The 1,054,898-nt window shown below is 47.1% G+C and overlaps 49 protein-coding genes and 2 long non-coding RNA genes across 99 annotated transcripts; 33 read left to right on the top strand and 18 right to left on the bottom strand.

Annotated features, from left to right (window-relative positions):
* Positions 1–180,850: 180,850 nt before the first annotated feature.
* On the top strand, positions 180,851–193,806 carry CCDC174 (coiled-coil domain containing 174). 3 transcript variants are annotated; one of them, XM_059480324.1, is made up of 12 exons: positions 180,869–180,936; positions 182,364–182,468; positions 183,362–183,462; positions 184,347–184,405; positions 185,329–185,509; positions 187,034–187,129; positions 187,968–188,104; positions 188,483–188,577; positions 188,823–188,970; positions 189,765–189,899; positions 190,941–191,772; positions 191,815–193,806. In XM_059480324.1, exons 1-12 carry the CDS (start codon positions 180,895–180,897, stop codon positions 192,020–192,022), a joined length of 2,139 nt encoding a protein of 712 aa, XP_059336307.1. In that variant the 5' UTR covers positions 180,869–180,894; the 3' UTR covers positions 192,023–193,806. The 3 variants fall into 3 exon arrangements, with proteins under 3 accessions (XP_059336306.1, XP_059336307.1, XP_059336308.1); XM_059480323.1 differs by having other exon boundaries at positions 180,851–180,936; positions 190,941–193,806; XM_059480325.1 differs by lacking the exon at positions 180,869–180,936 and adding an exon at positions 181,454–181,512 and having other exon boundaries at positions 190,941–193,806.
* Positions 193,807–195,944: 2,138 nt separating this feature from the next.
* On the bottom strand, positions 195,945–198,614 carry LOC132078262 (uncharacterized). The gene is made up of 4 exons (XR_009419238.1): positions 198,548–198,614; positions 198,416–198,471; positions 196,622–196,709; positions 195,945–196,119 (listed from the first exon to the last, which is right to left on the bottom strand). It is a non-coding gene; the product is annotated as an uncharacterized LOC132078262 (long non-coding RNA).
* A 1,397-nt stretch (positions 198,615–200,011) lies between these two features.
* On the top strand, positions 200,012–202,800 carry CCDC51 (coiled-coil domain containing 51). Its single transcript, XM_059480314.1, has 4 exons — positions 200,012–200,252; positions 200,376–200,722; positions 201,030–201,194; positions 201,943–202,800. The coding sequence occupies exons 2-4, from the start codon at positions 200,405–200,407 to the stop codon at positions 202,717–202,719; spliced, it is 1,260 nt and encodes a 419-aa protein (XP_059336297.1). The 5' UTR covers positions 200,012–200,252; positions 200,376–200,404; the 3' UTR covers positions 202,720–202,800.
* A 7,759-nt stretch (positions 202,801–210,559) lies between these two features.
* On the top strand, positions 210,560–287,250 carry PLXNB1 (plexin B1). Its single transcript, XM_059480245.1, has 38 exons — positions 210,560–210,600; positions 232,066–232,337; positions 248,341–249,484; positions 254,016–254,198; positions 254,611–254,739; positions 256,478–256,578; positions 257,246–257,378; positions 258,075–258,231; positions 261,073–261,181; positions 261,280–261,388; positions 261,967–262,827; positions 262,960–263,085; positions 264,180–264,302; positions 265,214–265,307; positions 265,559–265,725; positions 266,748–266,899; positions 268,732–268,837; positions 270,155–270,291; positions 270,912–271,088; positions 271,270–271,438; positions 272,547–272,789; positions 274,036–274,212; positions 274,543–274,691; positions 275,054–275,154; positions 275,912–276,129; positions 276,317–276,495; positions 276,987–277,053; positions 277,611–277,757; positions 278,225–278,402; positions 279,208–279,311; positions 279,970–280,054; positions 280,764–280,930; positions 281,284–281,444; positions 281,686–281,833; positions 282,535–282,599; positions 282,681–282,756; positions 283,076–283,150; positions 283,693–287,250. The coding sequence occupies exons 3-38, from the start codon at positions 248,351–248,353 to the stop codon at positions 283,795–283,797; spliced, it is 6,612 nt and encodes a 2,203-aa protein (XP_059336228.1). The 5' UTR covers positions 210,560–210,600; positions 232,066–232,337; positions 248,341–248,350; the 3' UTR covers positions 283,798–287,250.
* A 755-nt stretch (positions 287,251–288,005) lies between these two features.
* On the top strand, positions 288,006–300,339 carry LOC132078286 (SRSF protein kinase 3-like). Its single transcript, XM_059480345.1, has 13 exons — positions 288,006–288,036; positions 288,293–288,397; positions 291,640–291,741; positions 291,878–291,986; positions 292,465–292,552; positions 293,966–294,053; positions 294,302–294,408; positions 296,260–296,422; positions 297,623–297,708; positions 298,143–298,250; positions 298,659–298,728; positions 298,812–298,904; positions 300,152–300,339. Exons 1-13 carry the CDS (start codon positions 288,006–288,008, stop codon positions 300,337–300,339), a joined length of 1,338 nt encoding a protein of 445 aa, XP_059336328.1.
* Positions 300,340–301,435: 1,096 nt separating this feature from the next.
* Positions 301,436–365,188, top strand: SETD5 (SET domain containing 5). The gene is made up of 24 exons (XM_059480334.1): positions 301,436–301,573; positions 327,279–327,453; positions 331,227–331,332; positions 332,209–332,420; positions 332,741–332,799; positions 333,205–333,392; positions 334,428–334,466; positions 335,980–336,222; positions 341,152–341,300; positions 341,618–341,735; positions 342,158–342,267; positions 342,553–342,799; positions 342,994–343,074; positions 345,378–345,683; positions 346,513–346,830; positions 347,455–347,697; positions 350,889–351,018; positions 352,219–352,481; positions 353,829–353,885; positions 355,282–355,749; positions 357,521–357,804; positions 360,472–360,605; positions 364,041–364,114; positions 364,292–365,188. The coding sequence occupies exons 2-24, from the start codon at positions 327,383–327,385 to the stop codon at positions 364,886–364,888; spliced, it is 4,497 nt and encodes a 1,498-aa protein (XP_059336317.1). The 5' UTR covers positions 301,436–301,573; positions 327,279–327,382; the 3' UTR covers positions 364,889–365,188.
* Positions 365,189–369,298: 4,110 nt separating this feature from the next.
* On the bottom strand, positions 369,299–379,731 carry LHFPL4 (LHFPL tetraspan subfamily member 4). The gene is made up of 4 exons (XM_059480276.1): positions 379,314–379,731; positions 370,006–370,242; positions 369,821–369,837; positions 369,299–369,519 (listed from the first exon to the last, which is right to left on the bottom strand). The coding sequence occupies exons 1-4, from the start codon at positions 379,717–379,719 to the stop codon at positions 369,511–369,513; spliced, it is 669 nt and encodes a 222-aa protein (XP_059336259.1). The 5' UTR covers positions 379,720–379,731; the 3' UTR covers positions 369,299–369,510.
* Positions 379,732–381,217: 1,486 nt separating this feature from the next.
* Positions 381,218–412,002, top strand: MTMR14 (myotubularin related protein 14). 3 transcript variants are annotated; one of them, XM_059479873.1, is made up of 19 exons: positions 381,218–381,395; positions 381,470–381,615; positions 385,936–386,044; positions 387,075–387,150; positions 387,873–387,933; positions 388,450–388,572; positions 389,098–389,171; positions 391,913–391,983; positions 392,590–392,664; positions 394,974–395,040; positions 396,013–396,098; positions 396,324–396,400; positions 396,638–396,674; positions 398,142–398,212; positions 398,837–398,886; positions 399,094–399,232; positions 401,934–402,110; positions 408,330–408,485; positions 411,646–412,002. In XM_059479873.1, exons 1-19 carry the CDS (start codon positions 381,267–381,269, stop codon positions 411,821–411,823), a joined length of 1,902 nt encoding a protein of 633 aa, XP_059335856.1. In that variant the 5' UTR covers positions 381,218–381,266; the 3' UTR covers positions 411,824–412,002. The 3 variants fall into 3 exon arrangements, with proteins under 3 accessions (XP_059335856.1, XP_059335857.1, XP_059335859.1); XM_059479874.1 differs by lacking the exon at positions 408,330–408,485; XM_059479876.1 differs by lacking the exons at positions 408,330–408,485; positions 411,646–412,002 and adding an exon at positions 402,562–402,945.
* Positions 412,003–412,300: 298 nt separating this feature from the next.
* Positions 412,301–419,198, top strand: CPNE9 (copine family member 9). Of its 2 annotated transcripts, XM_059479878.1 has the most exons (21): positions 412,301–412,483; positions 413,958–413,998; positions 414,078–414,124; positions 414,329–414,432; positions 414,616–414,655; positions 414,785–414,787; positions 415,228–415,304; positions 415,527–415,590; positions 415,703–415,806; positions 415,887–415,991; positions 416,361–416,402; positions 416,526–416,601; positions 416,672–416,725; positions 416,839–416,900; positions 417,181–417,227; positions 417,308–417,489; positions 417,686–417,813; positions 417,929–418,031; positions 418,108–418,165; positions 418,310–418,383; positions 418,497–419,198. In XM_059479878.1, the coding sequence occupies exons 1-21, from the start codon at positions 412,407–412,409 to the stop codon at positions 418,647–418,649; spliced, it is 1,641 nt and encodes a 546-aa protein (XP_059335861.1). In that variant the 5' UTR covers positions 412,301–412,406; the 3' UTR covers positions 418,650–419,198. The 2 variants fall into 2 exon arrangements, with proteins under 2 accessions (XP_059335861.1, XP_059335860.1); XM_059479877.1 differs by lacking the exons at positions 412,301–412,483; positions 414,616–414,655; positions 414,785–414,787 and having other exon boundaries at positions 413,731–413,998.
* Positions 419,199–419,907: 709 nt separating this feature from the next.
* BRPF1 (bromodomain and PHD finger containing 1) lies at positions 419,908–431,678 on the top strand. Of its 3 annotated transcripts, XM_059479859.1 has the most exons (14): positions 419,908–420,503; positions 421,383–422,342; positions 424,574–424,730; positions 425,799–425,930; positions 426,268–426,396; positions 427,341–427,653; positions 428,150–428,464; positions 429,440–429,727; positions 429,817–429,964; positions 430,222–430,287; positions 430,484–430,620; positions 430,727–430,845; positions 430,952–431,106; positions 431,192–431,678. In XM_059479859.1, exons 1-14 carry the CDS (start codon positions 419,908–419,910, stop codon positions 431,373–431,375), a joined length of 3,699 nt encoding a protein of 1,232 aa, XP_059335842.1. In that variant the 3' UTR covers positions 431,376–431,678. The 3 variants fall into 3 exon arrangements, with proteins under 3 accessions (XP_059335842.1, XP_059335845.1, XP_059335844.1); XM_059479862.1 differs by lacking the exon at positions 430,222–430,287 and having other exon boundaries at positions 428,153–428,464; XM_059479861.1 differs by lacking the exon at positions 430,222–430,287.
* Positions 431,679–431,896: 218 nt separating this feature from the next.
* Positions 431,897–433,809, top strand: OGG1 (8-oxoguanine DNA glycosylase). The gene is made up of 7 exons (XM_059479890.1): positions 431,897–432,153; positions 432,236–432,519; positions 432,596–432,775; positions 432,862–433,040; positions 433,115–433,256; positions 433,349–433,398; positions 433,474–433,809. The coding sequence occupies exons 1-7, from the start codon at positions 432,044–432,046 to the stop codon at positions 433,534–433,536; spliced, it is 1,008 nt and encodes a 335-aa protein (XP_059335873.1). The 5' UTR covers positions 431,897–432,043; the 3' UTR covers positions 433,537–433,809.
* On the bottom strand, positions 433,765–437,349 carry CAMK1 (calcium/calmodulin dependent protein kinase I). 2 transcript variants are annotated; one of them, XM_059479885.1, is made up of 12 exons: positions 437,296–437,349; positions 436,756–436,869; positions 435,930–436,061; positions 435,632–435,706; positions 435,422–435,560; positions 435,201–435,327; positions 435,031–435,106; positions 434,825–434,937; positions 434,643–434,721; positions 434,458–434,545; positions 434,250–434,376; positions 433,765–434,172 (listed from the first exon to the last, which is right to left on the bottom strand). In XM_059479885.1, the coding sequence occupies exons 2-12, from the start codon at positions 436,839–436,841 to the stop codon at positions 434,117–434,119; spliced, it is 1,098 nt and encodes a 365-aa protein (XP_059335868.1). In that variant the 5' UTR covers positions 436,842–436,869; positions 437,296–437,349; the 3' UTR covers positions 433,765–434,116. The 2 variants fall into 2 exon arrangements, with proteins under 2 accessions (XP_059335868.1, XP_059335867.1); XM_059479884.1 differs by lacking the exon at positions 437,296–437,349 and having other exon boundaries at positions 436,756–437,264.
* Positions 437,350–437,784: 435 nt separating this feature from the next.
* TADA3 (transcriptional adaptor 3) lies at positions 437,785–440,716 on the bottom strand. Its single transcript, XM_059479879.1, has 8 exons — positions 440,164–440,716; positions 439,789–440,039; positions 439,514–439,619; positions 439,220–439,361; positions 438,965–439,068; positions 438,755–438,864; positions 438,438–438,623; positions 437,785–438,357 (listed from the first exon to the last, which is right to left on the bottom strand). The coding sequence occupies exons 1-8, from the start codon at positions 440,368–440,370 to the stop codon at positions 438,165–438,167; spliced, it is 1,299 nt and encodes a 432-aa protein (XP_059335862.1). The 5' UTR covers positions 440,371–440,716; the 3' UTR covers positions 437,785–438,164.
* Positions 440,717–440,955: 239 nt separating this feature from the next.
* Positions 440,956–442,891, top strand: ARPC4 (actin related protein 2/3 complex subunit 4). Its single transcript, XM_059479893.1, has 6 exons — positions 440,956–441,042; positions 441,226–441,344; positions 441,665–441,776; positions 441,848–441,943; positions 442,083–442,253; positions 442,679–442,891. The coding sequence occupies exons 1-6, from the start codon at positions 441,040–441,042 to the stop codon at positions 442,682–442,684; spliced, it is 507 nt and encodes a 168-aa protein (XP_059335876.1). The 5' UTR covers positions 440,956–441,039; the 3' UTR covers positions 442,685–442,891.
* A 617-nt stretch (positions 442,892–443,508) lies between these two features.
* Positions 443,509–447,037, top strand: TTLL3 (tubulin tyrosine ligase like 3). The gene is made up of 12 exons (XM_059480342.1): positions 443,509–443,533; positions 443,728–443,831; positions 443,956–444,267; positions 444,387–444,515; positions 444,583–444,697; positions 444,795–444,877; positions 445,132–445,325; positions 445,414–445,562; positions 445,639–445,885; positions 445,962–446,397; positions 446,472–446,716; positions 446,866–447,037. The coding sequence occupies exons 1-12, from the start codon at positions 443,509–443,511 to the stop codon at positions 447,035–447,037; spliced, it is 2,211 nt and encodes a 736-aa protein (XP_059336325.1).
* A 734-nt stretch (positions 447,038–447,771) lies between these two features.
* RPUSD3 (RNA pseudouridine synthase D3) lies at positions 447,772–449,671 on the bottom strand. The gene is made up of 9 exons (XM_059479891.1): positions 449,589–449,671; positions 449,163–449,230; positions 449,042–449,086; positions 448,857–448,953; positions 448,661–448,768; positions 448,508–448,592; positions 448,312–448,438; positions 448,092–448,231; positions 447,772–448,011 (listed from the first exon to the last, which is right to left on the bottom strand). The coding sequence occupies exons 1-9, from the start codon at positions 449,663–449,665 to the stop codon at positions 447,841–447,843; spliced, it is 918 nt and encodes a 305-aa protein (XP_059335874.1). The 5' UTR covers positions 449,666–449,671; the 3' UTR covers positions 447,772–447,840.
* A 33-nt stretch (positions 449,672–449,704) lies between these two features.
* JAGN1 (jagunal homolog 1) lies at positions 449,705–450,849 on the top strand. The gene is made up of 3 exons (XM_059479892.1): positions 449,705–449,767; positions 449,967–450,064; positions 450,143–450,849. Exons 2-3 carry the CDS (start codon positions 449,976–449,978, stop codon positions 450,603–450,605), a joined length of 552 nt encoding a protein of 183 aa, XP_059335875.1. The 5' UTR covers positions 449,705–449,767; positions 449,967–449,975; the 3' UTR covers positions 450,606–450,849.
* IL17RE (interleukin 17 receptor E) lies at positions 450,745–454,975 on the top strand. Its single transcript, XM_059480340.1, has 17 exons — positions 450,745–450,810; positions 450,870–451,082; positions 451,162–451,177; positions 451,656–451,823; positions 451,897–452,003; positions 452,075–452,198; positions 452,270–452,409; positions 452,490–452,558; positions 452,661–452,727; positions 452,816–453,003; positions 453,157–453,204; positions 453,306–453,351; positions 453,469–453,617; positions 453,688–453,756; positions 453,834–453,885; positions 453,960–454,061; positions 454,240–454,975. The coding sequence occupies exons 1-17, from the start codon at positions 450,745–450,747 to the stop codon at positions 454,842–454,844; spliced, it is 2,229 nt and encodes a 742-aa protein (XP_059336323.1). The 3' UTR covers positions 454,845–454,975.
* On the top strand, positions 454,737–460,147 carry IL17RC (interleukin 17 receptor C). Its single transcript, XM_059479863.1, is given in 22 exon segments — positions 454,737–455,263; positions 455,265–455,427; positions 455,430–455,593; positions 455,595–455,646; positions 455,649–455,753; positions 455,756–455,895; positions 455,969–455,990; positions 456,073–456,440; positions 456,640–456,751; positions 456,818–456,862; positions 457,022–457,161; positions 457,354–457,416; positions 457,571–457,625; positions 457,723–457,907; positions 457,987–458,037; positions 458,120–458,165; positions 458,275–458,387; positions 458,497–458,565; positions 458,645–458,702; positions 458,852–458,944; positions 459,020–459,058; positions 459,518–460,147. Coding segments are annotated over 22 exon segments (3,003 nt in total). The 5' UTR covers positions 454,737–454,951; the 3' UTR covers positions 460,126–460,147.
* A 662-nt stretch (positions 460,148–460,809) lies between these two features.
* CRELD1 (cysteine rich with EGF like domains 1) lies at positions 460,810–463,967 on the top strand. The gene is made up of 10 exons (XM_059479880.1): positions 460,810–460,995; positions 461,459–461,541; positions 461,620–461,730; positions 461,815–461,906; positions 462,004–462,180; positions 462,267–462,362; positions 462,452–462,535; positions 462,647–462,742; positions 462,825–462,968; positions 463,073–463,967. The coding sequence occupies exons 1-10, from the start codon at positions 460,810–460,812 to the stop codon at positions 463,291–463,293; spliced, it is 1,290 nt and encodes a 429-aa protein (XP_059335863.1). The 3' UTR covers positions 463,294–463,967.
* A 235-nt stretch (positions 463,968–464,202) lies between these two features.
* PRRT3 (proline rich transmembrane protein 3) lies at positions 464,203–467,706 on the bottom strand. The gene is made up of 4 exons (XM_059480339.1): positions 467,171–467,706; positions 466,614–466,873; positions 466,383–466,523; positions 464,203–465,944 (listed from the first exon to the last, which is right to left on the bottom strand). Exons 1-4 carry the CDS (start codon positions 467,704–467,706, stop codon positions 464,203–464,205), a joined length of 2,679 nt encoding a protein of 892 aa, XP_059336322.1.
* Positions 467,707–468,140: 434 nt separating this feature from the next.
* IHO1 (interactor of HORMAD1 1) lies at positions 468,141–493,254 on the bottom strand. Its single transcript, XM_059480338.1, has 11 exons — positions 493,199–493,254; positions 485,903–486,062; positions 484,399–484,556; positions 482,547–482,595; positions 481,809–481,896; positions 474,492–474,595; positions 473,496–473,733; positions 472,436–473,411; positions 472,268–472,342; positions 470,462–470,513; positions 468,141–468,974 (listed from the first exon to the last, which is right to left on the bottom strand). The coding sequence occupies exons 1-11, from the start codon at positions 493,252–493,254 to the stop codon at positions 468,141–468,143; spliced, it is 2,790 nt and encodes a 929-aa protein (XP_059336321.1).
* A 4,734-nt stretch (positions 493,255–497,988) lies between these two features.
* On the bottom strand, positions 497,989–502,048 carry KLHDC8B (kelch domain containing 8B). Of its 3 annotated transcripts, none has more exons than XM_059479883.1 (6): positions 502,030–502,048; positions 500,873–501,337; positions 500,169–500,333; positions 499,743–499,967; positions 499,409–499,510; positions 497,989–498,609 (listed from the first exon to the last, which is right to left on the bottom strand). In XM_059479883.1, the coding sequence occupies exons 2-6, from the start codon at positions 501,243–501,245 to the stop codon at positions 498,413–498,415; spliced, it is 1,062 nt and encodes a 353-aa protein (XP_059335866.1). In that variant the 5' UTR covers positions 501,246–501,337; positions 502,030–502,048; the 3' UTR covers positions 497,989–498,412. The 3 variants fall into 3 exon arrangements, with proteins under 3 accessions (XP_059335866.1, XP_059335864.1, XP_059335865.1); XM_059479881.1 differs by lacking the exon at positions 502,030–502,048 and adding an exon at positions 501,556–501,741; XM_059479882.1 differs by lacking the exon at positions 502,030–502,048 and adding an exon at positions 501,556–501,741 and having other exon boundaries at positions 499,743–499,955.
* A 386-nt stretch (positions 502,049–502,434) lies between these two features.
* On the bottom strand, positions 502,435–506,711 carry LOC132078026 (uncharacterized). The gene is made up of 5 exons (XM_059479889.1): positions 506,530–506,711; positions 506,073–506,458; positions 505,283–505,443; positions 504,748–504,880; positions 502,435–503,266 (listed from the first exon to the last, which is right to left on the bottom strand). The coding sequence occupies exons 1-5, from the start codon at positions 506,681–506,683 to the stop codon at positions 503,060–503,062; spliced, it is 1,041 nt and encodes a 346-aa protein (XP_059335872.1). The 5' UTR covers positions 506,684–506,711; the 3' UTR covers positions 502,435–503,059.
* A 218-nt stretch (positions 506,712–506,929) lies between these two features.
* On the top strand, positions 506,930–517,148 carry CCDC71 (coiled-coil domain containing 71). Its single transcript, XM_059479886.1, has 2 exons — positions 506,930–506,984; positions 509,371–517,148. The coding sequence occupies exon 2, from the start codon at positions 509,432–509,434 to the stop codon at positions 510,602–510,604; it is 1,173 nt and encodes a 390-aa protein (XP_059335869.1). The 5' UTR covers positions 506,930–506,984; positions 509,371–509,431; the 3' UTR covers positions 510,605–517,148.
* A 1,563-nt stretch (positions 517,149–518,711) lies between these two features.
* Positions 518,712–533,033, top strand: LOC132078008 (laminin subunit beta-2-like). Of its 5 annotated transcripts, XM_059479847.1 has the most exons (36): positions 518,779–518,809; positions 519,138–519,302; positions 520,941–520,990; positions 521,491–521,666; positions 521,770–521,893; positions 522,003–522,076; positions 522,178–522,366; positions 522,445–522,508; positions 522,578–522,783; positions 522,863–522,983; positions 523,176–523,364; positions 523,489–523,668; positions 524,077–524,189; positions 524,280–524,359; positions 524,523–524,679; positions 524,877–525,029; positions 525,122–525,280; positions 525,357–525,478; positions 525,603–525,723; positions 526,267–526,453; positions 526,631–526,774; positions 527,224–527,455; positions 527,796–527,959; positions 528,045–528,269; positions 528,910–529,124; positions 529,210–529,306; positions 529,755–530,133; positions 530,217–530,401; positions 530,473–530,702; positions 530,788–530,991; positions 531,333–531,477; positions 531,563–531,774; positions 531,863–532,000; positions 532,216–532,392; positions 532,483–532,639; positions 532,782–533,033. In XM_059479847.1, the coding sequence occupies exons 3-36, from the start codon at positions 520,960–520,962 to the stop codon at positions 532,913–532,915; spliced, it is 5,484 nt and encodes a 1,827-aa protein (XP_059335830.1). In that variant the 5' UTR covers positions 518,779–518,809; positions 519,138–519,302; positions 520,941–520,959; the 3' UTR covers positions 532,916–533,033. The 5 variants fall into 5 exon arrangements, with proteins under 5 accessions (XP_059335831.1, XP_059335827.1, XP_059335832.1 ...); XM_059479848.1 differs by lacking the exon at positions 519,138–519,302 and having other exon boundaries at positions 518,712–518,809; positions 531,563–531,770; positions 531,859–532,000; XM_059479844.1 differs by lacking the exon at positions 519,138–519,302 and having other exon boundaries at positions 518,712–518,809.
* Positions 533,034–533,209: 176 nt separating this feature from the next.
* Positions 533,210–543,490, top strand: LAMB2 (laminin subunit beta 2). Of its 2 annotated transcripts, none has more exons than XM_059479851.1 (33): positions 533,210–533,411; positions 533,580–533,743; positions 533,835–533,970; positions 534,162–534,235; positions 534,337–534,525; positions 534,600–534,663; positions 535,549–535,751; positions 535,839–535,959; positions 536,258–536,446; positions 536,517–536,696; positions 536,773–536,885; positions 536,975–537,054; positions 537,132–537,267; positions 537,442–537,597; positions 537,709–537,836; positions 537,919–538,036; positions 538,152–538,344; positions 538,418–538,561; positions 538,668–538,899; positions 538,975–539,138; positions 539,218–539,439; positions 540,009–540,223; positions 540,314–540,410; positions 540,506–540,851; positions 540,922–541,106; positions 541,181–541,422; positions 541,489–541,692; positions 541,785–541,929; positions 542,226–542,433; positions 542,514–542,655; positions 542,733–542,909; positions 542,984–543,143; positions 543,227–543,490. In XM_059479851.1, exons 1-33 carry the CDS (start codon positions 533,354–533,356, stop codon positions 543,361–543,363), a joined length of 5,322 nt encoding a protein of 1,773 aa, XP_059335834.1. In that variant the 5' UTR covers positions 533,210–533,353; the 3' UTR covers positions 543,364–543,490. The 2 variants fall into 2 exon arrangements, with proteins under 2 accessions (XP_059335834.1, XP_059335833.1); XM_059479850.1 differs by having other exon boundaries at positions 540,479–540,851.
* A 357-nt stretch (positions 543,491–543,847) lies between these two features.
* On the top strand, positions 543,848–564,806 carry USP19 (ubiquitin specific peptidase 19). 7 transcript variants are annotated; one of them, XM_059479853.1, is made up of 26 exons: positions 543,848–543,926; positions 547,822–548,066; positions 550,991–551,119; positions 551,669–551,802; positions 552,114–552,521; positions 552,846–553,113; positions 553,243–553,399; positions 553,501–553,572; positions 554,091–554,206; positions 554,521–554,735; positions 555,017–555,218; positions 555,301–555,434; positions 555,614–555,772; positions 555,854–555,964; positions 556,113–556,223; positions 556,378–556,479; positions 556,697–556,837; positions 557,000–557,118; positions 557,365–557,502; positions 557,591–557,955; positions 558,615–558,725; positions 559,232–559,448; positions 559,768–559,920; positions 560,028–560,191; positions 560,272–560,450; positions 562,263–563,361. In XM_059479853.1, exons 2-26 carry the CDS (start codon positions 547,958–547,960, stop codon positions 562,494–562,496), a joined length of 4,248 nt encoding a protein of 1,415 aa, XP_059335836.1. In that variant the 5' UTR covers positions 543,848–543,926; positions 547,822–547,957; the 3' UTR covers positions 562,497–563,361. The 7 variants fall into 7 exon arrangements, with proteins under 7 accessions (XP_059335836.1, XP_059335837.1, XP_059335838.1 ...); XM_059479852.1 differs by lacking the exon at positions 543,848–543,926 and adding an exon at positions 547,548–547,666; XM_059479854.1 differs by lacking the exon at positions 543,848–543,926 and having other exon boundaries at positions 547,480–548,066; positions 554,527–554,735.
* An 835-nt stretch (positions 564,807–565,641) lies between these two features.
* SLC6A8 (solute carrier family 6 member 8) lies at positions 565,642–571,410 on the top strand. 2 transcript variants are annotated; one of them, XM_059479871.1, is made up of 14 exons: positions 565,642–565,848; positions 566,119–566,337; positions 566,688–566,819; positions 567,406–567,679; positions 567,757–567,889; positions 568,139–568,273; positions 568,365–568,468; positions 568,595–568,719; positions 568,799–568,911; positions 568,991–569,128; positions 569,439–569,541; positions 569,630–569,730; positions 569,915–570,085; positions 570,898–571,410. In XM_059479871.1, the coding sequence occupies exons 1-14, from the start codon at positions 565,743–565,745 to the stop codon at positions 571,027–571,029; spliced, it is 1,986 nt and encodes a 661-aa protein (XP_059335854.1). In that variant the 5' UTR covers positions 565,642–565,742; the 3' UTR covers positions 571,030–571,410. The 2 variants fall into 2 exon arrangements, with proteins under 2 accessions (XP_059335854.1, XP_059335855.1); XM_059479872.1 differs by having other exon boundaries at positions 565,709–565,848; positions 566,215–566,337.
* A 168-nt stretch (positions 571,411–571,578) lies between these two features.
* On the top strand, positions 571,579–574,081 carry LOC132078025 (epidermal differentiation-specific protein-like). The gene has a single exon (XM_059479887.1). It carries the CDS (start codon positions 572,839–572,841, stop codon positions 573,895–573,897), a length of 1,059 nt encoding a protein of 352 aa, XP_059335870.1. The 5' UTR covers positions 571,579–572,838; the 3' UTR covers positions 573,898–574,081.
* An 868-nt stretch (positions 574,082–574,949) lies between these two features.
* Positions 574,950–581,080, top strand: QARS1 (glutaminyl-tRNA synthetase 1). The gene is made up of 24 exons (XM_059479864.1): positions 574,950–575,098; positions 575,415–575,562; positions 575,642–575,751; positions 575,858–575,933; positions 576,211–576,275; positions 576,483–576,536; positions 576,734–576,791; positions 576,896–576,967; positions 577,130–577,215; positions 577,432–577,518; positions 577,614–577,713; positions 577,834–577,912; positions 578,035–578,143; positions 578,225–578,355; positions 578,482–578,574; positions 578,703–578,840; positions 578,914–579,001; positions 579,079–579,222; positions 579,294–579,398; positions 579,764–579,856; positions 580,075–580,202; positions 580,394–580,460; positions 580,667–580,792; positions 580,895–581,080. Exons 1-24 carry the CDS (start codon positions 574,952–574,954, stop codon positions 580,943–580,945), a joined length of 2,355 nt encoding a protein of 784 aa, XP_059335847.1. The 5' UTR covers positions 574,950–574,951; the 3' UTR covers positions 580,946–581,080.
* A 1,089-nt stretch (positions 581,081–582,169) lies between these two features.
* On the top strand, positions 582,170–607,813 carry QRICH1 (glutamine rich 1). 4 transcript variants are annotated; one of them, XM_059479865.1, is made up of 11 exons: positions 582,180–582,251; positions 583,228–583,288; positions 586,768–587,097; positions 594,330–595,346; positions 597,607–597,784; positions 598,374–598,528; positions 599,294–599,408; positions 600,726–600,834; positions 601,181–601,332; positions 602,022–602,112; positions 602,882–607,813. In XM_059479865.1, the coding sequence occupies exons 3-11, from the start codon at positions 586,789–586,791 to the stop codon at positions 603,072–603,074; spliced, it is 2,319 nt and encodes a 772-aa protein (XP_059335848.1). In that variant the 5' UTR covers positions 582,180–582,251; positions 583,228–583,288; positions 586,768–586,788; the 3' UTR covers positions 603,075–607,813. The 4 variants fall into 4 exon arrangements, with proteins under 4 accessions (XP_059335849.1, XP_059335848.1, XP_059335851.1 ...); XM_059479867.1 differs by lacking the exon at positions 582,180–582,251 and adding an exon at positions 582,702–582,826; XM_059479866.1 differs by lacking the exon at positions 583,228–583,288 and having other exon boundaries at positions 582,170–582,251.
* A 1,543-nt stretch (positions 607,814–609,356) lies between these two features.
* IMPDH2 (inosine monophosphate dehydrogenase 2) lies at positions 609,357–621,908 on the top strand. 2 transcript variants are annotated; one of them, XM_059479948.1, is made up of 15 exons: positions 609,357–609,510; positions 609,605–609,653; positions 609,748–609,849; positions 610,070–610,144; positions 610,601–610,807; positions 613,935–614,022; positions 614,572–614,771; positions 615,841–615,931; positions 616,589–616,684; positions 618,016–618,087; positions 620,232–620,375; positions 620,555–620,699; positions 620,785–620,928; positions 621,302–621,385; positions 621,654–621,908. In XM_059479948.1, the coding sequence occupies exons 1-15, from the start codon at positions 609,413–609,415 to the stop codon at positions 621,673–621,675; spliced, it is 1,617 nt and encodes a 538-aa protein (XP_059335931.1). In that variant the 5' UTR covers positions 609,357–609,412; the 3' UTR covers positions 621,676–621,908. The 2 variants fall into 2 exon arrangements, with proteins under 2 accessions (XP_059335931.1, XP_059335932.1); XM_059479949.1 differs by lacking the exon at positions 618,016–618,087.
* Positions 621,909–622,736: 828 nt separating this feature from the next.
* Positions 622,737–636,212, bottom strand: NDUFAF3 (NADH:ubiquinone oxidoreductase complex assembly factor 3). Of its 5 annotated transcripts, none has more exons than XM_059479955.1 (5): positions 636,149–636,212; positions 623,738–623,930; positions 623,586–623,652; positions 623,335–623,435; positions 622,737–623,200 (listed from the first exon to the last, which is right to left on the bottom strand). In XM_059479955.1, the coding sequence occupies exons 2-5, from the start codon at positions 623,885–623,887 to the stop codon at positions 623,117–623,119; spliced, it is 402 nt and encodes a 133-aa protein (XP_059335938.1). In that variant the 5' UTR covers positions 623,888–623,930; positions 636,149–636,212; the 3' UTR covers positions 622,737–623,116. The 5 variants fall into 5 exon arrangements, with proteins under 5 accessions (XP_059335938.1, XP_059335935.1, XP_059335933.1 ...); XM_059479952.1 differs by lacking the exon at positions 636,149–636,212 and adding an exon at positions 636,081–636,116; XM_059479950.1 differs by lacking the exon at positions 636,149–636,212 and adding an exon at positions 624,702–624,898.
* On the top strand, positions 627,397–631,422 carry DALRD3 (DALR anticodon binding domain containing 3). The gene is given in 16 exon segments (XM_059480434.1): positions 627,397–627,514; positions 627,517–627,534; positions 627,537–627,584; positions 627,587–627,756; positions 627,883–628,175; positions 628,256–628,554; positions 628,749–628,807; positions 628,905–629,027; positions 629,141–629,211; positions 629,312–629,370; positions 629,670–629,752; positions 629,849–629,972; positions 630,060–630,118; positions 630,224–630,337; positions 630,560–630,628; positions 630,840–631,422. Coding segments are annotated over 16 exon segments (1,827 nt in total). The 3' UTR covers positions 630,960–631,422.
* Positions 631,544–636,215, bottom strand: WDR6 (WD repeat domain 6). The gene is made up of 6 exons (XM_059480335.1): positions 636,149–636,215; positions 633,665–636,074; positions 633,289–633,384; positions 632,977–633,093; positions 632,692–632,785; positions 631,544–632,599 (listed from the first exon to the last, which is right to left on the bottom strand). The coding sequence occupies exons 1-6, from the start codon at positions 636,213–636,215 to the stop codon at positions 632,096–632,098; spliced, it is 3,288 nt and encodes a 1,095-aa protein (XP_059336318.1). The 3' UTR covers positions 631,544–632,095.
* Positions 636,216–636,313: 98 nt separating this feature from the next.
* Positions 636,314–654,671, bottom strand: P4HTM (prolyl 4-hydroxylase, transmembrane). The gene is made up of 9 exons (XM_059480103.1): positions 654,423–654,671; positions 654,270–654,351; positions 644,048–644,238; positions 642,920–643,016; positions 640,790–640,952; positions 639,001–639,186; positions 638,501–638,591; positions 637,932–638,055; positions 636,314–636,652 (listed from the first exon to the last, which is right to left on the bottom strand). The coding sequence occupies exons 1-9, from the start codon at positions 654,669–654,671 to the stop codon at positions 636,423–636,425; spliced, it is 1,413 nt and encodes a 470-aa protein (XP_059336086.1). The 3' UTR covers positions 636,314–636,422.
* On the top strand, positions 646,151–650,176 carry LOC132078150 (secreted frizzled-related protein 5-like). Its single transcript, XM_059480104.1, has 4 exons — positions 646,151–646,693; positions 647,479–647,651; positions 648,595–648,684; positions 649,842–650,176. Exons 1-4 carry the CDS (start codon positions 646,368–646,370, stop codon positions 650,174–650,176), a joined length of 924 nt encoding a protein of 307 aa, XP_059336087.1. The 5' UTR covers positions 646,151–646,367.
* Positions 654,672–654,801: 130 nt separating the features above from the next.
* Positions 654,802–689,750, bottom strand: ARIH2 (ariadne RBR E3 ubiquitin protein ligase 2). Of its 9 annotated transcripts, XR_009419216.1 has the most exons (17): positions 689,619–689,750; positions 685,576–685,923; positions 672,946–673,013; positions 671,222–671,285; positions 667,490–667,637; positions 666,870–666,991; positions 665,867–665,976; positions 664,950–665,067; positions 663,404–663,454; positions 663,281–663,302; positions 661,670–661,821; positions 660,429–660,572; positions 660,007–660,075; positions 658,997–659,080; positions 658,451–658,547; positions 656,799–657,094; positions 655,257–655,293 (listed from the first exon to the last, which is right to left on the bottom strand). XR_009419216.1 is itself a non-coding variant. In XM_059479794.1 (16 exons), the coding sequence occupies exons 2-15, from the start codon at positions 685,822–685,824 to the stop codon at positions 658,476–658,478; spliced, it is 1,473 nt and encodes a 490-aa protein (XP_059335777.1). In that variant the 5' UTR covers positions 685,825–685,923; positions 689,619–689,750; the 3' UTR covers positions 654,802–655,293; positions 658,451–658,475. The 9 variants fall into 9 exon arrangements, 8 of the variants coding, with proteins under 8 accessions (XP_059335777.1, XP_059335774.1, XP_059335781.1 ...); XM_059479794.1 differs by lacking the exon at positions 656,799–657,094 and having other exon boundaries at positions 654,802–655,293; XM_059479791.1 differs by lacking the exons at positions 656,799–657,094; positions 658,451–658,547 and having other exon boundaries at positions 654,802–655,293.
* Positions 689,751–689,757: 7 nt separating this feature from the next.
* SLC25A20 (solute carrier family 25 member 20) lies at positions 689,758–700,140 on the top strand. The gene is made up of 9 exons (XM_059479800.1): positions 689,758–690,120; positions 690,777–690,869; positions 692,780–692,907; positions 695,018–695,108; positions 696,027–696,144; positions 697,314–697,386; positions 697,962–698,071; positions 699,367–699,491; positions 699,983–700,140. Exons 1-9 carry the CDS (start codon positions 690,016–690,018, stop codon positions 700,043–700,045), a joined length of 906 nt encoding a protein of 301 aa, XP_059335783.1. The 5' UTR covers positions 689,758–690,015; the 3' UTR covers positions 700,046–700,140.
* Positions 700,141–724,056: 23,916 nt separating this feature from the next.
* PRKAR2A (protein kinase cAMP-dependent type II regulatory subunit alpha) lies at positions 724,057–781,883 on the top strand. Its single transcript, XM_059479801.1, has 11 exons — positions 724,057–724,349; positions 748,042–748,077; positions 764,288–764,340; positions 765,919–766,002; positions 767,179–767,285; positions 770,651–770,804; positions 773,989–774,090; positions 775,822–775,896; positions 778,295–778,360; positions 779,113–779,251; positions 779,749–781,883. Exons 1-11 carry the CDS (start codon positions 724,100–724,102, stop codon positions 779,880–779,882), a joined length of 1,200 nt encoding a protein of 399 aa, XP_059335784.1. The 5' UTR covers positions 724,057–724,099; the 3' UTR covers positions 779,883–781,883.
* A 3,366-nt stretch (positions 781,884–785,249) lies between these two features.
* On the top strand, positions 785,250–787,811 carry RPP14 (ribonuclease P/MRP subunit p14). Its single transcript, XM_059480048.1, has 5 exons — positions 785,250–785,336; positions 785,452–785,536; positions 786,212–786,288; positions 786,877–786,955; positions 787,581–787,811. Exons 1-5 carry the CDS (start codon positions 785,266–785,268, stop codon positions 787,635–787,637), a joined length of 369 nt encoding a protein of 122 aa, XP_059336031.1. The 5' UTR covers positions 785,250–785,265; the 3' UTR covers positions 787,638–787,811.
* HTD2 (hydroxyacyl-thioester dehydratase type 2) lies at positions 787,660–788,344 on the top strand. The gene has a single exon (XM_059480047.1). The coding sequence runs from the start codon at positions 787,660–787,662 to the stop codon at positions 788,185–788,187; it is 528 nt and encodes a 175-aa protein (XP_059336030.1). The 3' UTR covers positions 788,188–788,344.
* A 2,593-nt stretch (positions 788,345–790,937) lies between these two features.
* Positions 790,938–823,975, top strand: PXK (PX domain containing serine/threonine kinase like). 6 transcript variants are annotated; one of them, XR_009419223.1, is made up of 20 exons: positions 790,938–791,149; positions 799,276–799,326; positions 799,991–800,038; positions 804,169–804,355; positions 806,221–806,298; positions 806,464–806,537; positions 807,373–807,447; positions 808,266–808,370; positions 808,529–808,630; positions 809,281–809,442; positions 810,735–810,852; positions 811,292–811,370; positions 813,431–813,479; positions 814,229–814,306; positions 814,719–814,805; positions 815,421–815,490; positions 816,362–816,424; positions 819,654–819,688; positions 819,959–820,040; positions 822,960–823,159. XR_009419223.1 is itself a non-coding variant. In XM_059479914.1 (19 exons), the coding sequence occupies exons 1-18, from the start codon at positions 791,048–791,050 to the stop codon at positions 820,012–820,014; spliced, it is 1,581 nt and encodes a 526-aa protein (XP_059335897.1). In that variant the 5' UTR covers positions 790,938–791,047; the 3' UTR covers positions 820,015–820,040; positions 822,960–823,159. The 6 variants fall into 6 exon arrangements, 5 of the variants coding, with proteins under 5 accessions (XP_059335897.1, XP_059335896.1, XP_059335895.1 ...); XM_059479914.1 differs by lacking the exon at positions 819,654–819,688 and having other exon boundaries at positions 816,365–816,424; XM_059479913.1 differs by lacking the exon at positions 819,654–819,688.
* Positions 823,784–828,862, bottom strand: PDHB (pyruvate dehydrogenase E1 subunit beta). The gene is made up of 9 exons (XM_059479916.1): positions 828,716–828,862; positions 828,478–828,585; positions 828,344–828,406; positions 828,225–828,260; positions 827,854–828,139; positions 826,845–826,955; positions 826,142–826,233; positions 825,526–825,667; positions 823,784–825,227 (listed from the first exon to the last, which is right to left on the bottom strand). The coding sequence occupies exons 1-9, from the start codon at positions 828,851–828,853 to the stop codon at positions 825,082–825,084; spliced, it is 1,122 nt and encodes a 373-aa protein (XP_059335899.1). The 5' UTR covers positions 828,854–828,862; the 3' UTR covers positions 823,784–825,081.
* On the top strand, positions 827,063–837,176 carry KCTD6 (potassium channel tetramerization domain containing 6). Of its 3 annotated transcripts, XM_059479918.1 has the most exons (4): positions 829,278–829,297; positions 831,305–831,450; positions 834,459–834,567; positions 835,774–837,176. In XM_059479918.1, the coding sequence occupies exons 3-4, from the start codon at positions 834,541–834,543 to the stop codon at positions 836,458–836,460; spliced, it is 714 nt and encodes a 237-aa protein (XP_059335901.1). In that variant the 5' UTR covers positions 829,278–829,297; positions 831,305–831,450; positions 834,459–834,540; the 3' UTR covers positions 836,461–837,176. The 3 variants fall into 3 exon arrangements, with proteins under 3 accessions (XP_059335902.1, XP_059335900.1, XP_059335901.1); XM_059479919.1 differs by lacking the exons at positions 829,278–829,297; positions 831,305–831,450 and adding an exon at positions 827,063–827,165; XM_059479917.1 differs by lacking the exon at positions 831,305–831,450 and having other exon boundaries at positions 829,135–829,297.
* Positions 837,177–838,143: 967 nt separating this feature from the next.
* Positions 838,144–855,557, bottom strand: ACOX2 (acyl-CoA oxidase 2). The gene is made up of 15 exons (XM_059479910.1): positions 855,282–855,557; positions 854,339–854,622; positions 852,999–853,161; positions 850,282–850,433; positions 849,913–850,020; positions 849,126–849,245; positions 848,529–848,644; positions 847,959–848,131; positions 846,738–846,900; positions 845,899–846,089; positions 844,599–844,760; positions 843,547–843,652; positions 841,399–841,616; positions 839,568–839,697; positions 838,144–838,857 (listed from the first exon to the last, which is right to left on the bottom strand). Exons 2-15 carry the CDS (start codon positions 854,496–854,498, stop codon positions 838,795–838,797), a joined length of 2,025 nt encoding a protein of 674 aa, XP_059335893.1. The 5' UTR covers positions 854,499–854,622; positions 855,282–855,557; the 3' UTR covers positions 838,144–838,794.
* Positions 855,558–858,250: 2,693 nt separating this feature from the next.
* FAM107A (family with sequence similarity 107 member A) lies at positions 858,251–885,717 on the bottom strand. 4 transcript variants are annotated; one of them, XM_059480415.1, is made up of 5 exons: positions 885,570–885,717; positions 874,655–874,718; positions 865,131–865,305; positions 861,949–862,105; positions 858,251–861,561 (listed from the first exon to the last, which is right to left on the bottom strand). In XM_059480415.1, exons 1-5 carry the CDS (start codon positions 885,591–885,593, stop codon positions 861,439–861,441), a joined length of 543 nt encoding a protein of 180 aa, XP_059336398.1. In that variant the 5' UTR covers positions 885,594–885,717; the 3' UTR covers positions 858,251–861,438. The 4 variants fall into 4 exon arrangements, with proteins under 4 accessions (XP_059336398.1, XP_059336399.1, XP_059336400.1 ...); XM_059480416.1 differs by having other exon boundaries at positions 858,251–861,546; XM_059480417.1 differs by lacking the exons at positions 874,655–874,718; positions 885,570–885,717 and adding an exon at positions 873,337–873,532.
* A 3,521-nt stretch (positions 885,718–889,238) lies between these two features.
* Positions 889,239–893,570, bottom strand: FAM3D (FAM3 metabolism regulating signaling molecule D). The gene is made up of 9 exons (XM_059480256.1): positions 893,552–893,570; positions 892,704–892,811; positions 892,356–892,376; positions 891,756–891,879; positions 891,455–891,513; positions 891,050–891,100; positions 890,018–890,102; positions 889,749–889,875; positions 889,239–889,551 (listed from the first exon to the last, which is right to left on the bottom strand). The coding sequence occupies exons 1-9, from the start codon at positions 893,562–893,564 to the stop codon at positions 889,462–889,464; spliced, it is 678 nt and encodes a 225-aa protein (XP_059336239.1). The 5' UTR covers positions 893,565–893,570; the 3' UTR covers positions 889,239–889,461.
* A 23,577-nt stretch (positions 893,571–917,147) lies between these two features.
* CFAP20DC (CFAP20 domain containing) lies at positions 917,148–983,130 on the bottom strand. Its single transcript, XM_059480296.1, has 18 exons — positions 983,041–983,130; positions 981,928–982,143; positions 979,607–979,693; positions 977,307–977,396; positions 976,745–976,838; positions 974,750–974,822; positions 965,721–965,835; positions 963,752–963,908; positions 960,034–960,192; positions 956,249–956,385; positions 954,934–955,108; positions 954,260–954,406; positions 948,762–949,093; positions 946,623–947,036; positions 941,491–941,697; positions 935,158–935,219; positions 922,517–922,608; positions 917,148–917,260 (listed from the first exon to the last, which is right to left on the bottom strand). Exons 3-18 carry the CDS (start codon positions 979,640–979,642, stop codon positions 917,148–917,150), a joined length of 2,403 nt encoding a protein of 800 aa, XP_059336279.1. The 5' UTR covers positions 979,643–979,693; positions 981,928–982,143; positions 983,041–983,130.
* A 23,257-nt stretch (positions 983,131–1,006,387) lies between these two features.
* Positions 1,006,388–1,016,815, top strand: LOC132077976 (uncharacterized). The gene is made up of 2 exons (XR_009419215.1): positions 1,006,388–1,006,513; positions 1,016,484–1,016,815. It is a non-coding gene; the product is annotated as an uncharacterized LOC132077976 (long non-coding RNA).
* The last annotated feature ends 38,083 nt before the right edge of the window (positions 1,016,816–1,054,898 follow it).

Genomic DNA, 1,054,898 nt, shown 5'->3' with positions numbered 1-1,054,898 from the left:
GATGTTAAATTAAGATTTTCTGTTGCCATCTCCTTCTTTTCATCCTACTTCTTCCATTTAATAATACACCTGCACATCAGGGACCCCTGGGACTGGGGACTCATCTTCCTGCTCATCCACCCTCTCAAGGCTTGTTTCTGGCACAGCAGACCCAGTGCTTCCAGTTGTCTTACTGGGAAAGACAGTTTTTACTGCGAATTATAAGTATTTCTGCTCAAAATCAAGAAGTTTGGAGAGCCTATACCCTTCTTTGATTGATTTTTGGTTCCAACAGACAGGGAGGAGGAGGAGGGACAAAAGGAAGACCCATCACTCTCTTAGTGGAAGAGGCTTCACAGCTGATTAGCCAGCTACCCACTGGCTGCACATTTGCTCCATTTCATCTGCTCCAATTTTACATAGTTGTGCTTATTTAGAAACCCCAGACAACTGCATATCAGCCTCAGGCCTCAGCTCTGGTCTAAGCAGATGCCCTGATTTTTACATACAACCCCAAAATGCAATGCACTGTTTCATCAATATATTTTTATGGCAAATGGAGAAGGGACTTGAAAAGAAAAAATCTTTAAGGGTATTTAAACAGCTTAATAATGGAGCCAGAGGAAGAAGTCCTTGATAGTTCTTCTCTTCAAGTGCAAATTCCACCAGCCAGTCCTAAACATTAATTTATTACGGGTAATGAACACTGAAAGATAAATTGACCCATCCAGTAAGCAATTAGAAGCCATGCTGCACGCACACACGCAGAGCACTGAGACAGAGTACCTCCTTTACAGAGCAAAGGGACTTCCCAGACCCCATCCATTCCCTCCACCATCAGAGCACAATGAAATGGTTCCTGCACATTTTTCTGGGTAATCAGAGTAGGACACACTAGGGTTGGAGACCCCAGTGCTGATAAGAGAAACAGTGGAAGACAAATAGGCTGCAGGAAAGTACAAGGTCCTTTATTCCCCAGCCATCTCTAATGACACAAAAGAGCTCGTTCAGGGACCTTGTTAGCAAAGGTCATCCCAACAAAAGTGAATCTTGGCTTTACAATGATTTTTTAAGCCAAATGGAGATGAGCTTGACAAGACACAACAATAAGAAATGCAGCAGGAGGTTAAAGATACAACAACAACCACCAGCCATGCCAGGGCAAGGTTGGAGTTTATGACCTGGTCCAAAAGGAGCTCTGGAAGTTGCATGCACAGCATCTGAAAGAAGATTCAACACTTTCAGGTAGACAGAGCATATTTCTCCCATTTATCTCTACTTCTGTGGCTTTATGTATAGAACAAGTACTTCTTCTAGGCAAAATACACAACCCTCCCTCTCCTTCAGAGACTCTCCTAATTGATTTTACTTTTTAGCCCCCTCAAATCTTTCATGGCAATATAGCTGGCCGGTATCCCACAGCCTTATGACATGAGTGTACTCTTCAAGCATGTGTGTGTTTGGAGGAACCATGCAGACACAGAAAGCAAGAGCAGCACCATACCACTAGAGGAAACAAAATGCCTACTTCCCAGCTTTTAGTGATCCGTGCACTGGAATGACAGAAATTTGTTGACAGGAAAATTTTTTAAAAAGAAAAAAAAAAAAAAAAGGAAAAAAAAAAAAGAAGGGTAAGTAAGCATCTAAACTTTTCAGTGATGGGACTGATTTCCAGTTTTAAGGTCATTAAACCATTCCAATCCACAGCAAGTGCATGGCAGCTGCACTAGGCACTTCAATATCTGCACCAGTGGCTGCCCAGAAAGGGCCTGTTGGTGATCTCTCCTTCAGCAAAAATGCTGTTTCTTCTTTATATTTTATTCATATCACCAAGAATGAAAAGAGTGATGGATCTTTTAGCAGCTGGCCTGCATCTACCTTCCTTCCACACTATGGGTGAGCAATTTAGGTGAAACAAGCTCCAACACAATCAAAGTACAGATGAGAGAAAACATATTCTGCTACAGACCTTTGGATATAGAGAGAAAATGGGAAACAGGCACTGCAGCCCTACAAGAATAGGACACAAACTCAGAGCTCAATCAGCCCAAAGGATGGCAGGGAGCAGAGGTGTGAGCATGTAGATGGGGATGCAAAGCACATCAGCATCCCTAAACCCCTTACTATGTTACATGCTACAAGAGCTCAGGCCTTTGCAGTAGTAGGGACTGAAGACTTCCTCGTCTTGATCTAAAAGGATGCAGTGCTTAAGCCCAAACAGAGGACCCTTCCAGTAGCAGGGATGTGGCCATGCCATAGAAATGAGAAAAAGACAGAGAAAGAGGCAATGCTACAACCTGTAGGAGGTCTTAGTCAGCATCTAACTCTACTCCTGCCTGTGGGAAGAAAAACCTCTGCATCTTCCCCTTAAAGGATTCATTTTGGCACTGGTCTCTGCAGAGGCAATGCTGCCAATACAGATGGAAAAATAAGCAAGTGGGTCATCAGTTTTACCCGTTGTCACACAGTTTCTTTTCAATGAGTAGCAGTGTAACAATGCATTAACAATAAATGAAATGCCATGTTAACACTAATTTGCATAGTACAGAGCCACATTGCTCTGCTGCCTCTATTCTCTTTCCTAACTCTCCTGACCTGCATATGAAACAAGATGAAATTTAATTGCTGGGGCATTCAGTAGAATCACTGAATTCCTGCTTAATGAGCCTTCATTTGTACTCTGTTGCATCAGACACCTTCTCTCCAAGGTGCTGTATTAACTAGCTCAGATATGAAATATTTTCCAAGGCACATTTTCATATGTGTTTCAACAAAGAAATAGCAGGAAAAGCGCTGACTGCAAAAGACAATATTAGTATCAGCAGCATGATAAGGCCAGTGAAATCCCAAGAGCACCAAGATGTATTCCTCCACCAAAAAAATGCTTTAATGGCTTTTATATATGCTCTAGCATGCTACTATGCAGCATCTATGCTGTGCAACTCTTCTAGAAGAGACAAGGCAAAGCTAGGTGGGACCTGGCCAAGGTCTATATGGGAGACAGCCAAGAGCTAGAAGCAATACCAATAATTTTGGTGACTCAGAAAAAGCACAGCCCACGTTGCACCCAGGAGTCAGAGCTCTGGATGGTTTTGCATTCAGATATCTCAGTGAGCTCACCTCATTCAGAAGTCCTTGGCAGAGGAGGTGCCCCATGTGAGGCACCTCAGGCTGCATGGCCAGGCTGTTCCCTGAAAGGCCAGGCTTCCTCCTCGGCTTTTGCTCAGCCATAGCACAGCCACTTCCAGCAGCACACGGCTGTGCTTCAGAGTCACATGTGGGGACCAAAGCCACCAAAGCAGGTGACATTACCTCGTGGTAGCATGAGCTACAAGGCAGCACAGAAGGGGTGCCCAGCTGAGCGGGCACACAGCGCTGGACAAGGCCGCGGGCCTGAGTCAGCTGCAGCCCCTGGCAGTGCCCACGGCGTGTCAGGAGCACAGCCCACGGCAGGTCAGCAGCAGTGCCCACACTGGGCAGCAGCACAGCCCATGCCAGGCAGCAGCAGTGGCACCCACAACTCCATGGTGGCAGCAGGAGTCTGGAGAGACTGATCGCAGAAAGCAGACAGCCATAACCCCAAAGGCACTGCCAGGCCACAGGCAGCAGCTCCCCAGCGCGGGGTGGAACCAGGTCAGGCTGCCCCGCTGCCTCAGGAGGGCTCCTGGCTCTCCCCAGCCGCCCGGGGGATGCGGCACTCAGAGGTGCTGGAGCTCGCTCAGAGGCGATGGAGCTCGCTCAGGGGTGATGGAGCTCACTAGAGGTGATGGAGCTCACTCAGAGGCAATGGAGCTCACTCGGGGGCACGATGGAGCTCGCTTAGGGGTGCTGGAGCTCACCCAGGGTTGCTGGAGCTCACCCAGGGGCACTGGAGCTCGCAGCCACCCTCGGACCAAGCTAGGGCAGCCGCGTGTGCCAGGCGAGGTTTCCCCAGCTGCTGCTCCAGCTTGTCAAATTTTACCTCCCAAGCTGGGGCAAGGCAGAGCCACACACAGCTCAGGGTAACCCCCAAGAGCTGAAACGGTGATTTATGAAGTATTTTGGCTTCAGAACATGCTGAGCTCCCTGAGGGACTGCAAATTGCTTGTTAGCGCAGGTTTGCAGGATGGGAGCAGCCTCCCTGCTCCCACCCAGTCTCCCTGGGAGCAGTTCCAGCACGCTCCCAGCAGCCTGTAAAGGTTTATCCTTTCACTCTGTGTTCCACCTATAAAACACTGCTTAGGATCATCCCCAGCATGGGTGCGGACAACACCAGCGGATCCATGACAGCTGCAGAGGGCCAATAGACCAACCACAAAGTCAGCTTCCCATTTGCGTTGTAAGGGGAGAGAGTGGGGATCAGGGTATGGTGTGAGGCACTACTAATTATCCCAGGGTAGCTAATTATAAAGGACGCAAATTGGCAGAAATAAAGCCACATGGTCAATAAAAGTATTTTTTTAAAGCTGGAAATTTTAGCCCATTATCTTTCCAGCTGAAAAGCTTTAATTGAAAATGGCTAATCTTCCAGTGGGTTCAGGAAGGGTTTACAAGCTAATTGCTCTCTTTTCTTTAGGATTAACACTTTGTTCTGTGAATAGGGGTGGAGGGCAGCAGATGTGCAGCCTTTACTCTCTTTAATCCAAATACCCCACTGCCACAGATGCTCCCAATGCTGTGTGGTGGCATAATGGAACCTCTTTCGTGCACATAAAGTACTTGTTCTGAAATGAAATTACAGCTATCTATTAGGAAGGGAACAATAAATTTCCTTCACCACACATCCCCATCACGAAAGACACAGCATTGGGCTGTAAAAATCCCTGATGGAAGTAAATCTTGCAGGAGAGAGAGCAGCTAACAGATTAATTTACCATGTTCCTTTTGTAACTGGTAGTCAGTGTCATCTGGACACAGGCAGAAAAGTCATTATGCCACAAAAGTCAGAACATGATCCCACAAAATTCAAGGTGGCTGGGACCTGGCTGCTAAGCTCTAGGCTAGGGGAAGATTTAAAGGAGCCAGCTGGGAGAACAACTGCCTTCCATTTAAAAAGGGAGAAATTAATTCTGCTAACCACAGTGACAGCTACGACCTATTGCTCTCAGAGGCTGCCCATAAAGCTAGCTGGGAATCTTGACTGCCTAGGCTAGATGGGATTTGTATTACATGAGAAAAAGGGGCTGGCTTGATCCTGTGAACTCTCTGGGAGAAATGTACTTAAAGGAGAGAAGGATCTCTAATAGCAAAGGCAGAGTGAAGCCTATTTCTCAGAAAAAGGGGAGGGGGAGAAAAGGTACATTCAAAGACATCCTAAATGAACAAAATGAGGCTGTGGCCATTCAGCTCTTGCTGCCGCAGGGCAAGGAAGACCAAGTCCTTCTTCACCTGAAATCTGCACTCCTGCTGCTCAGAAAACCAGTGTCTGGCACCTCCTTGCAGGATCCTGATTACCAGTCCCAAAGGGTAACACCTGTTAGCAAAGCAACTTTTCCTATTCCCATGATCAGATCAGGGAAGGCCACACCATTAGGAGTAACAGTGCCAGCCCACCCTGCTCAGACTGGAGATCACAAAAGCAGCAGAGCACTTGGGCCCAGAAGGTAAAGGGAGAAGGAGGAAGCATTTAATGTTGGAATCAACAAGTCAAGCTAATGTTTTGTGTCATAATGTCTCAGCAGTGCTGTTCAGGAAGGCTGAAGGGATCCAGCCCCATCTGTATGAGCTGTCTAATAGCATCACCAGGGTTTCCCCTTGAATGGCCAAGGAGAAGGACATGTTTGCCTAGAGAACAGGTCATCTCAAGGCCCTTGAATCAATTTCCTAACTTGAGCAATCTGTAAACTAAAGAGAAGGTTCATCTCTTTTGACAGAACAGCAAATACAGCTCAGTAACTGCTTCCCCTATTCCTCCTCTCCCTAAAACCTAGAATTTTCTGCTGAATCACTATCAGAAAGAACATACTCAAACCCAGGAAGGAAGCAGTGCAAACACTACCCATACAAGAGTGTCTCAGTCAAACCCATGGAAGCAGAAGACACAAGAGTCTAGGGAATGGGTACCATACTCAGAAATTTCAAAAGCTCAGCTAGTTTTTAAAAACTGAATTTGTGTGAAGTACAGCTCAATATTGCCTTTTCAAAGCCTTCCTGGAACAGTCACGATGTTGCTATCCTAATTCAAGCCTTTCATTAGCTGGTGAATTGGAATATTTAGTGTTCAAATGAAGATGAAATGTTGCCAGTCACAGCATCATCCTGCATTCAGCAGTGATTTCGATCTTGCAAAGTATTTCCTCAACTAAGGGAGAAAATCCTCAGAGCAAGCAGATGACAGACACACATATCATGAGCATATAACCATATTAAAATCTAGATGGATGCTGAGATACTAGAGGCATGGGTTAGAAGGGGATATTTTCAAAACTCTCTTAACCCAGTGACCCAGTTTATGGGAAAGATGCTTTATCATTTGTACCTTTAGATTACACATGAGAAGTGGCAGCAAGTGCACATTCTCTGCTACCCCAGCAGCTGTTCACATGCTGAAATGTGATAGTTACTTGTGCAAGAAGGCATTAAAAGTTAGAGATTTGTTCATTATTGCTTTCCTGGGTGTTGTTTCTGGTACTCAGAGGCACAAAAATCCTGCAGAAGCTGACTCTCTAGAGCTAGACCTCCTACTCCAAGAGTGCATTTCTGTGCAAGAGCCACTGGGAGCAATACTGAAAACCTTATTACTCCACAAATACACAGAATCCAAGCCAGAATCAACACTGGATAAATTATGACCAAGAAAACCAAGTTTTAAAGCTGAATATTTAGCAAACAGATGCTTTGACTGTCTTCTTCTTTTCAAAGGAAAACAAAAAAGCACAGAGAAAATTATTTTCTGAAACCTGCAAGAAGCACTGTGAAGACCTAGTTTTGTAGTTTTGTGATCACCCACTTTCACATTATCTGACATCCCTGACATGCAGTTCCAGACCTACTGCAGAACTGAACTAGCATTACAGAAGAGCTTCTTTTCTGGTAAAAGAAATATTCTGTCCAATTATTTACAGAGTGATCACTTAAGAATATTTATTCTCCAAAATATACTGTACTATAAACCCCATTTACTCAATTATTAATTCCTTTCTGAGAAGCAGCACAAGGCTTAGTAGGATGTGGAGATTTGAGTGAAAATTATGGGATTGCTTTCTTTATAGCTGAGAATTGATGCACATATGTCAGGGGACAGACAACAGGATCAAACAGGTCTTGATCAAAACAATCAGACAGAGCAGTGAAGCCTACAGAGGCTCTGAACCAACAAGGAAGACCTGAGAGGCAGGTCACAATGGGGACATTAAAGCTTCCTTGGAAGATTTCAGGTGCACCCCTGCAGTAACCACACACTCCTGGAGACCACTGCATGTAGATGGTGCCCAGGCATGGCTGACTAACAATTACTTACATTTCATGTGGTGTTCCAAAGTAATTAAAAACTGTATTCCTTTAGAAATAGCATTGCCTCAAACCCATCAGGATGTTTTTTGGGCAGTAGTCGCACCATTACAAAGGGTATTTGTGATCTGAATTGCAGCTACATTAAATACATTATTAAATATACAAAGCATCATGCAGCTGTAGTTATCCCCAGAATGACTCACTCCTGGTGTACAGTGATTTAGCCAGAGGAGAAGGGTATTGGAGGAGGAATGTGCAAATGTTCTTCACAGGTCATTACTGTAGCTGCCACATCAATCCTCTCTCCAAGCCACTCTCTCCTTTCCCTTCTTCATGGAGTCACTTGGGTTAGAAGGAACCTTTCTGGAAGCACTGCCATGAAGGAACTCCACAAATAAAAACACTCTCCTTACTTGGGAAGCTTCCAACACCATAAATGTTTACCCTGGGACCAGATGGGTGAGGGAAGGTGGGTGTACCTGCTGTCCCCTGTGGAAAGGGACATTGGCAGCCATTCCAGCAGCACCCACACCTGCTGATCCTGCCCAGGGCTGGGAGCTGTGGCCTCGTGGCCGGGATTCTCCTCTCTGCAGAGAGCAGCCCAAGTGCACCAGCCTCCCTCCCTCCCTCTAAGAAGGAATTTGGCAGGATTTGACGGTCGAGCATAATTCCAGATGAAACATGCCAGATTGAAGGATTTCTGTATAATTAGGGATATAATACTGGATTTAAGAATCTCCCAAATACCCACAGTTAACAGAGGGCAGCGTGCTCGGCGGAAACCCATCTCCTGTCACCAGGGAATAAAAAAGCTGGCACTAAGTGGATGCAGATCTTCACTTTCTTTAATACCTCAGCAGCCAAAAAAGTCCTTTCCAGAATGGGCCTAAGCCCTCAGGAAATCTCCAGGACTGGATGCCCCCAGCTTAGGGGCATCCAGTGTTCCCAAAACAGCAAAGTGGCTGTGCTGGCACCCAGGCTTTGGGAAAGTTTCTATAGCAACAGGACACAAAGAAAATTTAGGTGTTTACATGGTGCAGCTGATTTACGCCATCACAGCTGTGTTTAAGTCATTGAGGCTGAGGAAAAAGCCTGAAAAAGTAAGATGTAATTCCCCAACAGAGGAATTTTTCCCTTTGTTTCATCCCCCTGACAGTTTTTAAGTCTCAGATCTTGTGTAGATGGGTCACTTTTCTGTTACCTCTTCCAAGGCCCATCCCTGGACAGATGCTTTCTCTATACTCCAGCTGTTGAAAGGCCATAGAATCCCAAATTTTCCAGCTTTCAGAAAGACCTAGTCCAGACAGCACTGCAAGATACACTCTTCTCAAAGCAGCAGGTGCAAATATATTGGTTGGTTACTGGGCAGTGTCATTTCATTTGGAGAAGAACAGGACAGCTACACATGCACATTTTCTAAGTATACATCCAGATTTTCTGCAAATCTGCCAGGCAGCATTAGACAGCACCATCATCAGCTCTTCCTCTGTGGGCCACTGTGGTACATGGGGAGCTGCAGGGTGGGCAAACCTCTGCACTGAGGCCAGGAACACACTGAACAGCAGCTCTGTGCCATGAGATCACAGATTTAAGGCTGGTGGGGACCTTCCTGTGTGTTTTCTCACCAGCCCACAGAGACGTCTCTGCAATGAGCTCATCCTCACACCGCTGCAGAGGACACAGCTGCCGTGCCTAGCAGAAACCCCAGGACAGAAGTGTCACCTCAACAGGCTGATCTCAATGTTCAGAATAAATGCAAAACCTTCCTGCTACTCCAGTCCCACACTGCAGCAGCCACTCCTCAGCATGTTATTGCTCCCTCTGCCCCTGGATTGCAGCCTCTGCTTTTCCAGAGGGAGGAGTGCACAGGAGTGTGCTGCCCTCACACAATATACCACCACTATGGAAACCCTGTCTGGGGTGAAATCTGAGGCTCTGCCATCACTGATGTTTGCAGCCCTGCAGGTTTCTGCCCCAGCACATTGCCTGTCCCCTGTCCTCAAGCCCTGGGGTGACAGAGCAGATTTATGGTCTCAGAAATGTGATGCTCATCTGTGTCACAGGATGGAGAAAATGGGAGCTGCAAAGTTCAGTGTGCTATTAGGATAGCTATGGCTTTTCCCAAGACAATATTGCTGCCCAGCTGCTGTCACAGCTTCTCTCCCTATGCTTTTACCTTCCTTGGACTTCTACAAGTTAGGAGTTTCACTCCAGTTTTGAACTAGCAAAAGTTTCAAAGCAATTGAGAGTGACCATTCAGTGTTTTCTCTCACCTTTCTTACAGGTGAAGAGCTCCTGAAGGACAGTGCCACAAAACCTTCTTCCCACTGCAATCTCACACCCTCTCCCTGAAAACGCTTGCTGGAAGGCAGTTAAAACTTAAAAAAAATTAAATGGTGAAAAGGACAGGCAAGGAAGGGGAAGCATGGGGATTGAGCAGACAGCAGATTAATAGCCTGGCATTTATGGCATTTTAATAGTAGAGCTGTCACAATAGGAGAGATTTACTAATTGCAGAGTCATTTGCCATGGATTCCCATCAAGCTGCCATTTAAATCGCTGTGCAGTTTTTAAGATGGTTTTTGAAACTGAGGAAGAGGGGAGAAGAGACAACATCCACAGTCTTTGTGAAGCTAAATTTAGGGAAGTATTGTGTTTTCACAGAGACGACCAAGTCAATAAGGAAGCGAGAAAGGAGCCAGCAGTGCTATGAGCCCCAAGGAGCTGGGGAGGAAGGGGGCAGGTATTTGTTCTGAGCCCTGCCATGCAATAACAGGTCTTACATCTGGGGACAGGGCTCTGACCTCAAACTAAGCCCTGGAGAGTTTTACATAGGTTTAACCAGTGACCTACTAATACCTCCAACATCTTCCCAGCTATAACTCCAACATGTCTTTTTTCAGAATTAGTCAGCACTGGCTTTAGGGACAAAAGAAGAGTAGTAATCTCTTGGGTCTGTCAGCAGGGAGGATCAAGTTGGTCCTTCTCCTACTGACTTCAAAGTGAGCAGTAAGCTCCAAATTCGTACGTTCTCATCACACAGAGCCTCAACCTGAGGTATGCACAGCTATTTTTGTCAGGGCAACCTGGTGACAGCATGCTGCAGTGCTCCACATGCCACCTCCACAATCTGGCTCTTCTCCGTCAGGTCTCTGAGGCCACCAGTGCCAGGCCAGGGAGTGATTCACAGAGCTGTGAGTCCCACTAGACTCACGACACCAGGTTTGTAGGAAAAGTAATTAAACAGGTTGAGAATTTTTTCCAGTTGTTACCTGGTGAAAATACCTCATTCCAGTCAAACCTGATGTTCCTCAGCCTTGACCAGGAAGCTTCCAGCACAGCCTGGAGAGAATTAAAACCAACCCAAGTGCAAGCAAGAGACCTGATGAATAAGGGAACCACAGAATGGAAGCTGGTTCTCAATCAGGAAAGAGAGCCTGGTGCTTTATATACTAGAAGGGCACTCTTACCTTTTGGGAAAGGAAAAACTTTCTCCGCACCATCAGGAGCAGTTCTGCATCCAGCAGTCCTTTGCCCCACACTCCCACCCTCCCCAGCATCACTCTCTGGACTCAATTTCCCCCAGAATAAAAGGTGGCAGCTGCCCTCTGCACCTTAGTCCTTTCACCAGCAGAGGCACAGGACATTACCACATCATCAAGATGCCAAGAAAACTTCAGGCCACTCAGGTAGGGTCCACTTGGAGCCACAGGAAAGGTGGGGAAAAAGCTTTTTGGGGGCCCAGGGCAGTGATGCCATCCCATCTCAACCAGCAGCACAAGGGAGGCCATGCCTTCTCTGTCATACATGTTCTCATAGCTCAGCTGAGACACTACAAAAAAAGGCTGGTTTATTCCTCTTTCCTTTAGGGAAATAGAGCACTTTTAGAAGTTCAGCCAGGACTTTGCAGATCATCAACAATTAGCAGCCTACAAGGGTTCATGGTTGAGGCTTCTGTGGCATTTCAATTCTTCTGTCCTTTAATAACCACCCATGACTCAGGCTTTCCTCCCACATGCTGTGGCCCAGCACTCCTGATCTTCTTCATCCATTTGGATCCACTGGTACAGAAGATAAAAATGTGTTAAACAAGACTGCTTTGCCATTGCACCTGCAACTAATCTGACACCCCAAGAGCATGATTTGATCAGGTATTACATTTTGCCCTGGTCTCCAGGCTGTTGTCCAAATACATTTGCAAAAAGGATGCTGTATTAAGGCAGCATAGAGCTCTTCCTATACTTTCTCTGAGGACAGGACAAGGCAGCACCAGCCCCCATCCAGCCCCAGCATCCAACTCTCACTGCAGCTGTTTCTAAATGGTTTTGGCCTACCAGGAACACATTTAGACACATTTAGATGAGAAGTGTTACAAGGAGTTTTCTTCTCAGAGGCACAATCAATTCCCATTTTACATTTAGCAGAGATAAGATGGCTGAAGCATAATTGATTTTATTTTATGAGATGCTATACAATGAGCATCCTTAAACAGAATTCAGTTATAATGAACATACAGTACAAGATGAGTCTTCACTGAGGCAAATGTCATTGCCTAGGGACAAGTTCAGATCTAAGTAACATCAGATTCATTACTCTGCATCTTAGATGAGGCTCTTCAGTCATGTTAAGTCAAACGTACCAACGTTTATGTTCCACATGCATTCCCTTCAAGATGAGGACAATGTTTACTACCAGCTCCCTTGCTAAATCAATGTCTCCCACTGTGCCTGTTTCACTTTGGAAAGTCCTTTTCCTTCTGTGTCTTCCTGTCAACTCATCTGTGGTACTTGGGAGGTCTCTCCTCAGGCTTTGCAGTGATTCCATTGGATCAATGGGAGAAGTCAGGGCCACTTCTCTTTGTTTCTGCACAGCACCCTGAAGAGCCAGCCCAGTGCCCAGGTTTTGGGATCCCTCTCACACTGCTCCAGTTTGGAGGCCACAGCTGCCAGCCCCACCACTGGTGCCTCCTATATCACCATAGACACCCACCTGCTCTAGAGGGGAGCTTTTCTTGTTCAGGCAGGTGCACCCCATCACTCTTGGCCCCAGGATTTGGCTCTGCTCCAGGAGCTATGGGGACACATCCTCCCACCCCCACTAGTCCAGCCCACCCCAAGCATTCTTTGTCTGCCCCCAGACACCACCTCTCTATGCACTACATGCCCAAGGAGTTAAGTCACCCAGCCAGCAAGCTGGAGAGCAAACACAATCAACCACTGACAGAAGCCTTTCTTTTTCCCCCTGTGAAAATGATGGGCTCAGGTAGGGACAAAAGAGGATTAAAGAAATGTTTGAACAAAATAAGTGAGTGGTGGGGATGCAAATTTGGGAAGACCCATTGGAAGCAACTTCCAGGACTGATGAGGCAAAAGTTAAGAAGAAAATAAGAAAAATATAGAAAATTTCTAAGTGAAATCACACACAAAAACTGAGAGGTTTTTGCAGTGTACTGTTTCTTTATTGTTAGTTTTAGTTTTCTGTCCCTATTCTCTCCCCAGCCCTTCTTCCAAGCCTGAGCTTCAAGCTTACTTTCCTTGTGCATGGAGCAGGGGAATGAGGGAAGCAAAAAGAGGAGGCTGCTCTGGAGTCTGTAGAGCCTAAGATGCTCCAGCAACACTCCACTGAGTTCAGCCATCACATATTAATACAAGCTGTGTCTGATCAGAAACTGAGTAATTAGAACAGCCTGGAAGGTTAATGGCATGCACCACCTACCATCACCTCATTAGAGGAGAATCTGTAATCCAGACACCACTATTGCACCTGCTTAGTGCAGACTCACAGAGGGAGAGATGGCAGAGCTAACTCTGAACCCTGACAAAGCTGCACATGGGAGCTGCTCCCCAGTCACAGAAGAGATTGCCAGCGTGGTTTGGGTGATGGCATGGCTCTGCCTTCAGTTTTACAACTCCATTTTTTCTTTCCAGGAAAGAATTGGAGGAGAGGGCCAAAAATGCCACACTATTCCCATACCCCAGGAGAAATTCCTGAGAATGTAGAGTTGTCCATTCATCATAACTTTACTGCTGGACTTCACGGCATCAATGAAACTCAGGAAACTCGAGTGAAGATTGTGTGGAGTCTTACCTAAAAATTGCACAGCTCACAGTTGTATTGATTGCCACACTTCAAATTGTTCAGTAGAGTTGTGCGATGGATTTCTATTTTGATGCAAACCAGCCTAAATAACAGCCATTAAAGATTTGCTCCTCATAACTCCTTATTCAGAACGTCAAGCACAGCACAAAGCAAAAACCCTCCCCAGTGCAGCAAGTACCTGTGCAGTAAGTACACTACAGTTCAGCTACATTTCAGAAGGATAACACTGCTTCCAAACCAGTGCCAGCCTACCTTAGTCCACTGCTGAAATGAGGAACTGAGAAACCTGTGTTTCCTTGGCAGGGAGACTAAAACAGCCAAGAGGAAAAGCTGTTGACAAGGAAATGGTTTTGGATTGCACCTTGCAGCTGGGAGAAAAGTGTGAGGAAAGCTGAAGTAAAGCAATCCAGCCATGCCAGTAGTTTCTCTGCCAGGAAGCTCCAAAAATCCTCCAAGTTTAAAGACAAATTAAAAATCCCTTGAGGAAGAGAAGTTCCCAAGCTACAGAAGGGCAAAGGCAGCATGACTCAGCCACTCATCTCCCAAGGCCAAGATGTTTCTGCTGTGCCTTTTAGAACTTTGATCTAATTGGACTCTCAGTGTGGGAAGCAGGGACTACCTTGCACCACGGTGCTGCACAGCCCTGGGGCTCTGGCTGACCACATCTTTCCCTGTGGCAGGGTGAAAACCAGCTGAAGCGAGCAGCACTCTCCCCTTTGTCCTGGGGACAGTCTACAAATCCCCTCATCCTGAGGCTGAGGGGAGCAGACAGCTTGGGTGGCATCTCTTACCTCCACAGACCCTTCTTAAGCACTTGGGAGCCTGGATGCCAATCCATGTGACAGAGAGTGTAGCCATGGACTGAGAGTGATGGCAGTGCAGGTGGGGAAGGATAACCTGTGGCCTTTCTTCAGATAGACAACATGCTCAGAGACATGACAGAGTCTTGGGCTATTTCAAATTTTCAGTTTCAAATTACTTCATGGCTTTGATGAACTTGCTTCAGCATCCAGGTTGTGTTTGCAGCCCAGATATTCAACACAGAATTTGTCTCCAGTTTAGGATCAGGGACCTCAGTGTCTTCTGTGTGGGCACTCATGTTTTAGATCTGCTCTCGATGAGATGAAGTTAGAACAAAAGTCTCTCCCTTCCCAGAATACTCTACAGGGAGCCAGAGCAGCTCAGAAGGAGACAAGAGGCTCAATCTCAGCAAGAAGGACTTCCAAAAAGTACCTGCACTGTGTTACACTTCAGTCTCTAGGCAGGATCCCAGAGGGAGTGGCTGAACTTATCCAAGCCATTATTTTCTACTGGAACTGAAAGAGATGCTACAAGATTTTCTCCTCCCATCATTCTAAATCTAGATTTTCTTTAAAAGCCTTAAACTCTGCATTTCTGCATTACCTGAAGGTGCAAAGAGCAACGACCAACAGGTGACCAGGAGGCAGTCACCCACCATGATCATTCCAGCTCCTTCCAGGCAATGTCACAAAAAATAGGCTCAAAATGTGCCAGTATTATTGGCATGCTAAGTGCCTGCACAGAAAATGTGTTCATTAGCAATGGCACCTCTACTATTTTAACTGCAAACAGGACCTGTGATCTTCATTTATGCTATTTGCAGAGTTCAGAGCTGACAATGCTACTGAAGCTGTCTCCATGCATTATACCAGCACTGCTCGAGCCACAGTGCAGCTGCTAATTAGCAATCAATTTATGTTTTCAATTCTAACATCAATATTAATATGAAGCTTTTATTAACAACATAGAGAGACCACCCACAAGTGTAGCACAGGTACTGCTGACCTTCCAAAGCAAGAGTCACAAGAGATATTCCTGTCCAATCTATATATTCCCCAGGTGACACTGAAGGGCACATTCAGTGGGATGGAGTCACATCTGTGTCGGCAGCCCGGGCTGCTCTGGCTGCCACCAGTGCCAAGGGCAAGGCCAGCCCCGCTGTCCCTGCTGGGCCATGAGCTGGAGCAGCTCTCAAGCCATGAGCCAGCTCTGCCCTCTTGCGATCACAGCCCGCCCCAACATCAGCGGGGGAGAGGGCTCTTCTCCAGAAAATCACCTCATTCGGGCACACACGTTAAATTTATCATTTTTTATCGATTTTTCCAAGAGATAGAAGCTGCTAGATGATGGTAGGATTTATCAGAGGCCTCAGCAGAGCAGGAGGCACACAGGTCAATTCCTGTTCCTCTGTGGCACCATCCCAGCCCTCAGGGGTGCTCCATGCTTTGCCAGAGGGATTTAGCCCCGTGTTTGGCAGTGCCCAGTGCTCTGCCTCTGCCTGCAGCACTGCAGACACAGGACTGCCTGTGGGAGCATGCTGGACATGGACACAAGCCTCTAAAACCCTGGGTATGTATACAGGCTCTTCAGCTCGACTAATCCCTAAAAAAGGCTGGAAAAATCAGTCCCTACCATCGTATCCTCATCCTTCCTTACCGCCCACCAAAGCCAAGCCAGCTCCACAATGTATTCCTGCATGTTCCATCCCAAGGCAGGGGCTGGCTGGAAAATAAAGACAGGAAAGCCATTCATCTCATCACCTGTAAAATCTCCTTTTCTCTTCCAAAAAAGAAGCATCAGTCGTTTCAGAGGCTGAGCCTAAGGCTGCAAGGAAGAGCAGTGCTGTGCTCCAGCCTCGCCTGCAATGCGTGGAGCTCCACGAGAGAGCAGCATGTCCCTGCACTTGGGCTCACAGCTCCTTTTAAAATGGCTAACAGGGAGCTGCAGGAGGACAACGGGGACAGAGGGGGATGCAGGTTAATATTTTTGTTCTTACATGCACGTATATACAGGGTCCCTTTTCTTCCTGTAAGAAAGAAGGCAATGCACAGTTGATTTATTTTCTTGCTTTGTTGCCTGTATAAGCCAACCTACCATAGTAAATAACTGCTAGACAGTTCAAAAATACATTATTAAAAAAGCCTAAACAACAAAAACAAACACCACCCCAAAACCAAACTAAAACACCAGATGTCAGGCGGAATTAGGCTTCAGAACACATTTCAACCCTTTTACACCAGGCTTTTTGGGATTCTGAAGCCAGGAGGGCTGGACTTGGCCATCATAGTAACTTGCTGATAATACAGTCAAGTGCATGAGAAGCACAGGATACCATTTATCTTCTCCTTTCCCAGCATTTTGACAGAAATGAGATCCTCTTTTGACATTTGCCTTTGCTGCTCCCCTCATGTAAACTTAGCAAGACATAAAATTCATGTGCTAACTTGAATTAAGTCTCACAAAGAGTAAAGAAAGAAAAAAAAAATTATATATGTCAGCCCCTAAAGCCAGGAGTTTTTGAAGGCACAGAGCAGCCAACTAGAAGGTGATGGGGAGTGTGTTAAGACAGCTCACATGAGCTTTTTGCACTATGGTATTGATAATGTAAGGAGTAAGATTACACACTGTTATTTCCACTGAGTTATGCACCCAGGACAGCTCAATCAGATCCCTACAAGGTCAGCACCCATTAATTTTGTGGTCATGGACATACAAAAGGCCCTCATGCAGCCACAGCAGCAAAGCTTTACAGACTTCAGTAGGAGACAGTGGAGTAGGAACTGCACTGTGCCACAGAGGGAGAGAGAATAACACAGCACAAAGCAGGAGCAGCACAGGTTATTTATTGTCAAAATAATACTATCAAGAATATTTACTTGGGATTTGTTGGAAAATGAACAGTGGTCCTTTATAAAAGACCTTTCAGCTCTGGTTGAGCACGAAAGTGGAATATAGCAGAAAGCTGCAGTGTGTCTGCCTGGGAGCTTGGGGATAACACACAAAATCCCCACCAACAGTTCTGCACCAGCAAAGGGATGTGGGAGAAACTGGTAATACATTTAAGTGCTACCAAAATATTTATACACATATATATATATTCCTACATGTGTCTCTCCACAGAAGCTTGTTACATATGTCCCTGTCACATTATGTCACCACTGCATGTCAGACAAAATGAAAAGGAAGGATTTGAGCAAGGGATGAGGATAATGAGGTATGCCCTCATGAGTGCTATAAGGGAAAAGAAAAGAAATAGCAATACCTCAAGGAGAAAGGGAAAAAAAATCCTATCAGCACTTGCCCTTCACAATGTTGTTTCAGAAAGTGAGAAAAAAGGAAATCATCTGCTACAGGAATTACACTTTCGAGCAGAAAATTATTTCCAGCTAGGATGTTTCCCAGGGCTAACTTGTAGAAAAACCACTGTAAGTCTGCACAGTCCCACACTGTTGGGGCTTGGCCCAGAGTCCTGCTAGGGGTGGCCATAGAGAAGTGTGGGTATTCTCTGAGAAGAGCATTTTGGTCATTGCTCAGATATCCTTTGTCAGCTCCTGTGGTCTGATGGCTAACACACAGATGTTTACTTTTCTTTGTTGATTTTTTTTGTGATATTCACTAATCACAGCCAGTTGTGTAAGGGCTCCCCCCTACATTTTCCCCCTCCCAGATATACCAGGCATATATGGAGCAAGAACTCAGAGTGACAGATGATGACTTGCTGGCTGCCCCAGCCCCTAAAGATACACACACACACTGAGCAGAGCTACTCCGTGAATTAGCACTGAATATCAGATCTGTCAAACTCAATGAATGCTGATTGATATAACCTTTTAATTAATGGAATTTTTTTTCAGGAAGATAAAGGAAAATTATAACACTGCCCAAAATACTGCAATGGTTGATGTGGACTGGGGTATCAGCTTTCCCTGTCCCCTCACTCCCAAAGCCTTTCATCTACATTTTCTGATTTCAACCACAGGAGATTAAAAAAAATTCAGTAACCCCAACTGTGCCATTTCATTCCATCAACACTTCTCTCCTACAGCAACCAGTTGAAAGGCTGGTTGATGCTTACAGGAGAGTCTTACAGATCAAAGCACAACAAGCCTGCTGTCTGAAAGGTTTGTCTGGGTTGCTCCTGAGTAGCTCCAAGCCCAGCACAGGTCAACAACAGATGAAAGGCAGGCATTTAGCAAGCACCAGACTGCTACAAGACTGCAGTCCTCTGCTTCTTACCCAGCCCTGTACTTGCAGCTGCCTTGCTCCAAGCCTCCTTACTTGCATCCCAGAGATCTGGATGTCAGCAGGTCAAGGGCAGCAGTGTTGTCTCCAGTTGGGACTTGCCCATGTTGGACATCCTACATCTTTCTTCCTATGACACACAAGCTCAGACAGTTCCACATCATTAAGGATCTAATTTTTAATTTATTATTATTATTAATAACAATAATAATAAAAGAGTGGTTAACATTCCCAGGATTCCTGTTGTTCACCCTGCAGCCACTGAACACACACACACACCAGCACTAGCTCCCTACACTGAGCAGACAAGTTGCTCTTGGTAGCAATGTCACTTCCCTTCCTGGGGACAGAAATCAAAAACACAGCAGTGCAGTAGCTTAATCCCAGTCAGTCCAGAGCCAGCAGAGACATCATGATCACAGCATCTTACAGGATTTTTGTTTGCCTGCTAACAACAGCCTAATGGAAAATTCCAGTAATATTTAAGGATTCCCCTTACCTACATACTCTAACTCTGATATCAAAGTAGGAATAGGGGACACAAAAATCCATCAAGGAATCCCTTTATGACTTGAAAAATAAAAGAACTGTAAGCAAATTCTGTTTCTGCAGAGGCCCACAATCAGAGACCTCAATGAGAGCCCCACACACACTGTGGCCATGTGTAGGTGCTCCATGGAGGGATGTGTTTCCCTCATTAGGGAGATCACAGTCTCCCAAGGGCTTTGGTATTCTCCAGACCACATTCCTCTGGAGCATCCCTCTCCTGGATGGCAGGGCATGGGAGGTTTGCTATGAAAGCACACAAAGGTACATTGATCTTCTACAGCAGTGTTATTTAGGAGGTGTTTGGGAAATCTAAGGTCCATAGGAAAGGGTAAGTTGTAATTAGCTGGATAACAGAAAGCAGTATGTAGTAATTAGCTTGATAACATGCTCATACACACAGCTTGGGAACAAAAAGCAAAGGATGAAGTTATAATTGAAGAAAATATAGGGAGAATAAAAAATTTTTGAATATATCACCGCACTTTGGCCAGACGCCTCATGAATTAAAAAGACTCTTAATTCCTACAGATTTTCAAAGTAAAAAGTTGCTGTCTTTAGGGGGTCCAGATTTGGAGGAAATGGGTTATTAAATGCAATTTCTATTGTATATCACTGCTCTATATTTGGATTCTGTGGCTTCTTGAAGGTGAACAGTTTTCTCAATAAGCAACATGCAAAAGGCTTAGAAAACTACAAATAACCCTTCAGCTGAGGCTCAGCAACACAGTATCTGTTACAACAGTGACCCAAGCCTCTGATCTCTTTGTCAATCCAAACTTCTCTGATACAAGGAAATGTCTCCCTATCCCTATCCCTGCCTCCCACCCCAGAATGGGGATGACTGCAGTCCCTGCTGCAGCAGTGCTCTGTCCCCAGCCAATTCTGTCAGGAAGAGGATGGGAACACGGAAAGTCTGCAAAATTTAAGTAAGTACTAAAACATCCAGATGAAAAGCTTATTCAGTACATTAAAACATAATTATGGCCAGTTAGGAAGTTAAAGCATATGAATCATAATTTTAGATCTCTAGAAAGCAGAGCAGTGGGTTTGGCTTTCAGCACAGCACATGGCTGCTGTCCATAAGGAGGACAGCACAGACACCTTTATAGAAGGATAGAGGAGCATCCTAAGGTATTTGGCAGGGGCAAGTGCTTCCAGTTATTTTGTTAAAACCTGCATCATTTATGTCACCTAAAAATGCAATTCTTAAGGTTTTCCTCAGCCTTAAGAACAGCAGGAATCAAAGACTTGAAAGAAAACAGAAAGAGCAACAGAAAACAGCCCACTGCCACAGCAGACTGCTCACCACTGCACTGACTCATGCAGAGATGAGCTACCAGGAGCAGTCTGCAACCCTAGTCAAGCAGAACACAAAGTCCTGCTGTTCCAGGAAAAAATAAAGCCAAATAAAATAATTACTTCTCAGGGATGACTCAAGTTCTCCCAACAAGCACCCACCTCACCAACCATTTGGTCGCTTCAGAAGAGGCCAGCGTGCCGCCATACCCACAGCACACCAGCATCGCCAAACTGCTCAGGTGTGCCCAAGGAGACAGCTTCCCACTCTGTTTTCCCACAAAGTCCCAGCTTCTGCAGCATGCTAAATTTTACTCTTCTGATGCCTCCAAAGCATCTAATCAAGACCATCTCATTTCTGATACCCTTAGTCACCAACAAATAAGGGTTAAACCCACTGCTTTTAACAAGCAAGCCCCAGATCTGGTTACTCCAAAGGCAATCAACTTTGTAATTAAAAGCCCATAACTGGGGAAGGGGACAGACATGCCATCTCTTTTTCCCCATCCCATCTGAAACCCAGGAATGCAGAGGCAGTCAGGGGATTGTGGAAGTTGCGTTCAGTTATTGAAATATCAGCTGCAAGATCTGCAGACAAGCTTAATCACAGACCTCAGACATGCATCTCACAACCCACCCTGAGATTTTAAACAAAACAAAACAAAACAAATGATGAAAGGTTAATTAAGTCACAAAACAAATGAAGAGTCCAGTTAGCAGTGCAATTACCTCGGAGTGCCCTCCACCAGAGGAAGGTCTGCAAGAAGTGCATGCTCTTTTTCCTCAGTCCCGGAGGAGGTGGCAGCATGAGCAGGATCGGGGCTGTTCCACAGCTCGCTCACAACCACTCCAGCATCCCCAACCTCCCTCCAGCCCCAGCACCACCTCGGACCAGCCTGCGCAAAGTGCACCTGGTCTGCTCTGCTAATCACTGAGGGGGAGTCTGGGGCTTCTTTCTCTCATGCTCTCTCCCTCTCCAAATAAGCAATTAGCATGAATAATTACAGCTCTGATAATAATACCCAGCCACCTTTGAGCAAGAGGGAAAAGACTGTAATTAACTCTTTCTCAGGGATCAGTGGAAGTTGAAATAGCACCAGCCTAATTATCTTCTTCTGGGACGCCTCCTGGGAAGCTCTGGAATGTGTGGGAGGCAGGGGTCAGGCAGCATCCTTTTGGAAATCTTTCCATCCAACCCAATTTTACATGTCTGCTTCCCAAGTGATCATTAGATGTGCAAATGTACACAAGGAGGAAGAGAACCCACAGTTTCCCTACACTGTGCTAATCAGCAAGGGGCTGTCCATTCAGAGACTGCCTGCAGTGTTATCCCATGATGAATCTTTGGCACTGAGGACTTTGGAGCAGTTCCCCTCCTGGGGGATACACTGTGGTAATGTGTGGCTCCTTCCATGCACAAAGCAGAGCCACACCAGGAGAGCTGACCCCAGGCTGGAGCAGGCACCAATGGCCAGACAGGCTCTCACCATAAACTCAGCACAAAGGAACCCCCAATCCAGGGTTTTCCATCTGCCCCATCCCTCAGGTCACAGAGCTAGGGGGAAAACACATAAATGATGCAGGTAAGGGCTCCAGGTCAGCTCAGGAGGGAAACTGGGCTGGGCATGTTTAAAATGTCCTTGCATAGAACTGGCTTTGCCCCCTTCCCAAAGGCCCTCCTGGCAGACAGGTGGGACAGGCACACATGCATGTGCTGCTCCCAAAACACTACCTGCACTACCCCCAAAGGGTTCTGGTGAGTTCAGAGACCAAAACAACAAATGGTGGCCCTCTGCAGTAACCATCCCAAATTGCCCAAGGCTCTGAAAGGATGCATGGGTTAGATGGCTGCTGTAACATACCCTCTTCATGTTACTAAAAATGTGATAAATTATTATACAATCCTGTCATGCTTTGTTGCTATTGCAGTATCTGGAGATGCTATTAGAGTGCTGCAGAAGAGCAGCTGCCCTCCAAACACTCCAGTCTCTTATGAAAAGAGCACAGGTTTTGTTAACATCTCTTGTTCTTCATTGACCTGAAATATTTAGGAGTGGAAAAATTAATGTGTTTATGAACCCTTATCACTAGCCTTAGAAAAACTGCTGGAATATTTATGTCTCTGAGTATTTAAGCATTAATTTTCATATTATGAAGATTCCACATAATTGTTTTATTTATGAAGTCAAGGTGCTCAGGGCACTGCAGAATATAATCAAGCGTACTATAAAAACAACATAACATAAATAAAATAATTTCAGTTATTTAATAATTTTGTGAGACTTCACCAAGACGTTGTATATAATATGCATTTTAACTTTCTTTACTTCATCTACTTTTTTACTACAGAACTACCTTCTATTTTGCTAATTTCTTGAAAACTGAGAAAGTAAACATATTCCTATAGACTGCCTGAATCCCAGAAGTTATTATGTATATTAGTTTCCCTGTAACATGAATTGTTCCATAGACACTAAGTATACTAAGCAGTGGAATTAATTGAAGCCTATATATTAAGACCCAGACCCTGAAGTGGTAATTATTAATAAATAACATTATCAATATGGCTCAATGGTTATGACATTGGGGTCTTAAAATGCTGATTTGTTGTGAAAAAATCTATACCTGGTGTACCCACACTTACAGTGGGACCCAATGTAATTTCAAGAGCTGCTTAAGTTTGAAAAAGAAATGCAAATTTAGAGCTTGACTTTTAATTTTACTATGACCTAATTGCCAGGGCAGCCACTCCAGCCTCAGCTCTGGATTCTTTCCAGCTTATGTGTTACCCTCAGAATCTCTGACCCAGCAGGCTGTTAATGTGCTATTAATGGACACTAGAGGGGGAGGCACACACAAGGATTCTCCCATTGGAAATGTCTTTCCCAGAAGCTGGATGTGCCCCCAGGGAACAGGGAGGGCCTCGGTGACACTGCCCAATGCAGTGACAGTCCCCATCATGCTGTGGTGGGAGCCAGGGCACACAGGGATCCACTGCTGCAGGATCTCACCCTGACACAGCACTGGGAGCTGTCTGAGGTCTTGGATCTGTGTGAGAAAGTGCTGTGATGAGAGCATGTGGGCAGTGGATAGGAGCACCACAGTTCTGCACAGGCAGCCACAGGAGGGATCTGCACAGATCTACAGCAAAGTACAGACTTGGGAGGTCTAGTGAAATATGCCCAATGGACCTGTAAGGGATGACAAATTCCAAAATTATAACCTATGGGGAAGCTGCAGCACTGACACTTAGAGAGTGCAGAGACAGTAAATTGGTCTGAGAGCAGGAGCCACAGCTTTTAAAACAGAGACATGGGGACGTCAGAGGTCTGGGGCTTTGTGGGTCCATCATCTGGCTCCAAGTCTTAAAGATGCTCTTTGATCCACAACTTTTGGTTACTACTGGTCTCCCTAAACAGGAGTGAGTGATGCAGCCTGTTGTAGTCTGCTCTACACACTCATGTACCAGCTGCCTTCAGGTGTTACATTGCTAAAATTTCCAATGCTTTCAATTAACACGTAGCAAAGCCATTAGTCATGTTGTCTTTCCAACAAATAATTGCTCTCTCTGGCTCTCTTCCACATTATTGTGAGTCTCCATTTAATTTATGGGCCCTAATAAAACATAAAGAAACCAAGACTAATGCTTTATTAGTTTCCTAGGCTTTTCTAACATCTTTGGTGGGGAGGGGAGAAGGCACTTCACTGTTTTATGGCTCTGAGGGAAGAGTGCTCATCTAGCAGCAGACAGGGAGTTTGCATCAGGGCAAAGGACAGGCTCACACCCTCTGAGTTACATCTGGCACATCTGCAGGGTGGGGACAGGATCCAGCCCCTGCTGCACTGGGATGTGCCTGCCTGCCCCTGGGCTGAGCCTCCCACACATCCCATGGCTGTGCAAGGCACTTGCCACAGAGGCACGAGATGAAAGGAAAAGGATGCAAACATCAGAGGAAGGGGAGAGACTGTGGCATAAAGAAAACACAGCTAATTCCTTGGTAATTATTCAGACCCCAGGCTTTGCCTTATCCAGCAGCTTCATACAGGAAGCACAGCCAAGGACAGTGGGGAAGGGAGAAGGCGCTTTCCAGCACTGGGGGTTCTTGCTAGCCCTGCACTGGCCACCAGTTGCACATGATCCATGGCCTTGATGCCCTAGAGAACAGGTTCAGGAGCTGCATTTGGAAACACAACCCCAGTAACACCCACAGCACCCACTGGACCCAAATTCACCCTATGCCTGTCCACACACATCCAATGTGTGATCACAGAGCAGCACACTCAGGGTCACCCCACACCTGCCCCACAATTGGCACAAGCCCCTGCCATGCACAGAGACCTGACAAATTTCTTTGCACAAACGACCAGAGACAGCAAATCAAGGCAATGAGCAACACCCCCCAAAAAAAAAGGCTGAAGAAGCAACGCTTGGGTGATTACAAAAACTTGAACTGAAAGCTGTTCAAAAGGCATCCAAAAGAGAAAGGGAAGAAAGCTGCAGAGGCTGACTCCCCAAATAAAATCTCCTTGCTGACAAGTTCACCTCCAATTTGCAATTCTTGTGTCTGGCTGCACACAGATTTGATGCCAGCCCTGTCTGATGTTTCCGCACACACAAGTACCCACTGGAGTGAGAGGCCTTCTTGGAGGGACAGAGCACTCAGGGGCAGCTGTCCCACTGCTCCCCACTGACTTGGGCAGTGCAGGAGCTGGGACTGATGGGCACCCATGGGCTGAGCCCCTGTCCTTTCCACAGAGCCACAGGACCAGCAGCAGCTCGGGAGCTGCCGGGCTCTTTAAGTGCTGCAGCCTGGACAGCTTTGCTCTGAGCTTCGAGGGGGTGTGAGAGGCTTGAAGGGAAAAGCGAAGAACTGTGAATCTCAGCAGAAAGGGGGGTTGTGCTATTATACCCCAGTACCAAGGGAGAAGACTAAATAATTAATCACAAAAGCAACTGAGTGTTAACGAGCCGCACAGGATCAAACCGCATGGAAGATGCAAAGGCCCCCCAACCCTCTTCAGTGTGCTGACAAGCCTCATTTTAATAACTTCACTACCAAAGCTGAGAGGATATGCCACAATAAATAAATAAATGTATCCCAACATCCCCCTTGGCCTTCTGCTGGGGATCATCTTGACACCTTTGCCACCAAAGGATCCCGTTTGGAGCATGTTTTACAGGGGGAGTCCTGAGAGAGAAGTGTTCCTGGCTTTGGGTGGTCATTGCAGAGGCCTCCTGCACGTGCCCCCCATTCTCTGTATAGCTTCATGGAAAGGGAGGATATGCATTTTGAACAGGAAAAGCAGACATAATGCTGCTTCAGTGCCATTCCTAAATAGCAGAGTCTGACAGTGCAGAACTGAGCAACAGCATCCAGGAGCTGTCAGGGATAACACAAGACAGGAAGGGAAATACATGGACATGCCTCTCTTGGATGCTCTGTCTGCCATAGTCAGCCATACTGAGAATAGAATCATTCTCATAGAAACATTGAAATTATGTATTACCTTGCACACAGAATATCCCTATGCAGTCTACAGGGCTATCATATACTACTAATACTAGGACACAACTAGTAAAACACAGTTTAGATAGTACCAGCATTAAATCACTTTCCTTCCCAGCCCATCACACCGGACCCAGCACACGTCTCTGTTACTGCAGCTCGTAATGGAGATCTTAATTACTAACATTTGCATCACAGTCCCTTGCATCAGGTTTTCTCCATCCTACAATGAGAAAGAGTTGTACCAAGTAGGGTGAAAGACCATATGGATTCCATTGTCCCAACAGCTACAGCAAAACAAACTCCAAATAATTATATATTCTGCTTAAACAGCACCATGGCTTCCAAAAGGGCTTTGAGAAGTTAAACTGATAGGCAGGCAATAGGCAGGGTTCTGCAATCCATCACTCAGATGCTACAATCTGACAGGAAATAAGGATCCTGCTTAATGGCCCAGAAGGAATATATAGAATTTAGGGGTATTCACACCTTCAGTGCAGCACACATGCACACACCACCTTCAGGGATCCTCTACAGGGGCTTGTTCTGGTTCTAATATCTTCATCTGTAAAATCTGAATAGGCTGATTCCTAGGCAGCTAAGAGTGGGAGGACAATTCAAATAAGACAGTGTGGTGGACTTTTCTACAGCTTCTGTGTGATTGCAGGACACCCAGCCTCATGAAAAGACCCATGTGCTGATGTGAGAATGATGCTTCTGAAAATTCTCTGTAATAAAACACAAAGCCTTCTCTCCTCCAACATGATATCAACATCACAACTCTGATTACATTAAAGAAAGTCATAATCTAAAACAGTATGCACACTTGGTTTATTTCCAATATCTAAATGTAAACCTATGGGCACCAAAAGAACTGTAATCCTCTGTATTTTATCTGAAAAACACAATACACTATGGAATCACTTCCTCTGCCTGCATCTCTTCCTAGGACTGGAAGAGAACAGAGTGGATTTTGTAGGCTTGCCCATCAAGGAATGCCCACAAGACACCAGCAGGGTCAAGAGCCCCACAAACATCAGGATGCTGCAGGACACATTTGCAATTATAAAGGCCGATCTCAGAGCACAGGTGGGGACAGAGAACTGAGATTTGGTCAGAAATTCAGAATTTACTGAGGCACTCATTGGCTTGGGGAGGCTTTCCTACAACACTAATGATACATGGTCTGAATATTTTGCATTTCTGTGCATAAAAACTCACTCAGCTGGAATGAGGTTGTGTCCCTTGCGGGACATCATTTACATCAAAATCTCCCCCGCTTCTCAGCAGGACTTTCATGTCCCCCCAGCATTTCGAAGGCAGAGGCATATATGTGTGTGGGGATAGAAATATCAGTTTTAAACATTCATTGAGCTGGAAGTGTGGAAGATGCCAGCATACGAAGGGTTCAACTGATGTGTAAATGCAGCTCTTTGAAAAGGAGGAATTGAACACCACAACTGGTTCAGTGCAGCTAAATTGGTCCCCTAAGGGCCAGTGGTAACAGAAACCTTCAGCCCAAATAAGAACAAGTGAAATATTCAGCAAACAGCATTTGATGCTTATGTGCAGGAGGGAAAAAAAAAAGCAGTACAACTGTTGGGAAAAGAAAATATCATGTTACCCCAAGCTGCATTAAAAGTAGCAGATAAAGGGTTTGGGGGAAAATACTCTGGGTGTGGCAGAGCTCTGGCAAGCCAGTGCTGGAAAACCCAACCATGGGTGGCTGAGAAAAAGACCATGGGTGAAGTGAGAAATGGAAGTTGTGCCACTGGTCCCAGCACAACAACCCACTGCTCCCTCCAGCTCTAAATCCCATTCCCTGTGGCAGTGGTGGGGAGGCAGCACAGGCCTGAAATGTGTCCCCAAGGAATGAACACAGAGGATATCCAGGCTCTGACCCATGTATGAGTAGGACATGCATAAACAAACTTCCTTCTGTGACACAAGGCTGTCTCTGGAGACCTTCAGCTTGATGGCATTTACAGGCTGGTGATACCCTCCTGTCCTTGGGTTGAACTTCACCTGATGCCTAGGAGCAGGAACAGAACCCAGCTCTTGTTTGCTCATTGGGTGTGCCCCCGTGGACTGGGAGCATGAGCCCAACACGCAGTTAATTTATTTGTATCAACCAATATCCAAGTAATTATCCAAGTAATATGGATATGCTGAAGGGTCAGGGCTTGTGCAGGGTTTGCTTCACCCCCTGATGTTCCCAAAATCAGGGTGCATCTGCCAGTGAGGCTTTAACCATCAGCCTATCTCCTGTGCTGCTGGCAACCTGAAATCAGCCTGCTCCACTGTGCCAAATGATAGCACCTTAGCCAGACAGACAGACAGACAAAGCCTGAACTTGCTCAACAAGAGCTCAGTTCTTGACCATTTTTCAATAAAACTATACCAGAAACACCACAATCATTTTAATTTCCCTGTGAGAGATGCTAGGATTGCTTTTTGTTGTTCAAATCAGTCTGTTTTATCCCCTCCCTATATTTCTTCCTGTTTTCTTCCCAGAAAGGAATGTATAAATGTGGGTGCTCTAGCACTTTAATTTCTTGAGTCATTTTAATTATCTATTATTATGCTCATTGCTTGAAGACAAAACTGGAAGCAATAGCTCTTTCCAGGGCAGGAAGGGTGTTCATCAGAAAACATGACAATAGATTCAAAGAAAGAAAATGCATAAGAAATGAACTGCTCAGGGAAGCAATGCTTGCTTTACAGGTGCAACACAGCCTATTATTACTACTTAAATTCCTTGCTTTCTGAAAACGTCTCATCTTTATGACCATTCAGCTACACATCATAGAAACAAAAAGGAGTTATTTCTTCCTGCTTTACCAATCAAGGATGATTTTGTCAAAGAAAGACCTTGTAAATACCTCTGGGATGTAAGACCACAGGTATTGTTAATATATGGCAAGAGCAGCTGGTAAAGTAAACTAACTGGACATTATTTTATTTTCCAGCAGGATTACTGAACAGATATTGGAAAAAACAATGCCTACCCCTGGAGCCCTCACTTAAAGGCAGAGGAAGAATTATTTCAGGAAGAGAGACCTGTGTTATTGAATTCATATGTCTGTGCTTTTATTGTTGCACTGGCAGTGAATCCAAGTGGGGAAGTATTTTTTTGTCTTGCAAAACCAGAGCTTTGTTCATTGTTTCTACGATGAAGCTGTACATGCCATAGTTGACAACCTAAAATAACCTGAGATGTCAATTCCAACTGCAGATTTATATCAGGCACATGAGGGATGTGACCTGGGATCTCTCTGCTCACATGAATATCCTGACCACCCAGTCATTACCTATTTCTCACTTTCTTTTTATTTGGACTCTGGTTACAAAGTTCATCCTGGACTCTTGAAGGAGTTTCTAATGGCAGATACACAAAACTCTGCAGATCTCATGCATCTATGGCTCTGACTCTCCATTTTGATTTAAAAACTCTTAATTACCTTCATTTCTTAGACCACTTATGTGGTTGCAATAGACTGGAAAGGAATTAGGTGGAAAGACTCTGCCCTCCTCACTGCCAGAGGTATCAGTTAAATTCATAATTTCCCAAAACTTTTAAAGATATGCAAATGTATTTTAAGCAAAACAAAATATAAGCAAGTAGATAGGGGAGGGAGGAAAACCCCAAGAGTAATGTGCAAAGCCTTGAAGTGAAAAAGGCTGATATTTCTCCTTGGTTACATGCCAGCTGAGAAAAGGCTATATCTTCTCACAGACAGCACTGAGCCTCTGCAAACTTCCTATTTCGTCTGAGGTACCTTGGTGAAAATTATGTTCACACAAAAATACCTCAGCAGCTGTTAGTTTGTAATCACTTTTATTCTCTAATTGGCATTTGGCCCCAGTGCAATGCATGCTGATCACTCCAAGCAGCACAGACACAGCAACAGCATGAACAACCCACTGCAGGATTCTGGACAAATGCCCAAAGCATTCATTTTCTCTTCAGGTCTGTTTTCTCAGTGGAAAAAAGAGCGTATGAGGAGAAAACATTATCTCATGACTGTTCTGCTACACTCCAATGCCCTCAGATGAGAAGGGGCGTACAGGTTGCAAAGACAGACCATTTATTTTAAAAGGCACTTAGTTTCCTTTTGGTCTGTATTTCCTGAAATATATTGTGGAAAAGGAAACATAGACATAAGTCTTGAGGATTGATATATCATGTGGCAATTTTGTAAAGAGCACAACCCTTCCTTTGTGCCCTCCCCACAGTCAGTTACCAAGCCCTGAATTACACACTGCTGATTTCCATGGCTTTGTATGATTAATCTGGCTGTACTCTGTAAAGCAAAAAGAGCAATTGGAACAGAGAGGAAAGGAAATGGCTCACCAAAAAAAACAGGTTACAATAACCCTCAGGAGCTGAGTGAAACCCAGAAGAGGAGAAGAGTTCAGCACTAGGCTGCCAGCCTGGGCAAGGACACAACCCCAACTCCAGCATGTCAGACCCAGTGAGCCTCAAATGCACAACACAGCACATTTAGAGAAAAGCTTTTATAGACCATACTAAAAGAAAGCAATGGAATTTTTTCCAAGGACTTACACTCTAGGAAGAGGCACACAGTGCTATTTTCTTTACCCTGAGTACAGTGAGGTGTAAGTAGCTCATGCAACAGAGCAAAAACTGAATAGAGGAATCCTGTTCAGACCCCCTCCCAACACATTCTGCAATGAGACAAATCACTCCTTTTAACTGAGCTAAATGAGCCAGCACAGCATATCCAGGAGGGAATAGAAAGCTGGGGAAGCACTTCTTGTTATTAGCTAACGGTTGCATTAGGAGAACAGCTGGTGGCCACCAGATTTGTTGAAAGTAATTGAAAAATTACTGTAATTTCAGCCTACAGCAAAAGTCAGTGTTGTTTAGTTTCCTTTTGTATCTGTAACTCATAGAAACATCTTCTTTGAACAGACTACAAATATACAAAATTAAAATACAGATCTTTTACCTTGCCAATATGTGGCCTTGTTATCATCTCAGGACTCCACCAGATCCAGAATGTTGAAACTTCACATCACATTACTTTTGTCCTCTTACTCTTCTCGAATGCATTGTTCGAATATTTTGCTAGTTAATAAATTAATTTCATTTTGTCCATTACCATTCAAATTAATTCCTTCAAAGTATGAAATAAAAACCTACTTCCTTACCAGGCGTTTACATTGAGACAGGATAGAAAACTGTCCTGGGGTGACTTTATGATGCTGAATTGTATCTCCATTCATCTGTTTAGCCCAGAAATAACTTTTGCACTTTGAAACCAGATCTGAGAGTGAAGGGGGGAGAAGGTAAATCAGTGGAATGCTTGAGGGAGCTGTATTCAAAAACAGAGAGAAAAGAGCTTCAGCTTTCTCTCTCTGTGTTTTTCAGACTGTGTTGTCTGCAGCACAGACAGCAGGACAGAGCTCTCCTTTGCTTTTTAGTTAGTTTTTAGCTATCTGAGGCAGAGAAGTCCCCTGGACTGTGGCTTTTCTTTTTCTTGCAACTGTTCAAAAGTGCTCTGGACTGAAAACCCAGAAGAAGATTGGGGGCTCACACCCATGGCCCACCAGGGCCTGGGATGCAGCATCTCCAGAGCAGGAGGGACTGAGAAGAGACTGAGCAAGCCAAGCTACTCCCCACAAAAAGGACTTTCTGAATTTTCCATCTCTTCAGAACAGCAAGAGGTTTTATTGTTTACTATTAATTTTTTTATGCTCGTGAATACTTGTTAAATAAGAATACTGTTTGTTAAATAAGCACTTATCCACTTTTCTGCAAGAAAATCTTTTCCCAAACTAGTTGGGGGAGAAGCTACCTGAATCTCCATTCTACTGGAACCCTTTTGGAAGTTCCTTCCCAAATTTGCCATAAACCAGGAGAAAAGCTTAGATCTGCCAGCAAGTATATAAAATATCCCATATTAGCAACATCAGTCTGTACATAACTTCAGTTCCTGCCTTTCTAGCACTTTTAAAGAATATATTTTTGTAGGTGATTATAGAAGAAAGAGGTTAAGGAAAAATATTCATTTTACTGATATGGAATTATAATTTTGGCTTGTTCCCAATGTCACACTGGAGGCACAGATCAGCCTGGTAGGAGCTTGAATTTTAAGACTTTGAGGAGGAGGAGGGAAAACACTACACAGAATTTACTGAGCGTGCCCATTGGGTGATTTTAGACTTTCAATTTTGTCAAATTTAGGTGGATTTTTACAATTAAAAGGAAAGTATTGCCACACTGAGAGAACAGAGAAGCTAATACAATCTCCTTGACATGGCCCTGAGGCACGGGGGCAGATTGGCCTCCAGACAGACCCACAGTGGATTCCCTGTCAGCTCCAAAACAAATGAAGAATTGTGATTTGGCACACCCCCATGAGTATGCAAAGTCAGACCTGTACATGAGGGAAGAAATGCTGTGGATAAAAACTTGTTCAGGTGCAGGGGAATAGGAAATCAAGGCATTTCCTCACCTGTTTTAAATGCTGCCTGCCAAGCTGCTTTGTATTATTCACTGACTTAGAAGGCTGGGACAAAAATGTCCCACAGGTGTATGTAAGGAATGGAGTCAAGAGGAAAAAAGCTCAGTAACAACCAGGGAAAACAACTTCCTTTAGATCCATGGTTTTAACAACCAAACCCTCTCTGGTGACACATACACAATGCAAAAATAGAAACTTCAGACACACCTTATAAGTGGCAAGATAATAATTCTGAAATAATATTTTTAAATCTTGTTTCTATTGACTCTGAACTCACTACATCTTACAATTTCAGTGAACTGAGTTTTGTTTACAAAACAGTTCAATGGCAAATATCAAATCACAGTACCATGTTCATTTGCATTTCCTTCACTCACACACTGCAGATAGGCCAGTGGTGACCTTGTGGACCTTCTACAGGTTTCCAAGTTCAAGGCCTGGTTTTCCTCTCTATGCAAAAGCAGATTAAATATCATCTGGGTTAAGGAAATTATTCTTTGTTCTCTAAAAATGCCTGTCTGATCTTGCAAGGCAGAGATGCAGATCAGCAGCACTTCCCAGCCTCAGGGGCTGCCCTGTGTCACTGTGGCATGTCCTTGTGCCAGGGGATACCTGGGACAGAGGGTGATGGGTGATGCCCTGCAGCCAGTGGGCAAATCCACCCACAAAAACAAGACACCTGCTCTTGCCATCCTGGACTATTCTCAAGGGAGACAGCTAGAGTGGTTGTCACAGAGAAAACAAATGCCCAGAAAACAACCTGCACAACAAATTGTTAATCACAGAAACAGAAAGGGAAGGTATGGGACAGAGTCCTTAGCCTCTGTGTTTAGCTTTAATAACACCCCCAAAACCCCCACACAGTTTTACATGCAAAACAGAAAGAATGCATGGATACACACAAGGAGCATCAGGATTTCTCCCCTTATGACTTTTGCAGGGTGAAAATCAAGGCCCAGATTTTCCAAACCACTCCAGAAAGAGCCCAGGTCTCCCCATGCAGCACAGCAAAGGGCCAGTGCAACGGCTGTTGTGTAATATACCCGCAGCAAGGAAGGGTGGGTGATCTTTCATTCCTGTTCCAACAGGTGGGATCTGGGCAGGATTTGCACCCAGGATGCCAATACATGCTGTACCTTTCCAGCAGGAAGGGATAATGCCCCCTCAGACACACTGCTTTGCACACTGGCTTCCCTGCAAGGATTTATCATCTGCCTCTGGGCTGCTGGGGGCTTTTTTCATTCAATTACCCCCCTAAGAGATCAATATCCTCTTGTTTCATGGAGCCTGGAGGAAGATGAGGGATGAGCTGGGGCTGAAGGAACCACACAGTGCTCAGAGCTGGTGACAGTCACCTGGGATGCTGGAGCATCAGGCTGAAAAATGGGCTTCATTTGGGGATATAAATAAAACATGCCCAATCATGAGTTATTGATGAGGCAGGGAAAGGGCTGAACGTAGCCACGCTGACAGGAAAGGAATCTCAGCCACTGCCAGCTCAGTGGTTTGGGTGAGGGAGATCCCTGCATTTACCACTGCCTGGTTTTCATGGCTGCAGCAGGAACAGCCCCATAAATATTCACAGCAGCACCTCCAAGATGCCTTCTGCTTTGACAGGCAGATGAGGATAAATCCTAGCAGGCAGTGATCATCCTAAGGAAAAGCTGGCCAAGCAAGGGCCAAAACAGTGCACTTGGCCTCACCACAGGCTCAACCTCTGCACCACAGCTTCATTCTGGGGATGAGTCTGGTTTCTCTGTGTGCTGGTTGAGCATCTGCTTTGTTTTACTGGCTCCTCTGGGCCTGGAGGATAAATACAGAAATAACAATGGCTTCTCTCCTCCAGGAGTAGAAGCTCCACTGGACTTTTCACTCTCTCGTATTGGTGTGTGGTGCTCTGGACTTGGCACCACACCACAGGATGGAAGCAGCTTACCTATTTGCACTTTTTTTTCTTTTTTTCCCTTGCCAAGCAGAGACCCAAAACTTTTCTTGCCCTCCTGCAGTGAGCAAATCTTTTTGTGACAGGAACACAATTGCAGCAACAGTCCCTGCTATGAAACACAGCCAGGATCCTTTACAATGTGATACTGCTGTACAGCAAACAAGGTGAAGTGGCACAAGAGCATGTTCCCAGCTCTTGGGATTGATTTCCATGACACTGTTCTCAATAAAAACATGGAAATAAAACCAAACATCTTCCTACACCAAACAGGATGCAGTAACTTCCATCTAAGGGACAAGAATGCCTACATGCCCAAATGTGTTATTATTGAAAATCTGTGTCTCACGGTAAAAGCTGCTGTTCTAAAACTTTTTTTTAATTGAACATTTCACTCTATATGACAGGTTTTCTGAACATATCCTTTTATTTAATTCCTGGGGGCTTCAGAGTGTTTTTTCTTTGCTTATTTATTTTCTCAGTTCCCAGACAACACAAGAGAGGAAGAACAAAATGCAAGAGAAAGCATCTAGTCCAGAAAAGAACATAGGAAACGCGACTTAAGGAAGCCTAAAAGGCTGAAAAACACTGAGGTATGTAAATGGAAAGCAGAATATGTATTTTCTTTTACAGGATGTGATACCTGGCACATTCCAGATGACAGCTTTTGACAAAGGAACAGCAAAATTGCTTTCATTACATCATTCACACCACACAATAGGAGAAACTAGACTGGACAAAAAAAAACAGGTTTTAAGCTTGAATGTCTCAAACCAAGTAACCAAAATTTTCTTCTGCCATGGCAGTGGGGTCCAGACCCTTTGATGTGTGCTACTGTTTACTGAGGCAGCTGCTGGTCTCACCTGCTCTCACAGAGCACCCCCCTCCCCTTGGGCTGCAGCCTTTGGAAAGCAGGGGAAGCAGTGAGGACGCCTTCAAACTGCCTCATTTGCTACTTTTCACTCCAACACATGTATCTGGTTAATTATTTAGGCTCCTCACTGCTTCTGTTTACTTATTTATAAAATACAGTTGATTTGCTGCAGCAACTGGGGGCTAGCAGGGCAGGCAACCACCAACCAACCCTCCCCAAACAGTCCCTTTTGAGCTCAGCTCAATGACAAGCATGACCAGACAGAAATAATTTAGCTTTTCCAATTGAAAAACACACTAATACTGAGGAAAGTTTAATTATTGTATTGGACAGGTGGCTGTGTGTTCCTTGGGGTCTTCAGGAGCACCTTCTGCAGAGGATCAGGGGTCCTTGAAGAGAACTGAGGAGCCCTGAACTGTAGGAGCTGATGTTGGCCAAAGACAGCTGAGAGCTGTGGGCAGGGAAGTGCTGCCAGCCCCAGCCAACCCAATAAATGCCTGGGGGATTAACTGTGAATGTTCCTCATGCCAGGAAAAGCTCAAGGGCTCAGCAAGAGAAGGAAAGCAGGAATCCAAGAGGACTGACAGCAAGAATTTCTCCCCGAAGTGAGGGGATTAGCTGGCGAGGAGCAGGCAAAGTTTGAGGGATGGAAAAGAATATATAGAAGGCAGAAAGTTGGGGGAAGGGGTCTGTTTGGCAGCAGAGAGTAGCAATTAGTACAGGGAGATCAATCCTTATTTCTATGAGGATGTTTAAAGCTAAGACTACACAAAACTAACTGCAGCCACCATAGCTGAGATTTGAACACCTAACCTTATAATTAATTAAAATCAGCTTCAGCAGAGGAGCATCCCCTCAGCAAGCATCCACCTGCAAAGCCAGGCAGAGCATGGTTTTGGGACACTGGGTCACATAAATGCCTGGACCAGAGGACAGACAGATACCTGGCCCGGGGCATTTGCCACTCTTTCACACATCCCCTTTGCCATTTCTTCCTGTTTCTCTTCAAAAGCTGGTGGGAATTTTTAGTGCCAATAACGGCCTGACCACCTCCTAGGATGCAACATGTGAAATGTAGCAGAGTTTCATTACTCACTAACATCATTCATAGCAGCTCCTGTCCTTGGTTGCTGCCCAGTCATGATAGGCTCATTCCAGTACCAAAGTGCCCAGGCAATATTTATTTTTGATCATTCTTTTGGGCACATTCCTTAAACATCATCTGTTCCAAAATGCTGAAGATGAGTAACAACATCTCTCTCTGGTTGTTCATTTCAAAGCTCAAGTCCCAAAAGCCACTTCCAGCTCAATTTAATCCTTGATCAAAGCAGTACAATTTAGCATTGGATTAGCAATTCTCTCATTTAAATCTGTCACTGAGAAAAGCAGGTGATCTAAGTATATTCTAAATATTTCAACTAAAGCCACCAAAACTTTATCAGGTAGTACAGGGATAACTCTTTTTTTAACTTTCATTACAATCTCAAGCTATATATTCAGTGATTTGCAGGCACAAATGCACTTATTCTGCTCTGTGTTCCTTACTTTCCTGGAAAATTGTAGAAGAAAAATCCATTGTGTTCCAACACTACTGCCAATTCCTTAAGGATATGTAGCAAAAAAGCAAGCTAGGGAAAAAGAGCTGTAAAAACTAATAAGGCACCACCAGACCTTCTCCTGGCATCTGCCAATTAAAAAGGGACCCCAGGGCTGTGTTTGATTCGAGCACTTCCAGGCATTGGTCTGGAAGGTGGAAATTCTGCCTGTGCCAACATGTTTTATTGCAAACATGAAACTCCTTCCAGTGCAGAGAAGCCCACGAAGCCTCCAAACTATGGAGGCAAAGAAACAAAGGAGCATGAAGATAAAATGTCAAAGGCAAGTGATGCCAAATATAAATTTATACATCTGAAGTAAGTTCAGTTCTGAGGCTGCCACAGCAGGACTGTAACCCCAGGGTGAACGTGCCCCTGTGTGCAGCAAAGAGTGCAGGAGAGCATCTCCCAGCCTGTGCACACACAGGAGGAAGGGAGCACAGTGGGGCAATCACAACCCACCTGCTCTCTTAGCACCCCAGTAACCCATGGCAAGTGAGGCAGCCCTCAGGCTCCTGCTCCCTATTCACATCCATCCCATAGAATTGCAACCTGGATCTGAGTAAATACTTTTTTACTTACTAGGCAAGTCACACACAGGAATTGCACCCTAGACTTAAGATCCAGTCCACACCAGAAACTTGTGCAGGCCTTTCTCTGTGCTACTAAAGTTTTCTACCTGCCGGTCCTGACAGAGTTTCTGTGTGTCAGCACAGAAACCCTTGCATCAGCATGTATGTGTCTCTCCCCTTAAGTGAGACTAAAAGCTGAGTTTATGCATTTATTTGGAATCGATAGCATCCAAGTTACACTGAGCCCCTAAAAGCTGTTTTGCTTTAGAGGTGCCCATAAAAATGCAGGTCGTCTTCCTTAGCAGCAAAGGGCTTTGATCTGCTGCGGCGGTGCCGCTGGCTGGATGGGCTTGCACAGGGGAGTCAAGCTCCAAGCAGTGGGATCTGCTTCAGGCTCCATTAAAATGCAAACCTCCCAAAATCAAAGGCAACAGCAGTGAGAGTCAGCCCCGGCCGCAGTGCACCCGTGAGCCAGGAGAGCAGAGACCTCCAAACACCCACACAGCTCAACTGGGGACAAGGGACTGGGGATCACAGTCCAGCACCACAAAACTTCTTCACTTCTCATCGCATGCAGCACTGCAGGATGGTGAGTACAGAAACTGCCCCGTCTCAGATTAACTTGCTCTGAAATAAAATATTACTGTTCCTCAAACCTTTTCAAAGTTGATTTTTCTCCCCATTTTCCTGCCAGGTTTTTCATCCTTTCAACCCACTCCCTTTCTGGAAGGAATGTAGGGAGGGACAGGCACCATGACTTCCTAACAGTCTGGTGGAATCCAACACTCAAGTGCTTCTCCCTGCAAAGTAACAGCTCCCACACGGGAGGAGGGAAACCTTGTGAGACTCTGAGGCACACCTAAATCTACTTTACTGCGGTAATAACCGTGGTAGATGAATAGAGAAAAAATCCAGCGAGTCAACGGAAAAAAAAATCCCACATCTGAAAAATATAGGACATGCAAGAAATTAAAATAATCCTACTCCCGCCTGCCAATGCACAGAGGGTGAAAATCAATCACAGACCAAGTAGCTTTTTTTCCTCTAGCCCAGCTAAGGAAAAACAAATGCTCAAGTGGGTGCCCTCCAAGTCGCTCTCGGGCAGCAGCGAGCTGCTCTGCTCTGACCATACCTTTGCTCCTCCGTCTCACCACCCCGAGCCGGCACTTGAGCGAGACAGCGAACATCTTCTGCAGCCGCCAGCGCTGCGCTCACATGGCTCTGAGCCGCTGCTCCCTCCGCACCCCTGCCTGCCTCTGCCAGGGGCTGCCGGCTCCAAATTAATGTCTGAGCACTGGGAAATAGAGCCGGGCTCCAGGCAGTGGCACAGAGAGTGAGAGGGAAGGGGTTTGTGGGGAGAACGGCAGGGACTGAGCTACAGGGGGCACAGACCCTTTTGGAGCTTTCAGAGCAGGGCTGTTTTGTTATCTCGTGCAGATGAATAAAATCACACATTGATGTTTTAAACCTATCACGGGTCTCCCACTGTTAAAGGCTGGGAATCTGGCACTACATTAACATATTAATTTGCAAAGTAAGATTATTCCTTAGCACACACGAGTGCCTGCTTGCACTTCACCAGAAAGCTAATCCAGAGATTACCAGGGCAATGGAGATAAAAGCCTTCAATTTTATGGGAGCAGTTCACCAGAAACCCAGCACCAGCACAAATACAATGGGACTGTTCTGGTAACAGCCCCAGCAGGGCAAGTCCTGCTAACGAAACTTGTCTGCAGAAGAGCTTTTTGTGTCTGTAGAAACCACTGACAATATCACACAGCCCTACGAGAAAAGCCACCATCCCACAAACTACATGTTGAACATCAATTTCCCAAACAAACTTCACATTATTTTTTTGTGGAAGGACTTTAGAGAGGGTTCATGATGGCACAACAGTCTCACTCCCTTCCTTGCCCAGCCCTGCTCACCCCCACACTCTTCTGGGAGAGAAACACCTGCTGAGGACACTGCCCAACCAATATGTTACTACTCCCTTTCATCTGAGTTTACACCAGATCACACTGGGACTAGCACTTTAGTTGACCTTTCCTGCTGAGTTGAGCCTCTCCCAGCAGCTGAATAAGCAAAATATTCTTCCCTCTCTCTATGGGAACACACACTACAGCAGCAGTGGCTCTCAACTGTTTCTTACCATGGTCCCAGGGGAGCTCAGAGGTGCCTTCCAGGAACCCATAGGAAAACTCTGGATCTGTACAAAAAAGCCTCATTACTAAATCAATACCTGAGGGGTAAAGGCTGCCCTCAATAGATGGACATTTGGGAGTTTATCTCTAGCCAACATTTCTGCTGATCCCACAGATGACTTTGGAGATTGCAATTTGCTGCCTGCAGCCATTGGTCTGTGGAAACAATACACAGTGGCTTTCCAGGAGTCTCCTTAGAGACATGACACAGAATAATTCACCTCCAGTGCCTGATCTCAGCAATGCTCTGCCACTGAGTTTTTGCACTTAGTCACCAGGGTTACCTTCCCCCTTTTCAGGCTAGAAGGACACATGAACAGTTTTGCAAATTCAGACTCAGAGGTCTAAGTTTGGAACCAAAGGAAAACAACCCAGACTGACCCAGAAAGCTTTCCAGCAGGGAAGGGGCTATGGAGAGCTGTTCTGGCTGTGTAGAAGTGTCAGTAGCACACACAAATGACAATCCCAGAGAGCTAACACCAAACTCCAAATCCAGGAATTCCCATTACCGACCCTCAAAACTCATTGAACCCTCAGTACCTTCGAGGTCAATCTTGATGAAACAACACAATAGATTTTCTTCTTGTCTCCATCTTGTTTTCTTTAAAATTATATAGAGTTGAAAGCACTGGCGAGTGTGTATGTGTGTATTAACTACAGCTTAATTTAGATGTAAATTATGTATTTAAAGCCTTGTACAGAAGATGAAAAGCCTGAGCACTTGGGGGCTGATTAGACCTCAAATGTTCAATTTCTGAGACAGCCTAAGAGCTGACTCCCAGCTCCCCCCGCACAGTTTCATGCTCTGTTCATGCTTTTTCTTCTCTCCCCTCTACTGAGCACAGGCATCTCCAATTAATTTCACTGGAGCTGTAGCAGAGGGTCTTACACTCTTTCTCCAATCGAAATATCATTTTGCACCACAGCTTTCTTGCTTTCATGATGCTGAAGTCCAGTCTACAAATAAGACTAGAGGAACTATGCCATTTCGTTCTCTCTCTAGGTTCATCACTAGAATTTAAGCATATTCTGATTTAAACCTGAATATTAAGATCCAATTTACCCTCCTCCAAGAGTCCCAGAGAACTTCTTTAGCCAAGGGGAATTGCCTGAATGTCCCAAGACAATTGGTTTTAACTTAGAGGAAATTCCAGTTGAAAACAAAGCACAGCTGTTTCTCTTCGATACTGAAACAAATGTGTTTTCTGCTCTCCCATATATAAATCTAATCCTCATTTCAGCTCAGGAAATGACTGTGGGGACACTGGTCATCAAGGGTGCACAACAGAAGTAGTGAGAAATGCAGCAATTAAACTAAGAGGATAAAAAGGCATTTGTATAATGGGAAATCTATTACCATTTATCATGTCTAGTATTTGAGGTGGCTCTGCCAAGCCACAGAATCCATTGTAAATAATGCAAGAGGATAATGAAAATATACACAGTTTCAGAAAAAAATAAAGCAAAACGCAGTGTGATTAATGAATATACAGTATTCAGAATATATATATGTACTGCTATGTTTATCTGTCTGACAATGAACACACTTTTTCTATAACAGAAATTGGTGGAGAAGTGGCAAGGAAAAGAAACAGTCTTCTTTCAAGTATGCATTTAAAAATATGTATCATCACAAAATTAAAGGAGCAGAAACTATTCCAAGTAGAGCTCACATTAAATTAATTCATTTTTCCCTTGAAGTTGCTATATAGTTTGTTTTCTTCCTTGGGAATAATAAAGCAAAATCCTGTGTGTCTAATACATATCCTGAAAATTACACACTGTACTAAAATGCATTTTAGAAGGCAGTATTTCCTTACTAACAGGTGCAGTTAGGGCTGAATGTATTAATGTTACTAATACTGATAATACTGCCTTTGTGAATTTGTTCTGATTATTTTCATCTTCTCTTCACTAGTTTAAAGGATGTTCCCACATTACTTTTTATGTGCTTCAATGACTATCAGTACAGTCAGTGGGCAGACCCATAAACAGGCTCTGGGGAGAAAAATGCAGATTTATAAGGAAAGGAAGCCTTTTTTTCTTTTCTTTTGGTATTTGCACATTGTCTGCAAAAAATAAAACCAGGTATTTCCACATACTGGACTAACAGTGTTTTTGTCATCTCTATAGATCAGACTACATTAAAGTGGCCAACCAGTGTACAGCTTCCATTCAGAAAGAAAGCAAAATAAACAAAATTCACCACAGATAGTTTTTCTCTGTAAATAGTGTATGAGTATACATGGGCATATAGATTATGTGGGATTACTGTCCCGCAAAAATATGTCAAACAGATGGGCCAACAGCAATCTGAAGGTATCTCTCAAAAACATTCATGCCATAATGAATATTATGATAATCTATTGCAATTAACAGACAACAGATCCTCCCTTCAAGAGCCTGAGAGCTCTTTGAGAGCCACAGAAGAAAATAACATTGACCAACTGTGGCATTAAAGCATTTGGAGACAAAAAGTCTGCCTTAGATAAGCAAGTAGGATCAATGCTGAAACAACAAATCCAATACAGTAAGCCTTGAACCAAAGGCAGGATGAGCTGATCTATAAAATTCAGGTATCCCACAGACTCATTGGCTGCTCTCTGTTGGCAATGAAGCCCCCCTTCCTGGCACATGAATTCCCACAAACACCCATATCCGCTGTGGAAAGCAGAGCAGCACCAGAGCGGCCAGAAGGGGCTCTCTCCTCCCCCAGGCTCCAAGTTTTTTGCCTCTTGGAGTGTGTTAAATCAAATATGCTGCTAAGAAATGCTGTTCGTTCAGGCTGGGGGGTCAAACTGGCAGCTCAACAAAGCCAAATTGAAGTGGTTTCTCCTCATATATTGACATTGTCAATAACAGACCTTTGGAAGAAGATGTTCTACCCACATTGACACCTGTGCTGCTTTAACTGATTACCCTTAATAAACATTCCTGTGACAGTGTGAACAATGAATCATTTCATTGGAACCACACTCATTAGTAGACAATTCCCAAAAGGAAATGGTCTAAATTATGCTTTACAAGTACCTTGCCTGATCCTAATTAGCATGGCTACAGCTTTCCCTGTGCAATGCCACAGCCTCCAACAGAGTAAAATGTGGGTTGGGATGTGTCATGTGGCACTATAACGTTTAATTACCCTGGAAATAACGTATGCAGGTGACAGTCTGCCACAAGCTGTGTTCAGCAAAAAGGCAAACATGCTTCAGTCATTAACCCTCAACCTTGATACTTTGAAAGTTCTTATTTTCTGCATCCAGGGGCACCTTTTCTGACACATACTCTTAACATCCTGTGCAATTTCTTACAAACTCGCCAAAAGAATACTTCATAAGAAATATCATGTTTAGTTTACAGCTACATGCAATTATTTCTCCTGAATTAAAACTCCTCCCAGACCCTCTGTAGCACCAGCTGCAAGAAACCAGCAGAGGCTCTTTGGAGAAATTCCTAGTTCTCACCATTGCATTTGCTGAGACCAGGAATGCAGCCATGTGTAACCACCATATGTGCTGACAATGTCTTCCCATTTTTCTCCTCCATAAGTCACACCCCATAAGAGCAGAAAGGCTGAACACATTTGATTTTTTTGGACACTTTTCTGCAATTCAGATGGGGGAATAGCATTTGAATTATGTCCCAGAGCTAAGATGACTACTTTAAGCATGCACCTCTATGTTCCTTTCTTGAGATTCCAGCTTAAGGCATATCAGTATTACTTGTAGATATGTCTTGCTACAATGACTATTTGGAATATGGGATATTTGGAAATGGGTCTAGCAGAGCTGTATTATCCCAAAGAGTAGTGACCAAAGTGGTACTGCCTATTGCCCACACTAAGAGGAGTGGTCCTACAGGTGAAGCACTTTTGCCAGGATTCAGCCTAAGACCACAGTTTATTTTGCTAGGAAATGCTGGAGCTATCCTTTAATAATTAAATGGCACAGTATGTTTGCTCAGTCTGTGAATCCACGGACAAGGCATCAGTCTTTCCGAGGAGGCAGCTGAGTCTCCTGAAGCAAGAAATTAAAATAGTCTTATCTGCGTGTGCTGTGCCGCCGCTCGCTCCGACTGCCAATTGACTTGGGAGAATGAAAGGCTCCTGCAAATGCTGGCTGCAGATGCCTGCCTAGACAGGGGTCATGCTTTGCCTTCATGGATGTGCTCCCAACAGTCTTCTCACTCTATTTTACATTGTTGCTGTGCTAATGAAGCAATTAGCCAGGAACAGCCCAGACGAGTTAGAAAGCTGAAAGCCAAAAGACATCTCCCTTTTAAGCAGGTTCTTGTGCCCTAGTTTAAGTGCCAGCTGCAGTCCTCTGCTGTGAGCACAGTTAAAGATAACACACAAATCTGTCACTTAGAGAGCACCATCAGCCCCAGAAAGGATGGTAGGAAAGCTGCAGTCACTGCAACCTGCAGCTTAGCTTTGAAATTAAAACAGCCTCATTTTAGACATTTTAACAGGGAAAATTTAAATAACCACACAGAATCAGTACTGCTCATGCTAGGATGTATATGTGTCTTTTAAAATAGCATGTTTGTGCTGGTAGACTTGCTGTTACTAATATTTAGTACCCAGTAAAAAAACTACTTTGTTTTTTAAGCAAAATATTGGAAGCTTCAAGTTAAACAATTATTAATCAATAGCAGAATGGTCAAGAGGTCTTAAGGACTCATGAAATTTAATTTTATCATTCTCATTAAACACACTGCACCAATACTATGTTTGCTTATAGAAACCTCATCTGAGGGCTCATGTTAACTACAGCGTACAGATATGCCCATATCACACTGAGTAGGGTCTAAGTAGAAGAAGTAAAAAATGGGCCAAGAGAAGTACAATTACCTCTATTTTAAACCATTATATACAGATGCCTTTTCCAAAATAATACCAATAAAGATATTTTAGTCACAAGAATAAATTAATGAAGGCAACAGCACATTATCTGTATTCTGGTTTCCTTAAATGAAAACCAGATGTCTGCCTACCAGTAAAGCAACCAGGTTTGCCTTGGTCTTGTCCAAGTTGCCAGGGATACATGGCTGAAGAATTTGGCCTGTGTTTTCACAGGACATCAAGCTGAATTATCCTTGTCCACCATCAAATCTCATTACCAAATCCACTGCCACACATAACTGGCATTATTACTTCATCTGCAAAACAGCTGTACCCCTTTACTCTGGCAGAAAATTTGCCCATCAGTGGCCTAGCCACTAGACTAGAAGCCAACAGCAGAGTAGGCAACTGAGCCCAGCCCTGAGTAAATCCATATACCCATCTGAAAATTCATCATTAATTTTTCCTCATTTAAGTATTTTTCTGTCCACACCAGGCTTGAATTTCTCTCCCCATTTGATAGTAGGTGTAGATTTACCAGCCCCGTTGTTATCAGACCCAGAGCTGCACCATCACAGAGGTGACCCAATGCTCACTTTGCCAAGAACTGACTGCACTGTTAATTAACCAGAGATTTGTTTGGGAAGTGTCTAAATTGAAACAATTATCACCATGATAGCATAATTAATAATGGATTGAATCTGGCTAACAGCTGATATTTTGAAATGCACTTACCAGCAATTTCATACTTCCTACTAAGTGAAATATTTATTTTTGACATCCAAGAGAGATTTTAGGAACTCCATCTCCCACATCTACTGTCTTCAGACTTAATTTATTATCCCCATTTCTGAAGTATTTCCCTACTCCAATAGCCTACATTTCCCTCATCCCAGAATTGCCAAACTGATTTCACTAATCAGCAATGCCAAACTCAGCCCTTCACAGGGCTGTGATTCAGTCTATGCTTTTAGACAGCAATATAAAATATAAGGCAATGTCAAACCTGCATTTTATAGTCAGGGAGACTGAAACTCTCACTCTCTATTTGCATTTCCTTATTAATGGGTTGGTCCCATCATCAGGTGAATGAGGTGAAAACACTTTGCTCCAAAGTCAGTGTTGACACATGCTACAGGTGGGATTTCAGATGAATCAGAGGAAAGATGGTGTCTGGATTTTTCTAAAACTCTTTTGCTGCCTGGTTTTGCCTATTTATTTTTCAACTGCAGAAAACCTGCCAAAGCAAGTGCTGCAGAGTATTTTGAGAAGTTAATTCAGTATGTGTCTCTGCTTCCCTAGAAATTCCAGCTGTTGGCCTCCAGGCTCACCTGTGCTTGTCTCAACCACAGACAAATTCAAGATCTGGCTGCAAAAAAGACTGAACTACACAGCTTCTGCAACTACTTTATAAGCAAGCAAGGTGTGGATGCCACCTCTAATCATTTCAGCATTCATGTACTTATTTTTGAAGAAGAAAAGGTCTGTCTCATCAAACATTTTCACTCACTTCCTCGGTGTTTATTACAGTTGATCCCAAGATGGAAGGACTGGATTGAATCTGATCATCCAATCCTCTGAAAGTTGAAACCTGCAGCTCATATTTACCCCCTCTGTAGTGCCTGCCATTATATGAAATGTGACAAAGAGGCACAGAGAAATTCAAAGAACATTTAACAGTAAGAAAGTATATTTATCAGAAAAAGATTAAAGAGATTTAAGGAACTCATATACTTTTCTTTTTCTTTTTGCAAATATTAGCCTTCAGCAAAGACATAAAAACATTTGTCTTCATTCTAAAAAGAATATTATCAACTAATTAATTTCTAGCAGCAAACAGTCCGAATGTAGAAGGGCTTAATTGCTGAAAATGTTGAAACAGAATATTTTCTCAGTAAAATTTATGTTTGGCTACAATGGACTGAATCTGTTTGATCAAAAGCTTTCTCTGTACAATTGTCTTTGCTGGAAGTTAAGAGAGGCCATAACCATTTGTGAACTTTTAGTCCCCTCTGAATCTCCAGTGAATGCCAGCAATTCCCTTTCCATGGGCACTGCAGTGGGGTGCCCAGGAGGAACCATAAATAATACAGCTCCACAAGGCCCTCAGCAAAGAGGAGATCAGGGCTGCTGGGGCTTTGAAAGGGCACCTGACTCTGGTCAGGAAGCACAGCTTTCTCCTTCTGCTGCTCCCCACAAGGGAAATCACTTTGAAAGGTTAAAAAAGGGCAACTCTTTCTTGCTCAACAGACCAGTTTATATCTTGTGATATGAGCAGAGCTGCTAATAACTCCTTCATTTACAGTTCACTCACCACTGCAGGGCACTGGAGGAGGGAGGATTATCAGGGTCTTCAGCCTGTGGCTTCCTTGGGATCCTTTCCCTTTATCTACGAATATCCCAGCCTCGATGCTATTAACCCTGGCTTCTTCAGAGCCACACATCAATTCCCACTCCAGGTTTTCTCCATTCTACCAGTAACAATGCTGCCCTCATTAGCAGGGCACTTGGTGTCAGCTCTCAGTGCTGTGCCAGGGCCTCCAGAGGTTTACCCTCAGCTGCTTGACTGCTGCTTCCAGTGCTCCAGAACCATCCCCAGACCACAACCTTGACCAAATAGTGCAGCACACACAGACCCAGCCTTGTGCCAATGCTCTGCCAAAAGGATCTCTTTCCCTTTCCTGTTTCTCTACCTTCCCTGGAGTAGAGTCTTGTCCAAATCACTTCACCTCTTGCAAACCTATATAAAAATTTATTTAGAGGTTACTCACACTATTTAAGTTATCACTGCTTTTACCAAATATTCTCATATCTAGGGGCATACAGAGCTCTATGAACAGCCACATTCAAAGAACAGAGGCATAGGAATACACAAATCTCTTTACCAGCATTTGAATTTATGGCTGGAAACTAAACTATCAGCTTTGCAATGATTTATTGCTGTACAATAAGACCCACCAGATATAAACAGAGAAGACAGCCCTGCAGGACAATAAATTGCCTCAAACCAAGCTGTCATCACAAAATTCATAAAAGCCTTGTGAAAACCACCCTGCTGATGGGACAGAATTTTATGGTACAGGGTCTCTTCCAAAGTAGGAGATATCCATTCCTGGACTCCACCACCACCTGCAGCTCTTCCCATCTCCTCCCCTGCTGAGGGTATGGGATACCCTTCCCATGAGTTTTGCCCCTTGATTTCCCAAAGCACACAAACCCTTTGGACAGCCTGACCATGCAGTTTTGGACTCTCTTGTTGGTGCAGCCCCCTCTGAAGAGGAACCACTCTGAAATGCACCTCTCTGAAGATGTTTGTCTTCCCAGGGATCAGGCAGGACAAGACCAGCTCTGAGAGCAGCCCATCAGAGATCACTGCAATTTCTGATCTTTCCCTGCCAGGGCTGCCCCTCTGTGGGTCTTCATGTCCCTCCAAGCCCCAGTACTTTTGAACTTCAAAGCCACAAGAAATACACCAGCAATTCTGGCAAGCTCGGCCAGTGAGTTTACAAGGATGGCTTGGTTTTAATCATGTGCCTGGGGGATTTCTTGTGGGAGGATGAAGCAACTAGGTCTGGCATCACTTAGGAATGAAAGGGTAGGAGTATAGCAGAGATGATGTGAAAGGCTGAGCAACATCCCTCTGAATTAATTTATATAACCCAGAAGTTCAGCAGCTCTGTATTTTTAAGGTAGCCAATACTGGGTGAAAACTCATAAGAATAAATGTAGCTTAGCTTTCAGAGGGACCAGAGAGGAAAAAAATATTAGTTCCCCTTAACATTATATATGATTGGGATGTAGGTTTATATTCAGAGCCTTAGAACAGTGCAAAAAGAGCTGTGATAGATGGCACACATGTTTAGGTTACTGACAATCACCCCTCCCTTATCAAATTTCTCTCTTGAGAATAACACGAGGCTTTCCCAAACAGCTCCTTTGCTGAATCTGTTTTTCTGCTCAGACACCACAAAGCCAGGCAACTCAGTGCTGCTTCGCAGTGGGAAAGGGGGAACACAAAACAAAGAAATCCAGAGAGACTGTCCGCAGGGAAATCCAAGGAGCTACGAGAAGATAAAACAAGAGGCAAAGAAAAATCCTTATGAAAATGCATGAGATGTGAAAAACTGACAAGCCAATTAAATATGCCTAAATAGGATCAGAGATTATCCCAATGCCACTGTCATGTCCTATTGTTCTCCACCCTGCCTCTGTTCCCCCTCCTCAATCTCAGAGAAGCAGCTCACTGGAGACTCCCAGTCCCTGCTGCCGGTCCCTCTGACCAGTGACAGCCACACAGGTTACACACCCATCACTCCCTGCCTGGTGCCTCTGCTGTTCCCAGTCCTCAGCCAGCTGCTGGCATCCCCACTGCTGTGCACTGCTCCTGCACAAGGAACACAAATGCTGAGAGCCTGCAGGGAGTGGGGGCTGGCTGGCGCTTCTGTAAACACCATTCTAATCCGTTTCAGATATTAGACTCCCTATATGTGTTTTTAATAATAAAGGCAACATTTAGATGCTGCCAAGGTATCAGAGAGCCAGTAGCAGGCACAGAGCCACCCCCACCAAATAAACAATGGGAAATGCTCGCTTATCTTTTCATACCACTAGGCCTCCAGGCTCCAAAAGAAATGATTGCATTCATTTACATTTTATTGTGGAGATATAACCGGCTGGAATAACTGCCAGCACAGAACCCAACTGCAGGAATGCAGTATTTTTCTCCCCATTTGCCTTAACTGATGCTTTTCTCTTTTTTTCTGTCAATCCATCTCTATCACTGTAGCCTAGATGGCAGAAGTGCATTAACCCACTACTCATCTTGCATTTAGGAAAAAAAAAAAAGCCATCAGTTGAGCTTTTTAAAAGCCTCAGGCTTACAAATTGTTGCAGAGTAGCAGAGACTGTGAAAGAGGGGACTCTTCACCTAAAGCATTTCCAGGCAATAAAGCCAAAAGGTTCTTAGACAGTCACACATTCATGTCCCAAAACCCCTACAAGCCATATATAAGTCAGCCCACAAGTGAAATCTTAGCCTTCAATTTTACTTCCCTTGCAGTCAACAGAGAGGAACAGACTCTCCAGAGAATTCATCACGTGAGTTTGTGATGTTTTGAGTCAAGAAGCCCCAGTTCTTCTCCTTTCCCTGCTAAGTAGCCTGAATCCATGGCTTAGAGAGTCCACAGTACACCCAGCTGAGATGGACTCAGGCTATCTAACGACTATTGCCCACACAGCTTGGCATTAACTACAGGTTCGAAAGGTGTGTGTAATTCTTTTTATCAAAAGACATACCAAATAAATAAAACATAGCCAAAGCATTCCATCTCTCAGGTCAACACCTTGGAGCTCACTAGATGAGATAGTAAGAAGGAAGTGGACTGAATATAAAACTCAGCCATGATGGGACCACATTCCCAGCATAAGAAGCTGAGGGCTGGGGGTGAACCTTCTCCATGACCACTTCCTATTAAAAAGATGAAGTAAAATCCACACAGAGTCACCAATAGATATAGACTGTCAAACTGTCAAAACTGGTTAATGTTTTCTGCTGCCTCCTCACATTCTGATACCTGAATACGTTCAGGTTTTAATTTCCTTTCTTATCTGTTGAACCGTTTCTTACTAAAGATAAGGTAAGAAACATAACAAAAATTTTAAGCAAAATTATTTGACTATATTCACTGGAAAAAATGGTGGCAGAAACAATCAGACTCTTCAACTACCAAAGAAGGTAAGAGAAGCAAAACTCTGGGCAATTGGAAGCTGAAGCCAAGAGCAGGACAGTCAGCAGTGCTGCTCACCATGACACTCTCTCATGTCTCGAGTTCAGAGGGCAGTGCCCACCCCTGCCCCAGTCTGTGTAACCCTGGGCAAGTCCAGTAACCTCTCTGTGCCCCAGGTCTCCAGCTGTAAATGAAGCCACCCAAGGTCCTGCAAGAACGGGGCCATTGGGTGCTCCAGGACCGTTGGGTGCTCCAGGACAGGGTCACAAAAGCAGCTCAACAGATTTAGGAGAAAGAAAAAGAGTGAGTCTGTAAAATGTACAAAAGGCACAACAATACTACTGCAGACAAACTACCAACTGTGACAGCAGCAAGAGCACTGACCTACTTTGAACCTGAGTGTGGCTTCCTACTAAGTGGGGTTTCATAAGGGCTTCATATCCCTTGGACACTGGCAATGCAAAGGGAAGCTGAGTCTGATGGCCAAGTGCACAGACCTATACATTTTCCTCTGCTGGGTCACAGCCCCCAGCAGAAAGTTCAAACGTGCTGGGGACGTGCCAGTGAATGCCCTAAATGACCCTTTTTCAGGTTCTTGGCATCTTTTGTTTTGTTGTTTTATAGACAGACTAAACACAGAATCAATTTCAATGATATTACAACCACAGCATTGTTTGCTTGGAAGGCAAGGGTGGATACAATAAACCTGGGTCCAGACCAACTTTGGTGGACAAAAACATCCCTTAGAAAAACAGCAACCTAAACTCATCCATTTCCCCATTGCTTTTCAGTTGCATAAATATACAGAATAAACATTCTGCCTTAAAAATCTCAAAATGCAACCACATATATCAAACAAAATTCTGAATGAGCTACACATTCTCCCTTCATTTCCAAGAGCACCATTCTTCCAGAAAGAACATATTCCCTTCCCTCTCCCCTTCACAAATGTGCAAAATGCCACCCACACAAGGAAGGGAAGGTTTATAAAAGGAAACTCAGGAGTTCCAGTTCTCTGCCTTTACCACTTCTCCCACCAATATTTTTCACAAAGAGCAGAACAGCAGTGTCTGGCTGTAGGAAGCTCTCCTGTCACACACAAGCAATGGATCTCAAACAGGCACATTGTCCCAAGGTGAGCAGGAATGTTCCTGTTTCCTTACCAGCAGTACAGAGGTGCAGGTGGCACAAACCACCTGGGTCACAGAGTTCCTGGCTCTCCCCTTCCTCCTCCACCCTCAGCTCCTCTCTCCATCTCTTCCTTCTCCTTGATGACTTCTTAAGGATCTTCAAAACCTTGTTCACTTTATTCATTTGGTCTCAAGGCTGCTAGAGGGGACGGGATCTCCCCAGCTCTGGTGTCTCAGCAGCTCCAGCTCCCAAGGAAGGAGGGACAGCTAGAAGCAGGCAGGTCACTGGGAAAGCGCTTGTGTGTATGTGTGTGTGTGTTTCAAAAGCTTCTTTCCACCCAAGGAGAGAGTTTTGGGTGGTGATGGGAGAGGGGGGAGGAGGGAGAGGGATTTCTTTTGCCTCTGTCCATCCTCAGCTCGTACAGACAACAAGAGCAGGCATTTCTTCTCCCTGATGACTTGGGAAAGCACATAACTCACAAGGGCAGCAGATCCTGTATAGGGTTTTCAATTTCTGTTTTTGACAATACATGCATTCTGGCAGATTTCAAATACTCCTTAGGCAAAAGAGCCAGCATCAGCTCAGAAAAAGCAGTGACTCTTAAAGAATTCTGGCTTCTTTTCAAAGACTAGAAATAGCTAACTCAGACAGCAAATAATATCTGCATCTATGAGAAATGCTAAATAACTCTGCAAGCTTGGAGGAAAAAACCTTGACTTTCCTGTGCTCACACAATTGCTCACCTTTCAGCACCTACTTTCTCACCAGCATCTTTGGACAAAGACAGGTAATTTTTCCAGTTTCTTGCAGACACTGAGGCAATGCAAGGTGAAGTAGCTAGTCAAGACATTTTTAGCAGAACCAAAGAATGCATCCCTGAAAATAGCTTCTCTTCCAGTTTCAAAAGCTTAGACTCTCTAAAGTTTTCAAATAATTTAAAGTCCTTAAACATTTTTACATGACCCTTGTACTTTTGGGAAGACTTTGATAGACAACAACATGCAGCCTATAGTGTCCACCCAGGACCATAGCTGCTCTCAGACACCATCAAACCACTGAGAAGAAGGCAAGAGCCCTGTGTGGGAAACTCTGACATGATCTCATGTCCATGGCAATCTCCAAGGAGAGAGAGTTAAGCGTCCCTTGCACTGCAAACCAAGGCATAGATGAGCAGTAAGAGCATTCCCTTTGAAAGACTCATTTTGTTTGTAAATGACAGTTTTGAGAGTCAGGAGGCCAAGTGGAAAACAACCCTGTGTGCTTGGGAATGACAGCCTGGGAGTCAGGTGGGTGACAGGATGAGTGAGGCCCTAAATAACCCAATAGAGCAGGTGGCATCCCTGCCCATTCCAGGGTGGGTCGGGACCAGATGATCTTTCAGGTCCCTTCCAACCCAAACCGTTGTATGATTCTGTGACAAACACACACCTTTACTGCTGGCTTCTCAGATTTAAACATGCCCATGAGACATGACCTAAGACAGATGTTTATTAATCCATTTATACCCAAAAGAATCAATAGCAGAAGCAGATGATCCGTTCCCTATAGTCAGATCAATCCTCAGCCAACCTACAAAGTTATTTGGCTGAAGGAAGAGCTTACCTTGGAAAATTTTGGGAACCAAGGCAGTTCCTGGCCCAAAATTTCCCCTTTGACTCTGCCCTGCAGAGAGTCAATACCATCCTATCTCCCACAATGATGCCAAAGAAATATCATGATTGCCTCCTGGCCATTTCAGGGAGGAATGATGATTTTTGGACAGTGACTGTCAGCCTGGAAGAACCCTGCCCAACCAGGCCAGTGGGGCTAGGGGAATGGAACAGACCTCCAAGCAACCATGTGTAGGGATTGGACATGGCTGTGCCTGGCAGCAGGACTGAGAGCCTGTTAATGTACCTAAAACTCCATTTAGTGTGATATAATTAAGTACAAACCCTGCAGTAGATAGTATTAATGGATGTACAAATTAAATTACCATGTACTTCATTTAAGGCATTATAAATAGAGTCATCACTCTCACCACTGAGCAAGATGCAGCCCTCACCCTGCAAAGGCCAGCACAGAGCAGAGCATGGTCACCAGCCACAGCCACTGTGCCAGGCTTGGGTAACCCTTGGAGGCCTGAACTCTTAGCACCCAGACATGGCCACATCAGCAGTGCCACAAGCAGACCTCAAGTGCAGATCTGGTGGATGCTTTCAGCTCATTAAAGCCCATATTTTAATGAGTCATGTCTCCAGAAAAGCAGCACCATGCAAATTGCACCACCCCAGGAAATTGTGCTGTTCCCATGCAACACTCTGAGGCATAATTCTCCTCCTGCCACCTTTCTCCAGGGCAGGAGGTAATTTGCACTGTCTCCTCTCAGCACCTTACTACTCTCAGGCTTGGCTCACTATGCAGGAGCAAAGGCAGCTCTTCTGCTGAGCAGGGATCTTCCTGCCTCCCCTCCAGGGCTGCAGGGATGTTCCTGCTTTCCTTTCCTCCTGTCCACAGGCAGCATCCAAATCAGAGCCTGCTCCTGGCAAGAGCTTGTCCCAGTTTGCACCAGTCTCCACCATTTGAGATCTGCCTGCTCTTCCCAGGCATTAAGGCTCCCACAAACTTCCTGGGTCCAGGATGGGCCCAGCCTCACACAGTGGAGAAACCCTTTGCAGTGGATTCCAGATTGGATGCCAAGCCAGCAGCAGAGTCCCAAAGGGAAGTGGGAAGCACTAGACAGGTAGCCAGGCTTGAGGGCAATGGTGTCCGTATTTCCTGCTAAAATGTAGGAAAATCCAACCTTGTCCACCCAGGCAGCTGCAGACTTTAGCCCTAGTCCCCTTTGCTGAGGCTCCTTCTTTGAACTATCTTCAGCATATTGCTATCCCTCCCTAAATTTTTTTCCACCTCCATCTCACTCCTACTCCTGACTCACACCTTTTCCTCTCTTTTCCTTTGGAGAATGGCTGTAATCCTTCATGTACTCCTAATCAGTGAGATTTATGAGTACAGTTCTGTTTTATTTTGATGGTTAATACTAGCACTAATGCCGCTGTCATGTCTCCATAATTAATAACGAGACTAATAATACAAAACCAATCTAAGATTCACTTCATTGGTCTTCGGTGTCATTAGTTAAAACTGACATAACCAATTCTAGTTGTCATCCATACTGAGTCACCACTACCACTTCTATAAAAACAAAACACGTGGATTGGGACTGTACTGTAGCCCAGACTCTCAGTCCAGCAGGCAATGCTATGGAGGGTCATCTGAGGGCAAAATCCTTCTCATCTCATTAATATTTTACAGAGCTCCAGCAATACAGTGAGCAGCAGGAAAGCAAGACAGCATGGAGCATGCAAAAGATTTTGCTGAGATGGGCTCTCAGGGACCAGAGATACAACCTGCATGGCCCCTCTGACTGCAGGGGGAATGCACTCAGCCCATTCTGCATTTTCCCACCTGCCAGTATAAAAGGCAGCAAGCCACCATGAACCACCCAGGTCTTGTAAGGCTACTTTTTCATGATTAAGTAATCACAAGATCTCTCTGTTTTGTAAAGATTTCTGCTTTATGGCCTGGCTGTTAATCCTGTAGATTGCACTCACACTGCTTTCAAAATTTATTCCACTGTCAGGGCAGCAATTTGCTGTAGTCATTTGAAGGCCAAAATCACTGCCTCAAAGCACTGAGGATTTAAGAGGTGAAAAAACCTTCAAAGCATCTCACTAACTACTGTGAGTACTGGGAACACTTTTGGTTTCCATTCAGGTAATCACACACTCCTTTCATGTCCTACTCCCGTGTAGTTTCACCTATTGCTTCTCACAAATTATCTGAAGCTGTTTGATTTGAGCCACGATTTGGGTAGAATTTAGGAAGGTTCAACAATAACAATAATATTGCTAAGCTAATGTAAACTATTTACTTGTCCCTCCTTTTCCAGTCAGAGTCCTACAGTTAAAGTATAGCTGCTATTAAATGCCTTCCAAAGCAAACCACGCATGTTTCAGATCAGTCTCAATTTAGCAGTTTTATTTTTGTGTTAAATGATAGGGAACAGCATTAGCACAAGGGTCATTATGTGAGTCAGCAGCTCACGGCAGCTGCCTCTTCCCAACATGACTGAGAGCAGCCTCCTGCTGCCCTCTATCCTGGGCCATCCTCCTCCTCCTCTGTTCCTGTCTAATCCCGCCCTGACTGCAGAGCCATTTTGTGCCCTGTGGAAGAGGGAAGAGCCTGCTCCCTAACCAGCAGCACTATTCAGCATTTCTCAGCACTGGGCCATGCTAAGTGACTTCAAACAGGAGGAAGCCAATGCTATTGCCTGGAATTTTTATAAAGCATGCATAATGTGCATCTGCCACAAAAACTAAAGGGAGAGAGGTTTTCAGCAGGAAGACCCCAAGGAGCAAGGGATGCAAAAGCACAGCCCTATTTGCCTATGCCAGGCCACCCAAGCCATAGCTGACAGATCTGAGAGATTTAAGCAGATCCAACCTGTGCCTGCTTTGGTAGGCAGCCCTCAGGCAAAACTGAGGGCACTGGCTCTCCAGAGCTGGTGCTTGGCACTGGCTCTCAAAGCCATCCCCACCTGCTGCAACATGGTTCCAGGGAATCACAGGAGCACAGGGGTCTGCTGCAGCACAGAGGCACCACAGACACTCCACATCCTTGTTCCACCCTTAGCAAATGCCTCCAAACAAGGAGCTGCATCCTGCCTCAACTACAATTTCACAGGTGAGCCCTTACCTGATCCTTCCCTACCGCATTCTGCTTCACTTGCTGCATAACTCTGAGTTTCTGTGAGGCTGGAGACAGCCCAGCATGCTGCAGTTATTAATCACACCATGCAGCACTGCTGGTAGGCTTTATGTCGGGAAGTCTTCACCTGCTTTAACACCAATCAGTGGCACTGACCCCCTCTGCAAGTTTCTCCTGATGCCCTGATATTTCATTCCCTTCCCTTCACTATTTTCCAGCTGTTTCAAAGACCACGAGAAGCTTTTGAGAAGACAACAGCTTAGTGTCTTGCAACTGCTGCATCTCAAGTGAATTAGTTTGGGCTTTTGGCTTTACTACAAAATAATAAACATGACAATAAATAAGGCAAAAGAGAAAGAGGATAGTGTTGGAGTTTTGCCACCTGAGTGCAGCATCTTACCAGCTTAACTGCAGCTACAGAAGTTAAAGTTGGGGATTTCAAAATCTTGAAAAAAATGAAAGAGCACAGGCCTGGCAGAGCAATTAAGGATTTACTCAGCTACTTCCAACCACCCATACTAAGCTAATGCTTATTTCAAGGAAATGTGGTCTCAGAATTAAAACTGTCAGAGAAAAAGGGCTCAGATGGTTTTTAAAATCTTCCCAATTTTAAAAGCATCAGGTGCATATTTGGCTTTTTGTTTATTTTTTTCTAGGGCTGGAAAACACTAGCTGTCCAAAAATACCTGTGAAATTATAAAGAGCTGAAATTGTTGTAGAGACAACAAAACCCACACCAACCACACAAATAAATTTCAGTGCTTGACAGTGGCCATGGTATTTTCACTGTAACAACAACAATACTGGGAACAAGTAACAGACTGTGGCCATTAATCATAAGAAATTATTTAAAATGCCTGAGTAAAATACGAATTTAGCTGACTCACACATTTTCTTTTCCAGGTCCTTTTCTGCAATTGCCTTAATTTCTCTCACTTGTTTGATAGCAGTTCACAAGATATTCCAGCACCTGCAGTGGCCTTCTGGTTTCCAAAGGTTACTGTGTAATCATAATAGCACGGATTAAATAGTAAGCCTCACTAGGTAGGGTGAAAGCCACAGCCCTGGAAAAGTGGGGTGGCAGATTTGGTGACATTTGGTGACTGACATGTAATCCCTGGCACTCACAGACACCCAAACATTGACTGCAGCCAAGCCCAGGAATGTGGAGTAGACACTTTTCTACTGGAAGGGAAAGTGGAGAGACCAACACAGAACTGTTATAGCAAAACTCTGTTTTGTGGAAGTTTGAATGGTTCCTTCAGCACTCCCATGTTATAGCTCCTCTGAAATTTTATTTTGGTTTAGCAAAGAAATCTGGAAAGGTGACAACTTTGATCCTGTGCCAAATGCAGGCTGGCAGACAACTGACAAAGAAAGTAAGCTCAGAGAAAAGTGGAGTTTTTCAGGAGAATAAAGTATCACTGGTGGCTCAGTAGCATCTGAGTCTAAAGGGACTGACCCTGTAACCATGGTTTCTAAGTGGAGGATGATGTCACAGAGGCAGAAAAACCCACATTGGTCCAAAATTCTACTTTTACATGAAACCCTGAGGCTCATAAGTAAAGGACTAGAAAGGAAAAACAGCACTGAGAGAGATAACTTAGAAAGAGCAAGCAGAGACAAGTTACACACATGGCTTTTAAGACAGGATGGCTGGAGAAACTTTGGTGGAATGAAACTGGAAGCTGTCCTGCTAGCCCAAGGCTGACATGCAGAAAGAGGCATTAACTGGCAAGGAGCTTGATTATGAGATGTGGGACTTGGTCCAAACCCTGGTGAAATACGGCCTGTCTTCAGTGGGTAGTTCCAATGGAGGAGGAGGATTCAGCAGCTCAGAAGAACTAGGAAGATATTTACTCTGCAGCAGCCCAAAGATGTACTGACAGTGCAAGATGTTTCAGCAGCATGAGGTGGGCACAGTTTGCTCTCTTACCTCCAAAAATGTACCTGTTCTGCAGGCAAACAGACACCACCACACCTCACTGAGGGGCTCTGAGCTCAGTGCCTCACAAGGGATTCACACTGACAAATGTTGGTATTATTTCCCAGATCAGAAAGCAGAGTCAGGTATGACTGTGAATAATCAGCTTCCCAAAGCTTACTTGCAATCATTGCAGTTGAAATAGCCCTGGCTGTCTTGCTGCAATCAAGAAAAGGAGGCACAGGCAGCCTGCTGCAAACAGACAATAGCTGAGGCTGCAAGGACCTCTGGCCAGATCATGGAGAGAACTCAGACCTGCCAACTGGGCCCAAAACACCCTTCCTTTTCTTGGTAGGGGATCCATGATTTACCACCAGGAGAAGTGAATGGCATTGCTTCAGGACTGTACAAGATGATGGACGACACCACATGGTGCCAAGCCAACCCCTTGAAATCAGCAGGACTTTGGCCTCAAGCACCCAGCTAAAAACAGGGATACAAGCACATGCAGCATCAAGTTGCTCTGAAAACTCAAATACATTCAAGCAATCAGATGACACAGTTATCAGGGCTATAATACAAGGATCTGAGCTTATTTAGGAGGAAAAACAATGTCATTCTCTTTCAAATGAAGGGGTCCTATGGCCAGGGGTCAGCCTTGAGGAGAGCTGCAAGAAAAATGCCATTCCCAAGTTTCTCACTGCCTTCTTCCCCTTCCCTTATCTTCCATCCAGGATCTCAGCTCAAGTGCCAGAGCATCCTGGCTGGCTCATTGCTCCCTGTAAATTGCAGGGTCTGCTGACCCTTGAAGCTGCCATAGCCAGTGAGAAGCAGCCAGCTCACTGCTCCTCACCACCTTCTTAATGTCCTCAGGAGATGCCATTTGGAAGTGAAGTCATGGGCTCATTACAGCTGTTCAGAGACTCTGTTCTCCCACTGAGGTTCTGAGGGAATTGAAACAAAATGCTCTGAAAAGATGGCACTGCCAAGCAAAGCAATTCATAGTGGTGCTTCTGGCACAAGGTGCTGAGTTCCCTCACCAGCGCCTTAGACAAATAATAAGTTAATAAACAAAAGCAATGACTTCAGGACCCAAGTTCCCTCTTCCATTTATTTCTTTCTCCAGTGCTTAACCCAGATCAAGCCTAAACATCAGTGTGATTTCCACTTGCTCTATACCATCAATCTTGCTTTGTTTCCACACTGAAGTCATGCAGCAAAATAGTTAAGGAGGGACATTTCCATACCACATTCTGTCAGTACAGATTATTTAAGTCCCCTAAGCTCCTTGTAATTTGCAGGGGTGTCATTTTCAGGAAGCCCAAATGAGGCAGACTAAAGCCACAGGCTTGTGGAAGCAGGTATTACTAAAGCCTGTCACCAGCAGCAAAGTTTAGCATATTCTCCCCAGACATTTAGGTTCAGTTCTGTAATCACTAAGATACACTCAGGTGAATTTGAAGCTCTCATTGAAAAATAATCACTGCACAGCAGCTCCAAACAAACAAGAGCTCTCACTAAAGAACTTCATGACAGTAAAAACTCCCTGGATTCTACCAGGACTAGCCTTCAGCTCTGTGGTTTCCTCTGTTGCCCACGAGAAGTTGCTTGCATTTTTCCAAAACATGCTAAATCTGGCTGCTTGCAAGGGACTGGCAGCCCAAAAATAGAACTTGATACCAGAATTCAGGTTGGAAGTAAAGGAAAAGACAAAGACAAGTTTGGGAATGGGAATGAGGAAATGGATGAGTAGAGAGAGAGGAACAGAAATAAAGGAGATTTCTGATTAAATGAGTGCTTTTCCAAAGGACTGACAGGCTTTAAGAGAACTCTGATAGAAGCAGCTCCATTTTCATGAACATGCAGGGAGCCTTGCTACCTGCTGGCTCTGCTGTGTTTCTCCAAGGTTTTCATGTCCCCAGGAGCCACAACATAGATAATGTTCAGAAACCAGATAGTTTAGGGGTCTGTCAGGAAAAGTTCAACAAGGAAAAGAGAGGAGGGATGGATGAATATCAGGCTGTGCAAAGTGTCTGGACCAAATGGCTGGAGGCCAAACAAAAAGGGCATGCAGTCTTCAGGTGCTACAAACACACACCACAATGGCCAAGAGGCTGCTCAGCCCTGTCTGACACTTGCAACTTCATTCCTGGCTGGAAGAACAGGGATCCATGGAGCTGCAGAGGCTGCAAACTCCAGTAACTGCAAATTTGACTTGATGTGAGTTCTCTCACTCTCCTACCACCTCCCCCTGTGGAACTCAAATGAAGCTGACAAGAATAATGCCAAGTTCAGTTCCCTTAGAAATGCCAGACAGCAATCTACTCTCCCGGAAATATATTTCAGTGTTTTCATAAGAAATACACTAAAATTTCAACTTCCTAGGAAAACTTTTAAGTTCAGATGTATTCTGATTTAGAATTCATTTTTGTCCCACAAACCTCAAGAATTGTTATGGAAATCAGTTTTTCAGTGAACTTTAATGTAAATAAGCAAATAAATTTAGTATCTCAAAAAAAAAACCCAAATCTCACTTATTTCCATCAAAACTACCCATAGTAACGACCACTGCAGGAAACAGGAGGTGCTTCATCTGAAGAATGCCCTTGCCCTAATGAAGGAGAAAGCTCTAAACTTCTGGATAAAAAGAATAGAAGTCCATGGCAGTTGAGACTCATTATCACCAACCAACAATCCCAAATGGTGTATTTCAAGGTTTCTGGCTGACTCAGCTGTCAAAACCTGCCATCCCAATCAATGCTTTTAAGAGCACTTACACACAGTGGGGCTTCATCCAAGTCAACAGTCCAGCTCCTGGCAATTAAATAGAACCATCCAGGATGTAAAAAAAGTCAGTGTTATGTAAAGAAAGATGTGCTGGGTGAATAAGACCTACGCATGGAAACACTATTTCCAAAAAATTCATCCACTGGAAATTATTCTGGAAGAGAATGGGGGAGTAGAGACAGATAAGTGAAGAGGGACAAAGAAATATTCATAAGTTTGGGGTGAATCCAAAAACTAATTTAACAGATGAGAGATTCCAAGGGAGAAATTGAAATTGCAAAAGGAATAGCATTCAAAATGCCTTTTTCATATTATTATTAGAGGGTTCAGAAAACAAATGCAGCATAATGATTTACCTGAGAGTGGGAGTTGTTTCTTCTACTTTTTTGGTGGCTAAAACTCTTATGTAAACAGTTTGAAACAGACAAACCTCATCTATCATGGGAGGAGGAGGATGTTCTTGTACCTCTCTGTTACACAAGCCACCAACACAGGCCAGGAAATGAGAGAGCTCCTGTTCCCTCATGGAGGGAGCAAAGCCAGCTCCTGCTGCCAAGCCACCTTTCTTTGCCTTGGACACAACACCTCCGTTTGCTGTGCCCTTCTCCAAAACAGATGTGCAACACAGAGGGGCCTCCTCAAGCCATGTTTATTAAACACCAGCCAAATAATTTAAAATAGCTCAGCTGAAAATTGCTCTGTGAGTTGCTGGGAATGGCTGTGCTGTCCCTGGCTGCAAGCCCTGGTCACAGCTGATGGACAGAGCCCTGGGAGGCACCATGAGGAATCTGTGAGCCCAACACCCTCCCCATTGCAGCCCAGCATGACAGCCCCACGCCTCCTTCCTGTGCTACCAGCAAGGCATTAATTCCTGTGGAACAACAAGCTTATCAAGTAATCATGACAAAAAGCATTAATGACCTTGCCTTTACTCATGCCAAGACATTCTTGATGTATATAACCACTGCGAGCAATCAACGCGGGGAAAAACACAAGCAAGAAAACCCCAGTCAAGTGAATATCACTCTGTTATTCCAGAACTTCTGACAGCATCCCATTATGTCAGACTGCATTGGATAAGGTCATATAATCCATCATAACCTGACTTAATGAGGCAATTAAAAACAAATGCATTTCATGGGCAAACTGCTTGCTATGCAGCCTTTTTCTTATTCCACTTGGCTTCACAATTTCTTAGGGGTGAAGAGTCCAAGACAAACTAAAAGGAGTAAAGGAGCTATTTATTTGACTTCCTTTCAAGTACATAAAGCATAAAAGTGATACTCCCCTTCAAACCACAGCTAGGTAGCTATATACCTGAGGTGGGTGATACCAGGAAGGTTTCCTCAGAGCTGAACAGATCAAAACCACACAACAAAGGCATTTTGGTTTTGTTGGTTTTGGGGTTTTTTTTTAACATAACATAAGGGCAGGATGACAGCTAGGCTCTGCAGAAGGAATGAAACAGGACAGCAAATTCCAGAAACATCACCACAGATTGGTACTGCAAACCCACACAATTCTCTGTCCACATCAGGAGTACCCCAGCCTGAAGCCATGGCATGTCTGGAAATGCAGGGGTTTGTTATTTTTTTCTTCAGTAAGAGTAGCACAGGAGGCTCCTCACTTCTACAAAGGTTTCTTCTTCACTTACCTGTTACAGAGGACAGAGCTCCAGTTAGAAGCAGTTTGGCTGCTTGGATCCAGAGAACATCTTCCCTTCATTTACCACTCTTGTGTGTTCATCAGCAGGTAATCCATTTTTCTTGTAATGGTTTATTAGTCAGCGCAGGAGAAAACACAGCAAACTGTTTGGGTTGACCACCTGGGGTTCATTGTACTTTTCCTCTTTTCTTTTTCCTTAAAAAAGCCCACACATGTTGGATCCTGCTCCTCTGCCTCACACTGGACTCAAGCAGAGAACCCCTCACTGCTTGTGACTTTTGGATAAACACAAACAGCAGCACAACTGCTCAGCTTATGCAGCTTACCAAAAGTCGTGTTTCAGGCAATTGCAAGGGGAAGATTTAGCTGGCCACTGAGGAAGGTGCAGCCCCTGGATTTATCCATCACTTCAGTGGGGCACACCAACAGAAAAGCCCCTGAGGCACAGATACCCCTTTCTGCTATCAGAGGTGACACTAATGCACTGCTCAAAACTCATTGGAGAGATCCCCACCTTCTTCCTCTTCCTAAGCAGCCTGAGAGGAGCAAACCTGGCACTTCCAGCAGCCAATGCAACACAGATATAGACTCCAAAGGGACCCCAGGGCATGCACAGCATTCATACATGTACATATGGACACCACAGGTCACACAAACAGGGGCTACACAGCCACAAAAAAGTGCCACTCCCCAAAAGGTGACTTGGACAACTCTGCTGATACAGCAAGGAACAAACTGTTTTGCTTTTTAAAAGTTGAGGCATCTTCTAACATCTGCTACTAGCCCTGATCAATTTTTCTTTCAAAATCTGAGGCCTCCCAGGCAGTTGGCTGGCCAGACCCAGGTTCAACAAAAGGAGCTGCTTTGGCATCCACTGCTTCAAAACACATGAAGGACACTTTTGGTGGGAGAAGTGATGGATTTGCTCATCCTGCAAAAAAGTCAAGCAGCTTGTAACAATTTGAAAAAATGAAGTTAAGTTCACCATGATCAGGGAGACAGAGGAGATGAAATGGAAGCCTCACTCCCCTCCTGCAGCCAAACCAAGGCACAGTTGTACATGCAGTACACTGGGACTATTAGCAGAACAAACTGTAGAATAAATGTATTCCTTTTCCTAGCAAAGTAGTTACTGCATTTATTTTGCCACAAGAAAAGAAAAGAGAAAAGAGAAAAGAGAAAAGAGAAGAGAAGAGAAGAGAAGAGAAGAGAAGAGAAGAGAAGAGAAGAGAAGAGAAGAGAAGAGAAGAGAAGAGAAGAGAAGAGAAGAGAAGAAAAGAAAAAGGAAAAGAAAAAGGAAAAGAAAAAGGAAAAGAAAAAAAAGAAAAGAAAAAAAAAGAAAAGAAAGAAAAGAAAAGAAAAGAAAAGAAAAGAAAAGAAAAGAAAAGAAAAGAAAAGAAAAGAAAAGAAAAGAAAAGAAAAGAAAAGAAAAGAAAAGAAAAGAAAAGAAAAGAAAAGAAAAGAAAAGAAAAGAAAAGAAAAGAAAAGAAAAGAAAAGAAAAAAGAAAAACTACAGAACTTCAAATAAGCAAGAATTCCTGAGTCCTCAAATATGCTCATAGTTATTGAATTGGGTGACCTGAAAACCACCTCTCACTCAATGGAGAAATGGGATTTTTATAAATACATGTATCAGCAAATGAATATTTAATGTTTTCCGTGTATATCAATGTTCAGGGTCTGCAATATTTAAGCTATCAGACTTGTCAGAAAATGTAGCAACCATGAGATAATTACATCTCTGGGGTATTTTGATGCATAAAGGGCAGTCAAGTGCTTGTATTATCTCAAGATTGTGATTATGTCACAATTGCAACAAAATACAGAAATAAGTTATAGCTAGTAAAAAAAAAACCTACAGGATGACCACTTTACAGCCTTCTTGGTTCAAAATAATATGTTCCTTCATTATCAAAAATAATTATACCACTGTTGTCATGGAAACTGGCACAATATTTGCATTAGAAGCTGCTTTCTACAGTAAATATATAACTTAACAAACAAGAAATTCTCAGCCTAAAACATGTTTTCTCCTGCTTATCCCCAAATTTAGAGCCAATTATACTTCTAGTCAGAAGGAAACCATTTCTAAAGTGTTCCTCTTTGTCCTTTCTGATATTTCTGAATAAAAATAAACGTCCCCTGTCAGCAAAATGCTAACATATGGGCTTTAGGAAGAATTGAGCCCTACTAAAGTCCTTTGAAGAATCAGGACCTAAGACTTTTTTAGATATCATAAGCCTAATTCTGCCCTCTCCTTTTATGCCAGTGTCAGTCTGGACTAACCTCATTCCCTTTAAGACAGCTAAATCCAGACTGACATCAGCACAGTCAGACCCAGCCTCCTGCTCTTTAAAGGCTTTCTCACTGCAAAACCTAAATAATTTTTTTTTTAAATGGCAAATATCTCCCTTTAAACTTCTTGTCCAGCAAAGTCCTACCTTGCAGGTCCACCCCGCATGTGGGAATACCTGACAAGACATCACCCACAGGCAGGTTTGCCAGTGCTGTGGACTATTGGAAAATATTTCACAATTTAGGATTGCCACTAAGCCGAGCTCTGCAGGAGCCTTATTTTTATGCAAGGGGGAAGGAGTAGTGCCGGCACTGATGTCAAAGCTTTGCCAAGCTTTTTTTCCATGGAGGATCTGGAGGGAAGGGCTCTGCACACAGGGTGGCAATGAATGTACCCCCTGCTCCTCCCTTTGTAGGGACACAGTCAGACATCCCATGCCAGGGGAGATCAATGCAATCCACACCACAGGCAAGGAGGGCACTCCTCAAGAGGCCCAAAGCTGTGATTTCCACAAGTGTTTCTCCCAGCCTTTATAAATAAACGACTTACAGCAAATTGATACTTCCCATCCCTTTCAGGCTGATTTTCACTAACCTCCTAGGAGTCATAACTCACACCCTGAGAAAGGGAGAAAAGATTTACAGGAGTTGCGTAGGAAAACAAGCAAACAAACAAACCATTTACAGCTTCCTATAGCAACAGGACAGATTGCAAGTAGCAAAAAAAGAACAGCCAGAGTGTCACCCTGAGATGGTTTGGAGACCATTTTTCAAAGCCAGGAGACTAGGACAAATCATCCTGGAAACTGAGATTGTAATCTCAGTGAGTTTCTACCCAGATAAATTAAGCTAATAAAAAGGACCAAGCAGAGCCCAGGAAATTTTGCAGATGAACAAAACTTGCTGCTAACTGCTTCTCAGTTATGCCCTGTTCCTTCATCTTTGATTCAGGATCAATTATCAAGAGCATCTTGTGAGAAGAAGAATAATTTTTTTTAAAATCCCCTGCCAGAACAACGAGTAGGATCTACAACACCACATTATTGCTGTGATCAAGCACCACAGAAAAATAATCAATGTTACTGCAGAAAAATGCTCACTCTCTGAGAGCAATTTTGTATGGGGAAGGCATAAGATCCCATTTGCAGTTGGGAGTTCATCCTGCAAGATGCTGAGCAGCTACTGGGACACAGCAGGCATCATGTTAAGACCTCAGAGCATAATTTAGCAAGGCAGCACCGTGCCAGGGCACAGGGAAGCTGATCTGCTGGCAGACAGGCTGGCCCCAGGCTGCCAGCTCCCACCTCCCTGTGCTCAGAAGGCCATGTGCAAACACTGCCACTGCCTGCCCTCGCCACTCCAGACAGATTGCTCATAAAAACCACATGAAACAGAACCAGGTGCAAGAATATTAAAACTATAAACTGCATGATGAAAGCCTTATGAAATGCACATTTAAGGGGTTTTATTACTTTAATTCAGCCTCTGTGTACATAAATATGAAAGTGCATGTTTTTAATTATAGGATGTACTATTTTTAACCCAGAGTCTCATCTTCTTTCTATTCAGTGGTTTTATGGTGATGACCAAAATGCAACAGTTCTTCCACACACCAATGAATCTACAGATCCAGGGGCCTCTCAGAGCCCAATTCACTTCCCCCCAATCAAATCAAGGGTCCCATGGTCATGCTTCCTCTATAGCAGTAAATCACTGCAGCATCCAAGTGCTTCACAACTATTGTTAAATTGATCTTCCACCTTAGAAGTGAGGAGGTTTCTGGTGGCCAACAAGGTCCTGCCACAAACAGCCAGAAAGATGGGGTTTTTTTCTTCAAAGTTCAATTTCAATTTTCAAGAAAAGAAATAAAAGAAAGTTTCACTATGTCCTTGTGTTGGCTCACAGCTCTACAGAGTCTGCAAGAAATGGCTGCATGGGAAATGGAACAGGTTTGGAGAACCTGCACTTGACCAACACAGAGACCATACAGTCTAAAATATCTTAGTTCTGTGCATACAGCTAAACAAGTTTTTCCCTCTGATGAAATATAGGCCAACACATTCCCCTTGCTCTCTTCCCCAAGAGGCACAAAACATTAATTCAGTCCTTTCATTAATTCAGACTTCACACATCAAAGTGAGTTGCTCTGGGTTTGCTTCTGGATGAAACTGAAGATGTTCCAAACACCAGAGCTCGATGGGAGAGAGAATTTAAGACCCAGTGTGAGTCCAGACACCAGTATGGACAAGGACTGCTTGAAGATGGCAAAGGCTGCTCAGGTGCAGGAGACAACATGGGAGGCATTAAGGAAACTACCCTTCAAAGAGAACACGTGTAAGTTCACATCAATTTCTTCTTTTCACAATTCACTTTTTGTGATAATGTCATGCTAGAGGCTGCTTGAGCCCTGTCATGCAGCTCTCAGGTCCTGTAGATGCTGTCTAGTTTCCCACCTCTGTGCAAATACTACAACAGTAAATGCACACACCAGTATCCCTGCCCCTCCTCCCAGATCATGGCTCCCACTGTGCTGGGAGATCAGGGTGAGGAAGAGCTCTGCTGCTGCTGGGCTGCCCCAGTGGGACAGGGGAGACTCACCAAATGGAAGGGTCAGGGGAAGACACACAGGCAGATCTGGAAAGCAGGAAAATCCAAACACAGGGAACTCATTTATCGCAGAAAATATGTCAAGTATGAAAAAACACAACACATCTCACTTCTGTACTCTCAACAGGCTCCATGTACATCCTGGGCTGTGCTCTGCAGCAACTGCACTGCTCAGTGCCTAAGATTCTATATTCAAATCTAGACTCTGTATTAAAATCCTCACTGCTGTCCATCTGAATGGTTACACACACACCCAGCTGCTGTGTCTTTTCAGGGTGGGATTTTTTTATCCTTTAAGAGTAACAATGATTTCATAAACCTACATTTGTCCCACCTAGGGACAAAACTCATCTGAATTCATCACTAAACCAACAGCAAAATATAGCAATGAGACAATAGAGGTCTTCCCAGAATAGCATTATGGACAATGCACTCACCTTAGCTGTGGGAAGAGAGTTTTAAGCTTGTACCCTGGCCAGCTTTACTACAGGGAGTAGAACCTGAATTTCACACACATCATACACAGTTCCTGTGAGAAGTTTTTGCACATTTCAGCAGACTCCCATCATCTCAGTTTGACCTGTAACTTCACTTAGAAGCACAGACTCACTCCCAAGCACATCTAGTCTCAAGTTTCATCACATCACCACCATGCTCTCTGCAACTCACTCTCATGGAATAAAATAAGTGGTAAAGATACAGCCAAAGAGAGAAGGTGTAAAAATCCACTCAAGACATGAGGGACAGAAAGCAGAAATAAAATTTCAAGCCCCCAAAACAATTCTATAGAAGGAAGGTGACCATGAAACTGAGAACAAAAGCTGCAAAGACTATGTTGAAATGACCACATTCTTCCAAGCTCTCTCATCTGAGTTTCCCAGTTTCTTGTAAGAACAAAAATCTCCATTCTGGAGAGCTGAACCAAGGGCTGAATCAGGGAAGACATTTCACACTACAAAAGAGGAATTTTCAGAAAACATGGGAGGAGGAAAAAACAAGCTGTCTTGGGAGAAGTAATTAAGCATTTTCCATCAAATTTGACATTTGGCATCTGCTCAGGTGTCTGCTGAGACTTGCTTTGTTTCCAGTTAATATGTATGACATAATGTGATTTAGCCTTTGGCTAAGTAACTCTCGAGAGCCCACATTCAGGGGGAGACAGGCAGGCTCAGGGCTGGGAGGGAGGAGATGGGCACTGCCTTATTTACTTTGCTTTTAACAATGATGCAGGGTATCTGGCTGCATATCACCACATGCCACAGAAGCAGTACAGCCTCATCTGAGCTGGATTAGGCCCTGACTAAACAGCATGGCTGCAAGTGAGGGCAGCACTGAAGAGATTATTCTGCATCCAAGGCTCCAAAAGCCTTGCTGTTGGTGGGGATGTTTCTGTGCTATGAGATGGTTAAAAGGATAGAATTGGTCCTACAAGTGATTACATACATCTTGAAGAGTGCAGTCCTCTTTGCCATGTAAAGCCCAACATTTTCCAGATTCTAGCACTGAGCTTTGCAAACCCAAGGAAACACAAACTAAACCCCCAGCTTAGTGTGGAAAGGAAGCATGCTGGTCACTTCCAAAGCACCTAGGAAAACAAGTTCTGCCCCTTGACCCATAGCTCATGACTCTACTTTCTCAGTTTGGCAGGTTGATCCAACCCTGCCACATCAGCAGCAATCAGTGCCTCCCAGCCACAGCCCAGCAGGTACTTGCAGAGATCAGGGCTTCCCACAGGAGGATGAACAGGTGTTTTGTTCTGCAAAAACAGTGATACAGTCATGTTATGACCTCACAAGGCACCCAGGTGAAGAAGAACTACAGCCAAGAAGATTGCAATTCAGGCTGTTCATGAGGAAAAAAGGTGAGTCTTTGGAAGTCTCCCTCCTCAGCATTCACAGAAAACACATCTGGAGCAGAGCCTTGTGGTCCAGGCTCACTTTGCCAAGGTGTGAATTGGGTGCCAGTCCCTGCACTCCCAGTTTGTGGGATGGACATGCAGGACTCTACAGCCATTCAAGCCCCCGCTGTGCTCACAGCCCTGTTCTCTTCACTGCACCTCCTGCCCCTGCTGTTGGCTTTGCAGGTGGCTGTTCCTCATCCCTGCTCACAGCAGGGAGGTAATAAAGCATCCCACATCCTCTCTCACTGCTGACACATGGGATGCCTGCCCCCCAACACAGAGACAGCTAATTAAAGCAGTTTTCCTTAATCTTTATCCCCCTCCTTGCTCATGCCAACAAATTGTGCCATCCATATTTATGACTCCAATTTTTCAAACACAAGAGCTTCTGGAACAGCACTAAAGTATTTTTCTCAGGCCCACAACTATGTAAAAGGGGCCAGGCACAGACTCAAGGTAGACTTGAGGCGCAAGTGCCCAAAACAAATATGCATCTTGGAACAACAGCATTCACCAGTAGCTGAGATGTGAAGGAGAAAGGAATAAATCATGATAAAAAGGAGAGACATAGGATTTGCTCTGAGGTGCTTACTGCAGGCTAAACTGACAGCATCTGCCCCAAGCCCTCCTGAAAGTGTCTTTCATCTGGGTTTCTGTTAAATGCGAGATTCTATTTAAATACATCCAACTAATTCAATCAAAACTGAACTCTAAATTGGTCCTCAAGGGAATCCTTGAAAACACTTTTTATCTTCATGCAAAAACGAAGATTAGAAGGAAAACTGGGTTGAAGAACTGTCTTCCCAAACAGCTCAGAAATACTGTAAAACTTGCTAGCAGCAGAACCCACCTTGGCTTTAGGGTCACAGCTCAGGGCACAAACACTGAGCACCACCAAAGGAAGGACAAGGGCTTTGACACTCGAGGGCTGAGGTGACAAGTGACAATGGCCATCTCCATACCAATGAGGTCCTGCTGCAGAGGGGCCCAGACAGGACACCTCTCCTGGCTTTCAAGCTGCCATTCTGTCTCTCACCTGACAAAGAATTTGAAAAGCCACAGTACTGAAAAAGGAGATCAACCACTGAGTTAAATCCCACCTCTTATCCTTTGTGAAGCTTCGTTCTTCCTAAGTAGTGCTGAGCTTCCCCAGCCCTTCTCAAAGTGCAGAGCATATTTTCCTTTCATCCAGAGCATCCTAAGTTACACAAAGAGCCACCTTGACTGCTCTTTTTAAACACTGAACTACACTTCAGCATGCAGCAGCTCTGCTGGGCTGGCAATGTGGAGAGATAAACTTTATACTGTGACACACGTGGCAGTGGCAGCAGCCAGACAAACCCTTGGTGCCTCACCTGCCATAGCCAAGGCTGATCTTCAGCACCAAAATTCCACTTGCTATCAGTCCTTTGCCTCTGTCCAGTATGTCCAGTTATCACATATAAATTTGTCCATACAGGAACAAATGGAGACTACCACAACACTTCAACAGCCACATTATTGTGAGGACCTTTTCCTGTGAATAAGTTGGTAACCTAGACTGAAAAGGCAGTAATTCAGCTACAAATCTCTTGAAACTATGATTATGGCATTCAGTTAAATTTATGTGTTACAACATCACCAATTTTTCATGCAGATTTGCCATCCTTGTACAGATATATCCTCAGCAATTCAGTGTGCCTTTGTGAAAGACAACCTCTGGATCATATGATAATTTTTGAGCAATTTTGTATAGCAACAACACAATTTCCAGTGAAAGAAACACAGGGGTATTAATGCTAGAAAAACCTCAGTTTAAAAGAGGTTGCTATGCTAAGCAGTGTGGTATTTGGGCCAGCTGGAAAACAACAGGAATAAAACTTTGTAACAGAAAGACAATATTGGATGAAAATAGCTCATACAGGGAAAAATACATCTGGGTTTTTTTTCTGACTGGCTTAGTGTAGGGTTTTCTGTGTAAGATGCTGATGAAAACTGCTATTGACTGACACAAATTCTGCCTTTTTCACATTTCCTCCAAAGAACAACAATGAACTAAAAAGGACTTGACATCCAAACAACAGCTTAATCCTCTGTTGAATAAATCAGCGAATGTCCAACACCGAGATTAACTGAACTTTGCTGCCTTCAGCAGTGGGCACTAGTGGATATCAGGTGAAGACCAGGGAGAGAGCAGGTGTACATGACTCCTGCAAGAAATCTCCCAAGTTTTAAACTATGTTCTTGTCTGTGTTCTTCTCAGCCTGAATTTGACCAACACATCACTCCACAAGGCACTTCTCCCAGCTAAAAGGAAAGGTCTATGGAGGTCTATACAAACCTCCTGCATTTACAGTAGTCTCTGGAAAGGAATTCTACAAGCTCACTGTAAACCACTTCCATTGGTAAAATTTGGCCCACTACCACCATAAAGCATGTATGGGTTGAGATGCAATTTTTTGTAATGGCCTTAAGCAAGAATGGTTATGAAACAGAAGTGAGAGTCAAATAAAATTTGCAGTGCTGAAATTCTTAAGGAAAAGACAAATGCATTTAATGAAGAATCCCCATTGCCATTAAATTTTATTGCATTTCTTTGAAAGTTAGGCTGACACAAAGCTTTAAAAGTGTCAGCATTAGGCTGACACTTCTGCATTAAAAAAGTATCATATGATGAAATTTTGGGACTGAAACCTTATAATGCACAATTTCTGGTTATTAGCTAAGTAAAAGCATATTGAATTCCTTAATCACTAAGAAGAAGTGCAATAAAGACAAGAAATTGTTACAGATCTTGTCTGTTGGATTCAAAAAAACTACAATAAACCAAACACACCACATCTGCAGTGGCAGCTCCTCTGGGAGCTAAAAAACTCCTATGTTACCTCCTTGGGATTCAAAGGGAAAATAAAATTTGGTAGGATCCCAGCAAGAGTAAAGCACTTCACTGCTGTGTGGCCAAGGCTAAAATGTCCCATCCCTGGAAGGGTTCAGGGCCAGGCTGGGTGGGGCTTTGAGCAGCCCAGCCTAGTGAATGGCACCCCTGCCCATGGTAGAGCTTGGAACTGGATGCTCTTTAATGTCCCTTCCAACCCAAACTATCTTATGAATAAGATGCTCTTATCACTGACTAAGAGAACCCCTTACCTGTTCTCTGTTAGCTCTTGCAACAGACTTGTCCCTAGGTCCTCCTCATTTCTGACCTGTTTAGGACTGTGATTAGACCCAAGCAGAACTTCCAACCAATACAAGCACTTCATGCTGCTCCAGAAATCTTGGTTTCAACCAACATAAGTAGTGATTATGGGGACCTGACTGACATTGCTGCTCATGTCTGATACCATCTGCTAAATCTATCCACTGGTGTTGTTAAATCATCTGGGAGATTACACAGCACACTCACCATGGTGATATCTGAATGCAGAACAGAATGCGAGTCCTGAAGCTGGCCTAAAGGAACTAGTGAATAATGCAGCTGACATCTCCCCATGCTCAGCATCACTTCCCTCCCTCTCCCCCTTCTTGCTGACCCATCCTTCTGCCTGTAGGGCTTCTTGCTGCCCATACCCAACCCACCACCATCGCTGCCCCATCGCTTTCCAGACACTTCAAATCAGGAAAAACTCCCAGGTTGAGCTTTAAAGAGGGGAATATGCATTGCTAATGATACACTCTCCCTGAGAAGTTTCCTGCAGGGCATAGTGCATGTTCTTAGTCCCATAAGTGGGAAGCTGCAGGCAGAAAATCTTATTTCTTATCTCATTTGGAGTTTGTACTTTGTGCCTGTATCCCTGCACCCTGTAGGAATTTAATATTGAGCCCAAGGGTTTACTGATCATCTTACCTGCAGAGTGAAGGATATCCTTGGCACATTAAGGTAAAGCAGTCAGACACATCAGCTTACCTCTAAAATGGAGGTAACTCAGATTTCCAGTGAGTCATTCCTAAGATACAATGCTCCCTTTGACAACCACCTGTCTGTTCCAAGCACCAATTCCTACAGGACTGTCATAGCATTCAGACAGCTGTCATTGCACCAAGGACAAAGGAAAACCAAGCTAATCATTACATATTTATACCACATTTTCTAAGAGAGATCATATTTTGCTCCGTGTTTCTAAAAATCAGAAGTGATCAGAGAAACTTCTCAGAAATCTACCAGGTGACACCATGCCCTGGACTTGGTGGTGTTCCAGTGCTCACTCTCAACACAGTCTCACAAGTATTTAATTTCTAGTTTTGACAATCAACATCTTCCCTAAAACTAATGAAAAAATTAACTCAAAAAAACCCACTCCAAAACCCAGTTTGTTGACTTAACACAATAAACTTAACTGATCAGTACTGTGTGGAAGCCTTAAATTGATTCTATTCTAAAACTAAGGCATTCAATTTCTGCTGTCAAACATACATCTTAAATATATAAAACCCATGTGAAGGTCTGGAGGAGACAGCAATCATTTTATTTTACTCAATCCAATTTCTATCTAAACACAGCTCAGAGACCACAGTCTCAATCTAATGTGGCAGGCAGTGGGAAAGTGGATTGCTACTGCTGTGTCTTCAGTCAAGTTTGTTGCTGAATAGTTGTGTACAAACAGAGAATAATAAGCAATTATTTTTATTTCACTTTTTATTTTCTTATAAGAGAGACAAATAGAAAAATCATCTCTGTTTAGAAGGTCAATTAGATCAGGCTGCAAAAAAAAAGAAAATATATCAAACTGAGACATTACTTTAACAGTTTCTCTTTATGTTTGCTGTTTGTCTCTGCACAAATTGCTGCTTTAGAATCTCTGTTCTCCTGTTCCCTGTTTCCAGCACATGTTCCTTTACTAATTCTGTACACAGCACACACAACATGATGCTGCTGCTCTGCAGCTGTATGGGCCAATCACTATTTCATATGTTTGGAAACCTTTTCTCTTTCAGAACACCTGGTTTCAGCTTAAAACCACATTCTGAAATACACTGAATTGAATTGCTGGGGAAGTGAACAGAAGCCAAATCCACTGCCCTCCTCCATCCATCATCATCCTGGGCTAGAACACAACGCCCCCCTCCCAGTGTTCCACTTCCCAGGAACAGACCCTCTCCACAGTTAATCACCCACACTTAAAGTTCCAGTTTGAAACCTGCTCTGGCCCCATGCAGATGACCTCCTGATACTGGGAGTTAGATATCACAGCTATAACTCTCCAAGCTCCCCTCTCCCATCACTGCATGGACTGCAGCTGTTATTCACTCAGTTATTTTCCTCTCCTCTGAGTAAAGTTACCCAACTGCTATTACATCAATATTGAGACCCTCTGACTTTTAAATTACACTTACATTGTGGCTGTTATTCGCATGTTTATGCTTTCCTGTGGGTATAGTTACCTGCTACTATTATCTGTGTAGTTAGTTATATCTTCCTAAGGGTGTACTTACTTCACCAGCTGTATTTAAATCGTCTTCCACAGCTGTAGTTACATTGTCAGATTTATATAAATAGTGTGGTTACAGTCAAGCAGGCAATGCTTGCAGTGCTGCAGTTATTTATAAGCACAAGGATCCCATGGTATAAATACCTCACTCAGAGGCCGCTGTACTGCTCTGTGTATAAGTAATTGGTGGGAAGGTGGCTCTTGATCACCATGGCTCCTACTTCAGAGTGAAGAACAGCACAGAGAAGGGACACAGCAAGGTATTGGTATTGGTCCCTGTGCCTGCACACCCACAAGGGATGTGCAGGCTTCACAACCCCACATTTCTCAACTTTTCTCAGACAGAAAATTTCTCGTGCTCTTCAGTATAATCATTTTCCAGGTGAACTGCTAAACCTGCCTAAAGGACTTGTACTATTTCCATCACTGCAGTATCCCAGTGCCAAGTCTCATAAGGAAAAATCCACTAATATACAGGCTTAACTAGCAGCAGCAAGGTAAAGTGTGACAGCCAGGCAACACCACACACACTGGGAACAGAAAACTGATTATTTGCTCCTAAAGGATGAGGATATTCAGTGCTACTGTGCCACCAAGTAATCAACAGAAATTATTATGGTTAATATATGGCAGATCAGATCCAAGGTCCACCTAAGCTCATCATTCCTTCTTATGGAGGACCCACACATTGCACCATGAGAAAAAAAGATGAAAACTGAACAAAACAAGATGGAAACTAGTTCTCTCCATCTCTGCCTTCAGTTGCAGTCACTCTTCCCCAGCCCATATTCATGTATTCACCTCAATTAACATCTGCCCTGCAGTGTTGTAAGAGAGCTCTATTTGCATAGATGTCTGACATAGGAATCCACCAGCAAATCTCTCCTTACTTTCTTCAGGCACCAATCTCTCTTTGGCTTCCATGGGGAAGATTACACTGAGCAACACCTGCTGCTCTGTCAGAAGCATTTTGCACTGATGTGAATCACTGTCCTTGCTGACAGTGTTCAGATCCACACACGTCCTAAGAATTGGCAGAAGGGATTGCTGCAGCAAGCAAAGCCAGGAGCTCTGCAGAGGTTTGATAGTTTGACCGGCAATCTCCTCAAGGAAGCATCTCAGTGAAAAACATACAGGAGGTCAATGTGATGGGTCTCAGAAGAGAGACACTTAAATGGTCCACTTTAAAATTGCATATGAAACAGTTTGGAAGTGGCATCCTTGGGACAGAAGTGGCAAGAGACTCTCAAGCAAACTTCAAAAGGATTCACCTCCACTGGTGATGTTACACTGGAGCTCCTGCACAAGGAAGGAATATCTGCAGCTCTCATCCTGTGCAATGGTGAAATACAAGCCCTTTTCTAAATAGTGATGGCAGAGGAAAAAAACAACATTTTTTCTGGGCACGTATAAAATTCAACCAGTAGTGAAACATCCAATATTCTCTTGTTTCTCCTTTCATGCAGCTTTCAAGTGAAACATCCCCAGGGACACATACTACATGTGTCATACATCATACTACATGATCCCCAGGGTCGTATGTTGTGACAGGTGAGATGGGGTTGTTTTTAACTTATAGGATCTCTCTTTTGTGACACCTTCCACCTATAGAGGATTTTCCAATTAGAGGATTTCCTAGTAAAGCAACAAACTATTAAAATACATTTTTTAAATTGTAAAATTAAGTCTTTATAAAATAAGTGATCTCAAAAAATGTCCTCCAATTACAAAGTAGTCATAAATTATGATATCATTTATATTTGAAGTGAGACATCAGCATAAATGTTTAGTCCAGGCTCAGATTGATGGAGTTTCTTTAATGTGATAAAAATTACTCACTCTTCAGTGTTATCTCTGGACTTTCAGTCCATACAGAAGTCCTGGAAAATTTAAAGAAAATACACCACTTACCAAGTCATCAACTGCTTCAATTTATAACATCTGAAGCCAGGAGACACCATTTGATAACCAGTGACATCTCTTTTCTAACACAGGCCATTATCTTTGGCCCAGTATTCTTTATACTGAGCTCAGCAGTGCATAATTTCCTGAAAAATATCTTCCAGAAAGGCATTCAATCATGATCTGAAGGTATCGAGAAATGTTAACTCTCCTCTGTTCCTTACCTCCTTAATCTCAATGATTATCTAAAATTACTCCTTAAAACATTTATCACTCTACTGGTGTAGATTCATCTGGCTCCATCTTTCAGCCATTAATTCCTGCCATGCATCTCCTTGCTAGATTCAAGAGCTTTTCAATAGCCAATATTTTACCATAGTAGGAATATTTATATTATATAACCTGTAACTAAGCCATGGCAAAACTGTGTTGATAAGCAAACCAAACAGACTCAGATAATACTTTGAGGTGTACCAAGAATCTAGAAGCTTTTCTGCCTTTGGTAAAACAAAGTTTGAAGCTCAGCCATCACTAGGGATGAAAAAAGGACTTTTCTTGCACATCTGTTGCAGGCTAAGATACTGGCTAATAAAACCCATCTAAAATCTAAATCAGAAAATCTCTCTCAATCTCAACCTCTCTCTTACACACTCATGACAAATGCCCTGATTTTTCCAACCATGAATAACAGACATGTTCAACAGCCAGGCTGGGCATGGCTGGTAGAGGACAAGAGAGCAGGGAGTGTTTTGACTGCCAGCTTTTTGGTCAGTTTGGGTGAACAGGTGACTGAATCATCCACAAAAAAGTCAGTATTGCAAACTGAGTACAAAACTTCAGGTCAGCCACAGGTTCCTCCCCCTCCCACTCATACCTGCTCTTTGCATTCCTCAGCAGCAGCAAACTGCTGAGGACAAATGACAAAAACAATTACACTCAGCCAACCACCCACCGTTCTCCACCAAATACCAAAACCCTGCAGCTTTCCAGGCCATAAAAATACAGCTGCAGCCTCCTCAGTTGACCAGTTAAATATTCTTATCTGCCAAGAGCAAATTGAACCTTTCTGGCCACGCAGCAAGGGCTGCTCCACAGGCCCAGTGCAGCAGAGTAATGCAGGACTGGCCAGGCTCTCACAGGAGCCCTGGGGTTGCCTCTTCCAGTGTCAATCACCATGCTGTCCACATACTGCTAAAATCAGCAGGACTGCCCTCAGCACGACTAAGCAGCTGATTTTGCACAAATTAAATTTGGCAAAGATGTTAAATGTCATGGAGTGAGAAAATGAGATGGCAGCATTAGCAAAATAGGGGGAAAAGCTCTTTCCATCCCACTGGGAAGAGGTAGGCTTTGAGGAGATTTGCATGCAATTTGAAGCAGCAGATGATAATACAACCTGATTCTGATTGTAATAGCTTGCTATAAGTGTTAAATGTGCCCCATTAGAAAGAAAAAATTGGCTTGCTATGGGTCATTTTCCCCCTCTTTGTAATCAATCTGGGCACTTGTGCTGATACCCAAGCCTGGCCAGGTGTGCAGCTCTAACAGAGTCTGACCTGCACAGGTTTCTCAGGTTTGCAACATTGTCTGCCAGATTCAGCTCAAATTCACAAGTCTCTCCTGTTCAGGCAGCCCATGCAGGAAACCTTAGATTGTAGCACATGTGCTACATTATGCTTTAGAGAAATTTTCTTTGTGTCTTTATCTCCTCAACATTTCAATAACAGTTTTCTAATTTCTTCCTCCACTCCTCAGCTGAATTTAAACCACACATTTGGAAAACAAAACAAAATCCTACCCCAACTTATGATAATTTTTAGAGCAATTCCATCCTATCATCCATGACCTATCAGTTTGGGTTTTCTCTCCTATGCCATGTCTCCTACTCTGATGATAAAAAGAAGTAATTATCACTGATAATTTTTCTCTTTGTTAAATACTAGAGATTTGAGGAAATTGGCCTTTTGATTCAGAGTTTCTTTGGAGAACTGAAGAGATTGCACTTTCAAATTTCCAGATCCCATCTCTCCCATACAGTTCAGGTTTCTGGTCACTTTGAATTTCAACAAGATTGAAGAAAGAAAAATACTTCCAATTCCATTATTTTCCATACCCACAAAAATCTGGAGGGCAGTAGCTCTGACTTCCCCAGTTCTGATACACACACAGGCATATTTGTAGCACAGTTCAGGGTGTGTTCATCAGCATCTCACTTAACTCTTCCTGGATGTCTCACTGCAGTAAATAAGTTTTTCTTTCACTGCATCCAAAACCTAGAAAAGGTCTCCATCTCTGCCCACCTGCAAAGAGATTTCTCATAGAAATTAGGAAAAGCCTGAGGGGCAATTTTATGCTTCCATGTCTTTAGGAATGATCCAACAGGCTGGTGCGCATCATGGTTCAGCACTTGGGGCAGTGGAGTTAATGTTCAGGAGCACAGCAAAATGAGATTTGTTTTCTCTAGACCAACTTTCATAGAAGAGAGAGGACTGCTCTGAGGATTAAGAACAACAGTTTCATAAAAGCTTCTCAAGCCAAGAACTAACAAAATTATGACTTATCCAAAATGAAGCTCCCATTCTGGAGGTCCAAAGGCCCAGCCATGAGATCAGGACCACTGCAGGCCATGTTCTGCAGCGCAGAACCTTCTTGGTGGATGGGACAGATCCCAAAAACACACAAATCTCCCAGAGTTGATGAAGAGCTCCTTGCTTAAACCACAACAGTTTGATCACACACTGAATCCCCAGTTCAAACAGACCAGGGCTGCTGGCCTGTCCTTAGCACAGCCATTGCCACCTCTGGTAGCCCATGACAGGGTGACAAACATGAGGGAACATGTGCTGAAGGCAGCAGATGTTGATAAACCACCTAATATCAGCCAACTGAAAATAAACAAGCAGAGGGGAAGCAATCAACAGAGCCTCTGCATTTAGGTCCTCCTCATTGACCTCTTGTGGTTGAAACTAGTTATGTAGGGGGAAAAAACCCAAACTAATTTTACAAAGCCTCTGACAATGGGTGTGATTCTGTCTTTGTTCAATGCCAAGGAAAGCAGCTCCTGGCTGCAGAGCTTCCACACTCTTACATAAGAAATCCAGAGGCAGCAGACAAGGTCTGACATCTGTGCTCCAGTGATGCCCAAAGGGATTCTGTCAGTGACTAAGACGGAACAACAGTCGCCCCCAGAAGTAAAAATTATTGCCAGGAACAACTTCTTAATATTCAGAGTGTGCAGACCAACTCTGAGTGAATTCACAGGTTGCTTCCCAGCTTGGATTTCTCTCTCTGCTGCTGACTGGACACACTTTTCCCATGTGAGAGCTTATATTCTGCAAGCCTGAGTGTTCAGTTTTGGGAAAAAACTCACCAGAAGCCTCCTAAAATTAATTCCTGTTGGATGAAATGCACCGCTCAGAAGACTGTTGGCATTTAACCTGTCAAATTAAAAATCTGAGGGTATTCCCAGAGCAGCCAAGCCTTATGATTTTACTGTGAGTCTCAACACTTAGAATTTCTTTTAAATCTGCAATTCCTGAAGGCAAATATGGGAATCTCAGTTTTCATTTTTGAAAAAGTCACACTTGTAAACTTCACAATTACCAATAAAAAGGCTCTGAAAACAAACTCACTGTGGCTTAAAGGCTAAGGAATCGTAACTCATATCAAGGACACTAAATGTACTTTAAAAGAAAAAAATAATTTAACATCTAAACTCATATTTTGAGGCATTAGGGACAGCAAATATAGATAAAGAAAATTAATTTTGTACTAGATAATGAAAGGTGGAAGAAGAGTCACAAACAACTCAATTTTGCACAGCTGAATAGGCCCAAAAAACATAATACAGAATATTTTTCAAAGTTTTAAAGGTAACAATAAACAAAAAATATCAGAGAGACAAGGCAGTGCAGAACATCAGCAAGGGCAGAGGAAAGACGCTGAGGCACACCACGTGCCTCAAATTCAGGACCACATAACCCAAAAGGATTGTTGTTCCAGGCAAGGGTGAACACACAAAGATGGGTTTAAAGCATTTCTGCATCCACACTACCATTACCTGAGCCAGGAAAAGCTACTGAGGGATTTCAGTAACTGCCTCTCCAGAATATTGATAGGATCCAATTCCTGTTTTATTACTTTGCTGTTCTTGCACACAAGGGGCTGATTGGCTCTGGCTGAAGCTGAAACAATATCTCACTTTTGAGCACACTACAACATCACTGCCTGTAAAACAGTTCCACAGCTTGGAGCAGCACCCCATACTTGCACAGACAGTTCTGTCCTGCTTGCAGGTCTGCAGGGCAGGAGAGCCCTCAGAGCCACCACTGGTTTCTGGATCCTCAGTTCAATGGGCCAAAGACCAGTCCCTGCAACACAGCACTTTTCACAAAGCATCTGCTAACCAACATGCTCAAAAGTAGTTTCCCCTTCTATAATTACTGGTGAGATCCTCGAGTACATTTGCATTTACAGCCAGAGAATGAAACATGCCAAAAGCTGTAAAATAACTTTGGTCCCCACAGCCACTCCATGCCATATAGGTTTGTAAATCACTTCTGCAAATATTGCCTTTAAATCAGGATTTGAGGTGAGGTTGCAAACACAGCAATAACCCTTCAAACCATCCGTTTTGTTTCCACATCCTGCAGTAATTTGCAGGAGAGCCACTGAGGTGCTCATCCCATGGACACTTAGAGCACAACTTCAGCAACAACAAGCTCTTCAAGTGTCCAACCTCTTCTGAGCACACCAAGGAGGGTGCTTTCCATTTTAAAATATGCTATTGGGAAAGCAGGCTACCACCTTGTCAGCCTGAAAGGAGCTCTTGAAGTAATGAATGACTCCTGTTGTTCCTACCAAAACAGGGTATCACTCATCCTGACAGCATAATGTATGGGTTCCCCACAGCTATGCAATGCGTGGAGCCACCCGTGCAATTCAGAGCCATTTTACAGTAGGGCACTACAGGGTTCATACCTTTATGTAGCTAAACAAATTCTCCATTTCTTTATTGTTCATTCAACACACAAAGATTCAGCCATTACCCAGTCCCACTTGCTTGCCACAAAAAAAAAAATTAGATTTAGCCTCCTGGGCTCCTTTGCCTCCTAAACAATTTTAAATGTGCACAGACCAACAGAGCAGCAGAAGGAAAGCTGCTTCATTAGTTACTTTTCAAGGTGAAAAGTTAAGGGCAAAATTAAGGAGTTGTCTCACCCAGATCTAAGGCCCCTCCACACTTGATCCAAATATAATAATCAGCAGGTTTCTACCTCTAAGCCCCCATATCACACTGTGAGCTTACAGGAACCTAGAGGTGGCAACATAAAGACCTACAACACCCAAGTGCACTTAGCTTTCCTGGGACCCCAAATCCCAGGAGTTTCCATAACCTCAAGGGTCAGCTTTCCCAAACAATGGTTTGACTATTACAGGGTTGGTTGCCAGAAGTAAAGCAAATAAAGAATAATTAAGTTTCTCTACAACGGGCTAAAAGCAGCAGCTGAGAACAGACACCATCTCCAAGCTGCAAAAACTTGCCCAGAGGGATGGGAATTAGGTCAAGCCTCGTTCATTCCTTGGCCAGCCATTGACCATGTTGTCTGGAATAATGGCAGGAATAAGGGAGCATGGAAGGCATAAAAAACCCCACTGAAACCCAGCTGATTTGGTTTCTTTATCTTCTTTTTCACCTCTTCTGTTGCTCCTGATTGCCCTTCAGCAAACGCTGTGACTGACAGGTACACTTCAGTTTTCCTACTACCCTATCTGGGACCGTGAAATTGTGAAAAAGTTGCAAAGAGAATTCTGAAATAAATACTCCTCTATCTGATCTGCTACAGCTCTCACATGACAGCTGCTGCTTCCCAGGCTCCTCTTTATCCTTCTGGCAATGAACATTAAAGAAGCATCCTGGAAATTAAAGGCAGCTGAGAGAGACTTTGCACAGCTGGAAAGAAGCCCATGGCAAACACAATCCCAAGGAAGCCAGAGAGCAATGGTAGCACAAAAATCTGGCTGGTACATGAGCTGCACAGCCAGCTAAACCCTTCCAATCCCACTGCTTTGGTCCTTCAGCATCCTCACTACTACCACTGCAGAAAGGAACAAGAGTGCCACCATGTCCCTTCGGTGAGCTAAACCAACTCCCTGAGCACATTTGTTTATCAAAGAAATTAAAAACTGTGTCATTTGCCATTACTGCTCCATTTACACCACATTCAGAACATTAGGCCCTTTTGTTTGTTCAGCACCATATGATTATATGATTGCTCTGACGTGAGGGGGGTGGAGAGAGCCAGAGCATGGGGAGGAGAGCAAGGAAGCAGAATTGCATTTATTTGCACAATTCCTCTTGGACGGAAACTCATTAAAGTTTAACTCACATCCTTCCAAGCAACCATATCACACAGACAGAATGTAATTTATAGTGCAAAGGAAGGTCTTTGGGGGGAAAGTAGCCCAGACTTAGTACAAATTGAGTGGCACCATGCCCATTCCCTTTGGTTCTGTGTGGAGCTGCTCCATATTTCCCTCTTTCCAGAAGGCATGAGGCCAGAGCCTCATCTCCCATAAAACAGTTTGGCCTTATCCTTGATCATTTTATATTGTCTAAGTAGATGTTTCCCTCCATGTTTCACAGAACAAAGTCTTTGCTGATAAAAGCCAGACTCTCGCTACAGTCAGGGTAGGAGGATGGGGTGTCCCAGGCAAACCTGAACACAGGTAACACTGCACTGCACCTTGAAACTGCCCTAGTTTCCATGTAAAACCAGATGCAATGCAAGTTTGCCCCAGGCTCAGCAAGACTTTTGAAATATGATGGCAGAAGGGGAATTCACACCTGAGTGTTTTTAGTTTTTTTAGTTATTGCACAGGGAAAGAATGAAAGGGCAGGAAAGGCGAGCAGTCACAGGGAACTTCGCCTGCCACAGGAAAATTTGGGCATCTCAATCAAAACCAAAAACCCCCAGAAGCACTACTTTACTTTCTTCTGACTTCAGAAAAGTTGGGGTTCATCTTCATTTTTGACTCTAAGAACAGGAGCAGAACAAGGGTACTTCTGGGTCAAAGTATTTTCTTATATTCTTACTGCTGAAAGAAGGCAAGGGAAGTCAAGGCAAAACCTCAGTAAAACAGACTCCCAGACCTGGGTTTGGACCATCTAAACTGTGCACAAGTAACTGTGAAAAGAGAATGGAAATGAGAGTGTTTGGGCTCCCAGTGCTGCTGATGGTATTTTGAATGTATCTTTACTAGAATTGCTGCCAGAGAGGCTAAAGTAGTGGGAAAAAGCCCAGCCTCATCCCAGAACTCTGCTCCTCCATTTAAGGCAGGAACAGCCAGGAGAAATGCTCAAAGGCACCTCCACATGTCAGCCCAGAAGAATGGGATCCTAATTCTTGCCATTACGACCTGCATGCATGTTAAAACTATTGGAAAATTGATTCAATTGTCCTCCTAATCAAGTTGTTAGGATTTTTAAATTTGTTTATCACTCCCTGTCATTAGACAGTTCATTAAACCCAAGTCTTGGAGGGCACAATTTTAATTAGCCCTTTGCAGTCTCTAGGTGAAAAGGGACCCCTCAGAAGTCGGTAGGGACAGCTGCTTGGCCTTGTGCATGCTGAGTCATAGAATAATTAATGTTGAAATCTCTGGCACAATTATCCTCCTCCCTTTCTAACCTCAGGCTGTGTGGGGCACTTTTAGGAGTGAATCTGCTGTGGATATGGGAACACTAACTCAGTGAGGAACACAGAAACGAGGATCTGTCCTTTGCCTCCCTTGCTGGACACAGCCTACCTTGGCTGCCACAGGGGTAAAGGAAACCAGCTACGTCTAATGATAAAGTTTCGTGGTTTTCCTCACCCTAAATCTCTCTCCCAACCTCCCCATCCGCTATTTTAAGCAACTTCCTTCTTGGCCTGTTCACTATGGACATGGGGGATTGGCCACAGCCACTCATTTGTCTTCTCCAAACCACACCTGATGTGTCTGAAAGATTATGCAGCCATGAACAGGAGGCAACTTCAAATTTTAACTGGAAAATTTCAGTTTGTATATGCTTACAGCAGCTCTGTTCCACTGTAAAAAATGCATACTAAGACAGACATCATCATCATCTAGTTAGTAAAGACATCCTATCCATTACTAAGAAAAAACATCAAAGAGTATATAGAGAAAAGCTCCCTTCAAACTGCAATGATCACCCTTTCGTGGCTGGAGAGTGCCTGCCATGACCATACCAAACAAATCTCACCAGAGAACATTTATAAAACTGCACCTTTATAAATGAAATCTTGCTCAGTAAACGCAGAACAGAATAAAACAATAGAAGCTTTCATTTAATCCTCACTCATTATGGATGTAAAATCTGGATCTTGTAATATTCAGATCCTTCATCCCCAAAGGTATTTCCCAAGCAGGCAGCTGAGGTCCAGCAGCCCTGGAGAAGAAACAGCCTTAACTGCTCATTGCTCTGCTGAGCTTCACATACTGTTTGCTCTTAAATCTCCTTCAATTTCTGCCTGGTGACACTTACATGTTTCCTCAGCACTGTCTTTAAAGCATTTCAGCTTGTTGGACAGCAAAAAGAACTGTAAAAGCAATTACCTTCACGTTTTAAAGGAAAAAAAGAGAATTCAACTACCACAATGCAAAAGCATTCATTAGGCTTGGTGTAAATTTTGCTGCCAGTTCAGCTCAGATTTTCTCCTTTGTTTTCCAGATCTTTCATTTCAGACTGCTGAACCTGAATGCCTTGGCCTCAAATTCCTTGCAGCAGCATACTGACCTCCTCACACAGCTAATAATCTCTTTTCTCCTGTTCCATCTCACCTTGAAGTATAAGCATCAGTCATTATCCAGAAATCAGCCGCATTGAAAAAATAAGCAGCCTTTCAAGTCAGGCAGTCGGCTGCTCCTCCTGTCCTTCCATGAACTCAACCTACTTTCACCTCTTTAATTGCCTGCAAAGATTGAAACGCGTTCACTGCGTGCTGACTTTGCAAACCACACTCTGAAAAGGGAACACTTTGGAATAAATTACACTGAGAGCTTACAGGTAGACAAAGAACTCGGAGAGCAACCTACAAACACGTGAACAAACAGATTTGCTGTGCCAGGATGCAATGGCTCATGAGTTAAAGAGGCACAATGCCCCTTGAGCATCCCAGTGCTGGGCTCTGCCTCTTTGTAATTTGCAAGGCAGGAGTTGCTGTTCCCCTGACAAATGCCACATACAACAGCCACAGATAGAAAGCTGTGTTGCTGTTATACCCAGGAGACAAATGCCACCAGAGGATAGAAGCAAAACTGCTGTAATCAGTCTGCTGGCAATAAGAAAACAAAAATCAATGTTGTCCTATTCCCTTCAACACTGAAATGTATTATTTGCAATTCTCCTAGTCAATGTTCTATGATTTTTGCCTTGTTGCCTGCAAGCAACAACTACCAAAACCTCAGCCTATATACTGAAATTTTCTAAAACTCAAAGGCCAAGCAGGGAGCACAGGACCCAGAACTATGGACTTATTGCACTTACCACTGAACTAACAAAACAAAATGACACAACATAAAGATGCCAAATCAGGTCCCCAAACCCAGCTAGTTACCGGGGTTCTTTTAAACAAAGATAACAAACACACAAAAAAAAAAAAAAAAAAAAAAAAAAAACAGCAGCTCTGTGCCACTGTAACTCTGTTAGTGAAACAGTTGTCCTTGAGGTGATTTGTGGTTAGCTTCTGAACAGGGTCCATTTTTCCAGGCCTCTAGTCCAACTTTGAGTTGCTTGGACAGAAGGAAAAATCTGGTCCCACAAACACTTAACAGATGGCTTTTGATTTTTCCCAGGTGGTAAGCACACACATCTCTCTGTAAAATCTCCTCAAAGCATAGCAGTGCAGAGCTAGACCATAAATTCTGCCTCCCAGGTTCCTCCATATCTAGCTTAGTTATGCTGCAGTTTATTTTGTTGCAATATTGACCTTAAACAATAATTGCAAAAATAAATCACTAGGGCTGAGCCATGCATTCAATCTTGTTCCTGCTCTGTGCTCAGACCAACTTTGATGCTACTGAGCTTTGCTTCTCAGGTACCCTTAAGCTACACTGTTTTATTAGAGCATCTTGAAAAAGAGCTAGCAATAGAAGTTTCCTCAAACATCCTCTTTTACTACCTCAGCAGGTTTGCTCTTTGCTCTGCAAAGGTGTGCTGCTTTTCCCTTTAACTACAGGAGAAACTTCAATCAATAAAGTTAACCCAGGCTTGGAGGAAGTCTGGAGATGGTCTAAGGAAACCAAGAGCAAAGGGGCTGGGGCAGATGCAGGAAGGAGGAACCAGGTAGGGTAAATATGGCTTGTAAGGAGTCTCCTCTTCCTGAAAGAAAAATATAAAGCAAATGAGAAGACACTTGATTGTTAGTGATTGACCCAAGAGAAGTAGATGGATAATTTAACAGAGAAACAAAATGGTATAAGACAAACAATAGTCTACAATCACATTTCACTTGCACATAAACACAGCTACAGGAATTTTTTTGTCAAATGCCTGATAATTGCCGTTTCCAAAACCCAGCTAGTGTCTCCTGTGGGATCTGGAACACATCATTAGTCCCTGCTGCAGAAAGCACCATGCTGACACCCTCCATCCACTCAGCTATCCTACTGTCTGGCCTGACTCCCCATGATTATCCCAAAAGCCAGCCAACAAAGGAAGAAGGGGGAAAAAACTAATTCAAATTCATAATTGGTGAGAATACATAATTTACCACCATCAAAACCTACCAGAGTGGAGTGATATGATGCCAACACTTGGCTAGGGAGAAGTAAGAAATTTGCTGAAAGTGGGAGCACTCAGATATAGCTTCACTCACATCCCCTTTTCCTCATTACCCACTAAAATGAAAGCTTCAGGAGTTTGTGCTTCCTCTGACATGGACTGAAACCACTAATAGTCCCCAAGGCTTTCACAATTTTCTACCAAATTAATGGGGTGGATGTGGAATATTTTTTTGAAATACATAATTTCCATTTTAATTTTCAAAAAGCATTATTAAACACAATGACTTTCTAAAAACTAAGGATTCCCTCTCTAAAAAAAAATCCTGATATACTCTTTCCCAAAAAGCTAATAGCTACCAGAACAGTGCACTTCTTGTTGTACTAGTTGTTTTTATCAAATCAGTGCCTAAGGCATAAAAGTCAGTCATTTCCCAAGCAATATTTCTCTGTATATGGCTCCAAGCAGAAAGCTACTGACTTCATGGCAATAGTCAAAAAGTCTTTAAGACTTGTCCATATCAGGACCACTGGCATGAAAGAGCACACACCTCCATCTCCAGTTTTAGTGCCTCCAACAGTTTCATGCATCTAGGTAGTTCCTGGATTATTAATCTTTGGCATCTCCTCTGGGATTTAACCCAATCTGCTGCTGCCTGCCTTATACACAGAATGCTTGGACCAGAACAGATGAGAATGTGTGTCCTTCAAGGCACTGCTGGAATTTTGGTCTGCAGAGATAATGAGTCTCTGGGCCCCCTAACAGCCCTCCAGGATGTGCTCCTGTATCACACAGACAAACCCCAGCTGGGCCATGCTTGCCACTGCCTGACCCTTGACAACCATTCTCAGGGTGCACAGAGCCAGTCTGAGTCCATAAACATCTCCCCTCTGCAACCTGAAACCAAGACTGGTTTTCCAAAGGTTGATTGAATCAAACCAGGTTAGTTTTCAAAACAGTGTGTGGCAGAGGGAAGCAATCACATTTTTTATTTCCAGCAGGGAGAAAAGGTCATTCCCAACCCACAACTCCTGTGCCATCACTGTTACCTGTGAGCACTCTGCCAAATACAAACTGAGAGCAGCTACTCAGATACACTGAGAGGTTGCTTTGCTGTTTCCCAGTGCTCCTGGGAGATTTCTCAAAAGCTGTCAACTCGCCAAGGAACCCAGGCTGCAAAAATACTCCATAGGACTTGCTGTCTAACCCACATCAAGATTCTAAAAGTCATCCAAAACATGTCATATTAGATCTCAGCAAGCAATTAAAGGGATGTCCTCTAATAGCAGCCCGCACAAAGAAGTGAAACAACAACCAAGAGCAGACTTTGGAGCTAAACACAGCACCTCCATGAGCTGCTAAAGCATCCCAGCACAGGACTTATTTTAAAATGTCAGTACAGTCTTTCAAATCATCCTGTCACTCCTGCTAGAGTGCAAGTCAGACAGGGAGTTGTTTGGAATGCGTCCTCTCATGTTGCTATGCTGAAACAAGAAACTGAGGCAGGGAGAATTTAGAGATTTGTTCATCACGATCTACAATGAGTAGGACAAATGATCACTCAGATGTCTCATCTGCTGTTCCTTGATTGCTGCTGGACGACAGCAGTGTCCCACCACACACCTCAGGGTGTTCAAAGGGGTCATTTCCACCAGGTCTTTTTTAACTGTGTATATCTCTGTTGATCCTGACTTCTGCTGCTACAGGCTTTTGCAAGACCTGACAAGAGATACAGAAATGTACAGACCTTAATGAAATATTTGCCTGTCACCTGCCAGCCTGCTCTCCCCTGTTCTGCATCTTCCCAACACACCCCAGCCTGACTTGCACAGAAAGCAGGAAGCACACAGAGGTGCCAGGTCACTTCACCTGTTCCCAAGTACCTGAAGCATGAGAGCAGACCTCAAACAAGATCAAGCTTTCCTTAATATCAGTTATTCCTGACAATTTGCTAGAAAGACATATGTGCATGACTTTTCTGGCTTCAATCAGACATTAGCAAAGATCCACAGGTACCTACAGTTCTGTTGCTTTCCAAGCCCTGACTGGCAATCCCAGAGCAAAATTTACACTAATTCAGTAATCATTCTGTATTTATTGAAAGGCTTATAATCTCCTGAGCAGAAACATTCAAAAGGCTTAAGGAAGGGAAAAGCTGCTGACAGTAGGGCATGCAAAGAGTCACTCATAATGGCATCTTAAGAGGGTCTGTAATCAACAAGATACACATGGCACAGGGAGTCAGATTAAGCACAGCAGTCTTGCTAAAATGATTTGAACTGTGATGTGGGCATGAAAATGAGGCAGGCAAATAAAAGCATGTAAAAAAGTGGGATAAAGATGGAGACAGGTCTGCATTATGATATTATACCAGGTCACCAATGAACATTTCGAGGCTGAGAGTCAAGCTGTCGGTTTCCCGGAGGTTCTTCGGATGTTTCAGCTAAATGGGAATTTTCTTGTCATCTGTCAACATTTGGATCTGACTCACTCTTCTTTCTCTTCTCCTCATATGCACTGTGCACCCTTTCATGTGTATATGCCTGCACACAGGCTCATTTACATTCACACAAATGTACCCCTGTATTCTTGCCATACTCTGGTTATTCCAAGCCAAGAAAAGAACATTTTAGTCACAAAGTAGCTGCAGACTGTGCCCTGGCAATGCAGTCTTTTCCCTGTCCTATCAAGGTGCCTTATATTTGATATGCTGAAATCACAAGACATCATTGCCTCTAGAACTGACAGGAGAGCAGTCTTCACAGTCCATTTAACCTCTCTATTCAAATGGCAAATCGATTTTTCGTGACGCAGACATCTGTCCCAGTAGGGACTAAACCAACACTCACCAAATTATTCTTCCCAGATTACAGAGGAGCTATCAGATAGTAAAGACTTCTCTGACAGTGACTCAAGCTTTATTTGAATCACTGCTGGAAAGATGAAAGCCTTCCCAATTCGTGAGACAAATGTGAGAGAAATTATCCCCTTGTGAAGAGCAGAGCACACAAAATGTCTTGTTCCCAGGGCACAGGGAACATCTGTGAACCTTCTGGGAACTGAAGTGCTGCTCAGGCACACTTAGATCACTCCTGAAGTTTACTCTCAGTATCCAAAAATCTGGGACCATCAGGGTGTTGAAATCATGTGGGAGGTTCACTCAGGCTCACAGAACTCAGCACAGAAGAGAATTTTATCCTTGCTGCACCTGGAGAATGACAACTAAAGCAAGATTTCCTCTGGAGTATATATTTTACCAGCCCTACATTACAAACATCACTGTTCAGAAAGGACAAATAGCCTCATGCCCATTGGCTGAACAAGCATGGTTCTCACATTGCAATACTCTGTGGTAGCCAACACAATCAAGTCTCCCACAGAGAAGCTTGCCCAGGACTTTTCACTACTCAGAGCTCCCCAGTTGCCAAAAGCCTCAGAACAACCTTCTCCAAGCACTTCCAGCACCAACAGCAAGGCATACACATGGGCATCAAGCACACATTAAATGCACTGAGCAGTTTCTGGACTCTTTATCCAATGTGGGACATAGTCAGGATGACCAGAAAAAGTCACACCAAGCTGCAACCTCCTCCAGCACCTTAAAAATCTCACTGCTGCCTAAGGTAGGCACAGTGCCTTTTAGTCACACACTGTTTGAAGGAAAAGCCTCTTACCCTGACAAGCATCTCAGCTAGACTTTTTAACTGCTTGCCCTCTGTAAAAAGTCCAGATTTATCTAAATTATTGTCCTTACATAGAACAAAGCAAAACAAACTAAAAGAGCACCTGCACTTTGAAAGGACTACAAAAAATTTGCCCAGATTCAATACTTTTAACAATAGGAAGAACTTCATGGCACCTTAACTACTTAAACCACCAATCACCCACCAAAAAGAAGCACCTTCAGTCTCATTTTAGACAGAAGGCTGAGGCATAACTTCATGCCACAGCACAGGAGAGAGTGTCAGTCCTTTAGCAGGCAGTGCCAAGAGCAGAAAACTACCACGATCCTTCAGAATGTCCTCTGTGCAAAGGGCACCCACTAAAATGGAGGAGCTGTGCATGGCCTAGGTGGGAAGGGAGGGCTATTTAAACAGAGATTGGCTGCATTTATGTCCTTCTTGCTTTTGATTAGGATTTTAAAATGATGAAAGGGAAGGCATGAAAAATAAATGGTTGCAGGAGCTTGAACACAAGATGAGATGAGAGCTCAGACCTATTTGGGCAGCCAGTGCTCCCAGCCCCACTCACCCCACCTGCCCTGCACACTGCTGCTGCTCACCCAGGGCTAAAAGTGTCTCTAGTTCTTTCCTACAGTCACTTTCCTACCTCAGAATCAGAAATTACCACTGAGTCACTCATGTGCAGTGACTAGAGGAGATAATTCTGCAGTTTGAGGAAAAGCAGGCTGCTCTGTCTGCTCACAGTGGAGAGAAGAAATAATCTACAAGCAAATGTCTGCATTAATATGTGTCCATATTTTTAACTTCTGCCTTAACTATAAAACTGGTTTTCTGTCATTCTTCTAGTTCTTCCCTATTAATTCTTTATTCTCTGCAGCAGCACCTTTCTCTACTCTATCTTGAATTTATCCTCACAGCATTCCCAAGGGAATGCTGTTAGCTGTCATCCTTATGTCAAAAAAAAGGTAACGAAGCACAGATGCTAAGATCTGGTTTCAGACCTACAAGTTCACACATCTTGCTTTCATATGGGCTGCACGTCCCCAGAGATGCAGCCCCAGCCAGGAACCAACTCTGGGAACAAAATCTCAGATGGGGCTAATGCTTCTCTTGGTGATTTGTCCAGGGTCTGAGGGAACTTGGGATGAAGGACAGAATTAAACCAAAATCTCTCAAATACCAAGCAAGAAATGCCTCTAACAGACCCATCTTTTTATTATATTGCATACAGTTGCTGCTTATTTAGTGGTAACAGTGACCACTAGTGTCCTCTTGGCTCCTGGTACTGCAGGTTGCACTAACAGAGCCAGGACCCAGATTGATCTTGCACTACCCCTCAGAAATCAAACACCTCCTGGTGGAAAATTTCATGTTTCACCACTGCACACAGCTGTGCTGGCACTGGAGCCTCCTGGATATGTTTTTATAGTGTCAGGTGATGTTAATTTTGCTCAGAGCACAGTCCTGCCTGCAAAGGGAAGGTAGAGCAGAATTCATCAAGTCCCACTTACCTGAGAGAACTTGTGTGGTTTCATTTCTGACAGGGTTCAGCCAAAATCAGTCAGCAGCATCATGATTGTTGAGCCACACTGTCATCTATCACCCAGCAGATACAAAATTTAATGGGCTACTTTTTCCTTTCTCCTCTCCTTCTTCTAATTTAAGCTTTTAAATAACAGAAATATTAGTATCAGCTAAATATTTGGTAACAGGACTTCACTGATAGGCAGAGAGACATCACAAATATGAACCAAAATTGTCCCTTACCATTGTTTTCACTATTGTTAGAAGAAAATGTCAGACAGTCAAATGTCAAAGGTCTGCATCAAGAGAGATAATGACAGTAATTCAGTAATATCTGAAAAGCAACACATCCCAAAAGCTGTTATTTTGACATTATTTTCCCTCCCCTGGAAGCTTAAATATCTCAGACAGAGGAGGTCTTAGAAGACTGCAGCACCTATTTTGAACTGAAAGCAGGCGCACAGGATTTGCAGAAATAGTCTACAGACAAGGGTATTGCTTGCTTTTTTGCTGTTGTTTCCCATCATATGCTCTTGAAGGACAAAAATAGAACTAGATTTAAGGACAAAAATTACACTGATACTTCTGACACTGAGGCAAACACTTCCCTCCAGTGGAGCAATACAGGATTGCTCCTTTTTTGTCATAAACCCTTCTCTGGCTATTTTAGCTCAAACCATGCATGCTGGCTTTTCTGGAGAAGGTGGAATCTCACTTGGGCTGGAAGAAGGAGCTACAAAAGAATTTGGGGTGTCCAATTACTGAAAGGGGAAAGCAGTCACAGGTTTATTTCACAAATTAAAACACAAAAATAAAAAGTCAGCTAACTAATCCAAGAACTTTATTGAAACTTCACTGTAATAAATGCAGTAACTTCAACCAGTGTCCTTCAGTTTGTGCTGGATGACATTTGCCCACTTTCAGGCTGAAAACAGAGCATGTCTAGCCAAAATATTCAGAAACAGTTCTTCATCTTTCAGTTTTGCTTTTCTGTCTTCTAAGTGCTCTACTTCAGAAATTGAGGTGCAGGTACCAAAAGTCCAGTAGAGACAGCTGCACTGCAGTGTTTTATATCCAATGAAAAGGAATGCACCCTCCTTAAGAAGTCTCCTTTCACATTCACTCCCAAGGAAACAGCCAGTTCAGAAACCACAACCTAGTCCTAACACAGAGTGTGCAGTCCTCAAGTGAGCTCAAAACAGCTGGAATGTTAAAACAGGGAAAAGATTAAATGAGAGGTAATCTCACTTTTTCCTGAAATTATTTCTACTTTCAAGCAAAATTACAAGAAGACAAAAGTGTCAACAGCACTGACTGTTGGTAAAAATGGGTCAGACCTTTGGTGGAGATTTGATTCTGGCTTATGTTAAATGCTTTGGCTCCTGTGGAGTTCAAGCACCATGAATAAATGTATAAATCCTCAGTGTAGGAAACATAGATCTAAACGTACACATAGGTGTTTATCTAACATTTCCAGAGAAACCATATTCCCCCACCAAGTTTTGAACTTCAGATGTCACCAAGGACCCCTACACATTGCCATACCCATTCCCTGATGCATCAGCTCGACTGCTTCACCTATAGGTTAGTCCTTAGGAGTTCCTAAGTAAATTCTGTAATGTCACAATTACAGAAGCAGTCCAGGCCCATCCCCTACTGCTTATTCTTCTTGATCATTCCCCTGGCTGTCAGCAGCATCCTATTATTGTCAGAACAACTGCGACATAAACAAGGGATTCATTGTGGCTTCAGGTGGGAAAGAGAAGATGAACTATTACGTGAGACACGCTTTATATACAGTCTGACTAAACTCAGTCTGGCAACACATAAAGGCAAGGCTTTGCATCTCATTACTAGTGCCTCACAAGGCCCACTGCTCCTCAATAAAATAATGAGCTTTTTTCATTTACTTTAAGTCATTATTAGGCATATTTTAAAGTTTAGGAAGTTTTGTAGTCTCCTTTTATGGTGGCTAGATTTGGTTACAGCTAGTCTAGGATTACAGAAAGAAAAACAAGGTTAAATGTGGAAACTCAAAAGAGCTTCCAAAATCTCAAGACAATGACCATCACTGACTTTAGAGGAAAGTGGGAAAATGCAGGGCTGTCCTTGAGCCAGACATCACTACAAAACTAGATGATAATCATTTCCATTTCCACTAGAAACATGGTCGATTCCCAGCTGCTGTCCTCCACACAGAGGCCCCTGGGGAAAAGGGATGATTTCCCAATGGACCATGCTATGCTGGCAGCCCATGTCTCTGTGTCACCTGTCCCAGAAATTGCATGTAGGGTCAGGTGCGCCATGGTGATGCAAAGTCATTATCACAAGAGGCTGGAAGTCCAGACACTCTTAGAAACCTGCTCTGCAAAGGAAATGCCAGCTGAAGCAGCAGCCCTGAACTTGTCTCCCAGGGCAGGTTATGCCACAGCCTCGCTGTTACATCATTATGGATTTTGCAGCCAGTGTAGCCTCTAAGCAAAGGTGCCCTTTGCTGAGCACATGTGTGTTTGACATTTCACATGGCATTACCACCCTATTCCCCATTCCCAGTGATGGTGTGAAAGGGCAATCAATGCAGGCAAGGAGTGGGAAGTGCTGTATCCAATAGGTTAGGCCTTTCAGCTGCCAAAATGTGCTTTGCCATATCAAGTGATAGTGAGCTAAACCAAGTTAACAAGCTGTTATAAGAATGAACTGATATCTCTGCTGCCTATGTCCTTTTAAATAAAAAAAGCTTCCTAAGTATGAAAACACAAAATTATGACATTCCAGGTATGACCTCCATGAAACACCAAGTAAAGAAGCTTTGAATACCTCTCAGGAAATTTAATGGCCACACCTTGTAAAAAGTGTCTGGGAGAGAAGCTGTGTTCATTTTAGTGACTGATGATCTAATAACAAACAAAAATTTGACTTGCTTGAGGTTCTCATATCTGACACCACACTATGCTCCTGAGAGCACCATTGGTTTGGTCAAGGACCAGCAGCATGAAGGCTGTGGTAAGACTACAAAGCATTGCAAGTCGTGATGTCTCCTATATCAAGCATTAAACTGATATTCCAAGCACTGCTTCTAGGCCCCCAGTCTCTAGACATGTCGGTCTGAGTGAGCTTTGCCAGCTTCTTGCCTGATCAGAGGATGTGGATTTGAGCTTTGAACCATTCTGAGCTTGGATCCTTGCTGCTCAGGAGCTGCTTTTCTCCTGAAAAATAACAGAGCTCTTGAGACCGGTTTGAGAGCTCAGCACCCCCTTCACCAGTTCAGGAAGCACTGGGAGATAAAGCAGTGCCAGCAAGTGGACTGTAGACTGTGGGTGTCTCCCTCAGATTTTCAGAGCAGAAAAGCCCTTACTCTTGCATTGAACAACTCAGTCTCCACCTTGTTGAGACTGGAACTCACACTGCATCACTACAGTTGCCACCTCCAGTTCCTGCAGTGCTTCCCATCCAATACTGACCACATCTGATAGGCCATCACATCCCTGTTCAACTCTAAAACAAAACTCCAACAGCTACAGCATTTCTTGCCTTTTTCCCTTTCTAATGATTCTCTCATCCTATTTGCTCCATTTAAAGTCTCAGCATGATTTTTCCTGAACTGACAGCATGCAAAACAGCTAAGGCTGGTCATTGGGGTGGAGGGGGAAAGGGAAATCAAATAACTTCCTTTCTGCTTCATGCAACATTACCAAACATCATGTTTAAAAAAAAAAAATCAGAACGATGCTGGCTTTGGCTTTAATATACAGAGTAAAAAGAAGCCAATCTACCCACCCACAGCTCCCAAGACACCAGTGAGCTTGGATAACAAGGCCTGTAATTTTGCTTTAAACTAGCTGGATGCTTCTTTGAAGTTCAAAACGAGCTTAAGACTATTGGTTTTCTTGTTGATGTTTGTGCTTTGTCAGTCTCTGTGTTTCCTGTGGCTATCTAGGAAAGGAAATGCAAATTTACAGAGTACAATCTCCCTAGCTAATCCTCCGCTGCTCATCAGGATCGGTTTTCCACTCCCCTTTTCCTCCCTAGCTGCCGAGTCTCAAACCCAATCATCCATGTAAGGACAGCTCCGCCATGTGGCACTGCAGGGCTGTTCAGAGAGGTCAGCAGCCAGAGATGTTCCACAGCTGTAGGCTGAATGTCACACACACAAAAAAAATCAGTAATAGTGAACTGAAATGACCAAATCATCCTGGCAGAGCTAAAAATACCAACAGATTAGAGCTCACATACTTTACCTATCTTCAAAGAACACACTGGCTGTTGGAGCAAAGCCATCTTTTGCTCCTCTGTGAGGAGGATGGGACACCCACGGAGGGGACAAAGAGATGCGAAGGTCCTCGCCACTGGGGCTGGTTACTCCACTGTTAAAATCCAACACCATCAATGAGTGACCAGGCTGCTACACAGCGTGTGTGATAGGGCTCAGAGAACACATCACCTCAGCTTCTCAAGAGCATGACATCTCTGTGTCATGGAAACTGTTGTCACATTCATGTCCTTTCCTCAACTCACCTCCTCCTTGCAAAAAGAGGATGATAGTAATATTCTGCTTTTGCTACTTTTAAAAATATGGACTTGGAAGGACAGACAAGAGAAGCTGAATTCTGTGCTGCTGGGTTACTCCAGAGGCTGCACAACCAAGTGAGCAGGAAGGACAGCCCTTAGTTGGGGAGAGAAAGGGGAAAATTCATAAAGCACAACACTGACACCAGCCTGCAGCAATGTAAGCACAGTGGCAAAGCTCTTAGCAAGCTCTTTCTTCTGTCATGGAGGCAAATGCAGCCCCTCTTGGAGAAAAGGGTATAAAATTATCTAGAATTTGAGAAACAAATAGACAAAACACTCCTTCCTTTCTTTGCAAACTCTGTGAGGGCAGCTGCAGGCTATGGAAATACAAACTGTCTGTTAAAGGAAAAGCCAGAAATGGCGAGATGACAATTTGCCACAGTTTCCAAAGCCTGCAGGGATGATGTTTTGTGTTAGGTGATGCACAGGAACAAGGAGACAATGACAGAGGCAGAAAACAATCTAATCCAGCTATCCTAAATCTCCAGTGCAAGAGTCAAAGCAATTACTTCCACAGCTTCACAAACCTTTGCACCTTTATGTTAATGCATTAGACTTTGTCATATTAATTGTACCTTTTTTTCCCTGAGAAAAAATATACATATAAATATATATATATATATACATGTACATACACAAAATGATTTGTTTAGAGAGAGGGAAATGAAACTGCATTCTTATTTACTTTTCATCTTTTTGTTCTACTACTCCTTGTATCTTTTTCTTTGACCAAAAATGCTCCTGCATTGACATTTCCTACTCCATATACCCTCTTCCCTCCAGAGGCCCATAGGGACACAACTGTTTCTATTATTTTCACAAGTGTCCTGTAGATTTATGGTAGATGATTCCAAAACACATCCTGAAAGCAGAATCAACACTTGTATCCATCATGGGGAAAATGAGGCATGGGAGAAGACCTGTCCAAGGATGCTCAAGATACCAGTGACAGTCTCTGCTTTCACTACACAGTAGCACAAACATCCCAGTTAGTTTGAAAGCATCCTTATAAATAGGATAGAAATCATCACCAATGAGTGGATATAAGTGCCAGAGATCCAATTCAACAGCTTTATAAATTTTAAAATGTTATCAGTCCTTGAGGCCTTTCCAGCCTTTTCCTTCCATCATCTGCTTTCCAGCTCTGTGCTACTGGAGCAGATAAAACCAAGCTGCTCCCACAGCACTCATCTGCCTCAGAACGCAGTTGTGTACTCCACCAAAATATGATGCACATGACTAAAAGCAATGCAGTCACCACAGTTAAGATTTGCCACAACTTCCCATGGTTTTACTGATCTCATGCACTCTTCTCACCACCACAGACAGGAGCAAAGACACCCCCAGTGTGAGCAGGGAGTGAAATCTCAGTCAGCCAGAGGAGTGCAGGAGCTCCACACCTCCCCATCATACCCAGATCCTCTGCTCTGCAGGCTCAGCCACTTCCTTCTGCCAGATCAGCCCTCAGCAACTGCTGATCAGCCTCAAGTCCATTTTCCTCTTCCTACACACTCTTATTTCCTCAACAAAATTCTCACCCTTTCCCTCTCTTGTCCTCAAGTACAGCAATGCTCTCAGCACTGGATTTTCCCAGTTCCTTATCTGAACCATCTCCCTCTTCGTCCCTGTCCTTTCTTCAACTTTGTTTTTTCCCACAGTACCAGCTCTGATGCTTGAGTTTTACAGGTGTGAACACTGAGGCAAAAGCAAATTTTATACTCAGACACTCAAATATTTGCAGGCTACACATTTCCAGCCATCCAGCCATCCATCTGCAAACAATATGTGCAAATACACTGCTCCAAATTCACGCTGCTGTGGTCACATATGGGGAAAGTGCAGCATCGCCAGCTGATGTACACAGTGAGTTGCCACAACATGAATTGCAAACAGCTTGAAGGAATTGTTCAATTAACAGCTTCAGGCCAAGAACTACAGACTGAAAAAAAGGTTGCTATTAAATGTAACCACTGAATAAATATGTGAATGTTGCTATTTCTTTGAAGAGGAAAAAACAGAAGGAAAAGCTTGGAATAAATTCTGCACTATAATTATTTCCTCCCTTTCTCCTCCCACATCTTCTCTCCTGTCCCTTGCTGAGATACACAATTTGTGGTTTTGATCCCTTCACTCCTCCAGAGTTCTCCCAAACTCCTAAAATTAATTTCTTGCTGAACATCTACGACACAATTTCATTTAGGGAACGTCACAGAAGTTGAACTGAGCCATCTGCTTCCTAAGAGCAAAAGAAAATTATTTCTTTTATGCTTCTGCCTATGGTTTGTGGGTCACCAAACTGAGATTATTCAGGCACAAAAGCATGTAAGGATTTGTTATTTTTAGAAGAACACACAGATCTCTTTTTTAGGATAATTAACAAGCTAATATTAAAACAAACAAACAGAAGGAACAACCAAAGTCCAGCTGCCAGCTTCTGTGCTGATGGAGATACTCCTCCAAGAGGACTGTCCTTGCTCAGAAATTCTGATAGCACTCCTGTTTATCACTGTGGGTGCTGTGCAGCCAGTGGGGCTTGGAGCATCACTGGACATGGTGTAACCTGCACCACCTGCAGCTGCATTCTCCTGTGTCTCTGCTGAAGGGGAGGAGCATAAGTGGAACACAATCACATGAAATGTTGATAATGTGTCCAGGGGTCCCAGTCCTTGAAAGGATCACTCATGCAACCAATTATCCAAAACACTGAAAAACAGTCCAGTCAGTGTCCAGGCTACAGTCTGTGCAACACCTATACCATATCAGACGTGGTCAGGGAGAAGTATGGGCCTGTCCATCAAAAAACCCGTCAGGGACTAAAGCAGGATGTAAAACAGAAGAGCTCATGCATTTGGGGTTTTCTCCTTTGACAGAGCCAGGTTTTTCATCCAATTCCTTATGCCTCCATTAGGAAAATGAGAGCAAGTCCCCAGGATCTGCCTCTGTTGCTCTGCAGTAAGTGCCACCTTTGGGTTCTCCAGCAACAGCACTGAGTGTCCCCATACTCAGCTACAAATCCAGGTCCTTAAAAGCCAGGACCACTGAGCAAAACCAGGACAAGTAGCCACAAGCCTTCAGCTCAAAGGGAGCAAGGAGACAGTCTGTGAAGTTGCTGCATGACCAGCACAAATAGCTGAAAAACATCTGTTAATCATTTCCCACAACACTCAAGCTTTGATAAAGGCACCCACAAGCCTTGTGCTGAGAGCAGCTGTGGGGCAAAGGCTCACCCAAGGCTTGGCCCCTACAACCAGACACACAGCTGAGAGATGGCGCTTTCTGTTCCCGTTTCCCAAAAGGATATTTAATGTGCTGGAAAGCTTTATTTTTCACAACAGAGCCAGAAATAAAAGCACAGGAGCGAGACAGGCTCCTGCTCAGACTTCCCCTCCTGGATGCAGCTGTCAGGAAGCATCACAGCAGTTGGGCATCGAGGCCGGCGGCGCCTCCCCGTGTGTCCCTGCACGTGGGGAGGGACCCCGAGAGCCACTGCCACAGAGCTGGGCCTGAAAAGTCACCCTCACAGGCAAGGAGAAGTCCCCAATTCAGCATCCAAATAGCAGAAAGGAGGAAAGAAAAAAAAATACACAGAAGAGGAAAAAAGCAAAGAACAAAGCAGAGCAGCGTTCAGTGTTTCTGTGCAATTGTCTCAAACAGAACAAGGATGGGTAACACACTGTAAATAAGCAACAAAACATGACCTCTACATCAATGGTTCATAAAGGAGGGAGACTTTTGCACACAAGTGTGTGCACACACGTGAATGTGGCCACACACAGAGATCCTTGGGGACAGAACCCAACCTCAGCTCTGTCAGTAAATATAAGGTATGTTTGCAAATATGGAGAGCTGGCAGTGAAAGCAGAATGTGGCCCAGAAAGACCACAAGACTCAGCTGAACAGTTGTCCTTTTACTATGTGTGCACAGGCATGTACTAGCTAGTGAAAAGAAATACAAACCAAAGCAATTCTTCAAACATAAGGATGAGTCCCTAATAATTTTCTAGAGCTAGAAGTTCTGCTGAAAATTACTATCAGATATCATCATGCAATAGCACAGCTTGAAAACCTTCAGCAAAGACCAGGGGCACAAAACACATATAATAGAATTCAAAATGCTCTTACAGTGTTTTGAAAAGCAGAGATTCTCTTACAGTCATCTGAAAACATTCATGGCTAGTCAAGCTCAAATACTTCAATTAACATTTTGTTCACTCCTTAATGACTAATAAATAGTAATTAATGAGTTCCACTCCATGTATTACCATTTTTCGCCCTCCTTATTATTATTTATATGTTTGCCCATATAAGCCAGCTAACTAAGCACTAGTAAAGGACATGACTCCTTCAGCTGATAGGTGGAAAGCAGTAAAATATTAATATGTATTAGCACCCTAATCAAAAGAGAGGTGGTAAAGCGCTCATATCCAGGAATTAGCTGTTTCACAGGGGTTATCCAGCAGCTGTACAAAACAGGAGATCCCATATTTTGTGTGCACCTCCAATGTACTGTACAAAGGAACTATGTTATCCTGCACCTCTTCCTTGTATACTTTGCCTGGAGCAGCCTGCAGTGGGGCACAGCAGTGGGCTTGTGCTTGATACCTCCAGGATCCTGTCCCATGAGCTGACCCAGTGGCTGTCCATCCACATCTCTCTATGTACTTCAGTGAATCCATCCCTGATCTCCTTTCAAGCTGAATTGCATACTGCAGAAATATTTAATGACAGGAGAAGGAGGGAAAGAGAATCCAATGATATAAGTTCAGTGGCTCAAACTTTGAGAAGATCCTCATCAATAATGATCTCACAACTCACCGTCTTTAACATCATCCTGACAGCAACACATTCTGGACACTGAAACACCTTGGTGTGTACCTTTGTTCCCTTTATCATCCCTGGCCAAAGGCTGCAGGACAGACAAAACATTAGACAAAGGACAGCCTAGAGTACAACCCTGCTCTGCTTGGGCAGAGCCAGAGAAGCAAGCCAAGAGGACGTCTTCAGCCCTGCAAAGCTGAAAAAGCCATGTTTGGGTAGGAGTGCTACTGCCTCCAGGCAAGGTGGGCTCAAGGCTCCCAGGATCACATAAAAACAAACACATTGAGGCAGGGCATGCTACAAATATAATTGAACAGTTGACCAAGGACTCAAAACCTCCAAAAGCCTCCTTGAGAAAGGCTGTAATAGGTCGTGTATGTCCAACACTAAAATCTCCCTGGCTACTTTCACATTTTTCACTCCTCCAGCTTGCCTTCCATTTGATCCTCAAAGTCAGCCCTGACATAAAACACATATATTCAGATTTTATACTATTACAGTGTCAGTGTGAAAGCTGTCAAGCCATTAAATCTGCCCTGCTGATCTCTATCATTTTATATACTATACCATGCTAATGACTGGATAGCAATGTCACGTTAGCTGGGCAATTTGCATTTTTCTTTCCCAGCACATACACATCATACAGACCCCACAAGCCTGCAGAAGGAAGGTGGTGGGATGCTCTGCCACAAAAATAACCCCATGCAATGGATTGTTGCATCTGCAACAAGAAAGACTGAAACCAAAGACAAGAAAATCAGAAGAAAAGCAGTCAAGGAATGCAACAGATTATGTGACTTTTCTGTGATGCTATGTTTGAAGAGTCTTCATTCTTGGAAGACATGCAGATTCTTGATTTTGCTTTTTGACTTGTCCTCACATTTGAAGTGTGTCCAAGGTTCAAGTACCATCTTCTCCATTAAGCAAGCTAATCTGCACCATCATCTCTGTGCCCAGCTCCCTGCCTTGCAAGAAGGCATCTGGAAGCAAGACAGGCAGGACATGTCCTGCAAGAGGGTCATTTCCCTGCCCCCTATTAATGATAAGCAAGGCCCTGGTGCACAGAGTAAGGCTGTCATCTAGTGGCAAGCAAGCAGCCCACAATTAAATCTCATTAAGAGACCAGCAAACCCAGAGCTGTGCAATGTTATCAAAGTCCACGAGCTCTTTGCCATCCTCACCTCTCTCCTCTCCCTGGAGACCTGTGCATGGCCAAGACAGTAAGTCTCTGTAGCATCACTTCTGCAAAGAGAATTAATCTTTTAGTACTGTCTGATAGTGAAAATTTATACTCATCTCCAAATTTGTCAATGCCCTTGAAAACCACCAGCTCCCACACAAAGATTTGTTTTGTACTTAAAGCTACTTTGCCCCCTCTGTGGAGAGGCAAGCTGCCAATCCAGCCAGGAGCATCTTAGGTCAGTTATTTGCAAAATAACCAAAAAAAAAAAAAAAAAAACCAAAAAAAAGGAAAGAGGTAATTTTTCCTCATCCCAGCTCCTGCTCACCCCACAGGCAATACTCCAGTCATTAAATCAGTGTCTGGAGCTGTATCTTAGTAAAGTAATAACTCCTCACTTGGAGCAACAGCCAGCACTCACTTGGCAAACCCCAGTGCTTCCAAATTGACACCAACTGTGTTAGACACTGCTGCTGCTCCTCAGGTCAACTTCTTAGAGAGGATGTTTTCCTAGCAGCAATTCTTTGTCACTGTTTCCTGTCCCTGGCACAGGCAAATTATCACTGCCTTAAGTATGGGAAGGACATTCAACATCCTCTCCTATTTTATGCAGTCAGATAGGTCTAGAAGCACTCCAAAATCATCTGATTACCCTTGCAGGTCATACAGTGGTTATAAAATCATTTCAGCATTTCACACAGCTGGTGTGGATTTTTGCACAGCCTTTTTCTTAACATCCAATTCAAAAAACTGATTATGTGCAAGCCTAAAGTTTTTTTGCTTTGCTGAAGAGTACTGAGTGCAGTCTCCCTGCATGTTCCCCACTCAGACATCCAGCCAACATTTTTAAGGCGGGACAAAAATTTCCAAGCAGAACCAATTCCCCCCCCCCCCCCCCCCCCAAATAAAGAGATTTGCATCCCTCCTCCAAAAAAATATCTTCGACCCACAAGCAAAAAAACTTTGCATTCAGGCTCATGAAAGCAGTGCAAAAAAAGAAGTGGACCAGTTCTGTGTAAAATACCAACCAATCCATATCTCCCTGATCTACCACTGTCATTCTCTTTTGGAAGAGAATTACAGTCCAGCTCCAGTCATTTTGTCCCTGTCAGGTCAAATTGGATCAGCTCAATGAGTGCTGCTTTTATTTGCAGTCATGTTTGAAACAGATAAATCAAGCCAGACATCAATGGAAAAATCCCAATAAAGTGAGTGTCTCAGAAGAAAAGTGTGTGTTATTACAGGGCAGAAACATTTGAACAGATTAGCAGGTTTATTGCTCCTTCCACAGAACAGTGGATGTGTGTTCACTGAAGTGGGAGAAGTGTGGTGTCCTCTTAGCCTCAGGAGGGAGGGATCTTCAGCTCTCCACCAGGAATCCTGAGCAGCAATGACTGCAGGAAGAGTTTGCCAGTCCCACTGCAGGGCACAAGTCAGCAAGCCATCAGATCTTCACAAGGCAGCAAATAACATTTAACTCTATTCTTGAACCACCTGGACCTTACAGGACACATTAGAGTCCATAACACATAATCAGAGCAAGGGCCAGTGTAGGTCCCTGCCCTCCTGGCGAAGCTCAGCTCCTACCAATTACTGGATGCTTCTCTTCAGAGCCAGGAACCATCCCAACAGATAATGTGGAAGCATGCCCAAACAGAGACTCCAACTATCTTCAACAATCAGCAGGGCATTACATGACCTCAAGCTACCCCCCACAAGAAGACTAACTCTGCTTTCACACTTGCCCAACTGGATCTTAAGGGACTGCACCTCTGTGGAAAGCACACTGGACATTAAGAAACAAGGTCCCTGTAGCTCTGCGTGGGAATAAGAACTGCTTCCACTTGATGATTGCAGTTTGCTTATCAAATATCTTCTTTTCCCTAGGCATTCTGACCTCAAAAAAATTAGGAGAAAAAAAATCATACAGTTAAAAGAGCATTTTTCTGGAGAACATAATTTTCCTGGTGACTCAATCTGCGAAGCTCAATAGTGTCCAACACCACAGACTGAAATGTTTTGTAGATTCTTTCGCCTCAGTGTTTCAAGTGACAGATTTATCTGCTTTGTCTCCTGGGACAGGAAAGTCACATCAGGCTCTCAGTGCTCTGACTACAGAGCTGTTGGTAGTCACTCACTGGAGGCTGACCTTCCCTCTACAATAGGCAAAACCATTTACAAGGTGATTCTAAAGACCTCTGCAGCTCCATAAAGAAACAGTTTTCAAGCTCCTCCAGACATCACCTGATCAGCTAAACCATGAGTCCAGAGAGCTCTGGTAGATCACCTCCTGTGTGCAATTCTAGCATTAAAAACAAAAACATATTTCCTAACCCAATGTGACTGGAGCAGGCCAAGCTACACGCTATTTCTGGAAACATGCCTTGAGCAACACTTTCATTAATCTACAGCTGTTTGAGCAAATTATTAAGGCTACAAAGCTACAGATCTTTTCCCTTTAAATCAAACATAATTGTAACTGAATATTTCTTATGGGCTTTGAAAGTCTGCTCCTGGAGCAGGAAATGTGTAACAGCCATTGAAAGTAAAATTTATGGTTGGATTTTGAACATAAGTAAACAATGCAGGCATCCTACGTGCAAATATAACTGAAGCATCAGCCTTAGACACTCAGCAGATGGTCTTCTCCATACCTTTGCACTTAAACACCTGCAGCACAGCATTCCAGCCAGCTCTAAATCTTGCCTTGTACCAAACATGCTGATGTTGATATCCATGAGAGGATGCACCAAGCAACCCAACAATACCTATTTCTGGGGGTTGCTTCATACCATACATTGTTTTGTCTTTTCCAGGCACAGTAGAAAAAGACTCCTCAGGGCAAAAAATGTCCCTTATTACATTTTAATGTAGCACTTGGCACCATGAAGACTTAGTCTGAAACTTCTGGGCACTTCAGCTATGAGGAGACTAGAGATTCCTTTACAGTGACAGGAGGCTTTCCAGGGAGCTGATAGCCAGTGGCACTTGGGGAACCCAGAAACCCACCCAAAAGCAGAAAGCCTCTAACAACCAGTTCCTGAAGAGTAAGAAAGCCCTACAATTCTCCCTGGCTCTGAAGCATCCTGCACCACTCCAATCTTTGGGGCTGACCACTGTTCTGGTAAGCCTCACACCACTTGCTTCCAAGAGCTGGAATGGTTGGAATCTCCAGGTTTGGGAGTGACCCCAGGTCCATGCTGCAGATCCTTCAGCCCTTGTACCTCTTCCACAATGCACCTACTATCCACACCATGCAAGTCCTGTCATCCTACACTACCCGTGTTTCACTCAGAGGAAGACTCCTCCTTCCTCCTGTATCACACACCCCTTCCAACATAACCCCCCTTTCTTCTCCTGCTTCACACCCATTTTTTGCTTGCCTAGGGTGCCTTTAATCTCTCCCACACAATGTCACAGACAGGCAGCAATCCTTCTCTTCCGCATCAAACACTGTGGGCGTAATCCACATCCTGTGTTCCATATTTCTGCAGAGCTGCTGTCTTCCTCCTGCACCCATCCTGTCCCTCTCCTCCCACAGTCACACAGTCAGAGATGCTCCTGCTGAAGGCTTGGACAGACTGGCACACCACTTGGACAGGCACGTGGGATATCTCCCCTTTCCTGCACACTTACTACAGATCACTGCAAGCCCCAAGTACACGCTTAGCTTATGCTAAATTCACTGACAGCCCCTCCCAAAGAAAGCTGGGGCTTCCTGGGAGCTGCATTAGCAAAAATAAAATAAAATTAACAAAACTTCATTTTCAAAAGCACCATGAACATTTCCTTGAGGTCCCATACTGGCTGCTCATTGCTGTGGCTGCTGCTCCACAGAAGCCCTCAAAGCTGCTCCCTCTTTCCCACCAGCAATGCCTGGGAGCAACATGGCATCAATAGGATTTCTGTGGGGGTGAATATGCTTTCTCATCTCTTTTTATCTTTTATTCCCTTAGTGCTTGCTCCATCAGAAGTTTTTCCTCTTATGGCATTTCAGTTCAGCTGAAAAGCTGCACATCATCCCAGCCAGTGATCAATAGAGCTGCACCCCAGCCCTCCCACAGCACTGCTCACACAGAGGCTGGAGACACACAGTGAGACACCCACCAAGGGCTGACAGGACTTTGATGGTGTGGGTATAATTCTCTCCCTGCTCTTTTGCAAACCCAGATGACTAATGGAGTATATTACATTCTCAGCAAGTGCTTTGTGCTTTCTGTGTCCTATCTCATCCAATTGCTTGCTGCTGAATGAACTGGATGAAAAATATGTCATTGGAGACCTTGATCCAAGCTTCACTAAATTTGGTGAAGTCATATCAGCAGAGGTTTTGGCCAAAAGCTAGTAAATATCCTAATAGTCCAGAAAAACAAGGTATTTATTCTGATTCCAGGCATGGTGTTTTAAATCCAGATTGTTTCCAATTCATTAAATCTGTAAAGTGGAGGAGAAAAAGCTCTTAGTGTTTCCTACAGTCAGTCTTAGGCAGGGGACAACTTTTGTCCCTTTCTAAAGGAAGAGTATTCTCTACCTTACTAACCCTTTGAGCTCCCCAGTGTCCCTGGTTATGGTGTGGACAAACACACCCAAGTTCTCAAGCCTTGTGCATTCCCAGCAGGAGGACAGTCCATCACTCTGATCACCTGGTCACTGCTGAAAAGAAAGTCTGAACCTGAGACACCTGGAGACACCTGACACCACTAGAACTATTCCCTTGATATCCCAGTTCAAAAATCTCTCTCACATTTGACCCTTTGTGACTAAAACAAGATGCATGAGGCCAAGGGGAACACACATAACTTCTGTTTTCATTATCACCCCACCCAGCTGGGCTCAAACTTCTGCATTTCCCCAGCCAGGTCTTCCAGTTCTACAGAGCAAAGGATTTAGGGCTTGCAGTAATGTCTCACAGTCCCTCAGCCTCCTGACTGAGTAGCCTACTTGTCCCCAGAGGCGCTCAGCAAGGCCAAAACTGGCATCATACCATTAAATTAGTTCCAGTTCAGTTGAGGCTTTCACTGGTATGCCACTGTGAGCTGTGATCATGGAGACAAGGTTGATAGGATCAAGTGAATATCCTCCGTCAGGTTCCAGACTCTTGTCACCTGTTCTTCCCCTAGACAGGCACAGACAAGGCCAAACCTTTTCTGAAACACCTTGCTGGAGGAGCAGGAACTTGCTTGACAAATGGTTATTCCACACATGATTAATAACATTGTTGGGCATCTGGATGCTCTGAATGAGGAAAACAAGCAGCAATTAGATGCTAATGAAACCCTTTAAGATGAGGAAGAATGAAGATGTGAACAGAACCTCCTCTCAGGTAGGTACCACACAGGAAATCATTAATACAACCTACTTAGATACAAAGGCTCTTTCCACTGCTCCTCCCTCCCCATTGCTGGCTGCGGCTGGTGAGAAGATTGGCTAAAACATTCCTCTATAGCCCAGGCAGAGCTGAGAGAACTTCTCATTATCCTGAACTTCTACTCTCAAGTCCTTCAGCATTGCAAATTAGAGACACAACCCTTAAAGAATCATTCATTGCTTTGCTTTCTTAAAAAAATAAAAATAAATTACTAGAAAGTTTATTAGTGAATTTATACCACCAGGGCCTGAATGGACACATGAGTAATCAAAAACCAACTCCAGGACTTTGACCTTCACCTCAGTTGTCCTCCTTTTCCTCTTCCATCTCCCTCCTACTTCCTCCCACTCCACTGATAGCTACACTAAACATCAAGCGAGAAGAAAAATTAAAATTCTAAGTAGCTTGCCAGTCTCAGCAGTAGTTTCTTCACTGTAAGATTCAGAGTATAAAACTGCAGCTTACTCCTTCTCTCCATGATTCTACATGCTGCCTCCAACACACTTCCTATCCTCCTCCACCAGTGACTCCACCATCCCTCCTTCCTGGGAACCCCCTCACAGCTCCCCAGCTACTGCTTAAAAGCAACACTTCATGGGTGGTACCAGACATGACTTGCAGACTCTCCTCAAGCTGCACTTGAGGCTGTGTGGGCTCCAAACACATCTCCTTGCTGCAATGTGGCCCATGAATAAACCAAACAGGACTGACAGTGCTGCTGGGTGAACCCTGAGTACCCCTCAGGAGGGCTCTGCTCCAACCCTTCATCACTCCTGCCTGGGTACTCTTCCCTTCCTGCTGGGGGAGTGAAGGGTTAAGGCAGCATCTTCTCCAGTGAAGCAAAAGACACCTTTTTTTTTTTTTTTTTCTGATAGGATCACCATCTGCTAATGAGGTACCATTGTTTCAGACAAATTCTGCCAGCTTCTTGAAAATGCTATTTTCATCCTTCCTGAACCTGTACATGCAGCTTTAAAATTGCATGCATGGCTAAACAGAACCCACTTTCATGCACGTTGGAAGAAAAAGGAGATGCCTGCCTTCCTCAGTGCACTGCCTTTTTCAAACTTAATTTCTCTTTCTAGCACATTTCTTGAAAACCTGACACATCCTCTACATGTTCCTAATAGACAGTCACTTTATATGTCCCAGGGACATGTTCTTCCAATTTCTAAAGTATAATCATCAGCAGAGATGTTCTCTAAAACACATCAGACAGGCACAACATACTGTCCACTCTGCTTTTATGAATTACACTCTCACTGGGGAATGGTACTTAATCTATTTCATTTCACTAGGACAGTAGGATCACAACTAAGCTGCCCCAGATATATTACCAATATTATTAGTGAAAAAGTATTAATACTTAACATGGCTATTTGTCTCACCTGCTTTATTGCAGCTTCTAAACCTGGCTGCATTTGAAGAACACATCAGAACCCAACTGTCACAATTCAGAAGAAGTCATCAAAAGCTTGCCAGAAAAAAGAGCAGAGAGGTTTTGTTTGCTTAATTAAAATTGGCTTCATAATGAAAATTATCATGGTTCATCTCAAATAGCAATTAAGAAAGCAGGATGTGACTGCTGGCTTTGCTCAAAACAAGAGCTAAGCCTTTTCTGGACTCCAGCAAATCCAAATAATGATGACTTAGCCCAGTATGGAGGAACAACAGCCCAGCACTGTCAGTCTAATTTTATCCCAAGTCACACCACATTTACATTTCTTCTTTGGTCCAAATTTTGTGCATACACATGGATAGTGCCTTTGCAAAGGAGAAGACAGAAAAATTTTGAAAATGTGATCCAATGCAGAGGAGAGTTTCAAAACCACTGGTAAACAAAAAGAGAAACACTTTTTTCCTTTTAATTACTTGACTTTTGATCCTGGGTCTTGAGTTTTTAACAGCCCAGGGAATTATGTCAGACAGAAGGACTGAGGGCAGGAGTCTGGCACTCCACATTCCTTCACTAGCAAGAGCATTGGCCTGAGCCGAGGTAATCACCAAAGCCACTCTGGCTCCTGAGCTAAGCTGATTTATACCAGGTAAAATCCAGCCATGGACACTTACACACATGTCCATACAATTACACTTCCCTCTGCTTAGCCTCTGAGGGGACCAACTGGGAATGCTCATCTCCTGGAAACAGTGCCCTCAGTGATCCTTTCAGCACAGCTTAATCCATGATATGTTCAATAGGTGATCCACTCAATGAGGCTCAAGAGGCATTTTCCTCAGTTTACTGGACTCTAAGTTGTGCTGAGAGCATTCTATCTTCCATTACAAGACTCTGTATTTTGCTGCTTAAATGTCCACCAAATTTGAATGGATTGGGGTGACATTCTCTATGTCAGGTGTTTGTCAGGCTACACTGGCACTTACATATCTGTGCATAGATACAATGTGGGAAGAAGGGTGAGATTTCATGTGAAGCACTTCAGCTGTTTCCCAGACCAGTGATGGAAGGGCTGACCTCAACCACATCCAAAATCCCCTTGTCAACACAAACAGCTCCATTCTCCTAACATACCCCCAAACTTCAATTTTGCACACGGTCATTTGGGTCACTTTGCTCTCTGACTGTCACGTGTTGTAGTGCAACATTTTGCACACTGTATATACAGAGCATTCTCCCTGTCCCAAGAACAAATTTGGCTAGCTGTAATTTTTAGGGTACAACTGAGATCTTTGTTTCCATCAGCAATGGAAAGCAAGAACAATTCCATGAATCTACATATCATTCCCCATGACCCCGCTGAAACATGAAAGTGTTACATTTGTGGCACAAGCTTGGTGAGAGATCACAGGTCTTTGTTGAGGATGGGAGGGAAGGACAGCATAGAATCATAAAACACTTTGATAAAGCCTGATGTTAATACAATTGCTCTGTAAACTTTTAACAAGGACTTAAAATCTTTTCCAAGGCATCATAACACCCTTTCTCATCTTCCTTTCATGCAGCCACCAGGACACGTGGCAGCACCTCCCAGACTCTGGTTATTACTTTCATTACTTCAAAGTGCAGTCCTAATAAGAAAGTGTTTGCTCCCACCTCGCTTATCTTTGCTCCATTCTGTGTGTTTATGCATGGGAACAGGGCAGCAGTAGATTTCAGACACGGATATTGAGAAGAGATAAGATAAATTTCTTAAAGAAATAGAAAAAAAGCAGGCTATAGCTTTTGACGTAATTAGATTGGAAATCAAAATCTTGAGCTTTGAAATGCCCTGGGTACAGAAGCAGTTGCTCACATGGGTCTGGAGGTTCAGGAGCTGAATCTGATGCAGGGATGTAGCCAATGGTAAATGGAGGTGGACAGAGCTCATCCCTCTCCCATTCCAGGCCAGGTAAACCTTGTCTCTGCAGAGCACAGCAGAGGTGGGCACATTTGCCCTGCCAGTGCTGCATCAATGGCCACAGGGTGCCTGGTGTCACCACCCCATGTTCCTGGCAGGGCTGGCCTGTCCCCCACCCTCCTCCTGAGCACAGCACCCTCAGCACAGTACATAGACAGTGCCAAGGTGATTCATGAGGTTCATTATTGAATCTTAGTGTCTTGATTTCAGAAGCTGCACTAACAGACAAAAGCAGCCATAAAACACACCAAATGTGACCATACACTACATTAGGAAAAAATATCCAACAGTCAGAAAATGACCAATATAAAATATCCAAAAACCAAGATGCGAACAGCAAATAGAAAGAATAGCTTAATGCAAACTGAAGTAGACTCCCCATAGACTACAGAAGGCAATGAAAGAAATGCAAAGGAGACTCAGTCTGGCATTGAATAATATTTTCTCCTTTTGAGCTACTGCTGACATTTTCCCCCCTCAAATTTCAATCAAATATTCAGGGGCACTGCCTTCAGTGCAAATAACCAACAGGCAACTTAAGAAGTGTGGCATAGTTCTGTTTCATTGCTTATATAAAATCTCGCTATTTCAAAAATCTGTAACTTACTGGACATGTTAGAACTTGCCAGTCTTATGATACAGTGTCATAGGAAAGTACATCCCAGTTAGTAGAAGAGAAACAAAATGCACATTCTTTCTGCAGTCTCTGAAAGGCTGGTGAAAAGAATTTTCTGAGAGAATTAAATAATTTCTACACAACAGGGAACAGAAAAGACTTTCAGCTCTATTATGCTTTTACTCTGTTTGCCTCTCTCAGTAGCACTGCACACAGCCAGATGAAAAAAGCACTTTTCTTAAGGACCCTTTACCTCCCAATGCTTTCAATCAAGAACTGTGAGGTTGCCATCAGATTAAACTGAAATAGCTTATAAGTGCTCAGGTTAAGTCAAAGAAGGTCAGATGTACTGGACTAATTCTCAGGTCAATGAAAACACAGTAAAATGAAAGGAAAATATGAAAATAATTAATTGATCTCTCTCTTGATTTAACAAAGGGGGGAAAGAGCATCTGCACACATGCTCTGACTTTAGGAAAGCTCATAACTTGTCTCAGCTTCAGAGTGCCTGCACCAAGGGATCACCCTAGCCTGTCATTCCATGTAAGCCTTCCTACCTTCCCATTGTGGGATATCAGCAGTACCAGCTGCAAATCTCCCTCCCTGATGTTGTCTATACAACACCCCTTTCCTGGGGCAGTGCTTCCAGGTCTTTATTCTATTTCCGTCAAAAATACCCAATATTAACCACATCAGGCAGAAGTCTCACAAATTTAAAGGAAAGCACCTCATGTTCTTCATCTTCCCTTCCTATGTCAAAAATATAATGTGACAAATGGAAGTCATTGGATAACATTTTTCAGACCCTTCAAAATCCTCATGAGAAATTCATCCATCACTCACTTGAAACGACCAAAACAAAAGAGTCTGAAACTAAGCAGCAGCACAGGGGAATCCTGTCGGCTCTCTCCCAAACACCACAGGCTGGCAGCTCAAGGATGGCACCCCAGGTGATGCCAGACACCAGCTATGTGTCTGAGGTCCCTCTCACCCCTGCAGGTCTGCCCCTGACACTCAGCAGGGCAGCAAGGGTCCAGAGCAGGGCAGGGGCTCACCAGCTCAGCAATCACATGTGGGCATTAGGAAAGGTCACACATTTCATTAAGGGACTGTCAAAATCTGTGACAAGCCTCTCCTCCACTCCCTGCAGATCTGTTAGAGAGGGTCACACTTTGCAGTTAATTGTGCTGAGCCTGAGGCGATGCTTGCGAGGCTCTGCCTCCCTCTCACGCCATCCCAAGAGGTCTGAGCTCAGAGCCCTTTGAGCAGAACTGAGCCGGAACTGCAGCTGTGCTTCCATGGGAGATCCTCTTCACATCCATCACCAGGCTCTATTCAGAACACATTGATAAATCAGTGACAGAGCAGGATTTAGCTCATGGTCTGGACATTGACCAGGAGCTAAATGGTTCCAACAGTTTATCTGAGATCTGTTTAATCTTTGCTCTACCCAGTGTAAGGTTAAACCAGTGACCTGCCTCTTAAGACCTTGGGAATCTTATAGATATAACCCTTTGTCTGGCATCCTATTCCCACTGCTTAGCCTCTCCCCATGAAAAGACCAGGAGAGACTGAACAGAGGTAACCAATAAAAAGAACCACAGTCACTGAGCAGGGGCATTGAGCAGCTCATGTCTCAGCTGCCCATTGAATTATATCTGGAAATAAATGTGAGGGACTCTAAGCACAACAGTCCTCAAACAGGTGGAAGGTTGCCCTACCCCTGTTCCACTCCTTCAGCCACAAAAAAAATTTGCAACTGGGTTGCTCCAGTAAAGGGTAAAAGAGATTGAAACCCACTGGCAAGACATCCCAATACTCTCTTTGACTACAGCTAAATATAAAAGTCTATTTCCATAAATTTTATGGACACACAAAATCAAAACTCTAAATAGTACAAGGAGATCAAGGATTCAGCAGCATCTTGCACATACAGCCACCCTATCCCTCCACCTCAGTAACAAAACTCTGCAGATCCAATGAAAAACACTGTTTAAGGAGAATATGGTCTTTGTTGTTGATATATTTTGAATATTCTCTTCATTAAAAATAAAACATAGTAAGCTTCCATATTAAGAGCAGCAGTAAAAGAATCTCCCACCACTAATCCCCAAAGTAATTTTGCAATACATATTTTTAATTGGTTTTTTAAATCATTCTTGTTTTTCTTTTTGCAAGGATTAAATCTTCAATTAAGTGCTGTTTTTTATGGGTAAAATAATTGCATCATTATTATTTCCACCTACATATGTTCTTGCAGTGCTTCAGGGCAGCTCTAGTTTTCTTCTATCTTCTTTCAGGGACAGAGCAACCTCACAGGTAGGACCTGCACTGTTGAATGTTGCACCAAGGCAGGGCTTTGCTTCCTTCCTCTGGTTTTGCTTTACTTTTCAGCAGAATTGCCTAATAAAAAAAACTCATCTTTCTTATTATTTTTGCCTGTTCGCATAAAGAGTGAGTTTCTCTAGACACTGATAAGGAACAACTAGAAAAAGGATAGTCATATTCTACTATAAAATCAAAGCCTGGAATGTTTAATATTTTCCACAGATTTCCTAAAAACAGGAATAAGCAACAAAAATGTCTTCTAGCAAAATATGAAAACTGAAATAGCAAGTATTTTCAGTAATGTTTTGCTTCCTTTGAAAAACCATTTCTCCTAGAAAACAAATTTTGATGAAAATGCTTTAACGAGACACATGGCCTTTCTATGAGATAGAAGCCATGCAGTACATGAAAGACTGATTCCTGGCTTTGTCACTGGGGCTTTCTACAATTTTCTTTTGCTTTCATTTCAAACAAAGGTCAACATAAAGAGAAAAATATTGGAGCTGCTCTCTGCATGTGGGAAAATGAAAAAGGAAAAAGCACAACTGTCAAGATTCTGGCAGAACAATCAATGAATTAAACACTGTTTCTGTGTCTGACAAGCGCCTACCAGTCTTGGTCTACAATCTGGTCTACTGTGGGATACACACAAAAATTAAACAAGTAATAAAATCCCTGCTGTAACAGCCCAAATCTTTTACTTCTGAGTCTCTCTTGCAGATGAGTGGTCACCAGTGCAGTGTCAGCTGCTGTCAACAAAATCCCCATGCCTGCCACTGGGTTGTCCCATCCTGGACATGCTCAAGTTGCCAGCATCAGGAAAGCCAAAGTGTGGGCAGTACTGGCCAAGGGAGCTGCTTTCCTTGGCTGCCAGCCAGGGGCAGAGGCAACCCCACAACTCTGGAGGAATTGGGAGATCTCAGTTCAACATCATCCTCACCCTCATTCTGCCAAGGCATCCCTGTTCAAGGCAACAACCCACCACCAGCACGTGGAGGGCTTGCAGGGATTTGCATTTTGAGCGACAAGCAGACAGATTTGATTCACCCCCAGTCAACTAAAATTTCTGTCTAACACTGAAAAATCTCTAAATGAAAACAGCAGCAGCAGCCTTAGCAAGCCAGCCCCACTGAGATGGCTTGAACTGTCACATGTGACTCTTTAATGAGCAGAGAAGCAAAGTGTTGAGGTGGCAAAGTTTGGAAGACAGACATGCCTGTTACATAAGCTCTGCTTTAGACAAAATCCAATAATTAATTTCCACCCAGCAAACAGAACTCTTTGCAATTCCATCCCACATAAGGTCAATACCACTTTCCATTTAATTTCCTCTGTGTCCAGGATGTCCCTCACTTTCTTCAGGCCATAGTTAATTACTGTAATACATTCCCTAGTTCTGCAGTTTTGATTTTTTTTTCCAGCCACAACAAATCACAGCAAGTGCAATGCAAGCAGATCCCTCAGGTCCAGTTCTCAAACACCAGCTTTTAAGATGTGTCAAAACTGTCTGGGAAAGTTTCCAAGCACTGTACTGGGGCCTTTACCTGCTCTTTAACCAAGGAGATGCAGCTCCTCCATCACTAGTTTTCCCAGAGCCATAAATTCCCTGCCAGATAAAGCACAGGCAACAGGCACAGCTGGGAACTTGGGAGGCATGTCCAGCAAATTAGGTGAGGAGCCCACTGATTTCTTTCCAGCAGCACAGTAAGGCCAGGATGAATCTTCCTCCTTTTGGCACCCAATAACACTTGAGCACAAGGGACATGAGTGGTCCAGCTGGGTCTGCAGCACCTTTGGCACCACCTGCACTGCTCAAGCTCCTGAGTTCCACAGAGGCTCTCTGCAGTCATTATCCCCTCAGGCAGGGTGCTGAGGTACCACAGCTTTGCCACAACTACAGCATTTTATCTCCTCCAGCTCAGCTTAGTGCTGGTTTCCCAGGTCCCCAAGAACTGGCAATGTAGCTCTGGCTGCAGCAGCTCCAGGGAGGATTAACCCTTCCAAGATTGACTCCTGCTGTCCCCTGTGGTACCCTTACAGCACCTCAGCCCTGCAAGAAGTAATGGCTCACACTCATCCATTCAGGTCGTTTTTGCAACTTTACAGATCCTGCTTTGCTCAGTAGATTTTATGTTCTTACAAACGCGAAGAGGAAACTGCCTTGCCCAACCTCTTCTCTCTAACATCCCCCCTTATGTGACACACTAGGGAATGGTGATTTTGAGGAGGATTTCAGCTCAGCCCTGACCAGGTGAGACAGTTCCTGCCTGCCTTTTCCCAGCTCTTTCTTCCTCATCTCCACTTCTTGGGCTACCTCTCCACCTCCCCAAATTGCCTTACTTGGGCCTCTTCAACAGCCTGAAGCTGAATAGAAAAAAAGGAAATTAAGCCCAGCTCTTCACTGAGAGGATGCTCTCTGCATCTCTGGACAAGACCACACTTCTTCCTGGACTGAGGGTGGCAGGGGATCCCCACACTCTGCTCTAGCCCCAGAACAGAGTTAGACTTCTTGCCATGTTGGATGCATGTTAGGAAATGCAGAGTTCAGCTCAGTACACCCATTAGTTACACAAGAAAACACAGAAAACAACTCCATCCTTTTCTCAAACTAAAGCAAACCTGGGGTAACTCAGCCAATGATAAAAGGCTGAGGGTTTTTTTTCACCAGTCTCATATTGACTTGGCATGCACACAAGTTACACTAGCACAGAGAAAACCAGAAGGAAAGAGGATCCAACCTCAAATTCCATATTTAAACAGGAGAAATACACCAGTATGTATATGTGGGTCCAATCTTAAATCTGATCCAAACCACTCACATCTCAGCTTTCTGGCCACAGATTTGTGGCACCTTTGGCACTTCTGCACTGAATCAAGGTGAACCCCTAGAAGTCAGATAGCGAGAAAAGGGCTCTGCCCAATGGCTCCAGAGCATTTCATCACTTTCTTCACTATACCTCTAGCTAGCAGGTAGTTTTAAATATAATTCATCAACTCTAAGTATTAGATGTCCAGAATTTAATTAAACTCAGTACAAAGCAGCAAGGAATAATACCCAGAGAACAAAGAGATAGTATCTGTCTCTTCTGTTATGCTGGCAAAAGGGGAACACGTCATTATTTGTGTCCCAAAATTCCTGAAAAGACATGCACATATATATATAAAAATATGAAAATAACTGACACCTTTGCAGGAAAACAGTACTTATGCTGCAGTTGAGATGATATTCATTAAGCAATTCTTTTGTGTTTCTTGTATGGCATTGGCAAAGGCAATTTTTCTGTATTTTTGTGTCAATGTAGCACAGACAGGCCAGTGTGTTAAAATGCCTTATGGATGGGGAAATGAGCAGTTGTCAAAAAAAGACAGCATGTTTCCCTCTGGGCAAGTGGAGCAGGGAGCCAGGAGGCAGAGCTGTCTGAGCAGAGAGCAGCCATGCCCACAGAAGCAGGTGATGCTCCCATACAGGACACACAGCTGCAGCCCAGCAGTGCAGAGACCAAAATTCCCAGTCACCTTTGTCTCTTCCAGGTGAGATATTTCTGCCTAGCTCAGCTGCCAGTCTCAGCTTCAGCATGGCATTAATAACTGCTAGCTGTGTCAGGGAACTCCTGGGAATCTCCATGGCACAGTGCTCCCATTGTACCTGGCATTTCCTTTTACAGTGGTGCTTGTGGAGGAGGGAACAGCACGTTCCCAGGCACGGCCCCAGCCAGCATCTCTGGCCACAGATCTGTCAGCTGCAGCCCAGCAGTGCAGCAAAGACTCAAACCTTCTGATGGGGATTTGAATTGCTACAGACTCACTCAGTAGCTGTGAGTCAGAGGACAAGTGATCAGAGGAATGGGTTTACTCAGCTGCAGAGAGAGGCAAATCTGCACAGCAAGAACAGGCAGCAAATACATCACACCAACAGGGTACAAACTCCTCACCTTTTCCATCCAAGGCAGTCTCCAATACATAATTCTGCTATATCTAGATGCAAAATCAGGCAAAACAGATGGTTAAACTGTGAAATGAACCAGCAGAGGGAGTTACAGCAATACAACAAAACAACACTTAATTGAAAATGCAAAAATAAAATTAAGTGCTGTAGATATTAAGATATCAATTCAAGTGAGGTGTCTTCCTTTTTCCTCTGCACCAATCCTTCGAAACTCACAGATAACAACAGGACAGCCGTCCTGCTGCAGTACAGGTGCACAGAGATAAGCACCCACATAACCTCAGAGGTTGTGCACACTGCCATGAACACATTTGTCAGCAAATAAAGCCCTACAAGTGCAAGCCTAGGTAATTAGAATGCATCATCAGATTAAACTCTGTGACTGTCTCTTCAGTGATCCATTTAGGAAAAGATCTTTATCACAAACATGACAAAAAAGAAGCTGATGCCACCAGAATCATGCTGTGTTGAGCAGCTCCTAACTCTGGCATCATGTACCTCATCTTTCTGACCCTTCAGCCACAGCCACCCTCTTCTTCCTCATACTCCTGATTTATCATCCCAAAGGAATTCTCTGAGCCATGCTTAGCACAGTGGAAACCTGATCAGAGGCCTCCAGACATATTTGTGATAGTGCTGATAAATAATTAGTGAAGGGGATAGAGGACAAGACAGAGGTAACATGAGTTTCCCACCACTCTATCTATGAAACAACACTCAATAGTCCATGTACAGGGCTGGTCTATAATATCTATCCCCATGATCTAGCCCAGAATAGCTGCTAGTTTGGAGTATAAAGAGAAGGGTAGTCATTGCCCTCAGGGAGAAAAGGGGGCAGAAATCCCATTAGATGCAACTGGAAAAAGTTGGACTGAGCTTGAAGGGGGAGTGGTCTGCAGGACTATTCTAGGTCTCACAGTGAAATGCATGGAAAAAATTATAGATGACATTTTGCTTGCTTATTTCTGTTCCTAAGGGAAAAACAAATATATTCTGATAGCAATTAAAGTAACACATTTTTCATGTATTTATTTATTTCAGTTTGAATAATAAAAAGGACAGAGATACCAGGCTGGAAGCAACCCATTGGGAATCCTTCTAAGGAAACACCAGCTCTGCTGAGTAACTAAACCCACAGCAATCCTGCTTGAGACAGGGTGTCGGGGGACACACACAGACACCCCCATGGAAGGTATAATCAGCAGGAAATGAGAGGAAAGGATGGACAAGTGGCTCCTTGGAGGACATGAGCAGCCTCAGGGAAATCTTATCCCTCCAAGGATGGTGGGGGACAGGCTGAGCCAGGTTTTGGGACTGCGTGGCTAGTGAGCTCAGCCCTGGGGGCTCCTGTCAACTGCAAGAAATGCTCCTCTCATTCAGGGCTACTCATTAAAATCACCATCCACGACCTCGTACGGCAAAGCACGGCTGCAAAATAACACCCAGCGATCTCTGCCAGAGCTGCTGATTCACATCAGGCTGATGGGCTCTGATCCGTCTGCAGAACGCTCTCCCAGGTCAAAAGGCAATTGCTCATCAAAATAATTGAGCACCTCTACGACTCAATGGGTCGGACGCTTGCTGGAGATGGGGCACGAGCAGGGTCAGGTCCTCCCTGTGCCTGGCTTGGAGCTGGCAGGAGAGAATCACAAGGGGCACCCCAACCCAGCTCTGTGCTCTCTTCCCAGAGGGGACTGCATCTCCTGCCTTGGCACTTCAACTCCCAACATGCTGTGAAAGCTCCCAATTTCAGTTTGCACTGGAATGAACAGTCCTAAACCTATTCCTCCCACCAATGAAAATTCTGTTTTCAAGACAGAGGGAGGGGAAAAAAATAATTCCAACATTCCTGATATAAAATATCAGTTTAGGGATTTAAACCACAAAGATTATATATAGCCACAGCTATAGTAACTGTGTCTTCAAGTCTTTTTCCACCTAAAATTCTGGGACAAAAAAAGCCCCAAGTGTTTCTTTCAGGTTTTTCCCTGGAAGAAGATCATTTGGAGCCTCCCGGGTTTAGCAGCTGCCCACTCAGCTGTATAAATTCATTTTGCATGTACAATAATGAAGAGAGAGAAAGGGTGATGTAGAATGGCAAGAAGGGAAGAAGGAAATGTAATCATTGTGTGGTTGTACCACAACAAACCTGGCAAGAAATTTTGCAATTACTTAGCATAACAAATTAAAACACGTAACAAAATACCTTCCAGGTAAAATCTAGAACACATTCACCTCCAGGTATCATCAGATGAAAGAGTATTTGCATCTATAGCATGTATCTTTATCAGCAAAAGGACATTAAATCATGTTTAAAAGACCTTTTACCCTACCACCATAGCAATGCAGGGGTTTGAAAATGCAGTTCTGCTTTCATGTGCCCCCTGATGTTTTTTGATGCACTCATTAGTGACAAGGCATTCTAATTTCAGAAGAGGCTTTGTCAGGAAAAAAATTTCTCCCATATGGGATTGTGCTCCTGGAAAAGCATAAGTGTGCCCTCCATTGTTAAGAAAGCAGCAGGATTCAGTGCCTCTCACTGACAGGAGACTGTTTCCACAGGCTTTGTCCCCAAAGCATAGAGGGAGGATCCTTTACCCTTTTCTTTCATCCCTACCTGGAGCAAGGAGGCTTGAGCTCTCCAGCTCCTTGTCCCCACAGTGACAGTGGAAAGACCTCAGCTCTTTGCTGTCAGTGCAGACACACAACTTTGGACAAGACAGATTCCAGTCAGTGTCAACAAAAGCTGAAGCCTTGCACTGGAGTATCTCCATGGTCCAGCAGCATGTCCCAGAACAGCACATCTCGGAGGAAGGAAGCAGTCTGTCCTGCCTGCAGCCCTGGCCATGCTGCCAATCCCTCAGTACACATTCCTCCCCTCCAGCATCCTCCTACCACACCACCCCAGCCCGTTTTCCACCGATCCCATATATCTGACAGAGCTTCCCTTGCAATCCTCACGCCTCCTCCAAAGAGACAATGCAAAGGCACTTAAATCATCCTCAAACCCCGGCGGCAGGGGAGCGATGCGGCATTAACGAGGCAGCGCCAGCGGCAATGAGAACGCTTCTATCCAGCAGTGCCATCAAACACAGCACGAGGCTTTCCCTGAACGCTGAAAGCAATCCATTTACTTGAAGGACCCAGCCTGTCCCTGTGGATTTGTGGAGGAGAAGTTTCTGCCTACCTTGTGATTCCAGAGTCTGGCACAGAGGTGGGGCTGTTCATTGCTAAGCCCCTGGGGACACATCAAACTCTTGACACCGCAGGATTGCAACACATTTAAAGCAATCTGGTATCTTACACTCTGCCATCTGAATTACAACACTGCCTTCCAGGCTGTGATACAGCAAACATCGCTTCCACACCTTCTGCTGTTCCTCCTGTACTTCTCTTGCTAACCAAGATGATTTACCATTAGCTTGGGACCAACCTTACTTTCCTGCAATAAGAAAATAATCTCTTGCTTGCAATTTGCTACTAACCTTCAAAATCCCTTGACATAAGCCACAGAATGTCTGATAGCAGTAACTGTTTTTAGTAAATCAAGCACAAGACTTTTCCAGGCAACATCATTTTTAGCAGCCACCTGTGTTTTGGATTTTTTGGAAGGCTGGAGTTGCTTCACATGACTACTCAACCATGCCATCTTTGAGCCATTTGGAGATATTTGTGTTCAAAGCAGCAAAGTACAAAATAAGCTCTGATTAATACAGTGATTGTTGGATGTGAGGAGCGGGGAGTTGGACTTGATGATCCTTATAGGTCCCTTCCAATTTGAGATATTCTATGATCCTGGTGCCTTGAGTACTCCAGCTGCAAAGTGACAGAGAGAAATGGGAATGTATTTCCATCTGTGGGGGAGGAAGCGCTTCAAGAGAGGAACCCATGCATTTACAAAACTGTCCATGGAGCAATTCAGCTCAGAGATGAAGGATAGCCCAAAAGGTCAGAGAATTTGGGTTCCAATCTCACCCCAGCACTTAGCATGACAGGAAATAAAGTCACCACCAGCATTACCTGCAACAGCGAAACAACTTTTTCTGTCCATGAGAGGTGTACATGGCAGGACACTGCACGGTTTTAAAGGTCAGATTGAAAGACCACCAGGTAGGTGGACAGACAGGTCAAGGTTTTCATTGTCCTGAGGGAAAAGCATCAGGCACCACCCTCATCTGTAAGAATGGCTTTGCCACAGTGAGCACCTGGATGCATTACATTACCCAGATGCACACCAGACAGAGCACATGTGCATGGCAAATGTTAAGTACTTTTCCAGGAAAATTCAGTTTGCAAAATGTATCCTAGAGAGGCTGGCAACTTCACCTGAAAACTTTCCACAAGTCCTGGCTTACATGTTCCTTGGGTTTAGCTGTAACCAGACTTTCATTTCATTTTCAAATCTTTCCTAAAACTCTTCTTGTAGACAAACAGCACAAGTATGTTCACCTGAGAAAAATGCTGAAGAGTCCAGAACACCTCTGTTTTCAGTTTAATCTCCAAAAGAATCCACACCCCAAATCTGAGTTGACCACAGCACAGAAAAAAACAAAATACTATGCCACCCATGCCGCCATTCACAGTTTGGATATGCAGACTAAAGAAGCTGTAGAGAAAAGAAGACTGCAATTAACTAATGGGATTAATTCTGAGACAGTGTATTCTGTTTAGCAGAAATAGGCAGAGGGAACAACCAAGGGATTACTGGCTAAAAGCTAGCAAAGCCCATTTGCAACAGACAATTCCACCCATCAGAGGCATATATAAATCAATGAATTGTTGATCCATCACCTCAGTTTTCCTGATTACTTCTTACAATGCTTCAAAGAGCCCTTGGAACTATAACTCCCACTCTGAGCTCCCCAGAGATCATCTGCTGTTCAAAGCAATCAGATCCACAGCGGACTTGGAGTTTGCCTGCTTTGTTTTTAATGATGTACATCACTGTTTATATAAATTATAAACCAGTTTCACCATTATCAATCATAACAGTGACTTATTCAGTCCAGCAAAGAAACATCAGGCTCTTCTGTTTGGTTTTGCTACACTTGAAGGAAAAAGCCACTGAAGTGTTCTCAAGAAGCACTTGGCAGAGAGAGAGAGATAAATTAAACTGTAAATAGAAATGGAAATGCAAAAGCAGAGTCATCAGTCACTGTAGCTTGTACAGAAGTTTATCAGTCAGTCCCAAGTTGGGAGAAGCCAGGAACTGAATTTGGCAGCTTTTTCAGCCAATGGCAAAGGCATCAAGCAAAATCACAGGGGGACAGAGCACCTCATGAGCCATCTCACTCCTTCCTGTTACCAGAGCACTTCTGCAGGCAAAATTTTGAACTTAAAAAAAGAATACATACACAAGAAGGAGAAACCAAACCAGCAAAAAAAGCAGACATATCAGCTTGAATTGCACTACCCAAGACTCCCAGATTGACTGGTTGCCATGCCTTTCTGGAAAGGTAGGGGAGGATTATTTGACTCCTGAGCTCAAATCCTGCCTGTGAGATTGAGGCCCCTGTGAACACCAGTGCTTCCCTCACCACCACAACAGGACTGGAATTATTTCAAGAGAGTAATAAAAACCCTCAGGTCTTTCACGCTGCCTTGATACTCAACCACTGTGGGACTCAGAAACCTTCTCAAAACATCATGCAGAGGTCAAGCCCACAGACCTTTACCAGTAACATGCAAAATACACCTGCTAACCATCCATTGCTTACATCAGTTCAGCAAGTGATGGCTCTGTGTCCCACCTTTGCCCAGGCCATGCCATCAATCCCTGATTGCCTGGGATCTGTCTGCATGACTCAAGCACCAGCGTCATACATACAAACTGACACACGTGACTTTGGCTTCCTCTGCAGAAGCACAAACAATTCCCTAAAGCTCTCCCTGGACTCTGTCTTTCCAGGAGCTGCAGTTATACCTAGCAATCATCTTTAATTCATGTTCTGCAACTAAACCCAGCACCAGTCCTTTCAACTCACCAGCTGCCAAACCCCCTCCTGCACCAGCTGCATGTGGAATTCCCTGCAGAGCAGCTTTTGCACCCATCCTGCATTTTACAGAAGGTGCCAAGTATTTGAGAACAGCCAACTATGAATCATATTGTATTCATGATAATATTTCAAAGCTTGAAAGAGTATCACTGTGTTGCATTCTTGATTTACAGAATCAGGTTGGTTTCTAAACATCAACCAAGACCTGAGCTCGTTCCTCAGATTTATTGAGCATTCACTGAAAGGCCAAAGAACTGGTAACCATGAGGTGCAGTACAGGGCAAAAATAAAGAGAGAAGAAGCCATGAAATACAGCCCCCTGGAGCTCAATTACTTCTGACTCATCCTCTCAAATGAGTTCTTTGCCTCCATAAATCAGAGGGAACAGAAACAGTCACACTGCTGAGAGAGGATAATTATTCTTGCACTGTGTGAGGGGAAAACACACATGCTAATAGTGCCAGCTCATGAGTCTGTGCTGCTGTTGATAGGGAGGAAAACCTGCTTTCAAACACAGAGGGGCCCAGTGCAGCCTATGTGACAGCAGAGTCCCATCCTCATGCTCTGAGCTCAGGAGAGCCATGGCAGCCCCTCCAGTCTGCAATCCAAGAGCCTCAGGATGACACAGAGCATGGAGACCCCCACAAGAGCAAGGTGGCTCAAAGTTCATTTAAATTCATCAGGGTTCATCCTGCTCACTTTCACCTGCCTGCACCAGGAGGGACTTCACTCTGGCTGTTCATAAGGGAACTAGTGGAGCATCCTTGAAAAACTGCACCATTTCAAATGTCATGCATTTTTCCAGAGCTTTTCTTTCAAAGTACAGAACTCAGCAAAATCCAGTACATTTGTGACCTTTTCTAACATGTGTAGGTTTTCGTTTAGGAGACACTGCTGGTCCACAAGCAGCAGCACACAAGAGAGAACATGATTTTGCTGGTGCAAATGCCCCATCAAGCATGTAAGAGCTCACTGTTAAATATCTTCCTTTGCAGTATCCCATTCACATCACCCGGCCAGTGGGTTATTATAAGATATTGCAAATCTTATTTTCCTCTACTCTTTTTTCCTTGATTTATTAATTCTTAGATTTAGAGACAATTTATTCAGCCTATAATTATCAGCTTATTTTCCCTATTACATTTTTTCACTACAACAATTCAGAAAAAGCCAATAGCAGGCAAACCTTTGAACAAATAAAAAAAAGTTGTTCTAGTTTACAATTTGGCCTGACAAAGAATTATATTGTGGTTTTTCTCAAAGAACAGAAGTCAACGTAGTTTGGGAGTATTATGGCTACAGTTCTCCCCACCAGCTTCCCCAGCTACTCCATTCAGTCTAATGTTTAGGTGAGCAGACAAACTGCTCATTAAAATACTCATTCTCAGGGCAGCCATACGTCCTTAGCACATATAAAAACCAATGCTGATGTCTCTACCATGCCCAAATGCCAACAAAACACCAGATATGATGTTCTAAATAATACCTGGCATCTATCTGGTGAGTTTTGACCCAACTCATCTCTACTTGATCCTCACTGCCAAGAAATCCCTCCATGGTAGAGAGAGCAGACCTGTACCTGGGCGAGCAGCAGCCAAAGCAGCATGCACAGGGTGTAGCCCTGTAACACAAAGCTACAGCAGCAACCTCAGAGATAATTTGTAAAATGCAGATAATTATATTAGAAATAAAAGAGACTTCAAAAAAAAAAAAAAGCCTGACATGGTCCACAGCTCTGTTACTGGCAGGCACTCAGATCCCAGAAACATCTCATTCTGACAAGGTAACACTCACCTTGATGCAACAACCACTGAGATATTCAAGATATCTGTCCAGATTGAAAATTAAATTAATTTGAAGGCTGTTGCCCCTTCCAGAGCTTCCTTTTAACTTTTTTTTTCTTTTTATTAACAGAGATTAAACCCAGATACTGTGCTTGGAAGCACATCTCATCTGCTTTGCTTCTTCAGTGTAAGCATGCCATAGCACGGGTGGTGACAAGAAGCAAAGCCAGTGAAGTGCACTGCTTCCCAGCCCCACTCTGAACACATTCCAACATGGCTGATGGAGCTAATTATCTACACAACAAGCTGGGTCTGCAAGACACCCAGGTCTCCCAGGGAATGCTTCTCCCAAGACCTACATGCTCCCTTGGGCTGAAGTTGCAGACTCAAACCAAGCCACAAGAATGTCACACGTTGCCAAATGGCACCTATGCCATGACAGCCAGACAGCCAAGGGCTGAATAGCAGCATTGCAATCTCAGGACACACCAGCCAGGGAACAGCATGAATTACCACCCTACTGTGATACACAGAAATCAAATCAATTCGTCTCCAGTCATGCACTCACCATTTTCTCTCCCAGGATACTTCTCCGCCAATCCAACACTCAACCTTTCATTAAAGGCTTCCTAGACATTTACAAAAAGGCCACAGCACCCATGATTAGAACTTGATTTCACATGCTTTGCTACAATTGCATTCACCCTCCCTTGCCAGCAAAACTTGCAATCTTGCCCTTCACCTGCTAGAGATGAACCATAATAGAAATCACTCCCTATTTACCTTTACCAGCTCTGATGGTTTTTACAGACTGCTGCTGTATTTCACCTTAGCCAGTCTCTTTCATAGTCTAGGGAACCCTGGTTTCCTTAAAAATTCCTGGTAGAAACACAACCCAATACCTCTGATTTAACCCTGTTCTGAGCCTCTTTGCAGTTCTCTTAGTTTGTTCCAGAGCCAGGAGATAAAGAGGAGGCAGTGCAAACAGAAGCTTACACAGCTGCAGCGCGTTTTCTTCCCACTGCCTTTGCTAATAACTTCTAATGTTCAATTTGGTTTTCATCACTGCTGAGCACTGAGCCAATACTACCACTGAGCTCTACATTATAACCCAGAACCTCAAGCCCCCAGAGCCTGCTGGCATCTCACAGCTCATTGCCTTATGTACATGCAGAATTACTTTTATGTGCATCACTACACATATTCCCACCCTGAAATTCATCTGTCATTTTACCATCCCGTCATTCTGTTTTAGAATATCCTTCTGCACATCCTTGCACTTTGCCTGTCTTTATCACCTCAAATAGTTTGCTGGGTTGCCAAAACTTAATTCTTTTCTTTTTTATTCCTTGTTCAATTCTCTGAATCCTACTTGAAAGACACAAGGTCTCGGCATGAGACCTTGCAGTATTCTGCTGGTAACTTTTCTCCACCAGGAAAATACATTATTTACTTGCACTGTCTGTTCATCTTCTTTTAACCAACTATTCTTCTAAAACTCTCCCTCTCTTTTCTACTGGTGCTTCATTTCCTTAAACATCTTCTGCAGGAACTTTGATTAATGTCTTTAAAAAATCCAAGCAGGTTTTACCAACCAAGCACTCTGCTCCACATTCTTCTCCTTCAAAGCGGCATTTTCCCCTCTCCTTCTCCATGTGTGTTCACATCTGTTTTCACTTGAAAGCAAATTCTGAGTTTCATGGGACACTATTGAGGGAAAAGCTTTTCTAGCTTCAGGTGTTTTGAAAATTCATGTAAAAGGAAAAATTATGTCCCAAGTGCCTCTTTTGTCATCTCACAGACACCTCCTGGACTACTTTTCCCTTTAAGTAAGGCAAAAAAAAAAAACCTTGCCCAAACATAGCTACCGATACTAATGCAAACCTTTTATTTTGAGCTTCTTTCCTTCACTGTCTCAGACAGTACAGGGTGGCCTCAGTCTAGGTTTAATAAAGGCTTATGAATATCTTATTGAAAATATTTTTGGGCACTGACCCCTGAAACAAATCCAATTCATCCAGTTGCTGATTCAGACAGCATTTCAGCTCCTAAACAGCACAGATCCCTTTCTGCAGAGGCCTCCCATCCCTCAGTGAGCTTTTCAAACCCCTTTATCACACTTCTCTTCACAAAGCTGCAAGCGATTCGCATTTGCAGGGTAGGGCTTTCCAAGTATCCCCGGAGGGAACTAAATGCCACCATTTACAGTGATTTAAGTATGTCATTTCCACGGAGCCCACTGGAAATCCCGGATTTCATGTTAACATTCACTTCTTCAGCACAGCCAGTAAAAGTCCTGCTTTCAGGCACCTCCAGCTAGTTGATGTCGATGGACAAAAATAAATGCATCAAGCTGATACCACTCACAGTACTCAGCACCACAGACTCGGTGCCTTCCAGTCTGGGTACTGAAGTTTAGACTCCACAGCACTCTGTGTTTCCCAGTTTTGCCTGTTTCACCCTAATACAAGAGCATTCGGGCTCAGGTCTTGGAGAAGCACTGCCAGTTCTGCAAATGTCCCGGGCTGAGCCCCAGCATTCAGCAGGACAAACACTTTGGGATTATTCCTGTGCCACCAAACACTCATCACACAAACTATAAAAAAGGAGCACAGCAGTGGGGCTGGAGAGAGAGGGGATGTAGGTGAGGAGCAAGGAAATCACAAGAATCTAGTGCTGATAAAACAGCTCCAAGACAGAGTCCTGCAGGGAGAGGAAGAAAATCACCAGAAATTCAGCATAGCTAAGGGAGCCGTGGGAGCTCACCAGGGTGGCCACACACTGATCTGATGTTTCTGCAGCTCCTGAGCACAGAGCTCAGGAGCATAGAAGGGGCAGATGGATGAGGAAAGGTACTTGAAGGTCTGTGCATGCTCCAAATCCCACCTTAAATGCAAATAATTTGAACAAGTTGTTTTTAACTTGAGAAAATATCTGTTGATACAAAATGCTGGCCAGGTAATTTCTGTTTGTTTTTCCTTACAATTATTGTACAGTCAAATCCTTCTGTAGAAATTGCCATTTTTCCCTAGAGTCACATAAAGCCATGAACCCAGAGCTCCATCCCACAACCACTTGCAAGAAAACATTTTACTAGGGGATACACAGTAGGGACAAAATCTTTTCAAAAATGCTTACGGTGTAGGGCAGGAACCTTTGTGGGAGAAACACATCTAAAGCTGACAAAATAGAAACACACTTCTATAGCACAAACACAGAACAGCTGGGAGCAACAGCTGGTGTCAAATCTGGGAGTTGGTGTCAAATCTGGGAGCACAGCAGCAATCTATGCAAAGACTTTTCACACACATTCTCCAACAGGCTGACGATGATCCAGGGTTCAGAGCTGAACATAGGTTGTTAAGTAGTATCACCCTTTATTGACTCTCTTGGGGACAATAACGCAGAGGAGGAAACAACATTTTCAGTATTTACAGATTTCTTTAGCAAACTTCTATCTTTGACAGTTTCACACTTGGTGTGCTGCTACATGTGCAGTATTGAGTAATCTGCTTCTCTCCTCCTTCTTTAAGCTAATTGAATAAACCCTAAAAGCAAGCATAAAATCTGCAATTTTAACAAAGTTGTCCTAAATGTGCCCTTCGGACTTTGCTCACTGAAGTATTTTTATGGTAATTTGCATGTCCACATGTCCATCTTCAGCCCACAGCCACACATGATCTTCTGTGCCAGATGCCTCACCACCAGCATGGCAGAAAACTCTGTGTGTGTGTCTCAACTTGAGCTTGAAACTTCACCCCCACACACATTAGAAAGGAGAAGAAAAGCATCTCATCACAGACTCTCATCTGAATAAATTCCTTGAAATTCACTTTTGGTGTAAAACTTTTAGCACTTCATAGACACCTTCCCTGCTATTTTTAATACCATCACTTTCAGAAAGTTGACGTATTTCACAGAAGTTCAAGACTGGAAGAGACCTATTTCACATGCTTTCATCAACAATTGTGTATATATATATATATATATATATATATATATATATATATATATATATAAATGTAGCATAAAGTTGATATTTGATGCTGGTATTTAGCCATAACGTCAACTTTACTAACTTCATAATTTGTCAAAAATGATCCCACACAGGAATCTTTCTACATTAGGAAGCAAATACCACGTTTCAAAGAGGTTTCAAGAATATGCAAGTACATGTAGCTCTCAGACTGAGAGAAGGAGGCCTTTACCTTGTACCAGCATGTGCCAAGTGCTGGGATCAGGATGGATAAAAAGCATCCAGAGTATGGGAATTTAGTCGCAGATCAGAGCTTTACAGACCTTATTATACAGCTTCAGTAACCAATACTACATCTCTCAGACATACAAAAAGCCCATTAGATCTGCATCAAGAGTAAAAATACACCTAAACTCTCTTCCCCAAAAAAGTGACAATTCCAGGACTTCCCACAAGAAGAGATTTTCCCCAGGTTTCAAATGCAGATTACAATCAACAAAGATGATGGCAATTGAAGGAAAGAAGGGCAGCTCATCTCCCAGCCCATGAAATTGCAGACTGCCATCAGAAGCTATTTCCTTCAATTCAGAATATTCCCTCCCTTTTTCCCATTTAACAATGGGTTCAGAAAAAGCCAGCGACATCTGTCAAACCCAGATGGCTTCCTTGGAGAGTGGCTGTGTGCCTGTTTATAGGCAAAGTGGTAGAATCAACAGAGAAGGAGTGGATATTTATGTATGTTGGAAGCTGCTCATCTCTGCAATGACAACTTGAACTTGCTGCCAGCTCCACTGCAAGCAAGACTAGAGAGATGTTGTTCCACTAAGGAACCTTATTTGTAACGGGCCACATTTAAGAAAGATGAGATACTGTTGTTGAACTGCTTCACCCTGCATTGCCAAGGTCTCACAACCTTCTAACCAGGAAATTCCCCTTGGGAAAAGAATATCTAGAGGATTATTCTCTAACTCTGCATGCAGAAGCAGCAAACTACAGGTCCTGGGCCCAATTGTAAATGAAATGTAATTCTGCCTTTTAAAAGAAAGTGGGGAGAAATAAAAAGGAAATATAACTCTGTACTGAAAGAGTAATTTCCAGGGGATTAAACTATTGTGCTATTTGCTTGTGTCTTTTATTTGGTGCTCAAGATGTTAACCTCTCTAGTCCCAGTGAAGCAATGAAAACAACTGTTATGCTGGCAATGGAATTTGCAGCTGAGGAGACGTGTGTGTTAAGGAAGGAGAGGAGAGTCCTGCTGGGAATAACTTCCTCCAGTCCCAGCAGCATCCCATAACCAGCAGAAGTTTCTGGTGCCTTGAACACAGTGCATCAGCCTGAGTGAGCAGATAGACACTCACAGGGACAATATATCCACCAAACCAACCCCACAGAGGGCACAGCAGAGATGTCACAGCAAGGAGAGACTCTTAAAAGAAAATTGGATTGAGGACATCTCAGAGCCATTCACTTTTACCAGGAGATGCTACCAAATTAATAACACCCACAGAAGAGCTTAAAGCCCTTAGGAGTGTCACTGTATGGCCAGAAGTTACTACTTTTCTAATCAAAACTTGTTCAGTTTCCTGGAAGCTGGGGAAGAGAATCAAAAGCTGCATGTGTTTATTGTGGGACTCTGATCATGACAGTGGGATACAAACACTTATATGCTGGCTGCAGGCACCACACAGTCAGAAAAAGTGGGGGTCTGAGTTGAAAACAGCCCCAACAGCTCCTCAAAAGCCTTCATGCTGCCAGACAGTGACACCAAGTCAGAAAATGTCATTGCACATTAAGTGAATTTAGTTCTTGCAAAAGGTGCCACACTGACAGAGGTCAAGAAGTGAAGCAATTTCTGTAAAGACAGAAAAATACAACAAATACAATTTCTTTCCCACTCTGTTCAACTGTTGTGTGCCTCCCTGGCTCTCTGCTGGTAAGAGGATACCAGGACAAATCCTTTCCTAACTCACTATTTGCTCTTTAAGTTAAACAGAGGCAGCTTTTGCCACTTTCACAAAGATCCAGTGATCCTCCACCAAGATCCAGCGTCACTCCAGGATCAGCAGCAGCCACACAATACCAGGGATCCTCAGTGAGCACAGCCAGCCCCCAGCAGGCACTGGGACCCTGCCATCCCCATCAGATCTTCAGACTCTGCATCTTCCACCAGCACAGGCTGTCACACCGAGCCAGCGACAGACAGCCAGGGACCTTTCCTTACATCTTGCCTGTTTCCTTGCTGATTACAAAAAAGGGGTCACAGCAAAGACACTTCAGCAGCTTTGCTGAGTTCTGCACAATTTTGCAGCTCCCCATCAAGATTTGAAGGCTTCTCTAACTCACTTTGGCACTGCTATTTTTGCTGCCAGAGCTGGGGATTGCTAAGGGACAGTGCAAGATATTGCCTCTATAGAAAAAATGAATATTTCACAATATCCTCACCCCCTAAGTTTTTCAAAGAAACAAGTACTACTGTATTTCCAAAAATGTGTCTACTTTGAAGAGCATCAACCCATTGGAGTTAGCTATCAGGTGCCTGCTCCATCCTTCCTCTTTCTCAGTACCAGGACAAAGGATTGAGCTGCTGATAGCACAAATCAAACACTTCAAAGTGTGCTGCAACAGAGGCTATTTCTTCTGTCCCCTCTGTTTCTGCACCGAGGTACAGGAGCTGTGGCAGAGGCAGTTGCTGTGTACTTCTATCCCAGCTACAGTCACTGAGGACAGGAGAGATCCACCAGGCAAGTCCCTTGGGCCACCCCACAAACACCAACAAAGAGCACAGCAGAGCTTCCTCTCCCAGCACCAAGTTACTTCCAGGTCCCCTAGCACAAGGTCCCCAAAAGCCACCAACCAACCCCACAGGGTTCAGATCCTGAACATCAACTTCTCAGAGGTCCAAAGGCCTGCAGGGTCAGGTCAAATCCAACTCAAAGAAATATTTATTTTCTAAGTAAACTAAAAAGTCACTGTTCAGAATTACATTAAACTGAGAAGATGAGAATTCCATTAGCTAATCTAATTTAACCTGATCTGTTTGAATTTCATTATATGTGGCTGCACTAGAGACTCAGTAATGAGACTCCAGTATATTGGGACCTTGACAGCTTCTAACTCAATCTCCCAACCCAATGCAGACAGCTGTAATCGTGTTAATTAGCTGAAGAACCTGTGATGTACTTCAGCTGAGCTTGGGGTGAAGAGAGAAAGATTCAAATGAAGCCAGATGAATGGGAAAGCACCCCTTCACTTGCATGCAGGGTACAGGAGTAACACCCTTTGTGTGCACAGATGTCTTCCCTTGACTCTGATGGGGGAGGGCATTGCATAGGAACAAAGTGTCCCTGGGTAAGACTAGTTAATTAGCTTGATAAATTAAAGGATGAGACTGAAGGTAAAAAAGAATTTTCTTATTTAAATAACCCCCCCACCCACAAAGCCCTGTCAGCCACTGGAAGCTACACACCAAAGGTATTTTGGAAAACAATCAGATCATTGTTAATTCTAAAATTAGCTTTTTTAGGGTATTTTTCATATAAAGAAACCATTGCTCTTACATTTGCAGCACTCCCACAGAGATCAAGAGGATGCCAGTTTGAATAAGCAGTGAGACAGACTGGATGGCAGCTTTTGGTCCCAGTCCCTGCTCGGGGGAGAAGGGCCCATGCTGTTCTCTGCCTACACTGCAGGCTCACGCTCTTGATCACAGCATGTGTCATTGCAGACTTTTCTGTCAAAAAGAACCTTTGAACTTCAGGACCCCCAGAGGTAGTCTGCAAAACAAGTGATATTTGTTGCAGTGCCAATAAATGCAGTTGTATTGGAAAAGGGGAAGCACAGGCACACAGAATATCCAAGCTGCCAACTCTCACACCCTGGCGCCTGAGGAGGGCTGGCTCAGAAACCACCATGTATCTGAGCTGCTTCAGGTGATAAGGATGAAGGTCCTCCAGCCAACAAGACAGAAAACAAGACTACATACACCAGTGGCTATTAGTAAGACTCTTCTTTGTGTTCAATGCTTTTGAGTTTTTTGGGGGGATCACAAGCTTGAGTAGTTTGGAAAGAGGTGGGATGTTACAGAACTGCCTGGACTCTCCCAGAAGAGAAGTTTTAAGGCCAGAGTCAGTCCAATTTCCTGATGAAATACATATTTGCAAGACACACATAACAACCCCTTCCATTCTCCACACCATGTTTGCCTTTCCAGCCCTCTCCCCTCTCCCACAGGGCAACCTGTGGAACAGAGAGAAAACCTGAGAGCAGCAACTGAAGCCTTTAAGAAATACAATATCAAACAATTTACAAACATTAAATGCACCCAAATGGCGTAGGGGAGATCTTATTTATAGCTGGGGGAAAAATGGATAGAATTAATCCTGATGTCTCATGAAACAGTGGGTCCCACTTAAATACTTAACTGTTTGTGGTTGAACCTACTCCAGGCTTTCTCATTCTGTGCAAAAAAAAGTCATATTGATTTCAGAATTGCTTTCAAATTACAAGTGCTAGCAATAAAATTAACTGCATTAATTTCAAGCATTACCTTTCTCTTGCAATTTCAATTATCGATTAAGTACCATGGCTGAAGCATTAAGCCTTGAAATGTTAACAGTGATTATTACTTTGTTGCTATGGGTTTAGGGGTCTCTTTTTATTGGTGTTTCCTTGGTTTTTGGTGTTTTTCTGAATTTTTAGAGTACTGCTTACGTTGGATACTCTGAAAGCTGTAGTTCAAATGGCATCATAGTCAATGTAAGCTGAGAGAAAAACTGTTATCAATTCATGCAAATACAGAGAGTTTTGAAAGCAAAGAGTAGATAAAACATCATCTTTTAATGGCCTGGCAGAAATAGCTTTGTAATTAGCAATGGATGGCCTTTCTGCTTTTAGCATCCTTGATCAGCCAGTATTTATAGGAAGAAGCTGCATGCCACTCTGGGGGTTTCAGCAAATGAGGTGTCAGGGGTTTATTCACAGAGAAGCAAAGAGATTTTCCAGTCAGCCTGCCATGCCAAGTATGTTGCTGGCATAACTCCACTGGATACCCTGGATTTTTTCTAGAGAAAAGTGTCCCTGGATTGTTAACCATGAAAAAAGCAGCTTGAATGTCATCTTTTCTACCTGCAGAACACCCACATAATTCACAATCTGCACTGACAGAGTGAGAGCAACAGCAAAGAAAACAGACACGTTCCATAGGAAGAATGCAGCCCCATGACCTGAGGGCTGATCAAGCTGGGCACAACACTCCCTTTTGCAGGGTGCTGCAGCTGCTTGCACTCCTGACACTGCCATCACAAATGCCCAGCAGCTTTCAGCTTGGACACCTGCATCTCCCTAACTAACCCAGCAGAAACTAATCCCCGATGGGGAGCATCACAGCACTGCTTTATCCACCTTGCTGTTTATCTTTCTGGAGCAGGTTTGGAGCTAGCTCAGGTGGGAAAGCTGAGATGTGGATGTGCTTACCAAGAGGGTGTGGGTATGTGCCTGCCAACACACACCTGTGGGAGAGGATGGACACAGCCAGCAGAGGATTGTGCTTTTTGTCTGCAGCAAGTTACTGCAAGCTGGAGCCAATAAGGATTTCCACAGTCTTGCTCCACTGCATGCAAGTCACATAAAGCTCTGCTTGGCAGCTGCCTTCTCTGACAAAGCTGGTCTCTGAAGGTTGGCCTCCATCACTCTCTAATTTCTAGTTCTTCCTAAACTAAGCTGATAAGCTGTGCTGAATGGTACTTCTGAAATTGCTCAGCAAAATCTCACAGTGGGGCAGACAGTTTCAAAATTATCTCAGTAACTTAGATTCTCCTCTTCCCTTCCCTAGTGCTGCACTGAAAACATAATTTCCACAAAAATCAAGAGTCCATTTCCTCACATCCATTCACAGTGTGAGTCCAACAAATGCCAGCTTGCTCACTGACTGCAAGAGCTGCCCCACATATGCTCTGCAGGCAATAGAACCCACACAGCCAGAGCTTTATCCCTAAGGGCATACAAGCAGCTGCAGCCCCAGCATAGCAAACCTGTGCTTTTCCCAAGAGTTTAACAATACCCTTTCTACTTTGTTTGTAGGGTAAGAGACCCCAGATGCACATCAGGGCTCTAATGGGTTTTTATGCATTATAAAGATACACAGGGAAACTGGAGCAGCTTACAAGAGCATCCCATCTGAAGACAGGATGCTTTTGGACATGCAACCCCCATGGCATGACTCCAGCCAGTCAACCCTCGCAGCAGGGAGCCAGGATGTTTCATCAGCTAGACCTGAAGTCAGCACACCAGGAGATGGTGCCACTCCTAACAAGACCAGAAAGATTTACAACTTCCTCACAGTGATAAAGTGAGATATGACATACCAGAAGAAGGCCACTTACAGGCAATGACTTGAGTGGCAACATTGCAGCATGGATAAAAGGCAGAGCCCAGTCTCAGGTTCAGGAGAGAACCTGGGCTCACTCCTGGTTTATGCATCCGACTTACTTCAGCAGGGAAGAATTGCAGACCATGCCAGCACCCCCTCCTCCTCTCAGGGTGGATGATTTGAGTCTAATCCATGAAACTTCGTCTGTTTCTTAGTGATAAATCCAGTTTGGAAAACTAGCACTTTAGAAATTAGCAGTGTCAGATCTCGAGGGTAAGCTGTGAATCTCCAAAGGGCAGCAGCACACAGAGCATCCCTGCACAGGCACATGGCAAGTGTGACAAGCAGGAAGCATTCCTTCCAAGGCTGAGGGGTTAGATCACGAGTCAGGTCTGAACCCACATTCCCCTCTCACCTCCTTGGGCTTCATATTTTGCTTACTCCACAACCTGATCATTCATGCCCCACAATATTTCCCTCCTCCCCAAGCATTTGGCCTTGTAGCTGGAGACATGAGTACCCTGGTGATGGAGGGCACACACAAGGACAAACCATTTAAACCAAATGAAGCAGGGCTGTTCTTGCATAGTTTTCAGCTGCACTGTGGAACTCACAGCTGAAGGATGGGGAGGAGGCTAAAAAAAACAGATGAGATTCAACAGAGCATCACCAATTTGCAGCCAGTTCTCAAGGAGCAGGACAGACAGGCAGGACTATGAGGAAGGAGCAGAGGACAGACTGCACACAAGGAATGAGCACCCAGCGTACACATGGACACTGTCCCCTTTTCTCTGGCCATCCTTTAGTACTAACAGGGATCAGATAACTGAGCTAGATGGTCTGACACTATCATTTCTTAAGAGTGAGACCATAATTCAAGCACATTTGAGTTCCCTGAAGACAGCAACTGACCATTTGAACACAGGTCTGGCTGGTAAGTGAGCAACCAACTCAAAACTGAAAAACCAACTGAAATACTCCCAATGAACATTATAACTAATATTAAAGTCTACCCTATACCTAAGCACAGCAGGGAATTTCAATTTGATTTATCTCAGGAACATTAATGCACCAATTAGCTCTGTTTCTCTGGGGAGAAATCACCTCATCATTTCCACACTTTGTTTGTATAGTAGGAAGGGGGAAATTATGAAAACATGTGAAACATTTGCATGTGCCCAACTACCAAAGATTTCATAATGAACACATCAGATTTGTGTTACTTGATGCAAAGAGGATTTTGTTTTAACTAGAAGCGTAACAAGGAATTATAGCAGCTGTGCCTGTCATTATTCTGCTTAGCCTGTTAATGGAATTAGTTTGCTACAACCAAATTGGTTCAACAGATTAATTAAAACCAGGTGTTTCTGTGGAGCAACTTCTCCACACCACATTGAATACTTCTTGTGGCTAAACCACCTCCACTCTTCCTTGTGACCTGCAGAAATTCCCTTTGCTCTTCTCTGGGACCAATAAAACAGTAATAAAATTAAATTCAGAACACTGCCTGTGTGACAGAGCATGTTGCAAGGACCACCTTCAGAGAAAAGCAATGTCCAATGAGTTAGGGAGGATGGTGCTCCCTTGGGAATGTCCTCCATGTCACACTGTGCACCTCAAGAGCTGTAGTCTTTGCATAAAACATCTCCAATGGGATCTACAGATCCATGTGCTAGTCAACAAGGGCTGAAGTTCATTAACCTCAGAAAAGGAGAAGGTGGCTTGAAGAAGCTTTCCAACAGCAAGCACAGAAGCTTTCTATTTAGAGGCTTTGTCACCATCTCTGCTGGTCACATGCAACCCAGAGCCAAGATTCCAACCTGTGTCAGAACCATGCTGGCTAAACTTCTGCAGGCAAGGACTTGAAATGCTGCTCACACAACAAAACCCAGTCATGCCAAAAAGGTTTGTCTGTTAACTGAGAAAAACAAAAAATTTTGGGCCCAAGGATGGACTAGGAAGTACAGAGTCTTGCTAAAAATACACAAAATTTCACAGAAGACCAGTTGAGAATCACACAGCCACAGATGTTTCATTCACACATGAATCTCTTTAAAGAGCAAATCAAAAATCCCTGGCCTGTGATCCTTCAAACCCTGCTCAATCACAAGCAGTTTGGATTACAGCAGGGCCAGACTCAGCAAAGAAAGCAGACTCCAGCTCAGTATTTTGTCATATCCTCTTTCATTTCAACTCCTAAAGGAGCAGTGGAAAGTAGCAAGAAAAGGCATTTGAAGAGTTGTTTTTATTTTATTTCTACTTTGGGTCACAAGTGAGTTTCTCTTCTATCAATAATTATTAGGTTATTATAGCTAATTCCTATGCTTATTCCTGCCTCACTCAACCTCTTTGTGGACTGATATAAAATCCTGAGCAACAGCAATGTTTGCAGGAGATAGAGAAGCGAACAACAACTGCACATTCCTTAAACAGTTGCTAAACCCAAGTGCTATCATGTGCCTAAAGACCATCCCACAAGCCAAATGCAACAGTTCCAGAAGTGACTCAGTGTTTGAGTTTTCTCCATGGGTCAGCATGACAGGACCTGCTATCAGAGAGAGAAAACCTAAGGGACAGCAGTGCCCTGGGTTCACTTCCTTCCTATTACCAGCATGGAAATATAATATTGATAGTACTACAAAATCATTTTTCTCTTCTAAGAGGTAAATCTAAAACCACAAAAGTGTGCTACAGTTTTACTTTACACCAGCAGCTGGGAATCAACAGCTATTGACTTTGCAGAATAAGCCAAACAACATGAAGTACCTGTGGACTGGAAGATCCCACTAAACTCCTTTCCCCAGTGTTACCTGGGCCCCAGGTGTGAGCTGAGCAAGGCTGCCCAGCACCAAGCTGGAGTGGTGGGAGCAATACAACCCTGGCAGCCCCCACCTCTGCACCTCCACCTGCTGCTTCCATGTGTCTCATGTCCTGCAGGGTCACCTCTCCCCAAAGCAATTACATCCCCCAATATAAATCTCACCAGATCCACAACTCCTGTGGGATGCAAAATTAACCCTCCCTTTGGCAGCAGTCCCAGCTGGGGGCTTTCATGGCCTTTCATGGCCAAGCTTCAGGCCTGAAGCAGCAGCTGCAGCAGCTGCTGGTGATTCTCATTTCAACAGGGAGGTGAGAAATGCTGCCACAGTCACCCACCTGCCACCCTGGGGCCAGGGAAGCAGGAGACCCTGGCTAAGGCAGGCAGCAGGATGCTCACAACTCCTGATGACAGACACACACCCCCATGGCCAGGCTGCATCCCAGCTCCAGTGCTGACAGCCTGCAAGATGTTCAAACCAATCAGTCCTCTTGGATTTGCTAATGTGTTGTCATTAAATTTGACTGCAAGGCCATGGGAATACCTTTTTCCCACAAGAGCCTTCATGGGAAAAATGAGGCATAAAGTAACTACTGCTGGTGCAGTATTTAATTGTTTTTTATCCTTCTGTATTTTCCAGCCGGGATTCTCTGGTACAATGGTTTTGAGGAGAGCAAAAGGATGTGAGCTTTCTATACTCATTTAAGTGGGTTTTTGACTTGCATATAGATGGCTACACACACCTCACACAGGTACACACTGCACATGGCACAAGCTCCTCTCATGCCACTCCATCTCTGCTCTGCTTCCTCTGCCCTGATGGTGGCTGGCAACACAGTTGTGATCCTGCTGTACAAAACACTCCCTGGTGCTAGAGGGAGGGCTGAGAACATTATAAATAGCCCCTTTTGTTCTCTCCTTCATTAACTTCTCTACAAGTACTTCTCTTTCAACAGCATCAAAATAATCAAAATCACTTTCCAAATTTTTTCACTCATTAAAAATCTAAGTGCATTTTAAGGGTGAGCAGAGCACACCAAATTGGATTTTTAACAAATGAACAAGATTCAGTGTTTTGAATTCACTCATTCTTTGCTATAGCATTTCCAGAAGCAAAATCTATTTTTAGGTGCAGATTGTTTTATCTGCTCCACCTAACATTCAGACAAACATCTGGGCTGTCCCTTAAGGCTTCTTTTTCCCTGCTCAACTCCCACAGATTGAGGAAGATTGTATCATAGTCACTCTTACCTTCAGTGTCTTTCAGGGTACCTTCTCTCCCTCACCCCCAAAGGCTTTCAGTAGCCTCATTCCTGCTGGTTCATTGGTTCAACTCTTCCTTGCTCAGCTCTCCTCAGCTATTCTGCAAGATGTCAGCTTCACTTCAGCCATCCAGCCTGGCCCAGTTCCAACACTTTGTTGAAATATATCACCCAAATGCTGCCCTGTCTCATCTGCCACACTGCTCAGAGATGTGGAACTTACCAGTCTTCAGACAGTTGGGTTTTACAATCAGCTGTTTTAAGATGACCTCAATTTCCACCAGTAACTCCATCCTACAAAAGGTGGTTTGGGCATGTCCACCACATCCCTCTACAAATAATCACACAAAGAAGTTTTTGTGTTTTCTTTCTAAGCCAGTCACTTCACAAATGACATCCACAAACCCACTCCCATTGATGCTCTTGAAGTTCTGCTAGCTCCCACCCCACCACCTGACTCGAGTTCCTATTCCTCAGCCATGGATGCACCCCAGAACTCCCAGCACATGGGGTTTCTCCTTGGCCTCTTTCCTCTTTGGCCAATGACTTTGCTCAGCTCACTAAGCCCTAGTGCCACTCTCCCACTGCTTTTGCAGGCGTGACACAGCCGCCAAGAGAGATAATAGGGCACAATAAAGATAATGGGCTCCAGGCTAAAAAAAAAGATAGATGACAGAGGGAAAAAAAAGAGCCTAGAATCCCTTGGCAAGGTGGACACCATGAAGGTTTGATGCCCTCTGAAAAAGAAACTCCATCACAAATGTATCTGGCAGCAAAGGCAGTGCAAGAGCCCAATCTGGGTCCTCAGAGACCAAGAATTACTTCTGAAGTCCCTTAAAGACAAGGAACAGAAGCAGAGATAGTAAACTATGAGTAACTTCCTTTTAGGGGCTCATGGGATCAGCCTTCAGTACCAGGGCATGGACAGCCCCACAAGTTCCTGCAGTCTTCTCCCTTTGTTTGTGGGCTTGTCACTGAGTGGCACATCTGCACGTGGTACCTCAGCTCATTGAGAGAGGTCTCCCACTGGGAATGTTGGAAACAGAGCATGAAACTGTCATCAGAGGCTATTAATGTTTTCTTAATGAGGGAACTGAGCTAGAAACAGAGCAGGAAAATTAAAAACTTGCATGGTCATAAATGGTGCCTCCCTTACTCATCCTCTGCTACCCAGACTTTTGGGGACATTAGTAGAATGGGGTGGAAGGAGAGGGATACTCCTTGTCTCTGCTGCTGTCACTGCAGTTAGCCCATGCAGTGCCAGCAGGGTTGGGGGAAAGGATGCTACACAGCCTGCTCTAGCTGCTCTCCCATCTGGTCCTGTCTTCTACCACTCAAAACCACAGAAATTCACGTTAGCACAGGATCTTTGCTCACTTAAATGGCAAGACTCCTTGCTGGAGATCAACAAGAAGAAGCAGCCCTTGGGCAATGGGACCTGGATGTTTTTTGGAAGATTGCATCATTAAGGACCACTGCCTCTAGTTTGACACCTAGAACAAGAAAAAGCAACATATTTCCAGGCAAAAGTCAGTATTTAGAATTACTGAATTCATAATGACCAACTTCATAATGACCACCTGAGGAAGTTATTATTCATCTAGGGCAGCAAGCAAGCCAGTGACATTCTCCACCAGGCTGTGGGCACATGGTCAGCCAAGGAAGGGATGGCAGCAGTGAGGCGGAGCCATGAAGCTGAGCCATCAGAGATGGAGTTTATTGCAAATACAGGGCACAGCAAAGTTCTGCTCTGGGACAAGGATCAGAGGCAGAGATGGTAAACTGTGAGCAAACTCTTTGTAGGGGCTAACGGGAACATGAGATGGGATTTCCTGAACCCCCTCAGGGCTTGTCTTTATATAAAAGCTGCTTGCATTTAATTACAATCAGTTACATTAGCTACATCAGTCAATTTAATTAAATTGCAAGGACACTCATAAGTTGATTTAACTCTGCCTCAAATGGATTTAGCAAAAGTTGGCAAGAAACTAAATCAACATAAACCAAGATTAAATCGACTGAAGAGCATCCACACAGGATTTTGCAGCAATTTAGCAAAAACCGATTTGAAGCCCCATTTTAAATGAAGCAGAGTATCTCAGGCACAGAGAAAGATGAACTGGGATGAAAGCAAAGTGTCTAGCACTCCAGCAGCCCTGTCTAATAGACTTGAGCCATGAGGAAAAAAACCAAAACCCTCCTTTTCCTCCACATCCTGGAGCTGGCAGGTTATTTTAATCCACATAGGATTTACTTAATTCATGATCTTCAGACAGGTTTGCCCAACAGAACTCAGCAAGCAGCTGCCATTTCTGGGCCAGGCACATGGGATGGAGGTCACAAACCATCCCCTACACTGCAGAATGGAGAGAACACTGCTATTTGTTAAGACAATTTTAAAAGGCTGTGAATTTGTGAGCATAAAATCATCTTCTTCAAATCAATTGCCAGCTCTGAAAACACCATTTGTCTAATTGGTAGCTTTTAGCACTGAAATTTTCAGTACTAAAGGGGTCACACAGAGATGACAGATAAGACAGCCATGTGGCAGGCAAGTTGCACAGCACTGCTCAGTCCTGCAGCAGTGGCTCCAGGAGATGTGGTGAACTCTGCACAGCTTCAGCATGCACTTGAAACATCTTATTTTGTACCAAGAGTAGAGTGACAGGAGGGTAGAAATGCAGTTTTGTACATGGAAAAATCAAGTGGCCACTGAAGCACGCTGCTCCATGCAGGCAGCACCAGGTGAGTTACCCCATTCCTGGCAGAAGTCATCCCAGAGACACCCAGAAAGAGCAAAGCACAGCAAAGATTCATAAACACATCCACTTTGATTAAATTGCTTCTTTTCAGCTCCAGGTTTGCCAGGACTGACCCCTCCCAGCCAACACCAATATCTTGCTTGCACTGCACTGGGTTATTTTTTTTTCACAGCTGCATTATAACTTGTCATCACAAACCAAGCACCTCTTCTGTGGGACCAGAATGGTCCTAACAGCTTTCCCAGCAACCAAGTGATTTATGATCAGCTTAATGACACTTTTTATACTGCTGTAAAACTAGGATTACAGTTCAGTGACTAGTAGGAGTTGAGTAAAGTAAAGCTGCCACAGTTTCCTTAGTGCTTTGATGACTATTATAGCAGTCATACGCTGAGAAATGATGAGCCTGCCATAAAGTTTCAAGATCACTTTTTATTTCAGTGAGGAGACATTTCCAAACCCAAGCTCTGTAGAAGGAAAGAAAAAGAAAACTCACAGCCTGAGAGCAGCAGATCAGAAAAGAATGAGTTTCCACACCACCTCAAACTACTCCAGCCAAAACCTGTCCCTAGATCATAAAAAGAGCAAAACCTCCTTGCACAAAAATCCCAGAAGCTGCAAATCTTCTGGCTGTAAAGGGGGTCTCTCACCCCTGCAAGGAAGACCATATGGTCTACTAAACCATCAGAAATCTGGTCCTGTTACAGCTTTGCAACTGGACAAATCTCTCCAGCTCCCCACATCCTACCTCTAAGATGCATCCCACTGCTTTGAAAAGTGTGTTGGTAATAGGACACAGCAAAAATACTGGGAAGCAAGCAATGTTAGAAATTGGACTCAGCATGCGGGGCAGACTCAATTCAGTTTAAACATAATGAATGCCTGAATTCCAGTATTTACACACATATTTATAGTAGAAATCATGCTTTCATATTTACTTTTCTATGAGGGTTTTTTTATTATTTATGGTAAAACTAGTACCTGGAAATTCTGAAATTAATTTACCACTAAAATGTTATTTTGTTATTCCCCAGAGTGGCCATTTTGGTACACATTTACTGATACCTTTTCTTATTTATCTCTTTTTTGGGCTAGGTTCCCTGTCTGTTCTTTCTTTCACATCAGAAAAGCTTAATCATGTCATTAATTCTTCTTCCATCCTCTGAATACTCACTAATGCTGAAATACATTTTCTGGTATGGAGTGACCATCACCCACTGATCCAAATAAGAGGTTCAACAGATGAACACAATATGTATCTTGACATACCTAGATTAGCTATTTCAGATACCACCTACCAAGGGTTGTTGTGCTTAACCCCCCAGAAGCCTGATCTAGTAAAGCAAATCTCTCAGGAAATCCTGGCAAGGCACAGCCAGGGATCAGACTGCTGCAATTAACAGCAATTCCATTCCTGCAGTGTCACCCAGGGGTCACACTCACAGTCACTGCAAAGGCACCCAACACAGTGATGGGGCAGCCAGCACATGGTCCAGGCATCTCCAGCATCCTTTTCTGTGTGGGCCTCGTGCCTGGCACCTTCCCAAGGGGCTTGATTTTTCATGCCCTCCTTGTGCAATCAAGCCTTAAATATCAAACAGCAGCCTTCCTACCTCTTTCCCCAGGGGCTTATTTCATTGTTTAAGCGTTCCTCCAGCACAAAATGCAAGGAGCTGTCAGCAGCACAGCTAATACAGTCATCACCCAAAAACCAGCAGCCCTGTTCTGTGCAGATACTTGTATGTCATTAAATAATCTTCGGTGGGATGTGAAGGTGGCAAGGGACTGAGATTTGTGCAAAAAAAAAAAAACTCTGCCATACACCCCAAAAAAACTGAAAAGAGGGGAATTAATAATTAACAGTCATGAAAGCCCCAAGAGATTCTCAAGCAAGGATTATTCTGCTGCAGCCGGTACCAGACAGCAATGAAAAACTGCTTCCATGCCGTACTAAGGATGGCACCAGCACCGACTCTCCCTTCAAGGCTGCTGCCCCTTCAGAAGAGCAACAGGAAAGGATGACAAGGACTGGAGCCACCTGTAGAGACACTGCTTTTCCCAGTCAGCCAATATAGACTTTCATCAATATATTTATCACAGACCAACTAAACAGGATATAGGAGTGAGCTAAAGAAAAGCTCCTTGGTGCAGTGTCATCCTGCCTGCAGCCATTACAGTGGGAATTATGTCTGGGGGATGCACTGTGCTTCCCCTAAGCAAATACAGAACATTGACATGTGCTAGATCTGTTCAGCCACAGTGTCATTTTACAGCTTCCATCAGGTGCTAAACACTGGGGACTCCCATAACCCAAACCCATAAGCATGACTGTAGGGAAAGTTGTTTGAAAGAAGATGTTAAGATACAAGATGGGATAAAGAATAAGTTTTCTTGTCCCAGAAAGTGAGCTGCTTTCCCAGCCTCCTCAAGAAGTGCCATCCCTGTGCCCTTGGACAGGGCTGGCTCCTCTTCTGTCCAGGAAGCTCAGATCAATACCCAGGAATAGCACTGATCAATTTTTAAGAGGAATAACAGCCCTCTCACCCCTTCACTAAACAGCTTCACACACATTATTTGCAGTTGCTGCCAAACCCCCGAAAGATTCACTAGGGACCACACTAATCAATTTTTATTTCTATTAAACTAATGCCTGCAGCATGCTGGAGGAAATAGGGGCAGAAGGGACTACCCTAAATGAAGATCTTTAAGAATCAGCACAGCAGGGATTTCCACCAGCTAGCTGGTCTTTTGAGTAGGCCAACAAAGATGAAAGAGGCAATCTGCCAGCCAGCCCAGACACTGCTCCAACGTGGGACACCAAATGTTTCCATCATTCCTTTCTCTCTGCCCTTAGCCACCAGCACAGGCCTTCTGCTTTGGAAGTGAGATCTCTGAGGACTTGATAAGTAAGGTTAAGATTTAATGGACTGACTGGCATATCTGAATCACTAATCACAACCTCCACTGAAGAACAACTCAAATTTCACTTTTATCCAAATCTCTAGTTCCATTCTCTCCTGTCTCAAAGCCAGCAAAGGGGACTCCTGCACATTCTTTCTGCTTGCCTCTGACCCGAGCTGTAACTGTATTTCTCAACAGTTTAAGAGTTTTACAATTCTTATTTGGGTAAGGAGGCAGGGCAGGGTAGTGCATTTTGGAGGCCAGAACAACTAAATCATCACATTTACAAAGTCAAATTATCAAGCTGTAACACTATTCCTAAAAGGTATTCCTGCATCTTTTCATCATAAGATAAAGCCAGAAGTTTGCATTTATCTTCTTGTATTCTATCCAGATTTGGTCTTTTATTGCCTCATTTCTGCAAGTCACAGTTTTGAAGCTCTAGAGAAAGTTATACAGCCTCTTCTTTCAGGTCACAATGTCCATCAGAGGTTTGGGACACCAATAAAGATAGCATAAGGTCTTAGCAGACAAGAAGCCATAAAAATGAAAAAACTCACCAGAAGAGGTCTGTTGACATCTTATTGCAGGAGTTCCATGCTGTTGTCTCCTTATCACAAAAGTTTCATTCCTTCTTGGTGTTTCTTGTGGGCAGCTCCTAAGAGCATTGACTTTTTCTTCTCCACAAAGCAGCCAACTGACTCCAGTTCCCTTCTCACCCAGCCACCCCACTCTTTTACAGCACTGTCCTTCTCATTGGTTACACCTGTGGCCTGGTAAAGTCAGGCCTGTTCCCAATCTTTGCTAATTGACCCAGCTGCAACTCCTTAGGGGTAAGATTACTCTCTACACTATCTTTATTTTCTTATATTCTATCCCCCTACAGAGGTCCATATCAACCTTGATAATAATATGAAGTGATTCACATTAGGTACTCCAGCATCACCATGCCAAGAGCAGAAGATAGGTGAGCTCTCAAGTCCACTGTGACCTGCCAGATACCCAGAGTAAGTGCACAGGCAGATCAGTGAGAATCTGGCCAGCACCTCTCTTGAGTCACAGCGGCTCTGGACAAACAAAGGCTTGATTCCTGCAGTGTGGGCTGCTGTGCTCTTCTACTGACCTCAGAGATGACAAATGCTCCTGTGATGGGTTAGATGAGACTGTGGACAGGGAGGACTGAAACATTCACTGGAAGATGAGACCAAGGAGGTACCAGGGCACAAAAGGGACAAATGCCTGAGAACTCCTTGCAACTCCACATCAAGAGAGATTCATTGCACTGCTCAGTCTCCCAGCCAATTCAAACAGCCTAAAACTGTTATTCCCTCTTTTTACACCAAAATCTTCCTAGCATACTTTAGTAGTTTGCTGCAAAAGAACCCTCATAACAGGGAAAGTCTACTTCAAGGCTTTTAATGCTTAAATCTTGTTTCATTCCTTTCCCAAAACAAAAAAAAAAAAAAAAAAAAAAAAAAAAAAAAAAAAAAAAACCAAAACCCAAGCAGCACCAACCTGAGAATTAAATGAGCTGTTGCTGAGCTACTTGCAAGGATTTATTTTGCATTTCAGAGCTCATTTTAGTACTCAGGTGCTCCCCTGTTTGGTTTGCTCTTTGCAATGCAGTGATTTGTGTTGCTGGAAAATGTATCCACTGCAGAGGCAGCACTTGGAGCAGTTCAAAGGTGCTTTACTATTCCCTTTTCTCTTGTTTTTTTGGTTTGTTGGATTTTTTGGGTTTGGTTTGGTTTTTGATTTGTTTGTTTGTTGGTTTTTTTTTCTGGATGGATTGCTGGTGCTTTTCCTGAAACAGCCTACACGTATAGATAATGTAACTTCCAGAGGCTCACTGCTGCATGTGTTCAGGATGGAGGTAAGGGGAGTTAGGGATTCACAGAACAAAGGTGCCTAACTGACCTCACATCTCTCCACCAGATTCAGCTTCTGAATTTCTCTCTGCTCAGGAGCTCTTACAAGTGCTTTGCCCTTAAGTCCATCTGTCAGTCTTTCTCCTCCAGAAGCACTTCAGCATTCCTCCTCCAGATGTCTTGGGATTTCCCTCATTACTCACTGACTATGGCATTTTGCCTAGTGCAGCTTCTGGTCCTGACCAAAAAGATCAGCACCAGCATTTCTGCTCATCTCATTGGTCTCTCCTCCTTCTCCAGCACTGATATTTGTCCCTCTCACACAAATATTTGCAGGTAAGCACTGTCATTCTGCAATTCCATTGTGAGTTTTTCAGTGGTTACTCCTTCTGCAGGCTAGAGAAACTCAGGACATCTCAGCCCACAACCATGCTGCCATTTGAGCAGCAGGTGGATGCAGAGAGATCTGTAGCAGCAATGGCATTCCAGGGTGTAGGTGGTTAAAACAGAGATACATTTATGCTTGTTGTGTCCCTTGGTATAAAGATTGTGATGGCAGCCATCACTGTTGGCAGAGAGAGAGGATTTCATGATTTCAGCTGAAATCTGGCAGCACTCACACAGGTAATGCAGTGCCCACACCAGCACTGCACCACTGGGAGAAGCTGGCAGGTAACAATTACACTGCTCACAGAAGTGCTTAAATGTGGCTATTATATATAGTTTTATATATACCCCACTATCAAATATTGAGAGAGGGAAAAGCAGCAGCCTCCCAGAAGACTCAGGAGGCTGGGAAGAAGGAACAGATCTGTTCAGCTCCACATGTAAAAATGCAAGACTAGACCCTGAATAATGCAATCCTTTAGGCTCTAAGAGACTTACACCAGAAGACCCGGATAAAAATTCCTTGTTCCATACCAGATTTGTATTCCAGGGGGTTTAGAGATGTGGAAACTATGTCCACAGTGGAGCCCTGGGCAAGCCCTCATCCTCTCCTCCAGAAGCATTGCTTCCCCTTCCCTGCTTCAGCTCCACACCTACCACAAGCTCTCTAAACTAATTTGAGAGCCTGTAACAACCAGACAGTGAAAATTAAAGAGAAAAGGAGTTTTACTAACATTGGAAAGAGCTGATAAAGCAGATACTCCTAGCTTGTTATATGAGCTTCTTGTAGCAGCTGGAAAAATCCTGGAAAATGGGAATTCAAAGCAAGATGGGGGAGAAGCTAGAGAGGCATTGCAGAAACACCTGGCAGACCCACACCAGCACCCTCTGTTCACAGGGATGACCACACAAAAGAGAGCAAGGTGCCCTGCACTGCTTGCACCTCCACTGGCCTCCATCTAATCACACTGCTGCCAATAATTTTGGCACTGGGACTGTAAGATTACGCCTACATCAGGCACAGCAGACAAGGAGACAGTCCTTCATTCAAGTGACAGCTGCTTCTGCAAACACAGATGTCTGCAGGCAAGATTTTAAAACACAAATCCACATAGAGAGAAAAACTCAACCATACAAATAACCACAAACACATAACATCAATTCCTCCTTCAAGCCACGCAACACTTGGATGCCTCAGAAATCTGTCCTCACATAGTTCAGTTACTATCAGGGCAGGTATTCCTTGGGTACTTCTGATTTTGTACCAACCACATACAGAAATTACTCCTGGAAAAACCATGTTGGCACTTTTATAAGGAAGGTATTTTTGTAAAGAAAGATTTTTTTCCCCCCCACCAAGGAAAAAGAAAAGCACACTAAATCTTCGATTTCTATTTAGTAACAAAAAACCCTGAAATTTCTCACATCAAAATTAATTTTACACGGACAGCTTCATATCCATATGCAGCAGAATAGTACACACAAGTTGGGCAAGCAACAGTTCGGATTAAATGTTTTCCTGACAAGACAGATAGATGGGGCAAGAGGGGAAGTGGCTCAATTATATTTATATCATCATAGGTAGCATTATGGAAATAGTAGAATTTTATATGATACTTTGTTTCATTTTGAAAAACAACAGTAAGAAAAATGACCATCAAACAAAGAGGAAAAATGGCAAGTTGCTCTCACAACTGGATTTGGGGATATGTCCTATTTTAAAATATGTTAAACTTCTGGGGGGGAAAAAGATAAACCAAAACACACAAAAAATAACCAAACAAAAGAGCCACCAAAAACCAACATCAACCTAAAAAAAACCCCCACACATACCAAAGCCAAGTGTTTAAATTCCAGCTTCAGATGAGTACTTGGTCCCTGTGGAACTGTAAACATGGAAAATAATCACAGAACATCCCAAAAAAGGGTGGCAAAGAAGGCACAGATAGCTCAGGTCTAAATTTAAACCTTTAAAGGATAAGTACAGTTTCAAAACAAATTGCTAGGTAAATCCAGTTTCAATAACTTTCTTGTCTTGATGGGTGCATTGCCAAGCAGCACAGAAGTGCTTTCTCCCTCCATCCCCCTTTTTCCTAAATAAAAAAAGTTCTAATTTATACAAGGAACAAATACAGTCTTCATGTATCCTCCATACCTTGCTTTTGCTATAAAGTCATGGAAATCAGAATTTTCCTGAGGATGTCTCAAGAGATGAAGCCCATGCTCTCCTCACCAGTGTTTTTGCAACATCTTTCAACTTGCTGCCATCTTAAAAATTTAATGAGCATATTCTCTTTCTCTTCAGGAGGTTATTAAAAGAAGGGTTGGCTTTTACCAGACCCTCAAAAGATGCCAGGGGAATCTCACTCAATCTGTTTGTGAATAGTGACAATTCATCACTGCCCAAGTAACACAAGAACATTTTTCCAGCCACCACATCACAGCTTCATCCAGTCTGTCTTTCTACAGCTCCTCTTCCCTAATTCTTCAAAGGAAGTTAAAGACATTAACACAAGAACCAGCTCATGCTGACTGAGGCTGTTTCTGGTAATTTATAATCCCAGTTCTGCTCCTAGCAAATTGGCCAATATTTAATATACAACCTTATCTGAGCACCTCCACAGCAGAGCTTCATAAAAACACTGAGAGATAACAATCATTGAATTTTGAAAACATAAATTACAGACCTATAATGGAAGGTTTAAGACTCCAATTCCCTTGGAGAAGAAGAGAAGCTATAAATTCAATGAAATAAAATCTGCAGAAGAATACCTCTGTGCAAGACTTGACTTCATATACCCAGAATAAATTTCCGTTTAAGACAGGGGGAGATCTGTTTACTTTCCTGAAAAATGGATGCTACAGAATAAATCTATCTAGAGCCTGATGTATTATTTCTTCATATATCTTACTGGATGGAAGAAGACTATAATTAGAATTAGCTGTAAGGCCAAGATATAAAACACAAACACACTAGAAGTTGCCCCACAGACTTTTTGCTAAGAGCATAGGTAACAACTCCACAAGACATCTTGGCAAACAAATACAAAGCTCCAGATTCCTTGGAACTATTTATCTAAATTCTATTAAAAGTCTATTTCTCCATTTCTACCTGGGCCTCCAAAGCCAAAGGCTGCAAAGCCAAATCTCCATGGCCCATGTAGAAATTCATTGCCTTGAAATGCATCTAGTTTTAAAGCCACTAAATAGTTCAAACTGCCAGCATTTGAAAAGAAAAAGTCATTATTTTATAGTGATCAGAGGTGTCCGAGGTGCTTCAGAGAATACAAAGAAAGGCACAATCCCTGTGGACCTTACAATCCAATTAACTTAATTAACCATGTTATTCCCCTAGTTCCTGGTACTCCATAAATCAATGAAGACTTAATAGCAAAGTACATCACGAGCAGCTTTATTGATCATATCTGCACACAACACTGACTGAACTCCCAAAGTCAAGGCTAGGCACAAAACAGAGAAGATATTTCAGCACCAGACTTACACTTCATTAAACCAAAGCCCTGTGCAGGTACCAGAGACAGGAAAGAAGTGGGGACTGACATTTAAATAGTAAGAGAGCAAGTAACCATGGGCTCTCTGTTGGTCTACAATGCAAGAAGCAAAAAAAAACCCCATTACAGTATTATTAAATTTTAAAATTAAAATTTTACATTTTGTCCATCACCTCTCGAAGATGAATCCCAGAGTATTTTACAAAGGAGGCTAGACCTCAGATCTCCACATCTCCTGTGGCAGCCTAAAGCCCAGAACTAGCAAGCAGCTCCTCAGCCTGGGCAGGCACAAGTTTGCCAAGAAGAAATTTTGCAGGTAAATTCCCTGCTGTTCAATTCAGATATCCCCAGGTAAGGGCATCTCTAATGGGAGAGGTGCTTTATAGCAGCTCCATCTATCCAGCACTGCCACATCTCAGCAACAGCATAGCACCCTTTCCTTCTCTGTAACAATTACAGCAGGGCTAATAAGGATTAGACTTAAATTTCAAGTACACTCACAAGAAGTTGTTGGCTTTCTATATACAAGGTGTGCTGCTTCTTCATCCATTAAAAAAAACGAGCCAAACAGCAGCCACACAGAGTGTAGAGCAACAGCAGGCACAAGGAGACCCTTTAATCCCCTTTTACCAGCTCTGGTCCAGGATGATCTACTCCCAGCTCCTAATGGCACTGAGGAGGTCGTTCATTTTCAAATAGGTCAGTGACTCATCATTTTAACTCACTTCCCTCTGCTAAAAATCAATGAGCTCCTGAAACAGGATTATCCTGGATGATCGGTGCTTTAACATCTCACTTGCAGGGAAAGTAGACCCAGAGGTCCCTCCCAGTGCTGGGTTACCACAGCCAGCCAGGAAGATGGAATTGTTCTTTTGGTTGGAAACAAACACCTCCTGGGAAAAGAACATCTTTCCACAAGGATTTTTTTGTGGAGGATGGGTAGATTTGTGTCTGTCTTCTCATGCAGTGAAGTGTGAATATTATACACTGGAGGAGAGCTGCACTTCCCAATACCTCCATCCAATCATGGCACCAGTGTACCTCCATCTTCTTGCTTACTCAGCTGCATAAATACTGTTGTATTTATGGGGTTTTTTACTGTTTTTCTACTCCCCCTATCCATCCCCAAATTGCTGTTTTTCATTCAAATTCAAATTTTTATGAATAAGAAAGAGGGAAATACATTTAAAAAATTTCTTCATGGACCTCTACTCCTTTACTCACAAAATGCTCCCCAAAACACCATCAGCAATACTTCCACAGCACAAATCAAAGTTTGAGTGTTGTCTGATAAGGTCTATTTCAACTCTGACTTGTGAGCCTGACTAACTCATTGTGTCAAAATGAGTTAAATAGGTCGCCAGTGGCTAACCCACCCAGCTGGTTAGTGGCAGGCTGAGGAGGTGACAGGTAGATGGGAGTCACACACCGACTGTCATATTGGCTCAGAGCAGTGACTCATCCCAGGAAATCTGCTGGGCTTCAGCAGGAAACTAAATGAGAAAAGTGTAGTTGGGGAAGAGTTTGCAGTGGGGTACAGTGCCCTGACATGAGTTTGAAAAGCTGTCACAACTTTAGGGGTGTCTTCCTGGCCGTCACTTACTTGGTGTTCAAGTTCAACAGGTCAAATGCTGGACCAGCCCACTGTACAGGGCCACAGTTAATAAAAATATTACATTATCCTACCATGCTGAGGGACTGTGAAAAGCCTCTAGAGCCAATTCACTCTAGAGTTAGAGTCACATTAAAAAACTTGCACATGGTCATATACACAGGGAATTCCTCAGCTGCTTTGAAACTGCAGAGGCTGCCATCGTCACCTGCTCCTCCAGTGCAGGGCTGCTCTGTCTGTGGTTTTGCTTTACACGGTGCTGAACAGGCCTCCCCCTTCTCCATGGGGGCTTTGCCAGCATGTCCATCACACCTGAGCATGGGGGATCTGCTTGCAGAGCAATTCAGTGCTACTCTTCCTGCACACTGCTGGGCAGCACCTCCAGCCTACAGCCAGCTGTGCTGGAGCTGCATTTCTATGAGAAGCTCACACATGCAGAGGGAGATAACAGTGAAACAAGCCCCTTCCTCACTCTGCACTCCTCCAGTCCCTGCCCCTCACTCCACCTCTGTGCCCTCCACCACAGCATTGAAACCAAGAATTACCATCGCAGCTTGCAATTAAAAACCATGGTGTGAATTTGCACAAAAGAGAAGCACAGAAAAACAGCACCCCAAGGAGTAAAAGCTCACTAAGTGTGTCAGTGGCAAGACAACAAAGGGTAGGCAGGAATCTGCCCCCCCTGCCCTGCCCAGAAGCCCCTGGAGACAAGCAGCTGCTCCAAGCAACAGCAGGGAAGCAGATGGGTGGCAGAGGACAGCGCTCCCTGGCCAATCTCCCTGTTAATTATTCAGAGACAGAAACTGGATGGCATTCACTGCAGTATTGCCTGTCACTGAACCTCCCCAGGCAGTAGTGACCCTTGGCAGGGGCAGCCCCAAGGAGCAGGGCAGGCCCAGCTGCCACAGCAGCACAGGGCTCACCAGAGAGCAAGCCTGGCTCTGGGAGCCAAAGGCACACGGGGCTGTACAGCTCATCCCCAGGCAAGAGCACCCTACAGCCAGCAAGCCCTGGAGAAACCAGCACCCCAGCCTGGTCTGCACGTTTTGCTTTCTGATCCCCTCACCCACTCACTAACAAGTCCCTGTATAAGCACAGTAACAGTGAAGGAATTATATTAAAGTAGGACAGGATACACCAAAAAGCCAATTACAATGGATATTCCAAGAAAACAACCTGAGAGCCTTCTCTAGACATGGCCAAATAGCCTTGGCCGGTGGTGGGTGGAGGAAAAGCAGAATAAATACAATTACAGAAGCAAGACAGTTCAGCTTTCTGTTACATGTGAAATGCAGCCTCCAGAGGCTGAGGAAGCAGCATGACTGACTAGAACAAATTTTGAAATTCCTCAAAGGCAGGTTGCCTAGATGTGCAGCCAGAGCCAGGCTGACAGATATGCTCCTAACAGCATCAAATTTGCTAGAGGATTATCACTTGGTGTAACGGACGGAAACTAGATTAGATAGCTGGTAAACTCACAGCACAGTTCATTACTGTACAGGGAAATTTTTATCCACATAAACAGAACTTCTTGTTCTGTCCAGCTCTATGCTGCAACAGATTTGCAACCCTGTGCCAGAAAGATGTTTTCTACCTCATTTTTGTTCAAATATTTGGCACAATTGGTATCATTATGAATATGAAAACACTAAGCAGAGGAAGACAGCCATGAAGTTACACTTAATAACTGCACTTCCATATTTGTTTTGATCTGAGCATCAAAACCTTTTAAAGTGTAGTCACTACCCATGTTCTGCAGACACAAAGACTGGGGCATGCAGAGGTTTTCAGAGTGACACAGAACCCCTCAGTCCCACTAATCTCAAATGAGAAAAATACCCCATCACTCTGAGAAACTAAATGATAAAATTATTTTGCTGCAAGCCCTGTGCTCAGTCAGGAACACAGGCACAGGACCAATAGGTCTGTGGCTCAATCCCCAATACCAACCAACTCATCACTAAGTGCCAGCCACACTGGAATTGCTGCAGTTACCACTGGGCTGCAGCCTGATCTGTAGGGGAGCAAGGCAGCTATTTCATGCAGCCAGCTGCTGTTGCACAAGGTGTTTGGGTAGAATGCAAATCTTTCACAAAGTCTGTGAAAGATTCTGGAGTAGCAAAGCATGGCCAGTGAGCTGGAGCATGCTCACAGCATCAATATCTCATCTAAATGCCTGCCGTGGGATTTGCAGCATGCCTGAACTTCGCTTTTGTTTGAAACAACCTGGAGGCAGCACACCAGGCTCAGCTGTCTGTGGGGACAGGGCCCAAGAATTTTACCTGCAGCCACCTTCCAGCTGAGAAGGAACCTCCACAACTTTAAGGGGAGAACCAGAGGTGGAGGAAGGCTGAAAAGATGATGAAGGCTCCCAAGAGGAAGAAGACTGAGACAGCACCACCCCACCTCACACAGACCTACCTGCCCTCTAACCTCAAAGGGGAAGTTTGTGAGGGTTATTTGACAGACATGACTGCATGTACAGTATTGAGACTGACTGCCTCCTATTTCAAGATGAAAGAACACAAAAGAACATTTAATCTAGAAACAAAATATTCATTCCCAACTGTACCCTCTGCTCAGGATTAACACATAGCCCTGAGACAAGCTGCTATGAATACTAACATATCCTCCCAGCTCTTCACTAAATTCATCCCACTCTGACAGCCCCAGGGAATTTCCCCTGACTTCCAATAATCAGAAGCTATGCATCTGGGCAAGATAGTTTTAATGAGGAAGCCCCCACTCCTGGAATCATCATCATTTCCTGAACACACATAGAAAAACTGAACCAGAAAAGCACATTGGCACCAAGTAAGAAGAGAGCAACTTAGCATCACTAATTTCTGCAAAACTGTCACACTACCTGACAGTTTGCCTTATTATCTTATTTTTCTCCTTGTTTCTTTGTATCTCATTTGTTGCTAAATCTTCAAGGCCTCTGCTGCAAGGGGATGCAAATGAGGACAAGCCCTCCACTCCCAACCCTACAATCTATACTGTGCTTCCATGGTTACAGCTGTCATCAAAATGGGACCAAGGATAAGACTGGAGTCTTCTGTGCACAGACTCTGTACATTCAGCTCAACTTTGCATTGAGAACAAAGAAGGAATTTTGAAATTTTTATAAATAAAAGACAGAAAGAAAAAAAATCCAGGGGCTAATCTCAGCCTCATCCCATGGGACCCAAGTGAGATCTCTCAGGCTTTATGTAAGTAGCAGCTCCCCTCTTGGGCTGTATGAGGCAATACTCAAATGTGAGCTGGGACTTTTATTTCTTTGTACAGATTAATGAAATGTCACCAGGATGACTAACAGTATCAGGTGTACAAGAAAAGGCAACAACACCTGTAATCCAAATAAATACCTTGAAAAGCCTCTGACTGGCAACAAAGCAGCAGCCAATGTTAATATAATTCCCAAAACAAAAGCTCTCTAGTGCTTTGTTCACTGTGGAAATGAAGTCATTAAGCAAAAAATTCTTACTTTACAGACAACTTGAAGAATGTAGCATTGAATTTATTTTGTGGCCTCAGCAAGAGGTTTCTACTCATCAAGACACAGCAGCTTAGCTGGCAGGGTCACTGACACCTCCACTTAATGCAGATAAGACATGGATCTAACCCCATCCTAATGCACTGCATTTCCTTGAGCTTAAATACCATGATAACCCTTCTCCTTAAATGCTGAGTGGTCTTGATGCCATATACCTGGAGCTGTCAGAGGAAAAGGTTTGAACTAATTTCCCAGTGGAAAGCAGCTCTCCCAACACTCTCAGTGAAATCAGCAAATTTTGCTGAAGCCAGAAAATAGTTTTGGCTGAAAAGTGAAAGCCAGTAATTACTAGATGCCAAGTTCATCTAACATTAATGAGGGGGAGAGTCAGTAACAGGGAAATCACCATAATTGCTAAAACAAATAAATTTTACAAACTTATTTAAATTCCTTTATTTTCCAAAGACAGAGGAGGAGGAAAATTGGAGAAAACAAAAGGTAATTCATTCTTTTGACAAAACAAGCAGACAAAAATTCAATTCCAATTTTAAATGAAAAGTTTCACTACATTTTTCTCTCAATGGACAGAGCATAGAACAAGACCAAGAATAACTGGACAAAGCGCAGACCTTTCCAAGAGGGAATGTTCCATTCCACTGCGTGGTTCACCCACACCAAGCACTGCAAAAGAGACGCTCCCATTTCCAACAGAGACCACCAGCATGGGATTTATTTTCTCAATCAAATGTTGCCCATGTTCCACTCCCAGTTACACCAGTGTCAATACACAGTAGCTATACTCCTTTCAGGAACACAAACAGACATTTAGATGGTATGACTGCCTTTGGCACAAGACATGAATGCAGGAGCAGTTCCCATACACATGGGATCATCACTAACATTCACTCGTGATCTTTAAAGAGACCATCATGGGGAAAATGTTTTCCCCTTCCTCTAGAAAAGAGACTTTTTTCGAGAAGATCTAAGCATTCTGCACATAGATCACTGCTCTGAATGTCAAGGGTTAGGTCTGACTTTTAAAAGAAATGGCTCCATTTATGTGACACAGAGCTCTAGAAATGCCTGGTTCACTGTCTTGGGGCTCGTCTACAAAGAGGCAAATTCAATAGAGCTCTACCCCTATAATTATTCTACTATATTTACACCTTTAAGTTAATTTCATTTTCAAAAAAAAAAACTTTTATTCTGTCATAATGAGGTCTATAATTAACAAAACAGTCAGTAAAATGGGACACTTGTAGGAAGACCTACACAGTCTTAACCATAGAAAGAGAACCTGGTACAGAGCTCATGCCCTGGTAGACAGCCTTCTTTTGCCTACCCACCAAGCAGCTCTGCCACTTGTGCCCACTTAGAAGAGACAAACAAATGAAAAAAAGGCACAACAAATAGTTCACCTCAGACTGGTCACACACCCTTATTTAACCTGAGCAATCTTCCTCTCAGTGCAGACCCGAGCATCAGAGGATCTCTGGGTCAGTCGCTGCAATCACAGCTCTGGAACAGTTTCAAACATCACATTCATTTCTTGGGAATTTCCCATGTGTTTTTCCACTACACTTGGAATGAGTCCATAGAAACACCAACAGGTTTGGAGAACATCAAGCATGGCCTGATTCCAGACAGATCTGGCAATTCTTCTCACGCTGAAATTTTCCTGGCTACCACAATTCATAGTTTCCATCAAGGTCTTCAGCATCCTGAAAGGTTTCCCCCCACACTTTCCAATCTTGGCAGCTCTAATGGAAAAGCATGCCAAACCACTGCAGCTGATGCTTTTGTCAGCACCAAGCATCATCACTCAATATTGCTAATAAAACTTCTTCACAAGAATCCCCACAGAGTACTAACATAAACAAGAGAGCAGAAGCCACAGTGTCCATTCAGTTTCATAGAGCCAAAGCCTGCAGATATAAGAGCACATTCAGGTTGTAAAATCTGGTACATCACTTCAAAAAGCAAAATAATGATTAATCTGTCTTTAATCAAATCTCAATGAAGCTTTGGAGTCATTCCATAAAACCTTTGTGGCTTCATCCCCAGGTTGTGCAGGACTTCTCAATCAGAGTTACATGTTCAGACTGCTGAAGTATGGGATCAAAAGCAGCAGCCCAAAGTCAGAGCAGTGTGACAGCAGCAAGGAGGGGAGCAGTGAGCACAGTGCTCGGGTGCACTGAGTGAGTTATTACTCACTCAATGGGTGCCAAATCCCCATCAGCATATTAATGAGTGAAAAAAGACCCCATCAAAGTCTAGCAGGATTTGCTCAGCTGTTCCATCAGGTTGATAAGTGAGCATTATCCCTTAAGCATTACCACCACAGCCTTCATGCAATCCTAATTCCTCACCACACTTCATTGGAGGGTCAGAACCTCTATTTTTACATTTTGTTTCAAAGCAGTGGCCTGTATAATGAGTATTGCCAACAAACAGCAGCCCATAGATCCCTGAGCTCCGTGTGAGCAAGTCCTCATCTCTGACAAAGCCTGGACACACTGTAAAGCAGAAGTGTCACATGCAGAAATACATTAAATACACCACATACAGTGCACAGATGTAACAGCCCTTCAGCCACACCATTTCAACTGCACACTACTTAAGTGACAGCTACACAGCCAAATTTCTTTACTGATCATTAAGTGCCACTATAATGGATCATGTCATTGTAGGTTTGGACAAAAGGACTCTGTAAAGCAATGTATTAAAATGGAATAGACTTAACATGGCACTGAAAGATGGTCCTAAGACAACCTGATAACAACAAAAAAACCTTTCCACATGACTGAATTATTTCTGATATGGTAAGCACAAGAAAAACCACGATATTTTAAATAGCAGAATAGTTCAACTGATTTAAAGTTATGCACACTATACCATTTGCAAGATCAAAATGTTTATGGGTACATGAACAAAAGAAAATTCATATTATTTTTAGCAGTTATTCTATTTTAGTTATTCTACACATCACATGCATATCACAAAAACATGGAACCCATTGAAAGATCTAATTTTCTGCTAATCATGCAAACCCAGCAAATTTCCATCTTAGTGGGATGTTTCACCCTGATGCATGTGAATAAGTAAAGAAGAATCCCATTTCTAGTCATGGACATAGTTTCAGAGCTATTGAGGAAAACATCCCAGTACATTGTTCTGAGGAACTGAATAAAAACCTGATGTCCATAGCCCAGCTGTTATAAGCCTCCTCAAAACAGACTGTTGAGATATTTTTACCTTCCTATTACAAAAATTTAAATAGCTCTGCCAAAACCATGAAAATCCACCCCCCTGCTAAATTTTCCCCAGGGTCCCACTCCTGCCAAACTGTACCTGCAGCAAGACAGGGCAGCCAAGAAAGGGAGATCTTCCAATGGGTTTTTACTTTGTTGCCCTCATCCTGCAAATCAACCTGCACCATGAAAGATTTTCCTTTCCATGCACCACAGGACACCTCTGCCCACGGCTGCACAGCAGCAAAATGCCCCTATATGCTCCTGCAGCTGTTTCCAAGGTAACGAGCACAGAGCTGTATACAAGGGAAGGAAGCAAATAGCAGCAACATAACCCTGCTATATTGTCACTTTTTGAAGCAGGTCTGACTTGTCTCTTTCCCCTTCCCCTTCTTGCTACCTGCCTCATGACTCAAGCAAGGGTTAGATAACTCACTTCACATTTTATAATCTCATTACCTCAGTCTTTCATAAGGTTCAGTTTTGATTTCTTTATTTTTATAAGTCATCATACTGGGGTTCTAAGGGTGAGAGTCAAATTTTTTGCTTTTACTCAAGATAAACCATCTGGGAGAGGAAGGGCAATTGTATCAAAAACCTAAATTCACACTGAAACTCCATGTTTCCTCCCCCTAAAAGCAGAAAAACATCTCAGGTTAAGCAAAGGGTGTCTGCCCACAACCGTGACCCGCCCATCTTACACAAGTCTCATCCATCTAGCTAACACTGTGTTTCACCAGTTTGGATAAAAGTATCTCCACTTCTCAGTCTGCAGATACAGTTTATCCTTTCTAGACACACAGTTTCCACATCCACTCAGATGTGCCAAAAACAGAGACTTTCCCACCTGCCCACGTACATTCTTGCTACCGAAGCAGAAATTAGCCTATACTGCTTCTGCTACTGAAAACCTTGGAGCAGCAAGAATGCAATTCAAATCCTGCAGTCCTCACAAAAAGGACAGCAACAGGATGGGTGGAAACTGGGATGGAAAAGGTTCTGGCTTGGCCAGCTAGTTCTCATCATTGCCTCAAAAGAGGATGAGTTATCAGGGAGAGAAATCAGCAGAAGATCTGGCCACAAAGCTCTGCACACACAGTGACAGACAGAAAGCCAGACCATATGCTTTAACCTCTTCTTTCAGGCCTGAGACTACACCACAGTAAGGCAGAGAGGAGCTGATGAACCCCATGATTTTGGAGTAACAGGTCTGTTATTAATGCAGGCTGGAGCAAACACATTTTCCACCAAATATTTCTAAGTCATTGACATCAATTTTTTTTCCTTGCACAAAACACAATAAGCAGTAGAATATCCCATCCCTACAAGTCTTTTAATAGTGGAGAAAACCAACACATTATATAATGAAGCATTCTGCTTAATGGCCACAAGTCACTTCCATCTTCCAGGAGACAGAAATTTTAAGGCAAAACGTGCATGAAGAGACTCGCTGTGCATGGTATTTGAAATGGCAATCATACTTCAGCACAGTTTGCATATACCTTGCATTTCCCTATATGACTTACCATGGCTGACCTTTTCTACGAACTGTGATTAATGAAGCTTTCAATTCATCATCTCTGAATGGCTGCAAATTGCAAGAGGTGCTCATCACTTTTATATTCAGAAACCAAAATATACCACTCTTCTAATTACAATTGTGCTCCTGCTGAACACCAGGACATTTCCTTTGGAAGCTGAAGTACTCAGAGGAAGTGAACAAATTGATGGGCCAGAGTACACATGCCTGGGAGAAAAGCTGCCCAGCTTGGGCATCAAAAACACTCCAAAACTATCACAACTACACAGACATAGAGATGCCAACAAGGCAGACATAACTTGCTCTGAATAAAGAAAAAGAGAAGTCAATATTTCTTCATATACTGGCTGGAGGTTGGTTTGCAAAATCAAAATGTGAACAGTGCAGATGTTTCTTGCGGTGTTGTCACAGAATGGTTTGGGTTGGAAGGAACCTTAAAGATCATCTAATTCCAATCCTCCTGTCACAGACAGGGACACATCATGATGCAAAACCTTCTCTAACATACCTGTTAACAATGCAGTGCTACAAAAACATTACCAAGTACTTCCTCTGCTGCCCCTGCAGAGGTATATGCTATAACACAACCATCAAACCGGATGCCTTGTAGAAAAAGGAAAGAAGTCCTTCCAAGCTCAGCTAATCTTTCTCTACACAGCGTATCAGCTCAAGCCTGCAAGATTTATCCAACCAGATAAGCCATTCTGTGATTAAATGGCACCTTCCTAAGACTGACTACTCTGTGAACCACCCACGGAAATAAATGCAATGTACTCAAAGGGACACACACCAGCCACAGACTCACTGCAGTGCTGGGACTGAAATCAGAGGGAAGGGGGATGAGAAGGAAAGGCATTACACAGAGCCAGACACAAGAGCCAGTACATACACGTATGAAGTCACAGATAAAGTAACCCAGCACAGCTGTAGATCAAAGAGGTCCCTACTGTGAATGTTTAATAAGGCTCCCAAAGTCACCCTGATCCAATGGTGCAAAAGCATCCATGCCAGCTGCAGCAAGGCAGCGTTACAAAGCACTGCACCATAACAGGGCTGAATTCATGCCAACAGGTCTCGGTGTGCTGAGCAGGGGATTGATTCACTCTTCTGCAGGACAAGAGACTGTTAACAGCTCTATCTCAGGTGGATGGAGGCACCAAGGGAAAGCCATGGTCCTAGAGCAATCCAGGAGCAGAAATAGATGGTGCTCTCTAAAAGCAGTGGGAGCCAGGAATCAGCATCAGAAAGGCACAGCAGCTTAATGACTCTGTCCTAACACCTTGCAGGGGATCTAACAGCACAATTTCTCTCTGTGCTTATTAACCAGCAGGTTCAGAGAATTCCACAATTCTTACATTACTCACATGAAATGCTGCAGCAGTGCCACTTCATATATTTGTTAAGTCTGTTTACAGATTAGAACAGTCTAGAGAGGTAGTCTGGGAAGGGGTCCAAAGGAAAAGCCTGCCATTAGCTACTTTGCACAAAAGCAGCAGTTTTATAAAACACGCATTCCTGCTTGTTTCTGCCTATCCCGGATCAACTCCTGCACCTGAGTCTCACGAGAGTACAGGAGAAACGCACTTGATTTCAGAGACAAACTTTCCCCACCACTCTCATCCCTGTTCATCTACAAAGGCAGGAGCCGGAGTGCAACGTTTAAACCTCCCTTACGCTGTGCCACCTTGTGGATGTCTTCTCACTGCTTTTATGAGCCGCAGGTCCAGCATTTATTTAACATCACACTCTTGAACATGTAAACAAAAAAATTCACAGTCACTGTGAGCAACAGTAAGCGGCACAATAGGAATCAGATTACCGTGACACGTTCTCCGTGCAATTTACAAATCCTTTATTCCCCAGGTGGAGTTGGCGCTGGAGAAAATTACCAGCTGAAAACAGCATCACCAGCACCTTCAGAAAGTTGGGGCTCAGGTACTACAAGCCCCTCGAAATAGACAAAAAGGACCGCGCAGCCACCTCGCGCTGAGGTTTGCCCCCATCGTTTTAACAAGAAAAATAAACAAAAGCAGAAACCAAGCAAGCCCAGGGATGGAAAGGAAGATTGGCTGCGGCAAAGTTTATCGGCACGAAGAGCATCCCCCCTCCAGTCCTTTCATCCGCCGAGCTCCATGCCAGCAGAGAATGATCACCCTCCCAGAGGGACACCCATCACCACCACCACCCCAAAGGAAAAGGGGAGGCGGAGGGTAACTGGGTAATTCCGAGCACCTCCAGCTCTCCTTTCCCCCCGCCGCGCTCACCGTCCTCTTGCATCCGCTGCAGGCACAGGGCGAGGCTCTTCCTCCAGCCCGGCATCGCGGCAGCGCTGCCGCCCCCCGGGGCAGCGGCGTGGCTGGAGGGGCCCGGGGGGCCCGGCGGGAGCGGCGGGCGCTACCGAGCGCGGCCGGGCTCCCCGGCGCTTTATGGCCGGGCGGTGCATGCGGCGGCGGGGCCGGGGCCGGGCGGGGAGCGCTGCCCGCCCCCGCCTGCGCACAGCCCCGGGCCGCCCGCCGCGCAGGTGCGCTCCCCCCGCCGCCGAGGGCGGGCAACGGCAAACTCGGGGGAGCGGGGCAGAGAAATCGTGTCAATATGTGGATATTGTATATTTTTCCTCCGAGGGGGCTGCGTAGACAGGATGGGCCCCGCCTACAAACAGGCGCCGGGCTCCGACCCACACCGGCCCCCTGCGGGTCCCAAATCTCCGGCGACGTTGGACAGATACATGCCCATGGAGGATATGGAGAGTGCACTGCTCCCATTCACATTTCGTTACAGCTCCAGCCTGGCGCCTCTTCCCCTCACCGAGCGGCAGCTGCCTGGCAGCCCCGCACAGGTGCGCGCATTGACGCCTGTGTTCAGCCTGAAGTTGGCTTCTCTGGTAAATAAAGTTGCACAGCAGCCAGGCTGATCTATTTCATTTTCTTTGCGACCACTTTCAAGGAGCTGAAGTGTATGGGGAAAACTTACAAGCATCTTTTCAATTACTTAATAGTCCAGAGGTTTCAGCACTTTTACATGGACACAAAGGAGATACTTTATTGGATATGCCAGGGCATTCCTGTTTTTAATTTCCTGGGGGCAACGTATCTCTGCAATCACTAGCAGCTTTTTTTTGTTCTTCATGAGGTCTTTTATTAGCTATCTGGTAGGTCTCATTCTGCATCTCTGCCTCCCTTTGTGAGAGTTATTACATTATGTGCAACATCTGCTATAATCTAAAATATTAGGGACCAAGCTCTCCTTGTGATAGCATGAGCTAATGCCAGTTTCAGAGGCTGGTGTGTCACAGCACTCAGGTGGAACAGGGCAGCTATTGTAGCAAGAGAATGCATCCACATGGACCTTGGCTTTTCAGTTCAGCCTTTCTGTCCCTACCTGCATGAAAAGCAGCTGTTGTAGGACAGCCTAGCACCCTGCCGAGGGGCAGCAGCTTCATCCTCTGTGCTCTGCTCACATCTGAGAAGCATTTGCCATTTAGGGAGCTGCCAGCCAAGCGTGGCATGGCACATGCCAAGATGGGCAGCAGGAGTCTGGAAACTTTTTCAGTGCCTGGTGGAAATGGAAGTGGCTCAACACAAGGGTACTTGGGAATCTTCTTGAAACAACCTCCTAAAGCTCTGAGCACACCAAGGGAGAAAATCTGTTTCTGTAGGAAGGGGCAAAAGCAGAAATACATAACTTTAGGGCAGTCTGGGGGATGAGAATCTTAACTGAGGTACTTGAGTTAAAGGCCTATGGTTAAATTAGCTTCTCCCCATGCCCCCAAGTTCTTGAAGAGCAATGTGGAAGCTGGGCTGCAGAGGGTCTTCTGAAGTTACTATTGAAGCATGCTTTTGCAGGGAGTTAAGCTGGGAAACTCAGGAGAGCAGACAGCCCTCTTCACTTGAGCATAAGAGTTTGCAGCACTGCAGAGGCAGACAGCAGCATGCAGTGCCCTAGGACTGCAGGGGAGGTTCCTACCACAGCAGAGAGCAGCACTGTACAGCTGATTCCCTTCCATATTTCTAACCAGAGTTACCCATCAGTTTAAAGGACAGTGATGGGAGTGATGGCACCTGAAGGCTTATTCCAGCCAGCTGGAGCAATCACTTCTAAGAGAGATTTCCTGAGGACTGTTGGCAGCAGGAGCACAGATATAGCTCAGACCTGCTATACCCCACTAGCAGCACAGAAAAATTCACTGACATAAAAATATATTTTTGCCCACATTTACCTTCAAACTAGAAACATAAGAAGGGATTGACTCCTCACCCAGCTAAACTTCCTAAAGAGCTCCTTTCCTTGTGCTAAATACAGCACATTTGCACAGCTTGTTCCCTGGAGGAAAAAAACACCCCCTCCACCACCACCCCTTCCCTGCAATTCTTCTGTACTTTTGGGACTCACAACAAATCACAACTCCACAGCTGGATTGGATCAGGGCACATCATGCTAATTTATAGAAAGTTTGTGATATGCCCCAAATATTCTGATAGCACAACTCAGAAGCTTTTTTGAGAAGGACTAATCTGAGCCAGGATGAATCCTGGGGAAAGGAAATGCTGCTTCTTCAATAGTTAAAATGCAGCACACAGAGGCAAGTGCTGCTGAGTTATATGACTAACTCAACCACCCACACAGGCAAATCACCTGCATTTCTGTGCCTTGATTTCCTCAGCTGTATTTTATAATTGCATGGTGATGACCAGATTCTGGGCATTAGAAAATTATTTCCAGGAAAGCAATTGTTATTGATCCAATATTGTTCTCAGGAAAAGTAATGAGAATCTGAAACAAACATGATAGAGGAAGGGGCTCTTAAAAGTAAGGTTAAATTGACACTTTTTGTACCTAAAAGCTCATCCATTTTTGCCATTTACACTGGTTGTTCTCACAAAAGACTCTTTCTCTGAAGTTTCTTTAGACTGTCATGGCTACAGCAGTACTGCTTTCTAATGGACACTACTATCACTACTATCAGAAATTATTAAACGTGAAAATAGCAAGCATCATTACTAGATGAAAAAGCAGCTCAGAGGTCTTAAGAATAAAATTTGACGTATCCATTAGTGTAGAAAGAGCCAACGCTAGTGTGGTGAGATTTTCTTGAGCACTAAATTCAGTACTCACACAGGAAACTGGTTTAGAGAAAATGAAACATACCTAGAAGTACCAGTAGGGAATTCATAAGCACAATCAATATAAGACAGCTCCACGGTACTTCTTTGGACGGAATCTGTGGAGGGACATTTCAAGCAGCAGAAAGCCCAAAGAAAACTCCAGAAGTGACTAGCCATGTCACTGAGCAATGGCTAACCTGTTGGTATAACTGAAATGTCCAGATGCAGGATTTTAGGCATTTTAGTTGTGACATGGATGCCACAACTTTAGAAGGCACTGCTGTCCTCCTCCATCCTGCAGAAATGGCTGTCAAACAAAATTTGTGAGGCAGAGATTGTTCTTTGGCCACATGCCCCAAAGGATGACCTGGTTTGATCAACTGAGGACTTTTCTGTGCCCTGTGCATTGCCTGCTTCAGCAACTGGCGGTCCTTGCCCCACTGAGGAACACAGAATACAGCAAGGCTAAAGTCCCAGCTGCTCCTAAGCTGGGCAAAAGGAAAAGTCTCTGCCGTGCAGTGTGTGCAGCCTAAATAGGCAGCATGGCTCAGTACAGAAACCAAGTTTTCTTTGCATGTGTATTGGGGAATTGTTGCCATCTTATTGCAGGGGTTCCATACCATTGGATCCTTATTACAAGTTTCACACCTTCTTGCTGTTTCTCATGGGCTTCTCCTCCAAGCATTGACTCTTTCTTCTTCACAAAGCAGCCAACTGACTTTAAATCCGCTCTTAACTAGCACACCCACTCTTTTATAGCACTCTTCTTCTCATTGGTTACAGCTGTGGCCTGTTAAAGTCAGGCCTGTTCCCAATCTTTGATAATTGGCCCAGCTACAACTCCTTAAGGGTAAGATTACTTTCTACACTATCTTTATTTTCTTATATTCTATCCCCCTACAGGGTATCTCTCTAGGGCTGGAGGAACAATGGAAGGTCTTGAATTAGAGGTTTCTCTTAATGGGTTATAGAGAGCATGGTCTCTATGGTCCTGGGTAGCTTCAAACCCTACCTCTCCCTCCCAGCAGTTTTCAGTGGCATACAAGAGGGGACAGTTGGCTCCACTGTGCTTTAAATACCACTATAGCTGTAAGAAAAATCATATTAAAATACTACATTTTTCAATCTCAGGAGCTGGCAACTGAGCAATGGTCAGGCCCGTCAAAGCCTTCAAACCAGGATTTGCAAATGGGATGGATCTCACCTGCCCTGCACGCTGCATGCACATGGTGGATGATAGACAGTCATGCCACTTGTGTGGCAAGAGGAGGCTCCCATGTAAAAGTCCCATTTTCCTGCAGGGGTTAAGGGAGAATGTCCAGGCTTTTTAGCTTCCATTTTGTCCTTGAGCTCTTTGCCTCCAGACAGCTACAGCTCAAACTCTCCTGTCATGTGTTCCCTCACTCTGAGGGTCACTCATTTAATCATCTCACAGTGATAGTAATCTGGTTCCCTGCAACAAGGAAAGTTGGTGAAATGAGCCAATCTCCACTATCAGCCCCAAACCAAGTGACTTAAGAGTTCCTCTCTTGGCAGGTCTGAATCCATGAGGATCTGGCACTGGGGAGACCCTTAGGAGTGGTGTTCTGTCCACCCACCATTCCCAGAAGCTTGAGTGAAGATGTGTCACTGGTGAGGTGGCATTGCTTCAACAGTCATCTGGAGGTGAAACCCTCTGGGGAAACAGAGAGGACTGTGGGCTCCCTCCCCTCCATATTGGCCTGATGCTACTGCCAGGCAGCACTCAATCGTTAAGATCAAACTAGAAATTACTTTGACCTATGTAATCCTACACAAAGGAAATCTATTTAGGTGTCTAGAATAATCTTTTCCTTTCTCACTCCCACTCTTAGACTTAATTAAGTAAAAGATAAATTTTCTTTCTCTACCAAAGCTGGGCTACTTTGCTGAGTATTGAAGCAGTGCACCCTGTGTCCTTACAGCTGCACATGGAGAAGGAAGGGATTATAAGAAATTTATTTCCATCCCACTGTGATATGTAAATAGCACATGACTGCATTAATGCAGAATCAGTCTCTGCTTTCACCTCTCAGGCACATGGAAGGGCAGTGGGGATATTGAGCATCAATCTCTGTCACAGCACAGCATCACAATGGGTTTGTCTCACTGGCTGCTACACTCACTTTTATACCCATACACAGCAGTGAGATCATGGAATTTAATAATGATCCCGTCATGGTAGAAGGTGAAAGGCAATTTTTAAATGGATTATCTTCACTTTGCTACCACCAGAGGTTGATTAATAGCAACTTTACTTACTAATCCAACTTGGTTCTGTTTTTGCCTTAAATTCAGGCAGTGCAAAGAGTTTACTTCTTTTGTTGCCTGCTTTTTGTCAGGCACTTCATACTATGGATTTCTGCAGAAGTGTTCGTGTCCAACTTGGTTCTGAAGGCTGGAAGCAATCTGTCATTTTGCCACTTCTGGGTGATGCTCCTCTCTCTGAATGGCTTAATACCTTTTAGACAGATGTCTTTGGATTTCACTGACACAAGAATACACCCTATTTATGAGCTCCATGAGGATATGGTCACCTCTGCACTCTGTTTGTGCTGGAAGGGAGCTGAAGTGTTCCTTGTTTCTGTCCCAAAGGCACACTTGGACTCAGCTCAGGAGCTGGTTCTTCACCTTTTCCCTTGGAAATCACAGCATAAGCATGAAGGGGCTCAGACCCACCCCTCGCCTCCTTCCAAAGTCATCTTCCTTGTACAGGACCCCTACAAAGTACATGTACAACAAGCTCTGAGTGCTGAAGCAGTGAGGCTGCCTGTGACCAACCAGCCCAGGGATTTCCCTGCTTAATTCTCTACTTTTGCAACACCACTGTCAGCAGATTTCTTCTCCTGGGCACAAGGCCTGTCTTTGCTGAGATGACTGCTGGGCTGATGCTAGTGCTGAAGCTTTGCTTTTGCTTCCCTTGAGGGTTCTTAACTTATAGATGCTGTTTAGAGCAAGTCACAGACACCAGTCACTTTTTCTGCCAACAAAACAACATTGGCTGTCCACCTTGTTCCCAAACCTAATCTTGTCACCTACTGCCAATGCCCCACCACAGACACCATCTCCATTTACCTGCCAGTGACCAGCACACAATATGGTGCTGGGAGAACCACAGTGCAGCAAGACAGAGAAGCTTTGCATCTTTCTCACTTCATGCCCCAAACCATCAGTGTTGAAACAAGACTCCAAGGTCTGACAGCAGGATTTAGGGCCCTGCAGTGCCCCCAGCTCCATTGCAGCTGCTGCCTATTGATTTCCAGGCTACTGAAACATGTCAGAAATTCAATATCCAAGGTGGCCATGCAATGTTACTCTGTGTACTACCCTCCACATGGAAGCAGACAGCAGAGTCTGAAGCGTTGGCAGTTGATACAACTGCTTAATACCGTTAATATTTGTTTACAACCATGCAACATAAGAGACAATACTTTTGGTCCCATCCTGTGTGAAAATCTCTGCAATTCAGCCAGCAGACGGCTTTCTCTGGGTCATTGTGAAGCTGTTGCGTGATCCGGAGTGTTACTTTGGAAGACAGGAGAATTTAAAAACAAGATTGAACTCGGTCACAGTAATGAAGAGCCATTTTCTAACTTTTGATTGAAGATGGAGTTGCTGGAAACATGTTCTTTCTCTTTCAAACTGCTTTCAGAACACCCTCCTTTCCTTTATCATATTAGTTTTTCCCCTGCACACACCACCATGCTTTGCCCTAGACACACACACACAGCACCACTAATAAAATGTCACCATTTGCACCATGTCCAAGTGTTCGCCTTCATAAAGCCACATAACCCTCTCAAGCAAGAACTGCGTGACCACCATTTACCCACAGCAGAAATCTCCAAACTATCCCACTGCTACATGGAGGTTTTCATTCCAGGCATCCACTTAGCAGCAAGATTTGCCTCTGGCTATGTAAGGTTTCATCTCTGCTCCTCATTGCAGAGGTGCCCCAGGGAAATTTTACAGATCACTTAAGTGAAAGAGCTATCAGGTATTGGATAGTTGGCTCTGCACCTCCCAGAATGCCAGGTACCAGACAGCCTGGGAACATTTCCCATTAGGACATGCTCTACATTTTGCTTTGTTTTCCTGATTGACAAATTGTTCTTTATGTGAAAGGATCTTTAAGCTGTACCTGCACTCCCAAACTGCATTTTTCTTGGTTGCCAGCTGTGCAAGTAAAAAAGGTTGATCACCAGGGATTTGTCATTTCTTCCAGGAATAGCTCAGTGTCTTTTAACAACCATGAAAGAAATACACAATGGAACTACTTCTGTGCCTTCTATTAACATGACTACAGTATCTGCCATGCTCAGAAGCCCATTCAGAACTACAGTGGAAGGGAAGTCAAATCCAATCCCAGCTGCTCTGGACAGTCAGACTCAGGGTAGCAGCTGGCAGGTTTGACTCCCAAAAGTTTGGCCCTGCTGATCCAACAGTATCCAGAATCTTATGAACCAGAAGCTGTGGAAAACGAATTTATGAGGTGAGTTACTGTTGTGCATCACTGGCAGATGACTCAGGACGTGAAGACAGGCTTGGACCCAGCCTTCAGTCATGCCACAGTCTCAGGCTCCCTCCTTAACCAGAGTTGACATTAAGCACTCATCTACTCCACCAAAACCCACTGCACTTGATAGTAAGCAGAGAAACACCATCCATCCATCTCTCAGTAAAGCACATGACTGTTTGAATCTCATGGAAACTAACTTCAATATTGCCATTAGAAAAAATTAAGTGGTTTTCTTTTTTCTGGTTGATGAACAGAAGCAGTTCAAGCAAAGAGCAGGGTGCAGAAAGCGACACTACATCTCTGTCAACATATGTTAAAAGTCATTACTGTGACTGTCTTGCCTCCTGGTCCCTCTCATTGTGACCCAGCTCCAGCTGTCAGTAGCACATTAATGACTGCAGTCTATTTCAGATCAGAGAAGGAGGCAAGACAGTTGCAAATCATTGATATTGACTGTTGGTTTTAATGGAAACACTCTGTAATTTTGCATGTACATTCAAAAGGGATAGAAAAATACAATAATTGCCATTTCAGTGTTCTGATGTCTCCCAAATCAGCTGGAAAGGAAATGAGGGCTGTGGGCAAGAGCTAAAAAATGTAAAGCCCCCTTCACTTCTTTGCAGAGTGGGCTCCCTCCTCCAGTGTTTCATAAAATACAGGAATTCACATTTTGTATGGCTCCTTGGTATAGCTGAGGGGTTGCTTGGCACTCATTAAGGCTTTAATAAAGAAATCATTGGACTTTTGCCTGATGTAGTTATTCATTTTGAAGTATTATTCTAGTTCTCATTCCACTTGTCTATATTTGACTAATAGCAGCAATGCCACACACACTTTCAAGCTCTCTCTATGCACAGAGACTCAATATTTCTTTTCTCGATTATTGCTAAAATAACATCTACAATCAGTCTAAGCTTTCATGATACATATAGCAACACTTTGGTGCCTTCTGGGGTTCTATTTTAAGTAACATTTGTATGGGAAGGCCTGTATGGGGAGTAGCCTTCATATTAGGGGCTGAAGGCCCATTCAACAACAGGACAGGGATCACTCAAGCAAAAGGAACATGGATTTCCTTAGGATGTGTGTTTTGGTGTCTCTAGAAAGCTAACAACCATTTTGGATAACTCCTTACCTATTTAATCTTCAATCTCAGCCCTTGCAAAGCCATTGTCATCTGGGAGATTGAAAGAGATTTCAGTCTCTTAACATAAAAGCACTTGTCCAGCCTTTATTGTAAAGAGCTGGACAAAGCAGAACCCAAAACTCAAGTCCCACTGACTCTCACCAAACTTAGACTGGCAGCTGGAAATCTGGGGCCAGCTCTTTTGTAAGTTCTGCACTTGTCTTATTTCTCACCTGACTTTACATGAGACCGGAGGAGTGGGGAGAGGAAACCAATTTACCCCTCCAGTGCTGGCGAGATGACAGGGAGGTGAAGGGGAGACGTTCATTCATGCGAGGTCCCCTCTGCCAAGGGCTCACGGTCCCGCTGAGGCGGGAATTGCACAGCTCAATGACAGTCTCGCAGTGCCATCTACCGCCCTGATGTCCCTCTGCCAGCGCGAGTGACAGCTCCGGGACATCGCTGCACAGGGGAGCCGGGGGAGAGCCATCCACCGCTATTCCTTTCTTCCATCCACCGCTATTCCTTTCTTCCTAAGACACTGCTCTCTCTTTTCCTGGGAAAATTACCTTAAGCAGCCTTTGAGCCTCTCCTCAAACAAGCCTCTCCTCAGATAATTTGTCCAGAAAGACAACGTATGTCTTTCACATTCATTTTTGGAATAAATGACAGGATGATGGATAGTGAAAGAATATTTTATTGCAGATAAATCTCACTGTAGAAAATAAAGAGAAATTCAAACTAGAGTGGACCAAGGCTTGAGCTACAGTGAGGGGGGGAAATTCCCTTAATTCTAAAACACCTAACACCAGCTTTTCACTTAGAGTAACTAAGAAGCATTATATAGACAAGATAGTTTTGTTCTCTTAATAAATTAATCACAGCTGCCACTTAGCCATCTATGCAGGCAGATGGTGGATGACTGCAAGGTAATCAATGCCCATATGGTAGAGAAACCCCATCCCCAATTATGCTGATTTAAAGCTCTTTGGTGCATCAAGGTAAAAATGACCCCATGCCAGAGATGTGTCCTGCCTAAGTACACAGATCTGATTTTTTCCAATGCATCAGGAAATCACACATACAGCAATAATTTGTTCTATTGTGCCAGCCCATTTTCTGCTCAGTGTCAAGAACCAGACCCTCCATAAATAGTAAGTGTGTAGAAGCGATGTCTTCATGTTTGCATCTCAAAAATTCAAAGATCATTCATAACCACAGAACAAAGATTCGTATATAAATACTTTTTTAAAATCCTTATTTATTAATTTATTCTTAAAAGAGTCACATCTTTACATTTCTAGCCTGGGAAGACAAATGAAAGACCTCAGGCCAGAGATTCCTGTTGGTCTAAGGGAAAAAACCATGCTGCTTTGTACTGAACAGAAATCCCACCCAGTTCAGGTTGCAATGGCACCATCCAATACACATTTAAAAAGCATCAACTGCAATTCAACATTATTGTGCAAAGACTAGCAATATAAATTATTCCCCTTCTCCAAAGTAGCCTAGTAATGTGCTATAGGACCCAGATTTTTGCCAACATGTCACAAAACCTGAATCTGCTGCCATGAGCCTGCTGTTTTAAAATAATTCAGCTCAAGTAGCAGGATATAAACAGAAGCATTTTACAAGAAGTTATATAAATATGACTTACATCATCATTGTGACACTAAATGAACATAAATAACAGGGTTTAAACTCACAGCTAGAGAGTAGCCTCTTTGGAAAGTTACAGCTACAACGAGCATGTGTCTCTTTACCTGACACAATCAATAGCTCAGTGTTTTCTTTAAAAGAAAAACAGACCATAAAGTAGGTACAGGAGTTTTAGAGCTCCCAAATGTTATGCTCTGGTAGATGCTTTTGATAGACAACTTTATCACCATAAAAGCTCTGTTAGGCCAGGTTCAGATTAAAGACAGAGCTGTAAGTAAAGCAGGTATGCATTCACTAGGAGCATCTAGACCAGCACTTTGGAAGGGGAACAGATTTCAAGCTGAAAATGTGCTTTCTTATGGGAAGGCTACACTGTGGATTCTTTTCTTTTAAATAAAAGTCATAAGTTTTAACACTGTCTATGAGCAGAAAAAGAAGCATTGAAGTCAACCCCTTCCTGAGGGCATCCCCTCGAATATAATCTCCCCCTTGCTGTCACACTCCCCTCTTGCCTTACCTCTGCCCTGCATTCTTCGCAGACAAAACACAAGGCACTTCCTCCAGCCTGGCATCCCAGACCTAGAGACAAAGAAATACAAGTCTGTAGTGTCTCAAAGGAGTTTGCAGATGTGCAGCTGGAATACAAAACCCAGCTTCCTTATAGGGCTACACCTTGACAAAAAGAGACAATTCCATCCGTGCTTGCAAGGACAGGAAAACTGCTGCCTGCAAAGCCTGACTGTGAAGCACCCAGGCTGCTCTTTGCTGCAGGCATGGAGCAACCTCGCATGTCCACAGCAGGAGAAGCAGATGGTGAAAGAAGGGTGGACAGATGAATGGGTAAATCACAAGGAGCTGAGCAATTCCTTAAAGGGTATGTTTGTCTTTTATGCCAATCAGACAGAAACCACAGAAAACACACGTAGTCAAATAAATTAGAATTCCTGTTAAGGGGACCAAATAGCCACACACCAATGAAATTGATCAGCCAATTTCCTTCGGAAGTTTCCTTTTTACATCTTCAGTGTAGAAAATTTATCTATTGGTATCTCTTAGTACAGGAAAACAGAAAAAACCTATTATTCTTTTGAACTCATGCTCATTTTTTTTTCTTATGTTCACCAGACTTAAGAACATGCACACATTCCCCAAAGGAGGAAGGGTCACTATGACCATTTGCAGCAAAGCTCGCTAAAATGCATACTAAAAAAATCATGGCTGTCAATAACAATTTTCTAAGCTAATTCTGGTTGCAGAAACTATGTCACTCCTACAGATTTTGTTGCAAGATGACATTAAGCCTATTTCTGATTGAAGCTGTTGGATGCTCCTAGGAAATCCCTACTTTCAAACTGTATTTGAGAGGAATTACAATTTCTATACAACTAGCACATATCAGCATTCCCTCTCTCATAACATGTATGAAGACAGAAGAGAGAACAACACTGTAGACATAAGCCATGATTTAAAGCATCATAAAACTGAACATAAAATCCAGGTTCCCATAGAACAGGACAAGGCTCCTTTAGATTGCCATTCAATTTAGCATTAAGTCATCATCAGATTTTTTTCCTTTTTTTTTTTTTTTTTTGACTAATTTTTAGTTTGCAAGCAAAACTAAGCACAAAAGCAATCTGGCATTGCAGCTTGTGACCCAACAGGCAAAAAACCTGAGCCACACACATGCCAGTTAAACACTTACTGGGTACCTATTCCAGTTTTGACTTTCTGCCTAGGATCATGCAAAAGAGCTCAAACATTTATCAAACCCTTGGGATTTTTTTCTCCTAGTCTGCACACCTGCCAATTACCTACCCAAATGATTCTAACTTTTAGCCTTCCTGAAAAAAAAAAATCCACAGTGTCCATCTAGACTTTCTACCAAAGGGCTTTTGGTTTCTTCATTTATTTGTTTGTTTTGCTGCAGCAATTGCCCATTTCTGAAAATACAGTACAAAAATATAAAAGTCTAGACTATGCTTCGGGTCCCCTTAGGAAAATATAGAGAAGTAAGTAAAACAGATACGCTGGGACTTGATTTTGGGAAGAGATGTCATCTTTTCTAGGAAGGAAAGAAACACTTTTGGACCTCTGATGCTGCAAGGATTAGTTTGCAAACAGTTTTTCTTGATCCACAGTCACTTTTGGCCTCACACACACTAAGACACACAAATTCCACAAATACTCCTGTTAACCAAGAGCCTGCAAACTATGGAAAGCAAAGAAAATCTTTCTCTATTTTAAAAAATATTTTTGTTGACATAACACAAATTCTTTCTTACAATAACTTCTGAGATTAAGAGACTGAAAAAAAATATATAAAAGAAAGCCAGAAGGAATTTCTGCATCCCTCAGAAAAACTGGATGGGTTGTCTTATGTTGAGTGGCTCTGAAAATGTATGAGGACTAAATGCCCTAGCACCAGGACTTATCTCACAAAATGTTCAGCTGTTATTTACTCACAGTTTTATTTCATCTTAAAGCCAAGATGTAGAAAATAAGATAGAATATCAAGGCCTTAGGGTAGGATGAAACCTTAGTGTCTGAGATAAGAGAATCAGTCTCAGAAAAACAAAACCTCCAAGCATCAATATCATTTGGTCTGGAGCTCCTACAAGTTTTGGTTGGGGGATGTAGGAGAAATCCACACCAAAGCTTTGAAACAGATTCATTTCAAGTTTGTGCAGCACCTCTCATCAATTTCATGAGACAGTGAAACATCACTGTTTTATAAAAAATCCCCTTAGAACAATCCACTGTGATCCTCAATCTTCCTCAAAAATAATAAACAAGCTTTTTGTGTTGATGCAGCTCTGTGGAAACAAACACAATTAGACCTCATTCTAAAATGAGCAGCATACTAATTGGAAGTGATGAATCAATTATTCCCCAGGAATTCAGGGCTATCAGAAGCCTGAGATCAGACATGGTAGTCTATACAGTTCTCAGAAAATCCTAATAAAAATAAGCACAGAAAATCCACACTGAGCTTCTACTGTACACTGAAACAGATTCCTCCCCTTCCCCACCTCATTTATTTATGTTGAGCTGTTTTACATCACAATTTGAAGTGTTCTTATTTCTCCTTCACTGGAATTTTATTAATTCCTGTGGGCTGGATTAAAAGCATGCACAGAATAGCCCTTCACAGGTTAGAGTCAACATGGAGCCTTTCTGGGGGAGCCATAAATGTGAAAGTTTGTCAACTCTTGGGCTGTAAATCCCAGACCACTGAAGCGACACACGGTGCTCCCAAAGCCATCTGTGGTGTGTGCTCAGTGAATGCCCCAGCAGCAGAGCAACCCCACAGCTGGGCAGGAGCAGGGTCCCCTCTGTCCTGGAGCCTGGCAGCAGAGCAACCCCACAGCTGCGGAGGAGCAGTGTCCCCTCTGTCCTGGAGCCTGGCAGCAGAGCAACCCCACAGCTGGGGAGGAGCAGTGTCCCCTCTGTCCTGGAGCCTGGCAGCAGAGCAACCCCAAGGCTCCAGCAGGGCTCCCCTCTGTCCTGCTCTGTGGCTTTCCCTGCCTGCTGATGCTCCATGAGAGAGAACCTGAGCTGAAGGTTATCTCATCATATAGTAGAGGTGGCCTTTGAGTCCTAGTAAAATAGCTGTATTGTACTTGAATATCTGTATAACTGTTAACTCTAAGCAGGATATGTAAATATCTCTATGTAAAACCTGGTTCTGGAAGTTAAAGAAAAGGGGCAAATATAGTAGAGGTGGCCTTTGAGCCCTAGTAAAATATCTGTGTTGTACTTTAATATTTGTATATAGGCCTTGCCCAGTAAGTCCCAGTTGTTCTTGATGGGCTGCAGCTGTGGCTAGTGAAGATAACTGGGATAAAAGGGGGTGGGTTGGCCAGTTAGGGAGAGCCTTGGAGGAGCCCTGGCTAAGAAGTAACAACATGCAGAAGAAGGAGTTTGTGCTGTGAAGGTCTGCAGCCATAAGAAAACACTGAGGAGGTATGGGACTTTAGAAATATGATAACAACAGTATGGGACTCTAGAAATATAATTACAACATCATCACACGTGTTCTGTACAGCATCACTGACACTGCCTCATTCCCAATCCAGGCATGCCTAGCCAGACCTGTGCTACCCACAGAACAATCCACTGCTTCTTGCAAGAACACAAGAGCCAGCTCTGCAATCCTCACAGCAGCATGAGCCAGGAATTTCTAGGATTAATTCCTTTTTCCACATCCTGTCGTGCAACCCAGCAGCACAGATTTTTCTTACAGACTTGGTGATGAATCTCACCCTCAACCAGAAAGGAACATTTTATAAACTAACCCGGGCCTGGCTTTGGGCTGTTTTTCCTTCTCAGTGTTGTCACTAGATGAGGTTTGAACAGGCAACAATAAATGATTTGTTGAAGTGTGATTTAATTAGAACAGCACAGATGTTTTCATTCATTTGTCCTATTTTCCAGTAATGTGCATTTCTCCTCTTCCATTGCAGATTAAAATACTTCATGGCACTAATATGACCTGCACTTCCCTGTACCTGATGTCTCTCACCAATTCCCCTTTTAAACAGCTAAAAACAAGACAGCTTCATTGTCAGAAATTGCTTCATGAAGACCAGAAATTGTTCTTTCTCAATTGCACACTTCACACCCCTGGAATACAGGTGCAGCTTTCTTAGCAACTGATTATCCCAGTCAGCTTTGCAATTCTGTGTCCATAAAGTATTAAACACAGGCCTGACCGAGCTTGCCAAATACAAAAGCAATAACTTCCCAAACTCAGAACTGTATCTGGTGCTTCTATCAGCTGTCACACTGCCAAGCAACAACATCAGAGCACCTTGTATTTTTCCACTTTATTAAAGACAAGTAAGAGGCAGCTTCTTCTTGCAACCACAGGTAACTGTGATCTTCATTATTTCAATTAAAACCTATCAGAGAGTCCTTTATCTCCATGGGGATGAAAAATGATATAAAGCGTTAGCCAGAATAATTAAAACCCTGGATCTCATTCCCCAAGAGCTCCTGTGCTCCTCTCTGAGGTTACAGAGCTGGATCCATCACATGTAGGTGGGTTTGTACTTGGCTGTTATGTTCAGGTCTCATCTCTGTGCACTCACTCACCAACTAAGGCAGGAAAGAGAGTTTTAGTTTGGGTTGGTTGGTTTGGGTTGGGTTTTTTCCTGGTTGTTTGGGGTTTTTTTTGTATGGTTTGTTTTTGGTTTGTTGTTGTTTTTTATTTTTTTTTTCCTCGTGATGATACCAAACCCCTCAAGTTCTGAGGCTCTCAAGGTTTTGATAGAGGGTTGAATCAAACTTTGCTTTTTCTTTAGGTGTTAATCAGTAGCTATAGCTGGATGGCTATGATTAGGCAATTGCATTGTGAGCATCATATGTTTGGCTAATCTGCTGTTTTAAGGAAAAGAGAAGGGAATCCCCAAATGAAAGGGTTGTCTGGATGAGAGGCACCAGGAGTGAAGTCAGCACTGAGCAGTACCTGGGGAAGAGTGGTTCTGGCAGTAGGAGATTGTGGCAACTCCTTGACCACCTACTCAAAATGGGCCCCAGACCCAAATGGAGGGAAGAACTGTGCCTGCAGACTGAGGAGCAGGAGAAGAAAGAGATGGAACTAGCAAATAGGGGAGTAATCTGTAACCAAAGAATGTTGATGCCTTTGTTTATTAAGTTGTATAAAGAGTGTGAAGTTTGGATGATTGGTGAATTAACTTTCCATGGGTCACCACCCAGCTCCCCACTCTGCACAAATGAGAACAAAAAACAGGAACATGGCCTCAGCATGTGACTTGGCTCTGGCACCAGGGAATGAACCCATGTTGATGCCAAGCTTGAACCATCTTCTTCACCTAGCCCATCCCAGCTCCGGGCCAGCCCGCAATCCTGTCAATTTCTGGCCACAGCCCCCCAGCCCAGGGCAGCCGCAGCTCCGTCACAACAGCAGCAGCTCCAGCCCCGCGGCCCACAAGGGCATTTCCAGCGGGACGCCGGAAGGATTTGTCCCGCACCGGGGAACAAATTTTCCCTCATTTTCCCCCTCAGTTTGAGCGCAGGGATTACCCAAAGGCAGAGAAGCCCCGGACGGGAGCGCTCCGCCCCGGCCAACCCACCCCGGGCCGAGCCCCCGGGACCGCCCCTGACCTTCCCAACATGGCGGCAGCGCCCGCCCTCAGCAGCACTGTCGCGATAGCGCCGCGCCTCCGCCGCGCTTTACGGCAAGGCCGCCCGGCGGGGTGGGAGGCGGTGGCGGGGCCGGTCCCGCCATGGACCGCAGGAAGAAGCCGCTGGACGTGGCCGCGTCCTCGGTGAGTGACTGAGCGGGGAGAAGCAAAACGAACCCCTCCGCCCGCCCAGGAGGCCTCACAGTAGGGCTGTGAGGTGTGCTCAGCCGCGGGGCTCCCGCGGGCGGGGTGGGCCTGGCCGGCGCAGGCCCTGAGGCTCCACCGGGGATCCGCTGGCGCCGCCGCTTGCGGGGAGAGCGGCGCAGGGGAAGGGCCGGTGCTCTGTGTGCTCCCCTAACCCGCTGCCGTGGGCAGTCGCTGCGGCACATGCTGGGTTAAAGGGCTGTGTAAGGCCGTGTGCTGCATGTTCGGTCTGTGAGTGTCAGGACTGGGAGTTTGTCCCCTCACCTTCCTCACCAGCCACACGCCCTGCGCTCCGAACCCGAGTCTGCCCGGCTGGGTTTGCTCGCATTCCTGGTGCAATTACATTAAATTAGCCCATAACAGGGAAAATATTTTTTCCTAAGGAGTAGAAGATCTATGCTGTGGAAGATTAACTTTCCACCCTTAGGAATGGTGAGGTGCTGACCTTCGCTGTTCTCCAGGACGTTCACGAGAGCTGCCAAACACTTCAGATGAAGAGCTATGTAACTAGTCAATGTATGCTAATAAATGTTAATATTTCACAGTTAACTATGAAATATTTTACATTGAATTTTTGGATTATCACCTCTAAGCAGAAGGGAGAACAAGTGATTTTTAAGACACTGCACTTCGTTGTCCCAGCGACTTGAAAAGCAAATGCTTGGGACAAATATTAATACCAAAGTTCTGCACTTTACTGTTTTAATATGCAGCTCTGAATTTTGTCATCTGTAGGACTTCCAGGAAAAGTAGCATAATATCCTCTTCCAAACTAGTTTTGTGATCCCAAGATAATACCCCTGCCAATGATGTTCCTTAATAAAACCTGAGATGGACCTTGGTCACAGATGGCAATGCTACTCGTATATTTATTTAAAAAGGAGAAAGAAAATGTAAAACTAATAAACAGTACATAAAGTGGTGGGGAAAATATGTATTTTATGATAGCAAACTTTTATCAATTATTTTCTGAGACAGGATTTTATTTTTTATCTAATGGTTAAAAGTTCCCTTTTCATATTCAGTAGTGTTTTTCATTGCTCCTTCTCTATTTGTTTGCCATTAGGAGGTTGGTAAAATCTAGACAGAGCTATACCTCTTATCCTTGTTATGTAGCAAAGGATCAAGGATATCTTTGGAGGTTGTTTAATCCCTAATCATAATTTGAATTCTGTGATTTTTTTATTTTGTTTGCTCTAAGAGGTGATCTTGGTGATTAGATCACTGCTTCTAAGTTCCACATAAAAATGCAATCAAATGCTCCTATAAGTGTAACTAACAGGTTGTTTTCCTAAAGTTGCAGTTATTTATTGCAGTAACTGATGTCTGTGATCTGTTATTCATGTGCTGTTTTGCTGCTGGTGTAGCTAGTGGATCTCAAAGCTGAACTCTTCCGAAAGCAAGAGGAGTTCAAGAAAGAAAAGCTGTTGAAAGATGCTGGTGTCTTTGCAAAGCCCAGAACCTCTAATAAGGTAAAAACAATTTTCATTGTTGTTTTTGTCATTCTGTCTCCTGAAAGTAAGGAAGTTAATATTCAATTTTAAATAATAGTAAATACTCAGCTGTGTTTCTAGTCAAATATAAAATTATGAGAATTCTTTAAAGTTCATTTCTAGGTGAAATTCCTGTGCACAGCAGAAAGCTTAGTCTTGTGCTTCTACCCATCTAAATCCCCACTTAATCTTTATTCCCCAAGGATCCACACCCTTTAACTATAGGAAGAGATGTTTATTTTTTTATTAGAGGATTTTGTAGGATGCTGCAGGATGGAGGAATCTAGAGATTCTTCTAGAGTCACTGAACTCCCCAGATAAATGCTGTGCTGTGGTTTGTGGTGTACAATAATGAATACACAATTATCTCTCTAGTTTTGCTCTGTACTGTACTTTGGGTTTTGTTCATTCTGTAGCTTTCTAGAAGCAGAATGTGCTGTTCTTGCCATATTTGAAGCACATGCAGCATTTACAGTGTTATGCTGCAAACAGGCCACCTGATTGAATTTCTATCTAAAATCGAGGCAATGGAGAATAGAAACTTTTTTTAGCTTTGTTAGTATGTATTTAATCAGCAAGATTGCATGATTGGGTTTTTTTAACCTTAACATCTTTGCCAGAATAGATTTTGTCTGATTTCTGAGTGCCTTCAGGATTTTTAAGGCCTTCTCAGCCTGCCCTTAACTATGATACCATCCTGCAGCCTGTACAGCACAGGAATGATCTCAAATCAAACACGTATAAGATGTTATTTACAAAGCCTTCCATGATTCAGGTGCATCATTTGCATTATAGAGTTGAAATATTTTTTAATTGTTACCATTTCAATATTTTCATCTATTTATTTGTTGTTACAAAATTGTCCTCTGCAGAAACCAAGTATCTGGACCAAGCAGAACACGGGAGTTGTAAATCGAGCTGCGAAAGATGTTGAGCAGAAGGCAGAAGAGCAGGATATATTGGATAAATCAAGGTAGCTCTTAGGCTCTGTAAGAAAGGAATGCTTTGCAGAATTTGTTCTTTGGTATTCAGAAAGCACAGAAAGAAGTTTTTTAGACCAGCAGTTCTCATTATACCAGCCAGTAATTCCAGTATCATCCATACTTTTTACCAGTAGTGTACAAATTTCATCCCAGCAGTCTCATGCTCCCATGACCTCACACTGTCTAAATTATCACAGTTGTCAGGGTACTGTTTGTTTTTTTTTAATCATCTTTAGAATTACCAGCCAGTGCAGTGCAGTGTTAGAATTCTGTAGCAAAGTGTTTCTTTGGCTTGACAGAAAATAGCTTACATTTTCAAGAATTAGCTCATTTTCTAAATGGGTTGGTTGAACAAAAAGATATATGTGAAAAATGCCATTTATAAATAATTTGCCGTGGTTCTGTAAGCAGTTTTTTGCTCTTTGAAATTCCAAAAATTAGCTAAGGTTTTCTCTTCAGTTTCTAAGATTAGGTGTAAATTTGTGTTATCTCTTTTTTTTTTCCTGTAAAACTGTCTTTCAGTGTCTGCAAATAATGGTTTCATTTCCATTATTTATCTGACAGACCACAGTACTTAGATAAAGGTGGAATTCTTGTAACAGCATGTTTCTGCCTACTTGACAAATTACATTTGAGAATAAATTTGTAACTTCACTAAAATTATTTTCAGTATAAATTCTGGAACTGGAAAATATTGTATCTTTAGAAATGGTAGTGAAGGTTCAAAACAAAAGCCAGGCATAAGTCAGCTTCTAATGAACACCTCAGGCAGTCCCAGGATTTTCCTATTCCATTTATCTAAACCTAAATAGGTCACTTTAAAATGTGCTTGGAATTGGTGGGATTGCAAGGTTCATTTTTTTTTCTTTTTCAGGAAGAAGCTTGAAGAGAAAGCAAAGCTGTATGAGAAAATGACAAAAGGGGACTTCCCAGGTGAACAATACTATTGCAAAATAAGCATTTAGATATGTATAAATTCTTGGAATTATTATAGAAACTGATTGACATGGTTTATTCCACTTTGAAAAGGAAAAAAATATACATTTACTAGAGAAAATAAAATTACTTTTGAAGGGCAGCCTGACCAGGTAAAGCACTTGAGGCTTGTTTCACTCATTCATTAAGTGGGTGAACTATGTTCTGGTTTTTCAATACAGTATCTTAGAAAGACAAAAAAAAAATTGTTCTCCATTGAGCAATCTTTGGATTGCATTGCTGATGCTCTGTCCTGCATTCTAATTGTTGGGCCTTTATGAGGAGGAGAGCATCAGGAGAGGAGTCTGGCTGGTCCATATCTGAATGCCAGTCATGCAGCTAATAGGGATAGAGAATGCTAATCTGTTCCTTTCTTCTTTCACACATTCAGTCCCTTTCAAAAAGTAATTATTAAAATAGAATACAAATCTCCTTGCAGTTAATCTGTTCTCTTTATCAGTGTCCATCTTCATCCACATGACCCCACCACTTTCCTCTACTTTCCTAAAAAGTACCCTCATGAATGCTTGGCTCCTGCCAACATACCAAATGTTAAACATCAAAAAAGTATTTGAGCCTTGACAAATCCTTTGCTTATGAAACAGTTAACAAGCAGAGAATGTTTTGCTGCAGAGAATGCAGCCTTTTCTGTACTGCACACAATGCCCTGAAACTTTGATTCAGAAATAGACGTTATCACTGTGGAGCCACTTGATAGCTCTGGGTTTGTTTGGCACTGAATGGGATTTAAGTATTCCCCAATACTGTAGTCAAGGGCATTGCTGGCAGCTGAAAAGCTGATTGTAGCTATTTGGTATTGATTTTGTGCTCAGTTCTGTTCTTTTCATGGCTGTTCGCTAAGAATCGATTTTCTGCCTTAGATGAAGAAACTGAGGATTTGTACCTGGTGGATTTCACTCAGAAGATCATAGACAAACAGCACGAAGTACAGGAGCTACAGCAGAGTGAAGCTGCTGGGAGGACTTCAGAAAGAGACACAGATGAGGAGGAAACTCAGCCTGAAGCAGACATTCCACCACCAGAGGACCCGGATGAGGAATGGTTGGTGCTACTGATAAGGCTCATCTGCCCTGGCCACTCTTATTCTTGAGAATTTCTTGAGAAAATACTTTTCTTTTTTAAAATGTGTGAAGTGACACCTTTGTTTTTCATGTTTGTTTCATACTACACATTGGCAAGGAGGTGTTAACATTGTTTCATTTCTCCTATAGACAGTCCTCCATGACACTTTAATTTCCACCCACATAGGTAACACTGCAATAGAATCTGCATCTAGGATTTTGAGAAATTGCAGTGAAGGCAATGTACTATAGGGGGGACAACATCATCTCCTTTGTTATTTTCTTGCATAGTTTATCTGAGTAGTCATCACAGTATTTGGTACCATTTTATGCTTTGATGTGCTGAATTGAAATGTATTTTAGCAAAACTTGAGGATTTTATGGTATTCATCTTCCTTTCTTTAATTGTGAGTGACTTAAAAATGAGCAGTCATTTAACTGTACAACCTTCTCTTAAAGGAGAGAAACTCTGGTTGGAATAAGAACACGATTTTCAGCATTTCTTCCAATTTGCTGCAGCACAGCAAATAGTCTCTGACAGTTTTCTGGGTCATTCCAAGTTACCACTATTTTTTCATCTGAGACATTAGGAATAATTATGAAATCAGTCCTGACTAAACATTTTCGTTGCCCATTTGTTTAAAATGCTTGTGGAACAAGAGATTTTACTTCTGGTAATCAGTTTAAATCTGCAGTAACCAATACAAAACAGCACTCCCATTCTTCAAATACTAAAGTGTAGATATCCTTAGAAACTAAGTAAAGGACTTACTAAAAGCACAGATCTTTAAAAGTTTGGGGGTTGGGAGCTAGATTGCCAGTCATACTTTTTCAGATGTAATATTCTTTAGAATGGGATAATTGAGGCAGCTTGATGCTGAAGAGCTTTCCACATTACAGGACAGTAAGTGTAGCTCTTAACAGCTTTTTCAACAACTGTAAATCAGATGTTCAGTACTATAAAGAGTTGAATAAGAAGCACAATAGCTTCAGAGGAACATTTTGCTTGTGTTTTAGTCAGCCTTTGTTATGCCAATTGAATGCACACTATCAGTCTGTTCTGAATGGCCTTTAGACCAATAATTGAAATGTATTGTAGCAATTTCATATCCACAAGAAGCCAATGCTGCATCATTATCTTCACCATGGGAAGCAAACAGTAGGCTGAGTTCTATTTTGTTGTGAAAACTACGTGACATGGTTACTTCTGAACATTTTGTACACCATTTCATTGCCCAAGTGAACAGGGGTCTCAAAGGGAGATTGAATAAATGTCTGGTAGAACTGTCATATGCCCCATTCAGAACTGTCCTCTTAATCTGGGGGTGTGTTAAGTGAAAAGCAGGAGCAACTGTCACACACACACTGGGAGGTGACAGATGGTCTTTGGAAATCTCCTTTGGAGTACTCCTTGGAAAGGGTTAATGCTTCTGTCTTCTGGGTAAGATTTCTGTTAACCTGCAAATAGAAGTTTTGCATAACTTTTCTTTTTCTTTCATTACAGGGTTGATTATGTTGATTTCTTGGGCCGATCTAGACGCTGCATGAAGAAGGATTTACCAAGTTTACTTAAAATGGATCAGGAACTTCAAGGGAAAAGGTGTGGTTTCTCTAATGGAGCTGCTTGTTCCTCTCAGTATTTAACATTTTTTTTTTAATGAGAAGGAAGAGAGGCTGAGCTTTGTCACTCCATTCTCAGTTCAGAATTGATGTTACTGCTTTCTCTAGATTTACATAATTTGTAGAGAAAGGTATTAAGCAATCTCAGGTATTTGTTGCATCTTTTAAAAACTGGGGTCCTTGTATTTCATTATACCTTCCATAAAATGCCAGGAAGGTGATTCCAGTTCTGTTTAACATGGAAATTGATGATAGTCTTTTAGCAATTCCAAATTCTTCATGATGTTCAAAGTGAATTTGTTAGACCTCCATTTGTTTAGTTTTGTTCTTCTGTTAAACAGCTGTTTAACAACTCTTTTGTTAAAATTACTTCCATACTAATATTTGGGTATTGATATTTGAATATTAATATTTTGAGTCAATCTTTTGGGTAAAGCATTGTTTTGTTACTTTAAATATCTTTCATTTTCTTACATTAAATCTGAAATGGTCCTATATGTGAGTGCTAGAATTCCCACAGATGCCAATAACTGATTATTTCTTCTCCCATTTTGTGATTTGATAATTATTTCATAAATCTTCTGAGAAATAACATTATTTTGTCTTTTAATAACATGTTCTACTTGTTTTAGAGGCAGCTTTGTATTTCTATCTTGACCACATACCATAGTCATCAGCATTGTATCACTAACTAGTGTCTACAGTGATCTGTCTTTTGTGGAAACTGCAATAGTGGATCAGACTAAGTCATACTTGCACTGTTTGGTACTGACAAACTGGTAAATTCTGCTCTGTAATCCTTAATTTGTTTTAATTAGACAAGAACCTGATGGGAATACTCTGTTATCTGAAGACATGAGAAGAGAACTTCAGAGGCAGCAGTGGGAAAAGGAAGAGGAAGAAGCCCTCAGAAAACCCATGGGACCCATACATTATGAGGACATTCGAGAAAATGGTACAGTGCCATACTTTAAATCACTTACCTTTGTATCACCAAAGAAATCAGTTGTAGAGGGAGCAAGGGAAAGTTACTTCCTGTGCCTCTGTGGCAAAGTGTAGGTGTGTGTTAAGCCACATGTGTAATAATGTTGAAAGTTACCAGTACATAAGTCTAGATTTATTTTTTCTTCAAATTGTATTTTTCTCAAATGTTTCTCTACCTCCTCCTGTGTTCTCCTTCAAGAAGCTTCACTTTATGTATTATCTAAAGCAATCTAAAACCAGTCCAGTGTTGGTAATAATTCCACACCTGAAAGCAGGGTGCCTGGAGGCTGTAGTTACTGCCAACTATAAACTGAATTTAACTGAAATCTGTTGTTTTTCTCCTTGTCAGAGGCCAGGCAGCTCGGTGTTGGTTACTTTGCCTTTTCTCGGGACCAAGAGCTCAGGCATAAACAACGGGCAACCCTGGATATGCTGAGGGAGCAGGTATGAGAGTGAAGAGCAGACTGGGCTGCCAGGGCAGGGTGGTTTCAGTGGTTACTGTCTTTGATTTGTTGTGTAAGTGATTAGGTGATGCAAATGACTCCAAAGAAGCCATAGAAATTTGGCTTCTTTTTTCCTGTTGAAACCTGGTACTTGATAGGATTCCTTTTAGTTGTTTTGTGAAGGAAGATATGTACTTGTTTATAATAACAAAGGAAGAATAATTCGTGTTTTCTTTTGCTGTTAAGACACTTGATCAGAGAAATAAACGTGAGCAGCTGAAAGAGAAGAGGAAAGCAGCTCTAGATGCAAGGCTGTCCAAACTCCGAGCACGGAAGATTAAAAAGTTAAGGGAAGCTGGATTAGAGGAAGAGGCAGAAAAACTGGAGAATGGAGGTATGATCTGTTGCCTTTTTAACCTAAATACTTGCTGTTTCACCTTGATCTGTGGGCAGACAGATTCTAATTTATATTCATTTAGACAGTCAGTGTATTGGTATTGTGTATTCTGTATATACAATTAACATAACTGTTACGATAATGAGAGCTGATGTAATTGTGTGTAGATATAAAATCATGCCAGAAATAGCTTAATAATGCAGGTAGAAATACAGTATGTAGATTGTAGCCTTTTTCTGATTCACACCTGACAGCAGGAATTACATGGGTTGATTATGCAAGTTGAGGCTAGAGCTGCTGACATGGTACTGCCTTTCTCTTCTATGAAGATGAGGTAGAATAAGTAGTAACAAGGTATTTTGATATCATTCAATAATACACTGTGACAGTGTCAGTGCAGTGTGTGAGTTGGAGATACAGCTGACTCTAGGATTTAGGCTAATGAATTTGAATTCTAATCCTGTGTCTGTGCTGTCTCTCTTACAACACTGATAGTCAACTTGTACTGTCTGTCTCCCACTGAAAAATGTAGCTGATATTTTACTGTCTCAGAATTCCTTGCAAGTGATTAACTGTGAGGTGTTCTGGAAATGAAGAACAGCATCACGCCACTGCATACTATTATAGTTGTTCAGAAGAATAAGAATGCAAATTGTTTTCTCCAGTAAATGAAATAGAGATACTGTTCTTATTGGAGATATATGGAAATAAATGTTCTTATTTTTACCTGTGAGAGTCATACAGATTTTTATTCTGTAACTGACAATCTCTGCTGTCTCTTCCTGTGACAGAGGTGAAAGGTGCTGCTGAGGAACCAGAACCTCCAAGAGTTACTGCAGCAAGTAGGAAGGTGGAGGTCATCATCCAGGAGAGGAGAGACACAAAGCCTGGAGTGCCTTATGTCCGAGAGTGGGATAAAGGCAAAGGTAAGGGAATGTGGATTCAGGAGCATTGTTGGGAAGGAGCATGTACACTGCCACTTCCATTTCTGTTTTGTGACCAAAGTATGGTGAGACTGAGAAGCACTGAAATCTTTTCTGCCTCGTACTGATGACCTCCAGTGTCCAGGGCACTGACAAGGATGCCTTAGTGCCAGCAGCTGCTGTAATGTCCCCAAAAGTTTTCTTCTATATGAGTTACTGCATTTCTGAATGATCTTGACAGGTTGACAGAATGACAAATTCTGTAGTTCAGAAGATGTACAGTGTGATCTTTTCTTGATATATTCCTGTGGTTTCTGCTACCTGATAGGATGTATCACACAAACAAGTACAGCACAATACTAAAACATGATTCAAGCAGAGACCACTTCAGTGCCTTTTATCCCATTTTGAAGCATCTTCCTTGCCACAAAGTGATGGCTGTCTTGTAGGTCCTTCCCAAACCTATTAACTCATTTTGCACTATTAATCTAAGCTCATGCACATTCTTCTAATCTGATGCATGACTTCTAAGTAAAAGCAAACAAGGAATAGACAAAGCACATAAATGCCCACCTTCTTTAGTACCATAACAGCACTATTCCTCTTCCATGCAATACTGGTATTTCCAGAATCTTTATACTTTTCAATCTTTATGTTCCATTAATGAACATCACTATGAGGAGAAACTTCATGATTCCATTAAACCCTCAAACTTTCAGATCCCATCTCATAAATCTTTATTCTCTCTGACATTAATTTTTTTCCTTCCTCTGATGAAGCCTGATATCTCACCAACACCTAGGCAGCACTGCAGCAAATACTGCACTCAGAAAGCAAAGGACAGCTTACTTTAAAATGCAAAGTGAACTAACTGTGGTTCACTGAAGGAATCTGCACTAGATTCTTGTATTTCCATATAGTATGAAGTGGGAAAGGAACTTCAGGTGGCTTTACAAAGTTGCATCTTCTTTGTTTGCCAATTTGTTTTCCTTCCTGTCTGACCTTCAGACCTTGCTAAATCTGCCATTTTCCCGTTTCTAACAGAGCTGATGTTTGGACAATGGGAAAAGAAACAGGAAGAACTTAGAGATGAGCGAGACCCAGAATTTGCACCACCTTCTGATTACTTTTTGGGACAAAAGAAAGATGATTATCTCCGAAGTCGGAATTTGAACAGTTCTGAAACCTCCTCTGAAAAACTGGAAACAGAGAGAGCACAAAACCCACAGAGGCCATCGGTGCCAGGGGGCAGTGGCAGCAGCACTGGAGATGTGCCACTGTCACCACAGCCTTCCAACAGCAGCATTCCAGTTGAGCCAGGCTCAGCAGAGCCCAGTGGCCGTGACACTCAGGGCGTGTCATCAGCAGAGGATGACAGCAGCGATGACGAGGACGTGCCACCACCAGCACAGGCTTTTGGCTTCGGTGCCCGAGGTGTGCCACCCCCACTGCGGGGTTACGGCTACAGTGCCCGGGCTGTGCCCCCACCCATGCCAGCCTACAGCTATGGCACTGCCCAGGTGCCCTTCCCAGTGCAGGCCTATGGCTATGGGGCACCAGCAATGGTGCCACCAATGCATGGGTACGGCTATGGCACTCCTGACGTGCCCTTTGCAATGCAGGCCTATGGCTACGGCACCCAGGGTGTGCCCCCAGGAATGCAGACCTGCAGCTGCAGTGCCCAGGGTGTGCCACCAGGAATGCAGACCTGTGGATGCAGTGCCCAGGATGTGCCACCAGGAATGCACACCTGCAGCTGCAGTGCCCAGGATGTGCCACCAGGAACACAGGTCTGTGACCTCAGCAGCCAAGATGTGCCACCAGGAATACACACTTGTGGATGCAGCAGCCAAGAGGTGCCACCAGGAACACACACCTGTGGATGCAGCAGCCAAGAGGTGCCACCAGGAACACACACCTGTGACTGCAGCAGCCAAGAGATGCCACCAGGAACAGACACCTGTGACAGCAGCACCCAGGATGTGCCACCAGGAACGGAGGACAGTGGCTGCAGCACTCAGGATATGGCACCTCCAGCTCAGACTGACAGCAGTGACACTCCAAATCAGGAACCACTTTACCAAAGTTTAGATGATATGCTCTCTTATTACAGACAAGTGACTTGAGCAAAAAGATAAACAAGAACCATGATCTAAAGAACTGGAATATAATTAATTATGTGCTCAGCAGAAACTTATTTTCCCACATATGGGAAAAATAAGTTTCTGTAAGTACATCAGAATAAATCTCCTGGATACCTAAGCTGTTTCACATCACAGCTGTATTTTGCCCTGTTGGTTTTTTTATTCTTCCCTCTTTACTAAAATTCATCTCTTTGACACTTAGACCTGAACTTAAGGGTATATTAATTACATGTTAGCAAGAGATAAACTCGTTTAGTTGGTTGCTCCCAGCTGCCTTCTGGTTTGGAGGTACTACAAGTTCAGTGACATCATAGAAACAGTATGGAAATGGTAGGTCCTCTGCTGTCAAACACAGAATGATTTTGTTCCTCACTTAATCTCCTCTCTTTTAGCAAGTGCAGAATATTATCTAGTGAACAGTGGTGGTTCACATGGTCTCTGCATTCCTGAGGTCCATATGTAGCTCATGATTCTATGCAGCATTTTAGAGTGGAGACATTGCAGAAACCAGTAAGTAATGATGGGTAGGCTGAAAATAAACAAAACACTGAAGCAGAAGCTTTGACACCTGAAATTCTTATTGGTTTAGAAAATCCTCTCATAATTCTCCAAGTGTGTTTTTCTTGCATAAGGAGTTACATATATGGCTTTGTTTAATACTTTTTTTTCCAAAAACTGTGATACTGGAGTCATTAAATATAAAAGCAGACCAATCTCTACCAAACTAATTTTTATTTCAGAATCTTAGTAAATGAGAATACTTACTTGCCATGTAGAAGATTTTTATTTCTGAAGGTAATTTAGATCACTCCACTTGTATTTTAAAAGCCTGATACAAGGATAAGACCTAGCAAAATAGGTTAGAATGGGCAATTGCATAGATTGTTAAATGGCAGAGATAAAATAGTGAACATTTAAATGCAACAGTGAAATGGCCAAAGAGACAAAACTGATTTGCTCCTCTTGTGTGCTTCAGTCCGATTTCAGGCTGCTCTGCAAGCCTGGTGAACAGCAAGATGTTCAATGTGACTGAAGGACATGCAGAACTTATTCTGTCCTCAAATTCTGCTTTAGCCTCAGCTCCTACATCACTGGCTTTTGCACTGGAATTTGCAGAGCAGGAACAGTACATTACAATTATATATTAATTTAACCTCAATACTTTTCTGAAGTAATATAATACCACTATCCCAATTTTGAAGAAAATGAGGATGGAAAATGTCTTAGAGAAGGTCACACCCAGTTTTCCAGGCTGGCTGATTTACACTAAGGAAGTTTCCTCTTCTAAGACCTCACAGAATCAGTATCTGGAAGCCATTCAGAGCAGGGTATAATTTCCTTGGAGCTCCACTAACTAAAGTGCAGGCAAAGTCTTTTCAAACACTAGAGCTTGACTTGAACTGATTATGGCAATTGTATCTTTCAATAGATTTTCCTACAAAGAATATTTGTGTCTATTTGCTGCTATTTTAATTGACATCCATTTCCAGCTGCCTTTTGGACTTTGTTTTTTCTGTGCCCTTCAGACTGTGATAATTTTATGTGTATCTATGGTTTAGGAGTTATATTGTCTTTGCATTAGTTTAACATTGAGCTGGAGCTGCAGTAAGGAATGAAATGCCATTTATTACATAGTGTTATGTAAAAAGATACAATCAAAGTGTTCCTTTGTTTAGCTTCATTTCCACAGCCTAATATTAAGCAGGAGGGCTCTTGGCCAGGAGGGTGGTTCAGAGCTTACATTAAAGTTAAGCCTGTTGAGAACAGCTCTCACTGCAGTGATCTGTCACTTTGCCATTTGGTCTCCTTCCCTCCTTTCTTTTTGGCTGAAATGCTTTTTGCATATTGTCTCATGCTGTGGAGCACACATTTCTGTTCACTGTCCTCCCCTCAGACCACCTCAAGCTAGCTTGGCTGGGATCAGCAACCTCATTCATTTCATTCAGTAATTCCTGGGGCAAACAATTCCTTATTGATTCACTGTCAAAGTTTTATTTCTCCCATGTTTTGGAGCGTGCTGTCTCCCTTCCTCGTTTAAACCACCCCCCAAGTTACACACCAGGGGGAATGGGGGTGAGGAGGGCAGTGTGGGCAGGGATCTGCCACCACCAGTGTGTGACTGATGAGGGTGAAGTAAAGCCAGCTTGTGCTCTCACTGAGTGTGCACAACTGTGAGCACACTGTCTCTGCTTGTGTTTCATGGGTTGGAGCTCAGCCCCAGGAGGTACCAGTGGTGCCTTGTGTTGCCGTCAGTGTTCTGCACAGAGCCAGGAGCAGTCCCTGCTCTATGTCTAAGGCAGCTTTGTCCTACATTTTTGTGTGAATAGCTTTCTGTTACCAAAGGTACTCTTACCCAAAATGCAAGAATGATGCAATCTTGAATTTCAGCCTTCACATGCTCTGTCTGGCTGGCAGGACTCAATCTGATGTCCAGAAAAGTACTTTCAGAAATTACAATTTCCTCATTATCACCAAGGGTTGATTTATCCCCTTTTGGAGGACAGCAGAGCTCTGATGTTCCTATGAACCACCGGCACGTGAGATGAGGCTCATACCCGGGGTACAAACTACGTGCCTGCAGCTGTGTGAGCTCAGGACCGATGCCGCAGGGCTCGCCGGCTCCCGGGCCTCGGGCGGCGGGGGAGCACAAGGCGAGGCCTCACGGCCGGAGCCTCCCGTGCCGGGCGGGAGCGCTCGGGGGCCGCGCTGAGGGAGCGCCCGCCGCGGGAAGCGCTGCGCATGCGCACAGCGGCGGGCACGGCCCGCGCCCCGCCGTTCCCGCGGCCGCCGCGCGAGGGCGGCAGAGCCCAAGGAAGGGCGGGAGCCTCGCGCGCGGCCCCGCCCGGTCCCGGTCCCGGTCCCGGTCCCGGTCCCACCCCGTGGCAGGGGCGCTGCCGGCCGCCCTCGGCACGGCTGATGGCACGGTAAGGCCTGCGCCTCACGCTCCCAGGTGAACAGGGCACCCCCCCTTCCCACCCTGCTGAAACGGAGCCTCGCGTTTCAGAAGGAAAGAGGAAACGCCTCTAGTCCTTTAAAAATGTCTTTTTAACAAGGAAACCCTCTTAGTAGCACGCTGTGCAGTGAACACCCAACACCTGCGCTCTCTTCCCTAGGAGCCCAGACTGTGCAGGCCCAGATTTCCCGTGTAACTCCCCCGTGCCACTGCAGCCCAAGAGTCTCGCTGTTCTCAGAAGCCATTCCCCCTCTGCAGCCATCAGCTGCCTTGCCTGACAGCAGGAACACTCTCTGTATCACCATTTCTCTTCAGTAATAAGGCCTTTGAATTGATTCTTTCCTCTGTTAGTCCCACCTTGGGAACAGCACATTCCTTCCTTCAAGTCTCCATAACCAATGTTCAGTCAGTGCCATTCATTTCGTGAATTCAGTTCCTGCTCCCCTCCCCTCTCCACCCCAAAGGCATCCCACGAGTGTGACAGAGCTGTGATGTCAAGATGTGGCTCAGGAAAACGGTGCAGTGACAATTTGTAGGACAAAGGCAAGTGTATGTTCAGCAGGCAGTGGGACTACAGGGCACTGCAGTGCTCCAAAGTAGGAACACAGGAAGGAGTTGTTTTGCAGTGGCTGCCCCAAGGTGCTGGTGATGGAAGTACAACCCAACTTTTGTTTAAAGAAAACTTAGAGCTCTTGGGAGAGCACACCCTGCTATAGCCACATCTCAGACAACTGCAGCTAAATATAAGCCTGCAGAATAAAACTCTGCAGATTTTAACACTCAGGCCCTGACTCCACAGTCAAAAGAGAGGAGAAGTTGAAATTTATTCTAACAAATGACCAGAGACACTCAGGCTGCACAAGGACACACATGGTCTTCAGTAAAAGTTTCATTTCTGGTATAAAACAGTAACGCCATTTTTAAACAAAACCTACAAGTAAAGAGAAAGTATCACATCTTAACAAAAAGGGTTTATTGTGACTAAACAAAATGTACAATGTTTCCCAAATGACAGACTGTTTTCAAGACTCTCTGAAGTCTGCAGGTCCATTGAGTAACTTGATCACTTCATACCCTGCAGTTTGATCAAGCTACTTTTTGCCAGACTTCTTTATTCCACCACTGGCTGCCAAAAGAAACAACACAGCTGGTTAGGTGACTGTGACAGAGCTTAGCTCCAAATGCAGTTCCTCATGAAGCTGAATCCCCCCATCAGACAGCCTGCACAGCCCTGGTTCCCACTGGTGAATTGTTTTTTATAATTAAGAAATTCATCCTCTCAGAGGACTAGCACTGGATCTTTTAAACTTGGAGGACTGTGGAAAAAGCCTACAGGTAATACATCTGAAAAGAAAAGACTGGTGTGCTAAAAAAAAGGAGCAATGTCCCTGCACATACCAGGGTGCCAGACACAGTGATCTGCCTGCTGAACCAGAACCTGCATCATGTGGGGATGAAAATGCATAGAAAAAAAATAGCCTCTGTTTGTTTCATATCTGCCATCAACTTATTTATCTATGTCAAGTAACCCAGAGGCACCTCCCTTTTTATGTCTGTCAAGCAAAACCATTACATTTTTGAAGCCAGCAAGACCCCCATTTCTCCTGCCAGGATGGCACCTCACTTACCCAGGGGCCCTTTTCCAGCTGCTTTTGCTTTCATCTCCTCAAGTTTCTTTTGCTCCTCCTTCTGTTTTTGTTTGAATGCCAGATCCGTCTGAAGGAAAGAACAGCAGCATTTTTTAACATCTCTTCCACAGAAATACTCAAAAACAACTGAGAAGCAATGAAAAACAAATGTACTATCCCAGCAGCAACAAACACCTGACTGGACCGAGGCAGGATGGCTGAATAATGCTAAATATGCAGAATATTGCAAAACTATCACAAAGACCACAAACTGAACTTTAACTCTGTATGTTTGGTCTTTCTGGAATTATTTTTCATTCTGAGATTATGATTCCTCTGACTGATAGATGTTTGCACTAACACCATTCATGAACATACCCTCAGTGACACCTGAAGCCCAGCAAACAGGCACTAGCAAAAACATTTGGGCTATAAAGAATGTAAATAAAGTAAGGCTAAAGTAAAAACATATTTTTTTTAAAAAAACCCTCTCTCATATATATCATTTTTGCTGGGTTTAATAAATTTGTATTAATTCCAAGCAATCTAATGAGACTGCTGGCCAATAGTGCAGGCAAGGCAGCTATTGAGCCTCCTTGCTGGATGGGCCTCCAAATCCAGGAGAAGTCAGACATACTCTGTCCCTTAAATACACATTCTTCACAGACACCAAGGCTGAAAAGGACCCAGATTTTTAACTTGGCACTCAGGACTTTGGGGAAACTGAACTGAGGACCTTGACAACTGAGATTCCACAGATTCTTCACCAATCCAGTCTGTGGCTCATCTTTACAACTGCAAAGCTTTCCTCTTCTTTCATTAAAGCCTCCCTTGCTGCAATGTAACCATATTACTTCCCCTACCTACCCCTCACAGAACAGAATATTCTGTTTCTCTCTCCAGGTTTTCCTGTCTCCAGTTGGCTAATGTGTCTTTCCTAGTAAATCAATCCCTCACATTTATCCACTTCTGTGGGGTTTTTCTTGCAATGTGTTGTTCCCAAGTGCTCACAGTATTGCAGAGCTGAGACAAAAATAAATATTACATCATTTGCCACACAAATGTTTCTAACTTGCATCCTTGTAAACACTCTATCAGTTCTACCATTTCTTTAACAATAAAGCTTATTTAGAAAGCTATGATTTTTTTCTTTTTCAAAGAGGTATTGTATTTGCCTTTTTCCAAACAGTGGCACCTCATCCATCATGCACTATTCACAGAAATAGCAGCTGACATCCATACTTAAATGTAAGAGTTCGGAGTATCTCTAACACGCAATTCACTAGTACATAATTTAATACATTCACTAGTACTTAATTCATCCAAGCTACACAATAATCCCAGGGGCCGCAGTGATTGACCGAGCTCAGCTCTCAGTCTGACGCTTCTGCATCTGCTGCATCCACCAGCATGGTGGAACACGGGCGGGATGTCATCATGGCATCAGAGAAACACAGAATGGCTTGGGTTGGAAGGGACCTTAAAGATCATCTCGTTCCAAAGCCCCGTCATGGGCAGAGACACCTTCCACAAGCCCAGGTCACTCCAAGTTTCGTCCAAGCGAAGACTTGCAGGGATGGGGCAGCCACAGCTTCTCTGGGCTGTGCCAAGGACCCACCACCCTCACACGCAAGAATATCTTCCTAATATCTAATCCAAACCGCTTCTCTTCCACTTTGATCCCGTTCCCGCTCGTCCTGTCACTGCCTGCTCCTGTAAATGTCAGCAGGAACCCCGGGCAGCCAGGCCCGCCGGCTCCCTCCCGCCGCCGCCGGGGCTCTCCCGCCGCCCTACCTCATCTAGGTCCTTCGTCTGCTTCTTCGGCTGCTTCAGCGGCTTCTTCTTGCCGCCTGCAAAAACAGAGGGGACAGTGAGGGCCGAGCGGGGCCGGGCAGGCGGCACCGGCGGCCCCGGGCCCGGCCTTACCCTCCCGGCCCGACATGGCTCCGCTCGCTCCGCCCGCTGCCGCCGCTCCCGCCGCTTCCGCCGCCGCTTCCGCCGCCGCCGCTTCCGCCGCCGGGCCGGGGCAGGTACGGGGCGCGGCGGGGCCGGGCCGGGCCGGGGCCGGCCGGGAGGGGAGCGGCGGCTCGGCCGGTTCGGTGGAAGGGCCCCCGGGCAGGGACGGGGTCGGTGGTGCGGAGGAAGCCGGCGGCGGGATGCGGGGGCGCCTCGGCAGCGCCGGGCTGCGCTCGGCCCGGCGCGGGAGCGCTGCGGGAGGCGGGAGCGCAGTCCCGCTGGGCACCGGCTCTGTGCGCGGCAGCTTTTGGGAGTGTGTTTGTCAGAGACGGCAGGCAGAGAAAATGCTTCTTGCGAGGGAGGCGAGAGAAGAACCAGGCACGTAATGTCAGGTTAAGCTGTCGCAACTTTCTTGTGTCCTCTAAGCTCAGGCTGAGATCACGTTCGTCAGAGTCTGTGACTGCATGCATAGAAGTTCTTCAAATCTCAACTTTCTTCCTCTCTTTTTTTTTCTATTCTCCAGTACCCTGAATATTAGGTTAAACTCTTCAAGAAGTAATGCAATTAAGAGAGGGTTATTTTGCACTCTGGAACAGACAAAATTGAATTGATGTTTGTTGTGGCCTGCAATGCAGAGTAGGTGTTCAACACTGCTGTTGACAGGAGATGTGTGAGTGATGCTGGCAGGAGAGACAATTTCTTTCATTTCCATGTTCTTGTGGGTTTGATCTTACATGTTATGCATGTAAAACAACTGGTAGGATTTTCATAATGCCACTTGGTGTTATTATTTGTTGTTAGAACTAGTCAGCAGGGGAATGAACCTGTGGTGGTCAGAATTTTTCCAGCTGTTTCAGTACTTTTTTGTGGAGATGCCTGGATTAACCACCTAAAATTAATAAGGAAATGTGTTTTAAATAATTTTTTAAAATATGCAGCAGCTATCAAGTGTTCTCAGTAATTTATGTTTTCATATTATATTAGTCAAAATCTAATATAGTCATACTCAAATTTCATATAAAACCCAACTGAAAAGTTCTCCAGTTTCTAGTTTTTAGAATAACGTGCCTCAGTTAAATTCTAAGATCATATTTAAAATCAGTAGAAGCAGCCTGCTTTTGCAGAGTAAGCAAGAATTTTAAGCTCATTTTAAGATGCAGCCCTGTGTGTTAGAATGCTGTGTTCATTCCCTGAGATTTTTCTATCCTTGTGGCTGGTCCTGGTTTATTATTTTGTAGGCAGTCTCATGGGAATACTTGTATTCGGTTCAGAACTTCTGGGTTTTCCCTATGTCCTTTGTGTTTTTGTCTTTGCATCCTTCACCACTTCCTGTGTCTGTGCAATGTAGATAAAGAGAATGATCCAGCCACACTTCTTTTTTTATCAAGATTTTGTCCCCTCTCTGCCTTTTTTCCTTTTCTGCTCTTTTGCAGAATTGTGAGTACCTACCTGAGGCACAAACCACGTTGTGCAGCCACTGCTCTGCTGAAGCACTGAATTTCTGAATTTCTCTGAAGTTACTCCTGCTATTCCTGGATCTGCACATGATCGCTGCTCACGCCGTGGGTGAATTAGTAGTCAAGAAGCATGAAGCATGGTGGGAGTACTTCCTAACAGAAAATCAGGAATCTGTGGCACAATTGCACTTCGTTGAAAATTTTGGAAAATTCTCTAGGTGAGCAGTGATGTAAAAGTAGCAGTGGTTTATCCATTCTTGAATTGATTTGTTTTGGCACACTTGTAGTTGAAGAGCTACGAATCAGCCATGCTTCAATAACTTCTCTTCTTCTCCTTATAGCACTTTTATTTAGTAATTAAATTGAAGACATGGGGCCTATGAAATACAAATCAAGTGTATCCTCAGTGTCCTGTGGTCTGCAGTATCACCATTCATTGCTGAAATGGAGTCCCAAAGTGAATTTACATGTGGTGAGGACTTACTGCCCATCGGCGCCCAAGAGGCCCGAAGCCAAGTCTGCAGTGGAAATGGCCTTGGGTCTCCTTCATCGCATCACAGAATCTGGGACTGCTATGGGGAAAAACTCCCTCCAGAAAGTGTCTGCAACGTGCAGGAATTGGTGGGACAGATACGAAGAATTTGTTGGAATCAATGAAGTTCGAGAGGCTCAGGGAAAAGTGACAGAGGTAAAGATGGAGATAATGTGGAATTTTTAAAATAGAGCTGTATGAAGCATAAACACTGTCTGAGGCAGAAAAGGTTATCCAAGGAGAATTCTATCCTTTTTTTGCTTTGGCTGTCTGTGCAGGTACTGTGAATGTGTTCTAGGCTATGCATGTAGTAAATAGAGCTTATCCTCTGAATTGAAAATGGAGTGTGTTTTATTTTGTTGGTGGTTTTTTTCCTCCCCCCACAAGAAAAAGAATTATATATAATTAGCAATTTAGGTCTGTATGGTAGTAAGTCTCTAAAATAAATGCTCTTTCTTCTCAGGCAGAAAATGTCTTTATGATAGCTCGAGGGATAGTTCGAGAGGCTCGTGAAAATGTAGAAGCCCAACAGATTAAACTGAAGGAAATTCGGGATCGCTTAGACAGGGTCTCTCGGGATGACACCCAGTATTTAGAACTGGCTACTCTGGAACACAGGTTGCTGCAGGTAATTTGTTGGTACTTAAGCATTGGTGAATTGTTGGTACTTAAGCATTGAAAATTTGTTTGCTTTGTTTCCTCCACTAGTGATTGATTGTTTTTGTAGATGCAGTTCAGTCCTGAAGTGATCACAGTTAATTTCTTAGGGTAGTTGTTTTACTTAGTTGTTATCAATGGTTTGATCCCCTGTGCAAATTTTATATATTAATGGCAAAGTAGAGTAGTAAATTTGGAGAATCAAACTGAAGATAATGAGCCTAGATAATTAATTGTTGTAGTGGTGACCTGTACATGAGTAGTTAAGAAAAAGCTGCCGTTCGATTAATTAACTCTCCATGCAATGAGAGAAACTCTTTTTTGGCTAACCCATGGAAGTTCTCTCAGCTGCTTTCTGCTGGTGTCTGGAGAAGTCAGCAGGGCTGAAACAGTGAACATTATGGAGAGTGAAAGACCTTGCTCACTCATATCCTTTTGCTATCATCACGTGGCAGATTCTCATGTACAAGATCTTCAGCTGTGATTCCTGATAACCTTTTCCATTTCTCAGACTTAGAATGATGCCTCATTGACTTAAGTAGGATTAATAAAGAAAATCCCAGAGTCAAGGGAAAATTTCTGAAACTACTAATAGATGTTCCCAATTTCCATTCCTTCACCTGCACTGGAGTTTGGGAGTTGGTTTGGATTTTTTCCTTTAGTATAGACTTTATAGCTTCATATTATACCTTCTCTTTTCATCACTCTATTTCTTGCAGGAAGAGAAGAGGTACCGAGCTGCATATTTAAATGCAGAAGAATCTGAGAGAGAAAAGTTCTCTCTCTTCTCTGCAGCTGTCAGGGAAAGCCACGAGAAGGAACGCACAAGAGCTGAAAAAACAAAGAACTGGTCTATTATTGGCTCTGTGCTGGGAGCTGTTATAGGTGTTCTTGGTTCCACCTATGTCAATCGTGTAAGGCTGCAAGAATTGAAGGTCTTGGTGCTTGAAGCACAGAAGGGCCCAGTAAATTTACAAGAAGCCATCAAAGAACAGGCCTCCAGCCATTACTTGCAGCAGAAAGATCTCAGTGATGTCATAGAAGACCTAAAAAAGGTGCTGCAAACAACAGCATCGAAGGGAGGGAAAGAAGGGGCTTTGTTAACTAGGGAAACCAGGAATGACTCCATAAAAATAGATTCTCTTTTAATGCCTTTAAATGAGCAGCTAAACTACATTAAACAAGTCAGTTCATGTCTGGGGAGTTTACAGCAGCAGTTTAACAGTCTGCAGGAAAGCATCACACGGGTGCTGTCGGAGCTGCAGAGTGTCAGAGTGGCCATCCAGTCCCGACCTACAGAAAGAGTGATGCCAAGGCCTGCAGGGGAGGGCAAGGGCCAGGCTGCTGCTGTGAGAGATGTGATTCTGGAGCTGTGTGATACCGAGCGGAGACTGGAAACACAAATCAAGAGAAGTTCTATTTACAGCACTGCACTGACATGTGCTATGTTTGCCATTACTCTGCCTGTACTCTATATCATCCTGAAAGGGAACTGATCCCTAATTAATTGCCACAACTTAGTAGATTAATAAAGGTAAACTTGCACTCTGAGTACCTGGAGTACAAGTCCAAATAAAGCTGCTGTAGTGTTTCTCATTATGCCTTCTCCTGTATATTTGAAATACTTGAAAAACTTTAGTTCATTACTGCTGCAGGCTCCATGTCAAGTCTCTGTCACACTGTGCTTTTTAACAAGCAAAGGAAATGCCACAGCTTGATCTGTTCATTTCATTCACTGTGTCACTCTTCCTGTCTAGTCTTGTGTGTCAAAACAGCACCCAAAATGCCCCTTTCAGCCCCAAATTGCATCTGTGAGGCCCAGAACGGCCCCTTCAGACCCTGAGTTGTATCCCTGCTTGCTCCCAGTGTCCTACATCACCCCACAGTGGTTCCAGTTGTTCCCATCAGGCTCTAACTCACCCCAATGGTCCCCAGTTTGCATCCCCAGTGTCCCCAGTAGCCCAGGACAAGCCCTGCAGTGTAATCAGGTACAAATCCTGGGTACCCTGACCCACAGATCCCTGTGCCCAGCCCCAAGCCACCCTGCAGCCCCCAGCCACCTCCCAGACCCCTTGAGATTCTGGGGTTCAGACACATTTTTTGCTGGGACAGACAGGTTTTGGGGCCTGGCCCATGAACTGGTGTCCCTCCATGCCCACTGTGCCCCTCTCCTCCAGGTGTGGGCACAAGGAGGAGTCTTCCTCCATTGCACAGTGCCAGAACTGAGCTGAGGTGAGCCCCCCAAGTCCTGCATCCCCTCAGAGCCATCACTGTTCCCCTGTCACCTCCTTCTCCTCCAGGACACCATGAACTCCTACTACGTCTTCACCACTGTGGCCTCCACTGGACCAAGTGACAGAACCTCAAGATGGACGTGATACAACTGATTAAATATACAGTGATTTTCACTCTAGAGCTGCATTTGTGATTTCCTGTTCCAATTACACCTTTGCTCTGTTGATTTAAATGCCTCATGTATAATTCTCTGTATTTTGCTCTTTATTTCTGCATAGTTTTGCCATTTGTTCATTCAAAATCATTAGGAGTTATCTTAACAAACTGCTGGATGATGAATTTAAAATACATTGAAGCTACACAAGGTAACCTTTTCTGAGGATGGTTTGTCATGAAGTATCCAAAACATTTCTAAAGCTTCAGCTCTGTTATTGATATCTCCATGTCCCTTCAGGCAGGGAAAGAGGGAAAAGGTTCAGATCCAGAGCTGTATTAAGTATGATGGTGTTTATTCTGACAATATAAGCCAGTTATGTTTTCTCTGCAGCCTCCTCAACCTGTCATTCCCAAGGTATGTTGTGGTTTTAGCAATCTACTATGAAGCAATCACTTTCTTATCCTGCTCGTATCTCATTGGAACTTTCTCCAGGTTTGTTGTTTTGGGGTTTTTTCCTAATCTTGTCCTACCTGGCAATTGAAATGTTACTCTACAGCAGGTGCTTTTAAGCCAGTACATTAGCAGCAGTAGACACAAACTACAAAATAATATTTGGAAAGAAGTGAAAGATCCAGCTGCCTGTTTTTCCTGGAAGGATGAAAATTGGCTGATTGAGGCTAAACACTTGCCTGAGCAGTTAAACATCAGTATCTGTGTGTGGCCTCACACAAGGTTTCTGCTATGGCTCAGATAAGAGATCGTTTTCTCCCTGTGATGGCAGCAGATAGGCAAATCCAGCACGGAACTCCTGCTTCACGGGCACTTCTGTGGGACCTCTGCAGACAAAGGAGCAGCGTGCTCACTCCATGTTGTAATCTTTGTGTGAGCAACTCCCCTGTCTGGTGTGGTGGGACTTTCTCCTGGTCTCAGAGAGTTTGAAGTTTTGGTTGTAAGCTCCTGAGACTGCAACATCTTTGGGACAGGATCTTGTGGCACCACCTTCATTTGGTATGGCTGGGTGCTAATGACAGAACAAAGAAACAATGTGAGGAATGATCTTTGATGATTCACTACCTGTAAGAGAAATGAAAGTGCAAAAGGTGTTTTTGGGAAGTGCCACTGCTGATTTATACATTGATTATTTAGAATGTGAAGTGAGTAACAAGTATTTATCAGGGAAGCAGTTTGATCTGCTGGCTTCAGAACTGGGATAAAAATTCCCTTACACTTATCTCTATCAAGAAGTGTGCATACAGATCAATAGAATTTTTCAAATCTATAATATTTCATTTATCTGTATCAAGAAGTGTGCATACAGATCAATAGAATTTTTCAAATCTATAATATTTCATCATTTCATAAATATTTTTACAGGTTATATTTCTTGCAGGAGCTTGATGAAAATCAGACAACTGTAGTTAAGGGAAGGACTAGTACAACAGTTCTATTTGTAATTTGCCACACTAGTCACTGAAAATTTTGTTCTGGCTTGGGGTTTGGGGTATTTTTTGAGTTTAACTACATAAACTTGGCCCCCCTTACTATAACTGGCTGAATTTTTTATTTGACATCACTGAACACGTAGATTGTGTATATCAGCATGTTTTTTAAATGCTGAAGGGTAGGCAGCTAAACTTGAAAGCCAGGGAGCACTCACTGAATTGTACTCAGTGGCATCAAAAACGAGCAGAGGTCTGAGGCTAAACTTGTGTACAACAAATGAGAATACAAAACTGAGAGCTGTTTATTGTTCTAAAGAAATCTGCTTTTTACCCATTTAAAGAGAGTATTATGATAGTTTGTAGCTTTAACTCTATGTGTAGTTACAGGAAGAAAAAGTCAGTCAAGGACTGTATGAACAGTCAATGAACAGTAGCAAAAAATCTGTAATAAATGATTGTTTGAAATAACACCTGAAATTTGAGAAGAGCTGCCAGGTGTATATATCAAGATGAAAATAACTGGTCATTTGTAGGAAGTTGTGAAGACTCAGGAGCAGATCCTGTGTGCAGCTGGCAGAGCTCTGTGTTACAATAATTACCATGGCTCACTTAGTTCTGCTCTTCCTCGCTAAATCCTCCTATGTGAAGTGACAGCAGAATAATTTCAATTAGGGAAAAACCCTTGTAATTAACTGTGACTATATAATAATTAGGAGAGAAGATTTATGTATTCCCTCAATCCTGGATTAATCATCACTTCATTGTGGCAATGATCTAAATGTGTAGCTTGGCACTGCACTGTAGGTGCACCCCAAAGCCAGAAGGTGTGGCTGCAGCAGTGGCAGCTCTGCCTGGGCTGGCTGAAGGCAATATCCAGGAGGATGCTAAAACATGGACTGTATGTATAATCTGTTTTGTGCTTTGTGCTTAAACCTTTGTCATGGTAACACAGGCAGCAAATACAGGAGTTTGAACAAAACCAGCACAGCTGCACAGGGGGTGTTTACCTGGGCACTCAGTTCAGGTACATTTGCAGCAGTGATTTATACAAGCACATGACATCTCAGTGCATGTTTCCTGATGATTCAGCCAGGACTAAGTGAATACTTTTTGCCTGTGCTCTTCAGGTCTATTCTAGTAAAAAAAAAAAACAAAAAAAACAACAACAACAACAACAACAACAAAAAAAACAAACAAAAAACCCCCAAACAAACAACAACAAAAAAACCCACCAAAAAATCCCCCCCTCAAAAAAAACCCAACCAAGGAAAGCACACACACCAACCTGTATTCTGTTGTTCTGCTGCATACCTTTGGGTTATTAAAAAGGTTTATAATAGATAGCTGAGTTTCCATTTTGGAATGAGGTCTCTCAGCAGATCCTTTCTTCAACGAGTAATTTCTGCTTGCTAAGGTCTTTTGAGACTTGAATTCTTACTCTGTGAGCAAAGACCTCTCTAGGCAGGATGGTTCAGCCCTGGGCCCCAGTGCTCATCTGAGGGGGATGGTGGCTGCAAAATCCTACCCAGGACTGAGCTGGGTGCTGTGTGCAGGTCAGAGGAAGGCAGTACTCATTCAGATTAGTTCCCCTGTCTGGCAGGACACAGAAGCTGAGTTAGGAGAACCTGGTAAGAGCAACAGGAAGCCCTTTGATAGATATTAACTATAGAAAAATGGGTGGCAGTGGCCTGAGCTTGGCCCTTGCTAAGCTATTTTGGGTTCTTACTGCTCCTTGAGAAACCACCAGTAACTCAAAAGCAAACAGCTTGTGGCTATGGAAATAACTGTGAATGAGGTCACTGCAGACTTCTAACAGTAGGTGCATTCTGAAGAGAAAAGTTGCCCTTCCTTCAACTCATGAAAGAACCAGAAAATGTTGCTCAAGAAGCAGGACAAAAGCTGTTAGATGTAGTGTAACAATCAGGATATACATATATTTATTTATTTATTTATTTATTACTATTTGGGTTTTGAATGTTCCAATATTTTAGGATCCTGATCGGAAGTTGCAGGTGCTCCTGTTGATTTCTTTGTATGTGTTTGTTTGGAAAAGACAGTTCCTTTCACAACATGCCTTCTAAAAACAAATACTTCCCTCTTTGGGGAGCATAGGAGTGGTAGAGATGTCCTGTTTACCTCAGAAAAGGGTTTGAGATTTGCTGTAGGAATGAGGTTTGTGAGCTAGGAAAAGGCAGACAATGCTGGATTTGTCCATATTATATTTAGAACTGTATTTTATTGCCAGATTTTTGCCAGGAAGTTACATTCATGACCTCCCTCCTAAAGCAAAGAGAAGTGAGATTTCTGGTGCTTGGCAGCTGGATGATCTGAGAAGGTTTGGGCTTAAACACAGCAGCAGAGCTCCAAGATAAAGGGATTGCCACGAGCATCCCAAGCTTGTTTTGCTGTGTTCTGCAGGGAGGAAGGCAAACCTATGCAAATAGGTGTGTGCTCAGTCTCTTGCTCTTCCCCTGCAGGTTCTGGGGTGTTGGCTATTTTTTACTCAAAATCAGATCGTTAATCATCAACAGATTGCTGCCAGCAGATCTGTAGGTGCCCAAATGGCCATAACAAATACCTTAATGCTGTTTCTGAATGTTCTGACAACGAAAAGCTTGAAAGGAATGGAGTCAGATATGAAGTAGGGCAGATGTAGTTAACCTTCAGCTGGTCCCTGAGTTACTGCTCTAAATACACTTTATTCCCAGAAGCTATAGACAGCATTCACATATCCCTTGTGACTTCCTTAACTTGTCTCATCCCCTGCTTGGAGGGGAGGAAGAGCGAGAAGGAAATCAAAAGGAGCATAAGCAGCTGCTTGCCTTGTGATTATCATAATAGTTACGTAAGAAACTTAGCCAACCTGCTTAGAACCAGACATTAACAAGAGTTTTTACAGAAAAGGATCCTTTAGGGATTTAAATATACCAAAAACAACACAACAAAGCAAACCTTCTGAACAAATGGAAATCAAAAATTGTTTTTATTTGTTCTTCAAAATGTTTATTCTTTTGTGACACCATTTTCAGCTGTATAATGTTTGAGAATTAGCTTTTTCTCTAGGGTTTGATTTATTTGTTTGGGTTTATTTAAGAACTGCTAAATTTTTGTGCAGACTGATAAAAACTCTTCCCAGGAGGGGGAATGGTTAATCCCACAGTGGTTTTACACCACCCTTGTCTCTCAGAAGGGCTGTAAGAGGGGTGGGAGGGGGGCACTGTAACATCCCTAAAGTGCACAGAAGCTCTTCTTGCCCTGCTCCCAAGGCAGGCCCTGTCTCCAGCTCCCTGCACCAACCCTGCCATGGGACAGAAGCAAAAGCCTCTCCTTTCAAATGTGCTCTCACAGGGGTTTTTGCTGCTTTTTAAGTGAAGCTTGCAGATGTTTTTTACCAGACAGAAGGGGCTGCAGGTTGGGACTGGCTCTGGAGGAAAGGCACAAAGGGGATTAGTGTTTTGAGTCAGGAATGGGCTGGAGCAAAGAAAAGTTAGAGTTGTTTTTTAATGCTCTTAGTCACCAAAACTGGATTTCGGCAGATGCAATTTGAGTGCAGTTAAAATGTGTCTGATTAGTGAGATGATAATTCTGTGAGCCCGAAGCTAAAGAGGGATTCAGTGAGTGGGGTGTGGTAATAGGATGGCTTTTTCTGTGCTGGGAGAAGAACAAGTAAGGGATCATTTCCTCATGGGAGCCCTCACAGGTTCTGCACACAGCATAACCAAGGAGCAAAGGTCCAGAGAGGCAGCCAGCAGTTGCCACTGAAATAATCCTTCCTTTGGGAGAGCATGGTCATGCTGCCAGATCCTGGGGACTGTTCAGCATCTCTAAACTTTCAGATATATTTTTTCCTTCATAAAATTTGGGGGCTGGGAGTCAGAGAGACTGTTGTATTGTAACAAAGACAGTAGATGTTTAATGACACTTCTGAACGTGGGATTTGTACCAACTATGTCCCTCTGAAATGTCAGAAATGAATGTGGGAGGAAAGCCCGATTCAGACTTTCAGAGCAGCATTATGCCTTCAATGGAGATGTGTAGCTTCATCTGTAGCCAAAAAGGAGAAGTGATGGGCACCCCAGCATAAGGCAAATTCTGTACTTTGCACAAACCAGGCCAGTACACTCTTCCTCAGTTTGCTTTTACCTGCAGCTCCTGAATCATTTCTTCACATCCTCAGAGATGTTTTCTTTCCTCCACACAGAGTTTGTGGCTGGGTGCTTAAGGCATAACTCCATCTTTTGTCTGGGGTTGCCAAACATCTGGCAGTCAGCTCAGCAGGCAAATGACCCGTACTTACAGCCAGTCACTGCATGTATAGCGAGTCAGTTGTTAGACTAACTGTATATTCACTGATCAACAACACAGCAGAGCACAGCACATCTGGGGAACACAGAAGTTACAGTGTGAGAGAGAAAAATGGGGGCTTTAATTCTGTCCCTCTGTAGAACTGTCACTGACAGAACTTACCCCTAATTCAGAGAGAGGATTTTATGCAGTCAGTTCTCAGTGGCAAGAAATGCCTTTGTCTCTTTCACAGAGCACCAGCCTCTGCTCTGCCCATAACTGGAGCTTCCAGCTTCACAGGAATAAAAATCACAAAACCAGCAGTCAGTTTATATTACACATATCACTTCAGGCGCTTCTGCTTTATGGTGCTTTTGTCTCCACCGACTTCCAGCCAGAATGGTATGTCCTTCGCTGTTTTGCAACTAGAGATAACTCTGCTTTTGTCACATTCTTTAACCTCGCTCGTGTGCTGGTTCCCACATGCGCTGCAAGCTGGAGCTGGGCAGTGCCTAAGCCTGCCGGTGCTGTGTGTAGGGGACAAGCTGGGTTTGCTGTCGGGTTCGCTGTCAGGTTCTGCTCCCGGTGCCCGCTGCCCTCCCCACTCACCCGCACCTCTCACCAGCGGGAGAGCCGAGCACAAAGGCTTCTCGAGCCTGACCGCAAAGTTACATTGCTGCAAACGCAGAGGAGAGATAAACGCTGCGATTTCTCCCAAAATACACAGCTTTAAGCCCAGCTCTCATCAGCGGCGCCGCGGACCCCGGTGCGCGCTCGGACCGGCCGGCACCGCCGCTCGTTTTGGCGGCAACGTGCAGAACACTCCCGCTGCCCGGGCCTCGTTCGGTGCAGGCGGAGCTCGCCGTGCCCAGCGCAGGAGCCCTCGGCCGGCCGTGCCCACCGGCAGGAGCGCTTGGCTGGCCGTGCTCACCGGCAGGAGCCCTCGGCCGCCGCCGGCCCCCGGGATGGGGATCCCGGGCACGGCCCGGGGCGCGGAGGGGCCGCTGGCCACGCCCCCTCCCCGCGCCAGCCAATGGGGTCTCGCCGCCGGCCTCGTGCCGGAGGGGGGCAGCCGGATCCTACGGGGCGGGGCCGCTCTGGGGGCGGGGCCTCGAGGGGAGCGGACGGCTGCTATTGGAGGAGCGCGGCCGGGGGGCGGAGCGGCCGGCGGGGAGAGGGGCGGGGCGGGCGCTCCGCGGCTCGGTGCGGGCAGCGCTCGGCGGCGGCGGCGGGAGCGGAGCGGGGCGGCCGCCCGGCAGGTGAGGGGCGGCGGGCACCGGGGCCGCGGGGAGGGGATGCGCGGGCTGCTGCTGCCGCCGCCGCGCCCGGCCCAGGGCGGGGAAGCGCTGCCGGGGGTCAGCGGCCGGCGGCAGGTGCCGCCCGGGGGCCGCGCTTTGTCTCCGCGTGGGGGGATGGGCGCGGCCCCTCCGGAGCGGCGGCGCCTCCCGGGCGGGGCGAGGGGCTCCGGTGGGCCGGGAAAGCCCCGCTCCGAGCCGCCCCCGCGGCTGGCTCTACGGGCAGCAGGGCGGGGGTCCCCGCGGCTCCGCGCCCGGAGCAGCAGCAGGAGCGGGCGCGGGGCTGGCGAGCCCCTCCGGCGGCGGTAGCGCTGCCGGGAGCGGTGGGACCGGGGGAGCCCCCGGCAGCTGGGCACGGCTCGGTGCGAGGCGGCTCCGCGCCCAGGGTCCGGCTGCCCGGGCGGGGGGAGCTGCCCGGCCCTGGCCCCGCTCCTCGGAGCGCCCTGACCGGGCAGTTCCCGCTGTCTGCAGATCTCGTTCTCCACCTTGAGCACATTCCGTTTGAAAGAGTTTGCAGCAAGTGTTTGGGCCCCTCCGAGCAGGTGTGTTTTGTGTTCCAGGAGTTGCAATTTGAGATCTTTATTTTCTTAAATCTAAACTTTCTGTGGCTGCTGCTTTATCTCAGGGCAGCAGTCTGGAGCAGGAGTAGTCCTGGGAGAGTATCTGGAGCGCTGCTCTGGTTACAAAGAGGAAGGGGCTTACAACCCTGAGTGTTGTAAAACAGCGGGGTCAGTATTTTACTTAAACAAGTGCTCTATTCTGTGTGAGGCTGAATGGGATCTGCTCAGTTGTGACCTCACTTTTTGAGCAGGGATCACAGAAGCGTTCTGCCTTGTGTATGAAATGCAGAAATCGATGACTTTTATTAATAATGTGTCTGTGTGACGTCAGGGGGCTAAGCCAGTGATGGAAGCATTCACTCTGATTCAGGGGGAGGCTGATGCACTGAGGTGTTTTGCTAGGTGGTTTTGCATTGTAATGGGAAAATTGGTGTTTTCCCCTTGCTACAAATGGGGCATGGAATTTCACAGGTTTTAACAGGGTCACTTTGAGAGGCCAGCAAAGCCTAACAGAATCACAGGAGAAGAGAGCAAACAAGTTATGGATTGAGAAGAATCTGGCAGGGAAGGTGACTTGTAGGCAGGTTGGTGCTGAGCAGACTATTTCTATGCACATCCACACCTTGTGTGCAGCTGAACTGGACTCTGCAAGCCAGGGACTTGCCCTGAACTGAGATTTGGCCAGAAAGCATTTACTATAGCACGGTCATATATGGAATTTTCTCTTTAAATTTCTTCCTAACATGTGAAAAGAGTTAGGTTAGTAATACGATTAACAATATTTAATAAGATTAAAATCACCAGCATAACTCTTGAGAAAGGTGGGTGCAGACTGTCAGCAGTTGACACTTTTAATCTCTGCTTTCTCCCATGTGAGTGCAGTAAAGAGTTCAGGCTCCAAGACTCTGCTTGCTTTTCAGAACAGAAAAATTCTGCCCTCGCCTGCTGACAGCTCAGGTATTGCCTTACCTTTCATGTCCACCAACAGCATCATATTCCCAGCGGGGCCACGGGATGTTCCCATATAAGGGCAGAGGGAATAGCTGCCAGAGGCTGTAATGAGTGTGCAGAGCTGTTCCCTTCAGTGCCAGTCTTTGTGTGCAGCGGGGCTGTTGCTGGAGTGTTGCTGCTGCTGGCACGCTTGGGCTTTCCTGGCAATGCCAGCAGAGCCTGCAAGGACTAAACCAGCCTGAAAAGTATCTGTTGCTGCCCAAGGTGGCCCCGTGAGCCTGGAGAGAGGCTGCCTGCCAAATTAAGCAGTGCCAGCTGTATGTTGGGTGTGCTCTGAAGGAAAAAGCACCCACCCAGGTTGCCTGTGTGGGGTGTGTGCTATCCAGCACTGTCCAACAGAAGACAAAAGTAATGGCACTTTCTGTCCTGCACTGTTGCTGTTTGCTTTCTGGAGTGTTCCTGTAGCCAGCAGTGATGGGTACAGGGAAGCATGGTGTCTTTTTCAGTGTAAATTTCAGTGTCAGCTGGAGAGGGAGAGCAACAGACGAGGACAACTTCAGAAGAAGATGAAGCAGCCACTCCCCAGAAATGCTTGAGATTTTTTTCTGGTAAAAGCTTTACTGCTGAATTGGGTAGTGTACATTATTTCTCTTCTGTCATCTTCTCTGTCTCAGTCCTTCCTGCTGCCTGTCAAAGCAAACTCACAAGGACATCAGTTTCTTCTCCTCACTGACAGCCTCACCGTCTGTTCTGTTTTCGTTTGTAGCTGTTGTTTTTTTTTTCCTCCTGAAACTTCAAATTGTTTGTTGTAGCCAAGCTCTGAGCTGCACCCTCCCAATCTTGCATAAGGGCATCTTGGAGGAAGATGATAGGACTTTGATTCATCCCAGCTTGGAGGCTGTGCAGGGTGGCAGCAGTCAGAGGAGGCATGAGCCTGCCTGCTTCCCTGTAAGAATTAGCCCTCTAGATACAAGCTGGTTTCAGGAAGCAGGGCTTGGACTGGCGCCCTTTTTGCTCACCTGGATCTTCAGAGAAATGTCTTTGTGCTCTGTGTGCTGGGATCTGGTGCGTTCTACTGACTCTCCTTTGCATTCCCTATAATCTGTTAAAGCCCTGGATTTGATTTGCATTTATTTGTGGTTCTTGTGAGTATCTGATTGCAGGATTACTGTATCTGAAAGGATTCATCTTCTGCTGTTCATGAAAACCACAGGAGGGCTGCTTTTGCCTTTATGGGAATGTGCCAGCTGCTCTTTCGTTGTGCTGGTATCATTTTCCCTGTCCTGTTACTGGAGGCGTCTTTGATGACCTGATGGTTGTGATGATGTCTTTAGAGAAGATCCATATTGATCATTATTTGAGCTTTGTCTGGTGTTGTCTCAGTGCTGGAAGACAATTCCTATAAATTCTTGCATGTGTTTTTTCAGAAACAAGTGATTGAGGCAGTGGGAGCACGTGCACAGTCTCGTGACTGTGATGATACCGCTGTTCTGGGAGGCAGAGTAGATGCTTAATTTAATTGGGAAACAGTAAACTCATGTGTTGCACTGTTCGTTACTCCAGCACAGTGGTGAAAGCCAAAGGACCTCTCCTGGCGGCACACTGAACCTGGGAGGCTCTCTAAAATCAGCATGGAGGGGGTTTTGCTACCTGCATTTTTCTCTGGCACCGTGAAGAATCAGCCTGCGTGCTGTGGTTTGCCACAGTGATAACTGAGATGCTCCCCTGCTTAATAAACTGGCCAGGGTTGGAGTTGCTGGAGCTCAGACTTGCAGAGCTGCAAAGGTGCAAAAACACGAAGGAGGATGTTCCAACCTGTACCAACATGCAGCCCTGACTAATGGGAGAACCACAGTGCTTTGGTATGAGCTCTCTGAGGCTCTGCCTCCTCTCCCCAACTGCTGAAGTAATAAATGCTGAGGGCTTGTTTTCACTGCTAATAATTTTTTTTCAGCCAAGTAGTAACTAAGATATCTGAGCTATTCTGAGGTTCCAGGAAACAATTTAGGTATTCTTTTCATTAACTAGAAGTAAGTGCTGCCTCCCAATGCTTGTGAGGGAAAGAAAAAAGAAACAAATGGTTTCAGTTTAGGTAAATTTTTTTGTTGTTGCTTTGTTTTGTTTTGGATTTTTTACCTTTTTTTTTGTTTGGTTCTTCAGTTTTGTTTTATTATTGAATCAATTTTTAAATAGTTTCTAATACCCTGAATTTAATTTTAGACCTTCACTTTCAAGTCCTGCCTCCCAATCTCAAGAAAGAAAGAGGGGAAAAGGAAGCAGAAAACAAATTTTTGTCAGTATGATCTCATTTTAGATGTTGATCAAAATGTGAAATGAATCTTCTAATGAAACAGATCCTAATGAAATTTCCAGATGCCAGACTTTAATTGCACAGGAACTTTTGTGATGTGCTTGCAGTATAAAAACTGCAAGTACTGTTAGGATCACTTCTGTGCCTGGTAAATGTGTGAGATTTTGCTTTGCTTTTGGCTCTGAAGTTCAACTGTGGAACAGCCTGGAACTGTTGAGTTTGCCCTGGCTCTGCTCTGCACCAGCGCTGCTGCTCTCAAAATTCTTGCAACTTCATGGCTACTCCCTTTTAGAAAATTATAATTCATTTCCCTTCTTGAAGTATCTGAACGCTGTAATTTTATCTTGCTACTTGTATCTATTCCTGGTCTATCTCGTGTGGGAAGTCTCTTGTCCCTGTGTCACAGGCTGTAAGGGGATTGATCTTTGCTTCTGGCGGTGGTTTAGCTAGGCTGGTTCTGTACTGGGGACTGGAGTTCAGGAATTGTGTCACCACTTGCTCCAGATACCCACACAGAGTGTGGTGAGCCTTTGGGATCCACAGCTGTAAGGTATTGACTGAATGGTTTGCTGCTGCTTTGTATCTGCAGGTGCAGACAATTTCAAATCATCACCATTCTCCCTCTCTTTGCACTTTTCCTTGATTCTGAAATTAAAGGCAGTGCTTCTGGGTTTCAGTGAAAAAAAACGTGTGTGTCAGCTTATCTCAGCATAATGTGGCATTGAGGCTCAGTGATGGGGCTCATCCTGCTGCTGAAGTTACTCCAGGGAGAATGCAGGCCTTGTGTCCCACCCTCCCCTGCAGGGTGGCTGTGCCTGGAACCGTGCAGGTGGAGGAAGCTGATTGTGTTCAAGCATTTATGTTGATGAAACTTGTTTTCTGACTAAATTGCATGTCATTCTATAAATAGAATGGGTATGTTTGACATCTTACCCTGTTATAATAATTCTCAAAATTACTACATAGAAGTAGTGTTTTCAGCTGAGGGTTTCTGCCCATGTATGTAATTTCAAAATAATTTTTGTTTCAATCTCTGCTTTTTTAGCTTTCCTGCACTGCACCATTTCCCAGTTTGGTTAAGTGGCTTCCCTGCGCTTTGTGTGGAGTTACATTAAGAACTGGAGTGCCACCTGTCTCCCCCCCTCTGATCCTGACTCCAGGAGGTTGTGTGCTCTTGAAATCTCTCTGTGCTTACAAGTGCCCATGCCCTCATCCTGCTGTGTGAGACACTGCAGAATTTTTGGGTTCTCTAGTTTCCATAAAGAAATGCCAACCTCTGTGGACAGCTGGCCAAGCAAATGCTTGAGAAAATGCTCCTGGCATTGCCTGCTGAGTGTTCTGCTCAGCTGGAAGTCCTTCAGACAAAAAATATTTGAAGCAGAGGAACCATGGCTTCAGAGATGGTCCTGCCAGACCAGGCTTTGTGAGAAATAATATCCTCACTGAAGCTGTTGTAGGGTTTTGGACAGCTTGAGTTAGTTAATGGTCCTGAAACAACTCTCTCATTAGTACTTTCAGCCTTGATCTCAAGACTTTTTTGCATTGAACCTTCTTAAAATGCTGGAAAGATCCATTGTGTTAGTGAATTATGAAATTACCATATGTGAGAGCATTTTGGTAACACGTGTGATGAGAATTTTGATCATCTGTTTGCTGTCTTCCACACACCAGTCATAAACTCTTCTCACCTGCCTTCTATTGTCTCCTACTTCTAGTGTAGCCAAGGGTTGTGTGCTGGAGATCTCAAGTGCAGAAGCAGTTCCTGGACCTTTGAATTGCACTGACATCAATATTTTGATCTTTATTCGCTTCCTGCTTGACTTTTTGAATACAGATTGCATTCTACTACTGAATGATTCTACCCCAGAGAATGGTAAAGCTGATCTGCAACTGAATTAATTGCATGAAATCTCTGTGTGCCACTGTGGGAAATGCAAAAGTACTAACCAGGGGCTTGCTTTATTTGCCAGATCATTTCAGCATTTTGATAGAAATTGATGAAATGAGGCTGCAGAAGGGCTGAAGTACCTGGAGAGACTACAGCCTTTGTGAATTTATGTTCTGATCCTTAGCTGAAACGTATTTTGAATTGCATTTTACGTCAACCTGATACTTGAGAGATTTAAGACAAAGATTGCAAGGGCTTTTTGCTGTTTGTCCTGCGTGGCAGTGCAGCTTTCTCATGACTGTGATGGAGAGGTGTGGTTCCCTTGTGTGGCTGTGCCTTCTGAGGCTCTAACGGGTAACACTGACTCGTACTGTTTATTTCCTCCTTTGATCTAAATTTTTTCCTCTCTTATGGGGATTTGTAACCAGAAACTGTTCTCCAGATGTGTGACAGCCAGCAGAGGTGCATGTGCAATTTCAGAATGGCCCTGGATGATTGCTACCAGCTTGTTCTCTTGGCAGCACAGGCAGGGTTGGAATTGGCAGGAAGGCAGAGCAGCCCCTGAGGCTCTGCCATCCCCGAGTGCCTCGATGTGCTGAGCTCCTTGGCCTCAGTCACAGGCAGCTGCAGCCCCAGAGCTGGAGTGTCTGCTTGTGCTTTGTGCCCAGCACTGCTGGGATGATGCAGAGCTAAAGGAAAAGGAGTGGTGGGGTAGAGCAGCTGCCATACAAATGCTGCTCTTGCTCTCTGTGCTGCCCAGAGGGCAGGTACCTGCAGGATGACCTCCCACAGATGGGCAGTAGGGACTGTGCTGCTGGCATTGTGGACGTATAAGCAGCTGCACAGGACCAGATGAAAGAGCCATTTAGCCTGTTTTGCTTTCTCTGGGCTTGGGACAGTCAAGTCTCTGTCCTCAAAGTGCCCAAGTCACCATGGCCCCTTCCTTCTCCTCTGAACTGGTCTGCAGGGGAGGTGAAAGCCTGTGTCAGTAGCCTCAGTAACAAGCTCAGCAGAGTGCCACAAACATAAAGGCTTCTGACAACCATGCTTTCTTGCTACTTATATTTTTTAGTTATTCCTGTATGTTGTAGTAGCAGTTCTGTTGTAGATACTTGAGCTTTTAAAATGCATTTTCTGGGCATAGAACACAGACAGCTCCCTGCCATTGATGGTCTTGCAGGGAATTGTTCTGTTTCATTGTGGGTCTGATGCCTGTCTGTACAGGGTGGTGGCATCATGAGGCTTTCCTTAATGACCTATACTGATAATGGCCACTGTTCACAGTGCTTAACTAGGCTCCACCACTGTGGAGAGCTGTCTCTCTTGAACTCTGTGAATAAGGATTGTGAAGAGTGGAAAGACTGGGCAAGCTGATGGACATATCACATAACAGTGTTATTTTGGACCCAGCCATCCAAATATATCTAGAGCATCCCACCATCACAGACCTGCTGTAGCAGAGCTCTTGCCATGGACCTTTGAATGCCAAACTCATTAGCTACAGACAAATAACATTGAATAGTGTTTACCCTCCAGTGGGTGACAGGGATGGGAGGAATTTGTGTGCTGGTGCTGCTCACGCAGTCCCAAGAACATTTCTGTTTAAGTACTTTTGCATTTTGGCATTCTGTTGCTGAGCAAAGGTTTGTGTCTGTGCCTGGTGCAGGTGTTTAGCATCCACATGCAAGTCCCAGGATGCTGCTGGGATGCTGCTCTGCACTGAGCAAAACTGTTACAGGAGAATGACCTGCACTCCCAGTTCTGTGGTTTCATCCTTTTCCTGAATGCTGGAAAGCCACTGGGTTGCGCATCTGTTTCCCTTCCTCCACAGTGAGATCCTAACGGGTGCTCCAGTGACAACTACAGACACTGTGTGTTCTGCAGGCTGCCACAGCCTGTCTGATCATCAAAACACAAATGACACCTGGCTGTTCAGCTCTGGGATTGTAATCTGCATCCCCAAGTGCACCATGTAGAAAGTACTAGAAGGCACCAGGTCCTAATGAAGGAAATTTGCCCAAAACACAACGTGTTTATTTTAAGCAGGTAGAAATTTTATGTATGCAGTGATTCACAAGGGAAATGGTCTCAAACAGCATAAACACATGGACCTTGTTATTCCATTCAGTAATGAAAAATACATCTCAAAAACCTCTTTTCTGTATAGAGAAAAAACAAAACTTTTTGTGCTTGTGAAACTCTTATCTCTACTGGGAACTGTCCTCTATATTGCTGCTTCACAGACTGAAATAGAACTGTTAGCTGACAAAGTAGTACTAATGTCTTGGTGACCTATAGGAAGATTTGTGTTTATCTTCAAGCTGCTTTTCTGTGTATGCTCTGAGAAGTCTTGTGCCTTTGGCCTGTTTTGGACAGAAAGGTGAAAAGCTCAAGTGGAGGAAGGGGAATTGATCTTTTGAGAGCTGCAATAAAAAATAAAGTATTGCAGGACTTTCCCTCTAAGGGAGCAAAACAGTCCCTTTTAAATGAAGACTCTGTTTACATGTGTTAATTCCCTTTGGGTTTTTGTGGGATGGAAAGGTCACTTTGTATCTATCTAAGCTATGAAAAAATCAATTGTTTAATCAATTTCTAAAGTAGGTTTAGTGAAAATGACTACTGTGGTGTGGCTGGGGCTTTGATATGTGGAGGTGTCCCAAAAAGCTGCTAGAAAAGTCAATGCAGGGCATTGCTGGAAATAAGCTCACAGAAATTGTAGGGGAATTTTCTGTCCCATTCAGTATGTCCACGGGGTGGTTTTTTTTTTCCCTTGCCCAGTCCCAGCGTGGCTTCCTCCTGGTGTTCCTACTGAAAGAATGGATTGCTGTGAGCAGATCAACAAAGGCAGTCATGCAGTTCACTTGAGCAGTCATGCATAAATATGAGCAGACTTTCTGCTGTTCAAACTGATGGGTAGCCATCCCTGAAACCAGTTTTCCATAGGGTGCTTGTTCCTGCTGCTTGGAGCTGTCTTGGTGATCTCGTCCCTGACAGACAGGCAGGTATTGGTGTTCCCAGGTAGCTGGGCCAGGGGGTTCACAATGGGAAATAAATTTCTTGCTTTGAAAATGCCAAGGTAAGGACTGGTAAAAGGCACATGTTTCATTCTACTGTTGCTTTGCAATTATTTTCTTCCTAGTGGTGTGACAGACAGAGCCCTTCCAGCAGTCACACTGACCCACACTCAAAGCTGTACCTGCCTATACACAGAGCATAAGCTCTCTGCCTTGTGCTCTTTGCAAACTTAGGTGTGGGTTTATTGTACAACACCAAATGAGAAGTAACACAAAAATGAGAAGTGCCACACAATGGAAATCTGGTTAGAGGTGGAAGTTCAAGGGGCCTGCTGCTAGAACAGAAGTAGAGGAAGGTACCAGTCCTTGTGATATGGAGTGCCTGGTTAACACCTACAAGGGATTAATGCTTTTCATGCAGTCATCCTGAATAAGTCAGGTCTTTGGGGAGGTTTGAGTTAGAATTTTGGTGTATACTTCAGAGGTGTATATCCCTCTGAAGGCATGGATTGTGTTAATAGTAAGGAAGTGCTGCTGGAAAGGAACACAGCAGCAGGTGCCTGTTCATGTGTTTCTTGGATGTTTGACTTGGAGTCATAGAATGGTATGAATAATTGATCCGTGCCAACACCAACAGCATACCTCATAATTATTTAATTAAAATAAAAGGCTGATGCTTTTGAAATCATGGGTTACTGGGTGCATTTCAGAAAGTGGTATTCCTAGCAGGTGGCTTCAGCAAGCATCAGTAGTGTACTCTGCTGTTCAGTAGTTTATCAGTAGTCTGAAAATAAGTCTAAAACCACTGCTAATGTTGATTCAGCAGAGAAGCAGGCCATGCTGAGGACAAATTCAAAACCATGGCTAGAAATGACAGGAATGTTGGGATTTTCTTGCTTGAATATTCTGAATAGTATGTAAGTCTTTGGCAGAAGGGGGAGGTAATGAAGTTTACCTTAGAGGTTTTGGAGAAATGATTAAATGGTGATTAAGAAAGATACAAGCTTCTTACCCTCAGTACAGTCAGATAATTGACTGATAGTGAATTGATACCATCTTTGCAGCCTGATTTCCGTAGCTCCTGCGTTATGAAGTAAAATGAGTCCAGTGAAATTGCATCCATATGATACAGGCAAGTTTGGACTTCTGTGTGCCAGAGATGCTGATTTTTCACTGGTTGTGCCTCACCAAAGCAGTGACCCTGAAGAAGGGGAGAGAGATGGGGGGAGGACTATCAAATTGATATTAAAAAACAAACAAACAAAAGAAAGTAAAAAGCTGTTCAAGGACTGAAGAAAAGATGCCTTGTACTGAGACACTGACAGGACCAATCTGTTGATTGCCAAAAAAGCTATTGAGAGGTGAGTTGGTTAAAACATGTGCATAATTGACTCTGAGGAGCTCCTCTTTAATCCAGCAGGGAAGGAATTAATGGCTCAAGGCAGAAGGCAAACAAATAAGAAATTAGTCTGGCCTCGCTGCCAGAAAGAATGATGGAGCCATTGTAGCAAACTGCTAGCAGAGTAGTGAACTTAGGTTTTGACCTCCAAAGGCCTTTAGTCTGGATGCCATAAACCACTACATTTCACAGAACCACTTAATGGGCTTTATGGAGGTGTGAGTGGATAAAATGGAACAGTGCCTGTGTGTTAGGCAGGAAATCAGAGCGGCTGTACCTTAAATTATGTGACTCTGACTAGTCCTGGTGCAATTGGTTTCTGTTTTTCTGTGCTTTAGAAAAAACCCCAAGACCAATTCAGTCATGTTCTTCATCCCTGTTTGTTCTTTTCTTTCCAAACTTTGTTTATGTCTAGATGTTTTATGCACCATTAGTGGTACATCCTGGATGTAAAGAATATTGTTCATGACAGGAGTGTCAACTTCAGGTTTGTACTTCAAATATCTCATGAAAATGAAATCTTTATATTTTTTATGTTTCTTAGAAATACCAATGTAATGGTGAAATAGTGTATCTCACCTGTCTTGCAGTATTTATTTTATTGATTAAACTTTCTAGGAGAGTAGAGGTTTATTAAGCATTTAATGTGTAAACCCATGTACCCTAAGGAATTATGTTAAATTCCAGTGGCATTTAAGTAATTCAGTTTCATAATCTTCTCTTGCATTCAATATGAAAATCCTATACAAGAAGTAAATCTGATGAATGTTGTAATTTAGCCTCCGATTGTTTCAGAATAACTTGTGATTGTTTACAGGCTGAAAATGAAAGAACTTTACAAGGCTGGGAAATCACTGTGCTCATTTAGTTTGATGCTGTGTAAAGCAAGGCAGTGGCCTTTCTTGAATTTAAGCTAAACATTCAAGTTGAGACTGAATGTTAACAAAGAGAAGAGTTGCAAGTGATGGAGAGCTTGCCCTACTAAATACATTTCAAAATACCTTTGATAAAAGAAGCTTGAAAAACAGACCTTGGTCTGCTCAGGCCAGAAATATGCAATTAGCAAATTATTAACCTTGTTGTGAATAGTTTAAGTAACGTGGTACTTGTTCTGTTTCACTTCTGATTGACTATATAATAGCCACCATCAGCAGTCTCTGCTGTGTGCTGGATTGCAAAATCTGCTAATTAACACATTCGTTTCATATTGCTGCTGCCAATGTTTGCATTGAAGAACGTGGCTTTTTTTGGCCATATGGATGGGTGGGAATATCAAGATCGTGTTATGGCTCTGTGCTCATTCATGTGTGATGCTTTGTGCTCTGTTTTTCCCAAGACATCTAATCAGGCTTGGGGCTGAGCTGTGCCTTTTTGGAGAATCTTTAACTGAAAGGTCAAAATAAGCACAAGGCTCGGAGACAAGTCTTGCTGTCACTCTTCCCAGCCACCCCCCGCCCACCTTTGTGTGTGTCTCTCCACTATACATATGTAGCAGTCCTTCACCCTGCACATTCAGCTGTTCTTTCTTTCCTGAGACTCAGGGTTTTAAGTGCCACTCAGGGTCTTCCCAAACAGAGCCAAACTCTGCCAGCTGGATCTCCCTCAGGCTGGGGGTGAGTGATTTGTGCTGTGGGAGCTCCTGGCATTCACCTGCTGATGGGGCTGCTGCCTTTGCACCATTGCTGTGCACTGTCAGCTGCCTGGCATCTGTGTGTCTCAATTAACCTCGTGTAGGTAGACCAGGATTTACCCCAAAGGCAGTATTTGCCTGTGGACTGGTATCTGGTGCTTCTTCAAGGGAGTGGGAAGGAAAGTGTGCCTTACAGTGGTCTCAGTGAGGGCTCCAGATGATGCCGTGGAAGCTGAAGACTTGGATTTGCAGTCCAGATCGGGTCTGACATGAGTAAATTTGTTCATACTTACCCTCTGCTACCTCCCATCCATGCACTGAAAGAGTTACCAGGAAACTCCCTGTGGGAGAGCAAAACCATCACGAGGGGGAGATGGTAAAATCTGGCTATTTGTTCCAGCTCTCAGGGTGCATCTGAGGAAGATGCCTTTGTTTTATTGAATGAGAGATATTTTATGGTATTTTGGGGCTTGTGCCTGTTGTAAGAGCATTTGAGGCAGGCAGCTCTTTTGCTGTCACTATTTCAGCCCTGCTTGGTTTCTCCTTTCCCTTACCAAGTGCAACTGCAAACGAGGTACTGAGGCAGCCCATCTAGTTTTTTGTATGCAATCTAGCAAATATTAGCGCTGGAAACTGGGCTCTGGCTGCTGTTTGTCTGGTAACATTACCCTCTGTTGTTTCCTTGTGCTGCTTTTGAAAAATACTGGTTTGGTTTCTCTTTGGGAGGTGGTTGGCCCATAAATGTATTCCAGCCCACCTAATAATTCTTCTCTCAAATCTTTCATCAGTTTTTTTCTGTTATATAGTTTAAAAAGAAAAAAAAACCCAAATGCCTTCCTTTACCCCTGGAAATAGGAGTCGTCTTGTTCTGCTGAGCTGAGTGCTGCTCACACTGATCACTGCTGTTCCCTTTGTCTCCGTTTATTTTAGAGTTAAGTTATAAGCTGTTTAAGACTAGGCTATTTTTGTTCTGTATTTTTGCAGGATCTTTTACATGGGTCTTCTAAACATTAAAATAAATGCTCTTAAAGGCAAAAGTACCATCTGTATCAGGGCAAGATGGTCATTGCTCTGAAAATGAAGCTTTGTGGGTTTATTCTGATAAACCATTTTGGCAAGCACATGCCTGCACAGAGGAATGCCTGTGTCAGGGCTGGGCTTGTGACCATCTCCTGTCCATGCTGGGTTGCCCTTTGTCAGTCAGATGCCTTAGGAAATCACCTTCTCCATGTCCCTCTTTGACAGTAGCTGTGGTGCTCAGCAGGGGCTCCCTGGCTGTGTTTGCTTTAGCTGGAGAGGTGTTTGCCTTCACTGCAGAATTCCAGTTTCCAGCTGCCAGGAAACCTGGAGCGCTTTTGTTGATTTGTTAGGGCACAGTGCACCTCAGGAATGCCTTGGCTAAGGAGCTGGGAGTGATGGAGGGGATCCTGCCCGTTGCAGTGTGAAGCCTTCTTGTTCCTCTCTACAGAAACACCAAGCAGGAATCCCCCAAAGCAAGGCAGGGCAATGGCTCACTCAGCTGACTACTTTGGAGGGTGTCAAAGTGAGACTCACTTAGGTTTCCCTGGCACAGAAGTAAGGCAATGAATGATAGCTGCAACTTTAAGTGAGTTTTTGTGGGAGATGATACTGTGAGTTGCCCTACCAGAGGGTTTGTATGCATTTGGTCAGTGTTAAAAGCTGGTATTCCTGAGCCACTGACTAGGGCTTTTTTCTGGGACTTGGCTTTGGGCCAGCTAAATTTTTTGCACTTGGAAGAAGCAAGTTTCAACCTCTTTGGATTTGGAAACTTCTAAACATTTTACAATATGGATACAACAATGGATTTGGCTTTTTACTTGTCTTTGGAAACAGCAAAAGTCTATGCACTACAAGTTTAAAAACCACTGACGTGAGCATGTCTTCCTGTAGTGAGTTCAGCAGAACACCTTCACCTCTCTAATGGGTTGCAGCCATCTGATGTGCACCCCTTTTCTTTGCTTGTATTGTATGCACACACAAATGCACATTTCTGGACTGTCTTTCACTTGAGATTTTGGAGGCTGTTGCCCTAGGTGATCTGAAAATGTTTGGTGTTTGTACAGGGTAGGGTGGTCAGCTGGTCACTTTGTTTTGATCAAGTATTTGGTAGCTGCAGAGTAGGTTGTGTTTATGGGGCATTGGTGCTGAGAAGGAATTTCCTTTCCTGGCTGAGGTAGAAAGGCCGTCCACGTACAGCTTTATTCCTTTGCTTTAGCATTCCTTGAGGTTGTTTCCCTATTTTACAAATGCATCTTTTGAGAACTGCCAGGAAAATGTCTCTCTCAAATGGAAATGGAAATTTCTGAGCTCAGAGGAATGAAAACCTTTGGGTCTGTGCTCACTGAGTGAAAAGAGGATTACCACCAGCCATTCTCCAGTGTGCAAAGCAGTGGAGCAAAGTCTGCAGAGACCCTCTGAAAGTTATTGGCTTTCCCAGGGAAGGGTGCTTGTGAATAGAATTGAATGAGGTTGCTTGCGTCCCTCTTGGCTTCCCTGCTGCAAGTACAGAAAGCAGTGAAACTTGGAACTCAGTAGGTGCCTGAATAAAATGGGAAATGGGTTTTTTAAAGTAGATTCTTTGTGAACAGGTCTAGAGCCAGTGTTTCTGCATTACTGTAAGAGAATTAATGGGTTTGTGACTACATTTAGGCCTGAAAAAAGCAGGGAGGCAATGCTGATTTTTTCCAGAATTGCTTGAAGGGTTCAGAAATGAGGATGGTGTGCTGGAGCAGATGCAGATGGCTTATTTTCACTGGGGACTGTTAAACCTGCCAAAGTGTAAACTGCATCTTAACAGGAAGATGTGAGACAAGGTCTGCACATCTCTCCCTCCTAATTACTACAGCTCAGCTGCTGCTGTCTCTTATACTTACACATCTGAAAGGTGACAATGACAATGTCTTGAATGGCAAAGCAATAGCAAGAAGGGTCTGGTTTTTTTTTTTTTTTAGTCTGCAACAAAGAAGTTATTCAACCAATAGTCAAAAATATCCTTATGAAAAATCTTTCTCCCAGAAACTGCATCTATTATTGCAGAAAATAATCATAATTTCTGTAGATCTTGATGGCTTGTCTCCTGAGTGACTACAGGTAATGCAGCAATCAACTCTCTCCTCTTGCCCCTACCAACAGCCTCAGGAATGTTCACAACAGCAGTAGGACTTCCATTTTTGCTGTGCCTGCAGTTCTGCACTGGGTTACCTTTGCACACATTATCTCTTTCAAGAAGTTGGAAAGCTCTTCTCACCTGTTCTGGCAAAAATCTCCTGTAGCATTTTCACAGTAGTTACTTTAGATGCCACAACCCAGACTTTCAGATCCTCATCATGGCATGCAGAAGATGAGGTAGTTTTTATGACCTCCTCTCAAAGGAACAGGTACTTCAGAGGGAAAGGTGATGCTGTGGTTGTGATGGCATTGCAGTGGTACAGCCAGAGTGGAGGCAGTGGCAGCTCCCAGCAGGGCTGCAAGTGACTGTTGGATTTGGTGTTTCTCCCTGAAAATCTGTTTTAGGTCAGGATCTCTGCTGGCAGTCTTGTTGTTAGCTACAAATGTGTTCAGTCTTCCCTGACCCTTCCTCTGTTTCACTGTACCCCTGCAAATCTGGTTCAAGAAACAGCTTTGTGGAAGTTTGTCTTCCTGCCTCCCCACCTGTTCTGTTTAGCTCAGGAGAACATGCTGCCCGGGCAGGATGGGCTCTGATCAGACACTGCATGGGCTGATGGGGCTCCTCTTCTCTGGGGACAAAAACACACCAGAAAAAGGGCAAAGCTGTGCTAAGACCACAGATATTTTAGGTGAGAGGAGAACGTCCTTCGTAGGCAGTTCACAAACAGGGAATAAAAGTTGAAGCAAGGGGATGCCTGTCCATTTATATCAGCCTGGGAAATGGTGGATTTCTCTCTTGAGGCCTTTGCCTCAGGCATCTTGCCAAAAGGCATCTAGTCTCTATTCACTTCAAACACATACAGTTCCTAAGCCCAAAATGTGCAGAAGGCTCATGAACTGTGATCAGCTGAAGGCCAGAAAGCATGACCTGGTGCTTCATAAAAATCAATGAATTGAAGAGCTGTGACTTTTGGATGCTTTGGAAGTATGAGCAGCACCTGCTGTGCAATGTGAACCCAAAGAGCATCAAAGGGTAATCAGCTCAAACATGGATCTAACCTGTGTTTATGGTAGGAAAGTATCCTGGAATCTGTGCTGAAAATTAGAATTTGCATAAGTGAAATTATTTGGCAAACACATGCAGTTGCTTTCTTTGTGGATCCTGTGTATGGGATTTCTTTCTTCAGAGCACAAAGAATTCAAGACAAATTTTACTTTGGAGCTAAAAGGCGTGTTTTTAGCAAAGGCAGTGCAAGCAGTGTTGGGGCAGACTCCAGGTCTTTGGTGTTCCTGAAGAAACACAAACAACTGCAGAGAAGGGTATAGCTCAGATCCTTTTGCCAGCATGCTTAGCAGGCAGCCCTCTACCAGATCTGGTTCAGGCTTCGACAAGTGACCTCTGTCACTGAGCAGGAACATAAAGAGCCTCAGTGAGCTTTGGCTGAACTAGGCTTTTGCCTGTCTGCTCTGGAGAGAGAGAGTAACCTCAGTGTTCCCTTCCCTCCCTCCCTCAGTGTGTCTGTGAAAATACTAACTTGATTTAGCTGCCAAAAAAAGACATTTGAAAAGTGTACATTGCTCTCCTGTGTCCCAGCTTCTGTAAAATATGGGTTATGGTTGGTTCCTGGATGTGGCGCTCAGTAATTTTACAGAAGAGAAAACGGCACCACTGCAACTATCCACACAACACTTAATACAGTGAGGTCTTAGTCTGTGCTAGGGCTCCAGAGTGCTATTCTGGGCATTATGAACCTGATTATATTACACACAGAGCTCAGATGGCTCAGAGCCACACTCAGGATATTAACTGTTTCTATTAAGCTTTGCATTTAGAGATCCTTCTGTCAGAGCAGGGGGGCAATGCTCACGAGCTGGCATTCCCACAGCAGAGCAGCGTGTGTGAGCATGGTTAGGGAGTGTTTTGTGTTTCATTTGCACAAGGGATAACCCGAGTTGCAGAGCTTGCTAACTTATGGGTGCTCAGTGTAATAATCTTTTCAATGTACTTGTTTTTGTAGCTGCAGGTGTTGTGGAGGAGACACTCACTGATGTAGATGTGCAGGAGAAACTTTACAAAGTGCTATAAATGTGTCATAAGGGGAAATACATACATAGTGTGTCACCTGTCAGAGAATGTGATTACTTGTGATTCTTGACAGCCTGTGCCCCTGAAAGAGTGTTTTTAAGACTTGTTTTAGTTTGTGATGAAGGTGGCTTTAGGAATAGTTAAGGTCCTTCCGTTTCTCTTTAAAAAAAAGTTTCTTTTCATGATTTTGTTTTGTGCTGTTTGAGTTTGTAAAAACAAACACCCTGAAAGCCCAAACAACAACAATAATAAAAGAAACCCTTTGTGGATCACCTCTGTGAGCCAAACAAAGTTGATGAGTTTCTCACTGTTTGAATACACATTGTCTGCCAGGTGGGAACTGTGCAGCTCTTCCTTCCCTCATCACCCTGCAAGTGCAGGAAGAGATAAGAGGAATTTATTTAATCCTGCCCTCACACTGGCTGAATTTGAAGCACACTACCAGACAGGTATGCTGAATTGGGAGCCTAAAAGGCTGCCTTGAGTAGGAAAGGAAGGCAGAGTATAGGTATGGATATGAGTAACATATCCTGTTGGGGGATATGAGGCACTGGGATAATGCTAGTGGGAGAAGAGGGATGCTAGATATGGTAGCACATGCTTTTGGGAGAGTAACCACTCATCTTGCCCTGGAGGTGATGAGAATTTGCCTTTGCAAGGCTTCAGGTTAAACCCTCTTCCCAATAAAACTGCAGTTTGCAGCTCTTTTCTCTGTACTGGGAGATGCAGCTGTTGAGCAGGGACTGGCTTCTGTGCAGCAAAGTTATTCTTTGCAGGAGACAGAAACAAGTGGATGGAGGTACCCATGTGCCATGTGGATCCATTCATGCTTTGGCTGATGGAGAGGGGTTGAGTTTGCATGTGTTTTTCTGAAGAATATCCCCTTTCTCAGAAAGCAAACAGCTGACATCTTGACCTTGCAACGGCTTGGACATCTTTACCTTTTGAAAGAACTGCTCTCCAAATGTGGGTCTATAGTGCAAGAAATGCACGTGATGACCTTGGTCTTCCTGTGCCTTCTTGGCTACAGTTTTTGTCTGGGATGCCAGTGACCCTGAGATCAGATTTCCCTCTGCTGTTTTGTGTTAAAAATGAAGAACAAACTGTAATGTGCGGAAACAGTTTGTGTGATGGAACCCATCAAAATAAACTAGAGGGGATGGTGGTGGTTGAGAGAGCTTGGCTGAATCTGGTAATTGGGCTGGTGTGAGAAATTGCTCATCTGTCACACTGGGGATAGCAGGAAGGAAAAGGGCAGCCAGGAAGAGACTGAATGGAAATCAGTCCCTGAAATAAATATTGCATGAGTGGGGCATAAAGAGTCTCCTTCAAATCAGATTCTGTGCCTGAGCCTTCCTCCAGAATTTCCTGCAATTTAGACAAATGACCAGCTTCACATTTTTTTAAGTGGTGTTTGTGCTGAACACTTGCAGCCGTGCGTTCCCATCCAGCTGCTGAGCAGAAATCCTTGTTCTTCAGTCTTGCTGGGCGCTGCTCTGTGCTTTTTTGTGGCAGCAGCTTTTTGCAATAGGAGCCCCCCCCGGCCCAGGATGGCTTTTTCTGTGAAAGCAGGCAGCGAGGCCAGGCAGACATTATCCCTTGCCGGAAGGAGGGACCCGGGCTCCCTGGGGAGGAGGGACGGGAGCGAGTGATTCATTGCAGCTGGCTGCAGTTTGGCCTCCCCTCTCTCTTTGCCCTGGGTGCCAGGGAGTGACAGCTTGTGGGCAGCAGGCCAAGCTGTGAAAAGAGGAGTGTGTGAGGCCTTTAGCTTTCTCATGCTTTATCAAGCTGCAAAGAATAGCTCGATATTCAGCCAGCGTTGGTGCAGGTCAGGAGAATGGAAATGCGGACTTAACTCCTGACATGCTGGCTGATGGCTGACCGCAGGCTCCGCGCCCGTGAGGGCGGCTTTGTACCGCAGCGTGTGGGGTAAAAGGGAGGAGAAATGCCTTGGTGACATGATAAAGATAACTTTTTTGTTAAGTGGGCAGCCTCTGGGACCTGTTGGGAGAGTGGAAAGATGAAAAAAGGGCTTTGCTCTTGCGGCTTGCTGGCTGTGTGCTGGTGGAGGATGGAAACACTGAAAAGTAGAGCTGCAGCAATGACGAGCGTCCTGGGAAAGTGAGAGGGACTGTGATGGACGAGTGGCAGGGCTGTCCCTTCCCTGCTGGCACAGCACTGGGGGCTGCGGTGTCCGTGCCGAGGGCAGGACGGGGCCATGCCGGGATGTCCCCGTGGGCCGAGGTCCTGCCAGCCTGTGCGAGGGCTGCCCGCCGGCGCGCAGGGAGTTAAGCTCCTCATCGCCCGGGGGTGAGCCTACTTCGGGGTGTTGAGCTCCATTCCCACGGCTTTTCCTTTCTGAGGGCTGGGGGAGGGATCGCCTGGAACAAGTAAAATGCCTGGAGGCTGGAAAACAGCACCCCGGCCCCTCTGGCCTTGTGTTGGTCTGGGAGGGATCTGCGCTTCACGGCAGGCTGGGCAGCGGCTGCCAGCCAAGGCCGGGGTCTGTCCCTGCTGGGCAAGAGCCGGGGTTATTTCTCTCCTTTACCAAAGAGAGATAGCTTTGCAGGCAGTAGAGTGCCTGCATAGGGACTGAATAACAGAATTATCAGCTGAAAGGATGTAAAGTAGAAATGAAGCCCGAGCAGTCCTGTGGGCAGATCACAGTACAGGGTTAACACACAGGTGTTGTGGCTGAGGGAGAGCAGCGACGCTTCGTTCCCTACTGCACATGCACGTTTCTCAAAGGCATAAAGGAACGGAGTCCTTTCTTCCCGATGCTGACTCTACCTTCTTCTGCATCACTTTGAGCTGCTGAGTTGAGGTGTTTGAAGTCCTGAGGAGCAGGAAAAGGGCGGGTGAAAGTCTGAGAGGCTGGGTGAGGGAGATAGCAAGTGCTCAGAGCTACCTGTGAGCCTAAATCCCACTCTTTCTCCATCGGCAGTGCAGGGGTGTGGGAGAGCAAGAGAGCCTTGCCTCATCCCAGTTTGCTGTGGAGCTGAGTGTGTCTGTGTGAGGTACTAAACCCAGCCAGCACCTATCTCCCACCAGAGGGAGAAGGGAGTTTGTGTACCTGTTCAGCCCCTAGAAAGACTCTGAAGTCCCCTTTGAGGTGTAAGGTGTGCAGTCCCTATTCTCAACAGCTTTTGAATTCAAGGCAGGGTGAACTGATGTGAGCAAATGAGACCCAGAAGCAGCATAAAGGAGAGATGAGTTGTGGGTTTAGAGTTTGATTCTACTGGGCTGTGTTTGTGCTGTACAGACCAGCTTTGTTTGTGTTTATGCCAAAAGCCTGGCAAAACTGTGGTTAGAGGCTGGATTTTTGCTTGTGCATTGGGTGTCTGGCCTTGCACCTGCCCCAGATCTTCTTTGCAAAGAGTGAAGTACTGTGATCCTCCCACTTGCTGTGCTGGCTCCTGTGGCAGGAGGATCTGAAGGGGAGAGGGTTTGGGAGGCAGTATTGCCCGTGTGGGCAGAGGCTTTGGGTAGCTTGGGTTAGCACCCAGATACAGACCTTAGTGTTAAAACAGCAGGGTGCAAATATTCTGCAAATACCAGACTCATAGTGGATCTTGTTGATTATTAATGCCAGAATCCTAAGACTGGTAGGCTGGAGCCCTTGTTGTCTTTCCTGCACCCAGGCACCTAATAATGGTCGCCGAGCTTTGCTGTGAGTTCTGCAGCTCTTTGCTCTGTCCATTTATTCACCCAGCACTGGGAAATGTGGCTGGAGTGGGAGCTGGGGTCCCAGGCGGATCTGAGCCCTGTGCAAGGCAGACCTGCAGTGGATGCACAAGGAGAAACTCTCCCTGGCTGCGAGGTAGCTTGGACCCAGGTGCAGGGAAGGCACCAGCGAGAGCAGGCTCCCCTGCAGGGACAGGGGGTGTGTTCCCATTGTGCCTGTTCCGGTTTGCTCCTGTCTGGCCTCTTCTCATTATTCTCGCCTTGAGCTGTCTCAGGCCCAAAGGCAAAGTGCTGCAGAAAGCTCTGCGGGCTTTCCCTGGAGAGATGCGGGGTCCTTGGAGAGTGGCTGTTCAAGGGAAGCACTGCAGTGGGCTGAATTGAGGCTGTTTCAGGCTGCACAGCTCTGAGCTAATCTCCCAGAGGCAGAGACATTACTCACCAATCAGGAATGTGTCTGTATTTTTCCTAATGAGAACAAAACATTTTATCCCTGTTCATTAGCAGAGAGTTAGCGTGTGCAGTTGCTATGCCAACAGACTCCTCTCCTCCGCAGACACACACTGGGGGTGTCCTCCAAGCCATGGTTAGAAGGGTGAGCAGGAAGGCTGGTTCTGGCAAGAAAAAGATCCCATTGTTTTCCCAGGGCTGCCTGGACTTTGTGCAGCTGGCCAGACCATGCCTTCTTGGAGGAAGGGAACCACAGCAGGAGTCAAGTGCAACAGATTTAATTTATTGGAAAAATAGTCTTTGCATTTCATGCTCTGTTGTTTTTTCCAGCTTGAGGCACACTCCTCAATAAGAGAAATGAAGGTGTCTCAACGTTCCCAAGTGCCCAGATGGTAAGCAAAATGTGCCGGGAGTCAGCCCTGGGATGCCCATGGACAGCTGCAGCCCGCTGGGCTCCTCCGTGTTCCTGATCCTCTCCGTGTGTGTGGCCCCTGTCATGCTGGGCAGCCTCTGGATGCTGCTGCGTGACGAACCCACCTGACCAACTGCACCACCTGTGATTAGTTGGACGAGTTCTCCAGGCACGTGGTCTGCTGGAAAGAGTGAGTGGCTGTATGTGGGAGTGTTCACTTGTTCCCTTTGCAAAGGGAACATTCTCTTTATGCAGGGAAATCCTGCCTAAATCCCGTGAAGGATAAAGGACATCTCTTGAACACAAGCTCTGTTCTGTAGAGTTCTGCTGTAAGCACATGTATTTACTCCAGAGGTTGCCTATTTGCTTGTCATTTTTTTCCTTTTTCACCCCAACTTTCTTGAGAGAGTGATTGGGAATTATGGGTTGCAATGCTACCAAAGTCAGGCCACTGCAACTGCACACCTTTTGCAAGTCTTGGCACCTCTGGTGCTGCACTTGAAATATAAAAACTAACTTTTATACTTTAAATTTTCTGTAGAAGGGAGTTAATTTAACCTACTAAAGAAACAAACCAAAAAAACCAAAGCAAAACCATGAGTTTCTGATGGTGATCCATAAGTAGAAATGGGCCAGTGAGTGTTGCCAAATCTGAAGACAGACTCCTGGAGCAGGAGTAATGTTCATCTCTGTCTGTCAATCACCATGGAGTGTGATGAGCTGCTCTTTGCTGGCTGAGCTTTGTGGTGTTGACAGCTATAGACCCTTGAAGAAATGTCTCCCTGAAACTGAATTCTTTCAGGCTGCTTCCTATTAAACAGGATGGTTACAACTCTGCTGTCAGTTTGCCTGGTGAAGCACTTTGTAGGTGAATACATGCAATTTGAATATGGGAATTTGAATATCAAATGTAGCGTGGTACACCAGAGATCCCAGACTGAATGAGATGCTGGAGATCTGCAAATCTGCATGAACCTCTGTCTGGGAAGTGAAACCCTGGCACCTGGATACTAGGAGCTGATGCAGATGAGTCACCACCGACTTTTGCACTGGAGAGATGAGTATCATGTTAGAGCACTGGGAGTACAGGAGCCCTTCATCTGAAGGATTTCTGCTTGTTGGATTTGCAGGTCTAACATCAGGAGAAATGAAATCAGCAGAAATAAAAGCAATGAACAAAATGAGACAGCAACCCCCAGCCCAGACCTCTCTGGAGTGCAACCTGAAAGTTTGGTAGTAGACCTGGATGGAACTCTTAGGTAATAAAGAGCAAGTTTGCAGAAAATCTCTTTTAATCCATGCATCCAAGAATAAATGCTGAATACGTATAGTAAATGTACACAGATTGGAGAGTCTGGTTGCCTCAGCTTTGCATTGCTCTGGGTGGTTCCAGTAAAACCATTAACTCAAAGCAGTATGAAATAGGGAATGAGTAAGTACTTGAGATGACTTGAATTCAGGCCAGTCTCTTCTGGATCCATGCTTTCAGGGTACATAAAAAAATACAAGATTGTAAGGAGGCCAGAGGACTGTGTGTTGTTGTATTCTTTGAGATTACTGAGGTGATTCTGTCCAGATCCTATTGAAAAAGTGCTCCAGCAGAAGTGCACTAGAGGACATGCTTTTTAGTACCTTGAAGTGTGAAAAATCATGTCTGAACAAACTAACTTCTGAAATGTGAGTTACGGTTATTATCTGAGTCGCGCTCAGCTTCATTCCTGTGCAGCCGGAGTAGCGACTTGGTGTTACCTAGGAGAGTGTTACTTGTTCCCTCCTCTTCCCTCCCCTCCCTTTTAAGCAGTTCAGGGACTGCTTTTCTGCCCTATTTTCTGTGCACCACCAGTTTTTAAGAATAAACACAACTGCAGTGCTGTGTGCAAGGCAAGAGTTCTTCAGGAGAAACATTCACCTTTGCCTCTGAAAACACCTCAGGTGCTCATAGAACCTTGGGAGAAAGGTTCTTTGTTTTTATCAGGCTCAGCTATGGGCCATTTGTGGGGTGAGGTGTTCCTTCCAAACCCTTAGAGTGTGGTTCAAAACCCTAAATTGTGGGATAGGTTTATATTTTTGAGAAGCTGTTAGCACTGAGTATTGCAACGCTAGGTAATATATTGTTCTGTTGGGTTTTAATGGCCCTCTTTATCGTTTTTTAATTCCAGTTATACTTCTACATATCTGCATCTTTGAAAAACACTTATTTGACTCTTAATAGTAAAACTGGCAAAGGAAAGAGTGGAGTCAGGAAAGTTATTTCAGCCTGACAGGAAAGTTTAGGTTGCTTAGTCAGCTAAGCGTGTATTATTAACAAACTTCTAGATCTCATAAACAATGTGGGAAGCAATTCGTGCATTTGTGAAAGAAATCACTCAGGATTTTTGGAAGTCACAATACACACAGTCTCCAAACCCAGATATTCTTATATGACTTTGCAGGAGAACAAGGTCTGGTAAGAATACTGTTCTGTGTAGCATCAGGAAATCTATAAACACTGTGCCCATACTTGAGGAAAAACTGCTTGGTTTAAATGTTCATGAAGAATGCATGACAGAATAAAGCTCTGGCACATGATCTTGTGAGGGATCCACCCTTCATCAGGGCAGGCTGATTCAACCATAAGATAATTTGTATTTTCAAAGAAGTAACAGGGAGAGAAAGTTTTTTAAAAATATTCCATGTTCTGGTGGAAGAAGGATGCAGCTGAATTCTGTGGCTTGAAAGTAAACTTACTTTTGAACAAACTCAGTTTAAGGAGTTAGGCTGAATATTTTAACAGAGAGCTACCAGGTGGGCAATTCACTACAGAAATGGGGAATCCCTACTGTATTTGATAACCATCACACTAGTTCCTCCAGCTCTTATGGAAGCTGAGTTTTCTACAGCTTTAGGAAAACCATTGCCATCTTAATAGAGTTATCTTCGGTTTTTAGAAATGGAACAGCAGCAATAGTGAACAGAGGTGAGTGTTACCTTCCATACAAAGCATGACAGAATAAGTCAGGATTCTTCCACCTGAAAAACAATAAATGACAATTATCTTCAATTCCTGAATCACCTGGAAAGTTTAGAGGGGGAGGAGCCTTTTTTTTTTTTTTCCTTTTCCATTAGAAGTATGAACAGGTTGCATGGAGTAAGCTTAAAACCAAGTGACAACTTAGTCCTTGATGTGTGCAGTTAATCTGGGAAGCTTCTTGCCACAGGATGTTGTGAATGCCAAATATCTGTGTGTATGTGAGGACATGGGGCAGGTCTGTAGAAGAGGGAGCTATTGAAGGTTACTTAATGCATAGAAACCACCTTAATCCCAGGAAGTCCCTGAGCTGCTCATTGTTGAAGCTTGGGAGAGTATTCAGGGAGGTGAAGTGCTTCTATGGGTTTGCTTCAGTCTGATGTTTCAGGCCAGAGCCAGACAAGTGCAGCCTGGTTTGTCAGCATGGGTGGGAGGGGGGATGCTAATAAAACTTGTAAAAAAAAGGGAGTGGCACAGCTTGTGTTCTGGGTTGGTTCTGTGCTGCTGGTGATGTACCGCATGCACCTCTTGCTTGCTGAAGGCACTGCCTTGGGCTGCTGGAGTCTGCAGGCTGTTGACTTGAATTTGAAGAGAGGCAGAGAGTATGTCTAGGAATTACACAGGTAGAAAAGTGGTGTGAAGATGAATATTGTAAGCAGAGAAGCTGACTTTCCCCTTTTCTCTGTGGCGAATGCTCTTCCTGCTATTATGGGATAGTAGGTTTTATTGAGATACAGAGGCTGCCTTTCTGCTGATAGCCTACATCTTATTTGTGTTAACTTCCCTCCTTTGAAAGGGTGTTTCTTGCTTTGTAATGAACTCTAACTTCATTTGAGCTAAAATGGGTGATAAGCTGATGCATGAACAGTAAAACCTCTGTTCCAAAGCCTTTTCAAACTAGAAATGTCATGGCCTACGTGAGGTTCATACTCTTCAGAAGTACTCAAAACACTGGTCCTATTTTAAGTCCTGTCTAAACATTTAAAAATAACTCAGAAACAGGGCTCACTTCTAGATGCTTCACCCTTGAAAGCCGGCTCTTGCAGTTGGTTTTAGATGCTTACCCAAATGTTCAGAGGGCACAGTACAGAACAGCCCTGCTTGTTCCTTTGAACTTTTAATTCAGACGGAAGAGAACAACATCAGGCTATCTGTTATTTTGTCTCTAGAGACATGGTCTCTGCTGTTTTGAGTTTTGGGAGTGGGGGGTTTAAAACTCTTTGTTGACTGATTTTGCTGCTGTGATCCCTGGGGAACAGCTCTGCAGAGCTGACCGGTAGCGGAACTACGGTGCTGTGTATTCTTGGAGACAGCTCTTGTGACTGAAAACTGAGTTGGTGTGTTTTGGGAAGCTACAGCTCCTCTCCAAGGACAGAGAAACAATCTTGTGTGCATATCGTGTTCTCTAGTGAACATTACTCCATGGGGTGGCTGAGGAGTTGGGTGCTGAGATTACAGACAGACCTGGGGCTGAGGGAGAATGCAGGTGGAGGGGACTGAAGTTCCTTTCCTGTTGATTGCTCCCCCTTTATCTTGATTTAGTCAACTCTGATGTGGGAAGAAGTTTCTATCCCAAACCCTAAGTCTCATCATTGCAGAGTAGCAATGTGCTCAGTTGTTACCCCATTTATGGAGTATTTTTCCTGGTTTGTTCTCAGTTTCTCAATTATTGTTTTCATCAGTAGCTTGGCTCAAGCAGTGGTTCTCTCTCAGCTTGCTCCTGTGTGTGCTGGACCTGTCTGCCCTTCTCCAGTTAGTCTCTCCAGATTAGTTTTAGTTTGAACCCATCTTTAGCCAGTATGATCTTTTCTATTCCTAGCTGATCCATGATTTTAACTAGTGTATTTCCCACTAAGCCCTGAGAAGATTTAAACTAAAACTTTTTCATGAGGCTAAATTTGTGTCAGCCCCACCATGGACTCCAGGGTTGACATTCAGTGGCTGATTATTCAGTTTAGTCCATGTATAAGTCTGAAAAGTGCTGTCTGAGCCACACTTTTGTGGGGTTTTGATTAGTTATCTGTGCATGGCAGAGTAAACTGTTTCCTTTCCCAGAGGAAGGCATAGTCACTGCCATGTGTGTGGAGTACACAGCTTAAAATGACAGAGGAGGGCTGCCTGGAACTGGGACAGTCTGCAAACAGAACTGTGATGACCACAGGCTATGGTTTATCCTTCTAGCACAGATGTGCATACTTCTCCCTTGTTTCCTTCCTCTCTGTTCTGTCTAGCTGTTCCTTCTAGCAGAGGAGCAGCCACTCAGCTGTAGAACTCAGTGCTGTTCCTGACAAACTACTGTAAATCTGGTTTTCCTGTCTCCTGGGCACTTTTTTGCCCAGGGGTGACCCTGGCAGGCACCATGGTCTTGAAATGCCAACAGTCAGCCAGTTATACTGGCTGAAGTTCCTGCTCATAGCAGTTTGCATTTCAGATTGGCACTGCAGACCTGTTTAGTGCTTCTCTGCAGCCCTAGGGTGAAGGTCTGGGCTTCTCTGAAAGGGGAAAGGATGAGCCAGTCAGTCCTGCTCAGCCAGTGGCTGTCAGACTGAGCAGGTGGGAGGGTAACAAACCAGATGAAGAACAGTCTCAACCAAAAGTCTTTAAAATTCATGGCTCTCATGAGCAGGTAGCTGGTTCTGAACCTTTGTGACTCTAGGACAGCACAAAAGAAGTTTTCTCAGCCCTGAGCCGGGAGCTCAAATATTTTGCCAGTAAAAATTAGAATCTCCTTAATCTGAGTGAACAGAAACTTGTGTTTGTAAAGCCACTTGAAGGTATAAAATTTCTTATTGGGAATTTTTTCTTGTTATACAGTTCCTTGTCCTGGATAAGATGTGGCTAAAATAACTGGAGAACTCTTGTTCTGCATGGTTTATTTCTCCAAGTACCAAATCTTGCAGGGTCCCAGCTTCTGCTTCCTTTGCCACTTAATTTTACTGTTGCTTATTTTCACTCCTCAGGCTGTGGACCCACTGTGGTATGAAGGAAGAGCATTGCCTGATGGTTTGTGCCCAGCAATAGTTCTCTCATCCCTTTCTATATGCAGTCTGGTGCTCTGAATTTTGTCTTTGAAACAAGAACTTCCAAGTGTGAGCCATGTGTGGCATGGAGGGCTGTGGCTGTGCAGTAGAAGAATAAGGCTGCATGGCTGCTGCCAGCCTGTGACTCCTCAACCATGTGCACCTTGAATGCCCTTCATGGATGGTCCCTGGGCCACCATTCCATGTTGGACTCCATCTGAAAGCACTGAATATCCAGCCTGCATGGGACAGTCTTTGTTCAGAGCTGTTGTGACTGGGGTGAAGTTGATCCTGGCCCTCAGGTCTGCTCCCAACCTGTTCAGGCTTCTGCACTTGTGTGGTGAGAGCTGTTGTTCCTTAGATGTGTTATGTAGGTGTGAAGCTTCCCAAGCTTGGGAAGGTCCCCAGGCTTTTTGAACAGCATGGTGTGTTGTTATCTGTTACTGGCTTTATGAAAGCCTTGGCATTGGCTTCCCGAGGTGGAAGAAAATGTCTGGTCACCTCAGTTTGGATCATTATCTAACAGACCTATGTAACCTAATTGCCAGACTATTGAGCCTGGTAGTTCACAGCTGATGACTGAGAACCTTGCAGGCTGAGGCACTAATTCATGGCAGATAATTGATCAAAGCGTCATTTCTGATAATGCTTTAACATAACTTGAGTAATACAAAGTAGAATATACCTCATCTTGGTCTGAAGGCAAACCACAAGCAGATTGTGGTAGTGATGTGGAGTTCTGTTTATTCTGCTGTCTCTTCTGGGTGGGAGGGGATAGGTACTACTCATGTGGCTGCATTGCATTAAATGTATTTGCATGTTGCTGCCTGTATTCATGGCTACAGCCAGAACTGCTGACACTCTTGGAGTGAGAGGGGAAGACTGTCAAATTGCTGTCAGGATGTATGGTTCTCCAGAAGATGAGGAGAGGGCAGAAAAATGAATTTTATTTTAAATTAAGGAAAACACCAAGAAGAATTCTTCCTGCCCACCCAGGGCACATTAGTTTTTTATAGATTGACTGTGGTACTAAATCTGAGACTTAAGGGTGTCAAGAAAATGTTTTTAACAGAGCACCTTGCTCTGCTCAATGTCTTCAGAGCAAATGATTTATTCAAGACAGGCTATAGTGCTTAACATTTCTTATTTGCATCTTGACACCTGGATGGTGGAGCTCGGTGGACCACCTGGATGTGGTCCTTGCGTGTCTGCCTGTCGTCTGTACCACTGCTGGCATGAACTCCTTCTGTGGTGAGCCTGTTCTCCCTTCCACTGTGCAAACCTGCAGGGCTGATGCTGGCGTGGAGACCATGGATTTTCCTCTTGGAGTGAAAGTGTAGGACTGGTGCTTTTTCACAGGCATTTCAGAGGATGTTTGAGGCTTCTCTCCTCTCTTGCTGGGTTACTCCAAGGCCAGGCTTGCCTTGGGGGTGTGGCCTTTGCCTCTGTGAGAGCTTGGTTAGGGGTCACGGTCCTGTCCTCTGGGAAGCATGTGCTGGTTGCAGAGATCTCTCTCCCTTCTGCAGGGCATCCTGCCGAGGAAAACAGACTCTAAGGCAGAAGGGATTATGTGGAGATCGTGTGCTGTCCTGGATGTTTGTGGATGAAGCAGCTGGACATTGCTGCTTTATAGAAATTGGCACAAACAGCTCTGGCAGAGCAGGATTCTGGCTTTTGTAGCTGGTGGAGCCAAAGCTGAGAACAGGAGGATCCTGGCTGAGGCTGGGAGAGGTGCCCCTAATGACAGGGAGGGCAGTGTGGTTGGGAAGGTGTGCCTTGTTTGAGGTGGAGGTTGGTAAAATATGAATCACATGTGTTTGAAGTAGTGATGAAATCCCAGATGAAGGTTTTCTGTAATACCTGGCCAAACAGTCTGGTGTGCTCCAGCTTTCCTTTCTCCCTGCTTAGAACGGATGGTCCTGACCTACTTTTAGCAGCCGTGGTTCTGCCCAAGGCTCGGCTGTTCCGACGGCACACACGGATCCGCTGTGTTCCCTCTGATGAGGAGTTTCCATCAAATGCTGGCAGACAGGGAAGAGCTGTTCCTGAAAGAGGGACTGTGGGTGCACTCAACTTGGATCTGCCACTTCTGTGCTCTGTGGCTCTGGCCCTGGGTTTGCTTTCCCATGGTGTGCATTAACTTTTGTGTTGCACTGTCAGGATTCAGTTAGATGGTATCTGAATGTTAACATGAGAGATACTGCCTTCAGAAACAGCCAGGGAGGTTAGGCTTCCAGCCTTCTAAATATGTGATTAGGCAGGGCTGGAGTACATTCTTAATATTTAAAAATAAATAAAGTCTATAAATGTACCATAAAATAGAAGTTTAAATAGAATATCATCCTGGGGCAAATTGCAAAGCTCTGTGTAGCTCAGTGTTCTGCCTTTGACAAGATCCAGAGGCAGATGCTTAATGAGGATTGTAAAAAACAGGGCATGTATAATGTGGTGGGTTTGTTGTAGGGTTTGTTTTTTTTTTTAATTTTTCCCCACCTCCATTTGCCTCCCAGCTTATGACCATCATCAGTTTAGGGCCCTGCTTGGCATGAGGAGTTCTATCTCATCATCTGATCTCAACTATATCTATTCTCCATGAATTTATATAATCTCTTTTCTCTCTTGTTTATGTTTCTGGTCTCCATGACATCCTACAGCAGTGAGCTCTACAACTTAAATGTTATTTGAAATATTCTACATCCAGTGACAATGTCCCTGAGCTGAATTAGGAAAGTTGTCTGTAACTTTGGTGAGTGCTCTCTTGTTTCTGTGTTGTAAAATATGGCAATATAACCATGTAATTCCATCAATAACCCCATGTTTTCCATCTTGACACTGTCATGTTTCAGACCTCTTGACTTTTCCTTATCTTCCCCCTGGTTGTTTCTTTGTCTGTCCAAAGTCCTGCTCTGCTCAGTCACTCCTTATATGGAAGCTGCTCCATGCTTTTGGTCATCTTTGTTGTCCCTTTTGTTATTGTCTCCTTTTTCAGATGTGGGAATCAGAACTGCCTGCAGCATTTGACAGTATAATGGGGATATGTGTTTTCTTTCCTCATTACCCTACAGGCCATATTTGCCTTTTTGCTTGATACTCAATACTGGACTGACCTATTAAGTTTTCAAAGTTTTTCTGAGTGATAACAGCTAGTTTTGATCCTGTTGTGTTTATGTACTTAGAATATTTTTTGTTGGTTTTGGTATTGACATTCTAAGATATTGTGTAGTTACTTTTAAGTGCATGAGTTTTATTTTTTACAGTCTTTGAATTTGATTGTGATTACTTTTTTTTAATAATAAAATTGCCACTTCTAGACATATTCCTCTTCTCAGATCTTACGTGAACATACTGAACAGTGCAGATTGCAGAGTAAGTTCTTGGCAGATCTCACTGATAATTCACATCTGACAGGGAAACACCTGTCTTTTAATTACTTACTAAATCATGATAGGGACAGTGACTTTATTTCCACAATAGGTTAACTTTTTTTTTTCAAGAGTCTTAGCTGACAGTTCTTTTAAGATCAGTTTAGTTAATATTAACCAGATTAAAAATTGTCTCTTGGGTCTCAGTTAAACAGAAATGAGAAATCTGCACTTGGAATTTCCTGAGTACTGAAGAGGTTTCTCTGTGCTCCACATATTCATCTATATTTTGGGCAACAACTGGCTAACTGGCTTCCTGAACTCATGCAAGCAAATTTGTTTTTATATGGAGTGATGGGCTTAGATTTATGTAGATTATCATAGAAACAGAGAATTTGCTCAGCAGAGCCAATTGGATGGCTAACTTCAGTGAGCCCTGCTTTCCTTACAGGGTTTTATTAATGCTGTAAACCTGTCTAGGCTCTTTGGATATACTCTAATAGAATGGGATATATTTTTCCTAACTAGGTTTCTTTTTCCTCTAATTGAAAGTTAAGTCACTGATGCAAATGTAACATGTGATGTGGCAGCTAGAAGATCAAGGGGATCTTTTGTGGGTAAATGGAGAACTGGTGGGTTCAAACTGGGTAAAATAACATTTGAGTGCAGTGTCAGCCAAAGGAGTGGCCTGTCCAGGTCAGGTCCTGTCAAAAGAAAATGCTTATCCAGGTCAGGTAGCTAAAAAAGTAGGGTGTTGACAAATTGGGATGAGATCAGAGAGCTACTAGGGAAATTAAGTCTTTCTGACTGAAGAAGCTCAGACCACTTAATGTATCCATCCAAAGGATTACACGTGGCTCAATCTGTGATTTGGGAAAGCTCAAAGCTGGCAGGATGTGGAAGGGAAGGATTGCATTATGCTTGTCTGCCCTTCGTCTACTTCTTAGGCATCTATTATTGTCTGCTGCTGCAGCTAGGGTTTCTGTGTAGGTGGACCTCTGTCAGACTTAGAATAGCTGTCTTTATCTTCTTGCCCAAGGAGGATTAAGAAGGAGGATTAGTTTTCAAACCGTTCATACAAAAAGTGACTAGAAGCTTCTTTGAGTTGGAAGATTTTGTGACAAGTTAGACAATATGAGAAGGCATTTTACTTGGGGTAGAGAGCCCTCAGGCATCAGCTTGCTGGGTTAAGGTGGTAGCTTCTATAACTTAGGAGCCCTAAGAAAAAATCCTGGTATCATGAGGAGACTTTAGTCAGGAGCTCATGGGCTAGAAGGGATGTTCACTGGTTTTCTTTTGATTGCACAGAAAGTTGGAGCAGATCCTAAAGGACTTTAATCTTCAAATGTGTAACACCAGCAGAACATTATCTTTTGGTTGTGTTAAGATGCTGTGAAACCACCAGCTGGCTTGATTTTCCCTTTTAAAAATGCACATGCAACATGGTCTTGAGTTCAAATTGAGTTAGTGTTTGAGAGGATGGTGAAGTGGAAAAGTCAATCCTTGATTTGCAATGATAGTGTATATGTGAAGAAAGCTTCTTCAACAGTAAGCATCTTGAGGTTACTTTATATTCCTTGTAAATGTTTATGTAGTTGGTCTTGGTTTGTAAAAATTTCACTATTTAACATTGTATTAATCATTAACACTTCATGAGCTAGTTGTACTGGAAGCTTAGTGTTTATAACACATTTTCATCAGTGAAAGGATGAAGTTTGGTTGTGCTAGAGCTGTTTAGAGGAAAGACCTATTCACTATCATCAGTTAATTCCAGTACAGCTGAAATTAATATTTAAGTAGTCCCAGAGAGGTAGAAGCACTTTCTGCAGTTTTTCCAAAGAGCAATGCAGGAGCATTATTGAAGTTATCACATAGTTGACAATATTTTGTGAAATATTCCTTCAGTATGATTTCAGTCACCATCCGGAAAGATTACCTTGTAATGTTCAGCAATAACTATCAAGGATTTAGAAAACATAATTTTCCCAAGTATTTATCCAAGAATGCTATTAATTCTGTAGTACAGAATTTCTACTACCTTGCCCTTTTATATTTGATGCTGTCTTTAAGGGTTTGAGGTTTTTTAATAAGTTATTTTGACCTCATCTTTGGTGTTATTCACATCTGGTATAACAGAGCTCCCTTGTCTGTGCCAGTCCTGCTCTGACAGGATTGCTTGAACTTGGGATTCTCCTTGGGGTCAATTTTACTTGGAAAATAGTGGTTTGTGTTCATCTCTGCTGAAGCTTTTTGCTGCAAGTCTTCTTAAACAACAGAGCAGGGAACTGCCCTGGTAGTAGTAAATAAGACTCAAAGAAGATTTATTTATTTAATGGGAATGCCATCTTTCACAGCAGAAAACAGCAAGTCTCTGTTGAGCATATGAAGCTTAGAAGGGGGCTGTAATTCAGGGCTTTTGTGCAGAAAACATAGTGGTGGAGTTCCTGCTGCTGGGCCATTTGAATGTGCTGGAGCACAAGGGTCATCGTGCAGCTGGAAAATGGTGCTTTTAATTTTTAAATCTTTTAGTGCTCACACTGTGGGTTGGCTCTGAAAAAGATAAGGTGGAAATTGCAGGTGCAGATTTCAGAGACCTATTTTTTTCCCAAGGCTGATTTTGCTGGGTTTGGTGGTGAGTATAAAATCTAGCCTAGAAGTTGGAACATAACTGACCTCTCTATGTTTGGAGGACAGAATGTGGTATTAGGGAAATTATCTGGGAGGATTGGAATAATCTCTGTGTTGATACGCTGTTAAAATGTGCCCAAATGAGTTCTGGGTTTGTTTCTTTATTAAATAAGCAAAGTTTCTCAGAGGGATACGTGAGGTCAGAGAGGTAAAAATAGTGCTACAGAAAACACAGTCTTACTTCAAATTTTAAGTAACACAATAGTGCCTTTGCTTTAATGTTACTAGTTGTTGTTACGTGGTTGTGATATAAATATTCTGTGGCAGAATTGACTAATCCTCCAGCCCTTCTGTTGTGATCCAGATTAAATAAATAAAACTCAGCAGTATTATTTGGATATTAATATTTTACGGTGAGTTAGAGGCAATTTTCAGAGTATTGTCTGGAACATTTTCCTGTTTAACGGGAATTCATCAAAAAAATGGAATATTTAAAATGAATCTTTAAACCTTGGCAATTGCATTCAGAATTAATTAAAGGCTACACACTTTTAGTGCAATCTGTCTACAGCAGCTGTGTTATACACTAGCAGTGAGCACAGGAAGCAGAACGGTTCAGTAAATCCATAAAGAGCTCTGTAGTGTAGCCTGTCATGAAACCATCAGATTTAAATGTAGGTTATCCTCCTCCTTCCTGTCCTCCCAGAGAGGTTGTCATGGGCTTAATTGAAAGGCAAGCATAAAAAAGACAGTGATGGCTGTGCTTGAGAAACAACTTGGAAAATGGAATCAAAACACACTGCTGGCTTTTTCTCCCTCTCTATTCTCATGTAGGGTGCAAATGCTTCTCGCTACTGATAGCTAGACAGCCATGCTCATTGCTAATGTATGTTTGCTCACCTAGCAATAAATACAAGTTCATTTGCTAATGGGTCTTTGTAGCAAAGAGCAACAAAGAGCACTATATTCAGTGTTTATCCATTGTGCAGGGTGATTAGAACCAGCCTGCAGAACATGCTGTACTACCATTCTGTTTTGTTTTCTCTGTTCTCACAGAGTCATGAGGACCAGACAGTAGTTTCTTATCTCAAACACTTTTAAGGACTAGCTCTTCACAAAGTGACTTCCAGGGGAGTATTGGTGACTGAAAGAAGAGTAGCTATATGTTAGAGCCTTGACCACAGCAAGATCTGATTATGGTCTGCTGGAATGAAGGACTAGTTGATTTTCCAACGTCTTTCCAGTACAGGTGCTCCAATAGGTAAAATGCTTTCAGTGAAACATTTGGAGTAGGTTCAAATACAGATCAATGAGCTTGTAACAAGATCCATGTTGCTGGCGTTGTGTCATGTGAGCTGAAGTAATGGTTAGTTCTGCCCTGGCAGTTGCCAACCGGGCTCTGTGGGACACAGGGCAGAGTCGTGCAGCTTGTAGGCATAACCTCTAGCCAGAAAGCCACTCTTTCAGAATCCATAAATCCTGGAGACACATGCCCATTTTACTTTGTAAGTGCTGGCAGAGGAAGGTTGCATTAGCTAAAAGAAGATTACAGATTCCTCAGAGTGGTGTAGCTATAATGATGTCTTGTGATTCTCAGCTGCTTCCAGATCAAAGATTCTCTTCTCCTTGTCATTGTTGCTGTTCACAACATAGTCAAGCTCCTGCTGTTGGGTGGCCATCAGCCTATTGCTTTGTTTGCAGGCATTTTCAGCTTTGAAACTGAGGAGACTCCAGACAGTCATACAAGCCATCATGACATCTGCATGATGGCAGTGCAGAGGTATAGAGACAGTTGTGTGGTTAGGGGGTTTCTTAAATCAAGTTCTCTCCAACAGAAATGATGAAAAAACGTTAAGAATAACTGTCATGTTGGAGTTGGAGCAAGATCTTTTCTGCTGATCTAAACCTGAGGGGATAGAATCAAATTAGATCTCCTTCCTTCAGTCTGTGTGTATCTTCTTGCTGGGTTTTCCCACATAGTGTCTCCCACACGGTGAGGGTTTCTCTCAGGTGCTACAATGCACTCGCTTACCACTCTGGAAAAGAGACTCCTAGGGTAGTTCAGGGCTGTTTGCCAGTCTGGGTGAAGCAGAGTGTGTTCATAGCTCTGAAGCAGAAAGCACTAAGTGTCCATTATCAGGGCAAACAAAAGCCCCAGTGTGCACGTAGCCTAAACACAACGCTGGTGCGGTGTGAATCAGTGGCTGTGTGCTCTGGGGGAAAGCTGCCAGCCCAGAGCCAGCATTCCTGTGCCTGGCCATATCCTGACAGTGCTGCCTACTTACCTACAAGAACCGTGTGAAGTGGAGCTTTTCCAGAGCTTCACAAAGCCTATATTTAATAAAGTGTTGTTTTTGTAATACCTTCCATCCGCTGGATTTCACAAGTAAACTAATCCTCTCAACTGGTCTTTAGATAGAGCAAAGATGCCAGTTTTACTGACAAAGGAGCTGGAAAGCAGACTTCTGGGGTTTTTTCTGCAATAGCAGGGGAGTAGAAGATGGATCCAGAGTCCTACAGCTGTTGTTCTCAGCATTGCTACTGTGTTTTCTGCACATTGTGTGCTGGACATTGTATAGAATGAGTGTAAGACACAGTTTATGGGTTGAGAAGTTTGTGGCCTAAATTGGTTAAGTCCTGCAGTAAATGCTGGAGTAGTTTACTCTTGAAATGCTGCAGATCTTTTTCTGCCTCTGTGATTTAAGCACTTCTGAGCCAAAATCACTTTGAGCTTATGAGGAAGACCCAAGAGGTCTGATGCCCTAGGAGGGGAGTGATGATAGTTTTCTGAACTTTAACTACAAAATTAATATCACCCCTGAGGAGCTGAGTTGCCAAAATGAGCCCATCAGATTACAGGGCAGTTCTGGAGGAGATACTGTACTCATCAGCTCCACGGAGCCTCTGACCCAGCTTGGCAGCTGTGCAGCTTTGATACCCTGCCTGCAAGAGGGAGGGAGGGCTGCAAGGAAATAGATTCACAGCTGCATCACCACCTACTTCTCAATTTAAATGAGGTGGCACTCATAGTAAATTATTGAGTACTTGCAGCTGTTTCCCTTTCTCCATGGGGAAAGTGTTAATCTAAATGCTGCAGGTACTTATTACCACATTTCCACCAGGCTGTGGGGATCCCCATCTTGTCCAGAGCAATTGTTCCCATCCATGGCATGGCTTGAGTGGATCACAGTAGGTTTCAAAAGGAGTTGGTCTAAATATTCTCTGGAGAGGAGCTGAACAGGTCTGGTGATTCCCTGGGTCTGTCCAACATCTACCCTGGACTTGCTTGCAGTTTGAGACATGGGAAGGAATGGAGCCTTGTCCACAAAGCAGGCATGTTTAAATCACCTTTCACAGTACTGGGAGAAGTGCTGTGGAGAAATGAGTGTCAGTATGAGACTTCTACCCCAGATAGAGCAGGAACAGGTACAGCTGATCTCCCCTCACCTGGATGTGCTGTGTAAGTTCCCAGGAAGATGGGATCCCACAGGGTCTAGCTTGGCAGAACTGAGGGCAGACTGGTAGCCCCAGAGGGGAGGCTTGGAGCTGATGTGACTGATATTCCAGAGGCTTAATCCTGGCACCCAGGCTCTGCTTGGCTGGGTGATGCTCAGTGGCAGAGATGGCATGGGAAGGTTTCTTCTGAAGCATGGGTGGAACAGCCTTAGACCCACAAGAGGCTGTTGATAGCCATAAGTGATAACAAAGAGAGGGTTTAATTATGATATCTAGATCAAATACAGAGTGAAGAGCTTGTAAGTTTGCTCCAAATTGGATCTCAGGTACAGTTTATTTAAGTAATGGTCCTGCAGGTTGTGTTTGTCTTAGACAGTGGTTTGTTTTAGTGGGGTGTTGCTCATATGCAACATGCTGGCTCCTATGGAAATTTGGTCCTGTCCTGGAGAACTTCCAATACATCACCATAGCTCAGCTGTGCAGGAGTCAAGTTAAATGTGGATTTTTCTGATGTTACAAGAGTAGTGATCAGCTTCAATGTTGCATTTACTTGCAGTATTGCAGCTTCTCCTGAGGATGCTGTCTGTGCCTGTCACCTTGGTGTGGATCTGACTGAATTAAATCTCTGAAGGCCTCTTGCTGTGGGTGCTATTGAAGGATTTTGAGTATAAATCTTACTTCTGGCTCCAAGGAGTTATAACAGCCTTTCCTCTCTTGCAGAGTGTTTACCATGCCTCTGGGAACGTTCCTCCTTCCTGTTCTCTGTTTCTTGGGAGCATCAATTCCACAGGGACTGCAGTATGTCACATTCTCACGCAATGCTACAAAATTCCTCCACCTGTCCATGGACTTGGAATCTGGAACCATTTACTTGGGGGCCACCAATTTTCTTTTCCAGCTGACATCTGACCTGCTGTTGGAGAACATGGTTCAGACTGGGCCAGTTCTGGACAGTAAGGATTGCCTCCCACCAGTCTCAAAGCTGGAGTGCCCTCAGGCACACCACACTGACAATCACAACAAGCTACTGCTGGTGAACACTGTGCAGAAGGAGCTCATCGTGTGTGGAAGTGTCCACCAGGGGATCTGTGAGAAGAGGAGCCTGGAGTCCATCGACCACGTCCTCTTCCGGCCAGAGAGCCCTGGTGACACTCAGTACGTGGCTGCCAATGATCCCAACATCACCACTGTGGGACTCATCGCCTACTCGAAGGATGAGGTGCCCTTGCTGTTTGTGGGACGAGGGTACACCAGCCGAGGAGTGGGAGGAGGAATTCCTCCCATCACGACCCGGAATCTCAGGGCCCACGGAGGGGATGTTCAAGCCACAGACTCTCACTCCATTTTCTCCTATGAAGAAACAGCAAAACTGGCTGTGGGCCGGCTGTCAGAGTACAACCACCATTTCATTAAATCCTTCACTTACCACTCCAGTGTCTATTTCCTCTTCTACCGGCGGGACCTCAAATCGCAGTCGCGCGAGTACAAGACCTACATCTCGCGCATCTGCCTGGATGACTCCCACTATTACTCGTACGTGGAGTTACCTCTGCTGTGCCAGAGCAAAGGCAATACATACAGCCTGCTGCAGGCAGCCTATGTCACTCGGCCGGGAAAGGAGCTGGCCCAGGGACAGCTGGACACCGAGGGCGAGGTGCTGTTCGCAGCTTTCTCTGCCTGGCAGGCTTCCTCTGGGAAACTGAGCGAGGAGTCTGCGCTCTGCGTCTACACAATGGAGGAGGTGGATCGCCTGACCAACTGGACTAGGGATGTTTGCTACATGAGAGATGGGAAGTCAGAAGAAGGGACAGAAGTGGCGTATATTGAGTATGATGTCAGTTCCAACTGTGTCCAGCTGCCAGCGGTAAGTGGCTTCGTGCTTTTGAGCAGTCTGCAGCTTGTTCCTTTGTTGCTCTGTGTTCCTGAAGTTGTCTTGCTTACACAGATGGATGTTGAAATCTGGGTTAAAAGCCTTTGGGCTCAGTCTGTTGTGCCCCACATGGGCAGGATTCCTTGCAAAGGGAGAGGAACTGTATGTGGCAGTGGGAAGAGCATCTGGTGTGACCTGGCCCTGAGGCCTGTCTTGTGGCAATACCAGGCCAAGGGCACTGAAGCTGCTGTTCAGGTCGTTCTTTATCTGTGTCATCTCCTGGCCTGCACTGCAGGGAGGGAGAGGAGCATGTGTATGTGCTCCTGTGTGTTGGGAAGGGAATTTTAGAGGTGTGCTGGGTCCCTGTTGCTTATGGTGAAGTGCACCTCACAACAGCTTCCTGCAAGGGCACTCAGGAACAAAAAGGAACATTAGCAAAACCAAGTGTCAACAAAGAGACGTTCAAAACCCTCGGGGATGTGCTCCTGTGTAGCAGGTTTTAAGTCACCCTGCTTTGGCAGAGGGGTTGGACTAGATGGTCTCTAGAGGTCCCTTCCAACCTTAATAATTCTGTGATTCTGTGCAAGTACGAGTTTCCTATAGACTGCTTTAGTCCTGCAGACTTTTGGGCTCAGCTTCTCCTGAGCTGGATCTTTTTCTTCAGAGCTGTAAGAGGTGACAATCCTTTAAGTTGAGTCACAAAAGCATGATGGGATGTTGCAGGATAAAAATGTGACCTAAAGTGGCTGTGACTCTGAATTCTCACCATCTGGCAGCCACACTGGCTGCAAAATCAGGGACAGTGATTCAAACAGTGCAGCAGTGCTCTCCTGGATGCAGTGTCCTGGCAAGAGGCTCTGTGACCATGAGCAGCCTGTTTGCACCAAGGGTATTTCAGGTCCTTAGCAAGTACTGTGTTATCTTGTGTCTTCCCTCCACAGAACAGGCTGTCCAGAGAATTCCCTCTTCCCAGCCTGGTGCTGCAAAGAGCAAAGTGTTACCACAGAGCTTTAGAAGTTTCTGGGGTTGGGTGTGTGGTTCAAAACCAGTCTTAAAATTATGGTTTTCCTTTCACTAGCTAAAGTTGACTGTACAGTACTTGTGGGAAGGGTAAAGAGCAGACTTGGAGCAGGATGAGTGTGAGGGTAGGAATATGTAAGAGTTGGGAAGAAGGAGACTGCCCAGCTTGATGTCCTGATTTCACTGTATTTCTTAGGCATACCCTGTAAGTCCTTTGAAAGGCCACATGGAATGACAAGTGATTTTTAGGGGAGCTTAAGGGGGTTAAATATTGAACAGGTATGAGCAGATGAATCCTCTTTCAAAATGATGTAGAGTACCTTTATACCAATTGATCCAATGGAGCAGTGGATGCACAGGGTGGGAGGAAAAGGCAGTCTGTCTGTGATTCCTGGTGCACAATCCCAGGGTCCCAGCTGCATGGTTTGGCTTGAGTGGGCTGACCATAATGTGATGTCTTATTAACAAGTGTGTCCAATGAAATGTAAATGTCCCAACAAACCTGATCCTGCACCATTCAGCGCACGGTAGCGCTTGTCCTTCACATTGTATCCAACACCGTGGAAAGGTCTGTGCCAGCCCCAGCCTGCTCCAGTCAGGGCTGAGTGCAAGCGGCTGTCAACGGACATTTTATGCAGGAACAGTTTTAACTTCTTTTCAGTGGTGGCAGCTTGTGCTGTATGTAAGGATAATGCTAATTAATTTCACATTTTTCTGCCTCCCAACCAACTAATGCATAAGGTATGCCCTTTTCCTTAGTTAGATCTGCCTCTGGGTTTCAGTTCAAAAAGGGATGCTAAAATTGAGTTTTACAGTTCAATACAATCTCTTGAACTGGGGAAAAAAACCCCCAGCTTGTTTTTATAAGAATTTCAGACCCAGTTCATTTGTTCAGTTTGCTGGAGATTCGTTAGTTATGAGATGCAGGAGGCTCTGTAGATGCTGTTTAGTGACTTGATAAATTGGAAGTGTGAAACATTTCTACGAGGCTTGGGAAGGCTGCATGTCTTCTGTGGGTGTAGCTTTCAAGGCATGTATCTTGTCCTTTTGTTTTTAGTCCTCTTCATGCATAGATATAGCTTGTCCTATTGTTGTTTCCTACCTGTGCAGATAGGATACCCACAGCAGAATTCACAGCAGCAGCTGCTGCATTTCATTAAGACACTGGATGATTCCTCAAGTGCATTTTCTGCAACGTTGCCAAGATGTTATTCATTGCAAGCAATTCAAAGAGCTTCTATGTAAATTTATATAAGTACTTCATACAGACAGCCCCTGAGAGGCCACGGCTGGGCTGTGCCAGTGCTGGGAGAGCTTGCTCAGGTCATGTTGGTTTATGGTAGATAAATGTTGTGTGTGAGGTGACTTACCCTTGGCATTGCATAAAGGCAACAGCAGTGCTGAGCACGACTGGCTTACAAATATTTCTGACTTATATGTGGACATTTTTTAAGCAGTCTTTGAAACATCAGCCAGTAGTGGGGTCATTAGGCTCCAGAATTTGTACAAAGGTTGCAAAAGATATCTAGAATCCCATTCAAAATAAGCAGTTAATGCTTTGGAGCATGAAATTTTGGCAGTGTCCTGCTTCCTAATAAATCTTAAAGGAATTGGATAGCTGAAGAAATAGAAGTCTTTAAGTTACAAGATGGTTGGAAGAAGTTTAAAAATCAAATGGCGGGTGGTAAGAAAAATGTATACTACTAAAAATGAATGCTAGTTTAGAGAATGGTAAGAACTAGCAATCATTAAAAGCTATAACCACCTCAGACTTTGTCAGAACCTCACACCAAGTGTGCAGAAAAATAATTGAAGTAGTATTTGAAAGGAAAACAATAAAGCACTGGACTGAAAGCAGTGCTAGTCTAACTGGCATGGTTTGTTAATAGGACAGCTGTGTCAAGCCTTGCTTCCCTGCTAAGATAACAATGCATTTGAGAAGGGAACAGGGCAGAGCAGGTTAAATGTATTTTAATGTGGGATTTCCATAGACCTTACCAAAAGCTGCTGATTGCTTCTAGTTTCTCCAGGAAGTAGTCAAGTATTTAAAAAGCAAACAAAGCTGACAACACCACAAACCACACACAAAAAAAAAAAAAGGATTTAAAAAATTTTTAAAAAAGAGAAATGGGAGGAAAGGATAGAGAGGGCCAGGTTTTCCATGGGATCAGTGAGTGGAGATGAGCAGACAGCTCAGGAATGCCATGAGGTGCTGTTATCATGGGTCTGACGGGGGCAGCTCCATTGCCTGGTGCCGGTTGGTACCGCCAGCCTGAGCTGCCAAATGCAAAGCCTCAGACATCAAGCAGAAGGAAAATGTAACCCTGCTCACAGGGAGTCTAAATTGAATCACATTGCCTGAGGCAAGAGGGAGAGCTGGAGTCAGTATGGACTGCACAGTTAATGTGCTGCTCCACGCTTAGCTTTGTCAGAGTAATTAGTAAGGGGCTGGAGAGGAGAGTGAAAACATTATCCATAAGGGATTTCATGATGAAAATCTTGAATTTACACAAGCCACATTGTTTGAAGACAAGACACTGATCAATTAAAAAATGGTGTTTAAGATACTAATTGTTGAATAAACAATCCTACATTCAGTCTCCAAAAGGATACTGTAAAATTGAAATGGACATGGAACAAGGCACTAGGAAAGATATAAAGCACACAGGAACTATCCTAGACAAGACTGAATTTGTTACTTAGGAAAAAGATGAATCATAATGGGGTATCTTTTCTCTGCACACAATAAATAGTAAATAAGTTTGCAGCTTTCGTTGTCCCCTCTTTATAATGCAGTAAGTGAAGGTTTGGTGGCATTGGGAGGGAACTAACTGGAACAGAAGAATGATTGATGTTTCTGCACAGAGCAGTGGAGTTAATATTCAGAACTCTCACAAGACTTAGAAGGATTGAAGCAGTGTGCAATGATGTCTCTTGTATGTGCTCTCTGACTCCTAAGTGCAGTTAGTTAGCTCTTTGGAGCAGGTTGTGTCCCACCCTGTGTTTATGTATGTCCTGATGCACTGGGATTCTACTTCAGGCTTAGAATTTAACTTGTAGGGGTTACAGCAAAACCATGCAAATGGCTTGAGGTAAAACTTGTCACAAGGTGGCTTTGCACTGGAAACAGAAATTCTCTTCTTTTTCCTTTGTTCAGAAAAACACAACTAATCTTCCCCAAAGCAGTGTCATGTCAATGTGTTACAGCAGTGTTTTTTGGAGAACTTGAGGGAGTTTCAACGCATTTCATTACTGAGGCTGAATGAACTGGCTGAAATGTCTGCAAGATTCTGTGAGGGTGCAGACAGCCAACATACTTAAACTAATTATTAAAATATGGGTGGTTTTGCCCTCAGTAAAAAAAGCTTAAGAGGGGTTAAAGCTGAATTCACTGCTGGAGAATTTGGGTAGAAGAGGGAATGGTGGGAAGCGTTAAGTGTGCTAATGTTACTTGTATCTCTTTTTTTGGTACTGATTTCCCTGTTCTTTTCACTCCTCCAAAAAGGACACCCTGTATGCCTACCCCTGTGGCTCTGACCACACTCCCAGCCCCATGGCCAGCCGGGTACCCTTGGAAGCTGCCCCGCTCCTGGAGAAAAGTGAGGCTCGTCTGACAGCTGTGGCAGTGAATGTGGAAGATGGCCACACCATTGCTTTTCTGGGAGACAGCAGAGGAAGGCTGCACAAGGTATGATCTGCATGCAGCAAAAAGGATTAAACTAACCAGGGGTGCTCAGGTAAAAGGGGAAAAGGGCAGTTTCTTTTTGCTGGGAAGTTGGGTTCCTAGTAAAGATCATTGCTATCACATGGTCTCTTCTCATCCTGTACTGCCTGTTGAAAATGTGAATGCCCCAAACGTGGTCACATTGCCTTTGGTTACATCTGCACTGAGCCAGCAGCAAGGCTGGTGCATCCTACACGGTTTGCACAGGTATTTCTCGGCATGTGCTTCACATGGCTGAAGTCACTGCAGAGAGGTTCTGGTGGGAGATTAAAATCCTTGCACACAGCAGCAGTTCCAGTTTGTTCCTGTTGTAGAACAGGTGCCCCCAGCTCCTGTGGTGGTGCTTTGCCTGCTCACAACTGTGGCTCTCTTGCAGGTGTACTTGGGAGCCCAGGGAGAGGCACACACCTATGCTTCAGTGTCTATCCAGGTGAACAGCATGGTGAGTGGAGACCTGCTGTTCGACCAGTTGCAGGAGCACCTCTTTGTCATGACCCAGTCAATGGTAAGAGCAATACAATCCTTTCCACAGAGGAGCTGAAAACACTGGATGTCCAGACAAACTGCTGGCAGGAGCAGGGGAGGCAGGGGAACTGCACCTGGCTAAGCCTGTGCTGGGCAGCAGCTGCCTGCCAGTCTTACAGGAATGGGAACCTTTCCCAAAAGCTGGAGGAAGCATGGAGAAAGCCTTGTTAGCCTAATCCGTGGCTTGTTTGCGTGTGCATTTTCTGAAGTCTGTCAGGCTGTATCAGCAGTGATGGAGGAATGTGAACTGCAGGCTGTAAAAAGCTGCTCTGCTGGCATGAGTACAAGGGACCACCAATTCCTGGATTCCTGTGTTGAGCAGGAACTGTTTGGACAACAGTTTGCATCTCCACTTGAGCAGAAAAAAGCCTCTGGGTTCACATGTGACCCATCTTGGTTTTGCAGGAATTTAAAAAGAGAAAAGAGAGATTTTGTGTCACTTCTGTTTTTAATCAGTTAAAAGATCAGGCTGTTCTTCTGTAACCTACAAAGAGCAGAAATGTGTGGGAAATGTCTTCAGATAGCAGAGGTGTTCTCTGACCAGGGATATAATAATAGTCTTGCAGATGAAATCAGGCTGTGAAAGGACACCTTTCTCTTTACCCCTGCTTTCTGTAATTCCTTTTGTGCCTAGAGGCAGTTGGAGGAGAAGAGGCATTGCAATGCCTCAGGCTTTTGAGATATTGGTGTCTGCTGAGTAGGAAGTCCAGCTATGGATACTTTATTTGAGAGGATTTTTACCACCACTTGTATCAGCTCCTTGAACTGGAAAGAAAAGGATCCTCCTAGCAAAGGAAAAACAGTCCTTGAGTTACTCTGAAGGAAAGAACAAACAAAAAATGAGAGCCAGTGCTTCCCTTTACTCCCCCAGTGCACTTTGAGATACTTGTAAAATTTGTAACACTTCAAAGCAGGAGTTGAAATCTGTGAGTGGAAGAAGATTAGGGAAATCTGAAATATATCCTTAACAGTAGTTATTCTACCAATTAAAGTATGCAAATTAAATCATGTACTTAGCAAAAGTAATAGGTCTGGGATTAGAAGTTGGTATTTCAAAGTAGCTGACAGTAGTAGCTGAAGTGTAGTAGCAGATTAAAGAGGGCAAGAGGCTGAAATCAGCAAGGATGGTAAGTTAAGAATTTTGCAAGTAAAATTTACCCTGAGATGGCAGAAAGTTTTTGTTTCCCATTGATCAAAGCTTCAGGGTCTACTTTGAGTCAAAATTATAGTTCTGCCAGGTAGAGCTGGGCAATAGTGCAGATGGATTCAGAGGCCTTAGCTCCAGCTTCAGTCACCTGTGTGTCAGGAGAGGTGATCTCACATGACAGAGTACAGAAAAGCAAAAGAGTGGATGATATTCAGTTAGCTACACTATAATTCACTTTGTTAAAATGCAGTTTTATGACTAAATACAATTTCCTCCTTGCAAAATGTGTTGCAGAATAACCAATGAATAGCAATGCAGTTTGCTTTCCTCAGTGTCTCTCTACAGCCTGATGCTTAGATGTCCTTCACCAGTATGTGAAATGGCCATTCACATGGACTCTGGAGACTTGTTCTCATTTTGTTTGTCTTTAAGGGAGAATAAACTGAGATCAAAAAGTTGTTTTGATGAGCATGTGGATGATGAGACTTGCAAGTTAGGCATAAGAAGCTAGTGACCTGGGAGCTGTGTTGTGTGTGCTGTGTTTTCCACTTTTCATTTCTTTCTCTGACAGGTGGTAAAGGTTCCCATAATGGAATGTTCCCTGTACTTGGACTGTGAATCCTGTCTGGCACTGAAAGATCCCTACTGTGGCTGGTGTGTCCTTCAGGGAAGGTACGATAGATCCCTCTTCACCTGCAAGGATTTTCGAGGGAAGGTGCCTAGGGATTGTCTTTGCTTCCTCTCTTCCTTATTTCTGTGTCTAGATTTTATCTATTTTTAGTTCCTTTATAGGATATTTGCTCTAACTTACCATTCCTCTCTCGGCTTCCCTAAAACACTGCCAGCAGCAATAGCAGTTGCATATAAGGGCATCTTTCCATTGTTTTTTGGGTCTTTGGCACCACTCACAATTCACCTGTTCATCAGATTTCAGCCTGATTTTAGTCTGACTTCAGCTCAAACTACCACATTGCAAGTTTAGAGAAACTATCTTGTCCCTTCTTTTGGTGTCTTTATTTAGCACTACTTGTTCCCCTACTGACGTTGCTTAATGAGACATGGTTTATTCCAGTGTCTGTCTGTGTCTGCTGGCTCTGCTTCTCTGTAGAGAGTCACAGGAATTAGTTCATGACCCCTGAAGCCCAAAAGTGCTTACCCATCTATAATTTCACAACAGCTCATCCTGTTATTGAAGGTGGTGGGAGGCTGGGACTTCAGTGGCTTGTGCAGCAGCTTCCCCAAGACTCTAGCAAGGCTTGAGACAGGCAGTGTCTGCTTGCAAGCCAAGCACAAGCTGCTGCTCAGGTCCCTCACAGGGCTTCTTGCTGCTTCCCTGCAGGTGCAGCCGTCGCTCCGAGTGCTTGCGGTCCAGGCTGAGTGAGCAGTGGCTCTGGAGCTTCAACTCTACACAGCAGTGTCTGTCTGTCCAGTCACTAACTCCAGCCAACATCAGCAGAGAGGAAAAGAGAAATGTGAGTGGGGGTTATCCTCTGATGGTGCTCAAGCTTATGGAAAGTCCTCTGCAAACTGAGGAGTCATAAGTCTTTGTGTTGCTTTCACTGGGGTGCTGAAACACTGAACTTTCAGGCACATTGTCTGCCTCACATGAGGGACTTATCTCCTGAGGCAGCTAAGCTGTTGATTCAGTTGTTTGGTTGTTTCTTTGTTTTCTCTGAAACTAAATGTCCTTGCCTGCTAAGAGTTGCTGGGTATTCTGGAGTATGTGATGCCTGCTTGGATGGGGATCCTCCTTGTTTTAGTATCTATAAGGTGTCTGTATCTGTGCTTTCAGTGTTTCTGTCACTTGCTGTCAGGAAGGCCTGAAAGGAGTGGCCCAAAATTACAGCTCCTGTCTGGCATGTGATAGCTGACAGAAAAGCTAAGAAGGTGCTGGAGTGATTTGAAGTCTGTCGTTGTGTCAGGAGGTGGCAAGAACCTGTCTTTTGCTAGAGGCTTGGGCAATGGGGGAAGTTGTCAGTTGCTGGAGGGATGCCAAGTTCAGTTCAGGAATAGCAAGAGATGATGAATGGAACAGTCAGTCCTAGGAGACATTATAGGAAAATGAGCATTTTTGTAGGTAACTACTTTATGAGATTCTTGAAAAAACAGGACAAGAAAATTATATTAAATGAAGGCAAATTATTTACTGGATATTACTGAACTGACAGATATTCTTGGCCATCTCGGACTTACCTTCTCTGCGTGAGGAAGAATTTTACTCGTGTTATTTCGAAGATTATGAAAGCCCAGCAGTTCTGACAGAGTCAGGAATCATGTGCCCCTCTCCAGATCCCAGCCAAGCACCAGCTTTGCCAACAGGAACAGGTTAGTGAAATGCTTTAAATGGAGCGTGATAGCTCTGATAACATTGTTGGGAGAAAGTATGTTGTGGGCCATCTTATTGGCAGGATTAACAGCCATGAATGTATGTGGACTGTCAGCAGGTGTTCATTTCATTCCTCATAATATCTGTTTGCTTTCTACTTGTGTCACACACATCCTGTGCTATTTTGGGCTGTTGCCAAATTCCAGTGCCAAATTCTGATAGTTGGAAAGGAGATCCTGTTTGAAGGGGTGTATGCAAATCTGAATGTGATCTGAAATGCAGTCTAGAGATTGGCTGGTTTGGTAGCTTTTTCCTAAATCTGGGGAGAAAACTCTCATAAATATTGCTTTATTATTAAAACCAAGCAAAATGCAGCCTTCTCAAAATCCATGTAGTGGGAGAAGGAAGTACACATAAGGAAAGGCGAGAGGAGACCTTAAAGTCTCTTAAAGAAGAGTCCTTAAAGATATAAATAAATCTGCAATGCGGCATAACCTGAGAAAATACCCAGTCAGCCTGTGAACAATAGCTGGCTGAGGATTGCTGATTGGCCACTCTAAAGAACCTGGAAAGTTCTCAATTTGTTTTCTTTGCATTGGATTTTACCCAGCCTGTCAGTGTGAGCTCTGATGAGCTGATCTCTTCAAAGAGCTTGTTCATCTGAAGTAAAAGGCAGGTGTCCATTGGGACACATTCCACACCATTCACCTAAATGGCTGAACAGATTTTTCTGTGCAAGTATGCGGCTGGCTAATAGGTATGAAGCAATCTCCATGGACATAACATGACACCAGAACTCAGCTAACACACTCATTCAAACTCCTTCATTTTCAATATTGTTTGCAGCATTTTAATGCCTGGCTTTCACACTGCTTTAGTCTGGAACAAACCCACCAGATCTCCATTCAGGGTGGTCAGGCAGAGGGAAGAGGGCTTCATGCAGTGCCACTGCAGGCAGAGTGGGCAGGATTTGCTTCTGTGTGTAGTCATATGGACTTGAATGTAAGCACAGTTGAGAAAAATCAGTGTAGATAAAGCCACAGTCTAGTTCTCATTATTCTAGGCTTCAGATATTCTTATCAGCTCCTTTGTAAGTCAGCCTTGGTTTTATTGCAAGATACCTTTCCTACATTACTCTCATATTGTGTCTGAGACTTATCAAGTGGCTCCTGTTGTGTAGCATGAGCTTGCTGGTGGATGGTTTCTGTGTTTGATCTATTTGTGTTGTCCCTTTGCTTCCGCAGTGCTTCTCCCACTCAGTGAGCTATGGCCAGGCCTTCCTAGCACAGAGCTTTGCTGTTTAACTGTGCCAGCTTCTTCTTCGTGTTCTCTTGTTTCTCAGACTTCCTCTCTCCTTCACTGTATTGTTATTCCTTCTCTGGCTTCTGTACTCTGCTAAGATGAATTTGAAGCTGGTAACCAGATTCATACATTGTTTGCTAAATGAGATCTCATTAGGGCCTCAGATACCAACACTTTCCTATTCCTACTTATAATACTTTCCCCAGTTCACTAAAATATTTGCCATTTTCTTGCTTTATTTTAAAGGTTGCATACCAGCTCATCCATCATGTGTAGCTCTTGAGCTCCAAGTTAGTAGCACAAACTGTTGCTCTCAATCTGCAAGTGCTCGACCTCATCCTCTGTACTGTCAAACAGCATTATTGGCAGTCATGGGAAATAATGGCCTTTCTGGAGAAAGGAGTATTTATAAATATGGTGTCATAACCCTGAAATCCTGGGAGGTGTTAGCCCTTCCACCAGTGCCAAATGCAATCACCTCTGTGACAGTGATAGGAGTTGGCAGCATTGCAGTGACTCCAGCCTCCAGCTGCATAGGATATGCCCCTATTTTCTGCACATCCTGGGTTTCAATGCACCCCCCATCACTGTTTTGTTAGCATACTGCTGCCCTGGCCATCCTGTTGGGAACCCAGCTTAGACCTGACTGGTTCTTCACATGTTGATTATTTTGCTGACTAGAGATTGCTTGCAAGAGGAGCTCTGAAATCTCATTCTGAGAGGAACAGTGCACAAGGTTCTTGTTACTTTCTTTTATTGCAAACTGCCTGAGAGAAACAGCAGCTCCTGGGATTGAGCAGAGAATGCAGTATGCTCCCATTATTTGGAGAACTAGTAACCAGCTCTAAGGTTGAAGGCATTTGTCTGGGACAAGGTTAATAATCTGATTTAGTACTGTCTCATGCAAAATATCTCCTTCCAGCTGATGCTATCATCTGCAGTAAGATTTGACCATCTTTAAAGCTATTTGGTCAACAGAAAACAGTGACAGTCTCTTCCCAAAGAGAACAGGGCTATCCTGAGGGTTGTAATTGATGTGAGACCTGAATTTTAAAGCAGATAAGCCTTCAGTCGTGTCAAGTAAGATTACAAATCTTACAAACCTCTTCCCTGACTCACTTCTTAGTCTGGTCATAGAACAAAGCTCTCAAGGTAAAGGCAGCATGTGAAGGGCACATCAGTTCTAAGGTTTCATTTTCCTTTGGATGACAAAAGAAGGCAATCAGCTTTGAGCCTCAATGTTGCTTCTTCCTGTAATACAGAGATGGCAGTGGAATTACAGAGATAAAGGTGGGCAGATCTTCAGACTAGGCTTCTTTCCCATGGGTTGGCAAGAGCTATCACAAACTACTCCTGATGAACTTGTCCAACGTGTTTTTAGTGTCCGTAGGATAATCAAGCGATTCAGATGCTAAAAGCATGGAAGGGAATCTGCCTCAGTGTTTGACAGTGTCTATCCTAAAGCATTCTGCATCTCCTAACAGTATGGCAAACTTGTAGGGGCTCCATTTCTAAGAAATTTTTATTTTCATTTTCAGATCATGTCACCATAAAGCTTGTAGTGCGTTTCCATGACATCTTCATTGCTTCTGTGGACTTCTCTTTCTATGACTGTGCTGCAGTGGCCCTGCTGTGGAAATCGGCACCGTGAGCACCTGCTTTTTCTCTTCTGTAGTTTTAGGGAGGGTGGCTGTCCCTTTCTGGGTTGTCCTGTCTTAGCAGCTGCTTTTCTGACATTCCTCCAGGTGCCAGAAGTGTGTGAGCAGTCTCTGGGGATGTAACTGGTGCATCCAGCAGCACCTCTGCACCCACAAAGCAACCTGTGAGGAGGGAACCATTATCTACAATGAAAGGGTATGTCTCCTGCTCAGTCCTACTCCAGTGTGCTCTCACAGCCCCAGTGGGTCAGATCTCTTCTCAGGAAAAATAGCAGCTGTCAGTCACATCAAGCAAGGAGATGAGCTGTTGGAGCAGAGGAGCTCTCCTTGGAGTGACATGAGGCTCTGCATCCCTGATAGATACTACAGGTTTCTGGGGAAGTACCATCAGATGAAGCAGGTCACTGTCCTGGGGCTATGCAGCCAGTGTTGTCAAAGTGGAAGGACAAGAGCAAGCTGGCAGGGAGGTGGAACACATGCCCTGTGTGTGGCTGTCACAGGTGGCCTTGCATTTTTGTGGAGGATGAAGCAGACCTCCCTCTGAGAGGAGGCCAGTGCAGGCATCTGTGGGAAGAGGGAGTGTTGCTGGATCTTCTGCACTGTGAACATTCCCCAATCCCATCGCACAAGATGGTACAAGATATAGCTCTCATTAAAATCCAGAGGGTGGAACAGTGTCTTGTCTATGGGAAGTCATACAGAGTGTTTTTCTGCTTGGGCTTTACTGTTTCATTTCTTTCCCTCTTCTCTTCTCACCGTGTTTTTTCTTTCTAGGCTCAGATCCCAACCTCGATCGTGTATCCCTCTTCAGCTGCTCCCCTCACCAAATCCTCCACTGCAGCCCCCACCATGGCCACAAAAGCTGTCACCACCCCTGTGCCCGTGAGCCCCAGCACTGTGCCCCACACGGAGGCCATCCACGTCACGCCCTCCGCAGCCTGGGAGGTGACCACGGAGCCGGCGCGTAGCCCCAGCTACACCCACGTGAGCCTGCCCACCGAGGGCGCCTCCCTGCACGCTGCCACGGAGGCCCCGCTGCCGCCTCCGGCAGACAAACCTGTCACTGTGCCAGAGACAACTTCTCCTGCATCTGTGCTCTCCAGCCCGTCTAAGAACATGGATCACATGGCCTTGCCCACTGAAGGGCCAGCCAAAGCCCAGGAGGCCCAGCACACAGACCCACCCACCACTACCCTCGGGGGTAGCCCTCTGCACACATCTCCAGCGGCAGCTGTAACACCTTCCCCTCATGTCACGACTTTCAAGTGGCCTCCAAGTCCTTTTCCTACCACAGAGGCACTGACATCTGCCATCTCATCTCCCCAGACCCCCAGCCAGGTGCCAGGGAGCCCTGTTGTCTCTGACGATGCTCCTGGATTGCCAGGAACTGAGCTCCCTGTTTCAGGGCTCCCAACATCGGCTCCCCCACAGTGGTTGCTGGAGGAGGGCACAGAGCTCCAGGACACAGAGGACTGGATGGATTTGCTGCAGGCTGAGAATGACACATCTCTTTTCTCTGCTTCTACTCTTCTGTCGGGTGATGGTGATTCTTCAGAGAGGGATGTCCCTGACTTTCCCAGGATCCTTCACCCTGACCTCGACTATCAGTATGATGCCCCTGAGTTTTGGGAGGAGGTAAGTTACTGGCCTTTTGTAATTCATGGTCTAAGACTGTAACTCTTTGAAGTTTTCTTACAGGTTGCTGATCTGAAATCTACAGATTTCAGCACATAGGAGGGGTTGTGTCCTGTGTTTTTTTTTTTACAGAGTGAGGAGCCTAGCTGGGGTCCAAATGCATGTCCCTGTGTGCAGGGAATCCAGGGATCTTCACTGTTTCCAGTTAACGTGGCGAGGAAGATAACCCTGCTGGGAAAGAACTTCCACCTCTATCAGGTAGGCAGCTCAATGCCATCACCATCAAGCAATTGCATTAATGCAGGGCACTGTTTGGGCAACCTGGCCACTGGGCTGCTAAAAATATGTGTAAGATACAGGTGTGACTCTGCCTAGGTTTCTCCTAGAGGAATAACCTATTTCTGTGCATAAAGAATTCCATAACTGGATGTCTTCATGTGTAGAAGGTCACCCAGAGAAAGGGAGAGTACAGGTGTGCACCAACCTGCTGGAGGAGATTTGCATGTATTTGGATTAAATTGCACCTGTGCTGCACTGCAGATGGTAGTTCTTGGAATAACTTTCTGCTGAATCCATCCTGTTTGTTTGTCTCTCCATAAGCTAAAGACAAGTCATCTGTTCCCTTTACTTTCTGGCATGCTTACATTAATGTGGCTATTCCTGCCATACCTGAAACTTCTGCAGTGGGGAAAACCACTGTTGACAGCTGTTTCTTGGGTGTGCCCCTGATAAAAATTCTCTTTGCTTCTCAAGACAGATGATTTAGTAACCTTTGACAAAAAAAACAACTCAGAACATGCAGCCCACAGTCTAATTGTTACTTTATACATTAAAGCTGACATACTGCACTGCTCAGAGGAGCAGAGCTGGTTCCAGAGAGATGCATATCTAGCTTTTTTACAGGAAGTATCTAAGCTATTTGGTGGAAAGTTTACAGGAAAGAGACAGGGAGGAGAAATACACACTTAATGGTTTTGACATGCTCTCTCCTAATCTGTGTACTCTATTCTTCATCTCCAGCTAGTGTTTCACAGGGATGTACTGGCATAACTTCACAGTCCCACTATTTGGTTTTTTTTTATTTCTCTCTCTGTGCTAAGTTCTCCACACAGTGGCACACACACTCCTTTCTGGGTGTTTTGTGTTGGTTTGCCCTTCACACATGGAGGCAGTCACTGCATAGAGAGCCCTTGAATATAGAATAGAGTTGGCATAACGAGGGGAACGAGAGGAGCATGCTACTGGCTTGGTGGCTTGGGGAAGGGTGCTGAACTGGAGAGGGGCTGGATGACACCTGTGCAGCCCAAAGCTCTGTGTCACTGAGGAATGGTGCCATGTGTCTCCTCCTGCAGGACCAGCAGTGGGACTATGAGTGTGTCTTGAATTTGGAGGGGAGGACAGTGGTGATGGAAGCTTATGTGGAAGGAGAAGAAACAAACAAGTCCCTGTGTTATATCACCTGCCAGATGAACCAGGTGAGTGCTGTGCCATTTCACAGTTCATGCAGGTTTTGCTCAGCAGGAGAATAGGATGGAAGGCAAGCTCTGGAGAAAAGAGCATATTTTGCAAAAGTATTTGTAGTCTATTTAGCACTCTGGGGCCTTTAGCTATGATGCTGCTGCCTGCCAGTACTAGTACCTTCAACTTCAGGAAGATTGTGCAGCCTGAGCCACATGATCTGTTGCTGCACTAGCTGTGGCAGGGATGGTGCTGTCTCTGAACTGGCCAGCATGGTGCCACTCCTGCTTTAGCTTGAGGCACTGTTGTTTGTCATTCTCTGCGTCGTGACTCCTGTGATGATTGTTCTTTTGTGAGAAGAAAAATGCTGGTTTGTAGTACTGATTTTGTCCTTGGTGATAGAAGCAGGCCTGTGGATTATAAAATTATCAGGGAAAGCTAAAACAGACATGTACACTTCTGGATGCTGTGTGAATTTTACTTAAGGCAAGATTTGCAAGCAGAGATGTTATTTTTACTTCACAAACTCATATAGTTAAGGGGGAAGAACAACACAGGCTCTTGTGCACAAGCCCTGCAGACCAATTGTGATCCTACATTGTCAACTCTACTGAAATTATATAAATGCCAGCTTGAGCAGCTTTCTGAGCAGGTGGCTTGTAGATAGGAATTGGCCACTTAGGAATGCAGTTAGGAAGTTAGACGAGTATTGTTGTGAGCACAGACTGGGTTTTCAGTGTTCATCTTGGTGAACCTAAACCTGCTGCTCTTTCTAGAGCAGAATTGTGACTGTGAACCATGTCTGCATGCATGGAAGTTCCATGTAGGCTGTTTGTGCCATGTGCTGTTCAGTATTGAGGCTTCTTGCCCATTCAGCTGGTTTGTTTTTGCCTGAGTTAAGTCCTCTTGATGATCTTTGTCTTTGCAGTACAGTTACACAGCACCTCAACTCGAATTCAATGCTGTGGTGTTTGTGCAGAGGCGACGGCACCTTCGAGTGGACAGTGCTGCAGATCTTCATGGTAGGAGTGCAACACCTTCCCAGTAAAAACACAGCAGATGAGGTGGAAGGGAATTGAGAAATCCTCAAATGAGGCTTTTTATACTTGTGGTAGTCCTATCACAAGAAAACTAAGGAAAGCAGAGCTGCACTTGTGTCACTTGTCACAGGGGCAGGAGGAGGAGTGGGGTCTGTACAAGACACCAGGTTGCTGGGTTATGCTGTGCCCTGTGGGGATGTTTGCAGGTACCTCTGAATTTTTCTCCTTTGCAGTGACTTTTTACAACTGCTCTGTGGGACACACTGATTGTAGCCGCTGCCAAACAGCTGACTCAAAGTACAACTGTGTGTGGTGTGGAGGTGACAACCCCAGCTGTATCTTCAGGGGCTCTTGCAAAGAAGAAATTGAAGACCTGTGTCCAGCACCTCTCATTCATTCTGTGAGTAATTTGCTCACTGGTGTACTGCACACAGGGCAAGGAGGGCTCCGTTCTGCAGTGGAAATCAAAGGGCTGTGAACTCAGCAAACAGTGCAGCTCTTTCATTTATTGACCTTCTGAAGAAGAACTTCAGTTGGAGTCCCTGGTGTTGTGAGAATTCTAGACTGTTGTTGCTGGGCTTTCAGTTTGCTAATAGAGAACAGTGGGGAATGATTCATTTGTATCTCAGCTGAAACTGGCACACCAGAATCATTCAGGAGCTGGGAAATGGTCCACAGGATGGATCCTCCAACTGTCCTGAGCCAGACCCTGGAACAGGTTGGCCCAACTAAGCCTGGGGCAGAGGAGGGTAAAACCTAATGGCAACAGCACAGCAATGATGGGAAAGGCATGACAGGTTCCTGGAAATAATTATTTTTTGTCTGTTTATTTTAAATGTTTCTTGCTAACTGCCACATGACAAGTGTCTGTAGCCATGTGTCCCTTTTGCTGTCAGCTTGTCCTCCCTTCAGTGGCACACAACATCCATGTGCTGCATCTTGTCTTAGTTTACCTTGGATGCTGCTCAGGGACAGAGCTTTGACATTTGTGCAGCATGCAATTCATTGTTGTCCTGATGCTGAGGGGGGAATGGTGCTTGCTGCTTCAATACTAGTAACATGTATTGGCTTGTGCATTCCCACTCTTCAGCAGAAATGCCCTGTGGAGTGGTCAGCATGTTGATGGGAAGGCAAAGTAGGACAGTCTTTGCCTTCTAAGTGGATTATCACCTCTGGGTGGGGACTGCTGGCATCAGCGAGGTCTGAGAAAGAAGGCTCCAACTGTGATGTTCTTTATGGCCTTTCTTCTAGTGAGACTGCAGCCTGGGACTAATCCAAGCCAGTAAAAGGAGTCAACAGCAGTGACCTGAACAGGCAGAGTTTGCACCAGGGCAGCTGAAGGGCCCTGTGCTGTAGATCAGTCACCAGACTGTGGAGGTCTGAGATGCTGTGACATTTACACGTGCGCGGATGTCTTTGCAGGTGTACCCCCTGTCTGGACCAGTGGAAGGTGGCACTAGAATCACCATCACTGGCTCAAACCTCGGGCAGAAACATCAAGACATTGCAGAAACTGTCACTGTTGCAGGAATTCCCTGTGCCGTAGATGCTCAAGAGTATGAGATCTCTAGCAGGTAGAGTATCTGTGAAACCTTCTCCCAGAGGCAGGCGCTGGCTTTTCCCTTGGCTGCTGACCCAGCCTTAGATGTCTTTGCCTTTGCTGTAGTAGCTGCTGAGCCCTGCCCATTCCCAGGAAATGCCCTGAGTAAGGTCACTGTGTGAGTACTTGCTGAGGCAGTGACCCTAGAGAGATAAGGGTGTGTACAAGGTGACAGCCAAACAGTGATGCCTTGTTCCAACCACACTGCCCAGACAGCATGGAGCTGTGGGCTCAGAACCCTGCAATTTCATGGGTGTCTCACTCAGCCACAGGAGATTTCAATAAAGCAAAGGACATGGCTTGTGCAAGTGTCACTGATAGGGAAATAGCCTGACTGTGTTAACACAGGGTGAGGATGGGAGCATGTGGTTGAAGGCAGACCCCTAGACTATCAGTCTTCACTTGCTAGCAAGACTTCCCCCCAGGAACAAACTCAAAGAAAAGATCCTCCCTGCCAGGGACAGATGAGGACATCCTGGTGGGCCCAGTGCCACTCTTTTGGTGGCCAGGAATGCCTGACAGGTCACACAGTGCTTGTAAAAGTAGTGGCAAGGAGAAGGATGAGAAGCAGAAAGACCTATCCTCCTGAATGTGGCTCATGTCAGTGATAGAGAATTGTGCAGCTGGTGTGTCTGGCCAGGGCAGAACGAAATAATAAAGCAGTAGTTAGGTGTTAAGAGGTATGAATGGGGGATAAGGAGAAAAGGACATTTGTGTAGTTGGCCCGTGACAGGGCAGGTAGGTGGGAGCTTTGGACAAGGGAGGGAGAGGAGCCAAACAACCAGCAGGAGAAGAGGAGGGAAATTGTGAGTAAATTCTTGTCAGAGCTATCACAAACATGTTTTTCCATTTCATGGTAGCAGTAATTGTAGCACCCTTCCCTCTAGGAGCCAGGTAAGATCCTGCTGGGAATGGCTTGCTGTGTTGAGCAGTGTTGTCCTGTCTGTGCAGTTTGTTTGTCTGAATCCATCTGCTTTCTGTTTTCATCCTAGAATTACAGCTTAATCTTTCTGGGGTTAGCACTGTCTGTGTTCTGTATCTGTAAATCACCTGGCATCACAGGGTCTTGGTTTGGACTGCACTAAGTTCAAATTCCTCAGCCTCTTTATTTGAGGGGATATAGCTGTGAACCTGGAACCTGCTCCTGAGCAAGGCCCAGACAAAATTAATCTCCTGCTATGCAGGAGGGCTGGGAAGTCTCCTGCAGATTAGCTTTTCTGTTAGCAAATGAGTGCTGTAACATGGGACTCCTTGCTGCTCTGTTCTAAGTACAGTTAGACTTTTTATCTTTTCAGCATCTCCCATAGCAAATTATGTCTGGAAAAAGGGCTGGGAGGAATGGCTGGTGCAGATCAGAAGATCTGGCTGGTTGGAGAGGCCACTTGCTGAAGACCAGTGACAGCTAAACCCAGGTCTTGAGTCTTCTGCATCAGACACAGCACTAATGTGTGGATTGACCACTGCTGGCCTGAGGTCCCTCCAGATGCAACTGATTTTGATCAGCTCTGGAATATAGAAGAGTTCTTGGACTCTGTGTATCTGTGACACAGTGGGATTCATCCTGTCTGTCCCAGAAAGAGTAATTTTAGATAGGATGAGCATGTTTGAAACTGGTCCTTGCTTTTTTCTGCTGCACCTAACCCAGCTTTTTTAGAGGTATTTCTTGATGTTTGGTTGCATATTCTGAGCATCAGATAAGGCTGGAAGAAGGGAACTAATGTTGCTAGATGTTTTTAGGCCGTGCTGCAGTGGATGCAGCTCCCCTGCTCTCCCCTGGTGTGACTTTGTTCTTGGATTGTCCTGCAGCATCGTGTGCGTCACCGGCGGGAGCTGGACCGAGAGGTTTGGGCACATCGTGGTGGAGGTGCCTGGAGGAGGCCGTGGGGTTTCTGGTCATGTTTTCACTTATCAGGTAATAGAACTAAAATACCTCCCCTCTTTTCCCAGTATCTCTGCTAAATGGCTGTTTATTGCATGAACTTACAGGACTCTACCAGGCCCTTGCTGCTGGTATTTTTATCTGATTTTTCTGCTGCTTGTGCTGTGTGGTGTACTGTTTTTTTGTTTTTTTTTTCGTTTGGTTTTGTTTGTTCCTCCCTCACCCCCCTTTGGATTATAAGAACAGCTGTACTGGTAATACTAAAGATCCTGTAGTCGAGTGATTTTATTTCTTTTTTTGACAATGGTAGCTGTTAAATACTTAAGGATACTCTGTATTTTTCCTGTTTCCAACTTGAAGACTTTTTTTTTTTATGACTGAACATCTTACAAAGACTGCTGACTTTTCTTTTGTTAATATGCAAATTGCTGTTTGAACATGCTTTTATCTTCTGACCTTCAGCAGCTGGTGCCAGTAAGTCCAAAATTCCTGTGCATTGTGTGGAGCAATGCTTCCTATCATTTTTAAACATGTTTCTGATAACTTTTTGATATCTTAAACCCAGCAACTATGAAATAATACTTAAGTAACTTTTAAATACAATTGCTTCTTTTTCTTCCTTTCTGTGCAATTTACAAGAGATTCTGACAAGTCTTGAGTTGTTCCATTTTTGGTTCGATAGAACCATTTTATGTACTAGATTATGCTTGTTGCTCCTCTTTTGGTTATCACCAGGATGCTATTTAGAGACTAGCAACGGTGTACATGTTTGCTTTTTATCCTTTAGTCTCTTTCCTCCTTCTTACTTCATGGATCTTGCTTTTTGTTTGTCAGGAGTGACTTACTTGTGTCACTTGGCTAAATTTTGCAGCAGCTCCTCAGTTGTACTAAGTTTTTTTTAGTACAGCACAGGTCTCAACAAAAATTCTTAGGGCTCCCTGCTGCTAATCTCCTCATCTGTTAGGCAAACAAGCAATTTATTTTCTACCTTGTTTTTCTTAAACTGAGTTATTAATCCAGTTACTGATCTGAACAATCCCTTTGGACTGTTAATCCTCAGGTTTGTGTGTGAGGCTCAGAGCTCTGCTGTTTGCAGCATCCATATGCCTTTGGCACTTTGTGGAGAGGTCCTTGATTCATGGTTCTTGCTGGTGTTATTGATCCCTCCTCTGCTCAGTAAAGTAGCTGCTGGAGTACAGCTGAGGCCTGGCTGTAATTTGGATCTGTAGCTTCTATTTTCAGAGCATTGTAGGCTACTGAACACATTCTGCTGTTTTCTTTCCTTGTCTTGTCTTTTGAGGTCCTTGTCATTCACTTCCCTTTTATTTTTTTTTTTCTTCCCTCTTCTAGAATCCAGAGCTGAAATCCATTGTTCCAACCCAGGGTCCCAAAGCAGGAGGAACCTGCCTTACTCTTCTAGGCTCAAAGCTGCTGACTGGGCATCCTAATGAGATCAGTGTCCTGCTTGGAGACCTCCCCTGCCAAATGTAAGATCAGAACTTGCCAGTATGCTATCTGTGCACTGTCCTGAGTCCCTCCTAGATCCTCCCAGGGTGTGATGCTGCATGGAGCAGCTGGAGCTCTGCTTTCCTCTGTGTTTCAGGGGATCTTCCCTGTGAGGGTCATGGCAGCAACCTCAACCATCTTAGATGCTGGCCCACCTTCCCTGGGCATGAGCAGGGCTGCACACCTCTGTTCTGCCTGTCCCTTGACAGGACTGTAACCCACCCTGACACTTTGCTTTTGCTGGTGGGGAGCTGCAGTTGGCTTCTGCAGCCTGATCCCAAGAGCTGCTTGTTTCCTTGCACCCAGGGACACATAAATCTGCCTCACCTCACTGCTGGTGAGGAGGTGCACATGCCTTGGTAGCATGTGTCCAGTCCCTTCAGTCTGGACACTGATTGTACCTGCTTTTTGTCTGTGTGCTGCTCCAAACAGCTGCCCAGCAATTGTTACTTGCACAGATAAGGCACAAGAGCTTTTATCGTGAGAGTCAGGAAAATAGCAGAAGAGGTTTGCAGACTCTCTACGAAGAGAAAGACACAGTACTATAAAATCTGTCTCTGCAGTGGCTGTGTTAATCCCTTGTTTTTCTTGTCTCTCCAAGCCTCTCTGAGATGACAGAGGATCAGCTGGCGTGCCAGACAAGTCCCAGCAATGTGTCCACAGAACTCCCAGTCACCATCAAATACGGGGAGCAGGAGCGGAGATTGGAAGGATCCCTCTTTAGATATACTCTGGATCCCAACATCACTTTTGCAGAGCCACCTAAAAGTTTCCTCAGGTAGAAAGAATGAGTATCCCTTCCCCTGGGCAGTGTGCTGGGGCTGCAGCACCAATGTCTTCTCTCTTGAGTAGCACTTTGGGGTGAAGCCAGGCTTGTCAGAATGAGCATAAACTGAAGGATGGACAGAATTGAGCTAATGAATTACAGGTGAATCAGATCAACTCCTTTTGTCTTTCAGTGGAGGGAGAGTGCTCAGAGTTCATGGATACAACTTGGATGTTGTACAGAAACCAAAGATCCGAGTTACGGTTTCTCCATCTGAACGCCGGCGCCGAGGAGTGGGGCGATGGCGAAGGATCGTCCCGGACTCTGAGTGTCCTGAGGGCTCTCTGTGCAGCATCCAGCAGGTAGCACAGCACTCTGTGGGGGTGTGGGTGCACAAGGGTTGATGTTCCACCTCTGAAGAAGTGGCCTTTCTGTCCCTAGGGCTTTTTTCCTCCCACCACTTGCTGTTATCTGCTTGGATCGTGCTAACAGTCTTGGCCTATGGAAGTGTACTCTGCCAGGCTGAGAGGTTAAGCACTTCCACAAACATTTCCATGGGCTCCGTCTGCCTAGAGATGTGCAGGGCTGTGATGTGGGACAGAAATAGCAATGCAGCAGGGTGGAGATAAAGGAATCTACATCTGAGCCAGAGAGTTTGTGTTGCTCAATGCGTCTGTGCTTCAGATTCTTCCTTTTGCATATTTCAGTCTGTCCCTGTAGTTCCTGGGATGTCTTTCACTCTGACATACAAAACTAGGCAGTGAAATTACCAGCACCACAATTATTTTCTGCTCTCCTCTGCCAGTCTGCTGAGATGGGTCATTACAGAGATATTGATGTGGTCATCAAGGTCACAGAGCATGCAGCAGAGTTTGCAGAGGTAGAGGGTGGTTTGGCTGCCCAAGTACAAGAAGGATTTGCATCATTAGTGCAAATGATGATGGGCTTCCTGTCATAAATGTGCTCCTGATGCACAGGCATCAATAAAAGCTGGTTTTATCAATGTTCTTATGAAAGATTTGTGACTGTAGGGCAGAAAAAAAAATGCTCTAATGCTTTCATTGAATGTACAAAACATATCCAACCAGGCATGGGAACACTTTCACAGAAGCATTCAGACTGGGAAAACAGCCTTGCATTGAAGATGTTTGGTGCTATTCTCTCAGAGCAGGGAAATCTAAAGCTGGTCTCTCTCCAGAATTTGCTGCCAGGGGAATGTCAGAGCTGATTCCCACTGCTGAGACCTTCCAACAAAACCAGTGCTATGAAAGCTTTCCTTTAGAGCAACATGGGGAATTCCTCAGATCTTGGATTTTTCCCCTTTACAGTTAAGCAGGGTTCTTCTGGCATTTCTCCAGACTAGAAGAATGCAGACTGGCCCCAGATTGTTTGGGGTGGAAAGTATTGCCAAGCTGCAGGAGAAGCACTGGTGTTCCATTACTGACACATTTTTTTGCCTTTTCCACTTAGTTTGAAGAACCATGTCTCGTTAACTCTTCCTACCTGATCCTGTGCAAAACTCCAGCCATTAACCTGCTGTTGAGGAGTGTCCGAATCAAACTGGAATTTATTCTGGATAATCTGAGCTTTGATTTCAACTCACTGCATCCCATGCCTTTCTCTTATGAAGTCAATCCCATCCTAAAACCATTGAATGCTGAGGACCCTGCCAAACCATATCGTCACAAGCCAGGAAGTGTCATCTCTGTGGAGGTAAGACAAAAACCAGCTGGAATTCATGTTCCTTGTATGAAATTTTAAGTTTGTGTCATACAGCATCCAAGGTTTTTAAAGCATTTGACAGGTTGCAACCTGTCACAGCACATCTGCTTTGGCCTGTGAGAAACAGTTCATAAGAGGAGGGGAAAAGTGCATCAAAAAAGCCTCCTGAGTCCATAAATAATTTCTAGGGCTTCATAGGGCTTATGGAAACTTCTGTGGTTTGCTTTTGGGGTTTTATTTAATCCTAATAAATTGTTTGTATATGAGATATTAGTACTACATTATCCCCACATCCTGTTCTCAGCTGCTAACTCTATCATAACTACTTCAGTTTCATCCAGAAATAATTTAGGAGTAAAAGAATCCTGCCAGTGGGGAAGACCTGTTACTAAGTGAAGGCAGAAACATCACTCATTAAAGATTATACAGAAGAGCACAGTGACTCTATTTTACTGTACATGCAAGAAAAAAATTGAGGTATTTTGTTTGTATGGAAAGGTACTTTTCAGTCCAGTACTCTTAAAGAAGGTAATGGCTGCAGCTGTAGGTGCAAATTCTCCACATGCTGTCCTTTTGCATATGGGTGAAAAACTCTGAGGATGTAAAAGCATAGAAATGCCTAGACCACTGCCATTGGAGTTGAATGCATCATGGAGATGTAGGGCAGGTTGAGAAGACTGGAAGAGAACTTTAAAAGACAAGGAGGTTGATCTGTCAGCCTGTTGGGATACCCTGACAGAGCTCTGGGCTTAGAAAGCATTAAAGCATAAAAATGTAATTAACATCAGTCAGCATGGTTTTATTAAAAAAAGAAAAAGTCTTAATCCCCCAAAATTAAAGCAAATAAGAGAAATAGCACAGATATGTTATACCTTTGAAAGGCATTGATTGACTCAGCTGAGTGTGCAGGTTAACTGACATGAGACTACCTTTTTAAATATACAGAGTGAAGAGCTGAGCTTAGCTGGGTTTCACTGAAGAGCCTTAAGAGGACAGGCTATTTATAACTGTACTTATGCAGTGTGCTACAGGTCCTAAAGCTAAATCTAAATCATATGCAACTGAATTTTTTAGCTTACAAACTTAACTCCTGCAGCCTATTCACATGTGAGCTTAAACAAAGAAGAAAAAAGGCTGCTTTCATCTCATGGTATTGGTCTCCTCCGTCTTCTCTGAAGCCATGGTAATTCATAGTTGTTTTTTCACTGATCTTATGTGCTGTCCAAATGTATTTCAGGGGGAAAATCTAGATCTGGCTATTTCCAAGGATGAAGTTATGGCTATGATTGGGGAAGGCATCTGTGTGGTGAAGACACTAACAAGGAATCACCTGTACTGCGAGCCGCCCTCGGAGCAGCCGGCTCCGCGGCACCGCACCAAGCGCGAGGGCACGGACCTGCTCCCGGAGTTCACGGTAGGACATCAGCAGCACTGCCAGGAACCTGGCATTTCTAGAGGCATGTGCAAGAAGTGGGAGTGGGATGTGAAGTTAGGAAAGGTACAAGCCCTGCTGAGGGATGGGGGAGGTAACAGGGGTGGCAGGAAACTGGTCTTGTTCTCAAATTCTGCTCTTAAAGGCTAAAGTTGCCTGAAAGTAAACAGTATAGCTGGGTTCACTGCTGTGGGACAGCTCTTCTGGGCAGCTGTGTGCCCCCTGTGCTCATTCTGGAGAAGCCCTGTGGCTTTGTATTTAATTCCTGCACAGAGGAATGGAATCATCATGGCTAATACTTACTTTTCACAGGTTCAGATGGGAAACCTGAACTTCCTCCTGGGCCGAGTGCAGTATGACACAGAGAGCCAGCTCACCTTCCCACTGGAGGCACAGATTGGTTTGGGTGTTGGTGCATCCTTTGTGGCACTGATTGTTCTGGTCATTGTCTTCATATACAGGTAAGAAGTGCTGGCATGGGAGAAGCCTTTAAGTTCCTCTCAGTGTTTTTCAGTGGGTGTCACCAAGCGTGTACATCTTGGGCCCAAACAAGGCTACAATTTTCTTTATTTTGTGCCAAATTCTGAGCCCCTGGTGGTGTTGGATGCAGGAGGCATGTTGCACTGCTAGTCACAGTCTGCACTGTGGTTCATTAGACTCTAACAGGTGCTTCAAGAGACGCATCTAGTTTATTGTATGCTGTGTGGTGTCCTGCAAAATTGATGCTTTGTAGAAATTGCCTCAGCCCTGGCAGCAGCATAGCAGTTGGCAAGGACAGTCCCTGGGCTAGTGCCACCAAGAACAATTTTCCTTCTTATTGCAGGAGGAAGAGCAAACAGGCTCTGAGGGATTACAAGAAAGTTCAAATCCAACTGGAAAATCTGGAAACGAGTGTTCGGGACAGATGCAAAAAGGAATTCACAGGTCAGTCACTGAGCTCCTGGGTTTCTGTAGCTTCAGGGAAACTTGGAGAACTTCCCTCAACCCTACCTCTCTTCCCATTCCTGTGTACTTGTCTGTGTAGCTCAGAGCAGGCGATAATTTATCCTGTGCCACTGCATAGAAACGTAGAGCCAAATTCTTCCTTTTTTAATTGTTTAATTCAGGGCACAGTGATTTATACAGACCTCTCTCATTCTCCACTTCATCCTCCAGACTCAGGTGAAGAGGTAAAAGTCAAGACAGCACAATTGGAGGGATCTTAGGACAACTACTAGCCCAGTCTTTGTGTAGGGCAAATTGAATTGCAGCCCGTATTCTAAGCTTACATGCTTTATACTTCAGCTCTTTACAACTGTGGGGTTCTGAAACTCTGCAGGTCACTGAGACTGTAGTCTCCAATTAATGTGTGAAGGAGTGAGGAGCAAGTATCCAATACTCTATCTTTGCTGTTGTTAATGCCTGTAACCACAGATGTGTGTTGAACAGTGGCTTCCTCTTTACAAAATTGGAAACCAGCTCCTGATTGGAACATTCCTCATGCTTTTTCTCCTGCTGCCTAGTCTAGCTTTAAATGTTCTAGCAATGACACCCCAATATGCCTCTTCCTGAGAGGAAACATCCTTCCTGTTTCTCAGTCCCATGCTGCTGGCCCTGGTTCTTCCACTTACCTCATGCTCTGCACTATCACTTGAGATCATGTCAGTTGTGTCATCCTCATGGGCATTTTCCTTTCCCTCAGACCTGATGACTGAGATGATGGACCTCACAAGTGACCTTGTGGGCACAGGGATCCCCTTCCTGGACTACAAGTCCTATGCAGAACGCATTTTCTTTCCTGGCCACCGTGAGTCCCCACTGCAGAGGGACCTTGACATCCCTGAGTGCCGACGGCAAACAGTGGAGCAGGGCTTGGTCCAGCTCTCCAACCTCCTCAACAGCAAACTCTTCCTCACAAAGGTAATGTCCCTCTCTCTGCTGGCAGCCTGCTGCGGGGCCAGAGCCATGGTACTGGCAGCAGGAGGTGGGCAGTGTCTGTTAAGGTTCATTCCTTAATAGTTATCTGCACCTCTTCTTCCAAGAGCCAGCAGCTGTGACTGCTTTGTTTGCAGCAGAGTCACACATTGGCATTTCTGTCTCCCACCAGTTCATCCACACTCTGGAGATCCAGCGCACTTTCTCTCCCAGAGACCGGGCCTATGTGGCGTCGCTGCTCACGGTGTCACTGCATGGGAAGCTGGAGTACTTCACTGACATCCTCAAAACACTCCTGAATGACCTTGTGGAGCAGTACGTGGCCAAGAACCCCAAGCTGATGCTGCGGAGGTGAGTGAGCCAGCCATGATGGTCCCACTCCTGAGGGGACAGAGCCTTTCTGCCTGGTTGGCAAACTCTGAAAGGCTCTGCCAAGTCTTCTAATCCCACTTTGCTGTTTAGAGGTCTCTTGAGTTCACAGTCATGCCATGTTTGGAAGCTGAACTGAGATATCTCCCATGTTTAGATCCCCAATAGTCTCCTATCTGGTCATCCTTCTGATCTGAACACATTTCCATTGTTTGAGACCTGCCAGAGGCTTGCCACTGTTCCTGCTTCTTGTCTCTCCAGTTCTGTGATTTGGTGCCTCCTTCAGGCTGACAAGTGCTTCCAGTAAGCAGTGTAAAAAGCATTAACTGTGCTGGTCTTGAAAGGATTTTCTTTCCTCTCCATTCTGTATTGTGACTTAGTCTGCCTTTCTTCCAAAGGGCACAAATCTTTACCTCCAAATCTCCCCCAGTTCTGCACCACATTTCTGTGACCAACCTGATGCTCTTTTTCAGGACAGAAACAGTGGTAGAGAAGCTGTTGACCAACTGGATGTCCATCTGCCTGTACGCCTTTGTGAGGGTGAGCTCTTTGTCCCATTGTAATGTAGAGGGGCCAAAAGAGGGGAGACAGGCACAGCTTTGCTTTGTGCCTCACTCATAGCTGAAATAGTGCCAGGGTCACCTTGTATTTCAGGGTGAAGGATTAAGGGCTGGACTGCTCACTGGGAATGGGGATTCTTAAATCAGCATCAATACCACTTGTTTCCAGGATGTGTCACCAGGTCATGGAGGCCTCAGTGTAGCTCCTTTATCTTGAAACACACAGGACACAGGCTGGTCTGTGCATGGGAGGACAGATGCTGGTCTAATTCCTTTTCTAGAGGGCTGGGGAGGCAGCAAGGATTCTCTCAGATTAGTGACACAGAGGCAGAACAATGCCTTGGTGATGTGCATTTCTCTGGTAGCTGGACAGAGCACTTTTCCTGTGCATGGAGCAGGAGCTGTTGACACAGGCTCTGTCTTTGCCTGCTGTGGCTCAGCTGCTATATCCTCAGTCCTGCTTGATATCCATGTTTCCACGCCTGAGGTTCTGCTGGGAGGAGCAAGCTGAATTTCTCTCCTTCCTTTCCATGCCAGGATTCTGTTGGGGAGCCCCTTTACATGCTGTTTCGAGGAATCAAACACCAGGTGGATAAAGGGCCAGTTGACTGGGTGACGGGGAAAGCCAAATATACCCTGAATGACAACCGCCTTCTGAGAGAGGACCTCGAGTACCGCACTCTGGTAAGTGCCAAATCTTCTGTCCTCTTGTACACCAGGGCTGGATGTCTCTGCTCCCATAACCAAAGCACATCCTGCCACTGTCTCCTAGGAGCCAGGTTTGTTCCAGCAGCACAGGTTCGTAAATGATGAAGAGCTCTGCTAAATCAGGCACTTTTGCCCCAGGCTGATGGGAGCCTTCACCACACTCATCTGGTGTACGTGCTGTGCTGTGTCTAGAAATAAGGGGGTGACATTGCTGATGGCACCTCGAAGCTCCTGCCCAATGCTCTTGAACCGGCTTCCAGCTCTTGACACAGGGCTAAGAATACAAGATGAGGTGTTTAACATCTGTGATGTATTATCTTCTGAATCTCCCAGTGAGAGGACTAGCTGTTAACTTGCCTGAATGCCAGCCATCAAAGGTGTAAATGTGTCAGATGTCAGATGTAATCTTATCAGCTGAGTAGCTGTGACCTTTTCTTCCCCAGACCTTAAATGCTTTGACACAAGCAGGAGTTGGTGCAGGAGGGGCAGAAGAATCTCAAGGGATTTCTGCGAAAGTGCTGGACTGTGACACCATAACGCAGGTGAAGGAGAAAATCCTAGATCAGATCTATAAAGGGACGCCATACTGTCACCGGCCAGACCCAGACACCCTGGACCTCGGTGAGCAGAGCTCTTTGGTGACAAAACTCAGTGAGGAAGTGAAGGAATGGTGATTCAGTGTCTGTGCACAGCAGCCTTGCATGTGTGACATTTGTCGTTCTGTGCTGAGTGTGCAGAATCACTGACCAGCCTGGCTGAGCACAACAGGGAGGAGGCTGTAACAGAAAGAGGTAGGGGTGGGAAAAAAGCAATTGGGGTCACCCTCTTTCACTTCATGGTGTTCTTTGCCAGACTCAGACCACAGCAATGGCTTGGTCCAAGGGATATGGAAAAAGTGTGGGAGGGGAGGAGGATTTGAGTGCAGTGAAAAGATGCTGTGGGCATAGACTGGCACTTCCTGGCAGCCTTTTAATAATATATGTCAGGGAGGATTTTGTCCGTGGTAGCTAATGAATGATAGAACTTACATTGGGAGAGAAAACACTCAGTTTTCCATCTTCTTAATTCTGTTGATTTAGGGATGAGAAGGTACTGAGGAAATAGTAGCTGATAAGAACTATGGGTGCATGTTTGTGGTTTGAGCCACCTCCTTGGAGAGTCACAATCTGACAGAATTTGTAGGAACACGACAGGTGGAACATGGGAGGCCATGAGGCCACCTGTCCCTGTGCTCAGAGGGGTCTGTCCTGGGACTGCGGGAGTCAGCATCATGACAGACACTTGCTCAGGTTATGTTGTCTGTGAAATAGCACAGGTAAAAGCTGACAAGGAGCAAAGGGTGTTTAATGAGGTCAGCCAGGTTGACGCAGATGATGGCTCGAATGAGCAGTTAATCCTTTCCTTTTCTGTGTTTCAATGGCTGTAGAGTGGAGATCAGGGCTGGCAGGTCATCTGATACTGTCCGATGAGGATGTGACATCTGTTGTTCAAGGAACTTGGAAACGTCTGAACACTCTTCAGCATTACAAGGTCAGAACTCAGTCTGCCATTGCCATATCTCTCCTCTCATCCTTGTACACACTGTCAGACTCTGTTTGTAGCTCTGGCTCCTGGTGAACCACTGTCAGAAGGTTGAACCTTTCTTGCAGAGCATAATTCAAGTTAAGTCAGTACTGTGGCTGCAGCCTGACTTCCTCAAACACAACCCTGTCCTTACCCCATACCTGAGATGTGGGCATGTGTAGGGCTTGGAAGGATAGGCACAAGTTCATACTGCAGTGAAGGTGATGTACTGGATCTGTTCCTGTTCCAGGCCAGATCAGTCAGGAGGTGATGACACACTGAGCTGCCAAGTACCTTCTAACAATGGAAAGAGGGATTTTTTTAATTACCTTGCACCAGTGTGTTGTATCTTGCAGTATGTTAGTACCTTGCTGCAACATGTTCTAGATCTGAATGACCTCAATCCCTGAGTATTATCTTCGTTGTGCTTTGAACATTTGCTCTTTAATTGGTACAGACAAGATTTTCTCACCCTCAGGAAAGACAGTGATGGTGCCTCTAAATCCCTATTTCTGTCCCTATTTCTAGTGATAGTACAGCCTGTTATGCTCTACAAGCACTTGCCTATTATGCTGATGAGAAACCTGCCATTTGCTTTGAATATTGTTGTTTTCCTTGTGTGCAGGTGCCTGATGGAGCAACAGTAGCACTTGTCCCACGCCTGACCAAGCACATCCACAGGGAAAATCAGGATTACATCCCAGGAGAAAGTGAGTTTGATGACTTGTTCTCATAAAATTACTTCAGAGCACTTGCCAGTTAGTGGAACAAGTCTCTTGATGTAGCCCCAGCTTTATGCTGATATAGAAGGCTGACACATGCTTTGGACCCTCATAGGATTGTCAGGAAATGTGAAAGTTTGATCAGGTGAGGTCAGAGAAAAGCAAAAGTGTGAGAGCAGAGGAAGGCTGGGCTGGGTGTGAAAATGCAGAACAAGCACAGTTGTCTGACTCTCTAGGGCTGACCACAGTCTGCTACTTGCAGCAATCTTTGTGCCTTCAGGTGCTGAGCATGGCCTGAGAGGGATGATGGGATGTCAAGCAGTTTCCTTACTGCCTGGCAGAGTGGACAACCCCATGGATATTCCTGTGGCATGAGGGATAGTAGCCACAGGCTGCAGTTTAAGAGATTGAAATTGGATATGGAGCAAAACTTCTTCAGCAAAAGGGTGGTTCAACCCTGAAACAAACCACGGGGGTGGTGGGGGATCTCTGTGTGGGGAAGTTTCCAAGACCTTGAAGGTTTTGGGTGAACAAAGACAACCTGCTGTATAGTTGGCAGAAAGTTGGATAGAGGCCTCCAGAGATTCCTTCCCATCTGTGTTTCTGTTATACGGGGAAATCTTGCTTTCTTGGGCCTCACTGGCCACGTCTACTGTGAGAGAGCCAACACTCATCTGTAAACAATTGCTTGGTTTAGAAACACCAATGCTGGAGGATGCAGATGAAGGTGGGATCAAACTTTGGCACCTGGTAAAACCAACAGAAGAGCCAGAGCTTCCCAAGCATCGGCGTGGGAGCTTAAGGGATCGGGAGCGGGCCAAGGCAATCCCAGAGATCTATCTGACACGTCTGCTCTCAATGAAGGTGAGAAGGAGCACAGATTGTGTTGTGCTTGGGATCTTGCCTTCCTTCATATCCCCAGCAGATTGCTGGGGTGTGTTTGAAGATAAAGCAATACCCTTTACCTGCAGTGGCTTTGGGAATATTTGAATCTCCTCTACATTTTGCTTTGTTCACAAGGTTCTCCCTGACCTCTGTTCCACACACCATAAGGGCCTCCTTTCTCCTTTGTTGCTGCTCCCTTCAGTGGGGGTGGAGTGCCCTTGGATGGATGAGGGGCTGTCACTGAGAAGAAGAGGGTGACCTCTGATCTTTGAGGCCTAGGCTCTCTATTCCCCTCTGCCTGTGCTGACCCTGTCCTGCTTGATTTTCCACAGGGCACTCTGCAGAAGTTTGTGGATGACTTGTTCCAGGTGATCCTCAGTACCAACCGCCCTGTTCCTCTGGCAGTCAAGTACTTCTTTGACCTGTTAGATGAGCAGGCCATGCACTATGGCATTGCAGACCCTGAGACCATCCATATCTGGAAGACAAACAGGTAGGGTGTTCCTGAGGGCCCTGGAGGAGGCACTGCTGACTTGCTTCGAGCTTGCAAAGTGACAGCTACCTCTGCCTACTGAGGAGGAGCAAAATTCAAGTGCAGGGCAGCAGACCATAGGGTGAAGAGTTGGTTTTGCTGGGAGAGCAAAGCAGAGAGATGCAGTAACATGTAGAATATCTTTCAGCACTGTAGCTGCCACCTCTGCTGATGCCCTTTTGCACTTCTGTCCTCTCTACAGCCTCCCCCTGCGGTTCTGGATCAACATCATCAAGAACCCCCAGTTTGTTTTTGATGTTCAGACGTCGGATAACGTGGATGCTGTGCTGCTGGTCATTGCACAGACCTTCATGGACTCCTGCACAATAGCTGACCATAAGTTAGGGCGGGTGAGTACAGAGGAGAAAGGACCATGGCTGGCACAGAGAGTTGAGTGCTGCTTTAGGAAGGCAAAAATGTTTACATAGCACCATGGGGACAGCAAGCCAGGCTCCCCCTGGCTCCCATGTGCAGCTGGAGAGGAATGGGGACTCTTGGGAAGAGAGGAGGGAGGATCAGATTTTGTTTAGCAACAAGAAATTGTTGAGGAATGCTCTTTATTTACAGCTTGCAGTTATTTGGGGGACAGAGCTGAATTCAGTTGGCTGTGGCAGACAGTGGGAGTCACAGGATGTAACTTGGGACATTCACATTAGCCATTAGAAAGGCTTTCCACCATCACTACTCACCCTGTGCTGAGGGTGGAACAGTCCTGCACAGGTCACCACAGATGGGATGGGTGGATCTCTGGAGCACATCAGGCATCAGCTGTGCAAAGCCATAGCCAGTGTGATCTCATACTGGTGATCACCCAGCTCCAGGGGGAAGGCTGGACTAGGGATCCTGGGGTGCCTTCATCAGCTCATCTCAAGGTACCTCAGACTGCATTACTAGAAGAGAGCCTGTTATTTGAAGTGCCTCTCCATGCAGAGGACAAAAAATTCCTGATCCTGAACAAATGGCAGAAAATAGAAGTGTGTTACCTGCTGAGGTTAGTCCACAGCGCAATAAAGGAGCTTTTCATAACCCATTCTGGTTTTGGATGTTCAAGGACTCTCCAATCAATAAGCTGCTTTATGCCCGGGACATTCCTCGCTACAAGCAGATGGTGGAAAGGTAAGTGATGGGTGTGAGGAGCTGTAGTTCCAGCAGGGGGGAGCGGGGACAATGCACTAATTCCTGTGTGCCCCTGTCCAGGTACTACGCAGACATTCGTCAGACCATCTCTGCCAGTGACCAGGAGATGAACTCTGCCCTGGCTGAGCTGTCACGGGTAAATAAAAGTATTTCAGAAGTTACCTGGCCCCTCACCTGTGCATCCAGGAGAGAGTTATTAATGCAGACATGGGATATTCCAGCTGAGTGTGCAGTTCTGCTCAGACACACTGACTGTGCCTAGTGGCTACCCTGCACCACAGCTAGGGTGAGGGTCTGCCCACCATGCACTGGAGAGAAGAAGGGGTAGTCAAGGATTCAGGGCAAGAAATACAAGAATTCCTGTTGCTTTCTTAATGAGTTGTGAGGACAAAGAATTTGACAGGACAATTGTTAGATGTCTCACAGTTTTATCTAATTTCTTTTCTTATAAACAGAACTACTCAGGTGACCTCAATTCCCTGGTGGCTCTACATGAATTGTACAAATACATCAATAAGTACTATGACCAGGTGAGTGTGTGTTTCCAGCAGGTATGAATATACCTTTGTTCTACCACCCAAACAAAAAAAACTAAAAAAATTAACAATTGAGAGCAGCCAGACTATTCCAACACTGTGTATTGTTTCATTGGTATGCATAACTCATGTCATGAGTTTGTTTCATTCTTATTAAAGAGCAAGGGAGGAGATCAGCAAAAAGAACTTATCTCTAACTTGGAGCCTCTTGGGCTTTCATGTGTGCTTCTTTATTTTTACTTCAATATCCAAATATTCTACTTAAAGAAGAAATGCAGTTAGTTCAGATTAATTTAGTAAAGACTTAATTTTCGGGTGAGAAGTTTAGCTTTTTTTTTTTGCCATGTGAAGTCTGTAAGTTAGTACAATGAATCTAGAATACTTCTTTTGTGGTTAATTTGAGATTAATTACTGCATACCCAGTCTAGACTAGAGCATGCTGAATTGCAGCTGAGGTTCTCCATAATGCATGGTGTTCAGCTGGTTGGGTGTTGTGTGCTGGAGAAAGGCTGCCAGTGAGCTCTGTCTGGTTGCAGATCATTACTGCCTTGGAAGAAGACCCAACGGCACAGAAGATGCAGCTTGGATATAGACTGCAACAGATTGCAGCAGCTGTGGAGAATAAAGTCACAGATTTGTGACAGGCACAGACAGACTGCTCTCCCCTGGCTGAATGGGGACAGTGCTCATCCCAGTTGATAAACAGGGTGTCCTGCTGCCATTGGAACCAGACTCTCCAAGGAACCTGCGGGTGACGTGAGCAAGGGGATGGCCAAGGCAGTACAAAGTACAAGCGTCCTTGCATCTCAGAGAATATTTTTTTACAGTTTTTTTTTTTTTTTCTTTTTAAAAGCAAAATGAAACAAAAAACAAGGACAAACTCTGGTTTTTCCCTGGCAGACTGCTGAGGGACCACACAGGTCCTTCCTACAGATGTGAATGTGCCAAGTTTGCAAACCATGTTATTGAAGAGCCAGGTGTCAACACCGAGCACTGTCTGTGGAGTCTTCAGCCTTGCATGGATGCCCTTTCCAGTGCTGGAACACTCCCTGCTGCAACCACTCACTTCCTTGGGGATCAGGAAGCTTTTCCTGGGTTGATTGCTGTGCTAACCTCTGTTTCCAGCTAGCAAGTACTCCTGAGAAACTCCTCGCAGCAATGTCCCTGCTGGTCCCAGATGTTGGATGTGGAAAGGAGAATGTCCAGTGGTGAAGGTCTCTTGTTCCCCAGTGTCCTGGTCTCTGACAGCTCGTGTATGGCACCTGCTTGGCTGGAATGTGCTCACCAGCATGGGCGTTTGCCACAGGGCCCACTGTAAATGAACAGCACCCCTCACCCTTTCCCTCAGGACAATTGCAGTGTCTGAGAGTCGCTACCTGGCTCGCTTCGGTCTCCACTGACTCAGCTTGGATCTGTCTTCCTGGTTCCTTGTGGTCAGAGGTTGCCCTGCTCTTTGGAAAAGCACAACAAATGCCTTGTGCCACTCCCCCTTCCTCCAGTGTCCAGCTGTTCTGCTGCTCTGAACTGGACTTGTAAATACCCTCAAAGTTAATGTATTTAAATGCTAAAGGAGAATGTTTAACTTTGTGGCTTTGAGACAAAGCTTTTCTTGGAGAAGTATCTCTGTGCACTTCTACTGACAAACGTCTGTCAGCACTGGAGCAGTTTTCTCCACTGCTTTGTCTGCAGGGATAACTTGTAGGTGTCTCCCTTGTCGTACCAGCAGCTCACCTTTCCTCATTGCTCAGCCCCAGGCTCTCTTTGTGCTCTTCTCTTAGGGCTTGCCTAAGTTAGGTGTACCTAACTCTCAGCTCCACTGCTCAAACTCTCCTCTTGTGGCACATAGAAGGGTTATTTGGTGAGCTGTGAACTCAAAGGAGCTGTCAAGCACAACCATGATGTTCCCAAGGAGGGTTGGGTGTCCTGCAAAAAGGAATGATTTGTGCACTGAGGAGAGGGTTGGAGCAGGCACAAGCACAGTTAGCTGGCAACTGTCACTGGGCAGCTCCTCATTGCTCCCTCCTTAGTTCCTCCACTTTGTGAACAGTCCTCTGCTCTTCTAGGAGCTAATTTATAAGGGTGATTTACTTGTTCTCTCTCCTGCTCACCCCACCCCTGCCCCCCCAGCTGCTAATTCCACACTGATGTCCTGTGTGCCTGGGGCAGGTCCAGGTCTGACTCCTCTGCCGCTACTCTGAGGTGGTGATTGTGTGGGCCAGGAGGGAGCAGAGCTAGAACAGAGCAGGATCACATCCCTACCTCTCTTTACATTGCAAATAGCAGTAATTCTAGGCGTGCTCCATCAGCCCTGTGGCTTTGTGCGAGTTCTGTGCAGTTGCAGAATTGTTCTTGGAGCAGGCTAATGCTGGCCTCTGTTCCTCTTCTGTGAGCCTCTCTCAGCAGTATAGCAGGGTTCCCAGGTACATGGTGTGCCCAGAGTATGAGCATCCCTGTGCAACCTTCTGCTCCTATCCTGCTGTACAGAGCAGCAGGGTGGCTAGCTGGCTGCTGCCAGGCAAAAATGGGGCTGCAGAGTTTGCCTCTTTGCCCAGGTGAGGACCAGTTAGGATCTCACTCCTGCCTGACCATCCATTTCCACAAAACTCATGGGAACTTAGCATCTCTGAAACCTTTGTCTTGACTAAATCTGATTGAATTGGTCACCCCAGAAAGCTGAGGAAAGGACTGCTGGATGGGAAAAAGCCAATACAATGCATGTTAATAAAGCCCATTCCTTTAGGGACTGCAGGAGATTCCTTGGTTTGAGGCAGGTGCAGGTATAGTGGTGGAGTAGCATTGTCCCTTTGTGTGTTGGTGGATGGACTTTCTGCCCTAGGAAAAAAGGCCTGGTTTGTGGCCTCTCCAACTTGCTCAGTGTCTGCCAGACACCACAGAATCTCTGCTGGATTTCTGGCTCTACAGACTGTCAGTGTCTGCCCCTATTTTTGCAGAATTATCTCTGCACTTTCCCAGAACAGAGTGGTTTGAGGCTTAATTCTCATTCCACCTCCCACTGGTATCCACATTCTCCCTGCTTCTGTGTTCCTGGATGTTGGAAATCATCTCCTTTCTCCAAGTGTATCTGTGAAAGTCTGCTTTTATTAGATTGAAAATCAAGACTTAAAAATAGAGCTAAACATAGGTGATTGACTTACTTAACATGTTCAGCTTGTCCTTGCATGGCTGGGCAGGACACACTGCCCAGTGCAGGTGCAGTGAGGGTGGACAGCTGGTAGTGCTCAGCTCCTCCCATCCATCTGTCCTTGGTGTTGTAGATACAGCATCCTGCTCCCTGAGGACACACACTGAAGGCCCTCACTGGGATCAGCTTGGGTGTTTAGGCATGGCCGCTCTTATCTCCGTCCGTGCCCTTCTCCTGTGGCAAAATCCATTTCTGTGGCAGGGTTCTGTTGCATTTAAATTTGCACAAAACAGGTTTTATTATGAAATTCCCTATTGCAGGGAAAAACTTATTTATTTATTCCTCCTGATCCTTCCAAGTTTTTTCCAGTCTCTGCCTGATTCCACAACCAACCAGACATTCCTTGGCAAGGACAGAGAATCCTGTCTGGATGTTCCTGTTTGCTCACAGGAAGCAAGTTCAGTGGGCACCAGCAGAGAGAGCCCTGCTACCACAGCCTGCTGTGGGACACAGGGGTGTCACTGCTCCACTGGGACTCCCAGGACCTCGATGTTCCCCGTGGCAGGCACCCAGCTTTATTTAGTGCTGTGGTCAGAGGGAGGGACTTGCTTTTGCCATGGTCTGGGTGAAAGGCTGAGAACTGATCAGTGTTAAGATAAATCTCGTTCGTGTATTTGAATGTCTCTGCCTTTGGCTCGATGAAGCACAGCTGGTGCCCACGTGATGTAGATGTGAGAGCTCCTCCTTTCATCTGTCTAATGGCAAATTTAGGCTGTACCTGAAAGCTTTTTTATTTTTGTAGAAATGATGGCTGATTTTTTTAAATGAAAATAGAGGGTTCTTGAATGCTGCTGCTTTGGTGGAATGCCATCTTTTTCAGGGTGTGCCCTGGTTGCAGCAAGATGCTTTTTGTTGTTGTTGTTGTTGTATTTTTTTTTCTCCTTTTTTTTTTTTTTTTTTTTTTTTTTTTTTTTTTTTTTTTTTTTTTTTTTTTTTTAATGTGTGCCTTTCTTGTGGGGATGGTTATTTTGGTTTCCAGAACACCCAGGGCATTTGGTCTTGTAGTCTTTTTTCTGGTCTGTGTCGTGGTGACTCTGCTCTGTCCCAGCCTTGTGACTTGGTGTCTGTCTGTCTGTTATGGTATGGCCTGACCTGCATTTATGCCCTGCCACACCTTAGGTTCTGCTCAGAGCGCCCAAGGTACTGTCTTTCTCAAGTTTGAATTAATAATTAATATAAAAAGCTTGAAAAAAAAAATCTGAATTTTGTTACATAGTGTAATAACTGTTTGTAGATACTGTTCTGAGATGTAGGAATCTATTGGTGATATAAGAGGTTTTGTCTGTAAATAATCAGTTTAGAGTCAAAATGATTTTAATAAAGAGAATTCTTACACAATAATTCAATAAATTTTAATATACAACCTCTGTGTCGTGCTGGTATTGCATGATAATGCAATTGCAAATTACACAGAATGTATTTGCCTCTTTTTCTTCCTAAGTGGAAACTGTACTCTGAAGCACCAGGACCTGGAAGCTGTGTGAGGAGTGAGGCTTTTCCCTCCTCCCTAGGCTATGTTTCTTCAAGATAACCTTGTGCCTCCTTCCACCTGCATCCCTCTGCAGTTTCCAGAGCTCAAATACCATCCCTGCCCAGGGGAGCAGGCAGCCTCCCTCCACAGACAGTTTGGGCTGGCCCTGGGGCCGCATGGTGCCCTGGCTGTGGTCTCTCACTGTGGGTAAGCGTTTCTGAGCCTTCACTGTTGTCACTGTTGGTCACCAGCATGAGGCAGAAACCGGTGCCCCTAATTTACCAAAACAACTTAATTCTTAAATGAATTTCACAGTTCTTCCCAGACAGCAATCTGGCTCCTGGCCCATCTGTCCTCTTTTCTTCCTTCCCCTTCCTTTGCTAGCAAAGTTTTGTACAGTCTGCTTCTCCCCCTCTTTTAGTCCCTGCTCTCTGTACCCTGTGTGTTCTTGTTGCCCTTTTAGGGGTCACAAGCCACTTGTCCCCTGCCCGCTGCCCCGCAGGCCTCAGCGCCCGGCCTGGCGCAGCCTCTGCCCCCTCCCTCGGTATTTTTAGTGCAGGGAAGGCAGGTGAGAGCAGAGGGGCACAGGCAGGGGGAGAACCACTCTGGGAGGCCCTGGCCTGGGTTTGGCAGCCTGGAGCTGCAGCAGAGCTACTGCAGGCAGGGTTAACCCTTTGCTGCAGGGCTGGGGCCTGCTGTCGGCAGCCTCAGCCAGGAAACCCGAGCTGTGCGAGCCCAGGGCCCCCGTGAGGGGGAGGCCAGGCCGTGCCCAGCTCCGGTGAGAGGCCGCAGCTTGTGGCAGTGGGGGAAAAAAAATGTGATTCTTACTGTGTGTGGCCTTTTCCTCCCCTGTGTTGGGTGGTGCTGGGATGCTCGTGTCCCCCCAGGGCTGTGGGGAGGATGCTGCTGTGTTTGCTCTCTAAGAGACAGGAACAGGGGAAGCAGGGGCTCTGTGGCCACCAGCACCAAGCTGTGATGGTGTTGGACTGTGTGCAGGCACTGCTGGAGCGGCTGAGGTTCCTCAGGCCTGGCAGTGTGGCACAGGGGCTGGTCTGGGGAGCAGGGATGGCTCTGCCAGGCAGAAGATGGTGCTGCAGAGCACGTCCTGCTGACACACTGCTGGGAGCAGGGGGCAGAATCAGGCTGCCCCACTGGTTCTGGGTCTGGAGAAGGCAGAGCAGAGGGGGAGGATTTCTCTGTTTCCATCTCGGTAGAGCTGTGAATTTCCCGCTATAAATAGTTGCTGTGGAGACTGTGAATCTCCTGCAGGCTGACAGGCCTGCTGCCAGGGAGGCAGGGAGAGGCCAGCAGTAAAGTGAATCCACGGCAGCTGTCTGAGGTCCCCTGCTCTCCCAAAGCCAAGGTTGTTCCCAGAAGTGGTGCTGTGATCTGATACCCTGCCCCACTCCTCACCACGTCCATCCAGTGATAAAGAAGTTTGGTGGCCTCAAGGCCATCCCTCCTGGGGCAGTGCAGACTAAAATCAGAGCAGGACCAGCTGGTATCTCACTTTGGGGAGCTCCAGAGCGAGCCAGATGACAAAGGGAATGGTGTGTCCTACCCGTGAGCTGCTGCAGGGTGAGTCTGTGCTGGGCCCTGGGGCTCAGAGCCCTGCTGGGGCTGCTTCGGTGCTGCATGCTGTGACTTGCAGGGGTGCTGTGCTCAGCCAGGGCTTGTAGCTCTGTGGTGGTGCAGGAGCTGAAAGTGTGTATTGCTCTGGTGAGTTCTGCCACTCCAAAGGTCCAGGTGTCATAAGGCATGACTGGTGTTGGGCAGGTCTGTACACTGTTCCATGCAGGTTGGGTGGAGGAATCCAGGCCAGATGTGAAGCATCGTTCCTTGTCCATGGCTCTCACAAACCAGGCAGCAGCAGTTCTTGGGCTGAAGTTCTCTGAGCTAGTCCAGGCCTGCAGCAATTCAGTGAGTTCTGCACAAAACAGTTGGAATGACAAAAGCAAAATAAGTTGTATTTAATGTGAAAGTGTCGAGAAATGAAGGATTAAAAGCACCAATTGTCCTTTATCACAAAGCTTAGAAAAGTGCATTTCACTTTTCTGTACCAAGTTGCATAGCAACACTCTTCATCTTTTGCCAGTGCTTCCATCCAAGAGGGTGGATGGAGGTAAATCTTGCATGCCTGAGGACACACTTGGCTTGCCTCTGCAGCAACAGGGCCACCAGGGCCTGAACTGCCCAAAAGCTCCATCTGCCCTAGGGCTGAGTCTTGCACTTTGGGTCTGCCTCTGGGTCCTATTTTCTGACTGAAGTCTCCTGTCACCAGAACACTCCACCAAGGGAAGAAGCTGTTGAACTCCCATCTCCACACACCCATGAGTTTTCCTTTGGCAGGTGAATGGTAAGCTGCATGATTAAAGCTTGCTTGCTCTCAGCTCAGGCCCTGCTGTCCTCATGACGTGAGTGAAGAAAGCCCAGGCAGATGCTGGTGGTGCAGGAGTGTGTGAGGGTACTGATCAGCTTAGTCTGTGAACAAATAAGGAAAATTTTGACTTCAGTTCTGTTTCATAGAGATGTCAGGGAGCATTTACTGTAAAGAGTAGCCTGACATGCAGCATCCAGGGGGGTTTATACCCAGAGACTGATTCTGAGCAGCATAAATGCAAGGGTAAGAGGTGTAGAAATGTGAGGAGGGGGAGGCATTTTGAGCTCCTTTCAGACTTCTGTGCAGGCATGGGTAAACAGAGTAACCCAGAGCTTGCTGGGTGCCAAAGGCAGGCTGTTCCTCTGGCTGCTGTGCTGGGAGAGGAACATCAGCACATGGAAAGAAACTTCAGTGTTTTGAAAAGTCAAAACATTGAGTCAAAACAGGTGCTCTGTCTCAGCAGCTGGAAGATGTTACAGCTCCAGAACAACTCCCTGCCACCAGCACTGCCAGCCCTCTATAACTATTTCTGAAAATCTCCTGGTTCAGATGAGTTCTTAGCTTTAGCGACCTGACTTGGAGGATTTAAAGTTCAATATTTCTACCTGTGCTAATGCACTGTGGGCATTACTATCACCTGTCCCTAGCTCTGACAGTGTGTTAGCCCGAAGCTTCAGCTGTACAGCCAGTGACATTTCCAAATTATGAAAGGCTGGGTTGGGAGTGCCCCAGCTACTGTGGCTTAAATCTGTATTTCATTAGCAACAAGGGCTCTGGGCTGCTATTTCAGGTGACCAGTACTGAATGCAGCCCTACCTCAGTGCTGCAGCACTGGGGGACAGCAGTTGGGTCAGTCTGTCTGTGCTGTCTTGGTGTTTATGCTTTGGACTGTCATAGTAACAAACCCCAGGAGCAGCCCCTTGCCAGGATGTCCTGTGGCCTTGCTGGGATGTCACAGGATGGTCAGTGACAAACCCTGCTGCAGCCCCAGGGCTGGACTGTGGGCAGAGGAGCAACTCTGTAGTGTTTAGAATGCAAGATCTGTTTCACACCCCTCTGGAGCAGGAGCCTTCTCCTGCCAGCCAAATCCCAAATTCCCTCCTCAGCCAGGGTGGGGGTAGGGAGGAGGTGCTTTCCCTGCTGTGGGAGGGGATCCCGCAGACCCCTCTAAGCCCCTGAAAACACACACTAGGAAACCTGAGACTCCCACCTGGCCCTGGCCTGGGACCAGCCTGCCAGCTTTCCTCTTCTGAACTCTTAAAATAATCCCTATCTCCCTGAAGTGCCAAAAGTGTTTCTAACAGCCTGACTCCAAGAGCTGCTGAAGGGATTGGGAAAGAAAGGGGTGAGGGTACAGCAGAGGTATGGCCACTCTGCAGCTCTCTTGAAAGGAATAAAGTGCTGAAGCTCACACTGCCTGTGTCCCACAGCTTGGTGTCCCACTGCCTCCATCCCCTTGTGCCAGGACCTGCCGTGCTCCAGGGCCGTGGAGGAGCAGGTGCAGCAGGAGGTGCCATCAGTCCAGCACACAGGTCAGTCCTTGGCCATGAGGCTCTAGAGATGAGATCATGGCAGGCTAGAGGAGGCCCCTGGGACCTCTCAGCTGCTCCTTCACTCTAAGAGCATTTAGAGGTGTCATTAATGTCCCTTGGTGATGGTTTTCCGCAGGAGGCCACTACCCCATGCAGGAGGGAGAGGTGTTCAACACACGATACCAGGTGCTGCACAAGCTGGGATGTGGCACCTTTGCCACTGTCTGGCTGTGCCAGGACATGAGGTGAGGGGCTGAATGCCATCCAGGGAGGTGGGAAGGGGTGGCTGATGTCCTGGGTGGGGCTGGCCCCTCTTGCAGAAACAGCAGAGCACAGTCTGGGAGCATGCCAGGCATGCCTGAGCACAGGGGAAACCTGACAGCAAGATCAGTGGGGTGCAACGAGCAGAGCTGGTCCCCAGAAATCAAAGAATGTAAATAAGATGGGATCAGTCCTTGCTCTACATTTTCTTTTTTTGTTTAGACCCTGCAGTATCCATGTTCTTTTTCTCTCCAGTCCCTTGCTGGTCCGTGGGGCAGTTGTGCTGCCAGGTGCCAGAGGGAGGGATGCCCATGGACCTGGCGTGCTGCAAACAGAGGCCAAGGGTGCCTGCAGAAGGGCAGCACCTTCCCTGGGGAGCCCAGGGCTGGCTGAGAGAAAAGGAAGTGCTGCTGGTCAGGGCCACTGACATGCACTGGCTGACAGCTGTGGTTCATTTCCCAGGAGGAAGAAGCAGGTAGCTGTGAAGGTTCTGAAAAGCAGGGAAGGCTTTGCTGAGAGTGCCCAGGATGAGGTTGCTTTCCTCCGCTGTGTAAGTGAATTCTGTGGCTCTGTGCTGTGCTCCTGGGTGGCCACTGAGTTCAGGTTTGAGTATCAGCATCAGCATCCCCTCTGCCTGCAGGTCTCAGTCCAAGGAGCTAGGTGGGGAATAGGAAAAAACCCTATTTTTTTTTCCTATTCCCCACCTAAAAAAGCTGGGGAATTAATAGAAATCACTGGCCTCTGAAACAGGAATTTTCTCCTTCCTGCATCATACTGGGACATGTCTCACTTGCCCTGTCAGCCCATTTCTTTTAGCTGAGACTGAAATCCAGCAAAAAGGAGGAATCTGCAGAATGATAAGGTGGATAATCAACAGAAGAAGGTGGTCATGATCTTAAGCAGGAGATGGGAGCATGTCTTCTGTACCTGTATCATTCACAGAGGAACATCACTCAGGGGACATTGCTGTACCACAACACTGATACTGAAGTAAAAGGAAATATCTGCGATAGAAAAAGATACGATGTACCAAAACATAATAAACATCTGAAGTCAGAAAGCTTCTTCTGGCCTCTGCTAATGGAGGTGATAATTAGGTGCCTACATCTGGGTTGTAGCAAGTTGCCTTTGAAGTTGGCTTGAACTGCTAGTTCTTGAAAGCTTGTGGTTACAATTCTTCAAGTTTGTTCATATACAAAGTTACATCAGCTTCAGATGAGAAAAAGCTATTAAACTCTTCATTTTAAATTACTCTGTGGCCTTTCTCCAACAGGTTTGAGAAAGGTTTAGTTAACACCTGTAAATCTGTAGGCCCTATCTAAAAGGAGATGAGCCAGATGCAGTGATGCAAGATGAAGTACCAAGTGGCACTAATTTAATGCAATCAGAGGGCTGCTTTTCCACACATCAGCACAACCCTGTGTAGAGAGTGAGCCTTACCCCTGATTTATTATTAATTCTGAGACATGTCTGCCTATTCAGCAGCACACAGCTGTTTCCCAAGGCTTGTTCCCATCAGCACTGGGGCTTACTGCCTGCAGAGCTGCCAGAAGAGATGATCTGGTCTCTGCTTCCAGGGCTGCTCACTTTTGTTGTGCCAGAACAAACCTTCTGGCACTGGTGCAGGTGGATCTGGCATCTGCAAAATGAACCAAACCAAAACCCTGGCAGTTGTGGCCATGAAGAGAGAAAAACCAGCATGAATTGCTGTACCAGGGTAAGTGCTCTGGGAGCACAAGCCCCCTGGGAGAGCACCTCCTTGCGACCTTGTGATGGTCCCACCTGGTCAAGAGCAAGACAAAACATGCAGAAACTCATTCCTGGTTTTCCTGATGTTGTTTTCATGGGATTTGTCACAAAGTGCCAGAAGAGAAAGTCTGTCAGACAGGATAAAACAGGTGCAAAGTGTCCTTGTGCACATATATGTCTCTGATTGCAGCTTTCTTGGAATCCTCCCCCTCAGGTAAGCTGCATGAAGAAGAAGGACCTGGCAGGAGAAAACATCGTCTGTTTGTTAGATGACTTCAGAATGATTGGAGAGAATGGTTTCCATATCCTTCTGCAGAGAGTGCTTTTCTGGGCCAGCAAAGCCTGGGCTTGCCTTGGAGAGCCATAGGATGGTGTAAGCCTGAGTGCTGTGCTGCCATGAGGAGGATGAGCAGGGCTGCAGCTGGACCAGGGCACATGGGCATGGCTGGAGGGGAGAGGCTGAACCAGTAGGTATTTGGTTGCTTTGGTGAAAGGCAAAGGGGTGGTGGTAACACCTTTCCTTGTTAGTGAATCCCTAACTCTTTCCCACATGCTTGCCTGGTATTTGAGGCGCTGGGTCCTTCCATTCGATGTCTGATGGGAAACTACACAGCCCAGGGACTGCCCTTGCCTTTTGTGAAAAAGTCTTTACAGCAGGTGAGAACTCAGCTGCAATCAGGCAAGGGTGCCAAGGGGCTGTTTGCTGTGGGACATGCCACAGAGTTCCTCCCAAGGGGAAGGACTTGGGAGTTACTGCCTAAGCCTGCAGCCTCCTCAGGTTTGGGAAGCAGTCAGGGCCACAAAGTGCCAAAAGCCTGCAGATGTACACCAGGGACTCAGGGCTGGCACTTCTGTTCCCATCAGCTCAGTAATCATTGGGTTCTCTGCTGCTTGTAGAAGTAGCAGGGGACAAACAGGCTGCCATAGTTCTGCTTCTTGTGGGCAAACCATCTCTGCCCTCCTGTTGCCCAGAGAAGTCCCCTCTGGCAGTAAAGCCAGGCTGCTGCCATTTGCCTTGGCATCCAGCCATGGGGTAGCACTGTCAGCTCCAGCAGCTTTCTGCATGGTACCACTGAAGGCACTCAAGGTCTCCCTTCCATCTTTACATGAATTTCTAAATGGATGATTTGGTCAGCTGGTTCTCTTTCCATGTTGAGGTTTCCCTGTGCAGAGCCAACTTTTCTTTCATCCCTGTAAGGATGTGTTCTGCCTATTCAAAAGATGGTGAAAAATTAGTTTCTTCAGGGCTGGGTCTGCTTAAGGAATGGGAAACCTGAGTGAGGCCTCAGAACAGTTAAAATTACTTTTTGCCTCGTGCTGAGATTCATCAGAAGTCTGCACACTTGCCAAGATGAAGATTTGCTACCCTGATTCCTGTGCCCTTCTAGGGATACTAAGAAAGAAAATTGCTTTCTCCTTCATCCTATTTTCTGTAGTAGCCACTCCTTTCTCTAAAGAAGCTCCACTAACACCTGAGTAAGTTACACAAAAATGTAGTAGCATTACCTCTATGCTCCATTTCATACTCAGGCTTTTGCTTAATACATTGTCTGCTTTAATTGTAAAATCTCAGTTCTGTTTTCCCCCTTCAGATCAGCACCAGGGCAGTATTTACTTCTGATTCATTCCAGTTTAGTTATTTAAATCTTTCCCCACATTTCACAGTTACCATTTAAGGCTGATATTTCCCTGGGGCTGGTGTTCATCCCAGAATAGAATTTGATAATACAGAGAATATTTACCAGTCCTTTATGACTGACCAGAGTGTTAAAAAACAAACCTAAATCTCCCCATAGTCTTTTCTCTGTTATTGATTTCTGATAATGAGTGTTCATCTCTGGTAGGTGTTGTTTATCTCTCCCCTATGACAGACCAGGCTCTCCCTGCTGCATGACAAGCTGTTCTTTCCCTACATGGCTCTCCTGCAGGGCCCTGAAATCCTCTCTCTGCACTCACTCATGGTCTCTCCCCCTCCTGTCTGTGTTATCCTGTGTCTTCTTTTTTCCTTGTATGATGGGACACCCTCTCATGCCTGTCATTGACACCAGTCCCTTTACATGTCACTGTCATTCAAATGGAAGTTGGGGGCTGGTTATAATCAGTGGCAAGGCACAGAGGTCTCAGGACACAACAGCCATACAAACAAGAATCTTTTTTCACGAGAAAGTTCAGCTTTGTAATCATAATAGCCTCCTCATAGCCCCCTCCCTCCTCCCACCTCCCTGGGCTTGCCCATCTGTGGATTGTCACACTGCCTCTTGCTGTGTGTCACCCCAAACAGCCCTTTCCTCACTGGGCTGTCCAGGCCTCCACCTGCTCCTGGGGCTCTGCTGTCGAGTGGGGTGATGAAACCTTTGTGCCTGCTCCCATAGGCCCCCCCAACAGGAACCATTTATTGCCAGGAGTTACTCCCACCGTGCCTGCCCGCTCTGGGGAGAGAGAGCTGGGGCAGGAGAGGCAGTGGGGACCCTGCCAGGCCTGGTGTGACAGTGCTGCCTCCTTGGCCAGGTGCTGGCAGGGCTGCACTTCCTGCACAAGTGCTGCCGCATCATCCACGCAGACATCAAACCGGAGAACATCCTGCTCTGTGGGCGCAGCAAAAGGCTCCAGAGGCTTCTCATGGCCACACTCCACTGCGACCAGGGAACAGGAGGGAGGCTAAAGGGAGCAGGTGAGCACTCCGGGGCTTTTTTAACAAAAAAAAACAGACTTAGGTGTTTATTGGCAGGAGAGAAATGAGAGGCAGCAGGTACAGATGCCTTAGGAAAGGTTCACATCTCCTACAACAGCCAGTACAAAACATGACAGCCAGTATAAAACATTATAGGCAGCTGATGCTGCTGAAAGGTCTCTCTCTGCTTAATACAAACACCAGGCTGGGCTCAAGGCGCCTACAGAAGTGTGGTGGATTTGTGTGAAGGACACCTACAGGTCACAGATATCTGTTGACAACCCCACCACGACCTCAGAGTTCACTCTCAAGGCTTTAGGTACAGGACAATTCCACGTGTCTGATGTTTTCAGCTGCTGAAAGGTTTACATACAAAAAGGTGTGATCAGAAAGTTGTATGACACTCCTGCTCTTTATTTCCCTCATTTCTGAGGTTTGTGGGAGACTTGTATGTGCTGCTAATCTTCAAGGCCTTCTGAGACATAATTTATGTGCACAGAATGGTGTGAATATTGAATAAGATGTAGAGCTGGAGAGTTTCACGAGAGATTATCTCATCTCCCAGCAATGAGACCTTTCATATTATCCTTGCACTGTGTTCTCCTGTGAGCATTTCTCCCATGACAGTGTTGTTTTGTCTCTCAAACTCTGGGGCAATCAGGGAATGCTAAATTAGTGACCAAGTCTTTTGCTTGGAGCAGAAAAGCACAATGTTAAGCATAGGCTGACAGCTCACTGTAAGACACTAAACCAGGAATTACCTTTTTCTGGGATCATATGGAAGTGTAACCTCCACATTGCTTGCCAAGCAGGCTGTATCCAAGGCCTGTGACAGCCAGGGTTGCTGAAGGCTGAGGAGGAATTACAGATGTTTTGGTTCTGACTGGTGCTCTCCTCTGGGCCCACAGTAATTTAACCTTGGTGCTAGAGGAACCCTGCAGCAGGACAGGAGCATATGGTCACACTGCTCCACTCCAAGCTACTGTTCTCCCAAACATTCTCTTATGTTTTTACTGGATACCAGGTTTTTTTTTGGGGGTCCTTCAAAAAAGAGGGGTGGCATTTGATTTATGATACAAAGTATTTAGGAGCTTTTAGGCCGAGAAACTTTAAGGGAAGGAAGACATACCTCTCCTGTGGTAAGTGGTGTGTACTTGCTGGTTCAGAAAGACCTGATTTCTCTTTGTCCTTTCCATCTAGGAGGTGATCTTGGCAATCAGTTGGAAGAATCTGATTTAATGAGCATAGACGTGAAAATTGCAGATCTAGGAAGCGCATGCTGGACAGTGAGTCTGCTCCAAGTCTCAATCCCATGACAATGTGGGATGCTGTGTGCTTCTTTCCATCCCACACTGTGTGTGTGTGTCTGTCTGTCCCTTTTACAGCTGAACAGCTATTTCAGAGATGCTGATATTGGGGGGTGTTGTGTTTGCCACTCTCAGCTCCAAGCTGTGCACAGTCTTCCTGAGCCACTGTCAGTTTTGGATGTTTCTCCAGCTTGCAGTTAGTCCCTACAATTAGAAATGTATAATTATGTTCAGTGTGAAATGGTGGGAGGCAGATTCCCACTGGTGTCAGTGGGGCCAGGAATGTGCTGGCTGTGCCCTGTGCAGAGCTGAGAACACACATTCATTTGTGTCCCCAATGTCCTGTCACTGCACAAGAAGCTTGTGTCCCCAGTGTTGCTGTGACTGGTTTAAGGAGTTTGTTTCTGTTTCAGTACAAGCCTTTTTCCAAGGAGATACAGACGCAGCCGTACCGGGCCCTGGAAGTGCTCCTTGGGTTAGACTACGGCACCCCTGCGGACATCTGGAGCACAGCCTGCCTGGTAGGACTGGGACAACACTGCCTGCAGGGGAGGGGACAGACCTCACCTGGCCAGGGCAGCGTGTCCTTAGCATCCACCTGTCCATTTATCCTTCCTTTCTGAGAAGGCAAAAGGGGCTGTTGGCACTCATTCACTTTAGGGCAAAAGTCTGCTGCTGGCACAACCCACTCCTAATTTAGTTTAAGCTCTAAGGCAATTCACACTCCATGTAGATAAGCTCAGAGGCTTGCCTGCATCAGGCACAGGCTGCTTTTCATCCTGATGGAGCTAAAGGTGTTGTTTGACTGTGGTACAGATCAAGCCAGTGTATTTCCAATCAGTTCTGTGTGATAAAGATGGCAATATCAGTTAGTGGGCAAGGAAAACTCCAATACAATTAGGGAATTAACAGTGCTACTCCATTTCTAGGCTTTTGAAATGGCAACTGGAGAGTGTCTATTTGATCCTCAACCTGGGAAATACTTCTCCAGAGATGATGGTAGGACTCCATGAGTTTTATTCATTTCACTGACAGAAGTGTCACAGTCTGTATCTAAATTTGTCTTCCCTCCCTCCATCTAGATCATGTTGCTCGTATTATTGAACTCTTGGGAAGAATTCCTCCTCAAATTGTTTTCTCATGGAACAAGTCAACAAAATTTTTCAGCAGGCCAGGTAAGAACTGGCATAAGGAAGTTTATTTTAAAAATCACTGCAGATCTCTGACACACTCCTACTCAGCTCATGCTGAACTCCCCCAAAAGTTACTCACACAATGCAGGCTACAAGCAGGGATGGAACATAAATGGAAATTTCATAAAGAGCAGTTACACCCCCTGCCCTGCCCTCTTTGCAATCCATGAGCATTCCAGGGATGAATGCAAAATCCTGAAAAATGGTCATAGCAAAAACCGAACGGGGAAAGCAATTCCATTCTTTCTCCTTTGGATCTGGAGAAAATGGAAATACAGATAGGAAACAGCTCCATGCCAAGAAGGCTGGAGAGTGTATAACAGGCTGCACTTCACCCATTCACTGACAGAGAACAATGATGACCAGGAATGGGACACTCATATCCTTCCAATGTGGCTGCTATATTTAGTCTTCTGACCCAACTGCAACATCTCTTCTGCTTTATTCTCCCCAGTTCCTTTCTCTTTGACTCATGAGTCTTGAAACCCTTCTTTGACCACAAGGCATCACATGACTCCACCCTTCTACAATTTGGCCTATCATCCTTCTCTGCTTTCATGCTTACCAGCCTACCCACAGTTCATTCAGTGCTTAGAGCTGGTCCCAGGCTGGAATTTAACAAGCACCTCCCTGCACATCCATATCCTTTGCTCACACTTATGTCTTCTATGGTGCTCAAAAGAAATGAGTCAAAGCTAGTTCTACATTCACTCTCCCTGTGAACCAACCAGGCCTGACCACACATGCCTAACCTGAATCACTGTATTTACACCATGCACTCCCCAGGATGAGGGTTGCTTCTTGCTCAGTCATACACTCTGCTGGGCCCCACAGAGCTGGCTGGCATATAACAAACTCAACAAGAGCCTTGCAGGCTCTGACACTGAAATAGCATGATGCATGCGGGTGCCTGTGGGCAGGCACAGGGTACAAGCAGCAATGGCTCTGGCATGGTTATTCTGGGATCACTTTGTGCACTCTTGGCACACTCTCACCTAAGAAAAGTACTCAACAACAGGGAGACTCCAAATACTAGCTTGAAAAGGGGGTTCCTGAGAAGCACCCGAGAGCCAAACCTGCAAGGGGCAGCGCAGGTGGAGCTTACAGAGATAATTCCAAGAAGAAGGCAAAGATCTTTCGAGATGCTTTGGGTTAATTCTGAGGCGAGGCGCGGCAGCCTCAGCCGTGCAGGTGTAACTGAGGCGCTGTGCCCACGCTGTTTCTGCCAGGCGCGCTCCTGCGGCTCTCCCGGCTCTTTCCCCGCAGCCTCCCCGGCATCCTGGCGGACCGGCACGGCTGGACACCGCAGGACGCGGCCGCCTTCGCGGCCTTCCTGCTGCCCGCGCTGCACTACGCGCCCGAGCGCCGCGCCAGCGCCGCGCAGAGCCTGCGGCACGCCTGGATCGCCGCACCGTGACCCGAGCCGGCTGTCCCCGCCTCGCGGCACCGCGGGACCCGCCGCAGCCACCGCACCGCCCTCCCGCGGGGGCGGCGGAGCCGGGCTGTCGCGGCGGGGGCGGCTGCCCGCCCGCAACCCCCGAGCGCCGCCTCAGCCGAGCGACCCTGGAGCGGGGCGGCGGCTGCGCACCCCGGCGTGATCCCGCGGCTCCCTCCGCGCCCGGGCTCCACTCTCTTCCTCCCGCGGCCTGCAGCGCTGCGGGCCGCACGCATCGCTCACTGCGGGCAGCCGCAGCCGCGGTACGCGGGCCCCGGAACCGGGCGGAGCCCCTGGGCCGAGCTCGGGCACCGAGCGCCGCGGGGCCCCTCCTACCGCGGAGGGGCCGTCCCTCCGCCTCACTGCCCCGCGGCCTTTGTTCGGGGCTCCAGGGACGGCGACCGGCCAGCTGTGGAAGCGCTGGCCCCGCCGGCCCGGCCCGAGCAGGGGCGGTCTCAGCCCCAGGCGGCCCCGCCGGGACCCCGTGACGGGACCCCCGGCCCGGCCCCCCTCCCACTCAAACCCGCGCGCGCGGACGTGCCGCGCGGCAGGCCCCGCGCGCCGGCGCCGCGCAGGCGCCCTGCGCCCCCCTCCGCCCAGAGCTCCGGCCGCCCCCCGCACCGCCCCTTCGTTCTGCCACGTGTCCCGACGCGGGAGTCGCCCCGCGCCGAGCGATCGCGCCCCGCCGGCCCCGCCCCTCGGCACGTAGCGCGGCTCGCCCGGCGGGCGCTGCCGCAGCCCGCCCGCCCGCCCCGCATCGCGTCGGCTCTGCCGGCGGCCGCCCCCCTGCTCCCCGCGCCGAGTGGCAGCGCCGCGCGCCAATGTGGCGCCGGGACCGTGGGGCGCCCGGCGGGGCGGACGCGTGGAGCCCAATGAGGCGGCAGCAAAGGCGGGGATGCGAGGCGAAGTCGCCAATGGCGAAGGCGGGAGGGCGGGGCCGTGGCGGCGGCGGGCGCCCCGGCGGGGCGGGACGCGGCGGCGTGACAGCCAACGGGGAGTGGGGTGGGCGTGCCCGGGGCGCCCCTGGCGCCGGCGCCGGGGATCCCCGTGTACCCAGTGCCGTTTCCGCCCGGCCCGGGGAGAAGCCGCCGCTGCCGCCGGGGGAGGGGCCGCCGCTGCCGCGGCTGAGCGCTCGCTCTCGCCGGCTGCCCGGGACACGCCGTGGCGCCGAGCCGGGCCTGGTGCCGCGCAGGGGCCCGGGGAACGGGCCGGCCAGGTAGGCGCGGGCAGGCGGGAACCGGCCGTACCCGGCGGCGGGAGGGAACGCTGGGGCGGGCGGCTGGGCGGACGGCCGCGGGGGCTCCTGCGCGGCCCGCGGCCTGACGCTCTGCTCTGCGCTGCCTTGGCAGCCCGGTCGGCAGCGCCCCGCCGTGCCCCCGGAGGCCCGGCCTGAGCTGACCCGGTCCGGCCCGGTGTGCGGGCATCATGGCGGGCCCGGCGGTGCGCGGGCTCGGGACACTGGCGGCCGGTGCAGTGCCAGGGCCGAGTTGGGGCTGGAGCGGCCGCGGGGCTTTGTCGGTGAAGGCGAGCGCCGGGGAAGCCCCTCTGCAGTCCAGCCTTCTCCGCGCCCCCGTGTCCTCGCATTGTCCCGAGGGGCCGCGGGGGTCGTTGTCCGGCTCGGGGCAGCCTTCGGGCTGTGGCCGCCCGCCCCGAACCGCCGGCCCCTCCAGGCCTCGGTGGAGGCGGTGTTTGACCTGCATTTTCTGCTTTCTCATGGTGCCCGCGCGGCGCCTTCCTCCGTAACCCCGCTCCCGACGCCGGCGGCTGCAGCGCGGATCCTCCCGCATTTCCTCGCCCGTCACCGCGGCCGCCGCCGGCGCAGGGGGGGTTCCCCGCCGCGGTGCCCGCGCTCCGGCCCCGCTCCGACCCCCGACGGCACCGGCAAGGTCACTGTCGACCGGCGGCTCGTCCTTGGGTGCCGGTGACCGGAGTTCACCGCCGGGCCGGGTGGGGAAGCGGCGCCGGGCAGCGTCTCGCCGTCCCGGGGGAGGGAGAGAGGCGAGGCCGCGTGTGGCCCTGTGCAGGCGGGGGAAATGGGTGTAGCAGCGAGGGGGGGTTCGCAGCCCCTTCCCGGCCGTGTCCTCGTGTTCCTCTGACACCGGCTGAGATCCTGGCTGCGCTGCTGGGGGGCAGAGCGCGTTCTGCGGGGCTGGAGAGGTCACGGGGTGCTGCACGGCTCCTGGGGCCGCTGCGGGCTCGGGCCATGATGTAATGAGAGCGTTGGGGGTACGGCGGGGGCGAGTCTCTCTCCTTGGGTGAGGGAAGAACTTGATGTTGGTGTCTGATGATGTGCTGGTACATTATGGATTTCAGGCAGTTGCCCCCACCCTGGCTGGGTGTTGCTGCCGGAATCTAAATCCAAAAAAGGAATTTCTTATTTTTTTCAATAATCAGAGATTCCTCTTTTAACTTGTATAGGAAATATTAGGATTTCTTTTTTTCTTCTTCTTGTGGTTGACCCAGGAAGTCATCTTGTTGCCAGCATTCAGGGGTTTTTTTTGCTGTAGAGGTGCAGGGAGGAGGGTGTTGCTGTGCTCTGGATCCTGTGGGTAAGCGTTGAAGGCAGTGACAGCAGCTGCTGTTGGCTCTGGAGCTCTGGTTGCTATGAGAAGAGCTTCACTAGACTTGGCTGCTATCTCCAGGGAAGGACAGCAGAGCAGCCTCAATTAGTGTGGTGGTAGAGGGATGGCTCACTCATGTTCAGCAAAGGCCTTTACTTTTTGGGCTGTTTTCACAGGCCTAAAGCAGGAGCAGGGATATGTTTTGGTCCTGCGGGACAAAAATGTCCAAGGTGGGTTTCATCACCGCTCTTGAGTTAATGGAATTGCATTAAAGTGTGGGTTGGAAGCCCCAGGTTACCCTTTCCACATATTTTGGTCTGTGTGAAAAGTAGGGCAGCAAGAATTGATATGATCTTCCTGTGAAGTGAAGGCTGCAGTTGTGTCTTTTTTGAACTCCAGTCTCCTTCCCAGCCAGTAACAGAGCCAGATGCTTTTCTTATTGTTTGTATGTCTCCTTCCTCCCCTCCCAGCGCCTGGGCCCCACTTGCCTTATTGACTGGAATTTCTGCTGTGTGCAGTGGGTGTGTGCAGCAGACACCAGCCTGCTAGTGCTGAGGAGGGATTTTCCATTCACAGACCAGGGAACTGTCAAAATAAAGTCCCGACTCAACTTTAGGACTGGAAACAGAAAGTGGGGAGAGGAGTTTTCCTCTGCTGCAGAGTACAATTTATTCTCTGAGCTTCTTACGTGCTTTTATGTCAAAATGTACAGGAAATGTTGCTCTGCTGTGGAATAGGGAGGTAAAACTCCTGTGGATAATGGGAAAGATTCCTCCCTTTCGGTTGACTCAAATGCTTGAAGGAACAGTTTGCAGGAGGCCATTTTTGACGTGACTCTGTATTGTGGAATCTGCCAGCTCCCATCCACACTCTGTCTGCCTGACTTCAATAGCTTCCTTTTTTTTTTTTTTAAAGGAAGAATGAGTGCCTTTCTTATCTGCTTAACTAACCATTTGGCACTGGCCCCTGTCTGTATGATATTGTGCTGTCGAGTTAGAGCTATCAGCATATTCCAGTTCGTTTGTTAGAGATGAAACTGTTAGTTGAGGTATGCAGCATGGGAATACATTAGCATTAGAAAACACTGCCATCTTTGTAAACTAACACCTATCATGGGGAGCCCCTTGCCCTGGCCTGAGTTATTCAACTCAGAATTACTGTGAGCTCGAAGCAAAAAATTCCAGGACCAGAATAATGTGAGAGATTAAAATATGCCCTTAAATCCGCTTGACTGGCAGCAATCATGTGGTAGATGCCAAACTCTGAGTAGCTTTTATATTTGAGGATCTGTAGCACACAAATTGCCTCACAAGGTGGGGTGAGCAACTTCTAACCCCCTGAAACACATCAATCTCTGGGGCTGGAGGTGTCATCTGCTCCCTAACCTGGAGTGACATAATACCTGTACTGAACTCTGAATTTTGTGAGTATGAAAACTGCTCCTTGTTTTAATGAAATACAGAAAGTGATCTTCATGGCCCTTTAGTCTTTGTTTACAGTCTCTCTGTAGGTTGTTTACAGTCTCTCTGTAGGTTATAATGGGAATTGGTCCATTGCCTCACATTCTGTTGGATAACTGGCACCGCTTTGACAAGGCCCTGGCTCTTCATTTTACTGTCAAATCCCAAGTGACCTGAAAGTAATATTCCTTAGCTAATGTTGTCTGATATTTCTCTACTGCAAGGTGGGGTGATGAAATCCCATGTACATTTGAATCACTTTTTTAAAAGAGCCTCAGTTACTGCAAGATTTTATTTTAAAACTAACAGGTCTAAGTTGAAAAAACACAGGAAAGGGATGGCATTGAACAGGAATCTCAGAACATGCAAAAGTTATGCTCTTTTTTTCTGGAGGGAGAAAACCCAACCAGCAGTCATGGATTTAAATTTTCCAAATGTTCCTTGAAGTAAAAAAAAAAAAACAAAAACATTTTTAATTCAAAGTTCCAGGTGCAGAATGTGCAAGGGAGAACTAAAAGTGTGATGTCCCAGACATGTAATTTATTAATCTGTCCAGTCTGTGCTTTCTCCCATTTTGGATGATCAGACTTTTACAAACTTGTGTTGAATAATGTGATGAGATAAAAATGTTTCTATCTATTCTGGCAATATTAAAACAAACATAATGACTGTTCAGAGGTTTGAAAATTCAAAAATCATTGTTCTCATGACATTATTGCTGTATTACAAAAGCACATTTGTGTTTTTACTCTGGTGCTGCTTGTGTGTGTAACTCTGAAATTTTGCCAATGAAATGCTGTGTTGTGTGCAGTGTATGAGAAAGATTGCAATAGGCAAATTGTTCTTTATGTGTACAAGATGTAGTAGCAGTGCTTGGGTTGAAATGTTAAACGTGCTTAAGTGTACAGTGTGTAAGCTGTTAAGTCTCAGTTGCCCCTATGAAACTTCAGCTGCTATTTGATTTTAAAATAAAAATTCTGTTGTGTTTTACTTGTCTATTTAGTTTTTTCCCCTCTTCCAAATTAATAGAAAAATAGCTATGGGTATTACAGCTGTTACAGATTCTACAGCCAGTCTTTGGCTCCCATGACCAACTTGTGGCAAGAGTTAGCACAGTAAGTTTGCACTTGCATTGTTAGGGACGGGTTTGTATAAATCTGGCTTAACCTAAACCTTTTGCTTGTTTTGATCATGGAAAAAGCCCCAGACCATAATGCAGCAAGAGTTCAGCATTTTGAAACTGTGGGAGCTGAGAATTTTTTTTCACTTTTTCTTTTTAATTCCTTATTGAAGTTGCTTGGGGGATCTTGGGTAGGGTTGGTTTTTTTTCCACAGGACTTGCTATTTTGGTGGCAATTTTCCAGTATTCCTGTAGCAAATCAGCCGAGCTGCAGCCCCTGTCCCTGCTGAGCAGGGAGAATGTGCAGTGCTCCAGGCCTCCCTGCTGAGCTCACACAGGGGTGGGACTTGCTAAGCTGCTGAAATCGCAGCTAATGCCCACTGAGCATGCTGAGAAACAGTTTTTCAACTGCTCCTAGTTTAAATTTTTTTTCTATAATTAGCAAAGATGCTCTTTGTCTCGAAGGATGATCTATGGGACAAATCAGGAGGTTCTGGTTCATCGTGCCCCTTCCCCCTCCCGAGCCAGTGGTGAAGTAGTATTTTCCTGTAACAAAAATAGCTGAAGAGATTTTTCCCTCACTTCAACTGATGAGTCTGAACTTGAAAAGCCATAGCCCCAAAAAAGAAACTTTCAGCAAATAATAGTCTTAATGCTAGTTTCTGTTGCCACAAGTCCTATAGGAGCATCAATATGGTTCTTTAAATTGTAAATCTGCATAATTCTGATCCTTAAATCTAATTTAAATGCTGAAACAAGTAGAACAAACAAACTATATTTTAAATAATATATTTGAGAAATAAAGTATTTCTTGGTGAGTTTTATTTCCCTCCTGCCAGACATGCACAAACCCCAATTATTTTAATGAGCAATATGGGAAATATTCAGCAAAGTGTACTGATGTACTCAGACTTGAAGGTGGAAAAATGTGGGAGGATTTGTCAGCGGTTTGAGTGGCAAGCTTTTAGTGAGCGGGAGAAATAATTTCTTTTGTGGTCAGGAATCTAATAGTCTCACATTCACCAAACATGAAGAAAAAAGGGGGGACTGAGAGAGAGGAACGTAGAAGAGTGGCATTGAGAAATGGTCAGGAATTTGACTTTTAGAGTGAAGTTCAGAAATGATCTGTTGTTTATGCTAAAGTGTAATCCTTATAAACTTGATAACGTAGACAGGTCTTGCATTCCTCCCTGAGGGTCACAGAAGGGCTAAGTTTAGCAAAAGGGAGGTATCCCAAACACTCAGATCTATCTAGTTTTCAAGGCAGGAAACTTTTCTGTTTTCATCCTGTTCTAAACAAGCCTAGGGTTTGTTTTTTGGGTTTGTTTTTTTTCACTTACAAGCAGCCTTTTGAGGCAGAATGTGAGTTAGCTTTAAAACCAAAATGCCCTAAAATATTTCAAAGTAATTTCATAGTAGAAAGGTCACGGTGCTTTTGATGTGTTCATATTTAGAACATGATTACAATTGCAATCATACACATTGACAAGAAGATATTGTCTGGATTTGGTAGCTGCTCATTTAGTGACTCAGGCCTATTCCTGTTGTCCTCACAGAACTCATACCAGGGTTTTCTTCCGCAGCCTTGCTGATTTACAGGACAAAATGTTTTCAGTGACCGTGCCAGCAACCTGGAAAACAGTTTGAAGTTCTTTCTGATACTTTCTTTCTTTCTTGACTTTAAAGCAAGCAATTTGAAATGCAACTTGTTGATAGGGAAGGCGTGTGAGACCCTGCCACGGAACTTTTTAACAGAACATGTCTGCTGCTACTGATTCAGTAAAGGAAAAAAAAAAAGAAAAAAAGAGGATGCAGCTTGGAGTTTTAGTTCATTGGCATCAGATTATGTGGCCTCTTGGTTTTGCATGACTTTGAATCACGAAAATAAGTGGCAGAGAATTTTTGAGGATTATGTTGATGGTCATACTTGGATAAGGAAGCCCAGTGTTGCTCACACTGCAGGACAGAAAGTCACTTCTTGCTTCTGGAAGCAGAATATGGGAGGTGCCGAAGTTATAGCTGGTGGAAGTGCAAGACCTGAAAGACTGAAACTTCTCATCACAGCTCTAGGTAGTGCAGAGAATGGGAACAGAGGCATATTTTTCAGTGTGGTCATGTTTCCCAGAGCTGCCTCTGCCCAAATTACATCTTTCTAGGAATGCTTTAAGTCAGATTTTAGGACTGGAACCCCTGCAGGATGCTGGTGTGGAAACTGCTGCCAAGGAGTTTATGGGAGAGAGTGAGGAGGTGAGAACGTATCCTTGCTTGTAGGCAGGAAGGAGTACACTGGGAGAAGTTTGAGAACCAGTGATTTGGGAAACTGAAGTGCCCTGGGGGTTCAACATGTAGCCCTTAAAATAGCATGCCTCAACCTGAGCTGCACTATCAATTTATAGATACTTACTTGGAAGAGTGCACAAGCCTTTTGCATTTGTGTGGCCTTTAACTAAAGACACGAAAGCATTATTTGCTGTGTTTCAGTGGCATTGAATTGGAATAGCTTATAATGTTACAAGAATGCTTTTGGTAACATGGCTGTAGATTAACTTTCACTACAGCTAAGATCTGGAAGCTTCCTGTATAAATTCATCTGAAGTGAACCTTTGAAGAAAAGATGACTGCTTGATGGAGTTAAGTAGGCTCTGTTTGACTGGAGAGGAGACTGGCTTGCTGGTTCCGAGTTCTCTTGCAATTTTATGAACTTAAGGATGCTGGGGTTCAAGATGGCCTGGAAGTTAAGAGGGAACAAGGATATTTGCAGGGTGAAAGTCAGGTTCTGAGCTTGTCACAAACTCGCTTTGTTGTGCAGTTCTTCTAATTTCCACCTCAGGCTTTGCTTGTATATGGAAATTTGTGTGTTAAACTGGAATGGGTGTTCGTGACGCACAGTATATTCACTGCACAGCTTTGTGCAGGTTTTTGGTGCACAGCAGTGTTCCATGGCAGTTCAGGCTGACAGCCCTGTTCTTCCCAATGTCACTTTTGCCTCTCTTCTGGCCCATGCCTGCCCCAGTAGCGAGCTATTCAGGAAGATTACAATTCAGAAAACAAGTGCATTTCATTTTTGAAAGGAAGAGTTTTCTGCTGGCATCTGCCTGAACTGCTTGACTGTGGGGTCAGGTTAGCACCAGTGCAGGGAGGGATGGGGAGGCTGCACTGAAGCCGTGCCAGCTGAAGTCAGCTTGAAACTATTGCAGAACTGCACCCTTGCGAGCGAGGTTACTCCGGGTGAAGTTACACGAGACAGCTGAGCATATCCAACTGCTCTGCTGCTGAATGGGGGAAGTTTTGTTCCCCCTTGCTGTCTCACCCAACGGGGAGTTCTGCCTTTTTTGCCTGCCAGCTCTGGTTCCTGCTGGATTCCTTTTCTGAACTCCTCCAGCTTGCTAACCCAGCAGAAAGCTGTGTTAGGGTTATTTTATGTTTTGGGTTTTGCTGGATTATTTTTTTGCCAAGATAGTGAACTGAACTGGCTCACTGAGAGACTTGTCAGGCATCCAGAGCCCTCACAAAATAAATAGGGGAGAGCATATGGGTGGAAGTGCAGAGGATGTGGTGGGGAGCGGAGAAGGGGAACAGGGTCTCCGCCTTCTGGTGCCGCACCCAGCACGGCCAGCTCAGGCTGTCCCCTGGAAGTTCACTCTCTGAAAGGAGACTGAGCCACCATCCCTGCATGCTGACAAACCTGTGCCAGTCCCTGAGTTTGTGCCCTTGATCACTGTGTGTGGAGCGCTTTATTTAGACAAACCCTTAGCTCCCTGCTTGAAAATTTGTGATGTAGTCTTGCCTTCATCTTGTTTGTTTGAGAAGCTGGTCAGATGTGAGTTTAATGTAGGCTTGATCTGTGATGGTGGAGAAGTGTTACAGCCTAAGCTTGGGGCTTAACTGTTTCAAGCCAGCAAAATATTGTAGGTATACTTTTGCAGAAAGTCAATACAGCTGAAAGCTGGAGTGATGGCTCATTTTGGAAGATGGAAAAAAGTTAATTGGTATAAAAATATTACTAATCGGTGTAAGTTAATGCACAGATACACAATATTTCTTTTTTATACACAATATACCACACAATATTTCCTTTTTTTTGTTACCTAGGAATTAGAAAGTCTTTGTTTTGTATTTTCTTGCCAGTTGTTACAGGTAATGAAATACCAAGGTGTGCAGAAAATTATAAATTACTGAAGATACACTGTCAACAGTATAAAAAAAGATCATGGTGTGAATTCCATATAACTTCACTGAAAATATATAAAGTATGACTGGAACAACACAAAAATGTAATTCAGCCAAGGCCAGTTGCAGCAGAAACTTCAATCCTATTTCTTTAATATGGAAAACTTGGTTATAGCAAATTTGAAATAAAGCAATTGTCTGTGCACTACAGATCCTGTTGGGTGCTGCTCTGTCTGCTCACTGCGAGCTGAGGCTTTGTCTCATACTTGGTGAGACTACTTGGCCTAACACAACTTGAGGCAGCATTTTGGCTGTTTGTGTTTGAATAAAGGTATTTAAATGTTAGCATGTCATGACATCTCCAAACGTGTATTGCTGTGCAAAAAAAATTCATGATGGGTGTGAGCAGTATGTCTCATAAGCAAGAAATCTCATCTGTTGCAAGGCTAATCTTTTATTTAATGAAAACATTTGCAAATAGGCCCAAATCAATCACTTTGCCATAAGGGAACCAAGCAGAGTGTGTGCTGCCTTGTCTTTATAGCCGACATCAGCTGTGAGTTTTTGCAGTGAGGAGCTGAACGCCCAGGTGAGCTCTGGGTGATGTGTAAGGAGAGCTCTGGGGACTCCATCTGAGTGCCTGTGTCTGCTCCCCACCCATGCCCCAGGCTAAGGACTCAGGCTCGGAACACATCATTCATCTGTGACAGAGGCTGGGCAGGAGGTGGAAAGCTATACTAGGACGTTGCCTTTTGGGGTATGCCATCCCAAATCTGTCTCTTTAGATATGTCCCTTATCAGTAGGAAGATCTCTGCTGAGGTTAAAGCTGTGACTTGTGAGATAGGCAAAGGAAATACTTTAACTCTGCCCTGCAGTGGTGCTGTTTGGAGGGGCTGTTTCTCGCCTGCTCTGCCTGAGGTGGGAGGCACTTGGATGCCCAAGTCCCAAGGCTGTTGGCATTCTTTTCACACCTGTGGAAATCACCATTAGTGCTGCTAAGAGTGGTGCTTGTTACCTTTCAGCTTAGCTCCTGAAACACTTGGAGCGTGGTGTGGGTCACTCAAAGTGCAGAAGCTGAGCACAGAAGTGTTTGCATCTGACAACACAGGTTTGATCTCTGGTGGACTCTTTTTGGCCACTGCAGGTTCAAAGTATCTTTTATGAAATGTTCAGGTACAGAATTTGTAAGAAGATTAAGAACTCCCAAACTGAGGAAGGACTTTCCTCACAGGCTGCCATGGAACAACACAAGAGTTGAAATTGATGTGTCACAGTTCCTGTTTCCTGCTCCTCCATTTCTAAGTCTTACATATGCAAACAGCAGTAATAAATTAATAAAGAATAAAGCACTAGCATGTTCTAAAAGTGAGACTATGCACTGAAACCTGCAGCCACTAGTTAAGCCTCTCTTGGGTGCAGTTTGGGACTGTCAGCTTGAAACTGGTCAGCAGAAATTTGTTAAATCACACATGGAATGAGAATCCCAGGGAGAATGAAATGGGATATCCAAATGTTCATGTAAGTTCTGTGGTTTTTGCAGAACTGTATGAAAGTGTAACCAGGTTCCTCTCCGTGAAATCCTTCACTTGAAAAAAAATTTTAAACAGTGTGGCACAGCAGAGATGGATGGGGAGCAGGCTGTTCTTGTAAGCAAAGTTTGTAGCTTTCTGTTGCTCTTCCAGTGTCAGAGTTGAGGCATCATTCCTTTTTCTGAGTAATAGTGAAGCAGTCTGTTCCCATGAGAGTCACTGAGCTGAGGCAATACTTGAAAGGAATTCTAAAATTTTCAGTTTCACATGAAGAGAAGGTTGTGAAGGAGGAAAAAAGTAGCTTTGACACATATTTCAAAAATGTTGGAAACTTTTTGCTGAAGTTGTTGAGAGATGGTTGTTACTGAAATGGTACATGATTTTAAAATGTAGAAATTTGTCTTAAACAATTGGACTTTCTATGAAATTCTGTTAGTACTGAAAAGGTGTCATTTAGCTTTGCTCAAAATCTCTGCAGTTACACTGATCATTGCTGATTTTTGGAGTCTGCTGCTTCCCTCCCAGGATATGTGTGTGGGTCCTTAGCTTCTAGTGATCAGGAATGAAATGTGTGAAATGGCCAGTGGCTGAAATGTTTTTCAGGTGCTTTTTCCCCCTGAAAGTTCAAGATGAAATGCTGGTAAGATGAAATGCTGGTAAGATGAAGGGCCCCCACTCCTGTTCTGCTTAGAGCTAGATACAGCCCTGGCTTTCATGTCAGAAACACTGTATGTGACATCTCAAGGGTGGTATTTTGATTTTACTGATAAAAATATTAAGGCACAAAAAAGGACTTGCATAGGACATCTTATAAGCGGTGTGGAGGTACAACATATTTGGTTTGGGGGTGTTTTTGGCTTTTGGTCTAGTGGTGCAAATTGCAGTTTTAGGTGGCTGTCTCACCCACACAAGTCATCACCTCTGCCTACATGTCCATGTCTGTAGTGTTGTGTTCCTTCTCTATGTACCTTCTCTTTCTTTCAGAGAAGCTGTCAGTGGTTTTAATACTGCTGTTAGTAGGTGTGGTGGGGAGTGCATTAGGTGGTGGATACAGGTGAAAACATCTGTGTGAGTTGATGATGGGAAAGCATGGTAGTATGAGCCAGGCTGTTTTCCCTGCCTGTTTTCACTAGCTTTGTAATGCTCCAAGGTAGTTTGGGTTATGAACAATGCTGCTACTGATTTGTAGCCACAGGACTGATAAGCTGTGTAAAGGGGCCTTCAGAGTACTTTGGCAGACTGTGTTTGGATATGTGGTGTGCACAAAATCTATCTGCATTACTCAGGAAGATAATTCCTGTCTGTGTTGTTTTCCTTCTGTGTTTAGATCATTCTCCTATCCAACTCTTACCCAGCTGAGGTCTCAATAGTTCTCAGTTTTTCCATAATGACAAATTAGCCCTATGAGTGGTGCATGTGAAATTCCTTTTGGTTAAAGCACATTGCCCTGAATATTTCCAGGCTGGTTTTTTTCTTTTTTTTCTTGTGAAAATTCAATATCTTGTGTTTGGAAGAGAAAGGAGAAAAGATGCAGATGAGGAAATGCTGTTGTTTAAGGTACAGGGAGGAACAAGTAACTTGTTTCTAGAACATAATCTGTCCAGCTGTGACTTAGTCATCTTCAGTCTTATATAAAATGCATCCAGTCTAAATAGTTGAGCATCTCCCTCCTGAATGCAGCAAACCTTTCATGCTTATGTGAAGATGTGAAGCTGTAGCAGGCACAAGGCATCATCTTAGGAGTACCTTCATACTTGAGAACCTGCAGCATCCATCATACTGTCAGGCCTCATTTACTCATGTGATGGGTTTTTTTTTATTTTATTCTGTTCCACATTTTTTTCAAGCTTAAAGAAATTCCTTGCTGTTGGCAGAGAATACAGCACTAATAATTCCAGACAGGAGAGCAGAGAACGTAACGTGAGAACAGGGGTGACTCTTGACTCAGACTGAAGGTTTTGTTCATCTCTGACAGGGCCAAAAATTGATGTTTGAGGAAGAATGTAAAGTGAGGAGATCACTACTCTTGGCTAATGTTACTAATTTCAGTGTAGTAGTTCCTGCTGTTACATTACATGCAGCCCTGCTCTTAGTCACTTGGATTTCACATAGCTGTTCTTCAAGGAAAGGGGGATAACTTGACTATTATGAAATCCTTTTATATGGATAAATGTATTTCCACACAGGTCCTTTGTTTATATAATTATGGAGGTTTTGGAGGGTTGGGGGAGATTTTTCTTAGTGACAAGCAGGAACTTGTAAGCTTTGTAGGAACTGGCATGTGTGAGTTGAGAGATATTCTGTGCTAGTTATGGGATGATGGACGGCCTTGTTTAGGTAGTCAAGAAAACTGATGTTGTACAGCAACAACAACACTGCTGAGTGTGTTGTTAAATAAATGTATTGATAAAGAGAGGTGTTGATAAATCTTATGACTGTGGACATGGAAGATGACTTAAAATTCTGTCAATACGTTTCCCATTAATACACATTTCATGAAACTGGGGAAGCTGGCATCTTCAGTCACATATGTATGCAAAGGAAGGTCTCCTTAGGAGGGGTACTTGGAGCTGTGCTTCACTTGGGTAGTTGGAGCCATTCTTCAAAGGCTTCTGAGAAAGTGTTTGATGTAGTTTTAGTTCTAAAAAAAAAGTTCTGCAGTTTTTTCATTAGAACTAGAAGTACACTGTGCTCACTGTGAAGACTTAATGGCTTGGGTTGATGCTGCTTGGGGACCCCAAGGCTGCAGTGCATTGCATGATTTTTGTGGTAAATCCATATACTGTTTTTGAGGCTGTACTTGACATGGCCTAGCTCTCCATGTAAGCTGCAATGCCAAGTGTAAAAATGACTAGGTGAGATTTTCCATTCTCTGTTAGGTGGAAAGTCAGATCATCAGAAGGTTATTTTTGGCCTTAAAATACATAGTTACACAAAGACTTAGTGGCCCTGGAGAAGAAATGAGCAGTGCCCTGAGCAACTGATCCAAGCTGGCCCCTGCTTTGGGGGTAGGGAGACAGTGTTCCAGTCAGTTTAACTTTCAGTGGTCCCTTCAAATGTGGATTATTCAGTGGTTGAGTGCAAGACTGGGTGTAGGAGGTCTGGGAGGTCATGCCTGTTTTGGGTGGAGAGGGCAAAAGGTGGGAGGAAGAAGGCTGTATTCTGATACTGGAAATGTTTGTGCTGGAGAAATTGCATTAACAGTGGAGACCTGAAATATCTGAGACTGGAACTTGGCAAGGACACACCTAGCTTTATAGATGTTTGTGAGATGAAATCAGATTTTAATTCACTGTTCTTTAAATACTTTTTATCTGCATGGCATAAAATATTTGATGATTCTTCATCACTAGAGAGGTGCTAGTGGGTAATAAAGTATATTTAGGGATCTCTGAATTGTTTTGCCACATTTCAACAAAAGATGTGAATCCATCCAGATGCAAGGTGATGCATTTGTTATCAAAACAGCAGACCCACCTATAAATTGTGAAACAGAGTCTTGGAAAGCAGTAGCTCAAAGGGCTTTAAGGTCTTTACAGCTTGTTGCCTCTACATTGTACTTGGGCCATTATTTTATTTAAAAGTGTTAATGTGATTCCTGGACATATTGAAGAGGAGGGGGGAAAAAAGTGGGGGAAAGGAATGTGAAGCAAAATAAGTAATCTTATAAACACAGCAGTGTTGAGACTGATACTGGAATTGAATTTTGGTTTCCATGCTTCAAGAAGAATGCCAGTGTATTTGGAGAGAATTCAAAGGACAGCTGCAGAAATGATCCAGGGACTGGAAAATAAGCCTCATGATGTGAGGTTTAAAGGAGCTCAACTTACTCAGCTTATTGAAAAGACAATTGAGAGAGGACTTGATCTTTCTGTAAAAGGACTTGTGAGATTTGCTGACAAAGACATAGCAGTATCAACTGAGGTTAGACAAATTCAATTTTGAAGTACAGTTTCTTAGCAATGATAGTAATTAAACATGGGATTTGTTTACAGACAAGGGGAAAGGACATTCATCTTAGTCTTTTACGAAAGGCCCAACTTAGTTATTTTTGGAGAAAATACATTGCAATTTATTTTTTTAAATTATGATAATATGCCTTTCCTGACACTGGAGTTTAAGAATCTTTGGAGATTTTGTGCCATGATCAGTTGGTGCAAGTTCAGGTACGTGAACTTGCAGTCACAACCAAGATCATGAAATTAAGATGAATTTAGAGGAGAAATAATTAAGCTGGTGCTAGAATACTGCCTTGCATAACACACATAAGATGTGAAGGGAACTCTGAAATTTAATGCTTTGTGGTCTGCATCACTGGAACGCAGCTCTTTCCCATACTGTGTTTCTTCAGATGTGTAAGATATGGTTAAGGCTTTCTGAAAGCCCCTGCAGAGAAGCCCTGATGTAACTGTGTACACTCACGGTATTCAGATGAGCATTCCTGCATTCCAGTTGCTGCAGCAGAAGTCTGTAAATCTTTTTCATCCTTTTTTAGAAACAGTATGAAAAAAATTGCACAATGGCAATATGATTGTAATTCTTCTGAGAGTAAGCACAAACTCTCCTGGTAGGTTTCATTCTTAAATGAATGTAGGATATTCTCTATCTCTCAAGTTAACTGGACTTGTTCAGAAAGTTTATTTGTGTTTGAAATAATTGTAAGAAGTGGTGTTCTGATGGCACTTGTTTGCTGGTTTTCATGCTGTCCAAATGAGAGTACTTTAGCAATTCTACTTGTCCATCACATTGTAAATTCACCTTGGGGAACCGAGTGACTCAGTTTGGTAATGGCTCCAGATCATGCTTCTACTTTTTATTTGCAGTTGTGCATTCCACCACTCCCTTGAAGGCTGCCAAGTTTCTGTATTTCCATAGATTACCTTGTTCCAGATGCCTTTGCAGACATGCAGAGCTCTTAAATTCCCTTCTGGTAGCTCTCATAATCTGCTGCTTTGTGCAGGTGGAGCTCTCCCGGTTGGTTCTGCCTGAGTGCATGCTCGTCCTTGCCTGTGCAGAGGAGGACCTTGAGCTACCTGGGCTGCTCTTTTCTCCTGTGTGCCTGCATTCCTGCCTCTCCTCTCTTCCTCCTCCAGGTCCAGTCAGGGAGGAGCCCCATTGCTGTCACCTCTGCAGCTGTGCAGTAAGAAAATGCTTCTATGTCCTATGGAAGAAAAGGCAGCAGAACATTTTCTGAACATTTTCTATCAATTTGTCACATAAATTGTGCTGTTTCTGAGGTGGGAAAGAAGTTGTCTGGCAGCTGGAAGTTTCCTTGCTTAGGGCTAGAGGGATAGCAAACTGCAGGAACGTGTTGGGGCACTACACAGCACAAAGCAAAGACCTCCAGCTTCGAAATCAAGTGCAGCAACCCCTGCTACTCACCTTGTCCAGACAGCCCTGTCTGCCTTAACCTGCAGGAGCAGCTTGCAGGAAGAAGTCACAGCTGCACACAAAAGAGGTAGTGAGGGCTCAGTTTAAGAGTAGGGAAATCTCCCTCTTCCTTGTCTTCCCTCTCGGATGTGTCACTGTCCCCCTCTCCACAGCATCACGAGGCTGATGGAGAGGACTTGCTGGAGAAGGGCTCTCAGTCTTTTCAGCCTGAGCAGCTTTTCACATTTCAACCTCTTTATTTCATCCTGTGGTTGTACATACATGTGCTTAGTTGCATTTATGATAATTACGAAAAATACCCTGAATGTATCACTCTGCTCGTAATATAACATTCAAAAAATATGGAGGTACAGACATCATTACAAAGATGTGTTACAGAACCACTCACTCAGCATGGCTTTTGTGTGAGCTCTAGGTGAGCACTCTTGGCCAACTGTTTGATGTCAGTGCTCCTGTGTTACCACCCACAAGCAGTTAAGGTGGTTAATGGTGTGCTGTGCTCTTGTCAAAGGAAGAAATTACTAATTTATGTGCAAGTCATCAGAAATAAATCAGGTTTAAGTGATTTTTGTCTTTTTTCAGTCACTGGTTGCAGGTGTTTGCTAATTTCTGGTCATCTGCATTTACTTTGAAAATGTGTTCAACTGGATTATCTGCTTTTTATCTTGTTCATAAAAAAATGGACTATTCAAAAAAGTGATCATGGCTCTCGGCACTGTCTGGCCAAGCTTTGCATTTCTTGCCAGCAGTTAGGAACTTGGTATTTGGGAGTTTCCTGAGTAAGCATTACACCTTTTTCTCTGTGACTGTAAGAGCAAGTCTGTGATTATACTGTTTTACAAAAAAATGTACCAAAATAACTTTTAAAAATTTATATTCCTCAAATCTGGTTGGGCCAATGTATTGCTGGCTGCTGTCTTATTCTCTAAATCTGACTACTGGGTGAACATCCTCTCTGCATGGAGGATCCAACATGCAGAGCTGGGGCATGCCAAGTCAGTAGTACCTGCATTTTGGGACCAGTGCATATCTTACCAGTGCCAAAATACCATATAATGTGAGATGCAGCTCATCCAGAAAAGTGAAACGCGATAAAGAACATCTCTTGGACATTGTTCAGCATCATTGAGTGGTTGGAAGCCCCAGAAGGGGAGTTGAGGATTTTTGGCTGATGCTGCCTTTAAGGCCTCATGAGTGCTCTCCACCACTGTCCTACTGACTCAGTCTGCTCTCCAACAGGTTTTGTGCTGGGAAAAGCACATCTGCCAGAAATGTGTGGATTTGCTAGGGGTCCCAGAACCATCTTACATGACCATGAGTGCAGCTGGGCAGCAGGTCCTGGGCAAGTGCTACAGTTGGAGATGTCTCCTAGAAAGATGTCCCTGGGACAGTGGGACAGTGCAGTGGGCTGAGCCTTGAAACTTGTCACAAAATGGCAATATTGCCAAAATCCTGTACAATTCATTGGATTTTAATGCCTAACAGTGATTATGTAGCTCGGTGATGGATCTGACTCTTGCCACGTGCAGCACAGGTTGCAGATTTTGTCACCTGGTTTCTCACTCGAGGCCCATCGGACAGACCGATGTTTGTGGAACGCGGCTCAAAAGCGTTACACAAGCCTGGAGTAACTTCCTTACAACCTGGAGAAAAATGTATTTGCATGATCTGGAGCCCAGGTGCAAGGCTGCAAAACTTGCCAGTCACAAACCACAGAGGCCCGGTTGGAGCTGGAGTGGCACTCGGTGATGGTTTGGGCAGGGGCGAAGGGTCAAAACCAGTCCTGTAATGGAAAGCAGGGCTGAACCTTCGCGTGGGAGCTGCGGCTCCATAATTGCCACACTGTGTGATGTTGCCATGGCTGCCCGGGCAGTCCCTGCGTGGTTTCCTGATGTGTGAGAGCAGGCCGAGGCTGCCGGCGAGCGCAGAGCTGCCCTACGTGTTTGGGGAGCTCAGGCGTGCGCTGGCAAGCCGCGGTGATGGGAGGATCCCTGTGTGGGAGATTGGAGGCTTTGAGCTCAGTCTCTTCCCCATCTCTTCCCTCCCAACAGATCAGAGAACGGGCTGTGATTTTTGCAGGACTTTAAACACCTTTTTTTTTTTTTTTTTTTTTTTTTTTTTTACTTCTTTCTCTCCATTGCAAAGTTCTTCATTCTGCCTTAAGCCGGGGTCGTGCTAGGAGCGAGGCTGCAGTGTGAAATGGAGAATCCTGGGGACACGGAGGAAGGCCTGGGGGGGCTTGCCGGGCCTGGGGGACTCTGGCATGTTTTGATCGCAGAGCCTTTGGCTGCCTTGCCATCTGCATAGCCTGTGAATAGTTTTCTCTGGCACAGACCTTGTTCCTTAGTGTTGCATCATCTCTGGGAGAAAGGCCAGGTCCGGAGCCCCAGCACAAAGGCTTTCTGAAGCCGATGAAGCTTGTTCTGTGTGCGGAGCGTCTCTCTCCTTCCTGTCGTCCTTTCCATGAGATTCCTGAAGCGGCCTCCGTCCGACAGCCCCCTCTCAACAGCTGCTTTTTCTCCGCCGCTTCCTGCACACCTGGCTGATGCAACGTCTGCCTGGGAAGCGCGGCCGGAGCCTCCTCTGAAGCCGGGTTGTTTGCCCCGATGGGAGTGGCCGGGCAGGCGGCCCTGTCACGTGGAGGCCCTAAATAGATGTATAAAGGACGTACAGCGAGATCTCGAGGCACAGGCAGAGAGTATTTAGTGGGATTATGCAGAAATCTTTTTTTCCGATACTGGGACTGGAGGTTGCAGTCCTACTCCTGGCAACTTGTTAGTGGTTAGGCTTCCACTGGTTGTAAGTTCGGGATACTGCTCTGTGCCAGTAAATCCTGCTGATTCCCCTTCTATATTCAGCGACTTCCCGTGACTCTGGACTGTCTGAATTCTCATGGGAACTGTAATTCTCTGGCTTTGGATTTGATCCTAGTTATTGCCCTTTATTGCCGAGTTTCCCTCTGACCTTGCATGTGGTACAGGCTTTTCTTTCTGAAATACCTTCAAAACGCAATTTCAAGGTCTAAAGGTTTTTTTCTTTCTGTGGGGGGGTTGTCTGACAAGCTTTTAAATTTAATGTTTGTCTGCTTAGGAAAGTTTAATGGTTGCATGGACGAAACCATTCATGTGAATACTATTGCATCCACAAGCAACAAAATTTAGAACAAGGAACCATTTTGGTCTGTTAAGATTGAACCAATGTTATTTACATTATTTAAATTAATCTTGAATCTTACTTGATCTGTGGCTGTTTTCTGGTGTAGGGAGGTCTCTTAAAACCTGAAAACATAGGGATATATATGGACAGGGTGTGGTGGACTGAGCAGTGGTACTTCCAATATTGCTTTTCCTAGTTATCAGCCCCATTGAAGAAATTTATTGCCCCTAGAACAGTGTCTAAATGGGAATATGTATTTTACCTGTTTCTGCTTTTAGTCCAGTCTTCTTGGCATCAGCTGCAATTGATGAGACATGGCAGTGTTTCCTTCCTGCCACCTGTTTTGGCAAAGACTTAGAGGAGATGGTCGCAGCAGTACCGTCAGCTGCCACAGCTGGATTCACTGGAGGTTGGTTGTCAAACTCTTAATCTCAGAGTATCTGTTCTGAACCTTTTTGTTTGCATTTTTGTGACATACAGTCATTTGACTGTTCTCCTTCACCTCATGGGAAAAGAGAGCAGCAACCTCACAGTATAGGACCAGCATAGCGATTAGGATGTGTTTCCTGCACTGCAGAATAGTTTTGCCCCATGACTGTTACAAAATCAAAAGTTTGTGGAACTGGAAGAGAAAAGGGATATTTTTCCTCTCTCCTATTCCATGTACTTTAGTAATTTTTTGTCTCAACTTTGCTGCCTTATGTGTAATCCTTTTTTTCTCTTGTATTACTATATATTTTCCAGAAAATAGTAGAGAACTGTATTTGCAACAGTAAAATGTAATAAATAGAATAAAATATACTAAATTAAAAAATATAATTTTAAATGCTTCATTATTAGAAGAATTTGTCACTTTCACCAGCAACTTGGAATGCTGTGAGATAGAGTCACTGTAAAGCAATGTTTTTAGCATAGAAAGGGGTTCTTTTTGAGTCTGTGGTATTTTTCTGAATTTCTCCAATATTTCTGTTATTAATTTAGTTTTATTTTTATGATTTTAGATTTTCATAGTGATGTTTTCTTGAAGACTTCCTCTGTTTATGACCCTTAAAGTTATGTGGACTTTAATGTGACGTTCTTGGTTGGGATAATCCTTTTTGCACTGCATTGTTGTCATTCCTTTAAAACACTGTCTGTGTCACCTGCTCAGCACACTGTGTGTGCAGACCATGCAGGTGCTGCCAGGTCCCTTCTCGTCAGTGTGGGGTGCAGGCAAAGGTCCCTGGCATGTGCCTGCCACCTCTGTATAAACACACCTTAGAATAATTTGGTCTGCCATGGATCACTGCTACTCTGTAATTTGCTTCTGCTTTCTAATATGGCATTTTTACGGAATTATCCTTATTAATGACTCTTCAACCAATTTACAAGCAATAGAAATTAAACTTTACAGTAAGGTTCTGTGATGCAAATTGGATGTTTTAAGGAAGTCCAAACAAACCCTTGTTTGGATCTTTACTTCTGGAGCATATTGAACAGTCAAGGATGTGATTGAATTGTCCAGGAGAAAGTATTTCTGGAGGCAAAGTCTTACCTGCCCTTTTTTTTTTATCTCTTACTAAGTTTCTCTTCTATTTTTTATCATAGTATCTGAAATCTTTAATGATTTCAAAAGAAAAACAGGATTTTGTTTTGGTTTGCTTAATATCTTGACTGCCAAAGCAGCAGCAAAGTTTTGAGGTTATTCTTTTTGCTTTTCAAAGTAATTTCTGCAGTCTTGGGTCAGTTGCTAAGAGTACTTGACTATGCATTTTGTATTTTCTCTGCTTGGTTTAATTTCTGTCAGTTGCTCTCTCATTATTTGTAGTCCCTTAAGGTGTAGTTCACAGAGGAGTTTAACTAAAATTGATGTTTTCTTCATGAGATAAAATGATGGAATTGTGTGGATGGATATTGTGAAAATTGCCTTAAAATGGCTTAAACCTAGTTATTTTTTTTTTATTAAATTTACTTACTTTCCATCTGTTTCCAAATTTTATCAAAATCAGTTTAACTTGCTTGTACCTCAGTTTTAATAATGGCTTACATAGTCTTCACTGAACAACTTTATCATGCTGGCATTGGCTAAGTAGGTGTATGCATAAACATGTGTTGAGGTAGTGTGTAGTGCTTTCACAGGCCCAAGAATAATGGGAATTGTTAATATGATTTCATATCTTGTAGGGAACAACTTTACTGATGCATAGGCCCATGGATACCAAAAGCATTTTTAATCATCCATATTCTAAAAGCAGTAGTCTTGCTATTCCCTGATCTTTGACTCCAGCTCTTGTGAGTGTGATGAGCAGGAACAGCTCTCACTGGGTTCTTGCTTTTTGACATTTTACAATTTTAAAATGCTGTTATTCTTGTTCTAAGAGCTTGTCAGTGTTTTTTCAAGGTTTTCTAGATCCCAGAGACCAAAGTGAACTCTGAACCAAATATGTACATATAAGCATTTCTTTTTGCATATGGTTGGATACCTATAAACCAGGGGACAGTTTTGAGAAAGGCCTAAGACAAATCTTTAACCATTGTGCTATACTTGTCAATAATTTGGTTATCATGGTATGCATAGCTAGTAATGAATTCCAGTGTTGCCTGTTACTTTGATCCTTCCTGTAGCAGACCAGGACTGAGTTCTCCCAGACCCCTTGGGACAGAATTGCTGGCTTTGTCAGCCCACTAGCAGATGATGTATGGGTGTAATGATAATAGTGAATACTTATATCAATATTTCATTCTTTAAAACTGGCACATTGTTTCCTTGCTGCTTAGTGAACCCAGCTTGTTTTCAGAGCAGAAGGATTTATGATTTAAGGATTTATCTGCTCTGCCCCTGTGTCTGTGTAGATGTCCTTATAGAACAACATGTCTGAAATTCAGGGAATTTGATGCATTTTTTTTACCTAACTGTTAAATACAGAAAACCTTGATCTGTTTCTGTTTGCTTTAAAGGTGCTTTCCCTTCTGTCAAGGATCTGACCTTGACATGAGGTTTGTGCATGAACAGGGAGTGCTTGGTTGGACTCAGGTGGACTGTGCACATATTTGAGTGGCACTGGCTGATGAGAGGACTATGTCAGCATCGTAATGGAAGCTGTTCCTGTTTACATGAGATGTCCCATAGATTTTGATTATTCTGAAATTTCCAGGGGAAAAGATAAATGAAGAAGATTCAAGATGCTAACACTTGTTACACTGCTCCACATGCCAAGTGATTTGCCACTGGTGCAGATGACAGTGTAAGTATGAGCTCAACAGACCTTGCTGTTTCTGTCCCAAATGAGGCTGCCTGAGAGGATGCCAAAGAAGGCTGCATGGCAGAGCTGCTACTACCAGTTTTCCACCAGCTCTGGACTGGCCTGTGGCAGTATGAGGTGCAGGAGAAGAAAGTGCTTTGAATTTTATATGACTGGTAGTGGCATGGGAGCTTAAGAAATGTGCAACTCATTATACACAGAGCTCATCCTTTGTAGGTGACTTAGAGGCCCATTGCTGAGCATAGAGAAGATGATGGTGGTTATTGTTCAGACGTTAGTAATTCTGGGTTGTAAAAAGTCTGGAATCTGTTTCCAGTTTGGGACTTCAATAACTGGAGTTGCTGGGAAGTGTGGGGAGAGGTAAAGGAAGCGCTTGTCTGTTCTTTACTGCCTGCAAACAAGAAGTGGTTGCTGTCACTGCACATAGAGGTGATTTCCCTGTTCTCCCTGCCCTGGCTCACATGTTGAAGTTTTGCATAATCAGAAAATGCTCTTCTCAGTTTGTCCACGATATGGTTGTACCAGTGTTACCTTTTTATCTTTCTTGGCCATGCATAAGACACTGGTGGCACAATGGTAAAGTATTTCAGGCTCTCTGTGGCCACAGACTCACAGATGTGCACTGACCCTGCAGAGGAACCGGATGAATCTCTGTCCTCCCCCTGCTTAGTAACTGCTTTGGCCTTGAATCTGTGACTGTGGGAGGGTGCAAGGGACACATTCTGTCCCCCCTGACATTGTACAGCATCACCTGAGCAGCACCAAAGGGTGATGGAATGTGAATTTAGGTAGCACGTGCAATCTGTGAGGCTGTGCCCGGGGTTTTTTCTCTGCAGGTGAAATTTTCATGATGCTCACAAATACTTTGTAGAGTCTGTCAGCAGATGTTGCACACCATGGGTGCCCAGAGGTGTCTGTATGACTGGGACATGAGTGAAAACAGGTACAGCCACATCTTGAAGGAGGAATCTCCGGTGAGCTCTTTGACTCACCATGCTTGATTGTCCCTGTTAGTACAGACTTTTAACACCACAAGTAATAAAGTGAGTTTCCAGCAGCAAATTTCCTGCATCTGCTTTATTTGTACATGGATGGCACTGGCTGTGGAAGTGAGCCAATGCAGCGCTGCAGCCATTGCATCCTAAACAGCATTCTGAAAATTCAGTTCACTGTTACAGCAGCAGGTGTTGCTTAACCTTCCCTTGGCCAGCTTAGATTTATTACAGTCCTTTCTGTCAATACAGGATGTTACCTGAAGTAACTGAATAGCACATATTCACAGTGTAGCCAAGGCAGCACTCACAGTGGCTCAGTCCCCTTGGCATGTGACCTGTGCTGAGAGAGAACTGGGGATCCCAGCTGGGCTGGCTGTGTGGGTGGATGCTCATCTGGGCTGTTCTGATGATGTTGGGGAAGACCAAGTATCCTTATACCAGTATGACTGGTTAAGGAGGCTGCTGTGTAGGTGCCAAATGTGGAGGAAAAAATATATCTTTAAATGCTGCACTTTCAAAACCAGCTAAATATTATCTACCTGTTAGGCCATCAAAATTCCCATCTCCATTTGATTTGAAGAAGAATTGTGTTGTAAGGCAGACAGATTTGTGCTGTGGTCTGAAGCTCATTAGATTTGAATTAAGACACTGAATTTAGTAAAACTTCTTCCAGTGGCAGCAGAGAGAACTGGGTGTGACTTTGTTTTTTTTCTCCTTCAGCTATATTTTTGGAGGTAGAGGTAGGAAGGACCTTGGGGATTGAATGTACAGGAAATTGGCCAGTTTGGTAGGTGAACACATAGATCTCAACCCCGGAGTTTTCTGTCAGGCTGATGTTCTGCATGTTAGCAGGCCAAGTGTCATGGAGCCTAGACTGTAATGTAGCCTGAAGGTGATGTGGTCTTGGACAGCACTTGAAGCTGGTCTCAGCAATTCGTTTTGAATTGTCACATTGTCACAGTTGAAAGTACACATAAAATAGCACCAAACAGTAAAATCTGAACATGGGTGATAGTTGGACAAGTATTGCTGGGTCAACATAAAATTGAAGTGGAATTTGCCTTGTTTAACCTTTAGATTTGCTATTTCACGTTTCTCCAGTAATCTCCTTCCCAAAAATGGGAGTTCAGACCATATCAGTGCAGCAGCATTTGTACAGTACTGATAGAAAGAGGGTTTCCTATGACAAGTGGGTGAAAACTCGTCCCAGTTACCCCTGGACTGCCCAGGTATCCTGTGACTCTAGTCCAGAAGCTGCACCTGAAATCCTTCAGTTCTGCTGAGTCACAGGCAGGCGGGAGGCTGGAATTCATCCTGAACTGTCAGGCTGCTGCCAGCTGGGTACAGTCATTGGCAAAGGCATGAGATCAATAGAGGGAAAAATACATCTAAACAAGTATTTAGAAAGATTACTGGGTGTGGGGAGAGGAAGAGTTTTCCATGTTCCTTAAAGGGAAGGATGCTTCAGACACTGAGAAACTTGTTGTATTGCTTTTAACCTTGTGCTAGAGTTTTACGTGACTTGGTTGAAGCAGGGATTGATGTCTGTAGCTTTTAGCTGTATTTTAGGAGCAGTTTGTCTCATCTTGTGGCAGTGTAGAAATCACAACTCTTGTCACAAGCACAAGAAAGGGTAAATAAAACACTTCTGGAAGGTCCTTTTATTTTTTTCCTCAGAAAACACACTCAAGGACACTGGACTGTCTTGGGTTGGAACTGCTTGTGAGCTTAGTCCTGCCTGTTTACTTTTTCATCTCCCACCTCCCTGTGAGACCATTGCTTTGGGGCATAACAGGGATATGCCATAGACCACTTAGAAATCTTTATGTGCTACATCTGTAATTCACTGTATGTCTGTCATACTCTCTGAAAGATTTTCCATAGGGATGTATGCCGCAGAAGGAAAGTATTTCCTTGTGCCAAGAGAAGTGGCCTGCCTTTTAAGACAGGAAAAGGCAACATAGCACGTAGCATTTAAACTTTCTGACTCTCACTCTTCATTTGCCCTTATAGTGAGTGTGTGTTTTTGTCTTTCTGGGGGTTTTGTGTATTAAACAATGGCTGGACTGTGGTGTCCTAAGGCAGTTCCCTGTGAGAAATTCACTACCCACAGGAAAAGTTGGCTCACGGCCTCTCTGTAGCCCAGGAGGGTTCGCTGGCAGAGCCCCGAGATGCCGGGGAGCATGTGACAGCGGGCTGGCTTGTCTGCGCTGCCGGAGCCAGGGAAAGGCAGTGGAAAGTATTCAAGGCTGCCCTTAAAGTTTAACGTGCAGAGAGGGTGGTTGTCACCATTTTCTTTGGTTTTGGAGCTACCTTTGCTGCATGCAGAAATGCAGCTTCTCTCTGTGTTGTGGGGGTTTCTCTCGAGCTGTGTAGAATAATAGCTCCTTTATGCTCATCTGTGTTACTGAGGCGATTTACATAACGAGGAGCTGATCCCATTTCACCTCCGGCCGCCATCCGACCCGAGGAAGTCCGCGTTTATCGGCGATTTCTCTCGCGGCCGTACAAAGCGCTGTGGTCAGCAGGGAAGGTGGAGCCCGGGCTTCCCCTTACGGCCGGCGGCTGCGCCCCGGTGCCGCCGTGACTCACCCGGCTCCCCGCACACAGCCAATGGTCCCGCCGCATTCCCCAGGCGTCTGACGTGGCTGTGCCGCGGGGAGGTGTCGGGGACAGCCGAGGCCGCTGTGTCAGGGCTCGCCGAGCCAGCGCCGCGCAGTCCGGGATGGGCCTCGTGGCCCTGGGGAGCCCTCGGTGCTGTGGGAGCGGCTGCTCTGCCGCTCCCGCTCCCCTGTGCTGTAGGCCTGGCAAATGCACCTACAAACTGATCTCCGGGGAGAGGTCTCAGCTTGGTCCACCCTGGCATTGTCTAGTTGTCCACAGAGATGGGATTTTGCCTGCAGCTCGTTTGGGGAAAGAGTTAGGAAATGCTGATGGAGGGCTGTGGGTGATAGGTGACAGCTGCTGCTTATATGCAGAAGGAGCTAATAGATTACTTATCTGATAATTAGTCCTAAGTTTACTTGGGGGAGGAGGGAACTGTCATTATCAGCTTTAAGGCAAAGCAGCTCATTGCATGTCAGTCCAACACTGTAAAAAGCCCCCAACCTCCCCACCAAACTTCTGCCATCTACCTCTTCCCTGGCCCTACATATGAAAATTAAGTAAAAATGATGTGGCATGTCATTGATGGAAATCTATTTCTGCTTTTCTTTGCTATGAAAGCCTTCTTTAGAGGCATCCAGGGAGACCTGACCCCATAACGGAGATGCAATGCTTTGTTTCTACCCCGGTAGGTTTCCCCATGTCCGTGACGTGTTGGCCGAGGCTCTGCGGCTCCTCTCCGCCCTCGGAGCGGCCAGTCGCTGCCCTCTGGACTCCGTGATCCCCGACGGGCGTCATGAGCATTGCAATCCCTCTGGGAGTCACCACACCAGATACGTCCTACTCCGACATGGCTGCAGGATCGGAGTGAGTGTTACCCCAGGGATGAGGAGAAAGGAGAGCGGGAGGGTGCCAGAGGGCTCACCTGGAGTCGGGCTGTAGGATTGGTGCCTGTGCTTTCTCCACTTGGGAGAAAGGGGCTGCTGAGAGATGGGTATTAACAAATGCAGTGTTACGGAAATTGGTAAGTTTAACAGAGGATATGGGGAAAAGGAGAATTCCAGCAGTATGAGGCACTCAGCCATGGGTTTTTTATCAGCTTGGCTAGTAAATCTATACTCAAGTGCAGGCTGTCGTGCATTTGCTGTACCCAAGCTTGACGTTGGCATGGTACAAGCCAGCTCCTTTTCCAACAGCTGCAGTGTGAGGGATCAGCGTGCTGAACCTTCCTCTCAGTAGAGCCTATTAGCTCAGACTTGGTACCAGTCTTGTGTGACTGATTTGTGGAGACCTTTGGAGTTTGACAGAGATGTGAGACAGCATCAGCCTAGGTAGGCACCTTTATTTTGTTTCTGCCTCTGAGCAGACTCCAAGGAGCTCACCTCAGAGAGCATCCTTTGGAGTCCCCACCACAGGACCATGTGCAGGGCTCTCACTGCAGCTGTATCTCTGAGGCCTGTTGGAGAGGACTTATCTTTCTTTGAAAACGCACTGCTTTTGCAGAGTCAGGAGCATTTCAAAATCAGGAAATACTGCATTGTGATCTCTTCTTAAAACCCTTGTTTGAATGATGTCAGCTAGGATTAGAGTATGTTTTTGTCAGGGATGAGACCGAGGACTGAAGTTTATTTCTGTGTGCTTCTGCCTCCTGCTTGCCTGCATCCTTCTTTGAAACACAGACAGTAGTATCTCTTTAAAAAAATCTACAAATGACGTTTTGGAGATAGATTTCTCCCATGTATTATCTAGAGGTATCTACTATGCAAATACCTGCATGTCAGCTGGATCAGTGTAGAACAGAAATTGCTCCAGACTATTGATTTTGATCTCTAAGAGCAGTGGGCTAAGTTTTGAATCACTGTTTTTCCCTTCCATCTCACCCTGATTCGACTCTGCATAGAGTTTGACTACATGGTTGTACTCTCTGCAAGACTGCTAATGCTCTTTTTTGTCTGTCTTGGCACTGGCCCCATTCTAGCCATTCTGCTTTGTGATGCTTCATTCCATCCTAAAGCCCACATTTTTACATGTTGTTTTTAAACAGAGAATCAGAATCTAGTAAGTCACTCATCTGCGCTGGTTACATGATCCTTCACTTTTCAAGATCTATAATTTAGTACTGCTTGTCACCCTGCTTCTCCCACAGCAGCACTTTGAAGACTCAACATGCAGGAATTTTAAACTGTTTATGGCAGGAGGAAGAGTGCTAAATAGTTTGCTCATGTACTTTGCTTTCGAAGCTGAGCGTGATAGGGAGAAGAGCCAGATGTGTCTGCGCATGTGTCCCTTGTAGCATTTAAGTATCAAAAAGACTGACTGTAAACCTTCTGCAAAGCATTTTCTTTCTCCCTTGTCAGAAATTTGTGGGTCCAACTTGAGGCTAGGCTGGAGTGCTTCGAAAAAAGCTGTTTGAAGATTTCTGAATTGGTTTCTCTGCCTGTTTTCTAAAAATTGGGAATGCCAGGACTTCATTCTCCAGGCTTTGCATCAATGCACTGTTACTGCTGAAGTGTCCTTCATGGGTCTGTTCAAAGTTAAGGCTGTCCTTCACTTTGCCTTTGAAACTCTTTGGTTTGATACAGGAAGTCTGGGGTACCTGAGCTTTGTACCTCTTAAAAGGAATTGATTCCGAGATGTGCATCACGAAGGCAGTGGGGAAGGTAAAAGGAAAACGAGGAAAACGAGCTGAGCTTTAGCATCTTCCCCAGCCTCTGATATAGAGAGGAGGTGAAAATGGTGTAGGGTGTTGCTGTTCATCTGAGGGTGATATGGAGGCTGCAGAGTAGTTTTCTGTGTTACTCTGACTGCATATTGGAAGGTGTGGAAGCTCCTTGGCATGCTGCTGCTGAGGAAGCACGGGCCCCAGCGTTGTTGCCCCTGGACACCGTTGCACCAACAATTCTGAAGTTTTATTGCTAATGCTTGCGGAGCATTGCTGGTATTCCAGTCTGACTGTGCTTAGGAGTGTGGGTGACTTGGACAGAGGACATATCTGCTGTTTAGACTGTTTAGGCTCTTTTCCTTCTAATACTGAAATATTTCTGAAAGGGTTATTAAACCTGAATGGATTTGACACTGTACCAATCTGAAAGTCCTAAATGATTGTTGCAAAGGCTGGATTATGTGGCAAGCTCTACATGGTACCTTTTATTAAGAAATACATCCTTTGAGAGAGAACATCTATATCTCCTGCTTCTGACAGTTTAGCTGGCTGTAGTCACATTGAAAACTGACCGAATTTATCATGTCATGCACCTAAATCCTGAGCTACAGAGATGTTTTTTTGCATAGGTGTAATGTCTTCTACTTTCTGCAGTTCTTTGTACAATAAATTATTGCTCCTTTATGTTGCAAAGACAGACCCACCTTACTCCAGAATAAGCCAGAAGCTCAGAGGTTGGTGCCTTGGAGAATAGATGAGGTTGAGTGGCAGGGTGGGGCAAACTTCAGTGCAGCAGAGATTTCAAGAGCTAATAGGAAGTCCAAAGGGCAAGGGGTTACTCTTCTTGGGTGCCTAAGCCCTGCCCCACGTGTGATTGCTGGCCATTGTTTGATGGTGCCTGATTCATGCTGACTGTGTAGGACCCACTGAGAATCCTGTGAGATCTCACCAGAGCAGCAGAGGTCTGAGGTGAAGTTTTTCTTTTCTATATTTTTCTTCCCTGCTTGCTCAGCTCCATGCTGTAATTTTGATGAAGATTCCATCTGCAGACATGATTCAGAAATATTCTGCAATACTCTGATACAGGCCCTACTTCTGATCTGTGCAGGTTATCTGACTTGTATCTTCTCCTTGTAACAGAAGACAGCATGTTTCCTTGCTGGTGTTCTGTCTGTAGCCTCATTATCTAATATCCCCTGCATTGAATTGCAGCTGTCCCTTCTCTGAGTAGGTTTTCTGCAGCTTTCTGCTGAGGATATACCTTTGATTTTTAGCTGTTTTTTTTCACCACCCTGTGGTGGAAGAGTGCATTGTACCTTAGCAGCAGATTTCCTGTTCTGCTCATTGCAGGCTGCTGTATAGAAAGCACAGGGTGAATCTGATCTGTCTGTGGCCACTGTCTGTCCAGGACATGGATTTTGTTGTCTCTTTGTAACAGGAATCTCCAGTTCCTGGTAGTTGCTGTCAGGATAGCTGCAGTATTCATGCAGGCTTTATCACAGGATGTTGGACTCAGGAACAATTGGTATCTGAGGGAGAGAGAAGCAAGTGCAGGTGCAGGAAAGCTGCTTAGCTGCAGTTGAAATAAGCTGTTGCAGAGATAAAATGGCAGTACTGTTCAGTGGCTTTGAGATTAGGCTAGCTGGGTTCAGATGCGAATGCTGAACTAGACCCAATTTCCTCAACAATAAGGAAACTGAGCTTCTTACATGCTAATTACCTTTTTAAGTTCCCAGACTGAGACCTAGTTTTAATGAGCTATATAGGGTGGCCCTTACTCAGTTCCTTCCCTCTGAGAGCAGGTTCATCCTGTACAGCTTCTGCACACATGATGCTTGGTGAAACGCATGACACCACCTCGATTTCATGAAGTTTCTTCATTTTGAGCTCATGTGTTCAATAGAAAAGAGCAGTGAAATACTGGCACTAAAAAAAATGATGTTGTATTGATGGGTTTTACTTCTGGCCCTTTCTGCAGCCCAGAGTCTGTGGAAGCTAGTCCAGCTGTCAGTGAGAAGAATGTGTACTCCAGCCACGGCTATGGGGCCACCCAGAAACACAGCTATCGCGGGCTGCCTTACGCAGTGAGTACTCTCTCTGCAGTGAATCAGCTCTTTACTGTCTATTTTACTATTTTCTGCTTGTTCCATAGTTCTTTGTCTATTAAGCCTTAGGAATTTTGGCTTATTTCTTAGGGAGCACTAAGTTAGAGCTGAGTTCTGCCATACGTTTTTCATTTCTGTGTTTATTGTTTGTGAAGTCTCGCATACTCTACAGCAAACTTTTTTAGTGTTCTAGGTGATAGATTTTTAACTGAATGAAATAAATGAATGAAGTGTGAATATATATGAATATATAATATTTTCCTGGTGGTAATTTTATGCCCCATTTGGTTTATTGTGCACTATTTATACTTGTTTCAACTGCATAGATTTTCACAGTGGTAACTTAAAAGAATGAGGATCAAGGAGCAGTCAGGAGCATGGGAGGGGGAACATGGCTTGAAGCTGTGGGATGAACAGGGTGTCACAGAATCATTGAGGTTGGAAGGGGCCTCTTGAGATCACATAATCCAACTTCCCTGTTCAAGCTCTGCCTGAACAGGTTGCTCAAGACCATGTCCAGTTGAGTTTTGAATATCTCAACAGACAGAAACACTACATCTCAGGGAAGCTGGTTTCACTGTTTAAACACTTATGTCATCTCAGATTATTAGCAGTAAAGCAGTTAATGTCGAAATAGCCTGGTTGTTTTCATAAGTTTTGAGTTTAATTCATTGGTGCTGAAGGAAATAATTTACATGTTTCAGAGCTATTACTGTACCTTCTTGATAGGTTGAGGAATTCAGGCTATTGTTTTACACCAGTTAAATATTAACCTGGGAACTGTGGATTTGGCACTTCAGTTTCTAGGCATCATATCTTCACATTAAAAGTAGTACTGCAAATACTCATTTTCAGGATCATAATTACGGAGCCCCTCCTCCTCCAACGCCGCCAGCCTCTCCTCCTGTCCAGACCATTATACCTCGTGCAGAACTGAATGGCCTGCACTCACCTGATGAGGAGAACTCCGGGGATAGTGAGAGCTCCTCAGAAGGAGAATCAATTCCCACTTGGTGCCACTGCAGTGTCTCTCAAGATGGTTTCCTCCTCAAGTGTGAAAAGTGCAGGTAAGCTTTGGTGCAGTGCAGATCTGGGCTGCTTCTTGTCTTGACTGCTCATACTGAACCGTGTCACCTTTGGGCTGTGGGACAGACTTCCTTTTGCTAACTGGAGCGTTCTTTCCAGTGCTTTACCCAGTATTGACCCTCCTCCTTTGCGTTGTCAGCCTGACAAGTGTTGGTGGCACCAGGAGTGGAGATGAGGATGTTAAATCGATGTTCTTATCATCCTGGGCCCCACTGAGGGCACGCATCTTGTGACATCCTGTTGAATTTCAAGTGACTTTACTCCTACAAACCAGCTTCAATTGTGCATTCTCCTTTGGCAGAGGAATGAGCAGGGGGAAGGTGATCAGACTCCGCCACCGGAAGCAGGACAACGTGTCAGGTGAGTTTGAGGTTATAATTCTGATAACAGTGACTTTTATTTTCCTTCTTCAAGACCTTTGTCTTTTGGATGCTGTAATCATTTAACTGTGATCAGTGCCAGCTAATGTTCTTTGCCTCCCAACCACTGGGATTTTCTCCTCTCCTTACGCTTCACCTCAGTTAGCTCTAGGGAAAATCAGATTATCTTGTGAACAGAAAAGGAGAATTTTCATCAGTGCCATTCTGTGACATATCAGAAGTTTGGAACACCTGTTCCCAGTTTGGGTGGGAAAACTGAAGTGGTATAATTCTCTCAGGGAAGAGCTATGCAGGGGCAGCAAGTTGTCTTGATGAAAACAGACATAAGGGTAATCTGTGCTCTCAGGGATGAGAAGCTGTTCTCATGAAGCACTTGTCTCTCTAGGCGGGGACAGCAGTGCCACTGAGAGCTGGGATGAAGAACTCTCTCCCTCCACAGTGCTGTACACGGCCACGCAGCACACGCCCACCAGCATCACGCTGACCGTCAACCGCGTCCGCAGGAGCAAACCCAAGAAGAGGAAGAGGAGTACAGAAAAGGCTCGTGCTGCTCCAAAGGCCAAAAAGATCAAGGTATGTGGAGGGAGACAAGGTTGCTGCAGTTCCTACCAAATGCTGTGCAGAATGTTGTTATGAGCAGGTTGACAAGTGGACAGCAGACAAGATATTTTTGTTCTGTCAAGAATTGCTCTTTTGGGTGTAATAATGGGACGCCTTGTATTTGTGACTTGCTGGAGTACGTGGCTGTTGGTTTAAAAATTACCTTGCTGGAGCTCCACCCTTATTTCCCAATGCTGTCCATTCATGCTCAGTGCTTGGACTCAATTACATATTTTTTCCTTTTGCTGTATTAGGATTTGGGGAAGTGGCTTTTGGAGTCTGGCTGTTTGTGGGAAAGGGTCAGTCTGTGAATAGAATGAAAAATGAAGGGAGCATGGTATTTTTTAGCAGGCTTTGTTGAGGAATTTGGGCTGCAGAGCTTCTTGGCACTGTTCTTCAGGGACAGAGATAGTGCCTGTGTGGAAAACTATGTAGGTAGTGATGAACATTTGTTGAGGGATGACTTTACTGTCTTGTTTATGAGGATCTGGGGACTGAAATAATTTTGAATTGCTTATATTGGAATGCAAGTGTGTGAGCAGCTGGTTCTTTCCCATCATCTGCCAGCTTTACCATGATTTTCCACAGGCTAGGTTTCCCTTGAAGTTCTTCTGGTAGGCACTGATTAAATAAAACGCTGGGGGCAGGAGCTATATGTGGTCTGGAGGGGTTATTTTGTTGTTGTGAACCACCTTAATTCTGTTGCTGGACCTTTCTTTTGTCTAAGCAAGTGAGGTTAGTTGGGAAAGTTTTGGTTTTGATCTTGACATTTTTACTACGTGTGAGGCAGGCTTTTTTAGTTCAGAAATCCTGGCCATCAAGCTTTTCAGCAGTTTCCACTGGATTTGCATTGCAGAGTCTCTTTTTGTTCAGGTTCATTGTTTCTTGTGTAGGTTTTCCTGTAATTCTTGCCATCTTTTATTAAGGATTGAAGTAAGTGTGAGATTCTAGTTCTGAGGAAATTTATAATACTTTGTTTTTTTCTCTCTCTCCTTGTCTGGGGGACAGGCTTTTCGAGAGGGCTCACGAAAGTCTCTGAGGATGAAGGTGAGTAGAAATGACAACCCTCTGTGTTGGTGGTGGGGTTTTCCCCCTTTATTTTGTCCCTCTTTTGGTTTCCCTGGGAAGTTTCTGATTATGGGACCAGCCTTGTAATAACTCCAACCTTACAGTGCACCACAAGGAGGCCTATTCAAAAGGCTATCACAGGAATTGCCCCTTGAACTTTCCATTTGCTTCTGATAGCTTCCAGTCAGATAATGCAATCCAGTTCTGAGAGGTGATTGATTCATGGCACTTGGGAGTGGGCTGTTTGATGTAAGGGATGTAGAACTGGTTGTGGCTGCTCTTCTCTGAGGGCAGTTATTGTTTGATTGCATCAAAGCTATTTCAAGCTTGGACATCAAAGTAGTTCACAAGTTTAATATTGGGAGTCCCTAGGAGTGCTGCCTTGTTTGTCTCCACATCCTCTTACTAGGAATGGATGGGACAATATATTTATCTCTGACTTCCTGCAGTAGTAGTAGGTGTGGCCACTGAATAGGAAGGTTATTTGACAAAAAAAGTAGACTTGAACTGTAAGCTGCATTTATTTCTAGACACAAGAGGTGCCTTAAGGTTTGCTCAGTTCCGCCTGACCCCAGTCCTGCAGCTGGCAGTGGCTTCTGGCAGGTGGCTGAGAGGAAAGACGACAGTACTGTGGTGTCCCTATGCACCATCTCCATAGCATGCAAGTGAATTGAGAGGGTAAAAATGCATGGCAACTCCTACTGTTTTTAATATATATGATTAAAATAATGATTGCTCTTCACTTGTCCTTGTTACAAAGACCTCAGTGTCATATGTGTCTCAGTGCTTTATGAAGTCAGTTGAGTTGCTGAGCTCTGGAGTATTTGTTAAACTACTTCAACTACTGCCAAGTAAAGAGTGAAGCTTAAGTATTTTTCTTTCTACCAGCTTCTGTTTTCCCCTCCTTTACAAGACAGTCTAAATGGATTACCTGATTTTGCCCTCTCTTCTTTACTCTGCTTAGGACTTGCAGTTTTAACCCTGTGGGTATTAGCTTATGCTCTACATTCAGTTTCTTGAAACTCTGGTGACCATTTAGCTAGAAGGTTCAGGACTATTTTTGGATCATTCACTGCAAAGATTGAGATGCAGTCAGCGTCATTGAGCATTGTGTTAGTTGTGAGTGGGTTGACTGCAGGACAAGCCTACATGAAATTTATTTGCCTTTGTGTGTCTGTGCCTTTGCTTTTTTAATGTACTTAATTATTTTTCCAAAGTGGCTTAGATTTTTTTTTTCTGGCCATGTGCTAGCCTGATTTTATTTTATGTAGCAGTGCCAAGTACCAACTTTCAAGAGGTCTTAGTTCTGCACAGAAATCTCAGTAGATTTCTGAGTGACACTGTTGTACAATGTTCTGGAGGGTGCAGATGCTGAAAAATGTGTCCTCATAACCAACACTTACATAGCTTGTAGCTTATTCATGTGCTTGGAGCACTGTGGATAGGTTTTCCTGCTGTGTACCATCCATTCATTCTTTGCTGTTTGGTGCAGAATTCCCCTTCTGAAGCACATGCCTTGGATGAAAACACAGCTGAAGGGTGGGAGAATCGGATCCGCCTCTGGACGGACCAGTACGAGGAGGCCTTCACCAACCAGTACAGTGCTGATGTGCAGAACCTGCTGGAGCGTCACCTCAACTCTAATAAAGACTATGTGGGCAAAACTGCTATGCTGGACACAATCAACAAAACTGAGCTGGCCTGCAATAATACTGTTATTGGGTCCCAGATGCAGGTAAGAACAAGCAGGACAGAGGGGGAGTAGGTCAGGGCATGGGTGAGCAGTATTGTAGCTCAGGCCAACAGGCAGAGATTTGATACACAGTGAATCAGAAGTCATACAGTCAGAGAGAGATTAACAAATATTTGCATTAAACTAAATTAGTGATGCAAAGTTGGGGACATTTTGCACATTTCTGTAATGTGGTTAACAGGTATTTTGCCATAAATACTTTGGTCACTGAATGGCCTGAGACAAAACCAGATCTGTCACTTGCTGGAGATAGGAAATTTCCTGCTTTCCACCTGAGTTTTCCAGTCCCCTTTATTTATTTTTTTATTTTATTTCTTGACTCATGGTTTGTGAAAGGCTATTTTAAAGAACCTTTCAGCATTATTTCAGTATTTTGGATTATTTGGACTCTTGTAACTTTGAAATACTGCACAGCTACAACTGACTTCAGGAAGCTGGTCTCTCCCTAACTTGCCAACCATGAGCAGTGGTTGGTGTCTTGCCATCTCTATGGAGTGCATGTAAACAAGCAGAAACAGGAAAACAATGTGTTTGTGTGGTGTATGTCTTCCCCATTCATACTCTTGTTAGCTGTTTTGTCATCTTATCTGTGCTTTACTGAACAAAGTACAGCCTTCCTACCCAGTTTAGGCTTTCCTGGGCCTTCCTTGTCCAGGAGAATGGAGATAGTTGCATCTGAAAGGGTGGGCTCCAAAAGAGAAGTGAGGCATTTCTTCTGTGTAAAGGGAGCAAAGTCAGAAACCTGAATATCAGGTATATGTTTGTGCTTGAATCTTTCTTGTTTATATCAGCTGACTCAGTGAAGTTCATGTGCTCCCTCCTTCCTTTCCCTCTACCTTCATGCAGGTGAACCACTTCAGGCAGAGCACAGATAGTGCCAGTAAGGGAAAGTGCAGAAAGAGGACTTTGGACCAAACTTTCTTCCATTCTTTCCTCTGGTTCTGCAATAAATAAGATTTCGGGGGGGGGGGGGGGGGGGGGGGGGCGGGGAGAAACATTTCATGATAGCCTTTCTACAGAAAGCAGATAAGAAAAAGTTCTACTTCTCTAGAAATCGTAATATTTTTTGAGACTAAATGTAACTAATTCTGTCTGCCTCACATGAGTTTTAGGAAAAGTCCTGAAATAAGTAATAAAACACATGCTGTGTTTCTTGATATGTGTACAGCACGACACAAGACTATAAAATATACCATACATAATGTGCTTGTTCTTGCCATGCTCTTTCAGCCTCTCCCTTCCCAGTACAGGCTTAGGTTTTCCCATAGGAAAATGTGGCCAATATTCCAAATCAGAAGACTCCAAATGTGATACATGCCAAAGAAACAAAAAAGTTGAAACTTGCATTACTTGTTAGTGAGCTGTAGTTACTGTAAACAAGCTGTTGGTAGGTACTTGTCATTGCACATGCTGGGAAGGTGTCAGGGGACTTTATAGTTTCTGTTGGACACTGAGAAAAAAACAGGTGCCTGTCCTGGGTTTTTGCTTGTCACTTCTGTGTCCTGCTGTCTCTGCTCAGGAGGTGGCTGTGGAGTGTTGTGAGGAGGGCACCTGCATAGGTGTGGAGCACGTGCTCTCATGCACTGTGTTCTATTTTTGTTTCACTCATCTCACCTTTGGTAGGCAAACTGAGAAGGCTTCTTGGTTTGCATCAGTTGTCTATTAACTAGGTATCATTATTGAACACAAAAATAGCTTTTCTGTGAGATAAGGGAAAATAGGTACTTTGAGCTAGAAAAAAATCAGGAGGCTGTGCAAATATACATTTGCCAGCTGTGTAGAAATATTGTTGCTGCTCCCTTAGGCCATGAAGACTGGAGAGAGGAGAAAGGAATAAAAATAATGTTTTATTATGCCCTGCATACTCTTAGTAGTTCACAGAGTCATTTGACTTCAGTCAACAGTGATGCAGGTATTTACTTAAAAGAGATTGAGATGTGACCTGAAAGCTTCCTCAAACCAGGAAGAGTAGGAAAAGATGGGTTAAGAGTTATGCATGGAGGATATGGGATTTTGTTCATTGGAATATTTTGTGTAAGACAAGAGGAAATGGTCTCAAGTTGCACCAGCAGAGGTTTACATTAGATATTAGGATTATGGTTTTTTTACCAGAAGGTTTACCAAACTGGAATAGCTGCCTGGGGGAGTGGTGGAGTCAGTATTCCTGGAGATATTTAAAAGACTTGTGGATGTGGCACTGTGGGATATGGGTTAGTAATGGACTGGACAGTGTCAGGTTAACAGTTGAACTCAGAGGGCTTTTCCTAAATTATTCTGTGATTTTATGATAAACCAGTTTTCAGCTGTCCTCATGATGCAAGGGGAAAGTTGTGAAAATATGAAGCTGTTTAGTGTTGTGAATAAAATCATCTTAGTCCTGGCTACTGCCAGTTGCTCGACAAACTGAAAGCTGTGAATCACTTTCCTGACTGTTGTTGCCAAGCCAAACCCAGGGTTAGTGTTTGCCCTTTGCTGCCTCTGATAATTGCTGACTTGAGCTCAAACCCCTGACTGATTTCACATTCTGAAGTGAAGAGCAAAAGGGCCTTTATAAAATAAAGCCACTGAGTATTATGCAGATGTTGCTCTGCAAACATATCAGAACAGTTTTGGCTGATTAGCAGTCAGCAGTCCCTAGCCTGTGACATGAATAAAATCATTTGTTCTTTTCACACATGAAAGCATGGCAGCTAATCCACTTCATATTTCTAAATTCAGAAAATGAAAACAAGCTGAGCTGTGTCTTACCAGAAGAGCTGTGAGATCATTCCTCTTTCACCAAACTCAGATAAATAAGTTACACAGATGCAGAGTTTCTCTTTCCTGCATGGACTTTCTCGTCCTTTGACCACCCCACCTTATACCACCTGTATTCCCCAAGTCAGTCATGGGACAAAGGTGAGAGTGAAGGCTACCAGACATTAACTTCTGAAAGATAATATCTTTTTATGCTCTTAGAGTAGTAGAACAGTTTAGGTTGGGAGGAACCACTGAAGGTCATCTGGTCCAACCCTCCTGTGTAGGGCCAGCTTAGGTGAGAAGGTATAAAAACAAATCAGTGATAGTATAGAAACAGAATTATTCAACTGGAAACACACTGGGTCCTAATTCATCTAGTAGCTTCAGATACTGATCTCCTGTCCTACACTAGGAAATCTGGTCCCATTTATTTATTTGTTGCCATAGTTGAATAGTACAGAGTGCTGAAAGTAATTTAGCCACTACTCTGTGTAGTGTAAAGAGTCTCATCCTACAGCTCACTCATATCATGGGTTTGTTGATCAGAAATCAGGACCAACAGTGTGTTTTCTTGGACTGGAAATAACATGTTTCTGTGGACTTAGGGAATCCTCTGTGAGCTTCTGTCAGGACCAAGACCTGAAGAGATGAACACCCTGCAAGGCTCTTCAGAGTCTCCAGTACATATATCCAGGTTTTCCCAGTTGCTGGCAGACAGAGTGGTATAAGAGAGATAAACCCCATGACAAATGTGGCACTGGATTGTATCTCAAGAGGAGCTCTGGACCATTACTCCCATCTGAATAGGTTTCAAATGAATATTTTTATAAAGCTGTCTTTATCCTGGATCTGAGTGAGAGAAGTCAACAGATAGATCTTACTTTACTAGCTCATCCAAGATCTGCAATATAATGTTTTATAGAAACAACAAAAGTCATTTTCTTGAGGGGGTTTTAAACAGAGGAGATAGAAGATCCCAGTCAGAAAAAAGGGTTTAAAAGACCTGTGGTTTAGTATTTTCATGTGCTCAGTACAAGGGTTTTGCTGGGTTCCCAGTGCTGAGTGCAGGAATGTCATGTGTTCTGTCATTATTCAGGCTGAGCCCCTTAAACTAATTTTTATCCATTTCAGCAGAGTGCTCAGTAGCTGTTTCTAATGAAGGTTCTCTCAGGAAAAGTTGAGAATGTGCTTTCAGTAAAATTTTGTGGTTTACTCCTAATTTAGATACATAATTGTCATTATTACCAAAGTCAGAGCACTTATGCTTCAGTTCACTTTGGAAAAGTATCAAAACTGGGCCCTTATGAGCAGTGAATAGAATGCTGAGGAAGGAGCAGGCACAGCAGTGGTGGTGAGGCAGCCAGTCATCTTCAGATAATCTTCACTTACAGAGAGGTTTCATCTGTTAAGTAAGGAAAGTACTTAGTTTTTATGGAATAAGTCTTTCCTATACCCTAGTGCTTATAATATCCCTTCCATTATTCCATAAAATATGTCATATTTCGATGTCTGTACTTAAAGAATGTTGTGGTTTCATGGTGTCAGACACATTGTTGTGAAAATCAATTGTAGTAGAGCTGAAGACTTTAACGTATGCTTTAACGAACTGTCACTACTTCATTAAAAATTTTGTTCCTCATGTTAAAAAAAAAAACTTAAATCAACAGCACTAGCTGAGAAGAGATAAGTAGAGAAGTTTCTGGATGGAGATGGAAATTGCCAGCTTAAGTCTTTGGCCTGTTTGCTGGAATTTACCATCCTCTGCAGAAGGAAAAGCTTGCATTTTTTCCCTCTGAATGTGTGACAACCCACAATTTAGGGAATATCTCAATTATTCTGGCTGTGAAAGTGGCCATAATTGCAAAGCAATTCCCAGTTAGTAGCAAGTGACAGGTCTGGTTATGCCTCCTAGATGCAAGACTGAAATACTCAGTCTAATAGATTTGTCAGACTATTGTTGAAGGAAAGGAATAAATACTGTTTGCTTTTGATAAATATTATCAAGGTTATTGGTCATTACTAAATTATTATAAAATAAACAACATATTCACCTGACAGAGTTTCTGTGTGTTGCTATTAGAATATATTTTCTTTTTATATAGGTAAAATATTCTTCATGAGTTAGAGGCCTTTGGTTCAAATGTTCCTCTTTTGCTCTGGTTTTTGTTACAGCTGCAGCTGGGAAGGGTGACTCGGGTTCAGAAGCACCGGAAGATCCTGAGGGCAGCGAGAGACTTGGCACTAGATACCCTCATAATTGAGTATCGAGGGAAAGTTATGTTACGGCAGCAATTCGAGGTCAATGGGCATTTCTTCAAAAAGTAAGAGTACTATGAAATGATGGGTATGAGAGCATCGTGGCACAGACAGACTGGTGTCTCTATGGGATAGTGCTCACTTAGAGGGTCCTGTCAGCTGTGCCTTCCATAGAAGTGGGAAATCAGATATATCACCTCAGCTTGATGCTCTGCTTATGGACCAAACCCTCTGAAATAGATCTTTTAAACAGCTGGAAGTACCTAACCCCAGAGCAGTAGTGCTGATGGAAGTTCTGCTTCCAGTGAAGTGAGGTACCTGTTAACAACAGTGCTTTGGGAATTGGGTATTTTGGGACTGAGATGTTCTGTTGTTTCTGCAGGCCATATCCTTTTGTGCTGTTCTACTCCAAGTTCAATGGCGTTGAGATGTGTGTTGATGCCCGCACCTTTGGTAATGATGCCAGGTTCATCAGGAGGTCCTGCACTCCAAATGCAGAGGTAAATTCTCTTTTCATCATCACTGTTACTGCAAATACATGTTTATATAAGCTTAGTGCTTTCCCTAACTCAAAATGCACTAAGTACAGTAAATTCTCTGTGTCACTTGCGTGTTTGATGGTTTATACTTGGAATATGAGACAATTTGGGAACATGAGGGAGGTTTTTTTGGAAGAGAAAGATTTCTCTCAAGTCTTTCCTTTGGCTGCACAGTGATACTGAGGGTAAGCAGGTGGTAGTAGTTGTAAGTGGAAAAGCACAGTATGAGACAAGAGCAGTGAAGCAGGCTTTTCGCATTGGAGAATTTGGGATAATTACTCATAGAGTAGAATAAGAGCTACTTTGCAAAAGAAGACTTCCGTCTTGGAAGTAGGAACTGTAACCTGTGGAGACGTCAGCTTCTTTCTACTTCGTTTAACAAGGTTCGTCATGTGATTGCTGATGGGATGATCCACCTGTGCATCTATGCTGTTGCCACCATTGCCAAGGACACAGAGGTTACCATCGCCTTTGACTATGAGTACAACATCTGGTGAGTCCTTCACCTCGCCCAGGAGCTCTCCACTGCCCTCCTGGACTGGACATCTTCCTCCAGCCCTTTCCTCGCATTCTACATATTGCTCCGTTTTCTACTGAATTGCATTTCCCGGCTATTCTGTCCAGTTCTGCTGGCATATTCTCCAATAGAGGCCATAAGGTAGCCTGCTGTCCTTGCTTTGGCACGTGGTGAGATGTTTAGTAGGAGATGTATTGAATGTCTCTGTGCAGGGGTTGAGAAATGAAGAGTGACACGAATTATGTTTGTGTTTTGGAGCAGCAATTATAAAGTGGACTGTGCGTGTCACAAAGGGAACCGGAATTGCCCTGTGCAGAAACGTAGCCCAAATGCTGCAGAACACCTACCTCCACCTGTTTTAGGCACACTCATTGGGGCAGAAACACGCCGGCGAAAGGCCCGACGAAAGGAGCTGGAAATGGAACAGCAGAGCCTTGCGTCCGATGAGAACGGCACTCAGCAAACTGAGGAGGTTCCTGAGGGACCTGCAGCAGTCAGTGACAATGAGGTAAAATCTTTGCCCCCTTGTAACATATATGTCAGCATTCAGTGCTGCAGGAGTCTGATCCAATAGCATTGGAATCTGCAGAACAGAAACTGCAAGGAAGCCTTTTTTTTAAACCTTTAGCGCCTTAAATTACCATAGAAATTTTGGTAACTTTGGAACAGTACTGGGTTACTTAATCTGGGTTTCTATCTCAGGTGCCAGAGAAGGAGGAGAAACAAGAAGGGGAGAAAGAGGAGCCTGTAGATGAACAGGGAGCCTTGGTCCACAGCAGACGGGCAAGTAGCTCTTTCTGTCTGGGTATCACCCTCTGTAGGACTTACTCATGCAGTGACCCACAGGTCCAGTTGGATATTTCACTTGTTTGAACACAAATCCCATCTGTTAGTGGTCTTCAGTAATTTGATCAGCAACAGCAAAAGAAAAAAAGGAGGGAGCAAAAAACCACCGAGGTTTGGTTGACTTCAAGTCACAGGATTTATGTTAGGGTGCTGCAGATTAGGAGATACACTATAGATTTGTTTCCTCATTGGAAGGTTTAACTGTTACTTTCAGGGCTGTTCTATAGTCTAAAACACACCTTTAGCAGAACCATCAGCACTAGATTCCAAAAAGGCAGTTGGACCTTTTTTATGTTCCTGCTGCCCTTCCTTATTGCCAGTGCAAGAATTTATAGCACTATATAGAACCATAGCATAGTTTGAGTTGGAAAGGACTATCAAAGGTCACTTAGTCCTACCCCACCTCAGTGAGCAGGGATATCTTCAATTCGATCATACCATGAACCAGAACCTGATTTTTCTTAAAACTTGGTCATTTTTGCTGGGTTAGATTTGTAAACAGGTATCTGTTCAGTGTATGGTTTCATAAACATGTTGCCATGTGGGGAAAAGAGTGGGATCAAGTAACAAAAGGCAGTAAGAGGAGTAGACCACCAACAGCGGTATTGGCACTTACTTAATATATTACTTACTTATATCTTAGTGCTCTGGGATCTTTGATAATACAGTCTTATTTTAGCCTTCATCTTTACTGAGTAGAGCTGGTGTTTTTTTCTTGTGTTGCTTATGGCTCCTGGGATTGCTGCCTGGATTAGAATGTTTTATGCATGTGAATGGAGCCATTCTGGCTCTTAATTCGTTAATTTAAATAAACAAGAGAAAAATCCAAACAAAAATGCAAATACACAAATAAAATAACCAACCAACCAGAAACCCAAGGAAGAAAAACAGAAAAATTGCTCCCATCCTTTTACCAGCCAACAAATGTATTGAAGCTAGGAATTCCCTGTTCTTTTTTGCTCACCAGTATCATAATCACCTGTCTTCCTCTAATCAGGAATACGAATCTGCCAAGTGTAAATTTCCTGAGAATGCTTTAAATGTTAAGATAGTGCAGCAACCTGGAGAGCCAAGGGCCATCCAGTGGAGAGATGCTTGGATTAACTGATGGATTTTTTTAGAACAGATGAGATAAAGCAGTCAGTTTGCACTGAAATTTGCATGAGAGCAGTCATCCATCAGATTGGCCTTAAAGCTTTGGAGGGAAGATTTCATTTTAATGCAGGGAGGCTGATCTCTTTTTGGGACAGAATAGTTCAGTAAACCTAAGTGAAGTGTTAGTTTCCTGTCAGCCTGTAAGCCCTGTTCCTGTAGGTTGCACCAGTTAATCTGCTTTAATGCGATTCAGTTTTCTATACTTGGCATCAGGTAAATACCCATGTCTGTAGTTTCCCCAGTCTCTCTCTTTGTGTGTGTGTAGTATTTTTTAATAGAAAACTGTAAAGGCCAGCCATGGACTCCAAGATACTTCCTTCATGATAAATCTCAGAAGACAATTGACCCCACTTCTTTAAACCCACTTGATTCTTGCCAGTCACTGCAACATTATTGTACTGAGCTTTTTATATGCATAGGTACCAATTATTCCTGACACATCCTGGTGATAAGATTTCCTGTCCTTTGTGTTTACCTAATATATTTACTTGTTTTGCCTCTCTATTCTCTCATGTTCTGTTTTTCTTATCCACTATGTAAGCTGCTTAGACCAGAGCTTTTATTTTTGAGCTGGGTCATCTTCTGACATTCTTGCTGGGAAAAGAATGAATCTGGAACATTTTAATCAGTTTGTGTGGTGTATTACACTTGCTGCAAATTACTTAATCATGTACATCTATTGCCCCTGGCTTCTGTTTGGTTGGTCATTGGCAAATAGCTGTATTTGTTTCCAAGTCATCTCTCCACTTTACTTATGCTTTCTTACGGTTTTTAATTCTTCAAAATGATGCATTTCCTTGTGGCTGTTTTATTAATATAACTCAGTAGTATCTAAGTGGTCCTATTTAAGAACAAAGTCAAGTTCTTCTACTTGCGCTACAAACAGATGATTATGTTGTTATTCTGGGAAATTTGCCATATTGAAAAATGCAAATAACTGATAAGAACTGCTTCTCTCTGTCCTCTGTCTGGCTTTTGTCATTGCTATTTGGCAGTTGTTCTCTTTGTGCTGCTTCCCATATCTGTTCTTGCCTTGTTTATATGCATAATTCACCATGCTTACTTCAATTTCCCTTGTGTTGTAGTCCCGGGAAGACAGGAAGGTGGAAGCCATCATGCACATGTTTGAGAACTTAGAAAAGAGAAAGAGGAGACGAGAGCAACCATCAGACCGTAACAGCACTGATGCTGAAATCAATGTCAATTCTGAAGCTCCTGAGCTGGAAGAAGTGAAAACAGAGACTCCTGAAACTGAAGATGGAAGTTCAGCGCTGAGTACTCCTCCTGCTCCTCCTGCTCCTCCTCCACCTCCTCCTCCTCCTCCTGCTCCTCCTGTTGCTAACAGTACCAGCAGTACTGGGGTGAACACACGGCGCTCCTCACAAGTAGCGGTAAGATGAAGATAGAACTGTTTGCTATCTTGTACAAAGCTCAGGTGCAGCATTTCTGATCATAAGATCATTCAGGTGGGGAGGAGCTTTGTGGGCTTTCTAGCCCATTCTGAGTTAGGCAGGGACAGCTCTGAAGCTAGACCAGGCTGGCCTGTGTTTTTCCCAGTCTTCTCTTGAAAACCTCCAGGGATGAAGATTGCGCCTCTTCCAGTTTGTGACTGTTAGGTTGAAAAAAATTTTCCGTGTATCCAGTCTGAACCTCTCATTTCAGTGTATGTCCATTGATGCACCACTGCATCTTCTTAGTGGCTTCAGGCTGTTTGTAGGAAGACTGCTGTTACATCCCCCTCAGTCCTCTCTGGGCTGAACAAGCCCAGCTCCTTCTCCAGGGAAGAGAACTGGAGTGAGCTTAAGTTGGATGCGTAAGTGCAGTGACGAAAAGTTCTTTTCTTTGTGTTTGGGTTTTTTTTGATCCAGTCTACTTTGGATGCATGTGTTCCCATTTTATGGCAGGGCTCAGACACTTGCCTGGAGTGCTCCATGTCAGCTCAGGTCAGGAATAAGAGCAGTTATCTTGAGACAAGCAGCAAGTTCCCTATTGCTGCTTTCTTCCTAAAGACCCATGTTCTGTCCTTTAAGAATGCAGAAGACAAAACGATAATGTGCCAGTGTTGAAGGGTCCCCAAGGCCATCTTATGAACCAACACAGAGTCCAACAAGATTTTGAGAGTCAGGTAGTGTCAATAAATAAATCTCAATTCTTGATCCTGTATGCAGAGAAAAGGAATACTCTTAGAGGGGCTCAGACTAATGACAGTTTATTTTGTAGGATGCTGTCCCTGAAAAAACAGTGGCTAAGCCAGCTCCAGCAAAACCCTCCAGGCCCCGACCAAAAAGTCGCTTCTCCCGATACCGGACCAGTTCAGCACAAAGACTGAGAAGGCAGAAACAAGCCAGTTCCCAGCAAGCTGAACTCACACAGGCTGTCCCAGAGGAAGGAAGCACTGCCAGCTTGGTAACCACAACAGATGTCAGCAATGTGGAAGGGCCAGGAGAAGGCAGACAGTTGACAGGATCTGACCCAACTGCTATCCTGGCTACAGGATCCCAGTCTAAAGCTGCAGTAAAGTACCCCAAAACAAAAAAGGTAACTATGATCAAGTGCTCAAAGTTGGGATGTCAGGATGGCAGGTGTTCATTTAGGGTGCAGCAAAGAGGTTAACTTTCAGCTTAGAATTGAAGACCAAGAAGGAATGTGACTGCAGCTGTCATGTACAAGCTAGAATAAAGTTGGAAGGGATGAAAAATTGCAGAAGCTAACAGGCAGCTGCCACATACTGGGCATAAATTAGCTGTTTGTGTTTAGAAACTAGTTTTGAACAGGGTGATCAAGTTTTTGGAGAATCTTCTAATGAGATGAATGGGGCATAAAGTCAAACTACTTCTGTGACATTTGTTGGAATCTCTAAAATTAGAGGGTTTTGAGAAAGTTGTGAAAAAGACAGGCTCCAAAAGACAGTAAGGAAAGCTCTAGAGACTGATTGTGAATGTCCCATCCTGTTCGTGGTTGTATATAATCTGCCAACAGCAACATTGGGTTGTGTCTCCAACAGGTGAGAATCGGGTTTGACACAGGAAGTCCTTCTTTTGAGAAGGAGGGGGGTTTTAGCAGTGGGCTGACCTGAGCATTGCTTCCCATACACCATTGTGCCATGTTGCCTTTCTTCTACACCTGTGCTGATTGCACTGACCTGTGTGTTTCCTCCTTCAGTACCTGGTTACTGAATGGCTGAACGACAAGGCAGAAAAGCAGGAGTGTCCAATTGAGTGTCCTCTGCGCATTACTACAGACCCAACAGTTTTGGCAACCACCCTAAATATGTTGCCAGGTCTCGTGCACTCCCCACTGATTTGTACCACACCCAAACACTACATTCGCTTTGGTTCACCTTTCAACCCTGAGAGACGTCGAAGGCCCTTCCTGCTGGATGGCATTTACAGCTCCTGTAAGAAGGTATGTTTGCTCGTGTCTTACCTTTACACGGTGTGTGCTCATCTTATTGGCCCTCTTGGAAAGTTGTTGTGTCCTTTTGGAGTTTATTTCTGTGTATTCCCACTGAGCTGATGTGTTGATGCAGTGTCCAGGCTATGACTGATGACCTCCTTGCCAGAGTTCAGTTTTCATCCTTGCCTTTTGCCGTGGTAGAACAACTGTTCTGCCCTTTTAGAAACATGTACTTTCAGATCTGCAGTGGCTGTTTATTATCCAGCATACACAATTCAAAGAGTGTTGATTGCTTCCCTTAGAAAGTTTAATATTACTACTTTCACAGTCAGAGGATGGTTGGCATTGTGGGGATAGGACAGTGTTGCAGAGGAGCTCAAGAATCCCGTGCCTCAGTTAAGATTCATTTTCTTTGGAGAGCCTTTGTGGTTTAAAAGCTTTGAGTTTGCCTGTTCACAAGAACAAGTCCACAGCTCTTTGTTTGGCATCACAGACTGCCTGTCTACAGCAGATACTTGAGGCCCTGCAGGAAGCCTGAACCAGGCCCAGCTAAGGATCTAGTTCCTCCAGAGATGACCAGTAAATGCCAATATTTACTCATCTGCAGGGAAGGCAGGGTAGTTCACTCAGTCAGATTTGTATTGGAATCCATCTTTCCTGTTGCCTGCTGGTTTTGCTCATGGACTTTCCAGTTCCTGTGTGATTACCTGAGGACAATTATACAGAAATCTTTTCTTCTCTCCCTGTCTTGGTGGCTTTCAGGTACCATGTCCTGGTTTCTTTGCCTTCCTTTGTTTGAGGGTATTTTTCCAGAGAGAATCTTTGGACTTTACTGTTTTCCACCTTCAGCCAATTTGTTGTCATGCCCTAACAGTTTCTTCAGTATTTCCTTCATAGGTAAAGCTCTTCACGGTTTGTGTGTAGAGGTATGACAACACCTTGTCTGTTTCTGTGTGCCTGGGCAACCTCCTCATGCATCTTTAAGCTGAGAACTGCAAGGTTTGAGCTTCTTTTGAACCTTAACAGTGTCTTTGAGCCCCAGGGAAGAGAGAAATATCCAGAGCAAAGTTGACAGAGTTATTTGGAGTTCTGTGCTCAGTGCAGTTGCTGTACAACTGGCCAGCAAGTTCAAAATTGAGGGAAAACTACTGTCATGGAACAAATCTTCCAATCTGTTGCTGCATTTGACTCTTTTCAAAGCAGAAAAGTTGCTTTGTATCTTCTGACCTGTACCCAATTTGTGCATCCCAGTATGACTGAGTTTTCTTTGACAGGTTAATTTAAACTCATGTTCAGTTTGTGATTTTGTATGTTGTTAGAACAACCCACTGCTTTGGTAGCCTGTAATTGTAAAGTGATTTTTCTAGACTCTGCTAAGCTGTGTCATGGTTTTCCCTATCCATTTCCCAATTTAGTAGGGAAATTATTAATGGTGTAATCCAGCATTCTTGTTTCATAATCTGAAAACTTAAATACGGTACCTATTCAATTTAATAGTTATTAAAGCATTGAAAGTTGCTGTGTCCAGAACAGAGGTTGCAGAAATAATTTGTAAGATTTCTGCTTTTTGAATGTAAATAATTGTTAGCTGTTCTAGTGAGAGGTTTCATCCATTTCGTAGGAGATCCCTGGCTTTTTCTTGGAAAATTATTTTTAGCATTTGGTGGTTTTATGATTTAATGGTCTGTAGATCTAGAAATCTGCTTCTTATGTTCAGGAATGCTTAGAAAACTCTTAGGGAATACCTTCTTTTCAGCCAGCTGAGGTCTAGAAATGGTCCAGAACTTGATGATATGCTCTCTCAAGACCTGATCTGTGTCTTGTCTACTTTTGACTACTCAGCCAGGGAGGTTGATTTATTAAGGCTGTTGAAATAGATCACATATTTTCTTGGATTGTCAGCAGGCCTCATCCTTAAACTACTGAGAACTGTGCCAAAAAGCTCAGCTGATGATGTCAGTTTGCATCCAAAGCATGGCAGTGTCTGAACCTCGCAAGGAAACTGAACTGTAAGCTGCTCTCACGTTAATCACACCCTGTGCAGTGACTTGGCTGGCAGATCAGATGCCACCTTTGAGGTAGAGGTGCTCCAGACTGGCTGCCACTTCTCCCTTTTGCTGGCGGCCACAGTGGAAAGCCTTGAGCTCCATTTGAACAGAGAAGAAGTGTCTGCTGTACGGTAGTGAAGGCCATCAGAATAGATCCTGTCACCTGCTCTTCATCCTCGCTTTGAAGTTTTCACTTTGAGGATTGTGGCCACTGAGTGTGTGATGTACTTTCACCATAGCTTTGAGGAGTCATAAGACACGCGTGTATCTCTAATAGGATACACATTGCTGGCATGCAGATGAACTGTGGATTCCTGAAAGGTAAAAGTACAATTTTAAACCTCTCTAGGACAAGAGGAGTCTGGATACAGTGAGCCCCCTGGGTAAACTACACAAATGAAAATTGCTGTTTGATTTTTTTCTGCAGTTTGCTGTCATTTCACTGGATCACCCGAGTGTTTTCCCCTATGTTGTGGCAGATACCTTTACAGTAGAATAAGCAAAGATTCCTGCCTGCCATCAGGAGTCAGTTTGTATCAAGATACAGGGCTACCATACCCACTGCAGCAGCTGATTTGCTGAGGCTTCAGTTCATGTTCACTTGTGTGAGAAACATTCTTAATTGTCCATGTTCAGAAGACTACTGTGACTTACCTTTTTTATTAGTAGCTGAAGAAACTATTTGCTTTTATCGTTCTTTTCTTGGTTTACGCTCCTTGAAAACTGCTGCTTGCATTTTAGTCAGATTTTTTTTTACTCAAATTTGCTCTCCTTGGCAGGAAACAGCTTTTTTGCAAAAATCAGTGGTTTTACATAGTTCATTATATTTGTGTCCCTTTTCTTTTAAATGACTATTGTTTTAATAGATTTAGGTGCCACCATCCAGCATTTTTATATTTATAATTTGCTCTTTAGTTATCTCTGTTACTGGTGATGATTGCTACTCGCAGAGCCTGTGTCAGGAAGGGCACAGCCCCAGCACAGCAGTGGTGGGCTCAGTGCTCCCACCCAAGCACACACCAGCGAGGTAACTCCAGGCTTCTGAGCAGCCTGCCCTGCTCCACAGCAGTGTGGGAGTTGGAGTGCATCCTGCAGGACTGCAGAGAAAGTACCCGAGGAGTTTCACGTTTATGCAGTCTCGTTCTGTTTCAGCGCTGGATCAAACAGGCCCTGGAAGAGGGGATGACTCAGACCTCAGCAGCTCCGCAAGAGAACAGGACCCAGTGTCTATACCAAAGCAATGACAACAGCAGCTCCTCCAGCATCTGCAAGGATGACACAGGTAAGTGCTCAGCACCATCAGGGCAGCATGGGCACTGGAGTCAGACTGGGGAAGGTGCTGAACACCAAAGGGAACTGTACAAGTGACATTTAACGTGTCCTGCTGCCCCATGGCACAGCTTATGGGTAGGTGAGAATGTTGCTTTGCTGTTCATTCAAATTTCTGCAGACTCATTCTAGCTTGAGCATTTGTGATGGAAATACTGTTTCTCAGTATTTCCTTGTCAAAAGATAATCACTTAACATTGCATTATCAATCTCAGTGCTCTGGGATGTCTTGTACAATGGAAGGGAGGGGTTAGAGGGAAGAGAGCCCAGGATCATTTCTTTTCAGCAAGGTGCTGTTAAGAAGGTCAACTAAATACTTGCTGACTGTGGGAAGGTGTAGCAAAGTCTTACAGGTATGTGTGCAATAAACAAATCACTAAGTAAGTCTCAAGGATGGAGAAGCTAAAATCTCTGAGTAAAGCAACAGAATGGTTAAATATTGTGTCTGAATTTACAGAGAAAGAGAGTGCAGCTCAGCCCAGTCAGGGATCAGTTTTCCAAGGATGACAGACAGGAAGCTACACATCACACAAATAATACAAATTTGATTATTGAAAGGTGAGATGAATAGGAAATAAACAGAATGCCAGAACCAATAAATGTACTTCTCGAGCAAGACCTAACTTATAGAATTTACTGGTGATTTTGTTTTGGTGTTTTTTTTAAACTAAGCATCAAAAAATATTATTATTTTGAAGTGAGGTAGGCCTGAGGGAAAGGCTTTAATCCTTAGTGGAAGTGGAAATGTGCTTGGGCTGTATTCATGTAGCATATAGAGAACTGTTAGGTTCAGGTAATGAAAACTGAGCTGTCTCTGATTTGTTTGTAAGAATCACAATATGTCCTGTGACCTCTCTCCTCTATTCTCTGCTCTTTTTAACCTTTCATGTCTTCATTTCCCCTAGCTCCCTCTTGTGCTTGCTTCTAGTTGAAATATTTGCTTTCCTTGTTCAGTGCATGTTCCTGATGATGTATTGTTCTGTTACCAGTCTCTAGACATTGAAGTAGAAGTAACTCAGAGGTACTTCATTTTTGGGAGTCTTTTGTAGTTGCATTGAAGACTTCGTTTGGGCTGGGAGTAGGAGGAAGAGGAGCATGTGATGTGCTCGTGTTCAGTGGGTCAGCCGTGTCCTCAGCTCAGTTTGTGTTTCAGACTTGCTGAGTCCCCTGAAGAAATGGAAGTCTCGCTACTTGATGGAGCAGAACGTGAAGAAGCTGCTGCGGCCGCTGTCCCCTGTCACGCCCCCGCCTCCCGTCCCTCCGGTCCCTCCGGTCCCCGGCACAGCGAGCCCTCAGCTGGCCACGCCCTGCTCGTCGCTGCCCGGCGAGGAGGAGACTCGCAATGGCTACGGCGTCGTGTTCTCCCCCATCCCCTCTCTGGCTGCCAGCCGCTGCAATACTCCACTACAGTTCGAGGTAAATCCACCCGGGGCTGGGGGTGCTAAAAACCAAACAGCAATATCTGCAGCAGAGCTGGCACTAGGACCTTCCCTTTTGAGTGTGTATTCCTGAGCAGCATCACAGTTTCAGCTTCAAGAGCACCGCTGCCTTCCTCTTCTACTTCATTTCTGGACAGATCTCCTGCTCTGTGAAATGTCAAACTTTGCTACAGCCCCGCCTCCCCTCACTCTGTAGCTATCAGTAACATTAATCTTATATTTTTTTTTCTATTTCTGCAGAGTAGCTCTTAATTTCTCAGGTTTTTCAGTGACCTTTAATCATCTCCCCCACTTCAGATCTCTGTGCCAATGGGGTTTTCACCCTGCCACTTCCAAAGAGTACGAGTATTCCATTTCTCAGAGGCTGTAAAGCATCCTTGGCTCCTCTTTCCTCAAACAGCTTTCAGTAACCCAGAGTATGGTAGCGTTACTTCACATCGTCTTCCACTATATTCTTTGGTTTTACAGACTGAGATTTTTCAGACTCAATTTTGTGATGTTTTTAGAGTGGAACCAATTTAGAGAATGCTTGTCCCCTCCATATTCGTAAGAGTGGCCAAAAGCATGATGCTTCTGCTTTTTTTGTGGAATTTGTCAGAACTTTTTGTTAAGAAATTTCTGAGATTCCTCAGTTTTCTGCTTTGCAGAAAACAGTGACTCCTGCTATATTTCTCTGATAGCAGCACAGCTCTGGGAATCCTGCCTCTCTGATTCTATTTTAGGCCTGTTCAGTAGCATGGAAAGGGAGGTGCTTGGGAAGAGCCCTTAACAGTGCTGTCTCATGCATACACTGCCTTCACTCATACAGGTGCCCAGATAATACAACATTTCATAAAGCTGGCTGCTCACACCTCTTCTCTTGACTTGAGCTGAAAGGTGGCCCACGGTGGATTGAAAGAGACATGTTTATTTTATAGTATATGTCTATGAAATGTCATCTTAGTCTTTGGGGTCTTTAGTTTACTTTCTGGGCTAAACCAGGCTTTTATTCTCTCCCATATTCTCAGACTAAAACCATAAGAGTCTTTCTCTATACTTCATGGTGCAAAGTCTATCTGACAGAACCAGAAATATAGAGGTAGCTGCTGCTTTTCTTAACATTCATGTGCTCTGGTTTGGGTACTAAGTTGCATCATGAGATGCAGTAACCCAGCCCTGTCTGTGCTTCCAGGAAGCTTTAGCAACTACTTAGCCAGCCATGATGCTGTCCAGGCTGGGGCCAGTTGTTTAGAATAGCCATTGCTAACCTGTCTGCTTTTGTACATTGTAATTGCCTCCTGACTTTTGAAGTAGATGAATAACTAGATGCTTTTCCCTCCTCTAGAACGTGTCCTCCCCCGAGAGCTCCCCTGCGCATAGGCCCGAGTCCATGTCACCTGAGGTAGTTCTGGGAGCCTGCTGGGAGGGGAGGGAGGAGTGTGCAGGCACTGGGAATAAGGGTGGAGCTTTAGTCACAGTAAGGCTGAGGAGAATTTTCAGGGTTATCACAACTAATTGAAGACTGGAATTCAATTCATTTGTTGACCCTGGTGGGAATCAGACAGTGCAAAGACTCAGTGTGTCTCAGCTACTGAGGTGCACACAAGAGATTTGGGGACCCTGGAATTGCCATCACCAATTTCAGACTCAGCCCAGCCCATGAGTGGTCTGTAAAATTTACTGAGTAGTGGCCAAATGACTGCTGGGGAAGGGAAAGTATTCACCACTATTTTTGACTTACAAGCACATAGTGGTACACCTGACTTGTTCTCTTCAGCCTTGACTTAACACCCACTCACTTGCAGACTGAAATTGTTGAGGAGATGGTAAAATGTAGTATTTTGCTTAGCCTGACCTGTTGTGAAAGATGAGATGAACTGCCTTGCTCAGTGACTGTTTCATAGTAGAAAATTCGTGCTCATCTCCAAGGTGGTGGATTACTGGGAGCTGTAATACAGCAGGGAGATGTTCTCAGCAACAGCAGGAGGGCAGAACTGGTGCCTGGTGCTGTTGTGTTTTTTCCTCTGCACTGTAGTCCTGCAAAGAGGATGAAATCTTGTCAGTTGTACTCATTGTTTGAGATCCTGACATATTAATGTGGTGAAGGAGATGATTGTTCTGCTGCCCTGGAGGGTTTTTGGCACTTTAAGTAGATAAATGAATATACTGTTGTGTTATTGCCTAGTGCTCCACAAACTCTGACAGCACAAAGATGATGCCATTGTGGTTTTGTTGAAAACTGTGAAACGTAAAAATGCAGTAAAAATTAAATGAATGTACTATTGTTAGAGATTTCCAAAGTTCACAATAAGTGAAAACAAATGGCTTGGAGGTCCTGGATATTTTATTGTTAGGAAGTTAGTAGTGGCTGACTTGGGACAGGCAAGGACTTGGCTAATAAAACAGCAGAACAGCAGATCTGTTCTGTTCTCTCCTGGCTACTGCTCTGTATGAGCAGTATGCCTCTGATGTATGAGGCAATTGAAAATGCTAAGTTTAATTCATTAACTGCCTGGGGATAGTGTTGAGCTTTATCCTCTTGCTGCAGAAAGACTGCTGAAGGGGAAGGGGCATCCTGTATTGGACAGCTGAACTGATCATTGTTTAGTCTCAGTCACTCCCCTGAGGAATGAGGAGAACAGTGCAGGAAAGAACCAAAGGGGTATTTAGAAAGGAACAGGGAAAAGGGAAGCTAGCACTGTACAGAAGGTTTTCTGACTTAAATTTCTCTCCCTACCCTTGCCTGACCTTTTTCCTGACTGCCCACCCCCCTCCTATATCCTTCTTGGATTTCCCAGGTCTGCCTCCGATCCGAGCTGGATTCCAAGGGTGGCTACCTGGATTCCAGTGCAAACACCTGCCAGGAACGGCCGTCGCTGCTCAGCTTTGCATCCTCTGACGTGGCTCCACAATCCTCCGTAAACTCTACTTCAGAGATGAACTTCCCAGGGAAAAGTGGGGAAGCACAGATGCTGCTACGAAGCTCTGATCAGGCTTTTCGGACAGAGTTTAATTTAATGTATGCCTTCTCCCCACTGAACGCTATGCCCCGCGTGGATGGGCTGCTGCAGGGCTCTCCTCCTTTGGCAGACAGGAAGCCCATGAATTCGGATGCAGGGTGCTGCAGCTCTCCTGCAGAAGGGTATTTCAGCAGACACGAGTCAGGGCTGCTCAAAGAGACAGCACATGGGTCCATGTCCCCCTGCAGCGAGAGGGCTGCTGAAGGCACCAGAGCTGCTCCCCAGAATCCACCACAAAGGAAGAAGGCAAGTACTCCTGTGAAAGAAATCCTTACATTGCCGTGGGGTTTACTGTTCCCACTCAGATTACTGCAAAGACAGGCAGAACAGAGAGTCTGGGCAAGTTATCCAGGCATCCAATGCCTGGGTGAAAACAGTTACAAGAGGGAGAGCTACCCTTAAGGCAAGATTTTGATGTGAGAAGTGGAAAAAAAGACACCACGGTGCAAATACCTCTTCTGGGATCACAGAAAAAAGAGCAGAATGCTGGCAGCTTTCATTAGCAGTTGTTAAACTGAGACAAGACCCAAAGCAATAACATAGTGCAGCTGTACAGCTGGTGAAGGTGTTATTTATCAGGATGAAAAGGGTTCTTACTGGGAAAGAGAGTCTAATGTTTCAAAAGAAAACATGGGCTGTTTACTAGAACATATTAGAACATTTCCATAACATTGCAACAAAAGTAAGATGAAGGTTATTTAAATTTTAGCTCTTTGAAACTAAAAACACAGGAATATAGTTTAACAAAACCAAATACATACTGGTTTCTTACAGCAGCCTAGTGACCCTCATGAGACTAAAACTGAGGTAAAATGTTAAGTCAAGGTAGTGCTGTGATAAAATTGGGTACTCATGGGACAAATTATCAGTGCCTTTTCCTGTGCTTGGAATTTTTTTTATGGCAAGTGTAACTGAGATAACTTGTATAAGGGTCCAGCTGGATGGAATATCTTATTTCTTTTCCATTTCTGGAGTCTCTTTATTTTTTTCTTTGTTTTTCTTTTAAAATTACATTTAACTTAAAACCTTCATATGTTGAATTACTTTTAGAAATAACTTGTTCAATATTTTAGCATCATAAAGCCTTCTGTGTGGGCATTGAGTCATAGCTGATAAATTCTTCAGCAGAACTGCCTTCTGTGAGTCCTTCATGGCTCCTTTCCTTATAATAACTTTGAGGATAGGCAGGCTGAAAGGTAAATGCCCAGGTGGAAATATTTGTTTCTTTTTGGTTCTGCTGACCTTGTCTTCCAAGGCTGCTTTATCTTTGGCTGGTGTCTTTGATAAATCTGAGACTGCTTTGCCCAAAACACATTCTGCCTTGGCTACAAGCAGTTTGTTTTGGTGGTAGGGCTGAAGTTTGCAATGCCTCCATAGCAGGAGCCTGCTGTAAGCAAGTTAAAATTCTGTGCAAGGCTTCACCAAGCTTTTAGTGTTAGTGTGGCTGAACTAGTGCAGATGAACTGGGCACTGAAGATATCAGTTTTGTGAAGAAGACTTATTACCTCTTTTGGTGATATTGAAAAAAAAATATATTTCAATACAGATATTGAAAAGAATTACATAATGTCCTGAACCAGAGAGACTGTGTGGAGGGTTTTGAGAGGAGGGAGGTTATAGAAGCTTGTTGCTTGAATTACATCTCCTGAAGTAATGGGAAAATCCAGGTGGTTAGAGAAGCAAACGAGCTGGATGTTTCTACTGATATATTGGTCATAAAAAGTAAAAGGAGGGTGATCATGGCACTCTGAATTTGCACCACTTAGCTCTTTTCTGGAGTGCCTCCACATCCACTGAGTTGATAATCCCAGTATGCCTTTTCAAGTTTTACCTGCAGTCCCAGAAGATGTTTTTGGACAGTGTGTGGGCCTGTTCCTCCCCGTGCCCTGGTGCTCTGTTCCCTGGCCCATGGCTGTGTTTCCTCCCTGTCCTGGTGCTCTGTTCCCTGGCCCATGGCTGTGTTTCCTCCCTGTCCTGGTGCTCTGTTCCCTGGCCCATGGCGGTGTTTCCTCCCCAGGTGTCGCTGCTCGAGTACCGCAAGCGGAAGCAGGAGGCCAAGGAGGGCGGCGATGGCCGCGGCGCAGGGACCCCCACCCGGCAGGGCAGCGGCGCCTCCGGGGCTGACGCGGACGGGAACGGCCCCTCGGGCTCCGCAGCACGAACTCCGTCCTCCCCACAAAGTGGCTTCTCCCCTTCTCATCCCTCCCTGCCTCACATTGAGGATGTCAGCCCACCAGACTCGAGGGGCTGTAGTTCCTCATCATCGCTCAGTAAATCCCAGGACAGCATCAGCAGTAGGTGGTGAGTGTTACCCTTCCAAGCAAGCCTGAGATTCCCTAAGGGAAGGACCAAAGTCCCCAGGGGGCATTTCCATAACCATATGTGCAGTGAGATGGATTCATTTGGGTCTCTTAGTATTGTTCTCTTTCATAATTGCTAAACAGCTGTGAAGGATACCAGCACTCTTCTCAGCCTGTCTTTCAGTTCTTCGTTTAGGTATCAAAAAGCTGTATTGAAAGGTACAAACTTAAGCAGCTGTTCTCTTCCACAAGTTCCATTTTGAGGTCTTGGGTTGTAAGGTCTTGTCCAGGTAATGAAAGTCTAATGCAGGTCTTTTTTGGCTGAACCTTCACTCTTCTTGGACATGAGTGATACTAAGTCCATTCCTGTTCTGAAGGAAAGCTCACAGGCCTCTGTAGCTTTGTACTTGAGAAGCAGGGACTGTGCAACAGCTCCAGCTTTGCTAATTTACCAGACTCTGGTCACTGGCATGCCAAAGGCATGGACAAACCACCTTTATCATGGTTACCCTGAGAAGGTTTGATAAAGGGAAAGTCTTCAAATATTTTGAACCTGGTCCAAAACATGAAGTAGTGCACTGAATTGCCAGTGTGCATTATGGTGCTAGTGATGGCTGGGAGGTTCTGCTGACTGGATCTGTGTAGGGCACTGGCTCTGCTGCCCTGGAGTGAGGTTCTGGTTGTGCACACCACCAGCAGAAAGGCACACACAGACACACAGCCCCTTTTCTGATGCTGATTTCCACATACATGGCTGGGTCACTGCTCGGGTAATGGCAGGGGGTTGGCATGAGGAGAAATTCAAAGCAGTGCTGAGGGCAATGAGAAGTATGAAGTTTGTGTTGAAAGCACTTGGGTGAATTTGGAGGAGTAATAGATCTGTTTCCTTCCCTTTTCCATCACTTTTCAAGCAGAGTTTAATGGAAACAATTTGTCTTTACCTCTCTGACAGTTTTTTGTCTACCAGAGGACCTTCTGCCAGATATTGGGACTGGCCACAGCTGAGGCAGTCTGCTAATGATTAGCTTATCATCATTATTTTATTTTCAGATATTCTGTAAAAGTGGCAGTAGCCCATGTTGTTCTCCTCCTGTGCTACTTCCTTCTGCCTATAAAAGAGTAGGAAAAAAGCCAGCCAGCTGAATGAACTAAAATAGTTCAGGGTGAGGTGTCAGTGTGGCATCCTTGCTTTAGTACCATCTTTTGTCTTCTCTGAGCTTCATCTGCTGCTCCCTCAGCAGGTCCTGCTCTGGCTTCAGTTTCCCACATGGTTTCAGGAGTAAGTATTGTGTGGGTATAAAGATCCCATTGTTATGGCACACTGGATATAAAGTTGAAACCATGCTGATAGGTTTTGAAGTGGGATTAAGCAGATTTGCTGCCTTTAAAATCCTTGGGTTTCTGTGTTTTAATGGGCATGGCTGACAAACGTACACTCACTTTCTACTTTTAAAAATATATTAGAACCTGTTACTGAGGTAAAGTGACCCAGTTTCGTCTTTCACTCCCTATTCTTATATATCAGATACATTTCCAGACATTCACAATAATATTAGGAACAGAAGAAATTGGTGGGAACTAAAATTCCATGCCTTAATGTGTAGAGTCTTCCAGATTTTTGCTGAATTCTGCAATGATTGAGAATAGCTTTCATTAAAATAAAAAGAAAACCACAATGGTTTGTCTATTTCAGTTGCCAGGATAAAGCCATCACAATGTAAACAGATGTGCTGCTGCACAGTAAAGCCAGCCTTGCAGAAAAGAAGTCTCCAAGCAAACAAAATATTAAAAAAACCCTAATGGAAAGCACAGTTTTCAATACATCTTAACAAAGATAAAATACAGAAATCAGTCAATATCCAGCTAATATGCATGCTTCCATCATATGCATTTAATATAACCTAAATATTTAAATTCAGGCATGTTTAAGGCACAAATTCACCAGTGTCCAGAGTAAAGGCATTGTAAAATCCCTACTCATGGTGATGCTGTCTCTAGGTTAAAAGACACATTTCCAAAGAGATTTGGATGTTTCTGTGCATGGTAGATGGAATGTTGACCCAGGGGCCTGAGGTTTGTCTGTAGCTCTTGTTTTTCTTCAACAGTTTGGCTTTAGGAAAGCCACTTCAGCTCTTTGTCACCCTTAGACAAGACACTTGAAAATGGAACAATATCTAGCATTAATCTTGAGTGGAGAGTTTTCACACTACAAAATTAACAGGACAAAGTGGCATTAGTGGGCAAAATGGCCCAGCAAGCTCTGCTCTGGAATATTGCAGTATCCAACTATATTGTCTTGGCACTGTATTATCATAAAGGTATTGAGTTTGCCTCTGCTTAGTTTGAATGAATGTAATTATGCAAAATAACTGCAGTTAATCTTAAGCCAATATCAGGATTTTCAAAAAAAGGTTTGAATCTCAAAATAATATTTCTGTAACCAGGTGATTTACTGAACTGGATGCTCATACCATGTTTTTGATTAAAGACTTGGTGTTCTGAGGGCAGTGGCATCATGATAGCAGGGACCTGAAATCCCACTGGAGGTTTTACATGGCAGAACCAGTTCAGAAGTTTGTTCCTCATCCATCTAAAGGAGCTGGTGGTCTCTGATTCCCTGTGCACTGGGGATGTTGCTCCCCCTCAGCTGTGCCTGGTTTGGTTGCAGGATGGTGCCGACGTCGGTGGAGCGGCTGCGGGAGGGCCGGGGGATGCTGGAGAAGGTGCTGAGGAGCGGGGCCAAGGTGGCCCAGAGACACGAATCCTCCCCTACCCAGGACTGTGCTCCTGAGAGAGATGCAGGTAGGGTGGGGAAACTTGGGCATGTTTGCTTGGAGGGACATGATGTGCTTGGGTAACTTTGCCAACTTGTCTGTGAAGCTGGTTAGTTGTACCTTCATCTTTAACATTATCAAAGCTGCCTTCTGCAAACCAAACTTTACTGTTATTCAGATATTGCTTGAGCCTGTATCCCTCTCGTGTTGGACCTAGAAGACTTCTAGATTTTTTTTCTAGGGATTGAATCCAAGACTGTCTGCACCTTGACTCTGACAGGACAGCTTCTTTGTCCTTGGACAGATGGGTTAGCACCTCCTATGCTCTGAAAGAGCTTCATTCAGTGGACATTGGGTGAACATTCAGACAAGAGTATTGGCTTGTTTCTGAGCAGTTTAGGGCAAGTATGTATTTCCTTCATTGCAAATCAGGCTGCAGTAAGGTGTGTTTGAGACAAGCTTTGAAAATTGGCTTCCCATTTGGAGTTCTCCTGGTTTTGTACACCTAAGCACATTCTTTCAGTGCTTTTTTGTCATCTAGTCTTGAGAGGAAGTCCTCTTCTCTATCTAGTATGTCACATTTTCATGAGACCCAATTGGGAGTCTTTTCCCTGTCTTTCCCATACCAGTGGAAGTGGTTTTCCTGGTTAATTTTTGGAGGGGTAGGCAAAATTCAGGCTTTTGGAACAGGTCTTTGCCCAATGTTACTTGTACAGCTCTGGCTCTTCAGTGTCACCCAAGACTTAGGATGGAGTTAAACTTTCATCTGCAGTGATAAATTCTTTCTTGTTACATAAACCCCATCCCATTCTGTGTTGTGAAAACCTAATGCTGCAGCTGACAAAAGTCATCTTGTTTCCTTCATCCTAGCACAGCAAAGTACTTTTTTTCTTTTTTTGCTTGCTCTGGCAATTTCTTCAGCAGCTTGTTTAGATTCTTGTTTAGATTCTTTGAGCCACCTCCCCTCCCCCAGTTGCTGCTCTGCTTCTTAGTGAAACAAATGGGTGGCTGAGTCCCTGCTGTTCCTGGTAGCACCTGGAGAAGTTATGAAGATGCACATTTTCACATGCTGCTGCTGTAACAGATAATATTAACAGGAACTAAAAAATCCCAAAGTTGGAGGGTTTGCTGATGAAGCATGTAGCAATGAAATGGAATTTGTGTAATTTGTGTGCATTGCACGCTTCTGAGAACTGCAGCTGCTCTCAGCAAAACCTGTCACTTCATATATGCTTTAGGGTGACACAGGCCAGCACAGCCAAGAAAAGCAGTTACTCGTGTCCTTCCCTTGTGCAGGTATTGAGAATAGGGGAGGAAGATGTTGGCTCTAGCTTTTAAGTTTACATAAAGCAAATTCAGAAAGGTCATAGTTTATTTACCATTGGTAATTTAGTCTTTCAGTAGTCTTTAACTTGTCAAGGTTTCTTTCTGGGAACAGGCACTGCCAGTAAATTGCATAGCCCTACTGGTGTGCCCAGCCTTTTAAGGAACAGTTTCTTCCAGAAATCTTTAGATTTCTTGTGATTCTTGTATTTGACTTGTGTTAATCACAGCAATCTCTGAATTGAGCAGCTCTTCTGTGCATGACTTTTTAACAAAACATGCCCTAAACTTCTGAATTTTGCCATTCTGCATTACTTGTGATGCTTTGAGAAAGCTGACCTAGAACAGAGGCTAGACAGAGTTCAAAAATAAAGTAGGGATTTATTAAAAGGCCTTAATGGTGGATACACCTTGGGCAGCACAAGAGCTTGGCCAGGCTACACCCAAGATGAACTGAAAATGGTCACAAAATGGATGACCAGTCACAAGGTCTCACACTTCTACAAATTTTGGTCCATTTCCATATTGGAGTTAAATGTGCAATTATGGCTTTAGCTTATGAAGTTCCATCCTCCTTGTTTTTCTCTTTTCAATTCACTGTTGTATATACTTTTTGGGCCTGGAGCTTGTCCTTGGACAAGCTGGAAAAGGATTGTCTACTTACCTTGTGAAGAGAACTTGCTAACACATAATATGAAGCTCAGAGTTACACACTAAAGCAGCACAGAATCTGAAAAATATAAAAGCTAAAACTTAAGGCATCACTTGGAATGTCACCAAACAGGCCCTTGCTGCATCGATGACATTTCAGAAATGGAAGGTGGCACAGGACACATGCTGGAAGCTTCACGCCCCAGTCTCTGTGCAGGCCTGTGCCCTGACGGAATTTCTGAGCCTCAGGAACAGGCAAGGGCTACATCCAGACCTGTGTTAGCTAAGCCTGCGCTGTGGTGTAGCACTGAGAGGACAATGGCAGCAGAACCACGGGCCCTCCTGGCACTGATGCTTGTGTCAGTGCAGCTGGGGCAAAGCCAGACTTGTCTGGCAGAAGTACAGAGCAGACTGAGGCAGTGTGTCCTGTTTCATGACTGAGACACATCTGTCATATAAATTTGTTACTAATCCCAGCATGTTCCACCAAGGCATTTCAAACACGGCTGCTGAGAATCCCTGAGATGCTGCAGATAAACAGTTCTGTCTCATTAGTCTGCAGGAGAATTCTGATGTGAAATCATCTAGTCCCAGCAGCTTCACCCTCCTGCAGAAAGCAGGATCACCAGCCATGGTTACAGGGGTAGCAGCTGAAGCACACAGTTGGCACAGTGGCTGTGCCACTGCAGTAAGTGCATCTTGCCTACCCCAGGTCAAGTTCAGTGGTATGGTAGGACAAGCTCACCCACCCTTGAAGTGCAAGAAAGGCTTACTCTGTCAGGAAGCATTTTATTCCTCTTGGTCTCTCACATATCTGAGATGGATCAGAGTGTGCTGTATGCTGCCAGTGCCCTCCAAACCTCAAAGCATTTCCATCATCTTGGCCTGTTAGAAAAACAGGCATTTCATTTCTGAGTTCCAGGAGTATCTCTGTTTGTAGCAGCTCAGTTGGCTTATAAACCATAGTCCCCAAAATGGCAGCATGGGATGTCTGTCTTTGGAAGCATCTGGATCTGCCTTTGAGGAAAGGCCACCACAGGATCCTGCTGACAGCCCTCTGAATGGGGCAGTTTTGTCTCCTGAGATGTAACTGTATCCAGTGTGGATTCCTGTAACCAAGACTGAGTGAAAAATTAGCGAGTCCCTAGAAACCATCTTCTGCCTCTCATACACTGAAGAGCCAGCCAGGGGAGCCCTGGCTGTATCTGTGCATTATCTCCAGGTGTGGTCATTCAGACAGGCTGGTCCAAGGCAGCTTGGCTTTGTGATAAACCAGAGCACACTGGTGTGAGGGGAGTGGCCACCCTTACACATGTGGCTCTTCCCACATGTTAAGGTTTCCCAGTTGTCTTATGCTGGGTTTCTTCAGTTTCTGAAATGGTGGTGGCTGGGGAGGCTGGAACACAAGGGCTGGACTGTGCAGTGTCATGTGAAGGGAGCTGCTGTGGCCTCAGTGGGGTGAGGTTTAACATCTGCCTGTACATTGCAGATGCAGCAGAAGGAGACACTCCAGAAGCCCACAAAGGACCAGCAGTTTACAGTCCTTCTCGATACAGCTACCAGGTAAATGCTTTCATATCTTACCTGCCATTCTGAAATAAAGCTTTTATAAGGAGGGAAACAGTGCTTAGCTGCCATTGTTCACAGTGCTGCACTAAGCACCTTAGGATGAGAAGCAGGTAGGAAACGGAGAAGTCAGCCTGATGTGCATTTTCCTTTTTTCCCGCATGCCTCGTTCAGCTGCTGCAGTCTGACAGTCCCCAGGCAGAATCCCAGACCCTGCTCCAGCAGAACTCCTCCCCGTACAGAGGGCACCTCGCGTCTCCTGGATACAGCTACCGGGCAGCAGCACAGAGGACAGGACACAGCCTGTCCCACGCTTCCTCGGAAACATCCCTCTCCTCCACCTCATATTCCAGCCCTGCCCACTCGGTCTCCACAGACTCCTCTGCCCTGTTTGCAGGGAATTCGGGGTATTTCAGCAGCCAGCAGCACTCTGGCAGCGTCAGCAGCAGCCTCCTGAGGAAGAGCTGCCCTGCGGCTGCCAGCCCGGCACAGCAGCCAGCTGTGGACTCTCTGTGCTCGGAGTCGGGCTCCCAGCCCTGCCCAGGCGTGTCGGGCTCTTCCTCCGCTCCCCAAAGTGCTCGCTCACTACAGTCAGACTTGCGGACTATCAGCCTGCCGAGCTCGGGCCAGTCTGTGCTCTACCAGGGCTCCCGGGGCGCAGTCATTTCCAGTGCACAACACTATCCGCACCGCGGGGGAGGCAGTGTCCATCAGTACAGACTGCAGCAGCTTCAAGGTTCTGGAGTAAAGACTCAAACAGGACTTTCCTAGGGCTGCCTGGACTTCAGGAGGACAAAACTGCCCATAGCTCCTTCCAGTCACCCCTGGAAGTGGCTCCTGGGCTGGTGTTGAAAGCTTGCACCTGATGCTGGGGTGCCAGGGGTCAAGAGGCTGAGGTCGAAAATGCACGGGTGAGATTTGTGAGCAGTATTGGCCTCTGGCCTGGTAGGAGAACACAGATTTCTCTGAGGCAGAGACTGTAGCAAAGCAGTTCCCTGACATGTGGGTACATTGCAAAAACAAAAAGAAACAAACAGAAAAGAAAAAAAAAAAAAGAAAAAAAAAAGAAAATGGTTCAAGTGCAATGACTGTGGCACAGCCTCTGTCTCTGGTCCGTGCCCATGGCCACAGTCACACATGCAGCACGGACACAGTTCTGAATTCAAAAGCAGTTTAAAGGAAACGTTGGGGGAAGTTAACTCCAATCTCTTTATAGGTCAGGTTCTCAGTGCGTTCTGGGGAGGGCTTTAATCCGTTACGATCATTCCAGTCACAAGCAGACGAGCGCACACGGCTGCCTTTGGGCTTGGGTCGCCACTGCCGCCGCCGGGGCTTTTCCAGGACGGGAGAGTCTCCGCAAATGCAAACAGCACGGGGGGGTTGGAGCGTGTGCCTGTGGCTGCAGAGGATCCGGGGTGCGCTGTCCTGCACTGCTTCATTGCAGGTCTGTGGTGAACGAGTGTTTTTGAGGTCGCTTAAGGAGTCTGTGAACAGGAGCGCGGCCGGGGCTGTGCTGCCGCGCCGGGGCTCTCTGGCTGTGGTGTGCGACGCACAGGGGATGGCCGGGGGCCTGAGCAGTCAAGTGATGCTGCGGCACACGGGGGGCTGCAAGGGGCAGTGGTGGGGTGGAGGGCGGGCACCCCGGTCTGTGCTGAGCCAGAGGCTCTCCAGGCAGTGCCATGTGGGTCTTTGCCAGCCGCTGTCACCCGCCGAGCGTGGCAGGAGAGCCAGCCCAGACACAGTGCGCTGTGTGTTCAATTCCATACGATTGCCAGCTTCTTTCTCACTTGTTTACTGTAATATCGGGCGTGTTTTTATTTATCTAATTTTATATTCAGTTATAACCATAGTAGGTTAGCTAATATATGACAGGTGTCATCCCTGGTGCTGCAGTGGAACTTCTCCTTCTCTTGGATAACAATGCTGTGAGTCTGTCTCCCCTCTCCTTGCAGATGCACAGTCTTCTTCCTCTTTTTTTAGGACTGTTACAGATTTCTCTAATCACAATTGAAATCAGGTGTTTGTTCAGCCTAGGGGAGACTTTTAAAATATTGAAACAAAGAGTAGCTTTCTCACACTGTCTGGCTGTGAGCGTGTTGGGATGGAACTTGTCACCCCGCAGTTGGGTGTCTGTATACTGTATAACATAGGTGTAAACTTCACTCGGCTTAGCCCTGGAGGTGCAGCCTCCCCTTTCGTGCTCTGAGCAGCACGGGGCAGACGGGCTCTGCCCTGCCAGGCGGCGGGAGGGGGCCGGGGGGCCCTGCCCAGAGGCTCCAGCACCTTCGGGCGCAGCAGGGGGGCAGGAGGGAGGGACCCTGGAAAGCTCTAGGAAAGGTGGGGGCTGTAGCTTCTTACTCTAGTGGAGTTTTTACACCATGCTGTAACATTTGAACTTTCACAAGAGATGTAATAATTTTGATAATAAAAATACTTAACTTGAAAGCTAGTATTGCTGCATTTCTTACCACCTTGAGCACTGGTGCCCAGGATGTACGGCAAGAGGGTGAGGGCATGTAAGTCTCTTCCCTGTCTCCTGCAGGGTGAGCAAATCCTTGCAGGAGCAGCCTTGCAGATCTCCCTGCTGCCTTCTGCCAGGTGAAGCTGGGAGCTGCTGTTCCTTAGGAAATTCCCTGAGCTTCTGGCTGGGGTTGTGGGATTTTTGGCTCTGCTGCTGCTGTTCTTCTTGCCCAAGCTCATTTGGGGAGGAGATGGATTTGGAGGATGTCTCCTGCACCCACTGCACCTGCTTTAAAACCTGTTTTCTGGTTTCCAGGGTTTTCATACTGCTTGCCTTTTCCTTAGGAAGCCTGACAAGGGCTGAGCCTGGTGTGGGGCCTTCCAGGTGTGTCTGCAAGTGCTGGTTTGAGGTGCCCACGGCTTCTGGTCTTCAACTGCCCTCACTTGTGAGAATGTTGCCCCTGACACTGTGGGACAGCATCTATCATGGTTCGTGTCCCTTTGTGTCCCCCAAAAGAGTGGCTCCATATCCAGGACTCTTTCTCTAAAAGCAGCTGTGAGTAGCACCAACCCTGCTCTTCTGCCATGTGCAGGGCTCACCTGGGCTGTGAGTGTGTCCCACACCATGGGAGCCAGACCTGGCCAAAGCTCTCTGCAAGTCCCAAAGCTCCCCATGTTGCCCTCACACAGCCTGGAATGCTCTCCCCACTCTTCTACCAGAGCATGCCATTAAACTGACTGGCCATGTAGTTTTTTTCCATCCAGACACTGGAATTTTATGAATTTCAGGAGTTTTTTGATTAATTTCATGGATTTTCCTATCAGTCTGTGTTAGTCAGTGAGCTGACAAACCACTCATCGTGCACTGTAGACAGACAGAAGGGACAGGTTCAAAGGCTCCTTGGGATGGATGGGATCCTGCTCCACCCGCTGCTTTGTCTGTGGGACAGACCCTTTTTGGGGACTCCCTCTGGCCAGAGCCCCTCCTCGTGTGCCAGCCCATGTGGGCAGAGGCTCAGCTCCACAGGCTGCAGGGTCAGCCCCCCACCACACCTCAAGACCCTCACAGGGGCTTCTCTGGCCTCCCACCTCCTTTGGTGATGGCCAGGAAGAACCCATCCCAACCCTCCCCACAACACAGGGCTCCGAGCTCGTCTGGTTTGAATTATATTTTTCAATAAGGTTTTGTGAAACACTGTATCAAACTTTGTACTAAAATACAGATATATTACAGCTACTGTATTCCTTTCTCCACTGATTTTCTTGGTTTGTTTTTCCAATTCATCTGGCAACAGCACTCTCAAGCTGGCAAGACCCGGGCGCTGCGAGTTCCTGTTGACCTGGTTCTGGGGGGCAGCTGTCAGAGGGACGTGGGCACCGCTGGGCTCATGGTGGCGGAGGGCACTGGCAGGAGTGCTGGCACGCACTCCATCCCGGGTGGCTTGGGCTCCCAGATGGTGTTTCGGCACAGCTCCATCCCCCACCGCCACCCGCAGGGCCTTAGGGCACCACTTACCTGCTCCAGCCCGCCCCTGGTGCGTGTGAGGCGCTGGGTCCCGCAGAGCCCTTCCTGCCATCCCCCAGAGCCTCCACGCTGCGTGGCCCCATCCCAGGACCGCGGTCCCACTCTGCTCCCTGCTCCCACTCGCCTGCTCCCTGGCCTTGCTCAGTGTCTCGGTCCAGCCCTGCCAGGGCTCCAACAAGCCCCTGGCCCTGCCCTGGGCCCTGCAAGGAGCCCCAGCTGCTCGCACTGAGACACGGCCAGTGCCGAGGACTTTATTGCATTGCGAGGGCGGTGGTGACCCAAGCCCCTGTGGCCAGGGGAAGCCCGCACACACGCTGGCCTGGCCAGCAGAGCCACAGCCGGGCTGCAGCCACCCGTGCCGGTGTCGGCTCTCGGGTGCCGTGTGCGGGCCTCGGAGGCCGCCGGCGCTGCCCGGGGCAGCAGCCACGGGCTCCCCGCACGCCATCACCGCGGGCCGGCGAGGTACAGCCAGGAGGCCGGGTGGGTACAGGAGCGCTCGGGTACACCCGGCCGTGCCGTGCGGCAGGGAAAGCCTTGCTGTCACCAGTGGAGATAAAGCACCGTATGGGGATGGGGAGGGAAGGCGTTTGGCAACAGCCCGCGGCCGGCTCGGGGAGGGGTCTTGGCGGGAGGGTCCTCCTGTGCCCGCCCGGGGGTTTTGCATGTTCAGCTGCTCCCACTTACCAGGGCTTACATTCAACGGCGGCGCGAGTCGGGTGTCCCACGGCCGGCAGCAGCGAGGCCCCTGCGGTCCCCGTGCTGAGGGGAGCGAGCAGCAGCCTGCGGCCCCAGCCACGCACCAGGAAACACCGTGTCCTGGGCTGGACTCCCGGGGCGGGGGGAGAGGGGGCTCGAGTCACTTTACCCTGTTTAGAGAATATGAATTTACATGTAAAAGTAGGGGTTGGGCCCCATCTCGGCCACCGGGTCCCCTGGCTGTGGAGACAGGATCACGGAGCTGTACAAAATGGGAGTGGGGAGGGGTCCGGGACCCGGAGCAGCCGGCACGGGGCGTCACTGGGTGCACGTTCGGGTGGGAGGCAGCAGGTCAGGAGTCCTGGGGATGTAGAAATCTGTTAAAAACTCCAAGACTGTTTTTTCCTTGAAACAAAACCGCAGCTGGATTCTGTTCTTGAACAAAGCGGGTTTGAGGCATCCTCCCCCGGCGGCGGCCCGCAGGCAGCGGTGGGTACGGAGCTGGCAGGGTGCGTGGGATGGCGGTGCCGGCGTGGACATGGAGGTGGCCATGGATGCGGCGGGCGGCTGGCGCATCCCTGGCACGGGCACCGGGGCCCGGAGGGCGGCGCGGGACGCGGTGTGGCCGCTGGCAGCAAATGAAGGGCAGGACAGGGAGGGAGCGCCCAGGCTGCCGGCCATGGGAAGAGGGTCCTGCTGCGGATGGTCGGCCTTATATCCTCTGCAGGGAAAGCACAGCAGGTTGGGGATGGACTTGGGCTGCTCTTACTGCACCATCGTGCTACTTGCATGTGCCAGGCATATGCCTGTCCCCATTGCTGCCACCCTGTCTCTGCTGCCTCCCTTCCCCATTGCCCCCAGCCCTGCTGCCTGCACAGCCAGGGTCCCCCATCCCATCCCATCCCATCCCATCCCATCCCATCCCATCCCATCCCATCCCACATCACACAGACACCAAACACAGTCACACCCAGAGACACCACAGAGGGACAGGGGACAAGACAGTGACACTCATGGCTTACCGCAGTGCCAACAAAATCTGTGGAAACAGAAGAGAGAGAGGTCAGGCAGGGCAGAGGCTCAGCAGCTCCCTCCCACCCTGCCCAGCCTGGCTTGCCTTGTAGGTGCCAGTTAAGCCCACAGGACCCTTGCCAGGCTGCCAGAGGGGCCAATCCCCCCCCAGGCTGCTCCCACCCACAGTGCTGACCTTTGCTCTCTGTCTTGAGCTCCTCGTGCAGCAGGTCGTTCTGCCGGTTGCCGAGAACAAAGGCCAGGAAGGAGAGGATGAGGGCGTTGAGGATGCCGATGATGGCCAGGATGTAAGCCCAGCGTACAGAGCAGTCGCCCAGGGAGTACTTCCCTGTCTTCTCCCCACACATGTCCCGTATGGTCTCTGCATCCCAGCCATCGGGAAAGATCATGCAGCCCAGCACCAGGCAGAGCGCTGCAAGAGGGAGAGGAGGGGGAAGCATCAGAGACAATGGAGTGGCAGTGCTGGTGCTGAGCCCCCCAGTCAGTATGTGAGTGCAGCCCATGCATGAGCCCCCCAGTGCTGGTGCTGAGCCCCCCAATCGGTATGTGAGTGCAGCCCATGTCTGGCAGAGAGCCCACCTTGGCCCCACGACAGCCCAGCAATGTGGCAGGTGACAGCCACCACTACCTCAGGAGCCCCAGGGATTTTGGCTGTCCCAAACCTGGCCCACGCACAAATAGGACTTCAGGCTCTTGGTTTCTACCAGCATCAGCCACAGGATCGGCGGCTGCCCACGGGCTTTCCTCATCACTACAAGCTCCCTGCACGTGGGCAGGAGCTACCGGTGCACTGTGGGCAGGGATGCTGCCTGTGGAGAGGACTGGCATCCCCAGGAGCCCCCACACCTGAGCACCCCACATCTGCAAGCACCACTCCCAGAGGGGTCACCTTCCCAGCAGGCCTCCACCCAGCACACTCTGTGCTGAGCAAGGAGACATCAGGGAACACGGGGATGGAAATGCCAAGACAAAGCCTGTGACTATCAAGGTAAGGAAGTGACTTTTTCTGACTACAGCAAGTACAAAAGCTCCTCACCCCATATCAGCTGGAAAAGCTAAAAATAGTAATGATGTTGGTTGCAGTGCCCTGCAGGCACTTTTACCCTGAGTTAAGGAAGAAACAAGAGGTTTGTGCCCACACCAGTAAGAAGTTCTCTCTCCATCCCTTTCAGCAAACACCCTGCAGGCAGGCAGCTGGCGGTCTGGCATGAGCTTTCTGGGTGCTGGCATGTGTTTTGCACTCCTTTCTATGGGAAGGGAAATCCCAGGAGGGAGGCAAATGCCTGCAGGGCATCACACTGCACCCAGGAAAGGACAGGGACGCTGGCACATAATGTCATGCAGCAGCTGCTGCCTGGTCTCTGACTCCTCCACACACATAAACCCCTTTGGTACAAGTGTCTGTGGACAGTGGCAAGCCCTGCATGCTGATTTACTGCAGTGCACAGCCCTCGTGCCACCCCAGCACCACACAGAGCCAAGCTGTGTCTCCAGAACATCATCACCAGGGACTCCCAGCCAAGCACAGCCTGTCTGGGACTGGGCCAACCCAAAACTATCCCTCTGAAGGAAACCCAGTCAGCACCAGCACCATGCACTGCATGGGAAATGGTGAGGAGCAGCCTGGCCTGCTGCTGACCTGGGCACCTTGGAACAGGATGGCATTAATTCAGCTGAGGGCCTGAATTAAAGGGGATCAGGTGCAGCAAACCTGTGCCAGGGATTGTTCCTGTGAAAGCAGAGATGCTAAGAGGATTTTAGGATCCCCTGAGCTCCCAGTGCAGTGCAGCTGTGAAACAAGCTAAGGTGCTCTGTGACAATCCCCACCAAGGGGTGGGTTTACCCCCACAGCACTGCTCAGGCTGGCACAACCCAGCCTGGAAATGGGCACAGTTGTAAGAAATCTGCTGAAATCATAGAGGAGGAGGAAAGGACTACAGGTACACAGTGAGGCTGGGGGAAAGCACAGAAAGCAGCAGCTCCAGCTGCCTGGGTGGGCAGCACACCTCAGCAACAGCCACTCTGGGCCCAAAGGAGAACAGTGGCTGTGCCCAAGACAGTAGGCAATTATGAGTTTAAAAGTCAGGCACCAATTTTACCTACACCAGCAAGGGCTTGGGCAGGCTCCCAGCCTTTGTGCACAGCCCTCAGCCAGTCCTTCACAGGAGCAGAACAGCAGCCCCTGGGTCTGTCCCTGGACTCTGCAGGCAGTGCCACATCCTCTGCATTCCTCAGCTATTATTCAGGGTAAAGGTGGGCCCAGCTGCCCAGGTAAAGCAGAAGCCTGCCAAGAGCTCATTGCTCTGAAAACAACACAGGTGAAAGGGTTTCCCAGGACATCTGCAGGTCCCAAACATGGCAGGACAGGCAGCAATGCCACGGCACTCATGGAGGACAGGAGAGAGAGGGTTTAAGGCAAAACTAGGGTGGCTCAAAAAGGTAAGGGAGACACTTGTGTGATGAATTGTCACAGCACAGTCACAGAGGACATGCAGTGATGGCCACTGCCAGGACACTGCCTGGCTCCAGCCTGAGTCTGCTTGTTCTGATCCCTCTCATCCCCATGTGCCTGCTCTGTACTGCACCAGGGCAAAGGGAGTCTGTGCCCTGTCCCACTGAGCAGTTGCAGGATCTCTGCCCATGCCCTCACAGTCCATTTGACAGAATTAAACAACAAATTTACCACTGGGCAGAGGTGTGTGCCCAAGTCACCCCACATACCCAAATGCCTCTGCCAGAGGGTGACTGGCCTCTTCCCAGAAACCCCTCACTGCTCTGCAGCTCCCTGGAAGTGGCTGTGCTGCTCAAGGCAGGTGCTCTCCTGCTGAAGAGCAGCTCAGTGCTCTCCTCTTCCCATCTGCCACACGTGTCCCCAGCAGCAAGCTGAGTCCTCTGCTCTGTCACAAACAATTCCCTTTCCTGCACTCCCCAGGCCACCCAGTGTCCTGGAAACACCTTCCCGTGCCTGCAGCAAGGAGTGACTTTGAAAAGCAGAGCAGAAACAGGGAGGGGATCCTCACACAGTCCTTGGTGCCTCTCCAACAGGTCTGAGGGATGTGGGGTCAGGGCTCTTCCTGCCCATCCCTCTGGCACTGTTCTGCCAGCACCTACCTCCAAATGCCCCAAGCCCCCTTGCAGACCTGCAGGAAAACCTTGGGTTTTGTTTAAAATACCAAATTTCTATGCCTTGCAACCACACGAAAAACACCAGGTGATGACTCCTCTGATGAGCCACTATTAAAGAGGAAAAAAGAACCCAACTCCTGTCCATTTTGCTTTTAATTCCTGTTCTTCTGAGCGTGTGGTGCCAGTCGTCACTGTCAGTGGCACCAAGAGTGGCTGGCTGGTCTGTCACACCCTATAGCTGCCATCCTGCCCCTGGGCCCTTTCCTAGAGTTTTTCCAATTGTAAAAACAATTTTGAGAGCAGGCATTTCAGTGATCAGTGGGACAGGGTGCATGCAGAGGGAGGAGATCCTGCTGGGGCTGGGGCTCTGACCCCATAAAGCTGGCATTTCTTGGCTTTACAGCTGGTTCATGGCTTCTCACTCCTCAGTGCTCCCTTGTCAAGGTCGACTAGCAACAACATTGGCATCTCAAGGGCTTTTGATATCCTCACAAAATAAATTAATCAAAGGGAATGCAATATTATGACTCAGGCTGCAACACTGGAGCAAGATATGAGCAGAAAGAGGAGGTTCCTCCTGGCAGGACAACATCTCCTGGTACAAGGTGCATTTAGCTAATTTGGACTGTCTGAGTAACTCCCATGTTTGCTGAGTACCACCTCCCCTGTCCTGAGCAGCTGTGCCTGCAGGATTAAAACCTGTTTTTTATATTACTTTTTCTGTCTAGTTTAGTCTGCAGGGGTGAATGAAAACTGGCTTTTACTGCTTCTGCTTGCCATGGGTGGAAGGAGCTCAGGACATGCCCTGCAGCTGAGATGTGACCTCCCCCAGAGCATCACACCACCACAGAACACACAAACGGGGAGATGTGAGGTAATGGGGGGAAACCAGCAATCACTGGGTCCAAAAAGAGCTTTTTAAACTGGCATGGGGACAGCACATCCAAAAACCTCAGGGAACAGGGGCTGGACTGTGTTGTTGGGGTCTAGAATGACTGCTTCTCACCAGAAAACCTTCTGAGAGCTGAGCACCAAAAGGAAAGGGGACAAACACAGTCCCCCCTCCACCCCCTAAAAAATGAAATCCCTCAAAAATAAATCAACACTTAAGGCAGCGTGCTCTGGACGGCGAGCACCGGCCATTTACACAGACATGAGCTCCCTTCCGGCGTTTTGCTCCACAGGCTGCTTTTGTGCCAAAAAATCAGCGGGATTCAGAATAGAGTTATGAGTTTGTATGAATCAGAACTGACAGTTGCTTTATCTGGAACAACAGTTCAGGGATGTAAGCTCCAGGACACGGGCTCAGCCCCTCCCCGCGTAGCCGGGCACACCGGGAGCGGCCACGGGAGGGCCGCGCAAACCCCGCGGGGCGGCCGCGGAGCACACGGCGCTGCACGGATGCAGGGGTGGATGGGCTGCAGCCCCGCTCCTGTCCCCCCTGCACCACCTGAGCGGTAGGGGAGGGAGAGGGGAATCTTCAGGAAAGCTTTTTTGGCGGTTCAGAAGGCGGTAATTCAGCAAATGCTGAGGGGTTTAGCAGTGTGGTTATTTTTGCTGCAAGGTCAGCAGGTGGAAGTGGTTCCCGTATAGGAATACGGGCAATATTCCTCCTTTTGACAGAGAAAGGGCCTGAGCATAAACTGCAGAGTCACAGGATAGTTAAGGTTGGAAGGAACCTTTGGAGATCATTTAGTCCAACCCTCTTGCCAAGGGTGACCTAGAGCAGGTGATACAGGAACGTGTCCAGATGGGATTTGAATGACTCCAGAGACGGAGACCCCACAAACTCCCTGGGCAGTCTCATGCTCAGCAGCTGTCCCATTGCACTCCGAGCTGGTTTGCAGCAGTGGGATCTGCCTCATATTTTTTCATCAAGAATTTCAATGAATGACTTTTATATCTGTGAAAACAGTATTTTGAAACCTCTAAGTCTCTCAAAGGACTTGGATCTCCAGCAAGTCCTCTGCTGGAGGACAGTCAGGAAGATGAGCCTGTCCTGATGTGGTTCAGCAGAGCCACTACATTGCTGCCAGAACCAGGGAGGGTTTTGGGGCTGTAGCACTCACCCAGGCCAGATCCTGCCTTCCCTTGGGGCTGAGGCCACACCACCACAGAGCCCCACCATGCTCAGCCCAGCAGCTGCCAACAATTCCCTCATTACTCCTCTCCATTGATATACCAAAATCATGCCCTGCAAGGGATCCCACTGAGGCAGTGGCAAACACAGCTGAGGTGCAGAAGATGAAGCCCTGCTTAGGCACCTGCCTCTGCTCTCAGGCCTTAGAAGGGCCCATCCAAGAGGTGAGTGTAGCTCTGAAGGGAGTCCCCCAAAGCAGAAGAGAGCTCAGATGGATATGTATCACCAAATTCTCCATCAGGAAAGGGGGGTGGACATGGCACAAGCAATGCCAAAATGCCACTGATAAGGAAAAAGCTCAGCCCTAAGGCCAAGAGCATGACCCAGGTGGGAAGGCACCCCGTATGTTGTGTATCCCTAGGGGAGGGAGTGTGAAGGTCTCATCACACTGACTGCTGGACCTGGAATGCAGGGAAACACCTTGAAATGTGGCCAGCCAATTCTTCCATGCAAGCAGGATGGTGTGCTCAGCTGGCTGCCTCTTTTGACCCTCAATGGACTTTAAGTACAAAACCAAAGACCCTCTGCAAGCAGCCCTGGGTACCACTGAGGGTAATCATCCTGATGGAGGCACATGGATGCAGTGTCACACAGAACTGGCTGGGCTGTCAGAGGGGCATCACTGCTGGGCACCAGGACAACTTTGTTCAAAGCTTGGAGTTAACTCACAGGGTGAGTGTGTGTGTCTTATGCTACAGCAGAGTATTGGGGAATCAGAGGAAATGCTCAGACTCCTGGGTGGTCTGGTGGTGGTGTATTCCTCTGCTCTGATTTCCTGCAGACAAATCCCAAGGGGATTTGCCAGCCTCACAGCCCATTTCTCTTCAAGCCCCATCCCATGGAACTTTCTGAAGGTGCTCCTCTGTAATTTGGAGTACTGGGGTGGCATCAGGTGCTGTCAGTCATACAGTTGTTGACATGCTCATGTGAAGGGCCCATCTCTGGTTTTATAACAGAAGGATTTAGCAAAATCTCCAGTTTTGCGTTACTGGGATTTTGAACAGGGCAGATGGCCACATTTCAATTTGCGATAAAGCAGAGTCTTTCCTCTTAATTAGATCCAGTTTCCTCCTAGGGGGGCAGTGGCTTTTGAGCTAGAGCTTTCTGTCAAGTTCTAATTAAACCCTGCCTTGATTGTTATCCACTAATTAGACATCGATGATTTTAAGTTTGTTGGTTTTTTGATTTTTTTTGAAAGAGATCCTGAATTCCTCATCCTCCTCCCCCACATCCCTGCACTTGGTTTTTCTCCTCTGAAGAGCCCATCCATGCCCACAATCAGCAGCCCTTTACTTTGCACCAGCCATCCCACAGGGATGGGGTGGGGACACCTCTGCTCCATCTCTCTGCCCATCACCTGCCTCACCTGGCTTTCACCAGTGAGCCCAAGAGACTTTGGGCCCCACAGTTGCTTCTGCTGTGGTAGTGCAAGTCCTTCTTCAGCTAAACCCTCACTGAGGCAGGAGGAATTTCCTTTCCTTCTCTGCTCCTACAAACTCTCTGCTCTGACAGAATCCTCCAACCTCCCAGCCAGGTCAATCTCTGAAGTTTGCCACCATGGTGTGCCAGAGCCTGTATCAGGCTATGTCCCTGCAGTAAATGTGGCCTATGGCACTCTCTCCATAGGTCATGGCAGCTCCTTCTCCATGCTCAGGGTAACACATCCACCTGTGGCTGCCTCAGACATTCCCAGGGAAGTTCTGCCTGACCCCTGGCAGACAAGCCTCTCTTGCTGGGACACACCACACCCCCACCTCTGCATCCAGGCCCTCTCTGACAGGAACATCAGCCTGTCCTGTAGGACAGCAGCTCTCTCAGGCTGTCCTGTCTCAGGGTAGGGTGGAGGGCCAGTCTGTTAATGGTGCCTTGGACTTTCCCCAGCAGAGAAGCCATGGAGCCATGCTGCTCTGGGAGAACTGCAAGCCAACCTGGGCTGGCTGGGCCAGAAGAGGCAGCCCATGGCCCCACTGAGCTGAGCACTCAGGGCTCTCACAAGTGCCATTGTCAGCACCCCACGTGTAATTACAAGGTGCAAAGTGTGACAAGGACAAGCCCAGAGGTGACAACAGCAAAGTGCTGTCATGGCCACCCAAACCTGAGCCAGGACAGGACAGGAGGCACTGGGGAGCAGACCCAGGGCTGCCTCCAGGGCAGTGCCCTCTGCCACACAGCTCCCTGTGCAGCAGCAGCAGCTGGGCACTCCACGCCACTTGATTAAGCTGCCGACAATCGGTAGGATTTGGGCTCTGAGCTTGCTTTAAACTGATAAATCTTCAGGATGGGGAAAATTAAAGATGAGGGAATTTCCTGATAAGCCAAGGCAGCTCCAGGTCTGGCTGTGGTCCTGATCTGGGTGAGGGGAGGTCAGGCTCTCCAGCCCAAGCCAGCTGCAAGGGAAAGAGCTGGGCTAGCTGGAAGCTTCTCACACAGAGGGGCTGCATCCTTCCACATCAATGACTGGGGCCCTTCTCACAGAGGGGATGAATGGGGTCCTTCCATTAGGAATAAGGGGCGCTGTAGGTCCTTCCAGTGGAAGCTCTAGGTCTATCCACACTTAGTGGAAGCTCTAGGTCTATTCACACACTCACTTAGGGAGAGTGAGTGCTTGTCCACACCTGGTAAAACTGTGCAGGGAAGGAAGTGAAGGGTCTTGCTACCAAGGGAAGTTCAACATCATTCTTAAGGATCTTTCTCCCAAAAGGACAGACCCTGTGTGAGGACACCTTGCAAGTCTGTGCATAAGGGGATACTTGGGATCCCTTTCAATACAGACATTAGGTCCCCTTCTGGGGAAAGGTCTGAGTTATTGACAGTGCCACTTTGAGGAGTGAGTCTGTGACGGTCTTGGGGTACATCTACAGTGGGGTTTCATTTGTGGAGGGACCTAAGGAGGATCTATACACAGGGTTACTTTTGGTGGGGGTTAATTACTGGGTTTGAGTGGTCATGTCTGGGGAGACATCAAGGGAAATGTATGGTGTACCTCTGGGAAGCACTGGAGAGAGCTAGGAGAGGCCTGTCCTCACAGCCCTTTCATGATGCAGGAGAGAGGGGCCCTGGGTACAACACGTCTGTAAGGGGGAGCTGAAGGGTGCTTTTACAGGGATGGGGGATCCACGCATGGGCTTCTTCCCATAGTGGGGTCCCTTTAGGAGTTGAGTGTTCCCTTAAAGTGAGAATCTCTCAGGGACACCCCACATCTCTGGGGATGACGGGAGGCTAGTCCCTGATGTGAAGTGTGCTGGGTGTCTGAATCACCAGGGATTCAGGGGGCTGATCTAGTGTGTCCTAGGCCATGTTGTAGGGTGTCCCAATGCTGGTCCTTGATGGTGTGTACTGAAGTGCCCCAAGGTGAGTCCCTAACCCAGGATGTCCTGAGGGTCCAGACTGTTCAGTCTGTCCAGGTGTCTCAGGGTCGGTGCCTGTTCTGTGGTCACCTGAGGTGGGTCACTGATCCAGCTCTCTGGCTGTGTCCCAGGGAGCTTATATTTCCCTGGGGTCAGACTTTGCCTGGGGAATCCCAGGCTCCAGTGCCCCGAGCAGGTGCGACCATTCCTGGTGCCAGTGCCTGGTCTGGATGTCCCAGGAGGCTCCAGAGTGTCCTGAGGACATTTCTTGGCTGAGAAGACCCATGGCCCTACAACACTTGTACCTGTCCAGCTTCCTTGAGTGATCTCAAAGTTCCCTGTGGCCAACCTCTGCCTGGGGAGACCCAGGAGCCAGTGCCTAGAGCCAGCACCTGTTTGTGGTGCTCTGTCAGTGCCAGTGCCCGGCCTGCTTGTCCCAGGAAGGCCTGTGACGTCCTGGGGCCAGCTCCTGGCTGGGATTACCTATGGATACACAGTACACAGGAATACACCACCACCAGCCCAGCTTTCCAGAGTAGCCCTTGTGTTCCTTGTGGCCAGGAGATACCAGAGAGCCCTCGGTGCCAGTGTCCCAAACGGGTGCCCATTCCTGCCCATCTGTCAGCACTAGCACCGGCCTGGGTGTCCCAAGAAACTGTGGGGCTGGCTCCTGGATCCACGGCCCTTGGACTCAGCCCAGCTTCCTTGAGCAACCTTGCTGCTCCCCGTAGCGAGGGACCCCACTCCCACTGACGGGGATTCCCCGGGTGCCGCACGCTCAGCGCTGCCCATTCTCCCCACCCGTCCCCGCCGCCAGGCCCGGGGCAGGCCGGTGTTCCCGGTGCCGGTGTTCCCGGTGCCGGTGTGTACCTGCCAGCAGCTGCATCCAGGCGCAGATCTTGTAGACGGTGGCGGTGTTGCAGAAGAAGAACAGGGCGAAGCAGGTGATGCAGCCCAGCGTCAGCACCATGGAGAGCAGCACGAAGAACGCGGCCGCCTGGAAGGCGCCCGAGGGGATGGTGCTGAAGTCGGTGAAGGAGCCGCGGCACGACAGCTCCCGGCCCGCCAGCCCGCTGCCCACGCAGTAGTGGAACAGCCCGAAGTACCCGGGCTTGGGCGTGTTAACGCTGTCGCCCACCCAGTAGGGCTGGATGAAGACCACCACGTTGATGATGGCGAAGCAGATGGTGAAGATGGCCCAGAGCACGCCGATGGCGCGCGAGTTCCGCACGTAGTTGTCATGGTACAGCTTGGAGGCTTCCTGCGAGGGCAGCATCCTGCCGGCCGCCGCTGCCGGAGGGCGGGAGGGGCCGGGGCGGCGGGGAGCCCGCCCGGGGTCGGCGGGGCGGGGGGGCCGCGGCCTAAGAGCGCCCGCGGGCTGCCGGGCCCTGCGACACCCGCGCCGCCATCTTGGCTGCCGCCTCTGCGCCCCGCGCGCTCCCGCCGCGCGCGCGCGGCCGCGCGCCCCCCCGCCACTGCGGAGCCGAGCCCAGCCGAGCCCGGGCTAGAACCCCGCCAGCCCCGGCCAGCCCAGCCCAGCCCGAGCCGAACCGAGACCCCCCGAGCCCGCCCCCCGGGGATCGGACCGCTCCGCCGCCTTCTGCTGCGCTCGTCTCGGTTCGGCTCGCATCCACTCGGCTTGGCTCGGCTCGGGTCGCCGGGCCCATTCCTCTCCCCCGGTCCGACAGGACCCTTCCCCCGACCGACCCCGCCCGGGGTAGCGCCGGGGCTTGGCTCCGATAAGTGCTGGAAGGTCCTCGCGGGGCTGCCTTTGGCCGGAGTGCGCCCGCAGGGAGCGCGTCCATCCCCCCGCACCCTTCACGAGGCCGGGGGAGGCCCGCGGGGTGCCGGCGTAGCCCCGGGACGGGTAGCAAACCTTCCCCACCCTCCTGGCGGGGACGGAGCAAGTCACCACTGTGGCTGCGCCCCCTCTGGGGCAGCAGGAGTCGACCCAAAATCTCTGACAGCAAGGCCAGGTACACGGCTGTGCCAGCTCAGATGTGGTGACAGGGCTGGGGTGCACAGCGTGCACCAGGCTAGGTGTGGTGGATGGCAGGGCTGGGGTAAACGGCTATGCCAGAAGTGTCACACAGGCTGTCAGCATTTGTATGCCGGCAGGTGCCCGTGAGAAATCCTGCCACCGCCCCGTCAGCATCACAGCCGTCCCAAACCCAGCAGAGACCAAACCGTGTCGGGCCAGTTTCATTCTCAGGCAACGAGATGCACCGCGTTGGCTGCAGTTGAACTCGGCTGTCATTAAATGTTTGTGAAGATTCGCAGCTGATTTGCAAATCAGACAAATGCAGATGACAACCACATTGTGCTCCCCTGCAAGAGCCAAGGAGCCGTGTGCCTCCGGCTGGGCACGGGCACTGCCCGTCACCCTCGGCACGCGCAGCCCGGGCTGGCTCCGTGGCACTGCCCGGGCACACGAGCCAGTGCCGTCCTCAGCCGTGTCCGGGCAGCAATACCGCTCACCCCGCAGCTTCTCTGCCACGGCTCAGTGCGTGCGACCACACTGCGGGAGGGGCTTCTTTAACTAAAACCCGTTTAGGGATCCTTTTTTAGGGCAGCGCCGTGGGCACGCCCGCCAACGCCACGGTCGGACCCACTCAGCGAGGCCTGACAGCGTTTGCCGCGTCTCGCTGCGGGTGTAAACGCGGGGCCGCAGCAGAGCCCGGTACCCCCGGAGCGGGCTCGGTACCCCGGGGCGGAGCGCGGCGCGCCCCGATGACGCCGGGAGCGGGCGGAAGGGGCGCGTCGCGGGCGGGCGGAAGCGGCGGGCGGGACGATGGGCCCGAGGCGGCGGTGAGCGGCGCGGGCATGGCGGCGGCGGCGGCCCGCGGCTGCCCCCCGGCGGGCTCCGGGGACCGCTCCCTGGCCGAGCTGCTGCTGGAGTTCTCCCGGGCACAGTACCGCGCCAAGGACGGCGGCGGTGTCGCCGCTGCCAAGGTAAAGGCAGCGGGGCTCGGGGGCGCGGGGAGCGGGGAGCGGCGCGGCGGGCATTGAGAGGTGGCTCTGCGCAGGTGGAGCGGATCGAGCGGCGGTGCCTGGAGCTCTTCGGCCGCGATTATCGCTACAGCGTGATCCCCAACGTGCACGGCGAGGTCTGCGCCCACTATCCGCGGCACATCGTCCTCCTGGAGCGCGACGCCGGCGCCAGCCGTGACCCGTAAGGCCCCCGGTTCCCGTGTCCCGTCCCGGGCAGTGGCGCCCGGCGGAGTTGTTGTCCCGGGGAGCTGCCGCGCCCGGCGCTCCGAGGCTCCCGCCGGCCGGGGAAGCCCTGCGGGCTGCGCTGCGCTAATTATAGCCGGTGGTGTCACCGCTCCCGGGACTCCCCTCGCTGCCTGCCGGGGCTCCCGTGGGGCTCCTCCCAGGGCTCTTGGGCCGCCCTGGGGAAAGCTGCCAAGCTGAACCTGCTACTCGGGGGCTGTGGAGGAAACGGGGGTGCTCCAGGGCAGCACCAGTTCCCATGCATGTGGCCCTGGAGCAAACCTGAGCACAGCCTTGGCTCCTGGTGATTGTTGTGTTGCAGCTTGCCCGAAGGCTCAGGGTTGTGAGCGAGCCTGTGTGATGCTCTCCCCGCCTTGATGAAGTACCTGTGGTCTTGCAGCAGGGCCTCTGATGTGGGAAATTTTAGTCTGCAAATCATCTCGGGGCAGGGGGTCTGATAGGGGCTAGGCAGACAAGACTGCCTAGACAGATATTTCTGTCATTCCAGACCAGGTTCCAGATTATTTTGTCTCTCTCCACCATGGTGAAGGGGTCAGTGGGCACTGAGGTTTAGTGAGCTAATGGGAAACACTTGTTCAGTTTGGTGCACATCTGAGCCAACACATCTCTGGACTTTGACCCACAAATTCAGGATCACGTTGGTCTCGCTTCTGGCTGAGTATGAGCTCCTGCTTCCAGCTCCAACCACAGCCTCTCATTTTTACCTTTTCCTTCAGCAAAACATAATGCAGTTTTGCAGTCTGGACTGTGTGTCCATCACAAGAGTGATGTGTTCAAAAGGAGGGTCAACAAGTCCTTCTCACATGTCCAGCTGCTTTGCCTGAGGAAGGAAAACCATCAGCTGCCGTGTTGACACGTAGGCTGGGTGCTGTAGGAGGGGGTCTTTGGAAACCAGCCACAACTGACTGCCAGGTGGGAGAGCTTCTGCCTGACAGTTGATGAGACTAGAAAAGATTAAACCCCTTGCTGCAAAAAACAGGAAACTGAAGTTTGAAGCTGTTAAGTGTAACTAGGGGAAGCTTTAGGAAAGAGAAACTGAATGCTTCTGCTTTTCCTGCTCTTGCAAGAGGAAAGGATGCTTAATTTTTCTGACAAGTATTCAAAACAAGAGTACTTACACTTGGTGCCCCATTTTCTTCTGTGACCTTTGCAAGCCAGCAGTGACAATTAACTGTATTTATACTGATTCTTGGCAAGTTTTGATTTACTGTCTGAGAGTCACAAAAACAGACTACACTTCCTGATTGCAGCATGATGATTTTTGTAAAAGCTGCCAAGTCATTTTTAGACAAATTTGGGTTTAAGTTTAATCATTTTACTCCTGTGGAATAATTAAGAAGTAGAGACCATTGCACTTCTTGTGTTATGGAAGGAAAGAACCTCTTCCAGTGAGCAGAGCACTCCATCCAGGACTGAGTCTCTTTGGCTGCCTCTTGTGGAACCACAGAATGGTTTGAGTTGGAAGGGATCTTAAAGATCATCCACTTCCAACCCCTACTGCCATGGGCAGGGATAACTTCCACTAGATCAGGTTTCTGTAGGCCCCATCCAACCTGGCCTTGAATGCTCCTGTTTTTATCTTTGTAGTGTTTTTAATCAGCTGGTAAGATCTACTTGAAGCGTCACAACTCCGAGAATACCGAGGTGCTTTGGAAGCAGTTTTCACATGTACAAACTCTTTGCTGTACCATCATTTCTGTCCGTACAGCTGCTTCTGGAGCCATGTGAGGAAACAGCAAAAAATTTATATTTTTTAACCCAAATCAGTTCATTCTGTAGCTGGGCAGCTAGGGGAAGAAAGGACTTTGCTTGATCAAAGTTTGCTAACAGTACTCTGAAATCCAGGCAGGTGCAGGAGGAATTCTGTGTGTTTTGAACCTTTTGCTTTAGATTTTACTCCCATTTATGCTGCATTTAATCACTAATCCTGTAAAAGCATTACACCTGTTCTTCAGAGCAGCTTCCCCCTTGTTACAGGAGTCTTGATACAACTGTGTTTGTTTTACCATGTTCATCTCTTGCATTACTGAGGGTGGTTATTGAAATTAGAAGATCTTAGAGCCTTATTTGTAGCACAGCCATGGCTGCTGGCAGATGGGTCTCTCCAGTGTGTCTGCAGGCTTCCCAAGGAGCAGGGCTGGTGTGCCTGGGAGAGGGGCTCATCCTTGCATGTCCCCAGCAGGGTGCAGGGCTTCCTGCTCACTCTGTCCTGGGCTCCTGCCAAGCTGCTCACACTCATCTGCAGGTGCTGCAGAAACCTCTCCAGGGAAGTGCAGTGAGTGACACCTTTTGTCTTGTCTCAAGTCCCAGAGAGGTGCTTCTCTTATAATTTCTGGTCTTTCGGGTATTTCAGTTTTTCTAACTCTCATCGTCTTGGAAGCAGTGCCGTGGAGCTATTTTGGTAACACTGCATTTAAGTTTTTGTTTTCCTCTATATTTGCTTTTGTAAAGGAAACAAACTGGAGCAGAGGGCAGGATATATCTCTCTAATTGCATGCATTCATTTTAAAACAGCCCCACAGCCAAATCTGTGCATCAGAATCTTTTGAGTTTCAAAATAGTTTGGTCTTGGGAATTATACGTGAAGTCATCTCTTCTCACTCTTGCTCACATTTTCCTGCCTTTCCAATTAGCACCCTCGTGTTCACATTGTTTAAAGAAGATTAGCTTAGGTTTTTGTTCTTTAAATTCTGGTATGTGTCAAAGGTCTTTGGAGCTGAACAGCAAAATAATTGTATATGCAGGAAAACATGAAAAAACTTAAACCACCACTATGAATTCTGAGAACCAAATCCTTCTATTAAAAAAAAAAAAAAGTACTTGGAAGTCTTGTGTTCTGTTTCACTGCTTCTACTGGCACCACCTTGTATAATATTTTCCATAAACAGGTTGATTTCCATTTTAATAATAGGTTATTTTTGTAATCCTTCCCAGAATGGCAGCTGCTGGTACATTGCTCCACACTCTCAGTGATTCTGAAGTTTAGCAACTTTCATTAACTCCATTGTAAAGGTATTAATTTGTTCTTAGGCCAGTGTTGTCCTTTGTGTTTGAGTTCTCCTCCTCTGTTGTGCTCTCCTTCACCCTGATGCACATATTGCTGTGCATCTGCTCATCTTCATCTGCCCTTTCCATCTGACCCTGGTGGTTTCCCTTGCAGCATAGACTCTCCTACTCATCTTCCTGTGCCTCTTCAGGCAGGGGTGGGTCACCAGAATCAGATGCTTTATCTCAGCTGAGAGCCTGTGCTTTGCTCAGCAATGCTGGTACTTCTGCATCTCTAGGGAATTTCCCATGATCTTATTTTTCCCCTTTTTCAGATTTACCATGTGGATAATGTATTAACATCCAGAGATCAGGCAGTTCATCTGCCTCTTACACTGTGCTCCATTACTGGGAAGGCTGCCTGGAAATTCTTGTTAACCATCTCCAGGTGCATAGCCATGCAGTTTTGTATGTCCAGACTTAACCTGGTTTCTAATATATCACTCTGGATGCTTCTTCAATTCCAGCTCTAGTCGTCTTTGCATTGACAGTTCCTCCTTGAGGTCTGTGTAGCTCAGAAGTGAGTGTGGATTCCTGTCAATGTAGGATGATACTTAGACAAACTGGAGCAATTTTAACATGTTTCCAAAATGTCTCCCAATATGAAACACAATTCTATTTTAACTTCAACAAGAAAACCAAACAAAATGTATCTCTGCAGATGCAGCTGACATTAATCTTAAGTACCCTGCTCAACCCACTAGATGATTTAGTTGCTTAATTACCTGGCAACACAAATGCTTGAGGATCACAGAGTGTTCAAGATTTGATTTTCCATTATATTTCTTTTTTTCTTGCATAACTATCCCTCTGATAGTGAATTCACTGTGATGGTAGTGCTGAGCTGGTTTTGAATGGAAAGGTGATAGCAGGGAAAACAGAACATATATTTTTGTAGGCACTGAGTGTCCTTCCCTAGTAATCCACATGTTAGTCTGTGGCAGACCCTACTGGTGGTGCTCATGTTTGCCAGTTCCTGATGGTGCCATCATGTACTGTGCATTGGTCTTTCAAAATAAAGAAAAGGAGACAGAAAAGTGTCCAAATGTTTTGGACAGCAGCAGAAGCAATTCTCAAAGTGTTTTCATGCTTACTAACTTCAGAGCTGACTTCTAGGGGAAGGGATGGGATTGCAGCCCAGGGTTTCTGTGGTGGCTCTGCTGAAAGGTGTGTGAGAAGATGCTCTGTACTGACCTGAGTCTCTGCCCCCTAGGTATGAGAGCACTGTGCAGGTGGGCAAACTGCAGGACCTCATCAACCGGAGTAAGATGGCCAGGTGTAGAGGACGCTTTGTCTGCCCAGTCATTCTGTACAAGGGAAAGGTAAAGTTTCATGGGTTACTTGTGTTTGCTGAGAAAATGACCTTTCTCTCTGCCATTTGAACTGTGCAGCCATGCCTTCAGTCACTTGTCACTTTTCCAAATGGTGTAAAAATCTGTGCTTAGGTGCAAGCAGGCAGCCTGTAGTAGCAGGTAGCGTTTGCTGTCTAGGCTGCATAGGTTGTCTGTAGGCATTTCAGGCTCTTCTCCCCAACCAAATCATGAGCCTTGCACCAAAGGGCTAGCTTTTTCTTTTCTCCTATGTACATCCCTTCTGAAATCCTTATGATATTTGGCATTTCAGAGGGGAAAGATAATTATTGTCCCTGTTTGTCCCTTACTCTTCCCAGCAGCTCTCTTTGAGTAACTTTCCTCTCTCCAGAGAAGTTTCCTTTGTCTATTCCCTTGGGAAGCAAGATTGCATAAATGGTCTTATGAATGTGTGGGCTTGTCTGCATGGGGATCTGTAAGAAAGTGAAATTAGATTCATTTTTATGTGAATTACTTAAACTGTGTTGAAGCCATTTAGGAATAGTCTAATTTAGAATTTAAGTAGCTTAATTCAGTTTTCTCAGTTGAATTTAGAAACACTGTATGAATAGCAAAATCATACCTGTGACAATTTTAATCTGGCTTGACTGAAGCCATTGTGGGCTGCATCTGCTGACCTTTTTTGCAGGGGTGAACTGCCCAGAGTCATCTTGGGACCATCCATAATCTCATCCAGAGGAATGTGGAAATAAGGCTCAAGCAGGGTATTCACAGAGCATGTGTTGCTAACTTGGCAGGAACTGACTGTATTAATGCACTGGAGAACTGGAGATGAAAATATAATTTAAAAACTAGCTACAGATAAAGGCACTTGGGAGTTTGCTGTGTTTGGAGAACTCAATCCTGGACCAGGGTTGAAGGGCAGACAGCTGAGAGGTGATAGCTGTAGATACCAACCTTTCTATGTAACCTGACAGCAAATAGGCATGATAAGGGAAGGACTCCTGGAGCCTGTGTGATTAATAAAAAAATCTTCCTCCAGCATATTTGCAGATCAGCAACACTGGCTGGCTGGGGAGAGCTCTATGGGCGCACTGGCTACAACTACATCTTCTCTGGTGAGTGAGGAGCCATTTGTCACTGTCTGCATGGTGAGGCTGGTCAGTGCTGGGACAGAGCTACACATGAGAGCAAGCTCTTCCCAAAACCAGTGGGAGCTCTAGCATGGGCTGCTTGTATCAGGCTTAGCATAACAGAGCAAAGAATGAAACCTTATGTCCATTTCCAAGCACTGTATACAGGACAGTGCCACACCTCAAAAGAGCCTCAGTGAGGAAAGAGCTTGAGGTTGAAGAGTGAGTTACAGGAAATATATAGGCAAATAAAGGCATCCCAAAGGATTCAGGGTAGCAATTCCCAAACACTGGGGATGGGAATAATGAAGGAAAGAGGATTAGAACTTGCTGTTGCTTGACTAATCATTGGGAATCAGTGCTGCTAATGGTGAGATATACTGGACTCCTCCAGGGAAAGCTCTTCAGGGAGTAGTGGGTGTCTATGGTGTGGGAGCTGAAGCTTGGCTTAAAAAAGCACTGCATACCATTTTTGAGGAGTCCTCTGGCTTTCAGTTATGGGTTTGACCTGCCCAGGTACTTTGCAATGACGAGGAGTGTGGGCTACATTAGAAAACAAGATTTTCAGGAAGAGGAATTATGGGGAACCACACTTAGGTGTGAAGAGAAGGCATTAAGCCATGACCTTTTTGTTTGTATATGTATCTTGTCGGGTTGAGGATCAAGTTGGTTCACAAAAGCTTCACTTCTTAATGCCTTTGTTGCAGGAGGTTCTGATGATGCTTGGGCAGATGCAGAAGACATTTCTGAAGAAGACTCTGTGTTTAGGTTTGTATGAATGATTGGGGTGAGGAAAAGGGAGTTTGCTGACTGGCTCAGCCATTCATTTCTGCTCTTTCCTAGTTTGGGTTTTGGGCACAGGCTTGAGACCCATCAGCAGGCTCAGGGTCTTACATTCCTTGCTTTTGGAAAAGAGTCTTGAGTATTAATGGCTGGCTGAAGCTTGCTAATTTATTTTCAGAGAAAGGGCCGGACACAGGAATATGTAGAGCCATTAAAAATGCATTTGAAGGGTGTGGCTGTGTTTACTTCACCTAAAAGTACATCTTCAGGCTGTAGAAATTGTGTTGTATCTTATGTGTTTGTTGCAGAACAGAGTGAGATGTGGGAAGGGACCATGAGCACAAAGCTTGCAGTGTCAGTTTGCAGAGTCTGACTTGGCTCATGCTCTGCTGCTTATGGCTGGAAGTGGTTCAGGGAAGAACTGTGGCTCATCTGGGAAGAATCAGACTCACCTTGGTCAGTCTTCCATGCTCACCTTGCTTGCCTCATTCTGTCTTGCAGAAATGCAGACTCCCAGCTGTTTGACAAGGTCAGAGGGCACGACATCAAGCTGCTTCGATACCTGTCTGTCCGATACATCTGTGACCTGATGGTGGAAAACAAGAAGGTGAAATTTGGCTTGAAGTGAGTCTGGGTTCTTTTGCTTTTGTGCAGGCTTTGGTTTGCAGCTAGTGTAGCCCTTACCTGTGAATTTGCTGTCAGGTGTGGACTCAGCATCCTGGGAGCAGTCCTTGGAAGAATTCTACAGCAGAATACAGTTGATGCTGTAAAGAAAACCACAAGGTTTTAGGGCACGGAAAACTGTATCAATGGGCAACATAGCTGCTTTCATCTGTCTTCTGCAGTCTGAGTGGCTTTTTCCCTGTAGATCTTATAGTAATGAGACAGTCACCCCTTCAGAAGGGAGACAGCAACGGAGCCCTCTGTGCATAGGAACAGAGAGAGCTGTTTCTTCCACTTATCTTAGAGAAAAGCCTTAGTGATTTTGGGCTGTACCTATTTATGTGGATGTGTTGAGTAAGTTCTGCCCCTGCTCGCAGCTGAGTCAAGTCATAACCCAGGGAGATGCAACAGGTAGATTTTTGGGTGCTGGTGTCTGTGCAAAAAACACTCTGTAAATATCTGCTGTTCTCCTTTTGTCCTGTGCAGTGTGACGTCTTCTGAGAAGGTGGACAAAGCTCAACGTTATGCTGATTTCACACTTCTCTCCATCCCATATCCAGGTACAGGAATGATGTCCAGAGGGATTCACAAGGGACAGGTGACAGTCTGTTTCTGGGCACTGGGAAATAACTCTGGGTGTGTATATGTAAATGACCATGACTTGCTGAATGTTTCCTGTGTTCCTTCTGGAGAAAAACTCCTTTAAGTTGAGAACAGTGCAATGAACTGGATGCTCTGGCAGTGAGTCAGCATTAGGCACTCTTTGAGGTGGCAAAATAATTTCCCAGCAGTCCTTATTAATTCAAGCACAGAGGAAAAGTCCCAGAGGTGGAGCTGGTTAAGATGGCCTTTGACACCTCTGCAACTCTAAACTACTACTTGATGCAAAATACATATCTTGTTCTTTGTTATGTAAAGACCCAATTCTTAAGGGTAATTTCTAGTCTGGTGTTCCAGAGCTCCACTGTAAGAAATCCTCAGTGCTTGCAGAAGAGTTCACCTGAGCCTGCAGTGTTCAACAGAGGCAGCCCTTTGCAGCCTGTCTCCTTGGCTATATCCATCCCTGTGCCTAGCAACCACTGCTGGGTCACTCACTCTTACTGATGAACTGAATATTCCTGCTGCCTGCTGATGTCAGGCTTGGCGACAGGATCAGATGGGAGGCTGCTGTGCTGAGGTCTGTCTGCAGACTCTCCTTTCTCCCTAATGCACAAAGAAAGGGAGAGGAGAAAAAAACCAGCAAAACTCTGGTGGCTGATCCAGACCCAGACTTCCATGATTGCTAGTTATTGCTCTTAAAGATTTTTTTGAAGGTATATTTCCTTTTATACAGAAATTAGTGACAATTCATAGAAGCCGCGTGAAGATTTTTATCGAGTTTGCCATGCAGGTTGCCAGGTATACAGAAATAAGAGTATTACTGCTTTCTGTAGTACATAACACAGATACGTGTTGCTGCTGCCCTCATCAGCAGACTTGGAACATGACAAAGACTGTGTACACAGGTCTTATGTAGGGCTGTAAGGAATGAAGAAGTGACTCTATAGGGTTAAACTGCAGAGTTGTTTCTGTGTGGGGATCTGCATATGGTAAGCAATATTATTCAGTGGTGGTCCTTCCCCTTCTGCCCTCTGGGACAGCTGATTTCTTTTAGCAGCTCTTCACTGCCACACTAGAGATAAACCTTATAAAACTGCAAATACTCCCTGCAGATGTTGCCTGATTTCAGCAGAGCTGGTCCATGGGGGAATGTTGTCATTCTGTTAAATCTAAGGCATACACATCTAAGGATCAGCAACCCCTCTAGTGACTGGCCAAATGCTGTGATACATTCTTATTGATGTTTCCAGGGTTGCACTGAAAGAATTTATGTTTTGTAATTTGTTTCTGAAGTTATTCTGAGATCCTTTTGCCTTAGGTGAGCAAGGCAGTGTCCAAACAGAGTCATAGAATTGTTGTGGTTGGAAAAGACCTTTAAGATAATTGAGTCCAGTTGTTAACTCAGTGCTGCCCAGTCCCCTAGTAAGCCATGTCCCTGAGTGCCACATCTACCTGTCTTTTAAATACCTCCAGGGCTGGTGACTCCACTCCTTGCAGAGGGTGCACTTGATCCCCTCATCCAGGTCATCAGTTAATATATTAAACAGGCCCCAATACTGAACCCTGGGGAACACCACAAAACCTGGGGATCAGATAGCAACTGGATTTAACTCTGTTCACCACCACTCTTTGGGCTCAGCCATCCAGACAGATTTTACCAAGTGAAGAGTGAGAACTGTCTGGAGTGAAAGACTTGAGTTAAAATTGGGTGTCTGTAGAAGCTTTTGGTATTTGTGGATGCCAACACTTATGCCATAATCCCCCATTCTTTGCACGAAGTCATTGTCTAATTGGAGTTAAATCTCAACTGACAGACTGTGTCCTGACTGCATATTTGAGGATTAGTCCTATCCTTGCACAGATTCTTCCCTTAATTTTTTTTCCATTGAAGTTACTTGTGACTTGCAGGGTGGGAATCTCTCTCCATATCTGTGCCTGCCACAGGGGTGTCTGGGTGCTGTGGCACTGCTGAGGTGTGCACAGCACGCTGGCAGAGGTGTTTTCTGTCGCCTGCAGGCAGCTGCAGTGCTAATGGTGCTGCTCAGCTGTGACTAAGTGACTGCGGCTTGCAGCAGAGACTTCAAATGGTTGTTTGAGAAGAGCTGAGCCAAAGGACACACTTCAGTAGAGGAGGGCTTGAGGGACAGCTTGGAAGTGGTTATGTACCTCCTTCCTTCAGATAGGGTAAATCCCATGTTGGAAAGAGAAGACTTAAATGTGAGAGAAATCAAGCCCCCTCTGACAGAGCCCTTTCTTGTTGCCTGCAGCAGATGCCCTGTGAAAATTGGCTTTCCCTGGGGCTCTGCCAGCACCTTCTTTTGGTGGCTCCTTCTCACTCAGCATGTCAAGCTGATGCCTTAGATCTGTGCAAAAGTCCAAGGCCCTGCAAAACAAAGCACCTTGCTGAAACCTTTTGTTCAGGAAAAAATTAAATCAGTCCCTCAAGCTCCCCGTTTGCTGTAGCTGGAGTTTGCCCTTTGCTGTGTGAGTGTCTGTACTGCTGAGTGCCCTGGGCTGTTGTTGCTGGAGGCCGTGCTGCACAGTGTACTGAGGATTACTGCTCTTCTCTTCCCACAGGCAGCAGTTTTGATTGGTTTGGATTTCTGGAGCCTGGGGCTGCCAGCACTCCTAGTCCCACAGGCACTTCACTAGTTAGATACCAGTTAGCTGAATCGTTGTTCATTATCTCCTTTTCTTGCAGGCTGTGAATTTTTTAAGGACTACAAAGACCGGGATTATACAGCTGAAGGTCTCATATTTAACTGGAAACAGGTACATGGATGTTACAAAATGGAGAGCTGTGTGTTTTACTGGGTTTAAGTCTTGCCTCCCAGTTCCTCAGTGATGGTCTGTATGTCATGTGCCTATTTCTAGTCACAAGGAGGAAATCAGCAGGACAAACAAAACAGATACGGAATGTACTAAATTATTGATTGTAAAATTAATATGTAAGATAAATTAATCATTATCCTGAAGTCTAGGATGCTCGACCTCTCATGGAAGATACGGATTGCTCCCAGTTTTGAATTCTGACCTTATTGATAGCCTTGGTTCTCAGTTCTGAACTGCCTTCAGACAGTTCACTTTTTGTCTCCTCCTGAGAGGATGGTTGAGTGGGGCAGTCTTATAGAAATTCAGAGACTAATATGCCCAGCTTTCACTGTTGGGAGCACATAAAAGCTCCTCTGGTCCATTAGTCGTTCCAAGAGTCTGAGTTTATTCTTACCTCTTCAGGACTTTGCATCCAAAGATGCTTTGCTGAGATGTTTTCTTCTCATGCACCATTTGGCATTTGTTGTCTTGGGTTTTTTTTTTCTGGAACTCAGTCCCTTTGAGTCGTGACTTTTCTCTGACCAGCTGTGTCTGGGTTTTTTACAGGACTATGTAGATGCTCCATTAAATATCCCAGTCTCTCTGACCCAGTCTCTGAATATTGATTGGAGCGAGTACCAGGTGAGCAAAGTGGATGTCTCTGTGGGAGGTCAGGGATGCATTCAGGAAGGATCAGGAGAGGTTTGAAATCTGACTTGCTCCTATTGCTGTAATCTGGCTCACTTCATAGCATCCCAGTGGGGGCAAGGCTGCTTGACAGTTCAGAGCAGTGGAAATCCTGTACCCAAAAGCTCTGGGGCTTGCTGTGCCCCAAGGCAGCTGACTGTAAAGTCAAACCTTTTTTGTAGCTTTCAAAAATTTGCAATCCATTAGGGAGATAGGTTGTTAACAAAGGTAAGGAACAAGACAGGAAACAAAGCAGTATTACCTGTTCTCAGTCTCAGCTCAACATGGGCCTGCCCTGGGCAGACTGCCTTGGCTGTGGGAAGTCTTGAGAGAGACTCCTCTGTGGGCAGAGCCAAGGGCACCTTCTTCATGGGCATGCAAGGTGCCTTCCTATGGGAGAGGAGCAGATAATCATAACTGGCCATGGCAGGTCTCACTCTGTACTATGGACAGCGTGGCAAACAGTAATTGAACTCTTCTGTTTGCTCAAGCTTCAAAGTCTACCTTTATTCACAACAGGGAGTATCACCTTATAGTACTGATTAGTATGCTCAATTTCACACGTCAGTGGATCTGCTGGGTTTTGTGGGGATTGACTGTGCTGGAGCATGTCACATTATTGTGCCCTGTGGCTGGAAGCACCAGCGAACCAGCAGAGCTCCCTGTGCTGGGCCACTGTTTGTTGTCAGTGATGTAAATATTGTTTAAGTGCCAGCATAAGCAGAATCACAGAAAAGTTGAAGCAGAACTAATAGAAGTAGAGCTCGTGTATGGCTAGAAACTTGTTCACTAGAATACTGAGCAGCCCGTATTTTAAAAAGGATATTAAAAATTGAAGAGGGTGTAATAAATAGATGCAGAAATTATTTGAGGCCTGGAGAACATGCTTCACTCAAAACTGAAGTTCTCAGTCTGTTTAGCGCTAATCACTAAGGTGATTAATGTGTAAGTGCATTTTTAGGGAGAAAATAGTAATTCTAAAGCACTCTTCAATCTGGGGAAGAGGAGCTGCACAGGAAGCAATATCTGCATCTGAAATCAAGCCTTCAGATAAGGACAAGCAGTCTTGCATATTACTTTTGAGGATAATCTGCTGGAACATGCTGCCAAAGGAGTAATGAGCTGTCACCCCTATTTGAGATGTTTCTCTGGGCAAAGATGTTGCCAAGTGCAAGCCTCAGGCTTTACGTGGGGCAACTGAAGAAAACTTTTTGGTTCATGATACAGAGAGATCAGACTGGATAATTGGATGATGCCTTCTAAAATAAGCAGAAGATGGATTGAATTGGGCAGATAAAAGATTTTGTAATTATGTGTTTTTCTGCTGCAGGCTGACTGTGTTCCCCGTTTCCCTAATGTTTTGTGGCTCTGCAGGCTCCATGGCTGAGCAATATGCTCTGTGTCTGACTCTAGTCTTCAGTGTGGTTACACACAGATGTGCACACATGCAGGCACACAGCAAGGGTTCTGTTGCTTGTGGTCTCATGTCACTTGCACCACTAACACTTCTGCCATGAAATGTGTCCCACTCTGCTTTTTTCCTTGCCAGTGCTATCTTATTTCCCTTGAGCTAGTCCTGATTCTGATCAAACCACTGAATTCCCCTGCATCTGCTCGTGACATGATGGTCAAGTGACAAGCTTGGGTTTGTTCTGATGTTCTTCACCTGCCTGTCCTGTAATACTGGAGTTCTCTTGAGTTCAGAGCCCTTCTGTAGTTCTGCTGCTGCTTGAGGGTTACTGAAGAAGTCTGGTGCCTGTCTGGAGGGTGGGTGAGGGTCAGCAGCCAGCTGGGGACATTTTCAAGGACCACAGAGTTTTGAACAAAGTGCTTGGGTTGTGGGAACAGCCCTCTGGCCTTGGCCTGCTCATCCCATTGTGCTGCTGGTGTTGCACACGTGGCTGGAATGTGGCTCAGCCACTTGGAAAAGTGCACGTGTGCAGAACTGGGCCGGTGCTCTGCAGGTGTTTGCTGCCTCTCTGAGCAGGGGCTGCTTGCAGCTTTGGGGCTGCAGGCAAAGCAGCTCCTCTGCCAGCCAGGAAGACAGGAGAGATGCCCTTTTATTGTTTTGTTTGTCTACCTGTTATCTTGTCCCAGAGTGCCTTTTGCAGAGAATAGGGAGATTGATACAAAGGGGAAGTCTGTCACTTTGAGGAATGGCCATGTGGTTATTTCTGCTTTGCTGCTGTTCTGGATAGAGCAGCTCTGAACTGCAGAGCAGCCTTTGGCTGTGACCCTCACCATCAACATTCCTCTTCCTGCAGAGCTGGGACCTCGTACAGCAGACACAGAACTACCTGAAGCTGCTGATCTCCATTATCAATAGTGATGGTAAGGCAAACTCCTTGCTCTCTGCAGTGGAACTGGAGCAGCCACTGTCCCTGAAGAACAGCTGATGGTATCAGTGCCACTGTGGATCAACCCCCAGTACAGAAGTCACTTTTAATTCAAAACAGGGTGATGGTCCTACCATCTCAGAACTCCAACTGCCCTCTTAGAGAGGGACTTGCTGATTCCTTGAAAACCCTTTCCTCCTGAATATGAAGGGATATCTGAAAACTTTGCCTATTGTTTTAGTACTTTAAACCTGAAGAGAAGGAACCTCGTGTCTTTGCTTTTTGATTCTTGTTTTGCTGGTTACCTGTGTTTTGTCTCACCAACACAGGATCTCATTTGGTGCCTGTTTAAGAGCCCCTTCCACCCCCTTTCACCATGGACACTCCACCTCTTTGAGGAGTATCTCTTGCCCTGTGTGGCATCCCATTCCCTCTGGGCACTGTGACCTAGCAATGATGGATGGAGCCATGGCTGGCTCTGACAGCATGGCCAGCTATAGTCTCCTGCAGTAGCTGTGTTGGGACACACTGCAGATTTTCTGTAGGGTGTAGGATTTGTGCCTTGTGTGTGCCTCTGCTCAGTGTGCAGTAGGAAGAGTAGTGAGACTGAAAAAAATGTTCAGTTGAAGCTGTTTTCTCACCAGTGTAGGAATAGATTGTGATAGTGGGTTACAGCTGGGGAGGTGTATGTTCAGGGTAGTAAAGTTATGTTCATACCTAATGACTTTGTGTCCTGAGCAGCTGTCAGGACCAGGACAGCACATCAGCTGGTGCCGCTGACAGCCCAGGACACTCTGAGCAATTGGCTGGCTGCTGGATTTAAGACACAATGTTCTGGCTGAGCTCTGCTCTTGAGCCTGGTCTGTGGGTACAGAGAGTAGCTTGTCTCTATAGATTTGCTGTAAAGAAATCATTCCTTTCGTTGCAACATCCTTTTTTTCCCTTCTCCTTCCTGCCTCTGGAGCAGATGACAGCGGGCTCCTGGTGCACTGTATATCCGGCTGGGACCGAACGCCTCTCTTCATCTCCTTACTGCGCCTCTCCTTGTGGGCCGTGAGTACCTGGTTGCCTCCTCTGATTCTGGGCCTGATTGCTTGGAGGGTGAGTGACTGTCACCAGGCAGTGGTGGTGGAGCTGTTAATGTTCCTTCAGACGTGCTGTCACAGGCAGGTAGAGGAAGATGGGCACCCTGGATCACCGTGACAGTTTTCAGCAGATCATGAATTCCCAAGTTCTGGTCCCCAGGGCTGCTGCCTGAAGGCTTTGTTTGCTTTGCAGGATGGGCTGATCCACACGTCCCTTGATCCATCTGAGATTCTCTACCTGACAGTGGCCTATGACTGGTTTCTCTTTGGGTAGGCATGATAAGTTTTACTCATGTGTGCATCGCTGTGCAATGGGGGAGAAACCTTGAGAGGTCATTTTATGTTTTTTCACAGCCAAAAGTTGATGTTTGAGCAGTCCCAATGAGCTGGGACAAGAAGGGCTGATGCCTTTTTTTTTACCTGAGCTCAGGCATCTGGCTGTTCTTGACAGCTTGTGCTCTTGTGCTGATTCTGGCCTGTGACTGAGCTTCCCTTGCTCTCTTTCAGGCACATGCTAGTTGATCGACTCAGTAAAGGAGAAGAGGTGAGTGTTGGTCTGGGGCAGTGGCTGAGCACTGCTTTGTGTTCTCAGGATAGCTGTTTATGGTAGCAGCATTCACTGCCTGCTCCTGGTAGTATCAGTGGTGTGGCTGGGCTCTAAAAAGATTTTTCAGGTGCTGGAAATACAAGGTAAGAGCCTCGCCCTGTCACTTTGTGATGCATAAGTTGTGGGGTTACTTCTCTCTCAGGCTGCAGTTTTGTTGGGGGGTGTCACTCCTGCCAGTTTCTCTCCTGTGCCATTAGTGTTCAGGCCCCACATCAGAGAGTGCTAGGACTTGCTGTTCAGCTCAGCAGTGAGAAGGATGCTTAAGGTGTGTGACTCCTTGAAAATAAAGCTGGATAGTCTTGTGTGCTTTTCCTGAGTGCCAGCCCTCCTGCCTGGGTGCTGCAGCTGCATGTGGCTTGCATGTCATCACAGGCTCATGGAGCAGCTTGTGCTGGTTCTGGTGTGTGAGTTTGGTGGGATGTGTCTGTGGGTGCACATGTGGGCCTGGAGGACACTAAAAATTAGTGGAAGGAATTCTCTTCAAAATCTTTTGCTGTTGAACAACAAGAACAGATTGTTCTGACTATCGTTGCAGTATAGTGCGCTATCATTTCTGAGTAGAAAAGAAATGGGGTGTTTGTCTAACCCTGTTGCTATTCGCTTGCTCCTTGAACTCTCACCTTACTAAGGAATCTTCTGCCTTCAAACAGCAGAGACGCAACTTTGGCCTATTTTCCATCTTTCAGGGCTACAGAATCCCCTGAAAGAGTCAGTATCATTCCTCCTATTCGTTCCTTTCCTGGAGTTCTGCTGGCTCAAGCCTGAGAGCTCTGCTCTGGTGCCTGCTTGGTCATGGGTGGAGTCAGTATCTGCAGCAGGAGAGGGGGTGCCTGGCTGCCTCTGACACTGCCTGCTCCCCACTTCTCCCAGGAGAAGGGCACAGCTCTGCAGGGGTGGGTGAGGTGGCAGAGGCACAGTGGGGTGAGTGATGCAGAGCACACTGGGGTGTGGCAGGGCAGGAGCTTGGGGCCACAAATGCTGTGGTACCTCATGCTTCCAGAGGTGGTACTGGTCTGCTGCTGAGGTGGAGCATGTGGCTCTAACTGTGCAAGTCCTGCTGGGTTTGCTGCTCACCTGGGTGTATAAGCAGCTGCTGCCATCTCTGTCCATTCTGCACTGATGGCATAAGTACCTGCTGTGGGCTTGCAGCATGTGTGCAAGGCACTGATAAGGAGACTTCTTGTTCCCTTTCCTTTCTGGGCCTCCCTGTGTCAGGAAGCAGAGGGGCAGTTTACATGGAAGAGAAGGCCCAGGATGGGATGGTGGCAGCCCGTGGCACACTGGAGGCTGGTAGCTGCAGATTTTTTGCTATCTCCTTCCTGCCAGCACCTCCTCATCAAGATAAGAGGCTGCATGGAGCCTCGGGTTCATTCCTGAACCGCTTTTCTCTTTCCCTTTGCTCAGATTTTCTTTTTCTGCTTCAATTTTCTGAAGCACATCACCTCGGAGGAGTTCTCTGCTCTGAAGTCACAGAGGTAAGGAGCCTGTGCTTGCTGCTGCATGGGCTACAGAGCCAGGGAGCTTGTTAGTGCTGCTTCTTTGGGGAGATGGAAGCCCTGGTGTCCTGGCCCAGTTTTCTTTAATTTATTCTGCACTCTGAAGGCTGCAAAACGGGGCCGAGGCTGGTGAGATGCCACGTTGTGCTCTGAAAAACTGTCCATGCTGAAATGTGCTCTCTGCCTAATGACTATCCATGGCTGCTTTAGCACAGGTGAGCCCAGAGGTGTGTGCTCTGGCTCAAGCAGGCTGCACAGCAAGCTCCATCAGGCACTGGTGGGCACAGAGGGGTGGCTGGTTTGTAACAGACTGCCCAGCATCAAACCTCCGTATTTCAGGAGGGACAGAAAGAAGCAAAGCCCACCCTGGATGCTCTGAATAAGCACATCATGTGCAGTGTTGCCTGTTGCCACCTTCTCACAGCACAGGGAGTTTGGGTTGGGACTGTTAGGAGTCAGACAATGCACACTGGCCCATCCTCTCCCCTCTACCCCTGCATAGCTAATTCCCCACTACTCTGATCTGCTGTGTGTGACAGAGACCTGGCTATGGCCAGCCTGCCCTGGAGTGTGCCTGAGGTAACTTTGTCTTTCCATCCCCAGAAGGAAGAGTTTGCCACCTGGCTTCACCCTGGAAGAGATCTGCATGCTCAGTGAGTGTCAAGCATCAGTGCCCCTGGGTGCTGCTGATGGTTCATTGTTTGTGGACTTGGATTTTCAGCTTCAGCATGACCCCAAATGGGTGTGCTGCCTGTGGGGCCTTGCCAGAACACAGGGTAGAGGGAAGTGTATTGCTGAAAGGGAGAGAAAGTGAATGAAACCAAGTTGGTCTTCAGGTAGCTTTGTTTACTTCTCTCTAGAGCAGAAAGACCGAGGCAGCACCACAAGCCTGAGCAGTGACTTCTCCCTGGGGATGGAAAGTTCCCCTGGAGCAGCTGGGAGCTTTACCTATGAAGCAGTGGAGCTGATGCCAGCAGGAGCACAGGCTCAAGCAGCATGGTGAGGAGAAAACCACTTGGGCTGAACAGAAGGGGCTGGCTCTGGGCCTGATGGAAAACATATTTCTGAAGTGTCTTGCCCTCCAGCTTTGCTCTCTCTAGCATGGATTCCTTACAGTGAGGGGAGGAATTTGGCTGTCAGAAGCTTTGCTGCAGTTTGTACTCCAGAGCTTCTGCATCAAAAGTTGGAGGCCACCCCATGTTAAAAGGCTGCCAGGGTTCTGCAGGGATGCTCCAAAGTTTGTACATAGATGAGAGTAAAGCGCATTTGTTTCATTTTCACCAGTTTCACTGTTAAACTTCATCCACAAAGGATTTCATTACTTTTAAAAGATTGTTCCAAACTAGCAGAAAAATTACATTTCACAGCAGCCTCCCCAGGGAAAAGTGGAGATGGTTTAGCTGCCCTAAAATGAAGCTTAATCAGAGTTTAGGAAAGACATTATACACAGGGAGTGTCTGAAGTTAGTGGGAGATGGGCTGGGTGGCCAAGAATTCCCTCTACATTTTAGCCCCTCTACCAGCATGAGGTGTGTGTGCTGAAAGGAGGTTCCTGCCTGAAGCACTGCTTAGAGACATTTCCAGGGGAGAACACAGACTTTTCAGTACTGCCTCTTGATAGAGGGTCACAGAGGACTTGCCTGGGGATGCAGGTGCCTGTCTGGAAGAGGAGAAGGTGTCTGGCAACTCTGCTGCTCTGGGACAGGTTTTGGACTTGCTTGTGGAGTTTCTGGTGCTGTTTGGGGATTTCAGAGCCTTGCTGTAGGGTTGCCCCTCTCAGTTTAATTTTTCTCTTCTCTCCCTCAGCACATGTGAAGATGCTATTTTATATTGCAATTATTTTAAATTAAATCTGGGTTGTGCTGGAGGCATTTGAAATCCTCTGGGACTGAGCTTGCAGCCGTGCTCGTGGCAGCAGCCTTTCTAAAGCACATTGTATGTTCAGTCTAAAGTGCTGAGAAGGGAAAGGAGAATATCCCTGCAGAATCACAAAATGGAGATGGAGTGTCCCAAACTCTTTGCTAAGTGAGCAACACAGAGTCCTCTTAACACACAGAGCCTGCCTATCCACATCGAAGTGACTGCATTGAGTAGAGAACAATTTTCCACTTGCAGGGCTGCAGGGTAGTGAGCTGGAAGCATTTGTGTTGCTCTGAATTCTCAGGACATACAGGCTGGATTCTGCTGCACAGAACCTATGTGTGCTTTTTACAAGATGTGAAGTGACCAGAGCATGCTGGAGGAGATGCACTTGTGTGGAGCAGGGCTTGATTTTGCAATGTGCTTCCTAACTCTGGGTTGCTCTTATTTCTGTGGGAGACCTCAGGCTGTGATGGGGCCAGCAGCTGCTCTGCAGGGATGGTTTGGGCCATGCTGGGGGGCATGAGCTTGGGAAAGGGGAATGTTGTGAGCAATGCCGTGAGTGCTCAGTGAGAAGACTGGTCATGGGTGTTTTACTGCAGGCTGTTGTGGCTCTGTAGTCTGGAGAATACATAGGGCTTGCTACAAGCTGGATGAGCTGTGCTCTGCATAGCATGAGGGGCTGTACTTTGTTGTGTTGCCCTGAAAACAGGTGGCCTCACAGTCTCTGTGCAGGGAGAGGCATTTGATTTTTAGCTGTTCAGACCTGTTTCTGCAGGCTGTACTTGGAGATGTTGGCAGCTATGATAACATGAGATGAATAAAGCTTAAGAGAGGCTGTGGTGTGATGTTTGAGGGTGGACACCCTTCAAAAAATGAAGGGAGGATATCTCACTTTCCACTGTACAATGAGCCTGTCTTTAGCTGCACTTGCTAACAGTGCTTGAGATCTCAAAGCTGAGATCCCCTTCCATGTTTTAGGAAGAGTTCCCCTAGAGTTTATTAGCTTTAGAATTTTTCTTTTTTACTTTTGTACATAGAGAGTCTTTGTCCAATTCAGTGTGTTCTTGGAAGGGGAGTAATTCTTGGGACTCTTCCAAGGGAAAAAAAAACCAAACTGTAAGAAGGATAATCTTCTGAACGTGGAGCAGCAGTGATATGAATTAGTCCCAGATGTGTACTTGTTTGGCATGTAGTTGGATGGTACTGTGAGCTAAGGCCTGATGCAGCAATGGACAATGAATCATGACTGAGTCTGAATGTGCTGGCTAGGAAAGAAGCCAGAGCAGTTTGGGCTGTCAGCATACACTTCAGAGAAAGAACTGAAGTGTAGCTACCTCTAGAGTGAGTGCCAGCTGTAATCACATGGTCAGAAGTGTGGTCAGAGGTGTCCAAAGGGAATTGCTGAAAGGGAAAATAACACTGTGGTGTGTCCCTGTTGCCCTCGGTGCGCATGAACGCCCACCTGGGCTGACACTGAGGAGTTGGAGCAGATTGAAATGGTCTTTCCCCGCTGGGAGGCCCCTTGCTCAAGGCATTTTTGCTGCTAGACTAAACAAAGCAATTGCTGTGTGTGTGTGGGCTGATGCATTCTCCCATCTCTGATTTGCAGGTCACGTGGATGGTGATCCATAAAAGAATGGGCTGAGATGGGCTGAGCTCAGTGTACCCCCTCGCTGAGCCCTTTCCGTGACTCATGGCTCCTTGGGAGGGAGGAGGGCGGGTTCAGTGGAAACAAGAGCTTGTAGCTGCTGGGCTGAACTCCAGCCTGTGGTGGAAAGGCTTCCTAGTTGGAGTACATAGAAAAGTCAGCTTTCTCACCCACGTCCTCTATCCCTCAGGAGGAAGAGCTGTGCATCGTCACCGCAAGCCGTGCTCTGGAGCAGAGCACAGCAGTCTGAAGACAGGCTGCCTTCCACAGGGATGGGTGAAGTCAAGTCCTCCAGCTCCTCCTCATCAGCCCATTCTGATAACTTCCTGAGGATTGGAAGCAGCCCACTAGAAGTGCCCAGATCCAGGTGAGGTGGGAGCAGGGCATTTCTCAGCAAAATGAGTGTCTGGTAAAGGGAGTGCAGGGCTGCACTTCTATGGCTCTGAAAACACTGGAGCACCTGTGTTTGTGTCTACAGACAAACAAACCTCGGGAGGCCTGTTCCTCTCTAGTCTGACCTTATCTGAAGTGCTGGCCCTTGAACACAGACACTCCTGCCTGAGCCCCTAGAGGAGCAAGGAGCTGTGCTGATAACAGCCAGCTGTCATATGCCTGTCCTCAGCGCATGCCTCAACTCTGAGCTCTGGCATCTCTGCATCCTGCATGCTTGCAGCTCACAGCACTTTCTCTGTCTAACACATCCACCAGGGTTTGAAATGGCTGTGGTGTTTGGGGAAGGAAGCTTTTCAAACTAAGCAGACCTCACTCTGCATCTGTCCTGTCCCCCTTTTCACCTGCTGACCCTCCTGATGACACAGGTTGAAAAAAGCTGGGTGCTGGTGACAAGCAGAGGTAGGAATCTGCTGGGAGCAAGCTTCGAGCACTGTGCCAGCACAAAGGAGTTCTGCCCTGAAGGCTGAGTGTTCCTGCTGGGGAATGGGGACCCTGGAGCTGAGCCTAATCTCACACCATAACAAAGGCACCCTTCTGGAGTCTGACACTGCAATAGGGCAGCGTCGAGCCATGAGCTGGCCTGGGGAAGAAAGAGCAGAGCCCGTGGAGCAAACACTGTGTGTTCAGGCCAACATGGAATAAAGAGACCCTGAGATAAGAGGTTGCTAACAGCGTCATATGCTCGTGTAGCCTCTGCAGGCTTTCTGATGAGTCTTTTTGTAGTGATTCTGAATCAGCCACCAGCTAAATCTGAGTACTCTCTCATCGTATGGAAAATAAAATAACAAACAAGCAAAACATTGAAAATTTATAAGACTTTCTTAACAAGTGTCTCACGATTCCAGAGAAAAACCCCAGTGTCTGACAGTTTTCATAAATGAGGGTAACTGTTCTCCCCAGGGAGAGATATCAATAGGAAGGGTTGGAATTGTTGCTGGGGCCCACCTCTGCATTTTCTGTAAGATGGAAAGAATCTCCTGAGAAGAGAAGGAAATACTGGAAAGAAAACAGCTTGTCTTGGGAGCTGCTTTGTTCACAATGGTAGTGCCACAATTCCTGTGTGTAGTCCCATGCCATTCCCAAGGTCTGGCAGGCTTTCAGTGCTTGCTGGTAGCAAGTTTGCAGCAGTGCTCAGGAAGAAGCAGTTTGTAATGCTTCAGCCAGACTGCTCTGCAAGAGCAAAGAGAGAAACAGAAGTAGGTGGAAGAGCACCATAGTGAGGGTTAGGGTTGCCTTATCAGGCACTGTCATGGGTTGCAGTTTCTGGATTCTAAGCATGGTATGTTTTCTCCTGAAAGAGGTTCTGTCATTCCACTTGGCCTTTGATCTCCCTGCTTCAGCTGTGATAGTCTGAATTGCTCTGGTAGATAGCACAGTACCTTCAGCCACCATTTTCTACCCCGAAGGATACAGTAGGTCCCATTTTGGGTGGAGGACTGTGACAGAAGGAAGAGGTAATTTCTGTCTCTTCACCTCCTGAAAAATTGTGGTACTAAGATGGAAAAGCAGGAGCACAGAGAGTGATCAGGATGCCAAAAATACTTTTATTCCTGCAGTGCTGCTGGCAGGTCAACACCTAAGGCTCTTGAGATGAAGAAACCACTATACTTGACTTCCTAATCCTCTGCGTGGCCATAGCAACAAAACACTTTCCTCAACTTCTGCTGCAGTGGTTGAAATGGTTGCTTGTAAAATGCCAGCAGGTGTCCTTCAGGTAGTTCAAGTCAACAGCCCAGTCCAGGTGCTGGCAGGCAGGGGGGCTCTGGAGGGAACAAAAAGGCAAGTCAGGAGGAGACATGAGCATGGCCTGGGAAAGGGGAACTGGACTGCCCTAAAAGAAGGGGTCACAAATGCCCAGTCAGACATCAGGAGCCAAGCATCTCTCCTGGCCAGGCAATGTCAACAGGCTGCTGCTGTCACATTACCAGCTCATCTTGTGAATCTTGCTCTGATCCAGAGATCCTGAGTAAATTCCAAGATGATTGTTGTTAGGCAAAGCAGTACAAAGGCAATTCCTATCAGTCTTTCTGGCTTATTTCAACATGATGGTAAGATCACATCTGCAGAAGACAAACACACAGGAAGATATTACATAGACTATTTGCAGAGTAGAACAAGGTGCTGCTTGTTCTACAGAGAGCTCTGAGTATGGCAGTCAGAGTGCCTCAGATTGAACCCCCTGCATGCAGTGGGGTTGCAGTTTGCAAACCTTTTCCTGAATTTGCGTTTGACACCAGCAGTCTAAGCATCCCATGACACTGCAGAAAAATTCTGTATCTGTGTCAGGGATTTAGCGTGTGTCTACATAGCACTAATGTGGATTAGCAGCTGGATAATCTTTGGTTGAACGTGCTTTTGCTAAGTCAATTAAACAAAACCCAAAGTACTATGATCTAAAGAGTCGAGATCTGGAGGAGTTAAATTGCAGTGGATCTGCTTTGACCAGCAGTCACAGAGAATTCCCTTACTTAAGGGCTGCAGATGGCTGAGCTGTGGCTCTGGAGGGAGCACAGTGGGACAGAGGAGCTGCTGCCCCTTGGCTTTGGGTGTTTTGTTGGTAGTGAGAAGAGTGTGTGTGCACTGTGTGTCTTGCTCCTTACAGTCACCTCACTCAGAAGGTGTATATGCAGTGTGACAGCTTGGGGTAGTGACCACAGCAGGAGATGAATTGTTTACAGGAATGTTTTCTGGAATTACTGCACGACCATGCCACAAAATGGGCTTGCTGGCTGGCACATGACTATGTGCTGCAATCAGAAATGGTGCTCACAGAGAACAGGCTGCTGGGGCACTATCCCAGCCTGTAGATAACTGTCTGGGATTCAGCCAGGATTTGCAGTGCTTGGCAAGGTGCCATACTCCTTGCCAATATTGCCCACGCAAAGGTGGGAAGGGCTGCCCTTTACTCCAGGTTGCCACAGTCTGCCTGTACATACAGAACCTACTTAATGCTTCAGATTGAGGCAAGAGCATATGCTGGCAAATGAGCTGCTTCCCAAATAGTCCTAGGTGTGTGGAAATACGTCAGGTGAGCAGGAGCAGCAGGGGCAGGATGGAGCCTAGCTGTTGGCACTTGGCACTCATCTCAGTTACGTATTAAGAAAGAGAAGGATCCCTGACTGTTGCTCTGCCTCCAGTATTGACTCTTTTCTGGCAGGCAAGTGAGTGTCCATGTGCTCTGAAATACTGTCTTGTGCTGCATGTTGCATGGAAAGCACTGACCTAATTAAAGGAACCATTCCAGGTTAGGAGCTGCCAGTTTATGGCCTGCGAGAGGTCCCTTCTTGTGTGAAGGAACAGCTTGCAGCTCATCTCTGTTTTGCTAATCTAATTTAGTTAATCTTGCACTTTTGAGGGAGTTTCTTCCCACTCGTGGACCTGAAGAGGTGGGTGTGTGAAGCTCACTTTGATTCTTTTTCTGTCTGCCATTAGATGTCTGTGGCAGAGACAGCAACTTGAAGATTGGCTGTATCTCATCTCCTCTAACCATGTCAGCTCTGCTGCTGTCCGGCTGCTTCCCAGCACTCTGTGCTGCCCTCACTCCTGGCCAGCCTCTGGCATGGCTGTCATGTATTGCAGGCATGCTGTTCTTACAGACTTGGGAACTGCTTCTGGTGTCCTGGCAGTTCCAGCTTGTTCCCAGGGCCTCACTGAAGCTGTTTTGGGGCTCTGCAGTAAGGCTTTACAAGAAATATTCAGGGTAGAAATTACAGGGAGACTTTCACCTGTAGCATTGACTGGATTGCATTGGGGTGCAGTCACCCCAGACATCTAGTCTTGGTGTCAAGCCAAGCTCAGCTTTTAAGAAGCTCTGCTGCTATTGCAGTGAGAATACAAAATTTCCCATGCTGTGTCTTCCCAGGCTTAGTCCCTGCTGTCTCTTGAGGCTGTTCAAGATGCTTATTGATTGTGACATTTCCTCAGGAGCCTCCCTTGAGAAGGCTTTGGGAATAGAGGGGAAGGTCTGCCACAGCATCTTACCTCTGCTGGCCAGGCTCAGCTCTCTGGGCCAGGAAAGAAATTACTTAGACTCATTACAGAGTCAATCAGTTTATTCAATGAATTGACAAGTGTTTATTCTGCTGCCTGGAGGCAAGACACAGAATTGACTGCCTTGAACTCTTAGACCCCAGTGTTGTTGCATTAGATGAAACCTTTCTAAGTTTGCACAGCTGCTTGACAGGGTTGGGGACCCCAGGAAGGGCTGGAGGACTAGAGAGTCACCAAGTCAGTCTTGCAGGAGATACACTGTGCTTTTATCAGCCATTCTGTCTCTGCCTACTTTCAGCCCAAGCCTATTGCCTACAGATCTCTTTACTCCTTTAGCTCAATTTTGTGTCACCATGTGTGACACTCCTGTTTTTCCTGTCTGGCTGTGCTGTGCTCTCAGGGAGGTGACATCTTCCTCTTCACTCTGCAATGAAGCAGCATTCCTCCATGCTTCTCCCTGGCATCCTGCACTGTTCCCACTGTGATTCCATCGTGGCACAGTGCTGTGGGCTCAAACACTCTGCCTGCTCTCCTTCACACTGACTCCCTCCACTTTATCTTCCAAAGGCGTGGAGAGAGGTAGATGTCACTGAACAGCAGCTCCCCTTCCCTTACAAATTCCTTGCTTTCCAGGGAAGGTTATCCCTGTCTGATCTCCTGAAGGTGTTTCTAACAGTATGTGCTTGGCTTTGCTTTCAGTGAAGTGCCCTCATTCTTACTCAGGTATTATGTACCCCAGGAAAAGCAATACAGGCTTCTCCCAATGCTCTGACCCTCACTCCTCAGTTCACTGAGCAGCCAGCGAGCAAGATCTGTGTGAGACAGGTGAAGCTCTGCTCTCCCTGATTTCTGCTGTCATGTCCTTTCAGAGCCTGAGCTGCCCCACAGGAGTGTTACCCTCAGACTTGCAGCCATGATGGGAAGCTGATACTTGTACAGCCAGCTCAGGACATTTCACACTGCTCAAACTTGGCTGTATTGATCAGACTAATTAAATGGCAGGCCTGGAATGAGATGGAGGTTGCAAATAGGTTTCCTGCTGTGCATCTCTTCCCACTCTTGCTTTCCAGTCTAGCTCAGGTCCTTCTTGCTGTGGGAGAGCCTGTCTTTGTGGCTGTTCTCTTGGTCCCTTGGGGAGCAGCTGCAGTGCGCCACTGCTATTCTTAGCTGTGAAGACAGCGTGCAAGTACCTGGCCCAGCAGAGCTGGAGCACTGCTCTCTGCCCAGCAGAACTCAGATAAATTATCCAGAAGATCGTGGTAGTGTGTAATTGAGCAGCTCTGCCACAGGCTGTGCTTCCAGCTATGTATACTCTGCTGTGCAGCAAGGCTTAATAATTGCTTGCTCCCTTGGAAGCCAAGAGCTCTGGCTTTGTCTCAAGTGATTGTGCCCTCTTCTCTGAGATTTTGGAGGGACTCCTCAGATTCACTTGCCGTGTTTCATGCTTCTTTCTTTCCTGGTGGGAGATTGCATACATCAAACAATTATTCTTCCTTGGCTATTTAGCCTGTCCTGAAGATGTTTTGTCACCTGCTTTCTGGCACAGTCTGTTCTTTAATACAGAAATGAAGGGGGTAGGTGTCCTGGGTATGCCTTGAGCCTTGGCTCTGTTCAGATCTGGTGGTAATGTCTCAGGAATGATCTGCTTTCTAACTGCTGCCAGAGCAATGATCTCTAAGTCTTTCCCAGCACTAACCAAGTCACAACCTTGATTTGCCCTGCTGCCCTGGGATGTGCTAACAGCTACAACAAGCAACAGGGGAATGTCCCTTGTACAGCACAGCTTTCACAGCTGTGAAGGACTCAGGGCAGGATATGCTGTTCCATCTCACTAATGGGTTTCTCAGTTCTGCATGGCCATCTGCTTTGTGCTGGCTCTCTCCTGTCCAGCTCCTGGTGTGCTCCTGCTGCTTTGTTGGCCCCAGCCAGCTTGGCTCTCCCTTCACTTTCAAAGGAAAGGCTTGGTCTGGGGCCCAGCTCGAGCTGCATGTTGTGCCCTGGTCCCCGCGTGTCACAGCGCTGGCACGGGCGGTGCTGGCCGCGCGCCCAGCAGGTCCCTGGCAGCAGCAGCAGCAGCAGCAGTGAGAAGCTTGTGGCTGAATGCTCTGACTGATGGCGCCGTCTCCCTCTCTCTCTGCCCCAGATCGGCCGATCATTCTCTGCCCGGATCTTCCGTTTCCACAGACTTTGGCAGCTGGCAGATGGTGACAGGGTGTGGCAGTATTCGGGAGCAGGCAAGCCTGAGCGCGGACGCCTCTCTCCCTTGCAGCTTCCCGGATGAGTTCTCTAACACTTGCCTGTAAGTGTCTTAAATGCAGGATCTCTCCTTGGGTCTCTTGGCTGCCTGCGAGCGCTGCAACTTTATCACTCTGGCACTTTCGGAGAAGCCTGGGAGCCCATAACAAACTGTTCCACCTTCTCTGCCTCGATGGTTTCTATCCACAAACTCAGTCCCTGAGCACTCTTTGCTTATGCTGAACACGGAAAGAAAATGGCACTTTCTCTGCCTAATGATGGGGAAGTTCTTTGCTTTCTGTAGGAAGAAGAGGTTTTTCTCTCTTCCTCGAAGATGCTGAATTTGGGTATAATTGAGTGCAGTTGAGGATTCATGCTTGTCAGGACAGGACTGGTAACCCAGATTTCTTGCTTTTCGATTTTGCTCACCTACATCTCCCCACTGGGGTCAGATCCTTGCTGGAGTAAGAGAAGGACTTTCCTTCTGTAACCCAAATTTTGTCTGGGCTTGTGCAGTGTCATTTTCAGGTGCTGTGCCTGGCCGGTGCAGAGCCACAGAGACCTTGTGTCCTGCCATGTGAAATGGCTGGGAGGCAAATGTTCCTCCCCAAATAGAAATCCACCTCTGGAAGCTTGCAAGACTGGAGATGCGCTTTAATTGCTGTTAGAGGAGAGCCTTGGTTTGTGCCTTCAGGCTGCAAGCTCTTCATCAAGAAACTGAAATGGCAGATCAGGGGCTGCTGCTAGCGAGCAATGCTAGAGCTGTGCTGCCAGATGCTCAGTCCCTTACTGAGATCTGAGTACGTGCTTTGGAGGCTGAGGGCAGGCGACATGAAAACCCGTGTGTCCTGTGAGACAGCTGCCTGCCCTGGCTCTGTGTCTCGTGTGGCTGCGTGCTGTGCTGCTGAACAGAGCAGAGCAGCTGCCTTCAAGTTACAGTGAAGCTACAAGATCCATGAATTGACAGATCAAAACATTGCAAGAGATGTTGGACATGGCCTGGCCAGGATTTGTTCTTCTCCTTTCCTGAGGACACACTGAGCTGTTCCTGCAGTATTTTGGAGATGGGCAAGGGAGAAGGGACTGAAGGATGGGCATTGAATAGTGACTGCTTTACTGTGTCCTGAGCCTGGCTGTGCTTGGTCACTGCTGATCACCAGCAAGTTGTTGCTGCCCTTGGAGTTGTATCTAATGTCAGAATAGGGAATTCAGTAGAGAAACATGAATCAAAGTTGATAGGCCTTAGGCTTATGCAGTTTGGAAAGTGACTGCTTGGAGAAGTGGATTCAAAAGGAAGAGAACAGTAGTGGTGCTTCTCCTGTGGGTGCTCTGCCCTGTTCAGCTATTCACTAAAGCTGTGGGTTGCTTGAGGGCTGGGGACTGCTCAACTGAAGGTGCCAGGACCAGGCACTGCACTGAAGGGATGAAGAGTTCCCAGTGGTGTCGTGTCGAGCTTAACCCAGAGCCTCTACCCTCTCTCTGTTCTGCATCAGCCTTGTTTGCTCAGGACTCCATTGTGGTTTTATCCCAGTTTTTGCAGCCCGACACAGTATGTTTTTTTTTTTTTCTTTTAATTCCATTTAAGTTCCCACTTTGCATCTTCACTGGCAGCAGCTCGATGAAGGTATGCTTTTCACAGCCTACTTCTTGTGCTTGTGTGGGGCTTGTCAGGGCTTCCTTTGAGCTGGGGCTTTGACAGCCTCCTCTCATCCCGCACCCCAAGCTGCAGGCAAGCGGGCAGGCTGTAGGAAGTGTAGCGGGGCAGAGTGCCGTGGATTTGGCAGGGAAGTGCGACCTGCCTCCGCGGTGAGCAGCTCAGGGTGAAATGCTGCAGCCAGTCTGCAGGGCTTGGTGTGGAGCAGTGGCTGGCTGCTTGACCCTGTGCCTTGGAGTGTCTCGCTCCACGAAACAAACCGAAAAACCCAAATACAAAATCTGCCTTGTAAAGAGGTGCGAGAGCCACGAGCCACGGGACCTCACTGCTGCACGCCCTCGCTTACCTCTGCGCGTGACATCTGAGATCGCTGCACTCGGGTGCAAGTAAGTCCTGCCTTCACGGAGTTTATTTTAAATGCTAGCAGGTTTGCGAGCTCCACGTCCTAATTAGGTTGCCAAAAAGCATCGCTAATGTGTTTAGATATGTTGTTGCCTTTTTTTGCCCTCTGGCTTCTCTTTATTATCAGACACAGTAAACAGCGGCCTGGTTGGCTGCCTCAGCATCGCTTGCTGTTTATAGGCCTCCCACCATATCCTCTTGCTGCTGTTTCCGGACCGAAGCTGTTGGCTGTGGGTGGTTAACACTTCCATTCAAATGAGCTGTGCCAATTTATAGCCAGCCCAGGCGCTGGCAGATTAAAGAGAATTTTTTATGGGGAAGGTTCGCACTGTGCCCTTGGAGTGACCTTTGAGGAATGTCTTAATCTCTCTGGGAACCACTGGCTTGTCGCAGAGTCACCACAGCAAGGATCGTTTGAGGCTGGAGAGGTGGGAACAGCTGTCTCTGGGCCCCAGTCTTGCTTTCCCCTGCTCCCTGGGCTAGTCTTGCCTTCCTTCTGCTGTTTTCCCCCTGCCCCTAACCAGGTGTGTGGATCAGCAGGAGAGGAGAGCAGGTCCCGTGGGAAGTCATGCCCTACTCTGCTCCTGTTTGCCGAGAGCAGCCATGCTGGGGAGCAGAAGTAAAGCGCTGCTCAACTCTCCTCTTCCTATGGCTGAAGTGTTCCTTGGGGCTTTTGTCACCTTGTCTGCTCCTTCTCATTCCCCTTCCACAGAGCTGTCTCTGCTGGCACAGGCACGCGAGGCTGGGGCTGGTGGAAGTGAGGGATGGTTGCAGATAGGTAGGAAGCAACTGTCCAGGCACAGCAAATGTGGACAGGCTTCATCTGTGTGAGGAGGGGAGGGAGCTGGCATAGGGACTGATGTGAGCAGCCACTTTGTTTATGAACTGCAGCCTTATGAACACTATGGTGGTGGGAGAAACAGGGGACAGTGGGGTGTGTGAAGGAGGAAACCCCGTGGGGAGCAGGAGACTGAGGCTGCAGCTGGCTCCGTGGGTTGGATGAGGAGGCAGTGGCACCAGCTGTCACCAGCGCTGTGGACAGAGCCTTTTTGCCTTGCACTGCCTTAGCCACTGCAGCCCGTGGAGCAGCACAGCCCTGTGTCAGGAGTGAGAGCTGGGATGTGGAGAGCGATGGCTGCAGTCACTGACCTCCCCTTCTCTCTCCTAGACTGGTGTCACCGAGTGACCGTGAGTGTCGTCTGGAGGAAGTGCGCTCTGCCTTTCTGGCAAGCTACAGCCGGACCATCGGCCTAAAGGCCGTGCCCCCCAGCCCCTCTGGGGCCATCGGTGGCCTCCTCGAGCAGTTTGTGCGGGGCGTGGGACTGAGAGGCAGCAGCACCCTCTGAACACGGCGTTCCCAGACCACTGCCTGGAAAACTGGGGCTGGCACGTCCCCCAGCAGAGTCCTGGGACCCTCTCCGTGGTGCGGGCACCTGCTGCACCCAGCGCCCGCCGGCCCCCCCTGCCTGGGGCTGGGGGGTGCGGGGTCTTCGGCGAGTCTCTGCAGTAAATGACCCGAGCTGTGCCCTCTCCTGCCTCCTCTCTGGGCTGCGGGCGGGGGCTGCGGGGGCGGCGCGGGGGAGCCGCTCACTATAGATAGCCCGGCCCACTCTTCGCGAGCGTCGGCACCGAAATAGCACCGAACCGAGCCCGGGAGGAAGCCCCCGGCGGGGCGGGAATGGGGCTGAGCCCGCTGTGCCCCTGACTGGGAATCGCGGGCGGGACGTTCCGGTGGAGCCGAGTCCCGGGAGCTGAACCCCCTGGTGCCCGGGTCGGTGCCACCGCTGCCGGCAGGGCCGTCCTGCCCGAGCTGGGCCGAGCCGTGCCTGTGCTGAGCCGAGCCGTGCCCGTGCCGTACCCGCCCCCGGGCGCGCCTCCTCGGCGGCGCGGGAGGAGGCGGCGCGGAGCATCGGCGGCGCCCGGGCGGGGATGGCGGCTCCGGGAGCGCTGGAACCGGCGGCCGGCAGCGTGCCGGGCACCAAGGTGGAGCTCACCGTGTCCTGCCGGTGAGCCGGGAGCCGGGCGAGGGAGCGGGAGGGCGGCGGCTAGTCCGTGGAGACGGGTGGGTGCGAAACGCACCGGGATGCGCGGCGGGGCTGCTCGCTGCGTCCCGCTGCCCGCCGCGCAGCCCCTGGCTCAAGGCGTTGGGAGCTGCGCGTCCTCCTCTCTCCCCGGGTAGCTCTCGGTGCCAGGGCGTATGCTCAGCGTCCCTCTGCCCTGCTGCTGCCCGTCCCGTCCCCTACCTGGGGTCCCACGGGATGCTGTCACCGGGCACGGCTGCGTGAAGCGACCCGATGCCCTCACCCGCGGCTGGGGCACGGGACGGCCGCTCGCGGGGCGATGCTTGTGGGAGGTGGGTGATCTGGTGGGACGCGGGGTGCCGGCGCTGGCTGCGAGCTCGGTGCAAAGCAGAGGGACCGGGAACGTGGCAGCGGGATGGGGGCTGCAGGAGAGGGGCTGCTCCGTGCCCCAGCTTCTGGCCAGGGTCCGCCGATCAAGCGGCGGCGGCTGAGCCGCTCTGCCCGCGGCTAAATATAGCCCGTCGGAGGCACCGCTGCTTGCGGCCGGGGGTCCCGCTCGCAGGGACAGGCACAGCGTCCTGCCGCGGGGAAGCGTCCCCGTGCCGTGGGTCCTGTGGCACGGAGTGCCCCGACCAGGGTGGGTGCCTCCAGCACATCCCCGAGCTATGCAAACTCTGGGCCGGGCCGGGGGCTGTTGTGCCTCCCCGCGGCTGAGCCCTGGCCCCCGCTGCCAGCTTCCCTCACAGCAGGCAGAGGGACTGTGGGTCCACAGGACCGGGCAGCTCCAGGCAGGGTCCGGGGCTCACACCTGGACGCAACCCAGGGCAGCCTTCGGCTTTGCAGCCCGAGGACCCAGCCCAGACCAGGGTGGGGTCTCTCCCCTGCGTGCTGGGGCCAGGGCAGCTGGCTTAGCCCCGCAGCCCCCGCCGTGCCCCAGCCCACCCTGTGCTGCCACCCCGGGGGTGCGGGAAGTATCCCAGCAGAGCCGGTAGCATCCCCCGGCACTTCCCGGTGTCACACCGCGCACAGGACGACGATCAATCGCTCTGCCGGTAGGTGTGTCGGGGGATGCCCACTGGCTGCTCAGCCCCTGCTCCAAGTGTCTCCTTTCTTCTCACTTCTGCACCCTGCCATTAGCCCAGCTCCTGCTGCCGGGGCGCGGCGGGCACTCAGCCGGCGCCGGCGGCACCGGGGAAGGTTTCATCCTGTAAATGGGTTCCCTGTCATGTTCAATCATCATCAGCGCTGGAGACGCTGCTCGCCGCTTGCTCTGCTGCCCCACCGAACCTTGCAGAGGGAGCCAGCGTGTCTCCTTGGGAATGCTGATGCTCTTATCCATAGGTGCCAGCACGGCCTTCTGGCATGGTGCTGACCTGTGATCAGGGGGATGGACATGGGGACCCGTTGCTGGGCCAGGTGGATGGCACTCAGGTTGGCTCACGCCTGGCTCTTCCCCCAGGAACCTGCTGGACCTGGACACCTTCTCCAAGTCCGACCCAGGTGGGTGGCAGAGCCGGGCAGGGAGTATGGCATGGCACAGACACGGCACGGCAGCCTGGCTCTGCTCCTCTCTCCGCAGTGGTCGTCCTCTTTGTGCAGGTCTCGGGGAGCAGCGAGTGGAAGGAGGTGAGCGTGGCCCCCTCTCCTGGCTAATCCCCGGCTGGGTTAAACGGGCCCATATGGCCACCCGTGTCCGCGCTAATGATCCCTCCCCGTCCACGCTAATGATCCGGCCCCGCCAGCAGCGCTAATCCCCCACCGGGATTAGCGCCGAGGCAGCTGCGATGGGGACGGGTCCTGGGGGGGCCGCCCTCACCCCTCTCCCTGCAGTTCGGACGCACCGAGGTGATCGACAACACCCTGAACCCCGACTTTGTCCGCAAGTTCGTCCTCGACTACTACTTCGAGGAGAAGCAAAACCTGCGCTTCGATGTGTGAGTAGGGGGACCAGGGAAGGGCTTGGCCCCGCTGAGGGTGGAACAAAGCACCGAGTCAGTAATAAATAAGGATAATAAATAAGAATACAGTGTCGAATAGCACGGGTGGGTGGGGAAGCGGGATTGTGTGCTGGAGCATCCCTGCAGGCACCAGCTCAGGGCTCTGCTCTCTCACACTAGCTACAATGTGGACTCCAAGAGCTGCTCCGTTTTAAAGCAGGTGAGCACAGCCTGTGCCGGGGGGACACCCCGAGGCTGTGCCCTGTGTGGGTGCTGTCAGGGGGGACAAGTGCCCCTCGGCAGGCCCTAACCTGCTCTCCATCTCTCCATGCCCCATGGGGACTGGCAGAAGGTAGGTGTCTGCCACACACCTGCCCCTGCTCTGCCCTGGGAACACTGAACCTGGGAGTGCCTGGTGGGGCAAGATGGGGCCAGGACACTCCATAGGGTTGGCTTTTGAGGGGTAAGATGGGTCTAGGGTGGCCCAAGGGGTTCAGGACAGGTCAGGGTATGGAGGGCAGTTTGGGGGAGCAACACAGGATGGGTCCAGGGATGTGGGTTGGCCCGAGGGGCACAGAATGAGTGTAAGGCACATGGAGTGGGCACCTGGGGTAGTCCTGGGGAGGAACAATAGGTCCTGGGTCACAGTGTAGCTTCAGGAAATGGGGTGGCCCAGAGTCAAGTTGGTGGCAGGTCCCATGGGTGCATTGGGAGAGAAAGTGGTGGGTGTGGGTGGTAGGGGACTGGGGCAACCGCCCTCCATGGTCTCATAGTGCTTCCTTTGGGGCACAGGACTTCCTGGGGCAGGCATTTGTGGCACTGGGCGAGGTGATTGGGTCCCAACGGGGACGTCTGGAGAGACCCCTAACGTGAGTCACACCCTGTGGTGAGGTGAGGTGAGGTGGGAGGGTCCTACCCTGTATCTCCACCAGCTGCTCCACTGGAACCCTCCCTGCATGTCCTGTGCTGGGGATTCTGATCACACTGCCAAGCACCAGGAGCTGTGGGACAGAAGCCCCAACCCTGACCTCTTCTCTTGTCCCTGAACTGTCCTCCTTGTCCCCAAGCTGACTGTGTGCCTCTGGTTCCAGGGGTGTCCCAGGGAAGCGGTGTGGGACTATCTTGCTGCTGGCTGAGGAACTGAGCAACTGCCGGGTGAGTACCCGTGTACAGGCTGCAGGGTGGAGAGGGCTGATGGTCCCTCAGCAGAGCAGCTGCTGGTGCCAGGACTGAGGAGGTGGCTGGCAGTGACAGTCCCTGTCCCCAGGACATCGTCACAATGCAGCTGTGTGCCAACAAGCTGGATAAGAAGGACTTCTTTGGAAAATCCGATCCTTTCCTCGTCTTCTATCGTAGCAATGAGGATGGCACGTGAGCACAGGGACCCACTGGGGCAAACAGGGTGCCAACGTCACCAGACAGCATGGCCCAACCCTGCCTTGTCCCCCCAGCTTTACTATCTGCCATAAGACAGAGGTGGTGAAGAACACACTGAACCCGGTGTGGCAGCCCTTCACCATCCCCGTGCGTGCCCTCTGCAACGGCGACTACGACCGGTACAGGAACGGGGACGGGACAGGGACACGGGCAGCCGTGGGGCCAGAGCAGGGTGTGAGCAGTGCTTGGTGGGCTTGGCCTCGCAGCGGCAGGCAGCTCAGAATTGGCTCCTGATTGGGTTTTTTTCTCTTTTGCAACCCAAATTACATAAAGGCATCCCCCTCCTTTCCAGGGCCCCCACCATGACCCAAATTTCCCGCTCCCTCCTGGCAGAGCCGCAGACTGGGCAGGCAGGGCGGCTCTGCTGGAAGGTGGTGGGTAGGGTGCTCACTGTGGGTTGGGCTGTGGGCCTGGGTGTCCCCAAATCAGGGGCTGGAGGGGCTGTGCCAGCCTGGCTGATGGCTTACCCTACATGCCTTCACTTTCAGGACGGTGAAGATAGATGTGTACGACTGGGACCGCGATGGGAGGTGAGGGAAGGGACACCAGTGTTGTATTGCACTAAATTCTTACACACCAGGGTGCTGCTGAAGCTTCCCAGGGCACCTCTCAGCCAGGTGCCTGGCTGTACTGACCCTGTGTTCCTCCTGCAGCCATGACTTCATTGGGGAATTTGCCACCAGCTACCGGGAGCTCTCTCGAGCACAGAGTCAGTTCACAGTGTATGAGGTAGGGTGGTGGGGCAGGGTGAGGGCAGGGTGCACTCCACGCTAGGACTGACTCACCCCTGTGTCTGCAGGTGCTGAATCCCAGGAAAAAATGCAAGAAGAAGAAATATGTGAATTCTGGCACTGTGAGTGGGGCTGGGGAGTTCCTGGGCCTCCTGCCTTCCAGGGGCTGGTATGGCTCCACCTGCTGTGTGTGCCAGGTTCAGGGGGCTCCAGATCTGATCCCCAGTGCCCACAGGTGACACTGCTCTCCTTCTCTGTTGAGTCTGAGTTCACCTTCGTTGACTACATACGGGGCGGGTGAGTGGGGGGCTGGGAGCCCCCCGGCTCCTCGAGATCTCCCATGGCTGAGAGTCTCGGGGCAAGGACAGTGGTGACAGTGAAGGTTCAGCCTGGGGGTGACAAGGGAGCGGTGGGGCTGGGAGGTAGATGCAGAACGGTGGCATGGGGCTGTGGGGTGCTGGCTGGGGAAGGGGAGCCGAGGCAATGGGTCTGGGCAGGGAAACTCCAGCACTGTGGGGCTGGAAGATGGTGTCCCTGTGCTGTGGGGCCGGCAGCCTCCTTCACTCTCCCCCTTAAGGACACAGCTGAATTTCACTGTTGCCATTGACTTCACGGCCTCCAATGGTGAGTGCACCTGGTGTCTGGGGGGTCCCCATCACCCTGGGTCTGGCCATGGGGCGGGTGTGACGGGCACTATGCCGCAGGGTTGCCATCCCAGCCCACCTCACTGCACTACGCGAGCCCCTACCAGCTGAGCGCCTATGCCCTGGCACTGAAGGCAGTGGGGGAAATCATCCAGGACTACGACAGCGACAAGCTCTTCCCTGCCTACGGCTTTGGTGCCAAAGTCCCACCTGACGGCAAGATCTCCCACCAGTTTCCTCTGGTGTGTCCTCCCTGTGGGACGGGGCTGAGAGTGAACCCAGATCCCCTGGCTGTGGGGCAAAGCTGGTCTTGGGGGTGCCCACAGCAGCTTGGTGGGGAGGGGAAGCACCCTGGCAACATTCTGCCCCAGCATCCCACAGCCTGGGGGACAGCAGGGGCTGTGGTCCCCCTCCAAGTGCCCCATCTCTGTCCCCCAGAACAACAATGTGGATAACCCCAGCTGTGCCGGCATTGAAGGCGTGTTGGAGTCCTACCTCCAAAGCCTGCGCACCGTCCAGCTCTATGGTCCTACCAACTTTGCTCCCGTCATCAACCAGGTGGCTGGGTGAGCACTGGCGCGCTGTCCCCTTTGCCATCCCCAAATGCCATCTGTCCCACAGCAGGGTCGACTGCCCCACACCAGTGGGGTGCTTGAGGGCCCCCATCCCTTTTCCCCATAGGATAGCCGCCCAGGTGACCGATGGCTCACAGTACCACGTCCTCCTCATCATCACTGATGGTGTCATCTCTGACATGCTGCAGACCAAGGAAGCCATTGTCACTGTGAGTGCACCCTCGTTGCTCTGAGTTCACCTCACATGGACACTGTCCTGGCTGACACCCTGCTTCTGCTCCACAGGCTTCCTCCCTGCCCATGTCCATCATCATCGTGGGAGTAGGTCCAGCTGAGTTTGAGGGTGAGTTGGGACTTGGGGACACCAGGGAAGACGGATGGAAACATTGTCCCTTCCTCTGGGATGCCAAAGACATCCAAAGGGCTGGTGTTTCCATCCCCGGTGTTCATCCCACCGAGGCTTGGTGACACCAGCTGTCACCCCCAGCCATGGAGGAGCTGGACGGTGATGAGGTACGGTTGTCTTCCCGGGGACGGTATGCTGAGAGGGACATTGTACAGGTAAGTCTGGCATTGAATCCAGACCTGCTGCGGGTGAGAGATGCTCAGTCCCCCTTGCTGAACCCCACAGCAATAGAGTTTCCAAACTGACTGCAAACTTTTTGCCCTCAAAGTTTGTGCCATTTCGGGATTACGTGGACGACTCAGGCAACCAGGTGCTGAGCATGGCCCGCCTGGCCAAGGACGTGCTAGCTGAGATCCCTGAGCAGCTGCTCTCTTACATGAAGACCCGTGACATCAAGCCTCGCCGGGCAGATCCCGAGTAGCTCTACCCCGAGCCATGGGACTGACTGGTGGGGCGAGGATATGTCACCTTTTTTCTGCCAGTGACCAGGGCTTAACCATGGAGATGTGGCCCCTTTAGGGAGATAATCAGCTGTTATGGTTGGTCAAAACAGGGCTGGGACCCGGTTCTGGCAGTGAGACCACAGGGCTGGACATCCTCTGCTGCCCGTTCCTCCTGCCCGATGTCCAGCAGCAAGTCGGGACTGCCCCTGGACCGTGGCAGTGCGGGCAGGGCCAGCCGGGAGGAACACGGTGTGTGCCGCGGTGTGCGTGTTCCTGAGAGCAGCCTGGCCTCTGCCCCAGGGGAAGGCTGACCCTGAGTGCCTGCCCAGCCCCGCTGCTCCTTGGGGCAGCGGCCTCGCCCTGCTCCTGCCTGCGCCCCATTCCTGCCTGCACCCCGCTCCTGCCTGTGCCCGCTCCTCCGGCTCTGCTAACCCGGCCTGCCTCACGCCCTGCCGCACGGCCGGGGCTCCCGCCGCCGGGGGTGCCGGGGCGGAGGGCAGGAGGGTGTCTACTGCGTTACCGACTGTAAATAAACTGCTCAACCGGGTCTGCTGCCGTGCTGGGCCAGGGGGAGCGGGGAGAGCAAGGGGGGCGGGAGGACCGGTGGGGCGGGGGTGGCTAGGGAGCCGAAGGTACCGGGCGGCGTGTAGCCGGGCCGGGGGAATCGGGAGGACCTTGAAAATTGGGGTGACCTGGGGGAAGGAGGGGTCCGGAGGGACCGGGAGGACCGAAAGGGTGAGGGGGGCGCGGGGGGTCGGGCTGAGGCGGGGCCGGGCGGTGGCAGCGGGGTCTGTGATTCGAGGCGGCAGATTCGTCACCGTCATCGCGGCGCGACCCGGCCCGCTCCCGCCGTTCCCACGTGGCCTCCCCGCGCTATCGTCGCTGCCGCCGCCGCCTTCCCCGTCCTCTCCGTCCTCGGTGCCTCCGGTCCTGCCCGGTGCTGCTGCCCGGCGGTGCCGTGGCGAAAGTGCGGTTGCTAAGGGCGGCGCGGCGCTTTACCCAGGGCCGCCCCGCGCCAGGCGCCGCCGCAGCTCCATTGTTGGGGCCGGCCCGGGCCCGCCGCCGCCGCCGCCGCCGCCCATGGAGCCGCCCGCCCGCTGAGCGCGGCCCCGCGCCGGGGAGCGCCGCCGCAGGGAAGGAGCGGGCAGCGGGGAGCCAGGCCAGGGCGGCCGGGGCCCGGGGAGGGGGCGGCGGGGCGGGGGGCCCGGCCCGGCCTCGGCCCCCCGCGGCCCCGCCATGGGTGTAGATTTCGACGTGAAGACCTTCTGCCACAACCTGCGGGCCACCAAGCCGCCCTACGAGTGCCCGGTGGGCACCTGCCGCAAGATCTACAAGAGCTACAGCGGGATCGAGTACCACCTGTACCACTATGACCACGATAACCCGCCCCTGCCCCAGCACACCCCCCTGCGCAAGCACAAGAAGAAGGGGCGCCAGGCCCGCGCCGCCAACAAGCAGTCGCCCAGCCCCTCCGAGACCTCCCAGTCGCCCGGCCGAGAGGTGATGACCTACGCCCAGGCCCAGCGCATGGTGGAGGTGGACCTGCACGGCCGCGTCCACCGCATCAGCATCTTCGATAATCTCGACGTGGTGTCCGAGGACGAGGATGTTCCCGAGGAGGTGCCCGAGAATGGGAGCAATAAGGAGAACACGGAGACGCAGAGCGTCCCGCCCAAATCTGGGAAGCACAAGAACAAGGAGAAGCGCAAGGACTCCAACCACCATCACCACAACGCCTCGGCCAGCACTACCCCCAAGCTGCCCGAGGTGGTGTACCGAGAGCTGGAGCAGGACACCCCTGATGCCCCTCCTCGTCCCACCTCGTACTACAGGTATTGTCCGTGGCTGGGTGCAAGGAGACTCCTAGGTTCATGCCCAGGGTTTGGAGGTGGAATTGGCCCCACTCTCTTCAAGTGGCTTGCCTGTGACTCCTGGAAATGGCCTTTGTCTGCCTCTTCCAGGTCTCACAGAAGTGGCTGTTCCGTGGTTTCAGGCTCCTTGGGCTCTGCCTGGTGTCACATCACAGTTCGGAGAGGTCTGTGAATCTACAGAGCTCTCAGTTGCTGCTTAGCTGGTTGCCAGCAGCTTGATTGCTGTGCTCTTTCCTTGCTGGAACAGCACTTAAAATCAAAACAAAACCCAATGTGTCCTTTTGCCTCTCAGTCTCTCTTTGGAGGTATGCTGAGATATTTTCAGAGCCCTTCAGCACCAAGGTGTACCTGTAGGAGTTGTCTGTTTGTGGGCATACTTTTAAATTGTTTTCTTACAGTACTTTGTGAGAGATTTGGTGGATGCAGTGGCCCCAGTTAATACCTCAGGCAGGAGTTAACAGAGCCCCATAACGGGAATTACTGAAACATGGCACCTCCATGCATGGTTATCATGTCTTGGTTGTGAGGCTGTTGCCTCCAGAGCACTGGCACTTGCTGAGTGGCCCCTGCAGGCCCCCTCCTTGCACTGATGAGTCTCCAAGGCCTGACCTTGCTCCTTAGACCAGTTTTGTTTTGTCTCCAAGTTTCTGTTGTGCCGCTGTGCTAGTCAGGGTGCAGTAGCACCTTTTGCTTCTGCACATTCCTGCCTTGTCCCTGTTTCTTTATTTTGGCTTATGGCTCGGCTGGAGCATTTGAACATTCTCTCAATCACAGACAAATCCTGGAGTTGGGGCTCAGCAGCTCCAAACATGCCCTTACTTTCCAATGCTGTCCTTCCAGGTACATTGAGAAGTCGGCAGAGGAGCTGGACGAGGAGGTGGAGTATGACATGGATGAGGAGGATTACATCTGGCTGGACATCATGAACGAGAGGCGGAAGAACGAAGGCGTGAGTCCTATTCCCCAGGAGATCTTTGAGTACCTGATGGACCGCCTAGAGAAGGAGTCCTACTTCGAGAGCCACAACAAGGGGGACCCAAATGCCTTGGTGGATGAGGACGCCGTCTGCTGCATCTGCAACGACGGGGAGTGTCAGAACAGCAACGTCATCCTCTTCTGCGACATGTGCAACCTGGCTGTGCACCAGGAGTGCTATGGGGTGCCCTACATCCCCGAGGGACAGTGGCTCTGCAGACGGTGCCTGCAGTCACCCTCGCGCGCCGTGGACTGCGCCCTCTGCCCAAACAAGGGGGGGGCCTTCAAGCAGACGGACGATGGGCGCTGGGCACACGTGGTCTGTGCCCTCTGGATCCCCGAGGTGTGCTTTGCCAACACCGTCTTCCTGGAGCCCATCGACAGCATCGAGCACATCCCGCCCGCACGCTGGAAGCTGACCTGTTACATTTGCAAGCAGCGTGGCTCTGGGGCTTGCATCCAGTGTCACAAAGCCAATTGCTACACTGCCTTCCATGTCACCTGTGCCCAGCAGGCCGGGCTGTACATGAAGATGGAGCCCGTCAGGGAGACGGGTGCCAACGGTACCTCCTTCAGTGTGCGCAAAACCGCCTACTGCGACATCCACACGCCGCCAGGCTCCGTGCGCAGGCTGCCCGCCCTCTCCCACAGTGAGGGGGAGGAGGAGGATGAGGAGGAAGAGGAGGAGGGGAAGGGCTGGAGTTCTGAGAAAGTCAAAAAAGCAAAGGCCAAATCTAGGATCAAGATGAAGAAGGCACGGAAGATCCTGGCAGAAAAACGAGCTGCAGCACCTGTGGTTTCTGTGCCCTGCATCCCCCCTCACAGGTACGACCTGCTGCCCTCTCTGGACTGGGGAGAAATTTCTCCTTCATGTTTTTTGTCCTGCTTCCCATGTGGGCATTATCCTATTTCCCTCCCTAGCTTTTGTGCAGGTACTTCTCACTTTGTTGCCACAGAGGGCTGTGGTGGTTTCTTCTGGGAGTCCTGCAGAGAGACAGGGCCATGCATTGCCCTGCGAAGGTGTCTGGGCCCTCGGCATGGCAGGAAATAGCTGCTGTTAGTTTAACAGTAGAGAGTGAACTTGGCCGGATGTGTCAGGAAGCAGCTGGAGGTTCCCAGCACTCCTTTCCTGTTGCGCTGACCTCAGGCACTGGAGTAAACGAGGCGGGAAGGAGGAGGGACCTGCTCTCCTTTCTGCTGAGGTCTGTTTTCTCCTGAGGCTGTGTCAGGCAAAAGACAGAAGTGTGGGAGTGATTCAGGCCTGGGAAACGGGTTAATCCCGGGGTTATTTTGGCTCTGGAGCAGAGAGGTTTGGGGTCGGGATCCCTGTGCTCTGCTGAGCAGAACTCATCCATCCCAGCAGCCACGTACTCCTTGCTGGGCTTCCTCAGTGCTCTCTGCCAGGCACAGCAGCTGCTGCTCCCTTTCAGCACTGCCTGTTGGAGCAGGGCCGGGCAGCCACGGGTGCTGAAAGCTGTCTGTGAGGAGGGGTGGCTGGAGAGCACCAGGATCCTGCCTGCCAAGGAACACCACGGTCCTAAGGCTGACTCCCCAGTGTGAGGCCTCACGAGGGGTTATGTTTCTGTCACATTCCAAACCTGCGGTTTCATGGGAAGGTGCAAACACCCTCTAGTTACAGTTGCAACTGCTTTGTGCTTTGCTCTTGTTAGATTGTTGGGCTGGCGTGCAAATCCCAAAACAAGAGCATCTAAGAGCCTTGCAGAATTTGTCAGCGTTTATAACTCTGGATGTCCTCAGCAGCATGTAAAAGCACATAAGGGCATCCTAAGATGTTTTTAGACCTCATTGTCACTCTGCAGCAGGCAACACCCAGTTGAGCACAGGTTGGGCATGGAGCATTTGCTTTTGTAGTAGTGAGCCACCAATCCTGAGCTGGTGAGCTCTCCTTCCTGCGGCAGGAGCTGTGGGGGGCTGTGACCATGGGACACTGTCAAGACTCTTAGACCCTCAAGACTTCTCTCCTGTGCACTTGGATAGGAGCACATGGAAGCCATGGGTTATGCTCTCTGGGCAGCATTCTGGTCACTTGGGGAGACAGGTCTGCCACAAGGCTGCTGCCTTTTTACCATGGTCTGTTTGTGTCCCAGGCTTATGTTTTTGCTCATTCAGGGCTTGCTCCATAGCAGGAGCCTCTTTTTCTTATGTGTGTACATGTTGGCAGTTTGTAGGGTCTTGCTGCTATTGCGTTCACAGCGAAAATATACTGAGCTAGAATCCTATTGGGATTAATTATTCTTCAGGAGCTGTTGCCAGAATGCCACGTCTTCCTGTGGGAGCTGTGCTTGGCCAGTGATGGCATATGAGGCTGCTGTCCCCAGTCTCTTCAGCTGAGGCTGATGCAGGTTGGGTCATCCTTTGGGAAAAGCTGTCTCTGGGAGGTGGGCAGATGCTGAGGGTTCATCCCTTTGTCAGTCTACTAGCAGGGCATCTCTGTCCAACTCTGCTGAACAAGGCTGTCCCAGCCCCTCCGGACTATCTGCTGTGGTAGGAAGTAAGCAATCCCTTTTGTGGTGTTCTGGGCTGTTCAGGATAGTCTTGGATGGGACGTCTGTTGTACTCATGCATCGTGCTCCCTCCTTTGCTTTGCCAGGGTTTGAGTTTCTCTGGTAGCATTTGGCCAGACCCCCTTGTCACAGCAAGTGGCCTTCAGCAAGGTAAATAATGATTTTGGGGCAGTAGCACCATAACACTCATGGTCTCAGGGACCATGGGAGCTGTTAAAGATCCAGCACCCAGTGTGACTGTCTTGCACCCCAACCTGCCCCAGGCTTTGCCCAAAAGTTGACAGGAAGTAGAAATGAAAAGTGTGTTATGGAGAGGCAAGGCTGCACATTTCCTGGCATCCTCTGTTGTGCCTAGGCTGTGTGACTTGGTGTTAACAGAAAGTCCTGCCATATAAAAGGATGTTCTCTGCCTGAGGAGCTTCTCAGCTCCGCTGGGATGGCCTTGCTGATACTTGTCCCTAGCTGGGGCTTCTCCTGCAGCAACCAGGCTTGATTTGTTGATGGACTCTGTGGTTCTTCTCCTTTCCTCAGGCTCAGTAAGATTACAAACCGTTTAACCATCCAGAGGAAGAGCCAGTTCATGCAGAGGCTGCACAGTTACTGGACTCTGAAGAGACAGTCCCGCAATGGTGTCCCCCTGCTCCGCCGCCTGCAGACACACCTGCAGTCACAGAGAAACTGCGACCAGGTAAGGGCTGCTTGGTGGGGCTGCAGGGAACCTGGCTGTGTTCATGCTTCCTGCGCCTTTGGAGCTGTGGGCTTGGAGCCTTTGCTGCATGCAATGCCTGCAGGTGCAGAATGGGGGTCAGGGGTATGAGCTTTCAGACGAGGGAAGGGCAACCCCAGCTGCTTTTGCTGCTTCACCTTCTCCTCCGCTCTCAGTGTTCAGAGAATTGCCAGGCAGCGACGCCACTGGCAGCCTGCCACACAAAGGGAATCCTGCCCTCTCAAGCTGCCACGCTGAAGGTATTTCCTTTCTTGTGCCTGCATTTAGCCAGTAGTGATGGCAAACCTGTCAAAAATGGCTCTAATATCAGGCCACTGTGCCAGGCAGTGTTGAGAGAGATGGCCAGGGATCTCTAGAAACAGTCTGGACTGAACCAAGGCCTCTCTTCTAGCTTCTGATACTGCTCCAAGAGTGCTCCTTCTGGGTGCTGCTTCCAGCCCACAATCAGCATTTCACAGATGTGAAATCTGGTGCCAGAGAGGAAGATTTTTTCTTCTGGCTCCCCATCTCAGCTGTAAATCTTTCTGAGCCCTCTGGTGACTGTGACTGGGCAGGGTTTTCTCCTATCTTTGTCTGCTCTTATTATTTTTGCTGGAGAAGAGTTGAGGCTGCTTCTGCTCAGTTTTGGCTATGGCAGGATAAAAGCTGTAATTTTTTTGGTGCTCCAAAAATGAAAGCAAGTAGAGCTGTTGTTCCCTTTTTGAGCTGTTGCACTTTGTCAGAGCTGTGAGCAGTAGCACAGACCTCTTGGGCAGCTGCAGGCAGTCAGTCGGTCATGTTAGGAAGAGTGTTTCTAGAGTCTGAGGATGTTCACCTCCTGACATCCTAAGGCTTGATGACCAAAGGGCAAGTATTTAGCTCTTGCCAGAGGTGAGACTGAATCACCTGCCTAGGTTACAAAAAAGGAGCTGTGACCTTTGCTGCACCAGCAGGTGGTTCCCTTTGTCAGAGAAGAGCCCCAGCACACAGTCAGGAAGGTGGAGATGGGAGCACATCTTCTATCACTCATGGTCTCTGATGTTCCCACAGAGAGACACTGAGGATAAGAACTGGGCCCTGAAGGAACAGCTGAAGTCATGGCAGCGCCTGCGCCATGACCTCGAGCGTGCGCGCTTGCTGGTGGAGCTGATACGCAAGCGGGAGAAGCTCAAGAGAGAGACGGTAACGACTGCCCCTCCTTGGGGAGCGGCTGGGGTGGGCATCAGCAGGGGCTCCTTAGGGTGCTCAGGTGTGCCGGGGTCCCCTCGGCTGTGCTGCGCTCTGCTCCGATGGCTCCGAGCAAAGGTGGCTGCTCTGCAAGGCACAGGTGGGATGCACAGGTGCTGGAGCCGGTGTTTCACCTCTGCTCCCACAAACGGGGCTGAGGGGCGCTCCCTACCCCTCAGCAAGGAGAGGAGAGGGGTTGCTGTCCTGCAGGGCTGCACTGCTGCTCCCTGGGGACAGTCCCCACTGCCTGGCTAGGGCCAGGGGCTCAGCCCCGCTCTGTTCTTTGTTTCAGATCAAAGTGCAGCAGGTGGCACTGGAAATGCAGCTGACCCCCTTCCTCATCCTCCTCCGCAAGACGCTTGAGCAGCTGCAGGAGAAAGACACGGGCAACATCTTCAGTGAGCCGGTCCCTCTGTCTGAGGTAACAGAAAACTACGAAGTAAGAACCCCCTCCCCAGATTTCTACTTCACTCAAACTTGCCCCTTGCTCATGCCAAGGGCTGCCCAGGTTGCGTTCTGGTCCAGAAGAACCCTGAGCAGCCTGGTGCTGGCTCATGGCAGCATCACTCGCTCACCAGAGGGAGTGTGCAGCAGTGCCCCTCCTGGGTGAGCCAAATGCAGAACAGCTGAGTTAGTGACAGCTGGGGCACAGCACTTGACTCTTCCTCTGTGTGTGTTACTGGTGACACCCCAGGGTCTGTGAGCAGTTGGGGATTCCCACTGGGGAAGGCAAAGTGCCAGCCCTTAGTGTGTGCTCTTACCTGTCCTCTTGTGAAAGCCTCTGCTAGATGACTGAGCACAGCACAGAGATGGGTTTGACCCTTAGACTGTCACTGCTGCAGGCAGGAGAGAGAATTCCTGAGACTGTCACTGCCTAGGAGCATGGCAAAAGTCCACATGGTCTCTGCAAGGTTCTGGCAGCAGGTCAGCATGGAGGTTTCTTAGCAAATGGGGAAGAAGGCTGCACCATCTCACTTGCCACCTGGATGGCTCTGTTTTACCTTTCTGCACTCACCTTCACCCCTGGGGCTGCACTTGCAGCACCTTCTCCAGGGAATAACATGTAGCATACTGGATCCCAGCTGCCTGCAGGCAGGAGTTGAGGACAGGATGCTGGCATGTGTGCTGGAGCTGTAAAAATGCTTCGGAGTGCATATCCGCTCTAACAGGTTGAGCACAGCACATGGGCTTCCTAGTCCAGAGGCGTTGCTGTTCCTCAAGCTGCAAAAACAGACGGCATTCCCCGATGTGCATTTGGGCAGAGCACAGGGAGTGATACCTGATTCCTCTAACAACTGTTTTCTTGGAGCAGGTACTGCTAACTGTGGCTCCTGGGCTCTTAACTCTGGCTCTTTCCTCATGCAGGTCCCAGACTACCTGGATCACATCAAGAAGCCAATGGATTTTCAGACAATGAAGCAAAATCTAGAAGCCTATCGCTATCTGAATTTCGATGACTTTGAGGAGGATTTCAACCTGATCATTAACAACTGTTTGAAATACAATGCCAAAGACACAATCTTCTACAGGGCAGCCATCCGCCTGCGGGAGCAGGGAGGTGCTGTGCTGCGGCAGGCTCGCCGGCAGGCAGAGAAGATGGGCATTGACTTCGAGACAGGCATGCACTTCCCCCACTGTGTCACAGTGGAAGAGGCTCAGATCCAAGACATTGAGGACGGTGGGTATTCGGTCCCTGCCCTGGGGTACGAGGGCTACTAAAAGGTAAAGCCTGGGCAGAGTCAAGGCACCCAAGAGTCTGAGCTGCCTCTTCTGGGAGGTTGTCACATGTTGGGCTGTGTGTCCCCACTCCCTGGAGACCTGGGGTGGTTTTGCTAGCCAGGTACTTATCAGCCCCATTGGGTTGGTTCTAGGCAGTGGTTTGTCTGTGCATCCTTTCTTTCCTGTTGCATCCTTGTTCCAGACAATGTGAACCCCAGTATTCTCCACACTGCTGATCAGCCAGCTTTCCCCAATTGGCTGAGTTCCCACAGGGCTCCTTCTCTTGGTCTTTTAGGTTAACTTCCCTAAAGGGTCCACAGGTGTTTGGTGCCATGCCAGCTCCTTCCTCCTTCTCCCCTGCAGAGAACCTGGATTGCCTCATGCCCTTTCAGGTAGAGGAGCTCCACTGGAGTTCCCGATTTCGTTAATCCATCTGCTCCTCTTTGTTTCCCCAGAAGATGTGCGGCTGCTGCTCTCAGAGAACCAGAAGCACCTGCCGTTGGAGGAGCAGCTGAAGATCCTGCTGGAGCGGCTGGACGAGGTCAACGCCGGCAAGCAGAGCATTGGACGGTCCCGCCGGGCCAAGATGATCAAGAAGGAGATCACAGTGCTGCGGCGGAAGCTTGCTCACCCGCGGGACCTGGGCCGGGAGGGGCTGGAGCGGCACAGCTCCTCTGCCAGGGGAGTCCTGCAGTCCCACAACCCCTGCGAGAAGGACCTGCAGACAGACAGTGCTGCAGAGGAGAGCAGCAGCCAGGAGACTGGCAAAGGTAATACTCCCTCCAGAACTGCCAGTCTGAGGAGCCATGGAGAGCTGCCTCTGGACAGGCCTGTCTGTGGAGAGGCTGCCCTGGCAGGTGCCTCCTTAGGCAGGAGGACTGTGTGGGCAGCTCCCCACACACACCTCGCTCTTCACTCCTCCATGGGAATGAGGCAGGTGGCCTCTTGTGGGACAGTCCCTTATCCCACATCCCCCTGTGGGGACTCTTCCTTGCCTGTAGTGCCTCCCATAGGGGCGAGTGCTGAGTGTGATGTCTGTGTCTCCCTGGGCTCCCTCCCAACATGCTCACTGGATAGTTTGTGGTGAGCTGTGCCAGCCAAACAGGGGGGATTGGATGAAGGAGGCCATGTTCTGTGTCTGGAACAGCCACAGCCTGATATGTTTGCCCCTGGGGAGGGTTGGCAGGTTGTTGGTATTCACAGCTGCGGTCAGCAGTGACCTGGTGAATTCATCTCTTTGTCAGCCAAAGAACTGGATGCTGTTCCAGAGATCACAGTTCCAGCTGTGTGGTGTGGGGCATGAGGTGGATTGTTTCCTTCTGATAGGACCTACCAGCTTGGCCACATTGCCTGGTTTCTAGGGGCATTATGGAGCAGGCTGCCTTTAGTGTCCCTTCCTGCCAGAGGGCATGGGAGGGAGTTGCAGCAGCAGTGACTGCTGAACTCCAAATGCTCTCCCAGGGCTGAGAGTCAAACAGGCCAGCTGCCAGCTCCCTGGATGGAGATGGTGAGCTGGGCTCTGTGGGTAGCACAGCCAAAGTACCAGGCAGAGCTACCATGTGTCACTGGGCATTTGCCACCTCTGCATCCCAGTCCTGTCATCTAATCATGGAAAAAGCAGGGTCTTCCTATAGTGAGGGAGGATCTTCTGAGATAATGTTCCCCAGAAACAAAGCTGTTTTGTGATACCACTGCCATGCAGTCCCTGCCATCAGGGCTGCAGCTGACACCTTCTTCTTCTTCAGGTCTGGGTCCCAATTCTTCTTCTACCCCAGCGCATGAAGTTGGCAGGAGGACCTCTGTGCTCTTCTCCAAGAAGAACCCTAAAACTGCAGGCCCTCCAAAACGTCCAGGACGCCCCCCAAAGAATCGAGACAGCCAGATCCCTCCTGGGCATGGGAGCAGCCCCATTGGGCCCCCCCAGCTCCCAATAATGGGGTCCTCCCAGCGGCAGAGGAAGCGAGGGCGGAGCCCGCGGCCCAGCTCCAGCTCTGACAGTGACAGTGACAAATCCACGGAGGATGCTACCATGGGTGAGTGCAGCTGGGCACCTGTGCTCCCACTGGCAGCACGTGGCAGGCTCTGGTGCAGTGGTAATGCTCTTTGTTGGGGTGTTTTTCAGACCTGCCAGCCAACGGTTTCAGCAGCGGGAACCAGCCCGTGAAGAAGAGCTTCCTGGTGTACCGCAATGACTGCAATCTTCCCCGGAGCAGCTCCGACTCAGAGTCCAGCAGCAGCAGCAGCAGCAGTGCTGCCTCAGACCGCACCAGGTACTGCCTCTGACAGCAGTGCTGCCCAGGGTGGCAGTGGGCAGCTTTCAGCCTTGAGTTTCTGGATGAGCACCCCGTTTGGTGGTCCCCATCTTGTTCATCCTGCAGCTCAGCTGCTAATCCCTAGAAGTCTTTGGGGTGTGTGCCTTTTTAAATGTGAAACCTAAAGGTGAAAGTGTGCAGCAAAGGGCTAGCAGGAAGCATGAACTAGGGAATTCCTGTTGGCACAGTGGCTGTTCTGTCATTGGCCCTTCCAGCAGCCTCCTGCGTGTGTCTCTAATTCGGAAGAGGGCACATCTTCTGGTCCTCCCAGGTGGAACTGGGTGAGGGTCTGGCTTGCACCCTGGCAGAAGCACCATCCCACCTTTCTGCCTGCTAGGCCTGCCAAGTCCTTCCCGGTACCAAGGCTGGCATTTGGAGGCCACAAGCCCTGGTGTCCTACCAGCCTGGCCCTCTGGAAAACAGTTTCTGGAAGCTTAATGTGACTCCTACTGATAGCTCTGCTCCCTGTCTCTGCAGCACAACACCCTCCAAGCAGGGCAGAGGGAAACCCTCCTTCTCCCGAGTGAACTTTCCAGAGGACAGCAGTGAGGACACATCAGGGACAGAGAACGAGTCCTACTCCGTGGGCACGGGACGAGGTGTGGGGCATGGCAGTAAGTAGTGTGGCTGTAGTAAGTAGTGTGGCTGCACAGCTGTGTGCCTGATGGCTGGCACCATCACCCAGGGGGACACAGCTGACTGCCCTCTCCTCCTGTACAGTGGTGCGTAAGGGCATGGGACGAGGCGCAGGGTGGCTGTCTGAGGATGAGGATTCTTCCCTGGATGCCCTGGACCTGGTGTGGGCTAAGTGCAGGGGCTACCCCTCCTACCCGGCGTTGGTGAGTACTGCCTGTTAGCGGGGCCTCTGAAACCCATGTCCCCTCCCTGCAGACTGGCTCCTGGGGTCCCTGTTCTCCTCTCAGCCCTCCCCTGCTCGTTTTGCAGATCATTGACCCCAAGATGCCGCGGGAAGGCATGTTCCACCACGGGGTCCCCATCCCCGTGCCCCCCTTGGAGGTGCTGAAGCTGGGGGAGCAGATGACTCAGGAAGCACGCGAGCACCTCTACCTTGTCCTCTTCTTTGACAACAAGCGCACTTGGTAAGGCCAGGGGGCCGAGGGCTTTGGGGGGGGTCCCCAGAGACGATTGTAACCCTCAAACGAGGTGGCCCCCCGCTCTCCACAGGCAGTGGTTGCCCCGGACAAAGCTGGTGCCTCTGGGGGTGAACCAGGACCTGGACAAAGAGAAGATGCTGGAGGGCCGCAAGTCCAACATCCGCAAGTCGGTGCAGATCGCCTACCACCGCGCCATGCAGCACCGCAACAAGGTGCAGGGCGAGCAGAGCAGCGACTCCAGCGAGAGCGACTGAGCTGGTTCCGCCGGCCGCTCCCCCGCCGAATCTCAGGGCAAACGGGGCTCGGTGACCCCCACCCCGTGCAGCTGGCCTGCACCCACGGGGGGCCGGGGGACCGGGAGGGGTGGGGCCGGTCCCCCGTGCCTCCCCCACTCTCCCATTCCCGGTGCCCGCTCCCCCCAGCCCGCCGCTCCCCGGGATGCTGTTCTGGCCGCCGCCGTGCCCCAGGGCGGCCCCCCGCGCCCCGCACCCCCGTGCTGCCCCCACCCCTGGGCCCAGCCCCTGGCCGGCCCCGCGCTCTGACGTTGTTTGTATTTATTTTGAAGGAAGAAAAAAGATCTATTGATTCTTAGAAAATAAACCTCCACTGCGGAGCCGCGGCCGCTGCGGGCGGGGAGGGAGTGGGAGCGAGGCGGGGCGGGCATGTGCGGCGGCACCGGCCCCGCTTCCGGCCGCGAGCGGAAGCTGGCGCGGGAGCGGCGGGCGCTCCGCCCGCGCCGGTGTCTCTATAGTGGGGAGTGCGGGGCCGGGCCGGGAGGTGCGGGGCCGGGGGCACGGGCTGGGCCGCTGTGGGGAGGTGTGGGGCCAGGCCAGGGCTGTGGGGCAGCTGGAGGCGCAGCGCCGGGCGGTACCTTGACCCGCCGCCCTCGCGGGTAGCGGCGCGCAGTTACTCCCCGGCCCCCATGAAGCTGCGGGACGCCCCCTCCGCCTGCCCGTCCCTGTGGCGCTGGTTGCCGTGCCCGCCGGCCGAGCTGCGCCTGGACCTGGTGCTCTCCTCGGGACAGAGCTTCCGGTGAGCCAGCCCGGGCGTCTCGGGTGTGCCCCGCCCCAGCTCGGCGCGTCCGAGCCGGCCCCGACTCCCCCGTGTGCGGCAGGTGGTGGGAGAGCAGCCCGGGGGCGTGGACGGGTGTGCTAGGGGGCCGCGTCTGGACACTACGGCAGGACGGGGACCGGCTCTGGTACACGGTGTACGGCGAGGAGGATGAACACGAGGAGGAGGAGCGGGATGGGTGTCCCGCCAAAGCAGAGAAGCTGAACGCCGCAGAGACGGAGCGGATCCTGCGTGACTACTTCCAGCTGGACGTGGGGCTGTCGGCCCTGTACCACGCCTGGGGGGCGGCCGACCCCCTGTTCCGCAAGGTGGCCAAAGACTTCCCAGGTGAGGCGGCCCCACGGAGCTACAAGGGATGGCCATAGCACCTGCTCGGCGTCCCCTCACCGCATCCTGCCTGCAGGGGTGCGGGTGCTGCGGCAGGACCCCGTCGAGTGCCTCTTCTCCTTCATCTGCACCTCCAACAACCACATTTCCCGCATCACTGCCATGATCGACCGCCTCTGCCAGGCCTTCGGCCGCCGCCTCTGCTGCCTCGATTCCCGGCCCTTCCATGCCTTCCCGTCCCTCTCGGAGCTCACAGGTCCACCGCCACCTCGCTGCTGCCGCTGTGATATCGCCGTGGTCTCGCCTGCGCCCACTCACGTCCCTGTGCTGTGCTCCCCCCAGGTGCTGATGCCGAGGCTCGTCTGCGGGCGCTGGGCTTTGGCTACCGGGCCAAGTTTGTCAGCGGCAGTGCGCGGGCCATCGCTGAGGGGCTCGGCCCCGAGGGGCTGTGCCAGCTCCGCTCCGCGCCCTATGCCGAGGCCAGGAGGGTGCTGTGTGCCCTGCCTGGTGTAGGTGCCAAGGTGGGTGCCAGGACGGGGGTGGGACAGGGAGCAGAGAGCTGCACTGGGGGCTGACTGGGTGCTGCTGGTGGCAGGTGGCCGACTGTGTGTGCCTGCTGTCCCTGGACAAGGCGGAGGCGGTGCCTGTGGACACGCACGTCTGGCAAATCGCACGGCAGCGCTATGGCGTGGCGCTGGGCGGCAAGAGCCTCACCCCCCGGGCCTACCAGGAGATCGGTGAGGGCAGGGCTGCGTCCTGATGTGGGACCCTCAGGGATGGTGGATGGTGCAAGTGTACCCTCACTCTGGTGTTCACCCTCTTTCTGCAGGCGACTTCTTCCGGGAGCTGTGGGGCGCTCGTGCTGGCTGGGCACAGGCAGTGAGTATCCCCCCCTTCCTGGCACCCTTGTCCTCCACCCCAAGCCATGCCCACCCCATCATCTCCCCATTCCAGGTCCTGTTCTGTGCTGACCTCCGCAAGGGCCAGAAGCCAGCTGGCAGCCAGCATCAGGCCTGAGAGCTGAGGCTGGGACAGCCATGGGGGTGGGTTCCTCTAGGGACACCCCAGGAGGAACAGAGACTTGAGTGGGACACTGCACCTGCTGCCAGCCTGGGATGGAGGGGTGTGGGCAGCTGCCTGGTGCTTGCCCACTGTGTGCATGGGGGAAGCTGCTGCCCTGGGCAGTGAAGCTGGAGGGGTCAGGGCTGTGTCCAGCTCCCTCAGTGCAGAGCTGAGCCAAGCACCTTTGGCCTCTTGTCTTTATTACAAGCAATAAAATAGAAACATCCATTTGGAAAATTGTCCTTGAACATGCTGGGGTTGGGGATGTGAGACAGTGCCAGGCCAGGTGTGGAGGGAGGGAAGGGGTGTGGGAAGGGGCCTGGGACAAAGCCCCAAGCTGGGGAGCTCTGTGGTGCGCTCCTGCCCCGACGCAGAACTCTGCTCTGAGGCTGCAGTGGGGGCAGCTCCACATAAGCAGGACAAGCCAAGCAGGGTGCCTGCACAATATCTCCCCTGCTCCTGCACTGCAGAGCCCCCCACCCCACATGGCTGGACCCCCTTGGGCCCCCTTGGAGGCAGCTGTGTGGGGCCGTGCTCAGTCTGGTGGGAGACGCTGAGCTCTGCTTGGGGGTGGGCGCCCACACTCTGACCCTGCAGGGAGGAACAGGGTGAGATCCTGGTGGCAGCCTTGAGGGGTCTGGGATGGGGATAGGGAGTTCAGGGCTCACCATTGCTGGTCCCTCCAACCAACGGTTCGCCAGGGCTCATGGGAGTTGTCTGCCCAGGGATGTCCTGGCTGGTTCCCAGCTGCAGCTTTCTCATGTGCCTCACCACCGCCGTGGCATTGAAAGCTTGCTACTGACCGCAGTGTCAGCTGGTATGGGGTGCCTGAGGGGCTGCTGCACCCCCTGGCACCCACCAGCACCCCACACTCACCTTCCACTTGCTCTTTGCAAAATTCTTCTTGATCTGCTCGCTCACTGACTGGTGGATGTTCTTGTCCAGGGCTGTGTCCCCGGCAATCCTGGAGCAAGAGAGAAGTCAGCCAGGGCACCCCTATCCCATGGCTGCTGTGGGGGGAGCTGGAGAGGGGGGCAGACAGCAACAGGTCTCCCCATTACCAGGGATGCTGCAGGGCTTGCTCACAGGTGAATCGCTTGGCAGGGTCCTTCTCCATCAGGTGCTGGATAAAGTCCTTGGCTGCAACAGAGCATGGAGCAGCTCTGAGTGTCCTCTATTCCTCTGGGTACTGTGAAGCCACACCAGGCTCATAGGCCCCACTGCCCTGGTGGTCTCAGCTCACCTGAGTCTGAGATATCATCCCAGTAGGGTGAGTCAAACTCGTACTCTGCCTGCAGGATCTGCTCAAAGAGCTTGGCATCGTTCTCATCATAGAAAGGGGGGTAACCACAGAGCCTAGAGGGGCAGTGGAGAGGGGGCTGCTGGTCCCAGGCAGCCCCAAGGTGCCAGGCCTCCAGGAAGGGAGAGAGTGGGAGGGGGGATACATACAGGATGTAGGCGATGACTCCGATGGACCAGCAATCCACTGCTTTGCTGTAGGGCTTCTGTGCTAGCACCTCAGGGGCTGGGGGGGAAGGCAGCGGTGAGGGGGGATCCCAGGCTGTGTGGGGATCCCAACCCCACACCTAGGGTGGTGGCAGCCCGTGGCAGGCGCTCACCCACATAGCCAGGGGTGCCGCAGGCTGTGGACAGGACACTGCCACAGCCCTCGATCTTGGACAGCCCGAAGTCGCTGATCATGATCTTGGAGTCCTCATCCATGCTGTAATAGAGCAGGTTCTCGGGCTGTGAGGAGAGGAGGGCAGAGGGAGGGGTGACACTGGGGTCTCCTGCTGCCTGGTGCCATGACAGTGCTGTGTGTGTCCCCTCAGCTGCTCACCTTCAGGTCACGGTGGACGATGCCCATGTCGTGCAGGTATTTGACGGCGTCGAGGATCTGCCGGATCAGGGCGCTGGCGTCGCGCTCCGTGTAGAAACCCTTCTCCACAATGCGGTCAAAGAGCTCCCCCCCCGAGACCCTGCAGGGATGGGCAGCACCTGTCAGCACGGCCCCCCCCCCGCCCCTCAGGAGCCCCACAACGTCACTCACAGCTGCATGATGAGGTAGAGGTGGGTGCCACTCTCGTAGATGTCATCCAAGGCCACGATATTGGGGTGCTTGATTCTGCAGGGGGAGGCACAGGGGGTGGTGAGAGGGCACTGGGCTGCCCCCACGCCAGCCCCCAGGGGACAGGGAGCAGCCAGGCTCCGTGCCACAGGTCATCATGCGCCGCTGGCTATTTTGGGCACTGGCAATAACACGCAGCGATGAGTGCTGGCACTGAGGGGCTCTGCCGGGTGGGGGGCACAGAGTGAAACCCCCACCCCGGTGCTGGGACGGCCCCTACTTGTGGAGGACGGCAATCTCGTTCTCAATGCTGGTCTCCTTTCCCTCCAGTGCCTTCTTGGCAATGCACTTGATGGCCACGAGCTTCCGCGTCGCCTTCTCCTCCGCCAGGACCACCTCGGAGAAGGCCCCCCTGGGGGGGTGAGGGATGAGCAGGGCACGGCGGCCACAGCCGGAGCGGAGCTGCCGATGCCGCCGTGCCACGATTGTCATGGCGACAGGCAGAAAGTCCAGCTATTTATAGAAGAAAAGCAAGCAGGAGCGGCTGGCTGGGATGGCCGGACATGGGCCCTGCCAGCGATAGGATGCCTGGAACCCTCCGCCCTCCCAGGGTGGCTGCACCATCCCCAAATCAGGCAGGGTAAGGCTCTGGTGTTACTGAGGTCAAGCCGTGCTGGGGCTGAGCCCCCATGTGTGCTGCCGTATCCCTCTGCTGGAGCACCCAGGAGCCAGCCAGAGCTGTTGGCAGTGCTCAGGTGGGGAAGAGACAGGAGGGACAGGCAGTGTGTCCGCACTGTGCTGGGCTCTAAGCCCTGACATAATTAACCTGCTAATCCAGCCTAAGAGCCTTACCATGCCGTGGGCACTGCCAGGAACCCCTCTGCCAGCCAGGGGACCACCCTCAGGTACCCTCAGCACAGCCCAAGAACCAGCCAGTGCCAGAGGGACGTGGCACCTGTGCCCCACAGCACGTCCCCTCAAATGCAAGTCCCACCTTGGGCAAGGATTTGAGCTGGTTCCATATGGAAGGTTGGGCAAAACCTGAGAGGCCAGACCCATCACCACAAGTCACTGTCACTGGCGTGTCACCCCAGTCTGCAACTCACGTGCCCAGGACATCTCGGAAATCATAGATCCGCTGAATATCCTCGATCCTCTTCTTCCAGCTGGGCCCATCCTGCCCCAGCGGCATGGTGCCCTGTAGGGCCACCCACTCCCACCTGTGACACGAGTGGGGACAGGCTGTCAGCCTGCTGGGATGGCATGGGGACACGGGCATGACAGGGTGCTACGGAGCGGTGGTTGTCATCCCGGGGTGATGGGAACAAGCTGTGCGACGCGGGAGTTTTGGCGTAGATTGTCCCAGTGGGGGAACGCGCTGGGACCCTCCCGATGCCCGCCCATGGGCGGGTGCGGGGCGGGCAGGCGGCGGGAGGGCTCCAGACACACGCGTAGGTGCTCGGGGGGGTCCCCACCGCCATTCCCCGCGCCCGCCAGCCGGCACAGCGGCGGCGGGCGGGACACGCGTGGGAGCGGAGATGCGTGGCGCGGGTGATGCGCAGCTCCGCCGCCGCTACGCAGTATCCCGCGTGGGGACGACCTCCTCCGCGCGTGGGGACGCCGCCCCCGCCCCGGCCAGCCCTTACCGACGGCCCCGGCCCCAGGCCCCGCGGCGGAGCAGCGGCGACTCCTCCCGGCGCGGCGCCGCCGGACAGCGCTGACGTCACGGTGAGGGCGGGCAGACGCGGCCGCTGCCAATGGGAGGGGGCGGCTCGGCCGCGGTAGGGGAAGGGGGGGGACACGCGTGACCGCGGGCGCGCGTGGACACGCGGGAAAAGCGCGGGGACGGCGGCGCGGCATCACCCCCAGGCTCCCCCCGCAGCTGCTGGGGGGATGCGAGAGCATTCCCTGGGGAGACACGAGTGGAGTGCAGGACAGACCCGGCCCCGCCACTCCTCGACCCCCTCCCCAGACCGAGCCCACCCCCCACAGCCGGGCAGCGCTGTCCCCAATATCACCACACCGTCACCTGCACACGGCTGCCTTTATTGCCGGTGTTCGCGGCAATGGAAACCACCGGAACATGGAGAGCTTGGCCACCCACCCACCAGGCCCCCCACCCCTCCAGCCGCTTCCCCTCCCCAGTCCACCCATGGGGCTGGGATCTCCCCCTGCCCCGCATCACAGAGAGGGACAGGGGACCGTGGGAATCGCATCATCACATCTGGCCCCTGCAGTGACCTGGCTGATGTCACCCGAGAAACAGGGGAGTGCAGGGGGGATATGGGAGTGGAAGGGAGGGACCTCCACAAGTCCACGGAGTGCCCAGCTTGGGTCAATGACAGCCCTACACAGGGAAGGGGCAGCAGCTGGGCTCCTTCATCCGAGTAGGGAGGCTGAGCACACTCAGGGCGCCGGGGAGGCTGTGCCAGTTCTGTCCCGTGGTGGCAGGGCTCAGGCAGGGCAGCCCCCTGCGGGTGAGGTCCACACAGAGTGGGTGGGTCCTTGGTCCCTGCTACCCATCCAGCAGCTTGAGGATGCTCTCCCTCTCCTTCAGGGTCTTCCAGGCCTGGTCCTTCTCCTTTTTGGTGGGCGTGCGCTTCTTTTGCCGGGCAGCCATGATCTTGCGGAATGCATCCATCACCTCATTGTCAGCCATGCGGACACGCTGCCGCAGCTCCTGCCGGTGCAGCTCCTCCTTGGCCAGCCTGGGGGGCACAGGGGGGCATCAGGCCCTGCCAGGCAGCCAGCCCCCTCCCTGCAACCACCCTAGCCTGCTGGCTCTCACCTCAGCAGCTCGTGCTTCTTGGTGCGGTTGTGTGCGCTGAGCGCCTTCAGCTCTGCCTGCCTCTTGCGTAGCTCAGCCAGCACCTCATCCTCCGAGTCCTCAGCCGGGCGGTCCTCTGACTCCAGCAGGCCCTGGGCCACCAGCTCCTCCTTGATCCGCCCCTCCAGTGACTTGGTGTGGGGGACACTGCCAGGGTGAGAGTGCTGCTGCCCACCACACACTCTCTGCTCCCTGTGCCTCGCAGCGGCAGGGAGCCAGCAGCAGGCTTGGTGCACCCAGGGGCAGTGCTGAGCTCTGGGCCCGCCCCAGCTGCTCACCTGAAGGGCTTGTTCTGGCTGCGGGGAGATGTGCCAGCACCGTCAGCTCCCGAGTCCTTGCCGGTGATCTCAGGGATGGGGGAGTCCTCAACAGGGGAGATGATGTTCTCCTAGCACAGGGAGCACCAGGGAGGGTTACAGCGCTGGGTTTTGTCAGCAATGCCCTACAGTGCCAGGCCACCATGGCACAGCACCATCAGAGCCCCTCACCTCCACAAGGGCCTGCAGGAGACGCTGTGTCAGGGGACCAAAGGGACACCCATCCTCTGGCTGCTCGTGCTGGGCTTCTGACTTCTTCAGGAGGGCATCGACATCTAGGAGCAAGCGGGAGAGAGGAAAAAGCAACCCCAAAGACACAGAGATGAGCAGTGGGCCAGGGCAACCTCAGCCTTTCTTAGGCCTGGCTCCATTGGGCACAAGCACTCCCAGCCCCTCTGGGCAAAGACAGGGGTGGGATTGGGGCACCTTTAGTGTCCAGCTCAGTCAGTGGCCCCAGGACACCTTTCTTCTTGTCAGCAGCAGCTGCAGCCCGGGCTCCATCCTTCTGCTCCTCCAGCAGGTCCTCTTGTGCCCAGCGTTGGGAGTAATGCTTCCCCAGAGGTGGAATCTGCAAAAGCAAGGCTCAGCACAGCTCCTGCAGCCTCTGCCTTGCCTCCCAACTCACCAGTGCCACGGCAGCATCCCAGGCAGGAACAGTCACTGTGAGGTGCCAGAGGGGATGGGGAGAGAAAGCAAAGGAAGGGGCTTAGGAGCTTTCACCTTGTAATGCTCAGCCTCATCCTCCGGCGGCTTGAGCAGCTCCTCCAGGACTCTGACCTCCTCGTTGGTGAGGTCGGCACAGTACGGCTCCACCGATGCCCAGAACCTGCAAGAATGGATGAGCTGTGAGAGGGAGCTGCAGGGGAGCACGTGGAAGGTGACACATGTCCCCTTTCCCCATGTGGCCCCTCTCCTCTCGGGCTAGAGGCAGCCCTTGTGCCACGTGCTCCAAGGAAGGAGAAAGATGATCCCAATGCCTCCCAACACCCACCCACCTGTTTGGAGCATCATTTTTGGGGATGCGGGGCACATCAATGGGATCATCCTGGAACTCGTATTCCTGGATCTTGGGCTGCAGGTTCTTAGACTTGGGCCGGCCAGGCCCAGGCCCAGTCCCGTGGCCCCCTTTGCCCTCCAGCTTCTGCTTCTTGGGCTTCCCATGTTTTACAGATGTGCCCACGTCGTGGTCCTTGCTCAGCTTCAGGAACCGCCGGTCACCCTTCTTATCCTGCCAGTCCGTCAGGATCTGGAAGACAGTGGTGTCCCATCAGGCCCCGTGCCCAGCGCTGAGCAGGGCACACCAGAGGCAGCCCCTCGGTGGGAAGGAGCCAGACCGAGAGTCCGTCCCTGACCCAGCGCGGCCCCAGCACCTGTGTCTCAGCCTCCAGGACGCGAAGGCGGCGGCTGGCCGAGGACAGCAGCGTCTCCAGCTCCAGCTGCAGCGTGTCCAGCTCCTCGATGCCGATGCCATCGTCCTCCGAGCGGGCCAGCACGGCCGTGTAGCGGGGACACACTTTCACGTGGTCCACCGACTTGAAGTCATGGAACTGCAGCGGGCAGTCCTTCAGCTCGCTCATGGTGGCCGGGCACCGAGTGGGCTCTGGGGGACCGACGGGAACACGGGGGAGCCGGGGCGGGGGCAGCCGGCAGGGAATGGAGTGGAGTGACGGGCTACGGAGGGCCGGGGGGCATTGGGGGTCTGTGGAACCGGGGCAGGGAATCACCGGGGCGCTGAGAAGAACGTGGGGAGAATCACCAGGGCGCTGAGGGAACAAGGCGGGGGGGATCACCGAAGCGCCGAGGAACCCGGCGGGGGGATCGCCGCGGGGAACCGGAGGGAGATCACCGCGGCGCGGCGGGGACGCGGCGGGGGCGGCCCCGGGGCGCAGCGGAGGCCGCGGGGCCGGGTCTGGGCCGGGCGCCCCTTCCGGCCCCGCGGGCGCCCCGCCCCTCGCCGCCCATTGGCCGCACCGCGCCCCGCGCCGCCTCTCATTGGTCCAGCCCGCCCTCCATCTCCCTTCCCTAATATGGAAACGCTGACAGGCCCGTACCAAGCGCGACGCGGCGCGGGGGGAGCCGCGCGACGTCTCGCCGCCGCCACCCGGCTCCGTGCCGCGGGGGGGCCAGGCCGCAGGGCGGGAGCCTCCCGCCGCCCCCCTCCCTCCCGCCGCAGTGGGAGGTGCCGCGCATCCCGGAAGAGGTGATCAGCCACTTCCGCCTGGCCGGCCCGGAGCTCCGCTGCCACCATGGTAGGGCGGGGGGCGCCCCGTGAGGGGCGGCGGCACCGGGGGGCCCGGGGAGGGTCGGAACCGGGGCCGGCGGAGTGAGCGGAGCTGCGGGGGCTGCGGGCTGCTGGTCGGGGGCAGGGGCAGGGGAAAGACCCGAGCCCGGGCTCCTGTCGGGGGTCTGACGCCGCCGCCGTGTCCCCGCAGACTGCCACGCTGCGCCCGTACCTGAACGCGGTGCGCGCTACGCTGCAGGCCGCGCTGTGCCTGGAGAACTTCTCCTCGCAGGTGGTGGAGCGGCACAACAAGCCCGAGGTGGAAGTCAGGTACGGGGCGAGAGGGAACAGCAGGAGAACCCCGCGGAGCCCTGGCTTCCCGCCCCGGGGGTCGCTGGCCCGTTCCTGCCGTGCCTCGGCCACCCCCAGCCCTTGGGCACACGGCCGGTGCCGGCGGGGAGCGGCGGGGGGGAGGAACGGGATCTCGCTTGGGGCCGAGGGGATGCCTGCCCTGAGGGGGAACATCTTCGGGACGCGGGAGCATCCTGTAGCAAAGCCCCCACATCCCCTGATCCCTGCGGCTCCCCTTCCCTGTTTCCCACAGTAAATGCTTCCTTCTGAGTCACTCCTGCCCCCCCCTCTGTTCGCAGGAGCAGCAAGGAGCTGCTGTTGCAGCCGGTGATCATCAGCAGGAACGAGAAGGAGAAGGTGCTCATCGAGGGCTCCATTAACTCCGTGCGTGTCAGCATCGCCGTGAAGCAGGTGAGGGGGGCTCGGGCAGGGGCTGACGGCTCAGCCCCTGGGGAAGCCTCACTTCCCTTTTCTCTCTCCAGGCTGACGAGATCGAGAAGATCCTGTGCCACAAATTCATGCGCTTCATGATGATGAGGGCTGAGAACTTCTTTATTCTGCGCAGGAAGCCCGTGGAGGTGAGGTGACAGGGAGGGGACAGAGCAGCTCCTGCCGCTGCCCCTGGCACTGGGAGGGTGCCCAGTGCAGAGCTGGGATGTGAGCTTGCATGGCCAGCGGTTTGGGTGCTAAACCCGAGGGTGTTTCTCTCTTGTGCAGGGTTATGATATCAGCTTCTTGATCACAAACTTCCACACGGAGCAGATGTACAAGCACAAGCTGGTGGACTTTGTCATCCACTTCATGGAGGAGATTGACAAGGAAATCAGCGAGATGAAACTCTCTGTCAATGCCAGGGCCCGCATCGTGGCAGAGGAGTTCCTTAAGAATGTGAGACTCTGAAATGGGAGGAGGGGTCTGTGATTTTGGGAGTGGGGTGTGGGGTCAATGCCAGTGCCCAGAGCCCCCCAGTCCCATTAGTGAGGATGGGGGCGGGGAGGGCTTTTGGGAACCTCTCTCTTGGGGACAGGGAGGAAAGGATGCCAAAAGCACTTGTATCCCCTTTGCTCATGAAGTGCCAGCTTTTGAGACCCCCAGAGCTGCTCAGTGGCAGCAGCAGCCTTAGGGGATGAGACCCTTTTGGTGGGTGCTGAGATGGATGTGCAGTGCCTGGGGAGGCAGCAGGAGAAGCTGAGCACGGATCCCTGTGAGCAGTGGCCACCCTCAGCCTCCATCCCAGGTGCCAGGAGGGTGGTGAGGGTTCTCAGAGCGCTGCAGGCAGGGACTGGACTAACAGCCGTGTGTTTTCTCTGCAGTTTTAGGCCGTGGTGCAGGACCCCGTGGCTCCCCTGTGCTTGTGCCCAGCGGGCACTGTGCCTGTGCCTGCTCCCGTTTCTCGAGGATCGCCGGGCGGGGCCGGGCCCTGCCCGCCCCTCCTGGGCTGGGCGGGAGCAGCCCCTGCTTGCGGCAGCGCGGCCCCGCCGCCGCCCCTGTCTCGTCTTGTTTTTTAAACGGTCTTGTTTGCTGTACCCACCGCCTCTGTCTCCTCCCTCCCGCCGCGCTGGGCCACACCGGGGGGTGGGGGAGGGCATGGAAGGGGAGCAGAAATGGAACTGGAGGGGCACAGTGCAGCAGCAGCAGCCAACAGTGGGGTGAGCCCTGATGGTGTGTGAGGGGCCGTGGGGGGTGTCAGGAGAGTATGAAAGGACTTGAAGTTGGCCTGGGGGCAGCAAGGGGCTTGGGTTGTGGGGCACAAAAGGGTTTTGTGCAGGGTGTGAGGTCTGAGTGGGGGATGGCTGGCTGTGGATATAGGGGGGCTGTTTCTGTCCCCCCCTGTGTGCAGTGGAGCCATCTTGGTGGCTGGAGCTGGGGCTGTGACATCACAGTGGTGCTGGTGTTGGGGAGCCATATCCTGCATTCTAACACCAGTGGTACTGGGCTTCAGAGGCCATGTCCTGTGCTGCACTCCGACTTCAGTCCCCAGCAGGACAGGGGAATAGGCCAAGCTGCTTGGCACAGAGGAGGAAGAGCCACCCAGAGCTCTCCTCAGGCTGCCATGGGACAATGTGACCCAGAGAGCAGCATTGCAGGCACACAGCCCTCCAGACAGGAACAATACTTGAGCAGGGCACACTTCAGCCCCCTCATGGCCCAGGAGGCTGGGGACGAGGGTACAGTGGGGTATCCTGGGTCTGTGCGCTGCAGCTGGGATGGTGGCACAAAGCTCAGCAGGTTGGAGACTACCCTTTCAAGGCCCCGAAGTTCATATCAGAGGCAGGCAGGTCAGTGCTTTCTGCCTCCCCATGCCTGCCCCGTGGGACTGGGGACGTGGGCACAGTGGGCTCAGACAGGGCTGTCCTCACAGGGCATTCAGCAGCCACCAGCAGCAGCCACCAGGGTCGCTGCCAGCGCTTGTTTACCCTTGAGCAGATCAAGAAGGCAAAGCTGCATGTGGAGATGGCCGTTAAGGTGAGGGACCCAAGTTCACACCCCTCAAATACCACCTGCTTGCATTTATTGCGTTTCTGGCTCAGGAGAGCCGAGCCAGAGGAACAAGAACTGGGGCAGGCTGAGCCCACTGGTCTCTGCACAGGAGAAGAAGATCTTCATGGTGCAGGGCCCCTACCCCATCATCCGCCAGCTGCTGCGAGCCCGGGGCTGGGTGGAGAGGAGGGCGCCCAGGACGGGCAGACAGCTGGAGCAGCACTGCAGTGACCAAAACAGGCAGCGGCTGCACACGGCGCCAGGCAGTGCTGGTGCTAAGCAGAGGGAGGTGCTGCTGAACCCACGTGGTGGGGCACAGCCTGTTGTGGGGAGCACAGACCCCCTGCACTACCCATGGCTACCTGCCGAGAAGGAGGAAGAGCAGTGCGACGAAGACCCGCTCTGCATCCACCGCCTCATGGTTAGCAGAGAGGGCTGGGCTGAGCCCGGCCACTGCCCCAGGCATGGGCACAGCCTTGGACAGGGCACGAGGGTGGGATGGGGGCTCTGTGTTCCACCCTGCCTTCCTCCCTCTGCCAGTCCTACCTGGCACGGGACCAGTTGCCAAACTTCATCTGGACCAACTTCCTTGAGACCGTTGACCGCCAGCTGCTGCAGGAGGACAGCGTGCTGAACCACTATGCCCGGGTGGATGCATTCACCACCAAGGTGGGAGGCTGGAGCCCTTGGGCAGGGAGATGGGGTCCAGTAGGGACTGACAACTTCCTCTAAACAGGAGGGGCTGTGCCTCAGCCTACAAAACCTGCCGTGGATTGAGAAAGCTGACCCCAACGCCTTCTTCCCCCGGTGCTACCGGCTGGGGACCAGAGATGATCGAGAAGCTTTCATTGGTGAGCTGAAGGCTGTTGCCCTCCTGTCCCTCCTTGTGCTCCCACTGCCCCAGAGTCCTGCACAGGACTGGCTGGGGATGATGCCTCCCTCTTGCAGAGGATTTCCGCCTGACAGCAGCACGCAGCCTGCTCAAACTGGCCCTAGAGGAGGCTGGGGACAGGCCAGTGAGGACTGAGCAGATCCCAAACTCTAACAATAGGGAAGGTGAGTACCTGGAGCCAGGCCTGGAGATGATGGCAGAGAGTACAGAGTTAGGGACAACTGATGGCCTGAGCTTGGAGGCACAGCCTCTGCTCATGGCTGTGGCCTGGGATCCCCCACTCCCTCCTACTAGCCCAACTCATGGGTGTTCTGCTCCCAGTGCCATCCCCATGCACCCAAAGCCACCCATCCCACAGGGAGGCTCTGTCCCCAAAGCTGGCATAGGAGTCACATCTCTCACCCCAAGCATTCCACAGCACAGCCAGGCTCCCCCCTGTACCCTGAGCTGGTAGAGGAAGCCCTGGAGGTCTGTAAGCAGCACCTGGGCGTTCTGCAGCACGAGGACATCGACAGGAACACCCCGTCCCCCTGCAGGACATGCATCAACTGGGACAACTTCCTGCAGCAATACTACCGTGTGGCACAGTGAGTGCTGATGGGGGGACATCCCCCTGGGATGGGGGGACAGGGGCACCACGGCAGGGCTGCTGCTGAGGCACCCTTCCCCCCACAGTGAGGGGGCAGGGCTGGTGCTGACCAGGCAGCAGCGGAAGCAGTGCCAGAACCTGCTGCAGAGCCTGGCAGAGAAGCTGCCCCAGCTTGACATGGAGGGCAAGCTCAACGTCTGGATCCTCAAGCCTGGTGCTGAATCCCAAGGCAGAGGTAAGGCTGGGGGAAGTGGGGAGCACGCAGAAGTTGCCCATTTAGGAGGGGTCCCACTATGATGCCTGTTTCCCAGGCATCATCTGCATGACGCGGCTGGAGGAGATGCTGCAGCTGGCATGGAGCTGCACAGCACCCTCAGTGCAGGTGGGCAGATGGGTGGTACAGAAGTACGTGGAGCGGCTGATGACCATCTTTGGCACCAAATTTGACATCCGGCAGTGGTTTGTTGTGACTGACTGGAAGCCACTGACCGTCTGGTTCTACCAAGACTGCTACCTGCGCTTCTGCTCGCGGCCCTTCTCCCTGCATCACCTGGAGCGGTGAGTGCCCCACCCCAGCACCCCGGCTCCCCACACCCCAGCACCCCCTGACCCAGTCCCGCTCTCCCTGCCCCAGTGCCAGGCACCTCTGCAACGTCTCCGTCCAGAAGTGGTACAAGACGTCACCAGACCAGGACCCCCGTGTGCCGCCCGACAAGATCTGGTCAAACAAGCAGTTCCAGGAATACCTGGCACAGGTGGGGCAGGCGGATGCTTGGCACGGGGTGCTGGTGCCCGGCATGAAGGCGGCGATCCTGAATGCTCTGCGCAGCGCCCGGGACCGGGTGCGCTTCCGCAAGGGCAACTTCGAGCTCTATGGGGCCGACTTCGTTGTTGGGGAGAACCTCCAGCCCTGGCTGCTGGAGATCAACTCCTGCCCCACCATGAGCCCCTCCTCAGCAGTGACCCGACAGCTCTGTGCCAATGTCCAGCGGGACACGTTGCGCCTCGTGCTCGACCGTAAGGACAACCCCAGATGTTCCATTGGAGCGTTTGAGCTCATCTACAAGGAGGTAGGCTGGGGGGATGGGGGCCACACACCCCCCAGACACCCTGAACCCCTCCAATACCTGCTGTCTCCCTGCAGGCAGCTGTGCCCAGGCTTCTGTCAGGACGTGTGAAGCTGCTGGTCAAAGGCTGTTCCCTGAAGAGCCTCCAGTCAGAACAAGAGCAAGCCCGGGACCAGCTCCCCAGGACTCTCCAGGACCCTGTGTTCTCCAGGGCCAGAGAAGCCCGTGTCTCCAAGCGAGCCCAGCGTCATTTCTCCACCACTGCACTCAGTGCCCACAGGCTCCATGTGTCCCCAAGGGCCAGAACCACCCATGCACGCAAGCGAGCACAGCGTCATTTCTCCAACTCTGTGCCCAGTGCCCCCAAGCTCTCCCTGTCCCCAGGGGCCAGAAGCACCCAGGTGCTCCGGAGAGCACGGCATCCATCTCCTAGCACGGTGCCCAGTGCCCCCAAGCTCTCCCGGTCCCCAGGGCGCAGAACCACCCAGAGAGACCAGCATCGATCTCCTACCACGGTGCCCAGTGCCTACAAGGGCTCTGTGTCCCCAGCAGGCAGAACCACCCAGAGGACCCAGCCCAGAGCAGCCACAAAGAAGCTGCCTCCTCTGGAGCAACAGAGCCGCTGCCCTTCCGCCAGCCCTGACCCCCCAGCACCAACAAAGTCTCGGGCCTCCCCTACCAGGAGCCAGGGGCTGCCACGGCTCGGTCACCCGCCTGAGCAGCCCCGGATCAGTGGCTGTCCCCTGGATTGGGTGCCGATGCCACCACCCCGGGGAGCCCTCAGAAACTCCTGGCAAACCCAAGGTTCTGCACGCTCCTTCCCTCCTGCCAAGCCCCTGCAACAACCTCAGCCTGCACAGAGCACCGGGACCCCGGGCCTGGAGCAGAAGAACACAGCAGCTCCCAATGGGATGCAGAAGACTTGGGACACTGAGACAGCCCCCGGAGTGGACAGCACCCTGCCTGTCCTTGCTGAGCCAACAAAGGCTGCCTCTGATCCCAAAGAGATCCCACTGCTGTGTTGTGGTACCCAGCTCCTCCCATGCTTTAAAATGATTCTGTGATAAGGAGTCTGTCTCAGACCTTCTGTGTGTGACAGCTGTGGGGAGGGGTAGGACTGCCCCTGGGATGGGGCTGTGGGTGGGAACTGGGACTGCCAGGGCAGAGAGCAGGCAGGAAAAGCTGTCTCTGCTCCTGCCTATGGTCGCCCCTGCCAGACAGAGCTGAGCTGGGTGATGACGCTGCTGCACTCCAGCACTTGGAACCAGGGCAGGCAGAGAGTGGTGGCAGGGCTGGTGCCCCCAGAGGCACAGCCAGGAGAAATGCATCCTCTGTGTGCCAAGAAAAGAACTGAGTGCTGGGCCACCCAGGCAACGGGGGGGATTTTAATGGGGTGGCAGAGAGCAGAAGGGTGGAGTGGGTGTCCACGGCAGCGCTATAGGGCTCCTAGTGCTCAGGCAGCCCCAGACAGCGCAGAGTGTGCAGGAAGTACGGTGGTGGGGGGGCACAGAGGGGGCCCTCGGGCAGCACTAGCTCCTGCAGGTGGATGTGGAGTGGGAGGCGATGGAGCTGCCGTGGAGAAAGCCCCAGCCGGGACAGCAACTCCTCGTCCAGGACCTGCAATGTGAGTGGGCAGCTCAGTGGGATGACTGAGGCTGTGCTGAAAGTCCCACCCAGCACCCAGCCTGGCCACGGACCTGAGTGTGGGTCGGGGCAGACTCGGGGCTCAGGAAGAAGGGCACTCCCAGCACCCTGCCCACGTGGGAGGAGTGCTTGTGGTCACCCAGGGCCGGGCACAGCAGCAGCGTCAGGTGCACCTGGAGCTGTTCTGGGAAGGCTGGGGAGGAACAGGGACAAGGTGAGATTGCACGGGTCAGGAAGGCGCCTGGGGTGGCAGAGGTGTTGGGAGACACTCACCCGTCCTGGGCTGGAGCTGGAGGAGGGCACAGCCCCCCACGGCACTCAGCACCCGGTAGCGAGTCAGGGTGCTCTTCACATCCTTCCTGGCCACGCTGCGGCGTCCTGGGGCTGGGACTGGCACCACCTGCAGAGCACAGCCCTCAGCACTCCCTGGGCTATCCCCTGTGCCCCCAGCCCACCGGCACACCCTTACCATGGCTCTGTCCCCCTGCTGCTGCCAGTTCAGCCCTGTGGAGATTTCACCCTCCACCTCTGCTGGGACTCCCATGGTGATGGCACTGCAGGGTAAGGCGGTGAGAAGGGGACAGGGCTCCCATGCCAGCATGGCAGGGTCCCAAGGACTCACCGATACGTGGCAGGGTACTGGCCTCTCCAACGAGCATCGGTGAAGAACTGTTGGAGCTTCTTAGTGGTTTGGTAGCAGCTGGATAGGAGGACAAGGCCAGAATACTCCCTGTGGGACATAGCTGCTTGAGACCTGCAGGGGGAAAGGCAGCCCCAGCTCCACCCCAGGACCTCCAGCCTGGACCCTTCTACCACACCTGGCAGGAGCCTTCACCACGTGGAGCTCAGCAGGGAGGCCCAGGCGTCGTCTCAGTGTCGGCAGCAGCGCATCCAGGCTCAGGTCCCCAGGACGCCCTGCGGAGGTGCCGGCAGCTCAGCAGCTGCTGAGCCTCCACGCAGACCCCCTCAGCCCTGCAGACCCCCATTGCTGTGCTGTACTCACCCAGAATGGGGAGGCCAGGGGGCTTGTTCAGTGCCAGCAGGGCTCCTAGTGAGGGGAAGTCTGGTCAGGATGTACCTCCCTTACTGTGTCCCTTGTCCCCACTCTCCCCTGTCGCAGGTACCTTCCCGGTGCACCACGGAGCCCTCCAGCAGCCTCAGCGTCTCCTTGGGGCCCAGCAGCCGCCTCCACCTGCAGGGGATGGAGTGGGCAGGGGGGACACAGGTGGGACTGCCCTCAGCACCCACCCTGCACCCCACTCTGCGTGTCTATAAATCTCACCCACCACTGTCCGCCCTCCTCTCCACGTGTGTCCGCACCCTCACGCTTCCCCGGCCCCACTGTGCTCGCACATCTGCGACCCCACAGATACGTCCCCAATCCCACAACCTCCCCACAACCCCAATTCATAACCCCTCTGTACCCACGCGTGTGCATTTCCAGGCGCCAGCACACCCGTGGGCGTGCACCCCACGGGGGTACACAGGCACTTCTGCACACCCGCACCCCATGTATCCACCCCATATATCCACCCTCGCCCCCTGCTGACCCCGCGGTGCGCGTTCCCGGTCCCGGACGCGTCAGCCCGCGCACGGCGGCGGCGGCGGCGCTCCCGGTGCCCGCCATGGCGGCGGGGCCGCGCCTGCGCCGAGCGGTGCCCCCGGCATCCGGAGCCGGCGGCCGCGGCCATAGAGCAGCGGAAGCGCGGGCAGAGGGTCCCGCCCGCAGGTGCGGCACGGCGGGGAGCGGCGGGCCGGGGGTGTCAGCCCCGGGGGGGTCACCGCGGGGATGTCCCGGAGGGCAGGGCGGGCACGGGGAGGGAGCCCCGGGCTGTCGCCGTGGGAGGGAGGCCCGGGGGGCTTGTGGCGGGGCTGCGCTGGGGAGGCGGGCGGAGAGGGCGGCCCCGCCTGACCCGGTGTCTCCCCAGGACAGCGCCATGGCCTCCCGCGGGGGTCCCCGCGCCCCTGGCACCGACGGCAGCGACTTCCAGCACCGGGAGCGCGTGGCCTCGCACTACCAGATGAGGTAGGTGTCCCCTCTCCCGGGATCCCGGGGGGACACGCGACCCCAGCAGGCCCTGATGGCCCCGCACTCTCTCCCCAGCGTGACGCTCAAGTCGGAGATCAAGAAGCTGATCTACACGCATGTGGTCATCTGGCTGCTGCTCCTGGCCCAGATGGTCGTGGGGCACCTCAAGCTGCTGCCCCACGACCAGGTGGCCATGCCCTATCAGTGGGAGTATCCCTACCTGCTCAGCATCCTGCCCTCCCTGCTGGGCCTCCTGTCCTTCCCCCGCAACAACATCAGCTACCTGGTACTCTCCATGATCAGCACCGGCCTCTTCTCCATAGCTCCCCTCATCTACGGGGCCATGGAGATGTTCCCCATGGCACAGCAGCTGTACCGCCACGGCAAAGCTTACCGCTTCATCTTCGGCTTCTCGGCCGTCTCTGTCATGTACCTGGTGGTGGTGGTGGCCGCGCAGGTGCATGGCTGGCAACTCTACTACAGCAAGAAGCTGCTGGACTCCTGGTTCACTAGCACGCAGGAGAAGAAGAAGAAATGAGTGGGGATAGGTGGGCTCCGTGAGGTGCTGAAGCTCTGCAGTTCAGTCCTGTGGGGCAGCGCTGGCGCAGCTCCGGTGGGTGGGGGATCCCCGGGGACCACAGGGTGGGGTCTGAGCCACACCACGGCCCCACGCTCGCATGCACGGGGCAGACCCCCCAGGGCCGGGGCCGTGGAGGGTCCCTGGGGTGCACGCCCCGTCCTCCGCGCGTTGCTCTATGGAAATAAAGCACCGTCCGCTCTCCCACGCGTGTCTGCGCCGCAGGAAGCGCCGCCCGGCGGGGTGGGGGGGCCGGCGGGGCCGCACGTGCCGGTGCAGGAATGCGGCGGGGCCGGCCCGGGGCGGGGCGGGGAGCGGCGGCGCTCGGCCATGGGGCGCCCGGTGCTGCTCGCCGCTGCCGCCGCGCTGCTGCCGCTGCTGCTGCTGCCGTCCGGGACCGGGGCCACCGTGACCCGCCTGCGGGTCTCCGCCAACTTCGTGAGCGCCGGGGAAGGGAGGTGGCGGGGGAAGGTGGGGAACGGGCGGCGCCGCGCTCACCCCGTCTCTTTGCTTGCAGGAGTGCCGGGCCACCGGTGAGTAGCAGCGGGGCAGGGCTGTCAGCGCGGGGCTGCTCCTGCCCGGCCATACCGGCTCGGGGTGCGGCGGGACTGTGGGGCTTCCCCTGCCCGCGGCTACTGGGTCCGGGAGGATGGGAGGGCGAGGGTGGGGCGCTCCAGGTTTCCGGGGCACCGGGCTCCCCGCTTCCGAGGACTCCCGATCCCCGAAACTTCCTGGCTCCTGGGGCTCCCCCCTTCCAAAGACTCCGGATCTCCGGGGCTCCCTGTTTCCCAGCACTCCCGACCCCCAGAGATTCCCGCTTCCGAGGACTCCGAATCACCGAGGCTCCCGGTTTGTCAGGACTGTCGATCCCCGGGGCACCTCCCTTCCGACTACACCTCCCCGGCACTCCCCGGGGCTCTCCCCCTTTCCAAGCACTCCCAGCGCCCGGGGCTCCTGCTGCCCGCGGGACCCCCGGCGCACGGCCGCCCCCCGTCTGCTCTCCCCCTGCAGCCGACAGGACGCTGAGCCGCCCCCGCTGCCGCCGCCGTTCCCGCCCCGGGCCGCCTCTGGAGCCGCCCGCGCTGTCGCTGAGCCGTGCCCGGCTGTGCCTGCCCGCGCAGCCCTGCCAGCCCTGCCTGCGGGTGCGCCTGGCCCTCCCCGCCTCAGGTACGGCCGGGGGTGGCGTCCCCTGGCAGGGGACACACAGCCAGTGCCCCCACCCATGTCAGCACCCCACGCCGGTTTCTCGCAGAGCTCGGCGCTGTCCGGGGACTGCACCTCACCTTCCTGGAGCTGGGCTCCAACCGGGCTGGCTGGCTGCAGGTGTGGCAGCGACGCCGGGTGTCGGGCAGCTCCGCGGTGAGTCTGCGGGGCGGTGCAGCGGGGCACACCGAGGCCCGGACCCCGCACTGAGCCCCTGCTCCTCGCAGTGGCAGGTGCAGTTCGACTGCTTCCCGGCAGAGAGCGGGCGGCAAGTCCTCGTTTCCCTTCGCACCATCCCGGATCGGGGCTTGGCCCTAAGCTGCAGCCATACGGTCACCGCTGAGCCACCCGGTGAGGCTGAAGGGCTTGGGAGGTTTCCCGGGGGGACGCCGGTTCCAGCTGACCCGCTGGCTGCTCTGCAGGGCCTGTCTTTACCCATGCTTGGCTCCCTGAGCTGCGGGCCATTGAGGTGCGGGTGCCCGCGGGTCCCGCCCTCATGGTGCGGCTGTGCCACCAGCTGGCCCTGGAGTGTGAGGAGCTGCCCCGGCCCTTCCACCAGCAGGTAACGGCTCTGCCCCCCGACACCCCCGATCCAGGCTGGGGGACACATCCCTGCCAGCTGATGCTCCCTCCTTGTTGCAGGTGCTGGTGCCCGGAGGTCACCACATCTCACTGCCATATGAGTTCCTGGTGCCCTGCCTGTGCATTGAGGTGGGTTGCCCTCCCCTACAGCCATCAGAGCCCCTTTGCCCTCACATGAGAGGGGGAGGATGGGGCATATCCGGCTCTGACCATCCTGCTGTGCCTCCCCAGGCCTCCTACTCCCACCACGACAGCCCACGGAGCAAACACTGCCCCTTCCGTGACTGGCCAGATGCCTGTGAGTGCCTGGTGCCTGTGGGAAGGGGAGCTGAGTCCCAGGGGTATCCCTGGGTGTCTCCCAACCCCACTGATGTGGTGCCCCACAGATGGCTCCGAGCTGTGGTCCTCGGTGCACTTCCACGACTTCAGCACCAGCAGCAAGGACCAGATGGCAATGCTGCTAAGTGCCAGCTGCCCCCTGCACCCACGGGCCACGCTCTGCTGGAGGGAGGCAGCAGATGAGGCTGCACCCTGTCACGACATCCCCAACTCCACAGCCAGTGAGGACGAGCAGGTGAGGGCTCCTGATCTTGAGGTTTCACAGGATGTGGGACCATGTCACTCGCTGGGGCATCCACTGGATCTCAGGGTCCCTGTAGGGCAGTGGGTGGGCACTGTGGCTGTGTGGGTCAGAGATGGTAACTGTGACACTCTCCATTTGTTCCAGGTGTACGTGCTGGACAAGGTGGACGTGCACCCCCAGCTCTGCTTCCGAGTAAGCCCCTGTGGGTGGGTGGGCACCATCTCAGAAGGGGCTGGGGGCTGTGGTGGGTGAGGGCAGCTCACCCTGCCCTTTGCTGATCTCACCTCCTTCAGTTCTCCTACAAGAACAGCAGCCATGTGGAGTGTCCCCACCAGTCAGGTGAGTTCTATGAGTGGGAGGCAGTCCTAGGCTAAGCCCTGCCCTGCTCTGGGGTCCCTTGCACCCCTCACCCTGTCGGGCATCCTGCAACCTCCCCTCTCTCTCTGGTGGCCGCAGAGACTGCCTGGAATGTCTCCGTGAGTGTCTGGGGGCTCCAGCTGCACCTGCACCTCACCTCCCGCATCCCTGCAGCCTTCAGTGCAGCCCTGTGCCAGCGCCGGGGTGGGCAGTGTGAACCTGAGGCCCCGCTCTACACTGTCACACAGGTGAGTGCTGCAGGGCTGGGGGGACGTGGTGGGGACAGACCCACACTGACCCTGCCCTTGTGCTTCGCAGCCAGAGGGCTCTGCTCCGGGCGAGTTGGCGCTGCTGCTGCCAGTGCAGGTCCTGGGCAGCTGCGTGCTGGTAAGGTGACCCTTGTGCAGGCATCTGTGCTGTGGGGGACCCAACATGGTCCCCCTCTCACCCAGCCCCTTCCCCAGGTGTGGCGCTCGGACGTGCATTTTGCTCGGAAGCAGCTGCTCTGTCCCGATGGTGAGAGGGGATGCTGGAGGGGACTCAGGGGACAGTGGAAATGGGCAGACAGCCCCTTACTGCCCCTCTCTCAGTCTCCCGCAGGCACTTCGGGCTGCTGGGGCTGGTGCTGGCACTTGGGCTGGTGGTGACTGTGCTGCTCCTCAACTGCCGTGGTGCCTGGAGGCCGAATGATGGTGAGGAGCACCCAAGGGGGCTGCAGGAGGGACGGCAAGAGGGGCTGGAGTGCCAAGGGGTGCCAGTTCCTGGGCTGCAGGGGGTCCCAGGGTGGTGGATGGCACATGCTGTTGGATCCCAGGGGATGCCAGTAGGACATGGAGCTGAGCCGTCACTGTTGTCCCCTCCACCCCGCAGGTGTCCCTGGCAGGCGCCCCGTGTTGCTGCTGTACTCGCCCGACTCCGAGGAGCACCTGGGGCTGGTGTGTGCCCTGGCCGAGCGGCTGCGCACGGGGCTGGGCTGTGACGTGCGCCTGGACCTGTGGGAAGCGGGTGGCCTGGGCCAGGCGGGCGCCCTGCCCTGGCTCTACGCCCAGCGGGGCCGCGTGGGCCGCCAGCGCGGCACTGTCCTGCTCCTCTGGAGCCGGGGCAGCGCCCGGCTCTTCCATCGCTGGCAGGTCGGGATGGCCGACGGCACGCCCGGGGATGCCCACGACGTTTTTGGGGCAGCCATGGCCTGCCTGCACGGGGAGCTGGGCACGGCGGGCCGCGGCGGCGGGTGGGTCCTGGCCTACTTCAGCCGGCTCTGCAGCCCCCGCGATGTCCCCCGACCCCTTCGGCCCCTGCCCACCTACCGCCTGCCCCGACAGCTGCCCGGGCTGCTGGGGGCGCTGCGGGGCAGCCCCCCGGCTCCTCGGCACTGCCGCTGGGGCAGGGCTGGGGCCCTCCTGCACCGCCTCCCTGGATGTGCCAGGGAGGGCAGTCCCCCGCCCCGGCCCCCCGGGGCAGCTTCTGGCACCTGAGTGCCCAGGCTGGGCCTGAGCTGGGCATGGCCGCAGGGGGTGCAGGGCTGGGTGCAGCCCCCCGGTGAGGGCAGGGCTTCTGCCAGGAAAAGGCAGGGCTCAGGTGAATGTGTGCCCACTGCAACGGCAGGAGGGGCACCCATGGTTGCCCCGGGAAGGGCTGCAGGGGTTCGAGCAGGACTGGCCTCAGTCATGGAGTGTGCTGCTGGGGCTGGAGTGAGCATCCAGATGGCATCTCTGGGCAGGAGCGGAGATGCTGTCCCGAGCAGGGGCAGCTTTATTCCCACACAGGGACCTGCTCCAGAGGAGAGCTCATAGAAGCACCTTTGGACGGCACAGCCAAGCGAGGAGTTGGGGTGGTGCAGGAAGAAGCTGAGAGATGGAGGCTCCCTGCCCTGCCCACGCACAGGTGGCTGGAGGGGCGGGTGCTGGGCACAGCCCAGCCCTGCTCTTTGCCTCGACATCGCCAGCAGGACTTGGTCTGGGGTGGAAGCAATAAAGGCGTCATTTCACCCTGCCCTGTTGTCTCTGTGGTGTACCGGGGGAGATTCTTTGGTGCCCTGGAGGACCGGGGGCTGCTCAGTGCTCTCTGCAGCACGGCAGGGCAAGAGGACGCACCCGGCTGGGCACAGCCTGTACCGGCACGGCTGCCACACTGTGTCCCACAGCCGCGGCGGCTGCCTGGGGCCAGCCTGGCACCGTGCCCGTGCCATGGAGCCAGATCGTCCCTGTGGGGCCCCAAGCCCTCCGCAGGGGTGGCGGGACACGGAGCCCTCCGTGGCCGGTGCGGGAGCAGCAGGCCCCACCCAGGGCGGCTGCTGACGCCACGCCGGGAGCCGGGTGTCCGGGATCGGAGCAGGAAGCGGGAGCCGGCGGCGGCGGTGGGGCCCGTGGAGCCGGGAGAGGGCTGCCGGGGAGCAGCCGGCGTGGGGCCGGGGCACCCCGAGGCCCCGGCCCCACCATGCACGCACTGGGGCAGCTCCTGCTGGTGCTGGTGGCGGGGTCGGCGGGTGGCCGTGGGGACCCCCGCGACACCCTGGCCTGCTCCCAGGTGGGTTGGTGTCCATAGCGCGCCGGCATCGGGCACCTGGCACCACCGCCGGCCTCACCCCTGCCTCCCCCAGGGCCTCACCTGCCGCCTCTTGGGTAAGTGCATCACCCTGCCATGGCCCCTACCGACCCGGGGCATGGGGACTCCCCCCCCACACTGCCCTCTGTGTTCCCCCAGACACCGATGTGCTGTGCGGGACAGAGCCCCCGGGACCCAGGCAGGAGCTGGCCCTGGCCCGTCTGCGGCTGGAGCCGGCGCTGCGCTGCACCGAGCCCACGGCCTGTGCGCCCTGCCTGGAGGCACGGGTGCGCCTGGCCTTGGCACCGGGCACCGCCACCGAGTCCCCCCTCTCCGTGCAGCCGGGCACCGCTGGGACAGAGGACAGTGGTGATGGGGGACAGCGGTCATCAGCGACTGGGGCCACTCCGTCCCAGCCCAACGTTACTGGGCTGCTGCTGCTCTCTGGGCACACGTTTGCCTCATCCCGCTGCGTGGCCGTGGAGGTCTGGGCACCCTTGGGCCCCATACTGCGCCGCCGAACCGTGGTACGTAGATGTGGGTCAGTGTCCCCACAGTGTCAGTCCCTGGGCACTGAGAATGTGGGCACTGAGATCAGTGCATATCTGTGGCATGGGGGTCCCGTTCCTGTGGCATGGGGGTCCCGTTCCTGTGCCCCAGGGAGGTGGGGTGGCTGCTGGCGGTGCCGGTGCCTCACCGCAGTGGGGTGGTGGTTTTCCTGCCCAGGGCTGGGTGATCTTCCGGTGCTTCGAGGCGCCGCTGGGCTCCGAACTGCACATCTCAGCATACATGAACTCACGGGGCCGGCAGAGGCTGAGCCAGCAGCAGCGGGTGCCAGGTAAGCCCCGGCAGGTCCCCTGCAGTGGCCCCAGCCCCTCTGCCCACTGATTCACTGTCCCCACAGACTGTTCGTGGCCCGCAGCACAGGATGCTGTCCCCCAGTGCCAAGGTAGGTGCTGGCATCACCCCGCCTCGGTTTGCATCCCCTGGGGAGAGCCGGGCAGTGGACACCAGGGGTGAGAGTGACCCTGGGGGTGCCGTGCCCCGTGCCGTGCCCCATGCCGTGGCAGTGCCAGGAGTGAGGTGACCTGAGCTGCCTCTCACACAGTGCCCAGGCTGCGGGTGTCCCCAGGGCAGAAGGAGGTGGTTGTGGAGGTGGAGGGGGCTGCAGTAGGGCACAGCTACACACTCCGGCTCTACCACAACCATAGCCATGGCACCAGTGGGCCAGGGCGTGTGGTGACCATGGTGAGTATGCACCCCATTCCCTGACCCGCTACCCTGCCTGTTCTCTGGTCACTGCCCTCCTCCCCGTTCCCGAGAAGCAGTGTCTGTGTTATAGGTAGTGTGCTGGGAGAGGGTCCCCTGGGAGCAGATCCCCCTGGGTGACCCTGCTGGTGGCCATTTGCCACGGGGTGACCCACATTTGGTTGCTGGTAGCAGAGCAGTCCCATGAACTATGTCCTGCCCGCGGATGAGGTGCTGCCCTGCCTCTGCCTGCAGGTGGGCATCTGACTGGGCACTGTGGGGGTGGCAGGATAAGTGGCCTCTAAAGAGGGGCTCCAAGCTCCATATATCTCCCCCTGGCATCCCAAGGGGGCCAGCCAGATCACGGTCACAGCATTAATATTTTTCTTGTCTTTTTCCCCACTCTCAGGTCTGGCTGGAAACCCAGGACCCACTACGGGCCACCCTGTGTCCCTTCTCACATGGTACCTTCACTCTGAGGCTGGGCTTTAGGGGACTGGGACACATGGGACTTGAGGGGACACCACAGGGAGTGACACTCCTGTCCTGGTGCTGCTGCAGATGCCGAGGCCTGGGAGCGACTGTGGGCGCGGAGCCGGCTGGTCCTGCACATCGAGGGGCAGGTGCTGACCTGTTCCCTCTCAGCCCCCTGCGACCTCCTGGCTGAGCTGGTGCCCTGCTGGCAGCCAGTGCCCTCTGGGCCCTGCCAACCCCTGCCTGGCCTGCAGCAGCCTGCTGAGGGGAAGGTGAGTTGGGCTCTGTGGGGCGCTGGGGGCTTTGGGAAGGATGCTGGTGACAGTTACAGAGCGTCCCTTGCACTCACAGGGACCCCAGGAGCTCGGAGGGCTGTGGCCACACCCCAACCTCTGCGTTCAGGTAGGACACCACTCTGCCCCACAGCTGCCCCATGGGCAGCCCCACATCAGCCCCAAGCACTGTTAATCCTCTCTCTGGGCAGGTGTGGAGCGGTGGGCAGGTCCGGCTGACCCAGTGCCTGCGGGACCGTGAGTGTTGCTGGGGTGGGAGGGTAGTGGCAGCCTGTGGGTGCAAAACGGGGGTGGTCCCCTCCTTGGCCTCCCCTCACACCTACCCAGCCCTCTGGCACATTCCCAGGAGCACTGCCCGGCCGCCCCGATGACCTCCTGCTGCTGGAGTGTGGGGGGAATGCCTCACTGTGTGCTGTGGAGAGGGGTGCCTGCACACCCCTGGCCAGCTTCACCAGCAGGGTAAGAGAGGAAGGGACCCCCATGTCCTGGCAGCAGCGGCACTGGTGGCACAGGGACCCCTGTGTCTAGCAGTGGTGGCACTGCTGTCTGACCTGCTGTGTTGCTGCAGGGAGCAGGGCACCCTGGGCTGCTGGAGCAGGATCTGCAGCGGGACGTGGCAGGGGGGCAGTGCCAGCAGGTCAGTGTGAGTGGGCAGTGGGCAGTGGGCTGTGGGCAGGGACTGGGCAGTGTCTGACGTGTCCCTGTGTCCCCCACAGCTGTGGCACCCATCGAACAGAACTGGGGTTACACTCTGGGCCTGTCCCCTGCACAAGTGTGAGTGTTGACAGCCATGCTGGGGGAGAGGAGGGATAAGGGAGGGCTGAGGGAGGGAACCCCCCCGGGAGGGAACCCCCCCTGTGGAGCCACTGGAGACCTTTTTTGGGTGCTGGGGCCCCTCGGTGGATGCAGATCCTGCCCTGCAGACCTGCGTACCCACTGGGCCCTGGTGTGGATGGGGGTGCTGCTGGGAGCTGCCTGTCTCCTGCTGCTGCTCTTGATGAAGGAGGACATGAAAGGTGAGTGGTGCCCTTCTGGGGGCTGTGCCTGGCCTGGGACCTCTCCTGGGACCTCACTGCCTCTCCTCCCTGCAGCATGGCTGAAATCCCTGAGGGCTGGCTATGGCTCCAGTGGTGAGTGTGGGTTGAGCCTGAGGTGTCGGGGGGAGAGGGCAGTCTGTACCTATCCCAGAGGGGTCAGAGGACAGAGTGAAGGGTCCCCCACCCAGATTAGTTCATGTTTGCCTGCCTGACAGGGTAGGTAGGGGTGTAGGGAAGCGAGAAGAGGGAGAAGAGGATGGGAACCCTATGGGGGGTGGGAGGGGGCAGATTGCAACCTGCTTCCCACCATGCCTGTCCCTTAGGGTAGGTAAAGGATTTGGCAAGGGGACTGGGGGGCTCACATCAGTGGTGGTCTCAGCTGCTTCCCATTGTGGCTGTGCTTTAGCTTGGGTACAGGGGGTGCTGCAGGGCTGGGCTGACAGAGGCAGGGGACGGTCTCCCTCATCGCGGGTGTCTCCCAGCATGGCTCCCACCACAGGCTGGGTGCAGGGTGCCCAGAGGGATCCGGGCACTGATGATCTCCCCCCCCAGGTCCTTTGCAGGGCCGGCGGGCCCTGCTGGTGCACGCAGTAGAGCCGGTGGCGGAGCGGGCAGCGTGTGCCTTGATGGCAGCTCTGCACTCATTGGGGCTGACGGTGGTGGCGGCACCGGGAGGTGGCAGCGGGGTGGCAGCTCTGGGGCCACTGCCCTGGCTGCACGCCCAGCACCACCGGGCGCTGCGTGACAGTGACACCATCATCCTCCTCCTCTCTCCGGCAGCCGTGGCTGCTGCACAGCAGTGGGACACCGGGGCCGGGGTTGTGCCGGAGTCCGGGGCCGCTGAAAGCAGCCTCGGGCCCCGGCACAGCCCTGACCCTGGCGATGTCCCCGCTGTGGCACCCTGCGAGGTGTTTGCGGCGGCTCTGTCCTGCGCCATGCCGGTGTTGGCGGTGGCCCAGGGGCACTACGTGGTGGCCCGGCTGGAGGCCCTGGTGCCGGCAGTGCCCCCAGCGCTGCGGGCAGCTCCTGCCTTCGCCCTGCCCGCCGACATGGAGCGGTTCTTGCAGGCGCTGGCGGGCCCAGCTCGGCACAGGGGCCGGTGTCTGGAGCCACACGTGGCGGCCGTGGCCGAGGCTCTGCAGCGGGCAGTAGGAGAATAAAGGGTGACAGTGCTTTTGCTGAGTGTGAGTCCAGCTCTGAGCCCAGCACGGACTGGGATGGGTTGGGAAGGGGTGATGGCACGGATGGCACGGAGACGGATGATGGGGAGGTATAGGGGCAGGAAGGGGGCTGGGCTGTTTGGGGCGTGAAGGGGAAGGGGGTTTTTGGTTGGAGGGTGGATAGGGAACTGGACCAATCTGGGGTGATGATGGGGAAGTGGGCCAGCTCATTGGGGCATGATTGGTAACTGGGACAGTTTGGGGGAAAGTGTGAGAACAAACTGGACCAGTTTAGGGTGAGATGAGGGGGAACTGGGCAAATTTGGGCACAGTGGGAGGGAACTGGATCAGCTTGAACGGAAGGGGTAAAGGTGAACCCGCCTGGTTTGGCTGGGGGTGGGAGGGGTATTTAGAGAGCCCCTCCCAGGCCAGGCGAGGCCCGGGATGGTGCGCTCCGGGCAGCCGGCCCCGCTCCGTGCGGGGTCACCGACTGCAGCCCGTCCGCGCCCCCCCGTCCCGGGCCTTTGCGCGCGGCCCCTTTAAGGCGCGGGTGGGCGGGCCCAGGGCGCGGCGCTGATTGGCTGGGAGCGGGGGGCGGGCGGCGGCGGCGCGCGGCCATTGGCGGGGGCGGCGGCGCTGAGTCAGCGGGCGCGGCCCACGTGGTGCGGGCGGGGCGGGCGCACGATGGGGCCGCTGCTGCCGCTGCTGCCGCGCTCGCCCCGGCGCGGGGGGCCCGGGCTGGGGGGGGCCCTCCTGGGGGCCGCCCTCCTCGGGGGGGTCCTGCTGGCCGTTTGCGCCGACCCCGACCCACACCGAGACGGCGCCGAGCCGTGCCGAGCCTGCCGCGGCCTCGCCGACAGCTTCATCAGGGTGCGCACCGAGGGGGCACAGGAGTGATGGAGGCCGCGGCGAGGGGGCACACGGGGGGCAACGGCACCGAGGGGTGTGGGCTGACACAGCCGCTGCTTCGGGGGGGAGCTGGGGGCCAGGGGACAGTGACGGGAGGGGCCCACGGGTGGCAGACGTGGGAGCCACGGCCTGGAGGTGACAGTGAGCGGGGTCAAGGGGGGTCCTGGGTGGGGTGATGTTGGGGGGCCCAGAGGAATCACAGACCGGGGGGATAAGGGTGGTGACAGGGCCCGATGGAGGGGTGGTTTGTGGGGGACAGTGGTGGAGGCACTCCTACAGCGTTCCCAGGGGCACAAGGACTGGGCTCTGGGGAGGGGAGAGGGTGGCAGGTCCCTGCAGGTGATGTGTCCTGTGGAGCCCTACGGATGGAGAGGTTATTGGGGGGGGTTTCCATGCCTGCACTGCCGCTCCCTCATGCACCCAGGGCCTGGAGCGGACAGAGCATGAGGGCTTCGGTGGGGGTAACACGGCCTGGGAGGAGGAGAAGCTGTCCAAGTACCAGCACAGGTAAGTGACCCCAGTGAGGGGCTGGGGCAGCCCAGCTGCTGCAGACATCATACCCCACACTGGCTTGTGTCCCTGCAGCGAGACCCGTCTGCTGGAGGTGCTGGAGGGTGTCTGTGCCCCCTCGGACTTCGCCTGTCACCAGCTGCTGGAGCGGAGCGAGGAGCACGTGGAGCAGTGGTGGTTCCATGAGTGAGTCTGGGGACAGGGACAGGGGGGTGGCAAGGGGCACAGGTGGATGACAGGGGGCTGAGTGCTGTATCTTCCCCTCCCCAGGCGGCAGCAGCACCCTGACTTTTTCCAGTGGCTGTGTGTGGACAGGCTGATGCTTTGCTGCCCGCCCGGTACCTATGGCCCAGACTGCCGGTGTGAGTAACTGTGGGGCGAGCGGGTGCTGGTGGGGCAGAGGGGCTCCCCTGGCTGCTGCCCTCTGTGCCAGCTGCCAGCTGATGTCTCCCCGTGCAGCCTGTGCGGGCGGGCCCCGGCAGCCCTGCAGCGGCAACGGGCGCTGCGATGGTGACGGCACGCGCCGCGGCACCGGCCTCTGCGTCTGCAGCCCCGGCTACGGCGGCCCCTTCTGCGCCGAGTGCGGGGACGGCTACTATGAGGCCTCACGGAACAAGAGCCACCTCGTGTGTGCTGGTAGGTGGGGGCTCTGCAGGTGCTGAACAGCCTGGGTACAGGCAGCTCCCCCCTGCCCGTGTCCACGTGTCTGTCCCTGCCCACAGAGTGCTACCAGGCGTGCGGGCGCTGCACGGGTCCCGAGGACTCCAGCTGCCTTCGCTGCAAGAGGGGCTGGGTGCTGCATGAGCACCGCTGCATCGGTGAGTGAAGGCCAGGGGTGAGCTCAGGGCCATGGGGGCTGTGTCCCCAGAGCTGAGGCTCAGCGGGGCTGTCCCCATCTCTCCTGCAGATATAGATGAGTGTGGCACAGAGATGGCGCACTGCCGAGCCAACCAGTACTGCGTCAACACAGAGGGCTCCTACGAGTGCCGAGGTCAGGGGGAAGGGGGGTTTTTGTGCAGGTGGCTCTTCCCTGCTTGAGGCCAACCCTGGCTGGGCTGGGAAGGAGCTCTGGCAGCAACCCTGGCTCCATTCTCTGAGGCAGACTGCTCCACGGCTTGCATCGGCTGCATGGGTGCCGGGCCGGCTCGCTGTAAGAAATGCAACAAGGGCTACTGGCGGGACGGAGCCAAGTGTCTGGGTGAGTGTCTCCCATGCACTCGGGGGCCATACTGCCCTCTCTTCACTGCCCAATCCCTGCCTGACCCCTGGCTCCCCCCCAGACGTGGATGAGTGTGCCAGTGCCGAGGAGCCAGTGTGCACAGGGGTGCAGGAGGTGTGTGAGAACACAGAGGGCAGCTACCGGTGCGTCTGTGCCCAAGGCCACGTCCGCCGAGACGGGCAGTGCGTGGAGGACAAGCCCCCTGGTATGGCATAATGCAGTGCAGGGGGACATTGGGCAGGGGGTGTGGGACATGGGGGGTGGGTTTTGCTGGTCAGCTGTGCCCTCCCACGAGTGTTGTTCATGCAGATGCCCCAGAGAAGGGCTTCTTTGATGACGTGACTGATGACGAGGTGGTGGTGCTGCAGCAGATGTTCTTTGGTGTGATGATCTGTGCCCTCGCCACGCTGGCTGCCAAGGGTGACATGGTCTTCACCGCCATCTTCATTGGTGCCGTGGCTGCCATGGCTGGCTACTGGCTCTCTGACCGCAGTGACCGTGTCCTCGATGGCTTCATGAAGGGCAGATAGCTCTGGAGCTGCTGGGCACAAGCAGAGGGGCAGACTCAGCTTGGGGTGCAGGGCCTCCCCCAAGCAGGGCTGGCTGCCAAGGCTGCATCCTGTAGATGATGCTGTGCCCTGCATGCATCCCCCAGCCCTCCCTTAGCATAGGGTCTTGTTTTCCCTGTCCCTGCAGAATGAGCCAGGAGTACCTGATCCTGGGGGCTCCCACACAGCCCCCTCTGGATGGAGGGGTGATGCCAGGCAGTGCAGCATCGTTGTGGGGGGCACTGCATGCTGCCCCCAGCTCCTCGTGCTCTGGAGGAGAGGCCGGGCATTGTGACAGGTGAGGGGGTGGAAGGGCAGGTGAGGGAGGGAACCTGCTGTCTGCCCCCAGGCTGGGGCTCCTGGCCCTGAAGGACTCCCCTCCCATGAGGCCATTCCCTGTGGGAGACTGGGGGGCTGGGTCCCCCCATGCCCTGAGCTGTGCGGCTGGGAGAGCTGCCCCCCATCCCTGGGCAGAGCCCATCTCCCCTCCCAGGCTGGGGGCCAGGGGCCCCTCGCCACTGCCAGGGTGCTGTGCTGGTGAGGGGGCCCTGCTGGATGCATGAGTGTGGCCGTTGCATTTGTCTGTGGTTTGTCCGTCGGGGTGTGCCCATCTGTCTGTGTGTCCATATCTCAGGAAATAAAGCTCTGCACACCCAGCTTGGCTGCTCAGGGTAGGAATTGGTGGGGACTGGGGGTGCTGCTGCCCACCACCGCTTTCACATGCCAACAGGACCCTCTCCTCCCAGCATAAACTCTTTATTTCTCTCGTTTGGCACAAATGGAACCGCCCCTGCCCGGCCCTACAGGGGCGCAGGATCAGACCCCGCACCCTCACAGTGTCCTCACCCTCACATCGTCCTTCTGCGCCCCCAGTCTCTGCCTGTCCCGGGCTCAGAGCTCAATGGTGTCGCTGGAGAGGCTGCGGGAGTCCAGCGCCTTGCCGAGGGCTGGGAAGGCGCGGGGACCCTCCCGCTCGCAGCCGGGGGCTCCGGCGGGCACCAGGAGCGGGGCCCGGCTGGGCGCCTCGTCCAGGGGCAGGCTGTCGGGCGAAGACAGCCCATGGCGCCAGGGGTTCCAGCTGATCTTCAGCGAGCTGCTCTCCAGCGAGCTGGCCGAGGCGGTGACGGTGACAGTGATGGTGCCGTGGGGCTGGCGGGAGCCGGGCAGCTCCGTGAGCGAGCTGCAGCGCACCATGCGCCCCAGGCTGGGGGTCTTGTCGGGGGCAGGGGAGCCGTGCAGCGAGGAGCCGGAGCCGCGGCGGGCCCGGCCGAAGAGGCCGTCGTGCAGGAGGTGGCGGCGGCAGAGCGCCTGGTCGATGCTGCGGCGCAGGTCGATGGGGGACGGCGGGCGGAAGATGAGCTCCCCCAGGGAGGGCGACGAGCCCTGCTCGAAGGCGGCGCAGGAGCGGGCGGCCAGCATGTTGGGGCACTTGGGGCTGAGCCCCGGCATCCCGGTGCCAGCTGCCCAGACCTCGTTGCTGTCCTTCAGAGCCCGCAGCGGCAGCTGCTCCGCCGGGTTGCGGATGAGGTTCTTGGAGATGTCGTTGGCGGGTGTCCGCTCCCCGCCGCTGCCGCCGCTGCCGCCGCCGGCCCAGTCGTAGCAGTTGTTGGGGTATTCGGGTGCCTCAGCTTTGCGGCCGGCGCAGAAGTACCGCAGTGCCTTGGCCCAGCAGGAGTGGCCGGCGGGGCTCCGGCGGCGGCACCGGCAGCGCACGGGCTCGGCGGCGGCCGCCAGCAGCGCCAGGGCCGTGCCCAGCTCGCCGATCCGCAGCCAGAGCTGTGCCGCCCAGCTAGGCCGGGAGAAGCGCCCCTGGGGCCCCAGCACTGCTCGCAGCCACACAGCGCTGAAGAGCTGCAGCCCGCAGACCGGCAGCCCCGCCACCGCCGCCGCCAGCAGCGCCCGCGCCCCCGGCTGCGGCCCCGGCCCCTCGCAGGGCGCCCGCAGCGCCCGCCAGCACCCCCAGAGCCCCCCCAGCAGCAGCAGAGCCCCCGCCCCGCAGCCCAGCGCCTGCAACCCCAGCGCGGCCGGGAGCCCCAGCCGAGGCGGCAGCAGGTCGGCGGCGCCCATCACCGCGCCCTGCAGGGCAGCAGCAGCCCCCAGCGCCGGCAGCCCCCGCAGCCGGGACGGCAGCAGCTGAAGCTGGGCCAGGCGCTGCAGCCGCTGGAGCAGGAGGGCGAAGGCGGCGAGCAGCAGGGGGAAAGGGGCCGTGTTGAGCAGCAGCAGCGCCGGGGTGGGCAGGCGGCCCCGTGCCCCGTAGGGATCCAGCAGCAGGAAGGTGGCCCGCAGCAGGCAGGCGGCCAGCAGCAGCCCGTGGGCCCCCACAACGTGGAGAAGGTGTGAGGGCCGCAGGATGGCTGTCCCCGCCAGCCCGGCAAGGCAGCCCAGCGTCAGCAGCAGGAGCACGGCAGCCAGTCCATAGACGTGGGCCTCCCAGGAGAAGCCCAGCTGGCGCTGCAGCTCGGCCCAGCGCAGCCCGCTCGCGTTGGCCCCCAGCGCCGGCGGGGCACGGACCGTGGGCTGTGGCTGCGGCGATGACGGATCTCGGGGCACCGGCTGAGGCGTCATCCCTGCCCGTCGCCACGTGGCCGAGGGGGCCGCGGTGCTGGAGGCTGCGGGCTGCGTCCCCGGCGTGTCTGTAGGTAGGAAGGAGGAGAACAGTCGGGGAAGTGGGGGGCTTGGTGCCACTCGGGCCGCACCTGCACCCCGCACTGGGCTGCATCAAATGTGGCACCCCGACACTGCAGCGGGGGATGCCCTGTGCTGGCTGGGGCTGTGCCCACCGGTGCCTCCCGGGGTTTTCTCTTAGGACGCGCAGTGCAAGGGGTGGCACAACCCCGGTCACGTCCCCCACCCCCTTGGGGAAGCCCCCACCCACCGAGCATTTAGCGCTAATCTCTGCGGGCAGGAGTAGATTAGGGCCGCTGTCAGGTGGCAATCCTGATTGAAGGTGTCACTGTGTCCCGGCTGGGCAGCCCAAGATAGCTGCCTTCCCCCCGCCAGCCCCGACGCCCCAGGGATGGGCTCCCACAGCGTCTGCAGAACGGATGGGCTTGGACGCAGCCCTGTATCACCTGGGTGCCTTGTCCCGAGCGTCCCCGTGGTGGGATGTGCCGTTGGCTGTGGGGTCGTTTGGGTGGCATTTGGGACAATCACAGGGCCCACGGCGCCCCGGACCTGCTGCGGGGAGTCGACGTCCTCCTCGGGCAGCAGCCCTGCGAGAGAGAGCAGAGCCGGGCGCTGACACCTGCAGGGCTTGGTCCCCGCCATACCGAGGGGTCTCCCCGCACCGCGCTGGCTCCTACCTCTGCTCGGGGTACCGGCGGGGGCCGTGCTGGAGGCGGGGGGTGGCGCAGGGCCGGTGCTGGGGACAGACCCTGGGACAGGCTGAGGTCCCCGCTGCCCCATAGTCCCAGGGTCCGTCCGGGGCCCTACATCGCCAGGGCTGGTGGTGGCGTGGCTGAGCGGGGCCCTCCGGGTGCTGCGCTGGAGGGACGGGAGCGCCCGAGTCCAGGGCTCAGCCAGCCCCCAGAACGGGGCTGTGTGGCGCAGCCGTGGGGCAGAGCTGGGCAGAGCCGGGGAGGGGCTGGGGGGCCCTCCCGTGTCCCCCCAGCTGCCCACCAGCTGCACAGAGCCAGGGCTGGCATGGGGACCCCAGGCTGGCCCCGTTCCTCCGGGATCAGAGACAGGGGCTGTGCCCGGCGGGACCGACTGGCTGCTGTCTGAAGTGAGTTTGGCATACTGAGAGAGGCCCGGGACCGCTGTGTGTCCCTCTGCTGCTGTGTGTCCCCCTGCCTGGGCATCTGCTGTCCTCATCCCTGCCACCTGCGTGGGGTCCAGGGCAGTGGTGGGTGCGGCTGGCTGAGGGCTGGGGGTGCTGGCTGTCTTGGAGACGCTGTGCCTGGACAGGGAGAGGCCCTGCCCTGCCCAGGGTGGCCCTGAAGAGTCTGCCCCTCTGTCCGTAGGCACCTCAGGGCCCGGCGTACCCAGTGCAGAGCCGTGGGGCAGGGGCCTGTCCTGGACTTCAGCTTCGTGCCCTCGCCAGGCAAGAAGCGGCTCCTCTGTCACAGCCGGGACTGTGCTGCCGTCCCTCCAGACCTTGCTATCAGCACCTGTCACAGTGGTTTCCATCTCCAGGGGTGCCCTGGTGCCATCACCTGCCTGCAGAGGTGGGGACCAGTGCACGGGGTGCTTGACCCCCCAGCGCTCACTCCTTGGGGCCCCGGCACCGCTGGGCTCCCCCGATGCCTCCCAGGCAGGGGATGGGCCTGGCCACTGCTGTCCCCTGTGCAAGGGGTCCCCACCGAAGGACAGCCCTGCCGGCGGCATCCCCTGGGCTTTGGCGGGGACCCCGGTGGCCAGGAGCATCCCCCAGGTGACGAGCTGTGCTGCAGCCATGGTGAGTACCGAGTCGACCCTGTGGGAATGGGGATGTGGTGAGCCAGGATCGGCGGCAGACGCCCGGGTAACTCGTGCAGTGGCCGTGATGCTGCTGTGCCCTTGGCCACCCACTGCCCAGGGAGAGAGACAGTGCCTTGGCTGTCCCTTCCCGGGTAGCCCTGGGCTCTGTTCCCCGCTGTCCCCGTCCCAAGTGACCCCATTCCCAGTCTTCCCTCTCCCAGTGTCCCCTGGTGTTCCCTATCCCGGTGTCTCCGGTGTGGGTGGTCCTTGGTGCTTAGTGGCCCCGACCCCGGTGTCCCTTTCCATCCTTAATGTCCCCTCCCCGGTGCTCAGTCTTGACGTCCCTCTCGGTGTCCCCTCCCCGGTTCTCCATCCCCAGTGTCCTCGCCCGCTGTCCCCGCCGCCGGCGGCCCCGCTCCGCCGCGCACCGTTCACCTTGGCGCGTCCCGGCCGCATCCCGGCGGGGATGCTCGGCCCGGAGCCCCGCGCTGCCGCCGCACACGGCTCAGACCCGCCGGGCCGGGAACGGGGCCGGGACCGCCAGGGTGCTGCGGCGGTGGCCCCGCGGCGCGGTGCGGATTACCGGCGGGGCTGCGCAGCGGAGTCGAGCCGCGGCCGGTGCGGGACCACAGCGGGGCCGGTGCGGCCGCCGCATCCCGCCGACCCCACCCGCAGCGCGCCGGGCCGGCTCCACCGCTCGGTGCCCGGTGCGCGGGCCGCGGTGCCGCCAGCCCCCTCCCGCCGCCCGCCGCAGCACTGGCGGCCCCAGAACTGGTGCCCCGGGAGCCGCAGCCCCCCGCGCTGACCTGCCGGTGCCGGTGCCGGTGCGGGCGGGCCGGGCTCTGCGGCGGAGCGGGCGGCGGCGGCAGCGGCAGCCGGTCACGCGCCGCCCCGAGCCGCGGGCACCCGCACGGGAGCCCGCCCGCACCGGGAGGGGGGGGGGCGCGGGGCACGGCCGGGGCCGCCGCCGGGACGGGATCCGCAGAGCCGGCCACGGGGGAGAGCGGGTCCGCGGGGCTCAGCTCAGTCCGGGGCAGGTTCGGGTGCGCTCCCGGGGACGGGTTCTCCGCGGCGCAGCTCCTCCGGGACGTGGATTCCGGGGGGCACCGGGGCAGGTTCCGTGGGTCAGGACGCGGCGGGGCGGCGGACGGGGGATGCTGCCCCTGGGACGGGCAGGGCTGCCCGGCCGAGGCTGGTCCCGCGGCCGCCGGGGGTAGGCGGAGGGAGAGGGCAGTCGGATCCACTAGCAGGGTCCTGAGGAAGGTCTGAGGGGGCCCTGCCCCACACCTGCCCCACACTTGTCTCTCAAAAGCTCAGCACGGATATGCAGCACCCTGGCAGCCACTGGGATGTGAGGCCCTGCCAAGGTTCAGGTAATTGGTTAATCTGCTTAATTGTCCGGCTGGAAAACTGCCCACCCTGCCCAGGCTTGAGCTGGCAATGGTACGGCCACAGCGTCAAAAAGTCCCATCAGCTCAGGACTCCATCCTGCAGGGTGACATCTGCACTCCAGCTCCCAGCCTGCACCCCTGCTCCTCCCTGCCTGCACCTCAGCAGTGCCTGAGCCACCAAAGCCTTGGCAAAGTCCTGCCATCACCATCGCTCTTCTCTGGCCAGGCCAGCAGGTACATGTGGCACCTCAGGTCCCCATGACAGCACCTGTGTGCTGGCAGTAGCACACAGTGTCCCACTCCTGCTCCCTGCACCTCTCCATTCCCAGGACACTGTGTTCACCACTAGCACATGAATATTTTCTGGTCCCTGATCCCCTCCTCTGTGGGGTCAGGAGGCTGTGGCAGCCAGCTGAGCGCAGGGTCTGGGAATTTGGGCAATTTGGGCACACTGGGCCCCAGAAGGCAGGCAGGGCAGGCAGCTAGTCTGGGGATTGGTGCTGGGGAGGCCACACAGGGGGAGAGTGCAGGTGATCCTGCCCTGCACCAAGTGCTGCCAGCACTGGGCACCACTGCAGCTGGATGGTCTCACCCTGAGGAAGGTGCAGCTGCAGTGCTGGGTGTGCAGTGGCACTGTGGGAAGGGAGCTGGCTGTGCCCTGTTTGCCACAGCCATTGGAGCACCTTCAGCACCAGGCAGGGGCACAGCAGCCGCCTCCACATCTTCGGTGCTGTCAGAGGTTTCCTCCTCTGCCAAGTGACTCACTGGCAGATGAAAAGCTAAGCCCCTGCTCTGTGCTGCTGCAGCAGCCACGTGCCTGCTGCCTGCACAGCTGGGTGGAGGATGCACCATCCAGTTCTCTCAACCCCTGTGCCCAGGGCCACCTTGGTGTCACAGGCTTTTCATCACTGTTCTCCCCCAAGAAAGGTTCCAAACTCCAGTTTCAGAGTTTCAGAGAAAATGGCCTCAGTTAAATGCCCTCAGACAGACTGGAACCCAGCTTTGCTTTTTTTTCTGATCATTGTTTGTGTTTTATGGTTCTGCCCTGTGCCCTCCACAGTTCTCCTTGGCCGTGCTGCAGGAGGAACCACCCTGGCACCTTCCCTGGTTGAAGGATGGGACAAGACCCTCACAAACACTGGTACTGGCAGCTCCATGGACACAAAGGGCAGGAGAAACCACGCATACCTGGGGCATGGCTGACCCAGCAAGGAGCCAGTGACAGTGAGTTGGAGTACAGGCTGGGAGGCAGGACCAGCTCCACCAGGGTGCAAGCAGAGTATCTTGGAAATCCACTGTCATGCAGCACACACACTTCCATTTTTGTCCAGCAAGGCTGGGAGAGGAGCTGCCATCCTCACAGCCATACTGGGACAAATGCCCTTGTTGGCAGCTGAAACCTTGGAGGAGACCCTGAGTGAGAATAGACAGGGGGACTGTGGGGGGCCAGGGTGTTATGCTGGGCCTTCATCCCGTTCACCAGGGAGGTTGTCCTGTGCAACGGGAGGCATTGCTGGCTGCTCCTGCTGTTACTCCTCCATCTCCAGGAATTTTGTTTTGCCCTGTGTTCCAGTGTGTGTTTGTGGCAAGGAGCTGCAGGGTCCCCAGGGCAGCCCTGCATTGCACCCCATGGCACTGATGCTCCATCTCTGCGTGCCAAAGAGCCAGTGCCTGCTCTGCCTCTGCACAGGGGCTTGCAGCAGACACCTCCAGAGGTCCCTCCAAGCTCAGCCATGTGCTGCCGAGCTCCCAGCATCCGCACCAGGGGCTGCACAGAGACCTGCACCAGTCCTTGCTAATTCCAAGGCACACGGAGTGGCAAGCCCACCAAACAGGTTTTGCCCAGCGTGCTGGGGGGGCGGGTACACAAGGGCAATGTAAATAACAGCCACTCCTGCCGGCAGCCATCACCAACCCCCTTCACTGACAGGGGGTCCCAAGGCTCTGAGGGCTCCCCATATCTAACTATCCCCCCCACCCCAGCTTCTCCGTGTTAATTAATATCACTGGACCAATGTTAAGCTGCAAGGGTGAAGGTTTCCATCTTTAAACACCATAGAGGAACTATGGTGTTTAAGAATCCACCATGCAGGGGAGTTAAACAGCTAAAGAACAGCTGCCTGTTCACCTGCTGGAACAGGACTCTACCTCTCCCAAAAAAACCAAACCAAACCAAACCAAAAAACAAAAAAACCCAACCAAACAAAATCAAAAAACCAACCAACCAACCAAACAAACAAAAACAACCCCAAAAAAAAAAAAAAAAGGGAAAAAAACCACCCCAACCCAACATAGAGACACTGGCCTCTGGTGAAGATGAGTTTATTAAAGCCAGAAGAAAGGGATCACAGCCATTTCCCATGGCATAGCTGGATAATTTGAATTTGTGGCATTCTGGTTTTGTCAACACCAAAATGTTTCTTTTGCTGGTAACATTTCAGATCAAAAATCAAACGTAACACCTGTGCCCGAAGCAGTGGGAGCTGCTCACAGTCCCAGCTGGGCACCCTGAAGAGACTTGCTCTGTGGGAACTGGGACTGTCCAGACATCTCATCTGCTGGATCTGCCTGTTGTATCTTTGGTTTCTGAGAACCACTGGCCTTGAAAAGGGTATGTTGGAGAATTCTTTAATCAGCCAAGAGATACAAAAGACAAAAGAAGTAGAAACAAAATAACTTCCTGGAATCTCTGAAACTGAGGAATTTCAGCCCGTAAGGAGAAGACATACAGTACTGGACGAACCTGAGACAGTGGGGTTTGGTTTTCCTCAGTTAAACCTCTCCCTGCCAAACATTCACAAACCACTCCTGAGACAAATCTGAACCTGATTGAAATCAACCAGAACAATACTACTCTACTAAAAACCTGAACTTTTACATAGCAAACCAACAGAGATACTAGGAGTGAAAAACAGAGTGAAGCCTCGGGCCACAGAGATAGCATTGTATCAATCTAGCTGAGGAATTTCCAGTAGACCTCGGTGCCAAATCTGACTGAGCTGACAGTCTGCTCTGCCAGCCTTCTCCTCCCTGGAAATGTCAGGTACTTCACTGCTGTGTAAATGTGTAACTCAAGCCCATGGCATTTCTGCTGGGAACAGGAAAGTAAAGCAGCACAGATCCCTTCAGCTTTCCAAGCCAGGGGAGAGCCCTGCTTAGTCCCTTACAATATCTCCAACTGGGCAATAGCACTTTCAAGCATGCAGGCCTGAGTCTTGCTTCTGACTATGCCAGTAACACACCTAGAGGAATAAACTGCAGCTGAAATGGTCATCCTGTTCTAAGGGCTCTGAGCATGAAACAAACCCCTTCAATCAGAAGAATCACAATCTAACAGTAAAGAGCAACAGGCTGTTTTCTGCTGTGCCTGTGGATTGACAGGGTGTGGTTTCTTGGAGCTTGAGGGGCTTTGGAGGCTGAAGCAGCTCATTTGCTGTACACCTGTTGTGCTACACAGGGAGAGTACATTCTCCTCGGGAGAGGAATCCAGGAGATACCTTTTTATACTGGAAACATTCATTGTTTTTTTAATTTCAAGACTTCTCTTTCTTTTGCTTTCAGGTTGTTGCAGGCTTTTATCAGAGTGTGGCACTGGTGTGAAATTCTTTGTAAGCCCCATCTGAGCATTGCTGAGGATCTGCTGATGGGGAGCTGCAAAAACCAGGTCAGAGTTTTCTGAATTGAGATCAACCAAGTAGCTGTGAAGGGTATTTTTTCTGGAGCTTTCCAAGTCAATAATCCCAGTTGCCTTCCTCTGCTTCAGCCCACTGTCAGCACATCCAGAGCGTTCACCTTTTCCCTTAGTGGAGTACATTGTCTTTCTCCTTATTGCTCTTTTCCAGGACATCCTTCCTGGACTCAGTTTTGTTTTGTTCCCTACAGCTGCCTTCTCCACCTCATGGTTTGTAAGCCGGTTGCTGTGTCTTTGCCCAGGTGTAGCTTTCTGTGTAGAATGGTGGCAAACTTGAGGCTGCTGCTGCTGTGATAGTGTCAGGGGTTTAAACCCTCGAGTGCCTCTCCTGAATGCCTTCCTCAGGGGGGTTGGTAGAGGCCCTTCCAGTGGTACAGGACACTGTTTCTTCTGACTACTCCCCAAAAAGTGTCTGCCAGCCCAGCACAGGCAAGGATGGGCAGCGCAGCTCTGTGTCTCCAAGCTGCATTTCACCTCCTGCAAAAAGGTGTTTGCTGTGCCACAGGCTGCTGTAGCAATGGGGCTGGCTTTGTCCTCTGAGGCTGGGTTTAGGTCACCCTTAGATGTGCCATCTCCAGTGAGCTGGTTCCCTCCAGGGGAGGCTCTGTTTTGCTGTCCCACTGTCACACAGGGGAAATAAGACCAGCCTGAACAGCTGCAAACTCCCCTGCCTGGGCAGCATGGCTTGTGCAGGTGCTCCTCACTCAGGACACAGTACTGGCACAGCCCAGGGGAGGTCTGGAAAGATTTATCTGTCGTGTGAGGGGCCAGGCTGGCACTAGACAAAAGCGTGTGCTGCCCAGCTGAGGCATTACACGGCGTCAGGAAGCCAAGTTCTTTACATGCTTTCAGGAACTGGTCATTCAGCTGGGCTGGCAGGGACTCCAGACCCTCCTTCAGCATCTGCATACTGGATTTCATATCCAAAATCTCAGCATCTTTCTGGGGAAGCAGAAAGCAGAGCAGAAGCAGTAAAAAACACACAAAAAAGGAAATTTTAGGTACTATGTGTCAGTTTGGTATTGAGCCAAAGATTAGCAATTTGCATCTTCTTGTGTAATAGATATCCTCAAACTCTCCCACAAAGGTGAGAGTTTTGGGACTGGAGCATCCCCCTAACCCAGAGTGTGCCCCCTCTCCTAGGAGCACTGCCTTCTCATGTGCTGGTGTGACACATCCTTGCCAAAAGCAATTCCTGCAGCAGGGCCTTTGGAGAAACCAGCCCTGACCAGGAGGTCTCTGACAGTTCATTGTGTCACTCACATTCCACTTGTTTCCTTTTCATGTCTTTTTTCCTCTCCCTGTGACACACCTGGCTGAAGGGATAAGGTGCTGAGGGACGAGCTGCTCTCCCCTCACAGGCATGCGCTGCACCATGTCTCCAGCAAAGGCATGTGTCAGGTGAGGAAGCAGAGAGTGCTCCATCACAGCCTGCCACAACAAGGCACTGTTGGCTTCTTCTCTTACCGACCAGGGCTTTGTCAGAGCTTACAGCACTGTTAGCCAGTGCCTGGGTAAGCCTCTGTCAGTAGCTGGCCTAGAATTAGCTTTTTAATATGTCTTTCCCCTTTCATTATAACAGGAGCAGTCTGCTTTATAATCCACCATTCAAAGGCAATTTAATATTCAGTCAGTATTTTGAAGAAGCAGGAGAAATTCAGTTTGAGGATTCAGAATAAAAGATTAATTTCTTCACTTACGGCTGCAAGTCTCCTCTCCATCTCCAGCAGTGCCTGCTCCATTTGGCTTTTTTCTGTCAAAGCTTTCAGCACCAAGCTGCAGTGACTTTGAAGAGCATCTTCCACTAAATAGGGAAATCAATAAAAACCACATTTGGTCTTTCATTTGTAAATGTGAATAAAGTGCTATCAGTACTATTGCTACTCTCTGCATGGCTTGGCATGAATCACCACATGATTCTCCTGCTGTGATCTCCCCAAGCCCTGAGCAATGAACAATGGGGTGGATTTTTAATGGAAGACACTTGACATTTATAAGATGCTGCACATAGTCCAAACCTTATTTACTGCCCTCTGTTAATGTGGCAGCTGGAGAAGAGAGGCTATGCAGAGCTGCAGAATTTGGTAGGCTGAATGCAGGGAAGGCTGAGGCTTGGTTGTCTGCCAGGTGCACAACAGGCATGGCCAAGGCAGGGGGACCCCAGCATAGCTGATCCACCCCTGTATAAACAACACTCTCATGCAACCAGGTGATGGGAAATGGGGCTTGAACTGGATGGAGGTGTAAGAAGTTAATGGCTAAGAAGTGCAACCAGAGAAATTGTGTCACAAATGCACAGGAGGCTGAAAATGGAAGGAAAACTGCTAGAAGGAATAGAGATAAATAATGAAGGAGTGTGCAAAGAATTGGAATTTCCATTTGCCAGTCATGGGAAGAGATGGGGTCAGAAATCACCTGAACCAGGCAGCTGTGCCCAGCACTTAGTAGTGGGGGCCCCAGCAGAGTCCTGTGGAGGCACAGGCTCCCTGGGAGGGTTTTAAATTGAAGCAAGTTGCTCTTGGCTTCAGTCAGTCTTTTTGAAAAACTGATAAAACCCCAAGGATTTGTGTTATATGATTGTATAATTATATAAATCCCCCCATATAGCTTCAATTACTCTTATAGGAACCACTGCTGTGCCTAATACACTATGGGATAGGAACACAGCTTGCATTGTGTGTGGAGATGAAAAATCTTTAGCAATCTTGTGGAAGTCTACTTTAAATTTGTAAATTAGGACAGAGAGAAAGAGCTGAAAAAGAGTGGAGAGAAAGAGCTAAACATGTCTGGTCTTTCCTGTGAAGGGTGCAGGAAGGTGTGTACAGATGGTGTGGAATGTTGGCTGGCTGGCACAGAACAGGATCCAAAGCACTCTTGCTAAGGTAAAGCACTGCCAAACCAATGGGCCAGGATAACTGAAACCCTGGAGTGCTGGAGCACTGCATACCTGAGAGAAATCAGAATAAAGCCTACATTTCAACAAGCTGCTACAAGAGCTCTGCAATTAATGAATCTTCTTTTGCTACAGATCCAAGGTGTTTGATTGACTTTGGTGTCAGAGGAGCTGAGAGCCCATCTGAAGCTGTTCCTGCTCTCCAGTGTTTATCTCAGCTCCTTGCTGAGCACCTCTTGCCCCACAGTGCTGTGCTCAAAGGCTGCAGGGCACTGGGGATCCCTTCTCCTCCTGCTCAGCTCTTTTCATTAAGCTTCCAGGGACTTAATTATCTCAGTGAGCTGTGGCCTTCTGTCAAACTGTAGATGGAATTGGTTAAAGAGCTAATAACTATTAGGGAGCGGCAGGCAGAAAGTGATTGTACAGGCTTTGCTTCTGAAAAAACAGGGATGGTTTTGAAATTTTGGGAAGGAAGAAAGGAAAACAATCTGAGCAATTATGGGTTTAGAAATTTGTTGTCTTATGGTGAAAGGTTTTAGAACAGACTTTGAGGAGAAAAGTACTCAAAGATATGAAAGGAAATAGAATAAGAACAAGATTTTATAAAAGGTGGATTGTGATTTAATGCTCTAAGACAATGCAGGTGGCTTCTTTGTCAAAGACAACACAGTGGCCTTTCTGTAGATTCAAACAAAGCTTTTCACTGGAAGTTGTCATGTAATATTAAAAAAGGAGAAAAAATAAAGAGAAACTTAAAAAATAAGCCTCAACTAAAGGGAAAACATCAGCTCTGGAGCTGAGTGGCATGAAGGGACAAGGCAGCTCTGACAGGTGCTCATCAAGGCCTTCTCATGAGCCAAACAGGCTTAAAATCTGCTATAGTCACCTGGGTGCAAAAGTCAAAGGTCATTCAGTTATTTAGCAAGTGACACAAGGAAGTAAATGCCAGCCCCAGAGGCCACAGGTGACACTGGGCAGTGGGGTGAGTGGCAGTGCACCAGCTCTGGCTGAATGCTATGCACCCCAGGATGTCTGGAAGTCCACATTCCTTCCCAGCTGTCTATGTGCAAGGAAAGACACAGACTGGGCTAGACATGGGCAGAGAAAAGCTGCAAGTTAATTAAGTGCTTACATGGTAATCTCCTCTTATGAAAGGAGATTGAAAGTGTTTGTCCCATTCAGCCACGCAAAGCTGAGGCGCGGGGTGGCGCAGGGCTGAGGTGCCACTCAGGGATGGGCACAGGGAATGGCACCTCCTGGCACCAGGAATCCCCTGTGCCCTGCTGGGATGTTAACTTTGCCTCCTCCAAAGGAGCCCTGCTTGGGCACAGTGCACACAGCTCTCATTTGGGAGACAGAACCCTGCAGTTGCCTTATCCGTGCATCATCCTCATACACACTGAATTAAAACCACCTCCCAGACTGGAGCTCGAGGGGAATTTCTCCATTATATCAGGATGCACATCACCACATGGCTTTGCCTTGTTCTCTGTAGGAGCTTGGCTGATTTCTGAGGATTATCTGCAGGTATTTCTAACAATATGCTGTTGCAGTCAATGTGGTTGCTGTTTTTAATCTTTTAGTGTTTTGCTCTGACAGATTTAGACTGTTTTAGAAACCTGGAAATCTGTAATTTGTAGGATGGGTTTGTAATGGGGGAGTGAATGTTTGAGTGGGCCTTTAAGACATTTCATCTCCCTGATTGGAAACAAAGGCTACCTGCAATCTGAGAGGAGGTTTTGGGGGAGCCTGCCAACCTACAAAGAGAAGGAAAGCAGTACTGAGTGAAGGAAGAAACTCTTTTCATGTCACTTTATCATCTTCCATGTCTACATTGTGAAGATACAAGAAGGGCAGCATCTGCAAGCTTACCTTGCTGGTCTTCCCCATATGCTTAATTTTAGCTCAGAATTATTTTTAAAACTTTCTGGTTTCCCTAATCTATCTATTATTCTTCAACATACTATCCTCTGTCTAAAAATAGTCCTGCATCCACTGGGCTTGTGATCTGCACACACATTTGACTCAGCACAGCGTGCTGCCGGCAAGCAAGCAGCAGCCAGCCTTTTGAACACGTTTCGTTTATACATGTAGGAGTATTCTGCAGAAAAAACCCTCAGTACAGAGGAGGGGACTCTCCTTCCCTCCCTGCTTCCATACCCAGAGAAGTGTTCAGACTTGTCAAGCACTAATAAACAAGGTAAAAATAAGTGTTAATAAAGGCTTACCAAAAAAATAGGCCTTGAGACAGCCAAATTAGATCAGATCAAGGACTCTGTTACGTCTTTTTTCTTTGAATATGATCAAGAAGGGCTGCTTCAGAGGTTTCCTTCAAATAAACCCTGAAGCAGATAGTTACTGAATAACTTGATCACAGACAGGAAATCTTTACTCAGTTAATGGGTGACTTATGCACAGACTTGTGCCTCTCTCGGGGTAATTTAAACAAAGCAGGTTTTTACAATCTGAGGCATTGCTGTGTTTTGATTTGCTGTACCCTTGTGTTCTGATGCTGCTGTTTACAATAACAACATTTGGAATATGAAATCTGGCATGAGATAAAAGGCTGAAGGACCTCAGGCTAGGGCTGCCACCCTGTGCTGCAGAGAGTTCCCTACAAATCAGCCTGTGCCCAGGTGCAGCTGCACTCCCAGCAGCTGAAAACTACAGCCTGAGCAGCCAAGGGAGGGAGCACCAGCCTCCCAGCCCAGGAGTATTAAACAGCAACTGCTTCTGATGTCTCTCTATCATCATCTATGCAGCTCATCCTGAGATTGGCACTAGCAGCAGAGCCACTTTAAATAACACTTTGGAAGGAGGTTGATTCCCCCATACCCAGATTCAGTAGGGGAAATTGGAGGTGCCATAAACCTGGTGAGACACGGGCAGGGAAGACAGCTCTGGAGCTCAGCAGAGCTCTGCATGCTCTCCCTGGGCAGCCATGGGGCTGTGCCACAGGGTGAGAGAGTTGGCTGACATGGCTGCACCCTGCTCAGATACACTCCAAGCAGTCAGCTGGCAGGTTTGTGCTGGCTAAGCCTGGGTCCTGTTCCACAAGACATCAGAGAGCACCTGCATCAGGGGACTGTGGGATGAGCTGCCCCTGATCTCACCCTGTGCTACAGCACACACTGCTCCAAGCCCTGAATTGTGACAATGAGGGGTTCCAGTATCTACTGGAACGTCCACACTTCCTCTCACCATCCATACTGAGCTGTTTTGGAGTCTGGTTAAGTCCCTCAACAGCTTTGTCAGTCACTGCATGTCTAGTTAGCAGCTACATGGAAAAAAACATTTTTAAAATAAGTTTCAAACTTTTTGACTGTTCAATCCATACAAGACATAAGGGAGTCTGAATTGGGTGTCCCAGTCTGGACCATACTGTTCAAGGTAAACAAGTTCAAATCTCACCATTTTAAACACAGCATGTCCCCTGGAAACTTTGCCAGCAGCTGCTGGGCCTGGGGAGTCTGGAAGCAAGTCATGTTTGAAAACTGCTCACTGTGCCCTGCATCTTGTCAGAGAACTGCATCACCTCATACCTCTGCAAGTGACATATTGCACATTACTTTGTCACCCTTGATGGCAGTGTGTCAGAGGATTGCCTGTGGCACTCAGGCTGGGAGGATGCTGCTCGTGTGCACTGCAGACAAGGTGCTGTGGAGGATTCAGCTGCTCTGAGCCTTCACAGCTGGAACTACCAGATACAGAACAGCAAAGCAGCAAGAGAGGGCTGAGTGGTGAAAATTGACATTTGTATAAAAAAATAGAAGTCTTTAACAAAAGTGTGGATATGAAAATTAAAATGTGAAAAATATGAAAAGAAACAAGCTACAGGAGTGGAAACCAGAAGGAAATAGAAAATAATGAATGGGCAAGTCAACCAGAGAAACTGTATGTATATAAGGTGGAAGAACTGAGGCCACAGGGTCTGTCTGCCTCTTTACCTCCCTGTGCACTGCACACTGAGATGTGAGCGAGGCACAGAGCACTTGTGCCTCTGTGGAAGCTGCTCAGCCAAACCTTGTATCATCTCCAGGGCCCCACACAGCTCTATCCACTGTGAGCAAGCACATATGGACAAACACTCAAAAGAGAACATTTTAAAAAATCTTCCTGCACAGACCACGGCAGCCCAACAGCACTTGGAAATGCTTTGGAAATACATTTTGAAAAATATTTTCTGTTTTGCTCTTGCCTGGTGGCTGTGCAGTCTATGCCAAATAGGCTTGCTACCCACTGCTAAAAATGCAACCAGTGATACTCCTTATAAGCTTTTAATGAAGATAGACTTGATTTCAAGTTCCACCTTCCTTTGCTTTTCAGAGCTGTTGGACTGTTCTGGTGCACTAGTTCTCTTCATCTTCTGCATTCCTCTCCTACATGTGAAATCCTTCACTGCCACTGATTTAACATATCTCTGCCATGTAACCCACATCCCAAGGTACTGTATCATCACTCACTGGCATTCAGAACTTTATTAGCTCTGAATTTAGCTCTTTCACCTGAGTTTTGGAATTTTATACCAGTTTTTCAAGGGAACTGCCTCTTTTCAAGGCACTGGCGTAGGTATCTATTTCGTGGGAACCTAATTATCCATCACTGTGATATCAGTCAAATGACAGGGTTTATCTGCAATTAACCAGTGACAGATGAACCTCCCAGAAATATAAAAAGAACAACATTGTGCAGCATGTGATGATTTTCATTATATATTCAACATTCTGCAGCATGATGCATTACAGAAACTGCCAATTTTTCTTTTCAATTGCTTTGAAAATCTAGCAGCATGCACCTCTGGGAGGTTTCTCATTTCATTCAAGGCACATTCATTGAAAATGGATATGGAGAGGAAACAGGACAACTGAGTAAATGGTATGGAATGAAGAGGGGGAGCCCTGAACAATAGATTTGATTTTCAGTGCCATGACAACAATTTCTGTTCACAAGCTATGTGAAATTAGGCAAAGTCCTGCTGCAGAGTGGACAAGTTGAGGCACTGAAGTAATTAGGAGGTGGGAAAATGTGTAAGAGGGAATTTGCTGTGCTGGCCAAAGCAGACAGATTTTTGTTTACATTAGGGTCCCACCAAGAGCACTTGCCAAGCACAGCAAGGGAATGTTCTTAGTACAATGAGATTGGTATTTCAAATGTACAGCCTATCATGGCCTCCAGCATAATGAATCAGACTCCACTCTTTTTGCTTGAGAGGGCTCTGTTGATTTAAAAGCTATCTGTCAGAGATGTGCTTTGTGGAAGCCACATTTTGACACACAGTAAATACCACTGTGCTTTTGTGAAGGTCTGCTGCCTTCATCTCACAAGATACAACTCACTTCACGTTTCTTGTGTACATTGAAAATGGCCTCTTGTTCTGGCACAGAGCAGAGCAAGCTCTGAGCAGTCCTGACAGAGTGTTGATAAAGCATCACACTAGCATTAAAAATTAATGTACTCTCAAAGGCTCAGATCTAAGCTAAATTAGAAACGATTTCTTGAAGCATTTTCCCTCAGTAAAGATTCTGTGATTAGCCACTTGAGAGACAGAGTTGTTCAAAAGTATTTTATATTATTGGCTTTTCTGGAGGTCACCCTTTTATCATGGCAATAGTGTGCTTCATTGTGTGCTTCTCATTCAAGAAATGAGCAATACTAGTTTTGTTTACATCCAAAACTTAATCACTTCAAGCACAGAGGAGCTATGGAAGACTTCGAACTAACATATGAAAATCAGAGAAAGTCCTAAAAACTGAAAGAGGATACTCAGGATATAAATATCTAAGTTATTTTTTACTGTGTATTACATTAGTACTCCAGATAGCCTAAAAATGATCATACTCCAGACAAAACACAAAACCAGAGGTGTGTTTATCAATTTGAGCACCATGTCTAACCATGCCACACCAAAGTACAAGAGAAGGGAGAAAAGGAAAAAATGAGATAATAGGAATGTAAAACCTGACAAGTCCATACCATGGATAAATCCTCTTTTCTCTCCTCCCTAAGGGAGAACAGCTGTGAGCAGAATGACTTGCCCAATTCACCCCAGCCTCCAGACAACATGCTGACATTTGGCAGTTTGACTGTGCCCTCTGCTGTTAATAGGAACACAGGAAGGACTTACATGTCTTGAAAAGGGTTTCTAGGCCAACCAAACTGGATTTGAGTTTGGAATCAAGCATTTCTTCAAACTTCTCGAAGCACACTGGCAGCTGTAAAAACAAAGGTAAATGGGGAAATTCAAACATTGCCTTTTCTTTGCAAAATCACGTCCCCAGATGCCACAGAACAATGACTGCAACTCATGAAATGGAACAGCCTGAAAATTATTGTTTATCTGTCACTTGAAACAATTTGTGCAGCTGTTGGTTGCAACCCCAAAGAAGATCTGGGATGGCTCAAAAGGCTCACGAAATCCGAACATATTTCAAAAAAGAGATACTGATCTGTAAAATAGGATTAATAATAACTAATAAAATGAATTTTAGAAGTTTTGGGTCACAGACCTTCACCTTCAGACCACAATGACTAATCCTGAGAGTAGACTGCTTTCTTCAGGCAGAAGGGAAAAAGAACTGATATTTGCAGGCTGCCACTACAGCTTGTTTTGCTCTAGAGACCCAGAGAAATTCCACTACTGGCTCTGAGGCAAGTCCCTAAAGACCTTGACCCTAAGGACACAAAGGCAATGGTATATGCAAAAAAACCCCTTACAGTTGTTGGTTTAAAGTATTTGAGTGCTTAAGACACAGAATGTAATATTTTAGATATCAGCATAGCAAAGGAGAGAAAGTGAATACTGAATAATCTGTAGTATTTCTAACTCTTCATTATCTTACATTCTGAATTTGAAGTAACTTACCTCTTGAAGCTTGTCTTTGATGCTGGAAATAAAGGTGCTTAGGACTTCACTAAAATGGAAAAAAACCAACAAGTATTGAACAGAAATGTAAATTACTGAAGTGTACAAAAATTGAAAAGATCACTGTAAAAATGAGACATGAAACATTGCAAGGCATAATGTAGAATGAAATGTTAGCACAGAACCACCCATGATTACTTCAGGGGACATAACCCTTTGAAGTCACCTCAGTTGTTTCAGGAAAACATGGACTCTGCAATGTAAAGTAAGAAAAAAATACATATTCACACATGCTCATATATATCAAATACATGAAGTTATGGGGTTTTTACTCTCAGATTTTTGGCTCTCTGTCAGATTTTTAGTTGGCATTTGCCCAGCTGTCCATTAGCTGCTGGGGTGTGAGCGCTGTGTTATCGGCTCCGGAAGGACCCAGCCTGTGACGCGCCAGTTGCTGCGATACACGGCTATTGTGCTTGGACTAAAATAACTGTGGGAAAAACACGGGGAAAGCTTCAGCATCAACAAAGCCCAGGCCAGGAAGAACAAATACTGCAGATCCTTTTCTCCTGAGATTATGCCTGCGGTTTCTGTTATCTGCCCTTTTAAGTTGAGCCAGCGTATCAGGAACCAGGCTATATTCATGATTAACTTGCCACACCAAAATGCACGGATGGTTGCTAAGCAAAGTGATAACCTTTTCCTCTCTGAAGATTTGGGTCATTTGAAGTCAATCATTTGAGTGATCTAAATTACGACAGCCAAAAATATGCAGAGGCCAGGTAGAATCTAGTTATGAGAAATCTCTCTAGCCTTGTGGAAAGGAAGATACTAATTTTCTTAGTCAAACTTGAGGGGGATATAAATTGATAAATTATATGCTTATCTTTGAAAAGATAATATAGTTATTTCTAAAAACAGGCTTCTAATCTGGGAGCAAGTCTGGAGTGTAGGAAGAAGCATAATCCGTTTAAAGAAAAAATAAGGAATAATTATGAGTGATGCCTAAACATTTAAAAATACTTTGTCATTTCATTACAAAAATCTTCTTCTAATAGGCAATTGAGAATAAAATTTTGTCTTATCAGAAAGGCAGTGCCCATTAAAAAGGCAGGAGAGATACATAGCCAGATTTGATCAAAGGCTTTCAATAAAAACACACTTCACTTTGGATGTTACATTACAAAATGTACAGTGCTAAGAATTATTTATAGGTGCACTGGGGAGTTTGCCATATTTCATTTTTGAGCTTCAAATTGCTGGCTTGTTCCTTGAAGTCCTTCAGGACCTACAGGTACCTGTAATTCTTGATGTCTGACAAAGAGTAGATGCAAATTACATAAGCAAATAACACTTGTCTGTTACCAAAAAAACAATACATAAAAATCTCGTATGGAAATAAAATTCTAGAGATATGTGCAGGTTTATAAAGATGTAATCTGCACACAAGTGTGATTGGCAATCCCCTCATCTAGCCCAAATGTGAAGGCCATCCTCAGAGTCCCTTTTATCACTCCGCACATAGCCTATAAAAGTTCGAGAAAAAAGGGTTTTCACAGAGAATCAATACAGAAAAAAAGAAACAATGCTGATTAGATAAAGACAAAGGTAAATTCAGGTTAGAGTTTTGCTGTTCAGTGGGGCTTATGGCTGAATGCGTTACATAAACTGCAAATAAACAATATTCTCTTACCTTGCAACTCTTTCTAATTAGAAATTATTTAAAACCTGAAAATACTTTTCTTGGAGAAATATGCAGATATGCCATATGTGATTTGTAAGAGGGGAAGAAAGAGCTGCAGAGAGTGAAAACCACCAGAAGAGAGAGAATTTCCAGTGGATGTCCACATACCGGTCGTATTTGTCCTTTATTTTGTTCTTATTCACTTCAAAATTTTCCAAGACACTTTTTGCTCTTCCTGCACCAAAATTAAGAGAACCCTTTTCTCTTGTTTCTTCATCAAATAACTGTGGTTTTGTCTGGTATTTGGTAAAAATACTGGGCTCACTCTGTGACACAAACAAAAGAAAACTGTTGAAGTACAAAAATAATCAGAATATTAATTAGAAGAAACCATTTGTTTATCCAGTGCAGACAGACTTCACAGTGATTGGACATGACAGATTACATTGGATGAGGAGATTAAGAATTTTGTGAGATTATGCCTCATTTAGTGTGCCTAGTTAGATCAACTCTCTGTGGAACTGAGACCCAGCCCAAATTCCTCCAGACACAGGCTTTTCTCTCATCTTGAGGATTTTCAGTTTGCTACAATTATAAGGTGTGCTGGGTTTTTTCCCTTCTATGTTCAAGACAGGGACTATAAATGAATTTCAGTGTTCCTGAAATTGTAGAAAAGTTCAAGTTGTCAGTAGAATCTCCCTGTACAGGAATCTAAAAAAAAATCTTATTGAATTGCCTGGTGGATGACATCATTTTGCTGCCAACTAGCAACATCGACAGACTGTAGATGAGTTTTTCACATGCTTCAATACACATTTTAGAACAGAAATTTAATATTAATATGAAAGCTTCATTCTACAAAATTTCCAGACACTGTGTGACGTAAATGGCAATGCCTTTTCCTTAAAACATAAAAAAATGCAAATTCCATCAATGTTTTTCAATTGTGAAAAGTGAATTTCCTGTTTTGTGTCTGATGAAAACTGCTCCTAAGCAAAATACATAGGACAGCAGATAGCATCTGGAACTGAAGGACAGCCTGGAGCCTCCAAGCTGGCACCACTGCTCTTCCCTAATCTTTGCTCCAGGTGTGTTTATTCTGATCTGATTCTCTCTGTTAGCTGTGCAGGAACCATTTTAATGGAGGCTGGCAATACCAGAAACCATGAGCTGTAGGAGGAATATTGTGAGCACAGAAACTCTTCACCCCTATCCAAAATCATCCAAGCATCTACCTTAACAGAGCAGCAAGGTCATTGTCAGTGCAGGGAAGCAAACACTGAGTAGCTCTGTCATCCTTGCAGAAAGCTAAGGAAGTGAAATACATCATTTTTGAAAGAAAAATAGATGTAATATTCTGACTTAGCTAGGCAGGTGGTCTAAAGACATTAGCTTGAGAATAATTTCATATTATTTCAGTAACTTACAAAATGTGATTGAAGAAAATCATACCTATCTCAATAATAATTTATAGCAATCTGTTATAAATACCACATTACTCTGACCAGGCTGCTACTTTGTCTTGTCACAGTAAGGATGTGTATGTAGGAAGAAGACAACTTGATTTCAGCAGTTACTGACATTTGCAAATGTTACCACCTGATTTCAGCATTTTCCATGAACTTTGAATGGTGGCTGTGTGCCTGCACAGGGCTGAGGGAGTGAGACTCACATCCTGGGAGTTCTGCTGTCCCAGCTGCGTGCCCAGCTCCAGCGGTGCCGCTGCCGACTGCGCGTTCTCCGGGCAGAACTGGGAGCCAAAGAGCAGCTGAGAATCACTCAGGCTCGAGTAGTCACTGGCAGTGCTGCTCCTCATGGAAAACTTATTTGGCCTGAAATGGGGCAGAGAGGGAGGTGAATGAGTCTGGAGTAATTAAAAAGCCAAACAAAATTCCCTACATGGCCTGCTGGAAGTGCTACTCTGGATAACAATTTCTGTTGTAACTCAGGTGTTGATTCGATAAATTGGAAGGCAACTCCAAGAGAATAAACAATAAACCTTTCTGACTTATTGCTGACATTTCTTGGGCGTTTATTCTCCAGATGCCTTAAGTCTGACACAGTAGAACAACAAATAAATAGAGGTAGCATATGGCTGGGTGAACTGATATGAATTGTTGGAAGTATTTCAAACATATTAACATGCTACTCAAAAGTGCTCTTGTTTCCCTTGAGCATTACTCAAATAAATCTTTCCTAGATATCCTTGATTTTTTGCTGTGTTGCTCTGATTCTACTCCTCTTCAGAAACACTCTCATACTCCTCTCCTGCTTTATGGACTAGGCTTGTGGCACAGGAGCAGCTTCCATCAGACAAGGGCTTCCCTGCACAGCTGCAATGCTTCTCATTGTGTTGGAGCCTGACTTCAATTTTTTGTTAGCAAAGGTACATATAAAAGACTTTCATTTTTCACAAAGAGTTGTAGAAGGGTTTGGGTTAGAAGGGACCTTAAAGATCACCTAGTTCCAACCCTCCCACCATGGGCAGGGACACCTTCCACTGCACCATGTTATTTAAAGTGCCATCCCTTCTGGCCTTGAACATTTTCAGAGACGGGGCATCTAAGCTTCTCTGGGTAACCAGTGCCAGTGCCTCATCATCCTCACAGAAAGGAATTTTTTCATAACAATCAGTCTAAATCTACCATCTTTCAGTTTAAATTATCACTATTCCATTGCTCCACATCCACAAGGTCTGGCAGAGTGTTTAGGTTAGGACCAAACACAAAAAAACTGTGTCAGGTTTATATTCTCAGCTCCTGCTTTTTTTGAGCTACCAAGATGGAGAGATGTGTTGCTGCCTTTGGAGCTGGAGACTAGCGACCAAAATAAATGAAAATAATTAATGAAAAATCTACACAAGATTTTTCTTCCTTGTCAAATGATACAAGTAAAGGAGAAGGAATAGGATAATAACTCATGTGTATAACAAGAGATGATCACCTCAACATTTATTAGCAGTGACGTGTTTGGTTAATCCCCAGTTTTGGAAGGAGCCCAGACATCACAGACACAACAGGGAGGGGATTTAGCAGCAGCACTTGAACTGCTTGGTCTCCATTATACACTAGTGTCACTGACAATATCATATTAATGATTTTGGCTCTAAGCTCACTGACTACACTGAGCTGCAGGCAAAAATAGATGAGGTATGGGTTCCTGAATTCTCAAAAAGCCTGATAAGACTGTCTGAATTCAAACCTTCTCCCTTAATCCCTCTCTGGACCCTAAATCTGCTAAGAAAAAAATATGACTACAGTTTTACTTGCACAGTTTCTTGTTTCCCTCTCAACTAAGCTTTGTAAAAAAAAAAAAATAAAAAAAATTCTTAATCTACAGGCAGTATGTGGGGGAGATGTGAGCACATGGGCTACCCTGACCTCACACAGGCAGGGGCCCTGCCTGCAATGTAAGCATTACATCTCCTGCACCAGTTTTATAAATCTTTCTGCTCCTGCACCAGTTTTATAAATCCTTCTGTCTTCCAGACAAAAAAAAGCTCCCTCTTAGTTTGAGGAAGGGTTTTTATAATCTTCAGATGTTTTGTGGTCTTGACGAACCGCCTTTGAAATTGTGAATATCACACCCCAGAGTACACTCATTTTCTCAGATGCTTTGTGTTATTTACTACCTGAAGCACAAGATTCTTATAACAAAGATTTTATGAGGAGTATTGAGCTGACAGGACTTTATGAGCCAAGTGACTTCCTAGGCTTACCCTGCACTACAACCAAAGGCAGCTGTTGGCTGCTCTGGAGCCCAATTTTTCTGTTTTAAGTCCACTACCTCAGCAGTTGGTTTAGGAATGATGGCACTTTTGCAAATTAAAGGGCGAGGTGAAACAGATGTCTCTTTTGAATGCACTCATTCCCCTGAGCAATGCTTTCTTTATCCCTTGCTTAACACTGCTGGCAATTAATTCACTAACAAGACCATCTGGGCAAGCCAGCCTGGCCATGCCTGGCCCAGGCCTGTCCCTGCCAGAGAGATCAGACAAGGATGATCAGATGTGGGATCAGATCCGTGATCAGGCAACTGCAGCTCTTCAAACCACCTGACCATTCCCTTCAGAATGCCTGAGATTCAGGGGTGCATGTTCTGTCCTAAATATAAACCCTTTCCCATAAACAGCAAGGAAACATCCCAGGTATGCAGTTCCACTTAGCAGTCCCTCCTAAGTGAGGAGTGCAATAGTTTACCTCAGGAGAACTTCTGGCTTTCTGCTAACATGAGCCATGCTCCAAATCATCTGTGTTGGTGCACAAAACATTCCTTTGGTACTGGCATTAGCATATTCATCCAGAGAAAAACCAGCTTTAGATATGTAAAAAAAGTTCTTGACAGCTCCAAAAAATGGTAAATCATCCTCTGCTGACTGATGGTCAAATGACTTCATTTTCCAACCTAACTTAATGCAAGGTATTGCAATATTGGCAGCTCCAACCCTTTCCCGTGACATGAGCATGATCTAAAAAATCTGCAGCGTTCTGCATATCTGGGGGGTCACCAAGACTTTCCCAGGCTCTGTTTCCTCATTGTCAGTGGAAATCCCCCCTTTATAGGAGGAGTTAGAACTTTCAGGAATTTCTTTCATTTTTCTAATTTTCTGATTTCCACTCCAAGTCTTTAACACAATCACATGCAAACATTCACTTTTCATTCAAAGGTTCTGGCTTACCTCAAAACAAACATGGCATGCAACAAATACCCTCTTCTAAAGTTTCCTAGATATTCTAGGCACACTGACAAACTAAAGCTTCATAACTGTAAATTGCCATAGGCCTCATCAATCTTTTTTTAAGAACTGCTATTTGTATTCTGTTGTTTGGATCTGTCCTAATGTGTCAACACCAAGGTTTAAGAGTCATTTGAAAAAGTAAACTGAGACTTCTACAATATGCAATGTAACATTTATCTGCAGTGCTGCTATAAACACTGCTTTTCTCTGGTTCTGTCATCCCCACTGAACCTGTGCCAACATCCTTCTTCTTCTCAAGCACTGTGGGTGAAGCTCACTTACACCTTTCTGACACATTTCTTCAAAGTGCAGTGAAGCCTCTTTCCCAAAGAAATCTTTCTCTCCTAGTAGATCTTGAGTAGGATCAGTGCCATAAAGTCTCTCTTCTCCTGGTTTCCCTCCAGAAAATCTCAGAGCCCTTTCTGCTCCTCCTCATTTAGGGGCCAGGGCTGAATCACAACAAATCCAGTATAAATTCTGGGAGCTGCCATTCACCTGCTCTCCCTCCTGCCTTTAGCCTGTATCTATAGGAACTGTCTGTAGCTCTGCTATTCTGCTCTCATCCTCACTATCAGCTGCCTGCCAATGTGCTCAGCAAATGAGCAAGGATCAGCCTTGGCTTTGGGTACAGGGGAGCTGGAGGAGTTAAAATCAAAGAGTTTTAGCTGCTCTTGCAGCCTCCAGCCATTTGCCATCTCTTCACTGGAAACAGTCACAGCAGAAAATTATTATTCTGCTTCCTGTCCTGTGGAATGGCATGACCTGCTTGCTGCAAATAACTTGCACCACATCCTAAAAGGAATTTCTACAAACACATTCTGGCACTGGCCCTAATGCATTAACCACGATGAAATCCCTCTCAGTTATTCAGCTCAAACACTGCCTCCAGTTTCCAGATTTCAGGTTCAAAATCCCTCTGGTCTTATTTTAATTTCTCAAGGTCATTTTTACTTTCTATGACTTTCTTCATTATTCATTCAGCTGTGATTCAACACTGCCCAGACATCCTTACCTTGGCATCCATGCAGCCCTTTGTCCTGTGCAGGTTGCCAGTTACAGCAGAGCCTTTTCCTTCAGAGGAGATTGGCACTCCTGCAGAGTGGCCCTGTTTGCTCCCACAAAATTCATCCCCAACCATATTAAAAGTTAGGCATCTGGAGATAAGGATTTTTTTTTGCTACTTCCCTCTCTAGCCTGAAGCCATCTTCCAGCCTGCACTTCCAGCTCTGGTTTCTCATTCCTGTGAGGCTCTAGAATTTTACAGCTGCTCTCCTGGTCTTTGTCTTGCCTGTCTTCTTCATTTTCTGCTTATTCTTGAACCTTAATATAACTTCAAAATATGTGACCTTGTGATTTGGGATGGAATTTCATGGATAATGGATTGAATGAGGTTTTTAAACTTGGAAATTATTCTCAACAGCAGAAATAAACCATACAGAGTACTGGCCCAAGTAGGCCTTAACTTCAAGAAGCTGTTTAGAATGCCTCTTTAATATTTTCATAATTTCTTGGCCTTACACACTCTCTGGCAGGCTTTCTGCTTCTGATGTCTTTGGGAGTCAGTATATGAGTAGCTTTTATGCATTTTCCAAGTTACTTCTTTCCTCATGGTACAAGAAATTTCTCATAACTTAAATTTCAAATCTGTACAATCAAGTCTAAATAATCCTTCTCCCTCAGGCAACCATTTAACCCTTTGGGCTGTACAGTTTAATTTAATTTTTACTGAGGTTTATTATTACTATTCCAGTGTCTTTTTTCTTTTCATTAACAGCAGTGGATTTTTTGGCTTCTGCAGCTCCTGCAGAGATACTGACTCCAGTTCCCTACTGCCACTCTCATGGTAGCACTACAAGAGCAAATAGCCTGAACAGGGATCTTGTGCTCAGTTCAGGGCCAAGGCAAGATGTGTGCCTTCCCCTGAGAGCCCCTGGCCAAGGCTGATGGTGTTGATGGTGCCTGAAAATGTACTTTCAGCACCACACCCCTGTGATGCTTATCCAGTCAGTCAAAGGCTGGTTGAAGCATCAGTGCTTTTGTGGCTGCTGTTCCCTCATCCTCTGTGATCTCCCTCTGCCAGCTCTCCAGGCTGGGCAGACAGCAGCACTGCTCAACGTGGCACTTCCTCTAATGAAGGCTGGCATTTCAATCCATAAAACTGTGTCCTTTGTCAATACACTTCAACTGAGCCTAAGCTTTCCCAGTATAGCTGTCAGGTGTCCCTCTTCCACCCTCTAAAATAACTGGCACCCTGATACTATTGTCCAACCTGATCTTATTCCCTCTGCTCCATTTCTCAAATCCCTGTTATGTCAATATTCATACATAAAACCAGCTGGAGCAGGGGTTCTGATTCCTCACTCCCTATTTGTCAGGCTGTTAGGGTTGCAGAGAAGCACTTGTGTGTCTGACAGTAACAAATAAAACCCAGAGCACTTTGGGGCTTGTGCAGAGCTGTGTCTGTGAGGGCAATGCATCACTGGAGCTCTGCATTTCCTGGGGACCTGGTGGCAGCTGCTCTCAGAAGTAACACCCTGACTCAAACTTGCAAAGAACTCACAGAGTGAGTCATGCTCTGCCTAGATTATACGCTGATTTTATGTTTCATTTTTAAAGCTCCCTGACAGAGTTTTCTGGGGATTAAACAGCATACCCTGCTGTGGTGGGAAAGGTTTCTAGTAATAGAAGTCAGCCAGGGAAAAGTAATCAACACTTCTGCCCCCTTTTCAAATACACACACACACACACACATTCACATGTTCCTGTGGGAAACTTTTCTTTCCTTTAGAAAAAGTTAATTGTCCACAGAAAATTTTCTCCCCCTTCTTACCTCCTCTAAAAACCCAGTTGCATTTCCAGTAACATTCTATGCCCTATTTGACCCTTTTGAACTCACTTGTAAAAAATGTGGAAAATGCTGATGAGTGGGTGTTAAAATCTTGCCTATATTTTCTGCCTGCATTAATAAATGAGTTAAAAGGGAAGATGTTGTAGGTGATAGGCTACTTTGGAGGAAGAAATTCAAGTGATTCCTTTCCAAATAGGCACCTGTACTTCTTCCACTCATTTCCTTCCATATGGCACAACTCCACAGAATTATTTATATATTTTAAAAATAGATCTTATATATCATGTATACAATATAAAAATGCAATTATATATTTTAAATATATTATGTCTTTTAAATATATTCTCTAAACTTCCCCTCCTCAGTCTCTGACTTGAAAAAAGTCACAGGTTTTCAAAGTTAGAAACAACTTATTGAAAACTAACAAACCTCCCATAAAACAAACAAAATTAATCTGCAGGTACCAAGAAGACAATAGAGTTAAGCAATGCACAATTATAAAGACAAAACTGTGAGAGATAGAAATAAATTTTCCCCTAAATTGGCTCCCCTTTGCCCCCTGCATCTGTGCAAAATTCAGTTAATTAATATCTATATGACAAGCATTTCTATAATGGGCAAGAAAATTACTATTATGTTTTCATTATCATCCATCATTTTGGTAACATCTGGCCAAAGAGACAGTATGACTAAAACTGTGAATTTGAACAAGTTAGTTATGTAAGTGGGTTATTTAACTAACAGAGGGCCAGAGTACCAAATTCATCAATTAGCTTTTCTGGAGTCAAAAAGGGGATGAGTCCCACTGCCTTTTTTAGCCATGTGATACAAAGGATGCTCTGAAGTACAAATTGCAGCTTGTCTTACATATTTGCCCTCCAGACGTTTATATCTGAATATTTGTTATTTCACTGTAGACTGGAGATGTGCAGAGCTCTAGCTGCTCTTTGGCTTCTGCTGGGAAGGAAACAAGCCATGTGTATAAATGCAGGATATGGAATAATTTTTGAGTTACATAATGTGCAATAATGCTGCACATCACGATTCGTTCTATCTGCCCTCTGCACAGGCAAGAGGAACACTTGACTTATCTAATGAAATGAGCATGGCTCACAGGGCTTCTCCAAATACACCCTGAATGGACAAGGGTCCAGCTTCCAGCCAATGCTGATTTTTAGATTCCCACCAATTGTGGGTCAATGGCAGTGCTGGCAGGCTGGGGACTTAAACAGGATCCCAGGGCAGGCTAATGAATTTCCATTAGACTTTCCTAATTAGCCACAGATCAGTTCTGGACATGTTTAACCTCACCTGTCATCACCCCTGCCAAGTGTTTGGTCTTACACCCCATCCCTTCTCCATCTCCCCCCACCCACACTCACCCGAGGGCTGTCGGTGTGCTCAGCATCTCCTTGATGTTCCAGACGTTGAAGTTCATATTGTTCTCAGGGCTGGCAGCCTGGCAGGGAGCCCCCAAACAGCACCACGGCCCTCACGGCCTCTCCCCACCAGCAGCGGCCATGGTGCCACAGTGCCTTGCAGGGAGGAGGGAGATGGAAGATGGCCAGCCTCACTCAGGGCAGCATCACCTGTGTCCTGTGGCTGTGGGGACAGCCCAGGGGACACGGCCCTGCAGGCCCAGGGCAGGCCTGGCCTGAGGCCCTCCACAAGCCTGGGATGCAGCCAAGCACTGGGCCTGCCCACCTGTGGGGCCTGAGGGGCCCTGGGGCAGTGCCTGGGTCTCACCCCAGGGCTGGGGGGCCCTGGGGGCAATCCAGGCCTGAGGGTCCTCGGGGTCACCCCAAACTCAGAGTTCCTGAATCACACTCTGAGGCTGGAGAGGCCTGAGGGTCCTATGGCGGTCTCAGGGTCTCATCCCAGGACTGAGGGTCTCTGGATTTCACCTCAAGGCTGGAGACTTCTGGGCCTCACCCTGAGGCTTGAGATGCCTCAGGGTCCTCTGGGGGTCTCTGGGTCACCCTGGAACTGAGTGTCCCTGGCTCCTTCCCTGGAGGTGAGGGTCCCTGTGGTCACCCCAGGGCTGGGGGGTCCCTGGGTCTCACCCCAGGGCTGGGGGTCCCTGGGGGCAATCCAGGCCTGAGGGTCCTCCGGGTCACCCCAAACTCAGAGTTCCTGAATCACACTCTGAGGCTGGAGAGGCCTCAGGGTCCTATGGGGGCCTCAGGGTCTCATCCCAGGGCGAAAGGTCCCTGGGATCAGTTTGGGACTGAAGGTCCCTGGATTTCACCTCAAGGCTGAAAGCCTCTGGGCCTCACCCTGAGGCTTGAGATGCCTCAGGGTCCTCTGGGGGTCTCTGGGGTCACCCTGGAACTGAGTGTCCCTGGCTGCTTCCCTGGAGGTGAGGGTCCCTGTGGTCACCTCAGGGCTGAGGGTCCCTGGATCTCACCCTGTGGCCATGGACCCAGGATCAGCCCCAGCTCCAGTCGCTCTGCCTGCCAGCCTTTGTTCCTCACCTGGAAGCACAGCCCCAGGCACAGGGGGTCATCACAGGACACTGGGAGGATGAGAAAGCCGAAAGCTTGGAACCTGGCACACTGAGAGCTGCTCCCATGTGAGCATGGCAGCCACAGCACCCATTTCCTTTATTTCCAGAGCTGTGTGGTCTCTTATGTAAATACCTCTGGCAGAAATGCAGAAGGATTTAATTTCATCCATCAGAAATATGACAAAAATAACCACCATCTAAACATTCCCCAAAGAAACATTCTCAAATATGGTTTTACTGGATTTTTTTTTGCCTTGTGGTTCCATAACACCCATGTTTAGGAATGCAGAACAGGCATGCTTGCTTGCCTATTTTTTCCTCCTTTAATTCAAAACTATTTCAATACTAGTGAAAATGTTTGTCTCCTGGCTCTGAAGATACTCCATAAGCACTAAACCACTGGAGGAATAAAGTTGACATAAATTCATGGATAGATCAGGGGAATTTCTTACATTCCCCTTTATTCTCTACTGCCTTTAGTATTAAAGGCAGCCCAGAGCTCAGGGGTGTCAAAATAATGGCTTTCTTGATTTATATATCTGGTTTCCTAATCAAATCCCATGTAGATAAAGCTTTCACTTTAGATAAAAAAAAAAAAAAATTCTGGTCTTTTACCCATAAAAAAACTTATTGGAGTGATTTCACTGCATTGCTTTGCTTGACATTACAGCACTGGGGTTGGTTTAAATAGCTTGGATCAATCAAGGCAGCTTGATACCTCCCAGCTCAATGAGGAGACTGATGTGTTGATTTTCCAGGACCAGAGTAGGGAGTTGCAGCTTGGGCCGTGTTCTTACCTCAGGGATGGGATAGTGGCTGGGCTGTCCAAGGCAGGCATGGGCTAGAAAGCAAACCTTCCTCCAGAGTGCCAAGCCAATAGAAATGTTAATGTTTATTGCGATTTTTAAGTAAATAAAAGCCTTCTTCTGCTCCTGAACTGCCTAAAGCTCTGTTATACAGGCAAGTACATGGCACTGCTGCCAAGAGCCTTGCTGTGCATCCAGGCCCTATATGGTCCTGCATCATAAACAGTGATTTTCCAGCATTTTATTGCTCATGATTGAAAAGTTGGCCCAGATCTCCCTGCAGAAGAGACTGTAGAGTCCTGTACCCATTTTCAGTGCTTCCACTGCCATTAGAAAAGGAATTGCTGGTGCTGTGCACACTGGTGATAAGGCTCAACATGTTATTTTAGGTACTTAGAAAGAGCTGTTCCTATTTCTGATGTGGCTGGAGCCTTCTGGTATGAACGTCTAGCAAGTTTGTGGAATAAGATAAATGAGATTTTTGTATTTCCATCTCTCCTGACAACGGAAAGAAATTTCAATATGGAAACACATTTTTTTAATTATAGGTCTGACAGCTACCTCCATTTCCATCTCCCCCGTCCATAACACGCTCTGGGGAGATGAACCACGTTGCCAGGCACTAGCTCATAGCTCTCCTTATATCTGAAACAGTCTGTGCTTCTAGCATTAGGGAGGGTAGCCAGATACCTTGTAGTCTTTCCTTTAGTAAAAATTAGCAGAAACTTCCAGGAGATAGACAGCAATATACTTGGTACATTCCTCAACTTTTTTGACTTCACAGCACATTTCATTAGAAATTCACATGAGTTCCTCAGTTAATAACATGTCAGTCTGCAAAAGTGGCCAGGACCCTCATCTCTCCATTCCTGAGATGTCCTTGAACATTTTCCTGGTAACTTTTCTCTCATTCAAATGGGATTCTGGTCTTGTGCGCAAAAGCAGAGATAGAAAGAGTGACAATTCCACACTTAATGAGAGGTCACAGATTCCTGTTGAACTCAGGAGGAGGAGCCAAGACAAAAGGCACTCCAGTGGGTCAATGTGCCAGGAAAGTGTGTGCAGGAGGCAAAGTGCTGCTGACAGAGGGGCAAATGCCTGTGGGGCAGGGATCATCAGCCTCCCTGCTGGAAACACCCCAACAGTGAAGCACTCCTAAACTCCAGCTTCCCCCTCCAGCATCCTCTGGCTCTTGCAGCTGCCACTGCCTTGAATTTGGAAAAGTAGCCTTGGGCACCCCATCAGCAGCAGGGAGCTTGTGAAGTTGGCACATAGGGATGTCAATTTGCCAGTGACTCAGCATCTTGATTTATCCCCCTCATGCAATGCTCCTGCGGGAAAAGCTTATTAATCAGGCTTGTGTTTTCAATGCAGCTCCACGATTTAGGGTCCCCCATGACTAAAGGTTTAGTGGGATTGGAATTATTACATGCCTTGGTGGATTCTGGAAAGAGCTGTGAGGGAGGGGAGACATACAAATGTGGCAGCAAGGGGTCTATCACCCTCCAGGACCCTGAGAAGGACAAGGCCACCATGGTTTGAGCACAGATGAGGGAGTGCTGTGAAATACTCATAGAAGGCTGGAGCACACTGCACTCAGAAGAGGTGTCCATCTGTCCAGCCCCCAGTCACAGCACAAACCACTGACCTCCTCCCCAGCTGCCAGTGCATCTTCCCAGCTCTAATTTGGGGCTCAGTGTTGATGCTGGCTCTGGCACAACTGTGGTTTCTATGGCAACTCCAGAGGCAGATGCAGGGATGCTTCCAGCTGAGGTACCACCAGCTTAGGTATCCCAAGTTGTTCCTCCCAAATCACAGGCAGTCATGCAGTGCATCAAGACAGATCCTGCAGTCACTGTGCCAGGTGGGCACCAGAGGCAATGGAGCAACAACATGAAAATGTCTTCTGAATGCTCTTTTATGGATAATTTCCAATTTTTCCCATGCTGTGATGCCCCCAAGACATGGCACAGCCTGCCACAGCAGTGTGTTGGATGCTGCCTCACTCTGATGGGATTCAGTCTCCTGTCTCTACAGCCTTGCAGCCTACCCGAGGCTCAAGCTGGCTGTCTTCTCTGAAAGGTCAGGCATCTGTACTTAATATTTACACAGACTTGTGAGATCTTTCTAGTGTACCAATGAAGGATCAAATCCCTCACCTGCTTTCTGCTTTGGGTGTGAGACTCTGTATGGAGCCAAGAGCAGCAAGGCTCAGGTGACCCCATAGCACTGGGTAACTCAAGTGTCACCGCCCTTGATCTCACAGTGCACCCCTAAACACCACCCACAGACACCACCAGTTTGGAGCTTACATTCCCTTCCTGTAAGCATTACATTTCAGCAAGCAGGATTGCAGTGCTCCTGCCTACAGAAGCTGGACACTGTTGGACTCAGCTCTCTCCCACACCAGCCATGGTTCATCCTTTGAGATGGGGCTGTGGTGCTGGGTGGGGCCCATGAGTCCTGACATTAGCCATCTCTTCTTTCTTCTCAGCATCCTGGCAGCCCTCAACATTCCCTGCCTCTCTCAAACCCGGGGTACATTCAAAAAAGTCCTTCCTCTGCTGCTGCCTTCATCCCCCCACAGCCTCTTCACCCACAGTAGGCCAAGCAGGGAAAAGGCTGTATCAAGGCAGGACAGTCACTGCTTAACTCCCCCTCTCCAAACAGGGACTGGATCTCTACATCACATTGCTCTGCTCACCCTGGAGGTGGGGAGAACAAGAGTTACCCTTGCTCCACCGTGTGGGGTCACTGAACTCTGCCCTGGGAGGGGTTTTCCTGACAGGCTGCAGCATGTGTCTGCCTGGAGTAGGATAACCAGAGACGACATGACTCCAGTAAGATAAAACTCCACATGTTTCATTTATTTGAGGTGCTACATCACCTCCCAGGCACTGAGCTACAGGGCACCTCTGTGCTACATGAGACATCGACTGGGTCTACGACGACACAGCACTCACTGCTACACACACGGCACAGATACGCCGTGGCACAGATGGGGCCGGACAGGGCAGTGAGGCCAGCGGCAGTCCTGCCACCGCTGCTCCCCCCACGCTGCTGGCGATGGCCATCCCACCAGGCAGGAGTTTGCCCTGGGCTTCATTGCCACAGCGCTGCAGGAGCTGGGACTTCCCACAGCTGCAGCTGCTCTGGTGCCTGGCATCATGGGACAGAGGCTTCCTGGAGCCAGGTCACCCTGGGTGAACACATGGGCGTTCACACACCCTGTCCCCGTCTTCAGGCACTTGGTGCTTGGCCAGGGCTGGTCCCCGGGGTCCCACTCAGGGCACATCACGCAGGCACAGAGCCTCAACAGCGCCACTGGGACCCTGGGCCACACCGCCGATGATGAAGAGCAGGCTGGGTGCTGGGCAGCTGGAGCAGGAGCAGCGGCCAGTGGGCATGGGGGGCAGCGGCTCCCACTTTTTCTGTGAGAGGCTGAACCCTTCCACTGAGTCCAGTGGGCAGGACTGGTTCCCTGTGGAAGACAGAACCACATCAGCCTCTGTGCAGCTCCCCTGCCCCTCACCCCAGGCTCTGCCTTTTCCCTTCCACATCCCTTTGATGCCTGAACAGGAGCTCTGAGCTGCACAGGCTTTGAGATCCCAGAGGCAATTAATGGGGGCACAAGAGGATTAGCAGAGTCCCCATAGGGATGGCTGCAGGCACTAATGCCCCACCTGCTGGCTCTGCCCCCTCAACCACTCCTCGCCCTCCCCCCCTCCCCGTGCCAGCACTCTGCAGGGATAAGGCAGCTCCAGCTGCAGCAGGACTCAGGAGCAATGCCACACTGCAGGAATGCAGCCAGCACCATTCCCTATTCCCACAGCAATCTTGGGGGTCTGGCAGCCCTCCCTGCAGGGCTGGCAGTGCTGTGGCTGGCACCAGGCTCCCCAGGCAGCCCTTCCTGCTGAATGCCCTCTGATGAGTGACAGCTCTAACCTTTCCCCAGCTCTCTTGGGAGAGGGATGCAGCACTGCAACCCTGCACAGCGGAGCTGAGCCACTGTTGGGCTGTGTGAGCCCAGAACGCTGCACATGAACAGGGAAAATCCTGATTGGGGAGTGAAAGGGGCAAGGGACACAGTGGGTCAGCCAGCGGGACAGGGCAGTAGGGTCTCCCCAGCACTTGTGAGAGCACAGAGAGATGCTGCTGCAGACAGTGTTGCAGTAACCCCCTGGCTTGGCACAGCCAACCTCCCCACTGCCATGCAGATCATTGATGTGCCCCAAAGAATGGGGATGGGAACATGGCCACACTCCTACCCCCAGCATTACCGAGGCCACCCACAGCCACCACTCTTCCTCCCAGGCATCCAGCCACGAAGTCAGCTCTCTTCTCTTTCATACGGATGGTGCGGTTTGGCTTTCTCCACACACCTGGGTATGAGAGGGAGTGAGCATCACCCGCTGGGGTTTCCCCTCTGTACACCAAGGCCACAGGTTAATCACTCCCTGGGACCAGGGAGCACAGGATTCATTCACCATGGGTACAAGGGGCTGATGTTCAGAGCCCAGATAATCATGTCCCTCAAACACCTCCCACCAACCCACAGAATCATCTCAGACCCACAGAAGATGCTTCCTCCTCACCCAGAGACATGGAGCTCACCCTGCGCAGGATCAAACATCTCCACGGTGTTGACAAAATGGGGACGGGAGTAGAAGTTGTGGGGCCCTGGCTGCTGCAGCCCCCCCAGGCTGAAGACAACTCCATCAGCCATGGCACAGGCGGCGAAGGCGCGGCGGCTGGGCACGCTGGGGTAGCGTGTCCAGCTCCTTGTCTCCACGTCAAAAGCCTCAAAGGCAGTGACAGGCAGCTTGCCTTGCCGGCCTCCTATGCACAGAGGAGATGTAGCAGCCAGTGCCCCAAGCTGGCACTATTGGTGTGCTCAGCGAGCAGGATGGGGCCTGCTGGCTGCAGTGCTGGGCACTATGGAGCCACTCTGGGGTGCACCAGGTCATTCTCTGACCTGGGAACAGAGGAAGAAGAGGGTAGAGGCACAGGGGATGCTTGGTTTGCCCCAGCAGCACCTACCCAGGATGAAGATCTTGTTTCCCTGCAGGAAGGCAGAGGCCCCATAACATGGTGTGGGCATGGAGGGTAGGGGCTGCCAGTGATCCTTTGCCGGCTCATAGACACGGACCAGAGCCTGGGGAGAGGTGTCCGCACCCATTCCCCCCAGGGCGTAGACAGCCCCATCTGGAAAAGAGGCAGCAGTGAGGCAGGGGGGTCTGCGGGCAGCACCGAAGGGCTGCGAGTGCCCCCATGCCCTCCAGGGCAGGCAGCAGCGCTACTGCTGAGCCCCACAGCCAGACACTGCTCCAGGGCAGCTGGGGACAGTGAGTACAGCCAGGCCTGAGCCTGGCAATGCCCTGGCTGCACTGGGACCCTCTTGCCCCCCTCTCCATCCCATCCATCAGGCACAGACAAGAGCACAGGGCTATCCTCTAATTATTCTCGGCAGTATCATCTCCCTGGAGACACCATGGCAACACAGCCATACTGCCAAATCCTGCTTCCAGCGCGGCCGGCACCCCTGCCCGCTCCCACCACTGTCCTGGCATTTCCTCTGCCCTGCCCACTGCAGCCTGGTCCATGCCAAGCATCCCTGTCCAGGGAACAGACATGGGCACCACATACAGGGACCAACCCTGGCTCCTGGCAAGCTGCACTCTACCAAGACTCCAAGGATGCTTAGCAAACTTTGGGCAAGAGTCACAACATGTTCCTATCCTCACCTCTCTGCACAGCTGAGATGCCCATGGAGGGCTGAGCCAATGCCGCTTTCTTCTCCCATTTGCCCTCATCCACGTGGTAGACCTCAACGGAGGCGAGGGGGCTCTGCGCCGCATCCACACCGCCCACCACCAAGATCTGCTTGCCCAGGGCGAGGACGGCAGCGCCAGCCCGCGGCGTGGGCAGGGGTGGGAGCGTGGTCCAGCGCTGTGCTTGGAGGTCGAGCACCTCAGCAGTTCCCAGGGCTCGCCCGGCGCCCCCGCAGCCGCCCAGCACGAAGAGCTGCCCGTCGCGGTGCGCGGCGCTGCAGTACACGCGCCGCGTGGGCATGGCGGGGAAGGTGGCCCACGCGAAGGCGCCCGCGCCCGCCGCCATGGGCCAGCTCAGCCGCCTCGGGGGTCCCCGGGCTCTGGCCCCGCCGTGCCGCCCATCCGGACCGGCTCGCCACTGGTCCGGCCCACGGCCTCCTGCGGGGAGAGCATCCGAGTCAGAGCCCAGGCACCCATCGCTCCCCCAGCCCCAGCTAGCCAGCTCCCCTTGGCGGTGCGACAGCTCCGGCTTCGCGGGGCTCCGCACTGCACCCCGGGCTGCCTGCCCACCCCCTCCGGGCTCCCGACTGCGCCCCACGGCTCCCTGTCCGCCCCCTCCGGGCTCCCACTCCCTGGGGCTCTCTGCCCGCACGTACCAGTGCTCTTGCTTCCCGAGGTTTCCGCATCCCGGCTCCCACTACCCGGTGCTGCTGGTGTACAGCCCGCACTCACTGGGACCCTCGCGCGCCCGGGGCTCTCTACCCGCATCCCCCGGGTCCGTACCCCGCAGAGGCTTCCCGTTCACAATCCGGACCCCGGCAGGTTCCTGCTCTCGGCGCACCGTCCTCACCCCCGGTGCTGCCCGCACTCCCGCCCGCAGCCCCCGGCGCTCCGGCGCACTGCCCCGCAGCCCGCACCCACAGGGCTCCCGCCCACAGCGCGCTGGCACCGGCGTCCCCGGGGCTCCCGCTGCAACGCTCGCGCCCCCGGCGCTCCCCGGATACCCGCCCGCAGCCCCGGACGGCCGCTCCGCCGTGCCCGGACTGCCCGCTCCGCTCCGCTCCTCTCCGCACCGCCGCTGGGAGAGGGACAGGGTCAGGGACCAGGACCGGGACCGGGACCGCACTCACCTCTCCGCCCGCTCCGCCGCTCTCCCCGCCGCTCCGCGCCTCTGCCCGCCCCGGGCCCGCCCGCTGCCGGTGGGGGCGGCGCCGCGTCCGCCCCGGCCCCCCTGCCGTGCCCCTCTCCCCCCCGCCCGGCCCTCCCGGTGCCACCGGCCCGCTGTGCCCCTGCCGCGTTCACCTGGCCGGGAAGGAACCATCGCAGGGAGAGGGGCTGGAGAGACCCTGGATCTGCCCTCCCTTGCTGTGCGCTGCCAATGCCAGAGCCAGGCAGTGCCAGGCTCAAGGAGTCGGGAACCCACCGTCCCACGCTAGAGATGACCCCTATCCTGTCACCACTGCAGGGACAGAACATGAGCTCAGCCCTACTCTGAGCACGACCTTGCTGGGGTCTCTCAGCAGCATCACGAAAGGTGCACATGGGTCTCAAACCCTCCACCAACACTTTTGTCCCCACTTGGCTGAGCCAGGCAAATGAACACGCTGGGAAAGGCGCTTCCCACCCACCAGCACAGGCAGAGCCAAGGGCAAGCAGAAAACTCACACAAAAATGAGCTAAAAAGGTTTGCTTTAAAAACAGACAGAAGTGACAAGGCATCCGCCGAGAACACCACACCACAAATGCCACCTGGGGATGCTGCTGCTAACACTGTACTCATCCTGGCACCTGCTCTGCACCAGCCATCATTGCAGGAGCAGGAAGTGAGGTGCAAACACTGCGAGGCTGCCTGCATCACAGGATGGTGGAAGGGACCTGCCTGGTGACTGCAGAGGGACACTAAGCCCCAGCCCTCGTGCAGAAGTGGGCACCCCGGGCAACACTACCAAAGACTGGAAAACCATTTCCTCCAAAAATCCCATCACACAAGCTCCCAGGATGCTTGTGTTTGCTCATGGAAGGTCCTGATAGGACTGAACGCCCACATTGCACATTGGAGAGGTAACAGCTTGAAGCAGGAGCCCGCCTGGGACTCTGACTGCATGCAGCAGGAAGCGGGTGGTGTCCCAGTCTGGAGGCACTCAGCCCCATGAGGTGCAATCACTGTCCATCCCACTGCTGGCTCGGGGTGTCCTTCTCCACGCAGGCCAGGTAGCGGTCGTAGTTCTCCTCGCACCTCCTCACACAGTGCAGGAAATAGTCCTCATCAGCAATGGCCTCCAGCAGATTGGTTTGCACCAGGCAAATGTTGTACAGTGCTGAGGTGGGCACACTCCTGGGACTGCTGCTGCCCTGCTCTGAGAATACCTGCAGGGAGAGCAGAGCCTGGCAGCAATGCACACACCCCGTGGTGTGCTCTGCCCTCCCCTCAGCCAGGCACCTCCATGCTGTGTGTCAGGGCAGAGGGCAGGGTGATCCTATCTCCACTGCAACAGCAGGTGAAATTTCTTGAGATTTACCCCTCTCCCAGAAATTGCCTTTGACTCTGAACCAGCATGTCATACGTGCCTGGTGCTCCCTTAAGGAAACAGACCACACCATGCAGCTGGAAGACAACGGCTCTGCGGAGCAGCTGACTCCAGGCAAACCTCTGCCAACAGCTCTTCCTTCAGCTACCACAGGATGGAACAGGGACTTCACCTTCTGATCTCCACCATGGCCTGTTTAAAGACACCTGGCAACCTGTTTCACTCCTAGTGCTGCTCTGTCACCATCACTGAAATGGGGACAGCCCTTCAGAGCTGGTGGTGATGCAAGAGGAAGGGAGAATGGCTTTCCACCTACTGATCCTGGCTGCAGGACAGCAAGGTCCCAGCAGTGACGATGAGCCCTGCTGGGAAGATGCTTGGCTGCTGCCCAGACTCCCATGAGGTCTGCTGCTGCCATAACTGGATCCTACCTGTGTGATCCAGCGTGGGAGCAGCCCCAGGGCTGGCTGCATGGCTGCCATGAGATTAGCACAGCAGCCTGACTGACCAGCCATGCAGGCTACCAATGCCAAAGGAGGAACTCCTTGATCACACAAGATAGCCCGATGCTGAAATGCAGCAAGTGGAGCTGTGTGAGCCACACTCCAGCTGCAGATCTGCATGCAGCAGCCATTGCAGAGGCTCCCCTCAACCAGGCATGGCACAGACCAAAGCTTGGTCCTGACAGGTCTGTCCAGGGAGTAACAATTCCTGCCACCAGCTACAAATGTGTAAACTGAGAAAGCTTGTATGGAAGGGAACATCCAATGAGCATCCCACCCCTTTCCACTCCCAGGCTGCCTGCCAAACACTGCAGACAATTCACTGGCTGCCGTGCTTCCCCCCTGCACTCCATATGGATGGAAACAGGCAGGGGTTGAGGATCACCCATGGACCTGCAGCTCTTGTTTGAGCACTGACAGCTGTCCAATGGCCAGGCATGGCTCTGTCTGTGTAAACATTCTGTTTCCCAAGTGTGCTCCCCACAAACACTGCCCCTTCCTTCACTCAGGCAGGTGACAAGGCTGGCAGCCCGGATATCATTGCTGCTGCCTCCAGGCACGGGGCTGACTCAGAGGGGAGCAGAGGCAGCCAGCACCTGCTGTGCATTGCTGACAGCTGATCTCACCCTCCCTGTGCATCGCTGCACCAACACTGGTGGCACAGGATGCAGTGACATCAAGGCTATGCCTTGACCCCCTCTGCAGCCTCATGCAAAGGGGACAAAACATGTCTGACCTTGCCAGGGATACCCCAGTGCAGGCTGCAGGGATACCCCAGTGCAGGCTGCTGGTGCCAGAGGCGCCTTCAGCCACCTACCTGGGGGTGAACAATGGTGTCTCCATCATCCAGCCGGATGTTGTCATCAATGAAGATGTGCTGAATGTCAGGATCATGGGGGTCTATCCACAGGGGCTTCCCACCCTGGGAAGAGAACTGATTTCTGGCCCACCTGAAACAGTAAGTGGAGAAGGAACAGTCAGGGCAGGAAGAGGGTGACAGCTCCCAGGAAATGGCAGACTGTACTGCAGGCCCAGGGCACCCTCTGAGCCAGGGAAGCAGGATGGAGAATGTCCTGTCCTGCTGCCCATGCCCTCCCAGAAATGAGGCATTTTGCAGCAAGGTGACAAATCAGGGGGCCTTTGGAGAAAAGCAGGAGGTACACCAGGGGATGGGGACCTCAGGAATGGTGTGAGAGTCCCTTCAGGCTGCCCACAGGCAACATGGGAAGTGCCTAAGTGATAGAGACCCCAACAACATAAAGGCTTCAAAACTAGGAGCTATCCCAGAAACAAAGAGAATCACAGGAAAGAACATAATGGCCAAGCCACTTTCTCAGTGCCCTCTTTCTCACCAGTCAAAGTGGTCTTGGAAGCCTCCAATTCCCTCAAAGGAGCTGAAGAAGTTGTAAAGCTTTCTTTTGTCTTCCCGGGTGGCCAGACGCTCTGCTCCATGCGTTAGCACCACCTCTTTCTTGCTGCACCGTATCTGGCCAGGGGTAAGGTCCACAGGGAGCTGCAGGACCACAGAAAATGGGGAAGGAAAAGTTTCCAAAGCAGACAGGTTGTTTCACTGGCAGAGACACTAAGCAGCAGGGTGGAGACTCCCCACCACTACAGTGTGGGAGGATGGTGCTGGGAAAATGACAAGAGGAGGCATGGAATGCATCCAACCAAAAATCATCCCCTCCCCAGGGATGGAAAGGAACGACTTCCCCAGGGATGTAAAGGAATGTCCTCCTAGCTGCACACTGCGCCCATTTCAATCTCTGCTATCTGAAAACACTCCAAGGAATAACTAAAGCATCTTCTAGAGCTCATTCCCAGCACTCCTGCCCAGTGTGCTGCCAGGGGAGGAGAGTGCAGCTGTGATCGGCTCTGGGCCAGGGAGCCCTGCTCTGCTGCAGCAGCCTCTCCTGGGGAGGAGGAATGCTCTGTCCAACACGGGATACACCAAGAGGAGACCATTCCACACAGGATCTGCACACACATGCTCCCCCACAGCTCACGGCTTCATCCAGAGAACTCCATGCTTTTACAAGCAGTCTGGCCAAGCAGCTGGAGAGCAGTCTGACGTGGGGGGGTCTCCGTGGGACCATCCGGCTGCCCTTCCCCATCACCACGGACCCTCAGGGCGCCACTCACCGCCACGTCCCGCAGGGCAGGGAACTGCGGGTGCTGCCCGTCCAGAGCGCTGCGGACGGCCTGCAGGGCGCGGGGCAGGTCGGTGCCGAAGGTCCTGAAGACAACAGCGAAGGCTCTGCCATCCCGGTGCAGCGCGTCCAGGAGGCGGAAGAAGGAGGGCAGGATCAGGTGGTAGCGTTTGCCGGGCTCCCCTGGCACCGACAAGGCGTCGTGCGGCTGGCCCGGCCACTCCAGCAGCCGCAGGTGGCGGGCGTGGAGGTCACGGAAGCGCCGGCCCGGGCCGGCCTCGGTGAAGGCGGGGTCCCGGCCGTGGCGGCTGTAGTAGCTGAGGGCGCCGGGGCACGGGGGGCGCAGGGACGGGCGGTCGCTCACCCACTCCCACTCGCCTGGAACAGAGGAACGTGCTCAGCCCCCGCACCGCCACACGGGTCCCCGTACCCCCGGCACCGGCGCTCACCGGCAGCCCCGGCGCGGCCCCAGGTGACGGTGCTGAGAAAGGTGTTGAGCGCCGCTCGTGGGGCCTGTCCCGTCACCGTGTCCGCCACCACCACCGTGTTGTTCAGGTCCACGTGCAGAACCAGGCGCCGCCGTCGCCCGGCCCCGCCACTCATTGCCCCGACACCGGCCCCGTTACCTGGTGACGGCGCCGCTTCCGCCCGCGCCGCTTCCGCCCGCGGCGCCCCCTGCCGGCCCGGGACGGCCCTCGCCGCCGTTGCCGTGGTCACGGCGAGGCCGGAGGCGGAGGGGCGGAGCGCGGGGGGCGTGACCGAAAGGGCTCCGTGACTGTGGGCGTGACCGCGGCCCGCGGAAAGGGACGGGAAACGGAAGCAGGGCCGCTTCCGGCGCCCCGCGGGCGGCCATGTTGGAGCGGCGGGTGCGGCGCAGCGGCGGGCACGGGTCTGGCGGCAGCCGGTAGGTTGGGGCCGGCGGGCCCGGGCCCCACGCCGGCTCCCGGGCGAGGGCGCTGCCGAGCCGCCCGCTGGGGCGGCCTCGGAGCGCTGGAGGCGGAGCCGCGGCGCTGAGGGCCCCGCCCCGGCCCCCGCCCCCCCGGTCCCGGGAGCCGGCGCGGGCCGAGCGCGGGTGCCGCACCCCCTGTCTGCACCAATCATCTCCCGCAGCCCTGCCGGGAGGGGCCGGCCCAGGCGGCCTGCCCGCCCCGGGGTCCCTCCGCCGGCGGGCCGAGCCGTGGGAGGGTGCAGCGGGAGCGAGGGACGGGCGCTCGGGAAGGGGCATCGCCCGCGCCGAGGGGTGGGCCGAAAGGAGAGGCCGAGCGAGGACTGGCGGCCCCGTCGAGCCCTCCCTGGGACTGCGCACCGGCCTCCGGCTCCACAGGCTGCCCCAGCCCCGCGTCTCGGCCCTGCCGGCAGCCGCTTTCCCCTGCGGTGCACCGGGAGAGCCCTTTCCGTGCTCGGACAGCCGGGCCTCTAAGGCGGTGCTAGCCTCGACCTTCCGGTGCTGTGCCCCCGTAGCCCCCCACAACAGTGTGGCACGGGAGGGAACCGGCTGTGAGGAGGTCAGACTGTCCCGGGGTGCGTCTGCTCGTGGCCGGCTTTCCTCCAATACAGCTGGCACTGCACCAAACAGCACCGAGCAGTTGGATGGTGGAAAGTCCTGTTCCCATGAAATGTCACAGCCAGAACACCCCTTCAGATGTCCCAGCTGCTCCCGGGCTTGCTGCAGCCTGAAGATGATCCATTTTGCAGCCTGTTGAGCACATGTTGTTACTTGTGTTTCTTCATTGGTCTCTGCCTCACCACATCAAAATTACCATTACACCTTCTCTGGCTTTCCTGTGCTGGCACTGCTTGGTCACTTTGGAGGTAGTGACTCTCAGTGCTGGCTGGTGACGCTGCCTGGGGCTCTGTGGGATCACCTCCCTGCCTGCCTCCCCTCCTTTGTGGGAGATCCCCGCCTGCCTCTGAACAACTGCATTATCCTCCTCCAAATCCCTCTTTGGCCGTGACGTCTGCAGAGCACTTGACTGAGATTAGTCTGTCATGTGGAGGTTCTTACTCCCCCACTGACCTGTGCTTTCCCTTCTGTGGCTGCTCTTGCCTTGTGTCTCTTCCCTGCTTGTGCAGCTGGCGGCAGCACGGGCTCTGCTCCTGTGCTGTGTGAGACCAGAGTTCTGGGGGAACGTGGAACATGAGCAGTTCCTTGTTCTGGCTGCTCAGGCACTGACTTCTCCATCACAGCTTCCTTGCCTGTGCACTGCCCTCTCCAGAACTGTCTCTGACACCATCTGCATTTCCCTGATCAGGTTTTTTAGCTGAATCTTCATTATTATTTTGAGAGTATCAATAAAGCAAAAGATTTTATGTTGGTCTAGCATCCAGCTGTGGAGCTGTGAGGCCACCAGGATCTGAGTTCTCTTGAAGGGCTGCCCTTCAAGTCCTGCCTGGACTGCCCTTTAGTGCCTATTTTTTATTGAAAGCAATAATTGATGCTTTTATGCTGGGCAGGCAGCTGCACAGTGCCCTGAGTATGATCCCAGTGTTGTCCCTCAGGCCTTTGTACACTTGGCCCTGGTGATGTGTGTTTCCTTCATACCGCCCTGCTTGAATTTCCTGCTTCCTCCTCACTTGGCAGCAAGTGTCCTTGGATCAGCACCAGTTTGCTGTGACAGCAAGTTGTGGACCATTGTTCAGACAAGAGAACAGCAAGGAGCAGTGCTGCCTTGCCACAGCATTCAGCATCAACGAAGCACAACTGGAACGGCCTCCAGCCCTGCTGCCAGGTCTCCAGGAGGAAGCTGCAGCTTTGGCAGGGGACTCAGAATCAATTTTTGAGCGGCATCAGTTAAGAAGCTGAGAAATTGAAGGTGGTGCTGGGATGCAGTTGAAGTACTTAGGCATTTCTTAGTGTTGAGATGGCTCAATGGTCCTGGTTGAGATGTGTACACAGGGAAAAGGTTCAGTTCCTTTTGAGGGTTCAGTTTTTCCCCGTGAAAATGAGATCTGTTTGTCCAAAGCTGGGGTGGGTCAAACTCAAACTGGAAATGAGCTACAGATTTTGCTGAGTTAATCATTGGAATCCTTCATCTTGGGGTGGATTGGATGGTATTTCCTGAAATCTTTGTTTAGGTTGGAGGATATTTTTGTGAGAGATGTTTTAGTTTTATTTCAAAGATAAATGAGTGACAGGTTTTTCTTGGTGATGCTTCTATGTTGGATTGAGCCCAGAATCTGACCCAGGGTTTGCAACCAGCCACGCCTGGGCTTAATGGTTTCAGGTCCCATATTAAAAACTTGGATAATTTCAGTTGCTGTAAGCTAACTGTCTTCTTTCTCCTTTTGAGGTGTCAAGGGTTGTTTTTCCAGTAATTTGGACCTTTTTGAAGCACCTGCTTGCCTAATGCCATGAATATTGCAGTGAACCATGAGGAAGAAAAAGCTGTCCATTCCTGGTCAAGAATTTCCTCTGCAGGGCAGAAAGTTCTGGAGGAAGCCCTCCGAGTCTTCAACCCGATGTCCAAGGATCTTTCGGACACAGAGACCCAGCTGGTGGCCTTCATCCAAGGCCTGAAGGAGGAGGGCTACCAGCCCACGATTCTGAGGAGTAAGGATGTGTACGGGTACAGCTCGTGCACGGCAGTCACGCCGAGTCAGACGGGAGCAAACACTCAGCGCAACTGTGCCAGCACCACTGAGCCCACCCAGAGTCCAGCCAGGAACTCAGGGGCAAAAGTGGCCCCTTTGCCCACCAGCATGCCAGTGAGCTCTTTGAAAGTCTCCAAAGGGGATTCCAGAAATCTCCTCTTGAGCTCCTTGAAGCAGACAGGATCTGGCACATCCAAGGCGGCGACGGTGGGCTTCCCTACAAGCATGTATCCTGACGTGTATCCAGCTATGAGACTGTCAGTGGTTCTGGAAGCCCTGGTGCCACTGAAGACTGCCACGTCCTGTTTGGAGTCCAAGTACACACAGGGGCGTCTTGGCATCTCTCCCTCAGACCTTAAACTCCTCAAGACTTCAGGTGCACCAAGGCAGTTTTCTTCAGGCAAGAGCACTAAAATAACTGAAGGCAAGGGGTACAAGCGTTTGGTTAAGAAAGCTCCTGATTCTGGCACCCGTGCTTTAAAGCTTCTGAAGGGACCAAAGGGTGGAGTGCTGCAGGAGAGCAACGCCTGCAAAGCCTCCGGAGTTCTCAACGGGAGAGTCGCAGGCAGCTCGTCCCAGGACTGCGCCACAGCGCCACAGCCCAAGACCTTGAAAATCAAAGATAAGGAAGTTCTGCTGGGAAAAACAGAGTGGAAGGACAGCAGCACTTACCAGGAGGGCACTAGGCAGAAGAAGAGAAGAGCTACAGAGGCAAAAGAAGCACCACAGAGGAAAAAAGCAAATACCATTCCTGTCCGAAAGAAAACTCGAAAGGCTCAGAGCACTTTGAACCTGCTGAAATTCCGGACCATCAAGGTGGGCAACTCTTCCTCTGATGATGAAGTGAGGAGGAGAGCACAGAAGATTCTTAGGGTCAACTTGTCCCCTGTGATCCAAATTCAGCCCTTGTCCCATTCTCATAGTGTCCCCTGAATTTCTTCACTTTGTCACTTTTTTTTGTAAGTAAGTAAATACGAGCCTGGCACCAGAGCACAGAGAGGCCTAGGAGTGACTCTGTGTCTCTGGTGCCAATATGCCCACTAACCTGCAGACAGAGCAGCCCACTCTCATGCTGTTCCTGCCTGTCTGCCACTGCTGTGCAGAACTGGCTGCAGAAATCCAAACCCCTGTTTGGGAGTGTGGGACAGTGACTGTCGCCAGCATTGAGCTGAGCAGGCCGGAGAGCTCACTTCTCACCAGGCTCCCCTGAACGTGGCAGGCTGTGCTCTTGTGCAGGGGAGAACACAGGACTTTCTCATAACATTGATGCACTGTGATATTGCTCTTTTTCAAGCTGTACATTTACTGGTTTTATTTTGATCAAATTTTATAACTTTATTATCTATATATCTATATATCCATATATGTGCATATGGCCCAGGAACTGTGGGAAGATGCACTTCCTCCATCCCTTTGGGATTGGGTTTGATAGCTTTTGTTCCTCCTTCCCTTCAGCTAGCCTTTTGTTGAAAGGTGCCAGAATTCCTTTGTGGTTCATTGTTGTGACATCTGTCCTGGGCTCCCTTGAGCAGCTCAGAGGCAGCAGCAGTGTAGCCAGTTGTTTGTCTCCAGAATGCCAAACAATCTGGAGAATTACCAGCTGGTAGTTTTAATTCTGTTTTCAGTATAACCTCTGCATAACAGTGGGGGAGTGTCACAGGGCTGCAAGTCTGTCTGACATCTTTGGGCACCTCCTCCCTTTGTGGGTAGCAGAAGTTTTGAACACATGGTAGGAATTTGCCTCCAATGAGGATTCCTCCTTAGCACCCAGCATTACTCTGCTCTCCTGTACCCCAGGTGCAGCTATGGATCACCAACTGTGACTGTTAGAGCCAAAGGGCTGGAATTGTTAGCATGAACTGTGTAGTGTCCTGCCCCCCATGTAACTGCTCTGCTGTTGCTGGGTGTTCCAGGAGCAGATCCCAGGTGCTGGTAGAGAACTGTTGGCTTTGGCTGGAGTTAAACCACAACAGAGACACACGCTGTGTTTGAATGCTTTAGCTACATCCTGCCAGTCCCAGACTCAGTGGGATACTTGAGCCTGAGTTAAAGCAGAAAAGTGAAAAATTTGGGAGCACATACACCAGCACTTAAACATAGAGAGTCACTTTCTGTGGTTTGTGGGGATGAAGCAGTAGGAGGGGAGATGGGCATCATGTGGGGGGTGGCAGCCTTGCTGTGCCATCAGGGATGTTGTGAGAAGGTGTGTGGCAGGTGTGAGAGCTCTGTGTGGAAGGAGGAGTGCAGGCTCTGCCATCCCTAGGAGGCACTGCAGAACCGCTGCACACGGCTGCTGTCACCTCCCTGCACTGGGGCACGCTGTTGGATCAGAACACGGCTCTGTGCTCTCTGCACTCCACAGGGAGGGATCTACTAATCCCAGGAGAAACACCTCACTGGAGCAGTTAGTGCTGCTGCTGTCACCTGGAAGGGACAGCCTGCTGTCCTGGGGAAAGGAAGAGGCTGGGTATGGGCCTGGCTCTGTATATTGCTGTCTGCTCAGATGTCTGCAGCAGTAGTGTAATCCACTCATTCTCTCACCACCTCAAAATACCAGTTGTCTGACCTAATAATCTCTGTGGACACTGGCTGAAGGGATGAGCTCCCCAGGGAAGTCCCAGGTCCTTATATTTGAGCCCCACCCCTGAGCACCTGGTTGGATTTCAGTGGTTTATAAAACGGGTCAGTGTCTGATCCCCAGCATAGAAAGGAAGACTGGTGTGAAGAGAAGAGAGGAGGTTCATGACAGGGTGAGAAGGCAGGGAAGTTGAGTGTTCTGAGGTGCATCTGGGTTCTCCTCTCACCCACATAGAGCAGGGTGGAGGTTCACTTTCACTAAGCAACCTGGTCTAGTGTAAAGTGTCCCTGCCCATGGCAGGTTGGTTGGAACAAGATGGTCTTTAAGATCCCTTCCAACCCAAGCCCTTCTGTGATTTTATGATTCAGGGAATGATTGCAAGCCCTGAACCCCAGACTTGGGTTCTGAGTTGCTGTCAGAGATCATAACTTGCAGTGTTTGAGACTGACCTGTGAATGCCACTGCTTGGCTGCCAAGGAGGAGGAAATATTTTCTTCTGCTTCTGTGTTTTAAAATGCCCTGCCAGAGAGTTCCCTGTCCTGACCTGGTGCTGGATGAACAGGGGCTCTCCATCACTGTCAACTGGCCAAAAATTGCTTTGTTCCTTTTGTTCCCACTCCTTCAGACCTTTCTCATTCCCACGCTCTCAAATGCCAGGTCTTGAAGTCCTGCACTGGTGTTTCTCTTTTGGGCTGTTTCCCGAGGAGGGCTCTGAACTCCTGCCTGTGGTATTGCTGTCAGGCTTCTCAGCAGCTTCCCCGGTTCCCAGACCCTTATAAGGGCACTGAGAGCTGTCTTTGGAGTCTCCTTATGCAGCACAGGCGTCCCAGCTGAGCCCTTGGCCTCCGCTGGGAAAAACAACATGCATCAACAAGGCTGAATCCAGGTCGGAGCCTCTTTTTCTCCAGCCTGAGTGGGAAGCTGAGCACCTGAGGCCAACTTACCAGGGCACATCCCTCCTCATCACTGCGTGTCTTCTCTCAGCTGTACTGCTGCCTGCCTCTTCACTCTTTTCTATCACCTCTTGTCTTTCACAGCTTGGGTCTCTGCCAGTCAAGGACTTGACTTGTATTGTTGCTTAACACATCCAGCACAGCGTCCAGCCTTTGTGCTGCCGTGCCTTTCCCAGCACTGAGCTGAGTTCTGTGCGTGCTTGGTGGTGACAGTTTGCCCTGTGTCCTTCCAGGCACCAGCAAAAGGTGTTCTGCTCCACAGGGAGAGACAAGCTTTGGAAACACCTCTGTGTCACTGAGGCTGCTGCCAGGGAAGTGAGCACTCCATAGCTGTGTGCTCAGGGACTTGCTCATCACCAGTCCCCTCTGTCAGCTCCCCTGTGCATCTCTAACAGACCACAGGGCCCTGAGCAACAGGGCAGTGCTGAACCTCCATTCCCTGCCCTCCTCTTGTCTCTTCCTCCTCTTGCAGGTGCTTTGGGAACTTGACTGAAAGGGTTGCAGGTTGTTATAGAGGGGCTTTACAGCTCTGTGCCAATGCCAGCAAATGCTGCCGTGGTACCAGCCAGCACTGGCAGAGGGGGTGCCTCAGTCTGGCACAGGTTGGCTCCCCCATCCTTCAGCTCATGCCCAGGTGTGGGTGCTCCTGGTGCCCTGGGCATGTAACACTGATGTGCACGAGGCTGCAGAGGGGCTCTGTGTGCATGTTGCTCTCTGCTGTTCGGGGTAGATGAAGGGTTTGATCAAACCAGAGCTACCTAAGACCTGATCTAGCCAGAAGTCTCCTCCACAGGTCCCTTCTATCCTGTGTTATTCTGTGGCAGCTGAGTAACACTTGCAGGGATCTGTGCAACAGTAACTGGCAGGCACAGAGAAATGCATTGCCCAGAGCGCTGTGGTCTCTGCTGAGCATGTGGTATGCACCTTGTCCAGACCTGTTTCTGTATTAGTCACTTTGAATTCATCCAAGTGCCTAACCTGGCCTGTGTTGTTCTGGGCACTGTGACAGCAGAGAGCTTTGGAGACTCTCTTAGGAATGCTTTTAATGCATGGATTTGTGCCACTGTCACTTCTAGAAATGATTCGGCTAGCGGTCGAAGGGCTCTTCTTCCAACTGATTTTTTTGGAAATAATTTCTCCTTTTGTTCAACTGCCAAGGAGCAGTTTATGCTTCCTCTCCAGCAGACAAGGTCCTTGAGCTTCCTGCATGCTTCAGATGTCCGTCAGCAAGGTCCGTGGGGAGAGCAGCCTGTCCGGCAGGCAGCTGAAGGGGAAGCTGACATCAGATACCAGTTGAAATCACAATGTTAATTGGTAGAAATGTTCTGAAGCTCATGTCCACTGTGATTAGATTTCACCATCTGCCACTGCTTATGGTTGTAGAAGTTTCTCCTCAGCCTCTTCCCTGCAAGCCACGTAGTATGTTGCTGCTGCTGCTTCTAAACTATTTGCACCCCCATGAGCCAGCTGCTGTAGCAATCCTTGTACAAAATTTCTTAAGCGCATTTTTGCAAAAAAAGAAGGGATTATTTTATTACTCCTGCTTGGCAGCCCATGAGTGGTATTTCAGTGTGTGGAGGAGGTGTGCTCCCTGGAGTGCTCACCTCACTGGGCAGCTCTCAGACCAGGTCATACTACCAGGGCTGGGGTTAGTGGGCTGAGATCCCCCCAGTGCCTGGTGCTTCCTTGCATGGAGTTCAGCCAGTTGCCAGCTAGGAACATGCCAGGGGAATCAGCAGCAGCACGGCACAGATGGGTGATGCTGCACATGTGGCTCCAAGGTTCTGCTCCACAGCTGCCCATGGTTTGTGGCCTGTTCTCCATGCCCCCTGGTACACCAGGAGCATTTCTCCAGCTCCAGGTGTGGCAAGAGGGGCTGGGAGGCTCTGGGTTTTGGAATTGAGCACAGAGTTTGTGCCCTTTAAATTGTGACTTGTGCTGTGTTCATGGCCAGAACTTGCCAGCATGTGGGGGGGTTCAGCCAGCCCAGCAGTTCTTCCCCTTTGGATCCAAGTTCCCTGCCCTGTCTAGAAGCTGGGCCTTTGGCCATGGCTCAAGGGATCCCTGGGTATGGAGAGCAGGTTTGTCTCTCAGCTCCAGCTGGGCAGTGTGACTCGAGCTGGGCAGCTTCCCAGGCAGGAAGGCAGGTTCTGGTGGGAGGATCCTTTTTTTGGCTGTGGTTGGCAGGGTCGGTGCTGAGGTTTGGAGCACCGGCTGCTCAGCCAGGCTGGTTGGTTTTTGTGGAAGTGACAGTTTCTTTTTCAGTCTTCAAAAGGGCACTGGCCTCTTTGCTCCTGTGCTCAGATGGGGATGGCCTTGCAGGAGTTAAGGTGGCCCACGGGGAGGACAGCAGTTTTGGGATATCTGGCACCTTCCTGACAATGCTGCAGCCCTCAGCTTTGCCAGCTACCTGGGCTGGCACAACCTGTGGAGAGCACAGCAGGGCAGGATGCTCCTGAGCCCTCACATTCTGGACTCTGCTAGAGAGCACCATGCTAGGGTTTCCTTCTCCTTGCAGCTTGTTCTGCCTAGAGCTGGATGCTGTTAGGAAGGTGCCAGGTGCCGTGGAGGAATCTTGTCCCAGAAGACATGAGAGGCCAGCTTTTGTCACCAGGTCATCCCTGAGTGTGGAATGAAGCTTGTCTGTAGTTGGGACACGGCTGGAACTTGCAGGTTGGCCAGCAGCTGCCTCCAAAGCCATGGTGCTGAGGCCAGACCCCTTCCTTTGCTTAGGAGCACTAAGGAAGGCTGGTGAAAAAATGAGAAGTTGGGAGTAGGGAAAGCTAAAAATGCCAGCAGCACCTGGACAGCCAGCAGCCTGCTGCTTCTGTGTCTGCTGCAAGAGATGTGCAAAAGAGGAGCCAAGGCTGTGGCTTTCCACATCACTGTCTTCCCTCCATCCCTGCTTGGCCACAGAGCTCCCCCTACCCTGCCTGGCAGCAGTACATGGACACTGGTGCTGCAGGGGAGTGGGAGTCCTTTTGCAGCAGGCACCCCCCAACCCTTCATTCCCATCCTTCATCAGTCTCACAATCTGGCACTACTCACGTGGCCTCCAAAACACCTTCCCCAGAGAGTCCCTTAAAGGCCTTATTATCGTCTGGGACTCTGTCCTTATTGTCTTAATTAGCCCTTTCCATTCCTGTGTTCCTGTGGCTACAGGCAGCCCCTGTGAGTGTCTGGTGATTCCCACAGACACAGGCACACGGTGCTGTTTGAAAAGAGAAGGTGCTGCAAAGCTACCCCCAGAAATACCTCCCCTCCTGCCCCTGCTGCACTGCCCTGCCCAGGCCAGGACTGGGACAAGAGGAGTGTCAGTGTTTGTTCATGGTGGGGAAGGCACCGTGTGATGCCCTCTCTCCTCCTGGGTCCTGGTGCAGCTCTCCTGAGCTGAGGAGGAGCATTTCCTGAGCACAGGCATGGCAGCTGCTCTGAGTGACACAGGGGCTCTGGGTGGGCACTGCCCTGCCACTCTCTGCCAACCAGCATCTCCATGAGAGCCATCTCCACACAGCTGCACCGACCTGCTCCAGCTGAGAGCAGCACCAGGGGCTCTGCTGTGGCACTCCTGGGTGTTGGGGCATCCGAGCAACGCTGGGGAGCAGCAACTGCAACCCGCAGGAGGGCGAGTTACAAACTTTGTATCATGATTTTACAAATGACCATGTTGTTCTTGAGTGAACTTTTTACTGTTTCATTTGTTTGTGTAGAATGTTTCTGAAGTTCTAATAATATTTAATGTTAATATGAAGCTGGGCTGTTCCACGCTCAGTGTTGTATATTTTGGAATGGCATTGCTTAGTGAAAAGACAGCGTTAGTATTATTCCACTCTTTGGAAGGGAATGGGACAAAGAACAGACTGTCATTTTTCTTAAATGAAGTGAACTTTTTGTTATGAAGTCCTAGCAGGTGTCCAGCCCTTCAGTAAAATGGTGCTCAGAACCACCCAATGTGTCCAGCGTTTCTTTGGGCTATGACAGACAGCTGCTCCCTGGGCTCCGGCTCCCAGCCCTGTGTCAGCTCCATGGAATGGTGTTTCCCGTGTGCCAGCTGCTGCATGGGGCACACTCAGCTGCAGACCACACCCCCAGCTCTTCTCCCCACATCTCCCAGGGAAGTTTGGCATTACTCAAACTCCATTAAGGATTGCCTGGTTTGGGGTGGGAAATACCCCGGGTGGATGTCACTGGTGCCCAACTGGGATAAATCCACATTCCTGGTTAGTTCCTAGAAACATGCACGGTGGCACTGTGCTGGCAGGTTCTCTGCCAGCCCCAGCCTGCCTGCCCATCCTCTGCCTCCTCTGGATCTGCCCACTCGGCAGCCGGGACCCTCTGCCCGGCTGATTCAACAGAAGCGCCATTGTTCCACGGTTTGCAATCAGGATCCAGTGTGTGCTGCGGGGCTGTCAGTGCACTGACCCAGCACTAATGCTGGTGGGACCGTGGCCCTGGGCAGACAGCAGCTCCGGTGCCGTGCTGGAGCTCATTCCTCGAGAAGGGAAGTGGTTAAGTAATTCTCTGCTCATTAAGGATGTTCGGGAAAGTGCTGGCTGCCTGCTGCGTGCACGGAAGTCGGTCCAAGCAGGGCTGGCCAGGCGTGAGAGGCTGCCCCTGGAGCCTAGGGGCTCTGCCGAGGATGGGGGGGACGGGGGGGTCTCTGTGCTGCTGCAAGAGTGATCACTGCTGAAAGGTGCGGGGCAGCGAGGCTGTGGGCACGCGAGGAAGCGGGGGATGCTCGGCAGCGTTCAGCTGCCGGTGATGGAGGGCAGAGCTGCTGGCAGATCTCCGCCGGTGGAGCTGCCCCCGGACAGGCCCTGTCCCCGGGCAGACCCGGGCACCCCCACGCGTTCGGCTCTGGGGCAGAGGAAGGGATTGCAGCTTGGCATGGGAAGTCAGAGCAGCCTTCAGGGAGGTGCCTGGAAATGGACTGGGATGCCTCTCTTGTCCCTCACATCCCACTGAGAATCCTTCCCTCCCACTTTTACTTTGCTTTTCAAGGCCAGAGATCCTGTTACAGTTGCCTTTATCAGGCCTCTTTGGATCTCCTCAGAGCAGATGAGGTTTGCTTGGCAAGATCCCGTGACACAGACACGCTGGCCAGCGCTGATGGCTCTTTGTCATCTCATCTCCTGCCAGCTCTCCCAGCTCACAAGGTGGTAGTGGTGCCTGACCACCAGCCTGCCATGCTGGGCCCTCGCTGGGCACAGCCTGGCCCCTCCTCCAGCCTTCCCAGTGCCGTGCATGGCTATGGGGAGCTGGTAGTGCGCTGTGCACAGCATCTCTTGTCCTGCTGAGGTGCCTGGCTGTCTCAGGGTGTCCCTGGGGGTGTGGGTTTTGGCATCCCTATGGCCGAGAGCCGCTTCTTTGTCTGCCCATGACCTTGCTTGGCGGCGGGTGGCCAGAGCATGGCCTTGGCGTGGAGAGCACACGGCTCCTCTTCCTTCCTTTGCCCTCGGCCTTGGCTAATAAAAGGCAAGGCACTATCCCTGCGTGACAGTGAGGGCTATGTGGAACCCGGCCCTGGTGCACAGCCGTGCTCCCTGCAGGGCTCAGCACCCAGCCCGGCCGGTCCAGAGGATCCCAGAGAGCACCGAGCAGCACAGGGTGAGTGGGGCATGGCAGTGCCCACAGTGCCGGCACTGGGTGTGAGCAGGATCCATCTGGCAGGGTACCGGGGCAGTGCAGTGCAGGCCTCCTGGTACCGCTGCTAGAGGCGCGCCCGGCAGAGGCACAGACGGGCCCGCGCAGTGCGGGGCGAGTCCCAGCCGGGCTGCCTGTCTCAGCAGCCCCACGTGCTGCGCAGCCGGGCACAGCCGCCCTGTGGGAATGCTCTCCCGGCCCGCCTAGGCACAGGACACTGCTGTGTCACACGGGGCCACCGCCAGCGTGTACCTTCCTCTGCCTCACCTTGGCTAAAGCTCGGTGCGGGCAGGTCCCTCCCCTCGCCTGGCACGGCTGCCGGAGGAGGAGACAGGCACCGGCCGCCCTCCTCCAGGAACAGCAGCTGAACCCAGCCCGAGCCCAGCGGGCCTCCGACTCCGCAGCCCACCCGGGCCACCAGCCACCTGCCCAGCGCCCCGGGCTCCCACGGGCACAGGTAGGAGCCGGTGCGCCGCAGGGGAGATCCTGGGCACGGCACAGCTCTGGGGCATGGCACAGCCCTTGGCACACGGCGCAGCCCATGGCACGGGCTGGCTGCTGGCTACTGGCGAGAGGCAGCACACAAGGCAGGAGCTGTGGGGTCCCTTGGCAGTGACAGGCTGGGTACCCCCACCCCTGCCATGCGCTTCCTGTGGCTGACGTGCGCCGAACTTTGCCCAGGGAGCTGTAGCAGTGGGCAGGGACAGGTACCTTGGGAGGGAGGGGACGTTCCCGTACGGCAGCATCGCCGCCGTGCCCGGGTGAGTTCCTGGTAGAGCAGATGCCCTGCAAGACTCCACCCTTCAGCGTAGCCGTGCAGGTGCCTTCGCTATGGCCATCCCCACCTGAGGCGAAGGATGATGCAGTGACCCCTGTGCGGCTGCACCCGCCGCTCCCTGGAGCATCAAGCACCCACCCATCCCACCATGCTGCCCCCACGCCTCACTGCCCGCGGCGGCCGGCACGTTCCTGCCGGGAGCCCGGGGAACGCGGTGCCTCTGGCCCGCCAGCCCACGAGGCGCCCTTTTGTTCGCCGGCGGGGCCCACCGTGCCGCCTGGGGGCCGGGGCGTGCCCGGGCTGCCGACGCCTGGCCGGCCTGGCCTCCGCGGGCGGGCGGGCGGCGGGGGCCTCCAGGCAGAAGGAATCGGCAGTGACATTCCCGTAGCCTGGAGACCGCCGTCCCTTTCAGCGGGCAGCCCATTTGAATAAGAATCGTGCACGGGGAAGGGGGGCCACCAGCCGCCATCCCATCGCTGCCCTTGCCCCGGCTCATTTCTGCGCTCCCAGCCCAGGGCCAGCGGGTCCCCACGCCGCCCTCGGCCCTGGCCTTGGTCCCGCCGGACGCCGCAGGACGCCAGGTACAGGGGGTTCGGGGGCTCGGGGACCCTCGTGCCAGCACGTGGCTCTGCACTACCTTGCCTATCGCCCTGGCACGGCTTCGAGCGGGGCGGGTGCCAGAACGGAGCCGCGGCTCCCCCCGCCGCCCCGAGCCCCCTTGCCCTGGGCTGGCTCCGTGCGGGGGACAGGAGAGATGTGTTTGGGCAGAGCCGAGACCAGGCTTTGATCCAGCACTTGTGAGGCTGGGAGCGGGAAGTACCGGGAGAGGAGGAAACACAAAAGACAGCTCCAACCTAAATTTAACAGCGGGACCCTGGCCAGAGTCAGGGACGCCCTTGCCCAGCCGGCTCCAGCGTTCCTGGCTCCCCTCCCAAGCTGGCCCTGGCCCGGTGCTGGTACCCCCTAGGGACGCTAGTGACTCTCAAAAGGATAGATCCATTCTGAGCCAGGCAGGGTGGGGCACGGCACAGTTCGTGCCAGCTCTGGTGGGGCATAGCATGGCTGTGTGCCTGGATGCGTGTGTGACAGTCCCGCAGAGCTGCTCAGGTGGACACTGCATGTCATTCCGGAGGGCTTTCAGACCCAGCTGCCCCAAATGACCCTGATTCCTCGTGTTGTCCCTGGAAAGCACCATGCCGGTGTGGGGGGTGCATCCTGGACTGCACAGTCATGCTAGAGCCAGGAGAGGACAGGCACCAGCTGATTTGCACCCCGTACCATACGCCCTATCGCAGTGCCATCTCCATGTTCCACCAGGCAGATCCCGTGGTTGCCCATGGACCTCTTGGTGCTTGCTTTCCTCCTGGGTAAGCATTGGCCTTGGGGGCACCCTGCATGCCCACACTGCTGGGAGCTGCGGTGGTTCAGGGACCCCAGTCTGGTTGGAGGGTGCTGGGCAGCGGAGGTGGTGGCAGTGGCGATGCTCCCTGCCTGGCAGCACCCACAGCCTGACTGCCACAAAATCCAGCGGGGAATCCAGGCTGCACTAAGCCCTGCCGGGATTAGCAAGCACCTGACCTGGCTTCTGACTCCCCGCGGCGCTTCTCGGCACCCTGGGGCTGCCCAGGCCCCCAGGAGCAGGGGCAGCCCAGCCCCCCAGTCACCCCGCTCCCTGCCCCTGGTCACGAGGCTGTGGCGCTGCTGCCAGCACCTTTCCGGATCATGGAGCTTCATGCTGCATCAGTGGGTCGGGATGCAGGGATGGGACAGGATGGGACGGCTGGGGGTGGGGTGGGTGCGTGGGGAAGCAGGGGGTGCCCAAGCACCCCAGTGCAGCCCCCAGCCTGTGCCCTCATGCTCTCTGCAGTCGGGGGACTGGTGGCAGGGGGTTGGCAGGAGCCTGACCTGAGCCACGGCTGCGCCCGCGGCAGCTGCTACCCAGCCACTGGGAACTTGCTGGTGGGGCGAGCCTCCCGCCTGAGTGCCACCTCCACCTGTGGGCTGGATGGGCCCCAGGAGTACTGCATCGTCAGCCACCTCCAGGTGAGCCCACCCAGCCCCAGAACAGCTCCAGCATAGACCCACACAGCCAGGTACTGGTGCAGTTTCCATCACCCATCCCTGATGGTGCCACTCCCTGGCACAGGACTCGGAGAAATGTTTCACCTGTGACTCACGTGACCCGTCCCTGCCCGAGAGCCACCGCATCGAGAATGTCATTTACCTGAGCAGCCCCCATGACAAACGGACCTGGTGGCAGTCGGAGAACGGTGAGGTCAGGGTGGCACTGGGGTTGCCCCAGATGCATGTGCTGTGGGGCTGCATGGCCATGGGGGTCTTCCCCAGCCTCAGCCATCTCTGTCTCTCTTTGTCTTCCAGGTGTGGAGCATGTCAGCATCCGCCTGGACCTGGAGGGCGAGTTCCACTTCACCCACCTCATCATGAAGTTTAAAGTGGGTCCTGGCACATGGATCCCTGGGATGGGACGGGATGGGACAGGATGGATCTGGAGGGGCTGTGGGTCTGGTCCCCATCCCATCTGGGTGTCTTGCAGACCTTCCGCCCCGCGGCCATGCTGGTGGAGCGCTCAGCAGACTTTGGGCGCACCTGGAAGGTGTATCGCTACTTTGCCTACAACTGCTCCAAGCTCTTCCCTGGAATCCCCAGCCACTCCCTGGGGCTTGTGGATGAGGTGCTGTGTGACCAGCGCTACTCTGAGATCGAGCCGTCCAGCCACGGGGAGGTGCGTGGGGATGGGGTGGTGCAGAGCAGGGCCAGGGGTCTGGGTGGAATGGGATCACACATTCCTTCCTTCTCACAGGTCATCTTCAAGGTGCTGGACCCCTCCATCCCCGTAGCAGATCCCTACAGCCCAGACATCCAGGGTATGTTGCCGGGGTGTGGGGGATGCAGGGCTGGTGTCAGGGCAGGTGCTCACAGTGACACACCCCCAGACCTGCTGCGTGTCACCAACCTGCGGGTGAACCTCACCAAGCTGCACACGCTGGGGGACAACCTGCTGGACTCTCGGAGGGAGGTGCTGCACAAGTACTACTATGCTGTGGATGAGCTGGTGCTGCGCGGGAGCTGCTTCTGCCATGGCCACGCTGCCCACTGTGCCCCAGCACCGGGTGCCCCGACACCCTCTGTCCCTGGCATGGTGAGGCACACGCACCCACCAGCATGGCACAGTGCCCCACGAGACCTGGCAGCCCCACTGAGCTGGGTGCTCCCCCCAGATCCACGGGCGCTGTGTCTGCGAGCACCACACGCAGGGGCTGAACTGTGAGCGCTGCGAGGATTTCTACCACGACCTGCCCTGGCGCCCGGCCGAGGGCTCCAACACCAACGCCTGTCGCCGTGAGTGCCAGGGCTGTCAGTGCTGTGCTGTGCCAGGGGTTTCGGGGTGCCAGGGCTGTACTTTGGGGAGCTTTGCAGTTGTGGTGCTGCATATCAGAGTAAGGGGGATCCAGGTAAGGGAGGTTTGGCACTTTGGCACTGCCAGGTGTGGGCCGTGGTGCCACATGCCATGCCACGGTGCTGTCCCTGCAGGCTGTGACTGCAATGAGCACTCACGGCGGTGCCACTTTGACATGGCCGTGTTCCTGGCCACGGGGAACAGCAGTGGGGGTGTGTGTGATGACTGCCAACACAACACCATGGGCCGCCACTGCCACCTCTGCAAGCCCTTCTACTACCGGCACCCTCGCTCCGACATCCGGTCCCCCACTGCCTGTGCCCGTGAGTGCCCTGGGACCCAGCCCCATGGCTTGTCCCAGCCCTATGGCTCCTGGTGCCACCTGCCCCAGCCTCACGGCTCCTGGTGCCAGCAGCCAGAACTACTGATGATCCTCTCTCTTGGCAGCGTGTGACTGTGACCCAGCAGGGTCCCTGGATGGAGGTGCCTGCGATGGGCACACGGACGTGGCGCTGGGCATGATTGCGGGGCAGTGCCGCTGCAAGGAGAATGTGGCCGGGCCCCGTTGTGACCGCTGCCGGCACGGCGCCTATGGCCTCAGCCACGACGACCCACAGGGCTGTCAGCGTGAGCTGGGAGCCAGGGATGGCATGGGAGAGGGGATAGGGGGATGATGGAGGGGTAGGGAGGAAGGGATGAAATTGGAGGGATGGGGAATGAAGAGATGTTGATGGAGGAATGGGGGTGGGATGGATGAGGGTGGAGGGATGGAGGCTATGGTGATGGAGGTATGGTGATGGAGGGATGAGGATGGAAGGATCTGGGACAGAGGGATGGAGATGGAAGGATGTAGGATGGAGGGATATGGCACAGTTGTATGAGAATGGATGGAGGGATGGTGATGGAGGGATGGTGATGGAGGGATGGGGATGGAAGGGATGGTGATGGATGGATATGGGACGGGGAAGGAGGGCCATGAAGCATGTGGGCTGTAATCCCACTGGCACCCCGTCACCTGTGCACGTGTGGGGGCAGCATGCAGGTGTGACCCACGGGGTACGGTGGCAGGCAGCTCCCCGTGTGACCCCATCAGTGGGGACTGCTACTGCAAACGCTTCGTGGCTGGGCGCTCCTGCAGCCAATGCGTGGTGAGTGCCCCAACCTGTCCCCAACCCTATAGCAACCCCCACGGCTGGGTTGGCCCCACACCTGCTCTACATGTCCCCTCCTCACTGCAGCCCGAGTTCTGGGGTCTGAGCTACGACCTGGGGGGCTGCCGGCCCTGTGCCTGTGACTTCGGGGGAGCCTACAACAACCGGTGGGGCCCAGCACAGCACCCGTGGGGCAGGGATGGGGACGAGAGTGGGGACAGGGCTGGGAGTCACACATGGGGGAGGGAGGGATGGGGACAGAGATGGATGTAGGGAGGGATGAAGACACAGACAGAAGGACAGATGAAAGGACAGGATGGTCACCCCCAGGTGCTCCATGGAGGATGGGGCATGTCCCTGCCGTCCCCACATCATGGGGCGGCAGTGTGACCAGGTACAACCCGGCTTCTTCTGTGCCCCCCTCGACTACTACACCTATGAGGCCGAGCAGGCCACCGGCCATGGCCACAGCCACCCTCAGCTCCCGGTGAGTGTCCTTGGGGGTCACTGTGCTTGTGCATGGCTGTGACTGTGCACCATGCTCCATGCATTGCTGCCGCTGCGCTCTATGCATGGCTGTCACCCTGTCCTGCATGTGGCTGTTATACCATGCCCTGTGCATGGCTGTCCTCGTGCACGGCTGTCCCTGTGCATGGCCGCCGTCCCCTGACCCCATCCCTGCAGGGCGCCATTCGGGTGGAGGTGCCCCAGGACTGCCTGGAGTACGACACCAGGGAGCCGGCGGGGCGGAAGGGACGCTCACGGCATCAGCACAGCCCCCTCCGTGCTCCCCAGCCCCCCGTCCCCTCGCGCCGCAGCCGCCAGCAGCCCCCCAAGGTGAGGGGGCAGGGGAGGGCACATTGAGGCACTGCAGGGCAGAAGTGGCTGGGGGTAGAGCCAGGGCCAAACTGTGCCGGTGCCCTGCCCAGCCGGATGTGGAGGAGGTGGTGCGGGACAGTGTCGGGCGCATGGTGACCTGGACAGGCTTGGGGTTCGCCCGGGTGCGGGACGGGGCTGGCCTGACCTTCCGCGTGGACAACGTGCCCTACGCCATGGACTACGAGCTGCTGCTGCGCTACGAGCCCGAGGTGAGCACGGCCACAGCCACGGCCACGGCGTGTATGGCACAGCTCAGCCCTGACACTGCCTTGCCTGTTGCCACAGTCAGCCGAGGACTGGGAGGCCGTGGTCAGTGTCAGCTCCCGGGTGCTGCCCACCAGCCCTCGCTGTGGGAACCTGCTGCCCTCCGAGCAGATGTACCGCCAGAGTCTGCCCCACAGCCAGAGGTGTGACGGGATGGGCTGGAGGGGCTGGGGATGGGAACGAGGGAGGTGGTTGGGTCCTGCTGCTGCTGTCCTTTTGCTGTCTCCATGGCCCTGTTGTGCCCATGCAACACCTGGTTCTGTACAGGTACGTGCTGCTGTCCCGGCCCTTCTGCTTCGAGCCCAGCACCCCTTATGAGGTGACCATGCGGCTTCAGCGGGCTGGTGTCACCCAGCGCCACCCTGGTGCCTTCATCCTCATTGACTCGGTGAGGGGAGTCCCACTGCCCCTTGTACCTGAGGCTTGGCAGGGGTGGGATCATGGGCAGGGACAGGGAACCAGAGGCTGGAGTGGGAAGTGACCCCCCTCTGGGAATGTACTTGGGGTTGGGATGGGGATGGGGATGGGGATGAGATGAGATGAGATGAGATGAGATGAGATGAGATGAGATGAGATGAGATGAGATAGGGTGGGATGGAGATGGGGATGAGATGAGGATGGGGATGGGTATGGGGAAGTAGATGTTGAAAGGGAAGGGAATATCAATGAGACTGGGGATTTAGATAGAGTTAGGGTTGGCATAGGGAAGTCAGCGTGGAAGGGAATAAGGAAGCTTCTGGGGATGGCACTTTTTATGGGAATATCAGTGGGGTTGGGGGTGTCAGTGGAGCTGGGGCTGTTGATGGAGCTGGGGTAGTTGACCTCAGCAGCATTGGGACTGTCCTGGAGCACATGGATCCAGCCTAGTGGTCAGTGCCACAGTGGAGGCTGGCTGTGCCCCCCTGCCCCATCTCCTCTTCCCTTCCCCCAGCTGGTGCTCCTGCCACGGGTGTCAGAGTTGCCAGGGTTCCATGGGGCAGAGGCAGCAGTGCGCCAGGAGGAGCTGGAGCGGTACCAGTGCCTGGAGGTGTTTCACATGGCCCCCCCTCACCCCCTGGCCGAGGCCTGTGCCCGCCTGGTCTGCAGCGTCTCAGCCCTGATGCACGGCGGGGCTCTGCGTGAGTGGGGAGCCTGCAGGGTGGGACCCATGAGTGGGCAGGGCTGGAGTCCTGCTGGGGCAGTGGGTTAGGATATGCCCATGGCATGGTGGGCAGGAGAGCAGTGGCAGGGCATGGGCAGGTGTGGGCAGGTGCAGAAAAGGCAGCCCTGGCCCCATGCTGGTCCTGCTCCCGCAGCCTGCCAGTGCGACCCACAGGGCTCCCGCAGCAGCGAGTGCCAGGTGCAGGGCGGGCAGTGTGAGTGCAAGCCCCACGTCATCGGCCGACGCTGCGACCGCTGTGCCCCTGGCAGCTTCGGCTTTGGGCCCCTGGGATGCAGCCGTGAGTACTGGGATCTTCATCTGCCAGAAATTGCTGTCTCTCCTGTCTGTCTGTCCAGCCATCAGCACCCTCTTCACTTGTCTGTCTGTCCCATATGTCCATCTCAGCCCTGCTGTCCTGCAGCCCGTGGGTTCAGTCACAGTTATCCATCCATCCACCCATCCATCCATCCATCCATCCATCCATCCATCCATCCATCCATCCATCCATCCATCCATCCATCCACATGAGCCCCCTGTGAGCATTGAGCTATCCTGCACCCTCTCATCTGTCTGTCCACCCATGCTCTTGTGGACCTGCGTGTCCACATGAGCCCTTTTGTGCCACAGCCCATGGAGTGAGCATGTTCTGGGCGCTGGTCCCCTGCCTGTCTGTCTGTCTGTCTGTCTGTCCGTCCACCCCTGTGTCCCCGCGCCCATGTGCCTGACCTGAGTTGTGCTGCCCTGCAGCCTGCACCTGCTCCCCGGAGGGCTCGGTGTCCCAGCTGTGTGACAAGGTGAGCGGGCAGTGCCGGTGCCAGCCTGGCACCGTGGGCCGGCAGTGTGACCAGTGCCAGCCCGGCCACTGGGGCTTCCCTGCCTGCCGGCCCTGCCAGTGCAACGGGCACGCCGAGGAGTGCGACCCCCGCACGGGCACCTGCCTGCACTGCCGCGACCACACCAGCGGCCGGCACTGTGAGAGGTGAGCCAGCTCCACGAGGAGGCCAGGGCGTGGCATGGGGTGGTGTGGCATAGAATGAGGTTGGTACAATGGAGTAGGACAGGATAAGATGTGATGGTATGAGATATGTTGGAATGGTGGGATGGATTGAGATGGACTGGCATAGATATGATGGGATGGGGTAGAATAGGATGGGATGGGATGGAATGGGATGGGATGAGATTGAGATGGAATGGGAGGTATATGATTGGCTAGGATAGGGTGAGATATGATGGTACAGGATACGATGGAATAGGATGGGATGGTGGGATGGTATATGGTGGATTGGAGGGACCCACTGGGTCCCCTCTCGTCCTTTCAGGTGCCAGGACGGTTACTATGGGAACCCAGTGCTGGGCTCAGGGCAGCAGTGCCGGCCCTGCCCCTGCCCCGGCTACCCTGGCACACGGCACTACCACGGGAGCGCCTGCCATGCGGACGATGAGACACACCACATCGTCTGCCTCTGCGCCCCTGGATACGCGGGTGAGGGGCACGGCGGGCACGGGGCAGCAGGGAGCCCCTGCCTGGGGCTGCGGGACCCCAGCACCTACAGCCCCCCTCTCTGCAGGGCCCCGCTGCGACCGCTGCTCCCCTGGGTACTTTGGGGCTCCGGAGATGGAGGGCGGGGAGTGCCGGCCCTGCCAGTGCAACAACAACATCGACACCAGCGACCCGGAGGGCTGCGACCCCCGCACGGGACAGTGCCTGCGCTGCCTGTACCACACGGCTGGGCCCCGCTGTGCCCACTGCCAGCCGGGCTACTACGGCAATGCCCTGCAGCGCAGCTGCCGGCGTGAGCGGGGCTGCGGGGCTGTGGGGCTGCAGGGCTGCAGGGCTGCGGGGCTGCGGGGCTGTGGGGCTGTGGGACTGTGGGGCTGCAGGGCTGTGGGGCTGCAGGGCTGCAGGGCTGCGGGGCTGCGGGGCTGTGGGGCTGTGGGACTGTGGGGCTGTGGGGCTGCAGGGCTGCAGGGCTGCGGGGCTGCGGGGCTGTGGGGCTGTGGGACTGTGGGGCTGCAGGGCTGCAGGGCTGCGGGGCTGCGGGGCTGTGGGGCTGCGGGGCTGCAGGGCTGGGGCTGCACCGGGGTTTGGGATGGGGAGGTTGAAGTGATGCACGGGCTCAAGGCAGGGATGAGGTGTGGGGTTGTGGTTGGGCGTGGGTGATTGGGGTTGGGTCAGGGAGAATTTTGGGGTGTTGCAGGGCTAGGGTTCAGGGCCAGGAGAGGTTTGGGGCTGTTTGAAGGGGTGGGGGGCTGTGCCTGAGTTGGGGCTGGGCAGGGGACAGGGATTGGGGTTGGTGGGGCTGTGCAGGGGTTTGAGGCCAGGCACACAGGGGGACACTGGGGTCAGGCAGATTTGGGGTGCTGGGTTCAGCACCACACTGCCTGGGCAGCGGGTATGGGCTGAGCCCCATGTGGCCACCCACCCTCCTGCAGGCTGTGGCTGTGACCCACGGGGCACACTGGCCTCCCACTGCACCGATGGCACCTGTGACTGTGACCGTGGCACAGGAGCCTGTGCCTGCCGGCCCAACGTTGTGGGCAAGAGCTGTGATCGCTGCGCACCCCACTTCTGGGGCCTGGGGGGGCCAAGGGGCTGTGAGCCCTGTGGCTGCCACCCCACACACGCCCTGCACCCTGCCTGTGACACAGTGAGTCCCCTGGCACCCTGGTACGGCTGCACTGCCCTCCTGGGGCCCAGTGAGCTGCTCAGTGAGCATGGCACTGTCACTGCAGGTGACAGGGCAGTGCCAGTGCCGGCCTGGCTTCGGGGGTCGTGTCTGTTCCCAGTGCCAGGAGCACCACTGGGGAAATCCTGAGCAGGAGTGCCAAGGTGGGAGCACACCCCAGGGATTGGGGAAGCAGGGGCTCTGGGGATGGGCGATATGGGGGGATTCTGGGTGCGTAGTGAGACTCTAGGGAAATGGGGGCCCTGGGGACATGGTGGGAGCTCTGAACATGGGACACTAAGGAGACAGTGGGACACTGGGGACACAAGGGACTCAGGAGATCTTGGGAATGTGGTGGGACACTGTGGGCATGACAGACCTTGGGGAAACAGTGGGATGCTGGGGACGTGGTGGAACACTGAGGACATAGCATGTCTCTGGAACATGCAGGACTTTGGGGACCCAGTACTTGGTGGAATTGTGGCGACAATAGAAGATGCTGGGGATAGATTGGATTCTGGAGGAATATGGTGGGATGCTGGGACAGGGCGGCAGTCTGGGGGCATGGGGCTCCATGGGAAGGCTGGGATACAGTGCCAACTGTCTCTGCAGCTTGTGAGTGTGAGCCGCTGGGTGCCGAGAGCCCGCAGTGCGAGCAGGACAATGGGCAGTGCCGCTGCCGGCCGGGCTTCGGGGGGCTGCGCTGTGACCGCTGCCAGCGGGGCTACCAGGAGCCCTTCCCCCGCTGCTCGCCCTGCCACCCTTGCTTTGGGCGCTGGGACCTGGCCGTGGGCAGCCTGCGGGAAGGGCTGCAGCGCCTCGGGGCACACGTGCAGGCACTGAGGGAGGGGGGCTCTGCACTCCCACTCAGCCCCCGTCGCCTGCGGGAGCTGGAGGAGGCTCTGGGACACGTGGAACAGCTGCTGGGAGAGGGGCACAGCCCTGGTAGTCCCCTCCTCGATGGACTGCCCAGGCAGCTGGGTGGCACCAGGCAAGTGTGCATGTAGGGCTGGGGTGGAGGGATCCCCCTCTTGTCCCTGCCTGAAAGTTTAAAACCATCCTCCCTACCCAAAGGATGGAGCTGGACAATTTCGGGAAGCACCTCCAAGAGTTGGAGCGGTATCTAGACCAGCTGGCGCAGGCGGATATGCAGCACCATGGCCGGCTAGCTGAGCTGAGCCGCCAGCTGGGGGGTCTCAACCGAACCACCTCCCACCTTCAGAGCCTCCTCGGCACTGTAGCAGCAGCTGGATTCAGCGGTAAGAGCAACCAGCGAGGTTTGGGTTTGGTGGCAGCCATCCCGGCCCAAGCCTGACACCCGCACCCTCAGAGTCCTACCGCAGCATCCTGGCATCGGCGGAGGCCTCGCGGCAGGCGGAGGCGCTGGCCAATGGCACGGCTGGCGAGCTCAGCAGGGCACAGATGACGCAGCGGGCGACCAAGCGGGCACTGCAGCAGCGGGGCGATACCTTCCGCCGTGGCACAGCCGCCGCCCGGAAATCCTTACGGGAGACACAAAAACGGGTGATGGGGCTCAACATTGCCAGGATCAATGAGAAGGTGAGAGCAGGACCGGCAGAAGCAGTGTGGGCATCACCCGCCATGTAGCGTTGAGCTGCCATTTCCACCATTGGCATCATCACAGATTTGTGGGGCGCCCGGAGACCGGAGCTGTGAGGATGCGTCTTGTGGAGGAGCCTTGTGCCGAGACAGTGAGGGGACAAGGCACTGCGGTGGCACTGGGTGTGCAGGGGCACTGCCTGTCTCAGCTCGAGCCCTGAGCAGTGCTCATAATGCCTCTCAGCAGCTGGAGGTGGCATTAGGGCAGCTGGGTGTTGTGGCACAGAAGGTAGGGGTGGTTGCTTCATGGCACTTTCTGGGGTCCCCTTGTGTCCCCTTTGCATGTCCTGTTTGTGCCCTTTCCATGGCCCCCTTCTGTGTCCTGTTTTTTCCTTTTCCATGCCCTCAAGCATGTTAGTTCTGTATGTGTCTCTTATGCCCATTCAGAGATGTCCCTTGTGCCAGTTGTGTGTGTGCCCCCTTGGGCCACTGCTGTACCCTCTGTCCCCTTGCACCCCTCTTGCACGCTCCTTTGCAGGCTCATATCCTGTCCCCTCGTACCCCTTGCTCACCCCAAATGCCCCCTCCCGGGGCTGCCCTGTGCCCCCTGCTCAGCCAGGTGCCCCTCAGATGCAGGAGGTGCAGGAGCTGGCACGGGGGGCACGCAGCAGGGCAGAGGAGGTGCTGGGGCGCTCTCAGGCCACCCGCAGCCGTGCAGAGAAGGCGACAGCCCAGCTGCGGGACTTCATCCGCCGAATCAAGGCCTTCCTGGCAGGTAGTGACAGCACCGGGTGGGCACGTGGGCATGGCAGGACTCAGTGAGCCCACCCTGAGCCCACCCTGCTCCCCTGTCCCCGCAGAGGAGGGAGCTGACCCAGGCAGCATCGAGCTGGTGGCCCGGCAGGTGCTGAACATCTCCCTGCCCAGTAGCCCTGGACAGATCCAGGAGCTGCTGTGGGAGATGCGGGAGAGCATCAGCCAGCTGGAGGGGGTGGATGCGGTTCTCAACAGCACAGCGGAGGGGCTGGCTGTGGCACGGGATCTGCTGGCACAGGGACAGGAGGCCAGGCAAGTGGTGGGACCATGCTGGGGCAGTCAGGGGATAGGGTCAGTCCCCCTGCAGCAGCAAGGGCTGGAGCTGCCTGTGCTGCTGCAGGGAGCGAGCAGAAGGCATAAGGGATGAGCTGGCGGGGACACAGCAGTCACTGGAGGTGGCACGGACACAGGTGATGACAGCAGGGAGCACCCTGCAGAGCGCCAGGGATGCCATCCAGGTGGCTGAGAAGAGAGCCAGGGAGGTGAGGAGCACGGGCTCGGGGAGTGGAGCTGGTACTGCTGGGCATAATGGGATCAGTGCTGTGCAGAGGAAGACTGATGCCTTGGGCACATTATGGGTAGGGAGGCTGGTGCTGGGGAAATGTGGCTGGCATTGGGCAGGTGCCAGGGCAGTGGGGCTGGCACCATGGGCATGGTGGTTGCTGCGCCTGCTGCAGCCGGTGCCCGTCCCTGCCAGGCGGAGCGCAGGCTGCAGGCGCTGGACAGGAAGGAGTCTCAGGCACAGCGGCGGCTGCGGGAGCTGGCACAGCGCATCGCCACCCTGCAGGAGCACAGCCGGGGCGCTCGCCACCTGGCCCAGCAAGCCAAGGATGGGGCACAGCGTGCCACCACCACCTCAGGGACACTTAGCCAGGTGAGCTCCATCCCTGCCTGGTTATGCATGCCACCAAGCAGGTACTGGGTGCTGCAGGTGCTCAGCCTCACCATGCCCTTGTGCCGCCAGGACCTGGCCCAGGTAACACAGCGTTATGTGGTGCTGAAGAACCGGGTGGGCACGCTGGACAGGGTGTCTGGTGGGGCCCTGCAGCGTGTGTCGCAGCTGATGGCAGAAGCCCGAGACCTCCTGGATAAGGCCAGCAACAGCAAAAGGAAGCTGGAAGGTGAGAGGGAGCACATGGTGGGGTACATTTCCTGCTACCTCCCCATACATCTCCCCTCGTCCCCCTGGGCCTGTCCCACCGGGTGTCCCGACTATGGGACATGGTGGGAGGCTGCACTGTGACCATGTTGCGTGTCCCACAGATCTGGAGCAGCGCTTTGGGGCCAATGAACGGATGATGGCGGCAAAGGTGACACGGCTGCAGGCTTTGGAGCAGCAGGTCACCGGGCTGTTGCAGGAGATCCGGGAGAGGGCCAACGCTTACGCCACCTGCTAGGGACCACTGGCGGGACCGGGGGCCGGTCCTGCCCCGCCGCCCCGCAGGTCCCCGAGCCCGGGAGTCCCGTCCACTCTGCGGGTGCCTTTAGTGCGGGCGCGCCTGCAAATAAAGCCCTAAACTGTGTGTGCCTGTGTCCGATGCATTCTGTCCAGCCTGCTCCTGCCTCCTCCCGCCTCTCCCGGCCGGCCCGCTCCCCCGCTCCAGCCGGGATCCGCCCCGCGCTTTCCGCGCAGCCCCGAGCGCTGCGCCTGCCGCCAGTTCGGAGGGGCCGGGAGGGACCGAGAAGGGGACGGGGAAAGGACTGGGAACGGGAACGAGAAGGGGAACCGGTGAGTCAGGACGGGACAGGACGGGACCGGTGGGCACCTGCCGAGCGCCCCCTTTGCGCTCCCTTTGCGCCCCTTTCCGTCCCGTGTGGCCCCGTGGCGCCCCGCGATGCGGAGCCCGGCGAAGCGGAGCCCCGCCGTCCTGCTGCTGCTGCCGCTGCTGGCCGGTGAGTCCGCGTCCCGCGCCGCGGCGGGGCCGGTGGGCGCCAGGGTCCGGCCCGGCCCCGCCGTCCCGTTTCCGGGCGGTCGCGGAAGGGGCCCCGGGCGCGGCGGGGGGAAACCCGGCCCCGGCCCCCCCGGCCCCGCAGCGCCCTCAGCCGCCCGCCGCTCCGCAGGGTTGGGGGTGGCCCTGGCCCCCGATTCCCCCAAGGGCTGTGCCCGCGGCAGCTGCTACCCGGCCACCGGGGACCTGCTGGTGGGACGAGCAGCCCGCCTGAGTGCCACCTCCACCTGCGGGCTGCGCCGGCCCCAGCCCTACTGCATCGTCAGCCACCTCCAGGTGAGTGGGACGGGACCTGGGGGGACAAGACAAGGATGAGGGGCACGGGACACGGTTGGGGACACGCGTCATTGAACCTTCCAACTCGCAGGAGGAGAAAAAGTGCTTCATCTGCGACTCCCGGCGGCCCTACGATGCCCGCACCAACACCAACAGCCACCGCATCCAGAATGTGGTCACCAGCTTTGCCCCCCGCCCCAAGAAAGCCTGGTGGCAGTCAGAGAACGGTGAGTAGTGGGTGGGGATGGTGGAGCATCCTGTCCTGTCCCGAGGGGCTCTCCTTCCCTTCCTCCCACACTGAGGAAGTGTGACTCAGCCTGTGGCCGTGGCCGCGCCCCTGGACCACTGCCGGGTGGGGGGGACGAGCCCCCGGGACCTGTGAGTGGGTGCTTCCACTTGTCACACTTGTCACCCCCAGGTGTGGAGCATGTCAGCATCCAGCTGGACCTGGAGGCCGAGTTCCACTTCACCCATCTCATCATGACCTTCAAGGTGGGTCCCAGCATGTGGGTATCCAGGCTGGGACAGGACGGGATGGATCACGCCCTCAGGGACTGTGGGGCTATCCCCTGTCCCACACGGGTGTCTTGCAGACGTTCCGGCCTGCGGCCATGCTGGTGGAGCGCTCAGCTGACTTTGGGCACACCTGGAAGGTGTATCGCTACTTCGCCTACGACTGCGCTGCTTCCTTTCCCCACGTGCCCCACGGGCCCCCGCGCCGCATCGATGATGTCGTCTGCGAGTCCCGCTACTCTGACATCGAACCCTCCACTGAGGGGGAGGTGAGGCCCTCGAGTGTCCCAGGAGAGTCAGGGGATCCCCTGCACTGCTCTCATCACCTTGCTGTCCCTTCCAGGTCATCTACCGGGTGCTGGACCCTGCCATTCCCATCCGGGACCCCTACAGCCCTGCCATCCAAAGTGAGTCGCCGGCCATCTAGGCTCCTGCTTGGCTGCTCTATTTTGGGTGTAGCTATTTTGGCTGCTCTCTCCCTGCTCTGGGCCCTACACAGGGATCAGGACCTGATCCAGCCTGCGTGGTCTTGGGCCCCTCTGCACCCTGCCCTGTGAGAGCAGCTGAAGATCAGGCTGCATTGGGTTAAATGGAGGAGGATGGCTGTGCCACGGCTGAGCCCAACACCAGCTGTGGTTTGAGATGGGAAGTCAGGCTGGGCATGGGACACAGTGGGTTAATCACCCACCCAAGCTAAATTTAGCCTGGGAGCAGGAGGGGTGGAATCTGCAGGGCAGGGCTTCTGGGAAAATGCAGTTCTGGGGAAGCTATCCTGTTGTTCCCAAGGCCCCCAGGCTGCACCCACCACACCAGGCACAACCATCTCCTGGGAACAGCCCCCAAAGGTGAGTGCCCTGAGACACGTGAAAGGTGCTGTGCCAAGAGTGCTGTTCTGCACTGGTGGGGTCCCAGCCTGCCTCTGCTGTGGGAATGCAGAGCCCTGCCCATGCACAGCCAGACTGTGCACAGCTATGTGTGTGGGAGCTGAACCCCCACAGCTACGTGCAGCCCAGCCTCGCCACATGCAACCACGTGCCTGTGAGCCAAACCATGCACGGGCCTGGGCCAACACTGTGTGATATAGAAAACCACAAAAGACCAGCCTGATACTGTGCAGCCCTGCATGGACACCCCATGCTGTGCACAACCCATCCCAACCATGCCCAGCTCCTCTGAACCACCCACAACCTCCTGTGCCACGCTCAGCCCAGCCCAGCTGTGCCTGGCAGAGTTGAGCTGTGCATAGATGTGCCCAGCCACCCTGTGCCAACAGGGGTCTCTCCCTGCCCTAGACCTGCTGCGTGTCACCAACCTGCGGGTGAACCTCACCAAGCTGCACACCCTGGGGGACAACCTGCTGGACTCTCGGCGGGAGATCCGGGAGAAGTACTACTACGCGCTCTACGAGCTGGTGATGCGCGGGAACTGCTTCTGCTACGGGCACGCCTCTGAGTGCGCCCCGCTCAGCGGGGCCCCTGCCACCACCGATGGCATGGTAGGGCAGGCCAGGCTTGTGTGCCCTGCTGCAGCTGGGTAGCTGTGCCGCCTGGTCCCGCAGCCCCTCACTGTGGCATCCTGGCAGGTGCACGGGCGCTGTGTCTGCAAACACCACACGCAGGGGCTGAACTGCGAGCGCTGTGAGGATTTCTACCAAGACCTGCCCTGGCGCCCGGCTGAGGGCTCCAGCACCAACGCCTGTCGCCGTGAGTGCCCTGCTGGCACCGGCTCCTGGCACAGTGATCCCAGTGCCAGAGCTGCCAGGCTGTGCTGTGCCAGGGGTTTTGGGGTGTTGTACAGTGGGATGCGGTTTGGTGGTGACTGGCATCATGCAGACTGGCTGAGGGTGTCTAGGGTGCCAGGGCTGTACTTTGGAGAGGTTTGGGATTGTGTTGCTGCATGTCAGCAAGGAGAGCCCAGACAGGGGAGGTTTGGCACTTGGGGTGCTGCCTGCCAGGTGTGGGCTGTGGTGCCACATGCCATGCCACGGTGCTGTCCCTGCAGGCTGTGACTGCAATGAGCACTCACGGCGGTGCCACTTTGACATGGCCGTGTTCCTGGCCACGGGGAACAGCAGTGGGGGTGTGTGTGATGGCTGCCAGCACAACACCATGGGCCGTCGCTGTCACCTCTGCAAGCCCTTCTACTACAAGGACCCCACCAAGGACCTGCGGGACCCCGCGGTGTGCCGAGGTTAGTGCGAGGCAGGCTGTGCAGGGGGGTGCTTTGGTGGTCACAGTGCTCACCCTGCCTGTCTCCCCAGCTTGTGACTGTGACCCTGAGGGTTCTCTGGATGGTGGGCTGTGTGACGGTGCTGATGACCCAGCCAGGAGCCTGATTGCGGGGCAGTGCCGCTGCAAGGAGCACGTGGCTGGTCCCCGCTGTGACCGCTGCAAACCCGGCTTCTTCGGCCTCAGCGCCGACAACCCGCAAGGCTGCCGAAGTAGGTACCGGGGTGGCACCTATTGGGGTTGGGCACGTGGTTTGGCATTGCTGGAAACTGCTGGCTCTCCATGCAGGGTGCCATTGTGACACCCGTGGCACGGTGGCTGATGGCAGCCGGTGTGACCCTGTCAGTGGGGAGTGCTTCTGCAAGCGGCTGGTGACTGGGCGCAGCTGCAACCAGTGCCTGGTGAGTGGGGCTGTGCCACGGCCCCTGCACAGTACTCAGCACTGCAGCACACAGACAGCTGCTCTTTAACACCCTGTGACCCCCTGCAGCCCGAGCACTGGGGACTGAGCCACGACCTCCCGGGCTGCCGGCCCTGTGACTGCGATGTGGGAGGTGCTCGCAACAACCTGTGAGTCTTTGTGGGGATGCAGAGGGCAAGGGACATCCCTCCTGGCATCAGGGCTGATGGTGCTGCTGGGGTACCAGGTGTGTCATGGGGACAGGGCAGTGCCAGTGCCGCAGCCATGTGATAGGACGACAGTGTGAGCAGGTGGAGACCGGTTTCTACCGCATCAACCTGGATCATTACACCTATGAGGCGGAGGATGCACGGCTGCATCAGGTAAGGAATGCAGGTGTCCCTGGGGAGGACATCAGGCAGAGCAGCACAGTGGGTGCCCCTTTGCAGGGTGCCCAGACCAGCAGGCAGTGGTCTGCCTCCCTGCTCAGGGCAGAGCAGTGCCTGCTGGCCAAGGTGATTTTCAGGGTCCCATCTCACAACACCTGCTTGCACCAGGGCTCAGTGGTGGAGCGTGAGCCACCCCCAGACCGTCCAGCTTCCTGGACAGGGACAGGCTTTGCCCGCATGTTGGAAGGCGGCTGGGTGGAGTTCCATGTGAGTGATGTGCCTTTCTCCACTGAGTACAATGTGGTCATCCGCTATGAGCCACAGGTGAGCACCAGATGGTGAAGCCAGCAGTGTGATATATTGCCAGATTGGGAGGTAGTGGTGGGGAGTTCCAGATGGTCAGGCTTTTTGACACTACCCCTTCTTGGCTGACAGCACCCAGAGGCCTGGCAGGAGGTGAGGCTGAAGGTGCTGCGCCCCAGCCCTGTCTCCGCCAGCAGCCCTTGTGGAAACACCATCCCTGCTGATGACCAGCTCTCCACCAGCCTCCCCTCTGGTGCCAGGTAAATACCTCAGTAGGGTTGGGCTGTGCTGGGGCTCACTGGAGGCACATGGCTGCCCTTGTTCTGTTTTGCCCCCATCCAGGTATGTGGTGCTGTCCCAGCCCATCTGTTTGGAGCAGGGTGTCTCCTACATGCTCCGCCTGGAACTGGGCTGTGCTGCTGCTCATCAGGATCCCACTGCCAGTGTGCTCATTGATTCGGTGAGGGGCAGACGGCCACTGGGATGGGGGACAGCAACCCTTTAGGGGGATAGGATGCAGCCATAGGGAACACAGGGAGAGAGGGACGTGATGTCCCACTGACTTTGCCCCGCAGCTGGTGCTCCTGCCCCGTTACTCCTCACTGGAGATGTTCATTGCGGGTGACCCCAGCTCCATGGAGCGCCGGGAAACCTTTGAGCGGTACCACTGTGCCCAGCCTTTCCACGCTGCAGGGCCCTCGCCTGTGGCTGAGCCTTGCTCCAGCCTCCTGCACAGCCTCTCAGCCATCCTGCATGATGGGGCGCTGCGTGAGTATAGCCCCACACCCTGTCCTGCCCCTGTCCCACAGCAGCTGACACTGACCCTGCTCTCTGCCCACAGCCTGCCTCTGCGATCCCCAGGGCTCACTCAGTGCCGAGTGCCAGCCCCAGGGTGGGCAGTGCCAGTGCAAACCCAACGTCATGGGACGGCGCTGTCAGCGCTGTTCTCCAGGAACCTTTGGCTTTGGGCCTGGCGGGTGCCGATGTGAGTGCCAGTGGGAGAGGAGCCCGGGCATCCCAGGGCTGGGGGCATGGGGAAGGGGTGCTCTCTACAGCTCGGGGGCAGACGCTGTGGGTGCTGTGCCTTCCAGCATGCCAGTGCAGCCGTGAGGGTTCAGTGAGCACCATCTGTGACAGCACCACCGGGCAGTGCCCCTGCCGTGAAGGCACCCATGGCCCACGTTGTGACCGCTGCCAGCCCGGCCACTGGGGCTTCCCTGTGTGCCGGCCCTGCCAGTGCAACGGGCACGCCGAGAGCTGTGACCCTCGCACAGGCAGCTGCCTGCGCTGCCGTGACCACACGGATGGGGAAAGGTGCCAGAGGTAGGTGGGGTACGTGGCCAGACTGGGGCAGGGTGCTGCCAGCAGCCCCAGCTCCTGCTGACCTCCTGCCTGCAGGTGTGCAGCCGGACACTTTGGGAACCCAGTGCTTGGCTCCGGGCAGCACTGCCGGCCCTGCCCCTGTCCTGAGGGGCCCAGCACCCCCCACCACTTCGCTGCCTCCTGCTACCAAGACAGCCACTCCCAGCAGGTCATCTGCCACTGCAGCCCTGGGTACACAGGTGGGTACCTGCCAGGGCACACTCAGTGCCTGCTGGGGTGCCCTGTCCCCAGGCACTGCCCAGCGCTCTGTGTCAGCAGGTTCCCGCTGTGATGAGTGTGCCCCTGGGTACTATGGGGACCCTCTGCAGGGCGGGCGCTGCCTGCCCTGCCAGTGCCACGATAACATCGATGTGACGGACCCAGAGGCGTGTGACCGGCGCACAGGGCAGTGCCTGCGCTGCCTCTACAACACTGCAGGGCCCCACTGCACCGAGTGCCAGCCCGGCTTCTACGGGGATGCCACACGACACAGCTGCAGGCGTGAGTACCCACAGCCTGCCAGGACAGACACAGACTTGCCGCCAGGGTCTGACACATCCTTGGGGACCATGTGTGCAATAGTCCCATGTGCACCAATGGCTGCCCCTGCTTGTGCACAGGGCTGGGGAGTCCCTGCAGCCCTGCCCTGTAACAGGGTTGTCTCCTCTGCCCAGCCCCAGCACTGTGGCCCAGTCCCTGTCCCCATGTCCAACTTATTCCTTCCCATCTATATCCTATTCTCATTCCCATTCTTGTCCCCATTGCCATCCCATCCCCACTGCCATCCATCTATCCCCATCCTGTCCTTATTCCAGCTCTATCCTGACCCCGGTCCCATCTCCATCCTATCCCCACCAGTGGTCCTCATGCTGCACACATTCTCCCTTCCTCCAGTCTCTACCCCGTCCTTGTCCAATCTCTGTGTCCATTCTGCTTCCACCCTCATCCATCATCATCCCACTCCTGCTCTGTCCCCATCAGAACTTCCATCCCATCTCCATCCCAATCTCATTCCCATCCTTGCCCTCATTCCCTCAACTCTATCTCTGCTCAGTGCCTCTTGGTTCCAGGGTGCTCCTGCAACCCCCTGGGCACTGATGCCAGCACCTGTGGGCCGCAGCAGTGCCACTGTGACAGGCACAGCGGGCAGTGCCACTGCCTGCCCCATGTGGAGGGCCAGAGCTGTGACCGCTGCAGCCCCAACTACTGGAACCTGGCCAGCGGGCAAGGCTGCCAGCCTTGTGACTGCCACCCCCAGCACTCTCTGTCACCCACCTGCAACCAGGTGAGACACGTCAGGGACAGGGGTTGGGGGATGGGATAGGGCTGGGGGTGTGCTGCAGCAGTGCCAGCCTGGCCATGCCATGTCTGTCAGTTCACAGGGCAGTGCTCCTGCCGGCCAGGCTTTGGCGGCCGGACTTGCACCGACTGCCAGGAGCAGCACTGGGGTGACCCGCGGCAGCAGTGCCGAGGTGAGAGCTGGTGCCAGTGGGGGGACCACAGTGGAGCCTCTGGTGCCCTGACACTACTTTCCCTGCAGCCTGTGACTGTGACCCCCGTGGCATAGCCAGTGCCCAGTGCCACCGCAGCAGCGGCCACTGTGACTGCCGGCCTGGCATCTCTGGAGTCCGCTGTGACCAGTGTGCCCGGGGCTTTTCTGGTACCTTCCCTGCCTGCCAGCCCTGCCACCCCTGCTTCGGGGACTGGGACCGTGTGGTGCAGGATCTGGCTGCCCGTACCCGAGCGCTGGCAGAGCGGGCCAGGCTCCTGCAGCACACCGGGGCTGCCGGCGCCTTTGAGGGCACCTTCCGGCAGCTGGAGGAGAAACTGGCCGCTGTACGTGACGTGGTGGCCGCCCGCAACACCACTGCTGCCACCGCTGCCCACCTGACACACACCATGGAGGGGCTGCGGTGAGCACCTGGCACGGGGCACGGCTCCCAGGGTAGCCGAGGGGCAGCTTTTCACCCCCTTGCTTTGCAGGCGCCAGATCGAGGAGGCAACTGAGAGGCTGACACGGGTGGAAGGGGAGCTGACGGCCGCTCAGGATGCCAACTTCAATGCCAGCCATGTGCTGAACACTGTGGACCGGGGCGCCCGCGCCCTCAACCACAGCCTGCAGGACTTGGAACAGCGGCTACACACCCTCAAGACCTCCAATTTCCTTGGTGAGCCACACCACAGAGGCAGGCCAGGGCGGTCAGGCCATGGCCGGGGGTCTGACAGTGTCCCTCACCCCCAGGTGCCTATGACAGTATCCGTCAGTCCTATCAGGAGTCACAGGAGGCCGAGCGCCGGGCGGACGCCTCCACCCGTGCCGTGCCCAGCCCTGTCAGCAGCTCGGCCGGCACTCGGCAGCACACTGAGCAGCTCCTGGCCAGCCACAGGGATGGCTTCAACCGCCACAACGCAGCCAGCCGGCGGGCACTGATGGACCTGGCAGCGAGGGCACAGGCACTGAGCCTGCAGCCGCTCAACGAGAAGGTGGGACACGGGCAGGGAGCTGGGGAATGGCACCCAGAACTGCCCTGATCCTGTGCTGCCTTGCAGGTCTGCGGTGTGGTGGGAGATGTGCCCTGTGCTGAGAGCCCTTGTGGGGGTGCTGGGTGCCAGGATGAGGACGGGGGACGACGCTGTGGTGGTCTGAGCTGTGGTGGAGCCGTGTCCAAGGCTGACAGTGCTCTGGACCGGGCACGCCATGCCCAGGAGGAGCTGCGTCAGGCTGCCAGCGACATGGCCCAGCTCTCCCACAAGGTGTGTGGCCCATGGGTGCTGGTGGGATCTGGTGGCACAGCCACGCTCTGCAGCCCTTGGGGCTGGCACCGAGGGTCTCTGCCCATGCTCAGGTGGCAGAGGCCAAGGGGAAGGCAGACGAGGCCCGGCTGCGAGCGCAGGCAGCCCTGGACAAGGCGAACCAGACCAGGGCCCGTGTGGAGAGCTCCAACAAGGAGCTGAGGGAGCTCATCAGCCACGTCAAGGCCTTCCTGAGCCGTGAGTGCCAGCATGCCGGGAGGGCTGGCCACCCCTACCTAGGGCTCTGTGGCTCTGCACCTGCATCACACTGCACTGACCCTGCACTGCACTGCATTGTCCCAACACTGCATGTGGGCTGTGCCACCCCTGCCCCATGCTGCATTGCCTGGTCCCTGCCCTGCCCCAGCCATCCTGTACCCTGCAGCCATCTCTGGCCCCCCTGCCCTGTCCCATGTTCCCCTCTTCCCTTTGGCCTGCCTGCCCCCTGCACCCCGGTGTGCTGTAGCGAACACACTGACTGTTTCCACCTGCAGAGGAGGGGGCTGATCCTGAGAGCATTGAGGTGGTAGCCAGTCGGGTACTGGAGCTGTCACTCCCTGCTGCGCCGGACCAGATCCACCGCCTGGCCGAGGAGATCAAGATGCGGGTGCGCAGCCTGGCCAGCGTGGATGCCATCCTGGAGCAGACAGCCAGTGACGTGCAGCAGGCTGGGCAGCTGCTGCAGGATGCCCAGCGGGCCAGGTGAGCCCAGGGATGTGAGGACTCAATCCCTCTGGGGAGCCCAGCCCAGGCCATGCTGAGGCTTTACTATGTGGCCGCAGGGCTCGGGCAGAGGCAGTGCGGGGCACGGCTGAGGCCGTGCGGCAGGCGCTGGAGGAGGCACGGCAAGCCCAGGGCATGGCTGAGCGGGCGCTGCAGCAGGCTGCTGGTGACATCCAGCACAGCGAGAGTGCCCTTGCCACGGTGAGAACCCCATCCCTACGACCAGGGGACCCCATCCGCACTGTGCAATCACCAAACTCCCATGCCACCATCCCCAGATGCAGACCCAGACAGGAAGTGCAGAGCAGCAGCTGGCAGGTGCCATGGAGCAGATCGGGCTCCTGGACAGGCAAACTGACGCCCTGAAGGTGAAACGTGCAAACAACAGCCTGGCAGCCACACGTGCCCAGGAGGCAGCCAGCACTGCGCGGGACCGGGCCGGCGAGGCCAAGCAGGTGGGTGATCAGGGGGACAACGTGGCAACAGGGGTCCCGTGGCGATGCTGCTGACCAGCCCCGCTGCCCAGCAGGTGCTGGACGGGCCACTTCGGGACCGGTACCGGACAGCGCAGGAGCTGGTGGAGCACCGGGCGCAGGGCGTGCAGCAGGCGGGCAGCCGGGCACAGCAGCTGCAGGAGGAGGCCGCGGGGCTGCTGCAGGACGCCCAGGGCAAGCTGCAGCGGCTGCGAGGTGAGGCCGGAGCGGGGATGCTGGGGCGGGGCTGGGGGCAGCGGTGGGAGGCCGGGCTGACTCATGTTCCCGTTTCCCTGCAGCGCTGGAGGAGGAGTACGAGCGGAACGAGCGGGTGCTGGATGCCAAAGCGGCCCAGCTGGGCGGGCTGGAGGCCAGAATGAGGGAGGTGCTGGCCACCATCAACCAGCAGGTCCAGATCTACAACACCTGCCAGTGATCCCCGAGGGCCTGGACCCCCGAGCACCGAGCACCCAGCCTCCCGCCGCCCGGCCCCCGCCTGCCCCGCGGCGACAGGCGGGATGGGGGCTGCAGAGTACCCCGCGTGAATAAAGTTGCAGAGCAAATCTCGCCTCCGCCCCGTGGGCCGTCCGCCACGGGGGCCCGCAGCGGCTTCCCCCGGGTGGGAGCTGGACGCCACCGGGTGTGGGGCACAGCGGGGCGGGAATAAGCAGCGGGGCTGGGGGGCACAGCGGGCGGGAATCGGCAGCGGGGCTGGGAGGCACAGCACAGCCGGGATAATACCCCAGAGCAGCCCGGCAGTGCCAGGCTCAGCCCCGGAACGCCCGCGGACGAGCCCGACGCCCCCGCGCGCTCCCGGTGCCGCGGGAACGCGCCGGCACCACCCCCGGCCCGCGTCACGTGACTCTCTCCCTCGCTCTCGTGTCACGTGGGCGTGCCCGGCGGTTCCCGGAAGTGCGTCACGGGCTCGGGCCTGTCTCCGTTGTCGGCCCGCTCGGAACTTCGGCGCGGCACAAACAGACCGGAGCGGCGGGCGGGGCCGTGAGTGCGGGGAGGGCCGGGCCGGCCGGGCCGGGGCGGCGGCGGGGCCCGGGGGCGGCGAGCGGCGCCTGGGCCAGCGCGGGGTGAGGGCCGCAGCGGCGGGCAGGGCCCGGGGGCGGCGGGAGGCCGGGATGCGGCCCGTGGGCACGGGAGCCGGGGCGGCGGAGAGCGAGGCAGGCAGCGGATGGCGGTGGCGGCGGCCTGTGCCGGGCCTGAGCGGAGAGAACGTGCGGGGCGGCAGAGCTGGGCCCGCGGGGCTGAGAGCGGTGCTCGGCAGGACGGGCCGAGCGCGGCAGCCCCGGGCAGGAGCCGCCGGTGACCTCGTGCTCTGCCCGCCGGGGCCGTTCGCACAAACACCGCTCACACAAACACCGCTCACACAAACACCGCTCACACTCCCTTTGCCCTCTCTCGGTGCCTGGGGCCGGGCAGCGGCGCGCGGGAGGCCGGAGCTGCCGGCTGCTGTCCGAACGCTCTCATCACTACCCCTGCCCGTGCCCCGCGGGTTGGAGCTGGGTGATTTCCAAGGTTTCCTTCCAGCTCACACCGTTCTGTGGTTCAGTGATCGTCCCCAGAACGAGGGAGCTGGGCCTGCCGGGTTCCCCACTCAGCAAAGGCTCCTTGCTGTCACACTGCGTTGGGCGCACAGTGATTTCCACGTGGGTTGGAAACATTTTGTGTGACAGTGCTGGCTTGAGTAGCTGCCCCAGGGACTCTGTGCTTGCCCTGGCTCCACCCGTGTGTCAGGCATGCCCAGAAACAAAAATAAAAGTCAAGCTTGAGCCTTGGGATTTCTGGTCCCTCAGGGGAGCAAGAAACAGAAGGTGACTGAAGTATTTGCGTACATGGAGGACATGTTTATGTTATCTGCGTTTAGGACATGGAGGATCCAAAAGTCCCTGGAAAGATGATGCTGTTGGGATAGCCAACCTTGTCTGCAGCTACCCCTGGAAAGGCCTTTGGGCACTGATGGGGAGTGCTGTGGACAAGAATCAGGGAGCTCCTCCTGCCAAACCTGCCCCAGGCACGGGACACAAATTGCATCTCATTGAGCCCTTTGTGCTGTCCTTCCTGGTCTGGTGCTGCTCTGGGGAGGAGTGGCCCTTCTCCTTGGCCTCTTGCTCCCTTTCCTCTGGCCAGTCAAAATATTTGCAGTCTCAGCATGAGCTGGGTTGGGAAACTGCTTGGGGGCAAAACACGGTTAGGAGAAATCCCCGGCTGGATCTGGATCTGGTTCACCCCACAGCACAAAGGCAGGGAGAGCAGAGGACAGGGAAGCACTTCTGCTCCCTGCAGCAGCATGGCCACGCTTCCCTGGCTCTGGGGATTGAGTAAGGTTTTGTGGGAGTGCCCAGCTCATCAGGTGTGTCCCGGAGGTTCACCTGGCATCTAGCCAGAGCAGCCTTTCGCCATCTCTCCCCTGCAGTGACTCCTGCTGTGCTAACAGGAGTGGTGCCAAAACCTTTGTGCACACAGGGGCTGAACGTGCTACCCGTGTGAGCGTTTCCTGGTGGCAAAAAGTCTCTTATTCACCTATTTAATCTCTGAGGAACCTGTGCTTTCCCTTCACTCCTCCAAAACCTTGGGGTGTGTGCAGCAGCCTCGGGCTGCCATCAGTCTGGCAGCTGCAATGGGCAGAGCTCCAGCCCCCTTGGTTCCTGCCTGCTGTGAGGAATGGCTGGCAGCAAAGCACCCGGGGGAGCTGAGCCTCAGCGAGGCGTGAGAGCAGCAGGCTTCTCCTGGAGCAGTGACAAGCAGCCATGCAACCCTGCCTCTCTTCCTCACCCCTTCTTGGGCAGAGGCCTGTCCTTTCTCAGCCCTCCAGGACCCTTCTCAGAGCTTGCTTTCAGCCCTGCCCAGCAGTTATCCTCTGCCACCCCTTTGGAGGTGCAGGGCAGGGCTTCTCCTGACCCTGCATGAAGCAGTCACTGTTTCTTGAGTCCTATTTCTCCTGGGGTTTTCACCCTGGAGGCAGAAGAAATACAACAAAAAATGCTTTCCCATGTTTGCCAAGCCTAGGTGAGCTTCTTCAGCACCAGGGGACTGGAGCTGAGTGACAGCCTGCAGCTGGCATCAGAGGCCTAGCCTGGTGAATCACTGCCACTTTCCCTGCTGTGGGGGCCCTTCCCATTCCATCTGGAGCCAGAAATGCTTCTGCATCCTGGAGAGACCCAGTGAGTGCAGCAGCATGGGGGTGATGCTGCTGCCCTCCCACTCTTTCAAGCTCTTTGGGACTGATGCTGGACCCTTCTCAGCATCTCAGTCTCCAGATCACTTGGGCCTCTCCACTGTGGGTGGCAGGAGTTGTCTGTGCCAGGCAGTTGGGCTGGACTCAGCTTTTCACTTGGCTTCAGTGGTTCTTGGTGGTGAGGGTGGGTTGGCCTGAGAGGAGTGGTTTGGATGCAGCACCGGTCATGGGGCTGGCTTTGCCAGAGCTGAGGGCAACCCCAGGCTGCTTTGATCATTGGGCTTCCTCTCGGTTTGTGGCTGCAGCTCCACATTTGCGGCTGCTTGTTGCCCCAGACATTTCTAGGCAACAAATGCCCTGGCAACATGGGGCCAGCAGGACAGAGCTGGCAGTGTCCTTCCTCTGTCAGGGTGCCTCCCTTGGAGCTGCCTCCTGCCATGGCTGTGCCCATGCACAGCGAGGGGTCTGTGCTTGCACATGGGTGCAGGCAGAACAGGGTGTTCCCGAGGGACAGCTTGCCTCCCACTGGAGGAGAGACTGGCTCAGGGGAGCTGGGCTAGGCCAAGGGGTTGTTTGGCTTGGCTCCACGTCCTCACATGGGAGCTGGGCCGTGGGCTGCGTGTGAAACGGTGCCCTGGGAGCTGTGGCAGGCAGCTGGCACCTGGGGGTGGGCAGGATCCGAGTGGCTGGGCCTGTTTCTGTGCTGCAAACCCCTGCAGGCTGGCAGGCACTGCCAGGGTCAGGGTGTGCAGCCAGGGCAGCGAGGGAGGAAACCTTCCCAGCTCTCTGCTCTCACCGCCTCCATGGAGACACCTCCAGTGGGACTGTTTTCAGGGGTTGTTTTGGCTCTGCTCTCTCAAAGCCCTGAACACTGTGGGGTGAGGGGTGACACTGATGAGTGCACCTGGGCCAGCAGCTCCCAAACCCTGTTGGGGAGCTGGCTTTGTAGAGAGGGCATGTCTGCAAAGGGGGCAGGGTGAACAACTTACATGCCCTGCTCAACCTACTCTCTTCCTGGGCCACGAGGAGCAGAGGTGTCCTGTTTCCAGGCCAGGCCCCGCTGACGCTGTCTGTAAACTGGCTGGGAGATAAATATTCAAGGTGCAGTCATGCTGGTTAAGTTCCCAGCTAGTGGGAGAAGGGGGAGGAACTCTCCTTTTGCCAGGAAGCTCTGCTCTCATCTGTCATGGGAGCCTGTCCCAGACCTGCTTCCTTCTTAGGGTGTTACTGGCTCCTATTCTGGTGCTGTTGCACAGGACACTGTTTGACTGAAATAGCTGTCTCTCCAAGCTGTGTGACAGGCTCCCCCCGTTGACTCTGGAGGCTCAGTTTTGCAGATCCAGGCCTCCTCATGTCCTTGCCCTCAGCTGTGTCTCGGGGTGTTAGTGCCAGCAGCTGCTCTGGGCCGGTGTTGCTATAGTGGGAGCCATGAGCATGACACTTGCTTTCCAGGTTTTTAATGCGTGCCACATACTGAAGACCCCTGATTGTATGTTGGGAGCTCTGACAAGCCCATGCTTTTGGCAGTAAGCATTGTAGCAGCTGTGATGAGGTAGGTTTCCTCACTGAGTGCTGCATGGGGCTTCCCATAAACAACATGGTGAAGGTCATGTAAGGGCACTGGCCCTGAGGCAAAGAGTGGATCCTGCTGCTGTTGGGCCTTTTCCACCTGCTCCTCCTGCCATGCTTGCTGTTTCCTCTCTTTAGGCCATTACTTCCTTGCCAGAGAGTTTGACCACAGAGAGTCGCCAAGATAGCTGGGCCAGGAAGAAAACGTCGCACCCCTGACCCAGACTCCATTAGCGACCCCGGCGGGCTGTTTGTGTCCTCCAAACGGCTGAAAATGTCCAGCAGCACAAATGCCCCTGGCCAGAGGAGAGCGTCTCGGGGCTTGGATGATGCCACCAACAAGAAGAAGCAAAAGGATCGAGCCAATCAGGAAAGCAAGGAAGGTGAGAGCCCCTCAGCATCCCTGGTGAGCAGGCCTGTGGTGTCTCAGCCCCGCAGCCTGGGAGCCTCTCAGCCATCTGCTGCAGGATAAGCAGATTTGACTAATCACTTCCTGCAGCTTATGGTAACCCATGTGATGTGGGATCTTCTTCGACACAGTGTCCTCCCTGGACCTGTAACCTCCTTCCTTTGGGCACTACTTAGCCCCAGCGATGTTAGGAAGGTTGGGCCTGTGGCCTTGTTAGCTAAAATCTGGAGCTGGCCTTGGTGATTGTTTCTAGACTCTGCTTTGGATTGGGTTTGATCTGCCCCAATCCAGCGAGAGTGGAACTGAAACCTGTGAGTGCTCTTGCAGCAGGAGGCAGTGCTGCTTCTTTCCCCTCAGTTTGCTGAGGCCAGTGTTGTGAGGCAGTGACCAGGAGTGCAAGGTCTGCGGTTGGGGCTGGTGCTTTAGCTTCTGAGTCAGAACAGGGTGTGGCTCAGGTGAAGTAGTAGCTGTAGAGTAATTCCTTCTGTAACTGTCTTGTATCCTTTGACAAAAATGTTGCTTCGGGTGCAGGGAATGCCTGTGGGCAGGATGCCTGCAAGAGTTTCTGTGGCTCTGGGAAGCTGTTTGATTTCTGTGCCTGCTCTGTTATGATTATTGTAACCTCAAAATCACAGGGTGTTTTATAGGCCAAGGTAATTGAGTGCTTGGCGAGGTCTGCCAGAGCGGCTGGGCACAGTCCCTGATGTGAAATCCCACGGTGCAGAGCATAGCACTGTGCTTTCTCTGTGTGGGAGGACTGTGCCTCTGGTAGGGCTTGACTCTGCATCCTCTGACGTGGGGGCCATCTTGAGGGCAGCCATGCTGCCCCTGTCCCCTCTGTGAGTGGTGGTGAGGGGCTGTAGATCCTCCAGGCAGTGCTACTGCCATGCTTCTCACGCTGCCAGCCCCACCAGCACCTTTGCACTAGTGGCTGTGGTGGTCAGCAGAAGTTTCCTACTGGTTTGTAGCCAGTCAAGGGAGGCAGTGACAGCCCTCTGAGTGTTCTCGAGTGGAGACCACAGTTCCTGTTGCCATTACTTCTCTGCTTCAGGAGAAGGTGCTGTCGCTTTCGGTTCCTTGCCTGGCAGAGTTCACTATCCTGTGGGGCTAGAGCAGGCCTGGAGACACTTCTGGCTGTTGGAGATAATTCTGTGAGTGGCAGGGATTAGGTGTCAAGTCAGTTTGGTTCCCCACCCTGATCTGGAAGGAGGTTTTCAGATGTGGACATTGGCAGCTTGTGCAGGAATGGAAATGTTAAAGTGCAGCTGGGCCACGTGGTTCTCTGGTTACAGCAGAATTAGTTTGAGCATGACCAAACACCAGGTTCTTTCTGTCAGATCAAGACAGGACTCCTCTATATGGCTGGAGGCGGGGACCTGGTGAACTGAGCTGGGCAACACAGCTGAGCCTGGGTGCCAAAAGCTCACAATGAGCTATGCCTCAAGAAAACAGTGCCTACATGGTGCAGAATTGTTGTGTTGCTCCCACTCTGGTACTGTTTAGAGTAGGATATGGTGGTGTGGCCCAGAGCAGCTGTCCTGGCACTGACTTGCTGCAGTGCTGCAGGCAGGACTCTGGAGAAGGAGAAATGTGAGAAAGCAGAGGAGGGAGGTGGGCAGCACATGCAGGATGAAAGGCCTGGACACAGATTCAGGGTAGAAAGAGGCGATGTGTGAAATTTTCAGCATCAGCTTGCTGGCCTATGTTGTGAGGTGACAGAATGGCAGACCTGGCTGCACTCTGCTTCTCTGCCCACCAGTGTCTCGCCCTGAGCTCGAGCAGGCTGAGACTGCCCAGGAGAAGGACTCAGAGGAGGGTAAGTGGAGGTGTGTGCCAGCTGTCACTGCATGCCCATGGAGTGCCCTTGCCAAGGGATCTGAAGCTCTCACCTTGTTGTCCAGTGCTCTGGCATTGAGCAGAGCTAACGTGAGCACTCCCTTGCCTCAGTGTTTATCTTAACAGTATGTGGCCTTCCCAGGGGCAGAGAAAGGCTGTCTGCAAGGAAGAGGCCCTGGGTATGTGGCCGGCTGCTTGCAACTCAGGTGTCACAGTGTCACTGAGCACAGGCCTGGGACACCTTGCTGCTGACACCTGCTCTACTTGTTTCTGAGTAGGACATGATGCTGTGCTGGGAACATCTCAAGCTGTGTCACCTTGTGGGCAGCATTGGCTGGTTTCTGTCTCAGTCCAGGCCTGCTTTGACGACAGAGTAGGATGTCCTTGTGCCCCAGGGGTAGAACAAACCTGATTGAAGTCAAGGTGATCAAAATCACTTCCTTGTGTTGAAGACTTCAGGGCATCAAAGGCCACACCTGGAGAGTGGCAGGCACACAATGGAAGTTCTGCCTGCACCAGAGTATCAGTGCTGCACTCTTTTCTCACCCGTTACAGCGTACTTGCCCCCTGGCCAGCCTGCACATCTTTCATCCTTGTTAGCCATGCTCACCTGGCAGGAGTACAGTGCTTTGATGGTTGCAGCTGGGCTGCTTGGTTTGCATATGCAAAGGGGAAGTGGCAATTTCTGATTGTGGTCAGAGTCCACCTAAATCCCTCAGAGTAATTCTGTGGCTTCCTCGTTCCTTGGGAAAGCAGTAATTGCTTTGTCGTTGGCAGGAGCCACCCTCTCTTCCCAGCTGCCACTGCTGCTTGTGGCACTGCCAAGAACAGCGCTGCCTTTCTGATCTCTCTGGTTCCCACTGGGATTCATCTGCCCTGCTGCTGTGTTCTTGTTTGTGGCCTCTCTGATGAGGGCAGGTCCCTTTTAATTGTCCTGATCTGTGTTCCCTGCGGTGACCTCCTTAACTGCATGTATGTTCAGGCTTGTGTTCCCCAGCCAAGGAGTGGGCACTTCAGGCTCATTCCCCAGCAAGTGGGTGACATTTCCCTCCCTTTTCCTAGAGCTGCTGCTGGACTGGAAGCAGAATGCTGATGAGATCATTATCAAGTTGAATTTGGGCACTGGAGCTCTGAAGGCAGAGGATGTACGTGCTGATTTCACTGACACAGACTGTGTGGTCAAACTACCAGGTATGGGAATGGAGCAACTGCTGCAAGCATTTGTCCATTGGGATTTGGCACAGCTCTGGGCCAAGCACGGGGTTGCTGCAGGCAGACATCAAACTTTTCCCTCAGAGGCAATGCCCTGCTCTCAGCTGGCACACAGTCAGGCAGCAGACAGGGACGATAGGAGAGCATTGTAGAGCTGGGGAGGACAGGAGCTGGCCTCTGTGCCAAGTGACCAAATGTGCACGGCCGCGCCAGTGCGTCTCTGTCCCCTGCTTGCTGGGATGGCTGAGTCAGTGCCGGGTATCCTTTGGAAAAGTGACTGTGCCTCTGAGGGTGGGGAGGCCCAGGGCCTTCCCGCTGGGAAGAAGGCCAGCCAGATGTACAAAGCAAGTTCAGGGAAGCTGGCTGGAGCCCTGGAAGGCTCCGGGGGTATGGTGGCAGCCTGCCTGCAGCCTTCTTGGCTCTGAATGAGTGCTTCCTTCATCCTGGGGGCAGGTGAAAGGGGGCTGTGGGTTAGGTGACAGCTGCCTGGAGCACTGCCTGAGGCACTGGTTCCCCTCTGCTTTACAGACGGGCGCCAGTGGAGCTGTCAGTTCTATGAGGAGATTGAGAGCTCCTGCAGCAAGATCCAGTGCAAGAAGGGCAACTTTCTCCAGCTTGTGCTGCAGAAGAAGATCCCACTCCATAACTGGTCTTCACTTCTGGTAAGGAGGGAATGATCTGTCTGTTAAGTGAACTCATGGAGCCCTGGGGAGCTGGGGTGAGCTCCGAGCTCCCTGCTGTTGAGCTGCCCAGGGAGCAACATGGGACACATCAGTCATCTACGTGCTGCATGAGCCATCTGCCACTGTCCCAGGGAGTCATACCCCTGTTTCTGCCTGCCATGCATTCCCAGGTTCTGGAGTACAGTCCTGGTGCAGTCTGGGAAGGGAGAGTGAGGGTGAGGGGTTGATAGGGATCCTGAAAGATGGTGCTACCTGAGAACCTTCCCACTGTGCTGCATTGCTTTTTACAGAAAAAAAGGAAAGATGGATCCAAAGAAGTGGCCAAAGGGGCTGCGTGCTGGGAGAACGGGAAGGAGAAGGCTGCTTCTGCAGAGCTGACCCCTGAAGAGCCGAAGGCTGAAGGCACAGAGCCACTGAGATCCCGGCGGGAGCCCTCCAACCCCAAGCGTGCTCCAGGAAGAAGCGAGGTCCTGGGAGGGAAGAGCCCAGCCAGCCCAGGGACACAGAGTGGCCCCAGTGCCAAGCGGGCAGTGTACCTCAAAGTGGCTCCCACAGAAGAGGAGCCGAACGCCCGGGTCAGCGGGAGCACAGAGCCCAGCAAGGGGCACGGCACGAGAGCCGGCAGCCGCCGCAATGGCAGAGCCAGCCAGGCTGATGCACCCGCGGCCCTGGCAGACCTCGCGCTGCCACTCGAGAAGGTACCTGGGCACCTGGCTGGTCAGGGTGCCCCTGCTTCCTCTGCCCTGTGCTGGGGATGCTGGAGCCAGCCCTGCTGATGAGGGTGAGGTGGGCTCCGGGATGCTGAGGGCTGACAGGAGAACCTGTGGTGGAAGAGAGGGTGAAGTGAGGACCCTGCAGTTGCTGTGCTGTGGTGCTAGTGGGGCTGGGCTGGCATGGGACGTGTGGGGGAAGCAGGTGGTATGGAGCTGTGCCTGACTGGCTGGCAGGAGCCGCAGTGGGTGGGCCAGGGCAGCTCAGGGGTGACAGTGTCTGTGTTTCACTGTGTGTTTCTGCATTGAAAGGCTGTGGTTTTGGCCAAAGAGAGTGTTCCCGTGGAGATGCCACCTCTTGCAGCTACCACAGAGGTGCTCCCCCATCGTGTTGCCACCTGTGTTGAGAAGAGAGTCCTGCAGCCAGGCAGCCCTACTGAGGCCTTGCGGAGCCGGGACTGCCTGCCCATCCTGGGAGAGAGCTCTAAGGCCATCCCAGTGGCCACCCCTCCCATGGGCAGGGATGGTGAGAAGAGGGACTGGTCCAAGGACGACGTGGCTCTGGAAGCAGCAGCTGATGGTGAGTGGCCAGAGCCCATGGGGTGAGCCTGGTCAGGAAGGTCCATCTGCTCAGGACCTTTCCTGGGTTAGCTTGCAGCCCCAACATGCGAGGAAGATAACCTCTCTCTCCGTGGTTTTCCTTACTCAGAGCCAGAGCCTTTTGTAAGCCTGACCTTTGTCAAGAATGACTCATATGAGAAGGGCAATGATCTGGTGGTGGTGCATGTCTATGTGAAGGAGATCCACAAGGAGACATCCAAGGTGTTGTTCCGGGAACAAGACTTCACATTAGTGTTCCAGACGAGGTACAAGCTTGCCTCGGGATGATGCCAGGCCGCTGCAGAGCTCCTGATTGCAGCTGGGCTGCTTGTTTGTTCACCTCTGCTCACTCCCAATTTCTCTGCAGTGATACGAACTTCCTTCGTCTCCATCCTGGCTGTGGGCCCCACACGGTGTTCCGGTGGCAGGTGAAGCTCAGGTATGAGTCCTGTCCTACTAACCCACGCCAGGGCAGGGGAGGTGAGAGTGCAGAGCTGGAGCAGGAACCAGTCCCATCTGGAGGTTCTGTATGGGGAATGCTCGTTTCCTCATCTGGAGGTTTGACTTACACCACGCTACACTGATGCCGTGAGCCTGCTCTGCCTTGGCTGTGTGCTCACTTGCAGGGGAGGAAATTCCAGTGTCTCCTTGCCTGCAGTTTGCCCCAGGCTGTTCTAGAGCTCTTGGGGACAGAGCTAGACCAGCTTGTGTGCCCTTTGGGTAGGATGTGCAGCAGGAGAGAGCCAAGCAGAATGGATCTGTCAGAAAAGGGATGCTCTGTGTGCTCAGTGTGGCCAGGCTCGAGGGTTTCCACCCTGCTGTGTCAGGGCTACCTCAGGATTAGTGCTAGCAGGGTCCCTACTGCCTGGAGGCTGTGGGTCTGCCATACAAAGGCCTTGGCATGTCTGAGGCTGCTGTGGGGTCTGGGGCATCTCTGACTTGCTTTGTGCCTTGCAGGAACCTTATTGAGCCGGACCAGTGCACGTACAACTTCACGGTGTCTCGCATCGATGTCTGCCTGAAGAAACGCCAGAGCCAGCGCTGGGGGGGGCTGGAGGCTCCAGCCACACGAGGTCTGCACCCTGCCTTCTGTCCTGCCTTCTGTCCTGCCTGCCTGCTGCACTGCAGGGTGCCATGGGCCCTCCTCACCACTGCCAGCTGCTGGTGGATCCTCTGGCACGGGATGGTGGGGAAGGAGAGGGGCTGAGTGGGTGCAGGTGGGAGGGATGTGAGGCAGGGTGTGAGCCAAGTGTAGGGGAAGGGCACTGCTGTTTCCCTTGCTCACAGGTAGGAGAGAGCCTGTGTAAGTGTGGACTGAACAGTTCAGCCCCACTGTGGGCAGTGTATGGTGCTGCTAACCACAGGCCCACCCTTCCCCCTTTTTAAGGTGCAGTGGGTGGTGCAAAGGTTGCCATGCCTACAGGCCCTACCCCTCTGGATAAGAACCCTCCGGGCAGTAACCAGCACCCGCTCTCCAGCAAGGACGAGGCCCGAACCAGCGACAAAGAGAAGCCACGTGTGGAAGATGGGGCTCTGGATGGTGTGGCAGCCCGTACGGGCCCAGAGCACTTGGCAGTGAAGCAAGAGCCACACATTCCTTCGGTGAGTGTGGTCACACTGGGTCTGACCTGGATAGGGGAAAGAGAGACACCTCCTCAGTGCCGCTCTGGAGACTGAAGTACTCCTGGAGGAGGAGGTGGTGCCCCTCACTCATAGTTGGCAGGATTGGGGGCAACTGTTGGCCTGTCTGTCCCAGTCCAAGTGGGAGATGGTGTGATGGCTCCAACCCTCTCTAGGGGTTTTCTTGGGCTTTTGAGTTCCTCTGGTGTTCCCAGAGACACTCCCTGAGTGCCACACCCTCACACCTGCCTCTGCTTTGGCAGCCCAAACCAACATGTATGGTGCCACCAATGACACACAGCCCAGTGAGTGCGGAGAGCGTGGAGGATGATGAGGATGAGGATGAGAAGAAGAAGGTCTGCCTGCCTGGCTTCACAGGTCTGGTGAACTTGGGCAACACCTGCTTCATGAACAGCGTCATCCAGTCCCTGTCCAACACCCGGGAGCTGCGTGACTACTTCCATGGTGAGCCCACACGGGGAGTCCAGCAGAGCTTGACCACTTAGATGAAGCCAGCAGCCACCCTGAGCTCCTGCATCTCTTGCAGATCGATCCTTTGAGTCAGAAATCAACTACAACAACCCGCTGGGGACGGGTGGACGCCTGGCCATCGGCTTTGCCATGCTGCTCAGAGCACTCTGGAAGGGCACACACCATGCCTTCCAGCCCTCTAAACTGAAGGTAGGGCCCCTGGCATTGGTGCTTACAGGAGCAGCTATGGGTCTCCAGCATTGCTTTGTGGGCACCTGGCTGCCCTGCAAGTGCCACAGAGAGCTGTGGATGCAGCCAGGGTTTGTGCATGGGGCAGGCAGTGCTGCCAGAGCTCTGCTGACCAGCCCTGACTGCTGTGCTCCCCACAGGCAATTGTGGCCAGCAAGGCCAGCCAGTTCACTGGCTATGCCCAGCATGATGCTCAGGAGTTCATGGCCTTCCTGCTCGATGGCCTGCACGAGGACCTCAACCGCATCCAGAACAAGCCCTACACAGAGACTGTTGACTCGGATGGGAGGCCTGATGAGGTGAGGGTGTTCCTCCCCCAAAGTCACCGGGGAGAGCAGCCTGGGTGGTTTAATGAGGTGCTAAGCCCTTTCTTCCTGCAGGTGGTAGCTGAGGAGGCTTGGCAACGACACAAGATGAGGAATGACTCGTTCATAGTAGACCTCTTCCAGGGCCAGTACAAATCCAAGCTCGTCTGCCCGATGTGCTCCAAGGTAGGGCAGCCCTGAAGGTTCTGTCCCTGTCCTGGTTGTGCAGAAGTAGGCTCGTGACACTCAGAGAGCACAGGGCAAGGGTGGGTCCATTGGATCTGCTGCTCAGCCACAAGCACTTCCCACAGCTGAGTGTGTTTTTGTTCTGCAGGTGTCTATTACCTTTGACCCCTTCCTGTACCTCCCCGTGCCCCTCCCACAGAAGCAAAAGGTGCTGACTGTCTACTACTTTGCAAAGGAGCCACACAAGAAACCCATCAAGGTAAAGGATACCTTTACCCTGGGGAGGGAGCCGAAGAAGGCTCCTGGAGGTGCCCCAGGCAGCTGGTCATGTGCCAACTGGCTAAGCCCTGTGTTGAGTAAGGGCCTTCATGCCTTAGTGTGCTGTGACTAATGTGGCACTTTCTCGGTGGCAGTTCCTTGTGAGTATCAGCAAGGAGAACTCCAGTGCCATGGAGGTGCTTGACTCAGTTGCCCACAGTGTGCGTGTGAAACCAGAGAACCTGCGCCTGGCTGAGGTGAGAGTGCTGGGCAGATACCTCCTCTGGAGGGTTGGGCCACCACAGTAGGGCCTGGGGATGTCCATCTTTCCCTTGTGAGGTGGTGAGATGAGCACAGCATCCTTGGGCTGCTGCTCTTCCCACAGCTCACTGTGAGACAGGGGTCTGTGGCTCTCTGAGGAGAGGACACATAGGGCAGCCCTCACACGGCCATGCTCCACTGCTTTCCTGGCAGGTGATCAAGAATCACTTCCACCGCATGTTCCTGCCCTCTAACTCACTAGACACAGTCTCGCCAACGGACCTGCTGCTGTGCTTTGAGGTGCTGTCCCCAGAGCTGGCCAAGGAGCGTGTGGTGGAGCTGCAGGTCCAGCAGGTAAGAAAGCATATCGGGATTGCTGGGAGGGATGCAGGAAGGCTGAGCCCTGAGTAGGAGGGGCAGAACTGCACACAAGGGCAGTTAGCTACAGCGAGCATGAATGCCCACCTTGTCCTGCCCAGGTGCCCTTCCCTGTCCAACGGGTCCTTTCTCCTGCAGCGTCCACAGGTGCCCAGTGGCCCTGTCGCCAAGTGTGCAGCCTGCCAGAAGAAGCAGCTGCCAGAGGATGAGAAGCTCAAGCGCTGCACGAGGTGCTATCGAGTTGGTTACTGCAACGTGTGAGTTGGCTTGGTGCCTGGCAGGGATGGAGGATCTCCTGCTGTGAAGGGCTGGTGGGAGAGCTCTGCCTGCTGGGAGAAGGTGGGATGGATCTGCCCTTTGGGATGGAGCCAGTTGAATTCCTGGTGTTCCCCTTGTCCCCAGCACACTCCTCTGGCCCTGCACTGCTCCTTCCCAGGCTGTTCAAGGATGCTGAGTTCAGCAGGGGCTGTATGTATGTCTGACATGCCGTGTATGTGTTACAGGGCATGTCAGAAAACACACTGGCCAGACCACAAGGCCTCGTGCCGTCCTGAGAACATCGGTTTCCCCTTCCTCATCAGTGTCCCCGAGTCCCGCCTCACCTACGCCCGCTTGGCCCAGCTGCTGGAAGGCTACGCCAGGTGAGAGTCTGGGGAAGGAGGGTGCTTCTGCCTGGAGCTGAGCTCAGCCCCATGTCTGGCCAGCTCTAACTCCCACCTCCATGCCCAGGTACTCAGTCAGCGTGTTCCAGCCTCCGTTCCAGTTGGGCCGGATGTCACCGGAGCAGGGGCTGCAGCCTCTGCACTCGGACAAGCTGGAGCCCCTGGCCAAGAGCAGCTGTGCAGCAGCCACCTCTGCCCCCGAGCTGGGAGATGGGGACAGGGTTTCCAGCCTCCCTCAGGAGCCCCCGCTCTCCCCAGCTGTGCCTGAGCTGCAGCCAGAGATGGGGGATACTACCACTGTCCGGAGCAAGGTCCTGACAGCCAGGAGTTCCCTCCTGAGCTTGGATTCAGGGTTCTCTGAGCACATGGAGTCACAGGGTGACAGCTGTTGTGAGAAGGAGCCATCCTATGAGAGAGCCCTCAAGCCAGAAGGTAAGAGGTGCTGAAGCGCTGGCTGTGTTTGTCCCAGGACCTCGGGCAATTTTCCCTCCTTGGGGTGACCTTCCAGCACAGCATCTCTTCTACACCTGTGAGCTTGGTCTGGAGACTCTTGGGATCACAGATGAGGACATGGGAGCTTTGTTTTGGCACTCTTGCCTCACCTGAAATGCCTGTCTACCCACGCTCTGCCCTGCCCTGGCAAAGCCCAGGGTGTAGAGCAGAGACCTGATGAGCAGAGGCTGGAGTGCTGTGTTGTTGTGGGAGAGGTGGGAATGCAGGGGCTGGCAGAAGTCCTGTGGGAGCAAGGCAGAGCTGGTGCAGGCTGAGCCCCTGGGGGCTGTGAGCAAAGCACTTGGCTGGCTCTGACTCAGCTGCATGGGACCAGCCTCTCGCACTCGGCTGCCTGGCTGTCACGTTTCCAGACACTCGTCTCAGGATGGCAGCAATGTGCAGTGAAGGGGCAAGGCAGGCAGAGGAGCACAGCTTGCCAGGGGCAGGCGCCTGCTAAAAATAGTCAAGGACACGGGCACGTGGTTGTGTCCCTTCAAGGCCGTAGCATGTGAGGTGGGGGTGGGGGCGCTGCAAATTCTTGGCCCCTACGCAGGGCAGACAGGCATTGCCACCACAAATCTGTCCCTGCCTCTTCACAGCTGCCATCCCTGGGTACCAACACACTCCAGACTCACTGAGTGCCCGCACCACGCAGTTCTACATCACTAAGATCGACGCTGCCAACCGAGAGCACAAGCTGGAAGATAAAGGTGAGCCAGAGCCCTGTAAAGCACCACCTTCATCCCTTACAGCCTCTGGGAGGGCAGTGGATCTGCCTGGCATGAGATGAGCCCAGGTGTCCACACTGGACAGTAAAAGCTGCATATGACAGGGAGGGAAGGGCTCTGCTGCACAGAGCCTCTGTCTAGAAGCTCCTCTTGGGTATGACATTCCTGCTCTCATCAGCAAATAGGCCAATTCCTTCCAACCTCATGTATTCTCAGAGGGTCCGTGATCTCTGGGTCACCTCTTTGTTTGAATAGAACGTCCACACCAAGTGCTGTTTGTGAGGGTGCTGCTGATGAGAGGGCTGTGCCAGTGTTGCACCCTGCAGGCTGAGGGGCTCTGCATGATGAACCTAGCCAGGGGGGTACCTGTCTCTTTCTGGCAGCACTTTTTGATTTCTGTATCTAACTGGGATGGGCAGGATTGCTCCAGCAAGGTGGCCTGGTCTAACCTAGTGAGGTAGGTGTTTGAAGTCTGTGCCCCTTCACAGGTGACATCCCCCTGGATCTGACAGACGACTGCTCCCTTGCCCTGGTGTGGAAGAACAATGAGCGTCTCAAGGAATTTGTGTTGGTAGAATCCAAGGAGTTGGAGTGTGTGGAGGATCCAGGCTCAGCCAGCGAAGCAGCCCGGGCTGGCCACTTCACCCTGGAACAGTGCCTCAATCTCTTCACGAAGCCTGAAGTCCTGGCCCCAGAGGAAGCGTGGTGAGGAAGGCAGCAGGGTGGGTTCCAGCCAACAGGCCCAGACAGCAGCAGGGGTTTCCCAGGAGCTACCCAGGCCTGCATGCTGTTTCTGCTGGCAGCCAGGAACAATGGGCTGGCTTTGCCTGTGCACTCGGAAGGGCTAAGCCAGCAGGGAGCAAAGCTAATGCTCTGCAGGGCTGTACTGGCCTGCCCTTGACAGAGCAGGCTGAGCCCTCCCACATACCGTTTGCCAGCCCTGCATGTGGGGACCCTGGGGCTGAGCTGGGCTGCAGGGACTGAGGCTCTCTCCATGCCAGTAACGAGCACACTCTTCCCCCAGGTACTGTCCCAAGTGCAAGCAGCACCGCGAGGCTTCCAAGCAGCTGATGCTGTGGCGGCTGCCCAACGTCCTCATCATCCAGCTCAAGCGCTTCTCCTTCCGCAGCTTTATTTGGAGGGACAAGATCAATGACATGGTGGACTTTCCTGTCCGGTGAGAGCCCAGGGGATGATGTGCCTGGGTTGGCACTGCCTCTGCTGACCTGCAACCCAGCCTGCATAAAACTGATCACCCTTGACAGTCACTGTGTCTCTCTACAGGAGTCTGGACCTGAGCAAGTTCTGCATTGGTCGGAAGGGTGAGCAGCAGCTGCCTATGTATGACCTGTATGCTGTGATCAACCACTATGGAGGCATGATTGGAGGGCACTACACAGCGTACGCCCGCCTGCCCAACGACAAGAACAGCCAGCGCAGCGACGTGGGTGAGCATCTGTCCCCTTGGCCACCCCTCTGCTCCTGCAGCCGTGACTTGTCTGCTTGCTTAACCCTGCCTCCTCCTCAGGCTGGCGGCTCTTTGACGACAGCACAGTCACCACGGTGGATGAGAGCCAGGTGGTGACCAGATACGCCTATGTCCTCTTCTACCGCCGGAGGAACTCTCCTGTGGAGAGACCCCTGCCAGGACATCCCTCAGACCACCGCACCGAGCGCACCCCCTCTGCCGAAGCTGCTGCCAGCCAGGTGAGCACTCGCATCCCTTTCGCCGCTGTTGGAGCCACAGAGCCTTGAAATGTGCTCAGGGGCCCTCGTGCAGGGCCCTGCCTGTCTTTACCTGCACTCACAGAGCCTGGTGCAGCTGTGGTGCAGTGCCTGTATCCCTTTGATACCAGAGAGCTTGCGTCAGCTGGGCATTGGAGCCTGTCTTGCCTTGTTCTCACTGTGGGCTTGGGACAGTCCCTGTCCTGAGGGCTCACAGGAGAGCTGGTTTCATCATCAGTGTGGAAGTGCTGATGGGAGGGCACTGGAAGAGGAAGAAGGGGGCACAGCCTCACTGGGGTCTGCACTGGAGGAAGGGCTGTGAGCGGTGCAGTAGGATCTGGTCGTGCCAGGGAGCAGTAAGAACTTGCCCACCGAAGCTACTTTCAAGTCAGGGTGGGGAACACTTTCTACTGGGGCCCAACTCAGGGCCAAGCCAAGTGCAAAAAAGGTAAATGCCAGTGCTGAGCTAGAGGCCTGGCAGCCTTCACAGGGTGCTGTAGAGAAACCTGCCAGAGTGAGCTCTGTTGCTGGGTGGCCTGGGAGGGAGGGACGGGGGTGGGCCAGAAGGCAGGGTGCTTTCAGAATGCTTTCAGTGGTAGGGAATGGCTGCACTGATCTTGTGAAAGTCAGGAAGGCCTAGGCTGGTGCCCACCTGGTGAGATCCTATGCACCACTGTGCTGCAGATGTTCCCTCCATGCTCAGCACCTCTGTGGGCCCACAGAGTCTGAGGACAATGCTCAGTTCATCTCCAGCATGACTGCACATGTGTGCCCTGAGGGGCCCTTCTGGCCTGGCCTCCCTGCCCCTCTGGCTCATCCTCCCCTTGGCCTGGTGTTGGTTAGGCATCCCAGCTCTGCTCTCTTGCCTGAGGACAAGCTGTTTGTCTCTGAGGCCGGCAGGGCTGTCTGGCATGTTGGTGTCTACCTGCTTGGGCTGTTCCTGCCCTGCGTGCGTGTTCTGGAGCAGCCCCACTCACTGGGGCCACCCTGAGCAATGAGAAAGCCGTGCTGCTTTTCACACACTGGTGGTGAGAGGCTTCAGGGACTGAACTGGCGCTGTGGCTCACTGTATGCCCCATGGCACTGGGGTTCATCAGGTTGCTCTGTGGCACTGGGGCTCATTGGGCCTCTTGCAGCACCGGTTCCCCTGCAGTAATGGGATGCATTGGATCCCAGTGGGGCTCAGCAGGTCCCCAAGCACCCTGGACCACCTGCGCCCTCCAGAGACCTACCTGCTCCCTGACTGGCTGCTCTGCATGATCACCGCCATGAAGGGCCAAGCTGTGGTTGGCTGCCTGTGGAAAATCCTCCTGGAACCTGGGCTACAATTGGTTGTCAGAGCATTCCTACCCTCCAAAGCAGAGCTGTGACTGGCTGTACTGGCACTGTGCCTCCTGCTCCTGCTGCTCCAGCTGGCTCTGGATTGGCTGTCATGTGAAAGATCCTGTTGGGATCACAGAAGCTGGGCTGTGATTGGCTGCTGCCTGCTCCCTTGCCTCCCGGACCCACCAATGCAAGCGCGTCTGCTCCATCGGGATCCAGCTGCTGGCTTCACTCCCCGCAGTCCCGTGAAGACCCTGCCCGTGCTGCCTCCCACAGAGCCACCCAGCGGAGCCCCACTCACCAGAGACCCCGAAGAGCTGCGGGGGTGGGCGCGACCGCGACGGTGCTGCATGGGGAGGCGGGCTGGCTGGGCACGGGGCTGGGCTTGCAGGCAGCCGCCTGCCCCGGGGGATGGCAAGGGGTGTTGCCCGTTGTGTTCTCCAAGTGCTGACGCAGGTTTCCACATCGCAGGCTTCTCTGATCTGGCAGGAACTGGAGGCTGAAGAACAAGAGCTGCAGCTTGAGGCACCCCAAAGGCCTGCAAGAAACTCTTGGAGGCCCTGTGGCCAGAAGCGAAGTCCGGGCACCCCCCAGCACCCAGATGAAGGCTGCGTCAGATACTTTGTCCTGGCCACCACGGCTGCAATTGTGGCTCTCTTCCTGAACGTCTTCTACCCACTCATTTACCAGCCCCGCTGGAGATAGGCCCAGGCGCGTGGCCAGCTGCGGGAGCAGGGCCGCCAGGGCACGCGCCGTCCTAGGACGCTCTGAGACCAAGACATGAGGCAGCAGGACAGAAATCGCTGGGAAAGACTCGCCAAGGGAAACATGGGGCTGTTGGCTCCTGTCTGTCTGCTCTGGCATCTCCTGTGCCAGCTGGCAGGCCTGTGTGGCCAGCCTGCTACTTTGCCAAGGCACAGCCCAGAACCAGAAGCTCCTTTGCCCTTCCTTGCTGCCCACTGGGAGTGGGGCAGGCCTCAAGGCTACCTGCTGCTCAAGAAGGGATGTTGCTGCTGCAGCCTTGCTGGGGCCTGAGAGCCCTGTGGGCACATCAACCATCTCTGCTTGGCTCCCAAGAAGGAAATGGAGACCTGCCGGGAGGCTGCAGCAAGGGCAGGATGCCCTGACACGGGCCCTGGCTGGCCACCTCTCTCAGCTGTGCTGCTGCAGGAGCCTTGAGCTCCCCTGGGGCTGGGTTACCCACGGTCCTTGGCCAGCCCAGTCTGCCCTGCTAGCCTTCTGCTGAGCCTTCTGGTGCCAGCTGCCTGTGTGCTGGGAGTGTGTGCCACACTCCTGTGCTGGGGCTGGACGGGCTTGTCACCAGGGGCTTGTGTGCTTCCCTGCTCAGCCCCAGACAGCCAGGGAGCCTGGCAATCCAGACTGAGGTGCCCATGGTGGGCACCGTGGGGCTGTGTGCTGGTAGCATCTGGGGGAGTTGGTCTCTTCAGGGCAGTGTGGTGCAGCATCTCATTTGCGAGGGTACCAGCTGCCCATGCTGCAGGAGAGGTGTGGGGTCAGGGAGCACAGATATGGCCATGGTGCATTAATAAAGCCAGGTTTTCCAAAGAAATGCAGCATTCCTGTCCTGTGTGCTGGGACTCCCACACAGAGGTGAGGACTCCACACTGGGGTCACCTGAGGCCACTATGTGACCCAGCTGGCACCAGAACCATCCCTTGGGCTTTGCTGGGTGCCTGGTGCACCTTGTGTGGCAGCAGGCTCAGGAGTGAGCTCCGCCTGCCCGTGCTATGGGGCACAGGCTGGGCTCCAGTCCCAGCTGTTCAGTGGTAGCCTCATGGGACACGTGCAGGGTGTGGGGAGCCCGGCAGAGCCAGGAGCGGGCAGTCCCCTGAGGCTGGGGCGCAGGCTGCCACTCCAACCGTGTCTGACATTGAGACGTGTTGCCCTTGGCTGCGTGTGGCTCAGACGGCTCTGGCGTATCTGGGTGTGAGAGGTGACTTCAGAGCCCTGTGACTTTCTTTTCCGTCTCCACTGCTGTTCTGCCGGCAGTGCCCTCAGCTGGCCTGGGAGGGATGCTTTGCAGTGAAGGGGTTCCTCTGTGTTTTAGGCCAGGGCCTGAGCTGGTCTCCCCCTACCTCTGTCCCACACCCCTCCTTCCACGTGCTGAGGTTTACTCCCCTCCCAAGCAGGTCCCAGCCGGGGAGCACGGGCAGGGCTGTGCCGTGGTCATGAGGTGCCTGTCCTGGAACAGTCGCCTCATTGTCTGCAGCCCTGGGTCTCAGCAGCTTCCCCCGCTCACCCACGGTGCCGGCCTCGTGGGTCTGAGTCAGTGCCCGGCGCCGGTGGGCTGACCTCTGCTCTGACTGCTGCTGGCACCCCAGCCTTGGGGCCCACAAGCCGCTGCCTGCACCTGCCTGACCTCACTGGCGGTGGGTGGCCGGCAGTGAGACCTGACAAAGTGCTCTCAGCCCTGGAAATCCCCTCTGGCCCTGCTCTGTTCCTCAGACCTCCGGCAGGCACTGGCAGCGTGCCTGTGGCCCGTCACTGCCGCCCGTGCTGGGGTGCAGGGCTGTGCTCCGCCCTGGGGCAGGAGTGCTGAGGCCTGGCCCTCCTGCCGGGCCGGAGTGGCTGCCTCCAGCGGCCCTGGGCACGCTGCTTCCCTCTGCCCTGTCCCTGGGCACGCTGCTTCCCTCTGCCCTGCCCTGGGGTTTGCCACCCGCTGCTGCTCTCCAAGCCCAGGGGCTGCGCAGTCTGCGTGTGGGGCTGTGTCCCTCCCGGGCACCTCTGCAGCCCCCCGGGAGCAGGGAGGGAGATGGGTGGGCAGGGTGCAAGTCTCCCTCTCATGCCCACCTTCTGCTTGCAGGGACTGCCCCCGGTGCCGTTCGGATCCGGCCTGGCCCCCGAAGGAGCCCCGCCGCTGGCTGCGGAAGGCCTCCCCGAGCGTTTTGCCAGCCCCGCCGAGCGCCCAGCCCCCTCCTACAGCAGCATGGAAGAAGTCGACTAGGGTGTCATGGGGGGCCTGGCCTGGGGGTGTGGGCCAGGCCAGGCACTGGGGGGTGGGGGGATGGGGGGAATCAGGGTTTGTCCTGCGCTCATTAAACTCTCTGAACTCCACTCGCCTCTGCTGCCTGCTATCCCTTGGGACCCTCTGCTCCCTCGTGTGTCAGGGCACCATGTCCCCGGTGTGCAGTTAGGACCCCCAGCACTCTGCTGCCACAGGTGCCCTCATGCTCCAGTGTTCCCTGGTGTGACTTGGTGCTCGCTATCCCCTAATATCCCTCAGGGACCGGTGCCATTGCCGGGTGCACTCCGCAGCAGCAGCAGGGGACACAGTGTTCCCTGGTGCCTGCTGCCTCGTGTGCTCTGCTGCTGGTTACTCCCTGATGTCTTGTGTCCCCTGTGCAAATCCCACCGCTTTAGTGCCCCGTGTCTTCTCCTGTCCCGGAGTTTCAGTGCCTGTTGTGCGTTGAAGTGCCTCGTTCCCGCTGCCTGTCTTGTCACCTGCTGTCCCTAGCGCTCTGCTCCCTGGTGTCCCCGGGCGTGCCCTACTGCCTTGTGTCCCTCGCGCCCGGTATCCCCCGTTTCCAACGCCGTCCCTCGCTGTCCGTAGTGCCCGGAATCCCGCCGGCTGTGCCTCGTCCCCCCGTGCCCCCCGCCTCGCCCCGCGGCCGGTGCCAGTGCGTCGGAACTGCAAGTCCCGTCAAGCCGCGGGCGGGTGGCGCGGCCAATGGGGCTCGGGGGGCGGTGCGGCCGGTCGCTGCCTCCGCCGCCGCCCGGTGCCGCGGCGCAGAGAGCCCCGGAGCGGCCGCGCGGCGCCGGCCCCGCAGCCCGGCTCTGAGCCGCCCGCCCGGCCCGGCCCGCCCCGCCGCGCCCCGCCGCCCTCAATGAGGTTCTTCCGACTCACCTTCAAGTGCTTCGTGGATTGCTTCTGAGCCCCCCTCGGCCACGGAGCCGCCCCCGACCCGCCCCCGCTCCCCGGCCCCCCGCGACATGCCCCCCGTCCCCACCGACACGGCCGCCCCGCAGCCGCCCGACGCCCCGCGACGCGACGCCGCCGCCGCCACAGCCGCGGCCGCCGCTGCCCCGGCGGGCTCCGGTAAGCGGGGAGCGCCGGGGAGGGATGAGCTTGGGGAGGGGGAGAGGGGGGCCCACGGCCACGCGCGACCGTGGCGCGCCCCCTCCCGCCGCCGCGGGGTGAGTCACCGCTCTGCATTGTGACGTCACGCGCCGGCCTGACATCTGACGTCACGCCCCTACGCGCGGAGAGGGGCGCGCGGGGGGGGGAGGTGCTTCCCCCCCCCCCACGGCGCCCCCACGGGCGCGCGTGACGGCGGCGTGGGCATCCCCACAACCCCCGTCTCGGCAGAAGGCCCCGGCGGGGCGGAGGGCACAGAGCCCCCCACGGCGGGCGAGGAGCGAACAGTGACGGCACCACTGGTGCGACCCCCTGGTCCCCCCAAAGAGGCCGCCCCCGAACGGGAGACATGGACCCGGCAGATGGATTTCATCATGTCCTGCGTGGGCTTCGCCGTGGGGCTGGGCAACGTCTGGCGCTTCCCCTACCTGTGCTACAAGAACGGCGGAGGTGAGCCTCGTGCTCGCCCCACGCCGCGGGGGTGCGTCCCGCGGCGCGGGGGGCACCCCCTTCCCGCCCCGGAGTGTGTGCCTGGGGCTCGCCGCACGCTGGGTCAGCTCGCCCTGCGCCTTCCAGGGGCTCCCGGGCCAGCCCGCGGTGTTCCGGAGTCACTCACGGGGCGGGGGGTCGTGGGAGCCCCCCAGTACCTGCCCGTGCTGACCTACATCGCGGCGAGGGGAGGGCGCGGAGGCGCCTTTGCCATTCGCTGCGTCCGGGCGGGCGGCGCGGGAAGGGGGGGAGCGAAAGGGGGGGCCGGGGGGACGGCGGCGGCTGAGCCGGCCCCCTGCCCCCGGCCCCAGGCGTCTTCCTCATCCCCTACCTGCTCATCGTCTTCGTGGGCGGCATCCCCATCTTCTTCTTGGAGGTGGCTCTGGGACAGTTCATGAAGCAGGGGGGCATCGCCGCCTGGAACATCGCCCCTCTCTTCAAGGGTAACGCCGCGCCCTGCCCGCGCCCTGCCTGCACCCTTTCCGCGGCCCCTGCACCCTGGCCAGGGCCCCCGGCACCCTGTTTGCACCCTGACTGTGCCAGGCTGCACGCAGCCTGCTGGGCCTGGCAGCACCCTGCCCACGCCCTGCCTGCTCCCCTGCACCTTGCCCGCGTCCCACTGCCGCCCTTTGCCGCGGCCAAGGATGGCAGCTGCCTGCACCTGTGCCCCGTGGCGCCCCGTGCTGCCCTGCCTGCCCTGCCTGCCCCTGTGGCTCCCTGCCTGCATGCTGCTGGGTCCCGGGCAGCTGCTGGATCCCCAGCTCCAGAGGTATCTTGCCGGCTCCCCCCTGGTCCTGTGCCATGCTGCCAGCTGTCCCCACCCTGTCCCGTCCTGCCCGGGGCTGCCAGCTTCCCTGTCCCATTCCCACCAGCTCTCTCCTGTCCTGTCCAGGACTGCCAGCTTTCCCTGTCCTGTCCCTGTCAGTTCTCCTCTGTCCTCCCCCATCCCTACACCACCCCGTATCCCGCTCCATGCTGGCTGCCAGATGCCCACAGGTGCCTGTGGGCTCTGATCCCCCCGTGCCACAGGTTTAGGCCTGGCCTCTATGGTGATCGTCTTCTTCTGCAACTCCTACTACATCATGATCTTGGTGTGGGGGCTCTTTTACCTGGTGCATTCACTGACGGACACCCTGCCCTGGGCCACCTGTGGCCATTCCTGGAACACGGAGCAGTGCACGGAGCTCTTCAACCTGGACCTGTGCCAAAATGTCAGCATTAACACCACTGTCAGCACTTGGACCTCCAACTTCAGCTGCACCAACATGACCAACAAGCGCTCACCTGTCATTGAGTTTTGGGAGTGAGTGTGGAAGCCAGGAGGGTGTTGTCTGGGGCTGGGAGTGTCATGCTGGTGCTCAGCACAGCCCCACTCTGCAGGAACAAGGTGCTGCGTCTCTCTGGGGGACTCAGCGAGCCGGGGGAGATGAACTGGGAGATGATCCTCTGCTTGCTTACCACCTGGGTCATTGTCTACTTCTGCATCTGGAAGGGTGTCAAGTCGACTGGGAAGGTAATGCTGGCAGGGGGAACGTGCGTCAGGGCCACTGGCATGAGAGAAGACTGCATCACGTGGCACTGTTGGCTCCTGCCCCCCTGTGCCACAGCCCACAGGGGTGGGAGGCCCGTGTCCCACATGTGTCCGGGAGGTGCTTCCAGCTGCTGGGGACGTTCCCAAGCTCTGGTCCTGCTGGGACACCTGTGGCATGTGACAGAGAGCCCTGGCCTGGGGGGTGTCTCATGGCCACCCACTGCTCTTCAGATTGTCTACTTCACGGCGCTCTTCCCGTATGTGGTCCTCATCCTCCTGCTGGTCCACGGAGTGACACTGCCTGGCGCGCTGGGTGGCATCATCTACTACCTGAAACCTGACTGGTCCAAGCTGGTTGAGGCACAGGTGAGGGCACTGGGGAGAGCAGCAGAGAGCTGGGTGCTAAACAATGCCCTGGCACCCCCATCACCCTGTGACATCCTCCCTCACACCCCAGGTCTGGATTGATGCTGGCACCCAGGTGTTCTTCTCCTACGCCATCGGGCTGGGCGCCCTGACTGCACTGGGCAGCTACAACCGCTTCCACAACAACTGCTACAGGTAGGGCTGTGCCAGCTGCAGGCAGGCCCCCTGGTGTGCCCCAGTGACCCCCTGGTGTGTCCCCCAGTGACCCCCTGGTGTGTCCCCCAGTGCCCCCCAGCACTTTCTTAGATGCTGTGCCCACAGGGATGCCTACATCCTGGCTGTGATCAACAGCTGCACCAGCTTCTTTGCCGGCTTTGTTGTCTTCTCTGTGCTCGGCTTCATGGCCTCTGAGCAGGGCGTGGACATCTCCAAGGTGGCCGAGTCTGGTAAGTGATGGATGCTGGGTGCCAACGGTGTCTTCTGTGTCACCCCTTGAGTGGAATCTCTGACCCCACTCTCCTGCAGGTCCTGGGCTGGCTTTCATCGCCTACCCCAAAGCTGTGACGCTGATGCCCTTGTCCCCGCTGTGGGCCACGCTCTTTTTCATCATGCTTCTTGTGCTGGGGCTGGACAGCCAGGTGCTGTGGCAACCGGGGAGATGGGGAACAGGGAGAAGATGGGTGGCCCATCCCCACTGAGCTCTGCTTTGTGCCACAGTTTGTCGGTGTGGAGGGTTTCATCACGGGCATCCTGGACCTGTTCCCCCAGCCGGGGGCTGGCTCGCTGCGCCGTGAGCTCACTGCTGCGCTCTGCTGCATCATCTGCTTTCTCATTGACCTCTCCATGGTCACACAGGTGGGGGACACAGCAGGGACACTGACGGCCAGCCCCACACCGGCCACCTATGGCTGTTCCTGAGGCATCATCTCCCATGAGATGCCAGTGTGGGACGGGAGCTCACTGGGACTGCTGCCCTCGTGTCAGTGGAGCTGCCTATGGCATGGGGGTCTCTGTGGCATACGGGTGCTGTGGGAGCAGGGTGCCCATGGCATGCAGGGTGTTCATGCCAGGTGGGGTACTGGTGCTGGCAAGGCTATGACTTGCCAGTGTGGCAGCGAGCGGGACAGCCAGCACAATGCTGGTGACACGGGCACCTTCCTGGCAGGGCGGCATGTACGTATTCCAGCTCTTTGACAACTACTCGGCCAGCGGGATCACGTTGCTGTGGCAGGCTTTCTGGGAGTGCGTGGTCATTGCCTGGGTCTATGGTGAGGCCAGGGGGACACGGGGAGGCGGACATAAGGGAGGACACGAGGTGGGACACAAGTGCCCCAGCTGACGCCCTCCTCCCCACAGGTGCCGACCGCTTCATGGACGATGTGGCCCGTATGATCGGCTACCGGCCCTTGCCCGTCATGAAGTGGTGTTGGGCTGTGGTGACACCGCTGGTCTGCGTGGTGAGCGAGGCCACAGCCCGTGGGGACACGCGTGTGCCGCCGCCCCGCGCTGCGCCGCGGGCACGGAGCGCCCCCCGGCGGCCGGTGCCGGCACACGCGTGTCGCTGCCGTGGGGCGAGCGCGGCTCGGGGGCTCGGCCGTGACCGCGTCGGGGTGGGGACCTCACCTCCCTCTCTCCACCCAGGGCGTCTTCGTGTTCCACGTGGTGAACTACAAGCCGCTGACATACAATAAGACATACGTGTACCCGTGGTGGGGGGAAGCCATCGGCTGGGTCCTGGCACTCTCCTCCATGCTCTGCATCCCCTGCACTGTTATCTACAAGCTCCTGCGCTGCAAAGGCTCCTTGCGCGAGGTGAGGGCAGTGCAGCGGGATCACTCCTGCCTGTGTCCCCACCCCATTCTCAGCCATGGTTGTCCCCTTCATAGTGCTGTCCATGGCCCAGTCTTGGCCCCAGTCAAATTCCATCATCCACATCGCCGTCTCAGTCCCATCCACCACCAGATCCCATCCCTGTCTTTATCATTGTCTGATTCCCATTCAAATTCCACCACTATCCACATTGCCATCACAGTCCCATCCATAGCCAGGTCTCATCCCTGTTGTCATCACTGTCTTATTCCCATCCAAATCATGTGCCTGTCCCCAGTGTCTCACTCCCACCCAAATCCCATCCCTGTCCCCATTGCTGTCGTATTTCCAGTCTTACCTGATTCCCACCGATGCTTACATCACTGTCTCAGTCCTATCCCTATCCCTGTTGCAGCTAGATCCTGGGCACATCCCCATCACTGTCTCCTTACAATTCCTGTCCTTCTCTCAATCTCATTTAGTCCTTTTCCCATCCTAGACTCGCCCCATCCAAATCCTCTTCCTGTCTTCATTGCTCTCACTCCTATCAGATTCCTATCCTCACTGCTGTCTCACTCCCAGCCTCACCCAAACCCCAGCCTTGCTGACATCACTGTCGTAATCCTGTCAGTCTCAGTCCCATCCCTGTCCCCGCGCAATCTCTGTCCCTTTCTCAATCCCATTTCAATCCATTTCCTGTCCCAGTCTCACCTCCACCCCCACCCAAATCCCATCCCTTTCCTCTCCCTGTGCATTGCTGGGTCCCGGCAGTCCCAGTGCTGTTGTCCCTGGGCGCTGACGCGATGTCCCCACAGCGCTGGCAGCTCCTGACCACTCCAATCTGGGGCCAACACCACCTGGAGTACCTGACGCCAGAGGCAGAAGCCAAGCTGCTGGCCCCAGAGCCCCCCAAGGAGAAGGCGACGCTCTTCGAGACTGTGATCTGAGCGTGGGGAGGGTCGCGCTGCTCCCGCCCGCCATAGCAATAATGCCAGCACCGCCTCCCACCCACCCACGCTGCCCCGTGCCCCCCGCGCCGCCCCGGCCGCCGGCCTCGCTCAGGGGGAGAACGCAGCGAGCTGGGGGGTGCTGGGGGCCACGGAGCCAGGGCAGCCACGGGGCACAGGAGGGGTCCCCGGCGCGAGGGAGCGCGGCAGCCCGGGGGAACGGCAGGGAGGCCACCGGCTGGGGGAGCGAGAGGGACAGCCCTTCCCTGGCCCCTGCCCGCGGCCCCAATGGACCCCCACTCACTAACTGCTTCCCGTAGCGTTTGTCTGGTGTAACCCCAACCGCCCCGACATCTGGCAATAAACTGGGAGACCCTGGCAGTCCTGGCACTGCAGGCAGGGGAAGTGGGGCACCAGCAGCGGACAATGAGGGGCGAGGTGTGGGATGGCGCTGGCCTTTGGGGGACAGAGGTTTGAAGGGAATAGGGTTCAACAATTCAGGGATGCCTGGGTTCCTCTCGGTGACTTGTGGGGTACAGGCTGTTGGAGAATGGGGTCTCCATCCTTCTCCACCACAGGATGTGGGTGCCTGCAGGCTGTACCAAACCCTGGTGGGACCGGGGGACCCCATGCAGCCAAGGGCTGGCCTTGCTCATCAGCTCCAAGAGGCAGATTTTAGCCCAGAGGCTTTGAGGGTTTTGACTGTCCCCAGGGGGTGGGTCAGGATCCAGCTGTACCCCACTGGGAACTTTTCGTATCAGCCTTGTGCCTCCCCACTCCATGCACTGTGCCTTGGGAAAAACCCTGGCCTGCTGAGGGCTGTGTGGACAAGTGGATGAGGCAGCCTCTGGGCATGTAGCCAGAAGTCAAAGGCTTAACCTTGCCCCAGAAGCTGTGAGCTGCCTGAGCCCTGTTTCAGCAGGGTGCCAGCTAGGCAGTGCACGTGCCCTGTGCCCCACAGCAGTAGCTCCTGGGGAGGCCAGCTCCAGTTCATGCCATGGCAACCTGCATGGAGCCTGGAGGAAACCACCAGCATGCTGTGCTTGGAGTGGCTGCCTGCCAATGCCTCGGTTTGATGTCAGCGTCCTGCTGTGCCCAGCATCCCACCCCAGCAGTGCCTTGGGCACCCCATGAAGCGACAAGGGGGAAGAAGTGTTCCCATCTGCCCCAGCCATCCTCAGAGGCTGGGCTGGAGCAGTGCCACCATGGCAGGTGTCCATATCCAATTGCTGGGATCACCAGGGTTCAGAGGCTCTTGTTTTGGTGCCGGCTTGCCCCACCACGATGCCCTCTCACCCTGGTGGGGTGAGCCAGCAGTTCCTGCCCCACCGGCGATGCACACTGTAATTAGCACAGGCAGGGCGGAAGCATCACTGATAATTGGCGGTGACTCTTCAGCAGGAGCCTCACGTGCCTGGGGCACGGCAGGACTTTCCGGCAGGGCTGGTCTGTGGGACCGGCTGGCATCCCGGTGTGCGGGGCCTGGCTGACTCCCCAGCACCAAGTGGGGACAAGGGCTGGGCTCAGGGTGCGGGGGCGAGCGTTGTCATCGTCTTTGCTTCGTGCCGCAGCACGCCCTGGTCCCACCACCCCTTCCTAAAAGGCACAGCTGCAGGGTGCTGCCAGCACAGACGGTGAGAGCACGGGGCCCAGGCAGCAGGTGGGCAAAGGAAAGGCAGAGGACAAGAATTAAAGGGGTGCCGAGGTTTGCCTTTGCTCGCTGGGCTTTCGTCAGGGGTCTCCTGTAGCACCCCGTGAGCACAGAGGAGGGGACGTGGCCCCTGTTGTGCCCGGGCAGAGGCGGGCACCATGAACCGGATCACAGTGTACGAGCGTGCCAACTTCGAGGGGCTGAGCCGAGAGTTCACCTGCGACGTGCCTGACCTGCACGAGCTGGATTTTGGGAACTGCATCGCCTCCCTGAAGGTGGAGGGGCAGCCATGGATTGCCTACACGGACCCCAAGTACGAGGGGGAGCCGTACGCCTTCGAGGAGGGCGAGTACCCCTCTGTGGATCGGCCCAACAGCTTCTCAGCACTGCGCCTCGTGCACCACGACCTGGGGGACCCCCAGATCACCCTCTATGAGCACCCCAACTTCCAAGGCGCCCGCAAGGTGGTGACAGAGGAGACCAACTTGGCGTATGGGTACTTCAATGACCGGGTGGCCTCGCACACGGTGCAGCGAGGGGTCTGGCTGCTCTACCAGCACCCCGGCCGGGGCGGCTGGCACTGCCTGGCATGGCCCGGCGAGCACCTCGCCGACTACAAACTGGAGCTGAACTTCCAGTCTCGGCTGTCCCACCTGCGCCCGCTACGGCCTGGGCGGCCCCTGGTCTCGGCACGTCTCCTCTGGGAGCAGAAGCGGGTGGAGGAGGAGCGGGAGGTGCTGGTGGATGAGATTGAGGGGGTGAACGAGACCGAGTCGGAGCAGGCGCTGGCGGCCAGCAGCAGCCGGGAGTACGGCACCACGCTCTGGCAGAGCTTCAACTTCAGCAATGCCACCAGCCTCAAAGCCGGGCTCTCCTTCACGCTGACCGTGGAAGCCTCCAACATCTTTACGGTGCAGAAAGGGCGCAGCGAAAGCAGCACTCGCCGGCAGCGCGTGGAGGTGCAGCTGCCGGCCAAGATCCCCCCGCGCACCGCGCTCAGCATCCAAGTGCTTCGGAAGGAGGTGACGCTCTCCGTGCCGGTGCTGCTCACCATCACCCAGAACGAGAGCGTGCGCACGGAGATGGGCGAGTACCGCAGCGTCTCAGGTACCAATGTCAGTGCCCGCTATAGCTTAAAGCCACTGCCAGCTACGGGCAGGGAGCAGGCGGCCACCATGGGGACAGACACAGTGCCTGGCACCAGGATGGAACTATAGCTATGTGCCGGTGCTCAGCCATGGCTGTCCCCTCCATGGTGTGGGACTCACTGTGACACCAGCGTTGACTCCAGCACTCACCCATGGAGGAGCCAGGACCTGCCTTGTCTGGTTGTGTCCGGTGGCTCTGGCTGGCAGGATCTGCTAGTGCCTCCTCCCACCCCGTATTTCCAATAAAGCCCCTTCCACAACCACTCGAGTCTGCTGCTACTCGGGCTGAGGTGGGAGTAGGATGGATGGGACACTGGGCTAGGGGGGCACTGAGCTAAGAGGAGACACAAGCTGGGGGGGATATCGGGTTGGGGCAGAGACTCCCGGGTTGAGGCAGAAAATGTGGGGTTGTGGAGGACACCGGGGGCACCGGGCCGGAAGAGCTGGAGAATACCAGGCTGGGGAAGCTGGCGGGGCAAAGGGAGAGCTGGGGGCACCAGACTGGACAAGACATCAGATGGGGCGGGGGGGCAGGAGGACACTGGGCTGAGGCAGCCAAAGTTCCACCGGTCTAGGGAAGCCTGGGAACACTGGGATGAGGGGTGTACTAGGGCAGCGAGGGGGACAGGGGAGATGGGAAGAGGGCGGACACTGGGTTGTCAGGGCCAAACGACCACGCACGATCCGGGGGAGCCGGGGACATCGAGCCGGCCTGGCCCCGCGTACACCGTGCTGAAGCCGCCACCGCGACGCGCTCTCCACCCTAGGACCTTGGGCACGGGCATCCCCAGGGGCTTGCCGCAGGGTCCGCGCCCGTCGGGGCAGGCAGAGACGCACAGGGCACACTGGAGCTGCGGGCAGCAGCCGCGGGGCACCGAGCGCCGGGAGCGGGGGCGCCGGGCGCGATCGGAGCCCGCCCCGGGCCCGCCTCCAGCCCCGCCCCCCACGTGGCCGCCGCCGCCGCCGGTCTCTTTAAATGATGCAACCGCCCGCGCGCTGAGCCCGCCTCCCGCTCGCCCATTGGCCCGGTCCGCGCCGGTCCCCCGCCTGCCATTGGCCGGCACGGAGCGCTCTCGCTTTCGGTTGGCTGGGCATGGCCCCGCCCCCGGGCGGAGGCGGCGGCATGGCGGCGGCGGCGGCGGCGATGGCGGCGGAGGAAGCGGAGGAGGCGCTGGGGCTGTTCATGGGCATCGGCCTCAGCGAGGCCAAGGCGCGGGAGACGCTGCGCAACGGGGCACTCAGCGCGCTGCTGCGCCGGGCTGTGCTGCAGGTGCGTCCGCCACGGGTCTGCACCCTGATCCCCGGTCCTCGATCTCCAGTACCCCGTCACCCCGATGTCGCCTGGGGACCCGGCCACCCTGGGAACTCGGTACCCCGGTATCGGTGTCACTCGGTAACCCGATCTCCGGTGTCATCCGGGTACATTGGCACCGTGGTCCCGCTGTCACCCCCTCGACCCCAGCCTTGCCAGGGCCCCCCAGCCTACCGGCCCTTGGCACTCCCCTGTCCCGCTGTGCCCCCCGGTGCCGCCGGTTCGCGGGGCTCGGGCCCCGGTCCTGTCCTGACGCTCTCCGGGGTGGTGACAGGCTCGGAGCGCGCTGGGCCCAGCGCTGGACAAGGCCACTGGGACACTTCTGTACAACGCGGCCGCCCGCCTCAAGGACCCGAAACACCTCGGCTTCCTCGTCGGCTACATCGCCCGCAGGGAGATCCTCACCGACCTGCAGCTCAGCGGTACCGTGCGGCTCCGGCCCCGGCCCCCGCCCGGCCCCGGCCCCGCGGGCACCGTGCTTCATTCCTGCTCTGTCCCCAGCTGCCCTGGAGTACGTGAGGAGCCACCCCTTGGAGCCCCTGGACGTGGCAGACTTTGAGCGGGCTTGCGGTGTGGGGGTCTGCGTCACCCCCGAGCAGATCGAGGAGGCGGTGAGTGGGGCTGTGACCCTGTGGGGACAGCACAGGGAACATTGGGCTGGCTCCTGCTGTGCTCCTGCCTGCCTCGCTCACCCTGGGGTCCCTGTGCTGCTCCCAGGTGGAGGCTGTGATCAGCAAGCACCGAGCAGAGCTGCTGGCAGAGCGCTACCACTTCAACATGGGGCTGCTGATGGGTGAGTGGTGACACCGGGGCAGCCCCTGCCTGGTGCTGGTGGCCGTCACGTCCCTGTGCCTGACTGCCAGTGCCACTGTGCTCCCCCAAATCCTGAGAGCCAGCCCTTTGCCATGGGGAGATGTCATCCTGCCAGATCCCACACACAGGCAGGGCCATAGCGCCCAGCAACAGGAACAGCCCTGGGGCAAAGGGTGTGGCATTCTGCATCAGCTCCCTGGCTGAAGCTGCCCCGGGCTTGGGCCCTGCCCCTTGCCCACGGGGTGCCCTGTCTGCAGGGGAGGCACGGAGCCAGCTGCAGTGGGCAGATGGGAAGACCATCAAGAACGAGGTGGACCTGCAGGTGGGTGTGAGGTTACTGTGTCAGGTGCTGCTGTGGTCCCCTGGGTGTGCTGTGACCTGTCAGTCAGTCCCCTAGAGGGCCCAGCCCTGGGGACAGCCTGCCCCACCTAGGTGCAGGCAGGGTGAGCAGAGTGATGACTGCACAGGACACTAGGACACACCTAGTCCAGGAGCCTTTTTGACTCCTGACTGTGTCACTCTTCTCCAGGTGCTGCATTTGCTTGGGCCAAAGACAGAAGCTGATCTGGAAAAGAAACCAAAGGTAAGGAGAAAGGGAGGCTGCAGACTTGGATGGTATTTTCTTGCCAAGTGTCCCAGCAGGATCCCAAATAGCTGCTCTGGGCTGAGCTGCCACCATGGGTACAAGTCTAGAGGGAGCTGTGGGGCCAGCAGGCTGGGCCAGGAGGGGAAGGTGTATGCTGTAGCTGGGCACTCTGCATGCTGTACTGGTCTCTGCAGGTGGCAAAGGCCCGTCTGGCCCCAGCAGAGAAACAGAAGGTGGCTGTGGTGGAGAATGGTAAGAGACTATCCTCTTCCCCAGTCGTTTAGTTCCTGCTGGACCTGCTTCCGAGCAGGGCCCTGGGAGCTGTGATCAGGGAGCTCAGCCCCATCTCCCTGCAGGTGACATGGGCACAGAGACAAAGTCACTGCTGGAGCAGCTGCGAGGGGAAGCCCTGAAGTTCCACAAGCCAGGTGAGTGCAAGGTGTCACTGCCATATATGGGGCCACTCCACTGGCTCTGCCTGGTCCCAGCTCTCCGTGCTGCAGAGAACTGGACAGGTCCTGTGTCCTTCCCCCCTGGCTGCTGGGCTTGGCATGGTTAGGTCAGTGCTGCAGCCCATCCTCTACCTGCAGGAGAGAACTACAAGACTGAGGGCTACGTGGTGACACCCAACACGATGGCCCTGCTGAAGCAGCACCTGGCAATCACGGGTGGGCAGGTGAGGCCATATCCCACAGCCCAGCGGTTCCATGTGACAGTGACACCCCACAGGGGTGGGTGGGGAACAGACAGCTCACAGGGGCACAGCAGAGGCAGCACCCACACAGCACAGGGTGCTCTGCAGGATTGCCAGGGGCTCATGGCAGTGTTACTGCTGTCAGGGAAGGTAAAAATCTCCTGCTGAAGGAGAGAGGTGTCCCCTTTGCCTCTTCAGGTACGGACACGCTTCCCTCCTGAGCCTAACGGGATCCTGCACATTGGCCATGCCAAGGCCATCAACTTCAACTTTGGCTATGCCAAGGTAAAAAGCACCAAGCCACCCTGGCCCCTGCCTTTCCCTGCTGCTTGGCTGCTGGTCCCTCAGGGAGCAACTGCTCATTGTCTCTTCATCCCCAGGCCAATGGTGGCGTGTGCTTCTTGCGCTATGATGACACCAACCCTGAGAAGGAGGAGGAGAAATACTTCACAGCCATCCGGGATATGGTGGAGTGGCTGGGTATGGCTCAGGATGGGGAGGGCAGGATCATGCCAGGTGCCAGGGACACCCCTGCATTCAGGTCTTGCTGCTGGACCTTTGGGGTTCCTCCAACCTCTTCAATTTCACCCATCCCCACAGGCTACCAGCCTTATGCAGTGACACATGCGTCGGATTACTTTGACCAGCTCTACACCTGGGCCCTGGAACTCATCCGCAGGTGAGCGTGTGGGGCAGTAGGAATGTGCTGGGCTAGTGTTGATATCCTGTACTGTGGTCAGGGCTCCCCCTTGCTCAGGAGATGGGTCACTCAGGTCTGGTGATGGCATTTCCTCTCTTTAGAGGTCAGGCATATGTCTGCCACCAGAAGGTTGAGGAGATCAAGGGCCACAACCCACCACCCTCGCCATGGCGGGACCGGCCTGTGGAGGAGTCACTCCTGCTCTTTGAGGTACTCCTAGCTGGGGCAGCTGCTGTGTGCCTGTGGGCTGTGGATCTGTGGCTCAGCTGACAGCTTCCCCTGTCTCCACAGGATATGAGAAAGGGGAAGTTTGGGGAGGGGGAAGCCACGCTGAGGATGAAGCTGGTGATGGAGGATGGGAAGATGGATCCCGTTGCCTACCGTGTCAAGTTCACTCCACATCACCGCACTGGGAACAAGTGGTAGGGAGGGCCTGCCATGTCCTGGCACATGTGGTGGGGCTGGGTCTGGATTTCCTGGTAGTGAGGAGGTATCAGGAGTGGAGCAGCACCATGCTCTGCCTTGAGCTGACTGCATCTGCCTTGCAGGTGCATCTACCCCACATATGATTACACACACTGCCTCTGCGACTCCATCGAGCACATCACGCACTCCCTCTGCACCAAGGAGTTCCAGGCCAGGTGAGCACCATGCGTGGCATGGCCCAGGGCTGTGCTATACCTGGGAGCAGCACCTGGTGGCTGCCAGAGTGCTGGGGGACAGTGTGTCCATGTGGCTGAGCTGGGCTGTGCCTGCACCTCCCTTGCAGGCGCTCCTCCTACTTCTGGCTGTGCAATGCTCTGGACGTTTACTGCCCCGTGCAGTGGGAATATGGGCGCCTGAACCTGCTCTACACCGTGGTGTCCAAGAGAAAGATCATCCGCCTGGTGGAGACGGGTGCTGTGAGGTAGGAGCAGGGCCAGCTGCCATGATGGGGCTCACCCACAGCATGCGTGGTTGTCACTCTGGTGTTTCCTCAGGGACTGGGATGACCCACGTCTCTTCACGCTGACGGCCCTGCGCCGGCGAGGCTTCCCCCCCGAGGCCATCAACAACTTCTGTGCACGGGTAGGCTTTGGGTGGGCAGGGACAGGGCAGATGGCTGCATCCCCTGGCCAGCATGGTCGCAGCACGCTGTTCCTCAGGTTGGTGTGACAGTGGCCCAGGCAACAATGGAGCCGCATCTGCTGGAGGCTTGTGCCCGGGAGGTGCTGAATGAACAGGCCCCCCGTGCCATGGCAGTCCTGGAGCCCCTCAAAGTCACCATCACCAACTTCCCTGCTCCAAAGGTGAGACTGCTGTGTGCTGTTGTGGGAGTGGGGTTTCTTGAGAGCAGCATTCAAGCTCTCTTTCTCCCCAGGCACTGGAGGTCCTTGTGCCCAACTTCCCAGCTGATGAGAGCCGCGGTTTTCACAAAGTGCCCTTCCACCAGACCGTCTACATTGAGGAGACAGACTTCAGGGAGGTGAGCCAGGCCCACTGGGCTATACTACCCTCACTCCTGGAGCTATAGCTTGCGCAGCAGGAGCCTGGCAGCCCTGGAAATGGTGTTGGTGCTGCACACAGAGGTCATGGGTGGGTGTTGAGCACCTGACTGTAACTCCCAAATGTGGCAGCTCTGATGGGCACTGGGCAAATGCTGCCCTCAGCCTGGCCAGGACATGTCCAGCCAATGGTTCTCGGCCTGGCCTGTCTGTGGGAACATCCCACAGCAACACAGGAGTTCAAACAGCCCTGGGATCACTGATCCCTGGGATGGCAGAGAGACATGCTAGAGGGGATCTGCTGCCCATGCTGGGACCACTCCTGCAGCCGTGAACTCTCTTACAGGAGGCAGACAAGGGCTACAAGCGCCTGGCGCCCGGGCAGCCGGTGGGGCTGCGCCACAGTGGCTACGTCATCACCGTCCAGAATGTCATCAAGGTGCGTGGCTGTGGGCACTGGTGACATGAGGCTGGGCTGTGCAATGTCATGCTGGCTGCTCTGGACACAGGGAGGGCTCAGGCTGCCTGTGTGGCTGCTCTCTGCCTGCCCTGTGCCTCACAGAGGGGAACAAGGTGTCCCCAAGCTGTGGGGCTGGGGGCTCAGCCCTGGGCCTGCCACATGGGATAAGACTGCTTAGCTCATCTCCTCTCCCTCAGGACGTCAGTGGGCGTGTCATTGAGCTGGAGGTGACCTGCACCAAGTCGGACGTGGCAGAAAAGCCCAAGGCTTTCATCCACTGGGTGTCGGTGCCACTGGCCTGTGAAGTGCGGCTCTACGAGCGGCTGTGAGTATCCCACTGCCAGCCAAGGCCAGCACAAACTCAGCAGTGCTGGAGCAGCAGCACAGCTGTACAGCAGCAGGCCCTGCTGGGGTCTGCCCAGACCTTTGGTGGGGAAGATGATGCTCTGGGGTCCCATGAGCGGCACCATGTCCCTCATTTGGCAGCTTTGGGACAAGACTCTTATCTCATGGCAGGTTTTTGCACAAAAATCCTGAGGACCCATCGGAGGTACCTGGTGGCTTTCTGAGTGACCTCAACCCTGTGAGTAGTGGCAGCAGCTGAGGTTATGGGCCTGGGGGGAAGTGGGGACCTCCTGCACCCAGTCCTGAGGCACCCACTTCCATGTACACCCTACCCCTCTTGGGGCAGGCCCTCACTGTGTCTCAAGGGGAAGAGGAACTGGGGGAAGCTGGGCTGTGCAGAGGACAGAAGTGTAGGGGTGCTGGCTGAGCTGTCCCCCCTGCCAGGACTCCCTGCGTGTGGTGCACAATGCCCTGGTCGACAGCTCTGTCCGCTCCGCTCGGCCCTTTGACAAGTTCCAGTTTGAGCGCCTGGGCTACTTCTCTGTGGATCCCGACAGTGAGGAGGGGAAGGTGAGCCCTGTGGGATGGGGGCAGTGAGGCAGCCTGCACACATGTGTGCAAGCACCCCCTGCCCGCCATGGGGCTCTGAGCACACCCTGTGTTTCTCCCCAGATGGTGTTCAACCGCACAGTGATGCTCAAGGAGGACCCTGGCAAGGTCTGAGGGATCTGCTGCTGCTACACCATCGTGGTGTGGCTTCCTTGGGGGTCCTTGCACACCCCCAGTGCCACCGTGCCTTGGTGCAGTCCCCTGGGGTGCCCCACAACATCACCTCAATAAACTGAGATCCCAGCCCTGTCCCTGCACTGTCACTGCCTCCTGTTCTCCTGCTCAGTCGTGGGGTGCTGGGGTGGGGGTGGTCTCCTGTTTGTCCCCCTGATGCGTGTGGGGTGTGTCCCTTTTTTTGGGGGCACAGTCTGCTCCTATCTGGTGTGTAGCACTGCTGTGACCCCACGGGAGCTGCAGCTGCCCCAGCCAGCACCATAAGGTTGCCCTGTTGGGGTGGAAGGGAGAGCCGTCTCCGGGGGTTCAGGCAGGATGGGCGGGTGCAGGGGCTGTGCCGCAGGGCACAGGGGCTGCAGGCGGGTGTGCACGCTGTGTACAAACACCGCCGGAGCGCCCTCCCCCCTTAAGGTGGACTCGAGCGGGGCGCGCCCTGCTCGGCCCCGGGCTGGGGTCAGAGCGGTGTCCCCGCGGAACGGGCATGCACCCCGTGCCCTGAGCCCCGCGTCTGTGCCCCCGCAGGTGAAGCAAGTGCAAGGAGACCCTGCCCAGCCCCACGGGCCACCTTAAGCGGGGCCGGGGCTGGCGAGGCCGCGCCGAGCACATGGGCCCGTTAAAGCAGACCCGGCGCGGTCCCGCGGGGCGTTCTCCGCCTCCATGGGGACGCTTCGCTCCGCGCTGCCGCCCGGGGCAGGGCGCAGCTCCTCCGCTACAGGCCTCGCAGGCCTCGGCGCCCTTCCCGAGGAGCCCGTGCGCCGGGTCCGGCCCCACACGGGCGCGACTCGAAGCCTCGCCCCAGGAGCTGCGTGGGGATGGGGGCCGGGTGGCACCCGCATGCCGCGAAGGAGAGGGGCGGCCGCGAGGAGCCTCTCGGCCGGCGTCGCTCCACGGCCACGCGGTGCTGGTGGCATCCTGGGTATCCCGACTGCGCGGGCTCCGTCCCTGTCCCTGTCCCCGTCCCTGTCCCTCCGTGTCCCCGCCGCGTTCCGGTGTCCCCGCGGCGTCACGCCCCGCCACGCAGGGCGCCCCCCAGCGGCCGCACCCTCCTCGCGCCCCGCCGTGGCCAGGCCCCTTTAAGGCGCGGGGCGGGCCTGGGGGCTGAGCTCTCGCGGGGCTTGGGAGCCGCGCTCTCGCGAGGCTGGGGCAGCGCGGTGATTGGCTGCAGGGGGTTGAATGTAAGATGGCGCCCAGGGAGCTGTGAGGGGAAAAGACTCGGGGCCGAGGCGGCGGCGGCGACAGGGCCGGGGTGAGGCGGGGCCGGGTCACGCCGCGGCGCAGCCGGGCCGGCGGGCCGGGGTAGTGCGCGGCGGCGGCGGGGCTGGGTGGGGCCCCCCTTCGGGCGCGGGAGGAGGAGGCGGCGGTTCCGGGGGCGGCGCGGGCCCGGCGGGGAGGGGGAGGGGGCGGCCCCGCCTGCCGCGCGCGCGCGCGCGCGCCCTTTCCCGGCCCGCGCGGGCGCGCCCCCCGCTCTTCCCCCCCGTGCACCGGGCGCGTCCCCGTCACCGCCCCCGCCCGGGCGGCGAGGCACCGGAGGGCGCGGCCTGTGCGCGGCCCTCGGCGGCCCCGTCCTCGCGGAGCCCCCGACATGGCTCCTGCCGGGGGGGCGGGGGAGGCGGTGTCACGGCGCCGCCTGCGGGCCCGGCCCGGCCGCCCCGCCGACAGACAAAGGCGGCGGGAGCGGCTGGGGCAGTGCCGGGTCCCCGCGGGCGGGGGAAGCCCCACGGGCTCCGCGTCCCCGCTCGGGCAGGACCGAGGCTGAGCCGCAGCCGGTGTCTCAGAGCCTAAATACGGAGCTTCGCCTCGTCTCGGCTGGGTGGCCGAGCGGTCCGTAGCGTTCCCGGCCGTCTCTCGGGGATCACCGGGAACACCTGCGGGGGGAGGGTGGGGGGATTGCCTCTGGATGCGGTCACTGCTGCTGCTGCCTTGTTCTAAGTTCTGTGTGCCAGTAACTCCGGTGTTACCGCCGTGCCGCGCCTGTCGCCGCACGGCGCTCTGTGACAGATGTGCTCGCACAGTCGCTCTCAGTCCCACCAGGCTGAGGGATACGATGGTTTCAAATTGGGCATCTCGCAATTCCTCAGTAGGAGCTGCTAGCTGCGTGGATGATCATATCTTTGTTTCCTGATACTTTTTTTTCTTAATGGAATACATATTAAAAATAAAATGACTTAATAAAGAAAGAGGAACTGGGGATGGAAAGGGCTTCTTTGTTCTGTCTTCTCCAGAACGTTACAAGTCTAAGAGCTCAGGACAAGAGCAGCAGAAATACATGCAACATGGTGACTGGTGAGTCCAGATTGTCCACATGCTGCAAGTTGTGTGTGTGTTTTCAGTAACCTCAGTCTAAGTTTTATCAACTAACCGTATGTGCTCATAATCTTCAAAGAATTTCTTGAACTTACTTATTGAAAAAATGCAGTTATGCTGCACAGCAAGGCGTTATCTTCCTGTATCGGAGAAACTTACTGCCTGGATGCTCTTTTTTTAAATTTTAAAATGCAATATTAAAAACATGCTGCTGAAATCCAGTGAGGGTGGAGGTTTGCTGTTTCCAGTGTGTGTCTGTGGGATAAATGGAATGCACAAATTATTGTGTTTTAATAACTAAAAGTCGTGACTGCAGCAGCAAGCTGTATGTGTTGCCCTACAAAAGCCTGTTGAATGCACCCTAGAGCCTTACAGAGGTTTTCTGCCATAAGTGCAGGTTGGTTTAGTTTTAATAAGTAAAATTTCGGTGGGTGCAGCATTACATTTCTGAATTTTTCTATGGACTTGGTACCTCCACTGCTGCACGGGGTGTTGGGAAGTACAGCTTTGGGTGGTTCAGTGCTTCTAGTTAAATAATCTCAAGCAGCCTTAAAACTGATACAAATGACTCTGGGAGACACTTTTACCTCCAGGGTCTGTAACTGCACCTGTAGGGAAAACCCAAGGAAGATCTTGCTGCTCTTCTGGGGCAGGAGCAGATCCTCATGGCATGGTGGGGCTCTGGTCCATGCCTGGCACTTGGAATTCTGCTCAGCTTAGTGGCTCTTAGTATAGTCACTTCAAGAAAATGTAAATGTTTTTTTTTCCGTGGTAGAAGAAAGGAAAGAGATTTCTTCTGACAGCTTGTGAGAGAGGAATATTTACTAGTAGGGGAAGACTGGCCTAGTAGGCTCTTGATTTGATGCTAACAAGAACTAATTGAAATGGACCAGCTGAGCAGGGTCAAGGATTTGTATTTAAAAAATCAGTGCTTGCTTTAAGATTTGTATTTAAGAAATCAGTGCTTGCTTGGTGCTCAGAAGAGGTTGGTGATTGTTTGGTGGTGGATCTCTGCTGCTTATGCTTCTGGGTGTCTTGTGGCTTCTGGTCTCTTACACAGGAGAACGATGTAGCTTGTGAAAGAAGGGTTGGAGTTTCAAAAGTAGAAGTGAGGGCTAACAGCTCCCATTGGGAACAGTGGTCCTGCTGACCTCCTCACTTCCTCCTTTGAGGAGATTAACAGAAGGTGGATAGCTATTCCCCGAGTTGTTATAACACACTAAAATCCAATGCAGGAGCAGGAAGGGAGCACCTGGGAGAGGTGACCCCATCCAGTTTAGCAGCAGCTGGCTGTCAAAGAGCATCTGTGGCACTTATGTCTGGGATCCTGCTGTCAAAAAGCATCTGTGGCATTCATGTCTGGGATCCCAGCATGGCATCCTTGAGGCTTATTCTTCCCTCTCAAAGCTGTATCTGCTAGTGCACCTCAGGGTGGACATGGAGAATGATGATTCTCTTCTGAAAGCCTCACTGTGGTACTGAAGGCAAATACTTGAAAGCTCCAAGTAGAAGACTGGGACAAGCTAATTGCTCAAAATCTGTTTTCCAGCCTCAGTATATAATGCAGCATCATGCAGTTAGATGCAAAACACATTTCAGTGTGCCTGCTGTAGGTCCTGTCTGAGTCCTGTGTCCCTGTGGATTTATTAATATTGTTGTTCTCCCCTGGTTTCACCCTGGCCATATGGTTACCTGGGAAGGGGTTAGCAATATGTGCTGTAGAGGTACAGAGTACTCTAGGATAGCTCCTGAAAAAGTGAGTAATCTTACTGGCTCTGTCACCCAGAGCTGGCTTGAAAATGTCAGATTGGTGTCTCAGAAAGAATGATTGTTCTGTCCAGATGTGGGCTCTGCAGGAGCTTCTGTATGCTGATATTTGCAGAGCTGTTGGATTTGCTATGTGAAAACCATTATTTGGTGTTTTTTCCTAAACATGTTATATATTTTAAGAATATCTTCTACAGAAATATCATACAGCAACAAATATGTCTTAAACACTTCAGAAACCATAGATAGAGCACAAGTTACCTCATGTGTTCCTGTTACCTTTGATATTTCTTTTTCTCTTGTGAGCCTGGTCCAATGCACTAGCCATGAACCTCCATGTAAACAAAAGCTGTGTGTTTGTACTGCTGCCACATAACAGTGAAGAGGGGTTAGTGTTTGCTTCAGCTCTGTCAGGTTTTGGTGAAAACTGGCACTGGACTTCCAGTGTACTTGAGTGCCAGTGAAGGCCTAGAGTTAACTCCAGTTTTCACACAGGCTTTTGCAGCCTTAAGTTCAGCCATAGCCCTGTCTCAGTTCTACTTTGTTAAATCATGGTAAAAGGATACCTAAAGCTCTGGTTTTGTACCTGTTCTCTTTAGACCTACAGTTATAATGTATATAGTGATGTCTGTCTTTTTTTCCTCCTTTATGCAGCTTGATCTAGTAGTGCTGAATCACCTCTGCTAGTCCTGATCTTGTGGTGTTTCACATCTTTTCACAACTGTCTCAGTATCTGGTGATGTTATAGCTCAAATGCATTTATGCTCTATCAAGGCTAATTACTGCCTTAGAAATAACCAGCATACTCACTGCAAAAACAATTTGTGGGTTTAAACAAGAGAAGTCAATAAGAGAAGAATGCTGTCAGAGTATCCCCTAGAGCTGTCTGTTCTCAGGTGGAGTTATCTTTGGTCCTGGTGGTTTTCTTCTTTGCTTTCACTTCCGCCCTGATCATCTTAACTTCTTTTTCTGTCTTTCTGTTGTCTTCACACATGGCATGTTTCTTGTTAACCTCTTCCTATATTAAAAGGACATCAAGAACTGATGCTGCAGTTGCCTTTGTCATTTCCAGAGCTCTGTTTCTCCATGTGTGTAGTTCCCAGTTTGAGGAAATATCTCGATTGCAGCGCTCTCCTTTTGCTTGCTGTGTTCCAATCGATGAGGCTGTCCTAGTCCTAACAGCAGTGAGCTGAGTGCTGCATCTGTTGCTCTCTGTTGTGCTTCCCATCAGCTGCCTAGAATAGAATGCACGGCCTGACAGAGCACACTGCTCAGTTTGCCACCTCTGTGGCTGCAGAGCTGGGCTGCACATATTGATCCTGAGCCTCTCTCACTAACAGTGCATGCTGCAAACAAATGGAATGTACCACTGGATCTGTCTGGTACAGGACTTGCCTGGTCTGGGTGAAGTACAGAGCTGGGGGAGTTTACATGGCAGTGATCTCTGGGAGGAGGAGGAGTCACACCTGGGTATCATTCAGACTCCCCTGAGCTGCCAAGGGTTAATCTGAGAAATGTGTAGTAGCACAAAATGCCTCTTAAAACTAAAGCATCTGTCCTGGGCATCTGGCTGTGCATGTTTGCCAGTTTTCATACAGTACTTGGTATGAGAGATTAGTTACTGGAGTTGAGAATATCCTTGCATCAAGGAAGTGCTGTAGTTTAAGACTTTTACTTTCTCTTTCCTTCAGGAACCCTGAGGACCTTGCAATATGAATAATTCTCTGGAGAACACCATTTCCTTTGAAGAATACATCCGTGTGAAGGCACGAACGATCCCCCAGCACAGGATGAAGGAGTTTCTAGACTCCCTTGCTTCCAAGGGGCCAGAAGCTCTCCAGGAGTTCCAACAGACAGCCACCACCACAATGGTGTATCAGCAGGGTGGCAACTGCATTTACACGGACAGCACAGAGGTGGCTGGGTCTTTGCTTGAACTTGCTTGTCCTGTGACAACCAGTATCCAGCAACAAACTCAGCCAGAGCAGCAGATACAGGTGCAGCAACCCCAGCAAGTGCAGGTAAGCATCTGAAATGATCTCTGAATGTATATGTGACTTGCCAACTGATGGAGTAGTGTCCAGAGGTGCTGTGTAACCTTAAGCCTCAGACAAGTACTTAAGGGGCAGGGCTAATTCACTTCAAAAAGAACAGCAATATTTCCCTTTCCTTTAAGGAATTTGGTAGTAAATTTCTCTCTTGCCTGTGCCTCCCTGGAGCCCTGCTGTAGGAGGAGCCGCTTACATAGCAATGGAGTGGTGTCACCTATTGGAGAAACAGTCACAGTTCTGGCATATACACAGCTCCAGGAGCCTTGTGCTCTGAAGCTGCTATAAATACCAGCCCCCTCTGGCTGTCTGATTGTTCAGGCTGGCTGTGGGATGGAGCTTGCCTTAAGGATTTATTTTTCTTAATAAAATCAATAGTCTTTAAATAGTTTTACTTGAACATTCTAAAAGTTGTTCTTGAACTGACTCTTAAGTGAGGAGGAAATGCAAGAGAGTCAGCTTTAGGATATGAATTGGGAAGATACTGGAAAGAAATTCTAAAGGATGCATATGCATCAAGGTAGATTATAGGTTTGCACAGTGGAAGGAGTTGTCTTTTTTGTTTTGGGTTTTTTTAAGTAGGTATTACATTAGGTATTTTATTAAGTATTAAGTAAGCAAATCCACTATCCACTAGAGGAAAAAACCCAATTTTATAACTTAGGGAATTGCTTTTGTCTTCAGATACATTTTGTAATTTGAAGAGTTCATAAGTTCATAGGTGGCAGGGCATTTACTAAAGTTTTTCTATGATATGTTTCTAAACAGCTGAACCCTGGCTATAGCTGTAATTCTGATACACTACACTTGAGATATGAATCTTTCTTGTTTCTGTAGCAGAATGAAAAGCTGCAAGCTCTTTCTTTTCTTTTTTTTTTTTTTACAACAAGTGTGGGTATGGAGTCACAAATGACTGGAGTTCAGGTGCTGTGTACTTGCTGCAGTGCAGTAGACTTGTGTCAACAGCTCACTTGTGTGTTTTTATCCTACAGCAAAGACAAAACTCCCTCACTGGTAACTCGTCTCCAATTACTCTCTATTGAATAAATGAATGCTTAACTGGGACTTCTGTAACCTGTTGCCCTACAGTGACTTGTGTTGAAAGAACAAAAACCTGAGCTCTTTCAGGCATGACTTGGATCTCTGCACGAGGCTATTAAAACTGATCAAGAGTGTGTTTGGTTTTACCAGCTAGTATGTTTTCTGGAAAAAGTGTTTTTTTGGTTTTTTTTTTTTCAGCAGAAGAGCTAGGAGGGTTGGCTTTTGAGTGCCTCAGCCTTGAAGATGTGGAAAGCCCCAGACAAATCGTAAAAGTCAAAAGGAATTTTTTTTCCCCTCTCACTCTTGCTGCCTCATTTCAGAACTACCCAATGTTCAGGCTTGACCCTTGCAAGTCTTCTAGTAACAGAGATAGGGAGGGAGGTCATATATCTTGTGCTCCAGAGAAAAATAACCTGACCTTGTAAATAAGCATAGAGTTGCTGCCAGAGACCGGTTTCTGATTTTGGAACTGAGTGGCCTGCACCCTGAATATGAAAAGCTTCTCATGAAAATTAGGATTTCAGAATTTTCCTGAAAAATGCTGTCTACTCTCTTCTCCTTTTTTTGATGTGCCTTTGCTTTTAGATATCTGCTTTCCCATCTGTACAGATCATCATTACTATTTGTATTGCCTGCCCTGCTGCTCACTTTAGGTGTCACATTTGGTACTAGATGTGGCTGCAGCTTTTGTGTGTCAGCAGTGCAGCAGAACTCAGGTGTATTTGAGCAGCTAGCTCAGAATTATCTTAGTATTTCTGCAAGAATAGGGTGGAGAAGAATGTCTTTACCCCTTTGCAAGAGTTTTTTTCTGTTTTTCAGGATTTCTTATTGAGACATAATTTATGTTAAACTCATGACTTAGTGTTCACTGTGGCAGCAGTGGCAGAGCTCATCTTCTGGGTAAAGCTGGATTTTGTTGTGGCTGGGGAGTGACAGTGTTCCACCATGGCAGTGCACCTGCTCCAGCTGGCTCCCTGTGCTGAAGTACTGCTTGTGTTTTGTTATGATGAATTTTGGTCATCTGCTGAAGCCTCTTAGCTTTTGATTAAACTTGTCATCCTGATACTTTTGATTAAACTTGTCATCCTGGCACTTGGATTGGTAATCTGTTTAGTTCTTGCTAATCCAATTGCAAGTCAGTGGAAGACCCTGTGGGTGACTGTGCTTATGTCTGGCAGTGTGACAGTGCTGCTGAGGGTGACTAACACTATGACCAGTCAGGTGACCTCACAGTTGAAGGTGCTGCTGGTGATCTTGCAATCATGGAGATAGTGCTCAGGTTTCATCCTGGGTTTTACTTGCTGTGAACAACTAAAGACAGAGTGTCACTGCTTGCTGCTTTTATTTATTTTAGAACAATAAATTTGCTCTTTGGAGAAGTTGTCGCCTTAAGGTATTCTTGCCTGAAAGGCTCAGAAAAGTCTTAGCAAATGTTTATTTTAGAGGATGAGTGGATGCAACTGTTGGGTTATGTACACTGGTCATTGCTACAGTTTAAGTGTCCTGGAGCTCCTTCCACACCCAGTATCACAGGGGTGCCATAAGTGACCTTGAGAAGGAGTTGAGTATGTCGAGTTGTCATACCTTGTTGTAGATCAGGGAGTGGCAGGGAGGGTCCGTGTTTTGCTCCAGTCAAGGAAGTGTTTTATCAGCTCTGCTTTTGGTGAGATTGTTGCTTGTTGGTGCTGTGCATGGAGGCCTTGGAACTGATGATGCCACTGAGGTGTTTAGTGCTGCTTGCTTCCCAAATATGGTACTTTTGTAGAGGTCAGTGAACCTTTGTGCCTCTTACCCAAGAAGCTTTCACTGAAGGAATATCAGAGGACAGAAAGCATCTTTGCTTATGGTGTGTGTGGAGAAAATCCTCAGTTTTAACTTTTTATGAACACTCTGATGTCTAGGTGGCAAGATTTTCTTGGGCAGGGCTTGAGAGGAGGTTGCTACATGTGAGCAAGATCACAGAACTGTGTGGGGAATGGTTGAATGCCTGTGTAAAATATCTTTCAGTTAATACTTGGGCCTTTCTAATTGCTCAATTCCTTATGTGTTTACTGTTCACTCTATTCTGAGACTTCAGACTTTCATAGGAGGCTGGACATTATTAATGACACAAGGCAGGGAAAGATGCCCTTAAATAGCTTAGAAAAAAGTCTCATCTCTGGCTCTGCACAGAATGCATCTTTGCTTCTGATGGCTGTGCCTTCCTCTTGCCTCTGTACAAGTTCTGAAGTTTAGCTTGAAGGTAGAGTTCCTATTTGGTTATGTTTGAAAAACATGCCAGTATGATTTTAGTGTAGCAGCAGGTACTAATTAGCATTTGCTAGGGCTGAGCAGGAGTGGTGTTTTAGAGGTGGCATCTGTTTGTACATGGAAGTACTTTTCTGTTGGAGAGGTAAGCTGGTTTTCCTTGGTTCTTGTGTTTTAACTGTCGTAGACCTAAATCCCTCCTCAGTGTACAGCTTGACAGCATAATCTTGATATTGTAACTGTTTAAACACACCCAGGGCCCAATTTAGCTGATGGAATTCTCTCTCTGATGTTGATGAATGAGCAGAGGAAAGGCCTGGAGTGAGAGTCAGTGTGGCAGTTGTTGTGAAAAGCTGACTCGCACCCTTCCCGTAGCCCTTGTTTACTTGGATAGAAAGGACTTCCTGTAAAGTGGTTAAATAACAAGTTCTGATACTTCCTGCTACTTCACTGATCAGTCTTTTCACTTACTCTTCACTTACACTTTGCATGTCTGTTTTGTACTTGCTTGTACACTTTCTGGTGTGGCTTTAGAGGGAACTCTTTATTACAGGGTTAGTTTTTAGTGCTGGACTTGCTTTAGCTTAGCACTGTTTAGTGCTGCACTTGCTTTAGCTTAGGGCTGTTGTTGAGGAAAGTGTATTTTAAGTCTTCTGTCCTTAAATTTGGCATAAAATACTGAGATTACTCTTCTCATGCTCTCATTAACTTTTTTCCCAAATGTTTGACTTTGTGTGGGAAGTTTGAGATCTACCCACATTACTTCTGGGGGCATTTGGAGCATAATTCCTGCAGCAAGTTGGCCACCTGCTGAAGGCTTCTTACCTCTTGTAGGTTTGGAGCCTGTCATTTGGTGTTCCCTCCAGATTAATCTAAGCTGTGAGATGCAGTCTTGTGTTTTGGTGATGTAAAACTAGAACTAAATTTGAAATAGTCTTCTGGAAGGCATAGTGTGGACATGTTGGTACATCTCCAGTCTTGCTCTGGAGATCTGCTCTTGGTCTGTATTACTGCTTGCAGGTTTAAATACAGCTTCAGAAACCAAGGTCTCCTTGTGAAAAGATGCATTTAAGAGCCTGTCAGGTGCTGTAGGAAAAGCTACATATAATGGTTTAGAGTTAGGTTTTAGGAAATATTAGATAATCCAGTCAGTCTGCAGATGAAAGAATTAACAAGCAAAGAAAATCTCAGTTGTTTGAGAACTGCTGATCTGAAACAACTGAGCCTGATTCCTTTTTGGGCAGAGAATCCACACAGAGCAGACATGTTATGACTCCTACTTGCAAGTTTCTCTATCAACCTGAGGAAAAAAAGTTTTAGCAACCAGGCTTCAGATATTCTCATGGTCCTAGGGTTACTTATTTACTCTTTGCATTTGCTCAGTTCAGGACAGAGTATGTTTTTGGGTTTGATGTGACAGAAGATTTCCTTTAAGGGAATTTAGTTCTGCTCTCCTGTTACAATACAGAGTTGATTTCTGACACTTTTGGTTTTTTAGGCAGCTGGTACTTGGTCCAGCTTCCAGCTACTTCATGGTGAAAAGGCATTTCTCTGTGTCATGGCAGCCTGCTGGGAGGTGATTCCTTCATGCTGTTGGATCCAGACTTTTGGCAATAAATAGTATTTCAGTACTGGTAACTTGGCATGTTCCTTTCTTGCAGCAGTAACCCAGGAATTCCCAGCATAACATGTTTTTGCTTTAATCTCCAGCATAAAATGAAGATTTAAAGTCCCCTGTTGGTCTTGGCCTGTAAATTTAAAACATTCCCCTTTGTACAGAGTCTTTTATAAAGTCTGCTGCTGCCGAGTGTAATTCTTTGTCCTTTTTTCCTCAGATAGCAAGTTAGACAATGAGGTCAATATAAGCAGCCTCTGGTCTCAGACCAGGGTAAAGCCTGTAATCATAGCAGATAAAGCAAATGTTTCTTGTGTGAGACCAAAAATATCAGTGCAATAAAACATGTCATTTGTTCAATCTTTGGCTTTTGCCTTGCAGGTAATCTTCTGAACAAGGATTTAAATTAATAGTAAAGACCATATTAGTGATTTTTAAAGTGAAGTGTTTTGGAGAATTCTTGCCTTAGGGGTGTGATTACAACTGGCTTTCTTAAACTGAGCCCTTCCCTGGTATCCGTGTTTGGGCCTGTTTGCCCAAGGCAATACTCATGCTGCAGGGCAGAACAATACCAAATAGAACTGAGGAAACATCCCATAGGTGAGTTCAGTTTTTTCAATTGACTGCCTGATCAAATCCCTCATTGATGGAGCTTTTTAAGCTGTCATGCTGACATAAGGTCACATGCTTCTTGTTACCTTGCAGGAAATTATTACAGAGTCACCACGTCATCTGGATGACAGTATCCTGCCCAGAGTTCCCAGAAGGAACTATACCCTATTCTTCCTGGAAATCAATTAATTCTTAACAGGAGGTGACTTATAAATCTGGCCTGCCAGTGGGGCATTTTGCTACCCCAGTTTTTTCCTTAGCAACTCTTAATTGGCTGTAAATGAGTCCTTAACATTTTTCAGGACTTCTTAGCAGTGATGCTGGGAAGTGAGATTTTGTGCACAGCAGGCCTGCATTGTAGTTCCTTTTGGTATTGTCAGACTAGTGTGCTGTCTCTGTGCAAATGCTGCTTTAGTCTGCCTGGATCCAGGAAGTGAGGTAGAAAAAGGTGAGAGAACTGTGAGTAGGAAGACATTTAGTCTTGCAACTAAAGAAGTCCGTGTTGGCTTCAGAAAGAGGTGCTGAGTAATTAACTGCCTCCCTGAAGATGAAGTGTTAATGAAGCCTAGAGAAACAGATGGTCATGAGTACCTGGGATATCGCTTCTAGGACAAGGCAGATGTAACAAGTTGCCCCTGTAAATGTGAGGAAAAGTGGAGAAGTGTCTGGACAAGGGATGTGAAGCTGTTGGGACCTGAAATTTGTGCTAGGGGCTACCTTTGACTGCTGGCTTTCAGTGTGCTGCTGGACTGCTGCTAGGTATTGTGGCAGACCTTGGACAAATGAGCATTAATGTGAGAGGGTGTGATTTTTTTTTTTCCTCTAAAATAAAAGGAACTGGTTGGGAATCAAGTCAACAGATTTGTCAGTGTTATTCAGCATTGTCTAAGTGCGTGAGCTAGAAAATAAAACTGAGTAGTTTGGACAATAACTGGTATTAAATGGAATAAGTAAATAATGAAAAAAGGTTGGTTTTAATTATCATTGCCAAAGAAATTCTTCTAGAGTTTACAAAACATGCTGCAGCATAGGCTATTAATGCATGACAAAGATTGACGTTGAACTTGCCACATTCTGTGTTGGCACCCACTTGAGTAGGGTTACTATTAATGATAGGTTTCAGAGTAATAATCCTGTGCTTTATGAGGAAAGAGCCAAGTGCTGGTTTCGACTTACCCATATTTCTTAGTGCCTGTCACCAGCAAGTGATCCTGTGGCCATCTTGGGACTGGGGTGGGCAGCAGTAGAACAATCTTTAGAGCATGGTAAGAATGAGGCAAGCTCCTGTGAGTGTAATGTGAATGACTTTTAAGTCTTGGTATTGCAAGACCTGTGCTAAAGTAACATCTTAGCAATGCAAATAGTTTTGAAGACTCTTGGATTCCAAGGATGGAATCTGTTGGCTTGAGCCCATAGAGCTTTGAGGGTGGAGATGTAGCTCACATCCTGTTCTCTGTGTGCTGAGAGTCGTGTGCAATGCTGAGCAAACACATCTACTGTATCACTGTTATCAACCAGGCACTTCTAGAATAACTTGGCTTCATTTTCCTGAAATCTTTACTAATGGATTAATACATAGAGTCAAAAGGTAGCATAAAAAGGCCTGGAGCTTAGATCTTGAGTGACAGACCATCTCTGCTGAATCACTGGTGTTTGCTGACCTCTAACTGGTGCCTTGGTGTCGTTGCAGGTTCAGGTGCAGGTCCAGCAGTCACCGCAGCAGGTCTCCGCCCAGCAGCTCTCTCCACAGCTCTCTGTCCATCAGGCTTCAGAGCAGCCAATACAGGTGCAGGTGCAGATCCAGGGCCAGGCACAGCAGCAGGCATCCCAGACAATACAGAGTCAGTCTCTTCAGAGCCCCAGCCCATCGCAGCTGCAGGCAGCCCAGATCCAAGTGCAGCATGTGCAGACTGCCCAGCAGATCCAGGCTGCAGAGCTACAGGAGGAGCACATACAGCACCAGCAGATCCAGGCCCAGCTTGTGGCAGGACAGGCCATTACTGGTGGCCAGCAGATCCAGATCCAGACAGTTGGGGCACTGTCACCCCCACCTTCTCAACAAGGCTCCCCACGCGAGGGAGAGAGGCGGATCAGCTCTGCGAGCGTCCTTCAGCCGGTGAAGAAGCGTAAAGTGGATATGCCTATTACTGTGTCGTATGCTATTTCAGGGCAGCCAGTTGCCACAGTGCTGGCCATTCCTCAGGGCCAGCAGCAAAGTTATGTCTCTTTAAGGCCAGACTTGTTAACGGTGGACAGTGCCCACCTGTACAGTGCCACTGGGACCATTACTAGCCCCACTGGAGAGACGTGGACCATCCCTGTTTACTCTGCTCAGCCACGTGGTGACCTTCAGCAGCAAAACATAACCCACATTGCCATCCCTCAGGAGGCCTACAACGCCGTCCACGTCAGTGGCTCCCCCACAACTCTGGCTACAGTGAAGCTGGAAGATGACAAGGATAAGATGGTGGGAAGTACTTCAGTAGTGAAGAACTCTCATGAGGAAGTGGTGCAGACTCTTGCTAATTCGATCTTTCCAGCACAGTTTATGAATGGCAACATCCACATTCCAGTGGCAGTGCAGGCTGTGGCAGGGACATACCAGAATACAGCACAGACTGTGCACATATGGGACCCACAGCAGCAACAGCAGCAGCCCACACCACAAGAGCAGGGGCAGCAGCAGCAGCTACAAGTCACTTGCTCAGTAAGTTAAAACTGCCTCTTAGTCTCAGTTGGTGATTAACAACTTACAAATGTTTTGGAGAGGGAGTGTGCCAGCAGACAGCTGGTGTCTGGGAAGCAGAGATGCGTCTGTCCCAGAAGCCTGAATGTGACACAGGGCACTTGGGTATAAGACTTTCATGTGATAATGTTGGTTCATAGTTATAGGATTCAAAACATTCCAAAAGAAAGCACAGTCTTGATCTTAGTGTTAAAAATTAATAGATACATACTGATTGCCAGACTCTTCATAGCAGGCATTCTGAGATCTGCAGTATTTTCCTGAGCTGTTCACTGGACAGGTAGGGATAATTGCAGCCAAATAAGGTGTGCTAATGTGTACTAGTCATGATCAGTTACTTTGTGTTGTGTTGCACGTGGGAATCCACAGCAGATCCGTGCCTGGGTAAAGTATTGAAATCTGACTTGTTGTGAGCAAACTTCCAGGATCAAATGTACTTTAGAGTACATAAGATATTTAAAATAAAATACCCTAAACATATACACAATTCCAGGGGGAAGGTACTCTCTCTCTAGGGGGGACAGTAAAGCTACTAGAGGTGAACATCATGGTTTTGGGAGTTGACCCTCTCAAAACTGTGAAACTGAGAAAGAATTTGCCTGCCTGCCCTGTGCTGTCCTGTGGCATTGTGCTTCTAGGGGATCTGGGCAAGTTGCAGCAATTTTGGTTTATTTGTGAAAAATGCAGGTTTGTTAAGAAACACGTGCCAGTTCAGCAGATTCATGTCAGCCAATGTCCAGCCTTCACACTGGACAGAGGTGTCTGTGAGGTTAGGGCAGAAGGCTGTCCCTTGGATTGGGCTGATGGAAGGAGTTGGCTCTGGAAAGCTTTCAGCTCTCTGGAGATTTATGTGGCAGCACTGGAGGAGGGCAGAGGCTCAGTCCTGGCTCCTGCAAAGACAAGGTGTCAGGTCACCCTTGGACTCGTGAAGGCACAGAGAGGCTTTGCTTCACAACTTAGTCACCATCTGCCTTGATTAAAGCTGGGCCTTCTCAGGCAGTCTCTCTGCTGCAGCTGCAGGGGCTGAGAAGCAAGAAGCTAATAAGAGCTGATGCAGAGAATAAAAAGCCAGCCAGAGGGAGTTGGAAGGCTCCAGTCTGAGGCTCTTGCAGACTTTGCCTCTTAAGCTGTTGGTTTTTTATACTAAGCTACAGGTATTTAAAGTCTTGATGCTGTTTTCCTATGCCATGGGCTCTAGTACTGTGAGAGCAACTTCCACTAATATTGATACTTAGCAGTATCAAAGGAAAAGCTGCTTTTTGGAGTAGCTCTTAAGGAAAAAGCAAAACTGCTTTGATACAAGAATTGCTATTTCTGTAACATTCAGGGTACCAGTGAGAGTTTGACTAAGGTCTGTAAAGCTGTTAATTGAGGTGGTTATGAGATTCTGTGGCATGGAATTGAAAACCTGTAGTGATGAATGCAGAGTGAGTGCAGCTGAAGGGCTTGCTGCAGGTTTTTGATTGGTGCTGTTGGTTGCCTGACAAATAAGTTTCAGTTTGAGATTAAAATTCTTGGTGACCTAAGGTCCCACTGCAGAGTAAATTTCCAAAGGGTCTGGAGATGCCTTAGGTCTGTAATAAGTCATGCAGTCACTCTTCACACAATAATAGCTAGTCCCCATTAATAATATTTGATATTTTGAGAACATTGCATTGAAATTGAATCGATGTTTTGATGCTGTGTTCTAGTCTTACTGCTTTATACCTTTTACAAATGAATTCATCTTATTTATCACTACACTAAGAACAGAATGCATTTATTCTGTGTGCCTGTTATGTACTGCTTAAAGAAGAGAGTCTGCACAGGGAGGGATGGCAGTGGTGTATGGCATGTGATTGTACCCAGGACCTTCCTTAGGGCAGTCTAGGTGTGGAGCAGCAGTGGTGAGTAAAGCTGGTGGCACCTTCCTGTTCAGGGCTGGTGGTCTCTGTGGGCTGCTCTTGTAGTGAGATGGATTTCAGTGGCAATTCAGAGTGACAAGTGAGCTGAAAAGATGCATCTGTCCATTCAAACTGGAAGAGTTTTTGGAGTGTAGAATATTCTTTTGTGAGCAGCAATTCAGGTCAAACAGCAAAAGTTGCATTCCTTGGATTAATTTCTTGTTGGGAGTGTTGCAGAAGGTTGGTATCCTGGGGCTACAGGTTTTGTGGGATTCTTGGGTTTTGTCCAGCTGTTGCATGTTGAAGTGTGTGTATAAACTGAGGGTTTTCCTTCATAGGCTCAAACCGTTCAGGTTGCTGAAGTTGAACCACAGCCGCAGCCACAGACTTCACCTGAACTTCTACTTCCAAACTCTCTGAAGCCAGAAGAAGGTCTTGAAGTGTGGAAAAGCTGGGCACAGACCAAGAATGCAGAGCTGGAAAAAGAAGCCCAAAATAGACTAGCACCTATTGGAAGTAAGTGCCGTTGACAATATGGCCTTTGTTTCCTTTCAAGTAGGATTAGGAGTGACTAAAATGTTATGTGTGTACTGCTCTGGAAAATCCTTTTGTTTAATCAGTGATTGTTCCTAAATTTAAATTTTAATTTACTCTGCAGTACTAATTATTGTGTATTCCCAGTGCCACAGGACATGTATTAGCTCTGTGCTGAGCCCCCTTGAGCCCCCAGGCTGACAGCAATAGAAAAGGGCACTGCATGGCTGTGGTGATGGACAAAGTGTCCATCCAGGCTGGTAGAACAGTCATGGAGTTGCTGTTTTGCTGTTGCTGCAGGGCAGCATTTCACTGGGGACATGGTGAAAGAAGTCAATAGTCAAACATTTGGTAGGGCAGAGGATCTCCCTATCAAACTCTTGCCTGTTTTATCTTTTATTATTTCTGACAGCCTAAGATCTGGATTTATTTCAACTTGCATTAGTATACTGGGAGAATGAGGTAGTGCTGGACCTGCCAGATAGAATGGAGATGTGGTAAATCTTCCTGAAATTTAGGAAATAATATGGCTTTATCACTTCAATAATATAGCTTTGTTTTGTTTTTCCAGGGCGTCAGCTGCTGAGGTTCCAGGAAGATCTCATCTCCTCAGCTGTGGCAGAGCTGAACTATGGTCTGTGCTTAATGACACGAGAAGCTCGGAATGGTGACGGTGAACCCTATGATCCAGATGTGCTCTACTACATCTTCCTGTGTATTCAGAAGGTAGGATGGGACAGCTCCATGTGCTGCAGAACTGTCCCTGTTGTCAGCATGTGTAGGGGGACTCCTGGTTATAAAAATAGAGACTGTGACTTCTATTAAGCTTACCAACAATTTTATAAGAAAAAAATCTCTTTGCTTAAAAACCTTGAAAACATGAGATGACTTTTCTGTCCTTACTGCAAGCAATGCTTTAGTCTATGAGTTAAGTTTGTGAATAATGGAGTTCAGTATCACAGTGAAAGTAATAAATCCATTTTGCTTTTTTTGATAGGGAGGAGAAGGGTTGGATGATGACAACTTTAAAGAAGTTGTCAATGTCAAGACTTAAATTTAGTTGAAGCTTTAACAGGCAAGAACTTAGCTTTATGTGCTGTGGGAAGTATGAGCTTTCTGGAAGAGCTGCAGGAACAGAGCTGCACTTGAACAGGGAAATTGAGCATCCTTGTTGTTAACCTGAAAAAGTAGCATCCACTAGTCTTGTGAAATAACTAGAAGTGAGCACACCTGAAATAAAAGGTGAAGTCCAATCAGCTTTACTTCGTAAGATAGTTTTTCCTTTTTCTGTCCTGGCATTGCCATGATAGTAATGGAGATTGCCTACCCTGTATTCGCCTTGGTGCAAGAGTACTCACTCTTTAGTAAACTATATTAGCCTTCAGTGCTGTGCTGTAAAATGCTCAGCTGAGGATGTGGGCCCTTAGGATGAGGTCAGCTCTGAGGAACACACTTGCTGCCACTGTACTGGGCTGTTGTGATCTCTTACAGTATCTCTTTGAAAATGGCCGAGTCGATGACATCTTCTCTGATCTCTACTACATTCGCTTCACTGAATGGCTGCATGAAGTTCTTAAGGACATACAGCCCCGTGTTTCACCTCTTGGTAAGGGTTATTGTTTAAAAACTTTAAAACTTCCTAGAGCTTGGAATGTTTAAACTGAACCTATAGCATGAATGTAGTCTGAATGGAAACCTTTTTTAAGTATGTAACATCCCTAGGCTAGCTAATGCTGGTCAGGGAGAAAAAAGTGATGTTTGCAGTGAATGCTGGGGTTACTGCAGTTGTCAGGCTCTAACCCTGACTGTCATTGAGCATTATTTGTCTGTCACTTGTCACCAATCAGAAGGCACATTGTGGGGACTTTGTAGTGTCATAAGATTGGCTTACTTGGCAGGGAGCTGATCCTTGATTTGAATCAGGTTTCCTCATATGAATACATCCTGCCTCTAATATGTATTGTTTCTTTGGGAGATAATACAGCACTGTCATAGTGCCATGCAGCCAGATGTATACTGTCTGCAGAACCAACTGAGTGTGAAAGGAAAAAACAATGAGTGAATAAAGCCTCCAGTGCTGCAGTCAGTTGCAGCTCAACCTTATGTTTAGGAGATTATGGCAACAGGGATGGGGGAGGCAGTTCCAGAGGAGACAAATTTTGACAGAGAACTGTATGAGAACTAGGTAAAAATTGCATTTTCAGAGCATGGAAACCTGGTTTCTCATTGCCTCATTCCCTTTGATATGTTTGGACATGAGTGAAGAAGTTAATTCTTATGTTCAGTAAAGTAGTTGATGTTGCAGGCTAGGTGGCTAAGTGGCACCATGAGTTTTGGAATCCTTTTGTTTTCAGTCTGGCTGTTTGATCAGTGCTTTGACATTCCACAAGCCTCACAGTTCATACTGCTGTCTTTCTGTTTATCTGTGTATTTGGAGTGTAGTATTTTTCTTCTACACAAAGGGGAAAAAATATCTGAGAATCAAAGGATTACTCATGTGTCCAAATACATCACTTGGCACTGTGTGCTCACTGAAGCTGTGCACAGGGCCAAGAACTGATTTGTTACACTGACCTGCCTGCTCTCACATATTATTGGATTAAGAGCATCTGCATTGGAGTCCAGCCAACAATTAAAAGCTTTTAAGTGCATATTCTTTCCTCTATGGGCTGGGATGTATAGGCATGTTGCACAAGCATACCCTCCACAGCTAGAGGTTGATGGATACGTACAAGTGTTTCCTAACTGTACCTGCTATTTAAAAAGTTACTTGCAGAGCACTGAATCTTGGCATTAGTGAGAATCTCCTCTTTCTCCTTCTGTCAAGATTTGTATGCTCTCCAGTACTTACAGACTGTAACATGCTGCCTTTGCTCATATTGTGTCTGTCCCCTGGTATGATGCTGACCTCTGATTATTGCAGGTTACATCCTCTCCAGTCATGTAACAGAAGAGATGCTGTGGGAGTGTAAGCAGCTTGGAGCTCACTCCCCTTCCACCTTGCTCACTACACTGATGTTTTTTAATACAAAGTAAGTACTCAGGTCTTAGGGAGTCTTGGGGAATAAAAGAACTTCAGAGACCTTAACAGGTTTGGTGTGAAACTGCTGCACCGCATGGGGCAAAATCACAAGTTTCAGGTGGTTGCACACAAAGCCCACTTGTAGCTTCATCAGACAAAGATGCACTATAACAAGGAAGCGAGCCAGCAGAGGGCAGACTGAACCTGGGGCTTTTGTATGCTTTGCTGCTGGAAGAGTCCTTAGCCCAGTGATTGGTTTGCAGCCTGCTCATGATGACCAAAGATAACTACCTTGCTGTTGTGACTGTGTCCCTTGCTTGTCTCTGAATGTCCTGTGTTCTGTTCTTGCTGCTCAGATACTTCCTGTTGAAAACAGTAGACCAGCACATGAAGCTGGCCTTCTCCAAGGTGCTGAGGCAGACCAAGAAGAACCCTTCTAATCCCAAGGATAAAAGCACGAGTATTCGCTACATGAAGGCTCCAGGCATGCACCAGACAGGACAGAAAGGTAGTGTCTAGGAGGTTTCTTTGGTAATATTTTACTTACTTGGGCTTGAAGAAGTGGATGAACTTGGAGATGTTTGCAGGTAGGGAATCCAAGGCTCTGCAGTGGATCCTGGCAGTATGTGTTTTCCATGCATTCTCTCCAAGAGAGGGTAGTACCTTCTAATCATAACCCTGGGGACATACCTTGCCTGAGGCATGTAGGACTCATCAACAACTAAGGATAATTTTTTTGTTACTTTTGTTTTTTTGTTTTTTGGTTTTTTTTTTTTAATGGGCAAAGAGACTATTGGGTGTAAGTGCTTATGAAGAGATGGAGAAAATTCTTTGGGAGGGCTTCTCTTACCTTGATTCATGTGAACTCATAAGAATTCCTATGTAAGTACAATCTATCCTCTTAAAAGCACAGGATGCAACTGAGGCTTTGCAGTCTCAGTAGTGATATTTCCCTCATTTGGTGCACTGGTTGAGGAGAAATGGAAAGAAGGATGGGTTGTGATCTCCTATGGCCTTAGGACATAGCAAGCTCTGCATAATGCTTTTAAGCATTTATAGCCAGGTGCCTCTGCCCTGGAACAGCCATATGTCTCTTGCTAGCTCTTGTATGGTGACAAGGTGCTGTAGTGTTGAGGCTCTGTGGTGTGCTGTGCTTACACAGAGTGTCTGACAGACTTCTGGGGGGCTGGTTTGTAGTTACAGATGACATGTATGCAGAGCAGACCGAGAATCCAGAGAACCCCCTGAGGTGTCCCATAAAGCTGTATGACTTCTACCTCTTCAAATGGTGAGAGCTCTCATTGTGTGTGTGGTGCTTGTCTTCTGTGCCTGGGGAGCTGCACCCTGTGCCTGGCCGAGTTTGCTGTGATACCACTGGCACAATTTCTGTATTCCATAAGTTTACTTAAATGGAGAGGGGTGCTGATGTGAGAGAGTGGGATTAACTCTGATGGCATGTAAATAGAATTTTTGGGGTATTTAAAAGACAAATCCTGATTTGTGAACTGGCTGCTCTTAATCTTGAACATTTGCTGTGTTTACATGAACTTGTTCTTCTGCTTGTGAGTTGCAAGTCATCTGGAAGCATCCATTACTGAAGGTAGGATTAGGGTCCTATTCAGACTAGCTTCTGAACAAAAATAAGGACTTGCAATGGAGATTGGAGTGTGCCTTAAAGGTCTAATCTCTAAATTATGATGATTCTGAAATTTAATGTAATGGTTCATCTGCACAGATGGATCTGCAGGTAGCCTGAAAGTGAAAATGCCCCATCCTTTCTTCACTCTGCAGGACCCCTAAAGCCATGTGTGTGTTATGCTTACCGGTGTGAAATAAAAACTACTTTGTTGTAGTCCTCACCATGGCTTTTTAACCTTGGCACATCCTAAAACTTCAGAATGAATGTTGCCCCTAGATGTATCTCTGTACCTTCATCATGTGTGTCATCAGCCAGCTGTTCACTGTCAGGATTTGTGAAGCCTGGGGTGAGGACAGCGGTGCTATCTCTGTTCCAGCACATTTTGTTAGTCTGGTTGTTTCTGATGTTCCTCACACAGCCCCCAGAGTGTGAAAGGCCGGAATGACACCTTTTACTTGACCCCGGAGCCAGTGGTGGCCCCCAACAGCCCGATCTGGTATTCCATCCAGCCGATCAGCAGAGAGCAGATGGAGCAGATGCTCACCCGGATCCTGGTGATACGAGAGATTCAGGAAGCTCTTGCCGTGGCTAATGCCAGCACCATGCACTAAGGCATCCTTCGTGGCTCAGATGGGGTGGGGCAGGGTGATGGGGGAGGGACAAGCAAAGAGAAATTGTACAGACTTTTACACTAAAGGAGATGCCTAAGTTTTTGGTTTTTTATTGGTGTAGTTATGAAGCCCTTTTAGGCTTCTTCTCTTTAAAAGAATCTAAAGGAAAACCTACCCATTGTGTATCCTACCCAACACACCAAACTGTTGGAACCATTGGAGGCTGCATATCCCCTGCAAGCTGGGAGCTGTGGAAAGCTGCTGGTTGACTCTGGGTTTTTTTTTTTATGATGTAGAAAACATGAACTACAGGATTGGCCTGGTTGGCTGGGGCCTCTGTCTCCTTGGAGCACGTGCAGCCTAGAGGGCACAGAATGATGGATGGACCTGCTCAGCCAGTGGAGGAGAGGCAGGCATCTTCTTTTCTTGTGCTTGGACGTTAATTTGCTGTTATCTTGGAAGAAAGAGGAGAGAGTGAACTGCAATTATGATTTATACAAAAAAAACAAAACAACAATTTCTATTCAGACCTTTAAGTGACATTTTTAGATGTTAAAAGTACAAACTTTACCACACTCTTCTTTTTTGGCCTAACATTGAGGCCTTAAAGCTTGAGGCTTCTGTGCCTGATGGAATTCTTGTAACATACACTTGTGTATCATATAAAGATACCACCCTGTTTCTCTTATGTATTCTTACTCTAGTTGTTTATTAAGAATGACGAGCACGTCTTTTCAACATGCCATTGAACAATGTGTCTTTATTTGGGGAAGAGTGAGCTGTGAGGGTGGGGGGTCATTATACAAAGATCAGTATGCAAACTGGTTGTTTTAATCCCTGTTCATGCTTTCCAGCTCAACTCTGCTGGATTTCTTTCACCCCTACAACTTGTGAAGGTAGAAGGGCATACACTTCTGTTGAAGGACCTGAATGTCTGCTTGCTGATGGAAGCTCAGTGCCAGGCTAGGAACATGGGATCTGTGAGACCACATCAGACTGTCCTAATGTTCTGTGGCTTTACCCCTAGGCAAATCCCCCTCTTTCCACCTTTTCAAATGCATCACAACAACAGCATGATGGAGGGGTAGTGGAGGGAAAAGGCCTTCCAGGAGCAGCATATGGCTTACTCCTGCTGTTTAACAGCCTTTTCACATTTTTTAACACAGCTGTGTAGCTTTTGGCATCATTCATGATCATAATCCCCAGCCCTGTAGCCTTGCCTTGCTGCATCTTAAATGGTTGCTGTATTTTATATCATTAACAAATAGTCTGCTCTTTTGAAGCCAGCAGGTAGCCAACTGTGCTTGAAATGGGAGATCACTTGCCAGGCTTGTTACTTGTGCCACCAGCTTCTTGGATGCAGAGAAGTTACTCTGCTTCTTGAACTTGTCTTCCCTGCTTCTCCACCTCATGTCCCTTCCCTGTTCCAAAATACACAGATAAATATTTAGATATATATTACAGTAAAAGAACTTAAACTTGTGTACAGGCAAGCAACTTTCCTGAAGCCTCTGTTGTCCAGCACCTATCTGTATTGAGAAGGAAGGTCTGCCCTCTCTGTTGGTTGTGCAAGAGTGTAAATTCATGAGAGTAGCCAATGTTCCCTGTCTTTGTGCTTGTGAGCAGTGTTGAGGTGTGCAGCTTAGAGAGACTTCCCAAGCCCCTGATGTTTCATATTGATGTTGGTGTTTCTGAGGGAGCAGGTGTGCTTGAGTCAGTGTCAGTACGAGCAGTTTGTTCCCTCTGCAGGACTCTGTGCTCAAGTAGGTGTGTGCAGAGAGGTGAAGTAGCAATGCACTGTTGTTGTTTTAGGCTCTTAGCTCAGTGTCTGCCCTCAGAACTAGGCCAGAGGAAAACAGCCTGGGATCACTGCCCAGATCCCAGTGGGTCAGCTGGGAAGATGGTGCTTAGGGTGGGTGCAGCAAGTACTGGGACCTCGGTTTGTCTGCTGGGAGCCAGCAGTTGCCCCATTGTAGGGTGGCTCTTGGGATCACCAGTACTGCTTCATCTGTCAGAAACCTCTGTTCCTTTCACCGTATCACAGTGACTGGCATGTCCATCTTTGGCCCTGTTTTAAGTCTTTGAAGACATGGTTGGGGCAGGCTCCACTATTCCAAGCAGTTGCATGTGCCTGCTGCACAGGGTGTGCCCAACAGGTATGCACAGAGTGGCTTTCCCTTTCTTTTGGGCAGTTTGTCCTATTGTCAGAGCAGAGTTGGAAATCCTGCTGCCTTGGCTGTCTCCATCAAAATACAGCAGATATTAAATAATCTGCCAAATCCACACTGCACAAGTTGCTTTACTGGGCAGCCTTGAGAGTCACCTCTTAACACTACACATTGACAGGAACTTCAGCTGAGCTTTCTGGGGAAACAGAATTCCATGTTACCTTAAAATTCTGGATTGTGCACTTTCCTTACTACTCTTAACTGCAAGATGATCTCAAGTCTTTGTAGGGGGAAGAGTTCTCCTTGGAGGATACTGGTTAAGAACAGGGAAACTAGGCACATGGTGAGCTGTGGAGATCTCCTGATGATTGATGGACTGGAGTGTTTCCATTTCTTTCTAATGGTCCACATGTACATAGGAGAGGATCTGCTGATGCAGAAGTGGACTGCTGCACTGTTCTGTACTGTCTCATTAGAATGTCCACTGTGTTCACTTCATTCCCTATTTTTAGAGACAATCGATATACTGTGACTTAAGGATTATTTTCCTGGATCTGGCTTCTAGTCTGTCTCTCTGGAGCTAGTTTAAAAGGTACAGTATTTCTAGAATATAAATACTATGTTCTTTGATAGTGAAGAACATGATCTGCTCCCTTGTAGGGGCTTGTAGGAAGACGTGCACAGAGTAGCACAGAAGAGTGCTGAGGCTTAGGGTTGCTATCCACATTCTGGGAAATGTTCCCAGTCAAACATGTAAAATAGCTTTTTAACACTTTCCTATAACCAGCTTGACTGCTGCTTAAAGGGCATTCCCCCTTGGCTCTGAGAGTGCCAAACTGCTTGTACTGCTCTTGTATGCGTGTATATATTGACAGGAACTCTCTGTGCCCTATGCCTTGTACGAGACAGGCTCAAAATGCATCCATCTCTAAATAAAAGAGCTGAGAAGTCAAGCTAGAGACCCTGTTCTGTTGATTTTGAACTGTGCCCATCTTGTCACTTTGGTATGAAAGGAACCATAGAAAGCAGAGATTGCCTGCTGTAAAGCACCTCACATTCTGACGTGAGACTCATGTATTGTCCAAGCTCTTGACGTTTAACAGTGTTGCTTTCTTTAGGGAACTTGTAGCCTCTTACATGTGTCCACAGCACCATTAGATTTTCATTTGCTTTCAAGAGGTCAAGCATTTCCTCTTTAAGTGGTAATGGCTGAAGCAGTGGAGAGCAGACTAGGGAGTGGTTCTTCACTCCTGTCTAAAGCAGTGTATAAAGGGAATGGTCTAAGAACTTCATAGGGCTCTCACCTGTTGGCTGCCTCTCCCCTAGAGGTCTAGATTTCAGAGGGGTCACAAGATCTGAAGTAGTTCCTGAACTGTTCTGCCTTGGACAATACAAAAAGACTTAATCTGATTTCTAAATAAGAATCCTCTTCTGCACTGTTGCTGCTAGGGCAGAAATTAAGACAGTCTTGTTCTCAGCTGCATCAGGGCTACTGTCTGCCTTGGCATACATAGAAGGGATGAGGCCTGGAATATTGCTGTGATAAGAGCAGATCCAGAAATGGTAGAAAAGAGCCCCCTGAGTGTACAGGGGGTGGAGGATTGCTGGTACTGTAGTTTCTCATCCTCTTGCTGGACTGAGTGCTGCTGGACACTGAATGGCTGTGCAGCTGTCCAGCCATACCACGTTCTTACCCAAGTTTAATACTGACTGACTTGGAGTTAGTGCTTGGACTCCTAAATCACTCTTAAAGTGGGATATCAACTGTCTTCCACCCTATATGGGGCTTTTCTCCACATCCTATTGCTGGAGCTGCTCCTCTCAAACATTACAGGGAATGCACCTTATCCTGATGATTCAGCCTCTTCTGTTTTGTTAGTGCCAATGCTTAGGAAAGAGCCCTTCTTGCTTATACCTCTTCCTACCTTAAGGAACATCTCAATTCTTCCACAAGTCTTGCTGCCATGCTTCCCCCAAATCTCTGAAGCGATTGCTGTGTCCCTACTTGTCGGTTTCCTTTGCTGTGTGGCTGAAGCTCTGCTCTGACGCCGCAGTCACGTTCCCTGTAACCTTGTGCATGGCAGACACGTTTGCCTGCTTCTCCTTTGGCGTTGGAACTCAGCAGAATGGGAAGGCAGATTAAACCCACTTACAGCAGCAATAAACCATGTCTAGAGCTCGAGGGAACTGCAGGAGAGAATGAGGTGGAGGGGATGTCTCAAAAAGGCAGGGTCCAGTTGCAGCCCAAAACCTCGCTTGATAATGAGTGTGCAGCCTATATGCAAAATACATCTTGTCTGTCCCTCCTGTGTTGACCCAGGTCTAAACAGCACATGTGATTGGCATCCTGCAAAGTGACCTTCAGAACTCTCCAGTAGCTTTGCCCCGTGAGTAACTCACACTACAAATCATTTTAAAGAGATGCACTCAACTATTTTTTTAATTTAATTTTACTCTTATATTCTCTGCTCTTTGTAATCTGCTTGGAAATAAAATGTTTTTCCCTGCAGCCTTTGTTGTAGTCTGTTTGAGAATCATTAAACTTTGCCTGATGTTTCTGTTGGAACAGAAGCCAACACGCCTGTTTACTGCTGTGCCCGTGCCTGTAGCACAACAGCTCAGATCTGTGTGTCCCTCCCAGGTAGGCTCAGTAAACCTTTGTTAGCCTGTTCTTTTTTAAAATAAGGGTAGAGAGACCTGTCATGCTGATCTTGGTCTGGCATGATGCCTCCTGTTGTGCTGATCCTGTGACAGGTGATGCTGACTCGAGGGTGCGTGTCCTTGGCAGGCAGTGCTTTCCGATCTCTGTTCACTTCCTGTGTCCTACAGGGCAACATGAGGAACACGTTTCTTGAAGCTGCTTTCTGATCTTTGAACAAGGAATTAACCTTCTGCAGCAGGGAGTTGTAGGCACAGGAGCACTGCACTGTACTTTAGTCCCTGAACTAGTTAGTGTTAGACAGGGGGTTGCCTTGGGCAGGGTGTTCTGGGGAGCTGCTCAGAAGGGGTGTGGTTGTCCTCATGTCCCTTGTGCTCTGAGGCTGAGTCTGGAATGTCACAACAAGTAAACCAAGAGGAGGAAGTTGTTCAGTAACCTGCAGTACAGGAACTTTTCCTGATGCTCAAATGGAACTGCAGGGATGGGAACATCTCATCCTGGAAAAAGCCAACTGCTATGTCCTGTAAGGCTCCTCTGAGGCAGATCTGTGTTTGTGCCTGTTCTGCTCCTCCTGGCACAGTCCCCCTGCTCTTCTCCAAAATCCTCCGTCCAGCCCCAGTCTGTGGCACAGATCTGAAGGTGCTACCCCCCATCCCCAGTGTGCAGCTGTCCTCTTCACACTGCTTGTTTGTACAGCCTGGCCTGGTGGCTTTGGGAAGAGGGGGCTGATGCCTAGCTGGGATCACCTTGGATTCTCTCTGGTGAGACTTCTGCCTCTCTGCCTTTCATTCCCCTTTAAGGTGCAAGACGGCCTCGCTGCTGCCTCTTGACTTTAATCTTTTGTGCAGCTCCCTTTGACTTACAAAATTGCTTTGGATTCTGCTGGCTTGTCCCAGCTCTGCATTCACCAGCGACCCAACAAGCCTATTCTTGTCTTCTCAAGCTGCAGGAGTAGCTGGAATCAGCTCCCAACCCGCAGTCTGTGCATGTCACCATGTCATCTGTAGCTGGGCTTTTTAAGGTGGTCTTACAGCAGGTATCGCACTGTACTGATGCCACAAGCTGGTGCCAGCCTAGGCGGAGCCTGGCACGCAGGGCCTACTGGGCTGCACTGGAGTTCAGCTCTCTCCTGTTGCTTCCTGCCGGTACATGGACCCGGCTGCTCAGCCTGACTACAGGACAGCCGCGATGACGCGATGTCACCGGGCTGAAGACGTACGGGCTCGTTGCCGAGAAGCTGCTCAGGAGGTGCTGAGAGGGACAGCCGTGCCCGGTGTGTGCCCGGTGTGTGCCCGGTGTGTGCCCGCTGCCGCCCGGCGCAGCGCAGGCCGGGAGCCGCGGCTGTGCTGCTCCGCTCCGGGGCCCTCCGCGACGCCAGGGGGCGCTGTCGGCTGTGGCCCTACCGGAGGCGCTCTGTCCACGCCGTGGCGGGGCGGGCACAGCGGGTCTCTCCCGGCGGCCGTTGGGGCGCGCGTGCGCTCGGTGTGGCGGGGCGGGCACGCGGCGGGGCCATGGCGGACTACCTGATCAGCGGCGGCACCGGCTACGTGCCCGACGACGGGCTGACGGCTCAGCAGCTCTTCAGCTGCGGCGATGGCCTCACCTACAAGTGAGTGCGGCCGGCACGGGGGTGGGACCGGGACCGGGACCTGGGGCGCGGGGCCGCCGCGGTCGCTGACGCGTCTCCCCTCGTTCCCCCGCAGCGATTTCCTCATCCTCCCGGGGTACATCGACTTCACGGCCGACCAGGTGGTGAGTGGCCGGGGCGGGGGAGCGGGCCGGGGCCGGGCCGTGGGTTGCGCCGGTGCCGCCGCTCACCCGCCGCCGCCGCCTGCCTCCTCGCCAGGACCTGACCTCGGCGCTGACCAAGAGAATCACCCTGAAGACGCCGCTGGTCTCCTCGCCCATGGACACGGTCACCGAGGCCAGCATGGCCATCGCCATGGCGGTGAGTGCGGCCCCGTGAGGGCGGGTCCCCTGTGCCGCCATCACCGGGCTGGCGGGGCAGGAAACGCTGCCTGAGGCGCCCGCGTGGCTGCCCCGGGTCCCGCAGCGCCTCGGGGCGAGGCCCGGCCCGGAGCTCGATCCGTGCCGGCCCCGCTGCCGCAGCCGGCCGGTGCAGCGCGGGCAGGGGCTGCGGTGACTCACAGCCGCTTTTGTGTCCCCAGCTGACCGGAGGAATCGGGTTCATCCACCACAACTGCACCCCGGAGTTCCAGGCCAACGAGGTGCGGAAGGTGAAGGTGAGTGCTTGTAACGGCAGCACCAAACCGTGCTGGCACAGGGCGCTCTGTGGAGGTGGGAGCGGGTCTGGCCTCGCTGAATGAGCTGTGTGAGGAGATTGCTGACGTGTGCCCGATCTTCGTGTTTCAGAGCTGTAGTGCTGCCAGGGTTTGCAGGCACAGCCCTCTTGTTGTGTGCCAGACACTGTCTGTGGTCAGCCTGGGAGTTGAGTCCTCCTGGTGTGGGAATATTCCCCATCATTTCAGGGAGGAGGTTAGCCTGGAAGCTCTTCCATGTTAACATTATTTGGGTGAGCCTTGTTGCTGGTTTGAGAGTCGTCCTGTTGGTGAGCATGTGGCTCGGCTGGGTGATGGCAGACCCGTGTGAGTGGCTGCAGTAACCTGCAGGCACGTGCCTCGCTCCTGTCTGGCCTGGCAGTGCCACTCAGCCTGGCTGCTGGATCTGCTTCCTTTCAGAAATACGAGCAAGGATTCATCACAGACCCCGTGGTGCTGAGCCCCAATGACCGAGTGCGAGATGTGTTTGAAGCAAAAGCTCGTCATGGATTTTGTGGGATTCCCATCACGGACAATGGGAAGATGGGGGGCAAGCTGGTTGGGATCATCTCGTCCAGAGATATTGATTTCCTGAAAGAGTCAGAGCATGACCTGCCCCTCGGTGAGGTGAGAAGTGTTCACACCTGAGGGCTGTGAACACTATGTTAGGAAGCTGTGTGGCCTGTGATAAGGATAAGGGTGAGTGTGTGGCTGTGAGGGTGTTCTGCCCCTGGGAGGGAGCAGCTCCAGCTTAGCTCAGCAGATCTGTCTGTGAGTGTATTTCCAGGGGAGAGTGTCTTGCTCGTTTGCACTCTCTGAGCGACTCCTGCAGTGCAGACCATGCAGTTTGTGTGAATTATGAGGATTATCTTTCAGTGCTGTGGAACCTCAGCCCTGCTTCACTAATTAATTGCTGGTGTTTGTGGCTGTTGCTGTAGTCCCACATGCTGGCACTGCCAGCTTTGTAGCAGCTGTGCTCTGCCCAGCAAACTCTCCAAGTGCTGAGCTTCCTTTTCTGGGCTGCCTTTTCCTCTGTGCATCATCTGGATTACTTGTTCTTTCAAATAACCCCTGAACTTGCAGTCTGGACTTCATAATGCTTTGCTGCCAGACTCCCCTGTGCAGGAGAACGTTCTGTGATTCCAGTTACACAAGCTGTAACTGGAGATCTGCGGTGCTGTCAGGTTACACCACCAGTGCCTCTTGGCCATGCTTTCCTCTTGGCTCACAAATATTTTTAGCTCTTGCTGACCAAACGTGGTGTCACATGCTGATCCCTGTTTGGTTTGAAATCAGCTATAAATACAAGATAATGATACAAGAGCCTTAAACTAGGAGCAGGTTATAAAAGTGCATGTGGCCCTTTGAAGCAATGCTGCCTATCAGAGGAGCGAGATAAGGATCTTTCCTCATACTTTCTTTGGGTCATTCAGCACTGCAGAGCAGGAAACTTTCTGCTGTCAGTGTGTGGTGCTTGTTCCAGATGGCTGGAAGCTGGCCAATGTGACACCTATTCACAACAAGGGTGGGAAGGAGGATCCTGGTAATTACAGGCCAGTTAGCCTGACCTCAGTACCCAGTAAGGTAATGGAGCAGTTCATACTGAGTGTCATCACACAGCACTTACAGGATGGCCAAGGTATCAGAGCCAGCCAGCAGAGGTTTAGGAGGAGTAGGTCATGTTTGACCAACCTGATCTTTCATGACCAGGTGACCCTCCTGGTGGATGCAGGAATAGCTGTGGTTGTTGTGTGCCTGGATTCCAGCAAGGCCTTTGGCACTGTCTCCCCCAGCACACTCCTGGCAAAGCTGCAGCCCAGGCCTGGGACAGGAGCACTCTGTGCTGGGCTCAGAGCTAGCTGGAGAGTGGTGGTGACTGATGCTGCAGCCAGGCACCAGGGGTGTCCCTCAGGGCAGGAGGGCTCTGCAGGGAGACCTGGAACAGTTGTATGGATGGGCAGAGTCCAGTAGGATGGAGTTTAATAAGTCCAAGTGCCCAGTCCTGCATTTGGCCACAATAACCCCCTGCAGTGTTACAGGCTGGGGATGGTGTGGCTGGGCAGTGCCCAGGCAGAAAGGGACCTGGGGGTGCTGGTGACAGCCAGCTGAACGTGAGCCAGCAGTGTGTCCAGGTGGCCAAGGAGGCCAAGGGCTCCTGGCCTGGATCAGGAATGGTGTGGCCAGCAGGAGCAGGGAGGTCATTCTCCCCCTGCACTGGGCACTGGTGAGGCCACACCCTGAGTGCTGTGTCCAGTTCTGGCCCCAAAGTTTGGGAAGGACATTAAGACACTTGAGTGTGTCCAGAGGAGGCAACGAGGCTGGTGAGGGGCTGGGAACACAAACCCTGAGGAATCGCTGAGGGAGCTGGGGGTGCTCAGCCTGGAGAAAAGGAGACTCAGATGTGACCTTATCAGTCTCTACAACTCCCTGAAAGGTGGTTGTAGTCAGGTGGGGTTGGTCCCTTTCTCCAGGCAGCAACTGACAGAGCCAGAGGACACAGTCTTAAGCTGTGCAAGGGAAAAATATAGGTTGGATATTAGGAAAGTTTTTTACAGAAAGAGTGATAAAGCATGGAATGGTCTGCCTGGGAAGGTGGTGGAGTCACCATCTCTGGAGGTGTTTTAAAAAAGGCTGGATGTGGCACTCAATGCCATGTTTTAATTGAGGTATTAGGGCATGGGTTGGACTCGATTATCTTGAAGGTCTCTTCTAACCTAGTGGTTCTGTGATATGTCTGTGATGCCTCAGGCTTCTCTTGAGGTGTGGGTTCTGTCACAGCATTTTCGGTAGATGGAGGCATGGTCAGCCTCTTTCCAATGCAAAATGTCTGTTGTTATGGTATAAATAACTGAAATGTTCTTCTTTGTATGCAACTGACCTACCTTCCTGAAGAGTTAGAGAATGCACCCTTTTAGCTTTGCCCAGCCTTCTCAAATAACCTTTCATGGGGACTTGATGATCACAGAATGCTGTGGTTGGAAAGGGACTTGGAGGTCCCTTGTCAAGCCACCTGCTCAAGGCACGTTGAGCTGGAGGAGGTTTTGTGGGGCTGTGTCTAAATCTCCAAGGATGGAGATTTCATTATCTCTCTCAGCTGCCCTCCCAGTGGGAGAGCACTGTTGTGATGAAAGCCACCACAGCAGGTCAGATGTTCCCCACTGTCCAGCACTGCCCTTTGCTTTCCATCGTGTTGTGGTGCTCGTTTGTCAGAGTGAGTGTGGCTGAGCATATTTGGATTGATTCACCTCCTTTGCCCCACTGTCCTTAGCAGCAGTAGCAGTGGGTTATTCTGGGCAGAGCCCTTCCAGGGCCTGTGCATGGGAGATGCTGCCTGAACACAAGATTGAGGGCGGCACCGTTTCTGCCAGCACAGCATGGGACTCCCAAGCTGTCTCCAGCCCTTATTTGCATGTGCTCCAATGAAAGGGAGAGCTGTCAGGGTGATATCCCAAACAAGGGTCACCCGAGAGTTGTCCCTGGTTTCCAGGTGCTTTCACTTGTGTTCCTGAGGCCTTCTGCCATCTCCTGTTTCAGTGCACTGATGGGCTTGGGGCTTGATGCCAGAGCCTGCATGGGGACAGCACACTGGAGGCTTTTCCTGTGTGTTCCTGGAGGCGTGTTGCTGTGCTGTGGGCTCTTTGTGGAGCACTCCTGCACGGCCACTGCAGAGTGTTTCACGTGGGCAGGGGGGTTTGGTATTTTCAGATCAGTGTGAAGGAGTTCTTGTGACTTTTTATCTTCTCCCACCCACTAGATTATGACAAAGCGGGAAGATCTTGTTGTGGCCCCAGCTGGCGTAATGTTGAAGGAAGCAAATGAAATTCTGCAAAGGAGTAAAAAAGGTACCTGTGGCTGTCTGTGGCACAAGGGAGAGCTGTGGAAGTGCTGGGTGAATGTGGGCACACAGTCTCTGTGTGGATGAAACATGGGAGACAGCGGTGAACACAGTGCCCACACCCCTCTGCTGGGGTACAGAGTTCACCTGCCTTCATCTCAAATGTGTTTGGAGTTGAGGGATTCTTGGCAGCCCAGTGTTCGGCTGTCCAGCCACGTCTTTGATTTTCTGGCCTGGTCTTTGCATTTCAGTGCTCAGTTCATCCCTCTTAGGGTTTAGTAGTTTGATTTTTAATAGGGTGTTGTGCGCCTAGTTATTAAAAAATGCACACATTTTCTATGGTTGATGTAAAAATACTGAGTCCTTCTCCAGTCCTATAAACTCCTTTCTCTGTTTCTCAAGCCAGAGCTGCTGGCATCCATGGCCAAGCAAGATATGGTAACACACCTGAGTCTCCATCTTGTAGCAGTTTTTGCCTGCCCGCTGCTGCAGTGCTCTGAGCTAATGCCTGTGTCCTGCAGAAATCTGCAGTGATGTTCTCTCTGTGTGTTTCCAGGCAAGCTGCCAATTGTTAATGAAGATGACGAGCTGGTGGCCATCATTGCCCGCACTGATCTCAAGAAGAACAGGGATTACCCTCTGGCTTCCAAGGATGCCAAGAAGCAGCTGCTGTGCGGGGCCGCTATCGGGACCCACGAGGATGACAAGTACCGGCTGGACCTGCTGGTGCAGGCTGGCGTGGATGCCGTCGTGCTGGTGAGCACCCCTGGGCACCCCTGGGCATTGTGTCAGCCTGGGACACTGGGGCTTGAGTCCCCAGGCTGGATGAATGTCACTGTCTTTGTCACAGGCCTTTCTGTGTTAGAATATGGCAGTTTGTTGACCTCTCAGTCTTGTTCAGGTTAGAATCCTCAGATTGGAGGGATTCTTCTTCCCTGGAGATTTATGTGACCTGAAGGAGTTCCTAGGGTGCATTGAAGCCCTGAAGGCTGTGAAGAGAAACATTGTCAGTTAATACAGAATCTTCTACAAATACCTCTTGCACTCTGCCACCAGCCTCTCTGATGTTCCTGACTAGTTTTGAATATTCAGCTTATCAGTTTCCCTTCGTCCCTTTGGTGTTTGTTACTGTGTTACTCTCTTACTGATGTCCAGGAGTGATCAGTGAGCCCAGAGCTGCTCTGCTGGTCTCCCTTTCTGGCCTGTAAACTTTCAGGTACAGTTGTCACTGCCTGTATTTGCACATGGTTTTCTCATCGATTGTGATACTGTGAGTGTGCTGTGCTCTGAGGGCACGGCTGTGCAGTGGGAAATGTTTAACAGACATCATTTGACTGGGTCACAGAGATTGACAGGGACTGAGGGCTCAGTGCTCCACATCTGGTATTTGAGCTGCTCTGCTGCACAGTAAGGAGGTGCATCCCCCCACCTGCCCTGCTGGGTTTCACAAGGAACATTCTCAATTTCACCTGTAGTTTGAGACAGGGCTGACAGTGTCCTGCTGATAGAGCCAGATGGTTCTTATCCACAGCCAGATGTTCTGCTTGTTCCGTTCTGTAGAAGCTACAGGATTAAACCTGAAGGATATTACTGAAGTCTTTACAATACTGAAATCTTTACAATGTACTTCCCTTGTGCAGGGAAATGCATTCCCATCTTGGCAGCAGCTTCTGCTGGGATTCCATGCCCAATTTGGGGAGTCATTTTGCCCATTACTCAACTTAGTAGAGACCCCAGCAAGCAGAGTGAAAATCTGAAACTTTTCTGAAGCTGCATTTGTAATCTGCAGAAATTCTGGTTGAAACTGATTTTCTTTCTGTTGCAGGATTCCTCTCAGGGGAATTCCATCTTCCAGATCAATATGATTAAATATATTAAGGAGAAATATCCCAACCTACAAGTTATTGGAGGAAACGGTAGGCGTGTGTTGAGAACTCTTGTCTTTAAAGGACATTTGTTTCTTAGACACAGAGGGAGCTGCAGGGATGTGAATGAAATGATCATCTTGGTAAATTTCTGTGGGCTTAAAATGGTTTCCTCTGACTTGTGGAATGGAGCAAGGCCACTGCAGACACAGGGCAGTACCTTACTGCTGCAGATACTTAAAACCTTTGTTCTGCAGCACAGCATGTTACAGTCCTCCATGGCACATTATGCATTAGTTTATTTTACACACCAGTTTAAAATTTTGCTTAGTAATGAATACTGCTTGATGTGGAAATCTAGTGGCAATTTTCCCTGCCTCTCTACAGCAGAGCCCAGTGGTCCTTGTCTTTACTTGATGCTGTTACCCTGTACTCTGCCCTCCCTACCTCGTGTGGCCCGGAGAGTGTTTGGGACCGTGCCATGACTTGTGCTGCCTCAGCCTTTGGGTAGAAGTTGCAGAATAGCCTGAAGGGGCAGTGTCACCTCACCCACTGTGGCAGCTTGAGCAGAAACTCACTGCCCCTCCCTGACAGGCCTGGCTCTGCCACAGGCTGTTAGCCAGGGTGGGGGATGTTGGCAGCCATGGGGAAGAAGTGTTGTTTGCAAATGTGCTTGTCTGCTTTCAAACCGATTTTTGCTCCCCACAGTGGTGACTGCGGCTCAGGCCAAGAACCTGATTGACGCCGGGGTTGATGCCCTGAGGGTCGGGATGGGCAGTGGCTCCATCTGCATCACACAGGAAGGTGAGAGAGATCAGCTACTCCTAAATAGGCTGAAGACACGTGTTTAGTAGAAATTCCCTGCTGAAAAGCAGCATGGCTGGGATGGAATTCTCCTGTTTTGAGGGCAGTGTCCATCAGGAAGACGTCTTTCACCCCCTTTGTCCAGGACTTCCAACCCTTGGGGTGGCAGCAGCAGCAAAGGCATTTCCCAGGACTGACTGAGACTGAGTAGAGCCGGTGTGGCAGATGGTGGCTTTGCCTGAGGGGAGCTGTTGGCTCGGTGTGGAATGGGGCTGACAGGCAGCTCTGCAGGGAGAGGGGCTTACTGGATCCCCAGTGCTGATGGGTGAAGCACACTGGGCTGTCTGTGCTCCCTTGCCTCTGGCAGCAGTGTGTGTGATGCTTGACTATTGATCTGGGCTCGATGCCTTTGCAGTTTCCAGGCCAAAATGGGATTTCTTGCTTTTGTCTCTGCAGCTAGACAGAGCTTGTGTGGGGCAGAGGCTGTGCCACCCTTAGCTAAGAGGCAAGAGAGGCATCCCCCAGGGCCTGAAGAAAGTCTGTCTTGATGACAGACTCAGTCCTTGTGTGTTGAGCCTCAGGTGGGGTGCAGAGTGGTGGTGCAGCAAGGTGCTGCAGTCCACCAGCACAGCCCCTCACTGCTTTAGTCCTTGGTCTGTGCCACAGGAGGCAGTAAATGAGCAGCTGCTTGGCTGTAGGAGCTGCATTGGCTCTGCCCTTTCCAGCATGGAGCCTGTGAGCAGCCCTGGACCTGTCCTGTGTTCCTGCTTTGCCTGGCTGCAGGGGTTCCAGTCAGGGCAGTGTCTCAGGTCAGCTTTCTGAGGAGGGAGGAGTATCCTTGGGCTGACACTTCCATAGCCAGAGCAGAGCCAGGACACACATGTCCTGCCCTGGCTGTGAGGCAAAGGCATGCTCTGATCTGCACAGTGGTGAATGTCCCTGGGCTTCCTCCAGCTGCCCTGGGAATGGGGCTGGGTGCTGTGTTTGGTGAAGGTGTAGACCAGAGGCAGAATGTGGCACTTCACAGGAGATGTGGTTGCAGAACTCTTGCCTGCAGCTTCCCAGGTTTTTGTTGCTGTTAAGGGAAAGAGCTCTGGCTTTTTGGGGTCGGGGTCACCTCTCTGGTGGCTGCTGGGGTAGGGCAAGCATGTGCTGTGCACAGCCAGGCCTGGCTGCCTTGGATCTGGCCTCTGGCTTGGCTCAGGCTAGGAAGGGTCTCAAAGTCAGCTCTGTCCCACCATATGCTCTGCCCAGTAGCAGGTCATTTCTGGGGTCCTTTGTTCTGCTGCTGTTCTTCTGTCTCTAAAATGTGTGTGTTTGTTTTTGTTTAGCTGCTCCAAAGATCCCTCCAGACCTAAAGTCCCACAGCCCCAAATGCCCTTCTACTGTCACGGGCACCTATAGTAAGTCACTTGCCCTGTTCCCAACCCTAATTATGTGTCTTGAAGCAGGATCCTGATTTGGCTGCACATGGCCCTACTGCTTGTTTGAGAATAATTTAGCTGTAGATGCACTTGGGGTTTTGTGGCTTTGGATACTGGTTTTGAATCTAAAATTAAATCTGAGAAGCCTCTCTGATTTCATAAAGCAGAATCTGAACTGTCCAAGCTGAGGGAACTCAGGCCTGTCCTCTCTCCACTCCAAATTCCAGTTAGGAGCCTGATTGCACCTTTTGGATCCCTAGCCAGTCATGCTCCTGCTGATCCAGTACTGGGAGGTGATCCCTGAGCAGTTCTTGATCGTGCTCAAAATGTAGCTCTAATTCTGGGCAAGTTGTGCTCCCTTCCCATGGGGCTGGCTTCCCCGAGTTACAGAGGGACTTCACTGCACCTGGCCACCTTGGCAGCTGTGTTCCATCTTCTCCCCACCAAATCCTGTGGAGAGAAGGAGCTTCTGCCTGCCCAGCCCAGGGTGCAGTGTTCTCTGCTCTGATGCTCTGACCAAGCAGCCCCTGCAAGGGAAGCCTTAGGCTTTGTCTTTGCCCCTAGTTCTGACACACCCCAAAGGGAGAGGTTTACTCCAGCAGATCCTGGCAGGTTTTCTCCAGCAGATGATTTTGTAGGGCCACCCTTTGCCAATGCACTGAAAGGGACAAACCCTTCCCTGACCGTGTGATGTGTGTGTGTGCTCAGAACCCCGCTTGGGACGCCTGCGCTGCGGGGCTGTGGCACTGGGCACTGGGACACTCGAGAGGCACGATGCTCCCAGGGGCCCTGAGCCCAGCTGTGCCTTAAAAGGGCTGGTCTCTGTGCTTGAGAGGTTTCTGCAGGCCCTGCACTGTCTGTGGCACACTCCCATAGACCCTGGACTCAAAACCCTTCAGAAATGGGTGTTTCTCTCCACAGAGCTCTTCCACAGCAGCATTTTGCAGCTGCACTGTGGCCTTCAGCAGTGCAGAACTGCAAGACCATCTCTTTAAGGGCATTGATGATGAAGCTGGCAGCCTCTCCCTGGCTGGCTGAGCCTGAGCTGAACGCTGGGGTCTGATTAAATTTAGTTCTGTCACAATCTCAGCCTGCAGTCTGGCTGCCCTCCCTCAGCAGCTGCTGCTGAGTGCTGGGAGTAGAGAAACTGTATCCTCCTGGCCCCTGCAGGTCTCTGCCAGGGACATGCTGCCAGCACTGCCGCCGTGCAGGCTGAACCACACCTGGATTTCACACTCCAGAGTACTAATACTGAATGGCCTTAATCTTTCCCAGTTTATGGGACTAACCATGACTGAAGAAAAGGCTTCCAGTTGATGGTGGGGAAGGGACGTCTCCCTGAGAGAAGCTTATCTCAGTGTTCTTGCATGCCTGTGGCTGACAAACATGTTACAAGACATGCCTTGTGCTGGTTTTCCTCACATAACGGGAAGCTTAACTGCTAATGACTGGGAAGAACAAGTAAATCCAAAGCTAATAACTCTCTCCTCATGGGGCAGCTAAACTTGATGGAACCCTTGCTACATTGCAGGGCAGGAAGATAAATTATTACCAAACCATTCTGCCTCTTTCCTTTTCCACTGCTGCATGTGTGTTTGTGTGTATATGCAGACCTTTATGCATAGATATAAATATATCTGTAGCATATACAGGCATATGAGCTCTCTCCCAGCCAACTGCCTTTCCATTCAAGAGGCACATCTTAAAGATGCTGGGTACATGGACAAGGGGTCTGGCAGCTGCAGGAGAGAGCCAGCAGTGGGACATGGCTACATGCCTGGGATGCTTTGGAGAGGGGCTTTTGGAATTTGCTTTATTTCCTTCCCAAGCTCCCCACATGTCTGCTGTGCACAAGGATCGAGCCACGAGTCTTGTCTGATCCCAGGCATCCAACCAAAGCCCCCAGTCCCGAGGTCACTCCCAGCTTTTTGGAGCCAAGGGCTGTGAGGACGTCTCAGCAGGCACCTCCCGGGCACCTGCTTCTCTTGGACTCGGCCTAGGGACGGAGCCCAGGGATTTGTGCGTTCTGAGTGCTGGAGCATGCGTGTGCAGGGAGCCTGAGCGAGCCTGCTGGGACGGGGCCGTGCTGCGGGCTGGGGCTGAGCTGTGTGTCTGTCCCGCAGTGCTGGCGTGCGGCCGTCCCCAGGCCACGGCGGTGTACAAGGTGTCCGAGTACGCGCGCAGGTTCGGCGTCCCCGTCATCGCCGACGGCGGCATCCAGACGGTCGGGCACATCGCCAAGGCCCTGGCACTGGGGGCCTCCACAGGTGAGCACACTGTGGCCAATCTCCCAGGAGGTGTTTCCATATGGCCCACACTGGGCACGAGGGCTTTACCTGCAGGTGGCTGGGGGCATGGGGCTGCAGCCAGTGCTGTGCCCAGGAACCCTGAGGGGTTTTGCAGCCACTGCCGCTGATGTGCTGTTCCTGGTGATATCTTGTGCCAGTGATGATGGGCTCTCTCCTGGCTGCCACCACGGAGGCCCCAGGCGAGTACTTCTTCTCGGATGGCATCAGGCTGAAGAAATACCGTGGCATGGGCTCCCTAGATGCCATGGACAAGAACTTGGGCAGCCAGAATCGGTATTTCAGGTCAGAGACGGTGCTTTGGGGCAGCAGATCAAGCTTTTGGGGTTTCTGTGCTTCACAAATACCCTTGATTTGTGCTTTCATGCAGTGAGACAGACAAAATTAAAGTAGCCCAGGGGGTCTCCGGTGCAGTGCAAGACAAAGGCTCTATCCATAAATTCATTCCATACCTTATTGCTGGGATCCAGCATTCCTGCCAGGATATCGGTGCCAAGAGCCTGACCCAAGTCCGGTGAGTGCTTCCCCGTGTCTGTGTTCTGGTTAGGTCATGGTGCTGCTGCCTGAGTCCCTGTGCAGCTGTACTCAAGCCGTGGTGTGTTCTAGATAATCTGTAGCTCTCTTCCCTCATCTCCAGTGGGCAGTGCATAATGATCTGCCAGCCCCAGGGACACAGGAGTATGGTCTGTTGTGGCATATTCAGCTGGCTGGGCTCAAAATGTTGGGATTACATTACCTAGTGTGCTTTTGGGAGCACAGGAAAGACCATTCTGGCCACAGCTGGAGGAACCAGTGATCCTCATTCCAGATGTTCCAGCTCAGCATGTGCCAGAGCACTGTCCTCCCTGGACTCTGCCTGGCTTGTGACAGGTGTGCTTCCCCCTCAGAGCCATGATGTACTCGGGAGAGCTGAAGTTTGAGAAGAGGACAACATCTGCCCAGGTTGAAGGAGGGGTGCATGGCCTCCACTCGTAAGTGCTTCTGGCAGGAGCCTTGGCACCCTGGGGGGGTATTGGGCGTGAGGAACAGCCATCCTGTACCTCAGCTGCCATGCCCTTGGCTTGGTGTGCCATTCACGGGCTTGCCGTGGCACCACAGCCGGGCCAAGCCCTGGCCTGTCAGGGTGCTGAGGCTGTTCCCCTCCCTGGGCTGGCAGGATCTGTCCCATACTGCACCTTTGTCCCTGACCTGAGTGAGGTGGGTCAGTAAAGGGGCTCCCTGGTGCTGCTTCCCTCACAGGTATGAGAAACGCCTCTTCTGAGAGATCTGTGTCTGTCCCTGTGCCACCAGCCCTGCGCTGCTCTGCGTGGGAGCTGCTCTTGCTGCAGAAGTGCCATTATTCTGGGCTGCCTGGAGCTCCTGCTGTCCCTTGGCTGCTTCCTGACCACCCGCGGGGCCCGCCTTCCACCCCGGAGCCGTGAGCCTGGGCTGGAGCCTTGCACGTGTTGGCCATGTTTTACAATAAAAATATTAAAATATGTGCGGTTGGTATCAGCCCAGAGCCCCTCTTCCTTCTTCACCTCCCTTGCTCTCCATCCTTGGCTCTGTCCCTTGCTTCCCACACTGTCAGAGGCAGCTGATAACCCCAGAAAGGACTGTGTGCATGTGAAGGGTGACAGGGAGGGGAGAGCCCTGAGACAGAGCTGAGTGGGTAACACAGTGTCGCTTCTTTACAAATCCTTCCTGAGAGCAGAAGACAAGGGCTGGAGTGCTGGGTAAGAAAGCAAACAGTTTTACATTGCCATTATCTCCTGCTGGCAGCTGCCAAACCCAGGCTGCACCCCCTTGGGCTGTTCACTGTGGAGTATCTGCCCAGGCTCCAGCAGAGCAGTTGTTTGCTGGAAGGTGGGCAATGCACTGAGGGGCACAAGTTTATAAAGGAGCTGATCTGCATTTCTGCAGGCCTGAGCAGGGCAACCTTCCCTGGCTTGGCAGGTTTACCTGTGAGACACTTGCTAAGCAAAGCCACCCAAACCTTGCAGCTGCATCCCTGCCTTTGCCTGCCAAGGTGGCAGAGTTCAGGTCATGAGGCTTCCATGTACACAAGGTACATGTACTCTCTTCCCCAGAGGTGACATCCCCAACTATGAACCATCCAGTTCAGGACAGGGACTCTTTCCAAGTCCCCTGCTGGAGCTTGAGACTTCAATGAAAGGGGATGCAGCACCAGCTGGGACACACAAGTTGCTTGTGCTGGCTGTTCTCAGGAAGCTGCTGGCACATGGCACCCCACCAGCACACATGCTGCCCAGTGCCCAAGGTGAGCTCATGCCCCCTCAATTTGTTACAGCCTCAATGCATTGTGCATTAACCACCACACAATTTCTTGTACTTCCCATTTACATATATTTTCCTTGTAGAGCTCCAGATGTGCCTGGGGATGTACAGGTCACCCCACCAGCCTCCACCCTCCCTCAGGTGAGGCTTCTTGCTGCCAAGGTGTGGAGCATGACCTTGGCAGGGCTGTGGGAGCAGTGGCACCAGCAAAGCCTTGTGCTGTGCCCCACAGTCTCCAGCCCAGCCTGGGCAGGGAGGCCAAGAAGCCAGAGACTGCAGGGAGGAGCTAAGCCCATGTATTTTACATCTCTCCTGTGGCAGAGCCATCACTGAGCTGACAGCTCCACAGTTCACCATGGAGCAATGACCCTCGGGAGCTTCAGGCGGGCAGGGGAGGAACCACTCAGCCCCTGGGCACGGCAGGCTCAGGTGCCTCGCGGGGGGATGAGCCCAGCAGCCACCATGCGCCTTTCATTCATCAGGAAGTTGAAGGTTGCACATGCATTCGCCTGTGAATAGAAAAGGGAGTGAGTGAAGCTCCGGCCCTCAGAAAGAAGGGAGACTCGGCCCTTCCCCACACGGCACATGACTCCCTCCCTCCCTCCCTCCCTTTCAATGGGGTGCTGCCTGGTCTCGCCCTTACCGTGTCCTGCACCTCCACGGCAATCCCGCGCTCCCGCATCTGCTTCATCATGGCAGGGTGCAGCCGCTCCACCCTGTCCCCCGTGCCCAGCACCAGGATCTCTGCAAGCAGGGCAAGACAACGGTGGGCAGGGCAGCATTGGAGCTGCCTCGGCCCAGAACTGCCCTTCCTGCGGGCACCAATGGCTCCCGCACAGCCACCCCGACAGGAGCCCCAAGGGGGGCAGCCCGCGCCCCTCCTGCCCCACGTACCTATCCGGGGCTCCAGCAGTCGGAACAGCGACAGACTCTCGAGCGAGATGTCCCGGTGGGAGCCAACCTGCGGGGACACGGCGCCCGTTGAGGGTGGCTGTCCCCGGCGCGCGGTGGCCCCGGCAGCCCCGGCCCCGCCGCCCGGCACTCACGTTCCACTGGAGGATGCTGCGGGGCAGCACGGCGCAGGGCCCCACCACCAGGTCTCCGCTGATGGTGAAGCCGCGGGTGCTGTAGCCCTCGATGAACATGATGTTGGGGGACTCCGGCTCCAGCACCATCACCCGCGTCCGCTGGTACATCTCATCGTCCGCCGGAGTGAGCCGGTGACCCCGGTACGGCGCTCTGCGGGGAGAGTGAGCAGCTGGGACACGGGGGACCCACGGACACCTCCCGGACACCCTGCGGCATCCCACAGGCACCTCCCCCGGTCGCAGGGCAGCGACGGTGCCGGTTGCCGGTGCCGGTACCTGCCCGCCGCCCGCCCCACCGCCGGCACGAGCCGCCGCAGCGCCGCCATGGCCGCGACCCCGCCGGAACCGCCGGGTGGCCCCGCCCCCGCCGCTACCGCCCCCGGGCGGCCGGGGCCGGGACAGCGCCACCGGGGGAGCGGGATCGGAGCGGGGCTCCCGGGAGCCCTCGGGGTCCCCCTGCCCGGGGTCCTGAGGGACGGGAGGGCGGCGACACTCACACACCCGCTGCCTCCGGGCCCGGGCGCGCCCCGACCTGCAGAGCCCAGGTGGGCGCCGGAGCGAAACCGAAAGCGGCTGGTGGCGGGGCGGGAGCGGCACGGCGGGAGAAGGGTGCGGGGTGTCCCGTTGGAGCCTCCCCGCCCCCGCCGCCCCGACCCCGGCGCCAGGAGGGGCTGCGGACCGGCCCGGGCTGCTGTGCCGAACGCTGCGGGGCCGGAGGTGAGAGGGGAGCGAGCGGCTCCCCGGGCGGGAGGGAGCGGGCCCGGGTCTTGGCTGCGATCCCGGCCCGGCCCTGCCGGTGCCCCTGCGCTGCCCCGGGCTCGGCACAGCGCCCCGGTTCCCCGTGTGCCCCGCTGCGGGCGGCTGGTGCCAGTCGGGGCTGAACGCCCGGAGCCGCCGCCGGCACCTCCCTCTGCACTCTCACCCTCCTCTTGCCGCGTTCGGTGCGGCCGGTGGCACTGCGGGCTCAGAGGTGCCCTGGGACAGGGGACCCACGTCCCCACCTGTGTCACCCCCCCGGGGCCAGCCGTGGCCTGACATTGCGGGGGCCACCGGGAAGCTCTCTGGCAGTGCGGCGGAGCATTTCCCGCCACCGTGCCGTGCCGGCGGCATCAGGAATTCCCACAGCCGGCAGCCTCGGCCAGGGCAGGGTCTGCGGGATCTCCGGGCAGCACCGCGGGAGCTCCGCACGGGGCCGGTGGGGTTCCCCACGCGGTTTGAGTTCCCCCCATGCCCCTCGCCGGGGCGGGGGCCGGAGGCACTGGCAGCGGCGGGGCCGGGCCGGGCCGTGCCGCCTCTAGGCGCAGGTGCCGGGGCAGGTGCCCTCCCTCGGGGACGGCTCGTGTTTCCGGGCCCCGTCGGGGGCTGATGGGCTGGCACCAGTTGCTCCAGCCCCACCGGGGCTTTGTTCGGAGCCGTTTCCTTTTGGCTCGGCCGTGCCGCCCTCCCCTTGGCACCCGGCCCGCGGCGCGGGGGGAGCCGGCAGCACAACCCCGGTCACAACGGCCCGGCGGTGGCTCCCACTCACCTCCTCCGCCCCGCTCCCCGCCGGTAAGTCGCCCTCTCCCCTCCTGGCCCACCGACTGCCCCAGGCTCGGGGTGGCATGGCCGTGGTGCCCGTGCCCATCCCTCCGCGGCGCCAGCGCGGGCAACGGAATCCCAAAAGCAGCTGTTCCCGCTGTGCCCAGCTGCCCTGGGGTTTCGTTACCCGCGCTCCCGCCACCGCCTCGCCGCACCCCTGCCCACCTGCCTGTGCTGGGCAAGAGCCGCGTGTCCCACTGCAACCCTGCCGGGGCTAGGGCAGCGCCTGGGCCACGCTGGAAGAAGGGGGTGTCAGGACGGGGGATCGCCCGTGCCCAGCCTCGTGGCTCAGCCCCTGCACCGGGCTGGGGGGCGCTTCTGTTTCTTGTGCCCCCAACAGCTAAAAATAGCAGCTGGCTTCCTGGGAGAGTGTGGGGAGCAGGGCTGCTGGGCCACAGCGTGGATGTGGTGCAGGCTGTGACACTGCCAAACTTCCTGCCCATGCCGGCTCTCCCTGGCCCTCGCAGCACCCCAGTCCCTGCAGGGATGGCAGGATCCAGCCCCTGAGAGAGAGATGGCTTTGGAATGACACGATCACTCCCGCTGAGCCAGCAGCCAGAGAGCCATCGGGGATGTCGTGTCTTTCCAAAGCTCTTTCGGCGCCTCCGAGAGCCCTCCCCAGGCCAGTGCGCTGCCGGGGCCCACGTGGGCGGCCTGCAGACGCTCTGGGGATGTGGACGGATCCAGCCTGGACCCAGCTTGAGTGGTGACACAAGGTCCAGCAAGTCCCCCTGGCCGCGCAGGGTCCTGGGCAGCTCCTGCCCTGCGGACAGTCAGCAGTTGGTCTGGTGTGAGCAGCGATTCTCAGATCACCTCTTGGCTGTGGGTGGTGCAGGGAGCACCCCACCATGGCACGGCTGGGGGACGTGTTCTCAGTCCTGCCCTGGGGCTGCAGATTCTCACTGGCTGTGGGCTGCAGCCCTGGGGATCCAGAGCTGCCTGAGGAGCCCCAAAGGCAGTTGTTGCATTCCTGGAAGAGCCCATGCGGCAGGATCTGCCCTCACCCTGCTCCCCCCCCCCTTTTCCCCCATGCACACAAGCCCTGGAGGAACTGGTTTGGGCCCTGCGGGCAGAGCTCCTTCCTTTCCCCGCACCCCCCACCTGCCTACCGGGGAGGGCAGGAAGGGCACAACAGAAAGGGAGGTCCCTAACACTGTGCTGTGGTGGGGTTTGGTGCTTCCTGCTCCTGTCAGTCAGGCTTGGTGCCACGGGGCTGGGGCTGTGCTGGGCCCTTGCCCTGTCCCCAGTTCAGCAGCCACTGGCACACTTGTCAGGGAGCTGGCCAGCACTGAGCTCTCTGTCAGATCTGTGCTTCAACCATTGCTGTGGAGCAGCTCAGCTCTGCAGATGTAATCAAGACCATGATGGCGTGATCTAATCGCTTCCACTTCCTTCTTCCTGGGGCTGATAAGCAGGACACTGCTCATGTGCTGGACAGGAGAGCAGCCCTCTGGGGCAGGCCTGGAGAACATGGCAGGGCGTGCACACACAGCTGCTCATCGCTGTGCCACACAGAAGCCATGCTGCAGGCACATGGGTGCTGCTGATGTTCCTCAGCCATCGTGTCAGAGTCCAGCCAAGCCCTGGGGCTTATCTGGACAGGCTGGACTGCCCAGCAAGGGTCTGCCAGTGGCACCATGCCCACAGCTGGGGTCCGCCTCACACACTCCAGCCCATCCAAACCTCCTTTCCCACCACAGTTCAGGCCCTGGACCTGCTCCCAGGGCCCCTTGTTGTCCCCAGCAGCCCAGGGACCGCCAGGCTGTGCTCTGGGCTGGGCCATGCCCATGGCTGTGCTGCACTCTCTACCCCAAGCAGCCCTTTCTGCCCAGGCCTCTCTGACTATGGCACAGCCTCTGGCTCCTGCTCCTGCTCAGCTCCTGAGGGTTTTACGTCTGGGCTCCCCGGTTTTGGAGAAGAGAGGACGCCACTCCTACACGCCTCAAAGTGACACCATGGCCCCGCTGGGGTGAGGCTGAGTGGGACTGACACCCTCTCGGGCTATTGCAGCCCTGTGGTCCTGCCCTGACACATCCATCATGGCGGCGCCCGCTGCCCGCCACACCCACCATGGCGGCTCCGCGCCCGTCCCCCCAAGATGGCCGCCCTGCCCGGCCAAGGCGCCCGTCACCAAGATGGCCGCCCGGGAGCGCCGCACGCAACATGGCGGCCTCCTGGGAGAGGCGTGACATCATTTCCGGCCGCGGTGGCGGAAGCGCGCGATGGGCGAGGAGATGGACGGCGGCCGCCCGGGGGTGGCGGCGACGCTGCGGGCGCTGAACGGGGCCCTGGGGCGGCCCGCCGCGCTCTGGGTGAAGGAGAGCGGCGCCCGCAACCTGCGCCACCGGGACTTCCTGGCGCCGCGGGCCGCGCTGAGCGCCGCCTTTCCCGGCGGGCAGGTAGGCCGCGGCGGCGTGGGCAGGGCTGGCTCGGGAGCGGGATTTGCGGGAGCGGTTTGATGGGGCCGGGGCTGGAGCCGTCCTGTGCCCGTGCAGCCCGGACCGCTCCTCGCCCTCCGCCCGCAGGTGCCCCCCGAGGCCGTGTCGGCGGTGCCGTCGCTGCGGGGCCCGGCGGTGCTGCCGCTGCGGGTCTGCCGGCAGACGGCGGCGGGGCTGGCGGTGCAGGTGCACCGGCCCGAGGCCTTCCAGCGCCTGCTGGGGGCTCTGCCCGGCCCGGCCGCCCCCGCCGCGGGGCCGCGCACGGGCTGCGTGGTGCTGCACTGCCCGGCCCTGCGCAGCAGCCCCGCGGCCCTGCGGCCCCGCCACCTCCGCTCCGTCCTGCTGGCCGACCACCTGGCCCAGCTGCTGCGCGCCCAGGGGTGAGTGCTCCGGCCCGTGCTGCTCCCGGCCCCGCCGCAGCGCCCGCCGCTCCCAGCGCCTGCCTCGCCCTCTCCCGCAGGGTCGACGTGCGCCTGGTCCCTGCCCTCAGCGAGGAGAGGAGCTGGGACGTCCTGCGGCAGCTCCGCGTCTGCTGGCCCTCCGGCCCCGGCGGCTCGGCCCTCGCTGATGCCATCTCGGCCTTGAAGGCAGAGCTGGGCCGGTGCCCCTGTGCCGCAGCCTGTGAGCCGGGGCCAGGCACAGCCGAGGGTGTCATCTCTAAGGTGCACCTGAAGAGCTTCGTGGAGCAGCAGGGCTTGTTGGGCTACGACCCCAATCTAGATGTGCTTCTCGGTGAGCCTCACATGTACAGCAGCTCAGGTGTGGCAGTGGGGATGGAATGGGTGCAAATAGACCTGTTTCCTTTCAGCTGTTTTTAACAAAAATAAGGTGGGGTTGTGGACACAAATGGCTTGCCTCTCTTGTTCTCCTTCAGTCTGGTTTGAGCCTGGGGCAGATCTGATGCTGGGGGGTGGAGAATGCCGTGTCCCACTGTGTGTCCTTCCTTCTTTCAGTGACAGAGAGGATGCTGCAGTCCTTGGCTGAGCTGCAGGAAGCTGTTCTGCAGTGTCCAGTGAGTGATCCCACAGCACTGCCCACCTCTCTCCTCCCAAGTGTCCCTTCCTTCTGGCAGGCAATGGGATTGAGCTCCCTGTTGTGCTCTCCTGCAGGCCAAAGGCCAGAGCAGTTGCTGCAGCATCATGCATGTGGTGAACTGTGAGGAGGAATTCCAGCAGCAGCAGCTGGATGTGCTCTGGAGGATTTTGGATCCGGGAGCCCACACAGCTTTGCAGGTGAGCAAGAGCAACCTCTAACCCTTCTCAGTGTGGCCCCCAGCATCCATCCTTGGCTCTAGGCTTAGAACAGGGCTGGATTTCACTCCATTCTCAGCCTCTGTGCGTTTCAGAAACACCTTGTCTGTGGGCCAGTGAAGGTGACCAACCCCTCATCACCCATTGGGGCAGACCAGTACTTCCAGTAAGTTGCTGTGCAGGGCACCTGCTGCTTTCTCTGCTGCTAAGGCTCCCTGTGGGCCAGCTCAGCCCACAGCAGGTGGCTCTGTCTGTGTTTGTCCCAGGCTCCGGAAGCACCAGATGTATGAGGCCTCCGTGATCAAGTATGGGGAGCTTGCACAAGGTGACAGCTGGGCTCCATGGGGATGCTGCTCCATCCCATCTTCATTGCTCCCATGAGTCCACAGCTGGGGGGGCTGCACCTGCAGGGTGCTCCTTCTCCCCTCCAGGACTGAGCCAGGTGTTGCCCTCGCTTTGGGAAGGCATGTGAACATCCAGGGCACTGGCAGAGAGCAACTCCTGATGGGAGCCAGGGCTGGTGCCGTGGTGGTCCTCAACCAGGGGTGTCCTGCCTGGGTGCTGGGGGTATCAGTACATGGGAATGGAGCAAGCTGTGCATGATGGCACCTACATTCTCCACAGATGAGGCCTGGACAGAGGTGATTGATACCCTGACAGTGGCTGCCATCAGGTTTGAGATGCTGAGCACTGCTCACCGGAGTCAGGTAGGACAGTGGCTTGCATGGGGCCAGGGCTGGCAGGCTGTGGGAAGAGTAGATCTGTGCTGAGCAGCCTGGACTGTGGCTTCTCCCTGCCCTCAGATCACCCTGGACCTGGAGAACAACAGCATCTCCACAAAGGGAACAAAGAGTGGTGCCTTTGTGATGTACAACTGTGCCCGACTGGCCACGCTCTTCAGCACCTTCCAGCGGGCTGTGGAGCAGGGTGAGCATCAGCCCCAGCACCTCCTCTGACAGCCACTGCTGGAGCCACAGGGGCTTCTTTGGGCACAGCAGTCTCCCTGCTTTCCAGGCACATACCCACCTCTGCCACCAGTGTCTGAACTGAACTTCTCCTGCCTCCGAGAAGAGGTGAGTGCTGAGACGAGGAATGGGGGGATTTGTGCACCCTTGGCTCTGGGGATGGATGCTATGGCCCAGGAGAATCTGACACTTACACATGTCATCCCTTCACAGGGTGAATGGCTCCTGCTCTTCAACTATCTCCTGCCCTTCCCTGAAGTCCTGCAGCAGGCAGCACAGCTGCCCCCACCCTCCAAGGGGATCCGGATCACTGCCAGCACAGAGACAGTAAGTGCCATGTGCCACAGCACCCGTGGATGCTGCTCCAGCAGGCCCAGCCCAGGGCAAAGCTTCAGGCCAGCAGGTGCTGCCCATCAGTGAGCAACACAGGGACAGTGCTGAGAGAATAGATGGCCATGCCCCTGGGGCAGTTCCTGCTTTGCTTGGGGTGGGTGAGGGCCCAAGACCAGCCAGAATTCACTGTGCCATGAGAATGTCTCTGCCTTGTAGGTGTGCAAGTTCCTTATCCAGCTCAGCATGGATTTCAGCTCCTACTACAACCGGGTGCACATCCTGGGGGTGAGTTAGGTGTGCCAGCCTGAGCCTTGTGCCCCTGCAGTCTTTGGGGCTGCACTGCTCATGGGGGGGGGGCAGCCATGTGGGGAATGGTGCCAGGAGTGTGATGGTCCCCTGTCCCATCCTCCAAGGGAGCACAGGCAGCAGTGCCTGCAGGGCCAGCCTGCCAAGGGGCAGTTTGGCCACCAGTCCCAAGCTGCCTTTCTCCCTGCAGGAGCCGTTCCCTCATCTCTTTGACCAGATGTTTGCTCGCCTCCAGCTGCTGGGAGCAGTGAGAGATGTGTTCCACAGTGCCCTGGCAACCCTGCACCTCCCTCCCCTCAGCCAGATCTGAGCCACCCCTGAAGAGCTTGACCATGATGTGACAGTCACCTACACACCACACCTTGGGGGGAGAACAGGGCACACTGTCCTGGCAGGGCAAGGGCTGCTCCAGTGGCAGGCAAGGCACAGTTCAGCCCCATGGAGGCATTTCCCTTCCCATGGTGTTTGGGGATTGGTCTGTGCTCTCTGCAGCTGTGCCCAGTGTGGGACATGGATGCCCCTCCACATCCACACCAGCAGAAGTGAAAAGGGCTCCCATGCCACCCCAGAAAGATGGGCTGGGAGTACTGGGGAGGTGGCAGCAGGGACCAGTCACCACAAAGACAGACAAATGCCAACTTCACTTCCCTCAAAACTTTATTGAAAGGTGCTCCGTGCTGGCAGGGAGCTCCTGAGGCTCCTGGCTCCTGTTGGGCTCTGAGCCAGGCCCCAGTATTGGGGTCCAATACACTTGTTGCTGGACAACCCCTCTATGTGTCTGACCTCAGGGTTGTTTGTCTTTCCTTCCTTTCTTTGGTCTGACTGTCCTGGATCCTGCTGATATGTAGGAAAAACCCACTTGGCCTGCAGGGGGTGGTATTTGTGGGCAGCCCAGCCACCCCTGATGCCACAAGGGTGCTGCTGTGGAGGATCAGTGTCCCTGTGGATTTCAGCTCTGCAGGGTCAAGAGTGTCACACAGGGCTCTGTCTGTGGACACGCAAGGCTGCAGCCCACCATGTGTCACACCAGTACCCGACCCTTCCTGGCCTCCTGCTGCTCTCAAGCTCCCAGGGCCGGGCCATATCCTCAGTGCCCTCCCAAGCAAGGTTCCTCTCTGAGACCAAGACTGGAAAGCTGACATTGGTCCTTCACACCTTGCAGAGAAGAGCTGCCCTTGGGCAGCAGGGGCTAACAGCCCCACTTCCTTACTGCATGGGGAAGCCCTAGGCTTGTCTGGAGGGATCACATCTGCCTTCTCAGAGACCACTGGCCTCAAGCACCACAACCATGGCATGTGCCTGAAGGAGCCAAGTATGCCTGTCCCCTCAGGACAAGACACACAAGTGTGCAGGCTCGAGGCAGGGACCACAGTGATGGGCAAAGCCCAAGTGCAGGGTGCCCTCTGAATGCAGGCAGGGATCTGGGTGTGTCACACACCTGCCTCATTACTGAGGAGCCTCTTGTGGAGGAGGTTTGGAGCAGGCTGTGCCACACAGCATCTCCAGGCCCTGCCCACAGAGCACGCAGTAGTAGCGCAGCTCACCCCCAGCCTCCTCCACCTCCCAGCAGTCGAGCTCAGCTAGGTCAGGCACGTGGAAGAAGGTGGTGCTGAGGGGCAGCAGCTCTCCTGGGCAGCGGTTCCACAGCGTCAGGCGCTGGTCCACTGAGGCCGAGAGCAGCAGGTCTGGCCGCAGCACGCGGATCCCCGTCACGTGGGCAGCGTGGGCACAGGGCCTGCACACCCGCTCCAGGACCCGCAGGCAGGTCCCTGCCGTGCCCTCAGCCCTGCCCAGGGCTACCTCCAGCAGGCAGACGTGGATGGAGCCATCGTCGCTGCCGCTGGCCACGAGGTACCGTCCCTCGGGCGTCTCTCGGATGTGGAGGCTGTTGACGCCGCAGCTGTGCGCCATGACCGTGACCAGCGGGGCCTCTAGGGCTGGGAAAACAGGCTGGGTCAGGAGAGCAGTGCTCACCTTGGCAGAGGGAGCACAAGAGCTGCTGGGCAGCAGCACTCACCCAAGGGCTGCATCTCTCCCTCTGCTTGGTGCAGGGCGTCTGCTGCATCCGTGATGGGGCCGGTGATGTCCCAGAAGGCAATGCTGCCATCAGTGGCTGCGCTGCACAGGAGGTGCCTCCTAGAATGGGGGGTGTAGAGGGAGTCTCTGGCTGCAGCCCTGGGGGTCCCCACTGAGATCCGTGGAAGTGGCAGAGCAGCCCCCAGGGATTAACTTCTCCCTTCCCTCTACCTGCTGAGCTGCCAGCACTCTGCAAGGACAGACATTTCTCCCCAGAGCCCATCAATTGCAGCCCAGCATTCAGGGCTCACCTCTCTCCTCCTGCCCCTGTGTGCAGGAATGCTTCCACCTTCAGCACACAGCGCTGGTGGTGAAATGACTCTGCCACCAGCACCAACTTCCGAGCAGCCTCCAGCAGCCCAAAGATCCTGTAATGGAGCAGAGGCCAGTTGGCTGTGGGAGAGTAGGAGCTTCTGGCTCCACTGCCCCATTTCCCACCATGCCCTGTCTTAAGGCCAGCTCAGAGCAGGCCACATCCCATGGCAGTAACCTCCTGATTTGAGCCTGCTCTGCTGCCATCACCAGCTCCATTCTCCCTGCCAAGCCCCATGATGGCTCCTCACCGGACTGATCCATCGCTGCAGGCAGCAGCCAGGAATTTCCAGGGTGTTGGCAGCTGCTTGGTGCTTATCCCAGGCACAACTGACAGGGACATGTACCTGCAGCAAAGACACAACATTCACCAACACCTCTGTGGCCCCATGGAGGTGGGTGGCCCAGGAGAGCAGCCCTGAGCCTTTCCCTAACACCAAAAGCTCCTTGAGGCCCACAGCGCACTGTACACCAGGAATCACACATGAAGCCACGTTGGTTCTGTCTGCCTCAGCTGAACCTGCAGCTGCACAGAGCAGGTATTCCAGTGGAGGCCCATGCAGCTCCCAACACCCTCCCACACTGTGATCACTACTAATCCTGCCTTGGGCAGTCCCTGATCATCACCTAGTCTCTGGGTCCATCTTGACAAGCTTGTGCCTGTTCTTCTTCTTCTCCCAGTGCTTGTCCAGCCGGTGGGAGGCCACGTGCATGATCTGGCAGGCCACAGCACTCTGAGCCGCCGTGTCCCCAGTGCACAGCAGCCGGTAGCACTCGATCTGTGCACGGCCACCAGCAGAGAAGAGCAGGGCAGACAAGCCCTCATCACCAAGGCCCTCATCTCCAGGTCCCATGGCGAATGCCAACGTCCTCACACTGGAAATGTGGTCACTGAGGCGGGCAAGGGGCACAGCTGCCCGAGAGTTTTCACTGAGCACCAGGACACAGGTCGTGGTGTCCTCACTGCCGGTGACAAACACGTTAACGGTGGCAGGGCCAGGCACCTGCAGGGCCCCCATGCGCCGCACGCAGGTGATCTCCCGCCCGTGCAGGGATTCCAGCAGCACCTGCTGCTTGCAGGGCTCGGCCTCACGGTGGTACAGCATCACATCCCCAGACTTGATAAAGGCGAACACCTCGGCCAAGGGGCTGCTGCAGTAGCTCCAGGAGCGGTGCCCGCCCCCGCAGGGGATGCAGTGCATGTTCTCGCCGGTCCTGCTGCTCCACACCACGAAGTTGTCAGCGTGAAAGCCCAGCACAAGCAGGTCCCCATCCGAGGTGAAGTGCAGCTCCTCAATCCATTGCAGCCCTTTGCAGGGCCTGTGCTTCTGCAGGACCTCCAGCTGCTGGTCCCACAGGCGGAGCTGGCGGTAGACACCATCCCGGCCCGTGCTGTAAATGTAGCCCTGGTGGATGGTCACCGAGGTAACTCCTGTCTTCCCATGGAGTCCAAAGAGCACTGACAGTGGGGACTCAAGAGGAAGAGCCTCTTTGTGCAAAAAGCAAGAGGGCTCCAGCTCATTGCTGGAGTCCTCAACAACGGGGTTAGTGCCACCATTGACAATGCTGGTGCTTTCTGCAGCCCACCCCGAGGAGCTGCTGCAAGGAAAGAGGAGGAGGGAGCCCCGGCGGTCCCCACAGACCAGGAGCCCTTCCTGGGGCAAGAAGGCGGCACAGGTGTGCCAGCGCTGCTTGCAGGGGGGCAGCAGGTACCGACCCATGAGCCGCACCCAGGGAGCCTGCCCGGGGCGGTGGGTGACGTCCAGCCAGAGCATCTCCCCGTCGGGACCAGAGGCCAGAAGAGCAGCAGCGGTGTCGGGGAGCAGCCCGGGACGGAGAGCCCAGCTCAGCCCGTGCACGGCCCCCTCGAACAGCGTGAGCTCGGTGGCGGCCCCGGGGCGGCTCAAGGCGAAAAGGAGGAGGCGCCCATCGCCGCCGGCCACGGCGCAGAGCGTCTCGTCCCATCCGTGCAGCGGGGCGGCTGCCAGCACGGCGCGGGGCCCGCTGGCGGCGGGGTGCAGCACCGGCGTCCAGCAACCCTGAGCCACCTCGAATGCCGCCAGCCCGCCCGCCTCGTCCAGCACCAGCACCCGCTGCGGCCCCACCAGCAGCACGGCCCGCGGCCGCTCCCGGGCCCCCAGCGCTGCAACCGCAGGGATCGCCGCTGTAGCCTCCCGCCGAGGCTGCCAGAGCCGGACGCCGCCGTCGTCGCCGCCCGTGGCCAGGCGGCCGCCGGCGGGGCGCAGGGCCAGGGCGCGCAGGGCCCCGCGGTGCCCGCGCCGCGCCCGCCGCACGGTGCCGCCGCCGCCCCACTCCAGGCAGGCGCCGTCCTCCCCGGCGCTGACCGGGAGCGGCCCCCGCAGCACTACGGCGGCCACTCGCGCCCCGTGCCCGTAGCACACCAGCAGGCAGGTGCCGGCCCCGTCCCCGCCGCCCAACTCGCCCACGGCCCACAGCCGCACGCTGCGGTCTTCGGAGGCGGAGACGAGCAGTCCCCGCGACGCCGCGTAGCAGAGCGCTAGCACCGCGCCCCGGTGCCCGCACAGCTGACGGTGCGGGGCCGCGGCCGCCGCCGCCCGCCACACCACCACGTTCCCCATCGCCGTGCCGGCCGCCAGCGCCAGCCGTCCCCAGCTCATCCCCGCCAGCACGGCGCAGCGCAGCGCCCCGGCCCCGCCACAGCTCGCCTGCCGCAGCCAGCGCCCGCCCCCCCACCACTCGTAGAGCGCCACGGTCCCGCCGCCCAGCGCCAGCGCCAGCCGCCCGCCCGCCGCCCACCGCGCCTCCCACACCCGCGCCCGGAGCTCGCGCGAGGCCCCGCCACCGCACGCCGCCAGCAGCGGCCCAGCGCCCGCTCCGCCGCGCCGCACCGCCAGCACCGCCAGCCAGCGCCCGCCGAACACCGCTACTCGCGCCGCCGGCCCGGGTCCCGGCTCGGTCCGCAGCCCCTGCACGCTGGCCTCACGCAGCACGCTCCGCCGGCCCGCCGCCGCCGCCGGCCCGCCGCCGCTCAGCCGAAACGCCACCACCTCCGGGCCTGTACCTGCGGGACACCGCGTCAGCCGCTGCCGCTGGCCCCGCCGCCCGCCCCGGTCCGGTCCCAGCGCTCACCCGCCAGCAGCACATCCCCCGCGAACTCCAGCGCGGTCACCGGGGCCACAAGAGCTACCGACTCCATCTTGGCCCTACCAACCCCGCCCCCGCCCCCTCAGCGCTCATTGGCCGAGTCCCACGTGGCCCCGCCCCGCCCCCGCCCCGAGCACGCGGAGGCGCCGCCCGTGTCTCTCACGCTTTATTGGCGCGCGACGCGGCCCCGCCGCGCACTCGGCCCCGGCCCCGCCCCCCCGCGCTGCGCGGGAAAAGGGCACGCGCGGCATTGCCGGCGCTACAGCTCCAGGTGCACCCCGCTGTAGGCCTTGTCCACTGTCCACTCCCCCGGGGCTCCGGCCCCGGGCCCCGCCTCGGACCCCGCTAAGCGCTCCATCTCCTGCTGGAACTGCTGCTGCCGCCGGCGGTTGGGGTCCACGTTGATCCAGTTGTTGGCAATCCACTTGGTGCCTTGGGTGACCAGGCAGCCCCCGTGCAGAGCGAAGTCGTCCAGCTCTCCCACCCAGCCTGCGGAGCAGAGCCCCGTTAAACGGTGGCACAGGAAGGCAGATACAGCTGGGACCACACAGGAACACACGGCCAGCAAACACCGATGCTGTCTCTCCTGCCTGCACTACCTGCTTGGATTTGAGCTCAGATACATCTTCCAGCAGTTACTTTCCCTTGCACCCCTCCATCTTAGCGCCACCTCACCCTAGCGCCTACAAGGAGTTCATCAGGGCAAGCTCCCTGAGTGCAAAATGCCCGCTGCCTCCATCTCTCCACTCAGCACAAGTGGCTCTCACAATCCAGATCACAGCCTGTCCTTCTCAGCTCTCTTGGAAAAAGGAAGGCTGGCACAGAAGAGATGGGTTCTGCCACTAAAAAGCCTGAGGAAGCCAGAGGCTTGCAGCCGTTTTAAAGATTGCATTTCAGCAGTCTTAAATGATCTGTTTACAATGATCCCATCGTTTTTCTGTGGCAGACTTACATCAGCAGCCACTTTCCATTTAGGAACAAATTGCTCATAAAAACACAACAGGGCTCTTCTAGTAGGAGAGCGACAATTCTTGCTATTATCACCCAACAGGCCAAACACTGGTCTTGTGACCTCCTCTGTGGATTTTCTAGAGATGGAAACATGGGCTGCTCTCAGGGGACCTGGGACATTATACTCCTTCCTCTAACCAAAGCTCAAAGTCTGCCATGGAAACCTTCTGGTGCCAAACTCACCAGCAGCCCTAAAGATTCATGTTCATTCCCAGCGTGTCAGGGAAAACCGCACTGTGCTTTGTGACAAAAACAGCCCAAGGACACATCGTGGGGCTGTGGCTCAGCTACAAAGCAGGCACTGGCCCCAAGCGTGGCATGGGGTGGCCCATGTGTCCTCATGCTGCAGAGCTGATGGTCGTGCCTTTGTCTACCTCCCCTCCCCATCCCTTTGGCCAACACCACATCAGTGACACATTTTGAATTGCAGACCAAGTTCCAGCAGGAGTTTCAGCTTGCACAGTGGGATGGAAGGCAGCTGGTGATGGCGAGTGCAGCCAAGGTCTTTGTTTGCTAGCTAGTCCTGTCCCCCAAAGACATCAGGAGCCACTGACCTACTGCCTGTAAACAAAGGCCTTTCAGAGTCAGGAAGCTCCTACTCAGCTGTTGACAAAAAGACTCTACAGTTCCCACTAGCAGGCAGCTACCACCCTTTTTCTGGCTGCTCTTTGAGCTCCCAGCTGCAGCAAGAAGATGATGGCTGTCACCTACTGCAATCCCACCTCTCCCAGGACCCCAGTTTTAAGTGAGCCTGTACCTTCTCCATCTGACAGGTAGTTGTACCAGAAGACAGCAGTGCCTTGCTGAGGTTTCACTCGCAAATTGCCCTTGTCACAGTTTTTCCGAGTATCTCGCAGGTCAATGTCGTTCTGGATCAAGGACTGGACAGAAACCACAGGGAAGATGTCACAAACAGGGCTGGAACAAGGCACACGCACTGGGATACCCCTGCCCCTCACTCCTGTCTGAGTGTTCCACAGGATAGCTTAAGGTTGATGCAGGAGCTTTCATAACCCACCTGGAGCAGCCAGTTTCAGGCCCCAGGAAGTTCATAACCCGTTTCTGAGCAGCTGCCATTTCTTAACACTTTACCTGACACCTCACACCTCTGAGGAGGGAGAGCTGAGCTGTCAAAGCTCTGTGCCTCCTCCCCTGTCCTCAGAGGAAAAAGACTGTACGTGGAACATGGTCTCCCCAATGCTCTAGCTGCAAATGCTAATGCACACCAACCTAACACACCAGACCCCTTCTGCAGCCACAATGAATAAAGACATTCCAAGAGGGACTCAGAATCCCCAGGGGTAACACATAGGGAGGTTAATTTACCATCTCTTCGTACGTCCTGTTATCAGCAATAGGAAAGACTGTTTCACCTCCCCCAGTCACATTGTTCAGGTAGAAGAGCACGGTGACATACCTGCAAGACAGAGACTGTCAGGAGACACACCTGGAGCAGGAGGAGATGCACAGGGGCTCCCCATGCCAAGCTGCTCCACCATAAATAAAGTGGCTCCTCCAAGACATGACACTGCACATGATTTACACCATCAGCTTTTCTCCAAGAGTAACACGAGGACAACAAAGAAAACCCCTGCCCAGAGTAATGAGTGTGCTTGTAGGCTCTGCTGGGGCAGGACCACCCACTCCACCTTCCTTGCATGGACCCAGGTGGGATTTGCCCCCATCCCCTTTAAAACCCCTTCATGCCTGCGATGTCCTGAGCTGGTTTGTGAGCCCACAACCCGAGCACTGAGTCCCAGGCGAGATGAGGTGAGGTGAAATGGCTCTTCACAGCCCTTGTCTAACGTGCTCAGGGCAGAGCTTACCGGCAGGAGGTCTCAAAGGGAGCGCTTTCATTGGCAACAAGCTTGGTGTGGCTGCAGGCAGTCTCGGGGAACACGGGGCCGCTGTCCATGTGGGCGTGGTAGTGCCCTCCCTGGTCGTAGCGCACAACCTGCAGGGGCTCGCTGTGCTCCACGATCTCGGGGGGCAAGCGAGTGAGGCGCATTACCCTGGGGGAGAGCAGAGCTGCTGAGTGCAAAGCCACCATCACCTCATCAGCCACTACTCCCAAGCAGTGAATAAACCCAGAGAAAGAGAACCCCCTTCCCAAAAGACCGGAGAGACGGATGGGCTGCAGCGAGCATGCCAAGAGACAGCCAGGTCCTACTCATCTGTTGGACCATCAGCATCGGCTCAGAAAACCCTCATCAAGGTTAATAAAAAACCAAAACAAAACTGAAGGCAGCATCTCTAGCAGGACTGCTCTCAGGAAGACTTTGCTTGCTCAGCAAGATCCCTTCTGTGCATGTCCCTGGAGCCTTCATGTGCCATCTCATCACTTCTCTGGACTCCTGCACACCACCTACACACCTCAGGGACAGTTAGCAAAGCACAGGACCCCTGCTGAGAGTGAACCAGAGACTAGCTCTAGGAACAGTCTTGTCACCTAACTCACCTTTCCCTGTTGCCTTTGCAGCAGCCTCCCCCAGGGCAGAGGGGCACTGGAAGTGATCAAGGAGACCGGAGCCCTCCTGCTCTGGGATTTTTCCACTGCTACATCTGAGATCATCCCCAAGGCAAGCAGGTACGTCTTGAGACCTGCCAAAGAACACTCAGAGCTCTGAGAATCCGGACTGGTGAAGCCCTTGGGGCAGGTGCAAGGACAATGTGGCACCTGGGCAGGGTGGCAAAGCCCCTGCAGGCGCTGCCTGGTCCCAGGAGGACCAAGAGCCTCCTTCAGTGCTGTGTCTTCACATCCTCCTGACAGTGGCCAACTGCAGAGCGTGCGAGCAGAATGCCAATGCCTGTGTGTGCTGGCTAGCTGGCACAGGGAAGGTGACAGCCACAGTCTGCTCTAATCAAGGCAATATGTGACCCCATTTTCCCACTGGAATGCACTGAAGAAAAGGAGGGGCCAACAGCTGTTTTTCAGGCCTCAGGACAGATTTTACCCACCCACGTTCTGGGTGAGGACCAGCACCACAAGAACAAGCGAGTCTTCAGCCAATTATCTGAAACTCACTACAGCTACATCATCTGGCTTTTGTACTGGGCTTCAGCTCTTCCCAGTACCAAATCTGAGATGAAGGGAAAGGTAAGAGGTTCTCCCATCTGCCATGAGCTGCCCTACAATATGTGTGCTTGGAGGATTAAACTAACTTGACTAATTTAAGGTGAAGTCGTGCTTTTTAAAAAGTCAGCTCTGAACAGCAAAGACAGATTTCAGTGAAATGCATGAGTAACTAAAGCAAATGACAGTAACTGCTGGCACCCAGACAGCATTGGAACCGGGCAGTTTCTCCCAGTAAGCTCAGTTACTAATTAGAATGAATGATTTCATATAGTGCCAAATCTTCCTGGTTTTATAGGGCTGTTCCCAAAAGTGAATGGAGATGCTGAAAGGCTCGATTTTTTCTTTTTCCCTTTCCACAGGACAATGCAAATTCTTCTTCTAATGAAAACCTCCTCTCTCCATTTTGTGTCTGTGTTCATTGCTCTTTATACTCCAAGGACTTTTCACACAATTAGGAAGTGTGCCACTGCCTCTCCCAGCACACAGGTGATGCTTTTGCCTACCCAAACCCAACGTCCCCTCAGCTCCCTGGCCCTTACCTTTGCCGAATGGCTCTCATGACCTGGTGTGCCCCCTCGCCCTGGTACAGCCAGGTGTGCTGGCTGTTGCGCACCAAGTCACTCATCTTCACTTTCTGGCTTCCCATGTACTTGTGGAAATCACGGATATTCAACTGCTTGAACTCCTCCAAACTTAGCACACCTATGGGAACACAGGAAAGGCCACCTGACTCTGGTGCAGGTAACAGTTCTTGCATCCTGTACTCGGAGAACCACCAGCTGAGGGCACTGCAGAAACTGCCTTCCTCACACAGACCCAGTCAAGGCTCACTGTGCAGCACAGGCTGCCCCCCTCCTGCCCCTGATCATGGGCTCCAGCAGTGCTCTCGCCTGCAGCAGGGGACACAGAGCAACCTGCCAAACTGAACTGTGCAGGGTCAGAACTGGGACAGGCAAAACACTGTTTTAAACTTTAAAAAGCTCCTGAAACCCACAAATCAATATATCAAAAGAGAGAAACAGACACTACAGTTCTGATATGCACAAGGAAGCTGTGCCACCCAATGTCTTGAGGCTTATTATTTAGGTATTTAAATCAACATGTTTAAGGACAGAGTGGGACCTCAGACCACATTTTCTATATGATCTTGCAGGGTAATTAAGAAAAAGCCAAACCCAAAACAAGCAGTACATTCTCCTGATTTGTGTAACTGCAAAACATAAATGAGGAATGCATGACAGTATGGTCTTGCGTAAATAGAAATAACAGAAAAGCAAGAAGTATAAAGCAGCTTCTCCTGAAACAGGTATTTCTTGTTTGCACTCAGCTGGAATCAGCAAGGGGTGGACTCTTTCTCAGCTTCAGGAAAATCCTCACATTTGTTGTTTCCTCCTTTTGGAGAAGGGAAGCCTTGCACAGGTCCCTGATAGCAGCATGCAGTGCACTGCCCTGGGCTGGCCTGCACACGCCATGGGCTGGGAGAGGAGCTCACTCAGGCAGCAAACCCAGTGCTGCTGGGTGCCAGCTCTGCTCCCTGGGCATGAGCACCCCCTGGCAGGAGGAAGGGTCAGCCAGGGACAGTTCCTCAGGTGCCACATCCTCAGGTCATGACCAAACGATCCATTGTCATTATTCCTAGTGTCTCTCTGTCTGCACTTCCCCTGACTCCCCACAGTCTTTGATGACGCAGTGCCACATCCAGGTTGTGACCTGGTCCCTCAGTGTCATGTACCAATCTAACAACAGAGGGAAGCAGTACTCTGGAAGCAAGGTCCTGCCAATAGCCCTTTAACAGGACCTTTCATTTGTTAATGTCCAGAATGGTGGAAAAGCCACTGAGGACTCAGTCAGACCCATGCCAAGAATGCCACCGGCCTGGAGGAGAGTTGCACAGGGTGCCCTCCGGATATTTACGCTTTCACACTGCTACTGCTTCAACTCCAAAGCAGCTCCTCGTGGGCAGCTCTCAATGCTAGGTCACTGGAAGAGACTGTGCATTCACTTAATTTGATTAGGAAATGGAGTGCTGCTTAATTGAGGCCACTCTAATTAGAGCAGCAGAGGTTAGAGTGTATGTCCGGACCAGCAGGAGCCCTTGGGAGGCGGAGGCAGGAGGGGCAGAAGTGGCCTCATGGAATACAGAGAGGTTGCAGTGGCAGAAAGGGGGGTCAGCCCCAAAGGCTGACAGACAAGATCACCCCCAGCTCCACTTATTCCACTCTCCCCTCACAGTGACACGGGCCTCTTGACCTGCTGTGAAAGTCTCCCTGAAAACGGGGGAGCATGCAATGTGTGTCTGAACACCTGCATCCCAGGTAACAAAAGCTCTGTATCAGAAGATCCTAAGATCCTGTTATAGCAGGGCATGAACCAAGGCAGGTCTGACAGGGGAAAGGGAGTGCAGAGTTGTGGTCTGGTCCTGCTCCAGCAAGATCCAAGCCCAGGCAGTGGGACCAGTTAGCCACTAGAGTGGTGATGCAGGAGTGCAGTAAGGGGATTACCCTGCATGTACTTCCCTGAGAAGGTGTCTAGGGCAGTGCTACTTCCCTTCAAAGAATTCAGCCAGAAAAAAAGGCCTGGGCAGGGACACAGGTCTTGCTCTGCCCCATATGGCTGTGCAAGTGTCCAAGGTGCTGAGGGTGAAGGGATTGCCATGGAGCTGCTCTTACCATTCCCATCAGGATCAGCTTTGACCGCTGTGTACATCTCCCGGATGTTCTCAGGGGTCATCCACCTGCCGTTTCCAAGTCGGGTATGGGTCAACACCTGAAATTCATAAATGGATCAAAAATCCCACTGGTTTCTTGCCCTCCTGAGACCCTACAGATTCCCTGTGGGAGGCCTGGTGGGACCTCTTCCACAGCACATCAGCCAGACAGGCATCAGCACATTTCCGCAGAAAGACGATTGCAGTGAGAATCATCTGGCAGCCACACACAGAGTGTTGCTGATGAGTGCTGTTATTTCCAGCTTAGGTCATGGCAAACGACTGCTGGAACTTGGTTAACCAGCCCTGGGGTGGAGAGAGCACAGCTTTCTCTTGAAAGGAAAGTAAAGCTATTGATGATAATATTGATACTGATGAGTGAATGCTTTTACTTGTTCAAGGTAAGGGCTTGGAACAAAATTCTTCCCTTCAACATGTACAGAGAGATGCAGAAGCCTGAACAGCTCTCAGCAGGCTCTGACCTTGAGAGAAAGGAGCCTTGCCCTGGGCTGGCACCGGCACAGCTCCCCATACTCCACAGCACTCATGGTGCACTGGATGGTTCAGACTCCCAGCTTCACCTGGAATGGGAACCTGAGGAGGGACACGCTTGAACTGTCAGTACCTGCCCTGATGCATCCTGCCATACAGGGCAAGGGTGCTGAAGAGCTGTGGACAGGAGGCTTATTATTGTCCTTGGCTCATCTATAGGGGTGCCTTTGCTGGGGCTTGTGAATTCACACAGTGAGTTCCCCACAAAGCAGCCTGCGTGACAAACTCACTTCCCAGGACACACAGCAAGAGGCAACAATCCACAGCACAGGAACATTTTATCCAGCATATTCAAATCACACATGTCCTGCCAAGGACTGTTGCTGCCTCCCAATAGCATGACAGCTGCTGCAAATTGCCCGGAAACTTCCATTCTGAAGGCCAGCACAAATTCTGAGGCATTAAAATGAAGCAAATTGTGATTGGTACATTCTGGGCTCTGGCCCCACCCAAGCACATGAGTAACCAAGAGAGCATCTGATGAGGGGATGTGCCAGAGGGTCTCCAGAACACCTTCCCCAGTCTGCCCACACTCTACCTCTTTGAGCTGCAGCTGCCCGTCCTGATTGTGATCCAGCAGATTGAAAATGTCCATCTGGCTGATTTCAATCATTTCCATGGCTTCCTCATAGTCCTCTGTTGGTAGGATCTGGCTCTTCTGTAGTCCCTTCAGCTTTGCCAGATGGACAATGAGCTTGCACTCCTCCTCTGTCAGGAAGTCAGGGATTTCTGCAGCAGAAGTGTGAGCAGGAACAGAGACTGAGGAACTGTTACAGTGGGATCCCATGCTGGTAGCAGGACTCTCAGGAAAAAAAAATCAAAATAGGTAGGGGGAAAATTTAGGAACTAAGTTTGGGACTTTTAAAAACATCCACCCTTCTACCAAAAGGGCTCTCAAAGAGCATACACCACACACCTGAGCTGCTGGAGGCAGGTATTTTTATAGCAGCAGTTCCTAAATGCTTGGACCCTGGGGTCAAGCCCTTAAACTCTCTCACAGATACCACAATGGACAAAGGAGTGAACAAACACGTGCATATCTCTGCATATTACCATTTCAAAGGTACCATGTGGATCACAGTCTGGGAACTGCTGCTTTACAGGAAGGGAGGCCAAAAATCATTACAGTGGGCAGTAGTGATGGCCAGGGTTTCAGACTTCCTTGCTCTCATGTGGAGAGGAAGGCACTTTGCACAAAACCAAATCCCTTCCAGGGGAACATGGCACAGTGCTCTATTATACAACTCAAACAGAAAGGGGAAAAATTCTAACTTACTCCCACTCATTCTCTTGATTCTCCCACTAATAATGGTCTTCAAATGCAATGTTAAAGAGGAAAATACTGAATGTGGATGATGCCAAACTCCATACCCAGGTATCTCCAGCTTTCCTTTGCAGCACAAACCCAGCAGCAATCAGGAAAGTCCACATTCCCAAGCAAATTAAAGTGCAGAAAAATCCACTGATGGCCATGAGGCTAGGAGACTTCTAGCTGCATGGTACACTGGGCATGCACTTGGACAGCACTGGCAAGGTCCCATTCCAGAGCACAGTTACACTGTGGCCCAGGAGGTTCGGAGGATCCTCCTGGCTGGTGTCTGTCACAGCTATGGTGACCTTGGTATGAGCTGCTGAGACTTTTGAAAAGGGAAAGGAAAACCACCAATGCAGGACAGGTTAAGTGCTCCTAGACCCAAGGTCCTGCTCTCCAAATTGCAGCTCCCTAGAGCTCCTGCAGGTATGTGCCAAGGACATGTTATAGATCAGCTGCAGCAGCAGTCCTCAAATGGAGGGGAAAATTAATTACTTTCATGACCTGAAATCAACCCTATCGGCTCAAGCTGTCAATAAGCAGTTGGCTTCCTGCTAAGCACACACCAGAACCAGCCCTGTAGAAAATGAGCTGTTCCTGGGAAGCCCCGGGAACACAATGCAGCCAGCTGTATCCATAACACACTCCAAGGAAACAATTTCTGCCACAGGCAGCACAGGGTCCTTGTGCCAGAGGATGCTTCAGAGCTGGAGCTTCTACTGACCAGTTTGAACCTCATGGCACAGCACCAGGTCCACATGAACCATGTGCACTGGCAACCAACACCCCCAGTATTTCAGGTTCCCCAAACTGGGCTACAATAATGATGGCTGATGGAACATTAATTACATGCTGGAGGAACGACAATTCCATTCTTCAGCAGCAGTAAGGGGATTTCAGAATGAAGCAGGAATTCTGTTAACTGGAAAGTGTGTGGTCATGCAGGTTGCAAGGTGAGGGGGTTTCCAGCTGAGTGCTGCCAAATCTGTCTGCAAACAACTTGGCTCCACAGCTGCAAATTAGTTCCTCTCTGCCCCCAGCTCTCTCAAACAGTTAACTTGTGGCTGTGAGACCATCCTATCTCCCTGCCTGCTCAACAATAGATCCAGCTAAACAAATGCCTCCTAATTGACTTTAAGCAACACTTGATTGCTTTTACAAAAAACAAAAGAGAGGAAAACATTACGGTTTATGAAATAATGACTAATCCTGGAGCAAGAGAAAGGGGATGGGTTGGAGCACTGGTGTCAAACAGAGATTCAATCTTGGCTGAAAGAGCCCCAAGACACATGGGCCAAGTCATTCACCCCTCCCCAACTGCCCTCATTTCCACACCTGCTGATCTAAGCCAAACCCCTGCTAAAATACAAACAATCGGGGCCTCTGGCAAATGAAAATTGGAGCATTGTCTTCCCCATGAGGGCTCTGAAAGGGCCGCACTTAATGAGGATGGATTGACAAAGAGGTGGCTGGTAGCCTATAAAAGGCATTCCACAGGCAGGAGCAGCTCAGTGCGGGGTGTGCTGTTGGTTCACTTGCTCCAAGCATGGTCAGGTCCCTTGGCAGGCACCCCTGGAGCTTGGGTGGCCCGTGGCTGCTGGGTCTCCTGGCCCGCCTGCTGCTCTGGGGCTCTCCAGGTGCCCGGGGGAGCTACCTGAGGAGATCCTCCAGCTGCATGCCCATCCCTCAGAGCATGGCCCTCTGCTACGACATCGGCTACTCCGACATGAGGATCCCCAACCTGCTGGAGCATGAGACCATGACAGAAGTCATCCAGCAGTCTTCCAGCTGGCTGCCCCTGCTAGCCAGGGAGTGCCACCCAGACGCTAGGATTTTCCTCTGCTCCCTCTTTGCACCCATCTGTTTGGACAGGTAAGATGCTTTTATGAGTTATTTCAGTGTAACACTTAATTCCCTGCAGGAGCACGACTCCGTGTGCTTCCCGAGAGAAAATGCATTCGATGTGATCTGTGCAGTCCCCAACAAGCAGTGCTGCTGCTCTCGGCAAGGGACAATTGGATTACTCAGCAGGGATCATCCCTCTGAAAGCAAAACATGAGCATTTCACATCACAGGAGCAGAAATATGTTCCCTCCTTGGGTTCTGCTCTCTCACCCCAGGCACTACTGCCACATGCCCTGGCCAGCCCCTCATACACTGCAGTGGCTGCTGGCACACACCAGCTCCACCTCCCACCTCCTGTGCAGCCCCTCACCCCAGCTCCTGCCCTGAACATATGGTTCTCAGTTTCCCAACAGTTCCAGCAGCAGAAAGAAATCCCCAGTTTTGAGGTACAGCTCTCAAAGTACAGAGCTGTAAGGAAATGTGGTGTTTAATCAGGCGCCTTTAAAGATAAGCAGTCTTTGCACAACTAGAGAAGACCATAAGGTGAAAGGCTTCTGGCAGCTTGCCCTATCCCTCTTGTCCTCAAAAATTCTTTGCTTGCTTCCTAGTCATGAATGTTCAAAAAAAAAGTCAAAGATCCCCAAACTGCCTGCTAACCCTTCTCACAGCCCTGTGCAGCAGCAGCGGTGTTAGGGCTCGACCCTCAGCCCCCGGGCAGGCACACGGAAGCGCTGAATGCCCATCCCCTCCCCAGGCTCATCCGAATGCCCATCCCCTCCCCAGGCTCATCCGAATGCCCATCCCCTCCCCAGGCTCATCTTCCCCTGCCGCAGCCTCTGCGAGGCCGTCAAGAGAAGCTGCGCGCCCGTCATGGCTTGTTACGGCTACCCCTGGCCCGAAATCCTCAACTGCAACAAGTTCCCTGCAGACCATGAGCTGTGCATTGCAGCAGTCTCCATGGATGAAAATTCCTCAAGCAGGAGAAGTAAGAGGTTTTTTGCTTCATGTATTTTCCCATATATAACACTGAAAGCTCAAAAGGATGATCCTATGACTTGTTTCTATTCTGCATACTTGTTTCTATTCTGCATATTTCTGGTTTTAAGCTGTATTTAAAAAAAAAAAAAATACAAATTCTAGTTTTGTTCTCTCTAGGAACCGTGTATAGAAAATTAGCATAACATTGGCTGCGGCTTGTTCCTCTCTCTGCTCTATTCATTATCTCCCTGAGTGCCATCAGACCCCGCAGGGTTTGGGGCAGGGGGGAGGAAAGGCTGCAAAGCCTCCGGCCCAGGCACAGTGGGAGAGCTCATGGAGTGCAGACTCCCAGCAGTGAGTGAGATGTGCTTCCAGTGCAGCTATGGAGCTGCAGCCCAGATCTTTCAGCTGTGTCTAGGGCTTAAAAGCATGCAAAAAGAAATGTTTTGTAAGCCTTCTCTCTAAACATTGGAAACACCATGAAGGGACATGAGCCTCTGTAGACATGAGTTACACTGGAATAAAGTCTGTCTGAAGGACTCAATTAACACCCAGATCCTGATGAACACTGGGGGAAGATTCAAGAGCAGTTAAGGGGAGAACAGACATTTCAACATCATTTCAGCATCACTGGATGGAGTCTGGCCATACCACTGGTTTTGCTGTTTCATCCACATTAGGAGATCTTCATTACGCATTTTCACTGCTGCTTTAACATGCAGCAACACACACAGGCCTGAACAAAGCACTGACAAGCAGTGTTTGCCTTCACAGGAAGGAGAGTCTAACATTTCCCACCTTGCCTGTCTGAGGTACCTCTCCAGGGCCTGGGTAGCTCAGGAAGAACCATCACTAAGAAACAGCAAGCCACCACTTGCAGATCCCAAAATTTCATTGTGCCTTTTCCAGTGAAGCTTGACAAGGGTGTTATAACCTCATTTGTGTTGCAGCAGTGCCCCGAGCCAGCTGCCAGGACTGTGAGCTTGAGGAGGCCAGCACTGCCAGGGAGATCCTGGAAAGCCTCTGTGCAAATGATTTTGGTGAGTACACTCCTTTTTCTCTCAACTGCCACCACTCCCTCCAGCAGCCAAGCAGTGCCATGGACAGAAAATAGCTTTGCCATAACATAGTGACTTGGAGAAACTGCAACTTTTACAGCAGATCCCAGGGATTTTCAGTTTCCACCTTACCTGTGAGGCACCAGGAGGACCCAGCTCCTGGCAGCACTGAAAGTGAAGATCTGATTTATTTCTGTGGGCTCTGGTTTGGTTTTGGTCTGTGAGTGCTAAAAACAAGCAGTACTCTGGTTTTCCCTTGCAGACAAACATTTCAATCAATGCCTGTAAGAATCTTTAGCAAATTCCATGCCAGCTATTTCAAACTTTAATAGTGTTGTTCTAGCATTGTGACTCTCCTGCTCCAAGTCCAAGCAAGCAGCAGCACTGGTGCTGCTCAATCACATGGCAGGAAGTTTTCAAGATACTGTCCTGAATTCAGGCACACATACAGAAAAATAAAGATATTTTTCAATAAAAAAGGTTACAAATCCTGAGCAGCTGTCAGTCATGTAACTTCTGAAATCCCTGCTCAGAGAAAAGTCAAGTAATTTGCACAAGACCAGGACTGATGCATCTGCTTGCTTGTGCCTATGATTCCTTCAGGGTTTCTGCAGTGGTACTGATACACCTTTGCCACTCTTAGAAGGGAAATGGATTGAGAAGGAGAAGGAGGCCTTTTCTCCCAAGTAACAAGAGGAAATTGCTTCAAGTTGCAATGGAGAGGTTCAGATTGGGTAATAGGAAAAATTTCTTCACCAAACAAATTATCAAGCACTGGAACAGGCTGCCCAGGGAAGGGCTTGAGTTACCAGCCCTGAAGGCATTTGAAAGACATGTGGTTGTGGCACTTGAGGACATGGTTTAGTGGTGAACTGGGCAGTGCTGGGTCAGTGGTTGAACTTGATCTTTGAGGTACCCTCCAACCTAAATAATTCTGTGATTCTAAGAACAGTGTTCAGTACTGGAAACTAACCTCAAATGAGAACTTTCAGAAGTTCACTGCAATTGGAAAAGCTTGGACAGATACTTCCCCACATTACAGAGACAGCAGAGAAGCCTTGGGCTGGCTCCATGTCTTGAAGTAGGAGAGAGCTATGAAGAGTAAACAGAACTCACAGCTCTTTTTCCAACCCCTGCAGCAGTGAAAATCCGAATCCTGAGGAGGAACACCACCACCACCATCTCAGACTTCGACCTGGACCCCTCCAAAGTGGAGGTGCTGAAGCACGGCCCGCTGCTCAGAACTGAAATCCCTGCCAGGCTCCAGCAGTGGCTGGACATAGATGCCACCTGCGCCCACAACATCATGCGAGGCACCCAGGCAGGGGTCTTTGTTGTCAGTGGTGACGTGCAGAGTGACAAAGTGGTGGTGAACAAGGCCTATGCCTGGCAGAAGAGGAACAGGAACCTGCACCAGGCAGTGAGGAGGTGGAAGCACCACCGCTGCCCCGAACAGGCAGGATGGAAGGTCTGAAAAAGTTCAACTCCAGCAACAAGAAACTGCTCCCCTCCCTATGGCTAGAAAACTCCTTTCCCTGGCAGGTGGTGTTTTGGAGATGTACAGTGATATTTCTAGGTGATTTGAAGCAGTCATAGTGCACAGATAGGGCTTCACTACAGATCCCTGTTTTACCAAGACAGAGCTTAAGGATGCAGGTTTAACATGTTCCTCTGACAATGCTCTGTAGATCCAGGACGTGCTATGTTCAGCTTTGCATAGGATCCAACATCACAACAAAACTATGCAGGTGAGGACAAACTAGAAGAAACCCTTAATAACAGTTCCTTCTAGTTCTCATTATCAGAGCTGGTATTTCAGATTCATTATTTGACCCTGAGACATTGATGCCTGCTTATTTTCTGTCCAGAGATTACATGAAAGTCTCCCTGACTGTGAAGTGATACTTTTTCTGTAATGGAGCAAATACTTTACTCTTGAACAGTCTGAGGTAAATTAACGGGGAGAGGAACCCACCCTGGCTAAGCCCAGCCCCTTAAAAGCTGCATGCTGAACTCTGCTCTTGAGTCAGGCTGTCCCTCTAGCTTCCTGCACTGAGAGCTGATGAGCATCCACACGAGCAAAAGGAAACAGCCATTCTCAAGCAGGAAAGGCACAGAGCAGATAGCTGAGGGTTTCTACATAACAGGGAAAAAACTGTTTTTCAACATCAGAAATTCAGTGTGGATCAGAAGATTCTGGTAACTGGGGATATCACAAGAACCTTGAGAAAAGCAGAGCACGAGTGAGACATCAGCTGTTCAAAGCTCTGCTCTGGTGTGAACAGCAGCTTTGCTCGGGACTGGGAGGTGATTTCCAGGCCAAGCACAGCAGGATATTTCAGTTTTGATATGGGAGCAGGGGAGAAACCTTTCACAGCTGCCTCGCCTTCCATCTGTACATAAGTAAGATAGAAAATATGAGAAAAATATGGGAAAACTCAGTCTCTCTGCAGCTATCTCACTCAAGCAGGACTGTCACTCCCTGCAGGGGCACACACTGTGCTCCAGACCACAGAGCAGAAAACAGCAAACCCCCAAATGAGGAAACAAGTGGGATTTCTACAGCCTAACAAAGCACTGTCCATGGAAAGTTTTCTATATTGGTTGAAACCTGTGGCTGAAATAAAAAACCAGAACAAGTGGAAAAACCAGCCTTTGGGAGGAATGCTTTCTGCCCTGCTGGTGATGCCGTGCAGAGACAGCCGGTCTGCTTGGGGACACATCGGTCTGCTGGGGACACATCGCCTCCCCGTGTTCACAGGGCACACACACACTGTCCCCGTGTTCACAGGGCACACACACACATCACCTCCCCGTGTTCACAGGGCACACACACACATTGTCCCCGTGTTCACAGGGCATACACACACATCACCTCCCCGTGTTCACAGGGCACATACACATTGTCCCCGTGTTCACAGGGCACACACGCACATTGTTCCCATGTTCAAAGGCACACACACACTGTCCCCGTGTTCACAGGCACACACACACACACTGTCCCCGTGATCACAGGGCACACACACACTGTCCCCGTGTTCAAAGGCACACACACACACACACACACACCGTCCCCGTGTTCACAGGGCACACACACACACTGTCCCCATGTTCACAGGCACACACACGCACATTGTCCCCGTGTTCACAGGGCACACACACACATTGTCCCCGTGTTCAAAGGCACACACACACACCGTCCCCGTGTTAACAGGGCACACACGCACACTGTCCCCGTGTTCAAAGGCACACACATACACTGTCCCCATGATCACAGGGCACACACACACAGTCCCCGTGATCACAGGCACACACACACACACTGTCCCCATGTTCACAGGGCACACACACACTGTCCCCGTGTTCACAGGCACACACACACACTGTCCCCGTGTTCACAGGGCACACCAGCAGCCCTCGCCGCGGGCTCCTCCTCACACTGGTGCGGGCTGGAACGAGTGCTCAGAAACACACACTGCAATTCAGCTGCGCCCTGACATTTGTGCAGTGCTTACTCCTCTTCCCCGAGGCTCAGAAGAAAAACACAGTCAAATTTCCTATTTTTATTCCTCCCCACTGTCTTGTCTTAGAAACTGCTGCCCAATCCACTGATTCTGCTGTCAGGTGGTCCCTGCAATGGCAGTATCTTCTGAACAGACTGCGTTTGGAAAACAAAACACATAAAAGCTCTGAAGGTTGAAAAGGCTTTGTCTGATTTGTTTTCCATTAGTAGGGTTATTTGATTACTAGAGTTTCCCAACTGAAAACTGCACAGATGGTCTGATTTACAAGCTTTAGAAATGATGCCTTGTAGCCAGAGGGGGGAAAATAGGGCAGTGATTTTTTCATAGCTCTATAAAATACGCTTGGGTTCCATGCAGATGTGACTTACCCACAACTAAAAACCAAACCTCAAGTTCCCCTACAGTGCCCAGCCCATGCTCTGAAGCCCAGAGAACACATTAAATCATTCATGAGTGTCTTGTGCTGTGGTCCCACTGCAGCCTGCTCTGCTGAAAGCAAAGATGACAGATCAGGCACTTTCCTGTTTGCTTAAATTGGCTCTTGTACACTGCAGCATTTTGTGTTAAATCCCCAGAAACTCAAGAGTCTTTGCTAATGGTTTCTGTAATCACCAAACACAACCAAATTATATACACACTTCTACTAATTTAAGTAACAGAGATACAATGAATTAGTTTTTTTAAACCACTTGAATGACATTGGTACTGCTTGCATAGATAGAGAAGTCTCTGGAAGTCTTTTAAAGTCAGAGCTGGCTCCTGGCAGGTTCATCCAGGAGATAAGAATTGTCTTGAAACTTGCAGTTTCTAAATAAGGGACTCCTTATCAGAGGACAAAGGATAACAGACTCATGGCATCTCAAATGGAGAATGTCTGTCACTGTCTGTGACAGCATCCTCAGGGAGCAAAGCTTCCCTCAAAACCAATGGAGGTGCTGGAACAAGAAGCTAAAAACTGCAGGATTACTGCTGCTAGAACAAACCTGCCTTTTATCATCTTCAGCACCTTTCTTGGGGGCCAGGACCAACTGTTTCACTTCAGAGGTACTGGAAAGGCAGGGGAAGAGGAAACAGGAGTTTTCCTGAGTGAAAACCAGAGCAACTGCCTCAGACTGTGGTTCTGGTAATGACACCAGTTTTGTGATGCTGTGGGGTTATCAGCTCCAGGTTGGTGTGTCTGTTTAGTGAATGTCAGACAGAAATCCACTAAGAAATTCATGGTGAGGTTTTCAGTGTGTATGATCGATTTAGAATCAGAAAAAATCCCTCTATTTATTTTATTGAGAAAGCACCTGAAAGATTCTCTATGCTCTTTTCAGAAATAACAGGTTTTCTCTGACTTTGCAACAGTAGGAATTTTGTAATGATTGACTCCTCCCCCTCAAATTATTTAGCATGTTGTCAGTGACTTTCCAGAACACAGAGTTCAATTAGTGAGACTTGACCAGTGACAGCAAAGCATCACAGAAAGGTAAAGAAGATTTAAAAATATCTGAAAGGCAGATGTTGTGTGGTTGTGCATCAGAGAAGCCAAAAATAGAGATAAATCTAGAACAGGACACAAAATGGTGGAAGAATTTAAATCTATCAAATTTCCTCCGTGTTGAAGCATCAATACTAAATTGTTTTTTTATAATTTATTAACAAAAGTTTGTCCTTTCTTTGTATTGAGCAGCTTCTTCAAGGGTCTTGCCAGCGATCTGCTGCCTATTCCTAGTATTTTACAGAAACCTGAAAAACCTGGAAAGGTTAATCTTCCAAATTCTTCAAAGTGGGCCATCCAGAAACACGTAACCTCTGCCAATTTTGCATCAATATTAACATACCTTGAAGGATACCACACTCTGTTTAGCGCAGCCCCGAGGAGCAGCAGCCCCGGGCGGTGATGCCGACACGCGGGGAGTCATGTTCCCCCGGGTGGGTGTAAGGCAGCGGCGGTGTCAGACAGACACGCACACAGCCCCCGCCCGCCGGCAGGGCGGAAACCCCCGGTACCGGCGTGCCCGGGCCCGGCAGCGCTGCCCCGGCGGGGCCGGTACTCACCGAACAGGAGCGGCTTGAGGCTGAGGGTGCGCACGGCGTGGGCCCTGCCGGGCACCAGCTCCACCCGCTGCGTGTGGCCCACCTGCGGGGAGAGCAGCGGTCAGCGCCCGGCGCTCGGCGGCCCCGGTTCCCGGTCCCCGGTCGCGGCCTTGCCTTGATGCCCTCGAGGCGCGGGAGGGCGCGGGCGGGCGGCGGCGGCGGCGGCGGGGGGGCTGCGGGCGGCCCGCCGGGCTCGCCGGCGCTGAGGTGCACGAAGAGCAGCAGCCCCAGGACGTTGAGGACGTAGAGGTGCGCGAAGACCATGAGGACGAGGAAGTAGGGCCGGGAGCAGACGGGCCGCGGGCGGCCCCCCGGCGGGCCGGGCAGCGGAGGCCCCTCGGCCCGCGCCTCCGCCGCCGCCATCGCCCCGGCCCGGCCGGCCCCGCGTCACCACGGCAACGGCGCGGCGGGGCTGCGTCACCGCGGGGCGGGGACGGCGACGCGAGCCCCCCCCACCTCCCCGAGCACCGATAAGAACAGCCGGGACACTGCCGAAGTTAGAAAGTCACAATTTATTTCAAATAAACCACGGGCACACCTCTGGAAACCGTCTCCCGGGCGGTTTCCGCCGCCCTTGCCCCTCTCTGGTGCCTGCGAAGAAAAGCGAGGCGTGGGAGCAGTCCTGTGTCCTCCCACACACCTCAGCGCTGTCCCACAGCCCCAACCAGACCGGGGCCGAGAAAGGAATTCCCAGAACAAGTGCCTCATTTAAAAATAAAGTTCTATTTTTCACCTGGTTAAAAAGTCTAAAATTTAGAGTGCAAGACTATAGTACAGAAACCTTCTGCTGCCCCGGGCGGGCACAGAGACTTCGCTGCACGGGGCAGCAGTCATGCAGTTTATGGTGTCAGTAGAAAACGTTTTGTTACAGTCTGGGAAGCCTGAGGACGAACAGAGATGAGGCAGCCAATGCACTAACACAAGCGAGGCCCAAATAAAAGAGTACCAGATGCAAGGATGGAGAGGTGTCGGGCTGGTGCAGGAGCTGGAAACAAGTGCAAAAAAAGAAAAAAGAGAGCAAACATTCCACATCTGTAGCAGTTAACGCATCAAAGGGAAACTTGTACCTCAGAATTAAAGACTCCTGAGCCACTTTTTATTACCTACAACCATATAACCTTGCTAACTCAAAGAGAGCCATGTATTTATTACAGGGGGGGAAATGGCCCTTTCTTCTGGTGTTGAGAACCCTCATTTCCTTCCTGTCACCTGCCTCCTGAGCAGTGTCATTCAGCTTACACACAGAGCCAGCAGCCCCTGTGCCCTGCACACTTTGTCTTGAAGGCCATGACTTTCTGTACAACACCAACACAGAAGTGGTCCTGCCTGGGCAGCAAAAGCAATTCCTGTTGTTTTCCCAGAGTATGGCAATAGGATTTGTGTGTGCAACCCAGGGCTTTCATCATTTTCAGAAAGGATGGTTTGTTTAAAAATAAATGGAACTGTTGACAAAGCTCTAGTTTCAGAAAATTTGAAAGAATTAGTGGGTGCACTGTGCAATCTTTATTACTGTTCCTCAGCCAAGCATCTCAGCAGCCTGTTCAGTAAGCCTCGCCACAGCTATATGGTCTGGCTTGTCTACAAACAAGAATTCATAGCAAAATATTTTGTGGGGGCACAGAAGAGGGAGGGAGTGAAGGAAGGAGAGAAGGAGAGACAAAACCTCATTCTCATTTAGCTCAAAGCTGGACAATTATGTAACAGAAGTGAAAATTCTTTGGGATTAGGAAACTCCACATACCTGCTCTGCAAAGGGATTAGGTGTTAAAATAGTTATGTGTTTAGACAACAAGAACACCAGCTTTTATCCTAATCAGTACTTTGCACATTACATTTTTAAAGAATAGTTCAAACATTGGTTGTATTCACTGCAAACTGCTGGATCTCAGCAAACCTTCCTCCCTCCACTATCCCCTCCTGTGGAAGCAGCATGCCAAGACAATCATTTGGGAAGGGGAGAGGAAGAGAGACTGACCTCTAGGATATATCATGAGGAGGGCACAGAGAGGCTGCTGCTGGGTGCAGAGTAAGGAATGAAATAAAGAGGCAGTGGCTGGAGCAAGGCCAGATCTATCTCTACAGCTCCAGCCTCAAGGGGAGCCAGAGCAGGACACAGCAGGAACGTAAGGAGCCATGGCCATGGAGATTTCCTGCACAGCAAGCAGTGCTGCTCCCAGAAACCACAGCCCCCTGCCCTGCCCTGCTCCCTGGCTCCAGCCATCCCTCCACAACCTGCCCTACCTCAGCTGCTTCTGCTGTAACACCCACTCCAAGGCCAGCAGCTCCTTGCAGTGCATCCCCTCGTTCCCTGAGGATAGATCCCACACCAGGGATGGGAGGGAGGAAGGAAAAGGCCTCTCAGTTTGAAATTTTCTGCTGTGTACAACAAGCATGGCCACAGGATTAGCTCCTATGACAGCTACTCCTTGTTTAAACTAATGCATCAGTCTTGATAAAATCTATGAGCCCAATTACACCTGCTGCAAATACCTGGGGCACGTCTCAGGTACATGAAAGAGGCTCCAATAGCAGAGTTATTCTGACACGAGGAATTTAGCACTTTTCCCCCCTCCAGTTTAATCTTTATCAAGTGACATTGCATAAGAACAATACAGGGATGCATCAAAGGCAACACTTCCAAGTACAGCATAGAAGAGAATCCCATGAGTTCCCCACAGAGGTGAAAATTTCCTCGGATCAGACTCCAGCTGCACCTGGCTGCAAACAAGAAGCTCCTGGTGCAAGTGACACAGATCTCTGTGAAATCCTAATATATGGCCTGCTTCCTGTAGCAAACAGGCAAGAATCAGCATTTAAGTAACCTTTTTCATGTTAACCCCTACTAAGATGAACTAGGTTTTTCATATTTTTATTTTAGTGTATATTTTACATTAGAAAAGAGAATGTTAATAAAAAAGCTCCACATGCTCCTAACAATCAATTTTCTGATAAATTCCCACCAGCATCAATACTAATATACAAATAAATTAATTTTGCTAGTTAATTTTCTGCCTGGCTTGGTGCAGGCTCTGCACAAGCAGGGCACCTGTATTCAAGTGCCCGTCCACATTGCCAACACGTGCCAGGGAGTGTGTTGTACATAATCTTTCCTCCTCATAATGTAGTGGTGTTTAGTCTCACTTTGATGAATGAGATCAATTTTTCTCAGCCATGCTACCCAGCAGGCACAAATAATCTTTATCAGGCTGCATGGCACTGTTATAACATGGATTCTTTCACTCTGCAAAAGCCTCAAGCCTTGATTAACAACTGTATGCTACTACTCCCTCATCACTCACTTTGGCAATACAACATCCTCCCCACAAAAACAAGTAAAGCAAAAATCTACATGGAAGACCTAAATTCATCAAATGCAGAATCGGATTTCTCTCAATTTCTCTCAAACTCAAGCATATCCCCCAGTGTTAACCCGGTGTGTCCCCTACAATTCCTCTGTTTGCTTTTGTTTGTGTAGCTGGATTTTGCACAGCTGACTTACAAGAAAAAGAGATGTCACATGTGATCATACTGAATCACAGCCACTGCTGGTACTGTCAGGTCAGGCACAGCAGCAGCCACCCTTAACACCAGCCACTCTCCTCATGCAATGCCAATGCTGCAACGCCCTGGTTAAAGGAGCACTGGAAAATCTAGCTGAGATATTTTTTAACCTCCTTCAATGACTAGGAGGATTTTTGGGTCAGAGGAGGGGAGAAGGAGAGGGGGGAAAAGCCCATTAAATTTACAAGCAGATTAAGGAAAAACACTCCACTGCCAATTTATTTTTAAAAAGGGTTTTGTGTTATTCTAAGGTTTGTCTGTATAATTGTACAACCGTTGAAAATTACATAAACTGTAATGATCTAACACTATTAACAGCCATTCAGAAAAAAAACTCCCTCCCCTTCTGAAACCATCAAGGGCAGGAGGGAAATGGCCCAGGAAATATGCCAATCTGAGCTCTGGCCTCTAGCCTGGCAGAAACAGAAACAGAAAGATAAGAGAACAAACTGGACTAAGAGGTGGTGTTTGCATATGTCTGACTTGCAAGGGGAGGGGTGGCTTTGTCCTTGGCCGTGTTCTCCCAGAGGCAGTGCCTGCTTATCCCAGTGAAGCTACCATCACTTCACTGCTGCTCTCACCCCTGCACTGTCACTTCCTCCTCTCTTATGTGTCATGGAAGTCTTTCAGCAGGGTCCTCCGTCTCTGCTCTGCTATGTGCATCTGATTCTCTAAGTCCTGGTAAAAGAGAAGGTACAAACTGTTAGCATAAAATCCCTGGAGAAGACCTCATTTTCCTTAGGGGACACTGAACTCCAGCTTGAGAAGCAACAACCATCACACCCTTAATGCACACTCTGGATTATAAGATCCCAGATCCTCTTCCTTACCCAGCACCTGCTCTGTCTAAAATGCTACACAGTTAAGAAACCTGCTTTTCACCAGAAGGTTGCATGCAGTCTCCTCCAGAGCTCCATGGGACTTGTTTAATTCTGCAGGAATCCCTGCAGCCCTCCCTCCTCTCCCACAAGGCAGTGAGCGCTCTGCTTCCACATCATCTGCTGGCTAAAGGTGGTTTCTGGATCTAGCTTCTCAAACCCTCACTTGACAGCCTCAGTGCTCCTGCAGAAGTGTTAAGCCCAACAAACAAAATCTGGCCAACAAGCTCAAGCAAGCAGAACACTCACCCCTCTGTCATAGCTGTCTGCTCGCTCCACCTTCCATGAGAGATTTTCAATTTCAGCTTCCAGCTGGGCCTGCTGGTATTCAAACTGCAAAGAGCAAAATAAGAGACATCAATAAGAAACTAGTTTAGTGGAGCACTTTCATTACACTTGAGGAGCAGACAAATGTGTCCTGCTGTCAGCACTGCTGGCAGAGCAGGTTTCTGTCTCCTCCTCATCCACCTTCACCTAGATGGGATCACCCCTTCTGGGCTTTTCTTGTGTAAGTACTCCCCAACCTGCATCACTCAAAATTAACCCAGTCAGCCTAAAAACACTGCACGTGACAAGTATCTCCTAATTCAGCTTATTTTGCCATAAACAGGTCACAAGATGGTCTCCTAAGTAGCTCTGCAGGAAGAGTGAAGGGACTGTTAACCACTGCTGGGAGCAGCAACTTGTTCCACAGGCAGTCTGATCCAGAAGAGAACATCTGTCCACAGCCTTAGAGAACACATGATGCCATGAAGAAAGATTCTATAACAGGTTTTACAGGACAGCTGAGTCAAAGAAAAAATTCTTCCCTGAATTCAACATTGTTTTTGGACTTTTTCAACCCATGAGATGCACCAAGCCAGCAAGGAACTTATAGCAGGAATAAAAAGCAAAGCTACACCCTGATCCAAGGAAAAGCTCTCCTCCAGCAGCTCTTCACAGGAAATATGGCCCACAGCTTTGTGATAAATCTTACCAAGAAATAAATGCACACTTCCAACCTCAAAACACTCTGGATAAATGGCTTGTTAGTGAAAGTGCAGTGAAGTGCCCTGGGAAAATAATGTAATGTATAAGAGGACAGAGCTGCTGGTTGACTTGAAGTGAAGAAGAAAGGTGCAAACCCACCTATTTATCCTGTCCTTACTTCAGATTCAGGACTAATATTTCAGACACTGCCCAGCTCTGGAATTCAGCCCAGCATGCTGCCAGCTATACCCCAAAAAGTTACCAGCAAACAAAAGAGCAGAGCATCTTACCAGCTTCTTTCTGGGACCAGACTCCATGTAGTAGGCATAGGGATATGTGTACTGCAGGGTGTAACGACACTGTCCAAGAGTGGGAGGAAGAGAGAGAGAAACAGACAGGAGTCTCAGTCTTGGAAGTCAGCACAGTCATATTTATGCAACCACTTCAGGCTAAGAAGCTCCCTCTTGACAACTGGAGACTTCTTGGTAGAACTTCCTACACCTTCCTTGGAAGAACTTGTGCAGGTCTGTGTACTGTGGAGTATGATTTCACAGAGGTCACTCCTAGATGATTTTTGGTTTGTTCATGTCCTACACCAGAAGTACTGTCCCCCATAACCAGAACTCTTAAACTTCCTTCCTTACTTGGTGTTATGAATTTAGCATTCTGGCATGTATTCTCTTTGTGTGCCAAACAAGAGACAATTACTCACCTTTGCAAGTAGTTTTGCAGCATTCTGTAGATATTGCCAATCTATCCATGTTCCCAAGTTGTTCATAACTCTTTCTTGGATTTTCTCCTGGATTCGTTGGTATGTCTGTGCCTCCAGCTGTAGGCTTTTATTGTGATTCTCCCACTGCAAAAGATGGGGAGACAGGGAAAGGAAAAAACCAGCATGAGAACAGAGTACTATGCTGTAAAAGCACAAGCTCTAGCAAGCAGAAATTGGAGTGGGGCAGGAGTCCAGCAAAGCAAGACATGCTGTGGGAAAGAATGGCAAGGCAGCACCTCCAGTAGCAAGTGGCAGAGGCTGCAGACAACAGAATGACAGCAGCAAGAACAGGGAGCAAACCCAGCTCCTCCGAGTGGGAATGCCCTCTGGTCACACAGTGACCTTGTGTCTAACGAGGGGGAAAGGACTTAAATAAAATATAATAAATGTAATCATGGTGATTCCTCTATTGAAAGGATTTCTATAGGAAGGTCAAGAGATTAAATTAACATTTGACATGGGCTCAGTGAACTCCAGTATCCATGTGCACATTGTAAACATGGCTATTTCCCAAAGCCTGTTGGTCTGGAGAGCCAGGAATGAAGGCATTTATTTTACTACAGGACTTGGCTCATGCTGTGAAGAATAAACTCATTTTAATGGGGAAACTGAAATGCAGCAGTATTTAACATCTACCACATTCTCTTCTAGAGACACTGCTGTAGAGTTGCTCTGCATGGCCAGTTGCATGGAGCCTGCTGTGTGGACAGACATGCTCTGATAGCAACTTTTAAAAATGTGATTACATGAAATTTTAGTAAAAAGTTTGCTACAGCCAATGGAGCTTTGAACATGGTACATTTTATTTCGTTTTTATCTGTATAAAGATGTACTGCAAGGAACAGAAGTTCCCCAGTCCTGAAAGGAAATGATTGGAGCAATATCTATCTACTGCAGCAGCACTCAGCCTGCAGGTACATAGTACAGTGGCACACAGGTAATTCAGATTTTCTCTAGCACAAGGGAATATAGGAGTGAATACAAATTGCTTTGGGTATGACATCACTGGTGTGGATGGGACTTCCAGGGCAGGATTTTGAGTGAAAAACAACAGGGCCTGAAAATTCTGCACAGATTTTCTTTGGGCACTTTCTTGCACGGAGATTGCTGGCAATGACCTTTGCACCAGGCAGGGAGCATTAAAAGGCTACAGCAGCTCTGGCCAAGGAGATGTCTCCTACCCTCTCAAAATAGAACAAGTACTTCTTAAGGGCCTCCCTGGCCTGTGCTTGCTGACTCTGGTTTACAATATCAGGATTCTCTTTGTACCGACTGCATTCGTAGTACTCGCTGCCGTGAGTCTTCCAGTCTCCCAGACACATCCAGCAGAAGTCTGCAGAAAACAGCAAAAACCCACTGTGATGCACAGAAAAAAACCTCTGAGAAAGAAAAACTTCAGGAGAAAGAGCCCATCTGTGTTCAGATATTTCTGCTAATCCAAGAAACATACACGTTTTGTATCATCTTGCAAAACAGAACTCAGCAGTGAGCCAAAAATACCAGCCTGTCTTGAAGATTTTAATTCCATAGCCTCTCATTCAACTATGGAAAGTAAATCTTGAAGCTCTGCATCCTGTACACCAAAACCACTAGGCAGAACTGCACTTGCACCCTGCACAGACTGTCACTCCAGGTTAGAGAAGAGGCTGTCAGTCTCTTTTGTGAGTTGCACCCTCCCCACCATGGGCACACTGCCCCATGCAAACCTCAGTCTGAATAAAACAATTGGATCCAAAAGTGAACTAAGTAATGCAAAAGAAAGCCTGCCCTCAGTTCTCTCCAGGAGGGAACAACCCAGGTCAGATGTCAGTGGCTTATGACACTTCGAGTTAGAAGCAGCTGAAATAGGAAGAAGGCAGAGTAAAGAGAGCAATATTAAAAATAGCAAAACATGGCAATTTTCTGATTTTAGAGTGAGGCTGTGAGTGTTCTGCTGCAAAGGAAAAAAGATGGAGACTAAGTTGCTACAATAAGAATCCCTCCTGTGTTACTTATGATAATGAGAGTGAAAACTGTAATTCCCAAGTTCATCAGCCTTCTCAAGTGCTAAGTCACCATGGTATCTTGGCACTTGCCTGCTCCCCCTTGTCACAGAGCTCCATCAAAGCACATCCAGTGCTGCCAAGAACCCCAAAGGAAATGAGAGGACAGTCATCTCTAATCACCTTCCCAATAAGGTTCTGGTATTACAATAGTTTCTAGTAGTACACTTAGTTGTATTCAGCCCTCTGAGTTATCTTACTCCAAGGCAACAGAAATTAATTCTGCCATGAAAAGGTAAGTGCAAGAACAGAGCCACACAATGGGCCAAAGACACTCAGGCTGCTAATTGCACAGGAGTGGACTGAGAAGTTCAACATCTGCAGCTCCATATAACAATTCACAGCTCCTGCAGTTTAATCTAAGCTGAAGCTCATTATTCCCATCACTAAGCAGAAGGACTTAAGCTGATCTGAGTAAATGGCTACGTTTGACAAAATTTTCAGCTGATTAAAAATACAATTATATGGAAAGCTCTCCTGTGAGATGGATTGCACTGTTAATATTCTGGAGACTTCTCTATCCAATAGACATGTCAGGGGCAAAAGCCGAATCAGCACTGCAGAACTCAGCTGAGATCACAGCCAGTGGGAAAAAAAAAAGCTATCACACATAAATCTGTAATTAATATCCTGTTCAGCTTAAAATATTTCAGCCTGTGTTCACAATTTGCCTTAATATCACAAAAAAAGAGAAGGGATCATCACCACTGACAAACATTGCAGAGAAAACAGCTTCCAAACCAAACTTACCATGCTTGCATTTGGAACATTGCTGAAAAAGAAGAGACAAGAGGCATTTGGTTAGCAGAAAGTGTGGGAAAAAAAATTCCACTTAGAACAAGGGAGGTTTGACGTGTTCAGGGAATTACTCACCATGTGATTGCAGCCTCCGTTCTTTTCAATACAGATATTGCACTTGGGACACTGAGGAAACAGACACAATTGTTAGATCCAACTCTAGCAGCCTTCTGAAGAATGACAGCACTTGTGTGATTATTCCTCTCTGCCTTTTTTTCTTAAAAATATGCATTCATGTATGAGAAATATTCTCATACGTGAATATTAGCATTTTCACCCTGCTTCCCACCAGCTCCTGACAGTTCCACTTAAAAAATGGCAGAAAGGCAAAGTCAGGAAATTGCACTGCAGCACTGGACTGTTTGCTCAAGAAAACAAATTTACTGTTGTTACTGCATGTAAAACTGAAGGTCTTGCTGAGTTACCCCTCTGCAGTTCCTCAGGCACAGGGACACAATTAGTTCATGTATGACAGTGTATCATTTGACTACAGATAATTGTCACTATATTCTGCCTTCAGCAGTCATTAACAAATGATATCTCAGCTACCTGCAGAGAATCTGCCTAACCACAGGAAAGCTGCACATATCCCCACTCCACAGATACCCTGGAGTGTCCAGATACATTTTTTGGGCCTCATAGGTAAAAAGGAGAAAGTGAGCTTTGCTACTTTGTATAAATTTTCATGTCGGGCAAAATGTATGCCAGGATAGTGCTCAATAAAATAAAAATTCTACAAATAAGCATAGCAGAAACAATATCATCATGTGCTGACACCTTCTCCAGAGAAAGAAGGGAGCTTGAAATCTCTGGTCTACCTAAGTATCCCCTTTCCTAACATAACTGAAGCTTGCAGCTAATCACCACTGTCACAACTGCCACTGGCCATGGCAGCACAAATGTAGCCAAGAACTGTTTTGAAGTTAGGCAACAAAATGCCCAAAAGACATCAAAAGTTCCAAGTCTCAAACAGGTAATTTAGAGGATAAAGATAGTACATTTATACAACAATTCTATAGTAGGTAGGCTAGTGTGCACAGTATGTAATACTATTTCTTTGTCTTGCGGTCTAAACCTACTAGAAGTACTGAAATATCTAATTTACAGACTTCAACTGCTCCATTTTGCAGTCTTTGCCAAATCAAGACTTTTTCCCTTGCCCTCCAGCTCACAGTACAGCACAAAGTTTTGCAGGCTTAAACACCACTGCTACCTTATTTGAGACTGACTTTGCACAGCCTCTCCTTCCATTTTAAATACATCTCCACTGATCATTTCAAAGTACCCACAATTCTTTTGCCTGTGGGAGGACAGCACACTTGGCAGTCAGACATTCACACCAGGTCTGGAATAAGGACCACCAGGTCCTTACTGCAGAAGGGCACTGAGCCTCCCACACAAAGCTTTCCCAAGGCATTCAGCTGAGTTACACCACTGCCATAGGGATGTAATTAGCTCACATATGACATGAGCTTCTGACAGAAGCTTCTTGACAGTCCCTAGGGAGCTGTAAGGATTTGCAGTCTGCAAAAAAAGAACACAATGCTATGTGTGTATAGAATTCTATCCTGGCTTCCAGACAGGGCTAGAGGACAAGAAATATGCAGGTGCCTGTCCTTACATCTTTAGTGTGAGCACTGATGTAGTTGGCTGTTTCAGAGTCATCTGCACACTTGGTGAGCCATTTCCGAATGGTAGCGCAGTCTGTGGGTGCGTGGTACATCTGCCGACACTTAAAGCTTAAAAGGGGGGAGAAAAAAAGAAAAAAACATATCAGTTTCTATGGAAATGACTCAAGGATTGAGGTTTTCCTGACCAAAATCTGGGGGCCCAGTAAGGGATGGAAATGCTCCTGTCTGTTAGTAGAATGTGAAGACCAAAATTGAACTCCAGTTCCCCCTTCTGTAAAGGCAGAGTGAGGATGGAAGTGAACTCACACCTGACAAATCATGTGTCTGAGAGCTGACTTGTCCCTTCCTAGAGCCCACCTATGTCTCCTCTAACATGACTACAGAATTCTGGGGTGGGCCAGTCACTTACAAGTAGCCTGACTCCAGTGGCAGATACCAGGCACCTGTATTAGCTTAACTTGACAATACTTGCTTATACCCTGGGCCATTTGCATGGAGATACCAGAAAGCTGGGTCTCTAACAAACTTAAAAACTCAATACCAGCAGAGAGCAACAAGAACTTCATGTTTACTACCAGAATCTATATTAACTACTGTCTCTGTAGGAAAATTTTTAACCTAGCCAAAATGTGAGACTGGTAGATTTGTAACCCCTTGGTTACTCAAGCTGTGCTCTCTCGTTGTCAGAACACCCAAGTTCCCAGGAGTTTAGGAAGCAAGGGGACGTCTGATCACCTGCAGAAGTCAGATCACAAGTGTCCAATTACTCAGGCTAACTCAAGTTACAAACAACTCTAGCAAGGCATTTCAGATCCTTCTACACACCCAAACTGTTGGCAAGCAAAAGGACTGGCCCTGAGGACAGCACAGACTTTCCCTGTGATCTGTAACCTTCTCTGTTTCTTACCAGAAGACCTCATTGCAACGATTGCACTGCACCCGCCGGGCCTTTGGCTCTTGTACCTGTATGACCATGGGGCAATCTGCACCAGGGCACAGCTGCAGCTGGTAATGGCTCTGTGGACACAGCAAGGAGTGAGATCAGCAGCAGGTGCAGGAGACCATTATCTGTTCAATTTTAACCATTCCTATCCTCAAAAACATACAAAGCAGTTATTTTGTATTAAAAATGAGTGGAAAGTGTCACCAGGTCTTGGCTATCAGAGCAGATCCTGCCTTTCCAAGTATGGAAGAGGTTTGTTAGTTACTTACAGCTTCTTTAAAACAGGGATTTCAAATGGATGGTTAAAAACTAAGCCAGCACAACAAACAAAACCCCACAAAGACACTAAACAAACTATTTTACTCCATTTGAGCTCTTTTCCCATCTTCTCCTTATCTCCCAGAAGTTATTCAGCTGCTCTCCTGTGGTAGCCATTTCTTCCCAAAGGGCCTCTTATTGAGAAGAGGTGACACCATGCTTTCATATTGCTTTGCTGCTTTTTAAGTGTTCCCTGTCTGTTCCCAGAATACTCCTGCATATTTAACCTTAACAACTGCTGCTTTAATTTAAAAAAAAACTCACATAAAATGTAATTGAGCAAGCCAATTCAGCTGGACTACCCTAAGCTGAGGGACCTATTTTTCTGAACCTAAAAATATTTATGTAAGAACAAGAAGGACTAGAATAATCAGATTGAAGTTTTGAAATTCTCAGCTGCAACACTCTGAGAATTCTGAAGCCCCAGCCAAGGAGTTAGTGGACCTTACAGCAGAATTTACTTTGGCAACCTGCTAGAGCATTTTGTCAGTGAGGCTGTCCTACAGAAGCAGCCATATCATGTCTATTGAGGACAATTTTGCTGCTGTTACTGCAGTTCTAATCAAAAATGCAAGACACTTCAAACAAAATTTCTGCAAGTCATTGGTGATTTCACCCAGGGTATTTTAAAATTGAAAAAATCTACTACCTCCACATAGTCCCTGAAGAGGTAGCGCCTGTATTTGTCTTTCAGCTCTTCACTAGGCAGCAATGGAAACACAAAGTCTTCTGGTGTCCGGAGTAGACAGTCCTGAGCCATGCAGGACACCCCTGAGAAGAGAAAGCAGCAGCTTAGAACAGTGCAGCTCATACTAAGGGGTGAATGCACAGAGAGTACTCAGCACAGTTTCCTCAGTGCCATCTGTTGTTGTGGCAAGAGGGATACAACTGTGAACCAAACCAGGGCTGCTGAAAAGCTGAAGCCCAACTGTCTTCACCAAAAAATGACAAGGCACATGTGCATCCAGGACCAGTGAGTGCTTCAGCCAGTATTCACAAGGTCAGATACTTAAATTAGAAAATTACATGTTACTGCCAAGCCAACATGAAAGACAGGCTTGGAAAAGCCCAAAGCAACTCTGGCAACTATTGGCTTCTCCCCAACACAAATGGAACAGATGTTTGCATCCACAAGCACTCCAGGGGCATTGCAACAGTACATCATCACAGATGCAAATTCTCTTCAACAGATTTGCAGTTTTTAACTTGTTACAGTCGTGCTCTTGACTCATCAGAATGGCCAGTGGGGCAGACACAGCCTGAACTCACCGACTCCAACGCCGTCCTTGACGAGCACTGTGCAGTGCTGCTCCCAGCAGCTGCGGCAGAACTGGTGCTGACAGGCCAGGGAGAGCAGGTTCTCCTTGCGGACAAACTGCATGCACACGGCGCAGTGGTGGGAGGAATGTACCATTGCCTGGGGAGAGACACAGCAGCAGTGCAGGGAGAGCATCCACACCTCCCAGAGCATCTTCAGCTCATCCTCACACACCTGCATCACCCTCACAGTGACAATGGTCTCCAGGGAGGTCCAGGCCAGAACAGGTTCATGAGCAGCTGGGGTGCTGCGGTGCTGCACTGCCCCAAACAGTCAGTCCCTCTCAAGAACCTCTCATCTCACAGAGCACAAGCTGACAGTCACTGAAGAGTGTCTGCCTCTCCTCTGGTGCTGCCCAGAACCCCCCTTTACTTTTCTTACTCTGGACCTTGTTTGAAACATGTCATTGTGCTAGTCCTTCCCTGGATTTACTGATATTCTCTGTTAGCTGGGCCAGACTATCTCCACAGGCTCTGGAGAGCAGCTGCCACTGCAAACAGACTTAGCAGTGCCCTTTTACCAGACAGTAATTTAGGGTAATGGAAGACATAATTGTGGAGCGTTTATATGGAGAGGAAAGGGAATTCACAAACTATCACCTCCCATCTCCTATCTTCTGCCTATGCTACATTTGGCAAAACAGGCATCATCCCTTCAGCTGAAAAGGATTAAGAGTGTTTGTTTCAAATCAGGCAGAACTGCTACTGCTTCACCAAACCACTGAAAGTAGATGAAAGTAGTCTGGTTTCCCCCTATGTAGTGCAGAGCTGATCCCTAGACAACAGATCCAGCCTTCAACACATCTCCACTCACCCCTGGGACCTGCAGAACTAGGTCTAGCCCAGCATCATCAAAGCCAAGGTTCTACAAAGCTGTCAGCTGCAGTTTATGTTCCAGTTTTTTCTTTCACAGAGAAGTCATATAATCTTTGCATCCACTTTGCTACTGGTGGAGGAGCTGGTGCCAGCCTGCCATCAGTTTCCAGGCTGACTTGTGTGCTGGAGACATGGAGCAGCAGCACCATGACTGACAGAGCTTGATTCATGGCATGGCCACATCAAAGAGGAAGTAATGCAAATTTGTGCTAAGTGGCCTCACTTCCAGACCAGAACAAGATTCACTGAGTCTGTAATTGCACTGATTACCTGGATCAGCTGCTCAGCCTGAAAAGCTCATGTGCTACAAACCCTTGCAACTGCCTCCCTGAGCTCACCACTACAGCTTCTCCCTACAGGGTCAGTCCCTCTGCAGACACTTACAAGGAGCATCTGTCCCCAGAACCATTCTGCATTACAAGCTGAAGCACAGAGCTCTAGCACACAGACAGTCATGAATTGCCTGGCAAATCAAGTTTAAGTTAACCTTTTAACTATATCATCTTTCTCCCTAAAATAAAATCAGAGTTTGTAGCAGACTGGAGAAATTATGAATAGCTCAAAACAACTAAAGTGTTTGTTTGGGGTGGGGCAGTACAAGTTCTGTGAGTGTGGGGTGGTCACTGCTCACATCCCACCCACTGGAGCCTGGAGCCTCTGAGGCTTTCCAGACCCACTTAAGAGGGGCACCTTACAGCCAATGATGTCACTTGCCTTGATCCTTGGGAGGAGCTTGATACAGCAAAGCCAGACCCCCAGCCTCTCCCTAAACTCTGCCCTCTTATAAAGACTGATGCTGTTTATGAGATGGAGTGTGAGGAGGCAGCACCCACTGCAACAACTAAACAAATGCCTTATTCTGCAATTGAGCTGGCTCAGCTGCAAGAAAAATACAGCAGGCATGCAAAGGAAACTAAAAAATGATGTGTGGAGGATTTCACTGATGGGGGGAGACAGCATAAAGCTGTTGGAGGATGAAACACAAGGACCCTGGGTCCCAGAGTGTCCTTTACAATGCAAAATGGCAGAGAGGTCTTTGACCCAAAGCACAGCCCACTGGGCAGGAGGTTCAGAGCCCTTGGGGAGGGGAGAACCCATCTGTACCCCCACTCCAGCACTGGGTAATCTGACCAAGAGTGTGCAATAGGCGGCTCACCTCCAAGTGATACATGAGAGGGGTCTTGCAACCTCTCAGTCTTCTCCCATGCTGAGCCAGAGAATAAACCCCCCTGATTAAAGGACTACCTGACTCATTGAAGCTTTAGGCAACTCTACTGCTTAGAGCTTAGAGCTGCTTGTGGGGGTGTGGGGGGGACTGCAGGCAGGACCTGCTCTTACATGGGGGCAGCTGGTAACCTAGGGCAGACAGGTAGGATTTGTTGCAAATGAAGAGTCAGGCTGCTGTACAAAGGGCAAAGCTCAGGGATCCCACGGTTAGCCACAGATGCCCATGGCAGAGAACACAAAATTAACACCAGATGGAGGGCTCTTTCTTTTTAAAACCAGTCCAAGAGGGACTGGGATTTCTTTTCTCTCTCCTCTTACAGGTATTTCATGAAAAGATGAAGTGGCAACAGGACTGAAGAGTTACACTGCTCTTCACTGCATTGATTATTTGCATGCATTTTGTCTTAGTTTTGTCATGTTTATATTTGTAATGTTTTGTTTCAGTTTAGTAGTTTTGCCTCAAGCATTGTTTTGGGTGAAAAAGATTCCTATACCACTTCCTACCTCCTTGGAGCAAAATTGTAAATTAAAGTTGGGAGTGTTCAGTCCAAACCCAGGACCCTGACTAAAATGATGTGCTGTGGTCTTCACTTTGCCTGCCAAGGAGGTTGGAATAGCCCCTGCAGGGGGAATAATCAAGGGACAGCTGACACAAGACTTGGATAAATCTTGAACTACACAGACTAATTTGCAGGTATGTCAAATCAGAAAGATTTTCTTTTCTGGACTTTAAGCAGATAATTTGAGCCCATGAAGCTTACACTTCTGTCAGCTTAACCTTTCCACTATCTACTAGTTACAAGAGAGCACAGATGCCAAACCAGACTTTCAAGATCTCCTCTCCTCCACAACCCTGAATGCTTCCCAGATGTAGTATTTTATCACCCATAATCTGACACATGGCAATGTGTTCCTAGGGTAATTCTTCATTGTACCAAGACACCCACTGTGAATGAAATCCATAAGCATGGAACAGGAAGTTTCTATTTAAAGGGGGTGGGAAGTATCTGAAGATCTGTGTAGCCCTGGCTACAAAAAACAAATTGTTGGTTCAAATATCAGCACTGACTGACTCAGCAGCAACACAATTCACTGGGAAATTTAGCTTAAGCATCCCTGAGCTGAGCAGTGCAAATAGATAAAAAAGATAAAAAAGGTAAAAGAAAAGACAAAAAAAAATTCTAAAAAATCTGTTCCAGACACACACAGACAAGCTCTGCTTGCTCTGTGCAGCCAGAACTTCCTTTCAGTGTCTTTACAGAATTGGAAAAGGCAGCCAAGCCCCTGCACTCTGTTCCTTCCATTGTCTGCCATCACTTGTGCCAAAAAATGATCCTAATTTTCTTGAAGAAAGTAATTCTTGAACACTACCTGCAAGCCAAGAGCAAAGCTGCTATTTAAATATCAGAACCCTCTTGAATGCATTCTCATTTCAGAAGTAAACCCAGCAATGAATCAGTGTCAGACCAGAGCTTGCAAAGGGTTAACACTGGGCAGAGGATGCCATTAGTAATGCAATCCCCCAGGAGGGGGGTCAGAGGTGTCTGCCAAGGGAACAGACGGGATGGTTTGCATACTTACATGTTTGGATGAGGTGGGCTGAACTCGAGCTTCTACTAGCAACTGGGCAGGATTAGACTTGTGCCTGAAAAGGCAATTGAAGAATGATCAAATCAAGTTCTGAAGACATTTTGCATCGTTAAATTGATCCTTCTTGCCTGAATAAACAGTTGTCTCTGTGCAAATAGTAGGGTAGGTTTCAACAAGGAAAGTGGAAATGTCTCCTGTGTGAGGCTCTTTCATACAGAGAGCAGAGCTCCTCTCAACAAAACCTTATGAGAGTTTATTCAGAACCAGAAATACTACTTCTGGCAATGGATTAACATTTCCCTTATACATCTTGATAAATATTTTTCTACAACTATCTTCCTCCCCTGAAAAATTATTTTTAAGCTAAGATTTTCCATCCACACTCCTAGAGCAGTCCCAAGCCACTGTCCACAATAACACACACCAGTGAGGCTCTGGACTGTCTCCTACTCCTCTGTAAAATTAAGCTGTCCTGGTGAAGTCTCACTTTAACTCCAGACAATTGTCTATTTAAGTGATTACTCTGTGACAGATTATCACCCTTTGGCAGATGAAGCTGTCTATCAGCAGCCATATAATTAAACATATATTGCTGTTTGTGATTTCCTTTGCAGACAAATGCTTATATCTCACTGAATGCAGAAACAGCAGCATCACTGCTGTGGCCTTGCTGTAAGTCCTCCCTCCTCACCAGCACTTCTTAGTTGTACTAGTGAGCTTTCTTTTGACAATTTCATTTTTTACCAAGAAAGAAGTTTGAGGACTAGATCAGCTGGAGAACAATTTGCAAATTCATCACTTTAGAAGTAAACCCTTCCCCAAATTTCCTCTTGTTTAAACCTTATCAGTGAACCTGCAGGATCACCCAGAGCTGCTATGCAGGAATCTCACCCTCCTTGAACCCCAGGGAAAAGCTTTCAGGATACAGGGTAACCAAGGAGGCAACAGCATCCATAGACAGGATGCATTTTCTATACATTCTCTGGATAAAGTTGCTGGCTACAGGGCCAAAAATGTCTGGGCAGAATGAGTCAAGCTGATATGCTCTCTATTTTCAGACAATGTTCAGTTCTGAGCCAGTGTTCTGTGCCAGCAGTGCCTCCCAATGCACTTCTCACATATGTTTGGGCTGAGTCTGAACCCTCTTTTTGAAATCAGCTGGAGAGCTTTGTTAATTACAGTGACACTGACCAAACAAGGGAGCTGCAATGCTCAGATCTCTCACTTTATCTTCCCCTGCTCCCCAGATGCTGGCCAGCTTGGGAAAAAAAAATCACTTAAGGTCAAAAGGAACAAAAACTGCAGTGTGAATGTACTACTAAAGACTATATCAGTAGAGGGTCAGTGCTCCTTTATGATTTATGGCTCCTGTGTTCAAAGCAGAACATATGTTTATTAAATAAACATAGATGCAGCACTGTCAATCTGCTATCTCAAAATTTAAGATAAATCTATCTAGAGGGTTCCTAGCATAATCATAATTCCTAAACTGAAAGACATTTACCACTACTACCCTGTCCCTGCTTAAAAATTTCTTACAGGCAGTGCAGCCTCAACAAATCAGTAGCTTTCCTCTGCTCCCTAAAATGGACTGTGTGTCCTGCTTCCAGGTCCAAAGACACTTGCCAAAAATACCTATGGAGCACCCTGAGCATTTCTGCAAAGCCAGGAGGGAAAGCACTAAGCACAGATGAGATAAGACTATTTACACTTACCTTTCCAAAATCTCTGAGATTTGCCAGTGGAAACTAACTAATACTAGCTTTGCAACAGCATGTGATACCTAGGTGGAAAAAAAATAAAAAAAAAGGTCAAACTTTGCACATTTTGAAGCCACACCACAGCTTAGGAGTATGATTTTCATGTAAAAATTGTACAATCTCAGTACAACATCCCAGTGATAATCAATTCACATTAAATTGCTGGACATGATGCTCACAGCCAGTAACATCTGCAATACAAAAGCTGGAATGAAGTATGGGTGTACCAAAAACTAACTCATGTACTTGGCTACAACAGCACAGAGAGGAAGGAATCAAGAACGCACTGGAGAAGTTTAACTGCTCAAGGAAGCCCCACATCCAGTCCTGACTGTCATCCCCACTCCAGAGGGCCACACTAAACTGCAATCAGGGTCCTCACAAGAAATGCAAAATAGGAACCCCAGGGCAGACAGACACCCCTTACTGAGGTGGAGAAGCAGCAACAGGCTGCAAACGTGACAGCAAATGTAACAGGCAAACTGGGACAGCAAAGGGTATGGGGAAAATATAAAACATTTTGCCAGCCCTCCACTGTAGAGAAGAAAGTTACATGCTGGAGTGGAGAGGGAGATAGAAAACTCCAGTGACAGGCCCTGTTTCCATGAGAGCTGCTTGCATTACGTGGACTCTTGGCAAACAGTGGCACAATCCTTGCTAGCCTGAGCACCATCAGAGTATGCAATGTGACATTTAAAGTCATGCTACAAGGGTACAAGCAAACAAGTTCTCCTCCATTTTATGTATTAGTTTATTTCAGAAGAAAACAGACTGCTCTGCTTGCAAAAAAAGTCTCCTACCCACCAAGAGGACAGACATCTGCTGAGCTGATAGACCTTCACCCTGCTGCTCAACACTTCAGGTCCTAGAGCTCAAACAAGGCAGGTGTCCTCCAAACAACAGACCTTTTCCAGGGGAATTCAGGGCTCACAATGCCTGTCTCCTCACTGCTATTTGTGCTAGGAAGCACCTGGGCAAGTTCAGTGTCTGCACTTCTGCATTCAAACACCCTCTGACACCAAAGGGCTCTGCCTCCCTCACTCCAAGATGAGCCATCACCAAGGCATCTCTCTACTTTGCTCACAGAAAACAACTCCTTCTGTTCTAGCTGCAGGAAAAGTTGTTTTTGTTTTTTTTTTCTCCTAGAGAAGCTGTCAGTCCCTATCATTGGTTGAAATGCCCCAGGCCCTCTTGAACCCTGCCACAGGTGAATCACAGCATGTGATGTAGTACAGACAGCACATCAACACAATCCTGCAAGGAAAAACAAGCAATGGTCACTCCTACAAAGACAGACAGGCTCTGCACACCCAGAAGCAGCATATTCATTGCTCTCCTAAGTCAAGCCTGCTCAAGAGGTGCAGTTTCACAACACAACTGACCTATAGCTGCCACATGATACTGCCCTGATCCTGCACTGGCATTTTTCAGTGCTGGACAGTTGGGTCAGTGAATTAAATCAGAGCAACACCAATTCATAAAGCAGATGTGGTGTTTAATTGACTCTTATCCATCTCTATATTCTGATGTGCCCACTTTGCTGGCCACTAAGAAATCCCACTAACAAAAGAGCAATTTTCAATACACAAATAACCCTTTTTCTAGGAGAACCAATGCACTAGCTCATGCTGTGCAAGACCTGACATGCCACCTTCCTCAACTTTAGCAGCAATGTGATGTGACTCTGAAAGCAAAGGCTGCCAGGCAGCATTGCCCTCCCTCCCAGCACAGAACCTGTGATCAGATGGAGCGTGGCACACAGGGCTGCTGCTGCCAACACACACAGTCTGCATGGGTGCAGTGACACTGCCAGCCTGGGATGGGCTGTTATCTTAAGCCCCCAGCCTGGCAGACCCAGACAGACACCTCTGACTTGTCTGTACAAGGAAAACATCTGCATTTCAGTCTGTAAAACAAACAAGCACCAGGAATGTGGTCTCTACAAGACTGGCTTCCTACAAATGCAAACCACATGCTAATGAATCATTCTTTAGCAGTAATGAAACTATTTCTCAGTAGCAGGAAGGAAGAACTGACAGAAGAAAAACTGCTGGACTTAAATGGGAAGCTGATTTGTAACATAGGAAAATGAGTATTTTTCAGTTGGATTTTCAGAGCCTGAGGTATAGCATTTGTTGCAGCACCACAATTCCATGGAGTTAGTTGTTCCCTGAGGAGGAGTCAAGTACATTCAAGACTGAAGATGTATGGAAAGAGAAAGACAAATACCAGCAGACATTTCTGAAGTCTAACAAACTACCCTAACACAATCAAATGCTTTTGAGCCAAATTATACATAAGGCAAAATGCGGAATTAATGCTCCAGAGGGATGCAGACTAACAGATCTAGAAGAATAACAAAGCTTCTGTGACTATTCCTATTTAACTCCAACTACAAGCACTGACTGGATCAGCTGTAGTGCTAATTTTAGTACTTTCATCCTAAAAGCACACAAGAATACAAAGCACACAAGAATATAAAAAATAGAAATTTTCAATTCATAAAGTCTGATCCATGACATCAGACCACTTTCATAAAAGCCCTGAAGCAGAAAAATTTTTTCATACTACCTGATTGGAGTATATGTGATCTTGCAAAACAGAAGTCCCAGAGTCAGACAGTTGCAGCAACAAATGCACAGTGTCCTTGGCACAAAGTACCAGTTCTTACAGATTAAAGACAGGTAACATTCACACTGTAAGGAAGAGGGATAGGAGAGCAGCAGACAGCTGGTGAGGCTGGGGCTGTGCCTGCTGAGTGGAGTCTCACCACATGCTATGTCCTGCTCACTGACAAGGCTGGGAATTCAGAAGAATTTACAAATGTAAATACCATCAGGGGCCAACACTACTGAGGAGATTCCAGAAAACAAGCATGAGAAGAAAAACAAATGTTTAACAAAAGCCTGCTTCTATAGATTAGCAGCGCTCCCCAGCCTCTCTTCAATGACTGCATACTCACAATGACTGAATGATTGTACCAAGTCAGCCAGTTCTTCCACAATAATACCCCAGAGCAGTTGAAGTATTTCTTTGTAAGCAGGAGCAAAACCATGCTGAACACAGAAAAATACCATTCCAGTCAGAAGTTTGGTCCATGTGTATAAATTCAGTATCTTACAGTACTGAAGAAGCAATGTACAGAAGCTGATACTGCTGGCACACTGTCCAATGAAGCATTTCCCTGACAGAAGTTTCACTCAATGAAGCACCTCAAACTTACAAAACACTTCAGAAAGAGCATTGATTCAGTCCCCTACCAATCACTGGGTGCCACAAGATCTCAGGAACAGTAATGCTTTGTCTCAGACACAAAACAAATTAAAAAAAATTATGCCTCTGATAAATTGTCTGCTTTGTTTAAACTTTCCTGTTCTCATTTCAGAATCCCAAGAACCAAAAAAGGCAGTACCACAGCCCACTTGGTGTCTTGCTGGCAGCAGCTTCTTTCAGTGAAATACTTCTACAGACTCCAGTGCAAAGGGGAATGTTTATTCTATATGTTGCACTCTTCCAGTATTTGCCTGCAACCCATCAATTATGCCAGTGCTTCTATATAGCCTGACTTCTCCCAAACTCCTCTGTCTGGGATTAAATTTATTAAAGTTTAGAAGCTGAAAGCAATAGTCATGCTAATTTTTTTACTTTTCCTCATTCTCATTTCTGGACCAACAGCTTAAAACTTTAATATCAAAGATAAGCCCAGTCCAAATCTGAACCTGGAACATTTCAGATTGAAGACCAAACTTCTTTCTCCATGATGTGGCAGCAAAGCTGAACAGACAGAATCTCATCCAATCTGCCATTTCCAGCTTTATTTTAAAACAGGAATTTTATCACCTCCAAAGCCTCTTCCAAACCTCCACCAGTTTAACCCTGACTTATGGAGGGCTGCTGTTTGCCAGGAATGGCACCAAATGTTGATCAGTGCTCTGGAAAAGGGGCACAGTGCCTATGCACAGAGCAAGGGTGCCATGAGGAAGCTGCTCTGCATAAGGAAAAGGCTCTACAGGAATTGTAAAAAAAGTCTGAAGATTTTACATAGTGCTGAACAAAATCAGATTCTGAAAGCGGAACAAAATCATAATGCCACTGCATCAAACACAAATGTATCCATTTTCTGGAAGAGTGCACAATATTTTTTTTCATTATTATTTCCATCTCCATTTATCTTCTAGGTTCTTTAGTCTCCAAGATAAGCAAAATTCTCACATTTCTGAAGTGTGAAAGAGAGTCTGGCACTCTTTAGGATAAAACAGTATCAAAAGAGTTTGCAAAGAATTTCTGCAGGTCCCTTGCTGTGTTCAGAGGGCTCTAAAACAATTGTCTCAACTTGCTGCCTTAGATAAGCCAAGGTGTTTAAGAGCTGATGTTTCATCTCTTTACAGCAGAAAATCTTTTCAACCATGCCACCTTGACAATCGCTAATTCAGACAGAAATGTCTCCTAAAAGTAAAAAAAACCACCATCTTTTGAAGAGCTTATATTCTACAGAAATTGCTCAAGCATATTTATATCATGTGCATATCTCATCAGTTCATTTAACTTTTCTCAAAGGGAAGGCCTGTTTTTTGGAGGTGCATTTCAATCCTCATTTTTGCAGAGATATGGTATCAGGAATTTAAAACAATGATCATCACATGATTCTTAAAAAGATTCAATTCAGAATGAGTTGGAGATGATAGAGTCTGGTTGGAGCTGACATCCCACGGCTTTGCACCAAGCTGACAATTCCTGTTAGATCAGGATTGCACTGAAATGTCTGCCCAAGAAGAACACAAATCTGGCATAAAGAAATGTAGCTTTTCACTTCTTTTATTTTCCCTAATCAAAGGTTTTTATACAAATAGATTTAAACAAATAGGATTAATCTTGAGAAGCATTTGTTTTAATCCACAAATAGTTTCTGTTAGCTCTACAATGAAAGGATGAACTTCAAAAGATACTAGTTTGTGTGTTGCATCCAAACCTCTAAAAACACACTAAAATTCTTTACAACAGGAAAGGCACACAGGGCAAAAGCCTCTGAAATTGTTTCTACTGGTGAGAAACTATGGCAAAATAGAGACTGAGCTGAGCTGGCAGTAGAGTAACACCTTATAAAGAAACCATAATTTGTATTGAGTGATTTCACTGAAGAAAAAATCCCTTCAGACATGCTTCCTCAGTATGCTGAGGTAAGGAAAGTAACCCACAAATGAAAAAAAAAATTCATTTTATACTTGTTTTTCTTGTGGAAAGTAGATCTGACTCCCTCCATGCCCTACTGGAAAAATTATGTGACTGCCTTGTTTTTACTGGAGGGTTTCTCAAAAAACTGCAGCAGTATCAAGAATTAAGAAAGGGCAACCCGAAGCTTTTTTTTTGGACCACACTTTGTCCTTTGATCTACCTCTTGTAAGCAGACTTCCAATATGTAATCCTAGTAGAAAACTCATGAGGATTCACATCACCTGCCATGAACACCCCAAATCTTTCATACCTATTATAGGTTTCTGAGCGTAAGAAGATTGCTTTCAAAACTGAACTCAAATTAATTTCATCTAACAGGAAAACCAGGCAGTCTTAAAACAAAAACATATACACTGTATTTCTTTATTTCTTGTGTTCAGTCAAGTTTTTATAAAAAGTGAGAAAAAGCCCTCCACCTTTATGTTTCACACAGAGGACAGATTATGATTTGTCTGACATTTCAGGCCCTCTCCTGATTACAGACTGCAGGCTGCAGCAGGTAAGAAATGCCATTTAAGAGACTGTAGCTGCAACTGCTACTCTCAATACCACAGAAAGGTTTTGTCAACCAGCACTTCATAAGCTCTGCTTCATCACAGGGTTTTAACCTGTACCCGGTCACTCACCTCCTGCCATGCAGAGACCTGGTGCCAGTCTGCAAGATTAGAAGCATATTTAGGAGGCAGAGTGCATTTTGGGGATGACAAACACTGCTGGTGTTACACCACTGTTGTGAAGCTGTCAGTGCATAACCTAGTTGGCCACAGAGTGAAGAAAGGGGACCTGGGGTTAAATTCTAGCTCTTTCCCCACATTTACACATGGCTTTAATCCATCTGCTCTCCTACACAAGGACAGCAACAATTTCAGCTGCAGCTGCCAGCAAACAGGATCAGTAGGACTCAGCTAGGAAATCTCAACATACGTATTTCTCAAGCTGTTAGGCTATTCTTCCTGAGGTAATTCAGAAATAAATATTAAAAGAACAGAAACATTGAAGCAAGCTGGTATGCCAGAAGGCATTATTACAAAACAGCTATGAGATCCCTTCTTTGAAAGATTTAGAGCGAGAGAAATGCAGCAAGAGAGCTGTAAGACAGCACACAGATACAAGATTGACGTGAGACTCCCCAGCTGTCCTCCCTGCAGTTATTGTTCCCAAAGCAACACAGTGGGAACCAGCAGAGCTGCACTGAGCTCCCAAGTGCTGCCAACCCCAGCAGCTCACCCCACTGCACAGCCCCTGCCCAGGTGCCCTCCCAGCACAGCACAGGGGGGCAATTCCTTCTGGCTGGCAGAGAGGAGGATTCACAAGGTGCACAGGGAAGAGGCAAAGGTCTGGTAATAACCTGAACCCACAGAACTGTGGCTCAGAACACTGGGCAGCCAGCTCCAAACTGGGAGCACTGGTGTGTGCACACAGCCACAGTGGAGCAGGGCTTAGGGAACTTTGCAATGAGTAATCCCTGCTCAGCCCCAAATAACACAGCCCTTCAACAACCCAGCTCTGAGGGCATTTTACTGTTGTTACACAAAGATGAAGAGGAGGAACATCTGCTTTGCACAACCATATTTCACAGTGCACAGCACAGCTCCTTTCTGCTGCACCATCCTTAATAGACACAGCACAAATTTGGCAAAGTGTTCAGCTGCTCCATGCTGCTCTGTGATCACGATGTCCAGCTGTGAGCTTGCAACATGAAATAGTTACTGAAAGATTGTTTGGCATTTTTATTGACTTGTGTCTTGCCTCTACCTCCCACCAAGATCACACTCATCAACAGCTGCGAACAGATTATTCTCCTCACTGCAGAGTCACACTGGCTCTAAAATACACTTAAGGTGTGAATCACAAAGAAATGTGTGGGCTATAATCACCCTCCACATTTGTGGCTCATTTTTTCAGCCGAGAATTTCAGTATTTCCTGGGCAATAAGAAACAAAATTGTTTTCTCTCCTCAAATGACACCAGGAAAGTGTCACAAGGTTGCAAGGTCTGGGCTCTCCAGCCAGTTCTCTTATTCTGCTGACAGGAAGTTTACAAAAAATTAATACATTTTTTAAAAACAAAAATATTCTTATGAGCCAAAACAAGACACACTGAAGGCAGTTACACTGAAGTTCAACACACTTCTATCCTCTTGACACTACTGAAGTACAGGCACTGTGAAGGGGTAGGCAAAACCACAACTTTTTGCCTTGCAGAACTTCCAGGATCTTTCTGTTCAGGAACAAAAACCAGGTAAAGGACAAAGCCACGTCTCAAACATGAGTGCTCCTAAGGGTTACAGCTTCAGACTGGATGTCCCACATAATGTTGGCTTGGTGTTAAATAAAGGACACAGAATAGATAAAAACCTGCACGTTCTGACTCATCTGGGGGTTTATTGGTACTTTGATACAGCATGTTATCTTTGCCAAACAGCACCACAAGGGTTTTGTGAAAAAGCCAAATTTGCCTATCAGGTTCTGCCATTTATAAAAAATGATATTTAAATATTTACTGCTTACTAATGCTTACCAATGGACCTAAACTTTGAACATAAATTTTTGAAACCCTGCTCTTATGTACATGCATTTTAATACATGAAGAGCCTTTAATCCCCCTCCTGCACCTGAGGTACCCAGGCACAGTGAGGCTTTAACAATGCCATTTCACATTGCAGAAAGCTCCATGAAGCATTGAAAGGATGGCACTGCAGGCCGGTCCAGATAAGCAGCACCCACAGCACACTCTGGGGCATGGTTTGAACAGCAATACAGCAGGGCACACACACACAGACACACAGAGACAGACCAGGCTCCTGCACAGGGCTCTTTACAGACACTTTGTGACTGCAGGCACAGGCTCCTTCAGGAGGGCTGCTCACAGGGCTGCCAGCCCCATGCACATGACCCTGGCTCTGCTGGAGATGGCATTTCCAAAGGAGCACTGCCAGCTCTCACCAAGCAGCTCTACAAACTAACTGCTCTGTGTCAGGGCAATTTGAGTGTGTGGAGCAGCCTCATGAGTAAAAACTTATCTGGACCCATGAAAAGATGCAACATCAGTATGGTGAGCCACAATATATGAAAAACTGGTTTATCTCTGAAAGATCAGTAGAGATAACATAGATGAACAGAATTATGTCATGATATTGAGTACTTTTTGCATCTACCAAGATTTACTCTTCAAGGGACAGAGCTAACAACACCCACATCACAAGCTGTAATTTCAGGAAGCACAGGAAGCAATTTTTTTGCTCTCTGAGAAATATCAGATAGCAGATCACTCAAATTAGTGAAGTGAAAAGTATAAGTTCTTCAATCTTACAATTCCTTTGGTTTTAGTGGAAAAACATCAGTTCCAATTGCCTGTAGAACCACATGACTAACCCCTTGCTAGCTTGCATTTGCAGAAAGATCACAGCTTCCTCACGACAATCAGCTAATACCTAAAGTCAAGGTAAATTTTTTTTTTTTCATAAATTCTAATTGCAATTGTTTTATCTAGTGGTTTATTAAAAAAAAAAAAAAGTAACACTAGAAAAATCCACTTCATCACTGGAACAGAGAAACCATTGCCAGTTATTTGAAACATTAGATACTGCAGGCATGTATGGAGACCCTCAGCAGAGCCAGGAAGCATCATTAACAAACAAAAACAATATGACATCATCACACACTTTACTGCTTGCCAGCGACAGGCTCAGCTTTGTTTGTACAACTGCTGAGTATCACACTGTTTGCATGTACTGATAAGCCACTCCAGGACCCACAATCCCTCAATGACAACTGACAGAGTTATCTCGAAAGCACAGTTACTACTGTACCATTTCATTATTTTTGAAAGATACTGTATCTTATAATTACATTTATTTCTTAAAATGAACTGTTGTGAATTCACTTGCTGGTCTGCAGGCAATACAGGCCACTCTGCTTTTGAGAGCATTGTCCTTTGCAAGTGTTGACTGTGGGCAAGTGACCTTTTGAGGAATTCAAAGTGACCTGCTTCAATTCACAGGCCTTTTGGTCAGAGAAGCACAGTTTTGGGTATTCGTTCAAGATTTTCTTCTGGTATGTTTCAACAGAGATAGCCTGTCCTAATTTTAGTCAGGGTATTAACAGAACCTTCCTCAGATCTTCCTATTAACAGCACTAACCAAGGAGCAAAGATTTCCTCTTCTTTTCCTTGAACACCAAAGAACTCACAGTTCTTACTAAAACCAAAATTAAGGAGAAACTCTCAGAGTAACACTTATTAAATCTCTCCAGCTTCTGTATGGTTCTGGAATAACCACTAATGCAGCTGCAGGCCTGTCACACAGCACAGCTGGTTCAGTCTCCTGCTGCCCTGTTTGCACCAATGTTCCTATTCAGATTTCCCCACTGACAAAAAAAAGTCAGAAGATTTTGAGGCAAAAGTTTCCTACAACAGTAAGAGATACAAGGACACACATTTACCTACATGCAGGGTCATGCGCTTTTATCAGACTTCAGATTTTAACTGAGTGCTGTTTCTAACCAAGGTAAACAAAACACAGTATTTTGTCTAATAGAGATTCTCTTTCAATATTTCATGAAAACTTCTAAACATGTGCAGGGTGTTCACACCTGACCTGACATTAACCAGCCAGTGCAAGGTTTGCTCAGTTCAGTGCCTTCAGCAAGAATGAGGACAAGGTCAGCTGTAACTCATGGGGAATGCAAACAGCCAAGAAGGTTTCCAAAGACCACCCTTCCCTACAACACTTTAAAATAAAATAGGATTTTAACAATCAGTCTGAAATAGCTGAGCAAAATAGTCTGAAAAACAAATGTTGAGATTAATGAGCAGAGCAAATGAAATATTATCTATTTAAACTGTTATTAGCCACTATTAGCACAGATAGCAAATATGAAGATGTAAAGCTCTGAAATTCTGTTTCTGATCTTTAAAGTGTGCAGCCAATATGTCACAAAGAAAAAAGCCACTCAATACACATGTGTGTGTCCTGGAGTTTAACCTTCAGAAAGTGAATCACCTCATGAGAACAGACACTGGTAGAACATTCCAACCCAGCTTTAAGCCCTTCATTGCATGTATTTTTATTTCCTTCAGGGAATTGTGTTAATCTATTAATCTGTGATAGTAAATCACTCAAACTCCAAGTCATCCATTGGCTTCAACATTGTACCTCCTGAAGATAATCTTTCATTTACCTTCAGCCTTCCCTGTTGGGGCAACCACTCTGCCTTAAATACAGGCGAGTTCTGAAAAAGCACCATGTAATCAGTATCTATCATAAAGGAGATGAAATCAAAATTAACTAGATGCTCCAGAAGAACAATCATCACTATCCAAGGAAACCTGAGACATTGTAAAAGGCAGTTTTAAAAAGAAAAAGCAGTTTTTACAGCTCAAGCAAATTAATAGAAAATAAGTTAATACAATTCTTTAGAAAGTCGACCCCTGTTTACTCATATTCATTAAGTCCATTGAAAATAATTATGATAAATAGTTCAGCATGCTCCATTCCTTTTCTTTCTTCTCTATGCTTGCTAATTCCATACTAATTCTTTCTATTCCATTTTGTCTCAAACAAAATCACAAGTTTCCTTGGGGGAGTGGAGAGAGGGGAAGGAAGACAGGGTTGTTGAAGAATTATAAGCAAGTATGCCAGGAAGCAAAAAGCAAATGCTGCAGATACACAAGAGAAATCCAATAAAAGTGCAACTGTGGGACTATTGTTGCTGCAGAAAAGAGAGTTAATGTGGCACTTCAAGGACTGAAGCCTGAGTGTGGCTTACAAGATTACATCATTCCAAACTGCTACTCAAATTCAATTTCATCTTCTTATGCACCAACCAAAGTGTGTAGCACTTAATTGTAACAGGAAATATGCAGGCATATTTTTGATATTAAAAAAACCTAGATTTTCTCTCCTTGGGTACTATTTGGGATGAGATTTGAGCAGGTTGGTAAAATCTAGGCAACTATAACATATGCTCAATGAGACCTTCAGAACTCCTGAAAATTGTTTTAACACTGGAAGCCTGATTTTAAGGACTAAAAGTATTGCTTTCTGTAATTTAATTCAAGAGAACAATATGGCAGGGGTCACCTTTTAGGAGGGTGTTCCATTTGAAGGCAGAAAATAAGGCACAGAAAAGCTGTTCTAAATCTTAATTGCTAAGAACCAAAAGCAACAGGCAGCTGGACCAGAACTGCTGACCAACTATTCTCATTTGTACTTTTCTGTTGCCTCCAGTTTCTGACAACCTGTAGGGAACTGCAGGCATTCAGAGCCCAGAATGCACATTTTGAGGCAATTACAGAGACAAGTTTAAGAGCAAGAAAAAGTACAACTTCATTTTCTGAGGTGGTAAATGCTGGGAACAAGCACAACAGGTGGGAAAATCACCAATTATGAGTGCCTTTTAAAACCTGTTGTTTATGGTTCACAGTCCTCAGGCTTCATGGTTATACTCTTTCTTCAGGACATTGATGTGCAAATAAAGATCAAGAGATCACTCTCATTTTTAAAATTAGATTTGATTCAGACAGAGTGAGTTGGAATCAAAACCTACCCAACATGTTTAACGTGCTGCAGTCACCACCTGTCCTGCTCCAGACAAGAGCAAGCACCAGAAGACCTGGTCTGTTACAAAGTAGATGCAGCAGGCACCTCTACCCAGTGTCCACATCTAGAGCTTAGAAAACTCTGCTTTCCTCTGGCCTGACTCCTCTTTTGACTGACACTACAGTAGCTGGTTACAAAAAGAGAAAGAAGAGATCACCAAAGTCTTATTGAGCATAATTCCATGCAGCTGACTCTGAGTGAGATTTTTCTGTGATTAATTAAGTCACATATGCTCCAAGAGGTGGCAAGTTCACTGTACTTGAACTGCTGTCACTGCAACAGCAGGGTTAATAACTGGCATAACAGCTAATCTGACTTTGAAAAACTGATTATTCTCCCAGAACCAACCAAGAAAAATGTTTTTGTTAGAATTAGAGTTTTAGCATGTCTTCCTATTTGTCAGTTATCTTCTCAAACACAGGTGTACCAAACTGCACCACTTATGGTTTGATTTGTTTCTTTTCTATATACCCTCTTAGCATTGTGTTAATGCAGAGTTATAACTCAGGCATTTTGGTCATGAAGCTCAGCTCTGTAAAAAAAAGAGAATCAACATTCAATAAGGAAGATTTTTCAGGCCCCAATGTGTAACAATTGTAAACCTTTGAGTCAGTTTCAAACAAGGGACCTTCAACAACGCTCCTCCAACCCCCCATAACAGCAACATTGCCACAGCTTTCATTGGAACTGTGTTCAGTGTTTGCCTGTTCAACCACAGACGTGTCTCTGTGAATGCAGAAACCTTTCCTCACCTTTAACGTGGCAGCCAAGCTGGCCATGTGTTCATTGAGAGTGCTCTCCGACTCCTTGTAAGTCAAGCAGGTGAACTGATATTCCTCTGGATCAAAGGCATCTGCTCCCTGCTGCTCCACGTCGTTAGCTACCCCATCATAATAATCCTCAATATCCCCAGGATCCTCATCCTCTTCCTCCTCCTCGCAATTAGGGTCATAATCCTCTTCATTGCTGTCAGAGCCCTGGCTGTTCATGTCCACGGACATCTTAATGCCCTGCCCAACTGCAGACCAGGAAAGCAAGAGCAGCTTCTTTGTTTTCCTCCAAACTTTATCGTTCTTTTGATTTCATCTGAGCTCTGTCTCCTAAGGGAGGAAAAACAGTTTTTTCTGTGCCTAGGAAATTGCAAGAGGTGCCACGTAAACAACAAAGAGGTGATCAAGCAGGTAGGAACAGACCAACCCAAGGGCCCAGTAAAGAGGATTCTGCTGTGCATGTCCCTGGTTTGGATCCATTGTGACTCCTGCAAGTCCAAAGCAAGGCTGCTCCTACAGGACAGGTCCAGATCCTTGGAGATTGGGTTATCACTGCGTCCCAGTCCCCAGTGCAGGCCCCCTGACCTCTGACATTTGGTAACTGGCTGCACAACCTTCACTACAGATCTTCTCAGAGAAAAAAATGAATTTATGACAAAGTTCTTTATCAACAGCCTGCAATGCTGCAGCATCCTATCTATTTAATTAACAGGAAAAACACAAACCCCTTACCTATGGCCATAGTAGGCAGAAAGGCAACCTGTGATGTCCTGTACAAACCTGTGATATTCTGTACAAATCCATATTGCTCCAGAAACACAGACATTAAGTGAGACTTAGGAAAATAAGAGCAGCAAACAGATCTCTCACATGCACACAATTTAACAGTCTTCAATATCATCTCAAAAGAAATTTGTGAAGCTAGTTCATCCCTTTAAATTGGTTCTACTGGATGTGATGTGGCTTGGACCTTATATCTGAAGGAAATAAAATTATTATTTATTGCCTTCTCAAGATATACTTCTTACCTTTTGAATGTACAAATTTAGGCTCAGGTGTTGATAGTTGTTATTGAAGAAGAATCAGAACAGCTAACTTTTTTTTTTAAGATTCTCACTTGTTTTGGAAAATTCACACATCTGATACTTATCTGAACTACAAATCTTCTGCTTGTGTAACTGAGCCATATGAATTTGAGCTCTAAAAGATTCAGCAGTAAAGCATGAATCAACCTTGAATTATGGTCATCTCATACTTAGTCGTAAATTTCCATTTAACCAAATTATTTAGTTTAGAGAGAATATATTAAATACAGAAGAATTAAAACAATGCTGTGACTACATTTTACATATAAAAGCATATATTAAAATCAAAGCTCTGTTTTCCATAAGCAGCATGTACAGCATGTATTTGGTTCCTTAAAAACATTCCCATTCTGCATGACAATGTTGTCAGCTCTGCCACTCAAATATATTCCCTCAGTACTGCAATTTGTAGCTGCTAGGGAAACCATGATCAAGCTTTGATAATCCTGACTTTAGAGTACAGGAAATCTCAACCACAAATTTTCATTCTTTTCCCTCAAATCTTTTTTTTTTTTTTTTCTGTTTCCAGTCACTTGACCAGGCAGCAGAGAATAACGAGGAAGAGATGTGATGTACAATAAGATGTGATGTACAATTAATTGGAGGGGCTTCAGTGATTTCAGGAGATACAAACCTCCAGAGAGGCTGAAGACTAGTACCTAATTAAATTACCTCCTGAATTCTGGTCTTCATTCCTTTCATTTGCCTCTTGATTCCTTAGCTATCCACAGCACATGTAGCACAGAAACAATTTATAGCACTGCTTTCCACAGGACTTCAGAGGAACAGACACAGTCTCTCCATACTGGAAGGAGACAGATGTGGAATCTGATTTGGCAGACACAGGGCAAACCCTCATCCTTCCCTCTACCCTGCTTAGAGTCTGGGCTTAATCTGCACTGACACTGAGCTCTTGCATAAAAGGAGTAATGGATCTTGACCTGCTAAAACTTATGTTAAAATAATTCCTTATTGAGCCTCTAACCCCAGTGTGGGCCATCAACAGCCCAGAGCGCAACAACAACTGAGCAAGTCTCACAGGCCAAGGAACTTCTCAAACTCACTCAGATCATTCCACACTCCAGAGAGAAAATACCCATGAAAACACTGGGCCCTCTGCTATTCCAACACATGGCAAGTCACACCCAAGCACTGAGATGTTTGTAGAATAGGGGGCTGCCCAGTAGCTCCCAGTTGCACACCAGTCCCTGGGGAGGGGCTCAGAGGAGGACAGAGACGTCTCTCAGTGCCACTGGCACAGTTCTGTGAGCAAACAGAGGAACTGTTTGCACAGGAAAGGGACACATGGATTTATCAAGCAGAAAACAGTCTGCAGAACTGGGTGACTTCTGTGACTCCTGTCCCAAGATTCAAGGAAAGAGCTCACTTCCAGCACAACTGGACACCACTGACACAGGTGAAGGGAAAGGAAGCATAAGGAACATGCTCTGTGGACAAAGCAAAGCAGGGTCCTTGGAAAACCAGGAATAAACTCTCCTCATCTATGCTCCGCCCAATGCCCAAATCAAACTCTCTGAATACAAAGACAAGGCAGAGCTACTACTTGATAGCACTAATTTTTAAGACAATAAAGATGTTAAGCTCAAAAGATAAGGTCAAAAAAGCCAGGTTTATTTAGATGAAATAATGACCATAGCTCTCAAGACCAAATTATAGATTTTTAAACCATACTTAGATCACTTTCCAATCCAAGGGAGGATGATCTCCTCCTTAACCACCTTAATCCAAGATACTCCTGTATCTTCACTAACACTGATACAATTTAGTCACCTCTCTTGCTCCAGTCTCTTGCAGGAACTCCTAAACGTACCCACCCCTACCCTCTGCTATCTATCACCTCCAACAGTGCCCTTTCCCTGACTCTTGCTTTGCAACACAATTCTTAACAAGGTCTTTTGAAACAAAATGCCTTCCACAGTGCCACCACACTGTGATTCCACTAGTCCAACTACATCTCTCTTTTTTTATTCCTATCCTTGTGGGATTCCTCTAATAACTCTTTTGGTGGAGACTCCTCCAATTGGAGAATGCTCCTCCTCTTTTTCTGTTGATATTTCACAACCATTTCATACGGTTTTATCTTCTTTCACCTCTTTATTTATCTGAAACAGAGAAAGTGCAACTTAAGTCTGCTTCCTGGACTCCTTATCCATGTAACCTTTAGAGAGGCCAACACTCTTCCTTTTCCCTGAAACCATCCACAGCCTCAGCTCCATGCTGGCCATCGATGCTAACTGCATCTTCATCTGTGCCACCCAAACCTATAATTTGTGGATCATCCCCAGCTGCTTCCTCATATATGCAGTGCACACCTTGCTGTTCCTTCTCCACTGTTTTTTAGGGAGGAATTTTTCATCCAAGACTGAGAAACCAGAAGATGCCTGACGCTTTTCACCACAGATGACTCTGCAGGGACCCCCTTGCAGCTGTGCCACCCTTCCCCAGGGACAAACCTGCTCTCCTTCCTCCTGCCAGCCTCGGTTCACACTCCCACGGCTGCCTTGCCTTTGCCACCTCACCCATTTCACTCCTGCCCTTCCTAACCTACCGTCACTTTAACAAGTTGTTTTACGGGTACCTGCGTATTCCAGGGCACCTCCGGGCTCGGGCACCCAGCGCGTTTAAACTACCCCGGCTCCATTCTCTCGGAACGGGAGCGGAACGCAGCCCCCGGCCCGTCCCGCACACCGGAGCGCCGCAGGCTCGGGGGAGGGCAGAGCGGGAGAGGAGCCGTGCGGGGAGCCCGGGCGGCGGCGGGGCCAGGAGGGGCCCCCGCACGGCCGCCCAGAGCCCGAGAGCTCCGGGCTGCGGCTTCTACCGGGGCGGAGCACCGAGCTCAGCACCGGGCACGGATAAGCGGCCCCGCATCCCTCCCGCCGGGCCCGCCCCAGCCCCGGCGCGGCCGGGCCCCGCACTTACCGGGCGGGCGGCGAGAGCGGCGCCCCGGGCTCCCTCTGCGCGCCGGAACCGCCGGGCCCGGTGCGTCACCTCCGCCGGGCGGGGCGGGGCCGGGCCGGGCCACGGCGCTGGGCCGGGGGGGGAGCGGCCGAACCACTGCGGGTGTGCGGGGGGAGGCGGCCCCGCGGGCTGAGGAGCGGCCCCCGGGCCGGGCGCGGCCGGTGACAGCGCCCAGTGGCCGCGCCGGGAGCGGCCCCTCGCACCGCCGCCGTCCCGGCCCGCCCCGCGCCCGCTTCCCGGCGTGCCCCGCACTGGGCTAAAGGTCGCGGCGCGGAGGGGGCAGCATTGGCTCGGCGGGGACGCAGCGTCCCGACCCCGGTCCCGGTCCCGCTTCTCACCCTCCACCGCCGCCGCCGCCATGGCAAAACAGCCGCAGCCCATCAGCCCCTTGAAGAACTTCTTCGCTGGCGGTTTCGGGGGTGTCTGCCTGGTATTCGTGGGGCACCCGCTGGACACCATCAAGGTAAAGTTGCGCGGGGCGCCCGGGAACGTTTGGGCCGCCGGTGCTCGGTGCGTTCGGGGCACCGGGATGTGGAACTACAGCTCCCGGCAGAAACTGCGCGGGAGCGGCGTGGGTCCCGGTGGGCGCTATGGCAGAACTACAGCTCCCGGCAGGCACTGCGCGGGGGGCGGGGCTCGGTGCCGCCGCGGGGAGGCTGCGCTGGGCCTCTGAAGGGCGCCCCCTGGCGGCGCGGCGGCCGGGCGTGTGGCGGTGCCGGTTCTAGTGAGAAACCGGGAAAAGAGCGGCGGGGAAAGAGCCCCGGTGCTCCCGGTGCTGGAAGGAGATGGGAGCTGGGATGCGCCCGCCAGCCCCCTCCCACGGCGGGACCCCGCGCCCTTGCTGCAGGGGGAGGCCAGGAGTGACCCTATGGTGTCTACGGAGCTGGGGTCCTCATCCGGACGTTGTCCCAGCAATTAATTAGTTAAATACATTCACTACTCATTACATTAAAATTCAACCTCTTCTCTTCTGCAAAGGGTTAAAATGATGTCAGTTTTTCTATCATGATCTTCGGGTCCAGTCACAAAACATACTCCATAATAGCCAGAGGTGTTCTGTCAATTACAGTTGAGATTGTAATATTTAATAAAATAATGTTTTCCTTTCCCTCTTACTAGGTCAGACTGCAAACCCAGCCTAAGCCGCAGCCTGGCCAGCCCCCACTCTATTCTGGGACCTTTGACTGCTTCAGAAAGACTCTTGTTGGAGAGGTACTGTGACACCTGCCAGATATATCAATTGTTTCTGTACATTCTCTGTGTGGAATCCTACAGAGAAAGCCTACAGTTCCTAGGTTGTCAGTTAAATTGATTCTAATTAACATTTTAAAGCAGATTGCAAATCTTGGGGAATACTTAGCATACACGTGCTCCTGGTACGTGTATCTTAGTTTTGCTAAGAAATGTTTTGGGTTCAAAATAGCATGATATTGCTGTCTGAAGTTAGACTGGAGTAAATGTTGGCAGTTGTTTTTTGGCCTTTGGATTTTGCAGGTATTTTGAGTCATCTCTGGAAATTCTAAAATGGATAATGACTTTTCTTGTTACAAGCAGTACTTTAACTTTCTTCTATAAGGTGTTATGCCACCTGTGAGAAAGCAGAGGATATTTAATTTATAGAGTTTTATATATTTTTCTTTTTTTGAGAGCAAAGTGTCAATTATAGTAGTTGTTGAACCTTCTCTAGAAGGTGGACGGTGTTTTTTACTCCTGAATCATCATGATCGTGTTGTTGAGCTAGTCTGTTTTGTTTTTAAAGGCACACAGCTTTGATTTAAAGTCTTTAATTGACAGATAGTCAAATTTTCTGCTTTTTAAGTTTTCTCAGCAGCTATTTACCATTTGGAAGTTAGGACTGTAAAGCCCAGCTGTTTATCTGCTTGTCTGAAGTCTCATTTCTAAGTGCTGGATCTTGTTAGGTAACTCCCTGTTCAATGAAAGATCTGCCTCAAAATCTGAAATCTCCTTCCATTGTGGTATTAACAGGTGGTTATATAACCAAAGCAAATCTTGTTTGCCTGGTCTCTCCCACAAAGGAGTGGAATGCTGTGCCAGCTCTGAATCCCTGGCAGTTTTTAACACCCCTGCTGCAGCACGGACGTCAGAGCTGAGCCATAATAACAGCCTTGTGATGGGGAGTTCAAAAGCACTGCTGCCTCTCCACTCCTACTCAATACTCATCCATTCCTGTTAGGAAAACTACTAACCCTCTCTGCCAAGGCCTTTTGCTTCCCAGTGCCCAAGGGGAGCTTGAGCAGCAGTGCCTGATCTCTCAGCCAGGCGCAGTTTCATGGCAGAGCCAGTTGTGCCTGTAAGACTTCAGCAGGTACTGGGATGAGCTGGTTTATTGGGACAGAGGGAAGAAAGGGGTGCAGAGACCAGCAAATATTTAATTTATGTGCCTAGCCTTTATCTAGGAAGATAACTCTCCTTTTTATTGGACAAAGTTCAATTTAAAGGCAAGATAAGTGAAATAAATACAGCTGCTGGGGTCTGCATTAGAACTTTTTCATATGTGGAGTCTATGGAAGGAAACATCAGGAATGTGATGTTGTGTGGGGGAAAAGTTTGGATTTAGGGTAGGAAACAAAAAAAACTGCTCTTGAGTCTGTCCCAAAGTGAATTCATGTGGGGAATGAAGGAATTCCGGTTGCTCTCCCTGGCTCTTTCTTTAGTTGAAGAGTGAATTCATTTCAGCATTCTCAGGTTCAGTGTTAGGATTTTACACTACTGCATTTAACAAGTTACCAATAAAACACAGGTGCATTTCTGTGTGCAGCTGACAGTGTTCTCTCATGACATACTCTATTAAGGCTCTTATTCAGGGGGCTTTTACCTTCACTTCCCATGCTTGAGATGAACATGCAGGTGATGAGTATTGCTCTAGAAGGGCATCAGTGGTGCCAGGGTTTCCCAGGAAGGATAACTTTCCTCTGCAGCAGTCCCTGAGCCTCAGCTAAACACGTATAACTGCAAATGAGCAATAAGCCCCTTCATTCCTCTGATCAATTTGGCTGTTAGATAGATCCTATCCTGGATTGTTGCCTTTTCCTTCTCAACAAGCTGAAATGTGTGCAAAGTTTATGCCAAACCAATAATTCCTGTGGTAATGTTTCTTGCAGGGAGTCCAAGGCTTATACAGAGGAATGGCAGCTCCCATCATCGGGGTGACACCCATGTTTGCTGTGTGCTTCTTTGGGTTTGGCTTGGGGAAGAGACTCCAGCAGAGGAATCCTGACGATGTTTTGACGTGAGTTCCTGCTTGATCAGACGGTTGGGAAAGGCATCCTGAGGCTGCACTGTCACACGTTGAGCTGTGGTGTAAATTGGTGTCTTCTAGGTTATAAATATAGTTCTGAAAGATAAACCACTCATGTTTTAATGCTTCTGGAAGCGTGGGAGTGATAGCACAGGCTAAAACAGGCGCTGTGTGGGCAGGTGAGATGCAATTCCCTCTCTACGCAAGAAGGAGCCACGGAGGAACAATTCCGGTGTGGATGAGCACAGTGAGAGTTATGTAATGATTGCCTGCCAGCAGGCTTGCTCTTAACAGAAACTATGGGAGCAATAAATTCATGGTCAAGCATGAATTGATAGCATTCACAGCCCTGACTCTCCTTTCCCTGTTAGTTACGAGTCTTCTTGTGGCCCTTCATTAGGATGTGAAAACAGCCATAAACATGTTTTATTATTATTTCTGGAAAGAGATAATGCTGTTTATGAGCAGCCCTCCTCTCAGGCGTGTCTGACCTTCAGAAACAGCAATAGGAAGCTCAGAAAAGTTGGTGGGGCTTTCTATAAGCCAACCTGTGCATGAAGAGAGCCCCCCAGCCATAAAGTACTCCTGTAATGGGTTTGCCAAGCTGTGATTTACAGCTCCACAGGGACTGGGCTGTAGCTTAGCAAGATTTTATCCCATTATTTGTGTGCTAGGTAGGAGCTCTGTCAGAAAGCAGGAGCCCATCATGTAGAGCCTGCTTGGTGGGGTTTTGGTTTCTGTTGGAGTCTTGTCTGCACAGGGCTGGTGTGAGCACACCTGGCCCTGCAGCACAAGCTGCTGCCAACAGAGCTCCCATTGCTCAGGGGGAAGCAGTGCTGAGGTGCTGGGGAACTCTCACTTACCCTCTTTCACACCATGGCAGTGTCCCCATGCAGGCAAGACTGAAGGGAAAGGCCAGGGCAACAGTAGGGACTGAACAACAAGTGCACCATGAAGTTACTCCCAGCAGCCTCATCACCTCAGTGCCTTGTGTTTTATACACGTGGTGCCAACAGGAAGTTTTAAGGAGCAAGCTGAGAAGGACAGTGTAGTTTTTTGAGTCTTTATGTAGAATTCCTCTCAAGCAGAGCAGTGGAAAAGAACAAATAGTGTATGTAGTGTCACTGTGCTCAGCTGTGCTGTTCTGTGGGTGCAGACCTGACTCAGTGAAGGTACAGTGAGACCCAAAAATAAAGGTCAGGCTCCCAGTGCTGTGGTTATGGGTCTAGAGGCAGGCTGGATGGTTGTATTTCCCGTGCTGATTTTGAAGGGAAGTTGTGGAAGGAAGAAGATGGAGAGAAACCTGAGGAGCCCATCCTGCCTTTTCTGGGGCTGAATAATCCCAAGGTGAGCTAAAAACCTCTAAACTTAGTTTGAGTAGGAGGTGTGGAGTGGTAAGGGAGGTCTGAATGGTCTGGAAGATATCATGGGAATTAGAGTAGAGAAAAGTGTAAGACTTAGAATAGAATGCCATCTCTTGGGCAAGTGCAGAGAAGAGGAAGGTGTGGAATTTGATTAAATTGAGATGTTAAGTCATTTTACTAGGGGAGGTAGTATGAGGCTGGATGTAAAGATAGTTTTGTGATGGAGAAACTCAGCTTGTTTAAGGGATTTTTGTCATGGAGACTTTGCCACTCAGCAGGTGCAGAATGTGTGGGATAATGGCAGGTTGGTAGGACAGACTCGACTTTGGGAGGGTTTTGGAAAGAAGGCTTCTGGCTGCACAAGCAGGAATATCTGTGTGGAATCTGGGGTCACTGAGAAGAGTATGGGGGACTGGAGGAGGAAGAGACTGAAGTGAAAGGGAGTGAAAATGAATGGGGAATGCTACAGCAAAAAATGTAAGTAGAAGGGGTATTAGCAAGTAGAATGGATGTGAAGAGCTGAGTTGTGGTTGCTGTAGGAACCAGTGCTTTGAGTCCTGGAGATCTTAAATGTTTAGCTCTGCACTGACAAGGCACTTCTGCACTGATAAAAGCAGTGTTTGCATTTCAAGTTCCACTGATGTGGAACAGCATCATCTGGGGATGTAGGGGTCTTTCTGCCCTTCATTTCCTGTGTGCTGTGTTGTGTTAGGGTCTTTTCTGTTTCCTTGGGGCAGATATCCTCAGCTGTTTGCTGCTGGCATGTTGTCAGGAGTGTTCACAACAGTAATCATGGCTCCAGGAGAGAGAATCAAGTGCCTTTTACAGGTAAGGCATTGGATGGTGGTGATGGGAATTTAATTTTAGGGGTCTTGTCTTTCCATAGCAGGAATTTCTTTGGTTAGTGCATTTACTCTGTTCTAGTTTTTGACAGGACTGAGACAACTATCATTTAATGCAGCTGTCATGAAGAAGCATTAAACAAACCCACCATGACAGTATCAGTACACACAGCAGTAATTGCTCTATTCATTTTACACAGCCCAAGCTTTATGCTGTGGGACACTCCATGAGGCATCCATGGATGCCTCAGTCCACTTCAAAGTATGGAAAAGTCAAATTTTTCTGAATGAAACTTTTCCTTAAAAAAAATGGTGTAAACCTGCTAGATCATGAGACTCCTTCTGGTGTAAAGAAGTCCTGTTACCTTGACAGTTCCCATGCAGAGCTAAGGAATGCATTTCCAAGCAGTGTTCTGACATTTGGGTGGCTGTTAGCTCTGCACCTCCTGCGGGGGTTTGAAAGTATTGTTGGAAAATGCAAACCTGAACAAATGAAATGCCATCTTTAGCAGGTGTGGGAAGCTCTGCTTGCTTCAGACTGTGTTGAACTCTGTTAATACAGTGATGGGTGGTCACATGTTGGTTCTGACAGACAGGATATTATCGTGGGAGATTTTATACAAATGGTTTGAATTTCACTATTTGAAGACTACTTTTTGTCGGTGTGGAATTACCTAAGTGACTTGAGTTATTTCAAACTTATACTGTGGAAAAATAAAGGAGAATCTGTTCTCTGCATGGAACAGTAACCACAGCCTCAGCTTCAATGTGAGGGCTGCTCAAGTGAGGCAGAACTCCCTAGGCAGGAGCGTGTGCTCCTTCCTCTCTGGAAACACATATGAGGAATGATTCTGCATCGAGCAGAAAGCTTCAGTGGTCAGAAACTCTCACTTTAACCCTGCAGATCCAGGCAGCTACAGGTGAAACCAAGTACAGTGGCTCCCTGGACTGCGCCAAGCAGCTGTACCGCGAGTCCGGCATCCGCGGCGTGTACAAGGGAACCGTGCTGACCCTCATGCGAGGTGAGGGACAGGGCTGGCCCATCCCTGCTGGATGACAAACCTGACACAGGATGGGAGATTTCACTGTCCCTTTAGGCAGTTGGAGGGGCTGTGTCACCTATTTTCTTTTTTTTTTTTCTTTTTTTTTTTTTTTTTTTCAGTCTGCAGAGCTACTCCAGTGCCTCAAAGGGCCTGAGAAATAAACATGAGATTCTCAGTGGGTGAGGAAGAGATTAGATGACAAGGATCAGAGGGATATAGGAAGTAATTAAGATCTGAGAAGCCAAGAGGAATGAGAGACTTCAGGAGAGGAGCAGAGAGAACAAAGAGAAGAGAAAAATGCAGAAGTGGGCTTTTTAAAAAAATTATTTTCTTCTTTTTTTCTTCTTTTTTTCTCCTTGAGAGAAAGATTGTGCCTGTCTGTTACTGTTGCTGTATAATACTGACTGCTTTAAAATACGTGGTGGCAGCAGCTATGCTTTCTACCCTTTTGAGTCTGGGTTATTTTGAACTGGGATGTCATGACCCCTCTCTCAAATACAGTAACAACTAAGTAATTGTGCCAGACTCAGAATCCTCTATGTATTTTAGTAATTCCCCTTTGAAAAACTGAAATTTCTGTATTTTGTTACTTCAGTTTAGGAATTGATTCTATCCTCTGCTTCTCACACAAGTGTAGCAGCCTGCAGTGTAACTCTGGCAGTGTCCCTAGATAGGGGCTGGTTCTCCAGTTTAGATATGGGATAAGAATAGGCTGTGGGAGTAGCTTAAAAAAAAAAAAAATACACAAGACCCATCATGTGCAGAAAAAAATTCCCAAATAGAATCATTAGAATTAATAGTGTGCAAAATTCATTAAGTTCCTGCGCTGCTGTGATGTGCTGTGCAGAAATTTGGACAGTTTAGAGCTGTCTCATCATTAGTGTAATGTAACCAGGTTACAGCCTGGCTTGAAAGGCTGCTGACAGAAAAGTTATTTCCCAGTTCTTGCCATTAGCACCTGCTCTCCATGGGAAAGTTCAGCCTCCTCTGTCTAAAGCAGCAGAAGATTTTTATTTTGTTTGTAGAAGGGGTTCAGAGAAAAAAATCTGTATGTACTTAGTGGTGCTGCTGGGCTGGCATGGGGCTGGGGTGCCTCTGGGCTTCCTTTGGTTTCCCACTCCTCAGAGCCTTTGCTGTTTACCCACCAGACGTCCCGGCCAGCGGAATGTACTTCATGACGTACGAGTGGCTGAAGAACATTCTGACCCCGCAGGGAAAGAGGTCAGTGAAATCTCACAGGCACCACTCTCTGCACTTCCCAGGCACTGCTGATTCATCTCCCAGCTACAAAGAGATTTACAGCTGGATCATCAAAACAAATTTAAAAAAGAAAAAAATGGTTGCTCATCTAGTGAGTTGAACTGGTTTGGTCTGGGGTTAGCTGACAAAATAATATTTTGAGTTTCCCTCAGATTTCAGTTTGGATCTTATTAGCCAAGTAAGGAATACTTAAAGTAGTTTCAACCCTGTATGCACACAAAATGCTGGGGGGCTTTGCTGGATTTTTTTGGGGGTTTGGTTGGTTGGTTTAGTTTTTGGGGTTTTTTTTGACACAGCATATGTGTGTGTGTGCTGCTGAACAAAAATATTTGAATCTTTAGAGTGGAGTTGGTCCATCTTGGAAAGGTTGCTCAGACACTGCACTGTGTCTGTCTGCAGCATTGTGCTGCCTTCTGGCTGCCAGCCAGGCTGTCTTTTTGATTGTCACCTTAGTCAAAACAACGAGTTTGACATTTTTCTCCTTTTTAAATAATTTTTTCACTTTTTCCTCCCACCCCACTCTGATCCTGCCACAGTGTGAGCGACCTCAGTGTGCCTAGGATCCTCTTTGCTGGAGGCCTGGCTGGGATCTTCAACTGGGCAGTTGCCATCCCACCAGACGTGCTGAAATCACGTTTCCAGACTGGTGAGTTGCATTCCAGGGTGTCACAGCCACACTCTTGTGGTGCTTCTGGGATTGGGCTGGGCAGGGATGGAAGGTCTTGAGACAAGTGCATGAAAAACCCAAGGGTGTTCCTAGCATTCTACTTGGTTTCCTCACAAATTTTTGGCACATCAGGCTGCACTGCTCTGTTTCTGCCTCCTTGGTAATATAATGGTCTTGATTTGAGGTACCTGATTTGAAACCTAAGCATAGAACTCATAATAATAGAATTGTCATAGCAGTTTTGTTACAAATGTAATTCTTTGAGAGGTTTTATTATTTCACTTCAGATATAATTGTATAAATTGTAGCCTGTGCTATCTGCAGTTCATAGTAACAGGGTGTGACTTGCTGAGAGCATTGCTTTTGGACTGGCAGCTCTGCTCTTTAATGTCTGTGGCCTAATTACAGTTAGGATGACCCCAGACCTTGTGCTTCAGCACAGTTTGACAGGTTTTTCCTTGGTTTCTCTGCCAGTCCTGTCAATGAATATTTTTGTTAAGGCTCCCCATGGTCTCTGTGGACTCAGCTCTCTACTGGACAGTGACCATTTTTTTTTGAGTCACAAATCATGATAATCAGTGCGGGAAGCCTCATTTATTTTTCTCTGAGCAATGGCTGCTGTGGTTGTTTGTGCCATACCAAAGGCTGAGAGGGAAACCCATCACAGCTTTGTTCCACTGAGCCAGTCCCCAGTGCTGCTGTGTGGGTGATGTGGGTTCATGGTGGTTCTGTTTAACTGGGCTGATCTGTGGACTACTTCTTCAGAGGGCTGACAGAGGCAGAATTTCCCAGGGCAGTGTCAGAAGAAGGAAGAAACTGTGTTTTGAGTAGAGTAGCTTTTAAAAAACACCTCAGCATAATCATGTAACATCAGCATTGGAACATCCTGTGCTTTTCTTTTGAAGTCTGTTGGTGTTGTTGGCTGGGGCATGTGATAGGATCATTTTCTTATTAACCAGCTTCATCAGTTTTTGTATCTGACATTCCTATCACCTCAGTGCAGCTCTTGGGAGAGCTGTGATCAGCAGTGCAAATAACAGCTCAGTCTTCCAACCCTCACAAAAGTTACTCTCCTTTCTTCCCTGCCTGCAATGACTTGATGATGTGGTTGTGGTGAGCACCTAATTTCTGTTCACTGAGCCTTTGCTGAGCTCTCTTGTCTGTTTGCTGTAGCAGTGTGAACCTCTAGAAAACCCTGGGCTGTTACCTATGGCCCATCCTTCAGCCCTCACCACTGCCACACATCTGGGCTAACATTTGTGCATCCCTTTCAGCTCCTGCAGGAAAATACCCCAATGGCTTTAGGGATGTGCTGAGGGAGCTCATCAGAGAGGAGGGAGTTGCATCTCTGTACAAGGGCTTCACAGCTGTGATGATCAGGGCCTTTCCTGCCAACGCGGTGAGTGCGCCGGGACCCCGGCGGGGCTGGGGACGTGGTGCTCACAGTGAGTGTTTGCAGTCTGGAGGGGACACAACTGCACCATTCCAGAGAGGTTCTTGTCACTGCAGGTACTTCTGACTGTTGGTGTCCAGATTGTAAAACTATGCTTTAATCTAGGAGCAACAAGTAAATCTTTCTTCAAAGCTTTGCATGAAAGCTCTGTGTTGAATTTTTCTGATAGCTTTTAGCTATTGGTTGTACATCCAGCTGTAGAAGATGGAATAAGTTTGGACTCCCTTTCCCTTCAATAAATAATGAGCCTAACAGAGGCAAAGCTCAGCCTTTGTGTGGAGGGATACAGTAGAATTCTTGCTTCTGGGTTAAGACTTTTTTTTGTCCTCTTCCTCCTTCCATATAAACCACATTAGATGTTCATAGTGCAGCAGTTCAAAAGCCTTGCTTGAAAGAGATTTTTAGAATCCTTATTTGTTCTGTGTTCTCTTTTCCAGGCATGTTTTCTCGGTTTTGAAGTCGCTATGAAGTTTCTTAACTGGGTTGCACCTGGTCTATGAAGACTGGGAAGTCTGGAAACGAGAGAGGAGAAGGAAGAGAGTGCAAATCTGCCTCACAGGAATAAATTAATGATCACTTAAAATTTCAGGAATAATTGTTTGCCTAATACCTTTTTGCCTTTCTCACATTATTTAGGTGGTGCTATGTGCCAGTCAGAAATGCAAGCTGTAACTCTGACAGAGTTGGTGAGGAGCTAGGGGTGACAAATCTTCTGAGCCAACCACAGCAGTGACACTGCTAACACACAGCTGTCACTATCACACGTGCTACCTTAAGTACTTCCTCATGGAAGAAGGGGACACATCTTAAAATGTAGTTCTTTATTTACTGAAGAAACATGTAGCATTAATGCTGAAAAACCTCCTTAAAATAATTTTTTGGCAGCATGTACTTAACTCTCAGGGCATAAGTCAGCAGCTGCACATGGTTGTGTGTGCAGGCAATGTCAGGCAATGTTCTCATCTCCTGTAGTTTGTCACTTGTGGCTGTTTCTGTGTTAACACTGGTTTTAATCTCCTGTGCATGTGCAGCAGCAAACACAGCTCAGCAGGGGAGGCAGAGCTATGTCCAGTGGGTTGAGGGGTGATCCAGGTACCATATCAGGTCCTGCACCCTGATCTTTTCTGTGGAACTAGGACACAAAATGCATTATGTTTAACATTTGTACTAAGCTTTACTGAGGGAGCCAGTGGGGAAATGTGTTTGATTAACCTGAACTTTTCTCTCAGATCCTTTCTGTCCCATTGAAGAGAGTCCAAATGTGATTTCAAAAGTACAGCACAGCTCATAGCAATCTGTGATACATTTGATTCATCAAATGCTGTGTCCTGGCATTCAATCCCTGACACTGATGTGAGAAAATTTAATAGCATGTCCAAGAACTGAATTTCTCTGACATGAGGGGGACACATGAAGAGGACACCGGCTTTGCAGTTTTGTCTAACTTTATTCTTTCTCCTATTCCTTGGTTTTCTGTAACTCTTATTAAACATGATCACATTTTCATTTGAGAAGTGACTAATACTGAGAAGCAAATAGCAAATTTTAATTTCTTTTGGTTGTGATGCAGTGTTACTGGAACTCAATAAAACTAGGTGCTGCTTGGCTAGAATGCGTGCTTTGCTTCATTTACTTTTTGCATGTTCATGCATGCTAAGTTTTGCAAAAGTTTTCCAATTCTTAATTCCCAGATTGGTTGGTAAATAAGCTGTGCTGTCTTTGCTAACATTTTGCCTCTTAGCTTTTTAATTTCTGATGTGAGCTATGGAAAGGAGTATTCCGCACTTGGCATGTTTGCCATACAAGTCCTTTTAGGTGCTGCATTGTGGATGCAAATTTTTAACAATAAAGCAACACACTAAATAGCACATCTTGGAACAAATAACACATACTTTGGAACAAATAACACATACTTCCTTTCACTTTCTACTACTTCAGTTTTTACCAGTAACTGTAGACTCTTTTCCTTCTGCCAAACTATCTCTTTTAACACTTTTTTCTTAAACATTTCAGATCCTGACTTACCCTAATTCTGTATCTTCCCCACTCTAAGGTTTTTGCAGAGCTTTGTATTTTGTGTGATAACATTCTGTTGTTTACCATAGTTGGTTTCATTTGGTGCTTTTAGCTAAGTAAAATATGGCAGAAGACAATCAGGAATGAGGAGCTGCTTTCCAACAGCAATGACAGGAGAGGAAGAGCTTTGCAAAGGCTCATCAGACACATCTGCTTGCTTATTCAAAAACTGAAACCCAGGCACCCTGGAAATATTTAAAAAGCTGCTCATATCTCTAAAGATTCTGCCATACAAAATTTGCCAATTCCTTGCCTCTAATGTGTGCAGCCTCAGAAAGAGAGAAGGATTTTAGCACAAGCATAATTTTCTATACCCTGAGGACTCTTTTGCTTTCAGAGGCCTAGATTTGCATTCAAATGTTATTTTCTAATTGCCCAGGTTCTTGTGGGAATTCAGGCAGTGTATCTGCAGTTTAGGGCACACAGCAGCAGCTGGCACACTGGTGCCAGCCAGTGATACCAGTGATAATTTTCTTTATGCTCCTTGTGCTGATAACATCTGGGTTTGCTGTATCAAAATCAGTGCCCCGAGACTCCTGTGCTGTTCATCCTCCTGGCCCCTTCTGCTTTGATGCAAGTGATTTTCCAGTGGTGATTCAAGGTGTCTGGAAGTATTCCATGACAGATAAATCTTCTGTGCTTGCATTTCTCTGCCCATTGTGGGTGAGTACTTTTGTGCACACTCAGCACTGCTACGGTGACAGAAGGGTCCTTGGAACACCCCTGGCAAGTCAGTCTTGATCAAATTTGTCTAATTAAAGGAAGCTGCCTGTGGGAGGCACATTCAGTACAGACTCTCCAGTTTGGAAAAGGGCATTGCAAGGTAGATCTTACAAATGGTGAGCAATGTCAATAGAGTGCATTTATTCATATTTCTCACAGGACAAGATATACAATGAGGAGATCAAGCAATATTTAAACAGAATTAAAAAAATAATCACAGAAGAATGGTTCATCAGGATCTACTGAAAACTGATAGGGCTGCAAAGCCTTGGCACAGGGTGTTCCTGAATTGCTGTTGATGGGATTTGGAGGGTGTGCTAGGGAAGGCACAAGTGTTTTATTTCTTGTGTTATTTCTGTAAACATCTGCTGCTGGACACTGCTGGGCACAGGAAGAGACAGGTTTCCAATCTGATCTTCATCAGTCTGGCTGATGTTTTTACAAAATTATGGGCAAACAATGATTAGTTCTGTGGGGTCTGCACAGAGGAGGTTGGGCTGCTATGTACCTACAAATAACAACATACACTAGGACACAGCACCACCTATGGCTTTGCATGTGCCCAATTGGCCTCTAATGGTTCAGTTTTCCATTTCTACACTGTTCTTTTTATCTGCTGCCTCTTGGATAAGGGGGCTGCTATGTCAATATCCTGTTTGTGCCAGTGAGAGACCAGCCTTGTGCACAGCCTGAGCAAAATGGTTTTCACCAGCAGATAGTTCACAGGATGACAGAGCATTTGAGGTGGAAGGCATCTCTGGGCAGGGCTCACTAGTGTAGGTTGCCCAGGTTCAGTTGGGTTCTTCATGTCTCCAAGGATAGAAACTTAACACTTCTTGGGGCGACCAGTTCCAGCTCCACAAAAAAACAAGTTCTCTTATGTCTAAGAGGAACTTGATGTATTTCAATGTCACTAGATATCACTGAGAAGAGTCTGGCTCCACCTTCTAAACCTTTTCTGATCAGGGATCCATACGCATCAGTAAGATCCTCATGAAGCCTCCTCCAGGCTGAACAATTCCATCTCTCCTGGTCTCCTCATGCTGCAAATGCTCCAGGTCCTTCACCTTCTCTGCAGTGCTCACTGGACAGCCCAGTTTATCAATACCTCTCCTGTGCTGTTCTGGGAGCCAGAACTGGGCCCTGCACTCCAGCTGTGGCCTCAGAAGTGCTGAGAGCAGGGAAGGTTCCTCTCCCCAGGCCTGGTGATGATACTTTCCTAGAGCAGCCCAGCAGATCGGTGGCATTCTTTGCCACAAGGGCGTACTGGTGGCCTGTGTTCTTGTCCTCATGACATCCTGCTCCAGCTGGAAGGTGTGACCCCACTGCTGGTCCAGGCTTGTCCAGGCCACAGGCTAGAATGCCTGCTGAGTCAGTGGCATGAAGCCATGCATGCTGTGGCACTGTGACAGTGGCACCCGGGGTGCTCTGCACCCAAGGCTTTCCGTGGTGCTGGCTGAAAATAGACCCGGCTGCCCTGGCAGCTGCATCCTGGGGGTTTTTGCTCCTGACTCAGATGATGGCAGGGAAATGCCTGCCTTGGAGCTGGGGGCTTCCCAGGAGGGTGTGTGTAGGGATTGCTGGGATTTCTGCCTCTTCTCTGCTCTCCAGGATGCCTTTAGGGTGATTGGATCACAGGCAGCTGTGCTCATTCACAACATTGGGCTCTGGATTTGGCTCTGTCTGACCCCATTTTACCACACTTTGTCTTTGTGCCCAGCAGACCCTGCCCTGAGAAAACTGTCCAGGGAAGGGGGGAAACAGGCTGCCTGGTGCTGGATGCTTGAAATGGAAAACCATTTCTAATTTAGGGAGATTTGTGTATAAAACCGAAGACATTTTCCGTTACCTCAATGTATTAGAATAGTTCTGCAAGTGTGTCTCAAACCTGGCAAAATCTAAACATTAAGGAGACATTGGACTGGATTTTTACTAACATCTGTCTCAGAATTCAGACACCAGTTGAAGTTCAGACAGTTCAGCCCAAGCTCAGACAGATCCTTTTCAGCAGTTTATGATGCACAGGCTGTCCCTCGGCTTACATGGCTGTAAAGATCAGTATCAAAGCTTTAGCAATAGGCCCCAGATAAGCTCCACTTCCCTCTGCAGGTGACAGTTTGGGTGTTGGTTTGCTGAAGGACACGGGGCTGTTGCTGACCCTTGGCACGGAGGGTGGAAGCCTGAGATGTTTGTGTGTGCAGTGAGCTGAGTTCCCTCCCTCACTGGAGCCCTGAGCTCAGGCTGCTCCCTCAGCCTAAGAGAAGCTGCACACAAGCTCTGGGTGCTGAAGTGAATGTTGAGCTGCCTGAATATGGATTCCCCAAGGCTGAAAGCATATCCCAGCAGAGACATTTCTCCTTGGTACTATTTCCTAATACTGTTTCCTAATAGTTATTTATTACTGTCAGCTGCTGGCTCCTTCCTCTCTCCACTCATGCCGTCAAAAAAAATTCTAAACCGTGATTTAGCTTTGAAAGTTTGTCCTGGAGTCTAAAGGCGAGGAAATCAATGCTCTGTCCCTTCCCATCTTTAATCCCTACACAGATTTCAGCAGAATCAGCTGAAACTCTGAAAAGGTGTGAAATTACAGCTAGTCCTCCTTCTCCTGGGGCTAAGCCCATGTGATTCAGAAAAGCTCCTGAATGCCTGCATAGACAAATCCTAAAAAAATACTTCCCTCTGAAACATAATCCTGCGGCTCATCCCCTGCCCCTGCCTGCCCGCTCACCCTTGGCTCCCTATCGCTCCCTGCCAAGCAATTATCTGCTCCCTTCGCTGCCTCCTGGCCCGAGCCAAAGTTCAGGATCTGGCAGGGGATGGAAGGAGAGGGAACTCGCTGTTCTCGCGGCCCGGCACCCATCGCCCATGGGAGCAGCCGAGCCCGGCTGTGAGCCCAGCTCTGAGCCCGGCTCCTGTCCCTGCTCCTGTCCCTGCTCCTGTCCCTGCTCCTGTCCCTGCTCCTGTCCCGGCTCCTGTCCCTGCTCCTGTCCCGGCTCCTGTCCCGGCTCCTGTCCCTGCTCCTGTCCCGGCTCCTGTCCCGGCTCCTGTCCCGGCTCCTGTCCCTGCTCCTGCCCCAGCTCCTGTCCCGGCTCCTGTCCTGACTCCTGTCCCTGCTCCTGTCCCTGCTCCTGCCCCAGCTCCTGTCCCTGCTCCTGTCCCGGCTCCTGTCCCGGCTCCTGTCCCGGCTCCTGTCCTGACTCCTGTCCCTGCTCCTGTCCCTGCTCCTGTCCCGGCTCCTGTCCCTGCTCCTGCCGCAGAGCCTCTCCCGGGAAGGACCTGGAGTGCGGTGGGCAGGAGCCGAGCAGAGGCTCGCCTTGCTCTGCCAGCATCCCCGGGAACGGGATCTGCCGAGATGGGGAATTGTTGCTTTGTGATGTCGTGGTTTGCCTCAGATACTCCAGGTTCCTCCCTGATAATTCCCTGCCAGGTGTGTCAGTCTCCTCTCCTTCCCCCTCCCTTGCCCTCTCCCAGCTCAGTCTGTCAGTCCTGGCATTCCAGAAGGGATTGGGCAGATTCAAAGGATGCCCCCTACCCCTGGGGGGATATTGGGCCATCCAGGTGTCCTTTGTCCCTTAAGACCTCCTTCTGTGTACCTGGTTGGTGGCTCCCTACCCCTTCCCTCTCCCCAGGGTTAAAAGGAACAGCAACCACACGGTTAAAGAGTTCTGTTGGAGCTGTTGCTGGAGTCAGAGCCCTGTGGGCCAGAATAAAGCTCTGGATCCAAACCCTCCATCAGAACCGACTCCTTTCCTTCTCCATCACCTTAAAGCTTCTCCACCAAGGTAAACCTGAGCTCCTGCAAGCCTGACCTTGTCCCCAAGTGCCCAGCTGCAGCATCCAGCCAGCCAAAGGTGTCTCTGGGGTGAAAACACCACAGTGCCGCTATTTGGTTCAGCAGCAAGGGCCAGACAAGCTCAGGCACGTCCCGTCCACCTATATTGGTAAATATTCCAATAGGGAATGTCAGTGGGCACAGCCCTGGGTACCCTGGGTATCTCTGTCCTTGCTCACCCTCTGCAGGGGGAAGGGGCTGGCCCAGATCCCCCACCCAAACTCCATTGGACAGGGAAATTCAGATCCCCCTCAAACTCCATTGGACAGGGAAGTTCAGATTCCCCCCAAACTCCATGGGACAGGGAAGCTCAGATTCCCCCAAACTCCATCGGACAGGGAAGTTTGGCTGCCCAGGTTGGGGAGGCACCTGTGGGTGTTTCTGTGCCTGCTGGGGATGATGGATGAGGCACGGTGACATGGCACTGCTGTGAAATGTCCCTCTCTCCCAACATGAGCGATTCCTTGTGGTGTGCATGAATCTCTGAGGTGCTGATGACAAATTGTTGGGGTTTTCCCTGTTTCCTTCCCTATGGGTGCAGCTCAGAGGATGAAGCATCCACAGGGTTTGCCCCAAAAGCACAGACTGTTCCTGGCATTTCTCTCATGAATGCTCACAAAATGCAGCTTGCAGCTGTCCTGCTCTCCAGTGTGGGCATGTCCAGAGATGCCAGAGCTGCCTGCTGCTTTGGGAGAGCAGACCTTCCCAGAAAAGCAGCCCTTCCTGAGGACAGCTCTGTGCTGACCTCTCCCCTCTTCCCCTGACTCATTCTGTGCTCCTCTGGGCACAGGGCTGGTGAGAATGTCTGCAGAGACCTGTCCCAAAGGGAGCTGGGGGTGAAGCATGGCTCCTCCAACTCCCTCCCTCAGCAAACAGAATTTAGTACAGCTGAGGGTATAGCTCAGGGTCCTCTTTCTGGGAAAGATAAAAGCAGGCTGTGTCATTAAGAATGGGTTTGGGCCTCAGACCGAGGTTCTCCCAGCCCAAAGCTATGCAGAGAGAAGAGCACAAAGCACCAGCTGTGCCTCCCTGGGGTGCTGCCATCGGCTCTGCCCTCCACAGCCACCAGCTGGGATTCACTGGGCTGCAGCCTGAATCCACACCCAGAGCTCTGGGCATGCTTTAAATACAATTACCTTCCAGACGCCTTGCTGGGCTTGGCCTCCCCAGTGTCGGGTGGCAGTGAGCAGCACTGTTTAATTATGTGCTGCATTGTTTCAGATTGGCTGAATAGTTTCACTGATGTTACTTAAATTTGTCTTGTGAGAAATAATAACACATTGTTCCCCTTTGTCTTTCCTGCAATAGTTTTTAACTTTCTGGACCTTTCTCCTTTGGGTTCTTTTCCAAGCCAATGTCTTATTTAGCCTATCCTTATATAATGCCTTTCCCCCTATTGTGTATTTCTTCTACATACAATTTTAAAATGAAATACAGCTTTTACCAGCCATATTGATATTTTTATTCTATTCTCTGTTAGTTTCCCCTTGCACTGGCACATCTGGTTACCAAAATGGGTATTGATCTCTAAATATGCTTAAAAGTTTCTTTATTGAGTAGCTGGCTGATAATCTGTCTTCTATAGGTTCCTCTATAATTATATTAGACTGATCTGGAATAACCTCCCAACTTTTACTATATTCACAGAGCATTCTTTGCTGAAGGTGGTGTACATGTTGGGAAAGGATGAGGGGTTTAATTTAATCCATATTGCTTAGCAACATTTACACCATCAATAAACAAGCTCTGTTTTTCTGAACAAAAGATTGCCTGGCCTTACTCCATCCTGACTGTTGCTGGTGGTGGCACTGACAGTGTCCAGCCTGCTGCATTTAGGGTGCTTCCTTCTGGCTTTGTGTCCCTTTTATTCACACTTCAACTCACCTGCTAAATCTTTGCTCAGAATAATGGCAAGATCTTGAAGTGAGGTGCCCATGGAAAAAGCTCATCTTGATTCTCATGTCTCTGATGTTTTACTTGCTGGCAGAGCTGCTGACCAAGTTCGTCACATAGTTGTTTTACCCTCCCTGAAACATCACTGCTAGGAGCCTTGAGAACTGTTAAATGTTTGCCCACAAGTATTTTCCCAAGATCTTTGGCAACTGGATGTCACTTCTGAAATTTCCTACAATTTAGCTTCTAAGGAACAGATCTTTCCAAAGTCCCTGGGATGCACGGGTCCAGGAATGTGAGGGTGAGCTGCAGTGCCCACCCCACCTGGGTGACCTGGTGATGAAAACAGGAATTTCAGCTTTGTTATGAACACAGATGAATAATAACTCTGGGATCCATAAACCCGTAGATCCACAGAGCATTTGGCTGAAGCCTTGTCACCCAGTGACCCACTTTGTCTGCATCATTTACTGATGGGGTGGATGAGGAGGAAATTCCCTGGAGGGGGCTCTGCCCCAGCCCTCCAGAGCCTTTTCTGTGCCAGATGTCAGAAGCAGCCCTTCACAGTCAGAAGCTGTGGCTGCAGGTTCTCCTTCCATGGGTGGGACCTGGCCCCTGCGCAGCTCTGCCCAGCCCCTGGGCCCTGCTCACAGCCAGGGCACAGCCTGCAGCTCCTGCAGGGCACACCTCACCCCTCGGGGCTCTGCAGCACCGTCTGCCTCTGGCAGGACATGGAACCTTCTCAGACTCCACAAAGGGCCGCAGGAGAATTAGGAGGTGACATATTTTGGGGGGAAAAGGGTCATTTTCACGTGTAAGCCTGTGGCACACAGGATGCCAACTCAAGTGCCTCTCAAAATTTAAAATGATTGGTAGAATCCAGCTGGGAAGGCATAATCCATAACATCCTCTGTTCTTACAGCATTCTAATTTTTTTTCTTATTTTCCTCTGAGATTTTTTTTTTATTCTTTATGCATTTAACTAATGTAACAGTTGACAAACTGTTACATCTTTTTTGTTTGTGTCAAAATATCTCAAATATAAACTTTTTTTGGAGGAAGCAATCAACACCGGCACACATTTTGCTACAAATGTAACTATGTTACTGAAAACACTGGTGCTCTTCAATGCTGACAATAATGATCCTTGCCACTTGATTTCCATTTTTGTAAGAGACCAGATTTTCTTGTCATATGCCATGAAGTTCAAATTAAATTCATTCTAAATATACTTCAAAAAAATTCTGATTTTAAGAATTTATTTACTATGTAATTTTTTACTTATTCTTGATTACTCTTATTTTTTTCTCTAAAATAAATAAGGACTTTCTTTACCCTAAACATTGCTTAAGCAATTTGTCTTCATAAAAATGAGTAAATAAGTAGGTTTCCATTTACTGAAAGCATGAAGCAGTCATCCTTAATTTCTCTAACTTCTTCCAGGGACTGCAGTATTCATTTCCAAAAGAATGCTCCCTGAGACTTCATCTGGCAAACAAATTCAGCTTCTAAGGTTTGGTCATGATTTTCCTCCTGTTCCAGGAGCTCTTGCCTAATCGGTTTGAATATGAATTTAGAGATGAATGAGAAATCTGTTGTTCCATATATGTCAGAGGTAAAGTATAATCTCATTTCCCTGAAGGCAGTCTGGGAGCCTGAATTGCTGATACAGTGAGTGCCTGCTGCCTCCTCTATTTTTCCTTCTTTATTGGGTCTTTTCCTGTAAAAATATATATACTCCTTGGAATTCCAAACAGAATTTAACCTTTCCCAAAGTACTGGCCTAGTTTAAAGTGTATTTTAAACTGTTTGCTTTTGACCGTGAGCAGAATCTGAATCCTGTGATAGGGATGACTGGGAAAGAAACTGTGTCCTTTAACAAGAGATACCATCACTACTCTTACAGCCTCAGTGTGAAGGCCACCAGCACAGAGCAAACCTTTCCTTTGCTCCAGCTGCAGAAAACAGCAGCTGGAGCAGACCTTCCTTGTCTGGCACTTGATCAAATACTTTCCTGAAGGAGCGTAACAGTTTTTCAGTTTTGTAATTTTTGCCTTTGTTGCTTTTTTTTTTTTTTTTTTTTTTTGATCTTCTAATATCTAAGTTTAAAGGTAACTAATGATTATTTGTTTTTTGTTTTTTTTTTTTTAAAGCTTCAGATGTGCTGCTTTGGATGGAGACAACCCCTGTGAGGGAAGGGGCTGCCCCATGGCTGTGGGGGTGTCCCAGGAGCTCTGGGCAGCCAGAGCACTGTGACAATGGCAGGATGCTGAGCAGCAGAGCCTGGCCCAGCTCCCTGAGCATCCCTGCAGTGCTGGGCTGTGCCCCTGCCCCAGGCAGACCCAGGCATGGCCCTGCTCCCTGCCCGAGCTTGGACACACATTCCCACCATGGGCATCCAGCACTGGCCTCTACTTCCATTTCATTTTATCCTTTCCTATTTCATTTAACTCATCTTTCCTGGGCTCATCCTGTCTGTGTTCCTCCACTATGGGAGCAGCCCCTTCCCAGCCCAACCAACCTTCTTGCAGCTTTCTTTCTAAGCACCAGCACTGCCACTGTGCAACCTTCAGACTCTCTAGCTACCAAGAAATCCTCCCATGTAACTATTTGTTTCTTCCCCACATAGTCAAATCTCATGTTTTAGCTGCACTTTTGCTACTGCAAGAACATTTTTTATTGTTCCCCCCCCTTCACTTTACATGCCCGTTGAGTCCCACATTGCCATGGCTTTTTTCAGCAGCTTCTCCCTCTGGACTAGTCTTTGTGCTTCTGAGACTTGGATTTTGATCCCAAGCAGGAATATATTTTCCCCTTTTTTAAAGCCTCTCTGTAGGTAAAAACAGTTTTGCAAATTCAAGCAAGATTTAAATCAGCATTTTTTCTGTAGCAGATTTCTCCCTTTTGAGCACTGCTTTGATTTCCACAGCATTTCTTCTAAAGTTCAGCAGCAAAATCTTGAGAGAATAGCAGCTTATTGCTTTTGTGATAAACTCTTATCTTTTTTATAATTTAATAACCCTGCCACTAAGTGGAAAACTTCTCTGTCAGTCTCTGTGCCTGTTACACAGCCTGGGAAGCAGCAATAGCACTTACCCTGTCAGCTCTTAGGAAAGCTCAGAATAAACAACATTGCAATTAAAGTGTTTACATATTAGAGCCTCCTCCCTCCTTCCTCATTTCAGGCAATTTCATCAATCAAAAGTCTTCTCACTGACTGTTTTTTGTAGCTGTCTGGCAGGGTTCACTCAGGCTTGGGATGTTTCTCCTTGGTCTGGTGGAACACCATCCCTCCCCATCCTGGGCCACCTCCCCTGCTGCCTGCCCAGCTCTTCAGCCTGGGGCCAGAATCTCTCCTCATCCTTCTCTGCCCCTTCCAGCCATTTCTTGTCTTTGCTGATAAGGTTTCAGTTCAGCCCAAGGCCAACCAAAATTGCAGGCTTGAAACACCCTTTTCAATGAGACAATTCCAATTTTCAGGATTCTTCAGCAGTAAATTTTTCATAAGCCTGTGCTGGGCTTTGAAGCATTTGGTGGGTTTAGAGCACAAATGGAGTGATTTTAACTTGAGATACAAAGCAAAGCAGACAATAAACAGCTAAAATAGCTACATAGGGAAAAAAAGTCTATTTCTGAACCAAGACCCCTTTTGATGCTGCATCCTGAAATCTAGTAACTGCCTAAGGGTGTTTTCAGCTAAAGAGAAATCAGTCAGCTATTGAGGGGGACAGTGAAGCAAGCTGGGCTGTCAAAGGTGCAAAGAAAACCAAGAGCAAACACTGTGCTTCCAGCTTTGATCAGATTTTGGTGCTTGCAGTGCTGTTTCTAATGGCTCTGCTCCTTCATACAGGAAACTGCTCAGAGGGAAAATGTTGTCAAATGGAAACTGTGGAGTGATGGGGGCAGGATCACTCCTGATATGCTCTGGGCTGCACTTTGCAGTCAGAAAAAGCTCCATTTCCTTTATCTCAAAGGGTTGAAATATTCTGAGGAAGGGAGGAGATTGAGGGAGACAGGCCTTAATTATTTTCTTCTTTCTTGTGTGATTAAATATGAACAAAAGAACTGCTGCAGTGCACATCCCCTGCACTGAGATCCTGCTGCAAATGCAGAGACAGAGCCAAACTTTGCCAGCAATCTTCTCGTTTCAGCAGCAAGCCCGTGTTCTGCTCAGGATGACAAGAGAAATAAACTCTACAAAACCCAAAGAAGGGCCTGACAGAGCTCAGCCAGACAGGGAGCTTGATTAATAATTAAAAATAATACTTTGAACACTAAATGGTCTTTCATGTTCCTCTGAGCCGTGCTGTAAATCTAGACTGAATCTTTTCCAGCAGGTTTGCATTAGCTGTGACTCAGAAAAACCAGTCTCCTTGCAAGAGGTGTGAAGAGAGAGAGGAAACAGGCTTTTTCTCTGCATGTTGCCTGCAGCTTCTTGCTGAGTGCGGCTTGGCCCCAAGGACCTGGCAGTGCTTGTGTGTGTTTGAAAGGGAACCCCACACACAGCTGCAGAGAGCTGGAACAGCAGCGTGGGGACTGAGGGGCTGTGGGTGACATCAGAACCTGAAATGTGTGCGCTTGAGGGGCACTCCTGGCTGCCATTTTTCACTTTCTCAGTGTGCTGAAGCAAAAAAAGCCCCTTCACAAGGCAGTTGGATTTTAAATATAAGTGAAACACGGCAGATAAATCCTCTAAACAGGAGGGAGCATGTGGGACCATGCTGGTCTTTGTGCCCCAAACCCTCTTTGCAGATGTTTCTGCCCAGCTGTGGAGGGGAGGTGTGGGAAAAACACTGACACATCTCTTTGATGTGGTGTCAAAATGCTGACAGAATTCTGGGGACAGAGCTGTCAGAACAAATGCTGACAGACCTGAAGAAGATTGGCTGTAAAGGAAGTCAAAGGAGGAGATAAGAAATGTGTTTGATGCAGGAGAGGAGAAGAAAGACTGAGAATTTCATAGAAATACAGAGTGGTGGAAATGATCACCCAGGAAAGTGGCAGAGTTTATTTGGGACAAGGGTGAAAAGAAACCAGAAAAAGAGCTGGTGTGGTTGAGGCACAGAAAACAGGAGGGACTGGACATGTGATTCCACTGAGAAAGGGTAAGGAAAGGTTGGATCTTTCCTAGATGTGAAAGGAAAATGTGACTCCCAAGGCTACTGATGTAATTACCAGAGTCATTGAGAAAAAACCAACAAGAGGTCAGGGGAAGCAGCATCCTTTCAAGGCTAAATGATGCAAAACTGCACATTCTGAGGAATATTTCCCACAGTTCAGGAATCCTTTGTAAACACAATTAACCACAGCTGTGATTGTGAGAAGAAAGAGAGCTAATGTTGTGGGGAAAATGCACACAGAATGGCTCACAGAGAGTAAAAAATACAGAAATACAAGGATAGAGCAAGTAGCTGTGAGTACAGATGATATCTACTCAAAGCCAGGTGTGTTAACACCACTGAGCACAGTTCTGCAGCATTTGGTAATACTTCCACAGGCAAAAAGTAACACCAGACTCCCTGGAGCAGCCTCTGCTCTTCTGCAATAATTAGTGTAAGGTTTAAAAAACAAGCAAAACACTGTTAACTCACAAAATCAGGACAAGAGGCTTGTGTTGCAGACATGGTGTTTATTCAAGAGCTAATTACAGTAGGCAAGAGGCTCCTTAATGCAACAGCGTGAAGGGAGAATAGACTCTTGTATGAACAGACAAATTACAAGGAATTTACCTCTCTTGTGCAATTTTGTCAGTCCTTTATCATCTCCCTGCTTCTCAAATAGCTCTCCAAGAGCTGTGGATCACTGGTGTCCATAACTGGAGTCCATGCACTGGGCTTTGAGCCCCCTCTTCTTCCTGGCAGCTACACAGAGGCTCCAGTGAAGCCCACAGAAGGTTTTGTGCAGATATCCAAAACCTCTCTTGTGGCAAAGGGTCTGGGGGCTCCTGAGATCCTGTCACTGCTTTCCTGTGCCTTGGGACTGATGGCTGGAGTGCCTGCAGGCACAGAGGAGAGAGGCTCTGTGCTCACAGCATTAGCACAGGCATTTCCCTATGTAAATTGATCTTTAATCCACTGCCTACCTGGTGCTGGGTACTGGATGTGAAACAGTGAAAAGCAGCACTGGACCACCCTAAAATCAATGTACAAATTCACCTCCATTCACAGATGGGTTGTGCAACAATGAATTCAGGTGTTGTGTTATGTCTGCAGGTGCAAGGACAGTGGCCCCGGGCATTTGCTGCCCTCAGCAGAACCCTCACACTGACATTGCCTTTCCTGCCATCCATCTTATTTTAACACACCAGCTGATGATGGGAAGCTCCTTGTGGCTGTAGCTTTGTCTCAGCACCTGAAGGAGCACACACAGGGGTCAGCCTCTCTGCCCAGAGCCTGCTGTGGGTGCAGGGTCCCACATGCAGCAGCCAGGAACCTCTGGGCTCCCATGGTCCCTGAACTGGGGCTGTCCTGCTCTCCATGGCCTGTCCTGCTCTCCAGGCTCTGTCCTGCTCTCCAGGGCCTGTCCTGCTCTCCATGGCCTGTCCTGCTCTCCATGGCCTGTCCTGCTCTCCAGGGCCTGTCCTGCTCTCCACAACCTGTCCTGCTCTCCAGGCTCTGTCCTGCTCTCCAGAGCCTGTCCTGCTCTCCATGGCCTGTCCTGCTCTCCAGGCTCTGTCCTGCTCTCCAGAGCTTGTCCTGCTCTCCAGGGCCTGTCCTGCTCTCCACAACCTGTCCTGCTCTCCAGGCTCTGTCCTGCTCTCCAGAGCCTGTCCTGCTCTCCAGGGCCTGTCCTGCTCTCCATGGCCTGTCCTCCTCTCCATGGCCTGTCCTGCTCTCCAGGCTCTGTCCTGCTCTCCACAGCCTGTCCTGCTCTCCATGGCCTGTCCTGCTCTCCAGGCAGCTGCTCCAAGGCCATTTCATCCACTGGCATTGCCTGCCCGGTGTCGCCAAGGCAACAGCATCCCCAGGGAAGTGGGATGCGTTGCCATAGCAACACGATGCTCTTGGCTCCTGCCTCCTTCCGTTGACGCCATGGAGGGAAATGTGGGGCTGCTGGAAGCATCGAGTCCTATCGGGGATGAAAAGCTGGGGTGGCCAAAGGATCATGGCAAACCCAGGCATTAACACCTATCTGTAACCCCAATTACAGCAGTTGCAATTAAAGGCTCCAGCTGCTGTTGCAGCAGCTTTGCCAGTGCCTGCATTAATGCACAGCTCTGAATGAAATAATTTATGGCACACTCCTTTATTACTCATGATCACATGTTTTGCTTTATAGTTAAGTTATGAATAATCCGAGCAGGATACATCTTAATGATGCTGTCATTCTTATTCTGGATGCATTGATTCAGCAGGTTCTTTCAACACAGACTCTCTGACAGTTAATGGAATGAGAATTTTTAAATAACAGAACACTGAAAGGAGAAAGAGGGAAAATATGTGACCATCCATAGAAACTGATGACTGCTCCTTTTCCAGAAATGGTGGAAAATACTGCTTCACTCTCCTCTGACTTTCAAAGGATAATTTCAAGGCTGTTGTAGCTCTTTTCCAGCAGGTTTCCTGCTGTTCCAAGGCAAAGATCTATTATTTTCACACTAGTAACTTCCACCAGCCAGCAAGGACAGGACCCTACCATGTCAGGTATCACCAGTTCAAGAGAGAGCTCATCTAGGGCTTATGAGACATTGAGGAAAGGTTGGAAAGGGATGAATCATTCACTGCCAAGAAATGATGGAGCCCCTGAGCCCCCTGGGTACACAGAGTCCATCATGGACAGAAGCTGTGTCTGCTGTGCATCCTTGATCCAGTTGTCTTTTCCTGAAACTGCAACACAAATATTAGGATAATATATCTTGTCAAGCTTTCATAATATAATTTATTTGGAATAACTGCCTTTGTGAGCAGGTAACAATGCAGATGATCCAAGTATGGATGTACAGGGGGTTTTCAGAGTAGGGGAGGACTTGACATCAGTCTAGGACCAAGCATGGTGTGGCTGTGACTCTGGCACAGCCCAACAGAAGCACTTCAGGCTGACTGGAGGAGCAGGAGGAAGCACTGCAAAGGAAGAGCTGCTCACAGAGCAAAGTGTACAGAAATGACATGATTAATTGCTCACTGCCAATGTTCAAGATGTTGCAAAAGCAGAACAACAAATGCTTTTGGAAAAACTTGGGATTCCAACAGTATAAATAAATAAGTATGAAAATAACTATCACCATTTGAAGACTAAAGGCACCTTTTTATTAAGTATCTTTCAGTGATAAAATAGAGTGTAAAAAAGAGATTTCTGTAATTGAAAAGACTCTTCTTTAATTAAATATAATTAGAATAATGCCTGACTACAAAGTACAATACTTTGTAAGATCTGTATTGAATATTCATTGCTTCCCAATTGCCTGCATGCTCTGAGGAAAGGGATACAGATTTAAAATATTTTGCAGATATTTACAGAAAAATTAAAAAGGGATAATATTTTGCACTGCAAAGCACTGAAAAGGGCTCCTGGAGCCATTCAGAACATAGACATACAGGGATGTCTCTGATGTCACTGTCAGGAGTGGGGAGATTGCAGTGTTTGCACCATCACATACTGGCTGACCTGGTATGATCAATAAGAGCTCTTAATAACTACACAGGGAAAAACTCTTTAAAAAATTATAGATAAATATTGACAACACGGCTGTGAGGAATCTAAAGATCTTCCTGCACGGACACTAGATGTCAATGGAGAGACACTTCAAAGCAATTGCAACAAAAGGCAGTGCTGCTGCATTCTCTAAAACCAGATTCTTCTTTTCCTCTTTTCCTAATGCAACTCTTCTGGGCTGACAGCCTCGGAATTAAAGCCAAAACCCCCCTCAGGAGCAGCACTTTACACAGAACACCCATTCAGTTAGTTTCATATGCAGCATGATTTAAGTCATAGTTGAAGGCAGCAAGCATTTTTCAGCTCTACAACCAATCATTTGTTGCTGAGACTGTCAAAGACATGGTGAGGTGGCCTTATAATCCTCTGCCTTGGATGATAAGACCACCTGTTTCCTTGAATGAAGACATCCAAGCTGCAGTCAAACATCAAATACTTGCATAAAAGTTAAGAACCTAAACTGATTTGGAAAACCAGCCTAGAAGTGAGAAGTTTCATATCTCCATTATCCTCCCCTGAGATACAGAATTCTCTACCAGCATTTTCATAATGCACACACCAAAGCACAGGATGTGAACAATGACAGTAAAACAGAATAGGAACTGCTTACTGATTTTCTCTGAAAACTGGTTAACTGATCTTCATACTGTGCTATGAGTTTAATTAAAACAAATGCTAACAGCTGTAATGAGGCCAACAAAAGGGTTTTCAGAGGCAAATATAAAAATTTGGGGATTTGGTAGATAAAGCTCATTTTTACTGTTGTAATTTAAATTTAATACTGCAATTTCAGCATTTGGAATTACTTAACACCCCATACTGACCTGAAAAATGAGCCCTTCATCATAATATTGCCCAATGTTTGTGTACAGCACTTCTGTGCCTGGGATGGGTCTGTGAACACCAAAGGGCAGGACACCAATTGGGAACAGTGAACTGTGTCAATGGCTTCTGCTGGACACCAGAAAACATGGCCAAAGAGCAAAGGAGCTCTGGCTTCTGTCTCAGTGGGAGATCAGGTGCTGCAAGAGGAGAGACAGATCTGGAAGGAGGCTCAAGGTGTCCCCCAGGTGAGATAAGCAACCTGGGGTGAGGGATAGATTGCGGACATAGAGTAAAACTTGGAGGTGAGGGGAAAGGAAATTGTTATTTTACAAGCATCTGGTGAAGATACATGACAAATGGGCAAATGCCAAGTGTGATAAATGGTGAATGACATTCAGTCTACAAAGGGGACCACAGAAGATGTGAAAACAAGAGCTGTAGCAACAGTGACAAAGCCATAAATGTCTGGGTAGTGGCAGGTTGGGACCAGCACAGAAATGTTCATAACCTGAACTGTGTCAGGTGGAAATGTGAGAAGATGGGGATGGGAGAAGTTTGTACATACAGCAGAAGACTATTCCAGATTTTCAAGCAAAGGCTTAAGGAGCAAATAAATTTCAGAGCTCTTTTTATGACAAACCCCTCAACATCAACGAGTTTGTGTTTGAACAGGTTCTGCTGGAAAACACAGACAGCAATTGATAGTTTGAATTCAGATTAGTCTTTGAACAAGTCACAGGGAGGTTAATTTTCTTTCTTCTCTTGAAACAGAGCAATCTGAAACCCTTCTATCTTTATTTAGTAGTGATGTCTGTGTCCTCCAGCAGGATCAGGGCTGCCCAGTGGGGGACTGGCTACAACAGGACACACACAAAGGTCTGTTCCCAGCAGTTCCCCCTGCCCAGAACTCACACCAGCCTCTGTGGAGGAGGTCTTAATGTAATGTTTGCAGTGCTGGGGCCAGAAATGAAAGTACAACCAAAATGGGTACAGCTACCACTTTGTATGCAAGAGAAGCAAGGGCTTAGCCAAGTCCTTATTTGAATATCCCCTGTTTGCACAGCAGGGCTGTTGCTCACGGCTGCTCTGACGTGGCAACCATAAACTCTACATCTGCTATTCAGTGTTGCTCAGGGTAGTTTAAACAACATGGTCATCCCACACGGCTTATGTCACAGAAACTACTTTTATCTAGATTCAAACACGTGCCATTTTACATCACAAGTATGACTTGATAGTCAGAGGGATTTCTTTTTACATCTAGGTAACATCTAGGTCAGATGATTTACAAAATCATTTTAAGCTTGGTGCTTTCTACTGCCTGAAAATTTGTAATTGTTACCAACAGAATCAGTGCTTTCTGTGTTCATAAACTAAAATATACCAATGAAAATCTGGACATTTATACAGATGTTTCTCCCAACTTGATACTCTGACATTTATCAACAAATGCAGCAAGGTATCTTTCTAAGAATTGTCCAAAATATTTTTGATGGACTAAAGGTAGTGTCAAGGTAACAAATTTCAAGTTGGCATAAGTATTTATATGCATTTATTAAAAAAAAGGTTGATTTTTTTTTCGCCTGTCTTTGTACTATTGATAGACAGTCCCACATGATTTGCTGAAGTATAGAGTACTCAAGCTATTCACTCTAAAGGCTAACAAAATACAGACTAAATCTTGCTTACTGTCACAAGCAAACCTACTTAGAGCACCTAAGTTTGGTTTCTGAGGTTTAGCACTTTCCTGAGAAGGAACCACAGAGAGGCAGGAGAAGCAGTTTCATCTAGCACATGGTGTTCAAGGGTCTCCACATCCTGGTTTTTAAGGGCAGGATCACTTTAGTTTGTTACTGTTACTCCTGGTAAAATGCAAACTCAGAAGGTTTGTGTACATTGTGCACAAAGTTACATGATGTTTATGCACATTTGCAGCAACTGGAGAGAGCAGTGGGTAGAAAAACATTTGAATGTTAAACATAGAAAAAAATTGCACAACTCAGCATGCTTTTTACAATGGGGGTGGTCAGCTATGGGAGCAACAGAGCAAGGGAAATGGGAGTTTTTTAATCTCTTTATATCTTAAAATGAAGACTGGATAAATTCAGTTCATAATGATGTGGCAGCCAAAAAATCTAAGGAAAAGTGTCGGAGAACAAAACAGACAGAGCCATTTTCCTGCTGTGTAAAACCAGGGTGAGCCCACATTTTGGGCTGTGGAGACCAGAACTGCACACAGAGCTCATGAAAGGCACGGAGAAGCTGAGCAGCCTCAGAAAGGAGCATTTCATGTCATCCTGGGGAAGCAGCTGCTTTTGGAGGAGAGACCAGCAGGACTGTCAGACCTTAATTTTGAAAGGCTGAGGTAAGACTGAGGTTTACAAAATCACAAAGTAGCAAATAAAACACAGGTAGAAATATAATTTGCCAAATCCTGCAATACCAGGAGTAGGAGGAATTTGGTAAATCTGGGGAGAGTGCTCCAGGTTTTAGAAAAAGAAGTGCTGCTTTATCTAACAGGTATTTAACTTCTGGAACTTGCTGCTGTGACAAACCTTGGTTGCTGGTTTCAGCACCAGGGGGATGTGGAAAACGTGAGGCTGTGTTCACTAAAAACTGTCATCAGAATATTTAGTGTTTTCTTGCATGATCCTTATATGGAATTTGAAGGAAAGTGTAATTAATCCAAGATGTACATATGTTTATGTAGTGTCTGAGCTCTGGCTGGTGCTGACAGGTTTATGAGAAGTGAATTATTACTCGTTATAAAAGGATTTATTTTACTTTTTAAGGAGCCAGTCGGGAAGTTTAATCTGATTATTTTTCCCCAGTGCAAGACTACACAGACCATTTTGCTTTTTCTGCTGGCAACTTTGCAGCTCCTGCCTGAGCAGGACAAGCCCTGGAGCTCCACAACAGCTTCACTAATGACACATCAAAGTCACCAAGTCTGGGTAGAACAGGCAGAGTGAAGGGAAGAGACTTCACCATTTGGGAGCACAGGCACGTGGTACATATGGGAATAGCTTTCAGCCACTAAGAAATTATTAGGAGAACTATATACTAAAAAATATATATATTTTTTTAATAGGAATGCAGTGGGGACCAGCTTCATCAGCTACACAAGTCTTATCTAACTCCATACTGGCTGAAGCCAGAGGAAAGAAATTGCATTGGTCATGCTGCCTGAATTAAAAATGTTATTATAAAGGGGATCAAATTAAGGCTGCAAGTGCATTTTCTAATTTATTTTCTAACATTCTTTTAATGTGAATGCTTATTATAGTAATAATTTAAAAAGTTATGCAAATTCAGGGAGAAAGAAAGCAGATGATGTGCTCTCTGAATGCACAGCAGGCACTGTAACAATTAACTTCATTGCCGACAAGCTTCTTGCATATTTGTGCCTTCAGTTCTGATGCTTACCAAAAAGAAAAAAAGGTATATAAAGAAACAGGATAAACTGTGGCGTAAATCAACTTGAAAATGCACTTTGTGTGACCTTGGATGCTTTTGATTTTGTCCGTTGACCTTCAGGAAGAGAATAAACAGAGCTGTGCTCTTTACTTTCCCCTGAAGCTGATTAGCTGTGTGTGGACATATAAATATCAGAAGGCCAATACAATGTAGCCCTTCAGAGCCTTAACAATATTTACTGGTAACACTTCTCTTTCAAATAAATAACTAGATTAATATTCACAGACACAAATGACACAAAATTATCAACAAACATTAAAAGTTAATACAAGAGCTGACTAATGCCAAAAGCAGACAATTGTAAGGCTGTTGTGCAAAAAAGTGGGAAAGAAAAATAAGTGTACTCCCCTGGAATTAGACTTTCCCTTTCTTCCTTTGAACTTCTTGCTTTTTACTGATATTTTGTTTTAACATTTTTACAGAATTTTTAAAATTTCACTTTTACCTCTTCATCACCAGCAATATCTTCAGCACCCAATCAGCAAAGGGAAGATCTTGTCAGAAATCTTAATTTTTTGGGGGGACTAACCATAGTTTTCTCATTGATCAGAATCTTTCTCTGTACCAGTTGTGTCAATAGCTAAAGCACATATATTGAGCAGTGAGATGTGCTCTTGTAATGTTTGAGACCATCAGACAGATAATAATGGTAGGAATGGCAAACAAAAAATCAGTATCAATTATCTTTTGAAAAAGGCAGTACAGTAACAGAAATTAAGAGCAACAACTTCATACAAAATCTGAGATGTGGCAAATCTACCTTCTGTGCTTTTTGAAAAATTTTTCACTTTGTATGGATGAACAATGCAGTCTTACTCCGTATGAAAATATGGGAGCTGCATTACAAAGAACACCTTTATGTGCCATGAGATTTGCAAGTGGCCTCCCTCAGTGAGCACCACCAGGAAAAGCCCTGGATGTGGTGCTCTGGCACTGCCACAGTGCCCTCCATGCAGCAGGGATGAGCAGGCTGCCTTTCTCTGGGAGTGCAGTGAGAGCCATCTGGATGAGCGAGAGGACTCTTTGGCACACGAGCAAACAAAACCAAAACACACAGCACGCCGCCTCAGCCAATTCTGGGCTTCTAAGTGAAATTTTATATTTTGAGAACGAGTTGATTTCTGCCGTTTTATTGTTGAAACAAAAGAAGAATAAAATAAAAATATGTACAGTGACAACACGCAGCAGTGTCACTAAGCCAACATCCGTATTCTCCCTGAGTCGTGTTTGCACAGGTCTGTTTTGTCCCACAAGGAGCTTCCCAGCAACGTGAAACCTTAAGGGCTGATGGCTCCACTCCACGCAGCCCCTGGGCATCTGCCAAACCTCCCTTGTACACACAGATAACAGGTTCTGTACAACAAGCACAAGCAAAAATCTGAATAAAGCACAGTTAAGGGCATTTCAGTGGGTATCTCCAAACCTTATGTATATCAGCAGTGATGTGGATGACGAGGCAGTGACACAGATCTGTGGATGCCCCATGCCTGGAAGTGTTCAAGGCCAGGTTGGATGGGGCTTGGAGCAACATGGTCTAGTGGAAGGCGTTCCTGATCATGGCAGAGGGTTTGGAAATAGGTGACCTTTAGGTCTGCAATTCTTATCTGTAACTCTTTATTATTATCAGATCCATACTATTGCCACCCTTTCAGACTATATAATGACTCTATTCAGTGTTTACCAAAAGGTGTGAAGACCTTGCACTGGTTCAATTGTTCTCTAACGACATAATTCTGACAAGAACCTGAGGGTCATAGGTCCTAAATCTAACTCCAACCAAGAACTGGATGGAAGTTCGATTGGATCCAATCAAGGTCAAAAATCCCTCCTTCTCCTGCTGCTGTGGGAGCTTTGGAACACCCTCACATGCTCCGTGAGGAAGGAGAACCTCTGTCTCTGACACTGGTGAGGCAGTACACAAGTGGCTTTGAATTTTTGACTGCTGTGTCTGGTTCTGGGCCCCGCAGTTCAAGAAGGACATTGAGGTGCTGGAGTGACCCAGAGAAGGGACCGGAGCTGAGGAAGGGTCTGGAACACAAGTCTGGTGAGGAGAAGCTCAGGGAGCTGGGGGTGTTTAGTGTGGAGAAAAGGAAGCTCGAGGGGGATTTGATTGCTCTCCAATATACCTGAGAATGTAGCCAGGTGAGGATCGTTCTCTTCTCCCACTACACCGACAAAAGGACAAGAGGATGTGGCCTCAAGCTGTGCCAGGGGAGTTTTAGGTTGGACATTAGGTGGAATTCTTTCACAGACAGGGTGACTAGATATCGGAACAGGCTGCCCAGGGATGGAGTCACCGTCCCTGGCCGTGGTTAAGGATAAAGGGCTGGATGTGGCACTCGGTGTCATGGTCTAGACACGGCGGTGTTTGGTCAAAGCTGAACTCACTGATCTCAGAGGTCTTTTCCAGCCTAATTGTTCCGTGATTCTGACAAGGAATGAGCGTACGGGGGCACTGATGTGAAGCCAGAGAAAAATAAAGACGCAGCAGCGACGGCCGGGAGGCGCCCGCCTGAACTGCGCCCTCCCCACACGCCGCCGCCAGCTGTGGCCCGGAGCCTTCCCAACACCGCTCGCAGCCGGCCCAACCCGCCGTGACCGGGGTTTAACGACTGCGGCGGGCGCAGAGAGGCGGGCGCCCATCAGTTTTCCAGAGAGCGGAATCATCCAGGCACGCACGCAGTGACCCGTCCCGTCCCTGCCGACTCTCCCCCGCTCCCCGTGCCCGGTGCCCGCTCCCGGTGCCCCCTCCCGCCCCGGCCCCGCCATGCCCCGCCGTGACGCATGAGCCCCCCCGCCCCCGCGCACGCGCGGCCGCAGCCCCGCGCCCGCTCCCGCGCCCGCTCCGCGCCTGCGCCTCGGGGCCGCTCCCGCCCCGTCCCGTCCCTCCCCTCCGCGCCCCGCGGCTCGTGTGACCGGAGCGGCGGGAGTCGGTCCGCGCCCGTCTGGGAGGCCCTGAGCCCGCACCGCCACCGCCACCGGCACCGCCGGCCGCGGACGCGGGGAAGGGCGGGCGGACGGACGGAGGGAGGGTGGGAGGCAGGGAGGCGAGGCGGCCTCCCGGGTGTCCGGCACCATGAGCATCGAGATCCCGCCGGGCCTCACCGAGCTGCTGCAGGGCTACACGGTGGAGGTGCTGCGGCACCGGCCGTCCGACCTGCTGGGCTTCGCCGCCGAGTACTTCGCCCGCCTGCGGGATGCCCGCGACCAGGAGGCGGGCGGTGGCCGCAGGGTGGTCAGCTTCGACGGGGAGCCCATGCAGACCGAGTCCAACGGCGACGAGGAGCCAGACCGCGGCGACGACGAGTCCGACTCCGACTTCGAGCGTAAGTGCGGGGCTGCCGCGGAGGGGGCGCCGGGGGCGCGGGTCCTGCCGGGGGCTCCAGCCCGGGGCCGCCTCCCCGCCGTGCCCGGTGCCGCGGCCGCCGCCGCTGGGCAGGGCGGGCAGCGAGCAGGGATTGAATGGGGGAGAGGCTCCGCCGGCTCCCGCTGCCGCCGCTCCCCGTAGGCTCCGGCCGAGCTCCGGGAGCCCCGGATGGCCCCGGCTGTTGGGCCGGAGCCCCGTGCCGGGGGTGTCCGGCGCTGCCCCGGGCGGCCGGAGTGCCCCGGGGTCTGACCGGGTATCGCCGGGCAGCGAGCGCGCTGCCAAGCATGTGATAGGGAAGATCATGTGTTATTGTGCAACCTCTTCTGTACTTATCTTTACATTTCTGTCTTTAAATCATCGTGGACGAGTGTGGTTGGGATTTTTTCGCTGAAACTGGGGTGGTTTATTCCCGCTGTTGTGTATTTAAAGTGGCTGTTATAAAGCACTGAAATAACTTTCGTTATTTAGCAACATATTAAAATTCTAAGCCACTTGTATATTGCTGTTTATACTGCCAGCCTCGAAGATGGAAAAGATACTTAACCTGAGCTGGACAATGAAATGCCATTTGTGATACTGAAATTTTGATTCTGTCAGAATTGTACTGTGTGTTTTAGGCTATGCAGAGTGTTTGTAATCGAGCCTCTGTGAGAAGTTATTTAAAATGCCTGTGAATGGTGGTGCTTGGCACACCCAGAATTTTTTGGACTGAATACTTTCTCATTATTAGAAAGTAGCTTAAAGGGGAGGGAAAGGTGAGAAAGGGCGTGCTTTCCCTGAACTTTCAGTGCCCTCGATTGAAGGTCTTGTGCCCTTGACCTATAACGTAAAGGTTTCTGACTTTTATTGATAGAGGATCCTCTTTTAGACCAATTACTGCATGTCACCTTGTGGATGCAGTGTGCTCTTAACATCTACTCCCTGGTTAACAGTTTCAGAGAAGCAGGAAGGAATTAAGCTATGGAACAAATAATTGTTTTTTATTAAGGAAGCATTGAGACACCAGCTATTTTTGCAGTGCTTTTAGGCTGGGAACTTCACAAAGTGAAACATATCTTAAGCTCATGAAAATCGACAAACAGGACATGGAATGTGCGAGAGGACAAGAGTGAAATGGACAGATTGAATTGAAAACCAGTTTGCAGTCAGCGTCTGGGTTTGGATGTTTTTACTCATGAGACAGAAGTTCTGTTTAGGGCATGAAGAATAATAGATGAAAGGTGAAGGGTGAAGGTGTAGGGTGAAGGGTGGACACTGGTGGTGACTGAATTGAATTTAAGGAAATGTTCAAATATGAGCATAGATTTATGGAAATTACAAGTGATTTTTTGCCCTGCAACCATGTCAGCAGTATTTTCAAGCATCTAAATATGAAAGAAGTTAGACTTTCTTGTGAAATGTATTTCAAAATTAAACTCCACATGGGAAAAATGTCAGATAGTTGGATGTAATTCTTAAAAATGTGCAATGTCTTTGTATTTAATATTTTCCTTAAAAAAAAGGAACCCAAAACACAAAAAAACCCCCAACGAACAAAACCAATCAAAAAACCCACTCCACCAGAAAGTCTAATGTCTTTGGGTACAGTTTTGCTATTTTGTGATCAGTTTACCTGAATTTGGGGTTTGAAATACCGCCTTCAGGGAAATAAGTGTAACATTTTATTTTTGAATGTTGCAGCTGCAGCTGGAGGGATCCTGTGAAGTTAAATGTTTTCAGATAAAAATGTTAAAATTTAATGGTGCCATACAGCTTTTCAAATGCAGCTTTCCATAGCGAGGCTGTCCAAAGCAGAAGGGTGGTTCCTTTGCTTCATGTTTCTGCTTATCATCTTTCTATCTTAGTCAGAGAGAAAATTAAATTAACAAGGCTGGGCACTGTCACTTGTAGTGGAGCCCTTTGTGCAAGTGCCACTGTCAGTAATGCTGTTTTGCTTCCTCTCTGAAAACCCAAGCCGTTCCCCCCTTGTGGCTTCCCAGGAACAGTGCCATGTTCTCTGTGACAGCAGGTGAGGATCCCTCCGGAGGGTCAGGGAAATGATTCTTTCCTGCATTGTTTAACAGTCACAGTCAACCATGGCTGTGTCTTATTTAGGTTTCTGTTGTAATGTTGTCTCTATCAATGAAAAATGTTAATTTAGAGGTTCTGGTTCCTGATTGCTGAATACTTGGGCCTTGCAGAAGACAAGATCCTGGGTGCTTATATTGCTTTGTATTTAAAGAAGATGTGGAGATGGGGGAAGCATACACAATGGGAGAGCCAGATAATCTCATTGAATGGACCAAAATACTGTTTGTAAAGACTGCAGTTTTTCATCTTAGGCAATTTAGAAAATACTTTGGTGAATTTCACTGTGCTTTCCTGGGTTATGCTTTGTTACCTTTGAATTGCTGTGACAGGTCACATGTTTCCATGCCTGTTTATAAATAAAAAGGTGAAATTGACCAGTTGTTTTTTTGTAAATGACTATGTTAAGGAAACTTACAGCTAGTTTAAACAATTACCCTTACTGTGTATGTTGGGAGTAGGAGACATCTTTAGAAATAATGTGCTTTTGTTCGTGTGTGTGTCTGGCCCAGTATGAAATCTGTGTATGTCACTGGGCTGTGTCTGCACACTCAGACTGAGATAACACTGCAGATAAGTTATGTGGGGTTTTTGTGTGCTGACTGCATATGGTAACAGAAACAAGTCAGAAGGAGGTCCTGGCCTTTGCTTTAAGCCTTGTGGCAAATGTCTTCAAGTAGCCATAGTGATGCCACAGTGGAACTCCATCCATGTGGTAAAAGTCACTGAAACTAGCTAGGCTACAAAAAAACCCTCCCAAACCTTGATTCTCTTAGGATGATCACTCTTAGGTGATGCTTAGGAAATTATTTCCAGGTTTGTGTTTCCTGTCTGACCCCCCTGGAGTTTCATCCTTGATTTTAACTGGTTTTGTACATGTGATCAAAGGGCATCAGGATGTGGCTGTTCAGCAGAGTGCATTGTACGGCGTGTGTGAAAATAAAATGGTGATTGTTGTGGGGGAGCCCTCAGAAACGTTTATCCACTGGGCTGTGGCAGAGAATTTAAGAGATACCATGCTTTCCTCAGAGCCTTGATTTGTTAGGTTTAACTGAAAAATTGGGAAGTTGGGAGGGTTGGGAAAGGTGCAAAGCAAGACCTTCAAAAATCAGCCTGAGAATGTAGCCAAGGACAGATACATATTCTTAAAGTGTGTCCTTGACCATGACACTTGTACTTCTAACAAGCAGGCTCTGAATGGATGTGTTAAGGCTGAAATTAACGCCACAGAAATGGTCTGTTCACTGTTTGAATTACTGCTTTGGGAAAGCTCCTGTTGAGGAGCACACCTGAAGGAGGGCAGAGGCTCTGCTTCCCTGTCCCTTGAGGCTGTTGCACAAAGGTGCAAAGTGCTGCACGATTAACTTGCTGTTTTGTCTTATTTTTTGTAACAATAAAACCACCAACTTTATGTGTTCTTGGGAGTATTAAGTATAACTAACAGTGGCACTGAAATATTTTTGGGATTACACTGATTTGAGCAACTCAGATGTTTCAACTAATTACAATTATTTTATTGCAAATAGAATTTTTCCTTCTCAGGATTTTGCCTTGATATTGAAGGAAAGATGATGTGCTTTTCAGCTGCTCCCTGAGCAAAACAGAGCCCTTCTTAGTATTTTGCTTTTGAAATAATCCTGTTCAGTATGCTGCCTTCTTGTGATGGGAAGTGGTGCATATGAATCTGGATGGGCCGGTGAAAAGATTCTTGAGCTCTGCACTGAGCTTCTCAGTTAAAATTCGAGGATTTGCTAAATGTCATCTTTAAAACATCACTAGAATATCTGAGCAGAAGAGAGTGGAGAAATGCTCGTTTACATCATTAGATCTTGAATGTGGTACAGAATAAGAGTTCAGTGAATCTTTGAAATATTTAACTATTTCATTGCTAATGGAAACACTTGGTATTAAATTAAACCTGTTTTAGGTTGCCTATCTACTTATTCTTAAGCATCATTTGCTTATACTTTCTTATTCTGAACTGGTGTCCTGTGGAATTCCTCAGAAGTCACTGTGTTATATCAATCACAAAGCATTTATGCTCTGCCTACATCAATTCACAGGTTAGGCATAACTCCTTGCTGTTTTCCTGAAATAATTCAATGAAATTTATTGAATTACAGGAATTGGATGATATTAAAACTTTTGCAGCATAGCATAAAAAGAATAGTGGTCCTTTTGAAAAATACTGTTCAAGATTTTAGATATAAATCAGATTCATGGGGATTGCACATGTTGCTGTGAGATACCATCTTTAAAATTACTTTGAAGTTTTTACCAGTGTTTTCACCTACCTACTTCATCCTTAACTGTTAATTAACTGGTAATAAAGCACACTAGCTTTATCTTCAAATGTGCAATATAAATTAAATCCAAAGAGTAGCAACTGTATTTAAAATCTAGGCAGCACAGTGAGCACTCTCATAATCTGATAATTACTAGTTCTGCATACCTTTTTTAAAGTAGTGGTTATAACAAAAGTTTTTTGTGCTCTCCATAAGTAGCCTCTAGATTTTTTTGGGAGGTAGAGGAAAGAGCTGGGTTAATGGTTGGCTTCAGTGATCTTAAAGGTCTTTTCCACTTTAAACAATTCTATGATCTGATTGCATTCAACCTTTGAATTTGGTATACAAAGAAAAGAAATGCACATTCCTGGTTTATGTTCTGAAAGGTATGTTCAAACAAGCCTAGTGACCAGAAGGTATAGAAGAAGCTTTCATTGGTCTCCTTCAATGGCATGAAATCAATTGTAAAGCAAAGTATTAGTGATGCATCTGTGCTTTAAGGGGAATAGATCTCTGCATTTAATTTTCTAATTATATTAATTTTTGGCAACACAATATCTTGAATGTGTTTAACATAAATATGAACTGAAGGACTACTGTTGTGCAGCTGCTGTACTTGTATATGTCTTTGCTTTTACAGAGGCAGTTCTGCATCACTTAAATCTGAAGGATTAAGTAGAGTAGCTGCTGTTTGTACTAATGGAACTTCACTCCCTCTATTTGTCTTGTTCTCATGGGGGAATTTTGAAGATAAACTAAGTATTAAGGGAGACTGATTTTACTTCTTTTTAGTTGTTTGGACAGAGCATGTAAATACTTTTTTTTTTTTCCCCCGGAGGCCTTTTTGTTTCTGTATTTGTTTATCACAATAAAATTGCTTTTCAGCATTTGTTCTTAAGGTTGCAATTACTGTATTACAAGGTTAGACTAGTAATGTAGTTGTAAGGAAGCCACCAATTGTAGCTCATGGGGCTTGAAGGAATGTTTCATCAGTAGTCCTCTGTACAAAGGAAATTTAATGACAATGTGTCTGTAATACATCCTTACCTGAGACAGTAAAAAAACTAGAAGTGTGAAGCAAAGGGCTAAAAGGTCCTGACTGGCTGAGAAACAGAGAATTATAATGGGTTTGACTGAAATTCAGATATCCCTGGATATTGCTAAATGTGTATTGGTTTTCATCAGGAAGGATGAGCTTCTATGTTAATTGTCAAAGCTAAATTTATTGCAATTTTGACATAGTACATGTAGAGTTGTTTTTAATGTCTTGCCCTCAGAACTGTTAATATTCCTGTAACATCTATTAGATATTCCTTACAATCTCTTGAGAAATATACCCTCTTATTTCAGTTTGTAGTTAGTGGCTTGACATAATTGTTCTGCTTTAAGTGATCAGTGTGTCCTAAAATGTGAAGAAGCATGCAGTATTTTCTTTGTTTAAAATTTCATTTAAATTCGTATTTGTAGTCTGTTGCATACCAGTAACCTTTCACATAACTCCTAAGCTTATTTTCAGAAAGAGCTTTAGATAGTTGCTATAACTGTACAGATGAATTCTTGACTGTTTCTGCTCTGTTGATATTCTGCAGTTACTCTGTGTATGAGCTTATGAAAGAGCATAACTAACTGTGAAGTGGGTAACTAGCCATTAGAAATAATTGCTGAATTCTTAAAAGCCTGAGTTTCCATGTTGAGGAAGTTTATTGTAAGAAAAGTTGCAAGAAACTTCTGAAATGGTGTTTTTCTAGCTGGTTCTAAAATTAAGGCAAAGGAAGATATTGTATATCAGTACTAGATATTGTACTGAACATTAGCTTCTGTTTAACTTTGCTATTTTTTGTTCATTTAAGAAACTAATACTAGAATTGAGACAATTCTGTCAGTGTTCCCCTCATGCTAATACTGAAATTTTCTTGTACCCTCTTACCTAAAATAGAACAATGGAGATCTCGGGGAAGAGGAGGAGACAGCAGAGAACAAGCTCACTTGGAGCTATTCACCAGTCAGTTATTAAAAACCTTAATGTCTGACAGAGCAGTTGCTCATTATTCAAATGAAGACTGGAAATGTAGCCAAGATGAGCTATGAATGTTTCCCACTGGCTTCAGTAACGTTTTCAGCTTCATGAATGATCATTCATATTTTCTTGTGAAAGAAGAGGGAGACAGTAATGAATATAACTCAACAAACGTGCTGGTTCCTTTTTTAGACTGATGTTATTCCTTCCTCTGTGATGGTTCTGTACATTCCTTTAGTTATGGTTCTTTGTGTTCCATGCCTGTCTTTGCATCAGTACTTCTTTGGTATGTAACAATTGTTTGGTGGTTTTTGATCCATCAAGATTCTTTGATTCATGCAGATTTAATTTTTTCCTGAGGTACTGTCAGTTCCACAGCAAATAGTGTGTACTCTTCTCCAGTCTGCAATTTTCATGTCTTTCTACCTCACTGTAATATGAAACAGAGAAGGGAAGTAATAAATCAAACAAACATTGGTTAGAAAAGTAACTGGGGGAAATCTGGGAAATCTGAGTGTGGACAAAATGCTCTTGCATAAAAGACCTGCATAGTCTTACTATGATAGTAATACTAATAAAGGTTGTGTGCTTATGAGATCCTTTAATGCAAAAGCTTTTTTTCCTTTTAAAAATATGGATCTGAAAGAGGGGCCATTGGATAGAAACTCCAGAAATCCACTGTGCAGAACAAGCTGCAGTGTTGTGGTCATAGGTGTTTTACCATGAGAATTGTGGAGATGATGGCAGTGTTCTCTGCTGTAGTGGGAAGGATGCTTACAAGAGAGAGGAGGTTTAGAGGAAAGCACCCTGTCTTACAATTTTCACACTGCTAGGATTTGGCCTCTGTCTCATAAATACACAATAAATCATGTATAGCAAAGGCCAGCATTTATTAGTAGCAGTTTTGCTGCTAGTCCTTTCCATACATTTCTTTTCTCTGTAGAAATGGTAAATGATTGAGAGTGGCAGCTGTCTGTGCATAGATGTGGAAATTCCCTTTAGGGGAGAAATCATCTTCAGGAACAGCTCTTCAGGGCATGAGGTAGGGACTTGCAGGTATTCCTTCTGTAGCATTGTTTTTATTGTCATTTAAAACCAACAACCACCTTGGGGTTTACTTTGTAAGAAACGTTCAGGCGCTCTCTGTTCTCTCCTTTTATTTCCTGGTGGCTTGCAGAACAGCTCTGCTTCTGTTCAGAAATGGTCTCCAGCCTGCAGGGGCTGGCATGATGTCAGCTTTTGGTGTGAGGTCATCTTACAGAAGTCTGGAACTCTGCATTGCTTTTTGGGTGTTAGTGAAGGGATGTCAGATCAGGGGCCTGACCAGCAGAACTGAGCAAATTGTCACAAAATCCCACTCTGAGCTGTTGTGTGGATTAGGATTGCAGGTTGGAGGAAAGTGCATGTTCTTCCAGCAGTCCCTGTTCTGTCCTTCTGGATCTGAGCCTTGTCCTTGCAGAACATTGTGAAAACATGTGTGGAGCCTGTGTGGGGAATGAAATGTGGGTTTTGGATGAGGGTTGAGAAACTGCTTTGTAGTTTTCCTCTGTATTTTTGAATCAACTGTGGTGCCAATTTCCTCATTCTTGGTGATTGCATATTGACAAACTGCTATAAAGCAGGATGTCACAATGGCTCTTCATTTCCATTTTGGTTCTTCCTCCCTTGGGACAGCATATTGTTTTCTGCTTCCTATTGAGAAAACTGTGTTCCATAGAAGAATTAAAAAAAAAAAAAGACACAAATATTTTTGTGTTATTTTTCCTGGTGAGGCTCCAGTAAACACTTATTTTTGTGGCAACACTTGTGCTAATTATGATCGTTCAGGAAGAATTGCTTCCTCAAGGACATTTGTAGTGAAGGAGCTGGTTCTCATGGGTATGGGGGTACCCCTCTCTGCAAGATTTCTCTTGTACAGCCCTGGAATGAAAATGCTAAGATTTAGTTGCCCCTTTATTAATTTTTTTTCAGAAAAAAGTAATTGTTCAGAAACAATTTTCAAACATTTGATGTTACCAGTGTTTCTGATTAAAATGTTTAAGTATTTGTAAGACTCACAGTGTTCTCAGGTTCATAAATTATGAAAGATGGCTTATTAGAATAGATTAATATTTAGTCTTCTATCTTTCACACATTTGGGGAGGGGTGGGGAAAAATGCCATGTGTAGTTTTGTTATAAAATGCTAAAAATTAATTGCATTCAGAGTGGGGATATTCAGGGACCAATTTTTGTAGTGTTAAACATTCCTGGATACCATGTTTTTAATTCTAATTTTAAGATCCTGTAACTTTATGATAAAAAGCCACAAAGATGACTTGTATTTTTTATGAGCATCTCTTAAATCCCTGTGAAGTAATTTTAATTTCTTACTGCTGGAAACATATAATTATTAACTATTTTACCAATTTTTTCATACCACTATGAAATAATATAACTTTGCATGATGTGTACTGATTTTGCTAGTGGTTTTAGCTTTTCTTAGCTTTCCATAGCTGGATGATCTGCAGTGTGTACATTTGTTGTGAAGCACTGTGTGACTCGGGGGAGTTGTATCCTAGAAGTTCTGCTCCTAAAAATCAATTCATCTGGAAGCTGAACCATGCAGCACTTGCCACCTGCTGTGCCTCAGTTTGGTCAGGGAATTTTTTATCGTTGCATCCAAAAATTGTCAGAATGAATGTTCTTTGTCCAAGGCTCTTGCTGAGACTTTGGACGTCCACGAGCAGATTTGGCACAGTGCTCAGGGACCTGGCTCAGTGGTGGATGGAGCAGTGTTGGGTTTGTGGTTGGACTCCATCAATTATCTTAAAGGTCTTTTCCAACCTAAGTGTCTCTATAAAGAGGATTTTCCTTGGTCTGGGTAGAACACAGTGATATTTTTTATGATTATCCCTGCTTAGGATACAGAACATATGTCTGCCTTCACCCTTCCTCTTTCCCAAAAATCCTCTTCCTGTGAAAGTGCACAGGATGCAATTACTGGAAGTGTGTGTGGGGGGCTGTCTTGTCAAAATACATTTTCACATGGAGATGATTCTTTTTACAGCTATATGTTGTAAGTAACTGTTGAATGTTGATATAATGTTGTTAGAAGTGTAAATCTGAAGGAAGAAAAGCTATGAAACACTTTGAGATGCAGTACAGAAGTTGTTCTTGCTTACTAATTTGGTTGTGTACCATAACCTAAAGATTGACCACATTAGGAGATTAAACAGTTTTAAATTTTAAAACATACATATTTATAATCCACTCAAATTTATTTATGCTTTATTTACTAAAAGAAGCTGTAATCAAATTATATCTCAATGAAACAAGGTTCACTTGTGAATTACTGATGAATATATTGTACTGGCAGTGAAGTAGTACTTCATGTTCTGTGCTCATAATATCACAAAATTGCCAGAGATGTTAATGATGCTTCTGTAGAATCTCTCATTCTGCTGTGTACATTCTGCCTGATCAGTTTGTGTCACCCCTCAGTCCTCTGGCTGCCACCCTCCTGCAGAGCCTGTGCTGGCTGCTGGAGAGGCACTGGGTGCAATTCACATTTTGTCACTAGAAAAGCACCAGACAAGAAAATGATCATCAATTGTAGAGTCAGTTGTGCCCACATGGAGGATCCTGCACCTTAGGGATGAGGGAAAGCAAGGCAGAAAACCTGGTGTGTGTCCAGTGTTGTGACTCTGAAACCCCCACTACAGCATAAAATCCTGTAAATCCAGTGTACCTCTTCTATCACCATTGTAGATAAATCTGTATATAGCAAGGACACAAACTGTGAGTTGGTGTGGGGGTTCTGGTGCGTTGGTTTTTGCTTTGCCATTTTATTTTCTTTTTAAGTGGAGAGCAAATCAGTTCCAAGTATATGTAGAACTTATAAGCAACTGGTTTCTGGTTTGGGTTATTAAAAATGTGGTGTGACATATTATACAATTCTTTTTCTACGATTTTTTTTAATGTATCATCATATAGGAACACCAGTTCTTTGAATGAATTTTCTGTAATTTCAGAGATCAACAATACATCATCAGTCTTTTTTAAGCACTTAATATAAATCCACCAAAACTGTAAAAATCAGATTTGCAAAAGAATTGAGCCAGCTTTTTATACTGTTGCTCTTTTGAGAAAGACTGGTTTGAGAAAGGTAATTTGCAAACTGTTCAGGCAAGAATGAACCTTCAGAGGTGATTACTTGTGCAGGATAGAGTGCTAAATCCTAGAAAGGTCGTAGCTGATCAGCTGATAATAGATGCCTTTTGTGACACTGGCTAAGCTGGCTGATACTCCTGCTGAGGGTTGTCCAGGATGTGGATGAACGTTGATTTTTATGTGGCATTATTAGAATAAGTAGTAGTTTGGTATGTTGCAGTAGTGTCAATACTGAACATTTTTAAAAATGCCCCAGGAAGTGCTCACTTTGCAGTTACAAAGAATGTGCCCACAGTAAGAACCTGTAGACGCCCAGGCTATTTCTCAGCCTTGCTTTTCCTGCCTTTCTTCCCTTAAAAAAACTCAGCCAAACAAATTAAGCCCCAACAGCCTAAAATCTGTGCAGTGGCTGTGTCAGAATTTGTAGTTATCTACCTGGAAAAAGGATACCTGAAACTAGATCCATCTACCTGCAGATGATTTGCATTGGAAGATAAACTGGAAGCAAAGCATGAACTTTATTAAGCTGTTGAGGATCTCTGTGCAATTTCAGAATGGTTGAGTTTGGAAGGTGCCTCTGGAGGTCTTGCCTGGCCCCTTTTGTGAGGCAGGACTGCCTGTAGTGGTTGGCCAGGACCACATCCAGGTGGCTTTTCAGTTTCTTGGGGGGGGGGAGGCTCCAGAACCTCTCTGGGCAATTTATGCCAGTGTATGGCCCCCCTGGCAGTAAAAAAGTGCTTCATGATGTTCAGGTGGACCCTTTCTGGATTTAACCTTGTGGCCACTGGCTCTTGTCCTGTTCTGAGTGCCAGAGAGGAGAAACTGCCTCCATTGTCCTTCAGTGCCCTTCAGGTATTGATAAGAACTCCTGTGAGCCTTATCTTCTCTAGGCTGACAGTCCAGCTTTTTCAGTCTGTCCTCACTCCAGAGATGCTTCATGTCCCCTCATCTTCTTTATGGCCCTTTGCTGGACTCTGTCCAGTATTTCCATGAGGTTTTTGTTCTGGGGAGCCTGGAGCTGTACAGGGAGCTCCAGGTGTGACCTCACCAGGGCTGAGTAGGAGGTGTCACTGTCATATTTTCTGAAAAATCCTTTTGCCAGGGTTTCTTCTCCTGGGAAGATAAGAAGCCTCAGAGAAAAAACAATAATATCTCATTTGCTTCTCCCTGTTCTGCTGCTTTGGAATGTGGCTGGAGAGTGTTTACCAACAGGTGCATGTTTGATTGGTTTCATGTGAATTGTTTTTACTTAATGACCAATCACCATCTGCTGTGTTGGACTCTGAGGAGTCAATCACGAGTTTTTCATTATCATTCTTTGTAGCCTTCTGTCTGTATCCTTTCTCTATTCTCTAGTATAGCTTTAGTATTTAGTATTCTTTAATATTATATAAATATAATACAATAATAAATTAGCCTTCTAAGGACATGGAGTCAGATTCACTCCTCTCTCACCTCATCCTGGGGACCCCTGCAAGTACCACAGAGGAGGGAAGGACCACATCCCTGACACAGCAACACTGCATCAGAAGCTGTCCAGAGTACCCTGGCACATAAATGTGTGCTTATGCCTTGAGTTAAATGTGGATGTGTGAGATTAAGCTCTGAATCAGCTTGAAGTGACACTTGATTGAAATTCCTTGTGCTCTTTTATTCAGATCAAATCAGATGACAGCACAACCTATTGCAGTTTTATCTTATGTAAAAACACAGTATGTTTCATCATTCAAATGTCAGCAGGAATTGGTAATGAAATACCAATACTTCATTGGTAATGGAGTGGCCCAGGCAAAGAACAATGGGCTTTCATGTGCCTGTTGTATCTGTAGGATGCTATTCTTAAATTTTACCTAGATCCCTGTAATTAATCAATTCTGAACTCAGGTTGACCTGGCAGATGTAACATGCCTGCTGGGTATGACACACCAGGCTCTCTCCATGCTGCTGGTTGTTTCTGCTGAGCTTCAAATCTCCTGTTCCATATTTTTCTTATAAATTGCTCTTTTGTAGAAGTAGTTCAGTTGTTTCATACTGTCACATGAGATACACCTGACTGTGAGGGTGACTCCAACCTATTTTGTCTGAGACTAAACAGCTCAGAGGTGAAAGGAAAAGCTTCTTAGGCTGCATCTCATCTGCAGCTGCCCATGATAATTTTTCTTTTCTGTTGTAGTCCAAACTTAAGCAGACCAGCTGCACATCACTGATGGAAAAGGCTGAGACCAGCCCAGCCCTTTTTTTCCTTGACATTGACGCAGATTGGAAGTGCTGCTGCAATCAGTGGTCAGCAATAGGTTTGTTGTGTTCTCAGATTTGGGACTGAAACCCAGCTCTGCCTTCTCAGTTTCTTTACTTTCCTACCCTCCCATCAAATGGTGGCAGATCTGCAAGTGCAGGCTTGAGACTGAGCATACACATTGAGTGTGTGCATGCTCTGAACACAAACAATTGTGTCTCTCCCTTCTGTTAACTCCCTTATCTGTGTTGGGAGCTGCTCTGAAGCTAAGAGGATCCAGTAATCCAATTAGTCTATCAGAGGAGGACACTGCATCATGATGACTCTGTTCTGATGTTGCCTCTACTTGCATAATTATTTTTGTGATGGTGTAACTGTGTACCTTTATGGCTTGTGGTCTTGAATTTTGGCTTTGTGTTTGTTACACTACAGTGGCAAAAGTGGTGGCATATAAATTCCCCAAGGAAATGTGTATTTCATGAAAAGCAAGTGTTGCTGTTCTTAGAGTTCCTTTGTCATTCTTACATACTGATAGACTGAAATTTCTTGCAGTTTACCTGAGACCAGTTTGTCAGTATAACAACCAGTTGCTTGTATTGGACAGAGCTTTGTTTGTGTGTATAAACCTGCACACACGCACATACAATTTTCTCTGTCTGTAGATTGCTGCTCACTGCTCCATTTGTCAGAAATTTAAAGCAGAGTATCAGCAGAAAATATGTAGGTGACTGGGAAAATGTAATTTTGTGTTACCGTGGTTTGGCAAGAATTTGAAGCAGATGATAATGCTGTTGACTCAGGGTTGGGTGGGTTTTTTTAATTCCAAGAAAAGGTAACTATATTGTTCATTCTCAAATAATTAGTCTGACATTGTAGAAAAGTATCTTAATTCACTGAGTGCACCTGTTAATTGAATTTTTATTCAGGTGCTCTTATGTCCTTAGCAATGCTTGAGTTTTAGATTTTTATAAATGCTTTGAGCTTTATTACACCATTTTGTTTGTACTGAGGTTCAATTGTCATTGTCCCCTTTTGTGTACAAGTTAAATTTGCTTAAGTATCTATCCTAGTGAAAGATGTGAGTGCTCAGTTGTATCAATTTGTTGTCTCTCTTTGAAAATTATGGCTGAATATGAACCATATTTTGCTTATAAGTAGTTTAGGGTGCTAGTAAATTATATTAGTTATGGATATGATAGTCAATATTTGATTTCTCAAGATAGCTTTTATATCCTGATACTGCATTATTTAAAGACACTATCAGTCTCAGTAGGACTTTATGCTGAGCCTGCCAAGCAGCTGCCAAGTGCAGATAGCCAACATTTACATTCTGTGTTGTGTGATGGTAGCTGTGACATGATTCCAATTAAAAGCTTGGTCTGCACACTGCAGATGTCTTCTGAATATTAATATGCACTACAGATAGAGCAGATGGAATCTCTTTAAAATACAATGCAGTGAATGTAAAATTGTGTTTCTGGTGAAAACTGATAGGCAGTCAAAAATTTTCTTATTTCTCTCTTTTTCATTGCTAACCCACAAGAATATCTGTGCATCATCATCATATTTCTTTACATATAGGAGGAAATCAACTCTTCATTATACATTCAAATAAAAATTCAGAATTATGCCATATTGAAGTTTTCTCAAATGCCAGATGTACCTAGAAAAATATTAGGAGTACATGCAACGTTTCCTGTGCCTTAAAATATGCCTCTGCCTAGAGGACAGATAATAGTTGAAATATAGGATATCTATGAGTTATTTGAGGAGTTGCTCACTGGAAAAGGCCCTGTAAAAGTGTATATACAGGTGTATGTGTGTTTAACTGGGATTTGGAAGTGTTCTGTGCAGTGTACCAGGAAAAGTCCATCCTGCACAGGTAGGGTAGAACAAAACTGGGGAATGTAGAGAATGACAAGGACATCAGGGGTGCACTGTAACCCCAAAGTTCACTGTCAGGAGAGAGCAGCAATCCAGCTGGGAAAGTGTGTATTACAGGAGACACAAAGTAAAGCCTTGGTTGTAGGAATTGGTTAAAGGCCTTAAAAACAAGCAGGGTAAGTGTGATACAGAAACTGAAAGTAGGAGAGTTTCTGTGGGAGTGGAATTGTAACTCTCTTTGCAGCTGCATTTGTCTTCCCCTCTGGGGCAGAATGGAGGTTGTGAGGGGAGGGTACAGGGGGAAGAGGTTGTAGAAAAGGCAGTGACAGGAGGTGTGAAATACCTGGAGCCATGCACTGCTTCACTTGTGCCATTAGCATAGCTGTCACATGCATGTCTTCCACTCTTTTCAAACTTAATTTTACGGCTGCTTATTCCTGAGGCTGTGTAAACACTAAAACCAGTGCCAGTGATAGCGTTTTCCACTTCATCCCTATTAACTTACTAAGATTTCCTCCCAGATCTGCATTTGGATTATATTTGTCTATTATAGTTACATTGCCTGGCTAATACTCTCTCAAAGTTACTGGCCAGACTGTTGAGAAAAAGTTCCTGGCTTCATTGATGGTATTTATTAAATACATGCCTACTTCAGAGAAGTTGGCTCTGTGCTGTTCCTGAGGATAATATTAATTTGCTTGGAGTGTTTTGAAAACCTAGACCAGATTAGGACTGAGAACAGACCTTGTGAGCTGGGTGTGATGGGGATGTCCCAGACTGCTGATGTAGGGACCATCTCACTTAAGGAGGAGTTATGGAATTTTGTGGTGCGTCTGACCTCCTGTTGTGAGAGGCCCCCAGTGAGTTGTTGCTCTTATTATTTTTTACAATGTTTTCTGCATTCAGATGTTCAGAATAATGGTGGGCCTTTTAATTAGGCTTCTGAAAATGGAAAAACACGTTCACATGACTGATTCCATTATTGTGGTGGTTTTAGGATTTATTTTTTTTTTTGCTTGCACACATATATGAGCTTACTCAGATTGCATTCACCTGTATGCAGTGAATTATTTTGTAGAAAGAGATTTATGCAAGCGGCGCAGTTGGAAATAATAAAAATAGACTGATATGCTAGATATAGTTAAATGACGTTTTTTATGACTCATTTAGGAATTATCTCCAGGACCTCCAAGTATGTTTGGTGGAACTCAGCTTTCCAAAAAGCCTGAAAGACGTTTAAGTTTTGTTAGTTTGTAACAGTGATTGCACCTTGCAACCAGGCACAGGATAAAAATCTGATCAAAAGTCTTTGGGATTTGATGTTTCGAAGGTTATGAGGATGTGGAGTTAAGCCTTAGAAATCAAAACCATAGTGAAAACCAATTGAAATACAGAAAGTGTTGCTTTAAAAGAACTGTGTGTGTCAGAGTCAAATGAAAAGATTTCAGACAAAATTTGTCTTCATGATGTTTGAAAAATCCTAAGTACCCTGAAGTAGTAATCCTCCTGCCTCATCCATCTCTGATCTCTGGTGGATCAGGAGACTGGTGAATAAAGAGGTGAGGTTTGAAAGCAGAACTGGTGGAATAGGAGGGGTTAGTCAGCCTTGGAAAAGGAGGAGGATTTCTGTTCTCTGCCACTGCATCTGGTCATGGGGGTGATTTGCCCATGTTTCTTACTGATTGGGAAATGTGGTTCCCTACATAAGATGCCAATATCTTTTTCTGTATGAAGCATTTATTTTAAGGAAACTTGCACTTACTTCTTCTTGATGTGATATTTCTGTTTCTCCACAGTCTCATTCTCATCTTTGACCTTTTCTGGCTTTTCCATTGTCTCACAATCCCAGTGAAAGTCACATTCAAATATGTTTAGGATCTTTTCTTTATATCATCTACTTAATGTTTGGTTTGTAAGCTTAATTTTTCTGCTATTACTAATGTGGCTCCTTAGCTTCTCTCTCTCTGAAATGCCTTCTTCTCTAAGCCTACTCCTAAAGCCCAAGCAAATTTCCATTTTTCACTTGCTTTGTTGTACCTTCCAGTGTCTTGCCTCTTCTGACAAAGCTTTGAAGATTTGTCAGCTGCTTCTTAACTTTCCTGGCTTTTTTGCAGCATCCTTCTTTCTCTGTGCAGTGCATAGATTTGACTTTCTAATACTTGAAAACATTCCCAAGTCTTTCATTTCAGTCCCTGACAACCTCTGTTGTAGTATCAGCATATGGTTATATCTTTAATCACTGTGAAATGTGTTCTTTTAGCTGAGATTGTACCTCAGCACTAGGAGTTTTTCTAATTTCATGTCTGTAAAGCAAGTGCATGCCTTGTTGCTATCTCTTTGATCTTCATAATATAGATTACACTCATAAAAAATAAAAAAAAAGTGCTGTGTTTGGCTTGATCTGAGACGTGTCAGCAAGAAATAGGAGAGGGCTGTGTGGGTCATGCCATTGCAATGTCAGATAATGTGAAGTGCTGCTTGGAAGGTGTTTGTTCTCCTGGGCTCAGGCTTCAGTCAGGCTGTACAAGCTCCTGAATTGTGGGAGCAGGTAATGGTCCTTTATTTGTGAGAATGAATATCTCTGAATGAAAGTAGTGCCATGCATGGTTGCTCAGGTTCAGTTGTGGAAAGGGAATATTGAAATAGGGATACGCTGGAAACAAGGATCTTTGATTTAAAAACAAACAACACTGGAGGCCTTAGTCAAGAAATGCCATCATAACCAAAGATTCACCAGATTCCTTTCAGTTAGTCAAGCAATGATTTCTTTCTTGAATTGATCAGCTGTTTAAAGTCTGTCCATTCCAGAGTGCATATTCATTTTTCTACTGTACTTGAAAACCAAAAAAGGGCCAACTCAAAATAGCACAACAGTTTTAGCTTCATAAACATCTTTTTTTACTGACATAAATGCTTTGCTTGTTGACTCAACTTTTCCCTTCAGAAGTTGCTACATTCTTTCTATCAGAGGGGCTCTAAAAAACTTGGAAAGCAAGGATCAGGGACTCTTCTAAAATGAGACTTTCAGACAGTGTTTCTCCATTTTGTCAGTAATTTTTAAATACAAATTAAAAGAAAATCAATTAAATTGGAGACCAGGATATGTTGCAACTTTGTTTTTATGTTTTGTTCTCTTGCTGTTGATGACAGCTGTTTTTCAATACTGAGAAATAACAAGGTGTCTATGTCTCTGTTATTTTTACCGCAGCAGACAGGAAAACAATGTTTAATAGCAATGTAATAACTTTTATTGTTTTCCAACTTAATAGATGTAAGAGTCTTTTACAGAAAAGCAAAGCCTGTGTGTACCTAATCGTGGATCATGGTTTCCACTTTTTAATTTTTTAATGTTCTGTGTTCTGTCCTCCCTCTGTTTGTTCTCTGAAAACTCACTTCTTCCCAGTGTTCCCTGACCTTTTGTCTTCCTCCAAATGTCTGGCATGCTTCAGCTGACACCATCAGGGTCTCTCCTGCCTGTCTAACCCGGCTCTGAGTTTCCATCCTCCTCTATGGGGGTGGGTAGGCAGAGGAATAGGAGGGAAAATAAAGGGAATAGAAAGGAAAAGAAAAGGATGTCTATAAAACTCTGATCCGTTTCTGTCTGTTCTGCTTTTCTGAGAGAAGCTCTGAGGTGATCTCTTGGGTTCCAGAACTGCCTCTGAAAAAATCTAAGTAGTTTGTAGCCTTACCTGTGGTCTCCACCTTATAAAGTAGAAATGTGGAAGGGGTAATTGAGAATTTGCCACTATCCAGCAAGGACATCCTGAAGGAAATCATGGATATGCAACTGTTATATTGGTAACAGTCAGAGGGAATTCTGTTTTACTTACCTGTTGAAAAAAAAGATTCAGATTGGTATTTATTGAAGTACAGTTGCATATCTGATGATGAAAGTTCTTTCTGCTCTAGCATTACTTTTTAATTGCCAGGAATCCTAAAAAAGCTGATACTTGAATTGATGAGTTTTCTCAGAGTTGTGGTGGTTCCTATTTATGTAAGTCCATTAACATCTTGGTGTGTAGAAAAACAGTTTGACAGCTGTAGTCTGGCACTTCCTTATCGTAACTTGATACAGCATTCCAGAGAGACAGTCACGCCTCAGATTTATACTCCACTCTGCTTCTGCTATTTCAGCTTTAATGGTTTTTAGTGTCAACTCATGTGTTGTTTGGATAAACTTAATTGACTTGTTAAATTAGAACCGTTTACATTCTGTTTCTCTTCTTGTTTCTCTTCCCACAGGATGATTTTGTGCCATGATCCAATGGGAAAGTACTCTGTAAATCACTGATTTGTGCTACTTGGTTGTAATAAAGCTGGTGTTTTGTGCTTATGCTCTTTGAACTCTGAGTGCCATACTAAGTTTATGCCACCTACTATAAGCTTTGCTCCATCTTTCATCAGGAAACCTTCAAAAATTGTTGATTAGATTACATAGAAGATCTGTATTAAATATTTGTATGCACAATAGCTTAACTTAGTATGCTACTGTAAATTGTATTCAGAATCACAGTGTGATTTTTTCACCCTAGTTGAAATTAGGAAATGTTGACAGATCATAGTGAAAAGCAAAGTGCTTGTGAAAAAAGAGAAGTAAGTTTTCAAGGTACATCCTGTACAGAGCCATAGCACCTTGTACTCAACTGTCATGCCTGGAATGCCAGTCCTTTGTTTGCTCCAGAATATTTTTTTTTTTCCTGTGACCCTGAATTGATCTTTTGAGTTTTGTCTTTTTCTATAAGAATTTTTATTAGGATGTGTAATAAGTGGGTAACAGTAGCTGGGAGAATGATGGTTGTATTTCTGTTCATTTCAGGCTTGTGAGTAGTGTAGAGAAACAGCTTTCCCTGTTATGGTAGTAGTGTACATCTAAAAAAGCCTGATGGTTTTTTTTACCAGTCACTTTTCAAAGTCAATGACAGAGAAGAGAGCCCACGCACTGCAGGAAAAGTGTGCTTTTAGGTCTGGTTGTAAAGAGTGGTTCTACTGTCACTTGTTTGCCTTAAATATTGGAATTGCTAGTTTGATTTGGCTTAAAAACAGTAAGAAAAAATAATATCTGTGTCCATTTTTCACGTATAGGGCTGTATTTTATACCTGCTTATAACCACAGTCAGAACTATTGTGAGTTAAATATAGTGAGCCATAATTGAGCATCAGATATTTCAAAGTAAATCTCAATGCCAAAGCAAACTGAAGGATATTGGAGAAATTAATGTTTTGTCACTTATGGAAAGTATTTAAAAAAAAATTTAAAATCCCAGTGTCTGATTTACATGCCTAAGTTTTCAAGTGAGAAAACCCAATGAAATGGAGCCACTAGGAAGTGGAAGTACAGTTAGTAGTAGCCACTAATTGTGTGGTACTACTGCTGTTTGTAGCATTACTGATGTAATGCACGTTTTTGAATTTAAGTTCTGCAATGTATAGTATTGACCTAGTTATGCAATTTATTAAAATATTTTTTATTAAATCAATATAATGACAATCTGAAGCAGCTTTTTAAGTGTTCCTATCTAGTGCTTACTTCAGTCTGTGTCTAATCACAGTATGGAGGCCGCGTACATGTTCAGCAGACATTCCTGATTTTCCTTGAACAGTGGAGTAGGATGATTGTCCTGAGTCAGTTCTGGCAGAAGTGTGGAATGCACAGCTTGATCTGCCTTTCCAGTGCCAGAATCACTTGCCTTTGGCTGCCAGGGAGGAAATTGGGCCGTTTTGCTCTCTTCTGGTACAATGGTTTAATTTACCTCAGTTTTTGTTGTGTTTACCCAATTACTGTGTCTTGGTTCCCATGAGCCAAGTAGAAGCAGGAGCTCTGCCAAAGGTATGAGACATTTTGAACTTGAATATTGCTGCACCTGAGGTTTTGACATAATGGGGAGTTTACAATGCAATCATCTCACAACCAAATCTTCTAATCTCATTATGGTTTTTGCAATTAAAGTATAATAACACTCATATCATTACCAGAGACATGGGCCATTGTTCAAACTGAATGTGGCCCATGAGTGTGCATCAGGGGGGAGTTCTAACTGGAGATTAAAAAAACAAAAATTGTTTCCTATTTCAAAGCAGCAGTTTAATCTTGTTTCTGTAGATTGCAGATCTCTGAGTGGTACAAGTTCCTGTAGTGCTGGATTCACTGGATTCTTGTCACAGTGTAGGCAGGGTTGTGCTCTGGGGGCTGCTCTGGTGTAGGAATTTATTACTGGTGTGTCCATCACCATTGCTTTAAATTAGGTGCCCTTTAGTGCTCAGCCTAGGAGCTAGGCTGTATTAACAGTAAATATATTTTTCCCTTCCACCCCATCTGATTTTTTGGAATCTGTCCACAGACCAGTGTAGGTGTGTGTGGGACCTTCAGGAGAGGTTTCTCTTAGCAGTGCTCAATGCCAGGCTTTTCCTTCATGTACTTCCAATAGCAAAACACAAGGGTGCCATAGGATTGGCAATATGACTGTGCAATACTGAAAATAGTCGTAAGCAGAGAGCTTTTCATTGGTAAGCCAGAAGGAAAAAAATCCTCACTAATCTTCTCTACTAGGAAATGCCAGATTTTTATCTCTTTAGCATAAAAATAGTCATCTGACAACACATAAAAGTGAATTTTATACATGTTAGAACTGTCACTGGTGTAAGAGATGCAAACTATCATTTTAATCTTAAAAGCTTTGTGGAGGCAGAATAATAGTCGTCTCTTAACTGCCCTTAAAAGGCTGTGTTTTGCTCATTTTTAACATTGGAAAACTTGATGCAGTTTTGATGACACTGAACCCTGCTATGGGATAAAATAATCAAGATTCCAAAAGAAGACATCGTTGTTGGATTTTTTTCTATGTTGCCCAAAGTACACCAGAGTATTCTTTAGTATATTAATTCTGTTCAAAGACATGAAATGTTATTCTTAAATATGAGCAAGAAATGGGTGTAGAAGTCATAAGGTGGAGAAGAAATTCTGTATGTGCAAGATAGAAACTGAAATAATGTATTTACTCACTAACGGTGTTGATTAAAAGTATCTGAATCTGTACATGAGACTGGTTAATCATTTACTGAAAACTGTTATGACCTTGATGAGGTGCTTGTACAGCAAACATATCAAATTACATTTTGAATTTAGTATTTTCTTTTGTAATAAATGACTTTGTAGTGGAAACTGAACTAATTTGTTTCGGTCTTCCCATTCTTCAAAACCTTAGAGAACTGGTAGGCATTTGACTGGTCTCTGGATAAAAGTAGTGAATTTTCCTGTTTCTTCAGGTCCAAATTGGCCAATTTTGAGCAGTTACTCAGTTAGATGTGAGTATAATTACTGGGGCAAATTACTGTCCAGAGCAGTTTTGTGTCACCACTGGCAGCCACAGACAGACCCACGAGGAAAAGTTAAGAAAGGGCAAAATGTCTGAACACTTTCAGATGCATGAGTTTGTTTAATAAACCTGCATGGATCTGTATTCCCAATCCCTGTTTCCCCTTAAGGTGGGGTAAACTTCTCCCATCCCTGGTGTCTTTTGGCAAGTGAGATAAATCCTGCCCTTATTTGCAGGAAGGGTCCCTGCTGTCGTACATTGCTGAAAGGTTTGAAGAGAAAGTTACTTGAATTCTCAGGTTTGTTATTCAGTGTTTTTGAACCTCTTCAAGCTTGATGTATGAAACACTGTGTCAGTGTTATTTTTATGAGGATTATGTCATATTATAGAAGTTTAGATCTAAATTGTAAAATTCATAATAATGTTGCATTTAATCCTGAGCTTCTTTTGAGACTGAGCATTGTCTCCCTGTTAATAGATTTAGCTGAAAACTATGGAATTAGCCTGATTATTCCTTTCCCCTCCAACCTCTTCTGAATTCCTTTATTTAAAAAAAAATACACAATAATAATTTTGATCTCATTTTTGTGGTATTATTTGCAGTTTTGTGTTTTCATATAGATGTAGGGTGGTTGTAAGGGCTCCAAAGAAGCTGAGCTCTTCTGGCTTTGCTAAGTAATCATTGTTCTCTGTATTCTGGTGGTGCTGAGATACTCAAAAGTTTCTAAGAAATGATGGGGTCATTAAGATTTTCGTGGTGGGTGTTTAATAAATCTGGCTCTGGTGATGCATGTGGTTTGATGGGGTATAAAGGCTGCTCTAACTTAAATATTGAAAGAATGGAATAGAAAGGTTACAGGTTGTATCTGGAAAAATGTTGAAGGGAAGAAAAGTGGGAAAACATGAAGCAGTCAGAATAAAATGATGTTGGTTGTTAAAGGTGAAGGAGAAGAAAGTGCTTTGATTTTTTTCTGGGTGAAACTTTACAAGCAGATTTTGTTTTGGGTTTTTTTTTGAGACTGAAGCAGCTCTCAAAGACGGTGCCTTGGTTACTGTAAAAGGGGGAAAGGTGCTGTTTGCTGAAGGTAATGTCAGAATGGATGTGCACAGTGGAACTCAGGCAGTTCATCCCAGTCCAAAATCCAAGTGCCTTGTAGAGCTACAGCTTGAGCAGGGAGGCAGTGGATGCTGCACCTCAGCCTTCTCCAGTTTCAATGTGTGAGGCCGCCTTGCTCAGGGCTGCAGGGACTGGGGGAGCCCTGCCCTGCCTGGGGCACAGAACGGGTTGGCCAAAACTTCTTTGGCTTTTGAGCCTCCTTAAGGAGGTACAGCTGACCTAAAGTGCTGCAGTGCTTGGCAATAATACCAAATAAATGCAGCTGCTGGCTGATGATAGGTTAGGATTGGATAATCTGTGTAGAGGTATGTTTTTTTCAGAATTAGATAAAAAAAACCAAACCCAAGCCAAAACTACTTACCATCCATCCTAGCATGTAATGGCCTTCAGGAATATGAAGTTTCATTTTGAATAAAAACTTACCGGCTGGCAAGTAGATGGATGAAAGCTTTATACTGGATCATTTAAAAAAGAGATTTGTATGGGGTTTCTGTACTGAAAGTATATAATGATTATGCAATTAATTAATTATATTTGTAATAATAAATACAAATGTGTAATTTTATTTTTCTTTTTTTCCAGCTCCAGTTGTTAACCGATACAACAGAAGAGTATCAGGTATGGTTTCTTTTTAAGAATTCAAAGTATCTGAAATAGTTTTGAAATGTGTATCTGACTAAAGGAAGTACATTAAATATTACCTTTCTCTTATTGCCTTATGTCTCATAATTCTGGCATTTTTGTTTGAAATAATGAGAATTGTTTCTTAATTCACTGTAGACGCCAATGGTCAGCGCATTTAGATATGCAGCTGATATTTATAGTAGTTGAATTAGTGGCTGTTCACTTGTTCTAGAGACACAGATTATACTTGTTTGTTTGTTTGTTTCCTGTCTCAACCAATATAAAATGCTTGAATGAGAAACTAACTCCCAAAAAATTCCTTTGCAAGTTGATTTTGAAGAGTATCACATGAGCAAAATGTTATATGTTGATGAGAAGATATTGCATTATTTTTTCATTTGAGGGACAATGTGACTTGCTTTGCATGTGGTACTTTTTTTTGTCTTCAGATATTTTACTAACATTTAGCTGGTCTAGAAAGTTTTAATTCTGCTTTAACAAATATCTTTAAAATGCCAATGTATTCAGTGTTTTCTCTCTAGTTTTGAGTTCAAGTCTACTCATTTTGTAATTCATGTGGATGATCTGACATGTTTTTGGGTATGTTAGTTATGGTGGGGCATTGTTGATAATACATTTATTTATTTATATACCACATATATATGAGATTAATATGTGTTTATGTGCAAAATGTCCTTATACCCATGCAGTTCATTTGCTTTCCTACTGGTTGCTTGGATATTATTAAATATAATTGTTTATTTATGCTACTACAAACAAATAACTGAGTATAATGAGAATTTCATAACTCTTAAAGATTGACAGTGCTCTAGTTTTGAGATATGATTACATGAGAAATCTAGGCAGGACAGAATTTTATCTTGGATGGTGGAGTTTGATGCTCTGATAGTAAATATTGAGAGTCATGTATTGTAGAGTATTTGGAGAGGCCTAAGACACTTTCTCTGCTAATTAAACTAGTCCATCCTGGATCCTGCTGATGGAGAAAAATCTTAGAAATGAGGAGTGAAAAAATCTCAGATTTAAATTTAAATAAATACTGAGCTATTCCCAAAGTTAAAAAATTAAGCCTTAATCAGAAAGTGTTTGTAATCTTTTTGACTTTTTGAATCTTTTTGAAATGCAGTGTTGGTGCTCACACAGTACTGAGCTGCTCTTAGTTCAAAAACAATTCTCTCATTTAGGGGGTCTAAAGGTTAATGTGAACAACTAAAAAGCAAATGTAAAATTCAATTGCTAACTTGTGCAATTAGATTAAAGAGGGCTTTAGTTGCTTAATAATGCTCCTGCTTCAGGAAGAGCTAGAAATATTCAGAGTTTACAGTTCATATTAGAATTGTCATGGAGACAAACAATAACAGAATATGTGTATATTACTGCTATGTTAAATACTTTCCAGAATATAAAAAGATCAATTTTCTCTCTGTATACACTGTATAGGTCATGATCAGTGTGGGATTTGTTAAAATGCAAAGGCAATGCAAACACCATCCATATGCACACAAAGAGCTGCAGTTTTCCTTCTCTTGGCAGGAAAAGCAGAGAAAGTGCTGGTTTGGGGTGGGGGTTGTTTGCTGGGGTGGTTTATTCCACTCCATATCTGCTGTTTCTCTCAAGAACTGCATAGGAATGAGGCTGAGTACTGAGCTCAGGCCCTACCATCATAGGCAGCCACATTTTACAATCCCTTGCAGAAAATCAGTGGCTGACTTGCTGGATTTGCTGCTCTGGATTTGGTTTGACTTGTGTTTGATGTATTAGGTTTTCAGCAAGTTTTCATTCTGCAATTTTTGTAAGGTAGGTTTTGTCTTTATAAATGAAAAAATAACAGCAAACACCAAACCAGTGTTGCCTTACAGATTACTCAGCATAGTAGCTAAATGTTTCTGCATTTAACTTATAAAGTAAAGCAGAACAAACCATAGAAAGGCTGGCACACAATTCTTCTTTGTAATTGCATTTTGTGGTCTTCTCTTCAGAAGAGCTTTCTGCTAGTCCATGTTGAACCTTGTCAATCCAACAATATTTCTGTGTTTCCAGTGCAGTGTGTGTTTGTAAGGGGAATGAAGAGCAGAGCTCAGTTGCTTGCTGTTATCAACATTTGCATGCACAAAATCATAGATTTACAGAGCATTTAAAAGCTAACATGGGATGTATTGAGGTAAATTTAAGCAAGCATTGTTCTTTTGAAGTGTTTGGCTGCCTAGGGAATTACAGCATTGTCCTTGTTTACTAGGTCAAAAATAAAAGAAAAATATAATTTTTGATAATTTTTAGAGGAAAAGTTGATATAGTGATTGTCTACATTACATGCAGTTTATGACAGGCTAATCATTGTTCTGGTAAACCATTCAACTATAGATTTGTTCTTGGAGCCTAACAGGTGTTTATTATGCTCTCTTACACATAGTAGTCAGAGGATCTTTTTCTAGTTGCTTTATTAATTTTTCAATATTAAACTTGAAGTGTTTTCTACTGGTTGGTTCTGATTAGTTGTCTACTGATAACAGGATGATCATGATTCCCCTGATGCATTATTGAAAATTCTAGAGATACATAATCCCATAGAATAAATCTGTTCTAATGATTACTAAATTTTCATTTATGTGTTTATTTCTGGTTATGAAACATCTAAACTGCTTTGGCAAATACTACCAGTGTTGTAAATATTTAGCTGTCATTCTTTAAGACTTACTCAAAATGGACTGTGCAGGAGGGTCATCCTGGAAGAAGGGGATTTATCTAATCATGTTTATGTAATTATTTATAGAAGTGCAGAGTGGTAGTGTTCTCATGAAGAGAAACAGCCTTTTCCACAGAATGTGTGGAGGGAGAAGGAGAAATGAGAGCTTGATATTCCTCTAGAAGTTAATCTAGTGAATAGCTGGCTTGTGTGTGGCATGTTTGGCCATGTAATGTTGAGATCCATGGTGTGCACACAAACAGTTGGTCAGCTCTTATTTGTATCTGAGCTGACTTCATTAAAATAATCCTGTTTGTAAAATCGTAAGCTATTTTGGTGGTAGAAACTAAAATGGGATAAACCAGCTCACTGATTTGAAAACCTCCTAGCTCTGGGGTGCCATGGGCTGTGATGCAATTTCAGTGCTAATTACCCAGCAGAGCAGTTGTCTTGCTGCTGCTGTGAGTTAGCAGAGTCTGAGCCTTCTGCCAGGGTAACTAACCTGTGTTCCATGGATTGCTCACTGACTCAGCCTTGGATGGAGTGGCCTGAATCCCTTATGGATGCCTTCCTCCCAAGAACTGGGCTAGGAACTTTGAAATTCATACTTGCTTCATTACATTTCTTGATCTGCCTCCAAGCATAGGGGTTCCTGACAAAATTATGTTGGTCACTTCATTTTCTGTCATGGAAGGCTGCAGAGCCTGCCAGTATCTGTGTCCTTGGCTTGGGACAGACTACACAGTGCAGGGAGGTGGCAGAAATCAGTGATACCTCCTTTCTCAGTTATATCAAAGCTGTTTCAATGCTAGAGGAAGAGAGCATTGATATTTGTCCCACTGTAAGAACTGGTACATAACACTGAGGAGAATTCTGCTCCTGGCAGGATATGAATGAAAAGTTAATTGTGTTTTTGGAAGGGAGAGTGTGACGCCCGCTAGTCTCTCTTGAGCATAGTTTCTCCTCTTTTAGTTTTAGCATATTTCAGAAAAGTGAAGTTTTTTGATAGATTTCTCTATTGCCATTTCTAGACACTTTTGATTAATTCCACAGAACACACACTCTCCAGCAGACTTGCAGATTTCTTCTTGGGATAGGATAATCTGACGAAATGACACCCATACTATACATGTGTTATAAAAAGTTTTCATCTTTTTTCTGCAATTATTTCAGTTTATCTGAGTGACCTGGTGTAATAATCTCTCTTTTGCATGTGCCTGTACTCCTTCCTGAGCCTTTCTTTGGCCTCATTGGAATGAAATTAGAATTTTCACATTCAACAACTGTAAGCAGAATAATTGAGCTATATGATCAAGGGAAGCAATATATAATAGTTATTTCCTTAATAGTAACACAGCTGTCAAGATCTGTGCCTGTTTTCATATTAATATAAAAAAGAATCAAATTAACAAGACTTGCCTCAGTTGGTCCTTTTGGTGGGACAGCTTTCAGCAGAGACTCAGTGGAGTGAGAAAGATCAAATTCTGGGTGCTAAACCCCTGAGATGGGGCTGCTGAATAAAGGTTTCATGTGTAGAGGTTAATTTTGTGGAAATGTTCCTGAATCCTGTTTTCCTGTGTGTAACAAACATGAGCATTATGTGGAACCCTGACAGTTGCCAATTGTCAGTGTCCCCAGCAGATGCTGGGTTCAGAATCAGTATTTTCCATGTTTCTCTTGTCTCTAGCTATCTGATGTGACGCTATGGCATGGTGTGGTGGAGTTTTTTTTTGTTTGTGTTGGTTTTTTTTGTTGGTTGGTGGGTTTTTTTTGTGGTTTTTTTTTTTTTTTTTATTAAATAATGTATAAATCAATATTCCCTGTCAGTTTTTGGCTTTTTCTTTTCTCATCACATCAGCTTCTATAAGAGGCCTTCACTATTGGCTCTTCTGGCTCACTGATTCTTCTCTATTTTGATGGTGGTGGGGACTCCTTACCCTGAACTCTTCATTAGTCTGGCTCCTGCCAAAATGAGCAATCATCTCATAATGCACATATGTTGCTAAAGTCTGATATTCCTCTGTGCTTTTGAGTGCAATGCAGCATTTTCTTCACACCCTGGCAAGTTGAGATGTCAGGATATGATAATATTACACATAGTAAATTCCTATTAGTAGCTTCTAGTGCTTTAAAATGACAGCTTTAACAAAAATCATTTTCTAATAAAGCTGTTCTGTTAATTATTGCCACACAGCATGTTAGTATTTGGTAAGAAAGACCGTTTTGGGACCCTGTTAAATTAGGACATCTAAATGGCAGCAGTGAAGCAAGAGGCAATGCTTCTCTTGGGAGGTTGTTTTGAGTATTTCTCTTGCAGAATACTCTCTACTACTTCAGTGATAAAAATCTCAGCACTTGAAATCATCAAGGGAGGAAGACTGAGTGATGACTGACTTTCTCTGTGCTGTTCTCTTCTCTGTGTATTTATCTGATTATCAGAGGTTGACTTGAAAATCATGATCTGGTTTCTTCTCTTGAAGCTATTTAATTAATTTCTATATTGATTATTCACCATCTTACAACACTGATAGCATAATAACTTCTGCTGATAGATTTTCAGGCAGGTGATAAATGATAAGAGATTTCAAAAATCCACATTTTTATAAAAGGCACAGTTTTCCTGTATCAACAACCTGAAGCTTCTGTAGATTTTTGCTAGCCCTAATGGTTGCAAAACCAGTATCATAACTACAGTGAAAAGAATTAATTTTAAAAAATGTTGATATGAGCAAAAGCCAAGCATGTGGGATGACAGATGAAAGTGGTGATAAATTGTGTGGGTGCTCTCCTGTAAGAAAGTGTCTGAATCATTATTCGTTAAACAAAAAAAGCTTGTTTTCTCTGTTTGCAATATTGGGACTTATTTAAAAATTCCTGGCATGTGATTGACGTTCAGTGAATAATAAAATGCTTATTTTTGGAAATTAATAGTCATGACTTCACAATTACTTGGATTTCACAGTGTTGTGAACAATTCTGCAGGATTTTTTTGGTGACACAAAGAGAAATACAGCACTGGGAGCATCTGTACTTAAAATTTAAGTCAGTGCAATTCCTGGTCAGAACAAATCTGATCCAGTCTGCTTAATGCACATAAGTGCTACAATGGAGTAGAATGAATTAATCCTTCATCTTTTTTATTTATGCTTTCTTAATAATAGTTCATGGCCAGAGCGTAACATAAGAATTAGAACTTGTTTGTCCAAAGTCAAATGTTTTAACTGAAATTAGCCCTTAGCAGTTGGGAGCATAAGTTTAGCTATGTGCATTTTTAGCAAGTAATGCAGTATGGATCAGTGTTCCAAAAGTATTCAGGTAGCAAAAGGTGCAAGTGATTAACTTCCATTAATTGTTTTACATTAAAGGTCTTTATCAAGCCTGCATAAATGTTGGTCCATATCTTTGTATACATAAATACTTTTGAAAATATCAGCCTTCAGCTGATGATTGAAATAAAATTTAGTTCTCCCTTTGATAGGTTGGAACTAAACTTTTCTCTTTTGTGTGATAGAGAATTTTTTGTTTGTTTTTGTTCTTTGAACTCAGGATGGTTTTTAACATGGGAATTAAAGCCCAGATGAAAATATTCCACCATGGTTTGTTGGTCAAACACACAAATCTCAAAATGCCTGTCACAATACAGGCTAAAACAGAGAATTTTATACTTGGCGCAAAACCTGGTGCTGTGATGTATCTTTAGAGTGACCTCAGAGTCAGATGTGATTTCCATTTTTCTTGTGAATATATAAGGCTGCACTTCATCCCTGTTTTAATATAAAGTTTTAGACAGAGTCAGAGATGTTATGCTCCTATATTGATTAATACCCTCAATCAACTTTAGGTTGCTGTAATTTCAGTTTAAATGTGGAATAGGTCAAATAGTCCATCCATGGAGAAAAGTTTAAACAGACTTGATTTAAATTTGAAAGGATGTACTTTCATGAACTCTAGCTGGAAATTTTTAACACCAGAACACCTTGCTGAGTCTGTGTGTAGCCCAAATTAACACAAAACGTTATAGGAATACCAAAAAACTCAGTGTAAGGAATATAATGGCATTATGAAAGCCCAGTTCAGGAAATATTAAAGGTATCTGAGGAGCTGCTGTGAGCCCTCATTTGTAGAGAGACTTGAGTCAGGGCTTGACTTTGGGAGGTGCCTTGTGTGTGGGTACTTGGCTGCCTGAAGCACTTACCTGATTTGGTGTGTTTTTCCCGTGTCTCCAAAATTTGTTAGAGGAAAGACCCCAATTTTCTTAAGCTCTCTAATGTTCTCTGATGGAAAAACACAAAACTGGTCAGCAAGAAGGCACACAAGTTCCAGCTGATGAAGTTATATCCAATATTAGTATTTTGCTGGACCACTTCAAGTGTGTATTTTGTGTATTTCCTGCAAACACAATTCATTTATTCAGTGAGATGCTAAATCCAGAGTTGGCTGATCCTGGAGATGAATGAGTGAAGAAGTCACACCTTTGCCATGGCTGGTGCTCACCAGGGCACTGGAATTGCTCAGCAGCCCCACAGGAATGGGGGGAGCTGCCAGGATTTTCTTCAAGGGCTCCAACAGTAACTTCCCACATTTCCTGCTTTTCCAGTGTGCCAGGAAATGAAGCAGCAGTTTCCAAGCACAGGGAATTGGGGGCTTCCACGTCATTCCTCTGCACACAATCCTTTTGTGTCAAGCCATGCTAATTTTTCATTGTTCCTGGTTTGCTACAGGTAAATAGGTGTTAGTTGTTCTATTCAGGATAATGTGGTTTTTAACATATTTGGACATTCTTTAGAAATCTTTGAAAATCATATCATATAATTGATTTCAGAAGTGCCTTTTAACATTTTGGCATGCTTTGGTTCTCTGTCACAAGAGATGTCAGAAAGAAGTAGCTGAATGAAATTTTAAGGCAGAAAGTGCTTTACTGCACTTTTCTCAAGATGATTTTAAAATACTATTTGCCTTCTTGCAGGTTTAGCAGTTCATATGGCAGAATTGCACTTATAAAACAAAAAAAAATGCCTTGATCTGTAAACTGAAAGAAAATTTCTTATTTCTGTACTAGAAAACCACTTTTCCTGTTTTATTCCCCAACTAAATTCTCCTTTCTAGCTGCAGTTTGCAACTAAAAGCCTGTAAGCTACATTCCTTTTTTGGGGAGGGGGGGAAGGTGTATATTTGAGCCATTTCTTGGAACTTGTGGTGTTCTGATGTAAACTGAAGGGAAAGTGAACATTCTCTGTGCTGTTTTTAACTCAGAGAAAGTATCACTGTTTCAGGCACATGAGCATTATTGGTGCTGAATTCCTGGTTCTATCTGCCTTGCTTACGTAACACATTTGGAAATGTGTTAAAATTTATGTGATGGGCTAAACCAGGATCATTAAAGCAGAAGGCTTTCTTCTACAATTGTGAATCTGTGTGCTCTGAAATAGTAGTAGCATCATGTTTTCCAGGAGACCTTTTTTATGGCTGACTATCTCATCAGTAAGGCTCTCTTAGAAGGCTTGAACAAGGTCAGCAGCATGTTTATCCATTGCAGTCTTCTGATTTCTTGACTTGCAAGAATAAAGCTTGCTCCATTTGAATTTCCCAGGCTTCACCAGATGGAATAATGTATAACTCCAAAATAACCTGCTTCCATTCTATTTAAATGTAGTAAAGGGAATTGGAAACAGAAGTAGCAAATTGTAAATTACTGTTTTAAGATTGAAAGGGCAGTATTTTGCTTTTGGTAGTTACTGTCAGTGTCAGAGCTGTTTACTCCAATGCGCATCCACATGGAAAACCTTCTTATTTTTGTTAGTCCTCTACCATGATGGAAGTATTTTTGTTGTTTTAATTTTCATGCAGACTTATCACTTACTGCAAGTCCCAGTGTCTGATGGGATGCTGGGCTCTCTTCTTGTGAGCTGAGAAATGGAAGCCCCAAGTGCAGGAGTCCCAGGTGTGGTTTAGTCAGCAGATGATTCTGTGGAATCAGGCAGGAGAGACCTGCGGAGTGTTTATTTTATCACCAGAGTGCTTTCATCATAAGTCCTCTGGAAACTGTAAATTTTCAATTACCAAAAATTATAGGCTAGGATTTATAGCCTCATGGGTTTGTCATTATTCTCCTGCAGCATGTGTCTTCAGTGAGGTGAGAGAATATAACCCTCCAATGTGTGAGCACGCAGAGTGGAAGGAAAAGCTAAAACATTTGGCATAACTCATACGTAAGAGCATTAAGTAAAAGTTGTGCCTTGATACAACTAAACAGGCAACTATATGAAGTAAATACAATGATAAACAGCTGTTGGTTTAGTTGAAAAAAAAAAAAAGAAAAAAAGGCAAATGTCATGTTCATTTGGTTATGCCAGAGAGGTAGGAGAAGTGCTTAGGAGAATTCTCTCTCTAGTCCTACATTGGCACAAGTATTTCATTTTAATTGCTCCTGAGTAGGAGGAGTATTTAAATCAAGATATATAAGCTGAGGATTGTCTTCTGAAGTTTTGTTGCAGTTCAGTAAGACCCCCAACAAGTTGCCTCTTAGGATGATAGGGAAAGTCTTTTCCTCCCAGATCCCTGGAGCAGGTTGCTGGGTGCTCTGAAGCCTTTGGTCTGTGGTTTGTCTGGTGCTGTGTCCCTGAATCACTTGAGCTGGGGCTGGTTTCCAGGCCAAATCCTGCAGGCTGCAGAAGGAGTTAAACAAAACAAAAAACCAACCCTGAACAAAGCCTACCTAGGAGTAATAGTTAAGTAGGAACACATTGTATCTTGTTAAAAGTGCTTTATGCTTGTCTTTAAAATCTAGTTGAAGCAGTATTGTCTGCTTGTAATGCTTTCATTATATGTGTGTAAAGATATGAATCTAAAAGAGACTGTGATTATTTACTTTCCGTTTATTATTCTACTTCTTTCATCATCAAAGTTCTCGTTTGCCCCTAGGGAAATGTAATTTTAAATACTTTGCCAAATCTTGCTGTAGTAGAAGAAAAAAAATATTTTAATGGCTATTCTGCTGTAAGGCATTGTCTCAGTTGTTTTACTGTACATATGATGATAAAACCTTTTAAAGAAACACTTAAATCAGATCTTTATTAATCTGTATGAATGTAATAAGAATATGTGAAAACTGCATTATTCAGAATACATAAAGCAAATGCACTTATGGAAATAGTTGTCAGCCAATTGTCATAATTGTAAAGGGCTTATTATGTTAGGCTTATTACTTAGGCATCTTGGGAGAAAAGGTGTCTGTGCATGTAAAGTTGGATTTCCTGCAAAGAAAAAAAGCCATTATCATAAAAGGTGGAATTTATAATTGATTGTGCAGTCTGTGCTGAACTTGTTACTGAGGAGTAGTATGAGGTGGGAGTGTGTGACAATGTCACAAGCCGTTGTCACCGGAAGTGTCGCATTTCTCTCTTGATGGAAAGAGAACAAGCTGGAGAAGTCTGATTTAGATAATGCTATTGGGAAGTACATAATCGTGGTGAGGAAATGGTTATCAGAGATTTCTAAAAGCAAGGTTAGCAGCAAGCACTGTAATGAATCATGCACTTCTCTTGGTAAAAGTGGTTATCCAACTGTGAACTAGAGTGGGATTTCTCCGAGCTCCACCTTGGACCTCAGTTTTGCTGCTCTGTTAAATTAAATTAATGGCCCTTGAGGAACACAGGTGATGTCCACATCAGAGCTGGGCATTTTCAGGTGACTTTGGGTAGAGCCAGGTGAACGCTTCAACCTGTTGTGAATGAGTGGCTTTCTGCATGTCTAGGTGAAACAGTGCAGGGTTTTAGGGTTTTACAGGCTCCATCAGTGTCTCATGGGCTTCTTTTCCTGACACAGTGATCTTTGCAGCTTCCCAGCATGAGCAGCCTGTGGGACCAAGTGTGGAGTGTGCCTGAACCTGGAATCCTGACTGGACAAAGCTGGTTTGGCACAGCTGTGCTGAGTCTGAGTGCCTTTGGAGTTAATCTGTAACACACAAGAACTCTGCCTGTGAAGAACCTACTTGATTTACTTTCCTTTTAACTTTAAATGACATTTGAAGCTGTTACAAGAACTGAAAATCCATTCTTTTCCTTTCCCCCTGAAATGAATCATTTCTAAATATTTCTCCACTGAAAAAACTTTGACACTTGATTTGACATATATGGTCATGCAAGTGGTTGCATGTTTGAATATTCTGCTTTGGTATTTGACTAAGGGTTGATGGGGTGGTTTTTGCTCAGGTCCTGGTTAATTGCAAATCATGTCTCAGTTATACCTCTGTGAGAATTAAGAGTGAAGTCAGGAGGTGGTATTCTTGTGGGCTATCCTGCATCTGGAGATTGCCATGTGGCACATGAAGTGACAGACCCGTCTTTTAAGACCCAAGATCTGAGTTTTGGGCTGATGCAATAACGTTGGTTTTAACAAAAAATTTACCCTTGATTTCAGTCAGTTCTCACTAGTGAATTAAAGGCTGAAGTGGCTGATTTTCCTGAACACGTTAACTGTTCTTTGGGTTTCAGTGTTGCTTTTCTTTCCAACTGTCATAAATGTGAAAATGGCTCAGGTGGTGCAAATGGTTGCAGGTTCTGTTTCCCACTTGCTGGATCGAGGTACGAATCTGTCGTCTGCTTTGACATGGTGAGATCTTTCACTTGAGAAACAAAGTGCAATTTCTAAACCAAAAAGTTCTGAGCTAACCAGCAACAGAAGTGAGAGGAAACTTGGAGTTGTTTTCCAAGTGTGGAAAATCACATTTAGCTGTGCCAGCAAAGACCTGTAAGTGCTGTTCAAGCTTCCTAATTCATCTGAGTGCACGGTTTTGAAGTGCAGCTCAGCTGTCAGAGGGAATGACAAGCCACTGGCAGTGGTCATCTTTCCAGCTGGCATGGTGCTCCCAGAACAGCCTATGCATCTGTCCTTGAGAGACAGACTCAAAAAATGCTTGAAGCTTTGACAAACTCAAATGCAAAGAGCGCTGCCTTAAACAGAGTTTAAAATTACTCATCTGAATAAATAACTGGAAAAGTGGTTCTACATGTACTGCTCTGAGTGGATTTTTAGTAATGGGTCTGATAGGATCAATTGGAGATGATGCACCCTAACAAGTAAGGAAGAGTGAATAGGATTTCACTCTGCAGGTGGGATCCAGAATTGAAAAGAGAGCATGACAGGGCATCTATTTGCTACTTGTTTCAGTAGCAATAGAAATATTAATAATGCATTCACCTTACATAAAACATAGAACTTAAATTTCCTTCTTTTGTGTGTGTGTGAAGGTGTTCAGGTATCAGCCTCTTGGCTGTTATTTTGCAAAAAGCAGAGATCTCTCAGGGACAGGAATGGTGTGCATTTCTCTTGGAGGCTGTATTAACTTGCCAGAGCTAAAAGCTCAACTGTTATTTTGCATACAGATTTCTATAGAGTTCAAGGACTTTGATCTTGACAAAACACTTATTTTGCAGAACAATATTATCTTGAGAGTGATTAAAACTTGCATAAACGAAGGTGGTGTTTGTACTGGCAAACTTGTCTTGCTGCTTCTGCCTCTCTCCCCACCCCTGCTTCCCCCTCACCCATCCACTGCTGATGTCATTGCTGCAGCTCCACAGATCCCGGCTGCTTTCAGATGCTGTCACCTGCATAACAAAGCAGCCATGGAGCTCTATCATTTCTGAGCCTTCAGAAGTGTTAACAGATGTTCTTGAAAGCCAAAGAAGGTGCAGCATGAGAGCTGCTGCAGAAGCTAAGAGAGACTAAATGTAGATGGTAGGATAAAAGCCTGAATTTCTTTTTATCTCAAAGCTTCATAAAATTGAAAACTGTTTTTTTAATGTTCCAAAGCTATTTGAACTATGTATGGGTGGATTTGGAAGGAAGCTTGGTCTGCATGGTGTGAGCTGATAGAGCTGTAGATGTGTCACACTGCTGTGCAACTTCCACTGATGGATTCTTGCTTAGCACTTGCTCAAGGGCAGAGTTGTGCTGAAAATCTCAACTAGGCAAGGTGTGATTTCAGAAGTCACTTCAAATTATATGGAGATACTGGTGAGCTTTAGGTTGCACATTCAGAAAACCTCTTCCCCTGTGGATGCTGGAGCAGGTTGGCAGAGAGATGTGCCATCTTTGCCTCAGGAGGTTTCCAGGTCAGCCCCAAAGTAGCCCAGAATTCCAAATAGCTCCTCTTGGACGGGTGGGCTGGACTGGATGATCTTCAGAGAGAGATCCCTTCCAACTGCCTTTAAAACAGCACTTTTCAGGAGAATCTTGTGAGAACAAGCTTGCTTCAGAGTGTGTTTTGTTGGGACACTTTAATAGTTAATATGTGAATTCAGTCACCTATCAAATAATGGGTCAAGGCTGTTTTCACTCTGTCATGATGAAAGATCAGGTATTTTTTCATTAGGACTGGCTGTACTGTAATGCACAAATGAATAACCTTCAGGAGTCCTGAAATTCCCTGGATTTCTGACAGGGGTTGGCAGAGTTTAGGGTAGTTATGGAGGTCCCTTACAGCCAGAAGAATAGCAAAGCAGCACAGATAACATGAAACATTTTGCAGGTAAGACTGACACACAGGTCATATGTTGAACAGTACATATTTCCCCGAGTGATTTACCAATTAACAATAGTGGAAAGAAAAATTGGTCATACTGCACCATAAAACATGGGGTGGGTTTGATGTAATGCTGCTTTTTCTTTTCATTAGTCATTGTTTTAAAGTATTTGGAAAATACTGTTGGTTGTTAGGAGTGGGCTGAAAAGCTTTCTGTTGGCTTTCCAGAGTATCACAATGTTAATTAAGCTTGAGAATTTTGTGTCTCTCCCCCTTTTAAAGTATACCACAACAGAAATGTTACATTAAATGTTGCAGCTCTGCCTGCAAATAAATAGAGTCTGTCAATCAGAGCTGCCCAAGGTTGGAGTCAAAACATCTGGCCTGCTCTTCTGCATGGAAAAAGAAATCCCAGCAGGAGGTTGAAGAATGGGAAATATAATGGGAAGGCATTCGATGTGACAGCATGGGAAGAAGTGGTATTTTGCCATTTTCTGATTGTATTTCTGTGGTGCCCATTCATGGGCATTACAGAAGAGATTTCCATATGTAAGGGAAGGGCACTAAGTCCTAGTCTGTGTTCTTGGTGGGCTTTGGGACCTGTTTTCACCCTTAATGGGTAAGATGAAGTAGGGGAAACCTACATTTACAAACCATAACCAAAGCCATTTCATACTGAAATTACAGATGACTGTGTTGCTTTGATGTGTGTTTTGAGATAAGGTTTTGCTCTGATGCTCTAGTTTTAGCTGTGGCAATAAAACTTGTTTTCCCAAGGAAATCTTAAAGAAAATTTCCTGAATTTTCTGAAGCATTCTTAGAAATAGCTTCCCTGCAGCTGAGGTAGGAACAAAATCAAATTTGCAACTTAATATTAAAATTTGAATGATAGAATGGTCTAGTTGTACAGTGATCTCTGAATTCATAGAGAATTGGACTCCAGTTTGGAGTTCTGTGATTCACTGGTTATAAAAAACGAAGAGTTAATTATCTTCAGTTTCACCATACTGTTGAATCCACGGAGCCTTTCTTCTTAGTAACTGTTCCTTATTTGAAAATCCTAAGCTTTCACAATAGACTTTGATCTTTGCTGTAAAATGGAAGGAGGAGGAAGCTTTCACACCAAAATGCTAATAATGTTCTCTTTGTTAGTGCCTTTGTATTGCATATTAAGTGGATCAGCCTATCAGTCCAAGTTCTGCAGCTTTGTGGGCATCCACCTTCCTATAAACCAGCCATCCTTGGACTCTGGCATGGACTGTACTTCTTTTTCAGCTGGGGAAGAATTCTGTTTATCCTTTGTCAAGTGTCTGCCCTAAGTGTGGGTGGCTCTGTTAAGCTAAAAGCATGTGTGTGGTAGGTGCACTGTCAATAAACTGTTTCTGTATTGTTAAATGGATTTATTGTATGAGCAATACTTACTCCCTAAATGCCTGATGATTATATGATTACATTTTTACTTTGTGGTTTGGGAAGTGGAATGCTTGTTGTTGTATTTGAGTCTCCTTGTTCTCTCCAGGAAAAAAATGAATTAAAAACCAATTTCCTAGAAAAGACTTGTATCTTTTATTTAGGGAGAAAAAATACTAAATAAAAAAAATCAAGACACACAAAACTAAATAAATCTTTCCTAGTAAATTGTGCTAGAGTTTTGCATTTTTATTGTCCTACTGAGTGCACAATGACAGGGTCAATAGATGTGTGCATTTTCAAATTATTTACAAGTTGCTGAATTCTAGACATTCTGGATTTTTATTTATACTTTCTTACTCCATTCAGCAGTTAGATGTCATTGCAGTGAGCTTCTGGGCATTCTGCCAAGTCTTCACTATTGTCAGGATGCTGGATAAAGTACAAAGGAAAATGCTTGTCTATGTTTCCTTGTAAAATTTTATAAGTAATATATAACCTCAGAAGTGAGACCACCCTTATGAAGGTAAGAGCACAGCTCGATGAAAACAGGGCTGTCAGTACAGGTGGTTACAATGTGCAGATCCCTTCCACATGCAAGAACTGTAAACATCCATGAATTCATAAGAAAATCTGAGCTAGAACTGTGAGCTTTTGGTGGCCAAAGTGTCTGTGTTTAGTGTTGTAAGACTGTGTGTAAATGCTGAGATAACTGTAGATAAGCCTTTTCTGAAGAATTAAAACTGAACAAAAAGGGTTTGAAATTTCAGCAGCTCTGCATTATTGCATGTCTTTCAGCTGATCCTGTAGGGATAATGACATGTTTGGCAGAGCCTTGTCCTGGTGCTCTGTAGTGTGCACTTTTCCACAACTGTTCTCATCCTTTAAAAAAAAAAAACAAAACACTGTAAATTTTAGAGTTGTTTTTGTATCATCAGTTGACATTAATTTGGTTAAAATGTAGTAAGATAGAGAAACGTGTGGGGGATGGGACTAAATGCTATTTTTCCCTAGACTGTACTATGGTGAAGCTGATGGTTAATTTCTCAGATTAATTTCTGTGAAAACATGATTTCTCTGTATCAAAAAAACCTCCCAAAATATAGATACTCACTTGCAAATCAGAGTTGAGGTGGAGTGAGTGCCTCATCCTTCCCTGTGCTCCTTTCTCAGTGTTTTGCTCTGTACATGGCACTGCAAAGAACAAAGCAGTGGAGCAGCAGTATTTTTCTCCTGCATTTTAGAGAAGATGCTTGTAAATGAATCTGAATGGAGGTTGTTAAGCTTTGATACCAGTTGAAAGGAAATCTGTGTCCATGCTTGAGTACTTGCTAGGCAAGATTATTTAGTAAGTCACAGAATTTTTACATGAGAGTCTGAGCACAGCCATGCTGTGCCTGCTCAGAGAGCAGACAGAGTTTGAGCCTCTGACATTATAATGACAAAATGAAAAGTGATTTTGTTTTTCCTGTAGGAAGATAGAAGAAACGTACTTAAACTGATTTGTTTGCTGTTCTCATGTAATTACTTCCTTTTACTTATCTCCTCTCTCTTTTTCTTCCAAGTTTGTGCTGAAGCTTTCAATCCAGATGAGGAGGAGGAAGACACAGAACAAAGGGTAAGAGTGGGGGAATCACTGCATGCATGGGTCTCTCTGCAGACTCACAGGCAGATGTACATTGACTTTTCTTACCACTTGTGCTTTTCCTGCTGAGCGTGGTGTGGTGGCACTGGCAAAGTGACATTGCTTTGAAATTCAGAGCCACTTTGTCTCATGGACTTTTTTAGTCACTACAGCTTTAGTACAATTTTACTTCAAAGGATTTGAGAGCTGTGCTTAACTCTACCATCTTTAAAATTTTTGCTATTTTCCTTTCTTAATTCTCTTAAAGGCTTGTTGAGGCAATTCCTAGATCATCAATGCTGTTAAGAAGAATTAGTTAAGCTTTACCACAGCTGTTTCTTCATGGGTGCTTAAAATTCCTCACATGCTTTTTACTGTCTTTCTTGTCAGAGCAGTTCTGCCTGGGTAGGAGAAATGCTTGGTTGAAATATTTTAAGTCTGTGGACACCTGTTTTTTCTCTTGTTCTTGAAAGTTGGGAATTTCTAGGAATTGCAAATCCAGATACTGTAATGGTATTTCTTCAGAGGTGGGTTTGTGTGAGCAAATCTTGTAGCCTGTTTGGGAATCATTGTTTTCTCCCTGGACTTCTGGTGTTCCTTTCCAGATTCCATTGCAAAGGATGCTTACACTTCTGCAATGAAGATTTAAGTCTAATATAATTTCTCTTAAAAAAGAAGAGATACTTAATAAATATACTTTGTAAATAATTTTTATGTGCTATAAAAAGAAAAAAAAACCTACTGTGAGTGTGTCGGATTATTCAAATATTTGTAAACTTGGACACATTTGTTCCATCAAAGGTCTTAGTTTTCTTGGCTGATGATTCAATATTTTGTTTTCTTTTAAAACAAGGATCTGTGACCTTTTTAACTATGGAAAGAACTTTTTAGAAATGCCTACTGGTATAACTGGTTTTTGGAATCCTTGTTATTCCAGAAATAAGAAATGTTAATGTGGTGCATGTCAGGTAATTAATTTTTTAATAAATTTTCATTATTAGCCCCTAACAAGCACATATATAAACATTTTTGTGATACAATGAGTATTGATTCCTTTAACCTGATGCTTATAAATAGAAGGAAGTAACAAAATATCTCAAACAACAAAGCTTTTATTTAAGTAATTTTGTTAGGAAAAAGCCATGCTTATTCAATATTGGATGGATGTCTCATATAGGATATAAACTGCCTGTGTGCCAACCGTAGTTACACTGGGACTAACATAGCCAGAGTTCAGGAAGAAAACTGTTCCCTTCTTCCCCTGTTTGATATGTTCAACCTTTGACTGTGGCTGTGTTAGAAGAAAAGGGAATGGAATGGAAAAAGGCATCCTCTTCTTTCTTGTCTTTTTCGCTGTTATTTTTCATATGTTAATTGTCAATATAGTATTTTTCTTACATGTCTTTCATTCTGTCTTGCATTGTATGTTTATATATAAATACTGTTTATGCAAACAAAAAGGACTGTATACTTTTGACACTTAAATTGTGCTCTGCTTTTTCATGCTGAAGGTTTAGTCTGTAATCATATTTCTTTGTTGTCATGACTGTTCTGTTCTACTTTGTTTTAAAGGTAGTTCATCCAAAAACTGATGAACAGCGATGCAGACTGCAGGAAGCATGTAAAGATATCCTGCTCTTCAAAAACCTAGATCAGGTAATAGCATTTTAAGGAAATCTTAAATGGAGTTTATTTTTTGTTATGTACAGTTAATATGATCTAAAAGTCCAGACACAGTTTTTAAAGACAAGAAAACAGAATTCTGTTTAAAAGATAAGGAATATTTTCAGTGTAGTGGTGCCAAGAGATGCTGCAGTGATAATTCCCAACTTCAGGAGTGCAGTAAATATTTCAAGTGTATCAGCAGCATGAATATTGGCTTGTGTGTTGATGAAGAGTATTTTTAGAAACTCAGCTGTGATCTACATCTTCAGCTTTGAACATCTGGTCATTGAAAATGCAGTGAAAGTATATTGTTATGGGCTTGGGAATAGCAAAGATGGTAAAGCAGGTCAGCATCAAGGCAAGGCATTTATATGGTGTCATCTTTCTTGGCTTTCACAGTTTCCCTGGCTGTGCTGCTTGCAAAAAAAGGAAGTTTAGTCATGGTTCAACAGGGAAACCCAGCTGGAGCCTGCTGTGCAGATCAGCTTTATCCCATTTTCTGTCTGGGCTCCACTTCTGTACCTGTCCTGTCTCATCTGGGGCTAGAATTGCAGCTGCTGTAAGAGAACAGGCTATCCAGGAAAATGAGTCTGTGGAGAGTCTTGTTCAGTACAGTCCTGATCATGAGTGGGGCTCTTTGATGATGATAGTACAGATTAATTAATAGATATAGGTGAATAGAATAGATCATGGTGCCATTTCTATGAAATGAATGAAATAAATGTACTGTTGATATGAATTGATGTGTGTCCATTGCAGTGAAGCCGTGTCAGATTATACCAAAGGTAGGTGTGTGCTTTGGCAGTGAAATGTGAAAATTGAGACATTTGGACATATATTTGAGATAATGGCTCTTCTATGTCTGTGTCTGGTTGTCTGCATTACTGAACTTATATTAATAAGCTGGAAAGGAGTGAACTGCTAGTGGAAATCAACTTGTAATATGAGTGTTGCTTGTATTTTTGTACAGTAAAGTGTACAAAAGTTCCAGTTCACTATCCAGACCAAATGAAATGAGCTCACCCTTGTCCAGCAGTGTCAGACTTTAAGTTGACCTTCTGTCCAACTTTAAGGATTTTCTATAAATCCATTTCCCACAGAGCAGTAACACTAAGGTGTGTTTTCTGATAGTTGATTTTTTTCCTCCCACTCCTGCTTGTTTTTTAGGAGCAGCTGTCTCAGGTCCTTGATGCCATGTTTGAGAGGAAGGTGAAACCTCAGGAACATGTGATTGACCAAGGGGATGATGGAGATAACTTCTATGTCGTTGAGCGGTAAGCAGCTGTGCCTGTGAAATGTAGAGGATGGGGTTTTTTTCAGTTTCTTAGAAATGGCAAGTAATGTTTACTACAGGACATTTTATGAAGGAAAATTATTTGTTCAGTTTAGGTTTTGTGCCTATCATCATAAGCACAGCTTAAAACCAGCCATATTACATGTTGTCTCTAGACCAGGTTAAATTTTTTTTTGAAGGAAGGAGGGGGAAAAGCAGCAAAGTAGCTCTGTGGTAAGGGGTAGGGGTAGGACATTATTTTTATGACTGGCTTCAGAGAGAGTTGGGGGTGCTCTGCCTCTGTTGGTTGTGATTTGTATTTGCAGAGTTTAAGGTGCCATTTTGGAATTTCTTCCATCAAGCAAATTCACATCATAATTTTGGGGATCACATATATGTGTAACAGGCATATAATACATACCTGTGTGCATGGACATTTTGAGTATCTTTTACCCTTTTGGAAAATAATCTGGCTGATATTACTTTGAATAACCATATCCAAAGAGTAATTAAGAACATGGATTTATTTCCTTCTGCAAAACTGTAATGTTAAGCAGAATATTATGGAGTGATTTATAAATGTCTGTTAGAACATGATCTTAGCAAACTGCTTTTTTGGTGCACTGTTATCTTTTTATCACTGAAATAATGGCACCATTAATATTGTATGAAATGCTTTCAGAGCAGTTCTTCGAGACAGGTTGTTGCCTTTTGAATTGCAAAAGAATTTCTAGGTTAGAAATTGTTTGTTTGAAATGCTTTTTGTTCATTTTAAGGACATTCCCTTTCTGGTTAGTGAAATTACAAAACATAGGGCTGCATCAAACGTATTCCAGACATTCCCTGTCCTTTGCTATCCCACCCCAGTAGCTAAACCAGTGCCCTATTTCTGCACTCTGTTGTCTTCCTCAACTGCTCTCCCTCCATCCAGTCCCATGTCTTTGGCTAGGCAGGCTGAGTTCCTTCTCTTGCCACATTCAGCAGAGAGATGAGGCTGTTACAGATAAGAGCAAGGTCCTGCAGATCAGAGCTTGTGGGAGCAGAGCCACCAGCCCTGCAGAGATGAGATCTGTGCACAGCAGTGGTTCCTGATTTTGAGGAACCTTAAACTCGGTTTGGGAGCCTCTCAGAAATGTTAGATACCATCAGCTTATCTTGATTTGTTTCTGTGCAAGGCTCTTACCCTGTTGGTTATTAAAAGCTCTCTGCTATGAGTTTTAACCTAAAATGAAGAAGTGAAATGGAACCTTAACTTAGGCACTCAGGTAAATGCTTTTATGGTCTCTGTTCTACTGATGCAGTGATACTCCACAACAGGCTTTTTCTGTCCATAGATAATTGTATTGGAAGTTTTCAGGCTTTTAGGTTTTTGTTCTGTTTTGTTCCCAAGTTAAGAGTATGTGACAAAAAGGTTGTACAGTGAAGGAGCATAAATTGGTGTTGTCCAGTGACACCATGGCAGCCTTTGCTGTGAGCAGTAACTCACAGCAACTCTTTTGCTGGCTTTTGGTCATTAGGAATAACTGCTGCAGGAAGGAATTTTTAGTCCTTTCTCCCTTTCCAGTCTTCCTACATCTCCTCCATGCTTAATTTTTCATGCAAAAGAATAGCAGAGTCCTGGTCCTTATGGAAAACCACAATGTTTCCACTGTGTGCAAGTGCAAGTTCGGAGGACTCCAGCTCTTCCATGATTAGGCATGTCTTGTTACTCCCAAGTAATTAATGCCTGAATATTCCTGAGAATTAGTTTCTTTCTGTCTAAATGAGCAGTGACTTTGTGTTCTGACACAGGCCTTTATTTCCTAAATCCTTCTGCTTGCAGTACTTCCTCACCAGGTGTCTGAGTGTCTTTCACCATGCACGGAGGGGCAGCAGGCAGGGGAGGCACAGCCTGAGGGTGCAGCAGGAGTTCAGTGCTCTGTGCAAGGAGGGGAGAGCTCAGAGGGATTTATTTATTGCATGGCTGAACATGGGACACTCATTGCTGCTGAGGAGGCACCTGCAGGGCAGGGTCTGTGCTGATTGAGCACTCATCGCTCAGGAGGGGCAGCCTCTGCTGCCTCGTGGCACACACTGATCCGCAATCTTGCTGAGCTGCCCTCTTCCTCTTTTTCTGCCTGAGGGTTTTATATTTTTTCATGTCAGTACTTTTCACTTGAGTCCTTGGGCTCGTAACGATTACCTTCTCAACAATTACACTTGGGCCTGTTTTTATTCTTCTTATCTTGCAGGGCTTTAGTTCATGGACACTCTCACAGCTCAGCAACAGTTTTCTCAGTAAAGCTGAGCCAAGGTCACCCAGTGTTGCATCACCAGATTAGTCCTTGGGCCAAAGACAGCTGAATGCTTGACTGAAGGTTGTTACATTGCTACAGTCATTTGGAAATAAATGGCACTAGTAAGTTACTTTCAGGCCGAAGGATGGAAGTTGTTGCTGCTTTTGCTTAAGGTGTTCACATCTGGCTCTTCCAGATCAAAAAAAACCAACTCTGAAGATTGTTGCCTCTGGTGCCTCTCAGAGTCATTAAATAGATATCAGACATTACAGGAATTAGTGACACTTCCCATCAATAGTAATCCTTCTCTGGTTTACTTTTAGTATGCTGCTGGTTTCTTACTCTCTTAGGTGTGAGTAAGCAGCAGAGTATAAGGTATCTGGTAGGGTTGTTGTGCAGTCTTATGTGCCTTCCTTCCTGACCTAGTACCATTTCTGGTCATTCATTTTCTTTTTTACTTATGTGCCTAGTGATGTTATGGGATATATAATACCATTTTTGGTATTTTATAATACCAGTTACCATTTCCTGTTCAGAGATCTTACCTAGATATCAGTGGGTTTAGAGCATCTTGGGGTATGATATACCCTGAAGCTGGAGTTGAGGCAAACCCAGAGTAGCAGGTGAGCAGTTGGATTGAGTGTGTCCCAAAGGTCCTGCAGCAATCCTGGCACTGAGAAAATGGGTGGAGATGGATCCGAGTCTCTCTAGAGGCCTCACTGGGTAACACACGTGCTGTGAAATGTCACTGTTAAAGATGTTGAAAATGCTTCTCACCTTGGCCAGAACAGCAACGTCAAAATATTGTGCAGAGGAAACCAAGTAGATCCTGCCCATGTCTATCAGGAGTGAAATGCTTTAGCAAGAGACAATTATTGTGAAAATAGTATAGATAGAAATGCTTTAGTAAGAGACAATTATTGTGAAAATAGTGTAGATAGAAGCAGCCAAGAATCAGGCAGTTGGAAAGCTCAAAAAGTTCCATCTCACACAGCAATAAAAGGACTATTTGTATAACAGCAAAAAGTTGTTCTCAAGGTTTGTACTGGGATGTTGTCTACTAAAAAGTGTTTGTTCTGTTGTTTTCCAGAGGGTTGTATGATATTGTTGTAGCAAAAGACAACCAGTCTCGCTGTGTGGGCCGCTACGATAACCACGGCAGTTTTGGGGAGCTGGCACTGATGTACAACACTCCCAGAGCTGCCACCATTGTTGCCACAACAGAAGGAGCCCTTTGGGGACTGGTAAGGAAATGAAGTTGCTCTCATATCATAATATTTTAAGCAGTACCTCAGCGTGTCCAGAGCTCCTCTTGATATGGCTCCTCTGCTCATAGGTATTTTATCAGGACCTGCTATCTCATCTCCTGGCTTGACAGGTCCATTGTGCAAATCTTTTTGGCTGACTTTCTGGAACAACTTGTCTATAAAAACTATATCACTAGTTCTATCTGTCCCTTTATAGTTTTGCTTTTACTGTAATTGGGGCTTTTGTTAGTGGGGAAGAAAAACCTCCTGGTTTTGTTTTCATCCTGCAGAGGACAGTGGAGCCATTAAAGCATCATATCTAAATTATGTTCCTTATTTTCAACTCACCTTCTTACCATTTTGTCTCTTAAGGGAATGGGAATGTGTTAAATATCTTTTTGAGGATGTTTGTAATTTAAAGAGGCCAGAAAACTGCCCAAAGCTTTGTTTTCCTTCACAATAAACTCTGGTTCTGTTACCTTGGAAGAGGTTCTCAGGTCAGCATGACCTAGGAGATTCGAGCTAAATGATGGTGTTGCTTTGTCTCTAGCCCAGCAGTGCTGAATGTGAAGCTGCAGCCATTAGTTTCCTTTTTTAGTTCTTTTCTCTGCACTGTTTGGATGGGGTTATTTTCCCAGTGCTCTCTTACTCATCTCTGAGGGTTGGCATAATGAGTGGATTGTGCGATCAGCAGAGCTTTGAAGCCACAAGTGCTGTGAGCCCCGGGCTCCTCGCTGGGAGCTCGCCGTGTTGTGACCCTGATTGTGGGGCTGATGAGCTGCTGCTGCCCGTGGCTGTTCCTGCCATCCTGGCCTTGCTGGGGGATCTGACTTCCTTTTCATTTGCGATGTAAAAGAAAAGAGTTTGGTAAATCAACCAGGGAGCAATGTCAGAATCTCATTTCTGAAGGAAGACAGAACAAAGCGGCTAGCTACAAACTGAACTCATTCACAAAAGGAAGAAAATGAGAAGATTATTCTTTGTTTCAGTTTGCCTTTGAAAAGAACTGCAGAAATTGGGTTAATTTTGGATTTAGTTTTTCTGTGATTATATTCAATTAATTAGCAAGGTGTAGATGAATAGGGGCCTCTTGCTAATCATCTGTTCTGTAACATTTTATTAACTAAGGCTGCATTTTTATCTCAAACTTCAGTTATTTCTTCCAGTTACTCTGTTTGTTGCCATGTTTTATTGTACTGTTTTGTCCCTAATGTAATTTACACATATTTTTATTAGTATGCAGAAGTCATTGCTTAAGCTCTTTGGTTATCTGCCTTTTGGGAAGTGTGGATTATTCCTGCTGCATTGCAGGCTTAGGCCAACAGAAACAGGGAAGGCTCAGGCACAAAGCAGTTACCACAGTGGGTCCCTTCTGGAGGAGGGAAACGTCCTCAGCCTTTGCTGCTGAATATGTCTGGGGGAGCCTCACGGTCACACTCGCTGCCTTCACTGCTGCCTTCACAGCTTGGCTTTTTCTTGCTCAAACACTGCTGCTTTTCCTCCCTCACTGATGCTCTCAAGCAGGTGAATTCTGATTTTTTATGCTTTTACAATCCCCCCCCCCCCAGTTTCTGCATCTTTCTGCTTCTCCAAACACAAACGTTTGAAGACACTTTTACCACTGAAGAATTCCTTAAAACCAGAAAAATCCCTTATGCTTTATCATCTGTTTTTCTACTTTGGATAACAATAATACCATCCTGCTTTTCATCTTCCTCATCCTTCAACTTTAATGTTCCACTGATACCACCTCTATTAGTCCTCATTATACTTATAGTATATAGAAGTACATAGTATATATAAGTATATAATTATATTATATACTTATAATATATAGTATATTTATATCACCTCTATTAGTCCTTATTATTCAAATACCTAAATAATTATTTGCAGCCTGCATCCCTTAAAGATGTCCACTTAGCTTGAAAATACCTCTTCACCTCAAAATGCTGCTGCTTAGGTACAAAACCAGCTGATGGTTTTGGGAACCGGAGGAATGGCTCTCAGGAGGTTTCTGGGGTGGTATTTTTTGTGGGGCTTTTTTTTTTTTTTTTTTTTTTTTTTTTTTTTTTTTTTGTGTGAGAGATTTTTTTGTTGTTGTTTGTTTTTTGGTTTTTTGTGGTATTTTGTTTGTTTGGTTTGGGACTTTTTGGGTTTTTTTGGGGGGTTGGTTTGGTTTTTTTTGTTAGTTTTTTTTGGGTTGTTGTTTTTCGTGTTTGTTTGTTTGTTTGTTTGGTACCGTTTTCCTGACCAAATTTCTGCTCCTGTCCTCAGACTTTTTTTGTTCTTTTACACTTACGGTCCCAGCTGCGCACGGCGAACTGCAGCTGTGGCTCTGTTGGCGGATCCCGGTGGGGCAGACGCTGAGAGGTGCCCGGTGCCGGTGCCCTGCCGTGTCGGTGTCCGTGCCCGGTGCCGGTGCCCTGCGGTGCCCGGTGTCCGTGCCCGTGCCGGTTCCGTGCGGTGCCGGTGCCCTGCGGTGCCAGTGTCAGTTCCCTGCGGTGCCCGGTGTCCGTGCCCGTGCCGGTTCCGTGCGGTGCCGGTGCCGCTCGGGCCGCGCTCCCGGGGCCGCTCCCGCTCCGCTCGGTGCTGGCGGAGCCGCCGGCCCCGCAGCGCCGCCCTGTGGCCGCGGGGCGCAGCGCCGCCGGGGCCGGAGGGATTTTGTCCCCCTGGCGTTTGATCCTCTGTTCCTGACCTGAGAGCAGTGTAAATCTTCAACGCTGGAAATCTGTGACTCAAGTAGAGAAGAATCCAATCAGACTTACTTCTGCAGTTGCCTTAACAAGTGCTCGAAATATCAATTTTCACTGGCTTCAGCAGGAAGAGCGAAACTTCTTCATTTGCTGCAGAAGCATGATATATATATATATTAGCAAACAGGCAAACAAACCCCCAAAACTCAACCCAGAAAAACTGTATAAGACAGAATAAAAATTGAATCCCTGAGTAGTTGTCTGAGAAAGATCAGGTTTTACAGCTCCCTATTTTTTAATACTTTTATTGCCAGAAGTACTCTTAACAGGAGCTGTTGCAGTCATAGTGGATGTGGTATCACTTCAGCAGCTGCTTTCCCAGCCCTGGCATTTGCTGTAAATACTGGATCCATGTTTGTCAGGTCTTCAAACAGGGAGCATTTCAGTGTAGAGGAATAATGAATTTCTCTGTGCTGTTTTTGCAGGATCGAGTGACGTTCAGAAGAATTATACTGAAAAACAACGCAAAGAAGAGGAAGACGTATGAATTATTTATTGAGTCTGTGCCCCTTCTTAAATCCTTGGAGGTAAAACCTCTCAGAGACATCTGCATCAAGTTCTTGCATTAGCGGCAGCTCCAATCAGTGTTCCTGCTATCTATATCAGAAATCTCTTGGTTTTGCTTAGAACAAAATATTGCTTTGGTATCACATACACTACACAAATTAATTTGCATTGCTGAAATAGTTATGGGGTTTTTTCCCTCGGATCCTTTATTCACAATAGCGATTTGCTGATTTTTATCTCAGTCTAATTTTTAAAAAGTTCTTTACACAAAAAAACCCACATCAAAAATAGGTATTTCAGGGAACAGGTATCAAGGTGCAGTGTGGTAGTCAGGGCTGTGGTTTCTTGTGAGGGTGTGATAGTGAAGTAAGGATACAGTCAGTGGACACCTGACCTTTTATCAGCCAGGAATGGTTTTAAATTTGATACAAAGGTGTGAGCTGTAAAGTCTTGCTTTAAGCTTAACTTAATATTCAGGAGTTAAACTGCTAAAGGGAAGCACTGTGACTTGCGAATGCAGTCACACTGCCCTGTTGGGGTGTGTGGTGCCTGAATTTAGGAACAATATGGAAATTATCACTTCCACTGATTCACCCTGTGTTGTCAGAGGGCTTTTGGAACTCACCAACCTGCTTTTACATTAGTCTGTTTCTGCCTTAAACCATAATTTAACTTTCCTTATAAAAAAACGCTTTCCAGCATTAATCTTTAGTATTTGAGCTCTTAATCCCCTTGGGAGAAGTTTACAAAATTGCAAATATCATTAGGTGTGAACAACAGCCTCTACTGTGTATTATTTTGGACATACATTGTAGCTGTGGAAGGGATAAATTACAACACCTCTCTCAGTGCCTGGCTTAAACTGGTTCCATCAATGTGACTTTTTTTGAGCACAGAAATTACTCAAATATTTAAAGATACAGCAAAATAACTCATTAGCACTAGATGGCTTTTTGCATGACACATTGCAGTTGAATCATGCATGGACCAGAATTTGATTTCTCAAAGATAGACAAGATGAAGGTGCACTTGGGGAATGAATGGATTGATTGCAACTGAATCATCTGCTGAATTTTAACTGTTAGGCTTTTCTTCCTTTCTTGGTATGATTTTTTGTGCTGCTCTGAAGCAGTGAAATTGTTTTGTGGGGTTCTAAATGGGTGGTGGGAGACACTGGAGAGAACTCATTTCTCCCTTCCTGTTTGTGAAGACTCAGGCATGTGTCCTGGCATGGCAGGTGCTGCTCCTGCCCTTGCTCCCAATGCACAGCCCTTGTCCTGGTCATGTCACCCTCCTCTTCACTCCAGGAATGAGTTCTTGGACACAATTCTTCCCACACATGTGTTTAAGTATATAGTGGTTAAAATATTTTTGAAATGTTTTGTATTTCTCATTAGAGTTTGTTCTTAGGAAGTTTATAACATTTTTCAGAGTGTTTTTTTCAAAACACATTTCATCTGAAAGATTTTTTTCCCCCTTCCCCTTTGCTCTACACTGGCCAAATCAGATATTTTTTGAGTGGTCAGACAAGCCCAGGGATGGGACACTAGACAATTTTATTTCTCTGTTGATTATGGTAGTCTTAACTGTGACTATATTTAACTTAACTTAACTGGGGCTATATTTATAAATTGTGTGTTTGTGTGTCTACTGAATGTCTGTTCATTTCAGGAGAGATCATAGAGATTCAGAAAGGTTCATAGAGATAAACTATAACTGGTTATTGTTTTTAATTTTCCTCTTTGTTGCAGGCATCAGAGCGAATGAAGATAGTGGATGTTATAGGAGAGAAGGTGTACCAAGATGGGGAACGTATCATTTCTCAGGTACTTGAAATCTTATGTTCTCTTTATCATTCTCCTTTCTGTGCTTCTGTTTTTTCTGTTTGGAATTGACTTGCAGAGTTGTATTACTTGGACCACCTTGGCATTTATTCTTTTAATATTTATTTCTGATTTATTTGACCACTTCTTGAATGTTTGGGGAATAGACAGTATGTATTTTGCTGCAAATTTATTCTATTACTTTAGCTTCTTGGTATTTCTTCTCTCATCTGTGTTTTTTAAGTAGACTTTGCAAGGATTCAAGATGAGTGTACCTTCAGGAGCTGAAATTAAATGTCTATGGAGTTTACCATGAAATCCCCCGTGCAGAGTTTCCCTAGGCCAGATTAAACAGGGACTCACTAGCTCTAAGAAACTGTCAGTGTTAATTGAAACCATTGTTTTTTCTTGTGCTTTCCTGAGGTATTTCAGTGGTCTGGTTTCAGTTGAGTCCTTCAGTGACTGAGGAATGTTTTGTCTGCTGCAGTAGATCAAGGCCAGGGTGGTAGAACATGAAGCTGGATGAACTCAAGCTGTAGCTGTTTGATTTTTTTTTTTTTGGCTGTGACAGAAACAACTTTTTGAACACTGTTACAAACGCTGGACTTTTGCATCAAATCTAGCTGTGGGTTGCTGTGTTGTAAAAGTGCTCCAGTTCAAGTAGAAGTTAATGCAAGAAAGGCTTACCTGAAAGTGCAGGTTTTTGATTACAGTGTTGTTCTTGTATAGACAGAATACAGTTCCTTGATAGTGTTTTGAATAATTGATCTTAATTGTCTTGAATGTCACATAACTGAATATAGGAAGCAAGTTTGGTGATAACTGTCAAATTACTTCACTCCAAAAATACCCTCAATTTTTAAAGTTGAAATTTCTTTTGCTTAAGACCCTGAGAAAACTGAACTCTCAACAAAATCAGAGTTTATAAATCAGTATCAAAACTGGGAATTCATACCATCAGTGATCCAATTACACAGTTGGTTTTATTCTTTTTTAATAACTGAATTAAGGGCAAGGATCTAATTATCCTTAAAAAGAGGATTAATAGTTTGGATAGGTCTGGGTGATGGCAGTACAGTGCTAGAGATGATGAAATTCTGTGCTTGGAAAAGATATGATAACTCTTAAATTAAAGCAGTTGCATCAATACCAGGAACCTCTTTTCCCTTGTGAGTAATTTAAAATTTTAATTACCTTTCTGGAATTTGACCCTTCAGTTAAGGGCAGCAAGCTTTAAAGCACTTGAAGATTGTTAGTAGTGTTATGAGGGTATCTCCCACTCACTTTGTTTCCATTCTTTTTAAAAATAAAGTACTCTTTCAGCAGTTACTCTTTCAGAAGTTAGCATAGAGCATTATTTCATGCTGTGATGGTTGGCAGTGGTGAATGAAAAGTTTGCACTGGATGGCCTATGACCATCCCCAGGAAGCTCAGCTAAAGGCCCAATTTCTTTTGTAACTCCATGTTGAAATCTTGCATCATCTTCTCCCAGCCTTGTTTCACACTCAAGTTACAACCATTTCTCTCCATCCTTCCCATCACATTCATCTCCTTCTCCACTTGACTTAATGTCAGATTTCTCTCTCTCCTCACTTTGTTTCAGGATTTTCTGGTGAGCTGCTCCCATTCCCTTATCAGTTCCTTTTCCAGCCTTCGTCCCCCTGAAGCCTTTAGTCCCTTTGCTTTTGGTTTGTAGCAGGAGGCACATTGCAGATCTCCACTCTGACTTCCAGCCCTATGCCAGGCCCACAGGGACAAAGATAGAGAGGAAATGTCCTTCCTGTCACAGATAAAATTATAAAGTGCTGGTGGAGCTCTCCAGAGCAGATGTAAACTGGGATCACTTGAAGATTTTAAACATGATGAGGTTGAGAGAGATGTGAAAAATGTTCTAGAACATCTCACAAAATGACAGAATAGTTGAGGTTGGAAGGGACTCCTGGAAGTCACCCTGTCCAACCCCTCTGCTCAAGCAGGGCCACAGAGTTTAATGGCACCTTCTTCCTACTGAAAGAAACAGTCACTGTTAAATAAAATCCTTGTTTTATTAAAATTTGCTTCTGAAAATTCTAGGTTCTGCTTAGTTTCACTAGCTATTGCCTATTTCCATTGGGATCAGAAGATTTTCATTTAAATGATTTTGCTATATATCATCAATCTCCTTTGTGTTTTCCTTTCCTCCTGCCCCCTTACTGAATGATGTGCACTAATACTTCCTTCCCTGTGGGCCCCTCTGCTGTATTACCCAACCAGTCACCTTTTAATGTTAAGAATCTGAGTGTTTGTCAATTCTAGCAGATTTCTGCAGAAGGCCTAGTTCAAATTGAATGCATGAATGCCATTTATACATACTTTCACAGTCAAGTAAAAAAGAATTTATTTTAGCTTTTCTTCTTCACAGGGTGACAAAGCAGACTGTTTTTACATTGTAGAATCTGGAGAAGTAAAAATCTTGATTAAAAGCAAGGTGAGTTCAAATTGATTAGGCTTTGTATTGATCAATCTGTGATTTGACTGATTAATACAAGAGATGTGAAAAAGCCCACCCTGAGTTATTTTAATATAATATTTTATGATGTTGATCATCATCATTCATGTGATGTAGGTTGTAAAATCCCATACCTGCTCTGAAGCAGCCAGAAATCATTTTACTAAAGTGCCAACGTCTTTTGCTTCTGTCTGCTGCTCTGCAAACTAACCTGACATGTGAGAGACTGAGAGAGCCTGCAGCTCAACCCATCCCATCCCTTCCCACACTGATACACTTTCCCTGGCCTTCAGGGTGGAGATAAAACTTTTCTTCCATGATTGTAGAAGATTGCACATTACAAAGTGTGGGGTCTGTTATCTTCAGTGACACACTAGGTGTTGACAACACCTAGTTGCCAACACCTGGGTCTCTGTGCAGTCTGAAGCAGCCAGGGGAGCAGCATGTGGTGCATGATAAAGCAAAGTCTGTGTTAGGCTACACAGCAGCAGTTCCCAAAGCTGTAGCAGTAGATACCTGCCTGTCTCAGAATTGGTGGGCTGGCACACATTTTTCTTACCCAACTTCCAGTTGAACCTGGTGTTGAGTTGTTCTACCATGACTTGGGTGTTGCTAGTTTGAAGGCCTGAAACTAAGGAGCTTTCACAGGTATAAAGGGTCTGGGATTATTAACTGTGGGTTTGTACAGGGACAGAGCTGTGTGCAAATAATGCAACTGCACTGTTTGACAGACCATGACAAGTAAAGAAGCCAATCAAGAGGTGGAGATTGCCCGGTGTCACAGAGGGCAGTACTTTGGAGAGCTTGCACTTGTTACCAACAAACCCAGAGCAGCCTCTGCCTATGCTGTTGGGGAGGTCAAATGTTTAGGTAAGCAGGTGGTCTGTGTTTCTAGTCATCCCTTTCTTTGCTTGTCTCGTGGACCATGCTTGAGTGAGCAGCCTTCCAAAACCCAGCAACATTTTGGTAACTGGCTGTCAGGTTCCAGAAGCTGGGAGCATGGGCTGGAGGGGAGCTCCAGGTGGAAGCTGGAGAAGCACTGCTGCTTCCTCATGGCTGATTTTCTATTTTCTGTGTGTGTGGCCTGTACTGGTTTGTCACACAGTCTTCAGGTCATCTTTTAATACCACTGTGGGTGTATTTGCCTTCTGTGTTTATCCTTGGGATCAGGTTTGTATTTCATTAGTCTTGTTTCACCAAATAACAGTACAGAGAGAAATCACAAACATGATTTCTGTTTCTGTGGCTTCTTTTGAAGTGTCAGCCCTAAGTGTGTTGAACTGAAGGTGTGTGTTCTGAGTTCAAAAAGCAGATTGGTATTTGGTGTCCTTTTTGACAGTCTTGTTTTCATCTCTGTTCCATTACAGTCATGGATGTGCAAGCATTTGAGAGGTTGCTTGGACCCTGCATGGACATTATGAAGAGGAATATTACACATTATGAGGAGCAGCTGGTGGCAATGTTTGGCTCTAGCATGGACCTGATGGATCCAGGGAATTAGGCACAGGGTACCTCAATGCCTTCTTAGTTCAAGACACAGAAAAGCCTCCTATCAGCAACACAACTCACAAGGACAACGGACACTACGGAACAGTTACTGCTGCTGTTTTCTTGGGCATTTTAGAAACCATAAACAAGTCTCAGCACAGATGGATTGCTCACTCCTCCCTGCCTCCACTTTGCTGCTGATACTTCATTATTAGACCTAGATTAAAGATGATTCTAACCCTATGTTCACTTACTTGGTTCAGAATGGCGTCTGTCCAACAGTTCAAGTGCCTGATACGAAACCCAAAGTGTGCAAGACATAGGAGCCTCCTTCCTTCTGGGTGTCACTGTTGGGGTGAATTGTCCCTTCACATTCTCTAGTGGGAGGTTGCCTGTTCTGCAGAGGCAGCCTGTGGAATACAAGCCTTTTATGGGCTGATTACCTTCATCTGATGCTTTCCTTACACAATGTCAAATTTGCTTTTAATTATAGCATCTGGGTTTGAAGTTAAAGTATCAATGGAGCCAATGAATAAGATGGCACTGAAGTTTTGGTTCACCTGCTGAAAGCAGCAGGTAATAAATACAGAGAACTCTTTAAACCAAGTAAACTGAGCTGGGGACATGGGAGAGTTTGCTTAGCAACCAGATGCAGAAAACGTATTTTAAGTGTTTTCTGAGCAGCAAAGAAAATTGGTTTACTCTATGCTGTCCAACAAAGTGCAGTGGTTCAGATCAAATGGCCTGAAAGTGTCATAATTGTCATCTCCCCAAATTTGCTCCCTGTTCCTGACACTGAGTACATTTTATGGTGGTGAGATAACAATATATGACCTTCTCTTGCTTACAGAGATCCTTTATACTGCTACATTTCCCAGGGTGCAGTTGTTGACTGGGTCAGTTTTAAAGCTTTTTAAGGAGGTGAATGTTTTGTAATTTAAATGAAGACTACTTCTGTACTTGTTTACAGGAGCTTCCCCTAGTCCTAACATTTCACAGTATTTTAACTTCATTAGACAATTGAATGCTTCCAAATACCATGTTGATTTGCTAAACTTTTCAAAAGTTGGCAACATTTGACTTTGTAAAGCAAATGTCTGCTAACTACGCAGTTGGTGTGTTTGAGGAGTCTTTTTGGTTTAGGTGATAACTAAGCTAATGATGTTTATCTAAAATACCTGTTAAATTTGCAGCATTTATTAGGTAGATTCTGTTTCTATAGCTTTAAGGACCTTAATTGGCATATGGCTGAGATTTTATCAGGGTATTATCTAAATAAGAATCAGACCATGAGAAGGATGTTTTTATGGTGTTCAAACAGACTATATATATTAAGACATTGAATTTGGAGGTAATAAATCTAGTGACCCTTTGAGTTTGCATTCTTCCACAGCTCATGCAAAGCATATTGGTGTTTTATGGGGTTATAAATTTTTATTAGTGAATACTAGTGTAACAGAATTTGCTCTTTTTATTCATGGCCATGTAAGCAAGAATGGAAGGATGCTAATCTTGAATTCCTGCTTTTAGTTATCACAGTGGACATTTCTCTAAGGCATGAGATGCTTAGCAGCAACTCTGAGGTGATTTCTGGACAGTTTTTTCCCCACAGTGGATGAGCTCCTCCCATTTCCTGCAATATGAGTAAGATGGAAAGTTGATAAATTTGAATGACTGTTGTCCAGTTACTGTAATTGCAGTCATATTTTTATATAATGCAAATGATTTGTAATGGACACCACTGAACTTGGTGTTTCCATATTATTAAAGTTCTGGTCGTGATGTCTAGTGGCTGTTCTACCTGCATGTATTTTAGAACAGTGAATTTCACTTGCTTTCCTGGGCTGTTTTTTTGTCATAAGTTACAGCCAAAGAAGCAGCAGGTACTCTTCACTCATGCTTCCAAGGTTTAACACCAAAGACAAAAATAATTGTTTTCATCACAGAATTTAAAAAACCGAACAAAACCCAAACCAACAAAAAAAAAAAAGAAGGAAAAAAAAAAAAAAGAAAACCAACTCATCAGCTCCTTGCAGTGATAGCAGATATAACTTTTAGGATGCTTTGGGCTCCATGACAAAGAGAGTTTCTGAAGCCAGCTCATGACTGTCCTGTGAATCAAACAGGAACTGGTCTCCAAACCAGCCTGAATTTCTGTGTTGCCTAAACTGTCATGTGAGCTAAAGAGAAACCTGCTGTGAATAATCACCAGCTGGCCTTTGCTGCTCCCAGGCAGAATGTCCTCTCCTCTATCCAGAGGAGCCTGGCAGGTGGGGCTGCCTTACAGATGGGTTCTGTAATGCCTTTGGTTCTGTGCAGGACAGGGCTGTAACCTCAGCACAGGCAAACACTGGCAGTTGCTCCAAAGCTTAACCAAAACCCAGGCAAGGCTGATCTCAGATTCTTGAGATGTTTCTGCCTCGAAGGCAGAATTTGATGGCTTCTGAAAGTCAAAGGAAAAGACAAGAATATAAAATCAAAATATTGGGATCCCATGTGAACAAGCTTTTGAAGTTTTAGCTTTCTCTGGGCTCCCTGGAGCAATGGCAAACTGGGCAGTGCCATCCTGCACCCAGGCTCTGTGCAGCATCATTCTGTGCTGTAGAGAGGCAGCTGGCTTTGAGCTGAAAGAAAATGAGCTGCTAAGAAGGCTCATCCATTTAAGAGCTATAATGTGCAATGTGCCTGATTAGTTTGGTCGGGTTTAACCAACCTGTTTGTACAGTTTTGGAGCATGAAGGTAGTGGAAAGAAAGCTTCTTTAGTAAGATACTCAATATTGCCAGGAATCTGGTTAGAGCACCAGCAGTGAGCAAAAGTGGGCGATGTGCAAGTGCTGATACTGAGTCCAGGGAGCAAGTACAGCACCTGTTTGTGACCATCTGCCCCACCCCTGTATCTCAGCTAGTTCCTTTGCACTCTGTTCATTGCAGTTGTTGCAATGTTGTAAGCCCAGGTGTTTTGTTACCACTCAGTGTTCAGTAAATCTGCCACTGAGTCTCTGAAATTGGCAGTGAAGAGAGATTAGTTTTTAATAAAACAACTCAGCAGCAAAGTGGGCACAGAGGATCATGTTTTTGAGGCTTAGAGGAAGACATCTCCTGTTTGTGATTCCCTGCTTGTGATTGTTGTGAAATCAGTGAGAGGAGCTTTCAGTGGTTAAATATCCTGGCACTTGGTATTTCTAATGTAATTTCTAATGTCACAGCACAGGTTTAACAATGTAAAAGAACAAAAAAGTGTGGAAGTGCTCCCTTCTTAGAAACAAAAGTGCAGAGCTTAAAATAAAACTTTGAAAACAAAGTGCAGTTTTGCACAGAGGGCAAAAAAACCCTGAAACTCCTTTGAATGTCACTTCCATTCTTCCTTTCTTTTGCTGAAAGCAGACTCTTGTTCTTGACCTGTATTTGTAAACTAGTCTTGCCAAAATACACGTTGGGTTTTTTCACTTCAGATAATTTTTGTTGTTACAGTCGTTGCTGATCATTTCAACTTCTCTCAAACCATACATTTTATTTCAAGAGGCCTTCCCTGTGGATTTCCTCCTGGTGCTCTGCAGCACTACACTGCTCTTTCAAGAGGCAAGAGAAAGTCACCTCACAGGAGACACTCAACACAGCTTAGCTGGCTGGAGCTAATGATGCGCTACTAATTTTCCTCTGTGGGGCAGGAGGGGAATTAAATTCTGCATAAAGTTGCTACCTCAAGGCTCCAAGTGCTTTTAAAGGTCTTTCACTTGGGAGAATTTAACAAGACAGTTCTTAAAATTCGTCTGTTCTTTTGAGTTAAATGGTTTTTTTAAATTGATTCATTGAGGGACCCTTATTTTAATTCATTTTACTACTTGATTCTCAAAGGATGAACAGCTGCGAAGTTTGATTCTTGCACTGTAGTGTTGAACATGAAAGAAAAATATCTGCCATATAAACATATGGTTTTAACAAGTTAAACCACTCTGGGGTTCAGCTTCACTTTTGGTTAATAAAAAACTGACCTGTTGTGTCCAGCCTTCCTGTACAGTCCTGTGTGTGCTCGTTATTGACTCGCTGCAGCTGACACAGCCCCAGCCTTCCAGCAGCTCCCTGGATGCACTGGGAGTGCCTGAGTGAGTTCCTCTTGCAGCACCTGCCCCACTGCAGTAACAAAACCAGATTTTATACAGCACCTGACCTCCAAGTTTTGCTGCTTGGTGATGAATTTTTACTAATATCTTAAAAGCAATACAAACCACTGCAGGTAGTGTTGGTCCCATTAAACTGGCTGCTCTGGTAAGTCTGCTCAATTATTGTGGAACTGATTTATTGAGCACTGCAATAACTGGTTCCAGTTCCCAGGAGAAACACAGTATTCCTGAAGGTATCTTGTTAGCCTACACTTACAGCTACTGAACTTTACGTAGCACACTGCCTTTTCTTTAACCTAACTAACAATCTGAAAATTACTTTGGTACGTGTGAAATTATATTTGCTTTTGCTGAAGTTTTGTTTCTGAATGTTTGGCAAGAGTTTGGTACAGTTTGGTATGTTTGGTACAGTTTATGTACCATTTTTAAGTCAGCCCTGGAGCAGAGCTCAGGTGGATTGTGGTGCTAAGCTTGAGAAAGCTCTGCTGGAATAATGAGCTTTGCACAGACTGAGCCCTGTGAAGGTGCAGGCACAAGGTGTGCTGTGATTCAAGCATGCTGGATGTACATTGGGCTGCTCTGCAGTGTTACCCTGCTGGGGTCGATGCTAATTCCTGGGTAAACCTTCTGGTAAAAGAAGGACGATTCTGTGAAGTTCTTTTGAGGATAATATTTAACTATTTCAGCAGAGCAAACATACTTCCATCCTTTCTGCTGTTTCTGTGGAAGGATACATTTCATGCCAATCTTTAGAGCAGGTACAAGATACTAAAATTGTGTTATTTTACCATCTGAATCAACTGTTGCCTGGTGAGTGCAGACAGGCTGCCAGGCTCATTCTGTGCACTTTCCAATTCCTTTCAGCTGTGTGTCCCTGCAAATCTGAGGCTGGGGCAGCAGAGTCTCCTCATGTTTGTAACCTTTACCAGGAGCTCTCTCGGGAGCAGCCCCTTAGCTCGGAGGCCCAGCGCAGCCGCGTTCCCTGTGCCCGTGTTTGTGCTGCGGCGCTCCGCGTTTGCCTTCGCGAAGCTAAAGGTTTGCATGCCGCTCTTGGTCTGTTCCCGCCGCTTCCCAGAGATTCATCTCAGCTTCAGACACCGCTCTGGCTCTCCTCCGTCCGCAGGGCTGCGCTCGGTGCCGCGGGCACGGCTGCGGGCCTGGGCCGGGCCACGGCGACACCGGAGGCGCCGCGCGGTTGCCATGGTGATACTGACCCCGCGCGGCCGCCGTAGAAGGGGCGGGCGGGCGGCGCGCGCGGCCCGGCGGGGCCGGGAATGGCGGCGGCCGCGTTCGAGCGGCGCGTGCTGCGGAGCGCGGCCGAGCATCACTATCTGCGCGTGCGCCTGTGAGCGGCACCCCCGAACTGGGACCCTCCAAACCGGGACCCCCGAGCCGGGATCCCCGAGCCCCCCTCAGAGCCCTCCTGGCCCCTCCTGACCACTGCTCTCTCCTTCCCGCAGGGAGCTGCCCGACGGCGGGGCCCGGCCGAACGCCGCGCAGTTCAAGCAGCTCGTGGTGACGGCGCTGAGGGAGCTGCACGGAGAGGTGGGACCGGTACCGGTACCGGGACTGCGGCTCCGGCCCGGGCCGGGAGAGCCTTGCGGGAGCGTGGTGCTGTCCCGGAACAGCCCAGGGGTGGATGGGCCGGGTTTGACCCGCCTGTACCCGGTTAGCAGCCGCCCTCCCGACTCGCTGCCAGTGGAGCTGTGCGGTTCGGTTCGGTGCCCGCAGCCATCCCTGGCAGCGCTCAGGGTCGGGTTGGACCGGGCTCGGAGCAGCCTGCTCCAGTGGAAGGTACCTCTGACCATGGCAGCGGGGCTGGAGCTGGGGGAACTCTGTAAGGTCCCTTCCAGCTCAGACCGCTCTTTGACACTTGTTTTTAGAATTTGTGGTTGGAGAGAAGCTTTAAAAAGAGAATTGTGAGAAGGGAACAGCTTTTGGATGGGAAAGTCCACAGCACTGGTTTTGCTCTGTGTACTCTATTGCTGACTTTAGGCAGGTCACATCACCTCTTGGCTGTAATGTGGAAATAAAAGTGGTTTCTAAAGACCTCTGAGAGGAAGGGTGCTGTTTAGAATCCATGATGTTGTAGCTGAAACACTTGTGTGAGATTTGAGCATAACACCTTTAATGATGTAACATGCTGGGGGTGAAATCGGTTGCCTATAAACCACGATAAGAACACAGAGTGTATTTACTAAATAACATTTGTTTTCATAGGTTGGAGCAGCTTTGCCTGTTGATGTCTTAACCTATGAGGAAAAAACTCTGTCTGCCATTTTAAGAGTCATTAGCAGGTAAGGTGCAGTCAGTCTGTGCTTCCATGCCATGAAAATATTTTTTGTAAGAAAATAGAACTCTTAAACTAAGAATGACCTGTGAAGAATTAAGTCTAACCTGCAGATATTTGCATACAGCATGCAGAAAATAATTACTGAGTCTTGGTAACTTTGTGCATCAGTATGTTATTCCTGCTTTAAACCAGAATGATTTTAATGGCTTTAAGACAGGAAGTAAGCATTGCTGAGGTAGTGACTTTAAATCTCTTTCTATAGTAAAGATGAGAACGGTTACTCTAAATGGTGATGACAACTGCAAGTGATTTGGGTGAAGAATGAACTTAAATGCACACTGAGAGCAAGAACAGTTCTGGTAAAGTGAACTTGAGGTTGCAGTACATATCTCTGTGTCAAAGACAAGAGACTGCAGCCACTGCAGTAATCCTTCAAGATGCAGTTTTGCAGATGCAAGTGAAATTACCAACTGTTGAACTGTTAAGGGTTTGTTACACTTTGCATAACATACTTTCTATTTGAGATATCTGTGCTGCAGGAAAACAGAAGCCCCCAAATTTTGTTAATATATTTTCTTTTCTTTTTATTTAGTGGCCTTGTCAAGCTGTGGAGTGCTCTCACCTTGCTGGGCTTCTACCAGAACAGGAGGTGTGCCTTCCGGGTGCTGCAGGTAAAGCCCTGTGGGGCTGGGTGCCTTCCCCCAGCTGTCAGCTCTGGCTCTAAGCTTGGCAGGCTGCCTCAGCCTACTGCCTTTTCATAGGAAAGTGGCCTAGATGCCAAACTGCCTTGCTTTGGGAATGATGTGCCTTTCAGTGCAGGTCTGTGGGCCCCTGGTTGAGCAGTTCTCATCTTAAAATGAGTCTTGTACAATGTGACAGTAGTGGCTGTCTTATAACTTTATGGTTTCACTCCAGTGACAAGTCCTGATGTCATTAATACATCTGCAAGAAAATAATTTCTGGCAAGTGCTGTTCATGACCGACATCTTGATCCAGGTTTTATTTTCCCTACTCCACTTTCCACCTTTCTAATGGTTATTGTCAACTGACCTTGTTTAACATGCATTTCCAGAGCTTATTTTTTTCCAGAGGATGCTGCTTAATAAAATGAGTTCTGAGAATTCTTTGTTTCTGAAGCAATGGGTAGACAAAAGTCTGCTCAGGCATAACTCTAAGATTTTAATCTATCATGTGAAAAGAAAATTGAAGTATTTTTGACTCTGAGAGCATTTGATGGTGGATTTTTTTAAGGCTTTAGTTGTTCAGTTTTGTTTGTTTTTTCTTTCCCCAAACCAGACATCTCCGTTTCTGCTTGCGTTATCTGGCAACAGTAGAGAATTAGTCTTGGACTGAAGGCAATTGATGGTTCAGCTGCATGCAGGAGAAGTTCCTGGAAATGTTGTGGCCTTTCAGGCATGGAATTTCTGGAGGGATTTTCCAGCAAAGAGGCTTGGCAAAGCCAGTGTTTATCAGCTCACTGCTTGGACATCCTGTGTTTCAGAACTTACACATAAAAGTTGGAGACAAAGCTGAACTTAGCAAGGCTTTTACACAGAATGATGTAGTTACTTTTTCTTATTTAACAGGTGACACAAATCCTTTGCATTTAAATGAAGAGTTTGCAAAGAAGTCTAGGTTTGGGAGAACCATTGTCCATGGAGTTCTGATCAATGGACTTATTTCTGCAGTTCTGGGCACCAAAATGCCTGGTCAAGGATGTATATTTCTCTCCCAGGAGATTCGTTTTCCAGCTCCTTTGTATGTTGGTGAAGAAGTCACAGCTGCAGCAGAAGTGAAACGACTGAAGGGTTCTGTTGCACACATTTCTGTATCATGTCATGTCAGAGAAAGTGGGAAAACTGTTATGGAAGGGATGGTGAAGGTCATGGTGCCAGAGAGTTAGAGCTGTTCATCATGTGCAACCTCAGCATAAAGGCCAGAACCAATGTACACTTAGTTTTGAGTCTCTTTTTATGTGAAATCACAAAACCAGTAAATTTGCAACAAAAGCCTTTCAAAATGTCTGAAAGTGCACAAACTTAACTACAACTGCATTGAAATTAGAGCTTTTCCTTTTTTCACCATGATGGGTTTCTCTGCCAAGGTGAGCCAGGCACTTGCTGTGACAAAGTGGCACATTCAGAGAGGCCTTTGTGCTGCCACAGTGGGAAGTTTGGACTGGTGGGGCTCACACTGAGGCTGTTCTTTCTGGTAAAATTGCAGTCCACACCAGCAAAGTTCAGTTAAAACTTGTTCCTTCTGTACAAAGCAGCTGTAGTGCCAACAAGCACCGGGGAGGGGACAGTGCTGTGTTCAAAAGAAACAGAAGTGGAGGTGCTGACACTCATGTACTGCAAGATGTGTTGTCATCTGCATGGCAGCTCCAGCTGGTGCTTCTTCTGAAACTTGCCTCCCAGAAAGAGAGTGAAGAAGGCTTTAAAAAAATATATTGTCACAACTTGTACTGACTGTATTTGTGCTCCTGAGGGCAAGGCAAACAAGGGCAGATGATTTGAGTACTAACTGTATGGCTTCTCTCTCTTTGCTTAAATGTGTGAACATGGATTTCCCTTTGTCCACTGAAAGTACCTTGGTAGAGTAGACTCCTGGCAAATTCATTGGTAAATCATCTGGGTTAAATTATTTTAGTACTGGCATAAGATTGTTATACACTAAGGAACTTCTTTAGGAAGGATTGAGGCCATCAGGAGTCAGTTGGTGGCTCATATAACTTCCTGGCTAAGTGTCTGTTATCCCCCTGTCTTCTCTGCAGCACAAATGCATTTGGAACTTTCCTTGGCTGCAAATAACCTCAGGAGTTGTCTGCTAAGAAAAGAGAGTTTCTCCTCAGCCTGTGGTGAAAGCTACTGGTAAAACAGCTGCCCTGCCAGAGTGTGCTGCACTCTAACCCCAGGTGTTAGTCACTGGAGCAGAGGGAGGGGTGATGTGTCAGGTGTTTGACTCCATGCCTTCTCCTTCCAAAGCTTGGAGTTTGGCCTGTGTGCAACCTGGAAGCAGTAATTAGGAAGAGGTTTCCTTATCTCTTGTCTCTAGGAGCTGTTTCACTTCAAGTTTCCTTTCCTTCTGCCTCAGGTCACTGCCTGTCACTGGCTTTTGCTGGACAAAGCACTTCATCCAAGCAGGCCCCCTCCTTCCCCTGCCTCTCCAAGTGGAAGTTGTCTTGTTAAGGCCTCTTAACAAAATGAATCAGATCTGTGCCTGACCTCCTGGGTCACTGCAGAAGCAGTAGTTTGGGGAGTTGGGGTTGCTGTTCCAGCCTGGCTGCTGAAGCACAGCAACACAGCCCATTTTCCTCTCATCATGGAGCTGCAAGACAGATGGATGAAGCTGTTCATGACACCTGCTCCAGGTGTATGACAAACCCCAGCTCTGCAGTCTTACAACATCTTAAGTGAGTAATTCCTGTGTACGGTGTAAAAAGAGGAAATGCAGACAGGTGCCCAACTTGTAGGTTCTCAAGCACTAAGCAGTATTCAAATAGAAAGTTTCTTATGCTGCTGCAATCAGTCACATTGAGAAATTGTTAACAACTTTAAATCTGCGTTCTGAAAAGCAACCAAACCAGAAACCAAAACCACAAAAAAGATCAACTCCAAAGCCTAAATTCTAGGAATCGAGTAAAATATACAGTATATTCTGATTGTTTTATTAACACAAAACCCCGTGAGAGGTAAAGAGAAGCAAGTGCCGTTATAATTTTCCTGGTCTCTTTGGGAGCAGTGTCTCGGGGCTGATGCCCCCGGGGCTGCAGCTGCTGTTGCTGCTGTCGGTGCTACCGGGAGCACCAGGCACGGGAGGCTTGGGTGGCGGGGTGACCAGCCTGCACTCGTGGCTTCCCCTCCAGCCCCTTTCCAACCCCGTGGGGACGAACCTCCTCGTATCCCCATCCCCGCCGTGTCCCCCATCTCTCCGTGTCCCCCGTCTCTCCCTGTCCCCGTCTCTCCGTGTCCCCCGTCTCTCCCTGTCCCCGTCTCTCCGTGTCCCCGTCTCTCCGTGTCCCCCGTCTCTCCGTGTCCCCGTCTCTCCGTGTCCCCCGTCTCTCCGTGTCCCCGTCTCTCCGTGTCCCCCGTCTCTCCGTGTCCCCCGTCTCTCCCTGTCCCCCGTCTCTCCGTGTCCCCGTCTCTCCGTGTCCCCGTCTCTCCGTGTCCCCCGTCTCTCCCTGTCCCCGTCTCTCCGTGTCCCCCGTCTCTCCGTGTCCCCGTCTCTCCGTGTCCCCCGTCTCTCCGTGTCCCGTCTCTCCGTGTCCCCCGTCTCTCCGTGTCCCCGTCTCTCCGTGTCCCCCGTCTCTCCGTGTCCCCCGTCTCTCCCTGTCCCCCGTCTCTCCGTGTCCCCGTCTCTCCGTGTCCCCGTCTCTCCGTGTCCCCCGTCTCTCCGTGTCCCCGTCTCTCCGTGTCCCCCGTCTCTCCGTGTCCCCGTCTCTCCGTGTCCCCCGTCTCTCCGTGTCCCCGTCTCTCCGTGTCCCCCGTCTCTCCCTGTCCCCGTCTCTCCGTGTCCCCGTCTCTCCGTGTCCCCGTCTCTCCGTGTCCCCGTCTCTCCCTGTCCCCGTCTCTCCCTGTCCCGCGCTCCCGGGGCGGGACTCGCGCGGAGCGGCGGCCGCGGCGCCCCCTTGCGGCGGGCGGTGGCAGCGGCGGCGCTAAGGCCCCGCGGCGGCGGCGGCGCTGCCGTGTTGACAGCGGCGGCCGCACCGGGAGCTGCCCCGGGAAGCGGGTTGGCGGCGCCGGTTCTCCGCTCCCAGCTCCGCTATGGCCTTCATGGAGAAGCCGCCGGCCGGCAAGGTGCTGCTGGACGACACGGTGCCGCTGACAGCGCAGATCGAGGCGAGCCAGAGCCTGCACTCGCACACGGTGAGCGGGGCAGGCCGGGCCGCGGGGGCAGGCGGGAGCGGCCGGGGCGGGGGAGGGAATGGAGGGAGCCGGTACCGGGGGCGCCGGGGGGTGCTCGGGGTGCGCGGGGCCGGCCGGGGCACGGCGGGAGCGGGGCTGGGCGGGGGCCTGAGCCGAGCCCGCGGCAGCGGGGCCGAGGGTGGCGGGAGGCGGCGGCTGCGGCGGGGCACTGCGGGGTGCGCTGGGGGCGAGCGGGAGCGGGGCGGGAGGCAGCGCGGGTCCCAGCGCCCCGGAGCCCCGCGGTGGGGAGCGGCGGTGCCGCTGCTCGTTCGGCTCCTTTGGCCCCTCTCTGCCCGCGGGGCTCCCGCGGACAGCCGGCAGCACCCCCGGGAGGGACCGGGGGCTCTGCGGGGGCGGCCGCTGCGGGGTTCGGCTGCCCCGCGGCCGCTCCGAGCGGGCCTGTGCGTTCCTGTGATTCCTGCTGCCCCCGGGTGTGCAGCCCGCGGAGCAGAGATGGGCTCTGCCCGCCGCGTTCCGGTGGCGGTGATGGAGTTACACGTGAACGGGCTGCATTCGCCTCCGGGTCCTGCCGTGGGGCCGAGCGGCGACTGCGAACCGCAGGGACCCCGCAGCCCCAGCCCCGGTTCTCAGCTCGGGGAGCGGTGGCACTCAGCAGAACAAACCCTGCCGTGACTTGGGTGTCACGGATTAATTCTTTGGGATGCCTAGGACACATGCACAGTGCTTCCATAAGAACTGTCTTTGAGCATGCAGCAATAATGCAAATTCTACAATGTCCTGTTTGCAGTTATTTTCCACTTTGAAAACCGGGTTTCATTATAGTATAACCAAGCAGTAGCATAAATCAGAGGACTGTAATGAGCTGAGAGCAGGGATGCTGGAGAGGAGGCCAGAGGTAGCTCAGCAGCAGGTACTCCATTTGGAAGCTTGCTTTGTATGGAGAGAGGGTTTCCTTATGTCCCTTACCCACCTCTGATGCCTGCATTGTGGGTTGCTTCCTGGTTCCCTGCATCTGTTGCATACCCTTAACCTGAACAACAATAACTGCAGGTTCACCATGGGGTATACACTAATTTACAGACTGTCTTATTACATACTCTTCATATAAATAATTCACACTAAGAAGTGGTTTATTTTTTGTCTGAGGAACTCACATTTCTTGACGTTCCAGTCTTTCTCTGAACAGAAGTTACCTATGAGAAATTGTCTAAGAGGTCTTGTGAATCCAACAGGCTGTGGCTCTCAATTGGTGCAACTCCTTCTTATAAGTAAGACTAAAGAGGTTTATTTCCTGGCAAGTGTGATGCTTTTTACCTGATTCAATAGCTGAAGGATGGGTGTGCCAAGTCCTGTGAGAAGTTGTGTAACTCCTAATACTCCCCAGCAGACCAGATTATGTTTCGTTAGTAGCTTGTTTCCTTATTATGCTTTTTCCTTAGTGCAAATGACAATAGCGTTTTGTGTTCTTTCCTTTGGTTTGCATGATTCTGGTGGGAAAAGTCACAAGATTCTTTTAGAATGATCACTTGGAAGAACTTTTGCAATCCAGACTCTCCTTGTGTCATCTTGTGTGAGGGAGTGCGATAGCCCTGTCTTTCATCTCTGTATTCTGTTACTAACAGTTGTGCAGGAAAATTCTCTTCTGTTTTCTTCTGATCTTTTCTTAATAACAGAATGCTGGAGCACCGTGCCTTTTGAGTTAGAATCTGTCTCTAAGATACATCTATTAGTAATTGTTTGTTTTACTGCAGAAGCCCTGTTGATAGCTGAAAGATGGCTTGAAGTGTGTGTAGCACAGATGGTTTATACAGAGCCAGTGTGGGATAACAAAATACAGGAAGCCATTAGCAGAGACTTGGTTTCTTATTTGATGTAAGTGGACTATTCTGTCATTTCAGATACTTCATCTTATGTCCCTGGTGCGTGAATAGCTTGTTTATTGGTGGGTGATGCTGTCCCTGATTTGAACTTTCCTGATTCAAAATGAGCTGCAGAAATAAATCCTTGTCTCTCAAGAAGTGTGTCAATGAAGCCCTTCTAAGAAATAAGGATTGAAGTGTTTGTGTGGGGCCTCAAAACTGTATTTTACTTTGTTAAATTATAGCTAGAAGAAAATAGATTGTCATTAAATGAATGCTTTTCAGTTTTGTTCTTCATTCCACCTTAAGTGGTATCTTCAAAAGATGTAGATCTGTAAAATCCTTTATCCCAAACTAATGTTTGGAGAACTAGGCCTGTTCTAAGGCAAAGGCAGCCATGAAATTTTTTTTATTCTTTTGTCAGCATTATATATTAAGATTTTTAAATGTTGTTTAGTGTTGAAAGAATTGTTTTAAACTTGGGTTTGTATTTTTTTTCCTGTAGATCATAGCTTCTAAAAGCACTCATATGAAGATGGCTTAGTCTGAGTTTAGGTGCAACTTCAACATGGCAACTGAACTACTAATTATGTAAACCTTCTGTTGGTGCTGAAAATAGCCAGTCTTCTGAAAAAACAGCTAAGGAAAAGATGAAGAATTTCAGGAAAAGCTCTGTAGACATGGTGAAATACCACACAGAAGACCAAAGCTTGTGTCTAATGAATAGTTTGCTTGTGTATTGTTCTAAGCAGTTTCTGTTAATTTAAACTTAGTACAACAGACTGGGTAAGTGTAAACTTCATAGCATTGAGTCAAGGGCTGTACTTGGCAGAGGCTGAGTTTCTGTTTCCTGAGGCTGAAGGTGAAACTAAAAGAAACAAAACTGAAAACAAAACCCGAGACCACTATGTTCTTACCTGAATTCTCCAGAAACCTCAGAAGGGGTTAAGCTACTACTGAAAATGGACTTTTGAGGATTTGCACTTTTTGCTTAGTAAGAGTACGTCAATCCCCCCAATAAATGGGTTTTTAGATTGTTAGGGAGCCAACTTCCACATTATCTGATAGACTCACAGGCTCAGCCTGCTCGTTCGAGTCAGAGAGCTCAGGAGCTCTTACTGGACTTAGAACATCTGAGCTGGAACATAATCTCCATGGTTTTGCATTGCAACAAAGAAATTGTTCACTGACGTTTTCTTTCTGTGTATTTATTTCCAATCATAATTGGAAGAGGAAAATGATCCCTTTCTATGTTTGCAGAAGTTGTTTCCCTGGTTAAGTGTGTTACAAACAGTCTGAGTTTTGTTGGAATGTGCACTTAAATACAATGAATTCTATAGTGTGGTGTTTATGGACCCCTTTTCATTTTGAAAGCCAGAAAAAAATACACATTGCAGGTGCCTTCCAGTGGCACCTCACCTAATGGATTTGAAATTACAAGAGCAAGCCCAGTCAGTTTCATTTTGTCTCTTTCTTTATGCTTCAGCCACCAGCAGTGCATCAGGGAGAGTAACTGTGTAACCCCAGGGGTGTGTTGGGCACCTTTCCACAGCCGTGAGTCAGTCCCTTTGCAGGTCTGGGTACCAACCCTTCCCTTCTGCAGAAAATGAAGTTTTGTTGCATTCCTTGACTTCAATAGGAGCAGGATTACATTCAATATACTAAGCCATTTGCAAGTGTCTCATATTGATGCCAAATCGCTTCTGACAACAGAGGCGATTTCAGCACTAAAGCTTTAATAAGTTTTGGCTGTTAAACTTGCCTCATATTGCAATATTTCATCTGTGTGTTCACCATTTAATAGTGGTTTCTTTCTAAGCCTTAAAATGGGATGCTATTTTCTTCCATGAAAATCTGACATTTTCCTTATTAAGAACTGTACCTGCAAGTCTGTTCAGCAGGAAAACTACTGGTGAGTTGTACATGTTCTTCTGAACATTTCTCAGTTCTTTTCTGAAGTAATTTTCCTTTTTCGTGTGTTTCATATTTTGAAATTGAAGCAGTGAAACAGCCAGCTTTGATACAGTACATTGTTGTCTTAAAGGCATTTGGAAATGAACAGCTGAAATAAATCCCTCTCCTAACAATCTTTCAGGGTTTTTAGTTTTCTTTAAGCAATGATGAATGTTGGCACTCATGGCTGTTAGATTAGAAAAACATTGAAAAAGCATTTATATTTTTCCTTTATTGTTCCAAATGGAAAAATGGAGCCACATATTTCTAGGACTGTAGGGTTTAGTTTAAAAGCTTGTAAAAGATTTTGCACATCTGCTCTACAAGGAATTCAGTCTTTTCAAGGCTTTATTCACTTTGGACAGAAACAAACATGAAGTTACTTATAGACATGGCATTACACAGGGAACTGTCTTAGTTCACTTGTTTGAGGTTTCAGAAATGCAGTTCCTCCCCTGGATTTAGTCAGTAAACTCAATTACCTCCCACCTCTTCTCCAGCCTGAGCTTACAAAAGATGGTTCTTCCATCACACTTAATTTTAAATATTCCAAACGTACGGTTTCCACTGGTGATCTTACTAAATTAGTATTGCATTTGTAGGTCCTGTCAACATTGTAGTCAAAATATTAGTTTCCATATTGTACTTTAGTAAACCCTAATTAGAATATTTTTGTTGGCTACTGAGTATTTCCTGAAAAACAGTGAGTAATGTGCCTTTCTGGTGAAGGTCACAGTGATGCAGAGCACTGAAAATCTGTGATTTCTCATCTCTCTCCAAAGCTTTTCATGTTCACTAAGTTTCATTCCATGTAGATGTGTGTCCCATTTTTTCCCTGCAGTTGTCCTAGTTCATAGCTTTCACTTCTTGAATGGCTGACTCATTACTACAGAGGGATACAGAGTGTGAATGGTGCAGCAGACACACACACACCTGAATTGTTTAAAAGTGGGGAAACACCAACCACTGCTGTTGCTTCTACCTTAGATGGGCTCAATGGCACTTGGGCAATAGCAAATAAATGCTGGGCCCTGTAACAGAGAGGCCTCTGAGGCTGAGCAGCTCTCCTGATGTTGTTGCTGCTTTTCACATGGGAGATTTTCTAAATAAACATTTAAAAGAGCTTCTTACTAGAAATTGTTCCAATCCAGCGTACTTAAGCAGGGATTGTATTCATGCTTAATTAGGCTCTCCTCTCTTTAATGCTTATAAAATAAAGCCCTTTCAAACTTTTAGTTGATGTGACCTGAAGGTGACCTGGATCTTTATAGTGGTTGGCTTTTCAAGCCTGTTGGATTAAACAGATGTAAAGCAGAAATCTGTGGAAAAAGAGACTGACTATCCTGAGCTGGAAATTTAGACTATTTGCTTGGGGAAACAGAATGTATTTCCCAGTATTGTTGAGACTCTACATTTTATTATAAGAATTTCTTAACTCACCACTTTTTTATTCCTATTTTGTCTCTGCAAAAGCCTTCTTTCCTGTTTGCTTCCTGTTTCAAAAACCAGGAATGGTGATAAAGAGCAATTGTTAAACATTTGGAGTGCTTTGCTTTGCAATTTTCACCCAGGAATGTTAACAAAATTTTGCTGAGTAGCTCTGAGTTGCTGTTGATAGTGTCTTAATAAGTGCTGGAACACTAGGGACTAATCTTGATGAATTTTGGGGAGAAAAAAACCCAAAAAACCAAGCCACCTAAATCTTGGCTCTGCCTGAAAATGGGTAAGTTCAGGACAACATTAATCCCACGCAGTGAGTGTGAAACTGTTATCAGCAAAGGGTTGGAGAAATGCAGTGTGGTTGTCACTGACCCATGTGGTTATTTGGAAAATATTCCTTTTCAGAAACTCTATCCAGAGCTCTGTAGTACTAGGAAGAAGATTATAGGAAATGACAGTGTGCAACAGGGTCACACATCTTTGTCTGCTCCTGACATCCTCTTCCCAGCACCCATTTCAGCTTTTTTTGACTAATTGGAGCAGCCAGGAAGTGATCCCATAGGTAAAACTGCTTTGCTTGGCATCTTTTAAGAAGTATTTTGAGCTGCTGCAGGAATTTCAAGGTTGTGTCATGAAGTGGTTTGGCAGTACTGACAGGAAGAGCAGTGGATCTACAAACCTTACCTGTGTGGAGGGAGCCAGGGAAGGTGTTTTGGAATGGTTTTGTGGAGGTGTGGTTTGTGTTTTAGGAGTGGTTTTGTGGAGGTGTGGTTTGTGTTTTAGGAGTGGTTCTGTGGAGGTGTGGTTTGTGTTTTAGGAATGGTTTTGTGGAGGTGTGGTTTGTGTTTTAGGAGTGGTTTTGTGGCCTGTCCTGTTGGAGGCTGCTGCTGACGGTGACCTTGCTGCCCATGGGCAAACAGAGCAGCAGGTCATCTCTCTGCTGCAAGCTGAGACCTTTCTTTCCCAACCAGCAGCTGTTAGGGCTCCTTTGAAGTTATTTGGTAAACTGAGTCATAGGAAAAATTCTGAGCTATTCATGTAGGAGTGAAAGATGCCATGGGAATTTCTACATGAGTGTAGCTAACATAGACTCCCTGAGCCTGGTTGCTGATGCATGCCTTAAATTGTTTGCAGGAGTGAACTCTGGTAATTACTAGCTTTTTCTTTTTTCCACCCTGTTTTCCTACATTTGATGATGCTGCTAAACAGAAATGATCCTGAGTGTGCCTCTGTTTTCCTTATGCTTTCATTTATTTCCTATGGGCACAGTCTCAGTCCCACTATCAGGTTGTCTCAGAAGAAGATTGTTGTAATTCAGGTTTTTTTTCCTAACTAAACCAGAATTTGGCAGAGAAATAAAGGCTTTCGTGCATTTTGAAGAGTTGAAAGCTCTTCTCTGGTCCTATGGGAAGCATATATCAGTGGTGCTAATTATAATCCCAGGACAAGCTTGTTGCCACATGAAGGCAATAGGAAGTGTCAGCTGCTCACTGGAACTCAGCATCCTGTGTTCTGCTGATTTTGTGTAGCCATGGCAGATACTGGGAATGGGATTATATTTCTTATCCTGGCCTTTCTACTATTGCTGTTCTTTGACTTTCAATCTCATTACCAGCTTTGGGGGAAAAGGCCCTCAACCAACTCAGAAGACCATTTAGGCATTTTCCTTAGTTGTATTGACAGGGTAGTGCTGAGTTGGACAATAATTCATTATGGTCAGTGCTGATGGAGAGCCTGTGGTGGGGACTTGGCTCTTCCTTACAGACAGAACTAATGGCCACACCTGGAGAGTGTTTGCTCTTCTCTTTCCACTTGCAAACCCTGTGACATAAAAAAGAAACTTCATTGGTGCATTAGACCACAAAAGCAGATATGGATGGGATAGGAAAATGCTCAAGTAAGTGTGGGGAAAAATAGTTGTGGCCCAAATATGTATATATTTTTTTAATATAATCTTACTGTGAGAAGATCTGTGTCCCAAGTTGTTTATCACGGGGGTCTCCAGAAGAGCTGTGTTGACCAGAGTGGTTGTGTGCAATAAGATGCTTTGATGGTTGTTTAATGAATTTGTGTTCTGCCTCTCTTGGTGCTCAATAGAAAATGACAATCACTGGATAAAGAGCAAGTGCTACAAGGGATTGAGCAATAACTCAGCTGCTTCCAAAATCCTAGAAAAGATGAATGACTGCACATGGTGAATCATCACTGGTGTGGTTTTTCAGAGGAACAGCCAATGTTCCTTTGAGACTTGATGAATAAGCAGTTGCTGCAATTTTTTGTCTGTATGTGAAGTAGCCTCTTCCCAAAATGCAGCAATGGTCACAAAACAAGAAAAACCAAGTCACTGGTGAATATGAGTTTCCAGGTGTCCCATTAATTGATTTCTGTCACACAGTTTCCAAAGATAACTACACTGATTAAATGTTATCAGCTCTGTGGATTTATGTTTCAAATTATGAGGATTTGGGTTCTTGTTTTGCAGGAAGATACCATAATTATGATTTCAAATGGGTAAGAGGAAAGAATATGGAGGGACCATGTCAGGCTGACTTTCTGAAAATAGACACTTCAGTTCTAATTTAACAGTTATGTGTCTTGGTTTGTGGCATCTTCAATTTGCTGTCTTTTTCTGTAACTAAGTTAAATTAAACCACTTGAGTGTGCAAGCTCCTGGAGCTCTCCTTGTCTTCTATGCTGGGAAGGCAAAGCAGAGCCACTGTTAGGGATGCTCTGAGCAAACCCAGCTCTGACCTTCCCCAAGGTGCTGGATCTGAATTTTCTGCATTTGAATGTTAGTTGTCTTATTTGAAGAAGTACCTTATAATTTCATTCAGCTCATTCGTTCTCATTTCTAATGATTTTTCCTTTTATTAGGAATATATAATCCGTGTCCAGAGAGGAGTCTCAACAGAAAACAGCTGGCAGGTAATTTCTTAAGTTGTAGTTCATGTAACCAGGATTCTTTTTTTAGGAAAAGTTTGAAAATTGCCTATTCCTAGCTTTTAAAATTTGAGCTGGAAACAGAAATGTTGATTTGAAATTGAGAACATGAAGTGCTTGAATTCTTTTGGTCAAAACTTAGAGAAAAACAGTTTTGCTGCCAGCTACAGAAGGCAATGTTGTCTGCTGCTCTTCTGAATATTCCAGGAAAAATGCCTGTCATGTGTTTCTACTGTGTGTTGGTACAACCATAGTTTTAAAATCTGAAATTCCAGTTTGCCTTTCTCAGTGCTGAAATCACAGCTCTGCTTATATGAGACCAATGAAACTAAGAAGTAATGATGAAGATGAGTGTGAAAAGTTTTTCCATCTAATATGGCAAAAATGCCTTTTTTGCAGACTACTTTGCTCACAAGTACTGTTTTAAGATATTTTTTAGAAATGCATTTTCTGTCTGATCAAGTTGTGATTAAAGACTCGTTTTTGCTCTCTGGCAATGTGTCATAAATCCAGCAGTTAGGTGTTTGTACAAAAATTGCAAAAGAAGATGATTGTAAATGGGAATTATTTTTTTCTGATGGGATTTTGAGGAGTAAAATTCTAATGGAAAAAGTAATTGGTTTCCTGAACTTTGTATTTTATTTTACAGATTGTGAGGCGATATAGTGACTTTGACTTGTTGAATAATAGCCTGCAGGTAATTTTCACTCTTCATATATGAATAAAAAATGTCATTAGAAGAATATATTCAGAATTGTGATATTTTTATATATTGTGGTGAAGAAATAAAAGAATTTGCCTAACTGTAAAGAGAAACTGTGACTTCAAATGTAACATGAATATGTACTTATTCACCCTTAAGTTTTCTCTTGTAAAATTTGAATATTAACATCAACAGGATCAATTTATATAGAAATGGAGGGAATTGGCAGATACTGAATCTTTCCCTTCAGTCCTGTGACTTGTTCCGGTTTTATGTGTTTTCATTTGTTCCTCCTTTGATTTGGAGAAAGCCAAGGCACATACCAACCTTATAAATTCAGCATTGAAGTGCTATGTGTCCCATTATTTATATTCCTCTAAAAGCACTACCAGATGCTGCTTCTCATGTGATGGTTTTCTGTGTCACTGAGGAGCGTTCCTTGGTCAGACACTGGACTTACTGTGTGTTTTCCTCTGCTTTTTAGGACAATTCTTTCTTTTTAGTTTGTGTGGGAAAAAGCAGAAGTGTGAGTGTGTTTGGGAACAGGGGGCAAGCAGCAGTGATTAACATCTACAGGGGACAAACTCTTTACTTGAGATTTCCATACTGGGCAAACAGGATAAAAAGTGAATGATATGATTTGAGGATAGATTTTTGTGACTTTAAAATTTTTCCCTTGTTAAGTATTTCATGAATTCAAGGGCTTAATACTGCTCCCACTTCCTCCCTCCTCCCCAAATCAAATCAACTATCTGCTTGATGAACCTCAGTGAGCAAAACCCTGCAAGGGACTTGATTTGTGTTCTCTGAGAGCCCACTGTGACTGCTGCCTCTGCTGCAGGTGGATTGGGGCAAATCAGTCATAATTCAACAGATGCATCCTGGCTGCCTTGTGGAATTATTCCTATTATTGCCTTGTGGAATTATTCTGTTAAATGTGCAGTAGCACGTAGGAACTTCTATCATGACCTAGAAACCTCCTCTGTGATGTGCTGAATAAATGCAATACAGAGGTGTCTCCTGCACCAGAGACATCCAAGATCTAAAATTAGACAAACACCCATGGGAACACAAGGAGTTGAGTTGGTACTGGTCATCAGAGTACCTTGGGGTCATTGTGATCCAACCATAGTTTTGATAGAAATCACAGACAAAAAATTTTGTGAAAGGTTTAAAAAGAAGGAAGAGTTCATTTTGCAGCCACCTATAACAAGCTGCTCTTAACCATGGGGGAACAGAATGTGTTAAGGCAGGAAAAGGATTTGTTGCCTTCTCATTTACCTTTCAAATGAGGCAGCTTTAGTAGGGGAGGCAATGGACTTTTAAGACTTAAAATCCAGAAATGACAGGTTCTGCAAAGTTAGGCCTATGTGGAAGATCTATTAAGTGAAGGTAAATAGGTTATGTGTGATGGAGTTTAGAAAGGGAAAGCCTTGTTTTCTGAAATAGAGGTGAATGGTAAAAGTGGAGGGTCCAGGAAATTATCTGAGAGCAACTTTGCAGAGTGGGACAAAGGGGAAATTTGAAACAAGAGAAACTAAGATCCAGGACAAAAACATCAGCTGCTTGGATGACTGGAAAACATTAAAAAGAATTATCAAAATGTACCTCTAACTTTAATGGGAGGATATAAGAGGGTAGCTCAATTAGCAGGCCATGTGCTCTAGCAGTTGGTCTCCTCCAGTGACTCTTTTCTCCCACTGTTTCAGAGTTTTTTACAAATTATTCTTTGTGATGGTGGAGCTGAACTTTCCTCATCCATTAAGACAACACAACACTTCTCAGATGTTTCCATCCAAAACTCTAAACAGCAATATTCCACCACAGTATTCAGGTCCCGTGTCATGTTTCAAAACTCTTTAAGCTCTCATCTTGCGAATATTGAAATTAGACTAAACAAACAAAACTCCAAACAAATAAGAAGATACCAAACCCTAATCTTTTTCCTTCAAAGCTAAAGATCTGCTGGAAGAACCGATGGAACTTCTTTTGGGTGTAAAGAAGTTCTCCAAGTTCTTGTGGCATACTTGACTAATCTCTCTGTCTGTGTGGATGTGTTTGAGCACAGCTGCAGTTGAGTTGGGATGGAAATTTCCTGTTCTTAATCTAGAACTACCTATAGTAAGAATTGATAATTTAAAAATTGTCTAGGTTAGGGAATGCTGTCCTGCCAAACAACTTGGAAAAAAATGAAATATAGATAGGTAACTGATTTGTATCAGAAAATTTCAAGAAAGGTTCCCTGAACTCTCAGTTGTACCAGATTGAAAAGCTTCTTCCAGTCAGTTCTGCATTTCTTCCTCTTGACTTAGTTGACAGAGATCAGTGGAGATCATTCTTCTGTTTTGTCAAGCGAAGTGCTGGTACTGGAAGTACTGGAATTCACAGCAAGATATCTGGCTTTTGTGAAGCATTTTATTGCAGCTTTTGAACAGACATTCCTGAGCAGGCTGTGGTTTGAAGATAAGAATGTTAATTCCCAGGTTCTTCCCATCCTGGCTCCAGTGGTGAGCTGAGAAGTGGTGTCTGAAAGCATGTGAGGTCTTTACAAGGTCAGGCCCTCAGTGAGGTGCTCCTCTGTGCTGGAGTGCTCCTGCTGTGCTGTGCTGTGTGTTTTGGCAGATAGCTGCAAAAACCTGGGCCTGAATGTTACTTTCTGTTGAAAAATAGTAGAAGTCCGATTTATAAATTTTAAAACAAATTATAGTGGTTGGAAAACATGTGAATTAGAGTTGGTTTCTCTCTGATGGTAGCTAGCTGTCAGGTCTAAGTAAAGGTGATGATTTGACATGCTTTTTAAGTTAATAATTCTAGAAAAGGACTTAGTTCTTGTTTAGAAACTCAGTTTTTAATTGAAATGAGTGATCTGCCAGAAGAGAGTTCTGTTTGCCTCTGCTGCTAAAACTAATTTGGTGGATTACTGGCTGTAAGTGATATGTGGTTGCTTTTAGTTTTTTCCTGGTTTTTATTACTAGTTTCTGTAATTCAGACATAGTTGTAGTTCTTTTCCAGTCCATAATTTGAAGTCAGAAAACGAGAAGTAGGAGAAGTGCTAAAGTTATCAGAGGACAACTCCTGTGTTCAAATGAAGGAGGTGGAAAGGAAGGGGAATGCTCCTTCTGCCCCAGTTTGTTGAGCTAATCTGCTACTTTTTCCACTAGTTAAAATGAAAGTTGTTCAAACACCAGAAGTCCCAGTCTTCTCCCTGGTGAACTGTTTGCTTTAGAAATGAGGTTATTGCATCTGGTGTAATTGATTCCTGCAACACACAATGCTTAAAGATAACTCCCAGGGAGATTCAGCTTACCCAAGGCAGGTGCTTTGATCTGCAGGACAACGATGTGTTAACAGCACACAAAATGTATTCTGGCAATTCACATGACGTAATTGAATCTAAACACTGAAGATCCTCTCTTTGATCTGAGTTACACAAGACTTTGAATTTTTTTCTTTGTCCTATTTTGAAAGATTTCTCTGATTTTTTTCCCTTAAGTTTTGGATCTCTTGTGTCAGTATAATACAATTAGTGTACATCCCCTGGTAGATTGCAGCTATTTCTGGGTTGAAGGATGTATAGATGTTTAAAAAATGTACAGGAACAAATTCAGAAGATAAAATGGAAATCTGCACTGTATTTTAAATTAAATATTTAAAATACTAATAGGGCTTAACATTACCTACAGATACATAGAGGCAGATGAAAGTTACTAATCTGCACTTGATGAAATAAGAAAGCATAAATCTTACCCAGAAAAGATGATCAGGTGTGAATTGTTTTTGTGCTCTGCTAGAAGTACATAATGGAAAGAACCTGGCTGAAAATTGTAGCTATTTAATATCTGAAAGTTTTGGGTAGTGATCTTAAATGTATGACTCACTAGCAAAAATTTGTCTCCTTGTGTTTTCAGTATTGTTCCATTTACTAATCTCTTCACAGTGGGATGTGAGCTGTCATCTGACTCTGATAACAGTGCTTAGGAAAAATAGAAAAGCTTGTACATACACAGTACAAAGAGAGTTATCCAGTAGTTAGCTTGCTGCTGAGAAACTTTTGCTTTCTGGATTGCTAGTTTTATATCCTTTATTTTGAAAGCAAGGTTAGTAATTTTTCCTCTCTTTTTAAGATCTCAACTCTAAGTCTACCTCTTCCTCCAAAAAAGTTGATTGGAAATATGGAGCGTGAGTTCATAGCTGAAAGACAGAAGGGCCTCCAGGCCTACCTGGATGTAATTACCACCCATCACATACTGTCCAACTGTGAACTGGTAAAGAAATTCTTGGACCCAAACAGCTATTCTGTAAATTACACTGGTAAGTACAAAATAAAAATCTGTGCTTCACTTTGACTTCAGTGTGTGCTGTGTATCTTCTGTGAGGATCTGCACTGAAGCATGGGGGGAGCAATCTTCAAAATTATCCTACTGTGCATGTGGTTATTTATGATAAGGCTTCTCCAGCTCTGTGCATGGATCCTGCTGGGATTGTCAAATATAAATATTTGAGTTATTTCACAGAGGAGTGAAGAGGGTCAAGATCTGTATAAGCAGAACTTGGAGGAGGGGGTTGGTGAGAGTGACATCTAACTTTTCATAATTCATAATAAATGAAAAGAGATGCTTTTGGGAGATAATTTTTCTGTCAGAGTGTAAGGTGGAGATAAGTTTGTTAGCTTAGTGTTCTGTTAAAACTGCCCATTTTCTGAATACTGAATCTTTCAAGAATTGTGGTTATCTTGTCCAGCTCCTGCCCTTGGTTTGAGTATGAGCTAATTTAGAACTAATTGTTTGAGCACTTTTTCAAGGCTAGACTAAGCCAGATACCCTCTTCTCACAGATACTGGAAAGTCACTGCATTCCTTAAAATGATGTCCCAGTGATCTGTTTCTTCAATACTAAATGTTTCTTCCTTGATTTTGTCTTACTTCAGCTTCAACCATTGGATGTCAATAAATATTTGTCTTACAGACTGAAAAAACTTCCTCTTAGTGATGAAACCCACTCCACAAATTTAGTTTATAGGCAGACCAACTCTTTGCAAAATGCAAAGCTTGTTTTCTTAGAAGCAGAGCCTACTGAAGCAGGAACTCACTGCTTCCTTTTCACTTGTCTATTTTCTCTCTCTTTATGTAACATTCTTGTGTCTTCAGCTGCAAAGTGCAAAGAACATTTCCCAATATGATAAGCTGTGCAGGAGTTGTAAATTATTAGTGACTTTTAAGGATGCAGTTTGTCTGGCTAATGCTGAGCAAGCAGTTTAAATTCTCAAGGAGGCGTTGTGATTTCTGTGTTAATTTTGAGCACTTTCATCAAGATTGTTTTTCCTGCAAGTTGCTGGGAAGCTGGTGACACACATCATTGCCTATGGTCTTTGGAGACACCATCAGTTTGTCATTTCTTAAATACTGGAGCAGAGAGATTATATTTATTACACTTTTTTTTCTAGCATATTTCTAAAGGAAGAAGATACAATGCAGAGAGATCATCACATCCTTACCTTTTTGCTGTGTTTCTATGCCATGATTCCCTTGGCATGATTCCCTTTCTCCCCCCCACTTCTCATTGAGATTTCCCCTCAAGTCACTTCATGAATAAACCAGTTGTGTTCCCAGCTGTGGGAGAATTAACCAACCAGATGGGTGTCCTCCCCCTTGGCCCCCAGAATGTATGGAGACTCATGATAGCTGGCCAAATACCTCTGCCTGCACAGAAAAGGGCACAATAACCTTCAGTGAAACACAACTAATGAGTTTACATAAACTATGCTTAGCAACATAGATGGATGTCAAAGAGATAAAAGCACTTTTACAGATGCAGCAGGAACATTTGATGTTCTAATGTTGTGTACACCTAGTGTGGGAAATCTGAGCTGTGATTTAGACTTGGAAATGTAGATCCAGTACAGATAGAATGGAGATTGGGAAGCCAAGTTTTCCAAGCAGTGCCTTTTCTGTTTTCTCTCTGGATTTGAGTTATCAGGTTAAAAATGCAAATGCCCTCTGTATTTTTATCTGATTTCCTTTTGAATTGATTTTGCTGACTTTTAGTCTAAATTCCTGAAGGCTTCCTTCTGGCATTGGACCTTACCTCATAGATGGATAATTACATTACATAGTGTGTTAAAAGCATTAAATTTTTTTCTTCTTTTTCTCCCTCTCTGTCTCCTGTTTTTCTTTCCAGAAATTGCCTTACAGCATGTTTCAATGTTCTTCCGATCAGAGCCAAAGTGGGAAGTAGTTGAACCATTAAAAGATATAGGTAAGAAGGGATGTGTGCATGAAAACCTCTCTGATTGTTTCCCCAACTATGAGAGGCTCCAATGCTGTCTTTGCTTACAGACCTTGTCTTGCCTGTAAGCTGTGTGATATTTAGCTGTGTTTAATTAAAGCCCCTGCTGACTTTTTTCTTTACCTTTTTTTGTAGGTTGGCGAATACGTAAGAAATATTTCCTAATGAAAATTAAGAATCAACCAAAGGAACGGCTAGTGTTAAGCTGGGTATCTATGCTTTAATTTCATTCTTTAGTCTTTCTCAATTTCACTCAAAGTTTGATTTTGGCTATCATGTGTGAGTGATGGGGAGAGAGATTGAAGAGCTCAGGCTTTGAGGGAGCCCTTAGGTAGATGTGTGGTGTGGAATTTCCTGTATTTCTTTCCTCTGGTGGCAAATCCAGTTTGGAAGTTTCTGTGCCTGGTCATTTGTTCCCAAACCTGCACCTCAGGATTCTTTACTTGTCATGATGTGGCTGTTGGTCATAATATAAAAGTGCTCACTAAAAATAATGAGATGGACCTTTTTAAAGTCATGGGTTTTCCTACTCAGATCTTTAGTTCCACTGACAAACTAATAAGTGAGGGGGGCATGAATTGCTCCCTTAATGAGAGCTGCTCTTGCTCCTGTGCTGAATGTGTTGCCCTGTTGGTTCTGTGAGCACAGCTGTTTGTGACACTTCACTGGAGCATGGAGGTCACCAAAGCCTGGAGGCTCTAGTGGGAGGAGGGAAGTTTTTCTTGCTGCAGAGGAAGGAGGTGCCTTATCAGTTCCTAATGTACACAGTCCCCCAGTTTAGGCTTGGCAAAGTTCATTCAGTGGTAGTAATGCATGTCAGGTCTGTGGGAGGAAAGAGGCAGTAATACTTATTTATGGTCAGGATGTTTGTATGGCCTTACTCAGCCTCCTCAGGTTTCATTTTGTATGTGTAATTTTCTTGCTTGCTCTTCAAAATATGCCTTCAAACATGTGTCCTGATTTGCCAGGGTAGAACATTGATCACGTTTTCTGTATGGGATGCACCATGTATTATGATGCCATTCTTTTCCTGTTTACTTCCAGGCTGATCTTGGCCCTGATAAATACTTGTCTGACAGAGACTTACAGTATGCTGTGAAACTTCTTTCTTCCTGTTCTGTGAGTACTGAAGATTTTTAAGTTGTGCTAGCATGAAGGTGTGTGTCAAGGACTGATCTTGGAAAAGCACATGTAGCCTAGTTGGCATAGTTTGTAATTTTAGAGGTGCTTTCATTAAAGGTTTGTGAACCTTTTAATTACATTTCTCATATACTATGAGGTAACATGTTCTCAGCACAAGTAATAATCCTGCAGGATTATTACAGAAGATTCAGTGTTGTGGTTGATTTGATTTCTTTCTTCTTGTGCAGTACTGTGAGATCATGAGCTTTTATTTAATCTTCTCAACACCTTCAGGCTGTTAGGATAGTGCTGTTTAGGTGTAATTGCCAACCTGTGAGCTGGGATATTCTCAGGCAGCAGTGGATGAGGCAGTGGAACAAGTATCATTATTTTTTCAATTCTTTGGACTCAAGGCAGGAGCAGCTTAGTAGAGCTGCAATGGAGGGTGTACAATTTAAGCTCCTGTGAAATGCCACATTATAAATCCAGCAGACATCTCTGCCTGAAAAACTGGCATTTGACTACAAAAGGAGTCTCTGGAGTCTCTCTTTAAGGATGTTAAGCATGTGAAAGACTGGCTGAATTTTTTTTTTTGTTTTTAATTTATATGTTAGTTGAATAATGTCTTTGTGAAGTTTTCTTTGCATTTGCTCCAGGTTAAGACTGCATAACTTGAGTTATTCCATGCCACTGACAGAATCCAATTTACTACTTTAAATATACAATTCAGACTGATCTTTTCTTGTGAATTGAACACAAATGATTAAAAAAAAATCCATCATCTAAAATTTACCTTCAGTTTCTTCTTTTGGTAGCATCCCTATATTTACAAAATCACTTTTGCCACTGCCAACGAATCTTCAGCGCTGGTTATTAGACCATTCAGTGAAAAAGGGACACTAAAGGACCTTATTTATAAGGTAACATCTTCCCCCTACCCCCAAGTCAAATGGCACAACTTATGCTGGAATGACCATACATGTTTTTTATAAAAGTGTTTGCCATCAATTGCTAAGCAAGCTAAGACAAGTAATAACTTTTTTGGGTGTGGTACTTGATTTGTGTATTTCTTTTAAAGGCAAAGCCAAAAGATCCATTCCTGAAGAAGTATTGCAATCCTAAAAAAATTCAAGGTCTTGAACTTCAGCAAATAAAAACATATGGAAGGCAAATATTAGAGGTAATTTGTTCTTCTTTATTTATCAGCTTTTTTGATTTATTATTTTGGAGGCCAACTGGTCTAACTACAGAAAATGGACAAATTTCTGAGTACACAAGCTTTATATCAGCAGCAGACTTCAAGGCTAAATGTAAATTGAGATCTGCTCAATTGAATTTAGATATATTTGTATGAAACCATTTATGACCCCCCCCAAAAAATGCAGTTGATATTCATGGAGCTTAAATGGGAGAGAAGTGATAATACAGTCTGTTCCTTGTGTAAAAAGGGAAGGAAGTAACTCATAGCCTGCAGAACATGTACAGTAAATTCATAGTTGTTAGTGTGTTTTTAATTTTTTTTTTTTTTTCACTCAAACCATCATATTCAGTAGAATTTTAAATTTTAGTTTCCAGATCTCTCTGGGAGGTGTCCATAAGCCTGCTTTGAGGATCAGCATCAAATATTTGTTTTGTGAAAAGTGCTAACAGTGAAATGGGAAGGAATAGTCAGCCAAAGAGGATGTAGATAGAAGATCAAGTTGAGTGAGCATTCCAAATGGGGGCCTTATTTATTATGTATTTAGTATTGGAGCATTTAAGTTGATGATTTTACAATCTTGAGATCATCAGAGCATCTTGTGATAGTCTTCTCTATTCCATTTTTTTCAGGTATTAAAATTCCTCCATGAGAAAGGATTTCCTTATGGCCATCTTCACTCTGCCAATGTGATGCTGGATGGGGATACCTGCAAGTTACTGGATCTAGAAAATTCCTTGTTGGGACTCCCATCGTTTTATCGATCCTACTTTTCCCAGTTTCGGAAAATTAATGTAAGGCTCAGACAAGGAATTCATCTGACTCTTAATGCAAATCTTTGTTCTCAACCTTTGTTTGTGGAGAACTGACTAGAATGAAAAATCCTCTCTCAAGCCCCCTTTTTTTTAATCCGAGCTTTGCTCCATCAAATTGCTTTTCTGCTTCCCCCACATCCCTGTCTGGCTGCACATCAGCTCTGTTTGCAGCACACTGGAGTGAGGCTGAGGCCAAAGGTGAGCAGGTAGAGGGGGAGTGCAGGTGAGAGTTTTTATGACAACAGTACCAGCACAAATAGAGGTAAAGTGCAATTGTTTTAAGATCTCTTTTCACCCTGGTTTGTATTTCATAGCAATTTGCATATTGTCTGCTACAGTTTCACTTCTGTATCTGTACAGTGAGCACAGCTATTTACTTGTGCTTAGCTGAGAGCAGTAATCAGCCTTATCTTTGGTGGGGACTGTGAAAATTGATCAGATGCTTGCAGATTCTAGCTATTCAAATAGAAAAGGTTATTTTTATTTGTTTGAGGGGTGTCTGTTTGACTGCAGGCTTGCAAAGCAAAATATTTATCTAACTGCAAAAATATGAAATTTGCCCTGTTGCAGCAACATCATTCCCTGCCTTTAGGCTCTCATTGTAATAAATTCTGTGCAGCATCACAAGAGAGCTGCTTGCTGACCTTGCTAAACAAGTTCTACTGTGTTGTCAAAGAAATGATCACAAGTTCATGGTTAGTCCAAATCTGTTAGTGCCATCAAAGCCTCTTACAGTAAGAGGAACCTCTTCTGTTTAAACATGATTCAGAAATCTTGGAAATATGCTGTCTGGGAGCTCAGCATGTATGTACAGCTTGCACAAACCTAAGGAGGAGCAACAGAGACTCTCCTGGGTTTGTTTGGTATGCATTTTTTCCCATCTTTTTATATACTTCCCTGTAAAGTGACAGCTGGTTGTTTTATGAATCTCATTCTTTGCTGTTTGACTTAGCCAGGAAAGTGTGCTTGGTTGGGACTTCTTGGGTGTGTAGATCTCTAAAGTGCTTTGTGAAGAGTTTACTGCTTCACACCTTTTTACAGAACATGGCTACACTGCTCTCCCATTTGTACCATCTTGTACAGAAAGGCAACAGAGGCTGCTGTAGCTTGTGGCATGAAGATTTCATCTGAGCTACAGTTATGCAGGGAAATGGTTGTGGTTAGGAGCTGCCTTACTGGTTCCTCTTTTCTGTCTTCACACGCAAGATCACTGGGTTAACCAGTTGTGAAAAACTAACGAGTTGTGGTTTTATTTTTTTGCTCTCCCACAGACTTTAGAGGGTGTTGATGTTCATTGCTTTGGACACTTACTGTATGAAATGACCTATGGAAGACCTCCAGACACCATTCCAGTGGAGAGCTTCCCCCCTGCTCCATCAGTGTTTGTTGGTTAGTATGCAGTGCAGAACATCTCAGTCACAGCTGCCTGGATACACTCTTAGATTTTACCTAAGCTGAAGGGCTGTGAAATAGCAGCCTGAGATCTTTGCACCCTGTGCCCAGAAAGAATTAGCAATTTGGTCAAATAGAAAATGTGTTCTTCATCAAATATATCTAGTGCATGAGTAAAACTTTTTTAGCTGAGTGACAAAGCAGTGTTTAGCAAGTAATGAGATGCCTGGGTTCCCTTGCCTCATGTCTAACATTCTTGAAAAGCTTCTATGTGTAATAGTAATGCTATAATAAAAACCACATGCCACAGAGCTTCATCACTGCTTGCTTGATGCAATACTTAGGGGAGCATCACAAGCAGTGCCAAACGTCCATTCTAAATCATTTGCTGTCCTGCTGTGCAAAAATGTGTTCACTCTTGTTCTTTCTTTGGCAGTGTCAGTGTTGGAGTCCATTCTGACTTGTGAAGCTCTGAAGAATGGGATGCCAACTGTCTCACGGCTCTTACAGATGCCGTAAGTCCTGCTCGACTTGTTTTATACTCACAGAAATGTTTTTAATTATTTCAGGAGGAAAAACTTTCTGCTCTTGTTCCTCTTTAGAAAGGTTTGCTTCTTGTTCTGAGGGATGTGTCCCAGGTGAAGCTTGATATGTGTGTTTAACATTTCTTTGTCTCTTGGTGTGTTGGAGCTGTTACTTATGCATTTTATTCAGCATGGTTTGAATGAATCCAGCCATTAAAGTAATGCAAGCATGATTGAGATCATGTACAGATTGATTTAAATGATTTAGAATAAGGAGTCTTTTTGCATGTTGCCTTCAGGCCTACTTCAGAAGGTTCTGCTGTCAGTTCACTTAGGACTGGTGAAATATGTCTCTTGCTTTGCTCAGCAGTGACATTTAGAGCTGCTCTGGGTCGGAAATGTAGAATGGATTTCTGTCTGGTTTCTTGCAGGGCTGGCTTGGGGATTCTCTGAAGCATAGACAGAATAAATTTCCTTACAGGCTGCCTTTCAGTTATGCAGTGCAGGGGGGCAAGGCCAGGATGCAGAAAGGGAGCACTGTCATTGTGCCACTGAGTGGGGACCACACCTGCCTGCAGTGCCACCCTGCCTGCACTTAGGGCACAGCATTCCAGGGAAATTGCTGTCCCCATGCTGGGACATGGCACCAGCATGCTCAGCATGGAACCACAGTTCTGGTGGGAGGTTCTTTTGTTATTTCTCAGTGTGAGATGCTGTAGCTGGGGCAGATTGTCCATACCTAAATCTGGGTCTGCTCTCACAGCACAGATTGCAGTGCATTTGGAGCCTGCTCTGAGCTTCAGATTCCTTGGTTGGGAAGAGTCACTGCAGCCTTCAATTCCTTCTTCTCCTCCCCTCCTCTGCTTTTTATGGTGTGAGGTAGAGAGAACAATGCAAGCAGGTAGAAATACTGTAGGAAAATTCTGTGAATACAGAAATATTCAGGTGTTTAAAGATGTTGAATAAACAATCTATGCCCAGCTGCATTTGATATGGAAGATATTATACTACATTCCCTTCATACCAATACTCTTTACAAAAGTCTTCTACATAGATATGCAATGCAATTAATGTAATTTAAAGCAATTATTATAATTGAAATATATATTTATTATAACCATAAGAACATGTAATCTAAAAGGGTCAGAAAGTCCTGTAAACAAGGATGAACTTTCATGGACTTTTGAGGTATTTTAAAATTTGCTTTATTTCTAAATTGTTCATTCTCCTGAATTAACTTGATTCTAGATGTGAATTCATTTTCTCTACCATAAGCCTGTGATAATTTTCCATAGTGAACAGCAACTCAGAAATATTTATTTTGGAGCCAGGATTGAGGTGTCTCTCTGACAGTTTTCTAGTATGTTCTCCAGGACAGAGTATCTTGAAATGGGCTAACCAGTTTATTTGCAGACTACCATTGCCCTCTAGTGTCTTCGTTTTGGATGGAAAAGGATTAATCGTTTATTGTGTTTCTGCTGATACCATAGAAGGGAAAGCAAAAATATCACAATATTTGCTTTAATTGCCTTTTGTAGAGCACAGGCAAGAATGCAGATATTTTCAAATGTTAAATTCACTTGATCTTTCACATGGTCCTTGTTAATTCTAAGGCAAGGGTTGTGCTAAGAGAAGTTTTTTTAACAAGAACTATGCTTTTATTTTGGTGAAATTTAAAATAAAATCCATTGAATTTTTTAAAAATAAAAGATCCCTATGCTTTTAAGGAAAAGGTACTCTCTTTTGGGGAGAACCTTTCTCTGCCTTTGATAGCTGTACCTGTTCTATCCACTTTCAAAACAGCTCACACAAACCAGTTTTCTCAGCCATAAGTAGTGGCTACATTCTGGGGATTGGGTGCTGCTAATCTTACAGCAGTGCTTAGAAAATAAGCAGCAGTACCTAGAAATCTGTGGCCAAGGGTTGAGGACAGAGAAGCAAAAGGAGAAAGAGGGGTTTAAGTGAACAGTACCAATAGAATTCTTGTTCTGGCTTTGCCTGTCTCTTGGGAATAATATTCCTCTTTTTAATTTTTTTTTATGAACTCACAGATTGTTCAGTGATGTCCTGCTAACAAACTCTGAGAAACCACAGTTCAAGGTAGAGTTCAACACTGATTTGCTGATGTTTGTGGAAGTGCCAGGATTTGGGCAGCTACATATTAATTGACAGAGGGGGTTGAGGAGATCTGGTTTGATTTGCCTCTGTGGCTGCTGCCATCAGTGTTTGGATTCCTTTGCCACCCTGTCCCTGAGAATGTTGTGCCACCCCTTGGATGTGACCCAGGGGTGTTCAGGGGCAGCTGCTGAGCTGGAGCCCGTTTGTGGGGCTGATGGTGATGCTCTGTCTGAGCAGAGGCTCTGGGCCCTGCAGGTCCCTTGCAGTGAGAGGAGATGCCACAGCCATGGGCAGCACCTGTGAGAGCTAATTCTGCTGCCTGAGACCTTCAGCACCTTGCTGCCAGCTCCAGCACTCAGGGACCACTTCTGGTCCCACTGGGGAGCTGCCCCAGGGGCTTCTCCTGGAGGATTTGTGCCCTGTGTCTTGTGTTGTCAGCCTCAGAGAATTTTGGGGGTGTGACTGCAGTCTCAAAGTAGTTATCTGTCCTTGCTTTTAGAGTATCACTGCCAGGGTTTGGTGTTTTCTTTGTCCCTGCTGATCTGTAGGTAGATTTGGAGTAGAAAAACATTCATCTAGAGTCTTCTTTTCTGCTTCACTAAAGGAGAAGTGTCACATCTTGGGGCTTTAGATGAGAAATGTCATCAGATGGATGGTGGGTTTTGGTCAGTGAAGTTGTGCTTTCCTTTATCACATTTTGTGCTATGATTTTGTTCCCCATTCTGTACTAGATTCCTACTAAGCTAAAAGAGGCATTGAAAATCTCCAAGGAATGCATAGAAAAGCGATTAACAGAGGAACAGAAATTGGTAATGTCTACATTTCTTTATTTCCTACAGACATTTAATTTCCCCTTATCACTTTTACGTGCAGAAAGTGAGTTTCACTCAAAAGTGATTTTGAATAATAAAGATTTTCACCGGCAAATTTGCTTTTCCAAAAATGCAATGTCAGGAGTTGTATAACAGCTGTTGACTGTATGGCATTTCACTGTTTTAAGAGTTGCAGTTTCACAGGTAGTGGCTCCCAAGTTACAGGATCATTTTAACTTCAGTACAAGTCTCCATCCTCTACCAGAAACAGTAAAGGAAAAACTAGAAATGAAAAAGGGAATCCAAACATACAAAGTGACTACAATGTGTTTTCTTGTAGCTCAAACATCGTTTTCAAACATTTGAGATCTTACTGTAGTCTTTTTCTGTTTTTTCTTTAATTTTGCAGATTCACCAGCACAGAAGGCTGACAAGAGCTCAATCTCATCATGGCTCTGAAGAAGAAAAAAAGAAAAGGAAGATCTTGGCACGAAAAGTAAGCAGTCTTTAAATAGGTTTCTCCCACAGAAAAAGATGTGTTTGTTTTTGTGATGTTTACCATGCACAGGTTTAGCCATATGTACATGACTCTACTCCTTCCTGTGTTTTTCTGCACTACTTCCTGGTTGTTTTCACTTCTTTAGCTAAGGAATAGATTTACTAAAAAGTTTAAATTACAGTGGTAGCGGACTTGCTTATTGGTGCAGCCTGTTTGAGGCTGCTGAACAAACCAGTCCTGGTCAGCAGCTCAGACCTAGAGGAGCTGCTCTGCTCTGTCCCACTCCTGGGGAGGGGTTGGAGCCTGCAGCACTGTCTGTGTTCCTCTTCTTTCCTGGGAGGGGTGTCTGTGCCGGTTTCCTTCCTTTCCCTTGTGGTCAGAGGGCACTGCAGCTCCCTGGGCCTGGCTGGAGATGTTTGAGCTCAGAGCAGCCTTGCAGCTCCTGTAACCACATCAGTGTGTGCTGGCTATGGGGAGGGGATGCTGAGCATTGAAAGGCATTGTGTGAGACAGTGGGGGGCTGTTACAGATCTGTGTGTCAGTTCAGTCCTTACCTTTCATAGAAAGTGATTATTCATTCCTAACTTCCATTTCCTTTGCTCCCTTTTGTAGAAGTCAAAACGTTCTGCCAATGAAAGTGGGGAAGAACACTCAGCCAAATACAGCAACTCAAATAACTCAGGTAACTACAGAGAGGGGAATTTTCTCCTACACAGCTGTGTCAGTTTTTCTGTTGTCCCTGTCATCTTCTGTCTGAAAGATTTGGGATTACCAACACTTTACAAAGTCTGGTACCACTGTTTTGGGTATTTAATAATAAGTAAATGGAGGGCTTAAAAATATTGTTGATGTTATATTTTCAGTTGCCAAATTTAAAGTAATGTCTCCTCTCTTCTGTGCCCCATTCCTCAAAAAAATGATCAGTCTCTTCATTCTGTTTGATATTTGAGCTGAATAACAACAACATCCATTACCTGGGCCATCAAATAATGCAGTCTTCAGGGACACTCTCTGGTGATCTGTGTTACATAGTAAGGTGTTAAGATGAATGAGAAAATTATGTGCTAAATTGCTGCTTCAGTGCCAAATTTCAAAACAACAGAGCCTTTGACAAATTTTCATTTAGTTAAAAGGTGTGGTTGGTACTATGGAACAAACAGATTACCAGAGTTGATTTGCTTGGCTAAAATGTGTCCAAAAGCAGCTTGTTGTGGAGTACAGCACTGACTGAAAATCCTCTCTTAGGGTGATGGGGTGCCACCCATGCATTGGCACAGCTCTTAAGGTGAACAGAATTTGTGTGCTGTATCCAACAGCCTAAGCAGCAGAAATGTTTCCCACTGAGAAATGCTGAGTGCATTTCCTATGCCTTTGGGGCTTCTCTCATACTCTGCACTGTAGAGCCACTGTTGCTATGGGTGGGTGCATTTCCCAAGGTGTGGAAGCAGGACTGGATTTTCAGTCAATAAACTTGGCCTGCTCCCAGCACTCTGCCTTGTCTGTGTTGAGCTGCCATGCCACAGCTGTAGTTACCTGACTGTTGTTTTATTCAGCAGGCTCTGGGGCCAGTTCTCCTTTAACATCTCCATCATCCCCCACTCCGCCCTCCACAGCAGGTATGTTCAACAATCATTACAGTTTTTATCTTTTTTATGTTGTTTTTTACTCCCCTCTGCCCTCAGTGGTGGTGTTATTCCCAAGGATGATCAGATGATGGTTTTCAAGGATGGAACACGGAGATGTCAGTTACCTTGTGGCAGCCTGAGTGTGGGCTTGTGCTCTCTTTTGAGGGTCACAGAGAACCTTTTTGTAACTATAACCTTTCTGAGATACACATGATATGATTTACCCAGAGTGGACCTGCTTGCTTTGAAGTCTGTGTTACTCCAGGCCTACCCACATTGCAAATTTCCAGGCATTTTCTGGGCCTCATGGTGCAGCATGCAGTTGTTCTGGTGTTAATGGTCTGCTGACTCTGAAATACTGCTTTGTTCATCCCATGTTTCTTTGTTCTTTTTGTTCCTGTACTGCTGTGATTTATTTTCAGGAATTTTAGGTGTGACAAATTCAGTGACTTAAGCTTCATAAATCTCCTCAGTTCTGCTACATTCCATTGATAACCCAGTAGAGTTTGTAGAAACAAATCTAGAAACAAGACTGATTTGGGATAAAAATAGTATCTTTATTATTTTTGGACAGTTCTGTTTTTCAGTTTGCACTTTCTGGGCAGAGAGTTTTGCTAATGTTTAAGACAGGGGTGGGAAGTGGGAATCTGCTTGAGTGGGCAATAGAAATGCTCTGAAAGTTTAATTACAAATCTGAATATTGAGCAGTAGTGGATATGCTTCAGTCTGAATGACTGGAAGAGGAGCACTGGCCAATATTAATCACAAAAGATGTTAACAGAATGCATTTCCAGAGGGGAAGTCACCATTTTTTATGGTGACTCCTGCCATAGGATTTCTAGTCCCAGGAACTTTCTCCACAGCACAACTCATTAACCAAAGCAATGCAATCAAATTTGTCTTTGCTGTGGATAGTCTTTCAAAGGACACTGCAGTCTGTGTGATGTAATTCAAATCAGTCATGCTGAAATTCAAATTAGTAATTTCTCCTTCAAGTTGCGGGCATGGGAAGTGTGTATTGTAGGAACTAACTTCCCAGTTAGCTTAAGCAAGATAACGACTGTTACTGTGTTGCACAGTAACACTGCTATTGCACTGACTGTGGTCTGGAGAATTTGTTGCCAGTTCTGCCAGGGCTTCCATAAGGCAGTAGCTGAAATGTGGCTCCAAAATGGACAGATGTTTAGAAAGCATTTTTCCCCTATAAAACTACTGTTTAGTTATGTTCTGACTCAGACTTGCTGGAACTTGGTTGAAAGCTTTCTCAAGTTTTAAGCATGGGATGCAGGTTTATGTGCAGATATGGGTCAAAATAGCACAGGTTTGTGCTCAAAACTTGTCTCAGTTCAGAGCATATTGTCACAGTGTGTTTGTTGGTCATCTTGTGCCAGTGTGCTCCTGGTGACTTGTGGGGGTCACCCCTGTGTGACAAGGTGCTGGTGGCCCTGCTTGTCCTCACACTGGGGCTTGCTTTAGTGAGCTGATGGCTGGGTGCTGTTTATGAGGTGTAAAGCCAAGTGTCACATTTTCAGGAATGCTTTTGTGAGTAGAATTCATGGAAATTTCAGATATTAATTCTGAGAGAAAACTAGATTTTTTTTTCACCAGCAGTGTTGTAGTTTTAGCTGTTCTAGGCAAGACTGCTTTTACTGCCATGAGGAGAGACACACTGGTCCCATGGTAGGATTTTGTTTGTGACAAGTGATGCATCTGCAGCTTGCATTTCTCTCTTCTGATTTCCTTGTATTACTAAGGATATTTACCTCTGTACCAAAACTGCTTGTGGGTGTCAGTGTGATGAGATGATTCTCAAAAAGGCATTGAGGCTTTCAGTCTGTCTGTCTGTCTGGTTTGGAATGGCTGTGTTGGAACTGGGGCCTCTCAAAGCATCCTGCTGTACAATACCATGACAAAACTAAGGCTGGTGAGGAAAAGTGCCCTCAAGAGAAGCTTTGCTCCCATCCTGGCCTGTAACTGTTCATGCATAGTGTGGTGTGTGAAGAGAGAGACACTGACCAAAGGGGAAGGGCTCCAGGCTGGCCTGCCCTGGGGAAGGAACCCTGGGGAAGGAACCTCCTGCAAGGGTTTCTCATGTGTTGAGAGGTTCTTTGTCTCTGCACAAAGGCATTGAGAGGCTTGGCTTGCAGCAGAGAGCTTGGGAGAGTGGATGGAAACCAGGAATAAAACCATGTTTGGCTTCTGCTGTGTGATGGCAGCTGCAGGGCTGAGAGCGTGAGGGGAAAGGTGCCTCTGGAGATGTTGGCTCTCATGGGCTGTTCTCACTGGTGAGAATGTTCTGGGCTGGTGGTGCTGCAGGTTCTTGGCTGAAGAACATTTGCAATACATTGTTAGATCATGCAAGTGACTCTAATGTAACATCCTGTGTTTCTGACATTCTCCTGGTATGGTTCTTTTTTTCCCCCCCCAATTCTTTGCTCCTGCTGTGAAAGTCTGTTCATTTTCTTTGTGGCTGTGAGCAGTGGCTAGGATCAGAAGGGCTGCAGAACAGTGTGGTATGGGTTATTTAAAATTTCACTGAATATTTTCTAAATCAAATAAGCCCATAAGATACAGCAAGATCTCTTTCAACAGAGACAAATTTAGAGGGTGTCACTTTTGCTTCTCTGGACTTACCTGCAGGAATAGTGAAAGAATTGTACTTAACAATCTTTTTCTGTGCCAGTTGTTCTGAATCCTTCAGTATGACGTGTGTTTCATTGGCACCCTTATGGTGCATCTTTCCTGCCCCTCACCTTCCTGTAAAACAGGTGGAATGCTTTAGGAAATGCTTTTCCTGGGTGTCTCTGACCACAAGTGTGAATACAGGTGTTGATACAGCAGGAAGTGTTTCTTGAACTGAATGGATTTCGTCTTCTGTGGCCAATCTTCCTGCAGATTTCTTTCTAAATCTCTCTAAATGCACTTTAATCCTGTGGAGCTTGAATTATGGCATGTGCAATTGAAAGCATGGATGTTGTATTTGTTATCAGGTATAATAATGCTTAGAGCATGGAAAATTGTTGTTCATTTTTCAGAATTGAGTGAAGTATTGTAAATGTAATATGAAATAGTCAATCTGCTGTCCTCATATTTGTCAGTGAGTAAGAATGTATTGACTTCTGTACTAACTTTTCAGCTAACAGTGTCTGTTTTTCCTACTTTGACATGAGAACTGGATGATTAACTTGTGTCCTCTCTCTTTCTCTGCTGTCTTCAATAGAGCATGCATCATTTTGAACGTGAATTTTCGGAAAAGTAAGCTAATGCTGATTTATCTCTTTAAAGATGCTCTGTTTCTGAATGGGAAAGTTGGATGCAAATCTTGAAGTTGCTTAGTATTGGGAGGGAATAGAAGAAAAAAAATCTGAACGTTCTTACAGATTATTTTAATGAAATACAGCATCTTTAAAAACTATCACTAAAATTATTTTCTTTGTTCACATCCCATTCTCAGCCAAGTTTTTAATGCTGTTTTCACAATTGCTGTCACTTTAAATTCATAATTAAGTTTTTGTTTCAATTCAGGCATCAAGTTTACAGCATCTGATTTACTTCCTATTCCTTTTAACACACTCTTTTAACAAAAATGTCCCTGTAAAAACCCTTGGTAAGTTCTTGTTTGAGTGTTTTATTCTTACAACTGCATGAATGAATAAAATGTGTGTTTGCAGGCAACATCCTTCAATGTATGTAGTGGCAAGGCCTGGTGATAGCTAAGCACTTGTTTCAAATGTTTTTTCTAGTAAATACAGGAAAAGATTTCACTGTAGGGCAGAACAATTTCCTCTGTAGATGTAAATGTGTATGAATGCATGTGTATGAACTCAGATTTCTTTTGCACCATTCATGTCAAGAAGGGAAGGGCAGCTTGGTGTTGGTTACCTGACTGAAGTGAATGGATTTGAAGATTTTTGAAGATTTCTTAATTAACAGGTTCAATATGTAAGGGTCATAGCTAGCCAGATGTCATTCTGAACCCTGAGTGTATTTATGTCTCACAGCAGAGCTCAAGTGTGAGGTGCAATTCTCTGTTAGCAGTCTCCCAAGAGTTCAACTACAGCTCAATTTCAATAATAGTGACTCCTGAGGAATTTAACAGATTTCCAGGAAGAAACGTGATCTCTGCCCCTACGTCCCTGACTTTTCTACTCTTGTAAAATAACCAGACCAAAATTTGAAGATAGCATGTGGAATATTGGCCTACTAATACTTAGTGATCCAAGCATTTTGTGTCTTTTTTGCCCTCTGTGTGTTGAACGTGTGCCTTCTTTCACCACATTACCACTGTATTTGTATTCCCTGGCCACTGCTTTTGTGGTCATTCCCTATTGCATCTTGTACAACTCCTTGCATAGTCTCTTTCAGCCTCACCTTGCAATTCCAGACAAAAATCTTGTCTTTGTTCTCTGCAGTTCTTGCATCTCTTTGATGCATTTCTTTTGTGATGAGCTGCTCTTGGTGCTGCTTTCACAGCAGTTTGCATGATCTGTTTGGAGTTAGGTTGGTGCACCAGTCCTGCTCTGACCACTTCAACCACTAAATGAGTTCTTGAACTGCTCTTGGGTCTTATTCTTCCTTTGGACAAGTGACAAGTTTTTCTTTCCTGGCATCCATCCACAAGAGAAACAGGACTCTAATGCTGGGAATGTTTAGTCAGTATTTCTAACAGTAAATTGATGCACATCTTTGGCAAGTGTAAAAAGCAGATTTGTATAAGTTAGAAGGCCCCAGTATGTAATTTATTTCAGCTTGTGCTGTCATCCTGTGAAGTTTTGGTTACCTCAGAAAGCAGTTGATTTACATACAACAGGCAGGTTAAATTGTTTCAGTTGATCTCTGGTGTTTCTATTAGGACTTGAGTATTTCCTCTGGAAGGGAAGAGAGTGAAGATGAGCTCAATGTGTACTTCAATGCTTTGTTTTTACAGAAGGCTTTTGTGCCAATGAGAATTTCTCCTGCAGAGCTGGAAGTGCTACAGTCACAGCACACATTAATGTACACTGCCAAAACTGGATGCTTTATGTGAATACTCTGCATTTTGAGCTTGCTCTCATATGGGAAAAGTCTTTCTTCAAAGACTGGTACCAATAGAAAATGAAGGAGTTTTGAATTATGTCTTTCATCTAGTATAACTGCTTGTTTTAATAACAGCAGTTCTGTTTTTACTTGTTAGCCTAAAAACAATTGTTGATGAGGAATTGACAGACAAATAGAGCACAGAGAACTTTTGTCTGCTTTTTTTTCTGTAGTTGAGCTTTATCCTTCATCAAATCCCTTTTGAGTCTGAGTGGCATAATGTTACATAATTACTTGATATTTGCTCACCTACTTGATATTTGCTCACTTCTACCAAGCAGTTCACTTGAGGAAGAACAGTCTCTTGGTTGCCTTCATGTTGTTTTCCTCGCCCAGTATCACAGCTCTTGCCATTTACCAGTATATTCCTCTTTGTAGGTCAGAGCTACTGGAAGCAAGTGTTACTAGGTGCCATTTGTCTCTTCAGTCTTCCTATGGCATAACTCATGATCTAGATTAGAGTTCAAATTCGCTGCTGAGCAGTACCAGGATATTAATCTTTATGTCCCTACTCCTTCCAGAACATGAGACAGGATGGCCCATTGTTATTTGACTGGTGTAGCAGTGGTGTAGCAGCAGGGCTGCACAAGATCAGGGTGTTGGGAGAATGCCTGGGGTGAATGAGGGAATCCACTTGCCTGGCTCTGAAGTGCCAGGAGCAGCTCCCTGCAGGCCCCCACTGCTGGAGCAGCTGCATGTTCCACTGTGGGCTCTGGCTCCCCAGGGAGGCAGAATGTGCAGGCTGAGGTTGGATGAGAAGCAGAAAGTGGATGTGGCAGGGACAGAGTACAAAGGTGGGAACAGGAGAGGCAGGCTGGAGGTGTGTGTGACAGTGTTGTGATTCATTCAGTCTGTCAAAACAACCATGTGTTACAACATATTTGGAGAAAGTCAAACAGAACTTTGGAAGTGTAAAACGCTTCCAGAAAACTCTATCTGCAGTTAGTACTCTAAAAATTAAGTATAATCAGGCCAGGTGAAATGGTCATCACAGATACTACAGGGATGTGGTTCTTCATTCATAGGATTGTAAAGTGAGCTATGTAAGTAAGAACAGGAATTAAAATTTGCTTCCAGTTCTTGTTGCTGTTCATGTCCCACAGAACATGAACAGCCTCACTAGGGACAAGCAGGAGAAGCTGTACCTGGGAAGTCCCATTCAGTGATCCCTGTTTTCCTTGGTGCAAGATCACACCTGAGTCACGTTTTGCATCTGAGTCCTGAGGCCCTTCAGGCTTCATTTCAGAGGTATCTCAGATGCCATGACATCTCACCTGCAGATAGAGGGATTGGATCACTTTGGCATTTTCCATCTGTTCTGTTCTTCACACTCACTGGCATTCGAGGGATGACGGGACTAGTGCAGGACTGAGCAAGTCCAGCCACGCAGCCCCTGGGGCAGGACCTGCCTGGCATAACCAAACTCCACCTTCTCTCCCGAATGTCTCAGGAGCACCGTCCATCCCGCCAGCCCCGCCGCCGCCGCCCCCGCCGCCAGCAGCTCCGCCCCCGGGCTCAGAGGGGAGCGCGGAGGCGCCCCCGGCCCGGCCCGAGGTCAGCGCCAGCCGAGGAGCCCTGCTCAGCTCCATCCAGAACTTCCAGAAAGGAACCCTGAAGAAAACACAGACGTGCGACCACAGCGCCCCCAGGATCAGCTGAGGCCGCGGGTCACGGCAGGATTCAATTCCCTGTCCCCTCCTGAGCAGCACCCAGCACTGCAGCTCCCCTCTGCCCGGTTCCAGCACTGCCTGCCCGGGCTGCTGTGCCCCGCTGGGATGAGCACTCCGGTCTTTACTTGGCTGCAGGAACTGGGTTCTCCAGCTACAGCTTCAGGGGAACAGCAACTCCTCTGTAGCTGAACAAGAAATCTGAAATAGGAATGACCATGATGATGGTAAATTAATGCATTGTTCCTAGCTCCATTCCACCCCATTTTTCAAATTACAGGAATGTAGTTTTAGTCTGCTCAGTTTTTCAACTCTTTTCACGCACTTGTAACTCATCTTAATTCTTGCTGCATGGAGTCAACAATTTGTTTTACATAATCCAACCCTTGAAACATACTGCACAGGTGAGGGAACTGGAGAATTAAATCTTATTCCCACCATGTTTTGCTGGTGGAGTTAAAATGCTGTCTCATGAAGCTTGTTTAAATGGACATCCTACCTGCAACTCTAGGAGAAAGTGTTTTTAAATGAGGAAGCAGTTGAAGTGTGAGGTTATAGGGCACTGGGATGTTAATGCTGATTTAATTAAATGAAAAGTTACTTCAAGTTAATTCTATCATTTAAACTTTATTGCAAGATCCTTTTTGATTTAAAACCTTAAACAAATTGCACTTTAAAGGATTATAGATAATCCATTTTTTTAAATTCAAGTACATCAGTGTTTGTTACTATGCAGAGAATGTCTGTACAAAGTTTCATGTAACCTGTGATATTCATTTTTATTAAAATGTTAATGGAATTCCTTCAGCAGCATGTGGTGGGTATGTTCCAGTGGGATTCAACCTCCAAGCCAGACCTCCCAAGAACTGAGCAGCATCCTGCTAAAGGAAATATCCTGGGGAGTGTTCCTGGCTCTGCAGAAACAGGACCCAACTCTTCTGCCTTACAGAAGATCCTCTGCCCCCATTTACCCGAGGGGCAGAGCAGCCCCTGCTGCACAGGCCCCTCCAGGCAGCTTTCCCTCTGTACCAGGAGCTGCTGAGGGAGGCCTGGCAGAGCTCCCTGGGATCTCCAAAGGCTGCTCTGAATGTGTCTCAGCTCTTTGTACACACTCCACAGACCTGCTGCTTGGGCTCAGTGCAGCTGAATAAACTCATTTTGCATTGCAAGAGCTACAGGAAGAGTGTGCTGCTGTCAGCCCAGGTGAGGAGTTTAAAAAAAAAAGAAACCACAAAAAACTTGAATAGTAAAAGCAAAGCATCTGGGCATTTTTTTTAATCACTGTTATGTGGCAGGTAGTAAAGAAAAATCAGGTATTGTTTCCCATCACATCGTGGAAAGGTTCAGGATCTTTATTTGAGCTCTTGTACAGAAGCCTTTCTGCAAGTGCAGAGTGCTCTTCAAAGCAGACACAGCCAGCATCTCCTAACCCAGCCCTGGGCTGCCACAGCCTCTGCTGCACTGAGGGCTGGGCTCCAGTGATCAGCCTGATCATTGCTCTCCAATGAGCCCTGCAACCACAGGCTCCTGCAGCTGTGCAGCATTCAAGGCCTGCTCCTGCCCTCTGCCCTCACTCACTGCTGCAGCAGCTTCAACACAGCTCCTCTGGCACTTACAAGCCAAGCAAAAGCTGAGGATTTCCCCTCATGCTGAGTTTACAACCGGGTTTCTCCACAAACAGCAGCACTGACCCAGCTGTACTGTTGAACAAAGAAGCATTACCACATGGTTGCAGACAGAAAGTGTGGCTTGGGGGGGTAACCCCATATAAATATTTTGGGAGGTCACTATACTTTCCCCACTGTACAAAAGATCATGGGGCTTATACAACAGAAATTATGCATACAACATGCCCAACACCAAGAATGCCTTGTAGAGCAGGATTTTAAAACATCTATTTACAACTTATATATTCAAAGTTTTTTTCACTGCAAATACTATATCCTTCACTTGAGGCATGCTGTTATCCTCTAAGATTTTTGCATAAGGCATGGGGACATCAGCACCGGTGACACGCACAGCCGGAGCATCCAGGTAGTTAAAGGCAGGCCCTGAAACAGAAGACAGTGTCAGGTTGCCAAGTACTATGCTTTTAGCTTGATTCAATTTCTGAATCTTACTCTATTTATAAACAATTTTGTTCCTGTAGCTCTAATATTCCAGAAAGCAGTGTTCTGCCTGGTTTGTGTTCATGCACTCTGGGGTTTGGTCACCCACCCTGTGAAAATCTCCAGAGTACGACAGCTCCACTCCTCTGATGTAACTCTAACTCTGCTTTTGCCTGGCTTCATCAAGAACAATCAGGATTTAGAGTAGGGAATGAGATCAGTGTGCTGTGAAACTCAGTACCTTCCATGATCCTGGCACAGATTTCAGCTCCAACTCCAAACTGGGGCCAACCTCCTTCTACAGTGACCAGATGGTTTGTCTTGACCACACTGGCTTCCACCGTCTCTATGTCCAGCGGCCGAATGGTTCGCAGGTTTATCACCTGGGGAAAGGGAGAGGGTGAGCCTGGCAGTGCCCTGAGCCTGAGAGCTGTGCCCTGAGAGCTGTGAGCTGTGCCCTGAGTGTGTGCCCTGAGCCTGAGAACTGTGCCCTAAGTGTGTGCCCTGTGTGCCCTGAGCCTGTGCCCTGAGTGTGTGCCCTGAGCCTGAGAGCTGTGCCCTGAGTGTGTGCCCTGAGCCTGAGAGCTGTGCCCTGAGCCTGTGCCCTGAGCCTGTCACCCACCACTGCTTGGGTACAGGTACAGGGCCCCTCAGCACTTCCAGCTGTTCTGACTCCAAAGACAAGACTTAATAATTAATTTCTGACTCAGAAACATGAACAGCACATGCTGTTAGGGCACTTGCAAGTATTAAGACTGTTGTAGGTAATACAGTGAAGTTTTGCAGAACTTGAACAAGTAGATGCTACTTTTCCCCCTACTTTAGAGAAAGAGAAAAGTAACCCAAACCTCACTCACCTCACACTCTACACCTTCTTTAGAAAGTACAGCAGCTGCTTCCAAACAATGGCCAACAGGTCTTGAGTGTGCCACTAATGTAACATGAGTTCCTAGAACAAAAACAAGAGTAAGAAAAAACCTCTTGAGATTTAAAGCTTTTTTCCAGACTTCAGGCTCCTTGCAAGGTAGCATTAGGATTCACTTGTAAATTTTAGGTTCTTAGATTTATTTGAAATACTGAGCCCAGACATAGTATCAAGAGAGGAAGGACCATGTTAAGACACAAATTTTGCCCTTGAATCCAGGGAACTGAAGAAGTATTTAATAGAGTTTTCAGATTATCCTATTCAAATATTCATATAATTCAGAGGTAAATTATGAAAAAGTGGGCAGAAACACTACAGTGATCTCTTTTTGCATTTTTGACCAAAATCACATACTTAGGTGAGGAAAAAGCTGTTTCAGCCATCACCTACCCAATCTGTACTACACAACAAATCCTTTATGGAATCCTTTAGAAGGGTATGGTTTAAGCTGAGATATGGACAATCAGGTAATATTTCCTTGTAAGGGCAACAGAATATGAAACCACAACAGTGGATAGAAGAACATTTGAATACTTAACATTTGAAATACTTCTCTGTACCCTGAATAGATGAGTGGTTAAGAAAAGTCTCAAAGGATGTCAATTAATAAGGAAACAAATGCATTCTCAGCTTACCTTGCTTTTCTATTTTAGCTTTCCCAATGGGAACAACAAACTCCTTTGACTGTGCCTGTTCAGACATTTCAAAGGGAACACCATAGAGTAATTCATTTTCCAGCACCACAACTAGAAGGAAACATACTTGGGTTAGTGTGCACAGCTGCAGGCACAGGCCTGCACTGACCATTAACAGTCCTGCAGCTCAAGACAGCAAACCCACCCAGGCAACAAGGGAGCGAGGACTGTTTGCAGAAGGAATTAAAAAAAAAAGTAAATCTAAGTTTTTACTTCAATGATGAATTATTTAAAAAACTTCTACAACTACTCAGCAATGAGGTGAGCCATTTTACTTTTGGTACATGACTGTACAATCACTAGTTTTAGAAAGGTCTCATATTTTTAATTACTGTTTGTGAAAAAATAAAGTCAAAGGTTGCCCTGCTCTTGAATAAGGACATTCTGAATTTATAATTTGAATTTCATGATCTGTAAAATTGAGTTACATAGGCACTATAAATGCAGGAATGTAACGTAATATAATAATTCTCCTAACTCATCTTCACCCTTTTTAACCCCTTTATGACAGATTTGTAAATACTCTCAGGTTTCTTGGCTGATACCAAGCTAGCACTAAAACTGTGCACCTGGCATCAGCACAAAATCAGTCTGCTGTTAGCATGGCAGGGACTGTTATGTGGCAGCTAGTAAGGAAAAATCAGGTAATATTTCCCATCACATAGTGAAAAGGTTCAGGATTATTTCAGCTCTTTTACAGAAGCCTTTCTGCATGCTCAGAGTGCTCTCCAAACCAGACACAGCCAACATCCCTTCACCCAGCCCTGGGCTGTGCCAGCCTCTCCTCAGAGCAAAAGATAAAAGCACAAATCCCTCTGTGTCTTTTTATATACCCTAAAACTGCAGTAAGCCAACCTTGAGTGCTCCAGGGTTTAACCAATCTTTGTTTTGTGGGTAAAACCAGCCATTCCTCCAGTGGGAGGTACTGCTACGAGCTGCTCGTGCCCACCTGGATTGTCATCCCGGATGGACGCTTTCAGCAGCCCTTTGGCATCCTCGGAGCTCCAGGGGCTGACGACTTTGAGGCCGGGGCAGTGGCCGTACCAGGCGGCGAAGCACTGCGAGTGCTGCGCGGCCACGCCCGCCGAGGCGCCGTTGGGGCCGCGGAACACGACGGGCACGGCGATGGAGCCGGCAGACATGTAACAGGTCTTGGCAGCAGAGTTGATCACCTGATCGATCGCTTGCATCGAGAAGTTGAACGTCATGAATTCGCACACCGGTCTCAACCCTGCCTATTAAGTGTATTGAAATATGGGTTTTGACATAAAAACGGTTCAATTTTTAAAACCAGAAGTAGAGGGATGCAAATGTACAAACCATAGCAGCACCGACAGCGATTCCTGCGAAGCCCATCTGAAAGAGAAGGAAACGAAGGGATAAGGACCAGGGAGCAGCTGATGGAGGGATCACCAGGGTAGGAGAGAAAGCAGCCTCACCTCAGATATCGGGGTGTCGATCACCCTTTTGTCCCCGTACTTCTTCCAGAGACCCCTGGAGATCTGCAGGGTAGGAGCAAGGAGTCAGGGCCCGCCTGAAGCCCCTTCCCGGGCCGCCAGCGTCTCCCGCATACCTTGTAGGCGCCATCGTACTGTGCCACCTCCTCGCCCAGCAGGAAGACGCGCTCGTCCCGCTCCAGCTCCTCATCCAGCGCCTGGTTCAGCGCGTCCCGCACCGTCACCTGCGAGACAGCGGCGGGAGGGCTGAGCGGGGACCGGCTCCTCAGTCACCTCAGCCCGGCGGCGCAGTCACCTCAACGCCCGCCCGCCCGGGGCCGGACCCTTCCCTGAGGGGGCAGCCCTCCCCGCTACCTGTATGGCGGCGGGCGCGGACAGGCGGAGGCCCCTGCGCTGCTGGAGCCGCCGGAGCGGGGCCCGGGCGCCGCTGCCGTGCGGGGCGAGGCGGGCGCCCAGCGCCAGGTGCCGCAGGGCCGCCGCAGCCGCCGCCATCTTGCCCGTGTCCTCTCGCCCTGGGCCGCCCGGCCCCGCCTCCCCGCGGCTCTCGCGAGAGGTTCCGCGGCACGCGGGCGGCGGCGAGGAGCGCGCGGCCTTCTTGCGCCACTTCCGGCACCGGGGCCGTGCGGGGACCCCCGCGGGGCCGCGCGTGACGCGCGCCCGAACGCCCCGCCCGCGGCCCCGGCCGGGCGCGCGCAGCCCCGCGGGGACGCGCCCGCGGGGACGGGCCGGAACCGCCGGGAGGCCCCTGGGCGGCGGGGACGCGCGTCCCGGCCGCGCCCGTCCGCCCCGCCCCGTCACCGACCGCCGGGGCGGGGCCCGCCGGGACACTCCCCCGCGCCGTCCCCGCCCGCGCCGGCGGCTCCGCTCCGGGCTCGGGCACGGTCCCCGCCGCCGCTGCTGCCGCCGGGCTCCGCCTCAGCGCCGAGAGCTGCGCCCGTGAGTGCCGGGGCGGGCGGGGGGCGCGGGGCCGGGCCCGGGGCTGCCCCGGCTCGGGGGGCGGTGCGGGGCGGGGGCCGCGGCCGCGGAGGGCAGCGCGTCACGGCGGGAGCGGGAACGGGGCAGGTGCCGGTGCCCGGCCGGGCTCCCGGGGCCGTGCCCGGCCGGGCACCGGGAGCAGAGGCCCCGAGTTGGCGTGGGGATGGGACCTGGGGTGTTACGGGTCCCGTTCCCGGTCGGGCGCGGGGGATGCCCGGTGGGTGCCGGCGCTGAGCCCTGGCAGGGAGGCTCCGGACCGGGGCTTTGCTCGGTACCGGGAGGGGAGCGGTTCCCGCTTCCCCAGCGGGAGAGGAGCAGACCTGGGGCTCGGTTCTGGGCTGGGGTCAGGCCGTGGGCTCGTGGGCTTGCGGTGAGAGAGCACAAGGGTTAATCCCAGCATCTTTGCTGAATCACGGTGATCCGGGGGAGAGTTCTTCTACCACCGTCTCGTTGGCTCTTCTGGGATGGAAACGGGCACTTCCCGGCTCCTGCTGCAGCCCTGGACCCCACTCTGTGCTTTCCGGGGGGATTTCTGTCCCGTGTGGCTGTCACTCCTTGGTCCGTGTGTGTGCCAAGCCCCAGCTGTGTGCAGGGATGCTCCGTGTGTCTGACACCTGCCCGCCGCCAGAACTGTTCAGAGACATGTTCAATTTCCTCAATGGAAAAGCACTGGCTAATATCACAGAAGCAAAGTACATGGATAAACCCCAATTATTATCACAGGTCCTGGAAGCTGAGTGCCCTTGGTTGCTTCAGCAGGACCAGGCTGGCTGTGAGAGTCCTCCTTTGAGTCTCTTATAGGAGGACCAAAGTTGTACTGGGATGTGGGCTCTTCCAACAAGAAGCAATTGAAATACAGGTTTGGAATCAGGCTTAAAACAGGATGTCATAGAGCTGCTTGGGGAAGGGATGGAAACTTTAGGAGCTTGGAATTTATAGTGAAGCAATTAAACATAAAGGAGTGAAAATGTTGAGTGGCTAGTGTGAGCGTTTTTCCGTCCTGCCTGAGGTAAAGACTGAGTATTAGTATAAAACAACCCAAGAAAAGCAAAAGCTAAGTTAACTTCTAATAAACTGCATTAGTCATGATAAACTTAACATGTGTAGAAGGCAGTAGGTGCTTTCTTTAGTGAAGCTGATCTGCTGAATTGCCAGAAGATTTGGTAACTGGTTGTTTTGAGAACGTTCCTCCTCCTCCTCACTCCCCTGGTTAGGGTGGCACAGAGCTGGGACTCAGGGGTGCTCTGCAGACCATCAGCTCACTGTAGTTTGGTGGAGAACAGTCAGCACTGGTGCTGCTCAGTTTTTGTCAGTTCAGGTGAGTCACCAGTAATTTACAGTAAGAACTTGCCTTTCAAATTTTCTGACTGGCTGGGGAAGAGAGAGGTTGTCCCTGTACAGCATAACTGTGCTGGTGGATGGAGTTCCTTCTCATCTTGTGAGATCTAAGTGTGAGAGACAGGGAGCTCACAAAGAGGGTGAGTAGCTGAAATGCCAAGTGTATGTCAGAGTCATACCTTGCTCTTTTTCATTTTTAAGTTGCCACTGCTAGAATTCCTTCCATCTCTCTATTGACATAGGAATCAAAGGTAACTCTTGATGTTAAACAGCCTGTGCTGTAATATTGATACCAAACTGCCCATGAAAGACTATTGCCACAAGTAAATCCCTTAATTCTTATTTGAAAAACTAGGTGAGGAACATTCAGAGCAAATCAGGTGGTCTGTGCCTCTTGACTTACAACAGCTTGGTGTATTTCTGCTCCTCCTTTGAGTAACTGCATGTTGCACCATTGCAGGGCTCTCTGCAGGAGTGGTGGGAGCCTGTAGTGCCAGCAGTGTGGATGAATGCCTGGCAGGGCTGCTGGCATCCCTGGCCTGAGTGTGTGTCTGTGTGTCTGTCTGTGTGTGTGTGTTTTCACAGGTGCAGACGTTCATCTGACTCTTAAATGCTTTCTTTGAATTTCAGCTTGCAAACTGGTTTGCAGCTGTGTTCTGGGAGAAGCCCTGCTGGAGTTAGTGGCACTACCTGTTGCAGCAGTGCTGCTGATAAACAGCCCTGTAATCCTCTGAGTCATAACAAATGAAATAAGAGCGAGCATTTTATAAATGCAGGTATCCAGTTTGGTGTGTCGAGTGTAAAGTGATGACCTGAGTGCTTTTCTTGCTTCTCACTGTGCCATTCCAGCTGTGGCTGTGCTGGGCTGTGGCAGCAGCCCCAGTGACCGTGTCCCTGCTGCGTGTCCCCTCCCTGCAGGCGCAGCAGTGTCACCACAGCAGGACTGTGGTCTGACACCATCCCTGCACTTCTGCTCCCAGCAGAGAGGGACATCCCGTTTGGCTGAACTGTGTCAGCAATTTGTCTGACTGAATTTCACTTTAAATATTCTTTTGTGGTTATCAAATGCAGGCTGCCTTGGGATATGGCTGTGTGTCATCTGTAATTTGCTGTCTGGACAGGAGTGGCTGTGTTGGCAAGCTTGTCCCTGCGTGCAGTCCATTGGTGTGTGACACAAGGACAGAGCTGGCTTGAGGCTGCCTGTGCTGGGGGTGGATGGAGTGTCTGCCCACCCCCTGGTGATCACTGTGTCCCGTTCAGGAGGATTTAAAGCATCATTGAGAGGGCACATGTCATGAAGGGTGTCCATCCTCAGCCTTGCTGTGGTGTGGTTGGTGAGTCCTTAGCTCAGGCTGTACCCAAACAACTCTCACCTGTGAAGTTGTCTGTAAATTCAGAGCTCCCAGGCTGACAAGGGAGGTAGTGAAGGGTTGGGATCACTCTCAGGCTTTTTAGGATGGGCTCCTGGTATCTCCTTTTGTGTGGCACATCTCACTCCAGCACTGGTTTGCCAGGGAGCTCTGTGTGTGCCTTGTGGTTCCTGGGTCCTTACACAAAGGTCACAGAGATTTCTCCATGCCCCTTCTATGTTTAGGGTTAGGTTTGTTCCAGATAATTGCTCTTGTAAATTTTTCACTCTGGTATTGCACAGCAGTGCTGTGATCAAAGATTAAATCATGCCTTTGCACTGGCTTGCAGTGTCATCTCTTTCTTTCCCTGATGAAGTCTTGATTCATCTGTACTGGACTTACATGCTGACCAAAATAGCATCATATTCCCTAGTTAAAATAACTGATGGACATCTCTGCCTTCGAAATATTCTGGATGTCTAATTTGAGTTAATTTTATTAAGACTGCAGATATCTTCTGTCATGATTACTGGAGAGGTTTCTGGCTGGCTGCATCATTTCACTTTTGAGTGAGTGTCAGAAATCTGTACCAGTCTCATATGGTTTTAATGCCTCTGCATGTTTTCCTCATCTTGTACTTGAGCAGAATAACACCTTCAAGTGCTAGAATTTAAAAGGTCTGGTCTATTGCTCAAAGTTTACAAACTGTACTGGAGTGAAAATTCAAAAAAAAAAAACACAACCCCAAAACCAAACCAAACAACCCCCCCCAAACAAAGAAACAAACAAAAATCCAACGCCAACCCCCCAAAAAAAACCGAAACAAAATGAAACAAAAAACCAAACAGCAAAACCCTGAAAGAATTGAGTTCTTGATTTGTGAGCAGTTTAAAAAAATAATTACAGAGGTTGGCAAAAGAGCTGGTGTTCCAGGTTTATCTGCTGCTGGGGGATGTGCTTTAATGTCCTCTCTTGAGGCATACTCTGTCTCTAATTTGTAAAAATAGGATCCTGGTATGACTTGTTCTGTATCTTAGTATTCCTTAGTCTTCTGTTGTTCTGACCTCACTATTTTCATATACTGATTTTGTTTTTTTACTCTTTAATCCACCCGAGATGCAGCTGGGGCTGTGCTTGTGCTGCTGGGTCCCCAGGACCTGCTGGGCACTGTTTTGCCCAGGCTGTGGACTTGGGCAGGGCAGCAGGGCACAGAGAGGTGGGATGTGCTGCCTTGTTCTGTGGTGAATGAAACCCACCTCATTTCCTAGGCATGAGAAGGGCAAGGTATCTTTTTTGATTGGGAATTAACTGTGAACATTGAGCAGTTCTGCAGTGTGGGGCTCTGGCTTGGCTAAATCTTTGTGCTGCCTTTAGCTGGGTGGCTGCGTGTTGAAGTTTGTTAGTAAAGAGGATGGGACCAGAAGTCTTGGGAACTGTGTGGTCTTTTTAAGATGTAAAAATAAACAAAGCTGAGAAGCTCTACCCTACTTAAAACAGGCTGACCTAAATTTTCAGCAGTTCTAGCAGAGAGGCAGCTCTGGGCAGGGATAAAGGCTGGCTGATGACTGGCTTCCCTGTCCTTCCATCACTTGACAAGGTTGACAGGCCACCTTTGGCACATCAACACTGCACTCTGAGGTCATTCACTTCCCCCTTCTTGAGCTGCACAGCCTGGCTGGGGATTTGCCTTGTGCTCCTGTGGACAGTCTCCTTGTTATGCAAGTCAACAGTTCAGCATCTTCTGGGAAGTCACAGCATGAATCTCTTCTCAAATTGCTTTTGTTGGAGTGTGTTGACAGCATGTTAGATGTCCTCTGGCTTGTCCCTACAGAGATTGCTTTTGAGAGTAGGTGTCTGGGAAGTCCTTTCATACTCTTTGTCTGTAGATTAATGTTCTTGCTATCAGTTGCAGTTCTCCACTACTGAATTATTAATTCTGCAGTGAGGGTTTTTTTATTCTTAGTGTTCATTGACTTTCATGCTTGATTTATTTTTCTGAGCAGTTTGAAAGTGGAGCATGGGAATGTTGACTAATATTAACAGATCACATGTGTGACCTCAGAGGTGGCTAAATAAACTTTTTAAATTGGGAAAATGACATCTGTCTTTCAAAGTACTCACAGTTTCCCAGGTGAAAGGTTGCTTGTGAACATGTATTGCCCTCAGAGGCACATTGCTTGTTATTCAAGAAACCTGGGATGTTCAGGCAACTGGTGGAGTGGCTGTGTGTGCTCCAGAGGCAGTCCTGTGGGTAATGTGATGGGAGAAGGAGGGAAAAGAGGGTTTGCAGATTCTCCTGCTAATGTGACTTTGTAGCTGAATGCTTTCCTGGCAGAGAGCCTGCCTTTGATTGGAAAGCATTCCCCTTGGTGTTCTTGTAGGTACTGATGGTCTGCCATGTTTTGTTCTGTGTTTGTGTGTGCTTTTTCCTGCAGGGAGATAAGAGCAGAGGAATTGTGTATCCTTTCAGCAGCCTCCTGTTAAACTTGGAATCCCACAGCTCAAGCACGTGAACAGATGGATAATGGAGACTGGGGATATATGGTGAGTGCAGGTGTGCACTGTGCACCACAACTGGGCTTCCAGGCTCTTGCAGCCAGAGTCCTTCCAGATCTGCCTTCATAGATCCAGAGCTTCAGTCATGAGAGAAGGGAAACTATGCCTGTTAGAACAGCTGTACAACAGCTTGCACACCTTCCCTGGAGTGCTGAACAGCTCCTGTGCACTTTGTGGGGAGTGCCCAGGTTCACATTTGCTGGGCACAATCAGCCAGGACTGAACTGATGCCTTGGGCTCACTGTTACCATTTTCCTAACACAAAAGCTGAAAATAGTTTATGCTTTTTGCTTATTATTTTAAGGACGTCTGTAATTTTATTTATCGAGAGAAGTATTTTTCCTTGTAAACCTTGTCTCAAACTAGACAAGCACATCTTATTTTCCTCCCCTTCTCATTCTGCTGCCATGCATATGTCTCTTTTCTCTGGCTGGCTGCAGTCCTGGTTGTTAGAGTTGATGGCCAGATGGGATTTATGTTCCTTTCTCTCTTGCTTCCGCATGTGCTGTCTGGAATCTGATGCAGACTGGTTTGTGCTCTGCTCTCCACTTCTCTGCAGCACGCTAATTTGTTAATAAATATTTCTTGTTGGAGTTGAAAGCTGAAAGTTCTTTTTCTCCTTGCCTGTTTTAATGAAGCCTCTGAGCCAAAGTGTGGATTATTTTGATAGTGAGCTCTTGGTCCTATGTTTAAACCTGCATTGTCTTCCTCTTTTGAGGGATAAAAAGAGGCTTAATGTTTGTTTGGCTGATTTTTTTCTTTCTTTTTTTTTTTGGTTTTGGTTTTGTTCTAGAATGAGAGACAGCTTGTGAAAGTAAGGAACATTGCTGGGCCTCATTCTGACTAACTTGTTCTTCAGGAAATTTCTCTGTTCTCATTTCCCCATCTGTAGAATAGGAAAAAACTTGCTGCCCGAATGCTAAACTTGATCCTGCGACAGTAGCTCAGTTGTTAAGATTTCTAAAGCATTGTGGAAATGTGCATTCTGCATGCTAAGTATCATCCTGTCAAGTTGCCAGTTGTGCCTTGTTGCTAGGTGCCTTGGATTTGTTCAGGTTTGAGCAGCCCTTAGAGGCACTGAACAGGAGAAGTGTGATTCCCCCAGTTTTCCAGCAGTGTTTGCTCTGTGTGTCAGCAAGGTGATCGAATCTTCTTGTTGGGGCTTGATAAACTCTGCAATTTCTCTCTTTCTAGATGACTGATCCAGTCACGCTAAATGTGGGTGGACACATGTACACGACCTCCCTCACAACTCTAACGAGATATCCTGACTCAATGCTCGGGGCCATGTTCAGGGGAGACTTCCCCACTGCCAGGGACTCTCAGGGCAATTACTTTATTGACAGAGATGGACCACTTTTCCGTTATGTTCTTAACTTTTTAAGGACCTCAGAGCTCACTTTGCCACTGGACTTCAAGGAGTTTGACCTGCTCCGGAAGGAAGCAGACTTCTATCAGATTGAGCCCTTGATCCAGTGTCTCAATGACCCCAAGCCGCTGTATCCTGTGGATACCTTTGAGGAGGTGGTGGAGCTGTCCAGCACCCGCAAGCTTTCCAAGTACTCCAACCCGGTGGCTGTGATCATCACGCAGCTCACCATCACCACCAAGGTCCACGCGCTGCTGGAAGGCATTTCAAACCACTTCACCAAGTGGAACAAGCACATGATGGACACCAGGGACTGCCAGGTGTCCTTCACCTTCGGGCCGTGCGATTACCACCAGGAAGTGTCGCTGCGCGTGCATCTCATGGAGTACATCACCAAGCAGGGCTTCACCATCAGGAACACCCGCGTGCACCACATGAGCGAGCGTGCCAATGAGAACACAGTGGAGCACAACTGGACTTTCTGCAGACTGGCACGGAAAACAGATGACTGATTCTGACTCCACAGGAGCCACTTCAGTGATTAGCAACTTCATTGGACAGTGAACCCAAGAGAGTCTGGATTTTGACTAAAGCAACAATATGGGCTTTTTTTATACGACTATTTATTGTTTATCAGTGAGGACTGGAGGAGTTTCATTCTCTAGCAGCTCTGTTCTTTTGTCCAGTTCAGAAAAAAAAACGTGCATGTGCCTGTTCAGTCAAGACACCTTTTTGTTTGAAAGAGGGAGTCCGAAGAATCAGTACAATAGGGTATTTTGTGTCATTAACACAATTCTCTGACTTGACTCAAAGTGCTAAAATTACCTCTTGTTTAAATGGTTTCTAATCCATCTAATGCTATGACACTGGGAGCAAGAAACAAAAAAGATTTTAAAATGCAGTTTGGGGAGAAGCTGCTATTGTGTAGACTAATTTAGTTTCTAAATCAATAAACAGTATTGTAATATTCTAGGAAAACAAATCCCACCCTTTAAAAGTACTTGATAAGTACAGTTTCTTACAGTTATGACAACTGTTTCTTTCTATGCATATAAATCAAGCAACCAAATATTATCTGTAGCCATGGAAATATGATTACAAATATTTATATTGGATTCTAAATGCAAAATGTCCCTGTGGTAGAATTCATATTTTTAATGCCTGGTGCAATATTATTCCCAAGTGTAATGCCTGCCAGAAGAAGCTAATAAAAATGTGAAATACAGAATACTGTTTTGTATTTTCTTTTTGTCTTTTAGAATTCTCATACTTAAAAAAAACCAAACCCAACCAAACAAAAAACCTCCCATCCAAATCCTGATTTTTTGTGCTGTGGAGTAGTTGGGGTATTCTGGTAGGGCCCTGGATTCTTCCATTAATGATGTAACTTGTTCCTTTTTAAGGAATTAGTTGATTATGTTATTGAGTTGATTCAAATGTCTTCATTAGACACAAGACAAAGCTTGTGTTCTGAAAACTGCTTTAGATTGATAGAAAGATGGCAAATATTTGTACTGGCTAAAGGGATAGGGATGGAGGGAACACAGAGCATAATACTTGTAGCTGCTAACAGATTTGCCTGGTTTGTCAGCACTTTCTGTAGTGACTTTATAAATAAATTCTAACTGAAGAATGGTTTTTCTAGTGGTGTTCAAGTCACGGCACTCAAATTCTGTGGCTTAACTCATTTTCAAACAGACATTTCTACTTATCCTGGTCCCTTTGTCATAGTAATTAATAGAATTTCTGGTTATGATCTAACTTGATTGCAGCTGGGAGTAAGGGAGTTGGTATCTGTTTCATGGAGTGGATCCTGTTCTCCCATGAAGTTCTTGTCCCAAGTAAGTGGGAGCTTTCCATCCCATATCTGGTTCTGAAGGCTGTCTTGGGGGTATTTCTCTGTCATATTTTGTCTCTTCCTGTTCATACATTGCAGGTTTTTTACTTATGTAATAAGAGGCAGCAGTGAGAGCTTTATTCTTGCTAAGAAGGAGGGAAGAGAAGCAGAACTGATGAAGCTCAGGAAAAGTTGTTTCTTTCTTGCGACACGTGGTAAGAAATATTTGTGTTAACTGGCATTGAATTATAATCACAAGATGTTCTTTGCAACACTTAATTTATGAGCAAATTAATGACTGGCCTGGATCAGCTTGCCCTTTCCATAATTATGAAGTATAGTATTTAGAGAAGCAGTATTCCAAATAATACACTTTATTGGAGCTCAAGATTTATAGAAATGAGCAGCTCTATTAATGGGAAGGTAAATTCTGCAGACTGGAGCTGGCATCAGCTTTGTCTGCATCTTCATTAGGCAGGAATATTCCAGTACTGAGCAAATCAAGAGCTATTTTAATTGTCAAAACAGATGCATTTTCTAATATAGTTTCTGATCAAAGAGAACAACTTGTTCCTAAAAACAATCATGATTTCACCATGGATTTTTCAGTAAAGTTGGTTGTTTTGGGTTTTCTGAAGGCACTATATAGCTACTACACACTGAGAGAGGGTTCACAGTGTGGTGGTGGTTTTTTTTTCCCCTCAATCATCATATAGTGGATTTAGAAAGAGAATAAGAAAGTCAAATGAGAGTTTTGATGCTGTCAAGACACTTCAGGATTGAAAACAGTGAACCCTGGACCATTCCTGACTGGATTGTCTCACAGCAGCACTCAGCACTGTTGGCATCTGTCTAATTGCAAATGGCTGGCTGAGAATCTTTCATACTTGTTGTAACTGCAAGTAAGCAACTGATTATTAATTCTGATTAGTCATTACTGATGCTTCATAAATGTACTGCTGCACAAAGAACAGGAGGAAATGTGTCCCCTTCACTTTGAACATGTTCTTCATAATTTCGATAGCGTGTTGTGCAGAAGTGGCTTCAAATACCTCTCGTAGGCTGGGCTCATCTGCTCAGAAAGAGAATGTGGAAGGGAATTAATGGCAATTAAGAAGGGAAAGGCTGTTTTTTTTTTCTTAAGAACAATCTCTGAAACACATAAAGCTGCACTACTTAAAAAACAACCAACAAACAAGCAGCTGCTTCAACTATGTGCAAGAACTTTTTTCCTATAATATGTGCTGTCCTTCATAACCAGCACACCACACTCCTCCCAAAGGGGACAGCATACTATTTAACCTCAGAAAATATGCTTGGACTTGAATGTTTGCTGAAGGCAAATTTTGTGTTCAAGTGTGGAATTTCAAAGGGATACAAATTACCACACTAAAAATCCCACTCAAGGCCAAATGAGTTTTCAAACAGAGCAATACATATTTACATCACACAAAATTTTTACATTATTCCACAGTATGGATGAATTGAGAAAGCAAAGTGCTAAAGACCATGAAGGATCAAATTGCCTTGTTTAACACTTATACCCTTTCTGGTTAAACATATTTAAAACCCCAAGTTTTGCACTAGTAGAAAGCATTAGTGTATAGAAAATACCCTGCATTTAGTGCTGTTCCATAATATATAAACAGACTTTAATTTTAGCTTATTCTGTACCATGTGATACAAAGAGGAATTAAAAGCTCTTGTCTCTTGTCTGTATTGCTTTGTTAGAAGAGAAGCAGTTTCTGCCCTGGAGGTTGCCCAGCTGTAGTTCATCCCTACCTGGTTGGTGGGTGATTTCTGAGCCCACTCATAGAGGCGCTGGTAAACCTGCCCGTCGTAGCTGCCCAGAGCAGAGTTCAGGCTCTTGTCTGTGAAGTCAAAAGCATCCACCAGTGGCACAGCATCCTTCCTACAGAGCACAGGAGTGACATTCCTGTTACTGACAGGTGCTGCTTTGTAAGATGGGAAAATAAATCAAAGATAAACTTGGCAGATTCCAGGTGTCTCCTGGAAAGCTCGTGCCAGTTTTCCTCTTGTCTTTACTGGGGGGGGAATCCTGTTTGTTCTGATTCCTCAGAGCATATCTAGGTGACCCTGCCTGAGAGTGAGATTGGACTAGATGATCTCCAGAGGTCCCTTTCAACCCTAATAATTTTGTCATTCTGTGATGTTCTACCAATGCCCTGAGTTGTCTGCACTGCTGAGTGGGTGTTTGCAGGGTCTTCACCCTGGCTCCATCACCTGGGCTCCATCCCTAATTCAGGACTCATGTCAGATTTTTTCTCAGTAGTCTCTGCCAGTTTGTTCTTTTGATTTTTCTCTTTCTTTCATTTTTCTTATGCTGTATGTGTGTCTTATAAAATGGAATAAGGTTCCCACTAGATTGATGTGAAGTTGCTTTGCTGATCTTCAACCTTCATCCACCTTTCAGTATTTCTATTATCTCACCATGAAATGCTGAGCTCTTCTATTCCTATCTGTAAGTGCAAAACAACCCTGACCCATCCAAGGGCCCATCTAGTCCAGGGTCCAGTATGGACACGAGAGCACAGGCAGCACCTCCTAAGCAGGAGATGGTTTCTTTTTCCTCATCCTTCCATCATTCTTGGGTGTCGGAAGTTGTGCTGGCTGTACCTCACACCTGAGGTACCAGGATGCAAAGAGGTTTGCTCAAATGTCAGCATTCCTATCTTCCAGTTCCTTTTGGGGAAGAGCTGAAAGGGTTTGGGAAAGGCTGGGTTTTTGCTACAGACCAGGAAGTGGTTATATCCTTTCTACTAGCTGTAAATATATAAATACTCCATTCTTGAATCCAGTTAACAAGGCATGGACTAACACAGAAATTGCAATGAATTCCAAAGACAACATGTTAGGCTTTTGAAAATGTTATGTTAAAATTAATGTCACTTAATTCCGATTCTGTTATCAGTTCTGAAAACCTTTGTTGTTTGGCTCAGCCCTTGCTTATAGTGTGTTCTTGTTTCTTTCCCGATGCTTTAGGTAGAATTTTAGATACAGTAGCAACTCCTCTGCACCATAAGTAACTATGTTCTAAACAAAAAGCTGAACCCTTTGTCAAAAAGCCTCTGTGAGTGCTGTGGTAAGGGAAAACCTTAAATCAGAATTCACAGAGTTGGTAATAAATGGTGTAGAGCAGATGCATCTGAAGTAGCTGTAGGCAGGATTGTTTGGGTACCAGTTGCAGCTCAGCCATGGCAACAGAGGAGGCTGTATTAGCTGTGGCTTGAGCACATTTTGCAATGTGTGATGGGTTGCTGTGGCTGCCTCCTGCCAGTGTGCTCTGACTACATATTTTCCTGCTTTCACTCTACTGCAGATGGTAGAAAGTGTTCATGACTTCTTCATTTATAATTTAAGACTTTATGTTATAGAACTTTAGAGATTGCAGAGGACACTGGGGTCTGTTTTACCACGAAAACAAGCTCTGAGTAGATGTTTCAATCAATTTCTAGTACTGCCAGGCACTGGAAATAAACACTGAATGAGGTGAATTGACTGTGGAGATGTTGCCATAGGTACAGCAGCACCCTTTTATATCCAGCCCAGGGATAAACTGGAGAGCTGTGTGTGTCCTGCCAGAGCAGCTCACCGAATGACAGCCAGGAGGTCCAGGTAGGCTGCAGTGACCATGTCCATTTGAGCTGCAGATGTGTATCCATCATGCAGGAAGGCCCCTGTGTTTGAGAAGATCCCGTGCAGTGCAAAGAGGTCACATAGATGTTTCATAATCTTCTGGATGCCAGCCTTGGTCTCGAGTTTTTCCACAGTTTCTGCAAAGTTTTTCACTGCAATGTAGTGGCAGTGAGCCTGGAAAACAAATGCAATCAACAGTGAATGCACCTCAAACACTTTAGTAGGCCAAATGACTCAAATGTTCTTGCAAAGAATATAAAACCTTTTCATTTCCCTGGCACTTCTCCAGTCTGTATCCTTTGTTTGCTGGGTGACCAGGCCTTTCACATTCATGGCTTACAGCAACAGCAGAATTCAGAATGTGTAAACAGTCAACACCATGGTATTTGTAAACTCCATAAAACTGTTTCAGAAATCATGCTGATACTTATTCTAAATAGTTCTAATCAATATCCCAAAGAGTTTCTGTGAAGGAAACACATTGGAATGTGCTCGTGTTGTAAGTGAATGTTGCTTGTACATCAATAGGAGAAAACTTCTGTTGAAGACCTTGGGCTCATGGTACCTTGGGATCAGTGTCCACAAGGCTTCAGCTCTGGAAACACCATTGTCAGAAGGACAACCAGATTTACCTCCCACTTTTGTGGTTTTAAGTAAACTGGTAATTTTGGGGTCACACACCAGCAGAATGTCTGACCCACAATAGAATATTAGAATATTATCAGAGGTGCAGAGATGAATTAATTAGGCTGATTCTGGCTACACTGACACTGCTGGGAGTGGTTGTTGGTGCTGGGATCTGTGTGGGTTCATTCCCCCACTGCTGAGTTCCCTTCCAGCTGCAGGTGTAAGCATGGCACACCTGCACTGCTGCTTTTCCTGGTGAAGCAGCAGAGGTGGAGGCCAGTATGGAGTGCAGAACCTGCCTGAGAAGCTGAGTGGCCCTGAGTGGGCACTCAAGCAATTAACTCAAACAATTAACCTGAGTGGAGTCTGCCCAGTGTCTGAGCCACTCAGCTGAGAGCTGGCAGGGGTCAGTTCAGAGAGCTGCCATGCCAGATGTGTGGGTAAATCTCCAGGGAAGGTATAGAATAAGAAGTAAATACAGAATTGCCCCAAGAAGGCAGCAGTATATCAAAATTTTAAAGTTATGGGGAAAATTCAAGGGGTTTGGAGACTTTTCCTGCCCTTGAAATACTTAAGAGACTCTGGGGGCCTGGATCCCATTTTCTGAAGAGTCTGCCAGCAGTGCTGATGATACCACAGCCAGCCCTCTGCTTATGTTAGGCTCTTCAGAAATAGTTAACGTTAAAATTTGTGGATGGGATGCTAAATGGTGTTAAAATAAGTTGTGGATGGGAAGGGAAGGCCTTCACCATAACTGTAGTGGAATTGCACTTTAATTGCATATTAAAAATTTTTTTGGTTTTTGGAGATACAGCACTATCAACAGATCTAGTTTTCATTAATATTTAGGGCTTTTCTCCCCTCTTTTCTGCTCAATTCTGTACTAATTCACACTTGTTTTAGGGAACAAATGCTGCTGTCCCAATGCTACTTCAGTTGAAAGCATCTCTTATAAATTTGATTTATCTTTCAGCAGTAGTTAACATTGCACTTATCACTGGTTTTCACTCTTTTCCCTGCAGTTGTCTTTCCACCAGATGGAAGAAGTACCAGGCATGTTTCATCCTTTGCTGTGACTCCACCAGCTTGCAGTGGAGTGGAAGACTCCTCTGGGCACCAGAAACGCTGGATTCTTATACAAAAATGAGTGTTGGCTGGAGATGGGGTTTTGTTGCAGGATATGGGAGGTCTGATTCTGCCAGTAGTGGCAGCCTAACTGTGAATGTATATTTTCCCCCTTTCATTTCTCCTAGTCTTTTTCTACCTGGCCTATTACAGACAGCAAATTTTTCAGGTAAGGAATTGCTTCTTAATACAACTTTTCCACCATGCAGACCACAGTGCCAGTGTTTGTGCTGTCTCTTAGATGCCAACAGGAAACAATAAACAGCACTGAGGCTTTAAGCTAATCATGCCATTTCTGTTGCATATTGTTTCATAAAGACAAACATCAGATAAGCAGATAAATTTTGCTAACCTTTGCAGCCTGCACCAGCTGCACTGTGCACTGGTTCCATGCATCATGCTTTTTGACTCCAGACTGGATCAAGTCCTGTAGCTTTGCTGCTGTGCTGCTTGTGAGCCTGGAAAATGGAAAAAGCACAAAGCATTTTGTATGTGCATCCCACATGCATGAATTTGCACTCAGGAGTTGTGTGTGACTGAAGTGCAAAGTGGCATTTCTGACATCTGGAGTTACCCACACTCAGTAGGAGTGAACTTAGATTATGCAAAATCTGGGCATAAATTGTGAGAAGAACCCAGACCACCCTGGTCCTGAAGGATTTCTGCCTTCTCAGCTTCCAGGGTTTGGCTGAGCCTTTCTTGGGTTGTGTGTGTGTAAGGAGAGTTTGCAAAACAAACAGTAATACTGGACTGCTGTCACATTATATTTCCCTTTTCTACACAGGGATTCAAATCCTGTTCCCATTGAGGAAGCTTTTTGATGAGTGGCTGTTTTTACACTGGTTTCAATGACAGCAGGGTTGTCTTTTTCCCTGACTTTCAGAGGTGGCACCTATACAGCCCATAACTGTGTACATAATTCTGAGACCACTCATGCTATGATTTTTATTTATGTTGAGTTGCTTAATGTGTGTAGTTAAAAGGCTACAGACAGAATGAGGGGCTCTGTTCTTGCTGTGGTGTAAACTGAAAATAAACATCAATTTCTCAGGTATGTGAAATTTTAAGATTTCAATAGAATTTCCCAGGGTCCAATAAATATTTTACTGGATAGCAACTCAGTGATGTGGTCTGGGACTTACTTTAATAGTGCCACCAACTCTGTGAAATGTAGTTGTTTGGTAGCACATAGCTTAAAAATTTCTGAGTGTGGAAGCTTCATACTGAACATCTGACATGGCTGTTAACCCTGTGTAGCCTTCCTTTCCTTTTCAGGAACAGATGGCACCAAACGTAGTTTAACTTATTTTATTTTACCTCCCTTTAAAGCAAGGAAGAAGCCGAGCTCTTAACACATTTCTGATGTCAAAGAGAGAAATTCTGTGTCCCATCCTCTGTACTGACCTGACTGCCACATGTTGATAGGCCTCAGTGTAAATATCTGGACTGAGAAAATCCAACTTGTTCTTGGCTGGACACTTCCCATGTTTCACTGCAGCCAGATAAGTGACAGATGGTGGCACAGGCTGGCCAGCACTGGCTGCCATGAAGCACTTAATCAGGAACCTGGGAAGAGGTAACAGTCAGAGCAGGGCATGGTGCTGATCTTGCAGCAAACAGACATGCAAAAAGTAAAGTGGGCTCAGGTGAGGAGCAGCAAGGTGTGACCCATCCCATGAGTGGCCCAGAATGGACTTGAACAAGTAATGACCTTTTGTTTTGTATGTTACTCACAGTAACCTGATCTGTGGTGAGTCTGTCTGCCTTATCAAACACTACAGCAATCCATAATGATATTTTTTTCAGCAGAAACTTGCTGTGGCTATTGGCAGTCTCAGCAGTGTAGTGATTAGATACATTATCAACTTTGCAACCTGAGTTCTCAGTGCTCTGGAGCTTTAATGGTGATTTGGTCTTACCCTCTGTGATCCCCAACACACAGTCACATTATGTTAACACATGAGACCCTTGCAGAGAGTTTACAAGGAGCATTCCCCACTCCCTTAGTTTTTTGGTACCTCTGCTATGAGCTAGACTGATCAGGTCTGGAATGAAAAGGGTACAGCATTTCTCTTGACTTTGCTGTTGATCTTGCAAAAAGGAGTAATGAGTGCAAAAATGTCTGCATGGCAGCACAGAGCTATGTGGTGCTCTGACCCTTGGAAGTTCCCTGGTTTTCTCCTTCTAGTAAAAACAAACATTATTAAAAGTTCAAGCAGCTGTAGTTTCTTTACCCTGTATTTCATCTACTCTTGATAATCATGAGTCTGTGTGTTTGGAGGAATGTGATGTTCTTGGAGCATGACTCAGCCACTTTCAGCATCCCACAACTTTGCTTCCTCTGAATCAAGCCCACTTTACCAATATTGCATTACATGGCACCATTGTCACATTGGTAGCTTAAAACATTACCCACAAAACTTTGACAGCAATACCTTTGCTGTGCTACCAGGCAAAGAGGAAAATGAGGTTATGCAGAACAGCACCTGCATACATCCCCAAACCAAAAATAGAAGAGATAATCCAGTTCCCACACACTTCCATGCTTGTTAGACTGAAGGCATGAATAGTTTATATCCTGAGCTGTATTTTTAGATGGTGCTGTGAGAAAGGAGTAGCTGGTTTTACTGGTTTTGGAGAAGAAGTGGTAATGGCTGAATAAATGAGGGGGCAGGCTTTTAGATGAACATATTTGAATTGTTACCTGGCAGTTTGCAGGAGCAAAATGGTGTTTTCCCCTTCATAAATACAAGAGGCAAGTATTTTGGTATACAAGGAAGGCAGTCCACTTAGTAGGGAGTAGCCATGGCCCCCACAGGCCCGGAGACAGATCTCCACTCCTGCTGTGCAGTGCTGAGTGATCATGGCTTTAAAACCTGAAGATAATGCATGGAGCTGTTAAAAAAGGGAGAAAAAAAGCAGAGTATTACCAGTGGAATCCTCAGAATAAGTTCCTTTTTTTTAATTTTGTGCAATATCTGGGCATGAAATCCCTGTCAGGTTCCCCTTTGAATGCTGGTAGCACCCAGTTCCCTGAGCCTGACCTTTGGTGTCTCTCTGGGATGCTGCACATGCTCCTGCTGGGCACACTGTAGTCAGTTTATGCATTTTGGATTTCTCTCAGCCAGTTCTGGCTTTGGCCACCTTTGTTCAGAGTGTGTTTTCATTTCAAGCACTTAATTGCAAAATATTCTGTTCTGTTTAAAAAGTCACATTTTTGGTTTTGGCTCAGATGTATGTGCATGCGCACTGGAGCTGAAGTTGTGTAATAACACTTTGTGCCACCAGCTACTTGGAACAAGGTTCTGGACATGCTTTTCAAGGACTTTTCACTCTGCAATGGTTCCCAAAACAAAAAGTTTGGGGTGGTACAGTGAATGCTGCTGCTGACTGGTTGCAAATCTGGGACACGTCATTGGAGCAATTAGTGCTTCCTCTTTCTCCAGTTCTCTAGTGGTGAGAGGAATGCTCCTCCAATTTGCTACAATACTTTAACATTTAGGGAACAGAAGTGCTGTATGAGTTAATCCTGCTGCAGCTCACCTCTGGCAGCATGTCAAAGTTCTTCCTCTGGATCTCTCTGTACCCCTTGTCGAATAGCTCCTGCAGGTAGTCATTGGTGAAATGAAAGGCATAGGCTGCTGCCAGCTGGGGCAGCAGTTTCTCTTGCTGAGTCTGGTAGTCAAGGATTTTTGCTTCTTGTTCCCTGTTGGAAGACAGCTGATGAAGCAGGGGGAGTATGGACATGGGCATAGCTACTGTTACTTCACCTGCTGCAGAATGAAAACAGTGTTTTTCATTACCAAGAAGCAGTGTGTGCACAAGACTGAGCTGACAGTGTGGCAGCAAATCTGTCCAGCTTGCTGAACTATTGGAGAAACAACCCCTAAAAAGCCTAACAGTGTAGAAAAGGCTCTTTGTGGTCAGGCAGTACAGGGACTGCAGGAGAGGATGAGAGTGAGGCCTTCAAGGACAGCAAGTTGTTAGGTGCTGCAGAAAAGGCAGTGGCATTGCACCTGATAAACTTTGGCTTTTTAAACAGAATCTTTGTGGCCCTGTGCATAGAAATGTTTCCCTGAAAATATCTGAGTCTGAATTATTTTAAGTTTTCTGAGCTGTTTTTGGATGTTCTTTTTCACTTCTGTGGTTGGTACATTTAGGACTTCAATCGCTGGAATTGGTTACTACAATAGTTCAGCTGCTGTGCTCTTCTGTTTGGTTTGTGCTTGAACTGAACTGTGTTTTCACTAGGATCTTTCTGCTTTTGAAAGGATATTTAAATGGAAATCTTTGTAATCCGTTCAAAAAAAAATTATTTCTTTAAAAATAATGGGGATTCAACACTGAATACAATTCAGTGCTTAAAGTTTGAATATTAGGTTTCTGGATGGTTGAAGGTATTTTAATGTCGCATTCATTAGTAGGGCACTATGGAATAAGAATTCAGCAACTTGTCCATTTTGTCTGGATTCTGCTCAGTTATGGGATTACAGGGGAAGGCCAGTTATAAAAGAATAAGTTGCCTGTGTGAGCCACTGACCTATTCAAAGTATGAAACTTATCTTGGAAAGAACTGTAAACATTCTCTTGTACTTTGACTGAAGCTCGTTAATGTAAATACTGGGGAAGCATGTTTATCATGCCCTGTCTGGGCCAGGAAATCAGCCAGTGATGGGCTGAAAGATAAGATGAGGAGAAGAAATACAAACTGGCGTGGGGGAACACAGGGTCCAGTCCCCTTCCCAGTGGGATGTGTGGCATTACCCAGGCTTTAGCTTGGACTGGCGGCGAACCACGGAGTAGCGGATGGCGATGGTGCACGCCTTCTGGAGGGGAGTCAGAACCTCGTCTGAAATGAGGGAAATGCGCACGGACGTCATTGTGAAATAATTGATCTGCTGGGAGCCCTGTCTTACATAGGTGCCATCTGGTCGAACCTAGGGTAGAGAGAGGCTGTCAGGTGCTGCCTTAGTCAGTACTACTGTGGATGTGTAATTGCTATGCATGGAATAAAATGGATATAAAAATCCTTCACTGAATGTAAACAATGCTTTTATGGATGATGGATGAAATACATCCATTTGAAAAGACAAACTCTTACTGTTTGTGGCAGAGGTAGGTTCTGCCTGCCCCATGATCCCCAGCTTCTGAATGTGGAATTCTTGACACTGATTTTCATTTAGGATTCAGGTACCTTCTGCCCTTGGTAAAACCTCAGAGACTTGCTGACACTCAAAGGAAGATTTTTGTCCCAAATTTAGACAATTCCCTGTTGCTTCTCTGGCTGTGGAATGAGAGTCTGACAGCAAGTTTGTGATGTGAGTCCACACATACCTCACAAAACTTGCTCAGCATGTTCTCCCTGGGGACGCGCACGTTCTTCAGCAGGAGGTAGCCGTTGTCAATGTGCTCAAAATTCATTTTGGGACCGATGTCTCCTGCAGTTACGCCTGCAGCAGGAGAAAACACAGCCTGCTTGCTTCCACTTGAACTTTTTCCTCCCCATTTTGTGTCAGGATGGGGACCCCCAAAGAAGGGCATGGTCAGCTCTGCTTCTTCCCCAGCATGGATGATCTTGCCCGAGGGGTGAAACAGGCATTAGAATGCCTTGTAGTAGTTTGTTTCCATGATCCATTGACAGATGGATCTGTGCTGGCTGGGGCTGGGGTCAGAACTGAGGTGTTAATGCAGAGGTGCTCAGAGCAACCCAGGCTTCTGGTAATGTCAAGGGCTTGGTCTGGACATGGTGAAGATATGTTAAATTTCCCTTCAGATCAAAAGGTTGGGGTTAATGATAACTGCACCTTGGCTATCTCTCTTGGCTTGGTTTTGGCAATTATAACTTGCCCTGGGCCCAATGTTTTAGAAAACATTTAAGGACAAAATAGGCAGAGCACGTGCACAAGTGCTGCAGTGTCTGGGGTTATTTACCTGGGCAGAGGGAATGGTCCTGAAGGCTGCGTATCTGCACAATGAAGGGATGGATGCCATAGCACTTCCCATGGATGTACAGCTGGGCAAAGACCACTGTGTGGGTTGCTGATCTTCCCACTGTGAGAAGAAAAACAGCCCCATTCCCTTAAGACAAGGCACAGCACAAACACAGTTAAGAGAGATGAGTACTAATTATGTGTTGGGTCTTAGGTATGGGTCACCACAACCTAAATCAGCCTGCTCAGAAGTTGCACCATCATTCTGCCTCTTTTGCTGCCCATGAGGCTTGGATTAACAGTTTTGTAACAGAATATGAGAAAAAATAAACAGTTTGAGCTAATAGTAGTGGTGAGAGTGGGAAGTGCTGTGGCTGTTACAGTGACTCCAGTTATTTTCTGTGAAATACCTTCCTGAAGGGAGCAAAGAATTTCACACTTGAATCCTTTATGCTGAGACTGTCTGATGACTCAAATCCTTTATGCTGATGACCTCCCTGCAGTTTTTGGTTGTCTGAGTATTATTTAAAAAGAAGATTTATTCCTGCAGAGTAAAAGCTTTCCCGAGTGAAGTTCTTCAGCCTGCAACCCAAAGGTTTTTGTAGATGATGGTGGCTCCTTTGTGGCCTTTGAACTTGGACAACCTCCTTTCTCTTACTTGCTTGTCCATGTGAGTATCTTTTATTGAAGTCTTCTGCTAGCACCTGGACCCTCAAACACTGAACTTAACCAGGGTAGATGGAGTAACTGAAGGAGGCAAAACCCAAGATATTTTGTGTGGTACTTACTGTCTCCAGGCCACCACTTCATGGCAGAGATCTTTGGTGTGTTCAGTATAAACTCCTGAGTAGCAGTATCAAAGACTGCTGTTGTTTCCAAACCCTGAAGATAAGTGCCTTTAAAAAAAGAAATTAAAAAAGTATTTATCTATGTATCTATTTCCTGGTATATCACAGGGATGGAGAGAGCAAAGGATCCCTGGAAGCTGGCCGTGGGTACTATCAGGGTTTTGTGGTTACCCTTCTAATGAGAACCACGAATGAGAACCCAACCACCCCCATCCCAGTAAAGGATGGACAGTGTGGAGTCAAATTCCCATGGGAATCTGGGCTGCAGGCTTGTGTCATAGAGAAAAGCTGTTTTCCCTGCAGCCTTACCGTGCCCCAGTTCAGTCTGGGCGTAGCTCCCAATGAGCTTGTGCTGGGTGGCGAGAGGAATCCACTTGGCAATCTGTCTGTCCGAGCCCAGCACTGAAATGCTTCTCATGAAGACGCGGTGAAGGAGGAACGCGACATCTCCCGACAGTGCCCTGCAGAGAAGGCACAAGGGCAGCGTTTCAGGGGATGGAGTCCCAGGCATGTGATGAATGAGGCAGTGGCACTGCAGCGGTCACCAGACAGTACCACCTGCTGCCTTTTGCTTTCTGCCTTGTCATACCTTGCCCAGCACCCAGCATCAGCACAGTGTTGCAGGAAGAGTGCCCTTCCAAGCTGCTTTTGTCTCTTTTTGTCATAACAGAGTTTGCATATGTGTTGCTTGCTCATTTCACTTGGTCTTGAAGGAATTATCTGTTCTGAGTAGCAGATGCTGAGCTAAAAGCACAACCCAGCTCCAGAGCTCCTGACACTCTGTGAGCATTTCATATTTTTATTTTACTTCAGAGGATTTTTTTTTCTTGATTATTTAAGTCAGATTTTGAAGCTGAACTAAAAAGAAAGAACAAAACAGCACCCTACTTGAAAAACCCCAAACCCTAGCAATTTCCTATGAGGCATATTAGACTGAATTACACATGTAGGTATCTGGGACCTGGATCTCCTGAACCTTCCCATTCCCATTCTGGAGAAATACCATGGTATGTTTGGTTTGTTGTTGTGCTTTTTGCTGTTTGTTTGCTGCCTTTTGCAGTCAGTGAACAATACTGGGTTCATGGAGATTTGTCCCAAATTCAGATGTTATTTTCTTGTAGAAAAATGAAAATACATCCAAGTAACCTCTGGTCCTTCACCATCACCATCTGCATACATTAAAAAGCACTATTCCAGAAACACCAGAAAGGTGTATGGGAACTTGGGTACAGTGATTTCCATGGTGCAAATGAGAAATTTATTTAAGCTTTTTTAGTGTGTGAGAAATAATAAGAAAACATGAGGAATATAACTATACCCCTCTTCCTGGGATTCCTCAGATCATGGTTGAATCACCTCACAGATACAGGTACATGTGCAATTGAGTGCCTGTGCTGCTCTCAGCAGCTGAGTGGATGTTAGCACATTGCTTTACTGCAATGCTCTAGAGAGCATCTCCTTTCACATAGATACCTTCTGTTGTTAACAAATGACTCTGACCTTTCTTTAATACTGGCCCTGAGAGAGAATTAATCATACTGAAACAGTGTGGGGGGGAAATACGAACAAAGAAGTTAAAGGAAAATTGCTTTGATTAACAGAAAATGACTTAATGAATCCTTGGCAGCCTGGCCAGAAATAATGTTCCTTTAGCTGCGATTTGAAAAGCTGGATTTTAAATTGTATGAGTGATTCACTGTGCCTGGCACTGGGAGCCAGGGTTCTGTCATAGGAGCTTGGTGCTCACCTGCAGCTCCATCAGGCAAGAGCTGCCCTGCCAGACAGCTCTGCTCCTCATCCAGCAAATGGGACAGCCCAGGGCTGGTCCTGCTGCAGCCTTTGGCATCAGGGGGCCTGATAAAAGCACAGCTTTGTTCTGAGGGAGCAGTGGAGAGCTGCTTTTTAATGGGAATATAATGATCAGGTCCAAGAGCTCTTCATGGCACATTTCCCCCTTCATTAGTTCTGCTCGCTGTAAGTGGTGAAGGGCTCAGCATAAAAAATGATCTTTCATATGATGGGGTCAACTTTTTAGCAGGGCTGCTACCACAGGGCAAGGGGTGATGGTTTTGAACTAAAAGAAGGTAGATTTAGACTAGACATAATGAAGAGCTCATTTTCAGTGAGCATGGTGAAACAGTGGCACAGGTTGCCCACAGAGCTGGTGGATGCCCCCTCTCTGTAAACATTCCAGGTCAGGCTGAACAGGGCTCTGAGCAACCTGATCTAGCTGAAGATGTTGTTGCTCATTGCAGAAGGCTAGATGGACTAGATGACCTTTAAATGTTCTTTCCAACTCTAACTGTGCTATGAGTCTATGAAATGCCAAAAATTGGCTCTGGGTGTCAGAAGTGCAGTGTAAGGGACAAGCTTTGCCCTTCAGAGTGACACTTCTGAACTTGCACCTTCCTACTGGGAATGTGACCCCACCAAGCAGACAGTGTGCCCTGGGCAACAGCCAGCCAGGAACTGACTGAGCAAAGGGGAAAGGAGGGGCAAGCAATGGAAATGTGGAGCTCAACCCCACATGAAGTGTTGAGAAAACTTTTAAAGCAAAGGACTGTGAAAACACTTTATTCTCATTTACCTACAAACTAAGGTGAGTTTTTTCCTTTTTTTTCCTTTAATAAAATATGTGTTTTCTAGATACACAAAATGTAATATTTAATTTATTTAGAAGTCAGTAATGGAACTGAAACAGCACCACTTCCAATTCTAGTTATACATTTAAAAATGTCTAAGGGATGGTATGTGAGCTGCAGCACAAGTAATGAGATTGTTGAAGTGGAAATCTCATGTTGTGGTTGTGAACTGCCTGATCTATCACACTGTACCCATGTGCTGCTCTCTGAGAAGTTCCAGTCGTGTACCCCCATTTTCTCTTTTCCCAAGTGTGATGCTGAAGTAAAAACCTGCAGCACATTTTTATCCAAACCTCATCTGTAAGCTGTTAGCCTTTCCCAGCATTTGCTAAAGCTGATTCTTTAAAAAAAATTAGTTGTACATAGAAAAAAAAATGAAATCACCTGTAAATGTACTTATATTCAGGTCCATTCTCAGTCCATCCCATCTCATGCATCTTTTTCTGGAGATGAACAGCCTTCCTGACTGCTGCTTCGTACCTCTCATTCTGGGTCTGGAAATACTGATTTTCTCTGCTAAATACAGGGTCAGATTCGATGGCTTCCACTGCAAAGCAACACAGAACAGTTGGTTCTCCTGGGGCTGGGGAAGTGCAGGCAGTGCCTTGAGCCACGTTCAGGAAGAGCAGGCAGGACTGGACTCATGGATCCTGATGCTGTGATTTTTAGGGTGCTTGCAGGCAGGTTTTGTTTTGCCAGTTCTGGCTCCCATGGCTGTCACATCTAAGTCTGAAAAGCAGCGGGTTTGGGGAAGCACAAGGGGAACTGAGTGGGCCTGAGAGAGAGAAATGGTGGTTCAGTGGAAATGGTGACCCTGCAGGGTAAGGCACCCTCCCTGGTCGGGGGGGGAGAGGTGACTTCTGGCAGAAGATGCCAAGGTGCCAAGGATCCCTCTGCCTCCAACTGCTGTGAGGGCAGTAAGGGCTGTGGTGAGCTGCATTTTGACCAGGCTGTGGTGAGCTGCATTAGCCAGAGGGTAGATTATGGCTGGAGCCTGCTGGGTGTCCGGCTCAGGATGTTACCAGCCCATGGCACTGTTACACAACAACTCATAGTCACTATTTCTGTGTCAGTTTGAACACTCCCCTTGTCCATTTTGCCTTAAAACCTTGAATCTATTGATGTGGAAGGTTATACTGAACTCCAGTGGCACTGTGAAGAGGGCAATCCCAGTGGCTGTGCTGTTTTCCTCTGGTAAGTGTGGATGCAGTTAGAGAGACAACAGTGAGAGTTTTTTTCCCTCTATTTCTCCTGAGCAACAGTCATTTTTTGGCACACCCATCACGAGTGAGAGCAGCTCAGCCTGGTTGAGCCAACCCACGCATGAAATTCCCCACCTGGATGAGCCCAATGTGCCAAGGAGCAAAGCTGGCTGTGGTTCACACGTGATGTGCATTTCTGCACAGCAGCACCAGCCCCTGCACGCATTGCCCTCACACATGGATCCTCGACCCCCAGTTCTTGTATTCCAGTTTAACCAGTCTTGCCAGAGACAGGGGATGGGAGCAGGGAGGAGGAAAAGCTTCAGACAGCAGGAGTGGCTGCGGAGGAGTTGCATTGATTTACATGAAGAGAAGACTCCAGCTCCACACTCCCACTTTTTAAAGAGATGGGGGATAAGCAAATGCCCAGGAGCACAAACCCCACTGTGCTGCAAAGGAGCAGCAGGACACAGGCATGGCCTGTGCCAGCCCCCAGCAGGGCCTTGTCTGAGGGTCACTCACCCACTGCCCTCCGAATCCGTGTCTGCTCGGCGCCGCCGTCCAGCAGGGCCGTGAGCCTCTCCACACAGAAGGAGGCCGTCTGCCGCTCGCTGCCGAGGTCGGGGTTCACGCTGCCGAGCACTGAGCCCTGACAGTGCTTGCTGGTCTCCAGCAGAGCCATCCCGGAGCCTGCGCTGCTCTGCAAAGGGACAGGGCTCCTCTGGCACTGGCACCCGTCACTGGATGCCTGATGGAGGCGTTGGCACAGCAAGGATGGTTTTGGTAGGTTGGCCAAGATGTTGCACCTGCACAAGGGTTGTGTGAATATTAAGGCACTCCTCATTGCAATGGACAGTGGAGATTTATAGGAACTCAAATTGCAGGTTTTATGACATCTTTTAAAACATAAATATTTTTCTTTTCCCAGTCTGTCCCCAGTATTCTATGAAAAGTTAATGCTGCAATATCCCACTGCTATGTGTTAATGTTTACAGGAGTTTCTGGCTCAGGACTCACAGGCACTGGTGGCCTTGCCTGTGCTACCTCTGTCCTTGGGGCTCAACCCCTAACCCATGTTAGTGAGACTGGTCGCAGGACACTAGTAAAAACAAAACCGAAGTGAGTAGAAAACAAATCAGATTTTTCCTTTGAAGAGGCTGTTGCCTTTCCAAGCATCAGATTACTTTAAGAAATACAAACTCTGGAAAACACTGCAAATGTGTTATTAATTCCTGCTTTTTCTGATATTCAGGTCTTTAGTTCAAGGTGTCTTGGTGCAGGGAGAAAAGCCCCGGGGCAGCGCGGCGGGCACCCACGGCCGGGGTAACCGGGGACTGCCCTTGAGCCGTCACTGGAGTGCGGGGCTGGGCACCGGGGCCGCCTGGGCCTCAGCTTCCTCTTCCGCGCGCCTCCGGGAGGAAAACGCGATTGCTTTCTCTCCGTGCAAACGGAGTCCCCCACGTACCTCGTCTCAGGCGTCCTCCGTGGAGCCGTCCGGCTGCTGCCTCCTGCCTGGGCCGCGGCTGCCGAGCCCTGTGCGGGGACCTTGCCCCCCGAGCCGGCGCCGCGGGTGTTCCGGGGAGCGCTGACCTCTGCAGGCAGGAAAATCCCACAGCGCTCGGAGGGCTCAGCGCTTCCAAACGGGGCTGCTTGTATCCGCTAAAGGCAGCTGGCACCTTGGAGATTGCTCTTCCAGCTCTGTCCCCTAATGGACACCCTGCCCTTCTTCTGGTGTTTTTAATTTTGGTTTATTGTTTTCGTAGCCCGCTCCGGGTGGAGAGCAGCACGCTTGGGTCTGGCGCTGCTCCTTGCCTGGGGTTTTGACGTGCTCAGCGTTTCCCCAGCTGTGTCAGGGCACTGCCCTCAGCCCTTCCCGCAGCTCGGGCTGCAGGGCCGGGGAGCAGGGCTGTGCCGGGGGCCCGAGGGAGCCTGACACGGGATGGGCTCCCTCACCTCCGGCCGTACTGAGCCTGTCCCTGCTGGGCAGGAGATGGGAGCTCACATCCCTCACACCCCTCTGACCATGGCTGCAGCAGGGTGAGCCTGACGGGAGAGGAATCCAGCAGAGGATCCCCCCTGGGCACGGCCCATCCATGGGCCTGTGCTGCCGCTGCGACCCACACTGGAAACTGCTTTGTCTGGGAATGAGCGGGGTACAACGCCTGGGGTTCACATTACAGAAGGCTTGCTTTAATATGGGAAGTTAAGCAAATGTTGGGACATCGCATGTAGTTTTGGGTAACGATAATTTTAAGCCTGAAGCTGAGTTTGCTGAACCAAGCCCCGCAGCCACGAGGAGCAGCAGGCAATGAGAGCAGCCAGCTGCAATGCAGTGAGTGGCTCTCGGGCAGTGGACGGTGTGTTCGGGATCACTCTGGTGTATTAAAGATGTCATGTGGCTCCATCCACTCCCAGAGTGACAGGGTGTCCTGGGGATGTGCCAGTTTCTGCTCTGTACTGCACAGTGTCACATCCCACAGTGACTTGGGGTCATAAGTGGTGGGGAGGCAGTACATCCTTCTGAAGTGCTCTGTGGGATTTTTCCATTTGTTCTTACATTTCCTTCTGCTGGAGTCAGAAGTGCTCGGCCTTGTGCTTCTTGACTGCTGTTTGTAATTCAGCGGGTGGGTCTGGGTCTCCTGAAGGGAGGGTGAGGGATGACAGATTGGAAAAAGCCTGTCCCTGAATCTCTTTGCAGCCTGATGTTCATGCAGGTTTATATTTGGGCAGGCTCAGGTGCTGCCTGAGTAGGTCATTGCCAGTCTGTGTTAGTGAGGTCTGAGCTGGAGAGCCACCAGAGCCGCACACCCAGCTCGGCTCCGAGTGCCTGTGGAAGCCCAGAGATCTCATGGGCTGTGATGAGAACCAACAAAACCCACAAGAGCACCTGATTATGGTGTGTTGGAACACTCTCTCATTATTATGTTGCTGATAATTTTGCATTTTTGCCCATTTTCATTGGGCTGGATCTCACCAGTATCATGATGAATTCAAGATTTCATATAATGCTTTCATCAACACAAAGTTGATGAAGTTTCAGTCTGTGGCAGTTTTAGATCATTTTGGGAAATGATCTAAGTATGGAGAACACCTAGGATAGGCAGAGGCGAATTCCTGGGAAGGGGTGTTCAGCCAGGGCCAGTCTGAGGGTACCACTGGCTTGAGGAAGGAAACCAGAACTTCCCATTTCTGAGGCAGTCATGAGGAGTAAATCAGGCAGTAAAATGTAAATGTTCCTTGACAGGAAATTTCACTGCAGCAAATTATGTAGGAGCACTTCAGGAGTGAGTGCATAGGAGAAGAGATCTCAGCATGACCTGGATAAAGAGCAAAGCTGGTATTGAAAACTCTGGCAGTTGGAGAAATCCCAGGCAATGGAGCAGTTAGAGCATAGCTAAAAGGTTTTTATCTTTAAAGAGCAGAAGTGATTGGTTCTTACTCTCTTCCACAGAAGAGAAACTGTCACAATGAACAGCTACCATTGGCATCCACGCATGGAAGGAGGTGTGTGATCACTGTCAGCAGTTTTGGGGCACAGCCCATTGAAATCTCACTGCCGGGGCTGGGAAAGGTTGATAAAGCATTTTACAAAGTCCTGCATGAGTGCCCTGGTCTCATGTCTAACCAAAGGTGTAGAGAAGATTTGTTGCTTTGAAAGGTTTATGCCAGGAAATGAAGTACACAACCTGCCATGGTAGGGCAGCAGGGAGCTGTTGTTGTCAGCATCAAAGGGGTGGGAAGATGTTTTGTAAACCTGACCTGAAGAACAGGTTTGGAGGAGATCTCACCCCCACTGAGGAGCTGACTGACCACACCAGTGCCACAGGGAACACCTCCCAGTGTGGCAACCCCAGCAGATACCTGGTATCAGAGAAATGCATCCAAGCACCACCTCTGCCTTGTTCTGAGTGGGATGTTGGCATCTGTGCTGATAAGGATGTTGCTAATGAGACAGAAAAGTCTTTTTCATTGCTTCACTGCATTCAGTTTTAGTCCTGGCTCTCAGGAACCATGGTGTGTGTGACCTGCACATGTGAAGCATCATCTCTTTTTCTTATCTCCTAAACCTGTGGTCTTTGGTTGCTGCTAAAGCAACTTTTAAATTGTTTAAAAATAATTAAATAGGCTCACTAGTGTGAGGATTACTTGTCAGTTCAAAAATGTGTTTTTAAATTAAATCCAAGGATGTGTTTCCTTGGCTTTGTGTGGATTTTACCCTGCCAGGCAGGTGCGCATCCACAGTCAGTTAGAAATCAAACTGGAATTTCAGTGCACAAAGCCCGATTCACAATTTGTGTGTCCTTATACTTTCATCAAATTGAGATGGTGTCTGGGAATAAGCAGTGGATGCAGTGTTGGGTGCAGATGATGCAAAGAGCTCAGTGATGAGTGAGTTAACACAACATTAATAAAGGAATTGGTGTCAGACTTCACTGTTTTTTATGTTCATTTAGTTTATTTGGCTGTTGTCTGTTTGTATCCTTGGAGCTTTTTCAGTTCCTTGTGGAAAAGAGCAAAATATACAATCATCATTTAGTTTATTTCTTCAGAAGTGTCCACATTAAACAGTGAGTTAATTCAGCAGAGGTGTATCACATATAGTTTAATATAAATTTATAAACACCAACACAGAATACAGACTATATACCACATAACCAACATACACAGTGCAAAAAACTGTCTTCCGTCAATACTCTGATAATCTGTACCTTCTGGATACACCGGTTTTATTCAGGAACATGCTTTAGAAGCATAGGGAAAAAAATTAATGCAAAAGAAATAGAGACACAAAGATAGCCCAAAATCTTCCTGGTGATACCTACACTGATTTTTTAGGGTGCCGTCTCCTCACTGCTGTTCCATGAAGCTCAAGAGCATTGGGGAAAGCTGTACAGGCTCTGTGTCTGAGCCCAGCTGGGGGTTATCAGTTCAGAGGGGTGAGCAGAGCTGTGCTGGAAAATGCTGTGATGTTTAAGCCAGTACTTCAGCAGTGAAAGGATCATTTCCCATGTGCCTGGAGCTCTGGTCAGGGCTGAAGCTCTGCCTGCCCTGCTGTGTGCCCCAGGCACTGCCTGTGCTGGCTGTCCCTGCTGCTGTGTCCCAGCTCACAGCCTGTGGGGTCCTGGTGGGCAGCTGGGTCGGGGCTTTCTGCTGTCTCCCCACTGCTGGGAGGATTTCTTGTGACTCTGCTAGCCCAGCCTGAGTTAGGACAGTGTCACCCAGCCCTCCCTCACCCTTTGGGACCTCTGCTGGAAATGACCCAGACACCCCCAGCCACAATGACTGTGTTGTGTGCAGCCCCTCTCTGTGCTTGGTGGACAAAGGGAGACACTTTGATTTATTTTTCCCCTCCAGGTAATATTTGAATACTTTAGAAGAGCAGCAAAATCCTTTCTGCCTCTTCACTGCTGACCTTACTGGATGGCTCCCACCCAAGGACTTGCATAAATGCCCCTGTCCCAGGCAGGGAGAGCTGATACCATGGATTTCACTGGGGCATATGGAGCGACAGATTGCCTCTCCTGGAGTGCATTTCCATCCGTGGCAAAATTACAAATTAATTTGCTGAATTTTTTGGAGCTCTTTGATCAAGGTTACTTAATCTGTGCCATAACTTCTCACAAAACCTCAGCACAGTAATTCTGGCTAGTTACTTACACTGATGTTACCTATGGAGTATCATGCAGCACTGTTTACAGCTATATACAAGCATCCTTAGCAACAGTTTTTTGTCCTCGGAGAAATTTGGCTTTTTTTTCCCTGTGAAAAAATACTGGATGCTGCTTCTTTCTTATGGTTTTAATCATAACCTGTATAAAAAGCTTCACAGTTGGAAAGGCTGTTAATAGATCCTTTCAAATTTTGTTTGACCCATAGTGACAATATGCAATATGGATTTCTGAAATAAAATCATGTTTAGAACAAGCATGTGAGCAAGGGCTTTAAAAACTACAGCAGAGTCAGTGCCATGGGATGGGATGCTCAAGGATTGAGGCTGAGTTAAGGGCTTTTACAGGCCAGTCTGTCACAGAAGCTCCATAGCTGTGTCACTGCTCTTGACACGTGATGTGGCTCAGATGTTTTACTCAAGCTGCCAGGTCAAGCAGCAGCCCTCTGAAATGAAGCATCCCACTGCACCAGGAGACTAGAGAATGGGTTAGTAACTTTTTTATAAATATGTATAAATGCCCAGTTTCCCTTAAGTTACATAGAGATCCACTGAGGATGTGGATGATAAATGTTGATTACCCAGGTATTACCTGCCCAGCTGACGAGTTCTGCTGAGGCTGTTCAGGAGCCAGTGTCCAAAGGCAGTCGGTGAGTTTTGCTGTTCAGGCTTTGTATCAGGGTTGGTGTGAGAAGCAAGAAGCTGAGATATTCCTGAAAACACATTTCTAGCTCTAGGTGTGGATATCCCAGGGCACAGGTGCCCTGTAAGTGTGACAGGCTCTGTCCAAACATGGTGCAGATGCACCATCCACCTCAGCCTGGCTACACCAGCAGCAAGAAGAAACTTTGCAAAGTGGCAACTGCAATGAGGCAGCTCTGACCTCAGGAAAAGGGGATGAGAAGCACTGACAAGTGGTTCTGCATCAGGACCTACATGCCCTGTACCCCCTGGTGCCCACAGGTACCACAGGGTGGTTAACAGGAAGCCTGGCACCCGTGGGACGTGACCACATCACCCCCTCTCCATCACAGGGCATTTCTGGTGGGTCCCTATGGTAGCACATGCTCAGCTGCTGGGAGAGAGGATGAAGCTCAGAAGTGCAGGGGCAAGAAGCTGTTTGTCTGTCTGTCTGTCTGTCTGCATCCACAGGGATCTGCTGTCTGGTCACTGCACACTTCCATGGACACCTGTGCTGGGAACACTCAGTGTTTGCTTTCTGCACAGAGCATTTGCCTTCCACCTGGGGAGTTGATGGAACAGCCCAATGTATTTTCTGCCTCATCATGGAACTGCCTAAAAAGCCACTTTGAAATGGCTGAAATGGTGTCTAAAGGTGCTTGTGAAGTACAGCTGCACCTGCCTGTGCTGCTCTGGTTAGGGCACACAGAGGTTGGTATTTCTGATGGTACAGGTGTGCTTGCTGAGACACACAGCTTGACTGGCACACTGGTGCAAAGCCAGTGACCCTTGGGGAAGCCACTATGGTCACTTGGGCTGTTCTCAGTAATACACAGATTGTCCCTTTTAGTTACCAGGTTTCTAGGAGGCTTTCCAGAGCTGCAGCTGCCCTCTTGTCCCCTTGTGCCTGGCAAATCTGCCTCCACAGAGAAGCAGGAGTCCCCCAAACTGTTCCTACATGGACTTCCCTGTTTGAAATATTCACTGTGACTCTAGAGTTAACCAAGAGTTAGCTGGTGGTTAGTGTGCACCCACAGTCTGGGGGGGAAATAACCATTCTCTCTGCATCCACTTGTGTGAGTACTTTGGTGAATACTGCACTTTTCCCACAGTGATTCCCTCTGGTCTGGGAAAACCTTTTCTGTGCCTTCTACTGGAGCAAGTGTTAATAACTGCAAGAAGCCCCAATGTTGTGGCTGGGAATGTCCACCATGTACAGAGATTTCAGTGGGGGTGTTGGCCTTGGCAGGATCCCTTTGGGTTTTGGCAGAAGCTATGCTGCTTTCTCGCCCCCTGTCACCGTTGATGTTCTTCTCAGGTTTTCCTTGACTTTAATGAATTCTGGTGCATGGTCTTCCTGCTTCTCCTGCTCCTTCTCCAGCTGTAAGAAAGAATTCTTTGTGCACATGAAAAGACAAAAGGACATCAACTACATTAAAACACAAGGTTTCATTATTGCTGGGTCCAGTTATTATTGCCCAAAGCAGTTTATTATTCCCCATGCAGTTTAGGGTGCTTTGAACTGGGGAAAAAACCCATGGACATTGTGTGGGATCCAGAGGAGACCCAGGGTGAGTGGTGTGCAGTGGGGTCCTGGGTGAAGTGGTAGATCCCATTGTGGGGATGGGAGTGCTGCAGCTGTGTTGGGCAGCAGTGGAAGATGTACATTGTATGGAGGGGTAGCAGTGCTATAGCTTGGGTTGAGCCTCAGCCCACCCACCTCCCCTGTGCCTTGTGTCAGGTGGTTGGGTTAAGCCAAGGATGGCTGAGAGCTCAGTTCTACCTGATCCAGCCTCTGGTGCCTCTTTAATAGCTCTTTTTCAAAAGGAGACTGCAATTTCTTTGCCTCTTCCTCTTCTTTCTTCTGCTTGATGAGCAGGTCTCGCCGGCGGTGCTCGAGCACTCGCTGCAGCTCTGGCTTGCTGTCCACACCCAAACCTCTGTGGATAAAAAGCAGATAAATGAGAGCCAGAGCATCTACACCTGGGGAGTAACCACTGCCAGCCTGGCACCCCAAAACTTGTCTTGGCCCTAAGTGGAAACACGGGAGACCTGTGTTCCATGAGATCCATGGGAGATCCATGAACCAGCCTTGACCCACAAATCCATCCATAAGTTTTGAGGGCATTTGATGGTGCCTTGGGCTGCCTGCTTGGGGTGGGCACATGTTGCTGTTCGTGTATGGCACGTTTGGTGCTGGAAGTTCGTCTGATCCCATTGCACGGGGGTACCAGAGCTTTCTGTGTTGGGTGTGGAAAAGGAACCTTCCACAGGCTCCTGCTGTTAGTGGTTTTAGCGTGAAGATTCAGCGGCGCTGAGAACATGTGCAATAATGACGATTCTTTTCCCACCAGCAGGGGTAGTCATTGGGCTGCAGTAATTGTCCTGGCGGCTCCTTCCTCCCCGCGCTTCCCATCTGAAGCTCGGAAGCTTTGCTTCATCTGAAGCTTTGCTTCGGAGCTGAGGGCCGACGATCCCCCTGCTGACATGGATAGCTGAGGATCAAGAGGCCAGAATGAACTGTCCTTTCCTTCTGGAAGCCAGAGGATTTGCTGATGGCACAGTGCCTGACTCCCCTTTGGCCACCTGATGCATCTCAGGTGAGCCCCTGTTCTGTGAGGGGGGGGATCACGGGAAAGGAGACACAGCAGGGCCATGCAGGCAGGGCATAAATGTGTGGCAAAGAGATAGAAGGTGTTCCCCGAACAAATTTCAGAAATCTCACACTTTGGATATTGCCATACCTGAAGCAGTTATGGGTTGTTTGGTTTCCCTGTGGGTGCAGGTCTGTGTTGAGAGAGGAGGGCACCTCCCCATGCCTGTGCTAAGGGCTTGCCCAGGGTGCCCTGGGCTGGGAGTGCTGTTCATGTAAAGCTCCTCCTCAGCACCAGAAGGTTGGCTGGTTTTGGCCAAGGCTGTTTGAAAGTAGAGGCATCAAACCCCGTGGGCTGTGGATTTCTTGGCAGGATAGCGGGTGCTGAGGTGGTACCTCACATCATGAGAGGCTGAACTGGCAGGAGAGAGGAACCACCCTCTCCAGGTGCAGCAAACCTCTGCACTGTCACTGCATGGCTGGGGCTCAGTGCTTGCATCCTTCCAGTACCACTTTTAATGATACTTCCTATTGTAATTTCTTTTTTTTTGCTTAATGACAGGACAAAGTTCACAGCAACATCAGTGAAGGCAGCCATAGCCTTGGCCCCAGAGCTTTCATCATGCTTTTTGAAGCAGGAACAATTTGGATGCTGCAAAATTGCTTTTCCCAAGGCTTGAGAAGGAAAACCTGCTTTGGCTTGCTGGAGACACAGCTTGTAATGTTGCTTGTAGATTTGTTACTATTCTTTGATTTAATCAGCCTGTGTTAGTGCCCAGAGGTGTTGAGTAAGATAAGGATTTTGTTACACAAGCTGCTGATTTCAGTTGCTTCTCCCTGCTGCTTGAGGGGGAAAAACCAACCAAAGCAGAAACAGGAGCAGGTCATAATTCCTTCTCTCTCCCCTTCTCCCCTCTCTCCCTCAATGGTAATATTTACCAGGAAGCAAAACTGGTAGATTTGAGAGTGACAAGAAACCAGCAACAATGGACTACTTTTTGCAGTAAGGTTTGTTTCACGTATTTGCTGAAAAATACATGGGAGGTCAGAGCCAGAACAGGTTTAAACTGATGCTTGAGAGGGGCCACATGAGTAGGTGGTGCAGGATGCCTGTGCTGGAGCTGCCTCCTGCCAGTACAGGTGCCACATGTGGCTGTGACACCGTGGCAGGCACAGAGCTGGAACACAAAGAGCAAACACTTTGTGTTTGCCACTGTGATCTGGTGCTGCAGGGTCTGCACCTCCCTCACTGCCATTCCTCTCTGATGCTTCCGTTCCATCATGGTTAGACTGGAACAATGCTCTGTGAGGTCAGACAGTGCTGGTAGGTGACCCTTTAAACTGGGCAGTATCACTAGGGAGGAGATGGTCACTCTCAAGCCAGAGACTTTTAAAAATATCTGGCTGGTATAGTGACATCTGAGAAAGGTCCCTGTAATTCTTCTGATTCTGGGAAAATCAAATCAAACCCAAGCCCAGCCAGTGCCAGTATTGATTAATGCACCCTGCTGGCAGGCTTGATTGTTCACTGAATTAATATCCGTGTCTGCTTCTTGTGATGGCTGCAGTCCTTTAGAACAGAGGCTGTGCTCCTTTTAATTAGGCAGCCAAAGAGCTATTGTGTCAAGGTATTTCAGGGTGTTCAGAAAATGTCAATAAAAAGCCAGCAGACTTTTTGTTGTGCTTAAAAGCCTCTGAGCCAAATATGATTTTGTTGCACTGACGTTCAGACAGTTGCCACAATGGAATGATGTAGTTGTAGGTTCTTGATCATTGGAATGGTTTTCCTGATGTTGTATCTGTACCCCCAAAGAGTTAAATTGGGGTGAAGGGGTAGGAAGTCAGGAATAGGAATTCTAGCCTGTCTTTCCCCATTTGATATTTAGGGAGTTGCTGAGTAGCCTTGTGCAGATGATCTCACTCTGCTGCTACCTCAGCTTTCAGTGGCTGCATCCAGCCTGCACCTCTTCCTGCCTTTGGATTGACCTTCAAGTGCACAGGAATGCTGTGCATTGCTGGGGACTTGGCAGATCAGTGACAGAGACAGAAAAACCAGAAAACCTCCAAGGGACACCAAAAAGGGGCTGCAGGGATGCCCTGCATCTTCCAGTGCTTGTGACTCTAAAAAGTGCCAGCCAATGCTTCAGGATGGCAGAGTGTGGGCTTTTTGTTCTATTTTTGTAAAATAAATGGTCACATCAGGGAAAAGAGGAAAGGATGCAGCCAAAGAGGAGAAGACACTGTGTTTGCAAGTGAGGGGATTTATCCTGCTGTTCCAGCTTGCACTCTGTCACTGGCTCCTGTGCCTCAGCTCCTCTGACAGCTCAGCACCTCTTGGGCTGCTCCAGTGGCAGGCTGCAACCTCCCCTTACCTTTTGTGGTTCATCAGCAGCTCCCTGTGCAGCTCTTGATGGCTCTTCGAGGCTTTTACAGGATTTAGGAGCTTTTTAGGTTTGATGAGGTCTGGGTTTCCATCTATGTAGTCTGGGTGAGTCAGGATATTCCCACCATCTGGTCGCTCCCGCTGTATTTCCGTGTACATCGATGCTGGAAGAAAAAATGAGGTGTTTGCATGAGAAGTCTCACCCTGCTTGGTGTGAGAACCCCAGGAAAGACAGAGGAGAGGAGCTGCTGTTTGTCCTGGCTGCTTGACACCATGTCAGTGTCACAGTGCATGTGCTTCCATGTGCTGGTGTGGGATTTTTAGAGGTTTTAAAAAATACTCCCTTCGAGTCGTTGATGAGACTCATATTAATTAAATCACTTAAATTACTTGCCAGCCACTCACTTCAGTGGTTGCAAGAATTTAGTGCCAAGGATTAATTAATGCAAGATAGATCTAAGTAAAACTGGAAGCAGCCATGGGTGTAGACTGTGTTGAGCTGCTGCTTTGGGCGTTCTGGATGGGGTTGTTGGTCCCATAGCACAAGGGGATGCTGTGGGATTTAAGGGGCTTCTGAAGAAGTCCTGCTGTATCTGAAACCTCTTGTCAAGGAAAGATTTTACTGATAACCTGCTGACCTATTAATCAGGATTGAGTCCAGTGCCAAGAAAAGCATCTTTCGCCCATGCAGCCTGTGATCATGCTGCAATAATTTGTATGTTCTGGATGTAAGAACAAGAGCCCACTGTTTTGGAAGGAATGGCAGCTTGGATTTCAGGCAAATCACAGGGCATGCTCACTGCTGGTGTTTTCCAATTCCTTTACATTTTCTCTTTACAAAAAACTCCTACACAGAGTGAGTGCAAAGCACAAGTTGTAAGACAAACTGCATGTGGTGGGCTGTGTCTTTAAATGAGAAGCACAGTAGGTCTGCCTCCAATTACTCAGTGTATGGTCTAATCAGGTGCTCAGAAAGAGCAATTTATTCCTGACTATTCATTTGAACAATTTGGAAGTTTACCAGCAAAACCCAAAAAAGTCCCAGGAAAAGGGTGTAGGCAGCTTCATGTATTTAAGTGTCTCATTATTACAGCATTTTTTGAGGCCTACTGTGAAGTTATATGGGTTGATGGAGCTGGAAGAAAAACAGTTGTTCAGTAATGTTGCCTCTTTCTTTTATTTCAATCTCATGTATAAAAGGAACAAAACCTTTTTAAAAGAGAAATCAATAAAAAAAGCCAAGAGAAAGCAGGCTAGGCCATTCTTTCACAGTCAGTAAGTACTTAAAAATGTGAAGTGGATTGCAATCAAACAAAATTGTGTAAGGAATAATACTGCTGAAGAAAAGATTCAATATCAAACAACTTCTCATTGAATGTTAACGTGGCCAGTGCCCTACTGCTTTGGGAACAAAGGCAAACAAATCAGAGCCCATTACAGGAGTGTAATTGGGGTGAATAGTTCGGTGAATATTTAGAGGGTGCTTGGAAGCTGCAACCAGTGATTTTTTGTATCACATTATTTTCTCTAGGATCACACATCACTGCTGGCAGAAGGGAAGGTGGTGTGCTTTGATGTTTGGTGGCAAGTGCCAGGCTGACTCAAACCCTTGCAGGGCTGGACTCCCCAGGCTGAAACTGGGAGCTCAGCTTTGCCTTCCAGAGAGATGCAGGGACTGAAGAAGGGTTAAGGCAGTGCAATTTCATGGCTAATTTTTGTTAGATGAAAGCCAGGTTTGGAACAATGAGAAAATATATCAGATTTTCACTGGGGTAAAATGGCTTCATTTTTTTCTTGTATTTCTCTTTTTTTTTTTTCCTTTCTCCACAGAAGAGGCAGACAAAAGACAAGGAAGGAAAGAAGGTACAAAAACAAAGGTTTGTTTTGGCATGAATGAAGTGGTTAACCTCCTATTTCAAATGGCAAAGCTATGTCTTCATTTTCCAAACAAAAATGTGTCTCCATGGAGTAACTTCAATAAAATGCCAGGTGTTTTTAATGGAAACACAGGTTTTGGAAGCTGTGCTAATAGACTGGGCTCAATGTCACCTTGTCATTCCACTGCCCTTTCCTGCTGTTGCTGTGTAGTCCAGAGCTGCCTCCAGTGACACAGATGCCCACAGTTGCTTGTGTGTTGGTACCAAGTCCTGATGCCTGTCAGGAGAAGGGTTGGGACATGTCCCTCCTGGATTTTCTATCTCAAATCCACTTGATGTGCTCTGCTATGGGACAATGCTGTGAGTAGCGAGCATGGAAGGATTATGCAGCCAACCAAGCCTGAAGGACCCACCTGAGTGTGTAAATGGCTGAAACTCAAGTGGCTTTGGTATTTTCCTCTGGACCAATTAGCTCTTGGGTCCTGTTGCTAAGCTGTGCTAGCTCTTGGGGCACTGGTGCAGCACTGCTATTTATTAAATACTGTTTTCCTCTGCCTCCATGATGTATGGTTTTCCTTTTGCAACTCAGGACTAGGAGTCCCTTCTTCCCTACCCCCAGACCCAGATCCTTGGAGATTTGCTTGAGCAGATTTTCTTTCCCCACATCCACACAGGTCCAGCACCTAGCAATGCATACACATGGAATGGTGTCATCCAGTCCTTCAGTCTTGTGGTGTTTCCCCAGACACCCAGGATCATCAGGGAAGGGCCCCCCTTCTGTCTTATGCAGCATTTTGTGGGAGCACTGTGGTGAGCCTGGAGGTTTTGGATGGGCTAATGTGGTTATTTCCAGATTGCAGTAATCTAACACTGCATGACTGAAAGAGCAATTTATCAACCTATTTCCTGAAGGCAGATAGGGAACTTTCCCCTTAAACTAGTACAAATTAAGAGAAAAACTGGGAAGGAAGGAGTGGGAGGAACTGATGGAAGCTTTTTCTGGGCTGGTTCTGTTGAACCAGCATGTGAAAGTCCTCATGAGGACTGCAGTTTGCCTCAATAAACTGTGGGGGCCAGGACACAGCAGGTACCTCTGTGCTTGGTTTTCATGGCACTAAATGTACCTAGGAGTGTGCAGAAACCCACCTCGAGGGTTTGGCTTCCCGTGGGTGTCTGTACTGCTGCCCTGGGGACAAAGTCAAAGCCCTGACTGGGACTGGAAGGAGCCTTGAACCTCTCTACAAGAATTTAAACCTTCAGAAGCCCTCAGCCTGAACAATTCAAGGAATGTCTTCATTTACACTGAGCAGAAAAATGAGAATATAAAAATACTGGCATGTCTGGAGCACAGCTTGGGGCCATGCTGAGGGTAAGGATGGGGCATCCTTTCTTTGCAGGTTGGCAAATAGGAGCCAGTGCAAAATGTTTGTCAGGGAGTAGATCTATCATCTCTGAGACCTGAGGTAATGCATGTCCATGTAACACAGACAGAGTGCTATCAGGCTGCTTTTTGTCATTATTTATGGTGCTGGAGGTGTAAATCAAGCCAGGTCTCTGCAGTGGATTTACAGCAGGATGTCTGTTTTTGCATGATTCAGCTGCAGATCAATGAACAAGGCTCTGCCCTGGCACCTCGTGGCCAGCATCATAAATCAGCAAAAAGTGTTGGACATTTTTATTTTGTTCTTTGCAAGATACAAACAAAAAACCACACGTGGATGTTAATACCCCCTGCTGTCTAAGGAAGACAATGTGACCTTTTAAATAGGTCTGCTTTGGAGTGTTGTTTATAAAAAGTAACTCTGTTTGCTTCAAAAACTCAGGTCTTTGCTTATTTTTAGGTATTTTCCCTTTCCTCATTTCTAGAAGCTCAAAGCTTTCTAGGGAATATGTGTTTCCAGCTGCTTTTCTTTAGAAAAAAGCAAGACTGCCAGGATGAGGATGCCAGGGCCCCTGGCAGGTACTTGGCCATCACACATGGAGTTATCTCCTCTCTCAACCATAGTGTGAAACGAGCCTCCAGTCTCTATTAGTTTTTCAGGAGACCACACAGGGAATTTTCAGCATCTTTGAGGTGCCCCAGGGAGCAGACACCCTCCTGCCCCAGGGTGTGGGACTGACTGGAGGAGAAAAGTGACATTTTAATATCTTGTTCTGTTCTGACCTAAAGAAAAGCCCAAATTCCTGCTCGGACCACCTGGAAGCACTTATAAATCCCCCAGTTCCTGGGAGAGGTGCAACAAAATCATCACTCTGCAATCCTGGGACAAAATTTTTCCACTTCTGACTATGCTCAGCCACAATCTTTCTGGGAAACAGGATATCAGGCAGCTTTGGTGCAGCAGTAAATACTTTTGAAAGCATGAATGCTGCAAATTTACATTAAATATGCTCTACTAGGAGTGTAAAACAGGGTGTGCTGCTTGAGGTGCTAAGTGGTTTTAGTGCAGCCCCCCAGAACAAGGAGCAAGGTTTTAGCCTGCTCCTGGAGAAGAGGAGGAGGGAGAGGACTGGCTCATGCCCAAGGACAGGCACTGGACATGAGGGTTTGGCCACAGCTGGAGCTGGGCTATGCTTCCTTTGGCTGCTGCTGCTTTTTGGTTTTCCCTCACAAGGAGGAGATGCCCTTCACAGAGCATTTATTTAGGATTAAGCAATTTGTCTCCTGGTGGTGGATTGCTGTGTGAGCCTCTCTGTGTCAGGGCTGTGCACTGCTGCTGGCAGCCTGTGCCACCTTCCTGTGGGATGGAAATAATCCCCAGGAATGTTAGAGGGATTAACAGTCCTGGAAAGGGCAGGTAACCTGAGGGATGCAGCTCTGCTTAGGCTGCCTGCATGGCTACAGCTGTTCTTTACAAGGGAAAAACGAAACAGGTTGGAAGTGGAGTTAATCCATAGCTGTTGGATTTAGAAAGCTGCAGAGTGGAGATCTGGGGTCCTGCCCAGCACCTGTCAACCTGCACCTGTACAGGACAGCAGCTGCTTTTTGCAGGTTTCTATGTTAAATGCCTGACTTGTGTTTTGCCAAGGTCTCCTGACATCCTGCCCCCTGTGACATCTCGTTTTTCCCCTGCCCATCCCTCAGCCCTTTCCCATGCCACCTGCATCCTTAAACTGCAAAGCTGTCAGTGCTGCCTTCTGCAGCACAGGTCAGTGTTCAACTTCAGCTGGAATCTAGAAAGCAAATGTGGTTCACAGTGTTTTATTTCTGCTGTCTGTGTCATCTGAGAACTGAACTAGAGCATCTCAGAAGAGTTTTTCCAATAGGGCCAGATGATTACCAAACTGCTTTTGTTAAAAATATTGGATTGGCATCCATTTCTGGGCAGATAATGGGCCTTTGTGTAATGCCACCCATGTAAAAACAGTGAGAAGGCATTATTCTGGGAATGGGATCTGCACTCAGGGGACATTGCTGCTGTAACCTTGTGAGACCCTGTCACTTGGTAGAAGGGACAAAGCTGGGCAAAAACCTCAGGATGTCCAGGGTCAGAGCCCTGGATCTGGGTTTGTAAAACCCCTGATCCAAGAGACCACTTCCTGAGCAGAAATGATCACTTACAACTGTGGTTACAGGGAAAAACCTCTGGTTTTCTGGATGCCCAGGATTTATTTATGGATGAGTCTTTTTTAAAGAACCAAGAAATTAATGAAGGGCTGCTGACAGCAGCTGGTCATACACGTCCTGCAAGCCAGGCAGCTGCAAAACCAACACAGCAGTGTGGGCCAGCAGAGCGAGTTTAAAGCTATTTACACAAGTAGCCTGAGCCTGGGGGCTAATGCAGGTTTCTGACACTTTTAACTGCAGATGGGGGGGAAACCATCCCTTTTCTGAGCCTCAGACCCGAACAGCACCCAGTCCCTGGGAACCCTCTTTTCCTCAGGGTGAGAGAGCTGTCCCTCACCCCTCTTGGGAAGGCTCAGAGGAGCAGGGCCTGCCCTCACTTCCCACAAGAGTTTGCATGTGCAGGTGGAGGTGTGTGGGATCTTTAAACCAGCCTCTGTTACTTTTAAACTCTTGTATGCTTCTCTGTTAACCAAAACTTAACTTTTTTTTTTTCATTTTAGAGTATGAACTTTCTGTCAATGCATTTCCAGTGTCTGAAGTGCAGCTGGAGTTTGCCTCTACAGCTTTTCTTGTGAGAGAGTAATGGCAGAAGAGGTCATGCTATATGTTAAGTCCTACAAAGAATGAAGCTGAAAGTTTGTCATTGGTTTTGGATTCTTCATTGATGGCACTTGCTAATTTGCATGATTTTTCTAACATTAATTAGCTGAATTTTAAAAATACAGAATAGGTGGGGTTGGCAGAATGGGAAAGAATTCCATGTCGGTTTCTGAAAGCCCCAAAGCTTTGTCTGATGTCAGCAGCTTTCAGATGTGCACCTGCATTGTAGAGGATCATCTGCCGGGGGACAGGAGGTTTGGCCTCAAAGTTGGGCACTTGTTTAGGAAGCCCCTTTTGCATGGTTGGTGGATTCAGGGCAGAGGGAGGTACCTGGATGTGGGGGCAGCTTGATGGGGAGGCTCACAGTGCCTGGATACCCACAAAATGTGCCTTTATCACCCCAGTAATCCGTGTGCTGCTGTTACAACAACCTGGAACAAAATACCTGTAATTCACAGCAGCCTAATGACTGCTGTGGCTTACTGCCCTGGAGATGGAGGATGGTGATATTAATAATGATACTAATAATAATAATGATAATAATAGTAATAATGTGAGCCCAAAGATTGGCAGATGTTAAACATTACCCTCCCTGGGTGTGATGGCAGCAGCTCCCACCCTCACTGTGATTTTCCTCTCCTCTGGCTCCAGCTGTGCCAGAGCTCCTCATACCAATGGAGCTGGCACGCTCCCCTGAGCTTGTCACCAGGCGACCGTGCCTCTGATAAATGATAGGTGTGTTCTGGGAAGGAGTCAAAGAGCTTTTGTCTGCTTTTAATCTATAGTTTTAAATAATTAAGCAAGGCTAATTCTGGTATTTATAATGCAATAGGGTGAGTGTAACTCGATGTGGCTGCTGTGGGAAGCAGTTCCCAGCTATCAAGTGGCTGCCTCGGGGCAGCAGGCGCTCACACCCCAGGTCCCCTTGTCTCCACTCAGCCTTGACGGTCAGAAATAAACCCCACGGGGTCACAAGGTCAGAAAAGGAGAGAAAACCCTGATGGAAATGTAAAACAGGGCTGGGGGACACATCCCTGCAGCTCCCAGCACTGCTGCCACGTGTCACCACTGCTCCTACCTCTGTGTCTCTGCTGAGCACATGCTGGGGATGGGGCTGCTCACCTGTACAGCCAGCGCTCCCCTCCAGTACAGCCAGTGTTCTCTCACTGGTGCAGCCAGTTTATCCCCAGTCTCTCCAGTTTGTCCCCAGTCCTGCTTGCCCTTGCTGAGCCCCTGCCAGCACCGCAGCCCCAGCCCCCAGGGCTGGGTCCCCATTTGCACCAGCTCTGCACCTGCCTAAGGGAGCACAGATTGGTCACACATTGTCACCGGCCATCACCCCAAAGGTAAAGGACTCTGAATGTCACCATGGTCATCTGCTGAACTTTGCATTCATGCACATGGGTTTAGAAGAGAGAAATCCCACCAGGTCTGAGGCTTGCCCAGCATTCTGGCATGTAGAAGTTACCAGTTGGAAATGCTTGTTATTGTCAGGCAGCAGCAAGAGCCTCTCTGCTGGCAGGCAGGACTGGGTGTGCTGGTTAATTATTTCCTGTAATTACCTTGGACTGTGATAAGCAAAGATAGCAAGGCTGGGATCGTACTCTGTTAGCAATCAACAAGATTGTCCCATGCCTTTTACAAGCAGCGTGTGGAACACTGGTTTAGTTTTGTTTGACAGTGGCAGATGCTTAGCAGTCCCCCTTGACAATGATAAACTTAGTTTTAATATCTCACCAAATATTTGCTCTGCACATTTGCCTGCCAATGACAGAGATGCACATCAATCAGTAATGAATGCTTCAAGTTAGTTCAAAGGTATTTTGTTAAATAGAGAAAATATCCTCCCATGTTGATTTGTAGGGATTGCGTTAGTCCCCTCTCCAGCCCAGTGCCTTTTCCAGGAAGGTCTGAATTGCAGGATGGGTATTCTAAGGGAACTTCTTGTGAGATATGGAAAGGCAGAAACAGAAGGGCAGCTTCTCAAACAGCTACAGAAGTGTTAAAGTAGCATGATATGGCCAATAAAATTAAAGCCGGGTCCCAAGTCAGCTGTGTACGCAGTGCAGAGCAATCCCAGGGGGTGAAGCAGCCCGTCCCCATAGAAGGGAGTGCAGGAGAAGCGGGGATCCCCGGGGCCCGGCCCTTACCTGATTTGCGCAGAGATGCCCGGGGCAGCCCGGGGGGCAGGTGCTGCCCTGTGCCCCACGACATGGAGCTGCTGCTGCTGCTGCTGCTGCTGCCCCGGCAGTCACCCGTGTGCTTTTGGCCGCTCCAAGGCAGTGCCCGGCTCCTGCCGGGCCCGTGCGCTGGCAGCAGGGACACAAGGTGACGTGGAGGTGGCAGCTGGTCCCTCCCTGCTGCTCCTGCCACCCTCCGGGACCTCCCGAGCTCGGCTGGCAGCAGCCGCCGGCCTAGCTCGCTCCTCGGTGCCGCCCTGAGAACTTCTCCCCTCGGCTCCTCGCTGTGCGAAGGTGCTTTGCCAGCGCAGGTGGAGGCGCTGATCCTTTCCCTCCCCAGAGCAAAGAGCTCTGTGCGTGCCCGGGCACCGAGCTGCTGCTCGGCACAGCCGCTGCTGCTGGAGGAGAGGTCGTGTCCCTGCTCGTGTCCCTGCTCCACCGAGGACCAATTCTCCTCAGCGTGCCTTAACCACGCTCCTGGAGAAATCAGATCGCCCCAGAGGAAGCCGCACGCCCACTCTCTTTAGCAACCACTGCAACAGCCAAGCCGGCACCAGGGCAACCGCTCCAGCTATCGTGATTATTCCCTGGCATGTTGCAACACCCTGCCATCCACCAAGCGCTGCACGGCCCCGGGGAAAGGGCTGAGAGAGGGACAAGCAGCTCCTACACGGGGCCACGGCGTCCTGGTGGCATCAGAGCTCCTGTGATGCCACAGCAGCTGCCCTATGTCCCATGCTGTTAGAGGCAGCCCCTGCCTGAGCTGGGCTTCTTGTCTCCATCATTACCATGGCTGGAAGGTGCCATGGTGGCTGCCCCTGAATTGACACAGCTTGGGAAACCAAAGGCTGCAAAGGTGGGGGAGACGAAGGGGTTAAACCACTCCAGCGACTCCTTTTGGCTCTTCAAAGGGTTTTAGTGTCCCAGGCCCAGGAGGGTCAGGGATGAAGCAAAACCATTTCCGCACAGAGGAAGGGCATAGGGAAGGCTGGGGGAACCACTGGGGTGCCCAGTGACCTTCACACTCTGTGGCACCCGAGGGTGTATTGTCCAGGCCATGTCCTGCCCAGACACTCCTGGCCCTGTGAAGGACTGGAGGAAGAAGCCAGGTTCTCACCAACACAGGGGTGCTCTTTCACTGGCACCTTTCCACAGTTTGCACCTCTCCACATCCCAACATTTCCCCCATCCCAGCCAAGGGCTCAGCAGCACCAGGGGTGAGCCGAAGCCCCAGCCCCTCCCAGTTTGCCTCCAAAGCTGAGGGTCAGCATGGGCTGCTGGCACTCACCTGAACTGCCACTCCCTGGCTTCTTGCTTCCACCTGGGCCCTTGGACTGAAGGGAATATTCTTTCTGGAAGAAAAGACAAGAGAGAAATGAGAAAAGACTGTACATGTATTGCTCTATCACAGGAAATGAAACATAGGAGAAGTTGCCAGTCCTTTGCTACCAGAGACTAAAAAAGAAAATCACTATTATTTTTAACCTCCTGACCAGGAGCTGTTCAGTTTAAATGACATGGGGCCTCAGATGCAGGAGAGGAGAGGCAGGCTGGTCCTTACTCCAGTGTGTGTGGTGTGCCTGTGTGCTTGTGAGTGCAGTCTGTCTGACCTGTCCAGCTGTGGATTACTCACAGGCAGGGTTTGGAAAGACCCCACACAGCTTTTGCACCTAAACCAAGGCTGTGACAAAGGAGAGGCCTTTAAGTGGAGAGGTTGTGCAGTTTTTCTGTTCAAGCTGTGATCTCACAGCCCATCTGTGCCCCACGAGATCTTCATGGCACAACAGACTCCCCTCACATCATGCATTGTCCTGTGGCCTGGCTGCTCATTGCACACTCCAAAAATACCATTTGGCTCAATTTGAATGGAAAAGGAAATGGATACACATCTGTGCTTTTCCCCCTGGGTCACTTTGAACAAGTTTCAGGTCTGTGAGTTCACTGGAGATGTGTCAAAGGGGGAAAAGAGCATTGATCTAAGCCTGTTTTGAGCTCCCAAGGAAGTGTGGTTATGGCTGGTGGATGTGGGAGTGGAAAACGGCTGTGATCCATCAACATCTGCTTTTAACTGAGTAAAATCAGAAAAAGGCCAGCTAAATTTTCTGGATATATTTCTGATGCACCCTGGTGCCTGACCAGCTTGCACATCTGGGCTCCTCTCCTGAGCCAAGGGACTTTTCATGGCAAAGCTCTTTTCCTGGGAGCTCCCTGCAGAACAGTTCTCTTTGCTATCTAAATTAGTAAGAACTCCCCCTGTGCTCCTGTGCCTTTGAGATGAACAAAAAGCCTTTGTGCTGCCCCTGCAGCTCCATGAAGGTTACTTTGTGGGGGTGGTTGATTGCTGGCTGAGATTTATCTGGAGTGGCTCCTGCAGACAATGAGTTGCATCATTCACCGGCTGCCCTGTGTGTCTTAGGAAGTGGCTCCATGTCCTAGGAGAAGGTGACACAGGGAGCTCATTCCAGCATCACCCATCTCCTGTACATGGGATGGCCCCGTGTGGCTGGGAATGCTGCAGGGGTTTGGGGAGGGAATCTTTGGGGGCATCACCCCAGAGGAGCGAGCCCATGGTGTCCCTGAGTCAGCAGCTGGCACACCCAGGCAGTTCTGGCATGGCTCTGGGATAGCTCTGGAACAACTCTTTGACATGTGTGGCACAGAGGGCTCATCCCTTGGGACTTGGGATGCTGGAGGAATAACATGGTTTTCTTGTTCAGTGTGCATGTAAAGAGAAAATAATGCTGCACCTGGAGTATCACTGGTGGGTGGCTGTATGGTTATTAATAAATACTGGAAACAGGAAAATGGTTCTGGAGGAGCCCACAGCCAGGTTCTTGTTACCAGGGCTGTTCATTAGATGGACTTCTAGCTGCTGAGTTACTGTGTTAGTGATGTTGGCTGCTGGCTATCATCTCTTAAACCAATTGCTGTGGCACCAGGAGCTTTCTGGTGTGGACATGTCTCCTGTGTATTAAAAAACCCCAGATGTGTCACGCCAGTTCCCAACAGTAACCCTGGCCCTGCCTGGATGTGCAGTGCTGCCCACTGATAGGAGTGCAGTGACAGTGACAGTGTGTGCCTGCTGAGGAGCCTGGCTGCAGCTGTGAGAGAGCAAAAGCTCTGCCTGGATTTTATTAAATCTCCACTCTCAGCCCTCTCAGCAGGGTTGGGATGGCAACATCACTGCCATCAGGCTCCCAATGTGCAGACAAAACTTTGCTCTGCTCAAGTCACCCAGGCTGGACTCAGAGGCAGACAGCATTTCACCTCCTGCTGCAGGGAGGCCCTGGAGGCTGGTTAAACATTTTCTCTGCTGAGTTAATGCTTGATTTGGGCTGAGGTGCTGCTGGTGGTGCTAGGGACTGGCTGTGCAGCCCAGCCTGCCCTCCCACCCTGTGGCACCAGCTCCCAGCACAAACTCTGTGCAATGCCAGTACAGCCTCACAAGTCATGCTGGTTGCACTGTGCTGGTGACCTTGGTGGTGCAAAGCCAAAGGCAGGGGATGTGTAGGCTGGTCAGGCCATGCTGGGTACCCTGTCACCTCTTGGCACAGGCTGGTTGGTAACACACTCCTGCTAATCTCCACTTGAGCCATTAGTGTATTTGCTGAGCAGGACAGCTTCTCCTTGCACCTCCCCAGCTCCCCAGGGCAGTTAATGATTGCCCAGGTGATGGAGACTTTTGCCTGCTCCCTATGGGGCAAAGCAGGGTATGGCACCAAGTCCCCAGCCAGCTGAGGGACAGGTGTTACAGTCAGAGGCTTTAATTTGTCACAGTGAGGGCTCAGATGGGGAGTTTGTGTTGCAGTAAGTGGGCAGAAAATGCCTGCTATTTCCCAAACCCTTGTATTTCTGTGTGAAAACCACTTCTGTGTGCAGTGTGACTGCATCTTGCCAGGAGTGAGAAGCAGTAATAAAATCTAGTGTCAGTAACACTGTGCCCCTCTGCAGCTGAGCAGAACAGTCCTGGAGACATTGCTGAAGGGACCTGCAGGCAGCTCCTCCTGCCTGGGATCCCCATCCTGCTCTGACCATGTCAGTGAGGACAGCCACTGTTTCAGCTGGAATTAGCCTGCTGATTAAGTGGGTTAAATCCCACAAAGCAACAACACAAGGTATAAATAGTAAGTAGTTCCATGCTTTATATGCACTACTCTGTGTTTCCCAAACATCCTGGGCACTTCTGTGTCCTGGCAGGACTGTTCCTGGCCTTGACTTGGATGCACAGCAGAGCTGTAAATCTCTGGAGGCAATATCACAGGCATGGGCTGCTTTGAACCACCAGCTCTAACCCCAGCCCTCCTCCCTGGCTCCCCACTAGGGGACTGCAATGCTCCTACTGGACCTTAAAGCCAGCCAATTTGAATAAACCATTAATCAGTGCTATTTGTCCCACGTGTGGGTGCTGTGGTGTTTACTTGTAGCAGAGCTGACAGTAATTTTGGACTCTGTGCTCTGACAAAGGAGGGAAAAGAGCCGTCAGCATGGTCAGAGTGCCAGCCATGGAGAGGGTGATGAGAATGGCTTCAGGCAGGTTCAGATCAATACAGCTGCCATTAAGAGGCAGTATCAGAGCATTTGTATTGCACTATAGCCAAAGTCTGAGCTAATGAATTAGGTAAGAAATGGCTGCAATCTGATCAGGGTGATAAAGACGAATAAAAGTGGGCAAAATGTCACTTGGGCTGATGTGACTTCAGGTCACAACCCACAGGTCTGGTTTGTGAGAGAGACACCATTAACAGGGTTAGATGTTGCTCAAGCTATTTAGGAGTAGATGGACTCAGAGAAAGGTACTTTGTCCCTAAGGTGCTGTGACAGCTCCTGACATCGGTGTGCAATTAATGACCACATCCATTGATTAATATAGTCTTATTGCTGAAGCCAGAGACTTTGAAAGGAGTTGTCATGACCTGGAACAAGGTTCATTGATGCCTGGGAGACCGAAACCAGCATTTCTGTTTGTGATGAAGCCACAAAACCTGTGACTTAGAGGTTAACTAAACTGTTCTCTACCATTACTTTTGATTAGCCCCAAATACCTTTTGCTGTTTTCGGTGCTCTGTATGAAAACATCTTGTATGTTTTCATATGCCCCTGGACTCTGAGATGCCATCTGAGCTGATCTTGCCCAAATCTCCTGTGCTATTGCTGAATTTTGGTCTATCTCTGCTCATTTGCAGCAGCTGGGACTGATCCAGAGACATCAATGAAGTCATCCACTGGAAGGAACTTTAGAGGATTAGTAAGACTTTTTCCCATCTGTGATGTCAGTGCACAAAAATCTGTCAGCTCCATTGTTTTGCTGCAAAGTCCTGCCATGTGAGGTGCTGAGGCTGGTTTGATTCAGCAAGCTGGGGCTCGTGTTTGCTGGGATGACACTGTGAAAATCAGCAGCACAGCCCAATGCCTCACACTGCTGCTAATTCCCTGAAGGCCAAAGGAAGTGCTGCAGTTTGGATGAATTGCCAAAATTTCTCGAGAGCTAGGAAAGGCAGTGTGACACCCTGGAGCTTGCAGACTGGTTGTGCCTTGCTGGTGGTGGTCAGGGTGAAGCTGCTCTCAGGATTATTGTGAGAAACTGCAGGTTCCTGTCTCTTGCAGAGGCAGAGCAGTGCCGGGTTTGGGAGGGTTCCTCCTTGGCAGGGAGCTTGACTGTGCACATTCCTGTGCTCCCAGCTCATTGTGGGACACTGCTGCTTTGGCAGGTTCTGCAGTTGGGAGGGGCAGCTCCCAGGAGTCGGTGTCCAGGCACATCCCATCATTCCTGGGCCAGCAGCTATAAAATCTGCTGCCACAGCACTGCCCTTGTCATGGCAGGGGCCTGGAAGCCACCACAGCATCCAGTCCATGCCTCAGCCCAGCCCCATCCCTGTCCTGTGCCCGTGTCCAGCCCTCCATGCACACCTGCCCAGAGGGAGCTGGCTTTTCAAACCAAGCTGGGCTTGTGTTACTCCTGGTCCCTGGCCACAACCATAGCTGATTTCACTATCATATTGCAAAGGACTCTAAGAAATATCAAGTTATTGGTGTAAGATTTCATTACTGGTCTTTTGACCTCTACAAGTCTGCAGCTTTTCTTGGGTTGACGTGAGCTGAGGGCAGATGCATGTGGCCACTCTCACGAGAGCAGCCAGCAGCCTCAAGGATATTTTGACCACAGGAATTTGTAAATTTGGGCTTGCAGAAGGGGATCAGGCTGAGGCTGACACTCCTCAGCTCCTATGCCAGTGACTGGGAGCAGCAGCCAGGTGGCCACTTTGCTGCCTAGTGGAGTAGAAAATTGTAAATGCTTCAGATAGTGCTTGGTGTTATTTTATTAATAAAGAACACACAATTTGACACAGATGAGTGCTGTGCTGACCCCTGCCTGCCTTTTTCACCAATGTCATTCTCCCTCCCAAATCCCTGTGGCCCCAGAAGGCAAGCACAGCCCTCCTGTGGTGTGAAAGCTGGCAAATCGAGTCACATCTCTCTGATTGTCAACAAAAAAGGGAAAAAAACCCCAAACAACTAAAGCAGGGAGGCAGCAGCATGGGGAGGGAGGCTTGCTGGAGCTGCCAGCCCTGGGGCAGGGAGCCTGCTGGAACTTCCCACCATGGCTGAGCTAACCCTGCTCCCAGCACACGGCTGGGGAGGTGGAATGTGACACACCAGAGCTCAGCAGAAAATTTCCTGCAGATTAATGAGAGCAATCAGTGGCAGGGCTCAGCCCCACAGCAGCCCCTGCACAAGGCTCATTTGTCAGCACTGGAGCTGACTGTGAAGGCTGACATCCCACTGAGAAGGGCACCAAGAGGCTCTTGGCACAAAGCAGGGCAGAGCACACACCGATGGACCAGCTGTTCTGCCTTGGTCCCCAAGGACATCCTCACTTCAGTTCAGTGCTTTTTAAATCTGGTCCCTTGCAAAGTGCAGAGCACACACCACCTCTGCATACCAGGACAAAGCCAAATTGTAGCCCTGTTCACTGCTGGAAATTCCTGTATTGCCCACCTCAGTGCTGTCAGCAGTGGTTAAAAGTTGTTGCTGCAATGGATGAACCATTTTTGATGTGTCTCAGGAGCTTATTCCTGCCCTGTACTGGAGATGTGATACCACTGCTGATTTGAAGGACTGCTCCACTATTTCTGGGGGTGCTGCTGATTGCACAGGAAGAACATCAGTCACTGGCACAAAAGGGATCCAACAGCTTTGGAGTGAATTGTTGTCATGCTGCAGAGAGACCATTAAGACACTCTAAAATGCCTTGAAGAATGTTGTTTTGCAAAAAGTGAGGCTTATGCCACATGATTAATAGGGAGAGTGTTTATTTCTGGCACAGTGTCATGCTGTCCTAGACCTGCCAGGCTGCAGTGGCATCATCACTCCATTTCTCAACTAGGGACCATATGTGAGGGGCCAAGGATAAGGCTGCCATCAGAAATGTGCTCTTATGACACCCCCTTGTTGGGCTCTTTACCTGCCCAGGGTCACTTCAATTGGTCCTTACCTTGGAAAAATGGAATTTGTGAAAAGCAAGGGCAGAAATGCCCCAGCAGCCCCAGGCAGTGCTGGTCAAAGCAGAGTGGGGTCTGACGCCTGCAGTGCCAGCTGGGTCCTGTGGGGAGGAGAGCCCAGGGGAAGGGGCCAAAAGGGAGGAGGTTTGGCTGCTGTCTGGGATGAGAGGCCACCTGCCAGGCTGCAGATGCCACCGTGGGCTGCAAATGGAGGAGGCAGAGGAGGAAGACATGAAGCATCCCTGTTAATGCAGGGTTCAGGAGGAGGCAGCAGATGCCACTTAACCCCCCAGGAGCAGAGTGAACCAGTGAAGCCTTTAATTACTTTAATCCATTTTTTATTTGAGGACTGCTGAGCCATCCCAGAGCCAGCTGCAGCATTTCCCATGCATTGCTGCTCTTGGTCTCCCCGTGAGCACATCGTGCACCTCCCTTCAGTCTGAGCCCTCTCCATGACTCCCGTGCAGCCCCAGTGCTGCAGCAGCATTAGCCAGTGTTGGATAACTCTGGCCTTGCCATGGAGGGGCTGGCAGCACACTCCTCTGTGTCCTGCCCAGCACCCCCACCCATGGATCAAACCCTAGTGCTGCTTGAAGGCAGAGTTTCAGCCTGGGCTAGCTGTGTCCAAGTGAGCTCCCTGTCTCACTGAGCCCATTTGAGCTCTCTCAGCACCAGAATGCCAGCCTGTTTGGAGGCAGGGAATGGGTGATGTTAGGTGTTGGAGCTGGTTTGCTGGTGCTGTCTGCATGCTTGGGATGGAGAAGTAAGAAATCAAGCTGTGGTCTCATTCTAGGAGCTGGAGCAGCCCCACTGTTTGAGTAATGAGTTTGGCCTCTGAGAGCTGGGTGCTACAGCATGTTATTCACTGCAAAAGGTACAAAAACCCAGAGCAGTGTCCCTACTTAGAGTCCCCATGTGTCACCACCTGTGGGACCTTAAAGGGTTGAAGAAAATGAAGGCAAGAGGCAGGATAAAGTCACTTTAGAGGGCTTCTGTGGAGGTTTTGGGCCTAGCCCTGGCCCAGCTCTCCCACTCTGGACTGTGCTGTGTCAGACAGATGACAGGACTTAGAGATGTTTGCTGTCTCATGGTGCAGAGCCATTATTTTCTGGGTGTGTGTTATTTTTGCCCAGAAATGGATTTTTTATCACTAATGTCCCCACTCCTGAGGCACTTTGGGACTTCACTGCTGTGCCTCTCATCTCTGCCCCCATAGCAAGGCTTGTTGCAGGCAGCACATGCAAACCCTTCTCCCCAGGAAGCTCAATGCTCAAGGACACCGACACATTGTGGTTCCTGGTTGCCGTCTGGTTTTTGGGTTGCTCCTGGGGCCAGTGCCACCAAACAGCCTTTGGCATTCTGTGGCTGTCAGTGGGATTTGCTCTGCTCAGGGGCCTTGGCACCTGCAGTCCCTCTTGCTGATGGGGAACAGCCCTGGAGCCCTGGGTGAGGGGGGGACAGCCAGGGCTGCAGTGTCACAGCAGGCAGGGTTGGTCCCTCGGAGGGATCTTGTGCTGCCCAGGCACAGGGACGTTTTCAAAGAGCTGGCAGGGACACTGGTTACCAGCCTTCTGAAATACTTGTCAGGGAGAGCCAGGAAAATCCCCCTGTGCCTGCTGCTCTGTGCAGTGTGATGGAGCACAGGTGTCCTAGCTCACTGCCTTGGAGAAATATTTCCTCCCAACTGAGAGGGGCTGCTGGACCATGGGACTTCTTGGGGGGTCACAAGGTGCTGTCTGTTTTAGATCTCTTTGTCCTTCTGTGGCACAGGCTAAAACACTTCTCTGGCCACACTGTGGGGATCCCTCACTAGTGGGGTGAATCATGGTTGTGGGGAAATCCCACCAGCAGCTCCCAGAAGTGCTTGTCCTGTCCTGCTCAGATGGAGGAGTTTTAAAGGGTGTTCTCAAAGCCCTGTTTTCAGCATGGGCAGCCAGGTGCTGTGGTTTGCCTGAACAAGCAGAGCCTCTCTCCCTGGCACTGGCGTGCTGCCTCTTGTTGTTCTAACCAGCCACAGAGCAAAGCTCCCTGCTCAGCAGCAGGGCTAATCCAGGCTCATCTGACATTAGTGTAAACTGACACTCTTGGGAATTTGGGGACAGAGAACTTTCCCTGGGGAAACAGCCACTATGCAAACTCTGCCTTGAGAAAATGTGGAGAAAAGAAGTGGAGAGGTGCAGGTGCCTGGGAACAACCTCCTCCTCTGCCACAGGGTCTGGAGCATCTGCCCTGGCACCCTGGGGATCTGCTGCTGGTGAGGCTGTGCTAGCAGATTATTTGAAGTATGTTTGCTGAGGTTAGAGGGATGTCAGCTTCACCAGTGGGGCAGAAGCCCTGCAGAGCAGAGGAATCAGCAGGGAACCATCACCAGCTCATCACACAATCAGCACCAGCTCTGCAGCATGCACGAACCAGCCTGTGGCAAAGTCCTTGCCTTCCCTTCAAGAGAAGGGCAGCCCAGCAAAATCTGTGTCTTGCTGGAGCCCTGCTGTTGGCTTGGGCCCACAGAACACTGGTGATAAGAGAACAAGGGTTTTTGGGACTAGATGCAGCCTTTTAAAGGAAAAATGTCCCTGGATTCATGCTGGCAGCCTTTCCGGTCCCTTTGTTGTGGAGCTGGGGATTGCCTTGCACTCCACAATCCACTACTGTAATCCCCTTGGAGTGCTGCTCTGGACTAAGCCTGAAAGAGGTGCAGCTGAGACTGCTAATGCAGGCTGTGCTGGCCAGGGGGCTGAGCCCTGCTCTGTGCTCCTTGTGAGTCCTTCTGGGCTGCTGCTGCTGACAGATGGGCTCAGCCCTGGCAGCTCCCTGAGCCCTGAGCTGTGCCTCAACTCCCTGAGCCCTGGTTCTGCAAGGGCTGGGGGAAGGGGAGCTTTCCTGGCACCTGGGCTCATCCTGCTCTTCAGGAGAGCTGGATCCTGCTGTTCACACCCACCCTGGAAAGGCAGCAGAAAGAGTTGTCTTGGTTTCATCTCCCATCAGCATCAGCCCAAGGGTAGAGGAGCAGGAGCTGCCAGTCAGACATCCCTGCTTGGTGCCAGCTGGGCAGTGGCACAGGCTTTTGTCAAGCCAGGCAACATTTGGGAGGCTGAAATGGGAGAGACATCTCTGACCTTTTGGTACCCATGAAAGTAAAACTGCCTCAGCTTTTAGGAGCTGCCAGGAAGCTGCAGAGCCCGAGCTCCCGGCAGCATTTCAAAGCCAGACCATTCAGTGCCGGGCTGTGGTGGGATCCTGGTGTTTCAGAGAGAGGGAACAGTGGGGAAAGCTGTCCAAAAGCAGTCTGGTCTGGTGGTCAGGAGGCAGGCAGGGGCTGCTTTGTATGCAGCGGGGCTTAGCTGGGTGGCACTGAGCCAAGCCTGACCTAACCAGCTTATTCCCTGCTTCCAGTAATGCCTCTGCAAATGTGCTGGGGCCTGAAGGTCAGGGCCACGTGAGCAGGGGCTGGGGATTAGCTGTGGGCAGAGCATGGCTCCTCCTGGGTGTGTGGTGGTCCTGAGCCATGGGAACAGCCAGGGCTCCTGTGTGTGCCAGAGCCAGCCTGGCCTCGGTGCCTGGGATGGGAGCTGGAGCAGCCAGGGGCTGGCTGGGAGCAGCACCTCCTGCACCTGGCACTTGCCAGAGCCCAGAAAAACAGATAAATGTTTACTAGTCCCACTTCAGCTCTGATTTTCCTTCTGGGTGTTGGTCTCACTGGCCACTGGGCTGCTTTTTCACATACTTGCCCTGCAAGGGTATCTAGCTTTGGTTTTGGAAGAAAGTCCAGCAAGTTGGCAAAATTCTGAAAAGTACTTTGTGCCTGTACCTCTGAAAACCACAGTCATGCTCAGCTGAGTGTGAAGGGTCCCTGCTGGGGCAAAGGGTCACTGCTGTTCCCATTCCAGTGAAGTTATTACCTAGTGTGGTGCATAAATATGTTTCTCTTAGAGCTCGAAGATGAGCTATGGAAGTCTTATTCCAGACAGGGCATTGCAACTGAGCGGGGATGATGCATCTCTAGGCACTGGTGTCATCAGCCATGGAAGCAAAACGACATGCAACATCCTCAGCACAGCCATCTCCAGGCACTCTGCAGGGCTCTGCCTCCATAAAACTGTTTCCATTTGGAGCTGTTTGACCTCCCTCCCCAGGGGATTTGGAGTACAGGGATACGCGGTTGGTGCTGTGGGACCAGGACCATCTCCAGCCACTCTGCAGGGCTCTGACTCCATAAATCTGTTTCAGTTTGGAGCTGTTTGACCTCTCTCCCCTGGGGATTTGGGATACACATTGGTGCTGTGGGACCCGGCCCAGCCCCTCCCTGCCCTGGGAAGGAGCTGGCACCAATTCTTCCCAGGCCAAGAAACACTCAGGGCTTGCTGTGCCCTGCATCTCAGGAGACATCCCAGAGGCTGCTGGAGGCATTCAGAACAAATCTGACACTTCTCCTCAGAGAACCAAACTTTGTCCGCCCTAAAGCCACGCTTGCCATGCTCTGATCCCCTCCTGGCTGTCCCGAAAGCCCCGGCAGACCCCGGGGTTGAGCCCATTAGCTGGAATTACTTAATCCGGCCCTGACGAGTGGGAGCGGGTCCGTCCCTTAATCCCGGGCTGCCAGCGGCACGCACGGGGCGGATGGAGCCCCACGTGAGCCGGGGGTGCCTTCTCCACCCCATCCCAGCCCATCCCAGCCCGAGCAGAGCCGCCCCGGTGCCCTGTTACCTTTTTGCCGTGCGAGGCCCCCATGGCGCGATGGCTCCGGCCCGGCCGCGGCCCCGGCGCTCCCCGCGGGCCCGGCCCCGTCACTGCCGGGGACAGCGGCGGCCCCGCTGCTCCCGGGCCCTCCGCGGCTGCTGCGGGAACACCGGCGTGAGATCCAGCCCGGCTGTGGCGGGCTCGGCTGGGAAAGCTCGCTTTTCCTCCCTTCTTCCAGCACGTGGAGAACTCATTTTCTTCATGCACCTAACGGCTGGCTCGCACCCAGGCTCTGCCCGGGCACAAAGGCAGCTTTCATGCTGTGGATGCCCGGTTTCTAAGCCGGGATCCGTATTTTGAGAGGCTGTGGAAGATTACGGTAATTGCACTTGACAGGGCAAGATGTCACAGGATGCGGATTCGCCCAGCTGCGGCCCGGCACCCGCAGGTCCTTGCCTGTGGCATCTTTCCTAGAGACTCCTGTGGTGCTTTGCCCAAATGGACCCCAAAAAATAAAGGAGGATTATCCTTCTGCTGCCTGTCTGTATCGTGGCTCTTGGCTCCTGTTGCAGCCCTGGATTTTGCAAACTTTGCTCTCACAAACACCTCAGGCTGCCTGTTTGCTGCTGCAGCCTCGGTGCCTCCTGTGAGCCCGGGTGAGCCCAGGTGACCTGAAGCTGCATCCTGGTAGTCTGGGCAGCTCAGGCTCGTGTTTGGTGAAGACTCTGGGGATGTGGCACAGTGCAGAGCAGCCAGGTAGGTGCCTGTCCCTGCAGTAACACAGCTTTCAAAATGCCACAGCACTGCAAAACCTCATTTAGAGATTGCTGTCCCTGCACCCACTGTCCTTTTCAGATCCTTTTAAAAAAATTAGCAAGTTCAATTTGACTCGTGAATTCATATTTATTCCCTGCCTCTCAGTGTCTGGATATTTAAAAAACTCTGATTTATTTATCAGGACACAGGGAATTTGGCAGGAATGGCTCTTCAAAACACTGGCTGCTACTGAGGTCCCTGCACAGGAATTGCACTTTTAGCTCTCCTTATTTCTTGAAAATAGTGATGTACCTTAGTAACTGCTCTGTGATGGATTCAGAGCTAGTTTTAACTGCCTGTAGCATGCTGAAACATAAATTTCCTTGATTTTGGCTTTAAACCAAATTTCTAATGTGCATTGAGAAGGGTAGGAAGAGTTTCCTGCAGCTGAATGGGGCTGGTTGTTTTGGGGGCTGTAGTTGATGCTCTACTCTGGTTTACCCAGTGGATCCACTTTTACAGCTCTTGGGCTGTTTTCAGTTTGGTATGTGAGTGAATCTAGATCCTTTGAGGGGCTTAAAATAGTTGGCATATTTATGCTGGCAGCTCGGCAGGGCTGTTGTGTCTGTGTTATTTCTTGCTGTGCCACGGGTAGGGATGATTCAGCTCCTGGGATTAACTGCTGTTGTTGCAGCAGATTTAGGGATCGATTTATGGCACAGGTTTCCCTCAGTGCCATCAGGTGTGTGCTAAGAGCATGGGAGGATAAGCTGGGATAAAATACTACACCTCTTCGGGGATTCCTCTGTAGTGGCTGTTTTGGGGTTTTATTTCAGTTCTGCCTTTGGAAGTTCTTAGAGGTGTTGCACTGTTTATGTGGGGATTTTTCCTTGTTTAGGGAAAACCAATTGATTGGTGGTGTTGAGTTTTGGATCCAAGGTTTCATTCTTCAGGCTGTGCCTTTCCTGGCCTTGTCCTGCCTTGTTCCTCACTTCTGCTCCCCTAGGGTGACCTGAGGGCTCCCATAACCCTGTGAACTGCCTGCTAGGAGCTGTGCAGGGGCTGTTGGAAGCAGAGAAGGCTGTGCAGGATAGTCTGTTATCCTTCAAATGCTCCAGGAGAAACACTCCATCCTCATGTTTTGCAAAACTGCTGGTCTGCTTCAGAGGATGGGGAAAAACCAGATACAATCATCGGAAATTAAAGTCTGTACGTGATGCAAATTCATCCCTGCCTCTGATGGCAGATAAACCCAGTGCAGCTGATCTGATCCCAGCAGTGCCGGGCTCGGGAGGGGCTGGGAACAGACCGAGCTTGGCTGATGCCTCTGGGCAGGAGCAGGGGGCAGCTGCTCCCAGGACCTGCTCGGTGCTGGGCAGAGCGTGGGGACCGCTCTAGGGGCACTGCGGGGCTTTCCTGCTCGCCTTTGGGCAGGGATCTTTCCCCTCCGGGTGCTGTCGGCTGCCCCAGGCTGGGCTGCAGCTCCGGCGGTGCCTGACCCGGGCGCGTTGAATCGCTCCGGAGCTCTGCCGGTAAAAGGCTCCCACCTATTGGTTGTGATGCACAACTTCAGCTGCCCGAGAAACCTGCACATCCATCCATCCATCCATCCATCCATCCATCCATCCATCCATCCATCCATCCATCCATCCATCCATCCATCCATCCATCCATCCATCCATCCCAAGGTTGGCACATCCCTGGCATTATCCTGACCTTTGATGGGGATGTGCCACAGAGGATTTAGCCCGGAATTAACCCAGTGTAAGAACATGATAAAAAGAGAATGGCTTAAAAAACTGCTCTGTCATTATGTCTGCTTGTCATAATCACTTTTGAACACCTGAAAACTACGGGTGGGATGGACTGTGAGTAACCTACCTTGAGGCCCATAAAAAGGGAGGCAAAACTGGTGAAGAATGTGGAGGGGAAAGCGAGGGGCAGAATCCCTGACCTTTGCCTTTCCCCCGCCTCCACCACACCCTGAGGCCTCCAGGAGCTGACACTGGCTGCTTGGGGAGATCTTGCAGCCCTGGACCGAGGTCAGGAGGGAGCTGTGGAGCCCCTGCCCTGCTCCTGTGCCCCCTGGCAGGGAGGGAGCACCATGAGCAGACCAAGGCTCAGCTGCAGAGACTGGGCAGGGCTCCTGCATCCCGAGGATGGGCGGCCACATCTCAGCCAATCTGCTCCTGAGATCGGGGAGGGCAGATGAGACTCTTCAAATAGCAGAAAAAACATTGCAAAACCTGCTCCACTCCCCCCACCCTGTCTCAGCAGTAACCAAGGCAGCAGAGTGAGGTGGTGACCTGTCCTCTGCTTTTAAAAGTAATCCTAGCATTTTCTAACTTTTCCCGACTTTCTGTCTCTTTGCCTCTCTTACTATTAAATCAAAATATATCAATTTTTGGCATCAACATTTAATCTTGTTTGTTTTTATCTTGTTTTCGGGAATATTTTGAACCTTCAAAGTTCCTTCTGTTTTATACACAGAGTCTTCAGTTTTCTTTGCTCTTCTGGGTTTAAACTAGTTCGTAGCACCCAGGAATGATACTTTGGTCTGCAAATATTAACCTACATGGATGCATGTTAGTTATCCCTGTGGACTTCTGGCCTTATTGTGGCTGTAGGAGACTGTAGGACATTGGCAAGAGCTCCACGGGGAAACCACCAAAGTCTGAGCATCCCCAGGGATGACTTTACCCAGTGCCATGTGGGGAGGGGGAGCTCCTGTGTGCAGGGCTGTGGGATGGGTGATGCTCGACTGGTGGCACAGGACCTGGCATGCTCTTACTGTGGGGGAAAGTGTTGATTATGCTTGAAAATGGAAAGGAGAAGGTAGTGTTTTGTAATTAGAAATCTCATTTAAGAAATTTACAAAAACTTCTACAAGGTTTTTTAGTTAAAAGATAGAAAAATAAAATACCCAAAACAGACCCATAGATGAGGATGGCTTGGCTGCAGCCTGGCCACATGTCTGCTCAGCTCTGCAGGCACTTGTACAGCTCCTCTCCAAGGCCTGCACAGCTCCTGCTGTGACACAGCCAGTTCCTGTGAGCTGCTGGACTCTGTGACCTGGCAGTGGAGAGGCTGCAGTCCCCAGGACGGGGCTGGTGTCCCTGTGTGAGTGGTGAGGCTGCCCTCCATGGCAGGCTGGAGCTTGGGGCTAGTCCATCTTCCTGGGGGCACAGCCCTCCATCTCCAACAGCTCAGGCCAGCCCTCGTATTTATTTGTCTCTTTATCATTTTTAATGTGCTGCAGGAAAAAGAGAGAGAGAGAGAGGATGAATGAGGAGGTTGGAGCAGTGCAAGTCTGCAAGGTGGCAGAAGCTGCAGCTGGGTTTGAGTGGGGACAATGCCACTGCTCCTTGTCCTCTGCACACAGGTGCAGCTCGGGGGGTGCCGTGAAGAGGATGGAGCCTGCAGAGCTCCTGGCAGGGGAGGGCCATGTACCTTTTCAAAGGGGCTCTTGTTCATCAGCCCCTTTGCTCCCAGGAACACCCAGTTGTCCCTGAAGCCCAGCGTGCCCACGTGGCTGCTGCCCAGCTCCGTGAAATACGCCCGCACTCTGGCATTCATCCTGAAAGAGGGAAAGGAGGTGTCACTGTGGTGCCAGCTGGGTGTCCCCTCTTTCCCCCTCTCTGTTGGTGGCAGCAGCATGCCCAGCTGCCCCAGCTGTGTGGTTTTGGGGAGCCTGGTGTTGCTTCCGTGGGCAAACTCACTTTGTGGCAGCATCGTCATAGCTTGCTGTGAGCACAAGGGTGCCACGCTTGATCCCTTGGAGGAAGGTCTGCAGCTTGGTAACATCTGAGAGAGAAAAAAGGGATTTAGGAGGTACTTCTGCATGGTAGCTGGGGGAGCCTCCTCTGGGCTGCTGGCAAATAACCTGACTGTGCTGGTGCTAGCCAGGATTTGGGGGAATAGGGGCTCCCAAATGATGCATTCCCCATCCTGTGTTCCCTCCTGGGCTCTCCTGCACTGCACAGGACCAATGTCCTCCTTTTGGAGATCACTGCAGGGTGGAAATTCCTCCTAAACTTTGCTTGCTAACTCTGAAATCCAGCTGTGTGAATTTATCTCCCAACACAAGAAATGAACCTGCCTGGCCTCAGAGCTGCCTTCCCTGCCATGGTGCCTCTGGCTGGACCGGGTGAATTTCTCCTCATTCCGTGTCTGTGGGATGCTTGAATCCAAGGCCCCATCTAGTGGCACACGAGCTGACTGCTGCTTTCTTCCCTGAGCATCTCACTCACAAACTTGGCTGGAGATCTCATTATATTGGTGATTCTCCTTAAAACCAGAGTTACCAAGAGCAGGTTGCAAACCCACGGAATGATTGAGGGGGCCCTGTCTCCCTGAGCTCCCTCCTTTATCCTGCTGTGAAAGGCAGGGGAATGAGCAGCTGCTCAGCCATCAGTGTGCAAAAACTGAGTTACAGGTTGCAAACTATCAGGATTAGTGTATCCTGATCTCAGAAAGTACTTTTCTCAAGACTCAAGTGCCTTGGTTAATTCAGGTGAGTGAAATCATGTTTTCCAGGCTACTACATGCTTGTAAAAGGAGCGAGAAGCCAATCTTGGATGTGGAAGTGTTGTGAGGACTCCAGGCTTGATGGCCTCAGGGGAAGTTGGGCTTTCACCACCCCGACTGGTCAAAGCCCACTTGACTTTATCATTAAATACATGGCAGAGAAGCAGCTGCAGCAGCCAGCAGTGCTGGTGTGAGCTACCCAGGGGCAGGGTGACTGAGCTTACCTCCAGTGTACATGTCGAAGGCATCAGTTTTCAAGAGCTTCCCAGTTGTTCCTGAAAGGTTAAAATTGAAAACACAGCACAGTGAATTTGCCCTGGGGTGGCTCTGGGCCTTGCCTGGCCATGAGCAAAATGCTTTGCTGTTCCCTCAGTGTGTTGTGACTGCTGCGATGGTGACTGTGCTGCTTGGAGGAGTTTGTGGAGCTGGTAGTGCACAACCCAAGTGGGTCTGTTCCCTTCTCACTGGCAGCGCACCATGATTGTGGCTGTGCTCCCCATGCACCACCAGGTCGATGTGCTTTGGGCTCAGCCTCAGTGCCTGGGATGGGGTTTTCAGTGGCCTGTGCTTTCCTGGGGAAGGAAGGACCCTGGCAGTGGGGAGCAGGGGGTCAGTACCTTCTGACTCACCATTCACCAGTGCAATGTTCAGGCCTCTGCCAATGTTGTTTTTCACGCTGCTCATGAGGCTGGAAAGGAGAGCAGAGAGCACCAGTGAGTGTAGGGATGCCCTGGAGATGCTGACACCACTGAAACTGTGGTGGGATGCAGTGGCTGTAGATAGCAAAGTAACCAAAAGTGGGAGCAAAGAAATCTATTTAAAAATTTTTAAACCGCAAATACACTGTGATGGCCATTGATGTGCTTGGCAGAGGCCAAACTTGCCCTCTTGGAGGCCAGGGCTGCCTTGTCCCTGCCATGTGCTGCTTACACCAAGTCTTCAAAGCAGATCGAGGGTCCCACCACATTTGCAGCACCACTGATGATCTTGAAGGCAAAATGATTCTGAGGGCAGCTCCTCTGGTTCCCACACTTGTGCCGGGGCAGCTTCTCACCTGTGAGGGAGGAGTGGAGCTGAAGGTCATGGCTTTGTCCCCATGGGGGGACACTGGCTGTGTCCCTGAGGGGCTGAGAGGGGCTGGGCTGGGATGTACTGGCCCACCAAGGGGGCAACACCTGGACCAGTTTATTCCATGAAGGAGGCTTGTCCTGGGGCTGGGACCAGCTTCTTGTTTGGGGTTTATGGTGCCAAGGCCAGGTGCCGCTCCAGGTGTGACACATGCTATGTGTTGGGAGCATTCAGAGCTGGTGACCCAGGCAAGGCCTTGGGGCTTTTCTGCCCACAACTTCCCCATTCTTGGCCAAGGCTGGGGCCTGCCAAAGACCCCACTGCTGTGTGCAGTAACAAAATCCCCTGTGTTTGGGAGAGGGGGATTTTTGCCTCAGGGAAGGGGCTCTTGAAGGAGATCCCAGGCTTCCACCATCGCCCTGAACCCTGGAGTTGTGTGATGAAGTCGAGAGCAATACTCACTGCTGGGCTTCTTCGGGGCACCTGTGGGTATCAAGCAGGAGGATTAGACACCCTGAAGGAGCAGCTGTCCAGGCACCAGCTCTGTAAAACTACTTCCCATGGCCGCAGGCATCCCTGGATCCACCCACCCCAGTGTAGCTTCACACCACACCACACACCACACACACCTCATACCACACACCACACACACCACACTGTCCCTTCCCTGCCCTGGTGGTCAGAGCTGGTGGCTGAAGCCTCATCCAGAGGCTGTAAATCCCAGTGCTCAGGGCAGCTGTGCCCAGCTCTGGGGCTGGCTCACACCCTGGAGCCTCTCCCACGGTCCCTCCGGAGCCCCCCGTGCCTCACCGAGCCAGCTGCGCAGGCTGATGGCTCTCCAGCGGTGCTGGAAGTAGGTCTGCATGAGGAACCAGGTGCCCAGCAGGGTGAGGAGCAGCAGCACGGCCCGGATCACACCTGGGAGTGCGAGAGGGGCGGGGTGAGAGCTGCAGGAGGGGCAGGCACAGGATCATCCCTCTGCTTTATTTGGATTTGATCCGTGTGTCCCCAGGTTAGCAGGCACAGGGTGACAGCCAGTGCCTGCACGGTGTGGGAAGGCAGCTAACAATCCCTCACCCTCCAAATGGATTCTGATCTCCTAATTACCATCTCCAGGGTATGTGGTGGTGCTCACATAGGCATTTCTGCTCTGCTGGGAGGCATTATTCATATTTCTCTCTGTGTTAAAGTAAATCTGATAATTACTCAGAAGGCTGTGTAAATCCAAATATTTCTTATGTTCCCCGTGCTGGGAAGGCTGCTATCCCCCAATTAGTCACTAGCTACAGCAGAGCAGCTGCTGGTACAACTGTGATTGGCATTTGGCTTTAAAGCAGCGCTCATCAGAGCAAAACGTTCCAGTCCTGCATGGAAAGAGAGCAGAAAAATGTACTTTTATTGCAGCTGAATGGCTCTTATGGAACCAGGAACGTCTCAATAGCCGTCTCTTCCCAGTCACAGAAGGTTTCACTGGGAAAAATACAACAGGCTGAAATCGACACAAATCTTGTAAAAACCTGATGCTTACACAAAGGCCCTTTCCCATGTCCCTGGCAGGGGAAGGGCAGGGCTGCTGGGCCTGGAAGGCATCATGTAAATGAGAAGGAGGCATAAAGAACCACAGAAACCCAGAGAAAAGTAAATGTGTCCCTCCTTACTTGTTACCCGCATGGTGGTGGGCAGGAGCACAGCTGGAAAGGACTGACAGCCACGGGTCACCCTGAGGAAAGAAGGCAATGCCTTAAAGAGTGCCTGTGACCCACCAAAGCCAGGCAGGTTCTAGGTGAGAAGGTGATTGCTATGTTCAGTCACATTTGCCATAGTGAGGACGTCATCAAAGAAATGCAAATTCCTACCACGCAGAAGGTCCCACCCTGATTAAATCCTGGAGCAGCTGCACTGCCTGAGCTTCCTTCTGGAGCCTCTGAACCCTCCCCCTGCCTGCTGCCCCCTGTGCTCCCTGTTCATGCCCTGGAGCAGCCTTTTCTGTTCTGCTGGTAGCAATGAGGACGCTTTCAATCACATTTTCTTCTGGGACGATGCAGGGTAGATTTCAAATATTGGGCACTGCAAAATGCTGAGGACAAGCTGGGAACAAGTCTGTCTTCCTTAAAATCCAAAGGAGAAGGGAGGAAGGGCAGCACCACTGTGCTGAGGAGAGCAGCCAGCTTTGTGGACACCTGACTGAAACCCAGCAATATTTCCACCTGGAGAGTCTTCACCCCCGGGACGGGGAGGGGTTGTCATCTGGAGCATGAACTGTTTCTTACCCCAGAGAATCCACCTGCTGCCCTCTGTCCTCTGTCCCAGTGCCACCCTGACCGATGGGACAGGCTCTGCCACCCCACACTGGGCTCCCCAGGGTTGGGACCACTCCTACCTGTGCAATTCGGGGCTGCTGCAGTCTGCTGAACCTCTGTCCTGGCAAGGCTGGAGCCCTGTGCTGAACTGTCACTTGTGAGATGGGTGCTGAGAGTTCACGAGCAACTAAAGCAGCCCTTCAGTAATGTTTGACAGAGAATTTGTCAATGAGCTCTGCTGAGAGTTGCTCTTCCTGTTTGAAGGGTAAATAGGAGCAGCGGGCTGTAGCAGGGCTGGGCTGGACGTGGATTTCAGGCTGCTGCGTCACAAGGAAGGAGAGAAGAGCTATTCCTTCTGTCCAGCCCTGCTGTGGGTCCCCTCCCAGGGCTGGCTGTGACATTGACCCTGGCTGTGGATGGAGCTGTGTCCCCCCTCAGTGCCCCGAGGAGAGGTTCCCTGTGGTTCCCTACACCCAGGGGTGATTGCAGCATCACTCTCTGGGGTTTTTAGGCAGCCCCACCAGTTTCAGCTGAGGTTTCTGGAGCCTGGCACTCCTCCCTGTGACACCCTCTGCTGTCCCCACACCTGCTGTGGCACTGCAGCAAGGACAGTCTGCCAAAGCTGCTCCCAGCTCCCCAAGGAGACTGGCCCACCTGCACTAAGGGGAAGCCTTGGGAGGGATTTGTGTCCCCCCATGCACCCAGACAAAGTGTTTTGGTTTGTGTACCAGCTGGGCATTCTGATTTCCCAGCAGCATCTCCCCTCTCTCTGCAGCTGTTCCCCCCAGAGCAAGGCTGGCCGTCAGCAGGAATCTGTCCCCATGGGAGGTGGCAGGGGGTCTGTGATGCCACAAGCCCTCCCCACACCCCAGCCCTCAGCACAGTCACTCTGGAATGGATTTTAGAGCTTGTGCCAGAGCTGGCATGAGCAAGCCCATGGTATAAGACCCACAGACCTGAAAAAGGACAGTTTAAAGGTTTTAGAGGACAAACGTCGCCTGTGGCTAGATCTGGAGGAGCAGCTCGAGGTTCTTCCGTTTTGCTCCTTTCAGCATGAAGTTTATGAACACAGGGACCCTCTTCCCATTTCTGGCTCCCCATCCCATGCCTGATCTGATGATGGGGCTGGGAAATGGGGCCACTTCTCACAAAGCCCCTTGGCAAGTTGTGAAGACTTCAAAATTGGTATTGGTTTGCCTTGGGAGCTTGCTGTCTTCCCCAAAAGTGCCCTGAGCAGAGCCTGGATCTGGTGAGGATTCAGAACTGGGGTGGGATTTGAACTCAGTGAGTGGAGCAAAACTCTGCCGGGTTTGCAAAACCTTCCCTGTTGGGTGCCCAGTCCTACAGTGAACATTGGCCTCACTGGGGCCCATTGCACAGCCCTCCCCTTCACCAAAGCTGTGGTTTTATTCTTTGCACATATTGATTTCATCACAGAGAAAGAAAAATGGAAAAATAAAACAATAAATGCCAGTGCTTTAGGGAAGTAATATATTTCTTTGGGCTGTTTATCTTCACCTTAATCCCAGATAAAATTTATTGGGTGGAGTCCCTGGGTGCTGAAATTCCTAGAGCCTGATTGCATTACAAGAGAGCGGCCCTGTCCTGGGACTTCTATTATATTATTTTTTAATTGTTTGCATTGATTATTGTTTTTTTCTTTCTAGAGTTGTGCCAGAATAAAAGGCACCTGCCTCTCCTGCCAGAGAGCTGCTGGCAGGAGAGGCAGAAAAGAAGGCATTGTGATAGGTGTTAAACAGACTTATTTGTCTAATAAAGCCTCAAACTTGTTTGCTTAAAAAAAACATTTCAGGAACAAGAAAGTTCTTGGACAAATATTGCTACAGCGGCTCGCGGTGTTGAAAAGGAAGAAGCTCCACCCCAGCCTGCTCTGGTCTGAAGCGCCGCTTGGCGGAGCTGAGTCACTGCTGCTGGGGAACAGACGGACAGACAGACAGACAGACAGATCCCTGCCCTCCCGGGGAGCCCTTCCAGGATGCACCCGGCCAGTGTTCCTGTTCTCCCTCGGTGCTGCAGGAAAAATTCACTGCTCTTCCCCACAAAATTCTGCCTTTTTCCTTCTTTATTCTTTCTTTGTATTTTTTTTTTCTTTTTTTTCTTTTTTCCCTGCTTTTGAGCCCCACGGGTCCCTCTCCCTCCCAACAGGTCCCTGACTGCGAACAAAACCATTTTGGTGCAAAGTGGGGATGCAACCCCAAAAGGGTGACTGCCAGATGCCCACAGCCCCTGAGTCAAGTTTTTCCCCATCCAAAATCCAGGGATTTCCTGCACAGCTGAATGCAGGGTGCAGAGGAGGCACTGGCAGGGTGGGAGCACATCCACCCCGTGTTCAGAGTTTATCACCACAGGAATGGAGGATGCTGCAGTGCCAGTGCCAGCCTCAAAAGGAATCAGTATGACTGAACTTTGCTGAGTTGATCAATAGGAGGCTGCTGTTTGCTAGAGAGCTTTATAAATTTTCTTGCTTATAAAAATGCTTGGCCAGCTTCTGCATCCACCAAACGGCTGGAGAGGGCATCTCATGGCAGAACTGGCCCTGGCACGAGCCCTCAGTTACCTGGGGTGTTTTGCTGCTTTCTGCCAGAAAGCACTTGGTACCTTCTGTCCTCCTACCCTTCCATCTAGCTTGGTTTCTCAAAATTCCAGATGATGCCATCAGTTTTTTAAAGGAAGTAATTCTGTAACTGGTAATTCAGTAACGGGCACTGTGTGGGCAGCAAGACCTGGTCCCTACACCAACCCTTTCAGCAGTGCAGGAGAAAACAGACAATGCCCTGAGCAGGAGCCTGACCTTGGATGAGCCCCACATTTGCAGAGTGAGCACCCTGCAAATTCATCCATGGCAACGATGGTCTGGCCCGCACAGCACAGCACAGCACAGCACAGCACAGCACGGCACAGCACAGCACAGCATGGCACAGAACAGCACAGCATGGCACAGCACAGCATGGCACAGCACGGCACAGCACGGCACGGCACAGCACAGCACGGCACAGCACGGCACAGCACAGCACAGCACGGCACAGCACGGCACAGCACAGCACGGCACAGAACAGCACAGCACAGCACAGCATGGCACAGAACAGCACAGCATGGCACAGCACAGCATGGCACAGCACGGCACAGCACGGCACGGCACAGCACAGCACGGCACAGCACGGCACAGCACAGCACAGCACGGCACAGCACGGCACAGCACAGCACGGCACAGAACAGCACAGCACAGCACAGCATGGCACAGCACGGCACAGCACAGCATAGCACGGCACGGCACAGCACAGCACGGCACAGCACGGCACAGCACGGCACAGCACAGCACGGCACAGAACAGCACAGCACAGCATGGCACAGAACAGCACAGCACAGCACAGCATGGCACAGCACAGCACAGCATGGCACAGAACAGCACAGCATGGCACAGCACAGCATGGCACAGCATGGCACAACACGGCACAGCACAGCACAGCACGGCACAGCATGGCACAGCACGGCACAGCACAGCACAGCACAGCACAGCACAGCACGGCACAGCACGGCACAGCACAGCATGGCACAGCACGGCACAGCACAGCACAGCACAGCACAGCATGGCACGGCACAGCACGGCACAGCATGGCACAGCACAGCATGGAACAGCACAGCACGGCACAGCACAGCACGGCACAGCACGGCACAGCACGGCACGGCACAGCACGGCACGGCACAGCACAGCACAGCATGGCACAGCACAGCACGGCACAGCACGGCACAGCACAGCACGGCACAGCACGGCACGGCACAGCATGGCACAGCACAGCACGGCACAGCATGGCACAGCACAGCACGGCACAGCACAGCACAGCACAGCATGGCACAGCACAGCACGGCACAGCACGGCACAGCACGGCACGGCACAGCACGGCACAGCACGGCACAGCACAGCACGGCACAGCACGGCACGGCACGGCACGGCACAGCACGGCACAGCATGGCACAGCACAGCACGGCACAGCACAGCATGGCACAGCACAGCATGGCACAGCACAGCACAGAGCTGACTCCAGCCCATCCCAGCTCCCCTCAGCTCAGCCCATGACCCAGCCCAGCTGTGCCCCACGGAAAGGATGCCCAGGGCTTCCCCTTCACCTCCTCTCCCTTCTCCTACAAGATGAAGAACAACTAAAACCTCCCCCAGGCAAGCCCCTACCCTGCCAGCAAGTCCAAGGAAAAGCACATTATTCAGTGATGCTCCAGGGCACAAGGGGATGGGCCCAGCCCACGTACCGCTCAGTGTCCGGGCGGGCTCCTGGCACATCCTGGCGAGCTGGGGCTCCATGTGCTCGGCACCTGCCCAGCCTGCCCAGCCCTCCTGGCACCTCCCCGAGCCTGATCCCCTTATCTCCTTATCCCCTTATCTCCCCACGGCAGGGAGAACACAGCACTCACTCACTGCTGCGGCCAGCAGCGCTTCCTGTGCAGGTTTGCTTCCCTTTGGCCCTCGCCTTTGTGGGAACCTCTCCCAGGGTGGGCAGCACCCTGACTTTCGGCTCTTTCCCCGAAGCAGCACACTGGGGTGGCAGGGGTGCTGCAATGGGAACAGGGGGCATGAAGCCAGGAGTGGTGTTCCCCAAAGTGGGGTAAAACCAGAACTACCTGATCTGTTGGGATTTCCCCCCAGCTGTGCTGCACGTGTGTGGCTGGTCCTGAGTTCTGCTTCTCTGCCTGTCATTTGCAGGAAGCTGGAGGTTCCTTTTACAAATAAGCATTTATTTATCCAGCAACAGTCCTGAGCTCAAAAGGAGTCCTGAGTTAACTCAAGGTATAGATTTAGGCTGTTTTCTTTTTAATCATTTATCATTGTTGTTATTATGGTTCTGAAGGAAGAAATCACTCCTGAAGTTGGCACTTGGGGCTCTCTATTTTTTCCAAAGTTGCACTTCATTTACCTGGCAATCAAGAATAAAAGTGTTTCCATTCCTTCTTTCCCTTTTCTTTTCCATTCTTACCACTTAGAAGAACCAAACATCTTCTCTTGGAGCTTTTAAAGCAATTTTGATCCAAGAACCAGTGGAGGAGTCATGGGGGTGGCAGCAAAAGTGCTTCCTTTGGGACTGCAGCTTGCACAGGGCTGGAGCAGAGCCCCTGTGGGACCAACGCTGCTTCCTGATAATTAGTGTAAAACCTGAAGGTGATCTCTGTATAAAGCTGTGCCCCGAGCCTTTCTTTGCTTCCCCCCAGGTCTGGTCCTCAGTGCTGGGCAAGAGGTGCAGGAGGTGCTGAACTCTGGGGGAAATCACAGCCTCTAAACCAAACAGGGTTCCAGATAAGGAGCAGAAAAGCAAACACACAGAAAAGCCTGGGCTCTGCCTTGGGATAATTATTGCCCTCGGAAGGAAATTCTAGCTGTGGTGAGAGTCTGAGCTTAAACAGCACAGTCTAAATCAAAAACCTTCTCACTCTCAGGGGAAATATCCCTCCTATTGGTTTGTTTCGCTGCTGGCAATAACCAGCTCAGCTCAATAACAAAGTGCCCCAAGCCCTGGAGCGCCCAATGCTCATCCCCGCTGTGTCCCCTGCTTGCTGCCCTGCAGGAGCAGCCCCAGGGCACGGGCACTGTAACACCCTGGGGAGGTGTTCCATGGAGCCTGGTCCATGTGAGCTTCCCTCCTCTTTCAAGGGACCTGAGGCCAAATCCTCCATGGAGATGGAGCCGTTTCTGCTGCTTGCAGAACTGAGCAAAAACCATCAGCAGGGTCACGAGCCTCCAACAGCGAAATTGTGTGTGAAATGCTTTTGCTCTCTGGAACTGAACATTTCATCCAAGATGTTTCCCTGAAACCACAGGAAAGGATGGGGAGCTGTGGGCTTTCCTTGTGGCACATCCTGGTGTGGGGAGCCCTCATGTCTCATCTCTGTATCCTGTGGTAGCCCAGGTTTTGCCCATTCACTGTGGCACACAGCAAAAATGGGCTTTTAAATCCCACCTAACATTAGGGAATGTGTCAAGTGGGAGTGGGGCATCAGCTGAGTTTTGACTCAGCAAATAATTTACTGGTGCAGTGCAATTAAAATGCACCAAGCCTCATTCACAGGCTTCTCCAAGGGGTTCTGAATGATATAGAAAAAGAGGAATCAAGAAAAAAATAATAGATGTGGTATCAAAAAGCTGCCAGACTGGGGAATGAATAATCAGTGGTGCAAACTCACTGGACTGTGATCAGCACTCTGGTAGACCAGCAGGAGCGAGCTGGTGAGTGGGGAGCTGCTCTCCTCCTCCTCCTCCTCGCTCCATGTGCCAACACTGGGTGCATTGACCCTCAGTGAGTGGTGGGAGCATTGGGACACTGGTGCCAAGAAAGTGGCTGCAGGATTGTCCCTCCCAGGATGTGGAAGGTTTCCGCCAGAGATCCCTGGTTGGGCTTTGCAGTGCCAGGAAAAGCTGCTTTTCAGGAGTGAGCTCACTAGGACAAAGTGTTGACAAGTTGTTTCAGGAAAGGTTTGGCCACTGATAAGCACAGCGAGTGTTTGGTTTCAGATTGCTCCTGCCCAGCTACTGCAGGTGTTAAGTGTAGGTCCTCGGCAAGGAAACGCTCTGTACCTCCTGTGTTTGTGTTAAACCCCGCCCGCAGTCCCGCATGCCACATGGGTGAGAGCGAGGGCTGTCCCTGCGGCACACCTCCCACCTGTGCTGCTGCGGGATTATTCATCCTGCCCCGAGCAATCCCGCCCTGGGCTCGCCTCTGCTCTGGCCCTGCTGCAGAGCTCGGAACCAGCGCTGTTCCACCGGGCACAGTGAGTGAATCATGCCGGCACACCGTGACACATCCCCGGTGCCGCGGGTCACCGAGCATCCGGCACGGCTCCCTGCTGCCGGATGGGAGGGGTTGCGTGAGGACAGAGTTTAAAGAGGGCTGAAATAACAATATGGGACAGGAGGGCGAGGCAGCAGGTGCTGTGTGGCCGGCAGGGATGGATGGTCGGTGTGCCGGCTGCCGGGGGTGCTGTTGTGCAGCGCATCCCAGTGCCCAGCCCCGGCTGCGCTGCTGCGCGGAAAGGGAACAGGGAACTCACAGCCGCTGGTATATTAAACCAGAATATACAGAAATTATCCCGTGCCGTGCTCAGGCCCTGGTCTGTGGGCCCAGCACAGCCAATCTGCTTTTATTGTTCTGCAGGACTCCTCTGCAACAGAACGATGACAAATACCAGGAATTAGCGTGGTGTAATTACTCCGTATTAGCTGAATTCACAGTAGAGACACAGATCATAAACAGCCATTGATTATTCCTAATTCCACATTTTTACCATTCTGAATTGAAGCAATTACGCCTGTCTGAGGGAATTAGCTTCTCTTTCAACCCTGCAGGTTCCCAGTCACTGCCCTTCCTTTCCGAGTCTTTTTTACCGATGACAAAAAGGACATTCAACACAAATCCTTCCGTACTTCTAAAATAAAATGTCCTCTCCTTAGTCCCTAAATCCCTCTGACTTTGCAGCTCTGAGGTTGCTCCTTTTGCTGCCAGCTACATCAAGATTCTGGTGGCTGCTTGGTGTGTTCTGTGGCAGCTGGGCCACAGCTCATTGCACCCTGGGCTGCTGCAGGGGCATCAGCATCCCTGGCTCTTGGTGCAGGTGTTGGGATGCCTGTGGGAAGGGCCCTGGGCACACCAAGGCTCAACATCCATCTCCTGGTGCTCGTTGGTCCATGCAAGCAGTGCTCCTGTTTAAGCATTGTCTCCTTTTTGAAATAGGCCAGGACACGATTCCAAAAGCTAATTTGAGCCCCTGGTGAAATTGTGTTGGGGGCCTCTGTCTCCAACTGGGTAACACCTGCACCTTCCCCCAGACAAGAGGCTGGGAGACCTCAGCACTCCCTTGCTACAGACCGCAAGCAGTATTAAAAAAAAAGCAGCATGTAGATATAAATTATTAATATTTGCATGGGAAATTTCTAACCCTATTAGTATCATATTGCTGAATTTGTTTCTTGCGCCCGGCAGTGATTTCATTACAAAGGGTAGCAGAGCGTAATGCCAGCTCTGCTGTGCTGGCTTGCTCAATTAATGGTGAGAGGGGCAAGAATCTGCTGTTTGTCGATGGCACAAGGCCTTTGGGACTTTTCTTTTTGCTTTTCCCCTGGTACAAACTGAGGGGTGGTGGGTGGTTACTGCCACCAGGCATGTGCTGCACTCACAGGTGTGCTGGGGTGCCAAGCTGGACCAGGGGGGCTCAGCCCAAAGGAAAGGAGACTCAGGGAGGTCATTTCTGCTCCCAAAAACCCCCTGAAAGGAGGTTGTTGCCCCATGGGGGTCAGTCTATCCTCCTCTCTCCTAACAAGCGACAGGACAAGAGGAAGTGAGCTCAAGCTGTATGGGGGAGTTCTAGATTGGATATTAGGAACAATTTCTTCACCAAAAGGGTTGTCAAGCATTGGAACAGGCTGACCAGAGAAGAGAATGAGTCACTGGAGGGATTTAAAAATGTGTAGATGTGGCTCATGGGTCATGGTTTAGTGGTGAACTGGGCAGTGCTGGCAGAACTGTTGGACTTGATGATCTTAGGAGGTTTTTCTGACCTAAACAACCCCACGATTATAACGTTCTATAAAGGGATGAGGGTCTGAAAAACCTCTGGTCCAAAGCCCTTCCCACTGCTGGCTTCAGACAGGGAGTTATTTATTCCAGGCAGTGGCTGTGACCATCGAGCAGCAGCAGCAGTTTTTTATTGCATCCATTCTAGGACACTGAAGAAAGATTATGCATGCTTGCACCATGCCAGCTTTTTATTAGATTGCAGGCAGGGGTTAAACTGATCCTTGTCAGCACAAATATAATGCCCAGGGTGATGGGAGCAGCATAAATTGAGGACAAGAGGTGACCGCTTTTACCACGGCTCTCAAGAATGCTCTGCTGTTTTACTGCATCGTTTGCTCTTTAATTGGGACATTTCCCTCTGGCCAGGGGATGTCTTTCCTTTTTTTGCCAATGAGGTGCAATAAATAAATGGGCTGAGACACAGGCTCTGAGGGGAGGTGCAGTGCAGAGGGCAGATGAGTGAGGTACCAGAGCCCTTTGAATGTCCCCAGTTTGCCACAGTGGCCCTGTGATGATCTGGTGCATCTCTCCCAAGCTGGGGACACGGGCAGGGGCTTCTTGTGGTGGCAGGGGGGGGGGGGCAGTAGTGCAAATCACACAGGTGGTTCATCCATTTGTCACCTCCATTATTTTCAGAGTACTGACATCATCAGGTGATGGACCTTAGTGCTGGGTCATGGGGTGTTTGTTTGTGGCCAGTTCTGGTGTGTCTGTGTCATTGAAAAGCAAATATTCAAAGGAGCACATGACAGTCCTGCACATGGGGCCAGCCAGAGCTGCTGGTTGGTTACCAGAGCAGGATATGGGGGTCTGGCCACCCCAGCTTGGGGCTGCAGGGCATCTGGGGGGTAAATAAGGTTCTCATTCACTTGTCCTGTTATTATTTACCTGCAGTAGTAAATTAATTAGATGTCTTCCACCCCCCCTCCCCACCCTCTCTGTGCTGCCAGCAGAGGAAATCCTGCTTTTGTGCTGCTAATGGACCTCACAGATCCAATAAAACATTACAGTGCAGACAAAATGTCTCTTTAAAAGCGCAATAGAAATTCAAACTCTCCACTGAGAACAAAGCCAGTGGGGCTTTTTGCATCTCCTGTTTTTATAGTATTCTGTAACATTTGTAAAGTAGATCACTTTCATCGAGGGAGTCTATCTTCTCTCCCAAGCTGTAATTCCTAGACTTCTTAAAGAAGATTTCTGCTCACAAAGGAAATAAAAGATAGAAATATGATGCTCTCTGACATTTGAACACACTACTGAGAATCTGAATTAAAACGAACAAACTCAGAAAGTATCATTTATACAGCAATCAACTTTAAAAAGTCACCATCTGCTAAGAGTTACCACCCGGTGTAGCTGTGTCTTTACTGCCAGACAGAGAATAGGAAATAACTCAGGGAGCTCTCCTGCACCTGCTGGGTTTTTCCTGGCGCCGTGCTCGCTCTGAGCTGTGCTGGCTGGGGAGCCACAGGGTTCCTGTTGCAGCTTCTCCTACACTACAGAGCATCATTCTGAACACAGCTGCCATTAGCAGGGAGGATTTGGGGCTGTTCAAGTTACAGCTTGGGATCAGCTTTTCAAAAAGTCTAAAGGGCAAGAGAAATGACCACAGCTGGAACAAGGGACCGGGATGTGGTTTATATTTAGAGATCTGATTTTTTTCCTTGCTTCCTGCTCACCTCCTTGCTGTCCCCAGCCTCAGTGACATTGCCTGGTTTCTCATTGCCCTTTCTACTTTTGTCTTCCTATTTCATCATAATTGATGATAAAATTACCAAATTCTTTGCCCTGTGCAATCTGTCTAGTGCTCGCCTTGCAGTATTTTCCTTCATTTTGGTCTTCCACTGCTCATCACCTCCTAGAAAGGTTGTGAACTTTTTGATATAAAAATTTCCCATCAAATTTTATGTCTTCCACCAAGACCACTCTGTGTTCAGGTGATTCTTAACACAATTTAATCCTTTGTGCTGCCACTGCTCAGTGCCATTCCCTCTGTCTTGGAAATTGTGATGGTTTCCCTCTGACCTCTCCATGCACAAGACTCAACTGTGGCAACACAATTGCATGCACCACTTTAAGTCTTTGGTGTTTTTGGAAGGAGCTGGGAACTGAGCTGCGTGCATGAGGTGTATCAGCTGAAAAAGTGTGGAAAGGCTTGTGCAAGTAATTTCTGCATTGCCTGCCTTGAGTTTTATACAACATCACCAAGTGTTGGGAAGCTGTCATGGCTTTCCCCCACTGTTTCCCATCACTGTGCAACATTGATCACAGACTGCTTGGTTCAGATGCAAGGAAACAAGGCACAAGAAATGAATTAAGAAAAAAAAAAGTGTCCCAACAAGTTTCTCTTGTGTCTGTGCCATCACTGAACCCCATCACTGCCAGGGCTGCAGAGGGGCATCATCATTATTTGGGCTGATGCAACAACACCCATCATGGCAGGCAATTGCATTCCTCTCCCCTTTTAGGACTTAAGCCTCTCACCCCATCCCTCAGGAGGCCTCTGTGTCCTGTCTCCTTTCCAAGGTCTTGTCTTGTTGCAGAGACTGAGTAAAGGATTATAGAAAGTCATGTTGCTTTGTGCCTGGGGAAAGATGCTTTTGTCCTCACCCTCAGTTATCCTGTGTGTGTTTGTAGCTTTGTGCTGGCTTGGGGAATGACAGTGCCTGCAGTCCTTGCAGACTTGCTTTAAGGGTTTTAATTGCATTTAATCACAGAGGTCTAATTAAAGTTTGGAGGCTTTATTTCAGGCCAGTTAATAGATAAATTAGTTAAATTAATTGTGGTTTGCTGTATACAGAGATACCCTTGGTTTGGCAGAAGGGCAACCAACACATGCTCTGATGACAAATATTTCCAGCCTGGCCTGTGGGTCTGGAATCCCCAAACGTCTGGAGACTGATGGTTGGTGTTATAGCATGTGGGGCTGTGAGTGTCTTCTGCTGGCTTTCTATATCATCTCCATCATCAGTCATGCAACCTCACTTATTGCAAAATTAAATAACTCTTTAAAATCTGGATAGGAATCTGCTGTGAAGGATGTAAATGCCCTGCATCACCAAAGTGGTCTGTTCAAGGTTAAGTTTTACATGTTAAGCTTCTTTTAGGTGGAGGATAAAGCTCAGGAAGATTCAGAAAGCAGGTTGACACTGCCTTGAAGGACACCAAATAACATCTCTATTTTCCCCTGTAAATCAGCTGCCTTGGTAGCCCACACTCACATTTCATTGGTGACCTGCTTTGGATTTATCACCAGGAAAAATCAACATGTGCTGAATTGTCTATAATCCCTCCTCAGATGGAGGGGGTTGAATGAGCTGGGATTTTGTTGCTTTGTTGAGATGAAATGTAATTACCTTATGGGGCTTTGCATGGTGTGTTAAATTCTGCCAGTATTAAAGCGTGATACAAGCTATAGAACTGTGCTGCTTGCTGAAGATTTATGGAATAAAAGGTATAATTTCACACTTGACTGCATTTTATTTTGAAGTTGGATGTTGACGTGCTTTTCAGTTGTTTAGATGTGTTTATTTAGCCTTTACTCCTGGTTGAGACAAGCAGGCTGAGGGATTTGATGAGTGAGAGGCTGGAGTTGCCTTCCTCACTTGTCAAAGGAGATGCCTGAGAATGTGGAACCCCAGGCTGGAGCCCTGAGCCAGTGTCCCTTATGGTGACAACACACCAACAGCTCAAGCATTGTGGCTTTAGAGGGTGGAAAGTCTTTCTTCTGTCTGCTGTTTTCAATAGTTTATGTTTGCCTTCTCTGTACTCCAGAGGGTGTTCAGCCACAATGCAGCTCACAGCCTGTTTGGCCCCAAAGCAAATGGCTGATGCTACCAAAGAAAATGGTAAAATTTGTGCAAAATCCGAAATGCTAAAAATAAATTTGAAGTGGTAAAAAAGTGCAAATTCCTCCAGAGCTTTTCAAACCAGACTGGCTAAACATGAGGGGCATTTGTGTAACACGCCACAGAGATTCCCTCATGACTGAGGCAGTGCATGATGCTCTTCTCACATCAATGAATGGCACTTCTAGAGCATCCAAAAATTCACCATTGGTGAGAATTCTTATAGCTGGAATCCTGTGTTTGACTCAAGAGAAATGATTACAGAACTAATGACTCCCTTTAATGAGCACACAGACACACAGACACACAGACACACAGACACACACACACACACACTGTAGCTGAGCCAAGCTGGGTGAGAACTCCATGCACTCCTGTCCGTACTTCATTGAAAACTGCATGGCTTTAATATCCATCAACTTCTGTGTAGGGCAGCAGCTTATTTTTAGGAATGATTCCATGTGCCATTTTGTACCACTGGCTAATTACCTGAAAAACAGTATAAAGAATTTTTTTCATGATCTCCGTAAGAAGAATCCATTTATTTCCCCTTTTTTCTTCCCACCTCCCACAGTCACTGAGAATCCATCCAGGAGCTGCATGGAGAGTGGTGCAGTTCCTGAGGTGAAGAGTCAGGGGGAAGCCTTTGGGCTGCCCAGGGTCCTTCACCACAGCTCTGCCATCCTTGGAAGGGGAAATTGCTAATCCAGACTAAAGACACTCATATTCAGCCTATGAAACCCAAACCCTCACGCTGCCTGCACTGTGGTGAGCTGCTGTTCTGAATACCTCAGCAGTTCCTTCCCAAATAACCTGATTTTTGGTGCTCACCAGCGGTGTGTGCTGGGGGAGCTGCTGTTTGCCCCAATGCTGATGGACACACGAGGCAGCAGCTCCAGCTTCACACCAAACCCAGGGCTCTTTGTCCTTCCAGTGACTCTCCCACATCCCAAGCTAATCCACCCATCCAGGAGGAACACCTCTTTCAGGAAAGGCTTTCCTTTTGGCCAGGACTGACTGCAAATAGCCCAGATCCGAGCAGTTGTTGCTGAGTTTCCAGCTGCAAAGCTCCAGCGTGAGGGAGGCGTTCCTGGCAGAGCCGTCTCGTAACGCGGCGCTGGGGGAGAGTTCCAGGAAGGGCCACCCTGCTCCTGGCCCTGTGTCCACAGCAGCTTCAGGTGACAGCAAGGCTCAGGGCTTCTGTGCTTGAGATGGCACTGAGGTGTTAGAAAGTCTCCTTTTCCCAGCCCTGAGATCAAAGAAGGAGTCAGGAGTCTTTGGCCATGGTTTTCAAGGTTGTTTATTCTCTGCTATCTGTAACATTCTGTTTCTGACCTGCTGAGGTCCGTCTAGCAAGTGGGTCCGTGGCACACTGAGGTGGTGTTATCTTTTTATACTAAAAACTACATGTACATTACTTTTTCATTACCTATCACCTATGTAAGACAGTGTGTTCCTACTCTAAACCAATCCAAAAGTGCCAACATCACCCAGAAGATGGAGGCTAAGAAGAAAAAGAAAGAAGAAGAAAAAGGCACGCCCAAATCCCTCCATCTTGGCTTCAGAACCCTCGTTCTTAAAAACCCTAAAATTCTATTTTTCTATCTTATGACAAACTAACTATCATTCTACTTAAACTCTCATGGGTTGTGAATCCTCATATAAGGTTGGTAATTTTTTCCATGGGTTAAAATCAAAGGCACAGGTGTCTGTGGCTTTGTAGCAAGGTCTCTGAGCCCCTGGCCAGGGGATTGAGCCCTCCAGGGCACCCATAGGGATGTCCTGGGTTCTGACAGGTAAGCAGCTCCCTGGCCTTTGGGGCTTTCTGCTGCCATCTGTCAGCTGCCACCCAGCCACAAACTCCTCCGTGGTGCTGCCAGTGCTGCCAGGTTGCTCCCAGGGCAGCTCTGCCGCCTGCACCCACCCAGCCCCAGCTGTGGGACCACATCTGGAGAGACCCTCCTGGCAGTGAGCACTGGATCTGCTTCACCAGAGAGGCCCTAAGTGAAGCCAGCACTGAACTGAAGCTGCTTTAGAGTCAGAGGCTCCTCTGGAACAGGCACTGCAGCCCTGGTGAGCTCTGTGCCTCTGTGCTCCCTCATTAGGGTGTTTGCTGTCTTGTTGCAGCAAATAAATTACTATCATTAATATAAAGTTCATTTTCCCCCTAATAATTCCCTGAACTCATCAGCCTTTTCTGGTACTAAAACACCTCCCATGCGCCCTGTTTCACCTGATTTAATATTACTTCATGGGAGTTGTTATCTGCTAGAAAAACATTGCAAACTGTGGGATAGAGCTCAGTGGGGTGTGCACAGCACACAGCTCACAGCCCCCTCCCAGCCAACGCTCACACAATGTGCTGATGCTGAGCTTCACAGCAGCATCTTGATTTTAACTATTTAATAAAGGCTCAAAACTGCTTTCTTAGAGAGCCTGCATCTGTAATTATTTTCTCCATGAAGTAATTTTGGTTTCACAGGTAAACACCAATCTCAGCAATTTCCACTTTTAATGCACAATCTGATTTAGGACTAAACATCCTCTGCCTGCTAAACAGGTATTTATTACAAGCAAGCTGGCCTGACACCCTTCCTCACCACCCAGGTTTTCCCTCCCCCTACACAATAATTATGGTTTTTGGGGGGGAAAAATGTGTTACAACACATGCCTGAGGGGGGCCTGAGCAGTTTAACCAGGTTTAATTACACCATTAGCAGTGTGGGTGAAGCATACAAGTAAACAAGTCATAAATCAGCTCATAAAGGGAGCAGAATAACCCCCTTCCACCCACACTGAGTGCAGATTGCACAAGGGGTGTCCTGGGTGTTTGGGCTGTACAGATTTGGGTGCCATCGAGCTGCTCACAGCCACACATGTCCCCAAGCACCAGGTGTCACCCCCTGCTCCCCCAGGACTGACCCTATGGGATGAAGGCTCCTGCTCCTTATTCCACACAAGTCTGGCGCTTTTCCAGGAGCTCCTTCCCCCAGGATCAGGGGGCTCCTGTCTGCCTGGCCATGGGCTGTTCCACTCACCAACCACTGCAAAGGGTGTCCTCTCTCCAGCTTGGATTCCCTATGGAAAGAAGCAGTGATGATCTGCAGCATCTGGATTGGTTTTTCCAGAGGAACTTTGGGAATTTCCATGTTGATGTGGCAGCTGGTGTCCCCCTGCCCAGAGGGGATTGGCATCATCCAGAACCACTGTGGCAAATGAACCATTGGTTAAAAAGGATTTACCTGACACTGAGAGAGCTCTTAAGAGCTGTTAGAGTGTGCTCAGTGATCCAGCTGCACAAATGTGCCAGTCTGCTTGATAAAAGATTTTAACTGCTTTAAAATATAGTTACAGGCTGTTGCATAAAGGAGAAACAGTGTCTTAACTCTTCACAGGCATTGAATCTGCTTTACTTCATCATGTGTTACAGTGATTTATGCAAGATATAAAAAACAATTGTCAAAAATGGGAAAGAAAAATTCAAAGCCAAAAGCACAGCCATTTGTTCTGATAACATCTGGTAACGTGTTAATGCAGGGGAAAAGAAACATCAGTGCTGCAAATGGAAAGGGACCATTCAGCAAACTAAACTCTTCCCTGGGAAAAAAAATTTCCACAGAATAATAATTATCCATTAGCTTTAAAATAAACTACAAGTTAATAGGTGTTTTCCTAGCATATAACACATTTTTCCAGGGAAAACAAATCTATCACCAAGTGAATTTGTATTTCTAATGCTCTTTATTTTCATGATTGGATCAAAACAAAGCCTTGTGAAGACAGAAAAAAAAGGTGCCCTAGAAGAATAAAGGGTTATAATTCAGTCAAGGCTTCATAATGGCACTGCATACCCACTGCAGTGGAAAGAGAGCCTTGAGACTGAATTAGTGCCTGAACATTTTGTGCAAAATCCTTCATTGTTACAGGGCCTTGCCCGTCCATATTTATGTGGTTTATAAGGTGTCACGTAGTTGTACATTTTAATCTCCTGGCACTGAGTTTATTGCTGAGAGGGCTGCAGAGCTGGAGGTGTCAGAGGACCAGGAAAGGAAAGCAAATTAATGAATTATCACCTTTATCCCTATTTCACTATGTTCTTTATGCAGAGCCCCACAAATGGGTGTCACCAGGGTTTTCTGGGCTCAGGGTGCCCATGGATGGGGCCAGCAGAGCCCAGGGAGGAGGAAGGCTGTTGGGATAGGGAAAAGGCAGGACCCAGGAGTGGGGCTGGGGCAGCAGCCACAGCAGGGCTGGTGCAGCTCCCTGCCACCGGCACCTGGCTCAGCTGGGCTCTGCCTGGCACTCAGTGCTAAATCCAGCTGTAAATTTGACTACAGACAGCTCATTCCCATTTAAACAATGCATCATTAACCTGCAACAGTGGCAAAGTGTTCCCAGGATGACCTTCAGTGTGATGAGTGCACAAAGTGATATCAAACCCCCTGTTTCACTTGGAGGAAGGTATAAATACATTAAATACCTTAAATACCTTCTGTCTGTGTGTGTGTAGCTCTTAGGTGGCTCTGGAGGGGAAGTGGCAGCAGGAGAAGGGATGGTGGATCCATGTCAGCTCACACTCCTGTCCTGGGTGTCTCAGAGCCTGTTGGGGGTTGGTTTGCTTATGAGCTGGAAGTTAACAGGAGATATCAGTAAAAGATAACAGGAGACATCTATAAAAGATAACAGGAGATATCAGTAAAAGATAACAGGACACATCAGGCACCTTGGAGCACCTTACAGACTGACAGACTGACAGGCACTTCCTTCAACTGGCACGTGAGGATTTATAGCTCATGTTAAATGAAGTGTGGTGCACAGCAAGGGCACTGCAAGGTATCCCTGGCACCGTGAGCTGCCAGGCCCTCAGCACCCAGCTCCTCTGCCATGGCACACAGTTGAATGACTCAATTTTACCCCACTAACATTTCAGAGCACTGACACAATGCTATTCCTCCTCAGAGGCTCCTCTCAATCCCCAGTGAGAAAACAGCAGCCTAATGCACAGGAAACTCCTGCATGGGATGTTTGCTGAGCTTTATGTATTCATTAGAAAATTACTCAGTGCTGTAATAAATGCATCCAGAGCTTTGATATTTTGCACATCAGGTGGTAGAACAGTAGCTGGGAATAGATTGTCTGTGTGGAGGTTTCTGCCTGGAGTGCTGCAGCAGCAGATGGTCTAATAAATATGCAGTGTTCTAAAACAACGTCAGTAATTTCTGTGACCTCAGGTTTTTTGGTCTCCCATGCAGATAAAATGCACAATCATCCAGTAATAAACTTTTTCATCAAAGAACCCCCTAAGCAGAGTAATGTAAACATCTTTTGAAGTACACTAGCAGTTTGCACTGGGAGCCTAGCTGGGTTTCTTAATGAAAAGAGTTTTACTGTTGCTCTATGGGTCAGTGCAGAGAACCCACCACTGGCATAGCCTGAACCTCTCCTCTGGCAGAGGCCAGGTGAGGATACCTGAGAGGACTGGGATGAGAACACAGTGTTAGTCCTCAGGAGCACTCCAGCCACAATGCAAAAGTAAAATTGCATTTTATTTAATGACTCTTGATAGCATTTTTCTTCTGCTGTTTTGTAACCTGTTTCTGTAATCTTTTTGTAACCTGTTTCTGTAATCTTTCAAACCTGTCTGTTCTTCAAAACTCCTGGTGAAAGAACACGGTAACAAATGAAACCCTGAGATGTGCTGAGGGCGGCCCAGCTGCAGGGCTGATCACGCCCTGCTCTGGCTTTAGCAGAACGTGCTGCCCCTGCGGCCCACGCTGGACCCTCATGCTGAGGGCTGGGAGCCAGAGCAGCTGCCCAGGGCCTGACATCTCCTTTCTCCTGCAGTGCTGAGGGGATTCCCGTGAGACACCTTGAAGGACACCAGTGCAGGGGCTGTGTAAGCAGAGAGACCCAGCTGGGCCACATTTTGATAGAACTAGAGAAACAGCCTTGGTTACAAGCACAATTCTGGTGCTGGGACACCTGGTGTTGGCGCAGGCCTTGTGCTCACCTCCAGAAATGTCTCTCAGCTCCTCAGCATCCCCAGCCCAAGCCCACTCTCATCTGCCATGCAGACTGGATGAGGCTTGGAAAGGGATTAAAAGCATCACAAGTGTTGATTCACCACTGATTTACCACAGGAACTTTCATAATCACTTTACCATGCAGTTTAATGCCCACAGATTATTTGTGTGCTTGAAAACTGTCAGACTTGGAAACAGAGCTGCTTTTAGAGGGGTGTGACAGGAGCAAAATCCTGCTCAGGTCTTGGCACCCTGGGCTGATGCATGTGAGCCTTGGGAGCTGCTCCTGGGTTTCATCCAGGACTCTGCATTTGTGCTGCTGACAGTGCCTGCAGCCGGATCCCTGAACATCACAGGCAGAAATGCCTCTGCATCTGCTAATGAGTAAGTTAAACACCAAATAAGAAGAAATGACAAATATTGTTGTTACACTTACATATTCCCATGGGTATCGTCAAGCCAAGCTTTCAGTTTATCAGGGAAGTGAATTTAAATAGTTTTTTTCAAGATGCCAAAAAAGGTGGCAGATAAGGATGCCAAGTTTCTATAGTAACCATGAGAAAAGCAGTGATTATCAGCAATATCACATAGGAAAGACTGGATTGTCTTTTCATTTTACATGTAGCCCATTGCTTAAAAATTAAACCCTTTGAAAAAAAGGTAAAACCCTATGAAAATAAATTGAATATGAAATGCATTATGGAAAATTATTTTCTAGGATTTTCCAGCCTGTGTATCCTTGACTCAGTGTTTAGAGGATGAGTCTCTGAGCAGAATGCTTTATGGCAGAAGAATATGTGAATAATAAAGCAGGACTTTTCATATTTTCTCACCTAGTAACCCAGGCAGCAGAGGAGAAAAATCAATATTGATTTCTTACTTAAGCTCCTTAGGACAGAGTGTGTTCTTTGTTTGGCACAATGAGGCTCAGGTACGGACAACACTTGGGTACAAGAGTGTGAAGTCTCAGAGCTGCTGGGAGGAGCCCAGGTGGCAGCACAAGGTACCAGGCTCAGTGATCTGCACCTCAGTGCTGCTGCTCTCACACACACCTGAGGGCTGAAACCTGGCTGGACTTTGGAGAAAACCATGGTGGATGGACCTAAGACAAAAAGAATGAGAGATGAGGAGAATCATTCCAGCAACATTCCAGAAACACACTGCTCTGGGCTGTGTTTTAAAGCAATAAATTGTATTTTAAAGATTTCTTCTTACTCCTGAACTATCTGCAAGCTGGTTGACTGTTTCTTAGCAAGCAGAAACAAAGCAAAGGTATCAGTTACATCTCACATGTGTAAGCAGCACAGAAAGGCCTGAGAGACCAATTGGTTGACTTGTGATCTGCTGACTCCAACAGCTCTACTAACCTAACTTCCTCTATTTTTAATGCAGATCCAAGGAACATTATTGAAGCCTTACTAAAATTTACTGCATTTCAAAATTTCCGTTCCCAAAATTCATAATTGATGCCAGATTTGTAGAAATAAATCCCTGCAATTTCATTTATGAAACTTTATGCCCAGACACAGGTACTTTTACCTGTTGGAAAGCATGCTATAGTGAAAACTGATTCTCATGGCCTCAACCATTGCACATGACTGCTAAGAGCAAATCTCTGTGTTTCTCATCACTTGCCATAACTGCTGGCTTTGACAAATTGGCTCAACAAAGCCCCTGCTGTGTGTCAGCAGTGCTTTAGTTTGAGGTTCACAGGATGATGATTAAGGAAAACATTGTGAGCAAAACTCAGAGCCCTTGTGAGCCTCTGGTGCTGCTCCAGGCAGGGCTGTTGTTCACAGCCTCGTGGCAATCAATCCCCCTGGTGCTGGAGACATAAAGCTGCTAACTAGAACACAAAGGGCAAGGATCCCAAACTGCTGATCTTGAAAAGCAGGTCACAGCTGCTTACCTATAAAATACTGCTGTGCTAATGACAAAAAACCAGATCCTGTTTGTGCTTGACTATGAACTGGGAACAACAACTCACCCTGAACCTACTGTCAGTCCTCACCTGACTCCTTAGCTCATTACAGGCAGGGATAAGGGTGTAGAGTCTCCAAGGACTCCCCTTTGCCCAAGCTTTGGATGCTTGCTGGTGGTGGTGTTTGCAGGAGTCCCAGGACGAGGGAAGAGATGAGAATTTTGACTCCGTGTTTCAGAAGGCTGATTTATTATTTTATGATATATATTATAGTAAAAGAAAATGATATATTAGACCTATACTAAAAGAATAGGAGAAAGGATTTCATCAGAAGGCAGGAAAGGAGAGGAATGGAATGATAACAAAATCTTGTGACTGATCAGAGAGTCTGAGACAGCTGGACTGTGGTTGGCCATCAATTAAAAACAACCACATGAGACCAATCACAGATGCACCTCTTGCATTCCACCGCAGCAGATAACCATCGTTTACATTTCATTTCTGAGGCCTCAGCTTCTCAGGAGAAAAGATCCCAGCAAAAGGATATTTCATAAAATACGTCCGTGACACCTACTGGTGCCCTTCTGTGTGTGACAGGTGAGTGAGTGCCAGGACAAGCACACCCACCCAGACAGGCCCTGGCAGACAATCCCCTGACACCAGTTTGCAGCCAGCATTTAGCTGGGGTCTGTTCTCCCAAGGAGTGGCAACCTCAGCTGCATCAGGGACCCAGTCTGGACTCAGTGGTGCCCTGGAACACCCACCCTCTCCTGTGAGACATGTGGCTATGAAAGAAAATTAATGACATGTTTTAAATACCCTTGCCACAAACGGAGGGAGTGTGGTTGTGATCACTAAATGATGCTAAAATGGCCAGAGATATGCACAAGTATGTACAAGCCAGCATCTGATTTTTGAAAGTCAAAATTATGATTTCATTGAACTTTTAAACTGATTAGGGCATTAGCAAGAACAGTACAAATCTTTCTGGCTAAGGCAGGGTAAGTAAATTATATCAGTGCAGTATCTGTCTTCCTGTGGATTTCAGTGCTACTCTTCCTTGAATCAATTTGTGATGATGTGTTTGTACCTGCCACAGAGCCAAATACACAATCTGATCTTATGCCAAGCCACTATTAACAACTGCATTTTCAATTGATTCTAGGATATTCATTAACTGGAATCTACAATTACATATAATTTACAGGCATATAATTTTAAATCACTTGCACTGAGCTTACTAAGCTCACTTTATGACATTCAAATACATTATTCTTAAAAATTCACTGAGTAGTCAGCTTGAAAATAATTACAGTGGGATAGCAGTGGATATAATCAAGTAGAAACTTAGAACAGGAATGACCAGCAATGCCTATAGATCACTTTTGCCATGTGATTTTCACATTCCCTCCAGGAAATGTTATGTACTGGACTGTGGGCTCCAGAGCTGTTCCACTGACTCAACTCCATTAAAACAAAAACTCCTTGGACCTCTTGTGTCATGGACAACTCCTAAGCAACAGCTTTTCTCCTATACTGGCAGCTGGTGTTTCAGTGATTTATTTACCCTTTAGACAAGTGTCCTGCTGGGGGGATGCTCTTGGCAAGCAGCACTGCTCCTGCTCTGGGGCTGGCAATGTTGGGCACAGCTTGGAGCTGAGCAGCAGCCAGAAACATCAGGGTCAGGTTAACTGGATTTTAGGTCAAAGAACACTACACAGGATCCATGCACAGTAATAAATCCATGAATAAATAAAACAAATAAAATACATGCACGCTATTTTATATTGTGATTTCATTTGCAAATGCTACATATGTTCTGCTCTTTATCTGTATTCTTTCTCTGTGATCTTTGTGCTCTTTATCTGTATTCTTTGTGTAGACTTATTTTACATACCATAAAAGCAAAATCCACAGTGATGCAGGAAATTTAAAACTCCAAGTTGGAATTTAGGGCCCTCACTGAAAACTGGACTGAAACCCAGAGATGTGTTAAATTAATTGCATTATTTTATTGCAAGGTGTAGTGGAGAACCTCACACAAAAACGTTGGACCAGCCCTCCAAGCACAGCTTCCCACAGGAATCACAAACACCTCCCTGCCTTACCTGACACAAGAATTCACTTTTGGAGTGTTGGACCAACCCCTCCCCACCTCTCAGCCCTGTGTTGTTACAGCTGATACCCTCAGCACCTCACAAAATACACAGCAAACAAGTAATTTTTTTTTTATTTGAGTAAAACCATGATTTACACATAAACACCACCAACCTTCTTGATTCAGCTTCATTTGTTTTCATATGGAAGCTGTGAATATTGGAAATAAATTAGACTAGCAAATAACTGTCTTAGACACAAGGAACTTTTATGCTATGTGATCTTCCACTGCATTACAATTTAATACAAAGCTATAAAAATAAGACACTCTTTGCCAAATAAATTAATTTGGTTGCAAAACTATTGTTTAATTTAAGTTTCGAGTTATATAATAAATTATATGGCTCAGTCAGATTTTGCAAGAAGTTAGAAGATACTATGAATACAAAATAATACCCTCTGATGTTCTGACTATGCCAATTCATAGCATTTCCCAGAATTTGGGTCAAAGTAACAGTTCAGAAATGGATCATACAAAAGAGTCAAAACTTGCTCATCTTCTTCAGCACTGGGGTGATCTTCACCTGTGTGAAGTGGAGAAAGTAAGAATAAATCACTCTTATTCCCTCCAACAATAACATGGAAATATCTTTCTCTCAGATGTGACATTTTTTCTTTCAAATGTATAATCTTCTGACTTCTGAATTGTTGCCTTCAAGATAACAGCAATTCACATTTTTATTATATTTCTGAAGACTTGTACTTAACTTGAGGTGGAATGAGGTCAGCTGGAGTTTGCTTAACAACTGGACTTTTCAAAGTTCAATGGAGCAGTTCACCAAAAGTACCTTTACTAATAGTGGATAAAAGTATTCTTAAGTGGTATTTTCCTCAATAACCTTCTTAATAATCTTTTAGCTTGAACAAAGACAGTTAGTGCATACTTAAGGCTTGTAAGAATGAAAGAATTTGCATGTCTAGTATCCAATATGTCACCTGAATATCCAGGATAGGTAAAGCTGTGCAAAAGATGATCTTTCAATATCAGACAGGAAAAAAGATTCTTCCAGATAATAAAAAATTTAAATCTAACTTGTCTAAAGTTATGTAAAATAACTTTAAGAAAACTTTCAGGTAACAGAAATGAATCTTTAGTCTAGAATACACTGATAAAGCCCTACAGGCTTTTCTTTCAGATGCTTTATATAGTATAGCTTCTTTTCTGAACCTGTGTGTCTTTCATATAAGCTAAATTTAAGTCATATGATCTACAGCTTTTTGATAGGAGATAATTCACAGCTCAATGCAATCTGTACCTTGAATTTCATCATAAATGTTCATCCCATCCTCAGCTTGCTGATATTGAGTGCTTTGCACACCCCAAAGCTCCATGACAAGTAATGGCCTGTTACGCAAACAGCAATGGTTTCACAACTCTCAGATCCTATTTTCAGCCAGGATCACACAGCAATAAATAAAGAACATTATCTGGAGACCAGAAAGTAAATTGGAGCATTTGATGCATACAGAAATGTATGCATCCCTTCAGAAGAGATTTCAGTTTTGTTTCCTCAGTAGCATGTAACAAATACCATCAGAAGGAAACTGTCGTTCACCCCAACCAAAGATAAGAAGGCAAAGCCAAATTGTTTCCCTCCTGCTGTGGGTGCTTCATCAGGCCTGGGACACCAAATGAGGTCAAGTGGGATATTTTGTTTGGGCAGCTCTTGGGCAAAGTGATGCAGTGCAGAAAGAAGGGGAAGAACTGAATGTCTTTTTCTCCATTTCAGATCACAGCACACAAGCAAATGGTGTTCATGCCTCACTCCCTCACACAGCCTCACAATTTCACCTGAAACCATGCTGTTATTTCCACTGCATTCTTCCTTTTATTATTTTGCTTTCCAGTGCCTATGCTTCACTTTAAAATGATTCTCTTTTCTCCTCTAAGCTTAAATGTCTCTCCCTCTTTAGCTTGAAACTGGCCACTCAATACACTCCCTGGTTTGAGTTAGGAATGAGAAATTCTTCAGCCCCATCACAGGTATACCTCTTTCCCCATGTGCCTTGAATTCATACCAAATGAAAATTATATTGCATTCAGGACTAGCTGGATTTATACCTTTGTATCAACAATTCCCTGCATGTATTTTCATGTGACCAGAAGGAGAACTTAGTTTTCTAGACCTATCTTGTTTTTAAAGTCAGGTTTAATTCCTTTAGCAGCTCACAAGACCCCTAAATGCATTAAAAGGCATTTCTAGGTGTTGCAACAAATTTCCAATGGCAGGATGGAGTATCCAATTCTGAGCAGACATACGAAAACCTCCTTGCTTCTTCCTGAATAGAAGTACTACTTAAATTAAGTGATATTCTTCTAAAAGACTCCAGCAGTATGTAGTGGTTGTATTAGAAGTTGTCTTTCTTGTTTCAAGGGGTACATTCTGGGCAGCCTGACCACAGACAGGACAGAAGTGTTTGTGGCCAAATTAACTGGTTAACAGGTCACTTTCAAAGAAAATTTCCATCGTTGTTCATCTCGCCACCACCCACACTTCTGGGGTTGGAGCTGCTCAGAATTGCATGAAAAAAACTCTTTGCAGTTTAATTTGCATCTCATGGTGAAAGCAAAATCAAACCTTTTGTTCTTAAATCACTAAAAAATTAAATGGTATTTGAGGTGAGAAAATAATTTGATTTTAAATGAAAACTGAGGTCTGTGATATACATTACAGAGGGATGAGTGGTTTTTATGTTCAGGTGAAAGAAGACTGAAGGCAGCTAGTACCTGCAAATACCTGTTATATGAAATTAAATGGTGTCCCATTGAAATCAAGGGGGGCATTGTTTTTCTGGAAGAAGACTTGATCAAGATGTCTAAACCCAGACAACAAAGAACAGGCAGGCATGTAGCAGCTTTTTCTGAACTCAGAAATGAATGTACAAATAACTGTGTTGTTTTATGGATTATGTCAACAGTGTTTACATAGTCACCACTATGGAGAACTAAAATAAATAATTTCCCTTTTCACAGAAATATATTTTTATTTTATTCTAGGTTTTAACATTAGAAAACACTTTGTAGCAAATCTCACTTTTAAGATAAATGGACCATATTCTGACTCTGATGGAAGTCCCATGCACTGGATCAGCTGTCAGCAGATGGTCTGGTGGAAAGAACACTGCTGATATTTTCTCCAACTACAGTGCTCCAATCTATCCTGTAATTATGTACTGCAGGGTTACCATATGAATACTGCCAGCAGCTGTGGCCCAAAAAAGAAGACTTTGTGGTTCCTGGAGTTTTTATAACCTTATCCCCCTTGGTCTTAAGGCCAAGATACCAGAAAGTAAGTTCCAGAACACTTATAGCTTTATCACTGTCACTTTATTTGGAGAATTTCTTGCTATGTCAAGATAAACAAAACTGTATATACCCCAGAAACATCAGTGCCCAATAATGGAAAAATCTATGGAAATTTATCATACTTATGAGTCTAATTTTTTCCTCTTATTGTATTGGGAAACTTGTTGAATAGAAGACTACTCATTGCATCTCACCATTTAACTAATGGATGGTGCAAATGTTAAGAAAGGAACTACAGAGTGAAATCCTTTCTTAGAAAGGAATCACTTTTCCCCCCAAAGTTAAGCCTCAACTTAAAGATTTCTTTAAAATATAAAAATTGACCAATCTTTATTAATTTACTAATGCTATACTATTTTTACTCAAGGATACTTTTAGATAAAATTCCTATCTGGAACACATTTTGACTCATTGCAGGTTTTCAGGGCTGATTATATACTTTTGTTTTCCTGTGACACTTGGAACACTGGAAAACTGCACAGAGTAAATAATCTTGGGACACTTCCCAATATGAGAATTAAGTAATTATCTAATGTGGTATTAAAAAATTAAAAAAAAAAAAAAAAAAAAAAAAGGTGAGGCTGAGCAGAGCAGCAGAATTTCCTGGAATGGATTTGAGCATTCAGTTTGTTGTTCAGATCTGGTATATAACTGTCAGGAATGTACCACACAAATTACTGACCTCAACTGAAATGAATAAGGAAAAAAAGTTTTTCCCAAGGTGCTCAAGATATATCACAGGACACAATTTATCTAGCACTTCTTTCAAAAATGATACTCCAAACTATCTAGTTACCATGGTCCATTGGGTTTTTTTGGTACCTAGGAAAATACCCAGATTCTGATGTTTGATGGGGATGATCCAATCTGACAGGCCTTTATCACACAGCACTGCAGCTTCTCTGCTGCTTCATAGAGAGGGGTGTCCAGTAGCTCAGAAAAAGTCCAAACTGTCCTGTTTGGGGAGGGAAGGTCATGGAATGGCTTTGTTGTTCTCTCCAGTTTCTTGGAGAAATGATCCTTTCAGTACAAAAGGGTTTTTTGAGAATCTGGAGATAGAAAATTTCTCTATGAAGTTATCAAAATTACAAACATCCTACATATACATCAGTCAGAATTTTACTCAATGAAGGTACAAAATAAAAGGCAAAAAAAGCAGCTATGGCATATAGACAATTTCTCTTCTCCACATGTGCAATCACAGGCACATGATGTAAAATACTTCAGCTTAAAGGAAAATGAATTTAGGAACAATTCACAAAACAGTTTGGAAATTCTAGTGTGGATACCAGGAGAAATACAAATCCCCAAATATACTTATTTTAAAAAGCTTTTTAAAGATAATAACACAATTTAAAAAAAAAAAGTTTAAAAATTATAGGTTTGCTGCAACAAGCCTTGAATTTCATAATACTAATGAAAAAAATTCTCTGGGACCTTTCATGAATTTTTATGCAATGTGCCTATAGCTCAAGGATGACTGTTCAATTCTGCTTGGCTTATTTAGGACCCTTAACACGACATATTACTTGATTCTTCAAACCAAGGTCCCTTCCTGACAGAAAATTTGTATTTTGCTGTCAAAAACAATTACAAGTCTATGTCTATGAAAATGTTCCCAATTTGAGGGGCATAATTTATTTTAGACAGTAAATCCCTGAGACATCTTTACCCCTTGGACAGCCAGAATAGAGGGGTCAGATTTATGAGAGCTCCCAGTGAATTCCTGAGCCCTGAAAAAAAATGGGAATGTCTGTCCTGGAAGTGTCCAAGGCCAGGCTGGACCTGGTGAGGGGAATGTCCCTGTCCATGGCAGGGGGGTTGGAACTGGGCCCCAAGGTCCCCTTCAGCCCAAACCATTTTGTGATACTCTGTGGTGATGATCCTTCTGCCCTGTTTCCTAACATAAATGATAAGAAAAAGAAGGAAAACAAGGTATTTTCTTTAATCTGCTGTTGACTTTCCAGTTTCAGTTAAGGTCTTTACCATTCTCTAAGCAAACACCATTAATAAGCAACAGCCTGTAACTCTGGTGACAACAGTCCTCAGGAAATCACTCTAAGATTTCATTTAGAGCTAAATCTGCAATTTTTCTTCATAAGAGAAGTATCTCTTATGCAAGTATAATCCTGCCTCTGAATAAGAATGTTTAGTCCTTGTGTTCTTATATAGGTTTGCCATCCCCATTAGCATAAATTCCTCATTTTTAACAAATAAGATGCATTTTTTATGAGCTAATCTGTATAGAGCCAGAACACCAGGAAACAGCAACTGCATGTTGTTCTTCTAACAAAGGCAAATAATACTGCATGGAAAACTCTGCTGCCTTGAGCTGAGATTCATAAACAAGGGAACTTGAAACCAGAAAGTAGTAGGATAGAAAACTATGAGAAGGCAGTGCCAGCACTACAGAAAGAACATTTAGAAGTGTCTTTCTACCCAGGTTCTTTTCATTGTCTTCATAAATTCCTACCTGGAGGTCTCTGTTTTGTTGAAGATTTAGTGTTCTCTTCTAGTTGTTGGCTTCCAGAAATGACAGGGGGACTGAACACATTTAACGAGTCCCTGAAAGATACAAATCAAAATATCATCTATAAAAACCCAGTTTGTGTTCCTATTTATTTTCTAATTCTTTTCATTATTAAAAAAAAAAAGCCAAAAGAAATCTCAGGTTGCCAAGTGTTCTGAAACAAAATCAAGCTGGATTTTATTATTATAAAAATAAACTTTACAGTTAATATAATTATTAAATGTTAAGGCTTTCTCCATTCAGGCCTGTTCACCTCTTCTGTTTACATTAAAATTTGTGATTTAAATCAGGTTTGCATTTTAGATTTCAGCTGATGTTGCTCTCTCAGCACAGGGTGTGCAAGTATCACTCAGAATTATCCTCTGAAAGCCTACAGGACCCTTCAGAGTCTTTTTCTGAGGAATAAAGGCTTGGAATGAACAACCTGTGGGAGTCAATTTGATTAAAAATCCTTACCCCCTCTAAAGAAAGAGGCTCAAAGACAATCACAAGATGTGTTTGGTTTGGTTACCACTGCCTTGGCAGTGCTTGGTGCCCCTGCAGTCGGGTGACAGACACAGAATGTGGTGTGACATTCCCTGTCTGGATGGGTGGTGAGTTAGAGCTGAGCTCAGACAGAAATGGATGCCACAAACATTTTTCTGAAGGGGAAACATTGGATTGAGTCTGAATGCTGTTGTTGATATGGGGGGAAAAAACATTTTGAGGCAAATACATCCTAAATAAATCTTTCTATCCATTTCCTATTGTTATAAAGTCTTGTATGTAATAGAGAAAAAATTATTATTGAACATAACATGATTCTAGCTGCTGACAAGACAATATAGAGGACTCTAACAGGTGTCCTGTATCTATTTTAATTCTGTAAAGAAGAAGATTTTGATGGGATCTTCATCATAGAGGAGAGAGTACTTCTATTTAAGGACAAATTATGTCTGTTCTGGACACTAGTGTCATAACTTCTAAGAATGATTTTCATGCCATCATACCTTCATGCAAAGGTCAATGTTCCTTTCCCATACCCCACTTTATGAAACACTGTCTTTGATTGTTCCAGCTCAGAGAAAGGAAAACAGAACAGCTGTTTTTATTGTTATTGTTGTCACATTTTTTTGTTGCAAACTGCAGTGCAGTGACAAAGTCACACATATCAGAGAAAGATAGCCCTGGAAGGACACATTCATGTCACAAAGACATTCTTTGTTAGGTGACCATGTCTTGTAATTCTTTTAACGTATGAAATTAATCTCTGCACACTGTGCATAGCTGAAGTTTCCTTAAATTCCCATCTCTCCTCTCCAGCAGGAAAGAGCTGGAACACATTGAAGCTTCCACATCATCATTAACTAGACTGAACAACTGCAAGGCAACACTTGAACACAGAGTTTGAGGGACCTCACTGAATCACCTCATTTTGATAAAACCAGATCCAAAATTTTTGACCAACCTATTCCACTGCAAGGCAAGAGCTATGGAAGGGGATAAATTCCCATATGTTTGCTTCATGCTGATGGAGCAGTGCAGCTCTGAAGAATAAATTAAACTTGGTTTGGGATTGATTTATGTCTGGCTGTTCCAACAGGTGGCACAAAAGCATCATGCATGTGAACTTGTGCTACAGGCTGGGGAGATTTGCCAGAGCTGGAGACATCCATGGCTTTGTCTAAAAGGGATAAATTTTCCCAGATTTCCAGATAAATTTGGCAGATTTCTTTACATTCCAGACTGTAATTGTCTCAACTTGATTGTCCAACACCAAGGAAATAGGTAACACACTTCTAGTTTCTTAAGAGCCTTCATGATCTCATGTACAAGTTGGTTCTGTCAGAGAAATCTGGCAAGGCTCAGTCATCTGGTGCAATTGCTAAAATATGCTGACTGCTTTGGGGTTTTTTTTTTAGTTTTTCTGCTACTTTTGGACTTGTTATTGATTCTACATCATCTCCTGTTGGCATGTGTGCATAATCTGGGTTGAATCTGGGGACAACCACCTATCTGTTTGCAGTCAAAATGGAAAAAACTAATTTTCCGCCTCAGGAAACAGAACTGTTGGCGTAGAAACCCAGCAAGTAGCATGGCAGATTTAAAGGAAGAGATATTGAATTTTCCATCATGTCACAATGTAAAAAACATACCTTAAAATTTCCTTATAGCATGATGTTATTTTCACATACATGGCCAACCTCACAGCCAATCCCTCTGTTCTGCTCTTCAGCCGAGGCCACTGGGAGTTGGTGCAAGCAATGCCCACAGCCTTGTCTGTCACTGTCACCTCATCTGCATTCCCTGAATGCAGCCAAAGCCTCTTTGTCCACACCAAAGCTTCAGAAGTTTTAAAGGTAACAGTTAAATGCAGGTTGGTACCCAGTAGCATGGGGAAATGTATTTTCCATTGCTGTCTTTGCATGTTTGGTTTGATCTGTGTGAAAATCAGCCCCAAACCCACGAGATGTCTCTGCCCATCCTCACGGCAGGGCTGGCAGCACAAAGCAGCAGCACCAGCCTGATTCTCTACAACTGCACTGAAACAAAGGCAGCCAAGGCAAAGGTGATCTCAGAGAAACTGCATCAGATCTGGGGAAGGTAAGGAAGTACTGAGTCCTGAATAACACCTCTGCTTCCCAACTGCATTTCCTTCCACAGTCACTACAGCTTTTGCAAAGGGCAGCAATGTCTGAGAGCCAGAGAAGAACCAGAATATTTCTGCTGGGACAACTGCTGAAACAAAAGTGCAAGGAGAGAGAAAGACAATGCTCACTCCTAAAGAGAATTATCTCAGTCAGACCAACACAGTTACAAAATATAAAAGCTTTGGAGTCCCTGTGCAGTTCTACCAGTCTGGCATAAACCAGAAGCATTTAAAGATTTGTGTTTTTTCATATAAAACATGTGTCAGGGAATTCCTAAAAAAAAAATAGGACCTGTAAAGCAGAGAGGATGTCAGAAAGAAGGAAAGAAAGCTAGTAAGGTAATTACCTCCAATGGAAAAGAAGAGGCAAGTCATGGAGAAAACAATGAGGGAGCAAGGTAATAATAAGTTGTTAAAATTAAATAATATGTTGTTAATATTTAATAATATGTTGTTAAAACCAGTATTTGTGCTATATTAATAGGTTTTATTACTCAGGAAATTGATAAATTTTAGTTTGAAGTCTCATATCTGGAAGATGTGCATGAAATATTAAGTCTGAGAAATCAGAGATAGGATGATTTTTTGAGTAGTCAGGTGATTTTATTTTTGATTTTGTCCTTCATTTATTGGAGTCAAATATTCTATTAAGGTGTTCAGTTTCATATTCATATTTATTTTGATTTATCTGACTCAGTAGATGAATAACTACTTTTTTTAGGAGGTGCAAGTGTAAGATCAAATGATTTTGATGGTTCTAGAAGGAGGCAAAGAAGTTTTTATCAATGGCAGACGCAACAGAGATGTGTTGGAAAGTTTATTATTTCCTATTAAGACAGTCTTGATTCAGTTCATGTGTTTTCTCTCAGTATCCAAGGAAAACAAGTAGTTTTGCTATTCAACCCCCTCCCACCAAGACATGTAATCCAAACATTACAGTGTTAGGGTTTCATTGTTTACTTGGTATTACTTTCAAGGATAAAACATTTTACACAATATATATTAAAAACTGGTTTACTACTTCTGTAAGTTAGTTAGCAAAGTCTAAATTACCCTCCTAAAAACCTGAAGAGGAATTTAAAAAAAATGTAATGAGTGCTGAAATCTTCCTGGTTAAATTACACTGAAGGTTAAGTGCTGGCAGTTGATGGATAAAATTCTGAGGAGAGGCTTTACAGGAGGAATTCTGAGAGATGCTGCAGCTGAGCACACCAAACTTCCACAGTAAAAACTGCAGCTGCTTTTAGGAAGAAGCTAAAGCATTTGTTTGTGTGTGGGGGGGACAGAGGATTTCTGTGAATTTTAAAAAAGCATCCTGAAAAATGTGTTAGACCTTGACAAAAGTCAAGGACCAGCATGGAGGCAACACAGACTGTGATCTGTGTTCCTGGTTATTGTGGTTTTATTCTGAGTGAATAGAGAATATTTATTTTTTATTAAAGAAGCTAGTTTATCTCATTAAAACAGAAGAGCTAATCACACATTCTGACTAATTAAACCCACTCTATTTATGCTATCAATCCCTCCAGCTGTAATCAATACAATCAATGTGCAATAAACCATCCAGAGCTTCCTGATAACAGTGTGGAATGCCAAATATTGTCTTTTGACATTGTGAGCTGCATTGTAGAAAGGCTCTGAATAGGTTCCACACACACTCAACAGTATCATGTACCTTTAGGGTTTGCACTGAAATTCTTCATTATTCTGAAAGCTATTCTGCATACCAAAATATAATGCAAATGTTATATAAGCTTGTTAAATTTTTCTTAAAAAAAAATCACTTATAAATTCTTTACAATACTTTCAGATAATAGTGGTCATATAGTGAAATGGTCACATGACAACTGAACTGTGATAGAAAGCAAAAGTATCTTTTGGACTTATGAACATCATTTTCACTTTTATGACAGTATGGTAAATTTTGCAGGAAAAACGCTTCTATCAGTAAAGTCTGTTGAGAAAATTAATGATGTTTTATTAAACAGCACTTCTCAATGACAATGTATTAAAATTATTACCATCAACAGAAATCCTTAGAATCAGAACTTCTTCATTGAAATCTTAATGAACACCTTTGATACTTTGATTTTTTCACATATACTTTTGCAGATTGGGAGACTGAGAAAATGTCAAATCACTTAATATAGAGATTTTTAATATTGCACTGTCTTGAGATAGCATACTTTATTGTATTTCTTTTGGATCACATTTAATTTGTATTACTTAACTCAATGGGATCATTTAATTCACTTTATTAAAAAATGAAATGCTTCAAAGTTTTAGTATGGTTTTGTCTAAAAATATTAAAAGAAATATTTGTTCAGCCTTGCAGTATACTGCAAAAGTGCAAGACCAGGGCTCCATTATATCAAATCAGGGAATGAAAACCAGCATTAGTTTTGTATCATTATGAACACATCAGATTGACAGTCTGTTCAGCACCTGAAGGGTACAATCACTAAAACCACAAAAGATCTTATTTAACTGCATTACTCAGTGAATTTTTATGGACTTGAGAGGAGAATGGGCTTGTGACTGGGTGAAGTAAGAGGAGCACATTTGCTGAAGTGTGTTTTTACAGTGGATGATTTGACTAACTGTGGAGGGCCAGAAAATGTCAATGTATGAATCAACTGGAAAAACATTTTAACAAAAAAAAGACCAATTCCTGACATCTTGTGTAGCTATCAACTTAAATCTCAGTGCATACTTCTGCTGTATTAACAGTATTTAATACCATGTGGAGCAAATCCTGCTGCAAATGCTGCAAGTGCACAGTGATACCTTACCCTGATGCACTGAATGCAGAGTGCCAGCTCCCATCTCAAGGATGCTCCAGTTCTGCTGAGACAGAGACCTAATTTTCTCCTGTTTTTAATTTTAGTTATATCTATTTAAGACAATTTAGTAGAGACTATCTCAGTTCTTAGATAAATTAATAAAAAGTAGCCTGGCATTGTAAGACCCCTCATCTATTCCCTGATCCAACTTTTTTTGGAGCATGAGTTGCTGGTTAGGCTCCTTCAGATTAAAAGATGAGAATTTTCAATTATTTCCATATCTCATCAGTTTCAGGAACATGTGTAACTTTATTAATTTAAGGCAAATTACCTGCACACACCTGTTTTGTTTCTGTTTTGTCACATGTAAGTCCTGAATCATAATGGGAGGTTCTGGTTTGTTTTTTAACAGGAGTACCTCCATAAAAATAATAATTATTAAATAATAATCTTAAATAATAGGTTCAATAGTGAAGCAATGACTTTTGTAGGCTATTAATGATAAGATTTGTTTGATGTGTGTAAAAAATGCCATTATTATTTGAAAATAATTTCAGGTCCTGCCACTACATATGACCGTAATAATTATGAAACCACCTGAGCATTGTCCATTATTGTACATAAAATGCTTTAAACAATTCAAGTTCTTGAAAATTAAGTTTTTCCATAAAAATTCCATAAACTAATACAAATTCAGTATTAATTTATACATCAATAACTGTTTAGTGCTACACAGTTTCAGGTGGGGAAACCAGTGTTTTTTTAAATGAAAATCTGGGAGAGTTCACAGAAGCAGAAGATATACTACCAAAAGAATACAGAATATACTTATACATAAAAATCAAGGAGTTTGAATGCATATTTTAACAAAAATCTTGAAAAATAACATAAATAAATATCTTGCTATGACTTTGCAGGAATTGAAAGTTCTATTTTCAAAACTATTTAAGGGCAATCTGGCAATACATTGATTATTGAAAAAAAAAAAAAAAGTAGGTCATGAGCTAAAATTGTGTTATTTTCCTGGAGTGCTACTGTAGTTTCAAGATATCATTAAATCAGCACAAAGCAACACTTATCATTTCCTGCACATTTTTCACAGTGAGCTGCATTCTGACTATGAGTAATCTGTTAATCTGTTCTCTGCCTCACAATCCGTCAAAGTGACAGATTCATTCCATCCCTAATACATAATATCTTCATTTACTGTATGCCTTACTGGAACTTGCATTTTTTTTTTTTCCTAGCACTAAGATTGAGAAAATCACAAGCATATTTAGAAAATGTTTTTTTCCTTCCTCCAAACCACTTCAGCAAGTCCTTTGTGTCAAACACTGCACTTCTAATGGAGGCAGGGACCTCCTTAAAAGCTAAATAATTTAATTGTCCACGAGATCATAAAAAGTACAAATGCAACTGTGCAGGGAACACTTGAATCTGCTCCTAAAGTCTTAAATCTCTAAATGAACAATCTTAGGGGTGCTAGATTGGATTCAAGGATAACAAAGGAGATGTGACTTCTACTAAGTAAACAAGATATTTAGATAAAGTAAGGTGCTACTACAGGTATCTACACTATAATCATGCTGACTGGTATGGGCAGAAAATCTCACCTGTTAATGTTTTCCAGTTTTTCTTTCATTATCAAAGTTGAAATGATAACTTTGTGCAGGTTATTAAAACCATACAGAGTCATCTACATCTAAAAATACAAATGACCTAAATTTGGAGGTTTAACAGCTCAGTAATTATTTTATTTTGCTATTTGGTCTATGTTTTGTAGTTAAATACATGAAATTACTATCATAGGTTCTGTTAAATAGAAGGAACATTTAATTTTACTTAAAGACTGAACCTTTAGATCATCATTATGTTAGCTTGCTGGCTAGATCACAGTCTTGATATTCACTAGCAATATAAATGGCACTAGTAGAGAAAACCAGTGTTTTCACACCTGATGTAAGTAAATTACTAACTCTTTCTTCCTTGCTACTTGTGTTTCATTTATCAGAAGATCAGCTGTATAAACTGGAAGTAATGAATTTGCAAAGGTGTGTCAAAATTCCTTTGTGTTAATCTAACTAAGCAAGTAAATTCTAGTAACTACATTAGATACTCATTGATCAGTGAATGAAATGGATTTGCACATTTAATGAAGTATCTGTTAGGCAGGATGTGCTTATTTTTTGTGTACTTTTAACAATTAAATCAAAATTTTAAAAGAAATTATATTTTACTCTTCCACCAGTTCAGGAAGCACCTGAGTCTAGTGACTAAGAAGTGTTGTTGCAATCAAAGTAATTTCTAAAATCCTTAGTGCATATGCTGTCACATTTCCATGGTCTTAGATTCCCATACCAGGGAAAGCCATTTTTGGATTATTTTAACAAGCTTTAGCACGTTAGCTGCTTGGTTCTCCCTAACCTTTCTGCAGCTAAGCTTTTTAGCATCATGATTTAAAAAATGTAACCTGTTCAATTAGATGGTTCCTGTGCCATTTGCTTCTTTTGTCATGTTCTTTTTCATGCACATTATTGCCTGACAAATGCAGCAGAACTTTGCTAATTCAGATTAACGACTGGGAGATCAACTGCAAATTACTCTATTTTGTGGGTAAGTAACTGAACAAGTAAAATAAAAACCAAAGTACATTTTGTGATACATTGTTCTTGTTCACTTATTTTGACAACTGTTGTGTAATTTTATACTACTTCATAATGTAATATTGTCTGTTTTGTAGAAGTAATGGTATTGTATGATCTTATAATGAATCATAAGAATAAATATGCTTCTTTGCTTGAAAAAAACAGTCTTTAAATGTGCTTCTTAACTAAGTTATTCTGCTATTCAAACCTTTGCATGAAAATGCAGGGGCCTCTTGTGCCTGAATTTCACACCCTGCACGAGAGAGAGGTTCTGGTGTAGTGCAAATAAATGTTATAGCTGCAATCCCTCTTTTACTGCACCATTTCATGGGTGAGTTTAATTTTACAGAATCTCTCAACGGTATAATAACACATGCACCAGCTATTGGAATGTTTAGTTTTCATCTGGGATGGATGAGAGTACTTGAATGGTAATCTCAAAGCTGAAGATACTTTCAATATTTAAAGTTTACAGCTGATGTGTTTTTTATGCTGGAATCACTGATATTATGCAAATTATGCAAATGTCAGGTACCATGGTATTGGCAATATATGAGGTAACCATAGGTTCTGAAAAAAGACTTCTCTAGAAGAAAATTCCAAACAAAGAGAAAGAAATAATTTATTCTCTAAAACCAGTAGAGTGTTCAGAATGCACAGAAAGAGGTGTTCATTATATTTACATATAATTTATATTTAGAACTAACACACCTAAATTTTACCAGTCATCAAGTTTGTACATAATTAGAAGATACTTTTAGTTAAAGGTACACGTTTATGCATCTCATGATCCATTACCTGAAGTGCTGTGCAGGCATATCATTACAAAAATAAGAAAATTGCATTGTTGGATAAAGTAGCAACTGAGGATTTGGGTTCTTTTTTTTTTTCCTTAAGGTAAAACCAACAACTTTTTTTTTTTTTTTAAGTTATTGTCCTCCTCAAACACACCACTCTCCATATCAGTGAAACATTTTGTGGTGACAAATCTCAAATCTATAACATTTACCATAAAAGGGATGAAAATGTTAGTTACTTTTCTTTGGGTCGATTGCACTGTTTAGTTTTTTGGGTTATTTTGATCGTAGAGGGAAGAATAATGATGACATCCCAATCAGTCTAACTTAACAAATGTAGGTTACAATGACAAGACAACCTGCTTTAGTCAGCTCATACCAAGCCCACATGAAGGGAGGTCAATGGCTCTTAATCATTTGTCAGAGGCTGCAGAACTTATCAGCTGGTTTTAGAGAGAAGAAACTGAAAAAGAAACATCTGGAAAAAACCTAATTGAAAATTTAGCCATACACATTTGGCACAAAATTATTTAAGTAAAATATACTTCTTGTGAAAGGATACTCAATTAAATGTTGAAATATTTGTGCCCTACTTCAGTGCAGTTTCTGTGGAACAACTGTTTGAACAAGAGGAACAAATTTCATTTGTAGTTTGGTGGGAAGAGTTGAGTACGATTCCAAGACAGGATCTAGTGAGGCAATGTTTATAAAGATAGGGGTTTTTCTAATAAGTTGAAACCTTTCTCTAAGGCAGAAAAATAATCTTTTATCAGAAATAAATGTTCTGAAGAGCATCTGTAGAAGTGTATAAAAGTCTTTTAATAAATTAGGTTCAAGTGATCTTTTTCAGAGAATAGCTCTGGATACCACAATTCAGTATGGCTGAAATTCTAGAACATTTACTATCTTCCAGGATTTCCTTCAGTGAAACTTTCAAACCTTCTATGACACACAAATAGTTTGGAGGAGAAAATCTTACTAAGGAGATGCTGGTTATATAGATAAATGTAGTCCTTGCACTGGAGAAGTGAAATGTCACAGGACATTTCTGCGATGGAAAGCAAAGGAATCTTTTGGACTTATGACCATAATTTTCAGTTTTCACAGACAGTGAGAGCTCCCTGTGTGCAGAGAGGAAAGCAATTCCTGAGCTCTGCCAGCAGCCCATCAGCTGTGGGAGCGGCAGGGCCAGGGCAGGAGCAGCCACATCCCCTCACTGCCCTGGCCCTGCAGCCTCAGCTGTCTCCTCTCATTACCTGGGTCTCTGCCCTGCACAGCAGCCCCAGCTGGGCTGGTTTCTGTGGCAGGAACAATGTTCTTGGCAGAGTTATGACCTTTACCCAGTGAAACCAATGGACAATGAGTCGAGCTGAGTCACTTATTGACTGAATTTCCATTACCTTCACAGCCTTTCTTTCCTGGCTTGTCCTTTTATCTCATTATGGACAGAACCTACATTTACTGGACAATAGCTTCCACATTGGTCTCTTCATTTCCCAGAAGATATCACTACTACACTTCTAAAATTACTCTCAAGACCTGTTCTTTTCCCCTCTTTACAAAAAAACCTATTTGTTCATTCAGTAAATGCACCATGTAACTATCTTCATACCATAGCATTTACACCCACACACCTAAAGGGGCTGTATTTCAAATATTCCATGTGTTCCCTACAAAGCTATAGTAGGCTTACAAAGTTTTAGACATTTTCTAGTTGCTTATACAGGATTTGTTAAAATTCCCTTTAGAAACAGTTCAGGAACTAAGTTATAGAATTGCCATTAATTTTATTTCCTCCTTATTTAGGTACACATCCTCTGTGAAAAACATTACAATTTTTCCATTATAAATGAAAGGTAATGATGTGAATAATGGTATTCAAGTCACATCCTCTCTAGTTTTTATATCATGATGCAAACTGACCTCATAATTTTGTCATCTTCTGTATTTACAGCCCAATAATGCTTTTCTGGCAGTTCACAAGGGTTACTGAATTTATGAGGCACTTGCAAGTCAGGTATTTTATGAATACCACCTGCATTTCTCAGAAATGATTTCTAGGGAAATTTAAGTCTACTATGTGTACTGGATTAAAATAGCATAAGAACTAAGCAATAAATTATACTATTTTGTTTTAAATTTTATTATATGAATATACAAGTTTTCATTGTTGATCATATTAACTTGATATGATGAAACACTTTCTTTTTACAGATAATGGTGTTTATTTGTTTTTCCAGTATATAAAATGTACCAAGTACCAAATTGCTTTAGCACATGCTTAAAAATAACTTAATAAAACCTGACTTAACCAACATATGGGCAAAAAGATGACAAGCAATGTACCTTGCACTAAAATATAGGCAATTTTAATGTCATCAGAACTATAAAATCCATTTTGGAATAAAGAGTCCAAAGTACTGTCTCAAGGTATCTCCTGTTGTACTCTGTGGACTGTAGTTCAATTATCTCTGTCCACTTCATCCATTCATTCATCCAACTTACAAGGAGATGGTTCCTTAGACAACCATCACCTAGAGAGGTCTTCTAAACAAACAGAAGTACTTTGATTTACATGTGAAAGGGAACAGGAATCCAGGATTATTCTTTTAACTCCAGTAATATACTGGAAATATATGGCTGTGTCTTGCAATAAATGATGCAACAGGGTGAACTTGCACAGAAAGTTTCAGATGGTTTACTTCATAAAATCTAATCAGAAGATCTTGAATCCATAAAAATATGGATAGCAAGTGAGACAAGTGGCTGAAAACATCTGTGTGAGGAGAAACACATTATCCTGCACAACTGACTGCCAGTGAGCTCTCAGAAAACATTTCAGACTGTTGGTAAAATATAAAGAAGTTGTAACTGAAATGTCCTCTCCTCCTATCCCTGTCCCCCAACACACACATACATCATCCAGTTAAAACTTGGACAAGCAAAATCCACATTAATGACACCAAGTGAAAGTGAAATAGGACTGCTTTTAAAAATTAGTACACCTCTTGTTCAGGCAGTTAAAAAATTGACAAAGTGATGTTCGAGTTTCACAGGTACAAAGCAGGTCCTGAAACTGGACAATTAATCTTGATTGTCTCAACAGTCTCAATGTGATTAATTTTCCTTAGCCACCTTCTCCCCTTGTCATCTCACCTTACAATGAATTCACAGGGATTTTGATCCCGATTCCAAACAAAATGGATCAAGCTAAAAATCTGCCACACAAAATATGCTATAGACAGGATCCCTTTGCTCTCTCCCAAAATGTTGTTACCCCCTCTCCTAACTGGGCTATCTTTTGAAAAAAATCCTTTCTTAATAAGAAGCATTAAAATCTTTTGGAACCAATTGATTCCCTGACACCTACAGCCACATACAGAATTCTGGCTCTAAGCCTTCAAAGCAGAGAGGGAGAAAGAAATAGATGAGAGTGTATGGATGTGAGATGAGGATGATTTGCTGAATCACACATCAAAGCAGATGCAGGAGCAAGGCCTGTGTCAGATACTTTAAATACACAGTGGTACATCCAAAACATGCAGAATTCAGTTCTGTGTTCCCAGACAGCTCAGACATACTGTAGACAATGACTAAAACGAGCAATAAAGCCCTCTGAGAGGAGGTTGCAATTGAAAAGAGATTGAAGATTAAATCAAAGAGTGTCACATTTAATATTCAGAACACTCTAACTGAATCCTTACTGCCTGGGCTATAAATGGAATCTTACCGTGGGCTGGAATGGGAAAGTGGGCTCATTTCTTTCTGATAGTGATGCTGCTGACTGACAGGCTGTGGAAAACAAAAAGAATGGATTGTTTAGAAGTATGTCAGAGATCTGGTACGAGCATATACATTTGCAGCTTCTGATATTAGAATTTTTACAGTCTCTTTTCTTATCTGTGAAATTAAAAATGGATATTCTGGTCATAACTGTATATAAGTACAACTTTGAAGATGATTTTTGTCTTGGTGGAAATACATATGAATTAAAGAGGTGATCACACAGTTATTTCTCTGCTGCCTGTGAGAGTGTTGGGATAGCCAGGAGACTTCAGAGATGGAGGGTGGTAAAGTCTGGTATGACAGAAGAGTCTGGATGGAACACGTGTACAAAGCATGAGGAAGAAAATCTTGTTAGGATCTGTGCAGAATGAACCACTTTTAAGGGTAGAAAACACCAAGGGAGAGAGGTAAGAGGGCTGGCAGACCAGGTCATAAGCAGTAACAGTGATTTTAGCAGCTCCAAATGAAGATTAGTGAAGCACATATGATTCTCCATGGCACTGCAGCTTTGAAGCCTGAATTAAACTGTTAATGAATAGCTAACAGTGGACTGTATGAATATTCATACAAGACATGATAATTTCCCAGTCAAATCTTACTTGCCCATTGTAAGTACATGCTCCAAAAGTTTCAAACTACATTTGGTTTGTGGCATTAAACAGAGTTATTGGCAAGAAAAATCAATATTCATAAACTGATGTAAAAATTCAAGAATTCTAAAATCCACCAATACATTTTCTCCCAGAATATGTGTGGTTTACCAGAAGAGACTCTCCCTGCCATTATCACACACATCAAAAGCAGTTCTAAACAAATCACTGAAGGAAATGCAAAAAAAGTGAAAATGTAAGCATACATTTACAATACTTGCTCAATTTAGTACATTAAATGCCACAATTAAAAAAAAGTGTTATTAAATTATTTTTTAAAACAAAAATTAGTATAAAACTGAGTATGTCCTACTGGTTTCAGAAAATGGAAAGGGAAAGGCATTTTGTAAAATATATGTTCAGGGTGAATGACATCCTAATTACTACCAAATATGACTCACTGCCTGGTGGTGGATAGTGCAATTCCCAGATGATAGCTAGTGGAAGATGAAGACAAGACAGAGAGTGAATTAGTGAGTCTATGAACCAGAATATCTGTCTAAATAATTTTTAGTCTCATTTCATAGTAAAGAATGCTCTTCCTCAGTTCTGCAATTTGACTTGACGTGAACAGATCCCTCCAGGGGTTGTCAAACTGAGCTCACAGTTGGCATAATTCTGGGTTTGAATAACACTCCTCTTGTCTGTCAGCTTCACTTCTGCCAGACCATTTCTGTGTTAAGTGGCTTTCTTTTCTGAAAACTCACAAAGGAGGCCAAAAGACCTTCCACAAATTAGGTATGAACCTGGAAGTGCTATTTCAAATATTTTTTCAGATCAAGACTTATGTGACTGAATTTATATTTAGGAAGTTGCTTGTGGAACAAGTAATCTTTCTTCTCTGTGAGTACTCCTAACTTGAAAGACAGGTTTTAGTGGTGGGCATAATCTGGATTCTGCTAATGCAACATTATATCACTATTATATCACTACAAGCTTCCAGGATATATCAGTGAGCAATTAGGAGAAGCATCTTTCTCCTTTGAATTTCTAATGAGAAACAGGGACCATATGTAGTAAGATATCTTGAATTCTCCTATAGATCTTTCTACAAAATGTTTGGATTGTGTCTTAATTGGTGTCTGAAGTGTGGAAACAACAATCCAAGAAGCTGAATGGGCCAATTCTCTGAAAAAGCAAGAAAGTCTTGCAAGATCTATAGAATAAAGCAAGGCATTTAAACAGAAATGTTTTCTAAGCTTTGCAAATTTTCTTGGATAATTTATATATGTGTGAATATAAACTTCACATGACATTCTGCAATATACAGAACTGTGTCTTTCATAGTGTTGCAAATCAAGCATGGATTTTTGTAGGCCTTAAGATTTAAGAAAACATTCAGGTAAGACATGGTCAAATAAAATATTTAAAAATATTTAGTTCTACAAACACATATTTTTGAATTGAAACTGTGCCCCACACACATTTTAGAAGGGTTTACAATTCTCCTTCAAAGTAAACCCATTTTAAAGCAGAAGTTTTTCATATTTATAACTGAGGCTATACTAGCTAATGTATAATATTCAAAGTGATTTTATTCCTTTTTGGCTGTCATAGTTTACAGCAGCAGCTAAACCACTTACATTTCAACATTTTCTCCTGACAGCATATATTCAGTTCTTGGTAGACTATCATAGAATATAAATCCACAATTTCAGTATATCTGTTTTGTAGTTGTTAAGGACATCTGTTCTAACTGCAGCTCAATAATATGATTGATCTCTGTGCCTTTACATTGACAAGGGTTTCTCAGATTCATTAAAATCAGTAACAAGACACTTTTCAATGACTCTGGAAATCAGGCTAAAAATGGTTAAGTGATGAAAAGAATTAAACTCACTTAGAATGGGCTTTATTACTTTGATACATAAATTCACTATCTAACATGATTATACCCTGCCCTGCCTTGCAAAACATCAAAGGTATTTCAAAATTAAAGATACACAAAAAGCTGCCTTCTGGTGGTGCTGTTGCCATAGATTCCACCTAAAGGACACAAATGTATAAAATGAAGAAAAATTTGTAAGAAAATACTCCTTATTTATCTTTGAAAAACATAAGAGAAAGCAATTGATACTACTGATTTAAAGATTTAGAAAGATACAACCTGGAAACACATGTAAGCATGAAAGTTTAATCATGACAAGAATTTCAAGCTGTACTTAATTTCTCAAATTCCAATATAAGGATTATTTCTATTTCTTTTCTGTATACTGCACTGCTAAAATCATTTACCTATGCAACTGGAAGATGGCTACAGATCTATATCTATCTATCTATCTATCTATCTATCTATCTATCTATCTATCTATCTATCTATCTACCTACCTATCTATCTATCTATCTATCTATCTATCTATCTATCTATCTATCTATCTATCTACCTATCTATCTATCTATCTATCTATCTATCTATCTATCTATCTATCTATCTCAAAAGTTTTCTGCAGTTGTGTACATCTGATTTTGGAAGGATTGAGCATTTGAAAATTCTCTTAAATGATAGTGGTACTAAAGATCAGAGACATAAAACAAATCTGCTTTTATTCTACACATATATTTTTTACATAAGAAATATGTATAAGGAATAAATATATATATAAAAGAAACACTTTATAAAACTGGAACCTGAGAAAATGATGAGTTTACTGGTACTGGGGGATGAAGGGATTGAGAGCAGCTCTGTGGAGAAGGATTTGGGAGTATTGGGGGTTGAAGAGCCAGACATGACCTGTCAGACCAGAATGCCAATTGTCTCCTGGGCTGCATCCAAAGGAAGCATTGGAGCAGGTTCAGGGAGGGAGCTGTGTCCCTGTGAGACCCCACCTGGGCTCCTCAGCACAGGAAAGACTTGGACCTGCTGGAGTGAGCTCAGAGCAGGGCTGCAAAAATTACCAGAGGACTGGAAGATGTCTCCTGTGGAGAGAGGCTGAGAGAATTGGGGTTTTGGCATGGAGAAGGCTCTGGGAAGGTTTTACTGCAGCCACTCAGAACCTAAAGGAGGCTTTACAAGAAAGATGGGACAGAGTTTTTAGTAGGGCCTGTTGTGGTAGGACAAAGGGCAACAGTTTTAAACTAAAAGAGTGTAGATTTAGACCAGATGCTCGGAAGAAGATTTTTACAATGAGGGTGATGAGGCATTGGAACAGATTGCTCAGGGAAGCTGTGACTGCCCATCCCTACAAATGTTGAAGGCCTGGTTGGATGGGGACCTGAGCAACTGGGTTTAGTGGAAGGTGTCCTTGCCCAGTGGTAGGAGGGATAGATTAGATGACCTTTAAAGGTCCCTTCCAAATGAAAGTATTCTATAACTCCATTATTTTAGGTCTTGCAGAAAGAGAATGCATGACTAAAGACTTTCAGCTAACCATTTGAATACTGGCACAGCACTGCTACTCCCAAGCCTTCTGAAATGTTGTAGTAATATCAAAATATACTGACATTTAACAGCAGCATACCAACAATTCCCCCAACTACTCTTTTAAAAGCTTCTGTGTTAAAAGAATGTGGGGTGATGAAATAATCATCTCCATTAACAAATCTTGTTAAAGCCTTCTTAGATACCAAAGGTCTACAAAGTGAATTATCACCCTCACATAGATGCTCTGCATTTTTCCAAATGTTGGAACAGAATTACATTGAGTAGTGTTAAACACCAAGTACACACTCAAAAATCTTCCATCATATCCATGAATAGCTGGTCCTCTGGCTGATATCTCAGCAAGGAAAATATGAAGTGCAGCAGGAGATTCTGGGGACTGACTGACACTGTACTGATCCAGTGCTGGTCCAGTGCTGCTCTCCACAAAGGCTGAGGTAAATGGGTATGGAAGACCTCAAAAGCTGAATTTCATTATTTTTGAGAGGGAATAAGTGGTTAATCTTTATCTGAGAAAGTTCAGGTTTCTTCCCTAAGTTATGCCTCCTTGGAAATGAGGTTCTTGCCATTGTATCTTGAACCCTCAATGTCCACCTTGCAAAATGCAGAGGAGAAACCTGACAAGGCTGAATGTGTAAGGCACATCAAACTCTTCAGTCAGCTGAGTGAAATGTGAAGAACTCTCTCAAAGACAAAATCTTGTTTTTTATGCTTGAATTATGTAGAGAAAGATAGCAATAAAGGGCTGTTATGAAAAACTACAACTATATTAAATTACAATTTATATTACTAACCTAATATATCTAAACGCTATTTTAGATTGAAGCTACAGAAGTTGATCAAGGCAGTAAGATCAAAGAATACTCTTTGCAATCACATTGTTCTTCACTGAATACTGCAGCAGTACATTTTATTTTAAAAGTTCATTTTGTTTTAGTCATGTAATTTGTAATAACCAAACCTGATGTGTCTAAATATTCTTATCAATTTCCTTATAATTAAACTACTAAAAAAATAATGAGACTGCTATTCTCTATATTTAATTGAGTTCCATTTGTCTGGTCTTGCAGATTTGTACCATGTTTGAGCCTATTTAACGAGCAGGGAGAAAACACATTGGAAATATTAAATTAACAAAATGCCTAATGGGGATGTATATCAAATAGTTAATACCAACTAATGTATCTCTGATGTCCAGCAAAATATTCCTCTGTAAATCAAGTTTTTATTTGTACAGTTACCCACTTATCAACACATTTCTTCTCATTTGAAACCTTCATTTAATAGGGTACTTCAAAGTTCCAGCACTGTGTTGATATTCACTGTGGAAAGTTGCTGCTCCAGGCCTCTATTTGGACTCTGTAGACCCTTGAAGGTAATTTGCACCTAACATTTTAGAGCATTTACTCTGCAATAGTGTATATTGGGGCAACACAGCTGTGTTTAGTTTCCTATCATTGGATTTGCCTCAGAGCTGTGCTATGTGCTTTACTTAAGCCACATTCATTGTTTATTATTGCCTCTACTGTAATAAAATAACAGCTATATTGCTGATATATATATGGAGTATGAGGTTATCTAGTTTCACAGCAGCTCCTGCTAGTACCTTTATATAGTTCCAGAAACGTTATTCTGTGCTTTCATACATTCAGTACTTTTTGGTGAAATGCAACAAATACTCTGCTTCTTATAGCAGCACTGTCACATAGTGCAGCTGTGTGTGATTCTGTACCACTTTGTACCAGGACAAATAATGATCCAAGGTGTAAAACACATAATGATCACATACTAAGTGCTCAGAACTACTGCAGCTTTTTGCTGCTTTCTCCTGCTTCCGTTCTTTAAACATTTAGCTTTTCAGTAATGAGACTTTATCATTGTAAGAAGCAATTATTTTCCATTACTCACACTGTAATGCAGCTGCTGACTGGTATATCTGGGTTTCATTCATTTTGGAACTATTTTTAAGTACTATATCACATACCTGCAGGTTGTCAGCCACTATTGTGATGAACTGTACAGCTTACATGATTATCCAGAATTCTAGGAAGGATATATATATATATAACAGATTTGCTCTTTTTCCATGGTGGCACTAGAGAACATGCTGAAAGTGCATGTGTCTTGGTTAAATGTTTTCCTTGATAAGTTCTAAGAGCCCTTCGTAATGATACCTTAAATTTCAACTCTACTCAAAGAAAATTTAGCATTCAAGACCCCTGAGAAAATACTGGGAGTTTAGACTTACTGGTGAGAAACCAGAGTTCCAGGTTGCTGTATCATCATCACTGCTCATACTTAGGGTGACATTGCAGCAATCGATCAGTGTGGCACCCAGCCCTTGGGAAATCCCAGCATCCCATAATTCTTCATTTTGTTGTCTCTTCGTGCTGGCCAGCATCTGTAGTTCAGATGAACTCAGTCTATTTGACTGGTACTTTTTCCTGTCATATTCCTGCGAAATAAAATGGAAAAGTCAACAATCTAGACAGGATCACCGAACAGAATAGATGAATGAAACCCAGAGAGACCTTGGAGAATGTCTCAGAGAATCCTAAAAAGCTTCAATACTGAAAGAGAAACAAAATGTTTACTAGAAAAAAATTAGTTAACAGATTTCTGTTAATCTATGAAGATCAAGCATATTTACAACAATTCCAGGAAGGAAGAACACCACAAGCACTGTAATGAACTGCAGTTTTGATCCAGAGTGTTTGGTGAAGCTGCTGTTCCACTGCAATTAAAAAAGGAAGATAAAAACAGGCCTTAAGAAGTTAAAAAATCCATCAGCTGTTAAATGCAGATCTTGAATTAAAGCCAATCCCACAGTTATCACAGTATCATCAACACCATCAATGTAACATTGAGTTGTTGGTCAAGCACAGCATAAAACGTCTCTGGAAAACCATGTCAACACTAGATTTCAAAGGTTATTCTGGCAGTTTGCTAGTGAATGAATTTTCAAGTAAACTTCAATGTCCTTTCACTTCAAATCCACTGGTGGAATTGTTAATATAACCCTAATTGTTACACCTAACTTCATCCATAGGCCAAAAGCTGCAAACACATACTGACCATTTTGCAGTTGATACTTAAGCCTTGCTCAAAACCTTAAGACAGTTTAAAGTCACCCAACCTGCTGCTGGCACTATCTTTGTTTAAAGAACATCTCCTTTAAGCAAAGCTTTCCCCCTTTTAAAGGGTCCACATAGTTTGCTCCTTCACAAAGGAACAAGTCTAATACTTGAAACATTTAGTTTTGGTTCTAAATGTAAGTACAAAGCATTTCTGCTTGAAAAATGAATCCAGGCAGTGAGCAGGACTTGAATGGATCACTGGAGTATTGGCCAGTGGGATGTGAGACCCTATATAACACCATCCCAAAGAGGGACAGAGCTTTGATTCTAGAGAATGGAGCTTTTAGACCAGGAATGTACCACATTCATGGCAGAAAGGAAGATCTCTCAGTCTCTTTTGCTGTGAGAAGGCACTGGGTAAATGAAGACCTCAAGAACTCACATGAGTCAGCAGTACAAGTACATGAACACTGACAACTTTTCTTGCTATGAAATGTGGAGTGTAATGTTTTAGTGTATCTTCAGGGGTATAGAAGTCACCTTACACCAGAATTCATAGTGAAATTTTACCTCCGTTGCTTTCTTCCTATGTATATAAGATACAAAGTACAAGAAGATGACAGAAGATACAAAGCGTAAGATGACAGAAGCAGTTTGCACATTTACCATTCCTTTTTTACAAAGCTAGCTAATGAGGTCCAAGCTTAATTCCTGAATATTGTGATGACTGCTACCATTTTTAATCCTAAAATAATGTGAGATGTGTTCTCCAGACCCTTTCTGAATGCCTGTTACTAGCTCAGGGACTATTAGTCATTTGTTCACCTCACCCAAAGCTCTTTGTTGTGCTTGGGGAGCCTGCTTTGCTCAAATGTATCAATATTCTACCAGACCTGCAGCTGCTGTAACTTTTATTGATCTTATTGAACAGGCTGATTTCCTGTTAATTTCCTATATTTAAACCTTCTGCAGTTATTTGATTATTATAAGAGAAGCTTGGTTTATCTTTCTTCTTTCATATAATTGGTATGCAGTCATTAAACTGACAGAATGAACTGGTGCTCTGCAGAATAAAAGCACTAACTATTGAAAGAACTTTTTACTCATTCTCTTTTTAATAAAAGCACCAAAAATTGCCCTGACTTGCTTGTCTTTTCCTTTACATCTATAAAGAAAGATGCATAGATTTGTGGAATTATTACAGCGTCATTCTAAACATCTGCTGTTCCCCTCCCCAGCTTATTTCAAATTGTCATTCTGTTTTCTTTTCCTCTAATGGTCTCACTCTGAAAATATCACACTCAGGAAGGAAAAGAGATGCTATGACCATTTTCTGTGTTAAACATCCCCTAAAATAAACTAATGAAGGAGAAATAGTTTGGAATATTTGTTCTTCAGGTTTAGATGACTGCTACCAAAAAGCCTCTTTGAAAATTTTATAATAACTTTGTTGGTTTTCAAAAAGAGAATTTGAAAACTGAATTTGAAATTAAGTTAGCTTTGTAATTTAGGAGAATATTTTGATGTAAGAAGTAATTTTGCAATACTCCTAAATTTGTCTAAAATTAATATTTCATTTAGTAATTAAAAGCTTATCTTGTCTATTTGAATATCCTTCCCTTACAATAAAATATTTTTATTAAGCACTTAAAACTTTTGCTAGATTGCTGAAACCTGTTGTTTAAAGGATTTTTTTCATATATAATGACATTTGCATTCTTCTAGGTTCAAATGATTTATTCAGAATTGTTTGAATGTAGTTGTACGTGTGGAAAACTTTAATTACCAGCTATCTACATGCTTGCAATATTTCCCAGAGGGCTATACTTCTTTCTTAATTAAAAATATTTGAACTTAATAATAGAGAACTCTATTAAAACATGAATAAAACATTGCAAGAAACCAGGTCCTTAAAGCATATTAAGCAGCAGGCAAATCAATTGCAGAAGACTTGGTTAAGCACTTTTTTCCCTTTACTGGTCCCTTGTATGAGCACACAAAGAAATGTCAAAGAACTCCAAGGAAGGGCTTCCCTAAAATTTTAAGACCTGATCAAGTGTAAGACCTAGATCTGCCAGATACTTTAATCTCATGTTTTGTAGCAATAAAACAAAATCTGTAGCTAATGAGTTTCTATACATTAATAATAGAATTTGTTCTTGAAAAAAAATACAAGGAACAAATCACATGTGCAATGCATTTACAGCTACAACTGCAGTATGGTAATAATCTTATTGTTTAAATTAGTAATCAACTACTGCAATCCACCCAGAGAGGCTACATTTAGCTGTGTTCTACAGGACAAAGTTGATGACTGCATTAAACACAGATAATATCTTTAAGGAAAGTAATACATGTGTAATTTCATTTATTATGGACAAATAGGTTACAGTTATGATAAGTAATAAACATAATTGAACTGCAATTGGAACAATTTTCTAAAACTTGAAAGTATCAGGAAACAAGGAATACATTTAATTGCAAAGATATAAGTAGCTAGTGGAAAAAAGAAGGATTAAATTTCTATAAACTACAATAGGAGGGTAAAGGAATGAAAAATACAAACAAATTTTATCATACACATGCACTGCATATTACCATCTCTAAGAAAAAGAGAATCAGATTATTGGTATCAACTGGGCTTTTCCCATCACTGAAAATTACAGAAACATTATCTTCTTTCCAAATAGAAATGAACCCATGCATTGCTTTCTTCCACATTTTCCACATCACTAGTGGCAATTCTAATGTCTTTTCCAGATCATAAATACATAGAACATATGCTGCTATTAAAAGGATTTTCTTTGCTTTTTAATTTTTTTGCTTTTCATAGTCTTTTAAATCACCAGCCACCGATACTTCTCATGATAATAAAGTCTCAGCACTGCTTCTGATTTTCGCTTGCACTGCTGTGTTTCATTCCCCTTGCTTCCCCCTAATCTCCTTCTTTCCCAAAGGAAACCAGTCTCCACAACCTTCATGGAAAAGGATGTTCTGTTTTTGTCAGGAAAAGTGCAGGGCCTTCACCAGTCCAACAAACTACTTGCAGGATGCAGGAAGAGATTTCCAGAATCCCCAGTCTGAAAGACCTCACAGCACTGATACCTAAACCCTGCACCAACACTAAAAGAGACTCATTGCACAAAAATGAATCTGTGCCAGGGCAGGACGAGCATTTCCCCATCAAGGACACACAGAAAAGCTGAGAGCCCCTGCAAAAGAGAGGAGTCTATTGTTTTGGTCCCCAGAAGTGTGCAATACCTGGGAACCAATGATATGATAAGAAATTCAAGATATATCCAAGATATTAGAAAACAAACCCCATGCTTACAATAATGATCATGAGTTCAATTCAACATCCCTGGGCAAAATTATCCAAAAAAATTCACAAAACAGCAATCCTGGGACTAAGTACCATAGAACTCCCTGACCTGTAAAAGAGACACCTGCAAGAGAATCTGATACACAGTCATGAGTCAGGAAGTGGCAGAGGAAAGAATATTAGGTAAAAAAAAATCATTGCTTTTTTATAGCAAAGAGAAGAATAAGAAAGCACTAGGAATGAGACAATGCATTAAAAAAGTGAAGATCCATATGTTTTTTTTCCTCACAAATAGCAGTTAAATTTTGAAATTCACTGTCACAAGGCAAAGGCCATATAGATGCAAAAAGCAAACACACAAATGTCTGTGAAAAAACCTCCACCACCAGTTATTCACCACCTGTCCTGAAGAAATGGCAAAGCTAAGGAAGGAAGCCTGGAAGGAAGCCTGCAGGGCCCTGCTGCTGAGGTACCCTGAGTGCTTTCCCTGTCCTTGCCCTGTTATTCTCCCAGCCATCCAGGGCTGACTGCTGGACAGAAGCTGCCTGGCTGCTGGCTCTCAGGCACATAATTCATCATTGCTCAGGGCTGACACAGAGAGACCATGAAGTACCCAAATTAACACTCCTGCTGTGGTCATTCGTTAACACAGCAATTTAAAATCTGCCAATTTTCCTCTGTAACCTTTCAGCCCCAAACTATTTTCTAACTAATTTATTTCCAAAATGTGAGTTGCTCAGTGACACATCTTTTTATCTACAAACCTTTGTGATTTCTGTTCTATTTGGAGTATGATTTTGTGTTCCACAGACCCCTACAAAATCAACTTTCAACAGACTGAGCACAGTAAATGCAGTTATGATGAAGCCAGAATATACCAGAATGAAAAATGTACTATTAATCACTTCATGCAAATGGGTATATCTAATATAGCTTCTCTACACAATCTAGTAATTCAATTTCAAAGTAAAAATCACTTACAAAAGTCTGTGCTGTCAGACATGAATTTCCGTTTGAAACTTTCTTGAGAGATGTTTTACTGACAGATCTTTCGAATTGATCTGAAACTCCTTCATATCTTTCAGTTTCTTCAGATACATTTCTAATTACTCTAAAGGATTTGGATTTACTTTGAATTGGAGAAAGAGAAAGGATAGGCTTTAAACTTCTTTGAAAGCTAATAGATTCTGTTTTTGTCATGGTGGAACTCTGTGGTTTTGATAAGACGGCCTCTTCGAAGTTATATTTGCTGTGTTCCTTATTCTTCCAGTATTCATTTCCCTGTGACATCTTATTTAATGGGATCTCTTTAAAAACTGCTGAATCAGGTGTTCCTTGTCTGCTCTGGCTGTTCTCAATGTTCTCAGCACTCTGGATGAGTTCACTGTTGTCATCCTAAATTTAGGAAACAAAGCAAGAGTGGTTGGTTTGCTCTCATCATTACACAGTTCAGTTTTACATAACCTTAACACTTCAAAATCTCTCTTTAATCTCTGCCTCCTGTTTCTAAATTTACAAGGATTCTGAAAAACAGCTGCTTCTCCTGGTAAATACACTGACTATACCATAAACATCTTCTTACATCTGAAGCTGATTACACTTTTAAAAATGTCAGGTCAGATTTTGAATGCTGGTAACATCCAAGACCTGTGTCTCACCTGACATTCATAATTTCAACAGAATTTATTACAGCTGTAAACCAAAACTAAGCAATGTGTCCATGATGGTGTCTTTCCATTGAATTATTAATATTTCATATTTTCACACTGCATCTTCAACTTAAATGTAGAAGCAGTAACTCCTGCTGAGATCACTTTGCTCTGCTCTGGTAATCATATTGTACTGGATATCATATTCATTACCATTTCAATACAATTTAGGAATTTTAGAGGTTAGTTTATTAATCTTATATCCACGCTTCTAACAAAGTCCCTGCAAAATATCCCATTAATGAAGTGTATGATGTTCACTCATACCCCATCTCAACAGCAATCAGCAGGACTGAACAGAGAAATAATGCAGGAGTGCATCTAGTGTTAGCCTCAGTGTTCTTACTCCCAAGAAGGAAAGAATGAGAGCAGCCTCATCCTCATCTCATGATCTGCCATATGTTCCCACAGAGGATGTCAGGCAGTATCACCTGCAGTGCCTCTCACAGCTGAGGTGCAATCCTGCTGCACAGGAAAGTGATCCAAGATTGTTACTGACTTCAGTGAGTCCAGGATTACACAGCATGAAATGTATGTTCGAGAAGATAATCCCTCAGTTTTATTAATGGTACACATTTTGGAAATTTATAGTTTGATCCCCTCAGTTATTTTGTAAAACAGTTAAATTCAGAGCATCTTGCTATTGTGCAACTCGGTTACATTTTATTTCTCTGCTGTGAGCTGCAGATTCAAATGCTAAGAAACAGATTTTATAGTTAGAAGTGAAACATACTAGAATGTTCATAAAAGGAGAAACTTTAGCAGTCACTGTAATGACATAATGAAATTATTGCATACATTGACAATTCAGCAAATTTATTCATAGTATCAAATTATACTAGATAGGTATACTAAAAGATTGTTTTCTTTCATTAATTTCATTGCTGGAAGATTTCCACATTGCAAAGGAATTAAAGTTGGTGATGCTCAGACAGAATATGCAGCAGAAGTACCAATAATCAAGTGACATTCAAAAGCTGGAATTTTGTAATTCCTTTTCAACAATGTCAATAAGCAAAACCAGTCTCCATTTGCAGTTTTAAAAAACGCAATGAAGTGTTATTTACTCAAGTCTTGAACAACCAGAAAGGACTTGGATCTCACTCAAATGATGCAAGTTTTTGTTGTTGTTGTTGTTGTTGTTGTTGTTGTTGTAATAATGCACAGTTCTGGCATCTCTCTGTTAGCATAGGGGCTGACAGAGTTAGGTTTCTTTTGTCAACTTGTTACACAGGGTACACCTGCACCGACTCCTGGTTAGACACAGCAACCTGACAGAGACAAATCTACCCATTGGTGTATGGGGAAAAGATGATTTATCCTCTCTGTCTGCCTTGAAAGCAGACTCTCATTCTAGGAGTTTGAGGATGAGGAGTGCTTTATCAAGAGTCACATGCACAAAGTGGCCTACCTCCTCACTGCTGTCAGCTCCTTCAAAGCTATCTTCAGTTTTGGTTTGCTCCTGTTCTCCGTTACTGTCGGGCTCCAACTCCAGTGGGGAAATGGAACTTTCTGGGGATATGTTGGGAGATGTTCCATAAGGAGCTGATCGAGGTTTGGATGAAAATGTGAAAACCTCTTTCTTACTCCTTTGGTGATCAGCTGTTTCCCTGTTGGGAGGCTCAACAGAGGCATTCTGGGCTGAGGGTAAATCACAGCAGGCTGAACTTGCAGTAGCTTCAAAGTGCTCCTTGCTATCCAACTGAATGCTCTCAGTGAACCTCTCTGGAAACACCCATGTATCTGAAACACACAATTTCAATGCCAAAATATGTGAATTGTCAGCTACTCTGATCATTCTCATTTTCTCATAAAGTTGAACAGCAAACTAAGTTTTTCTAATACAGAAATATTTTGCCTATTAAAGAAGAACAAGAGTGATGAGGGTGCAATGAAAAAGATCAGGTTGCTTTCAAAGTGCAAAGCTAATAAAATTTCTAAACAGAGCTCAAAAAGTACACAGGCTTTGGTACAGGATGTGCAAACCTGAAACTGTTTAGCCATCAAGATCTGAAACCCATAACTGAATTTTATTCTAGGAGAACATGATTTTATTTAATATGGCCATTGATATTTTTCTAAAGGCATTTTTTGTATCTGACATTTAAAAAATAACAACACATTGGTGGAAAGTTCATAATATTACAATCTGCTCCTTCTTTACTGCTGAAATTCCACACTTTTACATTCAGAACTTATGGTTTAAATCTCAATTTCAAACTACTGTTCTGATAAAAAAGTGTGACGTGAAAAATGTATAAAGATATCTGTTTCACCAGGTTTCCCTGAATACAGCCACAACTAATCTAACAATTTTAAAACAAACAACAAACTACAGAAATAGATTTAAAGATTGAGTGCACCAGATACACATGAAAAGACCATTTTTATGTTCTTATTGTTAACTTATATTTTACTGTTTGGAATGATGGTATAGAAAAAAATGTCAATTTGATTGATTACAACCAATCTCAAATAGCATCTTAGAAAAGGAGAATTGCTCAAGTATGCAATACTCCCTTATCTTCATTAAAGGTAGTGTGGTGTGGATTATTCACTAGATATTGAAACTTTCCAGCTCCATAAAACAAAGTTACCATCAACCATATTAAAAAAAACTCAATGAAAAAATACTAAAAATGTAATAATAAAGCAGCATTGCAATAATAAAATGCTTGCCACCACAGAAGACAGTAAGTTTAGAAGGGTATTTTGTGCTTTACTGTAATATTTTACTTTTAGTTTTGTTAGAATTACCACTTCAGGCACATTCAGCAGCTGGGGAGGAGTGAGAGGGTGGGAGGAAGTCTGAATCACCATAAATGAAGGTAAAAGAAAGAAGACTGAGATGCCAGGAGAAACAGCTGTCTTCTTACTGGGTTGCTGTGATTTTTACTGAAGACAGACAGTAAAGCTACCAAACTCCAGTTAATATCCAGGAACCAGTGGAAGGTTGGGACTTGATGTATCTTATATGACCATGGCTTGCACCTTCTTGTTCCAGAAAATACCATTTTTCAATCTCCTCATGAAGATCATCTTTAGTCAGAACTCCCAAGGTTTTTCAAGTAAACTCTTATTCTATTAGAAAATCATTCTGGTTTAAAACAGTGCAGAATGTTCTGCTTTTAATTATTATAAGCCTTGAAAGCTGAACATGCAAGTGATTCCATTTATTTTACAAATATTTTGGATTAGTTTTTCAAAGAGCATCAAGAAATGAGTGAGACTACTCAAAACTTCTGGGAAACACCCTTCAATGAGTAAACCGAATGATTTTTAGTTCCGTATCTATAACTACAGCTTTTTCAAAGGAGGGTGTTGGAGCAGAATTCTCCAGTCTACTATCATTCAAGATTGTGTCACATCCCTCTGATAAAGCATTTTTATAGGCAATTGGAATTACATGTGAAGGGTGGTACACAAATAAAACAACTGAAATCATAAGAGAAAACACAGTCATGAACATTTCACAATTTTATGCTTTCGGTATACTTTATATCTATATAAGCTACCTTTATTAAGCTACCATTTCCCCTATAAAAATGAAATGAGAAGAGGGATATTTTCATGAGTTTTTCAAGTGAGGCTGAACACAGTCTTTGGATGTTCAAGGACAAAGACTCAGGAACTGTTTTTTCCCCAACTGATTTTGTGACCTAACATGACTGAAAAACTCTGTCACACTAAATCAGTATTTTCAATTATTCAATTATTTATTCTGTAGGAATCTGGCCCATCAAGACCGAGATTGTTTTAAAAGTTTTAGGACCTGGAGAGATGCCTTGTTCACAGCTTCAGAAATTGCTATACAGAAATGACATAAAAATATTATTTATCCCCAAACTTCAACTAGACAACTTTTCAGGATGTGAAGAATCTTTTTCCCAGCTATTTTGGTTGCTAAGTCTAAAATGATGTTTACCCTTTTTCCTAAGGCAAAAATATTAAAATTTTTACTTGCTGCATTTATCAAAACAAACAAACAAACAAAAAAAAATCTTCAAAAGTTACCTAGCTAAGAAACTTTTTATATTTTTTCTTATCTCAGCACTTTGCAGTCTTCTTTCCTGTCTGGCACCAACCCTTCCAGCTTAATTTAGACACATTTTATTAGGTTTCCCTGTCGGTGCTGAGACTAACATCAAAATACATAACATAAACTCCTTCAGTATTCAGAAGGTCTTTTCCCCATGATAAAATTAGATTTGACATGTCTCATGCTGCCTTTGTGGTTTACAAATATGCACTAATAGCTCAGACCACTGTGAAGAGCCCTCTGGGGTATGGTTATACACTTAGTGTACAGCCCACTCCAGGAGGATTCACTAATTCTTATGCACATACAACTGGGAAAGCATAGAGAGGAGTAGCTTAATATTTTTGTCTACTGACTTAGCAACAACCCATTTCCCCCAATCTCACCTGTTCTGTTCTGATTCTAGAATAACTTCCAATGCATTTGTTGCTGTTCAATTTATAGAAGGCATTACAGAAAAAATAGTGTAATGAATTCTGAATGAAACAATGTGATTAGTCACTTGCTTTTTAAGATTTTAAGTCAGTTTTGAATGAAGTATCAAAACATGGAAAAGAAATCCTAGAGCAACAGTTTTTATCAAGTGTTTAGAGAACATGAGGCAATTAGAGACTTAAACTCCTGACTACTAATCCTCGCTCTGCCTCAGGCATCCAAAAATTTCTTACACTTTAGTCACCATTATAATGTCTTGCCCAGAGCAAAAGGAATTCAGAAATATAAAGAACTGCTTTAAAATGATTACTATCTATATAATATCAAACTGAATATTCTGCTTTTTTAGTCTAAGCCACCCTGTAAAGAACTACATTCATTTCTAGAGTTGAAGAAATATCCTTGAGTTAGGAATAAGTCAAACCCAAACATTCATTCATGCAGCACAGTAATTATTCTTAATGAAATATCTAGAGGGCAGGCAAAAAAGTCCGTATGATTTGAAGATGACATTTTATGCTGCTTACAGAGTTCAGGAACTTCTGTAACCTGCAGTCAGTGTAGCAGTCTTTCAATAGTCCACAAGTGAAAGATACCAGGAGTTTTGGACTAAACAAAATTCCATTATCTCTCCAACAAAAACTATACTAGAATTTCTTTTTAACTCATAATTTCCATGTCAATTGTAATGAATAATTTGGAGCACATGCTGAGTAAAATATGCAAACTACTACGTAATCACAACATTGCAGCAAACAACATAAATGCAAGAATGAGCACCTTAACATCTAATTAGCTCTTCTACACACTCAGACTTATGCTAAAGCTCCTAATCACAGCCTAACATTATAATGAAGGCTTCAGCATTGAGTAAATAAGATTGGCATAAACAGTGTTTATTCATTTTATCTCTTCTCTCAGGTCAAGTTTATCCCACTTTGGAAGATGTCCAGAACAAAGCCTAGAAGGGGACTTTGCTGATGAAGAAGTTCCTTATAGGAAGTTCTTCAGAAAAAATAAATCCAGTACTAATTGATAAAGAAATCATTAAGTCATCTATGTAAAATGAGATAACTTCATATACTTAAAAAGACAGAAATCTGCAGACTGAGAGTGACAACAGTGACAAGCAATGAAAATACAGGGAAAAAATTTGTAGAACTGTAACTTACCAACACACATAATGCATTTATCTATCTGTACACACAACTAAGATTATAAAGAAACAGTTTTCATTCTTTGACATTCAAACAGCAAAAGAACAGACTTTACACACATCTTTCTTCCTCAGTTCTCTGCCTCTGAATTTATGAGAGGACATTCAGACAGGCCAGCCTACTGCCCTAAAGTTGTCTTTTAATATTATCTATATTTTCATTAAATAACAAGTGTTGATTAATTTTTTTTTTAATTCTGTCACTAGATAGAGGTTTTGGTGTTCTAGATGAAAACAAAGTAAAGATAGTGATTCCTGCCCCAGATTTCTCAAAATTCACATAAATAGGAAGGAATGAAAAAATTCTCCAGAAGACTTTTCTGTTTGCCTGAATATCTTGGATCTCTTTCAGTCAAATTATGGAACCCATAATAGCAATTATGAATTACTGAAACTGCCAGAGTATATAATAATTTCTAAATATCTCCAAAGAATAAACACAAAGGAAATCACTCACAATATGAAGGAAAATCTCATTGGTCAATTTTGAGCACATTTGAATTGTCCAAACACTTTTCAAATTGGTGACTATGCCTTCTAATAAAAAGTAATACTACTTTTTATAGAGACAAGGGATACTTTTGCCCCAAGAATGCAATTCCCAGACTCATGCAAAGGAAGTAGACAGACAATGTATGACAAAAAAAATCCACATTTTTTGGCAGAGAGGGAAAAAACTCAGAGAAAGGGAAAAAACTCAAAATGTAAGCTGAGGTGTCTTTCTGTGAATAACAAGAAATGAATCACCATTGAACTCTATAAACAAATCCACTCTTCCCTCCTCCTTTCTCCCCTCCCCTCATGATATTACATAGGTACTGTAGTTAATATTCTAAACTCTTATCTAGGACAAGTAAAATTTCTTGTACATTTCATATTTGGAATCTTCAGTGATTTCTTGTACATTTCATATTTGGAATCTTCAGTGTTAAATTTATTAGGGATTTAAAGAATAAATTATTTTTAGTTCTTTTCCTTTAATCATGAGAGCATGGAATTTTTCTTTTGATATTTATTCAGTGCTCTGGTACTCTGCTTAATCCTGCAAATCTTTATCAATGCTCTAAAGCAATTCTGTTGCAGGGTCCTTGATTTCCATAATCCCCCACAACAGATGTTTATTTTTTATATGAACTGCTTTTGGGTCCTTTGAAATTTACAATATTCCTTCAGACCACATAGAACTGAAATGTAAAATAACATAAAATGAGTACCATACCATTGGTTATCTCCCATGTGGCTTTGGCTGCATTTTTTGGAGATAATCTTATATGACTGTCCTTGTCTGGTGATGGTACTTGTGGAGACGTGAGCTGAAAATCTGCTTCTCCACTTACAGGTGTTGTCAGAGTCTGAATTTCAGGGTCTGAAATGCAATGCAGAAATGAAATGCCTGTGAAGACTCATATTGTGTGCATATGGGGCATTGTACTGGGATGCAAACATCTAAACAGCATGGGAATCTTGCAGGGCAGCAGGAACAGGGCAGCCACAAGGAAGGAAAAATTTAACACAAGGTATGGAAGAAGGGCAAACCATAGTAATTATAAAAACCAGGCTTGCAAAACTCTGCAAAACAATCAAGAACCACGGCAGCAGCTCAGTTATTTTCACAGCATGAGGAAAGAGGAGCGTGTGTATAAATTGTGGGTACTGCCAGCAGGTGATGATCCCTGGCTCAATCACTCCCAACACAATTAGCTGCAGAGAGAATGAGCATTTATTCACCCTCATACAGGAGAATAAATAATGATTTAATGAATATGTCTTCAGTAATTAATTAAGTAGATAAAGGATTAGAAAAACAAAGAATTAAGTCCTAATTCAAAGGCACAATCATGCAAAAATTTGGCAGTTTGAAAAGCCTACATATTCTTTGCTTTATGCTCTTACCATTTTGATATTCATTTGCAGGTGTTTGGAGAGTACCTCTTTTGCCTCCTTGATCTAAAGTATCATTGCATGGCCACAGTGGTGACTCCAACCTCTCATTTTCTGGTATGGTTTCAGTTGGTGTTCCTGAATTTTGAAGTTGGCACGATGTTTTGCTACCCAAGGTCTTTGTTACCTTGAAAGACATTATTTCTTGATGAAAGACAAAAATATAACAGCTTTCAAAATACTCAAAGGTAAAACACAGATTATGGATTACTCTTTTTTTTCCAAATATATATTTCCAAATCTTTTTTAAACAGTATCTTTTCACAAAATCTCATGGTAGGCTCTATTCAGTGTGGTATCTTCAATCTTTACAGTCAAGTATCAAGCAGAGATATTTTTTTTCCACTGAGTGAATGGAACAATGCAAAGAAAAGGGAAAAAATTAGAATTCACTATCAGAATAAAAAGACTAAAACTTATAGTTATTCTAGACCTCAGGAGTATTTTCTTCTTTGAAGAAAGAAATATCATTTTACAACCTGACTTTCAAGTGACTTCCTACACAAGAGTTGGCTGGATCCCTTATTCTCGGTGTTAAACTGAAAACTGTAGTCCTGATCAGATTCCAAAAACCTGCATATTTGTTGCTGGCAGCCTGGAATCCGGTGTTTCCCCTGGCATTGTAATTGACAGCATCACAGGAGCTACTGTAAGGCTGGCTATCAGAGAATCCTGAAATATAATTTCTTCTCTGCATTATGGCTCTCATTGTAAGGAAAAATATTTACACACACACAGAGAGAGAGAGAGAGAGAGAGAGAGAGAAATTTTAGTAGTCTAGGAAAAAAATTCAGAAAAGAATGGTAAGACCAATTTCTGCAGAGAGAGGCATCTTTATGTCTGATGCTGAATCAGCCTGTTTCATTTAAGTTTTGAAATTCTCCACTCTCCTGTGGCTCAGTTGCAGTACTGAATCGCTTTGTTGTATTTAGTCAGGGTCTCCCTGCAATTAGAGCCTGCTGTCCTTGGCCTTTCAGGCACTTCTTAGAAGAGGTCTGGCATCTCTACAGCCCCACATTCACTGAAAACAGCAACCAGATTTCCCCTTGGCCTCCTCTCCTGTGGGCTCATAAACCCATGCCCTGTGCTGGAGCCACCCGTGCATTTCCCTCGCCCTCCTCTGGATGTTGCAGGATCTCTGGCACTGAGACCTATCCCAGTTCTCTGGAGGCAGCCTCTGGAATAAACCTTTAGTTTAACTCCTCTGCTTATCAATATCTTCCTTTGCAAAAGGGCCATGGTGTTGTTGGAATTTAGCCCTTCTTACCTTTCCAGGTACCTTTGCATTGGTTCTTTTGTTTGAAGATGGAGGTGGCCCAAGGATCTTTGACCCAAATGCAATATGTGATACATCCTGAGTTTTACCATTGCATGTGTTGCCTTGGCCTCTATTAGCCAGAATGCCTAAGTTAAGAAAATTAAGAGTTAAAAAAAATTACAGTACTTACAAACAATAAAAAGTAGCTTTTTTAAAAGAATCAACTAAAAGAAAAAAATTATGAATACTAAACATATTTAAGAGTTATGAGCCTTTAAAGTGCACTCCCTAGAAATATAGGAATAGCAAATGCCCATTGTATAAAAGTGTGTCAACATATCAGCAAGAAACTTTTGGTCTATTATAGAGACATAATTCTAATCTTCTTGCTTTAAAGATTTATTTAAAAGTGGGTTATTTATAAACAAAAAAAAAAGGTTTGCAGGATTTCTTTAGAACTTCAATGAAAACCTAACTTCTGACAGGAAGAAAAAAGAACTCTAATTAATAAATAACAGAATAAATAAATAATAACACAAAAAAAAATGAAGGCAAGACTGTCAAGGTATCAGTCACAGCTCAGAGAACTATTTACATGTACCCTGCTTTTTGAAATTACTGAATCTACTCTATTACCAGGGCTGAGCCCTAATATTGCAAATGCACTCTATTGCTGCTAAAATATTTATTACTATTTATTTTTTTTTTTACTGCTTAAACTGTAGATTTATTTTTATAAGTCTTTTAAAGCATGGAAATTGCCAACCAGTCTTCAAGACAAAAAGTAAACATGTAATGCAGGTGAATGTTCTCCAAAAAATTTAAAAAGGAAGGACAGTAAAATGGTTACACATTAATTTTACTATCAGGGTTGTAGAGCTGCACGTACTATCTATTTTCCTTTTATAATTCTCCAATATTGTCAGTGAATTCTCCTTTCCAGAGCTGATAAAAACAGTATCTTCCAATTAATTTATATTTAATATTTACAATGTCCAAAGATATTTTCTTGCTACAACTTGTATTAAATTGCTATCTCACTTTAGAGATTTGACACCTTCATAAAGCAATAAAGTAGAAACAAAATATTCTGCTGATTCCCCTGAGCATTTTTCATAACCTTATTTCAAGATCAGCTTTATTTACAGTGTCATCAAGGAAATGAAAAACAGATCATACATTAGCCACCAATATCATCATTTACTGTACTAATAAGCACAGAAGAAGCTCCTTGCTGCCATTACCTGACTCTTTTCCTGATGTGACATTTGGTTGCTGTTAACAGCTGCCATTTCACAAGATCAGATGACCTGTCTTGGTTTAACATCAATTTCTTTTTTACTGGCTACCTTGGGATGTTGTTAGCTCCAATTAGAAAAGCTGATTTGCATTAAAATCTCTCTTAATGACCACATTAATTGACTGCAATTAATTACCTACATCTACACATAACAGTGTTGATGACATAATGAAATAATATGTGTAATTAAAAGTGGATGATACTAAAAATAATTTGAGCTTTTGATTATCAAATAAACAAAAAAGTTTAGTGGATTAAAGGTTTTCCAATTAAAATTTACCTAAGCATACCAAAACTTCCAATTTCAAGCAGGCCAATTTCTGAAATTTAAAAAACATGTCTGCAAGGACACATGCTGTGTTTATAAGGTGGGATTGAAGATCACCACCACTTATGAATAATTTTACAACCCCAGATTTCTGATAATGAACATAAATAATCTATGTTTCTCTATACTGCTGTTTTATAATGATGATCAATCTGTTTACAAAATTGCTTTAAAGAGATAATCAGTACTTTGAATCAAGACAATAAGGACTGGAAATATTTTTGCCTTGGTGAAATTCTGCTGTTGACTTTACTGCAGGTAGGAAGCAATACACAGTTTTAAAGCAAAACAGCAGCTTTACTAAAAAGCTCTCAATTGTCTCACCCAAGTCTATTTAAGCAATTTCACACCTTGGCACTTGTATCTACAATTCAGTTTCTACTGATTCTTGGCTTACAGATCTTACTGAAGCAGACATGCCAACTTAAACATTAAAAACACAGGAAATGCTGGTCTAGAAAAGGCCAATAATCTCTGTAACATTCAGTTCCAAAGGCCAAACCCAACACTTCAGAAATAGCACAATATAATTCAGTATGGACTTGAAATCATCTGCCTTCAGCAGAGTTCTTAGTGTAAGGTTGGAAAACCAGAAGTACAAAATTGAATTTTCTCTTCACAATTTTACTGCTGCTAAATACAACATTATTGTTACCTATATAAATTGGCAACTGATTTTGAAATCATACCAATTTCTTTATCAGCCTCTTTTAGCAGTAGATTCCATATTTTAATCATATTCTGTGTAACATGGCATTTTCTTTTATGAATTTTTAATTTTCAACTGCAACATCACATCAAATGATGTCTTGTTTTTGTGCTATGAGATAAGAAAAACAGCTTTTATTGAACATCCTTTGTATCACTGGTTACTTTTTAAATGCCCTTATGTAGATTTTTAATGTTTTCAGCATATCTTATATGAGAGATTATCATTCATGCTGTTTCTCCCTGAACCACTTCTTGGTCTCTAAGATATTTTCTGAGATGGTTTAGCTGATAATGTATAAAGTATTTCAGACAATAATGCAAAAATGATTTAAAGGTTTGATACCTTTTTCATTTCCTATGAATTTGAATTTCCTGCTACTTAGTTTTTTAAAACATATTAAAATCTGAAAGTTCTACTGAGCTGTATCTCTGGTGATGATAACCTGCCAGCCTTGATTCATTTAATTTTGATCCTTTAAAGCTTAACTGTAGCTATCATTCCTCCCCACTGTAGAATCCTCTGCATTTAGCAAAGCTAGATTTTATGTGATGTCATGTTCCACATTTACCCCATACAGTGGTCCCTAGACCACAATTTTTCAACACAGTGGCCACAAGGCATAAAACCAATAAACCTTGCTTTGAAAACTGTGATATTTCCTGCATGTTACCTGCTTTGTTTTTCAGGAAAAAGTAAATATGGGATTTCCAATCTAACAAACTTAAAACTTTCTGAAGTCCCACTCTTTATTAAACCAGTATCTGTATCATAACAAAATTTAGCTCCCCTGTTATTTGCTTCTCTGTTGAGATTATTCATAACTATGATAAACAATACAGAGAGTAGAACAAAAGCTTTTTAGGTCTCCTACTGTTAGCCTTCAGCTGTAACAATAATTTAAAATTTAATCCTTTCTTTTCTTTCTCTTAGCTTTTATTCAAGTCAATAGCTTGTATTGTAGCACACCACTGCCCAGCTTCTTTAATAAATCTCTTCAGTGCAATGCTGCTAAAGTCTAAATTATATGGTTAATTATTTTGTAGCTTAAAGAAACATTCAAATAAGACAAGACACCAATAAGACAAGATTTCCCTTTTCAGAGTATAAGCTGAGGACATTGCATACTCATATTGCCAGCAAAGTTTCATTGATGTGAACATACTTTAAAAAGAAGTGTAACAACTTCACTGCAAAATGCTTCAATGTACATTCATATGACATCTCAAATATTATTATCAATCTCATGCTTGAATTATAACTGTTCAGGCTCCACACAGATCTCAAACTATAGAACACACATGTGTCTGTGTGCTTGAGGCACTACAGGTGTGCAGGAGTTGTCATGTTTCATTTTAAGACATTGGAACTCTAAACATGGACATTTACAAAACAATCAATTGTTTGCACACACACTGTATGGATTGTACTCACAGTATTCTAATACAACAGAATACCTGTTTCTTGCACTGCCTTTTCCCTGCATTTTGTTTTTGGCTTGTGAATTTCATTTAAATCCAGCAGTTGTGTAACTTGTGGGACATCAGAATTGAGCTGGCAGGTTGGAGGAATATCATCTGAGACCTCGTATGGCCCAGGTGTAACAATGGATGTACCTGGAATCAGAAAACATGGGCTTTACTTCATGACACTATGGAATTCAATAGGACTTGCATTACTTGGTAGATTACATATACTTTAGCTCATATGGCTATAAAAACTAACTAGATTATGGTAATTTGAAAATATTGCTGCAATTGGTCACTTTTTATTGCAAATTTTAAAATTATATTGTGTATACTTTTAGGCCAAAAAATTTGAATACAGTTATAGAAATAAACACTAATGGCTGGAGTAGCCATAGAGAATAAATTTCTTTGATTTGTCAAGAGAGCAAACACAACAATAATAAAATATATTTTGATAATTTTTTTTACAACTCAGCTTTAATTGTAACACTGATACAGTGATTTTCAGATAAAATGAACACCTAAATATGGTATTCATATCTGTGGGACTGAAGGAGCAAAGTCCCATATATGCAAATAAAGAATTTAACAAGCTTTAATTCCAAACTTTGGACTCCATTATGCTTTCAGATAAACTAAAAAGCTGTCAACCTATGTATTCTTGTGACACCAGGCATGGCAGAATGTGAGCTGATTATCTCTGCTTTCCCTTTGATAACCAATATAGACTGAGTTTATGAAAGCTGCTCTCTGCAAAGAAAGGAATCCACGTCAAAACCATTCCTGATGTCACAACACAAATTAATTGCAAATTTTAGAAGACTTGAATATAATAAGCAAATGAATTAGCCTATTTTCCAAGGAAAAGAAGAGGAAAACACAACCTGAAACCCAAACATGAATAAGGGATCAAGTATTGCAATTCAAATAAAAAAAATCAAATGTCCCATGCTATATTTCAGTGTGGGACATATTTTTTCAAATTTTTTTTTTTTTTTTTTTGCCAAGCCAGTACATTATTTATCACTGTTGGGCAATACTTAGTGATAAAACTCATACATAAGTTCTGCATCACTATGGAAACAAGAAACTAGGTACAGTTTAAGCTTGTGTGCTTCAGTGTCATGAGGCAGAAAAGATGAAGTATTTCCTCTTCTATCTCAATGATCTCATACAGAAATAATTTCTCCGTATATATGGTTGTCCCCTTTGCATTTACTGTCATTTTAAGAATTCAAAACATAGTGTATATTTCTATTTGAAAAGAGTAACAAACTCATTGCACCTTGAAATCAATTCTTCCACCACACCAAGGAGTTTGAAGCAAAGGGCTCGACCCTTGTCCTGGTTTCTGAGAGTGGAGGGCTGTGTGCTGGATCTGGCATGTGAGCAGAGCTGATGTGTGAGTTGTTGTTCAGCTGGAGTGTGAGTTGTTGTCCAGCTCCCCAAGCTGCCCTGTCAGGGAGCAGATGGCAGGGGGCACAAGAAGCTGAGGGGACACAGCTAGGACAGGTGACCCCAGCTGACCCCAGGGATATTCCAGACCACAGGGCAGCGTGCTCAGCATCTCAATGACAGGGGAAACTGACTGGGGGGAGCTGCTGGTGGTAAACAAATTATGCAAATAAAAACCAAATGTCCTTCTTGGGTTTTATTTACCTTTTTTCCCCCTTGTAATAACAATTTAGCATTAAGGTGTTCTTATCTCAACCCATGCATTTTCCTCCTTTTACCCTTCTGCTTCTTTCCCCCATCCCACTGAGGGCGGTGGCTGTGTGCTGCTTAAGTGCTGGCCAAGGTTAAAGCACAACAACTCTCAATACAAATTGCAATGCCACTGCATTCAGTGGGGCTCAACTAACTAGTCCAGTCATTCTGAGAGGGAAAAAGCTTTATTAAAAAGTAATTGTTATATGAAAATTCATAATAAAAAAAATTACTATTGTTTTTCTTTAATTTGGTATGAAGTATAGAATCATTTAAATTCAGCCAAACCTTCAGCTGTAATGAAAATTTAAGATGAGTCTAGAGAACTTGCTGAGGGAACAGGGGTTGTTCAGCCTGGAGAAAAGGAGGCTGAAGGGAGACCTTGCACAGAGGTAGGTGTTGGTGTCTTCTCCCAGGCAACAAGCAGCAACATGAGAGTAAGAGCCCCAAGTTGTGCCAGAGGATGTTTATATTGGATAATAGGAACTCTTTCTTCATCAAAGGGTTGTCAAGCCCTGGAACAGACTGCCCTGGGTGGTGGAGTCACCATTCCTGGTGGTATTTAAAAGCCATGTAGGTGGGGATCTCAGGGATATGGCTTAGGGGTGGCCTTGGCACTGCTGGCTTAACAGTTGGACACAAAAGACCATAAAAGTCTTTTCCAAACTAAACAATTCCACGATTCTGATTCTATTCCTATATTCTATATTCTATATTCTATTTATATTTCTATATTCTTGCCTAGATAAGGAAATTCAAAAGCATACAGAAAGTACTAATGCCCACCAGCTGTGTAATAATCATAGAATTGATAATTAAGTAATTAAAAGTGTAATATTTTAGTATGCTTACAGTTTATTAAAGCTGTTGACTCATTATGTTAGCTGCATTTTAGAATTTTGGAACTCATTTAGAATATTTAAGCACATTTCAGAAACTGTTTAGAGTGGAAGGGAAAAAACAATGCACCAATGGAATTAAATTAAATGAATGCTAGTGAGAGCTTGAACTGCAGTTTCCTGCTGAGAATTTACCATATTCTCTCTGTAGACATTTTTAATTAATATTTTTTCCAATCTTACCAACAAAAAATCAGAGGAGTAATCACAACGTTTGCCTACTCTCTCCTATTGGTTGAGTGTTTCCAAATGGAAAATACATTTTGCTACACTTATAATTCTGTTAACTACCCCTCCTTCTGAAACCAGAAATGTTTTTCAGGTATGTTCCTTAAAGATGAAAAATGAAAATTTGAATAAAATAGAAGCTGAGTTATTCCTAGGGGTGCCTTTAAAATAAGAAAGTGCCAGCTGTGCTTTTGAAATTTCTCCTGTGTTACTGCAAATACCAGTGAGGAATGAAGTTCTCTCCTTGGAAAATGATGATTCAGGATTATGATGTGAGTCTGGAGACTGGTAAACTTGACCAATATTGGGTCCAAAAAACCCCGTTATTTTTCAGTTCACCATCAAGATTACTTTCCCAATAAACAAGGCCACATTAGGGTAACTGGACATGATCTGAGGGGTTTATTATAGTTGCATAGCTCTGTTTCATATAATGTTTTGTTACAATTTTGTCTGCATTATTTCAGAAAGAAATCTTTCATCAGCTGCTAACATCCAAAATTAAGAAAGCAAACAGCAAATGTTGCTATTTTCAGTACTTCTCTTTCCTCTCAGATACTCTGTTCCTAGCAAAAATCAGATTTCTATCAGCATCAGACACCCTCATTAAAACAAGCTCTCTACTTGATAAATCTTCCCAGAATATTTTTCAATAAAAAACTTCTAAGGAATTCAGTGTTTAAAACACAGGAGTACACACATATTTAATTAGTTGCCCTAAGTCCAACACTATCAGACTTAATATGCTGCACTACCACTTTAATTTTTATTAAATCATGTAATCCTTCAAATTGCCAATCTGATGAATAAGAAACTTTTGATTTTATAACATGAACAGTTATGATTAAGACTAGACAGTAATTAAAACGCACCATCTTCCTCAGCTGTAACTGGAGGCTTGAATTTTAAAGTGAAGACCTTTCTTAGCTTACAGTTGGCTGAAATAGTAATTCCATCCAAGGACTGGAAGAGAGCTCCTCTGAATATTTCATAGGTAAACGTTACCAAGTCAATGCACATATTGCACCACTAGAAAAGAGAAACAAACTCTTTAGTAAAATCCATGAGCTGAGGCTAACACACCTTCTATACAAATAGATGGCCTTGAGTAGAAATGCAGCAATTTTCATTTAATTTGCAGAACTGTAAAACATTTTATATGATTACTCATGTGTAAAATTCAGCTGATCAATGGTTGAAATTTTAAGGGAAAAGAAAAGTAAAAACAGAATGATTGTACATGCCCAATTTCCTTATAAAGTCAAGGTAGAAATATTAGCTTCTAATCCACAAATAGCAAATATTTTTGAGAAAAAATTTAGGTGCATACATTACTGTTCAGGTCTTAAATCTGAAATTTTGGAAGGAAAGGAATACTTGTTTTGAAGACACCAAGCAATGCACTGAAAAATTCAGTATTTAATTATAACTGATACTTCTAGTGATGAGGTTGAAACAGAATAATTTGTAGGGATACAATACAGAAATCTAGCATGTGAAAATGCAAACTCTGTTCTGCTGATGGAACAAACAACTTATTTTATATCCTGATTCACAACCCCTCATGCTGATAATAACAATCAGCTTGTGTATACAGTAAGGTGAACTATCAGAGCCATGTAAAAGATCTATCTAATCACTGAAAGCAGAATGCTCCCTCCTTTAAGCAAAAGCAATGATAAAAAGGCAGAGAAGCATTTAAGGGAGACAGATATGTATTCAGATACACTCAGGAATATAGATCTACTCTTTAAGGTTGGTCAAGCATTAAGGTTATTAAAATATTTTGTCATTATAAATTATCAGAGCATCTAGACATATCTGATTCATACTTTATTATCTAAATTAAAATTCATAACTGAAGTTCATTTTCTGCTTGAATTTAACTTGGTGTACATTAATGCACACGTTAATCCTGAAATACCTGTTCTAGTCTGACACCAACTAACTGAAATTACACTGAAGAAAAATAATTTCATTTCATTGGATTTTGAATTAACAGCAACTTGAGGGGTATGATCTGATACATATTCATTAAAAAAAAGTCCAACTACTTATTCCCACAAAGCAGAAAACTTCTCAATTTTAAGTTGCCACAGCTGCTTTCACTTAACCTATCTCAAAAAAAGTTATAAATTCAGAGGTTTTTTTGTAAAATATTCTCTCTCATGTCTAGCCTTAAATTCACAACTGTTTAGTATACTGTTATCTAGTTCTCTTTCTGAAAATATAAATTTTAAAATATTTGAAATCTAACTATTCTCATATCAAGTTTATTTTCTAAAGCAGTATTTGAGGCTCCAATCCTTACATGGTCACACAGTAACCATCAGGCTTTGTATCCTGTCAGCTATAACCATATGTTGTGGCTGGGAGAGGGGAACGAGGAGAAGAAAGTTGTTTTTGTTTTGTTCTCATCAGTTTGACACAGAGATTGTTCTATATTTGGAAGAACCTGAAGAATGTGAAAGCAGCCATCAGCTGCAGTCTACCTCCAGTGAATGTCACCAAAGGTCACTACAGGAGAAGGGACACGCGAGCAGGAGCACTATCATGAACAAGTATCAGGGGCACAGAGAATTTTACAGAGCTTGGATCAACAGGTGAGGTGAGGAAACATCAAAAAACAGCAGTAATTTTGTAAAATGAGAATGAATTCCTAATATAAGAAGGAGTGGTTCTGATGCCATCTGGTAAAGGGGACATACAAAAGTATCTTTAATTATCTTCAATCAGTAGGAGCTGAGTTCTAAACAAGCAATAATTCCAAAAAGTTCATAATATACACAAAATATTTCAGATTTTCAACCTCAGTCCAAGTAACATTCCCAAGGTACCTACTATTTTGCGTTTGATCATAAACAGAGGAATTTTGGCATGCAGAGGGGTTACAGACAACTCCTTGTGCACCGTTGACAAATACAATCTTCTTTTAATATTGTCAAAATCAGTTATCCTATAAAAGAAAAGTCAGGAGAGAATGGAACAGATCTTTGTCAATTCAATAATCCAATATCTTTGGGAAATCACAAAAAACCTGTTCATGTGCAGAAACCTTTATGTCAGTGACAACAAATATGGAATTAAAAAATACTTTTACAAGATGAGTAATGAGATTTCTTTCTCCAATTCAAACTTTGTGGCTATATCCCTGCATATATAAAATCACTTTACATGCTAATTTCATTTCAACAGTCTACACTCTTTGCTAGATTTCCACAGCCCTTCAGAGTATGAAAGAATTCAATTTGTATGAACTAAGAACCCAGTAGCCTTTAATAATCACAAGTATTTGGCCCCTTAAGTTTGTCTTATCTTGGGGCCTGCTAACTAGAAAAACATTATTTGCTTTCTTTTCCTAAAAATGCCTCTGTCACTGCATATAGATTTTTTTCAGCTTAAAGGTAAACACAATATATTGTCTATCTGTTTTACTTCACAAGGACTTATCTTCAAAGGTGAATTATAATGCAGAAGTTTATTGCTCACTATTCAGGTCATCTCACAATGATACCAAGGACACTGAATTTCAACATTTCCAATAAATTCAGACTACAGCCATGGTCACACACACACACAAAAAAATTTCCTTTAAACTGATAAAGAGGGTAATTTTTATGTTCTGTTTCCTTGAAGTCTTGTTAGCAGCTGTACTGTTTTTGGCTGGGACCCAGTTAAATTTCTTGAGGGCATCTTGGAGAGTTCTATGCTTCGGGTTTGTGCTGGAAGCAGTGCTGGTAACTCAGGGATGTGTTTTTGGTAACTCAGGGATGTTTTCACTGCTGCTGGGCTCTGCTCACACAGAGCCAAAGCCTTTTCTGCTCCTCACCTCATCTCACCAGGCACGAGGCTGGGGATGTGTGAGGAGCTGGGAGGGGACACAGTCAGGACAGGAGATGACAGGGGATGTTTCAGACAACACAGAGCCATGCTCAGCAGAAAGAACTGTGGGGAAGGAGAAGGAATGGGGGAAGCTCAGAGCTACCTTGTTTTCCCATGCAGCCATTACACAGCATGAAGCCCTGAGCTCCTGGAGATGGCTGAACATCTGCAGGCCCATGGGAAGGAATTAATGCCTTGTTTAGATTTTGGTTCCATGTGCAGCTTTTGCTCGCCCATTAAACTGTTTTTATCTCAGGGCACAAGGTTTTGCACTTTTACCCTTGTGCATTCTCTTCCCCAGGAAAGAGAGGGGCCACTGTGGCTCAGCTGCTTCCTGGGGTGAAACCACAGCAGCAGCACAACCCTGACAGTCCCCAGCAGTCCTCCCTTAACACTCCAGAGCACAGATATTACTTTAAATATATGCTTAATCTATGGGGAAACAATGATTAATTTACCTATTATTTTGAACAAGCCTATTTCTAACAGATGGGTATTTCTCTGTAATTAGCAGCCCCTCTGAGACGACAAACACTTATAAAAAACAACTTTTTTGTCAGTACTTAGTGTTGCTAAAAGTAATTACTCATAATCATTGAAATGCTGGGTTTTACTTTAAAACAGTAAAGACTGTCTTTTAGATTTTTTTAAAATTTTATTTATTACTGAAAACACTTTTTCATTAGCTAAGGACTACCCGTAGCTTAAATAATAAAATTTTAAATTTGCAGAATAACGCCACAAAACATTCATAGGTTTCCTTTGGTCAACTTAGGAGGACATTACTCTGTGACAAATTACATACTTTAGTTATTTTTGCCAATTTGAGAGTTTAAGCAAGGACAGTACAAAGTATACTGCAAGTATGTAAATATCAAGTACAGGCAATAAAAATACATAAGCACCTTCTCGTTCCCCCATAGTCATTAAGACCATCACCAGCTTTCCAGAACTTGCTGATTCTTTCCTCTCCCTTGCAGATAACCTGACCTTTAATCTGTTCATCCTCATAATATGGGTGGGCAAATGAAAACAAAGTGGAAGACTCATTATCTGTTTCATTTTTAAAGACTGCCAGTTCCTTTTATAAATCACATGCACTTGAAAAGCAGAAATCCCACTACTGTGCCAAGAAAAAACTATTATATCCTCACTGTTGGTATTGTTTGACATGAGAGATTCCAAAATCAGCTGCACATATTTTTATGAATGGACAAATTATATCAAGTCCTTGAAAAGTGATTTCATCAGAACACTTCCAAGTGTCTTACAGTGCTGGTGCTTGGGCTTGATATTACTTTTGAAGAAGTTTAAGCAAGATGAAGATCACCAACAAATGGGCCACATGGCTAATCCTTTGATTAAGGCATAATTCCAGCCATCACTTTACTTCCCATATAGCCTTTGGTGAAAAACCTATGAATCTAGTTTCCAGAAACTCTTCACTCTAAATCTTGAGTGTCCAGAAGTGCTAAAATTCAGTGCACCAAAGAAGTCCAAAGCAGTGGAGCAGTGGTTGCTTGAGGCTCCCTGGATTTCCTGGTTGCATTTAGAACTGAGCAATTGTGCTGAGAAACCAGGCAGCTGCAATAACCTGAGTACTGAGACACAAAAATACCATCCCTGCTGAACCCCAAACTGCATAATTCTAAAGAGAGAATGGTGCTTTAAATGAGGCTGTAACAGAGCAATAGAGCCTAGAATTAAGTCATTCATATTTCCAAACAACTGGCAATAAACCTAAGTTCACTCTATACTATCAGTTCAATATGTTTAAATTTTATTATTTTTTTCCTATATGAATAGGTTTATCTCTCTCCCTCATGAAGAAAAAATAAGAACCTTGCTTATAGAAGGGCCATTGGTAAATTTACAACTCAGTTACATTCCAGAATGTAACACTGAACACATTTGTTTTGATCAAAAGACATACATTTATATCAGACTCTGCCATATAAGTCTAAAGTAAGACTTTTTATGACAACAGATGTGCCATAAGGAAGGGGCAAACCTGAGATGCTCAGATATAATCACTCCTAAAGAAGTGTAATTTATTTTTGTAAATACATTTAAAATAATAAAAACACTTATATTTCACAGGCAGAAGTAGATGAAACATTCTAACAAGTAAATAAAAAAAAAAAGAAAATGGCCTTAAAATTGTATAAAATAATTTATTTCCCAGGAGAAGGAAGATAATTAAGAGTTAGTGTAACTTTCATACTTTTCAATTACACTGCTTATTGGAAAATAAAAATAAAGAAAGGGTCTGGAGAAACTCTTTTCTGAAATAACTCAGACAATGGGAGCTAGAACATCAGATCTCTCAGTTACAAAATGAGTCCAGAATACTTTTGGTGGCACACAACTTTTTTTCCTGCTATCCAAGAGTAGAACTTATCTTAAACCTACAATCGCAAGAAGCATCTGCAGCACACATCTTGATTTTCAAAGATGAATTTTAAAAATCTATATGGGAGTTAATGTATTTTTATTATGTCTGTGCTTGAGTATTTATATCTAAGGGTCAGATGTGATAGAAAAGTAATGAGACCATGTTGAGAAAAATGAGGTGGTCAACAAGAAAATCAACCTCATTTATAATAATATTCCTGTGATCAGCAGGTGCATAACTCTTCCAGCTATGGTCATTAACTGCATTCATTTCACACTTAACATCTACATTTGCAAGCCATTTGAAAGTAAAATTACCTTCCAATTCAATTTTCAATTTTATTTTACATCTTCAAATTTGATTGACTATTTTGCTCACAATGGTAACTATAGTGAGATTGCAAGTGAATGGCAGCAACTGCCCAAGAGCACAGACAGACTCATCTGCTCAGATTGCCTATTCACTTTGCTTCTCTATGGATAAATGGATAATAATTTATAACCATTTGTTAATGTTCAATTCAAGGCTAAAAATGAACTTAGGAAAAAACAATACTGAACTATTGAAGGGATGCTTCATTTGTCAGGATCACTTGGTCGTCAAATGAAAGTGGTTTTCTCTTTATAAATGATGTAACCTGGAAGTTTACCAAACATAAAAGCAGGTATTTCATCGATGTTGCTAAGCTCCCATGCAATTTAATACTAACAGAAATCTCTTTGTATCCTGGTCAAAATCCAGAGAGAATTCTCTGCTAATGCTTCACTATTAGTACATTAGTCCTTAACAACTGTAGTGCCATTTTCTCCATAAAGGCATGTGCTTCCTAAACATTACAGGTTACATCATTATCATCATCACCACCTCCATTTTAAAGACAAAAAACAAAGTAATATACCAATTGTCAGCTGATTTGCCATGCTTTCAGATTCTCAAATTTCCTTATTCAGAGGCACCCTGTACTTTACATACATTTTATTTTATATGCTACTTGTAAATTGGTCTTATAGGAGATACCACATTACTGAAGTGCCTGCCTGATCTGCAATCCAGAACAATGTATCCTTTCCCCATAAAAACAGAAGTAGTTACATTGAAAAGAATCAAATCTCTACAAAGTAAGAGATCTGGAAGACTGATATGTCACCCAGACTAGAGAACAAGTTGTACTGTATACTAGAATTTCCTGTTGATAGTGTTCTTTTCTGGAGAGCATTAAGAAAAAAAACCCACAAAGTGCCCTTAACCAGTATCCATAAAGAAGGAGTACCACAAGTGGCAGGCACAAAACACGAATCATCAAATCTGGTTGTTAAAATGAAAATATTTCAAAATATGAGCAGTTATGAAGAAATGGTGAATCCTGACCTCTCCCAACCAAAATAATTAATACTTTAGTACTTATTAGTGCCTCCATCTAAAGTTCTAGAAGATGTGATGACTGGGAGAGTTATTAAAATTTTTAAACTTTCAAATATATGAGTTAAAATCTCCTTTGTAAATTATGAAATTCAACATACCCTAATACTTCTAAGAATATTTCTGTATTTCACTCTTGCTTCACAAAATAATCAAGGAACATGTCTCATGCTACTAAATACCAGAATTTCAAATAATCTCTCAGCTAAATCTATTCAATAAAGTTTACTTTCATTCTCTTTCTAAAATCTTCCAATAATTTCAGATGTACATGATAGAATTAGCACCTATGTCCTGCTTTGAATTTTAAGAGATTGGTCTAAGCTTTACAAGACTAACCAAGATTCATATTGTTCTGAATCTGAAAACATGCTGGGTGTTTAGGTTAACATGAATAATTTATGATATTTCTGTCAGCATAGCTAAAATGATGACTGATTATGATAGCATCTAATTCACATAAATTCAAACTGTTATGGTATCTATGAATAAATTAGCTATACTTGAAAAACCTATTATGTTGTGGTTATTAAAAATCTCAAAGTAATAAGCTTATATTTATAGAAACAAATGTTTGAAAACAGGAAATATGGTACCAAAATATATATTTCACTGTACTGTTCACAGGCCTTGCAATAAGATTTCTTATCAGCAAGCACAACTACTTCAGGAATGAAAAGATTTTAAACTCCTTTTTCCCTACAGATTCCTTCATACATAACTAGCTTCAACAGAAAACTTATCAGGTATGTTCCAGAGTTTGAAACTCACAGAGTTTGCATTAATTCAGAATATAACAAGAACTTATGCCTTCTGGAGTTGGCTAAGGCTAGTGGCAAGCAAAGCTAATTTGACTATGAACAGTGGGATAGTAACTGAGCCAACCTGTTGATAAGTGCTTTGCCAGCTGAGCAAAGGTTGAAAGGCTGAGGTTGGAACACCAGGAAGAATTAGGAAATTAGGAGACATAGGTACTATTAGAGTGAATGAGCAATCATGTAAATCCTCAGCACATTCTGGCTGGAAAGATGGCCCATGAGGTACTGAGTGATTCCAGGAAGGGGCAGCACAGCAGAGCCCCACAGCACATTAATACTGAGCACCACGTCTGGGCTTGGGGGCAGCTGCAGCTCTCACTGACAATGGGCATGTTTGCTCTGCAGCTTTTCATGGCAGAAAAATTTTTTTCTGTTTTGCCTTAACAGAACTCAGACCTCCCCAGTGCCACATGTGATTTACGGCTGTTTGCCATGCTAAGATTTGAACAAGTTTGAAGCAGCAGGAATTGGGCATGAGTGAGAGAGACAGTGTGACTTCAGAGCTGCAGCAATGGATGAGTAAGAACCATGCCTAAACTGGGAAAAAAAGATTGAACAATACACAGGGAGTCATACAAGACCACAAAATGTTTCAGTATATAACCAGGTATTGAGCACCTCATCCTTGTTCTTAGAGTCGACCAGTCTGCTCTTTTTGTTTTCTTTTTGTTTCCTTCTATTTTTTTTTTGGATGCCATGGTACAATTTCAAAATCTTTTTCCTCACATCAACTGCTCTAAACATTTGCTCTAAAACTTTCCATTACAAAATGTGCTAATTTCATGTGATACCAAACACTGAGAAAAACCATATCAGAAACAAAGTGTGACCATGACTGGCATTACAGTTCTTTAAGAATAAATGTTTGAGTGCTTGTCAAAATGCCAAGCAGAAGTACTAACACCCACATGTCCATGTATTGGGAATTAAAGCAAAAATGACAACGCAAGCCAGATGCTGTTTTCTTTTACATGCAAATATCTTTTCAAACATCGAGTTACCTTTGCTTTTTCAGAAAAGTAGCAAAATCCATAACACTGAAGATTTAACAACTGGCTACTGCATTTGCAGCAGACAGCTATGTTCAGCATTACTAATAGCTTTGCTATTATTTGCTCCAAAGAAGCTGCATAAATTACATGCTCTCTACCTTAGTTGTGATTTTATTATGCTTCATCAAATTTTTCATCCACAATATTTTACACATTTCTACACAGATCAATACATTGACTGTTAATGTGGTGCTATTCATCTAATCATGCCACATTAAAAAGTATCTAAAATTCTATTAAGATTTCTTCTGAAGAAAAGATAAACCAGCTAATATATGGTTTGTACATTTCAGTATTTATGGCAGGAATCTCGAATGACTGGTTGACAGCAGCAAGTTAGAAAGTTTAGCTCTGCTGATGCCAGAAGTGATGGATGGTCTTGAAGAAATTCTTGTTTGCTGACCAAATCAATCACTGAACAGAATGCAAAAGAAGATGAGGCTCAAACTAAATTCCTATTTCCATCTCTCTGCAGAATGGGAGAGCAAGAAATGCAACATAAAGCTTCATGCCCAGCTATTACAAAACTTGTCAGTGATTTTTACATAAAGTAAATTTCATAGCTTGGCATGCTATCAATTTTCACTTGAAGCTGCTCAAAGACTCAGCACTAAGTAGGCAGGTTGTGTAAGAAACCACCTTTGAACATTAAACTTCAGAAAGCAACAACACCATCAACACTCTGTCTGCAAACAAGCAAGAGATTTCTTTCAGAACATCTGGAAAGAAGGGAACTGAACAGCAGTCACATGGCAAGAAGGACTTGTATTTATTATTTACTGGATTATCTTAAGTCTGCTAGGGTAAAATAATGCATTGTCTGTTCTGCAAGTATTGAAGGACTTTATGGGTACAAGTAAGTTATAGTTGATTTCAAATACAAAACTCAGTATTAAAACTATTTTTAAAGAACTTTTATTAACTTTTTAATACAGCTGGACTCAGTGGGGAACAACTGATATTGTACTTTTAAGACATAAACACCTTCATTCAAAGTAACTGGAGCTCCAGAGAAAATACAGTTAATATGGTTTATATTATATGCATTATATAGCAATATAGTATATGTTACATAAAATATATATATAGAAAATACAATATACATGTATTTAAACCTATAAAAGTACCTAAGAATATAATAGGAACATATATTTGCTTTTATAAGAGGGACACAGTAAAGATGGGAACAGGAAGTAGAAAGAAAATATTTAAAAAATGTAAAGTCTAAATATAAGCTGAAAAGAGAAAAGGTAAATACAGGTGGGAGAGGTGATAGAAAATATTTTTATCAAGAAAAGCAAGTAATGAGAAAAATGAAATTAGTAGAAGTAGAAAAGAGGTTCCTGTTAAGAAGGTATCAAATACCCAAAAGAATCAAACTGAAGATGACACTACAAAAAAATCTGAATTCCTGCACCTGTCATTAAATCTCTGCCCCTGCCTGCAGAATGAACATGAGAAACAAATCTTGGTTTTGAGTTGGTACTTGGAGTTTGGCCTCTGTTGCATGACATATCCTGTTTGTTTTTCCTTTTAAATGCAAACTTACAGAAAGTCAAACAAAAATAAAATCCTTCTTTCACTTTACACGATTTAATTGCTAATTTAATTGATATCATTCAACCCATCTTTGCTTGCAGGGCTTCTAATGGCCTAATATTTCTTTTCTTAGTCCAATCTCAGATATTCTATGGGCTACAAAGCTGAGTGAGTTGTGCTGTTTATATATAGTATAAACAGATGGTGTCACTAAGGGAGAAATGTTGTCCAAAGCCTGACAACTGCCCAAGTTTAAAACTCTATTAAATCATTTCACACCTAACTAATAAAATGTCTGTTTCTGCTGTATCTCTCTTTCTTCACAGTTTGGAACAAATTATACCAATCAAGTACTCCATTTGTTTTTCTAGCTTTTTAGCATTTGTTTGGTTGTGTTTTTATCCTCCAGTTATTAGAATATTCATTTCTTTTTGCCCTGGACCAAAGGGCCCTCTCTTATGACTAATGAATAAATCTCATGAATTTTCAAGCAGTCCTCATGCCCCAGTATTTTCATATGTTTGACAAATTTGTGCTCCATTTCTTTGGATTTTTCATCATCTTCATTCAGCATTTTTTGGAGTTTGTTCTGTCTTCAAAGGAATGTCAGTATTTAAAACATTTAAGAAATAATGATCTCATTAGCTTAATTACTTTTTATTGACTTGACAAGTCACCATGCTTTAATGCAAAATATGCCACCACAATTAATGACCTCTATCAAGAATTCACTTTAAGTATTCAAAGAAATTTTACGCATCTTACAGTAACTCAGTGGCGAAGTCTTTTCCCAATGGCACAAAAATCTGAAGTGTCAGATATTGCTGCACCAGTCCCACTAGAAACAGGAAAAAAAAAAAAAGCTGTGTGCATGCAGATGCACATTTTACCATCCAGCATTTCCATTTTGTACCATATGCTATGCTCCTACAACACTATTTCCCAAGGTTCACACAACATATGAACACGAGAAAAACCTGAAGAAATCCAATTCAAACTGCAATAAAGGTACTGTTTTAAAAGTCCATCTGTGGCTTTGATGGAAATCTCATGAAAGCAAAAGGAACCTTTTTCTTTTAGCTTACAATTTTTGTGCTCCAAGAGCATGAAGACAATAAATATCCCATGAGAATTTTAAAATGAAGCAATACTGTCCTTCAAGATTATCTTATAGTGGCATTAAACTTGCACTCATGTTGGTGACAATTTACACCTTGCTAAGCAACTTCAACAAAACTCTTGGGTAAGAATGCAATTCAGATCATGACAATGCCTCTCAGTGGAGGCTTCTGATTTTTAGAATAATAACAAAGGAGTTTGACTGAGGGAGCAAACAAAAAGATTCAGGTAGCTTCCTATCAAGGGAAAACAGTACAAAGCTGTCTGAATTGAACCATATGTTGTTTTCTCAGATATTCCATCAGGGATGACACAGGCTGCTTTTCACTGACTTCACAAGCCTGAACAGCAACACTGGCTCCTCCTCTAAAGAATGACACATCAGAACTTTCTTCTTTTGAGGGCCAAATCACACCTTAAAACTTCAAATTAGATTTGCATATATAGTAGCTTTTATTTTGGAAGAGTATACAAAGTTCCAGTGCAACTGGGAGACCATATACTTGATTAATGAAATACTTGAGGTGCATATACCTCAAGAGAGGAAGAGACCAAGACAGAAGGAAACAGAATGGAAACAGATGGAAACCTGACTGCAATATTGCAGCATTAGCTAAAGTAAATTTAAAACCAAACTATTTTTAGCAGTGATTACCCACACAATAAATTCTTAATCCTCATTTTAATATTTAGCAACAGTTAGCAACTGTTTTTCTTTTAATTGTTTACTGTTTGCTATATTAGTTTATTGTACCATTGAAAATAAATTAGTTTGGTTTCTCAAAAATATACATTGCATCAATAGTAATTTTAATGAAGATAACAGCCAATTTCTTTCATGAAAATCAGACTAAACTTAAAGGCCTTACAGAGTCACCAGCCCAAGGAATTTTTTTTTTTTGGTGTTTATTGGGAGAAACCTACATGTTACTGTATACCCTACATTAGAAGTACACTAAAAGATTCCCATACCATTTGTTTAAAATCACCATCTCAATTTTTCTTCAAAAGCAAGCAGTTAATTCTAAGCCAGCTCAAGTCACTCGTACAAGCCTTACAAGGTACAGCACCCTGTCAGGGAGTTTAAGGCATATGATGATTGCTGTACTGCAGAAGTCTGTATTGCAGACTGCTTGGACTCTGGATTATTGTGGTGCAACAGACATCCTGGGAAAACACTCCACAGTACCCTTAAACACTGATTACATGAACACAGAGGAAATTTGGGTATAAATTTCTTGTACCGCTAGAGCTTATTTGATACAAAACTAAAAATTCTTTAAAAAGTAAAATAAGAAAGGGGACAAGAACCTAGTTTCCATTCATTAATGCCAGTACAATTACTGACTTTATTAAGTGCTGAATGGAATCAGAGTTATTTATCAGACATTGGTCTGTAGCAGGATCAGGTACAAAGTGACCATGGCAGCACCAGGACATGTTAGATCTTCCCTACAGCACTTACTCTAATATGGCATTTCTGTAAGTTTTACTTATTTGTCACTGACCTGCTAAAAAGTTAAAAAACTTTTCCATGCTGAATCATGTCTGAACTAAGGGAGAACAATGTTTAGCATTTCAATATAAGATTGATGTAATAATCAGAACAGCATCACAGACATTGAGTTCTTTGATACTCACAAGTTTGTTTGGTTTCCCTTGGTAGCTTCATTTTGTTGATTAGACTGTTTCCTTCAAGTACAAAAACAAAGCCTTTTAATTCTTTGTCGTATTCCTACAGAAAGGAACAACAAACATAAGCATCCTGACAGAACTCTCCTCCTGTCAACCAACCATGCTAGTAACATATCAGAAAATGCAGATGGCACTGCAAGTATGACTGGCTCACATTTGATGGCAAAAATATAATCCACACTAATATGTCCTTTACTTGTGTGTTTTATGAACAAATATTGCTGACAAACAGGATTCACAACTCAGTGAGCAAAGCTCAATTCACTAGTTACCAGAGTGCCAAAATTACTTTCTAAATATTTAAACTGTAAAATTACACTGTGACCAACTCAGTCTGCAAGCAGGCATACAGAAGTAATTTAAGTAGTCATTTAGTTTGCCAAAATGATAGAACTGCAAGTGACAACACCACTGTCAGGTCAAAGCCCTCATTACCTTCTAATTTTAAGCTTAATTCACATTTTTCTGGTTTATACTCTAGGTTTCATAGATTTCTTAAAAAACTTACTTTTGATATAGCTGATGGGTTGCCAAAAATCTTCCATTTTGCTCCTGGGTTCTTGCCTTGAGCACTGAATATTTCAACAAACCGGCCCCCCTATGATAAAATGGTTTGAGGATACATCAGCCAGCACTAAATTATCAAGGGTCAAGAGGAGAACCTAAGAATCCCTCTGTATCATGTTGTTACCACAGTCAGTACTACTGATCAGTCAGACAGCAGAATATAAATAACAGCTTCTAGACTACTATAACATATCAATTCATGTAGTCAATATTTGGCTTTACTAGAGGATTAGAAGAGAAAATTGAAGGAATACCATGGAGTATTTTAAAATTATTTTATCTATTATGTCATTCTCTTAAAGGCAAAATTATTGTAGATATTCAAAAACCATGCAAGAGATGACTAATTTATATTTGGATAAGATTTATTTCTACAATTTACCAAATGAAGTGAGTTTTAAAACATGCTGCTAAAAAATAAAAGGTGTTGCAGATAGGATGTTTTGTCTGATTTCCAAAGGAAATGAAGTTTACACCATCTCTCTACATATGTGAATGGCTCTGCCTACATATTTTGCAGTAACTTTTCTAAGTTACCAAATTTCAACCCGATTTGAACAAAAAAACTTACTAACTTTTCTGGGCCAACTTAAGCAGCCTGGGAGTAGATCTGTTCCAGGCAGTATCACCATGAAAAGGGCTACAGCCTTCATGAGGGAACAGAGAATTACTACTGGAAAAAGATTATTATGGATGTCCCTGTCAGGTGAAAACTCCTGACACACAGCATGTGCCTAGTGGACCTCAAGGAATCCCAACACAGGCTCTTAGGGAGGTTGGCTTTATCACCTCTGCTTAGGGAATTATTCACTTCTAGATTTTTGCCATTTGATGTCACATTTTTTGTGACATCTGATGCACTGAGCCTACAGTTTGCTAAGCATTTTTCAGCAGCATGGTTGACCTAATAAATCATTACAACTCTGCCATTCCCTTCTCATTTCTAGTTGCCTGCACTCCCCAATTCTCTTTATGCTCAGCTGCCCAAGCAATTGCTTGTAAGTCAGAATGAGCAAGAGGGGCAAGCAAAAGAAATGCTCCTCAGATTAGTTTTTCAGAGAACATCAACTCTGCACTGTATATGAATTAGGTATTTTCCTCTCCCCACACACACCTGGCAGCTCCAGCCACATGGCTGATCCAGTGACTGGACTTAGTAAATTCTAAGGAAATTCAAAATGGCATTCCATAAACTCTGCCCAAAATATTTTTTAAACGTACAATGGATGGATTTTTAATATGATATACTATCAATTTTCAAGTTACCCGTTTCATTTAAGGACTACAGGATCAAGTTCTCAAAAAGTTAAGAAAGATTTTTAACTGCTAAGCTGTATGTGCTTGCAGCAAATCTTAAACAAGTGGCTTTTTCTTCCATCTTTACAAATACATTTTGTTAATAGCACAGCCCTTGAATTGGCCCTGATTCAGGTTAAACTGAACAGGACATGGAAAAATACCAGACACTGTTTGTTTGACATGAGAAAATGTCAAACAAACAGTGATGCTACTTTTGCTGACAAAAGTTACTTGGTGCTGTGGAAGATTGTTAGGCCTCATGAGGGGCCCCAGTGAAGTTAGGCAAGAAACCACAAACTCCACAATCAACTGCAGGGGAGTATGGGGCATCTCTGGGAGCACAATCCTGCAAAGTCAGTGGCAGCTAGACATCAGAAATTCCATGGAAAGCTGAGACAGCCTACAGAACAGCAATCAGAAATATCAATTTTGGGTGCAGAAGTAAAATATTTGGGACCAGTGGGGAAAATGTAGTTGGGGTGGGCTGTTCTTTTGGGATGGGATTGGTGCAGAGAAAGGGAAGGCAAAGTGTGGTGGAAAGAGAGGCCAGGAAGGAGTAAAAGGGATAATGAAGCTTCTAACAATGTGACTGCTGTTGTCACATGCTTGTGCTGGACCAAGGGCATAAACCAACCCCCTTTTCTGACCACACCTTAGGAGCTGGGACTCCTTCCATGACTACAGGGAAGCAGATGTGCCTTCCCTGGCCCACAAGGGTAAAGAACAAAAGACACTGGCAAACTCACGTTGTGCACATTCTAGACCTGACAGCATCAGCAGGTACCCACTTCTTCATAACACTTCTACAAAAATACTGAATTATGAAACACTCCAAAACACTCCTGTAGCTGGACTTTTTGCATCTCAGGATAGGCTATTTTAATTGAGCTCTCACAGAGATGAGATGAAAATGGGTAAAAATTAGAATGATTTCTGTTTTACCTGATAGTGGTTTCTGAACATTTTTCCAACTTTCATAGGCAGAAAATAATTTAGCTTCTCAGTCAGTAAAGACACTTGCAAGCTATGCTGAAAAACAAGCAAACAACTTTATGTAGGATTTTACATGAAAAAAATCCTATAATGACACTTCAGCCACATTTTAAAATATGTGAACACTATTATAAAGTACTTTTCTGAGTAGATATGTGTATCAACTGCATCAGAGTGCTACTGCAAAAGAATTAGCACCAAAACAATATTAATATTGACACTGACACTGTCTTGGAAAACATTCTCTTTGTGCATCAAGTACTCAGGGCTGCCTTTTCTTATATTCTAAGTAGAACAAGTAATTTTATGTCAATCTTTATTTTTTATCAATGAAGATCTTCTCATTCTTTAAAAATGTTTAAAAATCATCTTTGACACATCTTTTTTTATTGTTCTTTGTTCTCAAATGCCCACTGGAAAACATTAGAATCCATTTAAGAGGAGCTTAACACTCAATATAGAAAAGCAGAAACATGGAACAGCTGCAACAGAAATCTCTCCATCTAGAGGTATTTGGCTGAGACTTCTGAGACAAGTTATCTTCTTTCACATTCAGCACTCTTCTTTGAGGGTGATTACTGTAAGACTCAAACCAAGCACTTCAGTTATCTGAGGGCTGCTCAAGTCACTGTGAATTAAGAGATGTCTGCAGTTACAGGATTGGAACAGTGGAAAGGGAATAGACTGACACTGGACGTCCCTCTTTGATCACACTGTGTCTGGGGGCTCACCTGGCATCCAGAGAAAGTGAAGACACCCTGGACATAAAACAAAGTTGTCACTCCAAAGACAGAGAGAAATCAGCCACAAGAGACAAGAAGCACCTTCACTGAGAACTGGAAGTGCTCCTCAACTCACACAAGAATCCTTTCACAAGACTGCCTCACTTTATTGGATATACTTTCTTCTGCTTGTGTTCAGTTTGGGTACAAACAACTTAAGAATTAAATTATTTTTAACTACTGGATATTATTCCAGACTGCAACCAGTTTTTTATAAATAGAAACAATATGCTGACCAGGTAATTATAAATACAACTTCTCATAATGAACAGTTCAGCTCTCACAACCAAAAAGTAACAAATCTAAAAAAAATTATGAAAACATATATGGCTACAAATGAACTAGAAATTCAGTGACAATATGCATGAGTTCATGAAGAATGAATCCATCTAAAGGATTAGGGCAGCATTCTATTTGAAAAAGCAAATAATAATTCATTTATGAAAGCAGGATGAAATCTATGGCTATTTATCCACATTTATTTTAATCAGCAACAATTAAATCTTAAAGTTGTCTGTAAATAAAATAAAAATGGAAAAACAATCAGATATTGCAAATTTATCCCATGCTGTTGCCAGAAATGTTTGTTTAATTTTTTTTTATTATAAGGAAAATGAAATTTAAAACCCACAGGATTTGTAACAGGCCTATCAAAACTTGTAATTAGTATTTTGATCAAATTCATAACCAGGTGACTCTTCCTAACTTCAGTGGAAGGTAAACTTGTAAACCCAAAGTTTAGAAGCATTTGTGTTTGGACAAGTCATTCAGCTACAAAGCTGATCATTGTAAACACCTCTGTGAAATCAGTGAAATGTCAGTTTGTTTTTCATTCAGGCAGGAAAAATACTGCAAGTGACACTGCAATACATCTTTGCTCCTCTATTGCTTAATTACAACTTACCAAATTTCATTACTACAAATGAAGACTAGAAAATACCTTTGCTAGTAAGGTTGGTGGCCACTAAAACCATTAAGTGAATGACTTATTTGTCACGTAATTACTGAGGTAACGTTAAAAAGTGCTTCCATTATGCATCAAGTATTATTGTCTTTAATTATAGTGAGCTATTCTTAAAGGAGAGAACAATCTGGAAAATTTATAGTTGTGGTATTTTTCCTCTTCTCACCTTTCCTCTTCCCAGTCCCTCCAGAAAGTCTAAAATTCAAGAGTACTTAAAATGCAGAGAGAATATTAAAAAAAAAAATCAACAGGAATTTGAAATACAAGTCCTCAATTTTTTGCATAGTTATCAAATAAATAGGACTTTTATGACATCTTTGCAGAATGCCACAGATTAGTAGCTTTCTCATTTTTCAGTCAGAGATCAAAATTATTTTTTTAGTGCCCTGAACCATGAACCATGTACTCTGTCCAACTGGAAACACAGGCCTAACATATCAGTAAATGACAAATAATTAAGAATTTATAAAGTTAAGCAACAATGAAAGGTATTTATCTTTGAATAGATTCCTATCCGAATTTACCTTGTGATGTCTTGGTTTTTGCAGTGGCTTTGATCACTGGTTTCACCATGCTTCTTACATCAACAATAAAGTAGCAGTATCCAAAGGGCCCCTTATTCCTTCCATTCACCCAAGCCACTCAGGACTCTGCAAAAATATCTCCATCCTGTGACAGATTCTCATGTATATTTCAATAATATTTGGTGTTTATGTAGTCCCGGACTCCAACAATTGGTCCTTTGAAAGTGACAAGCAAAAAGAGTATTTCACAAAAAGCAAATGCAAACAGACCTTCATGCTTTCTTAATCTAATTAGTACTAAGCACTGCTCTAAATCCAGGACAGACAGGGATGGACAGACTGACACAGACCTAAAACCCTTCATAGTCATGGTTAGTCCCTTATCTTAAAAGGCACTATTTACATAAGTATAAGAATACAAGATTCTGATCAATATCCCAGTGCTGGCAAAGCAATATTTATTTGAGATTTTTTTATTCCAAAGTCATATCTGCGAAGCAAAATAAAGCTAATTTGCACATATTAGTAATTTGCATTGAAAAATGACACGGATACACTATTTTTGGCAGGGCACACAGGCTTAGACCCAAGCCTGTTCATACATATAACTCACCATCATGGGCCCAAAGCCAGAGCTGATTTATGGTGCCTGGGACATGCCAGGGAGAGCAGTTCATCACTGATGAAGGGTTTTAGTATCTCCCAGACAAATGAATTCCACATATTAAATATTTAAAGCTGAGTTTGTAACACCACCATATATTTTCTCAAAACACAAGTTACCATAATAAATGAGCAGAAAGACCATTAATAAGCTATTGCAAGCCTACTGGCGCTCCAGCGGGCGAAGCTTTTATGCACATCGCCCAGAATTAAGGGGAAAAATAACTCAAACCCGAGCCTTTCGCTTTATAAAAACTGGACCGCAAAACGCTTTGACACAAGACCGCGACACCTGCGGCTCCCCCTTGGCTGCGCAGCTCCAAGGCACGGCCGCGGCTCCCTCGCCCCTTCGCCGGAGCCGGGGCTGCGACCGGGACGGTGATCGGGGTCGGGGCCGGGGTCGGGGCCGGGGTCGGGGATCGGGGTCGCTCCGTCCCCGCCGGGTCTCACCTGGGTGAGGGCGGCGGCGCCGTTGAAGATGGCGGCACGGGCGGCGCGGCCCCTGAGGGCCGGTACCGGCTCGGGGACAGCGGCGGTAGCTCCGGGGTGCGGGGTGCCGGTGGCCCGTGGGGGCTGCGGGCCCGCAGTCCCGGTCCCGCACCAACCACTCACAAATGGCCGAGGCTGTCGCAGAGCCTGTGCTGGCCCCTCGCAGGTGCCCCCAAGCGTGTGGGAAATGACGCCGTGTCACCCCGTGCAAATGTCGTTGACATGTCAACTTATGAAACATATTTTCCCTTTCCCCTTTAAGGCTGCAGTCTAATTTTTTTTTTCTCTTTTATTTTGGTTTTTTTTTATTTTTTTTTTTTATTTTTTTTTTGAGAGGGATGAAGGGTGAGCTACAGCAGCCACATCAAAGTCCTTAGTTTTCAAGGAATTACAGCGGCCTCGGACGTCTGGCATTTTTCCCTGTGAGAGGGAAGCGAGAAGGACAGCCCCATTAGTTTAACATCACTGACAAGTACAAGCAAACACCTCCCGATGGCTTCAAAAACCTCTGGGAACAAGGTTATGGGGAACCAATTTGATCTGGGGTTTTATAATGAGATATTAGTCAAAGAAGATCTTCCCTTGAAGTGACTGCTTTTTTGATCACAGCATTTCTTCATGAAACTTTGTACCCTTTTCACAAAAAAGTACTGGAATACCCTTTCCTTCCTCAAAGTGTGTCTTAATGTTTCTGTGAAGAGCAATTATTAAGAACCTTGTAACCCATCATGGTATAATGAAATACATGAACTGAAAGGCTGAGACCCGATGGGACCTGCTGTGCTCAGCTCACCATTGCTCTGCTCACCTCCCTCGCTTTTCATCCTGAAGGTACCATCCTGATTTTGCCAAGGAAGGGAATGAGTTAAATCAGTTTTAGGATGTATTTAGCTTTCTCATTTTACCTTAGGATTTTCAAAGAAATCCAATGTTGTTTTATCATACACTGGATTACACTGATTAGAGTTCTTAGGTATTGGAGATAAGGAAAACAATAATACTAAAGCAGAGCTACGGGTTATTCAATGAAAACAGTTAATGGAACAAGGACAGAAGAGAGATGATGATAGGAAAAGAAAGGTTAAAAAAGCATTGTGGAGTTCTTTAGCCAACAGAAACAAACTACATAGTTCATTACATACAGTTTAACCTGAAGTCATTTTGAAATTAATTACACATAGCACTGTATCTAAAAACCCTGCACCCTTTCTGACAGCGGTTATGCTAAAGCCTGAGTAGTTTAGAAATTCTGATAAAAAACTGAGATTTGGGCTGAAGAACCTAAATTTGAAATGTTGTATGAAGCAGCCATCTGTGAGTGTAAGGTGTAAAGAGCTACCTGCCTGCTGGGGGCAAAACTGGGCTGCCCAAATACCCTTTGCCAGCTGCCACTGGAAACTGGTTTTAGGCATACTGTCAGGGAAATTTCTTTCCCCTGTTTTTTCTTCCAGATTTACAGAAAAAACCTCATGTCTTGTGACCAAAAAATTGCAGGTAATGTAAGACTGGCAAGGAATCTTGTGTCATTAAATTTGGTCCATCCATAGCCTGAGCACGTCATACTTCCATAGTCTGTTTTGGAATTATGGTAATGTGGGAAACATTGTAAAAATAGTGATGAAACAATCAAGGTGTTTGTTATGATTAATTCTTTGAGATTGCACCTGTAGGTTGGCTGCAGCTGGTACCTGAGCTGCTGGATTATGCACTTTTCTTTGGCTAAATATTTGAAGCCTCTGTGCAGTGTACAACTACTACTACACAGTGTTCAGCAAGTGCCTGGGTAATAATTTGGGAAAAACTGTGAGAACTCAAATACATTTATCTTCACCCCTTACATGTTAGAACACATTTCAGTGAAGAGATTTCTATTGTGTCTTGGACTAGGAAAATGGAACACATGAACATCCCTTCTTCTCATAAATAACCCAAGCATAAGGTGTGGTTAAGTCTCCTGTCTTAAATTAAAATACTGAGAAGTTGGAAGCATCATGCTGGGAAATGAATTGATTTAATTTAGGAGAGTATTCAATGTGCATTAGATATCTGATGTGTGATATTAAACCCAGCCATTTTTGAAGGACCCCCACTGACATAGCTTGGGTTTATATTCATAGGAATAGTTCTGTATTTTCCTTCATCCTTTCCTGGCTTAGCCTTATTACATATCATTGCTCACACTTGGGGCAGTCTCCCTTCCCTCTGTAAAGCTCCATTTCAGCTCTAATGACCATTTGCTAGTCTGTTCAGTACAGTACTCTTCTGAATTAGTTTGGTTTGTGCTTTTTTCAGACTGTTAGTTCATGTAGTCTGGAGATCTCTTATCTTTCTAGTTCATACTGTATTTTCTAAAATGCTATGTTTTGTCTTGAGATCTCTACATATTATAAATGCTATTTAAGCTAAAAATAGAAGACAGCCAGGCATCCTATGAAATTTTCTGTAGTTCTTTCATTCTATTCTTGGTGTGCAGGGAAGTTGCTGCCTGCTTAGCCTTCACTTGGTGACAGCTGCCAAGGAGCCAAGGTGTGCTTGCCCCAGTGCCAGGCCACTCTGCATTTCCTCTGAACATTCCTGCTCAGCCAGTCTCCTTCATAGGAGTGAATTCGCCAAGATTACATCATGCAGGGTAACTTAACTGCCTGGTCACCATTGTATCCACTACTATTTGTGGCTCTCTGAACAATTTCCAGCAGAATGCTTCCTCCTTCTTCACCCATGTACACAAGCTCTGAATTTTTATTTATACCTTGGTATTTTGATGGAATTACTGTACAAATAAATAAAGAAGTGAAATTCATTAATTAGCATGACTGTTTGATCTTCTAGAAAAAAATAAATTCTGTGAGAGATGCATATAATCTCTCCATCATCTTAAGGGTTTGCTTTTAGAAGGAAGGAGTAACACCTTTGATTCAGAAAACAGCAGTTTGCAGAAGACTTGGGTAAATATTTTCTTGGGTAAATATGTTAAAATTGAGAATCAGTTTGCAACCTATTTTCCAAAGCCCCACAATAAGGTTATTGAGGAACCCTTATTCCTCAAGAATAAGGATTCTTCTGTAAGAATCCTTATTTGAGGGTTGTGGATAGTTATGAGAAAACAGTTGGGCCAATTTTTGTGGTGTCTACTTCCAAGATTAGACTTTCACAAAGTTTCCTCTCACTCATGTGTAGTCCTCATGCTCAAACACAGAAGGAGACTCCAGAAGTGTCATGGTCAAAGGGACTGACAAGGGGGTAGACACAGCTGCAGCAGGGATAGAAAAGTTGTAGAGACATTGCATCTCTCTGTTCTTTACACCACACTGGGCAGTGGTGAGTTGAGAGCAAAGACAGCTCTCCATCACCAGACTAATTCTGTTGACAAAGCATGGAAAAAATTATAGTCTTTCTGTAAAATAAATAGCATTGGAGTGTGGTGCCACTCCGGAAAGCATTGAGTCCTCAGACAGTAATAGTTGAAACTGGCTGCTTCTGTCTTGTCTGGCTTTACAGGAATCCACCCATGTGACCAGTTGGCCACATTTTGGTCAAGAGCAGGCAATTAAAACCTTAAATCATGAAGATATATTTAATGAGGATGACTAACTAGTTAGCCACCATTCATGGATGTAGAAAGACAATTAGCACAGGGTCAAAAAGATTATTCATTTATTTGTCTTTTATGTTTTGTTTGGTTTATTTTGAGGCAGCTGGTATCTGTTTACAGATTAAAAAAATGTGGTATCAGCTGAAGAAAGGCAGTGAATTTCTGTAATGAAAGATCCGTCAGCTTTATGAAGTATATGTGCTAATCCCCTTCTTTCCTTCAGGATAGTTCATTAAAGCTATGTAATAACAAGAAAAGCATACAGGAAAAGTGACTACCTGCCATGGCTTGCCTTAGTATTGAAGCAACCTGTGCTTAAGTTTGACAAGTTATGTTGGAATAAAAAACATTTGCAGGTTCTCTTTGCACCTGCTACTGTTCTTTACAGGAGTTAGGCTTCACACAGCCCAAACTATGCCAATCCATTGCTTGTTTCATTTCAGCTTTGCAGTGTAGAAGGATATTTTGTGTAATGCCTTTTGTAGTTTGGTCATGCTTCTTTGATTCAGAGAATTTTTGGATAGGATTAAAGAAAAACAGCCTCTGGATGACTGGTGGGAACATTAATAGCATAGCCGCTCTTCTCTGTCCAGTAAATCCATTAAATGATAAACTATTGATTTTTATAACACAATTAAGGTGCCAATGATTTCTTAAGAAATCATTGTACATTTTCTGTATTATGCACTCAGCACATTATCTATTGTGGATTGGAGGAGAGTGTTCTCAGTCTGGAATAAAACAACCTTCAAGCTGTTCTCAGAATGAAACCATCTCCACACCAGTCCAGTGCTGCACAGAGTTTTGGCTCTGAAATGGACCAATAGTCTTTATCCCATTGATTGTAGTGTGTCTATACAAAAAAATGTAACCACTGTAATTTACTATTATTGGGACCTTCTTAAGGCAGATAGTTTATAGTACCTAAAAAGTTTTAGTAACTTGCCCAGACAAGAATAAAAATTGGAATTTCAGGAGCAGCATCACGATCCACTGCTAAAATGGATGGCTGTCTGGACTCACAGAGGAATTTCTTCATCTCTCCATCACATAGTTTGTACAAAGAATGGGAATGCCATGGAGTATTTCCTTTGAAGCAGCATAAAATATTAGAAAGAAGGATATTGGTTGCAATGGGTCAAAATGGAATCTTCTATTTTGACATTTCCTGTGTTCCTTTGTGCTGAAATGGGATAAACACAGCCTTTATTTGTTCTGATAAGTGTGGGGCTTATTTTCCTTTCTCTCCACCTTTGATTTTATTTTTATTGACAAGAAAAAAAAAGTCAATATATAGTTTGATGTTGCTCATCCAACCTGTCAGATTTTTGTTTAGTGTTTTGATACTTCTTTTTCATTCAATTATTGTTCACATTGTTAGGGTTTAAGGTTTCTCATAGTAGGGACTTCATATATGTTATATTTTGAATTAATTTTTTAAAATTAATGGTTTTTTCAGAAATACAAGCATTTTCAAATAAAATTCTTTGCAGATTTGGAATATAAATAAACATAAAAATACAAATTTTGAGAAATAAACAGCATCTGCAGTTTTCAATGAATTTCTTTGGACTGAGTCACTGGATTCCATGCAGCATTCTTAATTTTGGCTCTTACAAAACTGTTCTTCACAAATAGTCTTCACAAAGACAGATGTCTTGCAGATTTGTGTCCTGAGTTCCTCCTGTCTAACAATCTCAACTTCCTCTGTCTCTCATAACTCCCTTAAGACAACAATCCCACTCGTTTTTCCTTTTTCTTCTATAATGTTTCCCCATTTCTATATCCCTGGCCATTCATCTTGTATCTTGACCAGTTTCTGCTTTCCTAAAACTCTTCCTGCAGTGCAGGGTTCCCAGATGTCCGAGCTCCTTTGTGCGTTTTTTCTGCTCAGCAGCCAGAACAGAAAGTCTGTGCTGTGGTGTGCCCAGGAGGAGCTGTGCTGGGGGGACAGCCAGGGAGTGCCTGTCAGCCTGGCTGCTGCCAGAGCAAATGACTTCATTTCTGCCCACCTCTCACTAATGGCAGCATCAATAACATCTGTTCTGCTTCCTGCTGTGGATTCTCATCAGCCTTTCAGGAGCTTGATGTCTTAGGATATTCCATATAAAGTAAGACTAAAAAATGTCACCAATTTCAAGAGGAAGATTTGGAGTACTTGACCTAATGCCTTACATTTCTATGTTATACGGTTTATTCTGGAAGCTGACTGTCTTTGGTCTTTTGTTCATATCTTTGATCTGAAATGTAAATCAATATTTACTGTGTTTTGACTGAGTAGCTGGTTGTCAAAACCTCCAAGGCTGGTGGAGGTTAAAGCTGTGTTCCTCTTTCAGATACAGCCAGCTTTTATTTTCTGTTGTAAGCAGATGGAAAAGGAGGAGAGCCATGTCTCAGATAATTTTGTGGTAGGTTCATTTTAAACAACTTAAAACAAATGTTTCTGTATATTTCTTAGAGGGAGCTGACAAATTCTTCTGTCATGAGGGGAGCATGAACAATTTTAAACCTACCAAAATGAATATGATATTCCTTTTATACATTTATATTCTTGCTTGGTACTACTACAAACACTTGGTAGTAGGCAATGTGACATAAATGCATTACTCCCTTCCAAAGCATGAATTCTGTATGACTTTAACTGATTCCTCTTAAAGTATAAAATGTGAATTATCTGACTTACATTTTTAATTAATGAACCAAGTTCTGGGGGTTGCCTGTGGAGCAGCAGCCACTCTCACAGAGGATAGTTTGTGGAGTGGTATATTTATTTACTTCTTACCAGGATGTATTGCTAAAAGCAATACATGTGTGTGAAAGCACACAGTGCTTTTGTGTGCACTGGTGATCTGAGCTTCCACAGGATTCTGCTAATATAGTTTGAATGCTTTCATCATTAGATCTTATGAATAAAGCCAGATGCAAAGTAAGTGTGGACTAATAGGCTTTAGGGAATTGCAAAATAGAGAAAGTTTTTCAGTCTCTTCAATTTCTGTCATGTTACCCTTAGCTTCTGAAGAAGTTTGGGATGCAAATCAAACTGGGGTAATTCAGGAGTCCTGCACACCAATGCCATCAAGATGATGTGAAACTGTGTTTATTGGCTCAGTTTTTCATGAATGCTGTGAATCTGGGAGAAGAGATCACATTTTTGTCTTGTCCCTTCCCTGATTGAACTTTCTGTTCTTTTTGGAGCTTACTGCTATAGGTGAAGCTTTGTACCACAGGCTGCTGTAGACTATACTGCACCTTGGTACAACATGACTCTAAAAACAGGGAAGGCTGGGGAGGTTCTGTGCCCTGGGATGCCTGCTGAGATAAATAGGGATACCCAGGTCCCAGCCATGATGGAATTTGGTTCAGCTTGCCAAAAATTGGCACTGGTGTCACTTTAGCTACTAACGGAGGTTTGGGTTATGAGAAATGAAGGTGAACTGTGCTGGATAAAATATAAAGCACCTGGCACTTTTGCAAACAATCTTTCAGCAACTTCTCCTTTTGGCCACTGCTCAGCACTGATTTGATGGAATACATTGAGGATAAATCTATAGGGACCTCGTTGATAAGGTAATTCATTTTCTATATAGGAAAATGCAATTGGACTTCTCTAGCTGGACTGTAGTTGTGTATGTGATCTGGCATTTCCTAAGGAGATTAGGGATAATACTCATCAGAAAGAAAGTTGCAAAGCAAGTAAAGAATCATGTGAGGGTTTGAGAGCTACAGGAGACACTAGAAAATTTTAATTGGAGGAGTAGATTGCTATACAATTTAAAGAACTGATCTGACTAATTTTTTGGTATTTTTGTTCACATAATTTTCCCAAAAAGGAGATGTGTACATGTGAAATATACAGATGAAGGAACTCTTGACAGGAGCAGTCTGCCAGCTAGGAAGAAGTGGATGAACTTAAGGCCTGGAGTAGTGAAAACCAGATGAAATTCACTGCTGTGTGGTGCAAGGTCATGCATTTGGAGACGAGTAAGTTGCAAGCTTGTGTATGGGAAATGACTGAGGAAGCAAAAGTGCTGAAGCTAAAGAGCAGTGTTGGCAAAAGGACAAATGAGCATAAAGCAATCATAAATACAATTAAATTTGGAAACTAGAAGGACATTTTTAGTTGTTGATGAAGTAAAATTCTGGAATGGTTTTCCCATGGGAATTGTAGGGGCAAAGAAAAATTAAATTAACAGAGGGGAGATTTAGATAATATGTTAGGAAGAAGTTATTTACTAAGAAGGTGGTGAGAAACTGGATCAGGTTACCCAGAGAAATTGTGGATACCTCGTCCCTGGAAGTGTTCAAGACCAAGTTGGATGGAGACCTGAGCAACCTGGCCTGGTGGAAAGGTGTCCCCTCATGGCAGAGGAGTTGGAAGAAGGAGATTTTTAGGGTCCTTTCCAACCCAAACCATTCAATGATTCTGTGATACCAAGTTCTGCTTACTCCTCAAACCTTACACAGAGCTTCTTCTGCTAATTCTTTATTTAATATAGGCAAAACAAACTAAAGTACTTTTTTCACAAAGGCACCCTGAGACATGCAGTGACAAGTTTGTGGGACATCTGTTTGGACTGAGGAGGAGTTGGATATTTGAGAGTAATTGATTAATGGATTCACTGTGCTTCTTGTAGTTGTGCCACCACTGCAAAATGAGAATGAAGGGCAAAAAATGCTTTGCATCTGTCAAGGCCAGCATGCCAATGTGTGGAGATCACAGCAGGGAGAACAGGACTAGCCAGTAAAAAATGTTTCTTTGCTCTTGTATCCTTTTAAAAGATTCTTTTCATGTTTTAGTCCTGTGCAAAGAGCCAGACCCTCATTTGTGGCTCCATATGAAGGTGACTTAATATCCATCTTTATGCCACAAGTACCCTGAAGCTTCTTCCAGCTTCTGCTGCACTTCTGGTGAAAGCTCTCCTCCCTTCATTTCGCTGACAGTGTCTGTGGAGGCTGTGCTGACAGCTTGGGGCTGAAGCACATTTGGGATGCTTTGGAAATGTTCAGTTTCTTGCCAGTGAGTGGCTAATGGGCTTTGGGGCTGCTTGAAGCCATTAGAACAACGGATGGCAGCTGGCAAGCAAAGCAGGATCAGGCTCAGTGGGGAGAGGGATCTTGTTGTATAGCCCGGGGTGACTGAGAGGAGAATGAGGCCTCTGTCCCCTGCGGCCTTTCTGCAAGGTCCTGCAAATCCTGTCAGCATTTTCCCATAAGGATGAGTTGGAATGCTTTGGGGGAATACTCTGAGGTTCAGGCAACAAAGTCAACTGTCTTTCTGGCCATATTTTGGTTGTGTGGGGGGCATTGGCTCTGACTTGAAATGTGAAAGAGGTCCCTGTAAAGAGCTACAGAAATGAGGCATTATGCACTGGGTTTCCTGCTGTGATCCCTTTACTCTGGCACTGCAGCCATGGCAGATGCATGGCATTTTGTTCCCTTGTTTTCACTCAGTGGCTGTGATATCCACTACATAAGACACTGAGTACCTATTATGCACACTCTCAAATCCAGTCAGTTCTTTCTCTCAGGAAATATATTCTACAAATTCTGGCTTCTTTGGGATATTGTTTTGTTTCTTGGTTCAGGATATCTACCTTTTCGTTGTTTAAATTACTGACAAGCTAATCCACAACTTTACAGGTTTCTTTTATTCACTTTTGTGGTACATGTTATATGTTCCATAGTGTCCCCTGCAATCTGCTCATGATGACTTTATCAGAGATCTGTGACCTTCTCGGGAGGATCCTTCACAGTCTGGTCCACAACATGAAGGACTTAAAGTAAATGGGAGTTTGTGAAGGTCTGCCTACGTTCTGTGTCACTAGCTCCTGATTTGCTCACTGTGCTTCCCAAATCCTGCTCTCAGCAACACTTACAAGTGACATAATTGTTTCAATATATGCCCCTACTATTCTCCTACAGCTCATGCCCCAATTATATTCATTGTGTATTGGTGTTTGTCTTCTAGAGTCTCAAACAACTAATTCTCTTCCTACTTTTACGTAATAATTTTAAACAAAGACACAAACAGAAAAACTTATCTTCTTTTCTAAGTTTGATTTCCATTTTTGCATTTTAACTTGCAAAGGTAACAGGCAGTGAAAATTTGGTACTTAAACCCCCCCACATAGTCCACTTTTAGAGGATTGTTGCCAACACTTGTTTTGCAGATGTATGCTGATGATTTGCAGAAGCCTCTGTTTTCATGGCTGCTACATCTGACTGGCTATCAGTACATGAATTACACATTTTGTGTAGAAGCAATGTATTAATTTCACACTAGAATCTGTAAAGATATTATATTTACAGATAAAACCTAATTTCTCACACTTCCAGAAATGAACATTAATTCTTTTCACTTCAGAAAGAATGTGAAAGGACTTGTTGCATTTCATAAGAAGAAAAATAAATCTGGCTCCTATATTGAAGATCTAGTCCATTAACATACCAGTATAGTTTTACAATTTTTTTTCATGATTCTATATTAATATGGAACTCTGCAATGTGAATTTTTTCTCTATGGAAATATGGGATGTATTTACTTAAGCAAATCCGGTCCCAGAGCTCCCCACTGCATCACATCATCCCTTTAGATTGGGCTCTTCCAGGTGATAATACTTGCATAACTGTAAAATATTCTGATATTTTATAATTTGTCTCAAGTTGAGGATGAACTGTAATTCATCTTGTTTGATGAGAAGCTTTATGAGAAGGATGCATTTGCATAAATATACCATTGCCATTTTACTACATCCCACTAGGTTTTTCCTTTTCTTAAACAATGAGCTGAAGTGACAAAAGTGATATATATATATATTGAATTGCATTCCATGATAGCACATGACACATTTCTGACACTTGAATCCTTTCTTATAAGCCACTCATCATATAATGTGAGTGTATGACTGAGTGCTGGTCAAATGGATTCCCCAGTGCTCTGCATCTTTAAAGCTTTGAGATTTTGATTTCTGGTTTCAGGCAGCTCTTCTCTCCTGTGTAATAAGTAGCACTCATTGCCCTGTTTAGCTGGTATGGCTAATCAACTATTAACAAGAGTGATTTTAAGTTATTTTGGTAGAGTACAAGCTTTGAGTTTGATTTATATTAATTTTTTGGGCATACAATTCCCAGTGTGTGCTCTCTGAACAGCTCCCTGAAGTCTCTGAATCTTCACTTTATATTGCAAATCTAAAAATATTAATTTAAGTGCAAATTGAAAGCATCCAAATGTCCAGAATGGACCTGCTGGTTTGCTGTTTATCACTTTCTAACTTGAACAACCTGTTTAGGGATCAGAACAGCAGTGATATCTTTGATTTAAATGATCAGTGACCCTCAGTGGATATCCACTAAAGGATTCCTGGAGTGGGCAAGTTGCAATGATCTAGACAAAAGATAGATTTTTTTCTGGCAAACTGGTAACTATGGTAATGGGGCTTGGTTTGTCAAAGAAAAGACTTTGTTCTCATGGCCAAATTTATTTGTAAAAATATCTTCCTTGCAAACCGATAAATTAATCTCTGTCCTGGCTGGTTGTGATACTCCATGGCAGAAAACATCCATCTTATCTTTGCTACAGCCAGCAGCGTGTGCTTCATTGAATGGTAGACTAAGCCCATTAGACCTTTATACTTTTTCTTTGGCTAATTTACCCAGCAAATTTCATTATCAAATATACATTGCAGTAGCACCTCCTGGAAACTATTACCTCCTTGTCGCTTGTTGACACATTTATAAGTGCATAAAGACCTTTCAGTAAGTCAGAATCTTTTCAGGGAAATGGAATTTATTTAATGTGATGGTTATACGAGCATGGAGATAGATAGCTCCATGTATTAATCAGTTCATTGCTGCTGTTGCTTCAAAAATAATTAATCTGTCAGATGAATGTTTTCTACTCATGAAATCAAATGCTCTTTCTTTTTTTTCCTGAGGTGTCTGTCTCTAGTATAAACATAGATATCATTTTCTACAACACTTGACAAGGCAACCTTCATTCTGTAAATGCACCTCTGGTATATCCCTTGTTAGATATTTGCACTTGCTTTTTGGTTTAACGAAATCACACTCCTTAAACTTCATTTCTCTCAGCAAAAGCTTTAAGATTAAGGTCTATTCTATGCATATCTCTTACAAAGATGTCACACTTTGTGCAGAAAGCTGTTTCAAATGCAGAAACAATTTCTTGGCCCTGCTGATTTTAGTGTAATAGTGTGTGTCTTTCCACACCAGAAAAGATGTCTATATGGATTTCCAGAAGCTCTGGTGGTGATTCTATAGTTAGGGTCTGCACTTGGTTTAAATGAAGACTTCAGCATTTATCTTATACAGAAAATGCAGTGAAAATTTATCTGGATACTCATTAAAATAAATCCATCATTATTTTGGGAGTAAACATGAAAGGAAAATGGATTTTTAATACTATTTAGTGTCTAGTTTCAGACTTTTTTTTTGCCAGGCAGAGTACTCTGAACTTCTCAAGCTTATAAAGTTAATGATTTTATACTTCTTGAATTTTTGTTTAGAACAAATGATGATTTTCCACTTTTTGGAAAATGATTTGCGCTTATTCTTGTTGAAATGTAAAGATGTTGAGGATATTATTTGGTAATATCCTCTTCTATATAGAAGGTCCATCTTTCCTCATTGCTGGTGATCTACTGCTCTTGTTGCTGTTAAAGTAGGAGGTGGATCTTAGCTGATGTTTTGGAGAAGGAAGGGTTTACATGAAGAGTGGTGATTGGAGAAGAGGTGAAGAAGGAATGGTTGTCCTTTAAATATAAGGGAAAAAATCCAGATAAAAATAGTTTGTCTTTTGTAGACATGAGGTTTGGAGACCCTGCAAAAGTTGAGTGAAGCTTCTCCGGAGAAGAGGGATACAGCTGAAAAAGAACTCAATAATCTGTTAATTGAGTGGGCATTAAATACAGGACAAAGCAGGTCTTTCTTCCCATAATTTCATGTTTCTAATGACAGAGATGTTCTGCTGGAGGTCTCTCACAGTAAGAAAAATATACACTAATTCTCATCAGAAAAAGTAGTGCCTGAGTGAAGACATGCAGGTACATAAGTAGGTTAAGGAAATTAAACTTATGTCTGCTGTTAAGGATTTTCATTTTCACTGGAGGGATTTAACATTGGGATATTGTGAAAATCATTCTCTATGTATGTGTTTAACTTGTGTAGATAAAAAATCACTTATATGAGATGAAACAAAAAGAACCTACATTTTTAAAGTGAACAACTTTTCTCTGATCATGTACTTTAAAAACACCTATGACCTACAGCATATTTAATATTCAATACTGTCCTAATACTCACTGGCATTAATAATTCTATCACTACTCTGTGTAAAATAATGTTAGGGTTCTCATTTCATTTATATTAATAACACTAATTGTACTAGTATAAATGTATATATTAAAATGATTCATGAGCCTGTGTTGAGATGAGTAGGTTTTTGTTGGATTAAGTTAAAAAGGGCCATAGAATTAATTTCATTGGAATAAGGTCGTGGCACTGTCGTTATAAAACTGCTTAAGAAAACTAATTGCTGGGTGATACCTGGGTGAAGTTATGAACAGTTTTGAGGAAAATACTGTCCTGGAAATCTCACTGAGGGTCCACAGTATTTACCAAACATAAGCCCTGTGAAAGGACAATGCCTCTGATGGTGGGCAAAGCTTTGTTCACATTTTAGACTGCTAAATGACACATGCATGAACGAGTCCCCCCCAGCCCAGGAATGCTGTGGCACACAGTGCCCATGCAGCTCTCTGTGGGTGTTTCTTCCTTCCCTGCACAAACCTCTGTCCCTCTGGGGAGTCTTGCCTCAACACATCTTGACTTTGACTCATCACAGCTGTTTTATGCAGCTAAAAATCTGGTTCCAGATATCCTTTATTCAGCTGCCTTGGCTTACTAGCCAATAGTTCTTGAGTATTTGAGAAGATTTTATAGCTTTTGAGGGGAAGAGGAGGGAGCCTGACACAGCTGGCAGCTTTGCTGGCTGTGTGTCACAGGAGGGGCAGTCGCCTGTGTCTGTGCCAGGCCTCCCTGGCATCAGCTCTTTGGTCACCACATTCTCATGGCTCTTTGTGGCCACTTGGTCAAACAGAACTTTGAGCAATTACTAAAATGAAGAATGCAAATGTTCTCTATAATTCAGGATCCAGTCTTGCTTCCACAACTATCGGTGGGAAATTTCCTACTGAAATGAATATAGCTGATTGTATGTGAAACATTTTCTGTACTCTGGAAATGCTGAGCTTTAATTAGATTTTTTTTTAAATCCTGGCCACTTTTTTTTCTATTGATTTCTAAGCTAAATAGATAGAAAATAGATATTTTTATCCTATATGGTACAAAGAGTGTGAGGGTATGGAGAAATATTCAAAACCACACTTTCCACCAATTTCATTTATCACTACTAGGGCTTTGTAATGGGATGTAATTTTACATTTTTATTCAAAGTGTTTTTAATTTATATTTTTAAAATCTCAAAGTGAATACATAAATTAATCAGCTCCTGTAATCCACTCATGTGTGACTGCAATGTTCACTGAAGGTCTCTGGAAAAATTGAATCACTTTATTCAACATGCAATCCTACATTAGACATTAGTAATTCCAGAATGTTTTACTCCCTTTAATTGTACTCTTAGCAGGGCATGTTTGTCATTCTCACTCTTTTTGTGGTGTCACCAAAGCCTGCACATCTACAGTCCTATATTTGAGAATAATAGATGTCATGAAATGTGTAAAGGATTGTTTCTCTCAGTCATTATTTTTGCAGATTGGGTTGCCTGTAATGGTTTGCAGAAGAACTTCATGATTCTTCTCCTATAATTGTGCTCTTTGAGCAACCCAACATAGAATTTCTCTTTCTTACAAGTCATCCTTTGCAGATTGCTTTACCAGCAATCCTCCTGCCTGCTCCATTGCCTCAACTCATCCTCGAGTTGTTCCAAGCCTCTCTCTCTGCAAGATGGAAAGCTGAGGTGAGTACAAGTGGGTCTGGCAGGAAGTCATGTCACATCTTGCTGGGGCAGGGCAAATCTCAAAAGAAAAAATTTGCATTTGGATGTTGGCTAATTGACATATGCTACAGCTGCAGAGCAGTGGGGTCTACCTGGCTGTCAGGGAGAAGAGCAGAGCAGCTGACACCTCTAGAGCTTTATCCAAGCTGTCCACATATGCTGACAGGCAGCAGTGACATATGCTTTTTTGCTGTCAAAATTCAGGCTTTCCTCTACAATTATAATGCTAAAAAATATCTATTATACACTCAGGTTCTGGATGTCAATTCTATGATTCAGTGTGGCGAATTTGAGATGAAGATCAATAAGAGTTTGACTTTTGTTTATTGTCATTTCTATAGGAGAAAATGATTTATTTAAATGTCAGAAACTCAAATTTACACATGTCTTTAGAAATGAAAAATGGAACCAAACTACATGTCCTCTTTGCTCCACTAGAAATTGATGAAATAAAATTGCAAAATAGCCCTCATCACCAGCAGAGAAATTATTAATAACTGGTTAGGCCAAGAGTAGAGATGTGATTGGATGGCAGGGAGTTCAAATTTTATTCTCAGACTTGAGAGTTAACATTAAATTCATCAGGGTTGCATATTTTTACTGAAATTTAGGAGTTCTGACACTGCTAATGGTTTGAATAGTTTTTTACTCATTACCACTGTAATTTTAATATACTTTCATTAATTGAATTGCTAAATGCAATGGTACTAATTCCTCATGACACCTGTTCTGCAGAAACTGAAATTAAAGTTAACATCAGAAAAGTGTGAGTAGGTTCAATTCTTATTAAAGTACCAGCCATAGAAAATAGGGATGCATGGGGCTGAAATAAGGGGGTGTAGGGCTGGAACTGAAGGACAGTAACACAAGATGGCATTCTTAGCTGTTGTGGGGAGGCAAATGGTTCTGGCTCAAGACTTTCAAAAAGGGCATAAAGATATTCCTGCCACCCAGACCTCAGTGCCTGTTCCACCAGGCAACTGCTCTCAGGCAGCTAAGAAAATCTTCCTGCACTGAAACTTTTCCTGTCTTTCTCTAGTTACAAGATCCGTGGTTACAATGCAGAGATAAAAAATCTTGCTGCATTTTCTCCTATTTATTAACTGGGATGGCCTTCTAGAGAACTTTACATGCCTTGTGGTAGCTGTAATCAGGAGGCCTCCTCACAGGGACAGTCAACAGTCTTCTTGCAGTCCAGCACATGTCCTGTGTGGTCTACCAAACCTTCTGGAGAGGATTTCTAGAGAAGACAGAGCAGTAGTTGGCTATTCACAGTTTTTGACATTAGACTTTCCCATGTTGTTTTTCCACACTAACCGGGATGTCTGCTTAGCTGCTTTGGTACAGCATCCAGGATTGTACTGTGTGCTGTTGAGGAATACATCCCATGCAGGTAGCTCGGTGTGCAGCTGCAGGTTGAGCCCTGGGTGACAGGAGCCCCAGGCAAGAGGCTGGGAACTCTGGACACTCAGAGACACGACAGGAGCTGATGACCCCAGACTTTTGTGTGCTTAGACTGTAAGAATATAAAATCTATGGCTTCCTTTGTTCAGGGTCCCTCCTTGGAGGCCCCCAACTTGAGCTCAAGGTGTTATTTTGTTGATGCAGCATGATTAAATTATTTTAAAATTGAGATATCTGAGGCTCTGCTATGGGAAACCTTGGGTTGAGCAGAAAGGGAAACTTTCTGCTCAACTCTGTCTGGCTGTGTGACTGCAGGGTTTGTAGCTCTCTAGGGGCCTCAGTCCCAGCCCAGGTGGTGTGGATGTGGCTGCCAGAGTGGCTCCAGGACTGACAGACAGAGAAGTTTCCTTCACAGTGGTTGAGCACCTGTCAGTCAGAAGCATATATTGATTCAAACCCTTCCAGTGCTCAGTGATCTACCTGCTGGTCTCTCATAGACAAAGTTGTAGATGCATGCAAGAAAACTTAAACTTAGTTACTAAGACATGGCTCTGATGATTTTTAATTTCATGCCTGATACACAGAGCAAAAACCAAACTGTTTTGGCTGAAAATCACTTCTTATATGTCTGCTCTCTGTGCAAGGTCAGAGTGTTGTTCCACCTCATGAGTGCATTTACATCTCTCAGATTGAGAATGTCAGAATTGGGGAATATGTAGGAAATGTTGGTTGACATTGGGTCCGATGGTGATACAATTCCAGTCCTTTGTTTTGCCTCACATATCCACCTATATAACATTAAACAATGGTAGCCAGAAAAAAAGGACGAAATAGCTCAAATGGAGAGAAGATAAAGGAATGTGTGCAAGATACATAATGTAAGAAATAATTCTTTTGTGGTGAAATGTGAGTGCTGTGTTGATTACAACTAGCACCTACACAGATGCATACTGGACATAGCTATGTTTGCATATGTGTGTGTCTATACACAGTAATGGAAGGAGAAAAATAATGTAGAGCTTGCAAGTAAGTAAATTGATGGGTGCATGGATTTCAGCTTTTAGATTTTAGGAAAGTACATAGAACACCTGCTAACAGAGAACCGGGAAAATCTAGGTGGAGAGATACTAGAGGATATAGGCAAGATTCTGCTGCTTTAATACAAATCTCCATCTGGCCAGTATTACTGTGTGCCTGACTACTTAATGCTACTTATAAAAATTGTGATTTCAGTTATCTTCTGGCCAATTGTCTGTTCTCTCCCCCCTTTGGAATTTGGCAGAAGGTCCATATACATGAAATAGTAATTTGTATCCCTGAAGACTGTGCATTTCAGTTAAAACTGCATGTATTGCAAAGCCAGCCTTGGCAATATCATGTTCCTTGGCCAAGCCCTTTGCCTTTGGTGGGTTAACCCTACACCAGGGTCACACAGCTGATTTCCTCAGCCAGCTGAGTTTCATTCATTGGTGCTACAGGGAATGGTGCTTACCAGGACCCTTCCCTGGTCCTGGCACTTCTCTGCTATGGGGAGCTGGTGTTGATGCAGTGATATTTGGATATTTGAGTAGCCACAAATATTGGAGAGGAGTTAAAAGCAGCAGCAGTGCTCAACTCTGAAACCTCCTTTTGCTGTCCTTAAGATGTAACTATGGTAACTTTTTGCTACAGTGCCTTCGTCTGGGTGATAAAGATAGACAAATTTTGGGCACCAAAATTTCATTCCATTTTAGAGATGATTTGCAGAGTTCAATGTGAACCACTGAGTCATTAAAAAATCATTGAGAGAGTGTTGTAGTTTTGCATCAGCAGCAGGCTCTCAGGCTGTAACATCCAAGCTTGTCGCTCTAGAGCCGTTACTGATTGATCCCTGTATCACCACTCCCTGGAGTTTCTGATTCACTCTTTAGTTACAGAGGAGATTTTATTAAAGGCTGTTTTTCTTGCTGAGGAGTTTTTATTAAAGGTTGTTTTTCTTGCTCCCTCTAAAGGAAAGTCCTTCCAAAGACAGGATTGTTGGCACATATGAATTGTGTAATGCCGAGCTGATAGATGAGCTGTCATCAGGGTACAAACCTGTGACTGTTAGAACAAAGGTTGGCAAATTCAAATGGGAAATAAAGTCATTTTTTTTTTAAACCAAGGGAAATTAATAATTGAAACAACTCACCTATGGATCCAGTCAGGAACAGATGTCTTCCTAAAAGCTGTGCCCCAGTTCAACAAGATGTTATTGAGCACCATGCAGTAATCCACTGGTGAAATTCTCTGGGCTACATTTGGCAGAGGTCAAGAGCAGGGGATTCAGTGGTATCTGCTGAATCAATAAAGCAAAACCAAACTGCCTCTGAAGGAGCAGCTAACAGCTTTTCTCTGTAGATCAGGTGTTAAAGCAGAGAAATGTAGCATTTGACAAGTGTGCTGTATATAGTAATTAAATTGCTTCTATGCTTATTTTCAACTTTCTACTCCCTCTTCTCAACTGCATTTTTTATCCTATATTTTCTCCCTTCATTTTCTCTCCTCTTTTATCGCTTTCTATTCCAGAGCCTTCAAATTGGAGCTGAACTTTTGAACCATACATGGAGTTTGTTTATCTTTAATCACCAACACACACTGTAGTGCTCCATCACATGACAATTTTAGAGCAGACTTCCCAAAATTACAGTATAAGGATGGAATGGACAACCTTTAGGATAGAAACTGTTTAAAATATCGTAGAAAAAGAAATTATGGCAACAAATCGTAATGATTCAACTCATTTACTGGTGGCAGCCAAGGGCATGTGCTAGCAATTGCAGCATTTGTATCAAAGGGAGGTGGGCTGAGTTTGAACTGCTGGCAGCAGTTCAGATGGATTTCACTTTGTGAGTGAGGCCCTCTCTTCCTGCAGGGAATGGGAGCTGTTACCTTCTGCTGGAGCCTTGGCTTCTACTGACCAGAACACAGTTCAGCCTGCAGTGTAGACTGTTGCAGGTGCTCAAGCAGTAGGATCTCATTTACATGTTGCTATTTTCTGGTGTGAACGTAGCAACAAGCTTGGGGGGGTCTCTGCAGGGCATTGTGCTGTGAGCTTTATGCATTGCCAGGGTGTGTTTTCTTCTGCTTGTTTGTATCCATTCTTCTGTTGTCTCACATGACAAACCAGTCTGTAAGCTGCTCACAGCAGGTACTGTCTTTCTGTTCTGTCTTTTTAATATACAGAAATTGTAATGCCTGACTGTGAGTCCTAAGTGTTATGATGGTAATTGTAATAACACTTCAGTTACTTTGGCAATGATTAACTGAGCCAGGCTATTGATACCAAGTTAACCACATTTGCATCCTGAATCTTTCAAACAGCAAGTTGCAGCATAATGGCCTGAAATTTCCCTATCTGAAAATAATTTGCCAGTATTAAATGTATTTTTTAATTAAAAGTGATAATTTCTTTCAGTCATTTGAAAGACTTCCAATTGCCCAGTTATTAACCTTGCTGCTCTATTTTTATGTATATAATAATTATTTATGAGGTATTATTTGTAATAGTCTTATTTATTTTTATGGCAGTCAGAGCACCATAGATCCCATCTTATTATACAGCCCTTATTCCACTGGCATGGGAATGTGCATAGTTCTCAGGTGGGAACAGCCATTGCTGTCATCTAAGCTGAGGCAGTTACAAGTGACTTCTGTCCTTGAGTCTCCAAATCCCTCCCATACTGTCCCACTTACTACACCTGGCTTCCCACATCAACACACCAGTGACACATTCCTTGGTCATTCCAAGAGGAGTTACCAGCTTCTTTGTTGGCAGCATTCACATTCTTGTAGGATACACCTCTGGTCATCTGGCCCATTGCTAAGCACTATTTTGCCTGCCTACATTGAAGTCTCCAATATTAATCATTGTTTCAGGGATTAATTATTTTTCCATGATACCTAAGAGTACCTGGACATATTAGAAGTCTCTTTCTGATCCTAGTGTCCTGGTAGCATCATCTCTCCCACCTGCACACTCCCAAAACTCACTGGGGAAATGTCAGCATTTACCTGCAGCTCCACAAGAGCTGCTGCAGAGTTGGTGCTGGTCACAATTCAGCAAAATTGTGTAGGTACCCAGTTCTGACATTAGCCTGGAGAGTCATTAGCCTTGAGATGCAGTTGGGTGTAAATGCTTTCTAAATGAAGTGTTCTTGGTATGGATGAGCAGGAGTCTCATAATCTGGTTGATGGCCAGGATCCAGGGACCAGGGAGCCAGAAGAGTTTGCCTCCAACATCTGTTTCCAGTGTGTCTGCCTAACTCTTAATTTATCAACCCTTCACATTGTCAAGTTAAAAAATGCATAAAATAATTGGATTATATATTAAGACTCTTGAGAGAGTTGCTTATTGACCTTCTTCTACTCCAGTGAATTTAGCTGTGAAAAATTGGGTAAAAAGCAGGGCCTTGCTGAAAGCACGATATTACATCTGAGCAGGGCATTCTTGGATAAGCAGAAATTACTGTGTAACTAACAAAATGTGAAGAAATAAGATCCAAATTTAAGTGTGGAAATTGTGGACTGTAGAAGTGATTGCTTTTATAAATACTTTTAAATGCATATTTGCACTCTGGGTTTCACTATAAATTGTAATGAAGTGCCTTTAAGTTCAGATGTGAATAAGGCTAAATGTTATTTGGGAAAAAAACCAAACCCAAAACTTTTGAATAAACAATCTTCCAAGTGAAAATAACTATGTTTTACCTCCCTAAACATAACAGGTTTGGTTCTGAATATCACAGAATATCACAGCTGATTCTTGTGCTAAACATTTGCTTTAACCTTTTGGACCTTCCTTGTCATTCATGCTTGATATAAACTAAATCCGTACAAAAAATAGTGGATTTTAAAAATCTCATACATTCTGTCTGTAATTATCCTGGTGGCATGGAGTGACCTGCTGATTCAATTGTTATTGAGATGAATATGAGCTGTTAGTAGACCAAGGTTCAGTGAATACATTAAATCTTGAGGCCTCAATCAATTACCTGTTTCCTCATAGCAGTGTCTAGGATGTCTGGAAAATAAGAAGTATCAGAGATGATTAGAAAATACCTCCTTGGATGTAAAATGTCTCTCAAAAGTTGAAAATCAATTTGAGAAGCACTTTTACTGGTGATTTATTGAGTTTAACTTGTTTTTCTCTACTAGAAGAGAAAGCAGAATGTTCCCCTCTTTTCCGTGGTCAGTGTGCTGAGGAGGGACTGACTAAGCTGTGACACTGACACAACTGCTTTGTGGCTGTACTGGGTTACCAGCACGCAGCAGCCTTGGCCAAGCAGGAACAGAGCACCTCTTTTTTCCCTGCCAGAATCCACTTTGTGAGCAGGGCCCAGGATAAGGTGGGGAAGCTGTCATTTCTCAGCAAGCAGCTTCAGAACAGACAGCCAGAAAAGGAAGAGCAGTCACTTTGGTCTAAATTTAAAAGGCAATGCTTTAACCTTCCACAGAATTGGTCAAGTGGCTCTTGTGCTATTTCCCCTTTCAGGAGTCTGACCCAATGGTAGAAAGGGATTTTTAAATATGTAAATGTGTTCCTACCATCTAGACAGCAATCACCATTATGATTGATCCTTTTAGGGAGCAGAGGGGCACACAGCAACCTATGGAGTGGTTCTGCTTGTGTTCTTCTTGTCTTGGTTCAGTCATTTGACTAATTATTTTTTTTCACATGAGCTTCTTTCTGTGTACTTTTCTGTATATGTATAGTACATAAAGTCTTTCTCACTCACACCCACTTTTTCTTCTTTCCTGGTGGGAGCTGTTCTGCTAATGATACAATCAGGGAATACTGTGGAGAGAAAAAGGGTGAAATTTGCATCATCTGCTGAGCCTGTTAAATTCTGAATGTTCCATTTCATTAATTCTGTATGGCTGTGCTGGAAGAGCAAAGGACTATTCCCATACCCAGGGACCTACTCGCCTCCTAGTAAGGCCTTTATTTGGCATATACTGGAAAATTCTAGTTCTAATGTGGATGCCAGCCTACAAATGCACATGGAAGTAGACCAGTTGGACTGAGAGTTATGGGTTTGGTTTGTGAGAGTTTGTGTGTTTTGCTAATTGGAGTGTGTAATTATAGCTAATTATTTGGGCAATTCACTAATTCTTTCACGTTAGAACAAGCACCAAGGTTCCTTTTATTTTTTGATCTCATTAGACTTTGCAAATTTTTATGTCTTGTGGACCTTAAAAGAAAGAAGTCACAGAAGTCTATTGCTATATTGCAAAGACCATAGTGTTGTAACAGGACAAGTGTCTGGGATCACTTTGCAGAACTGGGAACAGAACTTGCCTTTTGTCTTTCAGCAAGATCCTCCATCCATCACTGCCTCTGAAAGAACAGTTAATGGATATATGAGCCCTGAATTCCTGCTTCTCAGGTCTATACCTCAGTGCACCCTCTCCTAATCTAATAGGAATTTCAATAGTCAAATAATTATCTGCCTTTATAAGGAAAAAAAAAAAAAGAGTATGCAATAAGATAGGGGAAGCTGCTCTTACATGCAACAATTCCATTAGAAATATTTACATTTTGGAAGTAGCTTCTTGTTCAGTTTTCAGTGTGTTATTTATAAAGATGCAACTAGACTGACATTCCTCTGGAAAACAGTTTATAAGGCTGTTCTACACTAATATGATCAGTCATATGCTGTACATCTCCTCTTCCTACATATAAATTATTCAGAACTATTATAGCTGAAACTGAGAGCAGATGATTTTATTTCTGTCTTCTGAAATGCTAGAAAGGATTTGGTTTAAAAAGAAAGGGATGACATCCTTTTGAGGTTCTAGGAAACAGGGATCAATTGTGACTGTCAGGCTTACTCCTGGAGAAATGGAAAAATTGGTTAAAAAGATCTCTTTTAGTTAAAAATCTTAGCAGAATTCATACAAAATATTTAAGCTTTAGATCTTCCTATCAAATATAACAATGAGTACATCAATGTTTATGGAATATTTTCCTAGGATAACTCTATCCTAACTGCCTTAACTGAGATGCTGTTAATGTGGCTTTGTAGAAGAAATTTAACCTCTTGCACTGACCCAAAGACTTAGGTCCTTTCACCTGAAAACATTGATTTAGTCTATAATCAAGGGGTTACTGATTTCTGTTGCATACAAATACACAATTCTGTGAACTTACAGTCTGTAATTCCCTCAGGTGCCCAGGTTTTGTCATTAAATGACCTTGAATTGCACTTCCCAGGAGCACCTGGGCTGAGGAGCAATTTCTAAACAAATAAATGCCTCCAGATGTTTTGGGGTTCTGGAGGAGGTGGGTTCTTTGTGCCTTGGGATGAAATTTGAAGCTCTTGGTGTTGGGCTGCTTTGTGCAAGCTTTCCCCTTTGTTCCAGTCCAACATGAGGTTAAGGTAAGTCTTATTTGTGTTTTCTTCTAGAACCGTCTCTAGCAGGCTTTACTATGTTTATATGGAAAAGCCAGTCATTTTCTTTGGCATGAGTTCAGTTTGTGCACCTTGTAGCTCCTATACAGCACTTGCTTTCTGGGGCTCTTTGCTCACTGGATGGGTGGAGCTCTACAGAGCTATGGGCCATTTTATCTTGATTCAGCTGCATGGTCTGGACTGCAAAACATTTAATCTTTTGTTTTAGTGATCCTGAGGGAGTACAGTACCTGTAGAATGCTTCTGTAATTCCTGTTTTGACCCTGAGGCCTAAGTTTTGCCCTCCATGAGGGGTTATATCCTCTTAATGTGATCTGTGGTAGTGTGGCCAGTGCTGCTATTCCCAAATTGTACTCTAAATACCCTATACGTAATGTTTTCTAGATAAGTGATCTCTAAGATCCCTTTCAATCCAAACCATTCAATAGGTGTATGGTAAGGTTTTGTGCTTTATCCCAAGTGGTTTATAGGAAATGGTGTTGATACAGTCAGATAGAAATGAGCTGGGGATGTTGTTTTGTAGTGCTGATTTGAATGACTCTGAGCTGGCATTTGGCAAACCAGCAAGGAGCAGCCTGTAAACTTTTGGAAGAGTGTTCAATAAAATTTAGTAGCTCAGGTTGGTGGTCTGTGATACTGTAGGATGCCATCCTAACTAAAGATGGTCCTGGCCATAAAGTTTGTGTTTGGATTCAGTACAGCCTGAACTTCAGAGATGCTTCATTTTCATGTGAATCCAAATATTTTTGACAGTGTGGGGTGCTTGCAGAATCATGTAGAGGTGTAATTTCCAATTTATTTTCTGTTCTTTTCCTTAAAAGTCTGAACCCAAATATTTTTTCCTTTGCCTCCTCTTTGTATGCACTTATGCAGAAAACAGAAGTGCTGCTTCTGGCAAAATCACAAGTTTTTACAAAGTTGTATCTGTAAGAAGTTTCTTCCTGTTATTTTGTTTAGTGCGAAGAAAGAAATTAATTCTGTGGTGGCATATAATTTGTCCTCATTAGCAGGAAACAGAATTTATATGACTCAAAAGCTATTTGTTAGTCTAACACACCAGCCTAAAATTTTAGCCACCACTGATTGTGCATTGTTGACTTGACAGCAGAAGTAACCATAACTTAGACTTAATGAATGCTTTCATGCAGGATGCACAGTCCTCCAAGAGTCCTTATTTCATACTATTTAATGCTGTGCTGAACAGTTGAGTTTGATAAAGGCTGAAACAGTCAGAATTATGCTTCTATTTGGATTTTAATTTTTAAAGGGGGAAGGCAGATGGTATTGTTTTACAGAGAGAATAGCCCAGCGTGTCCTGCCATATTAAAAGTCTCTTTGAGCTCATCTGATACTGGTCTTTGAGTTTTGTCTCTGCTGGTTTCCTCAGCATTGTCTTCAAATTGCATATATTAGTTCCCTATCAGAATAACTTGCAGGCATGGAAATTGGCCATGTCCTGTGAAGGTCACTGAAAAATTCATTCCCAAATAGGCAGCTTTTGTACAGCACTGATGCTCTTCTTGGTGCCAAAGCCTTAACTTTACAAATGGACATGAGTTGAAAGGCAAATGCTAATTCAAAGCAGCAGCATGTCTTTGGAAGTACAGTCTCCTTGTCTAGTGTCCAGGAACAAATTATATTTAAATCATTCCCACTCAAGGGATAACTTGTCTGACCAAAAGTTAAAGCATGTTTCCTAAGGCTATTGTCCAGATGCTCCTTAAACACTGACAGGCTTGGGGCATTGACATTTTTCTTGGACACCTGTCCCAGTGTTTGACCTCCATCATGACAAAGAAATAAACAGGCTCACAAGTAGAATAGAACAATCTGATGATTTCCTTTCTTTTTTTACATCTTCCCCATTTTTTTCCTGCATGTCATCTGCCAGTAAGGCTGCTTGCTTCAGCGTTTGCAATGGATACTAGTCTGCCTCTTATAGATCTTCTCTCCAGAGTCCTTTAGTCCTTCTAAGAAGATGCCATCTGACTCTCCCCACCTGTGGTTTCCTGGCTCAAACATCTGTTTTAAAAGCTGTTGTAATCTCAGTATAGATTTGCCTCCAAAGAGACTGAACTCCTCTCTCATAAATCTTTCCTGATGCTTCCGCATCCTTGCTTTTTCCCCAAAGCTCAGGCAGCAATATCTGTTATTTGCTCAGCTCAACCTCCTAGATAAAAGTTCAAAGCTTTTGTTGTTGGCACAAATCGGTTTAAATGATGTGATTTTAAAAAACCCCAACAAAAAAAAAACCTCAAAAATCACCAAGAAAAAAGTACTTTGTTTCATGTTTGGTGGATTCCATGCAAGTAGATATAAAAAAAACCCAGACAAAAAAAAAAATAACACTAGATCTGATTCAAAGGTGTTGGCCACCATCATTGGCTGTGCAGGAAAAGGCAGCAATTGAAAATCTCATTCCTTGCAATACTGCCAAAGGTGATAAAGAATCAATTCTTTGAAACTGAAATCCCATTTCAAAACTTATTGTGGAGAGTTGATGGGCAGTTAGAGGTGGACCCTACTGTGTTGTGGGAAGAGGAGAGGGAGCAGGCCAGTGAGTGACAGTGGAAGTGTGTGAGTGAGGGGCATCTAGGGAAACAAGTCTGGAGCCTAGAGAAAAGCTTTCTGCCACCAAGACAAATTCATAATTGCAGTGCACATTGCTGGGAGGTGGTTGGTGCTCTTGAGGAGTAGACTGGAGAGTGATGGAAATGCCAAAACAGCAGCAAATTTGTTTTCCTGGCTGCTAGAAAGCTTCTCTATGTTTACCCTTCCTTGGTGTGGAACTACAAGTCAGTGCCTCTCATCTGGGAGCTCCTAGTGGTGGGAATAGTTATGATAGAGGGCACCAAGCCAAGGACCTGGGCTGCACTTAACCCAGAAAAAAACAACAGGAAAGAGAGTGAAGTTGAAGTATTGTACCCAGATTTCTTCCCCTGGTAACCCCAGTTATACCACCCGTGGTAACCTGGGGTGCTCACATAGAGGGGAGGACCAATTTCAGTACAATAAAGTAACATTCAGTGTAAGAAAAAGTATTAGGTACTAGTTTTTATTTTTTTAAATATAACTGCTACTAAATATTATGAGCATTCTCAATGTAAAGGTTTTGCACCTCAGGAATTTTTGTGAGTTGACTTCCTGTTAAAAACAGAGCCATATGGATGATGGCTCTCTTCAAAGTGATGTGAGATTTATTTAAATGTTCAACTGGTTCCTGAAAGAAAAATGGTGTTGAATTTAAATGCATCATGTCTCCCAGCATTTCCAATGTACACCTTGACTTCTGTTTCAACTGCTGACTCTTGTGAGAGAGATTAAAGTGGAGAGAGAGAACCTCCTACACTTTGGAAGACCTGTCCTTTTTCTTCCCTGCTCCCCAGAAAGGAACTTCTTTGGAAAACCTAAGAAAGGCATAATCCATCTCCATATCAAAAAGTATGTCTAGCCTGTAAAAGTGTTAAATTATGTGTAACAGTGCCACCTGCTGAATCCCAGCCTAACACCTTTCTTCTCAAAGGGAAAGTGGGTCTTAATGAAATGGTGTTGGTTTTGATTAAGGCACAGGCACATGCCCTGCCTGTTTCTTATGTAGAACACAGGGTATAACATGGTTTAAAAAATCAAATTAAGTATTCATCTTCAGAGCATAAGATTTGTTTCACTAAGTGTTTCATAAGGCAAAGCCCTGGGAAATTATACCAAAAATGGGTTTGTCTGTTGTTAAATTGGCCTGATGCATTTTTCACAATTATTAGCGCTGAAATATAAGAAGAAATAAAATTTGAGTTGCAGTGCTAGTAGTAACTTGTCTAGAAGATGCCACTGTTCTCAAGTTTCAGATTCCCTGTTGAATTTATAAATTTAGAAATATTTGATTCTACCAAGAGCATTGTCAAATGAGTCTGAACTGAGACAGGCAGTCATTTTGTGGAAGTCAGTGAATGCCTTTGCTGCATTCAGCAGTTTGATAGAACAGCCCCCATGCTGCCTAGAACCACTTCACTTTTCTGAAGCCATTATAGGCTGAATTCTACCCACCTTATTAATAATTAATATGTCTTTAAATGCTCCTGGTACTTTTAATGGGATGCAGATGCGGGACAGTGCTGTCGAGAGTCTGTATGTGAAATGAGCTCCTGCTCCCAAGGACCATCCTGGGTGATGTCAGGTGCTGCTGCTGAGTTTGAGTAACCCCCATGACAGCATCTGGAATATGCACTCCAGCACCCCTTGCATGTTACCTTGTATGTTTCTGCATCATATCACATATGGAAAGACCTTTCTGTTGTGCTTAAATCTACTCATGCCCTTCCCTTACCCCTTTTCTACCTGGTGCAGGGTTAGCCTGAAGGGGCTGGTGTGTTTGGTGACCGTCCTCTGCTACATGCACAGCTTTACAAATGCCAGGACCAGTGTCCACTCTTGTCACAAATACAGCTTTGAAACCTTTGGGAGCTAAATCCAGCATGTGAAACTGTAACATACTGTGTACTTCTGGCATTAGCTGGCAGGAAATGTTATGCTAAAGAGCTTGCTGTGGAGCTGTCTTAATTGGGAAAGTAGAAGAGAACACAATGTAGTGGACAGACTCATGTAAAAGCATCTAGCAGTAAGATGCAAGATGCATGCCTCACCTTTTCCACATCCCTACAACAGTCTGAAGAACAACAAGGAAAAAAAACTCTCAGCACATGGCAAATACAGTTTTGTTTAATTAGAAAACTAAGCATGCATATTTTAGACATCAAATTCATTCAGGAATTTGAGATTTACCTGGCTGTCATAGATAAGATGCACAGGTATTTTTCTTCTTCGTGCCCCTGGCTCTGACATTATGGCTGTGAGTGTATAAATAGAGAGATGCATTCTTGTATTTCCATTTCCAGTGTGAGCTCTGTGTTATTGGCCTCAGTGTTTCTAAGCAAGGAGAAAGGGATGTTAACAGCCATGTAAATGAAACTGGACACAGGCTTAACAAAATGCGACAGCAAAGTAAAGCCACTGACTTTGTTCCATCAAAAGATACAAATTTCCCATACTCCAGCAGAACATTCAAAGTGCCAGCACTCTCAGAGCTGTTTTTGCTCTGTGATGTGCTCTAACAGTCAATTTGTTTAAAGGGGAAGAAGGATGGCATTGCAAATGCAGCAAATAAAACATAGCAATGCTGCAGAATGAAATTCTAGCAGAAATCCTCCTGCTGGAGTCAGACTCCCAAAAAAACGACCATTCATCCTGGCTCTGGATGGCAGCAGTGGCACAGAGCAGAGAACCTGTTTTCTTCCATTGTGGAGTGCAGACAGAGGTGGAGGCACTCTTGTATTTTGTCACCTGTGCTCAATACCTGTGTGCTGAAGTATCTGATAAAAGCTTCAGAGGCATCTTGAGAACTCTGTACCATGAAATAGATACTGCTGGCTGCAGCCTGGGCTCAGCTCAAACCCCTAGATGAACACAAAGGATTTCTATATATTTGTTATAATAAAGATGGTCTCTAACAGCTCTGCATTCACAGCTGCAAGGAAGCCATAAGCTTCTGTGCATTTAATAGTGACACTGCTGTGCTAAACTACTTTCTTAAACCCAGGCTGATTCTAGTGACTTTCTCAATCAAACCTTTTGCCTAAATGTCTCCCAAAAGGAGCTCTGGAGTCTGTACTGAGCAGTAGCTGTGTTAATCAAACTGCTGAAAGCAATACAAGAAGTATTGCTTATCTAAAGGACAGGGCAACACAGCTTCTGTACCCTGTTTTTAGCTTGAGAGGGAAATTGAGAGTAGGACTAAGTAGCAGATTAGCACAGCACACTCCAGATTTAATTCTAAGGAGAAGAATTTTGTAGGGGCACACTGAGGTTGTTCATGCTTGGGAGCTTCTGCCTGTTTGTCAGTGAGGATGAGGAATCACAGAATGGTTTGTGAGAGATGCCTTAAAGATCTTTTAGTTCCAAGCCCCTGACATGGGCAGGGCAGATCTTCCATAGAGAAGCTTGCTCAAAGCCCCATCCAGCCTGGCCTTGAACGCTGCCAGGGCTGGGATAGCCACAGCTGCTCTGGGCAGCCTGTGCCAGTGCCTTGGAGGGAGCTGCTCCCTTGGCAGGAGAAATGAGAGGTGAGAAAGTCTTGGATAAAGTCTGAGGAATAACAAGGCACAGGCCCAGGTGGTCTTGTTTGAGATACCAGGAAAAACCACACTTTGGGAGAAAGGTTAGCACAAACATTTGTTAAGAGATCCACGATCTGAGGTAGTAGACCTAAAAAACGTATTTACAATGGCGAAACTAATCCTCAACCTATGAGCAAAAGCATTGGAGATGTTGCTTGGTAGTTTCCATTGGAAGCAGGAAGAGCAAACCACTCCTGTTTGGTGAATTTGAAAGGTGTTTGGTGAAGAACGAATGACTGGAATCCACTGTAACCTTTCTGTAGTGCTGTTATGAGTCCAAATGCACAGGGCTCAGTGGAGAATAAAACCCTTTAAAATTATTTCAAATCTCTTTTCTAGGCATACTTTTATTGGGAACATTAGGGAAGAAGGAAATGCTATGCTTTTCAGAGTAAAAAGTTGAAATTCTTCCCTTTTCACAGCTGAACATTTCCTTCTTCTATCTCTGCTCAGTCATTAGGTGTTGGGTCTTAAATTTATCCTGTCTCCTGGAAGGAAAAAATATCTATGTTCTGTAGAGAGAAGGACTTACTTCTTTGATAGTTTTACTTTAAAAAGGGATAAGGGAGAGACTTGCAACAGATTTGAAGTGTTAAATATAGCCTTGGACAGTATGTAGGTGGTGTCAGTTATGTAGCTTTTCTTAATACAAGTACAGAGCTGAGAGGGATAAGATGGCACAGGAGCAAGGTGCTGTGGAGGTGGTCATGCAGCTGAGAGTGTTTTCTAGCCTCACCATTTGTTGAGCTATTTGACATCTGGGTTGACCTTGAGTACTTTGTCTGCAAAGCTGATATCAGGTTTGGAATTGGACAATATTTTATGGACTTGGTAGATGTACTTGGAATAAAAGGAACTTATGGTGACAAAGACTTTGGAATTTGAAAATCTATCAGGGTTCATTGAAAGGATTCTTTTTCTTAGTGGGGAAAATAAAATGAAATTTTAGGTGGTTGTGAATATTTCTCTTACAATTAGAAAAATCCAATCTTTAAGAAAATTGGTGGAAAATTACTATTACCACAATGCAGAGAAAAAATGTTTATGTTCTGTCAAAAGCAATGACTGCTTGTTTTGATTTTGTTTAGATTCATTGCACAACAATATGGAACAGAGGTCCCATTTGAGCCCATGACCCCTGGGGTGGAGTGCTGGGGGTGTCTGTGCTGGAGAACTGTTCCTTCCCAGGGAACTCCTGATGATGCCAGTGTGGGTTTTTTTCAGCTGTGCAGACCTGGACAGAGGGGGCAGAGTTGTTGGACAGGCAAATACTTCCAGGGAACAGCCAGGAATGTTCCTGCCTTGGGATGGAGAATGGGTTTGAACCTGGAGCCTTTTCTTTTGTGGTCTTTAGTCTGGGGCTTTTGGGGCTTCTGTAACACAGACTGTAGATGGGGTGAAATTTTCTGTTGGTTTGTTGGCCTCATGTTGTTTAGTGGTTTCTGGGATTTTCATAATTGGGAGGGAAGCTTTCTAAGGGCACCAGCAGTGCTGCCTGTGAGTTGTTCTTGGCTTTTTGCACACAGACTGATTTGTATTTGTTCTCTTTACAACCTGTGGGGGTAACCCAGAGCAGGCACAGGGATGTGCTGGTCATTCACCTTTTTGATCTTTTGTCAAAATACATTTAGTGAGAACAGTGGGGTGTGAGGAGCACATTTAGGAGTCTTTCAGCAGGTCAGTGTCAAAGGGGAGAGAGACCATTGTTAGGCTCTATCACAGTCAGTGGGAAAGGGAGAAAGAACAGCCTACTAAGAAACTGTTGTGTTAGACCTCAAGAGATGAGCTCTGGGACTGCAAAATTCTCTTACTGAATTGATGAAATAGTAAATGAAAGGGGAAGCAAAATTTTATTGAAATTAACATGAAGTCCCTTTAATCATCAAGCTTAATCCTCAGTAGAAAAGGACTCCAAAATTGATTTAAAATCTCAGTACAACTATCCTCTCTAATGTGAAACAGAGATTCAAGTAAATGAATGATTTGCTTAAAAAATTCTGACTAATCTTGAGAACATTAAAATTAATATAAATGTGTGATCTCAAGTTCTATCCATTTTTGGATCCCATTTCAGTAAGTGCATATAATTTGGAAGGGGACCTAAGCCATTTTGTGTGTAAGTGTACAGGGAATGCACTCCAGTACCTTTAATCAGAATGTCAAAGAGACATCAGCTTTGCTGTTTCACATAAGGTATGGAAATATCACCTGAGATGAGCTGGAATAGAAGGAAAGGATACTCTAGAGTGGAAATACTACAGTTTCCTTCAGGGTATGAGGGGATTTAAGCAGCTGTTTCCCTGGGGCAAACAGCACCTGTGAGGCTGTGAGAGCTCCTGGCTGTGTGTGCTCATATTGTAACACTTAAATATTGCATATATGTCTGAAACTCTCTCAAGGACCTTGCTGTGCATGCCAGGATCCACTGGGATAAGAGAGACCATCTCCCTGTACCCTTGGCTTTGTGGAGGAATGCTTTCTGCCTTTCTCCCTCCAATAATTGGCTCTTTGGACAATTCATTGCTTCTGCTGAGGAATGTTGAGACAGATTAGGGACCAGATTGCCTTAAGTGCTGTATATCATTCTAAGTTCAATTCATTTTATATCCTGTAAGAAAAAGTAAATTAATTTCTCAGTTTGGAGATGATGTGATATTTCCTGCTGAACATCAAGAGGAATCAGCTATGTGTATTTAAGATACTGTCATCATAGGGTTAAAGGTGACATGAGGACACACCATAATCTTAAATATTAAGTAAATTTTGTATAACAGAGATAATTACTCCTCACAGATGCCTGCACTGTTAGCCCAGTGCTTTTAGTCAGACTGAAGTGTTTAGCCTTTGGAAAAAGCAGATGTGTCACAGGCAGAAAAGCCAGGATATGCCTCCCCCCTGTGCCTGCAGCACCCAGGAACACATGAGTGCTCTGATGCTTTAGGGCTGGAGGTGGAGAAACCAAAAGAACTCAAGTGCATCTGCTCAACTGGGAGGAAAACAAATTCTTTGTTAGCTCTGGCAGATGATCAGCCCCTGAAATGAAAGAACTGATTACAATAATTTTTCAGAAGTTGAGCTGAATACTGAGGAAAATCAAGGGCTGCTGTTGCTTGCTGTGCCTTGTGGCTAAAGGGCCTGCCCAGGGGCATTCCTGGATTTGCTCCTGCTCTTCCCTTCCATTTCCAGGCTGAGTAGTGGGTTCAAACCCTGTTCTTTAGTCAGACTTCTGGTGTTTGATGATGCCAGCAGTGGTGGCTTTATTGCTTCTCTGGATGATGGAGTTGTACTGGTCCTGCTGTGGCTTCTCCCCTCTGCCTTCATCCTGTCAGACCTCTGAGACCAGAACTGCCCTGTTTCCTACAAACTCCTGTCCCACCATGCAGACTTCCTGTAGCTGAGATTCTCCTGTGTATTTCTGTGCTTTCTGAGGTACATGAGAAGCAAATAAAGCAGGCAACACTTCTTTCACAGAATTAACTATTTACCTTTGCATTTGTACTTTTTGGAAAACAGTATATGTATTAAATTAAACTGCTGTCAGCTGAAGTGAAATCACTTACTGCAGCTTGTAAGGGATTTTACACATCCTTCTGCAAGCCCAAGAATTAGACATCTGCTAGGATGAGGGTTAGAGAAAGTGATACCAAACACTAAATTGCAGAATTTGGGGAAAGCCTGGAAGATGATGTTGAAGCTTCTGAGTTCTGACGTTGTTCTTCTGAGGAGCAGGGAGGGTATTTAAAATTGCTGTCTCTCCTTCTGTCCAGGCTGCCAGATGTGGACGGGTTCCATTGAAGAAGAAAACTGAGTATTTGTCACAGACTTTTCAGTGGACTCCTGTAGATTGTGGACAGTGAATGTGCCATACTTGGAGAAGGTGTTGGATCAACAGTCTGGGGGAATGGAATGTCCTTCCTTTGTTGCAGGGACACAGCAGAGCTGTTGCAGTGCCAGCTCCCCCATAATACCCAGTGACCAATTATATTGCTGCTAAACCAAGCCACAGTAAAATCTGTGTCACGCTTAAAATGCTGTAACAAAAATGTGCGGTCAGCTGTATCAGAAACCTTTGCTGGATCAATAAATAAGGCTCCATAAATGTGGACAATATCCAGAGAAATCATACTATCATTCCCAATGCATACAGCTGTACTGCAGTAGCTGGTCTGAGCATGGACCTGCATCCAGAATGAACAGCAGCTGCTTAACTGGTGTATAAATCTCCTGTGAACACATGGCTGTGTGGGTGACACTTAAATGAAGAATGGCCAGGGTAGATGTGACCTCTTGTGTAATTTTGTGAACCTTTAGGATAACTGCTTGTCATGTAGCTTCTTCCTGATTCAGTCTGAGGGTAGGATTTGTGCTTTCATGACTGATCAGATGCAGAGTGTGACTGTGGCATGTGAAGGGTTCAGCAGCAGCAGGTGCCTGTTTGTCAGAACCAGCTCACCCATGCCAGAACAGCAAGATTTTCCAGTATTGTTTCTTTTCTGAATTTTTTACTTTCTGCCACCATAAATTACTTTCTCTAATACTTCAGATGGTTTTCACTCACTTTTATTGTAGAGATTGAAGTTAAATAATATTATGCTGGTGTTGGCTGGAGTAGGGTTATTTTTCTTCCCAGTGACTTTGGAGCTGTGTTTTGGATTTGTGCTGAACACAGTGATGGTGATAACAGAAGTGCTTTTGTTCCTGCTGAGCAGGGCTTACACAGAGCTGAGCCCTTTCCTCCTTCCCACACTGCCATGCTGGCAAGGAAATGAGGACTATGAGAGGTGAGGAGGAGGCACAGCCAGGACAGTGACCCCAACTGACCAAAGCGATATTCCAGACCATGTATATAGATATATAGCAGGATATTCCTGCTCAATATATAGAGTGGGGGGAAGAAGGAGGAAGAGGAGGTGTTTGGAGGGATGGTGTTTTGTCTTCCAAAGTCACTGATACTCATGAGGGGGCCCTGCTTTCCCAGAGATGGATGAACTCCTGCCTGCCCATGGGAAGCAGTGAATTCATTCCTTGTTTTGCTTTGCTTTGTGCATGGTTTTTGCTCTCCATTTTAACTGGTCTTTGTCTTAACCCAAGAGTTTTCTGGCTTTTACCCTTCCAGTTCTCTCCCAGTCCTACTGTTGGGGGAGTGAGTGGCTGTGTGGTGTTTCGCTGCTGGTTGGGGTTTTAAACCATGACAAAATGACCAGAAGTCAGGCTGCATTGTTTATCAGACATGTTTATAATGCTGTTTTCATGATGCTTTTTCATTTCTGGGTAACTTTTGAGGCAGGAAGAGTTTAGTGATTAATCGTTATTACAAAGAAATTAGAAGTAATGTGTACCAGTTGTAATTCTGACTTTGTACAATCAGCCATGAGTGCCAGACTAAGATAGGGTACTGCTGTAGGTAATGACAGCTGCATATCCTCCACTGATTTTTGTGAAGTCTGGGCTCTGCTGAAGGGATCTCATCTGGTATTTTCTGTGTTTGGGAACTTGCAGCAATGTATTCCTTCCTTTTCCTCATGCCTGTGCCTGACTCTCACTGCACAGGCTTTGGTCCCAACTGCAGTTAAGATGTGATTCCTCTCCATCAAACCTATGGATGTGTGTACCCTGATCTAACACTTTTGTTGGCCTGAATGACATGTGCTGTTTATTGAGCTGGGCATTCTGGAATTCCCCATTCTGACTGTTATTTCCTGCTCAGGGTGTGTAAGTTCCTGGTCATTGCACACCTGGCATAAACTGCAGGTGTCTGGGCATTGTGAAACAACAAGGGGTATGGGTAAATTGCACAAAATACAAACATGACATTATGTGAATTTTACACCACCTGCCTTCTAAATGATGACATTTTCTACATAATAATACATATTTGGATTTGGGAGAAACAACATCTCATCTGTGTGTTCTGACTCCAGAACATGGAGCAAAGGGCAGGCAGAATCAAGATGAACAGCTGGAGCTGAGACTGTGCATGTGATATTTAACCTTCAAATGAGTGGCAAGGACTGGGGGAAATGGTGACAGAAAATGGGCAAGTGGTGAATCCAGTAAATGGATTTAGTATAGATGTGGAAAATGTTTGTATGGGTGATTTAACACTACAGTTACCCAAATTTGTCCCGGCCAGGGGCTTGCCACTGAAGCAATTAATTGAATGAGATGGGCATGGTAACATGAGTTCTTACTGTTCTTAGCTAGGGCTGTGTGTGTACATGTGACAAATAAATTGCTGGTGACTGGCAGGGATTGTAGTAAAAGGTGGCATGCCCCTTAGCCAGAGGCAGGCTCTGGAGGCAATTAATCAAATGAGTTGGGCAAAGATATGTGACACCTGTCTCAGATAGCACTGCAAATACACATGCAATTAATGATCTTGATGAAAGAGAGAAGAGATAATTTAAAGTAAGGTATTCTCTAAAAAGCTAGAAGCTCTTACTAGAACATTTCTGCTTTAGCTACAGAGGAGTCCCAGCACTTTCAAAGCATCTGGTTTCCAGATAATTGAGTGTATGCACATATGAACAGGAAGGACAAAGAATTTTCAGTGTCCTAAAATTCCCTCAGCTTGAAAGCTGCTTGCACAAACAATGTACATTGTGTTCAAGTACTGTAGCTCAACTCCCAAATTTTACATAAATATAGCAGAAATTCCCAAACATTGTAGAGAGCTCTTATAAACATTTTTGCATCAGGTACTAGATAATGTAACTTGAGAGTTTGCAAATGTACTTTGCTTTATTGACAGCAGGTATTTTAGGGCTTTTTAGGTCATGACACCTTTTTACAAACTAAAGGAATATTGATCTAACCATAGTCTTCACCAAATTTATGCTGCATTGCACCTTTGCATGGCAAGCATTAATTTCTAATGGTGATCTTGAGATTTAAAGAAAAAATTAAAATGGTAGTAATAGTTTTTTTCGCATGGATATTTAGCTCATCAGCTGTTTTTAGCTCTTGTTTCTTCTTGCCTCCAGCCCTTTTCCTTCAGAAAATCACACTTATTCCACCCTGGAACTACTTCTCTATTATAAGAATATCCTTGAGTCACTGCTGACTTAACCAAAAGTCTCCCAATGCAAACAGTTAACTATGAAAGCTGATAATGTGCTGAGTTTTGCCTGCAAAGCATAACACAAGGTCAGAACTCTGTCCTTTCAGGAGCTGCACCTAAAAATTATGACCCTTATGCAGAACATTGAACAGTTTTGAAGTAAAGTCTTCACTTGTTATGTTTGTCTGCTTCTTCTTTGTCCTGGAAAACGAGTCTGCCCCTCTTGTATAACTCTGTTCTGCAGTGCATATATCAGCTGGGGTTTGATCCAACTATCAGAATGAGTTAATTGGGAATGTTGTCCTTAGGTTTATCTCCTGCTGCTGTAGCATCCCAGGCATTGCTCCCCAGTGAGAGTATCCCAGATGCAAACTTCTGGAGACTTCCTTAGCTCTTCTTTTGTAGCTGGGTTTTGTGTGAAGTCTGCAGAGCTCTCTTCTGAAGTATCCCTACCTTGCTGAAATGGACAGGAATTGATACTTAGCCTTTATTAACCCAAGCTTAACATCTCATCAATTATCTGAAGAAACGTTTAAGATTTTTTTTCCGGACTTGTCATGGCAACTCATGGACTTTCAAGATAAAGCAAAGAGATAGTGTTAGCTTAAATGATGAGCAAACTGGTTGACAAGCACAATGGGAGATGATCTTTAGTATGTACATTAACAGCTTGCCATTTCAGAGAGCTCCTTTTAGCTGAATTGAGTGGCACTTTTGTTCTCTTTGCAGTTTCATTCCCACAGCAGGGAGAATACAAGAAAAGGAAGAGCAGGACCCTACAGATGGCAGTCTGATCAGTTAATTTCAACAGCAACTGAAAAGGAATCTTTTCATCTCCTCATAAGCCTCTGTCCATTGCTTGCAGGGTCCCAAAGAAAGGAAGAGAGCACGAGAGCAGGGTACCCTGAGGGCCCCACCACTCCCACAAGGTCAAACTCGTTACCTGCCCCACTGCCCTTCTAAACTGTACCTGCCAAGAAAAGATTAACAGAGATCTTTTAATTTTTTTCTCCCTACCCTAAGTGAAACATAAAAGCAGCGATAGAAATGTCTTAAGGAGAAGCAGGATGGTAATACAGAGATTCTTTAGCATAGAAGACAAACAATCTGTATTTAGTGTGTTCACAGACATAGAAATTATTTGCAGGCTGGTTATCAATCCTTCCAGTAGTCTGCTGGAACCTGGAGATATGAGGTAGCTGCTGGAGTTGTCAGTGTTTGGAGTTAAAGAAGAATGAATGCATTGCTGTCAAATGATCCTTTTCTATTTTTATTTTTTAACCCTGCTTTATTATTCATGTCCAAGCAAAAGAAGAGGGCAACTGGATGGGAATGAGAAAGTAACTAAAAAAAAATAATCTGGCTGAAACATAGAGACTTAGTCAATAGAGCTGGGCTGTCTTTTTCTGAAGAGCAGTTTGAAGAGACGATTCAGGTTGGGATCACATTTCATATTTCTTGTTGGTTTCTCACCAAGCCTGTTCTGTATGTATTTCAATATATGTGCAGGTGTTAATGAAATCTGTTTAATTCCATTCATTACATCTCTATTGGAATTGGTCCAATATACTCTAATAACACTAAACCTGCTAATTGCTTCCCAGTGAAAATAGAGATGGCTCAGTCTGAACCTATAGGACTTTATTATTGATTACCTGGAAGCTTGATTGATGGTCTTTGGTTAGTTCTTAATGAATTAATCTGCATTAGTGATGAGGAAAAGTAGAAATAGTTTTGATTTTAGTCCTACTGAAGCTGGGGACATGTCTTAAATTTCACAAGCCAGCAATGGATAAATGAGAAGTCTCCAGCTCAGTAGAGTTAACCACAGGCTTCAGAATACTAATTCTGTTCTTTGTTTTGCTTTTTCTTAGAATGAAGCCTGAGTCTACAAACACTTTTTCTTTCATCTCTAACTAAAATTGCTCAATATCAGTTTTGCAGTAAAGTCAAAGCTGGAATTTGGGCTTTCCCCTTGTAAGCCACATTGGAGTTTGCTGTAAATCCACTCGACTACTTGGTTGGCAATGAGATAGGATTTTTGTGCCAACTTAATGTGCCCTGATAGAAAATGACATAAATAAACTAGAGTTTTCAGAGGAATACCTTTAGGGCCAAAAATATTCTCCCTAAAATTTAGAAATACCCTAATTCAACAATGCTGGGATTTTTTTCCTCTAAAAAGGAACAATTCTTTTCAGCTTATGCAATTCTGTACCAGTAATTATAGGTACTAAGCTTAAAAGAAATATCATGGAATGGACATATATGTGCATGTGCATACATATGTATTTCTCTATGCACAAACAGCTAGATTTTGAATTTAGCTTCTAGAGATTTATTAAAGTGACATGTGGTGTCGCCTCCTGCTTTATAGGAGCCCTTAGTTTAAAAGATATGAGGGCAGTGATTGTAAAACCATCATGTTACAAACATTAGTTAATGCTTCTGTCAGTCAGCTCTCTCTGGTGTGCAGTAGTCTCACATCAGAAGGCATTAATCTTACACTGGCTGATAGACAGAAATGCAGCATTGCTCTTCTGTTAAATCAAAATGTGCCCAGTCCTTTGCAGAAATGTCCCATTCCTGCCAGTAAGAGGCTCTGCTCTTTTGGCAACATGCTCTGTTCTTGCCTTGTCATAAAAGATTCTGACTTTTCACTAATATACATAAATCTTTGGCTTTCAATACTGGAAAACAGTGCAGGTCACTCTAGACCTAGAAGGACCCCAAATCTATATTAGTTCCTCAAAACTAAAGGACTTCAGGGAATGTAGCTGTACTAAATAATAAAAAGCAACAGTAAAAACCACAATTTGGTGCTGAAAGTTCAGTTCTATTCTTCTATTCCCTTTCACTGTCCTGAACTACAGCCTCTGTGAACTCCCAGCTCTGCTTCAGTTCCAGGAAGGTTTCACCCCTTTGTCATTTTATATATGTCAATGTACACATGTGTGTGTCTATGCATACCTGAATCTTGTATGTTCTAGCTCTTGTCTTTAGAACCTTTTATACCTCTTTTTTGTAAGACCTTCTGAGGAGTTTTCTTTGGGTTGCTTGTTGTCAGTCTTGGTTGATTCTGTGGCTTTTCACTGCCAGACCCTTGTTTGGTTTCAAATTTTTGTTTGTCTTTGTTCTCTGGACTGCTTTCCTTGTGGATTCTTTAGCATGTTTGCCATTAGGTTTTTATCTTCTTGAAATGTCAAACCCACTACATCGTGTACTTTTTATTTTATAAGGCCTTTGAAGTGGGGGGTGATATTTATTCTGTTTACATGGTACTTTGTACAAGGTTACCAGCTTGATAGGCCTCTAAGCAGTGTAATGTTCTCTGTTATATTTAATGTTAAAATATTACTATGTGTAAGTCATTGGCTTGCAAATTACCTTTTTGTCTTTAAAATGTACAAGTTATTTTCCGTTATTTTTCCAGGACTGATGAAGGCTTTTGCCAACTATGAATGTATAGGTAGGAAGTAAGCTCAGTTGCTTCCTGCACAGTGCTGTTATGTATTTATTAATAGGGTCCTGTAGAAAACCAGATTGTAACACAATTCACTTCTCCCTCTTTCCAAGTTGAACCCATCTATTGCTAATCACTGAACTTAGGTGTCGCACTGAGCTTGTTTCCTCTCCATGAATTGTGCCATCATTGCTGTACTTTTTAATCTTTATATACTAGCATTATACACTATGGTCTAGAAAGCATTCCTGGACCTTTTATTTCCAGTACTTTGTAGTTCTAGCTTGAGTCCCAACAGCTTTTTAATGCTATGCTCCCAAAAGTTTTGCTGAACATAAGCTCCCCTTTAAAAGCCTTCTTGGACAAGGCTATGCAGCCTGCCTGAATAGTTTTCTGTTCTTTGCCTGATCACTGAGTTTAGGATCTTTGCCTGTGCTACAGCTCTGTAGTTTTCTAACTTGGCCCTTAAATCTGTTTTAAGTGTGGATGTGATGTAAGCTTTCCTCAAATGCTTAGCCCTATTGAAAAATTGCTCTTTTCTAGGGCGATGTACAAGCCAGTGCTGTTAAGAATAGTGATGTTACAAAGGCTTTGAGCTACAGAATGCTATGGACTTTTTTTCAGAGAAGTTCTTTTCATGGAGGGTCCCACCCCAAGCTGAGCTTTCTGCAGTTTGGTGTGAGAGAAGAGCTCACAGTTTTGTGATATTCAGAGGGATTTCAGCAACTGCTGGTTTTGAAAGAGAAAGTACCAAAAAGGGGGGCAATAGAAACCCTGAAGCACATGAAACCACTTCCACAGTGTTTGTTGTCTTTTTTTATTTTTTATCTCTCCTTGCTTTACAATTCTGGATACAGAATATCCATTGTGACTTCTCTTGGATTGAATTCTTCTTTTTTTTGACTGTTCTGATACTGTCCTCAGTTGCAAAAATAAGATATGTTGCCCCACTAGCAGGAGTATATTTTTTTTCCTGTGCAGTTTTCTCTTCCTCCCTGCTGTTCATGAGCATAAAGGGATAAGTTTTTAACTCTCACAGTACTAATTATGCCTCCTGATCAGCCTTTTAAAACCTACAACCCTTCCCAAGGACAGTCCTGCCTCTGGGCAGAGCCATACTGATGCTTCTGTGTTTGGAGTGTTTTAAATCCTTGCACTCTTCAGACCTATCTGAGCCATCTCTTGGTATCTTGGGGAAGAAAAAACCCCCCCCACAAACCATTTATATTGTCCTTGCACATTTGGCATATGGGTTGTTGTTTTAGGTCTCCTGGATATGAAGTGTTCCAGTAGCTGAAAATGATGGAAAAGCGGGACTTTGGGCATTCTGTGGAAAGCTGATGTAGGAATGTGGAGCAGGAGAATATTGAGAAAATACTTTATTAAATTCTAACCAAATGTTAACTATCCCCTGTATTGATTTGATGTTGTTGGTGCTCTCCTTCCCTGCTGTGTTCTCTTGCTTCTTGTCCTCCGAGAGGTGGAATTTATCACCTTGCAGGCAGATGGGGCATTTGGCAGAAGCAGGATCCAGATGTAAAGCTTTGGAAAGTTCCCAATAGCAGCATCTGGGCTTGGCTCTGGCTTGCTGCCTGAATTCTTTGTGAGCTCAGAACAGCTGGCTGTGAAGCTGCCTCTGAGGTTATCTCGGGGTGGTTGCTGCAGATCTGGCTGTGAGATCAGATTCTCCTGACGTCCCTCTCCACCCGGAGGAAATGTTCCCATACGTTTACATGCAGAAATCTTTTTGTAGCTCAGTCTTCAAATGTACTGTATAAAATATGAGCATGTATCTTTTTGTACCCACAAGATGAGTGATCTGGAAACTGCATGAGGAATAAGCCTGTGTGAGTGTGGATTCATGTCAATGCATTTCTGTGTGAGAATATGGATAATTGTTAGCAGATTCTGTACTCCTATGACTGCTTTGACTCCAAGTGCATGGGCATATGCCAGCAGATTATTTGGCTAAATATCTTTTCATTTCATGTAGCAGCAGAACACTGCAGGTTTTGGGCATGTTGCCTTCTGTCCATTTTATTTAAAACACAGCCTTGCACAGTTGAATCGTGTTGCCTTCGTTATGTGAAACTTAGTTCTGTGCACAGGTCTGATAAAGACTAATTTCTTAGACTTAAATGGCTCCTAATTCAGTGTCAGGCTCTCTTTGCAGTTGGGGATATTCACTGCTAGATAGATTTCAGTGCAGTCAACACAAAACAAATGTGCATTGCATCAGTATTTTATAATGCTTACCACACCTGTCTGCATCATGAATGGAGAACAGTCTGTCTTCTCTTTATGGTAAATCATTGATTAGAATGCACTTGAAATATTGTGTTGAAAATACATATATGTTGTCTATGCAGATATGTTTAAAATATTTATCCCTCTGTGTGTAGTGTGGAATATATTTATAATTAAGTGACCAGACTTGTGAATTTTGGTGCTTCAGGATAAAAAAGTATCTTTTTTTGATATATATATATATATATGGTCTTTTAAAAATAACTGTTGTAAGCATTTATTTGGAATGACTTCCATTGGATTGACTACTTATTAATATGTAATATAGAAAGGCCTAATATTGAATTTGACTACTTCAATGTGTACCATTGGGCGCATCCATGGTGTTTTTATACATACTTTTGTGGAAAAGTAGAAGAATAGGATAAGTTCAGGGTGAAAAGGGTTTGAAAATGGTACACTGATTTCTACTAAGTCCTTGCAAGGTGTTTTTCATTGTTATCTCTACTGGAAGTTTACTTAAATCAAGACTGGTTGAGTCCCACAAGGTGAACCGGTTCATCTGACTTGCTCTGTACTCATAACCCACTGAGAATTTAGTCTGTGCTTTCCTTTGTGATAGACTGAAATATGCAAATGATAAAGGCAAAAAAAGGAAATTTTGCTTTCTGGTAAGTTTTTCTTATTTCTGTGGATCAAATTTTCAATACAAAATGGGGAGCAGTTAATTTCTCTGCTAAAGCACCCCTCTTGGTGTTTTAGTGCTGCAGGTGCTGGACAAGTTCTGTCCATGGAGACATTCTGTCTTTGACATCATAGGGGAGTCTGTATGGTTGCTTGTGGTGCAGATTCTCTGCCATCATCTTCTTTCCACAGCTCAGCTGTTAGCAGAGAGTTTCTGCAATTGGGGGAACGCATCTGTTCTTCTCTCTCCTTTTAACATTGGAGACGCTGCTCCCACCAGCTCTGGCTGTTCTGGGGGAGTTTGTGGGTGAAGTCAGAGGCTCCAGACAGCACTGGAGCTGTTCCTTGTGCATGACCTCTGCAGTCAGGTCAGGTTAGCAACTGCTGCATCAGACGCAGCAAGCGCCGATTCCCCTGTTGTGGCTTCCTCTCTTCCTAATTACGGAGATCCATCTCTTTCCATTACCTAGTATTGAAAGTGCAGCGTGCATGGAGAGGTATTTCTGTCATGTGGAACAGAGATAATGGGGGAATCATATAGGAGAACAGTATTTTCTCCATTTCAGACTACTTTTCTGCTATTCTTGTACTCCTTTAGGTATAAAAAAGTAATAGTATTTGCTTTTTTAATTTTAGAATTCTAGCAGGCTGTGGGATAAAGGGTGTTATAAGGCATTTCACTTCTCATGATGCAGTTTTGCCGTACCTACGTTAAGTTTACATGATTTACTCCCCACAGAACTACTGTCCCTGAAAGGGTGATTGCTGCACTGATACACCCAAATCTACAACTGCTGGGTGTAGTTTAGGACAGGTGCTGAGTATAAGTCCTGCTGTTCTGCTAATCACCAATAACTTCCTAAAATGAGCTGGTAGTTGGGAAAATATATTAACATTTTAAAAGCAGTAGTCTTACATGCACATCTAAGTAGTCTTGGCTCATCAGATAAAAAGTCTAAGAAATACAGATCAGAAACTGGTTGAATACATCCAAAAGCCAAAGTCCTATCAGGACCTGCTTGGTTTCTCATTCTTTGTTTTCAGAAAAATGAGTTTTCTGGCACCCTCTTGTGAGGTGTTCTGGAGAAAATGGTAGAATCTGTGGCAAAACCCTCTGCCTTTTTAGCTCAAGCAGTGAATCTGTCAGCAAGCATGATGTGTGAAATGCTGTGACTACAATGGAATTAAAGCTAAAAAGAATAATTTTCATATTATAATGTCATTTAGTCTGTCACTTGCAATCTGTCTTTTCAGAGCAGCTGTAGGTCACTGACTGTTCTTAACTTTTAATTTCAAAACTACCATGGAATTTTGCCCAAAACCTTCTTGAATAAGACAAAAACTGTCTGTTCAGTTTCCTGGGTGCAGCAAGAACATATGATTATGAAAAAGATATTGAGAAAATGATAGAAAAGTGTAGTATTGCTTTTAAAAGGGACTTTTCCCTTTAACAGTAATTTGGTTTTGGTGTACTGTGAGTAATAGAAATTCACTTTTCCAGTGTTCCATATGACAGGGAAAAACTGTTTAATCAGCATTATATCTTCAAAACTGCATTCAGCAAATAAGTGTGGTGGAATTTAAATACAAGTAAGACCTATCCTTTGGATCTTCTTTTAACTGCAAACCTTCAAAGAAATTATATTTTTACTCCCAGCAAATTACCTAGGAGAAAAAAAAATGACAAGAGTAATCTATTTTTTTCACAGCTGGTCGGTTGGCCAGAGTTTCTCATCAAGGAGTACATGCTGTTTGCTCCCCAGATGGACAGGCTGTATGAGTAACAAATCCACAGAGCCTGGGACACAAGGTAGAAATTACACTGCCTCTGCTTTTCATCTTGCATAGCTCTGCTCATTGGTAATTGCAGGTGGCCCATATCCAAATGAGACTCCATTGGGACAATGTCCTATTTCTTGTCAAAAACGAGTCCCATTAAAGCCTCAACTGGAATTAGGCCAAATTTCTGAAATAATTATGGGAGACTTATTTTTAAAAAGTTGGAGCCCCATAATGGTGAAAATTGGACACTTAAGCACCATCAACTGTAACTGCAGTTTTTGTTTCTTCTGCTTGGTCTGTTTTGTCTGTCAGGCTCAGTGCTACAATGAGAGGTGCTGAGCAAAACGACACCCGAATGTGACTGAGAACACTTGTTCTGGGGTGTCTGTGTAGTGCTGGAGCAGCAGTGCTTGAACAGTGCCTCGTGAATCCCCTGAGGCCAGGACAAGAAATGCTGCCTGTATGCTGGCACACAGATATTTGGGTCACATCTTGCTCATCTTGCTTTCCCTTTAATTTAAAGCATGTTTGCTGCTGTCCTCGTTCTGCCCAGGGGTACTCCTACTTTATCAGTGAAAAGGCATGGAGATTTCAAGTCTTTTTTGTGAGAGTCTTATTAGAAAGTCTGAATTACAAAGCGATTCCATATATAAGCCCTGAACTGTTTCCTTGGGGACACCAACCTCCCCTCTCCTCATACAGTCTAGATGTTGAAGACCTGCATTTTCTTCTTCCTATGCTTTTGAGATGCCATACCAGAGCTGAAACCTCTCAAAGGTACACTAAAATGCTACTGGGCACGTTTGAAAGTGATCTGTCTAATTTCTAAGGAAAGCCTCGAGGCAAAATGCTTTTCTCTTACTCTGATTTAATCCTGCTGACTCCTAAATCATTATACTTTTAAACGAGGCATGTAAACAGCAGAATCCAGACTCATTAGTGTAAGGCTTGGAGGGCTGCTGTCTGGGATGTCATGGTAACTGGAGCTCTCTGCTTTCCCCACCATTCCATGAGTGCTGGGGGCTGAACTCCTGGGATAGCACTGAGAGGGTTCTGGGCTTTCAGCTTGGCTCAGTGTGCTCTCTTGGTCCTTCTTTTTAAAATATCACCTCTGCAAGTCATGTTGGTGTGTAAACTTGGTGCTGACTGTGTGGATTAGGAGCGAGATACTTCTGGGTGTTGTAGATGAAACCTCCTCAGACCTTTTTGTGTTTGCCGTCCCTTTCTGGCTTGTCTGGCCCTGATGTATAAGCAGGGAAGATGTGTGGACATGGGTAGGAAAAGGTTAGATCTGGAAAAAATGCAATCAAATTAATTTATTTAAAGTCAATGGAGATATTGCAATGTGTCCCTGTTTTATCTGGTGTATGGGAATCTCTTGGTGTGGATACTCACTGAGCTCATCCAGCTAGGCCAGAAGGAATCTCTACACAACCCTTTGTTTTCCCTCATAGTGATCAAAGCTGAATTTCTGCTGTGACATTGCTTCAGGGTCCCATGTCCACTCCTGCCTTCTTTACTATCCTACAGAATTAAGCAAGCTGAGGTGGCTCCAGCCCTTTTCCCTGTGAATAAAGGGCCACTGGCAGCATTCCTTGGTGGTGTTTGATAGAGCAGTTACAGAGCACGTGAGTCCCGGGCTGTCAGACTGCAATCTGCCTCAGAACAGTTTTGCTGATAGTTCCACAGCAGATGCCTGTGTGGGCTGATTTCTTGTAAGCCCTGTAGACTACTTTATCTTCAGCAACCTCCTCAAACCTCAAGGTAATTTAGATAAAGCATTGGTGCCCTTGCTCAACTTCACGATCAATATTTAACTGCTTTTCTATTATAAAGATACCTTGCTAACGAGCACACGGCATGCACCGTCTGCTGGAGTGCACATTTGTTGGTAATTTTTCTCCTCCCTAAGAAAGTAACATAAGTCTGTATGCAAACAACAGCATCAGTAAGCAGCATGTTTATATCAATATAGAAAGGATAAATCTGAACAAGCTACAAATAAAAAATACAGTGTGGTTCTTGTGTAGCTGAAAACCTAGTGAAAGGTGGTTTGGTTTGTCTTTTTTTGAGTGCGTGCTGTTTTGCGTTTTCCTTTTTTTACTTTAGTGGGAGACAAGAAAAATCTTCCTAAAGAAGTCATATTGCCTGAAATACTCCACCTCTGCACCCCAGGTGTAACACCTGCAGGACTGAACTTTTAATCTGGAAAATAGTCATTGAATATTAACAGCCTTTTGTTTGGTTTTTCTGCTCTGTCCTGGTTTTGGCAGCAGCAAGTGTAAATGTTGTTAGTCCTCTAGAGTCTGCAATGACAAGGCCAGCTGGAGTTCTGGACTACCAGGTGATTCTCATACTTCTGGTTTATCAGAAGTATACTGAGAGCTTAGAATTTGGACAGTAACAATTCATGCTCCTTTATGATGTAAGGAGATGTGAAGAAGCCAAATAAAGTTTGCTGAAGGGACAGATTTGTTACTGACCTCAGAGTGCAGAGTAAAATATATCCAAAAATAGGTAAACTGCTATTTTTTGTTGCCATTCTTCTGAGTAGGGGAAAAAGTTCAGCTGAAGCCTGGAGAAATGTCTGATGAACACCATGGCAGCTCAATGTTCCCCATGGCTGTGCATGAATGGTTTTAGGAGTCTGTTCTTCTCTCTGCCAGGAAAAAAAATTGAAAATTGGCCATTCTCTTCTTTCAGGCCAGTTGTGAGCAGTGGCTTCTTATGGTTGCTCCAGCAGCCCTGCATGCAGATCCACTCTCAGCATTACCCAGCCATCAGCCCCCAAAGAAAACTGTGAACTTTGTAAACTTTTCACAACAAACAGGTGTCAGAGCCTTGAATGGGATGTGACTCGTGGGTTTGTGGCACCTACCCCACAGACTGCAGCATGTCAGCATTTTCCCATTGTTCAGAACCTCATGCCAGCAAGGGCCCGGAGAGATTTCTTCTTCCACTGGGTCATTGCTTTTGTCATCCTGGGCTGCAGTAATCGGGTCAGACCAGGCTGAACTTTATGCATTTGCGTGAGAGAGAGGAACCTTTACTGCGTCGTTTCAGTATTATTTCAGAGCTGATTTAATTAGCCCTTTTCATTTTTAGCTCATGCAGGAAGCATTCTTTTTTCTTACCCACTTAGCCAGAAACATCATGGGCAGTTTTATGGGCTTGCTGCAAAAAATATCTGAGCAGCAGCCTTGAACATTGTATGAAAGCAGTGTCTGTGGCACTTGTGTGTGGCTACATCTGCCAAGGCAGCCCTCTATGTCCCAGGAGAATTAGGGTCAGACATTGCCCCCCCAAATGATGAGCAAATAGGGGTTTTAATGTGAGCATATTTGGGCTGAAATATAAAACAAGGAAGCAAGCTGTTCATGTATTGGTTGTAGCATATTCCAAAGGTGTGAGAGAGAGTTGCAGCTTAATTCTTGGGATATTGATTCATCTGGTGGGGATAACAAATAACACACCAGCAACAATTCTCTGCTATTAGCCACACTAGAAGCCAAATGCTGATAAAGGCTCAAGGAAAACATGATGGAATCTAGAGTTGTATGCTGGATCCCATGGCAACAACATGGCCTGATCCAGAATTCGATGCCAAACTTCTGGCTTCAAAAAAGCTGTAAGCTGAAGGCTGGAAATTAACAGAATATTTAAATAAGGCTGGCCTTTGGTTTTCCATCCAAAATGCAGCATGAGAGAATTAGGATGCTGATGAAAAGATGAATTGTGAAGTGCAAAACTTAGGTAGCACCTTGGCCATGGCAAAAATGTTTTAAATCTGGGCAGGAATACACATGGAAATATACATTGAACTCATCTCCAAGACAGGAGGGCAATAGTAATTGCAACTTATTTATGTAAATGCCTTTACTCATAGGACAGTGGTGCACTTTATCATAAGCTAATCTTTCCTCTTCTAAGCCACTTTTAGCAAAAGACACCTTCAGCTGTCAAAAAGGTATAGGAAGAACAATTTCAGGACATGTTGGACTCCTTAAACACAATGCTTTTCTTTGCAGTTCAGTTTCTCCTCAGCTTAAGCTTATATTTTTCTTTCAAGAGCTTTGACTTCCTTGAAGGCTTGTTCCAGCTGAGGAGGGATGTCCCTGTCTTGGTGTCAGCTTTGATTCAGAAGGTAATGCTGCATGGCTCCAGGAATCCATGGCCTTTCCCACCAGCTGGCCATCTATCATTTCATTACAGTAAAGTTACCAAATTGATGTGTCCTGGCTAATTCTCCCAAAGCAGCTGTAGACCTGTCCAATATCTCACCAGGCAAGGGTGCAGGCTGTCTCAGCTGATAATGCTCTGTGATAGCATTAGCAGATGGCAGAGCATGGTCTACCTGTGAAATCTGACCCACAGGGACCTTTAACAGTGCCTGCTTTCTCAGGGAAGTTCTGGAGACATCCTCTTATCTTTCTGGTCCAGCATGCAACTGTGTTTAATTTTCCATAGAAATAAAGGAAGATATCCCACTGCTGGAATCTGGCCTTGTAACTGCTTGTGACTAGCTAAGAAATGAAGATTTCCTGTTAATATTAATTCCTAGCATTTCTTCAAATGAGACTGTAATGAAATTTGATATATAATTTTTTTAAGTACTGGCACAAGAGGTATTTTAGATTTAACAACTGCAGTATCTTTGCTTCTTATATTTTTCATTAATCTTGATGTGCTTAATTAGTTGCCGTTCCTCAGCGGAAATGTTTGACTAGAGTAGAATGAGACTAATGAAATCTCTTGGGTTGCTCTTGCTGAAAAGGACTAAGTGCAAGAAAGACAGCAAGCCTGGCTAAATATAGTGTTTGTTCCTAGGTTAGCACTATGTGGCAATCTTTGCATATGTAAAAAAAATAGAAATGCTTGAAGATAAAAGCACAGAGTAACATGCCTTCATACTTTTCTGGTGTCCCATTCCACAGGAAATGTCTATTTGTGACCCATAGTTTGCAGGGCAGGTATAGGGAACCTATGTGCAGACTGGAAGTCTGTGCATGAAAAGAGGTAATAGGACAAGTTATTTTCTGTTTTGAAGGCCCAGCACAGAGCTTTGCAAATGCCAGTGTACCAAAACGTGCAAATCCCAACCCTAGGATAGGCAAAATAGGCTACAGTTTTGAAATTAGAAACAGAAAAGATAGAATTATGTTTGAGACGCAACTCCATAACTGGGTAAAGTCTGAACTCTGAGGGAAAAGCCCCTTCTACTCCTAGCACTGAGATCACCCACATTTGCAGAGGGATTTGCACTAGGTTCTGTATTTCCTTTCTTTTGCCTGAGAATAGTATTTAACATTTTTAATTTGCTTTTTTAAAAGTCTGTATCCATAGCTTTTTTCATTTTTAGCCAGAGTGTGGCAGCTATCAGGATACAGTATAAGGGCTTACACTGAATTTTGGCTTATTTGAGACCAGATTCAATCTCTCTATTCATTGTTTGGAAGCAAGAAATAGCATTTATCTGTTCCCCAGCATTCAGCATTAGTGGTCACTATTGCAGAACTCCTTCCATGCTGTGATAACAGTATAACAGATAGTATCATCTCTCTCTTCAGAAGAATAGGAAATAATGAGCCAGATTTGCTTCTGTTCCGGTGCCATTGAAGTTGGAGAAATTATATCAGCAGGAAGTTTGGCCTCCTGCATGTTAATTGAGCTCTTTTCAGTTCAGTGCTTTGTCTTAGTTTAATTTTTAAATTATAGCCATAAATTGTGCCTAACAATGCTATATCAGGGCCTGCCCTACTGCCAAGTGCAGCCTTTCAGATTCATTCACTGCTGCAGCAGTGAGGTAGTGATGCACCCTTGGACTGGTTTCTAAATAAAACACAGCATTTTCCACCAGCAGTTACCTGCTGCCTGTGTGTGCCACCTTTCAGTGCCTGATGAGACTTGTGCCTCTGAAATTAAGAGTAATGTGGCAGAAGAATGGGGAGCATATGTCTGCCTAAGGAGGCCCAGGACTTGCCACAGAGTGAAGACTCTGTGTCTTCAGGCAGGTGTCTTCAAGTGAGATTCATTGCCACAAGGGACCTGGGAAACAGATGCAAAGAGGTTTGGTTTGGATGGGTTTCTCCAGAGATGGTGCCAGCCTGGGCTGATCTGTCTGTCTTAGTCTGTTTTCCTTTGCTCACATGCAAGAACAACAGCTGGGAAGGAAAAGGGGAGATGGCATTGCTAGAGGCTCCCAGGTACGGAGCAGCTGCTGTGAGATGCTGGCAGTGATAGGGGAAAAGTGGCTCACTGAATTAGATGTGAACTTTGGTGCCTCATGTTCAACCCAATGCTCATGAAATATTCTGCAATTCCTGGACAATTAAGCCTCATTTCTTTTGTGTGTGTGTTTGAGAAAGTGTCTCTTTATCTAATTTATCTGGTTTTAATTGTACCTAACTTTATTTAATCAATCTTATATTACTGTGTTCTCTGTGTGTAAGTGATCTCTCTTCTACTAGATTGCTCATTCTTTTTACTGCATGTACTGCCTGAAAGCTGAAATAGATGATACCAGAGAAGTAGTTCTTCAAATTTGTAAGAATTCATGAGCATTGCCTAGAAAGCAGATTTTGGATCGCCTTCAGGGGTGAACACATTAAAGCCACGTACTTGTAAACTCTTTTACAACATATTAGCATAATAACATCCTGTAAAATAAGCATCTTCATAATCTAAGAACAGCTGATGTTGGTCCATTAACTGCCTTCCTCTTTGGCGCAAGCTGCCAGTGGTCTCCATATCCAGCCATCATTTAGTGTTTTAGCCAAGGATTTGAAGGATTTGCCTGCTGTTTTAGAGAAGTGACCAAGTTTAAATAATGTACTAGAGGTTTAGATTATTTTCCTTTAAAAATAAATTATGCCCCATGTCAATTGGAAATCACCTTGAGAAATATTCCTGTAAGCAAAAACCTAATAGAATTACATCTTGAAACACTTAATTTTGTCATTAGCAATTGCTGTTTCCTCTTACACCAAGTAATTAGTAGTACATGAGAAAAAATACAATTCTTCCTTCATTTATTTATGGAAGTATCAAGGGTTACATTTGGAAATGGTATTATGGTACACATCTGTGTCTATTCAAATTAGGAAGGTTTTAATGATACCTCAAGAATTAGAAAAGCATTGCTTAACTAAACTGAGGGAATTCCTACAAATGAAGGCATTATGTTTATACAAGTCTTGTTTAATCTGTGAATTGTTGCATAATTAGTTACATTATGCAGAAAAAATTAGGTATCCTTATTTCCAACTCTTTGTTGGTATGCTGTCATCAAGCTACAAAGAGCTCTGACTTTCTAACTGCTCTTCATTAAATATCATAATTACTGTTTTGTAGGTAATGTCCTGCTCTGGCAATGTGTGAAATTACTGTCCTGAGATATTCTGAAAGCTTAAAAGTGTATGTGTTAAAAAGTCCAGACCAAGTGTTTATTTAAAATTGAGAGTTACTGAGACTTCATTTTCCTACCTTGTAGTTTTAAATACTAGTACTGAACCATTTTATGTAGGATGTGGAGGGAGCAATCTGACAGTTCCTACTGGCTTTTTTTTCTGTGTCTTGGGACAAGCTTACCTTGTTGGCTTTATTATATGGAAATATAACCATTACCTTATGAAGAGATCTTAGTTTCCCCTATGGCTCATTTCCCTGTACATGGCAATTGGTATTGCATTCCAAGGGTATCATGGCATTTGTTAAGAAGGGTGAAGGTTTCAGAAGGAGTTACTGTCTCCTTCAGTGGTGAATCTTCCCTACATGTGCCAGCAATGCCAAAACAGAAGAGCACCGCAGTTCATGCACCCTCCTTTGTTCTGGCATCTGCATGCCAGAATTATGGTTCAGAAGAAGCTAAGGCAAAAATTCATGTTTCCAAAGCTCTGAGTTGTGGGATGTTAGAACACCAACAATCAAAATAAACTTATTCAAAACCATTGAAAAGTCAACATTTCCACACAATGTGAAGGTGAGCCCATGGGAGTTTCCTGGGTTTTAGATCTGCTGCTGTAATTGGGTGCTAGTCCAGGGTTTTGACTATGAAATTAAAGTGCTATACACATGTGGATCCATGTTTTGGATTTTTAAACTCTCTTCCATCTCAAAGACAGCAGAGAGGTGTTAGGAAGGTTTTGGTTTTTTGACACCTGTGTGCACCTTTTGGAAAAATGTTCAATCTCCACTTCAGAGTGCACAAAACTGTCCTGAGAATTTGTGATGAGAGAGTCCAGGAAATGTGATTGCTGGGCAGAGAGCTGACCTGCTGAGAAGGCTGCTCACAAGAGACTGGTGCTTTTCAAGTGTATTGACATCAGGGAATGTCTGGGTTCTTGGCAATGTAGACTCTTTGCCTTTAAGTAAATGCATTTGAGAATAGATTAGTTTGCAAGCACTTGAATTGATTTAATATGTGTTTACTCTTCAGATATTCACTGTGGCTGTTTACCTCTGCAAGATAAATATTTAAAATTGCATTTGAACCTCACATTAACATTTATGTTAGTGTCATTATAGTTTTCTTTTGTGAATGAGATTTAGCTATCAGTCTTAAAGCTGTAATAAGAATGAGTCTATTTTTGTAATTTTCAGCTTCTAACGATAATCTGCCATAGGGTTGAATTAATTTTGTGGTATGTTTACTGCTCATTCATCATCAGAGTCAAAGCAATGAGGCAGTCATCAGGGGGAAAAGCATTGTTATTTTGTGAGCAGGGCAGGATGACAAGCCTTGCAGTGGAAATCCACCTGCAGCACAGTGCAGCCACCTACTCCCAGGCAGTGAATATGTATCAGGGGACTGAACAAAGGGTCTCCAGGGCCAAAGTCATGACAGCTGAACAAGAAAGTGGTTGCAGGCATTCATTTCATTCTGGAGCTTGTCACCAGAAGGGAAAGGACTCAGGTTATGGCCAGTTTTCAGTTTCCAGTAGCTCGTTTGCCAGGGGCAGAGTGCAGAATTTTTCTGTTTCACCCATGGCTGCCCAAGGAGTGACTTTGCTGTAGCTCTCATGTGTACCAGGTTTGTGTCACTGACTTAGGAGTGAAGGGGGTTCCTCTGCCGTCTCTGTGTTTGCTGATGTCTGAAAATAGTGCCACTACATAAATGGCTTCTTCCCAAGAAGGGATTATCCTCCAGTTGCTGTTTTTCCAACTTGCATTATGTTGAGGAGTCCATCTGACAGGAGCTGGGGCACTGCAGAATTTAGGTTTTCCAGGTTCTCACTTATTGAATAAATCTGATATTCCTTTGTATCCAGACTAGATTTTTCTTTTTCCATTCTTTAAGGACTTATATGAATTGATATTTGGTTGGACTTAGGAGTTGTTGGTAAAATCCTGAAGTATAATTCAGAATTTCTGTACTTTGTGCAGAGTTTTCACAAGTGTTTCAGAACTTTTCCACTGCATAGGCAGTTAATAACATCATCATGAAAATTTTAGATTTCTCAGTTCATCTAGTGCTAAATTCTATCAAGGGAGCAGCATGGTTGTGTAATGGTATGTGTTTCATTATTGGGAACTCTGTGGTTACAGAAATATTGTACTGAAAGTAAAATACCAAGGTATGCAGTCAAGGCCCTTCTGATTTTGTAAAGGATAAAGACTTTCATCTTTCTTCCTAATTTCTCATTTAAGAATGGAAAATTATTTAATGGATAACTGCATATACGTTTGCCCCTCCCCTAAGAATTAAGAATGTAATTATGTAGCTGAGAAGGTCAGAGTATATAAAGAAGCAGATTGCAGCTAGAACATGTTGCAGGGCAGGCAGTGTCCTGGTGTGGCTGGAATTCAGTGCAGGATGTGGTCAGCTTCCAAATATTCCCGATTTGGGCTTTTACACTTTGATACACAAATTAAATAATATTATTTTTTTCCTCCAGCACAGAGTACTTCTCTGGTATCTTGTAAAGGATAGCAAGCAGTGATGGCAGAGATTTCTGTGCAAAATACTTTTGGTGCTGAGCTTTGTATTGCCTGGGTGATACAATCTAAATGTGCTGTTCTGCCTCTGCAACATGGATCAAACACTGCATCTTGAGTAAGGACAGATAATTGGTGCTCCCTCTTGGGAGATAGGAGATGGTTTAAGGCTGGACTTTTGGCATCAGAGAGATTACTTATATAAGCAGGTTTTATTTTTTTTATTGCTCTTTTTCTGAAAGGCTATGGAAATGATACACCTTAATCAAAAAGCTAATTTTTGATTAGGTCTTTTAGGTAGGAGATTAGCCCTGATTTTACTGTATATTTCTTACTTCATACAAGATATAAGGTTTTCAGAACAGCAGAGAAAGATCCATTTACAAGAAGTGATACTGTTTGGACCATGTAATATGATCTTGTTTGATCTTTATTTTGGAATGTGAGATGAAACTTTTGCATGTGGCTGACTGTTCCAGCACTGACTGCAGGACAGAGCTGTCATGATTCCCCCTGCTGCTGCTTCTGGGGGAAGGGGCTGCCTGCATGAGCAGGAACCTGTCATTCAGCGTAGGTGCAGGTGGTGCATCAGGCTGTGGGGCTGTCAGAACTCTGGGCATTGTCCTGCCCACAATGTGCAGATGTCTCAGGTGACCCTCAGCTGACATTGCTGAGAAAGGGGTCTGGAGTTGGTTCATTAAATCTGTGCAAATGAATCTTAACAACTGGCATGAAGACATTGCTCTGGAAAGCATCTGCAGCCAGGCAGTGAGCAGGATGAGAGCACTGACAGGATCCAAGTCAAGCATTTGCTTCTGATATTGCTGTGAGCAAAGCCAGAGCTGAACACTGCTGCTCTGTTTTCCTGGGTTTGAACTAGAGGAAACAAACAGCAGGGGACATGTCAGCCACATTCCTCATTTGGGTTTTTAGTGACCTAAATCCTTCTTTTTTAAAATCCTACTTTGTTAGGATTATTAAATCCTAACTTAAATCCTACTTGTCCATGTTGTCCTGCCTTATACATACAGTTGTACTGGTAGGATGGTAAGGAAAGGGAAAACAGAGATGTGAAGAGAGTTGTTACCTCCTGTAAGTGATTTGCCTACTTGCTCAGGATGACACTTCAGGGTAGATTGTTTGATATTTTGGTGATATTTGGAGAATGATGGGTAAAGTTTTGCAACCACAGAACTGGCCAGGAGCACTCTTGTCCTCCATAGATAAGAAATCAGCCTGGTCAGATCAAAATCAATTGCAGTAGATAGAAGTGTGGCAAATATTACCATATCCATAACATTTGCACTAACGGGCATTGTGGCTCAAAATTCTGAATTATTTTTAGTCCTCAATTTCTTGAAAAACTAAAGCAAAGTTGGTAAGAAATTCCAATGTCTTGCAGTGGATAAGCACTGAATTGTAATCCTCTACTGAGAGTATTCATTAAAGGTTTCTGTAAGCCAAGTACTTTGTAAAACATTTTTTTTTTTCATTTTATTGATTTACTCCCCAGAGAGATAACATTTTGGCTGTCTCCAAAACTTGTTCAGAAGAAGTTACTATGTCTAAGCTTAACTGCCTTTATATTTGTTTGCTCATCTCTCTTGCAGAAAAATGCACATGAAAGTTAATTTTACAGTATTATAATAATATTCATGGGGTTTCTGTAGGAACTTTGAATAATACAAACTACGCACACTCTAGAAATACGGAAACTTCATGCAGAATATAAAAGTAACTTTGATTATTGATTTTAGCTACAAAGACCTGTAATGAAATAATATGGTGGGCTGTTGTGAAAATGAATATAAAATCTAGCCCAATTATTCAGATATACAGCACTGAAGAATGTGGCTAAAGGGCTAAGAGAATGAATGGTACCAATTGGAGTGTACCAATATAATGTTAGAGAAGATACCTGTGTCACATGGAGAAATGCTTTGACAAATAAAGTATTTTCATGGTGGTGTGTATTGGAAAAGAATGCCAAATTAGGTTGTGTTCTGACTCCACTGGTAATATATTTTATACTTTCTAGACCTTTGATTCCCAGCTGATGTACTATGTTTAGTGAGATGCTTTTAGCACTGACCTTTCAACAAATACAATTCCGCTCAAATTCACATTTCATGCAACAAAAACATGCATTTATTGCTATTAATTCTTTAAAAAGTGTATAGAGACTATGAAAAAGATTACTCTGGGTGGAATGAGAGAAATCATACAGACAAGGCTGGAGTAGTTGCTACTTTATGTCACAAGATTTATTGCACTGTTCTCAACAGTGTATGTTAAACAAAATTAGTATTAGTGAATCAGTGGTGGCAGGCAAATGTGGCATAATTATGAACTGCAAATGGTAGCAGAGTCCTTTGTTACTTATGCAGTTAAGTCATTAATAATAAAAGTCATGCACTGAGATGTGGGCGCTGAAAGTACTTTAGGAAATTACAGAACATAATTACATCTTCTCTGCTTTTGGGCACTTTTTTTCCTGCCTGATATGAATGTTCCATTAGCTTTAGCTCTTTACAGACCCTAAATATTTGTAGTGTTTTGATCCATAGCCAGGCCTTGTAAACTACAGTGGTCTAGATCCTCCATTGATGACAACTAGAGCAACTTCATGGATTTTCAGCATCTTTCCTGTAGGACTGTAGGATGGGACTGTATCTGCTGAGTAACTGCCAGAAGCCTTGCCATTGAGCTGGAAAAAAATATTGAACTTTGTGGGTTTTGTAATTTCTGTGGAGTTCCGTGGTAGAGGTGACTGAATGGGAAATGTTAATGCTCTGGGGAAGACCCATAGGACCAGGGTTTGTAATTTTGCATTTTCATCCCTGAGCTGGAGATGGCAGAAGGTGACCTGGAGGGCTGCCTGGGGGAAGGTGTCCCTTGATGTAAGCCAACATGACAGGCTGGGGTTGCTCAGGCGTGCTCTGTTTCCTGCCCTGGGGGTTTTTTGGGGATTGTGTCCTTGCAGGGCAGGTGAGAGGCTCCCATGGCACAGGCAGCCTGCATTTCTCAGCCAGGTGACCGTCCAACACGAGAGGGGTTTGGGCTGTGGGGTGGGGAAGGGACTCTCAGCTGTGTGAGAGCAAAGTGAGGTGCAGAGAGGAGCCTGAGGGAGAGTGGTGGATGTGCAAACCTGGTGGGTGCCAGCTGTGGGACCTGTGGGAGCAGCGCTGCTGTGCCTTCAGTGCATTACTGGGGAGGCAGGGCTGATAAACAAACACCTCCTGTTACTGTCTGTGACACTGAACCTAGAGGTGGAAAGGGAGTGAGGGGATAAATAAAACCCCCACGTTGTGCTAAACAGCAACAAAACATTTTACAAGGGCCAAGAGTACTTGGATGAGATAGAGATTACATAAAGTAAGGACAACCCATGGGTGTGTTTGTTGCTGAGTTGATGTGTGTCCCTGCAGGGAAGTTTCCAAAGGGCCAGGTCAGCATGAACAATGTGTGAGGAGGGGGAAATTGCTGATGTGCTTGAACAAAGGCTCTCTTTGGGGCTCACTGCAGGCTCAGAATGACTTCTGGCTGAAGGGCAATATCCTCACCCTAGTGAAGCCAGTGGCAAAACCCATTTTTCCAGATGTCTTTCTAGATAGCTAAACAACCAGAAAAAATGAACTTCAAGCTCCAGTTCTCTGCTGCAGCCACAAGTTATTTTGTGGAGATCATCTAGCAGTGATATTTTCTTCCTCCACCTGACATGCCCTCAGAATTTACAAGCCAGCTAGAAAGAAGCTGCTTCAGGTGCTGGGCAAAGTTCAGCCAGTTTTGGGCTGGTGATGTGGAGCATAAGGACACAAGGTGCCTTGAGTTTTGGCTAAGTATTCCTGGCACATCTCTCATCCTGATCATGCACAGTTGCCCAACTGAACTGTGGCCTTAAGAGGAATGCAGTGAGGAATAGTTACTATGTGAGAAAAGCAGTAACAGTAAGACCCATGTGCTTTTTATTTTATTTTAATATATTTAAATTGTCAATGAAGATTTATTAACAGCAATAACTTAAGACTCAATTGTATATAGCTTCTCTCCTTGGCTCTGTGAACTTTTCAGTCTGAACAGCTTTGTCCAGTCTGCAAAGCAATTGTCTTTTCTTCTGAGATCTGCTTCAAGTAAGGCTTATTTTGTACTAATTTAACATTTCCTTACTGATTAGTTGACACAATTTTATTAACTTACATTGAATAGGTTTTAAATGCAAATTGAATGGTTTAGCAAAATTACCAAACAGTCAAATTATATCAGAATTAGGCTAGATAAATAAGGACAGTTAATGGATGGGAAGATCATTGCTTGCAAAAAAATAAATTAACAGAGCATCAAAACCCACTTTGATTGTTGTGTAGCAATTAGATAATGACTGTTTATCATTCAGGTAAAACCATTAGCTCATTCCAAAGTGCTTCTCTATGTCCTCCAATACAGGATGTGAATTGCTGGCACAGGGAGCTGAGGACAGCACATGAATCTGTCAGGATACAAACATGTGATAAAAAGTTAATTTGTGCCCACAGAGGTTCTTTACCCTTTCCTGCTGTTGGTTTTGAACCAGGTTAATTTTCCAGGAGCTCTTAATTAGAAAAGTGCCAAGAGCCTTCAAATCTTTAAACTGACCTTGGGAAATAGCACAAAATCCTTCATGTCTAGGCCTTGATCCTGCTTTCATGTCTCTTTTTATTTGGATTACTCTCCAACTATAGAGGTCACTTGAAACTACAGGTCCCTTGTGACTGTGAGGATTGGAACTAACATATCCCATCACAGGGCATAATTAGACATGAAAGGCTAATTTAACTATGTGGAGGTTAGTCTAGGTTAACAAATGTGATTTAGGGAATGCTCAGTATAATGGGTGGATGCTAATGTCAAATAACATTTTTCAGATAACCTTAACGCTGAAAAGTAATAAAAAAGTTTAACTGATTGGTAGTTTTAAGGAAGACCACTGTAGTAGCGAAAAATATATATTGTGTGATGTTGTCCCTCTGTGCAGAGAGATAAAGCAACACAGGTATTGACCAGAGCTTGCACACAAATGGAAGTAGTGGCACAACAATTTTCATTTGAAAATAAGATATTGGATATGTGCAAGAAAACATCAATCTGCACTGAAGAAAGGTCTCTTAGCTTCTAATCAGAGATAATAGACTAGAATGCTTTGAAGTACTATTAAAACAAATAAGTAGAAACCAGATCCTAAAACCCTAGCAGAGCTAGGAGTTATTTCTACTGACTGGGATTCCCACTGGATGGACTGCTCAGGCTGAGGATTAACACAGCTATGTCCTGTAACAGTGATGGGACATACAGTGTAAGTATGTATAAATCATATATATTTATAAATAAATGTGTTTGCAGATTTTTTCCATATTGTGCTAGAAGGACAGATCTTTAGAACTCTGCAAAGCCAAAGTGTCCAAGACCTTTGAAAGCATTTGATCTGAGAATTTGTTGATGCTAATACCTGAATTACCAGACTGGAAAAGAGTCCTCTCAGTAAGCTTTGGAGTTCAGGAAACTGGGGCAGTACTGATCTATTTTCAGATATAAGAGGAGATACAGCAAGGACTGCTATAAGGAAGCATAATGATGAGATTAATATTTTGCCACATTTTACTTCATTTTAAAATACAGTATAATAAAAGCTGCTTGCTGTGAAAGAGGAATGCAAATGAGTTTGGAGTGCATTAGCACACTGCTTTGCATACCAGGGGGCTATAATATATATATGGATTGAATTCACCCCAAGATTTTTTGAGTGTACATAGGAATTGAACTACAGGACAGCCCAATTAAACTGAGACCTAGGAGCACAGTAACCCTGTTGGAAGATTACATTACTCTTCACTCTTCACTCAAAGACCAAAACAAAGAAACCCTTCCAAAGATATGCTGGTCATAGGGATAAGGTGCTTAAGCAAGGCATCCAATGTGCAAGCTTGAGATTATCAGGCCTTCATCTTCATCTGAAATGATTTCATAGAGGGAATCCCAGCCCAGAGCAGGAGCTGGACATGCTGTGTGCCAGCCCAGGGGCAGGATCATCATTAGCCCTGGTCCTTATCTGTGCTCTGCTGGTGGTGGCCAAGTCCAGGGGTCAGCCTTTCCCTTGGAATTGAAAGATTCCATTTTAATTAGGTTTAATCTTTTGCTACTGTAGATCCAGCTATATAAATTATTTAAAAGGCAGAAGGTTTTTTTTCCTCAGTAATTAATGACAGGTTTGTTAGCTACCGTAGCAGCCTAAGGCTTCACTTTCCTTGTGTGGTTCTGTAACTGTCCCATGATTACCTAATATAACAACCAGCCTCTGTGGCATTATAAAATTATAATTGATGGTTTGTACCAGCAGCACTTGGAGGGGTGAGGCAGCAGTAGTGCTGGATGTATTTACTGTCACAGAGAAAGCAGCCTGGGGAGGAGAAAGCAGCTGCCTGTTGAGATTGCACTGCTCAGGAACTGTTGAGAGTTACTAAGATCATCAGGGCTAACCAATTCTATGTCCAGTATTAGCGAGTGTTTCACCACACCTGAGAGATCACAGAGATCGTTCGAGCAGACAGAACACCCAGGCAGTAGTGGTAATAATAGAGTCCTACACAAAAGCTTTCACCTTCTTTCTTCCTTTGTCTGCTTGGTAAGGGAATAGTGTTCCATTAAGTGTCCTGTGGATGTTCCTGTGGAGGACTTGCTGTCCTCCTAAATCATCATAATACCAGAGGTCAGATCCTTAACCGAAGCCTTCTCCTCCATCAGGTGTTAGAGAGTCTCTTGCAGGGTCTAATCGAAGCATCTCAGGTTTCTGAAATGTTAGAGAAATGCAGTTCATCTGTCAGAGCTCAGCAGTGAAAGTTACACTGCTGCAGCCCACGTGTCTTTGAACATTGTGCCAGGTATTTGATGTCCTTACACCTTGGTCTAAGTTAGCTGTTTGAGTGCAGCTGAACTGGAGCCTGCTCCCCAGAGCTTGAAGCCTCTTCCTTCCACACTTGCTGGCAATACTAAAATGATGCCCAGGCTTCCTGTAATTAGCATTTTTTGCCATTTCAAAACAAATGAGAATTAATTCTTGCATTTTAATATCTTACTTTGAGTAGCAGAAATATCAAGGTTCTTTTGTGCTTGTGTCCAAGCATACCATGATAGAAGTAGCAGAAGGGCAATTTGTGGTTATGTACTCGAGGTTTTTGGTAACCCTTTGCACTGAAGGGCTTAAAGACTAAGGTTGTGTCAGTGCTTTCTGGGAATCCTAAGGCAGGATAGAAGCTGACATCTATGGAGATCAAAATGGAATATCGAGAAAGGAAAGGAAGGGGAGTAGGGCTGTCATGTCTCAAAGTTAATATAAAAAGCTCAGCCTGATGTGACATCAATGAATTTTGTGTGGGGTTTTTTAGTGTTGCTCCTCATCCCATGTTGCACAGGAAGCATTGGGAGGAAGCTGGGTAGGGCTTGGCCGAGACACTGCACTGTGTGGTGACAGAATCACACTTTCTGCTGGTCTTGTGAAGCCCTTGGCAATGACTTTACATTTGAAAGGAAAGAAGAAGAAAAAAATTCTGTCAATGCATCTTCTATAAATAGATCCTTTAGGTCTTTTTTTTCATCTTCTCACTGGCAGTATCTGATCTTATGTATGTTTGTAGATGTTTCATAAATGTGAAAAGCAAGAAAAAGTTAAAAGTGAAACCCAGTGTTAATGCTGTGATTCTGCGGTGTGCCATGAGCATGTTTAAAGTGTCTTTGCCAACACAGTTGTGAAATTTGGGTTTAAGGGTCTGGTTGTGGAGACTACCAAAACTATCATGTAGTTTTCTGCTCTCTGTGGAGATCTGAGGTATCAGATCTATGTTGCAAATACATTGGAGAGTTAAAAATGTATAGACTCCATGAAATGCTGTGATCTGTTGGTCACAATGGCAGAAGTTACTCCTTTGGCAGCCTGCTCCGTGAGCCCTGAGGCAATGAGGAACTGGTGTAGCTGCACATTGCTTCATACCATTAAGTGAATTAGAGAGAAGATTTGAAAAGGTGAAAATCCTGGGCCTTGGGAGGCTTTGCCATCTGCATTTCCTCCTGCCTCTGCTGTGAGCTGGGATGCAGGTACATAGGCACAGCCAGCGGCCTGACCTTCCTTTGCTGGAAATGAATGTGAATGACTCAGTGTCTGTCTGAGAGAACAAATCCCACTCCCACAGCTTCAGCTGGAAGTTATGCTTTTAAAAACTTGATGGCCCTTAAAGAGCAACTCCTTTCACATTTAAATTTTGCCACCCCATGCATCTTACTTTCAGGATGATTCAGGCTGCTTTAGGAGTAAATGAGGGGTGCGTGAGAACAAGCCATAAGAATTATGTTATCCTGATCTTTTGCTCCTGACAACCTTGCTGATGTGCAGTGAAATATGAAGGCTTTAGAGCATAATTCACTGTTAGACGTTAAAGAGAAAAAGTTCAGCTATTCATAAATTAATATTAAATCTGTTTTCTGCAGCCAGTGTAAGACTGGTGATGACTCACTTGCCTGTACTTAGTAAAGAGCAATGCTCTCTAAAGAATCACATCCCATCGTTTCTGCTGACAGCTATTAAGAAAAATATTTAAAATACCTCTTAAAATTGTATATGTAATTCTTGGTGAAGTGACATTACATTCTTTTTGTTCAGTCATCACCCTGTGCTAGGACTGGAGTTTGTGACACACTAATTAGCTCTGATTTAGCACAACCATTATTTTTGGAGTTAATGGTTAGCAAACGTTGTCTAATATTATTATATAACCATTAATATGACGAAGGTAAAAAATGACTTAAGTAAAAATGGGAGGAAAGTTAACATGGCAGTTTGGAAATACAAATAGGATTTTGAGTTTCCCAGCACTAAGTCAAATAAAACAGCTGCACCATCCATCTTTAGAAAATAAAACATGAAGATGGACCATTTCTGATGTACTGAAAGGTTCAGTTCAGGGTGAAATTCATTAATTTGCAGATGGACAGCTCCAACTCTGTGCATGATGCATGCTTTGTATTGCCCTGGTCCTGGGTATTCTGCAGGATGTAGGAGGGAGTTTTCGCAAAGAGTTTGAACCCCGAAAGTCAATGCCTTTGGGGAAGGGTGGATCTGCTCTGCCTCCCCTGAGGGGTCTGTTGGGCGCTCTCCTGTGTTAGGACAATTTAAACACTGCTGCCCATCTCCTGACCAGTTTCTCCAGCCTCCATGGAGAAGGGCTGCTGAGTCCTGCCAGGGCTCCAGGGTGAAGCAAATACTGGTTTGAAGTCATGACTTTGATTTTTCTTTCTTTTTCCTTGATCTTCTGTGACAATGTTGTGATTTCTGTCCTTTCCTTCCTGCTTGCCCCCGTCCTGGGACTGGAGCAAGGAGAGCAGAGGAGAATTCTCTGGACCCTGGGTCACTAAGGGCATGCCCATGGAGGCCAGAAGAAAAGGTCCTTACAGGGTGCCAAAGGACTGGTGCTAGGCAGGGAGGGAGTAGGGAAAATTAGTATGTAAAAATTGAATTGAGATCCTCCAAAATGGCTTTCTCATTTTTCTTTATATGCAAAGAATTGTCTCAGACCTGAAGCCAGGACATGGAAGGTTTCTCTTTCCTATGTCCTTCACTTATACTACAACTTAAAGAGATGAAAAAAATCAGCCAGCCTGAGCCAAATACCCCTTGTCCCTCTCAGATCACCACAGCAAAGTTGGACAGCATGGAATAAACAGGGCATTCCCACCAGGAAGATCCAATAATGCTTCAGGGAAAAAAGGGTTTAAAATGTTCTTTTAATAGTAAGTTTTGGTGCATGCTTTGTTCTCTGTTTATGAAGGATATTTTGCCTGCAGGGAAGCTCTTTGCTTGTCTGAGTTTATCTAAGAAGATTAAACTCCAAAAGTTCATGACTAAAAAGCTCATCTGTGTTCATCTATATTCCTCACCTTGAACATGTAATCTGATGAGTGGTTTGGATATAAATATAGAGATGGGCTTTGACTTGGCTGAACTAAGCTCAAGACTTATCTCCAAGTAGCAGGAGGTGGAGGCAGTGCTGGGATGGTGTGTGTGTCCGCAGGAGCTGTGGGCTGTGTGTGTGTGGCAGCACAGTGACATTCTGTGGGGTTTGTCACCCATCCCATGCTCAGGAGAGCAATGCTGGGGCAGCAGGATCCACTCAGGAAGCCTTTGGTGGATGCACTGGCAGTTCAGTGCAAGAAGATGGCAAAGGGGTTTCTGAGAGTCATTACCTCATGTGCATGATCTCAATTCTCTGCCCCACCACCATTCTTGGGTTCTCTGGGCATGGAACAAACATGGAACAGGGAATAAGAGTTATTTAGGAGACAGCTGCCCTGCTGGGTTGGCAGGGCTGGCTGGGATTGTCCCTGAGGGTTCCAGCCCAGCTCTGGTCCCCAGTGCCGCCCTCCTGGGGCAGGGGTTCATCCAGGCTGGCACCCACCCCTGCCTGCTCAGGGGCTTTGTTTTCCCTGTGGGATCCCTTGATCCTGGTCTGAGTGCTCAGCTCTTACCTCTCCCTGGACCTGCCTTTTTGAGGACTCACAGAAATGAGCAGAAAGGAAGCACCTTTACTTCTAAACCTTCCTTTCCCACCATGCAGATTGTTCACTGTGCAATGGAACAGACCTGATAACCTGTGGGGCACAATTAATTACATTTAAAATGTTACCCAGCATCAATTCCTAAGGGCTCTGTGATCTAAAAGGAATATGTGCGTTCTGGGTTCCAGCAGTAATCTGATTTTCTGTGTAAATATTCAAACAGGTTTGTTAGGAAAAATTTATCTCTAAAAATACTGGTAAAATTTTGATTACTATGAAGCTTTACAAGGGATTTCGAGTTAACCACCCAAACTAATTAAGTGAAATTTTCCTAATTTGTTTATTATGTTAATGATCTGAATTAATTTATAGTAATTTAGCATGTATTACTAAAGATTTATTATGTTTCCCACCAAATGACTTAAGAGCTATAAATCCCATGGTTAACTGTAATTACTAGAGACATATTTATCGAAAGGGATAATTACATCTGATAAAAGTTCTTCAGTTAGGCTTAATTAAAACAGATTATTCCCCCATAAATGAAAAGTAAATATGGTAATTACTGGATAGATATTCATTGCAAAAATGAATATCTCAGCTTTTAATTTTCTAAAGGGGTGGGTAACTCAACTAAATAACTGATTGTTTCTCAATAAAGTGTAATTACAAGCCCTAGGAAATGGATATTTTTATAGAAGTAAACATTTTGCTAGCTAATGACTAAAGAGTAGACACTACTCAGAAAAATCAACAAAAAATTAACTTTTTTTTTTAAGTGGACTGTTGCTGCTTTGAACTAATGAAGAGCATGCTAGGAGAATGATATTTTCTTACAATAAAGCTGCTCCCAGTTTATCTAAGCAGCAGGACTGAGGAAAAACCACAACTTTCGCTGTTGATAATATGGATTATAGTTTCTTAGGCATACACCAAATTTACTGTGGTTTCTGATGTTAACAATTTATTTAATACACATCACTGCACATGAGGAGATTAGATTGTAAATCTGTTTTTTCATAATTTATTAGAGCACTGTGTTAAAAGCACTTTCTTCAGGGCTGTCACTTGTAAATGAGATTCACAAGAGTGGTGAGGCCTGAGAGTAGAAAACATGTAAAGATGCAAAACCAGATCCTTTTCTTGGCTGAAATTACTTCTTAAAAACTCTTGGAGACATGGGGGAATAAGTGGGCTCTAACTCCTTCACTCATAGTTGTCTGGGTATAAATGGGTGGAAACAGAGACATTTAAACTCAGATCATTGTCAGGAATGTGGCTTTCTGCTGCAGAGTTTGGACAGTGTTTTGGTGGAGGAAGGGTTGGTTTTTTCCCTTAATACTTAGATTTCCCAGCATTATTAATATGCAATGTGAATTGGCTGCAATTTGGTGTGAGAGCTGCTGCTCCTCCTGGGATTTGTGATTGGGGTGGGCACAGTGAAGGACATAAAATTTAGGGACTGTGTATATGAATTACTTCCACTTGTTGTAGCTTGTGAAAGGTTTTGTGGATGGAAATGGGTGAAAAATGGAAAAAGCTCAGGCAGCTGAGGGCTGTGACTGCCCGAGTCCGCAGGGAGCACATCCCAAAGTCCAGCAGGGAAGTGTCCCAGGAAAATGGAAAATGCCTCTGATGGGCAGAGGGGCTGGGGAGGAGTGGGGATTCGCTGGGATGCGGAACTATGGAGTGCAAACTTGTTTCAGGTGTGTCTTGTTCATGTGTCCAGAAGGTTTGGAAGGAACTGATGCTATTTTGGTGAAGAGCCTGCCTGCTGAGAGATGAAGATTTTGATGGTGTGATGTATGCCATTTACAAATTTAGATGGAGTTCTCTCAGTAACTCAAAATAAAACAGTGACAGAAACTTAGAATATGTCAAAGCTCTCTTTCACAGGTGGCTGAAATCCTCTCTCCTCCTGCAGGCACTGCCAAGCCATGATGGGGGCTCAGAGCTGTGATGTGGCCTGAGCCTCACCCCAGTGCAGCATCCTCATGTACTCTTCCCCAAGTAATCAAATGAAACATTTCACTTTGGCATTGCACAGCCACACTGCATCGAGAAAAACTTTTCAACCTGTTTTTACAAAGAAGCACTTCTCATGAAATGGTGTGACCTGAATTTCAAGGTTAAAAGAAATATAAATTAAATAATCCATATAGCGAAGCTAGGATTATTTTCTTTTGGTCAAATGAAATGCTCTGGATCAATCCAAAATGAATTTTACAGAAATCCCCCAACAAGTATTTCAGGTTGAGCAAGACAAGTCCCTTCCATCTCCTTAACATGTTTTTCATTGATCACTTCCACACAAACAGCACAGGGTGAAAGTCAAGACTGGGGTCAAGATGTTTACCTTGAAGTCCTAGGAAACAAGGAAACAAACAGGTTAAGCTCATTCACTGAAAGGAGCTGATTTATACAGCTGCTGTTTAAGAACAGATTTTGCTTTTTGCAAAAATATTCCCTGTACACAGGAGGAGAGTAGGAATATTTGAAATCTCAGAGCAATTAAGGTTTTTTCTATTTTGAAATGAAATTAACTGAGGCAAAATATTAAATGAGACTAATATGCTGTATTCTTGGGGAATATAAATGCAGAGACCTTATGTTTATCTGCTTTTTAGACAATTCATGATACACATACCTGTAACAATTTGACATAAAGCTGACAGTGATAAACATAATTAATGGTAAAAAATGAAGAGATGCTTAATCCAAACCAAGTTAAAACCAAGCATACATTCATTATTACTTTCCACTTGAATTAGGAGCATTTCAGCAAGTCTGTGTAACAAAACACAACTTATACAACTTGAAAACCCTGAAAATGCAAATGGAAAGGTTTGTGCTTCTGTGTCTAGAAGAGAGTAAAAGGAAAGGGTTTGCCTGCACTCATCTTCCCTAACTTGTGGGAAATTATTTAAGAGGATATTTTTTCAGGTAATATATCTTGGTTTTGCTGTGGATTGCAGACATTGCAAGGAGCTCAGGACCTTTTGAAATGCTGGATTTGAAGTTCCCTTCAGTGAATTCAGGTAGGGCACTCAGAGTAGGACTTAAATTCCAGTTCTGTTGGAAAGGCTGTGGTATGACTCTCAAGACTGAATTATGCTTGTGTACTCTGGGTTTGCTATGCAATTTGATTATTGTCCTTAGAGATCATCAAGATTAGCAGCTTTTCCAGCAGGGATGTACTGTACCCCTGCTCCTCCACATCACTCCTGCTCCTTGGGAGCTCAGCAGGCTTTGTTCTGTGGTATTTTACTCCTGCCCATGTAGAGAGAACTGCTCTGGAAGTGACTTGTACAAAATGAAGGAAAAATCAGAAGCTGAAGGCACCAAACATGGCTGTGTCTCTCAAACAAGCCTGGTGGTGCATTACAAAACAGAGACTGAAAAAGGCTGTACAATGGAGGTTGTGATTTCTCCAGGGCAAAGACAGAGCTGGTGCTTGCTGCATGAAGCAGCTCAAGAACCTGATTGTCATAGTTCAGTCCTGGGGGATTCTTGGACCTTAATGTCAAATAAACCATAGTAGGATCTGCTTCCATTTGACTTCTAGGAAAAAGTTTGTATCTTCATTTTGTCAGGCTGTTTCCCATGTTTTCTCTGCTGTGTGACCTGGATGATGGACACACACAAATTTAATTTTACTTTGAAAATTGGAAGTATTTTTGTATCGTTCTTTTGTTTTTCCTGAACTGAATGGCAAAGACACTTCAGGATGGTGAGCTGTAGCAATCAGTATGTGTGTATAGATATGCTTATGTTTCCTCTGAAAGACTTTCCTGTCTTGACACTGAGTTTCATCTGCCATTTTTTCACCCCATTGTTTTATGTGCGACATACTCAGAAACTAAATTATCTGTGAGGTATCTGGAGCAGTTTGGTGTTGGTTGCTGGAGGATTCCCATCAGTTTTCCTGTCACTGTGGATGCAGTGAGCACATCCCATGGAACAGATAGCTCCTTCCTATGCAGAGTTTGCTGCCTCTGGCCCTGTTAGTGGGCTCAGAGCATCATCCCAGGACACCTGGAGCTTTTGAAGAGCTTTTCATGAGGAACATGACCCATATTTGGGTCAGCTTTTCTGAAGTGGAGGTACAATCCCCTAGGTTATTAATTTGGTCTATTTGTGAGCCAAGATGTTTTTCAGCAGCAGTGTTGGTGCATTCCCACAGCATTGAATTTATTTAAGTGCCTGCTAATTCTTTTCTTTGTTGTAGTTTTAGCCAACCAGTCAGATTTAATGGACCCAGCTCTTTCAGTGTTCTGAAAAGCCTGTTAAAAATTGCTGAAATTCTTTTTTCATTTCTTCCTGTCTTTAATGCTGAAGGGAAGGTAAACAATGGGGTACATGCCACTGTAAGTGCTTTGGCAATTTCATATCCAGCTCTGTGTTGGTGCTGGTAACTTGTTACTAGTAATTTTATTCATTTATTCTGAAATGTCTCTTACTGACATTTCAGTTTGACACAATTTCTCAGACATATTTCCTGCGCAGAGGAGGGAAAAAAAACCCTGACAAAACCCCACAAAAACCCACTCTGATATCAGAACATCCTTAATCTGTTCCATCAAGAAAGCGGATGCAAAAAAAATGTAGTTATGGCTGGATTTTTCTCCCTCAATTTTTTTATTAAATTTTTGCAATGATTTTATCTTCTTTCAGGATTTCTTTACAGCTCAATTTCTTATCAGCTCTGCAAATTCTTTGGTAGCATTCCTTTTTGACTTGTGGATTGAAAAATTTTTTGCTATTTACTTTTTGTGTCTTTGGCATGTTGATTTGTCTTTGCTCATTTGATGCAGTTTTGCCTGCATTTCTAAACTTCCTATCTAATGTTTCTGAATTGAAATTTTAAACAAGGACCTATTATTAGCCTGTTTTCTTTGTTTTTTATCCTGTTTGACCACATCAAATTTATTTGATTTTTTGAAAGAATAAGTAGCAAGTATTTCTTCTGAGCAACTGCTATGGTTTAGTAAATAGCTCCCATGCCTCCCGTGAATGCCTTGCCTTTTTTCTGTAATTTCTTAATTTCCTAATAATACCAATTTCTAGGCAGCTCTTGTTTTTTAGAGCGAAGCAATCCTGCAGCTCTAATCTTCCTAAGGGCATCACTCACATTGTAAAGAATCTTGCTGCTGATCCTGCTTCACATGTTCACCATTTCAGCTCAGAGGAATTTTCTAGAATAAATGCTTTCATCTCAAGTATTTTTCTCAACCACATTGTTGGCTGTTTGCTCTCTCTTGTCTTGCATCTGGGACAGGCAGCTTTTTTAGGGTGTGCAGCATCCTTGTAGGTTTATTTTTGCCTCCTGGGCTTCCCTCCGGTCCCTCTTTGTCCTGCTGATACCCCAGCTCACCATCACTACCCATTCTTATTCAAGAGCTGTCTGATGTTCCCAACCCAGCTGCAGGACATATTTATTGCTATTTATTAATTTAGTATGGTGGTTTTATATCATTCCCATTTTACCAAAGAGCTGGGAATGTTTGAATCATGTCTTGGAAAGGAGAGCCAAAGGTGCACTGGCTGCTTCAGGTGTGGAGAAATCTGGGAGGTGTTTTCTTTAGAATTTTATTTAAAAGCACACAAAGCTTGGGCTTTTATCTAAGAAAAGGAAGGAAAGCTCCTCTTTTTGTGAGCAACTCCACTTGTAAGCGAAAAGAGCTTACCCTAATCCCTGCAGCAAGTGGTGATGAAAACCAAGAAATCCAACAAGAAAAGGCCTTTTTCTGCAGCAGCACAAGAATCCTTGGGCCACGTAATTATTCCTTTCTTCAGCAGATTAATTTACAAAATCTCTTGAATATTCTTGACCTATAGTCAAGAATAGGCACCTACTCATCCTCAGTATTACATTTCCTTATGGAATGCCCCATCCTCTGACAACAAAAGGGTCATTGTAAGAGAATTAATAGTGCCTGAAGGTTTAATAACCTCCAAGGGGAAAAACAGCTTGAAGACAATGATTGTTAAAAGCCAGAGCATTTTCTTTGATATATTACACCAGGCAAGAGTGGACTATGACTGTTTATTGAGTTCCTGCTATATAGGAAGTAGCAATGAATTGATCTTGTGAGTTTATTTTTATTTTTCAGAAAATGTTTTAATTTCAGTGTGTGTGTTCCTTCCTGTTTGGTACAAAGAAAAGCTTTCTGAAACTTTCTTGGAAGTATAAGTTAAAATATCATTTTGGAAATTGAAGGGAAGTTGGGACTTTAATTTTTTTTTTTTTGCAGTGTGTTGGTAATAAATCATAATATGGTGTACATAATGTTATCTTACAAAATATCCTTCTCTTTTTAATTGGGACTGCTTAATTCTTTAATTTCTCTGTGAGATATCAGAACTGATTTAATTTTGGGGAGACTGTCCAGGCACACCTGATTGATGTGAATAGTTCTTTCAAGGCAATGCTTTGTG

The sequence above is a fragment of the Ammospiza nelsoni genome, chromosome 11 (genome assembly GCF_027579445.1).
Source record: "Ammospiza nelsoni isolate bAmmNel1 chromosome 11, bAmmNel1.pri, whole genome shotgun sequence".
Classification (NCBI taxonomy): Eukaryota; Metazoa; Chordata; class Aves; order Passeriformes; family Passerellidae; genus Ammospiza; species Ammospiza nelsoni.
Note: the sequence above shows the minus strand (reverse complement) of the source record. Positions and strands in the feature narration are given on the sequence as shown.

Excerpts from the sequence above, each read along its gene's own strand:
- CCDC174 (XM_059480323.1), top strand. The coding sequence starts at position 180,895 with ATGGACCGCAGGAAGAAGCCGCTGGACGTGGCCGCGTCCTCG. Across the intron at positions 180,937-182,363 it reads TGGACGTGGCCGCGTCCTCG|CTAGTGGATCTCAAAGCTGA; the intron begins GTGAGTGACTGA and ends CTGCTGGTGTAG. Across the intron at positions 182,469-183,361 it reads AGCCCAGAACCTCTAATAAG|AAACCAAGTATCTGGACCAA; the intron begins GTAAAAACAATT and ends TGTCCTCTGCAG.
- CCDC51 (XM_059480314.1), top strand. The coding sequence starts at position 200,405 with ATGGGGCCTATGAAATACAAATCAAGTGTATCCTCAGTGTCCTGTGGT. Across the intron at positions 200,723-201,029 it reads CTCAGGGAAAAGTGACAGAG|GCAGAAAATGTCTTTATGAT; the intron begins GTAAAGATGGAG and ends CTTTCTTCTCAG. Across the intron at positions 201,195-201,942 it reads TGGAACACAGGTTGCTGCAG|GAAGAGAAGAGGTACCGAGC; the intron begins GTAATTTGTTGG and ends TATTTCTTGCAG.
- PLXNB1 (XM_059480245.1), top strand. The coding sequence starts at position 248,351 with ATGCCTCTGGGAACGTTCCTCCTTCCTGTTCTCTGTTTCTTGGGAGCA. Across the intron at positions 268,838-270,154 it reads GTCATGTTTTCACTTATCAG|AATCCAGAGCTGAAATCCAT; the intron begins GTAATAGAACTA and ends TCCCTCTTCTAG. Across the intron at positions 280,055-280,763 it reads GGATTACATCCCAGGAGAAA|AAACACCAATGCTGGAGGAT; the intron begins GTGAGTTTGATG and ends TGCTTGGTTTAG.
- LOC132078286 (XM_059480345.1), top strand. The coding sequence starts at position 288,006 with ATGGTGCCCTGGCTGTGGTCTCTCACTGTGG. Across the intron at positions 288,398-291,639 it reads TTTTAGTGCAGGGAAGGCAG|CTTGGTGTCCCACTGCCTCC; the intron begins GTGAGAGCAGAG and ends TGTGTCCCACAG. Across the intron at positions 292,553-293,965 it reads AGGTTGCTTTCCTCCGCTGT|GTAAGCTGCATGAAGAAGAA; the intron begins GTAAGTGAATTC and ends CCTCCCCCTCAG.
- SETD5 (XM_059480334.1), top strand. The coding sequence starts at position 327,383 with ATGAGCATTGCAATCCCTCTGGGAGTCACCACACCAGATACGTCCTAC. Across the intron at positions 345,684-346,512 it reads GGCGCTCCTCACAAGTAGCG|GATGCTGTCCCTGAAAAAAC; the intron begins GTAAGATGAAGA and ends TTTATTTTGTAG. Across the intron at positions 351,019-352,218 it reads CATCTGCAAGGATGACACAG|ACTTGCTGAGTCCCCTGAAG; the intron begins GTAAGTGCTCAG and ends TTTGTGTTTCAG.
- LHFPL4 (XM_059480276.1), bottom strand. The coding sequence starts at position 379,719 with ATGCTGCCCTCGCAGGAAGCCTCCAAGCTGTACCATGACAACTACGTG. Across the intron at positions 370,243-379,313 it reads CTGGATGCAGCTGCTGGCAG|CGCTCTGCCTGGTGCTGGGC; the intron begins GTACACACCGGC and ends TCCCTCTTGCAG.
- MTMR14 (XM_059479873.1), top strand. The coding sequence starts at position 381,267 with ATGGCGGCGGCGGCGGCCCGCGGCTGCCCCCCGGCGGGCTCCGGGGAC. Across the intron at positions 386,045-387,074 it reads TCATTCTGTACAAGGGAAAG|CATATTTGCAGATCAGCAAC; the intron begins GTAAAGTTTCAT and ends ATCTTCCTCCAG. Across the intron at positions 389,172-391,912 it reads TCTCTCCATCCCATATCCAG|GCTGTGAATTTTTTAAGGAC; the intron begins GTACAGGAATGA and ends CTTTTCTTGCAG.
- CPNE9 (XM_059479878.1), top strand. The coding sequence starts at position 412,407 with ATGGCGGCTCCGGGAGCGCTGGAACCGGCGGCCGGCAGCGTGCCGGGC. Across the intron at positions 417,228-417,307 it reads TGACTTCACGGCCTCCAATG|GGTTGCCATCCCAGCCCACC; the intron begins GTGAGTGCACCT and ends ACTATGCCGCAG. Across the intron at positions 417,490-417,685 it reads TCTCCCACCAGTTTCCTCTG|AACAACAATGTGGATAACCC; the intron begins GTGTGTCCTCCC and ends TCTGTCCCCCAG.
- BRPF1 (XM_059479859.1), top strand. The coding sequence starts at position 419,908 with ATGGGTGTAGATTTCGACGTGAAGACCTTCTGCCACAACCTGCGGGCC. Across the intron at positions 420,504-421,382 it reads CGTCCCACCTCGTACTACAG|GTACATTGAGAAGTCGGCAG; the intron begins GTATTGTCCGTG and ends CTGTCCTTCCAG. Across the intron at positions 422,343-424,573 it reads CCCTGCATCCCCCCTCACAG|GCTCAGTAAGATTACAAACC; the intron begins GTACGACCTGCT and ends TCCTTTCCTCAG.
- OGG1 (XM_059479890.1), top strand. The coding sequence starts at position 432,044 with ATGAAGCTGCGGGACGCCCCCTCCGCCTGCCCGTCCCTGTGGCGCTGG. Across the intron at positions 432,154-432,235 it reads TCCTCGGGACAGAGCTTCCG|GTGGTGGGAGAGCAGCCCGG; the intron begins GTGAGCCAGCCC and ends CGTGTGCGGCAG. Across the intron at positions 433,041-433,114 it reads TGCCTGGTGTAGGTGCCAAG|GTGGCCGACTGTGTGTGCCT; the intron begins GTGGGTGCCAGG and ends TGCTGGTGGCAG.
- CAMK1 (XM_059479884.1), bottom strand. The coding sequence starts at position 436,928 with ATGCCCGTGTCCCCATGCCATCCCAGCAGGCTGACAGCCTGTCCCCAC. Across the intron at positions 434,722-434,824 it reads GGATGATATCTCAGACTCAG|CCAAGGACTTTATCCAGCAC; the intron begins GTGAGCTGAGAC and ends GCTCTGTTGCAG. Across the intron at positions 434,546-434,642 it reads CAAGCCCTGCAGCATCCCTG|GATTGCCGGGGACACAGCCC; the intron begins GTAATGGGGAGA and ends CTCTTGCTCCAG.
- TADA3 (XM_059479879.1), bottom strand. The coding sequence starts at position 440,370 with ATGAGCGAGCTGAAGGACTGCCCGCTGCAGTTCCATGACTTCAAGTCG. Across the intron at positions 438,624-438,754 it reads AGCCAGAACAAGCCCTTCAG|TGTCCCCCACACCAAGTCAC; the intron begins GTGAGCAGCTGG and ends TCACCCTGGCAG. Across the intron at positions 438,358-438,437 it reads AAGAAGCACGAGCTGCTGAG|GCTGGCCAAGGAGGAGCTGC; the intron begins GTGAGAGCCAGC and ends TGTGCCCCCCAG.
- ARPC4 (XM_059479893.1), top strand. Across the intron at positions 441,777-441,847 it reads TCAGCATCGCCGTGAAGCAG|GCTGACGAGATCGAGAAGAT; the intron begins GTGAGGGGGGCT and ends TTCTCTCTCCAG. Across the intron at positions 441,944-442,082 it reads TGCGCAGGAAGCCCGTGGAG|GGTTATGATATCAGCTTCTT; the intron begins GTGAGGTGACAG and ends TCTCTTGTGCAG.
- TTLL3 (XM_059480342.1), top strand. The coding sequence starts at position 443,509 with ATGGCCCAGGAGGCTGGGGACGAGG. Across the intron at positions 444,878-445,131 it reads GGCCAGTGAGGACTGAGCAG|ATCTCTCACCCCAAGCATTC; the intron begins ATCCCAAACTCT and ends CATAGGAGTCAC. Across the intron at positions 446,398-446,471 it reads TTGAGCTCATCTACAAGGAG|GCAGCTGTGCCCAGGCTTCT; the intron begins GTAGGCTGGGGG and ends GTCTCCCTGCAG.
- RPUSD3 (XM_059479891.1), bottom strand. The coding sequence starts at position 449,665 with ATGGCGGGCACCGGGAGCGCCGCCGCCGCCGCCGTGCGCGGGCTGACG. Across the intron at positions 448,769-448,856 it reads GTGGTGAAGGCTCCTGCCAG|GGAGTATTCTGGCCTTGTCC; the intron begins GTGTGGTAGAAG and ends TATGTCCCACAG. Across the intron at positions 448,012-448,091 it reads CTGCCCCGACCCACACTCAG|GTCCTGGACGAGGAGTTGCT; the intron begins GTCCGTGGCCAG and ends CTCACATTGCAG.
- JAGN1 (XM_059479892.1), top strand. The coding sequence starts at position 449,976 with ATGGCCTCCCGCGGGGGTCCCCGCGCCCCTGGCACCGACGGCAGCGAC. Across the intron at positions 450,065-450,142 it reads GCCTCGCACTACCAGATGAG|CGTGACGCTCAAGTCGGAGA; the intron begins GTAGGTGTCCCC and ends CTCTCTCCCCAG.
- IL17RE (XM_059480340.1), top strand. The coding sequence starts at position 450,745 with ATGCACGGGGCAGACCCCCCAGGGCCGGGGCCGTGGAGGGTCCCTGGG. Across the intron at positions 453,618-453,687 it reads CGCTCTACACTGTCACACAG|CCAGAGGGCTCTGCTCCGGG; the intron begins GTGAGTGCTGCA and ends TGTGCTTCGCAG. Across the intron at positions 454,062-454,239 it reads TGCCTGGAGGCCGAATGATG|GTGTCCCTGGCAGGCGCCCC; the intron begins GTGAGGAGCACC and ends TCCACCCCGCAG.
- CRELD1 (XM_059479880.1), top strand. The coding sequence starts at position 460,810 with ATGGGGCCGCTGCTGCCGCTGCTGCCGCGCTCGCCCCGGCGCGGGGGG. Across the intron at positions 460,996-461,458 it reads TCGCCGACAGCTTCATCAGG|GGCCTGGAGCGGACAGAGCA; the intron begins GTGCGCACCGAG and ends TCATGCACCCAG. Across the intron at positions 462,969-463,072 it reads CGTGGAGGACAAGCCCCCTG|ATGCCCCAGAGAAGGGCTTC; the intron begins GTATGGCATAAT and ends TTGTTCATGCAG.
- PRRT3 (XM_059480339.1), bottom strand. The coding sequence starts at position 467,706 with ATGGCTGCAGCACAGCTCGTCACCTGGGGGATGCTCCTGGCCACCGGG. Across the intron at positions 466,874-467,170 it reads GCCAGCACCCCCAGCCCTCA|CTCTGCCCCACGGCTGCGCC; the intron begins GCCAGCCGCACC and ends GGCTCTGCCCAG. Across the intron at positions 466,524-466,613 it reads CGCCGGTACCCCGAGCAGAG|GGCTGCTGCCCGAGGAGGAC; the intron begins GTAGGAGCCAGC and ends TCTCTCTCGCAG.
- IHO1 (XM_059480338.1), bottom strand. The coding sequence starts at position 493,254 with ATGAACTTCAACGTCTGGAACATCAAGGAGATGCTGAGCACACCGACA. Across the intron at positions 484,557-485,902 it reads GACAGCAGAACTCCCAGGAT|AGTGAGCCCAGTATTTTTAC; the intron begins GTGAGTCTCACT and ends TTTGTGTCACAG. Across the intron at positions 473,734-474,491 it reads TGGAGAGGAGACTTGCAGCC|AAAGATGCTGAGATTTTGGA; the intron begins GTAAGTGAAGAA and ends CTGCTTCCCCAG.
- KLHDC8B (XM_059479881.1), bottom strand. The coding sequence starts at position 501,667 with ATGCGGGTAGAGAGCCCCGGGCGCGCGAGGGTCCCAGTGAGTGCGGGC. Across the intron at positions 501,338-501,555 it reads CTCGGGAAGCAAGAGCACTG|GAGGCCGTGGGCCGGACCAG; the intron begins GTACGTGCGGGC and ends CTCTCCCCGCAG. Across the intron at positions 499,968-500,168 it reads AAACAAGATCTTCATCCTGG|GAGGCCGGCAAGGCAAGCTG; the intron begins GTAGGTGCTGCT and ends CTCTGTGCATAG.
- LOC132078026 (XM_059479889.1), bottom strand. The coding sequence starts at position 506,683 with ATGAGTGGCGGGGCCGGGCGACGGCGGCGCCTGGTTCTGCACGTGGAC. Across the intron at positions 505,444-506,072 it reads CTGCCCTGCGGGACGTGGCG|CTCCCTGTGGACCTTACCCC; the intron begins GTGAGTGGCGCC and ends GTGGTCCTGCAG. Across the intron at positions 504,881-505,282 it reads TTCCAAGACCACTTTGACTG|GTGGGCCAGAAATCAGTTCT; the intron begins GTGAGAAAGAGG and ends TTACTGTTTCAG.
- CCDC71 (XM_059479886.1), top strand. The coding sequence starts at position 509,432 with ATGAATATTGCAGTGAACCATGAGGAAGAAAAAGCTGTCCATTCCTGG.
- LOC132078008 (XM_059479848.1), top strand. The coding sequence starts at position 520,960 with ATGGACCTCTTGGTGCTTGCTTTCCTCCTGG. Across the intron at positions 524,360-524,522 it reads GGGGGAGCCTACAACAACCG|GTGCTCCATGGAGGATGGGG; the intron begins GTGGGGCCCAGC and ends GGTCACCCCCAG. Across the intron at positions 528,270-528,909 it reads CCTGCAGCGCAGCTGCCGGC|GCTGTGGCTGTGACCCACGG; the intron begins GTGAGCGGGGCT and ends ACCCTCCTGCAG.
- LAMB2 (XM_059479850.1), top strand. The coding sequence starts at position 533,354 with ATGCGGAGCCCGGCGAAGCGGAGCCCCGCCGTCCTGCTGCTGCTGCCG. Across the intron at positions 533,412-533,579 it reads GCTGCTGCCGCTGCTGGCCG|GGTTGGGGGTGGCCCTGGCC; the intron begins GTGAGTCCGCGT and ends GCCGCTCCGCAG. Across the intron at positions 537,837-537,918 it reads AGCCTCCCCTCTGGTGCCAG|GTATGTGGTGCTGTCCCAGC; the intron begins GTAAATACCTCA and ends GCCCCCATCCAG.
- USP19 (XM_059479853.1), top strand. The coding sequence starts at position 547,958 with ATGTCCAGCAGCACAAATGCCCCTGGCCAGAGGAGAGCGTCTCGGGGC. Across the intron at positions 548,067-550,990 it reads CAATCAGGAAAGCAAGGAAG|AGCTGCTGCTGGACTGGAAG; the intron begins GTGAGAGCCCCT and ends CCCTTTTCCTAG. Across the intron at positions 553,573-554,090 it reads CGGTGGCAGGTGAAGCTCAG|GAACCTTATTGAGCCGGACC; the intron begins GTATGAGTCCTG and ends TGTGCCTTGCAG.
- SLC6A8 (XM_059479871.1), top strand. The coding sequence starts at position 565,743 with ATGCCCCCCGTCCCCACCGACACGGCCGCCCCGCAGCCGCCCGACGCC. Across the intron at positions 566,338-566,687 it reads GTGCTACAAGAACGGCGGAG|GCGTCTTCCTCATCCCCTAC; the intron begins GTGAGCCTCGTG and ends CCCCGGCCCCAG. Across the intron at positions 569,731-569,914 it reads TGACACCGCTGGTCTGCGTG|GGCGTCTTCGTGTTCCACGT; the intron begins GTGAGCGAGGCC and ends CTCTCCACCCAG.
- LOC132078025 (XM_059479887.1), top strand. The coding sequence starts at position 572,839 with ATGAACCGGATCACAGTGTACGAGCGTGCCAACTTCGAGGGGCTGAGC.
- QARS1 (XM_059479864.1), top strand. The coding sequence starts at position 574,952 with ATGGCGGCGGCGGCGGCGGCGATGGCGGCGGAGGAAGCGGAGGAGGCG. Across the intron at positions 575,934-576,210 it reads CAACATGGGGCTGCTGATGG|GGGAGGCACGGAGCCAGCTG; the intron begins GTGAGTGGTGAC and ends CCCTGTCTGCAG. Across the intron at positions 578,356-578,481 it reads CACCGCACTGGGAACAAGTG|GTGCATCTACCCCACATATG; the intron begins GTAGGGAGGGCC and ends TCTGCCTTGCAG.
- QRICH1 (XM_059479866.1), top strand. The coding sequence starts at position 586,789 with ATGAATAATTCTCTGGAGAACACCATTTCCTTTGAAGAATACATCCGT. Across the intron at positions 597,785-598,373 it reads TAGACTAGCACCTATTGGAA|GGCGTCAGCTGCTGAGGTTC; the intron begins GTAAGTGCCGTT and ends TTGTTTTTCCAG. Across the intron at positions 598,529-599,293 it reads TCTTCCTGTGTATTCAGAAG|TATCTCTTTGAAAATGGCCG; the intron begins GTAGGATGGGAC and ends GATCTCTTACAG.
- IMPDH2 (XM_059479948.1), top strand. The coding sequence starts at position 609,413 with ATGGCGGACTACCTGATCAGCGGCGGCACCGGCTACGTGCCCGACGAC. Across the intron at positions 614,023-614,571 it reads TCTGCAAAGGAGTAAAAAAG|GCAAGCTGCCAATTGTTAAT; the intron begins GTACCTGTGGCT and ends GTGTGTTTCCAG. Across the intron at positions 615,932-616,588 it reads ACAAGTTATTGGAGGAAACG|TGGTGACTGCGGCTCAGGCC; the intron begins GTAGGCGTGTGT and ends TGCTCCCCACAG.
- NDUFAF3 (XM_059479950.1), bottom strand. The coding sequence starts at position 624,889 with ATGCCGCCGGCACGGCACGGTGGCGGGAAATGCTCCGCCGCACTGCCA. Across the intron at positions 623,931-624,701 it reads CCGAACGCGGCAAGAGGAGG|AGCGCCGTACCGGGGTCACC; the intron begins GTGAGAGTGCAG and ends CTCTCCCCGCAG. Across the intron at positions 623,436-623,585 it reads ACTGCTGGAGCCCCGGATAG|AGATCCTGGTGCTGGGCACG; the intron begins GTACGTGGGGCA and ends CCCTGCTTGCAG.
- WDR6 (XM_059480335.1), bottom strand. The coding sequence starts at position 636,215 with ATGGAGTCGGTAGCTCTTGTGGCCCCGGTGACCGCGCTGGAGTTCGCG. Across the intron at positions 632,786-632,976 it reads ACAGGGGCAGGAGGAGAGAG|GAGGCACCTCCTGTGCAGCG; the intron begins GTGAGCCCTGAA and ends CCCCCATTCTAG. Across the intron at positions 632,600-632,691 it reads CAGCAGACGCCCTGCACCAA|CCTGTTTTCCCAGCCCTAGA; the intron begins GCAGAGGGAGAG and ends CTCCTGACCCAG.
- LOC132078150 (XM_059480104.1), top strand. The coding sequence starts at position 646,368 with ATGGTCAGGTCCCTTGGCAGGCACCCCTGGAGCTTGGGTGGCCCGTGG. Across the intron at positions 646,694-647,478 it reads GCACCCATCTGTTTGGACAG|GCTCATCTTCCCCTGCCGCA; the intron begins GTAAGATGCTTT and ends TCCCCTCCCCAG. Across the intron at positions 648,685-649,841 it reads CCTCTGTGCAAATGATTTTG|CAGTGAAAATCCGAATCCTG; the intron begins GTGAGTACACTC and ends CAACCCCTGCAG.
- P4HTM (XM_059480103.1), bottom strand. The coding sequence starts at position 654,671 with ATGGCGGCGGCGGAGGCGCGGGCCGAGGGGCCTCCGCTGCCCGGCCCG. Across the intron at positions 643,017-644,047 it reads GGCAGCTGCAGCTCAAAGAG|GTGTTGACCCATACCCGACT; the intron begins GTAGAGTGTGGG and ends TATGAATTTCAG. Across the intron at positions 638,056-638,500 it reads ACAGGACGTACGAAGAGATG|TCCTTGATCCAGAACGACAT; the intron begins GTAAATTAACCT and ends GTTTCTGTCCAG.
- ARIH2 (XM_059479791.1), bottom strand. The coding sequence starts at position 685,824 with ATGTCCGTGGACATGAACAGCCAGGGCTCTGACAGCAATGAAGAGGAT. Across the intron at positions 671,286-672,945 it reads ATCTCAGAGATTTTGGAAAG|GCACAAGTCTAATCCTGCCC; the intron begins GTAAGTGTAAAT and ends TTGCCTTTTCAG. Across the intron at positions 663,455-664,949 it reads TCAGTGCTCACACTAAAGAT|TGTCCCAAGTGCAATATCTG; the intron begins GTAAGGACAGGC and ends CTGTTTCCTCAG.
- SLC25A20 (XM_059479800.1), top strand. The coding sequence starts at position 690,016 with ATGGCAAAACAGCCGCAGCCCATCAGCCCCTTGAAGAACTTCTTCGCT. Across the intron at positions 690,870-692,779 it reads GAAAGACTCTTGTTGGAGAG|GGAGTCCAAGGCTTATACAG; the intron begins GTACTGTGACAC and ends TGTTTCTTGCAG. Across the intron at positions 695,109-696,026 it reads GAATCAAGTGCCTTTTACAG|ATCCAGGCAGCTACAGGTGA; the intron begins GTAAGGCATTGG and ends TTAACCCTGCAG.
- PRKAR2A (XM_059479801.1), top strand. The coding sequence starts at position 724,100 with ATGAGCATCGAGATCCCGCCGGGCCTCACCGAGCTGCTGCAGGGCTAC. Across the intron at positions 766,003-767,178 it reads TCTTCAAAAACCTAGATCAG|GAGCAGCTGTCTCAGGTCCT; the intron begins GTAATAGCATTT and ends CTTGTTTTTTAG. Across the intron at positions 770,805-773,988 it reads AAGGAGCCCTTTGGGGACTG|GATCGAGTGACGTTCAGAAG; the intron begins GTAAGGAAATGA and ends CTGTTTTTGCAG.
- RPP14 (XM_059480048.1), top strand. The coding sequence starts at position 785,266 with ATGGCGGCGGCCGCGTTCGAGCGGCGCGTGCTGCGGAGCGCGGCCGAG. Across the intron at positions 786,289-786,876 it reads ATTTTAAGAGTCATTAGCAG|TGGCCTTGTCAAGCTGTGGA; the intron begins GTAAGGTGCAGT and ends CTTTTTATTTAG. Across the intron at positions 786,956-787,580 it reads GTGCCTTCCGGGTGCTGCAG|ACATCTCCGTTTCTGCTTGC; the intron begins GTAAAGCCCTGT and ends TCCCCAAACCAG.
- HTD2 (XM_059480047.1), top strand. The coding sequence starts at position 787,660 with ATGCAGGAGAAGTTCCTGGAAATGTTGTGGCCTTTCAGGCATGGAATT.
- PXK (XM_059479911.1), top strand. The coding sequence starts at position 791,048 with ATGGCCTTCATGGAGAAGCCGCCGGCCGGCAAGGTGCTGCTGGACGAC. Across the intron at positions 814,307-814,718 it reads TAACAGAGGAACAGAAATTG|ATTCACCAGCACAGAAGGCT; the intron begins GTAATGTCTACA and ends TTAATTTTGCAG. Across the intron at positions 815,491-816,361 it reads CAGCAACTCAAATAACTCAG|CAGGCTCTGGGGCCAGTTCT; the intron begins GTAACTACAGAG and ends TGTTTTATTCAG.
- PDHB (XM_059479916.1), bottom strand. The coding sequence starts at position 828,853 with ATGGCGGCGGCTGCGGCGGCCCTGCGGCACCTGGCGCTGGGCGCCCGC. Across the intron at positions 826,956-827,853 it reads CATCCGGGATGACAATCCAG|TTGTGGTGCTGGAAAATGAA; the intron begins GTGGGCACGAGC and ends GTTTCCTTCTAG. Across the intron at positions 826,234-826,844 it reads AGCTAAAATAGAAAAGCAAG|GAACTCATGTTACATTAGTG; the intron begins GTAAGCTGAGAA and ends TTTTTGTTCTAG.
- KCTD6 (XM_059479919.1), top strand. The coding sequence starts at position 834,541 with ATGGATAATGGAGACTGGGGATATATG. Across the intron at positions 834,568-835,773 it reads ATGGAGACTGGGGATATATG|ATGACTGATCCAGTCACGCT; the intron begins GTGAGTGCAGGT and ends CTCTCTTTCTAG.
- ACOX2 (XM_059479910.1), bottom strand. The coding sequence starts at position 854,498 with ATGGCTCTGCTGGAGACCAGCAAGCACTGTCAGGGCTCAGTGCTCGGC. Across the intron at positions 844,761-845,898 it reads TTGCTCCTGCAAACTGCCAG|GTTCCTGATTAAGTGCTTCA; the intron begins GTAACAATTCAA and ends ACCTCTTCCCAG. Across the intron at positions 841,617-843,546 it reads AGCTGGTGCAGGCTGCAAAG|GCTCACTGCCACTACATTGC; the intron begins GTTAGCAAAATT and ends TTTGTTTTCCAG.
- FAM107A (XM_059480415.1), bottom strand. The coding sequence starts at position 885,593 with ATGGGGGCCTCGCACGGCAAAAAG. Across the intron at positions 865,306-874,654 it reads GCCAGGGAGTGGCAGTTCAG|CATCGATGTACACGGAAATA; the intron begins GTGAGTGCCAGC and ends TTTTTCTTCCAG. Across the intron at positions 861,562-861,948 it reads GGCACCAGAGGCTGGATCAG|AATTCTTTCTTACAGCTGGA; the intron begins GTAGAACTGAGC and ends ATGTGCACAAAG.
- FAM3D (XM_059480256.1), bottom strand. Across the intron at positions 891,880-892,355 it reads TGCCCCGAAGAAGCCCAGCA|GTGAGAAGCTGCCCCGGCAC; the intron begins GTGAGTATTGCT and ends CCTCCCTCACAG. Across the intron at positions 890,103-891,049 it reads CTTCGACATGTACACTGGAG|ATGTTACCAAGCTGCAGACC; the intron begins GTAAGCTCAGTC and ends TTTCTCTCTCAG.
- CFAP20DC (XM_059480296.1), bottom strand. The coding sequence starts at position 979,642 with ATGAAAGTTGGAAAAATGTTCAGAAACCACTATCAG. Across the intron at positions 941,698-946,622 it reads GTCTGACAGCACAGACTTTT|GAATATGACAGGAAAAAGTA; the intron begins GTAAGTGATTTT and ends TTTATTTCGCAG. Across the intron at positions 935,220-941,490 it reads GGAACTCTGGTTTCTCACCA|CCTGTCAGTCAGCAGCATCA; the intron begins GTAAGTCTAAAC and ends TGTTTTCCACAG.